The 1,003,243-nt window shown below is 44.9% G+C and overlaps 1 protein-coding gene across 1 annotated transcript; it reads right to left on the minus strand.

The window, feature by feature from the left end:
- Positions 1-35,879: 35,879 nt before the first annotated feature.
- On the minus strand, positions 35,880-932,684 carry GIPC3 (GIPC PDZ domain containing family member 3; the record flags this gene model as incomplete). Its single annotated transcript, XM_082246846.1, has 5 exons — positions 932,520-932,684; positions 697,586-697,766; positions 536,533-536,645; positions 402,830-402,911; positions 35,880-36,022 (listed from the first exon to the last, which is right to left on the minus strand). The coding sequence occupies exons 1-5, from the start codon at positions 932,667-932,669 to the stop codon at positions 35,880-35,882; spliced, it is 669 nt and encodes a 222-aa protein (XP_082102972.1). The 5' UTR covers positions 932,670-932,684.
- Between the last annotated feature and the right edge of the window lie 70,559 nt (positions 932,685-1,003,243).

Genomic DNA, 1,003,243 nt, shown 5'->3' on the forward strand with positions numbered 1-1,003,243 from the left:
CGGCCGACCCAGCGCGGAGCTCTGGTCTGCACGCGCTCGTAGGCAGAAACCGGGGTGACCACTGGATCTCAACATCCAGCCCGTCGCCCGGCCCCGCATACTTACTTGAATGTGTCGCGGCCGACCAAGCGCAATGCAATGGTCTGCGCGCGCTCGTAGGCCGGCTGGGGTGACCACTAGTGTCGCCCAGTCCGGCGTATTTGCTTGAAGATCTCACAGGAAAAAAACACTGGAGAAAACTACCTAAAAAATATTTTTTCTAAAGAAAAAATCTTGCCAGGACCAAAAAGATCCCAGCAAGGAACTTAGGTCCTTACTCCTGACTAGACAGAAAAAAACTGATGCCTTGTAGCAGAGAGAGGGAGGATATACCCTCAGGGACTGCCCCTAAGGTGGAGCCAGAACGTTTTTTCTTTCTGCCTAGTCCTGCTCCTGCGGAGACAACATAACCCAGTTCTTGTGAATCAAGAAGACTACGTCTGTCAATGAGCGACAGAGAAATTCCCCTTTAAGTATGTAATTTTTAAATAGATTAGTAAAGACTATGCCACAATTTAATTTTTTTAACCCAAAAGGGTGTATATTTAATAGTGGAATAGAAAAAAGTGTATAAAATTGAAAATCACTCAATAGCACATGTGAACACAGCAGTGTCTTATGTCAGTCAGCTCTGCTGCAGGCTATGAAGGGAAAAAAAAGAAAATTCCCCTTTAAGTTTGTAATTTTTAAATAGATTAGTACAGACTATGCCACAATTTAATTTTTTTTAACCCAAAAGGGTGTATATTGAATAGTGGAATAGAAAAAAGTGTATAAAATTGAAAATCACTCAATAGCACATGTGAACACAGCAGTGTCTTATCACAGTCAGCACTGAAGCAAAAACGCTGCACACAACTGACTGATAAAAATAGATTTTTTTCTTCCTCCTCCTCCTCCTCAGTGGGCTTAACTGAGGGCAAAAAGATTGTGTTCACTGCACCACCCCCCACACAGCAAAATCGATGTAGCACACTGACCCTGCCTATTCTCCAGCCTGTCCCTAATATGCTCGATAAGATCGTTCACTGGCACTGCACAACCCCCCACACAGCAAAATCGATGCAGAACACTGACCCTGCCTATTCTCCAGCCTTGCCCTAAAATGCTCTAATAACTCTCCCTGCCTGCACTCCGACCTGACCCTGCATTCTTTTCTGAAAATTTTTTTTTTCACAGAATCACTGTCTTTCCCTAATCAGCAGCCAGCACGTATGATGTGTGCTCTGTCCCTAAACTACAGCAGAATGACGCAGCGCGCTGGGGCTCTCGAACTTATAAAAACATGGTCACATGCTTCAGATGGCCAATCACAGCTACTAATAAATTAGTAGGCATGGCTGGGATGGCTTAAGGTACACCAGTTAAACGCTTGTTGATTGGCTGTTGAAAGCCCACCATTAAAAGCGCGCCATTACATACAAAACAGTAAATAAAATGACCAAACACGGATTTTAAACCCGAACATACAGTAAAGTCCGTGAATAATACAGTCCGTGTTCGCTCAACACTAATCCTTAGATCTCAGTGGTTCATGCTGGGACTTGAAGTCCTTTAATTTTGGGAGGTATGATTTTCCAAAAAGTGAAGGACTGCAAGTTCCAGCATCAACCCCTCAGAGCTGAGGACGTGACACCCCCTCCTAACTAGTGAAGGACTACAAGTCCCAACATGACCCCCTGAAATCTAAGAATGTAACCACCCCCAAAAGTGAAGGACTACTAGTCCCAGCATGAACCCATCAGAGCTGAGGACATGACAGCCCCCCCCCCCCAACTAGTTCCAGCATGAGCCCCTGAGATTTAAGAATGTGACCCCTTAGAGCTCATGGGTTCATGCTGGGACTTGTAGTCATTCACTAGTTTGGGGGGGGGTCAGATCTTCAGCTCTGAAGGGTTCATACAGGGACTTGTCTGCACTGCTTGCACTTTAGATCCTGAGGCCATGGTTTTAAATATTGTACTGTTTTTTGTGCATTACAAATAAAATAGGTGCATAGGAATTCGTTCATATTTTTTTCAAACTATAGTCCGGCCCCCAACAGTGTCTGTGGAACAGTGAACCAGCCCCCTGTTTAAAAAGTTTGAGGACCCCTGGTCTAGAATATCACGTATTCTAGCCTGAGCTCTGCTTACATGTGCGATATACCATTCTTGCATCTCCTTCAACTGAAAATAGGAGGTATTGTAATTCCTCTCTTTGGATCCAGACTCACAAAGATCTTCTGAAACAAAATCTTCCTCTCCGTCAACAGGAAGCCAGGGGCGTCTTGCAACATGATTCCTAAAGAAGGACCCGATTCAATAAGGGGTTCTGTCTTGAGTTGGGTTCCAAGGAGTAAGATGACCCATCCGATCGCTGCATTTTTGGTGAACGTCATCGTCTGTGCCAATCAACGACCGGGCATGGAAGGTTAATCTCCTCCTATTAGATGAAACATACAGTATGAATATATATTCCCCTCAATTGATATTTTTCAAGAATCACGCAACTATAACGAAACTTTGCATGTAAAGATCTGTTAAGTGAGAGAAAATATCACAATGTCAAATCATTATGTACATTAGGTTTCTTCTTCTTCAGCCTCACCTGCCAGCATTCTCAGTCGGGACCTAGGATGACAAGCACGTAATTGATTGACATGAACCCATTTTTCTACAAAACCATCATTCTTGACAATTTTTATCTTGTAAGCCACAGGTGAGATCTTATCAATGATGGTGTATGGACCCTTCCATGAAGGAAGAAACTTATTTTCCTTTACTCGATCCCGAGCAAAATTGTACAGATATACCTTATCACCTGTCTCGTACTCCTTCTTGGTGGTTTTGAGATCATAATAAGTCTTGTTACTTACAGCTGCTTTCTCGAGGTTCTTCTGCGCAAAAGCATGTTGGAGATGTTGACGTAGGTGCTCCACATATTGATGTGTCGTGGCTGCATTGATCAGATTATGATCTGATGTGCGATACAACAGATGTTGTGCAAGAACCATTTTCCTACCTGTCATCAGTTCAAAGGGCGACATCTTGGTGGCAGCGCTTGGTGTGGCTCTAATAGCCATGAGCACTAGATGTAATTTTATGTCCCAGTCTTTACCTGATTCTTTGATGAATTTCTTAAGGATGTTGACAATTGACTGGTTATAGCGCTCCACTGCTCCACTAGATGCTGGACGATATGCAATGTGCAACTTTCGTTTAACCCCCAAGATTTTCCACAGCTTAGTCATTACCTCACTGGTGAAGTGCCGACCCTGATCCGACTCGATCCTTGATGGCAGACCAAATCTGGAAAAGACATGGTTAACAAGCAAAGTGGCACACGTTTCAGCAGTGTTATTATGAGCTGGAAAACATTCTACCCATTTGGTGAAGAGACAAGTGACAGTCAACATATAACGGTTACCTCTGGATGACTTTGTGACAGGACCTATAAATTTAATCTGAATATCAGACCATGGCAATGAGAAACCCTTTCTTTGAAGCGGGGCACGGTGCGTAGGACCTTGACGTTGGAATTGAGCACAGACCAGACAACCCTGACAGTATGTTTGGACATCTTTTAACATATGAGGCCAGTAAGCATAATCACGTAGTAACTCATGAGTAATCTTTTCACCACGGTGACCTGCTGTGGGTGCGTCATGGGCATGTTGTAACATCAGGCCTCTAAATGTAGTAGGAACTACCCACTGTTGAAGACCATTCTTAGATGTCCTCATTAGTAAACTATCCCGAATTTTGAACTGAGATTTAGTTCTCACAAGTAATCGGAGGTCTTCCTTTTGGGCATAATCTTCCTCCGATAGGGGGTTGTTAATAGGATCCTCAATGTGTTTATAAAAGATTCCAAGTATAGGATCGTCTTTTTGTCTTTTAATTAGATCCTCACTTGTGGATTCTTGACTCCATTGTGCCACATTATTTGTAGTTTGAGCGCTAGCTCGTTGTCTAGTGACAGCTTCAATGTGTATCAGTCCTAATAAATGATCTACAGTATGTCCACATTTGTTCCATTTATGGCACCTTGTTTAGCAAGTTGATCGGCTAGATCATTACCTTCCTTGTCCATGTTCTGGGTTTTAGAATGACCTTTAGTTTTCTTCCAATAAATGGTTAGACCATTACTTTTGACTAATTCATCAATGGCACAGAAAAGCTTGGCGTGTTTTACAGGTTTGTTATTGGACCGTAACATGTTATTTCTTTTCCAAGTAGGCAGGTATTCAACAAAACTATTACGTACATAATTGGAATCGGTGACTATAACAAATTCTGTGATGTTGTGCTCTATAGCAATTTGAACAGTTTTGTATACAGCTGCTAATTCGGCCACTTGGCTGCTCTTAGCACCAATGCTGTATCCTACTGAAATATCTGAAAATCCACTGGTCCAAGCGATTCCAATACCTGCTACTAGTTTTCTTTCCTCCCCTGTGGTGGTGTGATAAGCACAACCATCAATATACACAAATGGAAGTAAAGGACAGTAATCCTCATCATATGCTTTGTAAGGGGAAGAGATTTGTTCCTCTAAGAAATCCTCTATTGGCTCCTCTTTATGAGAATGAGCCACACAATCATGAAGTTCGGCAAGTCCTTGAGCTACTGGACTCTTTTATTTTGTTTATACCGAATTTCTAATGGCCAACCTTGTAAAGATAACGTCCATGCAGTTATTCTGCTGTTGGACAAATTGCCATCTCTAATTTTGTCACTTTGTAAATATTGTAATGGTTGGTGTGCCGTTTCAACAATGATTTTCTCACCCTGAATATAACTTCTGAAGTTTTGAAGGGCCCAGACTGTGTCTAATAGGGCTTTTTCACAGTCATTAAATTTTACCTCTACAGGTGACAGGGCCTTGCTGGCATATGCGATGACTTTGTTTAATTTGTCTTGTTTTTGACACAATACAGCACTAATGCTGAAATTTGTAAAACCAGTTTCCAGGTAAAAGCGTTTACCCCCCTCTGGATATATGAGACATGGGGCTTGGGTGAATTTCCTTTTAAGTTCAACCATGGATTGTTCCTGGTCTGCCCCCCATGTCCATGGTACATCCTTCTTGAGCAATGTCAACAATGGTTTGCTGATTTCTGCATAATTATCAATAAACTTACAGATCACTTCATCCCCAGCCCTGCCCAATAATCTGTCTACACGATCCACGATGTGCCGAACTCGAGCGCCCGGTAAACAACATACTGTCCGGCTACCGCAATCTTTTCGACAGATTGCCCTCTCTGTCCTCTTGATGATTGAGTCCCCAACTACCACAACCTGTCTAACCTTTCCTGAATCTAGGCCCCCCTTCTTCCTGAAGCCGCCACTCCCCTAGCAGCTGGGGGAGGGCGCCTGCTCCAGTACTGCCACCCCTGAGCTGACATCCCCCTCAACCTGCAACTTGGCAAATTTGTTGGGGTGTACCAACTCAGGACTGGCCTCCCTGACACTCATCCCTCTACCCTTCGTATAGGTCACCCAACTGCCTACCTCTGATGTCTGCATCTCTTCTACTCCTCCCTCCTCTATGCCAGCCCCTGCAATGGGTAATGTCCAAGCTCCTTTCCAGGTTGTTGATGCTACGCAGTGTTGCCACTATGTTTTCTAGATCCAGGATCTGGGCTTCCAGAGCAACAAATCGCACACATCCTGCACAGCAGTATTTGCCCTCGATTGTTTCATCAAGGAACGCATACATGGAGCAAGAAGTGCACTGAGTGGCATCCCCAATCCTGTCGGACATTATTACCCACTACTCTATGGGGATAATGGTAACAACCTCCTATTCCTTTCCTACACTACCTCTATCTCCCCTGGTACTAAACCTGGGGTACTCACCAGTCGCTAAGATACTCACCAGTTGCTAAGATACTTACCAGTCTTCCCAGGTAGTCAGTCGCAGAGCACGCTCAGTCAGTCACAGGGCACCGTCAGTGGCAGGGCACCGTCGGTTGCAGGGCACCATCGGTCGCAGGGCACAGTCAGTCACAGGGCACAGTCAGTCACGGGGCACAGTCAGTCGCGGGGCACAGTCAGTCGCAGGGCACAGTCAGTCGCAGGGCACAGTCAGTCGCAGATCGCTAACAGTCGCAGAGCACAGCCAGTCAGTCACAGATCACTATCAGTCGCAGAGCACAGTCAGTCAGTCACAGGTCGCTATCAGTCACAGAGCATGGTCAGTCAGTCACAGATCGCTAACAGTCGCAGAGCACGGTCAGTCACAGGTCACTATCAGTCGCAGAGCACGGTCAGTCACAGATCACTATCAGTACAGATCACTTCATGTATCCTGTCTCTGATCTACTCCCTTACTATAGTAAAAATAAATTATGAATGTTTTTTTGTCTCAATATCTACCTTAAATCACATTGCTAATTGCATAGTATTGTTTGTAGCCTAAATACTAAAATTTGCACTTAAAGCTGTAATTTTGTAACTTTTGAAAATGCCAGTAAAAACTTGGCTGTGCCAGTAAATTTTGGGTGTTGTGTCAGTAAGTTTCAATTTGGTAGGTTGGCAACACTGATCCACCCACCAAAGACTCCAAAAATGGCCACATGTGAGCATATTGTCGTACTATACTAAATACCATTTCTAGCTCATATATGACTCACAAAAACCTTAACATTTCTGTTCAGCATTATATAATATTCAGAACCATTATATGAAACAAAAAAAAATGTTTTATATTCTTTATTTAATACCTATCTATCTAATACCTATTACAGGCCAACACCATTTTGGATAAAACTCTATTTTTACCCCGCAATATATTTATTGTAATCCCCAATGTGTTTGAATGTAAACCATGCTCCCCAAGTCTTAACAAATTTATCAGTGAAATCCTTGGCAATAGCCAAAGTTTCTTCTAGATGACAAATCCTGTCAATTGATTTCAAACATTCTTGAATAGTAGGAGCTTGATTTACCTTCCAATATTTGGGAATTAATGCTTTGGCTGCATTTAATAAATGCTTAATCAATGTTAATATTCTACTAAAGAACAGTCACATACTGTACATGTAACAGGCAGCAGGCTGGTGATAACACCAGATTTGTATTTGTAATATGTAGGATTAACTCTTATATCTTAGACCAAAATGTTAATGATGGACACTCCCACCAAATATGTATCATGTCTCCCCGCGCTTGATGACAAGCTTGAGCAGCTATCGGTGGTCTGTTACTTTAACAACTTGCCGACCAGCCGGCGATATACGGCAGATCAGCAGGTTCCAGCGAATCGCCGTACCTGTAAGGTGCTTCGCAGGAGCGATCGTGGGGGCGCACGTGCACACCAATTCACCAGCGGAGAAGCTGATCAGCGGGGCCAGTGGCTGCGATTGCCGCCCGGCACCCGCAATCGCTCCCTGGTAAACACAGCAGACCATTTTTCTGTCAGCAATAAACACAGGGCTCCTGGGTTCCCCCTATTTAGGAACATAGGTCCCTCTGTTGATTCCATAAGCCCACCCCCACAGTTAGAAAACACCCCCTAGGCATACATTTAACCCTTTGATCACCCATGGTGTTAACTCCTTCCCTGCCAGTGTCATTACTAGGGATGATCGAACTTTTGAAAAGTTCGGTTCGACCAGAACACCCGAACTTCCCGAAAGTTTGGGTCTGGATTCCAGAACCCCATTGAAATCAATGGGACCCGAACTTCGGTAATCAAAAATACCATTTTGAAGCCCTAAAACCCAATAAATGCCCCTAAAAAGTGCCTAGGGTTCTGGGTCATGCCCCAGGGACTATTAATCACACAAAAAAAAGTTCTTAAAAATTGTCGTTTTTGAAAGAGAGCCAATTATTGAAAAAAAAAATTAGATTTCTTTGGATTTAGTGTCTGGGGGGGTCTAAAAAGTGTACCTGTGAAGTTTCAACTTTGTAGCATGTCCAGAACCAGAAAAAAAAAGATAATTTTTCTTAGAATTTTTATTAGCGCAGGGATGGGTTTCCGCTACTTTCTGTAACGCTCCTGCGTTTTCTGAAACAAGATGGATTTGCAGCTGCAGAAAAACTCCATTCAGCAGTCATGTAGAGATACGTTGAAATACCAATTCCAACTCCCAAGACTCATCACTGTGGTCTGTCTGATTCAGCATACAAATATACACACTCAATAAGATGTTCCTGGACTGATAGATGTATATAGCAGTATAGTGGTGATGAGCTGAAGAGACAGGTATGAACAGTGACAATAGGTGAACAGCACTTGAGAGAAATGTTCATGAGAGTATAGATGGTAACAGGTAGGATGCAGATAGGTTAGCAATCATGTATGGTAGTAGGTGGTAGGATAGCAGATGACATACAGGAGAGACTAACCCAGTGCAAGGATAGATGTTAGTAGGCTCAAGAGCTAGCAATCTAACTAATAGTGCAGATGATAGTAACAGTCCTTAATATGCAGAGCTAGATAGTGTAAGCTTAGTAGGAAGGTTTATGGAGGATTCCCCTGCGGGGTACTTATCACTAATAGCAAGCAGTAGTAGAGAGGTTCGGTATGAGCGAGTGATCCGGTAGCGGGATACAGGGATCAGTAGCGAGGTTCCGACAGCGAGGTACGCTTGTAAGCATATGAGCTTCAAGGCAGGTTGAACGAACATGTGAGTGAGAACGCCGGCGGTTGAAATAGCCGCTCTGCGGCGCTCAGTGATGACAGCATCGGTCTTAAAGGTGTATGCGCACCTACCAGAAGAGAATGGTGGGACGCATACACTGAATTAGAAAATGGAATAAGGGTACCAGAGGTACCAGAACATTACAGTACCCTTAAGGCCAGCTCCGGAAGGCCTCTAGAACTGGTTTTTCCGGGTATTTCGCGTGAAAATTGCGAATCAGCCTAGGGGCATGTATATCAGAGGTATCCAGCCAGGTGTCGTCTTGGGGCCCATAGTTCTTCCATCGTGCTAGATATTGGAGTCTTCTTCTGTGGATACGAGAATCCAGAATCTCCTTTATCTCATATTCTTCTCCACCTTCAACTTGTACAGGAGGTGGAGGTGGGATGGTAGGCCTTATTCCTTGGTCAGGAACATGGGGCTTCAGTAGCGACACATGGAAGATGGGATGTATCTTGAGGTCTGTTGGTAATGTGAGCTGTACTGCAGCTTTTCCAATAAGTTTCCTGATTGGGAAGGGTCCCAAGAATAGAGGCCCAAGCTTTTTGCTAGGGATCTTTAATCTTAAGTTTTTTGTTGATAGCCAAACGAGGTCCCCAATAGCATACTGAGGAGAAGGTCTTCTACGAAGGTCATAGTACTTTTTTTGTTGACTATGAGCGTGTGAGATGGTAGTATTAAGGAAACCCAAAGAGTCTTTTGTTTGGGTAAGATAGTCTGAGGCTACTGGGTTACTTGGAATTTATTGGAAGGTTGGGAAGGAAGGATTTTCCGGCACATAGATTCTTTAAAAAATCAATTTTATTCAAATAACATAACACAAAAAGCAATCATGAGAAACACACAAAACATATAAACAAACAAAACAGAAAATATTGATTAAAAATTGACTGGAGCCAAAATGGGTTAACCAGTCAGAAATGAATAACATACAGCAGTTCTATTTGATGTAATCATACACATATTCATATTATTAGTCACATAATGCGACTACATGTACATATTTATATACTTAGAAACGTGATGACAGAAATTAGTAGTACGCTTGATCAGGTTGCTCTACATGTTTCGCCTCATAAAGAAGCTTCATCTGGAGCCTGCTTGTGATCAAAGAAAATGGTTCTGTATAATTGTTATGCAGGACAACTGTCACCGCAGACAAATGGTAATGAATAACGAAGGGACAATCATGGATAGGTACAGAGCTCGGTATATATAGAGAGAAGATTAACCCAGGGGTAGTGGAGCCTGGGAGCCACCAAACAAATTGTACTATGGAAGCATCTCTCCATATATTACATGGAGGAAGGCCATGTGGATATGCCAACAGGTGTTAGTATGTCAAAATCCTTTCATTGGCTCTGTCCTAAAGTTCCATGATGTCTCCTCCGGATGGGGAACCGCCGCCATGGCGGCGGTTCCCCATCCGGAGGAGACATCATGGAACTTTAGGACAGAGCCAATGAAAGGATTTTGACATACTAACACCTGTTGGCATATCCACATGGCCTTCCTCCATGTAATATATGGAGAGATGCTTCCATAGTACAATTTGTTTGGTGGCTCCCAGGCTCCACTACCCCTGGGTTAATCTTCTCTCTATATATACCGAGCTCTGTACCTATCCATGATTGTCCCTTCGTTATTCATTACCATTTGTCTGCGGTGACAGTTGTCCTGCATAACAATTATACAGAACCATTTTCTTTGATCACAAGCAGGCTCCAGATGAAGCTTCTTTATGAGGCGAAACATGTAGAGCAACCTGATCAAGCGTACTACTAATTTCTGTCATCACGTTTCTAAGTATATAAATATGTACATGTAGTCGCATTATGTGACTAATAATATGAATATGTGTATGATTACATCAAATAGAACTGCTGTATGTTATTCATTTCTGACTGGTTAACCCATTTTGGCTCCAGTCAATTTTTAATCAATATTTTCTGTTTTGTTTGTTTATATGTTTTGTGTGTTTCTCATGATTGCTTTTTGTGTTATGTTATTTGAATAAAATTGATTTTTTAAAGAATCTATGTGCCGGAAAATCCTTCCTTCCCAACCTTCCAATAAATTCTATGCAAAATTTGAGGATTGGCACCTTTAACAGTAACTTAGATGCTCAGATGGCTGCTATCTGATTGCATTATTATCAAACGATACTGGGTTACTTGATGGAAGGATGCGTGGTGGAAGAATAGTGGGATGAAACCCATAGTTCAAGTAGAACGGACTCTGTTTGGTCGTACTGTGGGTTGCGTTGTTGTAGGCAAATTCTGCCAGAGGGAGAAGATCCACCCAATCATCCTGTAGGTATGATGTGTAGCAACGTAAATATTGCTCGATGCACTGGTTGACTCTTTCAGTCTGTCCGTTGGTCTGAGGATGGTAGGGAGAAGTGAGCTTTCACTCAATTCGTAGTATGTGACATAGTTCTTGCCAAAACTTGGAGATGAATTGTGATCCACGGTCAGACAAGAGTTTTTGGAATTCCATGTAACTTAAAGACATGTTTCATCAGTAGTTCCGCTGTTTGTTTGGACGAAGGTAGTCTGCGAATAGCAACGAAATGTGCCATCTTTGTCAGATGGTCCACTGACACTAAAATGGTATTAAATCCTTTGGAAGGTGGTAGTTCTACTATAAAGTCCAAGGACACAACTTCCCATGGAGTCTGGGGTATTGGTAGACTGCATAGTAGACCGGATGGTTTTGTAGTGTCAATTTTGGACCTGGCACAGACGTTGCATGAAGAGACAAATTTTTGTATAGATGTCTTCATATCAGGCCACCAAAACTGCCTGGTAAGCAAATTAAGGGTCTTTGTCATACCCATATGTCCTGCCATAGGCACATCATGTGACAATTCCAAGATCTTGGTGCGCATAGTAGGGGGTATGTAGAGTTTGTCGTTGTAGTAGAGGAAGCCTTCTGCATCAGCACTTAGTTGTGGTGGAGGTGAATCCAAACCTATACTGTGCAGAATCTCTTCCTTCAAGGAACGGACAACCCCAATAATACGCTTGTAGGGTATTATAGGAACGGAAGGGATTTCAGAGCAATTATCTTCAGTTAATTGTGATAGCGCATCCGCTTTTTTATTCTTGTCTGCAGGTGTGTAGGTCACTAGGAAGTTAAATCTTAGGAAGAATAGTGACCATCGTACCTGCCGGTGGGAGAGGGTTTTGTTAGTCTGAAGATATTGAAGATTTTTATGATCTGTATATATGAGTATTGGTAATCGGGTGCCTTCAAGTAGATGTCGCCAATTCTCCAGAGCCAGTTTTATAGCAAGCAGTTCCTTTTCACCCACTGGGTAATTCACCTCTGGGCTGCTTAGAGATTTAGAGAAGAAGGCGACTGGATGGAGTGGTGAAGTATTCGTTGGTCGTTGGGAGAGTACTGCTCCTACTGCCATATTTGACGCATCTACTTCCAGAATGTATTGGAGGGATGGGTCTGGATGGCGTAGTATGGGAGCAGAGGTAAAGCTTGTTTTTAACAAGCGAAAAGCTTAATTTGCTTCATCTGACCATTTAAATGCTTTCTTAATACTTGTGAGTTGTGTGAGAGGTCTCACAATGGCAGAGAAGTTCTTGATGAACTTCCTATAGAAGTTTGAAAATCCAAGGAATCGCTGTAGTGCTTTGCGGGTGGTTGGTATAGGCCAATCCTGAATACAGGATATCTTACTCATATCCATCTTGATTCCTGTTTTGGATATGATGTATCCTAGGAATAATACTTCTTTATGAAATAAGCATTTTTTTAGTTTCACGTATAGATTGTGTGTGAGTAATCTGGATAACACAAGTCTTACATGTTTTATATGTTCAGACAAGGATCGTGAATAAATAAGTATATCGTCCAGATATACCACAACACAGACATCAAGTAAGTCTCTAAAGATATTGTTTATGAATCGTTGGAAGGCTGCGGGAGCGTTACATAGCCCAAATGGCATTACAAGATATTCGAACAATCCGTATCTGGTTCTGAATGCTGTCTTCCACTCATCTCCATCACGGATTCGGATTAGATTGTATGCCCCTTTCAGGTCCAATTTTGAAAAGTAGGTAGCTCCACGCACTTGTTCAATGAGTTCAGGGATAAGCGGCAAAGGATAGCGATCTTTTACTGTAATGGCGTTCAATTGCCTATAGTCGATAATAGGCCTGAGACTTGAGTCTTTATTGCGGACAAAAAAAAGTCCTGCAGCTGTGGAAGAAGTGGAAGGTCTAATAAAACCTTTTGTCAAATTCTCATCCAAGTATTCCTTGAGATGGGAAAGTTCATCCTGCAAAAGAGGATAAACATGACCAAAAGGCAATTTACTATTTGGGAGTAGATCAATAGTGCAATCATAATCCCTATGGGGAGGCAGTACTTGAGCATTTTTCTCAAGAAAAACTTTGGACAGATCCTGATAGCATAGTGGTGCAATCTCATCTGACACCACAGACAGGATCTTTCCATAAGACGGGAGGTTACACGTACTCTCACAATAGTAAGAGAGGAAGGTTAGGGTCCGTTTCTTCCAATCTATGGTTGGTTGATGTGTGTGTAACCAGGGAAGTCCCAAAACAATGGGAAAGTGGGGCGAAGATAATAGGTCGAAGGTAGTGGTCTCCGTATGAGACTCGTTAGTGGTGACTAGGAGTGCTTGTGTCTGATTAGTGATTGGGCCAGAAGATAACGGAATACCGTTAATAAGACTCACAGAGACAGGCTTAGGTTTTGAAATAATAGGTACTTTATTTAAAGTAGCAAAACGTATATCGATATAATTTCCGCAAGATCCTGTGTCGATCATGGCCTTAGTGGTAATCCTAGTCTGGTCCCACTGCAATGTCAAACGAACAAAAAGATAAGGGTTAGTAAATGAAGTTGTCAATCCCCCTAGGAGGACATGTGAACACTCACCCTCTTTTTTGCGGACAAGGGGACAGACGCTTATGTGATCCAGGGATGCGCAGTACAAGCAAAGATTACTGGATCGTCTCCTGGCTCTTTCAGTAGTTGATAAAGGTGGGCGTATGGTTCCTACCTCCATAGGAGTAGGGTCAACGGCCGAAATCCGAGAAGGACTGGACAATGGCATTCCCATTTTTTCAGCCTTTCTTTCTCGCAGCCTCCTGTCTATGTTGATACTGAGTTTTATCAAAGCATCCAGGGTGTCCGGTAAATCCGCTCGGGCGAGCTCGTCTTTAACGGCTTCTGATAGGCCGAGTCTAAATTGAGTTCTCAGATGTATCATTCCACCCTGAATCAAGGGTCCATCTTTTGAACTCTGCTACAAAGTCTTCTACAGGTCTCCTACCTTGTTTCAAGGACCTCAATTGAATATCGGCAGTACTCTGCCTATTGGGGTCATCATATAGACTAGCGAGTTCCACTAGGAATAAAGCATAGGAGTTGAGAAGCTGATCATTTTTCTCAAAGAGAGAGTCTGCCCAGGCCCGTGGATCACCCGTTACGTATGAAATAATAGTACAGACTTTGATATGATCAGTAAGGTAGGTACGAGGTTTTAGCAAGAAAAGTAACTGACAGGCGTTTTTGAATTCACAACATTTTTTGCGATCACCTGTAAACACTAGAGGAGGATTTATTTTGGGTTCAGGGGGCTGAGCAGCGGCAAGTTGTGATAGACGGGTTACCTGCTGCTTCAGAGCCTGATTGTCTTCTTTTAATTCAGTAAGAGCGTGTATTAACGCAGTCACTTGTTGTTTTAATTGTGTCACTTGAGTGGGTAAATCTGCTGAATCCATTTTAGGTTCGTTCAATCTGTAACGCTCCTGCGTTTTCTGAAACAAGATGGATTTGCAGCTGCAGAAAAACTCCACTCAGCAGTCATGTAGAGATACGTTGAAATACCAATTCCAACTCCCAAGACTCATCACTGTGGTCTGTCTGATTCACCATACAAATATACACACTCAATAAGATGTTCCTGGAGTGATAGATGTATATAGCAGTATAGTGGTGATGAGCTGAAGAGACAGGTATGAACAGTGACAATAGGTGAACAGCACTTGAGAGAAATGTTCATGAGAGTATAGATGGTAACAGGTAGGATGCAGATAGGTTAGCAATCATGTATGGTAGTAGGTGGTAGGATAGCAGATGACATACAGGAGAGACTAACCCAGTGCAAGGATAGATGTTAGTAGGCTCAAGAGCTAGCAATCTAAATAATAGTGCAGATGATAGTAACAGTCCTTAATATGCAGAGCTAGATGGTGTAAGCTTAGTAGGAAGGTTTATGGAGGATTCCCCTGCGGGGTACTTATCACTAATAGCAAGCAGTAGTAGAGAGGTTCGGTATGAGCGAGTGATCCGGTAGCGGGATACAGGGATCAGTAGCGAGGTTCCATGTATATACAGAAGTATATTGTATCTGTATATTACATGTATATACAGAATTAGTAGGTGATAACTCCTCATAAGCACATAATTTCCCTGGAGAAGAGTACACTATAAGAGGTCGGGATTAAGTGGATAATTAACCAGCCTTCAGAGGGACCCCTGAGAGTCACCCCAAACGCTGTTTACCCCTGTAGGGGTACCACTATCTGGTGAGTGCGGGATCAATAGGAGGGGAGCACTTATTTCCTTATTGAGCACCCCCACCATTTTGGAACCTCTGGAATCCACTTTCTCCTGATAATCTCTTCTCCCTCTATATTTTGGGACTTATCTACATCTGATTGTATATTTGTGGTACCAGTTACCTTTATGGACATTTTATGCAATTTGCTGGGACACTGTTTATGATTTGATTTTTTCAAATTTTTTTCTACCTAATTCATACATCGCTATATAGTTTTTGGATCACTAGCCTATTGATGCACTTGAATAAGAGCACCTTAATTGTTTAATAGTTATTTATTTATGCTACTTAATTTATGCAATATTATATCACCTTATGTATTGATTCTATTAGCGTGGTTTATAAGTGGATCCGATTTTTACTCTTTATTGTTACACACGGAATTTACTTATTTTTGTGTCACTTATATCTGAATAATTTTACACATATTTGTTTCTATTTCCCACCATTTACACACGGTGATTTTTTAGATTTTTTACATTTTTATATTTATAAGGATTCACTGCATATCACGCTCTAATTTGTGGATTTTATATCTGACACATTTTACCTTATTTATTTCACATCATAAGTGTACCCACTGTTATATTTATATTCCCTAATTTATACGTCTGACAGCGCCATTTACCTCCATTCCTATTTTTTTCACCCTTTTTTTTACCACACCCCATTCACTTTTTATGTATCACCAAGTGGATATAGTATCTTACCCTTTAAATCTAATTTTGAACTACATACAATACAATCTATCTTTCTAGAGGCAACTGGTCCCTGCTTCATACAATATTTGCTTGGACTGACTCATTATGCAGTTTATTATACAATTATACTTATCTTGATCCTTCTATATTTCTAGAGGCAACTGGTCCCTGCTTCATACAATATTTGCTGGACTGACTCTTTATGCAGTTTATTATACAATTATACTTATCTTGATCCTTTGGATATCACTTAGTGATACAAACAATGTAATTATATACTCCATTGAGATGCATATTCATTTATTTGTTAGCCCATACTTCGCTATCAAGCAGAAGCTTCATTTTCCACAATCTTGATTCCTCTCCTGTCTCCCCAACGTGTTCGCCAATGGTTCAAGTCCTGTCAGCTCCCGGGTTAGACCATGGCAGCCCCCGCATCGTGAGAGCACGCATCCACCACCTTTCTTTGGGTCATGTGTGAGTGTGATCTTTTTCATTTCTGTTCATGTACAGATGTTACAATATCACACTCCTCAATTATATATAGTAACATGTTGTTTACTGTCTCATTCATTTTTAGACAATTTATCTCATATATACTCCTGATGAGTGAGCTTACTGAAGACTCACGAAACGCGTCGAGTTACTACAATATATGAGTGCAACCCATATTTTTATCGATATTGTTATTCATGTGTATTGTTGATGCTATTATGCCGCATGCCCATTGTGTTGTTGTTTTATTGTTGTCATCATTCATATGCAACTACATCAATAAAATTTGTCATATTTTTTTACCATCTTTGTACTATGGTCACTGAATGTATATACCTCATTTAAAGTCCCACCCCAAGGGCACCCCTCTCCTTTTTCCTGTTGTAAAATTAACATCTTATGTACAGGACACTACAGATGTGTTATCCAAGGTCTGTAATGTGTCTGTACTGATCGGTCTTTATTAAAGGGTAAAGATATTGAATCACCACATCCATACTGAATAAGTGGGGCCTAAGTGGAGTTGGTCCCTTCCTTGAGGTAAACTTTTGCAGAACTGGAACACAAACTTAATTTATCCTGGAGTTATTAGTATTTGCCTTAATGGATACCACAAGGTATTTTGAGCCTCTTGGGCCTGTGTATATCTTAGTCTATGGGAGGAGGAGATATGGTATTGTTGCTGAGGTACATTGATGACATACTGGTATTGTGGACAGGATCTGAGCAATAATTGAGGAAATGTATGTTTGATTTAAATAAAAATGAGCATCATTTTTTTTTAAACTGTTTTTATTGTCATTTTTCAATAACACAATTTAATCAGGAACATATGCAAATAGGGCACAGAAAAACATTTTCAGCAATCAGTCAAAAATGTTCCATATTATGAAAGAACAAAAAACAATCATATCATTTAACAGAAAACCAAACAAAACTTAAATAAACTAAACACCTACATATAGAGGTCTGTAGAGGTAATACCTGACTTTGATAAGTATATCATCTGGCTAACAGGAAGAAAGACAGCAACTAGTAATCGGTATCTAAGTATAGTCAACTCTCCTGTCACGTATTAAAACCATAAGAGTTCCTAGGCCTCAGGCAATGTGCAAATGTCAACAAGTTCTGTCCAAGGGCCCCATATCTTATCAAATTTACAGGGGGCACCCACTAGCCTCGTAAGTGAGTTAATATATCGATAATATCTGATTAATAAGGAACTTCCATTTATTAAAGGAAATTACTGTAGAATATATCCATTGTAGTATTACGGTTTTCCTGGCCTAAAATAATGAAAAGTGCAGGAATTGTTTTTGATACGAACTTAGGTCAATTTCCTCCAACATCCCTAATATATACCATTTAGGGCTGCACACATTAGGAAAATCCAACTTAGTGGCTATAAATTGAGTAACATTAGACCAAAATGGGCATATTTTTTCACAACTCCATAACATATGGAGCAGATTCCATAAATCTTTCTGGCACTTATGGCATACAAGACTGTCCCTTTTATGCATTTGGAAAAGCCAGAGTGGTGTGTAATGAATCCTGTGAAATATGCGCAATTGTATCATTCTGTCTCTAGCTGAGATGGTGGTGACAAAGTATGTATTAAGTAGTTCTTCCCAGTTTTCCTCAGAGAGACTTGGGATATCTAACATCCAGCGAGCTTTCAGCATCTGCAGCCTATCTGATCTATATTGTATTAGAACAGTGTAGTAGGAAGAGATGAAACCTGTATGTACTGGCCGTAATAAGGCATTTTCAAGAGTAGAATTCTGAAAGTGAATCTCATTAAGCCCTAGCTGAACCCTGGACACGTGCTTTAATTGAAAGTATCTAAATTTCCAAGATCGGGGTATTCCAAATTCTTGTTGCAACATACTAAAAGATTTAACTTGGCCCTAAACATATAGTTGGTGTACATATTTTAATCCTTTAAATGCCCAATGACAAGCGTCAAGCAAATCATAAAAAAGAGGAAGTCTTGAGTTAAACCAAATTGGATATTTGAGGTATCTGGTACCAGGGAAATGTATTGCTTATATATTCTCAAAGAAGTTTTTGCCATGTCCCCACCATCATCAACCTGAACTTGTTTCCAATAGATTAGATTAGTGAGGGTCTCATAGAGTAATTCTCCTTCAGCTGCAGTAGCCGCGTTGTTTAATTGGTGGGAAGAGCCACCAGTGTATGTAAATCAATTGTGTGGCGTAATTGTACAGTCTTAAATTTGGTAGGGCTAACCCACCCTAATTCGTAGGCAACTATAGCATCTCCAGAGAAATTCTAGAGTTCTTGGGATGCTATAATAATGATGATAAGAGAGTCAATCTCCTGAAAGAGCCTCTTAGGTATGTAGACTGACAATTGGCTAAAGTATACAATAATTTAGGAAGGAAAACCATCCTATAGAGATTGACCATACCCATCAGAGTCAAGGGCAAATTGTTCCAACTGACCAATTTTTCTTGAAGGATGTTATGCAGGGTACAAGATTTTTTGCAATATAAGTGGAGAGTGGTAATTGTACTATAACTGCTAAATATTTACATGAGGAGGTAAGTAGGTAAGGGGCAATTTGAAAGAAGATCAAATGGGATGTCTGGATCAACAGAGAGCACTCGACTTGGCCCAATTTACCTTATACCCAGAAAAAGTCCCAAAACCAGTAATAAGGCGCAACACCACAGGAATGGTTATGTGAAGATTAGATAGATAAAGCAGCATATCATTTGCATACAGTTATACACGTTTTCTAACATTCCAATCCACATTCCTTTTAAGTCTGGGGAAACTCTAAGAAGCTGTGCTAGGGATTAGTGGACAGCCCTGTGAAGTGCCACGGTGAATAGTAAAGGGTCTGGATATGGTTCCATTAACCCAAAGTTGAGCTAGTGGTTGATCATACAAATTTGGATTCACTTAAGAAAATTAGGTCCAAAACCAAACTTTTCTAATATGTATATCAAATAGGGCCATTCAACAGAGTCAAAGGCTTTATGTATATCAAGGGTCACCACAGCTTGTGGCAAGGAAGTGACATTAGAGGATTGTAGATTGGTGAACAATCTACGTATATTACTATACGTTGCTCTCCCAAGGATAAGCACAGTTTGATCCGAGTCAATCAGTGTTGCTATCACCGAATTTAGATGGATAGCCAAAATTTTGGAGATAACCTTAAGGTCCGTATTTGTCAAAGAGATTGGTCTGCATCATTCACAATAAAGAGTATCTTTATTAGGTTAAAGCCTCACACATAGATAAGGGGAGTTGTCCTTTTTTCAAAATACTAGAGTAGAGTTTGTGTAATCTTGGGACCAGAGCATCCCTATGAGTCAGATACCATTATATGGGAAACCCATCTGGGCCTGGAGTTTTATGTTTGCAAAGGATTTAGGAGCTTGATCAATTTCCTCTATAGAGAGGCGCTCTTCAAGGGATAGAGTGTTGTCCCGAGATTGCGTACGAAAGGGTATTGAGTCTGCATAGTCATAAAGTTCCAGAGGAGTATTGTGGGCTTAAGATCTGTAAAGCTCTGTGTAGAAATGCAAAATGGATTCTACAATCTTATCCTGGGAATAATAAAGGTTGGCAGAATTGTCATAGATTCTAGAAATATCGACAGGGTCTGGTATTGGTTTGACCAAAAAAGCAAGGAGCCGCCCATCTTGTCTCCTGAGTCAAAAATTCTCTAACATTGATAAAGAAGCCGTTTCTGAGTCTTTGCAACTAGGGCCAGCTTGTGCGCTCTCCGGGCATCCCCCCACAGCTGAAAGGGGAGGGACTCAAAACATAGGAATCCTCAGCCCTCCGTAGCTCATCAGCCAAAGTGGATATCAGCTCATTATTCATTTTCTCAAGGTCCGAGACTCCTTTCATTAAAGCACCGCGCATCACTGCCTTAAAGGCATCCCATTTTACCAGTTCCCCACCCCTTGCACATTCCAAAATTTGGATATGGCATCTGTGCAGGTATAAAGAACCGTAGGCTCTGCAAGCCAATAGGGGCTTACACGCCAAACCTGGTTATCAGTAGATCTTGTCACTTGAAGTGTGAGTTCCAAAGGAGAATGGTCAGAGATCACTCTTGGTAAATAATTCACCTCATCAATTTTGTTTAATACGTCTCTGGACAAAAAGAACATGTTAAGTCTAGAGAGGGACATATGACTCAGACGAACATGAGTATTCTCTACGACCAGGGTGTTTCCACCCCCAGACATCCACTAAGTTTTATGAGTGAGTGCCCATTCTTCTAAAGAGGGGGGGTTGAGGGATTAGAACACCTGGGTCTATCTAGGACTGGATCCACAACGGTGGTGGGATATAGAAATTAATTAAAACATGCACAGATCACTCCCATACTTAAAAAGCCCTCACTAGACCCCACCAACCTAAACAACTTAAGACCCATTTCACTGCTCCCATTCACTTCTAAACTTCTAGAACGCTTAGTCTACAACCGTCTCAGCTCCTACCTCAGTGAAAATAACCTTCTTGATCCCTTACAGTCTGGCTTTTGCTCGCAGCACTCTACAGAAACTGCCTTACTAAAACTCACAAACGATCTACTAACTGCTAAAACCAAAGGTCACTATTCCATACCTCTATTACTTGACCTTTCTGCGGCCTTTGATACTGTTGACCACCCACTCCTTCTTAATAAACTCTGTTCCCTTGGCCTCCAAGATTCTGCTCTATCTTGGTTCTCCTCCTACCTATCACAGCGCTCCTTCAGTGTTACCCACAACTCTACCTACTCCTCCCCATTGCCCCTTTCTGTGGGGGTTCCCCAAGGCTCTGTTCTTGGACCCTTCCTCTTCTCTATCTACACCGCCTCCCTTGGTCACTTGATAACCGCCCACGGCTTCCAATACCATCTATACGCCGATGACACTCAAATCTATCTGTCTACTCCTCACCTCACTCCTTCAGTCTCCTCTCGCATTGCTAACCTACTTACTGACATATCAACATGGATGTCGCACCACTTCAAACGAAATCTCTCTAAAACTGAGCTGGTAATATTCCCTCCCGCCCGTGCCCCCCTCCATGACTTTTCTATCAAAATTAGTTATGCAACCATCAATCCCTCCCCTCATGCCAGGGTACTAGGTGTAATCCTGGACTCTGACCTGTCCTTTCAGCCCCAAATCCAATCATTGTCAAAAGCTTGTAGACTTCACCTCCGCAACATCTCTAAAATTCGCCCCTTTTTAACAACTGAAACCACCAAGCTACTCATTCACTTCCTTGTTATTTCTCGCCTCGACTACTGCAACTCCCTTCTCATAGGCCTACCACTTCATAGGCTATCCCCTCTTCAGTCTATCATGAACGCTGCTGCCAGGCTTATCCACCTTACTAATCGCTCAGCGTCTGCCTCTCCTCTCTGCCAATCCCTACACTGGCTCCCGATTGCCCAGCGAATTAAATTCAAAATACTAACCACAACATACAAAGCCATTAACAACTCTGCCCCGAGCTACATCACCAATCTTTTCCCCAAATATCACCTAAACCATCCTCTCCGCTCCTCTCAAGACCTCCTACTCTCAAGCTCCCTTGTCTCCTCCTCTCATGCTCATCGCCAGGATTTCTCCAGGGCCTCTCCCATCCTCTGGAATGCTCTACCCCAACCTTTACGGCTATCCCCTACTCTAGCTGCTTTCAGGCGATCCCTGAAAACTCATCTCTTCAGGGAAGCCTATCACACCGCCAACTAATCTGCCATCAGCTCATTCCCTACTCTTACAACCTCTTGTAACACCTGCCCCACCCCATTAGATTGTAAGCTCTTCTGAGCAGGGCCCTCTTAATCCTCTTGTATTTTATTGTATTGTAAGTGTACTGTCTCCCTCTAATATTGTAAAGCGCTGCGTAAACTGCTGGCGCTATAGAAATCCTTAATAATAATTAACTATAGTATAGAATAATTACATAGATTTCAACACTACTGCCACGTAGCAGCCTTGCGGATCAGTCTTGACTTCCACGACTTGTGTCTGAAAGGAATTAAGAATCAATATAGAAACCTTTCTAAAATACGTTGAGTAGGTAGCATGGAAGGCACGAGCAACCTGTGGTCTTTTCAATGCCAATACCCTAGATCCCATCAAATGAGTCTTTTGGAGTAGTACAATTTGCGCTTTTGAGTGTTTCAGATAGTCAAAGACCAAAGACCTCTTTACTTTAGAGTTTAGGCCTCTGACATTCCACAAAATTATACCAAGACTCATGATGGCAAAAATAAGGGAAAATAGCATTAGAAGAATAACAACCAAAATTAAAATATGAGGTATTGCTTGAGTAACCCATTTAGAGTGGAGACCCTGGATCCCCAGGAAATTGTCATAACAAGGGGGAGAATAGGTAGCCATTTCAGTCTCATGATGTAGGTGTGCAAAACAAAAATAAAAAAACACAACCAAGAACCTTCCCCTCCCCCCTCCCGGCTCATTGCTCCAAACCACAATGAGCTTTGACCCTAGAACCACAATGATGGTAAAGGACATGGCAGAGCAAATCCTTTAACTAACAGTGAAAATATCCCATGTACAAACTTAACAAAGAAGTGATGTTCAAAGAGAAAAAAATAGTAGGTAAAAAAAACAAACGTCAATATGAACAGTCATAGCCAGGGCTGGCCCAAGACATTGTGCTGCTTGGGTCTGAGAATGAAATGCTGCCTCCCCCCCCAAAAAAAAATTCACGCCCTCCAAGAGGCCCCCACACTCTATAGGACTATGAAAGCAGTCAGAGGAGTGTGAGTGTGTATGGAGTGACAGCAAGAGCAGTAGACACTGGGCAGATGAGCGCACCAGGCTTTCTACTGTCTATAGTGCCACAGTGCCCTGCAGGGCTGTGAGCATGGTACAGGAGAAAGCAGTGCTGCGGGCATGGTACAGGGGAATGCAGTTCTGCGGACATGGTACAGGAGAATGTATGGCTGCGGGCATGGTACAGAAAAATGCAGTGCTGCGGACATGGTACAGGAGAATGTAGGGCTGCGGGCATGGTATAGGAGAATGCAGGGCTGCAGACATGGTACAGGAGAATGCAGGGCTGCGGGCATGGTACAGGAGAATGCGGGGCTGCGGGCATGGTACAGGAGAATGCGGGGCTGCGGGCATGGTACAGGAGAATGCAGGGTGCGGGCATGGTGCATGAGAATGCAGGGCTGTGGGCATGGTGCAGGAGAATGCGGGGCTGCGGGCATGGTGCAAGAGAATGCAGTGCTGCGGGCATGGTACAGGAGAATGTAGGGCTGCGGGCATACTACAGGAGAATGCAGTTCTGCGGACATGGTACAGGAGAATGCAGGGCTGTGGGCATGGTACAGGAGAATGCAGTTCTGCGGACATGGTACAGGAGAATGTATGGCTGCGGGCATGGTACAGGAGAATGCAGTGCTGCGGACATGGTACAGGAGAATGTAGGGCTGCGGGCATGGTATAGGAGAATGCAGGGCTGCGGCCATGGTATAGGAGAATGCAGGGCTGCAGACATGGTACAGGAGAATGCAGGACTGCGGGCATGGTACAGGAGAATGCGGGGCTGCGGGCATGGTACAGGAGAATGCGGGGCTGCGGGCATGGTACAGGAGAATGCAGGGTGCGGGCATGGTGCATGAGAATGCAGGGCTGTGGGCATGGTGCAGGAGAATGTGGGGCTGCGGGCATGGTGCAAGAGAATGCAGTGCTGCGGGCATGGTAGAGGAGAATGTGGGTCTGCGGGCAAACTACAGGAGATGCAGTGCTGTGGGCACTGAATCTTCTGTAGTATGCCTGCAGCCCCGCATAATGGCAGGTAGTGTGGCTGTGTGTGGAGCAGTCTCAGTTACCTGTTCCTAAAGGGCACCTTAGGATTTAAAAATGGCGCAGCCCGGTGCCAAAAAAATGGTCAGCGGCCGGCCTGACATGCACACTGCGCATGCGCCGCCGCCGCTCTGTAAAGTCTGTACATGTTCGGCTATTTCCCGGAAATAGGCGAACATTTACGGGCTTTTCCGAGCGGCGGCGGCGGTGGTGGCCCATGCGCAGTGTGCATGTCAGGCCGGCCGTGGACTTTTTTTTTTTTTTCTTAGCTAGCCGAAGAAGAGAAGAGGCGCCCCTCTCTAAGTGCCGCCTGGGTCCCATGGTCCCACCGGGACCCATGGTAGGGCCGGCCCTGGTCATAGCACCCGTATAGGATAAATTATCTAAACTTGTATCCAGCCACATTGAGGGCTTGACTTCTAGGCACACAGGGATCAAGGTCATATAGATGGATATAAAAAATAGCCATGATCAGTTCCAACATGGAGTGCAAGAGTCAATCTTCCTTCATATCAAGTATCACTCTCTAGCACTAGTAAGAGGGCATCTTCAGAAAAAGTCATCCAAAGAGGTAACCCCAAGAACAATTCTTGGTAAAGTAGTTGCAAAGTACAAGGATAACTATACTGCAATATCTCTCTCGATAAAGAAATAGAAAACTGATTTAGATAGTCTGAAGAATCCAAAGAGTAGAGCTACTGGTGAAACAGGAGATCATCCCAGACCGTCAAGCCAATCAGAGGCCTCAGAGGGGGACATGAAAAATTTGCATAGTTTGAAGTTGACTTTCCATCTTGACAAAGTGGCAATTCCATTTTTGTGAATTTTTTTAAATATTGGTGACTGTTTACAATTGTTGAATGGGCATGAGTTTTTTGATTTTTTTTACAAAATTGACAATTTTAACAGGGGGAGGGTGAAAGAAATGTTATAATAAAATGTTGAATGCTATCTAAGTTGCCCTGCCTGTGGCATGGTGGCACTGCATTAAGGGGGTTACAAAGGGTGGTGAGGAGGCAACATATCCTTGCCACGATTTTGAACGAGCCCACAAAAGTAGATCTGATCGTACAGGATTCAGTGTCAAGACCAAAAGTAAATTCCATACATATATACACACAGCCTTTTTAAATACCTGCACTGCACTGCACTTTGGGGAGGGGAATGCAGAGCAGGTCAAGACTCAGGACAATGCCTCCCCATTTCACTGCTCTGCGCTTCACTGTCCTGACCACTATGCTGATGTTCAAATGAGCAGTAGGAGCTCAATCTGATCTGACAGCCTTGTTCAACTAGGATGCTGTGACACTCCTGATGAACTCAGATGACACCCCTATTCAATCATTTTAGGTACGGGTTCTATTAGGATAAAAGGTATCATACATAAAATGCATGTTCTCTAAAATGTACAATGTTTTTGACCAGGGGGATGCTGTGGACATATCATATCTTGATTTCAGCAAGGCATTTGATACAGTTCCACATAAGGATTTAATACAATAGTTGTACAAGCTAGGACTTAACCCTTGGGTGGTTCAGTGGATATGCAGTTGGCGAAAGGATAGATACCAGAGTGTAGTTGTAAATGGGGTTCACTCAGAACAGAGTCCCTAGTGGTGTACCACAAGGTATTTACTAGGTCCTATTTTATTTATTCTATATGTAAGTTATACAGGTTTGTTGGGAAAAGCATGTCTTTTTGCTGATGATACAAAGGTTTGATATTCCTGGATGTGTCACTGTTAGCCAGCACTACAGAAGAAAAAGATTTACATGATTACATAGTAGTTAAGGTTGAATAAAGGCAATAGTCCATCCAACTCAACTATACTTCCCATATCCCTGTATATTGTGTTCTTTAAGATGCACATTCAAGAGTCTTTTAAAAATATCAATGCTCCCTGCTCACACCACCATTGACACCCGCGATCGCTCCCCGCTGAGAGAGAAGGATGGTCGGCTGTTGTAAACACAGCCGACCGTTCTTCTCCCTGAAATGATCACAGAGCTCATCTGATCCTTCAATATAGGATCACATGTCTCTATGGTCATTTCACAAGCCACGCCCCCCCACAGTTAGAATCCCTCCCCTAGTCTCACATTTAACCCATTGATCACCAATAGGGTTAACCCCTTCCCTGCCAGTGTCATTATTACAGTAACAGTGCATATTTATAGCACTGATTACTGTAGTAATGTCACTGGTACCCCCAAAAGTGTAAAAAATGTAAGTTAGGGGTCCAATCTGTCAGCCCCAATGTTGCAGTCCCGCAAAAAATCGCAGATCGCCGCCATTACTAGTAACAAATAAATAAATAAATAAAAATGACATAAATCTTTCCCGTAGTTAGTAGACGCGATAGCTTTTGCACAAACCAATCAAAATACACTTATTGCAATTTTTTTTACCAAAAATTTGTAGCAGAAAACAAATTGGCCTAAAATGTTAAAAAATTTTGATTTTTACATTTTTTTTTGAGAATGTCATATAGCAGAATGTGAAAAATATTGTTTTTTTTTTTTTCAAAATTTTCGCTCTTTTTGCACACAAAAAAAAAATTGCACAGGTGATCAAATGCCACCAAAAGAAAGCTCTATTTGTGGGAAAAAAAGGACATCAGAGTTTATTTGGGTACAGCATCACACGACTGCGCAATTGTCCGTTAAAGTAACGCAGTGCTGAATCGCAAAATAGGGCCTGGTCATTAAGGGGGCAAATCCTTCCGGTCTTAAAGTGGTTAAGTATGCTAGTGTTTTGCCAGCTTTTGGTAGCTGCAGTTAGACATTGTATGCTATTGCTCAGTCTGTCTTCCACTAGGGCCCCCAGATCTTTCTCCATCCTTGATTCCCACAGCGGTTTCCCCCCTAGTGAGTTTGCGTTTATGTTTTTAGCCCAAAGTGCATTACTTTACATTTCTCCACATTAAACCTCATTTCCCATGTAGTTGCCCAACTATAATTTTGTTTAAGTCTTTCTGTAATATTTCTATATCCTGATGTGAAATTGTTGCCCTGCTTTTTTTTTTGTGTGGTCCACAAAAACCGAGATTGAGCTATCTATCCCATCCTCTATATCGTTTATGAACAAATTAAACAGCATTGGTCCCAGGAAAGAACCTTGGGGTGCCCCACTTACTACTCCAGACCAGTCTGAATACACGTCATTTATCACTACCTTTTGGACGCATCCCTGTAACTAGGTTTCTATCCAAGAACAAACCTTATGGTCAATTCCTGCAGACCTCAGCTTGTAGATTAATGGGGAACTGTATCGAATGCCTTTGCAAAATCCAGATATACCACATCCACAGGCCTCCCCCTATCTAGATCGCAGCTCACTTCCTCGTAGAATGTTAACAGATTGTTCTGGCAAGAACATCCCTTCATAAACCCATGCTGATTACTACCAATACTGTTTTCATCAGCAAATTCTTGGATATAGTCCCTGATCATCCTTTGGGATTTGGGGGTACTTATTTCAGATGATTTCAAAAAGAGAAAACAGTGTGACCAGGCAGTGGGAAAAGTGAATAGAATTCCCTACACATGGTTGATGATTAAAACAGGCACATCTACGTATGCAGGCATCCGGGATAAAGCTGTCCACATAGACCATCATTCTCACCACTGGCTCTCGCCACCATCAGTCTGAATTATTGATTGGTAAGACTACCCTGCACTAGAGCAATCTGAAAACGAGGCTTGACGTGCTCATGGAGCGCAGTGTGGAAGGGATGACATCAATGGCAGTGCAAAGGATGGTCTATGTGGACAGCTTTACCCTTGATGCCTGCATACTTAGATGTGCCTATTTTAATCATCAACCATGTGAGTTTCTAAATGTCGTACCTTCATTAAATGTAACCATACACGTATTGCTAAACTTAGAGGCACCTCTCTTCTCTTTTATACTCAGTTCTGACATGAAGCTACTTGTACAGTATATCAAGAGATCACTTGTTATCAAGTCTTAATTTAAAAAAAAAACGTGGCTTGTCTTGCAAAATGCTCTCAAACCAAGGTGCTCTCAATCCAAGGTTTTACTGTATTTAAAAACAGATCAAAGGCTTTACGAAGTGATTACAGACCAGTTGGCTTAACTTTTGGGAAGATACTTGTGAGTTTAATTAAAATAATAGAAGGGTGTTTTGTAGAAAACAATATTTTAGGCAATGGACAACATGAATTTACAAAAGACTGAAGTTGTCCAACAAATCAGATTTCTTTATATGAAGAAGTAAACAAAAATTTAAACAAATGAGTGTTAAAATATACTTGGATTTTAAAAAGTGTTTGACACCCATTGCTAATGTGTAAGTTAAACATTAGATGGATACAGAACTGGCTAAAGACCATTTTCAGAGAGTAGTGATTTAATGTGTAATACTCTGAATGGTCTAATGTTATTAATTTGTTAGTGCAATTTTTTTTTTATTAAACCAGCTTTATACGCATTAATGCAGTAATGCACTATCCGAGGAAATTATAGGCCTGTCAGTTTGACATCGATAGTATGTAAACTTCTGGAGGGGATGATAAGGGACTATATCGTAGAGTTTGCTAAAGACAACAACATCATCAGCAGTAATCAGCACAGGTTTACAAATGGGCGTTCTTGTCAAACCAATCTCTTAACATTCTACGAGGAGGTGAGCTGTGAGCTAGATAGGGGCAGACCAGTGGATGTGGTGTACCTGGATTTCGCTAAGGCGTTTGATACAGTTCCCCACAAGCGCTTAATCTACAAAATAAGGTCTGCAGGTATCGACAGCAGGGTTTGCTCTTGAATATGGAGCTGGCTAAAAGGGCGTGTCCAAAGGGTGGTAATAAACAGCGCATACTAAGACTGGTCTGAGGTGGTAAGCGGGGTCCCCCAAGGGGTCCTGGGACCAACCTTGTTCAATTTATTCATAAACAGCATTGAGGACGGGATCAGTAGTTCGATATCAATTTTTGCAGATGACACAAAATTGGGCAGGGCAATAACTGCTCAGCATGAAGCAGATATCCTACAGAATGACCTGGACAAAATAACGGAGTGGGCAATGACATGGCAAATGAGGTTTAATGTGGAGAAGTGTAAGGTTTTGCACTTGGGGACTAAAAACATAAAAACACAATACACATTAGGGGGGGAACCCTTGGGGGAATTAAAAATGGAGAAAGATCTGGGAGTCTTGGTTGATGATAGATTAGGCAATACCATGCAATGTCAAGCGGCAGCTGCCAAAGCCAGCAGAATATTAGCATGCATAAAAAAAGGGATGTATTCCAGAGATAAGACTATAATCCTTCCACTTTATAAAACTCTGGTCCGACCGCATCTGGAGTACTCTGTCCAGTTCTGGTCGCCAGTCCTCAGGAGGGATGTGTTGGAGCTGGAGAGAGTCCAGAGAAGGGCAACTAAACTGATTAGGGGATTGGAGGACCTTAATTATGAAGAGCGTCTGCAATCGCTTGATTTATTCTCCCTGGAGAAGAGACGCCTGAGGGGGGACATGATGGCAATTTATAAATATCTCAATGGGGATCTCGGCATAGAAAAACAGCTATTCAGTCGAAGGGATTGCATGAGGACTCGAGGGCATACAATGCGATTAGAGGAGAAGCGTTTGGGGTGGGGGGTTCTTTACTGTTAGGGCTACAAGATTGTGGAATTCTCTACCACAAGAGGTGGTTTCTGCGGGAAGTATGGTGGCTTTCAAAAGACTCTTAAGCCCTGTACACACGCATCGATTATTGGCCGGGAATTTTCGGCCAACGTCCGATCTGCCGATTTTCGGCTTGTTAGTATGATGCTTCCGACAACCAACTCCGACTTTTCGGCCGAAAAAAATCTGGTGTGCAGGCTATAAACTTTTTGTTGGCCGTCAACATAATGGCCGATTTTCGTGCAGTCAGTACAGATTTCGACAGGGAAAAATCTGATGAGCAAGTCTGGGCATGCTCAGTGAAGAAAAAACACAAATAAAACTAACCAACACATGACATCACTTCTGAAGTAGTATTTTGTTGGCCGAGAAAATTCGTGTGCAGTCTAGGCACATTCCAACCAACAAAACACAACTTGGACAAAAGTCGGACGATCGGTCGGCCGATAATCGTTGCGTGTGTACGAGGCATTAGACGTACATCTCAAGGCTCAGAACATTCAGTGCTATGTGAGATGATTACAGCCACACACACCTATACAGGTTGAACTGGATTGACTATTGTCTTTATTCAACCTCACCTACTATGTAACTATGTAACTAGCGTAACGCATTAATGCACTAACTGACATTAGCATCTTCCATTATCTTTTATAACTTTTATAATGACATGATGTGATTAACGAGATTAAGGAGCACCATAAGCCTGGATACATTCCCTGGAGCTGGCTGACCACTTGTCTTCAGAGGCACTTCCACTTACATGCATATGATCTCTTGGTGCGATCATTTGATTCGGTAAGCGGACAATTTTCACATATAGAGCACAGTGGTGACACACTGTCCATTGGTGATTATTTCAGCTGCACTACTAATAGTTTGTTGTATTTGCATGTGGGAAAGTTGGAGCATCATCTCTTCACTAAACAAATTTAACTGTGGAGAACTGGACTATTTATGAACCTTTTGCTTCATTTTTTAAAAGGGGTTAGTGAGGTAAATGGCGCTGCCTTTCAGTAGGTTTTAAGTGGCACTATATGTAGACGTTAATATTCCAACACAGGGTATTCCAAAATACTTATGATCGTATTACCCTGTTCACATCACAACGATTGTAAACAATACATATAATAAATAAATATAACAAATATTAAAAAGTGCAAATAGTGCAGTAAAAGTGTTAAATCGTGATGTGGCCAATAAATTATTAATTGATAAATATAATATAGTGCCAATAAATATAAATATAAATATGAAGTAATGTAAGGTGCTTAGTGAAAGGTGATAGATGTATAAATAAATAATAGTATCCCAAATATCTCAGCAAGTGATCAGTGAATGTCAGATAAGTCTAAAGCTGGTAATATTGAACAAATGACTAGCGTGATCAATAAATATATGATAAAGTGATGTAGTGATAGTTAATTTGATATATATAAATTATATGTAAGAGACAAATATATTAAGAACCACAGATTTGGTAAATATAAAGTGACTTGGTGCAGCCTGCCCAACTGTATTTGCAGGGACCTGCTCTGCAGGGTGGTCAATAAAGTGAACAGGAGTGACTCAAGTTTAATTAAATAAAATTCAGCAATATTAGTCCATCAAAGTGATTAATTCCCAATCAAATCCCAGAAGGAATTGATCGGTGAATCTCGGGGTGATCCAGGTGGAACGTGCCGGGTGAGGAAACTAATGCTCCCCTCTCAATTCTGCCCGCACTCACCGGAGCTAAATACCCCTACAGGGGTAACCAGCGTGATGTTACAAGGGGTTCCCTTCTGCCAGACAGGGCCCAGGTACTTGTGGCTTCAGTAGCTCCACTGGATCATCTCTCCCATATGTTTAGTATATTCAATATAATCGATACACAACCTCAGCATTCAATCAAATGTTTGTGGCAATTTTCCAGATCATATATAAGAAGAAGAGCCTCATGTAGTGAAGTATTGTAAGGTTTTGAGTTTACTGAATAAAAAACGGTACTCACATAACAAGCAGGTAAGCGTGCATGCAATGGTATAGGGACCGCAACTTCCTCGTTCGCGGTATTCTTCCGGAACACTATGCGTTCCAAACGCCGGATGTGTGTTCCAAGGCAGCGGAAATGACGTGATTACGCTCTACGCATTTCGTCAGAGTGACGTCATCAGGAGCAGCTGAGATTCACCCATCAATTCCCTCTGGAATTTATTTCACCAATTATTCACTTTGATGGACCAATATTGCTGAATTTTATTTAATTAAACTTAAGTCACTCCTGTTCACTTTATTGACCACCCTGCAGAGCCGGTCCTTGCAAATACAGTTGGGCAGGCTACACCAAGTCACTTTATATTTACGAAATCTGTGGTTCTTCATATTTTTGTCTCTTACATATAATTTATATAAAATTAACTATCACTACGTCACTTTATCATATATTTATTGATCACGCTAGTCATTTGTTCAATATTCCCAGCTTTAGACTTATTCACATTCACTGATCACTTGCTGGGATATTTGGGATACTATTATTTATTTATACATCTGTCACCTTTCACTAAGCAGTAAGCACCTTACATTCCTTCATATTTATATTTATATTCATATTTATTGGCACTATATTATATTTATCAATTAATAATTTATTGGCCACATCACGATTTAACACTTTTACTGCACTATTTGCACTTTTTTAATATTTATTATATTTATTTATTATATGTATTGTTTACAATCATTGTGATGTGAAAAGGGTAATACGATCATAAGTATTTTGGAATACCCTGTGTTGGAATATTAACATATAGTGCCCCTTAAAACCTACTGAAAGGCAGCGCCATTTACCTCACTAACCCCTTTTAAACATTACTGAATACAATCAATTGGATCGTATTTTGAGGTAGGCTGCAGCCTTTAGTTATTCCACAGCGCAGATGTCTTAAACCTTTCGCTTTTGCACTATTTATAATTTGTCATTTTTTGTGAACAGATTGTGGCTATTTATTCACAAAAAAATTATTTTTGATGTTATTCACTTGGTACACAATTCTAGGCAACAAGAGTTTCACTTATCTAATAACACTTTGCCATTTGAGCATTCACTATTGTTTGATTTTGCTTATTGCACATATTGCATCTGTTACCTAATAATTTTTATGATAATATCTCAGTCAGCTCCCTCAGCAGTTTTTCGATTTTCCTTTTTTGCAGCTGAGCGCACCTTTTTGTATTGTTTAGTTCTAATGTTATTAGTGTTTGCAAATTACATCAAGCTATGTCATATAATAATGTCTTAGATGTCTCCAGCTTACAAGCCAACCTCAAGGCATTATTTGATTGGGCAACTATGTGGCAAATAAGGTTTAATATTGATAAATGAAAAGTTATGCACTTGAGGGCTAGAAATATCCATTATACATTTGAGAAGAGAATAACAGCTGGTTGCGGTTTCTAAAGCTAGCAAAATACTTTTTTTGAGAGAGAGGGATATATAATTTTGCCCCTGTACAAAGCATTAGTAAGACCTGCAATATTCAGTTCAGTTTTGGGCATCAGTTTACAAAAAAGAATATTGGAGAACTGGAAAAAGCACAGAGAAGAACAACCAAACTGATAAAAGGCATGGAGTAGCTCAGCTATGAGAAAACATTAGCTGCATTGCATTTATTCTTTCTTAAGAAGAGGCAATTATAGGGGAATATGATCACCATGTATAAATAAAAAGGTGGTCCAAACTGTGAGGTGTGGGGTTATTCTCCCTCAGTACTCCTAAAGAGGACACAGGGGTATACTTTATGCCTGCAGGAATATTTAACCTTCACATATAGAAAGGCTTCTTCACAGTGAGAGCTGTGAAAATGTTCAAGAACTAGTTCTAGCCAGCTCAGTGGGTAATTTTAACAAAGAGCTGGATGCATTCCTAAATGCACAAAATATTACCATTCATAGATAACACCAGAGATTGTTGATTCAGGGAATATCTATTGGCTTCTGGGGAATCCTCTGCTGGAGCTCATTGAATCCTGCTTTTTTGAGGTTTCCCTTTTTTTTTGCCTTTCTCTGGAAACACATTAAAATAATATCCAATTCTTAGGAACCAAAGTATGAATGTGAGTCTTGAGTTTATTAAACATTATCCAGTTCACAAAATTTAATTTTACAAACCCAATTCCAAAAAAATTGGGAAAATGTACAAATTGAGAATAAAAAAGGTCTGAACTAATTTACAAATCTCATAAACTTATATTTTATTCACAATATAATATAGATAACATATCAAATGTTGAAAGTGAGACATTTTGAAATGTCATGCCAACTATTGGCTCATTTTGGATTTCATGAGAGCTACACATTCCAAAAAAGTTGGGACAGGTAGTAATAAGAGGCCGGAAAAGTTAAATGTACATATAAGGAACAGCTGGAGGACCAATTTGCAACGTATTCGTACAATTGGCAACATGACTGGGTATAAGAAGAGCCTCTCAGAGTGGCAGTGTCCCTCAGAAGTCAAGATGCGCAGAGGATCACCAATTCCCCCAATGTTGCAGTGAAAAATAGTGGAGCAATATCAGAAAGGAGTTTCTCAGAGAAAAATTGCAAAGAGTTTGAAGTTATCATCATCTACAGTGCCTAATATCATCCAAAGATTCAGAGAATCTGGAACATTCTCTGTGCGTAAGGGTCAAGGCCGAAAAACCATATTGGATGCCCGTGATCTTCGGGCCCTTAGACGGCACTGCATCACATACAGGAATGCTACTGTAATGGAAATCACAACATGGGCTCAGGAATACTTCCAGAAAACATTGTCGGTGAACACAATCCACCGTGCCATTCACTGTTGCCAGCTAAAGCTCTATAGGCCAAAAAAGAAGCCAAATCTAAACATGATCCAGAAGTGCAGGTGTTTTCTCTGGGCGGAGGCTCATTTAAAATGGACTGTGGCAAAGTGGAAAACTGTTCTGTGGTCAGACAAATCAAAATTTGAAGTTCTTTTTGGAAAACTGGGACACCATGTCATCCAGACTAAAGAGGACAAGGACAACCCAAGTTGTTCTCAGCACTCAGTTCAGAAGCCTGCATCTCTGATGGTATGGGGTTGCATGAGTGCGTGTGGCATGGGCAGCTTACACATCTGGAAAGGCACCATCAATGCTGAAAGGTATATCCAAGTTCTAGAACAACATATGCTCCCATCCAGATGTTGTCTCTTGCAGGGAAGACCTGGCATTTTCCAACATGACAATGCCAGACCACATACTGCATCAATTACAACATCATGGCTGCGTAGAAGAAGGATCCAGGTACTGAAATGGCCAGCCTGCAGTCCAGATCTTTCACCCATAGAAAAATTTGGCGCATCATAAAGAGGACCTAAGACAGTTAAGCAACTAAAAACCTGTATTAGACAAGAATGGGACAACATTCCTATTCCTAAACTTGGGGCAACTTCTCTCCTCAGTCCCCAGACGTTTTCAGACTGTTATAAAATGAAGAGGGGATGCCACACAGTTGTAAACATGGCCTTGTCCCAACATTTTGAGATGTGTTGATGCCATAAAATTTCAAATCAATTTATTTTTCCCCTAAAATGATACATTTTCTCAGCTTAAACATTTGATATGTCATCTATGTTGTATTCTGAATAAAATATTAAAATTTGAAACTTCCACATCATTGAATTCTGTTTTTATTCACAATTTGTACAGTGTCCCAACTTTTTTGGAATCGGGTTTATATATATATATATATATATATATATATATATATATTATTTTTGTCTCTGTAACTAGCACATTTCATTTAGCAGACCTACACATTATTCCATTGATGTTGGCTTGAAGGTACATTATAAATGTACACCTGTTGCAATTCACAGGAGCTGCAGTGAAGACAAGAATTGGAATTGGTAATCGGGGTTAGTTTTTAGATTCCTGTTTGGTGAATGGCTCCCCAAACCTCTAACACAAACTCTGCAGGGAAGGCAAATTCACCCAGGAGGCTGTCCAGTGCTGTGCCAAACTCTTCAGGGCTCTGCTTCTCCTTGGCTATCTCCACAACTGTTGTAGCTGGAAAAAAAAAAATACCACTTTGAAGTGTTTCTGTGTTTTTCAGCATTATGCATTGAATTAATAGTGAACATATTATAAAATAGACCCATGCTTAAAGTGATACCGGAGAAAAAAATCTCTACCAGCCAGTAAAAGAGAAAAAAAAAACGCCATACTTATGTTTCTGGGGGACAGTGTGGGGCCCTGTGCTTCAGAGGAAGCACAGTGCCCCACACTGCCCACCAGAAAGATAAGTATGGCACTCTGACACATTTGGAAGTATTAGATAGCTGCAGTGCCTGAGGCTTTTGAAGAGAGATTTTACTCACTGGCAATAGGAAAGAAAAGTATGACGGTTCTGCTTTTACAGGATTCATTGATTTGTATTTATTCATGCAGCTTCTTTTAAACTTTATGATGCATCAATATTTTTTTCAGATATGATTGCAATCTGTAGGGAGGAACAAGGGGGAGGACAAATTAAACAATATTTATGTAAATAATTAGCACAGTCACTCAACTATTATCAATCCAGATCATAAAATTGCACTAAAACTTCCAATGTATTCTTCTTTGTAGTAAAAAGAATGACATACATTTCATGCCATGTTATTTTATCCTCTATGGTAATACAATTTTGAAAAAGTGGTATTTTAGAATAACAAGTTTCAAATATGATTATGTTTCTTTCTCATTCATTGAGGAACACAGGATTCAGAGACAAATACTGATGTGGCCTCTACAGGAGGATTGGCAAATAAAAATAAAAAAAGTGATCAGCCTCTTATAACCCCTCCAACTGCTAGCATGCCCCAGTTTTTTATGCTACTGAAAAAAATTTAACTTGTTTTAACGACTTTAAGACCGGAAGATTTTGCTGCTTAATGACCAGGCCGCTTTTTTCAACTTGGCACTGCGTGAATTTAACTGACAATTGCGCGGTCATGCAATGCTGTACCCAAACAAAATGTTTGTCCTTTTTTTCCCACAAACAGAGTTTTCTTTTGGTGGTATTTGATCACCTCTGAGCTTTTTATTTTTTGCGATATTAATTAAAAAAGAGCGAAAATTTTGAGAAAAAATGACATTTTCTACTTTTAAAAAATATCCAATATACTCAATTTTTGTCATATGTTTTGGCCAAAATGTATTTAGCTACATGTCTTTGACAAAAAAAATCTCAATAAATGTATTTTTATTGGTTTGCACAAAAGTTATAGTGTCTACAAACTATGGTGTAAATACTGGAATTTATGCAGCTTTTACTTTCTGACTGCCTATCTCATTTCATGAAGTGCTAAAATGGCAGGGCAGTACTAACCCCCCCAAATTACCACTTTTTGGAAAGTAGACATCCTAAGGAATGTCCTGAGAGGCATGTTGAGCTCATTGAATAATTATTTTTTTGTCACAGGTGTTTGAAATATGATATATGATGATATATTTCTTTTTTACACAAAGTTGTCATTGAAATGATATATTGCTCACGCATGCCATGGGTATATGTGTAATTACACCCCAAAATATATTCTGGTGCTTCTCTTGGGTACAGGGATACCACATGTGTGAGACTTTTTGGGAGCCTAGCTGTGTACCAATCACAACCTTCAGAATTTCAAAGGGCATACATTTCTCATTGCACTTTCTCACTACCTACGGTTTCTGAGGCCCTGAAAATTCAAGATAGCACAAAACCCCCCCAAGTTACCCCATTTTGGAAAGTAGACACCCCAAGCTATTTGCTGAGAGGCATGTTGAGCCCATGGAATATTTTATATTTTTCCACAAGTTTTGGGACAATTACATTTTTTTTTTTTATATTTTTTTTTAGCACAAAGTTGTCACTAAAAGACAAATTGCTCACACAGGCCATGGGTATATTTATTTATTATTTCAGGTACTTATTTAGCGCTGTCAATTTACACAGCGCTTTACATATACTGTACATTGTACATTCACATCAGTCCCTGCCCTCAAGGAGCTTACAATCTAAGGTCCCTAACTTACATACATACATACATAGTAGGGCCAATTTTTTTATACAGGATCCAATTAACCTACCAGCATGTCTTTGGAGTATATGGGGAATGACACTCTAAAATACATTCTGCTGCTTCTCCTGAGTACAGGGATACCACATGTGTAAGACTTTTTGGGAGCCTAGCTGTGTACGGGACCCCAAAAAACAATCACCGCCTTCAAGCTTTCTAAGGGCGTAAATTGTGCATTTCACCTCCGCGCCACCTATCACAGTTTTGGAGGCCCTGAAATTTCAAGATAGCACAAACCCCCCCCCCCCAAATGACCCCATTTTGCAAAGTAGACACTCCAAGCTATTTGCTGAGAGGCATGGTGAGTCCATGGAATATTTTATATTTTGCCACAAGTTTTGGGGAAATTATTATTATTTATTTATTTTTCTTACACAAAGTTGTCACTAAATGATATATCGCTCACATATGCCATGGGTGATTGGGTGGTGATTGGTTTTCGGGGTCCTGTATTCGGCTAGACTGCCAAAAAATCTCACACATTGGGGTATCCCCATACTCAGGAGAAGCAGCAGAATGTATTTTGGGGTGTCACTACTAGGGATGATCGAACGGTTTGGGTCGACCATCGGTTCGACCCGAACATTGGGTGTTCGAAATTCGGTCGAATTCCGAACTATTGCGGTAAAAGTTCGGTATTCGGTCACCAGAACCGTCCAAAATACAAAGGGACAAGAAGTTGGGCTTTAAAAGCCTGTGATTGGCCCATAAACGTCAGCAAAAGCCAATGAGGGGGCAGGAGTCTGCTAGGAACGTGATTGAAGTGACTACGGGGACCAGAGACCAATCAGGAGTGAATACGCCCCCCAGTATATAACATAGCCCCGCCTAACCTGTGATACAGAGGCTTTGGAAGAGAGTGGAAGCATTTTGTGTTACTCCTGCTTTGTTAAAGAACGTTTGCTGCATAGACGAGTGCTTGTAAAGCTTCATATCAGCAGAAGAGCATTCAGCCTACAGACAGTCAGTGTAGTTAGAAACACAGCGATTGTGCTGTTTGTTTGAGTTAGAAAAAAAAAATAATTTAAAGGGACAGTGTCAGTTAGAAATTGTCTTCTGCTGTATGGAGCTGTTCTTTTAGTGTGAGGAAAGGGATATGCAGTGTTGTTAGGGTACAATATACCACTATAGTTAGATTCAACAATCTAGTTTCTGTAGGGATAGTTAAAAGTGTCAGGGTTCTGTCTAGTGAGCACGTTGCACTGCTGATATATCTACAGCAGGTATACGTGCTTGCTAGTCAGCAAAATACATTGCAGCGATACACACATCTGCTGTATTTAGCGACAACTTTGGGTCGCATAGCAGTTTTGCAGGTGAATTTCACTGCGCAGAGTTGCCAAAGCCTCAGTGACAACTTAACGCCTGTTCTTGTAAGCGTTAAGTCCACTGTGCAAAAGGCTTTGCTAATCTGCGTCACACACATCTGCTGTATTTAGCGACAACTTTGGGTCGCATAGCAGTGTGCGTTTTGCAGGTGAATTTCACAGCGCAGAGTTGCCAAAGCCTCAGTGACAACTATGTCAGGTAGACCAAGGAAAGGCATACGTGGCCCTGCTGCGGAAAGGGGCACAGCTTCTAGGGTGAAAAATTTGGTGAAAACCAAAAGAAACTGCGCAAATGGTTGATTTGTAAACCTTGTGATAAATTATATGTATCTTTAAATATAAAGATATTTAAGATTCCTAAGGAATTTCTTCCTGACTGTGAACAGCAAACAAAAAAGCTGTGGTGCTATAACAATTTTTAAAAGGTGAAAAATGTTGCGCTCAACATGTGATAAAGTGCTTGTGCAAATAAATTAGCATAGATTAAAATTCATGACATAAAAAAGTGGAGATTTTCAATCAAAAACTCAATAAAACAGTGTAAAGTCCATATGCAGCAACAGAACCCAAAGTCCATATAGCATTGGTAACACTATGTAAAGAGAGAGACTTGATAGTGGTGTAAAAAAGCCTTCACCTCCACAATTTCACCCAGTGCTCAAGCAAGGTACTCCTTACCGGAGATATATGACCCCTTGATTATAGGGGGTCACATAGACAATAATATTAGACAATATTAGACAATCAGTACACGATCCTCGACTCCTCAGCTCCAAGGTGCATATTCCTAAGGTAAGCTCTCAGAATTAACCCGGATCTCGTGGCGGACATAGATAGAGCAAAGGAAACTCTCATGGTGCAGTAAGTTTAAACATGACTATTTATTCTTACAGATTTGCACTTACTAGAATTTCCATGAATCAATTGCTCAACACAGATGGTTACAAACAGCGGGGCGATGAGCACTGCCGAACGCCAGCGCTCCTCCAACCCGGAAGTCGCTACGGTCTCACGTTCCCGACGTACGTTTCGTCAGTACGAGCTGACCTCATCAGGGGATCATGTGACCGTATGTTTACTTCTCACTTATATGAGAGTGTGACCTGCTCGGCATCCAATTAAACTCCTTCAATCCTTACTCCGCCAATTTTTCTAGATGGTAAACATTACAGGAGCCTGATTGAGGAAAAAAGGGTCTCTTAAAAACGCAGCACTACGGCCGCAAATTTCTTTCTTAATGAGAATAATTGGACATTATCCTAATATCACAAACCCGGTATATAAATATAATTAAATTGGCCGTAAAACACAGCTACGATACCTGGGGTTTAAAAAGGATGCCTTGCATTACAATAATCAAAGATTATTTTTTTCAGCAGATCCTTCCTAGGGATTTTTCGTACAATTTCTCTTGTTTTTAGTACCTCTTCTAATTTGTACCCTTTTTCTACGAATCTAGACGTTAGGAGATTAGATTGAGTCAGGTAATCCTCCTCGTTCTTACAATTACGTCTGATACGCATATACTGTCCCTTTGGTATAGCTCCAAGCCACTTGGGATGATGGCAGCTTCTTGTCGGAATATAACTATTCCTATCTGTATCCTTGAAAAAACTTCTGGTGGAAATCTGGCCACCCTCTTTCACCAGTGTCAGATCAAGGAAATTTACAGATTTAATGTCCCAAGTAGCTGTGAATACCAACCCATACTCATTATTATTGATTTCTGCTAGGAACTTTTTAAGGTCTTCCTCAGAGCCATTCCACAATACCAGCAGATCATCAATAAACCTTTTATACAAGGTCAAAGATGGGTTTGGTTCCTTGAAAATTACCTCATTTTCCCATTGGCCCAAAAGAATGTTAGCAACACTTGGTGCATATTTGGCACCCATGGTCACGCCCTTGACCTGGTTGAAGCAGCAACCATCATGCCAAAAAATAGTTGTTGCCCATTGCCAGGCCAAGGGCGTCACATATGAACTTTTTTGTAAGGGTTTGAGGTTAGTTTTTGAATTCAGGGCAGCAATAGTAGTGTTCATCACATCCAATTGTTTTAGGCTGGTGTACAACGACTCCACATCTATCGACTCCACATCTATTGTTACTGTGACCCCCTATAATCAAGGGGTCATATATCTCCGGTAAGGAGTACCTTGCTTGAGCACTGGGTGGAATTGTGGAGGTGAAGGCTTTTTTACACCACCATCAAGTCTCTCTCTTTACATAGTGTTACCAATGCTATATGGACTTTGGGTTCTGTTGCTGCATATGGACTTTACACTGTTTTATTGAGTTGTTGATTGAAAATCTCCACTTTTTTATGTCATGAATTTTAATCTATGCTAATTTATTTGCACAAGCACTTCATCACATGTTGAGCGCAACATTTTTCACCTTTTAAAAATTGTTATAGCACCACAGCTTTTTTGTTTGCTGTTCACAGTCAGGAAGAAATTCCTTAGGAATCTAAAATATCTTTATATTTAAAGATACATATAATTTATCACAAGGTTTACAAATCAACCATTTGCGCAGTTTCTTTTGGTTTTTACCAAATTTTTCACTTATTCTTTGCACTCGTTTGTGTTGAAATTTGCAGCAATGGACATATTTGAGTTTATGAATAACCGAAACACAGCAGATATATTTACAGCAAAATGTGCAGTTTCTAAGGATATGGAACAAAATGTAAAATATCTTTATATTTAAAGATACATATAATTTATCACAAGGTTTACAAATCAACCATTTGCGCAGTTTCTTTTGGTTTTTACCAAATTTTTCACTTATTCTTTGCATATGGATATGGAACAAAATGTAAAATATCTTTATATTTAAAGATACATATAATTTATCACAAGGTTTACAAATCAACCATTTGCGCAGTTTCTTTTGGTTTTTACCAAATTTTTCACTTATTCTTTGCACTCGTTTGTGTTGAAATTTGCAGCAATGGACATATTTGAGTTTATGAATAACCGAAACACAGCAGATATATTTACAGCAAAAAGTGCAGTTTCTAAGGATATGGAACAAAATGTAAAATCCCTAAAAAATGTGCTCGAGAAAAAGATCAGAGTATGGTGGGATATAGCTACCTTAGAGCAGTACTCTAAAATGAAAATGACTCCGAGAAGGTTACGTTGGGACCTGGGCCCGAATGACGGTTTAGTGGACCCAGATCTCAACAAAGATTGGTTCGATTTTTTCAATCATAGTGAGGCCAGACTTATTAGCCTGATTATATTACGCAGAAAGGCGAAAATGGCAAAACTTGAAGAAAAAATTAGCGAACTTAAAACCGCCTTGGAACCATTTAAAGACAATGCTGAGTTTAAAGAAAAAATAACCCAAACCCAGAAATTTCTAGACAAGGTAGACAAGGACACTAGAAATAAAAAAATCACCAAGTATCAGAGAGATCAAGCAGATTACAAAGACTCTAAAGTCTATAGATGGCAGGATTTACCAGAAAGCCAGAATGGTAATGCTAATCCTAGCCTGTTCCAATCACCGGCAGTCGGTGAAACAGGGATCGAAAGATTCACAAATCCCAATTTTACACCTATTGGGGGAATACCGAACTTTGACAATGATAGAACTCAGGGAAATTCCAATAGACAGACGAGATATCAACATCCTAATTATAACTCCCCCCGATACAATTTACCAACGTATAATAGCTACTCCCCATTGACCTATGCCCCAAACCATCAACAGAATGAGGTTTTTCCGAGGAGGGGGCGAGGTGGCGCTCCGGGTCAAAGAGGGAGAGGCAGAGGCTCCAACCACCCGAATGGAGCACCACGGGGTCAGAGAGGAGGGAGAAGAGGTTGACCATGGCAGAGGGGAGGGGGTCCCCCTCAATGGTGGAGACCACAGCAAGCATGGCCTCAAGAAAATTACTGGGAACGAGAGAACGCAGGGCAACAGTGGGTAAGGGATACCTATCCCCAATATCAACAAGAACAGACTCCCCTGAGAAATGGCTCCCCTCCAGGAGGATCAGAGAGGATGCAGGGGCGGACGAAAGAAACAAAAGAAAAAGAGAATCCTAGGGGCAGGGATCTTTTTTTTTTAAATCAGATAATTTTATTAGAAAAACTTTTCATTACAAACAACAGAGAAACAAGAAGAGAAAGATACATCCAATACAGTGAACCCCCAGCCGGGTATTAATAGCACGTAACAGCAAACAGTAATTGACACTGGATTAGCTACAAGCATAAAATTCTCATTTCCAGAGAAAACAAGAATGAATGAAACAAGAATTCACCACTAAATCAGGGATCCCCCTAGGTTCAAGGAGAATGTACCAGTGCACGTAGTAGTGCCGACACTCGGATCTATGACCAGTGGAGCATCCTTGGAACCGGCCTCGCCATAGTGGAAAACATAACCGGACAGAAAGAGGGAAAGAAGAAGAAAGAGAAAGAAAGATAGAAACACAGAAGCAGAAAAAGTTGAAAAGATAGCAGTTTGGTGATGCAATCTCCATGCATAAGGGGGGGACAGCAGAGATCCCCCCCCCCCCCACTGACAACCTCACCTTCCCTCCAAGTAAAAATGGGTATATAGTCTGGTCCTCCCTCACCCACAACGTGACTATCCAGGCCCAATCTAAAATGAGTAATGAGGTCAGTAACAGACTCAAGGGGCTGAACGAACAACCCCCCCAGGAATCTATTAGTGACTAGGTGTGGAGGAGCCAGGCCTGGCACATCCAACCATGGTCCCCATATGCGCTCAAACTTCATGGGACTCCCCCTATGTAAATTGGTCAAATGTTCCCTGGCCAACAGAGATTTAACCTCCTCCGTCCATTCCGCATGAGTGGGAGCAGACGGAGAAATCCATTTCCTCGCTATCAACTTGCGGGCGAGAAATAGGGTCCTATGGACTGCCTCAAACACCCCCGGGGTATACAATTCCTCGTCCAACCAGCCCATGATGCAGAGCTTCGGGTCCTGAGGGAGCTTCAGCCCCCATATAGTGTTAATGGAGCGAAGTACTTCAGTCCAGTAACGGTGTCGTTTTGGACATCTCCAAAGCATGTGTAGTAGTGTTCCCTCATGGATCTTGCAGCGGGGACAGAACGGAGAATCCCTCCTGCCCCAGCTATGCAGTCACTGCGGAGTCCGATATGTACGATGCAATATGAATAGTTGCATGAGGCGTTGTGAGGCCGACAGGGACACCTTGAGCACATTGTCAAGTATTCCCGTCCACTCCTCCGATGTTAGCGGCCCCAGTTCATCTGCCCAGACCGACCTTGCACCTATATGCCATGGCTCTCAGAAACCTGTTCCATAAAGGAAGAGTATAAGGAGGAAATTTGCCCTTTCTTCACCGTAGAATTTACTAGGCTAATGAGTATAACCGGGTTACAGAGGCCCCACGGGGATTCCCTGGTCTGTGCCGTAATGGCATGCCATAATTGTAAGTATTGGTAGAATAAGGTGTTAGGTAGCCCGAATTCAGCCCGAATGGTCTGGAAGTCTTTGAGAGTATTCCCCCTGTACAATTGCGAGATGAATCGGATGCCATATCTAGCCCATTGTAGGGTATCCCGGAGTCTATCCAGCTCAGGGTAGTTGGCATTACGTAGTATGCAGGAGAACCTGGAGAACCCCCTATAGGCAAAGTGATCCCGAGCCCTGCGCCATACCTTATCTATCAAAAGTAGAGTCGGATGCTGGGGAAACTTACCCAGCTCCCCACTCTCCAAGGACTCCACCAGCGACTCCCCCACCAGACAAGTTACAAGTATCCGGCGGACCGGGTCGCCATCATCAACCTGGGACCAGCCCGTGAGATGCTGTAATTGGGATGCCAAAAAGTAGTACAATGGGTTGGGAACCGCTAGACCTCCAGTGTCCTTACATTCCTGTATCGTCTCCAGGCGGATCCGAGGGGATTGCTTCTTCCATATAAGTGCACGGTAAATAGTGTTGAACTGTTTGAAAATGTGAATCGGAATCCATACGGGGGCATTATGTAGAACATACAATAGTTGTGGATTCCAAATCATTTTGATAAGATTGCACCTACCAACCACCGACAGCGGTAATCTGGCCCAGCTGGACAGTTTCTCCTTGAACCTTCCTAGTAATGGGGTCACATTAAGGTTAACATACTTCCGCAGATCAGGATGTACAGTAATACCGAAGTACCGAAATTCGGTCACCACCTGAACCTGAGACGCCAGGGGCGGAAGAGCAGCCCCTAACGGGTCCAACGGTAGTAGTACCGACTTGTCCCAATTGATTCGGAAGCCCGAGAAGGATCCAAACTTAGCTATCAGAGTCATCAGTTCTACTAAGGAGCCCGAGGTATCACCAAGAAACAACAAAGCATCATCGGCATATAATGCAATTTTCTCTTCCTCCCTCCTTCTGAACCCATGAATGGCCGGGTTGGCCCTGACAGCTGCTGCCAGAGGCTCCACAGCCAGGGCAAACAGCAAGGGCGACAATGGGCAGCCCTGCCGCGTGCCCCTGTGCAGTGGGAACACCGGAGACAGCATATTATTGACCCTCACACATGCCATAGGGGCGTTATACAGTAATTTGATCCACGCTATAAACCAAGGCCCAAACCCCAGGCGCTCCAGAACAACCCAGAGATACTGCCACTCAACACTATCAAAGGCCTTAGCCGCATCTATAGCCCTGTTCCGCAGTTATCTGGAGGAATCTGCATGTTCAGGTACAGCCTGCGTATATTAGTTGCCGTGGATCGCCCTGGGATGAACCCAGATTGGTCCCCGTGTACAATATTAGGGATCACTTTAGACAGGCGGTTGGCCAGCACCTTTGCAAAAAGTTTGAGATCTGTCGTGAGGAGGGAGATAGGTCTATACGAATCAGGGCAGGTCGGATCCTTCCCGGGCTTCAATAGAACAACCACCACTGCCTCATACATAGAGGGGGGAAGCGACCCCACCTCCGAGGAGGACTCAAGAGTGTGTAGGAGTTCCGGCAGCAGCACCCCACTAAAGGCCTTATACAACTCAATAGGGAGTCCGTCCGCGCCTGGTGCCTTCGAGTTAGGATAACCCGCCAAGGCCTCCTGGAGTTCCTCCAACTTAATGGGTGAATCCAGGAGAGCCTTATCGGCTGCGGCAAGCTGTGGCAACTGGAGGTCCTGTAGAAATGCCAACAAGTCACTCGGGTCGTAGGACACCTGAGAAGCATAGAGATCCCTAAAAAATGTATTGAAGCCCTGTAGAATAGACGGAGTATCAGAAACCACATCCCCAGAGGGGAGCGTCAATCTGTGGATTATCGGGGGAGGCCTCTGCGCCCGCGATATGGTTGCAAGCATATGCCCAGTCTTTTCCCCTTCTTCAAAGTATGCCTGTGACATGAAAAATGGATTTTTGTAAAATCTTACCGTAAAATCCTTTTCTCTTAGCTCATTGACAGACGTAGTCCTCGGTGATACAGCACCTTCGGGTTATGTTGCCTCCACAGGAGCAGGACTAGACAGGAAATTAAAAAGCTCTGGCCACACCCTCTCTCTGCCTCAGCAAATCAGTTATGTGAAAAAGCAGTCTTTAGAGATTTTAACCCAACCCAACTCAAAAAACAGAGGGGCGGGGACTACGTCTGTCAATGAGCTAAGAGAAAAGGATTTTACGGTAAGATTTTACAAAAATCCATTTTTCTCTAGCGCTCATTGACAGACGTAGTCCTCGGTGATACAGCACCTTCGGGACGTCCCAGAGCAGTATCACAAATGAGGGGTGGGAAAATGAAAATCAAATCCCAATCTAGAAGGCCCAACCGGTGCCAACTAGAAGTTTACAATGCTCATCCTTAATGATGAGACTCAACAAAAAAGAGAAAAAATTTTTTTTTTTTTTTTTTTTTTTTCAAACAGAAAAAACCCTCGAGGTAGACCACCGGTCTCCTCAAATTGCGGCCTGCAAAACCTTGCGGCCAAATGAGGCATCCACCGATGCCGTCACATCAATTTTATAGAACTTTGTAAAGGTATGTACCGACGACCAGGTGGCCGCCTTACATACCTGGACCACTGACGCCTGATGGCGAAAGGCCCAGGAAGTACTGAGCGCTCGAGTGGAGTGCGCCCTAACAGGGAACGGAGGACTCTGACCCTTAATAGAATAAGCCTGTACCACCGTTTGTCTAATCCATTTAGCAATGGTCGCGGCAGATGCAGGCAAACCCTTTCTGGGGCCATCCGTGATCACAAAAAGTGAATCCGTCTTACGGAATGATTCCGTAGCTTTCAGGTATACCCTGATTGCCCGAACCACATCTAAGGAATGCAACGCATGTTCCCGATGATACTTGGGCTGAGGACACAAGGAAGGTAGTACAATATCTTCATTCAGATGAAAATCTGAAACCACCTTAGGAAGAAAAGATGGCTTAGGATGAAGTACTACCTTATCCCTATGAATCACTAGGTATGGGGACTGGCATGATAATGCAGCCAGTTCTGACACCCTGCGAGCAGAAGTAATAGCCACCAAGAAGGCCACCTTCTGGGATAAAGTAAGCAAGGGAATCTCCCTGATGTTTTCAAAGGGAGGTTTCTGTAGAACCGACAAAACCAAATTAAGATCCCAGGGCGGTAAGGGCGCGCGGACTGGTGGAGCCAGGTGCCGCACCCCCTGGATGAAATTCCGCACCAAGGACTTGGTAGCTAAAGGCTTCTGAAAGAAGATTGCTAATGCTGAAATTTGACCCTTGATGGTGCTCAAGGCTAGCTTCTGCTCAACCCCTTGTTGCAAAAAGGCCAATATTCGAGTCACCGAATAGGTACGTGGAGGAAATCCTAAAGATTCGCACCACGCAATATAAGTCTTCCATGTGTGATAATAGACCTTGCTGGAAGTCGCTTTCCTTGCTTTAATAAGGGTAGGAATGACTGAAGCTGACAAACCTCTGTCCTTCAGTACTTGGGTCTCAATGGCCAGGCCATTAAAACCAGCGACTGTAAAGCATGATGGTAAATTGGTCTTTGAGACCACAGACACTCCCTGAGACGAAGTTCCCACGGAACGTCTGCGACTAGCATGTCCAAGTCGGCCAGGCCGGCTTGAGGAGGCCAGCCTAGAATTTCTAGGACCACTGGCGCTGATAGAATCTGAACCAGGCGTCCCTAGAGGTATCTGGCCCCGACCATCCGAGAAAGTCTGGTGGTTTTCTGTTCCCACACATTTATCAGATTCCTGATTGTTATCAGGAAGGGTGATCTTTTCTGGTTGAACCTCAGGGACCGAAGTCACCCGACTAGAGGCTACTTGGCCTATCTGGTCAACCAGTTCCGATTCCTGTGAGGTATAGGGACTAATCTTAGGAAAAGGTAAAGGAAAAAATCTATTCAGGGAACGGTAACTACCGCTTCCTGTAGTACTTAAATGTTGGAAGGGAAGAATCGCACCGGTAGTAGTGGTTGATGCTTGATCTAATGTCCTGAATACCGGTGAAAACGTCCCCCCCACCCTGAAACCGGGTGGGGGCGCACCTTCAGGCTGTGTACTCCTTTGCTTCGGGTTTGGCTGGGTTGGTCCTCTGCTTGTCCACCCTCCTGGAGGAGTCTTGCCATTCCCGCTTGTACCAGCCGGGCGCCCTTTATGGGCGGTAAAGAAAGATCCTCGCTTGTTGCGAGGTCCCTTAGCTTTAGCAGCCTGTGGCAAAAAAGTGCTCTTGCCCCCAGTGGCATCCTTAATGATTTCATCTAGGTTGGCCCCAAATAGACGATTCCCCTGAAAAGGGAGATTTGTCAAGGTCTTTTTGGAACCTAGGTCAGCTGACCAGCATTTTAACCACAGCACACGTCTGAGGATGACCGCTGACATAGATGCATGCCCTAATAAGGGAGTAGTGTCCAAGGCTGCGTCACAGATAAACTGTAGCCCTTGTATAATCTGTTCCATCAAATCAGATGTCTCCTGGGGAATATCTTTTCCCCTAAGGTCTTGGCGTACCATTCTCGCCCATTCCGTAAGTGTCTGGGAAACTAGACCAATAACAATTACTGGTCTAAATGCTGACCCTATCAGAGAGAAGATGGTGCGGGACTCTGCTTCCATCTTTCGATCCACCGGATCCTTAAAGGACGAAATGTCCTCTACTGGGATAACCGTGGCCTTATTCAGCCTGGAAATAGGTGGATCCACCACTGGTGGTACCGTCCATTTCTTAATGATGGATTCCTCAAACGGATAGCGTCTAGCAATACGCTTGGAAATAGTAAAGGTACGTTTAGAATGCTCCCATTCTCCTTTAATCTGATTACCGAAACACTTGGGTACAGGAAAAACCTTCACCGTTTTGATGGGCTTATTAGTACCAAAAGGAATCTCTGTTTCAGTTGCCTCTGCCGGTAAAGCCTCAAGTTTTAAGGTTTCCTGCACTGCCACAACTAGTGCGTCCACCAATGCTTCTTCCTGAATTATAGCGGGAGAAGAAACGTCCTCCTCACTGTCTGAGGGGGCTTTACCTGAGACAACAGCCCTTGCAGAGGAACCTGCAACTGCAGTGACCATCTCTGAATCTGAGTCAGAGGTGTCAGATAGTATAGGGGTAGGCGGGGGTCGCTTCCTTGACCCCCGTCCCTGACAGGCCGCCTCCACCCGAGCCACCATAGACTCCAAGATTGCTGTAAATGACTCTACACTCTGTGCACCGGCGGGTCCCGTGGCCCCCTCGAGGGAAACAGGTGGGGGAATATGTGTGGCAGGGTCCATGATAATTCCAGTCACTTCCTGGATAATATAATTCAAAAATAAAAACTTTTTTTTTTTTTTTTTCAGACCCCCAGCGCCACAAAAAGCCCCTTAGTGTTACCTGCTAGGGATCCCTATCGATCGAGAGAGAGAGAGATAGACCCCCAGGCTCACCACTTGATGCTCAGAGTCTAACTGCAACAGGTTACAGCGCTGTCTTGACAAACAGGAAGTCTTTTGGCTGGCTGCCCAGGAAGAAAGGAGGCGGCTCCGCCCCTCTGCACGCCTTCCGGCGCCTCCCCTAGCTCCACGAGGTGTTTGGATCACCTCAAACATGGCCGCCCCCATGCTGGAGACACGAGGCTACGCCAAAATGGTGGCTCGTGCGATCCAGCAAAAAAAAATGGCGGCGGCCTGTACTGAATAGCGGTGTGCTGCAGGGCACACAACACTCTCTCTGCATGGGGATTTGGCGTGGTTGGCGGTACCGGCCCTGGCGGACCGCATGGCCATTCGGGAGGCCTGCTAATAGCTGGAGATCTGATTAGGAAGGCAGTCTACATGTCCGTGGCTTCTGACTGGTAGGTAGCTTATTCTTATCACCGTAAGATTCCCAGAATGCCACTGATTACAATCTTTTTAACATGTATACAATTAGATTGTTAGCTCCCAAACCAAGCCTCCTGGCTTTTTGCACATAAAATCACACTCAAAGTAGGAGGATCTGTGTCATTTATAGGATAGAGGGGGACTCTATCTTACCATACAGAGAGGGGCCCGCGTTCACCACAAGACCCGTCAGGGGAAAAGGGGGAACATACTACTCACCATACCGGAACCAGGCGGGCACCAACTCCTGACAGTACCCCTCTCCACCGGGGCGGGAGGGCTGTCGACCGATATGGACGCCGTGACTCATGGTCTTTGGCGTTTCAGCGAGACGTTTAACTCGCGGGGTCAGTCCTTTAATGGGACTTTGTCGCGGCCGACCCAGCGCGGAGCTATGGCCTGCACGCGCTCGTAGGCTGAACTGGGGTGACCACCGGATCTCAACATCCAGCCCGTCGCCCAGTTCAGCTTTCTTGCTTGAAGATCTCACAGGAACACTGGAGAAAAAAAGCTGTCTAAAAAATCTTTTAAGAAAAAAATCTTGCTAGGACCTAAGATCCCAGCAAGGTATCTAGGTCCTTACTCCTAACTAGACAGAAAATAACTGATTTGCTGAGGCAGAGAGAGAGAGGATATACCCTCTGGGACTGCCCCTAGGGTGTGGCCAGAGCTTTTTAATTTCCTGTCTAGTCCTGCTCCTGTGGAGGCAACATAACCCGAAGGTGCTGTATCACCGAGGACTACGTCTGTCAATGAGCGCTAGAGAAAAAACGTTTGTGGTCAGCCTGTTGCTGTTGGATGGAGCGAAAAAATCTCTGCACCTCCAGCCAGCAATCCTGATTCTCCGCTGTGGGAGACGCCAGGAAGGCACCCTCCGCCCGGAGTACTGCCTCACTGGCGTCCCGGGCCCATTGCCTGCTCTGAGATTTAACAGTTGAAATTTCCTTGATACAAATACCTCTAATGAAGGCCTTCATGGTATCCCATACCATTCCCGGAGCTGCAGAGTGTCTGTTGTCGGCAAAGAAATTAGTAAGATGAGTGGCAATCTGGGCGTGGTCAGGAAAGAGTGGAAGCCAGAAGGGGTTCAGCTTCCACTGCCTAGGCAAACTGGGTCCCGGCATCCCGAGACTCACCAACATCGGGGAGTGGTCAGAGAGTCCACGCGCCAGATAGGTGACCTCGGGTGCATAAGAGAACAGCAGGTCAGAGCCTAGGGCCAAGTCAATACGGGATAATGTAGAGTGTGACAAGGAATGACAGGAAAAGCCCGCCTCTAAGGGGTGCTTGCTACGCCAGATATCCAGAAGTCCTAGCTCCCCCAGAAACCTAGCAAAGGGAGTGGGAGTCCTGGATCCTCCGGGGCAAAACCGTTTAAGGGTGTCAAGGGTTGGATCGAGAATATTATTAAAATCCCCCACAGCCAACACCGGGAGTTGGGGGTGAGCACCGAGAAACCGGGACAGACACTCCAGCACCTCAAACGCAAATGGGGGAGGAACATATATATTAGCGACAATACATTTAAGAGTATCCCACACCCCCACAAGAAAAATAAATCTCCCCTGAGGGTCAATCAAAGAGGCAAGAGTCCCAAATCTTGTTGAAGCTGACACTAGAATGGACACCCCCCTAGAGTACTGGATATGAAAGGAGTGAAATTGCACCGGGAATTTAGAGGTACGGACACAACCCACAGAGTCATTAGTCAGGTGAGTTTCTTGTAGGCAGACAATAGCAGGACTATGGTGTGACAGAGAAGTTCATATAGCAGTACGCTTGCGAGGGTCCCCCAGGCCACGTACATTCCAGGATATCAGAGTACCAAGTGGGCTAGCCATGGTGGGCGTTTATCACAGGAGGGGCTGCCTGCATTCCACAAGCAAGCCAGGGGAAAAGCCGCCAACAAGGTAATCCGGTGAGGGGCAGTAACACTGCCTCAAGGAGGGCAGCGAAAGGCTCGGGTGAGTCGTGTACATCATATCTGAGCAGCACGGGTCATGGAGATGCACCATAGTAGAAAAAAAATGAGGACAGGAACAACAAAAAAAGAAGCAAACAAAGTACAAACGGTGAGAGAACACACATTAGACGGGGAGCCAGAAGGGCGGCTCCCATCCAATCCCCGCAGGGAAACATCTGTTAACCCATAGGGCTTAAGGGGGTAAAGTGAAGAGGGCCCGAACTCGTACAGTCCAGAACAGTAGGCCATTCCGAACAAAGCTGCAGTTAGAATGGCAAACATGAAAATGCAAACTGTTGCAAACAAAGGGGAGACCGTTCAGCTCCCGGTAGGGTAAGTAGTGACCCATATGCAAGGTATAGAAGCTCACGCTGACATGCATCATCAGACCGCAGCTTCCCGCAGCTGGCGTTCGTGGCGGTCCAGCCAATTAACCGCCGTGGTGGGATTTTCAAAGAAATGGACAGCACCGTTCGCCACTACTCGCAACTTGGCCGGATATAACATGAAGTATACCAATGGTATGGCACGCATACGCTTTTTAACTTCAGTGAATCTTGCGCGTTGTTTCTGGAGTGCCGCAGAAAAATCAGGGTATATAGAAATCCGCGATCCTTGAATCTCCATACGAGGTTGTTGTCTGGCTAGTATTAGGATAGTGTCTCTGTCTTTGTAATGCAGAAGTTTCAGTAAAAATGGGCGATCAGGAGCCCCTGGTGGCAGAGCCCTGAACGTCACCCTATGTGCCCTCTCCACAGAAAAGAAAGGAGAAAGGCTGTCTTTCCCAAAGGTCGTCAGTAGCCATTGCTCTATAAACTCCACTGGTGTCTTGCCCTCCGCCTTTTCTGGTATGCCCACCAAGCGTAGGTTACTGCGGCGCAGCCGGTTTTCCATGTCCTCCAGCCTGGCCACCGCCTCAGAGACCCCCGAGGAGTTCATTCTAACATCATGTATAAGGGGCTGCAGTTCATCCTCCACCACACTAACTCTGCCCTCTAAGGCCGTGGCCCGCTCCCTGATCTTTTGCATATCCTGCCGCATATGTAACAGTCCCTCTTTCATGCTTTTCACCTCCACTGTCAGGTCAGCAAGGGATTCTCCGTAGGTGTGCACAGCTGTCAGCACATCCTGAATGGTAGGGGCAGGAGGTTCAGAGCCCCCAGGAATGTCATCCTCCCTTCGGAGCCCCGTGGGAGTACTCACTGTGTTCTCAGTGGAGGCCATGGCTGCATCTTCCCGCCCGGGAGAGGAGGTCTGCTGTGCTGGAGAGCGGCTGGGCAGCTTGTCCGGTGAAGCTGCGGTCAGCTTGGGCTGCTCTCTCTGTGAGGCCGGGACATGAGCAAATTGCTCCAGCCTAGAGAGCGCTGCAGGCACCTTGTCCTTGCCCGCCCGCTGCGGCAGCATAGCCCCGCCATGGTGGGCCTGTTTGGGCGCCGGCAGGCTTTCCTCCTTCTTCCTGGTCATGGTTGCCGATGCTGTCCGGGACGCTGTAGACGGTGCCGTGGCCAGGCAGACACGTTTGCGGAGCACTCGGGCGATGTTTACGGTGAGTGAGGGTCCAAAATCAGGATAATTCAGAGTCAGGATGCCGAAGTAAAGCACGTCCGTCTACATGAGCCGGTAAGCCACGCCCCTATCAGGGGCAGGGATCTTTAATCTGAGTGATGTCCAATTTTCCCCTGACGAGTTAAAAATATTGGAATTGGGCCTCAAATTCGCCCCAGATAGAGGTGTTGATAAATTCAACACATTTATCGATATCAAAAAATATATAAGAAAGTTGAAAATCAAGAAAAATGGATTTTTGTAAAATCTTACCGTAAAATCCTTTTCTCTTAGCTCATTGACAGACGTAGTCCTCGGTGATTCAACACCCTCGGGTTATGCTGCCCTCTACAGGAGTAGGACTAGACAGGAAAGAAAACGTTCTGGCCACACCCTAGGGGCAGTCCCAGAGGGTATATCCTCTCACTTCCTGCTCTAGCAAATCAGTTATGTCACAAAGCAGTGTTTAGAGAATTTAACCCAACCCAACTCAAAAACAGAGGGGCGGGTACTACGTCTGTCAATGAGCTAAGAGAAAAGGATTTTATGGTAAGATTTTACAAAAATCCATTTTTCTCTATCGCTCATTGACAGACGTAGTCCTCGGGGCGTCCCAAAGCAGTACCACAAATGAGGGGTGGGAAAATGGAAATCAAATCCAATCTAGAAGGCCCAACCGGTGCCAACTAGAAGTTTACAATGCTCATCCTCAATGATGAGACTCAACAGAAATTTTTCAACAGAAAAAAACCCCCGAGGTAGACCACCGGTCTCCTCAAATTGCGGCCTGCAAAACCTTGCAGGCCAAATGAGGCATCCGCCGATGCCATCACATCAATCTTATAAAATTTTGTAAAGGTATGTACCGACGACCAGGTGGCCGCCTTACATACCTGGACCACTGACGCCTGATGGCGATAGGCCCAGGAAGTACTGAGCGCTCGAGTGAAGTGCACCCTAACAGGGAACGGAGGATTCCGACCCTTAATAGAATAAGCCTGTACCACCGTCTGACTGATCCATGTAGATATGGTCGCGGCAGACACAGGCAACCCCCTTCAAGGGCTATCCGTGATCACAAAAAGTGAGTCCGTCTTACGAAAACAAGTTCGTAGTAGTCAAGTGTATCCTTCTGAACCCCATCCAAGGAGTGTAATGCAAACTCCCAAGGATGGCTAGTCTTAGGACACGGGGAAGGTAACACAATACTTTTATTCAGATGAAAAACTCTGAAAAACACTTCAGGAAGGAAGGATGGATTCGGAAGAAGAACCACCTTATCCCTATGAACCACCAGATATGGGGAACGACACGATAATGCGGCCAGTTCTGACACCCTGCGTGCAGAAGTAATGTCCACCAAGAAGGCCACCTTCTGGGATAATGTAAGCAAGGGAATCTCCCTAATATCTTCAAAGAGAAGTTTCTGAAGAACCGACCACACTAAATTAAGATCCCAGGCGGTAAGGGTGCGCGCACTGGCGGAGCCAGATGTCGCACCCCCTGGATGAAATCCCGCACCAATTAATGATTAGCCAAAGGTTTCTTGAAAGAAGCTTGCTAACGCCGAAAACCTGACCCTTGATCGTGCTCAAGGATAGTTTCTGCTCAACCCCTTGTTGCAGACAGACCAAAATTTGGGTCACCGAATAGGTATGTGGGGGAAATCCAATAGATTCACACCATGCAATATAAGACTTCCATGTGCTGGAAGTCGCTTTCCTTGCTTTAACTGGAGGTAGGAATAACTGAAGCTGACACTCCCTTGTCCTTCAGTACCTGGGTCTCAATGGCCAGGCCATTAAGCCAGCGACTGTAAAGCAAGATGGAAGATCGGTCCCTGAGACCGCAAATCCTCCCTGAGAGGAAGTCTCCAAGGAGCGTCTGCGACTAGCCTCACCAAGTCGGCGTACCAGGCTCGACGAGGTCAGTCCGGAATTTCCAGAATAACTGGAATTCCCTCCACCTCTATCCTGCGAAGAAGTTCCCGCGGCAACTTGAGAGGATGGAAGGCATGCCGTAGCTGATACTGCCCCCACGGGGCGATCAGCGTTTCTGCTGCGTCTGCTAGAGGATCGCGGCGCAAGCTACAAACCTCTGCACCTTCCTGTTAAGCCAAGGTGCCAACAGATCCACATCCGGGATGTCCCAATGAAGGGACAGCTAGTGAAAAACCTCTGGATGAAGAGGCCATATGCGATTGGATCCGAATCGGGCTGCTCTAGAGCTGCTCGATCCAGTAAATCAGACAAAATCTGATCGCTCTCAGTTCCGATACCCTTATTGGTAATTGTCCAGGGAATCGGAATTCTGATTCCATTAAAAAAGAATCTCCTTCAGGAGAATTCGGGTATGAGACTGGGTATACGGTACTGCCTCTAAGAAGGCCACCATCAGTCCCAGCCAATTGACGGACAGCAACATCCGAATCGTTGACTGAACCTTCTGGAGTTTCTCCGCAAGGAGAAACTCTCTTGCCCAGGATGTATCCAACCTTAGGCCCAGATAGTTCAGTCTCCTGGTGGGAACCAGGGATGATCTTTGGGAAAGCGAAAAAACGCTGATGTCCTGCGATGATGGGGATATAAAGATAGGCCTCCTAAATGTCTATGGACGCCAGGAAATCCCCCTGATGCAGGGAGGCCACCACTGTACGGATGGACTCTATTTCTTCCCAAGTCCAGATTTGGACGCACCTTGCCCTCTTTCCTGGGCATTGTGAATAGGTTCGAATAGAACCACTGAAACCGTTCAATGTTAGAAGGGAAGAATCGCACCGGTGGAAGTGATCGAAACTCGATCCTGTGTCCTCCAGAAACCGGTGAAGACATCCCCCCCACCCCAGAGATGGGTAGGGGCGCATCAGGCTGTATCTTCAGGCTTGGCTGAGCCGGACTTTTTGTTTAGCCGACCAGCGCCCTTTGAAACCCCTCTAAAGGGGCTTTGGAGGGTTTCGCCTTATCGCCCGCCCTCGCGGAACAAACAACTCTTTATGAGCAGAAAAGGAAGGTCCTCGTTAGTTACGAGGTCCTTTTATCCTAACAGTCTGTGGCAAGACAGTAGGTGGTACCGTCTATCCTATAAAGAGGAATTCCTCAAACGGATAGCACCTAGCCATGCGTTTGGAAATAACAGGGGTTCGTTTCAAAACGACCCCATTTGGGTAAAGGAAAATCCTTCGCCCTTTTGGTAGGCTAACAAGTCCCAAAAAGGAATCTCAGTCTCAGCTACCTCTGCCGGTGTAACCTCAAGACTAAAGGTTTCCCGGACAGACACAACTAGTGCATCCACCACTCTTGTGCTATGGCGGAGGCAGAAACGTGCTCCTCACTGCTAAGGAGATATTACCTGAGACAACAGCCCCTGAAGTATCTGATAAACAATAGGGGTAGGCGGGGGTCGCTTCTTGACCCCCGTCCCTGACAGGCCACCTCCACCCGGGATACCAAAGACTCCAAAACTGCCGATAATGCATTAAAAACAAGTGGGGTACTGGAGGGTCCTGCGGCCACCTTGAGGGGATCAGGTGGGGATACCTATGCGGCAGGGTCAATGATTATACAAGACACTTGCCAGCAACAAAAAATGACAAAGTAAAAAACTTTTTTTTTTTTTGTGTCCCCCAGTCGCAACAGCGCCCCTCAGTGTTACCTGCCTTTTTGGACCCGAGAGAGAGAGAGAGAGAGACCCCAAGGCTCGTCCCTGATGCATAGAAGTTTTCATCAGCTTGCTCAGTGCTTGTCTTGTTACAGACAGGAAGTCTTTGGCCCTATTTCCTGGGTAAAGGAGGCGGCTCCGCCCCTAAACACGCCTGCCGGCGCCTCCCCCTGGTTCCATGAGGTGTCTGAGTCACCTCAAACATGGCCGCCCCCATGCTGGAGACACGAGGCTACACCAAAATGGTGGCCTCGTGCGATCTACCAGACAATGGCGGCGGCCTGCACAGAATAGCGGCATGTCTGCAGAAGGAACTCGGCCTCACAACCCTTCACCCTCATGGTGGTCAGCGTGGTCGGCGGTACCGGACCCTGGCGGGCCGTATGCGGTCCGTGGCCGTCGGGAGGCATCTGCTTAGCTGGAGGAATGATCTGGAATGCAGTATACATGTATAGACATCGCCCTGTGGCTTCTGACAGGTAGGATACCTTATACTATCACAGTAAAGTTCTAGTACTGCCACTGACTACAATCATTTTCACATTTTTACAATTAGATTGTCAGCTCCCAAACCAAGCCTCCTGGCTTCTTGTACACAAAAATCACACTCAATTAGGGGGATCTGTGACATGTTATAGGATAGAGGGGAACCCATCCTTACCATTACAGAGAGGGGTCCGCGTTCACCACAAGACCCGTCAGGGGGAAAGGGGGAACATACTACTCACCATACCAGAACAAGGCGGGCGCCAACTCCTGACAGTACCCCTCTCCACCGAGGTAGGAGGGCTGTCGACCAATACGGACGCCGTGACTCATGGTCTTTGGCGTTTCAGCGAGACGTTTAACTCGCAGGGTCAGTCCCCGTCCAGTGGGACTATGTCGCGGCCGACCAAGCGCAGAGCTATGGCCTGCACGCGCTCGTAGGCTGAACTGGGGTGACCACTGGATCTCAACATCCAGCCCGTCGCCCAGTTCAGCTTTCTTGCTTGAAGATCTCACAGGAACACTGGAGAAAAAAAGCTGTCTAAAAAATCTTTTCTAAGAAAAAAATCCTGCCAGGACCGAAGATCCCAGCAAGGTATCTAGGTCCTTACTCCTAACTAGACAGAAAAAAACTGATTTGCTAGAGCAGGAAGTGAGAGGATATACCCTCTGGGACTGCCCCTAGGGTGTGGCCAGAACGTTTTCTTTCCTGTCTAGTCCTACTCCTGTAGAGGGCAGCATAACCCGAGGGTGTTGAATCACCGAGGACTACGTCTGTCAATGAGCGATAGAGAAACATTTTTTAGAGAAACCCCTGAGTCAAAACCTTGCTAGTTCGGAATTTCAAAATAGCGGACTAAGAAATCGATCTATTTTCAATCCACCTAAAGCTTCCAATCATTGCTTGGAAGTCTTTAAAAATATGGTGGAAGATGATGTCAAAAAGATCAAAACCAATTCAAGAAATAAGAATGATATACAAAAAGGATTGGAGGAACTGGAAAAAAGAAAGAACATAGTAATTAGAGGGGCTGACAAAGGTGGAGGAATCGTGGTTTTAAACAAAAATGACTATAAACAGGAACTCGATAGGCTAGTAGGGGATGTCGTTACTTATAAGAAATTGAGAAGTAACCCCACTAAAATCCTAAAATCGCAATTGGATAAATTAGTTAAAAAGGCTAAAGAGGATGGGATCCTCACAAAGAAAGAAGCACAATATCTTGTACCAAAAGCACCTAGGCTACCAACCACATATCAGCTGCCGAAAATCCACAAGAATAAAACGAAGCCTCCTGGTAGGCCAATTATCAGTGGAATCGGATCCATCTTCTCCAGGATTGGAGAATATATCGACCATTTTTTGCAGCCGATAATACCTACGTACCCGTCACATTTGAAGGACAGCAAACATTTAATAAACATCCTAGAAGAACTGGAAGTACAACCAAATACCCTCCTAGTAACGATAGATGTGGAGTCGTTGTACACCAGCCTAAAACAATTGGATGTGATGAACACTACTATTGCTGCCCTGAATTCAAAAACTAACCTCAAACCCTTACAAAAAAAGTTCATATGTGACGCCCTTGGCCTGGCAATGGGCAACAACTATTTTTGTCATGATGGCTGCTGCTTCAACCAGGTCAAGGGCGTGGCCATGGGCGCCAAATATGCACCGAGTGTTGCTAACATTCTTTTGGGCCAATGGGAAAACGAGGTAATTTTCAAGGAACCAAACCCATCTTTGACCTTGTATAAAAGGTTTATTGATGATCTGCTGGTATTGTGGAATGGCTCTGAGGAAGACCTTAAAAAGTTCCTAGAAGAAATCAATAATAACGAGTATGGGTTGGTATTCACAGCTACTTGGGACATTAAATCTGTAAATTTCCTTGATCTGACACTGGTGAAAGAGGGTGGCCAGATTTCCACCAGAAGTTTTTTCAAGGATACAGATAGGAATAGTTATATTCCGACAAGAAGCTGCCATCATCCCAAGTGGCTTGGAGCTATACCAAAGGGACAGTATATGCGTATCAGACGTAATTGTAAGAACGAGGAGGATTACCTGACTCAATCTAATCTCCTAACGTCTAGATTCGTAGAAAAAGGGTACAAATTAGAAGAGGTACTAAAAACAAGAGAAATTGTACGAAAAATCCCTAGGAAGGATCTGCTGAAAACGAAAGAGAAAAATAACAACAATAATGGAGAAACAGCCTTTTTAACAAATTTTAACAGAGATTACAAAAAAGTCGAAGCCATTATGAGAAAACATTGGCCAATTTTGAAAAAAAGACAGGACTTTGAGCAAGATACTACCAGAGAAACCGATTTTTATTTATCGGAGAGCCCCCAATCTCAGACACAACATTGCTCCTAACATACCAGATCCACCTACTAACAAATTAACATTTTTAGACCAAAATTGTTTTTTCCGTTGTGGGAGGTGCAATGCATGCAAAATAACCAAGAAAAATCCTAGGAAAACCACCACCTTCCAATCTAACGCTACGGGTCAGAATTTTAACATTGAAAAATTAATTTTGTGCAGATCAACTCACGTCACATATCTAATAGCTTGGCCATGCGGGCTCCAATATATTGGAAGGACTACAAGACAATTATCAGTACGCATAAATGAGCATATTAAAAACGTGAGAAAGGGGTTCCCAAAACATAATCTCTCCAACCACTTTCGTCTGCACCACAATAGGGACCCCACTTTAATGTCATTTTGTGGGATAGAGTGAGCAGCCATTGGAGAGGAGGGAATATGACCCAAAAAATATCTATTAACGAGACCCAATGGATATACAAAATGAACACATTGCACCCCCTAGGTATGAACATTGAAATAGACTTGAAATGTTTTATATCCAATTTTTAATTAGTCCTCTCATAACCTTTTATCTTTTAACATTTTAGAATGACAATGAATTTTAAAAACATTATCTACATAAATTTTAAATAATATTTATCTAATTTTTTGGCTTTTTAATAATGAAATACTTTTAGGATTAAAGATTTAGTTTTTAATTATTATATGGAATTACTATGTAAAATGTCTTTTGTTATTCTCTTTGATTATTGTAATGCAAGGCATCCTTTTTAAACCCCAGGTATCGTAGCTGTGTTTTACGGCCAATTTAATTATATTTATATACCGGGTTTGTGATATTAGGATAATGTCCAATTATTCTCATTAAGAAAGAAATTTGCGGCCGTAGTGCTGCGTTTTTAAGAGACCCTTTTTTCCTCAATCAGGCTCCTGTAATGTTTACCATCTAGAAAAATGGGCGGAGTAAGGATTGAAGGAGTTTAATTGGATGCCGAGCAGGTCACACTCTCATATAAGTGAGAAGTAAACATACGGTCACATGATCCCCTGATGACGTCAGCTCGTACTGACGAAACGTATGTCGGGAACGTGAGACCGTAGCGACTTCCGGGTTGGAGGAGTGCTGGCGTTCGGCAGTGCTCATCGCCCCGCTGTTTGTAACCATCTGTGTTGAACGATTGATTCATGGAAATTCTAGTAAGTGCAAATCTGTAAGAATAAATAGTCATGTTTAAACTTACTGCACCATGAGAGTTTCCTTTGCTCTATCTATGTCCGCCACAAGATCTGGGTTGATTCTGAGAGCTTACCTTAGGAATATGCACCTTGGAGCTGAGGAGTCGAGGATCGTGTACTGAGCGGATATTATTGTCTATGTGACCCCCTATAATCAAGGGGTCATATATCTCCGGTAAGGAGTACCTTGCTTGAGCACTGGGTGGAATTGTGGAGGTGAAGGCTTTTTTACACCACTATCAAGTCTCTCTCTTTACATAGTGTTACCAATGCTATATGGACTTTGGGTTCTGTTGCTGCATATGGACTTTACACTGTTTTATTGAGTTTTTGATTGAAAATCTCCACTTTTTTATGTCATGAATTTTAATCTATGCTAATTTATTTGCACATGCACTTTATCACATGTTGAGCGCAACATTTTTCACCTTTTAAAAACAGCTTCTAGGGTGTCTAGAGGCAAGGGTGGACGTGGTGGTCAGTCCTCAGCCAGGCCACCATTGCGATTGTTCTCCTGTAGTGGCCAAGCTATACGTCCACAGTACGTACAGGAGGTGGTGCACTATATTACCAAACCCTCATCATCGTCATCATCTGCAATTACAGTGACCCAGGCAGAGAAAAGTGGTCAGTCTTCTGCAGTTGGCAGAGCAAATAAAGATGATTCCATGTCCACCTCAAGTCCTCCCTTATACCCAACTTCAGACATGGCAGAGGAGTCAGCTGAGCTGTTTGACCACAGTGTCGGCCATCTACTCCAGCCTGATGCTCAGTCCTTTATGGAGTCTGATGTTGGGTCTGAGGTTGAGGAGGAGGCAGAGCAAGCAAGAGGGGAGAGCAGACGGCCCACTCCATCTAAGGCCGCACCTGTTGTCTCCCGAGCCTGATGCTCATAGTTACATAGTTACATAGTAGGTGAGGTTGAATAAAGACAATAGTCCATCCAGTTCAACCTGTGTAGGTGTGTGTGGCTGTAACCATCTCACATAGCCCTGAATGTCCTGATCCTTGAGATGTACGTCTAAGAGTCTTTTGAGAGCCACCATACTTCCTGCAGAAACCACCTCTTGTGGTAGAGAATTCCACAATCTTGTAGCCCTAACAGTAAAGAACCCCCCACGTTGCCTGAGGTTAAAACGCTTCTCCTCTAATCGCATTGTATGCCCTCTTGTCCTCATGCAATCCCTTCGACTGAACAGCTTTTTTTCTAAGCTGAGATCCCCATTGAGATATTTATAAATTGCTATCATGTCCCCCCTCAGGCGACTCTTCTCCAGGGAGAATAAATCCAGCGATTGCAGACGCTCTTCATAATTAAGGTCCTCCAATCCCCTAATCAGTTTAGTTGCCCTTCTCTGGACTCTCTCCACCCCCAACACATCCCTCCTGAGGACTGGCGACCAGAACTGGATAGAATACTCCAGATGCGGTCGGACCAGAGTTTTATAAAGTGCAAGGATTATAGTCTTATCTCTGGAATACATCCCTTTCTTTATGCATGCTAATATTCTGCTGGCTTTGGCAGCTGCCACTTGACATTGCATGCTGTTGCCTAATCTATCATCAACCAAGACTCCCAGATCCTTCTCCATTTTTGATTCCCCCAAGGGTTCCCCTCCTAACGTGTATTGTGTTTTTATGTTTTTAGTCCCCAAGTGCACTTCTCCACATTAAACCTCATTTGCCATGTCGTTGCCCACTCCGTTATTTTGTCCAGGTCATTCTGTAGGATATCTGCTTCATGCTGTGCAGTTATTGCCCTGGCCAATTTTGTGTCATCTGCAAAAACTGATAACGAACTACTGATCCCGACCTCAATGCTGTTTATGAATAAATTGAACAAGGTTGGTCCCAGGACTGAGCCCTGGGGCACCCCGCTTACTACCTCAGACCAGTCTGAGTATGCGCTGTTTATTACCACCCTTTGGAAACGCCCTTTTAGCCAGTTCCGTATCGAAGAGCAAACCCTGCTGTCGATACCTGCAGACCTTATTTTATAAATTAAGCGCTTGTGGGGAACTGTATCAAACGCCTTAGCGAAATCCAAGTACACCACATCTACTGGTCTGCCCCTATCTAGCTCACAGCTCACCTACTCGTAGAATGTTAGGAGATTGGTTTGACAAGAACGCCCATTTGTAAACCCGTGCTGATTACTGCTGATGATGTTCTTGTCTTTAGCAAACTCTACGATATAGTCCCTTATCATCCCCTCCAGAAGTTTACATACTATTGATGTCAAACTGACAGGCCTATAATTTCCCGGGATATGCCTCTGCCCCTTTTTGAATATCGGAATCACGTTAGCTTTCCTCCAATCCCCTGGTACATGTCCTGTCCTTATACTGTCAGCAAAGATCAGGAACAGTGGTCTAGATATAACCTTACTGAGTTCCCTGAGTACTCTCGGATGTACGCCATCCGGGCCTGGTGATTTGTTTGTATTAAGTTTATCCAGCCTTTCCCTGATTTCACCCTCTGTTAGCCATAGTGGCAAGTCCTGTGTATTACTACTAACCATACAGTCATGGTTAGTGTACCCCTCCATTTCCTGTGTAAAGACTGACGAGAAAAAAGCATTCAGCACGGTTGCTTTTTCTGTAACCATCCTCCCATCATCGTTAATTATATGTGCAATATGCTCAGCCCTAGTTTTTTTGCTGTTGATATATTTAAAGAATTTCTTTGTTTTTTTTTACTATCCTCCGATATTTGTCTCTCAAAGTTGATTTTAGCCATCTTGATTTCGTGTTTACTTTTCTTATTTGCCTCCTTGTATTCCTCAAAAGCCAATACTGTGCCCTCTGATTTATATTTCTTGAAGGCCATTTTTTTTCCCCTAATAAGTTTTTTAACGCTATGGTTTAGCCAGCCAGGTTTGGCTTTGTCTCTTCTAAATTTATTTCCCATAGGAATGCACTGCAAGATGCATTTGCTTAATATGTTCCTAAAGTATTCCCATTTTTCCTCTGTGGTCAGTGATCCCAAGGTTTGGTCCCAGTTTACCCTTTCCATCAATGAGTACAATTTTGGAAAGTTTGCCCTTCTGAAGTTTAGGGTTCTTATGTTCCCCACTTGCTTTGTTATATTGTTATTTACACTAAATGTGATCATCCTGTAAACGCTAGAGCCCAGGTAGTCCTGGACTCCTACCTCCGAGATTATATCTGGGTCATTAGTGATCAATAGATCCAGGACTGCGTTTTCCCTAGTCGGAGAGTCCTTTATGGAGTCTGATGTTGGGTCTGAGGTTGAGGAGGAGGCAGAGCAAGCAAGAGGGGAGAGCAGACGGCCCACTCCATCTAAGGCCGCACTTGTTGTCTCCCGGGCCACTATACAAACCTCTTCTTGCTGGGCCTTTTTTGAGACATCTCATGCAGATCGAACAGTTGCGATCTGCAAGATTTGTCATAAGGGAATAAAACGTGGCAAAAATGTCAACCACTTGGGTACAAGCTGCCTAACCAGGCATTTGACAACCCACACTTGGCCTGTTGGCAGGAGCATTTGAAGAACCCACAAAAGGCAGGGCCTCCTAGTCCTCCTCACGCTCCACCTGAACATCAGTCTGTCCCTGCTATAGTCACTCGTCACCTGTTGGCAGCCTCCGCTGACAGGGATGATGATATAGCACGCAGTATCGCATTTACCTCCAGGACACCACCAGCTGTAACATCTAGATGGCAAATTTCTATTCCACACATGCTGGAACGAAAAAAAAAGTATACTCCCCGCCACCCACATGCCCAGCGTCTAAACAGTAGTTTGGCAAAACTACTGGCTCTTACCATTTAACCTGGTATAGTCTGCTCCCTTCCGCGACTTTGCAAAATGTGCAGTTTCACAGTGGCAGGTGCCAAGTTGGCATTACTTTGCCCGTAAGGCCCTGCCATCCCTATACCAACATGTGGAAGGCAATGTAGTGTTGTCCCTGGCTAAGTCAGTCAGCCGTAAGATACACCTGACGGCTGACACTTGGTCAAGCAAACATGGGCAGGGGCAGTACATTTCTGTCACTGCTCATTGGGGGACACTGCTTGCCAGTGGAAGGGATTGTAGCCAGAGCTCGGTGCTGCAGCCAGTATTGCCCCCACATCTGCAAACAGCTGGTGGTGTAGCTGATCTGGATAGATCGATCACTTCTACCCCCTCCTGCTCCTCCTCCTCATCCTCCTCCATGCCCTCCTCTGCAGCATGGTCCTTTGAATATAATGAGGTACCACGTAAGCATTCAAAGGGCTATTCTATTCCTCAGGCCAAAAGGTGTCACGCAGTGCTGCAGCTTGTGTGTCTAGGGGACAGGCAGCACACTGCCCCTGAGATTCTTGGGGCTCTGCAGGCACAGGCCCAGAGGGGATTGACACCACGCCAGCTGCAGCCAGGAATGGTGGTTACCGATAATAAGTCAAACCTCCTGGCCGCCCTTCGGCAGGGAAAGTTGACCCATGTGCCATGCCTGGCCCATGTCCTGAATCTCATGGTACAGCGGTTTTTTAACTCATACCCGGGAATGCAGGATGTGCTAAGGATGGCAAGAAGGGTGTGCAGTCACTTCAGGCGGTCGTACAGTGCCACTGCATGTTTGGCCGAAGTGCAGCGCGAGTTTCACCTGCCGGTACACCGCCTCGTCTGTGACATGCCCACCCGCTGGAACTCCACCTTGGCTATGCTGCAGCGCCTGTACACGCAGCAGAGGGCCCTCAATGAATATCTCTGCGAGTCTGGCACCAGCACTGGCTCAGCGCGCCTGGGCTTTTTTTCACCACGGCAGTGGCTTTTGATTAAGGATGCATGCGCTATCCTCTCGCCATTTGAGGAGGCCACGAGGATGGTCAGCCGGGACAGCGCATGCATCAGTGACACCCTACCGGTACTGTTTTTGTTGGAGCACACTCTGCATGGCATTATGGACAGGGCACTGGAGGCAGAGCAGCAGGAGGAAGAGGAGGACTTCCTTGCCTCTCAAGGCCCCCTTTATCCTGAGAATTCTGACCCCATTATGCCTAGCTCCCAGAGGCCCAAGCAGGATCCAGGGGTAGAAGAGGAGCAGGATGATTCTTCAGGAACTTTTGCAGGCTTTGAGGAGGAGGAGGAGGAAGACATGCGGCAATCTGCAAGGCCTAGTTTGACTCCCTCGGGACACTTTGGAGTAGTACGTGGCTGGGAGGAGGAGGAGCACGTTCAAGATCATGTAGTTTTGAGTGACCCCGAGGAGTCAGCTTCTAAAGCCTTTGCAAATTTGCAACGCATGGAAAACATCAAGCTCCAGAGCCTGCGAAAGGACCCCAGAATCAAGGCCATTAAAGAGACTGACCACTATTGGTTGGCCACCCTACTTGACCACCGGTACAAGTCAAAAGTCTCTGAGCTTTTCCCATCCACCCAGAGAGTCCACAGGATCAAATCCCTTGAGGACAGCCTCAAGAGGATTCTGGTGTACACATTCCCTGACTCCCGTAGGGTGCAAGGGGCGGGGACAACCTACCATGGACTCTACTGCGGGTCATGAGAGGAGCGTTGGAGAAGGCGTGCGGTTGACGCATGCCTTTCGGTCTTTTTTTAGTCCTCACCACCCAGGCCTCTCAGCTGCCACATCGCATCAACAGCGTCTGCATCACATGGTGGACAATTACGTCAGGGCACAAAGTGACACAGAGGGCTTTTCATGTGACGAATCCGATCCACTGGCATACTGGGTCTTAAGATTAGACCACTGGCCAGAACTGGCCCAGTATGCCATGGAGTTGTTGGCCTGCCCTGCTTCCAGTGTCCTATCGGAACGAGCATTCAGCGCAGCAGGAGGATTCGTCACAGACCATCAAACGAGACTCTCCACCGACTCATATAGGAAATAACCATACATGTCCCTGGGGAATTTAAATGGATGGGCTGGAGATAGTCAGTGTAGTAGCAAAAATATATAGAAGGAGTATATAAAATTTAACATTTATTGATTGTATTAAAATCCAACAGGTAACATACAAAAGATAAAATTGAAATTAAATGACATTCCATATACATATCCTAGTAGGGATAGCACATTAGGAGTTCATGAGGCAGGTAAGTGTGTCCTCCAACATGTTTCGGAATTTTTTCACAATTCCTTCTTCAGGGAAAATACATACACACAACCGTGCTCTCACCACTTGTGTATCTAGAGAAATGTATAGAGTACAAATGACATTATCTTGAACAAGTACATATGCAAAAAAGGCACAATACATCTCGTCATCTATAGGGAGATCCCCATAATCCCATAGGGGTAGAGGATACCCATGGTAGACATGTATATGTATATGTCTCCTCTAGCATACCTAAGCCAATGTCCTTTTCCATTTTTTTGAAAGACAGACATAGTATCTCTAAGAATATCAACTTACCCACAAGGGGAATATGAAACGAAAAACGTCCTTGTAGTTGTATCTTTATAGAAAAGGCACTGAGGAGATAGCCGTTTGTATAGTATTGGGATACCGCACATTCATACAGTCCAACTGTGTTGCATCATGGTATCTATGAACGTTACCCGGGTCTGTCCAACATGCAGACTCAAGGGGATATGGATCCCTTCGCAGCCTGTTAGGATGTTGGTGTCCCCACCGTCAGTTTCCTCTATTCTCCAGTGACCGTATCCCCACAGTGGTCACGAGGAGCGCATAGGGAGGGATGGATCCACACCTACCAAGGATGCACAGATAGGGGAAGTTAGCCATTTCGAATCATTCATCATGTGTTAAATGGGATAAAGGTTAAGGAGGAGGAATAGGTATCAGTAACCTGCTTACCTAGCCGGGAATCCAGTGCGGAATGACAGCAACAGGTATCTCTGTAGTGACCCAAAGGTAATGAGCCATATTGAACTGGGAGCATTTATATGCTCCATCTGTGAGCACTTACCTAATTAGGGGAGTATCCAAGCAGGTGGTGGAAGGGGAGTGGAAAGGGGGTGGGTGGTTCCATTGTACCTGTCCCCATTCAATGGATTCTGGCCATATCCTTTCAGTTCTACCAGCTGGTTGTGCATCACCCCCTCCTCTATAGACCCTGAGTAGGAAAGGAGACCAGGGGGAAGAAGGCGCGAATACAACATCCGGATGGCGCTCCCCCGGCCTAAGCGGCGCCGGAGGCCGCCGCGTACTGATGACGCAGCGGCGCCCGGCGTCACATGACCGCCGGCACGGACGTGCGCAGCTCCCGCGAGAAGATGGATGGATCTCGCAAGGGGCGTGAGTGAGGGACCCGTGGCGTCAATTGACGCTCTGGTACCGACACCACCCCAGGAGGACTGCTCAAACTACAGGCCCCAGCATACCTTGCGGGGGCCTGCCTGTGCCGGGGAACACAGTGCGGACAGGCCAAAGGGAAGGAGGAAAACCACAGTGGGCAATACTATACCATGGCTATATATTCGATAAAAACAAATGAGGCAACACAGCGAAATGCATGAGAATCGTGATGCATCCAATAATACCTGTATGTGGGATAGGGATCCCTGATAGTCGATGAGGAGATGAGAGCCCTTCTGCAAAAACATAATTTTATTACAAATTAGCCACATCTAAATATACAATATTGTGTGTATACACCGATTTTATTGGTTAGAACTGAAAACATCTCGAGCATATAATATGACCATAGAGGGTATATATCTATACGAGTAGGTGAGTAAAATGTTCTATAGAAAAACAAAAACAAGAAAAAGAACAAGAATAGAGTGGGGAGAAAAGTATGTATAAGAAATTACACATCTTTTCATTAGGTCTTTTTAACTTTATCAGCTTTTTTGCTGTTTTGAAAGAATTCCGTTTAATGGATCTGAAAATTACCCCTAGGAACTGGTCCAGTTTATTGCATACAACCCCCCATCCATCATAAGAGCTAAAGGTCCCATTCAAAGCCACCTGAACTGAAACCAGGGAGAAAGGGCTTGAAGTTGAAGGCTTCATTGAGTCCCGGGGGAGAGGTGGCGTTTAGGTCCGAAATCCAACGCAGCTCACGCTGGAGGAGAAATTTGTTGAGATCCCCTCCGCGGGAGCTGGGGTGGATTTGGTCCAATGCCAAAAATTTAACATGCGGGATATTGGCACCATGTACCAAGGCCGAATGTCTGCCTAATGGTACCTCTGGGTCCTTCTTTTTTATGCTCGACATATGTTGATTAATCCGTTTCCCAAATCTTTGAAATAGTCTTGCCAATGTAGTAGCAGTCGCAGTCACACGATAGTAGATATACGACTGCTGTAGTCTGGCAGTTCACGTAGTGTCTAGGATGAAAATTTCTTCCGTCAGGGAGTATGATATTTTTCTTGGTGTTAATATATCCACACTGGGCACAGGATCCACAAGGGAATGTGCCCAGATGTACACATGGGTCCTTTCTTGACTGGCCCCTGTATTCACTGCTTACAAGGGCGTCATTCAAAGAGGGAGCCCGTTTAAATGTTATCTGAGGTGTCTCGGGGATAAAGGGGCTGATGGAAGGGTCGGATGTCAAAACATGCCAGTATTTTTTTAAAATCTTCCTAACGTTATGATGTCCCTGGGAATACTTGGTTATGATTCTAGTAGTGTAACTAGAGCCTTCAACTTTTTTGTGTGAGAGGAGATCCCGACGAGATCGAGATTTGGCTTTTTTGAAAGCCCGTTTTAGACATTTTGGGGTATATCCTCTTGCTAATAGCCTTTGTTGTATATTAGAAGCCTCCACAGCAAATGCCTCCTCTGTGGTGCATATGCGTCTGGCCCTCAGATATTGGGAATATGGGATGGAGTCCACCAAGGGCTTGGGGTGCGAGCTAGAGGCATGCAGGATAGTGTTGCCAGAGGTTGATTTTCTGAAAAGCTCACAGTGCAGCATGTCATTATCCCCTCTGAGTATCCTGAGATCAAGGAAAGTCACAGATGAGGTACTATGCTCCACGGTGAACCTCAAATTTAAATCGTTGTGATTTATGTAATCCATGCACTCCAAGAGATGGTATATGGATGTTCTCCAAAATGCGTAGCATGTGAATTGTGTCCTGAATATAAGATGGGAGATCAGCTACAATGGGCCTGAGATGTTGATCAATGAGTTTACTGAGGTTCTCAGTAATTGCCCCATTACCTGATATGATGGGTCTTCCTGTCGGGTTAGATATGCTTTTGTGAACTTTGGGAAGGGCATAGAACGTAGGGATGCGTGGATGGGTAGTTCTAACGAAATCCCAAGTTGTTTTTGGGATGACATTGCTATAGTAGGCTTCATCTACAAGGTTGTAAAAGTCCATGTTGAATCTCTCAACCACGGTTTTATTGATCGGACGATACCAATCGGTGTTTTTAAGAATGCGTAGACACATAGCAGTGTACTGGTTATTGTCCATGAGGACAATATTGCCACCCTTGTCGGATGGCTTTATTGTCAACTCATGGTTATTGCGCAAATTATGCAAAGCTTTTTTCTCTTCCGTGGAGAGATTCCCATGGACCTTCACATTGATGCCATCAGTTTTTAAAGTTTTTATCTCCCTAGAGGTGAGTTTCAAGAAGGCGGCTATGGCATGGTTAGAGCTGGGTGATGGGTAAATGTTAGAAGGTTTTTTTAGAAGTTTTTGTTCGGCTGACATCAAAGGCACCGGAGGGTCAGGGTCCTCTACTTGAGATAATAACATCTCAATGTCGAGACGATCAATCAAGTCTAAGGGTTCATTCTCTTCCAAGAGAGCCTCTAGATTGGTCAGGGCTTGCCGTTTCTTAGGGGTCTGTGCAGTGTCACAAGCTTTTTTAGAATACATACTCTTTAATAGGAGTTTACGGGTGAAAAGATGTATATCTTTAATGGTCTCAAATTTGTCGAGACATGCGTCAGGACAAAAAGTGAGACCCTTGTGAAGGAGTTGTGTTTCAGTGTTTGAGAGGACATGTGAAGAAAGATTGATAATACTAAGTTGATCAGTGCAATTCAAGTTTTTAGTGTTGGGGATCATTGGGTTTGGGGGTTGAGAGGAGGTGCCTTGCCTAAAAAAATCTTAGGAATTTTTGGGGTGGTTGTGAGTGAAGTATTGCTCGGAATGGCAGGATCCATGGCCTCATCTGAAATGTTTTGTTGCCCACCTGTAGGGGCAGCAGCTCCTTCCTGGGTGGGCCCGGAGGGAAACATTTTAGTTGTTTTATCCTTAGGAGTTTTTGGGTGTTTTTTGGGGGGACCCTCACCTTGATGGCGTCTTTTTTGTCGTCTGTTACTCATGATGGACTTTGATGAACTAGAAGAAATAGAGGAGTTATCAGAGGTATATGACAATTTGCGTAATTCATTGTTCCTAAAAACATCTCTAGGAATATGATTTTGGGTTTGTTTCCATTTATATGCTTTGCCCTCGTGGAAAGCACGTCTATCACGTAAATATTTTGCTTCTTTCTTTTTGAGTATTTCTCTATTAAAATGCTCCAAATGTTTTGTAAGTTTGATATTGAGTTCTTCGTATAGATGGTGCGTTTTAAAGGGGGCAAGCTCTAGATACATTTTTTCAATGTTAGCATTAACCTCTATGGATTGTCTCCTATATTCCCCTATTAGAAGCTCCATCACTTTACTGGAACACTGTTGTAGATTGTCTTCCCAGTACACTGCTATGTGTCTACGCATTCTTAAAAACACCGATTGGTATCGTCCGATCAATAAAACCGTGGTTGAGAGATTCAACATGGACTTTTACAACCTTGTAGATGAAGCCTACTATAGCAATGTCATCCCAAAAACAACTTGGGATTTGGTTAGAACTACCCATCCACGCATCCCTACGTTCTATGCCCTTCCCAAAGTTCACAAAAGCATATCTAACCCGACAGGAAGACCCATCATATCAGGTAATGGGGCAATTACTGAGAACCTCAGTAAACTCATTGATCAACATCTCAGGCCCATTGTAGCTGATCTCCCATCTTATATTCAGGACACAATTCACATGCTACGCATTTTGGAGAACATCCATATACCATCTAATGCTAGCTTAGTTACTATAGACGTGGAAGCACTCTATAGCTCAATACCTCACACTTTGGGATTGGCAGCTGTACGTAAGGCCCTGATGAGAACTAATGAGACTAATGGAGCATTCCAAGAGTTCATTTTATCTGCATTAGATTTCATTCTAAGGCATAATGTCTTCTGTTTTGCTGGCTCCCACTACCTCCCGGTACAGGGCGTTGCCATGGGCACTTGTTGTGCCCCGGCATACGCCAATCTGTACCTGGGGGAGTGGGAGCGAAACCTCTTCCTGTCTGAGGAATTCACGATGTACGCGGACCACATACCTATGTGGTACCGCTACATCGATGATATTTTTATGATATGGGATGGACCTCCCTCTCTTCTCTTGGAGTGCATGGATTACATAAATCACAACAATTTAAATTTGAGGTTCACCGTGGAGCATAGTACCTCATCGGTGACTTTCCTTGATCTCAGGATACTCAGAGGGGATAATGACATGCTGCACTGTGAGCTTTTCAGAAAATCAACCTCTGGCAACACTATCCTGCATGCCTCTAGCTCGCACCCCAAGCCCTTGGTGGACTCCATCCCATATTCCCAATACCTGAGGGCCAGACGCATATGCACCACAGAGGAGGCATTTGCTGTGGAGGCTTCTAATAAACAACAAAGGCTAGCAAGAGGATATACCCCAAAATGTCTAAAACGGGCTTTCAAAAAAGCCAAATCTCGATCTCGTCGGGATCTCCTCTCACACAAAAAAGTTGAAGGCTCTAGTGACACTACTAGAATCATAACCAAGTATTCCCAGGGACATCCTAACGTTAGGAAGATTTTAAAAAAATACTGGCATGTTTTGACATCCGACCCTTCCATCAGCCCCTTTATCCCCGAGACACCTCAGATAACATTTATACGGGCTCCCTCTTTGAATGACGCCCTTGTAAGCAGTGAATACAGGGGCCAGTCAAGAAAGGACCCATGTGTACATCTGGGCACATTCCCTTGTGGATCCTGTGCCCAGTGTGGATATATTAACACCAAGAAAAATATCATACTCCCTGACGGAAGAAATTTTCGTCCTAGACACTACGTGAACTGCCAGACTACAGCAGTCGTATATCTACTATCATGTGACTGCGGCTGCTACTACATTGGCAAGACTATTCAAAGATTTGGGAAACTGATTAATCAACATATGTCGAGCATAAAAAAGAAGGACCCAGAGGTACCATTAGGCAGACATTCGGCCTTGGTACATGGTGCCAATATCCCGCATGTTAAATTTTTGGCATTGGACCAAATCCACCCCAGCTCCCGCGGAGGGGATCTCAACAAATTTCTCCTCCAGCGTGAGCTGCGTTGGATTTCGGACCTAAACGCCACCTCTCCCCCGGGACTCAATGAAGCCTTCAACTTCAAGCCCTTTCTCCCTGGTTTCAGTTCAGGTGGCTTTGAATGGGACCTTTAGCTCTTATGATGGATGGGGGGTTGTATGCAATAAACTGGACCAGTTCCTAGGGGTAATTTTCAGATCCATTAAACGGAATTCTTTCAAAACAGCAAAAAAGCTGATAAAGTTAAAAAGACCTAATGAAAAGATGTGTAATTTCTTATACATACTTTTCTCCCCACTCTATTCTTGTTCTTTTTCTTGTTTTTGTTTTTCTATAGAACATTTTACTCACCTACTCGTATAGATATATACCCTCTATGGTCATATTATATGCTCGAGATGTTTTCAGTTCTAACCAATAAAATCGGTGTATACACACAATATTGTATATTTAGATGTGGCTAATTTGTAATAAAATTATGTTTTTGCAGAAGGGCTCTCATCTCCTCATCGACTATCAGGCATCCCTATCCCACATACAGGTATTATTGGACGCATCACGATTCTCATGCATTTCGCTGTGTTGCCTCATTTGTTTTTATCGAATATATAGCCATGGTATAGTATTGCCCACTGTGGTTTTCCTCCTTCCCTTTGGCCTGTCCGCACTGTGTTCCCCGGCACGGGCAGGCCCCCGCAAGGTATGCTGGGGCCTGTAGTTTGAGCAGTCCTCCTGGGGTGGTGTCGGTACCAGAGCGTCAATTGACGCCACGGGTCCCTCACTCACGCCCCCTCGCGAGATCCATCCATCTTCTCGCGGGAGCTGCGCACGTCCATGCCGGCGGTCATGTGACGCCGGGCGCCGCTGCGCCATCAGTACGCGGCGGCCTCCGGCGCCGCTTAGGCCGGGGGAGCGCCATCCGGATGTTGTATTCGCGCCTTCTTCCCCCTGGTCTCCTTTCCTACTCAGGGTCTATGGAGGAGGGGGTGATGCACAACCAGCTGGGAAGAACTGAAAGGATATGGCCAGAATCCATTGAATGGGGACAGGTACAATGGAACCACACACCCCCTTTCCACTCCCCTTCCACCACCTGCTTGGGTACTCCCCTAATTAGGTAAGTGCTCACAGATGGAGCATATAAAAGCTCCCAGCTCAATATGGCTCATTACCTTTGGGTCACTACAGAGATACCTGTTGCTGTCATTCCGCCCTGGATTCCCGGCTAGGTAAGCAGGTTACTGATACCTATTCCTCCTCCTTAACCTTTATCCCATTTAACACATGATGAATGATTCGAAATGGCTAACTTCCCCTATCTGTGCATCCTTGGTAGGTGTGGATCCATCCCTCCCTATGCGCTCCTCGTGGCCACTGTGGGGATACAGTCACTGGAGAATAGAGGAAACTGACGGTGGGGACACCAACATCCTAACAGGCTGCGAAGGGATCCATATCCCCTTGAGTCTGCATGTTGGACAGACCCGGGTAACGTTCATAGATACCATGATGCAACACAGTCGGACTGTATGAATGTGCGGTATCTCAATACTATACAAACGGCTATCTCCTCAGTGCCTTTTCTATAAAGATACAACTACAAGGACGTTTTTCGTTTCATATTCCCCTTGTGGGTAAGTTGATATTCTTAGAGATACTATGTCTGTCTTTCAAAAAAATGGAAAAGGACATTGGCTTAGATATGCTAGAGGAGACATATACCTATACATGTCTACCATGGGTATCCTCTACCCCTATGGGATTATGGGGATCTCCCTATAGATGACGAGATGTATTGTGCCTTTTTTGCATATGTACTTGTTCAAGATAATGTCATTTGTACTCTATACATTTCTCTAGATACACAAGTGGTGAGAGCACGGTTGTGTGTATGTATTTTCCCTGAAGAAGGAATTGTGAAAAAATTCCGAAACATGTTGGAGGACACACTTACCTGCCTCATGAACTCCTAATGTGCTATCCCTACTAGGATATGTATATGGAATGTCATTTAATTTCAATTTTATCTTTTGTATGTTACCTGTTGGATTTTAATACAATCAATAAATGTTAAATTTTATATACTCCTTCTATATATTTTTGCTACTACACTGACTATCTCCAGCCCATCCATTTAAATTCCCCAGGGACATGTATGGTTATTTCCTATATGAATTTAGTATTGGGGAAGGGATTTTGGGCTGGTTCGGCATAGCCCTGTACCAACTATTTATTTGTTCTCCACCGACTCAGTCGACCGTTTGAATGAATCAGTCGTGGATATCAAGCTTTGATGCACCTGATGCAGACCTTGTAGACTAGTCTATCATTGCGATGTGGCTGCTGAGCCTCAGTTTAAGCCTGGGCCAGGGTGCCACCCTCCAACCCTCCTCTCGTCTGTTTAGGTTCACAGAACCTCATTTTAGTTATACCAAAAATACCATGTTTGCGCACCTGTTCCACACAATAATTTTTTGGCCTTCTGCAACACCAGCTCTTTGGGCTTACGGTGGGGAGGCTCCGCCAAACAAAAAATACCATGTTTGCGCACCTGTTCCACAGGTGCACACCTTCATAATTTTTACCCCTTCTTCAACACCAGCTCTTTGGGCTTACGGTGGGGAGGCTCCGCCAACACCAAAAATGCCATGTTTGCGCACCTGTTCCACAGGTGCACACCTTCATACTTTTTACGCCTTCTTCAACACCAGCTCTTTGGGCTTACAGTGGTATGGCTCCGCCAACACCCAAACAACAATTTTTGCCCACCTGTTTCACAGATGGATATCATTGCAATTTTTTTCCTTACAAAAGGCAATTATGGCCTTCATGACCAGCACCTTCATAGGGTTATGGTGTCAAGGCATCGTCGGCACCACCAAAGGCCCAATTTTTAAGCATCCTTTACTTCTATTCAAAGTCAAGAGACAACAGTATTCATCCAAAACATCTCTAATCTTGTTCAATGTGCACTACATTGTGGCCCCTACCCCTAACCCTCAATGTATCCGTGCATATATGTCTGTTTCTTGTGAGAATTCAAGTTAAAGTGCACCAAACACCATTTTACATGAAATTAAGTGCATCTACATATATCTTTTGACTTCTTGAAAACATTTGGTAATAATAGCCTCATTGTGAAAATACACCCGTTAATTATATCCACATTTAAAGAGACAGCACCTTTTTCCAAAAAAAAAATCTAATCTTGTTCCCAGTGCACTGCATTATGTCCCCATCATACACATTGGCTGTGCAGTTGATTAGGAGCAAAAGAAAGGCGCGGTTAAGCAAAAAAGTCATTTTTGAAGGTTTGGCATGCTATAATTCTGGTTCTGGACATGCTACAGAGCTGAAACTTCACAGATACACTTTTTAGACCCCCCAGACACTAAATCCAAAATCTCATTTTTTTCAATAATTTTTTCAATAATTGGCTCTCTATCAAAAACGACTATTTTTAAGAACTTTGTTTTGCCTGATTCCTAGTCTGGGGCATGACCCAGAACCCTAGGTAAATTTATTATAGAGGAAAGGGGGAAAAAAGCGCCAGTGGAGTGCAGTTTTTAAAAAAGAAGGAAGTTTATTAAAAGTAAGTATAAAGGAACAGGTGACTCGATACTGGACTCACTTCAGTGCAGTCACTGTGGTGCCCTCCCTGGTGTAGGTCAGAAGCTCGGTGCCTGCTCTGGGTCCTGATGCGGTCCAATCATCCGGGAGAAGTCCGGGGTTTCTCAGGCGACTTCCGGGTCGGATCGGCATAGGAGATGTGGAGCGTGTTAGAGGCTTCTTCCGGCTGCGTCTGACGTCACGGGGTGTCTGGGCTTAGGTGGGCATATCCGGGCGTCACAACATGTTTCGGAGCATGCGCAACATGCCGGTGGCGGGCATGCGCACTCCTTTGTCAAGTGTCCGGATGGGAGGACGTGCAGGGAATTATATAGGAGGCTGGGGGCGTCATTAGGGAATAAAAGCGGCAACGGCCAAAAAGATCTTAAAGCGGCAATGTTCATAGGAGACACAGGGGAAAAGAATCATGTATACGATAACACATAAATATGTGTAATGTCCAAATGTCTTTTTGGCAAAGTTGACCAAGCGGTCCGGGGGCATATTCCAGGAACAGAATAAAAACATTTGATACTTATACAATAAGGAAACGTTAAGAAGCATATCTATTTATACAGGGACTAGACAATGATTATTAAAACAATAATAATAATGAGGTTATGATTATAGCAGCTTAAGGTAAATAGCAGTTAAAAAGAAGGCTAGTGTCTAACGGGGCTGACCCCATGAAAAATGGGTCAGGGGATCATCTTCCTGTTTGGGTAGAAAGAGATCAGGGGGGGGGGGAAAGGAGGGGTGGAGCTGGGTGGGGTGTTGGGGAAGGGGGTGGGGGTTTTTTTTTGTTAGAGGTAAGGGGAGGAAGGGTGAGGGAAGGGGGGGGGGAGGGATGATGGGGGGTGGGCAGAGGAGGGGGGGGGAGGGAGAAGGGGTGAAGGGGAGGGGGGGGGGGGAAGAGGAAAAAAGGAGGAAGGGGGAGAGGAAGAAGGGGGGGGGTTTTGGTGATGAGGACAACAGAAAGCATTAGATTTTGGTTTATTCAGAGGGCTAAAGGATAGTGTTCACATCAAGTTGCTTTCTGTTGTCCTCATTTCAGGTCACATATGCCCTACATAATTCATGCCCATCAAGAACACCACCCGTAAGTATGCACCCAAAACCCTCCCACCCAAACCCCCCCCCCATTTCCCTCCCCTCTTTTCCCCCCCCCTACCTCCCAAATAACCAAACCCCCCCCCCTTCTTCCTCTCCCCCTTCCTCCTTTTTTCCTCTTCCCCCCCCCTCCCCCTTCACCCCTTCTCCCTCCCCCCCCCTCCTCTGCCCACCCCCCATCATCCCTCCCCCCCCCCTTCCCTCACCCTTCCTCCCCTTACCTCTAACAAAAACCCCCCCCCACCCCCTTCCCCAACACCCCACCCAGCTCCACCCCTCCTTTTCCCCCCCCCTGATCTCTTTCTACTCAAACAGGAAGATGATCCCCTGACCCATTTTTCATGGGGTCAGCCCCGTTAGACACTAGCCTTCTTTTTAACTGCTATTTACCTTAAGCTGCTATAATCATAACCTCATTATTATTATTATTGTTTTAATAATCATTGTCTAGTCCCTGTATAAATAGATATGCTTCTTAACGTTTCCTTATTGTATAAGTATCAAATGTTTTTATTCTGTTCCTGGAATATGCCCCCGGACCGCTTGGTCAACTTTGCCAAAAAGACATTTGGACATTACACATATTTATGTGTTATCGTATACATGATTCTTTTCCCCTGTGTCTCCTATGAACATTGCCGCTTTAAGATCTTTTTGGCCGTTGCCGCTTTTATTCCCTAATGACGCCCCCAGCCTCCTATATAATTCCCTGCACGTCCTCCCATCCGGACACTTGACAAAGGAGTGCGCATGCCCGCCACCGGCATGTTGCGCATGCTCCGAAACATGTTGTGACGCCTGGATACGCCCACCTAAGCCCAGACACCCCGTGACGTCAGACGCAGCCGGAAGAAGCCTCTAACACGCTCCACATCTCCTATGCCGATCCGACCCGGAAGTCGCCTGAGAAACCCCGGACTTCTCCCGGATGATTGGACCGCATCAGGACCCAGAGCAGGCACCGAGCTTCTGACCTACACCAGGGAGGGCACCACAGTGACTGCACTGAAGTGAGTCCAGTATCGAGTCACCTGTTCCTTTATACTTACTTTTAATAAACTTCCTTCTTTTTTAAAAACTGCACTCCACTAGCGCTTTTTTCCCCCTTTCCTCTATGACTAACATTGAGCTGCTTCGCTCACCCGGAGAGCAGCCCTGAGTGCAACCCATCCTCATCCACCCACTGAACAGAGGATCGTCCACACCCGGACCCCCCCTCCCCCCTCCCCCCTTACACCCCGGGTCAGCCTAATACTCTCTGCCTCCAGGCATCTGAGCCCTACTTTTTGTCCCCCCCCCCCCCCAAGGCTGTTCTAGCTGACAACTGTTCCAAGTACCAGTGTCCTGCCTGAACCCCGCCTGACCATTTGCCTCTACTAGCAGCCACAATAGAGAGCAGCACCCCCTGTGAGCGCCTTAAATAACATAATTTCTCTTTCTAGGTAAATTTATTAGGTTTTAGGGCTTCAAAATTGTGTTTTTTTATTCCAGAAGTTCGGGTCCCATTGATTTCAATGGGGTTCTGGAATCCAAACGAACTTTCGGGAAATTCGGGTGTTCTGGTCGAACCGAACTTTTCAAAAGTTCGATCATCCCTAGTCACTACCTGTCCGAAACTGTGACATGTAGTGAAGAAGTAAAATGTGCAATTTACACCATTAAAAAACCTGAAGGTGGTGATTGGTTTTCGGGGGTTCCGTATACAGCTAGGCTCCCAAAAAGTCTCACACATGTGGTATCCCTGTACTCAGGAAAAGCAGCAGAATGTATTTTGGGGTGTCATTTCACATATACCCATGGCATGCGTGAGCAATATATAATTTAGTGACAACTTTGTGTAAAAAAACCCCCCAAAAAATAGCTTTGGGTTTCTCCTTACCAAAAAGGGGTCATTTGGGGGGTGTTTGAACTGTCCTGTCATTTTATGCTCAATCTTAGCCACACATCACCCACTCTTCTAACCACTTAAAGACCAAGCCTTTTCTGTGACTTTTTGTTTACATGAAAAAAATATATTTTTTTTTTACTAGAAAATTACTTTGAACCCCCAAACATTATATATATTTTTTTTAAAAGCAGAGGCCCTACAGAACAAAATGGTGGATGTTGCAATTTTATTCATCACACGGTATTTGCGCACAGATTTTCCAAAGGCAATTTTTGTGAAAAAAAACACTTTTTTTTAATTTAATGCACAAATATACTATATAATTCCTAATTGTTTGGTAAAATTTCAAAGATTATCTTATACCGAGTACATAGATACAAAACATGACATGTTTTAAAATTGCACACGCCCGTGCAGCGGCAAAAAAATACGTACATTTTTAAAAGCCTTTACAGGTTACCGCTTTGGACTTACAGAGGAGTTCTACTGCAAGAATTACTGCCCTCGACCTGGCGTGCATGCTGCAATTTCTGTTTACATATGACACTAGACTGATGCTTGCGTGCACCTTTGTGCGCAAGCACGGGGGTACAGGGGTGCTTGAATTTTTTTTTTTGTTATTTATTTTGCTTTTTTATGTTATTTTGACACCTTCCCTTTCATTTTTTTTTTTTTAATAATTTTTATTGTTATTACAGTGAATTTACATATCCCCTATGATAGCAATCTGTAGTGACAGGTACTCTTTTTTTTAAAAAATTGGGGTCTTTTAGACTCTAGATCTCTCCTCTGACCTTAAAGCCCCTGACCACACCAAGATTGGTGTGAAAAGATGCTTTCCTAATTTCCCAATGGTGCTGTTTATTTCTGGCAAAACAGAAGTCATGAAATGCTCGTAGCTTCTGGTATCTTAGGCCATAGAGATGATTGGAGCTATTCTTGTCTCCAATCAGCTCTATGGTTAGATAATTGAACCACCAGCTGCACTCTCTGGTTAACCGGTGGGACAGGAGAGCCAGAGAAAAACCACGGAAGGCGGCGGGAGGGGGGAGCCCCCTCCCACTGCTTGTAAAAGCAGTCTAGCAGCTAATTATCCACTAGGATTGCTTTTACATGTAAGCCGACCGCTGGCTGTAAAAAACGATACCAAGATGATGCCTAAATCTGCAGGCATCATCCTGGTATAACCACTCAACGTCCAGAAATGTACCAGTACATTGCTGGTCCTTGTTTGGCATATATTGTAGTTTTTTTTTTTCATGCAGTCTGTGGGCTGAACGAAAAAAAGAGAACCTAACAGAAATCTCCACCAGAAAATGTGTAGTATACCCATCATTAGCCGCCCAAAACATCCAACCCGCTTTCTAATGATGGGAATACATGACAAATTTCATGTATACCTAATGTTAACCTACAGCGCTGCCATCAGAGATTTCCATATATGCTGAGCCCAAATGCTATTTGTGTCAGAATATATAAAATCAGTGTGGCAGCTAATGAGTGTACCTGCAAGGCAAACTGGTTAACACTAGAATAGAAATAAAACATTACATTGGTACCTGCAATGTAAAAAATGATTACCAATGAAAAACAGTAACAAACAGTAACAAAGTACAGTAAAAGTAGCAAGAGTAGAAGTAGAAGAGCAGAGTGAGAACAGAACATTAACGACAATATTTTTTTTGTAATTTTTTTTTGTAATTTTTTTTGTAACTTTTTTTTTTTAAGCTCAACTGTAACATTCCAGGTTAGGGTCTCTCAAACTGATGATAGCCATCGAACATCTTTCGAAACCCTATGTTAGTGTGCCCTAGACTGTGCCATTCTGTACCCTACACTAATACTCCACTAGTGTGTGGTAGCGTTGGAAACATTCCCCGATACAGAGACCATGTTGGCCAGGACAGAAGGGACAATAAGTGTGGGTGTCATGCCTAAATCCGCGCTTACTACAGACACAACATCTTCTTTGGGGGTTTCTTTTGGTAGGGGTACTCGGGAGGACATGTGGAAAATGCCTCTCATGCAGCCGGCTCACTGCATCTGGTAGGGAAAGTTAGGGCAGGAGCACCTCCTGGAAACAGGTAGGCACTGATGATCTCTTCCTGGAATTCTAGGAAGGATCCAGTTCATTCTGAAGCTTTGTATTGCACAAAAGCGTTCAGCAAAGCCAATAGGAATAAATAAACAGACACTTTTTTGTACCAGCGTCTGACTTTACGTACAACAACGGGATCGTTGTGTCTGCTTGAAGGGAGGACAGAACTAAATCCGTGTATCCCTCCACTTCACTGCAAGCAATTTGTCAGTTTTCAAGCAGGCTCTCACCCCCTGACTAAGTATGGAATCTACAAGCTGTTGGGGGAAGCCCCAGCGATTAGGTCGCACGGTGCCACATGCGCCAATTTGAAATTCAAGCAGGTGACTAAAAAGTGGCACGCTTGAATAAAAATTGTCCATGTACAAATGGTACCCCTTTCCGAATAAGGGTGACACCAAGTCCCAAACTATCTTGCCGCTGCTCCCTATGTAGTCTGGGCAGTTGGGGGGGCTCCACAGTGCTATCTTTACCCTCGTAAACACGGAAACTAACTGGGCCTGTGGCCCTGTCACACAGCTTATACAGCTTGACCCGGTATTTGGCACGCTTGCTGGGGAGATACTGCTTGATAGCAAGGCGGCTTGTAAACTTAATCAGGGACTCATCAATGCAGACAACTTGTTGGGGGATAAACAAGGCTGCAAACCGCTGATTGAAGTGGTTTACGAGGGGCCGGTCATATCCAGGGTCATCCCGAGGACGACAGAATTCATTGTCACTGAAGTGCATGAACCGCAGAATTTGCTCGTATCTCGCACTGGACATGGAGGCAGAGAACACGGGTATATGGTGAATTGGGTTAGTGGACCAATATAACCGCAACTCACTCCTTTTAGTTATACCCATGTTGAAGGAAAGTCCCAGAAAAGTTTTTAACTTGGAAACCGTTATAGGTTTCCAGCCGAATGGTCTGGCAAGGGACGAATTTGGATTGGCAGCGATATATTGACCAGCATATAAATTGCTTTGGTCCACAATAGATCTGTAAAGATCTTTAGTGAAAAACAGCTCGAAAAAATTAAGGGGAGTAAAATTGGCTGTTTCCATGTGAATTCCGGGTTGGCAATGCAAAGCTCAGCAGTGTGGTATTTTTTTTGTGTGTCTGCCTCTGATAACAGCGATGCCATTTGCAACCTGTGCCAAAAGAAACTGAGTCGTGGGAAGTCCAACCTAGGTACAACTGCTTTGCGAAGGCACATGGTCTCACATCACAAACGCCTATGGGATCAACACATGAGTACAAGCAGCACACAAACTCAAAGCCACCATCCTCCTCCTGGTCCAGCATCTTCAGCCACGTCAACCACTGCTGTCCTCCTTGCCCCCTATCAACAACCCGGTACTCCGCCTCTCACCTTCAGCAGTTCCTGCTCATCTGCCCACAGTCAGGTGTCTGTCAAGGAAATGTTTGAGCGTAAGAAGCCAATGTCACAGAGTCACCCCCTTGCCCGGCGTCTGACAGCTGGCTTGTCGGAACTCTCAGCCCGCCAGCTTTTACCATACAAGCTGGTGGAGTCTGAGGCCTTCAAAAAATTTGTAGCTATTGGGAGTGGAAGGTACCCGGCCGAAATTTTTTTTCACAAAAGGCAATCCCCAACCTGTACTCTATTGTGGAAAAGGAAGTCATGTCATGTCTGGCACACAGTGTTGGGGAAAGGGTCCATCTGACCACTGATACCTGGTCTGCAAAGCACGGTCAGGGCAGGTATATCACTTACACTTACACAACTTGCAGGCAGGCCTGCTGCCACCTCCTCTACTCCTCCTACTCCACCCTCTTTGCTAACCTCCTCGGCTGAGTCCTCTTCTGCTGTTGCGTCTTGCTCCACACCAACCGCACCCCCCCAGCTCCCCAGGGGCTATTCCACATGCTGGATACGACAGTGTCACGCCCTCTTGGGGTTGACTTGCCTGAAAGCAGAGAGTCACACCGGACCAGCACTCCGGTCCGCCCTGAACGCACAGGTGGATCAGTGGCTGACCCTGCACCAACTGGAGATTCGCAAAGTGGTGTGTGGCAACGGAAGCAATTTGTTGGTGGCATTGAATTGGGGCAAGTTGACACATGTGCCGTGCATGGCACATGTGTTGAATCTGATTGTACAACGCTTTGTGCATAAGTACCCAGGCTTACAGGATGTCCTCAAGCAGGCCAGGAAGGTGTGTGGCCATTTCAGGCGTTCCTACACGGCCATGGCGCACTTTTCAGATATCCAGCGGCGAAACAACATGCCAGTAAAGCGCTTGATTTGCGACAGCACGACACGTTGGAATTCAACACTCCTAATGTTTGACCGCCTGCTCCAACAAGAAAAACCAGTCAACGAGTATTTGTATGACCGGGGTGCTAGGACAGCCTCTGCGGAGCTGGGTATTTTTTTGCCACGTTACTGGACGCTCATGCGCAATGCCTGTAGGCTCATGCGTCCTTTTGAGGAGGTGACAAACCTAGTCAGTCGCACCGAAGGCACCATCAGCGACATCATCCCATTTGTTTTCTTCCTGGAGCGTGCCCTGCGAAGAGTGCTGGATCAGGCCGTAGATGAGCGTGAAGAGGAAGAGGAAGAGTTGTGGTCACCATCACCACCAGAAACAGCCTTATCATCGCTTGCTGGACCTGCGGCAACGCTGGAAGAGGAGTCTGAGGAAGAGGAGTCAGAGGAGGAATGTGGCTTTGAGGAGGAGAAACACCAACCACAGCAGGCATCCCAGGGTGCTCGTTGTCACCTATCTGGTACCCGTGGTGTTGTACGTGGCTGGGGGGGAAGAACAGACCTTCAATGAGATCAGTGAAGACGAGGAATTGGACATGAGTAGCTCGGCATCCAACCTTGTGCAAATGGGTCTTTCATGCTGTCATGCCTGTTGAGGAACCCTCGTATAAAAAGGCTGAAGGAGAATGACCTGTACTGGGTGGCCACGCTACTAGACCCCCGTTATAAGCAGAAAGTGTCTGAAATGTTACCGAATTACCTGCAGTCGGAAAGGATGCAGCAGTTAAAAAACAAGTTAAAAAGTATGCTTTACACAGCATATAAGGGTGATGTCACAGCACAATGGGAATCTAACAGGGGAAGAGGTGAAAGTAATCCTCCTTCTACTACGACCACACTGGCAAGGACAGGACGCTTTACAGACGTGTTGTTGATGGAGGACATGCAGAGCTTTTTAAGTCCTACGCATCGCCACAGCCCTTCGGGGTCCACCCTCAGAGAACGACTCGACTGACAGGTAGCAGACTACCTTGCCTTAACTGCAGATATCGACACTCTGAGGAGGGATGAACCCCTTGACTACTGGGTGTGCAGGCTTGACCTGTGGCCTGAGCTATCCCAATTTGCGATAGAACTTCTGGCCTGCCCCGCTTCAAGTGTCCTGTCAGAAAGGACCTTCAGCGCAGCAGGAGGTATTGTCACTGAGAAGAGAAGTCGCCTAGGTCAAAAAAGTCTAGATTACCTCACCTTTATTAGGATGAATGAGGCATGGATCCCGAAGGGACTGACAGTGGGGGATGCATTTGACTAAAAAAGGCCTGATGAGATGCCTTGGGCTAAAAATGGTCCACACACTGCTGTATTTAATGTCTGCATGCCGGATGACTTACGTGACTTCTCCGCCACCAACTAGGGTTCAAACCGCAATGTTTTAGTGCACTTTCTGCCTGGAAAACCTCAATTTTTCCAGCCGCTGCTACAGCAGCGGCTGCAACAATACCTACTTTTTCAGGTATGTGTACATGCCTAATTGTTCTGGCCTCTGGTGCTACACTGTGGCTGCAAAAAACAAAACACAAAAAAAAGGCACATACATGTGTCAATTCCCTTTCGTGATCGTTACCTTGTTGTGGTGAAGGGGCTTGCGTATCACAATGAAGCGATCACCTCTAGGAGTGTGTTGGCAATGTTGGCACACCCCATATGATAAGGTCGTTGCTTCATTGTGAACAGACCAAAAGCGATCGGCTGGATAATTTTTCATAGAAAAAACATTAATTTTCCTTATGATCATCTTAGGTGATCATTAAAGCCTACTGGGCCAACAATGGGCCCACACTGCAGAATCATTGTTTTCTGGGTCACTTAATTGTCACTGAACTACCTCAGCACGACCATAGGCTTTGAAAAACTGCCATCGCCTGCAATCTCCCAAACGTGCGCATGAGCACAGTCATCACTACAGCAAGATTGACGCATAGAGGAATAAAATTTATGTCATGAGTGTGTCAACTATTGACTGACAACTCTTTGCGGTTGTCTAAAATCTATTCGATACACGTCCCCTGATAGGGGACGTAACAGGGATTAAACTGATAAGAATAGTACTACTTAACACACCACTCATATAGGATGGCACAGTACATTGCACGGTGCCCGCGCAGTGCCCTAAAATTGGAAGTAAGAGGACAGACCAACCATCTTTTTCCATCTCCCGGTTCCTAAAATCTATTCCATACACCGGCCCCTAAAAGCGGACGTAACGTAACAGGGATTAAACTGATAAGAACAGATTTTTTAATTAAAAAAAAAGAGGACAGCCTCTGTGGAGCTGGGTATTTTTTTGGCCGCGTTACTGAATGCTCAGGGAAACTGAATGTAGGAAAAGGACGTCAATTTCATTTGGGTACAGCATTGCACGACCGCGCAATTGTCCGTTAAAGTCATGCAGTGCCGAATCGTAAAATAGGGCCTGGTCAGGAAGGGGGTAAAATCTTCCGGGGCTTAAGTGGTTAATGAAAATGTGGTTTATTCTTGAGTAAGTGCAGTGTGGGGCCGAGTAATGCGTATAATCTTTTGTTCTCGGGTTGAGTTCCCTCCAAATGTCAAGAGTATATGTAGCGTGCAATTTTGGTGCTTTGTTTGGGCAGGCATTTATTTTGGTAGGTGCCAGGTCGGGAGTGGTCAGCAGAACGATCAAGGGCAATATTCGAGTCACCAACCAAAACCACGAAACCCTCAAAGAGGGGTGTGAATTTGTGTAGCATATCGGTGAAAAATTTTGCCTGTCCTTTATCCGGAGAGTAATAGGGGAGAAAGGTATATGTGGCGTTATTTATGGTTCCATTTACCAGGATGTAGCGACCTTCAGGGTCGATAACTGTTTTGGTCAAAGAAAAAGGTATGTGTCTGGCAATACAAACAGCAACTCCTTTCGTTTTGCCATCTGCATTGGCCAGGAAAAATTTGTCATACTTGTGGTGTAGGAAAGAGGGCCGACAGCTTTTGGGGAAATGGGTTTCCTGTAAAAGCACAACATCTATGCACTCGGAGTGGTATAGCTGAAAGATCTTCCGTCTTTTGATGGGTGATTAAGACCTTGGGTGTTGTGTGAGACTATAGAGAGATGAGAGGGTGTAGAAGTGGAAACCATACTGGGTGAGAGAGGTGAGTTGCTCCCCGGAGTGCTAGAAGACTTACCATGGATAATAAGTGGCTGGTCCCGAGCAGAAAGGTCTGCGGGTCTGTGCTTCAGTGAGGTGTAAAGTCCTGGGCACCGTATAAGCAGGGAACCTCTTCGGTGTCAAGGTGCAAAAAGAGAGAGAGGAAGAGCATGAGAAAGGGACATGAAGAAAAAGGTAGCTACTAATAGCACCAAGCAGTAGATGCTGGGATTAAATTTGAGATATGAAACATTTAAAATGAGAACAAAAACATAAACAAAGACAAAAAACAAAAGGGAGATCGAGTTTCCCCGGGCGCGTCCGGGCCAGGGAAGTCGCTCCAAATCCCTTCCGGGAGCGCCCAGCCAGGGCTCCCAGAGAGGAGAACATTGGGCTGCCTGAGAGTAGAAAACAGTATCCGCTCAGAGACAGATCGAGGCACATGTCAACCGCCTCAGCCACATTGTATAAGCTGAAGTGGGAAGAAAACCCCCCCCCCATTGAACAACTGGCAGAAACCAAAGAGAGTAAATCAGTGAACAGTGAATCAATAAGCATTAACCTGAGAATGAGGAACAGTGTATGGATAAACCAAGCAAGCACCGAGGTAAGATCCCCCCATCCATGGCCGGTGTAGAGGCCTGCTAGGAAGGGGGATAAGGGAGGGGGGAGGACGAGGAAAGAACCTGGGGAGGAAGGGGGGAAGGGGGGGAAGGGAGAGTGGAGGGGGAAGGGAAGGGGGGATGATAGGGAGAGAAAGTGGTGGGACCACTCTATAAAAAGGGGCCCCAGATATGTGGGGGCAAATGAAACCTGTGTCCAGTATCACTCAAAAGAAAAAGAGTCAGTAACACAAAAATCAGGATCTGGAGTGACAGGCGGAAAGGCCTGTGTGGCAAAGCCATGGGGGCCAAGGTAAAAAAAAGGGCAAAGTGGGATTCCTCCCATGGTGTTCCAATTAGGGCAGTCTGGCTTCTCTTGAATGCTTGGAATGTTGTTTGGCCCATAATGGGGTTAGGGGACTGGGAAGAGAGGGGCGATTGGAGGTAGTTGGACCCCTGTGTTGACTCGACGGTAGCTGTTCTTGAGAAATGAGGCCCAATTGGAGTAGAATTTTTTCACCATCTTGAAAGGAAGAAAAGCCGTATGACTTATTATGATAATTCAGCCTGAAAGGAAATGACCAGTGGTATGTAATGTTCTTTTGGGTGAGAGCTAAGAGCAGTGGTTTCAGAGATCTCCTCTTCTGAATGGTGTAGGGGGATAAGTCCGCGAAGACCTGGATTGGAGTGCCTTGTGTGGTTTCTAGGTCATCAATTTTAGATGTTGCATAATCAAGCTGGTCCTGTAACTCCTGAATGCGGGAGAAGTTTTGATTCATCCGGGCTATGATCTGATCAGTCTTTTTCCCAACGGAATCAATCCTTGATCCCAGTTGAAGGATGTCTTGGTGAATGGAGGTAGTAATTTGTGTGGCAGTTTGTGCCAGTCCCCTTGCCAGCATCTTTGAAAAGGAGGCCATCAGAGAGGCAAAATCAGGGGGGCAGGGGGAGAGATCCTGTGCAGCATCTCCTTGCAGATCGAGGCTGTTAGTGTAGTCTCCCATAGGGGTTAGGGTAAAGTCTCCCAGGGATCTCTCTAACAGAGATTCTGTGAATGCAGGGGATGGATAGGGCTGTCCCCCGGTACTCACTGTGGTGGTATTAGGAGGGCGCAGGAGGGAGTCTGCCTGGTCCTGATCCGCAATTTACTTGGCTGCTGCTGCTGTTGTACCCGCACCTCGCGGGTCTGGCGCTGCCATGTTGAAGGCCCCAGGCGTCCGCAGGCCGAGATCTATTTGGGACATAATGTCCCTCCTTGTCGGGACACCAGACATCTGGGGAAGAGCAGTGGGGGTTCCGATCGACGTGGATGGTGTCGGGGAAGCCAGTCCGGGCTATGTTAGGTCTCTGCCAGGGTTGGTGTGGCTGAGGTGGCGCAGAGCTCCAATATCAAGCGGCCATCTTGGAGAAGATGCGCATGCGCACTCCGACCTTGTCTTTTAATCCTGAACGCAATCATTGGATAAATCTACTATACCTTCTGTTGATCCGGTTCCTTACGGGCATACCATTTAAAGATATACCTTACTTTACAGGTCCTGATTAGGGAATTACCATTTCCAGAGCCCAGGATGACTATTTCCCTCAGGTATCTTTAAATAACACGGCTTGGTGGTCGTCTTCTTTGAAGATATATCTACCCACTAACTTCATAGGATATTGTTTTGCTCTTTGGTCCTGTTATCCCCTGTGTCCGTTCCAACCTGGTTTCTTGTGAAGAAAAATTTGGTGTGACCCAAACAAAGAACTGCGCAAAAAATATTTGACAATATATTGACAATTAATAAACCAACAAAATTTGTGCATAAACAAATATGGGAATTACTTCCACAGTGCGAGCTGCAATAAAAACGTATGAACGTGAAAACTGTGGACAAAAAGAAATTGTATATTGCGCTCAGCCCTCAAAATCACAAGAAAGGTGCTTATGTGCGTATAAAGCTGATATTATACCATAAAAAGCAGCAATGCAATATTCAGGTAAAACCAGCTGTGTGGTTAATATAAATACATAAATATAATAAAAATATATATATATAGTCCTTCTTAAGATGATTCACGTGAATAAATAAATAAATAAATATTGAAGTCCTTAAAGTGCTCAGTGCAAAGTGATGTCTCAGCAATCTGAGTATACTTGAACTTGATGTAAAACACCTTCACCCGAAAACCTCCACCCAGTGCTCTGATTAGATACTCCTTACTAGGGTTGAGCGGACACCTAGATGTCCGTGTTCGACGGGTTCGGCCGAACTTTAAAAAAAAGTCCGGGTCCGTGTCCCGGACTTTTACCGAACTTTTCCCGGACACCGAACCCCATTGAAGTCAATGGGGACCCGAACTTTAAGGCACTAAAATGGCTCTAAAACACCAAAGGAAAGGGCTAGAGTGCTGCAAATGGCAGCAAAACGTAATTAAGAGCATGGCAAGTGCTCTGCAAACAAATGTGGATAGGGAAATAACTTAAAACAACAAAAAAAAAACAGAAAAATAAAACAATGTTCTTCTTCATCTCTGAAGGACGAGGCCCATATGGAGTAGGAGGGAGGTTGAGGTGGTGGTGGATGTGGCGGTGACATAGGCATGCGCATAGGGTGTGCCGGGTGTGCCTGGGCACACCCTAATCACCTAGGGCACATAGCATTGCCAGTGAGGAGATGGGAAAGATCTCCCTCGGACCTGCTCTGCTCTATTTCTCTTTGCCTACAGGTACATGGCCCCGATACATTACTCTCCCTGCTGGCAAACACATGCATGTGTATTTCAACTTTGGGGTGCATACCTTAATGCAATAGGCTGCGCACACCTATGGGCGGTGTAGGTGGAAGCGGCGGTGGAGGAGGACCAGGGCCGGATTAAGAGCATCATGGGCTTGGTGCTGAGGATTTTGAAGGGCCTTAAGGGCCGTGCCTTGCCATGCACCCAGAGGAGGAAGGGTGCAGCCATGCATGCCTAATTCAACATGGGATGCTGTCTCTGAAGCCCATAAACACATCCATGCATCGGCAACTGTCCCTCCTTGTCCGGCCTTCGTGCTGTGTGGGGAGGTTCTGAGGGTGCTGCCTGGGGAAGCGAGCATAGAAGCCAGACTTCTGTGTTTACAAGTGACAGAAGAGCGGTAACAGTGAATATGGCCAACCCGGGGCCTATATAAAAGGTAGGGGCCTGGAGCTGCAGCTCCAATAGCCCCTACGTTAATCTGGCCCTGAGGAGGAGGTCGAGGTTGCCAACACTGCTTCTTTTCACAAATTTTAAATGAGGGTACACCCCAAAAGAGTGAGAAAGAGCAAAAATGGAACAATGGGTGGGTAAGGTCGGTATTCATTGCTATTCTGCATAAGGTACGGAAAAGTCCCGTGGGATCCATGCCTGGTTCATTTTAATGAACGTGAGCTTGTCCACATTGTCTCTGGACAGGCGGCTGCGCTTGTCTGTTATAACGCCCCCAGCCGTGCTAAATACCCGTTCAGATAATACACTGGCTGCAGGGCACGCCAGCACCTCCAAGGCGTAAAGGGCAAGCTCAGGCCATGTGCCCAATTTGGAGACCCAGAAGTTGAAGGGGGCAGACCCCTCATTCACTACATGTAGGCGTGTGCACACATACTGCTCCACCATGTTGGTAAAATGCTGCCTCCTGCTAAGACGTTCCATCTGAGCTGCTGGTGCTGCTGTTTGTTGTGGCGTGCTGACAAAGCTTTTCCACATTTCGGCCATGCTAACCCTGCCTTCTGAGGTGCTGGCGGTGCCCTGGTTGCGTTGGCAACCTCCTCCTCCTCCTCCTCCTCCTCCTCTGCCTTGTGCTTCCACTGCGGCCCTGCTGTCAGATGGGAATGCCAGCAGCATGGCGTCTACCAGCGTGCGCTTGTACTCGCGCATCTTGCGATCGCGCTCCAGTGAGTGAATTAAGGACGGTACGTTGTCCTTGTAACGGGGATCCAGCAGCGTGGCCACCCAGTAATCAGCACAAGTTAGAATGTGGGCAACTCGGCGGTCGTTGTGGAGACACTGCAGCATGTAATCGCTCATGTGTGCCAGGCTGCCCAGAGGCAACGAAAGGCTGTCCTCTGTGGGAGGTGTATCGTCCGTGTCCTCTGTATCCCCCCAGCCACGCACTAGTGATGGCCATGAGCTGGCCTGGGTGCCACCCTGCTGTGAACATGGTTCCATCTCCTCCTCCAGCTCCTCCTCCTCCTCATCCTCCTCATCCTCCAGAACTGTGCCCCTGCTGGACAATTGTGTCCCTGGCGTTTGTGTGTGCAGGAACCCACCCTCGGAGCCCCTTGCGAATGACTGCCCTGAAAGCCTTGGAAATGTTACCTCTTCATCCTCCTCCTCCTCATCCTGTGCCACATCCTCTTCCATCATCGCCCGAATTGTTTTTTCAAGGAGGCATAGAAGTGGGATAGTTAAGCTGAGAACGGCGTCATTGCCACTGGCCATGTTGGTGGAGTACTCAAAACAGCGCAACAAGGCACACAGGTCTCGCATGGAGGCCCAGTTATTGGTGGTGAAGTGGTGCTGTTCCGCAGAGCGACTCACGCGTGCGTGCTGCAGCTGAAACTCCACTATGGCCTGCTGCTGCTCGCACAGTCTTTCCAGCATGTGCAAGGTGGAGTTCCACCTTGTGGGCACGTCACATATGAGGCGGTGAGCGGGAAGGTCGAAGTTACGCTGCAGCGCTGCCAGGCGAGCAGCAGCAGGGTGAGAACACCGAAAGTGCGCACAAATGGCCCGCACTTTCTGCAGCAGCTCTGACATATCGGGGTAGTTTTTAAGGAACCTCTGCACCACCAAATTCAGCACATGCGCCAGGCAAGGGATGTGCGTCAAACCGGCTAGGCCCAGAGCTGCTATGAGATTTCTCCCGTTATCGCACACCACCAGGCCGGGCTTGAGGCTCGCTGGCAGCAACCACTCATTTGTCTGCTGTTCCATGCTCCTCCACAACTCCTGCGCGGTGTGTGGTTTGTCCCCCAAACAGGCAAGTTGTAAAACTGCCTGCTGTCGTTTACCCCTGGCCGTGCTGAAGTTGGTGGTGAAGGTGTTACGCTGTCCGGATGAGGAGGCGGTAGAGGATGAGGAAGCGGAGTAGGAGGAGTTAGGAACAGGAGGCAAACTGAAGCGCCCTGCAATCCTCGGTGGTGGAAGGACATGCGCCAAATTGCTATCCGCCTCAGGCCCATCCGCCACTGCATTTGCCCAGTGTGCCGTTAGGGAGATATAACGCCCCTGACCGTGCTTACTGGTCCACGTATCGGTAGTTAGGTGGACCTTGGCACAGATGGCGTTGCGCAGTGCACACCTGATTTTTTCCCCCACTTGGTTGTGCAGGGAAGGGATGGCTTGCCTGGAAAAGTAGTGGCGGCTGGGCACGACGTACTGTGGGACAGCCACCGACATAAGGTTTTTAAAACTGTGCGTCTCCACCAGACGGAATGACAGCATTTCAAAGGCCAATAATTTTGAAATGCTGGCATTCAGGGCCAGGGATCGCGGGTGGGTAGGGGGGTACTTCCTCTTCCTCTCAAGTGTTTGGGAGATGGAAAGCTGAACGCTTCCACGGGACATTGTGGAGATGGTTGTTGGTGACCCAGGTGGTGGTGTTGCTGACAGATCGTCTGTTTGCGGGGTGGCAGGTGCCGGTATCACTACAGATGTGGCTGGAGCGGCCGAGACTGCAGCAGAAGAGGAAGCAGGATGAGCCAGAGACGTTTCTTGGTTTTGAAGGTGTGTACTCCACTGCAGCTCGTGCTTTGCACTTAGATGCCTGATCATGCAGGTTGTGCTCAGGTTGAGAAGGTTTATGCCTCGCTTCAAGCTCTGATTGCACAGGGTGCAAACCACTCGTGTCCTGTCATCAGCACATTTTCTAAAGAACTTCCACGCTAGAGAACTCCTTTGAGCTGACTTTGGTGCGCTCGTTCCCTTGCTGCGTTGGGCAGTAGCGGGCGTAGTGTCTAGGGCACGGCCGCTCCGCTTCTGCACCCTGCTCCCTCTTCTGCTGTGCTGGTGGCTCTGTGCGACCACCGCCTCTTCCTCCAAACTACTCAGGTCACCTGCATGACGTTCATTCAATGTGGGGTCGAGGACCTCATCGTCCTCCACATCATCTTCCACCCAGTCTTCAGCCCTGCCCTCCTTGTTGGTCTCCACAATGCTGAACGCCGCAGCAGTTGGCACCTGCGTTTCGTCATCATCGGAGACGTGCTGCGATGATCCTTGCATGTACTCATCTTGAGAAATAAGTGGTTGGGCATCGCTGCACTCAATCTCTTCCACTTCTGGGGCAGGGCTAGGTGGATGGCCCTGGGAAACCCTGCTGACAGAGTCATCAAAAAGAAGAAGAGACTGCTGTATGGCTTGGGGCTCAGACTGCTTGCCTGATTTGCAAGGGGGTGAGGTGAAAGACGGTTGGACATCGGCTGCAGGTGCCAACTGTGACCTTTCTGCAGTAGACTGGGTGGGAGACAATGTGAAGGAACTGGAGGCACTGTCAGCAGCAAACCAATCTACTATCGCCTCCACTTGTTCTGGCCTCATCACTTCTAGGGGCGTATGATGCCCTACCAAATACTGATGCAGGTTCTGTCGCCTACTCACACTTGAGGAAGGTGTTTCACTTGTGCGTGTAGCTGGCACAGATCGACCACGTCCTCTCCTTGCAACAGGAGCTCTACCAGCAGCACCACGACCCAGGCCACGGCCCTTATTTGACGGTCTCCTCATATTTCTGTAATTTAAGATCTTGCCCTAGAAAGGTTTTTATTGAATAGCGGAATAGGAAATATGATCCAAAAAAGTGTATGTATCTCGCACGTACAAAACCACACTAGGCCCCAATTACTATTGTTTCTACCCCTAAAAGGATGGATGAGGAGTAGGAGGAGTATGGAACAGACAGCACCCTCAAATCTTCATAAGTATGAGATGAACCTCAAAAACTTGGAAAGGTGGATCTCACACGTACCGACACAGACTATCCCGCAATTCAATTGAACCTCAAAGGTTTTTATTGAATAGCGGAATAGGAAATATGATCAAAATGAAAGTGTATGTATCTCACACGTACACCACCACACTAGGCCCCAATTACTATTGTTTGTACCCCTAAAAGGATGGTTGAGCAGTAGGAGGAGGAGTATGGAACAGGCAGCACCCTCAAATCTTCAGAAGTATGAGATGAACCCCAAAAACTTGGAAAGGTGGATCTCACACGTACCGACACAGACTATCACCCAATTTAATTGATCCCCAAAGGTTTTAATTGAATAGCGGAATAGAAAATATGATCAAAAAGAAAGTGTATGTATCTCACACGTACACCACCACACTAGGCCCCAATTACTATTGTTTGTACCCCTAAAAGGATGGTTGAGGAGTAGGAGGAGGAGTATGGAACAGGCAGCACCCTCAGATCTTCAGAAGTATGAGATGAACCCCAAAAACTTGGAAAGGTGGATCTCACACGTACCGACACAGACTATCACGCAATTTAATTGATCCCCAAAGGTTTTAATTGAATAGCGGAATAGAAAATATGATCAAAAAGAAAGTGTATGTATCTCACACGTACACCACCACACTAGGCCCCAATTACTATTGTTTGTACCCCTAAAAGGATGGTTGAGCAGTAGGAGGAGGAGTATGGAACAGGCAGCACCCTCAAATCTTCAGAAGTATGAGATGAACCCCAAAAACTTGGAAAGGTGGATCTCACACGTACCGACACAGACTATCACGCAATTTAATTGATCCCCAAAGGATTTAATTGAATAGCGGAATAGAAAATATGATCAAAAAGAAAGTGTATGTATCTCACACGTACACCACCACACTAGGCCCCAATTACTATTGTTTGTACCCCTAAAAGGATGGTTGAGCAGTAGGAGGAGGAGTATGGAACAGGCAGCACCCTCAAATGTTCAGAAGTATGAGATTGTGTTCACTGTACCCCACAAAGATTGTGTTCACTGCACCCCACAAAGATTGTGTTCACTGCACCTCAAAAAGGATTTTGTTCACTGCACCCCACAAAGATTGTGTTCACTGCACCCTAAAAGGATTTTGTTCACTGCACCCCAAAAAGATTGTGTTCACTGTACCCCCCAAAGATTGTGTTCACTGCACCCCACAAAGATTCTGTTCCCTGTACCCCACAAAGATTGTGTTCACTGCACCCCACAAAGGATTTTGTTCACTGCACCCCAAAAAGATTGTGTTCACTGCACCCCAAAAAGGATGTTGTTCACTGCACCCCAAAAAGGATTTTGTTCACTGCACCCCAAAAAGATTGTGTTCACTGCACCCCACAAAGGATTTTGTTCACTGCACCCCAAAAAGATTGTGTTCACTGTACCCCCCAAAGATTGTGTTCACTGCACCCCACAAAGGATTTTGTTCACTGCACCCCAAAAAGATTGTGTTCACTGCACCCCACAAAGATTGTGTTCACTGCACCCCACAAAGGATTTTGTTCACTGCACCCCAAAAAGATTCTGTTCACTGTACCCCACAAAGATTGTGTTCACTGCACCCCACAAAGGATTTTATTCACTGCACCCCAAAAAGATTGTGTTCACTGTACCCCAAAAAGGATTTTGTTCACTGCACCCCAAAAAGGATGTTGTTCACTGCACCCCAAAAAGGATTTTGTTCACTGCACCCCAAAAAGATTGTGTTCACTGCACCCCACAAAGATTGTGTTCACTGCACCCCACAAAGGATTTTGTTCACTGCACCCCAAAAAGATTGTGTTCACTGCACCCCAAAAAGGATTTTGTTCACTGCACCCCAAAAAGGATGTTGTTCACTGCACCCCAAAAAGGATTTTGTTCACTCCACCCCAAAAAGATTGTGTTCACTGCACCCCTCAAAGATTGTGTTCACTGCACCCCACAAAGGATTTTGTTCACTGCACCCCAAAAAGATTGTGTTCACTGTACCCCCCAAAGATTGTGTTCACTGCACCCCACAAAGGATTTTGTTCACTGCACCCCAAAAAGATTGTGTTTACTGTACCCCTCAAAGATTGTGTTCACTGCACCCCAAAAAGATTCTGTTCACTGTACCCCACAAAGATTGTGTTCACTGCACCCCACAAAGGATTTTGTTCACTGCACCCCAAAAAGATTGTGTTCACTGCACCCCAAAAAGGATTTTGTTCACTGCACCCCAAAAAGGATGTTGTTCACTGCACCCCAAAAAGGATTTTGTTCACTGCACCCCAAAAAGATTGTGTTCACTGCACCCCACAAAGATTGTGTTCACTGCACCCCACAAAGGATTTTGTTCACTGCACCCCAAAAAGATTGTGTTCACTGCACCCCAAAAAGGATTTTGTTCACTGCACCCCAAAAAGGATGTTGTTCACTGCACCCCAAAAAGGATTTTGTTCACTCCACCCCAAAAAGATTGTGTTCACTGCACCCCACAAAGATTGTGTTCACTGCACCCCAAAAAGGATTTTGTTCACTGCACCCCAAAAAGATTGTGTTCACTGCACCCCAAAAAGATTGTGTTCACTGCACCCCAAAAAGGATGTTGTTCACTGCACCCCAAAAAGATTGTGTTCACTGCACCCCACAAAGGATTTTGTTCACTGCACCCCAAAAAGATTGTGTTCACTGCACCCCAAAAAGGATGTTGTTCACTGCACCCCAAAAAGGATTTTGTTCACTGCACCCCAAAAATATTTTGTTCACTGCACCCCAAAAATGACGTTGTTCACTGCACCCCAAAAAGATTGTGTTCACTGCAGCCCAAAAAGATTGTGTTCACTGCAGCTCACACACAGAAAAATGGATGTGGATCACTGACACCTGCCTATCTCCTATCCCACACCACACAGCAATATCGATTGTAGTTTGTAGAACACAGTTTCCCTAAAATTCAGCAGCAGCCTCTCCCTAACAGGATTGAGAAGAGATCGTAGATCAGGATTGAGTGCAGAGTCACCCCACCCCCCACACAGCAATATCGATTGTACTTTGTAGAAGACACTGACCCTATAATTCAGCAGACTCTATCCCTAAAATGCCTACAACTCGCCCTGCCTAAACACTCCGACCTGTCCCTCAATTCTATCCGGACACAAATGTTTTTTTCCTGCCTGTCTTTCCCTAATCAGCAGCCAGCACGTTGATATGTGCTCTGTCCCTGATCTAAGCAGCAGAATGAAGACGCTGCGGCTGCCTGGAACTTATAAAGACTTGGTCACATGCTTCAGACGGCCAATCACAGCTACTGAGACATTTGCAGGCATGGCTGGGATGGCTTAAGGCACACCAGTTAAACGATTGTTGATTGGCTGTTGAAAGCCCGCCATGAAAAGAGCGCCAAAGCATGCAAAACCCGGAAATAAAACGACCGAACACAGATTTTTACCCGAACATACAGTAAAGTGTCCGTGTCCGTGTTCGGGTACAAAAAATCCAATTATTCGGTACGAACACGAATAATACAGTCCGTGTTCGCTCAACACTACTCCTTACCAGAGAAAATTGACCCCTTAATTGCAGAGGGTCATATTCAGCATTGATCTCCAAAAGAAGCTCCAGCCTATCCTTATCATTGTTTCCTCATAGGCAAGATCAGGCTCAATTAGCATGGGAAGCTCCGGGTTCATGGATGTCCAAATGCGGAAAATAGAAAGGAGACTCCAATAGTGTAATATCGTCTAAATACTCTGGGTTTATTATTAAAATTGCACTTACTACAAAATGATGTTCAAAACGCCTTCATTCCAAATACACAAACGGCAGGTCTGGTGGATGGGACGCCACTCTGTGCCTGCGTTCCACCAAACCGGAACTCTACGGTCTCAAGCTCCCGACGCACGTTTCGTCAGGCGTGCTGACGTCATCAGGGGATCATGTGACCGTACATTTCCTTACACAATAAATAGAGGCTCGAGCAGCTCACAGCATCCAATCACCAGCCACCGGGATGTGAACCGCCCATTCCCTAATGGATTGATAGGTTCTCTCCTTCGGTATGGATACCTCCCGGGGCCATTTTACATATGGGCAAACCCGCTATTCTGTCGACTCTTCCGGCCAAGCAATCTGCTTTCCAAAGCGGAAGTGTGCAATATTTGCAATTAAGTCATTAAATTACAAAAAATATTTGGCAGTTCTCAAGTTCTATTGACTCTTACAGTTAAGCACTCTGCTTTACAAAACCGAAGTATGCAATATTGCAATTTTGTCGCTAGATCCCAGGTAATGGAATGCTGTTCGCAATACAATAAATTAAATAAAAAATACCCCAAAATGAGTATAGTAGATCAATTTACAAGGACAATTTTATTAATTTAACGCTAAATAATAAAATATATTTATTCATTCCAACATCCCTAAAATTTGTTAAAATTCATATTAAGACAAGTGGTCAGTATTAATAGCTGGTTAATGATGATGTGCATTCTATAGATATTTTAAATATTTTAAAATTTTATTGTTAAAAAGTTAAAAATTGGAAATAAAACAATTCAAGTCAATGTCAATGTCCATACCCAATGGCTGTAAAGTGTTCATTTTGTAGATCCATTGGGTCTCATTCATAGAGACTTTTTTGGTCATGTTCCCCCCTCTCCAGTGGTTGTCTACTGCATCTATGCCACAAAAGGACATTAGTGAAGGGTCCGTAGTACAAACGGAAATGGTTGGAGAGGCTGTGTTTGGGAAAGCCTCTCCTCACATTCCCAACATGTTCGTTGATCCTAATGGACAATTGCCGAGTTGTCCTACCTATATACTACAATCTGCATGGACAACTTATTAAATAGGTCACATGGGTGGATCTACATGAGATGAGCCTATTGATTTTAAATTTTTGGCCTGTGACTTTAGATTGAAAAGTGGTAATTTTCCTGGGGTTTTTCTTTGTCGTTTGGCAGGCATTGCATTTGCCACATGGAAAAAAACCTTTTACATCCAAAAAGGTTGGTTTTCTTTTTGGAGGATCGGGTATGTTGGGTGCCAACATATGTCTTAGACTTGGGGCCTTTCTGTATATAAAGTGCGGTTTTCCAGGTAAAACTTTATTCAGAGTTTTGTCTTTCATTAAAATTGGCCAATGTTTCCGCACAATGGCTTCTATTTGTTTGTAGTTTCTATTAAAATCTGTTAAAAAGGCCAATTCACCTATGCTCTCCGTTTCTTTATTTTTTGTTTTTAACAATTCGTTCCTGGGCATCCGGTGTACTAAATCTCTCGTTTTTGTAACCTCTTCAAGTTTATAACCTTTTTCAACAAACCTTGCTGTTAAAAGATTTGATTGGGCAAGATAATCGTCGTCATCCCTACAATTTCGTTTAATACGCATGTATTGTCCTTTTGGTATGGCACCCAGCCATTTGGGGTGGTGACAGCTTTGGGTGGGGATATAACTGTTTCTATCAGTTTCTTTGAAGAAGCTCTTTGTGGAAACAGACCCACCCTGTTTCACCAGGGTCAAATCCAAAAAGTTAGCTGACACCTTATCCCATGTGGCTGTGAATACTAAACCATACTGATTCCTATTGATTTTCTCAATGAATGCTTTCAAGGACTCCTCTGATCCATTCCATATTAGTAGTAGATCGTCAATAAATCTTTTGTATAGGATCAAAGAGGGGTTCAGATTTGCGAAGATCTTTTTTTCTTCCCATTGCCCAAGTAAAATATTTGCCACACTCGGGGCGTACTTAGTGCCCATTGCCACGCCTCTTACCTGATTGTAATAGCCACCGGCGTGCCAAAAATAATTATTTTCCATGGCTAGACTTAGGGCATCACAAATGAACTTTTTTTGGCGTGGTTTTATATTAGTTTTAGTGTTTAAGGCAGCAATAGTAGTGTTAAGTACATCATCTTGTTTTAAACTTGTGTACAAAGACTCAATGTCAATTGTCACCAAAAACGTATTGGGTTGTACTTCCACCTGTTCTAACAAATTGATTAGGTGCTTGCTGTCTTTAAGATGAGACGGGTAGAGCGGTACTATCGGCTTCAAAAAGTGGTCCACATATTCCCCTATACGGGAAAATATGGACTCAATTCCACTTATAATTGGCCTCCCAGGGGGCTTCATCTTGTTTTTGTGGACTTTTGGCAGCTGATAGATTGTGGGTAAACGTGGTGCTTTGGGCACAAGATACTGTGCCTCCTTTTTCGTTAAGATACCCTTTTCTTTGGCCTTCTTGACTAGTTTTTCTAGTTTAAATTTCAGACTCTGGGTGGGGTTGGTTCTCAATTTCTTATAGGTAACTTGATCACCTACTAGCTTATCAAGTTCCTGCTTATAATCACTTTTATTGAGAACCACTATCCCCTCCCCTTTGTCTGCTCCTCGTATGACAATGTCTTTGCGATTTTCTAATTCCTTAAGGCCCTTTTCCAATTCTTTCCTGGTGTGATGATTATTCAATTTTATTTTCCACACATCATCTTCAACCATGTTTTTAAAAACTTCCAAACAGTGGTTGGAGGCTTTGGGTGGATTAAAAACAGAACCATTTTTTAATCCGCTGTCCTGATATTCTGTAATATTAGGAATTTGGCTAAAAGGTTTTTCTTAAGGGTCCTTTCACACGGCCGCTCCGTGTGTCCGCAAATCATCCCATCCGTTTGCGGATGATTTGCGGACATAATGTAAGTGAATGGCACTGCGGATGTCAGCGGAATACCATCCGCTGACACCCGATTTTCCTCCTGTCAGTTCTGTTCCGTTTTTACGAATGGAACAGAACCCCATTTTTCCTCACGTGTAAAAAACGGAAAGGAAGGAAAATCGGATGTCAGCGGTGTCATCCGCTGACATCCGCAATGCCATATACTTACATTATGTCCGCATATCATCCGCAAACGGATGGGATGATATGCGGGCACACGGAGCGGATGACAGAAATGTCATCAGCTCCGTGGAAAAAAAAAAGTCCCGCAGCGGACTTAAGCAGCGGAGCGGCCGTCTGAAAGGAGCCTAAAAATGTTTCTTAATTTTGAGTTTCCTGACATATTTTTCAATATCAATTAAAGTGTTGAACTTGTCAATACTTTTGTCAGGGGCGAATTTTAATCCCAATTCCAGTATTTTTAATTCGTCAGAGGTGAATTGGGCATTGCTGAGATTGAAGATCCCAGCCCCTAGAACTCTCTTTTCCTTTTGTTTCTTTCGTCCACCTCTGCATCCTCTCCTCTGTTTTCTGGCTTTCCTATGGGTGGGCCATTTCGTTGGGGTGTCACCCCTTGTTGATATTGGGGATAAGTACCCCCTCCCCATTGTTGCCAATGGTTCTCTCTCTGCCAATGGTTCTCTTGGTTCCATTGCTGTTGGGGTCTCCAATTTTGTGATCCCCGTCCTCGTTGCCAGGGTTGGCCTCTCCCACCCCCTCTGTGGCCACGCCCTGTTCCATTTGGGTGGTTGGAACCTCTTCCTCTCCCTCTCTGACCCGGGGCGCCACCTCGCCCCCTCCCCCGAAAACCCCTCTGTTGGTTTTCTGGGGTGTAGGTCAAAGGGGAGTAACTATTGTAGGTGGGTAAATTGTATTGAGAGGAGTTAAAATACTGCGGTCTGTTATTCCTATTTTCTGGATATTCACTTCTGCCATCATCATCAAAGTTCGGAGTCCCTCCAATAGGAGTGAAATTGGGATCTATAAATCTCTCGATCCCCATCTCTCTCACTAATGGGGACTGTGCAGGGATGTTGTTAGTATTGATGGCATTTGGTCCCACAGGGATATCCTGCCATTTATATACTTTGGACTCTTTATAATACAATAAATCTCTCTGATATTTGGTAATTTTTTTTGTTCCGGGTATCCTTATCTATTTTATCTAAAAACTTCTGGGTGGAAGTAATTTTTTCCTTAAAATCAGCATTGTCTTTAAAAGGTTCTAAAATGGTTTTTAGTTCACTGATTTTTTCTTCCAGCTTAGTCATTTTCGCTTTCCTGCATGATATTATAAGACTAAGTAATCTGGCTTCACTGTGATTAAAAAAATTAAACCATTCTTTATCTAGGTCAGGATCTACCAGACCATCATTGGGACCTAAGTCCCAACGTAACCTCATCGGTGTTATTTTCATTTTTATGTACTGTTCCAAGGTGACCAAATCCCACCATACACAGATTTTTTTCTCAAGGGCATTTTTCAGAGTTTTGACACTATGAACGTGAAAACTGTGGACAAAAATAAATTGTATATTGCGCTCAGCCCTCAAAATCACAAGAAAGGTGTTTATGTGCGTATAAAGCTGATATTATACCATAAAAAGCAGCAATATTCAGGTAAAACCATCTGTGTGGTTAATATAAATACTGTACATAAATATAATAAAAATATATATATATAGTCCTTCTTTTTGTCCACAGTTTTCACGTTCATACGTTTTTATTGCAGCTCGCACTGTGGAAGTAATTCCCATATTTGTTTATGCACAAATTTTGTTGGTTTATTAATAGGGTTGAGCGGACACCTAGATGTCCGTGTTCGACGGGTTCGGCCGAACTTTAAAAAAAAGTCCGGGTCCGTGTCCCGGACTTTTACCGAACTTTTCCTGGACACCGAACCCCATTGAAGTCAATGGGGACCCGAACTTTAAGGCACTAAAATGGCTCTAAAACACCAATGGAAAGGGCTAGAGTGCTGCAAATGGCAGCAAAACGTAGTTAAGAGCATGGCAAGTGCTCTGCAAACAAATGTGGATAGGGAAATAACTTAAAACAAAAAAAAAAAACAGAAAAATAAAACAATGTTCTTCATCTCTGAAGGACGAGGCCCATATGGAGTAGGAGGGAGGTTGAGGTGGTGGTGGATGTGGCGGTGTCATAGGCGTGCGCACAGGGTGTGCCTGGTGTACCTGGGCACACCCTAATCACCTAGGGCACATAGCATTATCGCTCTGTTTGCCAGTGAGGAGATGGGAAAGATCTCCCTCGCACCTGCTCTGCTCTATTTCTCTTAGCCAGCAGGGAGAGTAATGTATCGGGGCCATGTACATGTAGGCAAACACATGCATGTGTATTTCAACTTTGGGGTGCACACCCTAATGCAATAGGCTGCGCACACCTATGGGCGGTGTAGGTGGAAGCGGCGGTGGAGGAGGACCAGGGCCGGATTAAGAGCATCATGGTCTAGGTGCTGAGGATTTTGAAGGGCCTTAAGGGCCGTGCCTTGGCATGCACCCAGAGGAGGAAGGGTGCAGCCATGCATGCCTAATTCAACATGGGATGCTGTCTCTGAAGCCCATAAACACATCCATGCATCGGCAACTGTCCCTCCTTGTCCGGCCTTCGCGCTGTGTGGGGAGGTTCTGAGGGTGCTGCCTGGGGAAGCGAGCATAGAAGCCAGACTTCTGTGTTTACAAGTGACAGAAGAGCGGTCACAGTGAATATGGCCAACCCGGGGCCTATATAAAAGGTAGGGGCCTGCATGGAGCTGCAGCTCCAATAGCCCCTACGTTAATCTGGCCCTGAGGAGGAGGACGAGGTAGCCAACACTGCTTCTTTTCACAAATTTTAAATGAGGGTACACCCCAAAAGAGTGAGAAAGAGCAAAAATGGAACAATGGCTGGGTAAGGTCGGTATCCATTGCTATTCTGCACAAGGTACGGAAAAGTCCCGTGGGATCCATGCCTGGTTCATTTTAATGAACGTGAGCTTGTCCACATTGTCTCTGGACAGGCGGCTGCGCTTGTCTGTTATAACACCCCCAGCCGTGCTAAATACCCGTTCAGATAATACACTGGCTGCAGGGCACGCCAGCACCTCCAAGGCGTAAAGGGCAAGCTCAGGCCATGTGCCCAATTTGGAGACCCAGAAGTTGAAGGGGGCAGACCCCTCATTCACTACATGTAGGCGTGTGCACACATACTGCTCCACCATGTTGGTAAAATGCTGCCTCCTGCTAAGACGTTCCATCTGAGCTGCTGGTGCTGCTGTTTGTTGTGGCGTGCTGACAAAGCTTTTCCACATTTCGGCCATGCTAACCCTGCCTTCTGAGGTGCTGGCGGTGCCCTGGTTGAGTTGGCGACCTCCTCTGCCTTGTGCTTCCACTGTGGCCCCGCTGTCAGATGGGAATGCCAGCAGCATCGCGTCTACCAGCGTGCGCTTGTACTCGCGCATCTTGCGATCGCGCTCCAGTGAGTGAATTAAGGACGGTACGTTGTCCTTGTAACGGGGATCCAGCAGCGTGGCCACCCAGTAATCAGCACAAGTTAGAATGTGGGCAACTCGGCGGTCGTTGTGGAGACACTGCAGCATGTAATCGCTCATGTGTGCCAGGCTGCCCAGAGGCGACGAAAGGCTGTCCTCTGTGGGAGGTGTATCGTCCGTGTCCTCTGTATCCCCCCAGCCACGCACCAGTGATGGCCATGAGCTGGCCTGGGTGCCATCCTGCTGTGAACATGGTTCCATCTCCTCCTCCAGCTCCTCCTCATCCTCCTCATCCTCCAGAACTGTGCCCCTGCTGGACAATTGTGTCCCTGGCGTTTGTGTGTGCAGGAACCCACCCTCGGAGCCCCTTGCGAATGACTGCCCTGAAAGCCTTGGAAATGTTACCTCTTCATCCTCCTCCTCCTCCTCATCCTGTGCAACATCCTCTTCAATCATCGCCCGAATTGTTTTTTCAAGGAGGCATAGAAGTGGGATAGTTAAGCTGAGAACGGCGTCATTGCCACTGGCCATGTTGGTGGAGTACTCAAAACAGCGCAACAAGGCACACAGGTCTCGCATGGAGGCCCATTTATTGGTGGTGAAGTGGTGCTGTTCCACAGAGCGACTCACGCGTGCGTGCTGCAGCTGAAACTCCACTATGGCCTGCTGCTGCTCGCACAGTCTTTCCAGCATGTGCAAGGTGGAGTTCCACCTTGTGGGCACGTCACATATGAGGCGGTGAGCGGGAAGGCCGAAGTTACGCTGCAGCGCTGCCAGGCGAGCAGCAGCAGGGTGAGAACGCCGAAAGTGCGCACAAACGGCCCGCACTTTCTGCAGCAGCTCTGACATATCGGGGTAGTTTTTAAGGAACCTCTGCACCACCAAATTCAGCACATGCGCCAGGCAAGGGATGTGCGTCAAACCGGCTAGGCCCAGAGCTGCTATGAGATTTCTCCCGTTATCGCACACCACCAGGCCGGGCTTGAGGCTCGCTGGCAGCAACCACTCATTTGTCTGCTGTTCCATGCTCCTCCACAACTCCTGCGCGGTGTGTGGTTTGTCCCCCAAACAGGCAAGTTGTAAAACTGCCTGCTGTCGTTTACCCCTGGCCGTGCTGAAGTTGGTGGTGAAGGTGTTACGCTGTCCGGATGAGGAGGCGGTAGAGGATGAGGAAGCGGAGTAGGAGGAGTTAGGAACAGGAGGCAAACTGAAGCGCCCTGCAATCTTCGGTGGTGGAAGGACATGCGCCAAATTGCTATCCGCCTCAGGCCCATCCACCACTGCATTTACCCAGTGTGCCGTTAGGGAGATATAACGCCCCTGACCGTGCTTACTGGTCCACGTATCGGTAGTTAGGTGGACCTTGGCACAGATGGCGTTGCGCAGTGCACACCTGATTTTTTCCCCCACTTGGTTGTGCAGGGAAGGGATGGCTTGCCTGGAAAAGTAGTGGCGGCTGGGCACGACGTACTGTGGGACAGCCACCGACATAAGGTTTTTAAAACTGTGTGTCTCCACCAGACGGAATGACAGCATTTCAAAGGCCAATAATTTTGAAATGCTGGCATTCAGGGCCAGGGATCGCGGGTGGGTAGGGGGGTACTTCCTCTTCCTCTCAAGTGTTTGGGAGATGGAAAGCTGAACGCTTCCACGGGACATTGTGGAGATGGTTGTTGGTGACCCAGGTGGTGGTGTTGCTGACAGATCGTCTGTTTGCGGGGTGGCAGGTGCCGGTATCACTACAGATGTGGCTGGAGCGGCCGAGACTGCAGCAGAAGAGGAAGCAGGATGAGCCAGAGACGTTTCTTGGTTTTGAAGGTGTGTACTCCACTGCAGCTCGTGCTTTGCACTTAGATGCCTGATCATGCAGGTTGTGCTCAGGTTGAGAAGGTTTATGCCTCGCTTCAAGCTCTGATTGCACAGGGTGCAAACCACTCGTGTCCTGTCATCAGCACATTTTCTAAAGAACTTCCACGCTAGAGAACTCCTTTGAGCTGACTTTGGTGCGCTCGTTCCCTTGCTGCGTTGGGCAGTAGCGGGCGTAGTGTCTAGGGCACGGCCGCTCCGCTTCTGCACCCTGCTCCCTCTTCTGCTGTGCTGGTGGCTCTGTGCGACCACCGCCTCTTCCTCCAAACTACTCAGGTCACCTGCATGACGTTCATTCCATGTGGGGTCGAGGACCTCATCGCCCTCCACATCATCTTCCACCCAGTCTTCACCCCTGCCCTCCTTGTCGGTCTCCACAATGCTGAACGCCGCAGCAGTTGGCACCTGCGTTTCGTCATCATCGGAGACGTGCTGCGATGATCCTTGCATGTACTCATCTTGAGAAATAAGTGGTTGGGCATCGCTGCACTCAATCTCTTCCACTTCTGGGGCAGGGCTAGGTGGATGGCCCTGGGAAACCCTGCTGACAGAGTCATCAAAAAGAAGAAGAGACTGCTGTATGGCTTGGGGCTCAGACTGCTTGCCTGATTTGCAAGGGGGTGAGGTGAAAGACGGTTGGACATTGGCTGCAGGTGCCAACTGTGACCTTTCTGCAGTAGACTGGGTGGGAGACAATGTGAAGGAACTGGAGGCACTGTCAGCAGCAAACCAATCTACTATCGCCTCCATTTGTTCTGGCCTCATCACTTCTAGGGGCGTATGATGCCCTACCAAATACTGATGCAGGTTCTGTCGCCTACTCACACTTGAGGAAGGTGTTTCACTTGTGCGTGTAGCTGGCACAGATCGACCACGTCCTCTCCTTGCAACAGGAGCTCTAGCAGCAGCACCACCACGACCCAGGCCATGGCCCCTATTTGACGCTCTCCTCATATTTCTGAAATTTAAGATCTTGCCCTAGAAAGGTCTTTATTGAATAGCGGAACAAAAGAACATCAGTATCGCACGGGTGTATCTCACAGTCAAATATGCAAACAATGCCGCAATTTAATGTTTGTTACACCAAAAGGGTGTGTATTGAATAGCGGAATAGGATAAAAAACTGTGTATCTCACACGTACAAACACAGACTAGGCCCGATTAAATTTTTTCCTACCCTAAAGGGAGGATGAGGAAGAGGAGTATGGAACAGGCAGCACCCTCAAATCTTCAGAAGTATGAGATGAACCCCAAAAACTTGGAAAGGTGGATCTCACACGTACCGACACAGACTATTCCGCAATTTAATTGAGCCACAAAGGTTTTTATTGAATAGCGGAATAGGAAATATGATCAAAAAAAAGTGTATGTTTTTCACACGTACAGAAGCACACTAGGCCCCAATTACTATTGTTTGTACACCTAAAAGGATGGATGAGGAGGAGGAGGAGGAGGAGTATAGAACAGGCAGCACCCTCAAAGCTTCAGAAGTATGAGATGAACCCCAAAAACTTGGAAAGGTGGATCTCACACGTACCGACACAGACTATTCCGCAATTTAATTGAGCCCCAAAGGTTTTTATTGAATAGCGGAATAGGAAATATGATCAAAAAAAAGTGTATGTTTTTCACACGTACAGAAGCACACTAGGCCCTAATTACTATTGTTTGAACACCTAAAAGTATGGATGAGGAGGAGGAGGAGTATAGAACAGGCAGCACCCTCAAAGCTTCAGAAGTATGAGATGAACCCCAAAAACTTGGAAAGGTGGATCTCACACGTACAGACACAGACTATTCCGCAATTTAATTGAGCCCCAAAGGTTTTTATTGAATAGCGGAATAGGAAATATGATCAAAAAAAAGTGTATGTTTTTCACACGTACAGAAGCACACTAGGCCCCAATTACTATTGTTTGTACACCTAAAAGGATGGATGAGGAGGAGGAGGAGGAGTATAGAACAGGCAGCACCCTCAAAGCTTCAGAAGTATGAGATTGTGTTCACTGTACCCCACAAAGATTGTGTTCACTGTACCCCACAAAGATTGTGTTCACTGTACCCCACAAAGGTTTTGTTCACTGCACCCCACAAAGATTGTGTTCACTGTACCCCACAAAGGTTTTGTTCACTGCACCCCACAAAGATTGTGTTCACTGTACCCCACAAAGATTGTGTTCACTGCACCCCAAAAGGATTGTCTTCTCTGCACCCCACAAAGATTGTGTTCACTGTACCCCACAAAGGTTTTGTTCACTGTACCCCACAAAGATTGTGTTCACTGCACTCCAAAAGGATTGTCTTCACTGCACCCCACAAAGATTGTGTTCACTGCACCCCACAAAGATTGTGTTCACTGTACCCCCCAAAGATTTTGTTCACTGCACCCCACAAGGATTGTCTTCACTGCACCCCACAAGGATTGTCTTCACTGCACCCCACAAAGATTGTGTTCACTGTACCCCACAAAGGTTTTGTTCACTGCACCCCACAAAGATTGTGTTCACTGTACCCCACAAAGGTTTTGTTCACTGCACCCCACAAAGATTGTGTTCACTTTACCCCACAAAGATTGTGTTCACTGTACCCCACAAAGGTTTTGTTCACTGCACCCCACAAAGATTGTGTTTACTGTACCCCACAAAGGTTGTGTTCACTGCACCCCACAAAGGTTTTGTTCACTGCACCCCACAAAGATTGTGTTCACTGCACCCCACAAAGATTGTGTTCACTGTACCCCACAAAGGTTTTGTTCACTGCACCCCACAAAGATTGTGTTCACTGTACCCCCCAAAGATTTTGTTCACTGCACCCCACAAGGATTGTCTTCACTGCACCCCACAAGGATTGTCTTCACTGCACCCCACAAAGATTGTGTTCACTGTACCCCACAAAGATTTTGTTCACTGCACCCCACAAAGTTTGTGTTCACTGTACCCCACAAAGATTTTGTTCACTGCACTCCAAAAGGATTGTCTTCACTGCACCCCACAAAGATTGTGTTCACTGTACCCCACAAAGGTTTTGTTCACTGCACCCCACAAAGATTGTGTTCACTGTACCCCACAAAGGTTTTGTTCACTGCACCCCACAAAGATTGTGTTCACTGTACCCCACAAAGATTGTGTTCACTGTACCCCACAAAGGTTTTGTTCACTGCACCCCACAAAGATTGTGTTCACTGTACCCCACAAAGGTTGTGTTCACTGCACCCCACAAAGGTTTTGTTCACTGCACCCCACAAAGATTGTGTTCACTGTACCCCACAAAGGTTTTGTTCACTGCACCCCACAAAGATTGTGTTCACTGTACCCCACAAAGATTGTGTTCACTGCACTCCAAAAGGATTGTCTTCACTGCACCCCACAAAGATTGTGTTCACTGTACCCCACAAATGTTTTGTTCACTGCACCCCACAAAGATTGTGTTCACTGTACCCCACAAAGGTTTTGTTCACTGCACCCCACAAAGATTGTGTTCACTGTACCCCCCAAAGATTTTGTTCACTGCACCCCACAAGGATTGTCTTCACTGCACCCCACAAGGATTGTCTTCACTGCACCCCACAAAGATTGTGTTCACTGCACCCCACAAAGGTTTTGTTCACTGCACCCCACAAAGATTGTGTTCACTGTACCCCCCAAAGATTTTGTTCACTGCACCTCACAAGGATTGTCTTCTCTGCACCCCACAAAGATTGTGTTCACTGTACCCCCCCAAAGATTTTGTTCACTGCACCCCACAAGGATTGTCTTCACTGCACCCCACAAGGATTGTCTTCACTGCACCCCACAAAGATTGTGTTCACTGTACCCCCACAAAGGTTTTGTTCACTGCACCCCACAAAGATTTTGTTCACTGCACTCCAAAAGGATTGTGTTCACTGCACCCCAAAAAGATTGTGTTCACTGCAGCCCACACACAGAAAAATGGATGTGGATCACTGACACCTGCCTATCTCCTATCCCACACCACACAGCAATATCGATTGTAGTTTGTAGAACACACTTTCCCTAAAATTCAGCAGACTCTGTTCCTAACAGGATTGAGAAGAGATCGTAGATCAGGAGAACTAAGTGTAGACCCCACCCCACACAGCAATATCGATTGTAGTTTGTAGAACACACTGACCCTATAATTCAGCAGACTCTATCCCTAAAATGCCTACAACTCGCCCTGCCTAAACACTCCGACCTGTCCCTCAATTCTATCCGGACACAAATGGTTTTTTCCTGCCTATCTTTCCCTAATCAGCAGCCAGCACGTTGATGTGTGCTCTGTCCCTGATCTAAGCAGCATAATGACGCCGCTGCGGCTGCCTCAAACTTATAAAGACTTGGTCACATGCTTCAGACGGCCAATCACAGCTACTGAGACATTTGCAGGCATGGCTGGGATGGCTTAAGGCACACCAGTTAAACGATTGTTGATTGGCTGTTGAAAGCCCGCCATGAAAAGAGCGCCAAAGCATGCAAAACCCGGAAATAAAACGGCCAAACACGGATTTTTACCCGAATATACAGTAAAGTGTCCGTGTTCGTGTTCGGGTAACAAAAATCCAATTATTCGGTACGAACACTAATAATACAGTCCGTGTTCGCTCAACACTATTTATTAATTGTCAAATATCTCTTTTGCGCAGTTCTTTGTTTGGGTCACACCAAATTTTTCTTCATATTTTTCACTTTTGTGTTGATCGTGCAGCAATGGATATATTTGACTTCATGAAAGATAGGACCACAACAGGTATTTTTTCAGCACAAAGTACTGTATCCAAAGACATGGAGCAGAGTGTCAAAACTCTGAAAAATGTCCTTGAGAAAAAAATCCGTGTATGGTGGGATTTGGCCACCTTGGAACAGTACATAAAAATGAAAATAACACCGAGGAGGTTACGTTGGGACTTAGGTCCCAATGATGGTCTGGTAGATCCTGACCTAGATAAAGAATGGTTTAATTTTTTTAATCACAGTGAAGCCAGATTACTTAGTCTTATAATATCACGCAGGAAAGCGAAAATGACTAAGCTGGAAGAAAAAATCAGTGAACTAAAAACCATTTTAGAACCTTTTAAAGACAATGCTGATTTTAAGGAAAAAATTACCTCCACCCAGAAGTTTTTAGATAAAATAGATAAGGATACCCGGAACAAAAAAATTACCAAATATCAGAGAGATTTATTGGATTATAAAGAGTCCAAAGAATATAAATGGCAGGATATCCCTGTGGGACCAAATGCCATCAATACTAACAACATCCCTGCACAGTCCCCATTAGTAATAGAGATGGTGGATCGAGAGATTTATAGATCCCAATTTCACTCCTATTGGAGGGACTCCGAACTTTGATGATGATGGCAGAAGTGAATATCCAGAAAATAGGAATAACAGACCGCAGTATTTTAACTCCTCTCAATACAATTTACCCACCTACAATAGTTACTCCCCTTTGGCCTACACCCCAGAAAACCAACAGAGGGGTTTTCGGGGGAGGGGGCGAGGTGGCGCCCCGGGTCAGAGAGGGAGAGGAAGAGGTTCCAACCACCCGAATGGAACAGAGCGTGGCCACAGAGGGGGTGGGAGAGGCCAACCCTGGCAACGAGGACGGGGATCACAAAATTGGAGACCCCAACAGCAATGGAACCAAGAGAACCATTGGCAGAGAGAGAACCATTGGCAACAATGGGGAGGGGGTACTTATCCCCAATATTAACAAGGGGCGACACCCCAACGAAATGGCCCACCAATAGGAAAGCCAGAAAACAGAGGAGAGGATGCAGAGGTGGACGAAAGAAACAAAAGGAAAAGAGAGTTCTAGGGGCTGGGATCTTCAATCTCAGCAATGCCCAATTCACCTCTGACGAATTAAAAATACTGGAATTAGGATTAAAATTCGCCCCTGACAAAAGTATTGACAAGTTCAACACTTTTATTGATATTGAAAAATATGTCAGGAAACTCAAAATTAAGAAACATTTTTTAGAAAAACCTTTTAGCCAAATTCCTAATATTACAGAATATCAGGACAGCGGATTAAAAAATCGTTCTGTTTTTAATCCACCCAAAGCCTCCAACCACTGTTTGGAAGTTTTTAAAAACATGGTTGAAGATGATGTGCGGAAAATAAAATTGAATAATCATCACACCAGGAAAGAATTGGAAAAGGGCCTTAAGGAATTAGAAAATCGCAAAGACATTGTCATACGAGGAGCAGACAAAGGGGGGGAATAGTGGTTCTCAATAAAAGTGATTATAAGCAGGAACTTGATAGGCTAGTAGGTGATCAAGTTACCTATAAGAAATTGAGAACCAACCCCACCCAGAGTCTGAAATTGAAACTAGAAAAACTAGTCAAGAAGGCCAAAGAAAAGGGTATCTTAACGAAAAAGGAGGCACAGTATCTTGTGCCCAAAGCACCACGTTTACCCACAATCTATCAGCTGCCAAAAGTCCACAAAAACAAGATGAAGAACCCTGGGAGGCCAATTATAAGTGGAATTGAGTCCATATTTTCCCGTATAGGGGAATATGTGGACCATTTTTTTGCAGCCGATAGTACCGCTCTACCCGTCTCATCTTAAAGACAGCAAGCACCTAATCAATTTGTTAGAACAGATGGAAGTACAACCCAATACGTTTTTGGTGACAATTGACATTGAGTCTTTGTACACAAGTTTAAAACAAGATGATGTACTTAACACTACTATTGCTGCCTTAAACACTAAAACTAATATAAAACCACGCCAAAAAAAGTTCATTTGTGATGCCCTAAGTCTAGCCATGGAAAATAATTATTTTTGGCACGACGGTGGCTATTACAATTAGGTAAGAGGCGTGGCAATGGGCGCTAAGTACGCCCCGAGTGTGGCAAATATTTTGCTTGGGCAATGGGAAGAAAAAGAGATCTTCGCAAATCTGAACCCCTCTTTGATCCTATACAAAAGATTTATTGACGATCTACTACTAATATGGAATGGATCAGAGGAGTCCTTGAAAGCATTCCTTGAGAAAATCAATAGGAATCAGTATGGTTTAGTATTCACAGCCACATGGGATAAGGTGTCAGTTAACTTTTTGGATTTGACCCTGGTGAAACAGGGTGGGTCTGTTTCCACAAAGAGCTTCTTCAAAGAAACTGATAGAAACAGTTATATCCCCACCCGAAGCTGTCACCACCCCAAATGGCTGGGTACCATACCAAAAGGACAATACATGCGTATTAAACGAAATTGTAGGGATGACGAAGACTATCTTGCCCAATCAAATCTTTTAACAGCAAGGTTTGTTGAAAAAGGTTATAAACTTGAAGAGGTTACAAAAACGAGAGATTTAGTACACCGGATGCCCAGGAACGAATTGTTAAAAACAAAAAATAAAGAAACGGAGAGCATAGGTGATTTGGCCTTTTTAACAGATTTTAATAGAAACTACAAACAAATAGAAGCCATTGTGCGGAAACATTGGCCGATTTTAATGAAAGACAAAACTCTGAATAAAGTTTTACCTGGAAAACTGCACTTTATATACAGAAAGGCCCCAAGTCTAAGACATATGTTGGCACCCAACATACCCGATCCTCCAAAAAGAAAAACCAACCTTTTTGGATGTAAAAGGTTTTTTTTCCATGTGGCAAATGCAATGCCTGCCAAACGACAAAGAAAAACCCCAGGAAAATTACCACTTTTCAATCTAAAGTCACAGGCCAAAAATTTAAAATCAATAGGCTCATCTCATGTAGATCCACCCATGTGACCTATTTAATAAGTTGTCCATGCAGATTGCATTATATAGGTAGGACAACTCGGCAATTGTCCATTAGGATCAACGAGCGTGTTGGGAATGTGAGGAGAGGCTTTCCCAAACACAGCCTCTCCAACCATTTCCGTTTGTACTACAACAGGGACCCTTCACTAATGTCCTTTTGTGGCATAGATGCAGTAGACAACCACTGGAGAGGGGGGAACATGACCAAAAAAGTCTCTATGAATGAGACCCAATGGATCTACAAAATGAACACTTTACAGCCATTGGGTATGGACATTGACATTGACTTAAATTGTTTTATTTTAAATTTTTAATTTTTAACAATAAAATTTTAAAATATTTAAAATATCTATAGAATGCACATCATCATTAACCGGCTATTAATACTGACCACTTGTCTTAATATGAATTTTAACAAATTTTAGGGATGTTGGAATGAATAAATATATTTTATTATTTAGCGTTAAATTAATAAAATTGTCCATGTAAATTGATCTACTATACTCATTTTGGGGTATTTTTTATTTAATTTATTGTATTGCGAACAGCATTCCATTACCTGGGATCTAGCGACAAAATTGCAATATTGCATACTTCGGTTTTGTAAAGCAGAGTGCTTAACTGTAAGAGTCAATAGAACTTGAGAACTGCCCAGATATTTTTTGTAATTTAATGACTTAATTGCAAATATTGCACACTTCGGCTTTGGAAAGCAGATTGCTTGGCCGGAAGAGTCGACAGAATAGTGGGTTTGCCCATATGTACAATGGCCCCGGGAGGTATCCATACCGAAGGAGAGAACCTATCAATCCATTAGGGAATGGGCGGTTCACATCCCAGTGGCTGGTGATTGGATGCTGTGAGCTGCTCGAGCCTCTATTTATTGTGTAAGGAAATGTACGGTCACATGATCCCCTGATGATGCCAGCACGCCTGACGAAACGTGCGTCGGAAGCGTGAGACCGTAGAGTTCCGGTTTGGTGGAACGCAGGCGCGGAGTGGCGTCCCATCCACCAGACCTGCCGTTTGTGTATATGGAATGAAGGCGTTTTGAACATCATTTTGTAGTAAGTGCAATTTTAATAATAAACCCAGAGTATTTAGACGTTATTACACTATTGGAGTCTCCTTTCTATTTTCCGCATTTGGACATCCATGACCCCGGAGCTTCCCATGCTAATTGAGCCTGATCTTGCCGATGAGGAAACAATGATAAGGATAGGCTGGAGCTTCTTTTGGAGATCAATGCTGAATATGACCCCCTGTAATTAAGGGGTCAATTTTCTCTGGTATGGAGTATCTAATCAGAGCACTGGGTGGAGGTTTACGGGTGAAGGTGTTTGACATCAAGTTCAAGTATACTCAGATTGCTGAGACATCACTTTGCACTGAGAACTTTAAGGACTTCAATATTTATTTATTTATTTATTCACGTGAATCATCTTAAGAAGGACTATATATATATATTTTTATTATATTTATGTATTTATATTAACCACAAAGCTGGTTTTACCTGAATATTGCATTGCTGCTTTTTATGGTATAATATCAGCTTTATACGCACATAAGCACCTTTCTTGTGATTTTGAGGGCTGAGCGCAATATACAATTTCTTTTTGTCCACAACCTGGTTTTTTGTCTGAGTTTTGGAAGGAGGGTCACCTACTAAGTATATTTTTCTGTACACCTGTACGGTCTTGATGAAGCTTTGAGCGAAACGCTTTGAACAGCGTCGACCTTTGAACAGATTTTTTTCATCTATGTGATTCTGATATGTATCTTACTTATTGCCTTTATGTACATGACCTATACTGAGTTTAACATCCTCCTATATGTGTTTTTTCATGGTTTAGCTGAATCTCATTTTGTTAGGAGAAGCCCCATCATTTTATCTGTATTGGTTTTAATATGGTATTAATAAATGTATTTTTTAAATTCTTGTGTAAATTTATCTTTCTCATGATGTGCCTTAAAAGTCCACACAAGCTACAGATGTACTTCTGTTGTTTCAATTCTTTGTTTAACCCTATACAAACCAGGATCCCCCAGTTTCACTCCAGTTCCCCTCTACATATCCCTCATCTCCTACCCACTCCCCCCTTTTTACCCCCTCCTCCTTTTCTACTAACCCATGGTTCCCAGTCCCATCCCATTTTTAGGGACTAAGGAAGAAACCCCAGGTGTCTTGTTACTTGTGCTGATTGTGTGGGTGGGATGTGTACTGCCCCAATCCCTCATGACCCTCCTCTCCTATTCATTCCATTTGATTGGCACAGTACACATCCCAACCACACAAGCAGCAGCAGTAGTAATAAGACGCTCCGCCTCGGGATTCTTCCTTAACTCCTGCAAAGGGCTTCAGTGGGGCCTCATGTCTACATTTTGCCTAAGGCCTCACAAAGCCTAGATCCACCTCTGCCCAGCTTGTAATGTTAAAGTTAATAACATGTTACAGGAAGCACCCTCATGATTAACAGAAGACAGACTCAGAACTAGACTTGAAAAACTTAACATAAATAAGTCACTGGGACCAGATGGCTTACACCCGAGGGGCCTTAAAGAACTCAGCCAGGTGATAGCCAGAACATTGTTCCTAATTTTTATTGATAGTCTATTGATGGGAATGGTACCAGCTGATTGGAAAAAAGCCAACGTGGTACCAATATTTAAAAAAGGAACTAAAGGGCGGTTAGCCTAACATCAATAGTTAGATATTGGAGGGGATGATAAGGGACTATATACAAGACTTTAGTAATGAAAACAGTATCATTAGTAGAAATCAGCATGGATTCATGAAAAATCGCTCTTGCCAGACCAATCATTTAACCTTCTATGAAGAAGTGAGCTGCCAGACTTTACGGTTCCGGCGCTCCATGGAGTAGCTGGTTCCCGAGCAGCTCCCGCGGTGCGCCCCAGCAAACCGGCCTGTAAGCTCTGCCCGCTACCTCCAGCCCACCTCAGCCAACCCCCCCCTACCTCGGGACCTTGCCCGGAACCGGCCGCTGCCCGTAATTCGTTCCGCCATGGAGCGGTTTCTCGAGAAACCGGCCGCGAGGCCTCGGGCACGGCCCAAATCGAGGCCGCGGTCGCGGCCTACTCCGGAATGGCGGCGGAGTCGGCAGCAATGGATACCACCAAACAGCCAGAGGAAGACCCCCAGCCACCCACCACGGCACCCTCTTCGGCCCCAGACCCCTCCACTGAGAGGATAGCAAAAGCGGTGGTTGCTTTGCTCAGCCCCACGATCAAGGCATCAGTGGAACAGGCCGTGTCTGCAGGCATGGCTGCTGTTAGAAAGGAGCTGGAGTCTCACTCCCACCGCCTCAATGAGGCAGAAAGCCGGATCTCCAGTGTGGAAGATGAGCTGTACCAAATGCAAGGCACAGAACAAACCCAAGACAAACTGAATCGCCTTATTATGGACAAACTGGAGGACCTGGAAAATAGGTCTCGGTGGAGTAACCTGAGATTCATAGGGATTCCAGAATCCGTCCAACCTTCAGCCATTCCTGAAATCTGTGCACGGAAAATCCCTGCAGCCTTGGGCATACAAGGGACATGCATTGTGGAACGGGCTCACAGAATGGGTCTCTACTCTGAAGAACGTAAGACCCCTCGCCCTGTCATCGCGAAATATTTGAACTACGCTGACAAATCTGCCATCCTTCAGAAGTTCCGCCAAACTCCCCATTTCCAGTTCGAAGGTATGAAAATCCTTATCTTTGCAGACTATTCAGTTGAAGTCGCAAAAAAACGCAAAACTTTCCAAACCGTATGCTCCCAGCTGCATCAGGAACGCATAAAATTTACCCTGGCCTACCCGGCGACTTTGCGTCTTCGTGCCCCGAACGGCAACCAACTCTCCTTCCAGGATCCTATGGAGGCAGAAAAATTTGTCCGCTCTCTTCATCATGGCGAATCAGATCACAACAACTCGGCTAAATCCCTGTCTTTTTCCAGGCCGGACATTCCTCACAGCCCCAGGAAGGAATCCCCAAAACGGCAACGTTACTCTGACGTGGTTAGCTCTGGCCGCGCTGCCCCCCCCCCCCCCCCCCCCCGCTGAATCTACTCAAGAACTCGTTGTGCTTTCTACATTTAAGTGGGCCACAGGATCGTTTTCCTCCGGGCCGGACTCCCGGGTGGCTTCCGGCCGTTCGACGGCTGAACACGTAAGCTCGTCCTCTATCATTGGAGATTTGTTATGTACTATACTGCATAGTTATTAATGTTCCATTTCTGATGTTCATTTGCTCTTCTCTCTTTTCGTATAGCTCTTTATGCCATGGCTGCGCTATGCTCAGTCGTAGGTTGCTAGGGCTCACCTTGTCCCTTTCCGTGTCTGGAGGTGCACTTGGGGAGCTGTGCTCCATCGCATACACATGCAGAAAAAAGTGAAGTCCTTGCGATTAGGTTTATGTACTCGTTTTGTATTTTTGGTTTTTCCCTACCCAGTTTTCCGGTCTCCCTTTCCCCCGATCCTTCTCCCCAGGGGTCTGACTCCTCATGGTTGCTATACCTACTTGACGACCCTTTCTAGTCAGGTGGCGGTTTCACCAATTTCGTATACACCTTGCTATCCCTTCGATAATGGTTAGGTCCTTTTCAGGTTATTGTACAAACCCAACCCCCTTGGTTAAGTTATGACGCTGATATCCTGGAATGTTAAGGGTCTCAGATCCCCGGCTAAGAGAATGAAAGTCCTGCGGCATCTTAAGTGCATCCGGGCCGATATAGCTCTTATCCAGGAATCGAACCTTCCCTCTGTTGACATGGCGCGCATGGAAAAATTTGGGGTGGGCAAGGTGGTGGGATCTGCAGCGCTCGGGCGCAAGGCGGGTGTTCTCATTCTGTTTCATAAGCGTCTCTCGGTAGAAGTTCTTGCTGTGGATGGAGATACGGAGGGCCGCTATGTCTCGGCCCACGTCCGCATCAACAGCAAGGAATTCGTCATCTCTAATGTCTACGCTCCTAATGTTTTTGATCAGCCCTTTTATTCGATGTTGTCCGTGCGAACCCTGGCTCTCCCACAGGTTCCCCCATTTGATGGGGGGCGACTTTAATGCTGTCATGGACCCGGTTCTCGATAGATCGTGGTCCCCCTCGGAGTCGCGGCCTCGTACGGGCGGTTCCCCCACTCCCCTAGCAACGCTCACTGACTCTCTATCACTAACGGACGTTTGCCGACATTTCCACCCGACTGACCGGGAATATACTTTTTACTCCCACCCCCACAAAACTTTCACGAGAATTGACTACCTGTTCTGCTCGGACTCTCTCCTCTCACTAACACAAGACGCAGTAATCCACGACATGGCGATATCGGATCACTCCCCTCTCTCCTTATCCATTGACTTCACTGGTTCCCCTGCTGTCCCCCTGATATGGCGGTTCCCCTCCTTCCTGGCCAACAACGCGGACTTCAATTCATATTTGGAACGGGCATGGCAGGAATACTCTGACTCTAACGCGGATCACTCCTCCTCCCCCCATTTATTTTGGGAAGCGGGCAAGGCCTTCCTCAGAGGTCGTATTATCTCATATGCGGCGGCTTACAAACGGCACGCTAAGAGCGGCTATAAATCGGCGAGCGATCATCTCCGCGAGGCGCAACGCAATCTACTCCTAGCGGACACCCCATCGACCAAGGAAACTTGGGTTCTGGCCAAGAAAAATTTTGACGAATGGGCCGATAAGGTCGAACGTATCCACACGGCACATTTTGCGGCGTCCTTGCACAAATTCGGCAATAAGGCTGGCAAACTGTTGGCGAAAATGTGCAAGGGTCGTCCATCACCCACACATATTGGGTCCCTGCGGGATTCCTCGGGCATAGTCGATTCCACCCCCCAAGGCGTACAGCATATAATGAGAGATTTCTACTCCTCGCTATACGGTCCGGAAGACGTAGACGACGCGTCGGGCGATGTGTTTTTATCGGGCACGGGACTCCCTCGCATCAGTCCAACACAGCTGGACATGTTAAACGCCCCGATATCAGCGGAAGAAGTCACGCACACGATTAAACATCTCACGGCGAGTAAATCACCTGGACCAGACGGCCTCACAGGGGAATTTTATAAATCAATCACGGCGCGTCTGGTTCCTACTTTGGTGGCGGTGTACGCTAAAATTTGGGACGGCGGGCCTTACCTACCAACGGGCAATCAAGCCATAATCAAACTACTTGCGAAAAAGGGTAAAGACCCACTCGAGCCGGGATCCTACCGCCCTAGCTCGTTGCTCAATCTCGACGTGAAAATCCTGTCCAAAATTGTGGCCTCGCGTTTGGCAGTTATCATGCCCCATTTGATCCATCCAGCGCAATCCGGCTTCACAAAAGGAAGATCGGCCACGGCGAACATCCGGAAAGTGTTATTAGTGCTGGAACAAGCGCGGTTGCACCCAACCCAAGACCTAGCTATAGTAACTTTAGGTGCCGAAAAGGCATTTGACAATGTCAACTTTGTCTGGCTGCGTAAAGTCTTGGATACTATGGGATTTCAGGGTCCGTTCTTCCGACTGATCACTTCCATGTACGCCTCCCCGACGGCTAGACTCTGCGTAGGAGGTTCTATGACTGAGGACTTTAGACTGTTTAAAGGTACGCTCCAAGGCTGCCCACTGCCTCCATTACTGTTTAACTTGGCCATGGAACCCCTATCCAGATATCTCTCCGGCCCTGCCCCCCTACATGGGGTCCGACTGGGTCACTTAGACCTGCGGATCTCTCTATTTGCAGACAGGGCCGGCGCTACCACTAGGCAAGTTAGGCAGCCGCCTAGAGCGCACTGCCACCTAGGGCGGCCTCCCGCTAGTTTCAATTCCCCTTCTCAGTCTCTTCCCTCCCTCTCCTCTGTGCTGTGCAGCAGCGAGCCGCTCTGGTCTCTGTACTACATAATCTATCAATCACCGACAGGCGCACTGTGATCGGCAACTCGGCAAGTGTCATAACGTGTTCTTTGAACAGTCTGTCCGCAGCTGACAGTCTGATGTCTGTGACAGTCTGTCTCTCTCACGGAGTCTCACCCCCCTCCTCCCTCCAGATGTAAATACTGATCAGTCAGCCTCGGCTCCCGTAGGTCCGTCCTCTTCTCCTGTCCTGTGCTAAGCTGTGGAGTGATATCATCAATCACTTCACATATCAGAGGGACTGGGCGTGTCAGTGCAGCCAGCGTGGGGGTCTGGGAGTGGGGAGAAGAGGTGGCAGAGAGGAAGCATGGAGTGTGGAGTCTATGCTGTTGAGGGAGCAGCAAGCCAGCAACTGAACCCAGGAAACCAAAGCAAGAATACAAGAAAGGAGTGGAAGGTGCGTGCTGGAGCCTGGCTGGAGGACTCAACTCTTAGAATCATAATTTAAAATATGTTTTCTACATATTGTTACAATATCCTGGTTCAGGCTCGGGTCACACTTATGCAATGCGGGAAGGCTGCGAATTTGCAGCCTGTTCCCGCATCGCAAACACACCCCTGGCAGTTCACACTGCCATATGCGATACGCTAAGGGGGGTCAATGTAATCTTAACGACACCCCCAGTTTGATTGCATATCGCAGTGCGATCTGACAGTTCGCACAGGATCGGATCGCACAAGTGTGAACCACTGTGCGATCCGATCCTGATGCAGATCAAAAAAAGGGTCATGTGCGACTTTACTGCAGGTGCAGTGTGAATTTAGCCATACAAAGTGTATGGCTGAATTTGCACCACACATCCGATCGCATGTAATGAAGGAGCAGTGCGCTCCGATATTACATGCGATCGCCACAGCCGCACTAGTGTGAACTGGAACTTAGGGCTCTTTCACACGGGCGGTCCGATCAGATCCGCCTGTCAGTTTTTTAGGCGGATCTGATCGGATCCTCCATGCAGCTCTACGGCTGACATCCGTATCTGATCCTGTGCTAAAATCTGGACGGATGGAAACCCTATTTTTCCATCCGTTCAGTAATCGGAGCGGAGTGGATCTGATGAGAGCGGACAAGCGGTCCGCTCTCCTCCGATCCCCCATAGAGGGCAGCAGGTGCTGAGACACCTCCCTCTCCGCTCTGCAAGCGGAGACGGAGCTGTCATCCGCCTGGCTCAGCGGGGATCGCGGATCGATCCCCGCTGAGCAACACGGATCCGCCTGCGGAGGCGGACCGTGTGAAAGAGCCCTTAAGAAGCTATCCTAAAAGATCCTGGTTTAAGATCCTGGTTTAGAATTAGAAGCTATCCGGGGACCAGGGGGGAGGGTGTTAAGGTGGTTATTTCTGACTGCTATTAAGTTAGACATCTAATTTCAGTAAAGCTGGCCATATACAGTACTTAAAGATTTTTTTTGTTCAACCTGCAGTCTGCAGACTGAGTGCCAGTTCACATCAGTGCGGTTTGCAAGATTGCATGTAATTCAGAGCGCACTGCTCCTTCATTACATGTGATCTCATGTGCGGATGCGAGTTCAGCCATACACTTTGTATGGCTGAATTCGCAGCACATCCGCAGCAAATTCGCACATGAGGCATTTTTTGAGCCGCATCCGAATCGGAACGCACAGTGGTTCACACTTGTGCAATCCGATTCTGTGCGAACTTGCAGATCGCACTGCAATATGCGATCGCAACTGGGGGTGTCGTTAACTTTGAATTGACACCCCCTGCGTATCGCATATGGCAGTGTGAACTGCCAGATGTGCGGATGCGATGCGGGAACACGCTGCATATTCACAGCATTCCCGCATCACACAAGTGTGAACCGGCACTTAGTGCCGGTTCACACTATTTTGATGCAGGAACGCTGCGAATCGACTGCGTGTTCCCGCATCACAGCACAGGCAGTTCACACTGCCATATGCGATACGCTGGGGGTATAAATTAAGAGTTAACAACACCCCCAGATCATATCGCAGTGCAAACTGAGAGTTCACACAGGAATTGGATCGCACTGGTGTGAAACACCATGCAATCCGATTCTGCTGTTGACAAAAAAAGGGTCCTGTGCGAGTTCAATGCGATTCAGATTTGAATTCAGCCATACAATCTGCATGGCTGAATTCACACCACATAGACATCGCATGTAATTTTAGTGCCAGTTCACACTATTGCGATGACAGACATCGCATGTGATTCGGAGCGCACTGCTCTGCAAATCACATGCGATGTCTGTGCGATGCAAATTCCACCATACAGATTGTATGGCTGAATTCACATCTGAATCGCATTGAACTCGCACAGGACCCTTTTTTTGTCCACAGCAGAATCGGATCGCATGGTGGTTCAAACCAGTGCGATCCGATTCATGTGCGAACTGTCAGACTTAGATTGCACTGCAATATGCGATCTGATCTGGGGGTGTCGTTAACCTTGAATTGACACCCCCAGCGTATCGCATATGGCAGTGTGAACTGCCTGTGCTGTGAATGCGATGCGGGAACACGCAGTAGATTCGCAGTGTTCCCGCATCGCAATAGTGTGAACTGCTAAGTTATGTTTTGCATATTAGAAAATGTTTACAATTAAAATCAACTACTTTAAAATTGGCTGGTCTAGTAAAGCGTTGTATGCAAAATGGTAGCAGTCATTAAAAAGGTGAGGTATTCATGTGGAGGGCAAAGGAGGTGGAGCCTGGGCGGATCCAATGGGGTGGAGCCAAGGGGGCGGCAAAATGAGGTTTCGCCTAGGGTGTCAAAAATCCTTGCACCGGCCCTGTTTGCAGATGAAGTCCTCCTTTTCACGTCATGCCCCTCTGCCGACGTTCCCACAATTGTTTCCACATTTGACACCTTCAAGAAATGCTCGGGCCTCAAAATTAATTACTCGAAGAGCGAGATTCTCCCCCTGGGGTTAGGTGCCACCCGGGGGTGGGAATCGAACTCTCCTTTTAAAATAGCGACACACTCTATTACCTACCTTGGCATTAAGATTGGAAGGACCCCCGCATCTATCTATGCCCTCAATTATCCTCCGCTGTTTGCCAAAATTAAAGGGGAACTGGAAAACTGGAGGGAGCTTCCGCTGTCTCTCTTGGGGAGATGCCACCTGATCACAATGGTCAGTTTTGCCCGCATTTTGTATTTCCTTCAAACTCTCCCATTATTGATTAAACATAAAGATGTGCAGGATTTATCCAGGGCATTCTCCAGGTTTCTTTGGCGCGGAAAGAGACCTTGCATCTCCTCAAAAAAACTGTGCCTCCCCAGGCGAGACGCGGGTATAAATTTTCCTGATTTACGTTTGTATAACTTGTCATGCTTATTGAGAGTGGCATTGGACTGGATATCTCGGACTTCACAATTCTCGAACTTCGAGTTGGAATCCCAGATGTCTGGTCCTTTTTTACGTTAACCTCACTCCTCCATGCCAAATGGGTTCAGCTTCCACCCACTCTACGTCATAACCTGCTCCTGAGTAGGGATGATCGAACGGTTCGGGTCGACCATCGGTTCGGCCCGAACATTGGGTGTTCGAGGTTCGGCCAAATTTAGAACTTTTTGCCCAAAAAGTTCGGAATTCGGCAACCAGAACCGCCCAAAATGCAATGCTTCAGGAAATGGGCTTTAAAAGCCCTTGATTGGACCAGAACCATTAGCAAAAGCCAATTGAGGGGGCAGGAGAATGCTAGGAATGTGATTGGAGTGACTAGGGGGTCCCTAGACCAATCATTAGTGAATACGCCCCCCAGTATATAAGATCACCCCCGCCATATTCCTAGCATTGTTATACTGGACATGGAAGAGAGTGGAAGCAGTTCTGTTAATTTTACTTTAAAAGTGTCATTTAGCTATTTTTAGTGTGAGGAAAGGGATATCTAGTGTAGTTAGTAGAGTGCTCCTTTACACTTAAGTTAGCTTCAAAAATTTAGTTTCTGTAGGGAAAGTATGAAGTGTCAGGGTGACCGTAATGTAGTGTAGGGTTAACTGACAGTGACTGCTATGGCAGGGTGACCAAACCCTTCCATAGCAGGGTGACCGCTATAGAGAAATGATCATTTCTCTGAATAGCTTCGGCACACCCTTATGGCTTCTCACCAGCCAAGCATTTTTTATGCTGCAGGGGCTGCCACTGTCAGTGTTTTTTTGAGGACATGTTTGATGTCAGACATGACATCTGAACATGTGTATAGGAGGTATATATACACATATACTGTATGTCTGTATATACACCCCTAGCCATATATAGGTGTGATAGTAGCAGAAATATATGCTTGCGCTAATGAAATCATTTACAGGAATATATTTCTGCTACTATCACACCTATATATGTCTAGGTGTGTATATAAATATATGTATGTGTGTATATACACCACTATACACAAGTTCAGATGTTTTGCCTGCCTCAAAAGAACACAAAAAAATGCCAAAAAAACGCTAGCGTCAAAAAAAAATGCCCAGGTGTGTTTTTGCTGGCATTTTTTGGGGGTTTTTGGAGGCAGGCAAAACATCAGAACTTGTGCACAGTACCACTATACACAAGTTCAGATGTTTTTCCTGACTGCAAAGAACCCAAAAAAATGCCTGCTTTTAAACCGGCAAGAAACTTTTGAAGCTGCCCCTATACTTCTCCAAACACCTCCCAATTCGGGGGAACCCTGCTTTTCCCCTCGGCTTGGAACACGCGGTCTATAAAGGATGGGAGTCAAAGGGACTGGTCAACTTCATCCAACTTTGCGACCCTCAAACTGGACTCTTGCTGTCCTGCGCTGAAATCTCGGAGACACACAATCTGCCACCATCAGACTCTTTCTACTTGACACAATGCCGACACTTTATCCGTGGCACGTTAACTAAACCCAACAGCAGGTTCAAACTCTCTCTCATTGACACCCTACTGGAATCTGGCAAGTATACCATCTCGGATATCTACAAACCACTCATCCAACTCTGCCCACCTGCCTCCTTTACCTCCTCAGCATCGAACTGGCTTAAGGACTTCCCGGGTGAAGACACGTTACCCAAGATAATTAGCGGTCTTCAGACCACCCTAACCCTCACCCCTAACTCTACGTGGAAGGAAACACAACTTAAAATATTCCATCGGGCGCATATCCCCTTCCTATCGGACAAGTCGATTCCAGATGCCCACAAATGTACTCTTTGCCGTGCTGAGCGACCCTCCCTCTTCCACAAATTTTGGGACTGTGCACCAATCTCAGCATTCTGGGACCGGGTATTAGCGTTCATAACAACAGTTACTACATTATCCGCTCCAAAAGACCCTCTTCTATTGCTCTTCGGATACTGGGACAAGCGTCTACAGAAATGGTCCAACACCTCAGCCAAAACACCTTGCCTTTGGATCCTGACCACATTGCTCATCGCCAGACGTCTGATTTTGAAACAATGGGTAGCAACCTCCCCCCCTCACATATCCATGCTTCGGTCAGAGCTAACCACACTTCACTCCATTGACCGCCTCAACACTTACTTTTTGGTCCCATCTGCGACCGATGCCTTCAACGCCAAATGGAATATCTTCTCTAACTACATCTCCAATGCTATGGACTCCCCCCCTGATCCCTTCACCTTTCAGATTCATGACCTTCCCACAGATGCAACCCCCTCTCACCCCTCCCATGCCAAAGTCTAGGACATGGATCTTGGGCCCCTCTCTGTTCCCGGTTTCCATCCGCCTGCACGCTATCAGTGGGCAGGAAACCCCAAATTTCCCCTATGAGCTGTTGTTTGTTTCTCTGTCTTGTATCTGCATATCCCTGTCATATGTTATGTTAAACCTGAAAATTTTAAATAAAAAAAAAAAAAAGAAGTGAGCTGCCATATAGATAAAGGAAGGCCTGTGGATGTGGTGTATCTGTTTTTTTCAAAGGCATTTGATACAGTTCCACACAAACGCTTACTGTACAAGCTAAGGTACATAGGTATGGACCATTATTGATATTGTGATCGCGGTCCGGTTGTCACTCAAACCTGCACACTTCCTGTGTTTGTGCTCTGAGCAGGGTCTCAGGTAAAATGGCGCTGCATCACGGAAGTGATGTAATAAGCTACGGGAAGATGGCGGGTTTCCAGACCTTTAACGGTTACCACTTTAGAGTTAGAGCGTAGCTCTTTTTTTTAAATTATTGCTCACACTCTGGCGATCGCGGCGATACCTCACATGTGTGGTTTGAACAGTGATTTTATTCGCGGCTTGACTTCGTATACGTTTTTTTTTTGTGCGCGAGCTAACGGTGATGGGGGCGGCTAAAATTTATTATTTTTTTTCCTATTTATTTTATTATTTTTTTTATTTTATTACAGGTTTAAAAAAAAATAAAAAATCTGATCACTTTTATTGCTGTCACAAGCAATGTAAACATCCCTTGTGACACCAATATGCCGTGACAGGTACTCTTTATGGAGGGATCGAGGGTCTAAAAGACCCTCGACCCCTCCACTACACTTCCATGTATGCAAAACGCCGAAAACGGTGTTTTTGCATACAGCCGTTTTTTAAATTTGCTGCCTTTTGCAGCACAATAACCCGGAAGTGACGTCATGGACGCCGCCTCCGGGTTACGTCATCGGAGACCCGATCGAAGCCATTTCCGGCTTTGATCGGGACTCCATCCAGCCAGCAGACGTGCCGGCTGGGTGCTCGGGGCTCCCGGTGGGACGGGAGCCCCGAGCAAAGTCACGGAAGGCGGCGGGAGGGGGGGACGTCCCCTCCCGCTCACCCGGGTAACGATCGAGCGGCTCCCGAGCCGCATCGGTCATTACTGACGGAAAGCCGACCGTCGGCTGTAAACCACGGTACCAGGATGGTGCCTCTAGCTAGAGGCATCATCCCGGTATACTACCGCAGTTTGCCGACGTAGATCTACGTTACTTTGCGGTAAGCCCTGAACAAAATAATGGGGTGGGCATCTACATGACAAAAATGGATTTTTGTAAAATCTTACCGTAAAATCCTTTTCTCTTAGCTCATTGACAGACGTAGTCCTCTGTGATACAGCACCTTTGGGAAGTCCCAGAGCAGTATCACAAATGAGGGGTGGGAAAATGGAAATCAAATCCCAAACTAGAAGGCCCAACCGGTGCCAACTAGAAGTTTACAATGCTCATCCTTAATGATGAGACTCAACAAAAAGAAATTTTTCAAACAGAAAAAAACCCTCGAGGTAGACCACCGGTCTCCTCAAATTGCGGCCTGCAAAACCTTGCGGCCAAATGAGGCATCCGCCGATGCCATCACATCAATTTTATAGAATTTTGTAAAGGTATGTACCGACGACCAGGTGGCCGCCTTACATACCTGGACCACTGACGCCTGATGGCGAAAGGCCCAGGAAGTACTGAGCGCTCGAGTGGAAGGCGCCCTAACAGGGAACGGAGGACTCTGACCCTTAATAGAATAAGCCTGTACCACCGTCTGTCTAATCCATTTGGCAATGGTCGCGGCAGATGCAGGCAACCCCTTTCTGGGGCCATCCGTGATCACAAAAAGTGACTCCGTCTTACGGAATGATTCCATAGCTTTCAGGTATACCCTGATTGCCCGAACCACATCCAAGGAATGCAACGCATGTTCCCGATGATGATTGGGCTGAGGACACAAGGAAGGTAGTACAATATCTTCATTCAGATGAAAATCTGAAACCACCTTAGGAAGAAAGGATGGCTTAGGATGAAGTACTACCTTATCCCTATGAATCACTAGGTATGGGGACTGGCATGATAATGCAGCCAGTTCTGACACCCTGCGAGCAGAAGTGATAGCCACCAAGAAGGCCACCTTCTGGGATAAAGTAAGCAAGGGAATCTCCCTGATGTTTTCAAAGGGAGGTTTCTGTAGAACCGACAAAACTAAATTAAGATCCCAGGGCGGTAAGGGCGCGCGGACTGGTGGAGCCAGGTGCCGCACCCCCTGGATGAAATTCCGCACCAAGGACTTGGTAGCTAAAGGTTTCTGAAAGAAGATTGCTAATGCTGAAACTTGACCCTTGATGGTGCTCAAGGCTAGTTTCTGCTCAACCCCTTTTTGCAAAAAAGCCAATATTCGAGTCACCGAATAGGTACGTGGAGGAAATCCTAAAGATTCACACCACGCAATATAAGTCTTCCATGTGTGATAATAGACCTTGCTGGAAGTCGCTTTCCTTGCTTTAATAAGGCTAGGAATGACTGAAGCTGACAACCCTCTGTCCTTCAGTACTTGGGTCTCAATGGCCAGGCCATTAAAACCAGCGACTGTAAAGCACGATGGTAAATTGGTCCTTGAGACCACAGACATTCCCTGAGACGAAGTTCCCACGGAACGTCTGCGACTAGCATGTCCAAGTCGGCCAGGCCGGCTTGACGAGGCCAGCCTAGAATTTCTAGGACCACTGGCGCTGACTGGATCTGAACCAGGCATCCCTAGAGCTATCTGGCCCCGACCATCCGAGAAAGTCTGGTCGTTTTCTGTTCCCACACATTTATCAGATACCTGATTCCTATCAGGAAGGGTGATCTTTTCTGGTTGAACCTCAGGGACCGAAGTCACCCGGCTAGAGGCTTCTTGGTCTGTCTGGTCAACCAGATCCGATTCCTGTGGGGAATAGAGACTAATCTTAGGAAAAGGTAAAGGAAAAGATCTATTCAGGGAACGGTGACTACCGCTCTCTGTAGTACTTAAATGTTGGAAGGGAAGAATCGCACCGGTAGTAGTAGTCGATGCTCGATCTAATGTCCTGAATACCGGTGAAAACGTCCCCCCACCCTCAACCCGGGTGGGGGCGCACCTTCAGGCTGTGTAATCCTTTGCTTCGGGTTTGGCTGAGTCGGTCCTCTGTTTGTCCGACCAGCCTTTCTTGAACCCTCCTGGAGGAGTCTTGCCTTTCCCGCTTGTTCCAGCCGGGCGTACGAACCCTTTATGGGCGGTAAAGAAAGGTCCTCGCTTGTTGCGAGGTCCCTTAGCTTTAGCAGCCTGTGGCAAGAAAGTGCTCTTGCCCCCAGTGGCATCCTTAATAATTTCATCTAGGGTGGCCCCAAATAGACGATTCCCCTGAAAGGGGAGATTCGTCAAGGTCTTTTTGGAACCTAGGTCAGCTGACCAGCATTTTAACCACAGCACACGTCTGAGGATTACCGCTGACATAGATGCATGCCCTAATAGGGGAGTAGTGTCCAAGGCTGCGTCACAGATAAACTGTAGCCCTTGTATAATCTGTTCCATCAAATCAGATGTTTCCTGGGGAATATCTTTTCCCCTAAGGTCTTGGCGTACCAATCTTGCCCATTCCGTAAGTGTCTGGGAAACTAGACCAATAACAATTACTGGTCTAAATGCTGACCCTATCAGAGAGAAGATAGTGCGGGACTCTGCTTCCATCTTCCGATCCACCGGATCCTTAAAGGACGAAGTGTCCTCCACTGGGATAACCGTGGCTTTATTCAGCCTGGAAATAGGTGGATCCATCACTGGTGGTACCGTCCATTTCTTAATGAAGGATTCCTCAAATGGATAGCGTCTAGCAATACGCTTGGAAATCGTAAAGGTACGCTTAGAATGCTCCCATTTTCCTTTAATTTTTTCCCAAAACACTTGGGTACAGGAAAAACCTTCACCGTTTTGATGGGCTTGTTAGTACCAAAGGGAATCTCTGTTTCAGTTGCCTCTGCCGGTAAAACCTCAAGTCTTAAGGTTTCCCGCACTGCCACAACTAGTGCGTCCACCAATGCTTCTTCCTGAATTATAGCGGGAGAAGGAACGTCCTCCTCACTGTCTGAGGGAGCTTTACCTGAGGTAACAGCCCTTGCAGAGGGACCTGCAGCTGCAGTGACCATCTCTGAATCTGAGTCAGAGGTGTCAGATAATATAGGGGTAGGCGGGGGTCGTTTCCTTGACCCCTGTCCCTGACAGGCTGCCTCCACCCTAGCCACCAAAGACTCCAAAACTGCTGTAAATGCATCCATACTCTGTGCACCGGCGGGTCCCGTGGCCCCCTCGAGGGAAACAGGTGGGGGAATTAGTGTGGCAGGGTCCATGATTATTCCAGTAACTTCCCGGATAATACAATTCAATTAAATAAAAAAACTTTTTTTTTTTTTTTTTTCAGACCCCCAGCGCCACAAAAGCCCCTTAGTGTTACCTGCTAGGGATCCCTATCGATCGAGAGAGAGAGAGAGATAGACCCCCAGGCTCACCACTTGATGCTCAGAGTTTAACTGCAACAGGTTACAGCGCTGTCTTCACAAACACGAAGTCTTTTGGCTGGCTGCCCAGGAAGAAAGGAGGCGGCTCCGCCCCTCTGCACGCCTTCCGGCGCCTCCCCTAGCTCCACGAGGTGTTTGGATCACCTCAAACATGGCCGCCCCCATGCTGGAGACACGAGGCTACGCCAAAATGACGGCTCGTGCGATCCAGCAAAAAAAATGGCGGCGGCCTGTACCGAATAGCGGTGTGCTGCAGAGCACACAACACCTTCTCTGCATGGGGATTTGGCGTGGTTGGCGGTACCGGCCCTGGCGGACCGCATGGCCGTTCGGAAGGCCTGCTATAGCTGGAGATTTGACTAGGAGGGTAGTCTACATGTCCGTGGCTTCTGACTGGTAGGTACTTATTATCACAGTAAGATTCCCAGACTGCCACTAATTACAATCTTTTTAACATGTATACAATTAGATTGTTAGCTCCCAAACCAAGCCTCCTGGCTTTTTGCACATAAAATCACACTCAAAGTAGGGGGATCTGTGCCATGTTATAGGATAGAGGGGGACTCTATCTTACCATACAGAGAGGGGCCCGCGTTCACCACAAGACCCGTCAAGGGAAAAGGGGGAACATACTACTCACCATACCGGAACCAGGCGGGCACCAACTCCTGACAGTACCCCTCTCCACCGGGGCGGGAGGGCTGTCGACCAATACGGACGCCGTGACTCATGGTCCTTGGCGTTTCAGCGAGACGTTTAACTCGCGGGGTCAGTCCCCCAGTGGGACTATGTCGCGGCCGACCCAGCGCGGAGCTATGGCCTGCACGCGCTCGTAGGCTGAACTGGGGTGACCACCGGATCTCAACATCCAGCCCGTCGCCCAGTTCAGCTTTCTTGCTTGAAGATCTCACAGGAACACTGGAGAAAAAAAGCTGTCTAAAAAATCTTTTTAAGAAAAAAATCTTGCCAGGACCGAAGATCCCAGCAAGGTATCTAGGTCCTTACTCCTGACTAGACAGAAAAAAACTGATTTGCTGTGGCGGAGAGAGAGAGGATATACCCTCTGGGACTGCCCCTAGGGTGTGGCCAGAGCATTTTTATTTCCTGTCTAGTCCTGCTCCTGTGGAGGCAACATAACCCGAAGGTGCTGTATCACCGAGGACTACGTCTGTCAATGAGCGATAGAGAAATCAGGTTTAATGTTGAAAAATGTAAGGTAATGCATTTAGGTGCCTGTTCTACTCAAAAATTATCTTTTTTTTTTTCATGGTTCTGGACATGCTACAGAGCTGAAACTTCACATGCACACCTTTTAGACCCCCCAGATACTAAATCCAAAGTCAAAATCAAAAAATCTCTCTTTTTTTTTTATTTTTCAATAATTGGCTTTTTTATCAAAAATGAAAATTTTTAAGAACTTTTTTTTGTGTGATTAATAGTTAATGGGGCATGACCCAGAACCCTTGGCACTTTTTAGGGGAGTTTATTGGGTTTGAGGGCTTAAAAATGGTGTTTTTTGATTACCGAAGTTCGGGTCCCATTGATTTCAATAGGATTCTAAAATCCGGGCCGAACTTTCGGGAAGTTCGGATGTTCTGGTCGAACCGTACTTTTCAAAAGTTCGATCATCCTTACTCCTGAGGGACACGGTTATTGCGTGGAGGGAAGTGAGGAAACTTTTGAAGCTGCCCCTATACTTCTCCAAACACCCCCCAATTCGGGGGAACCCTGCTTTTCCCCCCGGCTTGGAACACGCGGTCTATAAAGGATGGGAGTCAAAGGGACTGGTCAACTCCATCCAACTTTGCGACCCTCAAACTGGACTCTTGCTGTCCTGCGCTGAAATCTCGGAGACACACAATCTGCCACCATCAGACTCTTTCTACTTGACACAATGCCGACACTTTATCCGTGGCACGTTAACTAAACCCGACAGCAGGTTCAAACTCTCTCTCATTGACACCCTACTGGAATCTGGCAAGTATACCATCTCGGATATCTACAAACCACTCATCCAACTCTGCCCACCTGCCTCCTTTACCTCCTCAGCATCGAACTGGCTTAAGGACTTCCCGGGTGAAGACACGTTACCCAAGATAATTAGCGGTCTTCGGACCACCCTAACCCTCACCCCTAACTCTACGTGGAAGGAAACACAACTTAAAATATTCCATCGGGCGCATATCCCCTTCCTATCGGACAAGTCGATTCCAGATGCCCACAAATGTACTCTTTGCCGTGCTGAGCGACCCTCCCTCTTCCACAAATTTTGGGACTGTGCACCAATCTCAGCATTCTGGGACCGGGTATTAGCGTTCATAACAACAGTTACCACATTATCCGCTCCAAAAGACCCTCTTCTATTGCTCTTCGGATACTGGGACAAGCGTCTACAGAAATGGTCCAACACCTCAGCCAAAACACCTCGCCTTTGGATCCTGACCACGTTGCTCATCGCCAGACGTCTGATTTTGAAACAATGGATATCAACCTCCCCCCTCACATATCCATGCTTCAGTCAGAGCTAACCACACTTCACTCCATTGACCGCCTCAACACTTACTTTTTGGTCCCATCTGCGACCGATGCCTTCAACGCCAAATGGAATATCTTCTCTAACTACATCTCCAATGCTATGGACTCCCCCCCTGATCCCTTCACCTTTCAGATTCATGACCTTCCCACAGATGCAACCCCCTCTCACCCCTCCCATGCCAAAGTCTAGGACATGGATCTTGGGCCCCTCTCTGTTCCCGGTTTCCATCCGCCTGCACGCTATCAGTGGGCAGGAAACCCCAAATTTCCCCAATGAGCTGTTGTTTATTTCTCTGTCTTGTATCTGCATATCCCTGTCATATGTTATGTTAAACCTGAAAATTTTAAATAAAAAAAAAAAAAGAAGTGAGCTGCCATATAGATAAAGGAAGGCCTGTGGATGTGGTGTATCTGTTTTTTTCAAAGGCATTTGATACAGTTCCACACAAACGCTTACTGTACAAGCTAAGGTACATAGGTATGGACCATAATTGATATTGTGATCGCGGTCCGGTTGTCACTCAAACCTGCACACTTCCTGTGTTTGTGCTCTGGGCAGGGTCTCAGGTAAAATGGCGCTGCATCACGGAAGTGATGCAATAAGCTACGGGAAGATGGCGGGTTTCCAGACCTTTAACGGTTACCAGTTTAGAGTTAGAGTGTAGCTCTTTTTTTTAAATTATTGCTCACACTCTGGCGATCGCGGCGATACCTCACATGTGTGGTTTGAACAGTGATTTTATTCGCGGCTTGACTTCCGTATACGTTTTTTTTGTGCGCGAGCTAACGGTGATGGGGGCGGCTAAAATGTATTATTTTTTTTCCTATTTATTTTATTTATTTTTTTTATTTTATTACAGGTTTAAAAAAAAATAAAAAATCTGATCACTTTTATTGCTGTCACAAGCAATGTAAACATCCCTTGTGACACCAATATGCCGTGACAGGTACTCTTTATGGAGGGATCGAGGGTCTAAAAGACCCTAGACCCCTCCACTACACTTCTATGTATGCAAAACGCCGAAAACTGTGTTTTTGCATACAGCCCTTTTTTAAATTTGCCGCCTTTTGCAGCACAGTAACCCGGAAGTGACGTCATGGACGCCGCCTCCGGGTTACGTCATCGGAGACCCGATCGAAGCCATTTCCGGCTTTGATCAGGACTCCATCCAGCCAGCGGACGTGCCGGCTGGGTGCTCGGGGCTCCCGGTGGGACGGGAGCCCCGAGCAAAGTCACGGAAGGCGGCGGGAGGGGGGGACGTCCCCTCCCGCTCACCCGGGTAACGATCGAGCGGCTCCCGAGCCGCATCGGTCATTACTGACGGAAAGCCGACCGTCGGCTGTAAACCACGGTACCAGGATGGTGCCTCTAGCTAGAGGCATCATCCCGGTATACTACCGCAGTTTGCCGACGTAGATCTACGTTACTTTGCGGTAAGCCCTGAACAAAATAATGGGGTGGGCATCTACATGACAAATCAGGTTTAATGTTGAAAAATGTAAGGTAATGCATTTAGGTGCCAAAAACCAAAAATACAAAAGCAAGTTACTCACTGGGGGGGGGGTCTTTGGGGGAATCTAAGATAGAAAAGGACCTAGGGGTCCTAGTAGACGACAAGCTCAGCAATGGCATGCAATGTCAAGCTGCTGCAAGCAAAGCCAACTGAATATTGTCATGTATTCAAAAGGGGATCCACTCCAGAGATAAAACAATAATTCTCCCACTCTACAAGACTCTAGTCTAGCCGCATCTGGAATATGTCATCCAGTTCTGGGCACCGGTCTGAAGGAAGGATGTGCTGGAACTGCAACATAGCTAATAAAATCAAGAAAAGAGAACCCCCTGAGGAGTGGGACTTTGACGGCAAGAACCAGGACTTGAGTATGTAACGTATAAATTTATTAAACAATCATGAAATACAAAAAAAGTATTAACATAGAACAACAGTGTATCATAAAAACATGGTCATAGATACGTCTCTGATGCAGAGGATGTCTGAGATGTCTGGACAGGACCAGACGCGTTTCGGTCAGTTTGCCTTTCTCAATAGTCCAAGAGAAGCCAGAGCTCAGACTGGAAGCGTGAAAAATAGAAAATCAATATTCTGGAAGTAACATTTTGTCATAAGTACATTTCAATATTTATAAGTAGTACATACTGTCTATTGCAGATTACACAGTGTCTGTTATACTTAGATGCAAAAAAGAGCTATAATATTTCTGTGACTACATACCAGATATGCAGATGCTCTGTAAGATCAAGGACGAAAGACCATGTAGACAAATTTTAAAATCTTAACGGGTTATAAAACCTCGGTTCTCTTAAGATCATGAGCGGTATATACCGACTTGTCTTAGTCTGTATTAACAGACTTTGTAGTAACGAGTCGTGCGTTTCTGGGCTTAGAGAGGGAGACTCCCCAGTTGCCAAAAAATTTTGTAAAAGAGAGGTGAGTGTGATATCCCCACAAATGACAGTGGGTATGCTCCCCCGATCATGGTTCCCTCGAGGATCTCAGAAGGTAGGTCCACGTTGGAGGGCGTCTATAATAACACAAGAACAGAGGGGGGAAGGGAGATGGAATAGGTAAGGGATATGCATAGAAAGGCGTGTTAGGAAAATATATTATGTAGTGGTGGTAGTGCTAATAACTACCTGTAAAGTTGAGGATTTCTTGAAAGGGCATCAAGGGGAGTAAGTATAGTACTGGGCTTCTCCAGTACAGAGTCCCTATAGACACATTGTCTAGGGAAAAGAAGAAGGGGGGTTTTTATGTTAGGAGGCATATTGGGTAAGAAACCAATAGACTGGCTATAAAAGAGAGGAAAGAGGACGAAGGAAAAGTGCCATTCCAAAGGATGTAAGATGTGGGTATAAGCCCTTCACCCCAAAAGGAGAGCCAGTGATCTAACATGGTTGAATGGGAAGAGACCCTGGTGCAGGTAAAAGAATGGTGGTGAGGAGAGAGGACACCAAGTAGGAATATTCTATACCGGTCATGCAAGTTTAAGGATATAAGACCCGCCAGTTAGAAAGTATTGTGCGGGGTGAGAAGTATAAGTACAAAGAGATGGAATTAGGTGTCCTATAATCAAATAAAAAACCTACCTCCATAGCCCAGTCCGGATGAGTAATGGCGGTGCGCTCTGAATAGAGCCCACTCGCCATTAAATACGCCGGCGCATGCACCGGAGCCTGCACATCGGCTCCTCCCATGGTGCCTGCGTGGACCAATTGAGATCTCCCGTGTCCGGAACGCACAGGCGCCGCCCACATCTAACGTTGGCCGCGGCGTGCGTTCCAGGCACGCCAGCGCGCAGTATCCGGCTCTTCATGCCCGTCACCTGACGGGATCAGGGGGCCGGTTCCGGGGCGGAAACTGCCCCTTTGTGCGCTGGGGGGAAGAAAGATCGGAGAAAGCAATTATGTGAGCCGCAGAGGCTCCACCCAGGGGGCAGAGCGACAAGGTAGAGAATGTACACATAAGTAGAACAGACCCTATGTTTACAAAAGAAAGGAGACTTTTAGCAACTTGTATATATCAGGGGGCACGCTGGCACAATAAAGGAAATCATGATAGTACAAAAAAGAAACTCTAAAATCTGTATGTAGAGGGAGACATATCTACAGCCAAATGCACCCCACAACAAATATGGGTTTTGGATATAGGTATGCCACTAACTGTATAATAAAGATAAGTCCATCAGTGGATACCAAGGATACAGATATGACCTAATGAATGCATATGTCACAGTTTGCCAACAAATGTACCAAATCGGAGTTAGATTATCTAAAGGATAGATATGGATAGGCAGGAGGATGGTAGCCAAACCTGTCTATCCATAATATAGAGAAACTGGTGTGGTAAATTCAATCCAACATATATCAGATTATATATGTGGTGTTGGGATATATTATACTACACATATTATATAGTAAGGAAAAAGGCCAAAATGTAAAGAAACTAGTGTGGTAAATTCGATCAGACATGTATCAGATTATATATGTGGTATTGGGATATTGAATCGAATGGACTACAGATGGGGGACTTTTTGGGCTGGGAAGGTTTTATGATTCCCAGCCACCTGATGAAAAGCCCTCAAGAAAGGTTTCAAAGCTTATATTATCATTGAGTCCTGGTGGAATGGTAGCTTTAAGGTTGTGAATCCATGGGGCGTGTCCGGATGTGAGCAAGACAGGACGTGTCTCGGCGGAGCTCCTGGTTCTATCCTGCCATTAATCCTTCCTGACCGTTTTCCCGGGCTTGTAACCGCTCCTGTTCGGTGGGGGAACATCTGCTCATCCTGGGGATGCCTACATCGGCCTCCGGCACTCCCAGTAAGACCCGGAAGGATCAACGCCAGACCCGCTCCGCTCGCGGCCAGGCACAGAGCTCCGCCTCCGCCATCTTGGCGCCATTGCACACACCGCAGCGCGCCTCGAGGGAGAGTGTGACCATGGAGCCGGAGCAGCGGGCGGACGGTTCTCCTCAGGTGCAGCCGGCTACGTCCCAGTCCTCTGTCACACAGCAGGAGGCAGACCAGTGGGCCATTACAGCTCTGATCCTGGCGGCCATCGATGACTGCAAGGCCTCCCTCATGGTGCGGATCGACCATCTGGCCTCGGAGTGCACCCTGATACGCCACGACCTTGATAAGGTGAGGGGCCGCATTGCTACTGCGGAGGGCCGCATCTCCAACGTGGAGGACAGCACGACCACCCATGCCGCCCAACTTGCGGAACTCCAGGGCCTGGTCAAGTCCCTGCAGCACCGTGCGGACGATGCTGAAGACCGCCAACGCCGCAATAATGTGAGAGTGGTGGGGCTCCCTGAAGGGGTGGAGGGGTCTAAACCGGCCATATTTGCGGAACAATTCTTTAAGGATCTGCTCGCCCTCACGGATCTCCCCCCCACATATGTTGTGGAGCGAGCCCATCGCGTTCCCCTGGGCGCTAGGCCGCCGGGGGCCCCGCCACGGCCCTTCCTGGTCAAATTCCTGAACTATCGGGATCGGGACATGCTCCTGGCCGAGGCCCGGAAGCATCAAGACCTACACTTTGAGAATACCCGGATCATGCTCTTCCCCGACTTTTCGGCTGAAACCCAGAGGAAACGCCGGTCGTTCACGGAAGTCCGTAAACGTCTCCGAGATAAGGAAATTAAATATAGCATGCTGTACCCCAGCAGGCTCCGGGTTCAATTTAACGGCTCCGTGAAATTTTTTGAATCCCCTCAAGAGGTCTCAGAGTGGATGGACGGTATTCGCTTATTCCCGGCTGCGGACTGCTCTTCTTCACGGATCTGTCCCCTGCTTCCTGGAGTGCTGATGTCCCTTTGTGCAAGGTTTTCCTTTTTTCTTTTTTCCCCCCCGTTTTGTATCCCTTTTGTGGTCTCCTGTGCTCCTGACTGCCCGGGGGCTCCGCTGGAGTCTCTACTACACTCATTTGGTTCCTGTCGAACTTTGTTTGCACTGCACAGCGTTCACTGACTCTCATGTTGGGAAGTTTGGGGCTTCAGGCCCGTGCCAGCTGGGTTTTGCCAGGACTCCCTGGCTTGTATGATGTTGCTGGTACAAGGGCATTTGGGCAGTTTTTTTCTGGGCAGCTTTACCTCCTCCTGACTATATGGATCCTCGGGGCCTGTTGGTCTCTGTGGTGCACTGAATGTGACTCGGACAACTGGATTGTGGACTTCCTGGCCATCCCTGACTGTTTTTTTCATCCCCCTTTTATTTTTATTTTTATTTTTCCTTTTCTACATGCCCCCCATGGCTGATGTTTATAGATTCCTCTCATGGAATGTGAGGGGGCTTAATAGCAAGTATAAGCGGGCTTCTGTATTTCAATATCTTAAGCAACATAGACCACACGTGTTCCTCCTTCAGGAGACTCACCTGGATGGTAGTTTGGTCCGGGCACTTAGGAAACCCTGGATACAAAAGGCGTTTCACGCCACTCATTCCACCTATGCACGGGGGGTCACGATCCTGATTAGTAAAGCGATTCCTTGCTCCATCCACCAGGTGGTCTCCGACCCGGAGGGACGCTATGTGGCTTTAGTCGTTACTTTATATTCTCTCAAACTGCTTCTGATTAATGTCTGTGTGCCTCCACCCTTTAGGGTGCAACTACTGTATGACCTTATGAACAAACTTTCTGATCATGTTTCATTGCCAGTGCTCTTGATGGGGGATTTTAATGCCATTCTGGATGGTGGGTTGGATACTTCCAACTCCAGTCGGCCGGCCTCGCTTGACCTCTTGGCCTGGGCATCTGCTTTGGGCCTGGTGGAACTCTGGCGTTGGAAGCATCCTGATGATCGGTGTTATTCTCATCTTTCCGCCTCTTGACCTAGCTTTTGGGAACGCTCGTCTGCAATCCCTCCTTTCCACTGCTGACTATCTGGCCGGGGGGGGGGTGTCTGATCATAACCCGCTTCTCTTGACAGTGCACCTCCAGGTGGAGGCTAGAGAGCGGGGCTGGAGGCTGTCCTCTGGATGGCTCCAAAATGAGCAGATTACCTCCCGGTTGGAGAAGGTTATTCAGACGTATTGGGAGAGCAACGAGGGTTCTGCGGAACCTGGGATGGTGTGGGAGGCATTTAAGGCGGTGGCCAGGGGTGAATGTATAGCCGGTATTAAGTCTGCTAGGAAGGATCATAACAGTACGATTGTGTCCCTACAGGAGGAGGAGAGAGAGCGGGCGAGAGAACATGCGGAGTCGGCCTCTGATTCCACTTACATTTCTTTTTTCAAATATAGTTTTATTAAATCATTTCATACAAAAATTAACAAGACATAAAAATTCAACAAATTCCCAAAACATAAACACAATGGCAACAGTACATCCTCATAGGTATCTCTCAACTATATCTCAAGATGGTATTTCAGACCTTCATATATTAGCCCGTCTGGCACCTGATCCCAATGCTGTTGCCCAGTTTATTATACCCCCCCACCCCCCACAGAGGAAAGAGAAAAAAAATAAAAAAATAAAAAAAAATTCCTTATTTAAAAAACAGAATTACCAAACAAGCATTTCCTCCTCCCAATCCCCCCCTCCCGTAGATGACCGACGCGCCCCCCCCCTATCTCCAGTCCTCTATCGGGCCCTCTTAGCCGACAAAAAATCGTCTGCCTACCTCTGATAACATAAACAGGTTCCATTCATCCCAGATGCTATTATATTTTTCCTGCTTATGTTGTGAGGACAAGATCAAGTCTTCCATTCTACTAATATTTTCTACCTTCCGTACCCAGTCTGAAATTGATGGCGCTCGTGTTTTTTTCCACAGTAAGGGGATACATGCCTTTGCAGCATCTAATAGAAAAGGTATTATTGACCTCTCATATTTTCCAATTGGAATTTCAGAAAGATGGAATAGGAAAAAGGCTGGGTCCTCCTCTATCTTATAATCTGTAAAGGTTTGGGTCAAGTTCCTTACCTCCGACCAAAAGGGCCTTATTACTTCGCATGACCAAAAGATATGTAAAATTGTGCCCTTCTCCTTCCTACACCTCCAGCATTTATCTGTCTCTTGTGGATACCATTTGTGTACTTTATCCGGTGTATTGTACCACCTGGTAAGTATCTTGAAATTTGTTTCTTGGGATTTAACGCATCTTGCAGGTCTAAAAGTAAATCTAAGAATCCTTTCTATTTGTTCCTGGGTGAGCTCACGGTTTAGCTCACTTCTCCATTTCTCTATCCATGGCCAATTCATCAACTCTTTTGGTGTGGTTAATAATTTATATGAAGTTGCTAAAGTGCGCGTAACCCTCCTTCGTCCTTCACATAATCTCTCAAACTCCGTCAGTGGTCTATCAAATCGCTCTGGGTTCGGTATCGATGATAGAAAATGGTGCAACTGATTAGCCTGCCAAAAGGGTAGGCCAAATGGTCCCCCTTCCTCTTTTAATTTTGCAATCGAGGGCCACTTTTTCTCTATCAAAAAAGCTGATACTTGTACCTGCCCTTTTTCTTTCAATTTTATATACTCTTTCCCCTCCATGCCCGGAATGAATTTGGGATTTCCTATTATTGGGACTAAGGGTGAATCCATAGTTGTTAATTTTTGTTGAATACCTTGATAATGACTTATACGAAGCGTATTACCTATTATTGGGTGGGATTTCAGATTTCCAGGTAGACTTGGGTAACACCATAGTGCCCTCTTTAAATCCACCATGGTTTGCGCTTGTTCTATTTGCGTCCAAAGTTTTGTACTGGACTGGTGCCACCAATCCAGTACTCTGCTTAGGTGTATACCGTGGTAATACTTGCGTACGTCTGGTAATGCTAGACCCCCGTACTGTTTTGACACTACCAAGGTACTACGGGCTAAACGAGGCTTTTTCCCTGCCCATATATATTTGATAAATAATGTGTGTACACTCTTAAAGAAATTATTTGGTATTTTTACCGGTAATGCTCGCATAAGGTATAAATATTTAGGGAGGATATTCATTTTCAATAAGTTACATCTCCCAAACCAGGATTGCAGCCCTCCTTGCCACTGTCCCAGCATCTTCCTCGTCTCTGCTAACAATGGCGGGAAATTCAGTTCAAAGACCTTAGATAAATTTGTAGGTACATACGTCCCCAGATATCTCACCGCCGAATCCTTCCATTTAAATTTAAAACTAGCTTTTAATATAGGTAATTTCAGCTTTGGGATACCCACCCCCATTGCCTCCGATTTTCCATAATTTATTTTGAAATTGGAAAGTATTCCGTACTGCTCAATTTCCTTCAGTAAATTCGGCAGCGAGATCTCTGGGTTTGTTATCGTAAACAAAAGGTCGTCGGCGTATGCGGCAATTTTATATTGTGTTTGTTTCAGCTTTATCCCCCCTATGTCCGGGTTTGCTCTAATTCTGCACAGTAGGGGTTCCAGCGATAAGGCGAACAGGAGGGGAGACAACGGGCATCCCTGCCTTGTGCCGTTTTTTATTACAAAGGGGTCTGAAAGAATTCCGTTTGCTTTTACTCTTGCTGTAGGGTTTGAGTAGACTTTCGCTATTTTCTGTAACATTAACTCTCCTACTCCTATGTGTTTTAGGACTGAAAACATGTAAGACCATTTCACCCGGTCAAATGCTTTCTCCGCATCTGTGCTCAATATGACGCAGGGGGTCCCAGACGAGTTGGCCACCTGCATCAGATTGAGCACTCTAGTCGTGTTGTCCCTTGCCTCCCTGTCTGCCATAAACCCCACCTGGTCTAAATGTACTATGTTTGGCATATATTTTGTTAATCTTGTAGCGAGTATCTTAGTATATATTTTTAGATCCACGTTTAGGAGAGATATCGGTCTATAGCTCCCACACTGCGATGAGTCTTTCCCTTCTTTTAAGATCAATGAGATATGGGCTGTCAGGGTATCTCTAGCCCAGATCTCATTTGCATCGACCCCATTGTATAGTCTTCCCAAATATGGACCCAATATGTGAAATAACGTGTGGTAATATTGGTTTGATAACCCGTCCGGGCCCGGCGCTTTCCCCTGTCTCATTGATCTCAGAGCTTGCTGGATTTCTTCCTGCGTAATGTCTGTCTCCATAGCCAAACATGCCTCCTGCGGTAATACTGGTAGACCAGATTGTGACAGGTAATTTTCTATCTCTTGCTCGATATTCTCATCATCCGTCAGATTGTATAGGGCCGAGAAGAAAGATTCAAATTCCCCTGCTATCTGTCCCGGGAGTGCTTTCCTTTCCCCCCCTGGCGCCACTATATAAGGTATATATGACCTCCCCTTCTGATCCCGCACTGTCTTTGCTAACATTTTCCCGCATTTATTTGCCGATTCGTATGAGAATCTTTGTGATACTTGTAGTGCTGCTTTTGCCTTGTATTGGAGTAAATCTGTTATCTGTTTTCTGACTAGTATTAGTTCTGCTAGTAAAGGTGCTGATGATTTCTGCTTATGATTCTTCTCTAGATTCTTTAATTTCTCTAGTAATGCCTTTAGGTTACTATTTCTTTCTCTTTTGATTCTAGCCCCATGCTTTATTAGTACCCCTCTTACTACCGATTGATGTGCTTCCCAGAGAGTACCTATCGTGCATTCTGCTTGGTCATTAATCTCAAAATAATTTTGTAGTTCCTTTACTACGTCCATTAGAACCTCCTGGTTTTGTAAAAGGCTTTCGTTTAATCTCCAGAAACGTTGTTTATGTGAATTAATGGAGGTCAGGCTATAGATCATTGAAATTGGGGCATGGTCTGACCAACTGATGTTATCTATCCCTGTATTCCTAACCGCCTGGAGTTGGGCATGGGGGACCAGGAAGAAGTCAATCCTGGAGTAGCTTTTATGAGGATTTGAGTAAAATGAGAATTCTTTCTCAGAAGGGTGTTGGAGTCGCCAGATGTCTATTAGCTGTTCTCTATGTAAGATTTTTACCACTCTTCTACCTATTCCCTGTGGGGTTACTGATAGCCCATTGGAAGTATCCACTACTGGTGTCAGGGTGATATTAAAATCCCCCCCCAAAAGTAGTTGGCCTTCTGCAAATTCCCTCAAATCCGACAGTGTTCTGGCAATAAACTTATCCTGCTGGGTGTTCGGTACATATAATGTTGCCATTGTAACTTGTATATCTCCTATTTTACCCTTTAGAAACAGAAATCTGCCATTTACATCAATTTTACTTTCTTGATATGTCCATGGTATACTATTAGCGATCAATATCGATACACCCCGAGATTTACTTTGCATATTGGTTGAATGATATACATACGGGAAAGCTCCACTATTGAGGTATGGTAATTTATTTGTCTTAAAGTGCGTTTCTTGAATGAAAGCTATGCTTGTTTTGAGGCGTTTTAATTCCATCAATAGAATTTGTCTCTTTTCTGGGATATTTAATCCCTTCACATTAAGGGAGATGAGTTTTATGTCGTCCATCCCCGGGAGGGTGGGAGGACGGGAGGAGAGCAAGAAAAACACACCGAGAAAAAAAAAAAAAAGAGAAAAAGAAAAAAAAAAAAAAAAAAAACCCCAAATACCCAAATATATTCCTCTTCCCCTAACTAATCCCTCTGAGTCAACGGCAAGGACCAAGGTTCGTCCCCGCTGCTCCCTCAGTGGGAAGAATATCTATTCTTTTTTTTTTTTACACACGGCACTTTAATGCCATTTGTGTGTTTACCTAAATGGGGAAGTGAGCGGAAGAGGCCAATGAGTAAATCCCCCCGCCGCTTCTCCCCCCCCGCCCTTAAATTTCATTTTTCGCCCCTTTTATCTGTCGTACCCCCGTTGTACTCCCAGGATCTTAATTGCTCATACCAGTCCACTTTTCTTCAAGTTTCTCTCCTCCTCTTCCTTTCCTCTTGCCCCGAAGAGAAAAAAAAAAAAAAAAATAAATAAATTCCCATATCCCTCCTAACCGCTCCTCTAGTGTATTCAAGTACATCCACAATCAAACTCAAATTTACACTGTTAAGTTTATACTTTTGTACAACAGTACTCCCTCTCTCCTGTTCCCCCTGGAAGAGAGGTAGGGGCAGGATATTGACTCTTTAGTTTCAGTGGTCCCAAAAAAAAAAAAAAAAAGGGTGGGGGAGGGAGTCCATATCCCTTCTATCCCATCTTCTAATATGTTCAAATACATCTAAATTTACAATACAAATAAATTTATACTTTTATACAGCAATATCCCAGCACTCGCTCCATATGGTGGGGGGGGGGAGGGGACCCATATCCCTTCCGTACAATCTTCTAATATGCTCAGATACATCTACAATAAGACTCCAGTTTACATTATTAAGTTTATACTTTCACCCCCCTCTCTCCCATTCCCCCAAAAAAAAAAAAAACACAAAGAGGTGATCAGGCTACTGGTTCTTTAGTTTCCTAGGTCCCCCCACAAAGGAGGGAGGGAGAAGGGGAAAAAAAAAACCCCCAATACCCGTGTCTCTATAAAGAGAAGGGGAAAAAAAAGAGAGAACATCCCTTCATTTACATATCGTGAATAAAAAAAAAAAAAAAAAAAAAAAAAAACCCCGTGTCTTATGCACAATTTATTGTGAAAAAAAAAAAAAAAAAAGAACCAAAGAGAACCACCCCGTGCTTCAGGGGGAAAAAAAAACAACAAGATCCCCGTTACGTACTATGGACCCCAAAAGAAGACCCCTTTTACTAGTATTATTATTAGTGTTATTATGTGTAGGGAAAAAAAAAAAAAAATTACCCTCTGCTCTATTACCACCCCTTATTCCTTGACTCTTCCCAAAACCTCTCTACTCCCACCCACCATTGTGGGCACTTCCATCAGCTACAGTGCACCATATGTCCACCTCTTTAAAAAATCACAAAAAAAAAGCACAGAGTTTTCCCTTTCTTTGTCCGTGCGTCACTAGGACAGAGGAAGAAAAAAAAAAAAAAAGGAAAAAGGGGGGGAATCTTCTAGCCCCCCTCTTCTCCTCGCTTCCACTTCTCATGTATTCTCTTCATTTTCTTCCTAAAGACTGGGTTTCTGTATGTCGATGATCCCCTCCTCTGTTATTCACCCCAAGGGGCCCCATCCAATTAGGGATATCTATGGGTTCCGTGCCCAGAAATGTAAACAGTGCATATTTCTCCTGTATTCTCCGCAGGGTAAAGTAATGTCCACTCCTGCAAAATGTTATGGAGAAGGGAAATCCCCATCTATAAGTGCAACCTTGCCTCCTGGCCAGGTCTAGTAGTGGCCTTAACAAAGCTCGTCGTTGTAGAGTTGCTTTAGCGATATCCGAAAATTTTTTTATGGGTGTCCCTTCATAACTTAGCTCTTTCATGCCCCAGGCCAGTCTCAGGATGGATTCTTTGTGTACATAACTATAAAGCTTACATATCACAGCACATCAAACCTCGGATTGTCTTCTGATCTTCTAGGGCCGAACACCCTATGTATCCTCTCTACCTCCAGCTGTGCCGGGAATTTATCCCCCATAATTTTTTTAAACACCTGCTTAGTTACATCTATAAGCTGTTCCTGCTTTACCGTCTCTGGTAAGCCCCGAATCCTCAGATTATTTCGACGACTACGATTTTTGAGATCTTCAAGTTGTATATAAATAGTTCCTTCACTTTCTTCCTGTAAATCTCTTGCGTGTTCCAAAGCCGTTACCCGGTCTTTAACCGGTTGCCGACCGCCGCACGACTATATACTGCGGCGGTCAGCCCCGGCCAGGCAGAGTGACGTATCGGTACGTCACTCGCCTGTCACTGACTTGCGAGCCTATCGCGGGCGGGCGCGCGCCCACCGAGGCGCGCGCCCGCCGCGGCTCGTTCACAGGCAAGTCAGTGCGTGTGACCGGCGGACTCGATGTCCGCCAGTCACACTGCGATCGCTCCTGTGAAGGGAGAAAGACAGAGCAGCTTGTGTAAACAAGCTGCCTGTCAGTTCTCCCTGTGTAAAAGTGAAGATCTGTCCGTTCTACTATGTAGAACGGTGGATCTTTGCTTTTACACCAATAGGAATGTCCCTACACAGTTAGAAGCACGCCCCTAGGACACACTTAACCCCTCCCTGTCCAATAAAGTTAACCCCTTCCCTGCCAGTGTCATTTTTGCAGTAACAGTGCATATGTATAGCACTGATTACTGCAGTAATGTCACTGGTAACCCCAAAAGTGTCAAAAATGTCAGTCAAGGGTCCGATCTGTCCGCCGCAATGTCGCAGTACCGAAAAAAAAATCGCAGATCGCCGCCATTACGCGTTAAAAAAAAAACCACCAAAAATGACAAAAATCTTTCCCTTTGTTAGTAAACGCGATAACTTTTGCGCAAACCAATCAAAATACGCTTTTTGCGATTTTTTTTACCAAACATAGGTAGCATAAAACAAATTGGCCGAAAAATGTTAAAAAATTTTGATTTTTACTTTTTTTTTTGGGGAATTTCATATAAAAAAATGTGAAAAATATTGTTATTTTTGCAAAATTTACGCTCTTTTTTTGTTTATAGCGCGTGATCAAAAAATCGCACAGGTGATAAAATACCACCAAAAGAAAGCTCTGTTTGTGGGAAAAAAAGGACGTCAAATTTGTTTAGGTACAGCGTCGCATGACCGCGCAATTGTCCGTTAAAGTCACGCAGTAAAAAATCGCAAAAAAAACCCTGGTCCTTTAGCAGCCAAATCCTCCGGGGCTTAAGTGGTTAATTAAAGCTATTGTTGTTTCATCCTCTGCTACTCGGTTAGCCAACACCTGTATCTCCTTTCTCACCAACTGCATCTCCCTGCGGTGCGTTTCCTCCACTCGTTCAATAATTTGTTCCATATCCAATTTAGTGGGTAATGCACTCAAGATGGCTTTTAGCTCGGCTGTCTGGGTTGCAATTTGGGGATTTACTAGGGGGCTCAAATCTCCTCTTTGACTCTCGTCCTGCCCCACCAGACTGGATTCTCCTGAAGGTGAGGTGACCCGAGAATCGGTCATATCACTAGTCTCTAGGTCAGTCTGTATCTCCTCCCTCCTCTCTGCCATCTCACCTTCCCTGGTTGTTTTTTTTGATAAGAACCGCCTTATTTCTCCCTCTGCTTTATTGTTTACCGGCTCTTTTCCCAAGCTTTTTCTTCCCTTGCGCCTTTTCGACAATGTCATATTATCTATGAGACACTGATGGGTTTTCCTTGAATGCACCACACTTCTAGCAGGCTCCTCTTACTTACTTTGCTGCCGTGTAAGGACTTAACTGCTAGTGAACCTCCAGCAGGTTTTATTTGTAAGATAAAGTGTCTGCTCACCTCTTCCAAGGTTTACCTCTTTGATGCTCCTGCCATATAGCGTCTCGGCATTGTCTTCCCTGGAGGTTCCCGTGTGTCTCCGCCTAGGTTCCCATCAGTCCTGCTGCAGGCAGTGCTCTCTCCCTCAAGAGCGGTGGGTGAGCAACCTCCTTGGCGGTCCGTCACTGACCCCGCCGGTTCTGCTGTCTGCCGAGCTTTCTCTCTCAGGAGCGGTAACTACACACACTCCTTGGCGGTCCGTCACTGATCCCGCCGGTCCTGCTGCGTACAGTGCTCTCCCTCTCCGGGCAAGTGATTGAAGGGTGATCCGATCGTGTCACCGTCAACCCGCGCTCCACGTGTAGGGCGTCTCTGAGCTGCTTAGCTCTGGTGCTCATTCGGACGGGGGAGAGAGCGCGAAGCTAGGGAGTTCACGGAGCTCTCACTCCCATGACCGCTTCCGACCACGCCCCCCCCACCCACTTACATTTCTTTAATGGAGGCGCGGCGCACTCTCTCTCTCCACTTCTCTGACCTCGCCCACACCGAGGCCTCACATGTGCGGGCTTCGGTGTTTGCGCAGGGGGACAAGAACGGCAAGCTTTTGGCGAGGCTGGTGGCGGATCAAAAGGCCCCGATTAATGTTCCGCTTCTCAGGAGCTCGGGGGGTGACCTCTTGACGGACCCCGCGGACATACTGGCTGAGTTCAGGAGGTACTTTGAGACCTTGTATACCCCTGCCACTGACTACGACCAAACTGCCATGGAATTGCTCCTTCAAGGTCTCGACCTCCCCACACTGACTGCTGACGACAGCGCCCTTCTGGACGCCCCTATTACCCCTTTGGAGGTGGAAAAGGCTATTGCCGCATTTCCTCCGCATAAGGCCCCGGGTCCGGATGGGTTCCCCGCAGATTTTTATAAATCGTTTGCTGAGCAGCTGGCTCCACGCCTTAGTAGTCTATTTCAATATTGTTTGGAGGAGAAAGCTCTTCCCCCTTCCATGCTCGATGCCACCATGGTGTTGTTGCTGAAACCAGGTAAGGTCCCTGTGGATTGCTCCTCCTACAGGCCTATAGCCCTTCTAAATGCAGATCTGAAGGTCCTTTCCAAAATCCTGGCGTCCCGACTGGCGGGGGTCATCCATACATTGGTTGACCCGGACCAGACGGGTTTTATGCCAGGGAAGTCAGTGGATACCAATATCAGACGCCTCTTTACCCATCTTCAGCTACCCGCTGCTGACTATCTGCAGCGGATTGTGGTCTCTATCGATATTGAAAAGGCTTTTGACTCAGTCGACTGGTCGTACATGCATAAAGTGCTGGAGCTGATGGGCTTCGGCCCTACGTTCCGGCTGTGGGTTAAACTACTATACTCCTCTCCTCGTACGGCCATTTGGCTGGGTCTGGCCAAATCTGAGTACTTTGGGGTAGGGCGGGGTACCCGGCAGGGTTGCCCCCTCTCTCCCTTTTTGTTTGCCCTCACGATTGAACCGGTGGCCACCGCTCTCAGGACCTCCAATGCCTTTGATGCCATTCAGGTGGGATCCATTAGGGAATGCGTGGCTCTGTATGCTGACGATATGCTGCTCTTCCTTAGGGACTCGGGTCCCTCCCTACGGGCGGTTTTACGCATCCTGGACACTTTCGGCTCCTACTCCGGGCTCCGGGTGAATTGGGGGAAATCTTCCGTCCTATCCCTTACTGGGGCGCCGGTGGCGGTCTCCCCTGCTGATCCTCCCCTATGTTGGGTGGACTCCTTCACGTACCTGGGGGTTAAAGTCACGCGGTGCCCGGGGGATTATTACTCCCTGAATCTCCTCCCGCTTGTGCCTAGGCTACAACAGCTGGTACAGGTGTGGAGGAGGCTCCCGCTCTCGTTGCTTGGGCGTATTGCCTTATTGAAGATGAAGTTTCTTCCCGTGGTATTGTATTTTTTGAGGCACTCCCCTACCTGGGTCCCTCGAGCCTTTTTTCGCAAGTTGGATGGCATCATCGGATCCTTTTTGTGGTCTCCTGGGCCCCCTAGGATAGGCCTGCGGGCCCTCCAGGAGCCCAAGGCCAATGGTGGGCTTGCTCTTCCTGATTGGCATAAATATTACCTAGCTGGGCAGATGGTATTTGCGAGACGTTGGTTGAGGGCGGATGCGGAGGATTCGGCTACGGTTCTGGAGGCTGCACACCTGGGGTCCTATGAGAGTTTACGCCTGGCATTATTTTGAGGGGTGAGCACCGATCTGCCGTTGACCGACTCCATGAAGGCTACGATCAAGGCGTGGGGCCAGAAGGTGAAGCTGGCGTGCCCTAGTTACCTTGGTTTCTCACCTTCTGCCCCCTTGTGGATGAATCCCAGACTTCCCCATTTTTACCACCTCCCGGACCCTGGGGTATGGGCTGCTGTTGGTATAAAGACGTTGGGGGACGTTACCACCGAGGGTGCACTGGTCCCCTTTGACACCTTACGTTCCCGACATGACTTACCCACGACTTATTTCTTCCGTTTCTTACAGCTGCGGCACGCTTTCCAGAGTCAGTTTGCAGATCTCCGGATCGAGCCAGTGCCGTCGGACCTGGAATTGATGTTGACTAACCCTGACCTTAGTAAAACACTGTCTACTGTCTACAAGGAACTGTTCCGCCTCACCCCTCCGGGGATTGTGCGCTGCAAGCAGCGTTGGACGGAGGATATTCCTGACTTGCAGGGGGACGACTGGGATGACCTGTGGACAGATCCCTTTAAACACCTGGTGGCGGCTAGAGATAAGTTCATCCAATTTAAATTTCTCCACAGAGTGTATTATACGCCTGCCCGCCTGGCCAAGATCTTTCCGTCGGTGTCCGCTGAGTGTTGGCGATGTTCGGCTGCCCCAGCGGATGCCCGACATGTATTTTGGGACTGTGCTCTGGTTCAGCGCTACTGGTCGGAGGTCGTCTCCTGCCTTGGAAGGGTGCTTATGACTCCGGTTCCGCTGACCCAGAGCGTCTGTCTCCTGGGCCTGGTGGAGGAGGTGGTCCCCTCGGTGGCTCATAGGACGCTGTTGATTATACTACTGTTTTATGCCAAGAAGGCCATCCTACTACACTGGAAAAAAGTGTCACCCCCTTCGATACCCTTCTGGAAGGGGCTGGTGAACGCTGTTTTACATTTGTATAAAGCCACTTACGAGTCCCGTGGTTGTCTCCGGAAGTTCGAAAAGGTGTGGAAGGCATGGGTGGAATCCACCGAGACGGCGGGCTAATTGTGAATGGGAAGTGTCTGTATCTTATGGTTTATTTGGGCCCGCACTCTCACTGGTTCTTTTCTTTCAGTCAGGAAACCTCTGCTATTTCTGACCTGTAACTTTGTGTTCTGATCCAGTTGTCATGTATGTTTTTTTTTTTTTTTTTGTTGTCCTGTACCCCTGGGCCTGGGGGGGGCGGTCTGGACGGGTTATGCTGTCCCGGCCGCCCCCGGCCGCCCCCGGCCCCCTATGCTTTACTCGGTTCTATAGGTAAGCTGCCAGGGTTGGGAGGGTGGGAGGGGTGGGTTGGGAAGGGTTGTTGTGCCGTCCCGCCATGTTAGGGACTGGTGTTTGTCACTGTCTGTATTTTTTTCTTGTTATAAAACAATAAAAAGAATTTTTCAAGGTTGTGAATCCATCTGGATTCCCTCTGTAGGAGGGTTTTGTCCCAATCACCTCCTCTGCTGCTGGGGTGCACCCTGTCAAGGATGACAAAGGAAAACTGTGGGAAAATGCCGCTGTGAGTACTTAAGACGTGTCTCCCTAGTGGGAGATCGGGATTTCGCTGATGCATACAGGTGACATGTCGTTGGGCTCGCTTCTGAAATTCATTCTTTGTCTTCCCGACATAGAAACACCCACAGCAGCAGAGGAGGAGATAGACCACTCCTATCGTTTGGCAGTTGGAAAAATGTAGTGGCCTATAGGGTAGTCCACTCGGTAAAAGTATGTTGGGATCTGTACACATGTATTGGCATATATTGCAGCCCCCCCATCTAAACGTCCCCAGACGTTTACAGGGATCCTGGCGGAATTCGCCGGTGTACTCGCTTTTGACTAATTTGTCCTTAAGTGATCTAGCCTTGCGATAGGTTATCGCTGGTTTTTCTGTGACGAAGGGGTTAAGATGTGGGTCACAAGTGAGTAAATGCCAGTACTTGTTTAAGATGTTATAGATTCGATCATGTTGTCTTGTGTATGGTATTATTATGCGTGCCTGATGTTGGATCTGATTAATGTTACGTGTGGTCCTTGCTGATTTTTTGAAGATAAGGTCTTGTCTTTGTTGTGATCTGGCCCTACGGTATGCCTTTTTAAGGCAGGTTTGTGAGTAGCCTCTGGTGGTAAGTCTGGATCTGAGTTTGTCGGCTTCTAGTTTGAAAGTAGATTCCTCAGAGCAGTTCTGGCGTAAGCGCAGGTACTGCCCGTAAGGAATGGATCTTACTAGAGGAGCTGGGTGTGCGCTAGTGGCATATAGCACAGTGTTGGCAGCTGTGGGTTTTCTGAATAGAGTGGTGGTGATATGTCCTTGTCGACTTTTATTGATTGTGATGTCAAGAAAGTCGATGAAGTTGGTATCGTAATTCAAAGTGAAAGTGAGATTGAAGTTATTACTGTTCATGCATTGTACACAATCCAGAAGTAGCTCATTGCTCCCTGTCCAGAAAATGAGGACATCGTCGATGTACCTATGCCATGCCAGTATGTGCTGGGTGTATTTAGAGTGTGATTCCTCGGAAAGGAAAAAGTGTTCCCATTCCCCCAGGTACAGGTTGGCGTACGATGGGGCACAACATGTCCCCATCGCAACGCCCTGTACCTGGAGGAAATGGGAACCATCAAAGGAGAACACATTCCAGGTAAGGATGTATTCAAGTGATTGCAGAATGAATTTTTGTGGACGGGGGGTCCGAATTGGATTGTGTGAGGACATGTGCGATCGTGCGAATGCCCCGCTGGTGGGGGATGGAGCTATAGAGTGCTTCAACATCGATTGCCACCAGCAGGGCATTTGCAGGGATCGACATGCCCTCCAAAAGTTGTAATAGGTGTATTGTATCCTTTACAAAGGAGGGGAGTATTTGTACGAAGGGATACAGTTTGCTGTCCACATATCTACTCAAATTTTCTGATATGCTACCTCTACCGGAGACGATAGGTCGTCCTGGGGGGTCGTTTTTATTTATGTGGACTTTGGGCAGACTGTAGAAAGTGGGGATTGTAGGGAATTTGATAGTCCCGGAGATAGTCCCAGGTGGTTTTGTCAATACAGCCTGTAAGGAACCCGTCGTCCACAATGGCATAAAATTCTGCAAAATATTTTTCAATGGTGGTCCTAGATATTTTTTGGTACCAGTTAGAGTTGTTAAGAATTTTCCAGCACATATTGGCATATTGTTGATTCTGCATGATGACGATGTTGCCCCCCTTGTTGGAGGGCTTTTTTCATAAGGGCGGTCAAAGCCTGACTTTCTTCCAGGCTAAGGTTAGAGGCCTTTGTTTGTGGGGAAAGTTTGATTTTTTCGATTTCTTTAGATACCAGCATAACAAATGCTGCCAGGTTAGTGTTGGTATTTAATGCTGGGAATTTGTCTGACTTCTTTTGGAAATGAGTTGATGAACTCGATTGGGAGTGTTCATTTAATAATGAGTCTAGGTCAATTCTATCAATCAAGTCAAGGCCATCTTGTTCTTCTAGCAGGGAAATAAGTGTGTCTAACGCTGCCGCTTCTAATTTTTTTGTTTTGGGTTGTAATAGCTTAGGATTGTGTTTTTGTGCATGTTGACTTTGTAAAATAATTTTAAGGGCAAACAGATTGAGATCCTTTTTGAAGGTAAATTTGTCCACATCAGTAGTGGGGCAAAAGGTTAAACCTTTCCGCAATAGGGATATCTGGGCTGCTGAGAGTGTGTAGTCTGAGAGGTTGATAATGTCACTATCGCCTTTTGAAAGTTCACAGGTGTAATTGGTAACAATAGCGGCGTTTCATGAGGGGTCCTCATTTGCCGTATTTTCCGCCGCCATGGCGTGAGTGGTGTCAGTAATAACCCTGTGCTTTGTTTCTAATGTGTTCTTAACTGGCAAATTAGTATGAGTCATTCGTCGTGTGTCCAACGATAAGTTGGACAAAGGTGGAGGCCCCGAAGGGGTTGGGGGACCGCTCATGATCTTAAGAGAACCGAGGTTTTATAACCCTTTAAGATTTTAAAATTTGTCTACATGGTCTTTCGTCCTTGATCTTACAGAGCATCTGCATATCTGGTATGTAGTCACAGAAATATTATAGCTTTTTTTTGCATCTAAGTATAACAGACACTGTGTAATCTGCAATAGACAGTATGTACTACTTATAAATATTGAAATATACTTATGACAAATTGTTACTTCCAGAATATTGATTTTCTATTTTTCACGCTTCCAGTCTGAGCTCTGGCTTCTCTTGGACTATTGAGAAAGGCAAACTGACCGAAACGCGTCTGATCCTGTCCAGACATCTCAGACATCCTCTGCATCAGAGACGTATCTATGACCATGTTTTTATGATACACTGTTGTTCTATGTTAATACTTTTTTTGTATTTCATGATTGTTTAATAAATTTATACGTTACATACTCAAGTCCTGGTTCTTGCCGTCAAAGTCCCACTCCTCAGGGGGTCTCTTTTCTTGATACTATTCAACAGGGATGTTGGCAAGGTTCCAGGTTAAAACACAGACTCCGAATTATTCTTCTTCATAGCTAATAAAAGGACTGGAGGATCTCAGTTATGAGGAAAGACTACAAGCATTGAACTTATTCTCTCTGTAGAAAAGATGCTTGAGAGGGTATATGATATCAATGTACAAATACCGTACTGGTGACCCTAGCATAGGGAACAAACTAGTCAGTAAAAGAGAATATATAAGGACTCGCGGCCATTCACTAAAAGTAGAAGAGAAGCTGTTTAGCCTTAAACTACGTAAATTATCTTCCACAAGCAGTAGTATCATCGAGGAGAATTGATAGTTTCAAAAAACTATTAGATGGGCACCTTAACTACCACAACATACAGGGGTATAATATGTACTATTGACATAAACACACACACACGCACTCACTAGGTTGAACTGGATGGACTGGTGTCTTTTTTCAACCTTACTAACTATGTAACTATAACAAGATATACCAAAGTGAAGGACCAGAAGTGGAAAACAGATCAGACATTCTGTACTTTTCCAATATATCATCATAGATCTATAGCAATTGAAAGGTAACATTAATAGGAAATCATTGCAGTCAGCAGAATGCAGCTTGCAGTTAGAGAGCCATATTTATTATTTAGTGGAAAAGTGAGTCAGTAAATGTATAAAATTTATATTCCATCAATATGATGCATCCAAAGGATGCATCCTGACCTCCATGTTTTGGCTAATCAAATCATCTCTGCCAGGCTGCCTTTAGCCAATCATGGCTCAGAGCTAAGTTCACGCCCCACACTATATAAAGGCTGCTCGCACAGCAGCCACGTGTAGTGTGACTGTGCGGGCAGGATAGCAAGTAGTTGAGGCAGGGAGAGAATCGTGATTTGCAGTTTATCAGACAGTGCAGTGTAGTCTAATTAGAGACATTGCTAGCAGTGATTGAGACACGTAGAGGATCGTGTTTTTCAGACCGGGAAAGGAGAGTGATTTGCAGTTTATCAGACAGTGCAGTGTAGTCTAATTAGAGATATTGCTAGCAGTGAGTTAGGCAGGGAGAGCGATTTGTGCTTTTTACAAGTTAAGGGAACAGATAGTGAAGCATATTCAGTAGTGCAGTATATACCATAGACCATATATTGATCTCTAGCTATATATAGGACATTTGATTAGATATCAGGCCATTCAGAATATATCAGTCAGTTCAGTATATCCTATATTGATTAGTGTTGAGCGAACACGGACTGTATTATTCGGGTCCGTACCGGATAATTGGATTTTTGCTACCCGGACACGGACCCGAATACTTTACTGTATGTTCGGGTTTAATCTGTGTTCGGTCATTTTATTTCCTGTTTTGTATGGAATTCTTACCAGCAGGTCCCGTTCCTGTGCCTAGCAAGAGTAACTGTGAGGGGTTGGTTACGGTGTTCCGGCACCACCAACACCAAAGGCCCAATTTTTGGCACCTGTATGACAAGTACATGGGATTTAAAATTCTTACCAGCAGGTCCCTTTCCTGCGCCCAGCAAGAGTAACTGCGAGGGGTTGCAGTGTTCAGGCACCACCAACAGTAAAGGCCCAATTTCAGTTTCAGTTCCTGACGATACTAACCTTCCAGGTCCCCATCACTCAAGCCGCTTTTGCATAGCCGCCACCCAACCTTGGCCAGGTCAGATGACAGCACAGCGCCCCCACTAGATCACTGATAAGAACACATGCAACACTTGATCTTTGCCAATTTCAAATTGGTATGGAATTGTTAGCAGCAGGGCCGGTTACTGCACCCAGCAAGAGTAACTGGGAGGGGTTGCGGTATTCAGGCCCCACCAACAACCAAGGCCCAATTTGTCTGCACCTGTATGACAAGTACATGCGATTTCAAAATTTGTATGGAATTCTTACCAGCAGGTCCCGTTCCTGCGCCTAGCAAGAGTAACTGTCTGTGAGGGGGTTACGGTGTTCAGGTACCACCAACAACCAAGGCCCAATTTGTCTGCACCTGTATGACAAGTACATACGATTTCAAAATGTGTATGGAATTTTTAGCAGCAGGGCACGTTCCTGTGCCCAGCAAGAGAAACTGCGAGGGGTTGGGGTGTTCAGGCACCAACAACCAAGGCCCAATTTTTCTGCACCTGTATGACAAGTACATGCGATTTTAAAATTTGTATGGAATTTTTAGCAGCAGGGCCTGTTCCTGTGCCCAGCAAGAGTAACTGCGAGGGTTTACGGTGTTCAGGCACCACCAACAACCAAGGTTAAATTTTTCTGCACCTGTATGTCAAGTACATGCCATTTGAAATTTGCATGTATATTTGTATATGACATTTTTTCCTTTAGAAATGTCAGTATTGCTGCAGCAGGCTACATACATCGTACAGATGCACTACTTTACAGGCACATTATGGGGACCCCCCAGGCACAATATTTGAAGGAATTTTTCATTTTTATAGTTTCACTTTAAGCCTCATTAACCGCATGACCACTGCTCACTGTGCTGCTACTGCAGCAAAGTGGCTCGTTAAGGTCTGGCGACGTAGACCTACGTCACCAGACTCTCCCCTCTCTCAGCGCCACGCGGCTCCACAGCTGGGATCGGGCCAGGGGAGGAGAGGCGGTGATCACCGCCGCTCTTCCCCTATCGTCGGGGATTGAGTGAGGAAATCCGCCCGCTTGTGTAAACAAAGCAGGCGGATCTCCTATGTGACAGGCAGGGACAGATTACAGGATTCAGCATAGCTGAACCTGCGATCTGTGTATCTGTCACACAACCCCCTCCCCCCACACACGTCAGTAAGCATGAGGCATACATTTAACCCCTTGATCACCAATAAATTTATTCATAAATGGTCTAGAGGAGGGGATATTTAGTACAATCTCAGTATTTGCGGATGATACTAAACTAAGCATGCCAATACTGTATCTTCTATGCAGGATGTGGAAACCTTACAAGCGGACCTGAACAAAATAATGGGGTGGGCAACTACATGGCAGATGAGGTTTAATGTTGAAAAATGTAAAGTAATGCACTTGGGTGCCAGAAATCAGAAAGCAAGCTACTCACTAGGGGGGAACCTCTGCGTGAGTCTAAGATGGAAAAGGACCTGGGGTAGACAACAGGCTTGGCGGTGGCATGCAATGACAAGCCACTGCAAGCAAAGCCAACAGAATACTGGGATGTATAAAAAAGGGGATTCACTCCAGAAATAAAGAGATTATTCTCCCACTCTACAAGACTCTGGTCTGGCCACATCTGGAGTATGCAGTCCAGTTCTGAGCACCGGTCCTCAGGAAGGATGTGCTGGAACTGGAAAGAGTCCAGAGAAGGGCAACAAAAATAATTAGGGGAATGGAGGACATCAGCTATGAGGAAAGACTACAAGCACTGAACTTATTCTCTCTGCAGAAGAGACGATTAAGGGGGAATATGATATCAATGTACAAATACTGTACTGGTGACCCTAGCATAAGGAACAAACTATTTAGAGAAAGGGAATACAATAAGACACGTGGCCACTCACTAAAACTAGAGGAAAGGTGGTTTAACCTTAAAGTACGCAGGGGTTCTTTACTGTCAGAGCAGTAAGGATGTGGAATTCTCTTCTGCAATAAGTCGTATAAGCAGGGAGCATCGATAGTTTAAAAAAACTATTAGATGGGCACCTTAAAGACCACAACATACAGGGGTATACAATGTACGGTTAAAAGCAAACACACACACACATCATAGGTTGAACTGGATGGACTGATGTCTTTTTTCAACCTCACTAAGGTGTACGTTTAGTAACCGGTGTTAATTCTTGCATTATCACCGTTCTCCTAACACGATCCAACACCGCCAATTTTTACACCGGCTGTGAGGCTGTATAGTAAACCGTGTTGTGTTGACTCCAGCTCGGTGATAAGCGGTGTTAGCTATCAGTGTGTTAGCACCGTGTTAGAGAGTGGAGAAGGTTTAACTAGCTGCACAGCAGCCATCCTGTGTGTGAAAACCTATGATCCACAGTAAAGGAACATTGAGGTGTACGTTTAGTAGCCGGTGTTAAATGGGTGTTAAGTGGTGTTAGGCCTTATCACAGTGAATCAGGGTGTTAATTCCCTAAGACATGTTTAGTAAACCGTGTTAACTAAGGTAGGAACCAAATATCACATCTCTTCACCTTACGGTGTTGTCTCTGTGATAACGACAGTATTAGTATAGGAATGTACCTGTTTAGTAACCCGTGTTAGCTCAGAAGAATCTTAAAACCAGTGTAAACTTGGTGTTAAACCCCCTGAATTTAACACCTAGTCAGACCAGGTGTTAAGGCCTTTTTTTCAGTGTAGAAGAGGAATTTCACTGCTCATTGTGGTCAGTGGGTGCTCCAGGACAACACTATTGTAGACTGCAGGGTATGTGTTCATCTAGAACCCTGTGTCTGCAGCATTCACACATCACACATATATAATGGCAGAGCAGAGTGGACATCTTTGCTGAGAAAGGAGAGCAGTAGACCTCAATGACAGAGAGGTGCATATTTTCTACTGCATGAGACCACTATCTTAAGCCAGTCATACGTGGACGGAAATTTGGCTGGTTCAGCACGGACCAACTGAAATTCCATCAGGCTCCATTCACACCTGGGTGTTTTTGAGCGTTTTTCAGCTCCAAAAACGCTAAAAAAAAACATTCCAAAACGCCCAACAAGTAAAACCCCATTCATTTAAATGGCCCCTGTTCACATCTGAGCGTTTTAACGCTTGAAGCAAAACGCCCAACGCTCAAAAAAGTACATGAGCTCCTTTTTGGGCTGATTACCAGCGTTTTTGTTAGATGTCAATACCTGCCTCCACAAACGCCTGAAAAACGCGGTAAAAATCATGGTAAAAACGCGCGAAAACGCTATGCTCAGGTGTGAATGCAACCTCAATGTATGGGCAGGCTGGTTGTACAGAAGTTGAGTGGTAGATTGATTTCTGTACAACCAGCCTGTCAATTAGTGCCGCCAGGTATAGCCTGCAGTACTGATCAGTATTCTGACAGAGGTGAAATATCGCTGTGGTCAGAACACAATAGCTCAGTGGAAATTATTCCCCCGTCCTCATAAATTGAATGTGTGAATGGGTGAATCAAGTCCTTTTTTTGTTTAACTCGGTGGTTAAAAAAAAAAATAGATATTAATGTATGCCTTAGCATGTCTGATGCTTGGCAGCTGACACGTAGGATTGATATGTACTTTTTCTAAGGGCCGATTCACACCATGCCAGCACATGAATCACACAGAAATGCACTGTGAGTTCCTGTGCGATCAGAAGGCATGCAAAATGCATTCCATTTGTGATCTGCAGTGGGTGTCAATAAAAAGGTAATGACACCCCAATCCAGGTTGAAAATACAGTGCGTTTGCCCGCACTGGATCGCATAGTGCTTTTGTACCATGCGATCTGGTTACAGTGCGGTTTAAAAAGTAGTGCATGCACTACTTTTGGTGCAGCGTAGTGCGATTTTAGCCCATTCAGGGCCGGTTCATACTAGGCCTACACATGCATCGCACAGAAATGAGCTGTGCATTCCTGTGCGATTTACATGTGGTTCTATGCAGTGCGATTTCAGCCAATTTGTCTTGAATGGGCTAAAATCACACCACGCTGCACCAAAAGTAGTGCATTCACTACTTTTTAAACCGCACTGTAATCAGATCTTTTGTACCATGCAGCCCAGTGCGGGCAGGTGTGGGAAAATGCAATGCGTTTGCAACCTGCGTTTGGAGTGTCATTAACTTTCTATTGACACCCACTGCAAATCGCAAATGGCGTGCATTGTGCATGCAGTCTTATTCGCATAGGAATGCGCAGTACATTTCTGTGCGATTCATGAGTGGCATCGTGTGAACCAGCCCTAAAAGAGAAAAAGAAATGTGTCTGGAAATGAATGCAGTTAGCTAAAGTGGGAGGGATGGCAGGGTAATATTAAAAAAAAAATCTTTATTATTTTAATAAAGGTGTGTATAGGGTTTAAATAGTTTTTTTTTTTTTTTATTGGCTATATTTTAACCCCATAACTCAGTTCTAAGGATTAACTTATGATCCTTTAGGGTGGAGGATGGTGGAGGAATAGTAGTTTTAAAAAAATAATATATGTAAATTTATATTTTAGAATATTAGTCAGGGTGTGTATGTGCTTTAACATGTGTTTATTTTTTATGCGATTCCTATGCGATTAAAGCCCCGTACACACGTACCGATCGTCGGCCGACAGATCGGCCGTCAAATGTTCGCGGCTCGCTGTCGTGTTTGTTGTTTGTCTGTTGAAAAGTGCTCAAAACTTGCCGAGGACTTTTGTCTGCTGACAGAAAATGACATCACTACGTTCCACGCACGTTCGCCGCTACAAAAGAGGAAGTGAGTGTTTGGCTGTGACCCGTCTGGGCATCTCGCGCTGATTTCGGTAGCATTTGTTTGGTTGACGACATTTCGCTATTTTCCGAGACATCTTTCGAGAATACATTATGGCGACCGTGAATTCGACCGTTGCTGTCGTTAGTGTTGGAGTTTTGGCTCTGAGACGACGTACGAGCAATAGGAAGAAGAAGCGGACCTCCTGGACGAAAAATTGGTTGCTTAACCATGATCAATTTTCTCATATGTCCTTGCTGAGGGAGCTCCAGGAAAATAATCCTGATGACTTCAGGAATTATTTGAGGATGACGGATCCCATCTTTTACCGTCTTCTTGCCCTGGTGTCCCCCTATATTCTGAAGCAGGATACTTGTATGCGGCTTGCAATTACTCCTGAGCAAAGGTTAATTGCGACTTTGAGGTATCTTGCAACAGGGAGAAGCCTGCAGGATCTGAAGTTCACCACAGGCATCTCCCCCCAAGCACTTGGAGTCATCATCCCTGAGACCTGCTCTGCCATCATCAAGGTCTTGCAGAAGGACTATATCAAGGTATGTTTTATTTTTTACATTACATGTATTAGTCGTTTCACCCGAATTATGATGTTTTTGGATGTACAGCAATTGACACAGGCCATTATTTTTGAACTACCCTCTGTCCGCATGCACATAGTAGTAAAGATGTAGATTATCATAACCATTTATAAAATTACCCACTAACCACCCCACCATTCTCTCCTATGTGTCCCTAAATGCATTGCCTGTTAACAGTATTTTGAATTGGGGTCATTTTATTACTTTCCCTCAAACAATTATTCCTTGTCCAATGTTTTATTACCTAGTTTATGATTTATCTTAAATACATAAGTCCATCCATTCCCACCTATGATTGTGTATGTTTATGTAATGATGTTAAAACCTTCACTGACCACAAGCCCTTATTGATGTATAAATGCATAGTTTTACTTACCCATCCCCCCACCCACATGCTAAATCTCAAAGTCAGCATATACCAAAGCTCAAGCTCAGAGGTCTTCAAACTATGGCTCTCCCAGTTGTTCAGGAACTACAATTTCCATCATGCCTAGTCATGTCTGTGAATGTCATAGAATTACAAGGCCTCATGGGATGTGTAGTTCTGCAACAGCTGGAGGACCGTAGTTTGTAAATTTCAGCTCTAGCTGGTGAGTATAATGGGCCATACACACTATAAGATTGTCAGAACAATTTATCCTTTCCGATTTACCAAAACCAAATAATATGAGGTCAAACAAACACTTTCAAATCCTATGCAATCTGGCAGGCACTTGCACTACATAGAAAAGGTAAATCTGCACGAAAAAGTCTTCAGAGAATCTTATAGTGTGTATGGCCCTTTACAATATAAGAACAATAGGAGGTTGAAAATAAATGTATGTAGATGTTACATCCCCAAATCCAAACGTTTGCCTTCCTGTTGTTTATATTTTTTATAAGTTGCATAAGCATTTAACAGACAACTGTGTGTGTAATTAATAATGTGATGTGCTCAAGCACTAATTTTTTTTTTTCCCCCCACAGTTCCCTTCAAACGCAGAGCAATGGCTGGAGATTGCTGCTCAATTTCTGGAGAAGTGGAATTTTCCCAATTATGGGGGTGCTATTGATGGGAAGCACGTCCGCATTGTCCCCCCTCCGAATTCCGGCACATTTTATTATAATTATAAAGGATTTTTTAGTATAGTTATGCTAGCCATAGTTAATGCAAACTATGAGTTTATTTATTTGGATATTGGCAAAAATGGCCGCAATTCGGATGGGGGAGTTATTGAGCAGACGGAGTTTGCTCGTCGTCTTCAGAACGGCACTCTGAACCTGCCATCCAGGGAGCAAACTGTTGAGGGTATGAGCTTTGTTTTTATCGCAGATGATGCTTTTGCGCTTGGGGAGCATCTCATGAAGCCCTACCCTCAGAGGAACCTCACCCCCCGACCAAAGGATTTACAACTACCGGTTGTCCAGAGCTCGCAGAGTTGTGGAGAATGCCTTCGGGATAATGGCCAACCGGTTCCGGATATTCCTATATCATGTCCATACACCTGGCACTGTACAAAGTGGATAATGTGGTCTTGTGTTGCTGCATTTTGCACAACTTCCTACGCAGGAATGTACACAATTATGTATTGCAGCAACTGGATACTGACCCTGCTATGCCAGGTACAAGTGGAGAGGCCCAACCTCCTGACTAAGTGGAGTCCATGACGTCAATGCAAGTTGGACAGTCAGGATTGGCATCACACAGGGCCCGTCAGATCCGCCAGGAATATCTGGACTATTTCGTGGGGAGAGGAGCTGTGTCCTGGCAGCAATCACTGTCACACAACCAATAAACTTCAAAAATAATTTCCAAACAAGATAAATGTCATAGATCTAAGATTTTTGAACACATTAAACAAAAATTGCAATGATTCTGTATTGTGGATTCTAATCATTTGGGCACATATGCCAAACATAATTTTTGGGGTTAATCATGTGTTATATATGTGTGACTTTGTAAGGGTTAATACATTCATCAGTGTGTTTCTTTACTGTAGTCTCTCACCAGCTGATCCAAAGTGATGATGGCCATGTGTTATTTTTGAGCCAGTGGTGTAAATACAAGGGCCTTCTGCACCCCACAAAATTTCCACAAACCCTGTCACATTGAGAACTAGGTCACACCCAAGGTTCATCTAATGTCACCTTACATTGGTGGTCATTGTCCAGAAGTTGCCCATACTATATATTTCATATAATACATTAGGGTATTAACAACGTACCTACACCGGTTATGTTGTGTTCATTTCTGACATCCTTCTCAATGCCCACCAATGTTAGGATATGTCAGTGTTATGTGAAACTTGATCATTGTTCATCTCAAAGTGTTATATATAGGTAATGGAAAGTGAACTAGAGCAACGAACAAGCAATACACTATAGATTACACTGATCTCCCTACATACTGATTGCTACTGGCAATATCAATGCCATATTGAATCCTAGGACTGCTAGTACCTTGAGTGTTCAGTCACACTTATGCGATGCGGGAAGTCTGCGACTTTGCATCCTTCCTGCATCGCATAAGGGTGACCCGCCACTAACTTTTTCCACAGGATTGTATTACACAAGTGTGAAGCACTGTGCGATCCAATCCTGATACATCAGAAATAAAGGGTCATGTGCGACTTGTGTGCGTGTTCAGTGCGAATGTAGCCATACAAAGTGTATGTCTCAATTCGCACTGCACTCGCACAAAAGTCGCACATGATGCAATTATTCAGCTGCATCAGGATAGGATTGCACAGTCGTTCCCACTTGTATGATCCGATCCTGTATGAAATGTCAGATCGCACTGTGATATGCGTTAAAACTGTTGGGATCTTTAACATTTCATTGAGACCTCCAGCAACTCGCATATGGCAGTGTCCAAAATGCTTTCATTAACATGTAAATATGTGAATAGGACAGCCATCATACATTTAGTGCTTCTTTACACAGCTTTAGACCTGGTCCCCCCAACGAAAGTCAAATAAAGAATTGAACACACATTGTTGAATGTAAAAATATTTTTGTAAGAAACGTTCACAGGGTTAGGGTTAGGGTTAGGGTGTTTTAAAGTGTTTTTCCCAAACGTGGGTACACTCTTAACAACTGAGTGTCATCAACATATCATAAAATATTACAAAACATTTGTAATAAAAGGAACCAATAAAAACATTAAAAACGTTGTTAAATTTTTTAATCGTGCATTTTGGATTGCACTGCCGTTGCTGTTTCCTTTATTTGCTCGAGGTCTGAGCAACATTGGAGAGCCTCACGGGTTAGTTTTGCTAAAGTGCAACTAGGTAAATCATGATCTGTAAAAAAATATACAACTGAGTCAATGTGAATCACCTACATGAGGTCATAATAGAGAAACATTTGGTGTCCAGGTTATATTAAATTACTCTCGAGTTAATACCTACCCTGTTCTTATGCTCTTTTGCCCTAGGCTCTTCTTCTTCCTCCTGTCCTCCTCTGATCCTGTTGCTGATGATTCTGCCGGTCTCCTGAGCTTACTATCTATTCATTAGGGGTGTGAACGCATGATGACGTCATTGTGAGGGCATGGTCGTAATGTATATATATTAAGCTGCAGAGACCAGAGACGGGCAGAATGCACGGCAACAGCATCAGATGAGGACAGGAGGAAGAAAAAGAGCCTAGGGCAAAAGAGCAGACAACATAAGAGCAGAAGATTGGACAGCAGAAGAGTGGAGAGGCGAAGATCCAAAGAGCAGAGTGGAGAAGACCGGATGAAGATATTTAAGAACATTTCATAAACGTCTCCTGTCGTTATTCACATACACTTCCATTTATGTGGTTAATGTGTAGGGGTACTATGTACCCCATACCCATTCACATAGTGATTGGGGTCTGGGATCTGGGGGCCACCCTTTGTTAAAGGTTGTTTCCAAAGTCCTAGGAACCCCCTGGCCGCATGACACCCCAAAACCCCCAGACAGGGTTGTGGGGATGAGGCCCTTGTCCTCCTCTACATGGGAGCAAGGTGCTTTTGGGTGTGCGGTGCAGAGCCCCCCTGGCCCAAAGCAACAAAACCCCCCCATGTTGAGGGCATGTGTCCTGCTGTGGTCCAGGGGGTGTTTGGTCCGCTTGCTCGTTCTCTTTCCTGGCCTGACAAGCTGCATGCTTGGATAAGGATCTGGTATGGGTTTTGGGGGTAACCCACGCTGTCTTTTTGTTGTGGGCCTACCCTCAAACTCAATACCACACACAAAAGGCCTGGTTGTGAACTTGGGGGGGACACCCACGGTGGGTTATTCAATTTTTCTATGTAGTTCCCCCTCAAAAATCTGCACAGCGCAAGTGGCCCCGCAAGTCAGAGCATCCTGATCCGACTTACGGTGCGACTTCCATTCAAATAAAGAGGCTCCCATAGGGAACTAGTGTTGACAATTGGAGGCTAAAAATAACACTGATAAAAATCATTATGAAAAAACCTACGTGGGCACACAATTGGCTCTCCGACACTTAGTCCTGGATGCTCCACATTTTCAGATGTGGCTTCCACGCTGCTTGGCAAGTTGCCAGGAGATGTTGGTTCTGACCTGGCTGGGGATGCCACATCCTCGCATGACGCAACATCTGCAATGTAAATTTGTAAGGGAATACAAGAATATAAGGTTAAACAATCATTGCAAATACACATATTTCTATGATCCCACTACCCAAAAATCTGTGCCTACCAACCTTCTTGTTGCTCTGGTGTCTGGTCACTTGTAGGCTCCACCAGAATAACTTCAGGAATAATGTCTTCATCTACATTATACAAAAAAGTTGCCATATCATAAAACTCACAAGAGGTACATTTGTTAGGACATGGTGCCCTGCTTGATAGCTCTTTTAGTAACAAATATGAAGACATGTACATGGTTATCTACGAAAAATATGGTACATTAATGTTTGACAGTGCATAGGAACCAATTACCTTTTGTAGAATCTGTGCCACCATCTGGGCCCATGTCCTCATCTTCTCTTGCAACTGCAGATGGAGCTGCCAAACCTCTCCTCCTCCTTTCCCATTGTTTGGCACGGAGTTTTCTTTTTTCTCCTATTTAAAGGTTTGAATAATAATCTGTGATTAATAGGAATGTTTGCAGAGAAGATTCGTGCAGGAAAGAACGTTCGTTGCAACACAATACATATATTTTTAACTATGGCTTCCTGACTTTTAATGTCATATACTAAAAAATCAACAATAGATTGATCTAATCACGACATGACAACTAAAATGAGTAATCTAACTTTTTACATAGACATTATAATCTAGACATGTTAATACAACATACACAAAATTATAAAAAACATATTGCATGTTTAAAAAAAATAAAAATAAAAAATAAAACTTACTTTTTTTCAGAATCCGATGGATTTGGGAAAGCTGATCCTGCTCACGGTGTTTCAGGTCGGACCATCGTTTCCTAATCTGATCTTTCAATCGCTCCACACCAAATTTTTTGTTCAAACAGGCCACCACCTTATCCATGATGCCATCTTTCCTGGCATTGGGCCGCTCGTAATTTGCCAACTTGCCATCATAGTCCATTTTTTCTAAAATGGAGACCATCTCCACCATTTCTACCTTGGTCATGGGTGTAGCCCTTGATTTTCTGGTGGCCCAACCACTTCGGCCCACACTAGTTGAACTCTCAAATCTTTCAGACATTATTCTTGATTAAAGATTGTTCCACTGCCTCAGGTGTGTGAGTGTCGCATGTAGGCCTGATCTTCGGCACGTACACACCCCTGCACAAGCCCGCCACTGGAGGAGGAGTTGACGCATGCGCTGTATTTAAAGGACGCCAGATCTTTCGGCTGACGATTCGCTAGCGGACATATCGATGGTTGGAGCACGATCGAACGGCGAATCGCGACTCTTCCCCACGAACAAAGGTAAGACTATTTGATTAGAAAGTGTGTGTTTTGGGCCCTATACAGCTTTTCTTAGGAATATCTTTATTATGTCCCAAAATACATGCTATTTTAATATGTTTTGTGTTGTGTTGTGTCTTGCAGGCATATACTGTCCTGCAAAATGGTGGACAATTTCACCAGCCATAATTTCCTCATCAGCTTCATTGATGAATTCAGGCAACTGCCCTGTTTGTGGAAAGTAAAGTCTGCTGAATACAAAAACAAGCACCTAAAAAAACAGGCCATTGAACATTTAGTGGCCTTCTACAAGCCCGTCTGTCCTGCAGCAAATGCCGAGTATATCCGCAAAAAAATTAATAGCATTCGCAGTGCCTACAGGCGAGAGGTGAAAAAAATTGAGGAGGACACAAGGTCAGGAGCAGCTGCCGAAGAGATACCTGTACCACGGCTGTGGTATTTTGACAACCTCAGGTTCCTGGCAGACACATTGGAATCGAGGCCATCCATTTCAACACTGCCTTCTACTTCGGCAGAGGGCTCAGTGTCTGTTGATCCCAGCCAGGATGAAGATATCCTAGAGGGGAATTTGACTCAGGTATGGCATTTCACTATATATTGTCTGCTAAAAATGTAATCATGTAACAAAATTATAAGCTAAACCATAATTGACCCTTTATGTAAACTGGCATAGCAAGGGGTTGGCATGACAGGCAACCGCCAGGGGAGCAGGCCAAGGGGGGTGGGTCGCAAAAACATTGGCATTGTTTTAGTGATTTTTTTAACAATCCACTCAGCCTGCACACCCCAGAACCCCCAGTTTGCAGGCGGATTCATGCAGGTGTAGAACATTGAGAGCTGCTTCATGCAGGTGTAAAACATTGAGAGCTGCTTCATGCAGGTGTAAAAAATTGAGAGCAGCTGAGCCAAAAGACCAGGAGACTGAGACTGCTTCTCACTGCATCCCCAGCACACCTCCGGTCTTACAAACACTGCTGCATCCCCAGCACACCTCTGGTCCTAACAAACACTGCTGTAGCCTCAGCACACCTCCGGTCTTACAAACACTGCTGCATCCCCAGCACACCTCTGGTCTTAACAAACACTGCTGTAGCCTCAGCACACCTCCGGTCTTACAAACACTGCTGCATCCCCAGCACACCTCTGGTCCTAACAAACACTGCTGGAGCATCAGCATTCCTCCGGCTCAACCTTTTTTTAAACAAAACTAACAAACTAACAGCTCCTGCAAATGATCCATCCATCCTTGCTTCCATGTCTCTGGTCTCTCACTCTGGGTCAGCAAGGCAGGTGGCTTCCTTATTCCTGTTTCCCTGCACTGCTTCACCCTCAATGCCCTACATCAAGCCCTCTGCAAGTTCAGGCCCCTCTCTCTCTCTGCAACCCCCCTCCTCTCTCTCTCACACCCCCTCTTTCTCTCCCTCTCTCTATCTCTCACCCCTCTCTTTCTTGTTTTTCACACCTGAGACAATGATTGCCCACTAGAGAGCTCTACACTGGGCAAACAAGGGACAAATGAGAAACATTTAATGCCCTTTTAGATTTTTTTTTTTTTGGGGGGGGGGGTTACATTTTTACATTGATCTTGGGGGGGGGAGGGGGGGTTGTTGCCAAATACAGCTCCTCAACAAGGGCACTGGAGACCCTAGATACGCCACTGTATGTAAAGTCTGCTATTTGTTCACAATAATATAACAAACATGCATTTTTATATACACTATAACATTCTAATCAATTGTTCATTTCATCAACAGGGAAGTGTCACTGAGGAGGAGCCAGGTTGCAGCCACGAGCCTGGGGAGCCTGGGGAGCCCTTGGAGCTATTTCCAGCACCACCTCCTCCTGCCAAACGGAGGCAAAAGAGGAAGCACGTGGATGATATCACAGATGAATTCATACATGAGGCCACCATAGCCCTACGTAGGAAACCGGAGGCAAATGAGTCCTTTGGGAATATGACGGGCAAAATTTTAGGGCAGGTGGACCTCATGCAGTGTCACTATGCCCGAAAAATGATTCTGGATGTGCTGCAAAAGGCGGAAAAGGGCTTCCTTACAGAGCACAGCCACGCATGCGAGGAGCACCCATGCCCTCCACCTCCACCTCCACAACACCCACCACCTCGCCAAATGCCACATGGCCAGTGGCAATATGGCCAGCATGATACCAACATGCCCTCATGGCAGCCTGATTATAGTTATCAGCAGTTATAATTTTTGTAACCCCCTATTATTTATTTTACCCCTGTTTGTCATTTTCTAATTTAATTTAGTCCAAATGGACCTTTTTTATGTTTATTTTTTAAATACGGAGAGTATTAATATTTTCATTTGTTTTTTCTGAGATCCAAAAATAAAGAAAATTGGAAATAAAAAATGGCCTATCTGAATTTGTTAACATGTTTAATATTGTGCATAACCAGAAATATATGTTTTATACATTAATTCATAAAAGAATAAAGGGTCATATCAATAGTTAGATCTTTGCTGTGAAAATACAAAAATAATGGTGAAGAGTTAAAATTATTTAATTCTAAAATTTGATAGAACAGATAGAATAGACAAACATTATCTTCATCATAACAGAACACATGCCTTTTTATTAGAAAAGTATGGCATTATGAGCAGCATCTTCCTTCTTCTCACATTTATCAAGATGAGCATGTGCTCTGCATTTCACATATTTTTTGGACTGCCACGAGCCGAAAGTTCTTTCTGGATAAAATGTTGAGTTTACTTGTCATTGTGACCTTATTTGGTTTGATCATGCGTGTTGGGATTTGTAGCTGTGTGTCGGTCGAATTCTGTACTGACTGGCGAACAATCGGCCGCTCTGGTGTCGGCATACAAAAATTTTAATGCTTGCATGACAGATTCTTGTCGGCAGAATGTGCGCTGACGGCTGTCGGAGGCATCATACGACGATCGGTACGTGTGTACGGGGCTTAAGACTGCATGCAAAATGTACTCCATTTGCGATTTGCAGTGGGTGTCAATAGAAAGTTAATGACACCCCAAACGCAGGTTGCATACGCATTGCATTTTCCCACACCCGCCCGCACTGGACTGCATGGTACAAAAGATCTGATTACAGTGCGGTTTAAAAAGTAGTGAATGCACTACTTTTGGTGCCGCGTGGTGTGATTTTAGCCCATTCAAGACAAATTGTAAATCGCACAGGAATGCACAGCTCATTTCTGTGCGGTGCATGTGTAGGCATAGTATGAACCGGCCCTGAATGGGCTAAAATCGAACTACGCTGCACCAAAAGTAGTGCATGCACTACTTTTTAAACCGCACTGTAACCCGATCGCATGGTACAAAAGTACTATGCGATCCAGTGCGGGCAAACACACTGCATTTCCAACCTGCATTTGGGGTGTCATTACCTTTCTACTGACACCCACTGCAGATCACAAATGGAATGCATTTTGCATGCCTTCTGATGGCACAGGAACTCACAGTGCATTTCTGTGTGATTCATGTGCTGGCATGGTCTGAATCGGCCCTAAAAGTACATATCAATCCTACGTGTCAGCTGCCAAGCATCAGACATGCTAAGGCATACATTAATATATGTATATATTTTTTTTTTCAACCACCGAGTTAAACAAAAGAAGGACTTGATTCACCCATTCACACATTCCATTTATGTGGACAGGGGAATCATTTCCACTGAGCTATTGTGTTCTGACCACAGGGATACTTCCCCTCTGTCAGAATACTGATCAGTACTGCAGGCTATAGCTGGCAGCACTAATTGATCGGGGAAAACCCTGACAGGCTGGTTGTACAGAAGTCCATCTACCACTCAACTTCTGTACAACCAGCCTGCCCATACATTGATGGAATTTCAATTGGTCCGTGCTGAACCAGCCAAATTTCCGTCCATGTATGACTGGCTTAAGATAGTCATCTCATGCAGTAAGAAATATGCACCTCTGTCATTGAGGTCTACTGCTCTCCTTTTTTAGCTCAGAGGTCCACTCTGCTCTACCATTATTTATACATGATATGTGAGTGCTGCAGACACAGGGTTCTAGATGAACACATACCCTGCAGTCTACAATAGTGTTGTCCTGAAGCACTTATTGACCACAATAAGCAGTAAAATTCCTCTTCTACACTGAAAAAAAGGCCTTAACACCTGGTCTGACTAGGTGTTAAATTCAGGAGATTTAACACCAAGTTTACACTGGTTTTAAGACTCTTCTGAGCTAACACGGGTTACTAAACAGGTACATTCCTATACTAACAATGTAGTTATCACAGGGACAACACCGTAAGGTAAAGAGACGGGATATTTGGTTCCTACCTTAGTTAACACGGGTTACTAAACACGTCTTAAGAAATTATCACCTTGATTCTCTGTGATAAAGCCTAACACCACTTAACACCCATTTAACACCGGTTACTAAACGTACACCTAACTGTGTTACTATGTTACTATGTAAGTTAACCCCTTCCCTGCCAGTGTCATTATTACAGTAACAGTGCATAGTTATAACACTGATTACTGTAGTAAGGTCACTGGTACCCCCAAAAGTGTCAAAAATGTCAGTTAGGGGTCCAATCTGTCCGCCGCAATGTCGCAATCCCGCAAAAAAAAATCGCAGATCGCCACCATTACTAGTAAAAAAAAATAAACAATAAAAATGACAAATCTTTCCCGTAGTTAGTAAACACAATAACTTTTGCGCAAACCAATCAAAATACACTTATTGGGATTTTTTTCACCAAAAATATGTAGCAGAAAACAAATTGGCCTAAAATGTTAAAAATTTTTGATTTATAGATTTTTTTTGGGGGAATGTTATACAGTGCCTTGCGAAAGTATTCGGCCCCCTTGAACTTTTCGACCTTTTACCACTAGAGTTGAGCGGACACCTGGATGTCCCTGTTCGGCGGGTTCGGCCAAACTTGAAAAAAAAGTCCGGGTCCGTGTCCCGGACTTTTTCCGAACTTTACCCGGACACCGAACCAGTGTTAATTTCGTCGACTAAAACTGACTAAAACGTTTTCGTCGACTAACACAATTCAGATGACTAAAATATGACTAAAACTAAAATGGCATTTTAGTCTTAAGACTAAAATACGACTAAAACTAAAATGGCATTTTAGTCAAAAGACTATAACTAAAACTAAATCGAAATTTGCTGCCAAAAATTAACACTGGTGCATGCTCAAAGCATAAATAATAACATATTAGATTTTTCACTCCAGGACCAGCAGTAGTATATAATGAGTTTGGAAATTGTAGAGAAATGCTTAAATAATGCATTACAAATTACAATTGAACTACACCCATTTGATTATAGATGACTAAAATGAGTTTTAGTCGACTAAAATGTAGGGCGTTTTAGTCGACTAAAATATACTGGAGTTTTAGTCGACTAAATACGACTAAAACTAAAACACTTGCAGAAGACTAAAATGGGACTAAAACTAAAATGCCATTTTAGTCCTAAGACTAAGACTAAAACTTAATTGAAATTTGCTGCCAAAATTAACACTGCACCGAACCCCATTGAAGTCAATGGGGACCCGGACTTTCAGGCACTAAAATGGCTCTAAAACACCAATGGAAAGGGCTAGAGTGCTGCAAATGGCAGCAAAACGTAGTTAAGAGTAGAGATGTACCGAACTGTTCGCCGGCGGAGAGTTCCCGGCGAACTTAGCATGTTCGCGTTCGCCGCTGCGGGCGAACATATGCGATGTTCGGTCCGCCCCCTATAATACATCATTGAGGCAAACTTTGACCCTGAACTTCACAGTCAGCAGGCACATTTCCAGCCAATCAGCATACCTCCCTCCCACACCCTCCCACCTCCTATAAATAAGCAAGGGCAGCATCCATCTTAGATCATTCTGAAGCAGTGTGTTAGTGAGAGCAGGGAGAGTGTTGCTGCTGCTGCTGCTGCTGCTGTTAATAGCTAGGGACAGTTGTTAGTCAGTGTTCCTGGTCTTGCTAGTCAGTGTTCTTGGTCCACTACTGCTGTAAGGACAGCATCCTGACAGCACCCCAAAAAGTGATGCTGTAAAAGTGCAGCGCTAAAACAATAAAACAGATCGATGGATAAAATAAAGAGTCTTTGAATGGCACAAAAACAATCTTGTAAAAAAGAGGAGAAATATAAGTCCAATAGGAAATCCCAATGAAAGTGCTCAGTGCTGATCTATAGACAGGACACAAGTGCTTATTCAGTGCGATCCTTCACCAGAGGTACTAGCCTCTCACCTGAGGGCTGTGAAAAAAACAGCCTTAAAACACACTCCCAGCAATGCAAATTCCTGACCAGGACAGCAATCTCAGAGGGCATCTCTTCTAACTCCTCAGTATGTAAACAACTGTGCCTAATTCACATCTGTGGAAAACACTGTCCCATCATGTCTGCACCCCAAAAAGCCCTTCTAAGGGCTGGTATTTGTGTAATTTTTTTTATATATGTATATATATATATATATATATATATATATATATATATATATATATATATATATATATATATATATCTAGTGTCCCCAAAAGCCCTTTTTAGGGCTGGTAATTGAGTATTTTTTTTATATATATATCTATTGTACACTGCAGTTGCCTGCCCGCTGTGTGAGAGGCCACAGACCCACCACAGACTGTACTGTGTGTACACCACACTCATTTCGGGTGGCACAGGCACAGTACCTTGCATTTTAAAAAATATTGTTTTTTTTCCTCTGTCATAATTGCAGTGAGTGCTGTGTCAGGTCCACAGAGTGCACTGTACCCACTGCAGTGCACTGCCCACCACTGATATATATACGGTGGCACAGCATCTTGTTGCAAATTGAAAAAAAAAATATTTTTTATTATTGCAGTTGCCTGGGCTGCCAGTGACTGTCAGGTCCACAGAGTGTACTGTGCCCACTGTAGTGCCACTGCGTGCCCACCCACCACTGATATATATACAGTGGCACAGCAGCTTGCAAAGTAAAAATATATATATTTTTTTATAATTGCAGTTGCCTGGGTGCCAGTAACTGTCAGGTCCACAGAGTGTACTGTGCCCACTGCAGTGCCACTGCCCACCCACCACTGATATATACGGTGGCAGGCATGACTTTTTTTGGATTAGTGTCTGGGGGGGTCTAAAAAGCGTACCTGTGAAGTTTCAGCTCTGTAGCATGTCCAGAACCAGAAAAAAAGATCATATAGGTGTAAAAGGGGTTCCCACCATCCCTGCTCTACTGAAAAATGATCTTTTTTTCTGGTTCTAGACATGCTACAGAGCTGAAACTTCACAGGTACACTCTTCACAGGTACACCTTTTAGACCCCCCTAGACACTAAATCACACAAAAAAAGTTCTTAAAAATTGTCATTTTTGATAGAGAGCCAATTATTGGAAAACTTAAAAAAAAACAAAAACTTAAAGAAAATTCTTTGGATTTATTGTCTGGGGGGTCTAAAAAGTGTACCTGTGAAGTTTCAGCTCTGTAGCATGTCCGCAATAAAAAAAAAATAGAATTAGGTTAGGGCTAGGGTTAGGGTTAGGGCTAGGGTTAGGGTCAGGGCTAAGGTTAGGGTTATTTTTAGTGCTTAGGGTTAGAGGATTAAAGTTAGAGGGGTAGGGGTAGGGCTACTAACTCTAACCCTAAGTATCTCACCGTAACCCTAACCCTAGCCCCTAACACTAAACCTAACCCTAACCCTCTAACCATAACCCTAACCCTCTAACTTTAACCCTAACCCTCTAAGCCTAGCCATAAAAATAACCCTAACCCTAAACCTAACCCTAACCCTAACCCTAACCCTAGCCCTAAGCCTAACCCTAACCCTAGCCCTAATTCGTATTTTTTTCTGGTTCCGGACATGCTACAGAGCTGAAACTTCACAGGTACACTTTTTAGACCCCCCAGATGCTAAATCCAAATTTTTTATTTTTATTTTTTTTTTAATTTTTCCAATAATTGGCTCTCTAACAAAAAATTACAATTTTTAAGAACTTTTTTTGTGTGATTCACTGTCTGGGGGTCTAAAAAGTGTACCTGTGAAGTTTCAGCTCTGTAGCATGTCCAGAACCAGAAAAAAAATTAGAATTAGGGTTAGGGCTAGGGTTCGGGTTAGGGCTAGGGTTATTTTTAGTGCTTAGGGTTAGACGGTTAGGTTTAGAGGCGTAGGGGTAGGGTTACTAACTCTAACCCTAAGTATCTCACCGTAACCCTAACCCTAGCCCCTAACACTAAACCTAACCGTAACCCTAACCCTTAAAGCCCAGTTCCTGTCCCATTTTGGTCGGTTCTGGTCTGTTTGCGGTTGTTTGCGGTGCGTTAAACGGGGAGTTTGGTCTGTCACTGTGAAGCGGGCGTAACCCTTACACTACCTGATCGATACAACATCATACCTGATCGTATACACACACTGGATGTTTTAAAGCATGTTATTCCAAACAATTTAGGAATGTTAGGTGATTTATGCCCTTTATGGAATAAAACCCGACTCTGCGTCAACTACGTAATTTTCCATGGGAGTTTTGCCATGGATCCCCCTCCGGCATGCCACAGTCCAGGTGTTTGTCCCCTTGAAACAACTTTTCCATTACTATTGTGGCCAGAAAGAGTCCCTGTGGGTTTTAAAATTCGCCTGCCTATTAAAGTCTATGGCGGTTCGCAATGTTCGCCGGTTCGAACGGCGAATTTTATGTTCGCGACATCACTAGTTAAGAGCATGGCAAGTGCTCTGCAAACAAATGTGGATAGGGAAATAATTTAAAACAACAAAAAAAAACAGAAAAATAAAACAATTTTCTTCATCTGTGAAGGACGAGGCCCATATGGAGTAGGAGGGAGGTTGAGGTGGCGGTGGGTGTGGCGGTGGAGGGGGACGAGGTAGCCAACACTGCTTTTTTTCAGTCATTTTAAATTAGGGTACACCCAAAAAGAGTGAGAAAGATCAAAAATATAACAATGGCTGGGTAAGGTCGGTATCCATCTCTATTCTGCACAAGGTATGGAAAAGTCCTGTGGGATCCATGCCTGGTTCATTTTAATGAACGTGAGCTTGTCCACATTGTCTCTGGACAGGCGGCTGCGCTTGTCTGTGATAACGCCCCCAGCCGTGCTAAATACCCGTTCAGATAATACACTGGCTGCAGGGCACGCCAGCACCTCCAAGGCGTAAAGGGCAAGCTCAGGCCATGTGCCCAATTTGGAGACCCAGAAGTTGAAGGGGGCAGACCCCTCATTCACTACATGTAGGCGTGTGCACACATACTGCTCCACCATGTTGGTGAAATGCTGCCTCCTGCTAAGACGTTCCATATGAGCTGCTGGTGCTGCTGTTTGTTGTGGCGTGCTGACAAAGCTTTTCCACATTTCGGCCATGCTAACCCTGCCTTCTGAGGTGCTGGTGGTGCCCTGGTTGCGTTGGCAACCTCTTCCTCCTCCTCCTCCTCCTCTGCCTTGGCCTTGTGCTTCCACTGTGGCCCCGCTGTCAGGTGGGAATGCCAGCAGCATCACGTCTACCAGCGTGCGCTTGTACCGCACATCTTGCAATCGCGCTCCAGTGAGTGAATTAAGGACGGTACGTTGTCCTTGTAACGGGGATCCAGCAGCGTGGCCACCCAGTAATAAGCACAAGTTAGAATGTGGGCAACTGGGCGGTCATTGTGGAGACACTGCAGCATGTAATCACTCATGTGTGCAAGGCTGCCCAGAGGCAACGAAAGGCTGTCCTCTGTGGGAGGTGTATCGTCTGTGTCCTCTGTATCCCCCCAGCCACGCACCAGTGATGGCCATGAGCTGGCCTGGGTGCCACCCTGCTGTGAACATGGTTCCATCTCCTCCTCCATCTCCTCCTCATCCTCCAGAACTGTGCCCCTGCTGGACAATTGTGTCCCTGGCGTTTGTGTGTGCAGGAACCCACCCTCGGAGGCACTTGCGAATGACTGCCCTGAAAGCCTTGGAAATGTTACCTCTTCATCCTCCTCCTCCTCCTCATCCTGTGCCACATCCTCTTCCATCATCGCCCGAATCGTTTTTTGAAGGAGGCATAGAAGTGGGATAGTTAAGCTGAAAACGGCGTCATCGGCACTGGCCATGTTGGTGGAGTACTCAAAACAGCGCAACAAGGCACACAGGTCTCGCATGGAGGCCCAGTTATTGGTGGTGAAGTGGTGCTGTTCCGCAGAGCGACTCACGCGTGCGTGCTGCAGCTGAAACTCCACTATGGCCTGCTGCTGCTCGCACAGTCTTTCCAGCATGTGCAAGGTGGAGTTCCACCTTGTGGGCACGTCACATATAAGGCGGTGAGCGGGAAGGCCGAAGTTACGCTGCAGCGCTGGCAGGCGAGCAGCAGCAAGGGTGAGAATGCCGAAAGTGCGCACAGACGGCCCGCACTTTCTGCAGCAGCTCTGACATATTCGGGTAATTTTTAAGGAACCTCTGCACCACCAAATTCAGCACATGCGCCAGGCAAGGGATGTGCGTCAAACCGGCTAGGCCCAGAGCTGCTATGAGATTTCGCCCAGGCCGGGCTTGAGGCTCGCTGGCAGCAACCACTCATTTGTCTGCTGTTCCATGCTCCTCCACAACTCCTGCGCGGTGTGTGGTTTTTCCCCCAAACCGGCAAGTTTTAAAACTGCCTGCCATCGTTTACCCCTGGCTGTGCTGAAGTTTGTGGTGAAGGTGTTACGCTGACCGGATGAGGAGGCGGTAGAGGATGAGGAAGCGGAGTAGGAGGAGTTAGGAACAGGAGGCAAACTGAAGCGCCCTGCAATCCTCGGTGGTGGAAGGACATGCGCCAAATTGCTATCCGCCTCAGGCCCATCCGCCACTGCATTTACCCAGTGTGCCGTTAGGGAGATATAACGCCCCTGACCGTGCTTACTTGTCCACGTATCGGTAGTTAAGTGGACCTTGGCACAGATGGCGTTGCGCAGTGCACACCTGATTTTTTCCCCCACTTGGTTGTGCAGGGAAGGGATGGCTTGCCTGGAAAAGTAGTGGCGGCTGGGCACGACGTATTGTGGGACAGCCACCAACATAAGGCTTTTAAAACTGTGCGTCTCCACCAGACGGAATGACAGTATTTCAAAGGCCAAGAATTTTGAAATGCTGCCATTCAGCGCCAGGGATCGCGGGTGGGTAGGGGGGTACTTCCTCTTCCTCTGAAGTGTTTGGGAGATGGAAAGCTGAACGCTTCCACGGGACATTGTGGAGATGGTTAGTGACCCAGGTGGTGGTGTTGCTGACAGATCGTCTGTTTGCGGGGTGGCAGGTGCCGGTATCACTACAGAGGTGGATGAAGATGCCGAGACTGCAGCAGAAGAGGAAGCAGGAGGAGCCAGAGACCTTTCTTGGTTTTGAAGATGTCTACTCCACTGCAGCTCGTGCTTTGCACTTAGATGCCTGATCATGCAGGTTGTGCTCAGGTTGAGAAGGTTTATGCCTCGCTTCAGGCTCTGATTGCACAGGGTGCAAACCACTCGTGTACTGTCATCAGCACATTTTCTGAAGAACTTCCACGCTAGAGAACTCCTTTGAGCTGGCTTTGGTGCGCTCGGTCCCTTGCTGCATTGGGCAGTAGCAGGCGTAGTGTCTAGGGCACGGCCGCTTCGCTTCTGCACCCTGCTCCCTCTTCTGCTGTGCTGGTGGCTCTGTGCGACCACCGCCTCTTCCTCCTAACTACTCAGTTCACCTGTATGACCTTCATTCCATGTGGGGTCGAGGACCTCATCGTCCTCCACATCATCTTGAACCCAGTCTTCACCCCTGCCCTCCTTGTCGGTCTCCACAATTCTGAGTGCCGCACCAGTTTGCACCTGCGTTTCGTCATCATCGGAGACGTGCTGCGATGGTTCTTCCATGTACTCATCTTGATAAATAAGTGGTTGGGCATCGCTGCACTCAATCTCTTCCACTTCTGGGACAGGGCTAGGTGGATGGCCCTGGGAAACCCTGCTGACAGAGTCATCAAAAAGAAGAAGAGACTGCTGCATGACTTGGGGCTCAGACTGCTTGCCTCATTTGCAAGGGGGTGAGGTGAAAGACGGTTGGACATCGGCTGCAGGTGCCAACTCTGACCTTTCTGCAGTAGACTGGGTGGGAGACAATGTGAAGGAACTGGAAGCACTGTCAGCAGCAAACCAATCTACTATCGCCTCTACTTGTTCTGGCCTCAACACTTGTAGAGGCGCATGATGCCCTACCAAATACTGCTGCAGGTTCTGTCGCCTACTCACACTTGAGGAAGGTGTTTCTCTTGTGCGTGTAGCTGGCACAGATCGAGCACGTCCTCTCCTTGTAACAGGAGCTCTACCAGCAGCACCACGACCCAGCCCACGGAACTATTTGATGGTCTCCTCATATTTCTGTAATTTATGATCTTGCCCTAGAAAGGTGTTTATTGAATAGCGGAACAAAACAACAACAGTATCGCACGGGTGTATCTCACAGTCAAATATGCAAACTATGCCGCAATTTAATTTTTTTACCCCAAAAGGGTGTTTATTAAATAGCGGAATAGAAAAACAGTATACAAATACAACGGGTGTATCTCACAGTCAAATATGCAAAGTATGCCGCAATTTCATTTTTTTCACCCCAAAAGGGTGTATATTGAATAGCGGAATAGAAAAAAGGATATAAAACGGTGTATCTCACACGTACAAACACAGACTAGGCCCCGATGACAATTTTTTGTAACCTAAACGGAGGATGAGGAGTAGGAGGAGTTCGGAACAGGAGGCAAACTGAAGCGCCCTGCAATCCTTGGCGGTGGAAGGAGATGCGCCAAACAAATTTAAAAGGTGTATCTCACACGTACCGATACAGACTATGCCGTAATTTAATTTTTTTCACCCCAAAAGGGTGTATATTGAATAGCGGAATAGAAGTTTTTTTACAAACCGATGTATTTCACACGTACAAACACAGACTAGGCCCCGATTATAATTTTTTGGACCCTAAAGGCAGGATGAGGATGAGGAAGAGGAGTAGGAGGAGTTCGGAACAGGAGGCAAACTGAAGCGCCCTGCAATTCTCGGCGGTGGAAGGAGATGCGCCAAACAAATTTAAAAGGTGTATCTCACACGTAACGATACAGACTATGCCAATTAAATTTTTTACACTCCAAAAGGGTGTATATTGAATAGCGGAATAGGAAAAATGTTATAAAACGGTGTATCTCACACGTACAAACACAGACTAGGCCCCGATTACAATTTTTTGTACCCTAAAGGCAGGATGAGGAAGAGGAGTAGGAGGAGTTCGGAAAAGGCAGGAGGCAAACTGAAGCACCTTGCAATCCTCGGGGGTGTAAGATGCACCCCAAAAATTTGGAAGGTATATCTCACACGTACCGATACAGACTATGCCGCAATTTAATTCTTTTTACCCCAAAGGGTGTAGATTGAATAGCGGAATAGAAAATATGATATCAAAAGGTGTATCTCACACGTACAGACCCAGACTAGGCCCTGATTACTATTTTTTGTACCCTAAAGGCAGGATAAGGAGTAGGAGGAGTTCGGAACAGGAGGCAAACTGAAGCACCCTGCAATCCTCGGCGGTGGAAAATGCGCCCCAAAAATTTGGAAGGTGTATCTCACCCGTACCGATACAGACTATGCCGCAATTTAATTATTTTTACCCCAAAGGGTGTAGATTGAATAGCGGAATAGAAAATATGATATCAAAAGGTGTATCTCACACGTACAGACCCAGACTAGGCCCCGATTACTATTTTTTGTACCCTAAAGGCAGGATGAGGAGTAGGAGGAGTTCGGAACAGGCAGGAGGCAAACTGAAGCACCCTGCAATCCTCGGCGGTGGAAGATGCGCCCCAAAAATTTGGAAGGTGTATCTCACACGTACCGATACAGACTATGCCGCAATTTAATTCTTTTTACCCCAAAGGGTGTAGATTGAATAGCGGAATAGAAAATATGATATCAAAAGGTGTATCTGACACGTACAAACCCAGACTAGGCCCCGATTACAATTTTTTGTACCCTAAAGGCAGGATGAGGAGTAGGAGGAGTTCGGAACAGGCAGGAGGCAAACTGAAGCACCCTGCAATCCTCGGCGGTGGAAGATGCGCCCCAAAAATTTGGAAGGTGTATCTCACACGTACCGATACAGACTATGCCGCAATTTAATTCTTTTTACCCCAAAGGCTGTAGATTGAATAGCGGAATAGAAATATGATATAAAATTGGTGATTTTTCAATAGCACATGTGAACACAGCAGTGTCTTATGTTTTATGTCACGGTCAGCTCTGCAGCAGGCTATGAAGGGAAAAAAAAAGAAAATTCCCCTTTAAGTTTGTAATTTTTAAATAGATTAGTACAGACTATGCCACAATTTATTTTTTTTAACCCAAAAGGGTGTATATTGAATAGTGGAATAGAAAAAAGTGTATAAAATTGAAAATCACTCAATAGCACATGTATACACAGCAGTGTCTTATGTCACAGTCAGCTCAGAGTCAGCAGCAAGCAGGCTATGAAGGGGGAACTTGTAGTAAAATATAGCTGATGAATGCTGCACACAACTGACTGATAAAAATAGATTTTCTTTTCTCCCTCCTCCTCCTCCTCCTCAGTGGGCTCAAGTGAGGGCAAAAAGATTGTTCACTGCAGCACCCCCCACACAGCAAAATCGATGTAGACTGTCCCTGCCTAATTTCTCCAGCCTGTCCCTAAAATGCTCAAAAAGATTGTTCACTGCACCACCCCCCACACAGCAAAATCAATGTAGACTGTCCCTGCCTAATCTATCCAGCCTGTCCCTAAAATGCTCAAAAAGATCGTTCACTGCACCACCTCCCACACAGCAAAATCGATGTAGACTGTTCCTGCCTAATCTCTGCAGCCTGTCCCTAAAATGCTGAAATAACTTTCCCTGCCTAATCTCCGACCTGTCCCTGCATTCTTTTCGGACACAATTTTTCACTGAATCACTGTCTGTACCTAATCAGCAGCCAGCACGTATGATGTGTGCTCTCTCCCTAATACTACAGCAGAATGACGCACCGCGCTGTGACCCGAACTTATAAAGAAATGGGTCACATGCTTCAGATGGCCAATCACAGCTACTAATACATTAGTAGGCATGGCTGGGATGGCTTAAGGCACACCAGTTAAACGCTTGTTGATTGGCTGTTGAAAGCCCGCCATTAAAAGCTCGCCATTACATACAAAACAGGAAATAAAATGACCGAACACGGATTTTAAACCTGAACATACAGTAAAGTTTTCGGGTCCGTGTTCGGGTAACAAAAATCCAATTATTCGTTATGAACCCGAATAATACAGTCCGTGTTCGCTCAACACTATTTGCCACATTTCAGGCTTCAAACATAAAGATATAAAACTGTAATTTTTTGTGAAGAATCAACAACAAGTGGGACACAATCATGAAGTGGAACGAAATTTATTGGATATTTCAAACTTTTTTAACAAATAAAAAACTGAAAAATTGGGCGTGCAAAATTATTTAGCCCCCTTAAGATAATACTTTGTAGCGCCACCTTTTGCTGCGATTACAGCTGTAAGTCGCTTGGGGTATGTCTCTATCAGTTTTGCACATCGAGAGACTGAAATTTTTGCCCATTCCTACTTGCAAAACAGCTCGAGCTCAGTGAGGTTGGATGGAGAGCGTTTATGAACAGCAGTTTTCAGTTCTTTCCACAGATTCTCGATTGTATTCAGGTCTGGACTTTGACTTGGCCATTCTTTCACCTGGATATGTTTATTTGTGAACCATTCCATTGTAGATTTTGCTTTATGTTTTGGATCATTGTCTTGTGGGAAGACAAATCTCCATCCCATTAGAATATGATTAATGCCATGCTCAAGTGCCTAGAAGCCAAGCAGACTTCCACCACATCCCTGATATATATGAAATTAGCAAACAGAACAAGAGTGGGTGTCTCCAGAATCATGGGCCTAAATGAGCCCCAGTGAGCCCATGTGTATACCGGAGGCACACCCGATTGTGGGACTTTAAGCCCCCGTTCACACTGGGGCGACCTGGTCGCCGTAGGTCGCCTTCCATAGAGAAGCTGCGGACCCGTTCTAATAGGAGCGACACAAGTCGCTCCGACTTAGAAAAAGGGTCCGGAGCTTCTTTGGGGCGACCCAGAGCGACCTGCATAGACTTCAATGTTATGAAGTCAGTGCCGGCCGCTCCGAGGTCGCCGTGCAAGCAGCGCGCTGTGACCTGTGAGGTCGCCCCGGGAAGTAGCGTCGCCCCAGTGTGAATGGGGCCTAAAGGTGGAGTATACTTGGCATATGAAGATAAATAGTAATACCAAACAGCCGATAAAATGCAAAAAGTTTATTAACACAAATTCATGATAAAATTAGATCACACAGTGATGCTAAATACCAGTGCAATAGTACAGGATAATACAGTTAAAGAACCATGTCTTGTGGTGAATGGGTCACATGGGTCCGACATGTTTCGCCATTATATGGGCTTCTTCTGGGACCTTTTAGAACTGGTGACCTCCAAGTAGGTTCTAAATGCAGACAACATGTTATTATCTTTAAATATTTTCATTTGTTAAAATTGTATTACCTGCTGTCTCCTTACGGTACAGCGAGGTATGTAATGTCCCGTCAGGATTTAAATACACCATGGTGTCAAGAAAAGCAATTTTACTGATGTCATATTGGACTGTAAATTTGAGGTTATAGTTATTGCTAGAGATGAATTCAATGAATTGTAGTAATTTTTGGTGTATTTAAATCCTGACGGGACATTACATACCTCGCTGTACCGTAAGGAGACAGCAGGTAATACAATTTTACATCATACTAGTAGTCACCCACGATCACTTGTGCACAGTATTCCCTACTCTCAATACCTGAGGGTGCGACGTAACTGCGCACTGGACTCGGACTAAAAAAAAGAGGCCAAGGCTTTGCAAGAGAGACTCTTAGCTAGAGGGTATAGTAGGAAACTTTTAAAGAAGGCCTTCAATAGGGCTAATCTTAAGTCTCGAGACGAATTAATATTTGGCTCTCGTCAGAAACCATTACCCAATACCACCAAACTAATTACAAAATTTAATGCACAGCATGTAATGGTACGGAACATCTTGGCCAATAATTGGCACTTTCTAGCTGATGATAATGTAATTTCCAAATACATCAAACCATACCCTGAAGTAGTTTATCGCAAAACAGCTTCCCTTAGGGATAAACTAGTCCACAGTCATCACAAACCCAGAGAAGAGGGTACCCCTGGAGCAGTAGGAGGCCTAGGCACATATAGATGCGGGCAATGTCCGGAGTGCCCTTGGGTAAGGGAGGGTTACCTTTTTCCACTACCAGGTGGAGGTACATTTAGACCTTGGTTCCGTGCTACCTTCCTCACAGAGGGTGTGGTCTATTTGGCCACATGCCTCTGTGGGGCTTTTTATGTGGGCAAAACAATCAGACCCTTCGCCAGACGGGTCCACGACCATCTTTACTACATAGATACTGGCCTTATGTACACACCAATATGTAAACATGTGGGCCTACATCACAATTTTGTCCCATATACCATACAATTTATAGTCTTGGAAGCTGTCAAACGAAACCCACGAGAGGGCAACTATGACAATGCCATCCTCAAAGCGGAGGCCACTAAGCCACCAGGCTTAAACACGGCTTTATCTTTTAAACCATTTCAAGAATAGTACTATAAATTATAATGTATTCCATGCCTCTCCATATATTTTTGAATTTTTCGAATTCCTTGTTGCTTTTCATATTTCCCTGGTCCTCTCCCTATCCCCTGTTTTCTCCCCTCCTCCCCTTCTCCTCCCCTTCTCCTCCCTTGTATGTATACTTATTTGGTCTATATGAGAAGGTTTAACATACATATTGAGTATTTCTACACAAGTACACACCGATATATGGACTATTGCAGGGAACCACCCCTGATCTAAAATAAAACCCCCCCTAATAGTGTTGGCATATTTTTATGCCACTCTAATTAAAGAAATGTTAGAAATTTTTGTCATGTATACTTGATCAGATATGTTCTTATGAACATTTCTGGTCATATGTCTATGCAAATATTAAAAATGTATATTTTTTCTCTTTTTTTCTTTTCTTTTATAATTGTATATTTTTCTGTGCTCAAGCATGGGCATCTGTACTGTGTTGGATCCATTTAGCTGAACAACGATCCCCCCTATTTTATTGATGGAGATTCGGGCGACAAGCCGGGGTTGGTGAGTTGAAAATAATTCTCCATCTTGCTCTCCTCCCATATTGATCCCCGAGTCCGCCCTGGTTTGGGCGGATGTGTGACGATCCGCTTCTTCTGCCCCGCCTCTTCCGTTTCGGCGGTGGCGCGGGAAAGGATCGTAAAATGGTGCCCGCACCGGAAGTGATAGTCAAGGTCAGTTACGACCGCATCACTTCCGGTGGGACTGAGCATTTAATGCCGGACACAGCGCGGTACAAGCAGGCCACGACTACGGTGGCGTTGCCTGCTGTACCGATACAAACAGTGCCTGGATACATCTGTAAGTATACTTCTATGGAGCAGTTATTGGTGCAATAGACAACATGGGCACTTTTCCTTGGCACTCTATTTACGGACTTCTTTTGGTGCATGCTCTTTCCTTTCCGGAGGTATGTTTGGGATTTTCCCACTGCAGGTCTGGATTCACATTTTCTTGGTGTCTCTGAGGTATCCTTTCATGCACTTTCCTCCACATGTTTGGTCTGCCTCCCAGGTGGCTTGTGGCAAACTTTAAAGGACACTTTTTATGGATATCTTTAAGAAATGGCTTTCTTCTTGCCACTCTTCCATAAAGGCCAGATTTGTGCAGTATACGACTGATTGTTGTCCTATGGACAGAGTCTCCCACCTCAGCTGTAGATCTCTGCAGTTCATCCAGAGTGATCATGGGCCTCTTGGCTGCATCTCTGATCAGTCTTCTTCTTGTATGAGCTGAAAGTTTAGAGGGACGGCCAGGTCTTCGTAGATTTGCAGTGGTCTGATATTCCTTCCATTTCAATATTATCGCTTGCACAGTGCTCCTTGGGATGTTTAAAGCTTGGGAAATCTTTTTGTATCCAAATCCAGCTTTAAACTTTTCCAAAACAGTATCTCGGACCTGCCTGGTGTGTTCCTTGTTCTTCATGATGCTCTCTATGCTTTAAACGGACCTCTGAGACTATCACAGTGCAGATGCAGTCTCAAGTGCGGAGACTTGATTACAGACAGGTGGATTTTATTTATCATCATTAGTCATTTAGGTCAACATTGGATCATTCAGAGATCCTCACTGAACTTCTGGAGAGAGTTTGCTGCACTGAAAGTAAAGGGCCTGAATAATTTTGTACGCCCAATTTTTCCGTTTTTTATTTGTTAACAAAGTTTGAAATATCCAAAAAATGTTGTTCCTCTTCATGATTGTGTCCCACTTGTTGTTGATTCTTCCCCAAAAAATTACAGTTTTATATCTTTATGTTTGAAGCCTGAAATGTGGCAAAAGGTCGAAAAGTTCAAGGGGGCCGAATACTTTCGCAAGGCACTGTATATCAGAATGTAAAAAATATTGTTTTTTTTTTCAAAATTGTCGCTCTTTTTTTCAAAAGTTAAAAATCGCACAGGTGATCAAATACCACCAAAAGAAAGCTCTATTTGTGGGGAAATAAAGGACATAAATGTAATTTGGGTACATTGTCGCACGACCATGCAATTGTCCATTAAAGTAACGCAGTGCCGAATCGCAAAATATTGCCTGGTCAGGAATGGGGTAAAATCTTACGGTCTTAAAGCGGTTAAAAATACGCTCATTGAGAATTTTTTTGTCAAAGACATGTAGCTAATTACGTAATTTTTTCCCACAAACAGAGCTTTCTTTTGGTGGTAATTGATCACCTCGCTTTTCATTTTTTGCGATATTAATGAAAAAAGAGCAAAAATTTTGCGAAAAAATTGACATTTTCTACTTTGACAGTTAAAAAATATCCAATATATTCAATTTTTATCATATATTTAGACCAAAATGTATATTTTGTTTGGGGTTGCATGACCGCACAATTGTCAGTTAAATTCGCGCAGTGCCAAGTTGCAAAAAGTGGCCTGGACATTAAGCAGGAAAATCCTCTGGTGGTAAAGTGGTTAAAATCAGTAAATCACTGTTCCTTTAAAAAATCGATCATTTTTAAAAATCTTTTTGCATTGCTACATGTTCCCCAGGTCATTACCCAGACCCCCATCCACTTTAGTTGGGCAATAACTTGCATCTAAGCCTTCAAAATGAGGCCGTTTGATTTTTGACGTTCGAGTCCCATAGACTTCAATGGAGTTTGTTTGTTCGGACGAACTTTTCTTCTGTTCGTGGCGTTCTGGTGCGAACCGAACAGGGCGGTGTTATCGCTCTCACTCTTTCATACTGGTCACTGGAAGTTCAACATGGCACCCCATGGCAAAAAACTCTGAGGATCTGAAAAAAAGAATTGTTGCTTTTCATAAAGATGACCTAGGCTATAAGAAGATTGCCAAGACCCTGAAACTGAGCTGCAGCATGGTGACCAAGACCATACAGTGGTTTAACAGGACAGGCCTCGCCATAGTCGACCAAAGAGGTTGAGTGCACGTGCTCAGCATCATATCCAGAGGTTGTCTTTGGGAAATAGACGTATGAGTGCTGCTGCAGAGGTTGAAGGGGTGGGAGGTCAGCCTGCCAGTGCTCAGACCATACGCCACACACTGCATCACATAGTTACATAGTTAGTGAGGTTGAAAAAAGACATCAGTCCATCCAGTTCAAACTATGATGTGTGTTTGTGTGTTTGCTGTTAACCGTACATTGTATACCCCTGTATGTTGTGGTCTTTAAGGTGCCCATCTAATAGTTTTTAGAAACTATCAATGCTCCCTGCTGATATGACTGCTTGCGGAAGAGAATTCCACATCCTTACTGCTTTTACAGTGAACACCCCCCTGCGTATTTTAAGGTTAAACCGCCTTTCCGCTAGTTTTAGTAAGTGGCCACGTGTCTTATTGTATTCCCTTTCTCTGAATAGGTTTTTTCATATGCTAGGGTCACCAGTACAGTATTTGTACATTGATATCATATCCCCCCTCAATCGTCTCTTCTCCAGAGAGAATAGGTTCAGTGCTTGCAGTCTTTCCTCATAGCTGATGTCCTCCATTCCCCTAATTATTTTTGTTGCCCTTCTCTGGACTTTCTCCAGTTCCAGCACATCCTTCCTGAGGACCGGTGCCCAGAACAGGACAGCATACCCCAGATGTGGCCGGACCAGAGTCTTGTAGAGTTGGAGAATAATCTCTTTATTTCTGGAGTGAATCCCCTTTTTTATACATCCCAGTATTCTTTTGGCTTTGCTTGCAGCGGCTTGGCATTGCATGCCAAGTACCCCCAGGTCCTTTTCCATCCTAGACTCACCCCCAGAGGTCCCCCCCCCCCAACGAGTAGCTTGCTTTCTGGTTTCTGGCACCCAAGTGCATAACTTTACATTTTTCAACATTAAACCTCATCTGCCATGTAGTTGCCCACCCCATTATTTTGTTCAGGTCTGCTTGTAAGGTTTCCACATCCTGCCCAGAAGATATTGGCATGCTTAGTTTAGTATCATCCGCAAATACAGAGATTTTACTCGATATCCCCTCCTCTATATCATTTATGAATAAATTAAACAGGATTGGCCCCAGGACAGAACCCTGGGGGACCCCGCTTTCCACACCCGCCCAATCTGAGTACTCCCCATTAATCACCACCCATTGCAACCTCCCCTGGAGCCAGTTCTCTATCCAGGTACTCACCTTATGCTCCATACCTACCTCCCTTAGTCTGAACAGTAAGTGTTTGTGGAGAACGGTGTCAAAGACCTTTGCAAAGTCCAGATACACCACATCCACAGGCATACCTTTATCTAGGTAACCTTTCTATCTAGGTAGACCAATCTATTAACCTTCTATGATAAAGGTACCTTTATCACTTCATCATAGAAGGTTAATAGATTGGTTTGGCAAGAACGATTTTTCATGAATCCATGCTGATTACTACTAATAATACTGTTTTCATTACTAAAGTCTTGTATGTGGTCCCTTAACATCCCCTCAAAAATCTTGCAGACTACTGATGTTAGGCTGACCGGCCTATAGTTACCCGGGATATATCTCGGCCCCTTTTTAAATATTGGTACCACGTTGGCTATTTTCCAATCAGCTGGCACCATACCCATCTGTAAACTATCCTTAAAGATCAAGAATAATGGTCTGGCAATCACCTGGCTGAGCTCCTTAAGAACCCTCGGGTGCAAGCCATCCGGTCCTGGTGATTTATTTATGATAAGTTTCTCTAGTTTAGTTCTAATTCTATCTTCTGTTAGCCACGGCGGTATTTCCTGAGGTGTGTTGTTTAGTTTAGCCTTACAAGCTGGGTTAGTGTAACCCCCCAATTCTTTTGTGAAGACAGAAGAAATTATTTAACACTACCGCCTTTTCCCTGTCCTCTGTGGGCAAAACTCCCTTATCGTCTTTTATGGGGCCAATGTGTTCTGGCCTCGCTTACTGTTTATATACTTAAAGAATTTTCTGGGGTTCTATTTACTCTCTTCCGCTATATGTCTCTCGTGTTCTATTTTAGCCGCCCTGATTTCGTCTTTACATTTCTTATTACACTCTTTGTAATGCTTGAATGCTACCAATGACCCCTCAGCCTTGTATTTTTTTAAAGCCTTTCCTTTAGCATTAATATGCATTTTTATGTTGGAGTTTAGCCACCCAGAGTTTAGTTTTGCTCTTTTAAATGTATTTCCCTTTGGAATGCACTGGTCAATCCCTTTGCTAAGTATGCTCTTGAAGCACTCCTATTTTTCCTCCGTGTTCTTTGTTCCTAGGGTTCTATCCCTTTATCCATGAGCAGGTCTGTATTGTTGGTAATCAGAAGGTCAAGTACCGCATTGTTTCTTGTCATTGCGTTCTGACTAGAGTTGAGCGAACACCTGGATGTCCATGTTCGGCGGGTTCGGCCGAACTTGAAAAAAAAGTCCGGGTCCGTGTCCCGGACTTTTTCCGAACTTTACCCGGACACCGAACCCCATTGAAGTCAATGGGGACCCAAACTTTCAGTGCTCTTAAAAAAATTCCCCTTTAACTTAATTTTTTATTAGCAGATTAGAACAGCAATCTGTAGTAAAATATAGCTGAACGCTGCACACAACAAACTGATAAAAATAGATTTTTTTCTCCCTCCTCCTCCTCAGTGGGCTCAAGTGAGGGCAAAAAGATTGTTCACTGCACCACCCCCCACACAGCAAAATCGATGTAGACTGTCCCTGCCTAACCTCTCCAGCCTGTCCCTAAAATGCTCAAAAAGATCGTTCACTGCACCACCCCCCACACAGCAAAATCGATGTAGACTGTCCCTGCCTAACCTCTCCAGCCTGTCCCTAAAATGTTCAAAAAGATCGTTCACTGCACCACCCCCCACACAGCAAAATCGATGTAGACTGTCCCTGCCTAATCTCTCCAGCCTGTCCCTAAAATGCTCAAAAAGATCGTTTACTGCACCACCCCCCACACCAGTTAAATGCTTGTTGATTGGCTGTTGAAAGCCCGCCATTAAAAGCACGCTATTACATACAAAACAGGAAATACAATTACCGAACACGGATTTTAAATCCGAACATACAGTAAAGTTTTCGGGTCCGTGTTAGGGTAACAAAAATCCAATTATTCGGTACGAACCCGAATAATACAGTCCGTGTTCGTTCAACACTAGTTCTGACCCATGAAATTGTCCTGCAAAACATTTAGGAACTGCCGAGCCTTGGCTGAATGCGCGGTTCCTTCTGCCCAGTCTATATCTGGATAATTAAAGTCCCCCATTATAATGACATTTCCCATCCTTGCTGTCGATCCTATCTGTAAAAGGAGGCCCGCCTCCCCCTCCTCCCTCTGGTTGGGGGGCCTATAGCATACGCCCCATATTACCTTCCCCACAGTGCCTTCCCTTTGAAGTTCTACCCATAGGGATTCTGCCTCGTCCATAGCTCCATTATTAATATCATTCCTCATATTTACCTGTACACTGTTCTTAATATACAGACATACTCCTCCCTTTTTTTACCTTCTCTATCTCTGCGATAAAGGGAATACCCCTGAATGGTCGCCATCCAGTCATGAGAGCTGTCAAACCAAGTCTCTGTTATTGCCACAAGTCCTCCTCAAACATCAGTAGCTCCAGCTCTCCCATCTTGTTAGCCAGGCTTCTGGCATCGGTATACAAGCCTCGTAATTTTGACCGGTTACATATATCCTCATTTGATGTTTTTAGGCTGCTCTTGTGATTTTTCCCCATACCCACCCGGGGTTTAGGAGCTCCGAACACCCTACCGCTAATGCCCCCATTTCTGCCCTCTGAATCTTGCTTTCCACTGGCTAATTCTACATCTGTACCCTCCCCATCACCTAATTTAAAAGCCCCTCTAACTTTGTGGCCATCCGCTCACCCAGTATGGCTGCACCCTCCCCATTTAGGTGCAATCCGTCCCTACCAAAGAGCTGGTGGCCAACTGAGAAGTCGGCCCAGTTCTCCAGGAACCCGAAACCCTCCTTACTACACCAGCTCCTCAGCCACTTGTTAACTTCCCTAATCTCCCGCTGCCTCTCTGGTGTGGCTTGAGGTACAGGTAGCATTTCTGAAAATACTACCTTGAAAGTCCTACTCATCAACTTAGCGCCTAAGTCCCTGAAATCATTTAGGACTCTCCATCTTCCTCTGCCTATGTCATTGGTACCCACGTGTACCATGACAGCTGGGTCTTCCCCAGCCCCACCCAGTAATCTGTCCACCCGATCCGCGATGTGCCGAACCCAAGCACCCGGTAAACAACAGACTGTTCAGCGCCCACGGTCTTTGTGACAGATTGCCCTCTCTGTCATGATTGAGTCCCCTACCACCATCACCTGTCTTTCCTTTCCCTTTCTCCCGGCCTCACTGGAGGAGTTCTTCCCCTGGCAGCTAGGGGCGTCACTCTGCTCCAGCAATGCTGGTCCCCGACTGGTTTCCCCAACATCACGCAACGGGGCGTATCTATTGGGGTGCTCCAGCCCAGGACCAGCCTCCTTGCCCTGTCCCCTTCTACCCCTCCTAACTGTCACCCCTCTACTCTGCTCTGATGCCTGCACCTCCAATACTCCGCCCACCTCTGTGCAGGCCCCTGCCTGCGCCTGACAGGTACAATCCCCGCAATCCTTCGGTATGGACATTCGGCTCAGTGTTGCCAGCTGCCTCCCTAGATTCAGGACCTGAGCTTCCAGGGAAGCAACGTGCTTACATTTTGTGCATTTGTATTCGCCCTCAATCGCATGATCGAGGAACGCATACATATCACAAGATGTACACCGAGTCGCATCTCCACACCCGCCGGGCATTGTACCTACTAATCTAATCTAATGGGGATTTAGTAATTAATGTCTGTACTGTGTGACTGTTTCCTAGCTTCCTAACTCTACCTTCTCACCATCTGGTACTCCGCTACACTCACTTGACACTCAGTCGCACAACACTCACAATCGCACAGCCTCGTCAGTCGCACAACACTCACAGTCACATAACACTCACAGTCGCACAACACTCACAGTCGCACAGCCCGGTCAGACACACAACACTCTCAGTCGCACAACACTCTCAGTCGCACAATACTCTCAGTCGCACAACACTCTCAGTCTCACAGTCCGATCAGACGCACAGCCCGGTCAGGCGCACAACAATGTCAGTCGCACAACACTCTCAGTCGCACAGCCCGGTCAGACGCACAACACTCTCAGTCGCACAACACTCTCAGTCACACAACACTCTCAGTCGCATAGCCGGTCAGTCGCACAGCCTGGTCAGTCGCACAACACTCACAGTTGCACAGCCCGGGCAGTCACACGACACTCAAAGTCGCACAGCCCGGTCAGGCGCGCACAATACTCACAGTCACACACCCCGATCAGTCGCAAAGCCCGGTCAGTCACAGAGCCCAGTCAGTCGCAGAGCCTGGTCAGTTGCAGAGCCCGGTCAGTCACAGAGCAGTCAGTCGCAGAGCAGTCAGTCACAGAGCACAGACAGTTGCCTAGCTATTCCCCTCTGGTCCCCCCCACCAGCTGCCAAACACCTACTCATGTGCTGCTGTTCCGGGTCACCAGCTCACTCCCAGTCCTTCAGCCCCCCTGGCCATCCTCCGCCGCTGCCGCTCAGTGGTCACAGGTGGTCCCCTGCACGTCTCCCCCTGCAGCTCCTAATCACTCACACACACTCACAGCGCTGCATGCGCTGCACATGCTGCCACACACACAAGGCTTCTGGTCCTTCTCTCAACGCCTCCCCCGCAGGTCCGGCTCACAGCGCGCCTCCTCGCTCACAGGAATGTCCCGTTGCGTCAGCAGTCCCCCTTCAGTCACTGGATTCTGTCCGAGTCTCCCTCAGCTGTTCCTCCTCTCCTCTCCCTGTGGTGCTCTCCTCTGCCTCTAGTGGCCACAGGAAACAAAAGCAACAGCCACAGGAAGCAAGGAGCAACAGCCACTCACCTGTTTCAGATTATTCAACCTGGCAGTAAGGCGTGCGGTGCACATTGGTCTGCATGGCTGTCATCCCAGAAGGAAGCCTCTTCTGAAGATGATGCACAAGAAAACCTGCAAGCAATTTTTCTAAAGACAAGCCGACTAAGGACAAGGATAACTGGAACCATGTCCTGTGGTCTGATGAGACCAAGATAAATGGATTTGGTTCAGATGGTGCCAAGAGTGTGTGGCGGCAACCAGGTGAGGAGTAGGGATGATCGAACTTTTCAAAAGTTCGGTTCGACCAGAACACCCGAACTTCCCGAAAGTTCGGCCCGGATTTCAGAACCCCATTGAAATCAATGGGACCCAAACTTCGGTAATCAAAAAACACCATTTTGAAGCCCTAAAACCCAATAAATGCCCCTAAAAGTGCCTAGGGTTCTGGGTCATGCCCCAGGGACTATTAATCACACAAAAAAAGTTCTTAAAAATTGTCATTTTTGATAGAGAGCCAATTATTGAAAAAATTATTGAAAAAAAAAAAAGAGATTTCTTTGGATTTTGTGTGTGAGGGGTCTAAAAAGTGTACCTGTGAAGTTTCAGCTCTATAGCATGTCCAGAACCAGAAAAAAAGTTTGTTTGTATTTGAATTAATATAGAACAGGATAGTGGCTCCACTATTTTCACACCTTGCCGGTTTTTTAGAAGGCGTTTTTTTGGGCATTTTTTTGGGGGTCTTTGGAGGCAGGCATAACATCAGAACTTCTGTGTAGGGGTATATATACACACACACATGTATGTGTATATATACACATACACATATATAGGTGTGAAAGTAGCAGAAACCTATGCTTGCGCTAATGAAATAATTAACACCCATATGGCTTCTCTGCTACAACACCTACAGTATATGTGTATATGTGTATAAATACATATAAGGGTGTGTGTGTATATACCCCTACACAGAATTTCAGATGTTTTGCCTGCCTCCAAAGACCCCAAAAAATGCCCCAAAAAAAACACCTGCTGCAAAAACACACCTGGACGTTTATGTAGCTGGCGTTTTTTTGGGCATTTTTTGGGCATCTTTGGAGGCAGGCATAACATCTGTACTTCTGTGCAGGGGTATATATACACACACACATGTATGTATATATACACATACACATATATAGGTGTGAAAGTAGCAGAAACCTATGCTTGCGCTAATGAAATAATTAACACCCATATGGCTTCTCTGCTATAACACCTATATGCGTGTATGTGTATAAATACATACAAGTGTGTGTGTATATATACCCCTATACAGAATTTCAGATGTTTTGCCTGCCTCCAAAGACCCCCAAAAAATGCCCAAAAAAAACGCCTGCGACAAAAAAACGCCCAGGTGTGTTGTTGCAGGCATTTTTTTGGGGCATTTTTTGGGGGTCTTTGGAGGCAGGCATAACATCTGAACTTCTGTATAGGGGTATATATACACACACACTTATATGTATATATATATACACATACACACATATAGGTGTTATAGCAGAGAAGCCATATGGGTGTTAATTATTTCATTAGCGCAAGCATAGGTTTCTGCTACTTTCACACCTATATATGTGTATGTGTATGTGTATATATACATACATGTGTGTGTGTGTGTATATACCCCTACACAGAAGTACAGATGTTATGCCTGCCTCCGAAGACGCCCAAAAAATGCCCAAAAAACGCCAGCTACAAAAACGCCCAGGTGTGTTTCTGCAGCAGGCGTTTTTTTGGGGCATTTTTTGGGGGTCTTTGGAGGCAGGCAAAACATCTAAAATTCTGTAAAGGGGTATATATACACACACACTTATATGTATTTATACACATACACACATATAGGTGTTGAAATAATTAACACCCATATGGCTTCTCTGCTACAACACCTATATGTGTGTATGTGTATAAATACATATAAGTGTGTGTGTATATATACATACATGTGTGTGTGTGTGTGTATATACCCCTACACAGAAGTACAGATGTTATGCCTGCCTCCAAAGACGCACAAAAAATGACCAAAAAAAAGGCCAGATACAAAAACGCCCAGGTGTGTTTTGCAGCAGGCGTTTTTTTTTGGGCATTTTTTTGGGGGTCTTTGGAGGCAGGCAAAACATCTAAAATTCTGTATAGGGGTATATTTACACACACACACTTCTATATGTGTGTATGTGTATAAATATATATGTGTTGTAGCAGAGAAGCCATATGGGTGTACATACATGTGTGTGTGTATATATACCCCTACACAGAAGTTCAGATGTCATGCCTGACTCCAAACATGTCCTCAAAAAAGCCCTATAAACGCCTGCAGCAAAAAGCAGGGTGACAGGGGTGAAGCCACTATTCGGTTCTATAAGTGTTTTAAGAGAAACGATCTTTTCTCTATAGCGGTCACCCTGACATGGAAGGGTTTTGTCACCCTGCCATAGCAGTCAGAGTCAGTTAACCCTACACTACACTACGGTCCCCTTACACTTAACAATTTCCCTACAGAAACTAGATTATTAAATCTAACTATAGTGGAAAATAGTACCCTAACTACACTAGATATCCCTTTCCTCACACTAATAATTGCTAAATGACACTTTGAAGCAGAAGTAACAGAACTGCTTCCACTCTCTTCCACGGCCCTGTATTAAAATGGTAGAGATTTGGCGGGGGCTATCTTATATACTGGGGGGCGTATTCACTAATGATTGGCCTCTGGACCCCTAGTCACTCTAATCACATTCCTAGCATTCTCCTGCCCCCTCAATTGGCTTTTACTGATGGTTCTGGTCCAATCACAGGCTTTTAAAGCCCAGTTCCTGTCCCATTGCATTTTGGTGGGTTCTGGTTGCCGAATTCCGAACTTTTTCAGCAAAAGGTTCGGAATTCGGCCGAACCTCGAACAGTCAATGTTCGGGTCGAACCGATGGTCGACCCGAACCGTTCGATCATCCCTAGTAAGGAGCACAAATACAAGTTTGTCTTGCCTACAGTCGAGCATGGTTACATAGTTACATAGTAGTTTAGGTTGAATAAAGACATCAGTCCATCCAGTTCAACCTGTACAGGTGTGTGTGTGTGTCAGTGGACTGATCATTTCCTATAACCCTGAATGTTGTGATCTGTGAAATGCACGTCCAAGAGTCTTTTAAACATAGCCATACTCCCTGCAGCTACCACCAATTTTGGAAGAGAGTTCCACATTCTCACCGCCCTTACAGTGAAGAACCCCTTACACAGCTTAAAGCGGAGTTCAACAGAAACATTTTTTCAGTGAACATACCCCCGGGGCAGACAAGGCTAGTACATTCCACAATGGCTAGCCTCTGATCTGTCCCGGTTCGCACTTACCTGCAAGAAGAAATACTCACTTATAAAATTTCTTCCACAGCGTTGCCATCTCTGTTGTGGGCAGCTGAAGCCACCGCGATCCTCTTCTGCGTCCTCTTCCGCGTCTTCTTCTCCCAGAATGCGCCTTCACCGGCCCCTCTCGTCACTTCCGGTGCGGCGCTGCATTCCTACACAGCTTCTGGGCATGCCCAGAAGCTGTTTAGAAGGGAATGCGGCGTTGCCCCGGAAGTGACGAGTGGGGCCGGTGCCGTTGCATTGATTCCTGGGAGCGATGATGTTAGGCTCACAGGAATCATTGCAAACAGGAAGTGACGGCGCGGGCCACGGCCACAGAGGGAGGAAGTGAAAAAAGGTGAGTATTTCTTTCTACAATTACGAGGTAAAAAAAAAAAATAACCCTAACTATCCAATTCCTTTACAGGTGAAGCACAGCCAAGGAGAATACATCAAGCGCTTGTAATCCCTCCTCATAATTAAGGTCGTCCAATCCCCTTATTAGTTTAGTTACCCTTCTTTGGACCTTTTCCAGTTCCAGCACATCCTTTCTGAGGGTTGGCGACCAGAACAGGACAGAATACTCCAGGTGTGCCGGGCCAGGGTTTTATAAAGTGGCAGGATTACAACTTTGTCTCTGGAAAATTTTCCAGAGACAAAATGGTGGTATCAGTGTCATGGTCTGGGACTGCATGAGTGCTGCCCGCACTGGGGAGCTACAGTTGAGGGAACCATAAATGCCAACTAGTACTGTGACATACTGAAACAGAGCATGATCCCCTCCCTTCAGAGACTGGGCGCAGGGCAGTATTCCAACATGATAATGACCCCAAACACACCTCCAAGATGACCACTGCCTTGCTAAAGAAGCGGAGGGTAAAGGTGATGGACTGGCCAAGCATGTCTCCAGACCTAAACCCTATTAAGTATCTGTGGGGCATCCTCAAATGGAAGGTAGAGGAGCGCAAGGTCTCTAAAATCCACCAGCTCCATGATGTCATCATGGTGGAGTGGAAGAGAACTCCAGTGGCAACCTGTGAAGTAGAGATGGCCTTTAGGTACGCCCGGGGGTCAGTTCGCGGCGGACTTTGCTCGTTCGCAGTCTGCTGATATTGCAAACATATGGTGTTGTTCGCGGCGGCCATATTAGTTTACATTGGGGAGAACTTTCACCCATGACACATCCATCAGGTGGAACAGGAGAGCCAATTGAGACATTTCAGCACATGGACATACCCCTACCTTATAAATAGACCTGAGCTGGCTGCCATTTTACATTCTGCTTTTTGTCAGAGTAGGGAGAGGTTTGCTGTGTGCAGCAGGGACAGACTGTCAGTGACACAGATTGCTCTGTTATAGGTCCACAAAAGTCCTTTTAAGGACTGGTATTTGGTATAGGTGTACTATATCTATATTGTCTTTTGTCAGTGTAGGGAGAGGTTTGCTGTGGGGAGCAGGGACAGATTGTCAGTGACACAGACAATCTGTATATATAGAAAGCATATTATAGTGAATATAGAAAGCATATTATAGTGGATTTGTATTGTGCACTGTGCAGCATTGTGACTGGTGTGGTGCGCGTTTCTGCAGCGATACTACAACTACAAAGAGTGACAAAATCACTTTTAAAAAAGTATTATAACTGGTGTGATAGACCAGTGGCCCCCCTAAACGACAGATTGAAGCGGGGTGTTATCTAAGAATATACTTTTATAACAGTGTATTTGGGTACTGCAAAAATGTTGCCTCTTTTGCTGCGTTATGGTGTGATAGACCAGTGGCCCCACCAATACCACAGATGGAAGTGGGGTGTTATCTAACAGTATAATTTTATAACAGTGTATTTTTGTCCTGCAAAAATGTTGCCTCTTTTGCTGCGTTAACTGTGCTACACACAGTGACAACAGTTACTGGCCAATTTTTGTAGAGCTGGTGTGATAGACCAGTGGCCCCCCAATACCACATATTGAAGCAGGGTGTTATCGAACAGTTTACTTTTATAACAGTGTATTTGTGTCCTGCATAAAATATTGCCTCTTTTGCTGCGTTAACTCTGCTACACACAGTGCCAAACTTACTGGCCAATTTTTTTGTATAACTGGTGTGATAGACCAGTGGCCCCCCAATACCACATATTGAAGCGGGGTGTTATCTAACAGTATACTTTTATAACAGTGTATTTGTGTCCTGCAAAAATATTGCCTCTTTTGCTGCGTTAACTCTGTTACAGACAGTAAACAAAAAACATAAAATTGCTGCGCATTAAGGTAAAAAACTGTAAAAACAGCAAATATACAATAGTGGGTACAGCAGCCACACTAATCTGAAATGTAGCAGATTAAAAGAAATAAAAACAAAACTGTGGCGCTAAAACCCTTTTAGAATGACAGTCCCACTTAAAGATGTGAAAAAAGCAATAAAAAAGCAGTCCATGTGTGTCCGTCTCCACGTATAGAAGTAATTCTCGAGCAGAAAACCACCACCAGAAAGCACTCCAACACCAGTACTTCTTACCAAAAGTAGTTGATCTCCATCACAGAGATCAAAAAGTGTGCATAACCGGTAATAATGAAGGCTTCTCCAATGCAGTCCTGAAAAGCTCACGGTATGGTATATTATGCAAAGAGAAAAGGGACATCACATAGCGCAGACCGCTTTAAAAGGCTTTATTCTTAAATAGATATATGGTACTCACAAACAAAGTACTACATCTCGCATGTAATACATGGGCACAGAGACCTCCCAGATGTCCTTAGGGCGTCCCAGCCGTGGACCACCAGATCGATGGCCGTCCTGTCTCCTCCAAAGATAGCAGCACGCGCCACCCAGCACGCCACCCGACGCACGTTTCGTCCGATTGGACGTCGTCATGGGGTGTGGCTACAGGGTGCGCCAATGCCTTCTATAGCGGAGGAGAGAACAGCCCACCGGAACTGAGTGGCCGGAAGTGAGGTATGCGCTCCACACGACCGGAAACACCACTCTGACCGGAAGAGGAAGGAAAAAGAGAACAACATAATGGGGAAAAGAAGGAAAAAATCCCTTCAAGAAACCCCACACTGCGATGTCTCCACCATCCTTCAAATAAGCAATGCCCTATATATGGAATCAGCCAAAAAAGAAGCATTACACCATATACCGAACAGGTATATAGAAATCCAATGTGTCAAGCCGCGGCCCGAGGAAAGACAGCGCCATCTATCGGTGCTCCAAATGTGGAACACCCCAAGTACAAGGAGGTCTCAAAAAGCACAAAAATACATATATCGATTAATAACATTAAATAAATTACAACATCAGATGACACACAACATAAATTAAAATGCTACACAATAAAATAAATTATCTTAAAAGTTTTGTACTCATTACATAAAACTATCAAATGTTGCACAGCAAATAAAGAAAAAAAGGGGGGGGGAACACCAATCTAAGAATTATTGATATGGGCGTTTATATCCCACTCAATGTTAAGACCCAGGGGGGTATAAGATTTGAGTCTGTATATCCAGCTCGTTTCGAGCTTGGAAACCCCTCTTCATGGGAACCCTAAACAACAACGATAGGGGCATCAGTCTGACCTATGAATCAAGCGCGAGCGAGATTCATTTTTTGGATCTTAGAATCCGTATTGAGGAAGGTCAGATTGTTACCTCAACTTTCTTTAAACCGACTGACAGGAACGGATTCATAGATACCACGAGCTGTCATCATAAATCGTGGTTGGAGTCCGTTCCTGTCAGTCAGTTCCTACGACTGAAGCGTAATTGTTCGCGTCATGAAGATTTTCTGCAGGAAGCCTCTGTCCTTAAAGAAAGATTTCGTGAGAAGGGGTACGATGAGTCTCTTTTGAGTCAGGCCTTGGTAAAGGCTGATTCGAGAGCGAGAGAGGATCTTCTTCAGCCTAAACAGAGAGATTTAAAACGTCCTTTTGATTTTGCATTCCTCTCTTCGTACTCTACTCAACATTTCTCAGTAAAAACTATTCTTCGGCGCCATTGGCACATTTTGCGGAATGATTCAGTGTTGGGCCCCCTTTTACCTCCCCAGCCTCAGGTCATCTATAGGGGTGTCCCTCCCTTAAGGTTGCAGATTGCCCCCAACATTAGGGATCCCCCTAAAAAAGTCTCTTTTTTTTCAGCAAATGGGAGGCTTTTACAAATGTAGGAGGTGCACTATCTGTCAGCTTAATGTGGAGAAAAAGAGACGTGTTGACACCTTTAAGTCTGGTTCTGGACAGGACTTCAAGATCAAACCGTTTATATCTTGTACCACTAGGTACGTGGTTTACTTGGTGAGGTGTCCATGCGGCCTTGACTATGTTGGCCGCACCATCCGGGAGCTTCATGTGAGGCTCAAGGAGCATGTGGCCAACATAGTCAATGGCTTCCCCAAACACAGCCTTTCTAGGCACTACGATGAGTGCCACAATAGAGATCCTAGTGGCACTTTGTTTTTGGGGATCGATAAATTTTCATGACCCCCTGGGTCTTAACATTGAGTGGGCTATAAACGCCCATATCAATAATTCTTAGATTGGTGTTCCCCCCCCCCTTTTTTTCTTTATTTGCTGTGCAACATTTGATAGTTTTATGTAATGAGTACAAAACTTTTAAGATAATTTATTTTATTGTGTAGCATTTTAATTTATGTTGTGTGTCATCTGATGTTGTAATTTATTTAATGTTATTAATCGATATATGTATTTTTGTGCTTTTTGAGACCTCCTTGTACTTGGGGTGTTCCACATTTGGAGCACCGATAGATGGCGCTGTCTTTCCTCGGGCCGCGGCTTGACACATTGGATTTCTATATACCTGTTCGGTATATGGTGTAATGCTTCTTTTTTGGCTGATTCCATATATAGGGCATTGCTTATTTGAAGGATGGCGGAGACATCGCAGTGTGGGGTTTCTTGAAGGGATTTTTTCCTTCTTTTCCCCATTATGTTGTTCTCTTTTTCCTTCCTCTTCCGGTCAGAGTGGTGGTTCCGGTCGTGTGGAGCGCATACCTCACTTCCGGCCACTCAGTTCCGGTGGGCAGTTCTCTCCTCCGCTATAGAAGGCATTGGCGCACCCTGTAGCCACACCCCATGACGACGTCCAATCGGACGAAACGTGCGTCGGGTGGCGTGCTGGGTGGCGCGTGCTGCGATCTTTGGAGGAGACAGGACGGCCATCGATCTGGTGGTCCACGGCTGGGACGCCCTAAGGACATCTGGGAGGTCTCTGTGCCCATGTATTACATGCGAGATGTAGTACTTTGTTTGTGAGTACCATATATCTATTTAAGAATAAAGCCTTTTAAAGCGGTCTGCGCTATGTGATGTCCCTTTTCTCTTTGCATAATATACCATACCGTGAGCTTATCAGGACTGCATTGGAGAAGCCTTCATTATTACCGGTTATGCGCACTTTTTGATCTCTGTGATGGAGATCAACTACTTTTGGTAAGAAGTACTGGTGTTGGAGTGCTTTCTGGTGGTGGTTTTCTGCTCGAGAATTACTTCTATACGTGGAGACGGACACACATGGACTGCTTTTTTATTGCTTTTTTCACATCTTTAAGTGGGACTGTCATTCTAAAAGGGTTTTAGCGCCACAGTTTTGTTTTTTTTTGTTTTTTTTTTATTTATTTATTTTTTTTTCTGTTACAGACAGTGCCAATTTTACTGGCCAATTTTTTGTATAACTGGTGTGATAAACCAGTGGCCCCCCAATGCCACATATTGAAGCGGGGTGTTATCTAACAGTATACTTTTATAAGTGTATTTGTGTCCTGCAAAAATGTTCCCTGTTTTGCTGTGTTAACTGTGCTACACACAGTGACAACAGTTACTGGCAAATTTTTTGTAGAACTGGTGTGATAGACCAGTGGCACACCAAAACCACAGATTGAAGCTGGGTTTTATATACCTTCTTCCACATATACTGTGCTTCTCTAGAGACTTTTGTCACAAGGTAATTTAAAAAAATGACAGGCAGAGGCAGGCCCTTATGCAGGGGTGGTAGGGGTAGGACAGGAGCAGTAGGCCGGAGCCAAAGTGTGAAGTTTCAGAAGGTGCGTTTGATTACGTCAAAGGACGCACCAAACTTGGTTGAGTGGCTCACTCAGCCTTCCTCTTCTGCACCCTCCTCATCCTCTCTATCTGCACCCTCTTCACTCTTTGCTGCGTGCACCCCCAAAAACACCACCACCAACACCATCACCACAACATACCCTCCGCTTGAGTCCCTGGAATTATTTTCTGATCCATCACAAAACATTTGCGATGCACAGCCATTCTTGGCATCAGATCAGGAAGAGGAGGTAGCAACAGCCGCCACCCAGCAGTCTGACGACAGTACCCAGATCAGCCAAAGGAGTTTGGTCCCCGCTGTTGCTGCCTACTCAGAGATCTCGAATGTTAGTGGTGAGGAAGGTGACGTAGATGATGACGTGTCTATGGACGTCACGGGGGTGCCCACAAGAGAGGAAGAGGAGGGGAGTTCAGAGGGAGAGATTGACCAGCAGATAGGGAGGAGAAGCAGGCGGAACTTACATTGCACAGGAGGGACAAATCATCAGACTGCTAATGTATCAGGAGCGAGCCATCAACCATGTACAGTCAAATCTGGCGCTCCCAGGATGCCGGCACATGGCTCCGCAGTGTGGGCTTTTTTAATGTGTCCGCTGCTGACAATAGTGTTGCCATCTGCAGCCTTTGCAGTCACTGCATAAGTCATTGTAAGCCCAACACTCACCTAGGGACGACCGCCTTAAGAAGGCACCTGGACTCCCATCACCGAGCCCAGTGGGACCAACGCCGTCAGAACCCACAAAGCCACACTCCAGGCTCTCACCGTCCAGTCTCTTCTCCTTCTCCTCTCTCCTCACTATTGTCCCCCACTTTACCTTCCATCATGCCATCCTCGCGTTATTCTGGAAAAAGGCAGGCTTCCGTGGCCCAAATGTTGGAGCGTAAAAAAATAATGACGCCAGATAACCCTCTTGCCCAACGGTTGACTGCTGGCTTGTCGGAACTGATAGCCTGCCAACTACTGCCATATCAACTGGTGGACTCGGAGGCCTTTTGGAAATTTGTGGCCATTGGAACACCACAATGGAAGGTCCCAGGAAGGAAATATATCTTCCAGAGTTATATGGCCATGTTCAGCGGCAATTGAATGCATCTCTGGCACACAGTGTCCCTGCCAAGATACATCTGACCACAGACACGTGGTCTAGCAAACACGGCCAGGGAAGGTATATAACTTTTACTGCCCACTGGGTGAACCTTCTGAGGGCTGTCAAGCATGTAACCCGTGGCACCTGTGTAAATTTGGTTTTACTGCCACGGATTACATGCAGGCCTGCCTCTTCTTCCCCTCCTCCTACTCCATCCTCCCTCTCCTCCCCGGCTGACTCCTCCTTTTCTGCTGCTACCGTCTCTTCCGCTGCACTAGGTCGGTGCGCTCCTCTTTTTCTTTTTTTTTTTTTTTTCTTTTTTGTCTTTTCTAACAGAGGACAACGACCTGGGGAAGGAAGATGATCTAAGGATGAACGATCACCCCCCAACAAAATCAGAAATGATGGAAATGTTCTCGAATCTGGATAAATCAATTAAAACCGAAATGGCCACTTTATATAGAGACCTGGGCCATACATTAATAAGAGTAGAGGAAACTGAAAAGAAGATAAATATCCATGGGAAAAAGCTATTAAATTTAAATGAACAAATGAAGCAACTTCAACTAGAACAGAGGAATATACTATATAAGATGGAGGATCAAGAGAATAGAAATAGAAGGAAGAACTTACGGATTAGAGGATTACCGGAAAAGGACAAAGAAGAAAAATTACAACAAATGCTGGAAAGTGTATTTAACCCCATCCTAGGGAACCCAATAACAGACAAAATAGAATTCGAAAGAGTACATAGAATCCGGAAACCTTTGAGTGCCCCAAAAGAGAAACCAAGAGATGTAATAGCGAGATTCCATAGATACGAAGTGAGAGCCCAAATCTGGGAAAAAATGAAAGATAGACCAAAATTGGAATACGAAGGAGACGGACTACAAATATTTCCAGATCTCTCACAGGAAACACTGAACAGAAAGCGCATCTTAAAACCAGTTGTGGAAGAGCTAAAGAAGCAAAATATACAATATTTTTGGAGACACCCGCCGGGACTGGGAGCACGAAGAGATGGAAGAATGGGCATACTGAGGTTTCCTGAAGATATGCGAACATTTTGTGAAACTTTAAAGATACCAGAAATAGAGGTCCCAGGATGGACTGAAGAAGAAAACCCAGAGGAAGAAACCCAGTGGCAGGAGAAGAAAAAGAACAAGAAATCTAAAGAAAAAAGAAATTAAAAAAGAGACTGGTCTGGGGGGGACGGACATGAGGGGAAGAGGAGGGGGAGATAGTCAGAGGCCATATTGAGGGACGGCACCATGGCAGGATAGCAGGCGGAATCCTTTCTCCCCAAATATGGGAGGAGAGGGAGGGAAGGGCGAACAAGGGCAGAGCTCAACCTCGGGAGAATGTCGATGGAGATGGAGGGGAGGTAAATTGACTACCCTAGTAAAGGGGGAAGAGATTACTAGGGCTCCACTAGGAGGGAAAAGGGAGGGGGAGGGGAAAGGCGGAAGAAGAAAAACCAAGAAAAAGGAAATATCTAGCCCATAAAAACAAATACCTAGTGCATCCAAAGAGGGATCATACTTTTGAAGAGACAACCCCAGACAAATCTAGTTAAGAAAAAATGAGCGTAGTCAATTATATCTCATATAATGTACGAGGAATGAACTCCCCCATAAAGAGACAAAAAATCTTGGGAGAAATTAAGTACTTAAAAGCAGATGTAATATTCCTACAGGAGACCCATATCACACATGAATCAAATGTCAGACTGTACTCCCATAGCCATCCCACCTGGTATTATGCAGATACATTTAATAAAAAATCAAGTGGGGTCGCCATTGGCCTCGCGAGAGGGATTAGATTTAACCTAGAAGACAGACTGGCCAATCCGGAGGGGAGATATCTCCTCCTGAAAGGAACGTTGAACGGGGAGGAGGTTACATTAGCAAACATCTACGGCCCGAATGAAGGTCAAATAGCCTTTTTGGGGAAGATTCTAGGGAAGCTAACAAATTTTAAGAAAGGAGGGGTGGTCTTGGCAGGGGACCTCAATCTGAGCCTAGATCCAAAAATGGATAATACAGTAAAAAACCAAAAGCGCTCGAACCACCAGACTAAGGAAATAAGGACAAAATTGTATCAGAATCAACTAGTAGACATCTGGAGGATACTTAATCCCAAGGAGAGGGACTATACTTATTACTCAAATATACATAAAACATATTCCAGAATTGACTACTTTCTTATTGAACACAGATGGATCGAGAAAGTTTTAGAGGCGAAGGTTGGGATTAGGACCTGGTCAGACCACTCCCCCATCTCTGTAAAAATAAAAATGGGGAAAGAACCACTTAGAAAGTCCACGTGGAAATTAGATGAGGAATTGATTAGAGATAAAAAATGGGATAAGGAAATAGAAAAAGAACTGGAATTTTATTTTCAAATGAACGACACCGAGGAACTACCCAAAAATATAATATGGGAAGCACAAAAAGCATATATGAGGGGAGTATTAATCTCAAAAAGAGTACAAAGGGAAAAAGAGAGAATGGAAAAAAAAGATAGGTTAATGAAAGAGATCTATGAAATAGAACAAAAAAGAAAAGATATAATAATAAAAACAAAAGATAAAAAAGAACTAACCCCCCTGATAGAGAGGAAAAAAGAAGAACTAAAAGAAATATTGGAACAGGAAATAAGACAAGAATACAACAAAGTAGCGAGAAAAAGCAAAAGTGAAAAAAATAGATAAGGAAAAAATAGTTCTACTTGAGGCTCCAATCACGGAACAGGAAATTGCAAAAGCAATAAAAGACACCCCAGGAGGAAAAAGCCCAGGACCGGATGGATTTACCATCAGTTATTATAAACAATATAAAGACCTTTTAATCCCTAGGTTAAAGGGATACATGAACGGCCTAGGCTCTCAATTTTAAATGAGTAGAGAGGCCCTTCTTGCATCCATCACAGTTATTTTAAAAGAGGAGAAAGACCCAACGTTGTGTTCAAGTTATAGGCCGATATCTCTTTTGAACGCCGATACCAAGCTGTTCACGAAAATACTAGCAACTAGAATTAAAGGGCTGATGGCGGACTGGATACACGACGACCAGACGGGCTTTATATCGGGCAGACAGGGAAAAGACAATGGGATTAGAACAATTCTGCTAATAGAACAAATGTTAAGAAATAAGGACCCAAGTGTGATATTATCGATCGCTGCTGAAAAAGCATTCGACCGGGTTAATTGGGGGTTTATGTTGAGAACAATAGAGGAAATGGGCATGGGCCCCAGAATGATGTCATGGATAAATACATTGTACAGTCGACCATCAGCAAAAATAAAAATAAACGGGACAATGTCCGAATCGTTCGACATGTACAATGGCACGAGACAGGGATGTCCCCTGTCCCCACTTTTATTTGTGATATCATTGGAACCCCTGTTAGCAACAATAAGAGAATGCCCGGATATCAAGGGGGTGGAAGTTGGGGGATTAGAGCATAAGGTTGCGGCTTTTGCCGACGACCTGCTGCTCTATGTCTCCAACCCTAGGATTTCCCTGCCAAACATAATCAAAATTTTCAAACAATACGGAGAGCTCTCAAATTTAAAAATTAACCAAACAAAGTCAGAAATATTAAGAATTAAAATGAGCACTCAAGAGAGGGATGGGTTAAAAACAGAATTCCCTTTTATATGGAGAAATGATGAGTTAAAATATCTGGGAATTAAATTAACACCAAAAGTAGAACAACTATATACAGCAAATTTTATCCCATTATTAAATGAAATAAAAACAGAAATAAATAGACTAATCTCAAGAGCTATATCATGGATGGGTAGAATAAATGTAATAAAAATGACGATCCTCCCAAAAATCTCATACAAGCTCCAAATGATACCTATTCAGATTCCTGAAACATTCTTTAAAACACTAAAAGCACTAATAACTAAGTTTGTTTGGAAGCACAAAAAACCAAGGATACAATACACTACACTAAGTAGAAGTAAAAACCAGGGGGGATTGGCATTGCCCAACATTAAAAAATACTACCAAGCCTCAATTATTTCACGGGTGATGGAATGGGGGAAAAAAGAAAGTAGGAAAAATTGGGTAAAAATGGAAGACACTATAAGTGGCACTAAGCTAGGTAAAATTATGTGGATTCCACCAAAATACAGAGAATTGAAAAATGATACACATATTATTACACGACAAGCACTAAAAATATGGGATTTAATATATAACAGAGGAAATTGGGAGTATAATTCATTATTAATACCACTACAAGACACAAAAATTTTTTCACCAGGGGAAGGAAAAGAGCACGGAAACTGGTTGGGAGATGGAGATATAAGATTAAAAGATATAATGGAGAAGGGAAAAATAAATACTCTATTGGAGCTTAAAATGAAGAAATGTAATTGGAGCTTGGATGAGTGGAGGTATCGTCAACTTAAACATTTCGTAGCATCCCTTCCCCAGCCAATAAGAGAAATAAACGACCTTAATCCATATGAACAAATCTGCACTTCCGAAAAAAATAAGAATAACATCTCAAATATTTATAAAATCCTGAATAGTGTGGAGTGCCAGGGGAATTCCCCAATGATGGAGAGATGGGAGAGTGAGCTAGGGGCTCAAAGGGGGGGACCCCAGTGTGACAAATGTATTAGGTTGGCCCATAATTCTGCGATAGATAGTAATACGGCTGAAATGAACTATAAATTGCTCTCCAGATGGTATAAAACCCCAGACATAGTGGGGAGATACCATCCGGAGACCTCAAGATTGTGTTGGAGAGGCTGCCAGGAAATTGGAACAATGACACACATATGGTGGGACTGCCCAAAAATAAAGGTATTTTGGAAGGAGATCCTCTCTTCAATTAAAAGAATTACTAATATAGAGGTCAGAGAGGACCCATGGGAATGTCTTTTTCATGGGACGACAATGCCGATCAAACTATATAAAAAAACCTTAATCCCCCACCTGCTTAATTCAGCGAAAAGCTTAAAAAAAAAAAAAAAAAAAAAGCGAAAAATTTATAAAATAAGGTCTGCAGGTATCGACAGCAGGGTTTGCTCTTCGATACGGAACTGGCTAAAAGGGCGTGTCCAAGGGTGGTAATAAACAGCGCATACTCAGACTGGTCTGAGGTGGCAAGCGGGGTGCCCCAAGGCTCAGTCCTGGGACAAACCTTGTTCAATTTATTCATAAACAGCATTGTGGACGGGGTCAGTAGTTCGATATCAGTTTTTGCAGATGACACAAAATTAGGCAGGGCAATAACTGCACAGCATGAAGCAGATATCCTACAGGATGACCTGGACAAAATAATGGGCAACGACTTGGCAAATGAGGTTTAATGTGGAGAAGTGTAAGGTTTTGCACTTGGGGACTGAAAACATAAAAGCACAATACACGTTAGGAGGGGAACCCTTGGGGGAATCAAAAATGGAGAAAGATCTGGGAGTCTTGGTTAATGATAGACTAGGCAATAGCATGCAATGTCAAGCGGCAGCTGCCAAAGCCGGCAGAATATTAGCATGCATAAAGAAAGGGATGTATTCCAGAGATAAGTCTATAATCCTTCCACTTTATAAAACTCTGGTCCGACCGCATCTGGAGTATTCTGTCCAGTTCTGGTCGCCAGTCCTCAGGAGGGATGTGTTGGAGCTGGAGAGAGTCCAGAGAAGAGCAACTAAACGAATTAGGGGATTGGAGGACCTTAATTATGAAGAGCGTCTGCAATTGCTTGATTTATTCTCCCTGGAGAAGAGACGCCTGAGGGGGGACATGATAGCAATTTTTAAATATCTCAATGGGGATCTCAGCTTAGAAAATAAGCTGTTCAGTCGAAGGGATTGCATGAGGACTCAAGGGCATACAATGCGATTAGAGGAGAAACGTGAAGAGAGAAGAGAACCTCAGGCAACGTGGGGGTTCTTTGCTGTTAGGGCTACAAGATTGTGGAATTCTCTACCACAAGAGGTGGTTTCTGCGGGTAGTATGGTGGCTTTCAAAAGACTCTTAGATGTACATCTCAAGGATCAGAACATTCAGGGCTATGTGAGATGATTACAGCTACACACACCTACACAGGTTGAACTGGATGGACTATTGTCTTTATTCAACCTCACCTACTATGTAACTATGTAACTGTTGTCACTGTGTGTAGCACAGTCAACACAGCAATAGAGGCCACATTTTTGCAGGACTAAAATACACTCTTAGAAAAGTATACTGTTAAATAACACCCCACTTCAATATGTGGTATTGGGGGGCCACTGGTCTATCACACCAGTTGTTGAAAAAATTGGCCAGTGAGTTTGGCACTGTGTGTATCAGACTTCACTCAGCAAAAGAGGCAATATTGTTGCAGGACACAAATACACTTGTAAAAGTATACTCAGATACAACCCCACTTCAATATGTGGTATTGGGGGGCCACTGGTGTAACAGATCTTTGTACCCCAGCTGGGCACATCCGCCGGACCTGTGTCTCCTGTCCTCCAAACGCACCCACAGCCTGCGGAGAAGCCATATCCAGCCCTTAACCCCTCAATCACGAGACAATCCACACAGGTGTTGAGGGCTAACCATGCAGAGCTTAAACTGTTTATTACATTCCAAGGCATACAGTTTTACACACAGTTAGGGAAACTCCCTTTAGCCTTGCCACAGCGGGGGAAGGGAACAAGGACCAACCAATGAGAACTGAACATTTGTACATTGAAACAGGCAGTCTTAATACACACCCCCTGCGGAGAGATGTCTCCAGCCCAGACCAGACCATTGTCTGTGTCATGATTCCACACAATTAGACACAGAAACAGGAGGGGGGGATGGGGGAGAAGGGCTGTAGCATTACATTCCAAACACTTGGTTCTTAAATGTATACACATGCAATAAACATAATGCATACATGAAGGACAATATACAGTGGCTGTGTTTGCCACAATGCTCCCCCAGAACCAAGCCGGCATACACAGTCGGATCCTAATGGATCGGCTTGGGGATGTCCGGGGAGTACTCACGGATCATTTGTCAATGTCTGTTTGCCTGGATAATTCATCGGCTGTTTTGCTTCCCAGGGCAGTAGTGGATGGTAAAGTCAAAAGGCTGCAGCGCCAAACTCCAGTAGCTTCTGGCCCATAGTCTGTCGGTAGGAGGCTTGCGCACAGTCCCCTCCAAAACACACAGTGACAGTGGGTTCTGTCACATTTCTCCCCTTTTAAAAACAGACTAACGAGGTTCCTGACCCTCAACTGGTCTGGACCTGTGTTAGTCACAAACTTCTACCCCAGGCAACCAGGAAAAGTAAAAGTATGACTCTGGCGCTGGGGAGCAAAATTGCACATAGGGTCTCCCATGAATAAAAACAGCCGCTGCAGAGTGGGAACAGCTGTCTGCACTCCTCTGATCCAGGGCAGGGTTGCAGATATTGGGGGAGCTGAATAATCCCTTTGCCCTGATGCCAGCGCTTCCACTGGTAGGGAATGTAGGCTGGTAGGGCTATGCATTTGGGGAGAAAAAGGTACTTGCTTTTCCCCTGGTGTAGTTACCAGCTGCTGAGAAGGTATCTTGCAGGGACTGTCTCCCGGATTCTTCATCTCTGGTTCTGATGCTGGGCATAGACCATCAGCGCTCTCTCCTGTAGCCAGCGCTTTTGCCGGGGGGATAAGTGTCCAAGTGCTGGGGAAACAGCTCACTGAGGTCATCCCTCGGACTCCCTGGATCTAACTCTGAGGGTGGGCAGAGGCCAGCGGCACTCTGCCCCATAGCCAGCGCTTCTGCTGGGGGGATAACCACTGGGTTAGTGTCCAAGTGCTGGGGAAGTGGCTCACTGAGGTCATCCCTCGGACTCCCTGGATCCGACTCTGAGGGTGGGCAGAGGCCAGCGGCACTCTGCCCCGTAGCCAGCGCTTCTGCTGGGGGGATGAACATTGGGGTAGTGTCCAATTGTTGGGAAGGGAGAATTGCTTCCTCTACTCCCGGTGGGGATATCTGCTGTTGGGAAAACAGCTCACACAGATCCTCTCTCAGACTCTCCGGATCCAACTCTTTATCTGATGCTGGGCAGATGCCAGGGGCACTCTGCCCTGTAGCCAGCGCTTCTGCTGGGGCACCAGATGAGATACTCTGGACTTGCTGCTGATCACCATTTCCCAGCCTTCCAGCGCCTGTCTCAACTCCCCCTTCTGAGACCTTCATGCTATTAGCTTGTCTCGCTGCCCGGGGGACCTCTGGTGCGTTCCGGCATTCTAGTGCTCGCAGTGCCCTCTGTATCATTGCTGCTTCTTCCATTGCAGTTAGTACGGGAAAACGCAGGGTCACCCCTGGCCCCATTTGCTTCTCATCTTTGTGACTGTCTGCTATTTCTCTCGGACAGTCCCAGGCAACGGGAGCCATGCCAGGCTGCTGATCACCGTCAAACAGCCGCTTGTAGGCAATCTCGAGCTCCCATTCCTGCTCAACCAGGAACTCCAATTCCTCCAGGTCACACGCCTCGTCGGGGAGGTCCAGCACCTCATCTAGGAAATCCAGAATGTTTTCCAGCCGCCACTACTCATCGCTCCCAAAGTCTGGGTCTCCGTACATTTTTTGATGGAGCAGCCCCACGCCGCCATAGCCAACGCCTTCTGCTGTACCTGGCCACAGTTGAGCTGCGAACCACCGGAGGGCTCTGTAGCTGGCGTCCAGCCTCATTTCCTCCTGGACCAATCTTCCGAGCTCCGTCTTCCCTTCATCTTGCGGTCGTTCCCTCAGGAACACCTCTCGCGCACAGTACTGCGTCCGGTACATCTCTGTGGAGGAGGGAAGGTCCCCGTATCACTCCTCGGCAGCTGCCCAGATCTTGAATCCTGGTGGTGGTTTGGATGTCCTGGACTGCAGGAGACATCCCACCGCTGCCAACCAATGTAACGGATCTTTGTACCCCAGCTGGGCACATCCGCCGGACCTGTGTCTCCTGTCCTCCAAACGCACCCACAGCCTGCGGAGAAGCCATATCCAGCCCTTAACCCCTCAATCACGAGACAATCCACACAGGTGTTGAGGGTCAACCATGCAGAGCTTAAACCGTTTATTACATTCCAAGGCATACAGTTTTACACACAGTTAGGGAAACTCCCTTTAGCCTTGCCACAGTGTGGGAAGGGAACAAGGACCAACCAATGAGAACTGAACATTTGTACATTGAAACAGGCAGTCTTAATACACACCCCCTGCGGAGAGATGTCTCGTGCCCAGACCAGACCATTGTCTGTGTCATGATTCCACACAATTAGACACAGAAACAGGAGTGGGGGGGGGGGGTATGGGGGAGAAGGGCTGTAGCATTACATTCCAAACACTTGGTTTTTAAACGTATACACATGCAATAAACATAATGCATACATGAAGGACAATATACAGTGACTGTGTTTGCCACAATGCTCCCCCAGAACCAAGCCGGCATACACAGTCTGATCCTAACGGATCGGCTTGGGGATGTCCGGGGAGTACTCACGGATCATTTGCCAATGTCTGTTTGCCTGGTTAATTTGTCGGTGTTGCCGTTTTGCTTCCCAGGGCAGTAGTGGATGGTAAAGTCAAAAGGCTGCAGCGCCAAACTCCAGTAGCTTCTGGCCCATAGTCTGTCGGTAGGAGGCTTGCGCACAGTCCCCTCCAAAACACACAGTGACAGTGGGTTCTGTCACAACTGGTTGTTGAAAAAATTGGCCAGTGAGTTTGGCACTGTGTGTATCTGACTTCACTCAGCAAAAGAGGCAATATTGCTGCAGGACACAAATACACTTGTAAAAGTATACTCAGATAACACCCCACTTCAATATGTGGTATTGGGGGGGGGGGGGGCACTGGTCTATCACACCAGTTCTACAAATAATTGGCCAGTAATTGTTGTCACTGTGTGTAGCACAGTCAACACAGCAAGAGAGACCAAATTTTTGCAGGACTAAAATACACTCTTAGAAAAGTATACTGTTAAATAACACCCAACTTCAATATGTGGTATTGGGGGCCACTGGTCTATCACACCAGTTGTTGAAAAAATTGGCCAGTGAGTTTGGCACTGTGTGTATCAGACTTCACTCAGCAAAAGAGGCAATATTGCTGCAGGAAACAAATACACTTGTAAAAGTATACTGAGATAACACCCCACTTCAATATGTGGTTTTGGGGGGCCACTGGTCTATCACACCAGTTCTACAAATAATTGGCAAGTAACTGTTGTCACTGTGCGTAGTGTTGCTGCAGCAATGCTCAGTCACCACACCTGTCACAATGCTGCACAGTGCACAATAATACTACTAATTCACTATAATATGCTTTCTACAAAGTATATTATACTGTGGATTAACCCCCTCCCCCACCCCCACCCCTTTTTTGTGCACTGCACAGCAATATCAAAAAGTTTGCAGCCCTTTAAATTACTTTTGTGGACATTAGCAGAGCGATTTGTGTCACTGCTGACGATCTCTAACTGCCCCTACAGCAACCAGTGGATTCCTCTCCCTATACTAAAGAGACTGTAATAGACCCTATAACGACATTGGAGCACTTTAAATGACTTTTGTGGACATTAACATAGTGATTTGTGTCACTGCTGACGATCTCTAACTGCCCCTACAGCAACCACTGGATACCTCTCCCTATACTAAAGAGACTGTAATAGACCCTATAACGACATTGGAGCACTTTAAATGACTTTTGTGGACATTAACATAGCAATTTGTCTCACTGCAGCCGATCTCTAACTGCCCCTAAAGCACCGACTGGATACCTGTCCCTAACCTGAAAGAGACTGTAGAAGGCCTATACCGAAATACCAGCCCTGAAAAGGACTTTTGTGGATCTTCACAGCGCTATACTGTATGTGTTTAGCAAACTCTCCCTGATGAGCACAGCAGACCTCTCCCTACACTAGCAAAAAGCAGAATGGGAAATGGCCGCCAGGTCAGGTCTATTCATAGGGTAGGGGAACTGTTCATGTGCTGGAATGTTTCAATTGGCTGTCCCGTTCCACCTGACGGCTGTGTCATGGGTCAAAGTTCTCCTCAATGTAAACTAATATGGCCGCCGCGAACGACGCCATGTGTTCGCAAATTTGGCAGGTAGCGAACAAGTAAAATTCAGCGCAAACCGCAAGGCCATCTCTAGTGAGGAGTTTGTTTGCCGTTTCCCTCATTGTAAGGGATCTGGTACATTTACAGTATGTAACTTTTTCTACATGGAGACCCAAACTTAAGCCCCATACACATAGGCTGAATATTGGCCACCATCGGCTGGTTATAATTAAACAGCCAACCTTCAGGTCTGTGTGTGAGCCTGTCGGTCCAACAGAAGCCCTATTCGAAAAAACGAATAGTGTGTACCAAGATTTAGGAAGAGGACTGTAAATTACAGTCCTCCTCCAATTTTAGCACCTAAGGAAGATTATACAGTGCCTTGTGAAAGTATTCGGCCCCCTTGAACTTTGTGACCTTTTGCCACATTTCAGGCTTCAAACATAAAGATATAAAACTGTAATTTTTTGTGAAGAATCAACAACAAGTGGGACACAATCATGAAGTGGAACGAAATTTATTGGATATTTCAAACTTTTTTAACAAATTTAAAACTGAAAAATTAGGCGTGCAAAATTATTCAGCCCCTTTACTTTCAGTGCAGCAAACTCTCTCCAGAAGTTCAGTGAGGATCTCTGAATGATCCAATGTTGACCTTAATGACTAATGATGATAAATAGAATCCACCTGTGTGTAATCAAGTCTCCGTATAAATGCACCTGTACTGTGATAGTCTCAGAGGTCCATTTAAAGCACAGAGAGCATCATGAAGAACAAGGAACACACCGGGCAGGTCCGAGATACTGTTGTGGAGAAGTTTAAAGCCAGATTTGCATACAAAAAGATTTCCCAAGCTTTAAACATCCCAAGGAGCACTGTGCAAGCGATAATATTGAAATGGAAGGAGTATCAGACCACTGCAAATCTACGAAGACCTGGCCGTCCCTCTAAACTTTCAGCTCATACAAGAAGAAGACTGATCAGAGATGCAGCCAAGAGGCCCATGATCACTCTGGATGAACTGCAGAGATCTACAGCTGAGGTGGGAGACTCTGTTCATAGGACAACAATCAGTTGTATACTGCACAAATCTGGCCTTTATGGAAGAGTGGCAAGAAGAAAGCCATTTCTTAAAGATATCCATAAAAAGTGCCGTTTAAAGTTTGCCACAAGCCACCTGGGAGACACACCAAACATGTGGAAGAAGGTGCTCTGGTCAGATGAAACCAAAATCGAACTTTTTGGCAACAATGCAAAACTTTATGTTTGGCGTAAAAGCAACACAGCTCATCACCCTGAACACACCATCCCCACTGTCAAACATGGTGGTGGCAGCATCATGGTTTGGGCCTACTTTTCTTCAGCAGGGACAGGGAAGATGGTTAAAATTGATGGGAAGATGGATGGAGCTAAATACAGGACCATTCTGGAAGAAAACCTGATGGAGTATGCAAAAGACCTGAGACTGGGACAGAGATTTGTCTTCCAACAAGATAATGATCCAAAACATAAAGCAAAATCTACAATGGAATGGTTAACAAATAAACATATCCAGGTGTTAGAATGGCCAAGTAAAAGTCCAGACCTGAATCCAATCGAGAATCTGTGGAAAGAACTGAAAACTGCTGTTCACAAATGTTCTCCATCCAACCTCACTGAGCTCGAGCTGTTTTGCAAGGAGGAATGGGAAAAAATGTCAGTCTCTCGATGTGAAAAACTGATAGAGACTTACCCCAAGCGACTTACAGCTGTAAACAAAAAATTGGAGACAACTGCGCTAGTCCAAAATAAAGCTGTAATCGCAGCAAAAGGTGGCGCTACATAGTATTAACTTAAGGGGACTTAATAATTTTGCAATTCCAATTTCCAATTTTTCAGTTTTTTAATTGCTAAAAAAATTTGAAATATCCAATAAATTTCGTTCCACTTCATGATCGTGTCATACTTGTTGTTGATTCTTCACAAAAAATTACTTTTTTTAATCTTTATGTTTGAAGCCTGAAATGTGGCAAAAGGTCGCAAAGTTCAAGGGGGGCGAATACTTTTGCAAGGCACTGTATACTGTGCTAAAAATAAAACCCATAGAAGTCCACGAAAAGATGAAATCCCATCACCAGCATCCATGTGAAAGTACAGCACACCACACCGCAGTGTCCAACAGAAGCTGCTTACCAGAGCCAAATAGATCTAAGGCATGTAGATAAATAATCAGCCATGTTCAGGTGAGGGTCTCCTAATCACTGGACAGGGATCACCAAACTCCACTCCTCATTACAGATAACACTGATGCTTTGGAGATAGCTTTTGAGATAGCGCCTTATCACTCCTAGATGGAAGTTACACCATCAAAGAAAAACAACAAAGCAGCATATAGTGAAGGTCTGTATGAACAACATTGGAGTTTTATTGAGATGTACTTACAAAGATAAAAGTTCACAAACATCCAAAAAGTGCACAAGAAACTGCCATTGCTTTATGGCGTACAAGTGTCTGAGCGTCCCGTTGATGCGTTTCATCCAATCGGATTTCTGAACTTCCTGTTTGACATGTTTCATCCAATCAGATTTCTGAAGAAATGTGAGTCTGAAATTGGGTCAAGAACTAACCAGGTCAGGCTGGATGACTCAAAGTAGCAGGTCTCTGGTGCTTCCCCCTGGCTCTTGAAGTTTGGAGATACTTCTAAAAGTTAATAGGCGGAGGCCAGATATGCATACTTGAGGCACTTCCCAGGCCAAGGGCTTAGTAGGGTGGCTGAATCAGACCTTAAATATAGGAGAGCCATGCCAGCAGGGGAGTTGAGTGGATTATGGAGTGTTGAGGAGATTGTCGGTAGCCTAGGAGGGGATTCCTAAGCCTGGGGGGGGGGGGTCTCTGCCTCCAGGCTGAGCTCGGGCTGGCTTGAGAAGGTCCTGACAGTAGTACGGTTTGAAAAAATTGTGCCAGAGGAGCAGCGGGGAGCAAGGAGAACAGTGTGAGTACATCAAGCACACCAAGGGATGATTCACAAGGGGAGTCTGCCATATGTAGCAAGTCTTTCAAAAGGACAGTGTTGTGCTTAACAATTCCTGTCCCTTATTGGAGAAAGATAGTCTGTGCAAGACCTGGGTGTAGGGGTCCAACACGATGACTATATTTCATCAAACAAAAAGGGAAAGAAAGAGAGAAAGAAGTAGAGTATAGCAGGGGGGGGAAATGTGTAGGGGAGGGAAAAAGAGAAAGGGGAGAAGGAGACACAGAAAAGAGGGTCTGGAAGGAAAAGGGGGGAGGGGAGGGGAGAGGGGAAAAAAGGGGGGGGGAGGAGAGGGGAAAAAAGAGGGAAAAGAAAAAGGGGATGGTGGGAACTGGGAGGGAAGGAAAGTGGGGGAAGGCAGAAGGGAGGAAACGGGGTAGGAAAAGAAAGAGGAGGGGAGGAAGGGGAAAAGGAAGAAGAAATGAGTGGGATTTTAAACAGTACTGTAGCTATTTGTAAGTACACAACATGAGTATAAAAATACAAATTTTATTAATATATTAAAATCAAGGAAAACATTAATATAAAACATATTGTTGAAATGCAGAACAATACATCAATGCATATAGGTGTTATCATATAGGCAAATACAATAAGAACATACAAAGAACCGGTGATCAGAAAGCACCGGGTATCAACCCAACATGTTTCGCGGTCTAAATGATCCGCTTCTTCAGGGGTATTTTTGTTATGTAATAAGTAGTGTTGAGCGAACACGGACTGTATTATTCGTGTTCGTACCGAATAATTGGATTTTTTGTACCCAAACACGGACACGGACACTTTACTGTATGTTCGGGTAAAAATCCGTGTTCGGTCGTTTTATTTCCGGGTTTTGCATGCTTTGGCGCTCTTTTCATGGCGGGCTTTCAACAGCCAATCAACAATCGTTTAACTGGTGTGCCTTAAGCCATCCCAGCCATGCCTGCAAATGTCTCAGTAGCTGTGATTGGCCGTCTGAAGCATGTGACCAAGTCTTTATAAGTTCCAGGCAGCCGCAGCGTCTTCATTCTGCTGCTTAGATCAGGGACAGAGCACACATCAACGTGCTGGCTGCTGATTAGGGAAAGACAGGCAGGAAAAAACCATTTGTGTCCGGATAGAATTGAGGGACAGGTCGGAGTGTTTAGGCAGGGCGAGTTGTAGGCATTTTAGGGATAGAGTCTGCTGAATTATAGGGTCAGTGTCTTCTACAAAGTACAATCGATATTGCTGTGTGGGGGGTGGGGTCTGCACTCAATCCTGATCTACGATCTCTTCTCAATCCTGTTAGGGAGAGGCTGCTGCTGCTGAATTTTAGGGAAACTGTGTTCTACAAACTACAATCGATATTGCTGTGTGGTGTGGGATAGGAGATAGGCAGGTGTCAGTGATCCACATACATTTTTCTGTGTGTGAGCTGCAGTGAACACAATCTTTTTGGGCTGCAGTGAACACAATCTTTTTGGGGTGCAGTGAACAACGTCCTTTTTGGGGTGCAGTGAACAAAATCTTTTTGGGGTGCAGTGAACAAAATCCTTTTTGGGGTGCAGTGAACAACATCCTTTTTGGGGTGCAGTGAACACAATCTTTTTGGGGTGCAGTGAACAAAATCCTTTGTGGGGTGCAGTGAACACAATCTTTGTGGGGTGCAGTGAACAACATCCTTTTTGGGGTGCAGTGAACAAAATCCTTTTTGGGGTGCAGTGAAAATCTTTTTGGGGTGCAGTGAACAAAATCCTTTGTGGGGTGCAGTGAACACAATCTTTGTGGGGTGCAGTGAACACAATCTTTTTGGGGTGCAGTGAACAAAATCCTTTTTGGGGTGCAGTGAACAACATCCTTTTTGGGGTGCAGTGAACAAAATCCTTTTTGGGGTGCAGTGAACAACATCCTTTTTGGGGTGCAGTGAACAAAATCCTTTTAGGGTGCAGTGAACACAATCTTTGTGGGGTACAGTGAACAGAATCTTTGTGGGGTACAGTGAACACAATCTTTGTGGGGTACAGTGAACAGAATCTTTGTGGGGTGCAGTGAACACAATCTTTGGGGGGTACAGTGAACACAATCTTTTTGGGGTGCAGTGAACAAAATCCTTTGTGGCGTGCAGTGAACACAATCTTTGTGGGGTGCAGTGAACACAATCTTTTTGGGGTGCAGTGAACAAAATCCTTTGTGGGGTGCAGTGAACACAATCTTTTTGGGGTGCAGTGAACAAAATCCTTTTTGGGGTGCAGTGAACACAATCTTTGTGGGGTGCAGTGAACACAATCTTTTTAGGGTGGAGTGAACAAAATCCTTTTTGGGGTGCAATGAACAAAATCCTTTTTGGGGTGCATTGAACAACATCCTTTTTGGGGTGCAGTGAACAAAATCATTTTTGGGGTGCAGTGAACACAATCTTTTTGGGGTGCAGTGAACAAAATCCTTTGTGGGGTGCAGTGAACACAATCTTTGTGGGGTGCAGTGAACACAATCTTTTTGGGGTGCAGTGAACAAAATCATTTTGGGGTGCAGTGAACAACCTTTTTTGGGGTGCAGTGAACAAAATCCTTTTTGGGGTGCAGTGAACAAAATCTTTTTGGAAGGCAGTGAACAAAATCCTTTGTGGGGTGCAGTGAACACAATCTTTGTGGGGTACAGTTAACAGAATCTTTGTGGGGTGCAGTGAACACAATCTTTGGGGGGTACAGTGAACACAATCTTTGTGGGGTGCAGTGAACACAATGTTTTTGGGGTGCAGTGAACAAAATCCTTTGTGGGGTGCAGTGAACACAATCTTTGTGGGGTGCAGTGAACACAATCTTTTTGGGGTGCAGTGAACAAAATCCTTTTTGGGGTGCAGTGAACAACATCCTTTTTGGGGTGCAGTGAACAAAATCCTTTTTGGGGTGCAGTGAACAAAATCCTTTGTGGGGTGCAGTGAACACAATCTTGGTGGGGTACAGTGAACAGAATCTTTGTGGGGTGCAGTGAACACAATCTTTGGGGGGTACAGTGAACACAATCTTTTTGGGGTGCAGTGAACAAAATCCTTTGTGGGGTGCAGTGAACACAATCTTTGTGGGGTACAGTTAACAGAATCTTTGTGGGGTGCAGTGAACACAATCTTTGGGGGGTACAGTGAACACAATCTTTGTGGGGTGCAGTGAACACAATCTTTTTGGGGTGCAGTGAACAAAATCCTTTGTGGGGTGCAGTGAACACAATCTTTGTGGGGTGCAGTGAACACAATCTTTTTGGGGTGCAGTGAACAAAATCCTTTTTGGGGTGCAGTGAACAACATCCTTTTTGGGGTGCAGTGAACACAATCTTTTTGGGGTGCAGTGAACAAAATCCTTTGTGGGGTGCAGTGAACACAATCTTGGTGGGGTACAGTGAACAGAATCTTTGTGGGGTGCAGTGAACACAATCTTTGGGGGGTACAGTGAACACAATCTTTTTGGGGTGCAGTGAACAAAATCCTTTGTGGGGTGCAGTGAACACAATCTTTGGGGGGTACAGTGAACACAATCTTTTTGGGGTGCAGTGAACAAAATTCTTTGTGGGGTGCAGTGAACACAATCTTTGTGGGGTGCAGTGAACACAATCTTTTTGGGGTGCAGTGAACAAAATCCTTTTTGGGGTGCAGTGAACAACATCCTTTTTGGGGTGCAGTGAACACAATCTTTTTGGGGTGCAGTGAACAAAATCCTTTGTGGGGTGCAGTGAACACAATCTTTGTGGGGTACAGTGAACAGAATCTTTGTGGGGTGCAGTGAACACAATCTTTGGGGGGTACAGTGAACACAATCTTTTTGGGGTGCAGTGAACAAAATCCTTTTAGGGTGCAGTGAACACAATCTTTGTGGGGTGCAGTGAACAAAATCCTTTTTGAGGTGCAGTGAACACAATCTTTGTGGGGTGCAGTGAACACAATCTTTGTGGGGTACAGTGAACACAATCTCATACTTCTGAACATTTGAGGGTGCTGCCTGTTCCATACTCCTCCTCCTACTGCTCAACCATCCTTTTAGGGGTACAAACAATAGTAATTGGGGCCTAGTGTGGTGGTGTACGTGTGAGATACATACACTTTCTTTTTGATCATATTTTCTATTCCGCTATTCAATTAAATCCTTTGGGGATCAATTAAATTGCGTGATAGTCTGTGTCGGTACGTGTGAGATCCACCTTTCCAAGTTTTTGGGGTTCATCTCATACTTCTGAAGATTTGAGGGTGCTGCCTGTTCCATACTCCTCCTCCTACTGCTCAACCATCCTTTTAGGGGTACAAACAATAGTAATTGGGGCCTAGTGTGGTGGTGTACGTGTGAGATACATACACTTTCTTTTTGATCATATTTTCTATTCCGCTATTCAATTAAATCCTTTGGGGATCAATTAAATTGCGTGATAGTCTGTGTCGGTACGTGTGAGATCCACCTTTCCAAATTTTTGGGGTTCATCTCATACTTCTGAAGATTTGAGGGTGCTGCCTGTTCCATACTCCTCCTCCTACTGCTCAACCATCCTTTTAGGGGTACAAACAATAGTAATTGGGGCCTAGTGTGGTGATGTACGTGTGAGATACATACACTTTCTTTTTGATCATATTTTCTATTCCGCTATTCAATTAAAACCTTTGGGGATCAATTAAATTGCGTGATAGTCTGTGTCGGTACGTGTGAGATCCACCTTTCCAAGTTTTTGGGGTTCATCTCATACTTCTGAAGATTTGAGGGTGCTGCCTGTTCCATACTCCTCCTCCTACTGCTCAACCATCCTTTTAGGGGTACAAACAATAGTAATTGGGGCCTAGTGTGGTGGTGTACATTTGAGATACATACACTTTCTTTTTGATCATATTTTCTATTCCGCTATTCAATTAAATCCTTTGGGGATCAATTAAATTGCGTGATAGTCTGTGTCGGTACGTGTGAGATCCACCATTCCAAATTTTTGGGGTTCATCTCATACTTCTGAAGATTTGAGGGTGCTGCCTGTTCCATACTCCTCCTCCTACTGCTCAACCATCCTTTTAGGGGTACAAACAATAGTAATTGGGGCCTAGTGTGGTGGTGTACGTGTGAGATACATACACTTTCTTTTTGATCATATTTTCTATTCCGCTATTCAATTAAAACCTTTGGGGATCAATTAAATTGCGTGATAGTCTGTGTCGGTACGTGTGAGATCCACCTTTCCAAGTTTTTGGGGTTCATCTCATACTTCTGAAGATTTGAGGGTGCTGCCTGTTCCATACTCCTCCTCCTACTGCTCAACCATCCTTTTAGGGGTACAAACAATAGTAATTGGGGCCTAGTGTGGTGGTGTACGTGTGAGATACATACACTTTCTTTTTGATCATATTTTCTATTCCGCTATTCAATTAAAACCTTTGGGGATCAATTAAATTGCGTGATAGTCTGTGTCGGTACGTGTGAGATCCACCTTTCCAAGTTTTTGGGGTTCATCTCATACTTCTGAAGATTTGAGGGTGCTGCCTGTTCCATACTCCTCCTCCTACTGCTCAACCATCCTTTTAGGGGTACAAACAATAGTAATTGTGGCCTAGTGTGGTTGTGTACGTGCGAGATACATACACTTTTTTTGATCATATTTCCTATTCCGCTATTCAATAAAAACCTTTGAGGATCAATTGAATTGCGGGATAGTCTGTGTCGGTACGTGTGAGATCCACCTTTCCAAGTTTTTGAGGTTCATCTCATACTTCTGAAGATTTGAGGGTGCTGTCTGTTCCATACTCCTCCTACTCCTCATCCATCCTTTTAGGGGTAGAAACAATAGTAATTGGGGCCTAGTGTGGTTTTGTACGTGCGAGATACATACACTTTTTTGGATCATATTTCCTATTCCGCTATTCAATAAAAACCTTTCTAGGGCAAGATCTTAAATTACAGAAATATGAGGAGACCCTCAAATAAGGGCCGTGGCCTGGGTCGTGGTGCTGCTGGTAGAGCTCCTGTTGCAAGGAGAGGACGTGGTCGATCTGTGCCAGCTACACGCACAAGTGAAACACCTTCCTCAAGTGTGAGTAGGCGACAGAACCTGCATCAGTATTTGGTAGGGCATCATACGCCCCTAGAAGTGATGAGGCCAGAACAAGTGGAGGCGATAGTAGATTGGTTTGCTGCTGACAGTGCCTCCAGTTCCTTCACATTGTCTCCCACCCAGTCTACTGCAGAAAGGTCACAGTTGGCACCTGCAGCCGATGTCCAACCGTCTTTCACCTCACCCCCTTGCAAATCAGGCAAGCAGTCTGAGCCCCAAGCCATACAGCAGTCTCTTCTTCTTTTTGATGACTCTGTCAGCAGGGTTTCCCAGGGCCATCCACCTATCCCTGCCCCAGAAGTGGAAGAGATTGAGTGCAGCGATGCCCAACCACTTATTTCTCAAGATGAGTACATGCAAGGATCATCGCAGCACGTCTCCGATGATGACGAAATGCAGGTGCCAACTGCTGCGGCGTTCAGCATTGTGGAGACCGACAAGGAGGGCAGGGGTGAAGACTGGGTGGAAGATGATGTGGAGGACGATGAGGTCCTCGACCCCACATGGAATGAACGTCATGCAGGTGACCTGAGTAGTTTGGAGGAAGAGGCGGTGGTCGCACAGAGCCACCAGCACAGCAGAAGAGGGAGCAGGGTGCAGAAGCGGAGCGGCCGTGCCCTAGACACTACGCCCGCTACTGCCCAACGCAGCAAGGGAACGAGCGCACCAAAGTCAGCTCAAAGGAGTTCTCTAGCGTGGAAGTTCTTTAGAAAATGTGCTGATGACAGGACACGAGTGGTTTGCACCCTGTGCAATCAGAGCTTGAAGCGAGGCATAAACCTTCTCAACCTGAGCACAACCTGCATGATCAGGCATCTAAGTGCAAAGCACGAGCTGCAGTGGAGTACACACCTTCAAAACCAAGAAACGTCTCTGGCTCATCCTGCTTCCTCTTCTGCTGCAGTCTCGGCCGCTCCAGCCACATCTGTAGTGATACCGGCACCTGCCACCCCGCAAACAGACGATCTGTCAGCAACACCACCACCTGGGTCACCAACAACCATCTCCACAATGTCCCGTGGAAGCGTTCAGCTTTCCATCTCCCAAACACTTGAGAGGAAGAGGAAGTACCCCCCTACCCACCCGCGATCCCTGGCCCTGAATGCCAGCATTTCAAAATTATTGGCCTTTGAAATGCTGTCATTCCGTCTGGTGGAGACGCACAGTTTTAAAAACCTTATGTCGGTGGCTGTCCCACAGTACGTCGTGCCCAGCCGCCACTACTTTTCCAGGCAAGCCATCCCTTCCTTGCACAACCAAGTGGGGGAAAAAATCAGGTGTGCACTGCGCAACGCCATGTGTGCCAAGGTCCACCTAACTACCGATACGTGGACCAGTAAGCACGGTCAGGGGCGTTATATCTCCCTAACGGCACACTGGGTAAATGCAGTGGCGGATGGGCCTGAGGCGGATAGCAATTTGGCGCATGTCCTTCCACCACCGAGGATTGCAGGGCGCTTCAGTTTGCCTCCTGTTCCTAACTCCTCCTACTCCGCTTCCTCATCCTCTACCACCTCCTCATCCGGACAGCGTAACACCTTCACCACCAACTTCAGCACGGCCAGGGGTAAACGACAGCAGGCAGTTTTACAACTTGCCTGTTTGGGGGACAAACCACACACCGCGCAGGAGTTGTGGAGGAGCATGGAACAGCAGACAAATGAGTGGTTGCTGCCAGCGAGCCTCAAGCCCGGCCTGGGCGAAATCTCATAGCAGCTCTGGGCCTAGCCGGTTTGACGCACATCCCTTGCCTGGCGCATGTGCTGAATTTGGTGGTGCAGAGGTTCCTTAAAAACTACCCCGATATGTCAGAGCTGCTGCAGAAAGTGCGGGCCGTTTGTGCGCACTTTCGGCGTTCTCACCCTGCTGCTGCTCGCCTGGCAGCGCTGCAGCGTAACTTCGGCCTTCCCGCTCACCGCCTCATATGTGACGTGCCCACAAGGTGGAACTCCACCTTGCACATGCTGGAAAGACTGTGCGAGCAGCAGCAGGCCATAGTGGAGTTTCAGCTGCAGCACGCATGCGTGAATCGCTCTGCGGAACAGCACCACTTCACCACCAATAACTGGGCCTCCATGCGAGACCTGTGTGCCTTGTTGCGCTGTTTTGAGTACTCCACCAACATGGCCAGTGGCAATGACGCCGTTCTCAGCTTAACTATCCCACTTCTATGCCTCCTTGAAAAAACTATTCGGGCAATGATGGAAGAGGATGTGGCACAGGATGAGGAGGAGGAGGAGGATGAAGAGGTAACATTTCCAAGGCTTTCAGGGCAGTCATTCGCAAGGGGCTCCGAGGGTGGGTTCCTGCACACACAAACGCCAGGGACACAATTGTCCAGCTGGGGCACAGTTCTGGAGGATGAGGAGGATGAGGAGGAGGAGGAGCTGGAGGAGGAGATGGAACCATGTTCACAGCAGGGTGGCACCCAGGCCAGCTCATGGCCATCACTGGTGCGTGGCTGGGGGGATACAGAGGACACGGACGATACACCTCCCACAGAGGACAGCCTTTCGTTGCCTCTGGGCAGCCTGGCACACATGAGCGATTACATGCTGCAGTGTTTCCACAACGACCGCCGAGTTGCCCACATTCTAACTTGTGCTGATTACTAGGTGGCCACGCTGCCGGATCCCCATTACAAGGACAACGTACCGTCCTTAATTCACTCACTGGAGTGCGATCGCAAGATGCGCGAGTACAAGCGCACGCTGGTAGATGCCTTGCTGCTGGCATTCCCATCTGACAGCGGGGCCGCAGTGTAAGCACAAGGCAGAGGAGGAGGAGGAGGTCGCCAACGCAACCAGGGCACCGCCAGCACCTCAGAAGGCAGGGTTAGCATGGCCGAAATGTGGAAAAGCTTTGTCAGCACGCCACAACAAACAGCAGCACCAGCAGCTCAGATGGAACGTCTTAGCAGGAGGCAGCATTTTACCAACATGGTGGAGCAGTATGTGTGCACACGCCTACATGTAGTGAATGAGGGGTCTGCCCCCTTCAACTTCTGGGTCTCCAAATTGGGCACATGGCCTGAGCTTGCCCTTTACGCCTTGGAGGTGCTGGCGTGCCCTGCAGCCAGTGTATTATCTGAACGGGTATTTAGCACGGCTGGGGGCGTTATAACAGACAAGCGCAGCCGCCTGTCCAGAGACAATGTGGACAAGCTCAAGTTCATTAAAATGAACCAGGCATGGATCCCACTGGACTTTTCCGTACCTTATGCAGAATAGCAATGGATACCGACCTTACCCACCCATTGTTCCATTTTTGCTCTTTCTCACTCTTTTGGGGTGTACCCTCATTTAAAATTTGTGAAAAGAAGCAGTGTTGGCTACCTCATCCTCCTCCTCAGGGCCAGATTAACGTAGCGGCTTTTGGAGCTGCAGCTCCAGGTCCCTACCTTTTATATAGGCCCCAGGTTGGCCATATTCACTGTTACCGCTCTTCTGTCACTTGTAAACACAGAAGTCTGGCTTCTATGCTCGCTTCCCCAGGCAGCACCCTCAGAACCTCCCCACACAGCGCGAAGGCCGGACAAGGAGGGACAGTTGCCGATGCAGGAATGTGTTTATGGGCTTCAGAGACAGCATCCCATGTTGAATTAGGCATGCATGGCTGCACCCTTCCTCCTCTGGGTGCATGGCAAGGCACGGCCCTTAAGGCCGTTCAAAATCCTCAGCACCAAGCCCATGATGCTCTTAATCCGGCCCTGGTCCTCCTCCACCGCCGCTTCCACCTACACCACCCATAGGTTTGCGCAGCCTATTGCATTAAGGTGTGCACCCCAAAGTTGAAATACACATGCATGTGTTTGCCAGCAGGGAGAGTAATGTATCGGGGCCATGTACCTGTAGGCAAAGAGAAATAGAGCAGAGCAGGTCCGAGGGAGATCTTTCCCATCTCCTCACTGGCAATGCTATGTGCCCTAGGTGATTAGGGTGTGCCCAGGCACACCCGGCACACCCTGTGCGCATGCCTATGTCACCGCCACATCCACCACCACCTCAACCTCCCTCCTACTCCATATGGGCCTCGTCCTTCAGAGATGAAGAAGAACATTGTTTTATTTTTCTGTTTTTTTTTGTTGTTTTAAGTTATTTCCCTATCCACATTTGTTTGCAGAGCACTTGCCATGCTCTTAATTACGTTTTGCTGCCATTTGCAGCACTCTAGCCCTTTCCTTTGGTGTTTTAGAGCCATTTTAGTGCCTTAAAGTTCGGGTCCCCATTGACTTCAATGGGGTTCGGTGTCCGGGAAAAGTTCGGTAAAAGTCCGGGACACGGACCCGGACTTTTTTTTAAAGTTCGGCCGAACCCGTCGAACACGGACATCTAGGTGTCCGCTCAACCCTAGTAATAAGTGATTTGCCTTGGAGTTCCTGTGTAACAGAAAATATACATTAAAAATAATGCAATTAGAATCAATGCACAGGAGAGTCGTTGCAAGCACATGCACCCCAAGTGTCTCGTGTTTCCAACCACATCACACATACACGAGTAGCCACCCAGTGAACATCACCAACGGATGTGGAGGGGATTGAAGCATGCAATGAGCGGTAAGTATAAGATAGGTATAAGTGCCTAGATTGAGAATAGTAGCCAAAAAATATATATCGTTAAGATACCTGTATGTAAAGGATGATTGTTTTCTGCCTAAAATGCCTATAGTGCTGTAACCAATCAACATGACATTTGTCGTGTCACTCTCTGTGGAACAGAGAGGTTTATGATTAGGCATTGTGTTAAAAGGAAAGGCCTTTACAAAGGGGTGTAAGACTTAATAATGAAGTAATAGGACTAGACTTACCAAGCCTCAAAAAGCATATATTATGCCATAACAAAGCTAAAGAAGCACACGGACTAGTGCCCCATTTGGGGTACCAAGAGCCTTCATTGGGGGGTTCAATGTTGGGAGAATGGATTGTACTAATCTCCTATAGGGGGAGCCCTCCCCTATAATCACCGACACTGAGGCGGCGTCTGGATAAGGAAGGAAAACACAGGGCGTATGTCTGTTATAGAGAAGCCACAAAGTGGGACTTGGTTCTATATCTAAATCTAAATGATAAAGCTCTGCGATACTCACCGTGTGTGTGCCTGATGGCGAGAGCAAGGGCATCTGCAATAGCGACGCCGGCTCACTGCTATTTGAGCATCCCCTCAACCCGGCACGCAAACGCACATCCGGGCGGATGTGACGCATGCACGCCGAGCCAGGTCCCTAACGGCGCTCTCCTCGAGACGGAGCATGCGCCGTGCTGCGCAGCGATCAACCGCAATCACAGCTGTGCACAGCCACATAGCCGGATGTGGGCGGGAACGTCTCCCGGCATCTCGGCCAGCCCAGAGACCACACATCCGTTGGGAGTGCCGGGCATTGCCGACCCCTGCAGTCGGAGCAGTGAACAACAAGAGACAGTGCATGTGCATCGACTCCCCCCGCAAACGTCCGAAGGAAACTCGAGACGTGCTCAATACATTAACAACAATTGAACAGTATACAGTATAAATGAAATAATACATCAATTATAGAACACCCTTGTAGATACATCATAGTATACAACTGTAATACAGTACATACATTGTACAGCCACACAGACCCAAATACCCGTTTGTGGCTGTCAATGAACATCAATATCATCTAAGATATCTCCTGTGTGTACAAAACACACAAATTCATGATATGTTAATAAAGAATTGCTTGCTGGTGTGGGACAAGATACATTTTTGTAGCATTCCTGGGAACAAAAAAGAAAAATGATACATGAATAAAAATGAAAACAATTCACAGTTCTTAAGGGAATTAATCCTTTGTCCAGACATGTGGATGTGCAGAGCACCCACTGGGTGTTCCGCCATTCCACCAATCTATGCTGAATCGGCGCGACCATCGGCCAAATTGGACCCTCCCGTGAACGCCCGGACAGTCAACATACAGATGACATGCCCGAAAGCAGTGCCAGTAACGAGGATTCTGGATAATGAGATTATCCCAGAAATGGTTTGTAAGTTACCATTTCATTGATTCCTGGGGGTTTGGTGGCATCTAATGCTTCAATCCAATATGATTCCTTCTGAAGTATGCGTCTGTCCCAGTTCCCACCCCGAGGATCTGGGGTATAACCTCCAAGACAAAAAAGGATACAACAGAATTGTCAAACTTGTGATATAAAGTTGTCGGGTAACGCTCGTCTGGTATGTACCTCCCTCTGAATAATACACGTGGTCCCCTATCCTCTGTCCCAGTTTACGTATTCTTTTGCCAACATAATAAGATCCGCATTGGCAGATCATCAAATAGACCAATCCCTGTGTGTTGCAGTCAGCGTATTGTTTGGATTTACACCATTTGCCATTGGGTAAACAGATTCCTTTACCCGTGTGGATCAATGGGCACTTGTTACAGGATCCACAGGGGTATGTACCTTTTTTGGTGATGTGGTGAGGGGCTTCAGTGGTGTAATGGCTTTTTATAAGGCTATCCCTAAGTTAGATCGCCCTTCTGAAAACAAGATCTGGTTTAGATCTCAGATATTTGTTCAACGTGTGATCCTGTGTGAGGATTGGCCAGTGTTTGTGAAGGACATCACAAAGTGTTCCTTCATGAGCTGAAAACCTTGTGATGAACCTTACATTTTGATGATTGTCTTTAGGGGTGGTCTTGTACAGGAGCTCAGATCTAGATCGGGCCTTGGCCCGATTGAAGGCTCTTCTGAGAAGACTTCTTGAATACCCCCTAGCAAGCAACCGCTCTTGCAACTGATTGGCCTGAGTATGAAAAGTTGCATCAGTGTAGCAATTTCTGCGGAGTCTTAGGTATTGAGCATAAGGAATGCTCTTTATTAGGGGGGTGGGATGGGCACTCGCTGCGCACAGAATGGTGTTCCCAGCGCTGGGTTTCCGGTAGAGATCAGTATAAATCCGGCCATCAGGCAGTAGGGAGATATTAAGGTCCAGGAACGAAATTTGTTGATGACTGATTGTATGTGTAAATTTCAAGTTTAAGTTATTATCGTTCAATGCCAATAAAAATTCCTGGAGATCATCCCTACTGCCTGTCCAGATGATCAGTAGATCGTCAATAAATCTGTGCCATATGAGAACGTGTGGCAGCCATTTTTCCATATTTTCACTGGAAAACACCAAACGTTCCCAACCGCCAAGATATAAATTGGCGTAGGACGGTGCGCAGCAAGTGCCCATCGCAACCCCCTGAATTTGCAAATAAATCTGCTCCAGAAAAGTAAAGTAATTCCTTGTTAGAATAAACTTTAATAGTTTTAAGACAAAGTTCATAAGGGACCAGGTTTTGTGGTCTTGTTCTTTAAAGGAACGATTCAGCCATTCGGATGCCCTGCTCGTGCGGGATACTTGAGTACAATGCCTCAATATCAATGGCAACGAGCAGGGCATCCGGAGGGACCTGAATCTCCTCAAGGTGTTTGAGGAGGTCGGTCTTATCCCGTATGTATGAGGGCAGACCTAGCACGTGAGGGATAAGGAAGGAATCAACAAATTTACTGGCGTTCTCCGTCAGTGATTCATTGCCCGATATAATCGGTCTACCTGGGGGGAAGAAGATATCCTTATGCACCTTAGGTAACGTATAAAAGGTAGGGGTTTTGGGATATTTAACATTAAGGAAGTTGTATACGTCCTTGTCAATAAGACCTTCAATGAAGGCGTTGGTGCATAAGGATTTGTATTCTTCAATGAATCCTTGAATACATGCTGGAGAAATCGGGCAATACCAATCGTGGTTTTCCAAGACCTTAAGGCACATATTCTCGTATTGAGAGGGCGACATGATAACAATATTGCCGCCCTTATCTGAAGGTTTGATTAGGATGTTTTTGTTGGCTTGTAATTGTTTTAACGCCAGTGTTTGTTCTTGTGTTAAATTACACGGCATAGATGGCCAGGAAATTGTCTTAAGGTCCTGTTAAACCCTTTGGACGAATGTCCAGATGTTAACGTTGGTGGTCAGGTCGGGGAACCTTTCAGATTTGGGTTTAAACCTTTTTAAGGGGATAGAAGTCCTCTGTGTAGAGGAGGCCTCCACAGGCGAGTCTGTGGCATCTATGGCCGAGACCACCTCTGTGTTGCCCTCCTCATACAAGAGGACTAAATCTCTCAATGCTCTACTTTCGGCCATGGAGAGGTGTCTGGTCTGTTCAGCTATCTGCCGCTCCTGTTGTTTTTGTTTCCTATCCGTGTCGAAAATGTATTTGAATGTGAGATTTCTTGCAAATAAGTGCAAATCTTTTATTGTCTCTGAGGTATCAATGGATCTGGAGGGGCAGAAGCCAAGTCCTAGACTCAGCACCTCTTCCTGTGCCGAGGTGAGTTTGAGATTTGTCAAATTAATAATGTTTAAGTTTTTTGTATCCTCAGAGCATGGAACTAATTGGTTAGTGGTTTTACATAAGTGTCTAAGTTGCCCTGTTTGGAGTTTCTGGGAGTTGGAGTGTTGGGTAAGACTAAAAAACTGTCGTCATTCTGTGGAGACGATGCGTTTTCAGACTGAGTGTTGGGAATTAGGCCTTTAGCAAGTATTTTTTGGACCGGGGGTGTCAAATTCACCATTTGTGATTGTGCTTTAAGTTGTGCACGAGTGTCTGGTTTTTTCTTGCTATTATTAGTGGATTGAGTAGGCGAGGGACCCATGCCTCCCCTGCCACGTTTTTGTGATTTGGTGCGATTATGAGTCATTGTAGTGCCGTGTCTTGAACCATGACTCTAAGTGGTCGTCTGCAATATTCTGGGTGTTTCGTGTTTGGAATCTACGTGAACGTGACGGGTGATTTTTAATTGTCCATTTATAGGCATAACCCTCTGCGAAAGCCTGTTTATCCTTATTATATTCTATTTGTTTCTTAGTTATGATTTCCTTATTAAGGACCTCTAACTTATTTTTAACCTCTTGCCAGCTTGTGGCAAAGGCTGGTGTGTCAAAGATGTGTTCAAATTGGGTGTTGACCACTCCTATCTCCTTATCCAAAGAAATCATGTCCTGTTTGTACTGGGACACTAAGGTCTTCATCAAGTCTGTACTACATGTGTTCAGGATACCTTCCCATTCTTTCTTAAAACTCTCCAAGGGATCTCGTAGAGTTGGTAAGGTGTGTATTCTTAATCCCTGGGGACTGATATTGTCATTAATGTATTTTAAGAAGAATTCAGTGTGCCAGTACAAATGGGACTTGCACTTAAGCAAGCCCTGCATTTTACCCAAATATACCTGAAGGTCTTCCTCGATTTTAGTTCGTACACCACAGTTTGACTGAATATCTGTCATGAAGCCCGTCCAGGCGTTCCCCAGTAGGTCCATGGCCGTGTGCCCCACCGATTAGAAAAACAGCACAGAAAGGAGTCAAATACAAAGGAAAAAAGAGAAAATAAAAATTATAAGGGAGTGTTGTTAGAAAAGTTCCCGTGGAAGCTATATGTAACTACCAGCAAACATTACAGAATTGTATTTATAATGTAAAATACTGTAAGTAGAACAAACACTCGGACAAGCCGATCAAAGAGGAGGCGCCCTCGGGTGTGTTATCTACCCAAAACAATCAATTGAAAGAGTTGGTGTTTGTTATATACACATATGAAAGTACCAACATCCCAAATCAAACTATTGGAGAAAGATAGTCTGTGCAAGACCTGGGTGTAGGGGTCCAACACGATGACTATATTTCATCAAACAAAAAGGGAAAGAAAGAGAGAAAGAAGTAGAGTATAGCATGGAAAAGAAAGAGGAGGGGAGGAAGGGGAAAAGGAAGAAGAAATGAGAAGGGCTAGTGGGATTTTAAACGGTACTGTAGCTATTTGTAAGTACACAACATGAGTATAAAAATACAAATTTTATTAATGAAGGGGGAAGTTTTTTTCTTTTGTGCACAAGGTAAGTAGGTGTTGCCACCGTCCCTAACAGGTATGTTGGGGGTTTTTTGGTGCCTCAAACCAATTAAAGTGTGGGACTTTATGGGCAGGTAGATGCAAGTACTGATGTGTTTGTATACAGTATACAATGTATATAAGGTATATACAGAAAATAATACAGGATATATTTTTCTTTTTTTCAAAGGATAAAATAATAATTTATTTACAAAAAGAATTTTCCAAGTATAATGGATAGCATAATGGTGAGTATTGTGCTTGGGGTAAGGAGCCCAAGTGTGAAAAGTAGGAAAGAAGTTGATTCCACAGAATCAGTGACAATGGTGCAAGGTGACAAATTGTTAGGGATTTTTTGGGACTGTTTTCCAGTAGTTGTTAAAGGGACTTTGGTCCTCCCAAAAAAGAGTCCCCGTTTGCTGACGCGTTTCGGCTCGCAGGCCTTTTTCAAAGCTTTAAGTCACTCAATGCTTGTTCTATGAAAAAGAAAATATATTTGAGCCTATTTTGGGGCCTTAATGTTACCATAGTTGTGATACAGATAATGGGTAGGAAAAATATTTCCACATACATTTGTGTAGCTGGCGGCTACTGCATCAGGGTCCCCTGTCCTTGTAATAGTCACAGCGGGATCAAATTCTGCGCAAAGACCTGGGGTAGTATAGTGGAGGAAAGAGGATAATCATTGGATACTGTGTGTCCAATTAGTATCTGATTTATATTTATATTATATTATTTTTATGATCACTTACAGTTGCGGGGGTTAATACGCGCTTCCTCTTTAGGGGGGGTGTGTGGTTATTCCTCCCTCTGACCGTGTCAAATGCTGGTCTACGATATATAGTGATAAGTGTATCAGAGCGGTCTGATAAATGATTTTCTTAAATGTGATAGAGTGCTTGTAACAGTATATAGGGTGACTTGTGAGTACCAAATTTTATAGATGGGGATTCCCCTGTAGAACTTACGTTTGAAAGGTCTTGAATAGGCAGAATAAATCATCCGGTCGGCGCAGGTAGTGTCCGTCTCCTTTCTCCTGTTAGGGAGAAGTGAGCGCTGACTGTCGATCCCCGGCCTTTTAAAGACGTCCGCACATGCGCAGTGGGTTCTGCATGTGGGACGACTTGGGTTCTGAGCGTGACGTGGCGTCTGTATAGTAAACCTGCGCCCGTCGGATGCGCGCGCAGGTTGCCACGGCCCGTTGTGAAGGACGCTCTTCTGGCCGCCAGCACGGAAGAAGGTACCCTCCTTCCCTCGATTGGGATTGGTGGGTCCCGAGCCGCCCCTACATCGGAATGTAAGGGCTACCCGTGCTGGGTGTGACTAAGAGGAGTGTGGGGAGCCGATCTGCACCGCCGATAGCCGCAATCAATGTATGTGGAGTATCTCAATACAAATTAAATAGCAAAAACTGATCTTTTAATGTAAGTTAATAACCATAAGCAAGGCGAAGTATGCTAAACAGACATAAATCATGTAAATGAAGATAAATAAATAAATAAAGGAAAAAGACAATACATAAGGGTAAATAGAAAACGGTTTTAAGCAGTAGAATATATTGATCCCACTTGGGGGTGCCTGATGGATCAGTATGGAGCAATCTAGATATCCGGACATTCCAGAGTTGTTCCAGGGCAATGTCTAGCATGATTAGGTGTCAGTGGTTGGTCCATGGATAATGAAGACCGATGTATGGGAACATATTGAAAATCCCCATAGAATCGGTCAGTATGTGAGTATCGGATAGAGGATGAGATGGATGGATGGATGATGTGTTAATCTTATGGTAAAATACCATAATCAATACAGCGGCTGTAGGAATTAGGACACCTTGTATAGAGATATATGTTGGTGACTGTCAGTAATTAAGAATTGATTGTTTATGAAGGTGAGGGAAGGTTTTTGATTTTCAATCCGTTTTTCCTGACGAAAAACCCTCCAAGAACGGGCGAAAACTCTCGTTCTCGTTTAGTCCAGGTGATTTTGTGGCCTGAAGGCGTCTTATCCACCTCATTTCCATTTGTAGCAACCGTTTGTTCCAGTCCCCCCCTCTACACGGTATGTGTATCCTTTCCAGGGCTGTAAATGTTACTTTTGGCATTATGTTTTTGTGATGTTGTGCAACGTGTCTGCCCAAAGGTACGTAGAAATTACACATCTCCATACTGTTGATGTGTTGATTTACGCGTTTGCCAAATTCCTGTTTTGTTTTTCCTATGTAATAGGATTCGCATTGGCATCTCATGATGTAGACCACCCCCTTCGTCCGACAGTTAACAAAATGTCGGGGTGTAAAAAGGTCTCCATTAGGTAGTGTGAGGTTTGTACATTTCTTGATGACATTACACTGTCCACAGCTCCCACATGGGAATGTGCCCTTCTGTTTACAGGGGTCTTTTCTGGATTCCTTGTACTCACTGTGTGTGAGCAACTGTTTCATGGATCCCGCTTTCCTATAAGTGATCTGGGGATTTTCTGGTATAAATGGTTGTATCATGGAGTCCTCCCTGAGGATCTGCCAATGCTTGGCTATGATGTTTCTTATTTTGGGGTGGTCGTTGGTGAATCTCATAATGACCCTTATTTGGTTTTCTGATTCATCGGATGTCTGTTTCTTTTTCTTTTTGAATAGAATGTCCTGTCTCTCTTGTTTCTTGACTCTATTGAAGGCTTTTCGCAGGGTCGTCTTTGTATAGCCCCTTTTCCTCAGTCTGGCTGTGAGTGAATCAGCTTCTCTCTGAAAGTCCTGTTCTTTAGTGCAGTTCCTCTTTAACCTGAGGAATTGGCTATATGGAATTGCACTTTTGAGTGAGGAGGGATGAAAACTGGATGCATGTAATATGGAATTACCTGCTGTTTCCTTACGAAATAAGGTGGTTTTTAGAGATCCGTTTTTGTCCTTTATGATCCATGTGTCTAGGAATGGTATTTTTTCTTTGTCGTAACTCATGGTAAAGTACATGTTATACGTGTTTCGATTCATGGCTTGGAGGCATTCTTTAATCATATTTTCCGGGCCTGTCCAGATGATGAAGATGTCGTCGATAAATCTTTGCCAGACAATTATATTGCTGGCAAAGATACTGTTTTCCTCTTGTGCAAGAAATTCCTGTTCCCACGCTCCAAGGTATGTGTTCGCATAGGACGGGGCACAACTTGTGCCCATTGCGACACCACATATCTGTAAATAATAAGTGCCATTGAAGACAAAAAAGTTGTTGTTAAGGATGTAGTCCAACATCATAATTATGAAGGAGTTGAAATTATAATCATATCCACTCTGCTCTTCTAGGGTTCTTTTAATGACTTCCATACCTTTCTTATGCGGGATGTTGTTGTAGAGTGCTTCAACGTCGATGGTTACTAAGAACGCATCGTCAGGTATAGTTATACCATCCAAGATTTGAAGAAGGTGTCCTGTATCTCTGGTGTATGAAGGAAGTTTGGTTACATGCGGCCTTAGGTATGCATCGATAACCTTGCTGGTATTCTCCGTTAGGTTACCATTCCCCGAAATGATGGGTCTGCCTGGGGGGTTGATTTTGTCCTTATGGATTTTAGGTAAGGCGTAAAAGGTCGGAGTTCTGGGATGTTTAGTCCTTATATATTGCCAGAGTGATTCCGATATCATCCCTTGGTTTCTTGCTCCATCTATTTTTTTATAGAAGTCTTCTTTATATGTTTCTACCATAATAGGTATTATTTTTTTATAGCACTGAGTATTATCCAAGATCTTCTGACACATGGTTTTGTAATCGTCGTTGTTCATTAAAACAATGTTCCCCCCCTTGTCGGAGGGTTTTATTGTTATGGATTCGTTTTTCTTCAGATTTTGTAGGGCTGTTCTTTGGTTCTTTGGTTTCTTTCAGAGAGAAGCTGATTCACTCACAGCCAGACTGAGGAAAAGGGGCTATACAAAGACGACCCTGCGAAAAGCCTTCAATAGAGTCAAGAAACAAGAGAGACAGGACATTCTATTCAAAAAGAAAAAGAAACAGACATCCGATGAATCAGAAAACCAAATAAGGGTCATTATGAGATTCACCAACGACCACCCCAAAATAAGAAACATCATAGCCAAGCATTGGCAGATCCTCAGGGAGGACTCCATGATACAACCATTTATACCAGAAAATCCCCAGATCACTTATAGGAAAGCGGGATCCATGAAACAGTTGCTCACACACAGTGAGTACAAGGAATCCAGAAAAGACCCCTGTAAACAGAAGGGCACATTCCCATGTGGGAGCTGTGGACAGTGTAATGTCATCAAGAAATGTACAAACCTCACACTACCTAATGGAGACCTTTTTACACCCCGACATTTTGTTAACTGTCGGACGAAGGGGGTGGTCTACATCATGAGATGCCAATGCGAATCCTATTACATAGGAAAAACAAAACAGGAATTTGGCAAACGCGTAAATCAACACATCAACAGTATGGAGATGTGTAATTTCTACGTACCTTTGGGCAGACACGTTGCACAACATCACAAAAACATAATGCCAAAAGTAACATTTACAGCCCTGGAAAGGATACACATACCGTGTAGAGGGGGGGACTGGAACAAACGGTTGCTACAAATGGAAATGAGGTGGATAAGACGCCTTCAGGCCACAAAATCACCTGGACTAAACGAGAACGAGAGTTTTCGCCCGTTCTTGGAGGGTTTTTCGTCAGGAAAAACGGATTGAAAATCAAAAACCTTCCCTCACCTTCATAAACAATCAATTCTTAATTACTGACAGTCACCAACATATATCTCTATACAAGGTGTCCTAATTCCTACAGCCGCTGTATTGATTATGGTATTTTACCATAAGATTAACACACCATCCATCCATCCATCTCATCCTCTATCCGATACTCACATACTGACCGATTCTATGGGGATTTTCAATATGTTCCCATACATCGGTCTTCATTATCCATGGACCAACCACTGACACCTAATCATGCTAGACATTGCCCTGGAACAACTCTGGAATGTCCGGATATCTAGATTGCTCCATACTGATCCATCAGGCACCCCCAAGTGGGATCAATATATTCTACTGCTTAAAACCGTTTTCTATTTACCCTTATGTATTGTCTTTTTCCTTTATTTATTTATTTATCTTCATTTACATGATTTATGTCTGTTTAGCATACTTCGCCTTGCTTATGGTTATTAACTTACATTAAAAGATCAGTTTTTGCTATTTAATTTGTATTGAGATACTCCACATACATTGATTGCGGCTATCGGCGGTGCAGATCGGCTCCCCACACTCCTCTTAGTCACACCCAGCACGGGTAGCCCTTACATTCCGATGTAGGGGCGGCTCGGGACCCACCAATCCCAATCGAGGGAAGGAGGGTACCTTCTTCCGTGCTGGCGGCCAGAAGAGCGTCCTTCACAACGGGCCGTGGCAACCTGCGCGCGCATCCGACGGGCGCAGGTTTACTATACAGACGCCACGTCACGCTCAGAACCCAAGTCGTCCCACATGCAGAACCCACTGCGCATGTGCGGACGTCTTTAAAAGGCCGGGGATCGACAGTCAGCGCTCACTTCTCCCTAACAGGAGAAAGGAGACGGACACTACCTGCGCCGACCGGATGATTTATTCTGCCTATTCAAGACCTTTCAAACGTAAGTTCTACAGGGGAATCCCCATCTATAAAATTTGGTACTCACAAGTCACCCTATATACTGTTACAAGCACTCTATCACATTTAAGAAAATCATTTATCAGATCGCTCTGATACACTTATCACTATATATCGTAGACCAGCATTTGACACGGTCAGAGGGAGGAATAACCACACACCCCCCCTAAAGAGGAAGCGCGTATTAACCCCCGCAACTGTAAGTGATCATAAAAATAATATAATATAAATATAAATCAGATACTAATTGGACACACAGTATCCAATGATTATCCTCTTTCCTCCACTATACTACCCCAGGTCTTTGCGCAGAATTTGATCCCGCTGTGACTATTACAAGGACAGGGGACCCTGATGCAGTAGCCGCCAGCTACACAAATGTATGTGGAAATATTTTTCCTACCCATTATCTGTATCACAACTATGGTAACATTAAGGCCCCAAAATAGGCTCAAATATATTTTCTTTTTTATAGAACAAGCATTGAGTGACTTAAAGCTTTGAAAAAGGCCTGCGAGCCGAAACGCGTCAGCAAACGGGGACTCTTTTTTGGGAGGACCAAAGTCCCTTTAACAACTACTGGAAAACAGTCCCAAAAAATCCCTAACAATTTGTCACCTTGCACCATTGTCACTGATTCTGTGGAATCAACTTCTTTCCTACTTTTCACACTTGGGCTCCTTACCCCAAGCACAATACTCACCATTATGCTATCCATTATACTTGGAAAATTCTTTTTGTAAATAAATTATTATTTTATCCTTTGAAAAAAAGAAAAATATATCCTGTATTATTTTCTGTATATACCTTATATACATTGTATACTGTATACAAACACATCAGTACTTGCATCTACCTGCCCATAAAGTCCCACACTTTAATTGGTTTGAGGCACCAAAAAACCCCCAACAAATTTTATTAATATATTAAAATCAAGGAAAACATTAATATAAAACATATTGTTGAAATGCAGAACAATACATCAATGCATATAGGTGTTATCATATAGGCAAATACAATAAGCACATACAAAGAACCGGTGATCAGAAAGCACCCGGTATCAACCCAACATGTTTTGCGGTCTAAATGATCCGCTTCTTCAGGGGTATTTTTGTTATGTAATAAGTTGATTTGCCTTGGAGTTCCTGTGTAACAGAAAATATACATTAAAAATAATGCAATTAGAATCAATGCACAGGAGAGTCGTTGCAAGCACATGCACCCCAAGTGTCTCGTGTCTCCACCACCTCACACATACACGAGTAGCCACCCAGTGAATGCCTCACCAACGGATGTGGAGGGGATTGAAGCATGCAATGAGCGGTAAGTATAAGATAGGTATAAGTGCCTAGATTGAGAATAGTAGCCAAAAAATATATATCGTTAAGATATATCGTTTTAACACAATGCCTAATCATAAACCTCTCTGTTCCACAGAGAGTGACACGACAAATGTCATGTTGATTGGTTACAGCACTATAGGCATTTTAGGCAGAAAACAATCATCCTTTACATACAGGTATCTTAAGTTAAGATACCTGTATGTAAAGGATGATTGTTTTCTGCCTAAAATGCCTATAGTGCTGTAACCAATCAACATAACATTTGTCGTGTCACTCTCTGTGGAACAGAGAGGTTTATGATTAGGCATTGTGTTAAAACGATATATCTTAACGATATATATTTTTTGGCTACTATTCTCAATCTAGGCACTTATACCTATCTTATACTTACCGCTCATTGCATGCTTCAATCCCCTCCACATCCGTTGGTGAGGCATTCACTGGGTGGCTACTCGTGTATGTGTGAGGTGGTGGAGACACGAGACACTTGGGGTGCATGTGCTTGCAACGACTCTCCTGTGCATTGATTCTAATTGCATTATTTTTAATGTATATTTTCTGTTACACAGGAACTCCAAGGCAAATCAACTTATTACATAACAAAAATACCCCTGAAGAAGCGGATCATTTAGACCGCGAAACATGTTGGGTTGATACCCGGTGCTTTCTGATCACCGGCTCTTTGTATGTGCTTATTGTATTTGCCTATATGATAACACCTATATGCATTGATGTATTGTTCTGCATTTCAACAATATGTTTTATATTAATGTTTTCCTTGATTTTAATATATTAATAAAATTTGTATTTTTATACTCATGTTGTGTACTTACAAATAGCTACAGTACCGTTTAAAATCCCACTAGCCCTCCTCATTTCTTCTTCCTTTTCCCCTTCCTCCCCTCCTCTTTCTTTTCCTACCCCGTTTCCTCCCTTCTGCCTTCCCCCACTTTCCTTCCCTCCCAGTTCCCACCATCCCCTTTTTCTTTTCCCTCTTCCCCCCCCCCCTTTTTTCCCTTTCCCCCTCCCCTCCCCCCTTTTCCTTCCAGCCCCTCTTTTCTGTGTCTCCTTCTCCCCTTTCTCTTTTTCCCTCCCCTACACATCCCCCCCCCCTGCTATACTCTACTTCTTTCTCTCTTTCTTTCCCTTTTTGTTTGATGAAATATATTTATCGTGTTGGACCCCTACACCCAGATCTTGCACAGACTATCTTTCTCCAATAGTTTGATTGGGGATGTTGGTACTTTCATATGTGTATATAACAAACACCAACTCTTTCAATTGATTGTTTTGGGTGGATAACACACCCGAGGGCGCCTCCTCTTTGATCGGCTTGTCCAAGTGTTTGTTCTACTTACAGTATTTTACATTATAAATACAATTCTGTAATGTTTGCTGGTAGTTACATATAGCTTCCATGGGAACTTTTCTAACAACACTCCCTTATAATTTTTATTTTCTCTTTTTTCCTTTGTATTTGACTCCTTTCTGTGCTGTTTTTCTAATTGGTGGGGCACACGGCCATGGACCTACTGGGGAACGCCTGGACGGGCTTCATGACAGATATTCAGTCAAACTGTGGTATACGAACTAAAATCGAGGAAGACCTTCAGGTATATTTGGGTAAAATGCAGGGCTTGCTTAAGCGCAAGTCCCATTTGTACTGGCACACTGAATTCTTCTTAAAATACCTTAATGACAATATCAGTCCCCAGGGATTACGAATACACACCTTACCAACTCTACGAGATCCCTCGGAGAGTTTTAAGAAAGAATGGGAAGGTATCCTGAACACATGTAGTACAGACTTGATGAAGACCTTAGTGTCCCAGTACAAACAGGACATGATTTCTTTGGATAAGGAGATAGGAGTGGTCAACACCCAATTTGAACACATCTTTGACACACCAGCCTTTGCCACAAGCTGGCAAGAGGTTAAAAATAAGTTAGAGGTCCTTAATAAGGAAATCATAACTAAGAAACAAATAAAATATAATAAGGATAAACAGGCTTTCGCAGAGGGTTATGCCTATAAATGGACAATTAAAAATCACCCGTCACGTTCACATAGATTCCAAACACGAAACACCCAGGATATTGCAGACGACCACTTAGAGTCAGATTCCTCACTTTCCAGTTCTATATCACAAATATCACATGGTTCAAGACACGGCACTACAATGACTCATAATCGCACCAAATCACAAAAACGTGGCAGGGGAGGCATGGGTCCCTCGCCTACTCAATCCACTAATAATAGCAAGTAAAAACCAGACACTCGGGGGGGGGGGCGTGGCCAGCGCGGGACCTAGATGGACGTCTGATCCTCCGCTCCGGCTCCAGGCTTACTGAATCCAGCGACATCCTCACAGCTACAGTCGGCATCCAGCTCCAGATCGTCCTCCTAACCTGCCCTGCACTCGCAGCTATGACCGGGAAGAGGAAAAACGTTAAGGGCCCGCAGAAACTAAATGCTTTCTTCCTGCTGCCATCCCGGAGCGGTCGACAAGATGGCGCCGGCGGCTCGGGCCTTGCCGCTCCGGAGCAGCGGCGGGCGCACTACTCGGACCTGCCTGACGATCTACCTCTGGGGGACCACACGACCTCAGGTACTGTGTCCCCACGAACCCCAGAACCGTCCAGCCCCTCCTGTAGCAGCCCTGCCAAATCTAAACTCAGGCTGGATGTGCCAGACTGGGCCTCGAACACAGGCTGCACAGGAGCCTCCCTGATGCCAGTATCTCTGGGACCGTCTCCCATTGCAGCCTTCCCCACGCTAGGCAAGCCGATCCTGGACACTGCCCTTAAGGACATGATGTTCACCCTGCACACGTCCCTGCAATCGGATATAATGACACTTGCCAATAGATTCACCACAGAAATACACTCCCTGGGTGATAGAGTGCACAATGTGGAATCTTCCATGACAGCCATGGTGGACACTGTTAATGATTTAGTTGAAGCACACGAGGAAAACCTAACAGAACATCAGTGGCTTCAAGCCAAAATCGCAGACCTGGAGGACCACTCCAGGCGAAATAATTTAAAAATCCGGGGCATCCCTGAGTCAGTCATGCCAGCAGAGCTACACAAATTCGCACTGGACTTATTCACTACACTGATCCCTGGAGCTACCCCTCTAGACCTCACGATTGATCGCATACATAGGGTTCCAAAGCCACCTTTTTTGTCCCAGCAAGTTCCTCGTGATACCCTGTTGAGGGTGCACTTCTATCACATCAAGGAAAATATCCTACAAAAGTCTAGACAGCTGGGTCAATTCCCAGACCCGTACGCCAACATCCAGATATTTGCTGACCTCTCCAAGCATACTTTGGACATGAGGAGGCATCTGTCCACAATAACCAAAGCCCTCCGAAATCATAACCTCCCCTACAAGTGGAAACACCCCTCCAAGATACTGGTGGATAGGAATGGCACCTCTCATGCTATCACTAATTTACAGAGAGGCCTGGTACTATTGCAATCATGGGGGATCATACCTGAGGTTCAACCTCCCGCGGGAGCCAAGAAGTCTCCAAGCAGAGTACCACAGCAGTGGCATACAGTGCCCTCCCGTGATCCAAAAGAAGCCTGAAATGGCACCGCACTACTCCTCTGTGACTTAGTACCTTTTGTTGTTCTTTTCAGTTTTTGTGCACACTGGATGTCAGTCCGCAACGGCGGGCATGCCTGGAGCTGATAGGCCTGTTTGGCTACTTGACTGTTTAACCCCACCAGGAGACGGCTACATATGCCGCAGTTCTCCACTTTGTTTGGTCTACATGTGTTGTCCTCTTTGCTGGACTGTTTTGTTCTATGTTCTTTGTCTTCTCTTTTCCCCGCAAGCAGGCACCTCCACCACTCCTACACTGCATGTTCTTTACCAGCTCACCAAGAATCCTACCTGCACATGAGACAGTGGCAGCTTTCAAGATCTTTAAACCTTCCCAGCTTTTGATAACGCTCTGATTGGCGGAGCGAAACGTGTCAAGCCGTCCGAATACGTAATACGTCACTTCCGGCTGCAACCACTTCCGGCTTCCGGTTACGCAGGTGGAACGCACGGCCATTAGCTTGGCGTCCCGCGGGTTTGCACAAGGCTGTACTTTTCCCTGCACAGTGTAAGTGTAATTTTGTTTTGCGTGACAATAAATTGTTAAATATACTGCACGATGATGGCCCCTTTCTTTTTATGAACCGTGAGAGTATATACCTGGATAGAGAGTGAGCGACTTTGGTTCGGTACCCTGCTCCTGCTGACGATCCATTGAGGGGTCAAGTTCATAACAACATTGTTAAGGCGATTTTATATCCAGCTTCTGGTGAGTGGGGAACCGAGAGGGGAGCACTATCTCACCTGGATTGAGCACTGGCACTTTTATATTCATTTATTTATGGAGCACAAAGCACTTGAATGAGCACAGAGACTTTTCACTTTAACAATATTTATGGACTTTTTTTTACATAATTTTGACATATGCAGTTATAAAATATTTTTTGATGCACATGATAAATTTTCACATGGAATATTTATATATATACTATTTATAATAGATATTTATTATTGATATTTATTTGATTTATATGCATAATATTTAAGGTTGCACGCGGCACAGTTTATTCATTGACACATAATTTTTAGGTGTTTTGGCACAAGCAGCGCAGGTACATAGTTGTTTCATTCTTCCCAGCAATTACCGGACTCGGAATTATCTGATCTCCTATGGCAACCTTGGCCTCCACCTCAACGCCTTCGTAACCATGAGTAACTACACCACACGCAGACCCTTAACCTTCAAGGATGGTTAAAATCCTATCAATGAACGTTAATGGCTTAAACCACCCAACCAAGCGAGCCTCACTATGGCGGACTGCGACACAGCACCAGGCGCAGATTGTCTGCGTCCAAGAGACTCATTTTTTGGACTCCCATACACCTACCTGTACACACAAGGACTTTCCAACTGTCTTCATGGCTTCCTGCCCCAAAAAGAGGAAGGGGGTTATGATTGCGATCCACAAGTCACTAGACTTTTCCCACATAACTACCATTGCTGATCCTAATGGGAGATATCTTATCCTCGGCTGTACCATCGACGGCCTCACTATGACTATAGCCACAGTGTACGCCCCTAACATCCGGCAACTGCGGTTCCTAAATCGCACTATCAAATCGATCAGGGATGCACAAAAGGGCCCTTTGATACTGTGTGGGGACTTCAACCTACCACCGGATAAGTTTATGGACACTTCAGCAGAACCAACTAGACTGCGGATGTCCCTGCAGGGATTCATACACAAGAATTAACTATTTGATGTGTGGCGGTGCCATCACCCCTCCGACAAGGAATTTTCTCATCACTCTGCGGTTCATAATTCTTATGCACTCATAGATGTAATTTTGACTGATAGAGTGATTTTGCAGAGGTCCGTGGACTCCGAGATAGCCCCTATCACCTGGTCTGATCATGCCCCAGTCATGATCACCTTTAACATCTCCCCCACCTCCCAGACGCCCAAACCTTGGCGTGCCAGGGCTGATGTCCTTAAGTCCCCAGCAAATGCGGACAGCCTTAGACGCTCCATATCGGAGTTTTTCCAAACTAATGTGGGGTCGGTATCGGGATCCGCGGTCCTCTGGAATGCCCATAAGGCATTTGGTAGGGGTATATTAATGCAACTGCAGCATAGAATGAATAAACAAAGGTCACGAGATATTGACAGGCTCACACAGGAGATAGTGTCATTAGAATCCAGGAACCAATCTGCACCCACGGTAGATCTTAAGCAGCAGCTGGTGGCGCTTAGGCAGGAACTCAGGAGCCACCTGTTAGGCTCTTATGAACGCAATCTCCAGAAATCTAAGGCGAAATACTACGCCACTAGCAACAAGGCAGGCAAACTCCTCGCCGCCAAAATAAAAGGCCAACGTCTTAAAAGTAGGATCACCTCCCTCAAACATCCCTCCACAGGTGCTGTGCTCCAGGACCCCAGGGACATTGCAAACGCATTTAGTACATACTACAACACCCTTTATAACCTTCAAGCTAACCAACCCTCCTCACCCATGCCAGAACTCATAAATGCCTTTCTAGACACAATCACACTTCCCTCCTTGACCCAAGAACAACTGGCCCACCTTAACGAGCCCTTTACTGTTGAAGAGGTGCACTCTGCAATTATGTCCTTACCATCCGGGAAATCTCCTGGCCCGGATGGTATGATTAATGAATACTACAAGCAACTTAAAGACATACTAGCCCCCCACCTATGCTCAGTCTTTAATGAGGCTGCTTCGTCCTCGTCATTTCCATCGGAAATACTTAAAGCCACCATTATTACTCTCCCTAAACCAGGTAAAGAACCTACTGCCCCACAGAACTTCCGTCCGATATCGCTGTTAAATACAGACGTTAAAATATATGCCAAGATGGTTGCAACCAGATTAATGCAGTACCTGCCACAGCTAATCCATAAAGACCAAGCGGGTTTCACCAAGGGTAGACAATCAGCCGATGCGACGCGATGGCTCATCAATATCATTCACTCAGCCCACACCTCTCGAACGCCTTCTCTGCTCCTTTCTTTGGACGCGGAGAAGGCGTTCGACAGGGTGCACTGGGGATACTTGCGGGCAGTGCTCGGCCGCTTCGGTATTGCTGGCAGGATGCACTCAGCGATAATGGCGCTTTATGCCAGCCCTTCGGCCCAAGTATTGGCGGACAACACACTCTCCACCCCGTTCCTGATCACAAATGGGACGAGACAGGGGTGCCCCCTGTCTCCTCTCATTTTTAACCTAGCTATAGAACCTCTGGCCCAGAAAATTCGCTCGGACCCCGGAATCGTTGGCATCCCGGTAGGCCCCCAAGAACACCGCATAAGTCTCTTTGCGGTTGACGTCATCCTTATGGTATCAAACCCATCTACTTCCCTACCGAGAATTAAACAAATTCTTGAAGATTTCGGAGATATTTCCCTATATAAAGTTAACGAGAATAAATCGTATATCCTAGACCTCGGGGTGGACGGCACTACCAGGAATCTCATGGAACGTTTGTTCCCATACAAATGGTCAGATTCGGGAGTAACCTACCTGGGGATTAAGCTAACCAATACCACTAACAACTTGTTCCAGGCCAATTATGCCCCTTTTAAGTCCCAATTGTCTGAGGAACTCCAGTCCCTCTCCATGTTTGAACTAACTTGGTCGGGGAGACTGGCAGCCTTCAAAATGTGCACCCTGCCCAAACTCCTATACCTGTTCAGATCCTTGCCTATCCCCATTCCCATGTCTTACATAACCTCAATCCAGGGTATGGTCTCCAGATACCTCTGGCAAGGCAAACGTGCCAGATGTGCAAGGAGTATTTTAATGAGATCTACTGCTGTGGGCGGTGCAGCCATGCCGAACCTGATAGACTATTACTGGGTCTCTCTACTATCACAATTGAGAACCTGGTTCCAATCGACCCCCGACAACATTTGGGGCTCCATGGAACAGGCTGCGACCTCGCGTTTCGACCTTTGTTCTTGGCTCTGTAGTAGAAAAAGGGGTGCGGGTATACCCAGGCACCTGTCGCCAACGGTCAAAGCATCAGTGCTGGCATGGCTTCACTTGACGCACACAAAATGGAAAGATGCCCCGCTTATGGACATTGTCCTTCCGATCACAAGTGTCCTGCAAATAACCCCAGATATCGATCTGTCTGCTTGGCAACGAACTCCCCCTATTTACCTACACAACCTATATGGGGATGGCACTCTGAAGCCCTTCCCACAGCTTGCGGAGGAGTTACATATAGATCTCAAAGAATGGTTCCGATATAAACAAATTTCTTCCTGCATCTCTCATAACCCTCAACTAAGAGCTAGAATTCCCGTGCGGGCATGGCACTATCTCACGGCACCTCACCAGACCACGAAAGGCATATCACTTTTTTACCCTTTGCTGGGTGAAAAGAACGTACTTTTTAAAACACGGCCTATCATGAAATGGGAAATGGATCTGGGGGAAATCTTCACCCCGTCCCAGTGGTAGAGAGCACTAACCTCGAGCTACAAAGCCACTTTAAGTGCATCCCTAAGGGAGCTCCACCTCAAAATATCCCATAGGTGGTACCTCACGCCATGCGCCATAGCAAAATTTGCCCCCTCGGCCGATTCAACCTGTTGGAGAGGCTGTGGAGCGCAGGGAACCCTAAAACATATCCTGTGGGACTGCCCTCCCATCCTTGCTCTATGGGAGGAAGTGTTTGCGCTGATGTCCAAACTTGTCCAGGTAGCGATACCGCCATCCCCTGCACTAGCATTGCTACACCTGTCTATTGACCGAATCCCTCTAGCGTTACGTAAACTAGTTATTAATATACTACTAGCTACCAAAATTAATATCACTAGACGTTGGAAAGATACCCACCCGCCTTCTTTAGTGGAGGTAATACATACCATACAACTGCATAAAACGTTTGAACTTCTGATGGCCCCTTCCCATGAAAGGTACCAAAAAGAGCTAATGTGGTGGAACCCGTGGACGCAATGGTACTCTATAGTTCCAAACCCATGAATGTATAATCTGTAGATAGTACTAAGCTGTGCCACTAGAGGGCACCAGAGATACATGTGTCGTGATTGTAGTTAACACTCTTGCTGATGCTGATAATGGAAATGTTGCTTCCTGTTTCATCTTTGCCATTTTGTTTGAATGCATAATTGTGTATCATACATACTTGCTTGCCCTTCTTTCCCTTCCTGTTAACCTGTTTGTTTGACAAAATGCAATAAAAACCATTTGAAAGAAAAAAACCAGACACTCGTGCACAACTTAAAGCACAATCACAAATGGTAAATTTGACACCCACGGTCCAAAAAATACTTGCTAAAGGCCTAATTCGCATCCTCTTCACAGAATGACGACGTTTTTTAGTCTTACCCAACACTCCAACTCCGAGAAACTCCAAACAGGGCAACTTCGACACTTATGTAAAACCACTAACCAATTAGTTCCATGCTCTGAGGATACAAAAAACTTAAACATTATTAATTTGACAAATCTCAAACTCACCTCGGCACAGGAAGAGGTGCTGAGTCTAGGACTTGGCTTCTGCCCCTCCAGATCCATTAATACCTCAGAGACGATAAAAGATTTGCACTTATTTGCGAAAAATCTCGCATTCAAATACATTTTCGACACAAATAGGAAACAAAAACAACAGGAGCGGCAGATAGCTGAACAGACCAGACACCTCTCCCTGGCCGAAAGTAGAGCATTGAGAGATTTAGTCCTCTTGTATGAGGAGGGCAACACAGAGGTGGTCTCGGCCATAGATGCCACAGACTCGCCTGTGGAGGCCTACTCTACACAGAGGACTTCTATCCCCTTAAAAGGTTTAAACCCAAATCTGAAAGGTTCCCCGACCTGACCACCAACCCTAACATCTGGACATTCGTCCAAAGGGTTTAACAGGACCTTAAGACAATTTCCTGGCCATCTATGCCGTGTAATTTAACAAAAGAACAAACACTGGCGTTAAAACAATTACAAGCCAACAAAAACATCCTAATCAAACCTTCAAATAAGGGCGGCAATATTGTTATCATGTCGCCCTCTCAATACGAGAATATGTGCCTTAAGGTCTTGGAAAACCACGATTGGTATTGCCCGATTTCTCCAGCATGTATTCAAGGATTCATTGAAGAATACAAATCCTTATGCACCAATGCCTTCATTGAAGGTCTTATTGACAAGGACGTATACAACTTCCTTAATGTTAAATATCCCAAAACCCCTACCTTTTATATGTTACCTAAGGTGCATAAGGATATCTTCTCCCCCCCTAGGTAGAACGATTATATCTGGCAATGAATCACTGACGGAGAACGGCAGTAAATTCGTTGATTCCTTCCTTATCCCTAACGTGCTAGGTCTGCCCTCATACATACGGGACATGACCGACCTCCTCAAACACCTTGAGGAGATTCAGGTCCCTCCGGATGCCCTGCTCGTTGCCATTGATATTGAGGCATTGTACTCAAGTATCCTGCACGAGCAGGGCATCTGAATGGCTGAATCGTTCCTCAAAGAACAAGACCACAAAACTTGGCCCCTTATGAACTTTGTCTTAAAACTATTAAAGTTTATTCTACAAGGAATTACTTTACTTTTCTGGAGCACATTTATTTGCAAATTCAGGGGGTTGCGATGGGCACTTGCTGCGCACCGTCCTACGCCAATTTATATCTTGGCGGTTGGGAACGTTTGGTGTTTTCCAGTGAAAATATGGAAAAATGGCTGCCACATGTTCTCATATGGCACAGATTTATTGATGATCTACTGATCATCTGGACAGGCAGTAGGGATGATCTCCAGGAATTTTTATTGGCATTGAACGATAATAACTTAAACTTGAAATTTACACATACAATCAGTCATCAACAAATTTCGTTCCTGGACCTTAATATCTCCCTACTGCCTGATGGCCGGATTTATACTGATCTCTACCGGAAACCCAGCGCTGGGAACACCATTCTGTGCGCAGCGAGTGCCCATCCCACCCCCCTAATAAAGAGCATTCCTTATGCTCAATACCTAAGACTCCGCAGAAATTGCTACACTGATGCAACTTTTCATACTCAGGCCAATCAGTTGCAAGAGCGGTTGCTTGCTAGGGGGTATTCGAGAAGTCTTCTCAGAAGAGCCTTCAATCGGGCCAAGGCCCGATCTAGATCTGAGCTCCTGTACAAGACCACCCCTAAAGACAATCATCAAAATGTAAGGTTCATCACGAGGTTTTCCGCTCATGAAGGAACACTTTGTGATGTCCTTCACAAACACTGGCCAATCCTCACACAGGATCACACGTTGAACAAATATCTGAGATCTAAACCAGATCTTGTTTTCAGAAGGGCGATCTAACTTATATATAAGGATAGCCTTATAAAAAGCCATTACACCACTGAAGCCCCTCATCACATTACCAAAAAAGGTACATACCCCTGTGGATCCTGTAACAAGTGCCCATGGATCCACACGGGTAAAGGAATCCGTTTACCCAATGGCAAATTGTGTAAATCCAAACAATACGCTGACTGCAACACACAGGGATTGGTCTATTTGATGATCTGCCAATGCGGATCTTATTATGTTGGCAAAAGAATACGTAAACTGGGACAGAGGATAGGGGACCACGTGTATTACTCAGAGGGAGGTACATACCAGACGAGCGTTACCCGACACATAAGTTTATATCACAAGTTTGACAATTCTGTTGTATCCTTTTTTGTCTTGGAGGTTATACCCCCAGATCCTCGGGGTGGGAACTGGGACAGACGCATACTTCAGAAGGAATCATATTGGATTGAAGCATTAGATGCCACCAAACCCCCAGGAATCAATGAAATGGTAACTTACAAACCATTTCTGGGATAATCTCATTATTCAGAATCCTCGTTACTTGTGCCAACTGGCACTGCTTTCGGGCATGTCATCTGTACGTTGACTGTCCGGGCGTTCACGGGTGGGTCCAATTTGGCCGATGGTCGCGCCGATTCAGCATAGATTCGTGGAATGGCGGAACACCCACATGTCTGGACAAAGGATTAATTCCCTTGAGAACTGTGAATTGTTTTCATTTTTATTCATGTATCATTTTTCTTTTTTGTTCCCAGGAATGCTACAAAAATGTCTCTTGTCCCACACCAGCAAGCAATTCTTTACTAACATATCATGAATGTGTGTGTTTTGTACACACAGGAGATATCTTAGATGATATTGATGTTCATTGACAGCCACAAATGGGTATTTGGGTCTGTGTGGCTGTACAATGTATTACAGTTGTATACTATGATGTATCTACAAGGGTGTTCTATAATTGATGTATTATTTCATTTATACTGTATACTGTTCAATTGTTGTTAATGTATTGAGCACGTCTCGAGTTTCCTTCGGACGTTTGCGGGGGGAGTCGATGCACATGCACTGTCTCTTGTTGTTCACTGCTCCGACTGCAGGGGTCGGCAATACCCGGCACTCCCAATGGATGTGTGGTCTCTGGGCTGGCCGAGATGCCGGGAGACGTTCCCGCCCACATCCGGCTATGTGGCTGTGCACAGCTGTGATTGCGGCTGATCGCTGCGCAGCACGGCGCATGCTCCGTCTCGAGGAGAGCGCCGTTAGGGACATGGCTCGGCGTGCATGCGTCACATCCGCCCGGATGTGCGTTTGCGCGCCGGGTTGAGGGGATGCTCAAATAGCAGTGAGCCGGCGTCGCTATTGCAGATGCCCTTGCTCTCGCCATCAGGCACACACACAGTGAGTATCGCGGAGCTTTATCATTTAGATTTAGATATAGAACCAAGTCCCACTTTGTGGCTTCTCTATAACAGACATACGCCCTGTGTTTTCCTTCCTTATCCAGACGCCGCCTCAGTGTCGGTGATTATAGGGGAGGGCTTCCCCTATAGGAGATTAGTACAATCCATTCTCCCAACATTGAAGCCCCCAATGAAGGCTCTTGGTACCCCAAATGGGGCACTAGTCCGTGTGCTTCTTTAGCTTTGTTATGGCATAATATATGCTTTTTGAGGCTTGGTAAGTCTAGTCCTATTACTTCATTATTAAGTCTTACACCCCTTTGTAAAGGCCTTTCCTTTTAACACAATGCCTAATCATAAACCTCTCTGTTCCACAGAGAGTGACACGACAAATGTCATGTTGATTGGTTACAGCACTATAGGCATTTTAGGCAGAAAACAATCATCCTTTACATACAGGTATCTTAACGATATATATTTTTTGGCTACTATTCTCAATCTAGGCACTTATACCTATCTTATACTTACCGCTCATTGCATGCTTCAATCCCCTCCACATCCGTTGGTGAGGCGTTCACTGGGTGGCTACTCGTGTATGTGTGAGGTGGTGGAGACACGAGACACTTGGGGTGCATGTGCTTGCAAAGATTCTCCTGTGCATTGATTCTAATTGCATTATTTTTAATGTATATTTTCTGTTACACAGGAACTCCAAGGCAAATCAACTTATTACATAACAAAAATACACCTGAAGAAGCGGATCATTTAGACCGCGAAAGATGTTGGGTTGATACCCGGTGCTTTCTGATCACCGGTTCTTTGTATGTGCTTATTGTATTTGCCTATATGATAACACCTATATGCATTGATGTATTGTTCTGCATTTCAACAATATGTTTTATATTAATGTTTTCCTTGATTTTAATATATTAATAAAATTTGTATTTTTATACTCATGTTGTGTACTTAGAAATAGCTACAGTACTGTTTAAAATCCCACTCATTTCTTCTTCCTTTTCCCCTTCCTCCCCTCCTCTTTCTTTTCCTACCCCGTTTGCTCCCTTCTGCCTTCCCCCACTTTCCTTCCCTCCCAGTTCCCACCATCCCCTTTTTCTTTTCCCTCTTTTTTCCCCTCCCCTCCCCCCCCCCTTTTTCCCCCCTCCCCCCCTTTTTTCCCTCTCCCCCTCCCCTCCCCCCTTTTCCTTCCAGCCCCTCTTTTCTGTGTCTCCTTCTCCCCTTTCTCTTTTTCCCTCCCCTACACATCCCCCCCCCTGCTATACTCTACTTCTTTCTCTCTTTCTTTCCCTTTTTGTTTGATGAAATATAGTCATTGTGGAGGCTGCAGTGCCTACAGTGGAGTGGGAGTTACTCCTGTATGCTGCTTACAACACAGTGTGCAAGTTTCTAAGGAACTAAGAGGGGCTTTTGCATTTCATTTTTAGAGACTGTCAGTGTTCGAGTGGAGGACAGTTCTTGGAGGAAGTTGTCCCTGGTTATAGTTCCAGTCAAGCTAGGCAAAAAAACAAGCTCAAAGACTGTTCCTTGTGTCTGGATAACAGTAGAAAATGCTTGTTGTCTGGCTGTGCAGGAGTGGGGACAACAGCTGTCTGCAGCCCTTCTCTAAACATTTGTTTAGAGAGTCTAGAACTATTGAGTCAAAATTGGGGCATAAATCTATTGGAATAGTGTTTGTAGATCTGTGATATCTGTATCCCAGTGATACTTTAACCACTTTTTATTCTAACAACATGGTCGGGTGGGTGCTCTCTTATCCCGGGTGGACATCATGTGACGTCCTCCCATTTGCATGCCTTGTGGTGGCCCTCTGGGGTGTACAGCAGTGCGATCTGCTACCGATGTTTCCACCGGACACAGCTGAACACAGCCCAGTCCTGGTACCATGTTATCACTGTGACCAATCACAGAGATCACATGTTCACCAGTTACATAGTAGGTGAGGTTGAATAAAGACAATAGTCCATCCAGTTCAACCTGTGTAGGTGTGTGTGGACGTATTCATTTCTCATACCCCTGAATGTTTTGATCCTTGAGATGTACGTCCGAAAGTCTTTTAAAAGTAGCCATACTCCCCACAGTTACTACCATTTGTGGCAGGGAATTCCACAGTCTTGTAGCCCTTACAGTAAAGAACCCCCTGCGTAGCCTGAGGTTAAATCTCTTCTCCTCTAAACGCATTGTATGTTCTTGTGTCCTCATGCATTCCTTGCGACTGAACAGTTTTTTTCAGATCACCGTTGAGGTATTTGTAAATCGCTATCATGTCCCTTCTCAGGCGTTTCTTCTCCAGGAAGAATAATTCAAGTGCTTCTAAACGTTGTTCATAATTAAGGTCCTCTAATCCCCTAATAAGTTTTGTTGCCCTTCTCTCTCAAGCTCCAATACATCCCTTCTGAGGACTGGCGACCAGAACTGGACAGAATACTTCAGATGTGGTCAGACCAGAGTTTTATAAAGTGGTAGGATTATAGTTTTATCTCTGGAATACATCCCCTTCCTTATGCATGCCAATTTTCTGCCGGTTTTGGCAGCTGCAGCTTGACATTGCCGAGTCTATCTTCCACTAAGACCCCCAGATCTTTCTCCATTTTTGATACCCCCAGAGGTTCCCCCCCCCCCCCAGCGTGTATATTGATTTTATGTTATTAGTCCCTAAGTGCAATACCTTGCACTTATCCACATTAAACCTCATTTGCCATGTAGTTGCCCACTCTGTTATTTTGTTCAGGTCATTCTGTAATATTTCTGCCTCACGAAGTGAAGTTATTGCCCTGCTCAATTTTGTGTCATCTGCAAAAACTGAGATTGAGGTACTGACCTCGTTCTCAATGCTATTTATGAATAAATTGGTCCCAGAACTAAGCCTTGGGGACCTCACTTACCACCCCAGACCAGTCCGAGTATGCGTTGTTTATTACCACCCTTTGGACACGCCCCTTTAACCAGTTCCGTATCCAAGAGCAAACCTTGTGGTCGATGCCTGTCGCTCTTAATTTATGAATCAAGTGTTTGTGGGGAACTGTATCAAACGCCTTAGCAAAATCTAGGTACACCACATCCACAGATCTCCCACTGTCTAGCTCACAACTAACCTCCTCGTAGAATGTTAACAGATTGGTTTGACACGAACGCCCCTTTGTAAACCCGTGCTGATTACTGCTGATGATGTTGTTTTCTTTAGCAAACTCTTGGATATAGTCCCTTATCATCCCCTCCAGAAGTTTACATACGATTGACGTCAGGCTGACAGGTCTATAATTTCCCGGGATATTCCTCTGCCCTTTATTGAATATCGGTATCACGTTAGCTTTTCTCCAGTCAACTGGTACATTTCCTGTCAAAATACTGTCAGCAAAGATCAGGAACAGTGGTCTAGATATAACCTTACTGAATTCTTTACTGAGTTCTGTACTCTCGGATGTACGCCATCCAGGCTTGATGATTTACAGTACTTGTGTTAATTTTATCTAGCCTTTCCCTGATTTCACCCTCTGTTAGCCATAGCAGCAAGTCCTGTGAAGTACTTCTTACCATACAGTCGGTCAGTGTACCCCTCCTTTTCTTGTGTAAAGACTGAGGAAAAAAAAGCATTAAGCACAGTTGCTTTTTCAGTGTCCTCTGTAACCATCCTCCCATCATCGTTAATTATGTGTGCAACATGTTCTGACCTCGTCTTTTTGCTGCTGATATATTTAAAGAATTTCTTAGGGTTCTTTTTACTATCCTCTGCTATTTGTCTCTCAAAGTTGATTTTAGCCATTTTGATTTATTATTTACATTTCTTATTTAATTCCTTGTATAGCTGGAAAGCCGATAACGTCCCCTCTGATTTATATTTCTTGAAGGCCATTTTTTTTCCCCCTAATAAGATTATTTACATTACAGCTAACCCAGCCAGGTTTGGCTTTGGCTCTTTTAGATTTATTTCCCATTGAAATGCACTGTGAGATGCTTTTGTTTAATATGTTCCTAAAGCATTCCCATTTTTCCTCGGTGGTTAGTGTTCCTAGGGTTTGGTCCCAGTATTTCCTCTATCATTGAGCACAATTTGGGAAAGTTTTCCCTTCTGAAGTTTAGGGTTCTTATGTTCCCCTCATGCCTTGCTATGTTGTGATTTACGCTAAATGTGATCGTCCTGTGATCGCTAGAACCCAGGTTGTCGTGGACTCCTACATCTGAGATTAGATCTGGGTCATTAGTAATTAATAGATCCAGCATTGCATTCATTCTAGTAGGAGAATCCACCAACTGAGACATGTAGTTGTCCTGTAAGGTTTCCATAAAGAGACAGGCTTTTAGTGAGTGTGCAGTCCTCTCTTTCCAGTTAATGTCGGGATAGTTGAAGTCCCCTAATATGATGACTGGCCCCAGCTTTGCCACGCTACCTAACAGTAACATAAATTCCAACTCTACCTCCTCCCTTTGGTTTGGTGGCCTATAACAAACCCCCACAATTACTTTCCCCTTTTCACCTTCCCTACGGAGCTCTACCCACACGGATTCTAACTCTGTACTCATCCTTTCATAATATCACTCCTTTCCACCACGCTTACATTATTCCTGACATAGAGACATACCCCTCCCCCTCTTTTTCCTTCCCTGTCCTTCCGATACACAGAATACCCTTGGATATTGGCCAGCCAGCTGTGTGAGGAGAAACCAAGTTTCTGTTATTCCCACAAGGTCTATGTCCTCCTCATATACTAACATTTCCAACTCATCCATTTTATTAGCTAGGCTCCTGGCATTTGCGTATATCCCTCTTAGTTTAGTGGAAGATGATATTGCATAGTGCTTAATTTTATTTCTGTTTGGTCTGAGATTTGTCCGCACAGACCCCCCTGTTTAGACGCTACGGACCTGCTGTCGCTTCTGCCACCAATAATACTCTCTGTCCTTAGCTCCCTCCTAACTGACTCTACCACTGGGCCCCCCCCCCCTCCTAGTTTAAAAGCCCCTCCAACTTGGTGGCCATCTTTCTCCCCAAAAGAGCTGTACCATCACCATTAAGGTGCAGCCCGTCCTTGCTAAAGAGCCGGTAGCCAACTGAGAAGTCAGCCCAGTTCTCCAGGAACCCAAACCCCTCCTTCCTACACCAGTTCCTCAGCCACTTGTTCAGTTCCCTAAGCTCCTTCTGCCTCTCTGGTGTGGCTCGAGGAACAGGCAATATTTCAGAGAAAACAAACCACCTTGGAGGTCCTATTCCTCAATCTAGCCCCTAAATCCCTGAAATCATTCTTTAGGATCCTCCACCTTCCTCTTACTTGGTCATTGGTGCCAACATGCACCATGACCGCTGGGTCCTCCCCAGCCCCGCCCAATAATCTGTCTACTTGTTTCGCGATGTGCCGAACTCGAGCGCCTGGTAAACAACATACTGTTCGGCTACCGCGACCGTTTTGACAGATTGGCCTATCTGTCCTCTTGATAATTGAGTCCTCCACTACCACAACCTGTCTAACCTTTACTGAGTCACGGCCCCCCTCCTTCCTGGAGCTGCCGCTCCCCTTGCAGCTGGGGGAGGGCGCCTGCTTCAGCACTGCCACCCCTGAGCTGATATCCCCATCAACATCCAACTTGGCATATTTGTTGGGGTGTATCAACTCAGGACTGGCCTCCCGAGCGCTCTTCCCTCTACCCCTCCTAACTGTCACCCAACTGCCTACCTTTGTTGCCTGCGTCTCCACGTCTCCACCCTCCTCTATGCCGGCACCTGCCAGCACCTGATGGGTAATGTCCAAGCTCCTTTCCAGGTTGTTGATGCTATGCAGTGTTGCCACTTTGTTCTCTAGATCCAGGATCTGGGCTTCCAGAGAAACTAGTCACTCACATCTTGCACAGCAGTATTCGCCCTCGATTGGTTCATTAAGGAATGCATACATACAGCAAGAAGTGCACTGAGTGGCATCCCCAATCCTGCCAGACATTATTACCCACTACTCTATGGATATAATTAGGATACCTGCTATTTCTTACCTAAACTACCTCTATCTCCCCTGGTACTAACCCTAGGGTACTCACCAGTCACCTACGGTACTCACCAGTCGCTTACGGTACTCAACAGTCGCCTACGGTACTCACCATTCACCTAAGGTACTCACCAGTTGCCTACGGTCACTAGGTCCTCCTAGTCGCTATGGTTATCCATGAATCGTTAAAGGTACTCCCAGTCACAAGGTATACCCGGTCCCAGTCGCTACAGTATCTCCCCAGGCACTGAGGTTACTACCAAACGCTAACTTACTCCTTAGTTGCTAAGGTTTACACCCAGTCGCTAACCCCCAGTCGCTAACACCCAGTCGCTAAGGCTACACACCTTGTCACTAAATATTCACCCAGTCGCTAACACCCAGTCGCTAATACCCAGTCGCTAAGGCTACACGCCTTGTCACTAAATATTCACCCAGTCGCTAACACCAAGTTGCTAAGGCTACACGTCTTGTCACTAAATATTCACCCAGTCGCTAACCCCCAGTCACTAAGGCTACTCGCCTTGTCACTAAATATTCACCCAGACGCTAACACTGAGTCACTAACACCCAGTCGCTAACCCCGAGCCGCTAACACCCAGTCGCTAGGGCTACACGCCTTGTCACTAAATATTCACCAAGTCGCTAACCCCCAGTCGCTAACCCCCAGTTACTAAGGCTATACGTCTTGTCACTAAATATTCACCCAGTCACTAACTCCGAGCAACTAACTCCAAGCCGCTAACACCCAGTCGCTAACCCCAAGCCTCTAACACCCAGTCGCTAACCCCCAGTCGCTAAGGCTACACTCCTTGTCACTAAATATTGTATATCGGTATAGGTCTACTACAGTCTCTTTTCAGGTTAGGGACAGGTATCCAGTCTGTGCTTTAGGGGCAGTTAGAGATCGGCAGCAGTGACACAAATTGCTCTGTTAATGTCCACAAAAGTCATTTAAAGGGCTGCAATTTTTTTGGTATTGCTGTGCAGTGCACTATATAGGGGGGGGGAGGGGGGGTAATCCACGGTATAACATACTTTGTAGAAAGCATATTATAGTGGATTAGTATTGTGCACTGTGCAGCATTGTGACAGGTGTGGTGACTGAGCGTTGCTGTAGCAATACTACACACAGTGACAAAAGCACTTTTAATGTATTATAACTGGTGTGATAGACCAGCGCCCCCCCCCAATACCACATATTGAAGTGGGGTGTTATCTGAGTATACTTTTACAAGTGTATTTGTGTCCTACAACAATATTGCCTCTTTTGCTGTGTTAAGTCTGATACACACAGTGCCAAACTCACTGGCCAATTTTTTGAACAACTGGTGTGATAGACCAGTGGCCCCCCAATACCACATATTGAAGAGGGGTGTTATCTGAGTATACTTTCATAAGTGTAATTGTGATCTGCAACAATATTGCCTCTTTTGCTATGTTAAGTCTGATACACACAGTGCCAAACTCACTGGCCAATTTTTATTGAAGTGGGGTGTTATTTAACAGTATACTTTATAATAGTGTATTTGTGTCCTGCAAAAATGTGGCCTCTTTTGCTGTGTTAACTGTACTACACACAGTGACAACAGTTTGTGGCCAATTATTTGTAGAACTGGTGTAATAAACCTGTGACTAGAGATGGACGAACATCGGCCAGGGTGGTTCGTGAACGTCAGCCACAAATTTTCTCAAAGGTCAGCGAACCGCAAGTTCGCGGCGGGTCCCATTGACTTTAATAGGAGGCGAACTTTAAAAACCTTTAGGTCATATTTGCAGCCACAAAAGACATACTAGCTGTGCACAAATAGTCCCAGCACATGGACAATGTCATAACAGAAGTATTGCAATTAAAAAAGTTGTCCTAAATTTTTTTTTTTTTACAGCAAAAAATAGTTTTTTTTCATAAATCAGCCAGAACCGACAGCAGCTGGTAAATACATCTCTAATACATATTGGGTCCATTCAAACATCTGTAAAATGGGTCCGCATCCATTCCACAATTTGGCGGAACCTTTACAGACCCATTGTTTTTAATTTCCAGTCTAAAAAATTAGGCATTCACAGGATAAAGAAGTAAGTGTCGGCCATTCCAGGCCCCAAAAATTAGCCCACATGCATTTACCTGACAGCTAAGAACGTAGTATTCTGTGGCTGAAGGTACATTAGGCATTCACACAAGATACAGAAGTGTCGGCCTGTATAGGCCCCAAAAATTAGCCCACATGGGTTTAACTGACAGCTAAGAAAGTAGTGTATTTGATAGCTAAAGGTACATTAGGCATTCACACAGGATACAGAAGTAAGTGTTGGCCTGTATAGGTCCCAAAAATTAGCCCACATGGGTTTAACTGACAGCTAAGAACGTAGTGTATTTGATGGCTAGAGGTACATTAGGCATTCACAGTATAATGAAGTAAGTTTCGGCCTGTATAGGCCCCAAAAATTAGCCCGCATGGGTTTACCTGACAGCTAAGAATGCTGTATTCTGTGGCTGAAGGTACATTAGGCATTCATATGATACAGAAGTAAGTGTCGGCCATAAAAGGCCCCAAAAATTAGCCCACATGGGTTTACCTGACAGCTAAGAACACGTAGTATTCTGTGGCTGAAGGTACATTAGGCATTCACACAAGATACAGAAGTGTCGGCCTGTAGAGGCTCCAAAAATTAGCCCACATGGGTTTAATTGACAGCTAAGAATGTAGTGTATTGGGGGCGTGTCCTGAACGGGTGCCGCAACGGACGTACTTTTGGTGAGCTCCGGCATCCCGACCTGCAAATCCGCCTTCATCGGTGTGATTCCACCGTTAACACCCACAGCATCCGGATATTCCTGCTGCCCACCTGGCCACACACCGTTTGATACCAGTATTGGGGCACATTTTGCTGGATCGCCGCCCACCAGAACCGCGGCCTACTCGCGAGGCCGGAGCCGCGGCCTCTAGTAGCTACCGGAAGCCGGTGAGCGTGGTCGGGTGTGTCCGCCACGGGTGTGTGCCACAGGCACGCCGAAGCCTGCAGGTACTTTACACCTGCTCGGCTGCTGGTATTTTATAACTGCTCAGATGCTTTTTGTCTTCTCCCCCCCTGCCCCCCCTCACTTTCCTACCCCCCCTTTCCCTCTCTGCGCCCCCCTTCCTCTTCCCCTCCCCCTCCTCCCCTCCCCTCTTTCCTCCCCTCCCCCTCCCCCCTTCCTCTCTCCCCCCCAACCTCCCCTCTTCCTCCCCCTCCTGCCTTCCTCCTTCCCTCCCCCCTCTCCCCCCCTTCCTCTTTCCCCCTTCCCCCCCCCCTACTTCCCACTCCCTCCCTTCCCTTCCCTCCTCCCCCATCCCCCCTCTACCCCTCTCCGTGTCCTGCTTCCTTTATGCAGGGGCCCTCGTCGCAACCATGTTTATATGCCTAGTTCTAATGGATGTTGTTGTATTTACACATGAAGCCTCGGTTGGGTGGACCCACCCCTCGGGGCATTGTGGCTCTGAAGAGGAGGTTATGCAGAACCGCACGCCCTCTACAGCTTAGCTCTCCACTGGTATTTCCTGGACTGTCTTATAAACATAAGTAGGCTGCTTGTTACTGTTACTTTTGCATGTTATTGCACTGTTTGCTGCCTCCACACACACCGCCCCAAAAATTAGCCTACATGGGTTTACCTGACAGCTAAGAACGTAGTGTATTTGATGGCTAGAGGTACATTAGGCATTCACAGTATACAGAAGTAAGTGTCGGCCTGTATAGGCCCCAAAAATTAGCCCACATGGGTTTACCTGACAGCTAAGAATGCTGTATTCTGTGGCTGAAGGTACATTAGGCATTCATATGATACAGAAGTAAGTGTCGGCCATAAAAGGCCCCAAAAATTAGCCCACATGGGTTTACCTGACAGCTAAGAACGTAGTGTATTTGATGGCTAGAGGTACATTAGGCATTCACAGTATACAGAAGTAAGTGTCGGCCTGTATAGGCACCAAAAATTAGCCCACATGGGTTTACCTGACAGCTAAGAATGCTGTATTCTGTGGCTGAAGGTACATTAGGCATTCATATGATACAGAAGTAAGTGTCGGCCATAAAAGGCCCCAAAAATTAGCCCACATGGGTTTTCCTGACAGCTAAGAACGTAGTATTCTGTGGCTGAAGGTACATTAGGCATTCACACAAGATACAGAAGTGTCGGCCTGTATAGGCCCCAAAAATTAGCCCACATGGGTTTAATTGACAGCTAAAAATGTAGTGTATTGGGGGCGTGTCCTGAACGGGTGCCGCAACGGACGTCCTTTTGGTGAGCTCCGGCATCCCGACCTGCAAATCCGCCTTCATCGGTGTGATTCCACCGTTAACACCCGCAGCATCCGGATATTCCAGCTGCCCACCTGCCCACACACCGTTTCATACCAGTATTGGGGCACATTTTGCTGGATCGCCACCCGCCAGAACCGTGGCCTACTCGCGAGGCCGGAGCTGCGGCCTCTAGTAGCTACCAGAAGCCGGTGAGCGCGGTCGGGTGTGTCCGCCACGGACGCCGGCCGCAGATTCCTTCTTTGCACGGACCCCTCCACCAGGACTAACCTCGAGGGATGTCCCCACACCGGTCCCTATCACCCCGGAGGTCGGAGGCCGCCTGAAGACATTTGCGGCCTACTCGCAGTACCGCCGCCTCCATACTCACGGCGGACCCCCAACTGGCACACCGGGCGCAAGGTAGGCACTCCTGGACCACAGTGACGGCATCCCACTGCTCTGCATCCACCTAACACCTCCCTCTACTACCCACAAGGTGAAGAGAGCTAACCCTGTGGAGTGCCGGTCCTCCTCTCCTCTCCTGGCCGCCATCTTGCACAGGCCTCACCTCATCCTATAGCTGCTACTTCAACACCCCGGGGCACCTGAACACCTCCCACACTGAACTGTCCTGCTGCCAGGTGACTTGCCCCGGAGGGTAAAGGCCCCCATCCCTGATCCTTGCGGCCATATTGCCCACACATCCGGACCTACAGGGGATTCCCGTGTCCCGCCTGGTACCTCCCTGCAAGCACTAGCGGTCCCCGCAGCCCTCTGCTACCCCCAGGAGCCCGACGAGGGGCACATGCCAGTGGAGACTTGGTGGAAACAATCATTCGCTCTGGTTGACTGACGTCCAGGCTCTGTAGGCTCCAACAGACTGTTGGGAACCTGGTCTGCCCGGGAACCTTAATGACCAAGACGTAAAAGACCCCAGCCATTTCGTGGGACAAACCAACGCATCTATGGAAGAGACACTCAAGTGCCCAAAATGGGAAAGGTGGGAAGAAGTGCCTCTGCCTCCAGGACACCCGCCAAGCCCTCCGGCACCCAGCTCAGCCACAACATTCCGGAGCTGTTCCGCTCCCAGCTATCCGACCGTGAGGCGTCGCAGGCCTCATCCCTGCGCTCGCCTGGAAGTGAATGTGATGCTGCCATGGGAGGCGAGAGGACGGCTCTTACGATTCCACATACACTAGTAGCCCCCCCTGAGCCTCCTAGACCTCCAGAGAATAGCACTGGACATCAAGAGCGACATTAAGAACACCTTCACGGCGGCCATCGCTGATTTGAAAGTGGATGTTCAGGCAGTGGCAGCAAGACTTGACGGCGTGAAGCAGACGACTCACCTACACTCAGAAGCCATCAAACAGGTACAACACACCTACGACTCTCAACTGGCCAACCTGCTTGACATGCAAAGACACCTGGAAGACTTGGACAACAGGGGGCGGCGACATAATCTCCGTGTCCGGGGGATCCCTGAGACTGTGGAGAATGACGCCATCCAGCCCACACTATGTGCCATCTTTAATGACCTTCTCGACAGACCCCCCCGCCTCCCCGGTGGAGATGGAAAGGGCACACAGGGCCCTGCGTCCCAAACCCCGTGACACGGAGCCCCCAAGAGACATCATCTGTTGTCTGGTTAATTTTCCCTTGAAAGAGGACATTATGCGGAGAGCTAGGTAGAGGGGCCGCATATTCTTCAATGATTCGGAAGTAAAAATTTTTCAGGACCTTTCTCAACTAACCCTTCAGAATAGGAGAGCCCTCCATTCCTTGCTGGATGTGCTTAGGGTGCGTGGGATTACATACCGCTGGAAATTTCCTTTCTCGTTGTCCGCCACCGCCAGGGGGCGCACGGCTATCCTGCGCACACCTGACGATCTTCCGGCCTTCTGCGCTGAACTTGATCTCCCCCTGATGGACCTTCCAGAGTGGTACTCCTTCTACTTCCCGGCAGAGCCCTGGAGACTGGTATCGCAAGCTCCCTCGCCAAAAGCACAAAGACACCGCTCCAGACACAGGAGAACGGTTCCAGCTTTAATATCCTCTCGCCCACCACAACCTAGGCCCTCCTGAGTAGTTTTGCTGATACATGGCATTGCACAAGGCCCCCCTTTTTCCGCTCCTTGACCCCAAGGTCTGCCCCCTCCCCCTGGAAAGTGACCCCTGCCCTCCTGCCACCTGTGCTGATGGATCCTTTCACGTTCTAGCTTCAGTTGTCCCAGCGGACCGTTGGCCGGTGACATGTTGGGGGCAAGACTGTGGACTCGGGGGGAATGTTGATCACCGTCTGGACACCGGCAGCCTCTGCTACCTGCATTGTGTGATGACCTCTTCGATCTCCTTCCCCACGCTATCGGACAGAACCCCCCCCCCTTTTTTTTTTATGCTCAGATCTTTCCGGATCCTGAAGTTCCTGCTGACAATGAAATCCCTGGACTCAACTGATTACGACAGGGACTCGCTTCCCTGAAAGGGACTCTGCCTGATCTCGGGGGGTGGGGTGAGTTGGAGTGCCGGGGGAACGCCACCACCTGTGCTCCCTACATGTGTTGCACACACTGTGACTCGGCCTCCTTGGGGCATGATCCGGACGGATGTGCCACAGGGACGCCGAAGCTTGCGGGTACTTTACACTTGCTCGGCTGCTGGTATTTTATAACTGCTCAGATGCTTTTTGTCTTCTCCCCCCCTTTCCCTCTCTGCGCCCCCCTTCCTCTTCCCCCTCCCCCTCCTCCCCTCCCCTCTTTCCTCCCCCCCCTCTTTTTCCTCCCCTCCCCCCCAACCTCCCCTCTTCCGCCCCCTCCTGCCTTCCTCTTTCCCTCCCCCTCCTCCCCCCTCTCCCCCCCTCCTCTCTCCCCCTTACCCCCCCCCCTACTTCCCACTCCCTCCCTTCCCTCCTCCCCCATCCCCTCTCTACCCCTCTCCGTGTCCTGCTTCCTTTATGCAGGGGCCCTCGTCGCAACCATGTTTATATGCCTAGTTCTAATGGATGTTGTTGTATTTACACATGAAGCCTCGGTTGGGCGGATCCACCCCTCGGGGCATTGTGGCTCTGAAGAGGAGGTTACGCAGAACCACACGCCCTCTACAGCTTAGCTCTCCACTGGTATTTACTGGACTGTCTTATAAACATAAGTAGGCTGCTTGTTACTGTTACTTTTGCATGTTATTGCACTGTTTGCTGCCTCCACACACCGCCCCAGTTCAAACCAAGCCTGTTTTGTTCCACGAACCTGCGGCTGTTACGTCCTACCGGTTCGTTCTCGCATACCCCCACAGTGTCTCCGACTCGGAGTGCTGACATTCTAGAAACCCCCCGCTTGTTTTTCCTTTTTCTTACCAACTCGGTGGTATAGAAGATCTAGCACTGCCTCTGGTTGACTCCCCCTCCCCTCTTCCTCTTTCTATGGCTGTTGTCTTCTGTATCCTTTCTTTATAGTCTCTGTCCTGCCCGCTTCCCCCCCCTACGTACCTTGGGGATCACCGTCTGTGCTCCAGGCTCCCCCTCTGGCTGCAAGCCGGGGGGGCCCCCTTGCGGCGGCGCGCCTTGGTCTGCTGTATGTGCCCTCCCCCCCTTTTCTTCCCCCCCCCCCCCGCGCTGGTCCTACTTTGCACTTCTGGTCTCTACACCTGGAGACTGTAAATGACCATGCCGAACCACCCGCTGGAGTTGCGTTGTTTATCTCTCAATGCCAAGGGCCTCAATTTGCCCCAGAAACGTTCACAGGTCCTGGCAGCTCTTTCCAAACACAAGGCCCATTTCCTTCTATTTCAGGAAATGCACTTTAGATCCGACAGTGTCCCTCTTCTTAAAAATAAAGCCTATCCCATTGCCCATCATGCTGCAAACAGCGAAGTGAAATCCAAGGGAGTGTCCACGTTGATTGCGCGCTCCTCTCCTTTTCAACTCACCAACAAAATGGTGGACCCGGAGGGTCGATATTTATTCCTTAAGGGCACATTTGCGTCTAAGCCCATAACGATAGCCAATGTCTACTGCCCGAATGAGCACCAAGTTTCCTTCATTCGGAAGGTAGTCGACCTCCTGCGCTCCTTCCAGTCGGGAGTTCTCATCGTGGGGGGAGATCTTAATGTGCCCTTAAACCCCCTGGTGGACACTTCCTCTGGCACCTCCTTCCTACCCTACAGAGCTATTCGCCAAATAAATCTGCAATTACGCTCCCTGACCCTGCATGATACATGGCGGACTCTTCACCCTGAAGATAGGGATTACACATTCTTCTCCCATCCCCACAATAGGTACTCTAGGATAGATTGCCTCTTTCTATCACAGAGAGACCTGGTTTCCCTCACAAAAGCTACCATCGAGCCTATGTTCCTATCGGATCACTGTCCAATCACCCTTACCCTTCGTTTCTCTGAGAGACTGGCGGCATCTAAAACCTGGAGGTTGAACCCCTCCCTTTTGAAGGACCCAATGGACGTGAAGAAGCTGGGGACTGTCCTCTCCAACTTTTTCCGGGAAAATGCCACGCCGGGCATGGACCCCATCACCGTATGGGAAAAGCATAAATGTGTTATCCAGGGTCCCTCATTGAAATGGCCACACGGGCAAAACGAGAATGACAGCAACGGGTTGACGCCCTTATGGTCCAACTCAAGCACCTCGAAGCATCCCATAAACGTTCCTTAGCAGCAGCGACCCTTTCGGACCTTGTTCAAGTACGCACCACACTCCTAGAAGAACTGGGCAAGCGCACCAGGAGGAGACTCCTACTCGGTCAAAGACTGTTCTATGAACAGGGGAACAAAAGTGGCCACCTGCTGGCCCGCGCGGTGCAACCCGCCCGTACCCCAAACCAAATCCATCAACTGCGAAGCCACGACGACGCGTTACTTTTGAGGAACGACGAGATTGGACGTTGCTTCGAAACATACTATCGCGAATTGTATAACATTCGTCCCACCGGGCCTGACGCTGACTGCGAGCTAGACCACACCAATCGAATACGACAATTCTTAGCGTGTTTTAGCCCCACGGCCATCTCGGCGTCACAGGCTAGAGACCTGGACCGTCCATTCACTGAGGAGTAACTAGCCCAGGCCATTAAGCACTCCAAACCGGGTAAATGTCCCGGCCCAGACGGGCTGTCGCTCCAATACTACAAATGCCTTCAAACGATATTGACGTCGAGGCTCCTCGGGGTGATGAACGCTATCCAGTCTTCCTCATCCCTACCCACTAGCTTCCTAGAGGCCCATGTCACGGTCATCCCAAAGGAGGGCAAGGACGTTACACGAGCTGAAAACTATAGGCCGATATCTCTGCTCAACGTCGACGTTAAACTGTACGCGAAAATCATAGCAAACAGACTCCTCCCCCTTATTCCCTCCCTGGTAAGCCTGGACCAAGTAGGCTTTGTCCCCGGGAGAGAGGCCCGGGACAACACGGTTAAGGCCCTTAACATTCACCACGCGCTTACGGTTACAGGGAGGCAGGGTTTCTTCCTCTCTCTAGATGCAGAGAAGGCGTTCGACAGGGTGGACTGGCGCTACATGACCAAGGTATTACGGGCTTTGGGCCTGCCCCCTCGCATGCTCGCCAGCATTCTAGCGCTATACTCTAATCCTTTGGCCCGTGTGAGGGTGAATGGCCACCTATCGGACGCCTTCGGCATCGGGAATGGGACACGACAGGGCTGCCCCCTTTCGCCCCTTATCTACATCCTGACCCTCGAACCGCTACTTAACAGACTCCGATCAAACACCAACATTAGGGGCATCACCGTACATGGGAGAGAATATAAGGTGGCGGCCTTCGCCGAGGAACTCCTGCTGTTCCTCTCCCACCCACACATTACCCTACCCAACCTGCTAAGTGACCCCGAACGCTTTAATTCGCTATCCAATCTAAAGATAAACTATATGAAGTCCCATGCACTCAACATCACACTACCTCCCGAAGTCCAGGGAGCCTGTCAAACAAACTTTCCTTTTAACTGGAAGCCAGAAGCTATTACCTACCTAGGTATCCAAATTCCCCGACATTTACATAGACTGTTCGATCTAAACTTCAAGCCACTCCTGACTACAATCCAGACCGACCTGCGGAAGTGGATGGGACTCTCCTTATCCTGGTTCGGCCGCATTGCGCTCATGAAAATGAACGTGCTCCCGAGGGTACTGTACCTCCTGCAAACGATCCCGATCTCCCTGCCGGGCTCCTTTTTCTCTGAGTATAAAAAGGCATGCTCGGGCTTTGTCTGGAAGCAGTCCCAACCCCGTCTTGGGTTTTCTAAACTTACTCTCCCTAAGCTTAAAGGGGGGACCGGACTACCAGATCTACATGGATACTACTTAGCTTGCCATATGGCAAGGATAGTGGACTGGAGGCTCCATGCCGGATCTAAGGAGTGGGTGACGCTGGAAGCACACATGTCTAACACCGTTCTTGGTGCCCTGCCCTGGCTCTTGCCGCAGCATCGCCCCCCCCCCCAGACCCGGAATCACCCTCTCATCAACGCCACTCTAACCTGTTTCCGCCTGGCCTGCCGGAAGGCCTCTTTGTCTTCGCTACATGGACCCTTGACCCCTATCCGCCACAATCCTGCCTTCGCCCCGGGTCTGTCTGAGTCTTTCCTGCGGGAAGAATTTCCAACTGCAACTCTAGAAGTGCGCTCCTTCCTACAGAGGGGGAGGCTGCTCTCCTTGCCACAACTAGCTGCCAGATCTCTCACGCGCTCTTTCCCTTCCTGGTCCTATAGACAGATACAACATTTCCTTACCTCCTCGTCTATGATGGGCCAATGGTCTAGAGAACTTTCCCCCTTTGAGGTCTTGTGCACCAGACGACCTCCACAATTTCATACTATTTCGTATATATACGCAACCCTCTTGGCGGATTCACAGCAGCCGGAGGATGTGGCCCGCAAGGCTTGGAATCCAACTTACAGATCTCCCTCACTGATGAGGAATGGGAAACCGTTAATGAATGTATCCACAAGTGCTCCCTTAACACCTCTGTCCAAGAAAACGCATACAAATTGCGCAGCAGATGGTGTAGAACCCCTACCCTTCTCCACAGGTTTTATCCCAATTGCTCCAAACTTTGCTGGTGGTGCAACCAAGAGGATGGGTCTCTCTTGCACGTATGGTGGAGCTGTTGCCTCCTCCAGCCTTTCCGGAAAATGGTCCACGAGACCATTTGGCGAGTCACCTCCTACACTTTGGTCTTTACGCCTGCTCAATACTTGCTTCACCACACATCCCTGCCCAAACGTCACTACCTCAAATCCTTCGCTATGCATATGGTTAACGCTGCCAGGATGTGTATTCCCATGCATTGGAGATCCACGCATGTTCCAACCCCAGCGGAATGGTTCTCTAGAATTAACAAAATGGAGGAGATGGAAGAACTGATTCTTACATCCCAGGATAGAATACACAAATTTCATGCTACGTGGCTATGCTGGTCTGCTTTTAAATCCTCACTGACATACATGGAAGGGATGGGGACAGTCCCGCTGGCATAGGTGGGACCTGTCTGCGGAGATGGTGGACTCGGGCGCCCGGGGGGGGGGGGCTGGGGCATGCACCGGGCGTGTCTTTCCCCAAGGTCTTTTCCTCTCCTCCTCTCGGCCCTCGTCTTTTCCTATGACCTTCTTTGTTCCCTCTGGACCTTCCCTCTAATCCCTCCCACTGCCCATCACCTCCCTCTTCCCCTTTTTTCTTTCTTTTCTTCTTTCTGTACAGTATATATATATATTTTTTTTTCTCTCTCTCTCTATTCTTTTCTTTTTCCCACACCCTCCCGGTATTGACGTGTTGGAGAGCCCGACTGTGATCGACCCCGTGGGCGGGTCGGGCTGCTCCGTTCCTCTGTATATGCACTGTCACCTTCTCTTTGATTGTTGCCCACATGGCCACAATCTGTGTCCCATGATCTGGACACCTTTACCTGCCTCGTCATTGTACAACGTGTTAATGTTATTATTCAAGATGTTTCTATTGTATTTTCATGCGCGTTTTGAAGCAAAGTTTGTAAACCCCTTTTTTTTTCTTGCATTCAAATAAACTATTTTGATGGAAAAAAAAAAAGAATGTAGTGTATTTGATGGCTAGAGGTACATTAGGCATTCACACAGGATACAGAAGAAAGTTTCGGCCTGTATAGGCCCCAAAAATTTGCCTACATGGGTTTACCTGACAGCTAAGAACATAGTGTATTTGATGGCTAGAGGTACATTAGGCATTCACAGTATAATGAGGTAAGTGTCGGCCTGTATAGGCCCCAAAAATTAGCCCACATGGGTTTAAATGACAGCTAAGAACATAGTGTATTTGATGGCTAGAGGTACATTAGGCATTCACAGTATAATGAAGTAAGTGTCGGCCTGTATAGGCCCCAAAAATTAGCCCACATGCGTTTACCTGACAGCTAAGAACGTAGTATTCTGTGGCTGAAGGTACATTAGGCATTCACACAGGATACAGAAGTAAGTGTTGGCCAGTATAGGCCCCAAAAATTAGCCCACATGGGTTTACCTGACAGCTAAGAACGTAGTGTATTTGATGGCTAGAGGTACATTAGGCATTCACAGTATACAGAAGTAAGTGTCGGCCTGTATAGGCCTCAAAAATTAGCCCACATGGGTTTAACTGACAGCTAAGAACGTAGTGTATTTGATAGCTAGAGCTAAGGACATAGTGTATTTGATAGCTAGAGGTACATTAGGAATTCACAGTATACAGAAGTAAGTGTCGGCCTGTATAGGCCCCAAAAATTAGCCCACATGGGTTTAACTGGCAGCTAAGAACATAGTGTATTTGATGGCTAGAGGTACATTAGGCATTCACACAGGATTCAGAAGTAAGCGTCGGCCTGTATAGGCCCCAAAAATAAGCCCACATGGGTTTACCTGACAGCTAAGAACGTAGTGTATTTGATGGCTAGAGGTACATTAGGCATTCACAGTATACAGAAGTAAGTGTCGGCCTGTATAGGCCCCAAAAATTAGCCCACATGGGTTTAACTGACAGCTAAGAAAGTAGTGTATTTGGTAACTAAAGGTACATTAGGCATTCACACAGGATACAGAAGTAAGTGTTGGCCTGTATAGGTCCCAAAAATTAGCCCACATGGGTTTAACTGATAGCTAAGAATGTAGTGTATTTGATGGCTAGAGGTACATTAGGCATTCACAGTATAATGAAGTAAGTTTTGGCCTGTATAGGCCCCAAAAATTAGCCCACATGGGTTTACCTAACAGCTAAGAACATAGTGTATTTGATGGCTAGAGGTACATTAGGCATTCACAGTATACAGAAGTAAGTGTCAGCCTGTATAGGCCCCAAAAATTAGCCCACATGGGTTTACCTGACAGCTAAGAACATAGTGAATGTGATGGCTAGAGGTACATTAGGCATTCACAGTATACAGAAGTAAGTGTCGGCCTGTATAGGCCCCAAAAATTAGCCCACATGGGCTTAACTGACAGCTAAGAAAGTAGTGTATTTGATGGCTAAAGGTACATTAGGCATTCACACAGGATACAGAAGTAAGTGTTGACCTGTATAGGTGTACAACTGGTGTATTTGTGTCCTGCAACAATATTGCCTCTTTTGCTGAATTAAGTCTGGTACACACAGTGCCAAACTCACTGGCCAATTTTTTGAACAACTGGTGTGATAAACCTGTGGCCCCCCAATACCACAGATTGAAGTGAGGTGTTATTTAACAGTATACCTTTCTAAGATTGTATTTTAGTCCTGCAAAAATTTGGCCTCTTTTGCCGTGTTAACTGTGCTACACACAGTGACAACAGTTACTGGCCAATTATTTGTAGAACTGGCGGACTGACGGACCGGCAGATAGGGAGGAGAGGCAGGCAGAACTTGCAATGCACAAGAGTTACAAAGCAGACTGCAAATGTATCAGGAGCGAGCCATCAACCATGTACAGTCACATCTGGCGCTCCCAGGACGCCTGCACATGGCTCCGCAGTGTGGGCTTTTTTTAATGTGTCCGTTGCTGACAACAGTGTTGCCATCTGCAGCCTTTGCAGTCAACGCATAAGTCGTGGTAAGCCCAACACTCACCTAAGAAGGCACCTGAAATCCCATCACCGAGCCCAATGGGAGCAACACCGTCAGAATGCATAAAGCCACACTCCAGGTTCTCACCGTCCAGCCTCTTCTCCTTCTCCTCTCTTCTCACATTTGTCCTCCACTCCACCTTCCATGATGCCGTCGTCACGTTGTTCTGGAAAAAGGCAGGCTTCTGTCGCCAAAATGTTGGAGCGTAAAAAAAATGATGATGCCGGATAACCCTCTTGCCCAACGTTTGACTGCTGGCTTGTCAGAACTGATAGCCCACCAACTACTGCCATATAAACTGGTGGACTCTGAGGCCTTTCGGAAATTTGTGGCCATTGGAACACCACAATGGAAGGTCCCAGGCAGGAAATATTTCTCACAGAGGGGCATTCCAGAGCTGTATGGCCATGTTCAGCGGCAAGTGAATATATCTCTGGCACACAGTGTTGGTGCCAAGATCCATCTGACCACAGACACTTGGTCTAGCAAACACGGGCAGGGAAGGTATATCACTTTTACTGCCCACTGGGTGAACCTTCTGACGGCTGTCAAGCATGTAACCCCTGGCACCCGTGTAGATTTAGTTGTACCTCCACGGATTGAATGCAGGCCTGCCTCCTTCTCCTCCTCCTACTCCATCTTCCCTCTCCTCCTCGGCTGACTCCTCCTTTTCCGCTGCTACTGTCTCTTCTGCTGCACCGCCCAAGATCCCCAGAACCTATTCCACATGCCAGGTGAGACATTGCCATGCTGTGCTGTGTCTGTTGTACCTGGAAGCCAAGAGCCACACTGGTCCTGCACTCCTTTCAGATTTGCGTTCACAGGCAGATCAGTGGCTGACACTGCTGAATTTGACAGTTGGTAAAGTGGTGTGCAACAACGGTGCCAATCTGCTGAGCGTGCTGAAACAGGGAAAAATAACACATGTGCCATGCATGGCACACGTCCTTAACTTGGTGGTGCAGCAATTCATTGCCAAATACCCTGGGGTGCAGGACGTCTTGCGGCAGGCCAAGAAACTCTCGGGCCATTTCAGAAGATCTTACACAGCCATGGCTCACCTTGCTGACATTCAGCGGCGACACAACCTGCCCATCAGGCGTCTTATTTGTGACTGCCCGACGCAATGGAACTCAACGTTGCATATGCTCAATGGGCTGCTCGAGCAGGGATGTGCAGTTAACGACTACCTGTACGAACTCTGCAGCAAGACAGGTTCTGGGGAGCTTGGAATTTTTTCACCTCACCAGTGGCTGCTCATGCGGGACGCATGCAGACTTCTGTGGCCATTCGATGAGATCACCAAACTGGTCAGTCACGCCCAGGGCGCCATCAGTGACATCGTACCTTACGCCTTCTTTCTGGAGCATGCATTGCTTTGTGTCATTGATCAAGCCGTCGAGGAGCAGGAAGATGAGGAAGTCGCAATGTTGGATGAATTCCCAGTGGGTGCTACTCCATCTGAGACAAGTCAACAGCAGGAGTCTGAAGAGGAGTCAGAGGAGGATGGTGTTGGGGGGGGGGGGGGTGAGGAGGAGCAAGAAGAGCATGCTCTAAACCTTTCTTGGATCCCTGGTTTTATCCGTGGTTGGGGGAGGAGAACGAGGACGACATTATCCTGGATGATGAGCTGGAAGCAGGCCACTACACCACATCCATTATAGTGAGAATGGGGGCCTTCATGCTCCAGTGTTTTAAGGGGGACCCCCGTATAAAAAGCATAAAAGGCCAAGGACCAGTACTGGGTGGCAACGTACAGTACAATCAAAAAATAGTGGAAATGTTACCACAATCACAGAGGGCGGTCAGAATGCAGTACTTCCAGGCCTTGCTGCGTGAAATGCTGCATTCTGCTTTTGCCTGCGCTGGCAGCAGAATTTCCAGTCACAGAGAGACAGTTGCGGGTAGCAATCCAACAGCGCCTGCTAGAAGAGGGCGGTTTGAAGATGTCTTGGTCACTTCAGATATGAGATCCTTCTTTCAGCTGAACCATCGACAGCTGTACTCCGGATCCAGCATCAGGGAATGTCTAGACCAACAGGTGTCCGACTGCATCGGGTTAATGGCCGATGTAGATGCTCTGAGGAGTGATGAACCCCTGGACTACTGGGTGGGCAGGCTTGACCTCTGGCCAGAGCTTGCAAAATTTGCAATGGAACTGTTGGCTTGCCCCCATCCAGTGTCCTGTCCGAAAGGACGTTCAGCGCAGCAGGGGGATTGTGACCGATAAGCGCACTCGCCTATCTCATGACAGTGTAGACTACCTCACATTTATAAAAATGAATGAATGGATCTCTGAGGAATTCAACACATGTGACCAGTAGACCATGTTTCATTGAAATTCCTCATGCCAGGCCACCATCCACCCACAGCAATTCCTGGTCCTTGGCTTCCCTACATACAGCGGCATAAAAGGCATTTAATGTACATTGAATGGCAAATTTTTGGAGCCTTTTAGGGCCGACAATTATTTTTTCTGTGAATGCCTAATGTACCTCCAGCCACAGAATACAACTTTCTTAGCTGTCAGTTAAACCCATGTGGGCTAATTTTTGGGGGCTATACAGGCCGACACTTACTTCTTTATCCTGTAAATGCCTAATATACCTCCACTCACCAAATACTACGTTCTTAGCTGTCAGGTAAACCCATGTGGGCTACTTTTTGGGGCCTATACTGACTGACACTTACTTCTTTATCCTGTGAATGCCTAATGTACCTCCACTCACCAAATACTACGTTCTTAGCTGTCTGGTAAACCCATGTGGGCTAATTTTTGGAGCCTATACAGGCCGGCACTTACAGTTCTGTATCCTGTGAACGCCTACTGTACCTCTAGCCATCATATACTACGTTCTTTGCTGTCAGTTCAACCCATGTGAGTTAATTTTTGTAGCCTATACAGGCCGACACTCACGGTTCTGTGTACTGTGAACGCATATCGTACCTCTAGCCATCAAAAACGAAGTTCTTTGCTGTCATTTCAAACCATGTGAGCTAATTTTTGGAGCCTATACAGGCCGGCACTTACGGTTCTGTGTACTGTGAACGCCTACTGTACCTCTAGCCATCATATACTACGTTCTTTGCTGACAGTTCAAACCATGTGAGCTAATTTTTGGAGCCTATACAGGCCGACACTTACGGTTCTGTATCCTGTGAACGCCTACTGTACCTCTAGCCATCATATACTACATTCTTTGCTGTCAGTTCAACCCATGTGAGCTAATTTTTGGAGCCTATACAGGCCGACACTTACGGTTCTGTATCCTGTGAACGCCTACTGTACCTCTAGCCATCATATACTACATTCTTTGCTGTCAGTTCAACCCATGTGAGCTAATTTTTGGAGCCTATACAGGCCGACACTTACCGTTCTGTGTACTGTGAATTTTTGGAGCCTATACTGGCCGACACTTACTTCTTTATCCTGTGAATGCCTAATGTACCTCCACTCACCAAATACAACGTTCTTAGCTGTCAGGGAAACCCATGTGGGCTAATTTTTGGGGCCTGGAATGGCCGACACTTACTTCTGTATCCTGTGAATGCCTAATGTGCCTCCAGCCACCAAATACTACGTTCTTAGCTGTCAGGTAAACCCATGCGGGCTAATTTTCGGGGCCTATACTGGTTGACACTTACTTCTGTATCCTGTGAATACCTAATGTACCTTCAGCCACAGAATACAACGTTCTTAGTAGGGATGATCGAACAGTTCGGGTCGACCATCGGTTCGACCCGAACATTGGGTGTTCGAAATTTGGCCGAATTCCGAACTTTTTGCGGTAAAATGCAATGGGACAGGAAGTGGGCTTTAAAAGCCTGTGATTGGCCCAGAAACGTCAGTAAAAGCCAATGAGGGGGCAGGAGTCTGCTAGGAACGTGATTGGAGTGACTACGGGGACCAGGGGCCAAGCAGGAGTGAATACGCCCCCAGTATATAACATAGCCCCGCCTAACCTCTAGCACTGTGATACAGAGGCTTTGGAAGAGAGTGGAAGCATTTGTGTTTCTCCTGCTGTGTTAACCACTTTACCACTGGAGGATTTTGCTGTCTTACGTCCAGGCCACTTTTTGTGCTTCGGCACTGTGCGACTTTAACTGACAATTGTGCGGTCATGCAATGTGGTACCCAAACGAAATTTACGTCCTTTTTTTCCCACAAACAGAGATTTCTTTTGTTGGTATTTGATCACCTCTTCGCTTTTTATTTTTTGCGATATTAATAAAAAAAGAGCGAACATTTTGCAAAAAAATGACATTTTCAACTTTGTCTTTTAAAAAATATCCAATATACTCAATTTATGTCATTTTTTTTGGCCAAAATATATTTAGCTACATGTCTTTGACAAAAAAAAATCAATGAGCGTATTTTTATTGGTTTGCGCAAAAGTTATAGCGTCTACAAACTATGGTGTAAATACTGAAATTTTACACAGCTTTAATTTCTGACTGCCTATCTCATTTCATGAAGTGCTAAAATGGCAGGGCAGACCCCCCCAAATTACCACTTTTTGGAAAGTAGACATCCTAAGAGGCATGTTGGCATGTTGAGGCATGTTGAGCTCATTGAATATTTAATTTTTTTGTCACAGGTGTTTGAAAAATGACTAAAAAAAAAATCTTTTTTTTTTTACACAAAGTTGTCATTGAAATGATATATTGCTCACACATGCCATGGGTATATGTGTAATTACACCCCAAAATATATTCTGCTGCTTCTCCTGAGTACAGGGATACCACATATGTGAGACTTTTTGGGAGCCTAGCTGTGTACGGGACCTCAAAAACCAATCCCCACCATCAGAATTTCAAAGGGCGTACATTTTTCATTGCATTTTCTCACTACCTATAACGGTTTAGGAGGCCCTGAAATATCAAGATACCACAAAACCCCCCCAAATGACCCCATTTTGGAAAGTAGACACCCAAGCTGTTTGCTGAGAGGCATGGTGAGTCCATGGAATATTTTATATTTTGCCACAAGTTTTGGGAAAATTACAATTTCTTTTTTTTATTTTTTTTTTTTAACACAAAGTTGTCACTAAAAGATAAATTTCTCACACATGACATGGGTATATGTGGAATGACACCCCAAAATACATTCTGCCGCTTCTCCTGAGTATGGGGATACCCCATGTGTGAGACTTTTTGGGAGCCTAGCTGTGTACGGGACCCCAAAAATCAATCTCCATCTTTAGGTTTTCTAATGCCGTAAATTTTTGATTTTACTCCTCACTACCCATCACAGTTTCGGAGGCCCTGAAATTCCAAGATAGCACAAAACCCCCCCAAATGACCCAATTTTGCAAAGTAGACACCCCAAGCTATTTGCTGAGAGGCATGGTGAGTCCATGGAATATTTTATATTTTGCCACAAGTTCCGGGAAATATATTATTATTATTTTTTTTTTTTTGTTTTTTTACACAAAGTTGTCACTAAATGATATATTGCTCATACATGCCATGGGTATATGTGAAATGACACCCCAAAATACGACACCCCAAAATACATTCTGCTGCTTCTCCTGAGTACAGGGATACCACATGTGTGAGACTTTTTTGCAGTCTAGCCGAGTACAGGCCCCCGAAAATCAATCACCACTTTCAGGCTTTCCAAGGGCGTAAATTGTTGATTTCACTCCTGACTACCTATCACAGTTTCGGAGGCCATGAAATGCCAAGACAACCCCCCCCCCCAAATGACCCCTTTTCGGAAAGTAGACACCCTAAGCTATTTGCAGAGAGGCATGTTGAGTGTTTTGCAGATCTCACTTTTTGTCACAAAGTTTTGGAAATTGAAAAAAGAGGAAAAAAAAATGCATTTTCCTGTTTTTGCTTCATTTTCCAAAAAAAATGAGAGATGCAAAATACTCACCATGCCTCTCAGCAAATAGATTGGAGTGTCTACTTTGCAAAATGGGGTCATTTGGGGGGGGGGAGATTTGTGCCATCTTGGCATTTCATGGCCTTCAAAAGTGTGATAGGTAGTAAGGAGTGAGATCAACAATTTACGCCCTTAGAAAGCCTGAAAGTGGGGAGTGGATTTCCGGGTCCTGTATGTGGCTAGACTGCAAAAAAGTCTCACACATGGGGTATCCTTGTACTTAGGAGAAGCAGCAGAATGTATTTTGGGGTGTCATTTCACATATACCCATGGCATGCGTGAGCAATATATTATTTAGTGACAACTTTGTGTAAAAAAAAAAACAAAAAAAAAACAAATTGTCATTTTCCTGAAACTTAGGGCAAAATGTAAAATATTCCATGGACTCAATATGCCTCTCAGCAAATAGCTTTGGGTGTCTACTTTCCAAAAAGGGGTCATTTGGGGGTGTTTGAACAGTCCTGGCATTTTATGCTCAATTTTAGCAACACATCACCCACTCTTCTAACCACTTGAAAAACAAGCCTTTTCTGTGAGTTTTTGTTTACATGAAAAAATATTTTTTTTTTTCACAAGAAAATTACTTTGAACCCCCAAACATTATATATTTTTTTAAAGCAGAGGCCCTACAGAACAAAGTGGTGGATGTTGCAATTTTTTTTGTCACACGGTATTTGCGCACACATTTTCCAAACGCAATTTTTGCATTGAAAAAAAAAACATTTTTTTTATATTTAATGCAGAAATACACTATATAATTCCAAATTGTTTAGTAAAATTTAAAAGATGATCTTATGCTGAGTTCATAGACACCTAACATGACATGCTTTAAAAATTGCGCACACCCTTGACGCGGCAACAAACTACGTACAGTTTTAAAAGCCTTTAAAAGTCTTTACAGGTTACCACTTTAGACTTACAGAGGAGGTCTACCGCAAGAATTACTGCCCTCGACCTGGCGTTCGCGGCGATACCTCACATGCATGCTGCAATTGCGGTTTACATATGACACTAGACCAACGCTTGTGTGCGCATTTGCGCGCAAGCACGGGGGGACAGGGGGGCTTGATTTTTTTTTTTTAATTTCCTTTCTTATGTTATTTTGACACCTTTTCTTTCATTTTTTTTTCTTTAATCATTTTTATTGTTATCACGGTGAATTTAAATTTCCCCTATGATAGCAATCTGTAGTGACAGGTACTCTTTTTAAAAAAAATTGGGGTCTTTTAGACTCTAGATTTTTCCTCTGACCTTAACGCATCTGACCACACCAAAATTGGTGTGATAAAATACTTTCTCAATTTCCCAATGGCGCTGTTTATTTCTGGCGAAACAGAAGTCATGAAATGCTCGTAGCTTAGGCCATAGAGATGATTGGAGCCATTCTCATCTCCAATCAGCTCTATGGTTAGATAATTGAACCACCGGCTGCACTCTCGGGTTAACCGGTGGGACAGGAGAGCCCGAGAAAAACCGTGGAAGGCGGCGGAAGGAGGCAGGAGGGGGGGGGGAGTCCCCTCCCACTGCATGTAAAAGCAGTCTAGCGGCCAATTATCCGCTAGGATTGCTTTTACATGTAAGCCGACCACTGGCTGTAAAAAACGATACCAAGATGATGCCTAAATCTGCAGGCATCATCCTGGTATAACCACTCAAAGTCCAGCAACGTACCAGTACATTGCTGGTCCTTGTTTGGCATATAGTTTTTTTTTTTTTTTCATGCAGCCTGTGGGCTGAACGAAAAAAAAGAGAACCTATCAGAAATCAGCACAGGAATAATGCGTAGTATTACTCATCATTAACCGCCCAAACAACCACCCACTGAATTTAATGATGGGTATACACGACACTATCCACGGATTTTTACTGCAGTGCTGAAATCAGAAAATCACCACAGCTGCTGCCAGCAAAGGTATCCCTATAAGTTGAGTGCAAACACTGTTTGTGTCAGAATATATAAAATCAATGACGTGGCAGCCGCCGAGTACCTGCAAGAGAAACAAGTCACAAAAGAATGAAAAAACAAACAAAGTACATTAAAAGTACATAGGAAGTGTAGAAGAACATAAAAAATGACTGAGACGACAACTATTTTTAGCTTTTATGTATTTTTTTTCTTCAAACGTCGAGTTCCAGGTTCCAGGTTCAGGTCTCTCAAAATGACGATAGCCATCGAACATCTTTTGAGACCCTGTGTAAATGTGCCCTAAACTGTGCCGTGCTGTACCCTATGCTAATAATCCAGTAGCATGTGGTAGCGACGGAAACAGTCACCGTGGCAAAGACCAGGTTGGTTAGGACAGTCGGGACAATAATTCCGGGTGTCACGCCTAAATCCGCGCTTGCTGCAGACACGGCATCTTTTTTGGGGGTATCGTTGGGTAGGGGTACTCGGGAGGAATTTCGGAAAATGCCTCTCATGCAGCCGGCTCACTGCATCTGGTTGGTGAATTGGGGCAGGAGCACCAGCTGGATACAGAAGGGCTCTGATTATCTCTTCTTGGAATTGAAAGAAGGATAATGTTCTGGCAGACGCTTTGTATAAGACAAAAGCGTTGTAAACAGCCAATTGAAATAGGTATACAGACACTTTTTTGTACCAGCGTCTGGCCTTACGGGCAATTAAGTACGGTCCAATCATCTGGTTGTTGAAGTCCACCCCTCCCATTTTACGGTTATAGTCGTGGACACAGATGGGCTTCTCAACAACAACACCGGTGACCGTAGAAATTTGGACTGCCGTGTCTGGGTGAATGGAGGACAGCACGTAAACGTTTCGTTTGTCCCTCCACTTCACTGCAAGCAATTCCTCGCACCTCAAGCAGGCTCTCTCCCCCGAGCTCAGTGGGGCATTTACTAGCCGTTGGGGGAAGCCGCAGCAATTAGATCGCACGGTGCCACAAGCGCCAATTTGAAATTGAAAGAGGTGTCTAAAAAGTGGCACGCTTGTATAGAAGTTGTCCACGTACAAGTGGTACCCCTTTCCGAATAAGGGTGACACCAAGTCCCAAACTATCTTGCCGCTGCTCCCTATGTAGCCTGGGCAGTCGGGGGGCTTCACAGTGCTATCTTTTCCCTTGTAGACACGGAAATTAACTGTATAGCCTGTGGCCCTGTCACAAAGCTTATACAACTTGACCCCCTATCTGGCACGCTTGCTGGGGAGGTACTGTTTGATAGCAAGGTGGCCAGTAAACTTAATCAGGGACTTGTCAACGCAGACATCTTGTTCGGGGGTAAACAAGGCTGCGAACTGCTGATTGAAGTTGTTTACGAGGGGCCGAATTTTGTGGAGCCGATCATATTCAGGGTCTCCCCGAGGACGACAGAGTTCATTGTCGTTGAAATGCATGAACCAAAATATTTGTTCGTATCGAGCCCTGGACATAGCAGCAGAGAACACGTGCATTTGATGAATTGGGTCAGTGGACCAATATAACCGCAATTCATTCTTTCTTGTAATGCCCGTGTGAAGGAAAGGCCCAGATAGGTTTTAAACTCCTGAATCATAATAGGATTCCAGGCGAATGGTCTGGCAAGGGGTGAATTTGGGTTGGCGGCGATGAATTGTTGAGCATACAAATTTGATTGGTCCACAATAGATCTGAAAAGATCTTCAGTGAAAAACAGCTCAAAAAAGTTTATGGGATTAAAACCAGCTGTTTCCACTTGGATTCCGGGTTGGGCGGTGAATGGGGGAAGTACTGGCGCTGTGGAATCTGTGGGCTGCCAATTAGGATATGCCAGCGCTTCAAGGAGGACACTATGGGCTCTACGGGCCTGTCTTCGGATACGCGCTGGCTGCGGGCCACGACTCATGCTAGCCGCCGCACCAGCTTCAACTGCACTTAGGTGACTCGCCACGTCACCAGGTGATACTGCAGTGCTGGTTGAAGGTCCAGGGTGTACTAGGCCGCTCGTGCTTGCCAGATCACAAGAAGTGTGAGCGGCACTAGTACTGGCACTCTGCTGCATACGAGAAACTCCCGGTTCTTGCAAATCAGCAACTCCAGAATGGGGTCGGGTATGCCTGACCCTAGCAGGGACCCCTCTGTCGGAGCTATCTGTCAGGGAGCCGCTGCTGTCATCTGGTTCATATACTGACCCTGATTCTGCCAGTGAGGCTTCCCCATCGCTCTCACTTGACACAGACAGTATATTATATACCTCTTCACCACTGTACCAACTTTTTGTCATTTTAGTAACTAAATTTACCGGTACAGTAGTGTGACTACTAGGTAATAAAAGCACCTGGTTGTCGAGGACTATTTGATCGCTACAAAAAAAAAACTGCTAGTGCTAACAGAGATCAGACCTGACTCTGCTAACGCAGCGGTTTTGTGTGATTTGTGTTTTTTGAAAGTGTCAGTAATCTATTGATTACTACACTTGCCTGGGTAAGGTGGTCTGGGCAAGGGGGCTAAACGCAGGTGCTAGCAGGAATCAGTGCTGACGCTAGTATAGTTCTGATCAGATCAGATATTGATCTGTTCAAACACTATACTAGTAATGGAGGGGTGTGTGTGTGTAAGTGTACTTGACTCTAACTGACGCTAAATAATGGTGGTGTAGTGGGACCCTGACGCTAACTAGCTAGCCTAAGTTGTGTCACCCGTGACGCTAATACAGTGATTGGTAATCACTGTATATAGTGAACACTGTAACAGGGCAGTGAAGGGGTTAACTGGGGGAGATCAAGGGGTTAAACCTTTATAGGGCATAGATGGCGGGTGGCCTAAACCTATTTGGGCCTAGCGCAAGCGCAAATTAGGGTCACAAGTGACACTAAATACAGTGATCAGTAGTTATCTGATATACTGTATATATTAGTGCACTGTGTTATAGAGAGTGAAGGGGTTAACTGGGGGAGATCAAGGGGTTAAAAGTTTATTAGGGGATAGGTGGCGGGTGCCCTAACCCTATCTGGGCTTAGCGCAAGTGCAAATTAGGGTCACTAGTGACACTAAATACAGTGATCAGTATTTACCTATATACTGTATTTAGTGCACAGAGTAATAGGGAGTAAAGGGGTTAACTGTGGGTGATCAAGGGGTTAAAACTTTTTTAGGGGATAGGTGGCGGGTGCCCTAACCCTATTTGGGCCTAGCGCAAGCGCAAACTACGGTCACAAGTGACACTTATACAGTGATCAGTAAAATATCTGTATACCACTGTATATAGTGTTCACTGTGAGGGGTTTGGGGGTGATCAGGGGGTGATCAGAGGTGATCAAGGGGTTAAATGTGCCTATGTGAGGTGTGTCAGTGTAGTGTTGGTAGAACTCACGTTTTTGATGTCTCTCTGTCTTCTCCTGGAACCGAAAGGACTCCAGGAGGGACAGTGACATCACTTCCCCTGCCTGTGTTTACATTACACAGACAGGGGACAGATTTCTATTGGCAGGGACAAATCGCCAGACACTGACCAAAAATCATTGGTCAGTATCTGGTGACTGATCGGTTCCCAAAGGAATCCGATCGGAATCGGCTCCCGCGGCGCGCGGGAGCGCGCTCTGGGAGCCGTGATCGCGCCCGACGTAGGTCTACGTCGCTGGACGGGATTGTGGCAAACTGCCGCAGTAACCTCCATGTAAGCGGAGGTAAAGTGGTTAAACAACGTTTGCTGCATAGCCGATTGCTTGTAAAGCTCCAGATCAGCAGAAGAGCAGTCAGCTTACAGAAAGATTGTCAGTGTAGTTAGAAATACAGCGATTGTGCGGGTCACGAGAGGAGTGTTGGAGAAGGCGTGCGGTTGACGGATGCCTTTCGGTCTTTTTTTTAGCCTTACCGCCCAGGCCTCTCAGCTACCACATCGCATCGACAGCGTCTGCATCACATGGTGGACGATTACGTCAGGGCACAAAGTGACACAGAGGGCTTTTCATGTGACAAATCCGATCCACTGGCATACTGGGTCTTAAGATTAGACCACTGGCCAGAACTGGCCCAGTATGCCATGGAGTTGTTGGCCTGCCCTGCTTCCAGTGTCCTATCGGAACGGGCATTAAGCGCAGCAGGAGGATTCGTCACAGACCATCGAACGAGACTCTCCACCGACTCAGTCGACCGTTTGACATTCATTAAAATTAATCAGTCGTGGATATCAAGCTTTGATGCACCTGATGCAGACCTTGTAGACTAGTCTATAGTTGCGATGTGGCAGCTGAGCCTCAGTTTAAGCCTGGACCAGGGTGCCACCCTCCAACCCTCCTCTCGTTCTGTTTAGGTTCACAGAACCTCATTTTAGTTTCCACTAGAAAAGATTAGATTTTTTTTTTTGGCCTTCTGCAACACCAGCTCGTTGGGCTTACGGTGGGGAGGCTCCGCCAACACCCAAACAACAATTTTTGTGCACCTGTTTCACAAATGCATATCATTGCAATTTTTTTCCTAACAAAGGCAATTATTGCCTTCATGACCAGCACTTTCATAGGGTTATGGTGTCAAGGCATCATCGGCACCACCAAAGGCTCAATTTTTAAGCATCCTTTACTTCTATTCAAAGTCAAGAGACAACAGTGTTCATCCAAAACATCTCTAATCTTGTTCACTGTGCACTACATTCTGGCCCCTACCCCTAACCCTAACCCTCAATGTATCCGTGCATATACAGTGTGTCTGTTTCTTGTGAGAATTCAAGTTAAAGTGCACCAAACACCATTTTACATGAAACAAAGTGCATCTACATACATCTTTTGACTTCTTGAAAACATTTGGTAATAGTAGCCCCATTGTGAAAATACACCCGTTATTTATATCCACATTTAAAGAGACAGCACCTTTTTTAAAAAAAAACTCTAATCTTCTTCCCAGTGCACTGCATTATGTCCCCATCATACACATTGGCTGTGATTAGGAGCAAAAGAAAGGCGCGGTTAAGCAAAAAAGTCATTTTTGAAGGTTTGGCATGCTATAATTCTGGTTCTGGACATGCTACAGAGCTGAAACTTCACAGGTACACTTTTTAGACCCCAGAGACACTAAATCCAAAAAATCATTTTTTTTTTTTCCAATAATTGACTCTCTATCAAAAACGACAACTTTTAAGTATGTTCCCACTGGGATGTCGGGGGAGGGGCGATTGAATCCCTCCGGGTCGGCCCGGCCTCATTGTCCTTTTTTCTCACATCTCTGTTTTAGGCCCTTCACAAGTCAGCTGGGTCTTGGAGTACATCCTGGTTTGTTCTTTTTTCTCTATTTTATTTTTTTTGGGTTCATACGAGACAGTATCCATGTCTGTTTGATTTCCGCTGTTCACCTGTTGACCATTAACTGGTTGTGGCATATGACCTTCTTCGTTGCATATTTGTTTCATGCCTGTTATTAGACTTTACTGATATTTTGTTAGGTCCAATCTGGAACAATGCTTCCCCCCCTCCCCCCCCCCTTTTTTCCCTTCTTTCCTCCCTTCCCTCCTTCTTCCCCCCCCCCCCCCCCCCCACATCGTTGCCTTATAGAGTTATGCTCTACATGTCCTGTTAACTATGCTCATGCACCTTGAATGTTTGTATACCTTTTCTTCATGTGAAAAATCAATAAAAATTATTGTTTAAAAAAAAAAAACGACAACTTTTAAGAACTTTTTTTTGCCTGATTCATAGTCCCTGGGGCATGACCCAGAACCCTAGGCACTTTTTAGGGGCATTTATTAGGTTTTAGGGCTTCAAAATGGTGTCTTTTGATTCCCGAAGTTCGGGTCCCATTGATTTCAATGGAGTTTGGGAATCCGAACCGAACTTTCGGGAAATTCGGATGTTCTGGTTGAACCAAACTTTTCAAAAGTTCGATCATCCCTAGTTCTTAGCTGTCAGGTAAACCCATGTGGGCAAATTTTTGGGGCCTATACTGGCTGACACTTTTTTCTGTATCCTGTGAATGCCTAATGTACCTTCAGCCACAGAATACTACGTTCTTAGCTGTCAGGTAAACCCATGTGGGCTAATTATTGGGGCCAATACTGGCCGACGCTTACTTCTGTATCCTGTGAATGCCTAATGTACCTTCAGCCACAGAATACAACGTTCTTAGCTGTCAGGTAAACGCATGTGGGCTAATTTTTGGGGCCTGGAATGGCCGACACTTCTTTATCCTGTAAATGCCTAATATTTCAGACTGGAATTGAAAATCAATGGGTCTGTAAATGTTCCGCCAAATTGTGGAATGGATGCGGATTCATTATACAGATGTGTGAATGGACCCTATATGTATTAGACATGTATTTACCGGCTGCTGTCAGTTCTGGCTGATTTATGAAAAAAAAAAAATAATAATTTTTTGCTGTAAAAAAAAATTTAGGGCAAATTTTCCAATTGTAATACTTCTGTTATGACATTGTCCATGTGCTGAGACTATTTGTGCACAGCTAGTACGTCTTTTGTGGCTGCAAATATGACCTAAAGGTTTTTAAAGTTTGCCTCCCATTAAAGTCAATGGGGCCCGCCGCGAACTTGCGGTCCGCAGACTTTTGAGAAAATTTGCGGCTGATGTTCGCGAACCGCCCCGGCCGATGTTCGTCCATCACTAGTAACAGTTGAGGGGTGGTAAAACCACAGCTTAACTACAGGGTTTTAGTGCCCTTCAACCTCACTAGCCCTATTATTACAGCCAGTCATGATTCTCCAATCGCTACCACACCAGCCACAGTGTCGCCAGACCAATGTAGTTTGCCACCACACCAGAGCAGTACCACAAGTACCAGTTTTTTCTGACCACTGCCACACTAGTCTCAGTATCACCAGACCAGTGTATGAGAGCAACAGTGTTCCTCATAACCACAACACACCAGTGCAGTGTTGCCTCTGCCTGCCTGCCACCTGTACTAACCCTGGCCTGTTTATTGACCAAGTTTCTGCCTGTTGTCTGGACCGATCCTTTGCTCTTATGTTGACCATGGTCTCTGCCTGCACCTAAACTGACCCATCTCATCTGCACATCCTGTTGACTATGTTTCTGCGAGGCATCAGTCTCAGACATCCCCTGCAGACAACTGCACTCCTGGAACCAAAGGAACACTTTTATTCTTCCTGGCCAGTGAACATTGTATTCCTGGGGAAATCACATATCAGTAGGCTAGGGTTGCTTGGTTTATGGAAACTGGGACTCCATTAGTTGATGCTACACTAAGCTATATTTAAACAAGTGTAAGCAGCACTAAATCCACCTACCTACTGTAAACATAACTATATGTGCAAAAATTGCTGTGCAAAAATGCTGTGTATAACGGGAATAAATTAATTAATTGGTTGATTCAGCATAAAAAAAATGCTTTAAAACATAATTAGCATCCAATGGATAATAGAAAGTGCTGTGCTTGGTCAATGCTATAAACACAATTGATCCATAAATAATAAACATGCATAAACTGTAAAACATCTAAAGTGCAGTACAAAAAGTGCATATATAGTGCTTATATATATTTCGTGAAAAGATCTGGAACAGTGCAAAAAATTAGGCCTGGAACAATGCAAAAAGCAATATGCAGTCCAAAGTAATAAGTCCCTTATGTGAACAACACGAGACCAATGAGGGTGAGTAAGGTGTTTGTGGACAGTAGTGAAAGCACCCTCCGATTCACCGCCAAACTGTGGTAAAATTTCAAACTCACCGGATGGTGTTGATCTTAGCTGGCATATGTCAACTAAAGATCAATATACGCTTAGGTGTCTCCTTGCGCTGAAAGGCTGGTGTCCTAATGGATGGATGGATGCGTTTCCTGTCCGCATTCTCAGAGGGTGAAAAAATGAAGAGGACTAGTCATGGTGTAGTACGATTAAAATACTCCAATTTTATTACAAATATATAAAATCCAGCAAACACTGTAGTATATATTAACTGGTACCCTTGCAAATTGTCCTTGGTCTCCCTGGCACCTTGCAGTGAGCCGTGTAGCAGTCCTGGGAGCCTCGCCGCACCCTGAAGTAGGGTAAAGCGGCATGCGGTTCAAAGCAGGGACCAGAGCGAAGCAGCGTGCGTTGCAGCTTGATGCGTTTTGTCACTGGAATGACGTCATCGGAAGCTGTACGTACACTGCTCCGGACTCACATTTATGCTTCTGTGCAGTAAGCCCGCCCTATGTTTCCTCCCTCTTGGTTACAAATCCCATTTCCGGGTACACCTCACGGTGTCATTCATTTGGGGAAGTCTTAAATAATGGCGGGACGTATATTTCATATTTAATACCATTCTAAAATACAGTAACCAATAGGAAAACTGAATAATAAACATTAAACTAAGTAAGCAAAGATCCGTATCGTATGTATAGTAGCCCCCTTTCCGATCATTCAATTAAGTGACACGGTGGTGACTTATGGTGTGTTAGTAAAAAAAATTTTTAACTATGGACACCAACTATATTTTGATTTATATGCCCTTAACCCAAAACAAGGGCGGGGTTTATCAGTAATTAGTCCCGAATTCAATATCAACCCTTGTCTTATATGGGTGCCCGTATAAAACTATATTCATTATAAAATTATAAAGACTTCGGGCATTATCAATTAGGCATACAGTATATTATTCATTATGTTCAGAGAGTATGTATGAGCCCCAAGTGCAGCTACATGTAGAGGGATATAAGAAAATCCCTGTAGAAAGAGCGTATGTGGATACACATACAAACTAATGCCTAAAAGGCTAAAAGGATCATCTATAGAGGGACTTTTCCCATGTAAATTTCCAGAGAAAATTAGATGGAAAATGGCGTATGTATATTAGGGAACAGTATTAGGTATACTATTAGCAAGAACTATGTGTAATTATATATAGAAAAAGCATGGAAGGACGCATGAAAAAAACTCATAAAAACGCATGAAAAAACGCATACCGTATATACTCGAGTATAAGCCGAGTTTTTCAGCATGTTTTTTCATGCTGAAAGTGCCCCCTCGGCTTATACTTGAGTCACTGGCTTCGCTGTAATGACAAAAATTCCTGCGAGCTACCTCTCTGCTGTAGATCTTTAAAATGCCGCAGACACTTCACTTCTCATAAAAAGTGCAAATGAGCCAATAAATATAAAATTAGTGTTGCGCAAAATAAAAATCTATATAAATGTGTAAAAGTTGTGATGTGATAAATAAATAAATGTGTGTAGCTCTTAAGCTACGGATCCCAATTCTATTATCTTAAAATATTATTTCTCATATAAAATCTGTCACTAAGAGGTAAAATGTGATAAAATATTTGTGCTGTGTATGGTCTTAGAAAAATATATGAAAAAATGATAGTGCTATAAGATAGTGCTAAATACTGGGGTGCTCTAGTATGTCTCAATAGTTTCTATTACTAGAAACCTAAATAGTAATCCATACAATATAAAATGATATCAATAATCAAATAATAACAGTGAAAAAATATTAAATATATAAGTCCTTTCAGGTGCAGTATCAAAAAATATAAAAGATATATAAGTGTTTTAGTGTCCAATAAAATCCAGTGACAATTGGTGCAATAAAATGTTCTATATGTGCTCAAGCCACCAATGTGTGGCTGTGATCCCGAAACCAAGTGGGTGACCAGGGTGTCACAACTTATTCCTACTCGTGCACCCCCTTGTGATTGGGCGCTCACCTTGTATTAATTATAATTGGGCTCAAATGCTGGATGTCTAGCAATTCCAGGTGATCTTATCCCATAGATTAGCCTTTATCTCCTCAGTAATCCGCATGACATGAAAGTAAAGGAGCTCACAATAGTGCTTATACCATTTTAAAATAACTTTATTCCAGAAAGTAAAAATGATAATGCACTCACATTTAACGGTGCATCCATGCACCTTTAGATAGCCATTCACGTAATTACACTCTTCAAAGTACCGTTGTGGTATAGTGGGAGATGCCGCAGCTGTGTCCTTATCCCCTGCAGTGGATGTAGCCTACAGCCTGACAGTCTCGTTTACAGATCAGCGAAGCGCTCCGTCCGTCCTTGCCCCTCCCCTACGCGTGACGACACAAGGGACCACGTGTCTTCCTCAGGGGATTTGATTGGACGGCAGGGTGCTCAATGTATTTTATAGGATGATCAGCGCCATTTTACCAGAGTTCAGTGGAAGTGTATCCGGATATTACAAATATGCGAATCGCAGGAACTTTTCATATTTAAAAGGACGAACAGGAGCTGACTGTCTATTTGGTGTCTCCCTCATAACCACTCAGGCTTAATTATTTAAAATCAATGTATAATATATACATACAGGCTGCAATATATTATTAAAAAACGTGGGTAAAAACATATATTAAAACGTATATTTAAAAGGTCATTGTTTTAAGATCAACTATGTGCCATATATTAAAAGGTCATTATTATATATGTGGTCCAAATGTAAAAATCCGAGGACCTTTATCCATATATATATTGGAGATCATTAATCAATACATTATATAATACCTAAAACAGAAGTCACTCCAATATTAAAAAATGCATACTGGCCTAAAAGATATACAGATTTCTAATAATTACTTAAAAAACATCCTAAATCAAACTCATTGTTGATTCCCCCAGGGTATAGGGACCCTAGCTGGTGTATCCACCAAGATTCCCTCTTACTAAGTTCCCTGACAAAGTTGCCCCCACGCCAGTGTTTCTTGGGGGCTTCAATACTCCAAAATGACATACGCTTACAACTTTTTTTATGTTTTTCTTTAAAATGCATACAGTAGATAGGTAGTGTTTTTCAAATCCCCTATTTATATTATAAACGTGTTCCTTGATTCTTTCCCTCAAGGGTCTTTTATTACGTCCCACATAGATTTTATTACAGGGGCACTTTATGGCATAAACTACTCCCTCCGTGTCACATGTAATGAAGTCCCTGATTTCATATGATTTACTGTTTGGGGGGTTATCAAATGTTAATCATTTCCTTGTGTTGCCGGGTACCCTCACACATCCATAGCATCACTAACATGCATGGAAACCTTTAAATTTCCATCCAAACATGGATGGTTTAGTGGGGGGGTTCGATCACGTTTTTAATGATTTTGCCCCTCAAGTTCGGAGCGCGTCTATATACGAAATCCGGTTTCTCCTTCAATAATGGGCCTAGAATTTTATCCTGCTTCAATACCGGCCAGTATTTGGTTATGATTAGGGTTGAGCGGACACCTAGATGTCCGTGTTCGACGGGTTCGGCCGACCTTTAAAAAAAAGTCCGGGTCCGTGTCCCGGACTTTTACCGAACTTTTCCCGGACACCGAACCCCATTGAAGTCAATGGGGACCCGAACTTTAAGGCACTAAAATGGCTCTAAAACACCAAAGGAAAGGGCTAGAGTGCTGCAAATGGCAGCAAAACGTAATTAAGAGCATGGCAAGTGCTCTGCAAACAAATGTGGATAGGGAAATAACTTAAAACAACAAAAAAAAAACAGAAAAATAAAACAATGTTCTTCTTCATCTCTGAAGGACGAGGCCCATATGGAGTAGGAGGGAGGTTGAGGTGGTGGTGGATGTGGCGGTGACATAGGCATGCGCACAGGGTGTGCCGGGTGTGCCTGGGCACACCCTAATCACCTAGGGCACATAGCATTGCCAGTGAGGAGATGGGAAAGATCTCCCTCGGACCTGCTCTGCTCTATTTCTCTTTGCCTACAGGTACATGGCCCCGATACATTACTCTCCCTGCTGGCAAACACATGCATGTGTATTTCAACTTTGGGGTGCACACCTTAATGCAATAGGCTGCGCACACCTATGGATGGTGTAGGTGGAAGCGGCGGTGGAGGAGGACCAGGGCCGGATTAAGAGCATCATGGGCTTGGTGCTGAGGATTTTGAAGGGCCTTAAGGGCCGTGCCTTGCCATGCACCCAGAGGAGGAAGGGTGCAGCCATGCATGCCTAATTCAACATGGGATGCTGTCTCTGAAGCCCATAAACACATCCATGCATCGGCAACTGTCCCTCCTTGTCCGGCCTTCGCGCTGTGTGGGGAGGTTCTGAGGGTGCTGCCTGGGGAAGCGAGCATAGAAGCCAGACTTCTGTGTTTACAAGTGACAGAAGAGCGGTAACAGTGAATATGGCCAACCCGGGGCCTATATAAAAGGTAGGGGCCTGGAGCTGCAGCTCCAATAGCCCCTACGTTAATCTGGCCCTGAGGAGGAGGACGAGGTAGCCAACACTGCTTCTTTTCACAAATTTTAAATGAGGGTACACCCCAAAAGAGTGAGAAAGAGCAAAAATGGAACAATGGGTGGGTAAGGTCGGTATCCATTGCTATTCTGCACAAGGTACGGAAAAGTCCCGTGGGATCCATGCCTGGTTCATTTTAATGAACGTGAGCTTGTCCACATTGTCTCTGGACAGGCGGCTGCGCTTGTCTGTTATAACGCCCCCAGCCGTGCTAAATACCCGTTCAGATAATACACTGGCTGCAGGGCACGCCAGCACCTCCAAGGCGTAAAGGGCAAGCTCAGGCCATGTGCCCAATTTGGAGACCCAGAAGTTGAAGGGGGCAGACCCCTCATTCACTACATGTAGGCGTGTGCACACATACTGCTCCACCATGTTGGTAAAATGCTGCCTCCTGCTAAGACGTTCCATCTGAGCTGCTGGTGCTGCTGTTTGTTGTGGCGTGCTGACAAAGCTTTTCCACATTTCGGCCATGCTAACCCTGCCTTCTGAGGTGCTGGCGGTGCCCTGGTTGCGTTGGCGACCTCCTCCTCCTCCTCCTCTGCCTTGTGCTTCCACTGCGGCCCCGCTGTCAGATGGGAATGCCAGCAGCATGGCGTCTACCAGCGTGCGCTTGTACTCGCGCATCTTGCGATCGCGCTCCAGTGAGTGAATTAAGGACGGTACGTTGTCCTTGTAACGGGGATCCAGCAGCGTGGCCACCCAGTAATCAGCACTGGTTAGAATGTGGGCAACTCGGCGGTCGTTGTGGAGACACTGCAGCATGTAATCGCTCATGTGTGCCAGGCTGCCCAGAGGCAACGAAAGGCTGTCCTCTGTGGGAGGTGTATCGTCCGTGTCCTCTGTATCCCCCCAGCCACGCACCAGTGATGGCCATGAGCTGGCCTGGGTGCCACCCTGCTGTGAACATGGTTCCATCTCCTCCTCCAGCTCCTCCTCCTCCTCATCCTCCTCATCCTCCAGAACTGTGCCCCTGCTGGACAATTGTGTCCCTGGCGTTTGTGTGTGCAGGAACCCACCCTCGGAGCCCCTTGCGAATGACTGCCCTGAAAGCCTTGGAAATGTTACCTCTTCATCCTCCTCCTCCTCCTCATCCTGTGCCACATCCTCTTCCATCATCGTCCGAATTGTTTTTTCAAGGAGGCATAGAAGTGGGATAGTTAAGCTGAGAACGGCGTCATTGCCACTGGCCATGTTGGTGGAGTACTCAAAACAGCGCAACAAGGCACACAGGTCTCGCATGGAGGCCCAGTTATTGGTGGTGAAGTGGTGCTGTTCCGCAGAGCGACTCACGCGTGCGTGCTGCAGCTGAAACTCCACTATGGCCTGCTGCTGCTCGCACAGTCTTTCCAGCATGTGCAAGGTGGAGTTCCACCTTGTGGGCACGTCACATATGAGGCGGTGAGCGGGAAGGCCGAAGTTGCGCTGCAGCGCTGCCAGGCGAGCAGCAGCAGGGTGAGAACGCCGAAAGTGCGCACAAACGGCCCGCACTTTCTGCAGCAGCTCTGACATATCGGGGTAGTTTTTAAGGAACCTCTGCACCACCAAATTCAGCACATGCGCCAGGCAAGGGATGTGCGTCAAACCGGCTAGGCCCAGAGCTGCTATGAGATTTCTCCCGTTATCGCACACCACCAGGCCGGGCTTGAGGCTCGCTGGCAGCAACCACTCATTTGTCTGCTGTTCCATGCTCCTCCACAACTCCTGCGCGGTGTGTGGTTTGTCCCCCAAACAGGCAAGTTGTAAAACTGCCTGCTGTCGTTTACCCCTGGCCGTGCTGAAGTTGGTGGTGAAGGTGTTACGCTGTCCGGATGAGGAGGCGGTAGAGGATGAGGAAGCGGAGTAGGAGGAGTTAGGAACCGGAGGCAAACTGAAGCGCCCTGCAATCCTCGGTGGTGGAAGGACATGCGCCAAATTGCTATCCGCCTCAGGCCCATCCGCCACTGCATTTACCCAGTGTGCCGTTAGGGAGATATAACGCCCCTGACCGTGCTTACTGGTCCACGTATCGGTAGTTAGGTGGACCTTGGCACAGATGGCGTTGCGCAGTGCACACCTGATTTTTTCCCCCACTTGGTTGTGCAGGGAAGGGATGGCTTGCCTGGAAAAGTAGTGGCGGCTGGGCACGACGTACTGTGGGACAGCCACCGACATAAGGTTTTTAAAACTGTGCGTCTCCACCAGACGGAATGACAGCATTTCAAAGGCCAATAATTTTGAAATGCTGGCATTCAGGGCCAGGGATCGCGGGTGGGTAGGGGGGTACTTCCTCTTCCTCTCAAGTGTTTGGGAGATGGAAAGCTGAACGCTTCCACGAGACATTGTGGAGATGGTTGTTGGTGACCCAGGTGGTGGTGTTGCTGACAGATCGTCTTTTTGCGGGGTGGCAGGTGCCGGTATCACTACAGATGTGGCTGGAGCGGCCGAGACTGCAGCAGAAGAGGAAGCAGGATGAGCCAGAGACGTTTCTTGGTTTTGAAGGTGTGTACTCCACTGCAGCTCGTGCTTTGCACTTAGATGCCTGATCATGCAGGTTGTGCTCAGGTTGAGAAGGTTTATGCCTCGCTTCAAGCTCTGATTGCACAGGGTGCAAACCACTCGTGTCCTGTCATCAGCATATTTTCTAAAGAACTTCCACGCTAGAGAACTCCTTTGAGCTGACTTTGGTGCGCTCGTTCCCTTGCTGCGTTGGGCAGTAGCGGGCGTAGTGTCTAGGGCACGGCCGCTCCGCTTCTGCACCCTGCTCCCTCTTCTGCTGTGCTGGTGGCTCTGTGCGACCACCGCCTCTTCCTCCAAACTACTCAGGTCACCTGCATGACGTTCATTCCATGTGGGGTCGAGGACCTCATCGTCCTCCACATCATCTTCCACCCAGTCTTCACCCCTGCCCTCCTTGTCGGTCTCCACAATGCTGAACGCCGCAGCAGTGGGCACCTGCGTTTCGTCATCATCGGAGACGTGCTGCGATGATCCTTGCATGTACTCATCTTGAGAAATAAGTGGTTGGGCATCGCTGCACTCAATCTCTTCCACTTCTGGGGCAGGGCTAGGTGGATGGCCCTGGGAAACCCTGCTGACAGAGTCATCAAAAAGAAGAAGAGACTGCTGTATGGCTTGGGGCTCAGACTGCTTGCCTGATTTGCAAGGGGGTGAGGTGAAAGACGGTTGGACATCGGCTGCAGGTGCCAACTGTGACCTTTCTGCAGTAGACTGGGTGGGAGACAATGTGAAGGAACTGGAGGCACTGTCAGCAGCAAACCAATCTACTATCGCCTCCACTTGTTCTGGCCTCATCACTTCTAGGGGCGTATGATGCCCTACCAAATACTGATGCAGGTTCTGTCGCCTACTCACACTTGAGGAAGGTGTTTCACTTGTGCGTGTAGCTGGCACAGATCGACCACGTCCTCTCCTTGCAACAGGAGCTCTACCAGCAGCACCACGACCCAGGCCACGGCCCTTATTTGACGGTCTCCTCATATTTCTGTAATTTAAGATCTTGCCCTAGAAAGGTTTTTATTGAATAGCGGAATAGGAAATATGATCCAAAAAAGTGTATGTATCTCGCACGTACAAAACCACACTAGGCCCCAATTACTATTGTTTCTACCCCTAAAAGGATGGATGAGGAGTAGGAGGAGTATGGAACAGACAGCACCCTCAAATCTTCAGAAGTATGAGATGAACCTCAAAAACTTGGAAAGGTGGATCTCACACGTACCGACACAGACTATCACGCAATTTAATTGATCCCCAAAGGTTTTAATTGAATAGCGGAATAGAAAATATGATCAAAAAGAAAGTGTATGTATCTCACACGTACACCACCACACTAGGCCCCAATTACTATTGTTTGTACCCCTAAAAGGATGGTTGAGCAGTAGGAGGAGGAGTATGGAACAGGCAGCACCCTCAAATCTTCAGAAGTATGAGATTGTGTTCACTGTACCCCACAAAGATTGTGTTCACTGCACCCCACAAAGATTGTGTTCACTGCACCTCAAAAAGGATTTTGTTCACTGCACCCCACAAAGATTGTGTTCACTGCGCCCTAAAAGGATTTTGTTCACTGCACCCCAAAAAGATTGTGTTCACTGTACCCCCCAAAGATTGTGTTCACTGCACCCCACAAAGATTCTGTTCCCTGTACCCCACAAAGATTGTGTTCACTGCACCCCACAAAGGATTTTGTTCACTGCACCCCAAAAAGATTGTGTTCACTGCACTCCAAAAAGGATGTTGTTCACTGCACCCCACAAAGGATTTTGTTCACTGCACCCCAAAAAGATTGTGTTCACTGTACCCCCCAAAGATTGTGTTCACTGCACCCCACAAAGTATTTTGTTCACTGCACCCCAAAAAGATTGTGGTCACTGTACCCCCCAAAGATTGTGTTCACTGTACCCTCCAAAGATTGTGTTCACTGTGCCCCCCAAAGATTGTGTTCACTGCACCCCACAAAGGATTTTGTTCACTGCACCCCAAAAAGATTTTGTTCACTGCACCCCAAAAAGGATGTTGTTCACTGCACCCCAAAAAGGATTTTGTTCACTGCACCCCAACAAGATTGTGTTCACTGCACCCCACAAAGATTGTGTTCACTGCACCCCACAAAGGATTTTGTTCACTGCACCCCAAAAAGATTGTGTTCACTGTACCCCCCAAAGATTGTGTTCACTGCACCCCACAAAGGATTTTGTTCACTGCACCCCAAAAAGATTGTGTTCACTGTACCCCCCAACGATTGTGTTCACTGTGCCCCCCAAAGATTGTGTTCACTGCACCCCACAAAGGATTTTGTTCACTGCACCCCAAAAAGATTTTGTTCACTGCACCCCAAAAAGGATGTTGTTCACTGCACCCCAAAAAGGATTTTGTTCACTGCACCCCAACAAGATTGTGTTCACTGCACCCCACAAAGATTGTGTTCACTGCACCCCACAAAGGATTTTGTTCACTGCACCCCAAAAAGATTGTGTTCACTGTACCCCCCAAAGATTGTGTTCACTGCACCCCACAAAGGATTTTGTTCACTGCACCCCAAAAAGATTGTGTTCACTGTACCCCCCAACGATTGTGTTCACTGCACCCCACAAAGATTCTGTTCACTGTACCCCACAAAGATTGTGTTCACTGCACCCCACAAAGGATTTTGTTCACTGCACCCCAAAAAGATTGTGTTCACTGCACCCCAAAAAGTATTTGGTTCACTGCACCCCAAAAAGGATGTTGTTCACTGCACCCCAAAAAGGATTTTGTTCACTGCACCCCAAAAAGATTGTGTTCACTGCACCCCACAAAGATTGTGTTCACTGCACCCCACAAAGGATTTTTTTCACTGCACCCCAAAAAGATTGTGTTCACTGCACCCCAAAAAGGATTTTGTTCACTGCACCCCAAAAAGGATGTTGTTCACTGCGCCCCAAAAAGGATTTTGTTCACTCCACCCCAAAAAGATTGTGTTCACTGCACCCCACAAAGATTGTGTTCACTGCACCCCAAAAAGGATTTTGTTCACTGCACCCCAAAAAGATTGTGTTCACTGTACCCCCCAAAGATTGTGTTCACTGCACCCCACAAAGATTCTGTTCACTGTACCCCACAAAGATTGTGTTCACTGCACCCCACAAAGGATTTTGTTCACTGCACCCCAAAAAGATTGTGTTCACTGCACCCCAAAAAGGATTTTGTTCACTGCACCCCAAAAAGGATGTTGTTCACTGCACCCCACAAAGGATTTTGTTCACTGCACCCCAAAAAGATTGTGTTCACTGCACCCCAAAAAGGATTTTGTTCACTGCACCCCAAAAAGGATGTTGTTCACTGCACCCCAAAAAGGATTTTGTTCACTCCACCCCAAAAAGATTGTGTTCACTGCACCCCACAAAGATTGTGTTCACTGCACCCCAAAAAGGATTTTGTTCACTGCACCCCAAAAAGATTGTGTTCACTGTACCCCCCAAAGATTGTGTTCACTGCACCCCACAAAGATTCTGTTCACTGTACCCCACAAAGATTGTGTTCACTGCACCCCACAAAGGATTTTGTTCACTGCACCCCAAAAAGATTGTGTTCACTGCACCCCAAAAAGGATTTTGTTCACTGCACCCCAAAAAGGATGTTGTTCACTGCACCCCAAAAAGGATTTTGTTCACTGCACCCCAAAAAGATTGTGTTCACTGCACCCCACAAAGATTGTGTTCACTGCACCCCACAAAGGATTTTGTTCACTGCACCCCAAAAAGATTGTGTTCACTGCACCCCAAAAAGGATTTTGTTCACTGCACCCCAAAAAGGATTTTGTTCACTCCACCCCAAAAAGATTGTGTTCACTGCACCCCACAAAGATTGTGTTCACTGCACCCCAAAAAGGATGTTGTTCACTGCACCCCAAAAAGATTGTGTTCACTGCACCCCACAAAGATTGTGTTCACTGCACCCCACAAAGGATTTTGTTCACTGCACCCCAAAAAGATTGTGTTCACTGCACCCCAAAAAGGATGTTGTTCACTGCACCCCAAAAAGGATTTTGTTCACTGCACCCCAAAAAGATTTTGTTCACTGCACCCCAAAAAGGACGTTGTTCACTGCACCCCAAAAAGATTGTGTTCACTGCAGCCCAAAAAGATTGTGTTCACTGCAGCTCACACACAGAAAAATGGATGTGGATCACTGACACCTGCCTATCTCCTATCCCACACCACACAGCAATTGTAGTTTGTAGAACACAGTTTCCCTAAAATTCAGCAGCAGCCTCTCCCTAACAGGATTGAGAAGAGATCGTAGATCGGGACTAAGTGCAGACCCCACCCCCCACACAGCAATATCGATTGTAGTTTGTAGAACACTCTGACCCTAAAATTCAGCAGCAGCCTCTCCCTAACAGGATTGAGAAGAGATCGTAGATCAGGATTGAGTGCAGACCCCACCCCCCACACAGCAATATCGATTGTAGTTTGTAGAAGACACTGACCCTATAATTCAGCAGACTCTATCCCTAAAATGCCTACAACTCGCCCTGCCTAAACACTCCGACCTGTCCCTCAATTCTATCCGGACACAAATGGTTTTTTCCTGCCTGTCTTTCCCTAATCAGCAGCCAGCACGTTGATGTGTGCTCTGTCCCTGATCTAAGCAGCAGAATGAAGACGCTGCGGCTGCCTGGAACTTATAAAGACTTGGTCACATGCTTCAGACGGCCAATCACAGCTACTGAGACATTTGCAGGCATGGCTGGGATGGCTTAAGGCACACCAGTTAAACGATTGTTGATTGGCTGTTGAAAGCCTGCCATGAAAAGAGCGCCAAAGCATGCAAAACCCGGAAATAAAACGACCGAACACGGATTTTTACCCGAACATACAGTAAAGTGTCCGTGTCCGTGTTCGGGTACAAAAAATCCAATTATTCGGTACGAACACGAATAATACAGTCCGTGTTCGCTCAACACTAGTTATGATTTGTTCTACCTTTTTGTGTGGCGAACCTGTACATGGCAAAATGGGAGGAAGGTTGGCGAAGCTCCGTGCAATCACCGCAGATAGTCATGTACAACAGATTTATAGATGATCTTATTATGATAGCAAAAGGAGACCCCGAAGAGATGGAAAATCTATTTAATGGATTGAACGCTAGTAATGATCAAAATATATCACAGCAGATCATCAGTAAACAGCAGATCATCTTCTTGGATTTAAAAATCAATATTATAGAGCAACAAATCCATACTAAGACCCATTTTAAAAAAACTGACAGGAAATCCTATATTCCAACTACTAGCTGTCATTTTAAACCCTGGATTACAAATATACCAAGGGGCCAATATATACGCTTAAGGAGAAACTGAACGAACAAGCAGGACTTTGAAGTACAGGCAAATAAACTCACGCAAATGTTCCAACATAAAGGCTACCAAAATGATTTCTTGCAAAAAGAGGTGAATATGGTCAAAACTATGGATAGGCGAAATCTGGTGTATTGTGGGGGTCAGGGGGTGTTGGTATGGGGCGCTACCACCTTGCACAACAAGATCAATGTGGTCCCAAGAAAGAAGTGCACTGTGCTCATTTAATGGCAGAAATGTGCAAATTGTTGTGTAATAACATATAAAGTGCTGCGTGCTTAAAAGAAATTATGAAATGTGCAAATAGTGCAAAAAGATGGTACTCTCAAAGTGTGTCAATCATCAGATGAAGATTAAATTGCGACCCTCTACCGATGGTCGGTGGGAAAAGTGCCAAAGTGCAAATAAGTGAATAAACAATAAGTTTAAAACCTTTATTGTGACATCCCCTTGCGGAGGGAGCTATCATCCGTGATTAATAAAAGCAATATCAATACAATGGAGTGGTGAGTGAGTTGCGCCCTTTTAGCGCGTGCTGGGAGTGAAAAGTGCTGATACCGGAGGTAAAGCACTTACCAAGGACTCTCCCTTACTCCAAAGCCAGCCTGGTTGGTTATTTCTCCCCTTTAATTGATGCCTGCAGAGCTTTGTGTTTGGATCGTTCACAAGTGTTGTTGCACATGCATCTAGGGAGTCAGTATACAAAAACCAAGAAGGCTTCCATTGCGTAGTATAGTAGTATATTGAGGAAGAAAAAAGTAAACGACTCACTGTTAGGAAGTTCACCGTCAGCTTGTTTGGTGTGTTTCTGGCGCACGGCCGCACGGTGCTTCCGCATTCCACCGGCCAGAACCACCTAACCGGAAGTGACGTATGACGCTGGTTTCCGCTCTACGCGTTTCGTCACTGCGACGTCATCTGGGGCGGTGGTGTGCTACGTAGTCCCGGAGTTTATATAGGCCTCCGTATCCTAGTGACCGTTTTGTGTACCTCCGCCATGTTGGTAACCTCATTGAAGTCACGCCGGCGGCCATCTTGGTACCTCGGAGCCCATTGTTGACTGGTCAGCATATCCGGGATACGGAGGTTTATTTACATCACGTGAACTTCCTTATACAGCGGGCCCCATATAATTGTCAAATTGCATACATCTCATAAAGTGTATATTAGGCTAATATTACTATAATAATTGCAAACATAAAACCGTGCTTAAAAGTGCTAAGAGATGTGTGCCGTATGGGTGATTCCCGCTTGCCTTAAAACCAAAGTTTATTATTATAAACGTGAAAACTTTATTAAGTGTTAGAAAGATTAAAAAGAATAAAAATAATTTAAAATTGGGGATTTATTACAAGAATTCTTTTCAGAGTGGAGGATATCAAAAATGAGGGTGAGGGAGGGGCGGAGCGACCGCGGACGAGCATGGCCGCATGAACTAAGAGCTCCTGCACTGGACCGGGGAGAATCACCTCTACGGAGCCTCTAACCTCTGCCTGCCAGCACCGATCGCATAGCGGTACACCCGGGAACACAGCAGAGATGTCCAGGCGGCAGCGTGACCCACCTAAACTTAAGAAGCTCACCCTATACTTCCCGCCGGTGGCGGGAGGCTCCAGCCAACATGGCGCCCGGACGTCTCTCCATAGGGACGCAGCCAGTGCCCTGGCGGCGGTGGCCCTTCTAAAAGACTCCCTGCACCCGGCGGATGCCGACCCCGAACTGCACTCAGGTCAGTCTACCCCCTCAACTCAGAGCCCTGCAAAAAGCAAGCAGAGGAGATCCTCTTCACCACCCGCAGCAGATTCTGCACATGGTGGGGGATGGGCAGAGGATACACTGGACATGGACACTCTCCTTCCTGACCCCATAGTGTAACGTTCATGCGTTTTTGTTAGTGGATGGATTTACAGCTGCAGAATTATTACACTCAGTAGCCTTGTAGAGAATCTGTTGAACAACATATCCAACTCTCAGGACTTCATCACCGTGCACAGCCTGTTATGCAATATACATATACTCAATCAGATGTTTAATGGAGGGATAGAATATATGAGAATGTATAGATGAGAGACAGGCAATTGTATGGTGAACACTAAGAGCAGTATTAGGAGAGTTGCAGGTGATGGTAAGCAGATAGGTTCTGATGTCAAGTATAGTGCAGATGGTGAGAGGACACAGATGGAGTATACTTAGACAGAGTAACCTAGTGCAAAGATAGTTGAAGGTAGTCCCAAGAGCTAACTGTCTATGCAGATGATAGTAGATAGATAGATAGATACAGATAGTCCTGGTAATTGCAGTAGATGACAGTAAATAGATAGATACAGATAATCCTGGTAATTGCAGTAGATGACAGTAGGAGATTGGTTAGTAAGAATCCCCTGTGGGGTACTTATCACTTAGATAGGTTAGTAGTAACAGTGTACTTAGAGAGAGGTGATCCCGTAGCGAGATACGGATCAGCAGCGAGGTTCCGGCTTCAGTTCAGCAAAGGGAAATGTCAGCAGCTCCGACTTCACAGGAGAAGGTGCGGTGAACATGTGGTTTGAACGAGCAATGAGTGAAAGAAAGCCGGCGATTGAAATAGCCGCTCTTAGCGGCGCTCGGCAATGATGTCATCCGGTCTTAAAGGTGTATGCGTCTCTTGGATAACAAGATGAGACGCAATTTAGTAAGAGAGAAATAGGGAACAAGGGTACCAGAGGTACCAGAACATTACAGTACCCCCCCCCCTTAAGGCCGGCTCCGGAAAGGCCTCTAGAACTGTTTTTTCTGGATATTTCGAGTGGAAATTGCGAATCAGTCTAGGGGCATGTATATCGGAGGTATCCAGCCAGGTGTCATCTTGGGGCCCATAGTTTTTCCATCGTACAAGATACTGGAGTCTTCTTCTATGGAAACGGGAATCCAAAATTTCTTTTATCTCAAATTCTTCTCCACCTTCCACTTGTACAGGAGGTGGAGGTGAGATAGTAGGCCTTATTCCTTGGTTAGGAACATGGGGCTTCAGTAGCGACACATGGAAGATGGGATGTATCTTGAGGTCCGTTGGTAATGTGAGTTGTACTGCAGCTTTTCCAATAAGCTTCTCTATTGGGAAAGGTCCCAGAAATAGAGGTCCAAGTTTTTTACTAGGGATTTTCAATCTCAGATTTTTTGTAGAAAGCCAAACAAGATCCCCAATGGCATATTGGGGAGAGGGTTTCCTACGGAGGTCGTAGTACTTCTTTTGTTGGCTATGAGCATGGGATATGGTATTGTTGAGTAATCCCAGAGAATCCTTTATCTGGGCAAGATAATCAGATGCCACTGGATTACTTGATGGCAAGATACGTGGAGGAAGGAGTGTGGGATGAAACCCATAATTTAGGTAAAATGGACTTTGTTTAGTAGTGCTATGAGTCGCGTTGTTATAGGCGAATTCCGCTAGTGGGAGGAGATCTGCCCAATCGTCCTGTAGATACGAAGTATAGCAACGCAGATACTGTTCAATGCACTGGTTAACTCTCTCTGTCTGTCCGTTAGTCTGAGGGTGGTAGGGAGAGGTAAGTTTACGCTCTATTCGTAGTATCTGACATAGAGCTAGCCAAAACTTTGAGATGAATTGTGAACCACGGACAGACAGCAGTGTTTTTGGAATACCATGTAACTTAAAGACATGTTTCACAAGCAATTCCGCTGTTTGTTTGGATGAAGGTAGTTTTCGGATAGGAGTGAAATGTGCCATCTTGGTCAGATGGTCCACTGACACCAAGATGGTGTTGAATCCTTTTGAAGGTGGTAGTTCCACTATGAAGTCTAAGGATACCACTTCCCACGGAACCTGGGGTATCGGTAAACTACAAAGTAACCCCGATGGTTTCGTGTTGTCAATTTTAGACCTTGCACAGATATCACAAGATGAAACGAACTTTTTTACAGTTGTCTTCATGTCTGGCCACCAAAACTGCCTAGTAAGTAGATTGAAAGTTTTAGTCATACCCATATGTCCTGCCATAGGTACATCATGCGACAATTCCAAGATCTTGGTTCGCATAGTAGGGGGTATGTATAATTTATCGTTGTAGTAGAGGAAGCCTTCTGCGTCAGTAGTTAGTTGTGGTGGAGGTGAGTCCAGTCCTATGCTGTGCAAAATCTCTTCCTTCAGGGAGCGAATGACACCGATAATACGTTCAAGTGGTATTATAGGAACTGAGGGAACCTCGGTACAATCCTTCTCGGTTAGTCGTGAAAGTGCATCCGCTTTTTTATTTTTGTCTGCGGGCGTGTAAGTCACTAAAAAATTAAATCTCAGAAAGAATAACAACCACCGTACCTGTCGGTGGGAAAGAGTTCTATTAGTCTGAAGGTATTGAAGGTTTTTGTGATCAGTATATATCAGAATTGGCAATTGAGTGCCCTCGAGTAGATGTCGCCAATTCTCTAACGCCAGTTTTATGGCTAGTAACTCCTTCTCACCTACTGGGTAGTTCACCTCGGGGCTGCTTAATGATTTTGAGAAGAAAGCAACTGGGTGAAGAGGTGAGGTGTTTGTTGGTCGTTGTGAGAGAACTGCTCCTACTGCCATATTTGACGCATCTACCTCCAAGATGTATTGAAGGGATGGGTCTGGATGGCATAGTATGGGGGCAGTAGTAAAGCTTGATTTCAGCAGACAGAATGCTCCATTTGCTTCTGTTGACCAATTAAAAGGTTTCTTCGTGCTTGTGAGTTGTGTGAGAGGTTTCACAATCGCAGAGAAGTTCTTAATGAATTTCCTATAGTAGTTAGAGAATCCTAGGAACCTTTGTAATGCTTTGCGAGTGGTTGGCACAGGCCAATCCAGAATGCAGGATATTTTGCTCATGTCCATTTTGATTCCATTTTTAGATATAATATATCCTAGGAATAGTACTTCCTCTTTATGAAACAAACATTTTTTTGATTTAACGTATAAGTTATGTGCAAGTAGCCTTGACAACACAAGTCTCACATGTTTTATGTGCTCAGGTAAGGAATGAGAATAGATAAGTATATCGTCCAAATATACTACGACACAAACATCAAGCAAGTCTCTGAATATCTCATTTATAAACCGTTGGAAGGCTGCGGGAGCATTACATAGCCCAAATGGCATTACAAGGTACTCAAACAGTCCGTATCTGGTTCTGAATGCCGTCTTCCATTCATTGCCTTTACGGATTCGAATTAAATTGTATGCCCCTTGTAGGTCCAATTTTGAAAAGAAAGAAGCTCCACGCACCTGTTCGATAAGTTCAGGAATAAGAGGTAAAGGATAACGATCCTTTATTGTAATGGCATTTAATTGTCTGAAATCAATGATAGGCCTAAGGCTAGAATCCTTATTACGGACAAAGAAGAGTCCAGCAGCAGTGGAGGAAGTAGAAGGTCGGATGAATCCTTTTGTCAAGTTCTCATCCAGATACTCCTTAAGATGAGAGAGTTCATCCTGCGAGAGAGGATAAACATGTCCGAAAGGCAACTTGCTATTAGGGAGTAGATCGATACAACAATCATAGTCCCTATGGGGAGGTAGCATTTGAGCGTTTTTCTCAAGGAAAACCTCCGATAAATCCTGATAACACTTGGGTATAATGTCATCCGGCACTACAGACAGTATCCTATCATATGTGGGGAGATTACACGTCGTTTCACAATAGTGAGAAGAGAAGGTTAGCGTTCTTGTTTTCCAATCGATGATTGGTTGATGTATGTGTAACCAGGGAAGTCCCAAAATGATTGGAAAATGTGGTGAAGTTAATACATCAAAGGTGGTGGTCTCCACATGAGACTCGTCAGCAGTTACAAGGAGTGCCTGTGTCTGACTGGTGATAGGACCAGAGGATAAAGGAGTACCGTTAATAAAACTAACGGAGACAGGTTTGGGTTTAGAAACAATAGGTATTTTATTAAGGGAGACAAAACAAATGTCAATGTAGTTTCCACAGGATCCTGTGTCGATCATAGCCTTGGTGGTGATCCTAGTTTGGTCCCACTGCAATGTTAAATGAACAAAAAGATAAGTATTAGAAAAGGAAGTTGTGAGTCCCCCTAGCAAGACATTTGAACACTCACCCTCTTTCCTGCGGACAAGGGGACAGCCGCTTATCAAATGATTTGGGGATGCGCAGTACATGCAAAGATGTTCGGTTTTCCTCCTGGCACATTCAGAAAGGGTCAGAGGTGGGCGTATCATTCCTACTTCCATAGGAGTAGGGTCAGCAGGCAACATCCGAGAAGGACTGAAAAATGGTGAGCCCATCTTCTCAGCCTTTCTTACTCGTAGTCGTCTGTCAATATTGATACTGGTCTGTATCAGTCCCTCTAGAGTGCCAGGTAAATCCGCTCGGGCGAGCTCGTCTTTAACGGCCTCAGATAGGCCGAGTCTAAACTGCGTTCTCAAAGATGTGTCGTTCCACCCTGAATCAGGGGACCATCTTTTAAAATTTGCCACGAAATCTTCAACAGGTCTCCTTCCTTGTTTTAAGGCCCGTAATTGGGTATCAGCGGTACTCTGCTTATTGGGGTCTTCATATAAACTAGCGAGTTGTGCTAGAAATAAAGGGTAAGAATTAAGGAGTGGATCATCCTTTTCAAAGAGAGCGTCTGCCCAGGCCCGGGGTTCACCCGTTAAATAGGAGATGACGGTACCAACCTTAATTTGGTCAGTGGTGTAGGTTAGAGGTTTTAACAAAAAAAGTAAAGGACATGCGTTTTTAAATTCACGAAATTTGCTCCGATCACCAGAAAACACTAGAGGAGGGTTTATCTTAGGCTCACGGGGCTGAGCAGCAGAAAGCTGTGTGAGACGGCCAACCTGCTGTCTCAAGGTCTGATTTTCGTTTTGTACCTCTGTGAGCGCAAGGATCAATGCATCTACTTGCTGTTTTAATTGTAGTACATGAGTGGGTAATTCTGCTGAATCCATATTTTTTTTAAAGGCTCGTTCAATCTGTAACGTTCATGCGTTTTTGTTAGTGGATGGATTTACAGCTGCAGAATTATTACACTCAGTAGCCTTGTAGAGAATCTGTTGAACAACATATCCAACTCTCAGGACTTCATCACCGTGCACAGCCTGTTATGCAATATACATATACTCAATCAGATGTTTAATGGAGGGATAGAATATATGAGAATGTATAGATGAGAGACAGGCAATTGTATGGTGAACACTAAGAGCAGTATTAGGAGAGTTGCAGGTGATGGTAAGCAGATAGGTTCTGATGTCAAGTATAGTGCAGATGGTGAGAGGACACAGATGGAGTATACTTAGACAGAGTAACCTAGTGCAAAGATAGTTGAAGGTAGTCCCAAGAGCTAACTGTCTATGCAGATGATAGTAGATAGATAGATACAGATAGTCCTGGTAATTGCAGTAGATGACAGTAAATAGATAGATACAGATAGTCCTGGTAATTGCAGTAGATGACAGTAGGAGATTGGTTAGTAAGAATCCCCTGTGGGGTACTTATCACTTAGATAGGTTAGTAGTAACAGTGTCCTTAGAGAGAGGTGATCCCGTAGCGAGATACGGATCAGCAGCGAGGTTCCGGCTTCAGTTCAGCAAAGGGAAATGTCAGCAGCTCCGACTTCACAGGAGAAGGTGCGGTGAACATGTGGTTTGAACGAGCAATGAGTGAGAGAAAGCCGGCGATTGAAATAGCCGCTCTTAGCGGCGCTCGGCAATGATGTCATCCGGTCTTAAAGGTGTATGTGTCTCTTGGATAACAAGATGAGACGCAATTTAGTAAGAGAGAAATAGGGAACAAGGGTACCAGAGGTACCAGAACATTACACATAGCAGCACTACCAACCACGGGGCAGCCCATATCTGATACGGCTCTGAAAGAAATGGTAATGCTGCTGCGATCTTCCCTGCAAGCTGACTTAGTGTCAGGTCTAAAGGAATGTAGAAGGAATATTCAGGTTGTGGAAACTAGGATTGACCATGTTGAAAACCAGATGACTGACTTTGCCACTTCCTTTAATGCCATGGTGGATGCCCACTCAGCTCAGGAAGATGATATATCCTGGATTAAGTCTAAACTAGCAGACCTTGAAGACCGGTCACGCCGGAGTTGTGACGAGACCCTTGCTCGCCCTGTCCGCTCTCCCGGCACTCCTCTGTTTCTAGTCAGTCAGCTTGCAGATCGCATCATCTGATGGTTCGGTCAACCAAGGATCCGGGATCCGAACTACAGCTATGTGCCATTCGGAATCCATTAGAACAAACACCAAGCAGGCTGTATGTAAGTTCAAGCAGGAAGACAATTTATTGGAAGAACACAGCACACTTTATACAGAAAGTGGAATATCCATGCAAATGAGGGCTTGAAATGAGTCAACAGGGATTGGTCAGATAGCTTTGACCAATGCAAATGAGGGCTTGAAATGAGTCAACAGGGATTGTTCAGATAACTTTGACCAATGCAAGAAGACAGAAGCCCCAGGGGGCAATCAATGTACACAATAGTCAGACACAGAAGAATGGTTGTCTAACGAGCCCTGAATACACATTACTCTGTGTCAATACCTCCCTTAGCAGACAACAGGTGCGGTCATTAGCATTAGCCCACCTGACGATAGTTGAATGGGGAGCCACCCCAGACAGTCCGGCTCCTCAGAACTTCCTGGGATGACCATATTAGGAGAGGGCTTCCTGCTCAGAAACCTCATGGCAAAGGGAACAATTGACCTTGCTGACAAAAATGACGCAATTCAACCCCTCACCCATCTGTCCTTAAATTCCAGTGATGGTGAACACCATCACATATCTTCCCCCGGGTAAACAGTCCAACAGCCACAGTGGGACCCCGAACGGGTCAACTCGAGGATGTTGGAAAAGTAGTCTTAAGGTTCTAGGTCTGTCTGCCGGGATAACCCATCCGCATTCCCATGTATATTCCTGGTGTAGGGGTGTGGGGCCTTTGTGTAATTGAGAAATCTACACGTATGTGTCTTCCATCAAGTTCCATGCCATTTGCATGTTCTTTTGCCTCCTTTGCGTCTTCAACATTTTCAAAGCAGACAAACGCGAAACCCCTGGAACGCCGAGACTGCCGATCATACACAATGGATACATCAGCCATTGGACCATATGTTGAAAATACTTCTCTTAGATCTCGCTCCGTTGTGTAACGACTTAGGCCAAACACGCCCAAACAGCAGTTAGGATCAGGATTTACCGGACGTACTCTACTTCCTATATGCCGCCTTCGATTTGACATGGGAGAGCGACTGTGGCTGTGACGTCTGGTGGTCCCGGCCATGGTGGCCTCTGGAGCATAAGAGGAAGTTAAATGGCCCAAATCGTTTCCCAAAAGTACTTCTGCGGGTAACTCGCATAGTAATCCCACTCGCACATATCGCTCCCCTGAGCCCCAATCCAAGAGGACTTGGGCGGTGGATAAACGTAGCACCTGGCCCCCTGCTACCCTGACTGCAACAGTCTGGCCAGTCCGGGCTGACTGGGAAATCATGTGAGGCTGGATGAGGGTAATCGTAGCCCCGGAATCGCGGAGTCCCTGGGCCGGCTGCCCATTAACCCATACTGCCTGGCGATGGTGCTGCCGATTATCTCCGATAGCAGCTTGGACAGGATCCGCTTCGAAAAGTTTGCCGCACTCTTCCTGAACATCTCGATGGATGGGCTCATTCTGGTAGCAATGAGCCGCTGGTCTGGATGGATGATTAGTCTCTCGATACCTCGTGGATTGGCTAGGGCAATGTCGTTGCAGATGACCCGTTTGGTTACAGGTATAGCACTTAGGTCCGGTAGGAGGGTTGGGTCGGGCTGGGGGTCTCGAGGCAGACCACTGAGGTACTGAAGTCGGCTTAGAGGCTGGTAAACTGGGCCGAGATAGTGGATAGCGCTCGTTTTCGCCTGACCTTCGAGAGTCCAGATATTCATCGGCCAGAGTAGCCGCTTGTTGTACCGTCTGTGGTTGTTTATCTCGCACCCAATCCCGTACTACCGGAGGGGTGTGTTTAAAAAACTGTTCTAATAGTACTAGCTGGGTGATGTCCTCTATGGTATGAGCGTGGCTTCCCTGGAACCAGCTCTTAAGGTTCCGCTGCATATGATGTGCCCACTCCACGTATGTTGTCTTTGTTTGTTTCCGGGATTCTCGAAACTTAACCCGGCTGGCTTCGGGTGTAATGGCAAATCGGGCTAGCAAAGCTTCTTTTACCCGGTCGTAGTCTTTAGCGTCTTCGTCCTCCAGGGCCCGAAATGCATCCGCCACTCTGCCAGTTAAATTACTCGCCAGTAAAATGACCCAATCTTGGGACAGTACTTCATGTATCTGGCATAGTCTCTCAAAGTCCTGCAGGAATGCGTCAATTTCCTCCTCTCCTTCCTTAAATAGTTTGAACGCCCGAAAGGGCAACTTACGGACAGTCGCTGCATCTTTAGGCGTTTTCTCCGATTGACGTATTTCTGCCATTTTCTGCTCATGTTGCCGCTCTCGTTCCCTCTCTTGCCGTTCTCGTTCTTTCTCTTGTCGCTCATCCTGCAGCTGGATGTCTCTAATGGCATTCTGTATGGCGGTCTCTGATGGGTTAGCACCATATAATGCAAACCGCTCCCGAACTCGTTGCTGAAAAAAGTCTTCAACTGACCGGGGTCCTGCATCACCATCCCTCTGATCCATCTCGGCTAGCTCACTGATCAGGGTGGCCTTGTTCTTTGTCCCACCGGTCCCTCCGTGGCTCTCAAGTAAGTCTTTCAGCGTGGCTCTCCTGCATGCTGCATAGCTGGTCATTGACTCTGGTGGTTTGGAGTGTCCCGGTAACTGGAGAGCAAATCCCACCGCTGCCAACCAATGTGACGAGACCCTTGCTCGCCCTGTCCGCTCTCCCGACACTCCTCTGTTTCTAGTCAGTCAGCTTGCAGATCGCATCATCTGATGTTTCGGTCAACCAAGGATCCGGGATCCGAACTACAGCTATGTGCCGTTCGGAATCCATTAGAACAAACACCAAGCAGGCTGTATGTAAGTTCAAGCAGGAAGACAATTTATTGGAAGAACACAGCACACTTTATACAGAAAGTGGAATATCCATGCAAATGAGGGCTTGAAATGAGTCAACAGGGACTGGTCAGATAGCTTTGACCAATGCAAATGAGGGCTTGAAATGAGTCAACAGGGATTGTTCAGATAACTTTGACCAATGCAAGAAGACAGAAGCCCCAGGGGGCAATCAATGTACACAATAGTCAGACACAGAACAATGGTTGTCTAACGAGCCCTGAATACACATTACTCTGTGTCAATACCTCCCTTAGCAGACAACAGGTGCGGTCATTAGCATTAGCCCACCTGACAATAGTTGAATGGGGAGCCATCCCAGACAGTCCGGCTCCTCAGAACTTCCTGGGATGACCATATTAGGAGATGGCTTCCTGCTCAGAAACCTCATGGCAAAGGGAACAATTGACCTTGCTGACAAAAATGACGCAATTCAACCCCTCACCTATCTGTCCTTAAATTCCAGTGATGGTGAACACCATCACAGGAGTAATCTAAAAATCCGCGGTATTCCTGAAACAGTTTCCTCGAACCAACTCCCGCACTTTGCGAAAGATTTGTTCCTTGCTGCAGTCCCAGGTTTTTCCCCCGCAGATGTTACCATAGATCGTATACACCGCATTCCTAAACCTCCCCATTTGCCTGCGGATGTTCCAAGAGACGTGCTACTTAAAATGCACTACTACCAAGCAAAAGAAGGCATTCTTCAAGCATTTAAGCAGAAAGATCAATTGCCTGACCAAGCGAGGAACCTTCAAGTATTCCCAGACTTCTCCCGCTACACAATGCAACGCCGCAACAACTTACTAACCATCACCAAGGCTTTGCGCAACCACGATATACCTTATAAGTGGAAATATCCGGCGAGTCTGATAATTACCAAAGAAGGCACCACCAAAACCGTACACACCTTGGAAGCCGGTTTGGATCTGTTACGCACCTGGAATATCATCCCTCCTCAACCCCCTGTGCATGCTCCACCTCAGAAAGCGAACACCTCACTAGGATGGGCTAGACCCCCTACAAACCACTGCAACAAACATTGAAGGCCTTGTTCTCATTCCTTCCTACTCAACGGACTTCCCTGGTCCAGTGCCCCGGTACAAACCACCGTACCGTACCCTGAAAAATGTTGCAGGTCTTCCTGCCCGAATCCCTTTCGAGGAATTCTCTTTTTTATGCCCAGCAATGGGCCCCTTGGTTGCTCCCGTTGGAGCTTGTTGTTACCACTATACAGCGTTCCTTTCTCTGCCTCATTGACTCTCAGAACAACATGCAGTTTTCCTACTCCCAGTGCCCAGCGCGCTCCAGTGCCATCAGTCTTTTCTACTTCACACTTCTACAGTGCCAGTACATAACTTCATTGGTCTTCCCCTTGATGCATCATATACACCTTGACCCACTCTCCGAGCTCAAGACGCACCGTCAGCTGATTCCATCACCTCTAATCCTTTTCCCATGGGACTGAAGATTCTCTCTATCAATTCCAATGGACTAAACCACCCGGCCAAACGGAGGACCTTATGGAAGGAAGCTATTAGACAAAAGGTTGACATCCTGGTTGCCCAGGAAACACACTTTCAGGTGGACGCCACCCCGTACTGCCAGCACCGGAACTTTCCGCACATTTTCCTTGCTTCTGCTCCGGTCAAGAAGAACGGTATACTAGTGGCTGTAAGAGACTCGGTGGTGTTCTCCCTTAAATTGTCGCATCTAGATCCGGAGGGTAGATATGTAATTCTGATATGTGTCATAGATAATGTGCCCTTAACATTGGTATGTTTATATGCTCCTAATACTAAGCAACAACACTTTATCCGCAAACTCCTTAAGAAGGCTCAGGCGCTAAGGGAAGGTCACCTCCTCCTCTGCGATGACTTTAACTTACCTCCAGATCCACGGGTCGATACCACCTCTGGGTGTGGCGGGCGCTCAGCTGCTTTGGGGGGCCTGCTATGCCAAGAGGAGCTATACGATGCCTGGCGCTGTTTTCACGCCGAGGAGAAGGATTTCACATTTTTTTCAACCCGCCACAAATCCTATTCCCGTATTGACCTTATTGTGTTTAACTCATGGTTATTACATCGCACTTCAGAAGTCATGATTCATGACATCTCCTGGTCAGATCATGCGGCTGTATCCATCTTGCTCCAGTTGGGGGGGCCTGGTTCTGGCTTTTCCACCTGGAGATGTGATAACAGACTGATCCAACTCCAACAACACGCTGCCTTGATCCGAGACCACCTGACATCCTTTTTCCAGACCAATGATGACCCGAGCATTTCACCCCAAAATCTGTGGAACACCCACAAAGCCTTCATGAGAGGCATACTGATTCAACTTAAAGCCAGAGACAGGAAATCCCATAAATCATCTATTGATTCCTTATTGGCGGACATCCATAAACTGGAAGCCACCAATAAGGCCTCTCCCACAGACACGACCTCAACGACTCTCACCCGACTTCATCACGAGTTGCGTTTGCTCTGAATCCGAGATCATGATAGAGCTATGCGATCCCTCAAACTGAAATTCTATTCGCAACATAACAAAGCTGGGAAATTCCTAGCCAACCGCCTGAAAGCAAGGAAGGTAAAAAGTAAAATTCCTCACATCTTCCACCCATTTACCAAGCAGAAATTGCTAAAGCCTCAAGATATAGCAGACACTTTTTCAGACTACTATGGGGCATTATACAACTTGAAAGAGGACCCCTCCTGCCCCACCCCAACTGATTTGGATATATCGTCCTTCCTGACTGAGATAAATCTCCCTACACTGACTGAGGAACAACTCCAGACACTGAATTCACACATCTCCCCAGAGGAAATTACCCACACTATTGGCACACTCCCCAACGACAAATCCCTGGGCCCTGATGGTTTCACAAATTAATATTTCAAACAATTCCAGGACACACTATCCCCTTTCCTACTTCGCCTATACCAGTCCATCTCCCTATCGGGCTCTTTCCCACCAGACATGCTTAAGGCACATATAGTGGCTCTCCCTAAACCAGGCAAATCCCCGGACACCCCGGCAAATTTCCCCCCGATTTCTCTGTTGAATTCGGACGTAAAAATCTATGCCAAAATTATTGCTATTTGCTTTTCCACCATCCTTCCCACCTTAATAAATCCTGATCAACTGGGCTTCATGACCAATAGACAGGCGGCGGATGCTACGCGTCGAATTATCAACCTAATACACTACGCTGAAGTGACGAAAACCCCCTCCCTTCTCCTATCCATCGACGCCGAAAAGGCGTTTAATAGAGTTTACTGGAAGTACATGCTCTTGGTGTTGGAGAAATTTGGATTCACAGGCCTGATTCTATCGGCCATTATGGCTCTATATTCTAACCCATCTGCTCACGTATTTGTCTCTGGTGTGATTTCCAAACCCTTCTCCATCACCAATGGCACTCGCCAAGGATGCCCACTCTCCCCAAGTATTTTTAATTTGATGATGGAGCCGCTAGCTGAACACATACGATCACATCCCCACATATCCGGATTTCGCATTAGGGGCATCTCCCACAAGATAACTCTCTTTGCGGATGATGTCATTCTCTCCATCACAAAACCCGTAGTTTCCATGCCCTTCCTACATCAACTTCTCACGTCCTTCTCTTCTATATCGTACTATAAGGTAAATTTCACCAAGTTCCTAATTCTTAATCTAGGAGTGCCACTCCATGCTAGACGACACCTTGAGTCCCAATTCCCGTATGTATGGACTGATAGTGACATCTCATACCTAGGCCTAAAACGGACTCCTTCAATTTCATCACTGGCGGAAGCCAATTATAAACCACTTTTAGCTGAGATCCAAGCCGACCTGGCCAAGAAACCCTACCAAGAGCTATCTTGGTTGGGCAGATTGGCAGCCTTTAAAATGATGGCCCTCCCCAAAATCCTTTACGTGTTCCGAACTCTTCCTATTCCTCTCCCATCGGCGATAATCAAATCTTTAAATCGGGTACTCAAACACTACATCTGGCAAGGAAAACACCCCCGATGCTCGTGGGCCCATCTTATCAAGCACAAAAAGGTGGGAGGCACGGGCATGGTACATTTGCAGGACTACTTCCTGGCGTCCCAACTTACCCAGCTACATAAATGGTTCCCTGAGAACCCTGACATCCATTGGTCTCAACTAGAAGCCGCATACAGCAAGGTAGATCGCCTACACCTTTTACTACTAGCGGATGGCTGGAAGTCCCAACACATGCCAGACTTGCTACTCACAACCAAAACATCTATCGACGCATGGAGGGAACTCCACAAACACACAAATATAGGAGAAGCCCACTACAAACCAAGATTACCTATTAGCTTGCTAGACATCCTGATTCCCTGTCTCTCCACTTTAAAATGGAGGGACTGTGGTATTTATTGGATCGATGATCTCTTTAGTGATAGCCGACTGAAACCCTTTCCTTCCCTCACACAGCACTACCAACTACCACGTTCGGAGCTCTATACCTACACTTGCATTTCCACGTTTCTGACCAAACATCCACCCCCTATCATTACTATTCCATATACGGTTCACCAGTTCCTTACTAATCCCTCTGGATCGACTAAAGGCATCTCCTTTTTTTACAACATATTTAATGCCAAGACCACCTTTCACAAATCGAGTCCCTTGGTCAAATGGGAAAGTGATATACAACGGTCCTTTTCGCCACGACAGTGGACGTGTGCCTTTCGCCACTCCTACGGGGTGTCGAACTGCACTAACCACTGGGAATTGTCGCAGAAAATCCTGTCCCGATGGTACTTCACGCCGTACAGGCTATCACAATTCTACCAGACCCACTCCTCGCTCTGCTGGCGGGAGTGTGGCCAGGTAGGAAACTTGTACCACATTCTGTGGACGTGTAAAAGCCTCACCAGCTTCTGGAACCAGGTCTTTGGCCTTATTTCCTCTATAGTTCACTCGCCCATTACACCAAACCCGGCACTGGCCCTCCTTACTCTAGATATTGACTTGATTCCTAGCAAATACAGGTGGGTGGTCTCGCACATACTACTGGCCGCTAGAGCCACCATCACTAGGAGATGGAAAAACACGGAAGCCCCTAACCTTTCGGAGGTCGTAGCATCAGTGATGACCACGTTTGAATTTGAGAAATCACTGGCACTGCGCTCCCAGTCTCTTCCGCAGCAAACACTGGGAACCATGGACCACTTGGAATGATAAATGATTGTCAATTGTTTCTACTTCTGTTTTCTGACATGTTATATTTCACCCCGCTTGTTGTTTGTGTAACTGCATTTACGTTATATTTTGCAACGCTGACTGCATCTCTTGTATCTGTTGTTTAAAACAAATAAAAATTATTTGGAAAAAAAAAAAATGAGGGTGAGGACCATATCCTGGCTATTAAGGCACCATGATGGAAATTAAAAGTTATGTGCAGGATTGTATAATGAGGGGTTGTAAATTGTGGAACATTTATATAAAATAAATGTTAAAAATATATAATAATGTTAAAAAGTATATAATGATGTTAGAAAAAGGGGGGTTGCCAGTGGCTTTCAGGAGGAGGTTTCTTTGGGGTTGTAGAGCCATATAGAATCGCATGCTAAAATCGCAGGATGGAGACTATAAAGATGTGTATGAGGAGGTATAAAATTGAGAAGGTATCAGATGTAAAACATTTAAATAAAATAAATGTTAAAAGGCCGTTTGACGTTTTTACAGATCAACATCATTTTCTAATGATGTTCCGAACTTGAGGGACAAAATCATTAAAAACGTGATAGAACCCCCCACTAAACCATCCATGTTTGGATGGAAATTTAAAAGTTTCCATGCATGTTGGCGATGCTATGGATGTGTGAGGGTACCCGGCAACACAAGGAAATGATTAACATTTGATAACCCCCCAAACAGTAAATCATATGAAATCAGGGACTTCATTACATGTGACACGGAGGGAGTAGTTTATGCCATAAAGTGCCCCTGTAATAAAATCTATGTGGGACGTACTAAAAGACCCTTGAGGGAAAGAATTAAGGAACACATTTATAATATAAATAGGGGATTTGAAAAACACTACCTATCTATGCATTTTAAAGCAGAGTTCCGGGCACAGAATTGTTTTCTTTTTTTCAATCTTCCCCTAACAATCACCCTTACACATCGATACATCTGCTAATCCTGGTTATTATGGTGAAATAATGAGTTTGCAAGAAGAAAATCTTACTTTATAAAATTTCAGATGTGCGGCGCCATCTTTGCTGTGGATTGCCGAGTCTGTTGTGGGGAAATGTCTTCCCTTCTTCCTGAATCCAGTGGGCGTAGGCCTGTGAGTCCAGCGCGAAATCTCGCGCATGCCCAGTACTATGCGATCGGCATAGTACTGGTTTCCGTAGGGACGGCAATGTTACAGGAAGTTGCCGCCCCTATAAATCCACCCCCCGCCTCCCGGAAGCTCAGACAACGTGCAGGAGAGGAGAGAGAGGAGCATAGAGACAGACAGAGAGCGAGCGAGCGCACCACACAGCATTTACAGGGCACAGGTATGTGTTATATTGCTTGCCCAGCAGCACAATTTTTATTAAGGGGGCACCCTGCTTATCTTTGGCTGCAATTTAGGTGGAACCCTGCATATATTTTGCTGAAATTTAAGGGGGCACCCTGCTTATCTTTGGCTGCAATTTAGGTGGAACCCTGCATATATTTTGCTGAAATTTAAGGGGCACCCTGCTTATAAAGTGCTGCAATTTAGGTGGAACCCTGCATATATTTTGCTGAAATTTAAGGGGGCATCCTGCTTATAAAGTGCTGCAATTTAGGTGGAACCCTGCATATATTTTGCTGAAATTTAAGGGGGCACCCTGCTTATCTTTGGCTGCAATTTAGGTGGAACCCTGAATATATTTTGCTGAAATTTGAGGGGGCACCCTGCTTATAAAGTGCTGCAATTTAGGTGGAACCCTGCATATATTTTGCTCAAATTTAAGGGGGCACCCTGCTTATAAAGTGCTGCAATTTAGGTGGAACCCTGCATATATTTTGCTGAAATTTAAGGGGCACCCTTTCTTATATTGGACTGAAATTTAAGGGGCACCCTGCTTATATTGGACTGAAATTTAAGGGGCACACTGCTTATATTGGGATGAATTTTAAGGGGAACTCTGCTTATATTTGGCTTAATTTTAAGGGGCACCCTGCATATATTTTGCTGCTGTGAAATGAGGACACTGTGTTCAGTTGCAATTATTTTAAAGGGGGGGGACTAGATTTTTAAAATTGCTTTGATTCAATTTTTTTTTCTCTTTGTCTCCATTTTGCTCATCATAAAGACAAACCACCACACCCAACCACACCCAACCCCCACCATCAAAACAACTCCCAAACACATCACACCCCTCCCCCTCTAATTTTGTGTTCACTATTTCAAATGTGCTGTAAAACTGCCACCCTGCTTATATTGTGATGAATTTAAAGGGGCACCCTGCTTATATTGGGATGAATTTAAAGGGGCACCTAGCTTATATTGGGATAAATTTTAAAGGGACACAATGCTGTTAGTTTGGCTGAATTTTAATGGGCACTCGGCTTATATTGTGCAGAAATTTAAGGGGCACTCTGCTTATATTGTGATGAATTTTAAGGGCAACTCTGCTTATATTGTGCTGAAATTTAAGGGGCACCCTGCTTATATTGGGATGAAATTTAAGGGGAACTCTGCTTATATTGTGCTGCAGTGAAATGAGGACACTGTGTTCAGTTGCAAATATTTTAAAGGGAAAGGGGGGGGACTAGATTTTTAAAATTGCTCTGATTCTATTTTTTTTCTCTTTGTCTCCATTTTGCTCATCACAAAGACACACCCAACCCCCACCATCAAAACAACTCCCAAACACATCACACCCCTCCCCCTCTAATTTTGTGTTCACTATTTCAAATGTGCTGTAAAACTGCCACCCTGAAAGGAGGACACTGTCTTCAGTTGCAAATATTTTAAAGGGGGGTACTAGATTTTTCAACGTTCTGTGATTCAATTTGTTTTCTCTTTGTCTCCATTTGGCTCATCACAAAGAGAAACATACACACCAAACCACCATGATCAAAAAAACTACCAAACACATGACACCCCTCCCCCTCTTATTTATTTTTCACAATTTAAAATGTGATGTTAAAGGGGCACCCTGCCTATATTGTGCTTATGTAAAAAGTCTTGAGATTTAAATATTTTTTTGGACTAGGTCTCTATTGAACAAACCCCAAACAAAAACCTGCACACATAACATCCGTAAGGGCTCTACTCCTTCTAGATATCCTCTTTTTAAGCGTGTTTGTGTGTGTTTATGTGTATGTGTGTGTGTGTATATATATATATATATATGTATGTATGTATGAAAAATTTAAATGTACAAAGGTTACATTTTTTTTTATTTTTTCTATTTTAGATTTTCTAAAATGGAAGGTGAAAAGCCATCCTGCAGTGGTTCCAGGAAGGCAACTTGGGAGGAGAGAGTAAGCATAACTTTAAAAAAATATTTAAAAAAAAATTTTACATTATAGATAACGAAATTATGAATATTGCTATTGATCTTTATTTTTAAATAAAGATGCTTGTAATGTGTTATAAAACCAAATTTTATTATCAAAAAATAAACAAGATTCAAAAAATTTTTACAAACATAATTATAAATTACACATCATATCTGTAATAAAAATGTAAATTATAAAATATAAAAATGTTAACACTTTTTTTTTTTTTTTTTAAAAGAGCAAAATGCTTATAGATGAAATCTGGAAGGAATATCCACCGATAGAACAGGATCCAGCGTTTCCAGTGAATCCCACCAAGAAGATTTGCCAGCACACATCCGAGAGTGAAGAGGAGGGCGACATATCTCGTCTTGGAAACAAAGACTGGTGCAGGTGTGGCAACTGCATCCCAATGGCTACTCCTGTGGAATCTGTGTGCTGCCAGGAGATAAATGAGGTGGAGGGCAGCATCCCAGATGGTGAAGATTGCATAATAGAGTGTGAAACCTTCAAACTTTTCTGCACCACTCAGAAACTAGTAAAAGTGAACTGCATAGCCATTCATCAATATCCACCGTCTATAGACCCTGAAAACAACAGGTATAAAATAAAATTTCAATATATGTCGAATATTTGCATACTAATCTATATTGTAAAGTTCTTTATATATGATGTATAATGTAAAGTAATTCAATCTTCTCTATGCACTTTTATTTTCATAGTTTTTCATTACATCTTTCATCAATTTTATTTTTTATTGAAAATAATTAATTTAGAGTGTTTATCCTTTTTTTTTTTTTTTTTAGGAGACTAAGAAAGACTGCATACAGAACCTTCACTGCTTGGATATATGGCTACTTGGGCAAAGGAAACAGAAGAGTTGTTCCATCATGTGCAGTGAATGCCGTTAGACATGCTTTTCCTGATCCTGATGATTCATATGTGGGTTTCATGTGTAGTAATGACTATGATGCTTCTGAAATGGCATCTGAGTAGTTTTTATAATTTTTTTCTAATAAATTGTATTTTGTTTGAAAATAACAAATTTCTATTTCATTTTTTTTTTCTGTAATTTGTGCTCTGGTCGTGTGTATATTCTTCACTTTGCATTTTAACGTTGCCATCACAGCATAATTGTCAACATTGCTGTACTTTATAAATATTTAGTCCAAAAATTTCCATACTTTTATTTTTAATCATAAAGGAAGTGTTTAGGGGGTGTGGGTAGTTGGTGTTTGGGATAGATAGATAGATAGATAGATAGATAGATAGATAGATAGATAGATAGATAGATAGATAGATAGATAGATAGATAGATAGATAGATAGATAGATAGATAGATAGATAGATAGATAGATAGATAGATAGATAGATAGATAGATAGATAGATAGATAGATAGATAGATAGATAGATATGGTGCATAGATATTAGTTACATTGTGTGTATTTACTCACCACAGATTATGTTATCAGATGTGGAAATCTTGTTCGATGTTCCTGGATGGCAGTAGATGTTTCTGGTCTTTCTTCAGGTGCTATATTGCATGGCATTTCTTTGTTTTTAGAAACCCATGTGGAATGAACATTTCCTGAAATTAATCTTATCATGTTCCCTAAAATTGGAATGACATGTGTTAAATTCATTTTTTCATAGACATGTCTGGCTATCCATTTTTTCCGACGACGTGGAAACTCCAGATTCATCCTTTGCAATTGCACTGTTTTGCCTGATTCCATTTTTTTTCCATTAGTGCAGGTCTCCTTACAATATTTTTGTTATGGCATAAAGCTGCCACTTTTGTCCGTGCCTCCATAGAGTCAAACCTGTAATGTATTCTTTTTGGTCTATATTTTAACATCATACTATGGAATGTCTCTATGGCTCCGGTCTGACAAAAATATGTAAGGTGAGGTATGTCCTTCTGGATTTGGGGATCTTTCACTAACTGAGATAGGGCGTCATAAGCTGGGCTCTTCTTTTTAAGCCATTGGAGATTCTCCGATTCAGGAAAACTTGACTCATGTAAGCACCCATACTCCTCCTCTCCAACTTTCCATGTATGTACGTTTATGACATGATAAAGTATTGACTCCCATCTCATTTTAAAATAATCCCCATCTCCTTTGGACGTTCTGCTGCACCAATAAAAGTGGTTTAGAATAGGCCCAATCCACGGTGTTAGTGGTCTGTAGGCCTTTTTCTTGGTCAATTGAAGCAACTTTCTTTTTATATTTTTCACGTAGTGCCAAATGTCAAATTGGTGCTTGATAGGTTGATAACGTGGACCACTTAACACTTTTCTCATTCCAGTATGTCGATCAGTGCCGATGAAATGGTCTTCCAAATTGTTCTCCAGTATTCTGTCTAAGCATTTAATGAATCCAAATTTCTCCATGGCGACAGATGAAGTGGTCTGTGTGACCTGAACCACCTCTAAATCTACAATTTTTTTTGATACTCTGTCCATAAAAGTGTATGTACAATATTTAGCTGGGAATCCAGGACTATCGCATTGCCCATCGCCCACCAGGAACAATGGGTTTTCCTTTACCAAGCTCTGGACCTCTTCTTGTTCCTTTTTCCATGCAATGTCTATAGCTGGAAATACAAAACGTTGCTGGCTGCTATGAAACGAATGTGGTATAGGGAATGCAGCGCTGCTTTTAAAATATATATATATTACATATAGGTGATATTCTTCAAAAAAAAAGGTAAATCATCAGATCATAAAATCATAAAATACGTAAACTTTCTAAAAACAAATGATTAAACACATTATGCTATAAATCAATGTCCATTAGTGCATCTTTCCAAGGTGCTGTGACTTTTTCCAATATTCAAAAAGTGCTTGGGTGCTCAAACTGTGCAATAAGCGGGGTTCCCCCCTTAAAATATCTGCTTACCACCAAGTGGATGTATTCAGGCATGGAAAAAGGCTTTACACTCTGTTACTCCAAACGATCAATCAGAAAGGAATATTGCTGGAACATCAAGATTTTACCCCCGTGTCCTCAAAAAAAGAAGCTTTTCATAGTGAAGTTCGTTCAAACAACACATTTATTGGGTACACAACGGGGTTCATACTCACAAACATCACAAAATATCATGCAAAATTGTAAAGAGCGGCTCGGCGTTGTGCTGCTCCCGCAGCATGCGATCCTCCGGCCGGTAATCACGTGGTACTCGCTCTACCTATCGCTAGACGCGTTTCGCTGTGATACACAGCTTCATCTGTAGCTCAGCTACATGTGCATGGTTCACCGCTTTTGTCTTCAGTCCTTCTTCTTTTTGACAGTCTTTTTTCCCAGCTGTCATCAGAAACTATACTTGAACTGGTTTGTGGAAAAATAGTCGGGACAGAATTTGCCTGTAAAAATTTTTTGGTTCCTTTGATGACGTAACAATCCCTATCAAAATGCATGGAACAGATTCTAAACTTGTCTCCTCTTTCATCTTCCAATATCAATTTTGTAAAATCTGGAATCATGTTGTCATCCATTCCAGCATTTGCTAACCAAACTTGGATGCGAGTAGGTTGTTTTGGAAATTTGAAAAAAGAAACATTGGCTGGTGTGGATTTACGTCCGGTGATATAACCGCATGTCTTCACAAAGCACTTTGGCATTTCTATAATCGAGAAAGTTGGTATTAGTTTCTACAATGCATCTTTTTGTTGTGACACTTACTTACCAAAACATAGATCTGGGTGTTTCTATTTTCCGTCACATTACCTTTGCGAAATTTTTAAAGTTCATCCTTAGTTCCATAATGAAAATTAAAATGGTTTAATTTGTAGAGTAGTAGATTGCCGCTTTATTTGTGGTGGTAGGGTTGGTGTGTGTTATGCTGTGATAAATAAAGACAGATTTTTCTTCGGTCAGTCACCCATTAAAAAATTTTGAATCATGTTTTCCCTTTTATCTAATTTATGAGCATGTGAAAACAATTATATGAAAAGCTTGCAATGTTAAAGGGGGGAGGGTGGGTCTTATACTTTTATAAAGCACAGTGTATATATAATACCTCAAACTTTTTATATAGCCAATTATTTTTATATCGCTTAATTTTAAAAAATTTGGTAAATTTTATTGTGCCTTAAATTCTATGCAATATTAATAAAATATGTACAATTTCATGTCATTTTCTGATTTTGTCTTCTTGGTAATATATCACGTGTGTGTGTGTGTATGTGTATATATGGCCAGACGAAGCCTGGAGTTGTGGGAGGGGGGAGGAGCCGCCTATTTAAGGTCAGGCCCCCTGCCTCTTCTGGGCTGCTGCAGGGTTTCGTTAGTCACGCCCATTATCCAGGAGTCTGACGCTACGCTTCATCATTAGCAGCAGCAGCAGCACTAGGAGGACGCTTTCGTCCGGGTCGGCCAGCAGGCACCCGGCTTCCCGTGAGTACGGGGGGGCGGCTGCTGGGCCCCCCCCTTGCTCCCCCACCACCAGCCCCACAGCCTCCCTGCTCCCTCTCTCACTCATACAGTGTGGACCGCTGCTTTCCTCCCCACTTGTCACAGCTGCCACATGCAGGGGGGGTGGAGTGGTGGAGTCGACTGCCTCTTTCTGCTCTGGAGTCAGGTCCGCACTCCCTGTGCTGCCTGGAGCAGTCTCCCTCGTGGTGTAGGCGGCGCCGGGGGAGGGGACTTAAGCCATCCATTGGGCTCGAGCCAGCCCCGCACTTTCACTGCCCGGCCATCCGTTCCTCACCAGTCAGTCTCAGCTGCTGCACTGCTGGACACTGTGCCACACATTCCCACCATTACATACGTGTCCCATACCTTTCATCCTCCGGGTTGTCCAATCCCTCAGCCTGTCCCCTACCTGTCACACAGCAGCCGTGCTACAGCTGCTGAAGGATCTTCCTCCGGGTCAGTTACCAACTTCACACGAACCTCACAGCTTCCCCTCTTCCTCGTCATTCATCACAGACTGCTTTTCTGACTCACTGGTGACATCTAGTGGTCTTGGGGAAAAATTACACCTGCTGTAACTTGTCATAACCACAAACTTGGTTGGGGGAAAATATATACAAATAAATACATGTTGTTTGGGGCTATTGTTCCTTGTTTGTCTGCCGATTACCTTCTTCCTTGGAACAGGTCATTTCACACGTTTGGGGGGGGGGGGGTTACCAAGCTTACCGTCTTTCATGCAATTGTTTTTTTTTTCCCCATATTTTTCATTTAATTTACTGCTTTTCTCATCACCATGTTGTTACATGATCATTCATTTGTTCTCACGTGTCTTGTTTTGATGTTTCCGCAGGTACCACATCTAAAAAAAAAAAAAAAGTGTTTTTGTTTCCCCCTCAGTCGCAACTCTCGGGGGCAGTTCGGCCACAGCCGCTTTTTTGGTTACTTACCTCATGCGGGGGCCCACACTCCTGCCCCACTCGCCTGGCTTCCTGCCTATCGCCTGGGGGGGACCTGGACACGCAGGGAAACGCTCTGACCTCATTCCTGGTCCACATCCTGGTGAATACGTACTTTCAGGGGGGGTGGGCCTAGTCCGACTCTCTCCATTCGCTCCTGCATCCTCGTCTGGATTCTTGCCTGTCGCCCGAGGGGCCTTACATAGTTACATGGTCGCATGGTAGTCGAGGTTGAATAAAGACAATAGTCCACCCGGTTCAACCTGTGTAGGTGTATGTGGCTGTAATCATCTCTCATACTTGATCCTTGAGATGTACGTCTAAGAATCTTTTGAAAGCCACCGTACTTCCCGCAGAAACCACCTCTTGTGGTAGAGAATTCCACAATCTTGTAGCTCTAACAGTAAAGAACCCCCCACGTTGCCTGAGGTTAAAACACTTCTCCTCTAATCACATTGTATGCCCTCGAGTCCTCGTGCAATCCCTTTGACTGAATAGCTTTTTTTTCTATGCCGAGATCACCTTTGAGATATTTGTAAATTGCTATCATGTCCCCTCTCAGGCGTCTCTTCTCCAGGGAGAATAAATCAAGCGATTGCAGACGCTCTTCATAATTGAGGTCCTCCAGTCCCCTGATTGGTTTGGTTGCCCTTCTCTGGATTCTCTCCAGCTCCAACACATCCCTCCTGAGGACTGGTGACCAGAACTGGACAGAATACTCCAGATGCGGTCGGACCAGAGTTTTACAAAGTGGAAGGATTATAGTCTTATCTCTGGAATACATCCCTTTCCTTATGCCTTGACACGCTCCAGCCACAATCCTTGTTTTACGTCCTGGCGATGGGGGGGGGCCTGATACCTGGCGCTGTGCTGACAGCAGGTGGAAGAATCATGGGAGTAGAGCTGGTAATCCTCCTGTGAGCTTTTCTGGGTTCATAAAATGGCAATACATCTTTGAAGATTTGCAGCACCAAAAGCAAGACATTCCTTGTTACACAAAGGTCATCAATAGGGTAAATCCGGCCATGTGCCCCCCCCCTCCCAGGGGCGGATCGGCCACAGAAGCCTGTCACTTACCTCAGCAGGGGACCACGCTCTCACCCCCTCATTGGGCCTCCGGCCGTCACCCGGGGCCTTGACACACGCAGGACACGCTTCAACCACATACCTGGTTCATGTCCAGAGAAATACGTACTTTCGGGGGGGGGGGGGCTTGTCCATCTCCCTGTCCTTCCCTCAGTCGTAGGTTCTTTGTGGGCTCTCATGCACAGCCCCGCTCGACACGCTTAGGGTTGGCGTCCACAGGGCATGTCAGCGGTTGAGTCAGGCGCTTATGTCATCTCACTTCAAGGCGCCAACCACTCGTTCACCCATACAGGCGGCACGCACGAACATCATTGGACATTCAGCCAAGCCTTTCAGACCCCTCACAGGTTATCACAGGCATGCTGTCTCACTGGTCATACTCCTTCCATAATCACCTGGCTTGGGGGGGGGTTAGTTAGGTAGGTCACTTTCACAGCTAGCCCGAGACCAACACCCATCCTCACGCGGAGGTACTACGCCCATCGGCCCAAATCATAGCTAGCGTCTCGGTTACCCCGCTAGTGTAGAGAGGGCGTCACCTTCCAGAGGCCTACACCCCGCCATTTCATTACTTGGCACAGCTCAGGGCCAACTCAGACAGCGCCTCTACCTGTGGTGGGTTAGTCAGGGCCTCATGTCCCACTCTCCAGTAGAGATGTATAGAACTGTTCGCCGGCGAACAGTTCCCGGGGGAACTTAGCATGTTCGCGTTCGCCGCTGCCGGCGAACATATGCGATGTTCGGTCCGCCCCCCATAAGACATCATTGAGGCAAACTTTGACCCTGAACTTTACAGTCAGCAGACACATTTCCAGCCAATCAGCGTACCTCCCTCCCACACCCTCCCACCTCCTATAAATAAGCAAGGGCAGCATCCATCTTAGATCATTCTGAAGCAGTGTGTGTAGTGAGAGTAGGGAGAGCTGCTGCTGCTGCTGCTGTTAAGCTAGGGACAGTTAGTCAGTGTTCCTGGTCTTGCAGTGTTCTTGGTCCACTACTGCTGTAATATCAGCACCCCAAAAAGCCCTTCTAAGGGCTGGTATTTGTGTTTTTTTTTTTTTTTTTTATATATATATATATATATATATATATATATATATATATATACAGTGGGTACGGAAAGTATTCAGACCCCCTTACATTTTTCACTCTTTGTTATATTGCAGCCCTTTGCTAAAATCATTTAAGTTCATTCTTCTTCCTCATGAATGTACACACAGCTCCCCATATTGACGGAAAAACACAGAATTGTTGACATTGTTGCAGATTTATTAAAAAAGAAAAACTGAAATATCACATGGTCCTAAGTATTCAGACCCTTTGCTGTGACACTCATATATTTAACTCAGGTGCTTTCCATTTCTTCTGATCATCCTTGAGATGGTTCTACACCTTCATTTGAGTCCAGCTGTGTTTGATTATACTGATTGGACTTGATTAGGAAAGCCACACACCTGTCTATATAAGACCTTCCAGATCACAATGCATGTCAGAGCAAATGAGAATCATGAGGTCAAAGGAACTGCCTGAAGAGCTCAGAGACATAATTGTGGGAAGGCACAGATCTGGCCAAGGTTACAAAAAGATTTCTGCTGCACTTAAGGTTCCTAAGAGCACAGTGGCCTCCATAATCCTCAAATGGAAGACGTTTGGGACGACCAGAACCCTTCCTAGAGCTGGCCGTCCGGCCAAACTGAGCTATCGGGTGAGAAGAGCCTTGGTGAGAGAGGTAAAGAAGAACCCAAAGATCACTGTGGCTGAGCTCCAGAGATGCAGTCAGGAGATGGGAGAAAGTTGTAGAAAGTCAACCATCACTGCAGCCCTCCACCAGTCAGGGCTTTATGGCAGAGTGGCCCGACGGAAGCCTCTCCTCAGTGTAAGAGACATGAAAGCCTGCATGGAGTTTGCTAAAAAACACCTGAAGGACTCCAAGATGGTGAGAAATAAGATTCTCTGGTCTGATGAGACCAAAATAGAACTTTTTGGCCTTAATTCTAAGCGGTATGTGTGGAGAAAACCAGGCACTGCTCATCACCTGTCCAATACAGTCCCAACAGTGAAGCATGGTGGTGGCAGCATCATGCTGTGGGGGTGTTTTTCAGCTGCAGGGACAGGACGACTGGTTGCAATCGAGGGAAAGATGAATGCGGCCAAGTACAGGGATATCCTGGACAAAAACCTTCTCCAGAGTGCTCTGGACCTCAGACTGGGCCGAAGGTTTACCTTCCAACAAAACAATGACCCTAAGCACACAGCTAAAATAACGAAGGAGTGGCTTCACAACAACTCCGTGACTGTTCTTGAATGGCCCAGCCAGAGCCCTGACTTAAACCCAATTGAGCATCTCTGGAGAGACCTAAAAATGGCTGTCCACCAACGTTTACCATCCAACCTGACAGAACTGGAGAGGATCTGCAAGGAGGAATGGCAGAGGATCTCCAAATCCAGGTGTGAAAGACTTGTTGCATCTTTCCCAAAAAGACTCCTGGCTGTATTAGATCAAAAGGGGGCTTCTACTAAATACTGAGCAAAGGGTCTGAATACTTAGGACCATGTGATATTTCAGTTTTTCTTTTTTAATAAATCTGCAACAATGTCAACAATTCTGTGTTGTTCTGTCAGTATGGGGTGCTATGTGTACATTCATGAGGAAGAAGAATGAACCTAAATGATTTTAGCAAATGGCTGCAATATAACAAAGAGTGAAAAATTTAAGGGGGTCTGAATACTTTCTGTACCCACTGTATACCTAGCGTCCCCAAAAGCCCTTTTAAGGGCTGGTAATTGAGTTGTTTCTTCATATATATATATATATATATCTATCTAGTGTCCCCAAAAGCCCTTTTAAGGGCTGGTAATTGAGGATTTTTTTATTTATATATATACATATATATATATATATATATATAGTAACCCCAAAAGCCCTTTTAAGGGCTGGTAAGGTAATAGATTTTTTTCTTTATATATATATATATATATATATATCTATTGTACACTGCAGTTGCCTGCCCGCTGTGTGTGAGAGGCCACAGACCTACCACAGACTGTACTGTGTGCACACCACACTCATTTCGGGTGGCACAGGCACAGTACCTGGCATTTTAAAAAATATTTTTTTTTCCTCTGTCATAATTGCAGTGAGTGCTGTGTCAGGTCCACAGAGTGCACTGTACCCACTGCAGTGCACTGCCCACCACTGATATATATACGTTGGCACAGCATCTTGTTGCAATAAATTGAAAAAAAAAATATTTTTTATTATTGCAGTTGCCTGGGCTGCCAGTGACTGTCAGGTCCACAGAGTGTACTGTGCCCACTGCAGTGCCACTGTGTGCCCACCCACCACTGATATATAAGGTGGCACAGCAGCTTGCAAAGTAAAAAAAATATATATATTTTTTTAAATTGCAGTTGCCTGGGTGCCAGTGACTGCTGTCAGGTCCACAGAGAGTGTACTGTGCCACTGCCCACCCACCACTGATATATAAGGTGGCACAGCAGCTTGCAAAGTAAAAAAATATATATATATTTTTTAAATTGCAGTTGCCTGGGTGCCAGTGACTGCTGTCAGGTCCACAGAGAGTGTACTGTGCCACTGCCCACCCACCACTGATATATAAAGTGGCACAGCAGCTTGCAAAGTAAAAAAAATATATATATATTTTTTAAATTGCAGTTGCCTGGGTGCCAGTGACTGCTGCCAGGTCCACAGAGAGTGTACTGTGCCACTGCCCACCCACCACTGATATATATGCCTGCAAGAGAAAAAGCCAGCCGCAGAGAAGCCGTATTCCTGAAAATATAAGAAAAATGCTTTTTTTTAGGGGTTCTGGACATGCTACAGAGCTGAAACTTGACAGGTACACTTTTTAGACCCCCCAGACACTAAATACAAAAAATGACATGCCTGCCTAAAAAAATGCCCGATAAATGCCTGCAAGAGAAAAAGACAGCCGCAGAGAAGCCGTATTCCTGAAAATATAAGAAAAATGCTGTTTTTTAGGGGTTCTGGACATGCTACAGAGCTGAAACTTGACAGGTACACTTTTTAGACCCCCCAGACACTAAATACAAAAAATGGCATGCCTGCCTAAAAAAATGCCCGATAAATGCCTGCAAGAGAAAAAGACAGCCGCAGAGAAGCCGTATTCCTGAAAATATAAGAAAAATGCTGTTTTTTAGGGGTTCTGGACATGCTACAGAGCTGAAACTTGACAGGTACACTTTTTAGACCCCCCAGACACTAAATACAAAAAATGACATGCCTGCCTAAAAAAATGCCCGCTAAATGCCTGCAAGAGAAAAAGCCAGCCGCAGAGAAGCCATATTCCTGAAAATATAAGAAAAATGCTGTTTTTTAGGGGTTCTAGACATGCTACAGAGCTGAAAATTGACAGGTACACTTTTTAGACCCCCCAGACACTAAATACAAAAAATGACATGCCTGCCTAAAAAAATGCCCGATAAATGCCTGCAAGAGAAAAAGCCAGCCGCAGAGAAGCCATATTCCTGAAAATATAAGAAAAATGCTGTTTTTTAGGGGTTCTGGACATGCTACAGAGCTGAAACTTCACAGGTACACTTTTTAGACCCCCCAGATGCTAAATCCAAAGAAATTTTTTATTTTTATTTTTTTTTAATTTTTCCAATAATTGGCTCTCTATCAAAAAATTATAATTTTTAAGAACTTTTTTTGCGTGATCCCTCTCCGGCATGCCACAGTCCAGGTGTTAGTCCCCTTGAAACAACTTTTCCATCACTATTGTGGCCAGAAAGAGTCCCTGTGTGTTTTAAAATTCGCCTGCCTATTGAAGTCTATGGCGGTTCGCCCGGTTCGCCGGTTCGCGAACATTTGCCGATGTTCGCGTTCGCCGTTCGCGAACGGCGAATTTTAGGTTCGCGACATCACTACTCTCCAGTACCAGGTCTCCTCCGGGAAAAATAAAACATGGGGGGGGGTCACGCCCGCCAGTCAAAAAGTTTTTGTCTGCCTATGTCCCATGACCTTTTTCCTTCATGTTTTCCAGGATATCTCACGTACTCAGACATAGGGGATAGTTCCTCCCCAAGTCTTGACGAGCCCTAGCCCGTCAAGGTCTGTCCCAAAGATCGCCGCCGAATTGAGATGGAGAGGAAGTCCGTTTCCGGCCACCGCCGGGAAGGCTGTACCTTTTAAGGATATTGACGTCCAGTCCAGTTCCGCAGTTGGGGTCCGGCCCGCGGAGCAACGTGCGCAATGCCTTAGCCCCGGACCGGGTATCGTGCACATCACACGGCATGGCATCCACCTCGGCATCCATCTCGTCTTCCATCATCAATTGCTCAATCAAGGATAGAGGAATTAGAAACTCTGGCTCCTGCCTCCTTGGCTTGTCGTCTCCCAGTGTGTCTCCCAGTGTGTCGTCGCAGGCACTCTTGCCTCCCCGGCCTCCATGGCTCACATTATCACACCAACTCACATGGTCCCTCTCAGTGTCAAAAAAGACATCCTGGAGGGCAGGGACGTTAATCCCATGACCCTGTTGCTTGCATCCCAGGACGTCGTAGGAAGTTAGACCTGTAACCGCGGCGACCTCTCCGTGGTAATCAAGGCCATTGACCCCAGGTTGGAAAAGGAATGGTCCATCCCCGAGTTCGTGTTGTCTCTTGGACCATACAGAGACGCGATTTAAACCTAGCGCACCAAAGCCAGCTCAAAGGAGTTCTCTAGCATGGAAGTTCTTCAGACAATGTGCTGATGACAGGACATGAGTGGTTTGCACGCTGTGCAATCAGAGCCTAAAGCGAGGCATAAACCTTCTCAACCTGAGCACAACCTGCATGATCAGGCATCTAATTGCAAAGCACGAGCTGCAGTGGAGTAGACACCTTCAAAACCAAGAAAGGTCTCTGGCTCCTCCTGCTTCCTCTTCTGCTGCAGTCTCAGCCTCTTCATCCACCTCTGTAGTGATACCGGCACCTGCCACCCCGCAAACAGAGGATCTGTCAGCAACACCACCACCTGGGTCACCAACCATCTCCACAATGTCCCGTGGAAGCGTTCAGCTTTCCATCTCCCACCAAACACTTCAGAGGAAGAGGAAGTACCCCCCTACCCACCCGCGATCCCTGGCCCTGAATGCCAGCATTTCAAAATTCTTGGCCTTTGAAATGCTGTCATTCCTTCTGGTGGAGACGCACAGTTTTAAAAGCCTTATGTCGGTGGCTGTCCCACAGTACATCGTGCCCAGCCGCCACTACTTTTACCAGGCAAGCCATCCCTTCCCTGCACAACCAAGTGGGGGAAAAAATCAGGTGTGCACTGCGCAACGCCATCTGTGGCAAGGTCCACCTAACTACCATTACGTGGACCAGTAAGCACGGTCAGGGGCATTATATCTCTCTAACGGCACACTGGGTAAATGCAGTGGCGGCTGGGCCTGAGGTGGATAGCAATTTGGCGCATGTCCTTCCACCACCGAGGATTGCAGGGCGCTTGTAAGAACAGGTTTTGTCAGAAAGGCTCTGGCAGAGGATGAGTTAAACTCACAGGCTAATCCTGGCTCCACCCTTCTCATCAAGGAAGAGCACTATTTAAGCTGGATCAGCACACAGGTTCAGTGCTGGTTTGTCTTCAGCCTTGTTGACCTGAACCTGCTACCTGTATCCTGTTTACCAGTACCAGACCCGGCTTGTCCTGACTATCCTCTGCTCTCCGCCTGCACCGACCTCGGCTTGTCCCTTGATCTCCGCTCCAGTCTGCTCCTTCTGGCTCCTGTATGACCGTTTGGCTTCTGACCCGGCTTGTCTCACTACGCTCCTGCCACCAGCACCAGTTGCCTGCATACCTGCTCTGGACCTACCCGGCTATCCCTGTCTGTGGACATCAGCCTGCTTCCAGCTACATCAGGCACTCGTGCTACTCTATACTAGGGATGATCAAACGGTTCGGGTCCACCATCGGTTCGGCCCGAACATTGGGTGTTCGAGGTTCGGCCGAATTTAGAACTTTTTGCCCAAAAAGTTCGGAATTCGGCAACCAGAACCGCCCAAAATGCAATGCTTCAGGAAATGGGCTTTAAAAGCCCGTGATTGGACCAGAACCATTAGCAAAAGCCAATTGAGGGGGCAGGAGAATGCTAGGAATGTGATTGGAGTGACTAGGGGGTCCCTAGACCAATCATTAGTGAATACGCCCCCCAGTATATAAGATCGCCCCCGCCATATTCCCAGCATTGTTATACTGGACATGGAAGAGAGTGGAAGCAGTTCTGTTAATTTTACTTTAAAAGTGTCATTTAGCTATTTTTAGTGTGAGGAAAGGGATATCTAGTGTAGTTAGAGTGCTCCTTTACACTTAAGTTAGCTTCAAAAATTTAGTTTCTGTAGGGAAAGTGTTAAGTGTCAGGGGACCGTAGTGTAGTGTAGGGTTAACTGACAGTGACTGCTATGGCAGGGTGACAAAACCCTTCCATAGCAGGGTGACCGCTATAGAGAAATGATCATTTCTCTGAGTTGCTTCGGGACAGGTATGTGGCTTCTCACCAGCAAGCATTTTTTATGCTGCAGGGGCTGCCACTGCCAGTGTTTTTTTGAGGACATGTTTGATGTCAGACATGACATCTGAACATGTGTATAGGGGGTATATATAGACATATATGTCTGAATATATACCCCTAGACATATATAGGTGTGATAGTAGCAGAAATAAATGCTTGCGCTAATGAAATCATTTACAGTAATATATTTCTGCTACTATCACACCTATATATGTCTAGGGGTATATATTCAGACATATATGTCTATATATACCCCCTATACACATGTTCAGATGTTTTGCCTGCCTCAAAAGAACCCCAAAAAATGCCCAAAAAACCGCTAGCGTCAAAAAAAAATGCCCAGGTGTGTTTTTGCTGGCATTTTTTGGGGGGTTTTGGAGGCAGGCAAAACATCAGAACTTGTGCACAGTACCACTATACACAAGTTCAGATGTTTTGCCTGCCTCAAAAGAACCCCAAAAAATGCCAAAAAAAACGCTAGCGTCAAAAAAAAAAATGCCCAGGTGTGTTTTTGCTGGCATTTTTTGGGGGGTTTTGGAGGCAGGCAAAACATCAGAACTTGTGCACAGTACCACTATACACAAGTTCAGATGTTTTTCCTGACTGCAAAGAACCCAAGAAAATGCCTTCTATTAAACCGGCAAGGTGTTATAGCAGAGAAGCCATATTCTTGTGCTTAAAGTTTTCTAATACAAACAATCTTTTTTTTTATGGTTCTGGACATGCTACAGAGCTGAAACTTCACATGTAGACGTTTTAGACCCCCCCAGATCTGAAATCCAAAGTAAAAATCAAAAAATCTCTTTTTTTTTTTTTTTTTTAATTTTTCAATAATTGGCTTTTTTATCAAAAATGACAATTTTTAAGAACTTTTTTTTGTGTGATTAATAGTTAATGGGGCATGACCCAGAACCCTAGGCACTTTTTAGGGGCATTTATTGGGTTTTGGGGCTTCAAAATGGTGTTTTTTGATTACCGAAGTTCGGGTCCCATTGATTTCAATGGGGTTCTGAAATCCGAACCGAACTTTCGTGAAGTTCGGGTGTTCTGGTCGAACCGAACTTTTCAAAAGTTCGATCATCCCTACTCTATACTCGGCACCTCCTGTCTGCACTGTCAGGGGTTCCGAGTCAGAGGGGTAAGAGAGGCCTTCCTCACCGTTCAGGCTCACCTCCAGGTACGTGATAGTACAAAGCAGCCAATGTCAGAGCCTGAATGAGGAACCTCTCCAATGGACGAATTATGCCATCACCTGGCAGCACTTACACAGTCTGTCAAGGACCTGCAAGAGGGTTATAACCGTCTTGAGGGACGTGTCCAGTCATTTACCTTGTCATCTCCTGCAGCTCCTGCATCTCCTGCTCCTGGAGGATCTTCTGCCTCACCGGCTGTAATGTTTTTGCCACCAGAACCCCAGGTACCAACCCCGGAAAGGTTTTCAGGCGATCGCAGCAAATTTAGATCCTTCCATAATGCCTGTGAGCTATACTTTGCCCTACAGCCCCGTACCTTCTCCCTGGAGGCTACCAAAGTAGGCTATGTTATTTCTCTTCTGCAAGGAGAACCCCAGTCCTGGGCCCACCATCTATTTGAACATAAGGATCCTTGCCTATCAAATCTGAACTTATTCTTCGGAGCTATGAATGAGTTGTATGAGGACCCTCAGAAGACCAATACTGCCGAAGCAGCCCTTCATACCCTTCAGCAAGGCCGCAGAATGGCAGAAGATTTCTTCAGACGCTGGAGTGCTGACACCGATTGGAATGACGCCGCTCTCCGCTATCAATTCCGATTGGGACTTTCCAATCCTCTAAAGGACGAATTGGCCCGTGTGGGGGTGCCAGGTTCTCTGGAAGCTCTAATTAATCTGGCTATCCAGATCGATCGGCGCCTAAGAGAACGCCGTTCAGAAAGGGCTGGTGAGCAACTTCGACCTATGTGGATGATGCCGCGAGTCTTCCACCCTTCAGGGCCTACACCCTCAGTCTCTGCCCCACCTGCTGCTGACACTCCAGAGCCGATGCAGCTCGGCATGCTTCAGCCTTCTCTCTCTCCAGAAGAACGCCAACGCCGTCGGTTGAACGATCTATGCCTGTACTGCGGAGAGGGTGGACACTATGTGAGATCCTGCCCCGCCAAGAGCCGTAAGTGCTTAACTCTCTCTTCTATCAACCAGGAATCGAGTTCCCATAACTCCTCTCACCTGTCTGTCCTGGTCTCCTTACAGCTTCCAGAAGGGGCTATCCGGGTACCCGCCATTATTGACTCTGGAGCCTGTAGCTGCTTCATCGACCAAGAATTTGCTAACCAACTCAAGGTCCCTTTAAAGCTGAGATCTAATGCAATGGCAATCCATTTGGCAGATGGGTCACGTATTAAATCTGGGCCCGTCACTCAAGAGACTCTTCCCTTACCTGCCACCATATCTGGCAACCAAAAGGAACTTCTACGCCTGGATGTTATCACTTCCCCCTTATTTCCTATCATTTTGGGAATGCCATGGCTACAGGCGCACAACCCCTGTATCAACTGGAAAACAGGAGAAATTGAGTTCCTATCCCCTTACTGTTGACAGCTTTGCTTCTTCCAACAACCTCTTCAACCACCTTCACTGCTATGCATGGAGTCTGATGATGAAGTTCGTTCCTCTGTTCCTGTGGTCTATCATGACTTTCTAGACGTCTTCAGTAAAAAAGGAGCAGAGACTCTTCCTCCCCACAGACCATACGACTGTCCAATCGAGCTCCTCCCTGGAGCCGAAATACCTTTTAGACAAATTTTCCCCCTCACAGAGCTTGAAGTCACAGCTTTAAAGGAGTACATAGATGACAGCCTAAGTAAAGGTTTTATTCGCCCTTCCACGTCCCCGGCAGGAGCAGGGATTTTCTTTGTGGAGAAGAAAGACCACTCTCTCCGACCCTGAGTGGATTATCGGGACTTAAATAAGATCACAATCAAAAACCATTACCCCTTACCCCTGGTACCAGAACTATTCCAGAGACTTCGTTCTGCTACAGTGTTTACCAAGTTGGATCTACGTGGAGCATATAATCTGGTGCAAATCCGGGAAGGTGACGAGTGGAAGACTGCATTTTGCACTCGTTTTGGGCACTTCGAGTACCTTTTAATGCCCTTCGGACTTTGTAATGCCCCGGCCACCTTCCAACATTTCATAAATGACATTTTTCGAGACTTTCTGGACTTATTTGTCATTGTATATCTTGATGATATCCTGATCTTTTCTGTTACCTTGGAGAATTATCATGGGCATGTAAAGAGTGTTTTGGCCCGACTTAGGCAACATGGCTTATATGCAAAACCCGAAAAATGTGAGTTTAGCCGACAGGACTAGTGTTGAGCGAACACGGACTGTATTATTCGTGTTCGTACCGAATAATTGGATTTTTGTTACCCGAACACGGACCCGAAAACTTTACTCTATGTTCGGGTTTAAAATCCGTGTTCGGTCATTTTATTTCCTGTTTTGTATGTAATGGCGCGCTTTTAATGGCGGGCTTTCAACAGCCAATCAACAAGCGTTTAACTGGTGTGCCGTAAGCCATCCCAGCCATGCCTACTAATGTATTAGTAGCTGTGATTGGCCATCTGAAGCATGTGACCATGTTTTTATAAGTTCGAGAGTCCCAGCGCGCTTCGTCATTCTGCTGTAGTTTAGGGACAGAGCACACATCATACGTGCTGGCTGCTGATTAGGGAAAGACAGTGATTCTGTGAAAAATTTTGTCCAAAAAGAATGCAGGGTCAGGTTGGAGTGCAGGCAGGGAGAGTTATTAGAGCATTTTAGGGCGAGGCTGGAGAATAGGCAGGGTCAGTGTTCTACATCGATTTTGCTGTGTGGGGGGTTGTGCAGTGCCAGTGAACGATCTTATCGAGCATATTAGGGACAGGCTGGAGAATAGGCAGGGTCAGTGTTCTACATCGATTTTGCTGTGTGGGGGGTGGTGCAGTGAACACAATCTTTTTGCCCTCAGTTAAGCCCGCTGAGGAGGAGGAGGAGGGAGAAAAAAATCTATTTTTATCAGTCAGTTGTGTGCATCGTTTTTGCTTAAGTGCTGACTGTGATAAGACACTGCTGTGTTCACATGTGCTATTGAGTGATTTTAAATTTGATACACTTTTTTCTATTCCACTATTCAATATACACCCTTTTGGGTTAAAAAAAATAAATTGTGGCATAGTCTGTACTAATCTATTTAAAAATTACAATACTTAAAGGGGAATTTTTTTTTTTTTTCCCTTCATAGCCTGCAGCAGAGCTGACTGACATAAGACACTGCTGTGTTCACATGTGCTATTGAGTGATTTTCAATTTTATACACTTTTTTCTATTCCACTATTCAATACACCCTTTTGGGTTAAAAAAATTAAATTGTGGCATAGTCTGTACTAATCTATTTAAAAATTACAAACTTAAAGGGGAATTTTCTTTTTTCTATTCCACTATTCAATATACACCCTTTTGGGTTAAAAAAATTAAATTGTGGCATAGTCTGTACTAATTTATTTAAAAATTACAATACTTAAAGGGGAATTTTCTTTTTTTTCCCCTTCATAGCCTGCAGCACTGCTGACTGACATAAGACACTGCTGTGTTCACATGTACTATTGAAAAATCACCAATTTTATATCATATTTTCTATTCCGCTATTCAATCTACACCCTTGGTGTAAAAAGAATTAAATTGCGGGATAGTCTGTATCGGTACCAAGGACACCGCCGAGGATTGCAGGGTGTTTCAGTTTGCCTCCTGCCTGTTCCGAACTCCTCCTACTCCTCATCCTGCCTTTGGGGTACAAAAAATAGTAATCGGGGCCTAGTCTAGGTCTGTACGTGTGAGATAGATACACCTTTTGATATCATATTTTCTATTCCGCTATTCAATCTACACCCTTGGGGTAAAAATAATTAAATTGCGGCATAGTCTGTATCGGTACGTGTGAGATACACCTTTCCAATTTTTGGGGCGCATCTTACACCGCTGAGGATTGCAGGGTGCTTCAGTTTGCCTCCTGCCTGTTCCGAACTCCTCCTACTCCTCATCCTGCCTTTGGGGTACAAAAAATAGTAATCGGGGCCTAGTCTGGGTCTGTACGTGTGAGATAGATACACCTTTTGATATCATATTTTCTATTTCGCTATTCAATCTACACCCTTGGGGTAAAAATAATTAAATTGCGGCATAGTCTGTATCGGTACGTGTGAGATACACCTTCCAATCTTTTGGGGCGCATCTTCCACCGCCGAGGATTGCAGGGTGCTTCAGTTTGCCTCCTGTTCCGAACTCCTCCTACTCCTCATCCTCATCCTGCCTTTAGGGTACAAAAAATTGTAATCGGGGCCTAGTCTGTGTTTGTATGTGTGAGATACAAAGTTTTATAAAATTTTTTCTATTCCGCTATTCAATCTTCACCCTTTGGGGTAAAAATAATTAAATTGTGGCATAGTCTATATCGGTACGTGTGAGATACACCTTTTTAAATTTGTTTGGCACATCTCCTTCCACCGCCGAGGATTGCAGGGCGCTTCAGTTTGCCTCCTGTTCTGAACTCCTCATACTCATCATCCTCATCCTGCCTTTAGGGTACAAAAAATTGTAATTGGGGCCTAGTCTGTGTTTGTACGTGTGAGATACACTGTTTTATAAAAAAAAATTTCTATTCCGCTATTCAATATACACCCTGTTTGAGTGTAAAAAATTAAATTACGGCATAGTCTGTATTGGTACATGTGAGATACACCTTTTTAAATTTGTTTGGCGCATCTCCTTCCACCGCCGAAGATTGCAGGGCGCTTCAGTTTGCCTCCTGTTCCGAACTCCTCCTACTCCTCTTCCTCATCCTGCCTTTAGGGTACAAAAAATTGTAATCGGGGCCTAGTCTGTGTTTGTACGTGTGAGATACACCGTTTTACAAAATTTTTCCTATTCCGCTATTCAATATACACCCTTTTGGAGTGTAAAAATTTAAATTACGGCATAGTCTGTATCGGTACGTGTGAGATACACCTTTAAAATTTGTTTGGCGCATCTCCTTCCACCGCCAAGGATTGCAGGGCGCTTCAGTTAGGAGGGGAACCCCTGGGAGAATCAAAAATGGAGAAGGATCTGGGAGTATTGGTGGATGATAGACTAGGCAACAGCATGCAATGTCAAACGGCAGCTGCCAAAGCCAGCAGAATATTAGCATGCATAAAGAAAGGGATGTATTCCAGAGATAAGACTATCATCCTTCCACTTTATAAAACTCTGGTCCGACCACATCTGGTGTATGCTGTCCAGTTCTGGTCACCAGTACTCAGAAGGGATGTGTTGGAGCTGGAGAGGGTCCAGAGAAGGGCAACTAAACTAATTAGGGGATTGGAGGACCTTGATTATGAGGAGCATCTGCAATCGCTTGATTTATTCTCCCTGGAGAAGAGACGCCTGAGGGGGGACATGATAGCAATTTTTAAATATCTCAATGGGGATCTAGGCTTAGAAGAAAAGATGTTCAGTCGCAGGGATTGCATGAGGACTCGGGGGCATACAATGCGATTAGAGGAGAAGCGTTTTAACCTCAGGCAACGTGGGGGGTTCTTTATTGTTAGGGCTACAAGATTGTGGATTTCTCTACCACAAGAGGTGGTTTCTGCAGGTAATATGGTGGCTTTCAAAAGACTTCTAGACGTACATCTCAAGGATCAGAACATTCAGGGGTATGCGAGATGATTACAGCCACACACACCTACAGAGGTTGAACTGGATGGACTATTGTCTTTATTCAACCTCACCTACTATGTAACTATATAGCTATTCAATATACACCCTTTTGGGGTGAAAAAAATTAAATTTGCGTCATACTTTGCATATTTGACTGTGAGATACACCCGTTGTATTTGTATACTGTTTTTCTATTCCGCTATTTAATAAACACCCTTTTGGGGTAAAAAAAATTAAATTGCGGCATAGTTTGCATATTTGACTGTGAGATACACCCGTGCGATACTGTTGTTGTTTTGTTCCGCTATTCAATAAACACCTTTCTAGGGCAAGATAATAAATTACAGAAATATGAGGAGACCGTCAAATAGGGGCCGTGGCCTGGGTCGTGGTGCTACTGGTAGAGCTCCTGTTGCAAGGAGAGGACGTGGTCGATCTGTGCCAGCTACACGCACAAGTGAAACACCTTCCTCAAGTGTGAGTAGGCGACAGAACCTGCAGCAGTATTTGGTAGGGCATCATGCGCCTCTAGAAGTGATGAGGCCAGAAGAAGTACAGGCGATAGTAGATTGGGTTGCTGACAGTGCCTCCAGTTCCTTCACATTGTCTCCCACCCAGTCTACTGCAGAAAGGTCAGAGTTGGCACCTGCAGCCAATGTCCAACCGTCTTTCACCTCACCCCCTTGCAAATCAGGCAAGCAGTCTGAGCCCCAAGTCATGCAGCAGTCTCTTCTTCTTTTTGATGACTCTGTCAGCAGGGTTTCCCAGGGCCATCCACCTAGCCCTGCCCCAGAAGTGGAAGAGATTGAGTGCAGCGATGCCCAACCACTTATTTCTCAAGATGAGTACATGGAAGGACCATCGCAGCACGTCTCCAATGATGACGAAACGCAGGTGCCACCTGCTGCGGCACTCAGAATTGTGGAGACCGACAAGGAGGGCAGGGGTGAAGACTGGGTGGAAGATGATGTGGAGGACGATGAGGTCCTCGACCCCATATGGAATGAAGGTCATGCAGGTGACCTGAGTAGTTTGGAGGAAGAGGCAGTGGTCGCACAGAGCCACCAGCACAGCAGAAGAGGGAGCAGGGTGCAGAAGCGGAGCGGCCGTGCCCTAGACACTATGCCTGCTACTGACCAACGCAGCAAGGGAATGAGCGCAGCAAAGCCAGCTCAAAGGAGTTCTCTAGCGTGGAAGCTCTTTAGAAAATGTGCTGATGACAGGACATGAGTGGTTTGCACCCTGTGCAATCAGAGCCTGAAGCGAGGCATAAACCTTCTCAACCTGAGCACAACCTGCATGATCAGGCATCTAAGTGCAAAGCACGAGCTGCAGTGGAGTAGACACCTTCAAAACCAAGAAAGGTCTCTGGCTAATCCTGCTTCCTCTTCTGCTGCAGTCTCGGCCTTTCCATCCACCTCTGTAGTGATACCGGCACCTGCCACCCCACAAACAGACGATCTGTCAGCAAAACCACCACCTGGGTCACCAACCATCTCCACAATGTCCCGTGGAAGCGTTCAGCTTTCCATCTCCCAAACACTTCAGAGGAAGAGGAAGTACCCCCCTACCCACCCGCGATCCCTGGCCCTGAATGCCAACATTTCAAAATTCTTGGCCTTTGAAATGCTGTCATTCCGTCTGGTGGAGACGCACAGTTTTAAAAGCCTTATGTCGGTGGCTGTCCCACAGTACGTCGTGCCCAGCCGCCACTACTTTTCCAGGCAAGCCATCCCTTCCCTGCACAACCAAGTGGGGGAAAAAATCAGGTGTGCACTGCGCAACGCCATCTGTGCCAAGGTCCACCTAGCTACCGATACGTGGACCAGTAAGCACGGTCAGGGGCGTTATATCTCCCTAACGGCACACTGGGTAAATGCAGTGGCGGATGGGCCTGAGGCGGATAGCAATTTGGCGCATGTCCTTCCACCACCGAGGATTGCAGGGCGCTTCAGTTTGCCTCCTGTTCCTAACTCCTCCTACTCCGCTTCCTCATCCTCTACCGCCTCCTCATCCGGTCAGCATAACACCTTCACCACCAACTTCAGCACAGCCAGGGGTAAACGACAGCAGGCAGTTTTAAAACTTGCCTGTTTGGGGGAAAAACCACACAACGCGCAGGAGTTGTGGAGGAGCATGGAACAGTAGACCAATGAGTGGTTGCTGCCAGCGAGCCTCAAGCCCGGCCTGGTGGTGTGCGATAACGGGCGAAATCTCATAGCAGCTCTGGGCCTAGCCGGTTTGACGCACATCCCTTGCCTGGCGCATGTGCTGAATTTGGTGGTGCAGAGGTTCCTTAAAAATTACCCCGATATGTCAGAGCTGCTGCAGAAAGTGCGGGCCGCCTGTGCGCACTTTCTGCGTTCTCACCCTGCTGCTGCTCGCCTGTCAGCGCTGCAGCGTAACTTCGGCCTTCCCGCTCACCGCCTCATAGGTGACGTGCCCACAAGGTGGAACTCCACCTTGCACATGCTGGAAAGACTGTGCGAGCAGCAGCAGGCCATAGTGGAGTTTCAGCTGCAGCACTCAGGCGTGAGTCGTTCTGCGGAACAGCACCACTTCACCACCAATAACTGGGCCTCCATGCGAGACCTGTGTGCCTTGTTGCGCTGTTTTGAGTACTCCACCAACATGGCCAGTGCCGATGACGCCGTTGTCAGCTTAACTATCCCACTTCTATGCCTCCTTCAAAAAACGATTCAGGCAATGATGGAAGAGGATGTGGCACAGGATGAGGAGGAGGAGGATGAAGAGGTAACATTTCCAAGGCTTTCAGGGCAGTCATTCGCAAGTGGCTCCGAGGGTGGGTTCCTGCACCCTCAAACGCCAGGGACACAATTGTCCAGCAGGGGCACAGTTCTGGAGGATGAGGAGGATGAGGAGGAGTAGATGGAACCATGTTCACAGCAGGGTGGCACCCAGGCCAGCTCATGGCCATCACTGGTGCGTGGCTGGGGGGATACAGAGGACACAGACGATACACCTCCCACAGAGGACAGCCTTTCGTTGTCTCTGGGCAGCCTGGCACACATGAGCGATTACATGCTGCAGTGTCTCCACAATGACCGACGAGTTGCCCACATTCTAACTTGTGCTGATTACTGGGTGGCCACGCTGCTGGATCCCCGTTACAAGGACAACGTACCGTCCTTAATTCACTCACTGGAGCACGATCGCAAGATGCGCGGGTACAAGCGCACGATGGTAGACGCGATGCTGCTGGCATTCCCACCTGACAGCGGGGCCACAGTGGAAGCACAAGGCCAAGGCAGAGGAGGAGGAGGAGGAAGAGGTCGCCAACGCAACCAGGGCACTGCCAGCACCTCAGAAGGCAGGGTTAGCATGGCCGAAATGTGGAAAAGCTTTGTCAGCACGCCACAACTAACAGCAGCACCAGCAGCTCATGTGGAACGTCTTAGCAGGAGGCAGCATTTCACCAATATGGTGGAGCAGTATGTGTGCACACGCCTACATGTATTGAATGACGGGTCTGCCCCCTTCAACTTCTGGGTCTCCAAATTGAGCACATGGCCTGAGCTTGCCCTTTACGCCTTGGAGGTGCTGGCGTGCCCTGCAGCCAGTGTATTATCTGAATGTGTATTTAGCACGGCTGGGGGCGTTATCACAGACAAGCACAGCCGCCTGTCCAGAGACAATATGGACAAGCTCACGTTCATTAAAATTAACCAGGCATGGATCCCACAGGACTTTTCCGTACCTTGTGCAGAATAGAGATGGATACCGACCTTACCCAGCCATTGTTATATTTTTGATCTTTCTCACTCTTTTGGGGTGTACCCTAATTTAAAATGACTGAAAAAAGCAGTGTTGGCTACCTCGTCCTCCTCCACCGCCGCTTCCACCTACACCGCCACATCCACCACCACCACCACCTTAACCTCCCTCTTACTCCATATGGGCCTCGTCCTTCACAGATGAAGAACATTGTTTTATTTTTCTGGGTTTTTTTGGGGTGTTTTTTAAGTTATTTCCCTATCCACATTTGTTTGCAGAGCATTTGCCATGCTCTTAACTACGTTTTGCTGCCATTTGCAGCACTCTAGCCCTTTCCATTGGTTTTTTAGAGCCATTTTAGTGCCTGAAAGTTCGGGTCCCCATTGACTTCAATGGGGTTTGGTGTCCGGGTAAAGTTCGGAAAAAGTCCGGGTCACGGACCCGGACTTTTTTTTCAAGTTCGGCTGAACCCGCCGAACACGGACATCCAGGTGTCCGCTCAACTCTAGTTATAAGACCAACATACAAATTTATGAACATATTATGAAGCAAGTATACATGTAATGTATCATATCCAAACTTTGATCTATACTATGTAAGACTATAAAAGATACTTGAGACGTATAAATGCGAGTGGCCTAAAAATAACACTCAAAAATTCTTATTGATACACAGCATACATCAAGATCTTAAGAAACATACTACTTGCAATTCCTAAGAACAATATTATTTCAAGATACAATAGAAAAGAGAAAGTATGAAAAACCGAAATGTCATAAAAAAAAAATTCAGAGATAACTGCTCACGTTAAACCAACTAGAACAGTGTCAGTTAAATGATTTAGTCCAGTAACTTGAAGAAATATTAAAAGTCAGTGTTAACATCCCATGGAAGCAAATAAGCAGTCATTCCAACTGGTTTGGCCATACCTATGCTACTAGTGAGCACTTATATAAATACCAAGGGTCCCATTTTTTATCAAAAGATTTTTTAGTGTTAATGGTTAGTGGTGGAATGATGTAATAATTCAATCGAGCGTATATACTCAATCCTATTAATTACCATAGAGAAGGGAACCTCCTTGTTTTTCCAATTCATTGCTACTGTCCACAACACTGCAATGCTAATGTTATGAATCAGCCTTGCAGAGTGTGTGGGAGTGTCAGGAATATCTTGAAATAAAAGGCACTGAGGTAGTGTAAGGGAGATTTTTTTCCCTATAACTTTCTCAATTAGGGTAAATATCTTAGTCCATGTAGGAGCTACTTCAGCACAGTCCCAAAAATGTGTTTCAGGGAGCCAGATTCTCCGCAACCTCTGAAGCAAGTGGGGGAGACCTCCGGGTAAAATTTATGTAACTGTACTGGGGTGTAGTACCATCTAGTCATGACCTTCACCGCTGTTTCTCTGACATTCAAGGATCTCGTGGCCTTGCGCATGTTTAGGATCATGCTATGCCATTCTTTTATTGAGTAGGTCATTGGTAAGTCTTATAAATAAAGGGAGACAGTGCTCAAAAATAAATAGTAAAAGTACCTAAATAAATGTATACACAAATATTGCTAGCATAAATAATCAAATAAAGTGACAGTACACAGTGCAAGTGTCCCAATAATAAAAGTGACAGTGCATAGAACTCTGTGTATAAAAATGCATAAATAGTGACAGTATATAAAGTGCAAAAATGCAGATGCAATGTCAGCAGGAAAAATCAATCGAGTGACTTTCAGTGCTCTATGTTCATAAGGAATAGATCCTTTTTGTTCACAACTTGTGCATATAGTGAAAAAATGTCCTTATGTGCAAAAATGCAAATGCAGTATTAACAACAAAAAATGTCCAGTGATTTTAAAGTGCTCAGTGCTGTGGAAAAAAGGGGTGCTTCCTTAGGCAAGATAGGAAGAGGAAAGGGAATCCACCACCAGATGTCCTACACACTTACCAGATGGCCATGGTAAGTGGTATGCTGTGTATAAGGTCCCAAATAAGATGGAATACCGTCCCAGCTGATATGGTAGTCTGTCCACCTATGGTAAGCTGGTAGAATCTTCTTCCAATATCTCTCTCTCGGACCCCACACAGAACGATCAATATACAAGAAAAAAGGGGGACTTCATGGCATAGTACGTATGTTCAGTTTATTTAGAAGAAAAGAAGCCACTTACATCAGGTATCTCAGAGGAATAGCTTTACAGCGTTGCACGCCGGTTTGCGTTCCGGCTGCGTTCCAAGGAACCGAAAGTGACGTGGGCGTAATGTGCGGACCTGACCGGTTTCGTCAAGCAATGTGTGACGTCATCAGGGATCATGCATTACGCTCAGTGCCATCTCAATATATACCTCAGATCGGGATAAGTGGACCAATAGATAGCAACAACAGCAATCGGAACCTGGCCAATGGATAGTGAGCAGGAAAAAAGGGGGCGGAAATAAACATCCATTTAAATGCCATCTAGTGCCTCATAATACAGCTTCATCCCATATATAATGGGTCGTACACCATCTAGTGGCCAAAAAAAGAGATTTGATTTTATATATCCATAATTGCTGAATGATATTACATTTGCCAATCCTTTTTGGTCATATATTGTGAATCCCTTCTGGTGGTATATAGGTTCATTACAATCTTCAATACACATACTAGCTGAAAAAAGTAAAAATAGAGGGGGTTGTTTTTGATCCTTTATAGAGCAGAATAGTATTTGTTGCCTCCGTCCCTGTTTATCTAGAAGGGGGAAATTTTTTGGTGTCTCAAGCCAAAGAAGAGGGTGGGACTTTTACGGGCAAGTAAGTTTGAATACAATTTTATAAAAAATAATAATCAAATTTATTTAAAGGAAAGAAAATAAGTATATAACAGTTCCCATTTGGGATACAAACAATTCCCATTTAGGGTACACTTAGTACATATAATCAGTGCACAGGTGTTTGGGTTATAGACCCAAGGTGTATTTAGAGAAAGAAAGAAAAGGTTTTGGAATATATCCGTGACATAGGTGATAAAGGTGACTTTTTATCTCTTGGACATTTGTTCTCTGTTTTTCCAGGCTGATTGCTAGGAAAAAGTCCAGAGATCAAGCTGTTGGTCCAAAGCGTATTTATCCGGTGCGTTTCGGCTACAAGGTAGCCTTTTTCAAGGATTTTAGGGTGTCACCAATTCTGTGGAGATAGTAGTAAGTATTATTGATTTTTACTGTACGTTTTTTTCAATAACATTTTTTATTATTCTTAGTTCGATATATACATACTTTTCTGTCTATTCATGTAAAGCCTCTTTTTGTCTGAGCGGACACGCAGCAGGAACCACTGTGGTGCAACCTCGAGGATATATATATATATATACATATATATATATATATATACATTATATATTGTATTCAGTAGATTTAAATAGTTTTTGGGGAGGAGTTTTTGAAGATATGACAACTTACTGTGAGGTTGTCTTTCAATTCTGGATGTTCTTGTGTATGATCCTATTCTTGTGGTAAATGGATCTGTGGGTACATATATTGTTTTATTAATGACTGTGCAGGATGTTAGGCATAGGTTTTTTACTGTTTATAGAGAGACTTACAGTATATGTAGTCTTGTTCACCTTCAATATAGGATATGTTTTTTGGAGGTTTTTCTTTTTTAGGATTGTCGGGCTGTAAGAGATCCCAGTTTAAGATATTGGTTGTAGATTCATATATTTATAAGTATATATATATATATACCTATGTATATATAGGTTCTAATTGTAAGAGTGTAAACTTACTGTATTATGGTCAGAAAAAACCTATTCCTCTTGCACAGTCATGGGTAGTTGCATGGGGTAGATAGGAATCACACATTCGGTCCTATGGCAGACTTTCTATATTAAATGAATACAGAGTCCAGTGATCTAATAGGTGATGGTTTTATTAAAGTGACTTTGGTGATATTTACGGTGGATGATAAGTCATCCTTGGTAAAACTTACTATTAGTTGTTTGCTCCTCGTGGTGCATCCGTTCTGTCTCTCCAGTCCTTCAGTGTGAAGGCGATATGGAGAGACGCTGGTTCCCCGGCCTTTTAAAGCCTGTCGCGCAGGCGCCGTAGGCTCTGCACGTACTTGGCTTCTTACGTAAGGCGCGATCCTCGGTTACTGCGCATGCGCCCAGGGGGCGTGCGCGCATTCACGGAGGTCCGTCTTTCGTATTGGCCGCCGACACGGGAGGGAGGAACTAAGATCCCGGAGGGGGATCTTCTGTGGGTAGATGGTATATCCCATGGTTCCATCTTAACCCCTGGCTGTCCAGGGGCTTACCGTGCCGGGTGCGTTTTGTGATCAGACAATTAGGTGGCCTGTCTAAATGACAGAGTATAATCATACATAACGGAATAATCAATTAATACATTTGATATAATAATTAGTCCAATGGTATACAATCTTTTGTTTTTTGTTTTAACAGCAGTTTAGAAATTCTATTCACTGGGTTATAAAGGATATTTGGACATTAGATATATCATGGGAAGGGGAGTGGGTGCCTTTTCCTTTTGGTTTGAAAAGAATAAAGGTAGATGTTATTACCTTTATTGTACGCAAATTGTTATGCAAAGGTTTTGGTGAATAGATGAGGGTTCTGAACGAATGCTCTAGAAACTTAATGATAATTTTACAAGCCGAATACCTACGCCAAATTAAAACTCTAGAGAATGACATCAAACTCATCTATGAAAAACTTACACCTCTAAAAAACATTAACCTTTACAGCGAACAGGAAAAAAGGTTAAAACAACATATAGAAGATTACAGTAAAGAAATCCTAAAGAAAAAAGAAAAAAAGTACTGGAGAGACAAAAACAAAAACGCATTCAGCCAGAATAGAGCCTATAAATGGTCAAATACTAGACAAAACAGAAGAACCAACTACAGACAAAACCCCAATACAGGACCATACTATTCATCTGATTCATCATCACATGCATCAGGAACAGAACAACATAGAATGGACCAAAGAAGAGAAAAACCAACCCCAACACAACCACTTGAAATAGAAGATAAGGAAGAAGGAACTCACAGTCCAACAGCAGAACCAAATGAAGAAGATACAAGACCACCTCCCAAACAACATGAGATATTTACAAGATCAAAAAAAGACCAACTAAAACCACCTAAGGTTTTTTTAGGGGTACCAAACCCCAAAACACAAACCAAGACATCACAAAACTCGAGACCATAAACCAAGGCGGTTTAACCATTATAAACCTATCATCCCATATACCAACCCAAGCACAAATGGAAGTCTTGACATTAGGTTTATCCTTTTGTCCCAACAGAATATCGGACAAGTTCGAAATAATCAAAGACATCAATCTATTTGCTAGGAACCTCCTGTTCAAAGCTATGTACAGCAAACCTACAACTACAGAACAACCAGCTAATTTAACAGCAGCCGAACTCCGAGCAATAAAGGACCTTAATCTACTATTAGAGGAAGGTGGTTTGGAAGATTGGACTGAACAAGACAATCAATCAGATATAGACGACGAGGAAGAGGATGACAATCCAACAGAAACCAAACAACCAGGTTTCAAAAAGAAATCTCAAAAATTTCCTCCCTTAAATTTAAACCCTGCTATCGCACTATTTGTGCGGGAAACTACCAAGGACATTGAAAAGCTAAAAGAAGACCACAAGTCACATAACCTTACAAAAAGCGGCAATCAAAGAGTTACAAAATCTGGAAAAAATTACAATAAAACCAGCCGATAAAGGCGGGAACATTGTACTTATGAATAACGAAAATTATAAAGCTATGTGCCTAAAAATCCTGAACAACCCAAAATGCTACAAACGCATATCACCAGTTATGATAAATGCATTTAAAGAGGACTTCTACAAAAAAACTAGATAAAGCATAAAGCAAAGAATAATCACTGAAACTCTGTGGAATTTTATGAAAATCAAACATCCACGAACTCCAACCTTTTACGCCCTCCCAAAGGTGCACAAAGACAAACAAAACCCACCTGGGACACCCATAGTCACAGGTAATGGCAACATTACCGAGACTACAAGCCAAGTAATCGACGCACACCTTAAACCATACGTTACCAACCTACCTTCTCATACAAGAGATACAGTACACCTCCTTCAAATCTTGGAAGATATGACGATACCTGAAACAGCATTTCTCATTACAGTCGACGTTGAGTCGCTGTATAACAATATCCCGCATGAAAAAGGAATACAAATCATCAAAAAAACACTTAATCAAGGAAGTGAACACGAAATGAAGTTTAATGAATTTATAACTCAGATGCTGGAATAATTCTTTATTACAACTTCTTTACTTTTGATGGAACCTATTACTTACAGACATGTGGCGTAGCGATGGGCATCAGTTGTGCCCCATCCTACGCCAACATCTATCTAGGAGACTGGGAACGTGAATTTTTAAACAATAAAGAGAATCGTCTATACACCAACAATATATTACTTTGGCAACGATATCTGGACGATATCTTGATTGTTTGGGATGGATCTGAAGAAGAAATAAAAGGATGTCTTGAAAGGATGAATGACAACAATCATAATATGTTTTTTACATTAAATTACAGCAATATAAAAGTAGCATTCCTTGATACCTGGATAATAAAGGACGAAACTGGAAAAATACAAACAACTCTTTACAGAAAAGAAACTGCAGGCAATACTATTCTACACGCCTCCAGCTTTCACCCCACACCACTTAAAAGGGCTATCCCATATAGCCAATACCTTAGACTTAAAAGGAATTGTACTATAGACCAAGATTTCCAAAAGGAAGCAAAACTTTTGACGGAAAGACTCATCCAAAGAGGATACACAAAAAGTACCCTCAGGAAAGCCTACAACAAAGTCAACGCACAATCAAGACAAAAAATTCTATTTGAAAAGAAAAAAACAGATACTTCAAAAGAAAGCGAAAATACACGCATCATAATGAGATATACTAATGAATATCCCAAAATCAAAAACATATTACAAAAACACTGGTCTATACTCAAAGAAGACCCAACAATAAAGCATCTTATATCAGATACTCCAAAAATAACATACCGGAAAGCAGGTTCGCTACAACAGAATTTTACACACAGTGAATACAAGGAAGGAAGCAGAAAAGACCCCTGTAAAGCAAAGGGCACGTTCCCCTGTGGAAGTTGTGCCCAATGCAACGTCATCTGGAAATGTACTGAAACAATACTGCCCAATGGTGAAAAATTCACACCTAAACACTATGTAAACTGTAGAACGAGAGGAGTCGTATATCTCATGCGTTGTGAGTGTGGAGCGTATTATGTTGGGAAAACAAAGCAAGAGATGGGGAAGAGAATTAACAAACATGTAAATAATATGGAATTATGTAACTTCTATCTCCCCCTAGGGAGACACGTTGCATACCAACATGGCTACAGAATGCCAAAAGTTACATTTATTGCACTTGAGAGGATCCATATCCCACATAGAGGAGGAGACTGGAACAAGAGACTCCTCCAAATGGAAACCAGATGGATACAACGTTTAAAGGCAACAAAACCGCCAGGTTTAAATGAAATTGAAAGTTTTCGCCCCTTCCTTGAAGGGATTTCATCGGGCAAAACAGACTGAAATATTCTTTACTATTTTTATCCATTCACCAAACCCCTTGTATATAGAAACCCCCCCCTCTTTCCCCCTTTTAAAACAAATAATGTGGCACACATCCCCAAGGATACCACATCTTAAAATATCCAATATCAATAATGCCCTACCCCAAAAACATGTAGAGAACCCTCATCTATTCACCAAAACCTTTGCATAACAATTTGCGTACAATAAAGGTAATAACATCTACCTTTATTCTTTTCATACCAAAGGAAAAGGCACCCACTCCCCTTCCCATGATATATCTAATGTCCAAATATCCTTTATAACCCAGTGAATAGAATTTCTAAACTGCTGTTAAAACAAAAATCAAAAGATTGTATACCATTGGACTAATTATTATATCAAATGTATTAATTGATTATTCCGTTATGTATGATTATACTCTGTCATTTAGACAGGCCACCTAATTGTCTGATCACAAAATGCACCCGGCACGGTAAGCCCCTGGACAGCCAGGGGTTAAGATGGAACCATGGGATATACCATCTACCCACAGAAGATCCCCCTCCGGGATCTTAGTTCCTCCCTCCCGTGTCGGCGGCCAATACAAAAGACGGACCTCCGTGAATGCGCGCGCGCCCCCTGGGCGCATGCGCAGTAACCGAGGATCGCGCCTTACGTAAGAAGCCAAGTACGTGCAGAGCCTACGGCGCCTGCGCGTCAGGCTTTAAAAGGCCGGGGAACCAGCGTCTCTCCAAATCGCCTTCACACTGAAGGACTGGAGAGACAGAACGGACGCACCACGAGGAGCAAACAACTAATAGTAAGTTTTACCAAGGATTACTCATCATCCACCGTAAATATCACCAAAGTCACTTTAATAAAACCATCACCTATTAGATCACTGGACTCTGTATTCATTTAATATAGAAAGTCTGCCATAGGACCGAATGTGTGATTCCTATCTACCCTATGCAACTACCCATGACTGTGCAAGAGGAATAGGTTTTTTCTGACCATAATACAGTAAGTTTACACTCTTACAATTAGAACCTATATATACATAGGTATATATATATATATATACTTATAAATATATGAATCTACAACCAATATCTTAAACTGGGATCTCTTACAGCCCGACAATCCTAAAAAAGAAAAACCTCCAAAAAACATATCCTATATTGAAGGTGAACAAGACTACATATACTGTAAGTCTCTCTATAAACAGTAAAAAACCTATGCCTAACATCCTGCACAGTCATTAATAAAACAATATATGTACCCACAGATCCATTTACCACAAGAATAGGATCATACACAAGAACATCCAGAATTGAAAGACAACCTCACAGTAAGTTGTCATATCTTCAAAAACTCCTCCCCAAAAACTATTTAAATCTACTGAATACAATATATAATGTATATATATATATATATATGTATATATATATATATATATATATCCTCTAGGTTGCACCACAGTGGTTCCTGCTGCGTGTCCGCTCAGAAAAAAAGAGGCTTTACATGAATAGACAGAAAAGTATGTATATATCGAACTAAGAATAATAAAAAATGTTATTGAAAAAAACGTACAGTAAAAATCAATAATACTTACTACTATCTCCACAGAATTGGTGACACCCTAAAATCCTTGAAAAAGGCTACCTTGTAGCCGAAACGCGCCGGATAAATACGCTTTGGACCAACAGCTTGATCTCTGGACTTTTTCCTAGCAAACAGCCTGGAAAAACAGAGAACAAATGTCCAAGAGATAAAAAGTCACCTTTATCACCTATGTCACGGATATATTCCAAAACCTTTTCTTTCTTTCTCTAAATACACCTTGGGTCTATAACCCAAACACCTGTGCACTGATTATATGTACTAAGTGTACCCTAAATGGGAATTGTTTGTATCCCAAATGGGAACTGTTATATACTTATTTTCTTTCCTTTAAATAAATTTGATTATTATTTTTTATAAAATTGTATTCAAACTTACTTGCCCGTAAAAGTCCCACCCTCTTCTTTGGCTTGAGACACCAAAAAATTTCCCCCTTCTAGATAAACAGGGACGGAGGCAACAAATACTATTCTGCTCTATAAAGGATCAAAAACAACCCCCTCTATTGAAAATTGGATGGATAACACATCCCTGTTCTCAATGATCCTTATTTAGCAAAGATCCAAAAAAACTTTAAAATATATAGATAAGGCTGATCAGCAGAACCTTATCCCCCAAAAAAACTACGAAAAAGGCATAAGAGTTTGGTGGTTGGTTCCGTCTCTCAGGCTTTTCAGCCATATTGAGAAGATTTGGAACACACACATCTCTAGCCACCTCTCTCTAAAAAAGAGAACTCACTATCATTCATTGGTAAACTATGGAGGAAAAACGGACAGAAGATTTAATGGGAACCGAATGGGAAAACCTAATGTCCAGTATACATAAAAACTTTCAGGGAAACGAACAACAAGACTCCGATATTACGCCACTTTTCAACTCCCTTAAAAAACTCTTTGAGAGGAAAGCGGCCTTACATTGGCACATCAAAACCTTTGAGAGATACATAGCTGAAAAAATAAACCCAGTGGGCCTAAGAATCCAAATATTTCCAACTATGGAGAACATCAATACAGAAATGAAAAAAGAATGGGAAGATGCCCTGAACGAATGCTCTAGAAACTTAATGATAATTTTACAAGCCGAATACCTACGCCAAATTAAAGCTCTAGAGAATGACATCAAACTCATCTATGAAAAACTTACACCTCTAAAAAACATTACCCTTTACAGCGAACAGGAAAAAAGGTTAAAACAACATATAGAAGATTACAGTAAAGAAATCCTAAAGAAATAAGAAAAAAAGTACTGGAGAGACAAAAACGCATTCAGCCAGAATAGAGCCTATAAATGGTCAAATACTAGACAAAACAGAAGAACCAACTACAGACAAAACCCCAATACAGGACCATACTATTCATCTGATTCATCATCACATGCATCAGGAACAGAACAACATAGAATGGACCAAAGAAGAGAAAAACCAACCCCAACACAACCACTTGAAATAGAAGATAAGGAAGAAGGAACTCACAGTCCAACAGCAGAACCAAATGAAGAAGATACAAGACCACCTCCCAAACAACATGAGATATTTACAAGATCAAAAAAAGACCAACTAAAACCACCTAAGGTTTTGTTAGGGGTACCAAACCCAAAAACACAAACCAAGACATCACAACACTCGAGACCATAAACCAAGGCGGTTTAACCATTATAAACCTATCATCCCATATACCAACCCAAGCACAAATGGAAGTCTTGACATTAGGTTTATCCTTTTGTCCCAACAGAATATCGGACAAGTTCGAAATAATCAAAGACATCAATCTATTTGCTAGGAACCTCCTGTTCAAAGCTATGTACAGCAAACCTACAACTACAGAACAACCAGCTAATTTAACAGCAGCCAAACTCCGAGCAATAAAGGACCTTAATCTACTATTAGAGGAAGGTGGTTTGGAAGATTGGACTGAACAAGACAATCAATCAGATATAGACGACGAGGAAGAGGATGACAATCCAACAGAAACCAAACAACCAGGTTTCAAAAAGAAATCTCAAAAATTTCCTCCCTTAAATTTAAACCCTGCTATCGCACTATTTGTGCGGGAAACTACCAAGGACATTGAAAAGCTAAAAGAAGTCCACAAGTCACATAACCTTACAAAAAGCCAAAAAGCGGCAATCAAAGAGTTACAAAATCTGGAAAAAATTACAATAAAACCAGCCGATAAAGGCGGGAACATTATACTTATGAATAACGAAAATTATAAAGCTATGTGCCTAAAAATCTTGAACAACCCAAAATGCTACAAACGCATATCACCAGTTATGATAGATGCATTTAAAGAGGACTTCTACAAAAAACTAGATAAAGCACTCAATGCAGGAATAATCACTGAAACTCTGTGGAATTTTATGAAAATGAAACATCCACGAACTCCAACCTTTTACGCCCTCCCAAAGGTGCACAAAGACAAACAAAACCCACCTGGGAGACCCATAGTCTCGGGTAATGGCAACATTACTGAGACTACAAGCCAAGTAATCGACGCACACCTTAAACCATACGTTACCAACCTACCTTCTCATACAAGAGATACAGTACACCTCCTTCAAATCTTGGAAGATATGACGATACCTGAAACAGCATTTCTCATTACAGTCGACAATGAGTCGCTGTATAACAATATCCCGCATGAAAAAGGAATACAAATCATCAAAAAAACACTTAATCAAGGAAGTGAACACGAAATGAAGTTTAATGAATTTATAACTCAGATGCTGGAATATATTCTTTATCACAACTTCTTTACTTTTGATAGAACCTATTACTTACAGACATGTGGCGTAGCGATGGGCACCAGTTGTGCCCCATCCTACGCCAACATCTATCTAGGAGACTGGGAACGTGAATTTTTAAACAATGAAGAGAATCGTCTATACACCAACAATATATTACTTTGGCAACGATATCTGGACGATATCTTGATTGTTTGGGATGCACCTGAAGAAGAAATAAAAGGATGTCTTGAAAGGATGAATGACAACAATCATAATACGTTTTTTACATTAAATTACAGCAATATAAAAGTAGCATTCCTTGATACCTGGATAATAAAGGACGAAACTGGAAAAATACAAACAACTCTTTACAGAAAAGAAACTGCAGGCAATGCTATTCTACACGCCTCCAGCTTTCACCCCACACCACTTAAAAGGGCTATCCCATATAGCCAATACCTTAGACTTAAAAGGAATTGTACTATAGACCAAGATTTCCAAAAGGAAGCAAAACTTTTGACAGAAAGACTCATCCAAAGAGGATACACAAAAAGTACCCTCAGGAAAGCCTACAACAAAGACAATGCACAATCAAGACAAAAAATTCTATTCGAAAAGAAAAAAACAGATACTTCAAAAGAAAGCGAAAATACACGCATCATAATGAGATATACTAATGAATATCCCAAAATCAAAAACATATTACAAAAATACTGGTCTATACTCAGAGAAGACCCAACAATAAAGCATCTTATATCAGATACTCCAAAAATAACATACCGGAAAGGAGGTTCGCTACAACAGAATTTTACACACAGTGAATACAAGGAAGGAAGCAGAAAAGACCCCTGTAAAGCAAAGGGCACGTTCCCCTGTGGAAGTTGTGCCCAATGCAACGTCATCCGGAAATGTACTGAAACAATACTGCCCAATGGTGAAAAATTCACACCTAAACACTATGTAAACTGTAGAACGAGAGGAGTCGTATACCTCATGCGTTGTGAGTGTGGAGCGTATTATGTTGGGAAAACAAAGCAAGAGATGGGGAAGAGAATTAACAAACATGTAAATAATATGGAATTATGTAACTTCTATCTCCCCCTGGGGAGACACGTTGCATACCAACATGGCTACAGAATGCCAAAAGTTACATTTATTGCACTTGAGAGGATCCATATCCCATATAGAGGAGGAGACTGGAACAAGAGACTCCTCCAAATGGAAACCAGATGGATACAACGTTTAAAGGCAACAAAACCGCCAGGTTTAAATGAAATTGAAAGTTTTCGCCCCTTCCTTGAAGGGTTTTCATCGGGCAAAACAGACTGAAATATTCTTTACTATTTTTATCCATTCACCAAACCCCTTGTATATAGAAACCCCCCCCCCTCTTTCCCCATTTTAAAACAAATAATGTGGCACACATCCCCAAGGATACCACATCTTAAAATATCCAATATCAATAATGCCCTACCCCAAAAACATGTAGAGAACCCTCATCTATTCACCAAAACCTTTGCATAACAATTTGCGTACAATAAAGGTAATAACATCTACCTTTATTCTTTTCATACTAAAGGAAAAGGCACCCACTCCCCTTCCCATGATATATCTAATGTCCAAATATCCTTTATAACCCAGTGAATAGAATTTCTAAACTGCTGTTAAAACAAAAATCAAAAGATTGTATACCATTGGACTAATTATTATATCAAATGTATTAATTGATTATTCCGTTATGTATGATTATACTCTGTCATTTAGACAGGCCACCTAATTGTCTGATCACAAAACGCACCCGGCACGGTAAGCCCCTGGACAGCCAGGGGTTAAGATGGAACCATGGGATATACCATCTACCCACAGAAGATCCCCCTCCGGGATCTTAGTTCCTCCCTCCCGTGTCGGCGGCCAATACGAAAGACGGACCTCCGTGATTGCGCGCGCGCCCCCTGGGCGCATGCGCAGTAACCGAGGATCGTGCCTTACGTAAGAAGCCAAGTACGTGCAGAGCCTACGGCGCCTGCGCGACAGGCTTTAAAAGGCCGGGGAACCAGCGTCTCTCCATATCGCCTTCACACTGAAGGACTGGAGAGACAGAACGGACGCACCACGAGGAGCAAACAACTAATAGTAAGTTTTACCAAGGATGACTCATCATCCACCGTAAATATCACCAAAGTCACTTTAATAAAACCATCACCTATTAGATCACTGGACTCTGTATTCATTTAATATAGAAAGTCTGCCATAGGACCGAATGTGTGATTCCTATCTACCCCATGCAACTACCCATGACTGTGCAAGAGGAATAGGTTTTTTCTGACCATAATACAGTAAGTTTACACTCTTACAATTAGAACCTATATATACATAGGTATATATATATATACTTATAAATATATGAATCTACAACCAATATCTTAAACTGGGATCTCTTACAGCCCGACAATCCTAAAAAAGAAAAACCTCCAAAAAACGTATCCTATATTGAAGGTGAACAAGACTACATATACTGTAAGTCTCTCTATAAACAGTAAAAAACCTATGCCTAACATCCTGCACAGTCATTAATAAAACAATATATGTACCCACAGATCCATTTACCACAAGAATAGGATCATACACAAGAACATCCAGAATTGAAAGACAACCTCACAGTAAGTTGTCATATCTCCAAAAACTCCTCCCCAAAAACTATTTAAATCTACTGAATACAATATATAATGTATATATATATATATATATATATGTATATATATATATATCCTCTAGGTTGCACCACAGTGGTTCCTGCTGCGTGTCCGCTAAGACAAAAAGAGGCTTTACATGAATAGATAGAAAAGTATGTATATATCGAACTAAGAATAATAAAAAATGTTATTGAAAAAAACGTACAGTAAAAATCAATAATACTTACTACTATCTCCACAGAATTGGTGACACCCTAAAATCCTTGAAAAAGGCTACCTTGTAGCCGAACCGCGTCGGATAAATACGCTTTGGACCAACAGCTTGATCTCTGGACTTTTTCCTAGCAATCAGCCTGGAAAAACAGAGAACAAATGTCCAAGAGATAAAAAGTCACCTTTATCACCTATGTCACGGATATATTCCAAAACCTTTTCTTTCTTTCTCTAAATACACCTTGGGTCTATAACCCAAACACCTGTGCACTGATTATATGTACTAAGTGTACCCTAAATGGGAATTGTTTGTATCCCAAATGGGAACTGTTATATACTTATTTTCTTTCCTTTAAATAAATTTGATTATTATTTTTTATAAAAGTGTATTCAAACTTACTTGCCCGTAAAAGTCCCACCCTCTTCTTTGGCTTGAGACACCAAAAAATTTCCCCCTTCTAAAAGTAAAAATAGAAACAGAGAATATAAACAAATATAACCAAAAAAATTTCCAAGAATTATTCATTTGTTTGTATTTATATATATAATAAATTATATTTTATTTTAAATTATATGTCCCATATTAAACCTATCTTAAATTGTATCTTAAAAGCAAAGTAGTATTATTATCTTAAAAACAAAGTAATATTATCTCCCATTATTACCAAACTTATTAATTTAGAGATCCAATAAATTAGTAGAATTACTAAGATAATTACAATTAATTTATAAAATTAGATTATTCCTTTCAATAAATACTAGGCTGCAAATAGATTACAATGGTTGCCTAAAATGATGATGAATAATAAAATAAAATTAAAATTGTTTTAAAAGTTAATTATTAAAACCATTGATAAAATATTAATAATTTAATATAAAACAATTTAGATCTATGTCTACATTCATACCATATGGTTGAATGGTATGTAGACGATAGATCCATTCAGTTTCATTTCTAGAGATCTTTTGGACCATGTTACCCCCCCTCCAGTGGGGTTCTATCCTATTGATTCCAAAGAAAAGGAGTCCCGATGGGTCCTTATTATGATGTAAACGAAAATGATTTGAGACCCTATGCTTGGGGAAGCCTTTTAAAATGTTATTCACGTGCTCGTTGATACGTACACTTAATTTCCTTGTTGTTCTTCCCATGTATTCTAAACCACAGGGGCACCTCAATAAATATGCTACAAAGGTAGATTGACAAGTAATAAATTTCCTTATGTCATAAACTCTCTCTGTAGTATTTGAGAAAAAGGAATTACATTTTCTTTGTCTATTTCTTGAAGTGCTTTTGCAGGCTTTGCATCTCCTACAATAGTAAAATCCATTTTGAGTTAAAAATGTGTTTGTTTTCTTTGTTGGGTCTGGTACATTCACCGCTAGTGCACGTCTAAGATTTTTAGCTTTACGATAAATGAAAACAAGTTTCTTTGGTAATAAATATTTCAGGGTCTTATGTTTTAAAATGGGCCAATGTTTACGAATAATAGCTTCAAACTGTTTAAAATCTCGACTAAAATTAGTTAAAACTGCTAGTTCGCCTTGTTTGTTCTTTCCTTTAGTCTTTTGTTTGAGCATATCTTCCCGGTTCATATTTCTGACTGTTTCTTGGGTTTTCTTTAGTTCGTCCGGGTTGTATCCCTTTTCTTGGAATCTTTAGAGTAGTAAATTTGATTGTATGTCGTAATCTGATTGACTATGACAATTTCTCCGGATTCTCATGAACTGGCCCTTTGGGATCGCTTTTATCCATTTTGGATGATGACAGCTCTTTGTAGGTATGTAGCAGTTGCGATCTGTTTCCTTGAAGAAGGTTTTCGTGTTAGCTGAACCATTTTCAGATTTTATAGTCAGATCCAGGAAGTTTATTTCTTTCTTGTCCCATTTTTTCTAAAAACTGTTTTAAAAGAACTTCTGACCCCTCCCATAAAATAAATATGTCGTCTATGTATCTTTTGTACAATTTTAGAGACGACTCCCTCTGATTAAAAATTTAGTCTGCTTCCCATTTGCCTAGTAAAATATTTGCAACACTGGGTGCATATTTTGCACCCATTGCGACACCTTTTACTTGATTAAAAAACTCACCCTTATGCCAGAAATAGAGATGTATAGAACTGTTCGCCGGCGAACAGTTCCCGGCGAACTTAGCATGTTCGCGTTCGCCGCTGCCGGCGAACATATGCGATGTTCGGTCCGCCCCCCATAAGACATCATTGAGGCAAACTTTGACCCTGAACTTTACAGTCAGCAGACACATTTCCAGCCAATCAGCATACCTCCCTCCCACACCCTCCCACCTCCTATAAATAAGCAAGGGCAGCATCCATCTTAGATCATTCTGAAGCAGTGTGTGTAGTGAGAGTAGGGAGAGAGCTGCTGCTGCTGCTGTTAAGCTAGGGACAGTTAGTCAGTGTTCCTGGTCTTGCAGTGTTCTTGGTCCACTACTGCTGTAATATCAGCACCCCAAAAAGCCCTTCTAAAGGGCTGGTATTTGTGGTTTTTTTTTTATATATATATATATATATATATATATATATATATATATATATATATATATATATATACCTAGCGTCCCCAAAAGCCCTTTTAAGGGCTGGTAATTGAGTTGTTTCTTCTTATATATATATATATATATATCTATATCTATCTAGTGTCCCCAAAAGCCCTTTTAAGGGCTGGTAATTGAGGATTTTTTTTATTTATATATATACATATATATATATAGTGTCCCCAAAAGCCCTTTTAAGGGCTGGTAAGGTAATAGAGTTTTTTCCTTATATATATATCTATATATATCTATTGTACACTGCAGTTGCCTGCCCGCTGTGTGTGAGAGGCCACAGACCCACCACAGACTGTACTGTGTGCACACCACACTCATTTCGGGTGGCACAGGCACAGTACCTTGCATTTTAAAAAATATTTTTTTTTTCCTCTGTCATAATTGCAGTGAGTGCTGTGTCAGGTCCACAGAGTGAACTGTACCCACTGCAGTGCACTGCCCACCACTGATATATATACGGTGGCACAGCATCTTGTTGCAATAAATTGAAAAAAAAAAAATATTTTTTATTATTGCAGTTGCCTGGGCTGCCAGTAACTGTCAGGTCCACAGAGTGTACTGTGCCCACTGCAGTGCCACTGTGTGCCCACCCACCACTGATATATAAGGTGGCACAGCAGCTTGCAAAGTAAAAAAAATATATATATTTTTTAATTGCAGTTGCCTGGGTGCCAGTGACTGCTGTCAGGTCCACAGAGAGTGTACTGTGCCACTGCCCACCCACCACTGATATATAAGGTGGCACAGCAGCTTGCAAAGTAAAAAAATATATATTTTTTTAAATTGCAGTTGCCTGGGTGCCAGTGACTGCTGTCAGGTCCACAGAGAGTGTACTGTGCCACTGCCCACCCACCACTGATATATAAAGTGGCACAGCAGCTTGCAAAGTAAAAAAATATATATATATTTTTTAAATTGCAGTTGCCTGGGTGCCAGTGACTGCTGTCAGGTCCACAGAGAGTGTACTGTGCCACTGCCCACCCACCACTGATATATAAAGTGGCACAGCACCTCGCAAAGTAAAAAAATATATATATATTTTTTAAATTGCAGTTGCCTGGGTGCCAGTGACTGCTGTCAGGTCCACAGAGAGTGTACTGTGCCACTGCCCACCCACCACTGATATATATGCCTGCAAGAGAAAAAGCCAGCCGCAGAGAAGCCGTATTCCTGAAAATATAAGAAAAATGCTGTTTTTTTAGGGGTTCTGGACATGCTACAGAGCTGAAACTTGACAGGTACACTTTTTAGACCCCCCAGACACTAAATACAAAAAATGACATGCCTGCCTAAAAAAATGCCCGATAAATGCCTGCAAGAGAAAAAGCCAGCCGCAGAGAAGCTGTATTCCTGAAAATATAAGAAAAATGCTGTTTTTTAGGGGTTCTGGACATGCTACAGAGCTGAAACTTGACAGGTACACTTTTTAGACCCCCCAGACACTAAATACAAAAAATGACATGCCTGCCTAAAAAAATGCCCGATAAATGCCTGCAAGAGAAAAAGCCAGCCGCAGAGAAGCCATATTCCTGAAAATATAAGACAAATGCTGTTTTTTAGGGGTTCTGGACATGCTACAGAGCTGAAACTTCACAGGTACACTTTTTAGACGCCCCAGACACTAAATACAAAAAATGACATGCCTGCCTAAAAAAATGCCCGCTAAATGCCTGCAAGAGAAAAAGCCAGCCGCAGAGAAGCCGTATTCCTGAAAATATAAGAAAAATGCTGTTTTTTAGGGGTTCTGGACATGCTACAGAGCTGAAACTTGACAGGTACACTTTTTAGACCCCCCAGACACTAAATACAAAAAATGACATGCCTGCCTAAAAAAATGCCCGATAAATGCCTGCAAGAGAAAAAGCCAGCCGCAGAGAAGCCATATTCCTGAAAATATAAGACAAATGCTGTTTTTTAGGGGTTCTGGACATGCTAGAGAGCTGAAACTTGACAGGTACACTTTTTAGACCCCCCAGACACTAAATACAAAAAATGACATGCCTGCCTAAAAAATTGCCCGCTAAATGCCTGCAAGAGAAAAAGCCAGCCGCAGAGAAGCCATATTCCTGAAAATATAAGAAAAATGCTGTTTTTTAGGGGTTCTGGACATGCTACAGAGCTGAAACTTGACAGGTACACTTTTTAGACCCCCCAGACACTAAATACAAAAAATGACATGCCTGCCTAAAAAAATGCCCGATAAATGCCTGCAAGAGAAAAAGCCAGCCGCAGAGAAGCCATATTCCTGAAAATATAAGACAAATGCTGTTTTTTAGGGGTTCTGGACATGCTACAGAGCTGAAACTTCACAGGTACACTTTTTAGACCCCCCAGATGCTAAATCCAAAGAAATTTTTTATTTTTATTTTTTTTTAATTTTTCCAATAATTGGCTCTCTATCAAAAAATTATAATTTTTAAGAACTTTTTTTTGCGTGATCCCTCTCCGGCATGCCACAGTCCAGGTGTTAGTCCCCTTGAAACAACTTTTCCATCACTATTGTGGCCAGAAAGAGTCCCTGTGTGTTTTAAAATTCGCCTGCCTATTGAAGTCTATGGCGGTTCGCCCGGTTCGCCGGTTCGCAAACATTTGCCGATGTTCGCGTTTGCCGTTCGCGAACGGCGAATTTTAGGTTCGCGACATCACTAGCCAGAAATAATTATTACTCATGGCCAGGTTCAATGCGTCACTGATGAACCTTCTCTGTTCCTCTCTAATGTTAGATTTTTCTAAGAGGGCCAGTTCCGTGGTTTCTATTACATCTGTTTGCTGTAGGCAAGTATAAAGAGACTCAACGTCAATTGTTACCAATAACGTGTCTTCTTGTATTGCCATATCATTCAGAATGTTAATAAGGTGCTTGCTGTCTTGCAGGAAAGAGGGTAACGTGGATACTATTGGTTGCAAAAACACATCTATGTACTCTCCTATCCTTGAGAATAGTGACTCAATTCCACTTAGGATGGGTCTTCCCGGTGGATTTTGATTGTCTTTATGGATTTTTGGAAGCTGGTACAACACAGGTAGTCTCGGAGCATTGGGTGCGAGGTACCTCGATTCTTTTTTTGTTAGTATCTCTTTATCTTGTGCGTTTTTTACTAGGGTTTTTAGTTTCTTCTTGAGGGTGTTGGTAGGGTTTCCTTTCAGTTTTCGATATGTACTCTGATCTCCAACCAACCGATCCAATTCTCTATAATATTCCTCTTTGTTTAAAATTACAATTCCGCCGCCTTTGTCGGCAGACTTAATGACTATATTTTTCCTTTCCTCTAATTCTCTTATGCCCTTGTTGATTTCATTCTTCTTTCTACATTTAAGCGGTTTCAGTTTTCATATATCGGCTTATATAGTGCTTTGTGTAAATGGTCATGCACCTTCACCACACCGTCATGCCCCCCAAGCAGTGCCCACGTACCTCACTGAGGGGAATATAGAGCCAAACAAGATGTATATAGCAGGAGGATTTCTCTCTCCGGAGCAACCCAGGAACTCCACAAAATTGATGGCTGGATCACTCCACAGATATCATGTGACATGCAAACGAAATAATGCGCTCATAGCGTAATTCCATAACCACACTCACATTTATTTAAAGCAAATCTCATAATGTTGCACTCACAAATAGGGTTGAGCGAACACGGACTGTATTATTCGTGTTCGTACCGAATAATTGGTTTTTTGTTACCCGAACACGGACCCGAAAACTTTACTGTATATTTGGGTAAAAATCCGTGTTCGGTCGTTTTATTTCCGGGTTTTGTATGCATTGGCGCACTTTTCATGGTGGGCTTTCAACAGCCAATCAACAAGCGTTTAACTGGTGTGCCTTAAGCCATCCCAGCCATGCCTACAAATGTATTAGTAGCTGTGATTGGCCATCTGAAGCATGTGACCAAGTCTTTAAGTTCGAGACCAAGCGCCGCTGCGTCATTCTGCTGTGTAGTTCACGGACAGAGCACACATCATACGTGCTGGCTGCTGATTAGGGACAGACAGGCAAAACTCATTTGTGTCCGCATAGAATTGAGGGACAGGTCGGAGTGTGTTAGGCAGGGCGAGTTGTAGGCATTTTAGGGCGAGGCTGCTGATTTTTAGGGTCAGTTTTCTACGATCGATTTTGCTGTGTGGGGGGGGGGTTTGCAGTGACCGATCTACGATCTTATCAATCCTTTTAGGGCGAGGCTGCTGATTTTTAGGGTCAGACAGTGTGTTCTACAATCGATATTGCTGTGTGGGGTGGGGTTTGCAGTGACCGATCTTATCAATCCTTTTAGGGAGAGAGGCTGCTGATTTTTAGGGTAAGACAGTGTGTTCTACACTTGATATTGCTGTGTGGGGGGGGTTTGCAGTGACCGATCTTATCAATCCTTTTAGGGAGAGGCTGAAGATAGGCAGGTGTCAGTGGAGTGCAGTGAACACAATCCTTTTTGCCCACTGAGGAGGAGGGAGAAAAGTCTTTTTCTATCAGTCACTATGTGCAGCGTTTTTCCTTCAGCTGTGCTGTGCTGATCATACACTGCTGTGTTCAGTGTTCAGTTCACATGTGCTATTATTGAATATTGAGTGGTTTCAAAAATCATACACTTTTTTCTATTCCACTATTCAATATACAGCCTTGGGTTAAAAAAAATTAAATTGTGGCCTGCAGCAGAGCTGAATGACACTGCTGTTCACATGTGCTATTGATAAATCACACCAATTTTATATCATATTTTCTATTCCGCTATTCAATATAAACCTTTGGGTATAAACAATTAAATTGCGGGATAGTCTGTGTTGGTACGTGTGAGATACACCTTTCCAAGTTTTTGGGGTTCATCTCATACTTCTGAAGATTTGAGGGTGCTGCCTGTTCCAAACTCCTCCTACTCCTCATTCTGCCTTTAGGGGTACAAAAAATAGTAATTGGGGCCTAGTGTGGTTCTGTACGTGTGAGATACATACACTTTTTTTGATCATATTTTCTATTCCGCTATTCAATAAAAACCTTTGGGTATAAACAATTAAATTGCAGGCTAGTCTGTGTTGGTACGTGTGAGATACACCGTTCCAATTTTTGGGGTGCATCTCATACTTCTGAGGATTTGAGGGTGCTGCCTGTTCCGAACTCCTCCTACTCCTCATCCTGCCTTTGGGGGTACAAAAAATAGTAATTGGGGCCTAGTGTGGTTCTGTACGTGTGAGATACATACACTTTTTTGATCATATTTTCTATTCCGCTATTCAATAAAAACCTTTGGGTATAAACAATTAAATTGCGGGATAGTCTGTGTTGGTACGTGTGAGATACACCTTTACAATTTTTGGGGTTCATCTCATACTTCTGAAGATTTGAGGGTGCTGCCTGTTCCAAACTCCTCCTACTCCTCATCCTGCCTTTAGGGGTACAAAAAATAGTAATTGGGGCCTAGTGTGGTTCTGTACGTGTGAGATACATACACTTTTTTGATCATATTTTCTATTCCGCTATTCAATAAAAAACCTTTGGGTATAAACAATTAAATTGCGGGATAGTCTGTGTTGGTACGTGTGAGATACACCTTTCCAAGTTTTTGGGGTTCATCTCATACTTCTGAAGATTTTAGGGTGCTGCCTGTTCCAAACTCCTCCTACTCCTCATCCTGCCTTTAGGGGTACAAAAAATAGTAATTGGGGCCTAGTGTGGCTCTGTACGTGTGAGATACATACACTTTTTTTGATCATATTTTCTATTCCGCTATTCAATAAAAACCTTTGGGTATAAACAATTAAATTGCGGGATAGTCTGTGTTGGTACGTGTGAGATACACCTTTCCAAGTTTTTGGGGTTCATCTCATACTTCTGAAGATTTGAGGGTGCTGCCTGTTCCAAACTCCTCCTACTCCTCATCCTGCCTTTAGGGGTACAAAAAATAGTAATTGGGACCTAGTGTGGTTCTGTACGTGTGAGATACATACACTTTTTTTGATCATATTTTCTATTCCGCTCTACAATAAAAACCTTTGGGTATAAACAATTAAATTGCGGGATAGTATGTGTTGGTACGTGTGAGATGCATACACCTTTTGATATCATATTTTCTATTCCGCTATTTAATCAAAACCTTTGGGTATAAACAATTAAATTGCGGGATAGTCTGTGTCGGTACATGTGAGATACACATTTCTAATTTTTGGGGTGCATCTCATACTGCCGAGGATTTGAGGGTGCTTCAGTCTGCCTCCTGCCTGTTCCGAACTCCTCCTACTCCTCATCCTGCCTTTAAGGTACAAAAAATTGTAATCGGGGCCTAGTTTGTGTTTGTACGTGTAAGATACACCGTTTTGTAAAATTTGTCCTATTCCGCTATTCAATATACACCCTGTTTGAGTGTAAAAAATTAAATTGCGGGATAGTCTGTATCGGTACGTGTGAGATACACCTTTTAAATTGGTTTGGCGCATCTCCTTCCACCGCCAAGGATTGCTGGGCGCTTCAGTTTGCCTCCTGTTCCCAACTCCTCCTACTCCTCTTCCTCATCCTCCCTTTAGGGTACAAAAAATTGTAATCGGGGCCTAGTCTGTGTTTGTACGTGTGAGATACACCGTATTATAAAATTTTTCCTATTCCGCTATTTAATATACACCCTTTTGGAGTGTAAAAAATTAAATTACGGCATAGCCTGTATCGGTTCGTGTGAGATACACCTTTTAAATTTGTTTGGCGCATCTCCTTCCACCGCCAAGGATTGCAGGGCGCTTCAGTTTGCCTCCTGTTCCCAACTCCTCCTACTCCTCTTCCTCATCCTCCCTTTAGGGTACAAAAAATTTTAATTGGGGCCTAGTCTGTGTTTGTACGTGTGAGATACACCGTTTTTATCCTATTCCGCTATTCAATATACACCCTTTTGAGGTAAAAAACATTAAATTGCGGCATAGTTTGCATATTTGACTGTGAGATACACCCGTGCGATACTGTTGTTGTTTTGTTCCGCTATTCAATAAACACCTTTCTAGGGCAAGATCTTAAATTACAGAAATATGAGGAGACCGTCAAATAGGGGCTGTGGCCTGGGTCGTGGTGCTGCTGGTAGAGCTCCTGTTGCAAGGAGAGGACGTGGTCGATCTGTGCCAGCTACACGCACAAGTGAAACACCTTCCTCAAGTGTTAGTAGGCGACAGAACCTGCATCAGTATTTGGTAGGGCATCATACGCCTCTAGAAGTGATGAGGCCAGAACACGTAGAGGCGATAGTAGATTGGTTTGCTGCTGACACTGCCTCCAATTCCTTCACATTGTCTCCCACCCAGTCTACTGCAGAAAGGTCAGAGTTGACACCTGCAGCCGATGTCCAACCGTCTTTCACCTCACCCCCTTGCAAATCAGGCAAGCAGTCGGAGCCCCAAGCCATACAGCAGTCTCTTGTTCTTTTTGAGGACTTTGTCAGCAGGGTTTCCCAGGGCCATCCACCTAGCCCTGCCCCAGAAGTGGAAGCGATTGAGTGCAGCGATGCCCAACCACTTATTTCTCAAGATGAGTACATGCAAGGACCATCGCAGCACGTCTCCAATGATGACGAAACTCAGGTGCCAACTGCTGCGGCGTTCAGAATTGTGGAGACCGACAAGGAGGGCAGGGGTGAAGACTGGGTGGAAGATGATGTGGAGGACGATGAGGTCCTCGACCCCACATGGAATGAAGGTCATGCAGGTGACCTGAGTAGTTTGGAGGAAGAGGCGGTGGTCGCACAGAGCCAACAGCACAGCAGAAGAGGGAGCAGGGTGCAGAAGCGGAGCGGCCGTGCCCTAGACACTACGCCTGCTACTGACCAACGCAGCAAGGGAATGAGCGCAGCAAAGCCAGCTCAAAGGAGTTCTCTAGCGTGGAAGCTCTTTAGAAAATGTGCTGATGACAGGACATGAGTGGTTTGCACCCTGTGCAATCAGAGCCTGAAGCGAGGCATAAACCTTCTCAACCTGAGCACAACCTGCATGATCAGGCATCTAAGTGCAAAGCACGAGCTGCAGTGGAGTAGACACCTTCAAAACCAAGAAATGTCTCTGGCTCATCCTGCTTCCTCTTCTGCTGCAGTCTCGGCTGCTCTAGCCACATCTGTAGTGATACCGGCACCTGCCACCCCGCAAACAGACGATCTATCAGCAACACCACCACCTGGGTCACCAACCATCTCCACAATGTCCCGTGGAAGCGTTCAGCTTTCCATCTCCCAAACACTTGAGAGGAAGAGGAAGTACCCCCCTACCCACCCGCGATCCCTGACCCTGAATGCCAGCATTTCAAAATTCTTGGCCTTTGAAATGCTGTCATTCCGTCTGGTGGAGACGCACAGTTTTAAAAGCCTTATGTCGGTGGCTGTCCCACAGTACGTCGTGCCCAGCCGCCACTACTTTTTCAGGCAAGCCATCCCTTCCCTGCACAACCAAGTGGGGGAAAAAATCAGGTGTGCACTGCGCAACGCCATCTGTGGCAAGGTCCACCTAACTACCATTACGTGGACCAGTAAGCACGGTCAGGGGCGTTATATCTCCCTAACGGCACACTGGGTAAATGCAGTGGCGGATGGGCCTGAGGCAGATAGTAATTTGGCGCATGTCCTTCCACCACCGAGGATTGCAGGGCGCTTCAGTTTGCCTCCTGTTCCTAACTCCTCCTACTCCGCTTCCTCATCCTCTACCGCCTCCTCATCCAGACAGCGTAACACCTTCACCACCAACTTCAGCACGGCCAGGGGTAAACGACAGCAGGCAGTTTTAAAACTTGCCTGTTTGGGGGAAAAACCACACACCGCGCAGGAGTTGTGGAGGAGCATGGAACAGCAGACAAATGAGTGGTTGCTGCCAGCGAGCCTCAAGCCCGGCCTGGTGGTGTGCGATAACGGGCGAAATCTCATAGCAGCTCTGGGCCTAGCCGATTTGACGCACATCTCTTGCCTGGCGCATGTGCTGAATTTGGTGGTGCAGAGGTTCCTTAAAAACTACCCCGATATGTCAGAGCTGCTGCAGAAAGTGCGGGCCGTCTGTGCGCACTTTCGGCGTTCTCACCCTGCTGCTGCTCGCCTGTCAGCGCTGCAGCGTAACTTCAGCCTTCCCGCTCACCGCCTCATATGTGACGTGCCCACAAGGTGGAACTCCACCTTGCACATGCTGGAAAGACTGTGCGAGCAGCAGCAGGCCATAGTGGAGTTTCAGCTGCAGCACGCATGCGTGAGTCGCTCTGCGGAACAGCACCACTTCACCACCAATAACTGGACCTCCATGCGAGACCTGTGTGCCTTGTTGCGCTGTTTTGAGTACTCCACCAACATGGCCAGTGCCGATGACGCCGTTCTCAGCTTAACTATCCCACTTCTATGCCTCCTTCAAAAAACAATTCGGGCAATGATGGAAGAGGATGTGGCACAGGATGAGGAGGAGGAGGAGGATGAAGAGGTAACATTTCCAAGGCTTTCAGGGCAGTCATTCGCAAGGGGCTCCGAGGGTGGGTTCCTGCACACACAAACGCCAGGGACACAATTGTCCAGCAGGGGCACAGTTCTGGAGGATGAGGAGGAGGAGCTGGAGGAGGAGATGGAACCATGTTCACAGCAGGGTGGCACCCAGGCCAGCTCATGGCCATCACTGGTGCATGGCTGGGGGGATACAGAGGACACGGACGATACACCTCCCACAGAGGACAGCCTTTCGTTGCCTCTGGGCAGCCTGGCACACATGAGCGATTACATGCTGCAGTGTCTCCACAACGACCGCCGAGTTGCCCACATTCTAACTTGTGCTGATTACTGGGTGGCCACGCTGCTGGATCCCCGTTACAAGGACAACGTACCGTCCTTAATTCACTCACTGGAGCGCGATCGCAAGATGCGCGAGTACAAGCGCACGCTGATAGACGCGATGCTGCTGGCATTCCCACCTGACAGCGGGGCCACAGTGGAAGCACAAGGCAGAGGAGCAGGAGGAGGAGGAGGAAGAGGTCGCCAACGCAACCAGGGCACTGCCAGCACCTCAGAAGGCAGGGTTAGCATGGCCGAAATGTGGAAAAGCTTTGTCAGCACGCCACAACAAACAGCAGCACCAGCAGCTCATATGGAACGTCTTAGCAGGAGGCAGCATTTCACCAACATGGTGGAGCAGTATCTGTGCACACGCCTTGACGTACTGAATGAGGGGTCTGCCCCCTTCAACTTCTGGGTCTCAAAGTTGGGCACATGGCCTGAGCTTGCCCTTTACGCCTTGGAGGTGCTGGCGTGCCCTGCAGCCAGTGTATTATCTGAACGGGTATTTAGCACGGCTGGGGGCGTTATCACAGACAAGCGCAGCCGCCTGTCCAGAGACAATGTGGACAAGCTCACGTTCATTAAAATGAACCAGGCATGGATCCCACGGGACTTTTCCGTACCTTGGACTGAATAGCGATGGATACCGACCTTACCCAGCCATTGTTCTATTTTTGCTCTTTCTCACTCTTTTGGGGTGTACCCTCATTTAAAATTTCTGAAAAGAAGCAGTGTTGGCTACCTCGTCCTCCTCAGGGCCAGATTAACGTAGGGGCTATTGGAGCTGCAGCTCCAGGCCCCTACCTTTATATAGGCCCCGGGTTGGCCATATTCACTGTTACCGCTCTTCTGTCACTTGTAAACACAGAAGTCTGGCTTCTATGCTCGCTTCCCCAGGCAGCTCCCTCAGAACCTCCCCACACAGCACGAAGGCCAGACAAGGAGGGACAGTTGCCGATGCATGGATGTGTTTATGGTCTTCAGAGACAGCATCCCATGTTGAATTAGGCATGCATGGCTGCACCCTTCCTCCTCTGGGTGCATGCCAAGGCACGGCCCTTAAGGTCCTTTAAAATCCTCAGCACCAAGCCCATGATGCTCTTAATCCGGCCCTGGTCCTCCTCCACTGCCGCTTCCACCTACACCGCCCATAGGTGTGTGCAGCCTATTGCATTAGGGTGTGCACCCCAAAGTTTAAATACACATGCATGTGTTTGCCTACATGTACATGGCCCCGATACATTACTCTCCCTGCTGGCAAAGTGAAATAGAAGAATAAAAAAGAGAAAAATAACCGCGCTAAAGTGAATAATATAAAAAGAGCAGCGACTTCAAGTGCGACCACACCCTCAGATAATGTATAGAAAAATAAGCCGTGCTGCGTGAAGTGGGTAAACAAAAAATTAATGTCCAAACAAAAATCAATGTCCCATATAACAACTTGATTGACGCTGAGAACATAGGTCACACTCCACGGTCTCTGTAGGAAATGTGCTTACCGGATAACCACTAAAGATGTGCAAATTCATATGCTGAGATATGGTCACAGATCCGGGAGATGGGAGTTGTCAGAGTCCTCAGCGAATAACGTGTATAATATGCAAAGGAAAAAACTTTCATAGTGTGATACCGTAATTGAAATAAATTTCCACCACCAATAAGGAATCCCTATCAATCGTGCAGCAGCTCACCAAATGAATAATGAGTAAAACGTGAATAATCCAGAGTGAGAAGAGGAATGTAGAACAAACCACCACCAATTGTGAAGCCTCTTACCGAAAAAATAGGTCAAATGAGCAAATAGATAAATCCAGATCGCCAAGAAATCAGAAACGTCACTCAAAGCCCTATTAGCCTCTTACCAGATGACAAATACTCCAAGCAGTAGATTTAGTAGCGCTTGCCCATCATGTATGAAGCTCCGGGACCAACAGCATCAATGGTGTTGACTAGAAACTCAGTGCCAAGATGTAGCCCGAGTAAAAGAAAAACCGCCAATAGTGTAATAAAATAATGACTGATTTATTAAATAAAGGAAAGAAACACTCACAAGCTTAGTAGATAAAAACGCGATGGATGGGAGCCGCCGGCCGGACGGCAAAGCACATCCGCTCCTACGATAACTTCCGGGATGACGTCAGCACGCCGCGACCTGACGGCGTTTCGTCCAAGAAGACGTTATCAAAGGTACGGACGGCGTGCTGACGCCATCTCTTATAGAAAAACCTGATTATGATACCCGGAAGTGTTTGAACAATTCCGCCCTGAAACTGTGAACCGGACATCCAAAGACCGGAACTGGGGTAGATCTATCTCACCATTTTAATTAAGGGCACTTGTCAACTTCACTAACCCAGGAATGTCCTGTATTAAATGCAAAATCCATCTAAAAGTATAGCAGGCCCATTTAACACAGCCGATGTCAAATAAGAAATTGCCAAACCATAAATGTAAGCAAAATTAACATAAGGACATATATGGGCATTGTGTGTAACTATATCGTCTTGTGCCCAGATGCACTGAGAACACAAAAATAATTACCGTATTGTGTACAAATTGGATCAAACTATAGCGGAATGAGTTCAAACTCCAACCGGGGATCAACATCATGAATATAGACCAAATGCTAAATATTACAAATACATTAAAACGGTTGAAATAGTATCCCCAATAGATGAATATATGACCATAAATGACTAATACCATTCAACAAAGCATGATAGCCGTCATATAGTGTGTCATCAATTATACTTATAAACACCATAATGTGTGGTATATATAATTTTAGGGGAAAGGGAAAAATAGATCTACATCTAGTGTTTGAACCAATGTGACCAATTCCCAAGGGTTGATCACTCTATACGCATAATAAAAAATGATATATCTAAAAGGAAAAAAATTAAAAAAAATTTTAAGAATTATCTAAAAAAGCATTAACCTCAACATCAACATTAAGGCCATAAGGCACATAGCATTTTACACGGTGTATCCAGGACATCTAGACACACCCTTTTTTTGGGCATAGATCGCTTTGTGCCACATTGGAGGGGTGAACCTCTTGTGAGGGGCATCTCAAAACTTGAGATGTCCTGGATACACCGTGTAAAATGCTATGTGCCTTATGGCCTTAATGTTGATGTTGAATTAAATAGTGAGATAGATCTACCCCAGTTCCGGTCTTTGGATGTCCGGTTCACAGTTTCAGGGCGGAATTGTTCAAACACTTCCGGGTATCATAATCAGGTTTTTCTATAAGAGATGGCGTCAGCACGCCGTCCGTACCTTTGATAACGTCTTCTTGGACGAAACGCCGCCAGGTCGCGGCGTGCTGACGTCATCCCGGAAGTTATCGTAGGAGCGGATGTGCTTTGCCGTCCGGCCGGCGGCTCCCATCCATCGCGTTTTTATCTACTAAGCTTGTGAGTGTTTCTTTCCTTTATTTAATAAATCAGTCATTATTTTATTACACTATTGGTGGTTTTTCTTTTACTCGGGCTACATCTTGGCACTGAGTTTCTAGTCAACACCATTGATGCTGTTGGTCCCGGAGCTTCATACATGATGGGCAAGCGCTACTAAATCTACTGCTTGGAGTATTTGTCATCTGGTAAGAGGCTAATAGGGCTTTGAGTGACGTTTCTGATTTCTTGGCGATCTGGATTTATCTATTTGCTCATTTGACCTATTTTTTCGGTAAGAGGCTTCACAATTGGTGGTGGTTTGTTCTACATTCCTCTTCTCACTCTGGATTATTCACATTTTACTCATTATTCATTTGGTGAGCTGCTGCACGATTGATAGGGATTCCTTATTGGTGGTGGAAATTTATTTCAATTACGGTATCACACTATGAAAGTTTTTTTCCTTTGCATATTATACACGTTATTCGCTGAGGACTCTGACAACTCCCATCTCCCGGATCTGTGACCATATCTCAGCATATGAATTTGCACATCTTTAGTGGTTATCCGGTAAGCACATTTCCTACAGAGACCGTGGAGTGTGACCTATGTTCTCAGCGTCAATCAAGTTGTTATATGGGACATTGATTTTTGTTTGGACGTTAATTTTTTGTTTACCCACTTCACGCAGCGCGGCTTATTTTTCTATACATTATCTGAGGGTGTGGTCGCACTTGAAGTCGCTGCTCTTTTTATATTATTCACTTTAGCGCGGTTATTTTTCTCTTTTTTATTCTTCTGTTTCTGACCTTTAACTGCAGCTTAAGTTAATCCATCACATGGATATATTTGATTATAGAGATTCCAGATCTGTGAACACAGATGGAGTTTTTGAAACCATCCCCACAGGTGAAACAGACATGAGTGGCTTGTTCATGCGATTGAGGAATCTACTCGTGTCTGAAACACACACCCAGTGGGACATTGCCTTCTTGGACACATACACCAAGAAGTCCATGGTACCCAGAAGCCTCCGGTGGGAGGTCAGTCCCCAACTTGATGAAGTGGATTTGGAGGATTGGTACAAATATTTCAATGAAGCTGGGGTCAATTTTTTAAGATATTTGACAGGCAGAAAAAACGCCAAACTCTCCAGATTGGATGAGGAGATCAAATTAGTCAAAGAAAAGTTGACCCCCTTCAAAGAAAGTGAGGAATATAAAAATGCCTCAGCAGACTTATTAAAAAATTTAGAGAAGGAAGAAAAAGATCAAAAAAATAAAAAACGGAAAAAATACAATAGGGATTTACAAGACTATTTGACTTGTACTGTTTTTGAGTGGCAAAAAAAATTACTGGGTAATTTGAATGGTGAGGTAGAGACAATGGATACATCAGCCACTCAAGCAGTGGGAGTACCCATGGCCCCTCCAACCTCTCAAAAACAAAAGAAAGGGGCTCGCAATAAAGGCAGACGTCCATCTTTCAAATCCCCTTACAGAGGGCAGAATGCGAGTAAGGATATTCATCATCAACCATATCAAGGGAAACCTAATGGTAATTTTAATCCCCCGGGTCCCAACAATAGTTGGCAAAACCAGAATCGGGATTATTATGATGGCCCTGTCCATCAATCAGGGACTTACACTCAACCCTCTTACTCCAATACACCCCAATGGAGACGGGGATCTGATCAGTACCCAGACCCTCGCCATTCACAAAGGAATCAGGGTCCTGACTATGGTCCACAGAGACAAGTTCAAGGACGTTTTGACTATAGCCCACTAAGATCTGGCCCACAATGGTATGAGCCTCCCTCTGAACCCATGAGAGGAAGAGGAAGCGATCGCCAGTGGCAGGATAGAGAACATTCTTTTAATAGGGCTGATAATCGCCAATACAATGTTCCGATCCATAACAGGTTTTACACACTTAAGGACAACGAGGCCCCGAGTGGTGCACAACCCTCCCATAAGACCAATACAGTGGGCTTTTATAATGATCCCACCCCTCACTCTTCAAGGGAACTAATAAGGGATAACAATAAGCCCCACAGTTCTACTGATCCTGATTCAGTTTACCCTGGTTGGGGTTTTCCCAGGGCCCTACAAGGTGTAAAACGTCCGGCAGAATCAGAAGAGGAACTAGAGGAGGCAGGAGGTGCCAACTCAAAAAAAGCAAAAAGCTAGCAGGCACGGGGATTTTCAATCTAAGTAGTGTTGAATTGAGTCATGAAGAAAAGTTGATTTTGGATAAAGGTTTGAAATTTGCCCCGCCTAAGAGGCTGGACAAGTTTCAGACCTACATGGATATTCACAAATTTGTCCGTAGGGTTAATATTAAACGTTATGTCTTGAGTAATCCTATCAAAGAACATAGAGTGGTCAGCACGGAGTTTCAACATTCCGGTCTTGCTAATGCATCACTATTCAATCCCCCTGGAGGTTTGGCCCCTTCATTAAAAGTGTTCAGGGACGTCATGTTAAGAGATCTGGACAATATTCAAGTCCATAAATCTTCTCTCTCATCTGATCTGCAAAAGGGACTGGATTCCCTATGTGCGCGCAAAGACTTAGTAATAAGGCCTGCAGACAAGGGAGGAGGTATCGCAGTACTGGATAAAAAAGACTATGAGCACGAAATGCAGCGTATCCTTGGTGACAGACAAACATATGTGTTGTTACCCAAGGACCCCAAAGCCTCATATAAAAAAAACTTTACAATCGTTGGTAGAGAGGGGCTATAATTCCAATATCCTTAACAACAAAGAAAAGGCTTTCTTGATCCCTAAGTGTCCTCGCACTCCGGTGATATACTACTTGCCGAAATTACATAAAAGTCTGGTTTCCCCCCCGGGGCGTCCCATAGTCAGTGGTATTGACTCTGTGACGTCCCGGGTGGGGAAATACATAGACACGTATTTGCAACCTTTGGTTCAAGCCACACCTTCATTTATTAAGGACACTAAACATGTCATTAATATGTTGGCTGACTTAAGTCCTACAGAACATCTATGGCTGGTCACAGCTGACGTTTCATCTCTCTACACGGTAATTCCGCATGAGGTGGGTCTTGATGCCGTCAACATGTTTTTAACTCGTGACTCGAATTTACCAGAACCCCAAATTTCCTTTATCATGGAGTTACTCAAATTTGCAGCACAGCACAACTATTTTTGGTATAACGGCCAATTTTATCGTCAAATCACTGGCGTGGCCATGGGGGCCAAGTATGCCCCGTCCCTGGCCAATTTGTTTATGGCCCAGTGGGAGGAGGACGTCATCTATGCATATCACCGCCCACAGATTCTTCTGTGGGCTAGGTATATCGATGACGTCCTCCTCCTATGGGACGGTACATATGATGACCTATCCTCATTTTTGGAGGACCTCAATTCTAATGACAGAGGTATACATTTAAATTATGAATGTAGTCAATTAGGTGTTAATTTTTTGGACTTGAATATTTCCATCAGGGATGGACAATTTGTCACCTCCACCCACTTCAAGTCCACCGACAGGAATTCCTATATTCCTGTCGAGAGTTGCCACCATGCTCCTTGGTTGCGAGGTCTCCCCAAGGGACAATACCTCCGCATTAGACGGAATTGTTCCGATATACGAGACTTTGATAGACAGGCACAAACATTAACTACAAGATTCCTGGATAAGGGATATAATGAGGAATTCCTTCAACATGCTCTGTCTGAAGTGAGATCAATTGATAGACAGGCTTTGTTGAGTAAATCTAGGAAGCAAGATCAGACAGATCCTTTTACTCTGCCATTTGTGACCACATACTCTAGTCAACATATGACCATAAAGAATTTGGTCGTTCGTCATTGGCACATATTAAATAATGATGTGGTGCTTCGTGAAAACTTACCTGTTAAACCTAAGGTGGTTTTTAGGGGGGTCCCCTCTTTGAGGGACAAAGTTTCTCCCAATATCTTGGAACCCCCTGGCCCCAAACCCAGTTTTTTGCAACAACTTACGGGATACTATAGGTGCAATCGTTGCCAAATCTGTACCCTTAGTTCTAATAAACGAAGAAGAGTTCAAGAATTTGTATCCAATAGCACAGGACGTAAGCATAATATAGAGCCTTTTATATCATGTACAACTACTGGGGTTGTCTATCTACTGCAGTGTCCTTGCGGACACCAATATATAGGCAGGACAAAACGCCCACTTAATGTAAGATTAAATGAACATGTGGCGAATATAAGGAAGGGCTTCCCCAAACACTCAGTATCTAAACATTATGCAGCAGCACACAATAAAGATCCTAGACACACCCTTTTTTTGGGCATAGATCGCTTTGTGCCACATTGGAGGGGTGAACCTCTTGTGAGGGGCATCTCAAAACTTGAGATGTCCTGGATACACCGTGTAAAATGCTATGTGCCTTATGGCCTTAATGTTGATGTTGAGGTTAATGCTTTTTTAGATAATTCTTAAAAAATTTTTTAATCTTTTTCCTTTTAGATATATAATTTTTTATTATGCGTATAGAGTGATCAACCCTTGGGAATTGGTCACATTGGTTCAAACACTAGATGTAGATCTATTTTTCCCTTTCCCCTAAAATTATATATACCACACATTATGGTGTTTATAAGTATAATTGATGACACACTATATGACGGCTATCATGCTTTGTTGAATGGTATTAGTCATTTATGGTCATATATTCATCTATTGGGGATACTATTTCAACCGTTTTAATGTATTTGTAATATTTAGCATTTGGTCTATATTCATGATGTTGATCCCCGGTTGGAGTTTGAACTCATTCCGCTATAGTTTGATCCAATTTGTACACAATACGGTAATTATTTTTGTGTTCTCAGTGCATCTGGGCACAGGACGATATAGTTACACACAATGCCCATATATGTCCTTATGTTAATTTTGCTTACATTTATGGTTTGGCAATTTCTTATTTGACATCGGCTGTGTTAAATGGGCCTGCTATACTTTTAGATGGATTTTGCATTTAATACAGGACATTCCTGGGTTAGTGAAGTTGACAAGTGCCCTTAATTAAAATGGTGAGATAGATCTACCCCAGTTCCGGTCTTTGGATGTCCGGTTCACAGTTTCAGGGCGGAATTGTTCAAACACTTCCGGGTATCATAATCAGGTTTTTCTATAAGAGATGGCGTCAGCACGCCGTCCGTACCTTTGATAACGTCTTCTTGGACGAAACGCCGTCAGGTCGCGGCGTGCTGACGTCATCCCGGAAGTTATCGTAGGAGCGGATGTGCTTTGCCGTCCGGCCGGCGGCTCCCATCCATCGCGTTTTTATCTACTAAGCTTGTGAGTGTTTCTTTCCTTTATTTAATAAATCAGTCATTATTTTATTACACTATTGGCGGTTTTTCTTTTACTCGGGCTACATCTTGGCACTGAGTTTCTAGTCAACACCATTGATGCTGTTGGTCCCGGAGCTTCATACATGATGGGCAAGCGCTACTAAATCTACTGCTTGGAGTATTTGTCATCTGGTAAGAGGCTAATAGGGCTTTGAGTGACGTTTCTGATTTCTTGGCGATCTGGATTTATCTATTTGCTCATTTGACCTATTTTTTCGGTAAGAGGCTTCACAATTGGTGGTGGTTTGTTCTACATTCCTCTTCTCACTCTGGATTATTCACGTTTTACTCATTATTCATTTGGTGAGCTGCTGCACGATTGATAGGGATTCCTTATTGGTGGTGGAAATTTATTTCAATTACGGTATCACACTATGAAAGTTTTTTCCTTTGCATATTATACACGTTATTCGCTGAGGACTCTGACAACTCCCATCTCCCGGATCTGTGACCATATCTCAGCATATGAATTTGCACATCTTTAGTGGTTATCCGGTAAGCACATTTCCTACAGAGACCGTGGAGTGTGACCTATGTTCTCAGCGTCAATCAAGTTGTTATATGGGACATTGATTTTTGTTTGGACATTAATTTTTTGTTTACCCACTTCACGCAGCGCGGCTTATTATTTTTCTATACTATAAAGTGAAATAGAGCAGAGCAGGTCCGAGGGAGATCTTTCCCATCTCCTCACTGGCAAACAGAGAGATAATGCTATGTGCCCTAGGGTATTAGGGTGTGCCCAGGTACACCCGGCACACCCTGTGCACACGCCTATGACACCGCCACATCCACCACCACCTCAACCTCCCTCCTACTCCATATGGGCCTCGTCCTTCAGAGATGAAGAACATTGTTTTATTTTTCTGTTTTTTTTGTTGTTTTAAGTTATTTCCCTATCCACATTTGTTTGCAGAGCACTTGCCATGCTCTTAACTACGTTTTGCTGCCATTTGCAGCACTCTAGCCCTTTCCATTGGTGTTTTAGAGCCATTTTAGTGCCTGAAAGTTCGGGTCCCCATTGACTTCAATGGGGTTCGGTGTCCGGGAAAAGTTCGGCAAAAGTCCGGGACACGGACCCGGACTTTTTTTTCAAGTTCGGCCGAACCCGCCGAACACGGACATCCAAGTGTCCGCTCAACTCTACTCACAAACAAAAGATAAAAGCAAACATCCAATATATCAATATGTCATCCCAATCCAGGCTACTTGCCAGCCATCGCCGTCCCGCTGTAGATTTGAAGTCGCGGCTGGTAAACCGCCGTGAGACTTCCGGGTTGCGTCAGACGTCAGACGTCCAGATCGTCACGTTGCTATGGTCACCGCGTGTCCACGCATGTAATCTATGGTCTCCTATGTCCATGTGGTAAGATCTATATTGGACGAACCAAAAGAACACTGGGCAAGCGGGTGTCTGAACACATTGGAATATACGAAAAGGATATAAAGACCATAGCATGTCTGTACATTTCAAAGAGAAACGCAACCAAGATCCGAGGGGTTTGGTTTTCTGGGGCATAGAGAAAATAGATAAAGCTTTGAGAGGTTCCAATATGGTAAGGGAGATATCTAAGAGAGAGACCTATTGGATTTACCTCACTAATGCCTTTCAGCCCCATGGTCGTAATGTGGAATTGGATCTCAATTGCTTCATTAGCGATTATTGAAATCCATTCCCCCTACATTGACGTTTATATTAAATAGTGTTTTTGTTTTATTTCCTTCTTCTGTTTCTCCCTTTGGGAAGTATGGGGTCGATCACTGGTAATAATTTATATGGAATTTTATACAGTAATTTTATATAATTTTATCCTTGTACTTCCATTTTTAGTATTTATGAATATTAGAGGATGATATTTTTATACAACCGTATTTGGATTTCAGTTTTAGCCTTAGCCGCTCCTAGGTGGGAGTGGGATGAGGGTTACATATTTATATGTTATATTTTATCTGATTGCAATATATTATATATGTGTATAAGGGCTCTTTCACACGGTCCGGCTCCGTAGGCGGATCCATGTTGCTCAGCGGGGATCGATCCGCGATCCCCGCTGAGCTGGCGGATGACAGCTCCGTCTCCGCTTGCAGAGCGGAGAGGGAGGTGTCTCAGCACCCGCTGCCCTCTATGGGGGATCAGATGAGAGCGGACCGCTTGTCTGCTCTCCTCAGATCCGCTCCGCTCTGATTACTGAACGGATGGAAAAATAGGGTTTCCATCTGTCCAGATTTCAGCACAGGATCGGATGCGGATGGCAGCGGGTGTCAGCGGAGGTGTCTCCGCTGACATCCGCTGCCCCATAGAGCTGCATGGAGGATCCAATCAGATCTGCCTAAAAAACTGACAGGCGGATCTGATCGGACCGCCCGTGTGAAAGAGCCCTTAGGTGTGTAATCACATGTTGTCAGCACCGCACATATATATGCAGGGTGATGTGTGCAGAGCATAGGTTGTTACATCTAGTTGATATATGGTAGCTGGTGATTCTGGGTAGCCAGCTCACCTTGTACCTTGATTTCCTTTCGTAGGCTATTGGAATATTGTATCTCTCTAATGACAACGAGCAGTGTGTCGTCCTATCAGGGTTTGGAGTGAACACGAGGCAGGAATGTAGTTGTGTTGAAGAGAGATCATTTTCCTGGCCGAATATCGGTTGAAAGGTTGATAATTGAAATTTACGGCCATTAGCCCTTTAATAATTATAAGAGGGTATTCTGCGCCCTCCTAGCCTTGTTGTTCGGGTATTGGAGGTACAGGTGTTAATGGGCAGATGTGGTATATTAGGTCAGTATATTCCAAATGTACCTAATGACTCTGTACTTACCACTATATAAATGTGTGATGCATATAATGATCATGTAACTACAATGAAGGTACGTTATATGGATACAAGTTGTTTGGTCACCACGGAGATGGCTGTTTACCATTGTTTTGGTGGTAACTCAGTATGATCTCCGTCTAAACTCATTCCTCTAGCGGGAAGTGGAGGGTTAATATACACTTCCTGTTATGGGGGTAGTGAGACTGGTGCGGTGGTAATATGCCTGGAGGTGTGTGGGATGTGAGTAGCGTCCCGTGCTGCCAGTAGTTATGGATTCCTCCTGTGCGCCACTTTCGCCCTTTCTCGCTGTTAACATAAATAGGAGTGGTGTCGCCGTGTGTCCACGCCCTCCGTAGAAGTCAGCCAATGACGATCTGGACATCTGACGTCACGCCGCAACCCGGAATTCTCACGGCGGTTTACCAGCCGCGGCTTCGAATCTACAGCGGGACGGCGATGGCTGGCAAGTAGCCCGGATTGGGATGACATATTGATATATTGGATGTTTCCTTTTATCTTTTGTTTGTGAGTGCAACATTATGAGATTTGCTTTAACCACTTGCCAACCAGTCATGTTGACTGTACTGCGGCAAAGTGGCTCGATTCCGTCCAGCGACGTAGTACTACGTCGCTGGACTCCTCCCCTTCTGGGCGTCGCTCGCGCACCGCCGGAGGCTCGCTCCTGCTGTTTTCAGTCACAGCGGGAGTTGGGCCAGGGGAGGAGCGGCGGTGATCATCGCCGCTCTTCCCCGATCGTCGGGGAATCGAGTCTGGAGATCCGCCCGCTTGTGTATACAAAGTGTCAGAGGACTGCTGGCCGGAGGTATGAGTGGAGCCCAGTGGCAAGGACCGCAGGCCGGTAGTAGGTGCAGGAGGTCTGGCAGAGTCGTGGTCAGACAATCCGGGTTGGCTACAGTGGTAGCAGTGCTGGATGCCGGATGGACACCAGGTAGTACTCTGCTGAGGACACGGGTTCACCCGAGGTGCGGAAACTAAGTGCTAGCTGGTTTTCACTAGAGCCCCTGATGGTGGGGATAGACTGCGCTGCAAGCTAACACCAGGATGCGGTCCTCAGGATCACCCAGCCAGGCAGAGTGCAGGTTCAGTCTGAAGGCGGAGGAGCAGACAAGGGATAACCAGAGAGAAGTCAGACGAGCCAAAGGTCGGGGCGGGCAGCAGTAAGCGTGGTCAGACAATCCGGATCGGCAACAGAGGTAGCAGTTCAGTAGGTAGGGACAAAGCAGAAGAGTAGTCGGTAGTCAATTCCTGGTCAGCATTGGATTTGTGGTAGTAGATAGAGCAGCAGATGAGGAGAAGCTTGATCAAGGCTCAGGAGCTCAATAATCAGCAAGCTTGAGTGCACGGGGCTGGACTTATATAGGGAAGTACCAGGTGTCAGGAATCAAGGGTGATGAGCAAGGCTTGGCAAGACTAAGGTTGAAATAATAGGGTTCAGGGAGGAATGTTCAGGGAGGAAAGTCCAGAGAGGAGGGTAGCCTAGTAAGCAGGGCTACCGCCTAGGATGTGGCTGGTCACGGGTTCGAATCCCGACACAAAGCGGGCGGATCTCCGAATTGACAGGCAGGGTCAGATTGCGGGGTTCAGCATAGCTGAACATGCGATCTGTCCCTGTGTCACTCAGTCACCTCCCCCCACACACGTTAGTAAGCACCAGGCATACATTAACCCCTCCCTCTCCAATAAAATTAACCCCTTCCCTGCCAGTGTCATTTTTACAGTAACAGTGCATATTTATAGCACTGATTACTGTAGTAATGTCACTGGTACCCCCAAAAGTGTCAAAAATGTCAGTCATAGGTATCAGAAAACAAATTGGCCAAAAATGTAAAAGGATTTTGATTTTTACATTTTTTGGGGGGAATTTCATATAAAAAAATGTGAAAAATATTGTTATTTTTTCAAAATTCACGCTCTCTTTTTGTTTATATCGCAAAAAGTAAAAATCGCACAGGTGATCAAATACCACCAAAAGAAAGCTTTGTTTGTGGGAAAAAAAGGACGTAAATTTTGTTTGGGTACGGCGTCGCACGACCGCCCAATTGTCAGTTAAAGTTGCACAGTGCCGAATCGCAAAAAGTGGCCTGGACGTAAGACAGCAAAATCCTCCGGTGGTAAAGTGGTTAAATAAATGTGAGTGTGGTTATGGAATTACTCTATGAGCGCATTATTTCGTTTGCATGTCACATGATATCTGTGGAGTGATCCAGCCATCAATTTTGTGGAGTTCCTGGGCTGCTCCGGAGAGAGAAATCCTCCTGCTATATACATCTTGTTTGGCTCTACATTCCCCTCAGTGAGGTACGTGGGCACTGCTTGGGGGGCATGCCGGTGTGGTGAAGGTGCATGACCATTTACACAAAGCACTTGAATATTTGCTGTAGGACACCATCACCAGAGATGCTGCAGCTGGCTGGACTGTTTTTTCATTAATATGAATGTGACACATTATGGACTATGTGATCAGTTTTATAGAGCTGTTAGTGTATACATGTGATTGTTATTAGATGTACACACCTTTTTATCATTGCTTTTATTTATAACAGCTGCTGAATTCCGAAGGGTTTTTAGATGGATTCTTGATTTTATATTATTTTATATCCTTTTAATACTTTTTAATCGGATTTTGATATTCATGATATATATTATTGTATTCTTGTAAGCTATTTATTTATTATAGCACTGAGCACCCTAGCGCCGAGTGGGTGAGATAGACAGGCATCCCAGTGTGGTGTGTTTGCCAGTTTCCTTACTCCTATTTTTAGTTTTTGTTGTAACTTGGCAGCAATGGATGCTATTTCATTTCTTAAAAATAGAACTCTAAATGTGAAAAAACATTTTTACAGAGGAGATAGCAGAGGATGCTGATCCTAGGCACGGATCTAAGTGCTTTGGGTCATCTGCTTGAGCGACAGGTACGTACGTGGTGGGACATCTGTACGTTCGAGCAATATAATAAAGAAAAAATTGTTTTATAGCGCTGTTAGTGTATACATGTGATTGTTATTAGATGTACACACCTTTTTATCAATACTTGCAACTCAATGACCAAAATGTACAGCAATGTCAGTCTTCAGAGGTGCAGCAGTGTCCACTTCATCAACATTCCAGCTGGTCTGTAAACCAATAGTGGGAACTCTCAAAAAAAGCAGTACTCACAATAATTCACTAGTTCTGTTTCTCCAAAACCAGTATTATCAACTCTGCTACTCAGATCTATTTGCTTTCCAGGGATCAACTGCAATATCCAAATGTCTATGGTTCTGTAGTTTGAAGGAACAACAAAGTTAATGCCAAGGAATATGCAATATCAGCAGTAGAGATGGCCTTGCGGTTCGCGGCAAATTTTGCTTGTTCTCTACCCGCCAAATTTTCGGACACATGGCGTCATTCGCGGCGGCCATATTTGTTTGCATTGGGGAGAACTTTGACCCGGGACACAGCCGTCAGGTGGAACGGGACAGCCAATTGAAACATTCCAGCACATGGATAGTCCCCCTACCCTATAAATAGACCTGACCTGGCGGCCATTTCACATTCCGCTTTCTGCCAGTGTAGGGAGAGGTCTGCTGTGCTCATTAGGGAGAGTTTGCTAGACACATGTAACACTGTGAAGATTCACAAAAGCCCTTTTCAGGGCTGGTATTTCAGTATATGCCTTCTACAGTCTCTTTTCAGGTTAGGGACAGGTATCCAGTGGTTGCTTTAGGGGCAGTTAGAGATCGGCTGCAGTCACAAATCTCTCTGTCAATGTCCACAAAATTCCTTTTGAGGGCTGGTATTTCGGTATAGGTCTAGTATCTTTAGAGCTTAGGGGAAGGTATCCTGTGGTTGCTTTAGGGGCAGTTAGAGATCGGCTGCAGTCACACAGAAATCGCTTTGTCAATGTCCACAAAAGTCATTTAAAATGCTCCAATGTAGTTTTAGGGTCTATTACAGTCTCTTTAACATTAGGGCCAGGTATCCTGTTGTTGCTTTAGGGACAGTTAGATATCGGCTGCAGTCGCACAGAAATCGCTTTGTCAATGTCCACAAAAGTCATTTAAAATGCTCCAATGTCGTTTTAGGGTCTATTACAGTCTTTTTAACATTAGGGCCAGGTATCCTGTGGTTGCTTTAGGGGCAGTTAGATATTGTCTGCAGTTGCACAGAAATCGCTTTGTCAATGTCCACAAAAGTCATTTAAAATGCTCCAATGTCGTTTTAGGGTCTATTACAGTCTCTTTAAAATTAGGGCCAGGTATCCTGTGGTTGCTTTAGGGACAGTTAGATATCGGCTGCAGTCGCACACAAATCACTTTGTCAATGTCCACAAAAGTCATTTAAAATGCCCCAATGTAGTTTTAGGGTCTATTACAGTCTCTTTAACATTAGGGCCAGGTATCCTGTGGTTGCTTTAAGGGCAGTTAGATATCGTCTGCAGTCGCACAGAAATCGCTTTGTCAATGTCCACAAAAGTCATTTAAAATGCTCCAATGTCGTTTTAGGGTCTATTACAGTCTCTTTAAAATTAGGGCCAGGTATCCTGTGGTTGCTTTAGGGACAGTTAGATATCGGCTGCAGTCGCACACAAATCACTTTGTCAATGTCCACAAAAGTCATTTAAAATGCCCCAATGTCGTTTTAGGGTCTATTACAGTCTCTTTAACATTAGGGCTAGGTATTCTGTGGTTGCTTTAGGGACAGTTAGATATCGGCTGCAGTCGCACAGAAATTGCTATGTCAATGTCCACAAAAGTAATTTAAAATGCTCCAATGTCATTTAAGGGTCTATTACAGTCTCTTTAACATTAGGGCCAGGTATCCTGTGGTTGCTTTAGGGACAGTTAGATATCGGCTGCAATCGCACAGAAGTCGCTTTGTCAATGTCCTCAAAAGTCATTTAAAATGCTCCAATGTCGTTTTAGGGTCTATTACAGTCTTTTTAACATTAGGGCCAGGTATCCTGTGGTTGCTTTAGGGGCAGTTAGATATTGTCTGCAGTTGCACAGAAATCGCTTTGTCAATGTCCACAAAAGTCATTTAAAATGCTCCAATGTCGTTTTAGGGTCTATTACAGTCTCTTTAAAATTAGGGCCAGGTATCCTGTGGTTGCTTTAGGGACAGTTAGATATCGGCTGCAGTCGCACACAAATCACTTTGTCAATGTCCACAAAAGTCATTTAAAATGCCCCAATGTAGTTTTAGGGTCTATTACAGTCTCTTTAACATTAGGGCCAGGTATCCTGTGGTTGCTTTAAGGGCAGTTAGATATCGTCTGCAGTCGCACAGAAATCGCTTTGTCAATGTCCACAAAAGTCATTTAAAATGCTCCAATGTCGTTTTAGGGTCTATTACAGTCTCTTTAAAATTAGGGCCAGGTATCCTGTGGTTGCTTTAGGGACAGTTAGATATCGGCTGCAGTCGCACACAAATCACTTTGTCAATGTCCACAAAAGTCATTTAAAATGCCCCAATGTCGTTTTAGGGTCTATTACAGTCTCTTTAACATTAGGGCTAGGTATTCTGTGGTTGCTTTAGGGACAGTTAGATATCGGCTGCAGTCGCACAGAAATTGCTATGTCAATGTCCACAAAAGTCATTTAAAATGCTCCAATGTCATTTAAGGGTCTATTACAGTCTCTTTAACATTAGGGCCAGGTATCCTGTGGTTGCTTTAGGGACAGTTAGATATCGGCTGCAATCGCACAGAAGTCGCTTTGTCAATGTCCTCAAAAGTCATTTAAAATGTTCCAATGTCGTTTTAGGGTCTATTACAGTCTCTTTAAAATTAGGGCCAGGTATCCTGTGGTTGCTTTAGGGGCAGTTGGATATCGGCTGCAGTCGCACAGAAATCGCTTTGTCAATGTCCACAAAAGTCATGTAAAGGGCTGCAAATTTTTTGGTATTGCTTTGCAGTGCACTAAAAAGGGGGGGGGGGTGGGAGAGGGGGGTAATCCACAGTATAATATACTTTGTAGAAAGCATATTATAGTGGATTAGTACATTATTGTGCACTGTGCAGCATTGTGACAGGTGTGGTGGTGAGACTGAGCGTTTCTGCAGCAACACTACACACAGTGACAAAAGCACTTATAATGTATTATAACTGGTGTGATAGACCAATTGCCCCCCCCCCCCAATGCCATATATTGAAGTGGGGTTTTATCTGAGTAAAAGTGTATTTGTGTCATGCAACAATATTGCCTAGTTTGCTGAGTGAAGTCTGGTACACACTGCACCAAACTCACTGGCCAATTTTGTGAACTGGTGTGCTACACCAATGCTCCCCCCCAATGCCACATATTAAAGTGGGGTGTTATCTGAGTAAACTTTTTCAAGTGTATTTGTGTCATGCAACAATATCACCTAGTTTGCTGAGTGAAGTCTAGTACACACAGTGCCTAACTCACTGGCCAATTTTTTGAACTGGTGTGCTACACCAATGCTCCCCCCCAATGCCACATATTGAAGGGGGGTGTTCTCTGAGTAAGCTTTTTCAAGTGTATTTGTGTCATGCAACAATATTGCCTAGTTTGCTGAGTGAAGTCTGGTACACACTGCGCTAAACTCACTGGCCAATTTTTTGAACTGGTGTGCTACACCAATGCCACATATTGAAGTGGGGTGTTATTTAACAGTATAATTTTCTAAGAGTGTATTTTAGTCCTGCAAACATTCGGCCTCTTTTGCTGTGTTAACTCTGCTACACACAGTGACAACAGATACTGGCCAATTATTTGTAGAACTGGTGTAATAAACCTGTGCGCCCCCACCCCCAATGCCACATATTGAACTGGGTTGTTCTCTGAGTAAACCTTTTCAATTGTATTTGTGTCATGCAACAATATTGCCTAGTTTGCTGAGTGAAGTCTGGTACACACAGCGCCTAACTCACTGGCCAATTTTTTGAACTGGTGTGCTACACCAATGCTCCCCCCCCCAATGCCACATAATAAAGTGGGGTGTTATCTGAGTAAACTTTTTCAAGTATATTTGTGTCATGCAACAATATCACCTAGTTTGCTGAGTGAAGTCTGGTACACACAGCGCCTAACTCACTGGCCAATTTTTTGAACTGGTGTGCTACACCAATGCTCCCCCCCAATGCCACATATTAAAGTGGGGTGTTATCTGAGTAAACTTTTTCAAGTATATTTGTGTCATGCAACAATATCACCTAGTTTGCTGAGTGAAGTCTGGTACACACAGCGCCTAACTCACTGGCCAATTTTTTGAACTGGTGTGCTACACCAATGCTCCCCCCCCAATGCCACATATTGAAGTGGGGTGTTCTCTGAGTAAGCTTTTTCAAGTGTATTTGTGTCATGCAACAATATTGCCTAGTTTGCTGAGTGAAGTCTGGTACACACAGCGCCTAACTCACTGGCCAATTTTTTTAACTGGTGTGCTACACCAATGTTCCCCCCCCCCCCAATGCCACATATTAAAGTGGGGTGTTATCTGAGTAAACTTTTTCAAGTGTATTTGTGTCATGCAACAATATTGCCTAGTTTGCTGAGTGAAGTCTGGTGCATACAGCGGCAAACTCACTGGCCAATTTTTTGAACTGGTGTGCTACACCAATGCCACACATTGAAGTGGGGTGTTATTTAACAGTATAATTTTCTAAGAGTGTATTTTAGTCCTGCAAACATTTGGCCTCTCGCTGTGTAAACAGTGCTACACACAATGACAACAGTTACTGGCCAATTATTTGTATAACTGGTGTAATAAACCTGTGCCCCCCCCCCCCCCATGCCACATATTGAAGTGGGGTGTGATTTAACAGTATCATTTTCTAAGAGTGTATTTTAGTCCTGCAAAAATTTGGCCTCTTGCTGTGTAAACAGTGCTACACACAGTAAAAGCAGTTACTGGCCAATTATTTGTAGAACTGGTGTAATAAACCTGTGCCCCCCCCAATGCCACATATTGAAGTGGGGTGTTCTCTGAGTAAGCCTTTTCAAGTGTATTTGTGTCATGCAACAATATTGCCTAGTTTGCTGAGTGAAGTCTGGTACACACTGCGCCAAATTCCCTGGCCAATTTTTTGAACTGGTGTGCTACACCAATGCCACATATTGAAGTAGGGTGTTATTTAACAGTATAATTTTCTAAGAGTGTATTTTAGTCCTGCAAACATTTGGCCTCTTTTGCTGTGTTAACTCTGCTGCACACAGTGACAACAGATACTGGCCAATTATTTGTAGAACTGGTGTAATAAACCTGTGCGCCCCCACCCCCAATGCCACATATTGAAGTGGGGAGTTCTCTGAGTAAACTTTTTCAATTGTATTTGTGTCATGCAACAATATTGCCTAGTTTGCTGAGTGAAGTCTGGTACACACAGCGCCTAACTCACTGGCCAATTTTTTTAACTGGTGTGCTACACCAATGCTCCCCCCCAATGCCACATAATAAAGTGGGGTGTTATCTGAGTAAACTTTTTCAAGTATATTTGTGTCATGCAACAATATCACCTAGTTTGCTGAGTGAAGTCTGGTACACACAGCGCCTAAGTCACTGGCCAATTTTTTGAACTGGTGTGCTACACCAATGCTCCCCCCCCCCCCAATGCCACATATTGAAGTGGGGTGTTTTCTGAGTAAGCTTTTTCAAGTGTATTTGTGTCATGCAACAATATTGCCTAGTTTGCTGAGTGAAGTCTGGTACACACAGCGCCTAACTCACTGGCCAATTTTTTGAACTGATGTGCTACACCAATACTCCCCCCCCCCCCCCAATGCCACATATTAAAGTGGGGTGTTTTCTGAGTAAACTTTTTCAAGTGTATTTGTGTCATGCAACAATATTGCCTAGTTTGCTGAGTGAAGTCTGATACACACAGCGCCTAACTCACTGGCCAATTTTTTGAACTGGTGTGCTACACCAATGCTCCCCCCCAATGCCACATATTGAAGTGGGGTGTTATTTAACAGTATAATTTTCTAAGAGTGTATTTTAGCTCTGCAAAAATTTGGCCTCTCGCTGTGTAAACAGTGCTACACACAGTGACAACAGTTACTGGCTAATTATTTGTAGAACTGGTGTAATAAACCTACGCCCCCCCCCCCCCCCAATGCCACATATTGAATTGAGGTGTTATTTAGCAGTATACTTTTCTAAGATTGTATTTTAGTCCTGCAAACATTTGGCCTCCTTTGCTGTGACAACAGTTACTGGCCAAATACTTGTAGAACTGGCGCACTGACGGACCGGTAGATAGGGAGGGGAGGCAGGCAGAACTTACTTTGCAGAAGAGGTAGAAAGCAGACTGCAAATGTATCTGGAGCGAGCCATCAACCATGTACAGTCACATCTGGTGCTCCCAGGGTGCCGGAACATGGGTCCGCAGTGTGGGCTTTTATTAATAAGTTTGTTGCTGACACCAGTGTTGCCATCTGCAGCCTTTGCAGTCAACGCATAAGTCGCGGTAAGCCCAACACTCACCTAGGGACAACCGCCTTAAGAAGGCACCTGAAATCCCATCACCAAGCCCAGTGGGAGCAAAACTGTCAGAACCCACAAAGCCACACTCCATGCTCTCACCGTCCAGCCTCTTCTCTTTCTCCTCCCCCTTCTCATTCTCCTGTCTCCTCACAGTTGTCCAACACTCCACCTTCCATGATGCCGTCATCAAGTTTTTCTAGAAAAAGGCAGGCTTCTGTGGCTCAAATGTTGGAGCGTAAAAAAAAGGTGTCCGACAGGTGTCCGACTACATCGGGTTAACGGCCGATGTGGACGCTCTGAGGAGTGATGAACCCCTGGACTACTGGGTGGGCAGGCTTGACCTCTGGCCAGAGATTGAACAATTTGCAATGGAACTGTTGGCTTGCCCCCCATCCAGTGTCCTGTCCGAAAGGACGTTCAGCGCAGCAGGGGGGATCGTGACCGATAAGCGCACTCGCCTAGCTCATGACAGTGTAGACTTGTATTACCTCACATTTATAAAAATGAATGAGGCATGGATCTCTGAGGAATTCTACACATGTGACCAATAGACCAGGTTTCATCGAAATTCCTCATGCCAGGCCACAAATATCCGAAAGACCGCCATCCACCCACAACAATTCCTGGTCCTTGGCTTCGCTAAATACAGCGGCATAAAAGGCATTTCATGTCCATTGAATGGCTAATTTTTGCAGCCTATACAGGCCAACACTTACTGTTCTGTGTACTGTGAATGCCTACTGTACCTCTAGCCATCATATACTACGTTCTTTACTGTCAGTTCAACCTATGTGAGCTCATGTTTGCAGCCTAAACAGCCCGCCACCAACTTGTGTATACTGTGAACGCATACTGTACCTCTAGCAATCATATACTACGTTCTTTACTGTCAATTCAACCCATGTGAGCTCATGTTTGCGGCTTAAACAGCCTGCCACCAACTTGTGTATACTGTGAACGCCTACTGTACCTCTAGCCATCATATACTACGTTCTTTACTGTCAGTTCAACCCATGTGAGCTCATGTTTGCGGCCTAAACAGCCCGCCACCAACTTGTGTATACAGTGAACGCCTACTGTACCTCTAGCAATCATATACTATGTTCTTTGCTGTCAGTTCAACCCATGTGAGCTCATTTTTGCGGCCTAAACAGCTCGCCACCTACTTGTGTATACTGCGAACGCCTACTGTACCTCTAGCCATCATATACTACGTTCTTTGCTGTCAGTTCAACCCATGTGAGCTCATTTTTGCAGCCTAAACAGCCCGTCACCTACTTGTGTATACTGTGAACGCCTACTGTACATCTAGCCATCATATACTACGTTCTTTACTGTCAGTTCAACCCATATGAGCTCATTTTTGCGGCCTATACAGCCCGCCACCAACTTATGTATACTGTGAACGCCTACTGTACCTCTAGCCATCATATACTACATTCTTTGCTGTCAGTTCAAACCATGTGAGCTAATTTTTGGAGCCTATCTGAGTATACTTTTACAAGTGTATTTGTGTCGTGCAACAATATTGCCTCTTTTGCTGAGTGAATTCTGATACACACAGTGCCAAACTCACTGGCCAATTTTTTGAACAACTGGTGTGATAAACCAGTGGCCCCACAATACCACATATTGACGTGGGGTGTAATCTGAGTATACTTTCATAAGTGTATTTGTGTCCTGCAACAATATTGCCTCTTTTGCTGAGTGAAGTCTGATACACACAGTGCCAAACTCACTGGCCAATTTTTTGAGCAACTGGTGTGATAAACCAGTGGCCCCCCAATACCACATATTGAAGTGGGGTGTTATCTGAGTATACTTTCATAAGTGTATTTGTGTCCTGCAACAATATTTCCTCTTTTGCTGTGTTAACTCTGATACAAACAGTGCCAAACTGACTGGCCAATTTTTTGAACAACTGGTGTGATAGACCAGTGGCCCCCCAATAGCACATATTGAAGCGGGGTGTTATTTAACAGTATACTTTTCTAAGATTGTATTTTAGTCCTGCAAAAATTTGGCCTCTTTTGCTGTGTTAACTGTGCTACACACATTGACAACAGATACTGGCCAATTATTTGTAGAACTGGTGTGATAAACCGGTGGCCCCCCCCCAATACCACAGATTCAAGCGGGGTGTTATATACACAGACACATGGTCTAGCAAACACGGGCAGGGAAGGTATATCACTTTTACTGCCCACTGGGTGAACCTTCTGACGGCCATTAAGCATGCAACCCATGGCACCCGTGTAGATTTAGTTGTACCGCCACGGATTGCAAGCAGGCCTTCCTCTTCTTCTCCTCCTCCATCCTCCCTCTCCTCCTTGGCTGACTCCTCCTCTTCCACTGCTACCGTCTCTTCTGCGCCACCCAAGATCCCCAGAACCTATTCCACATGCCAGGTGAGACGTTGCCATGCTGTGCTGTGTCTGTTGTGCCTGGAAGCCAAGAGCCACACTGGTCCTGCAATCCTTTCAGCTTTGCGTTCACAGGCAGATCAGTGGCAGACACCACTGAATTTGTCAGTTGGTAAAGTGGTGTGCGACAACGGTGCCAATCTGCTGAGCGCGCTGAAACAGGGCAAAATAACACACGTGCCACACATGGCACACGTCCTGAACTTGGTGGTGCAGCGATTCATTGCCAAATACACTGGGGTCCAGGACGTCTTGCAGCAGGCCAGGAAAATCTCGGCCCATTTCCGAAGATTTTACACAGCCATGGCTCGCCTTGCTGAGATTCAGCCGCAACACAATCTGCTCCTCAGGGGTCTTATTTGTGACTGCCCGACGCAATGGAACTCAACGTTGCATATGCTTGATAGGCTGCTCCAGCAGAAACGTGCAGTTAATGACTACCTGTTCGAACTCAGCGGCAGGACAGTTTCTGGGGAGCTTGGGTTTTTTTCACCTCGCCAGTGGCTTCTCATGCGGGATGCATGCAGACTTCTGCGGCCATTCAATGAGATCACTAAACTGGTCAGTCACGGCCAGGGCGCCATAAGTGACATCATACCTTACGCCTTCTTTCTGGAGCGTTCATTGCGTCGTGTCATTGATCAAGCCGTCGAGGAGCAGGAAGATCAGGAAGCCGCAATGTTGAATGAATTCCCAGGGGGTGCTACTTCATCTGAGACAAATCAACAGCAGGAGTCTGAAGAGGAGTCAGAGGAGCAGGATGGTGCTGGGGGGGATGATTAGGAGCAAGAAGAGCATGCTTTAAACCTTTCTGGGATCCCTGGAGTTATCCGTGGATGGGGGGAGGAGAACGAGGACGACATTATCCTGGATGATGGGCTGGAAGCAGGCCACTGTACCGCTTCCAGTTTAGTGGGAATGGGGGCCTACATGCTGCAGTGTTTTAAGGGGGACCCCCGTATAAAACGCATAAAGGCCAAGGACCATGTACTGAGTGACAACGTACTTAGACCCCGGGTACAAGCACAAAATGGCGGAAATGTTACCACAATCAAAGAGGGCGGTCAGAATGCAGCACTTCCAGGCCTTGCTGCGGAAAATGCTACATTCTGCTTTTCCATGCACTGGCAGAGGAATTTCCAGTCACAGAGAGACAGTTGCAGGTAGCAATTCAACAGCGCCTGCAAGAAGAGGGCGGTTGGAAGATGTCTTGGTCACTTCAGATATGAGATCCTTCTTTCAGCCGAACCATCGACAGCTGTACTCCCGATCCAGTATGAGGGAACGCCTAGACCGACAGGTGTCTGACTACACCGGGTTAACGGCCGATGTGGACGCTCTGAGGAGTGATGAACCCCTGGACTACTGGGTGGGCAGGCTTGACCTCTGGCCAGAGCTTGCACAATTTGCAATGGAAATGTTGGCTTGCCCCCCATCCAGTGTCCTGTCTGAAAGGATGTTCAGCGCAGCAGGGGGGGATTGTGACCGATAAGCACACTCGCCTAGCTCATGACAGTGTAGACTACCTCACATTTATAAAAATGAATGAGGCATGGATCTCTGAGGAATTCAACAAATGTGACCAGTAGACCAGGTTTCATAGAAATTCCTCCACCGACAACAATTCCTGGTCCTTGGCTTCGCTACATACAGCGGCATAAAAGGCATTTCATGTCCATTGAATGGCAAATTTTTGGGGCCTTTCAGGGCCGACATTTATTTTTTCTGTGAATGCCTAATGTACCTCCAGCCACCAAATACTAAGTTTTTTGCTGTCAGTTCAAACCGTGTGAGCTAATTTTTGGAGCCTATACAGTCCGATACTTACGGTTCTGTGTACTGTGAACCATACCTATAGCCATCAAAAAATAAGTTTTTTGCTGTCAGTTCAAACCATGTGAGCTAATTTTTGCAGCCTATACAGGCCCACACTTAGTTCTGTATACTTCGTGAATGCCTAATGTACCTTCAGCCACAGAATACTACGTACTTAGCTGTCAGGTAAACCCATGTGGGCTAATGTTTGGGGCCTGGAATGGGCAACACTTACTTCTGTATCCTGTGAATGCCTAATGTACCTTCAGCCACAGAATACTACATTCTTAGCTGTCAGGTAAACCCATGTGGGCTATTTTTTGGTGCCTTTTATGGCCGACACTTACTTTTGTTAACTGTGAATGCCTAATGTACCTTCAGCCACAGAATACTACGTTCTTAGCTGTCAGGTAAACCCATGTGGGTTAATTTTTGGGGCCTGGAATGGCCTACTTCTGTGAATGCCTAATTTTTCAGACTGGAAATGAAAAACAATGGGTCTGTAAAGGTTCTGCCAAATTGTGTAATGGATGCGGACCCATTTTACAGATGTGTGAATGGACCCTATATGTATTAGACAATGTACTTACCGGCTGCTGTCAGTTCTGGCTGATTTATGAAAAAAAAAATATATTTTTTGCTGTAAAAAAAAAATAAAAAAATTTAGGGCAACTTTTTCAATTGCAATACTTCTGTTATGACATTGTCCATGTGCTGGGACTATTTGTGCACAGCTAGTACATCTTTTGTGGCTGCAAATATGACCTAAAGGTTTTTAAAGTTCCCCTCCCATTAAAGTCAATGGGGCCTGCCGCGAACTCGCGGTTCGCGGACTTTTGAGAAAATTTGCTGCTGGCGTTCGCGAACCACCCCGGCCGATGTTTGTCCATCACTACTCTATATATCTTTAGAACAATTTACATATGGATGTGATTTTTTACTCTTGCTAATATATCTTTATAGAAGGGTCTTTTCCATATCCTTGAGACCATGCGAATGGTAATGGTATGTTTTTAAAAATAGTACAGTATGTGTTTTACTGTTAACCCAGGGGATCATTCTGTATCTCTCTTTTAGTATGCTGTAAATAAACTGTATGTTTTTATGGAAACTATGTGCTGCCTCATTGTGTACCTTTAAAGTCTGATACTGTTGAGTAACATGGGTGTTTGTCTAATTAGAGTCACGCTATAGGTGACACTACACTAAGCTGTATTCACTGAACACTTATACAGAGGCGACCATTACAGTACGGTGGTTGTGATACAATTGGTTGATTTGGTTGATTTGATACACAAGATACAGTACATTGTCTGGTACATAATCAGTCCAAACCTTAAAGTCTCACACGTGGTATCGCTATACTCGAGAGGAGTAGCAGAATGTGTTTTGTTGTGTAATTCTAAGTATGCCTCTGATGCGTGTTGGAAGTATCTGACAATTTGCCAAAAAATTGTGACAAAAAAAAGACTCACCATGCCTCATACAATTTTTACCCTCTAAAATGTGGCCATTCTGTGGGAGTTTCCACTGCCCTGATACTCCAGGTCCTCCAAAAGTTTGATACATAGTCGGGAAATTAGATATGTAATTTATGCTTCTGAAATGCCTGAAGGCGCTCCTTAGATTTGGGCCTCTGTACGCATATAGGCTGTGAAAAAGTCCCACACAATCTCAAAGGGAGCCTGAAGAGATTGTGGAGTAAAGGCTTGCATCCTCTGCTTGAGAATTGCACCCAGGGCACATTACAAGACACGCTAACCGATTTTCTAACTACTGATCAACCTCCTACAGAATATATCCTGAAAGTGATGCTTCTCTAACTTAAGAAAGGCATGTGCATAGGCTTACACAATGGTCTTTCCAAAATGCAGATTCGGACTGATCATTAGAAGAGGGGACAGATCATATTGCATGTAATTTATTTTTAATCTTCATAATGCTTTCAACAGTATACAGTTTCAGACTCTACAAGGATCCTTAAGCAGGCACAAGAAGATACATTTGCAACTCACCTACAGTATATCCCAGAACTTATTTATATTATCTTATGAGATGATGATCAGATTTTTACTCCCAACTTTAGATATCACCTATCTGGACATTTAACATTTACTTTAAACAGTTTTTCAATCTCTGTAAATTTGGCAAGACAGCAGTGATTTTATACTGTAAATCATTTCTAATTAAATCAATAAATGATAACCTTAGCATTATTATAAACACTATATAATGAAATTGTAATACATCCCTTACCTAATTCCACATCCCGGATTCCCATGTAACTTTCCAGCAAATCATCTACTTTATGTGAAGCTTCTTCTTCTCTTTCACTTGGCTGTAGAAGAAATAAAACAGAACTGATAAATTGTTTGCAGTGACATAAAACTGCTGTATATACCTAACGACTATTATCAGATTTTTTTTTTTAACTTTGGTTTTTTACCTTTTATAAGTGAACTTCTGAAAATTCAGGGTATGTGAATGCAATAGTGAATATGTAATCTTAAATTACATTATTTAATCTCAGATGACTTTGGACTTGCAAAACCCAAGTATTTTAACTACAATATGGAGGAGGGCAGTGCAAAAGATAACCAACTTTGCAGCCACCATCTGTTATGTTCAGGTGTTAAACAACCAGCTACCTTCTTGTATCCATTACAACTCTGTGTATAGCTCTCACCTTGAGTTTTTTTTCATCCATCAACTAATTTTTCACCATACCCCCTCCCCACCTAACCTAGTTTACACATCAACCAAACACATTTTTGCCTTGTAGCCCTGCTACTTAGCTACCTGCGCAGTGTAAATGCAAACCTGCCAACCCTCCTAGATCCTGTTGGACAATCCCAAAAAATTAAGGTAATCCCATGGCCCAACAAATGCAGGCAGAGTCCTGGAGCCTTTGATTCTTTCCTATGTGTTAAATCATTTACTGATTGGACCTGGCTGCTTTGCTTCATGGCTATTGGCTGAAGCTCTATCATTCTGTAACTGGTCATATTGTGTGCTGCAGGGGGCAGGCAACTAGGGTCAGAGTTGTATCCCATTCTATGCTGAAACCCCAGCAGCTCTTTGGAAGTTCTTTACTCCCCTGCAATGTCCTGGCACATGGCAGAACATTTGCAGGCAAAGACTAAGCCCGTGCTCAGATTCTAATTGATCATTCATTGTCATTCAGAAGCTGGGCTCTAAATGCGATCACAATGCACCACTTGTTTTGCTGTCTGCTTCATCTACTGCTTCATCAGGATGAGGACACAGTGAATATGTCAAGAATGGGGGCTGAACGGTCTGTGTTGGTTGAATCTGTCCCAATCAGTCCTAAGGTTTCTGTCACCCTCCCTAATCGTGTGGTCTCTGTGTCCTCCCCGCTCAGTCCTGTGGCCTTTGTGTCTTCTCCCAATTCCTTCAGTCTCTATGTGCATACATTCCAACTGTCTCAAATTCCATGGGGCAGTACCAAGATTTCTATGAAATCCCGATGTGCAGTGAATTTCACTTGAACAATCCTTTTTCTGTCTCTGATCACCACCCTTTTCGTTTTGCTCTCTCCCTGTCTTGCACCACCACTCCCTACAGCCACCTAACAATTACCTGTACAAACCTTCAACACTTTAACCCTTCTTTCCCTGTTCTGCTACTGACCACCTCTATGACAAGATCTCATCCTTGTCCTGTCCCAATCTAGCTACTTCTGCCTACAACAGATCCCTGTCCTCCACCCTGAACATGCTCCCCCTCCCTTACTACACACGTAGGCCCTAGGCAAACAAAAAGCTTCAAAAAACATAGCCATGCTCTTGAGCATCTGTGGAATAATACGAAGTCTCAGAAAGACTTCAACCAATATAAATCTTCCCTCCAAAAATACAATTCCTGCCTTCACACTGCCTACTACTTTATCACTCTCATTAAAAACTTCTCATCTAGTCTCCATCAGCTCTTCTCTACCTTTAACTCTACTACATCCTCTACATGCCTCCACCCACTAACTGTCCAGATCTCCACTCTACAGATATCTCCCCCACATAACTGTCCACGTGTAACATTTGACAATATTGATATAAATGGAGCTTGGATATGAACTGAACTGTGTTTTTACTGGAAGAAATAGGCTATATAGTAGGACAGATTGCACAAGTTCACTGACATCAAAGAAGACTGGAATAATGCATGAGCTCATTAGAAAATTGAATAGCATGATCCCTTGGGGTGTTTTCTGCACAAACCTGGCCAGAATGACAGCATGCCTCCTGAAGGGGAAGAGAGCACATGAACATCTTGGATCATAATCTGCTCAAAATGAACTCTACTCTGAACCTGGGACAGGGATGAACTTTTGTGACCTTTTCGTTCCAGATATCTTCCGCAAAGGATCAAGAACTTGATTGGCTGAGACGCATCGAAGGGCTTGTCTCAATGCTGGCCAAGAGGCCTTGGTGTGTGTGAAAGATTCAGTGAGGATGTATGTGTGATAGCAGACAGACCCCCCCCCCCCCCCTTTCCCTTTTCTATCTCCCTCCCCATTGTTTTACCCCATTTTCTTATCCATAACTTTAATGTATTTATATCCCTATTATAAATAAATCCAACCCTTATTTTAAGAGTTAGTCGTCCTTCCAGACACCCCAAACAGAGCACATTCTACATTTGGCACCTAAGTAAAGCGTGTGGAAATCCTGAAAGCCACATATAACCTACAGGACAGAATTGCTCTGATTCAGAAGGACAGACAAGGCTTCCTCATTGTATCTTAGACATTGCAGGAACCTGAAGGAGGTTGTGGTGAGTAGGGATGATCTAACGGTTTGGGTTGACCATCGGTTCGACCTGAACATTGGCTGTTCGAGGTTCAGCCGAATTCCGAACTTTTTGATGAAAAAGTTCGGAATTCTGCAACCAGAACCAACCAAAATGCAATGGTACAGGAAATGGGCTTTAAAAGCCCGTGATTGGACCAGAACCATCAGTAAAAGCCAATTGAGGGGGCAGGAGAATGCTAGGAATGTGATTGGAGTGACTAGGGGGTCCATAGGCCAATCATTAGTGAATACGCCCCCCAGTATTTAAGATAGCCCCCGCCAAATTCCTAGCATTGTAATACAGGGACATGGAAGAGAGTGGAAGCAGTTCTTTGACTTCTGCTACAAAGTGTCATTTAGCAATTTTTAGTGTGAGGAAAGGGATATCTAGTGTAGTTAGGGTGCTATTTTCCACTATAGTTAGTTTTAATAATCTAGTTTCTGTAGGGAAAGTTTTAAGTGTAAGGTGACCGTAGTGTAGTGTAGGGTTAACTGACTCTGACTGCTATGGCAGGGTGATAAAACCCTTCCATATCAGGGTGACCGCTATAGAGAAAAGATTGTTTCTCTTAGGTCACTTACAGAACAGCGATATGGCTTCTCGTCTGTCTCCCAGCTTTTTGCTGCAGGCATTTATAGGGCTTTTTTGAGGACATGTTTGGAGTCATGTAGGGGTATATATACATACACCCATGTCTGTATATATACACATACACATATATAGGTGTGAAAGTAGCAGAACACTATGCTTGCGCTATGTGCAAAAACCAAGAGAAGGTATAGGTCGGCCAAAAATTTTTTTGGCAGAGCTATACCAGGGGGATTTAAGAATTAAAGAATGCCTCAAGAATTATCTGTGTATGCGTATGTTTATAAACAACACAAGCAATGGATGTATGATAAAAATTAACAAAGAATTTTTATTTACATACGCAATATAAAAACATGTACATCATTGAGTCTACATCAATCAACAAAATAAGCAGAATTGTACAATATTTGTAAAGATGTATAATCGTTGCTGGAACTACGCCTTTCGCAGTAGATGCTTCCTCAGGATCCAGCAAAAAAGTGTATATAACTTGATATCAAATCAATTTGTAAATATCTAGAAATATATTTATAATATAATGTATTTATTAGATCTATAGGCAATAAAATATTGGTCAATCATATTCAATATGAATTTTTAATACAAAACTTGTTCTACATTACCTATCTTTCCCTGCCAATAAAGGAACAATAATTATTCAATCTCTAAATATTCATTGATTTATACAATCTATCTCAAAAGAAATCTCCTTTAATTCAGAAGACAGAGATTTACCATATGTATCTTATATCTAGCTAGTCATATCATCAAATAATGTTTATAACTCTTTTATCGGCCAAAAGACTAGAGAGGGACCAGAAACCTTTCGAAGAAGGGAAAAGAGAAAAAGAAAAAAGGAAGGAAGGGTAATGGGAACAAGGGGGATATGGAGATAAAACAAAAGGGGGGAGGGGGAAGGGAGGGGAAAAATGGGGGAGCAAAGAGAAGGGAGGGAAAAACAAGGGAGCAAGAAAAAGTAATGGAATGTGGGGTAAAACGCCCAGGTGTGTTTTTGCAGCTGGCGTTTTTTTGGGCATTTTTTGGGGGTCTTTGGAGGCAGGCAAAACATCTGAACTTCTGTATAGGGTTATATATACACACACACTTATATGTATTTATACACATACACACATATAGGTGTGATAGGAGCAGAGACATATTGGTGTTAATTAATTAATTAGCGCAAGCATAGTGTTCTGCTACTTTCACATCTATATATGTGTATGTGTATATATACAGACATGGGTGTATGTATATATACCCCTACACAGAAGTTCAAATGTTTTGCCTGCCTCCAAAGTCCCCCAAAAAATGCCCAATAAAAAAAGTTGCTAGAAAACCGGCAAGGTGTGAAAATAGCGGAGCCATATCCCTGTTCTATATTGATTCTAATGCAAACAAACTTTTTTTTTCTGGTTCTGGACATGCTACAGAGCTGAAACTTCACAGGTACACTTTTTAGACCCCCCCAGACACTAAATCCAAAGAAATCTAATTTTTTTTTTCAATAATTTTTTCAATAATTGGCTCTCTATCAAAAATGACAATTTTTAAGAACTTTTTTTTGTGTGATTAATAGTCCCTGGGGCATGACCCAGAACCCTAGGCACTTTTTAGGGGCATTTATTGGGTTTTAGGGCTTCAAAATGGTGTTTTCTGATTACCGAAGTTCGGGTCCCATTGATTTCAATGGGGTTCTGAAATCCGGGCCGAACTTTCGGGAAATTCGGGTGTTCTGGTCGAACCGAACTTTTGAAAAGTTCGATCATCCCTAGTGGTGAGTCTTTTCTATACAGAAGTTTTATTTGTTATGTGTGATTTCAGATAAAAGTGTTCATGAATGGAGATTTTGAATGCTAGAAGAGTGATTCATTTTTTGTTTGAAGTCTGATTTGTGTGAGCAATTGAGTTTTGTTTGTTGCTAGTGCAGTTTAGTGCAGGTGTGAATTTTATAGTTGTGAAATAGAACTTGTGTATAGGTATGTTAAAAAAAATGCCTCTACCAGTAATCATTCATGTGCAGATGAATAAAATGAATAATAAAATGAATAAAAACCCAGTGTAATGTACTATTGTCTCAGTGGCAGCAGCATAATAGCAGATTATTGGGTAAAGAGCTAACAAAGAAAATGACGAAAGAGAGATTAACAAATGAAATTGTAGCATTGCTAAGGATTATAGACATATCTGAGCAAAAAGGGGCTCAGTGGGGAGCAGAGAGGAGGCGTCTCAGTAAAGGACATAGATAAAATTAGCAAAAACCTTCTAAAGCAAGCACTTCGTTAAGAAGAAACTGTGCGCTACAAGAACAACTTCAGAGGCCAGGGCCATCTTACCGAATGGGCACGCTGGGCAGTTGCCCAGGGGCCCCACCTGCCCAGTGACCCAGTCCCAGCCAAGCATTAATCCCGATTCCCATGTGCATCCCCCCCCGCCCAACTTAGCAGGTGGCAATCACCTATCGGCCCTGTGCTGCTGTCAGGCCACTTGAGCTGTGGAGAGGGAGCCCACAACTGCAGGAATGCCTGTCTGCCTCCACAGGAACAGGCACACACAGGACAGTAGAGTCTGACTCCCATCTGTGTGTGAGTTCACCGGAATCAGCCACCAAACCTGGAAGCTGTCACTAGCCTTGCACTGCTGTACCAATAAACATCTGTTTTTCGTCCGATCAGTTTTTTGTCCAATCCGTATATCGCCTTAAAGATAATTTGCATTTTTATTCTCAGGGGTGATTGTGTAGGCAGGGCCCCAGAGCACTGCATTGACCGGGTCCCTTTAATGCTTTTAAGATGGCACTGGCAGAGGTGCAGTGCAGACTGTGATATGAACAGCAAGCTTGTACTGTCATTGCAAATAAAGTTGTCTGGGATGGAAGAGTTGGTTATTAGGGAGACAACTGGCAGATGCAAACTCCCAGGTTCTTTTTAAAGAGTAATATATAATATCACTCAATGAGCACAAAAGAACATGTCAATTGGCTAATATTTGCACAGTCAATGAGGGGAGTGCCCACGATGAAGTAGGGTCAGCTTTTGTGCCCAGAGCTTTGAATAAGGCTAACAGTTTGATTACAATGTTAGATAGACTTACTTCCCGTGTCAGATTCTTGATGAATTTAATACTCTAAAATCACTAGTGAGTCTGTCCAATACATTTGAGGCTCTAGTGCTTAGATACTATTTGAGTAATGAGGATGCATGCTACCAGGACCTCTGGTAGGCCAGTTATTTGCACAGGTTAATGATAACTTTGCAGATGCAGAGGAGCAGATAAGAGAGTTGCAGCTTATTTGAACAATAGTGATAGAGGTATGAATGAGTTACATTAAATGAGATTTAATTGAGGAAATGACCCAATATTGTTCTGCAGTGAGTATTTTGCATTGTATAAGTGTTCAACTGTCCTGGCTTATGATGCAGGTTTCATTTACTCAATGATCAATATGTGTTATGTAAACTATCCTGCTAAGATGGCTCTGAGGAATCCAGGTCATACCAAAGTTTTATCAATATTCTCCGGGACTATTGCTGAGAGTCCAGTGATAGGTGGTACAGATCGAATGCGGTAGTGTCAGTAGTAAACAGAGGTACAGGAAGGCAGAAATAATTCAGCTGTTATAAATGCAGTAAAACAGAACATCCAATAACGGATGGAAAATGCATCTCAATGGAAAAACGGATGTAAATGGATGATCATCCATTTACATCCTTTCCATCAACATCTGTTTTTTTGAATGGATCAAAGCCCTGGTTTTCTAACATTACAAAAAACGGATTGGACAAAAAACTGATTGGAAGAAAAACAGATGTAAGTGGACAAACAGTCCTTTTTTGCTTGACAAAATGGCTTTGGGACTCAAGTGGTTAAGGATGTAAAAAACTGATGTAAAATTTATGTAAACTTCATCTGTTTTTTCTTTGAAAAAACAGGACTGAACTGATAAAACGAACAGTCCGCATGTGTACTGCTTAATGATCAGCTGGGAAATATGATATGCCTGTGACATCTTTATGTTTGTGAGTAGTTATTGAATGTTTTATAAATTGTAATATTTTTATGGTAATACACTACGTGAATTCTCTTTACTTTGCTCAATATCTGAGGAACCATAGGATTATCATTCATACCAGTATATGGGAAGAGTCTTCAGAGGGAGTGGTGCATTCTGTGTGATTTATGCCGAGCAGTTACAGTATATGTGAGGCATAACCATTTGGTGAGTAATACTCATATAGGATGAGCACTAAAGGTGATTGCTATTATCACATCATCTTTCCTGCACAATTGGAACACAGCGATTTGCAGTTATATTATGTGTGGGACTTTGCACTGCCTTTTTAATTAACTTTGTACTGGAATCTATTAACATTGATTTGATTTCATGGGAGAGATATATTTCTTATAAATGAGGCAGCAAGATTGTTTCATTGTTAAAGATTATTATCTTAACCACTTTACGACCAGCCACCGCAGATGTACTGCGGCAGTCTGGCTCGTACAGGCAAAGCCCCGTACATGTATGGTGCTCTTTCCCGGGGCCCTGGCGCACTCCTGCATGCCCCCGGACCCGTCGATGGTCTGATTTGGTTTAGAACCAATCAGTCATCAGGACCTGACCAATCACAGACTGACTTGAGCTTATCTAATGCCATCGGCTCCCAGGGTTCCTGTTCTCTATTACCTGCCGAAGGTTCACAAGAACCCCCTATGTCCGCCTGGTCGGCCGATCATAAGTGGGATTGATTCTGTGACCTCTCAAGCAGGTAAATATGTCGACCACTTTTTACAACCCCTGGTAAGCCAGACTCCTTCATACCTGAAGGATTCTACTCAGGTCTTGAATGAACTGAGTATGTTGGATTGGAAGGATGGCTATTTATGGGTGACGGCCGATGTGTCGTCACTCTATACCATCACTTCCCATCAACAGGGTTTAGATGCTGTATCCCACTACTTGAGATTGGGTACTTTATCCAGGGTACAGTGTGACTTTATTTTAACACTCTTCGAGTTTTCTATGAGTCACAATTACTTCTGGTATGGTGGCTCTTTCTTCCTACAGAACAGGGGAGTGGCCATGGGCGCTAAATTTGCACCCAGTATGGCCAACCTGTTCATGGCCAAGTGGGAGGAGGATGTCATTGACAATTGCCCTAGATCCCAGCTAGTCTTTTGGAGGAGGTACATTGATGACATCCTCCTCCTTTGGAATGGGGATGTTGCATCCTTGAAATTGTTCATGCAGGAGTTGAACGACAATGATAGGGGCATTTCCTTGGAATTCGAGTATAGTCCATCTGAAATCCATTTTTTGGATCTCATGATCAGAGTAGTAGATGGTACTATTACTACATCTACGTTTTTCAAGGAAACCGACAGAAACGGGTTTGTTGATGTCCGGAGCTGTCACCATCCCAATTGGCTACAATCTGTCCCTTTCAGTCAATTTCTAAGACTAAAAAGAAATTGTACTAAGCATGAGGTGTTTTTGCAGGAGGCTGAGATCCTCAAAAAGCGTTTTGTGGAGAAGGGTTATCCCGTAGCGGATCTGGATTCGGCACTATTGCGTATGGATTCAAGATCAAGGGATGATCTATTAAGACCTAAACAGAGGCCTCCCGATGATTCCTACAAATGCGCGTTTCTCTCCTCTTTTTCCACCCAGCATTTTTCAGTGAAACGCATATTGCAAAAACACTGGCATATACTGAAGGAGGATCAGGTGTTGGGTCCAGTATTACCATCTCGTCCCCAAGTCATCTTTAGAGGACTCCCTCCTCTAAGGTTACTCGTTGCCCCTATTGTCATTGATCCTCCTAGGAATATTTCCTTTTTCCACGATAGGGGTGGATACTATCATTACAGGAATTGTTCTATTTGTAGGATTAATAAAGATAAAAGGAGAAAAATTGATTCTTTTGAATCAAATGCCACCCAGCAACGTTTTGAGATTAAACCCTTCATAACGTGTTCCACTACACATGTTGTGTACCTTTTGAGATGCCCTTGCAGTCTGGACTACATCGGCCGCAGCATACGAAAGCTACGTGTAAGGCTCAATGAACACGTGGCGAACATTATCAAGGGGTTCCCCAAACACAGCGTTTCTCGCCATTATGACCAGTGTCATGGGAGGGACCCCACTGGCACAATGTTTTTGGGCATAGATAGGTACACTAGTAGCTGAAGAGGTAGTAATCGAACACGAGGCGTATCCCAATTGGAAACCCAGTGGATCTATAAGGTTAAATCCTATAGTCCTCATGGTATGAACATAGACTGGGATATCAACTCCTTTATTAACAACTCCTAGGTTTTCCCCCTTTTGACAACTAGTTTCATGGCTTTTGGGCTCTTTTCTATATTTAAATGGAACCTGTTTTTATATAGTTTTTTATATTTCTATACATACATTTTTACTGTTTGCATGTCAGTTTTAATGTTTTTTACATTTTTAAATGGGTCACTCTACTTGTGTGTTTTTAAATGTGTATTCCTGTGGGTGTCACTGGTGGATAGTGTGGAAGCATTGTCAGCCCATCATATTTAGTTTCATCTATCCCTGCATATTCAATGTTTTATTAGCAGGATGTTATTGGCATAACTTGAGCAGGGATTGGTTTCCCCTGTTTTTGTTATTGCAGCTTGGAGGATTTTTCTATTTGGGTTTAAAATATTCTCTTGCTTATTTTTTAACAAGTCTCACTCTTAGCGCTGCACATCGGCATTAATCATCCTTTGGTTTTTTTCTCTCTCTCTTTTTTCACATTGGAGTGAGCTGCTTCTGTGTGCAGAGCTGTGGGTTGTTTAAAAGAAGTGCCTTGATTCCAACTGATTGGTTCCTGATGGTGCCTCCAGAGTGGCTCCTGACGGAGGCTTCATGTTGGTAAGCTAGTGCACTTCCTCTTTGCATAAGGAATGTGTGGTTAGTATTTGCAAGGGAGGAGGAGTCGGCTGGAACGCATGCCGCTCCTCCTCTTCCGCTGTTTTTGGGCCATTTAATGTGGGTGATCTGCGGCGTCTAGCCACGCCCCCTGATGACATCAACATCTGACGAAACCGATAGGGGATCGGCAATGTCCGCACTGCACTGTCTCCAGCTAGAGGCTACACGGCTACAGCTACCACACCGTCCACTACATGACTTCCCTACAGGAACCTGACTTTTGATGCTCCTTTTACCCAGATCAAATGTGAGTGTTACATTGGCTTTTTAAGCATTAAAGTGTTTGTGTTTCAACATACTACACTATGAGGAGTTTTTCTTCTTCATTCATATGATATTTGGGTTGACACCATTTCCTGTGAGGGGATCATCTCTGAGCGTGCAGAGGTTTTACCTGTAGGAGAAGATTGCACATCCATCCATCCATTGCGGGGTGTGAGGAGTTCCCTTTAAGGCGTATTGAGATCCCTGTAATGGGGATCATATGCTTTCGGTAAGAGGCCACACTTGTTGGTGTCTGGTGGAGGTTATCTCTTCAATTTCATCACCTGGTTTATGGGACTTCTTACAGGACTCCTCTCCTCATGGACTTTCTATTTATTTATTGATATATAGATTTATTTATTTTTTTATAAATCGTGTATACCTTTATCTTAAGCACTGGCTGAGATTGAGAATATTGTATCAAGCGCTGTATACTTTGTTTTCATTGCTTGTGTAGTTGAGGTCCAACAACTTTTTTATGCTAGCTGCTGATACTATATCTCCACCATTTTATTAATCAAGCGCAGTGTAATTTGTTTTTATTTTCTGTTTGAGTTTGAACCTTGAGGCGCTGCTGCTGATCCATTCCATCAAGGATATCTTTGAATACAGAGTTTCTCATAAAATCAATTTGGAGGGTACTTTTAACACCCAAAGGGAACCCTCCGATGATTTGGGGGGATTGTTTTTGAGGTTTAAAAATCTCTTAACCACCGAACTGCACACCCAGTGGGACCTAGCTTTCTTTGAGAAGTATATCTTGGAGGGCATAGTCCCCAGGAGTCTGATGTGGGAGGTTGCCCCCCAGAGTGATATCTCCAATCATTTGGAGTGGTTCCAGTTTTTTAATAATGCTGGCATTAATCTGCTGAACTTTATGAACACCAAAAAAAGAGAGAAATTAGCAGTACTGGATACTGAGATTTCCAGCATTAAGGAGAAATTATTACCCTTTAAGGAGAAAGACTGATTCTCTGAAGAAGAACCTCAATAAGGAGGAGGCAGATCAGAGGGTTAAAAAGAGAAAAAAATTCCTAAGGGATATTAGGGATTACCAGATTGGAGAGGTTTTTAATTGGCAGCGAAAAGATGCACCTGAACCTGAACCAGCTGCCCACTTAGTTGCGGCAACACCTGCTGCTGATATGGAGGATATATCGGATCTCCCCCTGCTACCTACGGTATCCAACCCTCAACCCGTGGTGCCCAGCGGGTGGACGCACCGAGGTAGAGGAAGGGGTAGGGGTAGAGGTAGGGGCAAAAATGGTGGTCGCCCTAAAACTCAAGGGGATCACCAGCCTATTGCTACCTATAATCGCTTTGACCATTTGGAAGAGGCTGAGGATTATCGCTATATCATGCAGCATCCGGGCAGACAAGGTTATCAGAGCCATGGAGGCAGGGGAGCCCCTTAGGGACCTCCCTTTAGGGGGCAACCTCCTTATTTTTCACCTAGGAGGTGTGACAGGAGTCACTTTGGGCATGGGGGTTGTGGACCCCAAATTCTTTTAAAGAGGTTGGGAGGCACTATGTCCAGCCTTGTGTGGCTTTCTTATGTTTAAGTCACCCTGCATCTGTTATGGATGCAGGGTGACCAGGAGGGTGGTGAACACTGACACTATGGTTTGGACTACTACAAATGGGACAGTTATATTCAGGAATAATGCCTCCCTTGTAATATGAAGATTTTTGTTCCCATTTCAAATGAGGTCTCTGAACAGGAAGTCAACTCCTAATATGGTCATTACAGGAAGTTCTGAGGAGACGGATTGTCTGAGGTGGCTCTCCATTCACCTATTGTCAGGTGTGCTAATGACCTTACCTGTTGTCTGCTAAGGGATGTATTGACACTGAGTAATGTGTATTGAGGGCTCGTTAGGGAACCATTGTTCTGTATCTGACCAATCCCTGTTTACTAATTTTCTAAAACTAAAAGTCCTCATTTGCATGACAGCCCTTCTGGTCAAGCTATCTGACCAATCACTGCTGACTCATTTTTAAGCCCTCATTTGCATGGCTGGAGAGGCCCTCATTTGCATGGCTGGAGAGGACCTTATTGGGAACTGCAGGTACTGTGCAATTGACCAATGGGAAAGCGGTTGTTGGGGGAAGGATGTTCCAAATTCTGTATAAAAGTGTGCTGTGTTCTTCCAATAAATGTTGTTGTTGTTGTTCCTGTTTTACCCTCAACTCGGAGCTTTGTCTCGTTCTTGGGGGGGATTCACTGTAGGCTGTTGGAGACTGATTGCTAGGAGTGTAAGCTGATGTATGCTTTTCCTGTTCGTCTGCTAGCAGCTATTCGTGAGGTTCCAGGTTGGAGTGCTATTTTGTATACAGTTCGGGAGTTTGGTGTCCTGCAAGTAGCTGTGCATGTAGCCCTGGAAGGGGAAGATCTCCTAAACAGTTTTAACCCTTTTTACACTGAGGTTCCTAACAGGAGGGATGCTCCCGACAGGGATCAACAATATCCTGAACCGCAGAACCGATCGGATTTTCCGTTGGCCACTCCCAGGAGCAAAAGGCCAAAAGACCTAAAAGAGGGTACAGAGGGGAGAGGTGGGTCTGCACAAAAAAGGCAGCGGAGATAAGGGACTCTGGGATAATTTGAGCAGTGTTTCCCTATCTAATGAAGAGAAACACGTGCTGAATTTGGGTCTCAAGTTCGCCCCTTCAAAACCTCTTGATAAGTTTACCACCTTCATCGATGTGCACAAATTTGTGCGTAAGTTGATTATCAAGAGATATACTGTATGCTCTCCAAACCCCTGAGGACTAATCTAACATCAGTATTTGCAGTACAACACACTTCTCTATCCACCTCCTCACTCTTTAATCCTCCTGGCCCAGTGGCACCCACTGTCTCTGTCTTTCGAGATTTGGTAACTAGGGATTTAGACCAACTTCAGATAAAACAAAGGAGAATGGAGTTTAGCTTCACCAAGGGTCTGAAATCTCTGCGAGACAGGAAAGACATAATGGTGCGTCCAGCGGATAAAGGAGGAGGAATAGTGGTGTTAGATGTTGCAGATTACAAAGCCGAAATGGACAACATCACCTTCGATCGTAGCACTTACCTTCCACTCCCAAAAGATCCGACAGTGGATTTTAAGAAGGAACTAATGGTATTGGTGGACAAGTGCTATGGGGATAGCCTTTTGACGAAAAAAGGAAAAAGCTTATCTAATACCATCGGCTCCCAGGGTTCCTGTCCTCTATTACCTGCCGAAGGTTCACAAGAACCCCTATGTCCGCCTGGTCGGCCGATCATAAGTGGGATTGATTCTGTGACCTCTCAAGCAGGTAAATATGTCGACCACTTTTTACAACCCCTGGTAAGCCAGACTCCTTCATACCTGAAGGATTCTACTCAGGTCTTGAATGAACTGAGTATGTTGGACTGGAAGGAAGGCTATTCATGGGTGACGGCCGATGTGTCGTCACTCTATACCATCACTTCCCATCAACAGGGTTTAGATGCTGTATCCCACTACTTGAGATTGGGTACTTTATCCAGGGTACAGTGTGACTTCATTTTAACACTCTTCGAGTTTTCTATGAGTCACAATTACTTCTGGTATGGTGGCTCTTTCTTCCTACAGAACAGGGGAGTGGCCATGGGCGCTATTAAATTTGCGCCCAGTATGGCCAACCTGTTCATGGCCAAGTGGGGAGAGGATGTCATCGACTATTGCCCTAGATCCCAGCTAGTCTTTTGGAGGAGGTACATTGATGACATCCTCCTCCTTTGGAATGGGGATGTTGCATCCTTGAAATTGTCCATGCAGGAGTTGAACGACAATGATAGGGGCATTTTCTTGGAATTTGATTATAGTCCATCTGAAATCCATTTTTTGGATCTCATGATCAGAGTAGTAGATGGTACTATTACTACATCTACGTTTTTCAAGGAAACCGACAGAAATGGGTTTATTGATGTCCGGAGCTGTCACCATCCCAATTGGCTACAATCTGTCCCTTTCAGTCAATTTCTAAGACTAAAAAGAAATTGTACTAAGCATGAGGTGTTTTTGCAGGAGGCTGAGATCCTCAAAAAGCGTTTTGTGGAGAAGGGTTATCCCATAGCAGATCTGGATTCGGCGCTATTGCGTACGGATTCAAGATCGAGGGATGATCTATTAAGACCTAAACAGAGGCCTCCCGATGATTCCTACAAATGCGCGTTTCTCTCCTCTTTTTCCACCCAGCATTTTTCAGTGAAACGCATATTGCAAAAACACTGGCATATACTGAAGGAGGATCAGGTGTTGGGTCCAGTATTACCATCTCGTCCCCAAGTCATCTTTAGAGGACTCCCTCCTCTCAGGTTACTCATTGCCCCTAATGTCATTGATCTTCCTAGGAATATTTCCTTTTTCCTTGATAGGGGTGGATACTATCATTGCAGGAATTGTTCTATTTGTAGGATTAATAAAGATAAAAGGAGAAAAACTGATTCTTTTGAATCAAATGCCACCCAGCAACGTTTTAAGATTAAACCCTTCATAACGTGTTCCACTACACATGTTGTGTACCTTTTGAGATGCCCTTGCGGTCTGGACTACATCGGCCGCACCATACAAAAGCTACATGTAAGGCTCAATGAACACGTGGCGAATAGAGTTGAGCGGACACCTGGATGTCCGTGTTCGGCGGGTTCGGCCGATCTTGAAAAAAAAGTCCGGGTCCGTGTCCCGAACTTTACCCGGACACCGAACCCCATTGAAGTCAATGGGGACCCGAACTTTCAGGCACTAAAATGGCTCTAAAAAAACAATGGAAAGGGCTAGAGTGCTGCAAATAGCAGCAAAATGTAGTTAAGAGCATGGCAAGTGCTCTGCAAACAAATGTGGATAGGGAAAGAAACTTAAAACAAAAAAAAAAACAGAAAAATAAAACAATTTTCTTCATCTGTGAAGGACGAGGCCCATATGGAGTAGGAGGGAGGTTGAGGTGGCGGCGGATGTGGCGGTGTAGGTGGAAGCGGCAGTGGAGGGGGACGAGGTAGCCAACACTGCTTTTTTGCAGTCATTTTAAATTAGGGTACACCCCAAAAGAGTGAGAAAGATCAAAAATATAACAATGGCTGGGTAAGGTCGGTATCCATCTCTATTCTGCACAAGGTACGGAAAAGTCCTGTTGGATCCATGCCTGGTTCATTTTAATGAACGTGAGCTTGTCCACATTGTCTCTGGACAGGCGGCTGCGCTTGTCTGTGATAACGCCCCCAGCCGTGCTAAATACACGTTCAGATAATACACTGGCTGCAGGGCAGGCCAGCACCTCCAAGGCGTAAAGGGCAAGCTCAGGCCATGTGCCCAATTTGGAGACCTAGAAGTTGAAGGGTTCTTCTGAGGTGCTGGCAGTGCCCTGGCTGCGATGACGACCTCTTCGTCCTCCTCCTCTGCCTTGGCCTTGTGCTTCCACTGTGGCCCCGCTGTCAGGTGGGAATGCCAGCAGCATCGCGTCTACCAGCCTTGCGATCACGCTCCAGTGAGTGAATTAAGGACGGTACATTGTCCTTGTAACGGGGATCCAGCAGCGTGGCCACCCAGTAATCAGCACAAGTTAGAATGTGGGCAACTCGGCGGTCGTTGTGGAGACACTGCACCACTTTGGATGCCTTAATACAACTCAGTATCAACATTGACAGGCGACTGCGAGAAAGAAAGGCTGAGAAAATGGGAATGCCATTGTCTAGTCCTTCTCGGATTTCGGCCGTTGACCCTACTCCTATGGAGGTAGGAACCATACGCCCACCTTTATCAACTACTGAACGAGCCAGGAGAAGATCCAGAAACCTCTGCATGTACTGCACATCCCCGGATCATTTGATAAGCTTCTGTCCCCTTGTCCGCAAAAAAGAGGGTGAGTGTTCACATGTCTTGCTAGGGGGATTAACGACTTCCTTTTGTAATCCCTATCTCTTTGTTCATTTAACATTACAGTGGGACCAGACTAGGATTCCCACCAAGGCTATGATCGACACAGGATCTTGTGGGAATTATATCGATACACGTTTTGTTACTTTAAATAAAATACCTATTATTTCAAAACCTAAACCTGTCTCTGTTAGTTTCATTAACGGTATTCCGTTATCTTCTTGTCCAATCACCAATTAGACACAGGCACTCCTTGTCACTGCTAACGAGTCTCATACAGAGACCACCACTTTTGATGTACTATCTTCACCCCATTTTCCCATTATCTTGGGACTTCCCTGGTTACACACACATCAACCAACCATAGATTGGAAAACACGGACTATAACTTTCCCTTCTCACTATTGCGAGATTACGTGTAACCTCCCATCTTATGGAAAGATCCTGTCTGTGGTGTCAGATGAGATTGCACCACTATGCTATCAAGATCTGTCCGAAGTTTTCCTTGAGAAAAATGCTCAAGTGTTGCCTAACCATAGGGATTATGATTGCACTATCGATCTACTCCCTAACAGCAAATTGCCTTTCGGTCATGTTTATCCTCTTTCACAGGATGAACTCTCTCATCTCAAGGAATACTTGGATGAGAATTTGTCAAAAGGGTTCATCAGACCCTCTACTTCTTCCACAGCTGCAGGACTTTTCTTTGTCCGCAATAAGGATTCAAGTCTTAGGCCTATTATAGATTATAGGCAATTAAATACCATTACGATAAAGGATCGCTATCCTTTACCGCTCATCCCTGAACTCATTGAACAAGTGCGTGGGGCTACCTACTTCTCTAAATTGGACCTAAAAGGGGCATACAACCTAATCCGAATCTGTGACGGAGATGAGTGGAAGACAGCATTCAGAACCAGATACGGATTATTCGAATATCTTGTGATGCCATTCGGGTTGTGTAATGCTCCCGCAGCTTTTCAACGGTTCATAAATGACATCTTTAGAGACTTACTTGATGTCTGTGTTGTGGTATATCTGGACGATATACTTATCTATTCTCGATCTTTGTCTGAACATATAAAACATGTAAGACTTGTGTTATCCAGATTACTCGCACACAATCTATACGTGAAATTAAAAAAATGCCTATTTCATAAAGAAGAAATATTATTCCTAGGATACATCATATCCAAAACCGGAATCAAGATGGATATGAGCAAGATATCCTGTATTCTGGATTGGCCTATACCAACAACTCGTAAAGCATTACAGCGATTCCTTGGATTTTCAAACTTCTATAGGAAGTTTATCAAGAACTTCTCTGCTATTGTGAGACCTCTCACACAACTTACAAGTATAAAGAAACCATTCAAATGGTCAGAAGAAGCAAATGGAGTTTTCCGCTTGTTAAAATCAAGCTTTACTTCTGCTCCCATACTACGCCATCCAGACCCATCCCTCCAATATATTCTGGAGGTAGATGCGTCAAACATGGCAGTAGGAGCAGTTCTCTCCCAACGACCAACAAATACTTCACCACTCCACCCAGTTGCTTTCTTCTCTAAATCACTAAGCAGCCCAGAGGTGAATTACCCAGTGGGTGAAAAGGAGTTGCTTGCCATAAAACTGGCACTGGAGAATTGGCGACATCTACTTGAAGGTACCCGATTACCAATACTTATATATACAGATCATAAAAACCTTCAATACCTCCAGACTAACAAAACTCTTTCCCACCGGCAGGTACGATGGTCATTATTCTTCCTAAGATTCAACTTCCTAGTGACCTACATGCCTGCAGACAAAAATAAAAAAGCGGATGCCCTATCACGATTAACCGAAGATAACTGCGCCGAAATCCCTTCTATTCCTATAATACCCTATGAACGTATTATTGGTGTTGTTCGTTCCCTGAATGAAGAGATTTTGCACAGTATAGGATTGGATTCACCTCCACCACAACTAAGTACTGATGCAGAAGGCTTCCTCTATTACAACGACAAACTCTACATACCCCCTACTATGCGCACCAAGATCTTGGAATTATCACATGATGTGCCTATGGCAGGACATATGGGTATGACGAAAACCCTTAATTTGCTTACCAGGCAGTTTTGGTGGCCTGATATGAAGACGTCTGTACAAAAATTTGTTTCTTCATGTGACATCTGTGCAAGGTTTAAAATTGACACTACAAAACCATCTGGTCTACTCTGCAGTCTACCAATACCCCAGGTTCCATGGGAAGTTGTGTCCTTAGACTTTATAGTAGAACTACCACCTTCCAAAGGATTTAATACCATTCTAGTGTCAGTGGACCATCTGACAAAGATGGCACATTTCACTGCTATTCGCAGACTACCTTCATCTAAACAAACAGCGGAACTACTAATGAAACATGTGTTCAAGTTACATGGAATTCCAAAGACTCTTTTATCCGATCGTGGTTCACAGTTTATCTCCAAGTTTTGGCAAGCTCTATGTCAAATACTACGGATTGAGCGAAAGCTCACTTCTCCTTACCACCCTCAGACCAACGGACAGACTGAAAGAGTCAACCAGTGTATAGAACAATATCTGCGTTGCTACACATCATACCTACAGGATGATTGGGTGGACCTCCTCCCTCTGGCGGAATTTGCTTATAACAACGCAACCCACAGTACTACAAAGCAAAGTCCGTTCTACTTGAACTATGGGTTTTATCCCACACTTCTTCCACCACGCATCCTACCATCAAGTAACCCAGTAGCCTCGGATTATCTTACCCAAATAAAAGACTCTCTGGGTTTACTTAATACCACCATCTCACACGCTCATAGTCAACAAAAAAAGTACTACGACCTTCGTAGAAGACCTTCTCCGCAATATGCTATTGGGGACCTCGTTTGGCTATCGACAAAATTTAAGATTAAAGATCCCTAGCAAAAAGCTTGGACCTTTATTTCTGGGACCCTTCCCAATTAAGAAACTCATTGGTAAAGCTGCAGTGCAACTCACCTTACTGGCAGATCTCAGAATACATCCCATCTTTCATGTGTCGCTACTGAAATCACATGTTCCTAACCAAGGAATAAGGCCTACCATCTTGCCTCCACCTCCAATACAAGTTGAAGGCGGAGAAGAATATGAGATTAAGGAGATTTTGGATTCTCGTATCCACAGAGGAAGACTCCAATATCTCATAAGATGGAAGAACTATGGACCCCAAGACGACACCTGGTTGGATACTTCTGATGTTCACGCACCTAGGCTTATACGAAGGTTTCACTCTAAATACCCGTAGAAACCAGTACTATAGGCCTTCCAGAGCCGGCCTTAAGGGGGGGGTACTGTAAGATTCTGGTACTTTTGGTACCCTTATTGCCCATTTTCCTTTCTATATTGCGTCCCACCTTTTTAGTTAGGTGGAACGCATATACCTTTAAGCCAGATGACATCATCGCTGAGCGCCGCTCTGAGCGGCTATTTCAATCGCCGGCTTTCTCTCTCACATTGTTCGTTCAATGTTACCGCAAGCTCACAAGCCTTGTCTTATGCTGCCGGAGCCTCCAGCTATTCTCGTTACCTGGAACAGACCGGAACCTCGCTACTGATCCCGTATCTCGCTACCGGATCACTCCCTCACTACCGGACCCCTCTACTTACTAACCTTACTAGTGATAAGTACCCCACAGGGGATTCCTCCATAACTAACTTACACTATCTACCTCTGCACATTAAGGACTGTTACTATCTATGCATACTAATTCTATCATCTGCACTGTTACATAGATTGCTAGCTCTTGAGTCTACTACCATCTATCCTTGCACTGGGTTAGTCTATCCTGTATATATCATCTGCTGTCCTCGCCACCTGTTACCATACATGATCACTAACCTATCTGCATTCTACCTATTACCATCTACTACTCTCCTGAACATTTCTATCAAGTGCTCATCATTGCTGTCACTGCTCACACCTGTCCCTTCAGCACATCACCTCCATACTGTCATATACATCCCATCACTCCAGGAACATCTTATTGAGTGTGTGTATATCTGTATGCTGAAGCAGACAGGCCCACAGTGATGAGTCTGGAGAGTTGGATCTGGTGTTTCAACACATCTCTACATGACTACTGAGTGGAGATTCTGCAGCTGCAAATCCAGCTTACTATAAAAACGCAGGAGCGTTACAATCTCAGACGTACAAACACAGACTATGCCGCAAATTAATTTTTTTTACCCCAAAAGGGTGTATATTGAATAGCGGAATAGAAAAAAAAATATAAAACGGTGTATCTCACACGTACAAACACAGACTAGGCCCCGATTACAATTTTTTGTACCCTAAAGGGAGGATGAGGATGAGGAGTAGGAGGAGTTCGGAACAGGAGGCAAACTGAAGCGCCCTGCAATCCTCGGCGGTGGAAGATGCAATAAACAAATTTAAAAGGTGTATCTCACATGTACCGATACAGACTATGCCGCAATTTAATTTTTTTCACCCCAAAAGGGTGTATATTGAATAGCGGAATAGAAAAAAGTATATAAAAAGGTGTATCTCACACATACCGATACAGACTATGCCGCAATTTAATTATTTTACCCCCGGGGGTGTGGCTAGGCAATGATTCCGTGAGGCCGCAGACAGCAGGAGCTTGTTGAGCTGAGTGGAGCCTAATCCTCTGCAGCCAGCATCCCAGCCCCACACCTGCAGCTTACATGCCGGTAACCCAGGTGTCTACACAGCCATGCTACAGCTCCAAACGCTCTGAGATCACTGCATATTTCCTGAGACGCCCGGCGGCCTCTCAGGGCTCTACAGCCTCCTCTAAAATGGCGCCGACGTGTCCTTCGGCCACGAGCTCCGCCACCATGGCATCACAGCAGCAGCTGAAAAAAGCCTCTAAGGCAAATTCTGATCGGTTGGGAGAATCATATCCCCCCACGCAGGGTTCCCTTGCCTGGGAGCAGGCTACGGAGGAGTATGGGACTACACAGGCTTGATTAGTACACCAGCTTCTACCGGTCACAGAATGGAAGGAGTTCGTCTCCCGCATTCCAACCAAGCAAGATATTGCAGACATGGCGTCCACAATTGTGAGTAACCTGAAAGGGGAAATAGACTCAGTCAAACAAAAAGTGGATCAGTTAGACTCCAGGGTCGGCCAGGTGGAGGAGGTACAATCCTTAACAGACTCTATAATCAATGACTTAAAAAAATCACAATTGTTATTACAGAAACAGATTATTTCACTGCATCTGAAGCAAGATGATAGTGAAAATCGAAATCGCAGGAACAATGTTAGACTTAAAGGGATACCTGAGTCTGCATTGGGCCCTGATTTCAGGGAGTGTGCGATAAAAATCATTAATGGGCTATTGAAGCGTTCACTGACTGAAACTTTTGAAATTGATAGGATTCATAGGATTGGAACCACATACAAAAAAGGCTCTGAAAACCCACGGGATGTGTTAATAAGGATACATTTTTTTGCCTTCCAGGAGGAGATCATGAGGTGTGCCTGGAAACAGGGTTTATGGGACTATGAGGGCTCGCAAATACGCTTGCTACCTGATCTCTCTTATAACACTCTACGAATGAGAGCCATGTTAAAGCCTCTCTTGGAGGAAATTCATAGGATGAAGGCAACATATCACTGGGGACATCCTTTTCAGCTGGTGGTAACAAGAGACAAGAAGTCGTTTACTCTTAAGTGGCATGATCAGCTCCCAAAACTGTTTACATTCCTTGGGATCCCCCCAATACCCATTTTGGACTGGCTGGGGGTGTTTGGAGGGGAGGGCCCTGGTGCCTTCACATGGAACAGGCTTGACTCCAGCACACAGGCCACAATACGTAGACACTCAGAAAATAGGGACAGAAGAGGATCCTGTTAGCGCATGATGCTATGAGGAGGAAAAGAGGGAAGAGAGGGTTTTTCCTTCTTTCTTTAGATCAGTGAAGATATGCGTCTAAGAAGATTTATACGTTTTTCTGAGGGTTCTTTATTGCTCCAAATGATGACTATTTTTCTATTATAAGATGATAGCATGCGTTTTTTTTTTTCCTTTTTTTTCTCTTTTTCTTTTTTTTTATATATATTTTTTGCTATGAGTCTTTGCCTTAAAGGCCTATTGTCATGATAATGGTATTATAAAGGGTTAATTCCAGTATTAAGGATCTCTCCCTCTCCCTCTTTTATGGAGGGTGACGGAGGGTTAAAATATTCTGTGTCCTCACACGTCTAAGAAGATTTATAGGTTTCTCTAAGGGTTCTTTTTTGCTCCAAATGATGACTATTTCTCTATTATAAGATGATAACATGCGTTTTTTTTTTTTCTTCCTCTTTTTTTTTTTTTTTTTTTTCTTCCTCTTTTTTTTTTTTTTTTTCATATATATTTTTTGCTATGGGTCTTTGCCTTAAAGGGATATTGTCATGATAATGGTATTATAAATGGTTAATTCCGGTATTAAGGATCTCTCCCTCTCCCTCTTTTATGGAGGGTGACGGAGGGTTAAAATATTCTTTGCCCTCACATGGAACAGGCTTGACTCTAGTACACAGGCCACAATACGTAGACACTCAGAAAATAGGGACAGAAGATGTTTTGAGGAGGGAAAGAGGGAAGAGAGGGTCTTTCCTTCTTTCTTTGGATCAGTGAAGATATGCGTCTAAGAAGATTTATAGGTTTATCTAATGGTTCTGTATTGCTCCAAAAGATGACTATTTTTCTATTATAAGATGATAGCATGCGTTTTTTTTTTTCTTCCCTTTTTATTCTCTTTTTCTTTTTTTTTATATATATATTTTTTGCTATGGGTCTTTGTCTTAACCACTTAAGCCCCGGAAGATTTTACCCCCATTCCGACCAGGTGGTATTTTGCGATTCGGCACTGCGCGAATTTAACGGACAATTGCGCGGTCGTGCGACGCTGTATCTAAACGAATTTGGCGTCCTTTTTTTTCCACAAACAAAGCTTTCTTTTGGTGGTGTTTGATCACCTGTGTGATTTTTTGATCACGCGCTATAAACAAAAAAAGAGCGTCAATTTTGCAAAAATAGCAATATTTTTCACATTTTTTTATATGAAATTCCCCCCAAAAAAATGTAAAAATCAAAATTTTTTAACATTTTCGGCCAATTTGTTTTATGCTACCTATGTTTGGTAAAATAAATTGCAAAAAGCGTATTTTGATTGGTTTGCGCAAAAGTTATCGCGTTTACTAACAAAGGGAAAGATTTTTGTCATTTTTGTTGTTTTTTTTTAACGCGTAATGGCGGCGATCTGCGATTTTTTTTGCGGTACTGCGACATTGCGGCGGACAGATCGGACCCTTGACTGACATTTTTGACACTTTTGGGGTTACCAGTGACATTACTAAAGTAATCAGTGCTATACATATGCACTGTTACTGTAAAAATACACGGTATTAAGGATCCCTCCCTCTCCCTCTTGTATGGAGGGTGACGGAGGGTTAAAATATTCTTTGCCCTCACATGGAATAGGCTTGACTCTAGCACACAGGCCACAATACGTAGACACTCAGAAAATAGGGACAGAAGAGGATCCTATTCGCGCATGATGTTTTGAGGAGGAGAGAGGGGAGAGAGGGCTTTTCCTTCTTTCTTTGGATCAGTGAAGATATGCGTCTAAGAAGATTTATAGGTTTATCTAATGGTTCTGTATTGCTCCAAAAGCTGACTATTTATCTATTATAAGATGATAGCATGCGTTTTTTTTTTTTTTCTCTTTTTCTATATATATATTTTTTGCTATGGGTCTTTGCTTTAAAGGCCTATTGACATGATAATGGTATTATAAAGGGTTAATTCCGGTATTAAGGATCTCTCCCTCTACCTCTTTTATGGAGGGTGACGGAGGGTTAAAATATTCTTTGCTGCAGGTGTGGGGTGGGGGTGGATCGGAGGACTGGGGGGAGGGCAGGAGGGGGGTGGAGGGGTTGGGTCTCTGTGCCTCTTCCCCCTCCCCGGCTGCCCTCTGCGCCCCTCAACCCTCTAGGTCTCTCTAATTTGTTTTTCCCTTTATGGGGGGGTGGGGGGGTGACGGGGGGGCTGCGTCCGTCCTCTCGCCCCCCTATTCGCGCATGATGTTTTGAGGAGGAGAGAGGGGAGAGAGGGCTTTTCCTTCTTTCTTTGGATCAGTGAAGATATGCGTCTAAGAAGATTTATAGGTTTATCTAATGGTTCTGTATTGCTCCAAAAGCTGACTATTTATCTATTATAAGATGATAGCATGCGTTTTTTTTTTTTCTCTTTTTCTATATATATATATATTTTTTGCTATGGGTCTTTGCTTTAAAGGCCTATTGACATGATAATGGTATTATAAAGGGTTAATTCCGGTATTAAGGATCTCTCCCTCTACCTCTTTTATGGAGGGTGACGGAGGGTTAAAATATTCTTTGCTGCAGGTCTGGGGTGGGGGTGGATCGGAGGACTGGGGGGGGGCAGGAGGGGGGTGGAGGGGTTGGGTCTCTGTGCCTCTTCCCCCTCCCCGGCTGCCCTCTGCGCCCCTCAACCCTCTAGGTCTCTCTAATTTGTTTTTCCCTTTATGGGGGGGGTGACGGGGGGGCTGCGTCCGTCCTCTCGCCCCCTCCCCCTCAGATCAGAGGAGGGCCTGCGGCGCTCGGAGCTCTAGGCAATTAATTTTCTGATTTTTTGTTATTTTTTATTATCTGATCTGTGGGAACCTCACGGAGCTTGTCTATCACATTTTTTACCCCACTATAGGACGTGCCTGGTTGCGCGAAGGTAAATTTCTTACGCACCTGGTTGCGCGAAGGTAGAGTTCTTTCCTTCCTTTTTTTTTTTTTTTGTTTGTTTTTTTCTTCCCTATGTCTGAATACTTGGTTGTGGGCGGGGGGGAGGGAGGGGGGAGGACACCGCATGCAACACAGAATACCCATAAACGAGGGGAAATCAGATGTAAAGTCACAACCCTCAATGTTAGAGGGCTATCTACCCCACAGAAGCGTGCACGCCTACTGCAGGATTTGAAACGTAGCCATACACAAATAGCATTCCTGCAGGAAACATATTTCAGGAAGGAGTCTATACCCAAATTATACAATAAAGATTTTCCCTGGGTATATCATGCCCCTTCTCCTATTGCTAAGTCCAAGGGTGTCAGTATCCTTATTTCCAAAGAGAAAGTGTGGTCATATAAGGAGAGTTTAGCAGACCCCATGGGAAGATATTTGTTAGTAAAGGGGAGTATTGGACAGATCTCACACTGGTGAATGTGTATCTACCCAACTCAGACCACCTAGCTTTTCTACAACAGTTGATACTGGTCATTTTGGGTTTTAGGGAAGGTCATTTGGTCTTGGGGGGGGGGGGATTTTAATTTTGTGCCAGAACTCCTTATAGATACCTCAAAGAAATCTTCCTGTATTTCATACTCGCGACTGCGGCGTCTGCAGCGTGAACTTTCTATCTTAAATCTTGTCAACCCTTGGCGGTTAATGCACCCGAATGTAAGGGACTATACCTATTATTCTCCGATCCACAATGCCTACTCTAGAATAGACCGCATCCTGGTCTCTCAGTCAGATCTTCCGTTGGTATTCTCCTCCAGCATCGACAATTTTTCTATATCAGACCATGCCCCAACTCATGTCTGCATGGGATGGGATTCTATGCCACCTAGACCTACTACATGGCATTTGAATGAATCACTCCTGCAAAATCCAGAGACGGGGGGGAAAATTGAGGAAGCATTGAAAAACTATTTTCTAGAAAATAAAGATGACTCTTTATTAGGGTTGAGCGGACACCTAGATGTCCGTGTTCGACGGGTTCGGCCGAACTTTAAAAAAAAGTCCGGGTCCGTGTCCCGGACTTTTACCGAACTTTTCCCGGACACCGAACCCCATTGAAGTCAATGGGGACCCGAACTTTAAGGCACTAAAATGGCTCTAAAACACCAAAGGAAAGGGCTAGAGTGCTGCAAATGGCAGCAAAACGTAATTAAGAGCATGGCAAGTGCTCTGCAAACAAATGTGGATAGGGAAATAACTTAAAACAACAAAAAAAAACAGAAAAATAAAACAATGTTCTTCTTCATCTCTGAAGGACGAGGCCCATATGGAGTAGGAGGGAGGTTGAGGTGGTGGTGGATGTGGCGGTGACATAGGCATGCGCACAGGGTGTGCCGGGTGTGCCTGGGCACACCCTAATCACCTAGGGCACATAGCATTGCCAGTGAGGAGATGGGAAAGATCTCCCTCGGACCTGCTCTGCTCTATTTCTCTTTGCCTACAGGTACATGGCCCCGATACATTACTCTCCCTGCTGGCAAACACATGCATGTGTATTTCAACTTTGGGGTGCACACCTTAATGCAATAGGCTGCGCACACCTATGGGCGGTGTAGGTGGAAGCGGCGGTGGAGGAGGACCAGGGCCGGATTAAGAGCATCATGGGCTTGGTGCTGAGGATTTTGAAGGGCCTTAAGGGCCGTGCCTTGCCATGCACCCAGAGGAGGAAGGGTGCAGCCATGCATGCCTAATTCAACATGGGATGCTGTCTCTGAAGCCCATAAACACATCCATGCATCGGCAACTGTCCCTCCTTGTCCGGCCTTCGCGCTGTGTGGGGAGGTTCTGAGGGTGCTGCCTGGGGAAGCGAGCATAGAAGCCAGACTTCTGTGTTTACAAGTGACAGAAGAGCGGTAACAGTGAATATGGCCAACCCGGGGCCCATATAAAAGGTAGGGGCCTGGAGCTGCAGCTCCAATAGCCCCTACGTTAATCTGGCCCTGAGGAGGAGGACGAGGTAGCCAACACTGCTTCTTTTCACAAATTTTAAATGAGGGTACACCCCAAAAGAGTGAGAAAGAGCAAAAATGGAACAATGGGTGGGTAAGGTCGGTATCCATTGCTATTCTGCACAAGGTACGGAAAAGTCCCGTGGGATCCATGCCTGGTTCATTTTAATGAACGTGAGCTTGTCCACATTGTCTCTGGACAGGCGGCTGCGCTTGTCTGTTATAACGCCCCCAGCCGTGCTAAATACCCGTTCAGATAATACACTGGCTGCAGGGCACGCCAGCACCTCCAAGGCGTAAAGGGCAAGCTCAGGCCATGTGCCCAATTTGGAGACCCAGAAGTTGAAGGGGGCAGACCCCTCATTCACTACATGTAGGCGTGTGCACACATACTGCTCCACCATGTTGGTAAAATGCTGCCTCCTGCTAAGACGTTCCATCTGAGCTGCTGGTGCTGCTGTTTGTTGTGGCGTGCTGACAAAGCTTTTCCACATTTCGGCAATGCTAACCCTGCCTTCTGAGGTGCTGGCGGTGCCCTGGTTGCGTTGGCGACCTCCTCCTCCTCCTCCTCCTCTGCCTTGTGCTTCCACTGCGGCCCCGCTTTCAGATGGGAATGCCAGCAGCATGGCGTCTACCAGCGTGCGCTTGTACTCGCGCATCTTGCGATCGCGCTCCAGTGAGTGAATTAAGGACGGTACGTTGTCCTTGTAACGGGGATCCAGCAGCGTGGCCACCCAGTAATCAGCACAAGTTAGAATGTGGGCAACTCGGCGGTCGTTGTGGAGACACTGCAGCATGTAATCGCTCATGTGTGCCAGGCTGCCCAGAGGCAACGAAAGGCTGTCCTCTGTGGGAGGTGTATCGTCCGTGTCCTCTGTATCCCCCCAGCCACGCACCAGTGATGGCCATGAGCTGGCCTGGGTGCCACCCTGCTGTGAACATGGTTCCATCTCCTCCTCCAGCTCCTCCTCCTCCTCCTCATCCTCCAGAACTGTGCCCCTGCTGGACAATTGTGTCCCTGGCGTTTGTGTGTGCAGGAACCCACCCTCGGAGCCCCTTGCGAATGACTGCCCTGAAAGCCTTGGAAATGTTACCTCTTCATCCTCCTCCTCCTCCTGTGCCACATCCTCTTCCATCATCGCCCGAATTGTTTTTTCAAGGAGGCATAGAAGTGGGATAGTTAAGCTGAGAACGGCGTCATTGCCACTGGCCATGTTGGTGGAGTACTCAAAACAGCGCAACAAGGCACACAGGTCTCGCATGGAGGCCCAGTTATTGGTGGTGAAGTGGTGCTGTTCCGCAGAGCGACTCACACGTGCGTGCTGCAGCTGAAACTCCACTATGGCCTGCTGCTGCTCGCACAGTCTTTCCAGCATGTGCAAGGTGGAGTTCCACCTTGTGGGCACGTCACATATGAGGCGGTGAGCGGGAAGGCCGAAGTTACACTGCAGCGCTGCCAGGCGAGCAGCAGCAGGGTGAGAACGCCAAAAGTGCGCACAAACGGCCCGCACTTTCTGCAGCAGCTCTGACATATCGGGGTAGTTTTTAAGGAACCTCTGCACCACCAAATTCAGCACATGCGCCAGGCAAGGGATGTGCGTCAAACCGGCTAGGCCCAGAGCTGCTATGAGATTTCGCCCAGGCCGGGCTTGAGGCTCGCTGGCAGCAACCACTCATTTGTCTGCTGTTCCATGCTCCTCCTCAACTCCTGCGCGGTGTGTGGTTTGTCCCCCAAACAGGCAAGTTGTAAAACTGCCTGCTGTCGTTTACCCCTGGCCGTGCTGAAGTTGGTGGTGAAGGTGTTACGCTGTCCGGATGAGGAGGCGGTAGAGGATGAGGAAGCGGAGTAGGAGGAGTTAGGAACAGGAGGCAAACTGAAGCGCCCTGCAATCCTCGGTGGTGGAAGGACATGCGCCAAATTGCTATCCGCCTCAGGCCCATCCGCCACTGCATTTACCCAGTGTGCCGTTAGGGAGATATAACGCCCCTGACCGTGCTTACTGGTCCACGTATCGGTAGTTAGATGGACCTTGGCACAGATGGCGTTGCGCAGTGCACACCTGATTTTTTCCCCCACTTGGTTGTGCAGGGAAGGGATGGCTTGCCTGGAAAAGTAGTGGCGGCTGGGCACGACGTACTGTGGGACAGCCTCCGACATAAGGTTTTTAAAACTGTGCGTCTCCACCAGACGGAATGACAGCATTTCAAAGGCCAATAATTTTGAAATGCTGGCATTCAGGGCCAGGGATCGCGGGTGGGTAGGGGGGTACTTCCTCTTCCTCTCAAGTGTTTGGGAGATGGAAAGCTGAACGCTTCCACGGGACATTGTGGAGATGGTTGTTGGTGACCCAGGTGGTGGTGTTGCTGACAGATCGTCTGTTTGCGGGATGGCAGGTGCCGGTATCACTACAGATGTGGCTGGAGCGGCCGAGACTGCAGCAGAAGAGGAAGCAGGATGAGCCAGAGACGTTTCTTGGTTTTGAAGGTGTGTACTCCACTGCAGCTCGTGCTTTGCACTTAGATGCCTGATCATGCAGGTTGTGCTCAGGTTGAGAAGGTTTATGCCTCGCTTCAAGCTCTGATTGCACAGGGTGCAAACCACTCGTGTCCTGTCATCAGCACATTTTCTAAAGAACTTCCACGCTAGAGAACTCCTTTGAGCTGACTTTGGTGTGCTCGTTCCCTTGCTGCGTTGGGCAGTAGCGGGCGTAGTGTCTAGGGCACGGCCGCTCCGCTTCTGCACCCTGCTCCCTCTTCTGCTGTGCTGGTGGCTCTGTGCGACCACCGCCTCTTCCTCCAAACTACTCAGGTCACCTGCATGACCTTCATTCCATGTGGGGTCGAGGACCTCATCGTCCTCCACATCATCTTCCACCCAGTCTTCACCCCTGCCCTCCTTGTCGGTCTCCACAATGCTGAACGCCGCAGCAGTTGGCACCTGCGTTTCGTCATCATCGGAGACGTGCTGCGATGATCCTTGCATGTACTCATCTTGAGAAATAAGTGGTTGGGCATTGCTGCACTCAATCTCTTCCACTTCTGGGGCAGGGCTAGGTGGATGGCCCTGGGAAACCCTGCTGACAGAGTCATCAAAAAGAAGAAGAGACTGCTGTATGGCTTGGGGCTCAGACTGCTTGTCTGATTTGCAAGGGGGTGAGGTGAAAGACGGTTGGACATCGGCTGCAGGTGCCAACTGTGACCTTTCTGCAGTAGACTGGGTGGGAGACAATGTGAAGGAACTGGAGGCACTGTCAGCAGCAAACCAATCTACTATCGCCTCCACTTGTTCTGGCCTCATCACTTCCAGGGGCGTATGATGCCCTACCAAATACTGATGCAGGTTCTGTCGAATACTCACACTTGAAGAAAGTGTTTCACTTGTGCGTGTAGCTGGCACAGATCGACCACGTCCTCTCCTTGCAACAGGAGCTCTACCAGCAGCACCACGACCCAGGCCACGGCCCTTATTTGACGGTCTCCTCATATTTCTGTAATTTAAGATCTTGCCCTAGAAAGGTTTTTATTGAATAGCGGAATAGGAAATATGATCCAAAAAAGTGTATGTATCTCGCACGTACAAAACCACACTAGGCCCCAATTACTATTGTTTCTACCCCTAAAAGGATGGATGAGGAGTAGGAGGAGTATGGAACAGACAGCACCCTCAAATCTTCAGAAGTATGAGATGAACCTCAAAAACTTGGAAAGGTGGATCTCACACGTACCGACACAGACTATCCCGCAATTCAATTGATCCTCAAAGGTTTTTATTGAATAGCGGAATAGGAAATATGATCAAAAAAAGTGTATGTATCTCGCACGTACACCACCACACTAGGCCCCAATTACTATTGTTTGTACCCCTAAAAGGATGGTTGAGCAGTAGGAGGAGGAGTATGGAACAAGCAGCACCCTCAAATCTTCAGAAGTATGAGATGAACCCCAAAAACTTGGAAAGGTGGATCTCACACGTACCGACACAGACTATCACGCAATTTAATTGATCCCCAAAGGTTTTAATTGAATAGCGGAATAGAAAATATGATCAAAAAGAAAGTGTATGTATCTCACACGTACACCACCACACTAGGCCCCAATTACTATTGTTTGTACCCCTAAAAGGATGGTTGAGCAGTAGGAGGAGGAGTATGGAACAGGCAGCACCCTCAAATCTTCAGAAGTATGAGATGAACCCCAAAAACTTGGAAAGGTGGATCTCACACGTACCGACACAGACTATCACGCAATTTAATTGATCCCCAAAGGTTTTAATTGAATAGCGGAATAGAAAATATGATCAAAAAGAAAGTGTATGTATCTCACACGTACACCACCACACTAAGCCCCAATTACTATTGTTTGTACCCCTAAAAGGATGGTTGAGGAGTAGGAGGAGGAGTATGGAACAGGCAGCACCCTCAAATCTTCAGAAGTATGAGATGAACCCCAAAAACTTGGAAAGGTGGATCTCACACGTACCGACACAGACTATCACGCAATTTAATTGATCCCCAAAGGTTTTAATTGAATAGCGGAATAGAAAATATGATCAAAAAGAAAGTGTATGTATCTCACACGTACACCACCACACTAGGCCCCAATTACTATTGTTTGTACCCCTAAAAGGATGGTTGAGGAGTAGGAGGAGGAGTATGGAACAGGCAGCACCCTCAAATCTTCAGAAGTATGAGATGAACCCCAAAAACTTGGAAAGGTGGATCTCACACGTACCGACACAGACTATCACGCAATATAATTGATCCCCAAAGGTTTTAATTGAATAGCGGAATAGAAAATATGATCAAAAAGAAAGTGTATGTATCTCACACGTACACCACCACACTAGGCCCCAATTACTATTGTTTGTACCCCTAAAAGGATGGTTGAGCAGTAGGAGGAGGAGTATGGAACAGGCAGCACCCTCAAATCTTCAGAAGTATGAGATGAACCCCAAAAACTTGGAAAGGTGGATCTCACACGTACCGACACAGACTATCACGCAATTTAATTGATCCCCAAAGGTTTTAATTGAATAGCGGAATAGAAAATATGATCAAAAAGAAAGTGTATGTATCTCACACGTACACCACCACACTAGGCCCCAATTACTATTGTTTGTACCCCTAAAAGGATGGTTGAGCAGTAGGAGGAGGAGTATGGAACAGGCAGCACCCTCAAATCTTCAGAAGTATGAGATGAACCCCAAAAACTTGGAAAGGTGGATCTCACACGTACCGACACAGACTATCACGCAATTTAATTGATCCCCAAAGGTTTTAATTGAATAGCGGAATAGAAAATATGATCAAAAAGAAAGTGTATGTATCTCACACGTACACCACTAGTGATGTCGCGAACCTAAAATTCGCCGTTCGCGAACGGCGAATGCGAACATCGGCAAATGTTCGCGAACCGGGCGAACCTCCATAGAATTCAATAGGCAGGCGAATTTTAAAACACACAGGGACTCTTTCTGGCCACAATAGTGATGGAAAAGTTGTTTCAAGGGGACTAACACCTGGACTGTGGCATGCCGGAGGGGGATCCATGGCAAAACTCCCATGGAAAATTACGTAGTTGACGCAGAGTCGGGTTTTGATCCATAAAGGGCAAAAATCACCTAACATTCCTAAATTGTTTGGAATAACGTGCTTTAAAACATCCAGTGTGTGAATACGATCAGGTATGATGTTTTATCGGTCAAGTAGTGTAAGGGTTACGCCCGCTTCACAGTGACAGACCAAACTCTGATAGACCAAACTCCCCGTTTAACAACAGTCAGTCAGTCCATTTGCACAACCGCAAACTCCCCATTTGCACAAGGTTGGATACCAAGCTAGCCATGTCCCATTCCTTGTCCTTACTGACCACATTGAAGGTCTCTTCCTCCACCCAGCCACGTACAACACCAAGGGTCCCCGAAAGGTGAGAACAAGCCCCCTGGGACGCCTGCTGTGGCTGGTATTCCACCTCCTCAAAGCCACCTTCCTCCTCTGACTTCTCTTCTTCAGACTCCTCTCTCTGCGTTGCCACAGGTCCAGCAATTGACAACGACAAGGCTGCTTCTGGTGGTGATGGGGAGTGGACCACAACTCTTCCTCTTCATGCTCATCTACAGCCTGATCCAGTACTCTTCGCAGGGCACGCTCCAGAAAAAACGCATATGGGATGAGGTCGATGATGTTGCCTTGGGTTCGACTGACCACCAGGGTTGTCACCTCCGCAAAAGGACGCATGAGCCTACAGCCATTGTTCATGAGCATTCAGTAACGCGGCCAAAAAATACCCAGCTCCGCAGAAAGAATGAAAGAAAATGAATGTTTTTTCTATGAAAAATTATCCTGCGGATCGCTTTTGGTCTGTTCACAATGAAGCAACGACCTTATCATCTGGGGTGTGCCAACACACTCCTAGAGGTGATCGCTTCATTGTGATACGCAAGCCCCTTCACCACGACAAGGTAACGATCACGAAGGGGAATTGACACATGTATGTGCCTTTTTTTTTTTGTTTTTTGTTTTTTTGCAGCCATAGTGTAGCACCAGAGGCCAGAAAAATTAGGCATGTACACATGCATGAAAAAGTAGCTATTGTTGCAGCCGCTGCTGTAGCAGCGGCCTGAAAAATTGAGGTTTTCAAGGCAGAAAGTGCACTAAAACATTGCGGCTTGAACCGTAGTTGGTGGCGGAGACGTCACGTAAGTCATCCGGCATCGGCGGCATGCAGAGAATGATTAAAGACAGCAGCGTTTGGACCATTTTTAGGCCAAGGCATCTCAGTCATCACCAGGCCTTTTTTAGTCAAATGCATACCCCACTGTCAGTCCCTTCGGGATCCATGCCTCATTCATCTTAATAAACGTGAGGTAATCAAGACTTTTTTGACCTAGGCGACTTCTCTTCTCAGTGACAATACCTCCTGCTGCGCTGAAGGTCCTTTCTGACAGCACACTTGAAGCGGGGCAGGCCGGAAGTTCAATGGCAAATTGGGATAGCTCAGGACACAGGTCAAGCCTGCACACCCAGTAGTCAAGGGGTTCATCGCTCCTCAGAGTGTTGATATCTGCAGTTAAGGCAAGGTAGTCTGCTACCTGTCGGTCGAGTCGTTCTCTGAGGGTGGACCTCGAAGGGCTGTGGCGATGCATAGGACTAAAAAAGCTCCGCATGTCCTCCATCAACAAGACGTCTGTAAAGCGTCCTGTCCTTGCTGGCGTGGTTGTGGTAGGAGGAGGATTACTTTCACCTCTTCCCCTGTTGGATTCCCGTTGTGCTGTGACATCACCCTTATATGCTGTGTAAAGCATACTTTTCAACTTATTTTGTAGCTGCTGAATCCTTTGCGACTGCCGGTAATTGGGTAACATATAAGAGACTTTCTGCTTATACCGGGGGTCTAGTAGCGTGGCCACCCAGTACAGGTCGTTCTCCTTCAGCCTTTTTATACGAGGGTCCCTCAACAGGCATGACAGCATGAAAGACCCCATTTGCACAAGGTTGGATGCCGAGCTACTCATGTACAATTCCTCGTCCTCACTGATGTCATTGAAGGTGTGTTCTTCCCCCCCAGCCACGTACAACACCACGGGTACCAGATAGGTGACAACGAGCACCCTGGGATGCCTGCTGTGGTTGGTGTTCCTCCTCCTCAAAGCCACATTCCTCCTCTGACTCCTCTTCCTCACACTCCTCTTCCAGTGTTGCCGCAGGTCCAGCAAGCGATGGTAAGGCTGTTTCTGGTGGTGGTGATGGTGACCACAACTCTTCCTCTTCCTCTTCACGCTCATCTACGGCCTGATCCAGCACTCTTCGCAGGGCACGCTCCAGGAAAAAAACATATGGGATGATGTCGCTGATGGTACCTTCGGTGCGACTCACTAGGTTTGTCACCTCCTCAAAAGGACGCATGAGCCTACAGGCATTGCGCATGAGCGTCCAGTAACGTGGCAAAAAAATACCCAGCTCCGCAGAGGCTGTCCTAGCACCCCGGTCATACAAATACTCGTTGACCGCTTTTTCTTGTTGGAGCAGGCGGTCGAACATTAGCAGTGTTGAATTCCAACGTGTCGGGCTGTCGCAAATCAAGTGCCTCACTGGCATGTTGTTTCGCCGCTGAATATCTGCAAAGTGCGCCATGGCCGTGTAGGAACGCCTGAAATGGCCACACACCTTCCTGGCCTGCTTGAGGACGTCCTGTAAGCCTGGGTACTTCTGCACAAAACGTTGCACAATCAGATTCAACACATGTGCCATGCACGGCACATGTGTCAACTTGCCCAAATTCAATGCAGCCAACAAATTGCTGCCGTTGTCACACACCACTTTGCCGATCTCCAGTTGGTGCGGGGTCAGCCACTGATCCACCTGTGCGTTCAGGGCGGACAGTAGTGCTGGTCCGGTGTGACTCTCTGCTTTCAGGCAAGTCAACCCCAAGACAGCGTGACACTGTCGTATCCGGCATGTGGAATAGCCCCTGGGGAGCTGGGGGGGTGCAGTTGGTGTGGAGCAAGACGCAACAGCAGAAGAGGACTCAGCCGAGGAGGTTAGCAAAGAGGATGGAGTAGAGGAGGTGGCAGCAGGCCTGCCTGCAAGTCGTGGCGGTGTCACCAACTCCTCTGCAGCAGAGCTACGCATTCCATGCTTGGCAGCCGCCAGCAGGTTTACCCAATGCGCTGTAAGTTATATACCTGCCCTGACCGTGCTTTGCAGACCAGCTATCAGTGGTCAGATGGACCCTTGCCCCAACACTGTGTGCCAGACGTGACATGATTTCCTTTTCCACAATAGAGTACAGGTTGGGGATTGCCTTTTGTGAAAAATAATTTCGGCCAGGTACCTTCCACTGCGGTGTCCCAATAGCGACAAATTTTTTGAAGGCCTCAGACTCCACCAGCTTGTATGGTAAAAGCTGGCGGGCTAAGAGTTCCGACAAGCCAGCTGTCAGACGCCGGGCAAGGGGGTGACTCTGTGAGATTGGCTTCTTACGCTCAAACATTTCCTTGACAGACACCTGACTGTGGGCAGGTGACGAGCAGGAACTGCTGAAGGTGAGAGGCGGAGGGGCGGGTTGTTGATAGGGGGCATGGAGGACAGCAGTGGTTGACGTGGCTGAAGATGCTGGACCAGGAGGAGGATGGTGGCTTTCAGTTTGTGTGCTGCTTTTATTCATGTGTTGATCCCATAGGCGTTTGTGATGTGAGATCATGTGCCTTCGCAAAGCAGTTGTACCTAGGTGGGTGTTGGACTTCCCACGACTCAGTTTCTTTTGGCACAGGTTACAAATGGCATCGCTGATATCAGAGGCAGACACACAAAAAAAATGCCACACTGCTGAGCTTTGCAAGGACGGCATTCTGGTGGTGGCAACAGCTGCGTTGATTGGCGTGCTGTCTGGCTGACCCCGGGTGCCGAGTCTACATGCTGTCTGACTGCACCACTAGCTCCTTGCGATGACCTCCTCCCCCTGCTTCCAACTCGTCTCCTCCTCCTCTCTGTCTCCCCATCTGAACTTTCCCCCTCTTCTTCTGCTCTTCGAGCAGGCACCCAGGTGACATCCACAGACACATCGTCATCATCAGCCGCTTCACTTGACAACTCAGCAAAGGCAGCAGCAGCAGGTACAACATCATCATCATCATCATCACAATGTACGTCCATGTGTATAATGCTGCCTGACTGAGACATATCCCCGTTATCTACATCCTCTGGCACTAATAGTTGCGCATCACTTATTTCTTCCAACTGATGTGAAAATAACTCCTCTGACAGATCAAGTGAAGCGGCTGTGGTGCTAGTGTTGGTGGTGGTGCCGGCGGGCTGGCGAGTGGTAAATTGAGAGGTGCCCGAAGCTGAGCTGGAGGAGGATGGTGCATTAAGGTTCCAAGCGGAAGCTGTAGACGATTGGGTATCCTGTGTAAGCCAGTCAACTATGGCCTCAGAATTTTTTGAGTTCAGGGTCTGTGGTGGCCTCTGAACACTGGGCATTATTCTAGGGCCTAAGGAAATCACAGCATTACGACCACGACGGCCCTTGCGGGGTGGCCTGCCTCTGCCTGTCATTTTTTTTTTAATGTGTTGTTACTGTTGTACTATGAGTGCAAGGTGCTGTGCCACCCCTATAGGAGTGTTGGGCAGTGGGTACAGTACACTCTGTGGACCTGACAGTCACTGGCAACCAGGCAACTGCAATTAAAAAATATATATATTTTCTTTTACTTTGCAAGCTGCTGTGCCACCTTATATATCAGTGGTGGGTGGGCAGTGGCACAGTACACTCTCTGTGGACCTGACAGCAGTCACTGGCACCCAGGCAACTGCAATTAAAAAATATATATATATTTTTTTACTTTGCAAGCTGCTGTGCCACCTTATATATCAGTGGTGAGTGGGCAGTGGCACAGTACACTCTCTGTGGACCTGACAGCAGTCACTGGCACCCAGGCAACTGCAATTAAAAAATATATATATATATTTTTACTTTGCAAGCTGCTGTGCCACCTTATATATCAGTGGTGGGTGGGCACACAGTGGCACTGCAGTGGGCACAGTACACTCTGTGGACCTGACACAGCACTCACTGCAATTATGACAGAGGAAAAAAAAATATATTTTTTAAAATGCCAGGTACTGTGCCTGTGCCACCCGAAATGAGTGTGGTGTGCACACAGTACAGTCTGTGGTAGGTCTGTGGCCTCTCACACACAGCGGGCAGGCAACTGCAGTCACAGTGTACAATATATATATATATATATGTATGTATATGTATATAGAAAAAACTCTATTACCTTACCAGCCCTTAAAAGGGCTTTTGGGGACACTATATATATATATATATATATATATATATATATATATATATATATATATATGTATATATATATATAAAAAATCCTCAATTACCAGCCCTTAAAAGGGCTTTTGGGGACACTATAAGAAGAAACAACTCAATTACCAGCCCTTAAAAGGGCTTTTGGGGACACTATAAGAAGAAACAACTCAATTACCAGCCCTTAAAAGGGCTTTTGGGGACGCTAGATATATATATATATATATATATATATATATATATATATATATATAAAATTACACAAATACCAGCCCTTAGAAGGGCTTTTTGGGGTGCTGTCCTTACAGCAGTAGTGGACCAAGAACACTGCAAGACCAGGAACACTGACTAACTGTCCCTAGCTTAACAGCAGCAGCAGCAGCTCTCCCTACTCTCACTACACACACTGCTTCAGAATGATCTAAGATGGATGCTGCCCTTGCTTATTTATAGTAGGTGGGAGGGTGTGGGAGGAAGGAATGCTGATTGGCTGGAAATGTGCCTGCTGACTGTAAAGTTCAGGGTCAAAGTTTGCCTCAATGATGTATTATGGGGGGCGGACCGAACATCGCATATGTTCGCCCGCAGCGGCGAACGCGAACATGCTAAGTTCGCCGGGAACTGTCCGCCGGCGAACAGTTCTGTACATCTCTATACACCACCACACTAGGCCCCAATTACTATTGTTTGTACCCCTAAAAGGATGGTTGAGCAGTAGGAGGAGGAGTCTACATGCTGTCTGACTGCACCACTAGCTCCTTGCGATGACCTCCTCCCCCTGCTTCCAACTCGTCTCCTCCTCCTCTCTGTCTCCCCATCTGAACTTTCCCCCTCTTCTTCTGCTCTTCGAGCAGGCACCCAGGTGACATCCACAGACACATCGTCATCATCAGCCGCTTCACTTGACAACTCAGCAAAGGCAGCAGCAGCAGGTACAACATCATCATCATCATCATCACAATGTACGTCCATGTGTATAATGCTGCCTGACTGAGACATATCCCCGTTATCTACATCCTCTGGCACTAATAGTTGCGCATCACTTATTTCTTCCAACTGATGTGAAAATAACTCCTCTGACAGATCAAGTGAAGCGGCTGTGGTGCTAGTGTTGGTGGTGGTGCCGGCGGGCTGGCGAGTGGTAAATTGAGAGGTGCCCGAAGCTGAGCTGGAGGAGGATGGTGCATTAAGGTTCCAAGCGGAAGCTGTAGACGATTGGGTATCCTGTGTAAGCCAGTCAACTATGGCCTCAGAATTTTTTGAGTTCAGGGTCTGTGGTGGCCTCTGAACACTGGGCATTATTCTAGGGCCTAAGGAAATCACAGCATTACGACCACGACGGCCCTTGCGGGGTGGCCTGCCTCTGCCTGTCATTTTTTTTTTAATGTGTTGTTACTGTTGTACTATGAGTGCAAGGTGCTGTGCCACCCCTATAGGAGTGTTGGGCAGTGGGTACAGTACACTCTGTGGACCTGACAGTCACTGGCAACCAGGCAACTGCAATTAAAAAATATATATATTTTCTTTTACTTTGCAAGCTGCTGTGCCACCTTATATATCAGTGGTGGGTGGGCAGTGGCACAGTACACTCTCTGTGGACCTGACAGCAGTCACTGGCACCCAGGCAACTGCAATTAAAAAATATATATATATTTTTTTACTTTGCAAGCTGCTGTGCCACCTTATATATCAGTGGTGAGTGGGCAGTGGCACAGTACACTCTCTGTGGACCTGACAGCAGTCACTGGCACCCAGGCAACTGCAATTAAAAAATATATATATATATTTTTACTTTGCAAGCTGCTGTGCCACCTTATATATCAGTGGTGGGTGGGCACACAGTGGCACTGCAGTGGGCACAGTACACTCTGTGGACCTGACACAGCACTCACTGCAATTATGACAGAGGAAAAAAAAATATATTTTTTAAAATGCCAGGTACTGTGCCTGTGCCACCCGAAATGAGTGTGGTGTGCACACAGTACAGTCTGTGGTAGGTCTGTGGCCTCTCACACACAGCGGGCAGGCAACTGCAGTCACAGTGTACAATATATATATATATATATGTATGTATATGTATATAGAAAAAACTCTATTACCTTACCAGCCCTTAAAAGGGCTTTTGGGGACACTTTATATATATACACATATATATATATATATATATATATATATATATATATATATGTATATATATATATAAAAAATCCTCAATTACCAGCCCTTAAAAGGGCTTTTGGGGACACTATAAGAAGAAACAACTCAATTACCAGCCCTTAAAAGGGCTTTTGGGGACACTATAAGAAGAAACAACTCAATTACCAGCCCTTAAAAGGGCTTTTGGGGACGCTAGATATATATATATATATATATATATATATATATATATATATATATATATATATATATAAAATTACACAAATACCAGCCCTTAGAAGGGCTTTTTGGGGTGCTGTCCTTACAGCAGTAGTGGACCAAGAACACTGCAAGACCAGGAACACTGACTAACTGTCCCTAGCTTAACAGCAGCAGCAGCAGCTCTCCCTACTCTCACTACACACACTGCTTCAGAATGATCTAAGATGGATGCTGCCCTTGCTTATTTATAGGAGGTGGGAGGGTGTGGGAGGAAGGAATGCTGATTGGCTGGAAATGTGCCTGCTGACTGTAAAGTTCAGGGTCAAAGTTTGCCTCAATGATGTATTATGGGGGGCGGACCGAACATCGCATATGTTCGCCCGCAGCGGCGAACGCGAACATGCTAAGTTCGCCGGGAACTGTCCGCCGGCGAACAGTTCTGTACATCTCTATACACCACCACACTAGGCCCCAATTACTATTGTTTGTACCCCTAAAAGGATGGTTGAGCAGTAGGAGGAGGAGTATGGAACAGGCAGCACCCTCAAATCTTCAGAAGTATGAGATGAACCCAAAAACTTGGAAAGGTGGGTCTCACACGTACCGACACAGACTATCACGCAATTTAATTGATCCCCAAAGGTTTTAATTGAATAGCGGAATAGAAAATATGATCAAAAAGAAAGTGTATGTATCTCACACGTACACCACCACACTAGGCCCCAATTACTATTGTTTGTACCCCTAAAAGGATGGTTGAGCAGTAGGAGGAGGAGTATGGAACAGGCAGCACCCTCAAATCTTCAGAAGTATGAGATGAACCCCAAAAACTTGGAAAGGTGGATCTCACACGTACCGACACAGACTATCACGCAATTTAATTGATCCCCAAAGGTTTTAATTGAATAGCGGAATAGAAAATATGATCAAAAAGAAAGTGTATGTATCTCACACGTACACCACCACACTAGGCCCCAATTACTATTGTTTGTACCCCTAAAAGGATGGTTGAGGAGTAGGAGGAGGAGTATGGAACAGGCAGCACCCTCAAATCTTCAGAAGTATGAGATGAACCCCAAAAACTTGGAAAGGTGGATCTCACACGTACCGACACAGACTATCACGCAATATAATTGATCCCCAAAGGTTTTAATTGAATAGCGGAATAGAAAATATGATCAAAAAGAAAGTGTATGTATCTCACACGTACACCACCACACTAGGCCCCAATTACTATTGTTTGTACCCCTAAAAGGATGGTTGAGCAGTAGGAGGAGGAGTATGGAACAGGCAGCACCCTCAAATCTTCAGAAGTATGAGATGAACCCCAAAAACTTGGAAAGGTGGATCTCACACGTACCGACACAGACTATCACGCAATTTAATTGATCCCCAAAGGTTTTAATTGAATAGCGGAATAGAAAATATGATCAAAAAGAAAGTGTATGTATCTCACACGTACACCACCACACTAGGCCCCAATTACTATTGTTTGTACCCCTAAAAGGATGGTTGAGCAGTAGGAGGAGGAGTATGGAACAGGCAGCACCCTCAAATCTTCAGAAGTATGAGATTGTGTTCACTGTACCCCACAAAGATTGTGTTCTCTGCACCCCACAAAGATTGTGTTCACTGCACCTCAAAAAGGATTTTGTTCACTGCACCCCACAAAGATTGTGTTCACTGTACCCCAAAAAGATTGTGTTCACTGCACCCCAAAAAGGATGTTGTTCACTGCACCCCAAAAAGGATTTTGTTCACTGCACCCCAAAAAGATTGTGTTCACTGCACCCCACAAAGATTGTGTTCACTGCACCCCACAAAGGATTTTGTTCACTGCACCCCAAAAAGATTGTGTTCACTGTACTCCCCAAAGATTGTGTTCACTGCACCCCACTAAGGATTTTGTTCACTGCACCCCAAAAAGATTGTGTTCACTGTACCCCCCAAAGATTGTGTTCACTGCACCCCACAAAGATTCTGTTCACTGTACCCCACAAAGATTGTGTTCACTGCACCCCACAAAGGATTTTGTTCACTGCACCCCAAAAAGATTGTGTTCACTGCACCCCAAAAAGGATTTTGTTCACTGCACCCCAAAAAGGATGTTGTTCACTGCACCCCAAAAAGATTGTGTTCACTGCACCCCACAAAGATTGTGTTCACTGCACCCCACAAAGGATTTTGTTCACTGCACCCCAAAAAGATTGTGTTCACTGCACCCCAAAAAGGATTTTGTTCACTGCACCCCAAAAAGGATGTTGTTCACTGCACCCCAAAAAGGATTTTGTTCACTCCACCCCAAAAAGATTGTGTTCACTGCACCCCACAAAGATTGTGTTCACTGCACCCCAAAAAGGATTTTGTTCACTGCACCCCAAAAAGATTGTGTTCACTGCACCCCAAAAAGGATGTTGTTCACTGCACCCCAAAAAGATTGTGTTCACTGCACCCCACAAAGGATTTTGTTCACTGCACCCCAAAAAGATTGTGTTCACTGCACCCCAAAAAGGATTTTGTTCACTGCACCCCAAAAAGGATGTTGTTCACTGCACCCCAAAAAGATTTTGTTCACTGCACCCCACAAAGATTGTGTTCACTGCACCCCACAAAGGATTTTGTTCACTGCACCCCAAAAAGATTGTGTTCACTGCACCCCAAAAAGGATTTTGTTCACTGCACCCCAAAAAGGATGTTGTTCACTGCACCCCAAAAAGGATTTTGTTCACTCCACCCCAAAAAGATTGTGTTCACTGCACCCCACAAAGATTGTGTTCACTGCACCCCAAAAAGGATTTTGTTCACTGCACCCCAAAAAGATTGTGTTCACTGCACCCCAAAAAGGATGTTGTTCACTGCACCCCACAAAGATTGTGTTCACTGCACCCCACAAAGGATTTTGTTCACTGCACCCCAAAAAGATTGTGTTCACTGTACTCCCCAAAGATTGTGTTCACTGCACCCCACTAAGGATTTTGTTCACTGCACCCCAAAAAGATTGTGTTCACTGTACCCCCCAAAGATTGTGTTCACTGCACCCCACAAAGATTCTGTTCACTGTACCCCACAAAGATTGTGTTCACTGCACCCCACAAAGGATTTTGTTCACTGCACCCCAAAAAGATTGTGTTCACTGCACCCCAAAAAGGATTTTGTTCACTGCACCCCAAAAAGGATGTTGTTCACTGCACCCCAAAAAGATTGTGTTCACTGCACCCCACAAAGATTGTGTTCACTGCACCCCACAAAGGATTTTGTTCACTGCACCCCAAAAAGATTGTGTTCACTGCACCCCAAAAAGGATTTTGTTCACTGCACCCCAAAAAGGATGTTGTTCACTGCACCCCAAAAAGGATTTTGTTCACTCCACCCCAAAAAGATTGTGTTCACTGCACCCCACAAAGATTGTGTTCACTGCACCCCAAAAAGGATTTTGTTCACTGCACCCCAAAAAGATTGTGTTCACTGCACCCCAAAAAGGATGTTGTTCACTGCACCCCAAAAAGATTGTGTTCACTGCACCCCACAAAGATTGTGTTCACTGCACCCCACAAAGGATTTTGTTCACTGCACCCCAAAAAGATTGTGTTCACTGCACCCCAAAAAGGATGTTGTTCACTGCACCCCAAAAAGGGTTTTGTTCACTGCACCCCAAAAAGATTGTGTTCACTGCAGCCCAAAAAAGATTGTGTTCACTGCAGCTCACACACAGAAAAATGGATGTGGATCACTGACACCTGCCTATCTCCTATCCCACACCACACAGCAATATCGATTGTAGTTTGTAGAACACAGTTTCCCTAAAATTCAGCAGCAGCAGCCTCTCCCTAACAGGATTGAGAAGAGATCGTAGATCAGGATTGAGTGCAGAGTCACCCCACCTCCCACACAGCAATATCGATTGTACTTTGTAGAAGACACTGACCCTATAATTCAGCAGACTCTATCCCTAAAATGCCTACAACTCGCCCTGCCTAAACACTCCGACCTGTCCCTCAATTCTATCCGGACACAAATGTTTTTTTCCTGCCTGTCTTTCCCTAATCAGCAGCCAGCACGTTGATGTGTGCTCTGTCCCTGATCTAAGCAGCAGAATGAAGACGCTGCGGCTGCCTGGAACTTATAAAGACTTGGTCACATGCTTCAGACGGCCATCACAGCTACTGAGACATTTGCAGGCATGGCTGGGATGGCTTAAGGCACACCAGTTAAACGATTGTTGATTGGCTGTTGAAAGCCCGCCATGAAAAGAGCGCCAAAGCATGCAAAACCCGGAAATAAAACGGCCGAACACGGATTTTTACCCGAACATACAGTAAAGTGTCCGTGTCCGTGTTCGGGTACAAAAAATCCAATTATTCGGTACGAACACAAATAATACAGTCCGTGTTCGCTCAACACTACTCTTTATCTCCTCCAATTATTTGGGAGGCCCATAAAGTTGTGGTTCGAGGGGTTATTATGCGGTTGGCTTCTCAACAAAAAAAAATCCAGGAGAAAAAGGTGAACGAGCTGCTTTCTCAAATTGAAGAATTAAGTAGACTCCACAAAAGATCCCTGGCCATTGAACATCTGGCCCCTCTTACCCGGGCAAGAGAGGAATTAAATAGTATCTTATTCTTAAAGATAAATAGGAGATTGATATGGCTTAAAAGATACTCCTTTGAATTTGCAAACAAACCAGGGATGATGCTGGCAAGGGCCCTGAGGGGACCTAGGCAACAAACGCACATCCCCCGTATTAGGGGGGCGGGAGGTGGAGAGGTGTCCACATCATCGGCAATTGCAGGTGAATTTCGTACATTCTATCAATCCTTATATAATCAGCAGAGTGAAGGGAATGGAAAAGTAAACCAAAATAAACAGTTAGAACGGATTGAATCATACCTTCAAAACTCTGGTATGCCGGTGTTAGCTGCGGAACAAGCACTCGCAATGGAAGGAGAGATTAGAGAAACAGAACTGGCCGTTGCAATATCCCAGGCTAAGACACATAAAGCTCCGGGTCCAGATGGACTCACAATGTTATATTATCAACACTTCAGGTCTCACCTGATACACCCCCTTTTGGGGCATATGAATTCTCTTCGGGACGGCTTGGCATTGCCTTTAGATTCACTGAGGGCGTATATAACGCTTATATTGAAAGAGGGGAAAGATCCCCTTCTCTGTGGCAGTTATCGCCCAATTTCTCGGCTTTGTTCCGTCGCGTGAAGCAAGGGACAATACCACCCGGGTCATAGATATTATCCATGCAGCTCATGTTTCCTGTAACAAAATGGTGATGCTCTCTACTGACGCGGAGAAAGCATTTGACAGGGTGGCCTGGAGTTTCATCAAGGCCACCCTGTCATATATTGGATTGGGTCCACAGATGTTAACATTCATTCTGTCATTATATGCTAATCCATCAGCAGCTGTACGGGTGAATGAGTGGAGATCTGACTTTTTTTTTTTTTTAATATCGAACGGGACCAGGCAAGGTTGCCCGTTGTCCCCTCTCATTTTCATTTTAACACTTGAACCTTTTCTATGTTCAATACGTAGCTCTCCCAATATATCAGGGATGTGGGTTGCTGGTGAGCAGCACAAAGTGGCTGCCTTTGCAGATGATCTCATATTTTTCGTTACTAATCCCATAGTATCTCTCCCAAATATACTGGAGGCACTCAGAGAATACGGAGTTTTAGCTAACTACAAAATTAATCTTACTAAGTTGTCGGCACTGAGCATATCTATGTCAATACAGGAGGAACTCCAATTTCGCACATCATTCCCATTCTGTTGGACTGAGGGCTCGATAAAATATTTGGGGGTCCAGATTACAGCAGACCCCTCAGATTTATATAGGAAAAACTTTCTACCTTTATTGAGGAAGATCAAGGGAGACCTGAGAAGCTGGCAACAGCTATTTTTAACTTGGTTTGGTAGGTGTAATGCACTAAAAATGAATGTTTTACCTAGGATTCTATACATAATGCAGGCCCTACCAATTGCAATTCCGTCTACTTTTTTTCAGCAGATTAAGACGATGTTCCGCTCTTTCATTTGGGCTCAAAGATCCCCGCGGATCCGGTTACAGACCCTGCAACCCCCCAAAGACCGGGGGGGGGAATAGAATTTCCGGATATTCGTAGGTATTATAGAGCTATTCACTTGACACGGGTAGTGGACTGGAATTGCAATGGGGCCCTTAAACGATGGGTTGGGCTTGAGGTAAACGAGGCGGGCCAAATGACCCCTCCTGCACCATGGTCGATATACTCTTCTGCGGACAAGGTGTATGCACATCCTACTATAGGGACGACAACACGGGAAACCAGACGTATTCAACATTTCTCTAAGATATCCCCCAGTCCATCCCCACTGATACCGATCTTAGGGAACCCTGAATTCCCTCCGGGATGTGTAAGCGCAAAGGTACGAAGTTTGGCACGTCAGTAAAGTTCGTATATATGATATATGGAAGAAGGGCCAAATACCTACACAGGAAGAGATTGCGGAATGGCCAGATGTTGATCTGGATTATTTCAGTATTTTTCAATTAAGACACTTCCTGAGGACATATCAGAAAGGGGGGTATGTCCCTAGGAAATTAACCCCCTTCGAAGAGATATGTATCTCGAAGGCCCCGCCCAAACATTTGATATCTTTATTTTATACATGGTTGTCAGAAGAGCAAGAAGATCAACAACTCTCGTTTATAAAGAGGTGGGAACATGAGCTTGAGATATCCTTAACCCCTGGGCAAGTCAACAAAATTTTGGCTACAGTTCATAAAACATCTATGGATTGTAAGATCCAGGAGATGGGCTACAAAATACTCACTAGGTGGTATAGAGTCCCTGAGGTGCTACATAAAATGGATGAGAAATACACGGACAGTTGTTGGCGTTGTGGATCGGAAGTTGGGACTATGGTCCATATCTTCTGGTCATGTCCCCTGATAAGGGTATTTTGGATGAAAATCGCTGTAATAATTAAACAGTTGACAGAGGTAGAGATACAGGATGATCCCTCTTTATGTCTTCTGCATCTTACAAAGGGATCAACAAAAAAATATATAAAATCTCTGACACTTAGACTCTTAAATGCGGCGAAGGCATGCATACCTATTTTATGGAGACAAACTCAGACTCCCTCTCTGAAAATGTGGTTTGAAAAAGTTAAAGAGATTCATGAGATGGAGGAACTGACATCGGTGTTAAAAAATTCAGAGGAGGTGACTAGAGCTCAGTGGCTGCCGTGGGAATCTTTCACTGGGTCAGAGGTTTACTCCAATTCTATTGAGGTGTAGATTTTGCGTTGCATGGGTATGTGCCCTACTCCCCTCCCGACCCTTACCCTTTTATGGTGTCAAATTTTTCAAGGGGGTTTTTTTTTTTTTCTCTTTATGTAAGATCCTAGGGGTCTTACAAGGTCTGGCTATGCCTCTAAATACACAATATTCCCATTAGGGGGAAAGACACATTTTGCACTAAATCCCAAGGAAGGGTCTTCTCAATTTATTTATTACCCCCTTTCATGGGCGGATTATTTGAACACGTGCACGTTTGTTTAGATAATTCTTTAGTGGGGTTTTTTTTTGTGGGTGTGCTTGGATTTGCCACAAGTGTGATATGCTGAGTTTGGATTCACAATGAGCATAATGATGAATATTTTTTTTTTTACACTTCGGGGGGGGGGGGGGGGGTGTGTTGGTTTTTTTTTTTTTTTTCTCTTTTCTTGTTGTTTATCCTGATGTATGTATTATTTTTTTTATGGTTTAATTGGTCTGTATCTGTAAAAAATAAAACCCAATAAAAATTGTCAAATTTCAATTATTTTACCCCAAAAGGGTGTATATTGAATAGCGGAATAGAAAAATTTTTATAAAACGGTGTATCTCACATGTACAAACACAGCCTAGGCCCCGATTACAATTTTTTGTACCCTAAAGGGAGGCTGAGGATGAGGAAGAGGAGTAGGAGGAGTTCGGAACAGGAGGCAAACTGAAGCGCCCTGCAATCCTCGGCGGTGGAAGATGCACCAAACAAATTTAAAAGGTGTATCTCACACGTACCGATACAGACTATGCCGCAATTTAATTTTTTTCACCCCAAAAGGGTGTATATTGACTAGCGGAATAGAAAAAAGTATATAAAAAGGTGTATCTCATACGTACCGATACAGACTATGCCGCAATTTAATTTTTTTCACCCCAAAAGGGTGTATATTGACTAGCGGAATAGAAAAAAGTATATAAAAAGGTGTATCTCATACGTACCGATACAGACTATGCCGCAATTTAATTTTTTTACCCCAAAAGGGTGTATATTGAATAGCGGAATAGAAAAAAATGTATAAAACGGTGTATCTCACACGTACAAACACAGACTAGGCCCCGATTACAATTTTTTGTACCCTAAAGGGAGGATGAGGATGAGGAAGAGGAGTAGGAGGAGTTCGGAACAGGAGGCAAACTGAAGCGCCCTGCAATCCTCGGCGGTGGAAGATGCACCAAACAAATTTAAAAGGTGTATCTCACACGTACCAATACAGACTATGCCGCAATTTAATGTTTTTACCCCAAAAGGGTGTAGATTGAATAGCGGAATAGAAAATATGATATAAAAAGGTGTATCTCATACGTACAAACCTAGACTAGGCCCCGATTACAATTTTTTGTACCCTAAAGGCAGGATGAGGAGTAGGATGAGTTCGGAACAGGAGGCAAACTGAAGCGCCCTGCAATCCTCGGCGGTGGAAGATGCACCAAACAAATTTAAAAGGTGTATCTCACACGTACCGATACAGACTATGCCGCAATTTAATTTTTTTCACCCAAAAAGAGTGTATATTGAATAGCGGAATAGAAAAAAAGTATATAAAAAGGTGTATCTCACACGTACCAATACAGACTATGCCGCAATTTAATTTTTTTTTACCCCAAAAGGGTGTAGATTGAATAGCAGAATAGAAAATATGATATAAAAAGGTGTATCTCACACGTACAAACCCAGACTAGGCCACGATTACAGTTTTTTGTACCCTAAAGGCAAGATGAGGAGTAGGAGGAGTTCGGAACAGGAGGCAAACTGAAGCGCCCTGCAATCCTCGGCGGTGGAAGATGTGCCCCAAAAATTTGAAAGGTGTATCTCACACGTACCGATACAGACTATGCCGCAATTTAATTGTTTTCACCCCAAAAGAGTGTATATTGAATAGCGGAATAGAAAATAGTATATAAAATTGGTGATTTTTTAATAGCACATGTGAACACAGCAGTGTCTTATGTTTTATGTCATGGTCAGCAGCAGGCTGTGAAGGGAAAAAAAAATTCCCCTTTAAATTTGTAAATAGCAGATTAGTACAGACTATGCCGCAATTTAATTTTTTTTACCCCAAAAGGGTGTAGATTGAATAGCGGAATAGAAAATATGATACAAAAAGGTGCATCTCACACGTACAAACCCAGACTAGGCCCCGATTACAATTTTTTGTACCCTAAAGGCAAGATGAGGATGAGGAGTAGGAGGAGTTTGGAACAGGAGGCAAACTGAAGCGCCCTGCAATCCTCTGCGGTGGAAGATGCACCAAAAAATTGAAAGGTGTATCTCACACGTACCGATACAGACTATGCTGCAATTTCATTTTTTTTACCCCAAAAGGGTGTAGATTGAATAGCGGAATAGAAAATATGATATAAAAAGGTGTATCTCATACGTACAAACCTAGACTAGGCCCCGATTACAATTTTTTGTACCCTAAAGGCAGGATGAGGAGTAGGATGAGTTCGTAACAGGAGGCAAACTGAAGCGCCCTGCAATCCTCGGCGGTGGAAGATGCACCAAACAAATTTAAAAGGTGTATCTCACACGTACCGATACAGACTATGCCGCAATTTGTAATTTTTAAATAGCAGATTAGTACAGACTATGCCACAATTTAATATTTTTACCCCAAAAGGGTGTATATTGAATAGTGGAATAGAAAAAAGTATATAAAATTGGTGATTTTTCAATAGCACATGTCAACACAGCAGTGTCTTATGTTTTATGTCACAGTCAGCAGCAGGCTATGAAGGGAAAAAAAAATTCCCCTTTAAATTTGTAATTTTTAAATAGCAGATTAGTACAGACTATGCCACAATTTAATTTTTTTTAACCCAAAAGGGTGTATATTAAATAGTGGAATAGAAAAAAGTATATAAAATTGGTGATTTTTTTAATAGCACATGTGAACACAGCAGTGTCTTATGTTTTATGTCACAGTCAGCAGCAGGCTATGAAGGGAAAAAAAAATTCCCCTTTAAATTTGTAATTTTTAAATAGCAGATTAGTACAGACTATGCCACAATTTAATTTTTTTTAACCCAAAAGGGTGTATATTAAATAGTGGAATAGAAAAAAGTATATAACATTGGTGATTTTTTTAATAGCACATGTGAACACAGCAGTGTCTTATGTTTTATGTCACAGTCAGCAGCAGGCTATGAAGGGAAAAAAAAAATCCCCTTTAACTTTGTAATTTTTAAATAGCAGATTAGAACAGCAATCTGTAGTAAAATATAGCCTAACGCTGCACACAACAGACTGATAAAAATATTTTTTTTCTCCCTCCTCCTCCCCCTCAGTGGGCTCAAGTGAGGGTAAAAAGATTGTTCACTGCACCACCCCCTACACAGCAAAATCTATGTAGATTGCTAACGGACGATTGTTCTGTCCTGTGTCTCCTATCAGTCCCTGCCTAATCTCTCCAGCTTGTCCCTAAAATGCTCAAATATCTTTCCCTGCCTACACTCCGACCTGTCCCTGCATTCTTTTCGAGCACAATGTTGTTTTTCCCTGTCTGTCCCTAATCAGCAGTAGCCAGCACGTATGATGTGTGCTCTCTCCCTACACTACAGCAGACTGACGCACCGCGCTGTTTCTCTCGAGCTTAAAAAGACATGGGTCACATGCTTCAGCTGGCCAATCACAGCTACTAATACATTAGTAGGCATGGCTGGGATGGCTTAAGGCACACCAGTTAAACGCTTGTTGATTGGCTGTTGAAAGCCCGCCATTAAAAGCGCGCCATTACATACAAAACAGGAAATAAAATTACCAAACACGGATTTTAAACCCGAACATACAGTAAAGTTTACGGGTCTGTGTCCGAGTAGCAAAAATCCAGTTATCCGGTACGGACCCGAATAATACAGTCCGTGTTCGCTCAACACTAGTGGCGAACATTATCAAGGGGTTCCCCAAACACAGCGTTTCTCGCCATTATGACCAGTATCATGGGAGGGACCCCACTGGCACAATGTTTTTGGGCATAGATAGGTACACTAGTAGCTGGAGAGGTAGTAATCGAACACGAGGCGTATCCCAATTGGAAACCCAGTGGATCTATAACGTTAAATCCTATAGTCCTCATGGTATGAACATAGACTGGGATATCAACTCCTTTATTAACAACTCCTAGGTTTTCCCCCTTTTGACAACTAGTTTCATGGCTTCTGGGCTCTTTTCTATATGTAAATGGAACCTGTTTTTATATTGTTTTTTATATTTCTATACATACATTTTTACTGTTTGCATATCAGTTTTAATGTTTTTTAAATTTTTAAGTGGGTCACTCTACTTGTGTGTTTTTAAATGTGTATTCCTGTGGGTGTCTCTGGTGGATAGTGTGGAAGCATTGTCAGCCCATCATATTTAGTTTCATCTATCCCTGCATAGTCAATATTTTATTAGCAGAATGTTATTGGCATAACTTGAGCAGGGATTGGTTTCCCCTGTTTTTGTTATTGCAGCTTGGAGGATTTTTCTATTTGGATTTAAAATATTCTCTTGCTTATTTTTTAACAAGTCTCACTCATAGCGCTGCACATCGGCATTAATCATCCTTTGTTTTTTTTCTCTCTCTCTTTTTTCACATTGGAGTGAGCAGCTTCTGTGTGCAGAGCTGTGGGTTGTTTAAAAGAAGTGCCTTGATTCCAACTGATTGGTTCCTGACGGTGCCTTCAGAGTGGCTCCTGACGGAGGCTTCATGTTGGCAAGCTACTGCACTTCCTCTTTGCATAAGGAATGTGTGGTTAGTATTTGCGAGGGAAGAGGAGTCGGCTGGAACGCATGCCGCTCCTCCCCTTCCGCTGTTTTTGGGCCATTTAATGTGGGTGATCTGCGGCGTCTAGCCACGCCCCCTGATGACGTCAACATCTGACGAAACTAGTAGGGGACCGGCAATGTCCACAATGTATGCATCTCCCCAGCGTCTACCTGTCTCCAGCTAGAGGCTACACGGCTACAGCTACCACACCGTCCACTACATGACTTCCCTACAGGAACCTGACTTTTGATGCTCATTTTACCCAGATCAAATGTGAGTGTTACATTGGCTTTTTAAGCATTAAAGTGTTTGTGTTTCAACATACTACACTATGAGGAGTTTTTCTTCTTCACTCATATGATATTTGGGTTGACACCATTTCCTGTGAGGGGATCATCTCTGAGCGTTTTACCTGTAGGAGAAGATTGCACATCCATCCATCCATTGCGGGGTGTGAGGAGTTCCCTTTAAGGCGTATTGAGATCCCTGTAATGGGGATCATATGCTTTCGGTAAGAGGCCACACTTGTTGGTGTCTGGTGGAGGTTATCTCTTCAATTTCATCACTTGGTTTATGGGACTTCTTACAGGACTCCTCTCCTCATGGACTTTCTATTTATTTATTGATATATAGATTTATGTATTTTTTATATATCGTGTATTTATATATCGTGTATACCTTCATCTTAAGCACTGGCTGAGATTGAGAATATTGTATCAAGCGCTGTATACTTTGTTTTCACAGACTGACTTGTGCCTGTGTAATGTAAATACAGGCACAAAAATGACCCTCTGTCTCCTCCCAAAATCCTTTTTGGATTCATAGAGAGAAGAGAGAGGATAAAAACGTGAGTACTGCATCAAGCACACTTCCACACACCTAGCTAGGCACATTTAACCCCCGATCACCCCCCCAGTTAACCCCTACACCCCCTGTTACATTGCACACTGTATACAGTATATAGCAGTTTTCTATATTTCTGTATTAGTGTGCCTTGCGACATCATTTAGTGCTAGTGACCATTACTTTTAGGCTTAGGATATCTGCCACCCCCCCAATAAAGATTTAACCCCCTGATTCCCCCCCTGATCACCCCTAGTTAACCCCTTTCCCCCTGTCACATTGCACACTATGTACAGGTAATATAGTGGTTTTCTCTATTTCTGTATTAGTGTGACTTCAGTTAGTGCTAGCGAGTTAGTTTCTGTCCCAAGTAGGTTTAGGGTCCCCGCCACCCCCCAATAAAGATTTAACCCCCTGATCATCCCCAGTTAACCCCTACTCCCCCTGTCACATTGCACACTATAGACAGTATATAGCATCTGTCTATATTTCTGTAATAGTGTGACTTGTGACTTGGTTTAGCACTTGCAAACGTTACTTATAGGCTTAAGTTACCCGCCACCCCCCCAATAAAGATTTAACCCCCTAATCCCCCCTGATCACCCCCAGTTAACCCCTTCCCCCCTGTCACATTGCACACTATATACAGGTAATATGGTGGTTTTCTGTATTTCTGTATTAGTGTGACTTCAGTTAGTGCTAGCGAGTTAGTTTCTGTCCCAAGTAGGTTTAGGGTCCCCGCCACCCCCAATAAAGATTTAACCCCCTGATCACCCCCAGTTAACCCCTACTCCCCCTGTCACATTGCACACTATAGACATCTGTCTATATTTCTGTAATAGTGTGACTTGTGACTTTGTTTAGCGCTTGCGACCGTTACTTATAGGCTTAAGTTACCCGCCACCCCCCCATAAAGATTTAACCCCCTGATCACCCCCAGTTAACCCCTTCCCCCCTGTCACATTGCACACTATATACAGGTAATCTATTGTTTTTTCTGTATTTCTGTATTAGTGTGATTGTGACTTCAGTTAGCGCTAGCGAGTTCGTTTCTGTCCCAAGTAGGTGTAGGGTCCCCTCCAACCCCCTAATAAATATCAATATCATTGATCTGATCAGAACTATTGTGTACAAAAATAACCGCGCTAGGCACAAACATGAAAAAGTGAATAAACCAATATAGTAACAAATTCAGTGATAAATATGAAAAGCTGCAGCTGTAGTGGGAAACGCCAAAGAATAAATGCAAAAGAAGAGCCGCGCTAAATTGACATAATGATAATAAATCAAACTGTAAATTGTGATAACAGTAAACTATGCTTGAAATTATACCATAATAAACCAGTTAGATAAACATGGCAATAAACAATCTATTGATAAATAATGTCCATAAATAAAAAACAGTTAAAGTCCAAGAATTGGGTGCCAAGTGCAAGAAAAGAATCTTTCACCAAATGTTGTGACTTCTTCCACAATCAGTGCTGCATGCTAAGGGCATGCTAAACGCCTACCAGAAGTAAGATAAAGACAAGCATCCAACATATAGTGGGAACTCCAACAGAATCCTGTAGGTGGCGTGATGCCTCTCTCTAGACAGTCTGGACAAGTCCAGCAGGGAACCGTGATTGTAAACCAGCCAACGCACTAAATGGTCCGGGCCCGACACTCCCAAATGGAATATGAAAAAAAGGGGCCACAAATAGTGTAGTATGTAGGGGGCACTTTATTAAGGATAAGGTAAAAAAAACTCACATGTATGGAGAATAATAGCGCTATAATCGTCAGAATCCAGCAGAACGCCGCCGCCCGACTTCCGGGTATCACGTGGTGACGTCAGCACGCCTTACCGACGTGTTTCGTCATAGATGGCGGCTTCCTGGGGATACGGGTGGCGCGATGACTCACCACTTAAATACTCAGACAAACGAGCGTAACCACCGCCCCGTCCGAGTCTACCCGGAAGTGGCCAGCGCCATCTTTAGCCAGGGAAAAATGCCAGTACCTATCGTCATTTGTAAACAACAAGACTCTGACAAGAAAACTATAATATAAAGATATAAACACCACACCTGTTTAAGCCGCCTCCAAATGGGGCCAGTGCCATCATCGTTTAGGAGATATGCCAATAACCATCGGCAATATCAATGAATAAGGAATGGGTAAAGTTAGAGATTAACTCATAAAGTGCCACATCACTGTTGAGAGTGTCCGGACACCATCTAAGTTGTATATAGATCATAAATTATGTTAAAAAACTTAAAAAAATATCATTTGGATCCATTTGTCTTCATAAAAATTCAATTAAAATAGTTGTAACTATCTATAAATTAATATGCGCTACATAGGGATATACTGTAAATATATGGGTCTATAAATAACATATATAGCCATAAAATACCAGCTCAACTGATCCATCAGCCAAAAAGAGAATGAATTATACTAAGTATAACTAATAGGATATTATTTTAGGTGTCCATCGCATCTGAACATAGAGTAAATATTGAATAAATATTAATATTAAAACTGTCCCAAATAAATATATCTCAAAAATTAGCCCAAAGTTTAATGTAATTAATTTAAAATCTATTTAAAAATATTAAATTTAGAAAATGTATAAAAATTGACCCTGGTCCATATTGGGATGTGGCTCACACTGGGTTTACAAGTATATATTTTATAAATCTTTGAACATGGCTAATAAAAGTTTAAACTGACACATAATTAATGTAATGTGTAAATGTAATTAAGAATTATCAATAAAAGCATTCACATCTGTGTCGATATTTAGGCCAAAAGGGTTAAAGGTTTTACTTTTATAGATCCAGGACATTTCTAATCTGGAAAGTCCCCTCACAAAAGGCTCTCCTCTCCAATGCGGGGAAAACCTATCAATGCCCATAAAAATAGTGTTACGGGGATCTCTATTGTGCTTCAGGCGGTAATGGTTTGACACTGAATGATTTTTGAAACCCTTCTTTATGTTTGCTATATGTTCATTACAGTGAACAAAAAGGGGTCTCTTGGTCCTCCCTATATATTGCAGGCCACAAGGGCACTGCAATAAATAGACAACCCCCTGTTGTGGAGCATGAAATAAAAGGTTTGATAGGGAACGTTAGGCCTGTACTTGTAGAGAAAAATTCTTTAATGTTCCTTTGTTTGCACTTGTTAACAGAACAAGTCTGGCAATGATTACACCTGTCAGCTGATTACAAAAAACTTGGTTTTGGCTCTGGAGGGTTCAAGACATTCGGGGTCAGCTTATCTCCTAAAGTAGGGGCTCCCCTAAATACCACCTTAGGCTTATCTGGTAACACCTTAGTACGGGTACGATCATTTTTCAAGATGCCAATGCCTTTCAATGATGTTTTTAATGCTTCTGTGCTGAGTGGAGAAGGTGGTGACAAAAGGTGAGGTGTAAGGAGAATCACTCCTAACTAGTGTTGAGCGAACATGGACTGTATTATTCGGGTCCGTACCGGATAATTGGATTTTTGCTACCCGGACACGGACCCGAAAACTTTACTGTATGTTCGGGTTTAAAATCCATGTTCGGTAATTTTATTTCCTGTTTTGTATGTAATGGCGCGCTTTTAATGGCGGGCTTTCAACAGCCAATCAACAAGCGTTTAACTGGTGTGCCTTAAGCCATCCCAGCCATGCCTACTAATGTATTAGTAGCTGTGATTGGCCAGCTGAAGCATGTGACCCAGGTCTTTATAAGCTCGAGAGACACAGCGCGGTGCGTCAGTCTGCTGTAGTGTAGGGAGAGAGCACACATCATAACGGTGCTGGCTGCTGCTGATTAGGGACAGACAGGGAAAAACAATATTGTGCCCGAAAAGAATGCAGGGACAGGTCAGAGTGTAGGCAGGGAAAGATATTTGAGCATTTTAGGGACAGGCTGGAGAGATTAGGCAGGGAGAGATTAGGAGACACAGGACAGAACAATCGTCCATTAGCGATCTACATCGATTTTGCTGTGTGGGGGGTGGTGCAGTGAACGATCTTTTTGCCCTCACTTGAGCCCACTGAGGAGGAGGGAGAAAAAAATATATTTTTATCAGCGTTCAGCTATATTTTACTACAGATTGCTGTTCTAATCTGCTATTTAAAAATTACAAAGTTAAAGGGGAATTTTTTTTTTTTCCCTTCATAGCCTGCTGCTGACTGTGACATAAAACATAAGACACTGCTGTGTTCACATGTGCTATTGAAAAATCACCAATTTTATATACTTTTTTTCTATTCTGCTATTCAATATACACCCTTTTGGGGTAAAACAAATTAAATTGCGGCATAGTCTGTACTAATCTGCTATTTAAAAATTACAAATTTAAAGGGGAATTTTTTTTTCCCTTCATAGCCTGCTGCTGACCGTGACATAAAACATAAGACAATGCTGTGATCACATGTGCTATTAAAAAATCACCAATTTTATATACTTTTTTCTATTCCGCTATTCAATATACACCCTTTTGGGGTGAAAAAAATTAAATTGCAGCATAGTCTGTATCGATACATGTGAGATACACCTTTCAAATTTTTTGGGCGCATCTTCCACCGCCAAGGATTGCAGGGCGCTTCAGTTTGCCTCCTGTTCTGAACTCCTCCTACTCCTCTTCTTCATCCTCATCCTGCCTTTAGGGTACAAAAAATTGTAATAGGGGCCTAGTCTGGGTTTGTACGTGTGAGATACAAATACAATAAATAGTGTTGCGCAAGAGTAAAAATCTGCCTAGTTGCTATTTCAACGATATTGGTGACCAATCCAGATTGTACTGTGTATGGTGTGCTATCCAAAAATGTAAAATAAAATAAACCTGTGTGATATAAATTGTTTCGTGAAAAGTCAATGTTTTGATGTGATTCCAATGCTGAGTATATAAATAAATGTGTAACCCACTTCAATAATCATACAGTGTTACCAAATATAAAGTGCTGTGTGCTGAAACTGTTGTGTTTAAAAAATCCTTGCAATCAATCTTTGCTATGTTCTCTCATGCAAACTGAAACCAATATATATAAAAGATTCTAATATATATAAATAGTCTATAAAGTGCTTATAAGTATTATAATCTGTGAGTCCTTAATATAAAGAAAAAGTGCCTGGTGCTTGTGGAATAATCTGCTGCAGGTGCTCAATCCACCAAGTCTGTGGACATGTGTATCACCAAACTCCATGCACCCCCTCGTGATTGGGCGCTCACCTTAAGACCGATATAGATATGCCTCTAATCGTATACAATATTAACTCCTCTGGGGCACTTCTCTTCCCTTCCACTAATCTACACCCTTTTGGGGTAAAAAAAAATTAAATTGCGGCATAGTCTGTATCGGTACGTGTGAGATACACCTTTCAAATTTTTTGGGCGCATCTTACACCGCCGAGGATTGCAGGATGCTTCACTTTGCCTCCTGTTCCGAACTCCTCCTACTCCTCATCCTCATCCTGCCTTTAGGGTACAAAAAATTGTAATCTGGGCCTAGTCTGGGTTTGTATGTGTGAGATACACCGTATTATAAAATTTTTCCTATTCTGCTATTCAATATACACCCTTTTGGAGTGTAAAAAATTAAATTACGGCATAGTCTGTATCGGTACGTGTGAGATACACCTTTTAAATTGGTTTGGCGCATCTCCTTCCACCGCCAAGGATTGCAGGGCGCTTCAGTTTGCCTCCTGTTCCCAACTCCTCCTACTCCTCTTCCTCATCCTGCCTTTAGGGTACAAAAAATTGTAATCGGGGCCTAGTCTGTGTTTGTACGTGTGAGATACACCATTTTATAAAATTATTTCTATTCCGCTATTCAATATACACTCTTTTGGGGTGAAAAAAATTAAGTTACTGCATAGTCTGTATCGGTACGTGTGAGATACACCTTTTAAATTTGTTTGGCGCATCTCCTTCCACCGCCGAGGATTGCAGGGCGCTTCAGTTTGCCTCCTGTTCTTAACTCCTCCTACTCCTCTTCCTCATCCTCATCCTGCCTTTAGGGTACAAAAAATTGTAATCGGGGCCTAGTCTGTGTTTGTACGTGCGAGATACACCTTTTTATATCATATTTTCTATTCCGCTATTCAATCTACACCCTTTTGGGGTAAAAAAAATTAAATTGCGGCATAGTCTGTATCGGTACGTGTGAGATACACCTTTCAAATTTTTAGGTCGCATCTTCCACCGCCGAGGATTGCAGGGTGCTTCAGTTTGCCTCCTGTTCCAAACTCCTACTCCTCATCCTCATCCTGCCTTTAGGGTACAAAAAATTGTAATTGGGGCCTAGTCTGTGTTTGTGCGTGTGAGATACACCGTTTTATAAAAATTTTTTTTCCGCTATTTAATATACACCCTTTTGGGGTGAAAAAAATTAAATTACGGCATAGTCTGTATCGGTACGTGTGAGATACACCTTTCAAATTTTTGGGTCGCATCTTCCACCGCCGAGGATTGCAGGGTGCTTCAGTTTGCCTCCTGTTCCAAACTCCTACTCCTCTTCCTCATCCTGCCTTTAGGGTACAAAAAATTGTAATTGGGGCCTAGTCTGTGTTTGTACGTGTGAGATACACCGTTTTATACATTTTTTTTCTATTCCGCTATTTAATATACACCCTTTTGGGGTGAAAAAAATTAAATTACGGCATAGTCTGTATCGGTACGTGTGAGATACACCTTTTAAATTTGTTTGGCGCTTCTCCTTCCACCGCCGAGGATTGCAGGGCGCTTCAGTTTGCCTCCTGTTCTGAACTCCTCCTACTCCGCTTCCTCATCCTCCTCCTGCCTTTAGGGTACAAAAAATTGTAATTGGGGCCTAGTCTGTGTTTGTACGTGTGAGATACACCGTTTTATAAATTTTTTTCTATTCCGCTATTTAATATACACCCTTTTGGGGTGAAAAAAATTAAATTACGGCATAGTCTGTATCGGTACGTGTGAGATACACCTTTTAAATTTGTTTGGCGCTTCTCCTTCCACCGCCGAGGATTGCAGGGCGCTTCAGTTTGCCTCCTGTTCTGAACTCCTCCTACTCCGCTTCCTCATCCTCTATACTGTTTGTATACTGTTTTTCTATTCCGCTATTTAATAAACACCCTTTTGGGGTAAACAAAATTAAATTGCGGCATAGTTTGCATATTTGACTGTGAGATACACCCGTGCGATACTGTTGTTGTTGTTCCGCTATTCAATTTCTAGGGCAAGATCATAAATTACAGAAATGTGAGGAGACCGTCAAATAGGGGCCGTGGCCTGGGTCGTTGTGCTGCTGGTAGAGCTCCTGTTGCAAGGAGAGGACGTGGTCGATCTGTTCCAGCTACACGCACAAGTGAAACACCTTCCTCAAATGTGAGTAGGCGACAGAACCTGCACCAGTATTTGGTAGGGCATCATGCACCTCTACACGTGTTGAGGCTAGAGCAAGTAGAGGCGATAGTAGATTGGTTTGCTGCTGACAGTGCCTCCAGTTCCTTCACATTGTCTCCCACCCAGTCTACTGAAGAAATTGGCACCTGCAGCCGATGTCCAACTGTCTTTCACCCCCTTGCAAATCAGGCAAGCAGTCTGAGCCCCAAGTCATGCAGCAGTCTCTTCTTCTTTTTGATGACTCTGTCAGCAGGGTTTCCCAGGGCCATCCACCTAGCCCTGCCCCAGAAGTGGAAGAGATTGAGTGCAGCGATGCCCAACCACTTATTTCTCAAGATGAGTACATGGAAGGACCATCGCAGCACGTCTCCGATGATGAGGAAACGCAGGTGCCAACTGCTGCGGCACTCAGAATTGTGGAGACCGACAAGGAGGGCAGGGGTGAAGACTGGGTGGAAGATGATGTGGAGGACGATGAGGTCCTCGACCCCACATGGAATGAAGGTCATGCAGGTGACCTGAGTAGTTTGGAGGAAGAGGCGGTGGTGGCACAGAGCCACCAGCACAGCAGAAGAGGGAGCAGGGTGCAGAAGCGGAGTGGCTGTGCCCTAGACACTACGCCTGCTACTGCCCAACGCAGCAAGGGACCGAGCGCACCAAAGCCAGCTCAAAGGAGTTCTCTAGCATGGAAGTTCTTCAGACAATGTGCTGATGACAGGACACGAGTGGTTTGCACCCTGTGCAGAGCCTGAATCGAGGCATAAACCTTCTCAACCTGAGTACAACCTGCATGATCAGGCATCTATGTGCAAAGCACGAGCTGCAGTGGAGTAGACACCTTCAAAACCAAGAAAGGTCTCTGGCTCTTCCTGCTTCCTCTTCTGCTGCAGTCTCGGCCTCTTCATCCACCTCTGTAGTGATACCAGCCCCTGCCACCCCGCAAACAGACGATCTGTCAGCAACACCACCACCTGGGTCACCAACCATCTCCACAATGTCCCGTGGAAGCGTTCAGCTTTCAAACTCCCAAACACTTCAGAGGAAGAGGAAGTACCCCCCTACCCACCCGCGATCCCTGGCCCTGAATGCCAGCATTTCAAAATTCTTGGCCTTTGAAATGCTGTCATTCCGTCTGGTGGAGACGCACAGTTTTAAAAGCCTTATGTCGGTGGCTGTCCCACAGTACGTCATGCCCAGCCGCCACTACTTTTCCAGGCAAGCCATCCCTTCCCTGCACAACCAAGTGGGGGAAAAAATCAGGTGTGCACTGCGCAACGCCATCTGTGCCAAGGTCCACCTAACTACCGATACGTGGACCAGTAAGCACGGTCAGGGGCGTTATATCTCCCTAACGGCACACTGGGTAAATGCAGTGGCGGATGGGCCTGAGGCGGATAGCAATTTGGCGCATGTCCTTCCACCACCGAGGATTGCAGGGCGCTTCAGTTTTCCTCCTGTTCCTAACCCCTCCTACTCCGCTTGATAATCTTCTACCGCCTCCTCATCCGGTCAGCGTAACACCTCCACCACCAATTTCAGCACAGCCAGGGGTAAACGACAGCAGGCAGTTTTAAAACTTGCCTGTTTGGGGGAAAACCACACACCGCGCAGGAGTTGTGGAGGAGCATGGAACAGCAGACTGATGAGTGGTTGCTGCCAGCGAGCCTCAAGCCCGGCCTGGTGGTGTGCGATAATGGGCAAAATCTCATAGCAGCTCTGGGCCTAGCCGGTTTGACGCACATCCCTTGCCTGGCGCATGTGCTGAATTTGGTGGTGCAGAGGTTCCTTAAAAATTACCCCGATATGTCAGAGCTGCTGCAGAAAGTGCGGCCATCTGTGCGCACTTTCGGCGTTCTCACCCTGCTGCTGCTCGCCTGTCAGCGCTGCAGCGTAACTTCGGCCTTCCCGCTTACCGCCTCATATGTGATGTGCCCACAAGGTGGAACTCCACCTTGCACATGCTGGAAAGACTGTGCGAGCAGCAGCAGGCCACAGTGGAGTTTCAGCTGCAGCATGCACACGTGAGTCGCTCTGCGGAAAAGCACCACTTCATCACCAATAACTGGGCCTCCATGCGAGACCTGTGTGCCTTGTTGCGCTGTTTTGAGTACTCCACCAACATGGCCAGTACAGATGACGCCGTTGTCAGCTAAACTATCCCACTTCTATGCCTCCTTCAAAAAACAATTCGGGCGATGATGGAAGAGGATGTGGCACAGGAGGAGGAGGAGGAAGAGGGATCATTTCCAAGGCTTTCAGGGCAGTCATTCACAAGTGGCTCCGAGGGTGGGTTCCTGCACCCACATACGCCAGGTACACAATTGTCCAGCAGGGGCACAGTTCTGGAGGATGAGGAGGATGAGGAGCAGATGGAGGAGGAGATGGAACCATGTTCACAGCAGGGTGGCACCCAGGCCAGCTCATGGCCATCACTGGTGCGTGGCTGGGGGGATACAGAGGACACAGACGATACACCTCCCACAGAGGACAGCCTTTTGTTGCCTCTGGGCAGCCTGGCACACATGAGCGATTACATGCTGCAGTGTCTCCACAACGACCGCCGAGTTGCCCACATTCTAACTTGTGCTGATTACTGGGTGGCCACGCTGCTGGATCCCTGTTACAAGGACAACGTACCATCCTTAATTCACTCACTGGAGCGTGATTGCAAGATGCGCGAGTACAAGCACACGCGGGGCCACAGTGGAAGCACAAGGCCAAGGCAGAGGAGGAGGAGGAAGAGGTCGCCAACGCAACCAGGGCACTGCCAGCACCTCAGAAGGCAGGGTTAGCATGGCCGGAATGTGGAAAAGCTTTGTCAGCACGCCACAACAAACAGCAGCACCAGCAGCTCATATGGAACGTCTTAGCAGGAGGCAGCATTTCACCAACATGGTGGAGCAGTATGTGTGCACACGCCTACATGTAGTGAATGACGGGTCTGCCCCCTTCAACTTCTGGGTCTCCAAATTGGGCACATGGCCTGAGCTTGCCCTTTACGCCTTGGAGGTGCTGGCATGCCCTGCAGCCAGTGTATTATCTGAACGTGTATTTAGCATGGCTGGGGGCGTTATCACAGACAAGCGCAGCCGCCTGTCCAGAGACAATGTGGACAAGTTCACGTTCATTAAAATGAACCAGGCATGGATCCCACAGGACTTTTCCGTACCTTGTGCAGAATAGAGATGGATACCGACCTTACCCAGCCATTGTTATATTTTTGATCTTTCTCAATCTTTTGGGGTGTACCCTAATTTAAAATGACTAAAAAAAAGCAGTGTTGGCTACCTCGTCCCCCTCCACTGCCGCTTCCACCTACACCGCCACATCCACCGCCACCTCAACCTCCCTCCTACTCCATATGGGCCTCGTCCTTCAGACGAAGAAAATTGTTTTATTTTTCAGTTTTTTTTTGTTGTTTTAAGTTATTTCCCTATCCACATTTGCACTTGCCGTGCTCTTAACTACATGTTGCTGCCATTTGCAGCACTATAGCCCTTTCCATTGTTTTTTTAGAGCCATTTTAGTGCCTGAAAGTTCGGGTCCCCATTGACTTCAATGGGGTTCAAAGTCCGGGTAAAGTTCGGAAAAAGTCCGGGACACGGACCCGGACTTTTTTTTCAAGTTCGGCCAAACCCGCTGAACAAGGACATCCAGGTGTCTGCTCAACTCTACTCCTGACAGGTCGAACTGCGGTGGAAAGCGTGTTTGATTTTTCCATACCCTCTACCGTCCTCAAAGTGTCAGCCAGGATTGAGCGGTCATAATCCTTATCCGTGAACCTTTTTGTGAGGATCTGGGCTTGTTGGACAAAGTCCTCATGATCCGTACAATTTCTTTTAAGCCGCATATATTGGCCTTTAGGGACCGCTTGATGCCATGGGGCATGGTGGCAGCTGTCTATAGGAATATAAAGAAGGTGCTAGTAATGAACCTCCTCTCATCACATGTAATGGTCAAGTCAAGGAAATTAATGGCTTCTTGACTAGCTTCAAAGCTTAACTGAATGCCCCTAGTGTTTTGGTTCAACTCCTCCATGAAGATGTCCAAATCCGGCCTAGACCCATTCCACAGGAGGAGGACGTCATCAATGTACCTAGCCCAGAGCATAATCTGGGGTCGGGCACTATTATAGATGACGTCAGGACAGAGGAGTTGCGATGGGGGCAAAATATGCCCCCTCCTTGGCCAACTTGTTTATGGCCAAATGGGAGGAGGACGTCATCTATAATAGTGCCCGACCCCAGATTATGCTCTGGGCTAGGTACATTGAAGATGTCCTCCTCCTGTGGAATGGGTCTAGGCCGGATTTGGACATCTTCATGGAGGAGTTGAACCAAAACACTAGGGGCATTCAGCTAAGCTTTGAAGCTAGTCAAGAAGCCATTAATTTCCTTGACTTGACCATTACACGTGATGAGAGGAGGTTCATTACTAGCACCTTCTTTAAGGTGACTGATAGGAATTCGTATATTCCTATAGACAGCTGCCACCATGCCCCATGGCTCCAAGCGGTCCCTAAAGGCCAATATATGTGGCTTAAAAGAAATTGTACGGACCATGAGGACTTTGTCCAACAAGCCCAGATCCTCACAAAAAGGTTCACGGATAAGGGTTATGACAGCTCATTCATTCCTGGCTGACACTTTGAGGACGGTGGAGGGTATGGAAAGATCAAACATGCTTTCCACCGCAGTTTGACCTGTTAGGAGTGATTCTCCTTACACCTCACCTTTTGTCACCACCTTCTCCACTCAGCGCAGAAGCATTAAAAACATAATTGAAAGGCATTGGCACATCTTGAAAAATTATCGTACCCTTACTAAGGTGTTACCAGATAAGCCTAAGGTGGTATTTAGGGGAGCCCCTACTTTAGGAGATAAGCTGGCCCCGAATGTCTTGAACCCTCCAGAGCCAAAACCAAGTTTTTTTAGTCAGCTGACAGGTTATTATAGGTGTAATCGTTGCCAGACTTGTTCCGTTAACAAGTGCAAACAAAGGAACATTAAAGAATTTTTCTCTACAAGTACAGGCCTAACGTTCCCTATCAAACCTTTTATTTCATGCTCCACAACAGGGGGTCGTCTATTTATTGCAGTGCCCTTGTGGCCTGCAATATATAGGGAGGACCAAGAGACCCCTTTTTGTTCACTGTAATGAACATATAGCAAACATAAAGAAGGGTTTCAAAAATCATTCAGTGTCAAACCATTACCGCCTGAAGCACAATAGAGATCCCCGTAACACTATTTTTATGGGCATTGATAGGTTTTCCCCGCATTGGAGAGGAGAGCCTTTTGTGAGGGGACTTTCCAGATTAGAAATGTCCTGGATCTATAAAAGTAAAACCTTTAACCCTTTTGGCCTAAATATCGACACAGATGTGAATGCTTTTATTGATAATTCTTAATTACATTTACACATTACATTAATTATGTGTCAGTTTAAACTTTTATTAGCCATGTTCAAAGATTTATAAAATATATACTTGTAAACCCAGTGTGAGCCACATCCCAATATGGACCAGGGTCAATTTTTATACATTTTCTAAATTTAATATATTTTTTTTAAATCTCTTTTTATTAATTTATATAAAAATAATAATCACGATATCAAAATCTATGATCTGGAATAAATAAAGAAAAGAAGGGGAAAAAAGGGGAAGAAAAGAAAAAGAAAAAAGAGGGAAAGTATAATTTCTCAACATCTTATATTAATATAGGTTGATTCGTTTTTGTTTTTTACTATTACTATAAGGGGTAGGTATTTCCGTGTATATCCTAGAATTATTAGTCCGTCACCACTATATACCTCTATATAGATAGATAAGGCCTTCGTGTAAACAGAGAATAAGTCCATTAATCAATTTAAGGAAAAGAGTGTTTTGTTCAGATCTACGGATCACTTATCTTTAATTTTCCCAGAGTTTGTTCTATTTCTGCCTTTAAATACCAGTCCGTGTATCTAAAAGATTCCATAAAATGTTGTATATCCGCTTCCGCAAGTTCTTGCTCTATAAAGGGTTGCCATTTGTCGAAGAACATTTTTGTAGAAGTATAATGTTGCAAGACTGTATCCATACGTTCCTTATATAATAATAACCGAAGCTCCCTTTTAAGAGCAGATAGAGTAGGAGGGCTAGGCTGGATCCATGATTTTAAAATGGTCCTCTTAGCCGCCAAAAAACATAAATGTGTCAACATGGGGACAGTAGGCAGTAAGTTTGTCTGAGCAATGTTGTTTGGCAAGTTAATTCCAAATAGCATAAGGTGCGGAGATTTCCGTAGGTAGGTTTTCATTACCATATTGGCATAGTGCGCCACTCTATCCCAAAATGGGATCACTCTAGAACAGTGCCAAAATCTGTGAGCCAATGTGGGCCTCATTGACGAACAGAGAGGACATACAGCTTTAGTTCTTTTATCTTTGGTAAAGAGGGCTGGAATATAGGCTTTATGGATAAATTTGAATTGGGTCTCTCTCCATATTTCGTTCACCGTAAGTGTCCTGATATGCCTATAGCCCTGAAGTATCAGGTGTGAGAACTCCATTCCAGGGAAATCTATATGCCATTTTTCAAAGATTCTATCTTTGGAGGGAGGAAGCAATTCCTCTTGTAATAATTTAAATATTGTCGATATTGAATAAGACCTCTGTTGTATCAGAGTATCAATCATTGTATGTTGAAAGCCCTCTAGCAGGCTTGGAGCGCATGAGGATATATACGAAGTTGCTTGATGATAGGCCAGAAAGTGGGATTTAGGGAGATCATATTCTGCAGCAAGATCCTGAAAAGATTTAAATTTAAGTCTGGAAGTCCCATTTTCCATTTGTGTCAGAGAGTATGCTCTCACCAAGCCCTTAGATTTCCAGTATTCAAAGGCTAGATGGTCCCTTGCCTGAGGAAACATTGGGTTTCCAACCAGTGGTAGATACTTTGAAATACCTAGTGGTACATGTAGTTTCTTACGAGTTTCCCTCCAGGCTATAAAGGTATCTCTTGGCAAAACATGTTGTTGTATAGTTTTTGGAAGAGATGAAAATTTGCTATGCAGGATGCCTGCCAAACTCAAAGGATAAGCTATTTGTTCCTCCAAAGCATTATTAGTATAGCAGTTTCCCTCCACAAGCCAATCCAGCCCATATCTCAACAAACATGCAAGATTATACAGTCAGACATCTGGAAAACCAGCCCCCCCCCCCATGTTCTTTGGGAGATGCAATTTATCTAGCGAAATTCGTGAGCGTTTGCCTTGCCATATAAATTTTGAAAAAGCTTTGTTCAAAGTTTGAACGTCTTTGTGTTTCAATAGAAGCGGTATAGTTTGTAACTGGTATAGTAGGCATGGGAAGCTGATCATCTTAATCAAGTGGCATCTCCCAAAGAATGACAGGGGTAATTTATGCCACTTGTGCAATTCTTTCTTTATCTTTTCAAACAATGGGGTGAAGTTTAATAAATACAATGAAGATATATCTCTGCCAATTTTAATTCCTAAGTATGTAATATATGACTGTATAAGAGGAAAAGGACAGGATGTATCCCAGTGGGGTATAGTAGGAGTAGTAAGTGGAAGAACCTCACTCTTATTATAGTTTATTTTAAGACCTGTACGTTTTTCAAAGTCATTTAGAGTACGTTGTATAGTTTTTAAATCGGCCTGAGGGTTAGACGTGAAAATCAGCATATCATCTGCAAATAATGCCGTTCTTATTTCTTCTGTCCCTATTTGGATACCCTGTATTGGGGCCCAATCCAGAAAATATCTAGATAAAGGCTCCAAGGCAAGGTTAAAGAGGATCGGGGGAAAGCGGGCATCCCTGTCTCGTACCCTTATGTAAGGGTATAGAGGCAGACATACCCACTGAAGATACGATTCTATGTGTTGGTTTGTCGTACATAGCTCGTAGAAATTCCAAGGCACATCCTGAGAAACCCAGTCTATTCAAACTCAGAAAAAGCCATTCCAGATTGATGTTATCAAAGGCTTTCTCTGCGTCAAGAGAGACTATAGCCATTGATTTCATCGGGTTTGCCTTTGCATGTTCCATGGCTGCTATAACCTTTCGAATATTTAGAGTAGCTGATCAGCCTGATTGTGTCTCGTGAATGAAAGATGGTAAAATCACAGCTAGTCTAGTGGCTATCAACCTAGCCAGTATCTTCGCATCTATGTTCAATAACGAAATTGGATGATACGATCCAGGCTGTAAAGTATCTTTACCCTTTTTGGGGATACGTTTAATATATGATTCATACACTGTTGGAAGATAAGTGCCTTTCGTCCATTGTTCATTGAACAGAGATGTGAGGTAGGGTAGCAGTCTATCCGACATTTTTTTATAATATTCGTTTGTATAGCCATCGGGTCCCGCGGCTTTTTCATTCGCTAATGTTTTAATAATGTTATTTATCTCGCTTTATCTCGCTTTGAGCATTAATCAGGCCTATTTGATCCTCAGAGAGAGAGAGAGGGGAGATTTATGGTATTTAATAGAGTTGAGCGGACACCTGGATGTCCGTGTTCGGCCGAACTTTAAAAAAAAGTCCGGGTCCGTGTCCCGGACTTTTGCCGAACTTTTCCCGGACACCGAACCCCATTGAAGTCAATGGGGACCCGAACTTCCAGGCACTAAAATGGCTCTAAAACACCAATGGAAAGGGCTAGAGTGCTGCAAATGGCAGCAAAACGTAGTTAAGAGCATGGCGAGTGCTCTGCAAACAAATGTGGATAGGGAAATAAATTAAAACAACAAAAAAAAACAGAAAAATAAAACAATGTTCTTCATCTCTGAAGGACGAGGCCCATATGGAGTAGGAGGGAGGTTGAGGTGGTGGTGGATGTGGCGGTGTCATAGGCGTGCGCACAGGGTGTGCCGGGTGTACCTGGGCACACCCTAATCACCAAGGGCACATAGCATTATCGCTCTGTTTGCCAGTGAGGAGATGGGAAAGATCTCCCTCGGACCTGCTCTGCTCTATTTCTCTTTGCCAGCAGGGAGAGTAATGTATCGGGGCCATGTACATGTAGGCAAACACATGCATGTGTATTTAAACTTTGGGGTGCACACCCTAATGCAATAGGCTGCGCAAACCTATGGGCGGCGTAGGTGGAAGCGGTGGTGGAGGAGGACCAGGGCTGGATTAAGAGCATCATGGGCTTGGTGCTGAGGATTTTGAAGGGCCTTAAGGACCGTGCCTTGGGATGCACCCAGAGGAGGAAGGGTGCAGCCATGCATGCCTAATTCAACATGGGATGCTGTCTCTGAAGCCCATAAACACATCCATGCATCGGCAACTGTCCCTCCTTGTCCGGCCTTCGTGCTGTGTGGGGAGGTTCTGAGGGAGCTGAATGGGGAAGCGAGCATAGAAGCCAGACGTCTGTGTTTACAAGTGACAGAAGAGCGGTAACAGTGAATATGGCCAACCCGCGGCCTATATAAAGGTAGGGGTCTGGATCTGCAGCTCCAATAGCCCCTACATTAATTTGGCCCTGAGGAGGACGAGGTAGCCAACACTGCTTCTTTTCAGAAATTTTAAATGAGGGTACACCCCAAAGGAGTGAGAAAGATCAAAAATAGAACAATTGCTGGGTAAGGTCGGTATCCATCTCTATTCTGCACAAGGTACGGAAAAGTCCTGTGGGATCCATGCCTGGTTCATTTTAATGAACGTGAGCTTGTCCACATTGTCTCTGGACAGGCGGCTGCGCTTGTCTGTGATAACGCCCCCAGCCATGCTAAATACACGTTCAGTTAATACACTGGCTGCAGGGCATGCCAGCACCTCCAAGGCGTAAAGGGCAAGCTCAGGCCATGTGCCCAATTTGGAGACCCAGAAGTTGAATGGGGCAGACCCGTCATTCACTACATGTAGGCGTGTGCACACATACTGCTGCACCATGTTGGTGAAATGCTGCCTCATGCTAAGACGTTCCATATGAGCTGCTGGTGCTGCTGTTTGTTGTGGCGTGCTGACAAAGCCTCGGAAGCCACTTGCGAATGACTGCCCTGAAAGCCTTGGAAATGTTACCTCTTCATCCTCCTCCTCCTCATCCTGTGCCACATCCTCTTCCATCATTGTCCGAATCTAAGGAGGCATAGAAGTGGGATAGTTAAGCTGACAACGGCGTCATCGGCACTGGCCATGTTGGTGGAGTACTCAAAACAGCACAACAAGGCACACAGGTCTCGCATGGAGGCCCAGTTATTAGTTCCAGCAGCAGGGTGAGAACGCCGAAAGTGCGCACAGACGGCCCGCACTTTCTGCAGCAGCTCTGACATATCGGGGTAATTTTTAAGGAACCTCTGCACCACCAAATTCAGCACATGCGCCAGGCAAGGGATGTGCGTCAAACCGGCTAGGCCCAGAGCTGCTATGAGATTTTGCCCGTTATCGCACACCACCAGGCCGGGCTTGAGGCTCGCTGGCAGCAACCACTCATTTGTCTGCTGTTCCATGCTCCTCCACAACTCCTGCACGGTGTGTGGTTTTTCCCCCAAACAGGCAAGTTTTAAAACTGCCTGCTGTCGTTTACCCCTGGCTGTGCTGAAGTTGGTGGTGAAGGTGTTACGCTGACCGGATGAGGAGGCGGTAGAGGATGAGGAAGCAGAGTAGGAGGAGTTAGGAACAGGAGGAAAACTGAAGCGCCCTGCAATCCTCGGTGGTGGAAGGACATGCGCCAAATTGCTATCCACCTCAGGCCCATCCGCCACTGCATTTACCCAGTGTGCCGTTAGGGAGATATAACGCCCCTGACCGTGCTTACTGGTCCACGTATCGGTAGTTAGGTGGACCTTGGCACAGATGGCGTTGTGCAGTGCACACCTGATTTTTTCCCCCACTTGGTTGTGCAGTGAAGGGGTGGCTTGCCTGGAAAAGTAGTGGCGGCTGGGCACGACGTACTGTGGGACAGCCACAGACATAAGGCTTTTAAAACTGTGCGTCTCCACCAGACGGAATGACAGCATTTCAAAGGCCAAGAATTTTAAAATGCTGGCATTCAGGGCCAGGGATCGCGGGTGGGTAGGGGGGTACTTCCTCTTCCTCTGAAGTGTTTGGGAGATGGAAATCTGAACGCCTCCACGGGACATTGTGGAGATGGTTGGTGACCCAGGTGGTGGTGTTGCTGACAGATCGTCTGTTTGCGGGGTGGCAGGTGCCGGTATTACTACAGAGGTGGATGGAGAGGCCGAGACTGCAGCAGAAGAGGAAGCAGGAGGAGCCAGAGACCTTTCTTGGTTTTGAAGGTGTCTACTCCACTGCAGCTCGTGCTTTGCACTTAGATGCCTGATCATGCAGGTTGTGCTCAGGTTGAGAAGGTTTATGCCTCGCTTCAGGCTCTGATTGCACAGGGTGCAAACCACTCGTGTCCTGTCATCAGCACATTTTCTGAAGAACTTCCACACTAGAGAACTCCTTTGAGCTGGCTTTGGTGCGCTCGGTCCCTTGCTGCGTTGGGCAGTAGCAGGCGTAGTGTCTAGGGCACGGGCGCTCCGCTTCTGCACCCTGCTCCCTCTTCTGCTGTGCTGGTGGCTCTGTGCGACCACCGCCTCTTCCTCCAAACTACATGCATGACCTTCATTCCATGTGGGGTCGAGGACCTCATCGTCCTCCACATCATCTTCCACCCAGTCTTCACCCCTGCCTTCCTTGTCGGTCTCCACAATTCTGAGTGCCGCAGCAGTTGGCACGTGCGTTTTGTCATCATCGGAGACGTGCTGCGATGGTCCTTCCATGTACTCATCTTGAGAAATAAGTGGTTGGGCATTGCTGCACTCAATCTATTCCACTTCTGGGGCAGGGCTAGGTGGATGGCCCTGGGAAACCCTGCTGACAGAGTCATCAAAAAGAAGAAGAGACTGCTGCAGGACTTGGGGCTCAGACTGCTTGCCTGATTTGCAAGGGGGTGAGGTGAAAGACGGTTGGACATTGGCTGCAGGTGCCAACTCTGACCTTTCTGCAGTAGACTGGGTGGGAGACAATGTGAAGGAACTGGAGGCACTGTCAGCAACCCAATCTACTATCGCCTGTACTTCTTCTGGCCTCATCACTTCTAGAGGCACATGATGCCCTACCAAATACTGCTGCAGATTCTGTCGCCTACTCACACTTGAGGAAGGTGTTTCATTTGTGCATGTAGCTGGCACAGATCGACCACGTCCTCTCCTTGCAACAGGAGCTCTACCAGCAGCACCACGACCCAGGCCACGGCCCCTATTTGACGGTCCCCTCATATTTCTGTAATTTATGATCTTGCCCTAGAAAGGTGTTTATTGAATAGCGGAACAAAACAACAACAGTATCGCACGGGTGTATCTCACAGTCAAATATGCAAACTATGCCGCAATTTAATTTTTTTTACCCCAAAAGGGTGTTTATTAAATAGCGGAATAGAAAAACAGTATACAAATACAACGGGTGTATCTCACAGTCAAATATGCAAAGTATGACGCAAATTTAATTTTTTTCACCCCAAAAGGGTGTATATTAAATAGCGGAATAGAAAAAAGGATATAAAACGGTGTATCTCACACGTACAAACACAGACTAGGCCCCGATTACAATTTTTTGTACCCTAAAGGGAGGATGAGGAAGAGGAGTAGGAGGTGTTCAGAACAGGAGGCAAACTGAAGTGCCCTGCAATCCTTGGCGGTGGAAGGAGTTGCCCCAAACAAATTTAAAAGGTGTATCTGACATGTACCGATACAGACTATGCCGTAATTTAACTTTTTTACACTCCAAAAGGGTGTTGTATTGAATAGAGGAATAGGAAAAATTTGATAAAATGGTGTATCTCCCACGTACAAACACAGACTAGGCCCCGATTACAATTTTTTGTACCCTAAAGGCAGGATGAGGATGAGGTAGAGGAGTAGGAGGAGTTCGGAACAGGAGGCAAACTGAAGCGCCCTGAAATCCTCAGCGGTGGAAGGAGATGCACCAATCAAATTTGAAAAGGTGTATCCCACATGTACCGATACAGACTATGCTGTTATTTAATTTTTTACACTCCAAAAGGGTGTATATTGAATAGCGGAATAGGAAAAATTTTATAAAACGGTGTATTTCACACGTACAAACACAGACTAGGCCCCGATTACAATTTTTTGTACCCTAAAGGCAGGATGGGGGTGAGGAAGAGGAGTAGGAGGAGTTCGGAACAGGAGGCAAACTGAAGCGCTCTGCAATCCTCAGCGGTGGAAGGAGATGCGCCAAACAAATTTAAAAAGGTGTATCTCACATGTACCGATACAGACTATGCCATAATTTAATTTTTTACACTCAAACAGGGTGTATATTGAATAGCGGAATAGAAAAAAATTTATAAAACGGTGTATCTCACACGTACAAACACAGACTAGGCCCCGATTACAATTTTTTGTACCCTAAAGGCAGGATGAGGATGAGGAGTAGGAGGAGGCCGGAACAGGAGGCAAACTGAAGCACCCTGCAATCCTTGGCGGTGGAAGATGCGCCCAAAAAGATTGGAAGGTGTATCTCACACGTACCGATACAGACTATGCCGCAATTTAATTCTTTTTACCCCAAAGGGTGTAGATTGAATAGCGGAATAGAAAACATTTTATAAAACGGTGTATCTCACACGTACAAACACAGACTAGGCCCCGATTACAATTTTTTGTACCCTAAAGGCAGGATGAGGAGTAGGAGAAGTTCGGAACAGGCAGGAGGCAAACTGAAGCACCCTGCAATCCTCGGCGGTGTAAGATGAGCCCCAAAAATTGGAAAGGTGTATCTCACACGTACCAATACAGACTAAGCCGCAATTTAATTCTTTTTACCCCAAGGGTGTAGATTGAATAGCGGAATAGAAAATATGATATCAAAAGGTGTATCTATCTCACACGTACAGACCCAGACTAGGCCCCGATTACTATTTTTTGTACCCCAAAGGCAGGATGAGGAGTAGGAGGAGTTCGGAACAGGCAGGAGGCAAACTGAAGCATATAAGGTGCAATAGAGCAGCGCTAAAAACAAACAAATATATGCATAATCCAATGATAAAAGGAAACAGAATGAGTCCATGCAATGCCCGTGATGAAAGGTGAACCACACTTTCTGGTAGGATCAACAGGTGCTCTTAGTGCTATTATATCCACCACCGAGTGAAATGGCCTCTCACCTTAAGCTTACTAGATAAAAGCATATGACTCAAGATCTCATGGAACGATCATCCCCTTAGCACAGACGGCAGGAAGGGTCTGTTTTCCTCTTGTACTCCACCACACAAGGACTTCACACTGACCAGGCAGACTCCATACTGATCCTTAGGCGGACTTCACACTGATCATAGATAGACTTCAACCAGCAGCTCCCCTTACAACCATGAAACAGGGAAAACACCGGGCAAGCCCATAGCGTAATACTGATAAACACTTTATTTAAATGATAGAGTAAAGACAGCCTCTTACTTGTGGGTAGAGATAAAATCACATCAACAATGTTCCAGCAGTACCGGTGGGACCCATAGGTACCTCACCGGGTTTCCAGACAACAGCGGGCGACGTCTATTGGCTCCGCCTTCCCCCCGGACGCGTGTCGTCCCCCAATGGGCGGGGACTTCTTCAGCGGTGTATGAAGGCTATTACTGACGTCGCCCCTTATGTATACCACTAGACAGTTGCCATCACCGCACATGGCTTTGCAATATTCCTAAAGGGCAGTTCATGCATCTAAGGCGCAATTGCGCTTCTGACACAGATTATGAATCACAGTCAAAGGTTTTTTGTGACAGATTCATGCAAAAAGGATATTGCAAAGACAAGCTTGAGGAGGACAGGTTGGCCATCCAGGCTATCAATTGAGAGTCTCTTCGGTCCATTGCCCCTAAAGCAGTTAAACCTAAGAAGGATGAGATAAGAATCATACTAGATTACAATGTCTAGCACAAAAAAATCGAAAAGATTTCTAGTAGACACTGGCCCATCCTTCAACAGGATAAGACCCTGGGAGCAATCATACTAGCCAGACCATCCTTTGTGTACAAGAAGGCACCCACCCTCAGGAATTTTTTGGCCCCAGGGGTAGTCGACCCACCTACACAGATTAATAACCAACTGTTGCCATATTTATCAGGATTTTACGCCTGTGGTAAATGTGTGGTGTATCGAACAGCCAAAAGGAACTTGAAACGCAGGAAGGAGTTCATAGCAAAAGCAACAGGAAAGAGCTATGTAATCAAAGACCTGATCACTTGCTCGACTACAGGCGTAGTATACATGTTAGAATGTGACTGCGGCCTGCAGTTTGTAGGTAGGACATCAAGGGCCCTACAAATTAGGGTTGCTGAACATGTCCGGAGCATTAAAAAGGGAAAACCCCCCCACCATGTTACCCAACATTTCAAGAAATTCCATAACAAAGATCCTAGGAGTTTGAAGTTTTGGGGTATTGAAAGAGTCCACAAGCATTGGAGGGGAGGCAATTTGATCAGAAAGTTAAGTCAACGAGAGTCCTTTTGGATATACGAGACTAAAGTGGGGGTACCCCGAGGTTTGAACGTGGAGTTCGACCTCAATTGTTTTATTTCTGACCGATAAATACATTTCTTTGTTTTTTAGGGTTTTTAGCATCTTTATATTTTAGAACGTTTTTAGAATGTGTTCTTATTCCTTTGTTTTTGTGATCCAGACAACAGTGGGACGTCTATAGCTCCATGGTTTTAAGTACATTTTATGGGCTTTAACTATTAAGTTGAATACTGTGTTGTGTTTGTAGATTTATATTACATTGATATATGGGCATCAGGCCATGTGGGTGTGGAGGAAATTTTGAGTGTGTGTACCTTTCATGGGTGCAGAGATTCATAATAGGAAGAGTACCCCCATCCTTTCTTAAAATGGCCTAGGGTTGCCTATAATCCCTGAACATGATATGTATATATTTCTATTATATATTTTCACCACGCATTGGTTATATTATATTTGCAATACTTCGGTTTTAACACAGTATTCTATCATGACTATATTTGAAGGACTTCAATCCTGTTTGTCCCATATGCAGGGTACTGTTCCTTGCTATATACATGCTGACATTAGCATACATAAAGGGTGGTACCATGAGCACCTATTATTGCGATGCAGCATTGTTTACTTCCAGCCAGACCAATCAAGGAGAAAGGTAAGGGCGGTCCTCTGATGTCAAGTGCAGGCGCCTCCTCTCTGTGCAGAGCGGCGGCATCTGCCGGAGTTATGACTACGGGAGACCAGCCTATAAGAGGATGCGGACCGCTCGCCCAATCAGAGAGCTGCGAATGGGCGGTCTCCAAGTGCGGGGCATCGACACTTCCGCCCTAGAGAGAGCGGAGGTGTTCATGGATGTCTAGGCAACGGAGGCCAACCAATGAGGAGGTCCATACCGCTTGTCCAATCAGTGGACAAGGCGGTATACATAAGGGGTGACGTCAGTAATAGCCTTCATACACTGCTGAAGAAGTCCCCACCCATTGGGGGACGACACGCGTCCGGGGGGAAGGCGGAGCCAATAGACATCGCCCACTGTTGTCTGGAAACCCGGTGAGGTACCTATGGGTCCCGCCGGTACTGCTGGAACATTGTTGATGTGATTTTATCTCTACCCACAAGTAAGAGGCTGTCTTTACTCTATCATTTAAATAAAGTGTTTATCAGTATTACGCTATGGGCTTGCCCGGTGTTTTCCCTGTTTCATGGTTGTAAGGGGAGCTGCTGGTTGAAGTCTATCTATGATCAGTGTGAAGTCTGCCTAAGGATCAGTATGGAGTCTGCCTGGTCAGTGTGAGGTCCTTGTGTGGTGGAGTACAAGAGGAAAACAGACCCTTCCTGACGTCTGTGCTAAGGGGATGATCGTTCCATGAGATCTTGAGTCATATGCTTTTATCTAGTAAGCTTAAGGTGAGAGGCCATTTCACTCGGTGGTGGATATAATAGCACTAAGAGCACCTGTTGATCCTACCAGAAAGTGTGGTTCACCTTTCATCACGGGCATTGCATGGACTCATTCTGTTTCCTTTTATCATTAGATTATGCATATATTTGTTTGTTTTTAGCGCTGCTCTATTGCACCTTATATATTATCAGACAGGAGTTGTATTTTTGACCTGAGAGTTCAGCTGCTTTCTTTTACCATTCATTGTCCGTTCTGCGCTGATATTACTTCTGTTTTATGTTTTCATGGCAAACTGAAGCTCCCTGCAATCCTCGGCGGTGCAAGATGAGCCCCAAAAATTGGAAAGGTGTATCTCACACGTACCGATACAGACTATGCCGCAATTTAATTATTTTTACCCCAAGGGTGTAGATTGAATAGCGGAATAGAAAATATGATATCAAAAGGTGTATCTATCTCACACGTACAGACCCAGACTAGGCCCAGATTACTATTTTTTGTACCCTAAAGGCAGGATGAGGAGTAGGAGGAGTTCGGAAAAAAGGCAGGAGGCAAACTGAAACACCCTGCAATCCTCTGCGGTGCAAGATGAGCCCCAAAAATTGGAAAGGTGTATCTCACACGTACCGATACAGACTATGCCGGAATTTAATACTTTTTACCCCAAGGGTGTAGATTGAATAGCGGAATAGAAAATATGATATCAAAAGGTGTATCTATCTCACACGTACAGACCCAGACTAGGCCCTGATTACTATTTTTTGTACCCTAAAGGCAGGATGAGGAGTAGGAGGAGTTCGGAACAGGCAGGAGACAAACTGAAGCACCCTGCATTCCTCGGCGGTATAAGATGCACCCCAAAAATTGGAAAGGTGTATCTCACATGTACCGATACAGACTATCCCGCAATTTAATTATTTTTACCCCAAAGGGTGTAGATTGAATAGCGGAATAGAAAATATGATATAAAATTGGTGATTTTTCAATAGCACATGTGAACACAGCAGTGTCTTATGTCAGTCAGCTCTGCTGCAGGCTATGAAGGGACACAATACAATTTTTCATTGTCTGTCCCTAATCAGCAGCCAGCACGTATGATGTGTGCTCTCTCCCTAAACTACAGCAGAATGAAGCAGCGCGCTGGGGCTCTCGAACTTATAAAGACATGGTCACATGTTTCAGATGGCCAATCACAGCTACTAATACATTAGTAGGCATGGCTGGGATGGCTTAAGGCACACCAGTTAAACGCTTGTTGATTGGCTGTTGAAAGCCTGCCATTAAAAGCGCACCAATACATACAAACCCGGAAATAAAATGACCGAACACGGATTTTAAACCCGAACATACAGTAAAGTTTTCGGGTTTCGGGTAACAAAAATCCAATTATTTGGTACGAACACGAATAATACAGTCCGTGTTCGCTCAACACTAGTCACTACCAATTAGGGATGATCGAACTTTTGAAAAGTTCGGTTCGACCAGAACACCCGAACTTCCCGAAAGTTCGGTTCAGATTCCAGAACCCCATTGAAATCAATGGGACCCGAACTTCTGGAATCAAAAAACACAATTGTGAAGCCCTAAAACCCAATAAATGCCCCTAAAAAGTGCCTAGGGTTCTGGGTCATGCCCCAGGGACTATGAATCAGGCAAAAAGTTCTTAAAAATTGTCGTTTTTGATAGAGAGCCAATTATTGAAAAAATGATTGAAAAAAAAATTTTTCTTTGGATTTAGTGTCTGGGGGGTCTAAAAAGTGTACCTGTGAAGTTTCAGCTCTGTAGGATGTCCAAAACCAGAAAAAAAGATAATTTTTCTTAGAATTTTTAGTAGCGCAGGGATGGGGTTCCCCTCCTTTCACACCTGGGCATTTTTGTTTCAGGCGTTTATTGGGCGTTTTTTGTGCGTCTTTGGAGGCAGGCATGACATCTGAACTTCTGTATAGGGGTATATATATACTGTATATATATATATATATATATATATATATATATATATATATATATATAATCAAAAAACACAATTTTGAAGCTCTAAAACCCCCAAAAAATGCCCCTAAAAGGGCCTAGGGTTCTAGGTCATGCCCCAGGGACTATGAATCAGGCAAAAAAAAGTTCTTAAAAATTGTTGTTTTTGATAGAGAGACAATTTTTGAAAAAATTATTGAAAAAAAAGAAATGAGATTTCTTTGGATTTAGTGTCTGGGGGGTCTAAAAAGTGTACCTGTGAAGTTTCAGCTCTGTAGCATGTCCAGAACCAGAAAAAAAAGATAATTTTTCTTAGAATTTCAGTAGCGCAGGGATGGGGTTCCGCTCCTTTCCCCCCCTATATGTGTGTATGTGTATATATATATATATATATATATATATATATATATATATATATATATATATATATGTGTGTGTGTGTGTGTATATATACCCCTATACAGAAGTTCAGATGTCATGCCTGCCTCTAAAGACGCACAAAACACGCCCTATAAACGCCTGAAACAAAAAACGCCCAGGTGTGAAAGGAGCGGAACCCCATCCATGCGCTACTGAAATTCTAAGAAAAATTATCTTTTTTTCTGGTTCTGGACATGCTACAGAGCTGAAACTTCACAGGTACACTAAATCCAAAGAAATCTCATTTTTTTTTCAATAATTTTTTCAATAATTGGCTCTCTATCAAAAACGACAATTTTTAAGAACTTTTTTTTTGTGTGAAAAATAGTCCCTGGGGCATGACCCAGAACTCTAGGCACTTTTTAGGGGCATTTATTGGGTTTTAGGGCTTCAAAATGGGGTTTTTGAGATATATATATATATCTGAGAAAAAGTCCACAGGGATTGCTGCACAATTCTTTCTTTATTGGAAAGATATCCAAAGTACATACCAGTACAATATCATAGTATTTCAATCGTAACGTTTCGGACTCAAAGGTTAACGTCCTTCCTCATACAGAAATACATCTAATGCCCCATACACACGTGCAGATTATCTGCAGACTTTTGTCTGCAGACTTACCAAAACCATATAATATGAGGTCAAACCTAAACACTTTCAAATTGTATGCAATCCGGCAGGCTCTTGCACTACATAGAAAAGGTAAGTCTGCAGACAAAAGTCTGCAGATAATCTGCACGTGTGTATGGGGCATAAATCTCTATACAAGTACAAAAGCTTATATATGTTCAAGCATCAATTAAGAATCCACGAGTCGTCAATCATTGATTAATTCACACAGTGGTCTCCAATGTATCATTAGGAGGACTGAGACAAAGTTACAAAACACAGATCCTTCTCTATATGCAATTAGTCATATCCAGTGTTATCCTAATGATAAAGGAATAAAAAAATATTTGTCAATAAAAAAGACTCTACAAGAGTATATTTCGATCGATGAAATATCACAATCAACTATATGTTGCGGTGTTGAATCAGTGTTATCCTAATGATAAAGGAATAAAAAACTATTTGTCAAAAAAAGACTTTACAAGAAACATATATTTAGATCGATGAAATATCACAATCAACTATATGTTGCGGTGTTAAATATAGCTGTCACTGTTGAAGGTGTAGGACCCATAATTAGACCAAAAGGTCCCTTCAAAAAGATACCATTTACAAAAATAAATACAAGTCGAGTTCAGAGTTTAACCCCTTCGCTTGTAAGGTATCCAAAAAATGGATCCATTGGACTTCACGTTTCCTAAGCTGTAATTCACGATTTCCTCCCCTTCTGTTTCTAGGTATATTGTCAATGACCATAAATCTCAATTGGGACACTGAGGGCCGGATTTAAAGAAACTGCAGCTTCAAACCTCTATGACGTGTTTCAGTTTCGCCGCGTTCAAATCAATTAACTGGCGCTGCGGCGAATTGGCGAGTAAAACAGCAATAATGAATTCCGCCGTCAGCGGGATTCACTTACGATCGCGGCTTCGCCAATTCGCAAACTTATGTCTTCGTGCTTATAGCAGTTTCACATAGCGATGTGGGCTAGTGGATTAGTGCACACATCACATGTCTGTAATTCATCTCCCTCTGCTGTAGGTTCGAGGCTTACCATCTCCACCTACTTTTTTTATTTTCTTTTTTTGTTTATATTGCTAAAATGTAACGGATTACATCATATATATTGCTAAATAATGTTACACTCAGAAGCGCTTGCAAGCTTACACCATTTTAAGTGTTTTTTTGATCTTGTCTGTGTGTCGAATCGATCTTATGAAGGAAAGTACCAAAGGCAAGTGACCAAACCCCTACCCTACTTCAGGGCAAGATGAAACCTCACAATTTTACCATGGTCTTCTTCCCACATTCCATACAATGTTTAGTTCTTTAGCTATATGTGCTTTTTAGCCTTAACACACTCCTTTTTTTCCACCATACAGCTTTATTCTGCACAATAGCTAAGTGCTTTGCAACTTCACTGCAGTTCACAACGTCATGGGTTCAAATCACATCACTACACTTGGGATCTCTTTTCACTCTCATTTTTTTAAACAGTTTTTTTAAACTATCTTGAATTTGGGGGGGGAGGGGGGTGTCCTACCCAAATTTCAAGCACATCAATGGAAACAACACAATTTTGATTTTATGAGTGTGGTCCTAGTTTTATCGAGATGCAATTCTTTACATATTTACCATGGTTCTTACAATTTCTTGACCAATAAACATAGGTGTCTGATATTGGACTCTCTCCATATTTCAACAACACAGGCCCTCATAGTCCAACACTACATTTGCCTCACACCTCAACACAACACTGTCACATCCCTACTCTACATTACAACCTCTCACATCACCAGTACAAGCAGCATGCAAAGTGCAAAACTCCGGCCTTGGCAGCTTAATGGGCCATACACTAACAATTTGTCTAGACTTTTTCCTGTAGACTTAACCAAACCATATAATAGAAGCTCAAACCTCAACACTTTCAATTTGGATGCAATCAGGCAGGCCCTTGCACTACATAGAAAATGTCAATCGGAAGGATAAAGTCTTCTCTAAATCTTACAGTGTGGATGGCCCTTTTGTCTGTAGGCACCCACACAAAACAAAAAAACACATGTTCAATTCTAATGTATTTATTTATTTGAGAATGACAGCAGAAGGAGGGATGCAGCAAAAGAATATTGTCACTCTCCAGTCCGTGTGCCTTTACAGCGCCAGACCACGATCTTTGCTCCATGGCTACGGGATTCTGATGTCTTCCACAACTTCCGGCAGAGTTCAGAATCCATTCTGCACCTCTACCAGCTCATAGGGGACAGGCATGGCAAGGTTGCTGGGCAGCTTCCAAGCCACTTTCGAAGTTCCAGGGTGTTCATGTTGGTCATTGGCCATGTGCCTTACCAAATATCCACTGACCACAAAAGAAAATGAGTGGAGTCCATCAAGGTGGGTTTCTACCACCTACACCCGCAAGCAGTACCACTCCTGGAAAAATAAAACAAAGGATAAGACATTTCATTATGAAAATCACATCTTAATGCCTGTTTGCTTCATTCTGAACTTCATTTAATTTCGACATCACGAGTGAAATAACACATTTTATGCCAACTTACACAAACCAGAAATCATTAATGTAAACATTTGTATACACACCTGTGACGCCAGACAGCCCATCACCACAGGCTTCCCATGGTACGTGCCATGATTCCAAGATGTTGATGTTCTGGAAAATTACAACACCATAAGATACCAAGCAGCCGTTCATGTTATCAATAACTACACAGGTGGCATAGACACAAATAAACACCTGCCAGCTCTTCTCAGCCCTTTACACTATTCACAATACCAACATGTTTATGGTTAGAGGTGCATGTTTTTGCTCAAGTAACACAATTTTACCAATGTTGACTACACTTTATCTACAATGGCAAGTGTCATTGGCAGATGATAATCACCCTCTGTCTCCCTGTGAGTGGCACCTCTGCTAACTAGCTAATTAATACACATGCCCTATCTTGACCGGTTACAGTACTTACATGTAAAGTGGCTAGCAACCAGGGTATTCCGGGTGGCCATACCGGCAGCGGTGCTCCGCCGCCTGGGGGCCGCCGGCTGACGGACCTCTGGCTCCCTCTCCTCCGTCAGCTCCCAAGAATCATCCCGGGCAACGCACATGTTGTGCAACACGCAGCACGCCAGGATGATCTTGGAAGCCTTTGTAGGAGAGTACAGGAGTTCACCCCCAGGCCGGGCCAAGCAGAGAAACCGGGACTTGAGAAGACCTATGGTCAACTCAATGATACTCCGGCTTCTCCGCAAGGCCCTGTTGTAATTCCTCTCTGCTGGGCCCTGGGGGTACCTGATTGGAGCCATCAGCCACGTCAGCTGCGGGTAACCAGCATCCCCTGAAAAATAAGAAAAATATACATTAGTTCTTCCTATCATGTGACTTTAGATGACTCCTCAAAATGGGAGACAATGAGGCATTTTACTAAACAACCTGCTCGTCTGTTTGCAAAAAATCATATGAAACATCTCAACTCTGTCTAACTGCCTAAATCACTAATACAAATGGGAAAAAGGACACACAAAGTGGTGGGTTTCTCTTGCAAGTTCCAACTTGGCCCCTATTTTGTTCCTATTACATTAGCCTAGGTCTTACTTCTGGAATATATCTGCAACTAGAGTGAGGAAACCAATATTGACTCACTTATGCAAAGTACTTTGGGGATATGGCAATACCATTGGAATCATTTGTAGGTTTTCTTTGGGTGGCTAGAGGACACCATTTACACATTGGTTAACCACCTTCATTGGACTCAAAGACAACTTTGCAAATCTTTCTTTTGTGAGCTGCTAAGCTGCTGATCTGGTTGTGTGTGAACAGCCTGACAACTAATAACACATCCATTTTAGGTAGGCTTTGCTTAAATCAGGGTGTACACCGATGTAGCTTATTCCTATGTCTATGTAATCTTACAGTTTATGTTGTTAAGACAAAATACTTTACCAATAAGCCACCCTTCGGGCATTTGTCCACTTTCAAACACCTCGTACAGAGTACTTGTTCTTAACATACTGGAATCATGGCACGACCCTGGGTGACCAGTGTTGACACTCATGATGCGCTGTTTGGCGTCACACACTAATTGGACGTTCACAGAGTGGTACTGCTTGCGGTTCCGGTATTCACTTTCGTGGCTCCTTGGGGGCCTAATGGCTATGTGGGTGCCATCGATTGCCCCTAGGATTTGCGGCATGTGTGCCCGCCGGTAGAAACCCAACTTGACTTCATTCCACTCATTTTCATTCTGTGGCCAGTGGATAAAATTGGGCACTATATCCACTATGGCATTAATGACCAACATGAACACCCTTGAAACTGTGGGCTGGCTAATGCCCATGATACTTCCCGAAGTGGCTTGGAAGCTGCCACGCCCTAAAATATACAAAGTGGCCAGCAATCTGGCCATGCCGGGCACCGCATGGCCGCGCTGTGTGTCCGGGTCAATTTTCTCTGCTATGAGCTGGTAGAGGTGTAGAATAGTTCCTCGCTCGAGCCGGAACTTCCTCCTGACATCAGAATCCCGCAGCTTGTCCAAATAGATCCTTGGAGCAAAAATGCGTGGCTGGCGAGGTAAGGGCACACGGACTGGAGGTGCTGCTGCTGGAGGTGCTGCTGCTGCTGCTGCTGCAGCTTCCCCACCTTCTGCTGCCTCCTGTGCCAGGGCCTCCTCAAACAAGGCACCAATAAATGCCAGCATTGCACCATCTAATGCGTCTGGGATATCGTCCTCCATTTTGAACGCGCAAATTCGCGAATGCGCAGATATATATAGAAACGGCCGCTAATTATCACACCTGTGAGCCAGCTATAAAAGGAGCACATGGCCAATATGGCTGCTGGATGTTATAGATCGATGTTTCTTATGTGCTAGCAAGACCCTGTGACCCACAACCTACATTATCTGGAGGTAAGACAATTGTATCTCTCTCTCCCAAAAAAAAGGAAGGAGACAATTTGTACTTATCTTGGGTGTGCTTAAGTTGTCTATGGTGAATCCCCTCCAACCCACAATAGCTTGGGAACCCCTCAAGTGTCTTTTAATCATTGGCAGTTGGCCCCATGTGCATGTGGTTTGGACATGTGTTTTCTCATGTTTGTTAAAGGTGTGCAGTCTAGATTTGGCATCTAAACCTGCCCCCTTACCTTCCCAGCTTCCAAAGACACCATTTTTGCTTTCCTGATAACTGTAATTTATTATGTGCATGTATGTAGGTCATGCGATTTCTCATGTATGTTTAATGTTTGCAGCCTCCTTTTGCCTATAAAGGATTACACCACCACCACCACCACCACTGTGTTTGTGCCATTAGGTAAGTGTTTGGAGGGCCTCGTGTGATTTGTACCCCTATGCGTTTTCTTATGTGTTTTTTTTGTACATTTCTTTGCAGCCTCTTCTGCTCTTTGCCACCACCACCACCACCACCACCACCACTGTGTTTGTGCCATTAGGTAAGTGTTTGGAGGGCCTCGTGTGATTTGTACCCCTATGCGTTTTCTTATGTGTTTTTTTTTTACATTTCTTTGCAGCCTCTTCTGCTCTTTGCCACCACCACCACCACCACCACCACCACCACCACCACCACTGTGTTTGTGCCATTAGGTAAGTGTTTGGAGGGCCTCGTGTGATTTGTACCCCTATGCGTTTTCTTATGTGTTTTTTTTGTACATTTCTTTGCAGCCTCTTCTGCTCTTTGCCACCACCACCACCACCACCACCACCACCACCACCACCACCACTGTGTTTGTGCCATTAGGTAAGTGTTTGGAGGGCCTCGTGTGATTTGTACCCCTATGAGTTTTCTTATGTGTTTTTTTTTTACATTTCTTTGCAGCCTCTTCTGCTCTTTGCCACCACCACCACCACCACCACCACCACCACTGTGTTTGTGCCATTAGGTAAGTGTTTGGAGGGCCTCGTGTGATTTGTACCCCTATGAGTTTTCTTATGTGTTTTTTTTTTACATTTCTTTGCAGCCTCTTCTGCTCTTTGCCACCACCACCACCACCACCACCACCACTGTGTTTGTGCCATTAGGTAAGTGTTTGGAGGGCCTCGTGTGATTTGTACCCCTATGAGTTTTCTTATGTGTTTTTTTTTTACATTTCTTTGCAGCCTCTTCTGCTCTTTGCCACCACCACCACCACCACCACCACCACTGTGTTTGTGCCATTAGGTAAGTGTTTGGAGGGCCTCGTGTGATTTGTACCCCTATGAGTTTTCTTATGTGTTTTTTTTTTACATTTCTTTGCAGCCTCTTCTGCTCTTTGCCACCACCACCACCACCACCACCACCACCACTGTGTTTGTGCCATTAGGTAAGTGTTTGGAGGGCCTCGTGTGATTTGTACCCCTATGCGTTTTCTTATGTGTTTTTTTTTTACATTTCTTTGCAGCCTCTTCTGCTCTTTGCCACCACCACCACCACCACCACCACCACCACCACCACCACTGTGTTTGTGCCATTAGGTAAGTGTTTGGAGGGCCTCGTGTGATTTGTACCCCTATGCGTTTTCTTATGTGTTTTTTTTTTACATTTCTTTGCAGCCTCTTCTGCTCTTTGCCACCACCACCACCACCACCACCACCACCACCACCACTGTGTTTGTGCCATTAGGTAAGTGTTTGGAGGGCCTCGTGTGATTTGTACCCCTATGCGTTTTCTTATGTGTTTTTTTTTTACATTTCTTTGCAGCCTCTTCTGCTCTTTGCCACCACCACCACCACCACCACCACCACCACCACTGTGTTTGTGCCATTAGGTAAGTGTTTGGAGGGCCTCGTGTGATTTGTACCCCTATGCGTTTTCTTATGTGTTTTTTTTTTACATTTCTTTGCAGCCTCTTCTGCTCTTTGCCACCACCACCACCACCACCACCACCACCACCACCACCACTGTGTTTGTGCCATTAGGTAAGTGTTTGGAGGGCCTCGTGTGATTTGTACCCCTATGAGTTTTCTTATGTGTTTTTTTTGTACATTTCTTTGCAGCCTCTTCTGCTCTTTGCCACCACCACCACCACCACTGTGTTTGTGCCATTAGGTAAGTGTTTGGAGGGCCTCGTGTGAATTGTACCCCTATGCGTTTTCTTATGTGTTTTTTTTTTACATTTCTTTGCAGCCTCTTCTGCTCTTTGCCACCACCACCACCACCACCACCACCACCACCACTGTGTTTGTGCCATTAGGTAAGTGTTTGGAGGGCCTCGTGTGATTTGTACCCCTATGCGTTTTCTTATGTGTTTTTTTTGTACATTTCTTTGCAGCCTCTTCTGCTCTTTGCCACCACCACCACCACCACCACCACCACTGTGTTTGTGCCATTAGGTAAGTGTTTGGAGGGCCTCGTGTGATTTGTACCCCTATGCGTTTTCTTATGTGTTTTTTTTGTACATTTCTTTGCAACCTCTTCTGCTTTTTTTGCCACCACCACCACCACCACCGTGTTTGTGCCATTAGGTAAGTGTTTGGAGGGCCTCGTGTGATTTGTACCCATATGCGTTTTCTTATGTGTTTTTTTTTTTCCTTTTCTTTGCAGCCTCTTCTGCTCTTTGCCCACTACTACCACCACGACCAAGTCTGTTTGTGCCATTAGGTAAGTGTGTTCTGTAACTGTTCACTAATTATACTGTATATGAAGAGCAATCTGCAAATCCTGTTTTTTCTGTTTTCTCTTTTGTCATTTCAGATTTAGGAGTTTGGGGCTCTTTGCTGCTGCTGGACAGCCAGATTCTCTGCCCACCTCGTGCTCCCATGGCCCCACCCACTGGAAGGATGAGAAGGGCCAGGGGGGCCAGGGGGGCCAGGGGGGCCAGGGGGGGCAGGGGGGGCAGGGTGGGCAGATCGTCTGGCTCTGGTGTGAGGGAGGCTCCAGCTGTATCCATGAGGGAGTCCACCATCCCCATCCCGGAGGAGGAAGCCGGGGGAGGTGTTAACACACCAAGTGGACAAGCTGGCTCTTCTGACAGTAGTCCTGGAGCGGGTCCGTCCACCAGAGTCAGCTTGTCCACATTACCCCGGCTTCCCCGTTTCACCCACAATCAGTGCTGTGCCCTGGTCCACGCCTATATGGCCAGATATCAGGCAATACATGGGACCAGGGCCGCGTCTTACTCAGTAACAGAGAAGAACAGATTGTGGGATGAAATCCGGGATGCTGTAAATGCACTGGGTGAAGCACCTCGCCACCGTGACAGTGTGCGGAAGAAGGTCAACGACATCTGTGGGTCCGTTCGGAAGAAGCTAATTGCATGGGCTGCGGAGGGTCTTTATGACCGTCAAGGTCGGCTGGATGAACGTGCACGAAGTTCTCTCTGGGATTATCAATTACCTTTCTTGAACATCATAGGACCCGATACCATCTTTCCCAGAGAGGACTTAGATTCGGATGCTTTGCACCGAGGTAGGATATTATCTTGGATGTCAATTGTGTGAGTTGTTTGGAAAAGATTAACTACTATCCTATGTGTGACATTAAGAGAATGTGATACTTGCCCTTCCAATTGTCCTTTTTTTGTTTTCCCCAACCTGCAATTTGTTCATCTGTAGCACGGATCTCAGCCCCTCCACAGCCCATGCAGCTTGGCGAACCAGACGGACTCACAGGTGTTGACATCAGTGCTGACCCTCCTCCTGGTAGGTCCAATATCATACTGTGCCAAACAATGTAGATGTTTTTTTTTTGCCAAGATAGCTCATATTGCTATGTCCTTTACAGAAGATCCGCAGCAGGGAACACACCCAGTGCAGCTAGGCCTGGAGGAAGGTGTTGGTATGTCTAGTCAAATAATGTTTTTTTGAATCTTATTAACCCCATTAACACACATGTTTTTTCTTAGGAAAGAGTGTTGCCTTTTAGATGTTTACCCTGCAAAACACAGTTGACAGCATTAATGGGTGCCGTCATTAGTAGGCAGACCAAGCCTTCTTAACCTTTGGGAGGGTTTAGCAAGTGTCCTATGAGCCCAGGAAAGCACTTTTGAATGTTTGGCCTCAATGCTTCATTCATGAAGCTAGGAGGGCAATCTGGCCATAATCATTACTGACTAAGGTTATGTACTAAACATGTTTTTTTTTTTTTTTTTTTAAAAGAACATCAGGCCCCTCTTGACGTTGCAGCTGGAGTTGGATCAGGAGCTGGCGACGATTCTGCATCCAGTGCTGTGGTATGTGATATAAGGGAACAAGGTGCACATGTAACATTTCAATGGTAGCATTGATTTTGGACTAGATGTGGCTTACATTGTGTGTGTTAAATTAGTGCTATGACATTCTGACGATGCACCAGCACAACAAGAGTTCTATCTTGAACATCAGGGAATTATGTTATAATTTGGTGTGCCACTAATGTTCCAAAAACATCCAGGATCTTTAAAGTCCGGCCCGTCTTTGATTTTCCAGGTCCAAATTCATGGGTATCGTTTGGTTGGGTTGTCCTGTAGCCGATTGATGGCAAGATTTTAGACAACATACGTAGATGTATAAAGTCATTGGTGTAGTAACAGATTTACCAAAAGCATAAACAACCTACCACACCAGGGTTAATTGGGAACACCTTCATGTTGAATCTTTTTTGCCTTTGTCATATTAGTCACACCAATATAATATGTACCCATTATCAGAAGTGTTGCTAGCTTGGATAATCTTACAATGAACAAGTACTCATTAGAAGCACATCAAACTTTTCAACGTTCTGCTTGGGGTGTTAAGTTGTCAAACTAATCTGAAATATTTAGTCATGATGTTTGATAATGATTTGGTCTATTTCTTCTGCTTTCAGGTAGCCTTAGATGCAGAGGGATTGTCACCTACCCAACTTCGTCCATCTATGCTGGATGTAGCCGAGAGGCTGCTTGATGAGTATCAGGTCCAAAATGAGTTAAGGAGGCGTACTCAGCAATCTACTGAGGCAGTACGTCTGCTCGGGCTCATACAGGAATCTGTAGCAACAATGGTACAGGTTCACCAGGATATGTTACAGGTTCAACAGGATATGCGTAACAGCTTGGTAAGTTTAGCAGACCAGCATCAACGGGATCGGCAAAGTGTTGACACTCAGGTGCTGGCCACACGCCAATGCCTGTTTGGATCTGAAGATGCCCCATTGGCAGAGCCCTCCCAAACATCTCACTCACCTGCCACTGCAGGTTGTGGTAGTGGGAGGGTAATGCCAGTGTTGGCCACTTGTCAGGCAGCTGGGGATGGGACAATTCCTCCTGTAGCCACTCCTAGCACTTCACACTCCGTTCGGACTCCCACACCCCTCAATGAGCAATCCTCCTGCACAACCTCAATGCGCACTGGTTCCACAGTACCCCTTCCACCTGACTACATTCCCTCCACACCTTTATCACTTCACTCCTCCCCAGGCCGTTCTTCTTTTTTGTCACCAATGCGACATGTCGTTTGCCCCCGCACCGTGGACCACAACAAACAATCAACCACCACTCCCCACACATCTTCACAACCCTTGCACCACCAGCAGCATCAAATAGCCTTGGAGCAGCAACGATCCCATCTCATGGTAATGGCACACGTTGCCCAAATGCTTAGGCTGACCCCAGAGCAGATGACACTATTGGCCGAACATCTTCTGTCTGGGACATTTCCAACGTTCAACACCCTGCATCATCAGCAGCCTCAGACAGAAGATATGATCCTAATGGGCCACTTGAGCACAACTCTACAGTTAACCCCAGACCAGATGGAACTCTTGGCACACCATTTGATGGCAGGAAACTTAACAATGCTCACCACACTGCTTCAGGCACGACCACCAACTTGATTTTTTGTTTTTTTGTTTAATTTGGTTTAGTTTTGTTAATGATTTACATTGGCCAATTTTTTGGGCCATTTTTTTTTTTAATTTGAGGGTGGCACAATATGATTTATTATAGTGCTTCTTTTGGGGATGAAATAAAATTTTATGCAAAATGATTAGTTTGTGTTTGCTCTTTGGTTTTTTAGGAGTGTTGGTGGCCAAGTAATGGCCCTGGTTAATGTAGGCATTTATACACACGTGCTTCTCTATCTCCAAACATATGATTTCATGTAAATTTAGATAACTCAATGTTCACATAACGACCCAAGAAAAGGTCTCCCTTCAAATGTAGCTTCAAAACAAGTCTCAAGGCTAACATAAACCAAAGCCAACATACTAACAATTACAGACCACACCACTCAAGTAAACAAATACAACACAAAAGACATTCGATGTGTACACCAAAAAGAAAACTTGGGTAATAAAATAAATGTTTTAATAACACATGTGGGTGTCTACCAACTGTAGCGTACAAAAAATATATTACAATATATAATAGAATGAACTAAATTGCCAATGTAACATTTGTGTTGCAAAGAGCAACATACTTAAATTTAATTTAGATAAACATTTTAAACATTTTTTATGTTTTGACATCATTTTTTGGAAGGTTTGCACAAAAACAATTCTTTTTTGTAAACATTTGTGTTTTTTTCCGTTGCCATAAAAACAACAAGGCTTTTTTGTAAACATTTGTGGTTTTGTCGGTTGCCATAAAAACAACAAGGCTTATTTGTAAACATTTTTGGTTTAGTTTGTTACCAAAAACAACAAGGCTTTTTTGTAAACATTTTTGGTTTAGTTTGTTACCAACAAACAACAAGGCTTTTTTGTAAACATTTTTGGTTTAGTTTGTTACCAACAAACAACAAGGCTTTTTTGTAAACATTTTTGGTTTAGTTTGTTACCAAAAACAACAAGGCTTTTTTGTAAACATTTTTGGTTTAGTCCGTTGACATAAAAACAACAAGGCTTTTTTGTAAACATTTGTGGTTTTGTCCGTTGCCATAAAAACAACAAGGCTTTTTTGTAAACATTTGTGGTTTTGTCCGTTGCCATAAAAACAACAAGGCTTTTTTGTAAACATTTGTGGTTTTGTCCGTTGCCATAAAAACAAGGCTTTTTTGTAAACATTTGTGGTTTTGTCCGTTGCCATAAAAACAACAAGGCTTTTTTGTAAACATTTGTGGTTTTGTCCGTTGCCATAAAAACAACAAGGCTTTTTTGTAAACATTTGTGGTTTTGTCCGTTGCCATAAAAACAACAAGGCTTTTTGGAAACATTTGTGGTTTTGTCCGTTGCCATAAAAACAACAAGGCTTTTTTGTAAACATTTGTGGTTTTGTCCGTTGCCATAAAAACAACAAGGCTTTTTTGTAAACATTTGTGGTTTTGTCCGTTGCCATAAAAACAACAAGGCTTTTTTGTAAACATTTGTGGTTTTGTCCGTTGCCATAAAAACAACAAGGCTTTTTTGTAAACATTTGTGGTTTTGTCCGTTGCCATAAAAACAACAAGGCTTTTTTGTAAACATTTTTGGTTTTGTCCGTTGCCATAAAAACAACAAGGCTTTTTTGTAAACATTTTTGGTTTAGTTTGTTACCAAAAACAAGGCTTTTTTGTAAACATTTTTGGTTTAGTTTGTTACCAACAAACAACAAGGCTTTTTTGTAAACATTTTTGGTTTAGTTTGTTACCAAAAACAACAAGGCTTTTTTGTAAACATTTTTGGTTTAGTCCGTTGACATAAAAACAACAAGGCTTTTTTGTAAACATTTGTGGTTTTGTCGGTTGCCATAAAAACAACAAGGCTTTTTTGTAAACATTTGTGGTTTTGTCCGTTGCCATAAAAACAACAAGGCTTTTTTGTAAACATTTGTGGTTTTGTCCGTTGCCATAAAAACAACAAGGCTTTTTTGTAAACATTTTTGGTTTTGTCCGTTGCCATAAAAACAACAAGGCTTTTTTGTAAACATTTGTGGTTTTGTCCGTTGCCATAAAAACAACAAGGCTTTTTTGTAAACATTTGTGGTTTTGTCCGTTGCCATAAAAACAACAAGGCTTTTTTGTAAACATTTGTGGTTTTGTCCGTTGCCATAAAAACAACAAGGCTTTTTTGTAAACATTTTTTTTTTGGTTGCCAAAAACAAGGCTTTTTTTGTTTTTTTTTGTTTTTTTGGGTCCCAAAAAAAGGGTTTTTTTATAAATTTTTAAATTTTTTTGGTGGCCAAAAACAAGGCTTTTTTTTTTTTTTTGTTTTTTTGGGTCCCAAAAAAAGGGTTTTTTTTATAAATTTTTATATTTTTTTTGGTGGCCAAAAACAAGGCTTTTTTTTTTTTTTTGTTTTTTTGGGTCCCAAAAAAAGGGTTTTTTTATAAATTTTTATATTTTTTTGGTTGCCAAAAACAAGGCTTTTTTTTTTTTTTTGTTTTTTTTTTTGGGTCCCAAAAAAAGGGTATTTTTTTAAACTGTTTTTGATTTTTTTGTTAGATTTTTGTTTATAATGGGCAACAATTACAAATGTGACATTTCTTTGTGTTGCAACGTGCAACATAAGTAAACAAACAACAAAAAAAAAATACTAGGATCTTTTTAAAGGTGTGACATTCCTAACGAATGGCTCCTTAGGGTCTGGATCCACGCCACAAAGGTGTTCCAAATATAGAATTCGGTCTCCGCACCACCTCATATAATCCAGGAGGACCTCGTAGGTGAGGTGGGTGTGCCCTGGGTAGAAAAAAACATGACAATTAGTTTTAGGCAAAATGATCCAAACAAGGATTGTAATTAATGTGCCTCAACAAATATGCTTAGGAGTCTATTGGTTGGCTTTTATCAACACTCTGAAGCAAATATGCTAAATTGCTGGTGTAAACCTTAAACTCAAACTTTCACAGCAAATTGTTCAAAAGGTTACATAAGATGGCTTGGAATGTTAGTAGCAGTTCCACCAAAGCTAAGTAAAATGCTTTTCTGCATGTAAACACAAGCAATCATTTTGAAGAATGTAAGGTGTTTTGGGTTCAATTGGTCAACACGATACATGTGCACACATTTATCTCTATCACCATTGGAATCTGTGGAGCGTTCTCTCTCACTCTTACTGTCTATAGATTGAACCTGACACATAGTAGAGACTCACCCTTAGGAATTTTGAGGGCCAGTTCTGGACGGAGCAGATGTGTCTGCTCCCCTGATCTCCTTTCCGCCATCCCAGCTGTGTTAAGAGAGAAGAAAAAGTTTATCAACAAATGGACTCACGCTAACTGTAGGTTACGCAGTCATGAAAACGCTCTAACACCCACTCATTACCCCTCCACATTTCCCTGAAAGTTTTATTTAGACATTGATATGGTGGTGATGCAGATTTGTACAGTGCAAGCGTCATTCTTCTGGGTGAAGCTTGTAGCGTTAAGGATACGTACTCCCTGCTTTTGTGCTGATTGTGTTTTTCTGATGTTTTTGGTGCCTCAGCCCTGCCTGTTCTAAGTGTTGGAAACATATCATTTTGGGAGGGCTGCGGAAAACTAATCAGGTTAGACTTACACTCTCTAGGTTTTTGGGGACAAGAGAAATAACAATCCTCCTTTTTACATGGCCCCTGTACACACCTCTAGGCACCTCCCTCCTGTTGTTTGACCCCACAGCAGGCAGCTTGCTATGGAGGCACATGAGATGAAGCCAAGCACCCTGTGCCTGTTCAGGCACTAGGCTGTGAGCCAGCCTTGCCCCCCTCCCTTCCAATGGTCTCAATGATTAGGAGTGACAGCATCAGGAGGCAATATTGGCATGCTGTCACCTCAGTTAAGGAGGAGGGGGAGTCTGTTCCAGACAAGTATTAGTGCAAAAATTTGGACCGTAAAAAATGGTCCCAGTAAGTCTTAGGGGGAATATGCACACCTATCACTTGGAATACTAATGCATAGAATGCATTCACATAAAGAACCTGCTGCCTTTAGAGGAACTTGAAGCCTGAGCGGGGACATACACAGTTAGCATTTCTCCACTTACTAAGTAGACACATTCCTGGAAAAGCACACAACTTACCATCATCAGTTTTTTTTTGGGCCCCCGAAGTTGATGGCGTGGCTGGCTCGGGAGAAACTGCACAAAAAGAACACAAATTGTGAACTGGAATGTGGTACATTACCGAGGAAGAGTATTTATGAAAGATTGACAAACACACATTTTCAGTGTTGACTAAATCAGGACATGATTAAATTACAATGTCCACAAAAAATTGACAAGTACAAAGCACACCATTTCCAATGTAGAGAAACTAACACCAATTTAGAATAGGGTGGCTTGAGATAACTTACAAAAGATAACATGTCCTGTAAAGCTCCCCAAAACCACCTTGCAAACATGAAGGTTAAGCAAGAGTGTTTCATGACCAACCTTCCTGTCACATATAGCAAAACTACACTTGCTTAGACTCCAACTTAGATTATCCTAGATACACATCATCCTAGCACACACAATTCATGTGAGAATCTAATTTTAGGTACTTACAGACTAGTTCAGGGGAGCCTGGAGTGGGGGAGGATGGGGGAGACCCTACATGGGGGGATGGTGTCCCTTCATGGGGGGATGGCGTCGTATCTCCTAGAAACACAAAGACACAAATACAATCCTTTAACCAAAGCTATTTGATAAAGGCACACAGAAAGTAGTTGGGAAACATTGAAGGTAGTAGTTACTTTGGACTGGGTAAGCAGCAGCCCCTCTTCCCCAGTCCTCCACAACTAACATCCTCAATGTCAGCTGCTACATAACCCCAATGGCAAAATATAGATATTACAGCCCTTAGATTTCCCAGGACACATTGAACACACAAACACATGTAGAATACTTACTTCCCATTTGAGGAGAGCCCAGGTCCTCATCCGCTTGAGACCAATTGGCCTCTTCTTGGGCACCAATGTGTTCCTGGCCCGGATCCAGGCGACTTGGCCCTGCCTGAGGCTCCTCTCTTGCTGAAGTTACATCAACCACAAAAGAAAACAAAACAAACAATCATTCCTCCAAGTTCGACCTAATACACAACACACCAGCACATCCACATTACTTACAGGGGGCCTGAGAAGGCTGAGCCGCAACATCCTGATCACTGGTTTCTAAAATAAAAGAAAAACATTATATATTATTTATGGACACAAATAGGCAGTAACCTCTCATCATGCTAGCACCATACTCAATGCCCCTACAATTCAGAACATAGAAGTGCACTTACACCAATGAGATGCATTGACCATGTTTTAAAACAGGAGGGCACCATGCAAATTAAGCGGGCGCCTAAGGCCTCGCACCTACAGGGGCCTTGCGGCCAGTGGCGGAGCACCAACATTTCGAAGGGCGCAGTCAGGGAAATCTCCCAAGTAAAAGATTGCTTTCAATCCTCGGATCAAAAAGTTGCAGCAGTGTGCTGCAGTCCCTTCACTGCGTCTGCCAGGTGTCTGTTGTCCGCTGACACTTACTCCTCCTTCTCTGCCTGGGGATTGGCCGTCTGATCATGTTATCCTAAGATGTGGAGGAATCGGTAGGTGTGTACCTGCACCAGTAGGAAGTGACTGGCCGGTCAACTCACTCTGCTATCATCAGTTGTTGCTCTGGGAGGAGAGCTCCGCCCTGGACCCGGAACATACAGGTAACCAGGCCCAGACTTGATATTTTGCAGGCTGGTCATAGATTTGTTGTGTCCACTATGCAAAGTGGTTGAGTAGCCCCAGGGAAGTTGGAAGAGTCTGAAAATGGTTGGTGGAGGAGGAGGAGAAGAAGGCCCTGGGTGGCTGGGGGACAAGGAGAGGGCCCCTGGGGGTTTTCTAGAGGATGAAAGATCCACAATGACGCCAGAGTCAATTGCCAAGGAAGAGAGTGGAGCTGAGCAAGTCCTGCCTATCTGACATGAAAGCCAAACATGGTGTAGATGGAGCCCTTTGCCCTACACAATGACAGCACCAGAGGTGGAAGGTGAGTGGTAGCGGGTCTTTGACATTATAGAGCATATGGACTCTGTCCATTATTGGTAGTTTTGTTTGGAGTTGTCCTTTAGATGTTTAACTGTGTTGTTTTTGACCCGAGCTGTGAGGGACTGAGGTATGACAGCCCACTATGCTGAGACTTATAGTGCCCTAGAATGTTGAGGACTGAGGAATCCTTAGTCCCTAACAGAGGGCACTACAAGTCTTAGCATAGCAGGCAGTATTTCCTCATTCCCCTACAGAGAGGATTACAAGTCCAAGCAGGTAGCCTTCTGCAGTGGGACTTGTTGTGCCCTTGACTGTGGTGGACTGAGGAAGGGAAGTGTAAGAGGGTCTCTGTAAGCTCAGATGTATGGGGGAGCTTTGGGGAACACAGAGTTCCCTTTTACACCAGAGTCCCCAGCTTCCCCCCTCAAATAATGGTTCCCAAACTCTCCTTATATCAGAGTCTTCACACTTCCCTCTTACAGTGTAGTAAGTCTGGAGACTCCGATGTAAAGGGGGCTCTGTAAAATGTGATTAGAGATTAGAAATTTCTAACATTTTTATTTTCTACTTACGATCCACAATTTTCAGCTGCTCAAATGGCTCGCTGCCTCTGACTGCATATTGGAGTGTGGCCGTCCTCCTCCTCCCCTTCTTCACCAAAAGCACAAGAGGGTGCCGTCCGTCCGCTTTGGCTAGAAGCAGAAGAAAAAAAAAAAACATAAAAAATACGAATGTACATAGTAGTATTAAAGGTTGTGAAGAGACACTTGATGGAGGTAGGAAAGGTAGGAGCGAGAGGGAGGGGGGGGGGGTGTTGGTATTAGTGTTGTTGCATAGCTAAACACATGTCCACCTACCCAAAAAATTGTAACCTATCTGGTCACATGTAATGTATATTTTTACTTACCGGAGATTTGCTCCACAGCCTTTAGCAGGAGCTTGGGTGAGCGCCTTTTGGCATCACTCCAGGCCCGCTGCAGATCCACTATCTCAGGCAGAAACTGAAATCTCCGCTGCAGCCTCATCCGGAGACGACACATCATCTTGTGCTTTTGGTGAAGATGCGTATATACATTATCATACCCCCAGAGGAGGAGGAGCTGTGGAAAGAGCAGTGTATGTTTGAGTCCAAGTATGTCCAAAATAGTACAGTCTTCAAATAACATGCTAGGTCGTCTTTGAGATATTGTAGAACAAAGAATTCCATTTCTGGTGATACATATACATCGATGTCCAAATCTACCTCCATGACATAGGTTGCCCCACACTGGTGATTTCCTCTACATGATATAGCCATTTTCTCAATTGGCCTTTCATGACACACCCAGGGCCGCCATCAGGGGGGGACAGGCAGTCACTGTATTTACAACCTTATTGCTGTCCATTTAGCAGGGTGCAAGTAACTTTACACACATGTAGCATAGGTATCAACTTTTGTCACCATGTTAAAAGGACAGCAGTATGGGTAGCATTACAGTGACTGTTATTAGTCCAGGCTCACTAAACTAGCCAATGCTTGGAAAAGCAAGCCATGCAGATTGCTTTTCAGGTCCCTTTTAACACGAGCTGTCTGATTGGGTGTGGCTGTTAATTTTTGACGCAGACCTGATAAGCCCCTCAATTCTCCTTTATGGAGTGTTATATGTAAATGGGATTGCTTCATTTGAGATGCAGATTTAAACTGTGTATGGCCAGGCTGAAGGTACCCAAGTTGATTGGTCGATCACCTGGAGGACAACGTACAACCAGTCTGTCAGATTTTACACACACTTATCGCTAGCATCTCTTGTAGCCACTAGCAATAATCACTGTGTTTTCCTGGCAGGGGCAGCACCAGGAGAACACAATGGCTCCGCAGGAGGGTTTCCCCTGTCTGTGTTGATGGTGGAATCAAGGCAAAATGTTTTTCCTGCAAGCCACGGGACAAACAAAGATAGTTTTTTAATGAATCCCTGATTTTGCCAAAATGGAAAAAAAAGATGTTTGCTTTGTATATTCTTAAGTTTGCTACATAACTAGAACATGTAACAGTGTTATATCATTGCAGGAGATTTCCCTTCACTTCCTGTCTTGGTGTCACCAGGACAGGAAGTGAGGGAATCTCCCGTGGGGATACAGCCAGCAATTCTTTCCTTTTATATATACTATGGACATTATAAGGCAACAATTGCAAGCTATTTCCCCACAGTGATATTGCCCTCACTTCCTGTCTTGGTGACACTAAGACAGGAAGTGAGGGAAAATCTCATGCAATGATATCACCCTACTAGAAATTGTAGTTCCGTCTAAAAAGTATACATAAAGTAAGCACTTGGTTTCCAAAGTGGCAAAATTATGGAGGAGTTAAAACCCCATAGTGTGATCGGGTAATCTGACGGTGTGTTCCTACACTCCTCAATGTGTCTGTTCATTAAGCTGTGCTGAATTATCCTTGATTCACAATTCCTGCAAGAGTTGCACATGGTATGTGGGAGATGCAAATTTAAGGTGGCATAATTATCCACACAATCACACATAATCCTTTTTAAAGGTCACCAGCAGAATTTGATGGCATAGTGGTTCACAGCAGTGCCATCATATTCCAGTTAGATCTGTAAATTAACAAAGCAATGTGATCTGGGGGTGTATTTAACTTGCAATGGACACCCCCATTCATTATCATATGGCAGTGTGAGATGGGTGTGTTGGGAATGTGATCCATTGAGACAAGTGATTATACACTCATGTGTTTCTTTTAGAGGTGATTTGTTCAAGGCAATCCTTTGAAGACATGACCATTCCAGATTTTTGTGATCACTGATTCCATCTCAGGTGAACCAATTAGCTGCTGTGTGCAGATCCAGCTTATGATGGTAAGAGTGTCAGACAAGACAAACGGGGCCGAGCTTGCAGTGTGTATGGATGTATGTAAGGCAATAATTTTTGGCATTATGCATTTAGGGAATATAATGTTTCTAATCTTGCATATATGAAAAGGGTCAATACATTTGTCTTTATCTAGATAGATTCCAAAGCGTCAGAGCAATCTGTCACAGATAATTGGGTTTCATTTTATGTAAAAGTTGAAACGAATCAAATCTATCTATATACAGGCATAGCCCACTTTAAGTACACAATGGGACCAGGGCATGTATGGAAACTGAAAATGTACTTAAAGTGAAGCAATCCCTTTTTTCTTTTCTCGATGCATGAAAATACACCAGCTCCATTGTAAATTTTGGCCACATTGACATAGCCTTACTCCCAAACCATGTGGGAGCATGTTAAGGGGATCCAGGACTATGACATGATAGATTACCTAGGCAAGCTGGCCAGCCACAAAATGGATATGGTGTAGTCCTGGGTACCTGGGTACCCTGTCGTTGCTCCCTAAGTTTGTTATCCCTGTCACTTATGGTTTGTGAGCAGTGTCATGGCAAGCTGAACAAGCTGTGTCCTTACTCACGATTGTATATAAAGTGAGTGTACTTAAAGCAGGGTATGCCTATCTATATCTATATAGAAAGTTCAGAGATGTGAACCTGTTCCCTATTATATACACTAATATATGGTATATAACATATTCTATAATGTATCTAATGTATATATATTGTATATAATATATACATAGTATATATATTGTCTAATATATATATTTTGTATAATATATATTTTTTAGATACACATACATACATGTATATATATACATATAATATATATATATATATATATATATATATATATATATATATATATACACATATAATATATATACATATAATATATATAATATATATATATATATATATATATATATATATATATATATATATACATACATATAATATAATATATATATACATACATATAATATAATATATATATACATACATATAATATAATATATATATATATACATATAATATATATATATACACATATATACACACATATATATATATATATATATATATATATACACATATATACACATATATATATATATATACACACATACATATATATATATATATAGGGAACAGGTTCACATCTAGGAAGTTTCTATAACAGGAAGCTTCTAGATCACGTCTAATAGGCAGAAAGTGCATGCGCAGATCAGCAGACCAAAAGTTTCTTGCACACCCGCTAGATAAGCGACCCACCCAGCCACCATCCCCCATCCCCCATCCCCCATCCCGCACCCTGCACACTCACACCCCCTCCTTACCTTACACACAAATGCCACGATTTCGGCTGTAAACAGTGCAGGAGCCATGATGCACACTTACGACAGGGCCTGGACAATTTCCGGAAACGTGTGCACGCACCAAAAGTTTCGTTTCCGGTTTCATGTATAAATGTGAGAACGCGGTTTTGTATATTCGCGAATTCGCGAATAGTGAACATACACAACCATTAAGCAGATTTAACTTAGAAAAAGAAATACAAATACATACATTTGTGGACACCAGAAAACTTTATTTAGACACATGAAGACATTTTAAAAAAAAAATTGGAAACATGCTGTTTATTACATTTGTATTTTTCAAACCAAAACAACCTTTGTACAACATTTAGACCATATACATCGACAAAGAGCCCATAATCAACAGATGCATGTGCAGATTGACAGAATTATGTTAACAGCAATAAATACTTACAGAGAGTCAACACACAACACAGCCAAATCTCACCTCCATAAATAACAAAGGGCCAAAAATGTTACCCATAAAACATGTGACACACAAATATATTGGACCTCTTCGTAGGTCAAATCTTTCCTGATGTCTGAGTGAGCTATATATAATCCAAGCAAACACACCCAGAATGGTAACGCCCAGTCCAAAAATTAACTGTGTGTATCCTGTGTGTTTTGGAGCATGCTCAGTTGCCAAAACAAGGGAAATAGAAATGAGGAATAGAAATGTATGTAGGTGTGTATAGTATATGTGAATTGAAAAAATTCTCTCTTGAAGTTTGCTAGTCATTATTTAGAATGTTTAGATACAGGAATACATACATATATATATACAATTACGTGAGAGAGAGAGAAATATATATTTAGGGAAACAATTGAAACACACCTTTTGGGATTTGAGAAGTGAGATTGTGACGATTGAACAGATATGTAAGCCAACAATCTGACTCATCACTCATGAACATCCCTAAATTTGGCGTGGCAATTATATCAGGCGTTCTTATGTGCATTTTGGCTGGCGTTTTCACAGGCGTTTTGACATGCATTTTTTGGGCAGGCATTGTTATATGAAATCACCTACAAAAGCCCCAAAAACAGACCACAAACACGTACATGTGAACGTAGCCCGTTTGGGGGCGTTTGAGGGGGATTTGTCCAGCTCAAGGATCAGCTCCCAAAACAGGCAAAAAATCCAATCCTATTCAGTTCAATGGCCCCTGTTCCCATGTGAGCATTTTGACGGCATGAGGAAAACACCCAACGCTCACTGAGAAATAGCACAATGATTAGGGAGTCTGCCTTCCTGCTGTAGGTTTGTAAGTTCGAATCCGGAAGGTGCCCTCTGTATGGGCAACACTTGGATATCTCCAATCCTCCAAATGTTGACATCATTAATTTTGTTCATGTTTGAAAAAGGCATGTGTATCAGCAAACTTTTAATCCAAAGACATGAACAAAATACAAAAGATGCCCCATAAAGTCAATATGTAGCAATATTGTGAGCTAAAGCTCTATTTGTTTGTTGGGCATACTTTGCTAATTAGCCAAGTATAAGGGATATATATATATATACCTTCAGTTAAATGTGTAGTAAAATGGTAACACTTGGCCATACCCATATGGAAGAAAAGGTAGTATTTGCAATATATTTCTAAAAACATTCTTTGGAAACACATAAAATATTGTCAAAATTGTGACATTTCCTTGATATGTGTGAAATGCTAATAATCTTTCTTTGAAATATGTTTTACATCTATTTTTTTTCTATCTGACGACCAATTCCCCAATGTAATATTTTGTGGGTTTTTTCAGAGAATGTGGAGGTTCTATATAAACACTGTAGATTTGACTGCTATGATTTCGGAGTTAGCAGGAAAGGTGTATGGAATGTGATGGTGTTTACTAAAGGATCCCTTGTTGGAAGTGTGCATGTTTTTCCAATTCCGCCGGTTTTTGCCATTTTCTATGGGCGAGACAGCGGATTTGCAAGCGGTATTCAAAAAAAAATTGACCCAAAATCGCGCTGGCGAAATTTTTTGAGCCAATTTGACGTTGCGCATGCGCACATTCGCGAGTTCGCAGCTCGCGGCTGGAGGAGCTGTTTAACCTTTCCACACTTTCGCAGATATCTCTCTTTCTAAGTCAGTTTTTGAGATTTTTTAAACGCAAGTCATCTCCAAATTGACTTCCACACCTTCCACAGTGATTTGGGATTTTTGGGGGTACAGGGGAAAATTTGGCTAAACTTTAGTCGAGCTTTTAGCTGGCGTGGTTTTAAGTCGCGCTCTGACCATATTGCATCTTAATGAATCTCACACTAGGCGCTATTTTCCGCCCGCCGTTCTTTGAATGCCAATTTCAGACTTAAATAATCGCCGCTTCGCAAAATCACGCCGAAACGCCAATTCGCCGTACTATGAATCAGGCCCTGAGTGTCCTTTTTCCAGAAAGTGTCTCGCTAATGGTAACTGAATGAATTTATCTTTTATTGAGTATTTATGTCGGGCAATGCGATCTTTAGCTTTTTGAATGGTTTCACCAATATAGTATAAGCCACAAGGGCATTTAATGATGTATATAACATATGAAGACTGACAAGTAAAATGATCCTTGATTTTTATATCATATCCCTTGTGTGGATGTGTAAAGTTTTTTCCTTTTATCATTAAATTGCACTGAATGCAGCTCAGGCATGGATAATAGCCTGTATTTTTTGGTCCTAAAAATGTTATCATAGGACTAGGATCAACATACTGGTCAGTCTTCACTAACCTGTCACGCAAAGTTCTGCCTTTTCTATATGATGGTAGTGGGGGTGCCTGAAATTCCGGAATATTGGGATAATTTTCACCCAATATCGACCAGTGTCTCTTAACGATTTTTTGTATATCGATCGATAATGGGTGAAATTGTGACACAAAGGGGATCCTCCTCTGAGAATTTCGTGAGTTTGTGAATGTCACTACCTGTTTCTGTTCTTTATTAATTATTTCAGAGGGATATCCCCTTTCTGTCAGTTTCTCACCCATCTCTTTCAATCTGATTGCACAAGTCTGTGGGTTAGTTACTATTCTTTTAACTCGTGTAAATTGACTTCTAGGGATAGATTTGAAAACCCCAGTTGGATGAAAACTATTGTAATGCAAAAGTTGATTTTTATCAGTTGGCTTAGTATATAAGTCACTAACAATACATGTGTCTTCCAGGGTTAACATTGTATCTAAGAATGGGATCCTTTCAGAGCTATAGGTCATGCTAATATACAAAAGATTCTGCGCTAATGGATAGAACTGAAGAAAGTTTGGCTGCAGCCTACCCTAAAAATATAGTTGAAGCTATATTCAGATAATGTGAGGGGGTAGGGTAAGTTGGTGCTGCCAAATGATGTAAATAAATCAATGGGAGAAATGTGTTCCCTATAAACACCAAATAAATGCAGACAATTCAATGCAATCAGTAGACAGATGGTGTTGTTGATAAACACCAAATAAATAAGGATAATTGCACTAGATCAATAAATAAGTAAAAATTCATACAGTGATGGAATCAACTGTGATAAAAATGCAAATAAGTGGTATGGTGCAAGATTAATGTGACTGGTGCCAATTAAAAGAGCATGGAACTAAAACACAGCTATACGTGGCAATGGTGGTGCTATGTAAATAATAAAAATTAAAAATATCCCAAGTGAAAAAAAAAAAAATATATATATATAAATAAGTATAGATTAATTGATACCACTTGAATAAAATACTTAATTACAATAGAGGTGTGTAAGATAATACTCAAATAGTGATATAAAATCCAAAAAAGCCAAATATCAATAAATAAGTGATGTATAGTGAATCGAAAAATTAATATGTGTGTATAATTAAATCAATATAAGTGATCCAGTAAAAAAAGTCCATATAAATTATTTAGTATCAGAAAAAGTCCATAGGTGAAATAATTATAATAGACTGCAGAGATAAAAAAGTCCTTCTTAAAGGAGAAAAGTGAATCCCAGAGGTGGCTTCAGAACGTGGGTGCTGGGTGAGGAAATCGGTGCTCCCCTCTCAATAATTCCCACACTCACCAGAGAGCGGCACCCCTACAGAGGTAACCAGCGTTGGAACCTTAGGGTAGATCCCTCAGCCAAACCCGGTTACAGTCTCCACTCCTCCTTGGATTAATCCTACTTTCTCTCTCCCATAGATATGTTTACAAACGATGTGACATCTCAGGCAACTCTCCAAATGGTATATGAATGTCCGATGGTATAAAGATAAAAAACTCTATATACTGAGTGTGTGAACTTAGTTCTAAAGTCCATGTTCTGAGAAAATAAGGTGGGGACCAGACGAACTCTAAGACCTCTAGGAATGAATTGGAGTTTGTAATATTCAGCCAGTGTTACCTCATGTAGCTCCATGGACACGGCTCTTTGATGTACCTTATTTTCTCAGAACATGGACTTTAGAAATAAGTTCACACAGATCGTTAATAAGTGTTCATTTGACATTATGACACTAACAGTACAGTTTTTGCAAGAAGAACGTGCATCCCTAGCACAACAAATTGATGAGATGGAGAAACAACTAAAAGATCTTACCTCACAAGAGGATTTTCAAAAAATGAAAGAAAGCTATGATGGAAAGACTACTACATTCAGGAAAACAATTGAGGTACGCAAATGATCCAAATTGGAGCGTGATGGAGAGGATTATATGAACAATCGAGGTTACAATTGGACAGATATGAACTTTCAGCGAACCAAATCGTTTAAGAGGGGACAACAGAAGCAACAATATTCTACCTCCTCTTCCTCCATTGCTTCTACTGGATTTTCAGCCCAGGTATCAAATTTGACTTTTTTAGCCACAGCTACAGGCCAAGAACCCGGAGGAGGGGGGGTAAATGATATCGGAGATCAAAGACCCCACGATGCACCAATGAGACCAAGAACTCGATCCAGGAGATAAAGAATGATGTGGTATATAATATTTAATCTGTCCCTTTGTCTAAACCTGAATTAGATGTTTTGAATAAGGGTTTAGGTTTTTGTCCTAAAGAAAAGATGGACACGTTCAAATTGAGACAAGATTTATATCGTTTTTATCGACAATTGCACTTAAAAGCATATTATTAAATGAAACCTGATATCAAAACTGCACAGCCAGGGCCACTAGGGATGATCGAACTTTTGAAAAGTTCGGTTCGGGCCAAAACATCCGAACTTCCCGAAAGTTCGGCCTGGATTTCAGAACCCCATTGAAATCAATGGGACCCGAACTTCGGTAATCAAAAAACACAATTTTTAAGCCCTAAAACCAAACAAATGCCCCTAAAAAGTGCCTAGGATTCTGGGTCATGCCCCATTAACTATTAATCACACAAAAAAAGTTCTTAAAAATTGTCATTTTTGATAAAAAAGCCAATTATTGAAAAAAAAAAAAGAGAGAGAGATTTTTTGATTTTGATCTAAAAGGTGTACCTGTGAAGTTTCAGCTCTGTAGCATGTCCAGAACCAGAAAAAAAAAAGATAATTTTTCAGTAGAACAGGGATGGTGGGACTCTCCTTTTACACTTATATGATCTTTTTTTTCTGGTTCTGGACATGCTACAGAGCTGAAACTTCACAGGTACACCTTTTAGACCCCCCAGACACAAAATCACACAAAAAAGTTCTTAAAAATTGTAATTTTTGATAAAAAAGCCAATTATTGAAAAAAAAAAGAGATTTTTTTTATTTTGATTTAGTATCTGGTGGGTCTAAAAGGTGTACCTGTGAAGTTTCAGCTCTGTAGCATGTCCAGAACCATAAAAAAAGATTGTTTGTATTAGTGCAATTATAGATCTGGAGTATGGCTTCTCGCTTTTCACAGCACCTTGCCGGTTTAATAGCAGGCATTTTTTTGGGTTCTTTGCAGTCAGGAAAAACATCTGAACTTGTGTATAGTGGTACTGTGCACAAGTTCAGATGTTTTGCCTGCCTCCAAAAACCCCCAAAAAATGCCTGCAACAACACACCTGGGCGTTTTTTTTTTGGCGCTAGCGTTTTTTTGGGCATTTTTTTGGGTTCTTTTGAGGCAGGAAAAACATCTGAACTTGTTTATAGTGGTGTATATACACACATACTTATATGTATATACACACCTAGACATATATAGGTGTGATAGTAGCAGAAATATATGCTTGCGCTAATGAAATCATTTACACTAATATATTTCTGCTACTATCACACCTGTTGCAGGCATTTTTGGGGGGTTTTTGGAGGCAGGCAAAACATCTGAACTTGTGCACAGTACCACTATACACAAGTTCAGATGTTTTTTCTGACTCCAAAGAACCCAAAAAAATGCCTGCTATTAAACCGGCAAGGTGCTGTGAAAAGCGAGAAGCCATACTCCAGATCTATAATTGCACTAATACAAATGATATTTTTTTTATGGTTCTGGACATGCTACAGAGCTGAAACTTCACAGGTACACCCCCAGATACTAAATCTAAAGTCAAAATAAAAAAATCTCTTTTTTATATTTTTTTTTTATTTTTTCAATAATTGGCTTTTTTTTATCAAAAATGACAATTTTTAAGAACTTTTTTTGTGTGATTTTGTGTTCAGATGTTTTGCCTGCCTCCAAAAACCCCCCAAAAATGCCTGCAACAACACACCTAGGCGGTTTTTTTTTTTTTGACGCTAGCGTTTTTTTGGGCATTTTTTGGGGTTCTTTTGAGGCAGTGTATGTATACAGACATGGTTGTGTAAATATACCCCCTATACACATGTTCAGATGTCATGTCTGACATCAAACATGTCCTCAAAAAAGCACTGGCAGTGGCAACCCCTGCAGCATAAAAAATGCTGGCTGGTGAGAAGCCATATCCCTGTGCCGAAGCAACTCAGAGAAATGATCATTTCTCTATAGCGGTCACCCTGCTTTGGAAGGGTTTTGTCACCCTTCCATAGCAGTCACGGTCAGTTAACCCTACACTACACTACGGTCCCCTTACACTTAACACTTTCCCTACAGAAACTGAATAAATTAAAGCTAACTAAAGTGTAAAAGAGCACTCTAACTACACTAGATATCCCTTTCCTCACACTAATAAATGCTAAATGACACTTTGTAACACTTTGTAACAGAAGTAACAGAACAGCATTCCACTCTCTTCCATGTCCCGTATAAGAATGCTAGGAAATTGGCGGGGGCTATCTTATATACTGGGGGGCGTATTCACTAATTGGACTATGGACCCCCTAGTCACTCCAATCACATTCCTAGCATTCTCCTGCCCCCTCAATTGGCTTTTGCTAATGGTTCTGGTCCAATCACAGGCTTTTAAAGCCCATTTCCTGTCCCATTGCATTTTGGTCATTCCTGGTTGCCGAATTCCGAACTTTTTGGGCAAAAAGTTCTAAATTCGGTCGAACCTCGAACACCCAATGTTCGGGCCGAACTGATGGTCAACCCGAACCGTTCGATCATCCCTAGCCACTATCAGTCAAAAATTTGAACCTGTATGTTAAAAGTAACATGACTCCCCCCACTTCGTGTGCAGCGGTGGAAGTATTTATTAACAAGGTTGATCAGGATATTGGTTCATTTTTGAAGGATGGTGGCAAAAAAGAGTTTATTGCAAAGAATTTGTCTAAACTTGAAATGGATGCACTCTCATCCTTGTCAGTCCGGCGAGATATAACAATAAAGTCGGCTGACAAGGGTGGAGCAATTGTTGTGATGGATACTTGTAAATACGAGGCTGAGATAAAGAGACAATTATCGAATAGGGAAACCTACAAATCGTTAGACATTATTCCTGTCTTCCGCGTACAAACTAGAATAAAAAAAAATCTTAGCATCAGCTGTCCAAGCAAATATTATTGACAATAATACACAAAACTATTTGATCAATGAATATCCAGTTACTCCGGTGATATACGTATTACTGAAAATTCACAAGGATCTTTTGAATCCACCTGGACGTCCCATTGTTTCTGGGATGGAGTCTGCCACAACACCCCTGGCAAAGTATTTAGACAAATGCTTAACGCCATTAATTACGAAGACTAGATCATATATTCGTGATACTAGTGATTTTTTGTTTAAGATACGCGGGGTTAATGTTGTGCCAGACTTCCTCCTAGTAACATGGGACGTAGGTAGTTTATATACCATCATCCCACATGAATTGGGGATTGAGGCATGTCACCGTTTGTTAAAACATTCGGGTTTATATAATGATGATCAGGTTTTGTTTTTGCTGGATCTGTTGAAGGTAGTATTGGAAGAAAATTTATTTTTGTTTAAAGAACAGCATTACATGCAGCTTAGAGGGGCAGCGATGGGTTCTAATGTCGCACCCCCATACGCACACACATTCATGGATATGGTAGAGACTTCCTTTATTTATAATAATATACAGTTTATGAAGCACTGTAAGTGCTGGTTCAGATTTGTGGATGATGTGTTTGCAGTATGGGGTGGCAACATTGGTTCCCTTTCGCTGTTCAATGACTACATTAATCATTTGATACCTGGGTTAGAGTTTAGCATGACCTATAGCTCTGAAAGGATCCCATTCTTAGATACAATGTTAACCCTGGAAGACACATGTATTGTTAGTGACTTATATACTAAGCCAACTGATAAAAATCAACTTTTGCATTACAATAGTTTTCATCCAACTGGGGTTTTCAAATCTATCCCTAGAAGTCAATTTACACGAGTTAAAAGAATAGTAACTAACCCACAGACTTGTGCAATCAGATTGAAAGAGATGGGTGAGAAACTGACAGAAAGGGGATATCCCTCTGAAATAATTAATAAAGAACAGAAACAGGTAGTGACATTCACAAACTCACGAAATTCTCAGAGGAGGATCCCCTTTGTGTCACAATTTCACCCATTCTCGATCGATATACAAAAAATCGTTAAGAGACACTGGTCGATATTGGGTGAAAATTATACCAATATTCCGGAATTTCGCGCACCCCCACTACCATCATATAGAAAAGGCAGAACTTTGCGTGACAGGTTAGTGAAGACTGACCAGTATGTTGATCCTAGTCCTATGATAACATTTTTAGGACCAAAAAATACAGGCTATTATCCATGCCTGAGCTGCATTCAGTGCAATTCAATGATAAAAGGAAAAAACTTTACACATCCACACAAGGGATATGATATAAAAATCAAGGATCATTTTACTTGTCAGTCTTCATATGTTATATACATCATTAAATGCCCTTGTGGCTTATACTATATTGGTGAAACCATTCAAAAAGTTAAAGATCGCATTGCCCGACATAAATACTCAATAAAAGATAAATTTGTTCAGTTACCATTAGGGAGACACTTTCTGGAAAAAGGACACTCAGTGTCCTAATTGAGATTTATGGTCATTGACAATATACCTAGAAACAGAAGGGGAGGAAATCGTGAATTACAGCTTAGGAAACGTGAAGTCCAATGGATCCATTTTTTGGATACCTTACAAGCGAAGGGGTTAAACTCTGAACTCGACTTGTATTTATTTTTGTAAATGGTATCTTTTTGAAGGGACCTTTTGGTCTAATTATGGGTCCTACACCTTCAACAGTGACAGCTATATTCAACACCGCAACATATAGTTGATTGTGATATTTCATCGATCGAAATATATGTTTCTTGTAAAGTCTTTTTTCTACAAATAGTTTTTTTATTCCTTTATCATTAGGATAACACTGATTCAACACCGCAACATATGGTTGATTGTGATATTTCATCGATCGAAATATGTCTCTTGTAGAGTCTTTTTTATTGACAAATATTTTTTTATTCCTTTATCATTAGGATAACACTGGATATGACTAATTGCATATAGAGAAGGATCTGTGTTTTGTAACTTTGTCTCAGTCCTCCTAATGATACATTGGAGACCTCTGTGTGAATTAATCAATGATTGACGACTCGTGGATTCTTAATTGATGCTTGATAAGCTTTTGTACTTGTATAGAGATTTAGATGTATTTCTGTATGAGGAAGGACGTTAACCTTTGAGTCCGAAACGTTACGATTGAAATACTATGATATTGTACTGGTATGTACTTTGGATATCTTTCCAATAAAGAAAGAATTGTGCAGCAATCCCTGTGGACTTTTTCTCTTATATATATAGCCTGTGGGATGGCTTGATTGCTTTGCACACGACCTCAACAAACCATTGCTGTTGTGCTGCTCAACAACCTTTTGAATATATATATATATATATATACACACACACATTATATATATATATATATATATATATATATATATATATATAAACACACACATATATATATATATATATATCTCTATACAGAAGTTTGGATGTCATGCCTACCTCCAAAGACGCACAAAAAACACCCAATAAACGCCTGAAACAAAAACGCCCAGGTGTGAAAGGAGCGGAACCCCATCCCTGCGCTACTGAAATTCTAAGAAAAAGTACCTTTTTTTTCTGGCGGTCACCCTGACATGGAAGAGTTCGGTCACCCTGGCATAGCAGAGTCAGTTCACCCTAAACTACACTACGGTCACCCTGACACTTAACACTTTCCATACAGAAACTAAATTATTGAATCTAACTATAGTGGTATATAGTACCCTAACTACACTGCATATCCCTTTCCTCACACTAATAATTGCAAAATGACACTGGAGCAGCAGGAGTAACAGAAATGCTTCCACTCTATTGCACAGCCTCTCTAATACAGTGCTAGAGATTTGGCGGGGCTATGTTATATACTGGGGGGCGTATGGGGGGCATATTCATTCCTGATTGGCCTCTGGACCCCCTAGTCACTCCAATTTGCTTTTACTGAAGATTCTGGGCCAATCACGGGCTTTTAAAGCCCAGTTCCTGTCCCATTGCATTTTGGGCGGTTCTGGTAGCCAAATTCCGAACTTTTACCGCAAAAAGTTCAGAATTCGGCCGAATTTCGAACAGCCAATGTACCGGTCGAACCGATGGTCGACCCGAACCGTTCGATCATCCTTACTACCAATCCCCAAGGCCTAATTTTTCTGCACTTGTATGACAGGTGCATACAAATTAGATTTTGTATGTAATTTTTAACAGCAAGCCCTGTCCCTGTGCCCTGTGCCCAGCAAGTGTAACTGTGAGGGGTTACGGTGTTCAGGCACCACCAACACCAAAGGCCCCATTTTTGGCACCTGTATGACAAGTACATGCGATTTCAAATTTGTATGGAATTCTTACCAGCAGGTATCGTTCCTGCGCCCAGCAAGAGTAACTGTGAGGGTTTAGGGTGTCCGGGCACCACCAACAGCAAAGGCCCAATATTTTGCACCTGTATGACAAGTACATGCAATTTCAAATTTGTATGGAATTCTTACCAGCATGTCCCGTTCCTTTGCCCAGCAAAGGTAACTGTGAGGGGTTCCGGTGTTCAGGCACCACCAACAGCAAAGGCCCAATTTTTGGCACTTGTATGACATGTACATGCCATTTCAAATTTGTATGGAATTCTTACCAGCAGGTATCGTTCCTGCGCCCAGCAAGAGTAAATGTGAGGAGTTATGGTTTTCAGGCACCACCAACACCAAAGGCCCAATTTTTGGCACTTGTATGATAAGTACATGCGATTTCAAAATTGTATGGAATTCTTACCAGCTGGTCCCGTTCCTGCACCCAGCATGAGTAACTGTGAGGGGTTACGGTGTTCAGGCACCACCAACACCAAAGGCCCAATTTCATTTTCAGTTCCTGCCGATACTAACCTTCCAGGTCCCCATCACTGCAGCAGGTTTGCATAGCCGACACCAAACCTTGGCCAGGTCAGATGACAGCACACTACTAGATCACTAGATCACTGATAAGAACGCATATAAAACTTGATCTTTGCCAATTTCAAATTGGTATAGAATTTTTACCAGCAGGGCCCGTTCCTGCACCCAGCAAGAGTAACTGCAATGGGTTGCGGTGTTCAGGCACCACCAACAACCAAGGCCCAATTTTTCTGCACCTGAATGACAAGTACATGCGATTTAAAAATTTGTATGGAATTTTTAGCAGCAGGGCCTGTCCCTGTGCCCAGCAAGAGTAACAGCGATGGATTGCGGTGTTCAGGCACTACCAACAACCAAGGCCCAATTTTTCTGCACCTATATGACAAGTTCATCCAATTTCAATTTCGTATCTAATTTCTAATGGCAGGGCCTGTCCCTGTGCCCAATAAGAGTAACTGTGCAGGGTTGCGGTGTTTAGGCACCACCAACAACCAAGGCCCAATTTTTCTGCACCAGTATGACAAGTACATGCGATTTCAAAATTTGTATGGAATTTTTAGCAGCAGGGCCAGTTCCTGCACCTAGGAAGAGTAACTACGAGGGGTTTAGATGTTTAGGCCCCACCAACAACCAAGGCCCAATTTTTTTGCACCTGTATGACAAGTAGAGATGGCCTTGCGGTTCGCCCGGCGGTCGGTTCGCAGGGAATTTTGCTTGTTCGCTACCTGCCAAATTTTCGGACACATGGCGTCGTTCGCGGTGGCCATATTTGTTTACATTGGGGAGAACTTTGACCCGTGACACAGCTGTCAGGTGGAACGGGACAGCCAATTGAAACATTCCAGCACATGGACAATCCCCCTACCCTATAAATAGACCCGATCTGGTGGACATTTCACATTCCGCTTTCTGCCAGTGTAGGGAGAGTTTGCTAGACATATATAGCGCGGTGAAGATCCACAAAAGTCCTTTTCAGGGCTGGTATTTTTCGGTATAGGTCTAGTATCTTTTGAGCTTAGGGAGAGGTATCCAGTGGTTGCTTTAGGGGCAGTTAGAGATCGGCTGCAGTCACAAAGAAATCGCTCTGTCAATGTCTACAAAGTCATTTAAAGGGCTCCAATGTTGTTCTAGGGTCTATTACAGTCTCTTTACTATAGGGAGAGGTATCCAGTGGTTGCTTTAGGGGCAGTTAGAGATCGGCTGCAGTCACACACAAATCGCTCAGTCAATGTCCACAAAAGTCATTTAAAGGGCTGCAAATTTTTTGGTATTGCTGTGCGGTGCACTAAAAAGGGTGGGGGGGGGAGGGGGTTAATCCATAGTATAATATACTTTGTAGAAAGCATATTATAGTGGATTAGTAGTATTTTTGTGCACTGTGCAGCATTGTGACAGGTGTGGTGGTGAGACTGAGCGTTTCTGCAGCAACACTACACACAGTGGCAAACTCCCTGGCCAATTATTTGTAGAACTGGTGTGATAGACCAGTGGCCCCCCAATAGCACATATTGAAGCAGGGTGTTATTTAACAGTATACTTTTCTAAGAGTGTATTTTAGTCCTGCCAAAATTTGGCCTCTCTTGCTGGTTTGACTGTGCTACACACAGTGACAACAGTTACTGGCCAATTATTTGTAGAACTGGTGTGATAGACCAGTGGCCCCCCAATAGCACATATTAAAGCGGGGTGTCATTTAACAGTATACTTTTCTAAGAGTGTATTTTAGTCCTGCAAAAATTTGGCCTCTCTTGCAGTGTTGACTGTGCTACACACAGTGACAACAGATACTGGCCAATTATTTGTAGAACTGGTGTGATAAAACTATGTCCCCCCAATATCACATATTGAAGTGGGGTGTTATTTAACAGTATATTTTTCTAAGATTGTATTTTAGTCCTGCAAAAATTTGGCCTCTGTTGCTGTGTTAACTGTGATACACACAGTGACAACAGATACTGGCCAATTATTTGTAGAACTGGTGTGATATCTACCTGTGTTATCTACCTTTTTCCAGATATACTGTAATTCTCTAGAGACTGTTGTCACAGGGTAATTAAAAAACATGACAGGCAGAGGAAGAGGCAAAGACGTATGCAGGGGTGGTAGGGTTAGGGCAGGAGCGGTAGGCCGGAGCCTAACTGTGAAGTTTCAAAAGCCATGTGCAATTACAACAAAGGACTCACCAGACTTGGTTGAGTGGGTCACTCAGCCTCCCTCTTCTGCACCCTCCTCATCCTCTCTATCTGCACCCTCTTCACGCTCTGCTGTGTGCACCCCCAAAGACACCACCACCACATACCCTCCACTTGAGTCACTGGAATTATTTTCCGATCCATCACAAGACGTTTGCGATGCGCAGCCATTGTTGGAATTGGATCAGGAAGAGGAGGTAGCAACATCCGCCACTCAGCAGTCTGACGACAGTACCCAGATCAGCCCAAGGAAGTTGGTCCCCGCTGTTGCTGCCTACTCCAAGATCTCGAATGTTAGTGGTGGGGAAGATGACGTCGATGATGACGAGTCTATGGACGTCACGTGGGTGTCCACAAGAAAGGAAGAGGAAGGGAGTTAAGAGGGAGAGATGGACCGGCAGATAGGGAGGCGAGGCAGGCAGAACTTGCATTGCACAAGAGGTAGAAAGCAGACTGCAAATGTATCAGGAGCGAGCCATCAACCATGTACAGTCACATCTGGCGCTCCCAGGACGCCGGCACATGGCTCCGCAGTGTGGGCTTTTTTTTAATGTGTCCGTTGCTGACAACAGTGTTACCATCTGCAGCCTTTGCAATCAACGCATAAGTCGCGGTAAGCCCAACACTCACCTAGGGACAACCGCCTTAAGAAGGCACCTAAACTCCCATCACTGAGCCCAGTGGGAGCAACACCATCAGAACCCACAAAGCCGTACTCCAGGCGCTCACCGTGCAGCCCCTTCTCCTTCTGCTTCTCCTTCTCCTCTCTCCTCACATTTGCCCTCCACTCCACCTTCCATGATGCCGTCATCACGTTGTTCTGGAAAAAAGCAGGCTTCTGTGGTCCAAATGTTGGAGCGGAAAAAAATGATGACGCCGGATAACCCTCTTGCCCAACGTTTGACTGCTGGCTTGTCGGAAAAGATAGCCCGCCAACTACTGCCATATCAACTGGTGGACTCTGAAGCCTTTTTGTAAATTTGTGGCCATTGGAATACCACATTAGAAGGTCCCAGGCAGGAAATATTTCTCGGGCATTCCAGAGCTGTATGACCATGTTAAGCGGCAAGTGAATATATCTCTGGCACACAGTGTTGGTGCCAAGATACATCTGACCACAGACACATGGTCTAGCAAACACGGGCAGGGAAGGTATATCACTTTTACTGCCCACTGGGTGAACCTTCTGACGGCCGTTAAGCATGTAACCCGTGGCACCCATGTAGATTTAGTTGTACCACCATGGATTGCAAGCAGGCCTACCTCTTCTCCTCCTCCTCCATCCTCCCTCTCCTCCTCGGCTGACTCCTCCTCTTCCGCTGCTACCGTCTCTTCTCCTGCGCCGCCCAAGATCCCCAGAACCTATTCCACGTGCCAGGTGAGACGTTGCCATGCTGTGCTGTGTCTGTTGTGCCTGGAAGCTTAGAGCCACACTGGTCCTGCACTCCTTTCAGCTTTGCGTTAACAGGCAGATCAGTGGCTGAGACCGCTGAATTTGTCAGTTGGTAAAGTGGTGTGCGACAACAGTGCCAATCTGATGAGCGCACTGAAACAGGGCAAAATAACACACGTGCCATGCATGGCACACGTCCTGAACTTGGTGGTGCAGCGATTCGTTGGCAAATACCCTGGGGTCCAGGACGTCTTGCGGCAGGCCAGGAAAATCTCAGGCCATTTCCGAAGATCTTACACAGCCATGGCTCGCCTTGCTGAGATTCAGCGGCGACACAACCTGCCCCTCAGGCGTCTTATTTGTGACTGCCCGACGCAATGGATATACTCGATAGGCTGCTCCAGCAGAAACGTGCAGTTAATGACTATCTGTTTGAACTCAGCAGCAGGACAGGTTCTGGGGAGCTTGGGTTTTTTTCACCTCGCCAGTGGCTTCTCATGCAGGACGCATGCAGACTTCTGCAGCCATTCGATGAGATCACAAAACTGGTCAGTCACGGCCAGGGCGCCTAAAGTGACATCATACCTTACGCCTTCTTTCTGGAGCGTGCATTGCATCATGTCATTGATCACGCCATCGAGGAGCAGGAGCAGGAAGATCAGGAAGTCGCAATGTTGGATGAATTCCCAGGGGGTGCTACTCCATCTGAGACAAATCAACAGCAGGAGTCTGAAGAGGAGGAGGAGGAGGAGGAGGAGGAGGAGGAGGATGGTGCTAGGGGGGATGTGGAGGAGCAAGAAGAGCATGCTTTAAACCTTTCTGGGATCCCTGGTGTTATCTGTGGATGGGGGGAGGAGAACAAGGACGACATTATCCTGGATGATGAGCTGGATGCAGGTCACTATACCGCTTCCAGTTTAGTGGGAATGGGGGCCTACATTCTGCAGTGTTTTAAGGAGGACCCACGTATAAAACACATAAAGGCCAAGGACCAGTACTGGGTGGCAATGTACATAGACCCCCGATACAAACACAAAATGGCGGAAATGTTATCACAATCACAGAGGGCGGTCAGAATGCAGCACTTCCAGGCCTTGCTGCGGGAAATGCTGCATTCTGCTTTTCCGTGCGCTGGCAGAGGAATTTCCAGTCACAGAGAGACAGTTGCGGGTAGCAATCCAACAGCGCCTGCAAGAAGAGGGCGGTTGGAAGATGTCTTGGTAACTTCAGATATGAGATCCTTCTTTCAGCCGAACCATCGACAGCTGTACTCCGGATCCAGCATGAGGCAACGCCTAGACCGACAGGTGTCCGACTACATTGGGTTAACATTGAACAAAATAGGCGTCTTCAGATAGCAGTACTCTGATCGCCAAAACAGGTATTACACAGTGTGCCACATCCCAATTAACATGAAGATTTTGAGTGTGAACCAGGCAAGGACTTTAAAGGCACAATTTCATAAAAAACATTGGGTTAACGGCCGATGTGGACGCTCTGAGGAGTGATGAACCCCTGGACTACTGGGTGGGCAGGCTTGACCTCTGGCCAGAGCTTGCACAATTTGCAATGGAAATGTTGGCTTGCCCCCCGTCCAGTGTCCTGTCTGAAAGGACGTTCAGCGCAGCAGGGGGGATCGTGACCGATAAGCGCATTCGTCTAGCTCATGACAGTGTAGACTACCTCACATTTATAAAAATGAATGAGGCATGGATCTCTGAGGAATTCAACACATGTGACCAGTAGACCAGGTTTCATCGAAATTCCTCATGCCAGGCCACAAATATCCGCCAGACCGCCATCCACCCACAACAATTCCTGGTCCTTGGCTTCGCTACATACAGCGGCATAAAAGGCATTGTGCTAATTTTGGAGCCTATACAGGCCGACACTTACGGTTCTGTGTACTGTGAACGCCTACCGTACCTCTAGCAATCAAAAACGAAGTTCTTTGCTGTCAGTTTAACCCATGTGAGATAATTTTTGGAGCCTATACAGGCCGACACTTACGGTTCTATGTACTGTGAACCCTACTGTACCTCTAGCCATGAAAAACGAAGTTCTTTGCTGTCAGTTCAAACCATGTGAGCTAATTTTTGGAGCCTATACAGGCCGACACTTACGGTTCTGTGTACTGTGAACGCCTACCGTACCTCTAGCCATCAAAAACGAAGTTCTTTGCTGTCAGTTTAACCCATGTGAGATAATTTTTTGAGCCTATACAGGCAGACACTTACCGTTCTGTGTACTGTGAACGCCTACCGTACCTCTAGCCATGAAAAACAAAGTTCTTTGCTGTCAGTTCAAACCATGTGAGCTAATTTTTGGAGCCTATACAGGCCGACACTTACGGTTCTGTGTACTGTGAACGCCTACCGTACCTCTAGCCATCAAAAACGAAGTTCTTTGCTGTCAGTTCAACCCATGTGAGATAATTTTTGGAGCCTATACAGGCAGACACTTACCGTTCTGTGTACTGTGAACGCCTACCGTACCTCTAGCCATGAAAAACAAAGTTCTTTGCTGTCAGTTCAAACCATGTGAGCTAATTTTTGGAGCCTATACAGGCCGACACTTACGGTTCTGTGTACTGTGAACGCCTACCGTACCTCTAGCCATCAAAAACGAAGTTCTTTGCTGTCAGTTCAACCCATGTGAGCTAATTTTTGGAGCCTATACAGGCAGACACTTACCGTTCTGTGTACTGTGAACGCCTACCGTACCTCTAGCCATCAAAAACGAAGTTCTTTGCTGTCAGTTCAAACCATGTGAGCTAATTTTTGGAGCCTATACAGGCCGACACTTACGGTTCTGTGTACTGTGAACGCCTACCGTACCTCTAGCCATCAAAAACGAAGTTCTTTGCTGTCAGTTCAAACCATGTGAGCTAATTTTTGGAGCCTATACAGGCCGACTCTTACGGTTCTGTGTACTGTGAACGCCTACCGTACCTCTAGCCATCAAAAACAAAGTTTTTTGCTGTCAGTTCAAACCATGTGAGCTAATTTTTGGAGCCTATACAGGCCGACACTTACGGTTCTGTATCCTGTGAAAGCCTACTGTACCTCTAGCCATCATATACTACGTTCTTTGCTGTCAGTTCAACCCATGTGAGCTAATTTTTGGAGAGATATGAATGGTCTTATAGAAGACCAAATACAGCGCTTGCTGAAAATAAATTAGTGGTAACGATATCTATACCACTCTATGTATTAGATGTGTAGTGTTAGTCAAACATAGTATGTCAAATACCTTAATAAATTAATTGAACATAAAAACATCAAAAACTCCCAATAGTAAATTATTGTGCAAATTAGTGCCTAGTGAATAAATATATAAATATATAAAGCAATATCCAATCAATAAGAGAAAAATTTAAAAATTTAAAAATTACTTAAAAATATTAATATATAGTCCAAAATAAATTGTGACTTCAGTGCTCAAAGTAATGGTAAAGTCCTTAGTGACAGTGAATCTTCAGATTCGAAGGTGCAAGTGCTCTGACGTGATTGGCCGTGACATCAATTCCTTTGTAAGTAAGTAGATTGGATCACTTACCAGATCAAGTGGGTCCTATATGCCATATGGCATTAGAACCATTCGCGTTTAGAAGGCCCCCTGGGCTTTATGGGTTCCCCCTTTAAGTGGTCCTATGGGCTGCTGATGGCTCCTTTAGGCTCCGGGGTAATCGGCCAGTTGTGGTATAAAAGGAGAAAGAAGGCTCCAAATAGTGGGATATTGTTAGGAGAATAGTTTATTTCTGTAACGCTCCTGCGTTTTTGTAACAAGATGGATTTGCAGCTGCAGAAATCTCCACTCAGCAGTCATGTAGAGATGTGTTGAAATACCAATTCCAACTCCCAAGACTCATCACTGTGGCCTGCCTGATTCAGCATACAAATATATGCACTCAATAAGATGTTCCTGGAGTGATAGATGTATATAGCAGTATAGTGGTGATGTGCTGAAGGGACAGGTATGAACAGTGACAGTAGATGGCAAGCACTTGAGAGAAATGTTCAGGAGAGTATAGATGGTAACAGGTAGGATGTAGATAGGTTAGCAATCATGTATGGTAGTAGATGGTAGGATAGCAGATGACATACAGGAGAGACTAACCCAGTGCAAGGATAGATGTTAGTAGGCTCAGGAGCTAGCAATCTAAATAACAGTGTAGATGATAGGTTTAGTATTGCATAGAGAGTGACAGTCTTTAGTGAGCAATAGATATATAGTGTAAGTAGGTTTTATGGAGGTTTCCCCTGCGGGGTACTTATCACTAGAGAGTAGGTTAGTAGTGGGTCCGGTAATGAGGAGTGATCCGGTAGCGGGATACAGGGATCAGGAGCGAGGTTCCGGTCTGTTCAAGGCAAAGGAAAGCAACTGGAGGTTCCGACAGCGAGACACAGTAGCAAGCATGTGGACAGCCAAGCAGGTTGAACGAACGATGTGAGTGAGACCGCCGGCGGTTGAAATAGCCGCTCTGCGGCGCTCAGCAGTGACCTCATCGCTCTTAAAGGTATATGCGTACCACCTAAAGGGAAAGGTGGGACGCATTGAAAAGAAAGTAGTAAATAAGGGTACTAGAGGTACCAGAATCTTACAGTACCCCCCCCCCCCCCTTAAGGCCGGCTCCGGAAGGCCTATAGTACTGGTTTCTCTGGGTATTTCGAGTGAAATCTTCGTATAAGCCTAGGCGCATGTACATCAGAGGTATCTAACCAGGTGTCGTCTTGGGGTCCATAGTTCTTCCATCTTATGAGATACTGGAGTCTTCCTCTATGGATGCGAGAATCCAAAATCTCTTTGATCTCATATTCTTCTCCGCCTTCAACTTGTATAGGAGGTGGAGGCAAGATGGTAGGCCTTATTCCTTGGTTAGGAACGTGTGGCTTCAATAGCGACACATGGAAGATGGGATGGATCTTGAGATCTGCCGGTAAGGTGAGCTGTACTGCAGCTTTTCCAACAAGTTTCCTGATTGGGAAGGGTCCCAAGAATAAAGGTCCAAGCTTTTTGCTAGGGATCTTTAATCTTAAATTTTTTGTTGATAGCCAAACGAGGTCCCCAATAGCATACTGAGGAGAAGGTCTTCTACGAAGGTCGTAGTACTTTTTTTGTTGACTATGAGCGTGTGAGATGGTAGTATTAAGTAAACCCAGAGAGTCTTTTATTTGGGTAAGATAGTCTGAGGCTACTGAGTTACTTGAGGGAAGGATGCGTGGTGGAAGAAGAGAGGGATGAAACCCATAGTTCAAGTAGAACGGACTTTGTTTGGTAGTACTGTGGGTTGCGTTGTTGTAAGCAAATTCTGCTAGGGGAAGGAGATCCACCCAATCATCCTGTAGGTATGATGTGTAGCAACGTAGATATTGCTCAATGCACTGGTTGACTCTTTCAGTCTGTCCGTTGGTCTGAGGATGGTAGGGAGAAGTGAGCTTTCGCTCAATCCGTAGTATGTGACATAGTTCTTGCCAAAACTTGGAGATGAACTGTGAACCACGGTCAGATAAGAGAGTCTTTGGAATTCCATGTAACTTAAAGACATGTTTCACTAGTAGTTCCGCTGTTTGTTTGGATGAAGGTAATCTGTGAATAGCAACGAAATGTGCCATCTTTGTTAGATGGTCCACTGACACTAGAATGGTATTAAATCCTTTGGAAGGTGGTAGTTCTACTATAAAGTCCAAGGACAAAACTTCCCATGGAGCCTGGGGTATTGGTAGACTGCATAGTAGACCGGATGGTTTTGTAGTGTCAATTTTGGACCTGGCACAGATGTTGCATGAAGAAACAAATTTCTGTACAGATGTTTTCATCTCAGGCCACCAAAACTGTCTGGTAAGCAAATTAAGAGTTTTCGTCATACCCATATGTCCTGCCATAGGCACATCATGTGACAATTCCAGGATCTTGGTACGCATAGTAGGGGGTATGTAGAGTTTGTCGTTGTAGTAGAGGAAGCCTTCTGCATCAGTACTTAGGTGTGGTGGAGGTGAATCCAATCCTATACTGTGCAAAATCTCTTCCTTCAAGGAACAGACAACCCCAATAATACGCTTGTAGGGTATTATAGGAACAGAAGGGATTTCGGCGTAATTATTTTCAGTTAATCGTGATAGCGCATCCGCTTTTTTATTCTTGTCTGCAGGCACGTAGGTCACTAGGAAATTTAATCTTAGGAAGAATAGTGACCATCGTACCTGCCGGTGGGAGAGAGTTTTGTTAGTCTGAAGATATTGAAGATTTTTATGATCTGTATATATGATTATTGGTAATCGGATACCTTCAAGTAGATGTCGCCAGTTTTCCAGAGCCAGTTTTATGGCAAGCAACTCCTTTTCACCCACTGGGTAATTTACCTCTGGGCTGCTTAATGATTTGGAGAAGAAGGCAACTGGAGGGAGTGGTGAAGTATTTGTTGGTCGTTGGGAGAGAACTGCTCCTACTGCCATATTTGACGCATCTACTTCCAGAATATATTGGAGGGATGGGTCTGGATGGCGTAGTATGGGAGCAGAGGTAAAGCTTGATTTTAACAAGCGAAAAGCGCCACTTGCTTCATCTGACCATTTAAATGTTTTTTTTTATACTTGTGAGCTGTGTGAGAGGTCTCACAATGGCAGAGAAGTTCTTGATGAACTTCCTATAGAAGTTTGAAAATCCAAGGAATCGCTGTAGAGCCTTGCGGGTGGTTGGTATAGGCCAATCCTGAATGCAGGATATTTTACTCATGTCCATCTTGATTCCGGTTTTGGATATGATGTATCCTAGGAATAATACTTCTTCTTTATGGAATAGGCATTTTTTTAATTTCACGTATAGATTGTGTGTGAGTAGTCTGGATAACACAAGTCTTACATGTTTTATATGTTCAGACAAGGATCGTGAATAGATAAGTATATCGTCCAGATATACCACCACACAGACATCAAGTAAGTCTCTAAAGATGTCGTTTATGAATCGTTGGAAGGCTGCGGGAGCGTTACATAGCCCGAATGGCATTAAAAGATATTCGAATAATCCGTATCTGGTTCTGAATGCTGTTTTCCACTCATCTCCATCACGGATTCGGATTAGATTGTATGCCCCTTTCAGGTCCAATTTTGAGAAGTAGGTAGCTCCACGCACTTGTTCAATGAGTTCAGGGATGAGCGGTAAAGGATAGCGATCCTTTACTGTGATGGCATTCAATTGCCTATAGTCGATAATAGGCCTAAGACTTGAGTCCTTATTGCGGACAAAGAAAAGTCCTGCAGCTGTGGAAGAAGTATAGGGTCTAATAAACCCTTTTGCCAAATTCTCATCCAAGTATTCCTTGAGATGAGAAAGTTCATCCTGGGAAAGAGGATAAACATGACCAAAAGGCAATTTGATATTTGGGAGTAGATCGATAGTGCAATCGTAATCCCTATGGGGAGGCAATATTTGAGCGTTTTTCTCAAGAAAAACTTCGGACAGATCCTGATAGCATAGTGGTGCAATCTCATCTGACACCACAGACAGGATCTTTCCATAAGACGGGAGGTTACACGTAGTCTCGCAATAATAAGAAAGGAAGGTTAAGGTCCGTTTCTTCCAATCTATGGTTGGTTGATGTGTGTGTAACCAGGGAAGTCCCAAAACAATGGGAAAGTGGGGTGAAGATAATAGATCGAAGGTGGTGGTCTCCGTATGAGACTCGTTAGTAGTGACGAGAAGTGCTTGTGTCTGATTAGTGATTGGGCCAGAAGCTAACGGGATACCGTTAATAAGACTAATAGAGACAGGCTTAGGTTTTGAAATAATAGGTACTTTATTTAAAGTAGCAAAACGTATATCGATATAATTTCCGCAAGATCCTGTGTCGGTCATGGCTTTAGTGGTAATCCTAGTCTGGTCCCACTGCAATGTCAAACGAACAAAAAGATAAGGGTTAGTAATTGAAGTTGTTAATCCCCCCAGGAGGACATGTGAACACTCACCCTCTTTTTTGCGGGCAAGGGGACAGACGCTTATCATATGATCCGGGGATGCGCAGTACATGCAGAGATTACTGGATGGTCTCCTGGCTCGTTCAGTAGTTGATAAAGGTGGGCGTATGGTTCCTACCTCCATAGGAGTAGGGTCAACAGCGGCAATCCGAGAAGGACTGGACAATGGCATTCCCATTTTTTCAGCCTTTCTTTCTCGCAGCCGCCTGTCTATGTTGATACTGAGTTGTATCAAGGCATCCAGAGTGCCAGGTAAATCCGCTCGGGCGAGCTTGTCTTTAACGGCTTCTGATATGCCGAGTCTGAATTGAGTTCGCAGAGATGTGTCATTCCACCCTGAATCAAGGGTCCATCTTTTGAACTCTGCTACAAAGTCTTCTACAGGTCTCCTACCTTGTTTCAAGAACCTCAATTGAATATCAGCAGTACTCTGCCTATTGGGGTCATCATATAAACTAGCGAGTTCCGCTAGGAATAAAGCATAGGAGTTGAGAAGCTGATCATCTTTCTCAAAGAGAGAGTCTGCCCAGGCCCGTGGATCACCCGTCAGATATGAAATAATAGTACAGACTTTAATATGATCAGTAAGGTAAGTACGAGGTTTTAGCAAAAAAAGTAACTGACATGCGTTTTTGAATTCACAAATTTTTTTGCGATCACCTGTAAACACTAAGGGAGGATTTATTTTGGGTTCAGGGGGCTGAGCAGTGGCAAGTTGTGATAGACGGGTTACCTGCTGCTTCAGAGCCTGATTGTCTTCTTTTAATTCAGTAAGAGCATGTATTAATGCATTTACTTGTTTTAATTGTGTCACTTGAGTGGGTATTTCTGCTGAATCCATTTTTATGGTTCGTTCAATCTGTAACGCTCCTGCGTTTTTGTAACAAGATGGATTTGCAGCTGCAGAAATCTCCACTCAGCAGTCATGTAGAGATGTGTTGAAATACCAATTGCAACTCCCAAGACTCATCACTGTGGCCTGCCTGATTCAGCATACAAATATACACACTCAATAAGATGTTCCTGGAGTGATAGATGTATATAGCAGTATAGTGGTGATGTGCTGAAGGGGCAGGTATGAACAGTGACAGTAGATGGCAAGCACTTGAGAGAAATGTTCAGGAGAGTATAGATGGTAACAGGTAGGATGTAGATAGGTTAGCAATCATGTATGGTAGTAGGTGGTAGGATAGCAGATGACATACAGGAGAGACTAACCTGGTTAGCAAGCAAGGATAGATGTTAGTAGGCTCAGGAGCTAGCAATCTAAATAACAGTGTAGATGATAGGTTTAGTATTGCATAGAGAGTGACAGTCTTTAGTGAGCAATAGATATATAGTGTAAGTAGGTTTTATGGAGGTTTCCCCTGCGGGGTACTTATCACTAGAGAGTAGGTTAGTAGTGGGTCCGGTAATGAGGAGTGATCCGGTAGCGGGATACAGGGATCAGGAGCGAGGTTCCGGTCTGTTCAAGGCAAAGGAAAGCAACTGGAGGTTCCGACAGCGAGACACACTAGCAAGCATGTGGACAGCCAAGCAGGTTGAACGAACGATGTGAGTGAGACCGCCGGCGGTTGAAATAGCCGCTCTGCGGCGCTCAGCAGTGACCTCATCGCTCTTAAAGGTATATGCGTACCACCTAAAGGGAAAGGTGGGACGCATTGAAAAGAAAGTAGTAAATAAGGGTACTAGAGGTACCAGAATCTTACAATTTCTCATATATCGGGTAGGAATCAGCATAAAAAGGGTTAAAACATCACTGGTGGTCTAGCGATGCGGGCTGCTCGTCCTCCTCGCAGAGTGGCGGGCTGGCTTCCGGATTGCGCTCTACCTCAACGTGACGTGATGACGCTATGCGGTCCAAATTGACGCGTTTCATCACTTCTGGTGACGTCCTCAGAGTTTCTAATTTTTGGAGCCTATACAGGCCGACACTTACCGTTCCGTGTACTGTGAATGCTACTGTACCTCTAGCCATCATATACTACATTCTTTGCTGTCAGTTCAACCCATGTGAGCTAATTTTTGGAGCCTATACAGGCCGAAACGTACCGTTCTGTGTACTGTGAATGCCTACTGTACCTCTAGCCATCAAAAACGAAGTACTTTGCTCTCAGTTCAACCCATGCAAGCTAATTTTTGGAGGCTATACAGGCCAACACTTACGGTTCTGTGCACTGTGAATGCCTACTGTACCTCTAGCCATCAAAAACGAAGTTCTTTGCTGTCAGTTCAAACCATGTGAGCTAATTTTTGGAGCCTATACAGGCCGCCACTTACTTCTGTATACTGTGAACGCCTACTGTACCTCTAGCCATCAAAAACTAAGTTCTTTTCTGTCAGTTCAACCCATGTGAGCTAATTTTGGCAGCCTATACAAGCCGACACTTACTTCTGTATACTGTGTGAATGCCTAATGTACCTTCAGCCACAGAATACTACGTACTTAGCTGTCAGTTAAACCCATGTGGGCTAATTTTTGGGGCCTATACAGGCCAACACTTACTTCTGTATCCTGTGAATGCCTAATGTACCTTCAGCCACAGAATACTACATTCTTAGCTGTCAGGTAATCCCATGTGGGCTAATTTTTGGGGCCTGGAATGACCAACACTTACTTCTTTGTCCTGTGAATGCCTAATTTTTCAGACTGGAAATGAAAAACAATGGGTCTGTAAAGGTTCCGCCAAATTGTGGAATGGATGCGGACCCATTTTACAGATGTGTGAATGGACCCTATATGTATTAGACAATGTATTTACCGGCTGCTGTCAGTTCTGGCTGATTTATGAAAAAAAATATAAATATTTTTTTGCTGTAAAAAAAGAAAAAAAAATTTAGGGCAACTTTTTCAATTGCAATACTTCTGTTATGACATTGTCCATGTGATGGGACTATTTGTGCACAGCTAGTACGTCTTTTGTGGCTGCAAATATGACCTAAGGGTTTTTAAAGTTTGCCTCCCATTAAAGTCAATGGGGCCCGCCGCGAACTCGCGGTTCGCAGACTTTTGAGAAAATTTGCGGCTGACGTTCGCGAACCACCCCGGCCGATGCTCGTCCATCACTAATGACAAATACATGCGATTTAAAATTTGAATGTGTATTTGTTTATGACATTTTTTCCTTTAGTATTGTCAGTGCACTGCAGCAAGCTACATACAGTATCTCACAAAAGTAAATATTTTATTATATCTTTTCATGTGACAAATCTGAAGAAATGACACTTTGCTACAATGTAAAGTAGTGAGTGTACAGCTTGTATAACAGTGTAAATTTGCTGTTCCCTCAAAATAATTTGACACACAGCCATTAATGTCTAAACCGCTGTCAACAAAAGTGAGTACACCCCTAAGTTAAAATGTCCAAATTGGGAACAAAGTGTCAATATTTTGTGTGCCCATCATTATTTTCCAGCACTGCCTTAACCTTCTTTGGCATGGAGTTCACCAGAGCTTCACAAGTTGCCACTGGAGTCTTCTTCCACTCCTCCATGACATCACCGAGCTGGTGGATGTTAGAGACCTTCCGCCCCTCCACCTTCCATTTCATGATGCCCCACAGATGCTCAATAGCGTTTAGGTCTGGAGACATGCTTGGCCAATGAGTGGCTGCTACACCAATGACAGGCACAGCTGTAATGCCTAACATGTATCATCCCTGGGTGCACTGTCTGTCAGAGCACAGCGCCCCCCCCTTTAGGGCCCATGTGCAGTGAACACTCTGCACCCATGCAGGATACGCCACTGCCCAAACCTATCTGATTTTAGTCTGGTTAAGAAGAGATGTTGAATGCCCACAAAGTATCCCCACCAAAAGTGTTGTGGAATTCAGTCAGACCACTCATTCTTATGGTGAACAAATGGAAATGATATTGACACATGTGCATGGACCTGTTCTCCAGGTGAGAACTGGCCAAGAGTTGCTCTTTTACAGAGGTTATATATACTGTGTGGAAGGAACATACATGGTTAGTCAACATTGTTTACAGATATTTGCAGTTTTGTCAGCATGACTGATTGCCAAGTATGGTATGTCACACTATAGATAAGACAGGATAACCTTTAACATATGTTACCAGATGTTCATGTCATAAAACATTGCCAGTTTCCTGTTTTAGCAATGCAAAGTTCTCAGGGAGGTTATGACTGAGGTTTAAACCATGTCTAAAGCAGCAGTAATATTATAGTTATGTATTTTCATTTGATATCTAAAGCCCATTTCCTTTCCACAGGACAAGTGGCCGCTAGTGCGAGTTTCTAGAGGCTAGGGAAGGAAAACCTGGCCAATTCTTGTGGAGGTGTGCCCAGATGGTGGTTGAGGATGCTATTAAATAGCAGCCCTGAAAAGATGGTTCCCCCCTGTCCCCATGGATCTGTGAGCCAAGAGGAGAGGTGATTGTTTGCCCTGGATGGAGACCTTTGTACTGGACAGTGAGCTGCCACAGAACAGAATGTATTGACTTATCCTGCCTCTAGATTTGTGAGTAGAGCTTATGTTGTGCTGCAAACCTGCTTCATAGCACTAGTTGTGAATGACTGTCCAAGTCTATAACTATATGAGCTACATACTCTTGCATGGTCTTCAGTTGTGCATCCATAGACTGTCCGAGTCCACTTCTTCCTATGTTACTGCTACTAATAGAGACGTATCTTCAGCAAACGGTACTTAACCTTTTGGGGTAACCCGCAACCCCTTCCTGTTACAAGTTCTTCAAGAAATAAACCCTTGAAAAAAAAATCCCCTAGGCTGTTCAATGAGCCACAGTGGATGAACTGTTGCTGTGTACCTGGCTGCCTCTGATCTTGGAAAAGACTATAGGATCAACATGGAATCAACATTGAATATTTTTACAGGTCCATTCCCAACCAATAGAGAATGGAGGCCGTTGTGCCAGGTAGCTGCACCTGCAGGGCCTGGTAAGAATTGTGGGAGAACCCCCACACCATTTTTTTTTAAACACTTTGTTTACATTCACTGACCTGGCTGACAGCTGAATGAGCAGGACAAGGATGAGTCACTGGTTGCAAGTACACACCAGTTCCCTGACAACCAGCTTCTCCAAGCTGGAATTGTCAGATTTAGCAGTTTTTTCACATAAGTTAGGACTGCATTGCATTTCAGTAACAAATTGCACAACAAAAGTCATTCAGGAGTGTCACGGATCCTACTTCCCCCCCCTTCTTTTCCTCTCTTCTGCACCCCCAGTACTTTACTATCTTCCCCAGCATGGGATTCTTTTCTCCCCCCTGGCTGCTCACTCCTTTGCCTGCCCCCCCCACTGTGCTGTCCCTCTCCCCTCCCCAGCAAGGTGCCTGAATGTCTGCTTCTCCGCCTTCATGCTCACTGTGGACAATGAACACATTCCTTGTGTGGGCTCAAATAGAGGGGGGCGGGGCTGGTTGCTGGGGCAACTGGACGCCAGGCTGGGAGTTGCCTGTCCCACCTGCTGGGACACAAGTCCTAATATATTTAGCTGAGTGAGAGTCTCTCCTGTGTGTAGTTCATCTCTGCTGTTTGGAAGACTGTGTGGCTCTGAGCTGCGGCCAGAGAACACAGAATCCCCTATTGGTTCCTGCGGGCCTCTTCAAACCTTCCTACAACCTGAATTTTGGATTTACCCTGTCCCTTCCTACAACCTGGATTTTGGATTTACCCTGTCCCTTCCTACAACCTGGATTTTGGATACATCCTGTACCTGCCTGCTGGTGAGTGGATTAACACTGGGCCTATAAGAACTCTGCCTGAACTTTGTCACCTCATTGTTTGCCCTGATCTGTGTGTGGCCCAATCCCTCGCTGGCCAGGACTTTGCCCATTCTATTGGGAGCCCCCTGTTATGGACTAACCCGTTTATCTGCAACTCTGTCCTACCCACGTTGGGTCTGACCCTGGGCACCTTTGTTTGGCCCTTTCTTTGTGAACATACCCGCTACCGTTCAATAAAAGGCTTTGTTGGCACTCCTGCTCTCCATGTGCGTTCTGTCTTACCTACACTTCCGTCACACTGGTTGGCAGCGGCGGGATCAGAACGCTGAAGAGGATGGAGAGCAGCCCCCTCACACTGGACCCAACGCGGGGTGGGGAGTACAGAAATTGGACTGTGGCAAGTTTGCAAGAAAAGGCTCAGGAGTTAAGCCTTACCTACAGGGGCCTGTCCAAAGAAGAGCTGGTCACCGCCATTGAGGAAGCCGGCCTTCAGAGAACTGAAAGCTTGAATGCTCCGCCGTCAGAGAATGAACAGAGTGCATCCACCGTCTCAAGTCCCAGGAGCCCTTGGATCACATGGTACGAAGAGGAGATGGCTATCCTGGGGCCCGGGGCCAACTTGGATGACAAGCGGGAGGCTATCCGAAGGGCTCATGAGCGAGAAACCATGAGAGGCCTCAGGGGATATGACCCTCTCCCCAGCCCACGAGTCGGTGGGCCTGATCGGCCAAGGGTGACTCGTAAAGACTTCAAGCCATTTTGTGAAGCTACAGGGGATGTGGAAGGGTTCTTCCAGGACTTCGAACACTTATGTCAGCTGCTGGAGGTGCCCCGTGGAGACTGGGTACGCCACCTAGTGGGCCTGCTGGAAGGGGGTGCGGCTGCTGCCTACCGGACAATGAACGCACAGTGGAATCGAGATTACAGTAGGATCAAACAGACTATACTAGAACACTACGCGGTAACTTCAGAAACCCACCGGATCAAATTCCGGGACCTCTCCTGTCATTCTGAGCCTTCCTTCAAGATGTATGCGCACAAAATCTCGCAGGCCTGCAGACGCTGGCTGGAGGGGGAGCAGGCCTTTACTATTGAACAAGTTGTCCAGGCCTTTCTAAAGGAACAATTCTTTGCCAAATGCCCAGCAGAGGTGCGGGAGTGGGTGAAGGAGAGGGACCCTGGCACCCTTGAGCGGGCTGCTGCACTGGCAGACGAGGCCCTTGCCATTAAACCCCATTGGAAGAGACTGGTAGTCGAGCCGCCCAAAGCCCAGAACACAGGCAGACCACTTCCCAGCAACCCCCTGCCACTCCTCCAGCGCCCTGTCGCCCCAACACCATCCACAGCCCCTTCCTACCGACCTCGTACTTCTGGGCCATTTCTGGACCGCCGGTGCTATGGGTGCAACCAGCCCGGGCATCTTCAGGCCAGCTGCCCTCAGTACCGTCGCACCATGTCTGCCAGCCACAGTCGCCCAGTCAACTACCTAAAGTTGACCCCAGAGGAAGAACCACTACCCCCACCTCCCAGTGACTGGCTGACCCCCACTGTTGCCAATCCTCCTCGGGGAGTCTACGGTGTTCATCCCCTTGTCCCATCCTACCCAGAGCAGAGGCAGCGCCACCTGCAGGAGGTCCTGATTGATGGAGAGAGAACTACGGGATTTCGGGACACTGGGGCCTTCCTCACCATTGCTGATCCCCGCGTGGTAAAACCAGAAGCCATCAAGCCAGGCCCCGGGTTCTTTATTGAAATGGCAGGTGGTACTACGAAACACATCCCCAAAGCGTCGGTTCGCCTTGACTATGGGTTTGGGGAAAAGCGCTGCCAAATTGGAATCATGGCTGGACTACCTGCGGACATTCTGCTTGGAAATGATTTAGGAGAGCTACAGTGCCAATACGTCAGAGCTGTGACCAGGAGCCAAGCCAGCCACGGCCTGCCTGCCGAGAAAACCCAACGGGACTCCCCTTCTGCTCTGGATCCGGTGAGTGTTACCAACCCTGACCAGAATACCACCCTGACCTGGGACCGTGAGAAATTTAAACAGGAACTAGACTCTGACCCCACATTGAGCAAATTCCGGTGCTATAGGTGTAACCAACCTGGGCATCTTCAGGCCAGCTGCCCTCAGAACCGTCGCACCACATCCGCCAGCCACAGTCGCCCAGTCAACTACCCAGAGTTGGCCCCAGCGGAAGGACCTCTACCCCAACCTCCCAGTGACTGGCTGACCACCATGGCGCCCAATCCTCCTCAGGGAGTCTACAGTGTTTATCCCCTTGTCCCACCATACCCGGCAGCAGGACCTTCAGTAGGTGAGCCTATTACCACAAGTGCCTCCAAGGAGACCTGCCGAGGTCCCCCTGTCGGCACTTGTAAAATAAAAGGGGGAGGGGTTGTCACGGATCCTACTTCCCCCCCCTTCTTTTCCTCTCTTCTGCACCCCCAGTACTTTACTATCTTCCCCAGCATGGGATTCTTTTCTCCCCCCTGGCTGCTCACTCCTTTGCCTGCCCCCCCCCACTGTGCTGTCCCTCTCCCCTCCCCAGCAAGGTGCCTGAATGTCTGCTTCTCCGCCTTCATGCTCACTGTGGACAATGAACACATTCCTTGTGTGGGCTCAAATAGAGGGGGGCGGGGCTGGTTGCTGGGGCAACTGGACGCCAGGCTGGGAGTTGCCTGTCCCACCTGCTGGGACACAAGTCCTAATATATTTAGCTGAGTGAGAGTCTCTCCTGTGTGTAGTTCATCTCTGCTGTTTGGAAGACTGTGTGGCTCTGAGCTGCGGCCAGAGAACACAGAATCCCCTATTGGTTCCTGCGGGCCTCTTCAAACCTTCCTACAACCTGAATTTTGGATTTACCCTGTCCCTTCCTACAACCTGGATTTTGGATTTACCCTGTCCCTTCCTACAACCTGGATTTTGGATACATCCTGTACCTGCCTGCTGGTGAGTGGATTAACACTGGGCCTATAAGAACTCTGCCTGAACTTTGTCACCTCATTGTTTGCCCTGATCTGTGTGTGGCCCAATCCCTCGCTGGCCAGGACTTTGCCCATTCTATTGGGAGCCCCCTGTTATGGACTAACCCGTTTATCTGCAACTCTGTCCTACCCACGTTGGGTCTGACCCTGGGCACCTTTGTTTGGCCCTTTCTTTGTGAACATACCCGCTACCGTTCAATAAAAGGCTTTGTTGGCACTCCTGCTCTCCATGTGCGTTCTGTCTTACCTACACTTCCGTCACAAGGAGCATAAAGTGAACTGTAATATCTGTTGGGGTGTTTGTAGAACTATTTGCAATTTTAGGAGTGTTTTCAGAGTTAAAGAGTTACCAATTCTTCAACAGTGGCTGTGCCCTTATTTCGTAGGCGCAGAGTTTCTCTACCACTGGACACCTTTCCTTCTATGGGACATTTGCTTGGTCTGCCTCTCTGTCCAATCATATCTGAGGAAACACAAAAATATCAGGCTTTTTAGATTTTTCAGCTTATATTGTAAACATAATAGGTTTTAACATTTCAATTCGTTCTAAATGATAAGTTATAGTACAGTATATCGTAAATATCAAAACCAACACTTATTATAATCAAACAGAGACATTTCCCCTAAATATAATTACATCACTTTACAATATTTTTCTAATTAAAAACAAAAGTATATGGGGGTTGTGGCCAGCCACCAGGAAGATGGCTGTGTAAGAGGAGCGCTCCAGGAGAACACAGCCTGACAAAGCCTTTCACAGTAATGTTGGACAGCATATACCCTGACACCTGTCAATCATGATGGGGAAAAGAAAGACTAAAGAGGGGCCACGCAAGCTAACAGATATATTCTCTGCAGCCAGTATTCCGCCTCCTCAGCCAATGGGTCCCCTCACTGTCACTGGCAAAGTAAAGTATACAACCTCCTCAGGATGCATCTTGTAACAAATGACAGAAGAACCATGATGGCTTCCCCATGCAGCCACTTCTGGTCAGGACTCAGGACTGACCTTGATGTTATGTCGGGAACTGGTGTGACTAGAAATGTGCGTACTTCCACAGAGAATACCAAGCACAAGTAAAATGCAAATTAATATAATGTGTAGCATTACTCCCTTGGGAGCTGCTGGTGACGGGTTCCCCTGGGTTACCATTAGCAACAACATGACAGTTTGACATTTTCCCAAGTGTTTTAGCTCAGTCAGGAAACAGTCCAGTATCTTTGGTTTTTATGTTTTATGTGGAACTTGGATAGGAGAAGGGAATGAGTGGGATACTCCAACTTAAAGAAACTATGCACAATAGGCTGGGACAACTTGAATAAAGGTGATTAGGGCTGAGTAATGCTGAATAACCCTGAGTAACGCTGAATAGAGCTAGTCATGGCTAGGCCGCTGTTTCCCTTTGCCCTTGGCTGTGAAAGGAATTAGTTGAGCTTCCTGAGGTAAACTATATATACAATTTCAGGGCCCCTTCCTGGCACCTCCCAGGGCCGGCCTTTGGGGTGTGCGAGCCGTGCGGCCGCACAGGGCGCCATGGGCAACAAGGGCGCCATGCGGCCATCACGGCTCACAGAAGATCAGGTGATTCAGGCCGCACAGCGGGAGGAGAGCGGCGACCGCGGCCTGGACAGGGTTAACACAGGCCGCGTCCGCCGCTTACCTCCCAGTGTGCGGCTGTGCCTCGGTCACCCGTACTGAAGCAGTGAGGTGAGCTGTGTATCACACACAGCTCAGCCTCCGCTCCGATCCTTCCACGCTGATGATCTCTCCTCCCTCCCTGCACTGACACCAGAGGAGAGATCGTCAGCTCCTCCTCGCCCCACCCCTTCTCCTCCTTTCCCGCCCCGCCCACACTCCCGGGGATGTGTGGGCGGGAAGTTTAAAGAAAAAAAAGCTGCAAAGAGCGGAAGGTAAGTGAGGACTCTCGCCTTTAAAAAATGTAAGGGGGGACTTTTTGTGGTGAGCTCTATGTGAGGGGGGGGGGTCTGTGATATAAGGGGGGGGGGTTCTCTGATGTGGGAGGCTCCATGGGGAGTCTGATGTAAGGGGGCTTTGTGTGGGGGGGGTCTGTGATGTAAGGGGGGGGCTCCATGGGGGGGTCTGATGTAAGGGGGCTTTGTGTGGGGGTCTCTGTGTGGGGGGGGCTCTGATGTAAGGGGGCTTTGTGTGGGGGTCTGTGATGTAAGGGGGGCTCTCTGATGTGGGGGACTCTGTGTGGGGGGGGGACGGCTCTGATGTAAGGGGGCTTTGTGTGGGGGGTCTGTGATGTAAGGGGGGCTTTGTGTGGGGGGCTCTGTGTGGGGGGGCTCTCTGATGTTGGGGGCTTTGTGTGGGGGGGTCTGTGATGTAAGGGGGGCTTTGTGTGGGGGGTCTCTGATGTGAGGGGAGCTTTGTGTGTGGGGTCTGTGATGTGGGGGACTCCACGGGGGGGGTCTGATGTAAGGGGGCTTTGTGTGGGGGGTCTGTGATGTAAGGGGGCTTTGTGTGGGGGGTCTGTGATGTAAGGGGGGCTTTGTGTGGGGGGCTCTGTGTGGGGGGGCTCTCTGATGTGGGGGGCTTTGTGTGGGGGGTCTCTGATGTGAAAGGGAGCTTTGTGTGTGGGGTCTGTGATGTGGGGGGCTCCACGGGGGGTCTGATGTAAGGGGGCTTTGTGTGGGGGGTCTGTGATGTAAGGGGGGCTCTCTGATGTGGGGGGCTCTCTGATGTGGGGGCTCTCTGATGTGGGGGGCTTTGTGTGAGGGGGGCTTTGTGTGGGGGGTCTCTGATGTGAGGGGGCTCTGTGTGTGGGGTCTCTGATGTGAGGGGGGTTTTGTGTGTGTAGGGGGGCTTTGTGTGGGGGTCTCTGATGTGAGGGGGGCTTTGTGTGTGTGTAGGGGGTCTCTGAACTTAGGGGGGCTTTGTGTGGGAGTCTCTGATGTGAGGGGGTCTCTGTGTGGGGGGGGTCTCTGATGTGTGTGTGGGGGGTCTCTGATGTGAGGGGGGATCTGTGTGTGGGGTCTCTGATGTGAGGGGGGTTTTGTGTGTGTAGGGGGGCTTTGTGTGTGGGGTCTCTGATGTGAGGGGGCTCTGTGTGTGGGGTCTCTGATGTAAAGGGGGCTTTGTGTGTGTGTGTAGGGGGTCTCTGAACTTAGGGGGGCATTGTGTGGGAGTCTCTGATGTGAGGGGGTCTCTGTGTGGGGGGGTCTCGGATGTGTGTGTGTGTGTGTGTGTGTGGGGGGGTCTCTGATGTGAGGGGGGCTTTGTGTGGAGGGGTCTCTGAAGTGAGGGGGGCTTTGTGAGGGGGGGCTCTGTGTGGGGGGGCTCTCTGATGTAGGGGGCCTCTAAATTAAGGGGGGCTTTGTGTGGAGGGTCTCTGATGTAAGAAGGGCTAAGTTATTAGTGATCATAAAAAAGAAAAGTCAAATAAAGTGCAAAAAAGGTGCTAGAAAATGCGCGCGGGGGGGCGCCACAGGATTAGCTCGCACAGGGCGCCTGAACACCTAAGGCCGGCCCTGGCACCTCCTTTGTCCTTAATCTTCAGGGTTAACTACTCAGCATCCCCTTTTCTGTATCACTCTGTGTGAGCTGGCTCCTTGATCCCCTGACTTCTCTGGAGTGGTCCCCTCTCCTAGTCAGACCCTTAGGCAGATCCCTCAGTACTCACAATACTGTTTTTCACAAAGACTTCTGCCCAACAGCTCCACTGGTCAGCACACTGGATCCTCTGCAGCTCAGCTCCACACCTGGTTCCTAGGCTGACTGCCTGAACCACCTTCCTCACACCTGCAGGAGGAGAGACAGCCGTCCACCTCCTCCTGTGACTTTTCTCCCGCCAAAATATCCCCTGTCACTTGCCAATCCCAGGATGCATTGCAGCAATGCCCACCCACTGGGACAGCCATAAATCCTGACGTGCTACTGGTTAGGTTTCCTTTACTGTCAAACAAGCTCCCTATTTGGATACAGTGGGGAGACTCCCTTAGACCCAATAAATCACACCTGGAAACATGTTACAGGCTAAACTAACAGATCTGTCTCTCCTGATAAGCAGAACAGAGCCACCAAATGTGTTTTCCTACTACCTACCTAGGAGGGTGCTACATCCACCCCCCACCAAAAATGAGCCACGTCCCGTTGGCTCTGGGGCAGCCGCCCCCTACAAAAAATCCTGCCAAAAATCTAGGAGTATCCCACAAAAAAAGGGGAAAAGGGAAAAAAGAACGAATGTACAAATAATTTATGCGAAAAACAAAATTGGCATATAGAGTGCATTTTAGGAGAATGCACCCCCCACCAAAAAAAAATTATATATATATATATATATATATATATACATACACCCTAACTGACTACCTCAAAACTGGTGTCATCTGTAAAGAAAAGGGTTAGACATTTTACACATGAATATACATTGTAGCTATCTCATATCTTGTAACTGATGGGAAGACCCTCCCCACAGGGGCAACCCTCCTATCCTAATCCCTGGCTTCTCTGCTTGTCCAGTCTTGACAGAACATCCTACATTGATCCCTGCAAGTGAGTCTGTGCCCTACCACTGGCTACCTAATGCAGAGTCCATGAAGGAAAAGTGCATGCAGCATCTCCTTGCTGCAGTCCATCAGCACTCTTCTTGGCCTGGAACAGGATGGGCCACTGGAGCCTGAGCAGCCCACAATCCTGCCAAGTTAGGGATAGCTTCTTTGGGGGGCCTCTGGCACCAGAGCACCCCCTACCAAACTTCCTGGATGCACAGCCCATTTCTGTAACGTTCACCCACACAATTCCGCTGTGGCCCATTGGCCCAAAGGCAGTCCCACTGGAACTGCAACAACTTTTGTAACCCAAGATCCCAGCCCGATGGCCCAAAGGATCTATGAAGTAGAAGTCCCTTTCTTTTCTTTATCCAAGACCCTGGCCCGGTGGCCCAAGGGGTCTGCAGAACAGCAACATGGGTCAATCACAATTTCTGGAGAGGGGATGACCCTCAATTTAAGTCCCGTGGACATGCTTAGTAGTCCCTACCCACTTCTGTAGGATTAGAAGGGGAAAGGAATGGGAAAGGAAAAAGGGGTACATGCCCCAACAACAGCACTTGGACTGATTTTGTTTTGAATTCTGAAGAGGCTAGACAGCCATTTTCTTTCTGTAGTGTAGTCTCCTCTTATATGTAATAATCCCGATGAGGGATTCTGATAAGGTTCCCTTGATTGTCCCGAACACGGACTGACCAAGCCTGGCCTGATCCGTCTGGGCAGCGGACCTCCACTCAATCCAAATAGATAGACCGCCCAAAGTTCCACTGGGTTTTTAACTGAGTTGAATTTCTACCGGAGGTCTGCCCTGGTGGATTTCCGGTGAGGCTTAGGGATGAACCGAAAAGTCCCAGATGGCTTTATTACACCAAGACTCTATTCTTGCCTTTATTTCTAACATAATCTCCCGTGGAGCATAGGGGTAATCATATCCGTATTCCATAGCAACCTTCCTCTGCAGTCACCACTGCATCCTTGAAAATCTGGGAATGGTTTTACGATTCCCTCTCCCAGCTGGAGAAAATGGGGTCTCTTCAGGCCTGATCAGGGAGCTGTAAGCCTCATTTTGATCTCAAGCCCAGGCACAGTTTGTGGGTGTGGCCAGATCTTGGACCCTACTTGCATAGGCCTCACAGAACCCCAAACTTTGAGCAAGCTCCCCTCTTACCACAGAGTCCTTGGTTTCCTCATCAGGTGCCTCTACTGTGTCAGGACATGGCAGACTCAGATCCCCAGTCCCACTCAGCCTCATCCTCCGATTTCCAATTGTCAGTCCCTTCCTCTATGGATCCAAATCAATTCTGGAAACTCGGAGACCCCACATCAATGGCACTGGCCTCCTCCTCACTACTCACACTTGCTGAACGAGCCCCAACCGCCTTTGGCCATCTTTCCTCCTTAATTGGTATCAGAGCAGACCTAGTTCCTGCTGCGGTGGCCTTCGACGCATGAGGTGGCCACTTCCTGGCCGCATTACCTGCATGCACCCTTTTCCTGGCAACCGGGTTTCCCTTAAAGCATATGCTGAACCACTGCCAGGTTGCATGGCCTCCAGCTGCATCAGCACACTGAAGACTCCTCTCCCATCTCCGTGGAGAGGTCCCGATTCCAGAGCCGTCATGGCCCGAGTGATTCCTGTCTCCCACTACACACACAACTGTCTGGGCCAACCCTCACTCTTCTCCATCCGCAGCAGCAGATTGCCACAGTGCCCACACTGGCTCCACGCTTGCACCCGTATAGTCACATTCAAACACTGGGGACATACCAGCCCTAAGTGCTCCACGTCTCCTCCGTGCACAACACCAGTCTTCCATCGGGCACCATCCGCACTCCTGTATCCCACAGGACAGTTGCCTCCGGTCTGCTCCCGAGTCTGCCCAGCAGGTTCTCCGCTAACGGGTGAAATAGTCGCTGATGCGCTCTTTTTCTCTCTGGCAATCTCCATGTTGCTTCTCCACACACATGTCTCCCTCTCAGACACACCTGAAGGAGGAAGTAATTTATGGACTTCCCTTGTCACTCCTGATTGGCTGGGAGCGAACGACGTTTCCACCCATATTCCTTTTTTGGTGGTGGCTCCTCCTGCTAGGCAGAACATTTCAGCGCATGCTTTCCCACATGGTGCAGTAACCCCTCCAATGCCACTCTCTTTCAACTCAGCTAACATGGAAGTTACTGTAAAGCAGACAATGTCCCTCGCCAGACATGCATCCACTCTTCTTGCTTGTAGCGGGGCCCCAGCTGCACCTCCATCATCTTGAGCCAGCTGTCCCTCTTTGCCAGTCCAGAGAATTGTCCCGCTGTCGTATGCACGGTCAACAGTCCTCTTCCCAGCACATGTACAAGCAGGGCCCGTCACCATACTGTCTCCAAAGAAAGCTCCACTGCCCTCCCCTGTATGGCCAACAGCTATCTTCACAGTTTTAACACAGTCACTATATAGAATTAATGTCCCGCTGTCGTATGCACGGTCAACATCAATCCATTTACTCTTGACACAGTCGGCCCCCGCAACACACCGATCCACGTGCCCTTGGCTGCCATTTTCTCCATCCACACATGCACCTTTTCCTGTCAGGCAGACACAGTCCTTTTTCACGAACAGAGGCCTTTTTCCCGCCTCCCAGTAATTCAAAGAGGAATACATTTGATAGTTCAAATAAAAGATCTCCGTCCTCAATAGACACACCTTGCAGTTCTGACTGAAATCTTTGTGTTGCCACTGTGCCCTTCTATCTTCATCCCACTCTCCCTGTCTCCTGTAGTGCAGGCCTCACATTGAGCTTTAGAACAAAGCTTTAGAACAAAGTCCTGGAAGCAAAAATGGCGTTGAACTTTTCTTTGGCCGTTGCCATTAGCAACCAGGCCAGTAAGCCAGGGCGACATCCTGGATGAACCCCCAAATGTAGCACTACTACCTTGGGAGCTGCTAGTGACGGGTTCCCCTGGCCTCAGCCAATGGGTCCCCTCACTGTCACTGGCAAAGTAAAGTATACAACCTCCTCAGGATGCATCTTGTAACAAATGACAGAAGAACCAAGATGGCTTCCCCATGCAGCCACTTCTGGTCAGGACTCAGGACTGACCTTGATGTTATGTCGGGAACTGGTGTGACTAGAAATGTGCGTACTTCCACAGAGAATACCAAGCACAAGTAAAATGCAAATTAATATAATGTGTAGCACTACTCCCTTGGGAGCTGCTGGTGACGGGTTCCCCTGGGTTACCATTAGCCACAACATGACAAATTGACATTTTCCCAAGTGTTTTAGCTCAGTCAGGAAACAGTCCAGTATCTTTGGTTTTAATGTTTTATTTAGAACTTGGATAGGAGAAGGGAATGAGTGGGATACTCCAACTTAAAGGAACTATGCACAATAGGCTGGGACAACTTGAAAAAAGCTGATTAGCGCTGAGTAACACTGTGTAATACTGAATAACGCTGAGTAGCGCTGAATAGAGCTAGTCACGGCTAGGCCGCTGTTTCACTTTGCCCTTGGCTGTGAAAGGAATTAGTTGAGCTTCCTGAGTGTGACGGAATCCAGACACCCCGACTGGGTATTTCCACCAAGAAGCTGCTTCCTAAGCTCCGGAACACGGGATCCGTGAATCTGGTTATAGTTACCCCACAAACTCTGACAGTACAAGTTTTGGAGTGAACCAGAATCAAACTGTTTATTGAAACACAAAGCACAAAGAAATATACACTCTGTGACAACCCCTCCCCCTTAGAGCCAATCCACACACACACATACACATCCCATAATAAGCTTACTCAAGGCAGACAGGAGCAATAGAAGAACAATGGACTGCAGGTATTCAACAATAGCAAACCCCACCACACTAGCAAGGGTCTATGAAATGCTTCTGCAATATCCTAGCAATCTGCAATATAGCTTTAAATATTTCCTGAGGGACACTGTTCAGAAATATTATTGTCCCGGGGCGTGGCGCACTGCGCGGGCGGATAGCAGCACTGCTCTGAAGCTCCGCTCGGCCACCCGGGACTTCAGCCTTCACCGACCCACAGAATGGCACGAAATTCAGTCTAATCACCCCTGCTAACTCTCCTTACCTCGCTGATGGCGAAGGGGAAGAAAGGCTTTCACCAGCTCAACAGGATGGATGGCTTTCTCCTGTCTAATGCGGCCGGCCTTCACCAACATGGCGCCGGTCGGCAGCAGTGGCCTCCCACGCACAGTGCAGACGTGCAGGATAGACTCTCACCTCCACCAAGGCAAGTGGCTAATCCTGATAGTGGGAACTCCTCAGGCTCCTCCACACCTCTCTCACCTTCCTCGAGAAGCCCTGCCAAGCAGAAACCGAGGCGGGGGTCTTCCCCTCCCCATCCCATCCCTGCTGAGCAGATGGATCATGGCCTGTCTCCTACCACACCGCAGCCACAGGTCTCTCCTGCAGCTGACCCATTTGCAGCCTTCCCTGTGGGTGATCATCCTATCTCGGCATCCCTGCTGAAGGACATGATGCATTCCCTATGGGCCTCCATCCACACGGACATGGTGCAAGGCCTGACCCAGACCAGGCGGGAGGTTCACCAACTAGGGGAGAGGGTTGACTCGGTGGAAAGGTCCATGGATAAGTGCCCACTCTCCCTCAACACCTTAGTAGCGGCTCACAATGGACATGCTGAGGATATAACCTGGCTCAAAGATAAAATCGCTGACCTTGAAGACAGGTCGCGACAAAATAATCTTTAGCTTAGAGGGGTGCCAGACGCGGTTCAACCCCAGCACCTGGAGAAGTTAGCCAAAGATCTGTTTGCAGCACTAGTGCCTTCTCTTTCTGCCTCTGACTTGACCATCGATAGGATCCATAGGATCCCTAAACCTGGTTTCATAGCACAGTACTTGCCCCGTGATGTTCTCCTTAGAGTCCATTTTTTTCAGGCGAAAGATAAGATACTTCTGGCCTCGCAGCAACTGCAAGCCCGGGGAGTACCCGCAGATCCAGATCCTTCCGGACTTATCCAGACATACTCTCCAGAAACGCAGGAACCTGGCAACAGTTACGAAGGCTCTCAGGAACCACCGCATTCCGCACAAATGGAAGCACCCGGCACTCTTAACTATTACACACAATGGATCCACGGTCACCATCTCTACTGTAGAAGAAGGAATGGCACTTTTGCACCGTTGGGGGATCGTCATGGATGCACCACCTCCACACGGGGCCTCACCCCTTCCCTCTCCTGTTCCTATCCAAGGGGATTGGCAAGTGTTTTCCCATAAACGCTCTAATTCTAGGCAGGGTTCGAGCAGCAGTGAGCATGTCTCCTCGCAGTTTTCTTCACAGTCCCAGGCCTAGGATGTGAATACTCCCTATGGCCCTTCTCTTCTGGTTGCAGGTGTTTCCTGCTGTTAGACTTTTTTTATGTCATGTTTTGCGCTAAGCGCAACTGTTGGATCCCTCCCTTCCCTTGGTTCTGGTTCTGATGCAAGAATGTCCCACCTGGTATTCTGTCCCTTTGATATGTCACACAACTCTAGCTGTTCCTGCTTTTTTCTTTTTTGCCTTGCTAACATCCAGTGTTTCCGATTCTACCCGTATGAGTCACCATGACCATTAAATTTCTTTCCTTGAATATTAATTGACTAAACCATCCGGCCAAGCGTTACTCCCTATGGACCGAACTATGCAACAGTCGGGCGGACATTGCCTCGATTCAAGAGACCCACTTCAAAATCTCTCAACAGCCTCGTTTCTCTCACAAGAACTTTCCAAGTCTTTTTTTTTGCCAGTGCCTCTGAGAAAAAGCGTGGGGTTCTAATTGCAATCAGAGACACAGTAGCTTTTTCCTTGAAAGGCAAGTTCTGTGACCCAGAGGGACGGTTCCTGATCCTCCGGGGCGATTTCAATAACTTACCTTTGACTCTGGTTGCGGTGTACGCCCCGAACTTCAACAGCATCGTTTTCTCCACAGGTTGCTCCGGAGAATCTCCACAGATGTGTATGGTAACTTGGTGCTGTTTGGCGATTTTAATGCTTTTGTCGACCCAGTGCTTGACACTTCGGTGCCCGCCCGGGGCCGACAACTTTCTCTCAATTGATTGTTACACAAGGAGCAGCTGTACGATGTCTGGAGGTGTCAACATGGCTCGGAAAGGGACTACTCCCACTACTCCTCCAGGCACCGTTCCTACTCCCGCATCGATTTGATTCTGATGGACCTTCCTCTGCTGGGTAAGGTCTCCTCCTCGGCCATCAGAAACATTACATGGTCTGACCATGCAGCTGTGGAGATGGTGGTGGAGGAGAGCGGACCCAGGGGACGAACGTCTATATGGCGCTGTGACGCCAGAGTACTCCAAGATCATGCCACTGGTAAGGTGATTGCTGACCATTTATGCGAATTCTTTAAATTTAACGCTTCTTCGGTCTCTGACCCTTGGTCGCTCTGGGGAGCGCATAAAGCTTTTATCAGGGGAATTTGTATTCAACAGACAGCCAGGATACGTAAGGCTTACAATCAGAAGCTTGATGCTCTTCTCTCTGAGATCCGTACCCTGGAGGCCACCCATAAAAGTATTCCTACACCCTCTGACCGCAGCTCTGACCCAAAAAAGGGAATCCCTCCGGTCTCATTTAATGGAGCATTACGATCGCCACCTAAAGGCGCTTAACCTCCGATACTACGCCCATGCCAACAAAGCGGGTAAATTCCTAGCGTCTGGCATTAAACAAAAGAGGGCATCTGCCCGTATATCCTATCTGACCCATCATAAGACGACAGCTAAATTGACCAACCCTAAAGATATTGCGAATGAATTTGCGACTTTTTATGGCTTGTTGTATAATCTGGCACAAGACCCTTCCACTGTACAACCTGACCCCCGAGGCCATTCAAATCTTCCAGGATAGGCTGTCCCTTCCCTCTCTCACGGAAGCCCAAGTGCAGGCCCTTTCCTCTCCTTTCACAGAAGCGGAGATCTCTAAAGCTATACGTTCCCTGCCTATCGGCAAGTCCCCGGGCCCAGACGGTCTCTACAGCGAGTATTATAAGCTCTATAATGATACCTTAAGCCCCTACCTTGTTGAGGTGTTTAATCAAGCGGCTCAGAGGTCAGCTTTCCCCAGTGACATGCTTAGCGCCTATATCACGACCATCCCCAAATCTGGCAAGGACCCCAGATGGGGTTTATGCCGGGAAGGCAGACCTCTGATGCTACCAGGCGTATAGTGAATCTGGTGCATCTGGCGGAGAGCACCCGAATGCCTTCTCTGCTCCTCACGTTGGATGCAGAGAAAGCGTTCGATAGGGTTAGCTGGTTGTATATGGGTATGGCTCTTGGGAGGTTTGGATTCACAGGGGGTATACTATCGGCTCTACTGGCACTTTATTCCTGCCCTTCGGCCCAAGTCATCACCTCTGGCACCACCTCGACTCCGTTCGCCATTACCAATGGCACCCGTCAGGGGTGTCCTTTGTCTCCAGCTATTTTTAATCTAATGATTGAGCCTCTGGCGGAGGCCATTCAGTCTGACGACTCGGTGGAGGGGTTCTGCCTGGGTGACACAATCCACAAAGTCAGCCTCTTTGCGGACGATATTATTGTAACACTGACAAACCCGACCTGTTCGCTTCCTGCGGTACACCGAACTTTACTAGCATTTGGGGAGATCTCCTACCATAAGGTAAACACTTCTAAATCCTTGGCGCTTAATATGGGCGTTAGTCCGAAAGTAGTGTCCCTGCTAAAGTCTTTATGCCCCTACCCCTGGACAGAAGTGAGTATCCCTTACCTGGGTCTGAACATAACCCCCCGAATCTCCCAACTGCTTCCCTCTAACTTAGATCCCCTCATTAAGAAACTCAACGGTACTATGGCGGCCATGTCCAAGGTCGAGCTATCTTGGGGTGGCAGAATGGCAGCTTATAAGATGTCGATACTGCCTCAGGTGCTTTAAGTATTTAGGGCGCTTCCTGTCCCTTTTCCCAGGAGATACTTGGAGGCCTTCTCTAGAGGACTGCGGGAATTTATCTGGTGTGGTAAACGGGCGAGAGTCTCTGCCTCTATTTTGCAGCTTCCCAAATCCATGGGGGGTGCCAAATTGCCAGATCTCCATGCGTACTTTTGGTCCACTAGGTTGGACCAATTAAAGCATTGGTTCGCCCCTCTCAGTGCTTCCCCTTGGTCTTCTATGGAACGCCATCTGCCTCCCACCGGCAACTTGCGGCTGCTTCTCCTGGGTGACCTCTGGATCCCCTGGCCGTTGTCTGGATTGCCTCCGACCCTCCAAGTTTCTCTGTTGGCCTGGAGGAGGCTGGAGGGCGTCCGGGAGACACAGCTGGAACTGGCCCCAATCCACTCTTCCTCTCTACCTCTAGACTTTTTAGGAGCACACCTCCCAACCCTTCGGACATCCGACTTGGTGCGCTCAGGCATTGCCGAGCTCTCCCATTTCTATGAAGGTGATACTCTGCTGACCCCGCAAGCACTGATGCGCAGCCTCCATGTCCCACCTAATCTCTTCCTCCAGGTGCTCAGTGTACATAGTTTTCTTAAACGGCATCCCCTATGCACTAGACGTGTTCCTCTCAAGGTCTGGACCGACTACAACTCCATCAGAAAGTCTGTTAAGGGTATTTTCATGTTCTACAACATCCTCCACTAAACCCTTGACCCCCCCCCCCCCAAGACGTTGTCTATGCAGAGATGGGAAGCTGATCTAAATCTCCAGTTCACTCCGGTCCAGTGGTCCCATGCCCTCTCATGTACTTACCAATACTATAAATAAATGATGTTGAAAATCGCCAATAGGTGGTACTACACCCCTGACAGGCTGGCAAAAATCTTCCACACAGTCCCTGATACTTGCTGGAGGAACTGCGGTCACAGGGGTACACTCGCCCATGTCCTTTGGAACTGCCCATCCTTGACTAGTTTCTGGCACACGGTGTTCAAGTGAATAGCCGATTGCACCGGTATCTTACGCCCCCTTAAGAAGGAACTAGCCTTGTTGAACTTGGGACTAGATGAATATCCGATCCCCTATAGACAGATGGTGTTGCATATTCTATTGACTTCCAGGGTACTGATTTTACGTCGCTGGAGATCTCTTGATATACCCAACTTTTCTGAAGTGGTCAAGATTGTTAATGCCAACTTTGCTATGGAGAAGTCCTTAGCGTTAAACTCCTTGTCATACACAAAATTTAGGTCTGCCTGGCAACACTGGACATACTCCTCCTGATATTATCTTATATGCGGGCGGGAGGGACACCCCTGTGGCAATTATGTTCCCACTGGCGGTCGTGGGGGTGTTCTCTTCCCTCTCACCCTTACTTGTAGGAGTGGAATGGGGCAAATCCCATTTTGTCCATCCAGTTCATATCCCCTGGCAGATGCTGGTGTTAAGAGTTGTTTGACATTGTTGATTGCTGTCTGAATTGATATTTATTCCATTATAGTCGGAACCCCCCTTCCCCCCCCCCCCCATTTATCATTTATTGTATTGTATTGTACTGTACTTTGCAAACTGTTGGACTTGTTGACGTGTAATTGCAATGCGTTCATTATTCCTGTATGCTGATTTCTTTAATAAAAAATAATATTAAAAAAAAAAAGAAATATTATTGTCCCAAGTGAAAGAGCCCCTCACTCTTTCAACACAAACCACACATATAGAACCCAGGATAACCGGGGTAACACAAAAGGCTGAGTCCAGTGTGGTTGTACACAGAGTCTGATTAGTGCAGACCCGACTGGGGTTCTTGGTCACCCTATGCCCCTAATAGACACAGGGTGACTTACACATAACAGGGGCTGGGGATGCTGGACAAGTAGTTTCCCAACCTCCCTAAATCAATCTGGATTCCACAAGCCCCCCAACCAAAGTGACTCACGTCGTATCTCCCCTTTCGGCAGGAGACTAACACAGAAGGAGACCCCAAACGGGTTGACTTCGAAATTAGTCCGTAGTTCCAGTCCCCCAATGTCTGCACCCACACAGTACCCCAAACAAATTGTCCGGAACAGAAGGTTACTCACCCAGCCAACCTCTGCCTCTCTCGTAGAACACAACCCCTGCTGGGGAGAAGTGTGGACTGGTCCTTCTCCCTGGAGTCCATTTAGCCACTGGAGAGAAGACAGGGTGGCTGGGCTCACTCCATCATGCTGTTGGGGATCTGCGACGACTGCCCAGCATCCCTGGGGTATCCAGGTGGAGACAGTAGTCTCATACACATTTTCTCTATGAAAATCCGCCAGTGCTTGTAAAACAAGGCTGACATCCTCCTGTCTTAATGCCAGACCTTTTTCTGGGGTTGTGTAAGTGGAAACCAAAGTCCCATCCACTACCACATAGAATCCATCTTCTATTAGTTGGGGGCAGAGGCCAGCAGCACTCTGCCCTGTTGCCAACTCTTCTGCTGGATTGCTGTCAGTGAATACCGCAGTCCCATCCACTGATATCAGCTTAAGCTGCAGTTGTGAGGTGCCGATTGCATTCTCGCTCTGGAACTCCTGCGGAGTTGATTGTTGTGGGCAGAGGCCAGTAGCGTTCTGCCCAGCTGCCAGCTGTTCCACTGGGCAGTAAAGTAAAACATCGGTGGCCTTGCACAAATCCTTCAGGGCCACCAATTGTTGTATGTAGGGGTCCACAGCGCCATGCTCTGAAGTCAGCTCTTCTACAGGAAAATCACCGGGTTGTTCCTCCTCAACATAAAAGTCTACTAAATCCCTAGTCTCTAGTGGTGTCTGAGGATCGAAATTCACCATCTCCTGTCTGTGGAATCCAGAAGATTTAACTGGTGCTGGGCAGAGGCTAGCAGAGTTCTGCCTGTTGTCAGCACTTCAGCTTTAGGAACAGCAATCTCCGGAATTTCCACTGCCGACTCTAAGGCATGCTGCTGAACGTGTTCTAGCAGTTTCCTGTATGCCCTTTCCAGATGCTGTTCTTTCCTTAGCAAGTGTTCTAGATCAGGTTCAAGCTCTCAGACCTCTGTGAGACGGAGCATAGCCTCTCTGTATTCTCGCAGGTCCTCAAGGGTAGGTTCCCCTTTATCACCAAACACAAACGCATCTGTAAGGCTCTCCCACAGCAATCCAGGGCCACCAAAGTCATATCCCTCTGCCGAGCATTCTGATGTCTCTCCTAAATATTTCTGCTCTGCGTGCCATTGCAGAGCCCGATACTGATTATCCAGCTCTATCTCCTGCTGGACCAGCCTGTCCAACTCGGATACCCATTGCTCCTGGGGCCGCTCTCCCAGGAATGCCATCTGCAACTCCCGTTGGTCACTGGCCCATTGCCCTGGGGTTGGAAAGCACTTGCCCTGCCCTGGTATATACCAGCAAGCTGGAGGGCTCCAAGCCAGAACTCCACCCAAATGTGCTGCCTGAGCTCCAGGTATTGGCAGATACCGTCCTGGGGTATACTGAAAGGGCAATCCACAGCACCCCCTCGAACTCTGATGCCAGGTCCATTGGGTCGACCAAAGACTGCTATCCCAATCTTGGATCCCGGTGGAGGTTTGGATGTCCCAGACTGCAGGAAGCATCCCACCGCTTGACACCAATGTGACGGAATCCAGACACCCCGACTGGGTATCTCCACCAAGATGCTGCTTCCTAAGCTCTGGAACACGGGATCCGTGAATTTGGCTATAGTTACCCCAAGAACTCGACAGTACAAGTTTTTTGAGTGAAGCAGAATCAAACTGTTTATTGAAACACAAAGCACAAAGAAATATACACTCTGGGAAAACCCCTCCCCCTTAGAGCCAATCCACACACACATACACATCCCATAATAAGCTTACTCAAGGCAGACAGGAACAATAGAAGAACAATGGACTGCAGGTATTCAACTATAACAAACCCCACCCCACTAGCAAGGGTCTATGAAATGCTTCTGCAATATCCTAGCAATCTGCAATATATCTTTATATATTTCCTGAGGGACACTGTTCAGAAATATTACTGTCCCAAGTGAAAGAGCCCACTCTTTCAAAACAATCCACACATATAGAACCCAGGATAACACGAAAGGCTGAGTCCAGTGTGGTTGTACAGTGAGTCTGATTAGTGCAGACTTGACTGGGTTTCTTGGTCACCCTGTGCCCCAAATTGACACAGGGTGACTTACACATAAGAGGGGCTGGGGAAGCTGGACAAGTAGTCTCCCAACCTCCCTAAAGCAATCTGGATTCCACAAGCCCCCCAACCAAAGTGACTCACGTCACACTGAGGTAAACTGTATCCTGAGGTAAGCTGTACTCTGAGGTAGACTTTACTGCTGAACAACTTCAGGGCCCTTTCCTGGCACCCCCTTTGTCCCTAATTTTCAGGGTTAACTACTCGGCACTCCCTTTTCTGTATCACTCTGTGAGAGCTGGCTCCTTGATCCCCTGACTTCTCTGGAGTGGTCCCCTCTTCTAGGCAGATCCCTCAGTACTCAGTATTGTTTTTCTCAAAGACTTCTGCCAAACAGCTCCACTGGTCAGCACACTGGATCCTCTACAGCTCAGCTCCACACCTGGTCCCTAGGCCGACTGCCTGAACCACCTTCCTCACACCATGTTACAAACAACCATTGGAAATGGTACTATTTATACCAAAATTAAAAACATGCAAAATAAGTGTGCAAAATGGGACAATGATTTAAAGTGTTTGTTAACTAATGCCAGAAGTCTGCCAAGCAAAAAAAGGGGAGTTGGAAGCTCTGGTGCACGAGGAGAACTATGATTTAATTGGTATTGCTGAATATTGGCTTCATTCTTCACATGACTGAGCTATTAATATTCCTGGCTATGCTCTCTTTTGGAAATACAGGGTAAAACTGAAGGGTGGTGGTGTTTGTCTCTATGTGAGAAGTGATCTCAAAGTGAGTGTGAAAGATGACCTAGTTGATGGAGAGTGTGCTGAATCTGAAGCAGTATGGGTTGAAATGTACATGGGTGTGCGTAAAACAAAGATTATCATTGGAGTTTGTTATAGACCTCCCAGTATTAATGAGGAGGTGGGGAATCCTGGCACAGATAGAAAGGGCTGAAAGGGCTGGGACAGTATTAATAATTGGGGATTTTAACTACCCAGACATTGACTGGAGTAATGGCACTGCTGGAACAGTTAAAGGGCAAAAATGTATAAACCTATTACAAGACAATTTTATGGTGCAGTTTATTGAGGCCCCCACTAGAAATGATGCTCTGTTGGACCTGGTAATCTGAAACCATGCAGAGCTTATTAACAATGTTCATATAAGAGAACATCTGGGTAGCAGTGACCATAACATGATTTTATTTAATGTTAGCTGTGAGCAAAAAACGCATACAGGAAATACAAAAACACTTAACTTTAAGAGAGCAAATTTTCCAAGAATGGGGGCTGCTCTCCAGGATTTAGACTGGGAGGGAATATTGGCATCAATGAACACAGAACAGAAATGGGATTTTTTCAAAAAGACTTTATGCAAACTCACTGCAAAGTATATTCCCATGGGTAATAAATTTAAAAGGCTAAAAATAAAATAAAATAAAATATGGGGCTCACGGCAAAAGTTAAAAAAGCCATAGATAGAAAGAAAAGAGCTTTTAACCGGTTGCCGACTGCGCACAGTATATTTACTGCGGCAGTCAGCCCCGGCCAGGCAGAGTGACGTAGATCTATGTCGCTCGCCTGTCACTCCTTTTAGAGCCAATAGCGGGCGAGCGCGCGCCCGCCGAGGCTCATTCACAGAGGAGTGCGGGCGTGTGACCGGCGGACCCGATGTCCGCCGGTCACACTACGATCGCCGGTATAGCGGGAGAAAGACAGAGCGGCTTATGTAAACAAGCCGCCTGTCAGTTCTCCCTGTGTAAAAATGAAGATCAGACGGTTCTACTATGTAGAACCGTTGATCTTTGTTTTTACACCAATAGCCATGTCCCACTACAGTTAGAAGCACGCCCCTAGGACACACTTAACCCCTCCCTGTCCAAAACAGTTAACCCCTTCCCTGCCAGTGTCATTTTTGCAGTAACAGTGCATATATATAGCACTGATTACTGCAGTAATGTCACTGGTACCCCCAAAAGTGTCAAAAATGTCAGTCAAGGGTCCGATCTGTCCGCCGCAATGTCGCAGTACCGCAAAAAAAAATCGCAGATCGCCGCCATTACTCGTTAAAAAAAAAAACACCAAAAATGACAAAAATCTTTCCCTTTGTTAGTAAACGCGATAACTTTTGCGCAAACCAATCAAAATACGCTTTTTGCAATTTTTTTTACCAAACATATGTAGCATAAAACAATTTGGCCGAAAATGTTAAAAAATTTTGATTTTTACATTTTTTTTGGGGGGGGAATTTAATATAAAAAAAAGTGAAAAATATTGTTATTTTTGCAAAAATTACGCTCTTTTTTTGTTTATAGCGCATGATCAAAAAATCGCACAGGTGATCAAATACCACCAAAAGAAAGCTCTGTTTGTGGGGAAAAAAAGGACGTGAAATTCGTTTAGGTACAGCGTCGCACGTCCGTGCAATTGTCCGTTAAAGTCACACAGTAAAAAATCGCAAAAAAACCCCTGGTCAGGAAGGGGGTAAAATCTTCCGGGGCTTAAGTGGTTAAAAAATATAAAAATGAGGGAAAACTATCATTGTTTAATTGTTACAAAGAATATAACAGAATATGTAAAGAGTAAATCAGGGACGCAAAAATTCTAAATGAATGACAGATTGCAAAAGATAGTAGGACAAACACCAAAAAATTCTTCAAATATATTAACAGTAAAAAGGTTAGGTCTGAGCATGTAGGCCCTTTACAAAATAATCAGGAGTGGGTGACTGGGAGCAAAGAAAAGGCAAATTTATTAAATACTTTCTTCAGCTCTGTATATACAAAGGAGCATGGGGGAGCTCATGACCATAATGAGGACAGTATTGACACGGCCCCAAATGATCCACAATGGCTGAAAAGTGATATGGTCCAGAAATATTTAGACAGAATAAGGGTGGATAAAGCGCCTGGACCAGATGGCATCCACCCACGCATCCTAAAAGAATTGTAATTTCTAAGCCTTTGTTTTTAATTTTTAGGGACCCGTTAAGGACTGGAATAGTACCACTTGATTGGCGTAGGGCCGTAGAGCCAATTTGGTGCCTATATTTAAAAAGGGATCAAAGTCTTTGCCAAGTAACTATAGACCTGTTAGTTTAACTTCTATAGTCGAGAAGATATTGGAGAGTTTAATAAAAGGCCACATAGATTAGTTCTTGCTGAAAAAAATATTTTAAGCAGCAGTCAGCATGGATTCATGAAAGACAGAAGTTGTCAAACAAACCTGATTTCTTTTTATGAGGAGGTAAGTAAAACCTTGGACAGAGGGGTGACTGTGGACGTAGTATACTTGGATATTGCAAAAGCATTTGACACAGTTCCCCACACACGGCTAATGTGGCTTGGAAAGATCGGTTTGTAATTGGATAGAAAATTGCCTAAAAGATAGAATTCAGAGAGTAGTGGTTAATGATTCTTACTCTGAATGGTCTAAAGTTATCAGTGGTGTACCACAAGGTTCAGTGTTGGGAACCTTACTTTTTAATATCTTTATAAATGATATAGGGTGTGGGATTAAAAGTAGCGTTTCAGTCTTTGCAGATGACACCAAGCTTTGCAGTGGAATAACTTCTTTACAGGATGTCTCCAACTTACAAGCTGACCTCAATGCACTGTTTCATTGGACAACTATGTGGCAAATGAGGTTTAATGTTGATAAATGAAAAGGTATGCACTTGGGGGCTAAGAATATCCATTCATCATACATACTAGGTGGAGTAGAACTGGGGGAATCCATGGCGGAGAAGGATCTGGGTGTTCTGGTAGATCATGAGCTTAATAATAGCATGCAATGCCAAGCTGCTGTTTCCAAAGCAAGCAAAGTCCTTTCTTGTATTAACAGAGGCATGGACTCCAGAGAGAGAGATATCATTTTGCCCCTGTACAAATCATTAGTAAGACCTCATCTGGAATATGCAGTTCAGTTTTGGGTGCCAGTTCTTAAAAAGGATATTGGGGAACTGGAGAAAGTGCAGAGAAGGGCAACCAAACTGATAAGAGGCATGGAGGACCTCAGCTATGAGAAAAGATTAGAGGAACTGAATTTAATCTCTCTTGAGAAGAGGAGATTAAGGGGGGATATGATCAACATGTATAAATACATAAGGGGTCCATATAGTGAACTTGGTGTTGAGTTGTTCCCTTTAAGGTCAACACAGAGGACAAGGGGGCACTCTTTACGTCTAGAGGAAAACAGATTCTTGTCATCGTAAGAGCTATGAAAATGTGAAATAGACTCCCTCCAGTGGGGGTTCTGGCTAGCTCACTAGATTGCTTTAAAAAAGGCCTGGATTCTTTCCTAGGGGTACATAATATAAATGGGTACTAACATTTTTTTTAGGTAAAGTTGATCCAGGGAATATCCGATTGCCTCTTGGGGGATCAGGAAGGAATTTTTTTTCCCCTGCTGTAGCAAATTGGATCATGCTTTGCTGGGGTTTATTTTCGCCTTCCTCTGGATCAACAGTGGGTATAGGATTGTCTATATGGGATTGTATGGTTGGGTTTTCAATACAGGTTTTTTTTTTGGTTGAACCGGATGGACTTGTGTCTTTTTTCAACCTGACTAACTATGTAACTATGTAACACCTGCAGGAGGAGAGACAGCCGTCCACCTCCTCCTGGGACTTTGCTCCTGCCAAAAGACCCCCTGTCACATGCTCCCTCAGGATTTATTGCCAAACCCAGGATGCATTGCAGCAATGCCCACCCACTGGGACAGCCATAAACCCTGGTGTGCTACTAGTTAGGTTTCCTCCACTGTCCAACAAGCTCCCTTATTGGATACAGTAGGGAGACTCCCTTAGACCCAATAAATCACACCTGGAAACATGGGACAGGCTAAACTAACAGATCTGGCTCACCTGATAAGCAAAACAGAGCCACCAAATGTGTTTTCCTAGCACCTACTTAGGAGGGTGCTACAAATGTATTTAAAATAAGTGGATAACAAATGTAAACACACCTTCAATATACTAAAACTGTGTAAATCAAACAAGAGAACCAAATAGTAAGTGAACACACAATGAACAACTGCCCAAACCAAGTATATACAGAAAACAGGATATACGAAGTGTAGTTATAACAGAGCTGGGGTCATACACGGGAGATCAGGGTGGAGCTGAAAGCAAGAAAGGACAGGGACAGGATAACAGGAGAAGGAACAAAGAGGCAGGTAAGGAATCAGGCTGTAGGGTCAGGATCAAGGGCCAAGCATTAGGATACAGGAGCATGGGTCAGGGGAACATGGAAATAAAACACAAAGGCAAAGAGGAAGAGCTTAGGCAGGGCCTAAATACACCTCATGCAACAAGCATCAGGTGATGACTGATTACATGAGATGGTATGAGCTTCTGCTGAGAGACTCCCGCTGGTGGACACTGGAACTGCAGCCTATAGGTCTGGGAGCCACAGTGCCACCAGCAGGTGAGCCCTTTCCTGATAGCTTCAGAGTCTTTAGTAACCTTAAAGAGGTTGTAAACCCACTCTTATAACTTGAACCTATAGGTAAGCCTTTAATAAGGGGTACTGTAAATATCTCCTAAACTTGCACCGTTTAGGAGATATTTACATTTCATGCAGCTGATGACATCATCCGCGCAGGCGCTCTGAAGGAACGGCCACCCGTGAACAGCGGCTCCCACGCGGTTGTGAGGTTATCTCGCCTCTGGCCAATCAGATACCCGGAGGACGCGAAGCAGGATGGCTGAACATGTTGGCCGTGTAACCGGTGAGCGGGCGGCACTGCAGGGACTTCGTTATAAGGTAAGTATTTCATAATGAGCTAGTATATGCGATGCATACTAGCTCAATATGCTTTTGTCTTTCATGTTTTTTTTCCTGAGGTTTACAACCTCTTTAAGGTAATATTTTTCAAACTTAGTAAATTCTCAATGTGTTACTATTATCACATCAAGCTCAGGCTATTAGGAACAATTTTGCTCTTCTGCGCTCAAATACTTGGGTATTAAAACCCCCTCTGATCTAGCTCACTTATATTTAGGGCTTAAAATATTAATAAAACCAACGCTCAGTAGAGACTTATAATAAAAAATGACAAGGTGTGCAGCTGCTGTCCACTAAGTATTAACTCAGAAATACATACTAACAATAAAACAGCGCTTCCACCTATACAATCATAAATAGTAAAATAAAGTGTTCATGTGCAAAAAATATGCAACCACAATAACGTGCTAAAATATATATTCTATAAGTGCAATAGTGCTCTAAATCAGTGGTCCTCAACCCTGGTCCTCAGGTCCCACTAACAGGCCAGGTTTGCAAGATAACTGAAATACATCCCAGGTGATATCATTTGCTACTCAGTGATTGCAGTACTCTAGTCTGAATCTCCCCAAGGTAATACTTAAAATCTGGCCTGTTAGTGGGCCCTGAGGACCAAGGTTGAGGACCATGGCTCTAAATAATCCACAAAATATACATAAAGTGCAATGGTGCTTCAAAAATGTCTATAAAGTGTGCAAAGTTGCTTGAAGGTAAAGAAAGTCCTGGAGTGCTTCAGATTTAGAATCCGTGTGGGTAGAACTCCATAGGGAAGGAGAAAAGGGAAAAGTAATTGTGGGGGTTTGCTATAGGCCACCTAACCAAGGGGAGGAGGTAGAGCTGGAATTTGTAGAACTAATGGGTAAAGTGGCAAAATTGGGATCAGTCATCATATTGGGGGACTTCAATTATCCCGACATTGACTGGGATGAGGGGACTGCACACTCACAGAAGGCCCGTCTATTCACAGAAACCTTACTGGATAATTACATGCCACAGTTGGTGGATTCCCCTACCAGAGAAAACGCAGTCCTGGATCTATTGATCACTAATGACCCAGACATAATCTCGGAGGTGGGAGTCCAGGACTACCTGGGCTCTAGCGATCACAGAATGATCACATTTAGTATAAATAACAATATAACAAGGCAAGTGGGGAACATAAGAACCCTAAACTTCAGAAGGGCAAACTTTCCAAAATTATACTCCTTGATGGAAAGGGTAAACTGGGACCAAACCTTGGGATCACTGACCACGGAGGAAAAATGGGAATGCTTTAGGAACATATTAAGCAAATGCATCTTGCAGTGCATTCCTATGGGAAATAAATTTAGAAGAGACAAAGCCAAACCTGGCTGGTTAAACCGTAGCGTTAAAAAACTTATCAGGGGAAAAAAAATTGGCCTTCAAGAAATATCAATCAGAGGGCACAGTATTGGCTTTCGAGCAATACAAGGAGGCAAATAAGAAAAGTAACAAGAAATCAAGATGGCTAAAATCAACTTTGAGAGACAAATAGCAGAGGATAGTAAAAAAAAAAAAAAAACAAAGAAATTCTTTAAATATATCAACAGCAAAAAAACTAGGGCAGAGCATATTGCACACATAATTAACAATGATGGGAGGATGGTTACAGAGGACACTGAAAAAGCAACCGTGCTGAATGCTTTTTTCTCATCAGTATTTACACAGGAAAAAGAGGGGTACACTGACCATGACTGTATGGTTAGTAGTAATACACAGGACTTGCCACTATGGCTAACAGAGGGTGAAATCAGGGAAAGGCTGAATAAACTTAACACAAACAAATCACCAGGCCCGGATGGCGTACATCCGAGAGTACTCAAGGAACTCAGTAAGGTTATATCCAGACCACTGTTCCTGATCTTTGCTGACAGTATTAGGACAGGAGATGTACCAGGGGATTGGAGGAAGGCTAACGTGATTCCGATATTCAAAAGGGGCCAGAGGCATATCCCGGGAAATATAGGCCTATCAGTTTGACATCAATAGTATGTAAACTTCTGGAGGGGATGATAAGGGACTATATCGTAGAGTATGCTAAAGACAACAACATCATCAGCAATAATCAGCACGGGTTTACTAATGGGCGTTCTTGTCAAACCAATCTCTTAACATTCTACGAGGAGGTGAGCTGTGAGCTAGATAGGGGCAGACCAGTAGATGTGGTGTACTTGGATTTCGCTAAGGCGTTTCATACAGTTCCCCACAAGCGCTTAATTTATAAAATAAGGTCTGCAGGTATCGACAGCAGGGTTTGCTCTTGGATACGGAACTGGCTAAAAGGGCGTGTCCAAAGGGTGGTATTAAACAGCGCATACTCAGACTGGTCTGAGGTAGTAAGCGGGGTGCCCCAGGGCTCAGTCCTGGGACCAACCTTGTTCAATTTATTCATAAACAGCTTTGAGGACGGGATCAGTAGTTCGTTATCAGTTTTTTCAGATGACACAAAATTGGCCAGGGCAATAACTGCACAGCATGAAGCAGATATCCTACAGAATGACCTGGACAAAATAACGGAGTGGACAACGACATGGCAAATGAGGTTTAATGTGGAGAAGTGTAAGGTTTTGCACTTGGGGACTAAAAACATAAAAGCACAATACACGTTAGGAGGGGAACCCTTGGGGGAATCAAAAATGGAGAAGGATCTGGGAGTCTTGGTTGATGATAGATTAGGCAACAGCATGCAATGTCAAGCGGCAGCTGCCAAAGCCAGCAGAATATTAGCATGCATAAAGAAAGGAATGTATTCCAGAGATAAGACTATAATCCTTCCACTTTATAAAACTCTGGTCCGACCGCATCTGGAGTATTCTGTGCAGTTCTGGTCGCCAGTCCTCAGGAGGGATGTGTTGGAGCTGGAGAGAGTCCAGAGAAGGGCAACTAAACTGATTAGGGGATTGGAGGACCTTAACTATGAAGAGCGGCTGCAATTGCTCGATTTATTCTCCCTGGAGAAGAGACGGCTGAGGGGGGACATGATAGCAATTTATAAATTTCTCAATGGGGATCTCAGCTTAGAACAAAAGCTGTTCATTCGAAGGGATTGCATGAGGACAAGAGGGCATACCATGCGATTAGAGGAGAAGCGTTTTAACCTCAGGCAATGAGGGGGGTTCTTTACTGTTAGGGCTACAAGATTGTGGAATTCTCTACCACAAGAGGTGGTTTCTGCGGGTAGTATGGTGGCTTTCAAAAGACTCTTAGACTTACATCTCAAGGATCAGGACATTAAGGGCTATGTGAGATGATTACAGCCACACACACCTACACAGGTTGAACTGGATGGATTATTGTCTTTATTCAACCTCACCTACTATGTAACTATGTAAGATCAACCAGGCGGTGCGGGTGTGTATTGCTTCCCTCCTGCATTCCCGCTCACCGGAAACAATAGACCCTCAGATTTTCAGTCTGGGGGTCAGAGAAGCTTATATTTGGTGAGATGAGTCCTAATTCCAACTGTTGGATGTTGCCACTCTATCACAGGATAGCACCTTGCAGGTGGTCAATTGTATTTGTAGAAGCAGCTTATAATGCTGACACAGCCACTGACAACTTTACTGGAGATAATAATATGCTTTCTTTTTTTTTTTCATTTGTTTATTGTTTTCAAAAAGGGAAAGAAAAAAAATACATACATACTATCCCCCCCCCACCCCACCCCATACTAGTTGTCCTTCTCTTTTTCTCCACTCCATTTAGTATATTCTCTTGTTTTCTTAACCTCCTTCCAGTTTTCACATATGTTATCACATATTCCTCAGTCTCATCCTCCTCCCATTCCCTCATATATTCCAATGTTCTTATTCTCTCTACTCTTTGCACCCAGTCTCCTATAGTTGGAAATTCTTCTCTCTGCCAAAATAACATATCCTTTTGCGGCATTCATCAGGTGGGGTATCAGTGTTGCTTTGTATTGCTTTACTGAGTTTTTTTATACCATGGAATAAACAATACCAGGGTTCTTCCGGAATTTCTACTTTCGTGATGTTTTTGGCCTAGAATTTCCTTCCAGAACGTATTAATTTTTGAGCATTCCCACCATAGATGGGCCATCGTACCTACTTCTATACAACTCCTCCAACAATTTTTTTTTTTTTAAATTGTGGGCTTTGTCGGGGGTAATATACCACCTAGCAATACATTTATAATTCATTTCAACTGTGTTCACATCTACTGTAGAACTGTGTATTAGTTTTAAGCTTTTTTCAGAGTGAAAATCCTTGTTTCGTGTTCCCAGTTCCCTTTCCCATTTATCGATGAAAGGCGGTACCGCCGGCCCTGTTGTATCAACCAGTATTTTGTATATATTTGATACTTTGTTTTTATATTTCTCGGAGGAGCAGATCTCCTCGAAAGGGAGCAGGTCCTCTCCTCTTCTTAATGGTTTTGGCAAAGAAGCCACAAACTGTTTTATCTGGCGATAGCACCACTCATCGATTCTCAAATTTTTATTTTGTTTTAATACCTCTAATGTGCATATTTGCTCTTTGTCCATAATATCCCTCAAACGTTTATCTTCATTTCCTATCCACTTTCCTCCCATTTTATCTTGTCCTGGTGGGAAAAAAATGTGTGTCTTTTAAGGGAATTAATGGTGAATTATATTGCAACTTATTTCTTTTGTGAATTAAATCCCAAATTCTGAGTGCTTGAATTGTGATCACGTGTGTATTTGAACTCAAGTTCCTAAATTGTGCAGGTATCCATATCATTTTTCCTAAGTGAGTGCAACTCATAGTGGATTCTATTTTTACCCAGTTTTTTTTATTTTTTATTTTTCCCCATTCCAATTACTCGTGAAAGTAGTGTTGCATCGTAGTATTTTTTGAAGTCTGGTATCACTAAGCCCCCTTGGTTTTTGCCCTTTATTAATACTGCATATTGTATTCTGAGTTTACCTTTCCTCCATATGAATTTAGTTATTAAAGATTTCAGGGTTCTAAAATATCTGGGGAATCGAAATTGGTAACATTTGGAATTTATAGGTTATTTTTGGTAGGATTGCCATTTTTATTATGTTTATTCTCCCTATCCATGATAACGGTCTATATGATATCTTATTAAGTTCCTTTTTAATTTTATTTAATAGCGGGATATAGTTTTCTTTATAAAGTTTTTCGGGTTTTGTTGTTAGTGTAATTCTTAAGTATTTTAGTTCTATTTTTTTCCAGGTAAAGGGGAATTTCAGTTTTTATCTTCTTCTTGTTTTTTCACGTTGATATTTAATATCTCAGATTTAGCTGGGTTAATTTTTAAGTTAGATAGTTCTCTATATTTTTTCAAGCATTCTATCACATTTGGTAGAGTTATCCTTGATCTAGATATGTACAGCAATATATCGTCCGCAAATGCGGCAACCTTATGCTCCATATCTCCCACCTTTACTCCTCTTATATTTGGGTTCTCCCTAATTGTGGCTAATAGGGGTTCGAGTGAAAGAACGAACAATAACGGGGACAGTGGGCATCCTTGTCTTGTTCGGTTAGACATCCCAAATGGCTCCGAGTGGACCTCATTTACTCTCACCTTAGCCGTGGGGTAGCTATACAGTGTTTTTATCCAAGCCATCATTTTTCTCCAATTCCCAATTCCTCCAAGGTTCTGATCATGAAATCCCAACTAACCCTGTCAAATGCTTTCTCAGCATCTATCGACAGTATTAATCCATGGGATCCACTCCTAGCCATTTGCTGCATCAATAGGATTGTTCTTACCCCGTTGTCTCTACCCTGTCTCCCGGGTATAAATCCTGCTTGGTCTTTGTGGACCCATTTCGTCATTAGATTTTTCATTCTGGTTGCCAATAAAGTTGAGCGGACACCTGGATATCCGTGTTCGGCGGGTTCGGCCGAACTTAAAAAAAAAGTCCGGGTCCGTATCCCGGACTTTTGCCGAACTTTTCCCGGACACCGAACCCCATTGAAGTCAATGGGGACCCGAACTTTCAGGCACTAAAATGGCTCTAAAACACCAATGGAAAGGGCTAGAGTGCTGCAAATGGCAGCAAAACGTAGTTAAGAGCATGGCAAGTGCTCTGCAAACAAATGTGGATAGGGAAATAACTTAAAACAACAAAAAAAAAGAACAGAAAAATAAAACAATGTTCTTAATCTCTGAAGGACGAGGCCCATATGGAGTAGGATGAAGGTTGAGGTGGTGGTGGATGTGGCGGTGTCATAGGCGTGCGCACAGGGTGTGCCGGGTGTACCTGGGCACACCCTAATCACCTAGGGCACATAGCATTATCGCTCTGTTTGCCAGTGAGGAGATGGGAAAGATCTCCCTCGGACCTGCTCTGCTCCATTTCTCTTTGCCAGCAGGGAGAGTAATGTATTGGGGCCATGTACATGTAGGCAAACACATGCATGTGTATTTAAACTTTGGGGTGCACACCCTAATGCAATAGGCTGCGCACACCTATGGGCAGTGTAGGTGGAAGCGGCAGTGGAGGAGGACCAGGGCTGGATTAAGAGCATCATGGGCTTGGTGCTGAGGATTTTGAAGGGCCTTAAGGGCCATGCCTTGGCATGCACCCAGAGGAGGAAGGGTGCAGCCATGCATGCCTAATTCAACATGGGATGCTGTCTCTGAAGCCCATAAACACATCCATGCATCGGCAACTGTCCCTCCTTGTCAGGCCTTCGTGCTGTGTGGGGAGGTTCTGAGGGAGCTGCCTGGGGAAGCGAGCATAGAAGCCAGACTTCTGTGTTTACAAGTGACAGAAGAGCAGTAACAGTGAATATGGCCAACCCGGGGCCTATATTAGGTAGGGGCCTGGAGCTGCAGCTCCAATAGCCCCTATGTTAATCTGGCCCTGAGGAGGACGAGGTAGCCAACACTGCTTTTTTTCAGAAATTTTAAATGAGGGTACACCCCAAAAGAGTGAGAAAGAGCAAAAATAGAACAATGGCTGGGTAAGGTCGGTATCCATCACTATTCTGCACAAGGTACGGAAAAGTCCTGTGGGATCCATGCCTGGTTCATTTTAATGAACGTGAGCTTGTCCACATTGTCTCTGGACAGGCGGCTGCGCTTGTCTGTGATAACGCCCCCAGCCGTGCTATATACCCCTTCAGATAATACACTGGCTGCAGGGCACGCCAGAACCTCCAAGGCGTAAAGGGCAAGCTCAGGCCATGTGCCCAATTTGGAGACCCAGAAGTTGAAGGGGGCAGACCCGTCGTTCAGTACGTCTAGGCGTGTGCACACATACTGCTCCACCATGTTGGTGAAATGCTGCCTCCTGCTAAGACGTTCCATATGAGCTGCTGGTGCTGCTGTTTGTTGTGGCGTGCTGACAAAGCTTTTCCACATTTCGGACATGCTAACCCTGCCTTCTGAGGTGCTGGCGGTGCCCTGGTTGCATTGGCGACCTCTTCCTCCTCCTCCTCCTCCTCTGCCTTGTGCTTCCACTGTGGCCCCGCTGTCAGGTGGGAATGCCAGCAGCATCACGTCTACCAGCGTGTGCTTGTACTCGCGCATCTTGCGATCGCGCTCCAGTGAGTGAATTAAGGACGGTACGTTGTCCTTGTAACAGGGATCCAGCAGCGTGGCCACCCAGTAATCAGCACAAGTTAGAATGTGGGCAACTCGGCGGTCGTTGTGGAGACACTGCAGCATGTAATCGCTCATGTGTGCCAGGCTGCCCAGAGGCAACGAAAGGCTGTCCTCTGTGGGAGGTGTATCGTCCGTGTCCTCTGTATCCCCCCAGCCACGCACCGGTGATGGCCATGAGCTGGCCTGGGTGCCACCCTGCTGTGAAAATGGTTCCATCTCCTCCTCCAGCTCCTCCTCCTCCTCATCCTCCAGAACTGTGCCCCTGCTGGACAATTGTGTCCCTGGCTTTTGTGTGTGCAGGAACCCACCCTCGGAGCCCCTTGTGAATGACTGCCCTGAAATCCTTGGAAATGTTACCTCTTCATCCTCCTCCTCCTCCTCCTCCTCATCCTGTGCCACATCCTCTTCCATCATCGCCCGAATTGTTTTTTGAAGGAGGCATAGTAGTGGGATAGTTAAGCTGAGAACAGCGTCATCGGCACTGGCCATGTTGGTGGAGTACTCAAAACAGCGCAACAAGGCACACAGGTCTCGCATGGAGGCCCAGTTATTGGTGGTAAAGTGGTGCTGTTCCGCAGAGCAACTCACGCGTGCGTGCTGCAGCTGAAACTCCACTATGGCCTGCTGCTGCTAGCACAGTCTTTCAAGCATGTGCAAGGTGGAGTTCCACCTTGTGGGCACGTCACATATGAGGCGGTGAGCGGGAAGGCCGAAGTTACGCTGCAGGGCTGACAGGCGAGCAGCAGCAGGGTGAGAACGCCGAAAGTGCGCACAGACGGCCCGCACTTTCTGCAGCAGCTCTGACATATCGGGGTAGTTTTTAAGGAACCTCTGCACCACCAAATTCAGCACATGCGCCAGGCAAGGGATGTGCGTCAAACCGGCTAGGCCCAGAGCTGCTATGAGACTTCGCCCGTTATCGCACACCACCAGGCCGGGCTTGAGGCTCGCTGGCAGCAACCACTCATTCGTCTGCTGTTCCATGCTCCTCCACAACTCCTGTGCGGTGTGTGGTTTTTTCCCCCAAACAGGCAAGTTTGAAAACTGCCTGCTGTCGTTTACCCCTGGCCGTGCTGAAGTTGGTGGTGAAGGTGTTACGCTGTCCGGATGAAAAGGCGGTAGAGGATGAGGAAGCGGAGTAGGAGGAGTTAGGAACAGGAGGCAAACTGAAGCGCCCTGCAATCCTCGGTGGTGGAAGGACATGCGCCAAATTGCTATCTGCCTCAGGCCCATCCGCCACTGCATTTACCCAGTGTGCCATTAGGGAGATATAACGCCCCTGACCGTGCTTACTGGTCCACGTATCGGTACTTAGGTGGACCTTGGCACAGATGGCTTGCGCAGTGCACACCTGATTTTTTCCCCCACTTGGTTGTGCAGGGAAGGGATGGCTTGCCTGGAAAAGTAGTGGCGGCTGGGCACGACGTACTGTGGGACAGCCACCGACATAAGGTTTTTAAAACTGTGCATCTCCACCAGACGGAATGACAGCATTTCAAAGGCCAAGAATTTTGAAATGCTGGCATTCAGGGCCAGGGATCGCGGGTGGGTAGGGGGGTACTTCCTCTTCCTCTCAAGTGTTTGGGAGATGGAAAGCTGAACGCTTCCACGGGACATTGTGGAGATGGTTGGTGACCCAGGTGGTGGTGTTGCTGACAGATCGTCTGTTTGCGGGGTGGCAGGTGCCGGTATCACTACAGATGTGGATGGAGCGGCCGAGACTGCAGCAGAAGAGGAAGCAGGATGAGCCAGAGACGTTTCTTGGTTTTGAAGGTGTCTACTCCACTGCAGCTCGTGCTTTGCACTTAGATGCCTGATCATGCAGGTTGTGCTCAGGTTGAGAAGGTTTATGCCTCGCTTCAGGCTTTGATTGCACAGGGTGAAAACCACTCGTGTCCTGTCATCAGCACATTTTCTAAAGAACTTCCACGCTAGAGAACTCCTTTGAGCTGACTTTGGTGCGCTCGTTCCCTTGCTGCGTTGGGCAGTAGCAGGCGTAGTGTCTAGGGCACGGCCGCTCCGCTTCTGCACCCTGCTCCCTCTTCTGCTGTGCTGTTGGCTCTGTGCGACCACCGCCTCTTCCTCCAAACTACTCAGGTCACCTGCATGACCTTCATTCCATGTGGGGTCGAAGGACCTCATCATCCTCCACATCATCTTCCACCCAGTCTTCACCCCTGCCCTCCTTGTCGGTCTCCACAATTCTGAACGCCGCAGCAGTTGGCACCTGCGTTTCGTCATCATCGGAGACGTGCTGCGATGGTCCTTGAATGTACTCATCTTGAGAAATAAGTGGTTGGGCATCGCTGCACTCAATCTCTTCCACTTCTGGGGCAGGGCTAGGTGGATGGCCCTGGGAAACCCTGCTGACAGAGTCCTCAAAAAGAAGAAGAGACTGCTGTATGGCTTGGGGCTCAGACTGCTTGCCTAAATTTGCAAGGGGGTGAGGTGAAAGACAGTTGGACATCGGCTGCAGGTGCCAACTCTGACCTTTCTGCAGTAGACTGGGTGGGAGACAATGTGAAGGAACTGGAGGCACTGTCAGCAGCAAACCAATCTACTATCGCCTCTACGTGTTCTGGCCTCATCACTTCTAGAGGCGTCTGATGCCCTACCAAATACTGATGCAGGTTCTGTCGCCTACTAACACTTGAGGAAGGTGTTTCACTTGTGTGTGTAGCTGGCACAGATCGACCACGTCCTCTCCTTGCAACAGGAGCTCTACCAGCAGCACCCCGACCCAGGCCACGGCCCCTATTTGACGGTCTCCTCATATTTCTGTAATTTAAGATCTTGCCCTAGAAAGGTGTTTATTGAATAGCAGAACAAAACAACAACAGTATCGCACGGGTGTATCTCACAGTCAAATATGCAAACTATGCCGCAATTTAATGTTTTTTATCCCAAAAGGGTGTATATTGAATAGCGGAATAGTATAAAAAACGGTGTATCTCACACGTACAAACACAGACTAGGACCCGATTACAATTTTTTGTACCCTAAAGGGAGGATGAAGAAGAGGAGTAGGAGGAGTTGGGAACAGGAGGCAAACTGAAGCGCCCTGCAATCCTTGGCGGTGGAAGGAGATGCGCCAAACAAATTTAAAAGGTGTATCTCACACGTACCAATACAGACTATGCCGTAATTTAATTTTTTACACTCCAAAAGGGTGTATATTGAATAGCGGAATAGGAAAAATTTTATAATACAGTGTATCTCACACGTACAAACACAGACTAGGCCCCGACTACAATTTTTTGTACCCTAAAGGCAGGATGAGGAAGAGGAGTAGGAGGAGTTGGGAACAGGAGGCAAACTGAAGCGCCCTGCAATCCTCGGCGGTAGAAGGAGATGCGCCAAACAAATTTAAAAAGGTGTATCTCACATCGATACAGACTATCCCGCAATTTAATTTTTTACACTCAAACAGGGTGTATATTGAATAGCGGAATAGGACAAATTTTACAAAACGGTGTATCTCACACGTACAAACACAAACTAGGCCCCGATTACAATTTTTTGTACCCTAAAGGCAGGATGAGGAGTAGGAGGAGTTCAGAACAGGCAGCACCCTCAAATCCTCAGAAGTATGAGATGCACCCCAAAAATTGGAAAGGTGTATCTCACACGTACCAACACAGACTATCCCCCAATTTAATTGTTTATACCCAAAGGTTTTTATTGAATAGCGGAAAAGAAAATATTATCAAAAAAAGTGTATGTATCTCACACGTACAGAGCCAGAGTAGGCCCCAATTACTATTTTTTGTACCCCTAAAGGTAGGATGAGGAGTAGGAGGAGTACGGAACAGGCAGCACCCTAAAATCTTCAGAAGTATGAGATGAACCCCAAAAATTGGAAAGGTGTATCTCACACTTACCGACACAGACTATCCCGCAATTTAATTGTTTTTACCCAAAGGTGTAGATTAAATAGCGGAATAAAAAATATTATCAAAAAAAGGTGTATGTATCTCACACGTACAGAACCTGACTAGGCCACAATTACTATTTTTTGTACCCCCAAAGGCAGGATGGGGAGTTTGAGGAGTTCGGAACAGGCAGCACCCTCAAATCCTCAGAAGTATTAGATGCACCCCAAAAATTGGAAAGGTGTATCTCACACATACCAACACAGACTATCCCGCAATTTAATTGTTTATACCCTAAGGATTTTATTGAATAGCGGAATAGAAAATATTATCAAAAAGAGTGTATGTATCTCACACGTACAGAACCACACTAGGCCCCAATTACTATTTTTTGTACCCCCGAAGGCAGGATGAGGAGTACGAGGAGTTCGGAACAGGCAGCACCCTCAAATCTTCAGAAGTATAAGATGAACCCCAAAAATTGGAAAGGTGTATCTCACACATACCAACACAGACTATCCAGCAATTTAATTGTTTATACCCAAAGGTTTTTATTGAATAGCGGAATAGAAAATATTATCAAAAAAAGTGTATGTATCTCACACGTACAGAACCACACTAGGACCCAATTACTATTTTTTGTACCCCTAAAGGCAGGATGAGGAGTAGGAGGAGTACGGAACAGGCAGCACCCTCAAATCTTCAGAAGTATGAGATGCACCCCAAAAATTGGAAAGGTGTATCTCACACGTACCGACACAGACTATCCCGCAATTTAATTGTTTATACCCAAAGGTTTTGATTAAATAGCGGAATAGAAAATATGATATCAAAAGGTGTATGTATCTCACACGTACCGACACAAACTATCCCGCAATTTAATTGTTTTTACCCAAAGGTGTAGATTAAATAGCGCAATAGAAATTATTATCAAAAAAAGGTGTATGTATCTCACACGTACAGAACCTGACTAGGCCACAATTACTATTTTTTGTACCCCTAAAGGTAGGATGAGGAGAAGGAGGAGTACGGAACAGGCAGCACCCTTAAATCTTCAGAAGTATAAGATGAACCCCAAAAATTGGAAAGGTGTATCTCACACGTACCGACACAGACTATCCCGCATTTTAATTGTTTATACCCAAAGGTTTTGATTAAATAGCGGAATAGAAAATATGATATCAAAAGGTGTATGTATCTCACACGTACCGACACAGACTATCCCGCAATTTAATTGTTTTTACCCAAAGGTGTAGATTAAATAGGGGAATAGAAAATATTATCAAAAAAAGGTGTATGTATCTCACACGTACAGAACCTGACTAGGCCACAATTACTATTTTTTGTACCCCCAAAGGCAGGATGAGGAGTAGGAGTTTGGAACAGGCAGCACCCTCAAATCCTCAGAAGTATGAGATGCACCCCAAAAATTGGAAAGGTGTATCTCACACGTACCAACACAGACTATCCCGCAATTTAATTGTTTATACCCAAAGGTATTTATTGAATAGCGGAATAGAAAATGTTATCAAAAAAGTGTATGTATCTCACACGTACAGAACCACACTAGGACCCAATTACTATTTTTTGTACCCCTAAAGGCAGGATGAGGAGTAGGAGGAGTACGGAACAGGCAGCACCCTCAAATCTTCAGAAGTATGAGATGAACCCCAAAAATTGGAAAGGTGTATCTCACACGTACCGACACAGACTATCCCGCAATTTAATTGTTTATACCCAAAGGTTTTGATTAAATAGCGGAATAGAAAATATGATATCAAAAGGTGTATGTATCTCACACGTACCGACACAGACTATCCCGCAATTTAATTGTTTTTACCCAAAGGTGTAGATTAAATAGGGGAATAGAAAATATTATCAAAAAAAGGTGTATGTATCTCACACGTACAGAACCTGACTAGGCCACAATTACTATTTTTTGTACCCCCAAAGGCAGGATGAGGAGTAGGAGTTTGGAACAGGCAGCACCCTCAAATCCTCAGAAGTATGAGATGCACCCCAAAAATTGGAAAGGTGTATCTCACACGTACCAACACAGACTATCCCGCAATTTAATTGTTTATACCCAAAGGTATTTATTGAATAGCGGAATAGAAAATGTTATCAAAAAAGTGTATGTATCTCACACGTACAGAACCACACTAGGACCCAATTACTATTTTTTGTACCCCTAAAGGCAGGATGAGGAGTAGGAGGAGTACGGAACAGGCAGCACCCTCAAATCTTCAGAAGTATGAGATGAACCCCAAAAATTGGAAAGGTGTATCTCACACGTACCGACACAGACTATCCCGCAATTTAATTGTTTATACCCAAAGGTTTTGATTAAATAGCGGAATAGAAAATATGATATCAAAAGGTGTATGTATCTCACACGTACCGACACAGACTATCCCGCAATTAAATTGTTTTTACCCAAAGGTGTAGATTAAATAGCGGAATAGAAAATATTATCAAAAAAAGGTGTATGTATCTCACACATACAGAACCTGATTAGGCCACAATTACTATTTTTTGTACCCCCAAAGGCAGGATGAGGAGTAGGAGGAGTTCGGAACAGGCAGCACCCTCAAATCCTCAGAAGTATGAGATGCACCCCAAAAATTGGAAAGGTATATCTCACACGTACCAACACAGACTATCCCGCAATTTAATTGTTTATACCCAAAGGTTTTTATTGAATAGCGGAATAGAAAATATTATCAAAAAAAGTGTATATATCTCATACGTACAGAACCACACTAGGACCCAATTACTATTTTTTGTACCCCTAAAGGCAGGATGAGGAGTAGGAGGAGTACGGAACAGACAGCACCCTCAAATCCTCAGAAGTATGAGATGCACCCCAAAAATTGGAAAGGTGTATCTCACACGTACCAACACAGACTATCCCGCAATATAATTGTTTATACCCAAAGGTTTTTATTGAATAGCGGAATAGAAAATATTATCAAAAAAAGTGTATGTATCTCACACGTACAGAACCACACTAGATCCCAATTACTATTTTTTGTACCTCCAAAGGCAGGATGAGGAGTAGGAGGAGTTCGGAACAGGCAGCACCCTCAAATCTTCAGAAGTATAAGATGAACCCCAAAAATTGGAAAGGTGTATCTCACACGTACCAACACAGACTATTCCGCAATTTAATTGTTTATACCCAAAGGTTTTTATTGAATAGCGGAATAGAAAATATTATCAAAAAAAGTGTATGTATCTCACACGTACAGAACCACACTAGGACCCAATTACTATTTTTTGTACCCCTAAAGGCAGGATGAGGAGTAGGAGGAGTACGGAACAGGCAGCACCCTTAAATCTTCAGAAGTATGAGATGAACCCCAAAAATTGGAAAGGTGTATCTCACACGAACCAACACAGACTATCCCGCAATTTAATTGTTTATACCCAAAGGTTTTGATTAAATAGCGGAATAGAAAATATGATATCAAAAGGTGTATGTATCTCACACGTACCGACACAGACTATCCCGCAATTTAATTGTTTTTACCCAAAGGTGTAGATTAAATAGCGGAATAGAAAATATTATCAAAAAAAGGTGTATGTATCTCACACGTACAGAACCTGACTAGGCCACAATTACTATTTTTTGTACCCCCAAAGGCAGGATGAGGAGTAGGAGTTTGGAACAGGCAGCACCCTCAAATCCTCAGAAGTATGAGATGCACCCCAAAAATTGGAAAGGTGTATCTCACACGTACCAACACAGACTATCCCACAATTTAATTGTTTATACCCAAAGATTTTTTTTGAATAGCGGAATAGAAAATGTTATCAAAAAAAGTGTATGTATCTCACACGTACAGAACCACACTAGGACCCAATTACTATTTTTTTTACCCCTAAAGGCAGGATGAGGAGTAGGAGGAGTACGGAACAGGCAGCACCCTCAAATCTTCAGAAGTATGAGATGAACCCCAAAAATTGGAAAGGTGTATCTCACACGTACCGACACAGACTATCCCGCAATTTAATTGTTTATACCCAAAGGTTTTGATTAAATAGCGGAATAGAAAATATGATATCAAAAGGTGTATGTATCTCACACGTACTGACACAGACTATCCCGCAATTTAATTGTTTGTACCCAAAGGTGTAGATTAAATAGCGGAATAGAAGATATTATCAAAAAAAGGTGTATGTATCTCACACATACAGAACCTGACTAGGCCACAATTACTATTTTTTGTACCCCCAAAGGCAGGATGAGGAGTAGGAGGAGTTCGGAACAGGCAGCACCCTCAAATCCTCAGAAGTATTAGATGCACCCCAAAAATTGGAAAGGTGTATCTCACACGTACCAACACAGACTATCCCGCAATTTAATTGTTTATACCCAAAGGTTTTTATTGAATAGCGGAATAGAAAATATTATCAAAAAAAGTGTATGTATCTCACACGTACAGAACCACACTAGGCCCCAATTACTATTTTTTGTACCCCCAAAGGCAGGATGAGGAGTAGGAGGAGTTCGGAACAGGCAGCACCCTCAAATCTTCAGAAGTATAAGATGAACCCCAAAAATTGGAAAGGTGTATCTCACACGTACCAACACAGACTATCCCGCAATTTAATTGTTTATACCCAAAGGTTTTTATTGAATAGCGGAATAGAAAATATTATCAAAAAAAGTGTATGTATCTCACACGTACAGAACCACACTAGGACCCAATTACTATTTTTTGTACCCCTAAAGGCAGGATGAGGAGTAGGAGGAGTTCGGAACAGGCAGCACCCTCAAATCTTCAGAAGTATAAGATGAACCCCAAAAATTGGAAAGGTGTATCTCACACGTACCAACACAGACTATCCCGCAATTTAATTGTTTATACCCAAAGGTTTTTATTGAATAGCGGAATAGAAAATATTATCAAAAAAAGTGTATGTATCTCACACGTACAGAGCCAGACTAGGCCCCAATTACTATTTTTTGTACCCCTAAAGGCAGGATGAGGAGTAGGAGGAGTACGGAACAGGCAGCACCCTCAAATCTTCAGAAGTATGAGATGAACCCCAAAAATTGGAAAGGTGTATCTCACACGTACCGACACAGACTATCCCGCAATTTAATTGTTTATACCCAAAGGTTTTGATTAAATAGCGGAATAGAAAATATGATATCAAAAGGTGTATGTATCTCACACGTACTGACACAGACTATCCCGCAATTTAATTGTTTTTACCCAAAGGTGTAGATTAAATAGCGGAATAGAAAATATTATCAAAAAAAGGTGTATGTATCTCACACGTACAGAACCTGACTAGGCCACAATTACTATTTTTTGTACCCCCAAAGGCAGGATGAGGAGTAGGAGGAGTTCGGAACAGGCAGCACCCTCAAATCCTCAGAAGTATGAGATGCACCCCAAAAATTGGAAAGGTGTATCTCACACGTACCAACACAGACTATCCCGCAATTTAATTGTTTATACCCAAAGGTTTTTATTGAATAGCGGAATAGAAAATATTATCAAAAAAAGTGTATGTATCTCACACGTGCACAACCAGACTAGGCCCCAATTACTATTTTTTGTACCCCTAAAGTTAGGATGAGGAGTAGGAGGAGTACGGAACAGGCAGCACCCTCAAATCTTCAGAAGTATGAGATGCACCCCAAAAATTGGAAAGGTGTATCTCACACGTACCGACATAGACTATCCCACAATTTAATTGTTTATACCCAAAGGTTTTGATTAAATATCGGAATAGAAAATATGATATCAAAAGGTATATGTATCTCACACGTACCGACACAGACTATCCCGCAATTTAATTGTTTTTACGCAAAGGTGTAGATTAAATCGCGGAATAGAAAATATTATCAAAAAAAGATGTATGTATGTAACGTTCATGCGTTTTTGTTAGTGGATGGATTTACAGCTGCAGAATTATTACACTCAGTAGCCTTGTAGAGATTCTGTTGAACAACATATCCAACTCTCAGGACTTCATCACAGTGCACAGCCTGTTATGCAATATACATATACTCAATCAGATGTTTAATGGAGGGATAGAATATATGAGGATGTATAGATGAGAGACAGGCAATTGTATGGTGAACACTAAGAGTAGTATTAGGAGAGTTGCAGGTGATGGTAAGCAGATAGGTTCTGATGTCAAGTATAGTGCAGATGGTGAGAGGACACAGATGGAGTATACTTAGACAGAGTAACCTAGTGCAAAGATAGTTGAAGGTAGTCCCAAGAGCTAACTGTCTATGCAGATGATAGTAGATAGATAGATACAGATAGTCCTGGTAATTGCAGTAGATGACAGTAAATAGATAGATACAGATAGTCCTGGTAATTGCAGTAGATGACAGTAGGAGATTGGTTAGTAAGAATCCCCTGTGGGGTACTTATCACTTAGATAGGTTAGTAGTAGCAGTGTCCTTAGAGAGAGGTGATCCCGTAGCGAGATACGGATCAGCAGCGAGGTTCCGGCTTCAGTTCAGCAAAGGGCAATGTCAGCAGCTCCGACTTCACAGGAGAAGGTGCGGTGAACATGTGGTTTGAACGAGCAATGAGTGAAAGAAAGACGGCGATTGAAATAGCCGCTCTTAGCGGCGCTCGGCAATGATGTCATCCGGTCTTAAAGGTGTATGCGTCTCTTGGATAACAAGATGAGACGCAATTTAGTAAGAGAGAAATAGGGAACAAGGGTACCAGAGGTACCAGAACATTACAGTACCCCCCCCCTAAGGCCTCTAGAACTGGTTTCTCTGGATATTTCGAGTGGAAATTGCGAATCAGTCTAGGGGCATGTATATCGGAGGTATCCAGCCAGGTGTCATCTTGGGGCCCATAGTTTTTCCATCGTACAAGATACTGGAGTCTTCTTCTATGGAAACGGGGATACCAAAATTTCTTTTATCTCAAATTCTTCTCCACCTTCCACTTGTACAGGAGGTGGAGGTGAGATAGTAGGCCTTATTCCTTGGTTAGGAACATGGGGCTTCAGTAGCGACACATGGAAGATGGGATGTATCTTGAGGTCTGTTGGTAATGTGAGTTGTACTGCAGCTTTTCCAATAAGCTTCTCTATTGGGAAAGGTCCCAGAATTAGAGGTCCAAGTTTTTTACTAGGGATTTTCAATCTCAGATTTTTTGTAGAAAGCCAAACAAGATCCCCAATGGCATATTGGGGAGAGGGTTTCCTACGGAGGTCGTAGTACTTCTTTTGTTGGCTATGAGCATGGGATATGGTATTGTTGAGTAATCCCAGAGAATCCTTTATCTGGGCAAGATAATCAGATGCCACTGGATTACTTGATGGCAAGATACGTGGAGGAAGGAGTGTGGGATGAAACCCATAATTTAGGTAAAATGGACTTTGTTTAGTAGTGCTATGAGTCGCGTTGTTATAGGCGAATTCCACTAGCGGGAGGAGATCTGCCCAATCGTCCTGTAGATACGAAGTATAGCAACGCAGATACTGTTCAATGCACTGGTTAACTCTCTCTGTCTGTCCGTTGGTCTGAGGGTGGTAGGGAGAGGTAAGTTTACGCTCTATTCGTAGTATCTGACATAGAGCTAGCCAAAACTTTGAGATGAATTGTGAACCACGGTCAGACAGCAGTGTTTTTGGAATACCATGTAACTTAAAGACATGTTTTACAAGCAATTCCGCTGTTTGTTTGGATGAAGGTAGTTTTCGGATAGGAGTGAAATGTGCCATCTTGGTCAGATGGTCCACTGACACCAAGATGGTGTTGAATCCTTTGGAAGGTGGTAGTTCCACTATGAAGTCTAAGGATACCACTTCCCACGGAACCTGGGGTATCGGTAAACTACAAAGTAACCCCGATGGTTTCGTGTTGTCAATTTTAGACCTTGCACAGATATCACAAGATGAAAAGAACTTTTTTACGGTTGTCTTCATGTCTGGCCACCAAAACTGCCTAGTAAGTAGATTGAAAGTTTTAGTCATACCCATATGTCCTGCCATAGGTACATCATGCGACAATTCCAAGATCTTGGTTCGCATAGTAGGGGGTATGTATAATTTATCGTTGTAGTATAGGAAGCCTTCTGCGTCAGTAGTTAGTTGTGGTGGAGGTGAGTCCAGTCCTATGCTGTGCAAAATCTCTTCCTTCAGGGAGCGAATGACACCGATAATACGTTCAAGTGGTATTATAGGAACTGAGGGAACCTCGGTACAATCCTTCTCGGTTAGTCGTGAAAGTGCATCCGCTTTTTTATTTTTGTCTGCGGGCTTGTAAGTCACTAAAAAATTAAATCTCAGAAAGAATAACGACCACCGTACCTGTCGGTGGGAAAGAGTTCTATTAGTCTGAAGGTATTGAAGGTTTTTGTGATCAGTATATATCAGGATTGGCAATTGAGTGCCCTAGAGTAGATGTCGCCAATTCTGTAACGCCAGTTTTATGGCTAGTAACTCCTTCTCACCTACTGGGTAGTTCACCTCGGGGCTGCTTAATGATTTTGAGAAGAAAGCAACTGGGTGAAGAGGTGAGGTGTTTGTTGGTCGTTGTGAGAGAACTGCTCCTACTGCCATATTTGACGCATCTACCTCCAAGATGTATTGAAGGGATGGGTCTGGATGGCATAGTATGGGGGCAGTAGTAAAGCTTGATTTCAGCAGACAGAATGCTCCATTTGCTTCTGTTGACCAATTAAAAGGTTTCTTCATGCTTGTGAGTTGTGTGAGAGGTTTCACAATCGCAGAGAAGTTCTTAATGAATTTCCTATAGTAGTTAGAGAATCCTAGGAACCTTTGTAATGCTTTGCGAGTGGTTGGCACAGGCCAATCTAGAATGCAGGATATTTTGCTCATGTCCATTTTGATTCCATTTTTAGATATAATATATCCTAGGAATAGTACTTCCTCTTTATGAAACAAACATTTTTTTGATTTAACGTATAAGTTATGTGCAAGTAGCCTTGACAACACAAGTCTCACATGTTTTATGTGCTCAGGTAAGGAATGAGAATAGATAAGTATATCGTCCAAATATACTACGACACAAACATCAAGCAAGTCTCTGAATATCTCATTTATAAACCGTTGGAAGGCTGCGGGAGCATTACATAGCCCAAATGGCATTACAAGGTACTCAAACAGTCCGTATCTGGTTCTGAATGCCGTCTTCCATTCATTCCCTTTACGGATTCGAATTAAATTGTATGCCCCTTTTAGGTCCAATTTTGAAAAGAAAGAAGCTCCACGCACCTGTTCGATAAGTTCAGGAATAAGAGGTATAGATAACGATCCTTTATTGTAATGGCATTTAATTGTCTGAAATCAATGATAGGCCTAAGGCTAGAATCCTTATTGCGGACAAAGAAGAGTCCAGCAGCAGTGGAGGAAGTAGAAGGTCGGATGAATCCTTTTGCCAAGTTCTCATCCAGATACTCCTTAAGATGAGAGAGTTCATTCTGCGAGAGAGGATAAACATGTCCAAAAGGCAACTTGCTATTAGGGAGTAGATCGATACAACAATCATAGTCCCTATGGGGAGGTAGCATTTGAGCGTTTTTCTCAAGGAAAACCTCCGATAAATCCTGATAACACTTGGGTATAATGTCATCCAGCACTACAGACAGTATCCTATCATATGTGGGGAGATTACACATCGTTTCACAATAGTGAGAAGAGAAGGCTAGCGTTCTTGTTTTCCAATCGATGATTGGTTGATGTATGTGTAACCAGGGAAGTCCCAAAATGATTGGAAAATGTGGTGAAGTTAATACATCAAAGGTGGTGGTCTCCACATGAGACTCGTCAGCAGTTACAAGGAGTGCCTGTGTCTGACTGGTGATAGGACCAGAGGATAAAGGGGTACCGTTAATAAAACTAACGGAGACAGGTTTGGGTTTAGAAACAATAGGTATTTTATTAAGGGAGACAAAACAAATGTCAATGTAGTTTCCACAAGATCCTGTGTCGATCATAGCCTTGGTGGTGATCCTAGTTTGGTCCCACTGCAATGTTAAATGAACAAAAAGATAAGGATTAGAAAAGGAAGTTGTGAGTCCCCCTAGCAAGACATTAGAACACTCACCCTCTTTCCTGCGGACAAGGGGACAGCCGCTTATCAAATGATTCGGGGATGCGCAGTACATGCAAAGATGTTCGGTTTTCCTCCTGGCACGTTCAGAAAGGGTCAGAGGTGGGCGTATCATGCCTACTTCCATAGGAGTAGGGTCAGCAGGCAACATCCGAGAAGGACTGGAAAATGGTGAGCCCATCTTCTCAGCCTTTCTTTCTCGTAGTTGTCTGTCAATATTGATACTGGTCTGTATCAGTCCCTCTAGAGTGCCAGGTAAATCCGCTCGGGCGAGCTCGTCTTTAACGGCCTCAGATAGGCCGAGTCTAAACTGCGTTCTCAAAGATGTGTCATTCCACCCTGAATCAGGGGACCATCTTTTAAAATTTGCCACGAAATCTTCAACAGGTCTCCTTTCTTGTTTTAAGGCCCGTAATTGGGTATCAGCGGTACTCTGCTTGTTGGGGTCTTCATATAAACTAGCGAGTTGTGCTAGAAATAAAGGGTAAGAATTAAGGAGTGGATCATCCTTTTCAAAGAGAGCATCTGCCCAGGCCCGGGGTTCACCCGTTAAATAGGAGATGACGGTACCAAACTTAATTTGGTCAGTGGTGTAGGTTAGAGGTTTTAACAAAAAAAGCAAACGACATGCGTTTTTAAATTCACGAAATTTGCTCCGATCACCAGAAAACACTAGAGGAGGGTTTATCTTAGGCTCACGGGGCTGAGCAGCAGAAAGCTGTGTGAGACGGCCAACCTGCTGTCTCAAGGTCTGATTTTCGTTTTGTACCTCTGTGAACGCAAGGATCAATGCATCTACTTGCTGTTTTAATTGTAGTACATGAGTGGGTAATTCTGCTGAATCCATATTTTTTTTAAAGGCTCGTTCAATCTGTAACGTTCATGCGTTTTTGTTAGTGGATGGATTTACAGCTGCAGAATTATTACACTCAGTAGCCTTGTAGAGATTCTGTTGAACAACATATCCAACTCTCAGGACTTCATCACAGTGCACAGCCTGTTATGCAATATACATATACTCAATCAGATGTTTAATGGAGGGATAGAATATATGAGGATGTATAGATGAGAGACAGGCAATTGTATGGTGAACACTAAGAGTAGTATTAGGAGAGTTGCAGGTGATGGTAAGCAGATAGGTTCTGATGTCAAGTATAGTGCAGATGGTGAGAGGACACAGATGGAGTATACTTAGACAGAGTAACCTAGTGCAAAGATAGTTGAAGGTAGTCCCAAGAGCTAACTGTCTATGCAGATGATAGTAGATAGATAGATACAGATAGTCCTGGTAATTGCAGTAGATGACAGTAAATAGATAGATACAGATAGTCCTGGTAATTGCAGTAGATGACAGTAGGAGATTGGTTAGTAAGAATCCCCTGTGGGGTACTTATCACTTAGATAGGTTAGTAGTAACAGTGTCCTTAGAGAGAGGTGATCCCGTAGCGAGATACGGATCAGCAGCGAGGTTCTGGCTTCAGTTCAGCAAAGGGCAATGTCAGCAGCTCCGACTTCACAGGAGAAGGTGCGGTGAACATGTGGTTTGAACGAGCAATGAGTGAGAGAAAGCCGGCGATTGAAATAGCCGCTCATAGAGGCGCTCGGCAATGATGTCATCCGGTCTTAAAGGTGTATGCGTCTCTTGGATAACAAGATGGGACGCAATTTAGTAAGAGAGAAATAGGGAACAAGGGTACCAGAGGTACCAGAACGTTACAATGTATCTCACACGTACAGAACCTGACTAGGCCACAATTACTATTTTTTGTACCCCCAAAGGCAGGATGAGGAGTAGGAGGAGTTCGGAACAGGCAGCACCCTCAAATCCTCAGAAGTATGAGATGCACCCCAAAAATTGGAAAGGTATATCTCACACATACCAACACAGACTATCCCACAATTTAATTGTTTATACCCAAAGGTTTTTATTGAATAGCGGAATAGAAAATATTATCAAAAAAAGTGTATGTATCTCACATGTACAGAACCACACTAGGCCCCAATTACTATTTTTGTACCCCTAAAGGCAGGATGAGGAGTAGGAGGAGTACGGAACAGGCAGCACCCTCAAATCTTCAGAAGTATGAGATGAACCCCAAAAATTGGAAAGGTGTATCTCACACGTACCAACACAGACTATCCCGCAATTTAATTGTTTATACCCAAAGGTTTTTATTGAATAGCGGAATAGAAAATATTATCAAAAAAATTGTATGTATCTCACACGTACAGAACCACACTAGGCCCCAATTACTATTTTTTGTACCCCTAAAGGCAGGATGAGGAGTAGGAGGAGTACGGAACAGGCAGCACCCTCAAATCTTCAGAAGTATGAGATGAACCCCAAAAATTGGAAAGGTGTATCTCACACGTACCAACACAGACTATCCCGCAATTTAATTGTTTATACCCAAAGGTTTTTATTGAATAGCGGAATAGAAAATATTATCTAAAAAAGTGTATGTATCTCACACGTACAGAACCACACTAGGCCCCAATTACTATTTTTTGTACCCCCAAAGGCAGGATGAGGAGTAGGAGGAGTTTGGAACAGGCAGCACCCTCAAATCCTCGGAAGTATGAGATGCACCCCAAATATTGGAAAGGTGTATCTCACACGTACCAACACAGACTATCCCGCAATTTAATTATTTATACCCAAAGGTTTTTATTGAATAGCGGAATAGAAAATATGATATAAAATTGGTGTGATTTATCAATAGTACATGTGAACAGCAGTGTCTTATATCATTCAGCTCTGCTGCAGGCTATGGAGGGGAAAAAAAAAATTCCCCTTTTAAGTTTGTAATTTTTAACTAGATTAGTACAGACTATGCCACAATTTAATTTTTTTTAACCCAAGGCTGTATATTGAATAGTGGAATAGAAAAAAGTGTATGATTTTTGAAACCACTCAATAATAGCACATGTGAACACTGAACACAGCAGTGTATGATCAGAGTCAGCACAGCACAGCACTGAAGGAAAAACGCTGCACACAGTGACTGATAGAAAAAGACTTTTCTCCCTCCTCCTCAGTGGGCAAAAAAGATTGTGTTCACTGCACCCCACACACAGCAAAATCAATGTGGACCACTGACACCTGCCTATCTCCAGCCTCTCCCTAAAAGGATTGATAAGATCGGTCACTGCAAACCCCCCCCCACACAGCAATATCGATTGTAGAACACACTGACCCTAAAAATCAGCAGCCTCGCCCTAAAAGGATTGATAAGATCGGTCACTGCAAACCCCCCCACACAGCAATATTGTTTGTAGAACACACTGACCCTAAAAATCAGCAGCCTCGCCCTAAAAGGATTGATAAGATCGGTCACTGCAAACCCCCCCCCCCCTGCACACAGCAAAATCGATTGTAGAAAACTGACCCTAAAAATCAGCAGGCTCGCCCTAAAAGGATTGATAAGGTCGGTCACTGCAAACCCCCCCCACACAGCAATATCGATTGTAGAACACACTGACCCTAAAAATCAGCAGCCTCGCACTAAAAGGATTGATAAGATCGGTCACTGCAAACCCCCCCACACAGCAAAATCGATTGTAGAAAACTGACCCTCAAAATCAGCAGCCTCGCCCTAAAATGCCCTACAACTCGCCCTGCCTAACACACTCCGACCTGTCCCTCAATTCTATCCGGACACAAATGATTTTTGCCTGTCTGTCCCTAATCAGCAGCCAGCACGTATGATGTGTGCTCTGTCCCTGAACTACACAGCATAATGACGCAGCGGCGCTCCGCCTCAAACTTATAAAGACTTGGTCACATGCTTCAGATGGCCAATCACAGCTACTAAAACATTTGTAGGCATGGCTGGGTTAAACGCTTGTTGATTGGCTGTTGAAAGCCCGCCATGAAAAGCGCGCCAATGCAAAACCCGGAAATAAAATGACCGAACACGGATTTTTACCCGAAAATACAATAAAGTTTTCGGGTCCGTGTTCGGGTAACAAAAATCCAATTATTCGGTACGAACACGAATAATACAGTCCGTGTTCACTCAACACTAGTTGCCAACACTTTTGCGAAGAGTTTTGTATCAATATTTAAGAGCGAGATGGGTCTATAACTTGAGCACACGGTCGTATCTTTACCTTCTTTCGGGATTACTATAATTGATGCTAAGATGGGCGTCCTTACTCATACCGTACTCTTGTCCTAGACCATTAAAATAGTCTTTTAATTTGGGTAGCAGCAGGTCCTTGTGTCTTTTATAATAATTCACCCATCCGGTCCAGGGCTCTTCCCTGAGGATGTGGTTTTAAGGGCTATACTTATCTCTTCTTCTGTAATTTGGGCTTCTAGTTGATCTAATTTATCCTGTTGTATTTTAGGTAGTTTCGCCTCTTTCAAATATTGTTTAATTTTCCCTGTTTTATTTAAATCCCTCACTCCTCCTGCTTCTTTGATATTATACTGTAGAGTTTCCCATAATATTACTGAAATATTTTTGTTATGTCGGGCGTTGAGTATACCATTTCCCCCTTTGCATCTCTCATTTTCTCTATATGATTAATTGCTTTCTTTTTTTTATAATCTTCGCAAGTTTCTTTACGATCTTATTATTTCCGTGGTAATTCTCTTTGATGTTTTTCCAGAACCCCTGTCTAATTTCCTGTTCTAGTATTTCTTTTAATTCTTTTCTTTTTATTACTAACTGATGCTGGGTCTCAACCATCTGTATATTTTTGTGCTTTTGTTCTAACTCATGGATCTCTTTTATCAATAATATGCTTTCTAAACATTCCTCCCTCCCTCAAGCTGAGGAGCTCTAACTGCATCCCGATCCTCCAACACAGGGAGAAAGAAATCAGAGGGAATACATCAGCTGATACCTTCTCTCCTCCCCCTGATGTATAAAATTGACCCCCTGTCTCCCCCTGATGTATACAATTGACCCCCTGTAAGGCACTATCCAGTGATAGAGTGGCAACATCCAACAGGTGGAATAAGGACTCATCTCACCAAATATAAGTTTCTCTGACCCCCAGACTGAAAGGCTGAGGGTCCATTGTGTCCGGTGAGCGGGGATGCAGGAGGGGAACGATACACCTCGCGTCGCCTGATTGATCTGAAGCACTACAGCACTTTCTTTACCTTCAAGCACCTTTGCACACTTTATAGACATTTTTGAAGCACCATTGCACTTTATGTATAGTTTGTGGATTATTTAGAGCACTAATGCATTTATAGAATATATCATTTATCACTTTATGGTGGTTGCATATTTTTTGCACATGAATACTTTATTTTACTATTTATGATTGTATAGGTGGAAGTGCTGTTTTATTGTTAATATATTTTCAGGGCTTGCCCAAGATATTGTGCTGCCTGGGTCCAAGTAATGAAATGCTGCCCCACCCACCAAAAAAAAAAAAAAAAAAAGCCCACCAAAAGGCCCCCACATCCATTATTTTGATTAGGAAGACAGATTTACATTCAACATCAACCTACTTCACATCAGGAGTCCCCCCTTAAAGTGATTGTAAAGTCTTCATTTTTAATTAAAAATAACAAACATGTTATACTTAACTACTCTTTTGCAGTGGATTTGCACAGAGAAGCCTGGATCCTCCTCTTCGTGGGTCCCTCTTTGGCTCTCCTGGCCCCTCCCTTCTGTTGGGTTCCCACACAACAAGCAGCTTGCTATTGGGGCACCTAAGCTGAGTCACAGCTCTGTGTGTCTTTTCAGAAATGAAGCTGTGGCCTGGCCCCTGCCCCCTTTCTATTCTCATTGGCTGACTGACTTTGATTGGCAGGAGCCAATGGTGCTCCGCTGCTGTCTCAGCCAATGAGGAGGGGAGTCCCAGGAGGCCAAGACATTTCTACAACATCGCTGGAGCTAGAAGGACCTCAGGTAAGTATGAGGGGGACTGCTGCACACTGAAGGCTTTTAAAAAAAACACCTGCCTTTACAACCACTTTAACATCAGGAGCATCCAAACTTAGCATCCCTCCATCACCTCCTGTCTCCATCAACTCCTGTCTCCATCACTCCATCCCTTCTTCACTCCATCACCTCCTGTTTACATCACTCCATCACCTTCTGTCTTTATCACCTCCCTTCTCTATCACTCCATCCCTCCTGTCTCCATCCCTTTATCACCTCCTATCTCCATTACCCCATCCCTCCTTCACCTCCTGTCTCCATCTCTGCTTCACCTCCTGTCTCCCTCCATCACTCCATCACCTCATGTCTCCATTTCACTTCATCACTTCCTGTCTTTATCACTCCATCCCTTCTTCACCACCTGTCTCCATCCCTCCGTCACCTCCCATCTCCATCACTCCATTCCTCCTTCACCTCTTGTCTCCATCACTCCATCACCTCTATCACATCATCACCTCATGTCTTCATCACTCTATCACCTCCTGTCTTCATCACTCTATCACCTCCTGTCTCCACCACTCTATCATCTCCTGTCTACATCACTCAATCCAACTGTCCATCCTACCATCCCTCTGCTGTAGGTCCCTCCAACCTCTTCACCCTCCATCACTTTCATCCCTCTGTTACTCTATCCCTCCTTTCATCTTTTCATAACGTCATCACAGCATCCTTTTATCTTATACTCCATCCCTCAATCATACTGTCCATCCAACAATCCTTGTGCCCCATATCCCTCCACCCTGTCTATTCTCCATCAATCTCATCCCTCTAATATTCTGTCTCTCCCTCTATCTTTCTCATAACTCCATCACCCCATTCGTCTATCCTTTGCTCCATCATCCACCCCCTCCCTCTATCCTTTGCTCCATCCTTTTATCTATCTCTGTCACCCAATCTGTACTTCCATCCTTTACTCACTCCTCACTCTTTCCATCTCTCTGTCCATCTCCCTCCCTTATCACTCCACCACTCTGTCTCTCCATTATAAACAAATAAAAATACTCTAGAGCGCTAACATATCAAATGTGCTCACCACTTACTCAGGTAAAAAAAAGAAAATAATAATAAAAATAAATATATATATATATATATATATATATATATATATAACCACTAATAAAATATATAATGATTATACACACACCCACTCTATACAGACACACTGTACAAATGCATACTGTACTACACCAGCACTTTTCATCTAACATTCAGCCATATCTGTCATATTGTTGCTGCCTTCCCTCCCCTGGCATGCTTTGATTTGTAGTGCCCCAGCCACAGACACATGAGGTGGTCATGCAGGAGAGGAGACTGTGCCTGTGTACAGGACTAATGAGCAGGTAATGGGTAGGGAGGTGGAATAGAGATTTAGGGTAATTTCAGAAAACATCCTCTCTTCAGAAGCAGAGCAGATGTCACACACAACCCCCTTCCCCCAAAAAAAAAAAAAAAAAAAAAAACAATCTAACAGCATCAGTGGAGTCTGCCACAGAGCCCATCCCATCTCCTCCTCCTGCCCACTAAGACAAGCCACCAACATTACTACTACATTCAGCCCAGAGCCAGCTTACCTTCTGCTGTTAAGAAGTCAAATAAGGTGTGCTGGGCAAGGGGGGGGGGTGATGAGGAAGGGAACAAATAGCAGCAGGAGCATTCAGAGTTGGAATAATCATCTGAGACTCTCGGCTGGCTCCAGAACTGGGCATGCGCAGTTCCGAGCGGACAGCATTTTGTCACCCCTCTTAAAGGGCGGCCTGGGCTCAATGGACCCAGCAGGACCCATGGTAGGGCTGGCCCTGCTTATATTCAGCGAATTACCTTCCTCTTATGTGACGTACATTACAAGATCTTAAAAAGTATGAGCATGCCCTATACTTGTGGTTTGGGAGGAATAATATATTGAAAATGGACATAATACCCTGTTTTCCTCATCTTTTCCAAACTATACCCATTGCTGTTCCCAGATCTTTTTTCACTTCTCTACAATCTGCCTTCACAAGGTTCATTTGGGGATGTAGTAGACCGAGATTACACAGAATAACACTATCCCTACCTAAAGCGAAAGGAGGTGCAGGGGCATCAGACCTATATTATTACCATGCTGCGGTGATTTTAACCAGGTTTGTGAACTGGTTTCACCATTCTCATTACAAGCAATAGGTTTTTTTTATAGAGCAGTTGATTAATCCTTTTGATCTCCAGGCGCTTCCTTAGACAGATCCACCTCTCTATGGCCCACCCTCTTCTTTATCTTTTCTTACATCTCATTTATTGAGTATTTGGGATAAATTGATATATATCTCAATTAGGGCTCTCTTCACAAGTAGGACTGATGACTCCTCTGTTTGGCAATGTACAATTTCCACCTGCGGTGGCCCTGATACACTTTCTAGCTTGGAATAAGCAGTCCCACCGAAGAGAGAGCCAAATTCTTCCACCTTTATCAACTTTGGAAAGGAAACACTTCCGCCCTTATCAAATTTGATTTACACACAACAGCCCTAACTTATACAATGGTTGGAGTATCGGCAACTGTCAACTTTTTCTTTCTTCTATCTTTCAAAATGATTCGTTTACTAGGGAATCAGATTCTTTTGAGTTCCTTCTCTTGAACTATTCTGCACCAAACCACGTTCTTTCAGCCTTATACAAAGTCCTTATAGTGAAACACCATCCTGATCTTCTGGAGTTAACAACTAAATGGACATATGATCTCAATGTCCAAATCAAAGTAGAAGAGTGAGAGAAGTCATTCTCTTGTACACATTGCTTTTCTTTGGCAACTAAAGCACAAGAGACATATTATAGGCTTCTCTCCAGCTGGTATCGGTATCCAACTTTGCTCAATCAGATATATTCAGATCCAAAATTAATAAACTGCACTCGGTGCTTCAGATAATATCATCAATATAATATCACACAGCTCCACTCAAAATACTAAAGCCAGGTGAAAACTGTCAAAACATTAGTTGCGCTATGTGAAACGTTCGTAAACAACCAAAAACAAGTATAGGGAAAATGAAGATAGGTCCAAGGTAGAATAATAACCAAGTCCACAGATGAAAAACCAATAAATCAAATCCACAAATGTGTTAAAGAGGTTGTAAACCTCAGAATTCGTTTTTTAAAAAAACGAACACCTGAAAGACAAACACATAATGAGCTAGTATGCATCGCATACTAGTTCATTAGGAAATACTTACCTTAGAACGAAGCCCCGCAGTGCCGACCGCTCACCTGTCTCATGGGTGACATGTTCGGTCGCCCTTCTTCCGGGTTTGCGGCATCCGGCCATCTGATTGGCTGGAGCCGAGATGACGGTCACGGCATGGGGGGCTCTGAAGGAACGCCATGAGCAGCCGTTCCTTCAGAGCGCATGCGCCAGTGATGTCACTGGCTGCATGCAAGGTAAATATCTCCTAAACAGTACATGTTTAGGAGATATTTACAGTACCTATAGGTAAGCCTTATCATAGGCTTACCTATGGGTACAAGTTGCAGAGGAGGGTTTACTTCCTCTTTAAGAGTGTATCAACTCCAAAATGTAACTATGTGTTGTTAAAATACACAGTAAAGTGTGTGTGAAAAAATTCAGTAACTAGAATAAATAAATTATAAAATTGAAAAAATATATCAATTCATAAGTGTATTAAAAATATATCCAGTCCAGTGTGCTCCAACAGTGATGTCCACATCGGCTGCTGTAATTAGGTGTGATCCATGAACCCACCACCTCAAGCTGCTTACCAGAAACGCCAACCCCAAATTATAGGAGGTCCGGCAAGGCACAGTAGTGTAACAATGGATCATCCAATCAGAGGGTATCAGCAGTACTCCACATCAAACTGGAACTAAGGAATCCTCATCCTGTGGGTCTATAAGGCTCAATCAAGGAGAGAGAGACCTCCGATAGTGTAATATCGTTTAAAATGTATTGGTTAAAAGATGAAAAGCTACTCACAAATAGAATGTCTTGTTACATGCAAAAAATCCAAACACATGCGCCGCTGATGCCCGCTCCAGCTAGGCGAGGATAACGTCAGCACATGCTCCTCCTTACCCCAACATACGTTTTGTCTGAACAGACATTGTCAAGGGGATTAGCATATTGTGCTGACATATAACAGTGATATAAATGCTAATATACAAGGTGGGGAAGTAAGATCCACCCCCTATTTTCAAACAGAGGAAATGGGTCTACATTAATACATTTTTAAACCAATCATAATCAATTTCTAATTTCTAGGTAATTCCAAATGTAAAAAATTATAATAAATAATCAAAACTCCAACAAATGTTTTTACTATTATATTAATGTATTAGCTCCCCCTGCTGGGAAGTCATTAAACACTCGGGTTTAACCACTTGCCGACCAGGCCATAGCCAAATGACGGCTACAGTGCGGTGGGCTAGTTCTGGGGGAACGTTCTGGGGCACACTCCTGGAATTGTCAGTGATTGCCAGGTCCTCGGGACCAGGCGCTTCACAGATCGGGGTAAAGGGCCAATGACAGCGCCCCTTTACCACGTGATTGCTCAATCCAATGGCGGAGCGAGCACTTGTCAACAAACTGGTGCATGTTCGGTTCAACTCTCTCCTTTCCTCACACTGTTCAGTATAGCATGTGAGGAGAGGAGGGTGCCCGTGCAGCAGCGCGAGTGGACTGGATCTGAAGTGCCCATTCATGCCTCATCCATGCCCATCCATACCTTATCCATGCCACATCAGTGCTCATCCATACCTCATCCGTGTCTCATCCATGCCACATTTGTGCTCATCTGTGCCCATCCATGCCACATCAGTGTTCATCCATGCCTCATCAATGCCTCATCTGTGCCCATTCATGCCTTATCCATGCTTATCTATACCTCATCCAAGCCTCATCCGTGCCACATCAGTGCTCATCCATGCCACATCCATACCAAATGAGTGCTCTTCCGTGCCACATCCATGCCACATCAGTACTTATCCATGCCACTTACATGCCACATCAGTGCTCATCTGTGCCTCATCCATGCCACATCAGTGCTCATCCATGCTACATCAGTGCTCATCCGTGCCACACCAGTGCTCATCTGCTCCACAACAGTGCTCATCCATGCCACATCAGTGCTCATCCATTCCACATCCATGCCACATTAGAATTTATCTGTGCCTCATCGGTGCCACATCAGTGCTCATATGTGCCTCATCCATGCCACATCAGTACTCATCTGTGCCACATCAGTACTCATCTGTGCCACATCAGTACTCATCTGTGCCACATTCATGCCATATCAGTGCTCATCAGTGCCTTATTCATGCCACATCAGTGCCTCATCCATGCCACATCAGTGCTCATCTGTGCCACATCTATGCCACATCAGTGCTCATCTGTGCCACATCATAGATTATCCATGCCTCATTTGTGTCACATTAGTTGGTCATGAATGTCACATCAGTGCTCATCCATGCCACATCAGTGCTCATCCATGCCACATCGGTGCTCATCCATGCCTCATCCTTGCCACATCAGCCCTCATCCGTGCCACTTCAGTGCTCATTCGTGACACATCTGTGCCACTACAGTGCCTCACAAAAGTGTAATAGGTAGTCAGGAAATGATGTCCCTAGAACACCTGACTGTGCTCCCTGCATATTGCTGTAGCCAAGCTGTGTAAAAGTCTCACACATGTGGTATCGCCATAGTTAGGAGGAGTAGCAGAATGTATTTTGGGGTGTAATTTTTGCTATGTACATGCTCTGTGTTAGAAATATCTTTTAAATTGACAACTTTATGTAAAAAAAAAAAAAAAGTGTTTCCATTTTCTTTCCACATTATTCAGAAACATGTGGAAAAAAGTGACATGTTCGAAAGACTCATTATGCCTCCTAGATTGTGTGTTGGGGTGTTTGCTTTCCAAAATGGGGTAATTTTTTTGGCATTTCCATTGTCCTGGTGCTCCAGGGCCTTCAAAAGTGTAATAGGTATTCAAGAAATTAAACGTGTCATTTATGTCCCTAGAACACCTGACGGTGCTCCCTGCATGTTGGCCTTCTGTATGTGGCCAGCCTGTGAAAGTCTCACACACGTGGTATTGCCATAATCAGGAGTCATAGCAGAATGTGTTTTGGGGTGTAGTTTCAAGATTGCATATGACATATGATAGAAATAACCTGTTAATATGACAATTTTGTGGAAAAATAAATCTTCATTTTACAAAGAATTGTAGAAAACATATTACAACTTCAAAAAACTCACCATGCCTCTTACTAAATACCTTGAAATGTCTACTTTCCAAAAAGAGGTCATTTGTGAGGTATTTGTACTGTCCTGGCTTGTTAATGTCTCAAGAAATTAGATAGGCCGTCAGTAAATCAGGTGTAATCAATTTTCAGTGATTGGCATCATAGCTTGTAGACTCTACCTTTAACAAAGACCAAAAAAATACACTGATTTTGGTTATTTTTAACCAAAGATATGTTGCAGTATAAATTTTGGCCAAATTTCATGAAGAAAAATTACTAATTTGCAAAATTTTATTACAGAAACAAAGAAAAAATTGAACATTTCCTATCAAATACTTACCGTAATTTTCCTTTCCTGATGGACTCCATGGCAGCATACGTATGGGTTAACCCTACCTCCACTCCTCCCCTATAGGATCCCACCCCCATAAATCTTTGCTCTGAGCCAGAGGCCACGTTCCGTAAATAGCCTACTCATGACTCTGGGTGGGAACTCTGCTGCCATGGAGTCCATCAGGAAAGGAAAATTACGGTAAGTATTTGATAGGAAATTTTCAATTTTCCTGACAGACTCCATGGCAGCATACGTATGGGAAATAACTAGCCATACACACCCGGGTGGGCAATTGCAGAACCAAAGATAAGGGTTTAATTGACACTGTCCACCGACAGGATTTGTAAACCAAAAATTAACAGAATATATACAGGCAGGCTCTACACAATAATGAGCCATAAATGTATTGATCAGGGACCACAAGGTCACCCTACTGATTACATTGAGAACCACATGCTGCAAAGCCGCCCAGGATGTGGGCACACTCCTGGTCAAGTGAGCAGTCACCATCCCCAAAGGAGCCAAGCCCTTGGCTCTATGAACCTGTCGGGGGGCCCAGACAATCCAAGCCCCAATTGTCCTAGATGAGGCACGTTTTCTTTGTCTTTTCCGGAAAAAAAGGATGAACAGGCATTCTGAAGCCTGAAGGAAGCTCTAGCTTTTAGATGTAACTTCACAATATCTGAGAGATTCTTAGAACCAAAGGAAGGCACTGCTGAGAGTCAAACTCAGGATACCCTCTTTATTAGACATGCACTTTAACTAAATAAGCCACAGGGTGACCTCTCCCATGTCTAAAGGATGCAAGTTAGTACCCCAAAGGGTGGCAGAACAATTTCTTGGTTTCCATGAAAAAGTGATGTATCCATGAGAATTGAGTCAAACATAGGTAAAAGCACCGCTCGAACTGGAAGAATGTTAAGAAAAGTTCTCCATGATCAGCAAATCCATCTGAGTTTTTTAAATGCCGACGTGATAGCCAGGAGAAAGGCAATAATGACATAGAGGTCTTTAACGGAGACAGTCCTAGAACACTCCACTCCAATTCCTGAGAGGGAGTTGAGAACAACAGGGAGATTCCATTTGGAAAACCTCCACTTACTCTGAGGTCTGAACCTAGTTGCTACCTTGAAGAATTATTGGACAGGAAAGATGCCTAGACCTGGAAACACCTGTGAAGGCTGATAAAGCTGACACTTGTACTCTGAAGGAGCTGATAGAAAGAGCCAGATCTAAATCTGACTGGAGGGGGGGTGTGGCCTGGACCGGCATGTAGCTGGAGCGCCGCCGGACTATCATCCTTACCAGCCCATCCTGTCTCCCCGCGACCTCTCCTGGTGCACCGCTGACCCCCCCCCGGGACACTCCGGCACCACTTCAGACATGTCCCCGCCGAAAAAGACATCCGAGATGGCCGCCAAATTAGATAAGTTCCGCCAGGACAAGGAGGCCTCCTCACAAAATGGTGCTGAGCACCCTCCAGACGCCGGAGCGGCGGCGGGAGTTGACACCTCGGCGGTCCTAGAAGCAATATCAGCATGCCAGGCGACCCTCACCACCAAGATAGATGAGGTAAAAGTGGACATTTCCCTTACCAGACAGGACATGAGGCAGCTGCGAGATAGGGTGACCGAAGATGAAACCAGAATTAGCGGCGTTGAGGATGCCCTCCACCCCTTCAGCATTCCACTGACCATCTCCAACAACAGGTTGCTCAAATCCTACTGAAACAGGACGACCTAGAAAATAGACTGCGCCGATGTAACCTGCGGTTTATTGGCCTACCAGAGGGGGTGGAGGGATCTGACCCCGCTACCTACTTGGAGAAACTACTCATCCAAACCTATGGCAGGGAGTCACTGTCGCCCACATTTGTGGTAGAGCGGGCACACCGACTATCAGGTCGCCCGCCGCCCCCAGGGGCCCCGCCACGCACATTTATTGCGAAACTCCTTAATTACCGCGACATGGACACCATCTTGCGTCTGGCGAGACTGAAAGGCAATATTCCACTGGGTAATAGGAGAGTGGCGGTGTTCCCAGACATCTCCGCTGAGGTGCAGAGACGGCGCAAGGGATTCCTGGAGGCTAAGAGACGGTTGCGGATAAAGCACATCAAATATGCCATGATGTACCCTGCTCGTCTTCGGGTGGAAGGTGACGACCGAGTACATTTTTTTGAGGATCCTGAGGTGGCCATCTCCTGGCTGGAACGCCTGGAGGCCCCCAATTGTTGCTTCACTCTATTTTGCCCTGGATTGCCTTCCCCTTTGCCACGGCTCTCTGATGCTGGTCGCCCTTAGCCGGAGCTTCTTCTCCCCCCTTTACCCACCCCCTCTGTACCAGGCCAACCGGACTGCAGACATTCCTGGGAGAACGCCTTTTGGGGTACGGAGGGGAGCTGCTATTTCCCCCGACCGGGACAGCCTTACTTACTTATTTTTGTGCACTATTTACTTTTACAAGGGGACTCACTTTGTCTCAGGTCCGGCGGAGGATCCCCGATTCACCACTGCCTACTCCACTACCTGGGCTGCGTCCACAGTCCAACCTGCCGCCCAGTGTTTTTTTTTTCGCCCCTGCACCCACTAAGTTTGGGTGCCTGGTCCCCATGGATTTTTCTTTTTTCCCCTTTTTTTACTTTTCAACCCCTTTTGCTCGGAGCTTGCTGCCCGCCTTCATGGAGCCCCAATATTGGGGCTTGGTGTTGGGGCTTGCAGGCACATGTGTTCCCCTTCTCTAAGTATCGGCGTCCATTGGGGACCTTTGTTTGTGGTTTTCTTGGGACTTTATGCCCGCACATGTTGGGGTTGGTGCAGGGTGGGGTGAGGGGTTTTTGTTTTTGTTAACATGTTTATTATGCTGTTTTACTTGACCAACTTCACATAACATTTTTCTTTATTCACTGTGCATAGATGGTGTAGTGTAACTATTAATGCTGCTTCCATGGTAGTGGTGGCTGCTACATTCTTAATAGAGCAAGTGTACTATGTAGGGATGTTTGGGGCCCTGGGGCTGCTGTACCTTAATTTTATGCATCAGACAAGATGGCCGTCTTAAAATTGATAACCTGGAATGTCCGGGGCATCCGCGATAAACTTAAACGCTCAGCTGTGTTTGCCTTCCTTAAAACTCAACGGGTAGACATTGTAGTCCTTCTTGAAACTCACCTAAGACGGTCAGATGCATCTTTCCTTAAAATTCCCTGGATTGGTTTTACATACCACTCTGCGTACACCTCCCACTCCACGGGAGTAGCAATATTAGTAGCTAAGACTGTACACTTCCAGCTTCGGGGCTCCCAGACGGACCCACAGGGTAGGTTTATATTTTTGCAGGTGTTGATCTATGGGGAGTAGGGTTGAGCGAACACGGACTGTATTATTCGTGTTCGTACCGAATAATTGGATTTTTGTTACCCGAACCTGAAAACTTTACTGTATGTTCGGGTAAAAATCCGTGTTCGGTCATTTTATTTCCAGGTTTTGCATGCATTGGCGCGCTTTTCATGGCGGGCTTTCAACAGCCAATCAACAAGCGTTTAACTGGTGTGCCTAAGCCATCCCAGCCATGCCTACAAATGTATTAGTAGCTGTGATTGGCCGTCTTAAGCATGTGACCAAGTCTTTATAAGTTCGAGGCAGCGCCGCTGCAGCGTCATTCTGCTGTTTAGTTCAGGGAAAGAGCACACATCAACGTGCTGCCTGCTGATTAGGGACAGACAGGAAAAAAAAAAACATTTGTGTCCGGATAGAATTGAGGGACAGGTCGGAGTGTGTTAGGCAGGGCGAGTTGTAGGCATTTTAGGGCGAGGCTGCTGCTGATTTTTAGGGTCAGTGTGTTCTACAAACTACAATCGATATTGCTGTGTGGGGTGGGGTTTGCAGTCACCCGATCTACGATCATCATCTTATCAATCCTTTTAGGGAGAGAGTCTGCTGATTTTTAGGGTCAGTGTGTTCTACAAACTACAATCGATATTGCTGTGTGGGGTGGGGTTTGCAGTCACCCGATCTACGATCATCATCTTATCAATCCTTTTAGGGAGAGAGTCTGCTGATTTTTAGGGTCAGACAGTGTGTTCTACAAACTACACTCGATATTGCTGTGTGGGGGGGGGGGGGGGGGTTTGCAGTTACCCGATCTACGATCTTATCAATCCTTTTAGGGAGAGAGTCTGCTGATTTTTAGGGTCAGACAGTGTGTTCTACAAACTACAATCGATATTGCTGTGTGGGGTGGGGTTTGCAGTCACCCGATCTACGATCTTATCAATCCTTTTAGGGAGAGAGTCTGCTGATTTTTAGGGTCAGACAGTGTGTTCTACAAACTACAATCGATATTGCTGTGTGGGGTGGGATAGGAGATAGGCAGGTGTCAGTGGTCCACATCCATTTTGCTGTGTGTGGGCTGCAGTGAACACAATCTTTTTGGGGTGCAGTGAACACAATCTTTTTGGGGTGCAGTGAACACAATCTTTTTTAGGTGCAGTGAACACAATCTTTTTGGGGTGCAGTGAACACAATCTTTTTTGCCCACTGAGGAGGAGGGAGAAAAGTATTTTTCTATCAGTCACTGTGTGCAGCCTTTTTCCTTCAGCTGTGCTGTGCTGACTGATCATACACTGCTGTGTTCAGTTCACATGTGCTATTATTGAGTGGTTTCAAAAATCATACACTTTTTTTCTATTCCACTATTCAATATACAGCCTTGGGTTAAAAAAAATTAAATTGTGGCCTGCAGCAGAGCTGAAAGATATTTGGGGTTTTTGGGGTTCATCTCATACTTCTGAAGATTTGAGGGTGCTGCCTGTTCCAAACTCCTCCTACTCCTCATCCAGCCTTTTAGGGGTACAAACAATAGTAATTGGGGCCTAGTGTGCTTCTGTACGTGTGAGATACATACACTTTTTTTGATCATATTTTCTATTCCGCTATTCAATAAAAACCTTTGCGGATCAGTTAAATTGCGGGATAGTCTGTGTTGGTACGTGTGAGATCCACCTTTCCAAGTTTTTGGGGTTCATCTCATACTTCTGAAGATTTGAGGGTGCTGCCTGTTCCATACTCCTCCTACTCCTCATCCAGCCTTTTAGGGGTACAAACAATAGTAATTGGGGCCTAGTGTGGTTTTGTACGTGTGAGATACGTACACTTTTTTTGATCATATTTTCTATTCCGCTATTCAATAAAAACCTTTGGGGATCAGTTAAATTGCGGGATAGTCTGTGTTGGTACGTGTGAGATCCACCTTTCCAAGTTTTTGGGGTTCATCTCATACTTCTGAAGATTTGAGGGTGCTGCCTGTTCCATACTCCTCCTACTCCTCATCCAGCCTTTTAGAGGTACAAACAATAGTAAATTGGGGCCTAGTGTGGTTTTGTACGTGTGAGATACATACACTTTTTTTGATCATATTTTCTATTCCGCTATTCAATAAAAACCTTTGGGGATCAGTTAAATTGCTGGATAGTCTGTGTTGGTACGTGTGAGATCCACCTTTCCAAGTTTTTGGGGTTCATCTCATACTTCTGAAGATTTGAGGGTGCTGCCTGTTCCAAACTCCTCCTACTCCTCATCCTGCCTTTAGGGGTACAAACAATAGTATTTGGGGCCTAGTGTGGTTCTGTACGTGTGAGATACATACACTTTTTTTGATCATATTTTCTATTCCGCTATTCAATAAAAACCTTTGGGGATCAATTAAATTGTGGGATAGTCTGTGTTGGTACGTGTGAGATCCACCTTTCCAGGTTTTTGGGGTTCATCTCATACTTCTGAAGATTTGAGGGTGCTGCCTGTTCCAAACTCCTCCTACTCCTCATCCAGCCTTTTAGGGGTACAAACAATAGTAATTGGGGCCTAGTGTGGTTCTGTACGTGTGAGATACATACACTTTTTTTGATCATATTTTCTATTCCGCTATTCAATAAAAACCTTTGGGGATCAATTAAATTGTGGGATAGTCTGTGTTGGTACGTGTGAGATCCACCTTTCCAGGTTTTTGGGGTTCATCTCATACTTCTGAAGATTTGAGGGTGTTGCCTGTTCCAAACTCCTCCTACTCCTCATCCAGCCTTTTAGGGGTACAAACAATACTAATTGGGGCCTAGTGTGCTTCTGTACGTGTGAGATACATACACTTTTTTTGATCATATTTTCTATTCCGCTATTTAATAAAAACCTTTGGGTATCAATTAAATTGCGGGATAGTCTGTGTTGGTACGTGTGAGATCCACCTTTCCAAGTTTTTGGGGTTCATCTCATACTTCTGAAGATTTGAGGGTGCTGCCTGTTCCAAACTCCTCCTACTCCTCATCCAGCCTTTTAGGGGTACAAACAATAGTAATTGGGGCCTAGTGTGGTTTTGTACGTGTGAGATACATACACTTTTTTTGATCATATTTTCTATTCCGCTATTCAATAAAAACCTTTGGGGATCAGTTAAATTGCGGGATAGTCTGTGTTGGTACGTGTGAGATCCACCTTTTCAAGTTTTTGGGGTTCATCTCATACTTCTGAAGATTTGAGGGTGCTGCCTGTTCCAAACTCCTCCTACTCCTCATCCTGCCTTTAGGGGTACAAACAATAGTTATTGGGGCCTAGTGTGGTTCTGTACGTGTGAGATACATACACTTTTTTTGATCATATTTTCTATTCCGCTATTCAATAAAAACCTTTGGGGATCAATTCAATTGCGGGATAGTCTGTGTTGGTACGTGTGAGATCCACCTTTCCAAGTTTTTGGGGTTCATCTCATACTTCTGAAGATTTATGGGTGCTGCCTGTTCCATACTCCTCCTACTTCTCATCCAGCCTTTTAGGGGTACAAACAATAGTAATTGGGGCCTAGTGTGGTTTTGTACGTGTGAGATACATACACTTTTTTTGATCATATTTTCTATTCCGCTATTCAATAAAAACCTTTGGGTATCAATTAAATTGTGGGATAGTCTGTGTTGGTACGTGTGAGATTCACCTTTCCAAGTTTTTGGGGTTCATCTCATACTTCTGAAGATTTGAGGGTGCTGCCTGTCCCAATCTCCTCCTACTCCTCATCCAGCCTTTAGGGGTACAAACAATAGTAATTGGGGCCTAGTGTGCTTCTGTACGTGTGAGATACATACACTTTTTTTGATCATATTTTCTATTCCGCTATTCAATAAAAACCTTTGGGTATCAATTAAATTGCGGGATAGTCTGTGTTGGTACGTGTGAGATCCACCTTTCCAAGTTTTTGGGGTTCATCTCATACTTCTGAAGATTTGAGGGTGCTGCCTGTTCCAAACTCCTCCTACTCCTCATCCAGCCTTTAGGGGTACAAACAATAGTAATTGGGGCCTAGTGTGCTTCTGTACGTGTGAGATACATACACTTTTTTTGATCCTATATTCTATTCCGCTATTCAATAAAAACCTTTGGGGATCAGTTAAATTGTGGGATAGTCTGTGTTGGTACGTGTGAGATCCACCTTTCCAAGTTTTTGGCGTTCATCTCATACTTCTGAAGATTTGAGGGTGCTGCCTGTTCCATACTCCTCCTACTCCTCATCCAGCCTTTTAGGGGTACAAACAATAGTAATTGTGGCCTGGTGTGGTTTTGTACGTGTGAGATACATACATTTTTTTTGATCATATTTTCTATTCCGCTATTCAATAAAAACCTTTGGGGATCAGTTAAATTGCGGGATAGTCTGTGTTGGTACGTGTGAGATCCACCTTTCCAAGTTTTTGGGGTTCATTTCATACTTCTGAAGATTTGAGGGTGCTGCCTGTTCCAAACTCCATCCTGCCTTTAGGGGTACAAACAATAGTAATTGGGGCCTAGTGTGGTTCTGTACGTGTGAGATACATACACTTTTTTGATCATATTTTCTATTCCGCTATTCAATAAACACCTTTGGGGATCAATTAAATTGCGGGATAGTCTGTGTTGGTACGTGTGAGATACACCTTTCCAAGTTTTTGGGGTTCATCTCATACTTCTGAAGATTTGAGGGTGCTGCCTGTTCCATACTCCTCCTACTCCTCATCCAGCCTTTTAGGGGTACAAACAATAGTAATTGGGGCCTAGTGTGGTTTTGTACGAGTGAGATACATACAATTTTTTTGATCATATTTTCTATTCCGCTATTCAATAAAAACCTTTGGGTTTTGACCCCGATACATTACTCTCCCTGCTGGCAAAGTGAAATAGAGCAGAGCAGGTCTGAGGGAGATCTTTCCCATCTCCTCACTGGCAAACAGAGCGATAATGCTAATGTGCCCTAGGTGATTAGGGTGTGCCCAGGTACACCCGGCACACCCTGTGCGCACGCCTATGACACCGCCACATCCACCACCACCTCAACCTCCCTCCTACTCCATATGGGCCTCGTCCTTCAGAGATGAAGAACATTGTTTTATTTTTCTGTTTTTTTTTGTTGTTTTAAGTTATTTCCCTATCCACATTTATTTGCAAAGCACTTGCCATGCTCTTAAATACGTTTTGCTGCCATTTGCAGCACTCTAGCCCTTTCCTTTGGTGTTTTAGAGCCATTTTAGTGCCTGAAAGTTCGGGTCCCTATTGACTTCAATGGGGTTCGGTGTCCGGGAAAAGTTCGGCAAAAGTCCGGGACACGGACACTGACTTTTTTTTAAAGTTCGGCCGAACCCGCCGAACATGGACATCCATTTCTTTTTTTACTCTTGGCCTTCTATGTACACCCCCTTTTTCTATGACGGTAATAGCGGCAGGTCTCACTTACATGTGCCAATTTCCTAACATACCGGCTATTTGGATGGGGGTTTTTAACAATGTACTGGACCCCTCTCTGGATAGGCTGCAGCCCCTCCCCCAGGCTCTGTAGCAGACGACCAGCGCTAGATTTGCCCGGTTGCTGGAGGCTGCGGGCCGGGTGGACACATGGCGGATCAAGTTCCCCCAGCAGAGAGCATACTCATGCTTCTCCTCAACGCATTGTACTACGTCCCGCATAGACCTTATTCTGGTCTCCCGGATTCTGTCCCCAAGGCTGGTGACGGTTGGGTTTTCCCCCCGGTCGCTGTCGAGTGACGCTTAGGCTGGACCGGAGCAAACCGCGCCTGGCTTGGCATCTTAACCCTATGTGGCTGTCTCTGTTGCCCGAGGAGACCTCATTAGACGCTTGCTGGACCCAGTTCTTTGTTGACAATGAGGGGACAGCCTCCCAGTTAGAGTATGGGAGGCGTTTAAACTGCATGCCAGGCTCTCCCTGCAGACCCACATAAAACTGTTTAAAACGAACTCGGCGGCAGCATACTCCCATGCGGTGACTGAACTACAGAGTGCTGAGGATGCATATCTGGCGGACCCCTCGAGGAAGAATGCCTCCCAGCTTGGGCTTTTGTCGCGGGCGCTCTCCCAGATAGAACACGAATGAGCCAAGTCTAAGTTAATTTTCCAAAAGCAGAGAATCTTTGAGCAGGGTGAGCGGGCGGGACATTGACTTGCCTATCTAGTGCACTGCGAGGACAGGCTGCCTGTTGTTATTACCCTGCGCTCTGACTTGGGCACCCCTATAACGGACTCGGAGGAGGTGACGGAGCGGTTCTGTCTCTTCTTCAGTCAATTATACTTGTCCATAGCCCCGCTGACAACACAAACATGCATAGTTCCCCACGCTGACAGAGGAACAGATCCTACTCTTGGAGGCTCCCCTCACGGAGGATGAGGTGGCTGAGGCTATGTCCAGGTTTCCCAGGTCAAAATCCCCGGGCACTGATGGTCTCCCGATAGAATTTTACGTCCAATACTCGGAAATTCTTATCCAAAAACTGCTTCAATTGTTCACTCACATGTTTGCTGAATTCATCTTACCCCCCACCATGCGAGAGGCCATGATCGTGTTGATCCCAAAACCTGGTAAGGACCCTCAGTGCCCGGAATCCTATCGCCCTATCTCTCTCCTGCAAGTGGACATTAAGATCCTTGCCAAAATCCTATCCATTTGCCTGAATAAAGTGATCCTATCGCTTATTCACGAGGATCAGGCCGGATTCATGCCTGGCAGGAATACATCCTTTATTCTCCGCAGGCTCTTTATGAATCTTCTGGCCACACACGAGAACTGCGGAGAGAGAGTAGTGGTGATATTGGACACGACTAAAGCCTTTGATTCCGTTGAGTGGGGTTTCTTGTGGGAATGTCTTCGGAGGTTCGGATTCTGACCCAACTTTATTAAGAGGGTCCAACTCTTGTATACTGACCCAACTGCCATTTGCCAAATGGGTGGCCCTCTGCGGCGTTCCCTCTAGCTAGAGGGACTAGGCAGGGGTGCCCACTCTCCCCCCTGATTTACGCCCTGGTGGTGGAACCACTGGCTATATCCATCAGAGCCCACCCGGCCATACACGGCTTCTGCGTGGGTCCCCTAGTGGAATTAGCATGTACGCAGACGATACCATCCTGTACCTGGCGGATTATGGAGACTCACTGACCACGGCCCTTTCCCTTATTGAAACGTACGGCGCCCACTCTGGACTGCAAATTAACTGGGATAAATCCCAGGTTCTCCCCGTTGACCCCCCGGGGCCAGGGAGGACCCCCATGGCGGGACCCCTGCAGCGTGTAGATAACTTTAAATACCTTGGAGTGCGGGTCACGACACGCCCCCGGGACTATATCCAGGACAATATTCAGCCCCTCTACTCCCTGATTAAGGCCAAGACTCAGATTTGGTCCAGATTGCCACTGGGAGTCATGGGTAGAAAAACCTCATTAAAATGGTTCTACGTCCAAAGATTCTTTATGTTCTCTGGCATTCCCCGATCTATCCCCCATTGAAATATTTTAAACAAATGGATTCGCTCCTGAAGGCGTTTGTGTGGGGCAATAGTCGGCACAAACTCTCCTGGCGCAAATTACAGAACCCTACCAATCTCGGGGGCGTGGCGTTGCCGGACTTCAACTCTTATTACCTAGCCGCCCAATTATCCCAATTATTTCACCTTGACAAAATAGAACACAACTTAACACAAACAAATCACCAGGACCGGATGGCGTACATCCGAGAGTACTCAAGGAACTCAGTAAAGTTATATCGAGACCACTGTTCCTGATCTTTGCTGACAGTATTAGGACAGGAGATGTTCCAGGGGATTGGAAGAAAGCTAACGTGATTCCAATATTCAAAAAGGGCCAGAGGCATATCCCGGGAAATTATAGGCCTGTCAGTTTGACATCAATAGTATGTAAACTTCTGGAGGGGATAATAAGGGACTATATCGTAGAGTTTGCTAAAGACAACAACATCATCAGCAGTAATCAGCATGGGTTTACAAATGGGCGTTCTTGTCAAACCAATCTCCTAACATTCTACGAGGAGGTGAGCTGTGAGCTAGATAGGGGCAGACCAGTGGATGTGGTGTACTTGGATTTCGCTAAGGCGTTTGATACAGTTCCCCACAAGCGCTTAATTTATAAAATAAGGTCTGCAGGTATCGATAGCAGGGTTTGCTCTTGGATACGGAACTGGCTAAAAAGGCGTGTCCAAAGGGTAGTAATAAACAGCGCATACTCAGACTGGTCTGAGGTGGTAAGCGGGGTCCCCCAAGGCTCAGTCTTGGGACCAACCTTGTTCAATTTATTCATAAACAACATTGAGGTCGGGATCAGTAGTTCGATATCAGTTTTTGCAGATGACACAAAATTGGGCAGGGCAATAACTTCACAACATGAAGCAGATATCCTACAGAATGACCTGGACAAAATAACGGAGTGGGCAACGACATGGCAAATGAGGTTTAACGTGGAGAAGTGTAAGGTTTTGCACTTGGGGACTAAAAACATAAAAACACAATACACGTTAGGAAGGGAGCCCTTGGGGGAATCAAAAATGGAGAAGGATCTGGGAGTCTTGGTTGATGATAGATTAGGAAACAGCATGCAATGTCAAGCGGCAGCTGCCAAAGCCAGCAGAACATTAGCATGCATAAAGAAAGGGATGCATTCCAGAGATAAGACTATAATCCTTCCACTTTATAAAACTCTGGTCCGACCGCATCTGGAGTATTCCGTCCAGTTCTGGTCGCCAGTCCTCAGGAGGGATGTGTTGGAGCTGGAGAGAGTCCAGAGAAGGGCAAATAAACTAATTAGGGGATTGGAGGACCTTGACTATGAAGAGCGTCTACAATCGCTCGATTTATTCTCCCTGGAAAAGAGACGTCTGAGGGGGGACATGATAGCAATTTATAAATATCTTAATGGGGATCCCAGCTTAGAAAAAAAGCTGTTCATTCAAAGGGATTGCATGAGGACTCGAGGGCATACAATGCGATTAGAGGAGAAGCGTTTTAACCTCAGGCAACGCGGGGGGTTCTTTACTGTTAGGGCAACAAGATTGTGTAATTCTCTACCACAAGAGGTGGTTTCTGCGGGTAGTATGGTGGCTTTCAAAAGACTCTTAGACTTACATCTCAAGGATCAGAACATTCAGGGGTATGTGAGATGATTACAGCCACACACACCTACACAGGTTGAACTAGATGGACTATTGTCTTTATTCAACCTCACCTACTATGTAACTATGATAGAACCCGCTTCCTCTTGCTGCTCTGCCCCCGGTGGTCCCACGCGATGGGCGATCCCCTGTCAGTCATTCTGAGGGGTGGGGGGGGTGGTGGGGAGGGACACGGCCTCCATGCTTCATCACTTCAGCCGCATTTGGGCGATCGTGATGGCCAAATTGAGTTACCCGCCGCTCCATGCCCTCACTCCTCTATGGCACAATGGGACTCTCCCGGAATTCCGTACGGTGCCGTACCCAGAGTTGTGGGGGGGCGGGGGAATATATTACCTTTCCCACATTATGACGGGATTCACCCTTCGTACCTTTAAAGACTTGCGAGTCTCCTGCTCGCTCTCAGAACATATGCTATTTCGTTACTATCAACTTAGACACACCTTCCAGGCTCAAATCCCACTTGACATGCCCCCCCTGGAGTCCCTTCCGGTCTTGGAGATAGTCAAGAGCACTAAGCCTAGCCATTTGATTTCTATCCTATACTCGGAGCTCCACTCGCCCTCCTCCACCTCTATAGCGTACGCCCTTGAAGCTGGCTGGGAGTTGGAGGTGTGCGACATTGATGATGAGGACTGGAGTGATGCACTGGAGACATGCCAGAAGGTATCTCCCAAGCTCTCTGACAGGCTAACACAGCTATTTATAGTTCACCGCACCTACCTCAACCCAGTTAGACTAGCGAGATACCGACCTAACCTCTCTTAGGACTGTCCTATGTGCCACTCCTCCCTGGGTAGGACTGTCCTATGTGCCACTCCTCCCTGGGTACGTTTCACCACCTACTCTGGCTCTGCCCCCGAATTCAGGTCTACTGGCAACAGATTGTGGCCTTCCTACATGACACCATGGGGTCCCCCCTTCAGCTGGACCCAAAACAATGCTTACTGGGTATATACCCAGAGTAAGATATGGATAAATTCACGAAAATCTTCCTACAACACTCCCTTTTTGTGGCCTGGAAGTTAGTAGCCAGGCAATGGATGAGGGAAAACCCCCAGATTTTTCACAATGGTTGAAGGAAGTTAATACCATTTTGCCATATCATAGCATTATGTACAAAAACCGGGGCTGCCCCACAAAATATAATAAGATATGGGACAGATGGCTCCAGAACCCGGCCACTAATGGCTCCACTATTTCTGATACTGCATGTGTGCCTTTTATCTGGTTGTACTGCACCACCCTTGCTATTCCTCCCTTCTGTGATTATTATTTGCTCACCTATTTTTCTTTGTCTGCATTGTATAGAATGTTTTCACTCATGATTGAAATACTGTTTGTAAAATGTTGTTTTTTTTTCACAAATAAACTCTCTGCTTTGAAAAAAAAAAAAAAATCTGACTGGAGGAAGCCCAGAATATTTAGAACTTCTAGATCAGTACATGAAGTGTCAGCAGCAGACATGTATTGCATAGACTTTGACCAGATATTCTCCCTTAACCACTTTAGCCCCGCTTACATTGAGGCTACTGCGGCAAAGTGCCGCGATCCCGTCCAGCGACGTAGACCTACGTCGCTGGACTCCGCCCCTTGTGGGAGGCGCTCGCGCGCCGCCGGAGGCTCGCTCCCGCTGTGTTCATTCACAGCGGGAGTCGGGCCAGCGGAGGAGCAGCGGCGATTGCTGCTGCTCTGCCCCGATCGTCGGGGATCGAGTCTGGAGATCCGCCCGCTGTGTGTAAACACAGTGGGCGGATCTCCATAGTGACAGGGACTGACAGATCGGAGTGTTCAGCATAGCTGGACATCCGATCTGTCCTTCTGTCACACAGTCACCTCCCCCCCCACACGTCAGTAAGCACCAGGCATACATTAACCCCTCCCTCTCCAATAAAATTAACCTCTTCCCTGCCAGTGTAATTTTTACAGTAACAGTGCATATATATAGCACTGATTACTGTAGAAATGTCACTGGTACCCCCAAAAGTGTCAAAAATGTCAGTCAAGGGTCCGATCTGTCCGCCGCAATGTCGCAGTTCCGCAAAAAAAATCGCAGATCACCGCCATTACGCGTTAAAAAAAAAACACCAAAAATGACAGAAATCTTTCCCTTAGTTAGTAAACGCAATAACTTTTGCACAAACCAATCAAAATACGCTTATTGTGATTTTTTTTACTAAACATAGGTAGCATAAAACAAATTGGCCAAAAATTTTAAAAAAATTTGATTTTTACATTTTTTTGGGGGGGAATTTCATATAAAAAAATGTGAAAAATATTGTTATTTTTTCAAAATAAACGCTATTTTTTTGTTTATAGCGCAAAAAGTAAAAATCGCACAGGTGATCAAATACCACCAAAAGAAAGCTTTGTTTGTGGGAAAAAAAGGACGTAAATTTCGTTTGGGTACGGCATCGCACGACCGCGCAATTGTCAGTTAAAGTCGCACAGCGCCGAATCGCAAAAAGTGGCCTGGACGGAAGACAGCAAAATCCTCCGGTGGTAAAGTGGTTAAACTTTATTTGTGTTCACTCACCTATTCAAGAGAAAGAGAGAGATGACTCTGGGGGAGCAGCCAAAGACCTCCAATCTCAAGAACCAGACCGTCAGACGTAACCGTGCTGGACATGGGTATAGAAACACACCCAGTGTCAAGGTCTGGCCTGATGAGAAGGAGCACTGGGTTACGGTAGCTGAACAGTGCTAGCAAGGGGAACCATGGCCTAATTGGCCAATAAGCCATCACTGCCACTGCTTCCACAACTTCTGTTCAGGGTTTTCATAGAAACCAGAGGATGACAAGGACTTGAAGAAAATGCACAGGACCCGCTGCATTTTCAATCATCTGTCAGGCCATCTGTGCCTGAAAAACCTCCACATGTAGAGACTAGTGTTGAGCGAACATGGACTGTGTTATTCATATTCGTACCGAATAATTGGATTTTTTTACCCGAACACGGACACGAACACTTTACTGTATATTCGGGTAAAATTCCGTGTTCGGTCGTTTTATTTCCGGGTTTTTCATGCTTTGGCGCGCTTTTCATGGCGGGCTTTCAACAGCCAATCAACAAGCGTTTAACTGGTGTGCCTAAGCCATCCCAGCCATGCCTGCAAATGTATCAGTAGCTGTGATTGGCCGTCTGAAGCATGTGACCAAGTCTTTATAAGTTCGAGGCAGCGCCGCTGCGGCGTCATTCTGCTGTTTAGATCAGGGAGAGAGCACACATCAATGTGCTGGCTGCTGATTAGGGACAGACAGGCAGGCAAAACTCATTTGTGTCCGCATAGAATTGAGGGACAGGTCGGAGTGTGTTAGGCAGGGCGAGTTGTAGGCATTTTAGGGAGAGAGTCTGCTGATTTTAGGAACAGTGCGTTCTACAAACTACAATCGACATTGCTGTGTGGGGTGGGGTTTGCAGTCACCCGATCTACGATCTTATAAATCCTGTTAGGGAGAGAGTCTGCTGATTTTTAGGGAAAGTGTGTTCTACAAACTACAATCGATATTGCTGTGTGGGGTGGGGTTTGCAGTCACCCGATCTACGATCTTATCAATCCTGTTAGGGATAGAGTCTGCTGATTTTTAGGGAAAGTGTGTTCTACAAACTACAATCGATATTGCTGTGTGGGGAGGGGTTTGCAGTCACCCAATCTACGATCTTATCAATCCTGTTAGGGATAGAGTCTGCTGATTTTTAGGGAAAGTGTGTTCTACAAACTACAATCGATATTGCTGTGTGGTGTGGGATAGGAGATAGGCAGGTGTCAGTGGTCCACATCCATTTTGCTGTGTGTGGGCTGCAGTGAACACAATCTTTTTGGGGTGCAGTGAACACAATCTTTTGTATTGCACAGACTTTGACCAGATATTCTCCCTTAACCACTTTAGCCCCGCTTACATTGAGGCTACTGCGGCAAAGTGCCGCGATCCCGTCCAGCGACGTAGACCTACGTCGCTGGACTCCGCCCCTTGTGGGCGGCACTCGCGCGCCGCCGGAGGCTCGCTCCCGCTGTGTTCATTCACAGCGGGAGTCGGGCCAGCGGAGGAGCAGCCGCTGCTCTGCCCCGATCGTCGGGGATCGAGTCTGGAGATCCGCCCGCTGTGTGTAAACACAGTGGGCGGATCTCCATAGTGACAGGGACTGACAGATCGGAGTGTTCAGCATAGCTGGACATCCGATCTGTCCTTCTGTCACACAGTCACCTGTGTGTGGGCTGCAGTGAACACAATCTTTTTGGGGTGCAGTGAACACAATCTTTTTGGGGTGCAGTGAACGCAATCTTTTTGGGGTGCAGTGAACGCAATCTTTTTGGGGTGCAGTGAACGCAATCCTTTTGCTCACTGAGGAGGAGGGAGAAAAGTAATTTTCTATCAGGCACTGTGTGCAGCCTTTTTCCTTCAGCTGTGCTGTGCTGAGTGACTGATCATACACTGCTGTGTTCAGTTCACATGTGCTAATATTGAGTGGTTTCAAAAATCATATACTTTTTATCTATTCCACTATTCAATATACAGCCTTGGGTTAAAAAAAATTAAGTTGTGGCCTGCAGCAGAGCTGAATGATATTTGGGATTTTTGGGGTTCATCTCATACTTCTGAAGATTTGAGGGTGCTGCCTGTTCCATACTCCCCCTACTCCTCATCCAGCCTTTTAGGGGTACAAACAATAGTAATTGGGGCCTAGTGTGGTTGTGTACGTGTGATATACATACACTTTTCTTGATCATATTTTCTATTCCGCTATTTAATCAAAAACCTTTGGGGATCAGTTAAATTGGGGGATAGTCTGTGTTGGTACGTGTGAGAGAGATCCACCTTTCCAAGTTTTTGGGGTTCATCTCATACTTCTGAAGATTTGAGGGTGCTGCCTGTTCCATACTCCCCCTACTCCTCATCCAGCCTTTTAGGGGTACAAACAATAGTAATTGGGGCCTAGTGTGGTTCTGTACGTGTGAGATACATACACTTTTTTTGATCATATTTTCTATTCCGCTATTTAATCAAAAACCTTTGGGGATCAGTTAAATTGGGGGATAGTCTGTGTTGGTACGTGTGAGAGAGATCCACCTTTCCAAGTTCTTGGGGTTCATCTCATACTTCTGAAGATTTGAGGGTGCTGCCTGTTCCATACTCCCCCTACTCCTCATCCAGCCTTTTAGGGGTACAAACAATAGTAATTGGGGCCTAGTGTGGTTGTGTACGTGTGATATACATACACTTTTCTTGATCATATTTTCTATTCCGCTATTTAATCAAAAACCTTTGGGGATCAGTTAAAATGGGAGATAGTCTGTGTTGGTACGTGTGAGAGAGATCCACCTTTCCAAGTTTTTGGGGTTCATCTCATACTTCTGAAGATTTGAGGGTGCTGCCATACTCCCTCTACTCCTCATCCAGCCTTTTAGGGGTACAAACAATAGTAATTGGGGCCTAGTGTGGTTGTGTACGTGTGATATACATTCACTTTTTTTGATCATATTTTCTATTCCGCTATTTAATCAAAAACCTTTGGGGATCAGTTAAATTGGGGGATAGTCTGTGTTGGTACGTGTGAGAGAGATCCACCTTTCCAAGTTTTTGGGGTTCATCTCATACTTCTGAAGATTTGAGGGTGCTGCCTGTTCCATACTCCCCCTACTCCTCATCCAGCCTTTTAGGGGTACAAACAATAGTAATTGGGGCCTAGTGTGGTTGTGTACGTGTGATATACATACAATTTTTTTGATCATATTTTCTATTCCGCTATTCAATAAAAACCTTTGGGGATCAATTAAATTGCGGGATAGTCTGTGTTGGTACGTGTGAGATCCACCTTTCCAGGTTTTTGGGGTTCATCTCATACTTCTGAAGATTTGAGGGTGCTGCCTGTTCCAAACTCCTCCTACTCCTCATCCAGCCTTTTAGGGGTACAAACAATAGTAATTGGGGCCTAGTGTGCTTCTGTACGTGTGAGATACATACACTTTTTTTGATCATATTTTCTATTCCGCTATTTAATAAAAACCTTTGGGTATCAATTAAATTGCGGGATAGTCTGTGTTGGTACGTGTGAGATCCACCTTTCCAAGTTTTTGGGGTTCATCTCATACTTCTGAAGATTTGAGGGTGCTTCCTGTTCCAAACTCCTCCTACTCCTCATCCAGCCTTTAGGGGTACAAACAATAGTAATTGGGGCCTAGTGTGCTTCTGTAGGTGTGAGATACATACACTTTTTTTGATCATATTTTCAATTGCGCTATTCAATAAAAACCTTTGGGTATCAATTAAATTGCGGGATAGTCTGTTTTGGTACGTGTGAGATCCACCTTTCCAAGTTTTTGGGGTTCATCTCATACTTCTGAAGATTTGAGGGTGCTGCCTGTTCCAAACTCCTCCTACTCCTCATCCAGCCTTTTAGGGGTACAAACAATAGTAATTGGGGCCTAGTAAGGTTTTGTACGTGTGAGATACATACACTTTTTTTGATCATATTTTCTATTCCGCTATTCAATAAAAACCTTTGGGGATCAGTTAAATTGCGGGATAGTCTGTGTTGGTACGTGTGAGATCCACCTTTTCAAGTTTTTGGGGTTCATCTCATACTTCTGAAGATTTGAGGGTGCTGCCTGTTCCAAACTCCTCCTACTCCTCATCCTGCCTTTAGGGGTACAAACAATAGTAATTGGGGCCTAGTGTGGTTCTGTACGTGTGAGATACATACACTTTTTTTGATCATATTTTCTATTCCGCTATTCAATAAAAACCTTTGGGGATCAATTAAATTGCGGGATAGTCTGTGTTGGTACGTGTGAGATCCACATTTCCAAGTTTTTGGGGTTCATCTCATACTTCTGAAGATTTGAGGGTGCTGCCTGTTCCATACTCCTCCTACTCCTCATCCAGCCTTTTAAGGGTACAAACAATAGTAATTGGGGCCTAGTGTGGTTTTGTACGTGTGAGATACATACACTTTTTTTGATCATATTTTCTATTCCGCTATTCAATAAAAACCTTTGGTTATCAATTAAATTGCGGGATAGTCTGTGTTGGTACGTGTGAGATTTACCTTTCCAAGTTTTTGGGGTTCATCTCATACTTCTGAAGATTTGAGGGTGCTGCCTATCCCAAACTCCTCCTACTCCTCATCCAGCCTTTTAGGGGTACAAACAATAGTAATTGGGGCCTAGTGTGGTTGTGTACGTGTGATATACATACACTTTTTTTGATCATATTTTCAATTGCGCTATTCAATAAAAACCTTTGGGTATCAATTAAATTGCGGGATAGTCTGTTTTGGTACGTGTGAGATCCACCTTTCCAAGTTTTTGGGGTTCATCTCATACTTCTGAAGATTTGAGGGTGCTGCCTGTTCCAAACTCCTCCTACTCCTCATCCAGCCTTTTAGGGGTACAAACAATAGTAATTGGGGCCTAGTGTGGTTTTGTACGTGTGAGATACATACACTTTTTTTGATCATATTTTCTATTCTGCTATTCAATAAAAACCTTTGGGGATCAGTTAAATTGCGGGATAGTCTGTGTTGGTACGTGTGAGATCCACCTTTTCAAGTTTTTGGGGTTCATCTCATACTTCTGAAGATTTGAGGGTGCTGCCTGTTCCAAACTCCTCCTACTCCTCATCCTGCCTTTAGGGGTACAAACAATAGTAATTGGGGCCTAGTGTGGTTCTGTACGTGTGAGATACATACACTTTTTTTGATCATATTTTCTATTCCGCTATTCAATAAAAACCTTTGGGGATCAATTAAATTGCGGGATAGTCTGTGTTGGTACGTGTGAGATCCACCTTTCCAAGTTTTTGGGGTTCATCTCATACTTCTGAAGATTTGAGGGTGCTGCCTGTTCCAAACTCCTCCTACTCCTCATCCAGCCTTTAGGGGTACAAACAATAGTAATTGGGGCCTAGTGTACTTCTGTACGTGTGAGATACATACACTTTTTTTGATCATATTTTCTATTCCGCTATTCAATAAAAACCTTTGGGGATCAGTTAAATTGTGGGATAGTATGTGTTGGTACGTGTGAGATCCACCTTTCCAAGTTTTTGGGGTTCATCTCATACTTCTGAAGATTTGAGGGTGCTGCCTGTTCCAAACTCCTCCTACTCCTCATCCTGCCTTTAGGGGTACAAACAATAGTAATTGGGGCCTAGTGTGGTTCTGTACGTGTGAGATACATACACTTTTTTGATCATATTTTCTATTCCGCTATTTAATAAAAACCTTTGAGGATCAATTAAATTGCGGGATAGTCTGCGTTGGTACGTGTGAGATCCACATTTCCAAGTTTTTGGGGTTCATCTCATACTTCTGAAGATTTGAGGGTGCTGCCTGTTCCATACTCCCCCTACTCCTCATCCAGCCTTTTAGGGGTACAAACAATAGTAATTGGGGCCTAGTGTGGTTGTGTACGTGTGATATACATACACTTTTCTTGATCATATTTTCTATTCCGCTATTTAATCAAAAACCTTTGGGGATCAGTTAAATTGGGGGATAGTCTGTGTTGGTACGTGTGAGAGAGATCCACCTTTCCAAGTTCTTGGGGTTCATCTCATACTTCTGAAGATTTGAGGGTGCAGCCTGTTCCATACTCCCCCTACTTCTCATCCAGCCTTTTAGGGGTACAAACAATAGTAATTGGGGCCTAGTGTGGTTGTGTACGTGTGATATACATACACTTTTCTTGATCATATTTTCTATTCCGCTATTTAATCAAAAACCTTTGGGGATCAGTTAACATGGGAGATAGTCTGTGTTGGTACGGGTGAGAGAGATCCACCTTTCCAAGTTTTTGGGGTTCATCTCATACTTCTGAAGATTTGAGGGTGCTGCCATACTCCCTCTACTCCTCATCCAGCCTTTTAGGGGTACAAACAATAGTAATTGGGGCCTAGTGTGGTTGTGTACGTGTGATATACATTCACTTTTTTTGATCATATTTTCTATTCCGCTATTTAATCAAAAACCTTTGGGGATCAGTTAAATTGGGGGATAGTCTGTGTTGGTACGTGTGAGAGAGATCCACCTTTCCAAGTTTTTGGGGTTCATCTCATACTTCTGAAGATTTGAGGGTGCTGCCTGTTCCATACTCCCCCTACTCCTCATCCAGCCTTTTAGGGGTACAAACAATAGTAATTGGGGCCTAGTGTGGTTGTGTACGTGTGATATACATACAATTTTTTTGATCATATTTTCTATTCCGCTATTCAATAAAAACCTTTGGGGATCAATTAAATTGCGGGATAGTCTGTGTTGGTACGTGTGAGATCCACCTTTCCAGGTTTTTGGGGTTCCTCTCATACTTCTGAAGATTTGAGGGTGCTGCCTGTTCCAAACTCCTCCTACTCCTCATCCAGCCTTTTAGGGGTACAAACAATAGTAATTGGGGCCTAGTGTGCTTCTGTACGTGTGAGATACATACACTTTTTTTGATCATATTTTCTATTCCGCTATTTAATAAAAACCTTTGGGTATCAATTAAATTGCGGGATAGTCTGTGTTGGTACGTGTGAGATCCACCTTTCCAAGTTTTTGGGGTTCATCTCATACTTCTGAAGATTTGAGGGTGCTGCCTGTTCCAAACTCCTCCTACTCCTCATCCAGCCTTTAGGGGTACAAACAATAGTAATTGGGGCCTAGTGTGCTTCTGTAGGTGTGAGATACATACACTTTTTTTGATCATATTTTCAATTGCGCTATTCAATAAAAACCTTTGGGTATCAATTAAATTGCGGGATAGTCTGTTTTGGTACGTGTGAGATCCACCTTTCCAAGTTTTTGGGGTTCATCTCATACTTCTGAAGATTTGAGGGTGCTGCCTGTTCCAAACTCCTCCTACTCCTCATCCAGCCTTTTAGGGGTACAAACAATAGTAATTGGGGCCTAGTGTGGTTTTGTACGTGTGAGATACATACACTTTTTTTGATCATATTTTCTATTCCGCTATTCAATAAAAACCTTTGGGGATCAGTTAAATTGCGGGATAGTCTGTGTTGGTACGTGTGAGATCCACCTTTTCAAGTTTTTGGGGTTCATCTCATACTTCTGAAGATTTGAGGGTGCTGCCTGTTCCAAACTCCTCCTACTCCTCATCCTGCCTTTAGGGGTACAAACAATAGTAATTGGGGCCTAGTGTGGTTCTGTACGTGTGAGATACATACACTTTTTTTGATCATATTTTCTATTCCGCTATTCAATAAAAACCTTTGGGGATCAATTAAATTGCGGGATAGTCTGTGTTGGTACGTGTGAGATCCACCTTTCCAAGTTTTTGGGGTTCATCTCATACTTTTGAAGATTTGAGGGTGCTGCCTGTTCCAAACTCCTCCTACTCCTCATCCAGCCTTTAGGGGTACAAACAATAGTAATTGGGGCCTAGTGTACTTCTGTACGTGTGAGATACATACACTTTTTTTGATCATATTTTCTATTCCGCTATTCAATAAAAACCTTTGGGGATCAGTTAAATTGTGGGATAGTATGTGTTGGTACGTGTGAGATCCACCTTTCCAAGTTTTTGGGGTTCATCTCATACTTCTGAAGATTTGAGGGTGCTGCCTGTTCCAAACTCCTCCTACTCCTCATCCTGCCTTTAGGGGTACAAACAATAGTAATTGGGGCCTAGTGTGGTTCTGTACGTGTGAGATACATACACTTTTTTTGATCATATTTTCTATTCCGCTATTTATTAAAAACCTTTGAGGATCAATTAAATTGCGGGATAGTCTGCGTTGGTACGTGTGAGATCCACATTTCCAAGTTTTTGGGGTTCATCTCATACTTCTGAAGATTTGAGGGTGCTGCCTGTTCCATACTCCCCCTACTCCTCATCCAGCCTTTTAGGGGTACAAACAATAGTAATTGGGGCCTAGTGTGGTTGTGTACGTGTGATATACATACACTTTTCTTGATCATATTTTCTATTCCGCTATTTAATCAAAAACCTTTGGGGATCAGTTAAATTGGGGGATAGTCTGTGTTGGTACGTGTGAGAGAGATCCACCTTTCCAAGTTCTTGGGGTTCATCTCATACTTCTGAAGATTTGAGGGTGCAGCCTGTTCCATACTCCCCCTACTTCTCATCCAGCCTTTTAGGGGTACAAACAATAGTAATTGGGGCCTAGTGTGGTTGTGTACGTGTGATATACATACACTTTTCTTGATCATATTTTCTATTCCGCTATTTAATCAAAAACCTTTGGGGATCAGTTAACATGGGAGATAGTCTGTGTTGGTACGGGTGAGAGAGATCCACCTTTCCAAGTTTTTGGGGTTCATCTCATACTTCTGAAGATTTGAGGGTGCTGCCATACTCCCTCTACTCCTCATCCAGCCTTTTAGGGGTACAAACAATAGTAATTGGGGCCTAGTGTGGTTGTGTACGTGTGATATACATTCACTTTTTTTGATCATATTTTCTATTCCGCTATTTAATCAAAAACCTTTGGGGATCAGTTAAATTGGGGGATAGTCTGTGTTGGTACGTGTGAGAGAGATCCACCTTTCCAAGTTTTTGGGGTTCATCTCATACTTCTGAAGATTTGAGGGTGCTGCCTGTTCCATACTCCCCCTACTCCTCATCCAGCCTTTTAGGGGTACAAACAATAGTAATTGGGGCCTAGTGTGGTTGTGTACGTGTGATATACATACAATTTTTTTGATCATATTTTCTATTCCGCTATTCAATAAAAACCTTTGGGGATCAATTAAATTGCGGGATAGTCTGTGTTGGTACGTGTGAGATCCACCTTTCCAGGTTTTTGGGGTTCATCTCATACTTCTGAAGATTTGAGGGTGCTGCCTGTTCCAAACTCCTCCTACTCCTCATCCAGCCTTTTAGGGGTACAAACAATAGTAATTGGGGCCTAGTGTGCTTCTGTACGTGTGAGATACATACACTTTTTTTGATCATATTTTCTATTCCGCTATTTAATAAAAACCTTTGGGTATCAATTAAATTGCGGGATAGTCTGTGTTGGTACGTGTGAGATCCACCTTTCCAAGTTTTTGGGGTTCATCTCATACTTCTGAAGATTTGAGGGTGCTGCCTGTTCCAAACTCCTCCTACTCCTCATCCAGCCTTTAGGGGTACAAACAATAGTAATTGGGGCCTAGTGTGCTTCTGTAGGTGTGAGATACATACACTTTTTTTGATCATATTTTCAATTGCGCTATTCAATAAAAACCTTTGGGTATCAATTAAATTGCGGGATAGTCTGTTTTGGTACGTGTGAGATCCACCTTTCCAAGTTTTTGGGGTTCATCTCATACTTCTGAAGATTTGAGGGTGCTGCCTGTTCCAAACTCCTCCTACTCCTCATCCAGCCTTTTAGGGGTACAAACAATAGTAATTGGGGCCTAGTGTGGTTTTGTACGTGTGAGATACATACACTTTTTTTGATCATATTTTCTATTCCGCTATTCAATAAAAACCTTTGGGGATCAGTTAAATTGCGGGATAGTCTGTGTTGGTACGTGTGAGATCCACCTTTTCAAGTTTTTGGGGTTCATCTCATACTTCTGAAGATTTGAGGGTGCTGCCTGTTCCAAACTCCTCCTACTCCTCATCCTGCCTTTAGGGGTACAAACAATAGTAATTGGGGCCTAGTGTGGTTCTGTACGTGTGAGATACATACACTTTTTTTGATCATATTTTCTATTCCGCTATTCAATAAAAACCTTTGGGGATCAATTAAATTGCGGGATAGTCTGTGTTGGTACGTGTGAGATCCACCTTTCCAAGTTTTTGGGGTTCATCTCATACTTTTGAAGATTTGAGGGTGCTGCCTGTTCCAAACTCCTCCTACTCCTCATCCAGCCTTTAGGGGTACAAACAATAGTAATTGGGGCCTAGTGTACTTCTGTACGTGTGAGATACATACACTTTTTTTGATCATATTTTCTATTCCGCTATTCAATAAAAACCTTTGGGGATCAGTTAAATTGTGGGATAGTCTGTGTTGGTACGTGTGAGATCCACCTTTCCAAGTTTTTGGGGTTCATCTCATACTTCTGAAGATTTGAGGGTGCTGCCTGTTCCATACTCCTCCTATTCCTCATCCAGCCTTTTAGGGGTACAAACAATAGTAATTGGGCCTAGTGTGGTTTTGTACGTGTGAGATACATACACTTTTTTTGATCATATTTTCTATTCCGCTATTCAATAAAAACCTTTGGGGATCAATTAAATTGCGGGATAGTCTGTGTTGGTACGTGTGAGATCCACATTTCCAAGTTTTTGGGGTTCATCTCATACTTCTGAAGATTTGAGGGTGCTGCCTGTTCCATACTCCTCCTACTCCTCATCCAGCCTTTTAAGGGTACAAACAATAGTAATTGGGGCCTAGTGTGGTTTTGTACGTGTGAGATACATACACTTTTTTTGATCATATTTTCTATTCCGCTATTCAATAAAAACCTTTGGTTATCAATTAAATTGCGGGATAGTCTGTGTTGGTACGTGTGAGATTTACCTTTCCAAGTTTTTGGGGTTCATCTCATACTTCTGAAAATTTGAGGGTGCTGCCTGTCCCAAACTCCTCCTACTCCTCATCCAGCCTTTTAGGGGTACAAACAATAGTAATTGGGGCCTAGTGTGGTTGTGTACGTGTGATATACATACACTTTTTTGATCATATTTTCAATTGCGCTATTCAATAAAATCCTTTGGGTATCAATTAAATTGCGGGATAGTCTGTTTTGGTACGTGTGAGATCCACCTTTCCAAGTTTTTGGGGTTCATCTCATACTTCTGAAGATTTGAGGGTGCTGCCTGTTCCAAACTCCTCCTACTCCTCATCCATTCTTTTAGGGGTACAAACAATAGTAATTGGGGCCTAGTGTGGTTTTGTACGTGTGAGATACATACACTTTTTTTGATCATATTTTCTATTCCGCTATTCAATAAAAACCTTTGGGGATCAGTTAAATTGCGGGATAGTCTGTGTTGGTACGTGTGAGATCCACCTTTTCAAGTTTTTGGGGTTCATCTCATACTTCTGAAGATTTGAGGGTGCTGCCTGTTCCAAACTCCTCCTACTCCTCATCCTGCCTTTAGGGGTACAAACAATAGTAATTGGGGCCTAGTGTGGTTCTGTACGTGTGAGATACATACACTTTTTTTGATCATATTTTCTATTCCGCTATTCAATAAAAACCTTTGGGGATCAATTAAATTGCGGGATAGTCTGTGTTGGTACGTGTGAGATCCACCTTTCCAAGTTTTTGGGGTTCATCTCATACTTCTGAAGATTTGAGGGTGCTGCCTGTTCCAAACTCCTCCTACTCCTCATCCAGCCTTTAGGGGTACAAACAATAGTAATTGGGGCCTAGTGTACTTCTGTACGTGTGAGATACATACACTTTTTTTGATCATATTTTCTATTCCGCTATTCAATAAAAACCTTTGGGGATCAGTTAAATTGTGGGATAGTCTGTGTTGGTACGTGTGAGATCCACCTTTCCAAGTTTTTGGGGTTCATCTCATACTTCTGAAGATTTGAGGGTGCTGCCTGTTCCAAACTCCTCCTACTCCTCATCCTGCCTTTAGGGGTACAAACAATAGTAATTGGGGCCTAGTGTGGTTCTGTACGTGTGAGATACATACACTTTTTTTGATCATATTTTCTATTCCGCTATTCAATAAAAACCTTTGGGGATCAATTAAATTGCGGGATAGTCTGTGTTGGTACGTGTGAGATTCACCTTTCCAAGTTTTTGGGGTTCATCTCATACTTCTGAAGATTTGAGGGTGCTGCCTGTCCCAAACTCCTCCTACTCCTCATCCAGCCTTTAGGGGTACAAACAATAGTAATTGGGGCCTAGTGTGCTTCTGTACGTGTGAGATACATACACTTTTTTTGATCATATTTTCTATTCCACTATTCAATAAAAACCTTTGGGTATCAATTAAATTGCGGGATAGTCTGTGTTGGTACGTGTGAGATCCACCTTTCCAAGTTTTTGGGGTTCATCTCATACTTCTGAAGATTTGAGGGTGCTGCCTGTTCCAAACTCCTCCTACTCCTCATCCAGCCTTTAGGGGTACAAACAATAGTAATTGGGGCCTAGTGTGCTTCTGTACGTGTGAGATACATACACTTTTTTTGATCATATATTCTATTCCGCTATTCAATAAAAACCTTTGGGGATCAGTTAAATTGTGGGATAGTCTGTGTTGGTACGTGTGAGATCCACCTTTCCAAGTTTTTGGGGTTCATCTCATACTTCTGAAGATTTGAGGGTGCTGCCTGTTCCATACTCCTCCTACTCCTCATCCAGCCTTTTAGGGGTACAAACAATAGTAATTGGGGCCTGGTGTGGTTTTGTACGTGTGAGATACATACACTTTTTTTGATCATATTTTCTATTCCGCTATTCAATAAAAACCTTTGGGGATCAGTTAAATTGCGGGATAGTCTGTGTTGGTACGTGTTAGATCCACCTTTCCAAGTTTTTGGGGTTCATTTCATACTTCTGAAGATTTGAGGGTGCTGCCTGTTCCAAACTCCTCCTACTCCTCATCCTGCCTTTAGGGGTACAAACAATAGTAATTGGGGCCTAGTGTGGTTCTGTACGTGTGAGATACATACACTTTTTTTGATCATATATTCTATTCCGCTATTCAATAAAAACCTTTGGGTATCAATTAAATTGCGGGATAGTCTGTGTTGGTACGTGTGAGATCCACCTTTCCAAGTTTTTGGGGTTCATCTCATACTTCTGAAGATTTGAGGGTGCTGCCTGTTCCAAACTCCTCCTACTCCTCATCCTGCCTTTAGGGGTACAAACAATAGTAATTGGGGCCTAGTGTGGTTCTGTACGTGTGAGATACATACACTTTTTTGATCATATTTTCTATTCCGCTATTCAATAAAAACCTTTGGGGATCAATTAAATTGCGGGATAGTCTGTGTTGGTACGTGTGAGATACACCTTTCCAAGTTTTTGGGGTTCATCTCATACTTCTGAAGATTTGAGGGTGCTGCCTGTTCCATACTCCTCCTACTCCTCATCCAGCCTTTTAGGGGTACAAACAATAGTAATTGGGGCCTAGTGTGGTTTTGTACGTGTGAGATACATACAATTTTTTTGATCATATTTTCTATTCCGCTATTCAATAAAAACCTTTGGGTTTTGACCCCGATACATTACTCTCCCTGCTGGCAAAGTGAAATAGAGCAGAGCAGGTCTGAGGGAGATCTTTCCCATCTCCTCACTGGCAAACAGAGCGATAATGCTAATGTGCCCTAGGTGATTAGGGTGTGCCCAGGTACACCCGGCACACCCTGTGCGCACGCCTATGACACCGCCACATCCACCACCACCTCAACCTCCCTCCTACTCCATATGGGCCTCGTCCTTCAGAGATGAAGAACATTGTTTTATTTTTCTGTTTTTTTTTGTTGTTTTAAGGTATTTCCCTATCCACATTTATTTGCAGAGCACTTGCCATGCTCTTAAATACGTTTTGCTGCCATTTGCAGCACTCTAGCCCTTTCCTTTGGTGTTTTAGAGCCATTTTAGTGCCTGAAAGTTCGGGTCCCTATTGACTTCAATGGGGTTCGGTGTCCGGGAAAAGTTCGGCAAAAGTCCGGGACACGGACACTGACTTTTTTTTAAAGTTCGGCCGAACCCGCCGAACATGGACATCCAGGTGTCTGCTCAACTCTAATGGGGAGCCTTTTTTACTCTTGGCCTTCTATGTACCCCCCCCTTTTTCTATGACGGTAATAGCGGCAGGTCTCACTTACATGTGCCAATTTCCTAACATACCGGCTATTTGGATGGGGGTTTTTAACAATGTACTGGACCCCTCTCTGGATAGGCTGCAGCCCCTCCCCCAGGCTCTGTAGCAGACGACCAGCGCTAGATTTGCCCGGTTGCTGGAGGCTGCGGGCCGGGTGGACACATGGCGCATCAAGTTCCCCCAGCAGAGAGCGTACTCATGCTTCTCCTCGACGAATCGTACTACGTCCCGCATAGACCTTATTCTGGTCTCCCGGATTCCGTCCCCAAGGCTGGTGACGGTTGGGTTTTCCACCCGGTCGCTGTCGAGTGACGCTTAGGCTGGACCGGAGCAAACCGCGCCTGGCTTGGCATCTTAACCCTATGTGGCTGTCTCTGTTGCCCGAGGAGACCTCATTAGACGCTTGCTGGACCCAGTTCTTTGTTGACAATGAGGGGACAGCCTCCCAGTTAGAGTATGGGAGGCATTTAAACTGCATGCCAGGCTCTCCCTGCAGACCCACATAAAACTGTTTAAAACGAACTCGGTGGCAGCATACTCCCATGCGGTGACTGAACTACAGAGTGCTGAGGATGCATATCTGGCGGACCCCTCGAGGAAGAATGCCTCCCAGCTTGGGCTTTTGTCGCGGGCGCTCTCCCAGATAGAACACGAATGAGCCAAGTCTAAGTTAATTTTCCAAAAGCAGAGAATCTTTGAGCAGGGTGAGCGGGCGGGACATTGACTTGCCTATCTAGTGCACTGCGAGGACAGGCCGCCTGTTGTTATTACCCTGCGCTCTGACTCGGGCACCCCTATAACGGACTCGGAGGAGGTGACGGAGCGGTTCCGTCTCTTCTTCAGTCAATTATACTTGTCCATAGCCCCGCTGACAACACAAACATGCATAGTTCCCCACGCTGACAGAGGAACAGATCCTACTCTTGGAGGCTCCCCTCACGGAGGATGAGGTGGCTGAGGCTATGTCAAGGTTTCCCAGGTCAAAATCCCCGGGGACTGATGGTCTCCCGATAGAATTTTACGTCCAATACTCGGAAATTCTTATCCCAAAACTGCTTCAATTGTTCACTCACATGTTTGCTGAATTCACCTTACCCCCCACCATGCGAGAGGCCATGATCGTGTTGATCCCAAAACCTGGTAAGGACCCCTAGTCCCCGGAATCCTATCGCCCTATCTCTCTCCTGCAAGTGGACATTAAGATCCTTGCCAAAATCCTATCCATTTGCCTGAATAAAGTGATCCTTCGCTTATTCACGAGGCTCAGGCCGGATTCATGCCTGGCAGCAGGGGCGTAACTACAGGGGTTGCAGGGGTTGCAATCGCTACCGGGCCCCATGCTCCAGGGGGCCCGGTAGCAAACCAGTGGGTGAACTTTCAGGATCGCAAAGGTCACACTTGCGACTGGACCCTGGCATTGCACCACTGTGGGGAGGCCCCAAGATTGTAGGAAGGGGGCCCACTGCAGAACTTGTGAAAGAATCCTGCTGCGGGACTGAAATAAAAGGCCATGCAACGAGTGTAAAGAGCCCCAGGATTAGTGGGAAGAGCCCTGGGCTTGAAGGTAAGGGCCCCGGCCAGGGGTCTGGGGGGCCCTTCATGGTTTCTTGCATCAGGGCCCTGAAGGTTCTAGTTACGCCTCTGCCTGGCAGGAATACATCCTTTAATCTCCGCAGGCTCTTTATGAATCTTCTGGCCACACACGAGAACTGCGGAGAGAGAGTAGTGGTGATATTGGACACGACTAAAGCCTTCGATTCCGTTGAGTGGGGTTGCTTGTGGGAATGTCTTCGGAGGTTCGGATTCTGACCCAACTTTATTAAGAGGGTCCGACTCTTGTATACTGACCCAACTGCCATATGCCAAATGGGTGGCCCTCTGCGGCGTTCCCTCTAGCTAGAGGGACTAGGCAGGGGTGCCCACTCTCCCCCCTGATTTACGCCCTGGTGGTGGAACCACTGGCTATTGCCATCAGAGCCCACCCGGCCATACACGGCTTCTGCGTGGGTCCCCTAGTGGAATTAGCATGTACGCAGATGATACCATCCTGTACCTGGCGGATTCTGGAGACTCACTGACCACGGCCCTTTCCCTTATTGAAACGTACGGCGCCCACTCTGGACTGCAAATTAACTGGGATAAATCCCAGGTTCTCCCCGTTGACCCCCCGGGGCCAGGGAGGACCCCCATGGCGGGACCCCTGCAGCGTGTAGATAACTTTAAATACCTTGGAGTGCAGGTCACGACACGCCCCCGGGACTATATCCAGGACAATATTCAGCCCTTCTTCTCCCTGATTAAGGCCAAGACTCAGATTTGGTCCAGATTGCCACTGGGAGTCATGGGTAGAAAAACCTCATTAAAATGGTTCTACGTCCAAAGATTCTTTATGTTCTCTGGCATTCCCCGATCTATCCCCCATTGAAATATTTTAAACAAATGGATTCGCTCCTGAAGGCGTTTGTGTGGGGCAATAGTCGGCACAAACTCTCCTGGCGCAAATTACAGAACCCTATCAATCTCGGGGGCGTGGCGTTGCCGGACTTCAACTCTTATTACCTAGCCGCCCAATTATCCCAATTATTTCACCTTGACAAAATAGATAGAACCCGCTTCCTCTTGCTGCTTTGCCCCCGGTGGTCCCACGCGATGGGCGATCCCCTGTCAGTCATTCTGAGGGGTGGGGGGGGGGGGTGGTGGGGAGGGACACGGCCTCCATGCTTCATCACTTCAGCCGCATTTGGGCGATCGTGATGGCCAAATTGAGTTACCCGCCGCTCCATGCCCTCACTCCTCTATGGCACAATGGGACTCTCCCGGAATTCCGTACGGTGCCGTACCCAGAGTTGTGGGGGGGCGGGGGAATATATTACCTTTCCCACATTATGACGGGATTCACCCTTCGTACCTTTAAAGACTTGCGAGTCTCCTGCTCGCTCTCAGAACATATGCTATTTCGTTACTATCAACTTAGACACACCTTCCAGGCTCAAATCCCACTTGACATGCCCCCCCTGGAGTCCCTTCCGGTCTTGGAGATAGTCAAGAGCACTAAGCCTAGCCATTTGATTTCTATCCTATACTCGGAGCTCCACTCGCCCTCCTCCACCTCTATAGCGTACGCCCTTGAAGCTGGCTGGGAGTTGGAGGTGTGCGACATTGATGATGAGGACTGGAGTGATGCACTGGAGACATGCCAGAAGGTATCTCCCAAGCTCTCTGACAGGCTAACACAGCTATTTATAGTTCACCGCACCTACCTCAACCCAGTTAGACTAGCGAGATACCGACCTAACCTCTCTCAGGACTGTCCTATGTGCCACTCCTCCCTGGGTAGGACTGTCCTATGTGCCACTCCTCCCTGGGTACGTTTCACCACCTACTCTGGCTCTGCCCCCGAATTCAGGTCTACTGGCAACAGATTGTGGCCTTCCTACATGACACCATGGGGTCCCCCCTTCAGCTGGACCCAAAACAATGCTTACTGGGTATATACCCAGAGTAAGATATGGATAAATTCACAAAAATCTTCCTACAACACTCCCTTTTCGTGGCCTGGAAGTTAGTAGCCAGGCAATGGATGAGGGAAAACCCCCAGATTTTTCACAATGGTTGAAGGAAGTTAATACCATTTTGCCATATCATAGCATTATGTACAAAAACCGGGGCTGCCCCACAAAATATAATAAGATATGGGTAGAGATGTATAGAACTGTTCGCCGGCGAACAGTTCCCGGCGAACTTAGCATGTTCGCGTTCGCCGCTGCCGGCGAACATATGCGATGTTCGGTCCGCCCCCCATAAGACATCATTGAGGCAAACTTTGACCCTGAACTTTACAGTCAGCAGACACATTTCCAGCCAATCAGCATACCTCCCTCCCACACCCTCCCACCTCCTATAAATAAGCAAGGGCAGCATCCATCTTAGATCATTCTGAAGCAGTGTGTGTAGTGAGAGTAGGGAGAGAGCTGCTGCTGCTGCTGCTGCTGCTAAGCTAGGGACAGTTAGTCAGTGTTCCTGGTCTTGCAGTGTTCTTGGTCCACTACTGCTGTAATATCAGCACCCCAAAAAGCCCTTCTAAGGGCTGGTATTTGTGGTTTTTTTTTTTATATATATATATATATATATATGTATATATACCTAGCGTCCCCAAAAGCCCTTTTAAGGGCTGGTAATTGAGTTGTTTCTTCTTATATATATATATATATCTATATCTATCTAGTGTCCCCAAAAGCCCTTTTAAGGGCTGGTAATTGAGGATTTTTTTTATTTATATATATACATATATATATATATATATATATATATATAGTGTCCCCAAAAGCCCTTTTAAGGGCTGGTAAGGTAATAGAGTTTTTTCCTTATATATATATCTATATATATCTATTGTACACTGCAGTTGCCTGCCCGCTGTGTGTGAGAGGCCACAGACCCACCACAGACTGTACTGTGTGCACACCACACTCATTTCGGGTGGCACAGGCACAGTACCTTGCATTTTAAAAAATATTTTTTTTTTCCTCTGTCATAATTGCAGTGAGTGCTGTGTCAGGTCCACAGAGTGCACTGTACCCACTGCAGTGCACTGCCCACCACTGATATATATACGGTGGCACAGCATCTTGTTGCAATAAATTGAAAAAAAAAATATTTTTTATTATTGCAGTTGCCTGGGCTGCCAGTTACTGTCAGGTCCACAGAGTGTACTGTGCCCACTGCAGTGCCACTGTGTGCCCACCCACCACTGATATATAAGGTGGCACAGCAGCTTGCAAAGTAAAAAAAAATATATATATTTTTTAATTGCAGTTGCCTGGGTGCCAGTGACTGCTGTCAGGTCCACAGAGAGTGTACTGTGCCACTGCCCACCCACCACTGATATATAAGGTGGCACAGCAGCTTGCAAAGTAAAATAAAATATATTTTTTTAAAATTGCAGTTGCCTGGGTGCCAGTGACTGCTGTCAGGTCCACAGAGAGTGTACTGTGCCACTGCCCACCCACCACTGATATATAAGGTGGCACAGCAGCTTGCAAAGTAAAAAAAAATATATATTTTTTTAAATTGCAGTTGCCTGGGTGCCAGTGACTGCTGTCAGGTCCACAGAGAGTGTACTGTGCCACTGCCCACCCACCACTGATATATAAAGTGGCACAGCAGCTTGCAAAGTAAAAAAATATATATATATTTTTTAAATTGCAGTTGCCTGGGTGCCAGTGACTGCTGTCAGGTCCACAGAGAGTGTACTGTGCCACTGCCCACCCACCACTGATATATAAAGTGGCACAGCAGCTTGCAAAGTAAAAAAATATATATATATTTTTTAAATTGCAGTTGCCTGGGTGCCAGTGACTGCTGTCAGGTCCACAGAGAGTGTACTGTGCCACTGCCCACCCACCACTGATATATAAAGTGGCACAGCAGCTTGCAAAGTAAAAAAATATATATATATTTTTTAAATTGCAGTTGCCTGGGTGCCAGTGACTGCTGTCAGGTCCACAGAGAGTGTACTGTGCCACTGCCCACCCACCACTGATATATAAAGTGGCACAGCAGCTTGCAAAGTAAAAAAATATATATATATTTTTTAAATTGCAGTTGCCTGGGTGCCAGTGACTGCTGTCAGGTCCACAGAGAGTGTACTGTGCCACTGCCCACCCACCACTGATATATATGCCTGCAAGAGAAAAAGCCAGCCGCAGAGAAGCCGTATTCCTGAAAATATAAGAAAAATGCTGTTTTTTAGGGGTTCTGGACATGCTACAGAGCTGAAACTTGACAGGTACACTTTTTAGACCCCCCAGACACTGAATACAAAAAATGACATGCCTGCCTAAAAAAATGCCCGCTAAATGCCTGCAAGAAAAAAAGCCAGCCGCAGAGAAGCCGTATTCCTGAAAATATAAGAAAAATGCTGTTTTTTTAGGGGTTCTGGACATGCTACAGAGCTGAAACTTGACAGGTACACTTTTTAGACCCCCCCGACAATAAATACAAAAAATGACATGCCTGCCTAAAAAAATGCCCGATAAATGCCTGCAAGAGAAAAAGCCAGCCGCAGAGAAGCCGTATTCCTGAAAATATAAGAAAAATGCTGTTTTTTAGGGGTTCTGGACATGCTACAGAGCTGAAACTTGACAGGTACACTTTTTAGACCCCCCAGACACTAAATACAAAAAATGACATGCCTGCCTAAAAAAATGCCCGATAAATGCCTGCAAGAGAAAAAGCCAGCCGCAGAGAAGCCGTATTACTGAAAATATAATAAAAATGCTGTTTTTTAGGGGTTCTGGACATGCTACAGAGCTGAAACTTGACAGGTACACTTTTTAGACCCCCCAGACACTAAATACAAAAAATGACATGCCTGCCTAAAAAAATGCCCGCTAAATGCCTGCAAGAGAAAAAGCCAGCCGCAGAGAAGCCGTATTCCTGAAAATATAAGAAAAATGCTGTTTTTTAGGGGTTCTGGACATGCTACAGAGCTGAAACTTGACAGGTACACTTTTTAGACCCCCCAGACACTAAATACAAAAAATGACATGCCTGCCTAAAAAAATGCCCGCTAAATGCCTGCAAGAGAAAAAGCCAGCCGCAGAGAAGCCATATTCCTGAAAATATAAGAAAAATGCTGTTTTTTAGGGGTTCTGGACATGCTACAGAGCTGAAACTTGACAGGTACACTTTTTAGACCCCCCAGACACTGAATACAAAAAATGACATGCCTGCCTAAAAAAATGCCCGCTAAATGCCTGCAAGAGAAAAAGCCAGCCGCAGAGAAGCCATATTCCTGAAAATATAAGAAAAATGCTGTTTTTTAGGGGTTCTGGACATGCTACAGAGCTGAAACTTGACAGGTACACTTTTTAGACCCCCCAGACACTAAATACAAAAAATGACATGCCTGCCTAAAAAAATGCCCGATAAATGCCTGCAAGAGAAAAAGCCAGCCGCAGAGAAGCCGTATTACTGAAAATATAATAAAAATGCTGTTTTTTAGGGGTTCTGGACATGCTACAGAGCTGAAACTTGACAGGTACACTTTTTAGACCCCCCAGACACTAAATACAAAAAATGACATGCCTGCCTAAAAAAATGCCCGCTAAATGCCTGCAAGAGAAAAAGCCAGCCGCAGAGAAGCCGTATTCCTGAAAATATAAGAAAAATGCTGTTTTTTAGGGGTTCTGGACATGCTACAGAGCTGAAACTTGACAGGTACACTTTTTAGACCCCCCAGACACTAAATACAAAAAATGACATGCCTGCCTAAAAAAATGCCCGCTAAATGCCTGCAAGAGAAAAAGCCAGCCGCAGAGAAGCCATATTCCTGAAAATATAAGAAAAATGCTGTTTTTTAGGAGTTCTGGACATGCTACAGAGCTGAAACTTGACAGGTACACTTTTTAGACCCCCCAGACACTAAATACAAAAAATGACATGCCTGCCTAAAAAAATGCCCGCTAAATGCCTGCAAGAGAAAAAGCCAGCCGCAGAGAAGCCATATTCCTGAAAATATAAGAAAAATGCTGTTTTTTTAGGGGTTCTGGACATGCTACAGAGCTGAAACTTGACAGGTACACTTTTTAGACCCCCCAGACACTAAATACAAAAAATGACATGCCTGCCTAAAAAAATGCCCGATAAATGCCTGCAAGAGAAAAAGCCAGCCGCAGAGAAGCCATATTCCTGAAAATATAAGACAAATGCTGTTTTTTAGGGGTTCTGGACATGCTACAGAGCTGAAACTTCACAGGTACACTTTTTAGACCCCCCAGACACTAAATACAAAAAATTACATGCCTGCCTAAAAAAATGCCCGCTAAATGCCTGCAAGAGAAAAAGCCAGCCGCAGAGAAGCCGTATTCCTGAAAATATAAGAAAAATGCTGTTTTTTTAGGGGTTCTGGACATGCTACAGAGCTGAAACTTGACAGGTACACTTTTTAGACCCCCCAGACACTAAATACAAAAAATGACATGCCTGCCTAAAAAAATGCCCGCTAAATGCCTGCAAGAGAAAAAGCCAGCCACAGAGAAGCCATATTCCTGAAAATATAAGAAAAATGCTGTTTTTTAGGGGTTCTGGACATGCTACAGAGCTGAAACTTGACAGGTACACTTTTTAGACCCCCCAGACACTAAATACAAAAAATGACATGCCTGCCTAAAAAAATGCCCGATAAATGCCTGCAAGAGAAAAAGCCAGCCGCAGAGAAGCCATATTCCTGAAAATATAAGACAAATGCTGTTTTTTAGGGGTTCTGGACATGTTACAGAGCTGAAACTTCACAGGTACACTTTTTAGACCCCCCAGATGCTAAATCCAAATAAATTTTTTATTTTTATTTTTTTTTAATTTTTCCAATAATTGGCTCTCTATCAAAAAATTATAATTTTTAAGAACTTTTTTTTGCGTGATCCCTCTCCGGCATGCCACAGTCCAGGTGTTAGTCCCCTTGAAACAACTTTTCCATCACTATTGTGGCCAGAAAGAGTCCCTGTGTGTTTTAAAATTCGCCTGCCTATTGAAGTCTATGGCGGTTCGCCCGGTTCGCCGGTTCGCGAACATTTGCCGATGTTCGCGTTCGCCGTTCGCGAACGGCGAATTTTAGGTTCGCGACATCACTAGATATGGGACAGATGGCTCCAGAACCCGGCCACTAATGGCTCCACTATTTCTGATACTGCATGTGTGCCTTTTATCTGGTTGTACTGCACCACCCTTGCTATTCCTCCCTTCTGTGATTATTTGCTCACCTATTTTTCTTTGTCTGCATTGTATAGAATGTTTTCACTCATGATTGAAATACTGTTTGTAAAATGTTGTTTTTTTTTCACAAATAAACTCTCTGCTTTGAAAAAAAAAAAAATCTGACTGGAGGAAGCCCAGAATATTTAGAACTTCTAGATCAGTACATGAAGTGTCAGCAGCAGACATGTATTGCACAGACTTTGACCAGATATTCTCCCTTAAACTTTATTTGTGTTCACTCACCTATTCAAGAGAAAGAGAGAGATGACTCTGGGGGAGCAGCCAAAGACCTCCAATCTCAAGAACCAGACCGTCAGACGTAACCGTGCTGGACATGGATATAGAAACACACCCAGTGTCAAGGTCTGGCCTGATGAGAAGGAGCACTGGGTTCCGGTAGCTGAACAGTGCTAGCAAGGGGAACCATGGCCTAATTGGCCAATAAGCCATCACTGCCACTGATTCCACAACTTCTGTTCAGGGTTTTCATAGAAACCAGAGGATGACCAGGACTTGAAGAAAATGCACAGGACCCGCTGCATTTTCAATCATCTGTCAGGCCATCTGTGCCTGAAAAACCTCCACATGTAGAGACTAGTGTTGAGCGAACACGGACTGTGTTATTCATGTTCGTACCGAATAATTGGATTTTTTTACCCGAACACGGACACGAACACTTTACTGTATATTCGGGTAAAAATCCGTGTTCGGTCGTTTTATTTCCGAGTTTTGCATGCTTTGGCACGCTTTTCATGGCGGGCTTTCAACAGCCAATCAACAAGCGTTTAACTGGTGTGCCTAAGCCATCCCAGCCATGCCTGCAAATGTATCAGTAGCTGTGATTGGCCGTCTGAAGCATGTGACCAAGTCTTTATAAGTTCGAGGCAGCACCGCTGCGGTGTCATTCTGCTGTTTAGATCAGGGAGAGAGCACACATCAACGTGCTGGCTGCTGATTAGGGACAGACAGGCAGGCAAAACTCATTTGTGTCCACATAGAATTGAGGGACAGGTCGGAGTGTGTTAGGCAGGGCGAGTTGTAGGCATTTTAGGGAGAGAGTCTGCTGATTTTAGGAACAGTGCGTTCTACAAACTACAATCGACATTGCTGTGTGGGGTGGGGTTTGCAGTCACCCGATCTACGATCTTATAAATCCTGTTAGGGAGAGAGTCTGCTGATTTTTAGGGAAAGTGTGTTCTACAAACTACAATCGATATTGCTGTGTGGGGTGGGGTTTGCAGTCACCCGATCTACGATCTTATCAATCCTGTTAGGGATAGAGTCTGCTGATTTTTAGGGAAAGTGTGTTCTACAAACTACAATCGATATTGCTGTGTGGTGTGGGATAGGAGATAGGCAGGTGTCAGTGGTCCACATCCATTTTGCTGTGTGTGGGCTGCAGTGAACACAATCTTTTTGGGGTGCAGTGAACACAATCTTTTTGGGGTGCAGTGAACGCAATCTTTTTGGGGTACAGTGAACACAATCTTTTTGGGGTGCAGTGAACACAATCTTTTTTGCTCACTGAGGAGGAGGGAGAAAAGTAATTTTCTATCAGGCACTGTGTGCAGCCTTTTTCCTTCAGCTGTGCTGTGCTGAGTGACTGATCATACACTGCTGTGTTCAGTTCACATGTGCTAATATTGAGTGGTTTCAAAAATCATACACTTTTTATCTATTCCACTATTCAATATACAGCCTTGGGTTAAAAAAAATTAAGTTGTGGCCTGCAGCAGAGCTGAATGATATTTGGGATTTTTGGAGTTCATCTCATACTTCTGAAGATTTGAGGGTGCTGCCTGTTCCATACTCCCCCTACTCCTCATCCAGCCTTTTAGGGGTACAAACAATAGTAATTGGGGCCTAGTGTGGTTGTGTACGTGTGATATACATACACTTTTCTTGATCATATTTTCTATTCCGCTATTTAATCAAAAACCTTTGGGGATCAGTTAAATTGGGGGATAGTCTGTGTTGGTACGTGTGAGAGAGATCCACCTTTCCAAGTTTTTGGGGTTCATCTCATACTTCTGAAGATTTGAGGGTGCTGCCTGTTCCATACTCCCCCTACTCCTCATCCAGCCTTTTAGGGGTACAAATAATAGTAATTGGGGCCTAGTGTGGTTCTGTACGTGTGAGATACATACACTTTTTTTGATCATATTTTCTATTCCGCTATTTAATCAAAAACCTTTGGGGATCAGTTAAATTGGGGGATAGTCTGTGTTGGTACGTGTGAGAGAGATCCACCTTTCCAAGTTTTTGGGGTTCATCTCATACTTCTGAAGATTTGAGGGTGCTGCCTGTTCCATACTCCCCCTACTCCTCATCCAGCCTTTTAGGGGTACAAACAATAGTAATTGGGGCCTAGTGTGGTTCTGTACGTGTGAGATACATACACTTTTCTTGATCATATTTTCTATTCCGCTATTTAATCAAAAACCTTTGGGGATCAGTTAAAATGGGAGATAGTCTGTGTTGGTACGTGTGAGAGAGATCCACCTCTCCAAGTTTTTGGGGTTCATCTCATACTTCTGAAGATTTGAGGGTGCTGCCTGTTCCATACTCCCCCTACTCCTCATCCAGCCTTTTAGGGGTACAAACAATAGTAATTGGGGCCTAGTGTGGTTGTGTACGTGTGATATACATACACTTTTTTGGATCATATTTTCTATTCCGCTATTTAATCAAAAACCTTTGGGGATCAGTTAACTTGGGGGATAGTCTGTGTTGGTACATGTGAGAGAGATCCACCTTTCCAAGTTTTTGGGGTTCATCTCATACTTCTGAAGATTTGAGGGTGCTGCCTGTTCCATACTCCCCCTACTCCTCATCCAGCCTTTTAGGGGTACAAACAATAGTAATTGGGGCCTAGTGTGGTTGTGTACGTGTGATATACATACACTTTTTTTGATCATATTTTCTATTCCGCTATTTAATCAAAAACCTTTGGGGATCAGTTAAATTGGGGGATAGTCTGTGTTGGTACGTGTGAGAGAGATCCACCTTTCCAAGTTTTTGGGGTTCATCTCATACTTCTGAAGATTTGAGGGTGCTGCGTGTTCCATACTCCTCCTACTCCTCATCCTGCCTTTAGGGGTACAAACAATAGTAATTGGGGCCTAGTCTGCTTCTGTACGTGTGAGATACATACACTTTTTTTGATCATATTTCCTATTCCGCTATTCAATAAAAACCTTTGGGGATCAATTAAATTGCGGGACAGTCTGTGTTGGTACGTGTGAGATCCACCTTTCCAAGTTTTTGGGGTTCATCTCATACTTCTGAAGATTTGAGGGTGCTGCCTGTTCCATACTCCTCCTACTCCTCATCCTGCCTTTAGAGGTACAAACAATAGTAATTGGGGCCTAGTCTGCTTCTGTACGTGTGAGATACATACACTTTTTTTGATCATATTTCCTATTCCGCTATTCAATAAAAACCTTTGGGGATCAATTAAATTGCGGGATAGTCTGTGTTGGTACGTGTGAGATCCACCTTTGCAAGTTTTTGGGGTTCATCTCATACTTCTGAAGATTTGAGGGTGCTGCCTGTTCCATACTCCTCCTACTCCTCATCCTGCCTTTAGGGGTACAAACAATAGTAATTGGGGCCTAGTGTGGTTCTGTACGTGTGAGATACATACACTTTTTTTGATCATATTTCCTATTCCGCTATTCAATAAAAACCTTTGGGGATCAATTAAATTGCGGGATAGTCTGTGTTGGTACGTGTGAGATCCACCTTTCCAAGTTTTTGGGGTTCATCTCATACTTCTGAAGATTTGAGGGTCCTGCCTGTTCCATACTCCTCCTACTCCTCATCCTGCCTTTAGGGGTACAAACAATAGTAATTGGGGCCTAGTGTGGTTGTGTATGTGTGAGATACATACACTTTTTTTGATCATATTTCCTATTCCGCTATTCAATAAAAACCTTTGGGGATCAATTAAATTGCGGGATAGTCTGTGTTGGTACGTGTGAGATCCACCTTTCCAAGTTTTTGGGGTTCATCTCATACTTCTGAAGATTTGAGGGTCCTGCCTGTTCCATACTCCTCCTACTCCTCATCCTGCCTTTAGGGGTACAAACAATAGTAATTGGGGCCTAGTGTGGTTGTGTATGTGTGAGATACATACACTTTTTTTGATCATATTTCCTATTCCGCTATTCAATAAAAACCTTTGGGGATCAATTAAATTGCGGGATAGTCTGTGTTGGTACGTGTGAGATCCACCTTTGCAAGTTTTTGGGGTTCATCTCATACTTCTGAAGATTTGAGGGTGCTGCCTGTTCCAAACTCCTCCTACTCCTCATCCTGCCTTTAGGGGTACAAACAATAGTAATTGGGGCCTAGTGTGGTTGTGTACGTGTGATATACATACACTTTTTTTTGGATCATATTTTCTATTCCGCTATTTAATCAAAACCTTTGGGTATGAACAATTAAATTGCGTGATAGTCTGTGTCGGTAGGTGTGAGATACACCTTTCCAATTTTTGGGGCGCATCTCATACTGCCGAGGATTTGAGGGTGCTTCAGTCTGCCTCCTGCCTGTTCCGAACTCCTCCTACTCCTCATCCTGCCTTTAGGGTAGAAAAAATTGTAATCAGGGGCCTAGTTTGTGTTTGTACGTGTGAGATACACAGTTTTGTAAAATTTGTCCTATTCCGCTATTCAATATACACCCTCTTTGAGTGTAAAAAATTAAATTGCGGGATAGTCTGTACCGGTACATGTGAGATACACCTTTTTAAATTTGTTTGGCGCATCTCCTTCTACCGCCGAGGATTGCAGGGCGCTTTAGTTTGCCTCCTGTTCCCAACTCCTCCTACTCCTCTTCCTCATCCTGCCTTTACGGTACAAAAAATTGTAATCGGGGCCTAGTTGGTGTTTGTACGTGTGAGATACACCGTTTTGTAAAATTTGTCCTATTCCGCTAATCAATCTACACCCTGTTTCAGTGTAAAAAATTAAATTGCGGGATAGTCTGTACCGGTACATGTGAGATACACCTTTTCAAATTGGTTTGGCGCATCTCCTTCTACCGCCGAGGATTGCAGGGCGCTTCAGTTTGCCTCCTGTTCCCAACTCCTCCTACTCCTCTTCCTCATCCTGCCTTTAGGTTCCTCATCCTGCCTTTAGGGTACAAAAAATTGTAATCGGGGCCTAGTTGGTGTTTGTACGTGTGAGATACACCGTTTTGTAAAATTTGTCCTATTCCGCTATTCAATATACACCCTGTTTGAGTGTAAAAAATTAAATTGCGGGATAGTCTGTACCGGTACATGTGAGATACACCTTTTCAAATTGGTTTGGCGCATCTCCTTCTACCGCCGAGGATTGCAGGGCGCTTCAGTTTGCCTCCTGTTCCCAACTCCTCCTACTCCTCTTCCTCATCCTGCCTTTAGGTTCCTCATCCTGCCTTTAGGGTACAAAAAATTGTAATCGGGGCCTAGTTGGTGTTTGTACGTGTGAGATACACCGTTTTGTAAAATTTGTCCTATTCCGCTATTCAATATACACCCTGTTTGAGTGTAAAAAATTAAATTGCGGGATAGTCTGTATCGGTACATGTGAGATACACCTTTTTAAATTTGTTTGGCGCATCTCCTTCTACCGCCGAGGATTGCAGGGCGCTTCAGTTTGCCTCCTGTTCCCAACTCCTCCTACTCCTCTTCCTCATCCTGCCTTTAGAGTACAAAAAATTGTAATCGGGGCCTAGTCTGTGTTTGTACGTGTGAGATACACCGTATTATAACATTTTTTCTATTCCGCTATTCAATATACACTCTTTTGGAGTGTAAAAATTTAAATTACGGCATAGTCTGTATCGGTACGTGTGAGATACACCTTTTAAATTTGTTTGGCGCATCTCCTTCCACCGCCAAGGATTGCAGGGCACTTCAGTTTGCCTCCTGTTCCCAACTCCTCCTACTCCTCTTCCTCATCCTCCCTTTAGGGTACAAAAAATTTGAATCGGGGCCTAGTCTGTGTTTGTACATGTGAGATACACCGTTTTTTTATCCTTTTTCCTATTCCACTATTCAATATACACCCTTTTGGGGTAAAAAACATTAAATTGCGGCATAGTTTGCATATTTGACTGTGAGATACACCCGTGCGATACTGTTGTTGTTTTGTTCCGCTATTTAATAAACACCTTTCTAGGGCAAGATCATAAATTACAGAAATATGAGGAGACCGTCAAATAGGGGCCGTGGCCTGGGTCGTGGTGCTGCTGGTAGAGCTCCTGTTGCAAGTAGAGGACGTGGTCGATCTGTGCCAGCTACATGCACAAGTGAAACACCTCCCTCAAGTGTGAGTAGGCGACAGAACCTGCAGCAGTATTTGGTAGGGCATCATGCGCCTCTACAAGTGTTGAGGCCAGAGCAAGTAGAGGTGATAGTAGATTGGTTTGCTGACAGTGCCTCCAGTTCTTTCACATTGTCTCCCACCCAGTCTACTGCAGAAAGGTCAGAGTTGACACCTGCAGCCGATGTCCAACCGTCTTTCACCTCACCCCCTTGCAAATCAGGCAAGCAGTCTGAGCCCCAAGTCATGCAGCAGTCTCTTCTTCTTTTTGATGACTCTGTCAGCAGGGTATCCCAGGGCCATCCACCTAGCCCTGCCCCAGAAGTGGAAGAGATTGAGTGCAGCGATGCCCAACCACTTATTTCTCAAGATGAGTACATGGAAGGACCATCGCAGCACGTCTCCGATGATGACGAAACGCAGGTGCCAACTGCTGCGGCACTCAGAATTGTGGAGACCGACAAGGAGGGCAGGGGTGAAGACCGGGTGGAAGATGATGTGAAGGACGATGAGGTCCTCGACCCCACATGGAATGAAGGTCATGCAGGTGACCTGAGTAGTTTGGAGGAAGAGACGGTGGTCGCACAGAGCCACCAGCACAGCAGAAGAGGGAGCAGGGTGCAGAAGCGGAGCAGCCATGCCCTAGACACTATGCATGCTACTGCCCAACACAGCAAGGGACCGAGCCCACCAAAGCCAGCTCAAAGGATTTCTCTAGCGTGGAAGTTTTTCAGAAAATGTGCTGATGACAGGACACGAGTGGTTTGCACCCTGTGCAATCAGAGCCTGAAGCGAGGCATAAACCTTCTCAACCTGAGCACAACCTGCATGATCAGGCATCTAAGTGCAAAGCACGAGCTGCAGTGGAGTAGACACCTTCAAAACCAAGAAAGGTCTCTGGCTCCTCCTGCTTCCTCTTCTGCTGCAGTCTCGGCCTCTTCATCCACCTCTGTAGTGATACCGGCACCTGCCACCCCGCAAACAGACGATCTGTCAGCAACACCACCACCTAGGTCACCAACCATCTCCACAATGTCCCGTGGAAGCGTTCAGCTTTCCATCTCCCAAACACTTCAGAGGAAGAAGAAGTACCTCCCTACCCACTCGCGATCCCTGGCCCTGAATGCCAGCATTTCAAAATTCTTGGCCTTTGAAATGCTGTCATTGCGTCTGGTGGAGACGCACAGTTTTAAAAGCCTTATGTCGGTGGCTGTCCCACATTAAGTTGTGCCCAGCCACCACTACTTTTCCAGGCAAGCCATCCCTTCCCTGCACAACCAAGTGGGGGAAAAAATCAGGTGTGCACTGCGCAACGCCATCTGTGGCAAGGTCCACCTATCTACCGATACGTGGACCAGTAAGCACGGTGTCAGGGATACAGCCGTACTGGAATTTCTGCCAGTACAAGTCATGGATGCTCCTGGCTCAATCGACACAGCCCTCTGCTGGCCCGTCAGGGAAATGGCCGTAGGAGAACTGGCAACATTGCCAGTAATAACAATGGTCGTTCCAGCCTCAATTGACACTGCCCTCTGCTGGCCTATAAAAGGTGGCCATAGGAGCAGACTCATTGCTGGATTATCTCTCAGCTTCCTGTGTTCTTGTGCTTCCTGTTTCCTGTTTGGACTTCCTGTTGTGACCCGGCTTGTTTCTGAACCATCTGATCTCCTCCTGGTGTTTGACCCTCGGCTTGCCTCTCGGACTTTGCTCTTGCTACTACCTGCCTGTTTTCCCAGTGTATGACCCGGCTTGCCTAAGGAATCTGTTTCTGCCTGCTCACCTGTGTATGACCCCGGCTCGTCCCTACTCTGCTACTTACCTTGCTCTTGAACTGATCACCGGTGTTTGACCCTCGGCCTGGCTTTTACTACTCCTCTAGTTGCCTGCCTTACCCAGAGTTCCTGAAATCATCTGGTGTTCACCACAGGCGACCTGTGCTACTTGGGACGCTTCACCTCCTGTACCACTTCCAGGGGTGACTCGCACTGAGCTGCAAGGGAAGCCCTCTCTGCACTTCGGCCTCCATCCAGATTGTGACAGTATAATCCAGCCATGTCTGAGGCCGACAGAGGTGCTTCCCCGCTCGAGTCGCTATGTCAACAAGTCGCCACCCTGACCCAAGCAGTCCAGAGGCTTCAAGATGGCTACTTCCAGTTAGAAGGACATCTCCAGCATTTAACAACTTCTCCTTCTCCTGCTGATCCCAGCCAGCTCTCTGCCAGCTCCGCTTCTGCCTCCTCACAACAAGAGCACCCCAGTTCTCCACATTTTGCAATGGCACCTCCACCAGAGCCACGGGTGCCAACACCTGATCGTTTTCGTGGAGAACGAAAGAAATTCAGGTCCTTTAAAAATGCCTGCCTGCTGTACTTGGCCCTCCAGCCTAGGACCTTTTCCTCCGAAACTCTGAAAGTGGGGTTCATAATCTCCCTACTATCTGAGGAACCCCAAACTTGGGCCCATAAGCTTCTGGAACAAAAGAGTCCCACTCTGAATTCGGTGAATTCCTTTTTTGAGGCTATGGCTCAGCTTTATGAGGACCCCCAGCGTGCCGCTACTGCCGAATCAGCCTTGCATGCTTTACAACAGGGGAAACGACCAGCAGAGGACTATACTCTTGACTTTCGCAGGTGGGCCGCAGACACTGATTGGAATGAGGCGGCTCTCCAATATCAATACCGCCATGGACTGTCCGAAATCCTTAAGGATGAACTGGCTCGTGTCGATACCCCTGCTTCTCCCGAGGGTCTTATTCAACTAGCCATTCAATTGGACAGACGTCTGAGAGAACAACGTTCTGAACGTTACCAAGGCTCCCGACCCACCTGGGTATTGCCTTAGGTTCCATCAGCTACTGCACCTCCTACTGGGTCACCTGCTACCTTGAGCATGGATGGGGAACCCATGCAGATCGGCTTGATTCGCTCCTCCTTGACTCCTGAGGAAAGACAACGCCGCCGGCAGGCCAACCTCTGCCTCTACTGCGGGGGGACCGGCCATTTCCTGCGCAACTGCCCTGTAAGACCCAGTAAGTCTTACCTATGAAGCTCTCTGAACTGTCAAGTCTCTGAGCCTTCCTCCTCTCACCTTGTTCTCCCTGTCTCCCTACAGGTGGCAGAAGGGAAGGTTCAGCTCCTGGCGATCATTGATTCCGGGGCGTGCAGCTGTTTCATGGACTTTGCTTTGGCTAAGAAACTGGGTATCTCTTTGCAGCCGAGGAAACAAAGACTTGAGATCCACTTAGCCGATGGTTCCCTGCCCAGCTCCGGTCCAGTTACCCGGGAGACCTGTCCTGTTCTAACTACATCGGACTCTGGCCATCAAGAGTTTGTTCCTTTCCTTGTAATATCTTCACCCATGTTCCCCATCATCCTAGGACTCCCTTGGCTGCAGGCCCACAACCCTCAGATTAATTGGGTCAAGAAGGAGATCCTCTTCACTTCTGAGTACTGCCAGAATCACTGCCTCCCTCCCGGGCCTCATAGTTCTTCTACCTGCTTGGCGGTTCAACCAGTACCCGACACCCTTTCCAGCATCCCTGCAGCCTATCGGGAGTTCATGGACGTTTTTGATAAAAAGAAAGCCGAGGTCCTTCCCCCTCACCGCTCCTACGATTGTCCCATTGAATTACTCCCTGGAGCTGAGATCCCGTTTGGGAGGATATTCCCTATATCCGAGAACGAACTTGAAGTCCTCAGAGTCTACATCAATGAGAACTTGGAGAAGGGGTTCATCCATCCCTCCTCTTCTTCTGCTGGGGCTGGCATATTTTTTGTGGAGAAAAAAGATGGCTCTTTAAGACCCTGTATGGACTACCGAGAACTCAACAAGATTACCGTTAAGAACCGGTACCCTCTTCCCCTTATTCCTGAACTTGTTCAGCGCTTCCGGTGTGCCCGAATTTTCACAAAACTTGATCTCCGAGGAGCCTATAACTTAGTCTGTATCCGAGAAGGGGATGAGTGGAAGACAGCGTTCAGAACTCGATTTGGCCACTTCGAGTACTTGGTCATGCCTTTTGGGCTGTGCAATGCTCCAGCGACTTTTCAACATCTTGTGAACGACATCTTCCGAGAATTCCTGGACAACTTTCTGATAGTTTATCTAGATGACATCCTAATTTTTTCTGCCACCCTTGAGCTCCATCGGGCGCATGTTAAAAGAGTGCTTGCCACCCTGAGGAAGTATGGACTCTATGTAAAGGCAGAAAAGTGTGACTTTGAGAAGGATTCCATTCAGTTTTTAGGACTGATTATCTCCACCAATGGAATCTCCATGGATCCTCAGAAAGTAAAAAATGGATTTTTGTAAAATCTTACCGTAAAATCCTTTTCTCTTAAGCTCATTGACAGACGTAGTCCTCGTTGATTGATAACAACTCGGGTTATGCTGCCCTCTACAGGAGTAGGACTAGACAGGAAAGAAAACGTTCTGGCCACACCCTAGGGGCAGTCCCAGAGGGTATATCCTCTCACTTTCTGCTACAGCAAATCAGTTATGTCACAAAGCAGTGTTTAGAGAATTTAACCCAACCCAACTCAAAACAGAGGGGTGGGTACTACGTCTGTCAATGAGCTTAAGAGAAAAGGATTTTACGGTAAGATTTTACAAAAATCCATTTTTCTCTGTCGCTCATTGACAGACGTAGTCCTCATTGATTAATAACAACTCGGGACGTCCCAAAGCAGTACCACAAATGAGGGGTGGGATGACAGAAATCAAAATCCAGAAGGCCCAACCGGAGCCAACCAGAAGCATCAAGGACTCATCGAGCAAAAAGATGAGACCTAAGTGAAACACCCAACAAACCCTTGAGGTAGACCAACAGTCTCCTCAGATTGCGGCCTGCAGAACCTTGTGGCCAAAAGAGGCATCTGACGATGCCATCACATCAACTTTATAAAATGTTGTAAAGGTATGAACCGACGATAAAGTCATCGCCTTGAAAACCTGGATCGCTGACACCTGATGGTGGAAGACCCAGGAGACACTAGGCGCCTGAGTAGAGTGCGCCTTAACAGGGAACGGAGGATTCCGACCCTTGATAGAATAAGCCTGTACCACCGTCTGACTGATCCATCTAGATATGGTCGCGGCAGACACAGGCAACCCCCTTCAAGGGCTATCCGTGATCACAAAAAGTGAGTCCGTCTTACGAAAACAAGTTCGTAGTAGTCAAGTGTATCCTTCTGAACCACGTATATTAAAAAAGAATAGCGCGCAAATGCAAAAGAAATTACTACCAAATCTGAAGAGAGTCCATAAATAAAAATGGGGGTTTGGTCCCACCATATGGCCATATCGTGCTCAAGCCCACTACTGCGTCAAAGTACCCCATTATCAGTGGGTCCTACACTATCCATGAAAAAGAGATGAATCCAGCCCTTCTAACCCTTGGAGACAACACTCCTTGCTGGGAAAAATGTGCAAATGCACTACAGGGGACTCCTCCTATATCCATTTGATGGTGGACACTGATTGAGTACAGGTGTATGTGGGGGGTGGAGTGTAATGCAACTCCCAAGGATGGCTAGTCTTAGGACACGGGGAAGGTAATACAATATTTTTATTCAGATGAAAACTCTGAAACCACTTTAGGAAGGAAGGATGGATTCGGAAGAAGAACCACCTTATCCCTATGAACCACCAGAAATGGGGAATGGCATGATAATGCAGCCAGTTCTGACACCCTGCGTGCAGAAGTAATGGCCACCAAGAAGGCCACCTTCTGGGATAATGTAAGCAAGGGAATCTCCCTAATATCTTCAAAGAGAAGTTTCTGAAGAACTGACAACATTAAATTAAGCTCCCAGGCGGTAAGGGTGCACGCACTGGCGGAGCCAGATGTCGCACCCCTTGGATGAAATTCCGCACCAAGGAATGATTAGCCAAAGGTTTCTGAAAGAAGATTGCTAACGCTGAAACCTGACCCTTGATAGTGCTCAAGGACAATTTCTGCTCAACCCCTTGTTGCAGAAAGACCAAGATTCGTATCACCGAATAGGTATGTGGGGGAAATCCAAGAGATTCACACCACGCAAATATAAGACTTCCATGTGCTGGAAGTCGCTTTCCTTGCTTTAACTAGAGGTAGGAATAACTGAAGCTGACACTCCCTTGTCCTTCAGTACCTGGCTCTCAATGGCCAGGCCATTAAGCCAGCGATTGTAAAGCAAGATGGAAGATCGGTCCCTGAGACCGCAAATCCTCCCTGAGAGGAAGTCTCCAAGGAGCGTCCGCGACTAGCCTCACCAAGTCGGCGTACCAGGCTCGACGAGGTCAGTCTGGAATTTCCAGAATAACTGGAATTCCCTCCACCTCTATCCTGCGAAGAAGTTCCCGCAGTCGATTGGATCCGAATTGGTCTGCTCTAGAGCTGCTCGGTCCAGTAAATCAGACAAAATCTGATCGCTCTCAGTTCCGATACCCTATTGGTAACCTGGATACTATCGGAAGGAATGACTTCCCCTGGTTGAGCATCGGAGGCTCCCTGATCCGCTCGCCCAACCGGATCCGATTGTCCAGGAAATCGAAATTCTGATTCCATAAGAAAAGAATCTCTTTCAGGAGAATTCGGGTATGAGACTGGGTATACGGTACTGCCTCTAAGAAGGCCACCATCCATCCCAGCCAATTGACGGACAGCAACATCCGAATCGTTGACTGAACCTTCTGGAGTTTCTCCGCAAGGAGAAAACCTCTTGCCCAGGATGTATCCAACCTTAGGCCCAGATAGTTCAGTCTCCTGGTGGGAACCAGGGATGTGGGAAAGCGAAGAAAAACGCTGATGTCCTGCGAAGATGGGGATATAAAGATAGGCATCCTAAATGTCTATGGATGCCAGGAATCCCCCTGATGCAGGGAGGCCACCACTGTTCGGATGGACTCTATTTTTCCCCAAGTCCAGAACTTGGACGCACCTTGCCCTCTTTCCTGGGCATTGTGAACAGGTTCGAATAGAACCCCTGAAACCATTCAATGTTAGAAGGGAAGAATCGCACCGGTGGAAGTGATCGAAACTCGATTCTGTATCCTGACCGTATAACCTCGCGAACCCCTTAGTCTGGGGTTCCGGCAAGCCATGGATCCGGAAACCGGTGAAGACGTCCCCCCACTCCAGAGATGGGTAGGGGCGCATCAGGCTGTATTTTTCAGGCTTGGCTGAGCCGGACTTTTTGTTTAGCCGACCAGCGCCCTTTGAAACCCCTCTAAAGGGGCTTTGGAGGGTTTCGCCTTATCGCCCGCCCTCGCGGAACGAACAACTCCTTATGAGCAGAAAGGGAAGGTCCCCGTTGGCAGTCTGTGGCAAGACAGCAGGTGGTACCGTCTATCCTTTAAAGAGGGATTCCTCAAACGGATAGCGCCTAGCCATGCGTTAGGAAATAACAGGGGTTCGTTTCAAAACGACCCCATTTGGGTAAAGGAAAATCCTTCACCCTTTTGGTAGGCTAACAAGTACCAAAAAGGAATTTCAGTCTCAGCTACTTCTGCCGGTATAACCTCAAGACCAAAGGTTTCCCGGACGGACACAACTAGTGCATCCACCACTCTTGTGCTATGGCGGAGGCAGAAACGTTCTCCTCACTGCTGAGGAGACATTACCTGAGACAACAGCCCCATAAGAGGGACCTGCAGCTGCATTGACCAGCTCCGAATCCGTATCTGAAGTATCAGATAAACAATAGGGGTAGGTGGGGGTCGCTTCTTGACACCCGTCCCTGACAGGCCACCTCCACCCGGGATACCAAAGACTCCAAAACTGCCGATAATGCATTAAAAACAAGTGGGGTACTGGAGGGTCCTGCGGCCACCTTGAGGGGATCAGGTGGGGATACCTATGCGGCAGGGTCAATGATTATACAAGACACTTGCCAGCGACAAAAAATGACAAAGTAAAAAACTTTTTTTTTTTTTTTTTGTGTCCCCCAGTCGCAACAGCGCCCCTCAGTGTTACCTGCCTTTTTGGACCCCACAGAGAGAGAGAGAGAGAGAGACCCCAAGGCTCATCCCTGATGCACATAAGTTTTCATCAGCTTGTTCAGTGCTGTCCTGTTACAGACAGGAAGTCTTTGGCCCTATTTCCTGGGTAAAGGAGGCGGCTCCGCCCCTTAACAAGCCTACCGGCGCCTCCCCCTGGCTCCATGAGGTGTTTGGTCACCTCAAACATGTCCACCCCCATGTTGGAGACACGAGGCTACGCCAATATGGCAGCCTCGTGTGCTCTGCAAGAAAATGGCAGCGGCCTGTTAGGATAGCGGCGGCTTAGCAGGGGCCTGCGGGATGCTGTATACGGCCTAGCGGCCTGTGGGAGTGCATCGGCCCCCCAAACTTCACCCTGGATGGTGATCAGCCTGGCCGGCGGTACCGGACTCTGGTGGGCCGCATGCGGTCCGTGCCTGCCCTTGCTGGAGGAATGCGATCTGGACTGCAGTTATACATGCATAGACATCGCCCTGTGAACACCTCTGACAGGTAGGATACCTTATGCTACCACAGTAATATTCTAGTACTGCCACTGACTTCAGTCATCTTAACAGTTTTGAAATGACATTAGATTGTCAGCTCCCAAACCAAGCCTCCTGGTTACTTGTTCACAAAAATCACACTCAAATAGGGGGATCTGTGACATGTTATAGGATAGAGGGGAGACCCATCCTTACCATTTCAGAGAGGGGCCCGCGTTCACCACAAAACCCGTCAGGGGGAAAAGGGGGAACATACTACTCACCATACCGGAACCAGGCGGGCGCCAACTCCTGACAGTACCCCTCTCCACCGGGGTGGGAGGGCTGTCGACCAATACGGACGCCGTGACTCATGATCATTGGCGTTTCAGCGAGATGTTTAACTCGCAGGGTCAATCCCCGTCCAGTGGGACTATGTCGCGGCCGACCCAGCGCGGAGCTATGGCCTGCACGCGCTCGTAGGCTGAACTGGGGTGACCACTGGATCTCAACATCCAGCCCGTCGCCCAGTTCCAGCTTTCTTGCTTGAAGATCTCACAGGAACACTGGAGAAAAAAAGCTGTATAAAAATCTTCTAAGAAAAAAATCCTGCCAGGACCGAAGATCCCAGCAAGGTATCTAGGTCCTTACTCCTAACTAGAAAGAAAAAAACTGATTTGCTGTAGCAGGAAGTGAGAGGATATACCCTCTGGGACTGCCCCTAGGGTGTGGCCAGAACGTTTTCTTTCCTGTCTAGTCCTACTCCTGTAGAGGGCAGCATAACCCGAGTTGTTATTAATCAACAAGGACTACGTCTGTCAATGAGCGACAGAGAAATCTATTTTAGATTGGCCAGCCCCTTCCGACAAAAAAGGTGTCCAACGGTTTGAAGGCTTTGCCAATTTTTACAGAAGGTTCGTGAAAGGTTTCTCCACGATCATCTCACCCATCACCCAGCTGACCCGCCAGCAGGTTCGCTTCCGCTGGTCACCGGAGGCCCAAGCAGCATTTGACGAACTAAAAAGACTATTTATCTCGGCACCTATCCTTCAGCACCTGGATCCGGCTCTGCCCTATATATTAGAAGTTGACGCTTCAGAAATTGCTACTGGGGCAATCCTGTCCCAACGTCAAGGCCCGAAGGCGCTTCTTCACCCCGTGGCCTTTTCCTCCCGGAAAATGACTCCTCCAGAGAGGAACTACGATGTAGGTGATCGTGAACTTTTGGCTATAAAATGTGCCTTAGAGGAGTGGAGATATCTGCTGGAAGGGGCCGCCCATCCCATCATGATTTTCACTGACCACAGGAACTTAGAATACCTAAGAACAGCTAAACGTCTAAGACCTCGACAAGCCCGGTGGGCTCTGTTCTTTTCAAGGTTCAACTTCCACATCACCTACAGGCCCGGGTCTAAGAATGGAAAAGCAGATGCTCTTTCTCGGATGTTTCCTGACAACCCAGAGATGGTTGAACCCAATACCATTCTCTCTGCTCAAAATTTTTTTTTGCTTATCCAGCCTGACCTGAAGACTGCGATTAAGAAGGCCTCTGCTCAGAGTACAGAACCAGTAACTCCCCCCTTAAGCAGACGAGATGGATTCTTGTGGCATCAAGACAAAATTTTTGTTCCCCCTCAAGTAAGACTTCAGGTCTTAAAAAGCTTTCATGACCACAAGCTTGCCGGTCACTTCGGGGTACGGAAGACCCTTGAACTGGTCCAATGCCTCTTCTGGTGGCCCAGCCTGAATCAGGACTGCAAGGCTTATGTTGGTTCCTGTGTCACTTGCCAACGTAGCAAGGGGTCCAAAACCAAGTCTTGGGGCCTACTGAGACCTCTACCCATTCCTGAACAACCCTGGAAGAAGCTCTCTATGGACTTCATCGTGGATCTCCCACCCTCAGAAGGGTTCACCACTATTCTGGTGGTAGTTGACCGTCTTTCAAAGATGGCCCACTTTTTACCCATGATCGGTACACCCTCTGCTCTAGATACTGCCAATGTGTTCATTAGAGAGATACTTAGGTTACATGGGCTTCCGGACAATATTGTATCAGACAGAGGTGTACAATTCACCTCTAGATTCTGGAGGGAGCTATGTAAATCCTTATCCATTGAAATAAGTCTGTCATCGGCTTACCATCCACAGAGTAATGGGCAAACCTAAAGAACAAACCAAACTTTGGAGCAATATCTACGATGTTTTTGCACAGGTTCCCAGGATAATTGGGTTTCTCTCCTTCCTTGTGCAGAATTTGCGTACAACAATTCTCTACACTCAGCAACCAATCAAACCCCATTCTGGGCAAATTACGGGTTCCATCCCTCTTTCTTGCCTAACGTCATTCCTGAAACATCAGTCCCTGCAGTCCAGGATCGAGTAAGTTCCATCCAGGCCAACTACCAGTTACTGCAGGATGCCATACTCAAGGCCCAAAAGGACTATAAAAGATTCTATGATTTGAAGAGGAAAGGAAATCCTGATTACAAGATTGGAGATAAGGTATGGCTTTCTTCTTTAAATTTGAAACTGTCTTGTCCTTCTAGGAAACTTGGGCCCAGATTTATCGGCCCTTTTGAAATCAAGAGGGTGATTAATCCAGTGGCTTTTGAACTGGCTCTGCCCAGTTCCTACAAGATCCACCCAGTGTTCCATACCTCTCTACTTAAACCAGTTGTACAGAGCCCGTTCCCTGGAAGAGAGGAGCTACCTCCACCGCCGGTTTCAGTGGAAGGTGAAACTGAGTTTGAGGTCGAATCCATCTTGGATTGCAGGAAAAGGGGTAGACGGACTCAGTACTTAATTAAGTGGAAGGGGTATCCCCCTGAAGATAATTCATGGGAACCCATGAGCAATATCCATGCCCCAAGGCTTATCCGAGAATTCCATAGAAGGTTTCCTGAAAGTCGGGCCCGTCTGGGCATCCGGAGGCTGCCCCTTGGGGGGGGGGGCACTGTCAGGGATACAGCCGTACTGGCATTTCTGCCAGTACAAGTCATGGACGCTCCTGGCTCAATCGACACAGCCCTCTGCTGGCCCGTCAGGGAAATGGCCGTAGAACTGGCAACATTACCAGTAATAAGCAATGGTCGTTCCAGCCTCAATTGACACTGCCCTCTGCTGGCCTATAAAAGGTGGTGTTCTAAAATTTTCTCGGACCCATGAAAAAATCGGACCTCGTCACTTCCGGTGATCCCACTTCATGAAAAAGCTGATGGGAGTCTCAAGTGTGCATGCGCACAAGACATTATTTTGGTTTGGTAAAATTATAACACATAGAGGGCAGTTGACTAGGAGGAGGCGGGGCTGAGGTGGGACGGAAGACACCGCCGCGTCATCTGCAGAGCTGAATAGAGGAGGCGGGACGGAGGTGCGGTCGTGTAATAAATGCAGGACTTTAGCGACTCCTTATGTTTATTATCTGCGCACGGTCGACTCCCCTGTCCCCGGAAGTGACGAGGTCCGATTTTTTCACGGGTCCGACAAAATTTTACAACAGTGGCCATAGGAGCAGACTCATTGCTGGATTATCTCTCAGCTTCCTGTGTTCTTGTGCTTCCTGTTTCCTGTTTGGACTTCCTGTTGTGACCCGGCTTGTTTCTGAACCATCTGATCTCCTCCTGGTGTTTGACCCTCGGCTTGCCTCTCGAACTTTGCTCTTGCTACTACCTGCCTGTTTTCCCAGTGTATGACCCCGGCTTGCCTAAGGACTCTGTTTCTGCCTGCTCACCTGTGTATGACCCCGGCTCGTCCCTGCGCTGCTACTTACCTTGCTCTTGGACTGATCACCGGTGTTTGACCCTCGGCCTGGCTTTTACTACTCCTCTAGTTGCCTGCCTTACCCAGAGTTCCTGAAATCATCTGGTGTTCACCACAGGCGACCTGTGCTACTTGGGATGCTTCACCTCCTGTACCACTTCCAGGGGTGACTCGCACTGAGCTGCAAGGGAAGCCCTCTCTGCACTTCGGCCTCCATCCAGATTGTGACACACGGTCAGGGGCGTTATATCTCCCTAACGGCACACTGGGTAAATGCAGTGGCGGATGGGCCTGAGGCGGATAGCAATTTGGCGCATGTCCTTTCACCACCGAGGATTGCAGGGCGCTTCAGTTTGCCTCCTGTTCCTAACTCCTCCTACTCCACTTCCTCATCCTCTACCGCCTCCTCATCCGGTCAGCGTAACACCTTCACCACCAACTTCAGCACAGCCAGGGGTAAACGACAGCAGGCAGTTTTAAAACTTGCCTGTTTGGGGGAAAAACCACACACCGCGCAGGAGTTGTGGAGGAGCATAGAACAGCAGTGAGTTGCTGCCAGCGAGCCTCAAGCCCTGCCTGGTGGTGTGCGATAACGGGTGAAATCTCATAGCAGCTCTGGGCCTAGCTGGTTTAATGCACATCCCTTGCCTGGCGCATGTGCTGAATTTGGTGGTGCAGAGGTTCCTTAAAAATTACCCCAAAATGTCAGAGCTGCTGCAGAAAGTGCGGGCCGTCTGTGCGCACTTTCTGCGTTCTCACCCTGCTGCTGCTCGCTTGTCAGCGTTGCAGCGTAACTTCGGCCTTCCCGCTCACCGCCTCATATGTGACGTGCCCACAAGGTGGAACTCCACCTTGCACATGCTGGAAAGACTTTATGATACGCTTGCTGTAACTCTGACTAATGTGACTGCAGAGTGAACACATGATATTGGGGGGGGGGGGGGTGGCCCATTGGGAATGGATGTTAACCTCCTGTTTCTAAACATGGTCAATGCAGCTCATTGATGTAATTGCTCTTGTATGTGCAGAATTGTAGGGGCATTGAGTATGGTGCTAGCATGTTGAGAGGTTGCTGCCTATTTGTGTCCTCAAATAGTGTGTAACTTGGGATGTTGTTCTTTTTAGAAACAAGCGACGAGGAGCTGGAGGCTCAGCCTTCTCAGGCCCACTGTAAGTAATGTGGCGGTGTTTTGTGTGTTTTGTCGAACTTTGAGGAATGCATTTTTGGTTCTCTTTTTTTCTCTTTTGTGGTTGATGTAGCTTTAGCGAGAGTTGAGGAGCAGAGGTTGGAGGAGGAGGAGGCAGGCCCCAGCAATGTGGCCCAGGGGCAGGAGGGCCAGGGCCATGTGGCCCATGAGGAGGAGGGTGGGCAGGATGATGGGGGAGCAGACGGGCCTGAAGAGGACGACAAGGACAGCTGCCCTCAAATGGAAAGTTAGTACTCTACATGTGTTTGTGTATTCAATGTGTCCTTGTAATTGTAAGGGCAGGAATTTATATATTTATCTTTGTTTGGGGTTATGTAGCAGCAGACATTGATGATGTTTGTTGTGGAGGACAGGGGAAGAGGGGCCGCTGCTTACCCAGTCCACTGTAACTACTACCTTCAATGTTTAGGGACTACTTTATGCGTCCCTTTCGAAAATAGCTGTTGTAAAATGATTGTATTCTTGTCTTTGTGTTTCTAGGATCTCAAACATCATCACCCCATGCAGGGTCTCCCCAGTTGTCCCCCACTCCAGGGGTGGAGGATAATATAAGAACAGTGTTGGCCGGATCCCCTGAACCACAATGTAAGTACATTGAATGTGATTCTCACATGTATTGTGTGTGCTAGGGTGATGTGTATCTGTGCTAATCTTAAGTTGTAGGCTAAGCAAGTGCAGTTTAGCTACATGTGACAGGAAGGTTGATTTGGATTTTGACATGGAGGATTGGGAAGGTCAAGGATAGAGAATATGCCATGAGGGTCGATGAAAGGGTGGCCATTTTTTGGTTTGGGGAGCTTCTAAGACTGACCAATATTTGCAAGGTCATATTGCACAACACTGTCAGCGTGGAAAGACTTTTGCTTAACTTTCACGTTTGGAAGGTGGTATTGGGGAGCATTATTGGACATGTTAGTCTTTTTTTTGCTTTCTGAAGCCACCCTCCTCCAACTTTGTGTTAGTTTCCCTACAAAGGACATGGCGTTCTTTGGACTTCTAATTTCTTTGGGGCCATGTTAATTTAATCTTGTCCTGATTTTTTCAACACTTAAAATGTGTGTGGCTTGGCTTGAACAACATGTCAAAAATGCTCAACCCCCAGGAATGTCCCAAATTCAAGTTCACATTTTGGGCTTTTTTTTTTTACAGCTTCTCATGACCAAAGGCCATCTGGCTCTGAGGCCCAAACACAAATTGTTGAGGGTAAGTAACGTGTGCTTTTGCTGTAATGTGTCTACTTAGTAAGTGGAGAAATGCTACATGTGTATGTCCCAGATCAGGCTTAAAGTAGTTGTAAAGGCAGCAGGTTGTTTATGTGAATGCATTCTATCCATTAGGATTCCAAGTCTTTGGTGTGCATATGCCCCCTTAGACTTACCAGGGTCCTTTTCTTACTGCACAAATTTTCTAGGAAACACTTGTCTGGTCCTGACTCCTTAGCTGAGGTGACAGCATGCCAAGATTGCCTCCTGATGCTGTCACTCCAAATCATTGAGACTATCGGAAGGGAGGGGGGCCAGGCTGGCTCACAGCCTAGTGCCTGAACAGGCACAGGGTGCTTGGCTTCATCTCAGGTGCCTCCATAGCAAGCTGCCTGTTGTGGGGGCAATCAATAAGAGGGAGGTGCACATTTTTTTTTTTTTGGGGTTTGTGACAGGGTCCAGGTGTAGAGCACATTTAGGAAGGGAGATATAAAGTCCATACAGTCCAAGCATAAAGTAAAGATGTAATCCGGAACCAGGAACCCCAAAGGGTATATGCTTACCAGATTGAGGTAAGGTAAAGGCAGTTTCTTTGGATAAACTTGTCACCTTGATAGTAGATCCAGGTCCACGTGAACGGTTAGCTCAATGGTCATAGGATCATGGAAGTAAAGGTGAAGTGAAAAATGAATTCAATTGTGTAAATGAATAAAACTCCACCAATAAAATTGATCACTGATAACAGTGAATAAAAAACATGCAAAATAAAATATAAAAATATGATAGGTACCCCTTACCAAAAGTGATAAAGGTAAACACCAAAATTGATAAACGTGTTATAGCTGAAGTCGCCTCTTACCGGACAACGTTAATTGAATAGCCAATAAAGGAAGGCAAAAGTGTGAGATTTGCGTGTTGAACCACCACCTTATATAGCTAGATTCGCCTCTTACCATATGAGATAAGGATTAAAGCAAACGTGCAGATCACAATTCAGTGTGAACACGGAGCCAAAAATAAGATATACCAATAGGGGTCGCCTCTTACCAAATACAAATAATGTTGAGCCTGTATGGTGATCAAGCATCCAAGGACCCGACCCTTACTCTGGGGTGCTGTTTTCCTCAAATAGCGGAGGTATTGCAAGTGTTCACCCACGTAAAGAAAAGAGAGGCTCCCATAGCGTAAAACCATTAAAATTTATTCTCAAGTAAAATCAGAAAAACTTACAGCAAGACCAGGAATGAGGAGCAATGTTTGTCAGCCGCCGGCCGGACGGCTTCGCTCGCCCGCACTCTCCGGTCGCAATCCGATGACGTCAGTACGCCTTGACCCGACGACGTTTCGTCACAGATGACGTTTTCAAAGGTGCGGACGGCGTACTGACGCCATCTATTTGAGCTAAATGACCGGAAGAGGGTGAGGATCATTCCGCCATCTTAAGTGGGAGAATTCATAACCGGAATGGTAACCCACACATCAACCCGCAAATAGCAACAACAAAGGGTTTATACATTAACAAAATAAAGAAGAGCATCACGCAAAACAACTATATTTTGTACTTAAAATATAAAGCAAAAATTAGCGAACAGATATTCGTCATATCCGCCTAGAGTGGGTCAATGAAGGCACCATCTAGTGGATATTTAAGGGTATTACAGGTTTAAATGACATATTGATTACAACTGGACAGCACCAATCCAGACCATCATAAAAAGAGAGGGAGGAAGGCTATATATGAAAAGGATTAATGATGTAAACAAAAAAATCCTTTCATTCTTAGATATTGTTATATCCAACTCAATCTGCCCCTTATTTAATAATTGGGCCCAACATAATGTTAACAATTATAATAAAATGTCACACATATGTCAAATATAACTGATTGGTGTTGTCCAATTGTATTGACATTTAGATAATAGGCTTGGATAGGAAATCAATAATAAATTAATTTCAATACATTAAAAATATATTTGAAAATTGGAATAAAAGGGTATTGTTAAGTTTAGGCGTTATCTATGAAAGCATTTATTTCAATGTCTACATTGAGTCCAAACGGTACGTATGTTTTGGCCCGATGAATCCAGTTCATCTCTAGTTTTGAGATGCCTCTAACTAGGGGTTCACCCCTCCAATGGGGTACAAATTTGTCTATCCCTAGGAATAAAGTATTCCTGGGATTTTTATCATGGACAAGGGCATAGTGTTTGGACACTGAATGCTTGGGAAAACCTTTAAGTATATTTGATATATGTTCATTGAGTCTTACTTGTAATGGTCTTTTGGTTCGTCCTATATATTGAAGCCCGCATGGGCACTGGAGCATGTAGACAATGCCAGTGGTCATGCAGGAAATGAATGGCTTAATAGCGTGAACTCTACCTGTAGCTGTGGACGTAAATTCTTTGACTGATCTACATTTATTAGAGCTGAAAGAACAGACACGGCACCTGTTGCATTTATAAAACCCAGTCAACTGACTTAAAAAAGTAGGTCTGGGGGCTGGTGGTTCTAAAATGTTGGGTGCCACTTTATCTCTCAAAGTTGGGGCTCCTTTAAATACCACGCGTGGTCTATCCGACAGAGTGCTACCCAGGACTGGATCATTACCAAGAATGTGCCAGTGACGACTGACAATATTTTTAATAGTCATATGCTGACTTGAAAAGGAAGTAACAAAAGGTAAATTATAAGAAGAATTTTTTCTATCCGTTTTGGACTCATTATTCAGTAGTTGGGTTCTATCCAATCGGCTAACCTCCATAAGTGTTTCGTTGAGAAATTCCTCACTATAACCCTTATCGAGAAACCTCTCAGTAAGAACACGGGCCTGAGTTTGAAACTCATGGAATTCACTACAGTTACGCCTAATACGAAGGTATTGGCCTTTGGGTATAGCCCTCAGCCAAGGTGCATAGTGACAGCTATCGACAGGAATATATGAATTCCTGTCGGTTGTTTTGAAGTATGTAGATGTAGAAAATTGTCCATCTTTAATGCTTATGGTAAGGTCGAGAAAATGAATAGTAGACTGGCTACACTCATAATTCAGCTGGATACCCCGATCATTGGAATTCAAACATTCCAAGAAGGATATCAGGTCACTGTGGCGGCCATCCCAGAGGAGGAGCACGTCATCTATGTACCTAGCCCAGAGCAGTATTTGCGGCCTGCGGTGGGCATAGATGACGTCCTCCTCCCACTGGGCCATAAACAAGTTGGCGAGAGACGGGGCATATTTAGCGCCCATGGCCACTCCAGTGACCTGGCGATAAAACTGCCCATTATACCAAAAATAATTATGGTGAGTAGCGAACTCAAGTAGCTCCATAATAAAGGATATCTGAATTGATGGTAAATCAGAATCTCTATTAAGATACATATTGACCGCGTTCAACCCCACATTGTGTGGGATAATTGTGTAAAGAGAGGAGACATCAGCTGTGACCATCCAAAGATGGTCACTAGGAGTTAAACCTGTCAAAAGGCCAATGACATGTCTCGTGTCTTTAATATATGAAGGTGTGGTTTGCACCAATGGCTGTAGATAAGAGTCAATATACTTCCCCACCCGGGACGTCACAGAGTCGATGCCACTGACAATGGGACGACCCGGGGGGGAAGTTAGACTCTTATGCAATTTGGGTAAATAATAAATAACCGGAGTGCGAGGGCACTTGGGGATCAGAAACGCCTTTTCTTTTTTATTTATGATGTTTTGATCATAACCCCTCTTTACAATACCCTCCAGAGTCTTTTTCTAAGAGACTTTAGGGTCTTTAGAAAGTGGGACATAGGTTTGACTATCTCCTAAAATGCGTTGCATTTCTTGTTTATAATCGCTACGATCGAGTACAGCGATCCCACCGCCCTTATCTGCTGGCCTAATGACCAGATCCTTATTTTCACACAAGGAATCTAATCCCTTTTGTAGGTCAGCAGACAAGGAGGAATTGTGTGGTTTGATCTTATCTAGATCCCTTAATAACACATCCCTAAATACCCTCAGTGATGGGGCTAGGGATCCCGGTGGATTGAATAATGAAGCATTAGAAAGCCCGGAGTGTTGAATTTCAGAGCTAACTAAACGATTATCTTTTACAGGATTACTCAATATGTATCTTTTGATATTTAGTTTCCTTACAAATTTATGGATATCCATATATGTATGAAACTTGTCTAAACGCTTCGGAGGAGCATATTTCAGGGCCTTATCCAATAGACGTTTCTCAGGTTCTGATAATACGACCTTACTTAAATTAAACACCCCCGCTCCTGCTAGGTTTTTACTTTTTTTAAGTTTGATGCGCCTGCCTCCTCTGCTTCCTCTTGAGGCTCGGCGGGGCGCTTGGTTCCTTGCGTGGCCCTGGGAAAAACCCAACCCTGATAATTCTGACCGGCGGAATTCTGAGAAGTTGCATTATCAGAAACTATCTCCCTCAGGCGCTGGGATGCGCTTTGATTGGAGAGGGGTTGATTGTTGTTAGGACCCTCATTATCTTTTAAAGGGTAAAATCTATTTTCCACTGGGACATTGTACTGATAATTGTCCTGTCTGGTATCAGATCTATTTTGCCAATAAGGCTCCCTCGTTGGGCCCCTACCTGATCCTGCAGGTGGATCATACCAATGAGTGTCAGGTCTGGAAGGGCTATGGTCATATCCATTATAAGGAGGACGTTGATAACCATAATCCGAACTGTGATCCCTATAATGATAAGGTGGTTCTGAATGGTTATAAGGTCCCCTTCTCCATTGTGGGGTATTAGGGTAACCGGGAGTATGTGTATAGTTCCCTTGATGGTAATTAGGAGCATTAGGTTGATTTCTCCCACCTTGTTGCCAATTGGCATTATGACCTTGATTATTATATGTACCATTGGGTTTAAATTGATTATGGGGTTGTTTGCCCTTTTTGGGGTTTGGTCCCCTATGTGGTGATTTATATGAAGAACGTCTCATATTTTGATGAGGGCCCTTCTTTTGTGGTTTCTTAGTATTATTTGCTGGTTGTAAGGGGATTGATACCGCTCTACTGGTTTGAGCTGTGGAGATCTCCATGACCTCTTCCTCAGAACTTAATTCTGCCATTAGCCGTTTTTGCCACTCAAAAACACCGCCAGAATGGTAGTCCTGGAGATCTCTATTGAACTTCTTGCGCTTCTTGATTTTCTGATCTCTCTCTTCCTTTTCAAGATTTTTTAAGAGATCAGCTGAGGAAGATTTGTACTCTTCACTTTCCTTATAGGGTGCTAATTTCTCTTTGACCAGTTTGATTTCATCATCGAGTCTGGAAAGTTTGGCACTTTTCCTACCTGACAAGAAACGCAAGAAGCTCACCCCTGCCTCATTAAAGTATTTATACCAGTCCTCCAACTCAACCTCTCCGGCTTGAGGACACACTTCCCACCTGAGGCTCCTAGGGACCATAGTTTTCTTGATATAAGTGTCCAAGAAAGCTATGTCCCATTGTGTATGAATTTCCGATATGAGTAAGTTCTTAAGCCTCATAAAGAGCCCACTCACATCCGTTTCCTCAGTAGAGAGGACCTCAAAGACTCCATCTGTATTGAGCAGCCTGGAAGCTCGATAATCAAAAATATCCATTGAAATATGGATATAGCCTAAAGCGGCAGTTAGAAGGTCAAGAAAAATAGTAATGTAAAAATATTAACCGCGCTAAAGGAAAAATAGTGAACAGCAGCAACTTCTAGTGTGACCACACCCTGTAGAATATTGTAAAATTAAGTCGCGCTATAATATGATCAATGGAGATATAAAGTCCATACAGTCCAAGCATAAAGTAAAGATGTAATCCGGAACCAGGAACCCCAAAGGGTATATGCTTACCAGATTGAGGTAAGGTAAAGGCAGTTTCTTTGGATAAACTTGTCACCTTGATAGTAGATCCAGGTCCACGTGAACGGTTAGCTCAATGGTCATAGGATCATGGAAGTAAAGGTAAAAGCGCAATAGCGTAAAACCTTACAAACTAAATTAATTGGACACCACAGTGTTCGTGAAAAATGAATTCAATTGTGTAAATGAATAAACCTCCACCAATAAAATTGATCACTGATAACAGTGAATAAAAAACATGCAAAATAAAATATAAAAATATGATGGGTACCCCTTACCAAAAGTGATAAAGGTAAACACCAAAATTGATAAACGTGTTATAGCTGAAGTCGCCTCTTACCGGACAACGTTAATTGAATAGCCAATAAAGGAAGGCAAAAGTGTGAGATTTGCGTGTTGAACCACCACCTTATATAGCTAGATTCGCCTCTTACCATATGAGATAAGGATTAAAGCAAACGTGCAGATCACAATTCAGTGTGAACCCGGAGCCAATAATAAGATATACCAATAGGGGTCGCCTCTTACCAAATACAAATAATGTTGAGCCTGTATGGTGATCAAGCATCCAAGGACCCGACCCTTACTCTGGGGTGCTGTTTTCCTCAAATAGCGGAGGTATTGCAAGTGTTCACCCATGTAAAGAAAAGAGAGGCTCCCATAGCGTAAAACCATTAAAATTTATTCTCAAGTAAAATCAGAAAAACTTACAGCAAGACCAGGAATGAGGAGCAATGTTTGTCAGCCGCCGGCCGGACGGCTTCGCTCGCCCGCACTCTCCGGTCGCAATCCGATGACGTCAGTACGCCGTGACCCGACGACGTTTCGTCACAGATGACGTTTTCAAAGGTGCGGACGGCGTACTGACGCCATCTATTTGAGCTAAATGACTGGAAGAGGGTGAGGATCATTCCGCCATCTTGAGTGGGGGAATTCATAACCGGAATGGTAACCCACACATCAACCCGCAAATAGCAACAACAAAGGGTTTATACATTAACAAAATAAAGAAGAGCATCACGCAAAACAACCATATTTTGTACTTAAGATATAAAGCAAAAATTAGCGAACAGATATTCGTCATTTCCGCCTAGAGTGGGTCAATGAAGGCACCATCTAGTGGATATTTAAGGATATCATCTCTATTGACCGGAAGAGGGTGAGGATCATTCCGCCATCTTAAGTGGGGGAATTCGTAACCGGAATGGTAACCCACACATCAACCCGCAAATAGCAACAACAAAGGGTTTATACATAAACAAAATAAAGGGCATCACGCAAAACAACTATATTTTGTACTTAAAATATAAAGCAAAAATTAGCGAACAGATATTCGTCATATATATGGTTGTTTTGCGTGATGCTCTTCTTTATTTTGTTAATGTATAAACCCTTTGTTGTTGCTATTTGCGGGTTGATGTGTGGGTTACCATTCCGGTTATGAATTCCCCCACTTAAGATGGCGGAATGATCCTCACCCTCTTCCGGTCATTTAGCTCAAATAGATGGCGTCAGTACGCCGTCCGCACCTTTGAAAACGTCATCTGTGACGAAACGTCGTCGGGTCACGGCGTACTGACGTCATCGGATTGCGACCGGAGAGTGCGGGCGAGCGAAGCCGTCCGGCCGGCGGCTGACAAACATTGCTCCTCATTCCTGGTCTTGCTGTAAGTTTTTCTGATTTTACTTGAGAATAAATTTTAATGGTTTTACGCTATGGGAGCCTCTCTTTTCTTTACGTGGGTGAACACTTGCAATACCTCCGCTATTTGAGGAAAACAGCACCCCAGAGTAAGGGTCGGGTCCTTGGATGCTTGATCACCATACAGGCTCAACATTATTTGTATTTGGTAAGAGGCGACCCCTATTGGTATATCTTATTATTGGCTCTGGGTTCACACTGAATTGTGATCTGCACGTTTGCTTTAATCCTTATCTCATATGGTAAGAGGCGAATCTAGCTATATAAGGTGGTGGTTCAACACGCAAATCTCACACTTTTGCCTTCCTTTATTGGCTATTCAATTAACGTTGTCCGGTAAGAGGCGACTTCAGCTATAACACGTTTATCAATTTTGGTGTTTACCTTTATCACTTTTGGTAAGGGGTACCCATCATATTTTTATATTTTATTTTGCATGTTTTTTATTCACTGTTATCAGTGATCAATTTTATTGGTGGAGGTTTATTCATTTACACAATTGAATTCATTTTTCACGAACACTGTGGTGTCCAATTAATTTAGTTTGTAAGGTTTTACGCTATTGTGCTTTTACCTTTACTTCCATGATCCTATGACCATTGAGCTAACCGTTCACGTGGACCTGGATCTACTATCAAGGTGACAAGTTTATCCAAAGAAACTGCCTTTACCTTACCTCAATCTGGTAAGCATATACCCTTTGGGGTTCCTGGTTCCGGATTACATCTTTACTTTATGCTTGGACTGTATGGACTTTATATCTCCATTGATCATATTATAGCGCGACTTAATTTTACAATATTCTACAGGGTGTGGTCACACTAGAAGTTGCTGCTGTTCACTATTTTTCCTTTAGCGCGGTTAATATTTTTACATTACTATTTTTCTTGACCTTCTAACTGCCGCTTTAGGCTATATCCATATTTCAATGGATATTTTTGATTATCGAGCTTCCAGGCTGCTCAATACAGATGGAGTCTTTGAGGTCCTCTCTACTGAGGAAACGGATGTGAGTGGGCTCTTTATGAGGCTTAAGAACTTACTCATATCGGAAATTCATACACAATGGGACATAGCTTTCTTGGACACTTATATCAAGAAAACTATGGTCCCTAGGAGCCTCAGGTGGGAAGTGTGTCCTCAAGCCGGAGAGGTTGAGTTGGAGGACTGGTATAAATACTTTAATGAGGCAGGGGTGAGCTTCTTGCGTTTCTTGTCAGGTAGGAAAAGTGCCAAACTTTCCAGACTCGATGATGAAATCAAACTGGTCAAAGAGAAATTAGCACCCTATAAGGAAAGTGAAGAGTACAAATATTCCTCAGCTGATCTCTTAAAAAATCTTGAAAAGGAAGAGAGAGATCAGAAAATCAAGAAGCGCAAGAAGTTCAATAGAGATCTCCAGGACTACCATTCTGGCGGTGTTTTTGAGTGGCAAAAACGGCTAATGGCAGAATTAAGTTCTGAGGAAGAGGTCATGGAGATCTCCACAGCTCAAACCATTAGAGCGGTATCAATCCCCTTACAACCAGCAAATAATACTAAGAAACCACAAAAGAAGGGCCCTCATCAAAATATGAGACGTTCTTCATATAAATCACCACATAGGGGACCAAACCCCAAAAAGGGCAAACAACCCCATAATCAATTTAAACCCAATGGTACATATAATAATCAAGGTCATAATGCCAATTGGCAACAAGGTGGGAGAAATCAACCTAATGCTCCTAATTACCATCAAGGGAACTATACACATACTCCCGGTTACCCTAATACCCCACAATGGAGAAGGGGACCTTATAACCATTCAGAACCACCTTATCATTATAGGGATCACAGTTCGGATTATGGTTATCAACGTCCTCCTTATAATGGATATGACCATAGCCCTTCCAGACCTGACACTCATTGGTATGATCCACCTGCAGGATCAGGTAGGGGCCCAAAGAGGGAGCCTTATTGGCAAAATAGATCTGATACCAGACAGGACAATTATCAGTACAATGTCCCAGTGGAAAATAGATTTTACCCTTTAAAAGATAATGAGGGTCCTAACAACAATCAACCCCTCTCCAATCAAAGCGCATCCCAGCGCCTGAGGGAGATAGTTTCTGATAATGCAACTTCTCAGAATTCCGCCGGTCAGAATTATCCGGGTTGGGTTTTTCCCAGGGCCACGCAAGGAACCAAGCGCCCCGCCGAGCCTCAAGAGGAAGCAGAGGAGGCAGGCGCATCAAACTTAAAAAAAGTAAAAACCTAGCAGGAGCGGGGGTGTTTAATTTAAGTAAGGTAGTATTATCAGAACCTGAGAAACGTCTATTGGATAAGGGCCTGAAATATGCTCCTCCGAAGCGTTTAGACAAGTTTCATACATATATGGATATCCATAAATTTGTAAGGAAACTAAATATCAAAAGATACATATTGAGTAATCCTGTAAAAGATAATCGTTTAGTTAGCTCTGAAATTCAACACTCCGGGCTTTCTAATGCTTCATTATTCAATCCACCGGGATCCCTAGCCCCATCACTGAGGGTATTTAGGGATGTGTTATTAAGGGATCTAGATAAGATCAAACCACACAATTCCTCCTTGTCTGCTGACCTACAAAAGGGATTAGATTCCTTGTGTGAAAATAAGGATCTGATCATTAGGCCAGCAGATAAGGGCGGTGGGATCGCTGTACTCGATCGTAGCGATTATAATCAAGAAATGCAACGCATTTTAGGAGATAGTCAAACCTATGTCCCACTTTCTAAAGACCCTAAAGTCTCTTAGAAAAAGACTCTGGAGGGTATTGTAAAGAGGGGTTATGATCAAAACATCATAAATAAAAAAGAAAAGGCGTTTCTGATCCCCAAGTGCCCTCGCACTCCGGTTATTTATTATTTACCCAAATTGCATAAGAGTCTAACTTCCCCCCCGGGTCGTCCCATTGTCAGTGGCATCGACTCTGTGACGTCCCGGGTGGGGAAGTATATTGACTCTTATCTACAGCCATTGGTGCAAACCACACCTTCATATATTAAAGACACGAGACATGTCATTGGCCTTTTGACAGGTTTAACTCCTAGTGACCATCTTTGGATGGTCACAGCTGATGTCTCCTCTCTTTACACAATTATCCCACACAATGTGGGGTTGAACGCGGTCAATATGTATCTTAATAGAGATTCTGATTTACCATCAATTCAGATATCCTTTATTATGGAGCTACTTGAGTTCGCTACTCACCATAATTATTTTTGGTATAATGGGCAGTTTTATCGCCAGGTCACTGGGGTGGCCATGGGCGCTAAATATGCCCCGTCTCTCGCCAACTTGTTTATGGCCCAGTGGGAGGAGGACGTCATCTATGCCCACCGCAGGCCGCAAATACTGCTCTGGGCTAGGTACATAGATGACGTGCTCCTCCTCTGGGATGGCCGCCACAGTGACCTGATATCCTTCTTGGAATGTTTGAATTCCAATGATCGGGGTATCCAGCTGAATTATGAGTGTAGCCAGTCTACTATTCATTTTCTCGACCTTACCATAAGCATTAAAGATGGACAATTTTCTACATCTACATACTTCAAAACAACCGACAGGAATTCATATATTCCTGTCGATAGCTGTCACTATGCACCTTGGCTGAGGGCTATACCCAAAGGCCAATACCTTCGTATTAGGCGTAACTGTATTGAATTCCATGAGTTTCAAACTCAGGCCCGTGTTCTTACTGAGAGGTTTCTCGATAAGGGTTATAGTGAGTAATTTCTCAACGAAACACTTATGGAGGTTAGCCGATTGGATAGAACCCAACTACTGAATAATGAGTCCAAAACGGATAGAAAAAATTCTTCTTATAATTTACCTTTTGTTACTTCCTTTTCAAGTCAGCATATGACTATTAAAAATATTGTCAGTCGTCACTGGCACATTCTTGGTAATGATCCAGTCCTGGGTAGCACTCTGTCGGATAGACCACGCGTGGTATTTAAAGGAGCCCCAACTTTGAGAGATAAAGTGGCACCCAACATTTTAGAACCACCAGCCCCCAGACCTACTTTTTTAAGTCAGTTGACTGGGTTTTATAAATGCAACAGGTGCCGTGTCTGTTCTTTCAGCTCTAATAAATGTAGATCAGTCAAAGAATTTACGTCCACAGCTACAGGTAGAGTTCACGCTATTAAGCCATTCATTTCCTGCATGACCACTGGCATTGTCTACATGCTCCAGTGCCCATGCGGGCTTCAATATATAGGACGAACCAAAAGACCATTACAAGTAAGACTCAATGAACATATATCAAATATACTTAAAGGTTTTCCCAAGCATTCAGTGTCCAAACACTATGCCCTTGTCCATGATAAAAATCCCAGGAATACTTTATTCCTAGGGATAGACAAATTTGTACCCCATTGGAGGGGTGAACCCCTAGTTAGAGGCATCTCAAAACTAGAGATGAACTGGATTCATCGGGCCAAAACATACGTACCGTTTGGACTCAATGTAGACATTGAAATAAATGCTTTCATAGATAACGCCTAAACTTAACAATACCCTTTTATTCCAATTTTCAAATATATTTTTAATGTATTGAAATTAATTTATTATTGATTTCCTATCCAAGCCTATTATCTAAATGTCAATACAATTGGACAACACCAATCAGTTATATTTGACATATGTGTGACATTTTATTATAATTGTTAACATTATGTTGGGCCCAATTATTAAATAAGGGGCAGATTGAGTTGGATATAACAATATCTAAGAATGAAAGGATTTTTTTGTTTACATCATTAATCCTTTTCATATATAGCCTTCCTCCCTCTCTTTTTATGATGGTCTGGATTGGTGCTGTCCAGTTGTAATCAATATGTCATTTAAACCTGTAATACCCTTAAATATCCACTAGATGGTGCCTTCATTGACCCACTCTAGGCGGATATGACGAATATCTGTTCGCTAATTTTTGCTTTATATTTTAAGTACAAAATATAGTTGTTTTGCGTGATGCCCTTTATTTTGTTTATGTATAAACCCTTTGTTGTTGCTATTTGCGGGGTGATGTGTGGGTTACCATTTTGGTTACGAATTCCCCCACTTAAGATGGCGGAATGATCCTCACCCTCTTCCGGTCAATAGAGATGATATCCTTAAATATCCACTAGATGGTGCCTTCATTGACCCACTCTCGGCGGATATGACGAATATCTGTTCGCTAATTTTTGCTTTATATCTTAAGTACAAAATATGGTTGTTTTGCGTGATGCTCTTCTTTATTTTGTTAATGTATAAACCCTTTGTTGTTGCTATTTGCGGGTTGATGTGTGGGTTACCATTCCGGTTATGAATTCCCCCACTTAAGATGGCGGAATGATCCTCACCCTCTTCCGGTCATTTAGCTCAAATAGATGGCGTCAGTACGCCGTCCGCACCTTTGAAGACGTCATCTGTGACGAAACGTCGTCGGGTCACGGCGTACTGACGTCATCGGATTGCGACCGGAGAGTGCGGGCGAGCGAAGCCGTCCGGCTGGCGGCTGACAAACATTGCTCCTCATTCCTGGTCTTGCTGTAAGTTTTTCTGATTTTACTTGAGAATAAATTTTAATGGTTTTACGCTATGGGAGCCTCTCTTTTCTTTACGTGGGTGAACACTTGCAATACCTCCGCTATTTGAGGAAAACAGCACCCCAGAGTAAGGGTCGGGTCCTTGGATGCTTGATCACCATACAGGCTCAACATTATTTGTATTTGGTAAGAGGCGACCCCTATTGGTATATCTTATTATTGGCTCCGGGTTCACACTGAATTGTGATCTGCACGTTTGCTTTAATCCTTATCTCATATGGTAAGAGGCGAATCTAGCTATATAAGGTGGTGGTTCAACACGCAAATCTCACACTTTTGCCTTCCTTTATTGGCTATTCAATTAACGTTGTCCGGTAAGAGGCGACTTCAGCTATAACACGTTTATCAATTTTGGTGTTTACCTTTATCACTTTTGGTAAGGGGTACCCATCATATTTTTATATTTTATTTTGCATGTTTTTTATTCACTGTTATCAGTGATCAATTTTATTGGTGGAGGTTTATTCATTTACACAATTGAATTCATTTTTCACGAACACTGTGGTGTCCAATTAATTTAGTTTGTAAGGTTTTACGCTATTGCGCTTTTACCTTTACTTCCATGATCCTATGACCATTGAGCTAACCGTTCACGTGGACCTGGATCTACTATCAAGGTGACAAGTTTATCCAAAGAAACTGCCTTTACCTTACCTCAATCTGGTAAGCATATACCCTTTGGGGTTCCTGGTTCCGGATTACATCTTTACTTTATGCTTGGACTGTATGGACTTTATATCTCCATTGATCATATTATAGCGCGACTTAATTTTACAATATTCTACAGGGTGTGGTCACACTAGAAGTTGCTGCTGTTCACTATTTTTCCTTTAGCGCGGTTAATATTTTTACATTAACATTTAGGAAGGGAGTGTGGAATTTTTCCAATACTCCCTATCCGTATGAATTTTTGACACACTTTTTTTTTTTCCCTTTTTTTTTTTTTGGGGCTTCATGACAGGGTTTGGGTGTAGAGCACATTTAGAAAGGAAGTGTGGAATTTTCCAATACTCCCTATCCTATATAATCTTTGACACACGTTTTTTTTTTTTTTGTTTGTTTCTTTCCCCCTTTTTTTTTTTTTTTTTTTTTGGGGTTTCATGACAGGGTTTGGGTGTAGAGCACATTTAGAAAGGGAGTGTGGAATTTTCCAATACTCCCTATATTTTTAAGATGCACTACACGGGGAGGATCATATGGAGGGAGGAGGGGAGGATGGATTGAGAGATATGTAAATAAAGTGAAAGATGCATGCATAAATGATAATACTTGTATTAAAGTAATATATATTATGTGCTTGGTTGCCCCATGGAGGGGGAAAGGGGAAGAGTGGAGAGAGAGGGGAGGGAGGAGAGAGGGGGGGAAAGATACCTGCAACTTGTTGTAATATAAAGGGGGAAGGGGATAAAGCTTTACCCCTTCACCTTGGAAAAGGTTATGGAATGAGAGACCCCCTCTCATTAGTTAGAGAAAGAACCAGACAAATAAATAAGGATACCTAGCCTCTCCACTCCCCCGAACCCCCCCCCCCCCTTGGGATATGTATACGGAGCATAGGATAGGGAATTAAGCTAACCCCTCTAAGAGGGGAAGGAGGGAGGTGGAGGATAGTTGGGATAATTTGAGGGAAAACAAATGTTAATACCTTGGTATGAAAGAATATTTACTAGGGAATGACAGAGCCGCTTTATAGATGAGGATGAATAAAATCTTGGTGAGACTACCTCCCCGAGCCCACTAGCCCACTTTGGACATACATTTGAATTGAGGGTAAACAGCTAGATATTGCCCCCTAGAAGAGGAGGGGGGAGAGAGCGAGAGGAATAGGTGGGAATACAGGGGGGTAGGGGGAGTAAATCAGATCGGCGTCAGGGAAAGAAGTATCTAGAGGAATTAGATAGATAAAGGGGAGAGGTGCGGGAGAGTATGGGGAGAAACATTCTGGGGTATAGCCCTTACTTTTAGTCACACAAATGGCACTGGGAAGTGCCGTGTGAAATAAGGATAAAAAAGAGAGTTATCCGAACTGACGAGCTAGAGACTTGGCCTCCTGTAGAGGCCGATTTCTCTCGCCCGCCAGAAGGGGAGGGGAGTAGAGGGTAGGGGGGGTTTTTTTTTTTTTTGTTTTTTTGTTTCTCTCCTTCTCCGCTGACCAGGGATGGAGGACTTAAAAATCACTTCCTACAACGTGAAAGGATTAAATATACCGGAAAAAAGGCACACATTATTAACAGAACTGAGACGATTAAAAACTAATATTGCACTAATACAGGAAACGCATTTCAGGGCAGATAAAATATCCCTTATCAGAAACAGATTTTTCCCATATATATATCATTCCGCATACACGCAAGCAAAATCTCGCGGGGTCTCTATATTGATTGCAAATGGGGTTCCATGGACTTATCAAGACAGCAGACACGACCCAGAAGGAAGATTCCTATTTGTTAAGGGATTAATAGGAGAGACACGGGTAACGTTCGCAACAATATACACACCTAACAACCGACAGGACGCATTTATCTCTAGAACGCTAGCTGAGTTGATGGGTTACACAGAAGGTCAATTAATCCTGGGAGGTGATTTTAATGCACCATTGATAGCAGCATTGGACACATCCTCCGGGACGACTACTCTTACCCCTGGAATGAGTAAACGAATTTTAAGAGCCTTATATAAAGCTCAGCTGATAGATATATGGCGACTACAGCATCCCTCGGAAAAAGAGTATACATTTTTTTCAAACCCACACAAGAATTACTCTAGAATTTACCTTCTTTTTGTACCCCATTCCCAACTACAGGCAGTAAAAAAGTCAGATATAGACAGTATTACATGGTCAGACCATGCCCCAATATCAATAATATATAGCTTGACATCAAACTCTACACAGAAAAAACGCTTCTGGAGGCTAAATGAGGATTTGCTGCAAAGAGAAGAGGTAGTGAAGGAACTCACAGAGGAGATGAAGGCCTACTTTGAGATCAATGACCAATCTGAGTGCCAGACAGGGACCCTTTGGGAGGCCCACAAGTCGGTAATGAGGGGCATATTCATTAAGCATGTAGCACGTATAAAAAATGAAAGGGGAGAGCAAATGACACAACTTTTAGAAAGACTCAGCCTACTAGAGATAGAACATAAACAGACCTTATCAGAGACGGTGAGGGGAGATCTGAAGTTAATTAGAAAACAGATAACGGACCTGCTACAATATAAAGCCAAAGCAGCCATTCAAAGGTGCCGGAAAATGAATTACGAATCGGGCAATAAATGCGGGAAATTACTGGCTAGTTCAGTAAGAGAGCAGAAATTGAGATCGTACATACCACACATCATTACGGCAGAAGGTGACAAGAAAATGCTACCAACACAAATATCAGCAGAATTTGAGAAGTATTATACTTCTTTGTATAATTTAAAAGAAACCCCACCATCTTTAGAAGATATTGAGAGATATATAGACCAGTCACAGCTACCCAAATTGATAGAGGCAGACCGAGAAGACCTAGAGAGGGAAATCACGATTGAAGAGATACAGCAAGCTCTTAAATCCATGAAACCGGGGAAAGCACCAGGCCCAGACGGTCTAACGACTCAATATTATCAAACATGGTTCCACATCTTAGGCCCTTAGTTAGCAAGATTATTTAATGCATCAGATATGGATGGGAAGCTAACTAGAGATACACTCACGGCCCATATATCCTTGATATTAAAAGAAGGTAAGGACCCGTCCTCATGCATCAGCTATAGATCAATATCTCTCCTAAATGTGGACCTAAAAATATTTACTAAAATACTCGCAAATAGACTAGCAAAGGTCCTCCCTAGCCTAGTACACTTAGATCAGGTGGGCTTTATGTCATCAAGGGAAGCAAGGGATAATACCACCCGAATTCTTAGTTTACAAGTAGTAAAGGAAAAAAAGATCCCGTGCGTAGTGTTGAGCACAGACGCAGAGAAGGCATTTGACCGGGTGGGATGGCCTTTCATGTTTGCTGTGCTCAAATATATTGGACTAGGGAAAGAGATGCTAGAAAAAATTACCAGAGTCTATACAGAGCCAATGGCTAGGGTAAAAACTAATGGTATATTGTCAAATGCCTTCCCAATAAGAAATGGCACAAGGCAAGGATGTCCATTATCGCCCATACTCTTTGCTTTGAGTCTAGAACCGTTCTTATGTAGAATTCGGTTAAATCAAGATATTAAGGGGGTAAAGATAAAAGAGAAACAATTTAAAATTGCCACTTATGCGGATGACCTACTATTTTCACTAACTAGCCCAGGTATATCACTGCCAAATGTAATACAAGATTTTAAAAAATTTGGGGTTATGTCATATCTGAAAATTAATTTTGGGAAGTCGGAAGCGATGGGAATAGGGGTACCTTTATCCCAGGTAAACGTGCTGAAAAGCAGCTTCGGCTTCAAATGGAAAGAAGAGGCGGTGAAGTACCTAGGGACATTAATACCAGCGAAATTAACGTGGGTGTACGATCTCAATTTCCTGCCCCTGATAGCAAAAACAAGGAACCTACTAGAACAATGGCGTAAAGGGATGCATTCATGGTTCGGCAAATGTAATTTGTTAAAGATGACAGTTCTACCAAAATTTGTATACTTGTTGCGAGCGCTACCGGTTAAGATCCCAAGTGCCTTCTTTAAAGCAATACACTCTCTGTTTGTGAATTATATCTGGAATTACAAAAAAACACGAATAGCAAGACGATTGTTAGTATTACCAAAGAAAAAAGGGGGGTTGGCTTTTCCAGATATACGAGTATACTATCAGGCCACTCAAGTGGCATCATTCGGAAAACAAGCTATGGGTACAATTAGAACAAGCACAAACAGAAGTAGACTTGAAGAGAGCGATATGGTGCTACCAGGTATTACCTAAGGAACTGAAAAATCACTCGATAATAGGAAATACATTAAGGGTATGTAGGAATCTAGATATATACAATAAATTGACAACGAGCGAGTCCCCTTTATTCCCAATCCTGGGAAATCCACAGTTTGCACCAGGCTTAGATAAGAGACAGTTTGCGGACCTGAGGGAGAAGAAAATTGATCAGGCCTCTTCTTTTTTGATACAAAGAAGATGGCCCTCAATTAATCAATTGATTGATAGAGTGGGAATATACAATGTTCCCTTCTGGCAAGCAATTCAATTACACCACTATCTAACATCAATACCAAGACCAGAAAGCTTCTGCAGAGCATTAACGAGATTCGAACAATACTGTGTGAGGCCAGGGACCTTATTACATACACTATCAATAGCCTATGGGCTACTGACAAATCCGGAAGAACAGCTGGAATTAACGTGGCCGGGAAAATGGGGTAGAGATCTCGGATGCAATTTAACAAGTGAACAGGTCCAAAGGATATTAAGATTTACCTTTAAACCATCTGGGTGTGTCAGAACCCAAGAACTGAACTTTAAGCTCATAACGAGATGGTATATTACACCTAAGAAAATTCACAGATGGTTCCCGAGGGAATCAGGTGTATGCTGGAGATGCAAAAAAGAAGAAGGTACATTGTACCATATTTTTTGGACCTGTGCAGATATAAAACCATTCTGGGGGGGAGTAAAAAATATGACTCAAAAATTTACGGAATATAAAATTGAAGAAAATCCGCTCTTTTTCCTGTTGCAGGGGTCAGATATACCGGTGGGGAGATATGAAAATTCTATTATACCGTATTTAGTAAATGCAGCTAAAGCATGTATCCCAGGCAACTGGAAAAAAACACAACCCCCATCAATGGTAGAATGGATACACAGAGTAGAGGAAACTAGAAGAATGGAAGAGTTAATTGCATACTCCCAAAATAGACAGGAGAAATATAAAAAGATATGGGAAGAATGGAACTTCTTTATAATCTCGGAAGAAGGGAAAAAACTCTTAGGAGGATAGAGGTAAGGAAAAGATAAGAATATAGCGGAAGAATAAGGGGTCCTTCAGGCTGATGGCAGCGGAGCGGGGGAACTCTTCCCCTTTTTTTTTTTTTTGGGAGGGAGGGGGGAGGGAGGGTAAGGGACAAAAAAGGAAAATAAGGAAGGAATACAAGTTAAAGTAAATGATGAAAGAGTGGAATTAACAAAGGTTAAAATGAGATTGTACTACCTGCTGAATTGTAAATGTACTTAAGCTGAACTTCCTGAATAAAAAATTTATATTTGAAAAAAAAATAAGAGGGAGGTGCCTAGAGGGGCCATTTGAAGAGGAGGATCATGACTGCTCTCGTCCAAACCACTAAACAGGCAACAGCGGGTAAGTATATCCTGAATTTTTTTGCCCAGCCATCCAAAAAGGAGATGTTCCCAACATTTAGAACAGGCAGGGCTGAGGCAGAAAAAACATCTGAGAAACACAATCAGCACAAAAACATGGATTACATATCTTAAAGGCTACAAGCTTCACCCAGAAGCATTAAGCTTACAGTATAGAAATCAGCCTCCCCACCCTAAAAATTCAAAACTCACACTTTCAGGGGAGTGTGGAGGGGGAAGGAGTGGCTGCTAGAGCTTTGTCCTGACTGCCTAACCTACATTTAGTGTGAGTCCATTCCTTCATAAACTTTTTACTCTTAACACAGTTGTGCTGGAGCAAAGCAGATCTTGGGAGGAGAGGGATCAACCCCTGCCACCACTCACCGTCCGTCTTCCAAGGGGTGAGTCTCTACAATGAGTCTGTTTCAATCTATAAACAGTAGGAGGGAGAGAGTACTCAATCCAAATTATTATGGTGATAGAGAGAGATGTGTGCACATGTATCGTGGGAAGCAATTGAACACAACACCTTACATTGTTCAAAATGTTTGGTTGTGTTGACATGGAAAGCCTTTTACATTGCTTTGGTGGAACTGCTACTAACATTGCAAGCCATCTTTTGTAACCTTTTGAACAATTTGCCGTGGAAGTTTGAGTTCAAGGTTTAGGTCCTATTAAAGCTGGAGCACCTAGGGTTTATGTGTTAACACCAACAAAGTGCTTGCTCCACTGTCATCTCTACCATCTTCAGGCTTCAATGCTAAGAGATGAAAGACCACACCTAAGCTTGCTAGGAGCTAGACCTCCTCCCTTCCAAAATGTGTGATGACTCAAACCATCAGCCCAATAGGGAAGCTCTGTTCCTGTGTGTATGCAATTGTATAGCATTCCCAAACAATCCATATCCAAAGAGGTTGAAGTGAAAAATATCTTCTGGTTGACCATGGAATTCACCTTACAGCTGCCCAAAACATGTTTGTGTATAAAGCTTTTGAGTGTAACTATGTAGACCAGCAATCTATCATATTTTCTCCAGAATGTTGAGAAAAGCCACCCAATATACTCCAAAGCATATTTGTTGATGCACATTTATTACAATCATTGTTTGCCTCATTTTGCCTCAAGATAATTATCCTGTTTTTTTCTACCCAGGGCACACCCACCTCACCAGGGAGGTGGTAATAAAATATCTTAGGTGGTGTGGGGCTCAGCTAGCCCTCTTGGAGCAGAGATTTGGGGTTGATCCTGACTCGGAAGATCCGTTTATTCGGGATTATGCCCCATTGGAGTAATGTTTACTCTTTGTTTTTATTTTATGTTGCATGTTGCAACAGAAGTTGCTTTAAATTTGCATTTTAAAAAAAGATCTAGTTCTATCCCAAATTTTTATATTAAAAATGTTTTATGCCAAATAAATATGTATGTTTTCTACAAAAATTAGTTTGTGTGTTTTTCCACATTGAATCTGTTGTGTGTTGTATTTGTTTAGTTTATTCTGAGTAGGGTGGTCTGTATTTGTTTGCATGTTGGCTTTGGTTTCTGTTCTCCATGAGACCTGTATTCAGGATAAATTTCAAGGGAGACCTTTTTGTATTTCATTATGTGAAGATTGAGTTTAGCAATTAGAAATGTAACCATATGTTTGGAGATAGAGAAGCACACGTGTAGAAAGGCCTACATTAACCAGGGCCCTTACTTGGCCAACAACACTTACAAAATACCAGAGATCAAACACAACCAAATCAAGTTCAAACTATGTTTATTACATCACAAAATAAAAATGTCAAAGAAATATACATCCACCCTCAAATAACAAAAAAAAATGGGGCCCCACAATTTGGACAATTTAAAAATAAATACAGAACTAAAAAAATATAGAAGAAACATCAATAAAAAAATAAGAAGACAAACTAAGGTGGTGGCTCAGCAGGTGCGCTTGAACCCTGACACACCATCTGACTGAACATTAGCTGCATCATGTTTAGCAGCTGTTCCTGTGTCAGCTGCTGCTGTTGTGGCTGTTGCTGTTGTTGTAGTGGCTGCTGCTGCGGCTGCTGCTGTTGTGGCTGTTGTTGTAGTGGCTGCTGCTGTTGTGGCTGTTGTTGTAGTGGCTGCTGCTGTTGTGGCTGTTGTTGTAGTGGCTGCTGCTGCGGCTGCTGCTGTTGTTGGCTGTGGCTGCTGTTGTGTATGCTGCTGTGGCTGCTGCAGCTCCACCCAAGCTACTTTTTGCTGCTGCTGGGGGTGCGAGGGGTGTGAAGATGTGTGGGGAGGTGTGCGGGATCGTTTGGAGGGGCGGGCCACGGTGTAGGGATAAGTGAGGAGGCAGTGTGGTGGGAAATAAGGGAAACGGCCTGGGGAGGAGTGAACAGAGGAAGGTGTGGAGAGAACAGAGCCTGTTGGAAGGGGTAGTGTGGAACCAGATTGTAAATTGGTGGTGCAGGAGGCTTGCTCATTGAGGGGTGTGACAATTTGAAGGGACTGTGAAGTGCTGGGAGTGGCTAGAGGATAAATTGTCCCCTCCCCAGCTGCCTGCCCCGTGGCCAACACTGGCGTTCCCCTCCCAATAACACAACCTGCAGTGGCAGGCAATTGTGCTGGTTGGGAGGGCTCTGCCAATGTGGCATCTTCAGCTCCAAACAGGCGTTGGCGGCTGTCCAGCACCTGAATGTCGACACTTTGCCGATCCCGTGGATGCTGGCCTGCAAAGATTAACAGGCAGTCACGCACATCCTGTTGAACCTGTACCAAAGCCGCCTGATTCCTGGCCAACATTGATACAGATTCCTGTATGAGCCCGAGCAACCGTACCAACTCACTAGATTCAGCAGCAGGCCTCCTTGGGTCATTTTGGAGCCGATACTCAGCAAGCAGCATCTCGGCCACATCCTGCAGAGATGGACGAGGTGGGGTAGGTGACAATCCCGCTGCATCCAATGCTGGCTGAAATAAGAAGAAAATGACAAACCATCTTTATAAACCATCATTCAAAAAGAGTTAAGATTAGTTACACAGCGTAAACACCCCAAGCAGACCTTAGAACAGTTGGATGTGCTTCTAATAAGCACTTGCTCATTGTAATGTTATCTAAGCTAGCAACACTTCTGATAATGGGTACACATTATGGTTTGGTTCCTAATATTACAATGGCAGAACAGTTTCTACATTAACCAGTTCCAAAGTAGCCCTGGTCTGGTAGATTAATTATTGGATTTGAAAGTCTCTTACTACACCACTGACTTGCAACATTTAAGTAACTGGTCTAAAATATGGCCAAAGAAATGCTACATGAAACCCCAAAAAAAAATACACACATGAAGAAGTTTGACGTCGAAAATCAAAGACTGCCAGGACTTTAAAGGTCCTGGATGTTTTAGAACCTTTTTGGGTCAGAGAAATTCTACAATTCTTCTCTGACGTTCATGATCAAATTCTTGTGCTGCTGGTGCAGCGTCAGAATGTCCCTGCACAAATTTCACACAGACAATGTAAGCAACATCCATCCAAAAAACCTTACTAACATTTAAATGGAACATTTCAACCTTGTTCCCTTAGATCACATACCCCAGCATCGGATGCAGAATCCTCACCAGCTCCTAATCCAACTCCAGCTGCTCCTTCAACAGGGGCCTGATGTTCTTTAAAAAAAAGAGCAAGAAAAGGCTTAGGAAATAACCTTAGGCAGTAAGGATTTGGGGCCAATTTCAATCCTAGCTTCATGAATTAAGTATTGAGGCCAAACATTCCAAAGTGTTTCCCCGGGCTCATAGGACACTTGCTAGCACCCTCCCAAAGGCTAAGAAGGCATGGTTATAATACAAAATAGGCCACCCATGAATGATGACAACAGTGTTTTGAAGGGTAGACATATTAAGGCCAACACTCTTTCTAAAGAATCTACATTTGCTTCAACACCTTCCTCCAGGCCTTGCTGCACTGGGGTTGTTTCCTGCCGCTGCTGATGCTCTTCTGTCAAGAGGACATAGCAATATGAGCTCTCATTTGGAAAGGAGAGACTAGTCTTCTACATTGTTTAGCACAGGATGATTTGGGACCTACCAGGAGGAGGGTCAACATTTATGTAAGCAGCCTTGAGTCCGTCCGGGTCGCCGAGCTGCATGGGCTGGGGAGGGGTTGAGATCTGTGCTGCAGATGAACAAATAGGGGGTGTTTGAAAAAGAAATTAAAAAACTTGAAGGCCAAGTATAAAAGTCTATTCATGTCACACATAGGATAGTAGTTACTAATTTCACAACAAATCACACAATTAACATCTAAGTTAGTAACCTACCTCTGTGCCAAGCATCCGTATCAACGCCCTCCCTGGGATGGATGGTGTTGGGGCCAAGGATGTTAAGGAATGCCACCTGATAATCCCAGAGCGAGCGTTCGTCGGATGGATCCAGCCGACCTTGGAGGTCATAAAGGCCCTCCGCAGCCCATGCACGCAGCTTCTTCCGAACGGCCCTACGGATGTCGTTGACCCTCTTCCGCACACTTGCTACATTGCAGCGTACACCACCCAGTGCATTTACGGCATCCTGGATTTCCTCCTACAGGCGTGCCCTCTCAGTGCCTGAGGTGGCCTGGGCCCTGGTCCCTGCTAGATGATCATATCTAGCCATAAAAGCCTGGACCAGGACCCGGCTCTGCCCGAGGGAGAACTGGGGAGGCCTGGGAGGCTGAGGACACGCTGCCTCTCCTCCTCGAAGTTCCCTCTCCAGGACTGGGAGGAGAAGCAGCTTGTCCACTTGGTGTGGTAACACCCCCCCCCACTTCCTCCTCCGGGATGGAGAGGGTGGACTCCCTTCTGGATGGATGCACCTGGAGCCTCCCTCACACCCGAGCCAGACAATCTTCCCCCCTGCCCCCCCTAGCTTCTACCCTTACACTCCTCCTCCTTGTAGCATGGGGTGGGGCCATGGGAGAACGAGGTGGGCAGGTAGTCCGGCTGTCTAGCAGCAGCAAATAGCCTCAAGGCCACAATCTGCAAAAAAAAAGAGAAAAAAGGAAAGAGAAAAAAACATGAGTTCCAGAATGCAAAATACTACAGTATAATTAGTGAACAATTAGAGAACACACTTACCAAAGCTAGCCACTGATTGATTTCAAAGCCGCGTTGATGGTGGTGGTGGTGTTGCCAAAAGAAGGCTGCAAAGAAAATCCAAACATGAGAAAACGCATCAGCAAGGCCACTGTACATGGGCCCAACAAACACTTACCAAAGGTCACACAACAGTGGTTTGGTTGGTGGTGGTGGTGTTGCCAAAAGGAGGCTGCAAAGAAAATACAAACATGAGAAAATGCATCAGCAAGGCCATTGCACGTGGGCCCAAAAAACACTTACCAAAGGTCACACAGCAGTGGCTTGGTTGGTGGTGGTGGTGTTGCCAAAAGGAGGCTGCAAAGAAAATCCAAACATGAGAAAACACATCAGCAAGGCCACTGCACGTGGGCCCAACAAACACTTACCAAAGGTCACACAGCAGTGGCTTGGTTGGTGGTGGTGGTGGTGTTGCCAAAAGGAGGCTGCAAAGAAAATACAAACATGAAAAAAACGCATGAGGTAAATCCATGCACATGAGGGCAAATAACACTTACCAAGAAAGCAAAAATGGGCCTTTTCTTGCAGGGAAGGTGAGGGGGAGGCACACAGCCCAAATATAGACTACAAAGATAAAACAAACATGAGAAAATACATGGGAAAACAACATGCACATGGGGGCAACTGACAATGATTAAAATACACTTGAGGGGTTCCCGAGGCATTGGGGGTGGGAGGGGATTCACCATAGACAATTGAAGCACCTCCGAGATAAGTAAAAAAGTGCCAAAGTGCATACTTCAAGAAGCAATAACGGTGAGCCAGACCACACACAGACATATATATATATATATATATATATATATATATATATATATATAGAGAGAGAGAGAGAGAGAGAGAGAGAGAGAGAGAGAGATACAATTGTCTTACCTAAAGATAAGAGAAGTTCTCTTTGTCTTGCTGGCTCACACAGTCTTTATATCACAGTCTTCAGTCTATAACATCCAGCAGCCATCTTGGCCATGTGCTCATTTTATAGCAGGCTCAGGATGTGGCAATTAGCGGCCGTGTGTATATATACCTGCGCATGTGCGCCGGCTAAATCCCGTGCTCAAAATGGCAAACAGACGGATTTTGGAAAATGCGCTCCTGGTATTTATTGGTGCCCTGTTTGAGGAGGCCAGAGCACAGGAGGCAGCAGCAGGTAGGGCAGCACCTGAGGGAGCAGATGGGGAAGCAGCTGCAGCAGCACCTCCAGTCCCTGTGCGCTTACTGCGCCAGCCACAAATTTTTGCTCCACGGCTATATTTGGACAAGCTGCAGGATTTGAATATCAGGAGGAAGTTCAGGCTAGAGTGGGAAACAGTTCTACACCTCTACCAGCTCATAGAGTAAAAAATTGAACCTGACACACGGCGCTGCCATGCGGTGCCCGGCACGGTCAGGTTGCTGGTGACTTTGTATATATTAGGGCGTGGCAGCTTCCAAGCGACTTCTGGAACTATAATGGGCATTAGCCAGGCCACAGTTTCTTGGGTGTTCATGTTGGTGATTGATGCCATTCTGAAAATTGGGCCCCAATTTATCCACTGGCCAAAGAATGAAAATGAGTGGAATGAAGTGAAATTGGGTTTCTACAAGCGGGCACAGATGCTGCAAATCCTAGGGGCAATAGATGGCACCCACATAGCCATCAGGCCACCAAGGAGCCACGAAATGGACTATAGGAACCGCAAGCAGTACCACTCCGTGAACATCCAATTGGTGTGTGACGCAAGACAGCGCATAATGAGTGCCAACACAGGTTACCCAGGGTTGTGCCATGATTCCATGATTTTAGCAGACAGTGAGCTATACCGGATGTTTGAAAGTGACGAAATGCCCCAAGGGTGGCTTATTGGTAAAGTCTTATTTTAGGGCAACAACAAACTCTAAGGTTACATAAAGACATGTTTTTTTACAGTGAGGAAAGGGGGAAAGGTCGGGACTTTAAATGAGGTTACAAATTATTGTATCTCCATCCCTAATATCAATTGGAACAAGAGGGGATTTGGTGGGACTTTAAATGAGGCGTGTGGTTAGAGATGACCATCAAAATTATATGTAAAAAAGAGAGTATGTGTGCATACACGTCCAAGCAAAGAACATGAAAGGGTACACATGTAATCTGATTTATTTTGTATGCACAATGGTAACATAATAAATGCAATAATGACATACAATGGATCACAGTAGACATAGCATATCACAAACAGTTACATATCATAATAGGTATAAATTGGATTCTAAAACATTCCGTAACAAAATAGTGGATACTCCATAGTAATTGCATCATGTATGCTCGACGCGTTTCGTGTATGTATAACACTTCCTCAGGAGCTGGTGCAATGGATTAACTATAAGGGGGAGAATATAATGGAAATCACAATGTGTCTAATAGTATGGACACCCAATTAAAAATATGTAGTTTTGTATGGAAATGCTTACAATAGAGTAAGAGCTGTAGCCTCAGGGAATTAGCCAATGTTTGTGTTCGCCCCCGTGCGTGCCTGGTACTGCTCCCTCAGCTCCCGGGGCGGACGATATGGAGTTCCTTCCATGGCTAATTCCCTGAGGCTACAGCTCTTACTCTATTGTAAGCATTTCCATACAAAACTACATATTTTTAATTGGGTGTCCATACTATTAGACACATTGTGATTTCCATTATATTCTCCCCCTTATAGTTAATCCATTGCACCAGCTCCTGAGGAAGTGTTATACATACACGAAACGCGTCGAGCATACATGATGCAATTACTATGGAGTATCCACTATTTTGTTACGGAATGTTTTAGAATCCAATTTATACCTATTATGATATGTAACTGTTTGTGATATGCTATGTCTACTGTGATCCATTGTATGTCATTATTGCATTTATTATGTTACCATTGTGCATACAAAATAAATCAGATTACATGTGTACCCTTTCATGTTCTTTGCTTGGACGTGTATGCACACATACTCTCTTTTTTACATATAATTTTGATGGTCATCTCTAACCACACGCCTCATTTAAAGTCCCACCAAATCCCCTCTTGTTCCAATTGATATTAGGGATGGAGATACAATAATTTGTAACCTCATTTAAAGTCCCGACCTTTCCCCCTTTCCTCATCATGTTCAGGGATGGAGGCGTGTGACGTGTCTGACCATACCCTGTTATTTTGCAAACGTTGTGTTACTTTCAGGGGCCGGCCCTGTGGATCTTTGGGGTCGGTTACTACTCACCCTGTACTAGTACAAACGACTTGTCACAATCAGGGCACTGGCACCTAATTTTTAGTGGCCAGCATTCACTGTATTATCTATATGACCCATATTAGTTTATATACTTTTATTTACTTGACAATGTCCACTTTCCACATAGCATAATCCCCCTCCCTTGGTATTTGCCATTGTTTGCGGTCTCTTTGTTTGTTTGCCCCGGGAGCTGCGATGCGCCCTGGCTCCCCTCCCCCTCCTCCTCCATCCTAGTGATGCGGGGGTGGGGGCGTGTCTGGCCACGGCGCATCGGCGCCACGCCCCTTCCGTGTTGGTTAAGACGCCGCGCTGTTGGCGGTCTGACCGACACGCTGATTTACCATCTATGTCCCTCCACGAGGCGCCGGCTCCCGCTGGGCTGCGACTGGCGGCCGCCGGTGCTTCTCCTTTGGAGTGGCTGCGTGACGCTGGGAGCTGTCCCGGTGTACGGCTTGGGCTGAACACTACATCCTCTGATCATTATTTCAAGGCATTACTCACATTTGGTAACTATACTCTGTGATTGGTTTCTTATGCTGCCTTTATTCCACACTTGGTTACTTCATCACCCATTTTCTTCGGTCTAGTTTTTTGTTCATCACTTTCAAGGCACTATGGATACTGGGCAATATACTTTGAGAATTCAGCCACTCTACTCATATTTCCACTTTTTCACGCTTCTTATCTCTTGTCTAACTACTTGTTCCCCTATATTATTTCTACATCACTCTGGCTTATTTAACTACCCATTCACTTTGGTTTAGTTTTCCATCTTGGGTCACATTGACCACTCCCCACACTCACTCTACGGTCTTCACTTATTCACTTTCACTTGGTTCCTTACAACCACTGATACTCGTACCATCCTCACAATTTTTTCTATGGGGTATCCTATATTGATCCTTTCACCATGTCCTCTATCTCTGGTTCTAGGAGTTTATCCATCTTCTCAATATTCTTTATTCTCATTACTCCATTACTTTGTGTAATGTAATGCACATTTCAGTGCAATATATATATATCCAATTTTACTATTGATACCTTATGAGATGACTTATTGAGACGCTTGTCATTCCTTTTACTACCCAGATTCTTTTACTGCAATGTTTGTGTTCGCCCCCGTGCGTGCCTGGTACTGCTCCCTCAGCTCCCGGGGCGGACGATATGGAGTTCCTTCCATGGCTAATTCCCTGAGGCTACAGCTCTTACTCTATTGTAAGCATTTCCATACAAAACTACATATTTTTAATTGGGTGTCCATACTATTAGACACATTGTGATTTCCATTATATTCTCCCCCTTATAGTTAATCCATTGCACCAGCTCCTGAGGAAGTGTTATACATACACGAAACGCGTCGAGCATACATGATGCAATTACTATGGAGTATCCACTATTTTGTTACGGAATGTTTTAGAATCCAATTTATACCTATTATGATATGTAACTGTTTGTGATATGCTATGTTTACTGTGATCCATTGTATGTCATTATTGCATTTATTATGTTACCATTGTGCATACAAAATAAATCAGATTACATGTGTACCCTTTCATGTTCTTTGCTTGGACGTGTATGCACACATACTCTCTTTTTTACATATAATTTTGATGGTCATCTCTAACCACACGCCTCATTTAAAGTCCCACCAAATCCCCTCTTGTTCCAATTGTTTTTTTACAGTAGTGTTTAGAGAGGCATAGACATATGAATAAGCTACATATGTGTACACCCTGCTTAAACCGAAGCCTACATAAAATTTATCTGTTATGAGTTGGCAGCCTGGTTGCACACAACCAGATCCTCATCTGCTTGTATGCAACCAGCCTACCAGCTCACAACTGCAACATTTCAGAAGTTGTCTTCAAGTCAAATTAAGGTGGTTACTGAATCTGTAAATGCTGTCCTAACGCAACTCAAAAGCAAAACACAATGGTATTAACATATCCACAAAGTCCTTTGCATAAGTGAGTCAATATTTGTTGCCTCAATATTGCCTCAATATTTGTTGCCTCAATATAGTGTAAGATATTTTCCAGAAGTAATGCCTATGCTAATCTAAGTAGAAAAAATAAGCCCGAAAGGTGGATCTTTCAATCGAAAGACCCACCTTTTGGTCTCCTTTTTTCCACCTTAGATTAGGAATGAAGGCAATTAGACATATTTCAGATGTGTCAGATGACTTTTTGCTATGATGCTAATATAAGCACACACCTAGACACACAGATGAGCAGGTTGTGGCCAAAAATTCATCATTGTCTCCCGTTTTGATGACAGTCATCTAAAGTCACATGATATGAAGAACTAATGCATATCTTTTTTGCTTTTCAGGTGATGCTGGTTACCCGCAGCTGACGTGGCTGATGGCTCCAATCAGGTACCCTCTGGGCTGACCACAACATAACTACAACAGGGCCTTGCGGAGAAGCCGGGGCATCAATGAGTTGATCATAGGTCTTCTCAAATCCCGGTTTCTCTTCTTGGCTCGGCCCGGGGGGGAACTCCTGTACTCTCCTCCAAAAGCTTCCAGGATCATCCTGGTGTGTTGCGTGTTGCACAACATGTGCGTTGCCCGGGATGAATCCTGGGAGCTGACGGAGGAGAGGGAGCCAGAGGTCCGTCAGCTGGCGGTCCCCAGGTGGCGGTGAACCACTGCAGGGATAGCCACCCGGAATGCACTGGTCGCTAGCCACTTTACATGTAAGTACTGTAACCGCTCGATATACAGAATGTGTATTAACTTGCTACTTTGCAGAGTTGACACTCACAGGGAGACAGATGGCAATTAACATCTGGCAAGTGTAATTGGCATTCTATATAACGTGTAGTCAACATTCCTAAACTGTTTTACTTGAGCAAGAACACGCACCTCAAACCAAAAACATATTGGTATTTGAAATAGTGGAGAGGGATGAGAAGACCTGGCAGGTGTTTAGTTGTGTCTGTGCCACCTGTGTAGTTATTGTCAAAATGAAAGCCTGCTTGGTATCTTATGGTGTATGCATTTTTCAGAATATGGACATCTTGGATTGGAATCATGGCACGTACCCTGAGAAGCCTGTGGTGATGGGCTGTCTTGCGTCACAGGTGTGTATTCAAATGTTTGCATAAATGATTTCTATTTTGTGTAAGTTGTGTGAAAATGTGTAATTTCAATCCTGATGTAAAAAAAAAATGAACTAAAAAATGAAGCAAGTGTGCAGTAAGATGTGATTGTCATGATGAAATCGCTTATCCTTTGATGAAATTTTCCAGGAGTGATACTGCTTGCAGTTGTAGCTGGTAGAAACCCACCTCCATGGACTCCACTCGTCTTCATTTGTGGTCAGTGGATATTTTGGGAGGCACAAGCCCAGAACTGGCCTCGATCACCAACATGAACACCCTGGAACTTCAGAAGTGGCTTGGAAGCTGAACAGCAACTTGTCATGCCTGTCCTCTATGAGCTGGTAGAGGTGCAGAATTGCTTCTCGACTCTGCATGAACTTGCTCAAGATATCAGAATCCCGCATCTTTGCCTAATGTAGCCATGGAGCAAAGATCGTGGGCTGGCGCAGTAAAGGCACAGGGACTGGAAACTGTAAATGTGACCTTGCTGCATCCCTCCTTATGTTGTAATAATTACATGAAAAGTAATACATTTTCTAAGGAACATGTCTTTCTTTTTTTTTTGGTGGCTACAGACTTAGGCTGCCAATGCCGGGGCTTTGCACTTTGCATGCTGCTTGTACTGGTGATGTGAGGGCTTTCAATGTAGGGTAGGGATGGGACAGCGTTGTGTTGAGGTGTGAGGCAAAGTGTAGTGTTGGACTATGAGGGGCTGTGTTGGTAAAATATGTAGAGGGTCCAATACCAGACACACATATGCTTGGTGTTCATCAAATTCAACAACCATGGTAAATGTGTAAACAATTGCAGCTCAAGAAAAATATGACCACACTCATACACTTAAAATTGTGTTTGTTCCATTAGTGCTCTGTATATTTATGTAGGGTCCCCCCCCCCCAAAAAAAAAAACAAAAACAAAAAAAGTTTGATAGGGAAAATACATCCAAGTGTAGTCATTGTTGGGATTTGAAACCATGACCTTGTTAACTGTAGTTGAGTTGCAAAGCAGTTAGCTATTCTGCAGAATCGAGCTGTTTGGTGAAGAGAAAGGAGCGTCTTAAGGCTAAAATATATAGCCTAATATACCTAAGGTACTAAACATTGTAGGGAATCTAGGAAGAAGACCATTGAAAAAGTGTGAGGTTTTAATGTGGACCTCAAGTGGTGTAGTGGTTTTAATGGTTTGCTCTGCACCGTGCAACCATGAGTTCAAATCTAGACAAAGATGAGATAATTAAATAGCTGTACATAATGTAAGTTTGCAAGCGCTTCACAGTGTGTGTACTTGATGTAAGTTTTGGAACCATAAAAATGATCCAATCTGTCAGAGTTTTAAAAATAAAAAATCTCTCCCCAACAGAACTTAGGTGGAGATGGTCAGACTAGAACCTACGGCATAGTGAGATGCATGAACCAGAGGATATGTGCAAGATCCCACTAGACCATGTGAGTGCTGCGTGTGAGTGCTGCGTTCACATTAACATAAGTATGAGAATTTGAAAAGCCACAATCGCAATTCAGCCTACATCAACGCCGCTGAAGGCGGAATTCGCTGTTGCTGTAACGCTGTCCAGTTCGCCACAGCGGGAGTTAATTGATTGGAACACGACAAGAAAAAAAAAAGGCTGGAGGTTTAATGAATTAGGCCCCAAGTCACAAACAATCTTGCCACTGCTCCATATGTAGTCTGGGCAGTTGGGGGGCTCCACATTTCTATCTTTTCCCTCGTAAACCTGGAAACAACATGAATAACTTGTTGCCCTGTCACAGAGCTTACACATCTGTCCCCATATCTGGCATGCTTGCTGGAGAGAAACGGTTTGAAAGCAAGGCGGCCAGAAAATGTAAACAGGGATTTATCAACACAGAAAGCTTGTTGGGGCATATACAAGGCTGCAAATTTCTAGTTGAAGTGGTTTGCTAGGGGCCGCATTTTGTGGAGCCGGTCATATCCAGGGTCACCTCGAGGATGACAGAGTTCATTGTCACTGAAGTGCATGAACCGCAAGATTTGCTTGTATCTAGTCCTGGCCATGGCAGCAGAGAACATAGGCATATGGTAAATTGGGTCAGTGGATCAATATGACCGCAACTCACTCTTTTTAGCAATGCCCTTGAGGAGGGATAGGCCCAGAAAAGTTTTAAATTCGGAAACTATAATATGTTTCCATGCAAATTCTCTGGCAAAGGTCTAATTTGGATTTGCAGCAATAACATGATCAGCATATATATTGCTTTGGTCCACAATAGATCTGTAAAGATCTTCTATGAAAACAGCTCAAAAGAATCAAGGGAAGTAAAATTGTCTGTTTCCACCTGACTTCCGGGTTGGCCAGTGAATGGGGGGGGGGGGGGGAGTACGGGTGCTGCAGAAGTGGTGGGATACCAATCAGGATTTGCAAGGGTATCAGGAAAGACTTTATGGGCTCTACGGGCCTGTCTTGTCTTGAATTCTTGGTGGCTGCGGCCACTACTTGTGCTAGCCACCGCACCAGTTTGAACTGCACTTATGGGACTCGCCATGTCACCAAGTGTTACTGCAGTGCTGGCTTGACTAGTACCAGGATGTACTAGGCCGCTGGTGCTTGCCAGTTCACCAGAAGGTTGAGCAGCACTTTTACCGACACTCTGCTGCATACTAGAACCCTTAAGGTTGTTGCACCTCAGTAACAGAAGAACAGGGTCGGGTATGCCTGACCTTACCACTACTCTGCCATCAGAGCTATCTGTCAGGGTGCTGCTGGCTGCTGTCTACAGGTTTGAATACTGAGCCTGATTCTGACAGTAAGGCTTCCCCATCGCTCTCATCTGTCATACTCAGAATCGTGTAGGCCTCTTCACAAGTGTACCTCTGTTTGGACATTTTGGCCAATAAATTTATAGGTACCTAGTGTGACTCACAGGTAAAAAAAGCACCTGGTTGTCAAAGGACTGTTTGAACCGCTACCAAAAAATTTAACTGCTAATGCTAGCCTGACTCTAATGCTGCAGTTTAGTGTGCTGTGTATTGGAAGTGACAGTAATCTGCTGATTCTGCACTTCTTGGGGGGGGGGGGGGGGGCGGTGAAGGGCTAAACGCAGGTGCTGGCAGATGTCAGGGCTGATCCTGCTAATGCTGCATTTTGAGAACACTAAACTTTTGGGGACGCTAGTATAGTTCTGATCAGATCAAAGATATTCATCTGTTAACCTCCCTGGCGGTATGATTTTTTGGATTTTAGGTGCTGAAAGCGGTACCGTTATTTTGCATGTAATTCTTGTGAATGAGCAGCCCAAACCAACTGTATACATTTATTATATATATGTATGTATACATATATTATGTATACATATATTCTATATGTGTGTATATATATATATATATATATATATATATAATGTATACAGTTGGTTTGGGCTGCTCATTCACAAGAATTACGTATATATATATATATACATATATATATATGTTTATATATATATATATATATATATATATACACATAAAAAGTACAGTAAAACTGCAGGAAAGGGCACTGGGGGGCAAACTAATGTGTTTTTTTTTTATTTTGAATGGTATCAGTGTGTTTGGTGTGTTTTTACATTTGAATTTGCCGCCGGTTCCACCCCCCCTGCGAACGTCACGTCGCAGGAGATGGAAGCCGGGGCACGGAGACGATCGGGAGGAAGATCCGCCGCGAGACACCGCCGAGACACATCGCTGGATCCTGGTGACAAGGTAAGAAACCTCTCTTACAGGATCCAGCGATGCTTCTGGCGGTACCCCGAGTGTGGCTCGGGGTTACCGCTTCTGGCTCTGAAATTTAACCCCGAGTCACGCTCGGGAATACCGCTAAGAAGGTTAAGACACTATACTAGTAATGGAGGTTTTTAGTGTGTGCGTCACTGGCAATCAAAGGGTTCACATTTATTACTAAATATGTGGCGGGCAATCTGACGCTGTTCTGAATTGACGCTAACTAACTGATGTCCTGTGACACTAATACAGTGATCAGAAAAAATATATGTTCACTGTAATAGTGACACTGTGACAGGGCAATGAAGGGATTAACTGGGGGTGATCAGAGAGTTAAATCTTTATTAGGGATATATGGCGGGGACCCTAAACCTATCTGGGACTGCCTCTAACTACCACTAACTGCCTTTCAAACTAACTGAAGTCACAAGTGACACTAATACAGTTATCAGTAAATTATCTGTATACTGTAATTAGTGTACACTGTGAAATGGTTAATGGGGGTGATCAGGGGGTTAAATCTTTATTGGGAGATATATGGCTGGGACCCTAAACCTATTTGGGACTACCACTAACTGCCTCTCACACTATCTGAAGTCACAAGTGACACTAATACAGTGATCAGTAAATGTTATCTCTATACTGTATACACTATAGTGACTGTGACAGGGAGTGAAAGGGTTAATTAGGGGGTGATCAGAGTGTTAAATGTGTGCCTATAAGTACTGATATCAGTGTACTGATTGTGTACTCAAGGTAGATGTTATCTCCTCTCAACAGTGTTGTATTTAGGTTTTGTGCTGCCCTAGGCCTGACTAATTTTGTGCACCCCCTATTTTAAATATGACCCACTACTTCCTGCCAAGGCCACACCCCATGACAGTTAGAATCACACCCCTAGGGACACAGTTAACCCCTTGATCACCAATAAAGTTAACCCCTTCCCTGCCAGTGTCATTTTTACAGTATCAGTGCATATTTATAGCACTGATTACTGTAGTAATGTCACTGGTACCCCCAAAAGTGTCAAAAATGTCAGTCAGGGGTCCGATTTGTCCACCGCAATGTCGCAGTCCCGTTAAGAAAAAAAATCGCAGAGCGCCGTCATTACAAGACAAATAAAAGACAATAAAAATGACATAAATCTTTCCCGTAGTTAGTAAACGCAATAATTTTTGCACAAACCAATCAAAATACTCTTATTGCGATTTTTTTTACCAAAAATATGTAACAGAAAAAAAATTGTCCGAAAATGTTAAAAAATTTAGATTTTTACATTTTTTTTTTGGAGAATTTCATATAAATAAAAATGTGAAAAATATTATTATTTCTTTAAAATTGTCGCTCTTTTTTTGTTTATAGCGCAAAAAAAAAATCGCACAGGTGATCAAATACCACCAAAAGAAAGCTCTGTTTGTGGGAAAAAAAGAACGTCAATTTCATTTGGGTACAGCGTTGCACGACTGCGCAATTGTCCGTTTAAGTCACACCTTGACGAATCGCAAAATAGAGCCTGGTCTTTGAGCAGCCTAATCCTCCGGGGCTAAAGTGGTTAATTACAACACATTTTGCTAAAAAAAATACAAAACAGGATTAACTGGCATTAAGATGTTCCTATACAGAAAAACCTTAGACAAATCAGCAGGTTTCAAAAACTTTTAATTTTTGATACTTTTCATCCAGAAGACTACAAAGGCCCGGTATGCAGCAGAGGAGGGTAGGTGCAGTGTTAGGCTACTAAGACCTGCTGCCAGTGCCACACTTACTAGTATTAGCGGCCACCAGTTGTATTAAGTGCCAGTGGCGTAGCGTGGGTTGTCAGCGCCCGGGGCAAGGTAAGTAATTTGCGCCCCCTACACAAATCTACTAGACCACTACACTGACACCTACACTGACCTAGCTGACCACTACACAGACCTACCTGATTACTATACTGACACCTACACAGACCTACCTGACCACTACACAAACCTACCTGACCAATCTTATCCCTGCACTAACCAACCTGATCACTACACTGACCTACCTAATTACTATACTGACAATTACACAACATGAAATGAATGGGCTGCCTACATGCTGAACACAGGTAGCAATGTTATAAAACTAGCCTGATATCCTCCCCCCCTTCACATTACTGTCCTCAGCAGCCCACCTTCATATCCCCCCCTTTACATTCCTATCCTTATGCCCCTTTATATCATGCCCCTCCTCCTTCACATTTCTGTCCTCAGCCCCCCCTCAGCATTCCTGTCCTTAGCCCCCTTTATATCACCACTCTTCCGCCTTTACATTCCTGTCCTCACCCTCCCACCCCTTTACATTCCTGTCCTTACCCCCAGTACCCCTTTACATTCCTGTCCTCATCCCCAGTACCCTTTACATTCCTGTCCCCCCACTACCCCTTTACATTCCTGTCCTCATCCCCACTACCCCTTTACATTCCTGTCCCCCACTACCCCTTTACTTTCCTGTCCACCATTACCCCTTTACATTCCTATCCCCACACTACCCCTTTACATTCCTGTCCCCACACTACCCCTTTACATTGCTGTCCCCCACTACATTCCTGTCTCCCGCTACCCTACCCCTTTACATTCCTGTTCGCCACTAGCCCTTTACATTCCTGTCCCCCACTACCCCTTTACATTCCTGTCCTCAGCTTTACCCCATCTTCAGATTCCTGTCCTCAGCTCCCTCCCATCTTCAGGTTCCAGTCCTCAGCTCCCCCTTCACAGCACCCTCAGCTTCCTCCACAATCCACATTACTCACAGATCAGACAGCAGCTGGACAGCTCTGCATGGACGGCGGCAAGCATGAAGTTGACATCAGAAGCAGGACATCTCTGGAAGGAGGGCGGGATCTGCACAACTTTTCCAGGTAGCCAGCTTGTGATTGGTTGCTAGCAACCAATCACCTGCGGGTTACCTTGAAGTCCCGCCCTCCATCCGGAGCTGTACACTGGCTCTGATATCAGCCTCCTGCCGTCCATGCAGGGCTTGTTCAGGATGGCTGAGCGGGCTCTTAAATGGCAACGTGACACTGCGCCCCCCAGATTTTGCGCCTGGTGCGGTTTGCCCCCCCAGCACCCCCCACTGTTAAGTACTGCTGCCAGTCTGTCCAAACGTCAGGCCAATCATTGGCTGCTGGCCAGTATTGTCATACTGGCAGCAGTGCGGCCGCTTTATGGGGGCGCCAGACCAATTTGCCTCCTAGGCCCTGCCACCTGGTCCAATCCAGCCCACAAGACTGGCACTACACTAAAAGTGTAGAGCAAGTGATGGGGATTTTTTTCCTGCAGGAGCCGGGAGGAGGCTGTTTTTTTTCTATGCGCCCCCCTGCAAAGTGCCACCCTAGGCCTGGGCCTTGTTGGCCTAGGCCATGATACAGCGCTGCGCTGGAACCAAAAAGGTATCCCGTGCTCACACTACATGGTCACAGGATGTTCTGCCATTGGTCAGAACCAATCAACAGGTCCAGGCCAAAAATAATTGGCCTGGACCTGATGACTGATCGGTTCTGAACTGAATCAGAACATTGTGGGGATAGCGGGGGCACGCACGCGCCCCCCCCCCTAATCCCTGCACGCGACTGACGTACCCATACGGCAATTTGTGCAGCCGAGCCAGCCTGCCACAGTATATCTGTGGCGGGCGGTCAGCAGTGGTGGCTGGTGCTCAAAAGTTTTGTGGGGGGGGGCGCAAACGGAAAAATGTAATAGGCATTGTTTTGCGGCAAAAAAACGCTGTAAAAATTGCGTGACTTTGAGGCCACAAAAGTGCAAAATGGGCCTTCAGTAATCAAGTGACCAGCGTGCCCCTATTCAATGCAGAGAGACCAGCCTGCCCCCTTTCAATGCAGAATGACCAGCGTGCCCCCTTTCAATGCAGAATGACCAACGTGCCCCCTTTCAATGCAGAATGACCAGCTTGCCCCCTTTCAATGCAGAGAGATCATCGTGCCCCTATTCAATGCAGAGAGACCAGCGTGTCCCCTTTCAATGCAGAATGACCAGCGTGCCCCCTTTCAATGCAGAATGACCAGCGTGCCCCCTGTAACGCTCCTGCGTTTTTGTAGTAGGCTGGATATGCAGCTGCAAAATCTCCACTCAGTAGTCATGTAGAGATGTGTTGAATAACCAGATCCAACCCTCCAGACTCATCACTGTGGGCCTGTCAGCTTCAACATACAGAAATATACACACTCAATAAGATGTTCCTGGAGTGGTGGAATGTATATGACAGTATGAAGGTGTTGTGCTGAAGGGACAGGTGTGAACAGTGATAGAGATGGTAAGTACTTGATAGGTTTGTTCAGGAGAGTACTAGATGGTATTAGGTAGAGTGCAGATAGGTTAGTAATCGAGTATGGTGACAGGTGGTAAGGACAGCAGATGACAATTACAGGATAGACTAACCCAGTGCAAGGATAGATGGTAGTAGACTTAAGAACAAGCAATCTATGTAACAGTGCAGATGGTAGATGGTAGTAGGCTCAAGAGCTAGCAATCTATGCAACAGTGCAGATGATAGATAGTGTAAGTAGGTTATGGAGGATTCCCCTGTGGGGTACTTATCACTAGTAAATGTTAGTAGTAGAGGGGTCCAGTAGAGAGGGGAAGATCCGGTAGCGAGATACAGGGATCAGTAGCGAGGTTCCGGTCTGCTCCAGGTAGAAGCAACCAGCTGGAGGTTCCGACAGCAAGACAGGCTTGAAAGCATGTGGATACACAAGACAGGTTGAACGAACGATGTGAGTGAGAACGCCGGCGGTTGAAATAGCCGCTCTGCGGCGCTCAGCGATGACATCATCTGTCTTAAAGGTGTATGCGTACCACCTAGTAAGAAAGGTGGGACGCATATTTGGAAGGAAATAGATTATTAAGGGTACCAGAGGTACCAGAATCTTACAGTACCCCCCCCCCCTTAAGGCCGGCTCCGGAAGGCCTATAGCACTGGTTTCTCTGGGTATTTCGAGTGAAACCTTTGTATAAGCCTAGGTGCATGAACATCAGAGGTATGCAACCAGGTGTCATCTTGGGGTCCATAGTTCTTCCATCTTATGAGATACTGGAGTCTTCCTCTATGGATGCGAGAATCCAAAATCTCTTTGATCTCATATTCTTCTCCGCCTTCAACTTGTATTGGAGGTGGAGGCAAGATGGTAGGCCTTATTCCTTGGTTAGGAACATGGGGCTTCAGTAGCGACACATGGAAGATGAGATGGATCTTAAGATCTGCTGGTAAGGTGAGCTATACTGCAGCTTTTCCAATAAGTTTCTTAATTGGGAAGGGTCCCAAAAATAGAGGTCCAAGTTTTTTGCTAGGGATTTTTAATCTTAAGTTTCTTGTTGATAGCCAAACAAGGTCCCCAATAGCATACTGAGGAGAAGGTCTTCTACGAAGGTCGTAGTACCTTTTTTGTTGACTATGAGCGTGTGATATAGTGGTATTGAGTAAACCCAGAGAGTCTTTTATTTGGGTAAGGTAATCCGAGGCTACTGGGTTACTTGATGGCAGGATGCGTGGTGGAAGAAGAGTGGGATGAAACCCATAATTCAAGTAGAACGGACTTTGCTTAGTAGTACTGTGGGTTGCATTGTTGTAAGCAAATTCCGCCAGAGGGAGGAGATCCACCCAATCATCCTGTAGGTATGATGTATAGCAACGTAGATATTGCTCAATGCACTGGTTGACTCTTTCAGTCTGTCCGTTGGTCTGAGGATGGTAGGGAGAAGTGAGCTTTCGCTCAATCCGTAATATTTGACAAAGTGCTTGCCAAAATTTAGAGATGAACTGTGAACCACGGTCGGACAAAAGAGTCTTTGGAATTCCATGCAACTTGAACACATGTTTCATCAGTAGTTCCGCTGTTTGTTTAGACGAAGGTAGTCTACGGATAGCAATGAAATGTGCCATCTTTGTCAAGTGGTCCACTGACACTAGAATGGTATTAAATCCCTTAGAAGGTGGTAGTTCTACTATAAAGTCTAAGGACATAACTTCCCATGGAACCTGGGGTATTGGTAGACTGCAGAGTAGACTAGATGGTTTTGTAGTGTCAATCTTGGACCTTGCACAGATGTCACATGAAGAAACAAATTTTTGTACAGACGTCTTCATATCAGGCCACCAAAACTGCCTGGTAAGCAAATTAAGGGTTTTCGTCATACCCATATGTCCTGCCATGGGCACATCATGTGACAACTCCAAGATCTTGGTGCGCATAGTAGGGGGTATGTAAAGTTTGTTGTTGTAATAGAGGAAGCCTTCTGCATCAGTACTCAGTTGTGGTGGAGGTGAATCCAATCCTATACTGTGCAAAATCTCTTTCTTCAAGGAACGGACAACACCAATAATACGTTCATAGGGTATTATGGGAATGGAAGGGATTTCGGCGCAGTTATCTTCGATTAATCGTGATAGCGCATCCGCTTTTTTATTTTTGTCTGCAGGCATGTAGGTCACTAGGAAGTTGAATCTTAGGAAGAATAATGACCATCGTACCTGTCGGTGGGAGAGAGTTTTGTTAGTCTGGAGGTATTGAAGGTTTTTATGATCTGTATATATGAGTATTGGTAACTGGGTACCTTCGAGTAGATGTCGCCAATTCTCCAGTGCCAGTTTTATGGCAAGTAACTCCTTTTCACCTACTGGGTAGTTCACCTCTGGGCTGCTTAGTGATTTTGAAAAGAAGCAACTGGGTGGAGTGGTGAAGTATTTGTTGGTCATTGGGAGAGAACTGCTCCTACTGCCATATTTGAGGCATCTACCTCCAGAATATATTGGAGGGATGGGTCTGGATGGCGTAGTATGGGAGCAGAGTTAAAGCTTGATTTTAACAAGCAGAAAGCTTGATTAGCTTCTTCTGACCATTTGAATGGTTTCTTTATACTTGTCAGTTGTGTGAGAGGTCTCACAATAGCGGAAAAGTTCTTGATGAACTTCCTATAGAAGTTGGAGAATCCAAGGAATCGCTGTAATGCCTTACGAGTTGTTGGTATAGGCCAGTCCAGAATACAGGATATCTTGCTCATATCCATCTTAATTCCAGTTTTGGATATGATGTATCCTAGAAATAATATTTCTTCCTTATGAAATAAGCATTTTTTTAATTTCACGTATAGATTGTGTGAGAGTAATCTGGATAACACAAGTCTTACATGTTTTATATGTTCAGGCATAGATCGCGAATAGATAAGTATATCGTCCAGGTATACTACGACACAGACATCAAGTAAGTCTCTAAAGATGTCGTTTATGAACCTTTGGAAGGCTGCGGGAGCATTACACAACCCGAATGGCATCACAAGATATTCGAATAATCCGTATCTGGTTCTGAATGCTGTTTTCCACTCATCTCCATCACGGATTCGGATTAGGTTGTATGCCCCTTTCAGGTCTAATTTAGAGAAGTAAGTAGCCCCACGCACTTGTTCAATGAGTTCAGGGATGAGCGGCAAAGGATAGCGATCCTTTATCGTAATCTTGTTTAATTGCCTATAATCGATAATAGGCCTAAGACTGGAATCCTTATTGCGGACAAAGAAAAGTCCTGCAGCTGTGGAAGAAGTAGAGGGTCTGATGAACCCTTTTTTCAAATTCTCATCCAAGTATTCCTTGAGATGAGAAAGTTCATCCTGTGAAAGCAGATAAACATGACCGAAAGGCAATTTGCTGTTAGGGAGTAGATCGATAGTGCAATCATAATCCCTATGGGGAGGCAACACTTGAGCATTTTTCTCAAGGAATACTTCGGACAGATCCTGATAGCATAGTGGTGCAATCTCATCTGACACCACAGACAGTATCTTTCCATAAGATGGGAGGTTACACGTAATCTCACAATAGTGAGAAGGGAAGGCCAAAGTCCGTCTTTTCCAATCTATGATTGGTTGGTGTGTGTGTAACCAGGGAAGTCCCAAAATAATGGAAAAATGGGGTGAGGATAGTATATCAAAGGTGATGGTCTCCACATGAGACTCGTTGGCAGTGGCAAGGAGTGCCTGTGTCTGGTTGGTGATTGGACCAGAAGACAATGGAATACCATTAATGAAACTAACAGAAACAGGTTTAAGCTTTGAAATAATAGGTATTTTATTTAAGGTAACAAAACGTGTATGAATATAGTTTCCACAAGATCCAGTGTCGATCATAGCCTTGGTGGTGATCCTAGTCTGGTCCCACTGTAATGTTAAATGAACAAAAAGATAGGGGTTAGAAAAGGAAGTCGTTAATCCTCCTAGCAAGACATGTGAACACTCACCCTCTTTTTTGCGGACAAGGGGACAGAAGCATATCAAATGATCCGGGGATGCGCAGTACATGCAGAGATTTCTGGATCTCCTTCTGGATCGTTCAGTAGTTGATAAAGGTGGGCGTATAGTTCCTACCTCCATGGGAGTAGGGTCAACGGCCGCAATCTGAGAAGGACTAGTTAATGGCATTCCCATTTTTTCAGCCCTTCTTTCTCGTAGTCGTCTGTCGATGTTGATACTAAGTTGTATCAAGGCATCCAAGGTGCCAGGTAAATCCGCTCGGGCGAGCTCGTCTTTAACAGCTTCTGATAACCCGAGTCTGAATTGAGTTCGCAGAGATGTATCATTCCACCCTGAATCAAGGGTCCATCTTTTGAACTCTGCTACAAAGTCTTCTACAGGTCTCCTTCCTTGTTTTAAAGCCCTTAGTTGAATATCAGCAGTACTCTGCCTATTGGGGTCTTCATATAAACTAGCGAGTTCTGCTAGAAATAAGGAATAGGAGTTGAGAATCTGATAATTTTTCTCAAAGAGAGAGTCTGCCCAGGCCCGGGGATCACCCGTTAAGTATGAAATAACGGTACAGACTTTAATCTGTTCAGTAGAGTATGTACGAGGTTTTTAACAAAAAAAGCAATTGACATGCGTTTTTGAATTCACAAAATGTTTTCCGATCACCTGTAAACACTAGGGGAGGGTTTATTTTAGGTTCAGGGGGCTGAACAGTAGTAAGCCGTGAGAGACGGGTTACCTGCTGCGTCAGAGTCTGATTCTGTTCTTTTACTTCAGTAAGAGCAAGTATTAACGCATTTACTTGTTGTGTTAATTGTGTCACTTGAGTGGGTAATTCTGCTGAATCCATTTTTTTTTTCTGGTTCGTTCAATCTGTAACGCTCCTGCGTTTTTGTAGTAGGCTGGATATGCAGCTGCAAAATCTCCACTCAGTAGTCATGTAGAGATGTGTTGAATAACCAGATCCAACTCTCCAGACTCATCACTGTGGGCCTGTCAGCTTCAACATACAGAAATATACACACTCAATAAGATGTTCCTGGAGTGGTGGAATGTATATGACAGTATGAAGGTGTTGTGCTGAAGGGACAGGTGTGAACAGTGATAGAGATGGTAAGTACTTGATAGGTTTGTTCAGGAGAGTACTAGATGGTATTAGGTAGAGTGCAGATAGGTTAGTAATCGAGTATGGTGACAGGTGGTAAGGACAGCAGATGACAATTACAGGATAGACTAACCCAGTGCAAGGATAGATGGTAGTAGACTTAAGAACAAGCAATCTATGTAACAGTGCAGATGGTAGATGGTAGTAGGCTCAAGAGCTAGCAATCTATGCAACAGTGTAGATGATAGATAGTGTAAGTAGGTTATGGAGGATTCCCCTGTGGGGTACTTATCACTAGTAAATGTTAGTAGTAGAGGGGTCCAGTAGAGAGGGGAAGATCCGGTAGCGAGATACAGGGATCAGTAGCGAGGTTCCGGTCTGCTCCAGGTAGAAGCAACCAGCTGGAGGTTCCGACAGCAAGACAGGCTTGAAAGCATGTGGATACACAAGACAGGTTGAACGAACAATGTGAGTGAGAACGCCGGCGGTTGAAATAGCCGCTCTGCGGCGCTCAGCGATGACATCATCTGTCTTAAAGGTGTATGCGTACCACCTATTAAGAAAGGTGGGACGCATATTTGGAAGGAAATAGATTATTAAGGGTACCAGAGGTACCAGAATCTTACACCCCCTTTCAATGCAGAGAGATCATTGTGCCCCCATTCAATGCAGAGAGACCAGCGTGCCCCCTTTCAATGCAGAATGACCAGCGTGCCCCCTTTTAATGCAGAATGACCAGCATGCCCCCTTTCAATGCAGAGTGTCTAGCGTGCCCCCTTTCAATGCAGAGTGACCAGCGTGCCCCCTTTCAATGCAGAATGATCAGCGTGCCCCCTTTCAATGCAGAATGACCAGCGTGCCCCCTTTCAATGCAGAATGACCAGCGTGCCCCCTTTCAATGCAGAATAACCAGAGTGCCCCCTTTCAATGCAGAATGACCAGCATGCCCCCTTTCAATGCAGAGTGTCCAGCGTGCCCCCTTTCAATGCAGAGTGTCCAGCGTGCCCTCTTTCAATGCAGAGTGTCCAGCGTGCCCCCTTTCAATGCAGAATGACCAGCTTGCCCCCTTTCAATGCAGAGTGACCAGAGTGCCCCCTTTCAATGCAGAATGACCAGCGTGCCCCCTTTCAATGCAGAATGACCAGTGTGCCCCCTTTCAATGCAGAATGACCAGCATGCCCCCTTTCAATGCAGAATGACAAGCATGCCCCCTTTCAATGCAGAGAGATCATCGTGCCCCCATTCAATGCAGAGAGATCAGTGTGCCCCCCTTCAATGCAGAGAGATCAGTGTGCCCCCTTTCAATGCAGAGAGAGCAGTGTGCCCCCTTTCAATGCAGAGAAATCAGTGTGCCCCCTTTCAATGCAGAAATATCAGTGTGCCCATTTCAATGCAGAGAGATCAGTGTGCCCTCTTTAAATGCAGAGAGACCAGTGTGCCCCCTTTCAATGAAGAGTAACCAGCATTCCGTGCCACCCCCCCCCCCCGAGACCAGTACACTTACCTGCAGCGGCGGCTTCTCCTCAGTCCCCCGGCGTCTCCTTGGCCAATAGCATGGTTTTGCCTTTCGGCCAATCGGGAAGCGGGTCTCCGACCCGTTTCCTGATTGGCCAGGAGGAGGATCAGTGTGACAATAGTGAATTTTCATTCGCTATTGTCACACAATGGGTGGGCTCGGGGCGCACTGCTCTGCACCCCGGGTCCACCCTTTACTGAAGCCTATTACAGCCTCTGGCTCTAATCAGGTGACTCAGAAAAAAAAACCCCATTGAACTCCATGCGTCTGGCGCCCCGCATGTAGATTAGGGGGCTGGACGCATGGATAGGGGGGCAGTGCCCCTGCGCCCCCAAAGCACCAGCTGCCACTGGCGGTCAGCAACTGGTAATTGCAGTGTAAATTTCATAAAAGAATGAGTGTAAAAAGTGGCACTACTATACATTCTGTCTAAGAAAAGGGAACCCGGTTATGAAAACATCCAAATGGCCACTTAATGCAAAATTTGCTTTGTTATGTAAAGACAAAAGGTAATTTGTAGACAATGCAATGATAAAATGAAACATTTAAATAATTTTAAATGTTAGGTTCTCCATTCGCCATAAATGTAATGAGTTACTCACCAAAGGCTCTTTTTGGCTGAACTAGGCGCAAAGTAAAAATCTCATTTTTTGGAAGTTCCCTTAACATCTTTGCCACTTCATAATGTCGGCATCCCACAATTGTCTGATCATTTATGGCTTCAATATTGTCACCAACATTAACAGTCTTCAACCGGTCAGTAATGCTTCCTTCCTTGATTCTCTAATTAGGACAGTAATAAGAGTCAAACAACTGATCACTTAAAAATACAAGACATCTAAGAAAACAACTTTATAACTGATCCACATTATCTTACTTTGTAAGTAAAGTCTTGTTTTAGATATCAGACCAACTTTAAAGGAAAACAACAAGATTATGGTGCCTCTTTTGTACAATTACTTACACCACATATGGCAGACACAAGGTCTGGCTCTGGCACTCACCATCTGCTTCCTACTGTCCCACTGTCACTGTAAACACAGAAGCTTTTTGTGTTTACAGTGACAGCTTTGCTCATGGTGGCTCATGGATTTAATCAAACAAATCCCAACAGGCACTTCTGAATCTGACAGAACGAGTAGGTGAGGCAGAGCTGAATACACTGCTACTTTACTTTAGCCACCTGCATAGTGAGGTTCTACAGCTTGGAAGTGCAGTCGCTGTAGATCTGAGGGGAAGATCTGAAATGAGGGGAAGCTCTGCGGATTTCTATCATCCAATTATGTGCAAGCAAGAATGCTGTTTTTTATTTTCCTTGTGTAGCCTGGTCGCATGGCTGGCATTGTTCAAACTGTTATTTGTTATTAAAGTTCTGCAAAGACAGTGACTTTGGAAGTATGGGAGATGTAGTTTCGGGAGGAGCCAGGATCACATACTGCTATGAGAGAGACTCTTCTCCTAGGGAGCATTGGGACGCACAGAGCTTGCTGGGGTGTCTTTATATAGGGGGGCGGGATCCTTACTCGCTCTCTTGCCTGGAGAACAGTGTGCTGGAAAGAAGGGGAAGAGCTGCTGCGGATCGCAGGAGGATAGGCCGAGGCCTAGTGGCGGACACCGGAGCTGAAGCGGGTGGTGTGGTGACCGAGCGGAAGGTAGTTGGACAGGCAGAAGGAGACGCTGAGCAGAGCGGGGCCTGGCTGCAGAGGGGAAGCGGACTTCCCGGTTTGGGTGAAAGACATCCAGTATCTACATCTGCACTACTCACAGACCTAGGCTGAATCGGGGCAGGACTGCTAGATTGTTTGCTTAAAAGAGGCCATACTGACATATAGTTATACCACTGGACACTGCAGTTATACATATAGTGCAAGGTGGGTGAACTAGGCCTTAAGCCCTCTGTTCAGTCCTAGGCTGTTAATCTGTTGAGACACATCAGGATCTGTTTGCACACATCTCTGTGGATTACAAATATTGACTACTTTGGGGGATCACAGTTCATCATCATTACCTTTATTGGATTACAATTTCTTTCCTTGGATTGTTGGGAATTCCTTGCCGGTGAAGACTAGTGAGGCCTCACTGTAGCGGCCACCCCAATGGAAAGAGGGGTTTCGCCGCCAGAGATGTTCTCTTCCCCCTAGTGGGAGGGATGCTGTAGAGTAGAGCAGGAACCGTTCTTACCAGAGCTAGTGATTTAGAGATCCAAGCAGAAGAGAAGTAGAGCTGGTATAGCCTTCTCCCACAAACATGAGATGAGAATATATGTTGAGGGTAAGCAAGAAGAACTGTTTATTGAACCCACACACACACATTATATACACTATCAGGTCTGGTGAATCTGATTGCATGTATACAGGAACAGAATAACCCTAAACTAATTATCTAGCCACCTGGCCAGAACAATGCGAGGTCATAACATGTAACAATGGAACAGGAATACTTAGCACAATACACATTCCATCTCAAAACACAGACAATAGGGAAGTCTGCGAATGGCAGTCTTTGTGTCTCTCTCACAGCCAAGTATGGAACACACTGTGTAAGGTGGTATTAAATCTTCATATTTCTATATGAAGATTTTGCTGACAAATATTGAAGCAATCCAAACCATTACTTATCTGTCTTTCACTCAGTGACGGTGAGTACCGTCACATATCTTCCCCCCAAAGGTAGATGAATCAGGTACCAGACCCCCAACTGGTCTGTGCCTGAGTTAGTCGGGTAACAAGTCCCAAAGAGTCAATCCAGGGACTTCCAAGTAAATCTGCCATGGCCCCCCCCTCTCCCAAACTAAAACCTATCCCATATGACCGCACTCCATCCAAACATTCAAGCGTCTGGACCTCAGAATGCAAGTAGGTCTCCGTGATGTGGGCCTGGGATCTGGACCGGCAGGAATGCTGAGGTCAAGTGGCCTAGGTCGTTCCCCAGTAAGACATCGGTGGGGAGCTCCCGTATCAACCCCACGTCAATCAGACCTGACCCAGCACCCCAATTCAAGTGGACCCTCGCAGTGGGTAGCCGGTGTACCCTACCCCCTGCTACCCATTAGTGATTTCCAGTTCATGAACGAATCGTTCTTTTGAATCAATTCTTTTCAGTGAACTGGATGACTCGGTTCTTCTTACTGAACGACTCGGTAGGAAACAGTTCAGTATTCAGTGAAGGAGAGCTGCTCTGGGCTGATGGTAATATGATCCTAGAGTGAGGAGCTCAGCTCCTCCCTCTAACCAATCAGCGTCTCCCAGGCCAGCACACCGAAGAACTGGCCAGAAACAAGCTTGTAATGAACCGTTCAGAGGGAAGAGTCGAATCATTTCACTGAGTAGTTCAGTACAGCAGTTACTGAGTCAAAAGAATCGAAACCTATGAGTCGGTCTCTGTTTGCACAGTACACTAAGAACCGTTCATCACCAGCACATACAGCTGTATACATTTAAAGCAGGTTTCTGTGCATGTGAACTGCATTCTGATGGGCAAACTTCACAGTTAACATTGCCAGCTATCAGATTTGTCTGGTTTTTACAGCGCATGCATAGCAATAAAAGTCTAATCTTATTACTGTGGCTGAAGTACCCGCACACAGTAATAAAATCTGATCGTTATTCCTGTGCATAATCTGTAAAAACTGGACAAATCTGATAGCTGGCAATGTTAACTGTGAAGTTTGCCCATCAGAATACAGTTCACATGCACAGAAACCTGCTTTAAATGTATACAGCTGTCACCTGAAGTCCTGAACGTGATAATGCTGGCAAATCTGACAAAGTGTATTGTCTCTGACACATACCGTAGGCTTGAGAGAGCTCTGAGGAGCCCAGAAGGAGTTAAATCAAAGAAAACATCCCCAGAGAGCTGCCAAACATATGAGTCACTCTTCTCATTCAGCTCATTTGAATAGAGTTGAGTCGGAGGTTCAGTTCACCTGCTTGTCAGTAGACTCAGCAAGTGAGCCGAAGATTCGATTCAATGAATCGGTTCATTTCAGTGAGTGACTCGAAATGAACCGATTCACTTCAAAGAGTCGAACTTCCCATCACTACTACCCATACCACTACTGAACCTTCAGTTCAGGCGGCATCTGGGACCAAATGTCGCTTGACCAAAGTGAGAGTGGCTACCGTGTCTCAGAGACCTTGCGCGGCTTTCCGTTTAACTGGACAGATTGGCAATGGTGCTGTCAATTCTCTGTAGTGGCTTTCACTGGGTCAGCTTCGCGAAGGGTACCCAATTGCTCCTCGGTGGGTTTGAATATTGGTGTGACTGGGGGAGCCTCTGCGTGTTAGTAGGGGACCGTTGTCTTTACTGGAGGAGGTGACCCTGGTCGGATCCATGCAGCTTGGTCCCTGCTCTGGGTACAGTCTCGTTGATAGGGCCAAACCTGCTTGCACCTGTAGAACTGTACCCCACTGTGGGATTGGTATCTGGGTGCCTGGAGGAGTCCCCCCCCCCCTCTGTAGTAGTGGTGGTCCAAGATTGGTAATCCGGGGCTTGAGCATTGGTCTGAGGCTAGGTTGTTGCTGCCTGTGGCCATGGTAGTAGTGGATGGCTGCCCGTGCTGGGGAAGGTGGTCCTGCTTGAATCCATGAATCGTGGTTCCTTCTCTGGTCACAGTTTCTCTGGTAGTGTCCGAACTGTTTGCACCGATGGCACTGTACCTGGCTTTGCTGTTGGAAGCGTGGTGGTGGAGGATTGCAGGTACCTGGGCTTCGGGTTGGTGCCACTGGTCCTGGAGCGGGTCTTACAGAGGGTTGCTCAGTTTTTCTGGAGTCCGTATACTCATCAGCCAGACGAGCAGCTTCAGGCAAGGTAAGGGGTCTCCAGTCATGGATCCATTCCCGAAGATCAGCGTTGAGTGAATTAAAGAAATACTCCAAGAGAAACAATTGTAATACATCCTCTCCCGATATGGCTTGACAACCAGTAATCCAGTGGGAGGCTGTTCTGTGGAGACGACAGGCCCACTCGGTGTAGGAATCCCCGCTGTGCTTTTTGGACTCCCGCAACCGTCTCCTATACGCCTGGGAGTGACTGCGTACCGGGCAAGCAAGGCCCCCTTGACTGCCGAGTAGAAGTGAATCAAATCATCAGGTATAGCTCTAAAGGCTTCAGCAGCTCTACCTGTTAACTTACCGGCCAAAATGGTAACCCATTCGTCCGTGGGTACTTTGTGTAAGGTGCATTGCCTCTCAAAGTCAGCTAAGTAGCCATCTATTTCCCCCTCCGATTCCTGGAAACTCTTAATGGCTGCGAAGGGTACCTTTTTTCCGCTCTGTTGTGGCTGGGGTGTTCTCCACAGTTGGGCTCACTGGTCTCTGGATCTCCGCCATGCGCAACTGGTATTGTCGTTTCTCCCGGTTCTCAGCGATAGCGGCATTCATCACCTGGGAAATGATTTCTGCCGGAGGATTGAGTCCATACAACGCCAACCGCATACGCACAGTCGGCATCAACTCATCCTCCAGGTTCGGGGCTACTGCTTCAGTTACACCATTGTTTCGGTCTATTTCCATCAGCTCAGCCAGTAGTTCCTTTTTGGTGTGGTTATTTGCTAGTCGGCCACGGTTCTCCAATTCTTTTAAGGTTGACCGCTTCAAGCTTCCGTAGCCATTCTCCATCTGCTCATTCCATTCTCAGAACCAGTTGTAGCATCTCCTCTAGGGGAAAAGGACCATCCCACCGCTTGCCACCAGTTGTAGCGGCTGCCCCGATGGAAAAAGGGGTTTCGCCGCCAGAGATGTTCTCTTCCCCCTAGTGGGAGGGATGCTGTAGAGTAGAGCAGGAACTGCTCTTACCAGAGCTAGTGATTTAGCGATCCAAGCAGAGGTCATTAACATGTAACAATGGAACAGGAATACTTAGCACAATACACATTCCATCTCAAAACACAGACAATAGGGAAGTCTGCAAATGACAGTCTTTGTGTCTCTCTCACAGCCAAGCATGGAATACACTGTGTAAGGTGGTATTAAATCTTCATATTTCTATATGAAGATTTTGCTGACAAATATTGAAGCAATCCAAACCATTACTTATCTGTCTTTCACTCATAGTGACATCCCCGCTGACGAAGTCTCTGACGCAACGCGTATGGGGGAGGAGCCTGCTCGTAGTATGTCGATCCTTGGAGGTACACAGACCTTGGATTATTTGACTGTCTGGCGCTGTAAGCCTGCACTGCTCAAGTGCATGATAATGTAAGTGCATTCTTCTATTGGATATAATAAAGCATTTGAAAAGCAGAGAGCACTAGATCCCTTCTTCCATTCTATTACATATCGAGTTCCTGGCCCACGTGGAGTGTCAGCCGGAGCAGAGGAAAAAAGGGGACACCAGGCTGGTATCCATACACATCCCAAAGCGTGTTTGACTCTTATGAGTCTATCCCTAAGGTGAGCTGCTAATCTTGCACTACTCACTGGGAGCACTGGAGTGAAGCATGGAGCACTTGTTCACAGTTTAATCACAGATGAAGATTGTTTTCTTTATTTGATTTACTGATAACCTTTAATCCTTCACTATTGGGACTTGATTTATCACTGTTTTTCACATTAGGATTGTTATTTTATTTGTGTATATAAGCATTAGGTTGCTTCCTGATTTTGAGTTTTTTATGCAAATTGCATCATTAATTTGATTAATTCACTTGGCGCAGCAATATTTTTATTCATTGAATCACTGGTGTTTTGTGTTTGGCACTGATTGTTGGCAGCCTTGTGTGCACATTTAATTTATAATTTATTTATTCTAAATATTGTATGGTTTGCGCTGATTATATTATTATTTAATATAGTGTTGTTATATTGTTTATTCTACATTAGTCATTAAGTGTAGCCATTCTTATCTGTGCTCACTCTCCAAGTATATTATAAGATTCAATGTGTCTTTATTGTTGCTGAACGCAATCCTCTGGCATACATATGAATTTTTTGCATATGTATGTGTGGCCTGTGTTCCAGATCCTGAGTGCTGAACTAAACCTAAACCTTTGGTTGGGAATTTAGGATCTACCTCCTTGGCAACATTTGCATTATCTTTGATTCTGTTTGTATACTCTTGTTTTATTTCAAAAACTCAAAAGCAGTAAACTGATTCTTCACTACAATACTTGTGGTCTCAATCATTCAGAATGACCGAACAAATAGTGTCAGTTGGGTTGGAGCAAGTTCAGGGTGAAAAAAGTAAAGAGGATACCCATGCAATAAGTCACTCCCCTGGGAGCAGGGCTACATTTGGGGGCTTGTCCAGGATGTCCAGTGCCACTTCTGCCCTGAATGCCCCTCCCAGACGGCCAGTAGCCAGAGAAGCAATGAACCCTGCCCTTGCCCGGTCCTGAGCACTGTATCAAGGAGCCAGTTTGGATCAAAGTGTGGTGCTGGAAGTTGCAGGATATGAACACACAGAGACTGAGATCAGACATTGGGTGCGGGCCCTAACACCGGGGCAATCAGGCTACATCTTATATGCACGGGCTGACTATGCCCTGGATATTGTGCAAGTGCTGGTAGAGTGGAAGGGAGAAGTTCCAGACATATTCCAAACTGACCGGGTGATGTTTGAGGAGACTGTCCTGACCAGAGTTTTCTCCTCATTAAAGAGAAATGAGGACAGTGAAGGGAAATCCCCCTCCCCTCCTGGGAGCCCTCGCCCAGGGCCCAGTTCCGTGAGCAAAGATGGAGACAAAGATGCCATACCCCCTGCTTCTTTCTATGCCGACATGAGTCGGTTAGTGGACAGCCTGGTTTTGAATGGGGTAAGTGGAGCTGCACAAAACTATCCCAAGTTGCTTCTCCGGGCAGTCACCCACCCCCACTGGCAAAGAGAACTTTGAGAACTGAATGACCCAGGCTACCCAGGCTGTGGATGATTGGAGTGTTACAGAGTCCGTGGAGAGGCAGAGGTTAAGTGAAAGTTTGAGGGGCCCTGCAGCAGAAGCGATCCGAAACCTACGGATGGGTAATAATAACTGTACAGCAAATGATTATCTGAAAGCCCTTTTGGATGTGTTTGGGCGGGTGGAGAAGACCACTGATCTACTCTATAAGTTCAACCATACACACCAGCAGAAGGGAGAAAAGCACATCTCAAGGGTAGATAAGAAGTTACACCAAATCCTCCTGCGGAAGGGTGTCCACCCTAAAGATGCTGACCGAGTACACCTGGATCGAGTTTTGCAGGGCGCTCGGCCCAACCACCCGATTGTCTTAAAATTACTACAAAAAGGGGTCAAGGATACTCCTACTTACCCAGAACTTGTGCAGGAACTTCGGGAGGTTGAAGAGAAAAACCACAGAGGGAAAGAGCCACTAAATAATAAATCTAAAAAAGAGAGAGCCTCAGCCCGGCTGCTACGAGTAGAAAGTAGCCTCTCAGAAGATGAGAGCGAAGCTGAAGTAGAGTCAGACCGTTCTGAGAAAGTTCCAGAGAGGAGGAAGGTTGAGGAGGGTTCGCCGTCCACTGACTTGATGCTTCAAGTACCTCAAGCTCAGACGCAAATGTGCCAGACCTTGATGCAGGTCATGGAAGCTCAAGGGAAAGTTCCTGAGGGACGGAGGTCGTTTAAAGGATCCAATCTTTTCTCCCCTTGGGATAGAGAGTGTTTTGCTTGTGGAGAGAAGGGGCATTTCAGGGCCTGGAAGCGGGGATTTAGTCCTGTTGAAGGCCATACAGAAGTTTTTTCTTAACAAGAAGGCGGAAAACATCAGTGGACCTCAGTGAAGGAGCCAATTGAGAGTCCCACTAAAAGCCTGAGCTCCAGCAATTATCACAACGAGATGGGATGTGCCTTCCCATCTGTCCCCAATACCTCTATACTTTTGTGGGGATCCCCTGAGTTGGGTAGAGAGACAGAGGGGGTCGGTATCTCCACTCCTCTCCAGCAGAGAAGGCCTGGAACCCCAAAGACCAAATCTGTGAAGGTGCAAACCATTGAGCTTCCTAAAAAGAACCAAACCCCAGAAGACGAAAAGCTCCAGTAACAAGTTCTGTCGAAAACTGTTCCAGCCTGAGAGAGAAGTGGTACCCAAGAAACTAGTGGGGCTGTCCCCAGTGGTACCATTGCAAGTGGAGGGCATTTATACTAAGGCCTTGTTGGACACGGGTCCTCAGGTGACCTTGCTATACAATGACTTCTACCGGAAGTAGACACATCCCTCTGTGCAAGTTAGAAGAACTGCAGAACTGGGATTTAGGGACCCAAAAGTTCCCCTATGACGGATATATTCCCGTGAAGATATAATTTCAGCCAATAAAAGGGGTGAAGATGGAAGTGTTCGATGCTTTGGCTGTAGTGTGCCCTCAGCCCCCAGGTGCTAAGCAGAATTCTCTGATAATTGGCACAAACACGGATTTCAGGTGAGGGGAAGGTAGTTGGAATTGGCGCTACCTTTTATATAAATCGTGTCGACATTGTATCCAGACCGTGAGGTAGATAGTGCAATTAGAAGTGCCGGTGCAAATATGTGCAGATAAATAAAATCGTGCAGATATAAATTGTATGATGTATGGCCGGATACAAAAATTACCAAAGTGCTGGTGAATTTATTTATTGTGACAAGATATAGTGTATAAAACAATAAATATTAAAGAAGCATAAAATCATAGGCGAATGAACGGCTCAGCAAAGGTAACAATCCTGGTTGCAAAGGGTAGAGCAAAAAGTCCCCAGATCTAGCATCAATAATCCTTACGGACAAGAGGATCCCATCTGCCAAAAGGATTTCTATTTCTGTAAAGCCAGTCCTGGGAACGCAAAGCCCGGCTGGTGATCTGACTTCTTTACTGCTCCGTGCGTACAATGCAGGGGGATCGCACTGTGCAGATGGGATCCTCTTGTCCGTAAGGATTATTGATGCTAGATCTGGGGACTTTTTGCTCTACCCTTTGCAGCCAGGATTGTTACCTTTGCTGAGGGGTAAGTGCGACCTCTAGTGGAAGTTGGGACCTTAAGCACTCACAGCTCACCACCATCACTGTTTAGATACAATTTAACGATATTTATATTTATTATTTTATTCACCGTTCATTCGCCTATGATTTTATGCTTCTTTAATATTTATTGTTTTATACACTATATCTTGTCACAATAAATAAATTCACCAGCACTTTGGTCATTTTTGTATCCGGCCATACATCATACAATTTATATCTGCACGATTTTATTTATCTGCACATATTTGCACCGGCACTTCTAATTGCACTGTCTACCTCACGGTCTGGATACAATGTCGGCACGATTTATATAAAAGGTAGCGCCAATTCCAACTACCTTCCCCTCACTTGATATTTGACCCCTAATTTTTAAGGGGTTGGTTGGAGGCTGCAACCTATTTTTACCTCATATAGTCTCTGAGAATTCAATCCATAGCGCTGGTCCCTTGCTTTATCTGTACACAAACACGAATTTGGTTCAGCAGATGCTCATCCCTTTAGCGGCCCAGAGGATCTAAAGCAGGGATCCTCAAACTACGGCCCTCCAGCTGTTGCGGAACTACACGTTCCATGAGGCATTGTAAAACTCTAACATTCACAGACATGACTAGGCATGATGGGAATTGTAGTTCCTGAACAACTGGAGGGCCATAGTTTGAAGACCTTTGATCTAAAGAGTCTATCCAGGCCCTGTAGGATGTGAAGTGCGAACAGGCCTTCTGGAAATTAAAGGAGAGCCTTACCAAAGACCCAGTCTTGGCTTATGCAGATCCAGCAAAACCTTATCAGCTGCCTGTGGATCCCAGTGGAGATGGTCTAGGAGGAGTGTTATATCAGGAAGCTGAAGGAAGACTGTGCCCCATCGCTTATTTTAGCCGCAGTTTGTCCCCCTCGGAGAAGAACTATCCTATTCATAAGTTGGAGTTCCTGGCCCTGGTCCTGGCAAGTGGGCTGTAGTAGATAAGCTGAGGGACTACCTTTATGGGGCTTACTTCGTGGTAAAAACTGATAATAACCCCTTGACGTACTTATTGACGACTGCTACGCTGGATGCCACCGGTCATAGGTGGTTAGCTGCCCTCTCTGAGTTTCAGTTTAGCTTGAAGTATCGGCCTGGCAAAGGAAACTTAGAAGCCGATGCCTTGTCTAGAGGGCCACATCCCGCTGAAAACAAAGAACATGAGTGGGTGCATTTCACCTCCGAGGGAGTACAAGCCACCTGCCAAGGAGTCGAGTACCACCTAAGGGGAGCCATGGGAGCTGAAGTAGCTGGAGTCTCCCCTTCGGGGGTGCCCAAGTGTTATTGTGACTTGACTCAAGTAAGAAGTGAAGAACATCCCCAGTTATCTAAAGAGGATGTGAGGAAAGCTCAGAGAGAAGATCCTTTGGGAGCAGTAGTACAAAAGGCCATGAAGGCCAATAATCCCAAACTATTGGTGGAGAGTCCTATAGTGGGGGCCAAGGTCGTCCATCGAGACTGGGAGCGGATGAAGCTAAGAGATGGAGTAATTTATAGGATAAACGCTGCAGAAGAGTCAGATGGAGTATGTCAGCTATCCCTGCCAGAAAAGTACAGGCTGACTGTCCTGGCAGCTTTACATGATTCGCATGGACATTTAGAGCCTGACAGGACCTTTCAGCTGGTCAGATACAGATTTTACTGGCCTTTCATGAGAAAGGAAGTGGAAGCTTATGGCCACTCATGTATAAAGACCTTACCACACCAAGCGGCTGCCATGGGTCATCTACGGAGTCATGGTCCCATGGAGTTGGTGTGTATCGACTTCCAGTGTCTCGAACCTGATTTGGGTGGGCTTGGAAATATTTTGGTAGTGACCGACCATTTCACCCGATATGCTCAGGCTTTTCCAACTAGGGTTTAGAAGGCTAGTACGGTGGCCAAGATGCTAGTTGAGAAGTTTTTTGTCCATTACGGTTTGCCACAAAGATTACATTCTGATCAGGGAAGAGACTTTGAAAGCAAGCTGATAAAAAAAAAAAACGGTGTGGGCTGCTGAATATACAAAAATCTGATTCTAGGACAATATCCCCCCGGACAATATCCCCTCGGACAATATACCCCGGACATTATCCCCCCGGACAGAACTGGAGGCAGATACCTGGCGGTACCTGTGAAGCGATGGGGTGCACCTGAATGCGGTGGGGACCGACTTGTGGTTTCTTGGCATCCAGGATGGTATCCAACGAGCTCTGCGATTGTGGAGGGGCTCACAGGTGTAAGGCTTTACACCTGTGCGCTGTGGCGGTTGGGGTCTTTGGAGGCGTTAAACAGTTTTTGGTAAAGTGCATAGGGTGACCCATCTAAGGTATGGAGCCCTCTAGTGTATTCCAGTTAATAGTGGATTAACGGTGAAGTGGTAACAAGGAGGTATCAGTGGTGAAGTGTGTTTGTCCCCGAGCCGGTGTTGCGCGGCTGGGGACCGTTGAAGTACTGACGCTGATACACAGTTTTAATTGGAATTTTTTGGTGCCTCCCAAGACCAACAACCTTTTTATGTGGTACTGGATTATTTATGGTTTCTGTTGTAAGAAAATGTTATTTGGTTATTTTTTTTTTCAATTATATACTTTTATTAAGTTTTTCAAGTGATAACCAAAAAAAAAAAAAAAACTATAAGAAGTTATCTCCTCCTTTTCCTGCCGAGTTAAACAATTTATTAGGGGGCGTGGCTTGGCGCGCAGGCGAGATGGCCGCTTGAAGAAGGAGCTCCTCAGCAGATCGGGTCTCCTCAGAACTAGCGGGCTCCATTGCGCTTGATTATGGGCAGAGTGAACAAGCAGGGAAGCGGCACTAAAACCCCGAGGTCCGGTCCGAGCAGCTCCACCCAGAATATACCGGACTTCTTTGGTTCCCAGACATCTAACATGAAAGGCTCACAGGGTTCCAAGATGGCACGGGCGGCGCTTCGGGAAGAAGACAGAGACTACGATACAGACTCTCTGGCGGACACTAAAGACATGGTAGGTGATCCGGACCCCTCAGACCCCCCCTTGACGTACAAAGATAGCAATAGCTGCCGACATCAAAAACTCTTTTGCATCAGCTATTGTTGATCTGAAAGCTGACATTACCAGATTATCCAATCAAATGTCGGCTGTGGAAAAGGCGGGGAGACACAGAGACAGAGCCCTTAGGAAGTTGGAGGACGTCACCATGTCTCACTCCTCACATCTTATTACTATGAATAGGCAGATCGAGGACCTTGATAACAGGGGTCGCCGAAATAACATTCGTGTGAGGGGGGTCCTGGAATCAGTTGAGAGAGAGGGGATCAAACCTACACTCCAGTCTGTGTTTAATAGCTTGTTGGAACGCCCGGAGGAATCACCCATAGACTTTGAAAGAGCACATAGCGTTTTGCGACCGAAGGCCCCAGATGATGCCCCACCTAGAGATATCATATGCTGCCTCTCCAGTCATCCCCTGAAAGAGGAAATTCTTTCAAAAGCCAGGCAGAATGATCGGATTATTTTTAATGATCGCCCTATTCAGCTCTTCCAAGACCTGTCCCCCATCACCCTGAATAATAGAAGGGCCCTCAAGCCTTTACTGGAAGTTCTTAGAACAAAAAAATATTACATACAGATAGAAATTCCCCTTTGCTCTACAAGCAGGGTTTGGGGGCAAACAACACCTACTGCACACACCGGCGGAACTCCCTGATTTTTGCGCTAATTTGCACATCGAAGAGGTTGAGCTTCCGGATTGGTATGCAGAGTTCCTGATTCCCCTGCCTCGTGATGCCGATCAGGACGGCCTGGAGGCTTCCACTTCCCGCTCACCCCATCACAAGAAAGGGAAGCAACAAAGGAAAAGAGAGCTTAACTCCCTGTTTGGTTCTTCGCCCAAAACGCCTAAAACCTCAAAAAACAGGGATCGCTCCTGAATGCTTTTTGTCCTCAATGAACGTAGAAACAGTGTCTTGCTCGCACACTTTCCCATCTTCCCTAGATGCCACATTCATTCACCCTGGACTCATCCTATATCCTCAGTGTCTATGTAAAACTTTTTCAGTACAGTAACTATTTTTGACCACTTGGTGGCGACAAAGACCACACATTACCAGAAGAAGTGAACTTTCAGGTTAATCTTAAAGTTAAGTTGTGAAGTTACTGCTCAAGTCTATTTTATTCCCCCTGTCTGCAATAACCCGCTGACCTTTTTCAGTCATGTTCATCCTTACCATTTTTATTCTAAAGAGATGATGGTTTTCCACCTTTAATCTGTGTAGGATTCTGATTAGCACTTTTCTAAGCCTATAGATTATGGGACAACTGGGAACTGGCAAAGATGAGGGGGGTTATGTCCTGGACGTGACTGGATACCTCCATGCCCGGATGGTGTTATCCTATTTAACGTTGCAGTTACTTGAATATGCCATCAGTCTTTGGACCATTGTGCTATATCGGCAATTAGGTGGTTGTCAGATTCTAACCCAGCCTCTCTACCCCATGACGATTCATTTTTGATGGCAGGGTGGGGATTACGAGAAATCGTTTATGTCTCAAACGGAAGGGGGGTGGTACTTGTGCCCAATTGGCACGGGGGATATTTTCTTTTTCCCTGCCGAAATAGGAGCCCGCTTACATGTCAAATGTAAATTGTTAATTGTTGACGGTTACAGGTTATATGTTGAAGTTTTTGCTTTGCAGGAGTTTTTTTCCACAATTGGAGACCCGAGGCTGCTGGATATGATTATTGGTCACATATTGAGTCACTAATTTTTTGGCTGCTCTTTTGTGACGCCTTCCACTGCCTCGAAAGGATTGTTTTTCCTATTGATACATTTAAGTAATACACTATTCTTTTTGTATATCCACCTAACTGCGATTTCAACCAACTCATTTATCTGAACTGGTTGACCTCGCCATACTGAGAGTCTTCTCTCCTTCACTTTTTCTCCCCTACACTTCTTTTCTACTGCACTTTTCCCTCTCCTTCCCTAGTGTGTCGTCCCCATCCCCTATCCCCTCTCTTACTACAGGTTGAAAGGACTTCTCCTACGGATACAATGGTGTACGCACATCTGGGTAAGTGCCCATTTCTAATTTCGCATAATATTAATGGCTTAAATGTTCCGGAAAAGCGAAGGAAAGTTCTTTATGAACTCAAGAAAAGCAAACCCCAAGTGGTCTTTCTACAGGAGACCCACTTTAAAAGCCCCTCCCATCCCTCGCTGACGAATGGCTGATCCGGAGGGCAGGTATATTTTTGTTGTAGGAACTATTGGTGGTAAGCCAGTCACACTGGTGAATGTATATTTTCCCAACCGAGCCCACCTAACATTTTGTAGGCTGTTGATATCCGAACTGAAGGGCTTCGCGAAGGGATGTATAATCCTTGGCGGTGATTTTAACGTCCCATTAAATCCATTGTGTGACACTTCTTCGGGACAATCATGCCTATCTTATGCAATCCTGAAGAAAATCAAATTGTCACTCCAGTCGCTTACCCTCATAGACACTTGGAGGGCGCTGCATCCCTCCGAGAAAGACTTCACCTTTTTCTCTGCCCCCCACAATAGATATACCAGAATTGACCATGTTTTTGTATTGCAGAGGGACCTAGCTGAGGTGAGTAGAGCGGACATTGGCTCCATCACCATTTCGGACCATGCCCCGACTTCCCTGCATATGAGATTTCTACCAATACGGAGACCTGATAGGGCTTGGAGACTTAACCCAGCGTTGCTCCTTGACCTATCTACTCAAAATCATATTCAGACTGTGCTGAACAATTATTTTGCTGAAAATACCTCTAGTGAGATTTCCCAGTTTACTGTGTGGGAAGCCCATAAGGCAGTGAGTAGAGGAGAACTGATAGGTTTTGGAGCACACAAAAAAAGGGACAACATAGCGATAAAAGAAAAATTGTTAGCTAAAATTAGAGATCTTGAAAATAAGTGTTCTTTGGCCAAACTGGTAGAGGGGGAGTTGATGCAAGCCAGAAAAGATCTCCAAGCTCTTCTAGATGCAGACACTAAGCGTATTCTTTTTCTACAAAAGGCCATTTACTATGAACATGGAGACAAATCGGGTAAGATCCTAGCCAGGGCATTAAAAGACTACCAAAATGCCAATGTTATCCCTGGGATTAAGTCCGCCCAAGATCGTTTGGTGCAGGACTCCATGGATATAGCGAATACTTTCAGGGATTTTTATGCAAAACTTTATAACCTACCTGTCCAAGATAAACCTGAGAAACCTGAGAACTGTACTACTTCCAGAACTCAATCTATTAGAGAGTATTTAACAAAAAGCGTTCTGCCGACCCTTGATCAAGACTGTATAGATCTTATGGACTCTGAAATTACGGTGGATGAGGTGAAACTCGCTATTAAGTCCCTGAAAGCGGGGAAAAGTCCAGGCCCTGATGGCTTCACTGCACAGTACTATAAAACTTTTACTGATACCCTATCGCCTTTTCTCTTGGAAGCCCTAAATGCCATTAAAGAAGGTCACAAACCTTCTAAAGATTTTCTAACAGCCCACATTACAGTGATCCCGAAACCTGACAAGGATATGACCTTATGTTCCAATTACAGGCCGATATCCTTGCTTAACTTAGACCTGAAGATCCTGGCAAAAATTATGGCCGATAGGATCAGACCATTTTTAGAGAAAATAATAGGACCTGATCAGGTAGGTTTTATGCCCGGGAGGGAAGCCAGGGATAATGTAATCAAGTCAATAAACCTAATACACGGGGCTAGGAAGTCGAGGTTAGAAGGACTTTTGCTTTCTACAGACGCAGAAAAGGCCTTTGACCGCGTGTCATGGGACTATCTTTTTGAGACATTGGCCTATATTGGGCTAGGCTTGAACATGATGTCCTGGATCCGAGCTTTGTATTCATCACCACAAGCAAAAGTAAGGGTAAACGGGGTCTTTTCTGATCCCTTAGAATTGCACAACGGCACAAGGCAGGGCTGCCCTCTCTCTCCAGTGCTGTTCATAATTTCTCTGGAACCGCTTATTAGGTCAATTAACCACTTTACCACCGGAGGATTTTGCTGTCTTCCGTCCAGGCCACTTTTTGCGATTCGGCACTGTGCGACTTCAACTGACAATTGCGCGGTCGTGCGACGCCGTACCCAAACGAAATTTACGTCCTTTTTTTCCCACAAACAGAGCTTTCTTTTGGTGGTATTTGATCACCTGTGCGATTTTTACTTTTTGCGCTATAAACAAAAAAAGAGCGTTTATTTTGAAAAAATAACAATATTTTTAACATTTTTTTTATATGAAATTCCCCCCAAAAAAGATGTAAAAACCAATTTTTTTAAAAAATTTTGGCCAATTTGTTTTATGCTACATATGTTTGGTAAAAAAAATCGCAATAAGCGTATTTTGATTGGTTTGCACAAAAGTTATTGCGTTTACTAACAAAGGGAAAGATTTCTGTCATTTTTGGTGTTTTTGTTTTTAACGCGTAATGGCGGCGATCTGCGATTTTTTTTGCGGGACTGCGACATTGCGGCGGACAGATCGGACCCTTGACTGACATTTTTGACACTTTTGGGGGTACCAGTGACATTACTGCAGTAATCAGTGCTATAAATATGCACTGTTACTGTAAAAATGACACTGGCAGGGAAGGGGTTAATTTTATTGGAGAGGGAGGGGTTAATGTATGCCTGGTGCTTACTGACGTGTAGGGGGGGAGGTGACTGTGTGAGTCATGGACAGATCGGATGTCCAGCTATGCTGAACAGTCCGATCTGTCACTCCCTGTCACTATGGAGATCCAGACTCGATCCCCGACGATCGGGTAAGAGCAGCGGCGATCGCCGCTGCTCCTCCCCTGGCCCGACTCCCGCTGTGAATGAAAACAGCGGGAGCGAGCCTCCGGCGGCGCGCAAGCGCCGCCCAGAAGGGGGAGTGTCTAACGACGTTAATACTACGTCGCTGGACGATAACGAACCACTCTGCCGCAGTAGTATTACTGTGAGTGGTTCTAAAGTGGTTAATCTGGACCCTTCCATACAGGGTATTAGAATGCGCCAGAGAATTTAAGGTATCGGCGTATGCGGACGACTTACTCTTTTATGTCTCACAGCCGCACATATCGATACCCAATTTGAACCAGCATTTTAAAGTATATAGATCATTATCTAATTTTAAAATTAACAACTCAAAATCAGAAGCGATAAACCTGACACTTTCACCCCAGATGGTAAAATTGACCAGAACTATCTGTCCCTATCGCTGGGAACATAATTCTTTAAAATATTTGGGCATTGGACTTACATCAAATCCAAGTAAATTGTTTGAAACCAATTTCATTGCTTTGTTGCAAAAAATATCGAGTGACCTCAAAAAGTGGGACAGGGGCAGGTTCTCGTGGTTTGGCAGAGCGGCAATTGTCAAAATGACAGTCCTGCCCAGACTGTTATACTTGTTTCATGCTCTGCCGATCCACATTCCCTCCTCGTTTTTTCGTAGTCTCTCCTCTCTCCAGCGCAGTTTTATTTGGGCTGGCAAACACCCGAGAATAAGTCTCTCCTACTTGCAAAGAAACAGGGAAGATGGAGGCATGGGAATACCGAACTTTTACAAATACTACGTGGCGACCCATCTGACTAGAATCATAGATTGGCACTGCCACAGTGAAACCAAAGATTGGGTTAACATTGAAAAGCATTGGTCCCTCTGCGATACTCATCACCTATTATGGGCAAACACTCGTTCTCACTCACTTGAGATTAAACAACACCCATTGATTTACACTACCCTCACAATTTTTCAAAAGTCAATGGTTAAATATGGCCTATCATCTTTTCCGAGCCCAATCATGCCTCTTTATAATAATCCTGATTTCCCACCAGGTGTACAAAATAAATCTCTTCTCAGATTTGTCAGAGATGTGCCGACACCTCTAGTAGCGGCTCATTGTTTCTCAAATGGTAAGATCCTAAGCTTCTAAAATTTACAGAAAAAATGCTCACCTAGACATCGCTTGACATATTGGAATTACGTGCAGGTACATGGTTTCCTCCAGAGCTGCAGGTACAAAAACTTATTTTTTAGAGCACCTACGGAATTTGAGAAGTGTTGTTCACTTCGTACCCCAATGAGGAAGGTAACTTCCATAGCATACAAGTGGCTTAATTCTGCCCTCATAGACTCTACGGACCCATTCAAAAAAAGATGGGAAGAGAGCCTGGGTAAATCGTTTTTGGCAGCTCAATGGAGGAGGTCATGTATCTTCTCGTACAAATGTTCTCTCAGCACTAAGTTACAAGAAAACGCTTTCAAAATCAGGACTCAGTGGTACCATACCCCAGCTAAATTGAAACATTGGTATCCGAATGCTTCAGATAAATGCTGGAGATGTGGGGCGGCACAAGGAAACTTTGTCCACATATGGGGGACATGCTCCAAAATAGAACAGTTCTGGAAAGCAGTTGCATCTTGGACAAAGCATATTACTGGGCTTGACCTAGATTTCGATATTCCAACCTTTCTCCTGCACATTAATCCTCTTCCATACCGTAAATATAAACTCTCTCTCGCCAGACATCTGCTAAATGCGGCAAAATGCTTGATCCCACTCAATTGGAATTCAATCAATCCTCCACGAGTCAGAGATTGGTTATCCAAGATAAACCAAATTTATGAAATGGAAAAGACCCTGGCAATGAAAACAGACAGAACCGATAAGTTCCGTAAAATGTGGTCCTTATGGTCACTCTTTACAGTGTCCCCAGAGTACTTAGCACTGGTCTCCTAAGCGATTTAGTACTAAAGTTTATATCATGAGCTGCACCCACTTGGTGACTCCCTGGAGAAGACCTATACACAGCTGTTTCCCCCTCTTTCTTCATCCTTTCTTCTTCTTATGTATGTCATCCCTTTCTCTCCACTCTTCTTTCTCCCTTTTTTTTTTCTCTCGACTTTCTTCTTCCTGTCCAGGTCGGGTCCTTAACCCCCGACGGGAATCGGAAGTCCACTTGTCATATCTTGCATTGTTCCTTGTTTTTTTTTATATCTTACACATGGTTACACCTTAAAACAGACCATATATATACGAAACCTATGGATGTTTCCAGATATAATCTCTTTTATGTTATATTGCATTATATCCATTTATACGGTGCCTAGTCTTGGGATACTACTTTTTCCTACTTGGTTATACGTTGAATCTATAGGCAATGTATCTCATGATCTCACTTTGTTTTGGAAAGTATATTTTCCGACTTGTATGCTATTTTTTATTTGTATGACTGTATTATTACCTGTAACTTGTGTTGATTTCTCAATAAAGCACCTTTTTGTGAGAAAAAAAAAAACAATTTATTGCTTTAGGGGTCTATCAAATCCTCTTCTACAAAGGTTCTTCCCTGATTCATTGATAAAAAATTATACCATGCACTCCATGTTTCTATATATTTTCCTCTTTTATGTTGAGCTGTCTTCCATTTTATTTATTTCTTCTACTTTACGTATCCAACATTCTATTGTTGGAGGTATTTGTTTTTTCCAGTTAGTAGGTATACAAGATCTAGCTGCGTTTGCTAGGTGACATAATATGGATCTCCTATATCTTTCCACTGGTGTTTTATTTAATTGTAAGAGGAAAAAAGCCGGATCTTCTGGTATCTTTGTTTCTGAGAATTTTTGCATAATTTCTTTAACTTTTTTCCAGAAGTTTGATAATTTAGGGCAAGACCAGAAAATATGTATTAGTGTACCTTCTTCCACCAGGCATCGCCAACATCTATCTGTATTGTTTATTGTCATTTTATGTAATTTGTATGGGGTGTAATACCACCTGAAGCTGATCCATTTGGACCAGGTCGGATTTGTCCCAACCCGAGAGGCAAGGGACAACACGACCAAGCTATTGAGCTTATTACATATAATACACCAAAATAAAATACCAACTGTCTTGCTTAATACCGATGCAGAGAAAGCGTTCGACAGGGTCAGGTGGGAGTATATGTTCACGGTCCTCCGCTATATAGGGATAGGGGAGAAAATGTTAAAATGGATAACACAGAGCTATTCAGTCCCTTCTGCAAAAGTGAGGGTAAACGGAATCTTATCCACAGAGTTTTTAATTACAAACGGAACGAGACAGGGTTGCCCCCTGTCCCCGCTCCTGTTTGTATTATCACTGGAACCCTTCCTGTGCAGAATCCGAATGAATTCGGACATTTCGGGTATCAGCGTGGGAAAGGATCAGTATAAAATATCAGCGTATGCCGACGACGTCCTATTCTCGATCACGAATCCAATTATATCACTCCCCAACTTGTTATACGAGCTGGAGAAATACGGAACCCAATCTAATATGAAGATAAACTTCATTAAATCCGAAACAATGGGAATAGAACTTACAGGGACACTCCAACAACAGTTAAGGGCAAATTTTAAATTGAACTGGACTAAGACAGCCTTAAAATACTTGGGGACATTGATCACACCAAAAATATCGCAATTGTTTAATCTGAACTTTATTCCCTTACTAAAATCTATAAAACTACTACTGCAAGGGTGGAGAGGAGGAATGCATTCATGGATGGGAAGGTGCAACATAATCAAAATGAGTGTCATACCAAAATTCCTGTATATTTTTCAGGCACTTCCCATCCACATCCCACCTCGATACTTGTTGCAGATTGAAACTATGATAATGAATTTCATCTGGAATTCAAAACGTCCGAGAGTAGGGAAAAAATATCTATTTAAATCTAAAACAGATGGGGGGCTGGCGGTCCCGAACATAAAGAAATACTACCAAGCCATCCAACTGGGAAGAGTGATTGACTGGTGTCGACACAGAGAATATAAGCTCTGGCCAAACTTAGAGCAGGCACAATGTGAGATCTCGTTGAAAAGAGCCCCATGGTGTTATAAAATCCTACCAGCATCAATAAAGAAACATCCTATTATAGGAAACACGATCAAAACATGTGCAAAAATATTTAAACAGGATAAATTAACACGGGAGAACTCCGTATTGTATCCAATATTGGGAAACCCCCACTTTGAGACAGGATATCAAGACAGGAAATTTAAGGCCTTAGCAGAGAGAGGAATTATACAAATATCTGACTTCCTAACAGAGACAGGTTGGGTAACGATAGAGGAATTAACAGACGTTTCAGCCCACTTTGGCCTAGATCCATGGAGGGCCTTTCAACTACGCCATTTTTTGGGAACATTGCAAGTTCCCTCCCAGGACGATAAAGAGGTAACACCTTATGAAAAATTATGCACCCAAAATGGAATTCTGGAACACACTATATCTAAAATTTACTCTCTGCTAATGACATCAGTAGAACGGCGTAAACTTCCTTTTTTGAGGGAATGGGAGAGGGAAATGGGTATTGTCTTCTCACTAGAACGGGAAAATCAAATAATTAAGTCAGTATTCTCAACTTCAATGTGCGTTAGAATTCAAGAACTGAATTACAAATTTTTTTCCAGATGGTATTATACCCCGGTTAAGATGAATAAAATTTCTATATTAAATACAGATTTGTGCTGGAGATGTGGGACAGAGAGAGGGACAATGCTCCATATATTCTGGGAATGTCCTAAATTAGAAAAGTTTTGGGAACAGATTTGGAGGACAATACAGGAAATTATGAAATGTCATATTCCCAAAGAACCTGCCCTCTTTCTGCTCCATACCCCCAGCATACCGATACAAAATTATAAAAAATCCATTATACCACATCTGGTGAACGCAGCCAGGATATGTATCCCTCTTAAATGGAAAGAGATTGAACCACCTAACATAAACATGTGGCTAAGGAAAGTTGAGGAAATAAATAACTTAGAAAAATTGGTTCTATCTGCTCATCAACAAACTGACAAATATGAGAAGAAATGGAAACAGTGGAAAGATTATGTTAATTCAGAAGAAAGGTAATTTCTAAGTACAGGACAAGAACTTGTGTGCAGAGGATAGATATATAATAATATAGGAGTGTTGAGACCTATGCACTCTCTTTCTCCTTTTTTTTTTTTTTTTTTTGGGGGACAGGGGGGAGAGGGGGAGAGAAGGAAAAGGAACGAAATGGGAGTTTTGGGTTCGGTAATAGATTGCCAAAGAAAGGCTAATGTTCCTTTAAAGGGAATAAATGTTTTGTAATTATAACCCTGAAAGTTAAAATGTAATGAATATACTGTATATGTAACTGAACTTAAAGAAATAAAGATATAATTTGAAAAAAAAAAAAAAAAATTTGAAATTTAGTTCTTGATACCTAGTGCACATAGATGATTTGAAAACCAAGTTAATTATATGTTGTCGTTGCTCTATGGTGAAGGTACAAGATAACTCCCTCTCCCATTTGTCAAAGTAATATATTTGATGTTTTACCTTAGGAAGGTTTAACAAATTATATGTTTTAGATAACACCTGAGATATACCTCCTGAATCCAAACAGTATTTTTCAAATGTCGTTAATTGACGATTATAATTCTGAGGGTTAGGGATTGACTTTAAGAAAGGGTAAAGCTGAAATGCATTCCAAAAGGGGAGTCTAAAAGTCTCTCCTTCATTCATTAATGTCTCTAGCGATGGCCAATTATTATCCCTTATAAAATGGGAAGCTTGAAAGCAATCTAAGTTACTAAGGTTTTTAAAAGGTTGTGCTTCTAGTCCCATCAAGAATTTCGGATTTCCTAATATGGGATATAGTGGTGAGTCATAAGAAGAGACAGAGTTCTGGAAACAAATTTGTGCACATATTCGTAAAGTTGTACCAATCAGTTGGTGTGATTTTAATTCCCCTGGTAAATTTTTGTAACACCATAATGCCCTTTTTAAGGGGACCGGTGTATTTGTCTGTTCTATTTGCACCCATAACTTTGACTCTCCATGACGACACCAGTCAATTTGCCTTCGTAAGTGTGTAGCATAATAGTATTTACGAATATCTGGTATTGCCGCACCTCCATATTTTTTTGGTAAAGTTAATAACTATACCCGAGGTTTCTTATGTGCCCAAACAAATTTCATAAATATTGAGTTTACCTGTTTAAAATAATAGATAGGGATCTTAATAGGCAATGTTTGAAGAAGATACATGAATCTAGGTAGTATAGCCATCTTTATAAGATTGCACCTACCCAGCCAAGAATGTAAACCTGTATTCCATTTTTCTAATTTAAGCTGAATTGCTGTTAATAGGGTAGCATAATTTAATTAATAAATTCTATTCGGATTTTTAGGTATATACGTGCCCAGGTATTTTAAAGCCCTATCTGTCCATTTAAATTTGAAGTTCTGTTTCAGATTCTGAAGTGAAGTATTAGCTAATATTATTCCCATAGCTTTTGACTTATTGAAATGTATCTTTAAATTAGATATGGCATTATATTGTTCAAATTATTTTATTAGGTTTGGTAATGATGTTATTGCGTTTATTATTGTGAATAGTAGGTCATCTGCGTAAGCAGAGATTTTGTGCTGTTCTTTCCCCATCGTTATACCTTGAATATCTGGATTTTGCCTTATTTTGCATAAAAATGGTTCCAAAAAAAAGCGCAAATAGAATGGGGGACAGGGGACAACCTTGTCTTGTCCCATTCTTAATAGTGAACGGATCTGAGAGGATCCCGTTCACTTTAACCTGTGCCGATGGAGCAGAATATATCAAAGATATCCATTGTAGCATGGTTTTGCCTAATCCTATGTGTTTAAGTGTAGATAACAGAAATTTCCAATTCACTCTATCAAACGCTTTTTCTGCATCAGTTCCTAGAAAAACGCATGGAATTTGAGATCCGTCTGCTACAAATAATAAGTTTAATATTTTTATGGTTATTTGGTTATTTGTTAATAAAGTGGCCTACTAGGCCAAAACTTTTTCTCCAGCCTGGTGTCACTAGCATTTGTTCAGAGTCAGATAAAAGGGGCAGTGTGGGTTATTTTTAATATTGAGTGTATGCCTCTGTAATACCCTAATCAAGACAGGCCCGAAGCAAAAAAAAAATAAGCGCAAGGACTCATGATGGGGTGGACAGGAACACGGACAGAAAGGGTTAACTACTTGGGATCAGCTAGAGGTCAGGGATGGGGATTGGGCAGTTTAGGGAGGAGGGGCTACACGCAGGATAGCACAGGGGGGGCTTATGGTCTTTGCAGCAGTACCTTGTGGACCGTGGAGAAGGAAGAATCCCCCGCCCTCCACCCTGGTGTGTTCGACGATTGTTTTTTGTTATGCACAATTAAAAAAAAAAAAAAGGGGGGGAAATTGCAGAAATGTATTGATTTTATGCTTTGGCGGTTGGGGTCTTTGGAGGCGTTAAACGGTTTTTGGTAAAGTGCATAGGGTGACCCATCTAAGGTATGGAGCCCTCTAGTGTATCCCGGTTAATGGTGGATTAACGGGGAAGTGGTAACAAGGAGGTATCAGTGGTGAAGTGTGTTTGTCTCCGAGCCGGTGTTGCGCAGCTGGGGACCGTTGGAGTATTGACGCTGATACACAGTTTTAATTGGAATTTTTTGGTGCCTCCCAAGACCAACAACCTTTTTATGTGGTACTGGATTATTTATGGTTTCTGTTGTAAGAAAATGTTATTTGGTTATTTGTTAATAAAATGGCCTGCTAGGCCAAAACTTTTTCTCCAGCCTGGTGTCACTAGCATTTGTTCAGAGTCAGATAAAAGGGGCAGTGTGGGTTATTTTTAATATTGAGTGTATGCCTCTGTAATACCCTAATCAAACATACAGAAGCACATGAGTTTGAAACGCGTCTACTGATCTCCCGTGGGGTGCGTGTGCATGTCATGTATCTGCTTTTAATGAATTTACAATAAATTAGCTGTTTTTACTTTTGAAAGTGCTACCACCCTCTCTTCCTTTACACATGGAGTAGTCGCTACTATTTACACACTATATAGATATATTAACCAAAAAGGACAACCCCCATCTGCAGAAAGTGAATCCATAAGGTAAGTAGTACCAAAAAATAAAGCAAAAGAAAGACAAAAGAAAAGGAAAATAAGCAACCTGATCTAGACAAATCCGAAGCGAATCATGTACTCATGTATATACACTGCTCTAAAAAATTAAAGGAACACTTTTTAATCTGAGTATAGCATCGAGTCAATTAAACTCCTGGGATATTTATTTGGTCAGTTAAAGAGCAGATGGGGTTGTTAATCAGTTTCAGCTGCTTTGGTGTTATTGAAATTAGCAACAGGTGCACAAGATGGGAGATGGGCAACAATGAGACCTCCAAAACATCAATGGTGGAGGCACTGACATTTTTTTCCCTACTCATCTTTTCTGACTATTTTTCACTAGTTTTGCATTCGGCTAGGATTAGTGTCATTACTGGTAGCATGAGGCGATACCTGGACCCTATAAAGGTTGCATAGGCAGTCCAACTTCTCCAGGATGGCACATCAATATGTGCCATTGCAAGAAGGTTTGCTGTGTCTCCCAAAACAGTCTCAATAGCATGGAGGAGATTCCAGGAGACAGGCAGTTACTCTACAAGAGTTGGACAGGGCTGTAAAAAATCCTTACCCATCAGCAGAACTGGCATCTGCTCCTTTTGTGCAAGGAGGATGTCAGGTCACCTGTAGGGATGATCGAACGGTTCGGGTCGACCATCGGTTCAACCCGAACATTGGCTGTTCGAGGTTCGGCCGAATTCCGAATTTTTTGCTGAAAAAGTTCGGAATTCGGCAACCAGAACCATCCAAAATGCAATGGTTCAGGAAATGGGCTTTAAAAGCCTGTGATTGGACCAGAACCATCAGTAAAAGCCAATTGAGGGGGCAGGAGAATGCTAGGAATGTGATTGGAGTGACTAGGGGGTCCATAGGCCAATCATTAGTGAATATGCCCCCCAGTATATAAGATAGCCCCCGCCAAATTCCTAGCATTGTTATACAGGGACGTGGAAGAGAGTGGAAGCAGTTCTGTGACTTTTGCTACAAAGTGTCATTTAGCAATTTTTAGTGTGAGGAAAGGGATATCTAGTGTAGTTAGGGTTCTATTTTCCACTATAGTTAGCTTTAATTATTCAGTTTCTGTAGGGCAAGTGTTAAGTGTAAGGGGACCGTAGTGTAGTGTAGGGTTAACTGACTGTGACTGCTATGGCAGGGTGACAAAACCCTTCCATAGCAGGGTGACCGCTATAGAGAAAAGATCGTTTCTCTTGTGTCACATTCAGTGCACTAATATGGCTTCGCCCCTGTCAGCATTCTTTTTGCTGCAGGCGTTGATAGTGCTTTTTTGAGGACATGTTTGGAGTCAGGCATGACATCTGAACATGTGTATAGGGGTGTATATATATATATATATATATACACACACATGTATGTATATATATACCTGCACATATATAGGTGTGAAAGGAGCAGAAAACTATACTTGCGCTAATGAAATAATTAACACTAATATGGCTCCGCTCCTAACACACCTATATATGTGTAAGTGTAAAATACATATAAGTGTGTGTGTGTATATATATATATATATATATATATATATATATACCCCTATAGAGAAGTTCATATGTTTTGCCTGCCTCCAAAGAACCCAAAAAAATGCCCAAAAAAAATGCCTGCAAGAACAAACCTGGGCATTATTTTTTTTTTTTTTGGCGCTGGCATTTTTTTGGGCATTTTTTGGGTTCTTTGGAGGCAGGCAAAACATCTGAACTTCTGTATAGGGGTATATATATATATATATAAACACACACTTATATGTATTTTACACTTACACATATATAGATGTGTTAGGAGCGGAGCCATATTAGTGTTAATTATTTAATTAGCGCAAGTATAGTGTTCTGCTACTTTCACACCTATATATGTGTAGGTGTGTATATATACCCCTATACAGAAGTTCAGATGTCATGCCTGCCTCCAAAGAACCCAAAAAAATGCCCAAAAAAAGGCCTGCAAGAACAAACCTGGGCATTTTTTTTTTTTGGCGCTGGCATTTTTGAGCTGGCAGGAGCTCAGCGATGTCCTCTAGTATGCCCTGTGCTCACTGTCCGGCACGGTGAAGCTCGATTGGCTTTTGCCATTGAACACCATAATTGGCAGGTCTGCCACTGGCGCCCTGATGAGAGCAGGTTCACCCTGAGCACATGTGACAGACGTGAAAGAGTCTGTAGAAACTGTGGAGAACATTATACTGCCTGTAACATTGCTCAGCATGACCGGTTAGGTGATGAGTCAGTGATAGTCTGGGGGAGGCATATTCATGGAGGGACACACAGACCTCTACAGGCTAGACAATGGCACCCTGACTGCAATATGATATAGGGATGAAAACCTTGGACCCATTGTCAGACCCTACGCTGGTGCAGTGGGTCCTGGGTTCCTCCTATTACACGACAATGCCCGGCCTCATGTGGCGAATGTATGCAGCCAATTCCTGGAGGATAATGGAATTGGTATCACTAAATGGCCCCCACACTCGCCTGACCTAAATCCAATAGAACACCTCTGGGACATTGTTTCGGTCTATCTGACAATGCCGGGTTGCAGCTCAGTCTGTTCAGGAGCTCAGTGATGCCCTGGTCCAGATCTAGGAGGACACCATCTGTCTTCTTATTAGGAGCATGCCCCAACGTTGTTAGGCATGCATATAAGCACGTGGGGGACATACAAACTACTGAGTATCATTTTGAGTTGCTGCAAATAGATTTCAGCAAAATGGACTAGCCTGCTGCATCATTTGTGTACTTTGATTTTTGGGGTATATTTGAATTCAGCACTCTGTGGTTTGTTAATTTTCCTTTCAATTAAACAATGTGGCATCCTTTCATTACTAACATATTACCCAGTCCATATCAGTATAGATATATAGCATGAGATTTTCCCCCGCAGAGATCTGATGTGTTTTCAAAGTGTTCCTTTAATTTTTTGGAGCAGTGTATATAATTCTAAAACCAAATGTAAATATAACTACCTGGATCTCAAAAGTTCCAGAGGAATGTAAATCGACTATGTGACTACACAATATATACACATGCAGGGATACCGATATAGGAGCACCTCACCGACCCCCATTATAGAAGAAAAAGGGGAAGTTATATGCATGAATCAGCAATATCAACTAAACAAGAAAAAAAGAGGGGAAGGGGATTAAATGAGATGCTAAAATGTGTATTGAGCCAGGAGGTGGGGGAAAGATCCTGGTATATTCAAAAGAAAGAGAACAGAAAGGAGGTGTTCTCCAGCTTCTGGCAGCCATGTCTTGCCTCTCTGTCCTCCAAAACACAACTCCTTTGTTATCTCCACATTCTTGTTTCAAAACCTAATCTCTTCCCCCTACTTCCTGTATACATCACAACCTGTCCTCTGCTCAGCTCTTGTAAAGCGCTTCCTGAGTGACCAGTCCAACTGGTACATTTGCATATCAAGGGGGAGAGCCTTAGCTTGCAACAATATATGGTCTAAAAATCTAACTCCATATTATTGCTATAAAGTCACTACTAGGGTTGAGCGGACACCTAGATGTCCGTGTTCGACGGGTTCGGCCGAACTTTAAAAAAAAGTCCGGGTCCGTGTCCCGGACTTTTACCGAACTTTTCCCGGACACCGAACCCCATTGAAGTCAATGGGGACCCGAACTTTAAGGCACTAAAATGGCTCTAAAACACCAAAGGAAAGGGCTAGAGTGCTGCAAATGGCAGCAAAACGTAATTAAGAGCATGGCAAGTGCTCTGCAAACAAATGTGGATAGGGAAATAACTTAAAACAACAAAAAAAAACAGAAAAATAAAACAATGTTCTTCTTCATCTCTGAAGGACGAGGCCCATATGGAGTAGGAGGGAGGTTGAGGTGGTGGTGGATGTGGCGGTGACATAGGCGTGCGCACAGGGTGTGCTGGGTGTGCCTGGGCACACCCTAATCACCTAGGGCACATAGCATTGCCAGTGAGGAGATGGGAAAGATCTCCCTGGGACCTGCTCTGCTCTATTTCTCCTTGCCTACAGGTACATGGCCCCGATACATTACTCTCCCTGCTGGCAAACACATGCATGTGTATTTCAACTTTGGGGTGCACACCTTAATGCAATAGGCTGCGCACACCTATGGGCGGTGTAGGTGGAAGCGGCGGTGGAGGAGGACCAGGGCCGGATTAACAGCATCATGGGCTTGGTGCTGAGGATTTTGAAGGGCCTTAGGGCCGTGCCTTGCCATGCACCCAGAGGAGGAAGGGTGCAGCCATGCATGCCTAATTCAACATGGGATGCTGTCTCTGAAGCCCATAAACACATCCATGCATCGCCAACTGTCCCTCCTTGTCCGGCCTTCACGCTGTGTGGGGAGGTTCTGAGGGTGCTGCCTGGGGAAGCGAGCATAGAAGCCAGACTTCTGTGTTTACAAGTGACAGAAGAGCGGTAACAGTGAATATGGCCAACCCGGGGCCTATATAAAAGGTAGGGGCCTGGAGCTGCAGCTCCAATAGCCCCTACATTAATCTGGCCCTGAGGAGGAGGACGAGGTAGCCAACACTGCTTCTTTTCACAAATTTTAAATGAGGGTACACCCCAAAAGAGTGAGAAAGAGCAAAAATGGAACAATGGGTGGGTAAGGTCGGTATCCATTGCTATTCTGCATAAGGTACGGAAAAGTCCCGTGGGATCCATGCCTGGTTCATTTTAATGAACGTGAGCTTGTCCACATTGTCTCTGGACAGGCGGCTGCGCTTGTCTGTTATAACGCCCCCAGCCGTGCTAAATACCCGTTCAGATAATACACTGGCTGCAGGGCACGCCAGCACCTCCAAGGCGTAAAGGGCAAGCTCAGGCCATGTGCCCAATTTGGAGACCCAGAAGTTGAAGGGGGCAGACCCGTCATTCACTACATGTAGGCGTGTGCACACATACTGCTCCACCATGTTGGTAAAATGCTGCCTCCTGCTAAGACGTTCCATCTGAGCTGCTGGTGCTGCTGTTTGTTGTGGCGTGCTGACAAAGCTTTTCCACATTTCGGCCATGCTAACCCTGCCTTCTGAGGTGCTGGCGGTGCCCTGGTTGCGTTGGCGACCTCCTCCTCCTCCTCCTCTGCCTTGTGCTTCCACTGTGGCCCCGCTGTCAGATGGGAATGCCAGCAGCATGGCGTCTACCAGCGTGCGCTTGTACTCGCGCATCTTGCGATCGCGCTCCAGTGAGTGAATTAAGGACGGTACGTTGTCCTTGTAACGGGGATCCAGCAGCGTGGCCACCCAGTAATCAGCACAAGTTAGAATGTGGGCAACTCGGCGGTCGTTGTGGAGACACTGCAGCATGTAATCGCTCATGTGTGCCAGGCTGCCCAGAGGCAACGAAAGGCTGTCCTCTGTGGGAGGTGTATGGTCCGTGTCCTCTGTATCCCCCCAGCCACGCACCAGTGATGGCCATGAGCTGGCCTGGGTGCCACCCTGCTGTGAACATGGTTCCATCTCCTCCTCCAGCTCCTCCTCCTCCTCATCCTCCTCATCCTCCAGAACTGTGCCCCTGCTGGACAATTGCGTCCCTGGCGTTTGCGTGTGCAGGAACCCACCCTCGGAGCCCCTTGCGAATGACTGCCCTGAAAGCCTTGGAAATGTTACCTCTTCATCCTCCTCCTCCTCCTCATCCTGTGCCACATCCTCTTCCATCATCGCCCGAATTGTTTTTTCAAGGAGGCATAGAAGTGGGATAGTTAAGCTGAGAACGGCGTCATTGCCACTGGCCATGTTGGTGGAGTACTCAAAACAGCGCAACAAGGCACACAGGTCTCGCATGGAGGCCCAGTTATTGGTGGTGAAGTGGTGCTGTTCCGCAGAGCGACTCACGCGTGCGTGCTGCAGCTGAAACTCCACTATGGCCTGCTGCTGCTCGCACAGTCTTTCCAGCATGTGCAAGGTGGAGTTCCACCTTGTGGGCACGTCACATATGAGGCGGTGAGCGGGAAGGCCGAAGTTACGCTGCAGCGCTGCCAGGCGAGCAGCAGCAGGGTGAGAACGCCGAAAGTGCGCACAAACGGCCCGCACTTTCTGCAGCAGCTCTGACATATCGGGGTAGTTTTTAAGGAACCTCTGCACCACCAAATTCAGCACATGCGCCAGGCAAGGGATGTGCGTCAAACCGGCTAGGCCCAGAGCTGCTATGAGATTTCGCCCGTTATCGCACACCACCAGGCCGGGCTTGAGGCTCGCTGGCAGCAACCACTCATTTGTCTGCTGTTCCATGCTCCTCCACAACTCCTGCGCGGTGTGTGGTTTGTCCCCCAAACAGGCAAGTTGTAAAACTGCCTGCTGTCGTTTACCCCTGGCCGTGCTGAAGTTGGTGGTGAAGGTGTTACGCTGTCCGGATGAGGAGGCGGTAGAGGATGAGGAAGCGGAGTAGGAGGAGTTAGGAACAGGAGGCAAACTGAAGCGCCCTGCAATCCTCGGTGGTGGAAGGACATGCGCCAAATTGCTATCCGCCTCAGGCCCATCCGCCACTGCATTTACCCAGTGTGCCGTTAGGGAGATATAACGCCCCTGACCGTGCTTACTGGTCCACGTATCCGTAGTTAGGTGGACCTTGGCACAGATGGCGTTGCGCAGTGCACACCTGATTTTTTCCCCCACTTGGTTGTGCAGGGAAGGGATGGCTTGCCTGGAAAAGTAGTGGCGGCTGGGCACGACGTACTGTGGGACAGCCACCGACATAAGGTTTTTAAAACTGTGCGTCTCCACCAGACGGAATGACAGCATTTCAAAGGCCAATAATTTTGAAATGCTGGCATTCAGGGCCAGGGATCGCGGGTGGGTAGGGGGGTACTTCCTCTTCCTCTCAAGTGTTTGGGAGATGGAAAGCTGAACGCTTCCACGGGACATTGTGGAGATGGTTGTTGGTGACCCAGGTGGTGGTGTTGCTGACAGATCGTCTGTTTGCGGGGTGGCAGGTGCCGGTATCACTACAGATGTGGCTGGAGCGGCCGAGACTGCAGCAGAAGAGGAAGCAGGATGAGCCAGAGACGTTTCTTGGTTTTGAAGGTGTGTACTCCACTGCAGCTCGTGCTTTGCACTTAGATGCCTGATCATGCAGGTTGTGCTCAGGTTGAGAAGGTTCATGCCTCGCTTCAAGCTCTGATTGCACAGGGTGCAAACCACTCGTGTCCTGTCATCAGCACATTTTCTAAAGAACTTCCACGCTAGAGAACTCCTTTGAGCTGACTTTGGTGCGCTCGTTCCCTTGCTGCGTTGGGCAGTAGCGGGCGTAGTGTCTAGGGCACGGCCGCTCCGCTTCTGCACCCTGCTCCCTCTTCTGCTGTGCTGGTGGCTCTGTGCGACCACCGCCTCTTCCTCCAAACTACTCAGTTCACCTGCATGACGTTCATTCCATGTGGGGTCGAGGACCTCATCGTCCTCCACATCATCTTCCACCCAGTCTTCACCCCTGCCCTCCTTGTCGGTCTCCACAATGCTGAACGCCGCAGCAGTTGGCACCTGCGTTTCGTCATCATCGGAGACGTGCTGCGATGATCCTTGCATGTACTCATCTTGAGAAATAAGTGGTTGGGCATCGCTGCACTCAATCTCTTCCACTTCTGGGGCAGGGCTAGGTGGATGGCCCTGGGAAACCCTGCTGACAGAGTCCTCAAAAAGAATAAGAGACTGCTGTATGGCTTGGGGCTCAGACTGCTGGCCTGATTTGCAAGGGGGTGAGGTGAAAGACGGTTGGACATTGGCTGCAGGTGCCAACTCTGACCTTTCTGCAGTAGACTGGGTGGGAGACAATGTGAAGGAACTGGAGGCACTGTCAGCAGCAAACCAATCTACTATCGCCTCAACTTGTTCTGGCCTCATCACTTCTAGGGGCGTTTGATGCCCTACCAAATACTGATGCAGGTTCTGTCGCCTACTCACACTTGAGGAAGGTGTTTCACTTGTGCGTGTAGCTGGCACAGATCGACCATGTCCTCTCCTTGCAACAGGAGCTCTACCAGCAGCACCACGACCCAGGCCACGGCCCTTATTTGACGGTCTCCTCATATTTCTGTAATTTAAGATCTTGCCCTAGAAAGGTTTTTATTGAATAGCGGAATAGAAAATATGATCCAAAAAAAGTGTATGTATATCACACGTACACAACCACACTAGGCCCCAATTACTATTGTTTGTACCCCTAAAAGGCTAGATGAGGAGTAGGGGGAGTATGGAACAGGCAGCACCCTCAAACCTTCAGAAGTATGAGATGAACCCCAACAACTTGGAAAGGTGGATCTCTCTCACACGTACCGACACAGACTATCCCGCAATTCAATTGATCCTCAAAGGTTTTTATTGAATAGCGGAATAGGAAATATGATCAAAAAAAGTGTATGTATCTCGCACGTACACAACCACACTAGGCCCCAATTACTATTGTTTGTACCCCTAAAAGGCTAGATGAGGAGTAGGGGGGGTATGGAACAGGCAGCACCCTCAAACCTTCAGAAGTATGAGATGAACCCCAACAACTTGGAAAGGTGGATCTCTCTCACACGTACCGACACAGACTATCCCGCAATTCAATTGATCCTCAAAGGTTTTTATTGAATAGCGGAATAGGAAATATGATCAAAAAAAGTGTATGTATCTCGCACGTACACAACCACACTAGGCCCCAATTACTATTGTTTGTACCCCTAAAAGGCTAGATGAGGAGTAGGGGGGGTATGGAACAGGCAGCACCCTCAAACCTTCAGAAGTATGAGATGAACCCCAACAACTTGGAAAGGTGGATCTCTCTCACACGTACCGACACAGACTATCCCGCAATTCAATTGATCCTCAAAGGTTTTTATTGAATAGCGGAATAGGAAATATGATCAAAAAAAGTGTATGTATCTCGCACGTACACAACCACACTAGGCCCCAATTACTATTGTTTGTACCCCTAAAAGGCTAGATGAGGAGTAGGGGGGGTATGGAACAGGCAGCACCCTCAAACCTTCAGAAGTATGAGATGAACCCCAACAACTTGGAAAGGTGGATCTCTCTCACACGTACCGACACAGACTATCCCGCAATTCAATTGATCCTCAAAGGTTTTTATTGAATAGCGGAATAGGAAATATGATCAAAAAAAGTGTATGTATCTCGCACGTACACAACCACACTAGGCCCCAATTACTATTGTTTGTACCCCTAAAAGGCTAGATGAGGAGTAGGGGGGGTATGGAACAGGCAGCACCCTCAAACCTTCAGAAGTATGAGATGAACCCCAACAACTTGGAAAGGTGGATCTCTCTCACACGTACCGACACAGACTATCCCGCAATTCAATTGATCCTCAAAGGTTTTTATTGAATAGCGGAATAGGAAATATGATCAAAAAAAGTGTATGTATCTCGCACGTACACAACCACACTAGGCCCCAATTACTATTGTTTGTACCCCTAAAAGGCTAGATGAGGAGTAGGGGGGGGTATGGAACAGGCAGCACCCTCAAACCTTCAGAAGTATGAGATGAACCCCAACAACTTGGAAAGGTGGATCTCTCTCACACGTACCGACACAGACTATCCCGCAATTCAATTGATCCTCAAAGGTTTTTATTGAATAGCGGAATAGGAAATATGATCAAAAAAAGTGTATGTATCTCGCACGTACACAACCACACTAGGCCCCAATTACTATTGTTTGTACCCCTAAAAGGCTAGATGAGGAGTAGGGGGGGTATGGAACAGGCAGCACCCTCAAACCTTCAGAAGTATGAGATGAACCCCAACAACTTGGAAAGGTGGATCTCTCTCACACGTACCGACACAGACTATCCCGCAATTCAATTGATCCTCAAAGGTTTTTATTGAATAGCGGAATAGGAAATATGATCAAAAAAAGTGTATGTATCTCGCACGTACACAACCACACTAGGCCCCAATTACTATTGTTTGTACCCCTAAAAGGCTAGATGAGGAGTAGGGGGGGTATGGAACAGGCAGCACCCTCAAACCTTCAGAAGTATGAGATGAACCCCAACAACTTGGAAAGGTGGATCTCTCTCACACGTACCGACACAGACTATCCCGCAATTCAATTGATCCTCAAAGGTTTTTATTGAATAGCGGAATAGGAAATATGATCAAAAAAAGTGTATGTATCTCGCACGTACACAACCACACTAGGCCCCAATTACTATTGTTTGTACCCCTAAAAGGCTAGATGAGGAGTAGGGGGGGTATGGAACAGGCAGCACCCTCAAACCTTCAGAAGTATGAGATGAACCCCAACAACTTGGAAAGGTGGATCTCTCTCACACGTACCGACACAGACTATCCCGCAATTCAATTGATCCTCAAAGGTTTTTATTGAATAGCGGAATAGGAAATATGATCAAAAAAAGTGTATGTATCTCGCACGTACACAACCACACTAGGCCCCAATTACTATTGTTTGTACCCCTAAAAGGCTAGATGAGGAGTAGGGGGGGTATGGAACAGGCAGCACCCTCAAACCTTCAGAAGTATGAGATGAACCCCAACAACTTGGAAAGGTGGATCTCTCTCACACGTACCGACACAGACTATCCCGCAATTCAATTGATCCTCAAAGGTTTTTATTGAATAGCGGAATAGGAAATATGATCAAAAAAAGTGTATGTATCTCGCACGTACACAACCACACTAGGCCCCAATTACTATTGTTTGTACCCCTAAAAGGCTAGATGAGGAGTAGGGGGGGGTATGGAACAGGCAGCACCCTCAAACCTTCAGAAGTATGAGATGAACCCCAACAACTTGGAAAGGTGGATCTCTCTCACACGTACCGACACAGACTATCCCGCAATTCAATTGATCCTCAAAGGTTTTTATTGAATAGCGGAATAGGAAATATGATCAAAAAAAGTGTATGTATCTCGCACGTACACAACCACACTAGGCCCCAATTACTATTGTTTGTACCCCTAAAAGGCTAGATGAGGAGTAGGGGGGGTATGGAACAGGCAGCACCCTCAAACCTTCAGAAGTATGAGATGAACCCCAACAACTTGGAAAGGTGGATCTCTCTCACACGTACCGACACAGACTATCCCGCAATTCAATTGATCCTCAAAGGTTTTTATTGAATAGCGGAATAGGAAATATGATCAAAAAAAGTGTATGTATCTCGCACGTACACAACCACACTAGGCCCCAATTACTATTGTTTGTACCCCTAAAAGGCTAGATGAGGAGTAGGGGGGGTATGGAACAGGCAGCACCCTCAAACCTTCAGAAGTATGAGATGAACCCCAACAACTTGGAAAGGTGGATCTCTCTCACACGTACCGACACAGACTATCCCGCAATTCAATTGATCCTCAAAGGTTTTTATTGAATAGCGGAATAGGAAATATGATCAAAAAAAGTGTATGTATCTCGCACGTACACAACCACACTAGGCCCCAATTACTATTGTTTGTACCCCTAAAAGGCTAGATGAGGAGTAGGGGGGGTATGGAACAGGCAGCACCCTCAAACCTTCAGAAGTATGAGATGAACCCCAACAACTTGGAAAGGTGGATCTCTCTCACACGTACCAACACAGACTATCCCCCAATTTAACTGATCCCCAAAGGTTTTTGATTAAATAGCGGAATAGAAAATATGATCCCAAAAAAGTGTATGTATATCACACGTACACAACCACACTAGGCCCCAATTACTATTGTTTGTACCCCTAAAAGGCTAGGAGTAGGGGGAGTATGGAACAGGCAGCACCCTCAAACCTTCAGAAGTATGAGATGAACCCCAACAACTTGGAAAGGTGGATCTCTCTCACACGTACCAACACAGACTATCCCCCAATTTAACTGATCCCCAAAGGTTTTTGATTAAATAGCGGAATAGAAAATATGATCCCAAAAAAGTGTATGTATATCACACGTACACAACCACACTAGGCCCCAATTACTATTGTTTGTACCCCTAAAAGGCTAGGAGTAGGGGGAGTATGGAACAGGCAGCACCCTCAAACCTTCAGAAGTATGAGATGAACCTCAACAACTTGGAAAGGTGGATCTCTCTCACACGTACCAACACAGACTATCCCCCAATTTAACTGATCCCCAAAGGTTTTTGATTAAATAGCGGAATAGAAAATATGATCCCAAAAAAGTGTATGTATATCACACGTACACAACCACACTAGGCCCCAATTACTATTGTTTGTACCCCTAAAAGGCTAGGAGTAGGGGGAGTATGGAACAGGCAGCACCCTCAAACCTTCAGAAGTATGAGATGAACCCCAACAACTTGGAAAGGTGGATCTCTCTCACACGTACCAACACAGACTATCCCCCAATTTAACTGATCCCCAAAGGTTTTTGATTAAATAGCGGAATAGAAAATATGATCCCAAAAAAGTGTATGTATATCACACGTACACAACCACACTAGGCCCCAATTACTATTGTTTGTACCCCTAAAAGGCTAGGAGTAGGGGGAGTATGGAACAGGCAGCACCCTCAAACCTTCAGAAGTATGAGATGAACCCCAACAACTTGGAAAGGTGGATCTCTCTCACACGTACCAACACAGACTATCCCCCAATTTAACTGATCCCCAAAGGTTTTTGATTAAATAGCGGAATAGAAAATATGATCCCAAAAAAGTGTATGTATATCACACGTACACAACCACACTAGGCCCCAATTACTATTGTTTGTACCCCTAAAAGGCTAGGAGTAGGGGGAGTATGGAACAGGCAGCACCCTCAAACCTTCAGAAGTATGAGATGAACCCCAACAACTTGGAAAGGTGGATCTCTCTCACACGTACCAACACAGACTATCCCCCAATTTAACTGATCCCCAAAGGTTTTTGATTAAATAGCGGAATAGAAAATATGATCCCAAAAAAGTGTATGTATATCACACGTACACAACCACACTAGGCCCCAATTACTATTGTTTGTACCCCTAAAAGGCTAGGAGTAGGGGGAGTATGGAACAGGCAGCACCCTCAAACCTTCAGAAGTATGAGATGAACCCCAACAACTTGGAAAGGTGGATCTCTCTCACACGTACCAACACAGACTATCCCCCAATTTAACTGATCCCCAAAGGTTTTTGATTAAATAGCGGAATAGAAAATATGATCCCAAAAAAGTGTATGTATATCACACGTACACAACCACACTAGGCCCCAATTACTATTGTTTGTACCCCTAAAAGGCTAGGAGTAGGGGGAGTATGGAACAGGCAGCACCCTCAAACCTTCAGAAGTATGAGATGAACCCCAACAACTTGGAAAGGTGGATCTCTCTCACACGTACCAACACAGACTATCCCCCAATTTAACTGATCCCCAAAGGTTTTTGATTAAATAGCGGAATAGAAAATATGATCCCAAAAAAGTGTATGTATATCACACGTACACAACCACACTAGGCCCCAATTACTATTGTTTGTACCCCTAAAAGGCTAGGAGTAGGGGGAGTATGGAACAGGCAGCACCCTCAAACCTTCAGAAGTATGAGATGAACCCCAACAACTTGGAAAGGTGGATCTCTCTCACACGTACCAACACAGACTATCCCCCAATTTAACTGATCCCCAAAGGTTTTTGATTAAATAGCGGAATAGAAAATATGATCCCAAAAAAGTGTATGTATATCACACGTACACAACCACACTAGGCCCCAATTACTATTGTTTGTACCCCTAAAAGGCTAGGAGTAGGGGGAGTATGGAACAGGCAGCACCCTCAAACCTTCAGAAGTATGAGATGAACCCCAACAACTTGGAAAGGTGGATCTCTCTCACACGTACCAACACAGACTATCCCCCAATTTAACTGATCCCCAAAGGTTTTTGATTAAATAGCGGAATAGAAAATATGATCCCAAAAAAGTGTATGTATATCACACGTACACAACCACACTAGGCCCCAATTACTATTGTTTGTACCCCTAAAAGGCTAGGAGTAGGGGGAGTATGGAACAGGCAGCACCCTCAAACCTTCAGAAGTATGAGATGAACCCCAACAACTTGGAAAGGTGGATCTCTCTCACACGTACCAACACAGACTATCCCCCAATTTAACTGATCCCCAAAGGTTTTTGATTAAATAGCGGAATAGAAAATATGATCCCAAAAAAGTGTATGTATATCACACGTACACAACCACACTAGGCCCCAATTACTATTGTTTGTACCCCTAAAAGGCTAGGAGTAGGGGGAGTATGGAACAGGCAGCACCCTCAAACCTTCAGAAGTATGAGATGAACCTCAACAACTTGGAAAGGTGGATCTCTCTCACACGTACCAACACAGACTATCCCCCAATTTAACTGATCCCCAAAGGTTTTTGATTAAATAGCGGAATAGAAAATATGATCCCAAAAAAGTGTATGTATATCACACGTACACAACCACACTAGGCCCCAATTACTATTGTTTGTACCCCTAAAAGGCTAGGAGTAGGGGGAGTATGGAACAGGCAGCACCCTCAAACCTTCAGAAGTATGAGATGAACCCCAACAACTTGGAAAGGTGGATCTCTCTCACACGTACCAACACAGACTATCCCCCAATTTAACTGATCCCCAAAGGTTTTTGATTAAATAGCGGAATAGAAAATATGATCCCAAAAAAGTGTATGTATATCACACGTACACAACCACACTAGGCCCCAATTACTATTGTTTGTACCCCTAAAAGGCTAGGAGTAGGGGGAGTATGGAACAGGCAGCACCCTCAAACCTTCAGAAGTATGAGATGAACCCCAACAACTTGGAAAGGTGGATCTCTCTCACACGTACCAACACAGACTATCCCCCAATTTAACTGATCCCCAAAGGTTTTTGATTAAATAGCGGAATAGAAAATATGATCCCAAAAAAGTGTATGTATATCACACGTACACAACCACACTAGGCCCCAATTACTATTGTTTGTACCCCTAAAAGGCTAGGAGTAGGGGGAGTATGGAACAGGCAGCACCCTCAAACCTTCAGAAGTATGAGATGAACCCCAACAACTTGGAAAGGTGGATCTCTCTCACACGTACCAACACAGACTATCCCCCAATTTAACTGATCCCCAAAGGTTTTTGATTAAATAGCGGAATAGAAAATATGATCCCAAAAAAGTGTATGTATATCACACGTACACAACCACACTAGGCCCCAATTACTATTGTTTGTACCCCTAAAAGGCTAGGAGTAGGGGGAGTATGGAACAGGCAGCACCCTCAAACCTTCAGAAGTATGAGATGAACCCCAACAACTTGGAAAGGTGGATCTCTCTCACACGTACCAACACAGACTATCCCCCAATTTAACTGATCCCCAAAGGTTTTTGATTAAATAGCGGAATAGAAAATATGATCCCAAAAAAGTGTATGTATATCACACGTACACAACCACACTAGGCCCCAATTACTATTGTTTGTACCCCTAAAAGGCTAGGAGTAGGGGGAGTATGGAACAGGCAGCACCCTCAAACCTTCAGAAGTATGAGATGAACCTCAACAACTTGGAAAGGTGGATCTCTCTCACACGTACCAACACAGACTATCCCCCAATTTAACTGATCCCCAAAGGTTTTTGATTAAATAGCGGAATAGAAAATATGATCCCAAAAAAGTGTATGTATATCACACGTACACAACCACACTAGGCCCCAATTACTATTGTTTGTACCCCTAAAAGGCTAGGAGTAGGGGGAGTATGGAACAGGCAGCACCCTCAAACCTTCAGAAGTATGAGATGAACCCCAACAACTTGGAAAGGTGGATCTCTCTCACACGTACCAACACAGACTATCCCCCAATTTAACTGATCCCCAAAGGTTTTTGATTAAATAGCGGAATAGAAAATATGATCCCAAAAAAGTGTATGTATATCACACGTACACAACCACACTAGGCCCCAATTACTATTGTTTGTACCCCTAAAAGGCTAGGAGTAGGGGGAGTATGGAACAGGCAGCACCCTCAAACCTTCAGAAGTATGAGATGAACCCCAACAACTTGGAAAGGTGGATCTCTCTCACACGTACCAACACAGACTATCCCCCAATTTAACTGATCCCCAAAGGTTTTTGATTAAATAGCGGAATAGAAAATATGATCCCAAAAAAGTGTATGTATATCACACGTACACAACCACACTAGGCCCCAATTACTATTGTTTGTACCCCTAAAAGGCTAGGAGTAGGGGGAGTATGGAACAGGCAGCACCCTCAAACCTTCAGAAGTATGAGATGAACCCCAACAACTTGGAAAGGTGGATCTCTCTCACACGTACCAACACAGACTATCCCCCAATTTAACTGATCCCCAAAGGTTTTTGATTAAATAGCGGAATAGAAAATATGATCCCAAAAAAGTGTATGTATATCACACGTACACAACCACACTAGGCCCCAATTACTATTGTTTGTACCCCTAAAAGGCTAGATGAGGAGTAGGGGGAGTATGGAACAGGCAGCACCCTCAAACCTTCAGTATGAGATTGTGTTCACTGTACCCCACAAAGATTGAGTTCACTGCACCCCACAATGATTGTGTTCACTGCACCCCACAAAGATTGTGTTCACTGCACCTCACAAAGATTGTGTTCACTGTACCCCCCAAAGATTGTGTTCACTGCACCCCACAAAGATTCTGTTCACTGTACCCCACAAAGATTGTGTTCACTGCACCCCAAAAAGATTGTGTTCACTGCACCCCAAAAAGGATGTTGTTCACTGCACCCCAAAAAGGATGTTGTTCACTCCACCCCAAAAAGATTGTGTTCACTGCACCCCACAAAGATTGTGTTCACTGCACCCCAAAAAGATTGTGTTCACTGCACCCCAAAAATGATTTTGTTCACTGCACCCCAAAAAGGATTTTGTTCACTGCACCCCAAAAAGGATGTTGTTCACTCCACCCCAAAAAGATTGTGTTCACTGCACCCCAAAAAGATTGTGTTCACTGCACCCCACAAAGGATTTTGTTCACTGCACCCCAAAAAGATTGTGTTCACTGCACCCCAAAAAGGATGTTGTTCACTGCACCCCAAAAAGGATTTTGTTCACTGCACCCCAAAAAGATTGTGTTCACTGCACCCCACAAAGGATTTTGTTCACTGCACCCCACAAAGATTGTGTTCACTGCACACCAAAAAGGATTGTGTTCACTGCACCCCAAAAAGATTTTGTTCACTGCACCCCAAAAAGATTGTGTTCACTGCAGCCCAAAAAGATTGTGTTCACTGCAGCCCAAAAAGATTGTGTTCACTGCAGCCCAAAAAGATTGTGTTCACTGCAGCCCAAAAAGATTGTGTTCACTGCAGCCCAAAAAGATTGTGTTCACTGCAGCTCACACACAGAAAAATGGATGTGGATCACTGACACCTGCCTATCTCCAATCCCACACCACACAGCAATATCGATTGTAGTTTGTAGAACACAGTTTCCCTAAAATTCAGCAGACTCTGTCCCTAACAGGATTGAGAAGAGATCGTAGATCAGGATTGAGTGCAGACCCCACCCCCCACACAGCAATATCGATTGTAGTTTGTAGAAGACACTGACCCTATATAATTCAGCAGACTCTATCCCTAAAATGCCTACAACTCGCCCTGCCTAAACACTCCGACCTGTCCCTCAATTCTATCCGGACACAAATGGTTTTTTCCTGCCTATCTTTCCCTAATCAGCAGCCAGCACGTTGATGTGTGCTCTGTCCCTGAATCTAAGCAGCATAATGACGCCGCTGCGGCTGCCTCGAACTTATAAAGACTTGGTCACATGCTTCAGACGGCCAATCACAGCTACTGAGACATTTGCAGGCATGGCTGGGATGGCTTAAGGCACACCAGTTAAACGATTGTTGATTGGCTGTTGAAAGCCCGCCATGAAAAGAGCGCCAAAGCATGCAAAACCCGGAAATAAAACGACCGAACACGGATTTTTACCCGAACATACAGTAAAGTGTCCGTGTCCGTGTTCGGGTACAAAAAATCCAATTATTCGGTACGAACACGAATAATACAGTCCGTGTTCGCTCAACACTAGTCACTACAACTAGCCATGGCAACACACTGGTATAACCCTAATAGCAAAAGGCTGTTGGCAGCTAAAGGCTTCCTATACAACCGCATAATGACCTGATTTTGGGTTTCTGCCAATAGAACATCCAAAAAGGGGATTTCCTTCCCCTCTAAATGTCCTGTAAAAGAAAGATTACTAGTGTTCGAATTTAAAAAGGAATTACGTTCCCCATCCTCCTGTCATAAACACAGGGCCGGCGCTACCTATAGGCAAGGTAGGCGGCGGCCTAGGGCGCACATCAGTGGGGGGCGGCGCCCGCCCTCCCTCTTTGCCTTCCTCGCTCTCCTCTCTCTCCCCCTCTCTGCCTTCCGCACTTGTGGAGAAGGAGCAGCATACCTTGAATCCCAAGCCAGCGGAGTGGAGGTGGAGCTGGCTGTCAAATTGATGCTGTGATGTCGGGAAGGAGTTCCACCCGTTTGTCCCCTGTATAGTCTAGACAAAACAGCGGTGGGTGGTTGGTGGGCGGAGAAAAAGGTGGCCTGGAGCTGTCAAATGCACTCTCTGATGTCGGGAAGGGCGGGGCCGATATGCGGGGCTCTGCCCCTTTGTCCCCTGCAACAGTGGTTGGTGGGTGGTTGGTGGGTGGAGAAGAAGGTGGAGGGGGCGGGTCCAACTACTGCCTATGCATCTATAGCTGTGTATAATTTGCCGGTGAAGGGGCATGGTTTGTGAGTGAGTGGCGTGCTGAAGAGAGAAGTTAGTGTATAGTCAGAGCAGCCACATGACTTGTAGCCGAGTGTGTCACCTGCTCGACCCTCACCGCCAGGAGCCGACTACTGTCAACTACAACTTCACCGTCTGCGGTAGGTGCCATAGGGGAGCTCTCAGCATGGCCTTGCCTTGGATTTAAAGATACTTAGCTGGCAGACTGCAATGCCCAGCGTGCCCACTGTAGTGATCCTGAAGAACTGCAATGCCCAGCATGCCCACTGTAGTGATCCTGAGGGACTGCAATGCCCAGCATGCCCTCTTCAGTGATCCTGAGGAACTGCAATGCTTAGCATGCCCTCTGCAGTGAGGCAGATGGACTGCAATATTAAAAAAGAATAGCGCGCAAATGCGAAAGAAATTACTACCAAAACTGAAGAGAGTCCATAAATAAAAATGGGTGTTTGGTCCCACCATATGGCCATATCGTGCTCAAGCCCACTACTGGGCTTACTGGGGTACTTTGACGCAGTAGTGGGCTTGAGCACGATATGGCCATATGGTGGGACCAAACCCCCATTTTTATTTATGGACAAAGCAGCAGCTTTGGAAATACATGGGTATGCTCCCCCAAATTTTTTGCCTGTTTAAGATGGACTGCAATGCCCAGCATGCCCACCGCAGTGATCCTTAGGAACTGCAATGCCCAGCATGCCCTCTGCAGTAATCCTGAGGAACTGCAATGCTCAGCATGCCCTCTGCAGTGATCCTGAGGAACTGCAATGCCCAGCATGCCCTCTGCAGTGAGGCAGATGGACTGCAATGCCCACCACAGTGATCCTGAGGAACTGCAATGCCCAGCATGCCCTCTGCAGTGATCCTGAGGAACTTCAATGCTCAGCATGCCCTCTGCAGTGCTCCTGAGGAACTGCAATGCCCAGCATGCCCTCTGCAGTGAGGCAGATGGACTGCAATTCCCAGCATGCCCTGTGCAATGAGGTAGATGGACTACAATGCCCAGCATGCCCCCTGCAGTGAGGCAGAGGGACTGCAATGCCCAGCATGCCATCTGCAGTGGTTCTGAGGGGCTCCACATCCATCATGCTGTTGGGATGACGGGCTACAACTCCCAGCATGCACTCTGCAGCCTACACTAATTGAGAATCCTCTCCACCTCGTCTCTCCCCCCTCCAACCCCCTTCTCTCCATCCACCCCTCCTCTCCTCCCCCCCTTCCTTTCCATAAACCCCCTCCTCTCCTCCCCTCCTTCCTCTCCATACACCACCACCCCCCTCCCCCCCTCCAATCCTCCTACTCTCCATCCCCCTTTCCCCCCCCTCCTCAGTACCTGACGCACACCCCTTAACCCTGCATGCAGTATGTAGCACACCCCTCAACCCTGCACTCAGTACCTAGCGCACCCCACAACCTTGCACTATCCAAAAAGCGCACCCCGCAACCCTGCACTTAGTACCTAGCACACCTCTCAACCCTGCACGCAGTACCTAGTGCACCCCAAAACCCTGCACTCAAGACTTAGCGCAAACCCCTCAACCCTGCACTCAGTACCTAGCGCACCTCTCAACCCTGCACACAGTACCTAGCGCACCTCTCAACCCTGCACGCAGTACCTAGCGCATCTCTCAACCCTGCACGCAGTACCTAGCGCACCTCTCAACACTGCAATCAGTACGAAGAGCACCCTGCAACCCTGAACGCAGTACGTAGTGCATCCCTCAACCCTGCACGCAGTATGTAGCGCACCCCGCAACCCTGCACTCCCCTGCATTCTGTGCATTACACACTTCTGACCCCTGCCACCTACACCGTATACATGGGCAGGAGAAAGGGGGTGCAGTCAGGGGCAGAGCCAAGGGGGGGGGGGGCGGCAAAATTAGATTTCGCCTAGGGTGTCAAAAGTCCTTGCACCGGCCCTGCATAAACAGGAGGTAATTTATGTGTCGGAAAATTACATGGAAGTAAGATCTGAATGAATTAGAGTCTCCGTAGATGTGGGAGCACTCCCACCAACACATAAATAGGTTGGCGAGTGAGGTCGAAAATTTCGGCCCCACACCACTGGAGGTAGAAATCACCATAAAAAATAAAGTAATTATGTGTAAGCAAATAATCTAAAACTTCCAACACATATGATCACTGTGCAGTGGGTGACTCTGTGTGATATTCCAAGTAAAAGGCTATTGCTTCTCTCACTGGTGTGGAATATTAGAGTACAAGCCGGTGACATCGCAAGTTATTCAAACATATTCCTGCCTCCAAACTACATCTTACATACAGTAGGGCTTAGAAGGTGATTGTGTCTTTTAAATAACTTGGTAGAGAGCTAACCAAAGGGTTTAATTGTCCATCTAGCCACTGCCCCAATTGTTGATTTAAGGAGCTTATACTCGTAACAATGGGTCTACCCTATAAAGGGTTCAGACTAGAGATCGACCGTTTATCAGCAACGCCGATATGCACTTTCCCCGATATATCGGAATCGACTTTTGGATTTACCAATATTCGTGATGTCATTGCGTATGTTGCGCCACGCGCCTCTGCGCACTGGACAGCTCTTAGGCCGCCTCCCTCTGCCTCCTTACAGTGTCTTTTACCCGCTGCTGCCACACTGGAGTCTGCATGCGGCACAGGTGGTCGGTTGGGAGAGTCAGGACAGAGTTCTTCTACATCTAGTGAGTGCAGTGACCAACAGTCTGACACACGTTCTGTATTTTGTTGTTCTGTGATAATTGATAACAGTGACCAACAAAAGACACACGTTCTGTATCTGTTTTGTTCTGTAACACAGCTGCCCGGTGCCAGCCAGCAACCCAGTCCCACACAGTCCACAGTGTAGTGTACCAGCCAGCCAGTCTCAGGCCCTGCCTGAGTCCTCCTCCTGACTGTACCAGCTCTCCAGCCACAGGCCCTGGGCCTGTACGTGCCAGGCTAACCACCACACAGGGTGCCAGCCAGCCAGCCAAAAAACGGGTGCCTTCCTGCCAGCCAGCCACAAAAAGGTGCAAGCCAGCCACCAAAGCTTTATGACAGCCAGCCACCAACCCGCTGCCAGCCAGCCACGAAAGGGTGCCAGCCAAAACCACAGGGTGCAAGCCAGCCACCCACCCACCACACATGGTGCCAGCCAGCCACCCACCACCGGGTGCCAGCCAGACAGCCACTACAGGGTGCCAGCCAGACAGCCACCCACCACAGGGTGCAAGCCAGCCACCCACCACACAGGGTGTCAGCCATCCACCCACCACAATGTGCCAGCCAGACAGCCACTACAGGGTGCCAGCCAGCCACGAAAGGGTGCCAGCCAAAACCACAGGGTGCAAGCCAGCCAGCCACCCACCCACCACAGGGTGCAAGCCAGCCACCCACCCACCACACATGGTGCCAGCCAGCCAGACAGCCACTACAGGGTGCCAGCCAGACAGCCACTACAGGGTGCCAGCCAGACAGCCACCCACCAAAGGGTGCAAGCCAGCCACCCACCCACCACACAGGGTGCCAGCCAACCATCCACCCACCCACCCACCACAGTGTGCAAGCCAGACAGCCACTGCAGGGTGCCAGCCAGACAGCCACCCACCACAGGGTGCCAGACAGCCACCCACCCATCAATGGAGATGGATAGAGATGGATGGAGATAGAAAAATTAAAAGTGTGGTCTGGGAGTATTTCTCTTCTCCATCACCAGGAAAATCAGTAGCACTGTGCAACACATGCAAAAACAATGTGAGTATGGGATCAATAACTGCATAAACCAAAATTACGTCTAATCTTTGGGCCCATCTAAGAGTTCATCATCTTGAATTGTATAATGCAGCACAGAAAAAAAACAAATGAATCACAAGGTGAATCATCCCTATCCCAGGCAACAATAAAAGATATGTTTCAGAAAAAAAACAGGTGGCTAAAATCTGATGGAAGATCACAACTGCTGGACAGAGTAATCACTGAGATGATGGTCACTGATAACCAGCCATTTACAATAGTGTCTGACTCTGGATTTCAGCGGTTGATGTCCATAATTGAGCCAAGGTACACACTGAAGAGTGACAAGTTTTATCGAACTGAAATGCTGCAAAAGATTCACCAAAAGTTCGATGACAAAGTTAAGACTATGCTGCAACCAGAGAATGCTGGCAACTCACTCTCATTCACGACGGACTGCTGGTCAGGACAAACTGAATCACTAATGAGTCTTACATGCCACTACATTGACAGCGGATAGACAAGAAGGCATTTAGTGTTGAATACAAAAGTGATGCAAGGATCCCACACTGGGGAGTACATTAAAGAAAAGTTTCTAGGCATGCTAAAAGAATGGGAATCAGCAAAGATCGAGTGATGCTTGTGCTACGAGACAGTGGAGCAAACATGGTTAAAGGTATGAGACTTGCTGAAGTGTCAGACCTCAGTTGCATGGCACACACCCTCCAACTGGTGGTAAATGATGGTCTGTCACACCAGAAAGCTTTGCTGGACATTATTACCATGCTGAAGAAGTGCGCAGGCCATTTCCACCATTCTGTTTTTGCCAAGTGAGGTGCATTCAGAAAGACCTTGGCCTACTCAAAAACAACCTGATACAGGCTGTTCCAAGGCGATGGAACTCAACGCTACACATGTTACAGAGAATGCTGGAGCAGAAGCAAGCTCTCACTATATATTCTAGTGAATACAGACTTGGAGGACATTCTTTACCTACTGCAGATCAGTGGGGCATAGTAGCCAACATTATAGAGATGCTCGTACCCATTGAGAAAGTGACACTGGAGGTGAGTCATTATGACTCATCTGTTTCCTCTGTGATCCCATATGTGAGAGTCCTGAAGATGCTTCTTCAACAGAATGAAGGAACCAACACACATGGCATCAAAGCATGTAGGCAGGCCATGAGGGACAGCCTCGCCTAAAGGTTTGAGAAGCATGAGGAGAATAAAACTGTTGTGCTTGCATGTCTTTTGGATCCTCGATACAAGAACCATCCTTTCTCTTCTGATGATGTCTTGGCCAAGGCAAAGCAATGGCTGACAGAAGATATTCAACAGAAGGTGCAGGGGGTTTCTCCTGACGAATAGAAAAGCCAAGGACAAGAAGAGAAGGTTTCTGATGTGGAAGAGCAGGATGCAAGAGAACAATGTCCCAAAAGACAATGGACAGAAGAGAAAATTCATCATGGTCAAATAGATGCAATGTTCAGCGTTTTATTGGGGCCTCATGTAGAGGATTTATCAGAATCGGCAATAATGAGCCTGGATGATGAACTTCATCTCTATTTGAAGGAACCAGTAGTTGACAGAAGAAGTGATCCTCTTCAGTGGGGGAAAGAAAAAGAGGCACGCTACAAAAGACTTGGTTCTCATGCTAGAAGATACTTTTCTGCTCCTCCTTCCTAAGTACCAAGTGAGCGTGTTTTTAGTGAAGTGGCAGCAATTTATGAAAAGAAAAGAAGCCATTTAACTGGTGAACATGCTGAAATGTTATGCTTTCTGCACTATAATATTGTTCTACTTAACTGGGAGTATTGATTTGAAAGTGTAGCTAGTCTATAGTAGTGTCTGTTCACTAGTCCACTGAGTCTGTCCAATCCACTGTCTAGCTTGTGTCTATCTATTTTTTGCTAACAGTTTTGCACTGACTGCGCTGTGCTGCACTGCAGTCAGTGCAAAAGTGATAGAAGAAAAAAATAGACATAGACAGTGTTTTGGAGTCAGTGGACTACTGCTGCAGTAGAACGCCACTCACTGCGGCAATAATTTTAAATCACTACTGCAATAATGATTTAAAATTATTCCAGTGAGTGCCCTACTCAGTACACAGTCCAATCCACTCTGTAGCTGTTGCCTTGCTTTTCTTCTAGCAGTATTGCACTGACTGCAGTAGTTGCAGTGAGTGCCATACTGCAGTGAGTCCTCCACTGTCTCCAGTCCAATCCATTGTGACATGTGTAGCTGTTGCCTTGCTTTTCTTCTAGCAGTATTGCACTGACTGCTGTAGTTGCAGTGAGTGCCATACTGCAGTGCAGATAGTCCTCCACTGACTCCAGTCCTATCCACTGTGACATGTGTAGCTGTTGCCTACTTGCCTTGATTTTCTTCTAGCAGTATTGCACTGACTGCACTGCAGTAGTTGCAGTGAGTGCCATACTGCACACAGAGGTAGTCCCCCACTGACTCAGAGTCCAGTCCAGTCCAATCCACTGTAACATTCGTAGCTGTTGCCTTGCTCTTTTTATAGCAGTTGTGCAGTGTGTATGTGTATTTTATTGTGTAGCTGTTGTTGTTGCCTAGTTTTTTTCCTAGCAGTTTTGCACTGACTGCACTGCAGTAGTGAATTAAAATTTTTATACTGCAGTGAGTGAGTCCACTACTGCAGCACTTTATTATACATTAATGCACAATCAGATGATGTGAAATGCTAATGTCCCACTCCTTGCAATTGAAGTTTTCCTATCAGTTTTTATGCAGTTAAGGTGTGAAGAACGAGCACTTACTGTTAAAATGTTAATCAATAAAGATTAACATGTTTGTTAAGAGATTTGTGTTGAAATTTGTGTTTTTTGGGGAAAATGTAATATGTGCGAAACTATCGGCCGATACCGATATGCGATCTGCGAAATATCGGTATCGGCAACGAAAAAACAATATCGGTCGATCACTAGTTCAGACCTTTGTGGCTTTTGGGAAGGTGGTGGAAGGTGGGCAAAATCAGGCATTCAGGAGTTAAAGCTTGTGCCTCTTTCGTACAAAATACACCCAAGTATACTCCCTTTTGAATAAAATTATACAAAAAATGGATTTTTGTAAAATCTTACCGTAAAATCCTTTTCTCTTAAGCTCATTGACAGACGTAGTCCTCCTTGATTAATATCAACTCGGGTTATACTGCCCTCTACAGGAGTAGGACTAGACAGGAAAGAAAACGTTCTGGCCACACCTTAGGGGCAGTCCCAGAGGGTATATCCTCTCTCTCTCTGCTACAGCAAATCAGTTATGTCACAAAGCAGTGTTTATAGAATTTAACCCAACCCAACTCAAAAACAGAGGGGCGGGTACTACGTCTGTCAATGAGCTTAAGAGAAAAGGATTTTACGGTAAGATTTTACAAAAATCCATTTTTCTCTGTCGCTCATTGACAGACGTAGTCCTCCTTGATTAATATCAACTCGGGACGTCCCAAAGCAGTACCACAAATGAGGGGTGGGAAAATGGAAATCAAAATGCAATCTAGAAGGCCCAACCGGTGCCAACTAGAAGTTTTAAAGGCTCATCAATCAAAGGATGAGACTCAACTGAAATTCCAACGGAAAAAACCCTCGAGGTAGACCACCGGTCTCCTCAAATTGCGGCCTGCAAAACCTTGCGGCCAAATGAGGCATCCGCCGATGCCATCACATCAACTTTATAAAATTTCGTAAAGGTATGCACCGACGACCTGGTAGCCGCCTTGCACACCTGGACCACTGACGCCTGTTGGCGGTAGGCCCAGGAAGTACTGAGCGCTCGAGTGGAGTGCGCCTTAACAGGGAACGGAGAATTCCGACCCCTAATCGAATAAGCCTGTACCACCGTCTGTCTAATCCATTTGGAGATAGTAGCGGCAGATGCAGGCAACCCCTTTCTGGGGCCATCCGTGATCACAAAAAGTGAATCCGTCTTACGGAACGATTCCGTACTCTTCAGGTATACCCTGATTGCCCGAACCACATCCAAGGAATGCAACGCATATTCCTGAGGATGATTGGGCTTAGGACACAAGGAAGGTAGCACAATATCTTCATTCAGATGAAAATCTGAAACCACCTTAGGAAGAAAGGATGGCTTCGGATGGAGAACTACCTTATCCCTATGAACCACTAGATATGGGGAATGGCATGATAATGCAGCCAGTTCTGACACCCTGCATGCAGAAGTAATGGCCACCAAGAAAGCCACCTTCTGGGATAATGTAAGCAGGGGAATCTCCCTGATATTTTCAAAGGGAGGTTTCTGCAGAACCGACAAAACCAAATTAAGATCCCAGGGCGGTAAGGGCGCGCGCACTGGCGGAGCCAAGTGCCGCACCCCCTGGATGAAATTCCGCACCAAGGAATGAGTAGCCAAAGGCTTCTGAAAGAAGATTGCTAATGCTGAAACCTGACCCTTGATGGTGCTCAAGGATAGTTTCTGCTCAACCCCCTTTTGCAGAAAAGCCAAGATTCGGGTCACCGAATGGGTACGTGGGGTAAATCCCAAAGACTCACACCATGCGATATAAGTCTTCCATGTGCGATAATAGACTTTGCTGGAAGTCGCTTTCCTTGCTTTAATTAGAGTAGGAATAACTGAAGCTGACAACCCTCTGTCCTTCAGTACCTGGGTCTCAATGGCCAGGCCATTAAAACCAGCGACTGTAAAGCACGATGGAAGATCGGTCCTTGAGACCGCAGATCTTCCCTGAGAGGAAGTCTCCAAGGAGCGTTCGCGACTAGCATGTCCAAGTCGGCCTGACCGGCTTGACGACGCTAGCCTAGAATTTCCAGGATAACTGGAGTTCCCTCCATCTCTATCCTGCGGAGAAATCTCAGCAGCAATCTGAGAGGAGGGAAGACATATAGTAGCTGACACTGCCTTTACAGGCCGTTCAGCGCGTCTGCTGCGTCCGCTAGAGGATCGCGGGCGCGCGTTACCAACCTCCGCGCCTTCTTGTTGAGCCGATATGCCAACAGATCCACCTCCGGGATGCTCTGATGAAGACACAGATGGTGAAATCCTTGGTGATCGACCTAAGTCATCACCCTGATATTGTCTGACTGGATCCGAACCAGGCTGCCCTAGAGCTGCTTGGTCCAGGCAATCCGACAAAGTTTGATCGCTCTCTGTTCCCACACATTTATCAGAAACTTGATTCCTATCAGGAGAGATGATTTCTCCTGGTTGAGCATTAGAGACCGAAGTCACCAGACTAGAGGCTCCTTGGTCCGCTTGCTCAACCGGATCCGATTCCTGGAGGGAACTGAGAATGATCTTTGGAAAAGGTAAAGAAAATGATCTGTTCAGGGAACGGGAATTACCGCTCCCTGTAGCACCTAAATGTTGGAAGGGAAGAATCGCACCGGTAGCAGTGATCGACACTCGATCTTGTATCCTGATAGTATGATCTCCTGAACCCCTTAGTCCAGGATTCAGGAAAGCCCTAGCTCTGAACACCGGTGAAGACGTCCCCCCACCCCTAAGCCGGGTGGGGGCGCACCTTCAGGCTGTATTAGCCTTAACTTCAGGTTTGGCTGAGTCGGCCTTTTGTTTGCCCGACCAGCGCCTCTTGAACCCTCCTAGAGGGGCTTTGCCTTTTCCGCTCGCCCCAGCGGAGCGAACGAACCCTTTATGAGCGGCAAAGAAAGGTCCACGCTTGTTACGAGGTCCTTTAGCTTTAGCAGCCTGCGGCAAAAAGGTGCTCTTGCCTCCAGTGACATCCTTAATGATCTCATCTAGGGTGGCCCCAAATAGGCGATTCCCCTGAAAGGGGAGATTCGCCAAGGCTTTTTTGGAACCTAGATCCGCCGACCAGCACTTTAACCACAGAACACGTCTGAGGACTACCGCTGACATCGATGCATGCCCTAACAAGGGGGTGGCATCCAGGGCTGCGTCACAGACAAACTGCAGTCCTTGTATAATTTGTTCCATCAAATCAGATGCTGCCTGGGGGATACCTTTCCCCTTTAGGTCATGGCGTAACAATTTTGCCCATTCCGTTAATGTCTGTGAAACTAAACCAATGACAATCACTGGTCTAAAGGCTGACCCTATCAGGGAAAAAATAGTGCGGGACTCTGCTTCCATTTTCCGATCCACCGGATCCTTAAAGGACTGAGCGTCCTCCAACGGGATAACAGTGGCTTTATTCAGTCTGGAAATAGGTGGATCCACCACTGGTGGTACCGTCCATTTCTTAATGAGGGATTCCTCAAACGGATAGCGTCTAGCAATGCGCTTGGAAACAGTAAGGGTACGTTTTGCATGATCCCATTCCTCTTTAATTTTATTACCAAAACATTTGGGTAAGGGAAAAACCTTCGCCGTCTTGGTAAGTTTACTAGTACCAAAGGGAATTTCCATCTCGGTCACCTCTGCCGGTAAAACCAAGTCTTAAGGTTTCCCGGACCGACACAACTAGTGCGTCCACCAATGCTTCTTCTTGTGCTATAACGGAGGCAGGAACGTCCTCCTCACTGTCTGAGGGAACTTTACCTGAGACAACAGCCCCTGCAGAGGGTCCTGCAGCTGCAAAGACCATCTCAGAATCTGAATCTGAAGTATCAGATGAAATAGGGGTAGGCGGGGGTCGTTTTCTTGACCCCCATCCCTGACAGGCCATCTCCACCCAGGATACCAAAGACTCCAAAACTGCTGTAAATGCATCAATATTCTGTGAACTGGAGGGTCCTGTGGCCACCTCAAGGGGATCAGGTGGGGGTACCTGTGTGGCAGGGTCCATGATTATTCCAGACACTTGCCGGAAAAACAAATAATTTGCAAAAAAAATAAAACTTTTTTTTTTCTTTAGACCCCCAACGCCACAGCGCCCCTCAGTGTTACCTGCTTTAGGACCCCTACACAGAGAGAAAGAGAGAGACCCCAAGGCTCACCACTTGATGCTCAGAAGTTTCAATACAACCTGTTCCAGCCCTGTCTATTACAGACAGGAAGTCTTTGGCTGGTTTTCCCGGGTAAAAGGAGGTGGCTCCGCCCCTTTGCACGCCTTCCGGCGCCTCCCCATAGCTCCTCGAGGTGTTTGGTCACCTCAAACATGGCCGCCCCCATGCTGGAGACACGAGGCTACGCCGGGTAAAAGGAGGCGGCTCCGCCCCTTTACACGCCTTCCGGCGCCTCCCCATTGCTCCACGAGGTGTTTGGTCACCTCAAACATGGCCGCCCCCATGCTGGAGACATGAGGCTACGCCAATATGGCGGCCTCGTGCGATCTGCAAGACAATGGCGGCGGCGGCCTGTGTAGGATAGCGGCGGCTAGCAGCGGCCTGCGGGATGTCTGTATTCGGCCTGGCGGCCTGCGGGAGTGCCTCGGCCCCACAAACTTCACCCTGAATGGTGATAAGCCTGGCCGGCGGTACAGGACCCTGGCGGGCCGCATGCGGTCCGTGGGCCGTCGGGAGATGTCACAAAGCAGTGCTGTGCAGCCCGTGGAAGTGACCAGTTGCTGGAGGAATGGCGATCTGGACTGCAGTACTCAGGCATAGGCATCGGCCTGTGTACACCTCTGACAGGTAGGATACCTTTTACTTCAATAGTAATGCCCTTTTAGTACTGCCACTGACTTCAGTCACCCTTACAGTCTTACAATGACTTTAGATAGTCAGCTCCCAAACCAAGCCTCCTGGTTTCTATTCACAAAAAATCACACTCAAATTGGGGGATCTGTGACCTGTTATAGGATAGAGGGGAGATCCATCCTACCATCCCAGAGAGGGGCCGCGTCCACCACAAACCCGGCAGAGGGAGAGGGGGAACATTCTACTCACCATACCGGAACCAGGCGGGCGCCAACTCCTGACAGAACCCCTCTCCACCGGGGTGGGGGGGCTGTCGACCAATACGGACGCCGTGACTCTGTTGGTCATTGGCGTCCAGGCGAGACGTTTAACTCGCAGGGTCAGTCCCCGTCCAGTGGGACTATGTCGTGGCCAACCCAGCGCGGAGCTATGGCCTGCACGCGCTCATAGGCTGAACTGGGGTGACCACTGGATCTCAACATCCAGCCCGTCGCCCAGTTCCAGCTTGCTTGCTTGAAGATCTCACAGGAAACTGGAGAAAAAAGCTGTCTAAAAAAAAAATCTCTCTAAGAAAAAAATCCTGCCAGGACCGAAGATCCTAGCAAGGCATCTAGGTCCTTACTCCTAACTAGACAGAAAAAAAAAAAACTGATTTGCTGTAGCAGAGAGAGAGAGGATATACCCTCTGGGACTGCCCCTAAGGTGTGGCCAGAACGTTTTCTTTCCTGTCTAGTCCTACTCCTGTAGAGGGCAGTATAACCCGAGTTGATATTAATCAAGGAGGACTACGTCTGTCAATGAGCGACAGAGAAATACTTTTATATGATCTTGTTGGGTCACCCCTAAGCTTGCAATATGGTTCTCTGGTCTAGCAGCTGTCTAATAGCTTCATCCCTGTAAGTACTAGCATCCATAACAACCATCACACCCCCTTTGCCTGAATTACATTTCATGATAGATGTATCATTTTGTGGATTACACAAGGCAGACTTTTCCTGTGGGCTGACATTGCTGTCACAAGTAGTGGAGGTAGTTGAACTTCTGAAAATTATCCATCCCAGTGGTTCATGAGTGTATGGAATAAAAGTCAGACTAATTTCTAAAAACAACCCTTTGTATGCCGGTATGGAATGTGTCCCAGAGTAAAGAAATGTGAGCACCCTCCTCAGCAAAATCCCTCAAATCCTTAGATATACATTGCTCCTAAAAAGAAAAGACGTTAAATATAACTGGATTTGATTAAACATTGGGTCCATCGTCTCTGGCACCCATGGAAGCAAAATAGTGCCTCCTGATGGTGACAATGCGGATGAACCTGTTGATGTCCAACAAAGTGCTAAAAAAGTCAAAGTGTTTAGAAGGACAAAAGTTAAGTCACTTAGATAAAAGGGATGTCTCTTCAGGTGTCAAAACCCGAAGTGAAACGTTCAAAACATTTACTGATTCTTCCATGTTTGGGGTCTGAGGGAATAAGAACCCCCTCCTTTTTTTGCCTCCTTGTTTTTTTCACCAAAAAGCTGACTTTTTTTTTAGGGGGATATGTCCTCCGACCCCATGTATGATTTTTCTTTAAACATCCTGTATACTTGTCCTAAGGGGGTTGTCATTTAAAGTGCAGAAAGTGTGAATAGTTTGGTTTTGGAAGCCGTGTATAGTCATGTTAGGAACATATATAAGCATCATAGGATTCATAATCCAATTTGTCCCGCATCGTCTTCTCCTTTTTTCCCATGATGATATCCTTCTCCAATCTTGTCATTTTCTCATCCAACTTTTTATCCAGATCCACAAATTGTGCCAGATGCCTCAAAGGTAAAATATCCTGGTGTAATATCTGGAGATCTTTCTGAAGTTTATTGATTTCCATAGTCTTGAACTCAATTATAATGTGCATTAAATTGAAGGAACATTGGATCATACATTTGTCCATTTTTTCCTTAATTCTTTGTCAAACAGCTCAAATGTAGGTCAAAAAGGTCCAATGTTCAGTGAGTGTGGTTTTGTCCCAGTAGGCTTTTATTTCCTTTAATATATTGGGCTCAAGTTTGTGGAACAAAAGCCTTAAAGAGCCCACATCGTCTTCATTGCTGGTACGCAAAACATCCTGTATACTTGTCCTAAGGGGGTTGTCATTTAAAGTGCAGAAAGTGTGAATAGTTTGGTTTTGGAAGCCGTGTATAGTCATGTTAGGAACATATATAGAAATAGTCCTCAGTATAGAGATACAGCAACTTTTCAATGTAAACTATGTGGAGGATCTCAAAGCACACTATGGGTGCCAAGCCTATACGGCATACAAATTCCGACCAGATCACAGTAAAGGAACCCTTGTAATGAAATCCATACAGTTCAGTAAAAATAAATGGATACTCACTGTAACCATTTTCAGCGATCTATGTCCAAGAAAACAAGTAGAGCTGAGCATGTGTAATTGGAAATCCAGTGCAAGAGAATTGAGAGAGTGCACCGCTCAAAAGGCAGCCTGTGCGATCCTCAGCTGCTGTAACGAAGACCGGGTGCCTGTCTGGTCCGCAACCAAATTCACATGTGTAAAGGAAGAGAGGGTGGTCGGCACTTCCAGAAGTAAAAACAGCAAATTTATTGTAAATCCATTTAAAGCAGAAACATGACATACACACGCACCCCACAGGGGATCAGTAGAAGCATTTCACTCTCCTGTGCTCAATCATTACAGATTAGCCTAAGACTAAATGCTTACTTATGGCTCTGCAACTACAGGTGCTATCAATCCATCAGAAATTATTCCAACATGAGCAATCCCAGCAACTGCAGTCCAAAAGCACAGTGAGATATAACTCTAAACTCTTCTTGCAGTTTTTTAAACACCATGGGGTTTATCCATTAAAGGCAAATCCACGGTGTACTACAAGTTCACTGCAAGTGCACTTGGAAGTGCAGCACTGTAGATCTGAGGGGGGACATGCAAGTTAAATAAAAAACAGCATTTTTGCTTGCACATGATTGCATAATAGAAATCAGAACAGCTTCCCCTCATTTCAAAGCTTTCCCTCAGATATACAGCGACTGCATTTCCAAGTGCACTTGCACTTGTAGTGTACAGTGGATTTGCAATGAAGCAATATAAACAAACAAGAATAAAAAAATATACATTATCTCACAAAAGTGAGTATACCCCTTAAATTTTTGTAAATATTTTATTATATCTTTTCATGTGACAACAAGGAAGAAATGACACTTTGCTACAATGTAAATTAGTGAGTGTACAGCTTGTATAACAGTGTAAATTTGCTGTCCCCTCATTAAAACACAACACACAGCCATTAATGTCTAAAACGCTGGCAACAAAAGTGAGTACACCCCTAGGTCAAAATGTCTAAATTGGGACCAATTATCCATTTTCCCTCCCCCGGTGTCATGTGACTCATTGCTGTTACAAGGTCTCAGGTGTGCATGGGGAGCAGGTGTGTTAAATTTGGTGTTATCACTCTCATTCTCACATACTGGTCACTGGAAGTTCAACATGGCACATCATGGCAAAAAACTCTGAAAGGATCTGGAAGAAGGATATGAAAAAAAGAATTGTTGCTCTACATAAAGATGGCCTAGGCAATAAGAAGATTGCCAAGACCCTGAAAATGAGCTGCAGCATGGTGGCCAAGACCATACAGCAGTTTAACAGGATGGGTTCCACTCGTAACAGGCCTCACCATAGTCGACAAAAGAGGTTAAGTGCACGTGCTCAGCGTCATATCCAGAGGTTGTCTTTGGGAAATAGACATATGAGTGCTGCCAGCATTGCTGCAAAGGTTAAAGGGGTGGGGGGTCAGCCTGTCTGTGATCAGACCATATGCCGCATACTGCATCAAATTGGTCGGCATGGCTATCATCCCAGAAGGAAGCCCCTTCTAATAATAATGCACAAGAAAGCCCGCAAACAGTTTGCTGAAGACAAGCAGACTAAGGACATGGATTACTGGAACCATGTCCTGTGGTCTAATGAGACCAATATAAACTTATTTGATTCGAATGGTGTCAAGCGTGTGAGGCGGCAACCAGGTGAGGAGTACAAAGACAAGTGTGTCTTGCCTACAGTCAAGCATGGTGGTGGGAGTGTCATGGTCTGGAGCTGCATGAGTGCTGCCGGCACTGGGGAGCTACAGTTCATTGAGGGAGCCATGAATGCCAGCATGTACTGTGACATACTGAAGCAGAGCATGATCCCCTCCCTTTGGAGACTGAGCCGCAGGGCAGTATTCCAACATGATAACGACCCCCAACACACCTCCAAGAAAACCACTGCCTTGCTAAAGATGCTGAGGGTAAAGGTGATGGACTGGCCAAGCATGTCTCCAGACCTAAACCCTATTTAGCATCTGTGGGGCTTCTTTAAATGGAAGGTGGTGGAGCGCAAGGTTTCTAACATCCATCAGCTCCATGATGTCGTCATGAAGGAGTGGAAGAGGACTCCAGTGGTAACCTGTGAAGCTCTGGTGAACTCCATGCCCTAGAGGGTTAAGGCAGTGCTGGAAAATAATGGTGGCAAAACAAAATATTGACACTTTGGGCCCAATTTGGACCTTTTCACTTAGGGGTGTACTTACTTTTGTTGCCAGTTATTTAGACATTAATGGCTGTATGTTGAGTTATTTTGAGGGGACAGCAAATGTACACTGTTATACAAGCTGTACACTCACTACTTTACATTGTAGCAAAGTGTCATTTCTTCAGTGTTGTCACATGAAAAGATATAATAAAATATTTACAAAAATGTAAGGGGTGTAACTCACTTTTGTGAGATACTGTATATACAGTACATTAACACTTTAGCAAGAAATGTAATATATATATATATGATAGCAAACCTAGAAATACACCTCTAAAAATACTACTGACTAAATAAAATACTTTTACACCGTAGTGCAAGAAAAGATCATAATCCATAACAGAATGTCAGGGAGGGATGGAAATCCAGGAAATCCAGACCCTCACCTATAATCACAGCTATAAGAAATGCATACAGTACAATAAATACAGGTATTAAACACTTACACATGAAAGCACAGGAGTGTGAAACACGTCTACTGATCCATTGTGAGATGCGTGTGCATGCCATGTATCTGCTTTTATTGGATTTACAATAAATTAGTTGTTTATACTTCTGAAAGCGCTGCCACCCTCAAGAGAGTGTAGCAGCACTTTTAGAAGTAAAATGTTTGCATGTGTAAAGGAAGACCTTTACACATGCAAACTTATTTGCGGACCAGGCAAGCACCCAGTCTTCATTACAGCAGCTGAAGATCGCACAGGTTTCCTTTTCCTCTCCCAATTCTGTTGCACTGGACCTAGATCACTGAACACTGGTTACAATGAGTGTCAGGCCTATGACAGGAAATAGACATATATTTTTCATATTACATGTCAGGAATTATGAACTTTTTATAGGCCTCAAATGACCTCACCACCAGTTCAGTCAGAATCTCTTGGTTTTCAAGGATACATTGTTTTGTTTGTTGAACCTGTTAAGCCACTATTGACACTTCCTTAACCGCTTGCCAACCGCCCACAGTACATTTACTGCGGCAGTCAGCCCCTCCTGGGTAAAGCGACGTAGCACTACGTCGCTCGTCCAGGAGCCTGCAGGGGGCGAGCGTGCACCGCCGGAGGCTCGTTCACAGGCATCACCGCGCTCTGATGTCCGCCGGCCACTCGCGATCTCCCGCTGGAGAGGGAGAAAGGCAGGCAGCTGATGTAAACAAAGCCGCCTGTCATTCTCCCTGATGTAAGAACAGAGATCATACGATCCTGCTATGTAGGATTGTATATCTCTGTGGTTACATCACAAGCCACGCCCCTTTACAGTTAGAATCACACCCCTTAGGGACACACTTAACCCCTTGATCACTAATAAAGTTAACCCCTTCCCTGCCAGTGTAATTTTTACAGTAACAGTGCATATGTATACCACTGATTACTGTAGTAATGTCACTGGTACCCCCAAAAGTGTCAAAAATGTTAGTCAGGGGTCCGATCTGTCCGCCGCAATGTCGCAGTCCCGCAAAAAAAAAAATCGCAGATCGCCGCCATTACTAGTTAAAAAAAACAATAAAAATTACATAAATTTTTCCCTTAGTTAGTAAACGCAATAACTTTTGCGCAAACCAATCAAAATACGTTTATTGCGATTTGGATTTTTTTTTTACCAAAAATATGTAGCAGAAAGCAAATTGGCCTAAACTGTTAAAAAATTTAGATTTTTACATTTTTTTGGGGGGGGGGGGGGGTTTCATATAAAAAAATTTGTAAAAAATATTGTTATTTTTTGAATATTGACGCTCTTTTTTTGTTTATAGCGCAAAAAATGAAAATCGCACCGGTGATCAAATACCACCAAAAGAAAGCTCTGTTTGTGGGGAAAAAAAAAACGTCAATTTAATTTGAGTACAGCGTCGCACGACCGTGCAATTGTCCGTTAAATTCACGCAGTGCCGAATCGCAAAATAGGCCTTGGTCTTTGAGCAGGAAAATCCTCCGGGGCTTAAGTGGTTAAGATAAACGCTAGAGTTGAGCAGACACCTGAATGTTCGGGTTCGATGGGTTCGGCCAAACTTCGCAAAAAAGTTAGAGTTTAGCACCCGAACTTGATCCCGAATCGGAACCCCATTGAAGTCAATGGGGACCCGAACTTTTGAGCACTAAAATGGCTCTAAAAAAGTCATGGAAAGGGCTAGAGGGCTGGAAATGGCAGCAACATTTTGTTACGAGCATGGTAAGTGTTCTGCAAACAAATGTGGATAGGGAAATAACCTAAAAAAAACATAAAATACATAAAAATAAAAAATAATAATCTTGATGTAGGTCCATATGGAGTAGGAGGTTGAGGTGGCGGTGTAGGTGGAAGCGGCGGCGGTGGAGGAGGACGAGGTAGCGAACACTGGTTTTTGTTTTTAATTTAATTTTTTTTTTAAATTAGGGTACACTCCAAAAGAGTGAGAAAGATCAAAAATACAACAATGGCTGGGTAAGGCCGGTATACATGTCTATTCTCCACAAGGTACGGACAAGTCCTGTGGGATCCATGCCTGGGTCATTTTAATGAACGTGAGCTTTAATACACTGGCTGCAGGGCAGGCCAGCACCTCCAAGGCGTAAATGGCAAGCTCAGGCCATATGCCCAATTTGAAAACCAGAAGTTGAAGGGGGCAGACCCGTCATTCAGTACGTCTAGGCGTGTGCACATATACTGCTCCACCATGTTGGTGAAATGCTGCCTCCTGCTAAGACGTTCCATATCAGTTGGTGGTGCTGGTTGTTGCGGCGTGTTGACAAAGCTTTTTCACATTTCGTCCATGCTAACCCTGCCTTCTGAGGTGCTGGCGGTGCCCCAGCTGCGTTGGCTACCATTTCCTCCTCCTCTGTCTTCGCCTTGTGCTTCCACTGTGCCCCCGCTGTCAGGTGGGAATACCACCAGCAGCGCGTCTACCAGCATGCACTTGTACTCATGCATCTTACGATCACGCTCCAGTGAGGGAATTAAGGACGGTACGTTGTCCTTGTAACGGGGATCCAGCAGCGTGGCCACCCAGTAATCAATCACAACAATAATGTGGAAACTTGGCAGTCATTGCGGAGACACGGCAAAGAAAAGGCAACGAAAAGGCAACGAAAAGCTGTCCTCTGTAGGAGGTGTATCATAGGTGTCCTCTGTATCCCCCCAGCCACGCACCAGTGATGGCCATGAGCTGGTCTGGGTGCCACCCTGCTGTGAACATGGTTCCTCCTCCTCCCTCTCCTCCTCGTTATCCTCCACCTCGGCATCCTCCAGAACTGTGTCCTTGCTGGACAATTGTGTACCTCGTGTTTGTGGGTGCAGGAACCCACCTTCAGAGCCACTTGTGAATGACTGCCCTGAAAGACTTGGAAATGATCCCTCTTCCTCCTGCTCCTCTTGTGCCACATCCTCTTCCATCATCGCCTGAATAGTTTTTTTCAAGGAGGCATAGAAGTGGGATAGTAACGCTGAGAACGGCGTCATCGGCACTGGCCATGTTGGTGGAGTACTCGCAACAAGGCACACAGGTCTCGCATGGAGGCCCAGTTATTGGTGGTGAAGTGGTCCTGTTCCGCAGAGCGACTGACGCGTGCGTGCTGCAGCTGAAGCTCCACTATCGCCTGCTGCTGCTCACACAATCTGGCCAGCATGTGCAAGGTTGAGTTCCACCTTGTAGGCACATCACATATGAGACGGTGAGCGGGAAGGCCGAAGTTACGCTGCGGCGCTGACAGGCGAGCAGCAGCAGGGTGAGAACGCCAAAAGTGCGCACAGACAGCCCACACTTTTTGCAGCAGCTGTGTCATATCGGGGTCATTTTTAAGGAACCTCTGCACCATCAAATTCAGCACATGCGCCAGGCACAGGATGTGCGTCAAACCGGCTATGCCCAGAGCTGCTACGAGATTTTGCCCATTATCGCACACCACCAGGTCAGGCTTGAGGCTCACTGGCACCAACCACTCATCGGTCTGTTGTTCAATGTCCCTCCACAACTCCTGCGCGGTGTGGGGTTTTTCCCCCAAACAGGCAACTTTTAAAACTGCCTGCTGTTGTTTACCCCTGGCTGTGCTGAAGTTTGTGGTGAAGGTGTTACGTTGACTGGATGAGGAGGCAGTAGAGGATGAGGAGTGGAGTAGGAGGAGTTAGCAACAGGAGGCAAACTGAAGCGCCCTGCAATCCTCGGTGGTGGAAGGACATGCGCCAAACTGCTATCCGCCTCAGGCCCAGCCAGCACTGCATTTACCCAGTGTGCTGTTAGGGAGATATAACGTCCCTGACCGTGCTTACTGGTCCACGTATCCGTAGTTAGGTGGACCTTACCACAGATGGCGTTGCGCAGTGCACACCTGATTTTGTCCCCCAATTGGTTGTGCAGGGAAGGGATGGCTCGCCTGGAAAATTAGTGGTGGCTGGGCACGATGTACTGTGGGACAGCCACCGCCATAAGGCTTTTAAAACTCTGCGTCTCCACCAGACGGAATGACAGCATTTCAAAGGCCACACATTTTGAAATGCTGGCATTCAGGGCCAGGGATCGCGATTGGGTAGGGGGGTACTTCCTCTTCCGCTCCAGTGTTTGGGAGATAGAGAGCTGAATGCTTCCATGGGACATTGTGGAGATGGTTGGTGACCCAGGTGGTGGTGTTGCTGGCTGACCCTCTGTTTGAGGGGTGACAGGTGCCACTGTCACTACAGAGGTGGATGAAGAGGCCGAGACTGCAGATGAAGAGGAAGCAGGAGGAGCCAGAGACCTTTCTTGGTTTTTGAGGTGGCTACTCCACTGCAGCTCATGCTTTGCACTTAGATGCCTGGTCATGCAGGTTGTGCTCAGGTTGAGAACCTTTATGCCTCGCTTCAGCCTCTGATTGCACAGTGTGCAAACCACTCGTGTCTTGTCATCAACACATTGTCTGAAGAACTGCCACACTAGACAACTCCTTGGAGCTGGCTTTGGTGTGCTCAGTCCCTTGCTGCATTGGGCAGTAGCAGGCGTACTGTCTAGGGGATGGCCGCTCCGTTTTTGCACCCTGCTCCCTCTTCTGCTGTGCTGGTGGCTCTGTGCAACCACCGCCTTTTCCTCCGAACCACACAGGTCACCTGCATGACATTGATTCCATGTGGGGTCAAGGACCTCATCGTCCTCCACATAATCTTCCACCCAGTCTTCACCCTTGACCTCCTTGTCAGTCTGCACAATTCTGAAAGCCGCAGCAGTTGGCACCTGTGTTTCGTCATCATCCGAGACATGCTGCGATGGTCTTCCCATGTACTCATCTTCAAACATAAGTGGTTGGGCATCGGTGCACTCAATCTCTTCCACTTCTGGGGCAGGGCTAGGTGGATGGTCCTGGGAAACCATGCTAACAGAGTCATCAAGAAGCAGAAGAGACTGCTGCATGACTTGGGGCTCAGACTGCTTGGCTAATTTGCAAGGGGGTGAGGTGAAAGACTGATGGACATCGGCTGCAGGTGCCAACTCTGATATTTCAGCAGGAGACTGGGTGGGAGACAATGTGACGGCACTGGAGGTACTGTCAGCAACCCAATCTACTATCGCCTGTACTTGTTCTGGCCTCAACATCCATAGAGCCGCATTAGGCCCGACCAAATACTGCTGCAAGTTCTGTTGTCTACTTGCACCTGAGGAAGGTGTTTCACTTGTGCTTGTAGCTGGCACAGATCGACCACATCCTCTCCTTGCAACAGGAGCTCTACCAGCAGCACCACGACTGGGGCCACGTCCCTTATTTGATGTTCTCCTCATATTTCTCAAATTTAGGATCTTGCCCTAAATGGGTGTTTTTTGAATAGCAGAATAGAACAACAGTATCTAAAGGGTGTATCTCACACATACAGATACAGACTAGGCCGCAATTTAAGATTTTTCCCCTAAATGGGTGTTTTTTGAGTAGCAAAATAGAACAACAGTATCTAAAGGGTGTATCTCACAGTAACATATGCAGCAAACGCTGCAAAATAATTTTTTTGCCCTAAATGGGTGTTTTTTGAATAGCAGAATACAACAACAGTATGTTGTGTATTTTGCTCAAAAAGGGTGTTTTTTTACTAACACAATATGACAGCAGCTTGAATTCTACACGTACAGATGCAGCAAGCAAGGGCTATAAAATTGTGGATTTTAGCCCAAAAAAGGTGTTTTTAAAAACCCAGAAAATTATAGCTATATAAAGCTTAAAATGCGCACTGAATAATGCAGCAAAGCCCCAAAATGGAGGGTATTGCCAGAAATGGCTGTTTTTTCAAACCCTGAAAATTATTGCAGTATTTCAAGCTTGTTTTTATCACACATGCAGCAAGCAAGGGCTGTAAATTGTGTATTTTGCCCAAAAAGGGTGTTTTTAAAAACCCAGAAAACACAATATGACAGCAGCCTGAATTCTACATGTACAGATGCAGCAAGCAAGGGCTATAAAATTGTTGATTTTAGCCCAAAAAGGGTGTTTTTAAAAACCCAGAAAATTATAGCTATATATAGCTTAAAATGCGCACTTAATAATGCAGCAGAGCCCCAAGATGGAGGGTATTGCCAGAAATGGCTGTTTTTTCAAAACCTGAAAATTAATAATTTCAAGCTTGTTTTTATCACACATGCAGCAAGCAAGGGCTGAAAAATTGTGTATTTTGCCCAAAAGGGTGTTTTTTTACTAACACAATATGACAGCAGTATATAACACTTGAATTCTACACATACAAATGCAGCAAGCTAGGGCTATAAAACTGTGGATTTTAGCCCAAAAAGGGTGTTTTTAAAAACCCAGAAAATTATAGCTATACAGTATATAGCTTAAAATGCACACTGAATATTCTGGTGCACTGAGCTTGCATAAAATGCCCCCCCCCCTGCGGCCCACCTAACTAACAGACGGATAAAAGTATTTTTTCTCTGTCACTGGGATCAGGGCAGGGTAAAAATATTGTGCACTGCACCCACACAACAAAATCTTTGAAGATCGCTGTGAGTTCTGATTAAAGAATAAAGATTCTACCCTCCTCCTATTCTTTCCCTCAAAGCGGCAGCCGCAGCCTTTCCCTAGTACACAACAAAATCTATGTAGATCACTGAGTTGAAGTTCTGATTAAAGAATAATGATTCTGTCCTCCTCCTATTCTCTCCCTCAAAGCAGCAGCCGCAGCTTTTTCCTAGTACACAACAAAACCTATGTAGATCACTGAGTTGAAGTTCTGATTAAAGAATAAAGATTCTGTCCTCCTCCTATTCTCTCCCTCAAAGTAGCAGCCACAGCCTTTTCCTACACTAGATAGAGGAGAGTGACCTGCGGCGCTATGTGACTCCAGCTTATATAGAGGCTGGATCACATGCTGCACTGGCCAATCACAGCCATGCCATAGGCATGGCTGTGATGGTTTCTAAGGGCACACCAGTTAAACACTTGTGGATTGGATGCCCTGCATCTTTTTTTTAACGCGCCATTAAATTGCCGAACACCAAACTCGATAACGAACATGCAGCAAGATGTTCGGGTTAGGGTCCAGGTACCAAAACCCCTAAATTCCGGTACGAACCCTAACTTTACAGTTTTGGTTCGCTCAACCCTAATAAACACCTATATTCCCTACGTCTTGAAAAGAGAAGTATCAGGGGAAACCTCATGTTTTGGCCATGAAGTGTTTCCACACAAAGGCAGATACTAGACCAGTTTCAGGAAAGCAGCTGTGTCCTCAATTACCTAGCAAATAAACCATTGTTTCAACTATGGAAAGATAAATAATGAAAGGACCATGAAAAAGACAGAACATTTCATTCATTAACCTACGCCAAGAGGGGAGGTAGAAATTAGGATCATACGGACAATCCCCCATGGACGCTATATTGTATCAGATGACTAATAGTTGATGTTCACTTAGACTTCATACTGTAGTTCCCCAAAAACATGTTATGGTTATATAATTTACTAACATAATGACTCTAGTAGTATATGACCTGTGTTAACAATTATCATTCCAGGATAATATGTATCAAATTTTTGGAAAAAAAAAAATATGTATCAAATTAAAATCAGGAAATCACTTAGTCTAAATTAATAAATATACCTATATATTCTCCTTTTTAGTCTATATTTACTATGAATGGTATATGCTGTTAAAAAGAAATGAATCGATTAAAAAGAACTCATTATTAATGTTGAGCAAACACGGACTGTATTATTCGGGTCCGTACTGGATAATTGGATTTTTGCTACCCGGACACCGACCCGAAAACTTTACTGTATGTTCGGGTTTAAAATCCATGTTAGGTAATTTTATTTCCTGTTTTGTATGTAATGGCGCGCTTTTAATGGCGGACTTTCAACAGCCAATCAACAAGCGTTTAACTGGTGTGCCTTAAGCCATCCCAGCCATGCCTACTAATGTATTAGTAGCTGTGATTGGCCATCTGAAGCATGTGACCCAGGTCTTTATAAGCTCGAGAGACACAGCGCGGTGCGTCAGTCTGCTGTAGTGTAGGGAGAGAGCACACATCATAACGGTGCTGGCTGCTGCTAATTAGGGACAGACAGGGAAAAACAACATTGTGCCCAAAAAGAATGCAGGGACAGGTTGGAGTGTAGGCAGGGAAAGATATTTGAGCATTTTAGGGACAGGCTGGAGAGCGTAGGCAGGGACAGATAGGAGACACAGGACAGAACAATCGTCCGTTAGCGATCTACATCGATTTTGCTGTGTGGGGGGTGGTGCAGTGAACAATCTTTTTGCCCTCAATTGAGCCCACTGAGGAGGAGGAGGAGGAGGGAGAAAAAAATATTTTTTTATCAGTCTGTTGTGTGCAGCTTTCAGCTATATTTTACTACAGATTGCTGTTCTAATCTGCTATTTAAAAATTACAAAGTTAAAGGGGAATTTTTTTTTTTTCCCTTCATAGCCTGCTGCTGACCGTGAGATAAAACATAAGACACTGCTGTGTTCACATGTGCTATTGAAAAATCACCAATTTTATATACTTTTTTCTATTCCACTATTCAATATACACCCTTTGGGGGTAAAAAAAAAATGAAATTATGGTATAGTCTGTACTAATCTGCTATTTAAAAATTACAAATTTAAAGGGGATTTTTTTTCCCCCTTCATAGCCTGCTGCTGACCGTGACATAAAACATAAGACACTGCTGTGTTCACATGTGCTATTGAAAAATCACCAATTTTATATACTTTTTTCTATTCCACTATTCAATATACACCCTTTTGGGGTAAAAAAAAATGAAATTATGGTATAGTCTGTACTAATCTGCTATTTAAAAATTACAAATTTAAAGGGGATTTTTTTTCCCCCTTCATAGCCTGCTGCTGACCGTGACATAAAACATAAGACACTGCTGTGTTCACATGTGCTATTGAAAAATCACCAATTTTATATACTTTTTTTCTAATCCACTATTCAATATACACCCTTTTGGGGTAAAAAAAAAATAAATAAATGGTGGCATAGTCTGTACTAATCTGCTATTTAAAAATTACAAATTTAAAGGGGATTTTTTTTTTTCCCCTTCCTAGCCTGCTGCTGACCGTGACATAAAACATAAGACACTGCTGTGTTCACATATGCTATTAAAAAATCACCAATTTTATATAATTTTTTCTATTCCGCTATTCAATATACACCCTTTTGGGGTAAAAAAAATTAAATTGCGGCACAGTCTGTACTAATCAGTTATTTAAAAATTACAAATTTAAAGGGGAATTTTTTTTTTCCCTTCATAGCCTGCTGCTGACCGTGACATAAAACATAATAAGACACTGCTATGTTCACATGTGCTATTAAAAAATCACCAATTTTATATACTTTTTTCTATTCCGCTATTCAATATACACCCTTTTGGGGTGAAAAAAAGTTAAATTGAGGCATAGTCTGTATTGATACGTGTGAGATACACCTTTCAAATTTTTTGGGCGCATCTTCCACCGCCAAAGATTGCAGGGCGCTTCAGTTTGCCTCCTGTTCTGAACTCCTCCTACTCCTCTTCCTCATCCTCATCCTGCCTCTAGGGTACAAAAAATTGTAATCGGGGCCTAGTCTGTGTTTGTATGTGTGAGATACACCTTTTTATATCATATCCGCTATTCAATCTACACCCTTTTGGGGTAAAAAAAATTTAATTGCGGCATAGTCTGTATCGGTACGTGTGAGATACACCTTTCAAATTTTTTGGGCGCATCTTCCACCGCCGAGGATTGCAGGGTGCTTCAGTTTGCCTCCTGTTCCGAACTCCTCCTACTCCTCATCCTCATCCTGCCTTTAGGGTACAAAAAATTGTAATCGGGGCCTAGTCTGTGTTTGTACGTGTGAGATACTCCTTTTTATATACTATTTTCTATTCCGTTATTCAATCTACACCCTTTTGGGTAAAAAAAATAAAATTGCGGCATAGTCTGTATCGGTACGTGTGAGATACACCTTTTAAATTTGTTTGGCGCATCTCCTTCCACCGCCGAGTATTGCAGGGAGCTTCAGCTTACCTCCTGTTCCGAACTCCTCAACTCCTCATCCTGCCTTTAGGGTACAAAAAATTGTAATCGGGGCCTAGTCTGGGTTTGTACGTGTGAGATACACCTTTTTATATACTATTTTCTATTCCGCTATTCAATCTACACCCTTTTGGGGTAAAAAAAATAAAATTGCGGCATAGTCTGTATCGATACGTGTGAGATACACCTTTTAAATTTGTTTGGCGCATCTCCTTCCACCGCCGAGGATTGCAGGGCACTTCAGTTTGCCTCCTGTTCCGAACTACTCCTACTCCTCTTCCTCATCCTCATCCTGCCTTTAGGGTACAAAAAATTGTAATCGGGGCCTAGTCTGTGTTTGTACGTGTGAGATACACCATTTTATGAATTTTTTTCTATTCCGCTATTCAATATACACCCTTTTGGGGTGAAAAAAATTAAATTACGGCATAGTCTGTATCGGTACGTGTGATATACACCTTTTAAATTTGTTTGGCGCATCTCCTTCCACCGCCGAGGATTGCAGGGCGCTTCAGTTTGCCTCCTGTTCCGAACTCCTCCTACTTCTTATCCTCATCCTCATCCTCCCTTTAGGGTACAAAAAATTGTAATCGGGGCCTAGTCTGTGTATGTACGTGTGAGATACACCGTTTTATACACTTTTTTCTATTCCGCTATTCAATATACACCCTTTTGGGGTGAAAAAAATTAAATTACGGCATAGTCTGTATCGGTACGTGTGAGATACACCTTTTAAATTTGTTTGGTGCATCTCCTTCCACTGCCGAGGATTGCAGGGCGCTTCAGTTTGCCTCCTGTTCTGAACTCCTCCTACTCCTCTTCCTGCCTTTAGGGTACAAAAATTGTAATTGGGGCCTAGTCTGTGTTTGTACGTGTGAGATACACCATTTTCTATCCTTTTTTCTATTCCGCTATTCAATATACACCATTTTGGAGTGAAAAAAATTAAATTGCGGCATACTTTGCATATTTGACTGTGAGATACACCCGTTGTATTTGTATACTGTTTTTCTATTCCGCTATTTAATAAACACCCTTTTGGGGTAAAAAAAATTAAATTGCGGCATACTTTGCATATTTGACTGTGAGATACACCCGTTGTATTTGTATACTGTTTTTCTATTCCGCTATTTAATAAACACCCTTTTGGGGTAAAAAAAATTAAATTGCGGCATAGTTTGCATATTTGACTGTGAGATACACCCGTGCGATACTGTTGTTGTTTTGTTCCGCTATTCAATAAACACCTTTCTAGGGCAAGATCATAAATTACAGAAATATGAGAAGAACGTCAAATAGGGGCCGTGGCCTGGGTCGTGGTGCTGCTGGTAGAGCTCCTGTTGCAAGGAGAGGACGTGGTCAATCTGTGCCAGCTACACGCACAAGTGAAACACCTTCCTCAAGTGTGAGTAGGCGACAGAACCTGCAGCAGTATTTGGTAGGGCATCATGCGCCTCTACAAGTGTTGAGGCAAGAACAAGTAGAGGCGATAGTAGATTGGTTTGCTGCTGACAGTGCCTCCAGTTCCTTCACATTGTCTCCCACCCAGTCTACTGCAGAAAGGTCAGAGTTGGCACCTGCAGCCGATGTCCAACCGTCTTTCACCTCACCCCCTTGCAAATCAGGCAAGCAGTCTGAGCCCCAAGTCATGCAGCAGTCTCTTCTTATTTTTGATGACTCTGTCAGCAGGGTTTCCCAGGGCCATCCACCTAGCCCTGCCCCAGAAGTGGAAGAGATTGAGTGCAGTGATGCCCAACCACTTATTTCTCAAGATGATTACATGGAAGGACCATCGCAGCACGTCTCAGATGATGACGAAACGCAGGTGCCAACTGCTGCGGCACTCAGAATTGTGGAGACCGACAAGGAGGGCAGGGGTGAAGACTGGGTGGAAGATGATGTGGAGGACGATGAGGTCCTCGACCCCACATGGAATGAAGGTCATGCATGTGACCTGAGTAGTTTGGAGGAAGAGGTGGTGGTCGCACAGAGCCACCAGCACAGCAGAAGAGGGAGCAGGGTGCAGAAGCTGAGCGGCCATGCCCTAGACACTACGCCTGCTACTGCCCAACGCAGCAAGGGACCGAGCACACCAAAGCCAGCTCAAAGGAGTTCTCTAGCTTTGAAGTTCTTCAGACAATGTGCTGATGACAGGACATGAGGGGTTTGCGCCCTGTGCAATCAGAGCCTGAAGCGAGGCATAAACCTTCTCAACCTGAGCACAACCTGCATGATCAGGCATCTAAGTGCAAAGCACGAGCTGCAGTGGAGTAGACACCTTCAAAACCAACTCTCTGTCTCTGGCTCCTTCTGCTTCCTCTTCTGCTGCAGTCTCGGCCTCTTCATCCACCTCTGTAGTGATACCGGCACCTGCCACCCCGCAAACAGACGATCTGTCAGCAACACCACCACCTGGATCACCAACCATCACCACAATGTCCCATGGAAGCATTCAGCTCTCTATCTCCCAAACACTGGAGCGGAAGAGGAAGTTCCCCCTACCCACCCGCGATCCCTGGCCCTGAATGCCAGCATTTCAAAATTCTTGGCCTTTGAAATGCTGTCATTCCATCTGGTGGAGACGCACAGTTTTAAAAGCCTTATGTCGGTGGCTGTCCCACAGTACGTCGTGCCCAGCCGCCACTACTTTTCCAGGCAAGCCATTCCTTCCCTGCACAACCAAGTGGGGGAAAAAATCAGGTGTGCACTGCGCAACGCCATCTGTGGCAAGGTCCACCTAACTACCGATACGTGGATCAGTAAGCACGGTCAGGGGCGTTATATCTCCCTAACGGCACACTGGGTAAATGCAGTGGCGGATGGGCCTGAGGCGGATAGCAATTTGGCGCATGTCCTTCCACCACCGAGGATTGCAGGGAGCTTCAGTTTGCCTCCTGTTCCTAACTCCTCCTACTCCGCTTCCTCATCCTCTACCGCCTCCTCATCCGGTCAGCGTAACACCTTCACCACCAACTTCAGCACAGTCAGGGGTAAACGACAGCAGGCAGTTTTAAAACTTGCCTGTTTGGGGGAAAAAACCACACACCGCGCAGGAGTTGTGGAGGAGCATGGAACAGCAGACCGATGAGTGGTTGCTGCCAGCGAGCCTCAAGCCCGGCCTGGTGGTGTGCGATAACGGGCGAAATCTCATAGCAGCTCTGGGCCTAGCCGGTTTGACGCACATCCCTTGCCTGGCGCATGTGCTGAATTTGGTGGTGCAGAGGTTCCTTAAAAATTACCCTGATATGTCAGAGCTGCTGCAGAAAGTGCGGGCCATCTGTGCGCACTTTTGGCGTTCTCACCCTGCTGCTGCTCGCCTGTCAGCGCTGGAGCGTAACTTCGGCCTTCCCGCTCACCGCCTCATATGTGACCTGCCCACAAGGTGGAACTCCACCTTGCACATGCTGGAAAGACTGTGCGAGCAGCAACAGGCCATAGTGGAGTTTCAGCTGCAGCACGCACGCGTGAGTCGCTCTGCGGAACAGCACCACTTCACCACCAATAACTGGGCCTCCATACGAGACCTGTGTGCCTTGTTGCGCTGTTTTGAGTACTCCACCAACATGGCCAGTGCCGATGACGCCGTTGTCAGCTTAACTATCCCACTTCTATGCCTCCTTCAAAAAACTATTCGGGCGATGATGGAAGAGGATGTGGCACAGGAGGAGGAGGAGGAAGATGGATCATTTCCAAGACTTTCAGGGCAGTCATTCACAAGTGGCTCCGAGGGTGGGTTCCTGCACCCACAAACGCTAGGTACACAATTGTCCAGCAGGGGCACAGTTCTGGAGGATGAGGAGGATGAGATGGAGGAGGAGATGGAACCATGTTCACAGCAGGGTGGCACCCAGGCCAGCTCATGGCCATCACTGGTGCATGGCTGGGGGGATACAGAGGACACAGACGATACACCTCCCACAGAGGACAGCCTTTCGTTGCCTCTGGGCAGCCTGGCACACATGAGCGATTACATGCTGCAGTGTCTCCACAACGACCACTGAGTTGCCCACATTCTAACTTGTGCTGATTACTGGGTGGCCACGCTGCTGGATCCCCGTTACAAGGACAACGTAACGTCCTTAATTCACTCACTGGAGCGTGATCGCAAGATGCGTGAGTACAAGCGCACGCTGGTAGACGCGATGATGCTGGCATTCCCACCTGACAGCGGGGCCACAGTGGAAGCACAAGGCCAAGGCAGAGGAGGAGGAAGAGGTCGCCAACGCAACCAGGGCACCGCCAACACCTCAGAAGGCAGGGTTAGCATGGCCTAAATGTGGAAAAGCGTTGTCAGCACGCCACAACAAACAGCAGCACCAGCAGCTCATATGCAACGTCTTAGCAGGAAGCAGCATTTCACCAACATGGTGGAGCAGTATGTGTGCACACGCCTACATGTAGTGAATGACGGGTCTACCCCCTTCAACTTCTGGGTCTCCAAATTGGGCACATGGCCTGAGCTTGCCCTTTACGCCTTGGAGGTGCTGGCATGCCCTGCAGCCAGTGTATTATCTGAACGTCTATTTAGCACGGCTGGGGGCGTTATCACAGACAAGCGCAGCCGCCTGTCCAGAGACAATGTGGACAAGCTCACATTCATTAAAATGAACCAGGCATGGATCCCACAGGACTTCTCCGTACCTTGTGCAGAATAGAGATGGTTACCGACCTTACCCAGCCATTGTTTTATTTTTGATCTTTCTCACTCTTTTGGGGTGTACCCTAATTTAAAAGGACTAAAAAAAAGCAGTTTTGGCTACCTCGTCCCCCTCCACCGCCGCTTCCACCTACACTGCCACATCCACCGCCACCTCAACCTCCCTCCTACTCCATATGGGCCTCGTCCTTCACAGATGAAGATAATTGTTTTATTTTTCTGGGTTTTTTGTCGTTTTAAGTTATTTCCCTATCCACATTTGTTTGCAGAGCACTTGCCATGCTCTTAACTACATTTTGCTGCCATTTGCAGCACTCTAGACCTTTCCATTGTTTTTTTAGAGCCATTTTAGTGCCTGAAAGTTCGGGTCCCCATTGACTTCAATGGGGTTCGGTGTCCGGGTAAAGTTCGGAAAAAGTCCGGGTCACGGACCCGCACTTTTTTTTTCAAGTTCGGCCGAACCCGCCGAACAAGGACATCCAGGTGTCCGCTCAACTCTACTCATTATACTTCATTCAGAATAATATTCTCGAACGTGTAACGCACAACATGAGTAATCCATTTATTTTTATTGAACTGTATGGATTTCATTACAAGGATTCCCCTGCTATGACCTGGTTGGAATTTGTATGCCGTATTGGCTTGGTACACATAGTGTGCTTTGAGATCCTCCACATCCTTTACATTGAAAAGTTGCTGTATCTCTATACTGAGGACTATTTCAATACAGTATGTGTTCCTGGCATGACTACACACCGCTCCTCAAACCAAATTAGTTGCACTTTCTGCACTTTAAATGACAACCCCCTTAGGACTAATATGCAGGATGTTTTCCGTACCAACAATGAAGACGGCGCGGGGTCTTTTAAGCTTTTGTTCTTTTTTCCTCACAACACAAACACGGAAAAATAAGTAAATGTTTTGAACATGTCACTTTGGGTTTTGACACCTGAAGAGACATCCCTTTTATCTAAGGGACTTTGCTTTTGTCCTTCTCAACACTTTGAGCTTTTTGGCACTTTGTTGGACATTAACAGGTTCATTAACATCTGCAATGTCACCATCAGGAGGCACTATTTTGCTTCCATGGGTGACAGAGATGATGGACCTGATATTTTATCAAGTCCAGTTATATCTAATGTAAAAAACTAGGAGAGAGAGTAAAAAAACCAAAAGGCCCAATATTTCAATCACCCTGCGCTGGTGGGAGGATGTGGATATGCTAAACTATATAAATCACAACAGTATATTAGCAATATGTAGCAGCTGCCTTAATGTGCATAAATTGATATATAGGATGTGAATAGCCTCAAAGTCAATAGACAAGGAAGTACCACATAAGCAGCGCTTAAATGAATGCATACATAAACTTATATGTGCAAAATTACAAAAGTAAGGTGAGAAAGATGTGCTAGAAGTATGCACAACAGTCCATCTGACAGCTCCAAAGGGATGATCAGTCACCACGAAGTGAAATAGATATGGATGACAAACTTCCACCACACCGCGTGACCCCTTAGGCAGTCAACACTCACCAAATGCCTGAAAACAGTAAGCCTTCAAAGGAAACATGGACCCAGGATCGCTCCACTGAATGCTAGACACTAGCAGGTGTCCAAAAGAATCACACTCGAGAATGGCTCAATGTTAGCTGGAATACTCGAACCGGCATCACATGTGTGCATAAAGGAAAAAACGCTCATAGGGCAGTAGTCCCAAATAATCTTTATTGCTAAAATGAGCCCATCCCCCTCACATCAAACTCACATGTTAAGTACAGAGACTAGGCATATAAACGAGTGGAGATGACCAGATGTATTGCGGCCAATATCTCACCAATGCCGTACCGTCCCCGGCAATGAATCCTGAATCGGGTCCCGGCATCTGGTCAGGTGAATAGCCTCTATTGACTTTGAGGCTATTCACATCCTATATATCAATTTATGCACATTAAGGCAGCTGCTACATATTGCTAATATACTGTTGTGATTTATATAGTTTAGCATATCTACATCCTCCCACCAGTGCAGGGTGATTGAGATATTGGGCCTTTTGGTTTTTTTACTCTCTCTCCTAGTTTTTTACAGTTTTATTTATAACCCCGCAGCTATGGAGGCTATATCTTTCTTAAAGAATAGAGCTTTGAATTTAGAGGATATTTTCTATAGCTCTTCAGAATCTCCACAGGAGGAGTCTGATGTCACCATTAACTTATCCATGTTAGGGAACCTATTAGAAAAGCAGGTCCGTACATGGTGGGACATCAGCACTTTTGAAAGATATATAAAAGAAAAAATCATCATGAGGAGCTTACGATGGGAAGTGGCTCCCCAGGATGGTTTGAATGACGATGTCTCTCAGACAGAATGGTTAGAATTTTTTAATAATATGGGAATAAAACTACAGGAATTGGTATTAAATAGGAAAAGGAAGAAAATGACGATGTTGGAAAAGAAAATAGCAGATTTGCAACTACTATTAGATCGGGAAAAAGATAACCCGTTGGTAGTTAAGTTCAATGCAGATACCAAAAAAAGATTAGAAAAAGTAGACAGAGATACTCTCAAAAAGAAAGTTAAAAAGTTCCATAGGGATACTAGGGATTTTCAGAATAACCAGGTGTATTTATGGCAGGTTTCTGGATCAGCTAGTGAGGCCACTCAATCAACACATACCAATATTGAGGAGGCACAAAATACACAACCAACCGGTTTATATCTTAGTACTCCCTTTAGGAACAATAAACCTAAGAAAGGGAAAAATAAAAAAGGGACAGGTACTGCTCGTCCCCAACAGAGAGTTGAGGGTCCATTAAACCAACAGATAGCTGTACCTGCCCAACCCCAGGTTTATTAGCATCCAAATAAGAGGATTAATAATAATAAAAAAATGGATGGAGGCAGAAATGGTTATCAACCTTATGACTCCCCGGGAGTATCCACATATAACAGATTCGAGCCTCTCGATTCTCAGTACTGGACACCTACACCGCCGTGTCCTTTTTTATGGAGGGGCCCCAGAGGGAGAGGTGCTCGGAGAGGAGGGAGACCTTGGAGGGGCAGACCCTCGGGTCTTCCCTACAATCACATGAACAATTGGAACCAAGATCCTCAGTGGAACCACACCACTCAAGGGCAAAGGCCACAAACAGACCACCGCCAAGAGGATGTCGAGGGGGGAAACGACTCCAAAAAAAGAAGGAGGGAGGCCGATTAGAAGGGATCTACAATTTGGCCGGTGTGTCCCTTAATAGTAAAGAGATTAACATTCTCAACGCTGGTCTCAAATGTGCGGCTAAAAAGCCAGTCAATAAATTTAACGTGTACATGGATATACACAAGTATATTGGGAAAATTAATCTGAAAAGATATTTTCTGAATACTAATCAGGGGAGAAATCGTGACACACACAATAAACCTTCAGAGATAGTCGGGAAAGAAAGTGGATTGAGAAATAAGTCTTTACTTAATCCTCCGCAACCCGCTAACCAGTGTGTTGAAGTTTTTAAACAATTTGTCATTAAGGATTTGGAATCCGTTAATCCTAGGAAAGGTATCAATCCGAGACACGTACAGGAAGGCCTGACTGCTTTGGAAAAAAGGAAGGATGTTGTAATTCGCCCCGCCGACAAGGGCGGAGGGGTAGTCATTTTAGACAAGTCCTTTTATGATCAGCAACTTTCTTCAATGTTAGCTGATGATGCTACTTACGAACTTTTGGATGGGGATCCGACCAAAAGGTTCCGTAGGGAACTGGACGATCTGGTGGAGTTTGGATATTACAATCGTATATTATCCAAAAAGGAAAAAAGGTACTTGAAGCCTAGCTTCAATCGTATACCTACTATATACACCCTACCAAAAGTCCATAAGGACCAGGTAAATCCACCAGCTCGTCCTATTGTAAATAGCATCAATTCTGTCACATTGAGAGTGGGAGAATACTTAGATACTTTTCTCCAGGATAGTGTCACTCAAACTAAATCTTATTTAAAAGATACTAAATATTTCCTTTTTGCACTAAAAGGGATCAACAATCTGGGCACAGAAGATGTCTATTTGGTTACTGCTGACGTATCGTCACTGTATACTATTATACAGCATGATGATGCTCAGTTGGCCCTAAATTGGGCTCTTGCCCAAAGAGATGACATCCCAGGTGCTCAGAAGAGGTTCCTAGGCCGGGTTCTTTGCTACTGCCTCTCCCATAACTATTTTTGGTATGGGAGTAAATTCTACATACAAAAAAGAGGCGTAGCTATGGGTGCCAAATATGCTCCCAGCCTAGCGAACCTCTTCATGAGCGAGTGGGAGGACAGGTACATCTATTCAGGCCGTAGAAAAGAACTGGTTCTATACCGTCGGTATATAGATGATCTGTTTTTTATATGGGTTGGATCTGAGGCATCCCTCAGATCATTTACGGATCATCTGAATACTAACTCTAATAAGATTAAACTAGAGTACTGCTGGAGTACAGAAAGTGTGCACTACCTAGATGTAGAGGTTATAATCCAGCAAGGGCAGTTGACTACTAAAGCCTATTTCAAACCCACAGATAGAAATGGCTACCTCCCAATGTTTAGTGGCCACCATCCCCTATGGCTCAGGAATATCCCCAAGGGGCAGTTCCTGAGGATACGCAGGAACTGTACCAGCGATTCAGATTTCCAAAGCCAGTCAAAAATGACCAGAGACCGCTTTCTTGAGAAGGGCTATGATGGTTTGAGGCTGGAAAAAACCATACAAGAAACCAGTGTGCTGTCACAAACCATGTGTTTACAGAAACAGACCACTTCCAGAAATATGAATCATGAATGGGGCTTTATAACAGACTACCATGAACAATTTAGGGAGGTTGAGGAAATTTTTCATAAACACTGGAGAGTTTTGACAATGGATAAAGTTCTAGGGGGGGGTAATACCTGCTAAACCCTCCTTTATCTGTAGAAAATGCCCATCCTATGGTGATCGGGTTGTAAAAAAGGTCCTAGATCCGCCAAAAAAGCCCACTATGTTTTGGGACAGAAATGGCTTCTTTTCATGCCGTAGGTGTATATCTTGTAGACAGGTTACTGACAGGCAAAGAGGTAAAACTTCCTTTACTTCCAGCGGGAATGGCAGAACATTTGAAATCAAAAAATTGATTACGTGCCAGTCCACCCACGTGGTATATTGTCTAGAATGCCCTTGTGGGAAGCTGTATATTGGACAGACTAAGAGGACTCTTGCAAAGAGAGTATCTGAACATATTGCTAACATCAAAAAAGGGTTCAAGGACCACAGCGTTTCCCTGCATTTCAGACAGAAACATAATAGAGATCCGTCTGGGTTGAAGTTTTGGGGTATAGACAAAATTGATGCCACTTGGCGAGGTTCTAACATGGTGAGGGAATTGTCCAAGAGGGAAACCTATTGGATATACCTCACCGATTGTTTGTATCCCAAAGGTCTTAATGTAGAATTAGACGTGAACTGTTTTATCAGTGATTATTAATTTATTTATTCTGTGCGATTTTGTATACTGCTATTAGGATTTCTTTTCTTGGTATTCCCGATTCCTGAGTTTTATACTTTTATACCTTCATTTAATGTTCTTATTAATCTATATGAGGTTGCCCAGGCCTCCTGGATGTTTTATTATACGGAATATAATATGAACTTTTTTAAGGTTTTAACTGAGTAATTTTAAGGTTGATTGTATTTAATGTACTCAATCCTACCTATTTATTCAGTGCATTGTTTATTTGTTTAATTTTGTGATCTCAATGCATATCGGTATGTTGAGATCTACATTTGTTAGAAGCACTTTGTGATTACTGCTGTATGCCCTGTAGGCGGGCGTATGGAATAACTCTAACATTGTGAATTAATATGTAATATGGTCTATGATTGTGGACAAGTGTCCTGTTTTATGTGAAAACGAGAGGAGATGACGGATGGTTTGCGGCTATCAGGAGATCTCCTTCCCATATCAGGATTTACTTGACCATGTTGGGGTGTATGCCAGCATTCCGTCCCTCATGTAGCAGTTGGTGTTGGCATGAGGGAGGTTTGCACCGATCATATTGTGAATAGGGTATATTCCAATCCGATCCGTTTATTGATGAACTCCTAGGAACCTTTTCACTGGCCCGGGTGGTAATCGTCATGTTTGGATGACTGAGCACCTAGTAAGGGTTAAGTGTTGTGGCGAGGAGGGAGATAAATAGCGGGGGTGATTTTCATGCTCACGCCCTCAGTTGAAGTCAGCCAATGACGAAACGCGTCAGGGCGTGAGCACGCTATCACCCCAGCCACTACGTGCTGTCAGCGAGGCGGAATTTCCCGAACGCTGACTAGATCGACGAAGTTATCCGAACTGGTCCGTGGGATATCGGAGCGGAGCAGAGCGGAGCAAGGTGAACGAGGGAGCCCGAGCGTCTCCGGGTGCAGCTGCCGGGACCCGATTCAGGATTCATTGCCGGGGACGGTACGGCATTGGTGAGATATTGGCCGCAATACATCTGGTCATCTCCATTCGTTTATATGCCTAGTCTCTGTACTTAACATGTGAGTTTGATGTGAGGGGGATGGGCTCATTTTAGCAATAAAGATTATTTGGGACTACTGCCCTATGAGCGTTTTTTCCTTTATGCACACATGTGATGCCGGTTCGAGTATTCCAGCTAACATTGAGCCATTCTCGAGTGTGATTCTTTTGGACACCTGCTAGTGTCTAGCATTCGGTGGAGCGATCCTGGGTCCATGTTTTCTTTGAAGGCTTACTGTTTTCAGGCATTTGGTGAGTGTTGACTGCCTAAGGGGTCACGCGGTGTGGTGGAAGTTTGTCATCCATATCTATTTCACTTCGTGGTGACTGATCATCCCTTTGGAGCTGTCAGATGAACTGTTGTGCATACTTCTAGCACATCTTTCTCACCTTACTTTTGTAATTTTGCACATATAAGTTTATGTATGCATTCATTTAAGCGCTGCTTATATGGTACTTCCTTGTCTATTGACTTTGAGGCTATTCACATCCTATATATCAGTTATATCTAATGTTCTTTCTTGTCAGGAGAAATGTACACTATATTACCAAAAGTATTGGGATGCCTGCATTTGTGAGGTCAGGCATTGATGTGGACGGGAAGGTCTGGCTCGCCGTTTTCGCTTAAATTCATTCCAAAGGTGTTCTATCAGACTCTGTGCAGTCCAGTCAAGTTCCTCCACCCCAAACTCGCTCATCCATGTCTTTATGGACCTGGCTTTGTGCACTGGTCCAAATCATTTGGTGGAGGGGGGATTATGGTGTGGGGGTTGTTTTTCAGGGGTTGGACTTGACCCCTTTATTCCAGTGAAGGGAACTCCTAAGGTGTCAGCATACCAAGACATTTTGGACAAATTCATGCTCCCAAATTTGTGGGATTAGTTTGGGGATGGACCCTTCCTGTTCCAACATGACTGTGCACCAGTGCTCAAACAAGGTCTATAAAGTCATGGGTGAGCAAGTTTGGGATGGAGGAACTTGACTGTCCTGCACAGAATCCTGTCCTCAACCCGATAGACCACCTTTGGGAATTAGAGCAGAGACTGCAAGCCAGGCTTTCTCATCCACATCACAGCCTGACCTCACAAATGCACTTCTGGAAGACAGGTCAAACATTGACACACTCCTAAACCTTGTGGACAGCCTTCCTTGAAGAATTGAAGCTGTTATAGTTGCAAAGGGTGGGCCAACTCAATATTGAACCGTACAGACTAAGACTGGGATGCCATTAAAGTTCATGCGTCTGTAAAGGCAGGCGCCCCAATACTTTTGGTAATTTAGTGTATATCTAAGGAGTTGACGGATTTGGGTGCTCACATTTCTTTACTCTGGACACCTTCAGTACTGGCATACAAAGGGTTGATTTTAGAAATCAGTCTGACTTGTATCCCATACACTTACAAACCACTGGGATGGATACATTTCAGAAGTGTGTAGAACGTGACGTTTCCTGTTTAGCCATGGATTCAACTACCTCCAGCCCGCAATAAAAGTCTGCCTTGCATAATCCTCAAAATGATACATTTATCATAATACACTATTCAGACAAAGGGGGTGTGATAGTTGTTATGGATGCTGGTACTTACAGAGTTGAAGCTATTAGACAGCTTCTAGACCAGAGAATGTATTGAAAGCTTAGGGGTGATCCCACGAGATCATACAAAAGTATTTTGTATAATTTGATTGAAAAGGGTGTATACTTGGGTGTATTTTGTACCAAAGAGGCACAAGCTTTAATTCCTGAATGTCCAATTTGGCCCACCTTCCACCATCTTCCTAAAACTGAGATTCATTGCTACGGGTGTAGGCTTCTTAAATGAATGATTGGGGCAGTGGCTTGATGGACAATTACAACCTTTGGTTAGATCTCTACCGAGTTATCTAAAAGACACAATCAGCTTCTAAGCCTTATGTAAGATGTAGTTTGGAGGCAAGAATATGTTTAGATTACTTGCAATGTCACCAATTTGTACTTTAATATTTCAAACCACTTAGAGAGAGAAGCAATAGCCTTTCACTTGGAATATCACACTGAGTTACCCACTGCACAGCGATTATATGTGTTGGAAGTTTTAGATTATTTGCTTACACATAATTACTTTATTTCTGAGGATGACTTCTACCTCCAGCGGTGTGAAGCCGCAATGGGGCAAAATATTCACCCTCACTTGCCAACCTATTAACCACTTCTAGACTGCTTACTGTATATTTACTGCGGCAGGCTGGCTCGTGCAGGCAAAACTACGTAGATGTACATCGCTTGCCTGGGGGCAGCTAGGGGGCGAGCGCACACTGAGGGTGCCGCGCTCGCGCCCCCGATTGTCAGCGGGGAAGCCGATGTGTGTGTCAGGTGGCTCCGATTGCCGCCTGACACCCGCGATCGCTCACCGCTGAGAGAGAAGGACAGTCGGCTGTTGTAAACACAGCCGACCGTCCTTCTCCCTGGGATGATCACAGAGCTCATGTTATCCTGCTATATAGGATCGCATGTCTCTGTGATCATTTCACAAGCCACGCCCCCCACAGTTAGAATCACTCCCTTAGGCTCACACTTAACCCCTTAATCACCCACGGGGTTAACCCCTGACCTGCCAATGGCATTATTACAGTAACAGTGCATATTTCTAGCACTGATTACTGTAGTAATGTTACTGGTACCCCCAAAAGTGTGGAAAATGTCAGTTAGGGATCCAATCTGTCTGCCGCAATAAATCACAGATCGCTGCCATTACTAGTAAAAAAAAAAACCAATAAAAATTACATAAATCATTCCCGTAGTTAATAGACGCAATAACTTTTGCACAAACCAATCAAAGTACGCCTATTGCGATTTTTTGTAACAAAAACTTGCAGAAAACAAAAAGAAAGCTCTATTTGTGGTAAAAAATGGACGTAAATTTCGTTTGAGTACAGCATCGCACGACTGGCGCAGTCCAGTCACCCCAAACATATAGTTAGGGGTTTACCGGTCAGACAGTTTTTCTGTATACAAAGAATCTGCAGTGACAATACATATTTTGAAAGCGGGGCAGCCCTCATGTATGACAGATATGTTGTCAGGTGTCAAGTGATTAAATGCACCACATCCCTTTATCAAAAAAAGAGTTTTTGAAAGGTAGAGAACATAGGATTTTGACTGTGCAAAGAGAGCCAAGATTGTAAAAAAGGATATACAAATTTTATTAAAGCATTTCTATTTAAAATTTTACATATAATGAAAACATGCAGTAGTCATACAAATAGTATATGTATGCAATGACTCCCGCTCTACATGTTTCGCTAACAACTGGCTTCTTCAGGTGACTTTATGAGTCCGGAATACAAAATCGCTATGAAATTAAAATTAAAAAACAAAATATTAATCACAATTAATACAGGTAAGTTTTTAAAATGTATACAGATTATTTTCTCAAATATGCATGTGAGTCAATGGCCATCATTGTGAAGCCTTCTTACCAGACTATGCAAAAGATCAAGTGCTGCATATTAGGAGAGTGGTCAGGAAGAGATATCAGTGAAACCACAGGGAGAAATATGAAATACACATAGAGATCTATACACAAAAAAGGAAGCACTGTTTTGCAAATAATGAAAGATTGAGAATATATACTGTATATATGCATACAGTATCTCACAAAAGTGAGTACACCCCTCAAATTTTTGTAAATATTTTATAATACCTTTTCATGTGACAACACTGAAGAAATCACACTTTGCTACAGTGGCGTAGCGTGGGTTGTCAGCGCCTGGGGCAAGGCAAGTAATTTGCGCCCCTAACCTCCGGACTTTTAGCACTCCCTGAGTCTCTTCCTATAATAGTACTGATCAGCCTGATTCCTACACTGACCACTACACTAACCTACCTGATTCCTACACTGACCACTACACTAACCTACCTGATTCCTACACTGACCACTACACTAACCTACCTGATTCCTACACTGACCACTACACTAACCAACCTGATTCCTACACTGACCACTACACTAACCTACCTGATTCCTACACTGACCACTACACTAACCTACCTGATTCCTACACTGACCACTACACTAACCTACCTGATTCCTACACTGACCACTACACTAACCAACCTGATTCCTACACTGACCACTACACTAACTTACCTGATTCCTACACTGACCACTACACTAACCTACCTGATTCCTACACTGACCACTACACTAACCAACCTGATTCCTACACTAACCTACCTGATTCCTACACTGACCACTACACTAACCTACCTGATTCCTACACTGACCACTACACTAACCTACCTGTCCACTTCACTAACCTACCAGATTCCTATACTGGCAACTACACTGACCTACCTGATTCCTACACTGTCCACTACAATGATCACTGCACTGACCTACCTGTCCACTGCACTGATCTACCAGATTCCTACACTGACCACTGCACTGACCTATCTGATTCTTAAACTGACCACAACAGGAACCTACCTGATTCCTAAACCAACCATTACACTGACCTACCTGTCCACTACACTACACTACACTATCCATTACATTACGCTGATCACTACACTACACTGTCCAGGCTGGTCAGTGTAGTGTAGTGGTCTGTGTAGTGATCAGTGTAGTGTAGTGCAGTGGTCAGTGTAGTGTAGTGGTCAGTGTATTGAAGTGGTCAGTGTAGTGCAGTGGTCAGTGTGGTGCAGTGGTCATTGTAGTGGAGTGGTCAGTGTAGTAGTGTAGTGTCAGTGTAGTAGTAAACTACACTGTCCACTCCACTACACTACACTGACCACTACACTACACTGACCACTACACTACACTGACCACTGCACCACACTGACCACTGCACCACACTGACCACTACACTACACTGACCACTACACTATACTGACCTGTTCAGGCTGGTCAGTGTAGTGTAGTGGTCAGTGTAGTGGTCACTGTAGTAGTGCACTACACTGTCCACTACACTACACTGTCTACTACACTACACACTACACTAACCACTACACTGTCCAGTCCGCTAAACTGACCACTACACTACACTGACCACTACACTGTCCACTATACTAAACTGACCACTACACTGTCCCCTACACTACACTGACCACTACACTACACTGACCTGTTCAAGCTGGTCAGTGTAGTCTAGTGGTCACTGTAGTAGTGCACTACACTACACTGACCACTACACTGTCCACTATACTAAACTGACCACTACACTGTCCACTATACTACACTACACTGTCCACTACACTAACCACTACACTGTTCAGTCCACTAAACTTACCCACTACACTGTCCACTACACTACAATGTCCACTATACTAAACTGATCACTACACCGACCACTACACTACCCACTACTAGAGTTGAGCGGACACCTGGATGTCCGTGTTCGGCGGGTTCGGCCGAACTTGAAAAAAAATGTCCGGGTCCGTGTCCCGGACTTTTTCCGAACTTTACCCGGACACCGAATCCCATTGAAGTCAATGGGGACCCGAACTTTCAGGCACTAAAATGGCTCTAAAACACCAATGGAATGGGCTAGAGTGCTGCAAATGGCAGCAAAACGTAGTTAAGAGCATGGTAAGTGCTCTGCAAACAAATGTGGATAGGGAAATAACTTAAAAAACACCCAAAAAAACCCAGAAAAATAAAACAATGTTCTTCATCTGTGAAGGACGAGGCCCATATGGATTAGGAGGGAGGTTGAGGTGGTGGTGGATGTGGCGGTGTCATAGGCGCGCGCACAGGGTGTGCCGGGTGTGCCTGGGCACACCCTAATCACCTAGGGCATATTAGCATTATCGCTCTGTTTGCCAGTGGGGAAAGATCTCCCTCGGACCTGCTCTGCCATAAGAGAAGTGCCACACCCTTCTATTTCACTTTTCCAGCAGGGAGAGTAATGTACCGGGGCAATATACATGTAGGCAAACACATGCATGTGTATTTAAACTTTGGGGTGCACACCCTAATGCAATAGGCTGTGCACACCTATGGGCGGTGTAGGTGGAAGCAGCGGTGGAGGAGGACGAGGTAGCCAACACTGCTTTTTTTCAGTCATTTTAAATGAGGGTACACCCCAAAAGAGTGAGAAAGAGCAAAAATAGAACAATGGCTGGGTAAGGTCGGTATCCATCTCTATTCTGCACAAGGTACGGAAAAGTCCTGTGGGATCCATGCCTGGTTCATTTTAATGAATGTGAGCTTGTCCACATTGTCTCTGGACAGGCGGCTGCGCTTGTCTGTGATAACGCCCCCAGCCGTGCTAAATACACATTCAGATAATACACTGGCTGCAGGGCAAGCCAGCACCTCCAAGGCGTAAAGGGCAAGCTCAGGCCATGTGCCCAATTTGGAGACCCAGAAGTTGAAGGGGGCAGACCCGTCATTCACTACATGTAGGCGTGTGCACACATACTGCTCCACCATGTTGGTGAAATGCTGCCTCCTGCTAAGACGTTCCATATGAGCTGCTGGTGCTGCTGTTTGTTGTGGCGTGCTGACAAAGCTTTTCCACATTTCGGCCATGCTAACCCTGCCTTCTGAGGTGCTGGCGGTGCCCTGGTTGCGTTGGCGACCTCTTCCTCCTCCTCCTCCTCCTCTGCCTTGGCCTTGTGCTTCCACTGTGGCCCCGCTGTCAGGTGGGAATGCCAGCAGCATCGCGTCTACCAGCGTGCGTTTGTACTCGCGCATCTTGCGATCGCGCTCCAGTGAGTGAATTAAGGACGGTACGTTGTCCTTGTAACGGGGGATCCAGCAGCATGGCCACCCAGTAATCAGCACAAGTTAGAATGTGGGCAACTCGGCGGTCGTTGTGGAGACACTGCAGCATGTAATCGCTCATGTGTGCCAGGCTGCCCAGAGGCAACGAAAGGCTGTCCTCTGTGGGAGGTGTATCGTCTGTGTCCTCTGTATCCCCCCAGCCACGCACCAGTGATGGCCATGAGCTGGCCTGGGTGCCACCCTGCTGTGAACATGGTTCCATCTCCTCCTCCATCTCCTCCTCCTCATCCTCCAGAACTGTGCCCCTGCTGGACAATTGTGTCCCTGGCATTTGTGGGTGCAGGAACCCACCCTCAGAGCCCCTTGCGAATGACTGCCCTGAAAGCCTTGGAAATGTTACCTCTTCATCCTCCTCCTCCTCATCCTGTGCCACATCCTCTTCCATCATCGCCTAAATCGTTTTTTGAAGGAGGCATAGAAGTGGGATAGTTAAGCTGACAACGGCGTCATCGGCACTGGCCATGTTGGTGGAGTACTCAAAACAGCGCAACAAGGCACACAAGTCTGGGACAGCCACCGACATAAGGCTTTTAAAACTGTGCGTCTCCACCAGACGGAATGACAGCATTTCAAAGGCCAAGAATTTTGAAATGCTGGCATTCAGGGCCAGGGATCGCGGGTGGGTAGGGGGATACTTCCTCTTCCTCGCAAGTGTTTGGGAGATGGAAAGCTGAACGCTTCCATGGGACATTGTGGAGATGGTTGGTGACCCAGGTGGTGGTGTTGCTGACAGATCGTCTGTTTGCGGGGTGGCAGGTGCCGGTATCACTACAGATGTGGATGGAGAGGCCGAGACTGCAGCAGAAGAGGAAGCAGGAGGAGCCAGAGACCTTTCTTGGTTTTGAAGGTGTCTACTCCACTGCAGCTCGTGCTTTGCACTTAGATGCCTGATCATGCAGGTTGTGCTCAGGTTGAGAAGGTTTATGCCTCGCTTCAGGCTCTGATTGCACAGGGTGCAAACCACTCGTGTCCTGTCATCAGCACATTTTCTGAAGAACTTCCACGCTAGAGAACTCCTTTGAGCTGGCTTTGGTGCGCTCGTTACCTTGCTGCATTGGGCAGTAGCAGGCGTAGTGTCTAGGGCACGGCCGCTCCGCTTCTGCACCCTGCTCCCTCTTCTGCTGTGCTGGTGGCTCTGTGCGACCACCGCCTCTTCCTCCAAACTACTCAGGTCACCTGCATGACCTTCATTCCATGTGGGGTCGAGGACCTCATCGTCCTCCACATAATCTTCCACCCAGTCTTCACCCCTGCCCTTCTTGTCGGTCTCCACAATTCTGAGTGCCGCAGCAGTTGGCACCTGCGTTTCGTCATCATCGGAGAGGTGCTGCGATGGTCCTTCCATGTACTCATCTTGAGAAATAAGTGGTTGGGCATCGCTGCACTCAATCTCTTCCACTTCTGGAGCAGGGCTAGGTGGATGGCCCAGGGAAACCCTGCTGACAGAGTCATCAAAAAGAAGAAGAGACTGCTGCATGACTTGGGGCTCAGACTGCTTGCCTGATTTGCAAGGGCGTGAGGTGAAAGACGGTTGGACATTGGCTGCAGGTGCCAACTCTGACCTTTCTGCAGTAGACTGGGTGGGAGACAATGTGAAGGAACTGGAGACACTGTCAGCAACCCAATCTACTATCGCCTGTATTTCTTCTGGTCTCATCACTTCTAGAGGCGCATGATGCCCTACCAAATACTGCTGGAGGTTCTGTCGCCTACGCACACTTGAGGAAGGTGTTTCACTTGTGCGTGTAGCTGACACAGATCGACCACGTCCTCTCCTTGCAACAGGAGCTCTACCAGCAGCACCATGACCCAGACCACAGCCCCTATTTGACGGTCTCCTCATATTTCTGAAATTTATGATCTTGCCCTAGAAAGGTGTTTATTGAATAGCGGAACAAAACAACAACAGTATCGCACGGGTGTATCTCACAGTCAAATATGCAAACTATGCCGCAATTTAATTTTTTTTACCCCAAAAGGGTGTATATTGAATAGCGGAATAGAAAAAAGGATAAAAAACGGTGTATCTCACACGTACACACAGTCTAGGCCCCGATTACAATTTTTTGTACCCTAAAGGCAGGATGAGGAAGAGGAGTAGGAGGAGTTCGGAACAGGAGGCAAACTGAAGCGCCCTGCAATCCTTGGCGGTGGAAGGAGATGCGCCAAACAAATTTAGAAGGTGTATCTCACACGTACCGATACAGACTATGCTGTAATTTAATTTTTTACACTCCAAAAGGGTATATATTGAATAGTGGATTAGGAAAAATTTTATAAAACGGTGTATCTCACATGTACAAACACAGAATAGGCCCCGATTACAATTTTTTGTACCCTAAAGGCAGGATGAGGAAGAGGAGTAGGAGGAGTTCGGAACAGGAGGCAAACTGAAGCGCCCTGCAATCCTCGGCGGTGGAAGGAGATAAGCCAAACAAATTCAAAAAGGTGTATCTCACATGTACCGATACAGACTATGCCGTAATTTAATTTTTTACACTCCAAAAGGGTATATATTGAATAGCGGAATAGAAAAAATTTTACAAAACGGTGTATCTCACACGTACAAACACAGAATAGACCCCGATTACAATTTTTTGTACCCTAAAGGCAGGATGAGGATGAGGAGTAGGAGGAGGTCCGAACAGGAGGCAAACTGAAGCACCCTGCAATCCACAGCGGTGAAAGATGCGCCCCCAAAATTTGGAAGGTTTATCTCACACGTACCGATACAGACTATCCCGCAATTTAATTGTTTTTACCCCAAGGGTGTAGATTGAATAGCGGAATAGAAAATATGATATCAAAAGGTGTATGTATCTCACACGTACAGACCCAGACTAGGCCCCGATTACTATTTTTTGTACCCCCAAAGGCAGGATGAGGAGTAGGAGGAGTTCGGAACAGGCAGGAGGCACACTTAAGCACCCTGCAATCCTCGGCGGTATGAGATGCGCCCCAAAAATTGGAAAGGTGTATCTCACACGTACCGATACAGACTATCCCGCAATTTAATTGTTTTTACCCCAAAGGTGTAGATTGAATAGCGGAATAGAAAATATGATATCAAAAGTTGTATGTATCTCAAATGTACAGACCCAGACTAGGCCCCGATTAATATTTTTTGTACCCCCAAAGGCAGAATGAGGAGTAGGAGGAGTTCGGAACAGGCAGGAGGCACACTAAAGCACCCTGCAATCCTCGGCGGTATGAGATGCTCCCCAAAAATTGGAAAGGTGTATCTCACACGTACCGATACAGACTATCCCGCAATTTAATTGTTTTTACCCCAAAGGTGTAGATTGAATAGCGGAATAGAAAATATGATATCAAAAGGTGTATGTATCTCACACGTACAGACCCAGACTAGGCCCCGATTACTATTTTTTGTACCCCCAAAGGCAGGATGAGGAGTAGGAGGAGTTTGGAACAGGCAGGAGGCACACTGAAGCACCCTGCAATCCTCGGCGGTATGAGATGCGCCCCAAAAATTGGAAAGGTGTATCTCACACGTACCGATACAGACTATCCCGCAATTTAATTGTTTTTACCCCAAAGGTGTAGATTGAATAGCGGAATAGAAAATATTATATCAAAAGGTGTATGTATCTCACACGTACAGACCCAGACTAGGCCCCGATTACTATTTTTTGTACCCCCAAAGGCAGGATGAGGAGTAGGAGGAGTTCGGAACAGGCAGGAGGTACACTGAAGCACCCTGCAATCCTCGGCGGTATGAGATGCGCCCCAAAAATTGGAAAGGTGTATCTCACAAGTACCAATACAGACTATCCCGCAATTTAATTGTTTTTACCCCAAAGGTGTAGATTGAATAGCGGAATAGAAAATATGATATCAAAAGGTGTATGTACAGTATCTCACACGTACAGACCCAGACTAGGCCCAGATTACTATTTTTTGTACCCCCAAAGGCAGGATGAGGAGTAGGAGAAGTTCAGGACAGGCAGGAGGCACACTGAAGCACCCTGCAATCCTCGGCGGTATGAGATGCGCCCCAAAAATTGGAAAGGTGTATCTCACACGTACCGATACAGACTATCCCGCAATTTAATTGTTTTTACCCCAAAGGTGTAGATTGAATAGCGGAATAGAAAATATGATATCAAAAGGTGTATGTATCTCACACGTACAGACACAGACTAGGCCCCGATTACTATTTTTTGTACCCCCAAAGGCTGGATGAGGAGTAGGAGGAGTTCGGAACAGGCAGGAGGCACACTGAAGCACCCTGCAATCCTCGGCGGTATGAGATGCGCCCCAAAAATTGGAAAGGTGTATCTCACACGTACCGATACAGACTATCCCGCAATTTAATTGTTTTTAACCCAAGGGTGTAGATTGAATAGCAGAATAGAAAATATGATATCAAAAGGTGTATGTATCTCACACGTACAGACCCAGACTAGGCCCCGATTACTATTTTTTGTACCCCCAAAGGCAGGATGAGGAGTAGGAGGAGTTCGGAACAGGCAGGAGGCACACTGAAGCACCTGCAATCCTCGGCGGTATCAGATGCACCCCAAAAAATGGAAAGGTGTATCTCACACGTACCGATACAGACTATCCCGCAATTTAATTGTTTTTACCTCAAAGGTGTAGATTGAATAGCCGAATAAAAAATATGATATCAAAAGGTGTATGTATCTCACACGTACAGACCCAGACTAGGCCCCGATTACTATTTTTTGTACCCTCAAAGGCAGGATGAGGAGTAGGAGGAGATCGGAACAGGCAGGAGGCACACTGAAGCACCCTGCAATCCTTGGCGGTATGAGATGCGCCCCAAAAATTGGAAAGGTGTATCTCACACGTACCGATACAGATTATGCCGCAATTTAATTGTTTTTACCCCAAGGGTGTAGATTGAATAGCGGAATAGAAAATATGATATCAAAAGGTGTATGTATCTCACACGTACAGACCCAGACTAGGCCCCGATTACTATTTTTTTGTACCCCCAAAGGCAGGATGAGGAGTAGGAGGAGTTCGGAACAGGCAGGAGGCACACTGAAGCACCCTGCAATCCTCGGCGGTATGAGATGCGCCCCAAAAATTGGAAAGGTGTATCTCACACGTATCGATACAGACTATACCGCAATTTAATTGTTTTTAACCCAAGGGTGTAGATTGAATAGCGGAATAGAAAATATGATATCCAAAGGTGTATGTATCTCAAATGTACAGACCCAGACTAGGCCCGATTACTATTTTTTGTACCCCCAAAGGCAGGATGAGGAGTAGGAGGAGTTCGGAACAGGCAGGAGGCACACTGAAGCACCCTGCAATCCTTGGCGGTATGAGATGCGCCCCAAAAATTGGAAAGGTGTATCTCACACGTACCGATACAGACTATACCGCAATTTAATTGTTTTTACCCCAAGGGTGTAGATTGAATAGCGGAATAGAAAATATGATATCAAAAGGTGTATGTATCTCACACGTACAGACCCAGACTAGGCCCCGATTACTATTTTTTTGTACCCCCAAAGGCAGGATGAGGAGTAGGAGGAGTTCGGAACAGGCAGGAGGCACACTGAAGCACCCTGCAATCCTCGGCGGTATGAGATGCGCCCCAAAAATTGGAAAGGTGTATCTCACACGTATCGATACAGACTATACCGCAATTTAATTGTTTTTAACCCAAGGGTGTAGATTGAATAGCGGAATAGAAAATATGATATCCAAAGGTGTATGTATCTCAAATGTACAGACCCAGACTAGGCCCGATTACTATTTTTTGTACCCCCAAAGGCAGAATGAGGAGTAGGAGGAGTTCGGAACAGGCAGGAGGCACACTGAAGCACCCTGCAATCCTCGGCGGTATGAGATGCGCCCCAAAAATTGGAAAGGTGTATCTCACACGTACCGATACAAACTATCCCGCAATTTAATTGTTTTTACTCCAAAGGTGTAGATTGAATAGCGGAATAGAAAATATGATATCAAAAGGTGTATGTATCTCACACGTACAGACCCAGACTAGGCCCCGATTACTATTTTTTGTACCCCCAAAGGTAGGATGAGGAGTAGGAGGAGTTTGGAACAGGCAGGAGGCACACTGAAGCACCCTGCAATCCTCGGCGGTATGAGATGCGCCCCAAAAATTGGAAAGGTGTATCTCACACGTACCGATACAGACTATCCCGCAATTTAATTGTTTTTACCCCAAAGGTGTAGATTGAATAGCGGAATAGAAAATATGATATCAAAAGATGTATGTATCTCACACGTACAGACCCAGACTCTGCCCCGATTACATTTTTTTGTACCCCCAAAGGCAGGATGAGGAGTAGGAGGAGTTCGGAACAGGCATGAGGCACACTGAAGCACCCTGCAATCCTCGGCGGTATGAGATGAGCCCCAAAAATTGGAAAGGTGTATCTCACACGTACCATTACAGACTATCCCGCAATTTAATTGTTTTTACCCCAAAGGTGTAGATTGAATAGCGGAATAGAAAATATGATATCAAAAAGGTGTATGAATCTCACACGTACAGACCCAGACTAGGCCCCGATTACTACTTTTTGTACCCCCAAAGGCAGGATGAGGAGTAGGAGGAGTTCGGAACAGGAAGGAGGCACACTGAAGCACCCTTCAATCCTCGGCGGTATAAGATGCGCCCCAAAAGTTGGAAAGGTGTATCTCACACGTACCGATACAGACTATCCCGCAATTTAATTGTTTTTAACCTAAGGGTGTAGATTGAATAGCGGAATAGAAAATATGATATCAAAAGGTGTATGTATCTCACACGTACAGACCCAGACTAGGCCCGATTACTATTTTTTGTACCCCCAAAGGCAGGATGAGGAGTAGGAGGAGTTCGGAACAGGCAGGAGGCACACTGAAGTACCCTGCAATCCTCGGTGGTATGAGATGCGCCCCAAAAATTGGAAAGGTGTATCTCACACGTACCGATACAGACTATACCGCAATTTAATTGTTTTTACCCCAAGGGTGTAGATTGAATAGCGGAATAGAAAATATGATATCAAAAGGTGTATATATCTCACACGTACAGACCCAGACTAGGCCCCGATTACTATTTTTTGTACCCCCAAAGGCAGGATGAGGAGTAGGAGTTCGGAACAGGCAGGAGGCACACTGAAGCACCCTGCAATCCTCGGCGGTATGAGATGCGCCCCAAAAATTGGAAAGGTGTATCTCACACGTACCGATACAGACTATCGCGCAATTTAATTGTTTTTACCCCAAGGGTGTAGATTGAATAGCGGAATAAAAAATATGATATAAAATTGGTGATTTTTCAATAGCACATGTGAACACAGCAGTGTCTTATATCAGTCAGCTCTGCTGCAGGCTATGAAGGGGAAAAAAAGAAAATTCCCCTTTTAAGTTTGTAATTTTTAAATAGATTAGTACAGACTATGCCACAATTTGATTTTTTTTTAACCCAAAAGGGTGTATATTGAATAGTGGAATAGAAAAAAGTGTATAAATTTTAAAATCACTAGCACATGTGAACACAGCAGTGTCTTATATCAGTCAGCAGCACTGAAGGAAAAACGCTGCACACAACTGACTGATAAAAAAGATTTTTTTCTCCCTCCTCCTCAGTGGGCAAAAAGATTGTGTTCACACCACCCCACACACAGCAAAATCGATGTAGAACACTGACCCTGCCTATTCTCCAGCCTCGCCCTAAAATGATCGATAAGATCGGTCACTGCCGGCACTGCAAACCGCCCACACAGCAAAATCGACGTAGAACACTGACCCTGCCTATCTCCAGCCTCGCCCTAAAATGATCGATAAGATCGGTCACTGCCGGAACTGCAAACCCCCCACACAGCAAAATCGATTGTAGAACACTGACCCTGCCTATCTCCAGCCTCGCCCTAAAATGCCCTAACAACTCGCCCTGCCTGCAGCACTTCGACCTGTCCCTGAATTCTTTTCGGACACAATATAATTTTTGACTGTCTGTCCCTAATCAGCAACCAGCACGTATGATGTGTGCTCTGTCCCAGTACTACAGCAGAATGACGCAGCGGCGCTCGGTCTCGAACTTATAAAGACTTGGTCACATGCTTCAGATGGCCAATCACAGCTACTAATACATTTGTAGGCATGGCTGGGATGGCTTAAGGCACACCAGTTAAATGCTTGTTGATTGGCTGTTGAAAGCCTGCCATTAAAAGCGCGCCATTACATACAAACCCGGAAATAAAATGACCGAACACGGATTTTAAACCCAAACATACAGTAAAGTTTTCGGGTCCGTGTTCGGGTAACAAAAATCCAATTATTCGGTACGAACACGAATGATACAGTCCGTGTTCGCTCAACACTACCCACTACACTACACTGTCCACTACACTGCCCACTACACTACACTACCCACTACACAACAATGACCACTACACTACACTGACCACTACACTAGACTACCCATTATACTACACTACCCACTACACTACATTAACCACTTAAGCCCCAGCCCTATTTCGGAAACTTTTTGTTCACAAGTTAAAACCAGTATTTTTTCCTAGAAAACTACTTAGAACCCCCAAACATTATATATATATTTTTAGCAAAGACTCTGGGGAATAAAATGTCGGTCATTGCAATATTTTTTGTCACGCGGTATTTGCGCAGCGGTCTTTAAAACGCCAATTTTTTGGAAAAATTTTGAAAAATCACATTTCACTGCATTTAAAAAATACTAAACAGTAAAGTTAGCCCATTTTTTTGTGTATTGTGAAAGATGATGTCACTCCGAGTAAATAGATACCCAACATGTTACGGTTTAAAATTGCGCCCCCCCGTAGGATGGCGACAAACTACGGTCAATAGAGATCTCAATAGGCGACGCTTTAAATTTATTTTACGGTTACCAGTTTATAATTAGAGTGTAGCTCTTTTTTTAAATTATTGCCCACGCTCTGGCGATCGTGGTGATACCTCACATGTGTGGTTTTAACAGCGATTTCATTCGCGGCTCAACTTCCGTATACGTTTTTTTTGTGCGCGAGCTGACGGGGGCGGCTAAATTTTTTTTTTTTTTTCCTATTTATTTTATTTTTTTTAACTTTATTACAGTTTTTTTTTTTTTTTTAAAAATCTGTTCACTTTTATTGCTGTCACAAGCAATGTAAACATCCCTTGTGACACCAATATGTAGTGACAGGTACTCTTTATGGAGGGATCGAGGGTCTAAAAGACCCTAGACCCCTCCACTACACTTCCAAGTATGCAAAACGCCGAAAATGGCGTTTTTGCATACAGCCGTTTTTTAAATTTACCGCTTTTTGCAGCACAGTAACCCGGAAGTGACATCATGGACGTTTCCGGCATTGATTGGGACTCCATCCAGCCGGCGCAAGTGCCGGCTGGGTGCTCGGGGCTCCCGGTGGGACAGGAGCCCCGAGCAAAGTCACGGAAGGCGGCGGGAGGGGGGGATGTCCCCTCCCGCTCACCCGGGTAACGATCGAGCGGCTCCCGAGCCGCATCGGTTGTTACCGACGGAATGCCTCTAGCATCACCCCGGTATACCCCCGCAAAGTCTGCCGACGTAAATATACGTCGATATGCGGTAAGTGGCTATACTACCCATTATACTACACTACACTACCCACTAGACTACACTGTCCGCTACACTAGACTACCCATTATACTACATTACACTGTCCACTACACTACACTACACTGACCATTACACTACACTAGCCACTACACTACACTGACCATTACACTACACTACCCACTACACTACACTGACCACTACACTACACACTACACTACACTACCCACTAGAGATGGACGAACATCGGTCGGGGCGGTTCGCGAACGCCAGCCGCAAATTTTCTCAAAAGTCTGCGGGCCCCATTGACTTTAATGGGAGGCGAACTTTAAAAACCTTTAGTCATATTTGCAGCCACAAAAGACGTAGTAGCTGTGCACAAATAGTCCCAGCACATGGACATGTCATAACAGAAGTATTGCAATTGAAAAACGTTGCCCTAAATTTTTTATTATTTTTTTTTTTTACAGCAAAAAATTATTTTGTTTTCATAAATCAGCCAGATGTATATATACATGTCTAATACATATAGGGTCCATTCACACATCTGTAAAATGGGTCCGCATCCATTCCACAATTTGGCAGAACCTTTACAGACCCATTGTTTTTCATTTCCAGTCTGAAAAATTAGGCATTCACTGGATAAATAAGTGTCGGCCATTCCAGGCCCCAAAAATTAGCCCACATGCGTTTACCTGACAGCTAAGAATGTAGTATTCTGTGGCTGAAGGTACATTAGGCATTCACAGGATACAGAAGTAAGTGTCGGCCAGTATTGGCCCCAAAAATTAGCCCACATGGGTTTACCTGACAGCTAAGAGTGCTGTATTCTGTGGCTGAAGGTACATTAGGCATTCACATGATACAGAAGTAAGTGTCGGCCATAAAATGCCCCAAAAATTAGCCCACCTGCGTTTACCTGACAGCTAAGTACGTAGTATTCTGTGGCTGAAGGTACATTAGGCATTCACAGGATACAGAAGTAAGTGTCGGCCAGTATTGGCCCCAAAAATTAGCCCACATGGGTATACCTGACAGCTAAGAATGTAGTATTCTGTGGCTGAAGGTACATTAGGCATTCACAGTATACAGAAGTAAGTGTCGGCCATAAAAGGCCCCAAAAATTAGCCCACATGCGTTTACCTGACAGCTAAGAACGTAGTATTCTGTGACTGAAGGTACATTAGGCATTCACACAGGATGCAGAAGTAAGTGTCGGCCAGTATTGGCCCCAAAAATTAGCCCACATGGGTTTACCTGACAGCTAAGAGTGCTGTATTCTGTGGCTGAAGGTACATTAGGCATTCACACAGGATGCAGAAATAAGTGTCGGCCAGTATAGGCCCCAAAAATTAGCCCACATGGATTTAACTGACAGCTAAGAACGTAAAGTATTTGATGGCTAGAGGTAAATTAGGCATTCACAGTGTACAGAAGTAAGTGTCGGCCTGTATAGGCCCCAAAAATTAGCCCACATGGGTTTAACTGACAGCTAAGAACGTAGTGTAATTGATTGCTAGAGGTACATTAGGCATTCACACAGGATACAGAAGTAAGTGTCGGCCTGCATAGGCCCCAAAGATTAGCCCATATGGGTTTACCTGACAGCTAAGAATGTAGTGTATTTGATGGCTAGAGGTACATTAGGCATTCACAGTATACAGAAGTAAGTGTCCACCTGTATAGGCCCCAAAAATTAGCCCACATGGGTTTAACTGACAGCTAAGAACGTAGTGTATTTGATGGCTAGAGGTACATTAGGCATTCACACAGGATACATAAGTAAGTGTCGGCCTGTATAGGCCCCAAAAAATAGCCATTCAATGGACATGAAATGTCTTTTATGCCGCTGTATGTAGCGAAGCCAAGGACCAGGAATTGCTGTGCGTGGATGGCGGTCTGGCAGATATTTGTGGCCTGGCATGAGGAATTTCAATGAAACATGGTATACTGGTCACATGTGTTGAATTCCTCAGACTCCTCATTCATTTTTATAAATTTGAGGTAGTCTACACTGTCATGAGCTAGGCGAGTGCGCTTATCGGTCACAATCCCCCCTGCTGCGCTGAGCATCCTTTCAGACAGGACACTGGACGGGGGGCAAGCCAACAGTTCCATTGCAAATTGTGCAAGCTCTGGCCAGAGGTCAAGCCTGCCCACCCAGTAGTCCAGGGGTTCATCACTCCTCAGAGCGTGCACATCAGCCGTTAACCCGATGTAGTCAGACACCTGTCGGACACCTTTTTTTACGCTCCAACATTTGGGCCACAGAAGCCTGCCTTTTTCCAGAACAACGTGACGATGGCATCATGGAAGGTGGAGTGGAGGACAAATGAGAGAGGAGAGATAGGAGAGAGGAGAAGGAGAAGAGGCTGGACGGTGAGAGCCTGGAGTGTGGCTTTGTGGGTTCTGACGGTGTTGCTCCCACTGGGCTCGGTGATTGGATTTTAGGTGCCTTCTTAAGGCGGTTGTCCCTAGGTGAGTGTTGGGCTTACCGTGACTTATGCATTGACTGCAAAGGCTGCAGATGGCAACACTGTTGTCAGCAATGGACACATTAAAAAAAGCCCACACTGCGGAGCCATGTGCCGGCGTCCTGGGAGCGCCAGATGTGACTGAACATGGTTGATGGCTCGCTCCTGATACATTTGCAGTCTGCTTTGTAACTCTTGTGAAATGAAAGTTCTGCCTGCCTCTCCTCCCTATCTGCCGGTCCGTCAGTCCGCCAGTTCTTCAAATAATTGGCCAGTAACTGTTATTACTGTGTGTAGCACTGTTAACACAGCAAAAGAGGCCAAATTTATGCAGGACTAAAATACAATCTTAGAAAAGTATACTGCTAAATAACACCTCACTTCTATCTGTGGTATTGGGGGGTCCACAGGTTTATCACACCAGTTCTACAAATAATTGGCCAGTAACTGTTGTCACTGTGTGTAGCACAGTTAACACAGCAAAAGAGGCCAAATTTTTGCAGGACTAAAATACAATCTTAGAAAATTAGACTGTTAAATAACACCCCACTTCAATATATGGTATTGGGGGGCCACTGGTCTATCACACCAGTTGTTCAAAAAATTGGCCAGTGAGTTTGGCACTGTGTGTACCAGACTTAACTCAGCAAAAGAGGCAATATTGTTGCAGGACACAAATACACTTATAAAAGTATACTCAGATAACACCCCACTTCAATATGTGATATTGGGGGGGCCACTGGTAGAGATGGCCTTGCGGTTCGCCCGGCGGTCGTTTCGAGGCAAATTTTGCTTGGTTGCTATCCACCAAATTTGCAAACACATGGCGTCGTTTGCAGCGGCCATATTAGTTTACATTGGGGAGAACTTTGACCTATGACACAGCCGTCAGGTGGAACGGGACAGCCAATTGAAACATTCCAGCACATGGACTGTCCCCCTACCCTATAAATAGACCTGAGCCGTCGGCCATTTCACATTCCGCTTTCTGCCAGTGTAGGGAGAGGTCTGCTGTGCTCATGAGGGAGTGTTTGCTAGACACATATAGCGCTGTGAAGATCCACAAAAGTCCTTTTCAGGGCTGGTATTTTGGTATAGGTCTACTAGTATCTTTTGAGTTTAGGGAGAGGTATCCAGTGCTTGCTTTAGGGGCAGGTAAAGATCGGCTGCAGTGACATAAATCGCTCTGTTAATGTCCACAAAAGTCCATTTCAGGGCTGGTATTTCAGTATAGTACAAAAGAAAAATAACAATGGAAGTGTTGGTCTCCTCTAAAAGGGGGGGGGGGGGATTTTTAAGGCAATAGTGTGCTAAATAGAAACAAGTATAACAATGGATAAAATGTAGATAATTTATTTATACAATAAAAAGATGACAACAAATGTCACTAATTGTTGACATTAGGACTCCATGGCCAAGAGTGGAAAACCACAACAGGTCATGGATCACAGAGGTCACTATAGATACAAACAGCCAAAGTAAAACAATGAAAATGACATAAGAGGAAACAAGGGATACACCACTCCTGCACCGGGATGTAAACCCCAGGAGAAGGAGAGTGTTCAATCCAACGCGTTTCGAACAATTTATTGAACTTCTAAGTTCCGATCTGCATCAGGGATATGAGAACTGGTGATCCCTTTATTTTCCTTCCTGGAAAGAAAAAATACACCAACAAACAAACAAACACATAAAGAAAGAATTATAAAGCAATATAGGTACATGGATGCGCCATCAAATTTGCCCCACACTCCCAACCATGGACATGAGCATTAAGACCGCAGACACATAAGCAAATACCCACCCAATCTTCTTGTACACAACAAATGAATTCAATTGCTGTAAAGATCCAAGCATCTTAGGAAAGATAATTTGGTTGTTGACCCAGAGAGAACCCGGAAAGGCCCGAAGGCTGTCCCGGATAGCCCATTTGGCACGAAAGTCTGCCCATCCAGTAGGCCCACGGGGTATATGCGAGCAAAGGTACCCCTTAATATATGGTGCCTAAAAACAAAAATAAGCATACATAATAGTGATGGGTAGACAAGTATGGCAACATAGACTGCAAGCTACAGGTTTTCAAAAGCAACAAGGCAGGGATGGGTTTATGCAAAAATAACTAAGCCTCCCAACCATAGTGCCTGGCATGGGGTGAAAAAACCCCTAGGACTGGGGACTAAAATAATGGTAAATATACTTACTAAAAAAAAACAAGAAAGTTAGGGTTCCCAATGTTGCCAAGCCAGGTGCGGGATACTTCAGGCTGATCAAAGTATAAAATGTAGCGTCAGATCCATGATGGCTGAAAAGCCATACATCTGGAAGTGTGCAGTGCCACGTGTATGCTGACCCCTTGCCACCTCCTACCGCATGGAGGAGCGTGGGGAAATGGCACCAAATGCGGACCTTGGCGTCCCCTGTATAAGAGGCTATGCGTGGTGCGAAGCCACGCCCTCCTAACTCTCCCGCGGGTTCGCGCTACCCGGAAGTAGCTGCGTTCCCGCTGGTAGACCGGAAGTGGCGCACTCGGCGCACCGGAAGTGACGTCAACCGTCATCATTCGGCTTCGAGGGGAGGAGACAGAGGACAAAAAAAACACCGACACTTGCAGGACAAGTGCGCAGCGTGGCGGAGCGAACTCCAACCACGCAAAACACTGTGCTTAATGCCCCTCACAAGTAAAGAATACAAGTGTAATGGTCTACATGTGCCGGACTGGAGGGGCAAAAATAACCACCAGACAGGAATGCTCTCTATTTGGCCATAAAAACAAATCATTGTGCCCTAAAAAGACACTAATTGCAACCCATCCTAACCCGACCAAAATGCCGGTATTTGGGGGTCCCAATCTTTCCACATGGGAAAGGGGATACAATAATACAAAAGTGCCTAAAAAAAAAGGGGGGAAAGCTAGGATCTAAAGAAAAAAAGGGGAGGGGAAAGAGGGCGAAAGAAAAGACCCCATACTATGCCAAAAGGTGCTTGCAGTGGTCAAAAAATGCTCACAATCCATAGATTGAGAATACTGGACAGTCCAGTGCCACGCATGCATGCCCAAATTCTACAAATACTGAAAAAACGAAAATTTTTACAAAAAATGCAAAAAATAATTTAAAAAAATTACAAAAAATTCCGCTCTGTTGTTCAAAAAACATATCAAATGGTAAGACATGAAAAAATAAATAAATAAATAAATAAATTAATTAATATAGTAGAAAAAGAGGACTAGGAGGAATTTAGTAGGTCTTGCCAGAGCCAAACCCTTGTAAGAAGGGTCTAAAACTCTCCGACTCGTTCAAGCCTGGTCGCTTGGTGGCATCAAGAATCTGGATCCAACGTGCCTCCCTCTGGAGTAGTAGCTTGTTCCAATCGCCACCCCTTGGTGGAATGTGAATGCGGTCCCAAGCGACATGTCGGCCTAAGGGCAGATAGAAGTTGCCTATTCGCATGCCTGCTAGATGTTTGTTAGCGCGAGCCTGAAACTCTTGTTTCGTCTTCCCGACATAAAATGAACCGCATTCACACTCCACCAAGTAGACGACCCCCCTGGTCTTGCAATTTGCAAAATGGCGCAATCTGTGACTGTCACCATTGGGGAGGACAAAGGAAAGTCTTCTCTGCACGTATGGACAGAGGGAGCACGAACCACAGGGAAAGGTGCCCCAAGTCCGGCAGGGATCATGTCTATGATCACCCTTAAATTCACTCTGGACCAATTTCTGGCCAATGGACCCGGCTCTTCTATAAGTCACAGATGGTTTCTGAGAAACAAATTTGGATAGCGTCAAGTCATCTGTCAAAATGTCCCAGTGTTTGGCAAGGACTTTGACTATCGTTTCGTGCTCTTTGGAATAACGTGTGATCATTCTTACTGTGTGATCCTCACGCTGTTTTCCTGACTTAAAAATCAAATCCCTGCGTTCTAGGTCTTTAACCTTGTTGAACAACTTTTTTAGACAGGACTTACTGTAGCCTCTGGCTAGAAAACGTTCGGTCAGATTATCAGCCTCCACCCGGAAGTCGTCAAAGGTCGAACAGTTCCGTCTGGCCCTAAGGAACTGGCTATAGGGAATCGACCTCTTGAGCGACTCCGGGTGGAAGCTGTTGGCATGCAGAACGTTGTTGCCAGCCGTCTTTTTCCAAAACAGTCTGCTAAGTAATTGGCCATCCTCCCCTTTATAAATCGTTACATCCAAAAAATCAATTTGTCTCTCATCGGCCACCATAGTGAAAAACAAATTGAAAACGTTCCTATTGAGACACTCAAGAAAGGTCTCCAGCAGATCCAGGGAGTCATCCCAGATGAGGAAGACGTCGTCTATGTACCCCTGCCAGATGAGTATATGGCAGGTGTACATAGACAAAGCCTCGTCTGAGAAGACCACCCGCTCCCACTCCCCCAGGTACAGGTTGGCATAAGTGGGGGCACAGCAGGTCCCCATAGCCACACCCTGCACCTGGAGGTAGTGGGAGCCCTGGAAAACAAAAATATTATTATGGAGGATGAAGTCCAACATGGACAGGACAAACTGATCGAAAGCCCAGTTGTCCATACCCTTTTGGCTTAGGATCCTTCTGATGGCCTGTATCCCTAGGTCGTGTGGGATGCCATTATATAGGCATTCCACATCAATGGACACAAGTAGGGCTGACTGTGGGACTTGTAGATTCTCCAAAATTTGCAAAAGATGTAAGGTGTCCCTAGTGTAAGAGGTCAAACCCAAAACATAGGGGCGAAGGTAGGCATCAATAACTATACTGATGCCCTCTGAGATGCTACCATTGCCGGAGATATCTCCAGATTTGAAAAAAGAATGGGAAAAAGAATTGAATAACTGTTCCACCAATTTGATGAAACTATTACAGGGGGAGTACCAAACCCAGATCTCCAAAATCAATGAGGAAGTTAAAAACATCTATGTACAACTTGCCCCTTTGAAAAATCATAAAGAACACACCAATTATGAAACCAATTTAAAAAAACATCTGGAAAAATATGGCAAAACAGTCTTGCTTAAAAAGGACAAAAAATTTTGGAGGGATAAAAACGCCTTTGGGGAAGGTAAGGCCTACAAACGGCATAATGGAAACAAATTCCCCAAAAAGCGTTTTATGAATACGGGGAGACCAACTCACCACCGTGAGACGGAATACTCGTCCGATTCACAATCATACTCCTCCTCTTCTGCACATTCCTCAACTGATTTCCGGCCAATAAAACGGAAGGGTAAACCCTTCAAACGCCAGGAACAGGGTACAAGTGAAGGGAATGCATAACACAGTAAAAAACCAACAAAGGGAGTCGACCCCTCTGGTGGTCAATCGGAGAATACAACTAAGGTCAATACTAAGAATGACAGTAGTAGTACAGGGCAAAGAAATATGAGATCTGGTCAGCAAAGTAGTAAAGACCTTGGAACAAAGCCCAAAAATACTGACGGGCCTTTTTTAGGCAAGGGCCCTCTGGCCAAAGCCAATGGCCAGAAGGGAATAGAGCCTTATATGCTCAGGTCGAGCTCCAATCTGAGCTTGAATGTGACCCAGGATTAAATATCATCAACCTTTCTTCCCATGCTCTTACAGCCAAGGAAAGAAAGGTTCTATCTTTAGGCCTGTCCTTCTGCCCAATCAGATCGTTCGACAAATTCGAACTCATTAACCACTTGCCGACCGCCGCACGCCGATCTACGTCGCCGGTCAGCCCCTCACAGGCAAAGTGACGTAGGGCTACGTCACTAGCTTGTGAGGGTCTAGGGAGCGAGCGCGCGCCGCCGGAGGCACGCTCCCGCTCCCGCGTGGTCACGGACCCCCCCGCGCATGTGACCGGCGGACCCGATGTCCGCCGGCCACTCTGCGATCGGCGGGGGAGAGGGAGAAAGTCAGGCAGCTTGTGTAAACAAGCTGCCTGTCATTCTCCCCTCTGTATGAGAGCTGATCATATGGATCTACTATGTAGATCCGTTGATCACTCTGCATACAGCTGAAGCCACAGCCAATCACAGTAAGAATCACGCCCCTAGGGACACACACAGCCCCTTCCTCTCAAATAAAGTTAACCCCTTCACTACCAGTGTATTTTTACAGTAACAGTGCATATATATAGCACTGATTACTGTAGAAATGTCACTGGTAACCCCAAAAGTGTCAAAAATGTCAGTCAAGGGTCCGATCTGTCCGCCGCAATGTCGCAGTACCGCAAAAAAAAATCGCAGATCGCCGCCATTACGCGTTAAAAAAAAAACAACAAAAATGACAAAAATCTTTCCCTTAGTCAGTAAACGCAATAACTTTTGCGCAAACCAATCAAAATACGCTTTTTGCGATTTTTTTTACCAAACATAGGTAGCATAAAACAAATTGGCCGAAAATGTTAAAAAATTTTGATTTTTACATTTTTTTTGGGGGGAATTTCATATAAAAAAAGGGAAAAATATTGCTATTTTTGCAAAATTGACGCTCTTTTTTTGTTTATAGCGCGTGATCAAAAAATCGCACAGGTGATCAAATACCGCCAAAAGAAAGCTCTGTTTGTGGGACAAAAAGGACGCCAAATTCATTTAGGTACAGCATCGCACGATCGCGCAATTGTCCGTTAAAGTCACGCAGTGCCGAATCGCAAAATACCCCCTGGTCGTTTAGCAGCCAAATCCTCCGGGGCTTAAGTGGTTAAAGACATTCATTTATTTGCTAGACGCCTTTTGTTTAAAAGTATGTTCGACAAAACTGAGAATCAGGAACCGACTATCCAATCGGGACTCACAGCCGCGGATTTCAGGGCTCTGAAAGATTTGAACCTCCTACTTTGGGAGAGCGGCTCGGAGGATTGGGGATGAGGTTGAGGAAGAGGTTCAAGGTCCTGCGGAGGTACTCTCCGCTGGCCCTTCTCTTTCCAACCTCCGTAGAGGGTCATCTAAATTCACCTCCTTCGACTCTAACCCCTCCCTGGCACTATTCGTCAAACGTGTCACGAAGGACTTACAGACCATCAATGCCAGCAAATCATATAACAACTTGAGTCCCACTCTACAGATGGCCCTCAAAGCCCTTCAGGACAATACGAGCATCACCATCAAGCCCTCCGATAAGGGGGGCAATATTGTTCAGATGGACAATGACAATTATGTATCCATGTGTCTCAAAATCCTCCAGGACCCGAGATGGTACCGCCGGGTATCCGCCTCCCTGGTGGGTAAGTCCAATCTCCAATTTTATCACCTTTTGGATGAAGCTGGTATGGCTGGCACTATTACCAAAGAGATTTGGGATTTTGCCCGGACCCGCCATCCAAGGACACCCACGATGTATGCGCTCCCAAAGGTGCATAAAAATTTGGACAACCCACCAGGGAGGCCGATTATCTCCGGCAATGGTAGCATCTCGGAGGGCATCAGTATAGTTATTGATGCCTACCTTCGCCCCTATGTTTTGGGTTTGACCTCTTACACTAGGGACACCTTACATCTTTTGCAAATTTTGGAGAATCTACAAGTCCCACAGTCAGCCCTACTTGTGTCCATTGATGTGGAATGCCTATATAATAGCATCCCACACGACCTAGGGATACAGGCCATCAGAAGGATCCTAAGCCAAAAGGGTATGGACAACTGGGCTTTCGATCAGTTTGTCCTGTCCATGTTGGACTTCATCCTCCATAATAATATTTTTGTTTTCCAGGGCTCCCACTACCTCCAGGTGCAGGGTGTGGCTATGGGGACCTGCTGTGCCCCCACTTATGCCAACCTGTACCTGGGGGAGTGGGAGCGGGTGGTCTTCTCAGACGAGGCTTTGTCTATGTACACCTGCCATATACTCATCTGGCAGGGGTACATAGACGACGTCTTCCTCATCTGGGATGACTCGCTGGATCTGCTGGAGACCTTTCTTGAGTGTCTCAATAGGAACGTTTTCAATTTGTTTTTCACTATGGTGTCCGATGAGAGACAAATTGATTTTTTGGATGTAACGATTTATAAAGGGGAGGATGGCCAATTACTTAGCAGACTGTTTTGGAAAAAGACGGCTGGCAACAACGTTCTGCATGCCAACAGCTTCCACCCGGAGTCGCTCAAGAGGTCGATTCCCTATAGCCAGTTCCTTAGGGCCAGACGGAACTGTTCGACCTTTGACGACTTCCGGGTGGAGGCTGATAATCTGACCGAACGTTTTCTAGCCAGAGGCTACAGTAAGTCCTGTCTAAAAAAGTCGTTCAACAAGGTTAAAGACCTAGAACGCAGGGATTTGATTTTTAAGTCAGGAAAACAGCGTGAGGATCACACAGTAAGAATGATCACACGTTATTCCAAAGAGCACGAAACGATAGTCAAAGTCCTTGCCAAACACTGGGACATTTTGACAGATGACTTGACGCTATCCAAATTTGTTTCTCAGAAACCATCTGTGACTTATAGAAGAGCCGGGTCCATTGGCCAGAAATTGGTCCAGAGTGAATTTAAGGGTGATCATAGACATGATCCCTGCCGGACTTGGGGCACCTTTCCCTGTGGTTCGTGCTCCCTCTGTCCATACGTGCAGAGAAGACTTTCCTTTGTCCTCCCCAATGGTGACAGTCACAGATTGCGCCATTTTGCAAATTGCAAGACCAGGGGGGTCGTCTACTTGGTGGAGTGTGAATGCGGTTCATTTTATGTCGGGAAGACGAAACAAGAGTTTCAGGCTCGCGCTAACAAACATCTAGCAGGCATGCGAATAGGCAACCTCTATCTGCCCTTAGGCAGACATGTCGCTTGGGATCATCAATACCGCATGCCCCGAGTCAACTTCACCGTCTTGGACCGCATTCCATTCCACCAAGGGGTGGCGATTGGAACAAGCTACTACTCCAGAGGGAGGCACATTGGATCCAGATTCTTGATGCCACCAAGCGACCAGGCTTGAACGAGTCGGAGAGTTTTAGACCCTTCTTACAAGGGTTTAGCTCTGACAAGACCGACTAAATTCCTCCTAGTCCTCTTTTTCTACTATATTAATTTATTTATTTATTTATTTTTTCATGTCTTACCATTTGATATGTTTTTTGAACAACAGAGCGGAATTTTTTGTAATTATTTTTTGCATTTTTTGTAAAAATTTTTGTTTTTCAGTATTTGTAGAATTTGGGCATGCATGCGTGGCACTGGACTGTCCAGTATTCTCAATCTATGGATTGTGAGCATTTTATGACCACTGCAGGCACCTTTTGGCATAGTATGGGGTCTTTTCTTTTGCCCTCTTTCCCCTCCCCTTTTTTTCTTTAGATCCTAGCTTTCCCCCCTTTTTTTAGGCACTTTTGTATTATTGTATCCCCTTTCCCATGTGGGAAGATTGGGACCCCCAAATACCGGCATTTTGGTCGGGTTAGGATGGGTTGCAATTAGTGTCTTTTTAGGGCACAATGATTTGTTTATATGGCCAAATAGAGAGCATTCCTGTCTGGTGGTTATTTTTGCCCCTCCAGTCCGACACATGTAGGCCCTTACACTTGTATTCTTTACTCGTGAGGGGCATTAAGCACAGTGTTTTGCATGGTTGGAGTTCGCTCCGCCACGCTGCGCACTTGTCCTGCAAGTGTCGGTGGTTTTTTGTCCTCTGTCTCCTCCCCTCGAAGCCGAATGATGACGGTTGACGTCACTTCCGGTTAGCCGAGTGTGCCACTTCCGGTCTACCAGCGGGAACTCAGCTACTTCCGGGTAGCGCGAACCCGCGGGAGAGTTAGGAGGGCGTGGCTTCGCACAGGGGACGCCAAGGTCCGCATTTGGTGCCATTTCCCCACGCTCCTCCATGCGGTAGGAGGTGGCAAGGGGTCAGCATACACGTGGCACTGCACTCTTCCAGATGTATGGCTTTTCAGCCATCATGGATCTGACGCTACATTTTATACTTTGATCAGCCTGAAGTATCCTGCACCTGGCTTGGCAACATTGGGAACCCTAACTTTCTTGTTTTTTTGTGTAAGTATATTTACCATTATTTTAGTCCCCAGTCCCGGGGGTTTTTTCACCCCATGCCAGGCACTATGGTTGGGAGGCTTAGTTATTTTTGCATAAACCCATCCCTGCCTTGTTGCTTTTGAAAACCTGTAGCTTGCAGTCTATGTTGCCATACTTGTATACCCATCACTATTATGTATGCTTATTTTTGTTTTTAGGCACCATGTATTAAGGGGTACCTTTGCTCGCATATACCCCGTGGGCCTACTGGATGGGCAGACTTTCGTGCCAAATGGGCTATCCGGGACAGCCTTCGGGCCGTTCCGGGTTCTCTCTGGGTCAACAACCAAATTATCTTTCCTAAGATGCTTGGATCTTTACAGCAATTGAATTCATTTGTTGTGTACAAGAAGATTGGGTGGGTATTTGCTTATGCTTATGTGTCTGCGGTCTTAATGCTCATGTCCATGGTTGGGAGTGTGGGGCAAGTTTGATGGCGCATCCATGTACCTATATTGCTTTATAATTCTTTCTTTATGTGTTTGTTTGTTGGTGTATTTTTTCTTTCCAGGAAGAAAAATAAAGGGATCACCAGTTCTCATATCCCTGATGAAGATCGGAACTTAGAAGTTCAATAAATTCTTCGAAACGCGTTGGATTGAACACTCTTCTTCTCCTGGGGTTTACATCCCGGTGCAGGAGTGGTGTATCCCTTATTTCCTCTTATGTCATTTTCATTGTTTTACTTTGGCTGTTTGTATCTATAGTGACCTCTGTGATCCATGACCTGTTGTGGTTTTCCACTCTTGGCCATGGAGTCCTAATGTCAACAATTAGTGACATTTGTTGTCATCTTTTTATTGTATAAATAAATTATCTACATTTTATCCATTGTTATACTTGTTTCTATTTAGCACACTATTGCCTTAAAAATCCCCCCCCTTTTAGGGGAGACTAACACTTCCAGTGTTATTTTTCTTTTGTACTGACTCTTTGGGATGATGGCAATTTCATGTCACTTATCATCTGGGACCAATTATTTGGTATTTCGGTATAGTAGCAGTCTCTCTTCAGTATAGGGACAGGTTATCCAGTCTGTGCTGTAGGGGCAATCGCTCTGTTAATGTCCACAAAAGTCATTTAAAGTGCTGCAATGTCGTTATAGGGTTGATTACAGTCTCTTTAGTATAGGGGCAGGTATCCAGTGGTTGCTGTAGGGGCAGTGCCAAACTCCCTGGCCAATTTTTTCAACAACTGGTGTGATAGACCAGTGGCCCCCCAATACAACATATTGAAGTGGGGTGTTATTTAACAGTATACTTTTTTAAGGGTGTATTTTAGTCTTGCAAAAATGTGGCCTCTCTTGCTGTGTTGACTGTGCTACACACAGTTACTGCCCAATTATTTGTAGAACTGGTGTGATAAAACTGTGGCCCCCCAATACCACAGATTGAAGTGAGGTGTTATTTAACAGTATACTTTTCTAAGATTGTATTTTAGTCCTGCAAAAAATTGGCCTCTTTTGCTGTGTTAACTGTGCTACACACAGTGACAACAGTTACTGATCAATTATTTGTAGAACTGGTGTTCTAAACCTGTGGCCCCCCAATACCACAGATTGAAGCGGGGTGTTACAGTATATACCTTTTTCCAGATATACTCTAGAGACTTTTGTCACAGAGTAATTAAAAAAAAGATGACAGGCAGAGGTGGTAGGGGTAGGGCAGGAGCAGTAGGCGGAGCCTAACTGGGAAGTTTCAAAAGCCGCGTGCAATTACGTCAAAGGACCCACCAGACTTAGTTGAGTGGGTCACTCAGCCTTCCTCTTCTGCACCCTCCTCATCCTCTCTATCTGCACCCTCTTCACACTCTACTGTGTGCACCCCCAAAGACATCACCACCACCAGTGTTGGTAAAGTAACGGATTACAGTAACTACATTATTTTTTTTGGTAACTAAGTAACGTAACTAGTTACAATACAAATATTGGTAACTACACTACTTTACTAGGCTATAGGAGGTAACTACACTACTTTACTAGGCAATAGGAGGTAACTACACTACTTTACTAGGCTATAGGAACGTGCTTTCCTGCGATACAATCGTTATTTTGAAGAATAGAGAGGGATGAAGTTTTTTGACTTTTTGTTGCACTTTATGTTTTATTCTGTTTTTTCAGGTTTCGTTCTCATGTTTCCCAAAGCCTGTGTTTATACAATAAACTCTATGCAGAAAGAGTGTCATGTATCTTCTTCTACACGGTCAATTAAGAAAGAGGAAAGTAAAGTAATAAGTAGTGAAGTTACTTTTCAAATGCAGTAACTAGTAAAGTAATCTCGTTACAATTTGCAGAAGTAACTAGTAACTAGTAACCAGTGTTGGGGTAGTTACATAAAAAATGTAACTAGTTACTAGTTACTTCTATAAATTGTAATGAGATTACTTTACTAGTTACTGCATGTGAAAAGTAACTTCACTACTTATTACTTTACTTTACTCTTTCTTAATAGACCTCTCAGAGTGGAGAGTGGGCATGGGTAGAAGTGAGGGAAAATGATAAGAGAGTGGAGAGTGGGCATGGGCAGAAGTGAGGGAGAATGATCGGAGAGTGGGCATGGGTAGAAGTAAGGGAGAATTATCAGATAGTGGAGAGTGGGCATGGGTAGAAGTGAGGGAAAATGATAAGAGAGTGGAGAGTGGGCATGGGCAGAAGTGAGGGAGAATAATCGGAGAGTGGGCATGGGTAGAAGTAAGGGAGAATTATCAGAGAGTGGAGAGTGGGCATGGGCAGAAGTGAGGGAGAATGATCAGAGAGTGGAGAGTGGGCTGGGCATGGGTAGAAGTGAGGGAGAATGATCAGAGAGTGGAGAGTGGGCATGGGTAGAAGTGAGGGAGAATGATCAGAGAGTGGAGAGTGGGCATGGGTAGAAGTAAGGGAGAATGATCAGAGAGTGGAGAGTGGGCATGGGCAGAGGTGAGGGAGAATGATCAGAGAGTGGAGAGTGGGCTGGGCATGGGTAGAAGTGAGGGAGAATGATCAGAGAGTGGAGAGTGGGCATGGGCAGAAGTGAGGGAGAATGATCAGAGAGTGGAGAGTGGGCTGGGCATGGGTAGAAGTGAGGGAGAATGATCAGAGAGTGGAGAGTGTGCATGGGCAGAAGTAAGGGAGAATGATCAGAGAGTGGAGAGTGGGCATGGGCAGAAGTGAGGGAGAATGATCAGAGAGTGGAGAGTGGGCTGGGCATGGGTAGAAGTGAGGGAGAATGATCAGAGAGTGGAGAGTGTGCATGGGTAGAAGTAAAGGAGAATGATCAGAGAGTGGAGAGTGGGCATGGGCAGAAGTGAGGGAGAATGATCAGAGTGGAGAGTGGGCTGGGCATGGGTAGAAGTGAGGGAGAATGATCAGAGAGTGGAGAGTGGGCATGGGCAGAAGTGAGGGAGAATGATCAGAGAGTGGAGAGTGGGCTGGGCATGGGTAGAAGTGAGGGGGAATGATCAGAGAGTGGAGAGTGGGCATGGGTAGAAGTGAGGGAGAATGATCAGAGAGTGGAGAGTGGGCATGGGTAGAAGTAAAGGAGAATGATCAGAGAGTGGAGAGTGGGCACGGGCAGAAGTGAGGGAGAATGATCAGAGTGGAGAGTGGGCTGGGCAGAAGTAAGGTAGAATGATCAGAGAGTGGAGAGTGGGCATGGGCAGAAGTGAGGGAGAATGATCAGAGAGTGGAGAGTGGGCTGGGCATGGGTAGAAGTGAGGGAGAATGATCAGAGAGTGGAGAGTGTGCATGGGTAGAAGTAAAGGAGAATGATCAGAGAGTGGAGAGTGGGCACGGGCAGAAGTGAGGGAGAATGATCAGAGTGGAGAGTGGGCTGGGCATGGGCAGAAGTGAGGGAGAATGATCAGAGAGTGGAGAGTGGGCTGGGCATGGGTAGAAGTGAGGGAGAATGATCAGAGAGTGGAGAGTGGGCATAGGCAGAAGTGAGGGAGAATGATCAGAGAGTGGAGAGTGGGCTGGGCATGGGTAGAAGTGAGGGAGAATGAAGTCAGGGACAATGATCAGAGAGTGGAGAGTGGGCTGGGCATGGGTAGAAGTGAGGGAGAATGATCAGAGAGTGGAGAGTGGGCATAGGCAGAAGTGAGGGAGAATGATCAGAGAGTGGAGAGTGGGCTGGGCATGGGTAGAAGTGAGGGAGAATGAAGTGAGGGACAATGATCAGAGAGTGGAGAGTGGGCTGGGCATGGGTAGAAGTGAGGGAGAATGATCAGAGAGTGGAGAGTGGGAGCAAGCGCATTGAACACATCACACATGGGTCTTCAATTATGAAGCCGAGTGCTCATTCCTGCGAAACTGGGGGCATGGCTGAGCATCCTTCCATCTAGGAACGAGGGGCTGTCACGACGCTTACCTAGTAGGGACAGACTCTTGCTCTGTGTGTGTGTCTGTGCTAAAAAAATCGGAGCGCCGCCAGCCCGCCACCTCACTTCTTCTCCCTCACTGTCTGTCTCCGTCTCTCCGAGTCCACGCCCACGGCTCCTGCGGCGGGAGAGGAGAATCACTCCGCTGACGAGGAGGGCAGAGCCACAGAGCATAGGCTAGGCAGGCAGTGGGCTGTCCGGCCGGCGCCCAGCCGGAACTTCATGTTCGCCTCCTAGGAAACTTATTTAAGGTAAAGCCCCTGGGAATAAAGCTGCCCTGATGATTGTATGATCGCACGGCTTGAGTAACGCAGGAAAGCGCGTTCCTCAAGCCGTGTAAAGTAATTTAGTTACCAATCTTACCAATGTAACTCGTTACATTACTACGTTACCAAAAAAAGTAACGTAGTTACTGTAATCCGTTACATTGTAACTTGTTACCCCCAACACTGCTAGTAACTAGTTACTTTTTTTGAGTAACTACCCCAACACTGACCACCACCACCACATACCCTCCGCTTGAGTCACTGGAATTATTTTCCGATCCATCACAAGACGTTTGCAATGCGCAGCCATTGTTTGCATCAGATCAGGAAGAGGAGGTAGCAACAGCCACCACTCAGCAGTCTGACGACAGAACCCAGATCAGCCCAAGGAGGTTGGTCCCCGCTGTTGCTGCCTACTCCGAGATCTCAAATGTTAATAGTGGGGAAGGTGATGTGGATGATGACGAGTCTATGGACGTCATGTGGGAGTCCACAAGACAGGAAGAGGAAGGAAGTGCAGAGGGAGAGACGGACCGGCAGATAGGGAGGAGAGGCAGGCAGAACTTGCTTTGCAGAAGAGGTAGAAAGCAGACTGCAAATGTATCAGGAGCGAGCCATCAACCATGTACAGTCACATCTGGCGCTGCCGGCACATGGCTCCGCAGTGTGGGCTTTTTTTAATGTGTCCGTTGCTGACAATAGTGTTGCCATCTGCAGCCTTTGCAGTCAAGCATAAGTAGGTAAGCCCAACACTCACCTAGGGGCGACCGCCTTAAGAAGGCACCTGAACTCCCATCACCGAGCCCAGTGGGAGCAACACCATCAGAACACACAAAGCCACACTTCAGGCTCTCACCGTCCAGCATCTTCTCCTTCTCCTCTGTCCTCACATTTGCCCTCCACTCCACCTTCCATGATGCCGTTGTCATTGTTCTGGAAAAAGGCAGGCTTCTGTAGTCCAAATGTTGGAGCGGAAAAAAATGATGACGCCGGATAACCCTCTTGCCCAACGTTTGACTGCTGGCTTGTCGGAACTGATAGCCCGCCAACTACTGCCATATCAACTGGTGGACTCGGAGGCCTTTCGTAAATTTGTGGCCATTGGAACACCACAATGGAAGGTCCCAGGCAGGAAATATTTCTCGCAAAAGGGCATTCCAGAGCTGTATGGCAATGTTCAGTGGCAAGTGCATATATCTCTGGCACACAGTGTTTGTGCCAAGATACATCTGACCACAGACACATGGTTTGGCAAAAACGGGCAGGGAAGGTATATCACTTTTACTGCCCACTGGGTGAACCTTCTGACGGCGGCCAAGCATGTAAATCCTCCTCCTCCTCCTCCTCCTCTTCCATCCTCCCTCACCTCCTCGGCTGACTCCTCCTCTTCCGCTGCTACCGTCTCTTCCACTGCACTACCCAAGATCCCCAGAACCTATTCCACATGCCAGGTGAGATGTTGCCAAGCTGTGCTGCGTCTGTTGTGCCTGGAAGCCAAGAGCCACACTGGTCCTGCACTCCTTTCAGCTTCGCGTTCACAGGCAGATCAGTGGCTGACACCGCTGAATTTGACAGTTGGTAACGTGGTGGGCAACAACGGTGCCAATCTGCTGAGCGTGCTGAAACAGGGCAAAATAACACACGTGCCATGCATGGCACACGTCCTGAACTTGGTCGCGCAGCGATTTGTTGGCAAATACCCTGGGGTCCAGGACATCTTGCAGCAGGCCAGGAAAATCTCGGGCCATTTCCGAAGATCTTACACAGCCATGGCTCGCCTTGCTGACATTCAGCGGCGACACAACCTGCCCCTCAGGCGTCTTATTTGTGACTGCCCGACGCAATGGAATTCAACGTTGCATATGCTTGATAGGCTTGATAAACGTGCAGTTAATGACTACCTGTTCGAACTCGGCGGCAGGACAGGTTCTGGGGAGCTTGGGTTTTTTAATTTACATCTATCAACATTGAACCTCATCTGCCATGTAGTTGCCCACCCCATAATTTTGTTCAGGTCCGCTTGTAAGGTTTCCACATCCTGCACAGAAAATATTGGCATGCTTAGTTTAGTATCATCCGCAAATACTGAGATTTTACTCGATATCCCCTCCTCTAGATCATTTATGAATAAATTAAACAGGATTGGCCCCAGGACAGAACCCTGGGGGACCCCGCTTTCCACACCCTCCACATCTGAGTACTCCCCATTAATCACCACCCTTTGCAACCTCCCCTGGAGCCAGTTCTCTATCCAGGTACTCACCTTATGGTCCATACCTACCATCCTTAGTTTGAACAGTAAGCGTTTGTGGGGAACGGTGTCAAAGGCCTTTGCGAAGTCCAGGTACACCACATCCGCAGGCTTACCTTTATCTAGGTGGCAGCTCACTTCATCATAGAAGGTTATTAGATTGGTTTGGCAAGAACGATTTTTCATGAATCCATGCTGATTACTACTAATAATACCGTTTTCATTACTAAAGTCTGTATGTGGTCCCTTAACATCCCCTCCAAAATCTTGCAGACTACTGATGTTAGGCTGACCGGCCTATAGTTACCTGGGATATATCTCGGCCCCTTTTTAAATATTGGTACCATGTTGGCTTTTTTCCAATCAGCTGGCACCATACCTGTCTGTAAACTATCCTTAAAGATCAAGAATAATGGTCTGGCAATCACCTGGCTGAGCTCTTTAAGAACCCTCGGGTGCAAGCCATCCGGTCCCGGTGATTTATTTATGTTAAGTTTCTCTAGTTTAGTTCTAAGTCTATCTTCTGTTAGCCATGGCGGTATTTCCCGAGGTGTGTTGTTTAGTTTGGCCTTACAAGCTGGGTTAGTGTAGCCCCCCGATTCTTTTGTGAAGACTGAAGAGAAGAAATTATTTAACACTGCCGCCTTTTCCTTGTCCTCTGTGGCCAAAACTCCCTTATCGTCTTTTATGGGGCCAATGTGTTCTGGCCTCGCTTTCTTACTGTTTATATATTTAAAGAATTTCTTGGGGTTCTTTTTACTCTCTTCCACTATATGTCTCTCGTGTTCTATTTTAGCCGCCCTGATTTCGTCTTTACATTTCATGTGAGCTAATTTTTGCAGCCTATAGAGGCCGACACTTCTGTATACTGTGTGAATGCCTACTGTACCTCTAGCCATCAAAAACGAAGTTCTTTGCTGTCAGTTCAACCCATGTGAGCTAATTTTTGGAGCCTATACAGTCCGACACTTACTTCTGTATACTGTGAATGCCTAATGTACCTATAGCCATCAAATACTAAGTTCTTTGCTGTCAGTTCAACCCATGTGAGCTAATTTTTGGGGCCTATACAGGCCGATACTTCTGTATCCTGTGAAAGCCTACTGTACCTCTAGCCATCAAAAACTAAGTTCTTTGCTGTCAGTTAAACCCATGTGAGCTATTTTTTGGAGCCTATACAAGCCAACACTTACTTCTGTATACTGTGTGAATGCCTAATGTTACATAGTTACATAGTAGGTGAGGTTGAAAAAAGACAATAGTCCATCCAGTTCAACCTGTGTAGGTGTGTGTGGCTGTAATCATCTCACATAGCCCTGAATGTTCTGATCCTTGAGATGTACATCTAAGAGTCTTTTGAAAGCCACCATACTTCCCGCAGAAACCACCTCTTGTGGTAGAGAATTCCACAATCTTGTAGCCCTAACAGTAAAGAACCCCCCACGTTGCCTGAGGTTAAAACGCTTCTCCTCTAATCGCATTGTATGCCCTCGAGTCCTCATGCAATCCCTTCGACTGAATAGCTGTTTTTCTAAGCTGAGATCCCCATGCTATCATGTCCCCCCTCAGGCGTCTCTTCTCCTTGGAGAATAAATCAAGCCATTGCAGATGCTCATCATAATTAAGGTCCTCCAATCCCCTAATCAGTTTAGTTGCCCTTCTCTGGACTCTCTCCAGCTCCAACACATCCCTCCTGAGGACTGGCGACCAGAACTGGACAGAATACTCCAGATGCGGTCGGACCAGAGTTTTATAAAGTGGAAGGATTATAGTCTTATCTCTGGAATACATCCCTTTCTTTATGCATGCTAATATTCTGCTGGTTTTGGCATCTGCCGCTTGACATTGCATGCTATTGCCTAATCTATCATCAACCAAGACTCTCAGATCTTTCTCCATTTTTGATTCCTCCAAGGGTTCCCCTCCTAACGTGTATTGTGCTTTTATGTTTTTAGTCCCCAAGTGCAAAACCTTACACTTCTCCACATTAAACCTCATTTGCCATGTCGTTGCCCACTCCGTTATTTTGTCCACGTCATTCTGTAGGATATCTGCTTCATACTGTGCAGTTATTGCCCTGCCCAATTTGGTGTCATCTGCAAAAACTGATATCGAACTACTGATCCCGTCCTCAATGCTGTTTATGAATAAATTGAACAAGGTTGGTCCCAGGACTGAGCCTTGGGGGACCCTGCTTACCACCTCAGACCAGTCTGAGTATGCGCTGTTTATTACCACCCTTTGGACACGCCCTTTTAGCCAGTTCCGTATCCAAAAGCAAACCCTGCTGTCGATACCTGCAGACCTTATTTTATAAATTAAGCACTTGTGGGGAACTGTATCAAGCGCCTTAGCGAAATCCAGGTACACCCCATCCACCGGTCTGCCCCTATCTAGCTCACAGCTCACCTCCTCTTAGAATGTTAAGAGATTGGTTTGACAAGAACGCCCATTTGTAAACCCATGCTGATTACTGCTGATGATGTTGTTGTTGATATAGTCCCTATCATCCCCTCCAGAAGTTTACATACTATCGATGTCAAACTGACAGGCCTATAATTTCCCGGGATATGCCTCTGCCCCTTTTTGAATATTGGAATCACGTTAGCTTTCCTCCAATCCCCTGGTACATCTCCTGTCCTAATACTGTCAGCGAAGATCAGGAACAGTGGTCTAGATATAACCTTACTGAGTTCCTTGAGTACTCTCAGATGTACGCCATCAGGGCCTGGTGATTTGTTTATGTTAAGTTTATCCAGCCTTTCCCTGATTTCACCCTCTGTTAGCCATAGTGGCAAGTCCTGTGTATTACTACTAACCATACAGTCATGGTCAGTGTACCCCTTCGTTTCCTGTGTAAAGACTGACGAGAAAAAAGCATTCAGCACGGTTGCTTTTTCAGTGTCCTCTGTAACCATCCTCCCATCATCGTTAATTATGTGTGCAATATGCTCTGCCCTAATTTTTTTGCTGTTGATATATTTAAAGAATTTCTTTTACTATCCTCCGCTATATGTCTCTCAAAGTTGATTTTAGCCATTTTGATTTCGTGTTTACTTTTCTTATTTGCCTCCTTATATTGCTCGAAAGCCGATACTGTGCCCTCTGATTTATATTTCTTGAAGGCCAATTTTTTTCCCCTAATAAGTTTTTTAATGCTACGGTTTAGCCAGCCAGGTTTGGCTTTGTCTCTTCTAAATTTATTTCCCATAGGAATGCACTGCAAGATGCATTTGCTTAATATGTTCCTAAAGCATTCCCATTTTTCCTCTGTGGTCAGTGATCCCAGGGTTTGGTCCCAGTTTACCCTTTCCATCAAAGAGTACAATTTTGGAAAGTTTGCCCTTCTGAAGTTTAGGGTTCTTATGTTCCCCACTTGCCGTGTTATATTGTTATTTACACTAAATGTGATCATCCTGTGATCGCTAGAGCCCAGGTTGTCCTGGACTCCTACCTTCGAGATTAGGTCTGGATCATTAGTGATCAATAGATCCAGGACTGCGTTACCTCTAGCCATCATGTACTACGTTCTTTGCTGTCAGATAAACCCATGTGAGCTCATTTTTGGAGCCTATACAGGCTGACACTTACTTCTGTATACTGTGAACGCATACTGTACCTCTAGCCATCAAAAACTAAGTTCTTTGCTGTCAGTTCAACCCATGTGAGCTAATTTTTGGAGCGTATACAGGCCGACACTTACTTCTGTATACTGTGAATGCCTAATGTATTTTGTACCTCTAGCCATCAAAAACTAAGTTGTTTGCTGTCAGTTCAAGCCATATGAGCTAATTTTTGGAGCCTTTACAGGCCGACACTTACTTCTGTATACTCTGAACGCCTACTGTACCTCTAGCCATCAAAAACGAAGTTCTTTGCTGTCAGTTCAACTCATGTGAGCTATTTTTTGGGGCCTATACAGGCCAACACTTACTTCTGTATCCTGTGAAAGCCTACTGTACCTCTAGCCATCAAATACTAAGTTCTTTGTTGTCAGTTCAACCCATGGAAGCTAATTTTTTCAGCCTATACAGGCCGACACTTCTGTATACTGTGTGAATGTCTAATGTACCTCTATCCATCAAATACTAAGTTCTTTGCTGTCAGTTAAACCCAGGTGGGCTAATTTTTGGGGCCTTTTATGGCCGACACTTACTTCTGTATCATGTGAATGCCTAATGTACCTTCAGCCACAGAATACTATGTTCTTAGCTGTCAGGTAAACACATGTGGGCTAATTTTTGGGGCCTGGAATGGCCGACACTTACTTCTTTATCCTGTGAATGCCTAATTTTTCAGACTGGAAATTAAAAACAATGGTCTGTAAAGGTTCTGCCAAATTGTGGAATGGATGCGGACCCATTTTACAGATGTGTGAATGGACCCTATATGTATTAGACATATATTTACCGGCTTCTGTCAGTTCTGCCTGATTTATGAAAAAAAATATATATATATTTTTTGCTGTAAAAAAAAAAAAAATTTAGGGCAACTTTTTCAATTGCAATACTTCTGTTATCACACTGTCCATGTGCTGGGACTATTTGTGCACAGTTAGTATGTCTTTTGTGGCTGCAAATATGACCTAAAGGTTTTTAAAGTTTGCCTCCCATTAAAGTCAATTGGGCCCGCCGCGAACTCGCGGTTTGCGGACATTGCGGCTGACGTTCGTACCGCCCCGGCCGATGTTCGTCCATCACTAGTCACTGGTATATCACACCAGTTGTTCAAAAAACTGGCCAGTGAGTTTGGCAGTTAACACAGCAAGAGGCCACATTTTTGCAAGACTAAAATACTCTTAGAAAATTATACTGTTAACCACTTCCATACAGAGCAGTTAGACCCCCTACTCTCTTTTATCATTTTTTTCACACAAATAGAGCTTTCTTTTGGTGGTATTTGATCACAACTGGGTTTTTTTCATGATATAAGCAAAAAAAGAGCAACATTTTTGAAAAAAAAAACACTTTTTTTAGTTTCTATTATAAAATTTTGCAAAAAATGTATTTTTCTTCATACATTTGGGCCAAAATATATACTGCTACATATCTCTGGTAAAATTAACCCAAATTAGTGTATATTATTTAGTCTGTGTGAAAGTTATTGAGTCTAGAAGCTATGGTACCAATTACTGAAAATTGATCACACCAGATGTACTGAAGGCCTATCTCCTTTCTTGAGGCCCTGAAATGTCAGGACAGTACAAATACACCCCAAATGACCCCTTTTTGTAAAGTAGACAGTCCAAGGTATTTATTTAGAGGCATTGTGAGTTTTTTGAAGTTATAATTTTTTCCCACAATTCTTGGGAAAATGAAGAAAAAAAATGTTTTTTCTTTTTTTTCCCACAAAGTTGTCAATTTATAAGCCATTTCTAACACATAGCATGTACACAGCAAAAATCACACCCCAAAATACATTATGCTACTCCTTCTGAGTATGGTGATACCACGTGTGAGACTTTTACACAGCCTGGCCACAAAAAGAGACTCCACATCCAAGTAGCACCTTCAGGCGTTCTAGGAGCATAAATACACATAAAACTTTCTTACTACCTATCACACTTTTGAAGGCCCTAGAGCACCAATACAATGGAAAAGCTCACAAAATGACCCCATTTTGGAAAGCAAACACTCCAACGTATATTCTATGAGGCATTATGGGTCGTTTGAACATGTCATTTTTTTCCACAAGTTTTTGGAAAATGTGGGAAAAAATGAAAACCTATTTTTTTTTTACACAAAGTTGTCAATTTATAGGATATTTTTAACACATAGCATGTAAATAGCAAAAATGACACCCCAAAATACATTCTGCTACTCCTCCTGAGTATGGCGATACCACATGTGTGAGACTTTTACACAGCCTGGCCACATAAAGAGACTCCACATCCAAGTAGCACCTTCAGGCGTTCTAGGAGCAGAAATTACACACATCATTTTCGGACTACCTATCACTAGGGATGATCGAACTTTTGAAAAGTTCGGTTCGACCAGAACACCCGAACTTCACGAAAGTTCGGCCCGGATTTCAGAACCCCATTGAAATCAATGGGACCCGAACTTCTGTAATCAAAAAACACCATTTTTAAGCCCTAAAACCCAATAAATGCCCCTAAAAAGTGCCTAGGGTTCTGGGTCATGTCCCATTAACTATTAATCACACAAAAAAAAGTTCTTAAAAATTGTCATTTTTGATAAAAAAGCCAATTATTGAAAAATTAAAAAAAAAAAAAAGAGATTTTTTTGATTTTTACTTTGGATTTAGTATCTGGGGGGTCTAAAAGGTGTGCATGTGAAGTTTCAGCTCTGTAGAATGTCCAGAACCATGAAAAAAAAAAAGATAATTTTTCAGTAGAACAGGGATGTGTTTCGGGAGCCTTCTTTAACTTTAACACCTATATGATCTTTTTTTCTGGTTCTGGACATGCTACAGAGCTGAAACTTCACAGGTACACCTTTTAGACCCACCAGACACAAAATCACACAAAAAAAAGTTCTTAAAAATTGTCATTTTTGATAAAAAAGCCAATTATTGAAAAATTAAAAAAAAAAAAAAAAAAGAGATTTTTTGATTTTTACTTTGGATTTAGTATCTGGGGGGTCTAAAAAGTGTACATGTGAAGTTTCAGGTCTGTAGCATGTCCAGAACCAGAAAAAAAAAGATCGTTTGTATTAGAAAACTTTAAGCACAGGAATATGGCTTCTCTGCTGTAACACCTTGCCGGTTTAATAGCAGGCATTTTTTTGGGTTCTTTGCAGTCAGGAAAAACATCTGAACTTGTGTATAGTGGTACTGTGCACAAGTTCTGATGTTTTGCCTGCCTCCAAAACCCTCCAAAAAATGCCAGCAAAAACACACCTGGGCATTTTTTTTTTTGACGCTAGCGTTTTTTTGGCATTTTTTGGGGTTCTTTTGAGGCAGGCAAAACATCTGAACATGTGTATAGGGGAGATATATAGACATATATGTCTGAATATATACCCCTAGACATATATAGGTGTGATAGTAGCAGAAATAAATGCTTGCGCTAATGAAATCATTTACAGTAATATATTTCTGCTACTATCACACCTATATATGTCTAGGGGTATATATTCAGACATATATGCCTATATATACACCCTATACACATGTTCAGATGTTTTGCCTGCCTCAAAAGAACCCCAAAAAATGCCAAAAAAACGCTAGCGTCAAAAAAAAAATGCCCAGGTGTGTTTTTGCTGGCATTTTTTGGGGGGTTTTGGAGGCAGGCAAAACATCAGAACTTGTGCACAGTACCACTATACACAAGTTCAGATGTTTTGCCTGCCTCAAAAGAACCCCAAAAAATGCCAAAAAAAACGCTAGCGTCAAAAAAAAAAAATGCCCAGGTGTGTTTTTGCTGGCATTTTTTGGGGGGTTTTGGAGGCAGGCAAAACATCAGAACTTGTGCACAGTACCACTATACACAAGTTCAGATGTTTTGCCTGCCTCAAAAGAACCCCAAAAAATGCCAAAAAAAACGCTAGCGTCAAAAAAAAAAAATGCCCAGGTGTGTTTTTGCTGGCATTTTTTGGGGAATTTTGGAGGCAGGCAAAACATCAGAACTTGTGCACAGTACTACTATACACAAGTACAGATGTTTTTCCTGACTGCAAAGAACCCAAAAAAATGCCTGCTATTAAACCGGCAAGGTGTTACAGCAGAGAAGCCATATTCCTGTGCTTAAAGTTTTCTAATACAAACGATCTTTTTTTTTTATGGTTCTGGACATGCTACAGAGCTGAAACTTCACATGTACACTTTTTAGACCCCCCAGATACTAAATCCAAAGTAAAAATCAAAAAATCTCTCTTTTTTTTTTTTTTTTTAATTTTTCAATAATTGGCTTTTTTATCAAAAATGACAATTTTTAAGAACTTTTTTTTGTGTGATTTTGTGTCTGGGAGGTCTAAAAGGTGTACCTGTGAAGTTTCAGCTCTGTAGCATGTCCAGAACCCCAAAAAAACCTCATATAAGTGTAAAAGAGGGGTCCCACCATCCCTGCTCTACTGAAAAATTATCTTTTTTCTGGTTCTGGACATGCTACAGAGCTGAAACTTCACAGGTACACTTTTTAGACCCCCCAGACACTAAATCCAAAAAAAGTCATGCCTGCCTCCAAAAATGCCCGATAAATGCAAGAAAAAGCGCCGTAGAGAAGCCGTATACCTGTTCTAATAAAAATTATAAGAAAATGCTAATTTTTGGGGGGTTCTGGACATGCTACAGAGCTGAAACCTCACATGTACAATTTTTAGACCCCCCAGATACTAAATCCAAAGTAAAAATCAAAAAATCTCTTTTTTTTTTTTTTTTTTTTTAAATTTTTCAATAATTGGCTTTTTTATCAAAAATGACAATTTTTAAGAACTTTTTTTTGTGTGATTTTGTGTCTGGGGGGTCTAAAAGGTGTACCTGTGAAGTTTCAGCTCTGTAGCATGTCCAGAACCATAAAAAAAAGATTGTTTGTATTAGAAAACTTTAAGCACAGGAATATGGCTTCTCTGCTGTAACACCTTGCCGGTTTAATAGCAGGCATTTTTTGGGTTCTTTGCAGTCAGGAAAAACATCTGAACTTGTGTATAGTGGTACTGTGCACAAGTTCTGATGTTTTGCCTGCCTCCAAAACCCCCCAAAAAATGCCAGCAAAAACACACCTGGGCATTTTTTTTTTGACGCTAGCGTTTTTTTTGGCATTTTTGGGGGTTCTTTTGAGGCAGGCAAAACATCTGAACTTGTGTATAGTGGTACTGTGCACAAGTTCTGATGTTTTGCCTGCCTCCAAAACCCCCCAAAAAATGCCAGCAAAAACACACCTGGGCATCTTTTTTTTTTGACGCTAGCGTTCTTTTGGCATTTTTTGGGGTTCTTTTGAGGCAGGCAAAACATCTGAACATGTGTATAGGGGGTATATATAGGCATATATGTCTGAATATATACCCCTAGACATATATAGGTGTGATAGTAGCAGAAATATATTACTGTAAATGATTTCATTAGCGCAAGCATTTATTTCTGCTACTATCACACCTATATATGTCTAGGGGTATATATTCAGACATATATGTCTATATATTCCCCCTATACACATATTCAGATGTCATGTCTGACATCAAACATGTCCTCAAAAAAGCACTGGCAGTGGCAGCCCCTGCAGCATTAAAAAATGCTTGCTGGTGAGAAGCCACATGCCTGTGCCGAAGCAACACAGAGAAATGATCATTTCTCTATAGCGGTCACCCTGCTATGGAAGGGTTTTGTCACCCTGCCATAGCAGTCACTGTCAGTTAACCCTACACTACACTACGGTCCCCTGACACTTAACACTTTCCCTACAGAAACTAAATTTTTGAAGCTAACTTAAGTGTAAAGGAGCACTCTAACTACACTAGATATCCCTTTCCTCACACTAAAAATAGCTAAATGACACTTTTAAAGTAAAATTAACAGAACTGCTTCCACTCTCTTCCATGTCCAGTATAACAATGCTGGGAATATGGCGGGGGCGATCTTATATACTGGGGGGCGTATTCACTAATGATTGGTCTAGGGACCCCCTAGTCACTCCAATCACATTCCTAGCATTCTCCTGCCCCCTCAATTGGCTTTTGCTAATGGTTCTGGTCCAATCACGGGCTTTTAAAGCCCATTTCCTGAAGCATTGCATTTTGGGCGGTTCTGGTTGCCGAATTCCGAACTTTTTGGGCAAAAAGTTCTAAATTCGGCCGAACCTCGAACACCCAATGTTCGGGCCGAACCGATGGTGGACCCGAACCGTTCGATCATCCCTACCTATCACACTTCTGAAGGACCTAGAGCACCAAGACAATGGAAAAGCCCACAAAATGACCCCATTTTGGAAAGCAAACACTCCAACGTATATTCTATGAGGCATTATGGGTCTTTTGAATGTGTCATTTTTTTCCACAAGTTTTGGGAAAATGTGGGAAAAAAATTAAAACCTTTTTTTTTACACAAAGTTGTCAATTTATAGGATATTTCTAACCCATAGCATGTAAATAGCAAAAATGACACCCAAAATACATTCTGCTACTCCTCCTGAGTATGGCGATACCACATGTGTGAGACTTTTACACAGAAAATCCAAGAAAAGAAGACCGCACTCAGGGTATGTAAGATGAAAACAATCAAAACTCCTTTATTCTTCTTCGGTACAGCAGACAGACAGTGCAATGCACAGGACAGACGTGTCGGGTTGACGCGTTTCACGATAAAAATCGCTTACTCATAACCACACGCTATGGAACCGTGGACGCCGGCACACATTTGTAAGTAAACCAAAAGGGAGGTGACCGAGGAATGTAATTGCGTACACCTTGAATTGATTGATGAGAAACAGATGCAGGTTCAGCAAGTCCACAGTTCCATAGTGAAGACAATTAGATACAAAAAAACTCCTTCTCCACATGGGGAAATGGAGGAATACATACAAACAATGTAAAACCATATGTGTAACTGATACAAAAATATAAATAGAAAAATTGGAACCACTAAATAAACCATATGTAAATAGATAAAAAAAACCCTAATCATTATTTTTTTTGTATACAAACTTTTATTGAAAGGAAACAGAGGATGGTGGTACAAAGAGAATTGGTACAATAATATGACAAAAATTGGTATCACATAGAGTAAACAGAGATATAACAATCTTAAGTCATTTCAATTTAACTCTATTCAAAATGGGAATTTGACATCAAAATAACAACAAGGATATCGAGAATATAATTCCTGGATATAGGTACAGAGCAGAAAGAGATTCCAATAACACTAAGCGTTAGGCCGGAGACACGGTGTCAAATAAAAGGGTTTTAAATAGTTAGTCACCTATACAGTAAATAGAAAAAAAAATATCTGAGTGTGTAATCCATGGGTCCCATTTATTAGTGTGAAATTTAATAGAGTTGTAAATAGTATGAAAATTTTTTTCCATAATATAGATCGAGTTTATTCTTGTTTTAAGTTGTGAAACCGGAAAAGAGTTTGATTTCCAATGTATAGCAATCAGCCATTGTATCGCAACTGAGATAGTGTGAATTAATCTAGTGTGAGGTATGGATAAATTAATAATTGGTGAAAAAAGTAAGCAATTAGATAGAGTGAGGGTGATGTTCGTATCAGCGATTTTTGAAGAAAAAATTTCCAACTGGCGCCAGATGAAAGAAATTTTATCACAATACCAAAATATGTGGGTAAGGGAGCCAGGAGAGGAGCAGCCTCTGAAACAATTTGAGGGAGCGGAAGGGAAAATAGCGTGTAGTTTAAGAGGTGTTAAATACCATCTCGTAAGCAATTTGATCGGTGTTTCTCTAATAGTGAGGGATCTTGTACATTTCCTGAGATTGTCAATATTCACACACCAATCTTCTATGGATAGAGTAAGCGAACATTCACTCTCCCATTTGAGCATATATGTGAGCTTGTTTGGAGGATTGGTATCAATTAAGTTATTATAAATTAAAGAAATAAGGCCTTTGCCTCTAGGGTCTTTGAGGCATATATTTTCATAAAAGGTAGGGGAATCTAGGTTGGAAAGTGGATAATATTTATGAAAAAAATGTCGAATTTGTAGAAAGTTGCAATGCTCCGAATTCGGAAGATTGTATTTTGAATGTAGGGAAGAGAAATCAACAAAACTCGAATCTGTGATGAATTTAGATAAGGTCATTAGGTTTCTACTAATCCAAGGAGAGAGGATACTCGTATCATAGAGACCTAATGGAAATTTTGGGTCACCAAGGAATGTGGCATTAATAGGAGTTGTAGAGGACAAATGGAATTTAGAAACATATGTTCTCCAGAGAGATAGTGACTGAGAGACGATTAAATTTAAAGATTTGAGCTTTGGTAATGGAATATTTTTAGACCATAGAATACCAGAGATATGATAAGGGAGAATAGACTGTTTTTCAAATTGTATCCAGGGAACTCTGGAGTTCGGGGTATGCCATTGGGCCATCTGAGAAAATCGAGATGATAAATAGTATAGCCAAAAGTCAGGTACTCCCAAACCACCCTTGTGTTGTGAAGTAAATAAAACAGTTTTAGAAAATCGGGGACGAGAATTTGACCATATGAACTTATTAATTTCTTTTTGGAACTTTATAATAAATTATTTGTTTATCCTAATTGGAATTGATCTGAATAAGTAAAGGACCTTTGGCAGGACAGTCATTTTGACCGCAGTGACTCTGCCCAAGAAGGAAATGCGAAAGACCTTCCACATTTTGAGGGTCCTTCTGATTTTTAAAAAGAGAGGTGTGAAATTTTTTGCAAAAAGGGAGTTAATGTCTGGGGTGAGTTGGACCCCTAAATAAGAGATAGCTGAAATGGACCACTTAAAATTAAAGGATTGTTGAAGAGCGCTAAGTTGTGAAGTGGGGATATTAAGTGGCATACCGATAGATTTCGAGACATTGACTGTAAGGCCTGAGAATGAGGAGAATATTTGTAAAGTCTTAAATAGGTTTGGTAGAGATGTTATAGGTTGGGATATAAAAAGAAGCATGTCATCAGCATACATACTAAGTTTATATTGTTTATTAGAGGAATTATATCCTTTAATATCAGGGTGGGACAGAATGGCTATGGCAAGAGGTTCAATGGCTAAGGCGAATAGTAATGGGGAAAGGGGACAACCTTGTCTGGTGCCTCTACCGAGTTGAAAAAATTGAGAATTGCAACCTGGAATACGAACTCTAGTTTGAGGATTTCTATATAACGCTTGGAAAGCGTGTAAAAATTCTCCATGTATCCCATATTTGGGGAGGATGTTATTCAGGTAGTCCCAGGAGACACTGTCAAATGCTTTATTTATGTCTAAACTTAGAAGAAGAAGGGGTTCAGATTTAATGTTCGCTTCTTGGATGATGTTAGTGGCGAGGCGTATATTATCGGTGATCTGACGGCCTGGGATGAAGCCTGATTGGAAAGGGGATATTAGTGGGGCAATAATAGAGGAGAGTCTATTCGCTAAAAGTCTAGAGAAGATCTTAAGGTCATTATTAATAACGGAAATCGGTCTGTAGTTTTGTGGGAGGGTGTGGTCTTTGTCTGGTTTAGGGATAAGGGACATATTTACCAATAACATTTCTTCGGGAAAGGAGCCTCCTTTGAGGATGTCATTATAAAGTTCAGATAATTTGGGTGAAAGTAGATGGGAGAATTGCTTATAGTAAAATGAGGTGAATCCGTCCGGGCCAGGGGCTGAGCCCCTTTTAAGGGATTTAATAATCTGTGAGATTTCGTCAGGGGTGCAAGGGGCATTTAGTATGTCCGTTTGAGAGGGCGATAAGGAGGGAAGCTGTAGGTTATCTAACCACGAGGGGTCTGTGGGGGCAGCGGCGGATGAAGATTTTGAGAGAAGATTCATATAGAAATCTTGAAAGATTGAAATGACATCCTTAGGATTCGTGACAATTTGGTTCGATCTGTTTTTAAGTTTATAAATATGTGGTGGTTTGATAGATTCGTTCAGTTTGCGGGCAAACATAGTGGAATACGAATTGCCAGAGAGGAAGAACTTTGCTTTGGACCACCTAAGGGCTTTCTCTGCTCTAAAAGAAAGGAGGGCATCCAATTCCTTACGTTTGTTTGAGATTAGTTCCAAGGTTTGTGGGTCATGTGAGTTCATGTGTGATTTGTAAATGTGGTGGAGGTCTTTTGTGAGTGTGAGTATTTTCTGCAACCTAAGTTTGTTTTGAGTAGAAGCCAATTGAATCAATTTACCTCGGAGAACTGCTTTATGTGCTACCCATAGCGTCTCAGCATTCATTTCAGGGGTGTTATTGAGAGTGAAATATTCTTCTATGGTGGAGGCGATCTCCTGTTGGAATGAGGGATCCGTAATCAGGGCTTCATTAAGTCGCCATGAGTAAGGAGTGTGAGACAGACCGATAAATCTCGTGGAGAAGGAGGTTATGTGATGATGGGACCATGATACAGGGTATATGTAAGCGGCGGTGGAATTAGATAAAATTATAGGAGTGCAAAATATATAATCTAATCGAGAGTATGATTGATGTGGGTGAGAGTAGAAAGTATACTCTTTGGCACCAATATTTAATGCTCTCCAAGAGTCGATGAGTTGTAAAGAATTTAGGTTGGAGTTTAAAGATTTGGAAAAGGCATTTGAAGAAGGGGAAATTTTGCTACGGTCTAAATGTGGCTGTGCAACAGAATTGAAATCTCCCCCTAAGATGATATGTGTGGAATGATATTTTTGTAAGACCTCAAAGAAACTGGTGAAAAAGGAGGCTTGTGCATCATTAGGGGCATAAATGTTGGCTATTGTGAGATCTCTACCTGCCAAACGGCCTTTTATAATAATGTAGCGACTTTCAGGGTGCTTATAAACATGTTGTACTTCCATTGGGAAAGTGTGGTGTAGAAATATTGCTACACCTTTAGTTTTGGAATCGGAAGCAGTGTAGAATGTCTGGTTGTAGGCTTTGTGGAAAAAGGTAGGGTGATTATCTGTTTTAAAATGTGTTTCTTGTAACAGGACGACCTTAGCATGAAGATTTTTATATTGGAAAAAAGCTTTTTTGCGTTTGATCGGGGAATTAAAGCCCTGTACATTATGGGAAACATTGACTATAGCCATATTAGTGTGTAAAAATACGATCGTTGGAATATTATTACTAAACTGAAAGGAATAGAGTGGGGTGATACAAATGTGTGGGCTGTAACAGGGCCCAAGTGTATGTGGATGAGTATACCAATTTTGGAATAACCAGTCAGAGTTAGTTCAGAGACATAAAACTTATACCGAAATATTGTACCATAACAAAGATGAACAGTATAGATTAGAATATCAAAAGTAATAGATGTAGACATCAGAGTGATAAGACTCATGAAATTCGATACAGGGTCCAGAGTAAAGAAAAACTCTGGACAACAAAACAAAAACCAGAGACTAATTTGTCTCAATCTCGGTCTGACCACAGACCTAGAGGGGACAAGGATCCACAGCCACAGGAAAAAGAGAAAAAAAAGAGAAACCGTTCCCTGTGTTGTGGAGTCCGGAACCCACCAGATCATGGGTGGAACCGAGTGGAGTGGAATCGTGTCGGCATAGAAAAGGGCAACCGCAATAGAGAAACAGATTAACCGTGAGAGATTAGATATAGTTGAGAATTGTTGAGGTCTTGAGTAAGGGGAGGCGCAGGGGGCTGTAAGGCACCAAATTGCATTTTACCTGCTTTTCACCTTTTCCACCTTTATCTGGGGAGAAAATTATAGGTAAACATATAAACTAGAGAGATGTATAATATCAGCTGAAAACCAGTAATGTCCATATTGGGAGAATGTTTGTTGACAGCTAAACGCATTGAGGTGATTAGAAGGATATCATAACATAGTGAGGTAACCTTATCGGTCTAGTGACTATATAGAAAAAACCTTCAATACATTACAATGCTCAAATAATTGGCTAGAAAAATATAACTCTGCAATAGTGGAATTTTAAGAAGAGTAAACAATATAAAAATTAGTGCAGGCTCCAAAAATGGTGCAATATTCAAAGGCGACCGTCGGTGTCCTTAGTGTAATAAATCAGTGAAATCTGTGGTGTAGACTTGGCACATAAAAGAGAGGCCAATATGCTGTAACTTTGTAAAGTCACCACAATATGTCCTCGGTGTAACATAGGGGTCCAAAACCGTAAAAGCTGAAAACCTGAAAATTAATTCTCATAGGCAAAATAGAAAAGATTTTACAGTGTTCAACCACTAATTTTTAACCTCAAAATCAATCTTGATAACGAGGGCCAGCTTCATGGCGGAGTCTGCGCCTATCCCTGCGTGGAGTTGGCTCATTCCAGATAGGGATGGGGCGTGGGGTGGAGGGGGAGCGAGGTACAGTACCTGGATCCAGAAGACCTAATTTAATTAGGATGTCTTTACCTTCAGGAATAGATGTTGCAATATAAGTTGAGCCATTATGTGGAACGATCAATTTAAAGGGAAAGCCCCAGCGATAACGGATTTTGGCTGAGGATAAGGCTGAAGTAATTTCTTTCATTTTCCTACTCCGATCCAAAGTAGCCTGTGAGACATCAGGGTAAATCTGGATAGGAAAACCGTCTAATTTGAGGTTGCGCGTGTTACGCAAGGCTCTCAAAATTTCCTCTTTGATAAGAAAGTCCTTCATGCAGAGTACAATGTCTCTGGGAGGTTTATCTGGGGGTGGTTTGGCTCTAAGGGCACGATGAATCCTATCGCAGGTAAAAGCTTGTGGGGTTTGATCCGGGAGAAGGCTCTGAAATAATCTAGTGGTGAATGTTATCAGATCAGTGACCGATTCAGGGGCACCTCTGATTCTGAGATTATTCCTCCTATTCCTATTATCGAGGTCCTCGACATGGGCTTGGAGCTGGTAAAAGGCAGAGGAAAGAGCATCATGTTCCCTGGATAAATCATTAAAAGCGATAGCTAATTCGTCATGCTTATTTTCAAGGAGGTCAGTACGAGAGCCAAGAGCTGCAATTTCTTGGGACAGTGTAGTGGTTGATTTCTGAATTTCTGTCTGGAATTTATTCAGTAATTTGGAGCAGAGATTCTCAAGACTGCTATCCAAGTCCTGTTTGGTGAGGTAGTTGTGCTCATTGTTAGCTGCAGAGCTGGCAGACAGTTGAGAAGGCTCTGGCATGAGTGGAATGGGAGCTGAAGTTTCTGCAGGGGAGGGTGAAGACGGGGCTCCATGATGTGCCATACTGTATTTTTCTTGTGATCTCAGGAGGTACTGTGTGAGTGTTTTCTGGGGTCCCCTCCGTTGTTTTTTGCGTGAGGTCGGCATACACGGTGTCTGAGATCCAGGGGTATGTATATAGTGAACAAACGGTGTTCGTCTGGCCCTGGTATAGCGGTTTTATGCCCTGTGCATAGCGGAGCTTACTTCAGATGCAGTCGCACTGCTTCTTGCATCGCATGTGCCCCTACATGATCACATCCAGTATGTAAATAGGAATGACTCAGGTTCCTTATAAGGAATAGAGTGAACTGCAGTTTGATTCTTATATTATTGAAACAGCTGTGCAGTGCTCTGCAGGACCAGTTACGCCGTGTGACAGGATCAATCTTTGAGTTGCTTCACACACCCTGCACAGCCCCCGCACAGCTCTGGATCGACTGTGCAATACTCTGCAGGACTAGCCAAGCTGTGTGACAGAATCAGTCTTTTAATTGCTTTGTATACCTTGCACAGCCCCTGTACTGCACTGGATCGACTGTGCAATACTCTGCAGGACTAGCCAAGCTGTGTGACAGGATCAGTCCTTTAATTGCTTTGTATACCTTGCATAGCCCCTGTACTGCACTGGATCGACTGTGCAATACTCTGCAGGACTAGCCAAGCTGTGTGACAGGATCAGTCCTTTAATTGCTTTGTATACCTTGCACAGCCCCTGTACTGCACAGGATCGACTGTGCAATACTCTGCAGGGCTAGCTAAGCTGTGCGACAGGGCGAGTCCAGTCTATAAAGCCCGAACAAATGTGACACTGCTTGAATTAAAAGTCCTGTATAGCCCATATGAGGAGAGGCTGCGCCTGGGAGAGACTAGGGAGCTGCCTGTGTCCCCTTAATCAGGTGCAATGGCGGGTGGTGCGGCCTATAGGGATCTGCAGGAACGTTGGTGGAGTGCCTGAGTGGAGCAAGGGACCCCTGTGGTGGGGCGGGATGCCCGAAAAACGGCCAGATGTACAGCCACCCCAGTCGGATGCGCCGGCCTTACCGGGTCCCGTAGCGCGATCGCGCTCGTTTTCAGGCGAGGCCGCGGCTTCAACTGCGGCTAGGCCGCAAGTACAGTGCTCCGCCAATCGGTGTCCTATCCAGTCCAAAAAGGGTCCGGCCGGATCGTGGGGGTCTGATGGTGCCCCCAGTGATGTTGTGGCGCCCGCAGGAGGTAAGTACTCGGAGGATGGAGGCCGATTCAAAAGTAATCTGGCGGAGCTCACCTCACACACGTCCGCTCTGAATGGCTGCCGGACACGCCCCCAAAAAACCCCAATCATTAAATGCTTTAACCTCTGGTGGCACAGACATAGTAAGATAGAAAAACAAATATATATAAAAACTGGTCGTCAGAATTGTAGAGAGGGTCTCTCAGATTAAGTCGGTGGCTGTATGGAGACTTAAAAGAGGGTATTAAACTATTATTTTTAACATTTTTTGACAATTAATAATAGTGACCATTGGAAGAGGGGGTCTTCCTTTTTTCTTTGACACCAATGCCGCCATGTTGTACATTTTTTCTATATTATATAGTACATTTACTATATACAAACTTTTCATATAGACTAAATTAATGTTCACCGTTTTTTTACCTTTATCCATTTGCAAAGTACTTTATTACATGTTCACATGTCCCATACACATTCACGGACACACTTGAATAAATGAGAACACGTCTTTACAGATTAGCTATTTTTTATTTATATTTATATATATATATGTGTTCCGATTTTCGAATGTGTCTTTAATTTATGCATTTGGTCGATACTAATTATTTACATTAGTTAACCTGTACATGGCAACATTGGTGCCAGTCTAGATACATCTATAAATTAGGAACCCACAGGCTTTTTTAATGCTTATCCTCTGGTGACACTCTTTATATGTGAGTCGTCTTTATTGACACGTCACACCCATATTTTTATTCTATTTCACTATTGTGGAGAAGGAGTTTTTTTGTATATAATTGTCTTCACTATGGAACTGTGGACTTGCTGAACCTGCATCTGTTTCTCATCAATCAATTCAAGGTGTAAGCAATTACATTCCTCGGTCACCTGCCTTTTGGTTTACTTACAAATGTGTGCCGGCGTCCACGGTTCCATAGTGTGTGGTTATGAGTAAGCGATTTTTATCGTGAAACACGTCAACCCGAAACGTCTGTCCTGTGCATTGCACTGTCTGTCTGCTGTACCGAAGAAGAATAAAGGAGTTTTGATTGTTTTCATCTTACATACCCTGAGTGCGGTCTTCTTTTCTTGGATTTTCTATTGCTTGGACGGCGGATCTGACCTGCACCAGGCATTGAACTGACACCTGAGCGGCTCTCCTCTTTGCTGCATCTCATCTCCATGAAATACAGCCAGCCCGGTGAGTTCTCTTCCTTGAATATCTCCTGTATATACATTCTTCAATTATATGGACTTGCATGCAGTACAGACAGATTGCACTTTATGACAGACAAGGAACTACCCCCTTCCAGTCGGACACTCAGACAGCTCAACAATAATCCTCTCAGACACGACGCACAAGCCACTTTAAAAAATACCAAGGATGACACCTCATGTTCGGTCAAAACCATTTTTCATAAATTAGAAAAATTGATGGTAAAAGAAGTGAAGGCATACTGGGAAAAGACCACCTTAAATGAATATATTGATGTTGCACGAATCCCCAGGGGTCTCCGAATTTAAAAATTCCCAACTTTTGATTTATACAATGAAGACCTTAAGCAACAATGGACTGACACGCTCTCAAAATGCTCATTTGATTTAATGAAACTTATCGTCAGTTCTAAATCCCTTGAATTGGACAAATTGCATGAGGATATCTCTAAATTACAAACGGATTTACTTCCATTCAAGGAAACGCCTTCGTTTATTGATTTTGACCAACACTTAAATGATAAAATTGACAAAATAGAAACAGACACCATTAAAGGCAAACAGTAAAAGCTACTCAGGGATCAGATCGACTATGAGACAAAAAACGTCTATACATGGAAAAAGGCTAACACCTGGTATCGGCAACATCCCAAAAAGAGAGTAAGCTTCTCAGACCCGGAGACAGGTGCAACTGATACATTTTTACCTCTCACATCGGATACATCCATGGAGTATCCACAGACATCACGATCAGGAAATAATGCTCACGCACAATCGGCACCAAAAAACGAGGTCCCCAAGAAAAACAGGAGATTCACCAGGAGAAAAGGAAAAAGGCAACCAGACAGGGAGGAAGGAGACACCGCGGGTTACTCAGATGGCCAACATCGATTAAGATCTCATCGGAAATAGAAGACATTTCTTCAGATTTATATCTGCCCACATCGAATGTTATTTATCTATCAAAAAGGCCACTCACCGCAGATGACATCAGCCTCTTGTCCAAAGGTTTAAATTTTTGTCCGCATGCCCATTTCGACCCATTTGAAACTGTCCTTAATGTCAATAGGTTCATCCGTAACTTAACTTTAAAGAGACATTTTTTCCATCAAGATGAACCTTCTTCCAGGGACGATGATTGGGTCCACACCAATAATTTGAATGATTCATATGGCTCTATATCCACATTTTGTGAAGTATGTGCCATTACTGAGTTGGAAGATTTGGCTAGAGAAAATCATGATTCTACACAAGACTATGGTCGAGATGGAATGAAGAAAATTTCTATAACTTCTTCTTCCAATTTCTACCCCATACAGATCTTCCAACATGGACCAATTTCAAAAATTGGTAGAAAAAATCGGATTTTTGTAAGATCTTACCGTAAAATCCTTTTCTCTTAGCTCATTGACAGACGTAGTCTTCTTGATTCACAAGAACTGGGTTATGTTGTCTCCGCAGGAGCAGGACTAGGCAGAAAGAAAAAACGTTCTGGCTCCACCTTAGGGGCAGTCCCTGAGGGTATATCCTCCCTCTCTCTGCTACAAGGCATCAGTTCTGTCACAAAGCAGCAACAGAGAATTTAACCCAACCCAACTCAATGATAGAGGGGCGGGTACTACGTCTGTCAATGAGCTAAGAGAAAAGGATTTTACGGTAAGATCTTACAAAAATCCGATTTTCTCTGTCGCTCATTGACAGACGTAGTCTTCTTGATTCACAAGAACTGGGACATCCAGAAGCAGTGCCACAAATGAGGGGTGGGATTGACCGAAATCAAAATCCAATCTAGAAGGCCCAACCGGTGCCAAACTAGAAGTTTTAAAGGCTCATTATAAACAAAGAATGAGACTCAAACGAAAATTTCCAACGGAAAAAAACCCTCGAGGCAGACCACTGGTCTCCTCAAATGGCGGCCTGCAAAACCTTGCGGCCAAACGAGGCATCAGACGATGCCATTACATCAACTTTATAATTTTTTGTAAAGGTATGCACCGACGACCAGGTAGCCGCCTTGCACACCTGGACCACTGACGCCTGATGGCGAAAGGCCCATGACGCACTAAGTGCCCGAGTGGAGTGCGCCTTAACAGGGAACGGGGGCTCCCGACCCTTAATAGAATAAGCCTGTACCACCGTCTGTCTGATCCATTTGGAAATAGTCGCGGCAGATGCAGGCAACCCCTTTTTGGGTCCATCCGGGATCACAAAAAGTGAATCCGTCTTGCGAAACGAGTCTGTCGTTTTCAAGTATACCCTGATCGCCCGGACCACATCCAAGGAGTGTAAAGCAAACTCCCGAGGATGACTGGGCTTAGGACACAGGGAAGGTAATACAATTTCTTAATTCAGATGAAATTCTGAAACCACTTTTGGTAGGAAGGATGGATTCGGACGAAGAACCACCTTATCTCTATGAACCACCAGATATGGGGAACGACAAGATAAAGCGGCCAGTTCTGACACCCTGCGTGCAGAAGTGATAGCCACCAAGAAGGCCACCTTCTGGGACAACGTAGGTAGAGGAATCTCCCTAATATCTTCAAAGGAAGGTTTCTGAAGAACCGACAATACTAAATTAAGATCCCAGGGTGGTAACGGCGCGCGCACTGGCGGAGCCAGATGTCGCACCCCCTGGATGAAATTCCGCACCAAGGAAAGAGTAGCCAAAGGCTTCTGAAAGAAGATAGCTAATGCTGAGACCTGACCCTTGATAGTGCTCAAGGCCAGTTTCTGCTCAACCCCTTGTTGCAGAAAAGCTAATATTCGACTAACCGAATAAGACCGTGGACGGAACCCCAGAGGTTCACACCATGCAATGTAGGACTTCCATGTACGATGATAAATCTTTCTGGAAGTCGCTTTCCTTGCTTTAACTAGAGTAGGAATAACTGAAGCTGACAATCCCTTGTCCTTCAGCACCTGGGTCTCAATAGCCAGGCCGTTAAAGCCAGCGATCGTAAAGCAGGATGGAAGATCGGTCCCTGAGACAGTAGGTCCTCCCTGAGAGGAAGTCTCCACGGGACGTCCGCCACCAGTCTGACCACGTCGGCGTACCACGCTCGGCGAGGCCAGTCCGGAGCTACCAGGATTACTGGAATTCCTTCCTCCTCTATCCTGCGAAGAAGTCTTGGCAGTAACCCGAGAGGAGGGAAGGCATACATTAGCTGGTATTGCCCCCACGGGGCGATCAGTGCGTCTGCGGTCTCTGCTAGAGGATCGAGGGAGCGAGCCACGAATCTCTGTACTTTCCTGTTGAATCGTGATGCCAACAGATCCACATCCGGGGTGCCCCACCGTAGGCACAACTGGTGGAAAACTTCTGGATGGAGGGACCATTCCCCCTCATCCAGAGTCTGACGGCTGAGATAATCTGCCTGCCAATTCTCCACCCCCGGAATGAACACCGCAGAGATAGCTGGAACAAATCGTTCCGCCCAGCAAAGAATGCAAGCCACTTCTTTGGCCGCTCGGACACTCTTGGTGCCCCCCTGGTGATTGACATAAGCCACGGCCGTGGCGTTGTCCGACTGGATCCGAACCGGGCTGCCCTGGAGCTGCTCGGTCCAGTGAATCAGACAAAGTCTGATCGCTCTCAGTTCCAATACATTTATCGGCAACCTGGATTCTTCCAGGGACCAAAGTCCCTGGACAGATAACTGACCGAGAATTCCTCCCCATCCGGATAGACTGGCATCCGTGGTCACTATCATCCAATATATTGGCAGAAATGACTTTCCCTGGCTGAGCATCGGAGACCGAAGCCACCAGACCAGAGACTCTCTGGTCTGTTTGCTCAATCGGATCCGATTGTCCAGGGATTCCGGATTCCGATTCCATCTGAGAAGAATCTCTTGCTGAAGAATTCGGGTATGGGACTGGGCAAATGGGACTGCTTCGAAGGAAGCCACCATCAACCCCAGAACCCTCATGCAAGTTCGAAGAGAAGACCAGCTGTTGGATAGTAACAACTGGACTGCTGATTGAATCTTCCGGAGTTTCCCTACTGGAAGGAAAACTCTTGACCTGACTGTGTCTAGAATTAGACCCAGATATTCGAGCCTCTGGGTGGGAACCAGAAATGACTTTTGCTGGTTCACCAGCCACCCGAATTCCTGTAAAGAAATTATAGTAATTTCTATGTTTTGTAGCAGGGTCTGAGGAGACTCTGCATGAAGCAGGAGATCGTCTAGGTAACCTAGAATCGATATGCCTCTTTGGCGCAGTAGTGCCAACATAGGGGCCAACACCTTCGTGAAGACCCGAGGAGCCGTGGCGAGACCGAAAGGTAACGCCACAAACTGATAGTGGTTCTCTTCTACGGAAAAGCGTAGAAACCGCTGATGTCCTGCGAAAATGGGAATGTGAAGATAGGCGTCCTTGATGTCTATGGACGCTAGGACATCCCCTGGATGCAGGAAGGCTGCTACTGTGCGAATGGATTCCATCTTGAATTTCTTTATGTTGAGAAAGGAATTGAGTGCCCTTAAGTCCAGAATTGGACGCACTTTGCCCTCTTTCCTGGGTATTGTAAATAGGTTTGAATAAAACCCTTGAAAACGTTCTGTCCAAGGAACGGGGACTACCACTCCTTGTTGTAGTAAATCCGTGACTGCTCTCCGCAGATCTTCTAAACGATCAGGGGGTTAGTCAGATATTGGAAGGGAAGAATCGCGCCGGTGGGAGAGATCGAAACTCGATCTTGTACCCTGACCTTATGACTTCGCAAACCCACTTGTCCGGGATTCTGGAAAGCCATGGATCCGGGAACCGGCGAAGACGTCCCCCCACCCCAATTATGGGTGGGGGCGCACCTTCAGGCTTTGGACGATTTATCTTCAGGTCTGGAGGGGGCGGGCTTTTGCTTGCCCGACCAACGTCCCCTGAAGCTTCCTGAAGGAGCTTTGGAGGACTTAATTTTTTCACCCGCGGGACGAAAAAACTTTTTGTGAGCAGAGAAAGAAGGCCCTCGTCTTTGACGAGTTCCTTTACCCTTAACATTTTGCGGTAAAAAGGTGCTCTTTCCACCCGTGAGATCCTTAATGATCTCATCTAAGTTGGCTCCAAATAGCCGCTCTCCTAAAAAGGGGATATTAGCCAATGCTTTTTTGGAACCTTGGTCGGCTAACCAACCTTTTAGCCACAGTGTACGCCTGAGAACCACTGCTGAAACTGATGCTCGCGCCAATAATGGAGTGGCGTCTAACGCCGCATCACACACAAACTGTAACCCCTGTATCATTTGTTCCAACAAATCTGATACCGCCTGAGGGACCTCTTCTAAGTCCCGGCGTAACCACTTGGTCCATTCAGTTACAGTCTGCGAAACCAGACCAATAGCAATTATTGGTCTGAAAGCTGATCCAATCAAGGAAAACATGGTGCGAGACATAGCTTCTATCTTGCGATCCACTGGATCTTTAAAAGACGGAGCGTCTTCTAAAGAAATAACCGTGGCTTTATTCAATCTAGCAATTGGTGAATCCACCACAGGTGGTTCTGTCCATTTCTTAATGAGGGTTTCCTCAAACGGATAACGCCTGTTAATGCGTTTAGAAATAGCAGAGGTGCGTTTTGGCAGACTCCATTCTTCTTTGATTGGATTGCCAAAACATTTGGGCAATGGAAAAACCTTCGCCACTTTGATGCGTTTTTTAGTCCCAAAAGGGATTTCAGTTTCAGCTATTTCCGACGGAATACCCTGTAATCTTAAGGTTTCTTGAACAGATACAATGAGTGCGTTTACCAACGCTTCCTCTCGGGCTATGGCTGATGCCGAAACATCCTCCTCACTGTCTGAAGAGACAGTACCCGAGACACCAATCCCAGATGAAGTACCTGCAACTGCAGAAATAGGCTCAGATTCTGAATCCGAAGTTTCAGATAATAAGGGGTTAGGCGGGGGTCGCTTTCTTGCGCCCTGTCCCTAACAAGCCACTTCCACCCGGGACACAAAAGTTTCCATAATAGCTGACAATGATTCAACCGTCAGTGGGGTGCTGGAGGATCCTGCAGACACCTCGAGGGGATCCGGTGGAGATACATGAGTGGCAGGGTCCATGTTAATTCAGGACACCTCTGCCAGAAAAAACAAAAAACTTTTTTTTTTTTAAATAAAAAAATACCTCTTTTTTTTTCTTTTTAATGTGTCTCCCCCTAGCGCAATAGCGCCCCTCAGAGTACCTGCTTCTCGATCCCCACAGAGAGAGAGAGGGACCCCCAAGGCTCACCACCCGATGCAGAGAAGTTTCCAACCAACTGCAGTCAGCGTCTGTCTTTTACAGACTGGAAAGAGCTGTGTTCGTTTTCCGGGTAGAAGGACGTGGCTCCGCCCCCTGTGTACGCCTTCCGGCGTTCCCCGCTCTCCACGAGGTAGCTGGGCTCATCAAACATGGCCGCCCCCATACGGGAGACAATAGACTCCAAAAACATGGCGGCCGGCGTGACCTGAGGACATTCATGCACCCGGTCTACGGCAAAATGGCGGCGGACTGCCGAAATCGTTTTTCCCAGCACATCCACCTGCATCTCTGCTAAATGGCGGTTTATCGATCTGCAGGAGGTACACTACAATTAAGGTAGGATTATACCTCCTATGTCTGCTGTAATACTACAGTCTGGTGGGTAGAGTGTTAGCTCTCAAACCAAGTCCACTTCCCACCAAACACATGCTGTATTTACAAGGGGGACTTTTAGTGTCAGACAGATACTGACCATGTATGGAGGGGCCCATAATTCATACTGCCTCATAACGAGGAAAAAAGGGAACGTTTACTCACCATACCGAACCGACAGGCACCCTCTCTTCACAATACCCTCTCCACCGGGGTGGGGGGTTGTGGACCACTCCGGACGCCTCGACTCTTTGGTTCCTGGCGTCCAAGCGAGACTTTTAACTCGCAAGGTCAGTCCCTCCAATGGGACTCCGTCGCGGCCGACCCAGCGCGGAGCTCTGGTCTGCACGCGCTCGTAGGCAGAAACCGGGGTGACCACTGGATCTCAACATCCAGCCCGTCGCCCGGCCCCGCATACTTACTTGAATGTGTCGCGGCCGACCAAGCGCAATGCAATGGTCTGCGCGCGCTCGTAGGCCGGCTGGGGTGACCACTAGTGTCGCCCAGTCCGGCGTATTTGCTTGAAGATCTCACAGGAAAAAAACACTGGAGAAAACTACCTAAAAAATATTTTTTCTAAAGAAAAAATCTTGCCAGGACCAAAAAGATCCCAGCAAGGAACCTAGGTCCTTACTCCTGACTAGACAGAAAAAAACTGATGCCTTGTAGCAGAGAGAGGGAGGATATACCCTCAGGGACTGCCCCTAAGGTGGAGCCAGAACGTTTTTTCTTTCTGCCTAGTCCTGCTCCTGCGGAGACAACATAACCCAGTTCTTGTGAATCAAGAAGACTACGTCTGTCAATGAGCGACAGAGAAAGATCTATTTACACTAGCAGCCACTGCCCCCTCCGTAGTGACCAAATCTCAAGATAATCTCACCAAACAAGAAAGAGAATCATTGAAATCTTTAAAAGAGGATACCTCTATTGTCATCAGAAATGCTGATAAAGGGGGGGGCGGTTGTTGTATTAGATAGTGATATTTACAAACAAGAGGCACTTAGACAGCTCGGGGATACATGCACTTACCAATCTCTAAAACATGACCCCACCAATACATTCAGAAAACAACTTATAACTTTGATAGACAAAGGAGCTGCCTTAGGTGTTTTTTCTACCAAAGAAAGGGAAAAATTAGTCCCCATTTCTCCTATTATGCCTATATTCCACCATCTCCCCAAGGTCCACAAGGGTTTAGACCCAATTTTGGGAAGACCTATTGTTTCAGGTATTGGGTCCCTTTGTGAGAGACTTGGGGAGTGGTTGGATGGGCAACTACAAGGTCTAGTACAAAATCTTCCTGGCTATCTTAAAGATACCACACATTTACTTAATATCATGGACGATTTTGTCTGGAAAGACAATTATGTGTGGATCACGTGTGACGTCACTAGCCTTTATTCCTCAATACCCCATGATTTGGCACTATTAGCCATAAAAACCATGTTGCTACATAACACAAACTTATCTGCTGATTTTCAATCATATATTCTTGAAGCTTTACATTTCTTGTTGACACATAACTACTTTACTTTTGATGGGGATTTCTACCTCCAAAGATGTGGGGCAGCGATGGGGGCTAAGTTTTCCCCCTCTCTCGCCAACCTATATATGGGTTGGTGGGAGAGACCCCACATCTTTGGAGGTGGAAATCCCTTCAGAGATCAGATCGCACTGTTTTTTCGATACATTGACGATCTGATCTTTGTTTGCCACCACGATGTTAATCTAAATGCATTTTTAGAGTATCTCAACAACAATTCAGTTAATCTAAAATTTACGGGACATAGGAGCCCAGACAGGATTGAATTTCTAGATGTTTCTTTGAGTCATTTGGGCGACAGAGTTGTCTCCAATCTATATAGGAAACCACTGTCAGGCAACAGCCGTTTACATGCAAAATCCAGTCACCCAATGCATATATTGAAAGGCATACCTGTTGGGCAGTTCTTGAGATTGCGCAGAATATGCAGCAACATTGCAGATTTTAAACAAGAATCACTCTCCTTACGATCTAGATTCCTCGCCAGAGGATATCCGCAATGGATGATCAACAGGGCCTATGTTATCGCCCTTAATAGAGATCGCACTAAGCTCTTGGATATACAACAACGCACCAACACCAATAATACCCAAATCAAGTCTACTAGTCAGGGCCCCAAAGGGAGCAACAAATATATACACAATCGTACTTCACATACTCATACCAAAAATGTTAGACCCATGCCTTCTATCACGCTGTCTCTCCCATACAGTTTAGAGTTCCACAAAGTCAAAACAATCATTCAGAAACATTTACCACTTCTTAGCACTGATGATATATGTGCCGATATCCTTAACGAGGGAGTAAATATAGTTGCCAAAAGGGCTACCACCTTGGGCAACGTTTTATCACCCAGCCTTTATCTTTCTAAAAAAACAAAAACAATCTCCAACCTGGCTATACTGTAGGGATAATTTTAAATGTGGCATGATTGACTGTGTCACTTGTCCACATATCCTTCATGGAAATACTTTTAGGTCTTCGGTCAATGAAAAAACTTTTCATTTAGACAAGTTCCTTAACTGTAATTCACAATATGTTTTATATCTCATAACCTGCAAAGCCTGCTTGATACAATATGTAGGTAGAACTACTCGCAGGCTCAAAGATAGGTTTAGGGAGCACCTAAGCGATATTAGGCTATCAAAATCAACCAATGTGGCACGCCACTTCAACAACGACCATGGAGGTGACATGTCCCTAGTACAGGTACAGGTTATAGAGCGTATTATAAAACCAATCAGAGGAGGGGACATTTTTCATTTACTTTGCAAAAAAGAGGTCTCTTGGATTTTTAGGCTTCAAACTTGTATTCCACAGGGACTCAACTTTGAGTGGGATGTCACTCATTTCTTTGAGTGAATCCTTCCCCCAATGTTATAATCCCCGTATCCCTCCTCCTTTTGGTTTTTGGTTTTCAGTTTTTTAGCTTTTTGGGCTCTTGGTCATGACTTTTCCAGCCATTTATAGTTGTGGGTTAAGACCTGGGTGCCATCTAGTATGGTTTAAGGACTCTGCTATGTAGCTTCATATAGTTTTTGAGATTCTTTCTTCTCTTCTTCTCCGACAAAAAACAAAAAAAGTTTTTTCTGGGTCCTTTGTCCCACGTCAAGTTATTGCCATTCTTCTTGTTTAAGGGTTTATTCGAGGCTTTTAGAGTTTCTTTGAGCCTTCTTTCTTTTGTCATGTTCTGCGCATTAGTCACTTTTTTTGTATTGTCATATATCGCTATTTACTAATGGGCATTCATTTAAGGTCAATATGCTGTCTGAGTGTCTAAATGACTATAAGTTAAAACTATTATTTTTAACATTTTTTGACAATTAATAATAGTGACCATTGGAAGAGGGGGTCTTCCTTTTTTCTTTGACACCAATGCCGCCATGTTGTACATTTTTTCTATATTATATAGTACATTTACTATATACAAACTTTTCATATAGACTAAATTAATGTTGACCGGTTTTTTACCTTTATCCATTTGCAAAGTACTTTATTACATGTTCACATGTCCCATACACATTCACGGACACACTTGAATAAATGAGAACACGTCTTTACAGATTAGCTATTTTTTATTATATATGTGTTCCGATTTTCGAATGTGTCTTTAATTTATGCATTTGGTCGATACTAATTATTTACATTAGTTAACCTGTACATGGCGACATTGGTGCCAGTCTAGATACATCTATAAATTAGGAACCCACAGGCTTTTTTAATGCTTATCCTCTGGTGACACTCTTTATATGTGAGTCGTCTTTATTGACACGTCACACCCATATTTTTATTCTATTTCACTATTGTTTACACCAGGTTCACACTATATTAGGTTTCATTCCGTTTCCCCCCCTTTTTTCTTACATGGATCAACTTTGATTGATCACGAAATACACTGGACGGTATGTTATCTGTTCTTACTTTATTTTCACCTGGTCACTAATACCATACACTATCATTAATAATTTTTCCTTCATTTTATATTTTCTTACGTAATTTTATATCTATGCAGGTATATATACCTACATACATATATTTTTTCACTATTAATATGTGTCTTCACTTACCTTGATTTTACACATTTTATTCATTTTTTTACACACTTTTTTTCACATATTTTTTCACACGTTTTTAAATTTTCACATATTCAATATGTTTATATTGTATATTCCATATATAACATTTTTCACACATGTGGGTGTTATCTTTTTACTGGATTAATATCAGTATAAGATCTGGCATGTTGATTAAAGAATTATCTTTTTTCACCCTCTTTTAAGTCTCCATACAGCCACCGACTTAATCTGAGAGACCCTCTCTACAATTCTGACGACCAGTTTTTATATATATATTTGTTTTTCTATCTTACTACGTCTGTGCCACCAGAGGTTAAAGCATTTAATGATTGGGGTTTTTTATCTATTTACATATGGTTTATTTAGTGGTTCCAATTTTTCTATTTATATTTTTGTATCAGTTACACATATGGTTTTACATTGTTTGTATGTATTCCTCCATTTCCCCATGTGGAGAAGGAGTTTTTTTTGTATCTAATTGTCTTCACTATGGAACTGTGGACTTGCTGAACCTGCATCTGTTTCTCATCAATCAATTCAAGGTGTACGCAATTACATTCCTCGGTCACCTCCCTTTTGGTTTACTTACAAATGTGTGCCGGCCTCCACGGTTCCATAGTGTGTGGTTATGAGTAAGCGATTTTTATCGTGAAACGCGTCAACCCGACACGTCTGTCCTGTGCATTGCACTGTCTGTCTGCTGTACCGAATAAGAATAAAGGAGTTTTGATTGTTTTCATCTTACATACCCTGAGTGCGGTCTTCTTTTCTTGGATTTTCTATTGCTTGGACGACGGATCTGACCTGCACCAGGCATTGAACTGACACCTGAGCGGCTCTCCTCTTTGTTGCATGAGACTTTTACACAGCCTGGCCACATAAAGAGACTCCGCATCCAAGTAGCACCTTCAGGCGTTCTAGGAGCATAAATTAAACACATCATTTTCGGATTACCTATCACACTTCTCTAGGCCCTAGAGCACCAAGACAATGGAAAAGCCCACAAAATGACCCCATTTTGGAAAGCAAACACTCCAACGTATATTCTATGAGGCATTATGGGTCTTTTGAACGTGTCATTTTTTTCCACAAGTTTTTGGAAAATGTGGGTAAAAAAATTAAAACCTTTTTTTTCTACACAAAGTTGTCAATTTATAGGATATTCCTAACACATAGCATGTACACAGCAAAAATGACACCCCAAAATACATTCTGCCACTCCTCCTGAGTATGGCAATACCACATGTGTGAGACTTTTTCACAGCCTAGCCATATAGAGGGGCCCAACATCCAAGGAGCACCATCATGCATCCTAGCCACTTGCCTAGGCCTATTTTTGACATTTGGTATTTACAAGCTAAAATCAGTTGTTCTTGCAAGAAAACTATTTAGAACCCCCACACATTATATATTTTTTTTTAGCAGAGACCATAGAGAATAAAATGGAGATTATTGCAATCCTTTTTATCACACCGTATTTGCACAGCGGTCTTCCAAACGCAATTTTTTGGGAAAAAATCACTTTTTTGAATTAAAAAATAAGAAACCAGTAAAGTTAGCCCCAATTTTTTTCCATAATGTGAAAGATAATGTTACGCCGAGTAAATAGATACCCAACATGTCATGCTTCAAAATTGTGCACGCTCACGGAATGGTGACTGTAGCGGCCGCCCCCATAGAAAGAGGGGTTTCACCGCCAGAGATGTTCTCTTCCCCCTAGTGGGAGGGATGCTGTAGAGTAGAGCAGGAACCGCTCTTACCAGAGCTAGGGATTTAGCGATCCAAGCCGAAGGGAGATAGAGCTGGTATAGCCTTCTCCCACAAACATGAGATGACACTGTATGTTGTGAGTCTAAGCAAGAACTGTTTATTAAACCCACACAAACACATTATATACACTATCAGGTAATGTGAGTCTGATTGCATTAGCATATGCAGATAGATTTGTAAACCATCACAAAATAACCCTAAACTAAATATCTAGCCACCTGGCCAGAACAATGCAAGGTCATTAACATGTAAGAATGGAACAGAAATACTTAGCACAATACACATTCCATCTCAAAACACAGACAGTATTAACATATTTAACAATGTGTGGACGACAAGTAGCTGAGCCGATGACATTAGCAGTCTAGAACAGTCTAAGTCTCCCAGTGTAGGATTAAAACCTTCACATCTCTATATGAAGACATTGCTGACATTGCAGTACAATACACGTTAGCATCACTTGTAAATACAGGCCCCATTTGAAGCAATCCAAACCACCAAGTATATGATTTTTTTTAAAATCATAGTGACGGTTAGTACCGTCACAGCGACAAACTTTGGTACTTAAAAATCCCCATAGGCGACAATTTAAAAATGTCTACAGGTTGCCAAATTAGAGTTACAGAGGAGTCTAGGGCTCAAATTATTGCTCTTGCTCTAACGATCGCGGCGTTGCCTCACATGTGTGGTTTGAACACTGTTTACATATGTGGGTGGGGTTTCCATATGCATTCACTTCTGCACGCGAGCTAACGGGGACAGGGTCTTTTTTTTTTTTTTACTATTTATTTTATTTATTATTTTTTATTTTTACACCGTTTTTAAAAAAAAATGATCATTTTTATTTCTATTACAAGGAATGTAAACATTCCTTGTAATAGAAAGAGGCACGACAGGACCTCTTTTTTGTGAGATCTGGGGTCACAAAGTCCTCATATCTCACAAGTACACTAAAAGATAGAAAAATAAATAAATAAATAAAAAATAAAAATAAAATAAAATGAAAAAAAAGGACCTTTAAACCGGTTGCTAGGCAACGACGTTTGCCATAGCTCCGGTCCTCCAAGACCATACTCGACATCCTGTCTGTGAGGATTCCGGGACCGGATCATTTTCCCCCGCTGCCGGCTGGTCCGGTAAGCGGGGAAAAGGACCGGGACGCAGCGGGCACCTCTTACGCCATCCCGGAAGGGTGATCCCGCGGCGAATCTGCCGCTGGGACCACCCTTATCGGAAAGCCAACCGTCCACCGTTTAAAAAAATACCAGGGTTATGGCACCTATCTGCTGCCATAACACCGTTATTTAGGTTTAAACGGAGGACATATATATATATATACATTGGCCAGTTGGCAAGTGGCTAGGGACATAAATCACAAACATAAATTCCTGACAACCTATTACATTGTTGAAGGCCCCTAACACATAGCATAATACATACCAAAATACATTCTGCTGAGCAAAGGATAAACAAAAATTTACCTGTGGTTTTAGCAGTGCAGTGGTCCAGGCAGCAGGCAGGAACATAGACAGCGACAGTGAAAGGATGGTCCAGACAGCAGGCAGGAATACGGTCCATAGTCAGTACAGGCAGAGATATTGTCAGCACAGCCAAAGCATTGGTCCAGGTAGTAGGCAGGGATATGGTCAGCAGCAGAAAAAGGATTGTCCATGCAGCAGGCAGGAATACTGTCCATAATTAGTACAGGCAGCAGGCAGAGATATGGTCAGTACAGCCCAAGTATTGGTCCAAGCAACAGGCACATGTTCCATAAAAAGTCCTGGGTCAGTGCAGGCAGGGATATGATCAGCACAGCCAAAGTATTGGTCCAGGCAGCAGGCAGGACCATCAAGCTTAGGGCCTCGGTCGGGAAAGAATGGGGACAGGGGTAGAGGCTTCTCTCTCCCAAATCGCATTGAAGCCTACGGACTCCAGACCCTGTTCCGAGATTACAAACCCAGAGAAAACCAAAAACTGGTTTTCTCATATCAGAACACTATATTCTGAAGCCCCTCACAAAAGTGAGACCCCTGTGTCATTTTGAATCCCACTACTACAGTAGCAGGGCGAAAGATCAGTCTAAGTGGCAGGCAAAAAAACATGGTCGTAACAGGCCGAGGTCAGTGCAGGTAAAAGGCAGAACTAGACGGTAGGCTAAGGCATAATCAATAAACAGTCCAGGGTCAGTTCACTTGAAAGGCAGAAACATGGCGGAAAACAATGCAGACGGCAGGCAGAGGCATAGTCAATAAACAGTCCAGGGTCAGTTCACTTGAAAGGCAGAAACATGGCAGATAAACAATGCAGACGGCAGGCAGAGGCATGGTCGATACACAGGCCAGGGTCGGTTCACAAGGAAGGCAGTGTTATGGTTGGTTGAGGCAGCAGGAAAATATTCAGCACAAAAAATGAAAAAGGGAAAATGACAGTCTGATTGAAATATGGGCTAAAAGTTTAGGGCAGTGTGATATATTTTGAAGCATTCTCCAATGCATAGGCCACTTTGGGAGGGACAATCGGTACACTGAAAACCGGTGTCTTTCCTAATCCTTCTTTTGCTACACACCCAAAACTTTTTTTGGCGTCTTCTTCCGGTTTCTGATGGTGGGATATGGAAAGGGAAATGGCGCTCATGAAGTCTGCTGACACAATCTGAACTAATGATTTCTGGGGGGGGGGATCCTTGCTGGTAAATCAGGGCAGTGGCAATATCTTCAATAAACTGGAGGAAGGGGATTGGTGTTATTGTGGACTTTTTATAGCTGACATATGCGTTGCACATGGCCAAATGGAAAAAGTACACTGCAACTTTTTTGTACCAAAAGATGGTCTTTCGTGTCGGGAGATAGGGCTGCAAGGGCTGCAGCATTTGATAGTTTAAATCCACCCCCCCCCCCCATGTACTTATTGTACTCGTGGATACAAGCAGGCTTTTGAAAGGGACTTTGAACGGGACCGCGTTGTCTTCTAATTTCCACTGAGGTGTCATCGTGGATAGTGGACATGATGTAAACGTCCTTACTATCCCTCCACTTCAAAGCCATTACTTCCTAGTTCCTTAGGCTTGCGGATTCCCCAATTTGTAATGGAGTGGGGACAAAACTCTGCGGGAAGCCTTTCCATTTTTTTTCTTACTGTACCGCAGGCCAAGGTTTTCTTCAGGTACAAGTGGCGGAAAAGGGGCAAACTGGTATAATAGTTGTCCATATAAATGTGGTACCCCTTTTGCAACAGTGGGAAGGCTAGGTCCCAAACAATCTTCCCACTTACTCCTATGTACGTTGGGCACTCAGGGGGCTGGAGCTGGGAGTCTCTGCCTTGGTACACGTGAAAGGCGTAAACATATCCCGTTTTGCTTTCGCAGAGCTTGTTTCGTTTTAAGCCGTACCTAGCCCTCTTGCTGGGAATGTACTGCTTAAATGCCAGCCGGCCTGTGAAATGGACCAGTGATTCGTCCACAGCAATCTTTTGGTCAGGGACATAAACTTCGGGGAACCGTCTGGAAAAGAAATCAATTAGGGGGAGAATTTTATAGAGTTTATCAAAATTGGGATAATCTCGGAGAGGGCACTGGGAATTATCATTAAAATGCAGGAAGCGCATTATAATTTCATAGCGGGACCTGGACATGACTGATGAATAAATTGGCATATGGTGGATGGGTTTGGTGGACCAATAAGAATGCAGCTCGTTTTTTTTTTGTAACCCCCATATTGATGGTAATGCCGAAAAACACTTTGAACTCTTCTACTGTTAGGGGTCTCCATTCAAAAGGAACATAAAAAACAAAACACAGAGCGCTACGAAGACCTCCAGCATATGAAGGGTGGATGAACAGAACTAATAAGCAGCTGAATCCAGGGAGGGGGGGTGAGGGGAGGGAAGAAAAAAGAGAAAAGGAAAAAATAAACACAGGCAATAAAAAGGGTTGTAGCTGCAAATGGACATAGGCATTAAATGGTACCATACAATAGGGGACAATGGGATATCATAAATAGGTTGATGATCCTAAAAGGGATAAAGTCCGTGGGCACTGAGCTGCTCTTCCACAGATGAGGAGGAAGACTCTGTATAGACAAAAAGAAAAGGGGAGAAGCGCTCTAAGTGCAGACAATTTATTGCAGATAACAAGGCAGGTAATATACACTCACTAGACATGAAGACTGAAAAGCTGTATGTGTCAAAGCAATCCTGCAGCCATCCTCTGGAGGGTGTCCTCTGGTCACAGGAAGCCGTATGCAGTACTGTCACTGGCGGTGGGAGGGAAGAAAGCCGGCTGTCTCCCACAACATCAGAGGTGAGCGGTCAAGCGGCTCGGATCTGCGGCTCCGTGTTACGAGTGATGGATGGAGGCACTCTCACCCACAGGGATGGTGGGATCTGTCCGATGTGTTACAGCATGCACGACGCGTTTCTGAGCATGCGTGGGGTCCTCTACACCCAGCGCGCTCTTTCATCAGGTGCTAGAGTGCCGTAGTCTCTGTGGGGCTTTATGTAGTGCTGAACAAGAGGATAATTAGGCACAGCTGAAGTAAGGGGATGGCAACCGCCCACAGCACTGAGCAATGACCTAACCAATCAAACATTTTTGTAGCAATGGGAGAGATTAAAAACAACTTAGAAGTGGAGTGTGATCGGTCGGCTGCCCTTAAATACACATGTATGTGGGCTAGACAACCGCTTATCACAGTGATAGCAAACAATTAGGCAATACAAAACATATAATAAATGTAAAATAGGGATAAGCCCGGGTTCATCAAGGCTTATGAAGAACATGTAAAAACGTTCCAGGTTTAAAACGATACAATTATAAAAATATAAAAGTTGATAAAAAGCATCTTTAAAAGGTATATTTTAAGAGCTAATGCATAATACCTATACAGGCTGTGGTATGGAGAAACATATAAGCAAATGAAACAATAAAAAGAGGGGGGGGGAGGGGGGAGTAAAAAAGCCTTATATATTGGATAAGAAATGGAGGATGGATATAACCCATATATAGGTGTACATATGTATATCCTAATAATTATATTTTCTGTATAAAGGATTTTTATATGGATTACCAACTACGGTACCACATGTATGATATATAGGGAAATAAGCCTTCTGATTGCTCAGTAGGTAAGACCTTATAAAATTTGTATAAAAGATTTATATACCAGAACCAGGGCCAAAGTGTATATATTAAAAAATCATCTAATATGATGTGATGAAAAAATAATAAATAAAGACCAACAGAAAACCCTGATAATAATTATAAGATAGTGTGCACGTCTAATTCTTCATTTAACCCTCGAGGAGCGAGAACATCTAACGTGTAGATCCAGAAAGTCTCTCGCATACATAATTTGGAAAATCGTTCTCCCTCCGGCAAGTCTTTGGGAATGGATTCGATAACCCAAATTTTTAGTCCCTCGGTGGATTTTCCATGGACTTCTGAAAAATGTCGAGGGACACTATGAAGGTCACATCCACCTTCAATAAGACGGCAATGTTTGCCGAATCGTTGTCTGACTGGTCTGATGGTTCGACCTACATAGAGCAACTGGCAGGGACATATCAGACAATACACCACATAGTCTGTGGAACAGTTGAAAAAATTGTCCAAGACATAGGTTTTGTCATTATGTGTAAAGTTCTTTTGGCCATGTCGCACAAAACTACACATTTTGCATAACTTTTTACGGCAGGCATACATGCCTTTCAGGGGGATCATCCATGACAGATGATTAGTGGCCTTGATGTTCTTTAATTTGCTGGGTGCTATTTTGTTTTTCAAGGTGGTAGCCCTCCTATAAGTCACTTTTGGCTTGTCCAAAATGACTGAGTTCAAGTGGGGGTCTTGTTTTAGGATATCCCAGTGTTTTGATAGAATGTTTTCCATTTTTCTATACTGACAATGGAACTTGGTGACAAAACGAACAGGATGATATTCGCTCTTGGCCCTAGAGCTAGGATGTTTTCCTGGAAGATAGGCCTCATAGGCTGAGTTTACCAAATCATCGGGGTAGCCCTTCTCTGAAATTTTTTTCTTTAAGTGTTCACTTTGAGTTAGATAATCTCCATCTCTGGTACAGTTCTGTCTAAGTCGACAGAACTGGCCTTTTGGTATATTTTTCGTCCATTGGGGGTGATGGCAACTCTTATAATGGAGATATGAATTACCTCCCGTGGGTTTGATATAATTTTTGGCATGTATCTGATGTAGCTCATGTCCCAATTCCAGATCTAAAAAAGGCATAGAATCTGGATGTGAGGCTGACGTGAACGATAGACCCAAAGAGTTGTTATTGCAGTGGCTGACAAAACCGTCGATGCGGAACCATCCCAGATGACGATAATGTCGTCAATATACCGCCCAAAAAAAACGATGTGTTGAGCAAATGGATTGTTCTGCCAAATGTATCTAAGTTCCCAATAGCCCATGGTCAGATTCGCATATGAAGGAGCAAAGTTAGCTCCCATGGCTGTGCCATTTATCTGCAGATAAAACGTGTCCTCAAACTGAAAATAGTTGTGGGTTAGGCAGAAATGTGTCGCCTCCAAAATAAAGGAAACTTGGTCATGATGTAGGGAAGAATCTAGTAGGAGAAAATGTTGTAATGCTTGTAAGCCTATACTATGGGGAATAGATGTATACAAGGAGCTAACATCTAAGGATAGCCACGAGTAAATATCTTCCCATCTATATGGCATAATCTGCTCCAATAGGTGGCCCGAGTCTCGTATGTAGGATTGCAGACTTTGGGCCAAGGGCTGTAAAAAGACATCAATAAACTGTGAGAGGCCACTGGTGACGCTATTCATTGCTGCAACGATAGGTCTCCCTGGGGGATGAAGGGGGTCTTTATGGACCTTTGGCAGGTGGTAGAAATATGGAGTATTATAATACTCCTTTTTCAAAAAGGCCGCCTCATCCTTATTAATCACTTTTTTGGATAGTGCAGAACCTACCAGTTGTTCGACCTCAATTTTATATATGGGCAATGGGTCTTTTGAGAGCCTCAAGTATGTTTTTTGGTCACTTAATAGTCGAAGGGCTTCGTTCACATAATCTGTTTTATTCTGTAGGACAATGCCCCCACCTTTGTCTGCAGATTTAATAATAAGATCAGGGTTATCAGAGAATCTCTTAAGGGCCTGGGATTCGCCATGATGGAGATTAAGGTGGGAGTATTTGCTCTGTTTTGATGTATCTGAACTAGAGTTGAGCGGACACCTAGATGTCCGTGTTCGACGGGTTCGGCCGAACTTTAAAAAAAAGTCCGGGTCCGTGTCCCGGACTTTTACCGAACTTTTCCCGGACACCGAACCCCATTGAAGTCAATGGGGACCCGAACTTTAAGGCACTAAAATGGCTCTAAAACACCAAAGGAAAGGGCTAGAGTGCTGCAAATGGCAGCAAAACGTAATTAAGAGCATGGCAAGTGCTCTGCAAACAAATGTGGATAGGGAAATAACTTAAAACAACAAAAAACAGAAAAATAAAACAATGTTCTTCTTCATCTCTGAAGGACGAGGCCCATATGGAGTAGGAGGGAGGTTGAGGTGGTGGTGGATGTGGCGGTGACATAGGCATGCGCACAGGGTGTGCCGGGTGTGCCTGGGCACACCCTAATCACCTAGGGCACATAGCATTGCCAGTAAGGAGATGGGAAAGATCTCCCTCGGACTTGATCTGCTCTATTTCTCTTTGCCTACAGGTACATGGCCCCGATACATTACTCTCCCTGCTGGCAAACACATGCATGTGTATTTCAACTTTGGGGTGCACACCTTAATGCAATAGGCTGCGCACACCTATGGGCGGTGTAGGTGGAAGCGGCGGTGGAGGAGGACCAGGGCCGGATTAAGAGCATCATGGGCTTGGTGCTGAGGATTTTGAAGGGCCTTAAGGGCCGTGCCTTGCCATGCACCCAGAGGAGGAAGGGTGCAGCCATGCATGCCTAATTCAACATGGGATGCTGTCTCTGAAGCCCATAAACACATCCATGCATCGGCAACTGTCCCTCCTTGTTTGGCCTTCGCGCTGTGTGGGGAGGTTCTGAGGGTGCTGCCTGGGGAAGCGAGCATAGAAGCCAGACTTCTGTGTTTACAAGTGACAGAAGAGCGGTAACAGTGAATATGGCCAACCCGGGGCCTATATAAAAGGTAGGGGCCTGGAGCTGCAGCTCCAATAGCCCCTACGTTAATCTGGCCCTGAGGAGGAGGACGAGGTAGCCAACACTGCTTCTTTTCACAAATTTTAAATGAGGGTACACCCCAAAAGAGTGAGAAAGAGCAAAAATGGAACAATGGGTGGGTAAGGTCGGTATCCATTGCTATTCTGCATAAGGTACGGAAAAGTCCCGTGGGATCCATGCCTGGTTCATTTTAATGAACGTGAGCTTGTCCACATTGTCTCTGGACAGGCGGCTGCGCTTGTCTGTTATAACGCCCCCAGCCGTGCTAAATACCCGTTCAGATAATACACTGGCTGCAGGGCACGCCAGCACCTCCAAGGCGTAAAGGGCAAGCTCAGGCCATGTGCCCAATTTGGAGACCCAGAAGTTGAAGGGGGCAGACCCCTCATTCACTACATGTAGGCGTGTGCACACATACTGCTCCACCATGTTGGTAAAATGCTGCCTCCTGCTAAGACGTTCCATCTGAGCTGCTGGTGCTGCTGTTTGTTGTGGCGTGCTGACAAAGCTTTTCCACATTTCGGCCATGCTAACCCTGCCTTCTGAGGTGCTGGCGGTGCCCTGGTTGCGTTGGCAACCTCCTCCTCCTCCTCCTCCTCTGCCTTGTGCTTCCACTGCGGCCCCGCTGTCAGATGGGAATGCCAGCAGCATGGCGTCTACAAGCGTGCGCTTGTACTCGCGCATCTTGCGATCGCGCTCCAGTGAGTGAATTAAGGACGGTACGTTGTCCTTGTAACGGGGATCCAGCAGCGTGGCCACCCAGTAATCAACACAAGTTAGAATGTGGGCAACTCGGCGGTCGTTGTGGAGACACTGCAGCATGTAATCGCTCATGTGTGCCAGGCTGCCCAGAGGCAACGAAAGGCTGTCCTCTGTGGGAGGTGTATCGTCCGTGTCCTCTGTATCCCCCCAGCCACGCACCAGTGATGGCCATGAGCTGGCCTGGGTGCCACCCTGCTGTGAACATGGTTCCATCTCCTCCTCCAGCTCCTCCTCCTCCTCATCCTCCTCATCCTCCAGAACTGTGCCCCTGCTGGACAATTGTGTCCCTGGCGTTTGAGTGTGCAGGAACCCACCCTCGGAGCCCCTTGCGAATGACTGCCCTGAAAGCCTTGGAAATGTTACCTCTTCATCCTCCTCCTCCTCCTCATCCTGTGCCACATCCTCTTCCATCATCGCCCGAATTGTTTTTTCAAGGAGGCATAGAAATGGGATAGTTAAGCTGAGAACGGCGTCATTGCCACTGGCCATGTTGGTGGAGTACTCAAAACAGCGCAACAAGGCACACAGGTCTCGCATGGAGGCCCAGTTATTGGTGGTGAAGTGGTGCTGTTCCGCAGAGCGACTCACGCGTGCGTGCTGCAGCTGAAACTCCACTATGGCCTGCTGCTGCTCGCACAGTCTTTCCAGCATGTGCAAGGTGGAGTTCCACCTTGTGGGCACGTCACATATGAGGCGGTGAGCGGGAAGGCCTAAGTTACGCTGCAGCGCTGCCAGGCGAGCAGCAGCAGGGTGAGAACGCCGAAAGTGCGCACAAACGGCCCGCACTTTTTGCAGCAGCTCTGACATATCGGGGTAGTTTTTAAGGAACCTCTGCACCACCAAATTCAGCACATGCGCCAGGCAAGGGATGTGCGTCAAACCGGCTAGGCCCAGAGCTGCTATGAGATTTCGCCCGTTATCGCACACCACCAGGCCGGGCTTGAGGCTCGCTGGCAGCAACCACTCATTTGTCTGCTGTTCCATGCTCCTCCACAACTCCTGCGCGGTGTGTGGTTTGTCCCCCAAACAGGCAAGTTGTAAAACTGCCTGCTGTCGTTTACCCCTGGCCGTGCTGAAGTTGGTGGTGAAGGTGTTACACTGTCCGGATGAGGAGGCGGTAGAGGATGAGGAAGCGGAGTAGGAGGAGTTAGGAACAGGAGGCACACTGAAGCGCCCTGCAATCCTCGGTGGTGGAAGGACATGCGCCAAATTGCTATCCGCCTCAGGCCCATCCGCCACTGCATTTACCCAGTGTGCCGTTAGGGAGATATAACGCCCCTGACCGTGCTTACTGGTCCACGTATCGGTAGTTAGGTGGACCTTGGCACAGATGGCGTTGCGCAGTGCACACCTGATTTTTTCCCCCACTTGGTTGTGCAGGGAAGGGATGGCTTGCCTGGAAAAGTAGTGGCGGCTGGGCACGATGTACTGTGGGACAGCCACCGACATAAGGTTTTTAAAACTGTGCGTCTCCACCAGACGGAATGACAGCATTTCAAAGGCCAATAATTTTGAAATGCTGGCATTCAGGGCCAGGGATCGCGGGTGGGTAGGGGGGTACTTCCTCTTCCTCTCAAGTGTTTGGGAGATGGAAAGCTGAACGCTTCCACGGGACATTGTGGAGATGGTTGTTGGTTACCCAGGTGGTGGTGTTGCTGACAGATCGTCTGTTTGCGGGGTGGCAGGTGCCGGTATCACTACAGATGTGGCTGGAGCGGCCGAGACTGCAGCAGAAGAGGAAGCAGGATGAGCCAGAGACGTTTCTTGGTTTTGAAGGTGTGTACTCCACTGCGGCTCGTGCTTCGCACTTAGATGTCTGATCATGCAGGTTGTGCTCAGGTTGAGAAGGTTTATGCCTCGCTTCAAGCTCTGATTGCACAGGGTGCAAACCACTCGTGTCCTGTCATCAGCACATTTTCTAAAGAACTTCCACGCTAGAGAACTCCTTTGAGCTGACTTTGGTGCGCTCGTTCCCTTGCTGCGTTGGGCAGTAGCAGGCGTAGTGTCTAGGGCATGGCCGCTCCGCTTCTGCACCCTGCTCCCTCTTCTGCTGTGCTGGTGGCTCTGTGCGACCACCGCCTCTTCCTCCAAACTACTCAGGTCACCTGCATGACGTTCATTCCATGTGGGGTCGAGGACCTCATCGTCCTCCACATCATCTTCCACCCAGTCTTCACCCCTGCCCTCCTTGTCGGTCTCCACAATGCTGAACGCCGCAGCAGTTGGCACCTGCGTTTCGTCATCATCGGAGACGTGCTGCGATGATCCTTGCATGTACTCATCTTGAGAAATAAGTGGTTGGGCATCGCTGCACTCAATCTCTTCCACTTCTGGGGCAGGGCTAGGTGGATGGCCCTGGGAAACCCTGCTGACAGAGTCATCAAAAAGAAGAAGAGACTGCTGTATGGCTTGGGGCTCAGACTGCTTGCCTGATTTGCAAGGGGGTGAGGTGAAAGACGGTTGGACATCGGCTGCAGGTGCCAACTGTGACCTTTCTGCAGTAGACTGGGTGGGAGACAATGTGAAGGAACTGGAGGCACTGTCAGCAGCAAACCAATCTACTATCGCCTCCACTTGTTCTGGCCTCATCACTTCTAGGGGCGTATGATGCCCTACCAAATACTGATGCAGGTTCTGTCGCCTACTCACACTTGAGGAAGGTGTTTCACTTGTGCGTGTAGCTGGCACAGATCGACCACGTCCTCTCCTTGCAACAGGAGCTCTACCAGCAGCACCACGACCCAGGCCACGGCCCTTATTTGACGGTCTCCTCATATTTCTGTAATTTAAGATCTTGCCCTAGAAAGGTTTTTATTGAATAGCGGAATAGGAAATATGATCCAAAAAAGTGTATGTATCTCACACGTACAAAACCACACTAGGCCCCAATTACTATTGTTTCTACCCCTAAAAGGATGGATGAGGAGTAGGAGGAGTATGGAACAGACAGCACCCTCAAATCTTCAGAAGTATGAGATGAACCTCAAAAACTTGGAAAGGTGGATCTCACACGTACCGACACAGACTATCCCGCAATTCAATTGATCCTCAAAGGTTTTTATTGAATAGCGGAATAGGAAATATGATCAAAAAAAGTGTATGTATCTCGCACGTACACCACCACACTAGGCCCCAATTACTATTGTTTGTACCCCTAAAAGGATGGTTGAGCAGTAGGAGGAGGAGTATGGAACTGGCAGCACCCTCAAATCTTCAGAAGTATGAGATGAACCCCAAAAACTTGGAAAGGTGGATCTCACACGTACCGACACAGACTATCACGCAATTTAATTGATCCCCAAAGGTTTTAATTGAATAGCGGAATAGAAAATATGATCAAAAAGAAAGTGTATGTATCTCACACGTACACCACCACACTAGGCCCCAATTACTATTGTTTGTACCCCTAAAAGGATGGTTGAGCAGTAGGAGGAGGAGTATGGAACAGGCAGCACCCTCAAATCTTCAGAAGTATGAGATGAACCCCAAAAACTTGGAAAGGTGGATCTCACACGTACCGACACAGACTATCACGCAATTTAATTGATCCCCAAAGGTTTTAATTGAATAGCGGAATAGAAAATATGATCAAAAAGAAAGTGTATGTATCTCACACGTACACCACCACACTAGGCCCCAATTACTATTGTTTGTACCCCTAAAAGGATGGTTGAGCAGTAGGAGGAGGAGTATGGAACAGGCAGCACCCTCAAATCTTCAGAAGTATGAGATGAACCCCAAAAACTTGGAAAGGTGGATCTCACACGTACCGACACAGACTATCACGCAATTTAATTGATCCCCAAAGGATTTAATTGAATAGCGGAATAGAAAATATGATCAAAAAGAAAGTGTATGTATCTCACACGTACACCACCACACTAGGCCCCAATTACTATTGTTTGTACCCCTAAAAGGATGGTTGAGCAGTAGGAGGAGGAGTATGGAACAGGCAGCACCCTCAAATGTTCTCAAGTATGAGATTGTGTTCACTGTACCCCACAAAGATTGTGTTCACTGCACCCCACAAAGATTGTGTTCACTGCACCTCAAAAAGGATTTTGTTCACTGCACCCCACAAAGATTGTGTTCACTGCACCCTAAAAGGATTTTGTTCACTGCACCCCAAAAAGATTGTGTTCACTGTACCCCCCAAAGATTGTGTTCACTGCACCCCACAAAGATTCTGTTCCCTGTACCCCACAAAGATTGTGTTCACTGCACCCCACAAAGGATTTTGTTCACTGCACCCCAAAAAGATTGTGTTCACTGCACCCCAAAAAGGATGTTGTTCACTGCACCCCAAAAAGGATTTTGTTCACTGCACCCCAAAAAGATTGTGTTCACTGCACCCCACAAAGATTGTGTTCACTGCACCCCACAAGGGATTTTGTTCACTGCACCCCAAAAAGATTGTGTTCACTGTACCCCCCAAAGATTGTGTTCACTGCACCCCACAAAGGATTTTGTTCACTGCACCCCAAAAAGATTGTGTTCACTGTACCCCCCAAAGATTGTGTTCACTGCACCCCACAAAGATTCTGTTCACTGTACCCCACAAAGATTGTGTTCACTGCACCCCACAAAGGATTTTGTTTACTGCACCCCAAAAAGATTGTGTTCACTGCACCCCAAAAAGGATGTTGTTCACTGCACCCCAAAAAAGGATTTTGTTCACTGCACCCCACAAAGATTGTGTTCACTGCACCCCACAAAGGATTTTGTTCACTGCACCCCAAAAAGATTGTGTTCACTGTACCCCCTAAAGATTGTGTTCACTGCACCCCACAAAGCATTTTGTTCACTGCACCCCAAAAAGATTGTGTTCACTGTACCCCCCAAAGATTGTGTTCACTGCACCCCACAAAGATTCTGTTCACTGTACCCCACAAAGATTGTGTTCACTGCACCCCACAAAGGATTTTGTTCACTGCACCCCAAAAAGGATGTTGTTCACTGCACCCCAAAAAGGATTTTGTTCACTGCACCCCAAAAAGATTGTGTTCACTGCACCCCACAAAGATTGTGTTCACTGCACCCCAAAAAGATTGTGTTCACTGCACCCCAAAAAGGATTTTGTTCACTGCACCCCAAAAAGGATTTTGTTCACTCCACCCCAAAAAGATTGTGTTCACTGCACCCCACAAAGATTGTGTTCACTGCACCCCAAAAAGGATTTTGTTCACTGCACCCCAAAAAGATTGTGTTCACTGCACCCCACAAAGATTGTGTTCACTGCACCCCACAAAGGATTTTGTTCACTGCACCCCAAAAAGATTGTGTTCACTGCACCCCACAAAGGATTTTGTTCACTGCACCCCAAAAATATTGTGTTCACTGTACCCCCCAAAGATTGTGTTCACTGCACCCCACAAAGATTCTGTTCACTGTACCCCACAAAGATTGTGTTCACTGCACCCTAAAAGGATTTTGTTCACTGCACCCCAAAAAGGATGTTGTTCACTGCACCCCAAAAAGGATTTTGGTCACTGCACCCCCAAAAAGGATGTTGTTCACTGCACCCCAAAAAGGATTTTGTTCACTGCACCCCAAAAAGATTGTGTTCACTGCACCCCACAAAGGATTTTGTTCACTGCACCCCAAAAAGATTGTGTTCACTGCACCCCAAAAAGGATTTTGTTCACTGCACCCCAAAAAGGATGTTGTTCACTGCACCCCAAAAAGATTGTGTTCATTGCACCCCACAAAGATTGTGTTCACTGCACCCCACAAAGGATTTTGTTCACTGCACCCCAAAAAGATTGTGTTCACTGCACCCCAAAAAGGATGTTGTTCACTGCACCCCAAAAAGGATTTTGTTCACTGCACCCCAAAAAGATTTCGTTCACTGCACCCCAAAAAGGACGTTGTTCACTGCACCCCAAAAAGATTGTGTTCACTGCAGCCCAAAAAGATTGTGTTCACTGCAGCTCACACACAGAAAAATGGATGTGGATCACTGACACCTGCCTATCTCCTATCCCACACCACACAGCAATATCGATCGTAGTTTGTAGAACACAGTTTCCCTAAAATTCAGCAGCAGCAGCCTCTCCCTAACAGGATTGAGAAGAGATCGTAGATCAGGATTGAGTGCAGAGTCACCCCACCCCCCACACAGCAATATCGATTGTACTTTGTAGAAGACACTGACCCTATAATTCAGCAGACTCTATCCCTAAAATGCCTACAACTCGCCCTGCCTAAACACTCCGACCTGTCCCTCAATTCTATCCGGACACAAATGGTTTTTTCCTGCCTGTCTTTCCCTAATCAGCAGCCAGCACGTTGATGTGTGCTCTGTCCCTGATCTAAGCAGCAGAATGAAGACGCTGCGGCTGCCTGGAACTTATAAAGACTTGGTCACATGCTTCAAACGGCCAATCACAGCTACTGAGACATTTGCAGGTATGGCTGGGATGGCTTAAGGCACACCAGTTAAACGATTGTTGATTGGCTGTTGAAAGCCCGCCATGAAAAGAGCGCCAAAGCATGCAAAACCCGGAAATAAAACGACCGAACACGGATTTTTACCCGAACATACAGGGTACAAAAAATCCAATTATTCGGTACGAACACGAATAATACAGTCCGTGTTCGCTCAACACTAATCTGAACACATGGCTTGCAGGTCAGCAAAGACTGTCCTATAATAAGTTTCTAGGTACGGGCCTTTTGAGCGTATGGGGTAAAACACGGATTTAGGCCGTAAGTCCGTATGGGTATAGTGTGGCGACTCCGGGAGATGCTGAGTATATAACAGTATATCAGGGTCCAGATCGTCATCCTCACAGGGATCATAAGTGCTAAAGGGACTGCCAGGAAAAATCTCATCAGTTGGGGTAGGGGCATTGGTGTCTACATTGTCAGTGAGGGAGCTGGTATCAGCCTGTTTGGCCTTTATATTGAAATAACGCTTCAATGTAAGGTTGCGTATAAACTTATTTAAATCACGAAATAGTAAAAAGGAGTTAGGGAAGGAGGTAGGGGCAAAACTTAGGCCTTTATGTAATAAGGACATATCGTCCTGATTTAACTGGACGGAGGAAAGATTAAAAATCTTTATAGTCTCCGTTGTTTGGAGTTTATTTTTGGTAATTCGTTTACCTCCTCTACATCCTCGTCTATAATTTTTCTTTTTTTCTTTCTGGTATTGGTCAGTGGGCCCTCCTCTAAAAAAGACACTGGAGGGGGGACCATTGTAGAGGGAACCGTGTCAAGTTCATTGATCATGACAGGAAAAGATATATTTTGGCTCAAGCCAAGTGACTTTGTTGTTACTGGTATTTGACTGACTATAGGGGGACTAATGAACTCTTCCCGGTTGGCGGGTAAGTTTGGGAGGGTCTGAACCGAAGTGGGGACAGATGACTTACCAGTGGTAACTCGGGCGTTGGTGGTACTGGAAAGTCTATTTTTAGTAATATTATTATAGGTGGCAGAAATGCTCTCAATCTTACTAACTTTACCTATATCTGTCTTGGTTTGGTTTTTATTTTTATTTTTATTATTACACTTATTAGAATGGTTGGGTGGAATTCTGGTTGGACAACTAGAGGGAATATTACTCTTATTATGTTGGTCAGAGTCTATCTACCTTAGTGGTCTGATTCTTGGCTATGGGTATGAGTCTATGGTTGTACATGGGCCGTGTATCACTGCCACCACTAAGGGGTTGGACTGGGTGAATCTCCAGGGACATTAGTGGAGGTATGTGGTGATTTTGTTTCCACAGGAAAACCTTATCGTTGCTGTAATCATCTAGGTCTCTCCTAAATTTATCCAATTTAGTATGTATGAGTTGGTCCTCCTTTCTTTTTGTATTCCTTTTTAGAGTGTCAAACCACCCAAGAGGGATATGCGTATGAAAACTCTCAATGTCCTGAATCAATATTTGGATGTTGTGTACTAATGAATCGTATTTAATATGTCGCTGAGTGGCGAGAAGCCCTAGCCACTTAGTGGTGCAGAACTCTGCAATACCGCGCCACTCTTTCAGGTGGGCGGGATCTAAAAAGGAGCAGGTCTGCGTAATCCTAAGGCCCCTGGGGGAGATTTTGGCAGATAAATATTTATTGAGAAAAAATTCATCCCACCACTGAGTGTTGGCGGAGTGCATAAGTCTCTCTAGTTTTTTGAACATACCACATAAAACATGGCGGTCTGTACGTTTTCTGATAGGCTCATCAGAAAACAAATCATTAGAAAAAATGGAATATAAGGTATCTAAAATGTCATATTTGTGTAATTCCACATCACTGATTAGATCCATGATCACGCAGGTCAGAGTGGAATGTACAAATATGCAGAAAATTGTATAAAATGTGTGTAAAATGTAACAATTATTGTTATAAAATGGTGAATATCAGTGTATATGCGTGTATATACACCCAACCAAGGACCAAATTCCAAGGTACACTGGTTGGTATACTGACAACTAGATGAGTGGTGTCAAGTAACCCAGGGGACAACTCCACATCTATAGTTAATAAGTACAAAACAATTATCAATAACTGGAACGGGGAAAAAAAAAAAAAAAACAACTAACAATATGTTGATGAGTGATGATACATATATCTGTGATGTGTATAAACCTTTGTAAGAGATAGGTGCATCTAAACCCATAGATATTAGGCTTGTATCAAAGACAGGGTCATCAAAAATAGAATCATCTACAATCATCTAGGAACACATGCTGGGTCAATCAAGCTGCTCTAGAGGAACCTCTCAAAAAAGCACATAAAAAACAAAACACAGAGCGCTACGAAGACCTCCAGCATATGAAGGGTGGATGAACAGAACTAATAAGCAGCTGAATCCAGGGAGGGGGGGGAGGGGAGGGAAGGAAAAAAGAGAAAAGGAAAAAATAAACACAGGCAATAAAAAGGGTTGTAGCTGCAAATGGACATAGGCATTAAATGGTACCATACAATAGGGGACAATGGGATATCATAAATAGGTTGATGATCCTAAAAGGGATAAAGTCCGTGGGCACTGAGCTGCTCTTCCACAGATGAGGAGGAAGAATCTGTATAGACAAAAAGAAGAGGGGAGAAGCGCTCTAAGTGCAGACAATTTATTGCAGATAACAAGGCAGGTAATATACACTCACTAGACATGAAGACTGAAAAGCTGTATGTGTCAAAGCAATCCTGCAGCCATCCTCTGGAGGGTGTCCTCTGGTCACAGGAAGCCGTATGCAGTACTGTCACTGGCGGTGGGAGGGAAGAAAGCCGGCTGTCTCCCACAACATCAGCGGTGAGCGGTCAAGCGGCTCGGATCTGCGGCTCCGTGTTACGAGTGATGGGTGGAGGCACTCTCACCCACAGGGATGGTGGGATCTGTCCGATGTGTTACGGCATGCACGACGCGTTTCTGAGCATGCGCGGGGTCCTCTACACCCGGCGCGCTCTTTCATCAGGTGCTAGAGTGCCGTAGTCTCTGTGGGGCTTTATGTAGTGTCTTTTTTAGAGGAGGGCCCACTGACCAATACCAGAAAGAAAAAAAGAAAAATTATAGACGAGGATGTAGAGGAGGTAAACGAATTACCAAAAATAAACTCCAAACAACGGAGACTATAAAGATTTTTAATCTTTCCTCCGTCCAGTTAAATCAGGACGATATGTCCTTATTACATAAAGGCCTAAGTTTTGCCCCTACCTCCTTCCCTAACTCCTTTTTACTATTTCGTGATTTAAATAAGTTTATACGCAACCTTACATTGAAGCGTTATTTCAATATAAAGGCCAAACAGGCTGATACCAGCTCCCTCACTGACAATGTAGACACCAATGCCCCTACCCCAACTGATGAGATTTTTCCTGGCAGTCCCTTTAGCACTTATGATCCCTGTGAGGATGACGATCTGGACCCTGATATACTGTTATATACTCAGCATCTCCCGGAGTCGCCACACTATACCCATACAGACTTACGGCTTAAATCCGTGTTTTACCCCATACGCTCAAAAGGCCCGTACCTAGAAACTTATTATAGGACAGTCTTTGCTGACCTGCAAGCCATGTGTTCAGATATATCAAAACAGAGCAAATACTCCCACCTTAATCTCCATCATGGCGAATCCCAGGCCCTTAAGAGATTCTCGGATAACCCTGATCTTATTATTAAATCTGCAGACAAAGGTGGGGGCATTGTCCTACAGAATAAAACTGATTATGTGAACGAAGCCCTTCGACTATTAAGTGACCAAAAAACATACTTAAGGCTCTCAAAAGACCCATTGCCCATATATAAAATTGAGGTCGAACAACTGGTAGGTTCTGCACTATCCAAAAAAGTGATTAATAAGGATGAGGCGGCTTTTTTGAAAAAGGAGTATTATAATACTCCATATTTCTACCACCTGCCAAAGGTCCATAAAGACCCCCTTCATCCCCCAGGGAGACCTATCGTTGCAGCAATGAATAGCGTCACCAGTGGCCTCTCACAGTTTATTGATGTCTTTTTACAGCCCTTGGCCCAAAGTCTGCAATCCTACATACAAGACTCGGGCCACCTATTGGAGCAGATTACGCCATATAGATGGGAAGATAGTTACTCGTGGCTATCCTTAGATGTTAGCTCCTTGTATACATCTATCCCCCATAGTATAGGCTTACAAGCATTACAACATTTTCTCCTACTAGATTCTTCCCTACATCATGACCAAGTTTCCTTTATTTTGGAGGCGACACATTTCTGCCTAACCCACAACTATTTTCAGTTTGAGGACACGTTTTATCTGCAGATAAATGGCACAGCCATGGGAGCTAACTTTGCTCCTTCATATGCGAATCTGACCATGGGCTATTGGGAACAGATACATTTGGCAGAACAATCCATTTGCTCAACACATCGTTTTTTTTGGGCGGTATATTGATGACATTATCGTCATCTGGGATGGTTCCGCATCCCAGATCGACGGTTTTGTCAGCCACTGCAATAACAACTCTTTGGGTCTATCGTTCACGTCAGCCTCACATCCAGATTCTATGCCTTTTTTAGATCTGGAATTGGGACATGAGCTACATCAGATACATGCCAAAAATTATATCAAACCCACGGGAGGTAATTCATATCTCCATTATAAGAGTTGCCATCACCCCCAATGGACGAAAAATATACCAAAAGGCCAGTTCTGTCGACTTAGACAGAACTGTACCAGAGATGGAGATTATCTAACTCAAAGTGAACACTTAAAGAAAAAAATTTCAGAGAAGGGCTACGCCGATGATTTGGTAAACTCAGCCTATGAGGCCTATCTTCCAGGAAAACATCCTAGCTCTAGGGCCAAGAGCGAATATCATCCTGTTCGTTTTGTCACCAAGTTCCATTGTCAGTATAGAAAAATGGAAAACATTCTATCAAAACACTGGGATATCCTAAAACAAGACCCCCACTTGAACTCAGTCATTTTGGACAAGCCAAAAGTGACTTATAGGAGGGCTACCACCTTGAAAAACAAAATAGCACCCAGCAAATTAAAGAACATCAAGGCCACTAATCATCTGTCATGGATGATCCCCCTGAAAGGCATGTATGCCTGCCGTAAAAAGTTATGCAAAATGTGTAGTTTTGTGCGACATGGCCAAAAGAACTTTACACATAATGACAAAACCTATGTCTTGGACAATTTTTTCAACTGTTCCACAGACTATGTGGTGTATTGTCTGATATGTCCCTGCCAGTTGCTCTATGTAGGTCGAACCATCAGACCAGTCAGACAACGATTCGGCAAACATCGCCGTCTTATTGAAGGTGGATGTGACCTTCATAGTGTCCCTCGACATTTTTCAGAAGTCCATGGAAAATCCACCGAGGGACTAAAAATTTGGGTTATCGAATCCATTCACAAAGACTTGCCGGAGGGAGGACGATTTTCCAAATTATGTATGCGAGAGACTTTCTGGATCTACACGTTAGATGTTCTCGCTCCTCGAGGGTTAAATGAAGAATTAGACGTGCACACTATCTTATAATTATTATCAGGGTTTTCTGTTGGTCTTTATTTATTATTTTTTCATCACATCATATTAGATGATTTTTTAATATATACACTTTGGCCCTGGTTCTGGTATATAAATCTTTTATACAAACTTTATAAGGTCTTACCTACTAAGCAATCAGAAGGCTTATTTCCCTATATACCATACAAGTGGTACCGTAGTTGGTAATCCATATAAAAATCCTTTATACAGAAAATATAATTATTAGGATATACATATGTACACCTATATATGGGTTATATCCATCCTCCATTTCTTATCCAATATATAAGGCTTTTTTACTCCCCCCTCCCCCCCCTCTTTTTATTGTTTCATTTGCTTATATGTTTCTCCATACCACAGCCTGTATAGGTATTATGCATTAGCTCTTAAAATATACCTTTTAAAGATGCTTTTAATCAACTTTTATATTTTTATAATTGTATCGTTTTAAACCTGGAACGTTTTTACATGTTCTTCATAAGCCTTGATGAACCCGGGCTTATCCCTATTTTACATTTATTATATGTTTTGTATTGCCTAATTGTTTGCTATCACTGTGATAAGCGGTTGTCTAGCCCACATACATGTGTATTTAAGGGCAGCCGACCGATCACACTCCACTTCTAAGTTGTTTTTAATCTCTCCCATTGCTACAAAAATGTTTGATTGGTTAGGTCATTGCTCAGTGCTGTGGGCGGTTGCCATCCCCTTACTTCAGCTGTGCCTAATTATCCTCTTGTTCAGCACTACATAAAGCCCCACAGAGACTACAGCACTCTAGCACCTGATGAAAGAGCGCACCGGGTGTAGAGGACCCCGCGCATGCTCAGAAACGCGTCGTGCATGCCGTAACACATCGGACAGATCCCACCATCCCTGTGGGTGAGAGTGCCTCCATCCATCACTCGTAACACGGAGCCGCAGATCCGAGCCGCTTGACCGCTCACCACTGATGTTGTGGGAGACAGCCGGCTTTCTTCCCTCCCACCGCCAGTGACAGTACTGCATACGGCTTCCTGTGACCAGAGGACACCCTCCAGAGGATGGCTGCAGGATTGCTTTGACACATACAGCTTTTCAGTCTTCATGTCTAGTGAGTGTATATTACCTGCCTTGTTATCTGCAATAAATTGTCTGCACTTAGAGCGCTTCTCCCCTCTTCTTTCCATTCAAAAGGAAGGGCATGATATGAGGTGGGGTTGTTCTCTATGAACTGTTGGGCAAAAAGATTTGTTTGGTCGACGATGCTTTGAAGGAACTCCATAGGGAAAAATAAATTAAAAAAATCAATTAGAACAAAATTTTGGGTGTTGACCTGCAAACCTGGCTGTGTTGTGAAGGGGGGGGATTGTAGCTGACCCAAAGCTAGAAGGCAGCCACAATGGGTTTGCCAAGGCATCCGGAAGCTGCATTTGGGCTCTGCTTCTTTGGGGCTGGTGTGAAATTCCAGTGCTTGTACTGGGCATTTCCTCCTGGGGTCCAGCACCGTTGACGTTTGCCGATTGGCCATTGGCGCTGCTGGTATCTGCCTGGTTTTCAGTGCGGCGTCTTTTAGGCCGAACTTCTTCCTCCAGTGCCGGATGTAAAGCCTTCAAAGGGCTCAAATTCTGAACCAGATTCAGAAAGGGTTTCGGCATCGGAAAGTGAGAGCTCCCCACTGCTCTCATCCATCAGGGATAATAATTGACAGGCCTCTTCGGCAGTGAAAACCTTTTTGGACTTGGACATGGTAGCTGTATGAAGGGTGACAGGTACTCGGGTACTTTGCTGGGCAGGTGACAGGTACTCTTGTTCTGATGAGCAGATGGCAGGTACTCGGGTACTCCGATAGGCAGGTGACAGGTACTCGGGTACTCTGATGGGCAGGTGACAGGCAGATGATAGGTACTGATGAGTAGTACTGATACTTATACTGTACTGATGGGTACTGATGATCAGTACTGATACTGATAGGTACTGATGGTTACTGATGAGTACTGATGAGTAGTCATGGGTACTGATGAGCAGGTGGCAAGTACTCGGTACTTCAGGCGGAAGGTACTCTGATGAGCAGGTGGAAGGTACTCAGGTACTCTGATGGGTAGGTGACAGGTACTCGGGTACTCTGATGGGTAGGTGACAGGTACTCGGGTACTCTGATGGGCAGGGGACAGGTACTCGGGTACTCTGACGGGCAGGTGACAGGTACTCAGATGGGCAGGTGACAGGTCCTCTTTATTTGTTGGGGGCAATCAGGGCACAGTAATTCCACAATACTCTGGTAATGCTCTGGTAATTCACTGTTTGCAGATCTCCTCACACTGGATCGGTGTGTGAGGAGAAGAGCCTGGTAACAGTGAGTTACCCTCATCTTTGTTTACATTTGTGACCGGCTGTGATTGGACACAGCCGGTCACATGGTAAAAAGCCAATTTCATTGGCTCTTTACCTAGATCGTGGATTGGCTGTGTCCAAGGGACGTGCCTCGTCCCCGATCGCTGCTCTGCGCGCCCCTGGGGGCGTGCATTGCAGAGAGAATGAGCGGCTCGGGCTGGAGCCGCTCATGTGATCGGCTGTGATTGACACAGCCGATCATGTGGTAAACAGCCAATTTCTATTTACCTTGATCAGGGATGGGCTATGTCCGAGGGACGAGCCTCATCCCTGATCGGGGCGCGCAGTAGCAGCTAGAACGGGCGGGCGTCATATGACGTCCGCCCGGAATGGTAAAGCCATCCTGCCGGCGTCATTTTACTATGCGCCGGTATGGATGTGGTTAAATAACACCCCACTTCAATATGTGGTATTGGGGGGGCCACTGGTCTATCACACCAGTTGTTCAAAAAATTGGCCAGGGAGTTTGGCACTGTGTGTACCAGACTTAACTCAGCAAAAGAGGCAATATTGTTGCAGGACACAAATACACTTGTAAAAGTATACTCAGATAACACCCCGCTTCAATCTGTGGTATTGGGGGCCACAGGTTTATTACAACAGTTCTACAAATAATTGGCCAGTAACTGTTGTCACTGTGTGTAGCACAGTTAACACAGCAAGAGGCCAAATATTTGCAGGACTAAAATACACTCTTTGAAAATTATTCTGTTAAATAACACCCCACTTCAATATGTGGTATTGGGGGGGCCACTGGTCTATCACACCAGTTGTTCAAAAAATTGGCCAGGAGTTTGGCGCTGTGTGTATCAGAGTTAACCCAGTTAAAGATGCAATATTGTTGCAGGACACAATTACAATTATGAAAGTATACTCAGATAACACCACGCTTCAATCTGTGGTATTGGGGGCCACAGGTTTATTACAACAGTTCTACAAATAATTGGCCAGTAACTATTGTCACTGCGTGTAGCACAGTTAACACAGCAAGAGGCCACATTTTTGCAGGACTTAAATACACTCTTAGAAAATTATACTGTTAACAGCTTAAGCCCCTGAGGATTTTCCGGCTCAAAGACCAGAGCCCTTTTTTCAACTTGGCACTGCGTGAATTTAACTGACAATTGCGCGGTCATGCAATGTTGTACCCAAACGAAATTTACGTCCTTTTTCTTCCACAAACAGAGCTTTCTTTTGGTGGCATTTGATCACCTCTGTGCTTTTTATTTTTTGCGATATTAATAAAAAATAAGCGAACATTTTGAGAAAAAATGACATTTTCAACTTTGTCTTTTAAAAAATATCCAATATACTCAATTTATGTCATATTTTTTGGCCAAAATGTATTTAGCTACATGTCTTTGACAAAAAAAATCTCAATGAGCGTACTTTTATTGGTTTGCGCAAAAGTTATAGCTTCTACAAACTATGGTGTAAATACTGGGATTTACGCAGCTTTAATTTCTGATTGAATTTCATGAAGTACTAAAATGGCAGGGCAGTACAAACCCCCCAAAATTACCACTTTTTGGAAAGTAGACATCCTAAGGAATGTCCTGAGAGGCAGTGAATATTTCATTTTTTTGTCACAGGTGTTTGAAAAATGACAAAAAAAAAAAATAATTTTTTTTTTTCTTACACAAAGTTGACATTGAAATGATATATTGCTCACACATGCCATGGGTATATGTGTAATTACACCCCAAAAAGAGCCTAGCTGTGTACGGGACCCCGAAAACCAATCCCCACCATCAAAATTTCAAAGGGCGTACATTTTTCATTGCATTTCCTCACTACCTATAACAGTTTAGGAGGCCCTGAAATGTCAAGATACCACAAACCCCCCCCAAATGACCCCATTTTGGAAAGTGGACACCAAGCTATTTGCTGAGAGGCATGGTGAATCCATGGAATATTTCATATTTTTCCACAAGTTTTGGGAAAATTACAATTTGTTATTTTATTTTTTTAACACAAAGTTGTCACTAAAAGATAAATTTATCACACATGACATGGGTATATGTGGAATGACAGCCTAAAATACATTCTTCCGCTGCTCCTGAGTATGGGGATACCCCATGTGTGAGACTTTTTTGGAGCCTAGCTGTGTACGGGACCCCGAAAATCAATCACCATCTTCAGGTTTTCAAATGGCGTAAATGTTTGATTTTACTGCTCACTACCCATCACAGTTTCGGAGGCCCTGAAATTTCAAGATAGCACAAACCCCCCCCCAAATAACCCCATTTTGGAAAGTAGACACCCCAAGCTATTTTCTGAGAGGCATGGTGAGTCCATGGAATATTTTATATTTTGCCACAAGTTCCGGGAAATATATTATTTTTTTTTTGTTTTTTTACACAAAGTCGTCACTAAATGATATATTGCCCCCACATGCCATGGGTATATGTGAAATGACAACCCAAAATACATTCTGCTGCTTCTCCTGTGTACAGGGATACCCCATGTGTGAGACTTTTTTGTAGTCTAGCTGAGTACAGGACCCCGAAAACCAATCCCCACTTTCAGGCTTTCCAAGGGCGTTAATTGTTGATTTCACTCCTGACTACCTATCACAGTTTCGGAGGCCATGAAATGCCAAGACAGCACAAACCGCCCCCCCCCCCAAATGACCCCCTTTTCGGAAAGTAGACACCCTGAGCTATATGCAGAGAGGCATGTTGAGTGTTTTGCAGATCTCACTTTTTGTCACAAAGTTTTGAAATTTGAAAAAAGTGGAAAAAAATTAAATTTTTTGTCTTTTCTTCATTTTCCAAAAAAATGAGAGCTGCAAAATACTCACCATGCCCCTCAGCAAATAGATTGGAGTGTCTACTTTGCAAAATGGGGTCATTTTTGGGGGGGGGGGGGGGTTGTGCCATCTTGGCATTTCATGGCCTTCAAAAATGTGTAAGTAGTGAGATCAACAATTTACGCCCTTAGAAAGCCAGAAGTTGCGGATTGGTTTTCGGGGTCCTGTACGCGGCTAGACTGCAAAAAAGTCTCACACATGGGGTATCCCTGTACTCAGGAGAAGCAGCGGAATGTATTTTGGGGTGTCATTTCACATATACCCATGGCATGTGTAATCATTATATCATTTACTGACAACTTTGTGTAAAAAAAAAACAAAAAATAAATAAATAATTATTGATTTCCCTAAACTTGTGGCAAAATATAAACTATTCCATGGACTCACCATGCCTCTCAGCTAATAGCTGGGAGTGTCTACTTTGCAAAATTGAGTCATTTGGGGGGGGGGGGTTTTGTGCTATCTTGAAATTTCAGGGTCTCTGAAACTGTGACAGGTAGTGCAGAGGTAAAAAAAGCAATTTACGCCTGTAGAAAACCTGAAGATGGGGATTGGTTTTCGGGGTCCCGTACACAGCTAGGCTCCCAAAAAGTCTCACACATGTGGTATCCCTGTACTCAAGAGAAGCAGCAGAATGTATTTTGGGGTGTCATTTCACATATACCCATGGCATGCGTTAGCAATATATCATTTAGTGACAACTTTCTGTAAAAAACAAAAACAAAAAAAAAACAAATTGTCACCTTCCCGAAACTTAGGGCAAAATATAAAATACTCCATTGACTCAATATGCCTTTCAGCAAATAGCTTTGGGTGTCTACTTTTCAAAAAGGGGTCATTTGGGGGGTGTTTGAACTATCCTGGCATTTTATGCTCAATCTTATCCACACATCACCCACTCTTCTAACCACTTGAAAACCAAGCCTTTTCTGTGACTTTTTGTTTACATAAAAAAATATTTTTTTTTTACTAGAAAATTACTTTGAACCCCCAAACATTATATATTTATTTAAAGCAGAGGCCCTATAGAACAAAATGGTGAATGTCGCAAATGTTTTTGTCACACAGTATTTGCGCACAGATTTTCCAAATGCAATTTCTGCGAAAAAAAAATACATTTTTTTTAATTTAATGCACAAATACACTATATAATTCCAAATTGTTTGGATAAATTTAAAAGATGATCTTATGCCGAGTACATAGATACCAAACATGACATGATTTAAAAATTGCGCACGCCTGTGCAGCGGCAACAAACTACATACATTTTTAAAAGCCTTTAAAAGTCTTTACAGGTTACCACTTTAGACTTACAGAGGATGTCTACTGCAAGAATTACTGCTCTCGACCTGGCGTTCGCGGCGATACCTCACATGAATGCTGCAATTGCGGTTTACATATGACACTAGACCAACGCTTGCGTGCACCTTTGCGCGCAAGCACGGGGGGACAGGAGGGGCTTGATTTTTTTTTTTATATTATATTGACACCTTTCCTTTATTTATTTTTTTTAAATCATTTTTAATGTTATCACACTTAATTTAAATATCCCCTATGATAGCAATCTGTAGTGACAGGTACTCTTTTTTTAAAAAAAATTGGGGTCTTTTAGACTCTAGATCTCTCCTCTGACCTTAACGCATCTGACCACACCAAAATTGGTGTGATAAAATACTTTCCCAATTTCCCAATGGCGCTGTTTATTTCTGGCGAAACAGAAGTCATAAAAATGCTCGTAGCTTCCGGTATCTTAGGCCATAGAGATGATTGGAGCCATTCTCATCTCCAATCACCTCTATGGTTAGATAATTGAACCACCGGCTGCACTCTCGGGTTAACCGGTGGGACAAGAGAGCCCGAGAAAAAACAGGCGGCGGAAGGCGGAGGGAGGGGGGGGGGTAGTTCCCTCCCACTGCATGTAAAAGCAGTCTAGTGGCCAATTATCCGCTAGGATTGCTTTTACATGTAAGCAGACCGCTGGCTGTAAAAAACGATACCAAGATGATGCCTAAATCTGCAGTCATCATCCTGGTATGACCACTCAAAGTCAAGCAACGTACCAGTATATTGCTGGTCTTTGTTTGGCATATAGTGTAGGTTTTTTTTTTCCATGCAGCCTGTGGGCTCAACGAAAAAAAAGAGAACCTAAGAGAAATCACCACAGGAATATTGTGTAGTATTACACACCATTAACCGCCCAACAGCCAAACACACTGATTTAATGGTGGGTATACATGACAATATTCCACGTATACCTAAAGGTATTTTAACTGCAGTGGTGAAATCAGCCTACCACAGCTGCTGCCATCAGAGGTATCCATATATGCTGAGCGCAAACGCAGTTTGTGTCAGAATATATAAAATCAATGTGGCAGCCGACGGGTACCTGCAAGAGAAACAGGTTAACAAAAGAATGAAAAACAAACAAAGTACAGTAAAAGTACAGTAGGAAGAGTAGAAGAACATAAAAATAACTGACACAGCAACTGTTTTTGGTTTTTTATTTCATATTTTTTTTTTTGTGGGCTGCAATTTTCCAGTTTGGGTCTCTCAAAATGTTGATAGCCATCGAACATCTTTCGAGACCCTGTGTTGGTGTGCCCTACACTTTGTCGTGCTGTACCCTACACTAAAACTCCAATAGTGTATGGTAGCAACGGAAACAGTCCCCGATGCAGAGACCAAGTTGGTCAGGACAGGTGGGACAATAATAACGGGTGTCACGCCTAAATCCGCGCCTGCTACAGACACGACATCTTCTTTGGGGGGGTGTTTGGGTAGGGGTACGTGGGAGGACATTCGGAAAATGCCTCTCATGCAGCCGGCTCACTGAATCTGGAAGGGGAAGTTGGGCAGGCATACCTCCTGGGTACAGGTAGGCTTCGATGATCACTTCCTGGAATTCTCTGAAGGATCCAGTTTGTCCTGACGCCCTGTATAGGACAAAGGCGTTCAGCATAGCCAATTGGAATAAATAAACACACACTTTTGTGTACCAGCATCTGGCTTCACGGGCAACTAAATACGGTGCCAAAAGCTGGTCATTAAGGTCCACCCCTCCCATATTAAGGTTGTAGTCGTGCACAGAGAGGGGTTTCTCTGTAACGCCAGTTGCCGTAGAAATTTGGACTGTCGTGTCTGGGTGAATGGAGGACAGAACTAAAACATCTTGTGTATCCCTCCACTTCACTGCAAGCAATTTGTCTGTTTTCAAGCAGGCTCTCGCCCCCCGACTAAGACGAGAATTTACAAGCCGTTGAGGGAAGCCCCGGCGATTAGGTCACGCGGTGCCACATGCGCCAATTTGTAAATCGAGAAGGTGACTAAATAGTGGCACGCTTGTGTAAAAGTTGTCCACGTACAAATGGTACCTGTTTCCCGGATAAGGGTGACACCAAGTCCCAAACTATCTTGCCGCTGCTCCCTATGTAGTCTGGGCAGTTGGGGGGCTCCACACAGCTATCTTTTCCCTCATAGACCCGAAAACGAACTGTATAGCCTGTGGCCCTGTCACAGAGCTTGTACAGCTTGACCCCGTACTTGGCACGCTTGCTGGGGAGGTACTGTTTCATAGCAAGGCGGCCAGTAAATTTAAGCAGGGACTCGTCAACGCAGACAACTTGTTCGGGCGTAAACAAGGCTGCAAACCGCTGATTGAAGTGGTCTATGAGGGGCCAAATTTTGTTGAGCCGATCATATTCAGGGTCTCCCCGAGGACGACAGATTTCATTGTCGCTGAAATGCATAAATCGCAGAATTTGCTCGTATCTCACCCTGGACATGGAGGCAGAGTACACGCGCATATGATGAAGTGGGCTAGTGGACTTATATAGCCGCAATACACTCTTTTTGGTTATGCCCATGTTGAGGGAAAGGCCCAGAAAGATTTTAAAATCGGGAACATTTATAGGTTTCCAGGTGAATTGTCTGGCAAGGGGCGAATTTGGGTTGGCGGCGATGAATTGTTGTGCATATAAATTTGATTGATCCACAATAGATCCGAAAAGATCTTCCGTGAAGAACAGCTCAAAAAAGTTCAGGGGCGTAAAACCAGCTGTCTCTACGTGGATTCCAGGTTGGGCAGTGAATGGGGGAAGTACTGGCGCTGTAGAATCAGTGGGTTGCCAATTGGCATATGCCAGCGCATCAGGGAGGGCACTATGGGCTCTACGGGCCTGTCTTAGAATACGCGGTGGATGCGGGCCACTACTTGTGCTAGCCACCGCACCAGCTTCAACTGCACTTATGGGACTCGCCACGTCACCAAGTGTTACTGCAGTGCTGGTTGTACTAGGTCCAGGGTGTACTAGGCCGCAAGTGCTTGCCAGGCCGACAGTTAGATGTGCTCTCTCCTCTCAATGAATCCAAAAAGGATCATGGGAGGGGAGAGCAGGTCTTTCTGAGCCTGTGTTTACATTACACAGGCTCAGCATAGAATCTGATTGGGCAGGACCGATCAACAGGTCCAGACCAAAAATCATTGGTGGCAGCGGTGGGAATGAGCGACGTAGCCCTACGTCGGTTTCCCTTTAGGGAGCTGACTGCCGCAGTAAATAGTCGTGCGGCGGTCAGCAAGTGGTTAAATAACACCCCACTTCAATATGTGGTATTGTGGGGGCCACTGGTCTATCACACCAGTTGTTCAAAAAATTGACCAGTGAGTTTGGCACTGTTTGTAGTATTGCTGCAGCAAAGTGTCACCACACCTGTCACAATGCACAGTGCACAATAATACTACTAATCCACTATAATATGCTTTCTACAAAGTATATTATACTGTGGTTTTACCCCCCCCCCCCCCATATAGTGCACTGCACAGCAATACCAAAAAAAATGCAGCCCTTTAAATGACTTTTGTGGACATTAACAGAGTGATTTGTGTGACTGCTGCCGATCTCTAACTGCCCCTAAAGCACAGACTGGATACCTGTCCCTAACCTGAAAAGAGACTGGACCTATACCAAAAATTGCAGCCCTTTAAATGACTTTTGTGGACATTAATAGAGTGATTTGTGTGACTGCTGCCGATCTCTAACTGCCCCTAAGGATTAGACTGGATACCTGTCCCTAACCTGAAAAGAGACTAGATCTATACCGAAATACCAGCCCTGAAAAGGACTTTTGTGGACATTAACTGAGCGAATGTGTGTGACTGCTGCCGATCTCAAACTGCCCCTAAAGCACCGACTGGATACCTGCCCCTAACATGAAAAGATACTAGTAAACCTATACCGAAATACCAGCCCTGAAAAGGACTTTTGTGGATCTTAACAGAGCTATTTGTGTCTGGCAATCTCTCCTGATACATACAGCAGAATGTGAAATGGCCGACAGCTCAGGTCTATTTATAGAGTAGGGGGCATGTCCATGTGCTGAAATGTTTTAATTGGCTGTCCCGTTCCACCTGACGGCTGTGTCATGGGTCAAAGTTCTCCCTAATGTAAACTAATATGGCCTCCGCGAACAACGCCATGTGTTCGCAAATTTGGCGGGTAGCGGACAACAGCAAAATTCGCCGCGAACCGACCGCTTGGCAAACCGCAAGGCCATCTCGACTACACTACACTGACCACTACACTACACTGTCTACTATAATACCCAGTACACTACAGTGACCATTACACTACACTACCCACTACACTACACTGTTCACTAAACTGACCATTACACTACACTACCCATTACACTACACTGACCACTACTGTACACTACACTACCGACTACACTACACTGTCCACTACACTACCCACTACACTGACCACTACTGTCCACTACACTACCCACTACACTGAACACTACACTACCCACTACACTAAACTGCCCACTATACTACCCACCCACTACACTACACTACCCACTACACTACACTGACTACTACTGTCCACTACACTACACTGACCACTATACTACACTGTCCACTACACTGATCACTAAACTACACTGTCAACTATACTACCCACTACACTACACTGTCCACTACACTATCTACTACACTGACCACTACACTATTAACTAAACTACACTGACCACTACACTACACTGTCCACTACACTACACTGACCACTACACTACACTGACCACTACACTACACTGACCACTACACTATCCACTACACTACAGTGACCATTACACTACACTACCCACTACACTACACTGTCCACTCAACTACACTGACCACTACACTACACTGTCCACTACACTATCCACTACACTACCAACTACACTACCCACCACACTACACTGTCCTACCTACAGTATTCCTATACTGATCCCTACACAGCATGACCCTAACTGCCCTCCCCTAACTCACCCTGTCTGTCTATCGCTCTGGCTGCTGCCTCTGACACACTGCTAGACTGGGAATGGGACGTACCTGAGATCCAGGAGAGGAGGAGGAGAAGAAGATGGTGGAGGTTCACTGTCAGCAAGCTGGAGGCGGGACTCCGGTGCGCGTGGCATGTACCACCCAGAGGAGAGGAAAAGGAGAAGAAGATGCAAGGGGCGCCGATGAGTGACACACGGGCGCGGGATTCCGCCCCCTAAATTTTGCTCCTGGTGCCGCCGGCCCCCCCAGCACCCCCCACGCTGCGCCACTGCTTTGCTACAATATAAAGTAGTGAATGTACAGCTTGTATAACAGTGTATATTTGCTGCTCCGTCAAAATAACTCAACACACAGCCAATAATGTCTAAACCGCTGGCAACAAAAGTGAATACACCCCTAAGTGGAAATGTCCAAATTAGGCCCAAAGTGTCAATATTTTGTGTGGCCACCATTATTTTCCAGCACTGCCTTAACCCTCTTGGGCATGGAGTTCACCAGAGCTTCACAGGTTGCCACTGGAGTCCTCTTCCACTCCTCCATGATGACATCACGGAGCTGGTGAATGTTAGATACCTTGCATTCCTCCACCTTCTGTTTGAGGATGCCCCACAGATGCTCAATAGGGTTTAGGTCTAGAGACATGCTTGGCCAGTCCATCGCCTTTACCCTCAGCTTCTTTAATAAGGCAGTGGTTGTCTTGGCGGTGGGTTTGAGATCATTATCATGTTGGAATACTGCCCTGCGGTCCAGTCTCTAAAGGGAGAGGATCATGATCTGCTTCAGTATGTCACAGTACATGTTGGCATTCATGGTTCCCTCAATGAACTGTAGGTCTCCAGTGCCGGCTGCACTCATGCAACCCCTGGCCATGACACTCCTACCACAATGCTTGACTGTAGGTAAGACACACTTGTCTTTGTACTCCTCACCTGATTGCCGCCAAACACCATTGACACCATCTGAACCAAATAAGTTTATCTTGGTCTCATCAGACCACAGGATATGGTTCCAGTGTAGACCATGTCCTTAGTCTGCTTGTCGTCAGCAAACTGTTTGTGGGCTTTCTTGTGATTCATCTTTAATTATCCAGATATAGACTGGGCAGAAGGAACCGCACATTCAGCCAAGGCTCGGCAGTTCCTAAATGTTTTGCAGGACAATTTCATGGGTCAGATGGTGAACGCACCGACAAGAAACAATGCGGTACTTGACCTACTGATTACCAACAATACAGACCTGCTCAAGGATATAGAAATACGGGGCAACTTAGGAAACAGTGACCATAGGTCAATAAGTTTCCGTATTAATTACAGTAATAGAAAACACAAGGGTAATATAAGGACACTGAATTTCAAAAGAGCCAATTTCCCAAAACTGTGCTAGGAAATATCAAATGAGATAGAACCCTGGGAACAAAGAACACAGAGGAAAAATGGGAGTGCTTCAAGAGCATACTTAACAAAGGGATTGGCCAGTGCATTCCAAAGGGAAATACATTTAAAAGAGCAAAACTAAACCCTGGGTGGCTAAACTCCAACATAAAAATGCATATTAATACTAAAGAAAAGGCCTTCAAAAAATACAAGGCTTAGGGGTCATTGGCAGCATTCAAGCATTACAAAGAGTGTAATAATAAATGTAAAGATGAAATCAAGGTGGCTAAAATAGCTAACGAGAGACATATAGCAGAAGAGAGTAAAAAGAACCCCAAGAAATTCTTTAAGTATATAAACAGTAAGAAAATGAGGCTAGAACACATTGCCCCCATAAAAGACGACAAAGGAAATTTGGCCACTGAGGACAGAGAAAAGGCGGAAGTGTTAAATAATTTCTTCTCTTCAGTCTTCACAAAAGAATCAGGGGGCTATACTAACCCAGCTTGTAATGCTAAACTAAATAATACACCTCAGGAAGTACCCCCATGGCTTAGAGAGGATAGACTTAGAACTAAACTAGAGAAACTCAACATAAATAAATCACCAGGAATGGATGGCTTGCACCCGAGGGTTCCTAAAGAGCTCAGTCAGGTAATTGCCAGACCATTATTCTTGATCTTTAAGGATAGTCTACAGATGGTTATGGTGCCAGCTGATTGGAAAATAGCCAACGTGGTACCAATATTTAAAAAAGGGCAATATCCCGGGTAAATATAGGCCGGTCAGCCTAACATCTGTAGTCTGCAAGATTTTGGAGGGGATGTTAAGGGACCACATACAAGACTTTAGTAATGAAAACGGTATTATTAGTAGTAATCAGCATGGATTCGTGAAAAATCGTTCTTGCCAAACCAATCTATTAGCCTTCTACGATGAAGTGAGCTTCCCCCTAGGTAAAGGTAAGCCTGTGGATGTTGTGTATCTGGACTTTGCAAAGGCCTTTGACACCGTTCCATACAAACGCTTACTGTACAAACTAAGGAACGTAGGTATGGACCATAGGGCGAGTACCTAGATAGAGAACTGGCTCCAGGGGAGAGTCCAGAGGGTGGTGATAAATGGGGAATACTCATATTGGGCAGGTGTGGAAACTGGGATCTCCAAAGGTTCTGTCCTGGGACCAATCCTGTTTAATTTATTTATAAATGATCTAGAGGAGGGGATATCTAGTACAATCTCAGTATTTGCGGATGATACTAAACTAAGCAGGCCAATATCTTCTATGCAGGATGTGGAAACCTTACAAGCGGACCTGAACAAAATAATGGGGTGGGCAACTACATGGTAGATGAGGTTTAATGTTGAAAAATGTAAAGTAATGCACTTGGGCGTCAGGAACACGAAAGTAAGCTACTCACTGGGGGGGAAACCTCTGGGTGAGTCTAGGATGGAAAAGGACCTGGGGGTACTGGTGGACAACAGGCGGGAAGTGGCATGCAATGCCAAGCCGCTGCAAGCAAAGCCAACAGAATACTGGCATGTATAAAAAAGGGGATTCACTCCAGAAATAAAGAGATTATTCTCCCACTCTACAAGACTCTGGTCTGGCAACATCTGGAGCATTCCGTCAAGTTCTGGGCACCGGTCCTCAGGAAGAATGTGCTGGAACTGGAGAGAGTCCAGAGAAGGGCAACAAAAATAATTAGGGGAATGGTGGGCATCGGCTATGAGGAAAGACTACAAGCACTGAACTTATTCTCTCTGGAGAAGAGACGATTGAGGGGGGATATGATATCAATGTACAAATACTGTACTGGTGATGACCCTAGCATAAGGAACAAACTTTTGAGAGAAAGGGAATATAATAAGACACGTGGCCACTCACTAAAACTAGAGGAGAAACGGTTTAACCTTAAAACACATAAGGGGTTCTTCACTGTCAGAGCAGTAAGGATGTGGAATTCTCTTCCACAAGCAGTCGTATCAGCAGGGAGCATCAATAGTTTAAAAAAACTATTAGATGGGCACCTTAAAGACCTCAACATACAGGGGTATTCAATGTATAGTTAACAGCAAACACACACGCACATCATAGGTTGAACTGGATGGACTGATGTATTTTTTCAACCTCACAAACTACAGTATGTAACTATATCTTCAGAAGAGGCTTATTTCTGGGACAACAGCCATGCAGACCAATTTGATGCAGTGTGCGGCATATGGTCTGAGCACTGACAGGCTGACCCTCCACCCTTAAACCTCTGCAGCAATGCTGGCAACACTCTATTTCCCAAAGATAACCTCTAGATATAACCCTGAGCATGTGCACTCAACTTCTTTCATTGACCATGGTGAGGCCTGTGCTGAGAGGAACCTGTCCTGTCAAACTGCTGTATGGACTTGGTCGCTGTGCTGCAGCTCTGTTTCAGGGTCTTGGCAAACTTCTTATAGCCTATGCCATCCTCATGTAGACCAACAATTCTTTTTTTCCAATCCTCAGGGAGTTTTTTGCCATGAGGTGCCATGCTGAAATTCCAGTGACCAGCATGAGAGAGAGTGAGAGCGATAACACCAAATTTAACACACTTGCTCCCCATTCACACCTGAGACCTTGTAACTCTAATGAGTCACATGACACCGGGAAGGGAAACTGGCCAATTGGGCCCAATTTGGACATTTTAACTTAGGGGTGTACTCACTTTTGTTGCAAACTGTTTAGACATTAATGGCTGTGTGTTGAGTTGTTTTGAGTGTACATCAAATTTTACACTGTTATACAAGCTGTACACTCACTACTTTACATTGTAGCAGTGTAATTTAATTTAATGTAATTACAGTGCAGCAAGTGTAATTTCTTCAGTGTTGTCACATGAAAAGACATAATAAAATATTTAAAAAAATGTCTATATACAGTATCTCACAAAAGTGAGTACACCCCTCACATTTTTGTAAATATTTTATTATATTTTTTCATGTGCCAACACTGAAGAAATTACACTTTGCTACAATGTAAAGTAGTGAGTGTACAGCTTGTATAACAGAGTCAATTTGCTGTCCCTTCAAAAATTAGCTCACATGGTTTGAACTGACAGCAAAGAACTTAGTATTTGGTGGCTGGAGGTACATTAGGCATTCGCAGAAAAAATAATTGTCGGCCCTGAAAGGCCCCAAAAATTTGCCATTCAATGAACATGAAATGCCTTTTATGCCGCTGTATGTATTGAAGCCAAGGACCAGGAATTGTTGTGGGTGGAGGAATTTCGATGAAACCTGGTCTACTGGTCACATGTGTTGAATTCCTCAGAGATCCATGCCTCATTCATTTTTATAAATGTGAGGTAGTCTACACTGTCATGAGCTAGGCGAGTGCGCTTATCGGTCACGATCCCCCCTGCTGCGCTGAACGTCCTTTCAGACAGGACACTGGATGGGCGGCAAGCCAACATTTCCATTGCAAATTGTGCAAGCTCTGGCCAGAGGTCAAGCCTGCCCACCCAGTAGTCCAGGGGTTCATCACTCCTCAGAGCGTCCACATCGGCCGTTAACCCGATGCAGTCGGACACCTGTCGGTCTAGGCGTTCCCTCATGCTGGATCCAGAGTACAGCTGTCGATGGTTCGGCTGAAAGAAGGATCTCATATCTGAAGTGACCAAGATATCTTCCAATCGCCCTCTTCTTGCAGGCGCTGTTGGATTGCTACCCGCAACTGTCTCTTTGTGACTGGAAATTCCTCTGCCAGCACACAGAAAAGCAGAATGCAGCATTTCCCTCAGCAAGGCCTGGAAGTGCTGCATTCTGACAGCCCTCTGTGATTGTAGTAACATTTCTGCCATTTTGTGTTTGTACCGGGGGTCTAAGTACGTTGCCACCCACTACTGGTCCTTGGCCTTTATGCGTTTTATACGGGGGTCCCCCTTAAAACACTGCAGCATGTAGGCCCCCATTCCCACTAAACTAGAAGCGGTATAGTGGCCTGCTTCCAGCTCATCATTCAGGATAATGTCGTCCTTGTTCTCCTCCCCCCATTCACGGATAACACCAGGGATCCCAGAAAGGTTTAAAGCATGCTCTTCTTGATCCTCCTCATCCCCCCCAGCACCATCCTCCTCCTCTTCAGACATCTGCTGTTGATTTGTCTCAGATGGAGTTGCACCCCCTGGGAATTCATCCAACATTGTGACTTCCTGATCTTCCTGCTCCAGCTCCTCGACGGCTTGATCAATGACACGGCGCAATGCACGCTCCAGAAAGAAGGCATAAGGTATGATGTCACTTATGGCGCCCTGGCCGTGACTGACCAGTTTGGTAATCTCATCGAATGGCCGCAGAAGTCTGCATGCGTCCCGCATGAGCAGCCACTGGCGAGGTGAAAAAAACCCAAGCTCTCCAGAACCTGTCCTGCCGCCGAGTTCGAACACATAGTCATTAACTGCACGTTTCTGCTGGAGCAGCCTATCGAGCATATGCAACGTTGAGTTCCATCGCGTCAGGCGGTCACAAATAAGACGCCTGAGGGGCAGGTTGTGTCGCTGCTGAATCTCAGCAAGGCGAGCCATGGCTGTGTAAGATCTTAGGAAATGGCCCAAGATTTTCCTGGCCTGCCGCAAGACATCCTGGACCCCAGGGTATTTGCCAATGAATCGCTGCACCACCAAGTTCAGGACATGTGCCATGCATGGCACGTGTGTTATTTTGCCCTGTTTCAGCGCGCTCAGCAGACTGGCACCGTTGTCGCACACCACTTTACCAACTGACAAATTCAGCGGTCTCAGCCACTGATCTGCCTGTGAACGCAAAGCTGAAAGGAGTGTGGGACCAGTGTGGCTCTTGGCTTCCAGGCACAACAGACACAGCACAGCATGGCAACGTCTCACCTGGCATGTGGAATAGGTTCTGGGGATCTTGGGCGGCGCAGGAGAAGAGACGGTAGCAGCCGAAGAGGAGGAGTCAGCCAAGGAGGAGAGGGAGGATGGAGGAGGAGGAGAAGAAGAGGCAGACCTGCTTGCAATCCGTGGTGGTACAACTAAATCTACACGGGTGCCACAGGTTACATGCTTAACGGACGTCAGAAGGTTCACCCAGTGGGCAGTAAAAGTGATATACCTTCCCTGCCCGTGTCTGTGTAGATAACACCCCACTTCGGACTGTGGTATTGGGGGGCCACAGGTTTATCACACCAGTTCTACAAATAATTGGCCAGTATCTGTTGTCAATGTGTGTAGCACAGTTAACACAGCAAAAGAGGCCAAATTTTTGCAGGACTAAAATACAATCTTAGAAAAGTATACTGTTAAATAACACCCCGCTTCAATATGTGCTATTGGGGGGCCACTGGTCTATCACACCAGTTGTTCAAAAAATTGGCCAGTGAGTTTGGCACTGTGTGTATCCGACCTCACTCAGCAAAAGAGGCAATATTGTTGCAGGACACAAATACACTTGTAAAAGTATACTCAGATAACACCCCACATCAATATGTGGTATTGGGGGGCCACTGGTTTATCACACCAGTTGTTCAAAAAATTGGCCAGTGAGTTTGGTGCTGTGTGTACCAGACTTCACTCTGCAAACTAGGCAATATTGTTGCATGACACAAATACACTTGAAAAAGTTTACTCAGATAACACCCCACTTCAATATGTGGCATTGGGGGGGGGGCATTGGTGTAGCACACCAGTTAAAAAAATTGGCCAGTGAGTTAGGCGCTGTGTGTACCAGACTTCATTCAGCAAACTAGGCAATATTATTGCATGACACAAATACACTTGAAAAAGTTTAATCAGATAATACCCACTTCAAATTGGGGGGGGGGGCAAAAGTATACCCAGATAGGCTCCAAAAATTAGCTCACATGGTTTGAACTGACAGCAAAGAACATATTATGTGATGGCTAGAGGTACAGTAGGCATTCACAGTATACAGAAGTAGGTGGCGGGCTGTATAGGCCGCAAGAATGAGCTCACATGGGTTGAACTGACAGCAAAGAACGTAGTATATGATGGCTAGAGGTACAGTAGGCGTTCACAGTATACATGAGTTGGTGGCAGGCTGTATAGGCCGCAAAAATGAGCTCACATGGGTTGAACTGACAGCAAAGAACATCGTATATGATGGCTAGAGGTACAGTAGGCGTTCACAGTATACACAAGTTGGTGGCGGGCTGTATAGGCCACAAAAATGAGCTCACATGGGTTGAACTGACAGCAAAGAACACAGTATATGATGGCTAGAGGTACAGTAGGCGTTCACAGTATACACAAGTTGGTGGCGGGCTGTATAGGCCGCAAAAATGAGCTCACTTGGGTTGAACTGACAGCAAAGAACGTAGTATATGATGGCTAGAGGTACAGTAGGTGTTCACAGTATACACAAGTAGGTGGTGGCCTCTATAGGCCACATAAATGAGCTCACATGGGTTGAACTGACAGCAAAGAACGTAGTATATGATGGCTAGAGGTACAGTAGGCGTTCACAGTATACACAAGTTGGTGGCGGGCTGTATAGGCCACAAAAATGAGCTCACATGGGTTGAACTGACAGCAAAGAACGTAGTATATGATGGCTAGAGGTACAGTAGGCATTCAAAGTACACAGAACAGTAAGTGTCGGCCTGTATAGGCTGCAAAAATTAGCCATTCAATGGACATGAAATGCATTTTATGCCGCTGTATTTAGCGAAGCCAAGGACCAGGAATTGTTGTGGGTGGATGGCGGTCTTTCGGATATTTGTGGCCTGGCATGAGGAATTTCGATGAAACCTGGTTTACTGGTCACATGTGTTGAATTCCTCAGAGAGTCCAAAGAAGCAAAGAAACAAATCACCGCTCAAAGGGCTGACAGCTGGGCCAGTAGGATTCCCAAGTAAACTGTAGTAGTCCTGCAAGACTGGGTGCTCACCAAGGTCCGCAACCTAAGAAGTCCATATGCCTGTTGAAAGAAAGCGGCACTTCCAGTCTCAGGAAAGAAGAAACTTGAGTTTTATTTCTTCAAATCAAAAAGTCCAACATCGACATGTAGCAAGACAAACAGGATAGCAGCAAACGCGTTTCACACCATGTGCTTATTCATTGCTGATTGCAAGCAGACATGTGTCCTCATTTATGAGCCAGGCAGCATTACCTTGTCCAATCAAACAAGTGGTTTCCAGAACATAGACACCTGGCTCGAATAGATGAAGACCGATTAGTCTGGCTGCATAAAAGAGGACATACATATTCAATCCAATTGTTCAAATCGTTGTTCAAATATGTGCAAAAAAAACTTTTTTACTCCAAGAAAAAACAATAATTCCATGAACAACATATAGATTGAATGTGTATGCAAAGACCCACAATATTCCATATATAAACAGACAAACATAGTATCAAACATTCAATATAAAATCTTAGAAAAATACAAAAAACTACCTATAACCAAATAAATGGATACATGTATATAGATACAAAAGGAAGGGGAGGAATAAATACACATAATGCGCAATATGGAAAAAGAACTCTTCCTCACATAAAAATGAAAAAAGATCAATTCACTATTTAGACAAAAAATATATAATAATTATGCGCACCACATATATCGACTCCTATTCAGAACCAGCTGAAAAATGCTCTAAATAAAAGGAGGGAGGGGGGAAGAGGAGACAGAAAAGGAGGAGGGGGGGGAGAGGAGGGAGGGGGAAAGATGGTGGAGGGAAGGAGGAGGGGGGGAAAACGAGGGGGGAAAAGGGGAGGGGGGTGAAATAGTATTTTCCTTTATTCAAAATAGTGGGAAACATCCCATTCATAATTCATTCCACTTGGAATGCGAGTACCTAGATGAAATATCCAGTATACCTCTCTTTTACATAAACTCCTAAACAGATACCCACCTCTAAAGGGGAGTTTGACTACTTTTGCCGTTTGAAGAAGAGACAACCGTTTGGCCCCCTAGTATATGGGGACAACTACAACAGTCATTACCACCACATTTGTGGTTGCCCTTAAAATATAGCCATGTGGTCTGGGGTTTACCTCCTGGACAAAAAAGACTTGGCGAGAGGGAAGTACCTAAAGAGCGTGCTCGTCTAGGAATGACATTGATCCCATTCTCTAATATTTTATTTGTATTTCATCCTCAAATAAAGTTGGCAAGTACTTATTGATTATGTTTCTCACTTGATGAAAATCTTGACTAAAGGTAGTTACCAATGCTGGCTTATCCATCTGTTTATTTCTACACCTCTGATGTTCAGAAAGGAGCTGGCACCTGTCTTTGGTTTCTGCAATCTTTTTTGCCCGTTTGACCATCCAAACAGGATACCCTCTTTGTCTGAAACGCAAAAACAACTCATTTGACTCCCGTTCAAAGTCAATGTCTTCGCTGCATATGCGGCGCAATTGGATAAATTGGCCGATTGGTATACCTCTAATAGCATGGATTGGATGGTTAGATTGGGCCAAAAGAAGAGTGTTCCCAGACAGAGGCTTTCTATATAGTGATGACCCAGCCATTAGAGGAGGTGAGAAGAACATCAAGAAAGCATATTTGATGATCATTACTGCAACCAGTAAAAGTCAAGTTTTTTTCATTAAGGTTCAAATAATTCAAAAAAGAATCCAAACTGCCCATTTTGCTGTCGCAAATAAACAACAAATCGTCTATATAGCGGAAAACGAAATGTATGTATTGCCTAAATGGATTTCTATCTCCAAAGATGTGGGACCACTCCCACCAACCCATGAAGAGGTTGACGAGTGAGGGCGAAAAACTTCGCCCCCATCGCAGCCCCACACCTCTGGAGATAGAAAGAGCCATCAAACGAAAAGTAGTTATGCGACTACAAAAACTCCAGTACCTCCAAAATATAGGCACTGTGGGTAGGAGGCAAAGCTGAAAAATGCTCTAAATAAAAGGACACCGCAGATATGGCCAGATGATGTGGAATGCATGAGTACAAACTGGTCACATCACAAGTGACCCATACATATTCCTGCTTCCACACCACCTCCTGCATGATGGACAATAAGTGTTTTGTGTCTTTTAAAAAACTGGGTAAAGACTTGACTAGTGGCTGTAACTGGCCATCCAGCCATTGTCCCAACTTTTCATTTAAGGACCCTATACCTGCCACAATGGGTCTACCATATAGGGGATCTAGTCCTTTATGCGTCTTTGGTAGGTGGTGGAAAATGGAAATAAAAACAGCTGGCACACAACGGGCAATGAAAGTATCACCAGGGACTTCACAAGTGTCACTAAAAACACAACAACCAATTGGAATGGTTGTCAATAGAAATTAAAAGGACAATACATAAGTCCATATATAAAAGGTCCTTAAGAAAGTCCATAAAAGAAGTCCATAAAAAATCCCAAGGTGGCATGTGCGTCAGCTCCGATATGGACGTCTGACCCCGGAGCTCTGCGCCGCCTCAGCCACTAAAGCCCGCACAAGTGAGCATTCTAGATCAATAGCGGCTCACCCACCGCCAATACCGGTACCGGAACGCCTCCTCCGCCTCCCCAGATGTCCGGGATCCCCGCCAGACGGGACCTCACGCCGCAATTAGATTCTTGCCTCTGGACGCCTGGGACCTCCAAGATGGTGGAGCCGGACCCACGAGGAGGAACAACAGCGGGGGAGCCTGACTCTATTGCTGATCAGGATCAAGCTGCATTTTCTCCACAACCACTGCTATCAGGCACAGTGAGTAAGGGGGCCATGCCCTTCCCATCCCCTGCATCCACCGAATCCCTGCTAGAGAGATCACTGGGAGGCTTTGCACTAACTCCATTAAAGGACTTAACACCTAGCCCCATTCTGGCTGCTGCAGATGCACAAGCATTCTCTCCATGTCCTGCAGACTTTACCTCTCTGCTGTCTTCCTTCTCTAAAATGCTGGAGAGGGGTCTTGCCAGCAATGCAACTCAAATCACTAACTCAATCCATAAGGATATCCTACAACTGGGCAGCCGTATTGAGTTGATGGAAAAGAAAACTGACCAGACCATAGCTCGTATGAATCAAAATTCTACCCGCATTCAAGAGCTCCAGGACCAACTTGACTTTGCCACCTCTAAATTGGATGATCTGGAGAATAGATCACGACATGAAAACTTCAGGATTAGGGGACTACCTGAATCTGTTAAAGATGTCAACACAGCGGTCCGCACATTCCTCAAGGACCTTATCCCTAACATCGCTGATAACCGCCTGGAACTGGATAGAGCTCATAGAGCCCGCCAACCGCCACGTGCTGATGGTCTTCCTAGAGACATCATTGTCAAGCCCCATTTTTACGCTGTGAAAGAGGAAGTAATGCGTCTCTCTCGCACGGCGGATCAGCTTGCTATTCAAGGATCCCCCGTTCAAGTCTTTGCGGACCTTTCCCCCTACACCATACAGCGGAGAAGATCTCTGAAACCGCTTCTCCTAATCCTGACTCAGAAGAATGTATCCTTTCGCTGGTCCTTTCCGTTTCGTCTGAACTTTTCCCTTCACAACAAATCCTATGGTTTCTCGTCGTTTCAAGATGGTGAAAAAATTCTACTACAATTGGGTCTCATCTCTCAAGATCATCTGCCTTCTTCTCAACTGAGGGGCCCGACTACGTCGAAACGCCCTTCGCCTCCGAGCCCTTTGACCCCCCTGTGGGTTAAGCAACAATCCAAGAGATCTAGAGAAGCAAGACCACCCTGACTGGACCCCCCTGCCCCCCTTTTTTTTTTCCCCTGTCTTTCCTGTTTTTGCCCCATCCCGATTCACTGCTGCTATACGCACGGAGGGGGATAACGTTACCCCCGTGCACCCGCTATTGCAGCTAATCACCTACTCAATACCGGTCACCGTACTGTGTTTCTAATTCATTGCAATGCGATGTTTCATACACTACATTTAATGTAGGCAAAGTCTGTTCTTATCTGTTTGAAAAGTTTTTTTTTTTTTTTTCGGGTGCTTTTTCATAGGGCGGCTGAGGTGGTTGCCATGCGCCTCAATTGGTCTTTGCGCGGAATATTAGATCTGCACTTAGACTCCTTGTCACTCTATTTTCTGGAGGACACCCCTCTCTCCTCTTTTTTGGGACTCCAGGAAAATAGTTGGACCGGCTTCTCTATCCCGTCAGGGACCTGGGAACTTGGTCTCCTTGTTTGTCTTGTATGTTTTTTTTGTATATTTTGCTATTACGGGCCACCAAGATTCTTGGTGCGTTCTATTTACTCCAATGGTACTCATGATATTTGTTCTCTTCTTCTTCTTCCCTCTCTTCTCCCCTCTTTATTCTTCTGATTTCTCTGCATGTCTCCGATGGGGTTTCCCCATTCCACAGTCATCCTACCTCTCCTGGCTTCCCACGCGTTTCCACACCAGACGACCTGGCCGGGGTCTCCTACTCATCTGGCGGGGTAAGTACTCTTTAGTTTGGGATATAGCTCACCTCTCTGATCCATCATGACGACACCACCCACACCCTCACACCTTAAAATAGCCTCGCACAACACGCAGGGTCTTAACTCTCCTGTCAAGCGACGGAAAATTTTTCAGATGTATCACTCCCAAAAACTTGAAGTTGTCCTTCTGCAGGAGACACATTTCCCTGATAGCTACCGCCCCTCTTTCCTACATCATAAATACGACAAATTCTACCTTGCCAATTCTGACAACAAAACCAAAGGGGTTGCAATCTGCCTTGCTAGACATCTTCACTTTTCCCTCTCCAAACTGGTCACGGACCCTGATGGTCGCTACATTCTTGTCTCGGGCACTATAGATGGGTCTAGCTATACCTTCATCTCATATTATGCCCTGAATAGGGGCCAAGCACAGTTTTTTTCTGAATTAATACTTAAACTCTCACCCCTCTTTGAGGGCTTTGTAGTTCTAGGCGGTGACACGAACCTAGCATTGGACCGCACAGTGGATAACTCGGCACCTAGGGCCCTTAAAAATAAACATCTCCCTAGATAAAGCACGAAACTTGCTAAATCTATCTACGACTCTAACCTCACTGATATTTGGAGAGAGTTAAACCCCAAAACTAAGGACTATACTCACTACTCGGCACCACATCGTACATACTCGCGTATTGACCATATCTTCATTAAAACTTCTACCATCCCTCTTGCTGTGAATTCCACTATCAGAGACACGGCACTTTCGGACCATGCACTAGTTACGCTCACCATATCCAAGACACGGTACTCTGACAACACTTTTCGGTTGAGCAATCAGTCCCATTGCACACTTATTGATAATTCCCTTCGAGACTACTTTCTCACTAACGATACTGAGGACGTATCCCCCACAGTCCTATGGGCGGCACACAAACCCTCTATCAGGGGTCACATAATCCAACTCTCATCACGACTCAAACGGGAGCGTAAACAGCAGGTATCTACTCTAAACTCTGCCTTTTTGGCCTTGTCAAAGCAACATAAAGCCCACCCCTCTGCAGCCACCCTTACCCAACTAGATTCTGCCCGCCTAGAGCTGAATCTAGCGCTCACTACTGAAGCTGAGAAGCAGATTAGATGGTCGGGGGCTCGCCTCTACCATCAACGAGACAAAATAGGTTCAAAACTTGCTGCTAAAATTACCCCTAAACACCACGCCACTTCTATTCCCAAAATCCGCACTAAACTGGGAGACCTTACACAACATCCCGATAAGGTCCTGACTGCATTTCAGGAATTCTATTCTGACCTCTACTCTGCTTCTGATACACCCTTTGGGCTTCTGGAGACCTTCCTGGATGATATTCCGCTCCCCACACTGTCCCCTGATCACTCTAAATCCTTAGAAAAACCTATCTCGGAATCAGAGATCCTTATGGTTATAAAATCCCTGAAACTCCGATCTGCACCAGGCCCTGATGGATTCTCTAACCTTTATTATAAAAAATTTGGCATGGTCCTCGCCCCCTATATGGCCCGGTTTTTTAACTCTCTCCGCGATGGTCACAGCCTAGATAAGGACTTAAACTCTGCTATCATTTCATTGATCCCTAAACCGGGCAAGGACCCGAGCGAAGTCGGTAATTATCGACCCATTTCCTTGATTAACAACGATCTTAAGATCCTTACTAAAGTTTTGGCCAATCGGCTATCCTCTTTTATTGCTCGTTATGTCCACATAGACCAAGCTGGATTCATCCCGGGCCGTCAGGGCACTGATCAGATCCGGAGGGCCATAGACATAATTTCTTTACTCCAATCTCAATGGGATGGGGGTAGCAAACAGAAAGGCTACCTCCTTTCAATTGACCTACACAAGGCATTCGATTCGGTCAGGTGGCCGTATCTTTTTGAGATATTGAAAAGATGGGGCTTTGGTCCAAATTTCAGCAACTTGCTTCAGTCGCTTTACTCCTCACCTGTGGCCCAGATTCGTATGGCTAATCAGTACTCTACTCCCTTTCCCATCCGGCGGGGTACGCGGCAAGGCTGCCCGTTATCTCCGATTATCTTCGCTATTGCGATAGAGACGTTAGCCATCGCGATTCGGAGGCACCAGGATATTAAAGGGGTCATGTGCGGACACTTGGAACACAAATGCGCTCTCTTCGCGGACGATCTCCTACTGTTCATCACCTCCCCCCTCACCTCCACGCCCAACTCAAACTTCTACAGGATTTTGGACATATCTCAGGACTTCAGGTGAATATGCCCAAATCTACGGCTCTAAATATCTCCGTCCCCAACAGCCTTGTAGATAACCTTCGTTCATACTTCCCATTTACTTGGACTACTCATTCTATTCCTTACCTGGGCGTTAATCTTCCTAATACTATTGACAGGCTTTATTCAGTGAACTATCCCGGGATGTTCAAAAAATTGGAAGCAGACCTCAGAACATGGGCTAAAATGGAACTTTCCTGGATAGGCAGAATCAACACTGTCAAAATGACACTACTGCCCCGCATCCTCTATCTCTTCAGGTCGTTACCTATCCCTCTTAAAAAATCGCAACTCGCGCACTTGCAATCCGAAATTGTACGCTATTCCTGGGGGAATAAAGGTCATCGTTGCGCGAAATCTATCCTATTCCGTAGGAAAGAAGATGGAGGACTTGGTCTTCCGAACTTGTGGTGGTACTACCAGGCGGCTCAACTCTCCCAAATATCTATGGTATACGTTAAAGGCCCAAAACCGGACTGGGTCCAAATGGAACGCCAAGCGGTTCCACACAATACTATTGATTATCTTTTATGGTGTATTCCTAAACACAGACCTCCCGTTCTTGCCCCAACACTATCTCACTCTATTCATCTCTGTGATACACTATATAAGCAACCCTCTCTGGTCTCAGTTCTGAGACCTTTAACTCACTTATTCCACAATCCAAATTTTCCCCCTGGCATGGACATTGGAGCCTTCAAGTGGTGGCTCAATAAGGGCCTCTTTAGAATCGGACACTTCTTCAACAGACTAGGCCCCCTCACGCAAGGTCATTGCACTAAACTGCTTAAAATGCCCCCTTCTGAAATTTTTAGATATTCACAAATCTCTAATTTCCTACACTCCCTGTGGCACGACAAAAACAAACCCCCTGCCCTGACACCCTACGAAAATTGGTGCTCTAATATAATGGATCAGAGAGGTGGGATCTCCATCATTTATGCTTCCTTGGCGGAAGCCACAGATGAACCTTCCTATGTCCGCTCGTGGGAATCTGATCTAGGATCAGAGGCCACCCAGGATATATGGTCCCTAAACTTCCGACGCTCCTTTACGGGCGTCATCAATGTCTCCCTGATTGAGGCTAATGTGAAAGTTTTTCTTAGATGGTACAGGGTCCCGGCCAGGTTGGCTTCCATGTTCCCCAATGCGTCCCCCTTATGCTTCCGAAACTGCGGCTTGGTGGGCTCCATGTTTCACACGTGGTGGTCCTGCCCAAGAATTAGATCTTTCTGGAACAAGATTTTCTACCTGTTGCGGAAAATCTCAGGATTAGCTATACCCCAGGACCCCAAGATTGCTCTTCTCAACTTTAAAATTGACAAGGCCCCTAAACATATGTCTAGGCTCCTCTTTTTCATTTTGTTAGGAGCCAAAATGACACTTGCTAAGTCTTGGAAGCGGGAGGATATTTCGATTCATGCAGTAAAACGTAAAGTCTCATGGATTATGACGCAAGAAAAACTAGCCAGTATCCTTCTCGACAAGGAACATCTATTTGAAGCAGTTTGGGAGCCTTGGGCTGTCTACACTAAGACCCCACTCTTCCCAGGACAATTTACATCCACCCGCGGAGACCCCTGAGGAGACTTGCCCTACCTTCTTCTCCTGCTCGCCTCTTTCCTCTCTCTATTTCCTTCTCTTTATTCACCCTATTTCCTCCCTCCTCAACATTCTTTCCTCCTCTTTCTCTACAATACCCCTGTTCTGAATTTATAACACTTCTGGATTTTTGATATTTCAACTCACTCAGCCGCAGATGTCTGCAATCTACACGGCTCCGCTGGCCCCACTAAGGGGCTGCCGGGGGCTTTTTCAATTGCCTCTCACGGCTGCTTCCTTTACTGTTATGGCGTACAGCTTCCAGGCACGGAATATTCCAACCTTCATGGACATTGAGAGGACTACTTTATTAGTCTCCTGGCACAGTTAGTCCCCAATAGGGGTGCCTGGATCGTTAGAGGGTTTGTTACTTACGTTGTATGTCTTCCTCAATCTCTTAGGTTTGCGGGACTTCACAGTCCAAATTCCTTTTGTTATGCTGTACACGCCATGTTTATACCATGTTATACCTTATTGTTATTCTCAACCTGCTGTGCATTTTGATGCTTTGCTGTTCATTTCTATCTGAAACTAATAAAAATCTTTGACAACTAAAAAATCCCAAGGTGCACTCCTGAGGCAGCTCTAGTGACAAGTAGAAGATTGCTTGGAGCCAACTAGGGAGGAAACACAGGTGCCACTCTGAGTGCAGTAACTTGAGATTTATTGAATAAGATCAATGGAAAAAGGGGTACTCACAAAGGTGATTAATACAAAGGCTCATAACAACACTCTGGTCAGATCAGGATGGCTGGAGCGGTAACAGTCGACAGGCTGTAAGCGATAGCTGGCTGCTCTTCCTGGTCCCGGGGACACTCAGAAGCTGATCCGTCGTCACTTCGGGTAGCATGATGACGTCATGGCGCTGGAGATGCGTTCTCGGAGCATGCGCTCCTTCCTCAGGCCTGGTGGCTGAATTGCGGCTGGAACGCTCCCTGCGTTCCAGCCATCTCCTTCCTGCTCCTCCTTCCGCACAGTCCAGTGGATGCCTGCGCAGTGAGTGATTGGAGCTCCGTTCCCGGCTCGCGCATGCGCAGTTTGCCGCGATCGAAAGCGAGGCCTGGTTCGCGCATGCGCACTCGCGATCGCGGCCAGGTCACCGCTGACATCATCCTGGCGCAAAATGTAAGCGGCTGTCAGCCCCAGTGCCCTTATCCTGCGTGATCCAGGTATGTGGGGACTGGGGGGGCCGGATGCTGTACACAATGGTGGTGTGGAGAAGGGGGGGGGGGCAGATGGATGGATGGTTGAGGAGACACCTTATGGTTCTCTGTACCTTGTCATGATCCATTGTATGCTTTTCTTCCCTTGTCAGTTGTGGTTTTGCCTGAAGCATGGATCCTGCGTCACTGCCCCCTTGTGGCCAGCCCACTCACAACAGGTGAGTGCTGGTACATTTTAGGGGGACATGGAGGGGGGATGCTGGCTCACGATTCATGGCTAAGTCCTGTGTCTCCCTGGATTTCTCTTTCTCCCAGCTCCTCCAGGTCTGGTCAAGAAAGAGACCCTGTCAGGCTTGAAGAGAATCTTCTTCAAGGTCAAGGCGCCATGAGTCTCCATCAGGGAGCAGGCTTCAAAGGAGACACTCAAATTCCTCCTCCAGACACCGCACACACCGCCACAGTAGCCATACGGCCCAGAGAGCCTGCTGGGGTTGTGGGGAGCATGTCCCGGAGGACAAGTCCCTTTGTGAGCCCTGTTTTGCTTGTGCATTCGGTGAGAGGGAGTCTGAAGATCAGAGATTGGAATGCCTTGTGAAACGGGTTGTTCAACAATCCCTGAAAGAGTGGGGTGCTAGTCCCATACCTGGGCCATCTACTTCCAGCTCTCCTGCTGAGGCCCCTGAAGACCAAGACTGAGCTTCACTTCCGGAAAGTCTTCAGAAAGTGATTCGGAAGAAGAGGAAGGTGCAGTTGGGGGCTTTGATTTTGCTCTCGTTCCACCTCTTATCAGAGCAGTCAAGGAGGCTCTAAAATGGGAAGATCCCATCACCCCACAGACGAAACAACGTAGGTTTTGCAAACACTTGGGGAAAGAGCGGCTAAACTTCCCACTCCTTTCAGAATTAAAGGATGTCATCTTGGAAGAATGGAGCAGAGGGGACGGCAAGGCCTCCCTATCCTCTAAATTAGCAAAGCTGTATCCTTTTAAATCAGAAGAGGTCAGTCACCTGGAATCGGCTCCTCTGGTTGATGCCGCAGTCACCAGACTGGCAAAGCACGTTACCCTACCGCTGAACGATGCGGTTTCTTTTAAAGACCCACTAGACAGGAAGATGGATCTAGATTTGAAAATAATCTATATCACTGCCGGGGCGGCTTGTAAGCCTGCGCTAGCATTAGAGGCTATGTCTAAAGCCATGGAAACCTGGGTTTCTGACGTGGAGCTGAAGCTGAGAAGTGTTTCTGAAGATGCAGTGGAGAATTCTCCCATTCAAGAACTCAAGCTGGCTTCTGTTTTTCTTGGAGAAGCGTCCATTGATGTGCTACGTCTCCTATCCAGGACAATGCTGTCCTCTGTCACAGCCAAACGGGCCCTGTGGTTGCGCCCTTAGCTGGCAGACCCAGCCTCCAAGTAGGCTTGATGCAAGATCCCTTTTGAAGGTTCTTCTTTGTTTAGGAACAAATTGGATAGCGCCATTACTAGAGCAAAGGGTGGAAAATCAGGTTTTCGTCCCCAAGATAGGCGGGTCTTTGGCTCTAAGAAGCAGCAACCAAGAAAACAGTTTGCAGAGCGTTCAAGAGATGCCCGCTCATACAGGTCTGGGCGAGACTACAGGAGAAACTGGAAAGGAGGTCAATCATCCTCCCGTAAGACGGTCAGAGGCTCAGAACCTTCCGGGCAAGAAACCTCAAAGTCTTTTTGAGATTGGGCCCGTTCAGACATGGTGGGGGCGCGCCTGCTCCACTTTCAGCAAGTCTGGGTGACCTCAATCTCCGACTTCTGGACCATCAAGACAGTGTCCATAGGACACACATGGACTTTCTCAACAGATCCCATTCCCAGGTTCATTCCCACCCGCTTGCCTTATCAAGACGAGAAAAGAAGTGTTTTGCTCGACTATGTAAGCACTTTGGTGGCTCAGGGCGCAATAGTTCCGCTGCCCGTGCAAGAAAGATTCCAAGGCGTATATTCGTCCCTCTTTCTAGTACAGAAAAAGAATGGATCATGGAGACCGGTGATAGACCTCACCTATCTCAGCAAATTCATAAAGAACGAAAAGTTCAAGATGGAAACCTTATCTACCATTCAGAAAGCAGTGCTTCCAGGAGATTGGCTGGCGTCAATAGATCTCAAAGACGCGTATTTCCACGTGCCTGTAGCAGTGAATTTCCACAAATACCTTCGTTTCGCGATAGAGCTTCGGCACTTCCAGTTCATCTGCCTCCCTTTTGGCCTGTCTACATCCCCAAGGGTGTTTTCCAAGGTCCTTGTGGCTGTGGTAGCTCTAATCAGAACAAAAGTCTACATCACTACGATCTCCTACTGTTGTCCCAAGACAAGGATCAACTTCTGTCCCACAGGGATCTGGTTACTGCGACTCTCATGGAGTTCGGATGGTTGTTGAATCTACAAAAGAGTCATCTGGAACCTACTCAACATCTGGTCTATCTAGGGGCTCAATTCAACACCATTCAAAATACACTTTCTCTGCCTCTAGACAAAATCCCGGTGGTACAGGAGAGGATCCGTCAGGCCCTCTCCTCCTCTTTTCTGACAGCATCCCAGTGTCTCAAGATCATCGGCACTATGGTCTCAACGGCCCCTATGGTCAAGTGGGCACTATGGCGAACACAGCCTTTTCAAAGGGGCTTCCTTCTTCAGTGGAATCCGGAAGAACACGAGCAGCGTATCATTATTTCCCACAGCATGAGAAACAGCCTGTTATGGTGGCTCCAAAGCAAGAACCTGCTCAATTGCCATTCCCTAGTTCCAATTTCTTGGGTTATCATTACAACAGACGCCAGCAACTCTGGTTGTGGAGCCCATTGCATGGCAGAAGTGGCTCAAGGGAAGTAGCTTCCACAAGCCCACTCCCTGGTCTCCAATATCCTGGAGCTCCGTGCTGCTTTTCTAGCTCTTCAAGCTTTCCGTCATCTTATAGAAGGCAAATCTGTGCTTCTCCTAATGGATAACACCACAGCAGTGGCTTATGTGAAGAGACAGGGCGGAACCAGAAGTCTCTCCCTTCTTCAAGAGTTAGACCCAATCATGACATGGGCCCAGGCCCATCTGTCCAACATCTCGGCGGCCTACATTCCAGGGCCACAGAATGTCCAGGCAGATTTCCGATTTCCTTTCCAGAGTCCAGTTCAATCACAACGAGTGGTCTCTCCACATCGACTCATTCAAGTGGATTCTGTCTCTAGGGGTCTCACCCGAAGTAGACCTGTTTGCATCTCCATGCAACCACAAACTGGACCAGTACTTCACACGCAGCAGGTGTCACCAATCATGCGGAACAGATGCTCTGACCGAGAGCTCCAGGACCAACTTGACTTTGCCACCTCTAAATTGGATGATCTGGAGAATAGATCACGACATGAAAACTTCAGGATTAGGGGACTACCTGAATCTGTTAAAGATGTCCACACAGCGGTCCGCACATTCCTCAAGGACCTTATCCCTAACATCGCTGATAACCGCCTGGAACTGGATAGAGCTCATAGAGCCCGCCAACCGCCACGTGCTGATGGTCTTCCTAGAGACATCATTGTCAAGCCCCATTTTTACGCTGTGAAAGAGGAAGTAATGCGTCTCTCTCGCACGGCGGATCAGCTTGCTATTCAAGGACAACAATTTTTCAAAGGTGCGGTCAGACTCAGACCTCAGAGGAAACCAAGATTTCCGAAATGGGACCTTCCTCTTGTCCTTAACATCTTTTCAAGACCTAGCTCAATGGATTCCATCTCTATCAGAGAACTTACCATTAAGACAGCCTTTCTGGTGGCAATCACTTCAGCCAAGAGGGTCTCTGAGATCAGTTCCCTTGGTCATAAAGAACCTTTCCTTATGTTCTTTCCGGATCGAGTGGTCCTAATTCCGATGCTCAATTCCAATCCGAAAGTGACATTGGTTTTTCATGAAAACCAGGAGATTGATCTTCCTACCTTTCGGTCCTCTGAAGATAATGAACCTCATCCCTTGGATGTAGGGAAGACTCTAAGGGACTACCTCCAGTCAACAGCTTCTTTTAGGCAATCAGATAACCTCTTCGTCCTCTTCTCAGGCAGAAATAGAGGAAAGCGGGCTTCGTCAAGGTCTATTGCAGCCTGGATTGTGTCTGCTATTCAGCGAGCTTACAGTGTAGAGGGTTTGGCTCCTCCGGAGGCGGTGAGAGCTCACTCAACGAGGAGCATCTCGATGGCCTGGGCGGCTTCACATCATGTTGCGCCAGAAGTAGTCTGCAGAGCGGCTTCCTGGTCTTCAGTTAATACGTTTATGACACATTATTGTGTGGAGCCAGCCTCCTTAACTTCAGTTAATTTTGGCTTGACTGTTTTGTCTGCTAATAATTTGAAGTAAAATTTTCTTTGATAAAGCATTCCCACCCGTCTGGCTTGGGCTAGTTATTTCCCACACATAGGCTGCCATGGAGACTGTCAGGAAAACGGAAAATTCCTATCAGATACTTACCGTAATTTTCCTTTCCTGATGGTCTCCATGGCAGTCGGAGTTCCCACCCTCTGGTCTTGGATTCGGCTAAGATATGGAACACTGGCTGTACCTGCAAGCTGAAATTTATAGAGGGGGGTCCTATACCATTGGAGAGGAGGCGGGGTTAACCCACACGTAGGCTGCCATGGAGACCATCAGGAAAGGAAAATTACGGTAAGTATCTGATAGGAATTTTCAGTTTTTTTTCATTTTTATGTGAGGAAGAGTTCTTTTTCCATAATGCGCATTATGTGTATTTATTCCTCCCCTTCCTTTTGTATCTATATACATGTATCCATTTATTTGGTTATAGATAGTTTTTTGTATTTTTCTGCTAAAGATTTTATATTGAATGTTTGATACTATGTTTGTCTGTTTATATATGGAATATTGTGGGTCTTTGCATACACATTCAGACCCGGTCCACACTAGCGCGACTTGTCAGGCGTCCATTGACAGCTACAGGACCCGTTCTAATAGGAGCGACACAAGTCACTCCGACTTAGAAAAAGGGTCCTGTACTACTTCGGGGCGACCTCTGAGCAACTTGCATAGACTTCCATTATGTGAAGTCCATGCAAGTCGCTCCGAAGTCGTGGTGCATGGCAATGCACATGTCGCCCCCGAAGTAGTACAGAGTCGTGTCGCCTTAGTGTGAACTGACTCTTAATCTATATGCTGTTCATGGAATTATTGTTTTTTATTGGAGTAAAAAAGTTTTTTCTGCACATATTTGAACAACGATTTGAACAATCGGATTGAATATGTATGTCCTCTTTTATGCAGCCAGACTAATCGATCTTCATCTATTTGAGCCAGGTGTCTATGTTCTGGAAACCACTTATTTGATTGGACAAGGTAATGCTGCCTGGCTCATAAATGAGGACACATGTCTGCTTGCAATCAGCAATGAATAAGCACATGGTGTGAAACGTGTTTGCTGCTATCCTGTTTTTCTTGCTACATGTCGATGTTGGACTTTTTGATTTGAAGAAATAAAACTCAAGTTTCTACTTTCCTGAGACTGGAAGTGACGCTTTCTTTCTACATGCATATGGACTTCTTAGGTTGCGGACCTTGGAGACACCCAGTCTTGCAAGACTACTACAGTTTACTTGGGAATCCTACTGGCCCAGCTGTCAGCCCTTTGAGCGGTGATTTGTTTGTTTGCTTCTTTGGACTCTCCGTCTTCACCAGCCCGGTCTGCAGTCTGATACTATCGTCACTGGACGTCTAACAGTGAGTGCACCAGGAATCATTTTCTTTTCTGAATACGTTTGAAAAACTTTATTTTTTACTTTTATTGAACCCTGGTGTAGTGTATGCTATCACATACACTCACGGACCAGGGTATCAGTGCTATATCAACACTGTAGTAATAGTGATAGTGCTATTACATATATCTTTTGTCCAACACCATGAGCATTCAAGACACTCAGGGATATACCAGCTGTACGTTTCGTACCCCTAATGACAACCCACTGAGAGCCAACATACAAGATACCCTCCATACAAACAATGAGGATGATATGGGGATTCTAAGAACACTTTTTCATAAACTGTAACACAAACTCGACAAAGAGATGCAAGCCTACTGGGATAAGACAACATTGTCCAAATACCTGACCTTGGGACGTATCCCACGAGGTCTCTGCATAAAGAAATTTCCCACTTTTGACCTTTTTAGTGAAGATTTAAAAATCAGGTGGACGGATGCCTTGTCCCTGTGTTCACGCACCTTAATGGGCGTGATTGTGGAATCCAAAAGCAAGGAGATTGAAAAATTACAAAAAGAAATACAGGATATACAAAAAGATCTTTTACCCTTGAAATCACTGTTGCAGTTTGCGACTTTGGATAAAAAGCTGGATGAGAAGATGTCACATTTGGAGAAAAACATAGTAGCCGGTAAGAAAGAAAAAATGCTGAGGGACAAGTGTGATTATGACACGGATAATGTTTACACCTGGAAAAGCTATAAGTCATGGAATAAATACCATCGTACCAACACTAAAAAATGAGTTAGTTTTTCAGATACAGATAATGAGTATTTCGATGACACTATGGCAGTCACAATATCTGATAACTCTGTGGAACAGCCTGATCGACAAACAGTTTCTAACACCAGTACCCCGGCCCATCCAAAAAACGGGAAACAGAGGCCCAAATGGGGACGCAGAAGGGGTGGAAAAAAACAAGGAGAGGAGGTCAGAAGAGAAGATCTGGGAAGTGGAGGGGGAGGAGCCTATTCCCTGAGACCCCAGACATTCAAATCGTAAGGAATTTGTAATCAATGTGTCACATCGCACTTTAACCCCAGGAGAGACATCCCTTTTGTCCAAGGGTTTAGGATTCTGTCCTTCTCAGCATTTTGACCTTTTTGGAACACTACTTGACGTCAATAAATTTATCAGAAACATTACCAAAAAAAGACATTTTTTTAAGGAAAATAATGACTCTGAGGTTTCTTCTGTTCCGGAATTGACATATGAAGAACAACTAGATTGCTTTTCTTTCCAGGAAACATGTTCTCTCATGGATCTAACAGAGCTGGCCTTGGAGAGCAATGAGACTGGGCGCATTGGCAACATAATTAATGAAGATATTATTAAAGTGGAGATGAAAAACAAATGGGATTTTTATCCAGTCAATGCACGCACAGACAGTATGGACAGATTTAAAAAATGCATAGAAAGGGATCTGACACAGTTGAGCTATCACTTCAATCCCGGTGCAGGTGGCGCACATATAGACAACCTAACACGGGTAGAAAGGTCTGCCCTCCATAGTTTACAAAAAGATGACTCTATAGACATAAAAAATTCTGACAAAGGAGGGGCAGTAGTCGTTATGGACGCCGCCATGTACCGGGAAGAGGCTTTGAGGCAACTCTCAGATAATAACACCTATAAAATCCTATGTAATGATCCCACATTGCTGTTCAGGGGTGCTCTGAGTAATTTAATCCAGAAGGGCATTTATTTAGGCATATTTAGTGTCAAGGAGGCAGGAGCATTGATACCTACACATCCCATCATACCCATTTTCCACCACCTACCAAAGACGCATAAAGGACTAGATCCCCTATATGGTAGACCCATTGTGGCAGGTATAGGGTCCTTAAATGAAAAGTTGGGACAATGGCTGGATGGCCAGTTACAGCCACTAGTCAAGTCAGTTTTTTAAAAGACACAAAACACTTATTGTCCATCATGCAGGAGGTGGTGTGGAAGCAGGAATATGTATGGGTCACTTGTGATGTGGCCAGTTTGTACTCATTGTGAGGGGTTAGCTCGGTACCAAGAGAGAGGGTGACCCCTTGGGGGGGTTCGTTACACAGAGAGATAGCCGAGGAGTAGTTGAAAACAACAGTCTATGGTTTATTCTTGCAATTTTCTTCACACAAGTGCAAGCATCAAAAACAGCTTAATTCAAAACAAACATAAAATAAAATAAACCCTGGCCACTGTGGACGTCTACCTTCACACACAGGAACCTACCTAGGGAGTCTGTCCCAACCTACTGCTGGGCAGACACTGCTGGTCATACAGCAGACAATCAATAGTCCATTTGTTTTCTTTTCACACAGAAAAAGTCCATGACCTCACCTTGAGAAGTCTTCAGCTGACTGCTCTCCTCAGCGCACATCGCTTCAGGAGGCAGCAATCAGTAGTCATCCTCTGACTAACTTATAGAGGCCTTAATTGCCTCATCCTGAATAGCTGAAGCCTTTTCATCGTCCTTACACCTTTCTGGCTACCTCTGCAGCCGACACCCTATAGTAATTGGTGAATTTTCTAGACAAGGTGGAAATGTATCTCCTGTCTGTGACAACACCCACAGATTTACCTGACTTCCTGTCTCATATCCCCCCCCTTGTTTCAACCCTAGGGTTGGGACACAGGTTGCCAGGCACGCATGTGTCAGGCACTGCTCTTGACTCTCACTGATAAGCCTCCTAGTATCTTCCCACGTAATGTTCAGTCCATTCAATTCTTTGTCTGCTTTAGCTGCCAGAGATAAATCCTTCTGAGCAATCTGCTTTGCTCTGTCCATCAGCCACTGTCTTTCATGCTGATATGATTTAATTTCCTCCTCCAGTTCATTAACAAATATTAACCTTTGTTGAAATGTTTGTAGGGTTGGCTCTTTCTTTAAGTCTGTTAGCTTGTCTATATACACTTGTTTTGGCTGATCCTCTCCATCTTCATATAGCCAATTCTCTGTATCTTCAAGCTTCCGGATGAAACTGTTTCTGTCATCTTCATTGACAAATTTTTCATAAATGCCACACAGCTTGTCCCTCATCTCATATACATATTCTTCAACTGAATTTTTGGCATCATTTCGCTCCTTCTCAAGTTTGTCTTGCATAACCATCTTTCCCTCATTTTCCAAAAACAAGTTCAACGTATCCAGTCCTATCCGCCATGGAGGATAGTGTATTGATCACTATAACTAGCAACTCAATTGTGCTAGTCTTAAATTTAATGTCTTCAACAGTCTTGAGCCGCCTTTTTACTGCAATCAATAAATGGTTTCCACAAAGTTTCAAGAACCTCTGCTTTACTTGACACAAGCCGGAGCTGTCTGTAGCATCATACTGTAACTGGAAGCTGCGAGTGATCCACAGCACACACACAGCGAGGGGAGCTGTGAGCTGTGTGTGTGTGGAGGAGGAGCGGAGGAGGAGCCACGAGCCGCACGTGTGGGGGGAGCGGGGGAAGCCGCACTAAGAAGCCGGGGGCCTGGTGCAGGAGTCTCGAACCAGGGAGACAGGACGGGGACAGAGCAGCAGCGGCGACAGAGAAGAGCAGGGAGACAGTGCGGGGACAGAGCAGCAGCGGCGACAGAGCGGGGACAGAGCAGCAGCGGCGGAGACAAGGACCTGACAGGACCTGGACCTGACCGAGACCGAGGGACGTAAGTAGGAGCAACTGATCTGCTGGTAGGGGGTGGGCTGGTGGGGGAATACAAGTACTAACTACATACAAGTACAAAAACTACAAGCAATACAGGTTACTAAGGGGCTACTATAGACTGAGAGGTGCTCTGCGACTGGCTGAGTATCTTGCGACTGGTGGGTATCTTGCGACTGGTGAGTATCTTGTGACTGGTGAGTATCTTTGCGACTGGTGGGTGAGTATCTTTGGGACTGGTGAGCATCTTTGCGACTGGTAAGTATCCGGGCGACTGGTGAGTATCTTGCGACTGGTAAGTATCTTTGCGACTGGTGAGTATCTTGCGACTGGTGAGTATCTTGCGACTGGTGAGTATCTTTGCGACTGGAGAGGATCTTCGCAACTGGTGAGGATCTTCGCGACTGGGATCTTTGCGACTGTTAATATCTTTGCGACTGGTAAGTATCTGTGCGACTGGTAAGTATCTTAGCAACTGGTTAGTATATTAGCGACTGGTGAGTACCCCAGGTTTAATACCAGGGGAGTTAGAGGTAGTGTAGGTAAGGAAGAGCAGGTCGTTAACATTATCCCCATGGAGTAGTGGGTAATAATGTCCGACAGTGGCCGATGCCACTCAGTGCACTTCTTGCTGCATGTATGCGTTCATTGATGAACAAAATCTTTGCGACTGGTGAGTATCTTGCGACTAAGGGACGTAAGTAGGAAGCAACTGATCTGCTGGTAGGGGGATGGGCTGGTGGGGGAATACAAGTACTAACTACATACAAGTACAAAAACTACAAGCAATACAGATTACTAAGGGGCTACTATAGAATCAGAGGTGCTCTGCGACTGGCTGAGTATCTTGCGACTGGTGAGTATCTTGCGACTGGTGAGTATCTGCGACTGGTGAGTATCTTTGCGACTGGCGAGTATCTTTGCGACTGGTGGGTGAGTATCTTTGCGACTGGTGAGCATCTTTGCGACTGGTAAGTATCCGGGTGACTGGTGAGTATCTTGCGACTGGTAAGTATCTTTGCAACTGGTGAGTATCTTGCGACTGGTGAGTATCTTGCGACTGGTGAGTATCTTTGCGACTGGAGAGTATCTTGTGACTGGTGAGGATCTTTGCGACTGGTGAGGATCTTCATGGTGAGGATCTTTGCGACTGTTAGTATCTTTGCGACTGGTAAGTATCTGTGCGACTGGTAAGTATCTTAGCGACTGGTTAGTATATTAGCGACTGGTGAGTACCCCAGGTTTAATACCAGGGGAGTTAGAGGTAGTGTAGGTAAGGAAGAGCAGGTCGTTAACATTATCCCCATAGAGTAGTGGGTAATAATGTCCGACAGGATTGCGGATGCCACTCAGTGCACTTCTTGCTGCATGTATGCGTTCCTTGATGAACAAATCGAGGGCGAATACTGCTGTGCAAGATGTGAGCGACTTGTTGCTCTGGAAGACCAGATCCTGGATCTAGAGAACACAGTAGCAAGACTGCGTTGCATCAACAACCTGGAAAGGAGCTTGGACATTACCCATCAGGCGCTGGCAGGGGCCAGCATAGAGGAGGATGGAGTAGAGGAGACGCAAGGAGCAGAGGTACGCAGCTGGGTGACCGTTAGGAAGGGTAGTGGGAAGAGCGTTAGGAAGGCCAGCCCTGAGTTGGTACACCCTAACAACTTTGCCGAGTTGCAGGTTGAGGGGCATATCAGCTCAGGGGTGGCAGGGCTGGAGCAGGCGCCCCCCCGGCTACCAGGGGAGGGGCGGCTCCAGGAAGAAGGGGGGCCGTGACTCAGGAAAGGTTAGACAGGTTGTGGTAGTTGGGGACTCAATTATCAAGAGGACAGAGAGGGCAATCTGTAAAAAAGATCTCGGTAGCCGAACAGTATGTTGTTTACCGGGCGCCCTAGTTCGGCACATCGCAGATCTGGCAGATAGATTATTGTGCGGGGCTGGGGATGACCCAGCGGTCATGGTGCATGTGGGCACTAATGACAAAGTAAAAGGAAGGTGGAGGAATCCGAAAGAACAATTTCAGGGACTTAGGTAATAGATTGAGGAATAGGACCTCCAAGGTGGTTTTCTCTGAAATACTGCCTGTACCTCGAGCCACACAAGAGAGGCAGAAGGAGATTAGGGAACTTAACAAGTGGCTGAGGAATTGGTGTAGGAAGGAGGGGTTTGGGTTCCTGGAGAACTGGGCTGACTTCTCAGTCGGCTATCGGCTCTTTAGTAGGGATGGGCTGCACCTTAATGCGGACGGTACAGCTCTTTTGGGGAGAAAGATGGCCACCAAGTTGGAGGGGCTTTTAAACTAGGAGACGGGGGAGGGCTCAGAAGTAGAGTCAGTCAGGAGGGAGCAAAGGACAGAAGGTAGTATGGGCTACTGTGATGGTGTTCACCGTCACTGGAATTTAAGGACAGATGGGTGACCAGGAGGGTGGTGAACACTGAAAATATGGTTTGGACTACTACAAATGGGACAGTCATATTCAGGAATAATGTCTCCCGTGTAAAATGACGATTTTATTCCCTGTACAGTATGAGGTCTCTGACCAGGAAGTCCAACTCCTAATATGGTCATTCCAGGAAGTTCAATGGGGAGATGGGCTGGCTAACAATGTTGCTTTTTGTCTGAGGTGGCTTTCCATTCACCTATTGTCAGGTGTGCTAATGACCTCACCTGTTGTCTGCTAAGGGATGTATTGACACTCAGAGTAATGTGTATTGAGGGCTCGTTAGGGAACCATTGTTCTGTGTCCGACTATTGTGTACACTGATTGCCCCCTGGGGCTTCTGTCTCCTTGCACATGGCAGTCCTTCTGGTCAAGCTATCTGACCAATCACTGTTGACTCATTTTCAAGCCCTCATTTGCATGGCTGGAGAGGACCTTATGGGGAACTGCATGTACTGTGCAATTGACCAATGGGAAGGCGGTTGTTGGGGGAAGGATGTTCCAAATTCTGTATAAAAGTGTGCTGTGTTCTTCCAATAAAGGATCTTCCTGTTTGAACTTACATACAGCTTGCTTGGTGTTTGTTCTAATGGATTCCAGACGGCACATAGCTGTAGTTCGGATCCCGGATCCTTGGTTGACCAAACCATCAGACGTTGCGATCTGCGACTGGTGAGTATCTGCGACTGGTGAGTATCTTTGCGACTGGTGGGTGAGTATCTTTGTGACTGGTGAGCATCTTTGCGACTGGTAAGTATCCGGGCGACTGGTGAGTATCTTGCGACTGGTAAGTATCTTTGCGACTGGTGAATATCTTTGCGACTGGTGAGTATCTTGCGACTGAGGGACGTAAGTAGGAAGCAACTGATCTAAGGCTGCCTGTTGTCAATTACTGCAATTAGTCTACACTAGGTTAACCCTTAAATGGCAGATTCATGACAGCACTTCAGTGTGCACAGGGAGCGTTTTAACATTGCCCCCACCCTTTAAGGGCAACCTCCGGGTGCCCAATAGGTTTCTCTTTTGTGGATGACTGCGAAAGAAAGCGTAGATCAGTTCTTTAGCATGGATATTCCGTTCCGGTTCCCAGGAATTTTCTTCCAGGCCGTAACCTTTCCACTTGATGAGAAACTGTAATTGATTTCTCCTCCTCCTGCAATCCAAAATAGCCTCCACCTCATATTCTTCCTCCCCATTGACAATCACAGGTTCGGGTGGTTCCGAGCTTCTGTCCGGGACGGAGTTAGGGACTGTAGGTTTTAACAAGGAGACGTGAAACACTGGATGAATTCTAAGCGAATCAGGTAAGTGTAATTCATATGAGACCTCGTTGAGTTTCCTCTTGACCGGGAAGGGTCCAATAAACTTGGGTGCCAATTTCTTTAAGGGACAGGCTAGGCGGAGGTTGCATGTAGATAGCCATACTTGGTCACCTGGTTGAAGGATTAGTTCCCCTCTCCTCTTCCTCTCAAAAATCTTTTTAGAGGCTGCTTGTGCCTTTATTATAGCCAGTGTTGGTAGTAACTGCGTTTAAGTAAACGGCGTTACTTAACGCAGTTACTTTTGAGGGTAACGAGTAATCTATCAGATTACTCGTCCTGTCCCTGTAACGCCGTTGCCGCTACTTTCGGCTGCGTTACCGCAATTACATCTACCGCCACTAGAGGCAGTAGATGTAATTGTATTCCCCCAGGGTCGGCAAGGTGTCTGCACACGGACACTGGTGTCCGTGAGCGGTCCTTGCAGTGTCCGCCGCGCCGAAACTAGTCTCACTCTGCCCAGTGCCGTCTGCTGAAATCGGATCAATCCTCCTTGATGCGATCGCTCGGGGGCGGAGCCTCAGGCCTCCCTCGGGTTGTCCGCTCCCGCCTCCTGTTCAGCTCTAGCTCTTAGCAGTGGCACCGCCCACAAAGTCGAGTGGTGGTGGAGACTGGAGAGAGACCTGCGTGCGCGGCTGCGCAGTGATCTCTCTGTGACTGACTGTCCAGCGCGGGAGAAGAACAGGAGGACTGTAACGGTAGGTAAGGTTGTGGTGGACTCACTGGACTGGAGGTCTGGGAACCCTGCTTGCCCTGCTTTAAGGGGGAATGTCACCCTGACCTGCTGTAAGGGGGATCTAGGGGGGACCTGGGATGGCTGACCTGTCTGATATTGCCTGATCTAAAGGGGTATTTACAAATATGGGGGACCCTCACCCTGTCCTAAGCCTGCTCTAATTGGGGATCTAGGGGGTTGCCTGCTCTAAAGGGGTATTTATAAATATGGGAGACCCTCACCCTGGCCTAGGCCTGCTCTAAAGGGGCCCCCCCTAGATCCCCCTTTAGAGCAGGCCTAGGCCAGGGTGAGGGTCCCCCATATTTATAAATACCCCTTTAGAGCCCCCTAGATCCCCCTTTAGAGCAGGCCTAGGCCAGGGTGAGGGTCCCCCATATTTATAAATACCCCTTTAGAGCAGGCAATGGCAGGCAGGTCAGCCATCCCAGGTCCCCCCTAGATCCCCCTTTAGAGCAGGCCTAGGCCAGGGTGAGGGTCCCCCATATTTATAAATACCCCTTTAGAGCAGGCAATGGCAGGCAGGTCAGCCATCCCAGGTCCCCCCTAGATCCCCCTTTAGAGCAGGCCTAGGCCAGGGTGAGGGTCCCCCATATTTATAAATACCCCTTTAGAGCAGGCAATGGCAGGCAGGTCAGCCATCCCAGGTCCCCCCTAGATCCCCCTTTAGAGCAGGCCTAGGCCAGGGTGAGGGTCTCCCATGTTTAAAAATCCCCCTTTAGAGCAGACAGGTCAGCCATCCCAGGTTCCCCACCGATCCCCCTTTAGAGCAGGCCAGGGTGAGGGTCCCCCATATTTATACATCCCCCTTTAGAGAAGGCAAGGGAGTCCTATGGGGGAACCTGCCTGCACTAAAGGGGGATCTATGGGGGATAAATATGGGGGACCCTCACCCTGGTCAGGCCTGCTCTAAAGGGGGATCTATGGGGGACCTACCTGCATTACAGTGGGATCTATGGGGACCTGCCTGATCTAAAGGGGGATCTACGGGAGACCTGCCCTGGCCTGCACTAAAGGGGGATCTATGGGGGACCTGCCTGCGCTAAAGTGGGGATTTATGGGGGGACCTGCCCTGGCCTGCACTAAAGGGGGACCAATGGGGGACCTGCCCTGGCCTGCACTAAAGGGGGATCTATGGGGGACCTGCCCTGGCCTGCACTAAAGGGGGATCTATGGGGGACCTGCCCTGGCCTGCACTAAAAGGGGATCTATGGGGGACCTGCCCTGGCCTGCACTAAAAGGGGATCTATGGGGGATCTGCCCTGGCCTGCACTAAAGGGGATCTACAGGAGACCTGCCCTGGCCTGCACTGAAGGGGGATCTAAGGGGGACCTTACTTTTGCCAGACTGGCAAAATATATATAAAACAACCAGTGGCAGTTACTTACAAAACAATATAGTCCAGGAGACTCCCCCCACCACCACAGGGCACTGGGCAGCAGGAAGTCCACCACCACCAGTCCACCAATGGTGCAACGCACACAGCCAGCCCAGAAGAGGAGAGAGGCACAGACAGGCAGGCCTGAGGCCTGCAGGAGGACGGAGCCAGAGGGACCCGGACAACAGTGTGCCTACCAGGCCAGAGGCCACACCACCACCAGCAAGCCCAGCACAGCAGGTACCAAAAAAAAAAAAAAAACTCACAGTCAGTCACAGTCAGGAGTCAGGTCTCAGACACCCACCAGCCACCACCCACCACACCACCACCAGCAGCGTGCCACACCACCAGTGTGCCACACCGCCGCCACCACCAGTGTTCCACACCGGCACAACCACCACCAGTGTGCCACACCGCCACCACCACCAGTGTGCCACACTGCCACCACCAGTGTGCCACACTGCCACCACTCGTGTGCCACACCACCAACAGCCAGCCACTCCAGGCAGCAGGTACCAAAAAACAAAACAAAATACAGTTACTCACAGTCAGGAGGACTCAGGACTTAGACCCCCACAGTGTGCCACACCGCCACAACTATTAAAGATCTCATAGAACGTAATTGCATTATAGAATAGTAAAAAAAAGTCACAGTTACTTTGCTGAGTAACTAATTACTTTTTCAATGTGGTAACTGAGTCAGTAACTCAATTACTTTTTGGGAAAAGTAATTTGTAACTGTAACTAATTACTTTTTTAAAGTAAGATGACCAACACTGATTATAGCATCCTGCAGCAGTTTACAATTGAGGCTGAGGAAACGAATGATATCCTGTACTGCTGGAACTGTGGGTTCAGCGGGAACATCCGGTAAGAAGGACGGTTGGAAACCATAGTTTGCAAAGAACCGAGATTGCCCCGTAGCAGAATGTTTAGCATTGTTGTATGCAAACTCTGCCAATGGTAGTAGGGCCACCCAGTCACCCTGGACAAATGTGGTGAAACAACGGATATACTGTTCCAACGTCTGGTTTGTCCTTTCGGTTTGTCCATTAGTCTGAGGATGGTAGGCGGAAGACAAGGACAGCTCAATCTTCAACGCGTCGCACAAAGCTTTCCAGAAGCGGGAGGTAAACTGGACCCCTCTATCTGAAACAACATTTGCAGGAACCCCATGAAGCCTAATGATCTCTTTAATAAAAACTTATGTGGTCTCCTTGGCTGTGGACTTATTCCTGAATAGCAAGAAATGGGCCATCTTAGATAGACGGTCAACGACCACAAAAATGGCGGAACAGCCTTCTGAGGGGGGAAGCTCCACTATGAAGTCCATGGCGACCATCTTCTAAGGCCTGTCAGGGACTGGTAGTGGCCTGAGCAGGCCCCACTCCTTGTTTCTTACAGACTTGCTCCGGGTACAGACGGTACAAGACTTCATGTACTCCCTGCAACTCTGTTCCAGATCTGGCCACCAAAATGTTCGTTGTAATAGATCCAGGGTCTTAGGAGTACCAAAATGGCCCACCAGAGGGTGGTCGTGGCATAACCCTAAAACTCGGACCTCTTCAGGGACAAAGATCTTGTCTTCAAACCATAATAACCCATCTCTGGGTACCAGGGACACCTCAGGGAGACAGAGATTCTTTGCAGAAGCTTGCTTTATTTGGGCCATCAGGTTGGTCTGTAATAACAAGAAATTACCTGCAGAAAGAATGGTATCGGGTACTGGCACTTCCTTTGGATCATCAAACATGCGGGAGAGTGCATCTGGCTTGACAATTTTAGATCCCGGCCGGTAGGAAATATGGAAGGAGAATCTCGAGAAAAACAATGCCCAACGTGCCTGACGTGGCCGTTTAGCAGCTCTTAAATACTCAAGATTCTTGTGATTTGTGAATATGAGGATAGGATGCGTTGCCCCTTCCAACAAGTACCTCCACTCCTCAAGGGCAGCCTTAATGGCCAGAAGTTCTTGATTGCCAACGTCATAGTTCCTTTCTGCTAGGGAAAGTTTACGAGAGAAGAAGGCTATAGGATGTATGAGATCTTTAGTACCCTGCCTTTGCAAAATAACTGCCCCCACGGCCACTTCTGATGCATCTACTTTGAGAAGGTAAGGAAGGGCAGGATTCGGGTGACTCAGAATGGCAGCAGTTGTAAAGAGCCTTTTCAAGGTTAGAAAGGCAATCTGGGCTTCAGGAGACCAATTGAACCGGGTATTCTGCTTCGTGAGCTGTGTACAGGGGAAATGATGTAAGAGAATCCCTTAATAAACCTCCTGTAAAAGTTGCCAAAACCTACGAAGCTCTGGACTCCCTTCTTGTCTGACGGGGGTGGCCAGTCCAAGATGGCTGAGACCTTCTGGGGATCCATCTTCATTCCTTCAGTGGAAATTATGAGACCTTGGAACTGAATACTCTGACGTTCAAATTCGCACTTCTCAGGCTTGGCATATAATCCGTGTTGGCGGAGTCGGCCGAGGACATTTTTGACATGTCCCCGATGTTAATCCAGGGATGAAGAGAAAATCAAGATATTGTCCAGGTAGACAATAACAAGGATATCTAACCAGTCTCTGAAAATATAATTTACAAAATGTTGAAAGGTTGCTGGGGCGTTGCACAAGCCAAAGGGCATCACCAGATATTCAAAATGCCCAAACCTGGTGCGAAACGCTGTTTTCCATTCATCCCCTTCACGAATATGGACCAAATTATATGCCCCACGTAAGTCTAACTTAGTGAAAATGGAGGCTGATCTCAGTCTTTGGAAAAGTTCTGGTACCAGGGGAAGAGGGTAACGGTTCTTGACCGTGATCTTATTTAGTTCCCAGTAGTCCACACAGGGGCGGAGAGAGTACTGTAGTCCTTTTTCTCCACAAAGAAGATTCCTGCCCCTGCTGGGGATGTTGATGGACGAATGAACCCCTTCTTTAGATTTTCATCCACGTATTCTTTCAGAGCCTCCAATTCCCGTTCTGACAAAGGGAAGATCCGACCAAATGGAATCTCTGCCCCAGGAAGTAACTCGATCGGACAGTCGTATGTGCGATGAGGAGGAAGGGTCTCGCCCCCCGTTTACTAAAAACGTCCAGGTAGCCATGATAAGGCTTAGGCACAGCAGAAAGCAGATCTGTGTCAGAGTCCAAACAGAGCAGGGTACTGGCAGGGCTGAGAGAGACCGGTAAACAGGAGTTTAAGCAGTAATCAGACTGAAACTTGATAGTTCCTGTCATCCAATCAATTTGCGGGTTGTGGGCCTGCAGCCACGGAAATCCCAGGATGACCGGAAATAAAGGGGTAGCAATAGCATCCAGGCTGAGTAGCTCTTTGTGACCTGAAGAAGTGACCATAGGAAGTGGAGGGGGTCTCCTGAGTCACAGGTCCAGACTTAATATGAGACCCATCTGCAAGAAAAATGGAAAGTCCTTGAGTGTTGGTTTGAAGAGGGATGTGTTGTTGGATGGCGAACGTGAGATCAATGAAACAGCAGCACGCTCCAGAATCAATAATTGCAGTGACTGGTAAGTTCCTCCCGGGAGCTGAAATGAAACAGGGAGAGCTAAGTGAGTAGCACTGGCCGCGGATGCTGGATAACTTGAAGGAGAGATGGAGAGAAACTTACGTAACTTTGCTGGGCAAGAACGTACGTAATGGCCGGCTTCACCACAGTATAGGCACAGGTTGTTCTTTTGCTGGTGGTGCCGCTCTTCAGCGGTTAGGGTAGACCGCATAACTCCAAGCTGCATGGGTTCTGGGACATCTGGTGTGAAGTTAGCAGGAGCCGGGTTGGCCGGAATGGGCCTGGTGGAGGTGACATGAGCCGGAGTTGCGAACCGCGGCATCATCTAGACCGGGCGGGGGTGCTGGGCAGACCTTTCCGCACGGCGCTCATGAAGCCAGCGATCTATCTGGATAGCCAGCGAGATCAATGCCTCTAGAGAGTCTGGAACGCCAACTTGGGCTAGCTCATCCTTCAGACCCTCAGATAGGCCTGAGCGGAAATGGTGACGTAGAGCTGCGTCGTTCCACTGGGTATCAGTGCTCCACCATCTAAAATCCGTGACATACTCCCCTACTGCTCTGCGGCCTTGCTGGAGTGCATGAAGAGCAGCTTCCGCTGTGGAAGTAGGCTGTGGATCATCGTATAATTGAGCCATGGCACCAAAAAAAGAAGACAAGGAGTCTAGGTGTGGGCTGCGCTCTTCAAGAAGTCGGTGTGCCCAAGACTGGGGTTCATCCAAGAGTAGGGAGATGACAAATCCAACCTTGGTGGCTTCCAAGGAGAAAGTCCGGGGCTGCAGTGAGAAAAAGTTTGCATGCGTTACGGAACACCCTAAATTTGCCCCGATCTCCTGAAAATCTCTCTGCTGTAGGAACCTTGGGTTCAGGTGGTAGCATCACCACTGTGGGCCCTGAGACAGAACCGGTTGGTGTCGTGGAAGTTGGGGGTACCGAAGAAACAGGAGGGTTCCCAGGGTTAGTCACAGAGCGCAACTGTTCCTCCAAGTGCACGTAGCCGTCCTGGAGCGACTTGACTCTTTGCGACAATGCCGCCAAGTGCTGGCAAATCTCGTCCAGAGAAGAGGCCCCTCTTGCAGGCCCCGACATGGCTGTCTTGTACTGTAATGGTGCTGGTGGCTGAGCCTGACGTGCAGAGGTAGCCTCATGGGGTCCGGTAAAACAGGAACACGGATGGGTCACACTGGTGGTAGATACAGGCTAGCCCGAGGTGCAGAGTCTAAGTGACAGCAGGTCTTCACCAGAGCCTCTGATGGTGAGGATGGATTTAGCTGCGTGCTGAACACCAGGTCGCGGTCCTCAGGGTTGCCCCACCAGGAGGTGAACAAGTCCAGAACCGGAAGCAGATAAGCCGACAGATAAGGCAGGAGAGTGGTCACGGGAACGAGCCAAGGTCAGGGCGGGCAGCAAGCAGACGAAATAGTGGACAAGCCGGGAGGAAGTCAACAGGAAACAGGAAGTTCAGGATCAGGAAGTACAGGTAAAGCTGCAGACAAGACAGCAAAGACACAGTGCTGCTGAGGTGTTTAAATAAGGCTGCCTGTTGTCAATTACAGCAATTAGTCTGCACTAGGTTAACCCTTAAGTGGCAGATTCATGACAGCACTTCAGTGTGCACAGGGAGCATTCCTAACAGGTTGGCTATTCCTACGGCGGCCCCTGGAGCCCATCCTGCCTCGTTGGAGTTGTGCCTCCCCCCCCTCACTTTCCTCCTCTATCCTGTCCAGGTACCCAAGTATAGTCAGTGACCTCATTATCCCCTCTCTTCTCGTTAATGGAGCAAACTTGGCAGTATGGTGCCGCTGTGGCAACATGACTACTAGTTTCTTGTCCATCATTGTCAGCCCCTCTCTCTAGGCTCACGTTATTCCCTTCATAAATCTGGGAACCAACATCACAGCATTTAAATTTCTGCGCATCCTCCAGCAGCATGTCACTGACACTATGATCGAATAGTTCAGGGGACTCCTCCGTGCATGATGGTGGGGTGACAGAAGGAGTAGCTGTGGAGAAGGAGCCTGTGGAACAGGCCACTTTGGCAGCTGCAGTGGAAGGCAAACTAGTATGAGCCTGGGTGTCAGAGGACGAGGAGGATGAGGACGGCTTATTTCTCCACTCCACCAACTCTTCTACATGTTGTGGCTGAATAACACGGCCAGCACCGGCAAAAAAGGATGGGTGTGCCCCGCCTGCAGCGAATGAACCATGTCTGTGACCACCACTTTTCACTGTGGACACAGGGGCTGCTTGCCCTCTTTTCATGGCCTGTGAGCGTCTGCCTCTCCTTGTCAATGTACAACAGCTTCAACTTGAAGCTCATCCCTATGTAGCAGGTTTTCCAGGCATTGGGCCTGATGTGGGTCTGCCATTGTTACCGGTTACCTCTCCAGCCCATGTGAGCTGCGACCCTGGATGTGAGAACTGAGACATGGACAACTCCGGCATCTTTGTTTGGTTGTTTTATTGTATTTTTAGGGGATGGGAGAAGGGAATGAGTGGAATACTCTTTTGGCTCGACTATATACAATTCTGGGACTTTATAGCAAAAATGCCCTTTAGCGCGGTCTTGACGCCAGCCGACGCTAGCCAACGCTTACTGGCACTTGGAACACACTGCATCTCTGAAAGCTGTGCTGGAACTCCGACTTAAGTCCAAAAGATCCAGGATGGTAGAGTACTGAACTTCTAACAATACTCACACTCAAAAGTCACTGACTACTCCCTCCTGCCTTGCACTGGCTTAACCACTTGCCGACCAGTCACTGGGACTGTACTGCGGCAAAGTGGTTCGATTCCGTCCAGCGACGTAGACCTCCGTCGCTGGACTCCTCCCCTTGTGGGCGGCACTCGCGCGCCGCCGGAGGCTCGCTCCCGCTGTTTTCAGTCACAGCGGGAGTCGGGCCAGGGGAGGAGCAGCGGTGATCACCGCCGCTCTTCCCCGATCGTCGGGGAATCGAGTCTGGAGATCCGCCCGCTTGTGTAAACAAAGCATAGCTGAACATGCGATCTGTCCCTGTGTCACTCAGTCACCTCCCCCCACACACATTAGTAAGCACCAGGCATACATTAACCCCTCCCTCTCCAATAAAATGAACCCCTTCCCTGCCAGTGTCATTTTTACAATAACAGTGCATATTTATAGCACTGATTACTGTAGAAATGTCACTGGTACCCCCAAAAATGTCAGTCAAGGGTCCGATCTGTCCGCTGCAATGTCGCAGTCCCGCAAAAAAAAATCGCAGATCGCCGCCATTACTCGTTAAAAAAAAAACACCAAAAATGACAGAAATCTTTTTCTTAGTTAGTAAACGCAATAGCTTTTGCGCAAACCAATCAAAATACGCTTATTGTGATTTTTTTTACCAAACATATGTAGCAGAAAACAAATTGGCCAAAAATTTAAAAAAATTTAATTTTTACATTTTTTTGGGGGGGAATTTCTTATAAAAAAATGTGAAAAATATTGTTATTTTTTCAAAATGTACGCTCTTTTTTGTTTATAACGCAAAAAGTAAAAATCGCACAGGTGATCAAATACCACCAAAAGAAATCTCTGTTTGTGGGAAAATAGGGACGTAAATTTTGTTTGGGTACGGCGTCGCACGACCGCGCAATTGTCAGTTAAAATTCGCACAGTGCCGAATCGCAAAAAGTGGCCTGGACGTAAGACAGCAAAATCCTCCGGTGGTAAAGTGGTTAAGGTAGCTTGTTGTGAAGTCCTGTATGGCTGCAACACTTAACTGATGCACTACACACTGTGCACTGACTTTTCAGGGCCCCAAACTGCAGGCGCCCCCTTTGACTCTTTAGGGTCCCCTGACCAGGTACCCCCTCTGTCACTTCAGGGTCCTCTACCTAGGCACCCCCTTTACAACGAGCTGACACTTTGATCCTAGAACCTTCTCTGGAGTGGTCCCCACTGACACTATACAGACCCCCAGGGGCAATCCTCAGTACTCACGACCTGTGTAGGCTTTCCTGGGACTGGACCCCTCTTTCCCTCGGCTGGTTCTCGGCACACCGGATCCCCGCAGCTCAACTCAGCATCCTCTGGATTCTCAGACAGCACCCCGAGACATCCACTTCCTCAACAGGAGGAGAGATAGTCGTTCTCTCCCTCCTGGGACTCTGCTCCCGCCAAAGACGCTGAGTCACGCACTCCCCTCTGACTTATACCCACTCCGGAATCCTTTGCAGCAGAATCTGCCTTCTGCGGTAGTTACAAGCCTGAATGTATCCCTGATTGGGTTTCCTCCAATGCCCTATGAGAAGCCTCTCACAGAGCCAGTGGGGAGACTCCCCTCTCAGCAGGCACACCTGGAAGCCATGTCACCCTAACCAAAAAAACAATGTGGCCCCGCTGTTAGGCAGGCAAGGCCCACTATGCATTTACCTAGCACCTACCTGTAGGGTGCTACACCTATTTGTTACATTAAGAGCCCTTTCACACTGAGGCACTTCAAAACTGCCCATAAAAACATTTTTGCGGCGTTAGCGGTGCACTTTTTTTAAGGACACGTGACTCGAAAACTGCTTCAAGAATCCATTTTGAGGGGCTTTTGAAGCGCTTTCAGGCACTATTGAGGCACTTTTCATTCATTTCAATGGAGAGGGGCACGATTATGCTGCTTGCAGAATTTTTTGTCACCGCCCCACCAGCACACCGCTACAGTGTGAAAGCATTAATTGATTTTAATGGGAATAGGTTTTCATTAGCTCTTCAGGTGCTTTTTTTGTGCCAAAGCGCTTGAAATGCACCTCAGAGTGAAAGTGCTCTAAAGATCATTTAACAAAAAATAAAGGTGGAGTGGAGGACACGTTTCCTGTGGACAGTGGAGCTACAGCTACAGCCATTCACTGTTTGTTACAATAAAGTTCAATACATCTCAAACATTGAGCTCCACTTCACAGCCAGACCCCTCTTGCATTTCTGGAGCGGTGGTGCTGGCGTGCGTTCCAATGGTAGAAACAGAGACAGTGACCTTGATTAAGGCAAGGACTGGTCTTTTTAAATACATTTAACTGATTCAGAGTATAAAAGCTCACTGATGAAAAGAGGATTGAGGCAACATAAGCTGGACATTGCTTTGATACTTGTTCAAAAAATAAAATGCACTAAGCACAAATACAAGTGCAGGTACATAGACATGCCACACCACACATGCTTGGAAATGAATCTGTCCCTTTGATATGTACAAATATCATTTACAGTGTCCATTAGGGCTGGCCCAATCCATGCGGTCCTAGAAATACACTGCATATTGTACAGGTTTTTATAATCATAATTTTAAGGTTTTATGCAATTATTAAATGTATATGCTTTTTGTATGTACACTATATATCTTTGTTGTATGAAAGAGCTTATCCCGCTCACATTGGAGAACTTGCCGTGTCATTTTGCTATATAAGAGGGATGTAAGTAGCAGTCTTTTTGGCTCTAAAGAAGAGGCTAGTCCTTAAAACGCGTTAACCTAATGGATCTTTACTTCCTGCCACATGTTTTGATGTACTGTGGACTGAACATTGCTGTACTAGGTGCCTGGCTTTAATGCAATAGCTAATTTGTGAGTATAATACTTACCACTTTTTATAATAATAAAAACTATAGTTTTAGAATAATCCAATAAGGAAGAACCTGGGCAAAATTCCAATGGCTTCTACAGGAGTAAGCACTGCACATGTGTTGACAATCATTTTGTTTGTTGCATTAAAATATCTAAATGATTAAGCCTATTAACCTCCCTGGCGGTCTGATTATGTCAGGATTTCTGTGCTAAAAGCTGTACATTGTTTTGCATGGAAATCTGTTGTTTTATATTTTAAAACTCACCTTCCCCTGCGAACTCCTGCCCTCCCGCTGTGTGCTCGGCCGATGCCAGCACCTGTCTTTCGGTTCCCTTCCCTGCGATCGGATTACACTGTATCATGCCATTTCAGCACAGGATTTCACCTGGTGGCTTTTCCAGTGCCCTACCTGTGCTTTTCCAGTTCTTTGTGCCTGGAAAATAGAAAATGACCATGGTGTCCAAAAAGCGTTCTTTTTGCGCAAAAGCGCTTTTAGACGAACTGGAAAACAGCGACAGCGATTTGGAGTTACTTGAAAAACTAAGTGATAGGGAGTCGTGGGAAAATTCGTCATCAGGTACGGAAAGTGTCGACAGCGATGATTCTGATGTCTCTTTCTGGCACATAGCTCCGTTGGAAATTCTGAAGAATCATTCAATATACTTCCCAAACTCCACAAGCTATGTGCCAGAAAGAGACATCAGAATAGTCGCTGACGTCACTCTCCGTACCTTATGACGAATTTTCCCAGGAATCGCTATCGCTCAGTTCTTCAAGTAACTCAGTTTCGCTGTCAATGTTTTCCGGTTCGTTTAAAAGTGCTTTTGCGCAAAAAGAACGTTTTTTGGATGCCATGGTCATTCTCTATTTTCAGGCACAAAGCACAGGAAAAACACAGGCATGGCACTGGAAAAGTCACTAGGTGCAATCCTGTGGTGAAATGGCATGATACAGTGTAATCCGTTAGGATCACAGCTTTGTATTATGTCATTTAGTGTATTTGCATTTTCGAATTTTCCGCCGGTTCCACCCCCCTGCGTTGCAATGCTCACAGGGAAGGGAACCGGAAGACAAGTGTCGGCATCTGCCGAGCACAGAGTGGGGAGAGACTGTGAGGAGAACGGGGAGGGCGGCGGGGGATCGCAGGGAAGGTGAGTAACATTCTGGGGTAATCCCGAGTGTGGCTCAGGGTTTTTTGCTTTTGGTACTGAAAGTTAACCCCCAAGCCACACTCGGGAATACCGCCAGGGAGGTTAATTAGTTAAGAAATTTTGGGGGGGGGGCGTGGCCGGCAGCGGAACGAGGCGGACGGAAGAGAGAGGAGCTCCGTCGAATGAAAAAGAAATCCGTCTCAATCCTCCTCTATCCTGCGGATAAACGGACCATGCACACCAGGATCGGCTTCCTGAAGCCATGGGGGACCCTTTCCACCTATTATTTGTTAAAACAGAGCTCCGGGAGAAAAATCCAGATCGAGGCCTAGGTAGGCCCAAAAGCCGCGGTCTTGCCTGAATAGCGGCATCCGGCCGCGATCCGGACACCGGTAAGTCTGCTGCTGTCTTTTATTCTCCCATACTGCCTTACCCAGCCGCACACATGAAGATGTAACACCCCTGCACAGCCATCCGACCCCCTTCTCATTAGAACAACCTGTGCCAATTGCAGCTGCATTGACAGATTCACAACAGTGCTGTGTCAAGCTAAAACCATGGGCAAATCTGACAGGACCCCCTCCTCATCCCGCTCCCGATCCCCGAGGGACCCAGGGGCTCACACTTCACCACAAGTACCTGAGATGTTCAGGAAGGGGCTAAATGACACTATCCCACAGGCCTCCATTTCATCACAGGCTGCGTCATCCACAAAAGAAACAGGTGAACAGGCTTATCAAGTAGCATCTGGCCCACTAAGGTCGGACACCCCTCTTCAACTACCATCTGCCCCGTCGGTGTCCCTAAAGGACTTAAAAGAAGTAGCGGATGATATAAAGAAAAACCCTGTCAGCGGCAATAGAGGATCTTAAAAAAGAGATGCACAGCATGTCATCCAGGTTGGAGGAGGTTGAAGATCTGACCGATAGGCATGATACTGAAATATTGGATGCCCAGAGAGAACTATCGTCTCACAATACTCAATTGAGAGAGTTACAGAGACACGTGGAGGACCTAGAGAACAGGGGCCGCAGGCATAATATACTGTATGCATAACTGGCCTGCCAGAATCTATCTAGCAGCCACAACATACTCAATCCGCTCTAGCAATTTTTAATGATCTTTTGGGGTGACCCCTGGATACCCCAATTGAAATCGAGAGATTACACAGAGCTTTGAGGCCGAAAGGCAGAGAGAATGATCCCCCCAGAGACATAATTGGATGCCTTGTAAACTTTAAACTGAAAGAAGAAATTTTACACAATGCAAGGATCAGGTGAAGAATTTTGTTTCAAGGTGCTGAGGTAAAGCTCTTCCAGGATCTTTCTCAAATAACATTGCAGAAACGGAAAGAACTTTGCCCTTTGCTATCAGTGTTGAGGGAGAGAGAGATCCCGTATAAATGGAAGTTCCCATTCAGTCTCTTTGCCGGCTCCAGGGGCCGTTTTGCTTCGCTTAGATACCCGGAAGACACAGCAGCATTTTGTGACACCCTGGGCCTGCCGCCAATGGAAATCCCGGGCTGGTCTCACATTGATAGATCATCTCGTTCACACCAAGTCGAAGAAATGGATATACATCAATCAAGCAACTTTATGAGTCCAAGACGACGTAACTTATCTCCTTACCACCCCTCTACCTCACGTGAGGGACTTCCATCGGGACAAGGTAGTGCACCTACCTCCCCCGCTCACAGGAAACCCCGCAGAGATTGAGATATAACGTCTAACGTTATAAGACTGTGCTTTACTCCTGCTGTAATCTCCTAATAAAGTTGCCCTATCATAAGATCCACACGATAGTCCTTACCATATTCATCTCAAGAAAAGACAATTTGTAGAACTCACTACATCACATCCTATTGCTCGGTATTTTTGCCCCTCTTCTCCACAATTCCCATCTCAGACGGGCGAGACATACCATATCAGTGCTGTCTTGAATGGTGATAAATTTATGACGGAAGCCTTTCCACCACACCAGAATGAAGAGGACAACTGCCAGCATTGAGCCACTCTTGTTTTAAAACTTTGGTTAGATTACTTCTTATGGAAATATGTTAGCTTTCCTCTGTTAAGCCGCTAGATGGCGCTCTATTCCTTCAGGGAGAGGATGTGGAGAAAGGTAACAGTAGAGAGAGTAGTGTGTGATAGCAGGCTCTGTTACAGATTTTCTTGTTAAATAACACTTCCACATAAGTTTCTGATTGATTACTCTTTTATATGTGGTTCCTCTGGTTCTTCGGTTCAGAGAAAAGTTGATATTCTTCTTAAATGGTTTCTCTCTCATAAATTTAGATATAAGAAACGCCTTCCAGTCACTTTTAATATACACCGGCCTGGTTAATTACGTTTAATTGCACTTCATCTAACTATTCACGCATAGAGTTATTGCATGAGGTTCCTAATTAACTTTAGTGCTTTAGTAAGGGATTGTCGGTTGGCGCTTTTCAATGACTCTAGTCATACTTTACTATTTTTGTTCTACTGTTTAGAACTAGTTTTTTACATTTTGACCGCAGATACTTGCCACAAACCCACACAGTACAATTCTTGTACTGACACTTACCAACAACTTACTCCTAGAACAGTGGCGGCAGGTTCCTCACTGTAGTTGGTTACGCCTAACCTACCTATCCTCCCCCTTTTTTCTCTCCCTCCCCTCCTCTCCCACTTATTACCCTAGTTAGATAATAGATATATCTTGGATAACAGCACATACGGATATTTTAGTGTCCCCAAAGAAATCATTCTCATCAATACTACTATTGAGGGACATATTCTCACCATGCAACAAAACGTACAAGTTTATGATTCCAAACCGTTAAAGATTGTCTCATTAAATGCCAAAGGTCTAAACCTACCTGAAAAGAGATCCAAACTAATATTGTATTTACTCTCTCTCTCAAAGCAGATATTGCCTTCATACAGGAAACTCACTTCAAGACGGACCACGTTCCAATATGGAAGACCAAAGAATATCCAGTGATGATCCACTCTTCCAACAGTCTGGCAAAAACAAAAGGTACCTTAATCCTTATCTCAAAGCGCATTTCCTTTGACATATCAGATTCTCTAACTGATGAAGATGGAAGGTTTGTGGCCCTCAAGGGAAAATTATGGAACACACCTTTCACATTTATTAACATTTATAGTCCAAACTCTGCCCAAGTCACTTTTTTCAGACACATTGCCTCAACACTAGCAGCATTTCAAGAGGGTTGTGCCATTTGTGGTGGAGACTTTAACGTCGCACTTATCCCTTGGAGGACACCTCAACTGGTCATTCTTCTATGCCCTTTAAGGCATTAAAACAAATACAAATCCAATTACAAGACCTATCATTACATGACACATGGCGCCTCCTGCACCCAGGCACGAGAGATTACACCTTTTTCTCAACACCACACAACCGCTACTCAAGAATAGATTATCTATTCATATCAAAAAAAGATATCCCACTTCTGGAATCGGCCACAATTGAGCCAATGTGCTTATCTGATCACAATGCAATCTCTTTATCTCTAAGTATCCCACACGAGGGCACACATGAAAAAATCTGGCGGTTAGATTCGTCATTGATTATGAACCCTCAGAATGCGAAACAGCTAGAACAAGAACTTAAAGATTATTTCATGCTAAATAACACCCCAGAAATAGGACTTACCTCTCTATTGGAAGCGCATAAATGCGTGATCAGGGGCTCCTTGCTCAAGATGGCTGCTACCAGAAAACGATTATCCCAAAAAACCATTGCTGACTTATACACACGAGCCAAAAAAATTGGAGCTCACTCACAAATCATCCCTTGCCCATACACATTTAACAGAGTTGGAGGAAATAAGAGGTGAAATTCGGGATATAATCGGTAAAAAAATTAAGAAACGATATGTGCTTTCCAAAAAATTATTTTACGAGTTCAGTAATAAGAGTGGGAGGTTTCTGGCCAGAGCCCTTGCTACTCAAAAAAGTCAAAATACTATCCATCACATTATTGATCCAACCGAAAAAAAAAAAAAAACAGTCAAATTCGGACATTGCTCATGAATTCACTACATAGTACGAAAAATTATGCAATCTCCCCCCTGAGCAGAACCCGTTCCCCAAATCCAGCTCTAGATCCAAAATTATTGAAGAATATATCAGAAATAATGGTCTCAAACCCTTATCAAAACAACAATCAGACAGAATAGACGGCCCACTTACGAAAGAAGAATTCCTCACTGCATTACAACAAATGAAACCCGGGAAAAGTCCAGGACCTGATGGTTTCTTATTAGCATACTACAGATTGTTCTCTACCATTCTGACTGAGCCATTCTTACGAACATTTAACAATTTAAATAATCGTGATTCGAATCATGCGAGTCTACTGGAGGCACACATTTCGGTGATACCGAAACCGGGGAAAGATCCCACACTAGTACAAAATTATCACCCAATATCCTTACTTTTTTTTTTTTTTTAATCTTTTTTATTGAGTTTTCAACAGAAAGAACAACAAAAAACGAACCACGGTGCCAGGGTCCACACTGACCCGAACTACTAGGCATTACAGACATTAAGGCACGGTACCCACGCAGGGGTCCAAATGGGAAACATTAGCAGCAAATACAACATAAAGGGCAAACACTTCCATCCCATGAAACCCGTCATCTGCTCAGGGGGCCATCCAGAGACAAGATATGCTGCAGAGGCACAGGGGGGTGACACCTCAAATTAGACCGATGCGAGCGTCCCCGGACGCCCTAGGGCGAGGGGCGAGGCCCGCATCAGCTGCTCGCAGCCGTGGAGGGATCGGAGAGCCACATCTTCCACACCCTGTCATGCTTCTTCGGGCAGCCTCTATGCGTATACGTGTCTTTGTAAAGAGGAAGTACCGAGTTCACTAGTATCTTCCATTGTAGTACCGTGGGTGGAGATCGTCGTCGACCAATGCAAAACAATGGATTTCCTGGCATAATAAAGCAGAAGACCCAGCAACGTCCGATCAGCCACCCGGGGCACCAGGTCGTCAAGCAAACCCAATATGCAGATCCTGGGGCTCGGGTCAAGTTTAACCTGAGAAACCTTTTCAATCAGTTGAAGCACCCCGGACCAAAAGTCAGAGACATGGGGGCAGGTCCAGAATATGTGAAGTCCCCCAGAGTCTGGGCGCACCGCCAGCACTCCGGGGAATGAGATGCATGCATCTTGTGGAGACGGTATGGGGTGAGATAGGCTCTATGGACTATTTTAAATTGGATGAGTCTGTCCCTAAGAGAGACCAGCATCTTAAAGGGGACCTCCCACACATTGATCCAATCCTCCGAGTCCAAGTCCGAAACGTCCCGGGCCCAGCGATCATGGAGGCCAGAGAGCTCTGGAGAGCGGACTCGGAGAAGGTGCGCATACAGAACCGACACCGCTCGCTCCGAGCAGTCGTGTCGCAGAACCCGTTCCAGGTCCGGTTGCACCAGCTGAGCACTATTGGGCGGGAACTGGGCTTTGAAGGCATGAGAGAACTGCAGGTATCTGAACACTAGGGATTGCGGGACATTAAACATATAGACAAAGTGGGACAGTGGAGGGAAGGTGAGATCAGGCGACACATCCGAGAGTTTCTTTATGTTGAATTTAGTCCACACCACCGGGTCAGGAAGGGTGTAGAGATGCGGCAAATCAGGATTGTGCCACAGAGGCGCATTGGGGGAGACCGCCGTGCTCGGATAACCCTCGAGCTGCAACCCGAGTTTCCAGGCTCGCAGTACCGTGGACATGGAGGTAGTGAGCCCGTGCGGGGCCTCGGGGCCCCTAAACAGCATGTGAGTGAGTGCCTCCACAGATCCGAGCACCGCTGCCTCCACCACAACCGCTGAGTTGTACAGATCAGGATTCAGCCACCAAACGGCCGTGACTAGTTGAGATGCTAGGAAGTATTTGTGGCAATCCGGAAATGCCAGCCCCCCCTGGGAAAGGTGGCGCATAAGGGTGGAAAATTAATACCTAGGCGGTCGCGACCCCCACAAGAAAGAGGAAAATAGCCTATTCAGTGCTGTGAAAAAGGACTTAGGTATCCACTGCGGGGAGTGGCGAAAGAGGTACGTAAATTTAGGCAATACCTTCATCTTCACTAGATTAATACGACCTAAAAGGGAAAGGGGTAGGTTCTCCCATGCCTTCAATCTCGCCCTAACTGCGGTGACCACCGGGTCCAGGTTAAGTGAAATAAAGGCGTCGACATCCCGAGACACCCGCACTCCCAGGTACACCATGTCCTCTACCCATTGCAACAGAACATCCGGCGGTGCCGAGTGTCTGGCCCCCTGGTCAATCGCCAACAGCTGCGACTTAGACCAGTTGACCCTCAACCCGGTCACCTTGAAGAAGGTGTCCAGAACATGCAGCGCCCCCCGTAGGGAAGAGTCAGCATCATTCAGGAACAGTAGGAGGTCGTCCGCATACAGGGCCACCCTCTCCTCCAACCTGGCAATCCGCAGGCCCCTGACATGCGGGGAAATGCGGAGGGCCTCCGCCACTGGCTCCATGGCAATGGCAAACAAGGCCGGAGAGAGAGGGCAGCCCTGTCTCGTGCCCCTGGAAAGGTTGAACCTAGAGGACAACTGTCCACCCAAACGAATAGCAGCCACTGGTGCACTGTAAATGGTTTGTAATCAACGGATAAAGATTAGGGGGAACCCCATTCTCCGGAGAGTCTCCCACAGGAAAGGCCACTCCACCGAATCAAATGCCTTTTCTATGTCAAGTGAGGCAACCACTCTAGTCCCTACGTTAAGATGCTGTGCTTGTAAGTTGGTGTACAGTCTGCGAAGGTTAACGTCTGTTGACCTATGAGCCATAAAGCCTGTTTGGTCCTGATCCACTACCGAGGGAAGTAAGGGCTGGAGTCGAGTAGCTAGCAACTTGGTCAGAATTTTCAGGTCATTGTTGAGTAGCGCGATAGGCCTGTAAGAGGCGCAGAGCTTGGGGTCCTTAGGGGGCTTGTAAATAAGGATGACATGGGCTTCCGCCATCGAGGAGGGCAAGGATCCTTCCTCGAGGCATCTGGTAAAGGTCGCGGCCAGCAGCGGGGCCAGAAGTCCCGAGTGTGTCTTGTAAAATTCTATAGGCAGACCGTCCGGGCCTGGGGCCTTGCCGCCTGGTATGGTCGAAATTATGGCCAAAACCTCGTCAGTTGTGACCAGACGCACCAGCCAATCTCTCTCCAGGTCCCAGAGCCAGCCCAGGGCCACTGGGTCCAGGAGGGAGTGTAAGTCAGTCGGGCTAAAGTCCGGGGGAAGAGTGGTAGTGTAGCCCAATATCCTTACTTAATGTTGACCTGAATATTTTTGCTAAAATGTTGGCCAACAGAATAATTGACTTTATACCTTCTTTAATTGACAAGGACCAGGTGGGCTTTGTTCTGGGGCGGGAGGCCAGGGACAACACAATTAAAGCCTTGAACATACACCATCTTATCTCATCGAAAAAACAGAAAGGCTTCATGCTCTCTCTTGATGCTGAAAAAGCCTTTGACAGGCTAGCATGGGATTATTTAGGAGCAATCCTCGAATCCATAGGCATGGGACCCAGACTGATTGGCCTTGTGTTGTTCCTGTACTCCCGCCCTTCTGATAGGGTCCGGATTAATGGTTCACTTTCCAAATCCTTTACAATCGGCAATGGAACTCGCCAGGGTTTCCCCCTTTCTCCCCTTTTATTCATCCTCACACTAGAACCACTTCTAAATTCTATAAGGAAAAACCCTGACATATCGGGCATCAAAACCTCTTCACAGCACTTCAAATTAGCGGCATACGCTGATGATATTCTAGTATTTCTCTCCAATCCGGCTATCTCCCTCCCAAATTTACAAAAAGAACTTCAAATCTTCCAGTATATTGCTAACTTCAAGATTAACAAATCGAAATGTGAAGCTCTTAATATTTCTCTTTCTGACTCACAAGTTAACCAGTGCAAAAAGTAATTTCCCTTCACATGGAAACCAAATTCCATCACCTATTTAGGAATAGAAATCCCACACAAACTACAAGACCTATATAAAATGAATCACTTAGTCAAATTACAAACAATTCTTCAAGATCTCAAAAAGTGGCATCAAGCGCATTTCTCGTGGTTTAGCAGGGCTGCCATAGTAAAAATAAATATTTTACCTTGCATACTTTACTTGTTTCAAACCATTGCCATCCAACTCCCCGCTAGTTTCTTCTTATTCATCAAGAAAGCAACTAGATCATTCATTTGGCAACATAAATCCCCACGCATAAAATATACCACTCTAACCAGACCCAAAACAAAGGGAGGTATGGGAATCCCTGATTTCCTTCTTTACTACAGAGCATCGCACCTCCTACGTGTTGTCGACTGGCACACACAAATACATAAAAAAGACTGGGTAGCATTGGAGAACTCCTTTTCCGACCTTCCGATACAGAGTCTACCGTGGATCCCATCCCCCGATTTAACAAACTCATTAAAACGGCACCCTCTCATCGGCCCTACCCTACGCTGCTTCCATTCCTCCAACTCTGACCAATCTCTAACTAGACAACTTGGCCCCTTGACCCCGATTCTACATAACCCTCTATTTCCTCCAGGCCAAACACGTCATTCTCTTCTCAAAACTCCTTGTGAAATGGGCTTAAGGATATTCCATCTGTTACACAACGGGAAATTGTTATCACACCTTGAGCTAAAAGAAAAACTCCACAATAACTCCTTATCATTCTGGGAATATGCCCAATTACATCACTTCATCACCCCTATTATCAACAAATCAAAACCCCTCCCATCAATCATCACGAAGTTTGAAAAGTTGTGCACTGCAGCTTCTCCGCAACAGCACCTACTCTTCAAAATTCACGCTCTTTTGTGGGACACGTGTCCTGCACACCTTGGCAAACTGAGTGATGATTGGAATAAAACATTAAACATAGAAATCCAAGAACACCATTGGGAAAAAATATACAGAAACGTCCTCAGAGGCTCAATTAATGTGTCCATACAGGAAAACAATTACAAAATTCTCACAAAGTGGTACCGCACCCCCCATCTATTAAATAAATTTGATAGCAAGGTGCCCGATTTATGCTGGCGATGTAAAACACATTCTGCAGATATGATTCACATTTGGTGGGAGTGTCCGTCCATCAAACCATTCTGGAACGTGGTCCGTCAACACATTGAAAAAATTACGAAGCAAACAATAGATTTACTACCCGCTCATTTCCTTCTGCATCATTTTGCTACTCCGCCACCTAAATACTTTAGATCATTACCTATGATAATGATTAATGCAGCAAAGATGTGTATCCCCAGATTTTGGGGTACCTCTAAAATACCCTCTTTGCAAAATTGGTTGCTCCAAATCGAGCGGATTTCCGAAAATGGAGGAATTGATTGCCACCGCTCATGATAATCCTACCCGCTATTCGAATATCTGGAAAGATTGGATCTCTTTTCGTAATTCTCCTGATTTTCAAAAATTGACTGATGTATCTCTGCATTGATTAATCTTCTGCCAAATGGTTACTGTACTAACATAAACTGACTGTTTACCCTTATCCTTGTCTTATTACTTGAAATATCCAACTCTAGGAATGTCAGATTTTGCACTGTTTTCCACCAACCTCTCCCTTCCCCCTCTTCCCCCCTTTGTGCTGGACACAAAGGAGTAACTTCGTTCCCCTCTACCCCTCCCTCTTTACTCTATCTTACTCTGGAAGTTGTAATCTGCAACGTTATTATTATTATTTTTCGACATGTATCAAGTGTTATTACCTGTACTTCCATGAACGATGTCTACTGTACTTACTACAATGCTCACACTGTAATGTTTTAATATTGTTGTACCATGTTCCTTCAATAAACTTTTTGGAAAAAAAAAAAAAAAAATTTAGATTAAATATCCTAAAATAATACTGCTTCCCCTGTGTTTTCTGCACATTAAAATGGAGGATGGTAATCTCTTAGCAGAGCCATTGGGATTTTATGGCACATTTACTAAATGTGGAACATGGTTCTTAGTCTTTTGCAAACCCTGAAGCAACTGGGGTAGTAAAAGGGGCATATTTTGATATCCTAGTTGGTTGATACTAATGCAACTTTGCTTTATAGGAGTTCTCAAGGGAAAAAATGTTTACTGAGTTTTATGCTACTGTATATTGAACAAGTAGTCTGATTATTGTTTTCTGGTTCTTTTTTCTGAGAGGATATAGGGGGAATTTAGCGTTGTTGGTCTTGTAAAATTTGGTAGGGGGAGAATAAAGTATTTTTTTTTATGTTAAGGTATAGTTTCAGAACTTTTTTTCATTTCAAAAGCATGTGGCATCTTATTATTTTATTCCCTTCTTGAAATGTAGTAAAAATATTATTATGCTTATTTTAAAGTCACCTTTATAAAAGCATATCCAGCTCCATTATCTGTGATTGTAAGACCCAGAGCATCTTCTGTCTTGGTGATTTCCACCTCTTTTGTCTCTCCTCTAATATGTGCAAAGATAAAGTCTTCCAGACCAATCTGACCACCAAGAAGCTTCTGCATGTCCACTTTGTGCGTATTCAATGTACAAAACAAGATCTGTGCAAGAAAAAAAGATATCCTGAAACCTTAACAGATATAATATAATATGAAAATAAGAATATTAAACTGACATTCAATACAAAATCTGGCAAAGCTTGCCCATTAGTTAGTTTAAAATTCTGTCTAGCCAGTTTTCCATTTATGCTGTCCTTGTCAGTCAGCAGCAATGACTCTTCACTGAATTCATTAGAATACCTTTGTATTTGGTAACATTGTCAGAATTAGTGGGGGAGATTAAATAAAAGAAAAATGGAAATGTCATATTTTGTTTTATATAGAAATATTAAGCAGTAACATCCATTTTTGTTAAGGTTACTGAAAGGTTAAATCTCCTTTAACAAAAAGTGTCTATTCATGAGATGTTTAAAAGGTTTACACAGACATGCTGTTAAATAAATAGATAGCCTGTTGACTTTCTTTAGATAAAGTCTAGCTGACACTATACCAAGGTAATCTTATCTGTGTGTGGGACCATAAAACACTGGTTAAATATGCTGTGTTTAACCCTCCTATTGTGTTAGGATCAGAACCGACCCGTTTTCAGGTTTTGAATGCCTATAAATATCACATAAATTTGTTTATTGCATCAAGATTTTTTTACTTTGTCAGGAACCTCTATTTAAACAATGTAATACAAAAAGAATCCTTTTCACTAAATTATAAAATACTGTGGTGAAAATTAAGACGTTTATGGTGTTAGGGTCAATTCTGACCCAGTTATAATATAGGATACACTAATAAGTGCCAAAACTGAAATCATAAACACTCTCTCTGCTTAGTAACACTGACAGCCAATCACCTCTCAACCCTGTGAGCTGTAGTAAGGGAGGGGCCTATCTCTTTGCCTGCTTGTCTGCTTCTCTAAAAAAAAGTAAAGAAACATAGGACCAATACATTTCAGAGTTGCTGATTTATTTTACCATTTTTTAAATTTGAAAATGAGAGGTATTCTATCAAAAGAAAGGTCTAAGGGGTCACACCAAAAATATTAAAACCAATCTTTTCAAGGATAAAGAAGCCTAACAAGGTAACCAAGAGGTAAGAAACAATTTGGATGATAAATAATTGTTCAGAGGGTATTTTATGGCTGATTTAAGACACGGGTCAAAACCGACCCGTTAACATCATGGATAGTAACAGAAAGCTAACATAAGAGGAGGGTTAAACCCATTTAAAAATAAGATTTACAGATATATTATAATTAGAGTTGAGCGGACACCTGGATGTCCGTGTTCGGCGGGTTCGGCCGAACTTGAAAAAAAAGTCCGGGTCCGTGTCCCGGACTTTTTCCGAACTTTACCCGGACACTGAACCCCATTGAAGTCAATGGGGACCCGAACTTTCAGGCACTAAAATGGCTCTAAAAACCAATGGAAAGGGCTAGAGTGCTGCAAATAGCAACAAAATGTAGTTAAGAGCATGGCAAGTGCTCTGCAAACAAATGTGGATAGGGAAATAACTTAAAACAACAAAAAAAAACAGAAAAATAAAACAATTTTCTTCATCTGTGAAGGACGAGGTCCATATGGAGTAGGAGGGAGGTTGAGGTGGTGGTGTAGGTGGAAGCGGCGGTGGAGGGGGACGAGGTAGCCAACACTGCTATTTTTTAGTCATTTAAAATTAGGGTACACCCCAAAAGAGTGAGAAAGATCAAAAATATAACAATGACTGGGTAAGGTCGGTATCCCTCTCTATTCTGCACAAGGTACGGAAAAGTCCTGTGGGATCCATGCCTGGTTCATTTTAATGAACGTGAGCTTGTCCACATTGTCTCTGGACAGGCGGCTGCGCTTGTCAGTGATAACGCACCCAGCCGTGCTAAATACACGTTCAGATAATACACTGGCTGCAGGGCACGCCAGCACCTCCAAGGCGTAAAGGGCAAGCTCAGGCCATGTGCCCAATTTGGAGACCCAGAAGTTGAAGGGGGCAGACCCGTCATTCACTACATGTAGGCGTGTGCACACATACTGCTCCACCATGTTGGTGAAATGCTGCCTCCTGCTAAGATGTTCCATATGAGCTGCTGGTGCTGCTGTTTGTTGTGGCGTGCTGACAAAGCTTTTCCACATTTCTGCCATGCTAACCCGGCCTTCTGAGGTGCTGGCGGTGCCCTGGTTGCGTTGCCAACCTCTTCCTCCTCTGCCTTGGCCTTGTGCTTCCACTGTGGCCCCGCTGTCAGGTGGGAATGCCAGCAGGATCGCGTCTACCAGCGTGCGCTTGTACTCCCGCATCTTGCGATCATGCTCCAGTGAGTGAATTAAGGACAGGACGTTGTCCTTGTAACGGGGATCCAGCAGCGTGGCCACCCAGTAATCAGCACAAGATAGAATGTGGGCAACTTGGCGGTCGTTGTGGAGACACTGCAGCATGTAATCGCTCATGTGTGCCAGGCTGTCCAGAGGCAACGAAAGGCTGTCCTCTGTGGGAGGTGTATCGTCTGTATCCCCCCAGCCACGCACCAGTGATGGCCATGAGCTGGCCTGGGTGCCACCCTGCTGTGAACATGGTTCCATATCCTCCTCCATCTCCTCCTCCTCATCCTCCAGAACTGTGCCCCTGCTGGACAATTGTGTACCTGGCGTTTGTGGGTGCAGGAGCCGACCCTCGGAGACACTTGTGAATGACTGCTCTGAAATCCTTGGAAATTATCCCTCTTCCTCCTCCTCCTCCTCCTGTGCCACATCCTCTTCCATCATCGCCCGAATCGTTTTTTTGAAGGAGGCATAGAAGTGGGATAGTTAAGCTGACAACGGCGTCATCGGCACTGGCCATGTTGGTGGAGTACTCAAAACAGCGCAACAAGGCACACAGGTCTCGCATGGAGGCCCAGTTATTGGTGGTGAAGTGGTGCTGTTCCGCAGAGCGACTCACGCGTGCATGCTGCAGCTGAAACTCCACTAAGGCCTGCTGCTGCTCGCACAGTCTTTCCAGCATGTGCAAGGTGGAGTTCCACCTTGTGGGCACGTCACATATGAGGCGGTGAGCGGGAAGGCCGAAGTTACGCTGCAGCGCTGACAGGCGAGCAGCAGCAGGATGAGAACGCCGAAAGTGCGCACAGACAGCCCGCACTTTCTGCAGCAGCTCCAACATATCGGGGTCATTTTTAAGGAACCTCTGCACCACCAAATTCAGCACATGCACCAGGCAAGGGATGTGCGTCAAACCGCCTAGGCCCAGAGCTGCTATGAGATTTCGCCCGTTATCGCACACCACCAGGCCGGGCTTGAGGCTCGCTGGCAGCAACCACTCATCGGTCTGCTGTTCCATGCTCCTCCACAACTCCTGCGCAGTGTGTGATTTTTCCCCCAAACAGGCAAGTTTTAAAACTACCTGCTGTCGTTTACCCCTGGCTGTGCTGAAGTTGGTGGTGAAGGTGTTACGCTGACGGGATGAGGAGGCGGTAGAGGATGAGGAAGCAGAGTAGGAGGAGTCAGGAACAGGAGGCAAACTGAAGCGCCCTGCAATCCTCGGTGGTGGAAGGACATTCGCCAAATTGCCATCCACCTCAGGCCCATCTGCCACTGCATTTACCCAGTGTGCCATTAGGGAGATTATAATGCCCCTGACCGTGCTTACTGGTCCACGTATCGGTAGTTAGGTGGACCTTGCCACAGATGGCGTTGCACAGTGCACACCTGATTTTTTCCCCCACTTGATTGTGCAGGGAAGGGATGGCTTGCCTGGAAAAGTAGTGTCGGCTGGGCATGACGTACTGTGGGACAGCCACCGACATAAGGCTTTTAAAACTGTGCGTCTCCACCAGACGGAATGACAGCATTTCAAAGGCCAAGAATTTTGAAATGCTGGCATTCAGGGCCAGGGATCGCAGGTGGGTAGGGGGGTAGTTCCTCTTCCTCTCAAGTGTTTGGGTGATGGAAAGCTGAACGCTTCCACGGGACATTGTGGAGATGGTTGGTGACCCAGGTGGGGGTGTTGCTGACAGATCCTCTGTTTGCGGGGTGGCAGGTGCCAGTATCACTACAGAGGTGGATGAAGAGGCAGAGACTGCAGCAGAAGAGGAAGCAGGAGGAGCCAGATACCTTTCTTGGTTTTGAAGGTGTCTACTCCACTGCAGCTCGTGCTTTGCACTTAGATGCCTGATCATGCAGGTTGTGCTCAGGTTGAGAAGGTTTATGCCTCGCTTCAGGCTCTGATTTCACAGGGTGCAAACCACTCGTGTCCTGTCATCAGCACATTTTCTGAAGAACTTCCACGCTAGACAACTCCTTTGAGCTGACTTTGGTGCGCTCGGTCCCTTGCTGCATTGGGCAGTAGCAGGCGTAGTGTCTAGGGCACGGCCGCTCCGCTTCTGCACCCTGCTCCCTCTTCTGCTGTGCTGGTGGCTCTGGCGACCACCGCCTCTTCCTCCAAACTACTCAGGTCACCTGCATGACCTTCATTCCATGTGGGGTCGAGGACCTCATCGTCCTCCACATCATCTTCCACCCAGTCTTCACCTCTGCCCTCCTTGTTGGTCTCCACAATTCTGAGTGCCGCAGCAGTTGGCACCTGCGTTTCGTCATCATCGGAGACGGAGATGGTCCTTCCATGTACTCATCTTGAGAAATAAGTGGTTGGGCATCGCTGCACTCAATCTCTTCCACTTCTGGGGCAGGACTAGGTGGATGGCCCTGGGAAACCCTGCTGACAGAGTAATCAAAAAGAAGAAGAGACTGCTGCATGACTTGGGGCTCAGATTGCTTGCCTGATTTGCGAGGGGGTGAGGTGAAAGACGGTTGGACATCAGCTGCAGGTGCCAACTCTGACCTTTCTGCAGTAGACTGGGTGGGAGACAATGTGAAGGAACTGGAGGCACTGTCAGCAGCAAACCAATCTACTGTCGCCTCTACTTGTTCTTGCCTCAACACTTGTAGAGGCGCATGATGCCCTACCAAATACTGCTGCAGGTTCTGTCGCCTACTCACACTTGAGGAAGGTGTTTCACTTGTGAGTGTAGCTGGAACAGATCGACCACGTCCTCTCCTTGCAACAGGAGCTCTACCAGCAGCACCACGACCCAGGCCACGGCCCCTATTTGACGTTCTCCTCATATTTCTGTAATTTATGATCTTGCCCTAGAAAGGTGTTTATTGAATAGCGGAACAAAACAACAACAGTATCGCACGGGTGTATCTCACAGTCAAATATGCAAACTATGCCACAATTTAATTTTTTTTACCCCAAAAGGGTGTTTATTAAATAGCGGAATAGAAAAACAGTATACAAATACAACGGGTGTATCTCACAGTCAAATATGCAAAGTATGCCGCAATTTAATTTTTTTCACCCCAAAAGGGTGTGTATTGAATAGCGGAACAGAAAAAAGGATATAAAACGGTGTATCTCACACGTACAAACACAGACTAGGCCCCGATTACAATTTTTTGTACCCTAAAGGGAGGATGAGGAAGAGGAGTAGGAGGAGTTCGGAACAGGAGGCAAACTGAAGCACCCTGCAATCCTTTGTGGTGGAAGGAGATGCGCCAAACAAATTTAAAAGGTGTATCTCACACTTACCGATACAGACTATGCCGTAATTTAATTTTTTTCACCCCAAAAGGGTGTATATTGAATAGCGGAATAGAAAAAATTTTATAAAACGGTGTATCTCACACGTACAAACACAGAATAGGCCCCGATTACAATTTTTTGTACCCTAAAGGGAGGATGAGGAAGAGGAGTAGGAGGAGTTCGGAACAGGAGGCAAACTGAAGCGCCCTGCAATCCTCGGCGGTGGAAGGAGATGCGCCAAACAAATTTAAAAGGTGTATCTCACACGTACCGATACAGACTATGCCGTAATTTTATTTTTTTCACTCCAAAAGGGTGTATATTGAATAGCGGAATAGAAATTTTTTTATAAAACGGCGTATCTCACACGTACAAACACAGATTAGGCCCCGATTACATTTTTTTGTACCCTAAAGGAAGGATGAGGATGAGGAGTAGGAGGAGTTCGGAACAGGAGGCAAACTGAAGCACCCTGCAATCCTTGGCGGTGTAAGATGCGCCCAAAAAATTTGAAAGGCGTATCTCACACGTACCGATACAGACTATGCCGCAATTTAATTTTTTTTACCCCAAAAGGGTGTAGATTGAATAGCGGAATAGAAAATATGATATAAAAAAGTGTATCTCACATGTACAAACCCAGACTAAGCCCCGATTACAATTTTTTGTACCCTAAAGGCAGGATGAGGATGAGGAGTAGGAGGAGTTCGGAACAGGAGGCAAACTGAAGCACCCTGCAATCCTCGGCGGTGTAAGATGTGCCTAAAAATTTTAAAGGTGTATCTCACACGTACCGATATAGACTATGCCGCAATTTAATTCTTTTTACCCCAAAAGGGTGTAGATTGAATAGCGGAATAGAAAAAAGTATATAAAATTGGTGATTTTTCAATAGCATATGTGAACACAGCAGTGCCTTATGTTTTATGTCACAGTCAGCAGCAGGCTATGAAGGGAAAAAAAATTCCCCTTTAAATTTGTAATTTTTAAATAGCAGATTAGTAAAGACTATGCCTCAATTTAATTTTTTTTTACCCCAAAAGGGTGTATATTGAATAGTGGAATAGAAAAAAGTATATAAAATTGGTGATTTTTCAATAGCACATGTGAACACAGCAGTGCCTTATGTTTTATGTCACGGTCAGCAGCAGGCTATGAAGGGAAAAAAAAATTCCCCTTTAAATTTGTAATTTTTAAATAGCAGATTAGAACAGCAATCTGTAGTAAAATATAGCTGAACGCTGCACACAACAGACTGATAAAAATATTTTTTTTCTCCCTCCTCCTCCTCCTCCTCCTCAGTGGGCTCAAGTGAGGGCAAAAAGATCGTTCACTGCACCACCCCCCACACAGCAAAATCGATGTAGATCGCTAACGGACGATTGTTCTGTCCTGTGTCTCCTATCTGTCCCTGGCTAATCTCTCCAGCCTGTCCCTAAAATGCTCAAATATCTTTCCCTGCCAACACTACTACCTGTCCCTGCATTCTTTTCGGGCACAATGTTGTTTTTCCCTGTCTGTCCCTAATCAGCAGCAGCCAGCACGTATGATGTGTGCTCTCTCCCTACACTACAGCAGACTGACGCACCTCACTGTGTCTCTCGAGCTTATAAAGACATGGGTCACATGCTTCAGATGGCCAATCACAGCTACTAATACATTAGTAGGCATGGCTGGGATGGCTTAAGGCACACCAGTTAAACGCTTGTTGATTGGCTGTTGAAAGCCCGCCATTAAAAGCGCGCCATTACATACAAAACAGGAAATAAAATTACCGAACACGGATTTTAAACCCGAACATACAGTAAAGTTTTCGGGTCCGTGTCCGGGTAGCAAAAATCCAATTATCCGGTATGGACCCGAATAGTACAGTCCATGTTCGCTCAACACTAATTATAATCCTATGTGTAAAAGAATATTAACAATTAAATATATATATATATGAATAACATATATAGATATGTAGGAAAACGTTATATATGATATTTTGTTTCATTCTTGCTAAATTCTAGCTTTAACTGATTTTTTTTTTCAATCAATAATTTTTATTAAATTTCAAATACAGATGAAAAACAGAAAATCACATTAACAGAATGTGAAATAAGAAAAGAAAATAACCACAACAAGGTAGAACATTATCCAAAAGTAGATGGTACAGTGTTCAAACATTAGTATAAACTTTGTACAAGTGCATAGGCATCATGCATGTAAATGTCAACACAGTTTATTCTGATGCAGGGAGGAGATGAGAGGCGTTGAACCACCCCGACTCAGAACCCCTAGGGGAACAATGTCACCAAGCCACGGGTCGTCCTCACCTCCCATCATCCTCAGGACCAAAACAAGTAGAACTAAGCTAAGTAAAGGGTTACATTATAAGCTTCTAGTATCAGCTTTAACTGATTTTGATGACTCATCATTGCATGTTAAGAAAGACTTCATGTTAAACCTTTGTAAGTTGTAGAAAGTAGTCATAAAACTTTTCTGTCCTTGCCAGAGTCTAGAGGGTCTGGGATTGTAAGCTCTGTGTCAATATAAGGTTTAAAGTTTATTTGTAGGTAAATAATGCTGTTATACTGAATAGAGTTGAGCGGACACCTGGATGTCCGTGTTCGGCGGGTTCGGCCGAACTTGAAAACTTTACCCGGACACCGAACCCCATTGAAGTCAATGGGGACCCAAACTTTCAGGCACTAAAATGGCTCTAAAACACCAATGGAAAGGGCTAGAGTGCTGCAAATGGCAGCAAAACGTAGTTAAGAGCATGGCAAGTGCTCTGCAAACAAATGTGGATAGGGAAATAACTTAAAACAACAAAAAAAACCCAGAAAAATAAAACAATTTTCTTCATCTGTGAAGGACGAGGCCCATATGGAGTAGGAGGGAAGTTGAGGTGGCGGTGGATGTAGCGGTGTAGGTGGAAGCGGCGGTGGAGGGGGACGAGGTAGCCAACACTGCTTTTTTTTTGTCATTTTAAATTAGGGTACACCCCAAAAGAGTGAGAAAGATCAAAAATATAACAATGGCTGGGTAAGGCCGGTATCCATCTCTATTCTGCACAAGGTACGGAAAAGTCCTGTGGGATCCATGCCTGGTTCTTTTTTTTTTTTTGAAAATCTTTTTATTATTTCAAACAGAGAAAAACAACAACATACAAACAATAGGTGCAAAAGGTTCACTTAGCAGCCTTGCAACACATGGTCATCAATATGGCAAGCATGTAGAAAAAAAGGGGAAAGAGAAGCCCACGCAGGGGCGGAATGACCTTGACATCAAGAAATATAACATCAAGCGGTATACAGCATGAGACAGACAGTACAGCCCGGGCAGCATCCCGGCCAACCCCCAGACAGTGGCTATGGAACCCCTGGGCCACCCCCACCAAGGCAGGTGGCAAGCAGCAGAAGAGTCCGCCAACCATTTGGCCCAAACCCTGTCGTGCTTCTTGGGGCATTTCCTGTGGAAGTACGTGTCCCTGTACAACGGTATCACCGAGTCCACCAGTGCCCTCCACTGCTGAAGCGGGGGGGGGGGGACCGCTGTCTCCAGTGAAGCACTATATTCTTCCTGGTGAAGAAAAGAAGGAGACCCATGAGAGTGCGGTCCGCCACCCTAGGGAATAGGTCATCCAGGAGGCCCAATAGGGCTGTTTTGGGCGAGGGGTCAATTGAAACCTGCAACACTCCGTTTGCAGCCGCAAAAACCTGCGACCAATAATCAGACAGATCCGGGCAGGTCCAGAAAATGTGGATGAAGTTCCCGGGAGTGTGGCCGCACCGCCAGCACTCCGGGGAGTGGGACCCATGTATCTTATGTAGGCGATGGGGGGTGAGGTATGCCCAGTGAGCAATCTTATATTGCACCATGCGGTCCCTGAGAGAGACCAGGATCTTAAAGGGGGAGTCCCACATCTGCCGCCAGTCCTCCGCGTCCATGTCCGGGACATCCCGAGTACACCGATCTCGGAGACCCGAGAGCTCCGGAGAGAACACCCGAAGGAGATGGGCGTGCACGACCGAGGCGGCGCGGGCGGAGCAGTCAAATCGGAGAACCCGCTCCAGATCCGACTGCACCACCCCCGCCCCCCCCTACAGGAACTGGGCCCTGAAAGCATGGGACAACTGGAGATAACGGAATAAGTGGGACGTGGGCACTCCGTGGGAAGCCAGAAGTTGATCAAACGTAGGGAGGGAGAGGTCCGAGGACAGATCAGAAATTACTTTTATGCCAAATTTGGTCCAGGCCGCTGGGTCAGGGAGGGAGTACAGATGGGGCAGGGTAGGGTTGATCCACAGTGGCGCATTGGGGGGGATCGCGGTGCTCGGGTACGCCTCCAACGCCAGGCCCTGACGCCAGGCCCTGAGCGTCGTTCGCATGGAAGAAGTCAAGGGATACGGAGCCGCAGGGCCCTGGAACAACAGATGTGACAGCGCTTCCACAGACCCCAACACCGCCGCCTTTGTCACCACTGCGGAGTTGGAGGCATCAGGAGACAACTACCATACCGCGGAGACCAACTGGGAGGCCAAAAAATATTTATGACAGTCCGGGAAGGCCAGGCCCCCCTGGGACTGAGGTCTCATCAGCGTGGAGAACTTGTAACGGGGGGGGCGGGAGCCCCACAAAAAGGAGGAGAAGATTTTGTTCAAATTGGTGAAGAAGGATTTGGGGATCCATTGGGGCGAGTGGCGAAAGAGGTGAGTCAATTTAGGGAGGATCTTCATTTTTACCAGGTTCACCCGGCCCAATAAGGAGAGGGGAAGGTTCTCTCATGCCTTCAGCTTGGCCCGAACATCTCTTATCACCGGGTCCAGATTAAGGGATATGAACTCTGTGGGATCCTTGGACACCCTCACCCCCAAATACATAAAGCTGTCAACCCACTGTAGCGAGAGATCTGACGGGGCAGCACTCCTGGCCGCCCCATCGATCGCAAGCAATTGGGATTTGGTCCAGTTCACCCTCAGACCCGTCACCCTGGAGAAACCGTCCAGTATGTCCAGAGCCCCCGAAGGGAGGGACCCGCATCGTGCAAAAACAAGAGGAGGTCGCCCGCGTACAGTGCCACCCTCTCCTCCGGAGCCACCCGAAGCCCCCAAACCTCTGGCGAGGTCCGGAGCGCCTCGGCCAAGGGCTCCATGGCGATGGCAAAAAGGGCCGGAGAGAGAGAGGACAGCCCTGCCCCGTGCCTCTGGACAACAGGAACGAAGGGGATAGTCTGCCCCCCAATCGAATGGCCGCCACCGGAGACCTATATATGGTTTGCAACCACGTATAAACAGGAGGGGGAACCCCATCCGTCTAAGGACCTCCCACAGGAAGAGCCATTCCACTGAATCAAAAGCCTTCTCTATATCTAAGGAGGCAATCACCCTTGTACCGGAGTTCAAATGTTGAGTTTGCAAATTAGTAAAAAGCCTACGCAGATTGACGTCAGTGGATCTGTTGGCCATAAACCCCATTTGATCCTGGTCGATCACGGAGGGGAGGATGGGGCGGAGTCTAGAGGCAAGGATTTTGGTGAGAATCTTGAGGTCGTTATTAAGTAGGGCTATCGGGCGGTAGGAAGCACACAGTTTGGGGTCCTTTGGTGGTTTAGGGATCAGGATAATATGAGCCTCCGCCATAGAGGGTGGCAGGGAGCCCATCTCCAGGCAGTCGTTATACAGCGCCGCTAGAAGGGGGGCCAGCACACCGGAGTGTGTTTTGTAAAATTCAATGGGTAGCCCATCTGGGCCAGGGGCCTTGCCTCCAGGAATAGAACGTATCACAATCTCTACCTCCTCCACCGTGACCGGCCGAACCAAGTCGGAGCGTTCAGCATCTGACAACCAACCCAGGGCAACCAGATCAAGGAGCTGCTGCAGGTCCTCCGGCCGGAGGTCAGCAGGCAGGGTAGTAGCATATAATTGGGAGTAGAAGTCCCCGAAGAGCCCCAAGATCTCCTCCGGGGAAGTGACAGCCTCCCCAGTGGGGGATGTGAGCTTCGGTACCAGGGTGAGGGGGGCATCATGATTAGACATAACTGCCAACAGTTTCCAGTTCCGATCCCCGTGTTCAAAAAATCTTTGCTTAGATTGGTACATGGACAGCCTGGTGACCTCAGACAGGTGGAGATGTAAATCCCTCTTGCCCGCCTGCATACCCTCGAAGTTAGCGTCCGAGGGGTCCCGAGTATATCGGCCAGAGGCCACCTCGACCGCCGCCTCCAAGGCAGACACCGCAGCCGCCTGTTGAACCCGGACGGCTTTAATAGCCGAAATGTAGTGGCCTCTAGTAACCGCCTTAAAAGAATCCCACACCAGTCCGGGAGAGGACGTACCTGCATTAATATTCCAATAATCCCTAATCACAGAAGGAGTCTGAGCCACAATCTCGGGCTGGTCGACCCACTGGGCGCCAAGACGCCACATGGAGCTGCTACGATCACAGCCCGAGCGAATGACGACCTGCAGGGGACTATGGTCCGACAAGCCACTGGGAAGGTAGGAGACATCCTCCACATCAGACAACATGTGCGGGTTAGCGAAGCCATAGTCTATCCTGGAGGACGTCTTGTGGGTAGCAGAGAAACAGGAGTAAACCTTCTCCTGGGGGTGTTTCCAATGCCAAACCTCCTGTAGCCCGGCAGCCGTGAACCAATGAAGAAGGTCCCTGGAGAAAGCCTTGGGAGGCGTGGGCCTATCAAGATCCGGGGAGAGGATGGCATTGAAGTCCCCCAGGAGAAGCAGCTTGGCCGGACAGTAATTGGAGACCCTCTCCAGGACGGTGTATAGGACCTCAGCCTTAAATGGTGGGGGCACATAAATGCCTGCCACCACATACCTCTGCTGCCACATAGAGAGCACCAGTACAACATATCTACCGGAGGGGTCAGTGTGTACCGCCTCCACCACGCAGGGCAAGGACTTGTGGATCAATATGGAGACACCTCTGGCATATGTAGAGTAAGAGGCGTGGAAGGTCCTCTGCACCCACGGCTTTTTAAGAGACAGGAGCTTGCTGCCCACCAGGTGGGTTTCTTGCAGAATCAGTATGGAGGGGCTTTAACGCTGCACATACTGAAAGAGCAATGCCCGCTTAAATTTGGAATTTAGACCCCGTACATTCCAGGATAGCACGGAAAAAGTAGGTGACTTACGTGATGCCATCATGGAAGGTTACAAGAATGAACACCCCAGAAGAATCACGCGTAGGTACATTCACCTGGGGAGCAGCAAGGCAGAGCAAACCCATGCACCCAACAAAAACACAAATGGACAAAGTAAGCTCTCCTGGAGGGAGAGCACAACACCCCAAACACATAGTTCTTACCCTACTGTACCCCGACACCCCCAAAAACATAATGGGGAGGGCCCAGGGACAGTTTGAACCCAAAACTGAGAAGAAAAAAAAAAGCGGTTAGGCACCGGCCGTCCGACCGTCTGGGCCTACCACTACAGTCTGTCCAAAAAGTGGTCCGCCCGCCACCAACAGGGCCGGCGAGCAGCACAAAGCAGGGAGTCGTCCAAAAAAAAAAACAAATATTCGTCAAAAATAAAACGGAGAGGGAAGAAAAGAAAAAAGCACAGTCCACCCGAGCTCCGTGGTAAGTCAAATGGGACATAAGGGCCAAAGTAGGATATAGGGTAAGCATCTTCCACGGGGAAGAAGGGACAAGGGTCCAGGAGTCCTGAGAAACACATCCAGGAGAGGCAGAGTAGAAGCAAAAGGAGAGCATGAGGGGCAGTAAAAGAGGCAAACAGGGCAGGAGTCAGTGCAGGAGTCCACTTACAAAATCCAAGATATCACGCAGCCGAAGGGACCCAGGGAGTAGATAGCAATCAGGCAGCAGCACCCAGGGTGTCGATCCAAAAACTTGCATCTGGAGGGGTCTCGAAGAATCGCACCGTGCCCCGATGGGCCACCCGCAGCCGATTGGGATACAGCATACTATACTTGATATTTCTCTCCCTCAGGCGATGTCTCACATCATTGAAGGATCTGTGGCGTCTCTGCACCTCAGCAGAAAAGTCCAGGAATAACATCACCCTGGTGTTCTCGTAGGGCAGCTCCTCTTGCTTCCTAGCCGCAGCAAGGATCATATCCCGGTCCCGGTGATTCAGCAGCCGGACCAGGAACGGTCTGGGGGGAACCCCCTGAGGGGCGCTTGCCAGTGGGCACCCGGTGTGCCCGTTCAACCACGTTGGTGGCGGTAAGGTTGTGCAGGTGTAGCAGGGATTTGAAGAAGCCCTCTGCAAAGGTCTCAGGGTGGTCACCTTCCGCTCCCTCCGGCAAGCCCACCACACGTGCGTTGTTGCGGTGCTGCCTGTTCTCAGCATTGTCCACTTTATTTGTGAGCGCGGCGACCAAGGCCTGCAGGTCTGCTAGCTGGGCTGAGGGGGATCCCTGACGGTCCTCCACCTCACTGCCTTCGTCATCCTGCCCCTGATCTTGTCAAAGTCGTGGCGAATCAGAGTGCATTCTGAGGCCACACTGTCTATGCGGAGCATGAGGGACGCTTTGCAGCCTTCAATGGCTGCGAGGATAGGCGCAGTGATCGCCGCCGCCTCCACCGCCACTTCCACTGGTGCAGGGGAGCTCCGCACCGGTGTCCGCGAGCCCGATGGCTGCGAGCCAGGGGTAGAAGACATCCCCGCCGAGGCCCCGGAGCCGCGGCCTACCTGGATGCTATCAGAGACTGGCAAGATGGCGCCGGGAGGACACGTGACCCGTCCTTTTCCAGGGCGCTGAGGCTTCGGGTCCTTAGGCAGCTTACCCTTTGGCTTGGTCGACATGGCAAAGGGACCAGGACAATCCAGGAGAGCAGGGCAAGCTGGCCAGCCAACTAGCAAGGACAGAATTGCCCTATAAAGGAAGGATTACCACGGATGACCACGGAGCTCTGCAGCCACACGTCCGCTCAGACTCACATCCCGGCCACGCCCCCTCATGCCTGGTTCATTTTAATGAACGTGAGCTTGTCCACATTGTCTCTGGACAGGCGGCTGCGCTTGTCTGTGATAACACCCCCAGCCATGCTAAATACACGTTCAGATAATACAATGGCTGCAGGGCACGCCAGCACCTCCAAGGCGTAAAGGGCAAGCTCAGGCCATGTGCCCAATTTGGAGACCCAGAAGTTGAAGGGGGCAGACCCGTCATTCACTACATGTAGGCGTGTGCACACATACTGCTCCACCATGTTGGTGAAATATGGGTGAAAAAAGGGTGTATATTGAATAGCGGAATAGAAAAAAATTTACAAAACGGTGTATCTCACACGTACAAACACAGACTAGGCCCCGATTACAATTTTTTGTACCCTAAAGGCAGGATGAGGATGAGGAGTAGGAGGAGTTCAGAACAGGAGGCAAACTGAAGCGCCCTGCAATCCTCGGCGGTGGAAGGAGATGCGCAAAACAAATTTAAAAGGTGTATCTCACACGTACCGATACAGACTATGCCGTAATTTAATTTTTTACACTCCAAAAGGGTGTATATTGAATAGCGGAATAGGAAAAATTTTATAATACGGTGTATCTCACACGTACAAACACAGACTAGGCCCGATTACTATTTTTTGAACCCCAAAGGCAGGATGAGGAGTAGGAGGAGTTCGGAACAGGCAGGAGGCAAACTGAAGCACCCTGCAATCCTCGGCGGTGGAAGATGCGCCCCAAAAATTTGGAAGGTGTATCTCACACGTACCGATAGAGACTATGCCGCAATTTAATTCTTTTTACCCCAAAGGGTGTAGATTGAATAGCGGAATAGAAAATATGATATCAAAAGGTGTATCTATCTCACACGTACAGACCCAGACTAGGCCCGATTACAATTTTTTGTACCCTAAAGGCAGGATGAGGAGTAGGAGGAGTTCAGAACAGGAGGCAAACTGAAGCACCCTGCAATCCTCGGCGGTGGAAGATGCGCCCCAAAAATTTGGAAGGTGTATCTCACACGTACCGATACAGACTATGCCTCAATTTAATTCTTTTTACCCCAAAGGGTGTCGATTGAATAGCGGAATAGATAATATGATATCAAAAGGTGTATCTCACACATACAAACCCAGATTAGGCCCCGATTACAATTTTTTGTACCCTAAAGGCAGGATGAGGATGAGGAGTAGGAGGAGTTCGGAAAAGGCAGGAGGCAAACTGAAACACCCTGCAATCCTTGGTGGTGTAAGATGTGCCCAAAAAATTGGAAAGGTGTATCTCACACGTACCGATACAGACTATGCCGCAATTCAATTCTTTTTACCCCAAAGGGTGTAGATTGAATAGCGGAATAGAAAATATGATATCAAAAGGTGTATCTATCTCACACGTACAGACCCAGACTAGGCCCCGATTACAATTTTTTGTACCCTAAAGGCAGGATGAGGAGTAGGAGGAGTTCGGAACAGGAGGCAAACTGAAGCACCCTGCAATCCTCGGCGGTGGAAGATGCGCCCCAAAAATTTGGAAGGTGTATCTCACACGTACCGATACAGACTATGCCTCAATTTAATTCTTTTTACCCCAAAGGGTGTCGATTGAATAGCGGAATAGATAATATGATATCAAAAGGTGTATCTCACACATACAAACCCAGATTAGGCCCCGATTACAATTTTTTGTACCCTAAAGGCAGGATGAGGATGAGGAGTAGGAGGAGTTCGGAAAAGGCAGGAGGCAAACTGAAACACCCTGCAATCCTTGGTGGTGTAAGATGCGCCCAAAAAATTGGAAAGGTGTATCTCACACGTACCGATACAGACTATGCCGCAATTCAATTCTTTTTACCCCAAAGGGTGTAGATTGAATAGCGGAATAGAAAATATGATATCAAAAGGTGTATCTATCTCACACGTACAGACCCAGACTAGGCCCCGATTACAATTTTTTGTACCCTAAAGGCAGGATGAGGAGTAGGAGGAGTTCGGAACAGGAGGCAAACTGAAGCACCCTGCAATCCTCGGCGGTGGAAGATGCGCCCCAAAAATTTGGAAGGTGTATCTCACACGTACCGATACAGACTATGCCTCAATTTAATTCTTTTTACCCCAAAGGGTGTCGATTGAATAGCGGAATAGATAATATGATATCAAAAGGTGTATCTCACACATACAAACCCAGATTAGGCCCCGATTACAATTTTTTGTACCCTAAAGGCAGGATGAGGATGAGGAGTAGGAGGAGTTCGGAAAAGGCAGGAGGCAAACTGAAACACCCTGCAATCCTTGGTGGTGTAAGATGCGCCCAAAAAATTGGAAAGGTGTATCTCACACGTACCGATACAGACTATGCCGCAATTCAATTCTTTTTACCCCAAAGGGTGTAGATTGAATAGCGGAATAGAAAATATGATATCAAAAGGTGTATCTATCTCACACGTACAGACCCAGACTAGGCCCCGATTACAATTTTTTGTACCCTAAAGGCAGGATGAGGAGTAGGAGGAGTTCGGAACAGGAGGCAAACTGAAGAACCCTGCAATCCTCGGCGGTGGAAGATGCGCCCCAAAAATTTGGAAGGTGTATCTCACACGTACCGATACAGACTATGCCTCAATTTAATTCTTTTTACCCCAAAGGGTGTCGATTGAATAGCGGAATAGATAATATGATATCAAAAGGTGTATCTCACACATACAAACCCAGATTAGGCCCCGATTACAATTTTTTGTACCCTAAAGGCAGGATGAGGATGAGGAGTAGGAGGAGTTCGGAAAAGGCAGGAGGCAAACTGAAACACCCTGCAATCCTTGGTGGTGTAAGATGCGCCCAAAAAATTGGAAAGGTGTATCTCACACGTACCGATACAGACTATGCCGCAATTCAATTCTTTTTACCCCAAAGGGTGTAGATTGAATAGCGGAATAGAAAATATGATATCAAAAGGTGTATCTATCTCACACGTACAGACCCAGACTAGGCCCCGATTACAATTTTTTGTACCCTAAAGGCAGGATGAGGAGTAGGACGAGTTCGGAACAGGAGGGAAACTGAAGCACCCTGCAATCCTCGGTGGTGGAAGATGCGCCCCAAAAATTTGGAAGGTGTATCTCACACATACCGATACAGACTATGCCGCAATTTAATTATTTTTACCCCAAAGGGTGCAGATTGAATAGCAGAATAGAATTTTTTTTATAAAACGGTGTATCTCACACGTACAAACACAGACTAGTCCCCGATTACAATTTGTTGTACCCTAAAGGCAGGATGAGGAGCAGGAGGAGTTCGGAACAGGAGGCAAACTGAAGCACCCTGCAATCCTTGGCGGTGGAAGATGCGCCCCAAAAATTGGAAAGGTGTATCTCACACGTACCGATACAGACTATGCCGCAATTTAATTTTTTTACCCCAAGGGTGTAGATTGAATAGCGGAATAGAAAATATGATATCAAAAGGTGTATCTATCTCACACTTACAGACCCAGACTAGGCCCCAATTACTATTTTTTGTACCCTAAAGGCAGGATGAGGAGTAGGAGGAGTTCGGAACAGGCAGGAGGCAAACTGAAGCACCCTGCAATCCTCGGCGGTGGAAGATGCGCCCCAAAAATTTGGAAGGTGTATCTCACACGTACCGATACAGACTATGCCGCAATTTAATTCTTTTTACCCCAAAGGGTATAGATTGAATAGCGGAATAGAAAATATGATATCAAAAGGTGTATCTATCTCACACGTACAGACCCAGACTAGGCCCCGATTACAATTTTTTGTACCCTAAAGGCAGGATGAGGAGCAGGAGGAGTTCGAAACAGGAGGCAAACTGAAGCACCCCGCAATCCTTGGCGGTGGAAGATGCGCCCCAAAAATTGGAAAGGTGTATCTCACACGTACCGATACAGACTATGCCGCAATTTAATTTTTTTACCCCAAGGGTGTAGATTGAATAGCGGAATAGAAAATATGATATCAAAAGGTGTATCTATCTCACACGTACAGACCCAGACTAGGCCCTGATTACTATTTTTTGTACCCTAAAGGCAGGATGAGGAGTAGGAGGAGTTTGGAACAGGCAGGAGGCAAACTGAAGCACCCTGCAATCCTCGGCGGTGTAAGATGCACCCCAAAAATTGGAAAGGTGTATCTCACACGTACTGATACAGACTATGCCGCAATTCAATTCTTTTTACCCCATAGGGTGTAGATTGAATAGCGGAATAGAAAATATGATATCAAAAGGTGTATCTTTCTCACACGTACAGACCCAGACAAGGCCCCGATTACTATTTTTTTACCCTAAAGGCAGGATGAGGAGTAGGAGGAGTTCGGAACAGGCAGGAGGCAAACTGAAGCACCCTGCAATCCTCGGCGGTGTAAGATGCGCCCCAAAAATTGGAAAGGTGTATCTCACACGTACCGATACAGACTATGCCGCAATTTAATTATTTTTACCCCAAAGGGTTTAGATTGAATAGCGGAATAGAAAATATGGTATAAAATTGGTGATTTTTCAATAGCACATGTGAACACAGCAGTGTCTTATGTTTTATGTCTCAGTCAGCTCTGCAGTAGGCTATGAAGGGAAAAAAAAAAGAAAATTCCCCTTTAAGTTTGTAATTTTTAAATAGATTAGTACAGATTATGCCACAATTTAATTTATTTTTTAACCCAAAAGGGTGTATATTGAATAGTGGAATAGAAAAAAGTGTATAAAATTGAAAACCACTCAATAGCACATGTGAACACAGCAGTGTCTTATGTCACAGTCAGCTCAGAGTCAGCACTGCAGCAAACGGGCTATGAAGGGGGGAAAAAATCCCTTTTTACTTGTAGTAAAATATAGCTGATGAACTCTGCACACAACTGATTGATAAAAATAGATTTTTTTTTTCTCCCTCCTCCTCAGTGGGCTCAAGTGAGGGCAAAAAGATCGTTCACTGCACCACCCCCCACACAGCAAAATCGATGTAGACTGTCCCTGCCTAATTTCCAGCCTGGCCCTAATATGCTCAATAAGATCGTTCACTGCACCACCCCCCACACAGCAAAATCGATGTAGACTGACCCTGCCTAATCTAAAGCCTGGCCCTAATATGCTCAATAAGATCGTTCACTGCACCACCCCCCACACCGCAAAATCGATGTAGACTGTCCCTGCCTAATCTCCAGCCTGGCCCTAATATGCTCAATAAGATCTTTCACTGCACCACCCCCCACACAGCAAAATCGATGTAGACTGACCCTGCCTAATCTCCAGCCTGGCCCTAAAATGCTCTAATAACTTTTCCTGCCTGCACTCCGACCTGTCCCTGCATTCTTTTCGGACACAATTTTTCACAGAATCACTGTCTGTCCCTAATCAGCAGCCAGCAGGTATGATGTGTGCTCTGTCCCTAAACTACAGCAGAATGACGCGGCGCGCTGGGGCTCTCGAACTTGTAAAGACATGGTCACATGCTTCAGATGGCCAATCACAGCTACTAATACATTAGTAGGCATGGCTGGGATGGCTTAAGGCACACCAGTTAAACGCTTGTTGATTGGCTGTTGAAAGCCCGCCATTACATACAAAACAGGAAATAAAATGACCGAACACGGATTTTAAACCCGAACATACAGTAAAGTTTTCGGGTCCGTGTTCGGGTAACAAAAATTTAATTATTCGGTACGAACACGAATAATACAGCCCGTGTTCGCTCAACACTAATACTGAATCTAAAAGAGTCATACAATACTGCCATCTCTGGTGACTGACTGCTACTAATTGAAGTCTTAGATTAGACAGTCATTTCCAATATATATAAATATATATATATATATATATATATATATATATATATATATATATATATATATATTAATAATATATTATGGTGTTACCAGATTCATTCCTTACCTAGATGCATGATGGATATTATTAGATGGACATGTATATTAGATGAGAGTATGGATAAATTATTATGTTGTTTTTATGATAGTCTTAAATGGAGAAATCAACATTTAATATAAATATATTGGTTAGAGGTGTTTACCAATGACATCACCAGTTAATGGATAAGTTAGCCCAACCAATGGGGATGAAGTTACTCCCTCTGGGTTTAACTTATGGTAATTTTAATAGTCCATTGTTCAATACCATATAAAAAGGAGAACCCAGATGTAACACATTACATTACACAACATTCATTACACATACAACATACACGCTACTACAGCCATGCATACACTCATCTATACATACTCCATTTTGCTCCATCATGTATCTGAAACTTGGAAGGACGCCAAATGAAACTCCTCCCTATTTGGCCACCATTTTGGGAAGGCAGCCATCTTAAGGACTCTGGTAACGACCATTCTAAGCTAGCAGCCATTTTAAATATGGTAAATATACCTTGCTGTGTTATTTGATATTATTTACTATCATTTATTTTCTTCCTTATATGTTTTACATTTCATGCTAAAGGGTAACGAGATTACAGTCCCAGCCGTATTAACCACATGTAGATTTTTCTCTAAGAGCTGATTTTTGCTTTTTATACATTTTTATTAATATCAGATTTAATGCATATTGGCATATTAGTCTCTAGTTTTGCATGGCCTATTCTCGCTCCATCTGCAGTGGAGTGACTCTCGGCTGCGCAATTCGCAGAAAATTGTGGTCTGATTATATAGCACACTTAAATATGGTTTATGCTACTACATCTGGGAAAACGTAATCTTGCTTTATTTTTACTTTCATCATTAAGCTAAATATCAGATTGCATTTATCGTTTTTAGTTTGTATTTTATGTAAGGTTATCTTTTTGTGTCATCTCAAGTTTGATCATTTATTGTGAATACATGTCTTGTGAATAAATATTCTTATATATTCCATACTGTAGACCAGGACTTCCCAAACTGTCAGTCGCAACCCACTGGTGGGTCGCGAGCCGCATCTGAGTGGGTCGCCGGCAGTCGCCTAGCCAGGAGGGTGCATAGATGTCATCTTGCCGGGCCCGGCGGAAGCCGGGGCTGGCGCGGCTTCACCGGAATAGTGCTGTGATAGTGCTGTGTCTTCCGTGTCTGTGCTGTGCTGACCCTGAGACAGTGTGTGTGCATTGCTGCTGTGCAGGCCTCACGGTTTGTCCGGGCAGCACTGTCCGTGCATAGATACGATTGGTGGTGGTGACGCCCCTCCCTGTGGCCTTGCTGGCACTGTGTACTTGTCTGACTGTCGGGACACGGGTGCACAGCACGACATTCTATAGAGCGTGGGAAGTTTCACTCCCTGAGTGCAGGATATCGCCTGCTCTATATCGGCCTGGGGTTGGAGGATTTCTAAGGTCAGCAAGCGGCCTTATCCAGAGGCTTTGTTGTGGACACAAGAACTAACATCTCACCTAGGTCAGTAGTGTGGTATCATGCCTGTGTCTGTGAAGAGTATACAAGATGAGCTGATGGTCTTTGGGGTTGATTTTGAGGATGATGATGCTGGCATCTCTGCATTGAAAGGGAGTATGCTGGTATATCTGCATTGAAAGGGGGCATGCTGGCATCTCTGCATTGAAAGTGGTCATGCTGGCATCTCTGCATTGAAAGGGGACATGCTGGCATCTCTGCATTGAAAGGGGGCATGCTGGTATCTCTGCATTGAAAGGGGGCATGCTGGCATCTCTGCATTGAAAGGGGGCATGCTGGCATCTCTGCATTGAAAGAGGGCATGCTGGCATCTCTGCATTGAAAGAGGGCATGCTGGCATCTCTGCATTGAAAGGGGGCATGCTGGCATCCTTGCATTGAAAGGGGGCATGCTGGCATCCTTGCATTGAAAGGGGGCATGCTGGCATCTCTGAATTGAAGGGGGTCATGCTGGCATATCTGCATTGAAAGGGGGCATGCTGGCATCTCTGCATTGAAAGGGGGCATGCTGGCATCTCTGCATTGAAAGGGGGCATGCTGGCATATCTACATTGAAAGGGGGCATGCTGGCATATCTGCATTCAAAGGGGGCATGCTGGTAGCTCTGCATTGAAAAGGGGCATGCTGGTATCTCTGCATTGAAAGGGGGCATGCTGGCATCTCTGCATTGAAAGGGGGCATGCTGGCATCTCTGCACTGAAAGGGGGCATGCTGGCATCTCTGCATTGAAAGGGGGCAAGCTGGCATCTCTGCATTGAAAGGGGGCATGCTGGTACCTCTGCATTGAAAGGGGGCATGTTGGTATCTCTGCAGTGAAAGGGGGCATGCTGGTATCTCTGCATTGAAAGGGGGCTCTGCATTGAAAGGGGGCATGCTGGCATCTCTGCATTGAAAGGGGGCATACTGGCATCTCTGCATTGAAAGGGGGCATTCTGGTATCGCTGCATTGAAGGGGGCATGCTGGCATCTCAGCATTGAAAGGGGGCATGCTGGTATCTCTGCATTTAAAGGGGGCGTGCTGGCATCTCTGCATTGAAAGGGGGCATGCTGGCATCTCTGCATTGAAAGGGGGCATGCTGGCATCTCTGCATTGAAAGGAGACATGCTGGTATCTCTGCATTGAAGGGGGCATGCTGGCCTCTCTGCATTGAAAGGGGGCATGCTAGTATCTCAGCATTGAAAGGGGGCATGCTGGCATCTCTGCATTGAAAGGGGGCATGCTGGCATCTCTGCATTGAAAGGGAGCATGCTGGTATCTCTGCATTGAAAGGGGGCATGCTGGTAGCTCTGCATTGAAAGGGGGCATGCTGGCATCTCTGCATTGAAAGGGGGCATGCTGGCATCTCTGCATTGAAAGGAGGCACGCTGGCATCTCTGCATTGAAAGGGGGCACGCTGGCATCTCTGCATTGAAAGGGGGTACGCTGGTATCTCTGCATTGAAAGGGGGCATGCTGGCATCTCTGCATTGAAAGGGGGCATGCTGGCATCTCTGCATTGAAAGGGGGCATGCTGGTATCTCTGCATTGAAGGGGGCATGCTGGCATCTCTGCATTGAAAGGAGGCATGCTGGTATCTCTTCATTGAAAGGGGGCATGCTGGCATCTCTGCATTGAAAGGGGGCAGGCTGGCATCTCTGCATTGAAAGGGGGCATGCTGGCATCTCTGCATTGAAAGGGGGCATGCTGGTATCTCTGCATTGAAGGGGGCATGCTGGTCTCTCTGCATTGAAAGGGGGCACGCTATACCTTAATTCTGTAGCGCTTTACAATATTCAATTACAAGCAAGTGGGTCCCGAAAAAAAATCTGTATTCATAAGTGGGTCTCGGCCCAAAAAAGTATGGGTAGCCCTGCTGTAGACTGTTTTCACTAAGATTGGTATATGCTTTTAAAAAGAAATTAATCGATAAAAAGAATTTGCTACAAATTGATTTGTGGAAATAAGTGGAGATTCTCCTACCTTACAGATCTTTGCTTATTGACATAAATAGACACTGTTATATTCAGAGCAGTATAAATATTCTGACATAATGGAGGCCCCAGCGAGATATTATTAATTTCTTACATATGCCAATCATAATTTTGATCATGGTGACATAATTGAGCATGTTTGTGGAAAATCCCCTAGGGGTGGGACTTTATAGGTCACTCAAAAAAAGTTATATTAAGAGTATAATTATTTGAATATAATAAAGGTTTTATTAATAATCATGAAAATAAATATAGAAAAAACACATACAAAATACGTTCAAGAATACAATTAAAATTTGGCAAAACTGGTGTTTTATAAAAAGGTGTGCATATACACTCAACCGACTATTCCATGTATGATCCAACGTTTCGAGGTGGAGACCTCTTCTTCAGGGATTGTACTGGAAATAGTTATTTCTGCAAGTATTGGAGAGAGCAGATGTGTCATAACAGACAGCTGACAGTTTACAAAATACAGCAGAGAAATATAAATATATCATATTTTGTGTACATACTGTAACAGGAAGTCAGCTAAATCTGGGAATGTAGTCACAGGAAGGAGATACATTTCCAGCTGACTTAGAAAGTCCATTAATTAATTTAGGGTGTTGGCTACAGAGCTAGCCAGCAGGAAGTTGAAAGGCCTTCAGCTGTTCAGAATGAGGAGATCAAGGCCTCTATAATTTGTCCAGAGAAAATCTATTGAGTGCTGCCTCCAGAAGCTGCCTCCTGTCGCCGTGTAGGCTGGGAGAGGAGGACAGACATACGTGTACCTCCCGAAGCTGGTGGGCATGGGAGAAGGACTGCTGCCGCCTGTCGCCGTGTAGGCTGGGAGAGGGGGACAGTCGGATGTGTGCCTCCCGACAAGCTGGTGAGCATGGGAGAAGACCCCCTACAGCGATGTGAAGCTAAGGAGGGTAACCACGAGTGAAGACGTCTCAAAGGTGAGAAGACAAAGTGTTCCATGTGAAGAGTGTGAAGAGTAAAGGGACCTGTTAAATGAACTGTGTTCAATGTGAAGAATCTGAAGAGTAAAGGATCCTGTTATAAATGAACATGTGTTGATGTGAAAGAAACAAAGGGACATGTTCAATGGACAATGTTTGTGCTGTGTGAAAAGCAAACAAATGGACATTTGAGTGTCTGCTGTAGGATCAGCAGTGTCGGCCCAACAGTAGGTTGGAAAGACTTCTTAGGTAGGTTCCAGCGTGAGAAGGTAGCCGCCCACAGAGGCAAGGATTTATTTTGTCTTTTATTTTATTTTGGCTGTTTTGACGCTTGCAATTGTGTGAAGTAAATTGCATGAATAAATCAGTCTTGTTTTCAACCTCTGCTCGGCTATCTCTCTGTGAAAACGCACCCCCAAAGGGGTCACCCATACGCCTACCACCGAGCTAATCCCTCACATATGGTGGAGGATGCGGGCAGAAGCAGCAAGATCCCTGCAAGGAAGTGCAAATGTTTGATGAACTTTGTCTGGTGCATGAGATTGCACAATCTATGTGTGCAGGAGAGAAGATCCTGACAGAAAAAAAAAAAAAAAGTGTTTTAAAGAGACAGCGGTCTCAAAATTATTTGATGAACTTTGTTGTGTCTGGTGCAAGTGACTGCACAAACTGTGTGTGCAGGAAAAGAGATCCTGCAAGAGAGAGAAAAACTACATGTGTTGAAGAGACAGTGGTCTGAAAATTGTTTGCTGGACTGTGAAAAATTTGTTTGTGGAGTTATTGAAGATGGGGCGGTCCAAACGCCTGAAAAATGCAAAGATAGATGAAATGAGAGACCGGATTCTATGGATGGAGGGGATGTTGCCGTCTGAACCAGCCCCATCCATGCCTGAACGGAATCGGCTAAAGAGAAAAGTTGTTGTTCCTAGCAACACTGGGGCAAATGAAACTGCTTTGGAGACGCAGGGTTCTCAGATGAAAAGTAAACCCAAAATGGGGGAGATGCTGAAACAACGGAGCTTTGCAGCTCAACAAAAGGATCACCAAGAGAGCATGGCAGGCTGGAAACAGAGACGCCAGCAGCCAATGGAGGCCATCGGTTTGGAGGAAACCGAGTATGTGTGCAGGGCTGAGTTGGATGCCTTGCAACGGAAAATGGAAGAAAAGGAACAAGCCTTGGAATTGCTTAAAATGGAGCATAGAAACTTGCAGGAAATGAATGAACTACTCAAGTCTCATGTGTTACAGTGGGAAGAATCCACTGCTCTTCTTTTGGTCGAGTTGCAAAAACGCAGAGAGACTATAATGGAGAAAGATACCATCCTCATGGAAAAGGAAAGTGAAATTCAGACTTTGCAGAAGCAAAGTATGGCTGATATGTTGGAGTTGCGTAATCAGCTGGAAAAAAGTCTTCAGTCTTTGGGAGCTACAAAAATAGACCTGCAGGAGTCGCAGGAACAGAATGTCGCTCTGAAAACGACATTGTCTCTCAGCGACAACGAGAAAAGTGAAAGAGAGGCTAAATTACTGAGTACTGTGTATGAGCTCACTACTTTGAGCAATGTGGTAAATGAATGGCGTGCGGACTGTGAAAGTTGGAAAGGGGAAGCCCAACGTGTCCAGCAGCAGTTAAAGGAGAAAGAAGCCTGTGTGGCAGAATTACATTCTTATTCCCAGATGCTAGCCAATGAGGTGAAGGCTCTTATGCAGGGAAAAGGAGATTGTGAACATAAGAGGGAAAAAGTAGAGGCACAGCTTCTGGAATCGCAAGTCAAGGTGTCAGAAGGTGACCGATTGTGTGCTAAGCTGTCAGAGAAGGCAAACCGACTGCAGGTTGAGTTGGACAATGTTACAAATCAGCTTTCTCAAGCAGACAGAAAATCTAGAGAAATTGCGGAAGATTTTTCTATCTTGGAATCGCAGCTGCAAGACACGCAGGAACTCTTACAGGAAGAGAGGTGTCAAAGGCTGAGTTTTAGCACAAAGCTCAAACAAATGGAAGATGAGAAAAATGGCTTCCTGGAACAATTAAAAGAGGAGGCGGAAGCAAAGAAAAACCTATCAGAGCAAGTCGCAACATTGCAAGCTCAGATAGCGGATATGAAAAAACGCATGGAAGAAAGCGTTGGTTCATTACAGTGTGTTGAAGATGTGAAAAAGAAGTTTGATCAGATGCTTGGTGAAGAGAAGACTGTGTCTGCAAAATATGCAGAAGAACGCGACCGTGCAAAAACGGAGGCGCGTGATAACGAGAGCAAAGCCCTGTTCTTGGCTCGCTCTTTGGAGGAAGTTCTAGAGTGTAAGGCTGAACTAGAAAGTGTTAACAAACAGCTGCGTACAGAAATGGAAGAATTGGTCAGCTCCAAGGATGATGTTGTGAAAAGCGTTCAGGAGCTAGAAAAGTCTAAACGAGCCTTAGAACAGCAAGTAGAAGAGATGAAGATTCCGTTGCAGGAACTGGAAGAGGAATTCCAGGCAACAGAGGATCTGTCCCAAAGAGGGGATAGTGTGCCTGATGCAGTTTTTAAAAGGATCAGTGTTTTGGGGTCTGTCCTGAGTGAGCCTCAGAAATGTGATGACACGTGGCTTGAATCACCCCTTTGGAATAAACCGTTCCTTCAAAAACTTCAAGCATTGGAAAATGTATCATTAGAACTTCAGCAAATAAAGGAGTTGTGTAAGAAATGTGATGATTTCTCAGTTCAGGCTGAAAACCTAGTGGAGAAAACTAAAGCGGAGAAAACTAAAGCAAGTGATATAAATCTGGGAGGAAAAAGCAAACGCCACCTAGTGGAGAAAACTAAGGCTGTTGGTGAAAACGTGAAGCAAATGAATTTCAAGTGCCTTTCAGAGAATATTTCTAAAATGAAACTGGTAAAAGACGGGTGGCAGAAGTTTGATCGTGATCTTGAGATGCATTCCATGTGGAATTCAGATAGAGAAAAAGAACTAGGTGACCTTGAGCGGTCAAATAGTTCAGCAGAAAGTGCATTGAAGAAACCTGTAAAAGAATGTGTTGCAGTTCCATGCTTCTTCACTGATGCAGAGAGGAGGTCTATAATGGATACCACCCAGATCGCTGGGTTCAACTGTGTTGTTGCCTTTGACCCCTATGTTGGTGGAAGGAAAGTTGATGATGTTCTGGTTGGCTTCTTCTGTGAAGAGTTTGGCAAGAAATATAAACTGAATATCAAATCAAATAGTAGGCCTTTACTGCGACTCGCTCAGGAGGGCGAAAAGTTTAAGAAGTTGATGAGTGCAAATGCTTCAGATCTGCCTATGAATATGAAATGTTTGAATGATATTGATATCTCTGGGAAAAGGAACAGGGGTCACTTTGAAGAAATGTGTGACAGCCTGTTGTCTCAATTGGAAAATCCTCTGCACAGCATCTTAGAGCAAGCAAAGCTCAAGAAGGAAGATCATTCCCTTTTACAACAAAAAGTCAATGATTGTGTACAGATGTATGGAGAGGCAACTCAAGTCACAGAGGGATGTCAAGAGTCCCTACTTGGAACAAAGCTTAGTGAAGCAAAGGTTCTCAAAGTTTTGTGGAAAACATTTATGGATTGCAGAGAGAGGCGTCTTAAGAATGTTGAAGACATTAAGACTAGCCCAATTGAGTTGCCTATGGATCACGGTCCTCCATGGTGGATTGGACAGACGGTTATGAGGGACAAGCTGTCTGACATTTATGAGAAAGCTGTCAATGAAGATGACAGAAACGAGAAGGAGCAAAATGATGCCAAAAATGCAGTTGAAGAATGTGTATATGAGATGAGAGACAAACTGTGTGGCATTTATGAGAAATCCGTCAATGAAGATGACAAAACAGTTTCATCCGGAAGCTTGAGGATAATAGGAGGCTTATCAGTGAGTCAGCAGTGCTTGACACATGCGTGCCTGGAAATCTGTGTCCCAACCCTAGGGTTGAAACAAGAGGGGGGGGTATGTAACAGGAAGTCAGCTAAATCTGGGAATGTAGTCACAGGAAGGAGATACATTTCCAGCTGACTTAGAAAGTCCATTAATTAATTTAGGGTGTTGGCTACAGAGCTAGCCAGCAGGAAGTTGAAAGGCCTTCAGCTGTTCAGAATGAGGAGATCAAGGCCTCTATAATTTGTCCAGAGAAAATCTATTGAGTGCTGCCTCCAGAAGCTGCCTCCTGTCGCCGTGTAGGCTGGGAGAGGAGGACAGACATACGTGTACCTCCCGAAGCTGGTGGGCATGGGAGAAGGACTGCTGCCGCCTGTCGCCGTGTAGGCTGGGAGAGGGGGACAGTCGGATGTGTGCCTCCCGACAAGCTGGTGAGCATGGGAGAAGACCCCCTACAGCGATGTGAAGCTAAGGAGGGTAACCACGAGTGAAGACGTCTCAAAGGTGAGAAGACAAAGTGTTCCATGTGAAGAGTGTGAAGAGTAAAGGGACCTGTTAAATGAACTGTGTTCAATGTGAAGAATCTGAAGAGTAAAGGATCCTGTTATAAATGAACATGTGTTGATGTGAAAGAAACAAAGGGACATGTTCAATGGACAATGTTTGTGCTGTGTGAAAAGCAAACAAATGGACATTTGAGTGTCTGCTGTAGGATCAGCAGTGTCGGCCCAACAGTAGGTTGGAAAGACTTCTTAGGTAGGTTCCAGCGTGAGAAGGTAGCCGCCCACAGAGGCAAGGATTTATTTTGTCTTTTATTTTATTTTGGCTGTTTTGACGCTTGCAATTGTGTGAAGTAAATTGCATGAATAAATCAGTCTTGTTTTCAACCTCTGCTCGGCTATCTCTCTGTGAAAACGCACCCCCAAAGGGGTCACCCATACGCCTACCACCGAGCTAATCCCTCACAATACATATAGTTATTGTGTCATATAAGACAATTAGAAATAATGCAACTTACATGGTTGGTGGAGATATGAACATCAGTGAATTGTTTTGCCATCGGATAAAAACAAGGATTTTTTGACAGCACCCACAGGAACTAGTAGTTTTGTAGGAAAGGTTTAATGCAAGTATAAAGTCAAGGTAGTGCCAAAGGACATGCAACATATGGAATGTGCAAAACTGGGGACCAAGTGTCACAACTGGAGTCCAATTGTAGCCTGATCAGACGGGCAGAGGCCAATCACATTGTGCTGCAAAAGGTAAATGAAAATGGATATATGTCAACAGGCCATTGTTCTGTATACATGTCATGCATATGCATGCAGCAGAACAAATGAGTTAAGGCCCGTACACACGTACCGATCGTCGGCATACAAACGTCGTCGGACGAAAGATCTGCCGATTGTACGCTTGTTAGTATGGTGCCTCCGACAGCTGTCTGCGCACATTCTGAGGACAAGAGTCTTTCTTGCACGCATTTAAATTTTTGTATGCCGACACCAGAACGGACGATTGTTCGCTAGTCAGTACAGAATTCTGCCGACAGACCGCAGATTTGCAAGACTGGGCATGTTCAGAAAAGAAAATACACAGGGAAAGTTAACCATTACATGACATCACTTCTGCAGTCGGCTGTAGTCGGCAGACAAAATTCTTAGGCAGTCTTTGCACTTTTCAACAGACACCGACATCCCGGGGAGAAAAGACAAACGTTTGTATGCCGACGATTGAGGGGGATGTAGCCACAACAAGGCTTAAATATATCTTAGAGAGTTATCCCAATCATAGCTTTAATAAATTGCATCTATAAATTGCAATTACTTGTTCTTAAGGGAGATTGTCTCTGTACATTTGGGACCTAACTGAGCGCTGACTGCTATATCAAGTAGCCAGTGGTCAGTAGGTTTATTCCCATAATGGGCATAAATTGTTTAAGCATTAGAGGAGCAAAATAAACAAATCAAATAGTACTAAAATAGTATAGGGTGATATATGAGGCAAGAGGGTATTGAGACCAAAGGGTAATGTATACTGACCTTGAATTAGTACTTGTTCGGCAAACCTTCTCCCAGCAATGGATGTGCAGAGTGATCCATGCTGGGAGTGGTGCCTAAATAGGAAGTGTATTGGGTGAAAGCAATCACTATGATTGCGTCTCAGCCCCCTGACAGCTGTGGGCTCCCTGGGCGGTGCTCGCCAGACCCGCCCTCAGCACACCCCCGACGCGCACAGGACATGCGTCATCAGAGGGGGCGGGAGCGTGGCTGGCAGGGCGTCTCCCACCAGCACGGGATATGACGCCGTCACTGCGTGATGACGCAGGTGGCGGCGTACCCCGGAAGCTAGGAGGACATCAGATAGATGTCAGCAGTGGAGGACCTAGCCGCCGGAAGTAGCGGGGCCATGGAACTGGTCCCGAACCCCGTGCTGGGTTGGACACTAAGTTCCCAAGATGCACAAAAAGGAGTCGCAAGAACCTGCAAATAAATTGAAAAAGAGATTGTATAAAAATACAAAGGTTGTAAAAAACGGACAAAAGCACACATTGACTCTGTCCACAATGGGGCTTAATAATTATATAGCGGTGATAGTATTTATCAGCAGCCATATCGATATCTAAAAGATCAATATAGAAATAGTATATGATAATGAGCAAATCATTTGCAGGGCACTTTGCTTGAAAGATAGAGACATTCAATATGCAAAAATTTAAGGTGACTATTTATTTGTATTTTTGAGAAAGAAAAGGGGGGCTTGTTTAGACATCCAAGTATATCCACTGTGGGTGGTGTCAATCCCTGTTTTTTCACATGTTTTTACACACAAATATAAATGCATAGACATCGAAGACATTATGGCCATAAGGTGAAAACAGAAAGTCAATGTTAAGTAGGTAGCCGAATGAAGAATGAATTTGGATGAAGATGATAATATGGCCCGGAGTGACATCCTACACCTTGAATATTGGAGGATAGATAGAGTATTCACTTTTCCATGCCTCCAGATCAAAACCCTCCAAAAAGGGCCTAAATGAAATTAAATCATTGAGACCCGGAGGTTCCGTTGCTTTTAAGAGATGGATCCATCTCAGTTCCAGTTGGAGGGGGCGCTTGTTCCAGTCGCCTCCCCTGGGACTGGGATGGATCCGATCCAAAGCCAAAAATTTGATTTTGGGAAATTTTCCGCCATGTACTGTGGATACATGGCGGCCCAGATGTAACTCAGGGTCACATTTGCGCATACTCCTTATATGTTTGTACATTCGTCTCCACAGCTCTAATTTGGTCTTGCCCACATAAAAGCATTTACATTCACAGATTAAAAGGTAGACGATTCCGATAGTGCGGCAATTAACAAAGTGCTTGGCCTTGAATTTTATGCCATTAGGAAGGATAGGGTCCTGTCCGGTGTACATAAATTTACAATAATGGCACGCGCTGCACATAAAAGTGCCTTTGTATTTACATGGATCAAAATTAGACTGACTTTTTAGTTCGCTACGGACTAATTTGTCTTTTAGGGCCGGGGCCCGTCTGTATGTAATTTGAGGTCTCTGGGGGAGATGTGGGCTTAGAGCCGGGTCTAGGGCTAGGATGTGCCAATATTTGGTGACTATATTACGTAGATCCTGGTGTTGCTGAGAATAACCTGTAATTATTCAGAAAGGTAGCAAAGTGTGGGGCCAGGATGGGATTTTAAGGGTACCGTTATATAACTAATAAGAGAGATATATCTACAAAAATAGCTAAAAAGTATATAATTTTATTATATCACATAGAATGAGAAAGATACAAATACAAATACAAGGACATTACTGTTACAAGATAACATGAAACATCATCATAGTAACAACAGAATTAGTAAAATATCGTCAGAGATAATTTCCTTAAGATTGTGGACAGGACTCGGCAGAGGTCACAGTCAGTCTGGAGGTGCCAGAACTGGTGTGTGTCCCTCTAGTCGTTCCAAATACCACTACCCGACATGTTTCGCGGTAATACCGCTTCTTCAGGGGTACAAGGGATGTAACTTGATAAAAAGCCACTAAAGAATGACAAAAATAGATACATGATTATCATACATATATAAAAGCGTGTGTACATATACATGTTCGTTTTGCTGTTTCGAATATCGGTGTGTGTCAAGTATGGAGCAGTTGGCGATAAGCCCCTCCTACTTCTGACACTAGTACGTCATTTATTCGATCACATGGTAGACATTTTACTTACATGAGTATACAAGAAGAGTGATCTACACTGGCATGTAGGCCAAAGCATATATGTGATACTTCCAGTGGTGGAACTGATGGTTAATGGCAAACGGAGCATAGGCGTCGGTCACAAAAAATTGTCCCCCGGGCGGGCAAGGATGACCAATTGGCAAAAAAGCCTAGACAGTGGAAGATATAGAGAATGCTGGTATATAGAGTATTGTATTCATTTAAAGGCTGCAGAAATATATACTGCAGATTATATTGGTCACATTATTCAGATCATTAAATATGAATAGAAATTGGTGTTTGAAAAATTTAGAAATATAAATTGAAACGCCTCCAATCTTTATAGATAGGAAGGGGGTGAGGGGGGGGGGGGGAAATGCTCACCAAAAATGACATCAATAGAGTATATGAAAACCTACCAGACTCTATGCCAGGGCTTGTGTGATGGTCAGACGATGGAGAAAGGGTGGAGAGAATATGCGATCAGAGAGGCACAGAAATGATATCGCAAATCAAGCGAGACATCACATCTCAGTCTCCAATTCAGCCAGTATCGCTCTGTAATGTGTTCAAAAAAGAGGAAAGTAGCAAATAAGCAAAAAGGGAGCTTGAACAGGCTAGTTCTAAACATGCTCTGAGTCCATACATGGTCACAGAATGCTCAGTAAGTGCAGCTTAATGCCCATACCTAAACTCCAAGGGGGAGGGTACGTGGCTGAATTCAGAATGTGCAAGGTAAAAAAGATAGTAGATGATAAAGAGGCTGAAGCGTTATTACCGTTTAATGATCCATATGTCGGAGCTCCATCGTCTGTACACTAGCTGGCTACCATACCTGTCTTAAATAGATCATCAACTCCGCCGTCACACACAGGCGACGCTCGCCTCGGTGACGTCACGGAGTCAGATGTACAACAGCGCACGCGCGTCGGTAGACGCGGCGCGCAGCTGTCAAAGACACAGAGGGCCGTCCCTCCGTAGGTTGCCATGCAACCTGGGACGCCGAGGAGCAACACTAAACGGGTGCAGATGGAATGGCGTGAGGAAACGGATTACTCCGTGTAGACAAAGGGACTGTGTGTAATCAATGCACATCAAGAACCTCTGTACATCTCCTGCCCGCCCGTGGGACATCACAGATGACCAAAATAGCCCGCGCCGAACAGTCCACGCCACCAATGGGAGATCAGATGCCTAAATTGGAATGCATACCAATGTGTACATGGTTACATATATATATATACAAGGTTATTTGCACATATCAATACAAGAATGTTACTTTTACCATTTGTTAACACATTGTGTAGCCACCCACAACGTAATAGCAAAAACATCTATATTAGTTGAAAACTGCCATTAGCCGCCTGTCTATGGACATACCTCTCAACAGAAAAAAACGGCTATGGCCGACAAAGTAAGTACCCTGAGGGGTTGGTGTATGAGAAAAAGCCATGAAGGAAAGAATAGAAGGTGGGGAAAGGGGGGGAAGGGGGAGGGGAATGGGGAGGAGAGAGAAAGAGGAAAAACACAATAGAGGAGCAAAAATCTAATAGAGTAAAAAAGACGACAATAATATGGATCCAACGAGAAAAAAAGGGGGGGGGCATCAAATAGGTTCTATATACTATAATTTATAAAAAAGCTTTGAAAGTATGCATTTCGTTGAGACCCGGGGGATCGAGAGCATTAAGTCTCTCGATCCAGAGAGTCTCGGCCTGTAAGATCCGTTTGTCCCAGTCACCCCCTCTTGGGTCTGGGTGTATGACTTCAAGGACTTTTCCAGCGACGCATATGCTGAATATTTTCCGCATGTGTTGTGCTGGTTCAGATACATCGACGATCTATTCCTAATATGGACTGGCCCGCAAACACTGCTCAAAACAATGTTAGAAGAATTTAACAACAATCACTTTAATTTGAAATTTACATATAATTTCAGTTCAGTGATGATTCCATTTCTAGACATTGAAATCCGGCTATCCGATTCAGGTAGAATAACTACCAGTCTATATAGAAAACCGAATGCAGGCAATACCCTGTTACATGCCACAAGTGCGCATCCGAGTACATTGATAAGAGGTATCCCCTATGCACAGTACCTGCGAGTACGCAGGAACTGTACTGAAGATTTAGACTTCGAAATTGAAGCAGATAAATTGCAGAAACGCTTACTAATACGTGGATACTCAAAAACCACACTAAGAAAAGCATATAACAGGGTAAAAAGCCAATCGAGAACTGACCTATTATACAAACACAAAACGTTAAAAGAAACGTCCACGGTGAGATTAATCACTACTTTTTCTGACAACTCCACACAATTCAGAACTATTGTTAACAAACACTGGCATCTACTAGCAGACCATCCCATTTTATCGAAATATGTTAAAGATCGACCGGAATTAGTATATAGACGGGCAACCTCAATAAGAGATCGGCTAACTTCTAGCCATTATAGGGAGACCAAACAAACAACTACATTCGGCCCTAAAGGTACATACAGATGTGGGAGTTGTGCTCGATGCCCTTGGGTCCAGGAGGGCCCTATCACCCTTCTTCCCAATGGGGATAGACACAGATTACGGACATATACTGACTGCACTACGCAAGGCGTCATTTATTTAATGACATGCAAATGCAAGGCCTTTTACGTAGGCAAAACCATCCGTGAATTTGGTCTCCGGATACGGGACCATATCTACTGTTCTGGCAATGGTAAAATTTTAACACCAGTGACCAGACATATTGGTCTACACCATAAATTTAATAATACTGTGGTATCATTTCAAGTCCTTGAAGTCATACACCCAGACCCAAGAGGGGGTGACTGGGACAAACGGATCTTACAGGCCGAGACTCTCTGGATCGAGAGACTTAATGCTCTCGATCCCCCGGGTCTCAACGAAATGCATACTTTCAAAGCTTTTTTATAAATTATAGTATATAGAACCTATTTGATGCCCCCGCCCCCCCCCTTTTTTTCTCGTTGGATCCATATTATTGTCGTCTTTTTTACTCTATTAGATTTTTGCTCCTCTATTGTGTTTTTCCTCTTTCTCTCTCCTCCCCATTCCCCTCCCCCTTCCCCCACCTTCTATTCTTTCCTTCATGGCTTTTTCTCATACACCAACCCCTCAGGGTACTTACTTTGTCGGCCATAGCCGTTTTTTTCTGTTGAGAGGTATGTCCATAGACAGGCGGCTAATGGCAGTTTTCAACTAATATAGATGTTTTTGCTATTACGTTGTGGGTGGCTACACAATGTGTTAACAAATGGTAAAAGTAACATTCTTGTATTGATATGTGCAAATAACCTTGTATATATATATGTAACCATGTACACATTGGTATGCATTCCAATTTAGGCATCTGATCTCCCATTGGTGGCGTGGACCGTTCGGCGCGGGCTATTTCGGTCATCTGTGATGTCCCACGGGCGGGCAGGAGATGTACAGAGGTTCTTGATGTGCATTGATTACACACAGTCCCTTTGTCTACACGGAGTAATCCGTTTCCTCACGCCATTCCATCTGCACCCGTTTAGTGTTGCTCCTCGGCGTCCCAGGTTGCGTGGCAACCTACGGAGGGACGGCCCTCTGTGTCTTTGACAGCTGCGCGCCGCGTCTACCGACGCGCGTGCGCTGTTGTACATCTGACTCCGTGACGTCACCGAGGCGCGCGTCGCCTGTGTGTGACGGCGGAGTTGATGATCTATTTAAGACAGGTACGGTAGCCAGCTAGTGTGCAGACGATGGAGCTCCGACATATGGATCATTAAACGGTAATAACGCTTCAGCCTCTTTATCATCTACTATCTTTTTTACCTTGCACATTCTGAATTCAGCCACGTACCCTCCCCCTTGGAGTTTAGGTATGGGCATTAAGCTGCACTTACTGAGCATTCTGTGACCATGTATGGACTCAGAGCATGTTTAGAACTAGCCTGTTCAAGCTCCCCTTTTTGCTTATTTGCTACTTTCCTCTTTTTTGAACACATTACAGAGCGATACTGGCTGAATTGGAGACTGAGATGTGATGTCTCGCTTGATTTGCGATATCATTTCTGTGCCTCTCTGATCGCATATTCTCTCCACCCTTTCTCCATCGTCTGACCATCACACAAGCCCTGGCATAGAGTCTGGTAGGTTTTCATATACTCTATTGATGTCATTTTTGGTGAGCATTTCCCCCCCCCCCCCTCACCCCCTTTCTACCTATAAAGATTGGAGGCGTTTCAATTTATATTTCTAAATTTTTCAAACACCAATTTCTATTCATATTTAATGATCTGAATAATGTGACCAATATAATCTGCAGTATATATTTCTGCAGCCTTTAAATGAATACAATACTCTATATACCAGCATTCTCTATATCTTCCACTGTCTAGGCTTTTTTGCCAATTGGTCATCCTTGCCCGCCCGGGGGACAATTTTTTGTGACCGACGCCTATGCTCCGTTTGCCATTAACCATCAGTTCCACCACTGGAAGTATCACATATATGCTTTGGCCTACATGCCAGTGTAGATCACTCTTCTTGTATACTCATGTAAGTAAAATGTCTACCATGTGATCGAATAAATGACGTACTAGTGTCAGAAGTAGGAGGGGCTTATCGCCAACTGCTCCATACTTGACACACACCGATATTCGAAACAGCAAAACGAACATGTATATGTACACACGCTTTTATATATGTATGATAATCATGTATCTATTTTTGTCAGTCTTTAGTGGCTTTTTATCAAGTTACATCCCTTGTACCCCTGAAGAAGCGGTATTACCGCGAAACATGTCGGGTAGTGGTATTTGGAACGACTAGAGGGACACACACCAGTTCTGGCACCTCCAGACTGACTGTGACCTCTGACGAGTTCTGTCCACAATCTTAAGGAAATTATCTCTGACGATATTTTACTAATTCTGTTGTTACTATGATGATGTTTCATGTTATCTTGTAACAGTAATGTCCTTGTATTTGTATTTTTATCTTTCTCATTCTATGTGATATAATAAAATTATATACTTTTTAGCTATTTTTGTAGATATATCTCTCTTATTAGTTATATAACGGTACCCTTAAAATCCCATCCTGGCCCCACACTTTGCTACCTTTCCGAATTTGTCTAGGGATGAGGTACCTTAATACCTAATATCTAATTCAATGGGCTAACTTCTGCAACCTGTAATTATTCTCAACGTGTTATCATTTTTTCGTACCTTGGGGACAAGCAGTGACTCTCTATCACTGACAAGTGCCTTCCTATAGGCTGACTTAAGCAACTTGTGGGAGTAACCCCTTGCCAGTAGTCTGTCTCTCAGGCCAATAGCCGCTGTTTTGAAAGTGTCTAAGTCGGTACAATTCCGACGTAAACGCAGGTACTGGCCCTTTGGAATCGAACGAATAAGGGGTTGGGGATGAAAACTTGTGGCGTGGAAGATGGTGTTCCCGGCAGTGGGCTTCCGATAAAGCCCACTGCGGAGAACACAATCCCCATCTCAAAACACCTCAACATCCAAAAAAGTTATTTTTGCGGGGTCAGCATGCATAGTGAATTTCAAATTGAATTCATTTCGGTTTAATCTCTCTATGCATCTATCAAGAAGTTCTCTCGAACCATCCCATATTACAAATATATCATCGATATATCTCATCCATGTGCGGATACAATCCGTATACATCATAAGGCTATCATCTGCCAAAAAGGTTTGCTCCCACTCCCCCAGGTACAGATTGGCATAGGATGGGGCACAACATGTCCCCATCGCTACGCCCTGTACCTGGAGGAAGTGGGAGCCTTGAAAAGAAAACACATTGTGTGTTAGAATGAACTCCAACAAAGACAGCATGAACTCACCGTATGCATCGAGGCCAGAACTGGTGGCGATCGTGTGGCGTACAGCTGCGATCCCCCTGGAGTGGGGGATCGAGCTGTACAATGCCTCAACATCGATCGCCACCAGAAGACACCCAGGTGGAAGGGTGAGGTCACTGAGTTTTTGTAAAGTATAGTGTATTGTGTCACGCGCATATGATGAAAGTTTTGTGACATATGGCTTTAGAAATTTGTCAAGGACTTTGCTCGCATTATCAGTTATCGATCCACACCCAGAAATGATGGGCCTACCTGGGGGGTTCCTGGGGTCCTTATGGACCTTTGGGAGGGCATAGAAGGTTGGGACCGTCGGAAAAGCAGGGCGAATGTACTCCCATGTGTCTTTAGTGATGATATTATGCAGATAAGCAGTATCTACCAATTCATAAAATTGAGTATTATATTTGTTGATGATATCATTGGTGATGGGTCTATACCATTCAAGGTTTTGTAAAATTTTATGACATGTGGATGTACTGTATATCATCCATCAGGACGATATTGCCCCCTTTGTCCGATGGCTTAATAACAATAGATTGATTATTTGCAAGGGCGTTCACAGCTTGTCTTTGTTGGGACGTGATGTTAGATGCCTATAATGGCTTAGTTTTTAATTTGTCTACATCGTTGGAGACCATTTTGAGAAAAGCGTTTATATTGGAATTGAGAGACAGACTACTGGCAAGGGGTTACTCCCACAAGTTGCTTAAGTCAGCCTATAGGAAGGCACTAGTCAGTGATAGATAGTCACTGCTTGTCCCCAAGGTACGAAAAAATGATAACACGTTGAGAATAATTACAAGTTATTCTCAACAACACCAGGATCTACGTAATATAGTCACCAAATATTGGCACATCCTAGCCCTAGACCCGGCTCTAAGCCCACATCTCCCCCAGAGACCTCAAATTACATACAGACGGGCCCAGGCCCTAAAAGACAAATTAGTCCGTAGCGAACTAAAAAGTCAGTCTAATTTTGATCCATGTAAATACAAAGGCACTTTTATGTGCAGCGCGTGCCATTATTGTAAATTTATGTTCACCGGACAGGACCCTATCCTTCCTAATGGCATAAAATTCAAGGCCAAGCACTTTGTTAATTGCCGTCTACCTTTTAATCTGTGAATGTAAATGCTTTTATGTGGGCAAGACCAAATTAGAGCTGTGGAGATGAATGTACAAACATATAAGGAGTATGCGCAAATGTGACCCTGAGTTACCTCTGGGCCGCCATGTATCCACAGTACATGGCGGAAAATTTCCCAAAATCAAATTTTTGGCTTTGGATCGGATCCATCCCAGTCCCAGGGGAGGCGACTGGAACAAGCGCCTCCTCCAACTAAAACTGAGATGGATCCATCTCTTAAAAGCAACGGAACCTCCGGGTCTCAATGATTTAATTTCATTTAGGCCCTTTTTGGAGGGTTTTGCATCTGGAGGCATGGAAAAGTGAATACTCTATCTATCCTCCAATATTCCAGGTGTAGGATGTCACTCCGGGCCATATAGTTACATAGTTACATAGTAGGTGAGGTTGAATAAAGACAATAGTCCATCCAGTTCAACCTGTGTAGGTGTGTGTGGCTGTAATCATCTCACATACCCCTGAATGTTCTGATCCTTGAGATGTAAGTCTAAAAGTCTTTTGAAAGCCACCATACTACCCGCAGAAACCACCTCTTGTGGTAGAGAATTCCACAATCTTGTAGCCCTAACAGTAAAGAACCCCCCACGTTGCCTGTGGTTAAAACGCTTCTCCTCTAATCGCATTGTATGCCCTCGAGTCCTCACGCAATCCCTTCGAATGAACAGCTTTTTTTCTAAGCTGGGATCCCCATTAAGATATTTATAAATTGCTATCATGTCCCCCCTCAGACGTCTCTTCTCCAGGGAGAATAAATCGAGCGATTGTAGACGCTCTTCATAGTCAAGGTCCTCCAATCCCCTAATTAGTTTAGTTGCCCTTCTCTGGACTCTCTCCAGCTCCAACACATCCCTCCTGAGGACTCGCGACCAGAACTGGACAGAATACTCCAGATGCGGTCGGACCAGAGTTTTATAAAGTGGAAGGATTATAGCCTTATCTCTGGAATACATCCCTTTTTTTATGCATGCTAATATTCTGCTGGCTTTGGCAGCTGCCGCTTGACATTGCATGCTGTTGCCTAATCTATCATCAACCAAGACTCCCAGATCCTTCTCCATTTTTGATTCCCCCAAGGGTTCCCCTCCTAACGTGTATTGTGTTTTTATGTTTTTAGTCCCCAAGTGCAAAACCTTACACTTCTCCACGTTAAACCTCATTTGCCATTTGCCATGTCGTTGCCCACACTGTAATTTTGTCCAGGTCATTCTGTAGGATATCTGCTTCATGCTGTGCAGTTATTTCCCTGGCCAATTTTGTGTCCTCTGCAAAAACTGATATCGAACTACTGATCCCGACCTCAATGTTGTTTATGAATAAATTGAACAAGGTTGGTCCCAGGACTGAGCCCTGGGGCACCCCGCTTACAACCTCAGACCAGTCTGAGTATGCGCTGTTTATTACCACCCTTTGGACACGCCCTTTAAGCCAATTCCGTATCCAAGAGCAAACCCTGCTGTTGATACCTGCAGACCTTATTTTATAAATTAAGCGCTTGTGGGGAACTGTATCAAACGCCTTAGCGAAATCCAAGTACACCACATCCACTGGTCTCCCCCTATCTAGCTCACATCTCACCTCCTCGTAGAATGTTAATAGATTGGTTTGACAAGAACGCCCATTTGTAAACCCGTGCTGATTACTGCTGATGATGTTGTTGTCTTTAGCAAACTCTACGATATAGTCCCTTATCATCCCCTCCAGAAGTTTACATACTATTGATGTCAAACTGAGAGGCCTATAATTTCCCGGGATATGCCTCTGACCCTTTTTGTATATCGGAATCACGTTAGCTTTCTTCCAATCCCCTGGTACATCTCCTGTCCTAATACTGTCAGCAAAGATCAGGAACAGTGGTCTGGATATAACCTTACTGAGTACTCTCGGATGTATGCCATCCGGGCCTGGTGATTTGTTTGTGTTAAGTTTATCCAGCCTTTCCCTGATTTCACCCTCTGTTAGCCATAGTGGCAAGTCCTGTGTATTACTACTAACCATACAGTCATGGTCAGTGTACCCCTCCGTTTCCTGTGTAAAGACTGACGAGAAAAAAGCATTCAGCACGGTTGCTTTTTCAGTGTCCTCTGTAACCATCCTCCCATCATTGTTAATTATATATTTAAAGAATTTCTTTGGGTTTTTTTTTTACTATCCTCCGCTATTTGTCTCTCAAAGTTGATTTTAGCCATCTTGATTTCTTGTTTACTTTTCTTATTTGCCTCCTTGCTTGAAAGTCGATACTGTGCCCTCTGATTTATACTTCTTGAAGGCCAATTTTTTTCCCCTAATAAGTTTTTTGACGCTACGGTTTAACCAGCCAGGTTTGGCTTTGTCTCTTCTAAATTTATTTCCCATAGGAATGCACTGCAAGATGCCTTTGCCTAATATGTTCCTAAAGCATTCCCATTTTTCCTCTGTGGTCAGTGATCCCAGGGTTTGGTCCCAGTTTACCCTTTCCATCAATGAGTACAATTTTGGAAAGTTTGCCCTTCTGAAGTTTAGGGTTCTTATGTTCCCCACCTGCCTTGTTATATTGTTATTTATACTAAATGTGATCATCCTTAGATCGCTAGAGCCCAGGTTGTCCTGGACTCCTACCTCCGAGATTAGGTCTGGGTCATTAGTGATCAATAGATCCAGGACTGCATTTTCTCTAGTCGGAGAATCCACCAACTGTGACATGTAATTATCCAGTAAGGTTTCCGTGAATAGGCGGGCCTTCTGTGAGTGTGTAGTCCCCTCGTCCCAGTCAATGTCGGGATAATTGAAGTCCCCCAATATGATGACTGATCCCAATTTTGCCACTTTACTCATTAGTGCTAAGAATTCCAGCTCTACCTGTTTCCCTTGGTTAGGTGGCCTATAGCAAACCCCCACAATTACTTTCCCATTTTCTCCTTCCCTATGGAGTTCAACCCACACAGATTCTAAATCCATGCTCATCCCATCCGTAATGTCACTCCTTTCTATCACCTTTATATTGTTCTTGACATAGAGACATACCCCTCCCCCTCTTTTTCCTACCCTGTCCTTCCGGTACACCGAATACCCTTGGATATTGGCCAGCCAGTCATGTGAGGGGTCGAACCAAGTCTCTGTTATTCCCACAAGGTCTATGTCCTCCTCATGTACTAATATTTCCAACTCATCCATTTTATTAGCTAGGCTCCTGGCATTAGCATATACCCCTCTTAGTTTTACGGAAGTTAAGCGCAATTGGCGGTTATGTTTATTCCTGTTTGGTCTGAGATTTTCCCGCACAGACCTGCCAATTGACATTGTGGACCTACTGTCGCTGCTGACCCTACAGCTGCCTTCAGTCCTCTGCTCCCTCCTGACTGACTCTACTTCTGAGCCCTCCCCCCCCGTCTCCTAGTTTAAAAGCCCCTCCAACTTGGTGGCCATCTTTCTCCCCAAAAGAGCTGTACCGTCCCCATTAAGGTGCAGCCCATCATCCAAATTCATTCTTCATTCGGCTACCTACTTAACATTGACTTTCTGTTTTCACCTTATGCCCATAATGTCTTCGATGTCTATGCATTTATATTTGTGTGTAAAAACATGTGAAAAAACAGGGATTGACACCACCCACAGTGGATATACTTGGATGTCTAAACAAGCCCCCCTTTTCTTTCTCAAAAATACAAATAAATAGTCACCTTAAATTTTTGCATATTGAATGTCTCTATCTTTCAAGCAAAGTGCCCTGCAAATGATTTGCTCATTATCATATACTATTTCTATATTGATCTTTTAGATATCGATATGGCTGCTGATAAATACTATCACCGCTATATAATTATTAAGCCCCATTGTGGACAGAGTCAATGTGTGCTTTTGTCCGTTTTTTACAACCTTTGTATTTTTATACAATCTCTTTTTCAATTTATTTGCAGGTTCTTGCGACTCCTTTTTGTGCATCTTGGGAACTTAGTGTCCAACCCAGCACGGGGTTCTGGACCAGTTCCATGGCCCAGCTACTTCCGGCGGCTAGGTCCTCCACTGCTGACATCTATCTGATGTCCTCCTAGCTTCCGGGGTACGCCGCCACCTGCGTCATCACGCAGTGACGGTGTCATATCCCGTGCTGGTGGGAGACGCCCTGCCGGCCACGCTCCCGCCCCCTCTGATGACGCACGTCCTGTGCGCGTCGGGGGGGTGCTGAGGGCGGGTCTGGCGAGCACCGCCCAGGGAGCCCACAGCTGTCAGGGGGCTGAGACGCAATCATAGTGATTGCTTTCACCCAATACACTTCCTATTTAGGCACCACTCCCAGCATGGATCACTCTGCACATCCATTGCTGGGAGAAGGTTTGCCGAACAAGTACTAATTCAAGGTCAGTATACATTACCCTTTGGTCTCAATACCCTCTTGCCTCATATATCACCCTATACTATTTTAGTACTATTTGATTTGTTTGTTTTGTTCCTCTAATGCTTAAACAATTTATGCCCATTATGGGAATAAACCTACTGACCACCGGCTACTTGATATAGCAGTCAGCGCTCAGTTAGGTCCCAAATGTACAGAGACAATCTCCCTTAAGAACAAGTAATTGCAATTTATAGATGCAATTTATTAAAGCTATGATTGGGATAACTCTCTAAAATATATTTAAGCCTTGTTGTGGCTACATCCCCCTCTGCTTACTCATTTGTTCTGCTGCATGCATATGCATGACATGTATACAGAACAATGGCCTGTTGACATATATCCATTTTCATTTACCTTTTGCAGCACAATGTGATTGGCCTCTGCCCGTCTGATCAGGCTACAATTGGACTCCAGTTGTGACACTTGGTCCCCAGTTTTGCACATTCCATCTGTTGCATGTCCATTGGCACTACCTTGACTTTATACTTGCATTAAACCTTTCCTACAAAACTACTAGTTCCTGTGGGTGCTGTCAAAAAATCCTTGTTTTTATCCGATGGCAAAACAATTCACTGATGTTCATATCTCCACCAACCATGTAAGTTCACCATGCATTATTTCTAATTGTCTTATATGACACAATAACTATATGTATGTACACAAAATATGATATATTTATATTTCTCTGCTGTATTTTGTAAACTGTCAGCTGTCTGTTATGACACATCTGCTCTCTCCAATACTTGCAGAAATAACTATTTCCAGTACATTCCCTGAAGAAGAGGTCTCCACCTCAAAACGTTGGATCATACATGGAATTGGTTGAGTGTATATGCACACCTTTTTATAAAACACCAGTTTTGCCAAATTTTAATTGTATTCTTGAACGTATTTTGTATGTGTTTTTTCTATATTTATTTTCATGATTATTAATAAAACCTTTATTATATTCAAATAATTATACTCTTAATATAACTTTTTTTGAGTGACCTATAAAGTCCCACCCCTAGGGGATTTTCCACAAACATGCTCTATTAACCGGGATGTGGCACTCACTTTCAGGAACATAGCGGGAACACACCTACAAAATGGTGACATAATTAATAACTTTGCAAAAAAAAATATATATTTTTTTTTATTTTTTTTTATTAATTGTGATATTGATAGAAACGCCATAAAAATGTCTACAGAAGGTAAGGTTCACGCTGCCAACTCTGGCAAGGTGTCAGTCCCTAGTGGTAATGCCACAACCTCAGTAGATTCGGTACAGATAAAAAATATGTGGAAACACCTCTCCGAGTCTGAAACAGTGGCGGCTGGTGACGTTTTAAGATGGTGGGGGGCAAGACCCCACCCTTCCATTTTGACTCCTCCCATTTCTCAGAAGCCCCACCCCTTATAGACTCCACCCATTTTGTCCCCTGTATTTTGCTTGCGTGAAAAAATTCTCCCAATATATCACATATTAAGGGGTCCATCAGTACTAGTATATCCCATAATAGGGAACAGGAGCCCTATTATGGGATATACTGGGAGAGACATCCTATTATGGGATACACTGACTGAGAGTGGCACAAACCCCACAGTACAGACCCCCCCAGCACAAACCCCGCACAAACCCCCTAGTACAAACCCCACAGTACAGGCCCCCTAGCACAAATTCCACAGTACAGGCCCCCTAGCACAAAATCCACAGTACAGGCCCCCTAGCACTAATCCCACAGTACAGGCCCCCTAGCACTAATCCCACAGTACAGGCCCCTAGCACAAACCCCTCAAGCACAAACCCCCTAGCACAAGCCCCACAGTACAGGCCCCCTAGCACTAATCCCACAGTACAGGCCCCTAGCACAAACCCCTCAAGGGCAAACCCCATAGCACAAACCCCACAGTACAGGCCCCCTAGCACTAATCCCATGGTACAGGCCCCCTAGCACAAACCCCACAGTACAGGCCCCCTAGCACTAATCCCACAGTACAGACCCCCTAGCACAAACCCCTCAAGCACAAACCCCACAGTACAGGCCCCCTAGCACAAACCCCACAGTACAGGCCCCCTAGCACAAACCTCACAGTACAGACCCCCTAACACTAATCCCACAGTACAGACCCCCTAGCACTAATCCCACAGTACGGACCCCCTAGCACAAACCCCACAGTACAGGCCCCCTAGCACAAACCCCACAGTATAGACCCCCTAGCACTAATCCCACAGTACAGACACCCTAGCACTAATCCCACAGTACAGGCCCCCTAGCACAAACCCCACAGTACAGGCCCCCTAGCACAAACCCCCCAAGCACAAACCCCCTAGCACAAAGCCCACAGTACAGGCCTCCTAGCACTAATCCCACAGTACAGACCCCCTAGCCATGTATACTGACCAGTATACATGCCCCTTTCAATGTAGTGACCAGCATACATGCCCCCAATGCAGTGACAGGCATACATGCCCCCAATGCAGTGACCAGAATACATGCCCCCAATGCAGTGACCAGTATTACATGTCCCCAATGCAGTGACCAGTATTACATGTCCCCAATGCAGTGACCAGTATTACATGTCCCCAATGCAGTGACCAGTATTACATGCCCCCAATGCAGTGACCAGTATTACATGCCCCCAATGCAGTGACCAGTATTACATGTCCCCAATGCAGTGAACAGTATTACATGTCCCCAATGCAGTGACCAGTATTACATGCCCCCAATGCAGAGAAGTGGCTGGGGAAGCTGCAGCCCTCTTACCTCTCTCCATGGTGTTAGTGGGGGAGTCCTGTGCGGAGCTGTGTTGTGGAGGGATGAGGGAGCTCGTCGGCGCCATCTTGGCAGTGTGTGTCAGGCTGTCGGCTTCAGAGTCCGGACCGGATGGCTGCGGCTGCGGGTGTCTTCCTGCTTTTGGACTCAGATGGCTGCGGCTGCGGGTGTCTTCCTGCTTGTGGACTCAGATGGCTGCCGCTGCGGGTGTCTTCCTGCTTGTGGACTCGGATGGCTGCGGCTGCGGGTGTCTTCCTGCTTGTGGACTCGGAGTATGCTGCAGTGAGTCGCTGGGGTTACCAGGCCGTGGAAGGCGACTCCTCTCTCTGCCTCTCTGCGCCGGGTCCGGAACGGAAGCCGGAAAGGTGATCATGACGCCGGGGCGGTGCACCGCCCCCTCGCGTCACCTCACCAGGTCCATGTCCTCCTGTGATTGGTCCAGGCTGGAGTCTGGACCAATCACAGCCCGGACATCAGAAAAGTGGGGAGTGTCAGGGCGCATTGCTCTGCGCCCCTATGACCCCCAGAAGAGCGCCAATCGGCGCCTCTGCCAGCCGAGGGTGGGGTCAAAAACTCCACCCCCCCATACCCAGCACTAAGTCCGGCGCCCCTAGTGGGCGAAAAATAGACACTTTTTTTTTTAATCAATCTTTTTCTTTCTTCTTTTTTTTTTGGGGGGGGGGGGGTGGGGCGGCGCCCCTGCGCCCCCTATCGGCCGGCCGCCACTGGTCTGAAATGGTTGAATATGTAAAAGCTGGTTAGAGTCATATATCAAAATCCTCAGAAGTCGGGCCAATAATGGGCACCTGATACTTGGGTAGAGGGAACCCCAATGTATGAACTCACCAATAGCTTCTCTAACACCAAAGACGTCAGGAAGCGTGATCACATACTTTTAGAGTCCTGGCCAATCTTACTGTATTTCTGTGAGGAACTGCACCAGAAGGCTCAGCAAAAAGGAATTTAGTAAAGTTCCAATCTCAACTCCAAATAATAGGAAGTGAGATTAGGAACCTCCTTGAGCAGGTGGAAGTGACCTCTATTGGGACACATAAGTTAAGAGAATGTAGCGTGAAACTGCAGAATGAAGTAGAACTGTGGCAGAAGTCTTATCAAGAAAGCTGTAAAGTAACCATTTGAAAGAGAAATGTAAAGATTACTGCAAGAATTAGGAAGTTTTGAGCAAGGAAATTATTTTCTAGAAAAAGTTGCAGAGTAACCAGCAGTGAAAAATTTAGTTGCCGAGTAACCAGCAGTGGAAAATTTTAAAATAAAAAAGTGTAACAGTTCAAGTCAGGACAGGAACTCATCAGTAAATAAATAGGAGAGTTCCAAAAGGCTATGGTGTCCATGCAAAAGGGTAATGCTTAATCAGTCCTGCATTAAAAAGGAGGTAATTAATTATACCCAGATATGACTCCCAGTCTGATGGTTATGACCCAGACAAAGGGGGGGGGAGTCAGGCAGAGAGTCCACGTCCTACCCCAGCCATCTTCTAAATATAGGAGGGCAGAAATTGGGCAGCCATGCATAAATAGGTATGAGTCATATCAAGGTCACCACAAAAAGACGAGCACCCTAAAAAGATACCAGACACCTCCAGAATTATAAAAGTTTAAAAAGAGTACTGTCCTGATTTTTGTTAAGAAAGGGTCCTTAGACATTACTGATCATCCTGAGGCCTATGAAAACACCCTTTCTGTGTTGGGCCTGTAGGATGTCATTTAGAATTCGGCCCATACAAAAACCTTACCGCTGCTAGAGCTGCAATCTACAACCAAAAACTTACACAGCACCAAAGCCACTGAATTTTTGGCTGTACTCAAAAGTGCCTAACACCCTTCAATAAAGGAGCTTGAGTACAACCACCCAGAATTTAAATCCCTGTGCTTTGAGGCATTGCCCATGTACATAATAATAGGTTTGGCAAGGGAGCAAGATTTATGCTAAGGTAGTAAAAGGTGACATGCCACCTAGGCCCCAAGGGGGACACCGGATACCTCAAGGAGGACACCGGACATCCCACCAATTAGGAGGGGGGAACAGAGGCCACTTTAGGATTTCCTTCCAAGGGGACAGGGCCCAAGGCAATGCTGTATCTTGGCCTAGGCAAACAAGGCCCAGGCCTAGGGCGGCACTTTGCAGGGGGGGGGGGAACAAAAAAACTGCATCCCGCACAAAAAAAAACAGCCTTCTCCCGACTCCCGCACGAAAAGTGTCCCCGCTGGCTTGCGCTACACTTTTAGTATAGTTCCAGTCTTATGGGGCGAACTGGGCTGGAGAGAAGGGTCCAGAATGCAAATCAGTCTGGCACGCCCATAAAGCAGTCACACTGCTACTTGGCATGACATGACTGGCCGACGAGGACATTCGGACATACATAAACAAACAAAATATTATATCATTGTACAATTGTTCAATGTGTGGTATCCATGGCGATGAATACATCCCCATGTTAATGAGCCCCAGAAGTCAGTATCCCCTAGGAAAGGTCGCATATATAGTCTCACCTTCCCTGATGTCAGATAAAAGACTGATCCCACAGTGGACTAAAGGAGAACTCTGAGAAAGCTTAGATTATCAACCTCACATTGAAATGTCAATTGATGAGAATATATATATTCATACTGTATGTTCCATCCAATAGGAGGAGATTAACCTTTCATGCCAGGTCGTTGATTGGTACAGACGATGATGTTTAGAAAAAATGCAGCGATCGGATGGGTCATATCACTCCTTGGAATCCAGCTCAGGACAGAACCCCTCATTGAATCGGGTCCTTCTTCAGGAATCATGCTGCGAGACGCCCAAGATTCTTGTTGACGGAGAGGAAGATTTGTTTTAAGAGATCTTTATAAATTTGATCCGAGGATATCCATTGAGAGGAATCGCACTACCTCCTGTTTTCAATTGAAGGAGATGTGAGAATGGTGCATTGCACATGTGAGCAAAACTCAGTCTAGGTGTATGACACTCTATACCATGCTGAGACTATTCATTGTTCAATCCACGTTCAAAGAGATTTCTCGGATTCCTGATTGACAACATTGTTTTACTGCGCTTTGAATGGTAGTTGCCAATACCATCGCAGTAGTTAATCTCTATATCTATCAAAACTTTACAAGCTGAAGATGGAGATTTCAAGGAAAATTTGAGTTTCTTTACTAGGAGATCGAAATTCAAAAGACTAACAAGGAACAGTTGTGACATAGCTAACGCTAGCAAAGTTGCTACGAACTTACACTTGGAACTGCTTTTTCATTTCACCGCCTTGCTTAAAAGTTATGATGAACAATCCCCAATATGAACTACTCTCTTACATAAAGAGGACAAGACATTTTTTTCTTTTCTTTCTCCTAAGCTTCTTCCCAGATATTTCTAAGGCTGTTCACCTGAATACTGGGAAGAAGGGGGGGGGGGGGGGATATGTCAGAATTATTGGGGGAGATTAAATAAAAGAAAAATGGAAATGTCATATTTTGTTCTATATAGAAATATTAGGCAGTGACATCCATTTTTGTTAAGGTTACTGAAAATTAAATCTCCTTTAACAAAAAGTGTCTATTCAGGAGATGTTTAAAAGGTTTACACAGACATGCTGTTAAATAAATAGATAGCCTGTTGACTTTCTTTAGATAAAGTCTAGCTGACTATACCAAGGTAATCTTATCTGTGTGTGGGACCATAAAACACTTGTTAAATATTCTGTGTTTAAACAATTTAAAAATAAGATTTACAGATATATTATAACATTATGAAAACTTTAGGGAAACGTTATATATGATATTTTGTTTCATTCTTGCTAAATTCTAGCTTTAACTGATTTTGATGACTCATCATTGCATTTTAAGAAAGACTTCATGTTAAACCTTTGTAAGATGAGAAATTAGTCATAAAACTTTTCTGTCCTTGCCAGAGTCTAGAGGGTCTGGGATTGTAAGCTCTTTGTCAATATAAGGTTCAAAGTTTATTTGTAGGTAAATAATGCTGTTCTACTGAATCTAAAAGAGTCATACAATACTGCCATCTCTGGTGACTGACTGCTACTAATTGAGGTCTTAGGTTAGACAGTCATTTCGAATATATATAGATATATATATTACAGAGTGGATCTACAATCTACAAGCCACTCAGTGGCCAGGACTTAACACCGCTGTCTCCTATAAACCCTTCTTATAAAATCTTAGGAATTGCCCCGTTCTAATCTTATGTTAGTTTGCTTATTATACGCAATCTTCTGTGCAGTATTATACTAATAAGGCATTGGGACCTTCAATATTCCGAGTTTTTGCATTATACATCCATACATGATCCCACGATCCACCATAGCAACCTGTAGGATATCTTGCCCCTTTGGGTTTTATATTCTGGGACAGATTGGATATATTTTGGTTATCATCATATGTTTCGTATTTTTGCTGTCCTTTGTATCGTTGATTGTTGCCCTATTTTGTTGTTCTTTGTTATGTGTTATTGACAGATTCCCAGGCAGTCTGTGGTTATTTCCACTATCTGGGTTCAGGTCGGCCCCTCCTCCCCCCCCCTCTTTTTTCTTTCCCCGTTTCTTTTTTCTTTTTCAGGTATATATTGCCTTAATGGCCATGTGATGGGATTCGCAGTGTACCTTCTATGGTTTCACTGTGTTAATCCTATCAATGTGGTTTGGTTACATTAGGAAGATATAATATGCAAATCGTATGTTTCAATGTATGTTTACATATTAAATGTAAGGACCCGGCTCGCGCTCCTGCTTTCTTTTGCCCCTCCTCCGTGTAGGTTCGGGCGCCAAGCAGGGGGTGTTGTCTTCGGACATCGGCCCCTCCGGCTCACAGCCGGTACCGATTGCAGTTGCGGAGGTCTGTTTGACCTCTAGCGACGGACACTCGGCAAAATGGCGCCCGCGCCGGAAGTGACGCTAGCGGGCAGACGTCACTTCCGGCGGGACTAGTCTTAAACCGCGAGTGCGGGAGGCTGCAACTAGCGGCTTCTCCCGACTTGCGGTTTTGGTGTTTTAAAAGTAAGTACTCTCTGTCTGGAACCTTAGGCTGTTCTACTTATGGGACTGACTTATACTCAGAGCATGTCTTTTCCCCCATTCATTAAACGGGTTTTGCTGATATACTATTGTATTGGGAGCCTCCTCCCCTTTCCCTATTGATTAGGCTACTCTTCTGACCTTATGGATTATACAAATAAAGGTGCCAAATATTTACTGGTAAAAGAAGGGGGAGGGGGGGTCTTTTCCCTCCTATACATTCTCTTCCCTTGGCTTCTTTCTCCCTTAGGCCCAATCCTCTTAGCCTTCTCTCTCCTGGCCATTTTAGGAGTCCTTGGGACTGGGGCTGGGATGGGTGGCTATATTCAGTTAAATAGGTTCATAGGCTCTAGCCCCGAATGGGAAACATAACATGCCATAACTGTTGTGCTTTAAGCCTGTAAGATACTTGAATATATATATATATATATATATATATATATATATATATATATATATAATCTTTGCAGACCTGTAGCCCCACCTATTGCTCGCTTTGGTGGTACCCATGGAAGACTAGTCCAACCTACACATTATAGCCATTCCCTGGCGGGACCTTTTGGCCCTATCGGGATCATTTGGCTTGGAGCTATGTGGCACGCTGGCGGGAGACGCGATCTGAGGTTCAAATTAATGATATACAAGCCAAAATGTTTGTAAAGTCTGGTAAGCAGTGGATATATAGTTTCATACTCTATGTTTTTTTATCGTCTGTACATAATGTTGTATAATACATGTTATGTGACAATTGTTGTGTCTTTTTATCAAGTATTGACTGTTCTCTTTTCTCTATGAACACTTTAAGGTGTGACTGTAATCATGACTCTATAAGAGGGTGAATTAAAAATGCTATAGTTCCCGACGAAGCTGGAGTATTCCCGCGAAATGCATAGAACAGAGCAATCACCCATTTGATTACTACAACCATGACATTTGAATACTGTTGTATTTCTTCTTGCTATGTTATATGTGTTGATGTTTTTATATGAATAACAAATACATTTTGCTGGATTTTATATCTTGCTCTTTTCTGCTTACCAATATACTTTTGACAATAGATCCACCATAGTCCCACCCCCCTCCTTTGATTCAGTGGGTTCTAGGACCACTGATTTGGAACTTCTTTTTTCTACTTCTGATTCAGGGATGAGGATTTTTTGTCAGGGCACGGGTTATATTTATTTTTTCATATAGATATATATATATATTAATAATATTATGGTGTTACCAGATTCATTCCTTACCTAGATGCATGATGGATATTATTAGATGGACATGTATATTAGATGAGAGTATGGATAAATTATTATGTTGTTTTTATGATAGTCTTAAATGGAGAAATCATCATTTCATTTTAATATACTGGTTAGAGGTGTTGACCAATGACATCACCAGTTAATGAATAAGTTAGCCCAACCAATGGGGATGAAGTTACTCCCTCTGGGTTTAACTTATGGTAATTTTAATAGTCCATTGTTTAATACCATATAAAAAGGAGAACCCAGATGTAACACATTACATTACACAAAATTCATTACACATACAACATACACGCTACTACAGCCATGCATACACTCATCTATACATACTCCATTTAGCTCCATCATGTATCTGAAACTTGGAAGGACGCCAAATGAAACTCCTCCCTATTTGGCCACCATTTTGGGAAGGCAGCCATCTTAAGGACTCTGGTAACGACCATTCTAAGCTAGCAGCCATTTTAAATATGGTAAATATACCTTGCTGTGTTATTTGATATTATTTACTATCATTTATTTTCTTCCTTATATGTTTTACATTTCATGCTAAAGGGTAACGACGAGATTACAGTCCCAGCCGTATTAACCATATGTAGATTTTTCTCTAAAAGCTGATTTTTGCTTTTTATACATTTTTATTAATATCAGATTTAGCCCATATTGGCGTATTAGTCTCTCGTTTTGCATGGCCTATTCTCGCTCCATCTGCAGTGGAGTGACTGTCTGCTGTGCAATTCGCAGACAATTGTGGTCTGATTATATAGCACACTTAAATATGGTTTATGCTACTACATCTGGGAAAATGTAATCTTGCTTTATTTTTACTTTCATCATTAAGCTAAATATCATATTTCATTTATCATTTTTAGTTTGTATTTTATGTAAGGTTATCTTTTTGTGTCATTTCAAGTTTGATCATTTATTGTGAATACATGTCTTGTGAATAAATATTCTTATATAATCCATACTGTAGACTGTTTTCACTAAGATTGGTATATGCTTATAAAAAGAAATTAATCGATAAAAAGAATTCGGTACATATTGATTTGTGGAAATAAGTGGAGATTCTCCTACCTTACAGATCTTTGCTTATTGACATAAATAGACACTGTTATATTCAGAGCAGTATAAATATTCTGACAACATACATTTTATACTTTTATTGCCACTTTTTGTTGTCCCACAAGTCGTTTTCATTTCTTGCTAGCCTCACACCAAAGGTATTAAATACCTTCTTTAGCTCTGTGTATACAAAGGAGCATGGGGGAGCTCATGGCCATATTGGGGATGGTATTGACAAAGCCCTAAATGGCTCAAAAGTGATATGGTCCAGAAAAATTTAGACAGACTAAATGTGGATAAAGCACCTGGATCAGATGGCGTACACCCACAGATCCTAAAATTCAAAGCCATGTCATTTCAAAGCCATTGTTTCTAATTTTTAGGGACTCTTTAATGACTGGAATAGTGCCACTGGATTGGCGTAAGGCCAACATGGTGCCTATATTTAAAAAGGGAACAAAGTATTTACCAAGTAACTATAGACCTGTTAGTTTAACCTCTATAGTTGAGAAGATATTGGAGAGTTTATTAATAGACCACATAGATGAGTTTATGCTGAAAATAAGTATTTTAAGCAACAGACAGCATTGATTCATGAAAGACAGAAGTTGTCACACAAATCAAATTTCTTTTTATGAGGAGGTAAGTAAAACCTTAGACAAAGGAGTGGCTGTGGACGTAGTATACTTGGATTTTGCAAAAGCATTTGACGCAGTTCCCCCATAAACAGCTAATGTGTAAAGTAAAGTCTACAGGTCTCGAATAGAAAACTTTTTTTTTTACTTTTTAATATATTTATAAATTATATAGAGTTTGGGATTAAAAGTACCATTTCAGTCTTTGCAGATGACACCATGCTAGTCAGTGGAATAACATCCTTATAAGATAGGGTGACCAGAAGTCCCCGGTTTTCCTGGGGACAGTCCCCCGGAAAGGGAACACTGTCCACGGACCAAGTGTGTCCCCGGTTCTGTCCCTGGATTCAGGGGCAGTGTACCTATTGCTGACAGCCTAGCAGTACATTCAGCAGTGTGACCATCCATCCAGCACAGTGTCAGTGAGAGCAAGAGGAGTGAGAGAAGCAGAGCTGTCAAATCGAAGCTCTGATGTCGGAGATGGGCGGGCTGAAATGTGGAGCTCCTCTTCCCTTCCATCCACAGCCAGTCAGCAGGCAGTATAGCACTCCCCCCGCCCCTCTCCAGCCTGCCACATTTGACTGGGAGCAGGGCTGAATGAGGGCACCAGAAGGAAGATGCAAGAAGGTATGACTACAATTAGAGCAAGCACTGTTACATGTAATGCTGGTTGGCTGTAGTCTTCCAGATAACTAGGTGTTCAGGCAGTGTGCAGGTTACCAATCAGCCTCCTCTCCCATCAATCCATACTTTTTTTTTTTTCTCCCTAACCGGAGCTGTACATTGCCTGATAAACTGATAAGAAGACGCTGCAGCAGCATTCTCTAAAAGCAGGAACACATGACTGTTAACCATTTCAGCTTCTATTCAGCTATTTAGCCAGAGCTCTGCGTGTGCTGCATGGGTTTTTTATGTTTTTTTTTTTGAGGATTTACAGTTGGTTTAGGCTAGAAGCTTCACAGACCCATTAACTCTTTACTGTCCTCCACTAATCTTGAGCAGTTAGCTGTTTGTAAAAGTATTTTTATTTTGAAATTGGATGTGCTGCTGTCTTCTGTCACTTGGTTGTACTTTCAAAGGAGGATTACTGACTTGATCTTGCAGAGCTGGTTTAAATAGAGTGGAGCAGCTCTGCGATACTTTACACTTTTACACTGGGTTCAGCTGTAAACTCAGTCCCTGACCATCTCTTGAATCAATCATGTCTGCAATCTCTGATCATCTCCTGTATCATATCTGCAGTCTCTGATCATCTCCTGTATTATATCTGCAATCTCTGACCATCTCCTGTATCATATCTGCAGTCTCTGACCATCGCCTGTATCATATCTGCAGTCTCTGACCAACTACTGTATCATATTCACAGTCTCTGACCAACTCCTGTATCATATATGCAGTCTCTGACCATCTACTGTATCATATTCACAGTCTCTGACCAACTCCTGTATCATATATGCAGTCTCTGACCATCTACTGTATCATATTCACAGTCTCTGAACATCTCCTGTATCATATATGCAGTCTCTGACCATCTCCTGTATCATATATGCGGTCTCTTACCATCTCCTGTTTCATGTCTGCAGTCTCTGACCATCTCATGTACCATGTCTGCAGTCTCTGGTCATCTCCTGTACCATGTTTGCAGTCTCTCACCATCTCCTGTAATATGTCTGCAGTCTCTCACCATCTCCTGTAATATGTCTGCAGTCTCTCACCATCTCCTGTAATAATGTGTCTGCAGTCTCACACCTCCTGTAGTGTCTCTGTGGTGTGTGAGTGATGTAAGGTGTATATGTTTTATACAGGCTACATGTGAGTAACATTACACAGACACACCCACACACAAAAAAAATATTCACACATACTGACAAAACATGCACCCACATAAAAAATGACATGTATACTGTGATTACATACAGAAGAAGAAAAAAATAGCCCTGCCCTCTGTACGTAGCATCCTCCTGCACCCTGCACTTAGCATCCTCCTTGCACCCTGCACATAGCATCCTCCTGAACCCTGCACGTAGAAGCCACCTGCACATAGCACCAGCATAGAGGGGGCACACTGACCACCAGCATACAGGGACACATTGACCACCAATATGCAGGGCCAGTGGTTACCAGTCCACAGGGGACATAACAAATCAAGTAAAACTACTACCATGCAGCTAAAAAAATCTTAAAAGCAATAAGAGAATCTTGTCAGCATCTAACGTGCAACAATGAAAAACAAAAAATTAAGCACTGGCCTACACTTCATTTTAAAATTATACAAGTGGACTTATAAGTGCAATGGTAAAACCTATAAATGAATATCCAGTGCAAATCAACCAATGTATTGCAATATAGTAGTGATGGTGTCACCCTCTCTGCAAAAATATTTTGAGAAATTGCAGAGCTTCAATATGCAAATAATGGCAAAACCCCCCTTATACAATAATAATAACAGAGATGCTAATCAACCTGTGTATTAGAACATAGTAGTCATGGTGTCACCCTCTCTGCAAAATGTAAGAAATATTGCAGAGCTGCAAAATGCAGATAGTGGTGAACCCCCATTTACAATTGATGTGCATATAGCACTGTCTCCATAGGGCTTGCTGTATGATGACTTGTTGGGCCTCCTCGATTACCTGCAGACAGTCACTTGGGGTACAGTTCACACATTCATCCTTACTCCCAATGGCTCATTACTCAACAAACAGTCCAGGGGTTTTAGTTTTTGGGTATTTATTGTGGAACTCGGATGGGAGAAGGGAATAGTGGGATACTCCAACTGGAACTATTTACAGTTGATAAGGACAACCCTCACTTGGGTTTACCAGGTTACTTGTGGAAGCAGTCACACTGCTTTGACCATGCTGTCACGTGTATGGAAAGGGTTAAGTCTCCTTGCTCCAGCAATAGACTTGATGAACTACATTATCTTCAGGCCATTTCCAGCATCCCCTTTACTGAGATCTGTCCACTGATTCTAGCTGCAGGGATGTCCCCTCTCAGGACAGGCCCCTTGGCACAGATCTGTACTCACTGTATGCAGAATCAGATCCTTCCAGTGTCTCCCTTTTAGTCAGCTTTACAGGACCTCTGGGTTCAGTTCCTCTCTACCTCTTAGGCACTTAAGTCGACCGCCTGAGGCTGCATAGCAACTTCTACAGAGGAGGAGGCAGCCACCCCCTCCCTCCGGGACTCTGCTCTCCAGCTGAAAGACCCCAAGCACATGTGCCCTTGCCATTTATGCAGTATCCCAGCATGCACCGATGCACTTTCCTCTACCAATCACCAGGGCTGTACTAAACGCCTGTGCACTCGTTTGTCAGGTTTCCTCCCACTGTCCAATATGCCTCCCTATTGGACCAGTGTGAAACACTTCATACAAACCAATCTGGCAATCCTTCTGGTAAGCAGAAGGGATTCAAAACTATGCTCTCTCTCTCTCTAGCACCTACCTAAGAGGTAGTGACACAATGATCTACTCCTTGGGTTATGTTACGTTGTGCATGATGGTATGAGGAGTCACTTCACAAGGATCTCCGGTTTGAAACATCAGAGGACTTTGTTGGAGAGGAGCTGATTAACACAGAGGGTTCTTTGCATACAGCGTTTAGGCTGCTTTGTCAGCCACTTTTATTTGGTAAGTGCACACTTCATCTGGGGTGTGGAAAGAGCACTTATCACCTTACTAAGAAGAGGTAGTCATCACAAACAATCACATATGTTGGATGAAGCAGTAGATTGGGACCTTCTCCTTAGCAACTTGCCTTGTCTTTGTCTTTTTAGCGCTATACTACATATGTACTGATTTTTGGTTACCATTTGGCATTTTGACTGCCAATAGCGATAAATCATAGTATTTTTTGTGTATAGTGAGTAATCATAGCAATATAGTGAAGTATTATATGTGTATAGTGTATAGTATTATATATGTGTAGTTTTGTTTTTTTGCTATTTTGGAAGATTGGTGTCCGTACACTGTAAAGGGGCAGCTAGAATGTTTTCTCACTGAATCCAAAAATTGTTTAACATGTGCATACAAGGAAGCACCCTTTTCTGTGGTTTGCTACAGATATCTAAAGCTTGTTTGTTTTGAGATTTTGTAAGTAGGGTTGAGCGAACCCAGACTGTATTGTTGATGCTTGTGCCGGACTTTTGGGTATTCGGTACCCGGACCCGAACATTTCACTGTATGTTCGGGTACTGTCCGTTGTTCGGTAACATTATTTTAATGTTTTGATGAGGTTTTAATGGTTGCGCTTTCAACAGCCAATCAGCGAGCGTTTACCTAATGTACCCTAGAAGCCATCACAGCCATGTCTAGTAATGGCATGGCTGTGATTGGCCAGTGCAGCATTTGACCCAGACTCTGTATAAGCTGGAGCCACACAGCGTCGCGCATCATTACTGTAGGGAGAGCTTCCTGACTGCTGCTGAGGGACAAATAGGACTTTACTATAGGGTGAGGCTGGAGAGATTGCTTGTAGGGAAAGCATAGGAGGAACAATCTGCTTTATCATACAGCGATCTACATTGATTTGATTTTGTGGGGTGCAGTGAACAATGTTTTTGCCAGGAGGGAGAGATAGCAGTTTACTGTAGGGCCAGGCTGAAGAGATTGCTTTTAGGGAAAGCATAGATAGGAACAATCTGCTTTAACCACTTGCCGCCCGCCCGCCGTCAGTTGAGCGGTGCGACCATTATCCTGGGAAGACGTCATATGACGTGATCCCAGGAAACAGGGCAGGCGCGCGATCGTGTGCGCGCCGCCCTGCACTGCCGGTGCCGGGGTGTCCCCGGGACACCCCCCGTCACCGGCAGGGGGGAAACAGCCAATGGGCGTGGCTGTTTCCCATGTGATCGGCTGTGTTCCAATGACACAGCCGATCACAATAGAGGAGCCCGGGAGATGACCGCGCATGCGTGATCGTGAGCACGCAGCGCGGTCATGTCGGTGGCACTGTGTTCCGTAGGAACACAGCTGTCACCGGCAGTAGTAAACAGTCACTGACATTCACAGCCGATCACAAAATGTAAACACAGAGCAGTAACTCACTGTTACTAGCTCTTCTCTCCTCATACAGTTTCCAGTGTGAGGAGAGCAGAGCCAGAAATAGTGAGTTACTGCTCTGTGTACCTGCAAAAAGTAAAATCACACTAATAAAGGTCCCCCCACACAGTCCTCAGCCCCCCCCAATGTCACCTGTCACCCAACAGTCACCTCATCAGTGCCCAGAAATTGACACCCATAAGGCTACGTTCACATGTGAGCGCAGCGATCGCGGGCAGAATTACAGTGATTCTGCCCGCGATCCGGAAATCATTGCAAATTGCGGGACGCCTGTGCGTTGCCCATTTTTTGCAATAGCACCCCAAACGCTGTGCAATTTTGCCGCCATTTCCGCCTGCCGAATCGCGGTAATATCGCGCAAATAACGCATGACGCCCAAAAAAGGTACAAGAGCTTCTTTGGGGCGTCATGCGTTGTTTGCGTGATGTTACCTCGATTCGGCAGGCGGAAATCGCAGCAACATCGCACAGCGTTTGGGGTGCTATTGCAAATCACGGGCATCGCACAGGCGCCCTGCGATTTGCAATTATTTCTGGATCGCGGGCGGAATCGCAGTGGTTCTGCCCATGATCGCTATGCTCACATGTGAACGTAGCCTAAAGTTCACCGGTCACCAGAGACTGCCATCAGTACCGCCGTGCACCATCTCCCGTCACCTGTCACCCATCAGTGACCATCGCCTGTCACCTGTCACCCCATCAATCACCGTCACCTGTCACCCCATCAGTCGTCATCTGTCACCCTATCAATCGTCACTTGTCACCCCATCAGTAATCGTCACTTGTCACCCCATCAATCATCGTCACATGTCACCAGTCAGTGATTGTCATCTGTCACCCCATCAATCATCGTCACTTGTCACCTCATCAGTCATCATCACCTGTCACCTCATCAATCATCATCACCTGTCACCTCATCAATCATCGTCACCTGTCACCCCATCAGTCATCGTCACCTGTCACCCCATCAGTCATCGTCACCTGTCACCCCATCAGTCATTGTCACCTGTCACCCCATCAGTCATCGTCACCTGTTTGCCATATACATGCAATCACTTACTGACCGCCTAACGACTATATGCGTCGGCCATTAAAAGCTAAATACTGGGGTTATGGCAGCAGATAGCCCCCATAACCCCATTTTTTTTTTTAAACGGCGGGCGGTCGGCTTTCAGATAAGGGTGGTCCCAGTGGCGGATTTGCCGCAGAATTACCCTTACGGTGCAGGGGAAGAGGTGCCCCCCCCCCTCACGCCGCGTCCCAGATGTTTTCCCAGCTTACCGGACCCGCAGGCAGCGGGGAAAACTATCCGGTCCCGGATCCTCAGAGACAGGAAGTCGAGTGAGGGCAAGATGGCCCTCACTCAACTCTATGGTCTTGGAGGACCGGAGCTACGTCAAAAGACGTTGCCTAGCAACCGGTTTAAAGGGCCGCTTTTTTTTTTTTTCCTCTTTCAACAATTTTTTTTTTCCTTTTTTTTTCGTGTAGTTGTGAGTAGGGTTGAGCGAACACGGACTGTATTATTCGTGTTCGTACCGAATAATTGGATTTTTGTTACCCGAACACGGACACGAACACTTTACTGTATATTCGGGTAAAAATCCGTGTTCGGTCGTTTTATTTCCGGGTTTTGCATGCTTTGGCGCGCTTTTCATGGCGGGCTTTCAACAGCCAATCAACAAGCGTTTAACTGGTGTGCCTAAGCCATCCCAGCCATGCCTACAAATGTATCAGTAGCTGTGATTGGCCGTCTGAAGCATGTGACCAAGTCTTTATAAGTTCGAGGCAGCGCCGCTGCGGCGTCATTCTGCTGTTTAGATCAGGGAGAGAGCACACATCAACGTGCTGGCTGCTGATTAGGGACAGACAGGAAAAAAAAAACATTTGTGTCCGGATAGAATTGAGGGACAGGTCGGAGTGTGTTAGGCAGGGCGAGTTGTAGGCATTTTAGGGAGAGAGTCTGCTGATTTTTTAGGGACAATGCGTTCTACAAACTACAATCGACATTGCTGTGTGGGGTGGGGTTTGCAGTCACCCGATCTACGATCTTATCAATCCTGTTAGGGAGAGAGTCTGCTGATTTTTAGGGAAAGTGTGTTCTACAAACTACAATCGATATTGCTGTGTGGGGTGATGTTTGCAGTCACCCCATCTACGATCTTATCAATCCTGTTAGGGAGAGAGTCTGCTGATTTTTAGGGAAAGTGTGTTCTACAAACTACAATCGATATTGCTGTGTGGTGTGGGATAGGAGATAGGCAGGTGTCAGTGGTCCACATCCATTTTGCTGTGTGTGGGCTGCAGTGAACACAATCTTTTTGGGGTGCAGTGAACACAATCTTTTTGGGGTGCAGTGAACACAATCTTTTTGGGGTACAGTGAACACAATCTTTTTGGGGTGCAGTGAACACAATCTTTTTGGGGTGCAGTGAACACAATCTTTTGGGGTACAGTGAACACAATCTTTTTGGGGTGCCGTGAACACAATCTTTTTTGCTCACTGAGGAGGAGGGAGAAAAGTATTTTTCTATCAGGCACTGTGTGCAGCCTTTTACCTTCAGCTGTGCTGTGCTGAGTGACTGAACATACACTGCTGTGTTCAGTTCACATGTGCTAATATTGAGTGGTTTCAAAAATCATACACTTTTTTTCTATTCCACTATTCAATATACAGCCTTGGGTTAAAAAAATTCAATTGTGGCCTGCAGCAGAGCTGAATGATATTTGGGGTTCATCTCATACTTCTGAAGATTTTAGGGTGCTGCCTGTTCCATACTCCTCCTAATCCTCATCCAGCCTTTTAGGGGTACAAACAATAGTAATTGGGGCCTAGTGTGGTTGTGTACGTGTGATATACATACACTTTTTTTGATCATATTTTCCATTCCGCTATTTAATCAAAAACCTTTGGGGATCAGTTAAATTGGGGGATAGTCTGTGTCGGTACGTGTGAGATCCACCTTTCCAAGTTTTTGGGGTTCATCTCATACTTCTGAAGATTTGAGGGTGCTGCCTGTTCCATACTCCTCCTACTCCTCATCCAGCCTTTTAGGGGTACAAACAATAGTAATTGGGGCCTAGTGTGGTTGTGTACCTGTGATATACATACACTTTTTTTGATCATATTTTCTATTCCGCTATTTAATCAAAAACCTTTGGGGATCAGTTAAATTGGGGGATAGTCTGTGTTGGTACGTGTGAGATCCACCTTTCCAAGTTTTTGGGGTTCATCTCATACTTCTGAAGATTTGAGGGTGCTGCCTGTTCCATACTCCTCCTACTCCTCATCCTGCCTTTAGGGGTACAAACAATAGTAATTGGGGCCTAGTGTGCTTCTGTACGTGTGAGATACATACAATTTTTTTGATCATATTTCCTATTCCGCTATTCAATAAAAACCTTTGGGGATCAATTCAATTGCGGGATAGTCTGTGTCGGTACGTGTGAGATCCACCTTTCCAAGTTTTTGGGGTTCATCTCATACTTCTGAAGATTTGAGGGTGCTGCCTGTTCCATACTCCTCCTACTCCTCATCCTGCCTTTAGGGGTACAAACAATAGTAATTGGGGCCTAGTGTGCTTCTGTACGTGTGAGATACATACACTTTTTTGATCATTTTTCCAATTTCGCTATTAAATAAAAACCTTTGGGGATCAATTAAATTGCGGGATAGTCTGTGTCGGTACATGTGAGATCCACCTTTCCAAGTTTTTGGGGTTCATCTCATACTTCTGAAGATTTGAGGGTGCTGCCTGTTCCATACTCCTCCTACTCCTCATCCTGCCTTTAGGGGTACAAACAATAGTAATTGGGGCCTAGTATGCTTCTGTACGTGTGAGATACATACACTTTTTTTGATCATATTTCCTATTCCGCTATTCAATAAAAACCTTTGGGGATCAATTAAATTGCGGGATAGTCTGTGTCGGTACGTGTGAGATCCACCTTTCCAAGTTTTTGGGGTTCATCTCATACTTCTGAAGATTTGAGGGTGCTGCCTGTTCCATACTCCTCCTACTCCTCATCCTGCCTTTAGGGGCACAAACAATAGTAATTGGGGCCTAGTGTGCTTCTGTACGTTTGAGATACATACACTTTTTTTGATCATATTTCCTATTCCGCTATTCAATAAAAACCTTTGGGGATCAATTAAATTGCGGGATAGTCTGTGTCGGTATGTGTGAGATCCACCTTTCCAAGTTTTTGGGGTTCATCTCATACTTTTGAAGATTTGAGGGTGCTGCCTGTTCCATACTCCTCCTACTCCTCATCCTGCCTTTAGGGGTACAAACAATAGTAATTGTGGCCTAGTGTGCTTCTGTACATGTGAGATACATACACTTTTTTTGATCATATTTCCTATTCCGCTAAAAACCTTTGGGTATAAACAATTAAATTGTGGGATAGTCTGTGTCGGTACGTGTGAGATACAACTTTCCAATTTTTTGGGCGTATCTCATACTGCCGAGGATTTGAGGGTGCTTCAGTCTGCCTCCTACCTGTTCCGAACTCCTCCTACTCCTCATCCTGCCTTTAGGGTACAAAAAATTGTAATCGGCGGGGCCTAGTCTGTGTTTGTACGTGTGAGATACACCGTATTATAAAATTTTTCCTATTCCGCTATTCAATATACACCCTTTTGGAGTGTAAAAAATTAAATTACGGCATAGTCTGTATCGGTACGTGTGAGATACACCTTTTAAATTAGTTTGGCACATCTCCTTCCCCCGCCAAGGATTGCATGGCGCTTCAGTTTGCCTCCTGTTCCCAACTCCTCCTACTCCTCTTCCTCATCCTCCCTTTAGGGTACAAAAAAATTTAATCGGGCCTAGTCTGTGTTTGTACGTGTGAGATACACCGTTTTTTATCCTATTCCGCTATTCAATATACACCCTTTTGGGGTAAAAAACATTAAATTGCGGCATAGTTTGCATATTTGACTGTGAGATACACCCGTGCGATACTGTTGTTTTGTTCCGCTATTCAATAAACACCTTTCTAGGGCAAGATCTTAAATTACAGAAATATGAGGAGACCGTCAAATAAGGGCCGTGGCCTGGGTTCGTGGTGCTGCTGGTAGAGCTCCTGTTGCAAGGAGAGGACGTGGTCGATCTGTGCCAGCTACACGCACAAGTGAAACACCTTCCTCAAGTGTGAGTAGGCGACAGAACCTGCATCAGTATTTGGTAGGGCATCATACCCCTCTAGAAGTGATGAGGCCAGAACAAGTGGAGGCGATAGTAGATTGGTTTGCTGCTGACAGTGCCTCCAGTTCCTTCACATTGTCTCCCACCCAGTCTACTGCAGAAAGGTCAGAGTTGGCACCTGCAGCCGATGTCCAACCGTCTTTCACCTCACCCCCTTGCAAATAAGGCAAACAGTCTGAGCCCCAAGCCATACAGCAGTCTCTTCTTCTTTTTGATGACTCTGTCAGCAGGGTTTCCCAGGGCCATCCACCTAGCCCTGCCCCAGAAGTGGAAGAGATTGAGTGCAGCGATGCCCAACCACTTATTTCTCAAGATGAGTACATGCAAGGACCATCGCAGCACGTCTCCGATGATGACGAAACGCAGGTGCCAACTGCTGCGGCGTTCAGAATTGTGGAAACCGACAAGGAGGGCAGGGGTGAAGACTGGGTGGAAGATGATGTGGAGGACGATGAGGTCCTCGACCCCACATGGAATGAACGTCATGCAGGTGACCTGAGTAGTTTGGAGGAAGAGGCGGTGGTCGCACAGAGCCACCAGCACAGCAGAAGAGGGAGCAGGGTGCAGAAGCGGAGCGGCCGTGCCCTAGACACTACGCCTGCTACTGCCCAACGCAGCAAGGGAACGAGCGCACCAAAGTCAGCTCAAAGGAGTTCTCTAGCATGGAAGTTCTTTAGAAAATGTGCTGATGACAGGACACGAGTGGTTTGCACCCTGTGCAATCAGAGCCTGAAGCGAGGCATAAACCTTCTCAACCTGAGCACAACCTGCATGATCAGGCATCTAAGTGCAAAGCACGAGCTGCAGTGGAGTAGACACCTTCAAAACCAAGAAACGTCTCTGGCTCATCCTGCTTCCTCTTCTGCTGCAGTCTCGGCCGCTCCAGACACATCTGTAGTGATACCGGCACCTGCCACCCCGCAAACAGAGGATCTGTCAACAACACCACCACCTGGGTCACCAACCATCTCCACAATGTCCCGTGGAAGCGTTCAGCTTTCCATCTCCCAAACACTTGAGAGGAAGAGGAAGTACCCCCCTACCCACCCACGATCCCTGGCCCTGAATGCCAGCATTTCAAAATTCTTGGCCTTTGAAATGCTGTCATTCCGTCTGGTGGAGACGCACAGTTTTAAAAACCTTATGTCGGTGGCTGTCCCACAGTACGTCGTGCCCAGCCGCCACTACTTTTCCAGGCAAGCCATCCCTTCCCTGCACAACCAAGTGGGGGAAAAAATCAGGTGTGCACTGCGCAATGCCATCTGTGCCAAGGTCCACCTAACTACCGATACGTGGACCAGTAAGCACGGTCAGGGGCGTTATATCTCCCTAACGGCACACTGGGTAAATGCAGTGGCGGATGGGCCTGAGGCGGATAGCAATTTGGCGCATGTCCTTCCACCACCGAGGATTGCAGGGCGCTTCAGTTTGCCTCCTGTTCCTAACTCCTCCTACTCCGCTTCCTCATCCTCTACCGCCTCCTCATCCGGACAGCGTAACACCTTCACCACCAACTTCAGCACGGCCAGGGGTAAACGACAGCAGGCAGGTTTACAACTTGCCTGTTTGGGGGACAAACCACACACCGCGCAGGAGTTGTGGAGGAGCATGGAACAGCAGACAAATGAGTGGTTGCTGCCAGCGAGCCTCAAGCCCGGCCTGGTGGTGTGCGATAACGGGCGAAAATCTCATAGCAGCTCTGGGCCTAGCCGGTTTGATGCACATCCCTTGCCTGGCGCATGTGCTGAATTTGGTGGTGCAGAGGTTCCTTAAAAACTACCCCGATATGTCAGAGCTGCTGCAGAAAGTGCGGGCCGTCTGTGCGCACTTTCGGCGTTCTCACCCTGCTGCTGCTCGCCTGTCAGCGCTGCAGCGTAACTTCGGCCTTCCCGCTCACCGCCTTATATGTGACGTGCCCACAAGGTGGAACTCCACCTTGCACATGCTGCAAAGACTGTGCGAGCAGCAGCAGGCCATAGTGGAGTTTCAGCTGCAGCACGCACGCGTGAGTCGCTCTGAGGAACAGCACCACTTCACCACCAATAACTGGGCCTCCATGCGAGACCTGTGTGCCTTGTTGCGCTGTTTTGAGTACTCCACCAACATGGCCAGTGCCGATGACGCCGTTCTCAGCTTAACTATCCCACTTCTATGCCTCCTTGAAAAAACAATTCGGGCGATGATGGAAGAGGATGTGGCACAGGATGAGGAGGAGGAGGATGAAGGGGTAACATTTCCAAGGCTTTCAGGGCAGTCATTAGCAAGGGGCTCTGAGGGTGGGTTCCTGCACACACAAACGCCAGGGACACAATTGTCCAGCAGGGGCACAGTTCTGGAGGATGAGGAGGATGAGGAGGAGGAGCTGGAGGAGGAGATGGAACCATGTTCACAGCAGGGTGGCACCCAGGCCAGCTCATGGCCATCACTGGTGCGTGGCTGGGGGGATACAGAGGACACGGACAATACATCTCCCACAGAGGACAGCCTTTCGTTGCCTCTGGGCAGCCTGGCACACATGAGCGATTACATGCTGCAGTGTCTCCACAACGACCGCCGAGTTGCCCACATTCTAACTTGTGCTGATTACTGGGTGGCCACGCTGCTGGATCCCCTTTACAAGGACAACGTAGCGTCCTTAATTCACTCAATGGAGCACGATCGCAAGATGCGTGAGTACAAGCGCACGCTGGTAGACGCGATGCTGCTGGCATTCCCACCTGACAGCGGGGCCACAGTGAAAGCACAAGGCAGAGGAGGAGGAGGAGGAGGAGGAAGAGGTCGCCAACGCAACCAGGGCACCGCCAGCACCTCAGAAGGCAGGGTTAGCATGGCCGAAATGTGGAAAAGCTTTGTCAGCACGCCACAACAAACAGCAGCACCAGCTGCTCATATGGAACGTCTTAGCAGGAGGCAGCATTTTACCAACATGGTGGAGCAGTATGTGTGCACACGCCTACATGTAGTGAATGACGGGTCTGCCCCCTTCAACTTCTGGGTCTCCAAATTGGGCACATGGCCTGAGCTTGCCCTTTACGCCTTGGAGGTGCTGGCGTGCCCTGCAGCCAGTGTATTATCTGAACGGGTATTTAGCACGGCTGGGGGCGTTATAACAGACAAGCGCAGCCGCCTGTCCAGAGACAATGCGGACAAGCTCACGTTCATTAAAATGAACCAGGCATGGATCCCACGGGACTTTTCCGTACCTTGTGCAGAATAGCGATGGATACCGACCTTACCCACCCATTGTTCCATTTTTGCTCTCTCACTCTTTTGGGGTGTACCCTCATTTAAAATTTGTGAAAAGAAGCAGTGTTGGCTACCTCGTCCTCCTCAGGGCCAGATTAACGTAGGGGCTATTGGAGCTGCAGCTCCAGGCCCCTACCTTTTATATAGGCCCCGGGTTGGCCATATTCACTGTTACCGCTCTTCTGTCACTTGTAAACACAGAAGTCTGGCTTCTATGCTCGCTTCCCCAGGCAGCTCCCTCAGAACCTCCCCACACAGCACGAAGGCCGGACAAGGAGGGACAGTTGCCGATGCATGGATGTGTTTATGGGCTTCAGAGACAGCATCCCATGTTGAATTAGGCATGCATGGCTGCACCCTTCCTCCTCTGGGTGCATGCCAAGGCACGGCCCTTAAGGCCCTTCAAAATCCTCAGCACCAAGCCCATGATGCTCTTAATCCGGCCCTGGTCCTCCTCCACCGCCGCTTCCACCTACACCGCCCATAGGTGTGCGCAGCCTATTGCATTAGGGTGTGCACCCCAAAGTTTAAATACACATGTATGTGTTTGCCTACATGTACATGGCCCGATACATTACTCTCCCTGCTGGCAAAGTGAAATAGAGCAGAGCAGGTCCGAGGGAGATCTTTCCCATCTCCTCACTGGCAAACAGAGCGATAATGCTAATGTGCCCTAGGTGATTAGGGTGTGCCCAGGCACACCCGGCACACCCTGTGCGCACGCCTATGACACCGCCACATCCACCACCACCTCAACCTCCCTCCTACTCCATATGGGCCTCGTCCTTCAGAGATGAAGGACATTGTTTTATTTTTCTGTTTTTTTTTTGTTGTTTTAAGTTATTTCCCTATCCACATTTGTTTGCAGAGCACTTGCCATGCTCTTAAATACGTTTTGCTGCCATTTGCAGCACTCTAGCCCTTTCCTTTGGTGTTTTAGAGCCATTTTAGTGCCTGAAAGTTCGGGTCCCCATTGACTTCAATGGGGTTCGGTGTCCGGGAAAAGTTCGGCAAAAGTCCGGGACACGGACCCGGACTTTTTTTTAAAGTTCGGCCGAACCCGCCGAACACGGACATCCAGGTGTCCGCTCAACTCTAGTTGTGAGGTGTGAGGTCTTTTTGACCCCAGATCTCACAATAAAGAGGACCTGTCATGCCTATTTCTATTACAAGGGATGTTTACATTCCTTGCAATAGGAATAAAAATGATCAAAACATTTTTTTTTTAAACTGTGTTACATAGTTACATAGTAGGTGAGGTTGAATAAAGACAATAGTCCATCCAGTTCAACCTGTGTAAAAATAAAAAAATAATAAATAAAATAAATAGGAAAAAAAAAAAAATTAAAGCGCCCTGTCCCCATTAGCTCGCGCGCAGAAGCAAACGCATATGCAAGTCCCGCCGACATATGTAAACGGTGTTCAAACCATACATGTGAGGTATCGCCGCGATCGTTATAGCGAGAGCAATAATTTGAGCCCTAGACCTCCTCTGTAACTCTAAGCTAGTAACCTGCAGAAATTTTTAAAATGTTGCCTATGGGGATTTTTAAGTACCAATGTTTGGCGCCATTCTGTGAGCATGCGCAATTTTGAAGCATGACATGTTGGGTATCTAATTACTCGGCGTAACATTATCTTTCACATTATGGAAAAAAAGTGGGCTAAATTTACGGTTTTCTTATTTTTTAGTTCAAAAAAGTGAATTTTTTTCAAAAAAATCGCATTTGGAAGACTGCTGCGCAAATATGGTGTGATAAAAAATATTGCAACGATCTCCATTTTATTCTCTAGGGTCTCTGCTAAAAAAAATATATAATGTTTGGGGGTTTCAAGTAGTTTTCTAGCAAAAAAAAATGATTTTAGCTTGTAAACACCAAGTGTCAAAAATAGGCCCAGTCTTAAAGTGGATACATGGACAACTTTGTGTAAAGCGCTACTTGGATGTTAGGCCTATGCACGTGGCCAGGCTGTGAAAAAGTGTTACACATGTGGTATCGTCATACTCAGGAGGAATAGCAGAA

This window comes from Pelophylax lessonae (assembly GCF_965119305.1).
Source record: "Pelophylax lessonae genome assembly, chromosome: 1".
Taxonomy (NCBI): Eukaryota; Metazoa; Chordata; class Amphibia; order Anura; family Ranidae; genus Pelophylax; species Pelophylax lessonae.